At 41.8% G+C, this 1,153,433-nt stretch overlaps 2 protein-coding genes across 11 annotated transcripts; both read left to right on the plus strand.

Annotated features, from left to right (window-relative positions):
• Window positions 1-214: 214 nt before the first annotated feature.
• Window positions 215-23,806, plus strand: FMR1NB (FMR1 neighbor). Its single transcript, XM_064278490.1, has 5 exons — window positions 215-611; window positions 10,029-10,229; window positions 13,535-13,705; window positions 15,034-15,130; window positions 23,145-23,806. Exons 1-5 carry the CDS (start codon window positions 215-217, stop codon window positions 23,302-23,304), a joined length of 1,026 nt encoding a protein of 341 aa, XP_064134560.1. The 3' UTR covers window positions 23,305-23,806.
• A 358,436-nt stretch (window positions 23,807-382,242) lies between these two features.
• AFF2 (ALF transcription elongation factor 2) lies at window positions 382,243-967,034 on the plus strand. Of its 10 annotated transcripts, XM_064277678.1 has the most exons (23): window positions 504,105-504,276; window positions 556,345-556,465; window positions 572,337-573,197; window positions 726,412-726,456; window positions 765,025-765,111; window positions 772,595-772,631; window positions 772,943-772,994; window positions 826,396-826,492; window positions 851,962-851,999; window positions 885,088-885,168; window positions 904,775-904,934; window positions 907,778-908,791; window positions 909,674-909,795; window positions 920,607-920,829; window positions 930,242-930,531; window positions 931,101-931,164; window positions 942,855-942,991; window positions 948,887-948,958; window positions 949,478-949,571; window positions 952,272-952,324; window positions 953,841-953,957; window positions 957,248-957,438; window positions 962,746-967,034. In XM_064277678.1, exons 3-23 carry the CDS (start codon window positions 572,397-572,399, stop codon window positions 962,865-962,867), a joined length of 3,897 nt encoding a protein of 1,298 aa, XP_064133748.1. In that variant the 5' UTR covers window positions 504,105-504,276; window positions 556,345-556,465; window positions 572,337-572,396; the 3' UTR covers window positions 962,868-967,034. The 10 variants fall into 10 exon arrangements, with proteins under 10 accessions (XP_064133742.1, XP_064133743.1, XP_064133746.1 ...); XM_064277672.1 differs by lacking the exons at window positions 504,105-504,276; window positions 765,025-765,111 and adding an exon at window positions 382,243-382,371; XM_064277673.1 differs by lacking the exons at window positions 504,105-504,276; window positions 765,025-765,111 and adding an exon at window positions 382,243-382,371 and having other exon boundaries at window positions 772,943-772,976.
• Window positions 967,035-1,153,433: the final 186,399 nt, after the last annotated feature.

Raw genomic sequence — 1,153,433 nt, forward strand, 5'->3', positions numbered from 1 at the left:
CCTGGTGCGGGCCTGAAGTCCCCCATGACTTACTCGCCAAACATTAAGAAGCACCTCTAAGGGCCAGCTCTGAGTGGGGGTGCACAGTGCACACACCACCATCCGGGTCCCCGCCAAGGGGTGGAGCCTGTGCAGTGAGGCAGAGCCTGCAACTGGGCAGGCGCAGCATCAGGCTTCGCGTGGGCTCACACTGTAGCTGTAAGGGGCAACGCGCATGTCACCGCTGGGAATTCTGGGGCACAGGAGTAGTGCGCAGGCGCAGCGAGGAACGCCACAGTTCGGCGGGAACCACGCCATGCCTTCAGCGAGACCGACGCGCGGGCGGCCTCGCCCTAGGAACGCAGCACTGCGGGGCGCACGCCCCAGGCTGAGAAGTCGCGAGGCGGAGTCCAGCTCGGAGAGCCCAGCGGCCGTGGGGCACCCAGGAGGTGACATTCCTGGGCGAGAGGCCGCGGTGGCGGCTACCCCTCAGCCTGGCTGGCAGGCCTCCTTGCGCGGCCTCCGGACGGAGACGCGCCACCCTCTGGGGAGGATGTGGGCCCAAAAGCGCTTCGGGCTGCTCATGCTCGGCATCTGGGCCCTCCTGCTGCTGTGCTACTGCCTGTGGCCTGGTGAGTCCCGGGGCGCTGGGCTGGGCCGGGCCGGGCCGGGCTGGGTGGGGGACATGGATGGGGTGATGGGGACGGGGTGACAGGCCCCGACGGTGATGCCGCCATTTCAGTCTAGGGGCTAGGGGCCAGGGGCGGCCCCCCTCCCTCCCTCCCTCCCTCAGTCCCAGCTGACCCCTCAGAAGGTCTGTTTTCCCTCACCGCCTCACCCCGTAAGGGCCTTCCCGCCCCGTCAAAAAGCCAGCCTCCCCCCCCATCACCTCACCTCACGAATGCCTTCCAGCCTCAACTCCTTTCATGAATGCCTTCCCCCCACCTCCCCTCTCACCTCCCCTCACAAACGCCTGCCCCCTTCCCCCTCCCCTCAGAAAGGCCTTCCCCTCACCTCCCCCCTCCTTTCCCCTCAGAAAGGCCTTCCCCCCACCTCCCCTCATGAATGCCTTTCCCCTCCCTCCCCTCTCACCTCCCCTCACAAACACCTGCCCCCTCAACACCCCTCAGAAAGGCCTTGCCCCCCTCACCTCTAAGAAAGGGCTTCGCCCCTCACTTCCTTTCACAAAGGCCTTTCCCCCCTCACCTCTCCTCAGAAACATCATCTCTCTCTCATCTCCCCTCACAGAGGCCTTTCCCCTCACCTCCCATTACAAATACCTACCCTCCATCACCTCCCCTCACAAAGGCCGTCCCTCCCTCACCTCCTCTCACACAAGCCTTCCCCCCCATCTCCCCTCACAAACACTTCCTCCCCCTCACCTCCCCTCGTGAAGGCTTTCCACCCCCACCTCGCTCACAAACACCTTTCTCCCCTCACCTCCCCTCAGGAAGGTCTTCCCTCCCTCACCTCCCCACAAGAAGGCTTTCCCTCACTGACTTTGCCTCCCAGAAGCCTTCCTTTCCTCACCTCCCTTCACAAAATGCTAACCTCTCTCACAGCTCCTCTTCCCCCCCCCCTTTTTTAGCATTGTGGTGAAATATAAATATATATATATAAAATGTAAAAAGTGAGGTAACCATTTTATAGTGAACAATTCAGTGGCATTGAGTACCAGGGCTTTGTACTGATTATTCCTGTATCAGTCATGGCTGAGACAGCATCACTGGAACAGACCTGAATTTTTTAAATCTGGGTGAACCGGAACAGGAAGAATTATGGGTCGGAGACCTGCTAGAAACTTAATCTCCCTCTTAGAAAACAAGAGCAGCATACGTGTCGCGTAGCAACCAAGTCTCTTACCCATGGGATTTTGAGCAGTTGGAAACGGCTGTGTCCCGTTCAAAAATGATAGCACCCCACTCAAAGACGGTGGCTGACCACACAGCTTTGAATGTGTGTCGCTCTCTTCAGTCTTGCCAATAATCCAGTCTCACGCATCAGGTTCCTGAAAGGGCTCGCTATGCTTCTTTCGAGTCTCCCATTCTAAGGCTTTGACCTGTAGTTTTTCCCATTCCGGTTACCATGCCGAATCACCCAAATTGTAAAAATTCTGGTCTCTTCTGGTCTTGCTTCATTGACCGTGACTGAACCAGTTTTAACCAGCTCAGAGCCCTGTTGACTACATTAAAAAATTGTCAAACCACCGAAATATTTTCCAAAATATTTTCGTCACCCCAAAATGAAACTCCGTAGCCATGATTCCTGCTCTTTGAAACATTTCGAGATACTCGTTTATGGTCATTTACAAATTATATCACTCTAAATTATTTATTTTTCCTACTATTCATCTAAAACTCCAAGGTATTTCTAAATTACTTTTATTTTATTTGGAAAAGTTAGCACAGCGTTGGGAGCCTTCTCATTCTCTGAAAGAGTAAGTTTAGGGAAAAAAAAACAAACAGTAAATTGTATATTCTTTTTCTTAACCCATGAGTTATTCATTTTCTATTTCTATTGGGAGTAGGATCCTCAAAAAATAAAATAAAATACTGTTTATTCAGTGTGATTTCTTTATTTCCATTAGGACCATTTCCATTACAAGGTTTAACCTGCTTTCTCCTAAAACAACAATTCATGATTCATTCTTTATACTGTCAAATTTTCCATATTCTCAGGAGGTAATATATGACCATGTGGATTAAATATAAGTTTAAACTTGAAGTTGTTTCATTTAATGAATGTAACTGAATGCACCAAGAGGTGAAATAATTTGGCCATGGCCCTAGAGTATTACAGTGAAATCAGAGCATGTAGTCCTAGAAATAATATACTTTCTCATTCTTAGATAGACAGAGCCTTCCTCAGTTCTGTTGTGTTTAGTACCACCAAGAGGAATTGGGGTTGAGGAACCTGAGGTAACACTGGGATACCTCCAGTTTGTAGTGTTATTTGCACTCCTGAGCCATGTTGTTTTTCAGGTTATATTTATACAGACTCTGTAACCCATTGCCGTCAAGTTGATTCCGACTCGTGGCGACCCTATAGGACAGAGTAGAACTGACCCATAGAGTTTCTAAGCAGCACCTGGTGGATTCGAACTGCATACCTTTTGGTTAGCAGCCATAGCACTTAACCACTATGCCACCAGGGTTTCCATATTTATGCAGGGGGCATATAAAATGAGGAGACAAGCTGGTCAGGGTTTGGTAGTTTGATCCCAGCTCCTCCACTGATTCTGTATAACCTATTAGGTCACTCCTTACCTCTCATCCCTTTTGGGGGAGAAGAAAAACAAAATGAGAAATCCAGATTGACTAATAGGTAATATCTGCAAAATGCTTAGCTCCTGGGACAAAACCAAGTAGCTAGTTTCTGTATCATTACATTAAAATACCTCATTTATCTGTTTTCCTTAGGGAGTGAATAAGGCATTGTACATTGATAGGCCTGGCTGGCTGCCATGCCCCTCCTTAAGCACCAAGCTTTCTGTTGTTTTAGCCATGTGTGCATATGGTGGTAGTTGGAGGCAGAGGCCTAACTGGGGGGTGGAGTGGGAGGGGGGTGGGAGGGAAGGCAGATGCCCTGGGCGTTGTGTGCGTGCCCTGGGTACCACTTGAGGCAGAGCGCCAGTTAGTTTCTATTGGCCATCACAGTTTCCATCATCGGATGTAAGAGATCATTCAACAATTTAACACTAATTACTCTAGGCACTACTTTCCGTAGTTAGGGCCCTGGTTGGAGGAGCCCTGAACTGGAAGTTTGGAGACCTGGGTTATTCTGATTCTGCCACTGACTTGCTGTGTGACCTTTGACAAGTCACTTTACCTCTTTACCGAAACTTTAGGTTTCAGTCGCCTTGTTTGCAAGAGATTTTGCTCCAGTCTCATTTATTTGTCTAACACCTTCACGATACTTGATTATCTTATTGCTATTAGTTATTCATATTTTTCTTTAAACGGACTCACTTTTTATATAAATAAGTTTATTTAAAATAAAACTGCAGCATAGCTATAAATGGAAAACTCATTGTATTTGCTTTTAAGATAATTATTTGTAAAAATAAATACCTTGAAAACAAAGTAATATTATTAAGTTAAAAATTTAAACAACAAAAATAAACAGTGAAAGGCATGTAACAAAAATATGTCATCATTTTATGTTGTACTTCATGTGTGACTTTTCATGGAATCTTTGTTGTTATTACTTGCCTCTGAGTTGATTGTGAGTCATGGCGACCCCATTACAGCACTTCAAAATAAATATCCACAGTTTTGAAGATGAATAAACTGAGGCACAGAGATGTTCATTGACTTGCCCAAGTTCACCAACTACAATGTGGCACAGCCGGTATGCACAATCAGGTCTGTTTGATCTTAGAAACACTGCAACATAGGTAGGCCCTTAACAGTACCCCAGTAGAACCCTGCTGTTTTCCCTTTCCACGCTGATAACATTGTCCAAGGCTCTCATTCTCTCCCTTGCGCCAGAGCTGATTACGTAATTTGCAAAATGAAAACATGGGGCCCCTTGTTCAAAATTTATTAGGAATTTCAGGACAGTGACAGCAGAACATTAAACTAAGTGTGGGGCTCTTTTTATCACAGGGCCCTTCAAAGCATGGGGCCCTGTGAGACTGCACATTTCCATGTCCATGAAATCCATACCTGTGAAGCCAGTAGCCCGGCAGTACACCTAACTCTGAGTCTGATTTTATTTGTCTTTGAAATACAGTACAATTTTCAGTCTTTGTTTATGTGACAGGGAAATTACAAAACAAAAACTCTTTGTGACAGGAAACATAATTGGTCCTTTTATCATTTCCCACTGCATATTAAGGAAGCTGATTCCTAATCTTTTGTTTGCTGAGCTGGATAATGAGTGTGTATTAGGTTCCTGTGGCTATAACAAAGTACCACAAAGTGAGTGGCTTAAAAAAAAACTAGCAACAGAAATATATTGTCTTACAATTCTGGAGGCTGTTGTTGTGTGCCATTGAGTCGATTCCAACTCATAGTCACCTTATAGGACAGAGTAGAATTGCCCCATAGAGTTTTCTAGGCTGACATCTTGATGGGAGCAGATTGCCAGGTCTTTCCTCCTATGGACCAGTAGTGGGTTCGTACCGCCAACCTTTCTGTTAGTAGCTGAGCGTGCCATCAGGGCTCCTTCTGGAGGCTAGAAGTCCAGATTCAGGGTTTCAGCAAGGCTGTGCTCTTTCTGAAAGCTCTAGGGGGAATATCCTTTCTTGTTTCTCCCAACTTCCGGTAGCCCCAGGCATTTCTTGGCTTGCAGCTGCAGCATAACTTCAATCTCTGCCTCGGTCTTCGCCTGTCCATCTTCCCTGTGTGTCTATGTCTCTTTTCCTCTTATAAGGACACCAGTCATACTGGATTAGGATCTACACTGCTCCAGTATGACTTCATGTTAATTTGATTGATAATATTTTCAAAGACCCTATTTCCAAATAAGGTCACGTTCACAAACAGTGGGGCTTAGTACTTCAGCATATCATTTTGGAGGACACAATTCAATCCCTAGGAGACTGTAAGGATGCAAATCAGTGGCTGAGAGGATGAGAAGGGGAAGAGGCTGGAGGCCGCTTGGGTGAAGAGGAAGACCTGAGAAGACCTGGGGCTGACTGATGGAAGCTTTTGGAGAGAGGGAGAAGGGAGAGAGGGGACAGCTGCTCCAAGGGAGGGAAGAGCAGGAGTAATAAAGGGGATTTTATAAAGGTTTGCCGTATGGCAAGTGGTGCCAACCATGTTTGGTTTCATGGTGGGTTCAATATGCTAGTCACACAATTTTTTCTGCTGCACATTTAAATAAATACATATCTATGAAATTAAAATGATAAATATATCCATTAACATATTCATCTGTGTTCTACCTAAAATCCTCACGTACCGCTAATGGTACTCACACCACACTTTGGGCAATTCTGTTCAAGTTAGTGTTAAGTAATTGTCTTTCAGGATGGGGAAAGAAACCGGTGATAGAAGGGGAACAGTTAAACATGTGCAGGACTTCTTAGTTCAGGCTGCCACAGACAGTGCGTATCTGAGTAAAAATGTTTAATTGCCTCCCCCATTTGAAATACCCATTGAAATGACCAAAAATGTATAATGGGGAAAAACCTGGAGAGTCAAGAAGGGTACCATCAGTATACCAGAAACTGGGAAGGATTTCTGAAAGATATAACAAAGGCCAGACTGAGAGAAGTTGCAGCAACCTGAGTTTCACCTCAGGCTAAGGATGAGCCTGCCTGGCAGGGACTGGAGGCTAGGTACGTCAAGGAACTCTGAGTTAGGGATGAATCTCTATCCTAGGAGGGACTTCAGGGAGCACACCATTTGCAGCAGAGACCCTGGAGTGGAGAGTCCGGCCACAGTGTGCTATTGCAGCCACCACTTACCTCAGAGGTGTGCTGAGGAAAGTGAGGCACTGCCTCAGCTGGCTTCACTCAAGGGTGGTTGTGCTGTTTCAAGAAAGGGGGGCAGTGAGTGAACAGATGGTGGTGCGGAGCACAGGTTCTGTCCAGGCCATGTCCAGCTCTAGCTCCCTCCCTGCGTCGCTAGGCAGCAGGCCCTCTAATCTGGCAGAGTGTGCCTGGTAATATTCATCTCACTTGTCTCCTGTGTTGGAGGCACTCCTCTAGGTCCTTTTTGTGGCTGGCTTCTAATCCTATTTTTTTTTGAGAGGGGGGAAGGGGGCTTAATTGTCATCCCTTCAGAGAGGCAGCCCTTATTTAAAGTAAGTCCCCTGCTCTATTCTGTAGCAGTATCCAGTTTCTTTTATAGCATTCATTATAACTTGTAATTAAATTTTTTACATATCTTTTTTGTTGTTTGTCTTCTCCGCTAGATTGTAAGCTTCATGAGAGCAGGGATCTTGCCTGCCTGACTTGTTCACTGATGTATCCCCAGCAGCTAGAATATAGATATTCAATAAGTATTTGTTGAATACGTAGGAATTGGGAGAAAAAAGTAAACAGGACACAATGGTTATTCTTACTGTCAAGATACGTAATACTGAATACTGAAGATAAAACTCTCATGAATGAACATTTATGCATAGTACTGAAATATGTAAAACAAGTAGTTTAAGAAATTCAAGTAGAAATAGACAAAACCATTATCATGAAAGATTTTAATATATATCTTGTAGTCCTTGACAGAAAAAATAAAGATACAGAGCATTTGAATAATATACTTTAGTTTAATTTAACGTTTCCAATAGAGTTCATTGTACACTACAGGCTAAGAATATACTTCAGGTGACCATGGAAGATGGGCCCGTTAAAAATGAAAAAAGGGATATAATGACAAATATAAAGGAGATTTAAAAATTATAAGTGAAGAGCTACCCCGCTTCAAGAAATACAGATTCAGACTGTTTCTGGATGAGTTTTTCCTATGCTGTTTAAACTGTTTCAGTATAGGAAAAAAGATGAGAACCTTCACAGTTCATTTTATGAAGCTGGTATAATCCTCACGCCAAAACCTACAGATACAGCACAAAAAAGAAAACTACAGACACACACTTCACTTACGAATGTTGATCCCAAAATCCTACATAAAGCATTTATTTCAGGAATGCAGGAGTATTTTAATATCAGAAAATACGTTAATATTTAGTAATTAATAGGCAGAGAGGAAATATGGCAGTAGATGATAAAAGCATTTGATAAAATCTCATTTCTATTGGATTAAAAACAAAACAGCAACAGAAAACTTGTAGTAACCTAGGACTAGAGGAATATGTCGTTAATTTAATAAAGAACATCTAAAACTAGTAGCCAACATTATATTTCATGAAGAAACACTAGCACATTCCCATTGTAGTCATGATTGACTCAAGAATGCCCATTATCATACCATACCCATTGCTGCCGAGTTGATTCCGACTCATAGTGGCACTGTAGGACAGAGTAGAACTGCCCCATAGAGTTTCCAAGGAGCACTTGGTAGATTCGAACAACCGACCCTTTGGTTAGCAGCTGTAGCTCTTAACCCTTATGCCACCAGGGTTTCCAGCTGTTATCATAGCTATCATTCAACCTACTTTTAGAGGTTCCTAGGCAATGCAACAAGAGAATAAGAAGTGAGGGGCTAGTATTGGAAAGAAAGGAGGCAAAACCATCTACATTTAGTGGTACTATGATTGGCGTGAAACTGAAGAAACAATGAGAACTAATGAGAGTCAACTAAGTAGGTTATAAAATACATGAACACTAATCAATAGCTTTCTTACATACCAGCAGTAATCAGCTAGAAGATACAGTGAAAAAGATCTCATTCACATAACAATAAAATATATATGATATCTGGGAATAAATGCAATAAGTAATATGCAGGACCTGTAATTATGCAGCTAGAAACCTTAGTCATGGACATAAAGAGAGACTTGAATGAATGAAGAAACAAACCACTTCCTGGATAGGAAGATTTTGTGAAGATGTCTGTTCTCTCCAAGTGAGTCTACATTTAGCTAAATACATACCTACTCCATGGGACACACAATAAATGTTTTTTGAATGAATATTAAGTGAACATAATTGCAATAAAAATCTCATTAGATTTTTTGACTTGACAAAATGATTCATCTAGAAAACACTTCAGAATTACAAATAAAATTTTGATAACAAAGACTAATGAAGGATTGTCAGATCAGTTATTAAAACACATTAACAACATAAGATAGATTATAGCAGTGGTATTGGTGCATACTAAACAGATTGGTTAGTGGAACAGAACGTAAAGTCAGGAAACATACCTCTGAGTGTCTGAGAACTTAGAATATGATGATGGCATAAGTAGGAAAAGAGTGATTATTTAATAAATGGTATTGGGATAACTAGAAAAAATATATCCCTACTTGATGACATATTCTGAAATATATTCCAGGTAGATTAAAGATTTCAGTTAAAAAAAAGTGAAACCATAAAAGTGTTAGAAGAAAATATTAGAGTCTGGAATGTCTTTCTAAACATTACCTGCAAGGCAGAGATAATAAAGGAGGAGATTGATAGATTCGATTACCTAGAAATTTTTTTAAACTTCTGAACCTCCCCAAACACCATAAAAAAATGAAAAGGTGCCTGACTCCCTTTAAAAGAATATTCCCAACATATGTGGTAGATTAAGGAGTAATTTCTCTACTATACAACAAATTTATGAAAGATTTAACCTCACTGAATCAAAGGTGAAAATGAAAACCAAAGAGATTATTTTGGCTAGTAAATTAGCAAATGAAAAAAAGGTGAGAGTGCAAGAAAACTGGTGATAGCATGCACTGCTGGTAGGAGTGTACATTGGTGCAGCCTTTCTGGAAGGTAATTTGACTAGTCGAGCCATTCTCTAAGAATTTATCCTAAGGAATTTGTTATGAATATCTGCAAAAATATAGCTCTGATGATAATTATTGCAGTGTTTGTAATACAAAGTGGAAACAACGTAAATGTCTTCCTGTGGGGGAATGGCTGCTTAAGTTATCAAAGAGCCATATGATGGAATACTGTGAAGTTACTAAAGATAAAAAAAAAAAAAGATAGTGTTAGAAAATATGTGGTAATAATAGGAACACATCCATGCTATAGGAAAGAAGAAAGATATCCTTTTATATAGGAGAGATTCATGAAAGTAAGACTAAAAACAGGTCCTTTGAAGTAACAAGGAAGGATAAGGAAGGATTACTGTATGTAAGGCCTTGATTTTGTTAGTAAAAAAGCCAGTATCTTTACCAAGAGTTTCTGTGCTGGGATTGTTGCTAATATCTGATTTAGTTTGAGTACATACTGTTTCCAAGCTGTCAATTGATCAGGCCTCTCAAAGTCCATGCTAGAAAATTCACTATTGTAAATCAGTATACAGCATGACAAGGGGGAGTTTCAGCCTGTAGGTTAAGTACTTGTAAACTTAATACTCGATTTTTCAATTTCATACTAGAATTGTATTCTGATTAATAACAATACCTAAGCTGTTATGAGATGAAGGCACATCATCCGTTAACTATTTGACTTTCCATAACTATTTTAAATCCTTACTAAGCAAAGGGAATTACTATTCAAGGTTTGTCAAAAGTGAGAAATGCTTTATATGTTGGCATTAATAGCTTTACTTCTTCTAAAGGGTTCTCAAACCATAAGTCCCCAAACAAGTACGTTCTGTGGAGTGGTGAGAATGCTGATGGACAATCTCTGGAAAAAGAATCTGCTATGGAAGCTCTGTTAAGCTTTTTTTCTCCAACAAGTAAGTTCTTGTTTGATTTTTTTCCCCCTCCAGTGTCCTTGTTTTGAAAACACTAGTTAAATGTTTAGGAGGTAGTGTGGTGTAGTGGCATTGGAGTCAGACAAACCTGAGTTTGATTTCTGGCTCTGTCCTTTGCCTTAGACAAGATAATCTCTCTGAACCTCACTGCCCTCACCTTTAAAATGAAGATAGCACAAAGAGTTGAGCATGCACTGAGACATTTGTAAGACAGTCAATAGATGTTTGTTCCTCTTTATAAAATAACTTACCTTTCACAAATATTCTAAACCTTTCACAATTTATCTTAATGGTCTTACCTGAAATTTAGTCACTGTCTCCTTTGGCATTAAGCAGGGTACTGTGTGGCTCTGGTGTTATGGGATAGACCAGATGTTTTCCCATCTGGTTTAATGATAAAAATTTCAGGTTTCAAGTTGCATAGTCTTGTTCTGAATCTGTATATAATGTGTTTTTCAAACACGTGATGACCCCTGAGAATTATTGACCACAAATGAACAGGTTTCATTTTGTACAGCATGCGGTACCCTTTCAAGGAGAAGCTTCACATAAATTGACATGTGTGAATTATAAATAAGGCTTTTATTAAAAATCATCGAGAATTTATTTTAACAAAATTAGATGTAGGTATTTTTTTTTATGTAAGCACAAAATTATATCCCTTGTTTATGTAATTTCTATTCCACACTCTGCCATTGAATTATTCTGTGGCCATGCATATATCTCTTCATGTTTCTCTATACTAGTTTCATCAAGTACAACATGGGCATTATAACACTTACTACCACTGAGAAGAGCAAAATAAACAAGCGCCTTATATAAATTCAAAATAATGCTATGATCAGATTGAGTGGAAAAAAGGAAATCCAAGAAGGTGATATGTTGTGTAGGTTAAAAGAGTAGTTTAGTGAATGCTGGAGTTGGTCATAAACAATAACAATTGACAATATAAGATTCAGAGCTTATGAAGGTAGCAGATGTAAACTGTCATATAATAACAGTATATTATATATATTATATAAAACACAATAACCTATAATAATTGTGTTATATGAACACTGAAGCCCCTTTAAATGTAGTCTAAATAAGATACCTGCATTTCTAAAATACTTCTCCAACCTGGAAGAGTAAGTTGCGTCAAATCAATTGTAGATGGTAACATTTTTTCCAAACAAAATCAAACCATTTCCATTTTAAGACAAATATCTGACCTAGGTTGATGGAAATTTTTGGAAAACAATGACTAAATATTTATAAAATGTACATACTGTCTTTGGAAAGGCTCATAAAATGTGAAATACTTTCAACCAATTTATTTCCTCCCCTGTATAATTGCAGATGAATACCCTTTTCACTCAGGTATTTTTTAAAAAGTCTGTTGTTTTGTCATTGGACTGTTGTTTTTTAAAAATTCACTTCTTGCAGATTAAAATGATAACCTTGAGACAGGCTGGCAAGGAAGCTCAAGAGGCCACTTGATCCCTTCTCCCTCTAGATAAAATGATACGTTTAAATATGATAAAATTGGTTTTACCCTTTTTCTTCATCAAAATCACTAGTGTCTCTTAGTAATTTCAGTCAGAAAGTTAATTTTACTATCTAATAGAAAGTCCATCAGATGCAATATAAGTATTTTAAAAAAGCTCAGCATTAGAAGGAATCTTAGTAATCATCAGAGTCCTTGGGTGGTGCTAACAATTAAGTGCTTGGCTCCTAACTGAAAGGTTGCTGGTTTGAACCCACCCAGAGACGCCTGGGAAAAAAGTCCTGACGATCTGCTTCAGAAAGGTCACAGCCATGAAAACCCTGTGGAGCACAGCTCTACTCTTCAACATATGGGGTTGCCATGAGTCGGAGTTGACTCAACAGCAACTGGTAATTGGTTTTTTTTTCAAGATCATCTAGTTCAGTCTCTTGCATGTTTTGAAACCCTCTCTTAAGCCTTCTTGGCCAGTGGTATTGGAACAGTGCCAGGGGGGAGGAACTCAACATGCAGGAAGCCCATTCCATTTCTGAGTAGGCTCTGTTTGTTGTCACCCTTTTCTGTGTGTGTGGTGCCCAGCACTGAACACAGTTTCCCAGATGCAGTCCAACATTTGGGGGACTAGAGTCACCCTAGGCTTGGCAGAATTAAGAACAGATTGCTTAGAGTATATAGCAACAAAGTGGGCTAAACACTCACATGTCTAAAATGTTTGGGGAATGAATATCCTGGCCAACTGGTAATGCGCTGAATTTGTTACTTTCATCCTTTATTTTCTCATCTTTAAAATGGAGATTGTTAGATTTGGGCTGGGAGTTTGTTTCGAAGATGAGTAATAATGTAGGTAAAGCAAGGTGCCTGGCCCAAATAGGTGCTTAGTGAATGGCAGCCCTTACTATTTTTACCTTAGTTTCAGGAATTGCCTATCTTTAAAGAAGAGGAATATAATAAAATATGCTAAGAGGTAAAAAAAAAATGCTTAAAACAATTGTATTGTTCTTTATTGACGTTGAGGTGCTTTAGAGTGATCACGAAACATCAATTATTACTTTTTAGTTATTGGCCTTTTTGGTCATCATTTGTTTCTCTCATACAGGAGGATGTTAAAAAATCAGCTGTTTGACCTTGTAAGTCTTTTAGATTCAGATACATGAGAATTTATTGCAGGTGCATGAATCTTGGTGTTCATGCTATAAATCATTGTCTATCGAAACTATAGAGTTATAACTTAAGGCCAAAAGGAAGAATTTAAAACATACATCGCAGTGCCGATGTAAGTGTTCACATAAAGTAGGTCAATACCAATAGTATCACTTACCTTACTCTCTGTTGGTAAGCTGTGCAAGTTTTACTTACATGAATTCTCATAGATGCATTCGGTGAGTTTCTGTAGCTTAGTAAAATTAAGTGAGAGAGTATCTGTGGCATTATTTTAACAGGGTGTTAGTTTCAAGGGCACTTGGCCTATTCTTGTTATTTAGTTCCTTCTGTGTTATTTTTGAATCACCACCACTCACCTCCCGATTTTATAGTCCTTTGAAAACTACCTTATTAATGGTCTGTTAATAATTTACATTTTTTCTGCAGTTCATCTAGAAATGAAAATGTGATGTTAAATAACTTTGCAGTAATTTTTAGTTTAACTCATTTTTTCAGCATTCATCGCTGTTTGTATATATCATCAGTTTTTTTCCTTAAATGTACTAGCGTAACTGTTTTCTTTGTTGTTGTTGTTTTGCCTTGCAATAATTATTTATTTAGGGGAAATGCTTACTAATCATGTTGAATTCTCTTTTTCTAAAAGCATGCATTCCAAAGGAGAATCAGGTGGTGAAGGCTTGTAATGGACGTAAGGATCTTAACATGAGCGAGTGTTTGAAGTACAAGTGCTGTTATTCCGAGACCGGTGGCCTTGGCTGTTTTGCTCCGTTAAAAGATAGTAAGTTCATCCTCTTAAATTTATTATATTTCCATCTTTATAAATAGAATAAACAGGTCACAGTGGCATCAATTTAAATGTGGAAGTTCCAGCTTAACGCTAAAAGGGGGCTCCCAGCCCTAGGGCAGCACGGTCCTTTGAAGGTCCTGAGGTGGTCAGGACTCTCCTCATGGGCTGTTTCTGCTTAGCTCTTAGATGGTACCTATGGCAGCCCGAAATGACTCTCACCTCTTTAGCTTTAGTTGCTCTTTGTCTAATGTCCCGAAGGTTCCAGGCTCTATAAGGTGAAACCCTCAATGCTTGGGAGAGGATACCAGTTGGGCATACCTCTGCCTTCTTTTCTCTGCCCAGCTTCTCTTTCTGAGTAGGATTTTTCCCATTTAGTGCTCCTTCAACATTTAAGTATGTAACAGTAGACTTAATTGTTTCTCGTTAAAGTTTATTAGTTTGTTTTGTTTTTAAATTAGCTGCTTCTCTTAAGATTGTTTTCTTCTTTACAAAGTTGTGAGAATCAGACAGCCTGTTTTCTGCCTTCATTTGGATGGTGGGGCATATTACCAGTTGGTCCCATGATGAAAGTATTTGATACGTTGGAACACTAATGAATACTACAAAAAGGATGTAGGCTAAACAGTATCTTAGGTTAATATAGTCCCTATTCAATTTACAGTTATTTGTTGAACATCTAGTATTAATAATGGACACTGAAACCTGATCATGAATATAGTATTGCAATTTTAACACTGTCACATCGTGTTTGTAATTTGTTCATCAGTTTGATTTTTATATTCTGTGTGAAGAGACATGTGGTTATTGTAGATGAAGAAAATTGAACCGTGACTTACAATCCCCCAATCATATTAGAATGTATTTCTAAATGAATGTAAGAATAAAATATGTTTATTCGCCTGCAGATTCTTGATTCCTTGTTTAATGTTTTATAATTTGGAAGTAAACATTTAATAAGCCGCTCTTTTACCAAGTTAACTGTTTATGGATTAATTCACTCCTTGAGTGCTCTAGGATGTATAACATACTGCCAAGGAGAAAGCACTTATGGCCACAGGAAGAAATGTATACCGTGCATTGTAGTAATCTGCTAACAAAAACCGTAGGATCGTTTTGTTAAAGCTTCCATTGGGGGGGCACGTATTTAAAATGTAGCCTTTAGTTGTATTCCAAAAACATTTCATAAGCTCCTGCTGCTTATGGAGTACCAAGGATATGTATCTAACTGTCATATAAGAATACCTCCTCATTTTACTTTATTAACTGATAGTTTTCTATAAAAACTTTATGAACGAGCTCAGATTTGCTTCTCTTGCTTAAGTCATAAAAGTAACAGGATATAATTAAACCAACAGCGCCTACACAGATGTTCCGGGTGTTTGTGCTTGGTGTGAGCAGCATGATCATCCTGGGATTTCTGCCCGTTTATTGCTGCTCTTTTTGCCGGAGGAGGTAGGCAAACATAAACTTTTATGGGTTGATTGCTAAGCGTACTTGGGTATTTTTGTGTCGATAAATTTTTTTAGATGCTCCAGAAACACAGGGATTATGTTTGTGTCCCTTTTGTTTAAAACAAGGTAGCTTGGGAAAAACCTAAAAGTAGAGTTACCATAATATTTTTTTAAATGCACGTTAGTTTATTTTTCCATCAGTTCAAGCTATCCTTTTGCATAGTCTATACATTCCATTATCAAACAGGCATGCTGGTTATTAACTGTAAATCAGAAGGATTCCCCATAGTATGTGTTAGTATCCATTGAGTTAGATGGTCTTCTACCATTGGGCCTGAAAGCCTTGGTCAGTCTTCAAGCAAATATGTGCAGGATTCCTTCTTAGCATCTTAAGCAAAATTCCAGTAGACTACTGGCATGATGCTTCTAAGAGATTCTTTTTTTAATAGCTCCCCACCTACTGGGACACAGTGGATATAAAGGTACAGAGCAAGGCCAGGACTAGGGTGCCCTGCAAAATTTAAGGAGACACTAACTCTCAGGTTTGTGCAAGTGCAGGGTCAGCACTTACATGACTCTGAGAACGAGTACTTCCTTAAATTCTCTGGTAAAGAGAAGGTGCCTGGTGAAGGTTAAGCATCTTTGAAGTTTTTATTTGAGTTAATGGGAAAATAGTGTTTGAGTACCAAAAAATGATTTATATTTCACCGAAAGATTTATAGTACATTTGTACCTTACTTTCTATAAGGATCAAGTCTTGCTTTTACCCTTGTGTAGCTTTTCCTCGAGTGCTCAGAATATATCATATTCATCATTGTATTCTCAGTTTCATAGCAGACTGCCTCGCATAGAGTGGATGCTTAATACATTTTTGTTGAATGAATGAGTGAGTGAATGAATGAAAAGATATAGCGGATGGAGTTGGATTAGCTTGGAAGTTAATCCTATGATAATTTATACTTTCAGTGACAAGGATTCGATTATCAGAGGCCTAGAGTTTCTGGAAATTATCAAGTGATTCGGTAATATTGGCACTTTGCCTGGTTGTCTGTTTTATGAAGGGCGTTTAAACCTGATCATGAAGCCCATTTTCTCATTGCTTACATCTCTTTAACAGACCATTTAGAGGCCATTGTTGGGTCACAGCATTTCACCTATTCCAGTTTACATATGATGGTCAATTATTTTCTCAGTTTTCACTTTACTTTCCTATTCTGAGTAGGTAATCTCTTATTCCTGTGCCTTTTGGGTTTTTTTTTTTCTTTTACCACGTGATTGGGGGAGTGTGAATGGAATCTTCAAGCCTCCCTTCTTCCGTTCAAAGCTTAGTTTTATATAAAAAATTACCCATGACTAAAAATGAAATTGTATTTGCTAGAAATTGGTGACTCAGATTAGGGCATGCAATTTAGAGGGAGTCGGGTATAATAAGCCTGCTGTAATTTCATTGTGGCTACTCTGTTGTGCCTTCTGCTAAGGAGTTTTATGAAGCTGTTCAGGTCCGCTGGGTTTTTTTCTAAAATGAAATCCAAAAGATTATCCCTTGATAAGACTGTATTTTCTTCTTTCTACATAATGCAAACTGCTGGAAAGACTTGAATTATGTGAATAAGTATACAGATAGTCCCTGACTTACAGCATGTTTGAGTTATGATGAACTGCACTTACAGCTCCCCCTTTTTTGTGTACCTTTTTGTTAGTGTGTGTATGTATGTATTAAAATATATCTGTAAGTATATGTGTAATGTTTCCAACCCCCAAGGACAAAACAATCAGATTTATAAAGATACTGATAATAAAAGGCAATAATAATGAAAACCAAAAAAAAAGTATTCAACTTCTGTCAGAACAGACTTAAGACTGAGTCATTGGAATGGAGCTGCACTGTAAGTTGGGGACTACCTGTATATGGGAAACCATAAATTTTGGTTTATTAGTTTTTACTTTTATTTTTTTTAATAGACCATTTTTAGAGCAATTTTAGTTCTACAGAAAAATTGTACAGAAAGTACAGAGTTCCCATACACTCCCTTGTCGCCTGCCCACAGTTTCCTCTGTTATTAACATTTTGCATTCCTGTGGTGCATTTGTTACAATTTATGAACCAATATGGATGCATGATTGGTAACTAAAATTCATAGCTTTCCTACGTTAGGGTTCACTCTGTTGTACAGTTCTATGGGTTTTAACAAATTGGTAATGTCATTATCCATCATTAGAGTAACATACAGGTCTTATTGGCCTAAAAATGCCCCATGCTCCACCTGTTCATCCTTTGTGGCTCCCCCCACCTCCAAAATCCAAGCGACCACTGATTTTTTAACTGACTTTATAGTTTTGCCCTTTCCAGAATATCATATAGTTGAGATTACACAGTACAACACAAAGGCTTTTTCAGATTGGCTTCTTTCATTTAACAATATGCATTTAAGGTTCCTCTATGTCTTTTCTGGGCTAGATAGCTCTTTTTTTTTTTTTTTTAAATCACCGAATATGACTCCATTGAATGAATGGACCACAGTTTATTTATCTAGTCCCCTATTGAAGGACGTCTTGGTTACTGTCCGTTTTTTGGCAATTATGAGTAAAGTGGCTATAAACATTCATGTGCAAGTTTCTGTTGTTTGTTCGCTTATTTATTTTACTGTTTTTGTGTAAGAGAGGTATTGTTTCTTCAGTCATCCTGAGCTGCCTGTGGCAACCCCAGAGCAGATGGCAGTTTCAGTCTGCTTTTTAGCCGGAATTGCCAGGAGCATTGGTTGAGGGTGGATGGAACACTATCAGCTTTTCCTGGAAAGCTGACTTTAGAGGCAAGGGTGATAATTGTGTTAGAACCGAGATCCCATCCTTATGCCAAACAAGGGGCTAAGTGGAGGCCAAAGGCTGCTAACTCCTCCCCCTGCCCCTCTTCGGAGGGTAAGGTGTCTCCTTGGAACTATCTCCTTAACTCACTTCTGGTTTTCTATTTCAAAGGATAAAGAAATAGATGAAATACTAGAATAGGTAAAATAAATAATCCCATAAAAGGGAAATAGATGTAGCAGTAAAATCAATATGTAGTTGTTTATTAAAAAAAAAAAATCCCAACAGTTGTCTGTCTGAACCAGAGGGGCAGAAAGCCAAATCCAGAGCTGCAGGAACGTGATCTGAGCTCCTCCCCTGGCTGGATCCTGTCTCATACATTACTAAATAGCTCAGCTTTCCTTCAGGAGAAGGCTGTTGGAGCTCTTCTTTACCAGCCTTCAGTCGCAAGCCAGAACAAGGGGATGTTTCAGCATTGCTCCAGTCCTGCAATTTGGAACAGTGCCTTTTGTTTACAGATCACCTAAGGAGCTCACAACTGGCAAGAGTTACCCATACCATTGCCATCGAGTCGATAGAGTTAGAGGAATGAAAAATGAGAAGTAATCTAAGCAGGTGGGAGACGTGAAAGCCCTTTAGATGAAGACGATAATCACTCTCCAGAGCCAAACGTATTCTTTTGGTGCCTAATTCATGTGTTCCACGGTTGACCATTTTTATCCAGTGTCTGCTTATGCTACGTACCGGGCAGGATACAGAAGTGAGTAAGATTTAGGCCCAACTCTTAAGGAGCTTAAATTTGCCTTATAACAAATCCCAAGGCTGACACACATAAATAGTAATGTAAGATAGAATATAATTAAGGACTAAAATGAGTGGTGACAATAACTTATGAAAGTACTGAGGCAGTGAAGATGAGACTGATAGGGAGGGGACAGAGTAGGCTCCATGGTGGAGGTGACATTTGAACTGAGTTTTGAAGGGAAGACACGATTTGGATAAGAAGGGGGGGGTGTCTCCTCACAGAATTCATTTAATCCAGATGGGGTCTCCTCATTATAAACCCGTTGCGGTTGGGTCAATTCCAACTCATAGCAGCCCTATAGGACAGAGTAGAACTGCCCCATAGAGTTTTCAGGGAGCACTTGGTGGATTTGAACTGCTTACCTTTTGGTTAGCAGGTATAGCCCTTAACCACTATGCCACCAGGGTTTCCACAGAGTAGAACTGCCCCATAGGGTTTCCAAGGAGCAGCTGGTAGATTCAGACTGCCTACTTTTTGATTAGCAGCCAAGCTCTTAACGACTATGCCACCAGGTCTCCTCTCCTCCCTATAAAAAAAAAAAAAATAGACCCCTTAAAACTGCTCGTTATTTCTATGCAGACATAGATGAACTTTGTCCCTGGGATAATCTACAACTGAATTTCTAGTTTACTTCTCCTTGACTTGAGCTCAAGTGTAATATGGACTAGGTACACGGAGAACTCAAGTTGGCTTGAACTGGTTGCACATGTACAAAACGGGGTGTAGAGAACATTAGTAAAAAGCTTTCTAAGAAACTGTTACGAATAGCCTTATTAAGCTAGCATATAAAATGTGGTTTGAAATTCATTGCAGTCCTGTGGATGGAGGACAAAAGGGAACAGGAAGGTAGGGAGCGAGATGGCTGAGTTGTTCCTGTTACAGTTGTAGAGTGCCAACGACAGTAGTCTTGAGTGCCAGATTCAGTTTCTAATTTTTGTCTGCTTTTAGATAAAGTTTAAATCCATATGCATATGCCAATTAAACATCTGTGTGTTATATAGTGATATGATACTTGAGCGTGTACATAGGTAGAAAATTCAAGCGTTATAACGTGCCTATTAAACTGCAGATGATGCACGTTTTTATGTTCTGTTTTGTCCTAGCAGATTGAATTTGTAACTGAATACCAGACGAAAATACAAACCTATCAATTTTCTTTCAACTAATAAAAAAGCTATGATTTTTTAGGATTGTAGATGATCTGATACACAAATGATGTAAAAAGCACATCCCCCCGTACACTTTCAATGTTGCTACTTGCCAGATGGCTGTTACTGAAAATTTCTACATTTAGACAAATCCTGCTGTGTGATTCTCTGTATTGTAATGTGGTTTTCAGTATGCAGATAGTCTTAATGCCACTTATTTTCTTAGAATGAGGTAAAGAATTGGGAATAAATGTGTCAGAAATTGCCTAAAAATCATAACCCATTGAATTTAAAAAATAGGCATTTACATTTTCAAATCCCCATGTTTCTGTGTTTCATTATACTGTACAATATAATTAGTAGTGTTATTTCGCAAAGCTTTATGCAGTAATTAGCCAATTGCTGAAAGGTTTGAAGTTCCTAAGATTATATGCGTATGAATGGAACGAAAGGAAATAAAATCTATAACATTTGAAAGTATGGCTAGGCTCTAAGAACTTCTATAAAATATAATCAGATCAGAATGTGAACAAACTAGAACCTTGCTCTAACATGAGTCACTGTAGATTTGAAATTTGTATAAAGCCAGTTCTTCTTGGATCCCGTTCAAAGTAAGTTAGCTACTGAAATAATAAGAAAACCTCATAATAAGTGGATTACATGTCTGAGGTGTTCCCATAGCAAGGAGCTCCAGGGCCAGCGTTTTAGAGAATTCTGGAATCATAGGTACTATTAAAAAGAATAGTTTGTTGCCAAGTAACTAATAACCTCATTGTAAAATGCAGAGGACTTTTATCAGTTCTCATCCAACTTGACCTTTTTTGTCATGAAATACACTGTCTACTGCCCCCTTCTTGAACTTTCCTCCCTTGGATTTCATTATTTGCCTTACCATTCTGATCCACCTGAGTCTGCTTCTCTTTGTTCTCCCAACTGTGGCTGTTCCTCAGAGCCTTGCTCTCATCTATCAGAGTATGTCAGAGGTAGGTAGTAGAAAGAACATTTAAGAAGATCTGGGTTCTAGTTCTGTGTTTACCACCTATTTTCAAATAAAACCTGTGGATAAAGAGAACAGTAATTTTAGTTATTTAAAGCAGGGCATACTGCCATCACAGCATTAAAGAAAAGTACAAGTCCTCAATTTATCTAACTAAAATTCTAAAATTCGAGAAGTTCTGCAAACCTAAATTTTTTTTTTCCAACTCGCTTGGCCTCAAAACCTCATTTGACCTGGCCTGCAACTCTTTATGGAAATCCTAGTGGTGTAGTAGTTAAGAGCTATGGCCGCTAACCAAAAGGTCAGCAGTTTGAATCTACCAGGCGCTCCTTGGAAACTCTATAAGGCAGTTCTACTCTGTCCTGTAGGGTCGTTACGAGTCAGAACCGACTTGTCTCGATGGCAGTGAGTTTTTTTTTTTTTCCAACTCTTTATGGTCATTATTTATCCCACTGAGCATGAATATTCATGTATTTTGCAGATATATTCCTGTGTTTGATCATGAGCTGCTGCCCCGGACCTCAGGGGAGTGTCACGTAATACCCAGTATATCATCTCATATTACCCTTCTAAAATCCAGATACTGCTGTATTCTGAAGCACATCTGGCCCCAAGAGTTTTAGATAAGGGACTGTGGACAGGGTAGTAGTTTCAGTTATTATTATTTTTTGAGACTGCACTTAACAACACTGCAACATAAAGAGGCCATAGGTAAATCACATAAATATATTTTTAGCCTTCGCTCACTGTTTCATTTATGCCTGCAGCCTTTTTCATGATGAATTGAGTAAAAAGTGTTTCTTTGCTCTACATCCGTCTTACCTAGCAGAGCTCAGTGACTATCCGGTAATGCAGTTTTAGGGGAGAAAAGTGAATATTACCTTCAAAGTCATCATTTCAAAGGCAGACTTATCTATATCTGGGCCCTACATGTTCATAACCTGGTCTGCTGTGTCCCCCTAACTGGCTCTGTCAGGTGTCTCCTTCTGTGTGCTGCCTGCATTGAGCTGAGGACAGGATTAGTCTTGTCGTGCCCTCTTCATAATAAAAAATTTGCATAATACTGTATGCAAATCCTTCTCTCTCTCATGGGTCTCCCTCCTGACTTCTGCCGTCAGCATTTTTGTTTTTTCTCCTTGGCTTTTTGTGTTTAGTTCTTTAGAAAGCGAAAGTTGAAAGTCCTATAAGCAAAAAAGGTCAGCTATATTTCCTGGGTCCCCACTGTGTGCCAGACTCTGTGGGGCATACAAAGATACAAGGTAAGGTTCCGGCTTGAAGGCATTTACAAGCTCAGAGGGGAGAAAGAGGCCGGCTAGCATAGTGGGGAAGAGGTTGTGCTTTAGATTTAGGTAGCTCGGGATTTGAATCCTGCCTCAACTCTTGCGTAGTTCAGTGACCTTGGGCTAATTACTTTCCTTCTTGATACCTCAGTTTCGCCATTTGAAAAATGGAAATCATAAAAATAATACCTGCCTCATCAGGTCATCATGAACATTAATGAGATCATGTCCATACCTGTTGCTCTTAGCCATTATTAGCTAACAGTGCAGTGTGGTCTAATACAAAGGTACTGTTGGGCACACCTAGGCTCAAATCCTAGCATCTGCATTTACTAGCCATGTGTGACTTGGATGAGTTATATTACCTCTCTAATGCCCAGTTAAATTCATAAAATAACAAACATGATATCCACGTTATAGGGTTTTTGTGAAAATTAAATGTGATAAAGCATGTAAAGCACCTAGCCAAATTCTCCGCATATGATTGGCTCTCAACTGCCTCCCCTCACCATCCACACAAACACAAGGAAGCACAGGATTAAATACCAAATCATAGTGATAGTAAGTGAACATGCTTTGAAAATTGTAAATTCTAATGCAGTGTGAACTATTACTATTTAGTTATGAAGTTTATAGGAGGGGGGTAGCCCCTGTAGGCCAGAGAAGGTAACATCTAAGCTGGATCTTGAAGGATGGGTAACATAGGTGTTAGCAAAGGGAAGTAGGGCAGCATCCCTGTTGTGGAGGATCAAGTGATCACAATGACTCTGTATAGAGTAATAATGATGGTTACAATGATAAATATGTGTGAGCCATGTGAAATACTTTCTATCAGGTCTGTGAAATCTGGGGAGTTATAAAAAAATCGGGTGGGAGGCTGGAAAGAGTTATGTGGGCAAATATCCTTTTCTTTATAAACTCTGATTGTTACTGTTCTATCACTGTTGAGAAATAAGGTTTTGCTTGAACTTTTAATATTACAGCAGATGGGCTAGTCCTTTACGAAGGAAGGTCAACAGAATTTTAAAGGGTTTGAAGAAGCCAAGAAACAAACAGAGGAGATACGCTGAAATAATAGAGGTGTTAACGGAAGATGAGGAAGGTGATGAAAGGGAGCAGGAGTCCAGAGGTAATTGGCAATAGGATATAAAATTGAAGTGCATAATATCTGATTCTTGTTGGCTTTATATTTCATCATCTTGATTTGACTGATGCTTATTTTTTACTCCACAAATCCTTGGACCACAGGAGTGTCAGCTTCTGGAATGATACGACTAGGGAAAAGGTGGACAAGAGGTGTCCCAAGGTGTTTTGGTGCCACATTATTTGATACATGTAGTTCAGCCCTTCAGGGGCAGCAAAGAAATGGAATCTGTCTGTTCAGACTCAGAGGCTCAATGGCAGATGCCCTTGGTAGATAATGGCCACAGTCATCCATGTGTGTTGCCCACACCACATCTCCAGAGGAAGAAGTATGGCATTAGGAGTCTGACAGACCTGGAATCAATTCCTGGCTCCTAACTGTAAGTCTCAGATACCTTCCCCACCCCAAAACCCACAGGCACACAATGCAGTGTTAGAAGAGATTGAAAGTGGGGGTCTCAGAGTCACCATGTGGGGCTCCCTGGGCCTCACTGGCACAGATTTGCAGATCCCTTCACCTTGACATGGGGTTCCTCCTCCCAAAATAATTGTGAAGGGCCAAGTAAGAATAAAATGATTAGTGAGAAAAGGGATATACTTCAGTCATGTTTCCAGAGGCAAGTAATGTTTTAACTTTTCAGCTCCTTAATACCACCATCTGAGATTTTTTTTGTGTGGTTTAAACAATATAATGTATGTGAAAATGCTTTGGAAATTGCAACACATCACTCAAATTTAAGGTGTTAATTTCTAGCCTCAGTTACAGAGAAACAGACGGGGTGGAATAAGCACATCGTTGATCTCAGCGTCAGGAGACTCTAGCATCAGTCCCATTTCTGAACTTGGCTAAGTCCCTTAATTTTCCTGAGCTTCAGTTCACCGATCTGCAAAATAAGATGAATAGGAAAAGCGACTTATCTCAGGAGAAACAAAAGGAAATATTTGTACAAGGTGCTATATAGGTATATGTGTGATATGTGTGTGTATACATATAATTTGTACAAGATAATACAGTTGATTCTCATTGTGGTAGTTAATGTTCTACAAAGTAGCCACAAACACTGACTTAGTGAATAGGTGATGATGCAAAAGAATGTGGAAATTATTGAATAATATCATTAATATCACACACAAGTAAAATTTTGCTGAAGATCACTCAAAAATGGTTGCAGCAGTACATTGACAGGGAACGGCCAGAAATTCAGGCCAGATTCAGAAGAGGACGTGGAACCAGGGATATCACTGCTGATGTCAGATGGATCCTGGCTGAAAGCACAGAATACAAGAAGGATGTTTACCTGTGTTTTATTGACTATGCAAAGGCATTTGACTGTGTGGATCACAACAAATTATGGATAACATTGCAAAGAATGAGAATTCAGAACACTTAACTGTGCTCATGAGGAACCTGTACATAGATCAAGAGGCAGTTGTTCGGACAGAACAAGGGGATACCGATTGGTTTAAAGTCAGGAAAGGTGTGTGGCTGGGTTGTATTCTTTCACCATACCTATTCAATCTGTATGCTGATCAAATAATCCGAGAAGCTGGACTGTATGAAGAAGAACGGGGCATCAGGATTGGAGGAAGACTCATTAACAACCTTCATTATGCAGATGACACAACCTTGCTTGCTGAAAGTGAAGAGAACTTGAAGCACTTACTGATGAAGATCGAAGACCATAGCCTTCAGTATGGATTACACCTCAACATAAAGAAAACAAAAATCCTCACAACTGGACCAATAAGCCACGTCATGATAAACAGAGAAGAGATTGAAGTTGTCAAGGATTTCATTTTACTTAGATCCACAATCAACAGCCGTGGAAGCAGCAGTCAAGAAATCAATAGATGCATTGCATTGGGCAAATCTGCTGCAAAAGACCTCTTCAAAGTGTGGAAGAGCAAAGATGTCACCTAGAAGACTAAGGTGCGCCTGACCCAAGCCATGGTATTTTCAATCACATCATGTGCATGTGAAAGCTGGATGAGGAATAAGGAAGACTGAAGCAAAATTCATGTCTTTGAATTACGGCTTTGTTGAAGAATATACCATGGATTAACAGAAGCATGAACAAATCCATCTTGGAAGAAGTACAGCCAGAATGTTCTGTAGAAGGGAGGATGGTGAGACATCATCTCATGTACTTTGGACTTGTTATCAGGAGGGGCCAGTCCCTGGAAAAGGACATCATGCTTGGTAAAGTGGAGTGTCCGCAAAAAAGAAGAAGACCCTCAAGAAGATGGATTGACACAGTAGCTGCAACAATGGGCTCAAGCATAACAACGATTGTGAGGGTGGTGCAGGACTGGGCAGTGTTCCTGTTATACATAGGGTTGCTATGAGTCGGAACCGACTTGACAGCACCTAACAACGATTGTTTAGACATCTTATTTAACATATACTGTTGATTCACTGGAAACCCGGGTGGCGTAGTGGTTAAGTGCTATGGCTGCTAACCAAAGGGCTGGCAGTTCGAGTCTGCCAGGCGCTCCTTGGAAACTCTATGGGGCAGTTCTACCCTGTCCTATAGGGTTGCTATGAGTCGGAATCGACTCGACGGCACCGGGTTTGGTTTGGTTTGATTGATTCACTAATATTGAACTCACGGCCAACAACACTGGTAACTCGTGCCTGCACAAAGCTTATGCAACACATGTACTTTCTCCATAAGGTACATTAGAGCTTTCTTGCACTTAGAAACACTAGACAGCACTTCGGTGCTATGTTTGGGGGCCACTTAGACATCAAAATCACTGACAAAAAGCACAAAAATGCAAAAGATATGGCACTGAATAGACAGTGAAAAGGACGCTTGTTTACAGTATGAGAACTGAAACAAGAAGGCAGAGTGTCACCTTGTTCAACCTCAGTTGGAAATGTATGCAGTGGATGACTCATTTTTTGACACTCTGAGCATGCCCATGAATAATTGTAGAGGTGTCATGAATGTTGATTTTGGGGTTACAAATAAATTTGAGCAAGTAGGCAAAAATTCACAAGTATGGAATCCTCAAATAATGAGGATTGACTGATTATAAGTACATATAACAATTTAACAATAATACATATATATTATTATGCATACTTATATATTACTTTGTATAAGTTTAGTGTAATACACATGTGCATGTGCACCCATACCTCCCCACACACACACTCACTGGAATATGGAAGCTAACTTTATTATTCAGAAATTTTTTTGTAATGGTGTTTGCAATAGTGTATTTTGTCTGTATGTCTCGTAGTAAAATAAGATGGTACAGTGGCAAACTGAAAATACATAAGTTGATCTCAACATTTCATACATAGAGTTTGAGAACTTTGTTCCATTCATTTCTTTTTATAATAAAGTGTAATGTATGCATACTAGTCCTCTTGAGTTGTGTAACCCTACTCTCTTTCTTCCCGTAGCATTATTTCCTCATTAGATGAACGCAGACCATCCAGAGCAGGGGAGACTGTCCAAATCATCTCAGCCTGATGGAGCATTTTGGAGGAACAAAAATTGTTTCTCATTTTTGTCATGTTTAATTCTAAATACGAAATAAAGTTGATAGTTTTATTTTCATGCATCAAACACAAGCCTAAGTTCTTATTATTAAAAATAGTTTCTACAGAATTTTAAAAACCATATGTAAAGCACTCATGGCGTTTCATATCATAGATAATGATGTGATTTGCACAACTTCTTTGGCAACAAGAGTCTCTTTCCATTGTTGGGGTCATTTTCCTCTTTTGGAATATATGGGGCTTGAGGTTAGCTTGGCTTTTTACTCATTTATTCTACAAACATTTATTGAGCCCCAGCTATGTACCAGGCACTTATTAGGTGCTGAGGATACAGCTGTGAGCAAGGAAGATTTGGCCCAGCCTTCATGGAGCTTACGGTATAGTGAGGGACACAGGCAGGTATAGAAGTAATGCCAAGGGCTACAATAGAAGGAGTACCAGTGTAGCAGGGGCACCTAGTGTGGACTTGAGGAAATGACATATAATGGTAGATATGAAGGTGGTGTGGTGGTTAAGCGCTACAGCTGCTAACCAAAAGGTTAACAGTTCAAATCCACCAGGTGCTCCTTGGAAACTCTGTGGGGCAGTTCTACTCTGTCCTATAGGGTTGCTATGAGTCGGAATCGACTCGATGGCAGTGGGTTTTTTGGGTTGGTATGAAGGCTCAACAGGGGTTTGCCTGGTGGTGGGTGGCAGTGTTTCTGGAACAAAGGCCCAAGTGCATGGTGTATTTGGAACATTATAAGTGGTTCAGGATGGCAGCAACTTAGAGGTTAGATCAGAAGAACTTTATAACTCATATTAAGTTGTTTTATCCTGTGTACAGAAGGGAACCATTGAAGAGTTTTAAGCAAAGGAATGATATAATTAGACTTGCATCTTTAGAAATCTCTCTGACTATTATGTGAAGAATTGGAAGTGGGCAACATTGGGGTTAAGGAAGCCAGTAATGAGGCTATTGAATTAATATGGATGAGAAAAGATGGTGGCCTGGTGCGAGGATAGTTATATTGGGAATAAAAGTAGGTTTCAGAGCTGTTTAGCATGTAGCATCAATAGGACTTGGTAATTAATGTGTGTGGGAAGAAATGAGAAATGGAAGAGTATGAATTTCAGGTTTCTAGATGATGGATCAACTGGAAAGATAATGGTGAGATGGGAAATAGGAAGAAGGACAGGTTTGGTTGGAGGTGGGTGGGGCAAGATCGGTCAGTTTTGGGCATGCTGAGTTTCAAGTGCCTATGGGCCATACAGGTGGAGGTGCCTGTTGTTGTTAAGTGCTGTCGGGTCGGTTCCGACTCTTAGTGACCCTGTGTATGACAGAATGATGCACTGTCAGGTCCAGCACCATCCTCACAGTTGTCATTATGCTTGAGCCTGTTGTTGCAACCACTGTGTCAGTCCATCTCGTTGGGGTCTTCCTCTTTTCTGTTGACCCTCTACTTTTCCAAGAATGATGTCCTTCTCCAGGGACTGATTCCTCCTGATAACGTAGCAAAGTATGTGAGACATAGTCTCGCCATCCTTGCTTCGGGGGAGCAATCTGGTTGTACTTCTTTCAAGACAGATTCGTTCGTTCTTCTGGCAGTCCATGGTAAATTCGATATTCTTCGCCAGCAGCATAATTCAAAGGCATCAGTTCTTCTTCAGTCTTGCTTATTCATTGTCCAGCTTTCGCATGCTTATAAGTCGACTGAAAATATTATGGCTTGAGTCAGGCACACCTTAGTCTTCAAGGTGACATCGAGGTGCTTTTCAACACTTTAAAGAGGTGTTTTGCAGCAGATTTGCCCAATGCAATGTGTTCCTTGATTTCCTGGCTGCTGCTTCCATGGCTGTTGATTGTGGATCCAAGTAAAATGAAATCCTTGACAACTTTGTAATTTTTTCCCTGTTTATCATGATGTTGTTTATTGGTCCAGTTGTGAGGATTTTTGTTTTCTTAATGTTGAGGTGTAATCCATACTGAAGGCTGTAGTCTTTGATCTTCATCAGTAAGTGCTTCAAGTCCTTTCTACTTTCAGCAAGCAGGAGATATCTTGTAGGCAGATATATTGATCTGGAGCTCAGGAGTGAGGTCTGGCTCAAAATAAAAGTTTAGGAGTCATCAACATATCCATGGTAATTGAAGTCACAGTGAATGATTGACTTCACCCAGGAAAAATACGAAAAAAGGAAGGGATGAGAATAGAACCCAGAGAAACAGCAGCATTTAAAGGATGGTTAGTAGTGTAACTGTAAGTGGCAGCTAATGAGACCGGAGAAGTAGGAGGATAACCAAGAGAGGGCAGAATGATGCAATCCAAGGGAATGTCATATGTCAAGGAAGGTTAGAAAATGGGCGACAGTGTCAAAATTCTGTAAAGTCAAGTTAGATTTATCTCCATTGGATCTGGTAACATGGAAGTCATTGGTGACTTTGGCAATAGTTTCAATGAAGAGTTAGGAGCAGAAACTGGATTGTCTTGAATAGCAGAGTGACGGGGAGGTGAGAAAGTGAAAGCAGAGAATGTAGATACCTTGTTGAAATAGTTTGGTTGTGAAGGGAAGCAGAGAAATAATGATGCTGTAATTAATTGGCAGTATGGGATTTTTTTTTTTTATGGGATGGGATGGGGGAAGAATTTCAAGATAGAAGAGAAGGAACATTGAATGTAAAAGCTGAGGATGTAGGGGAGTTTCTTATAATAGCAGGAACTTTTAGAGATCACAGAGAAAGGTGGAAGGGAATAGAAACTGGAGGATTGGGGACAGGGGAAAGAAGGCACAGCACATGGTTAAAAAAAAACCCACTGCCATCAAGTCAATTCTGACTGAACAGCACATGCTAGGAATGACAATATATACGATGATAGATGTTCAAAGGGGGAGGCATCTTGGGCAGTGATAAAGAGATATAAGGTACAATGTGTTTAATTGACAGCTAGGTTGCCAAGAGAATTAGTCCAAGTAGTTGCTTGGTGAATGAGAAGAACTGAAGGGGGAAGGGGGAAAGGACACTCATGGTTGGCAGGAATCAGTTATGACTAGAATAATTTGATTTTCTGATGGATGGTGTCTTGGTCTTTGGTGATCAGAAAAAAGAAAGCTCTTGTTATTCCAAAAACTCCAGATCCAGGTAGATCAAGAGCTTGCAGATGTAAGGAATGTAAAGGAGTTAGACGGCGTGCATGGGGAACGTGCACTTACCGGCCATATGCGCCCTGTTGGAGGAAGTGCCATGTGACCCAACAAAGCCCAGAACCCACAGGTGAAAATGCCTGGGGAAGGTCAGACACACGGCATGTGCCCTGCGAGATGGACCAAGGCAGCAGTGTGGTCTAAAGGAGCTGCTGAGGGGTTTGGTAGACACCAGATGGAAGGAGACCTGTTGTGAATACTCTCTTGAATCATAAGTCCAGATTTTCCAGCGGTTTACTCACATGCAAATGGAAATGAGTTAATTTATCCATTCATTCAACAATTTGTACCAGACAATGTGGTGCTGGGGAGATAGAAATGAATAAAACAGACAAAAATCTCTGCTGTTACGAAGTCCACATTCTAGCGAGGGAGACAGAAAACAAACATGATGTTAGTAAAAAAAATATGTTAGATAACATGCTAAGAGAAAAACTAAAGCAGGACAGGGATTAGGGTGTGTGATGGAGGGAAGGCCTGGCTGAGAAGATGATGTTTGAGTAAAGACCTCAGGAAGTAAGGGAACAAGCTGTGCAGATATCTGGGGGGAGAGTGTTCCAGGCAGAAGGAACAAGCACAAAGGCCTTCAGGCAGATCCTGCCTGGCAAGTTCAAGGGGGAACATTGAGGAGGAATGTCAAGGAGGCCAGTATGGCTGAAGCAGAGTGAGCAAGGGGGATAGAAGTGAAAGTAGGGTCAGAGGGCTAATGGAGGGTGGGAGGCAGATGGGCTTTCACAATGAGTGATTTGGAAAGCCATGGATGGATTTTAAGAAAAGGAGTGGGCTGATCTGACTTTGACTTTAACCTGGTCACTCTGGTTGGTGTGTTGAGGAGAGACTTATATGGGGTAAGAGCAGAAGCGGGGAGACCAACTCAGGGAGGGATGGTGGCTCAGACCAGGATAGCAGCAGAGGTAGTGAAGTCATCTGATTCTTGATATATCTTGAAGGAAGAACTGCCAGGATTTGCTGAAGAGTAGTATGTAGAGTATAGGAAAAAGAGGAATCAGGATTTTGGCCTGAACAAGTGTAATATCAATTTTGCTGTGAGGCACAGAACAAATAGGACAAAACCAGAAGGACCATAGACCACATGAAGCCTGTGACATTAATCAGTCACTGATGACTCTCAGAAAATCATGGAAGTTCTACGAGAGGAACAAAAGTTTGAAACAAGCCAAACGGGTCGATATTTTGATTTAAAGTTAACATACCTTTTTTTTTTTTTAATACCTTTTCAAGAAGGTTTTTGCTGGGAAAGGTACACTTGCTATGAGTACGTATGTGTGAATCCATAGGGTGAAAGTAACGAGCAAAGATTGCAATTAATGAAAATCACCCAAATGGTTAAAAAATAAAAGAATCAGACTTCAGTTGTTGAGAGAAGAATTTATGAAAGGTCTCAGCTTTAGTGAAGTCCTGCTGATAAAGTCCTCCTGATCCCTGCCTACCCTGTTCTGGTTTTTCATAGCATCTATCTCCTTTGGACATACAGTATAATTTATTTATTATGCTTATTGTCTATTACATGTCTTCTCCTGATAGCGTAAGCTCTAGCAGAGCAGAGATTTTTATCCGTTTTACTCAATGGTGTACCTCAACTGCCTAGGACAGTGCCTGGCTCAGCAAATAAAATGTCTATTGGATGATTGAATAATTCTACAAAGATGGTTTTGTGAGGTTTTCACTTTTGCTCTGCTAAGGAGACGCTTTCAAGGCAAACTGAAATCTTAGAGAAAAAGCCATCGCGTAATATAGCAGCTGATCACCAGAGTTCAGTATACAAGTGGTTGCTTTTAAGAGCTAGCATCCGGGGAAAAGTAAATGAAAAATGAAAAACTAAGTGAAACAAGAAGTGTTTTCTGGGTAGAAATCACTCATAAAGCAACTACATAAAGAAACAAATGCTTTGAAATATGAGACTAAAATTTTGGCAGAGACAGTTGCAACCTATGATATAGAAAGGCGTAGCCTAAAGCAGGACCTTGAGAGCAATAGAGAGGAACGTCACCAGTTCTCTGACCAACAGAATGGAAGCCGGGCTGCAGGGTATGCTGCCAGAGATCTCTGCTAAGTGAGGCAAGAATGTGAGTGTAGAGTGGCAGGCAAACACCTAGAGATGCAGAGTAAACGCTGGGCCAGGGATGGAAAGGTGAAGCCACCGAAGGTTATTTATTATTAAAGATTAAGAGCCAAAGGGACCTTCACAAGAGTGGGAAGGAAACAAGATTGCTCAGAGAGCCATCTCCAACATGAGGGCCTAATGTGCCACCAGTTCGCATCTGACATGGATGATCACGGCTGGCAAGAGATAGATGGGCAGATCCTAAGCATGCCACTAACATGCACACATTAGCAGTCACAGAGTCATTTCCCATAAGCCATTACCATATCCGTTCCAAATGAAAAGGCACTAGCTAAGCGAGAAGCACCTCTGATGTGGAGGCTGAACTTAAACTGATTTAGGGTGGCTGCTTTAAAACCAGAGGTGATGAGCATTCTCCCCAACTTCATGGACATTGAGATTTTTTTTTTTTTATAATAACTTTTATTAAGCTTCAAGTGAACGTTTACAAATCCAATCAGTCTGTTACATATAAGTTTACATACATCTCACTCCCTACTCCCACTTACTCTCCCTGTCTTGAGTCAGCCCTTTCAGTCTCTCCTTTCTTGACAATTTTGCCGGCTTCCCTCTCTCTCTATCCTCCCATCCCCCCTCCAGACAAGAGTTGCCAACACAATCTCAAGTGTCCATCTGATATAATTAGCTCACTCTTCATCAGCATCTCTCTCCCACCCGCTGACCAGTCCCTTTCATTTCTGATGAGTTGTCTTCGGGGATGGTTCCTGTCCTGTGTCAACTGAAGGTCTGGGGAGCATGGCCGCCGGGATTCCTCCAGTCTCAGTCAGACCATTAAGTTTGGTCGTCTTATGAGAATTTGGGGTCTGCATCCCACTGATCTCCTGCTCCCTCAGGGGTCCTCTGCTGAGCTCCCTGTCAGGGCAGTCATCAATTGTGGCCGGGCACCAACTAGTTCTTCTGGTCTCAGGATGATGTAGGTCTCTGGTTCATGCGGCCCTTTCTGTCTCTTGGGCTCTTAGTTGTCATGTGGGCTTGGTGTTCTTCATTTTTCTTTGCTCCAGGTGGGTTGGGACCAATTGCTGCATCTTAGATGACTGCTTGTTAGCATTTAAGACCCCAGACGCCACATTTCAAAGTGGGATGCAGAATGATTTCATAATAGAATTATTTTGCCAATTGACTTAGAAGTCCCCGCAAACCATGCTCCCCAGACCCCCGCGCTTGCTCCGCTGACCTTTGAAGCATTCATTTTATCCCGGAAACTTCTTTGCTTTTGGTCCAGTCCAATTGAGCTGACCTTCCATGTATTGAGTGTTGTCTTTCCCTTCACCTAAAGCAGTTCTTATCTACTGATTAATCAATAAAAAAACCCTCTCCCACCCTCCCTCCCTCCCCCCCTCGTAACCACAAAAGTATGTGTTCTTCTCAGGTTTACTGTTTCTCAAGATCTTATAATAGTGGTCTTATACAATATTTGTCCTTTTGCCTCTGACTAATTTCGCTCAGCATAATGCCTTCCAGGTTCCTCCATGTTATGAAATGTTTCAGAGATTCGTCACTGTTCTTTATCGATGCGTAGTATTCCATTGTGTGAATATACCACAATTTATTTAACCATTCATCCGTTGATGGACACCTTGGTTGCTTCCAACTTTTTGCTATTGTAAACAGAGCTGCAATAAACATGGGTGTGCATATATCTGTTTGTATGAAGGCTCTTCTATCTCTAGGGTATATTCCTAGGAGTGGGATTTCTGGGTTGTATGGTAGTTCTATTTCTAACTGTTTAAGATAACGCCAGATAGATTTCCAAAGTGGTTGTACCATTTTACATTCCCACCAGCAGTGTATGAGAGTTCCAATCTCTCCGCAGCCTCTCCAACATTTATTATTTTGTGTTTTTTGGATTAATGCCAGCCTTGCTGGTGTGAGATGGAATCTCATCGTAGTTTTAATTTGCATTTCTCTAATGGCTAATGATCGAGAGCATTTTCTCATGTATCTGTTGGCTGCCTGAATATCTTCTTTAGAGAAATGTGTGTTCATATCCTTTGCCCACTTCTTGATTGGGTTGTTTGTCTTTTTGTGGTTGAGTTTTGCCAGAATCATGTAGATTTTAGAGATCAGGCGCTGGTCGGAGATGTCATAGCTGAAAATTCTTTCCCAATCTGTAGGTGGTCTTTTTACTCTTTTGGTGAAGTCTTTAGATGAGCATAGGTGTTTGATTTTTAGGAGCTCCCAGTTATCGGGTTTCTCTTCATCATTTTTGGTAATGTTTTGTATTCTGTTTATACCTTGTATTAGGGCTCCTAGGGTGGACATTGAGATTTTAAGGCAAGAATCACCAGTGGTCAAAACCAAAGATTTTCTGCCTCACCCCCTCACCAGCCAGACATTGGGAGAGAATCTGGATGGATGTAAACTTCATTCGCTAGGAGGACGAGGGCAAGATCTCTCTTGGATATCAGCATCATGGGCAATGGGAGCTTCGTAAAATAAGGGCTTCTCTTCAGCCCAATAAAGGAGCACTTCATTCATTATGGCATTTTGTGACCATTTCTTACCTATCCGTGGCCTAAATGGCGCATAACTTTCCCTTAGGGGGCACCAGGAAAACTGATAATACCTAACACGGGGTTGCCAGGCTGAATTCGGAGCCTCAGTCCAAAGTGTTATATGCAGGGAGGCCAGGCTAGCTGCTGCCTGCCTCAGATCTTGGGGAGAGGACTCGCAAAGAAAATATAGTTGTGTAGATGGGTTATAACTACAGGGTAGAAGACAGCAGAGGGAGGCCAAGCTCAAATGAAAAGGTACTGAGGAATAGCAGGGCCGGCTATGTAATTCGTGGGGTCTGGTGCAAAATAAGAATCTGGAGCCACTGGTTCATAAATTATTAAAAATTTCAAGACACCAAAAGCAGAGCATTAAATCAAGTGCAGGACCCTTTTAAGAGGTGGGTTCCGTGGGACTGCATAGGTAACAGGCCCAGGAAGCCAGCCTTGGGGAGTAAGTTAACCTATAGGACTGATACTACACCTAGCACAATGTATTGTCCATAGGAAGCACTCCTTGAATATTTTTACTTGAATTTTGTAGGACCCCGTATGTAAAGCAAAGTACACTATAGTGTTCTCAGAACTCTATACTCAGCAATTCATTCATTCTGACACTGTTTTAGGCACTGGGGATACAGCAGCAAACAAATCAGAAAAAAATCCTTGGCCTCACAGAGCCTACATTTTGCACACGTGTTGTGTTGCCTAATTGAGGTTCACTATAATCTGTATATAGCGGGAGCTGGCTCTGTGCACCATGGGAACGGAACCACAGAGCCACCACTCGCTGGGAGGAAGCACTAAGTGGGGGCCGAATAACTAGGCAGAAATGATCTTTGCAGTGTGAATTTATAAAACTCAACTTTGAAAGCTCAGAGTGAGACTTGCAAATACACTGAAGCAAAGACTTCATAGTAGGGGGAAGTGTGAGAGGCAGTGTCCTCCTGGTGGGTAGGTCCATTGTTTGGTAGTCAGGGTTCCTACTCATGGCACCACTATTTGTGTGACCTCAGCTCAAATGATCAGTTAAGAAAAACAACCTTGCCTGTCTTCTCCTTCAGTAAGATTCTTTGAAAACACCTGATATAGTACATGTTAGGTATTACAAGGTATTATCAGATAATGAAATTGTAATTTGCTACCTCATTTAACATATTTTAAGAAGCACCTACTGACTATAAGGAAACCCTGGTGGTATAGTTAGGTGCTATGGCTGCTAACCAAAAGGTCAGCAGTTCAAATCCACCAGGTGCTCCTTGAAAACTCTATGGGGCAGTTCCACTCTGTCCTGGAGGGTCCCTATGAGTCAGAATTGATTCGACAGCAATGGTTGTCTTTTTTTTGTTTGTTTTTTACGGACTATGAAAAACAAACCAAACCCATTGCTGTTGAGTTGATTCCGACTCATAGTGACCATATGGGACAGAGTAGAACTGCCCCATGGGATTTCCAGGGAGTGGCTGGTGGATTCGAACTGCCAACCTTTTGGTTAGCAGCCGAGCTCTTAACCACTAGGCCACCAGGGTTCCTCACTGTTGAATTCTTGGGGGCATAGAAATCAACAACCACACTCCTTGCCCTCAAGAAGTTTGTATTCTAATGAGGTGGACATTTGTGAGCAGTGCTTTACACTTGTGAATAGATGGAGCTATCACAGATGGATGGACGAATAGGTTGCTGTGGGAACGCACAGGAGAGGTGCCAAGTTTTCCCTTGTGGTGGGTGGGGCAGGGAAGCAGTTCCTGGAGGAAGTTTCTAAGGAACCTTGAACAAAGAAGGAAGAGAGATGATACTGGAAGACAAAGAGTAAGTCTGAATGTGCCAGAAGAGCAAAGGAAGGCAATAAAAGCTTTTAAAAGGCCTCAGTTTCCTATTCCAAAACTCCTTTCAATCAGCAGACCAAAGTCACATTAAAATGATATTGTCTGGGGCACACCAGCCCAGGGGCAAGAACTAGAAGGCAGAAGGGGACAGGAAAGCTGGTAATAGGGAACCCCAGGTTGAGAAGGGGAGAGTGTTGACATGTCGCGGGGTTGGTAACCAACGTCACAAAACAATATGCGTACTAATTGTTTAATGAGAAACTAATTTGTTCTGCAAACCTTCATCAAAAGTACAATAAAACAAAAAAAAAATCTTAAAAAAAATGTCATATAGGGCAAACCAAGTTACCATATATGGCTTCCTCCCCCATCTCCACCCCTGCCAAAAGAATGAGGGGGAAGTTGATGGGACTTGGCACCGAACTCAACAATGAAAAGTCTGTCAAAGACCTTTGGGCAAAGCCAGTGTGTGGAGCGAAACGTGGGAGATGTTGAGAGAGGCCTAGGGATAGAAGAGTGGTCAGTGTAAGAGCTTCTAGTTGCACTCTTTACATTCTACTCATTGTCTCCAGCATCAGACTCAGATTTTGTTAAAGGAGAATTTTATTGGACTTTCAGGAATAGATAATCCCTGCCTTGTACAAATTGTTCTAGAAAATAGGACAAGAGAGAAAACTACACAATGCTTTTATGAAGCTAGTATGCTCTAGGTACCACAATCACGTAAAGATAGCCAAAGAAAAGACTATTGGAGGCCAATTTAACTTGAAGGCAATTTAACAATCTCACACGTATGTATATTAGGTAATTGACTCCAACAATGTATTAAGTAGGGTTTTTTTCCAGGAGTGCAAATATGTTCCCATGCTGGAATACGTAGCAATATATACATATTATATATTAATAGACTGAAGGAGAAAAATTACAAGATTTTCTGAAAAGATGCAGAAAAAAAGCAATTGATAAAGGTCAACATCCATTTATGACTTAAAAAATCTTGGTAAGATAGAAATAAAAGGAAATTCTTCTAACCTTATAAAAGTAAAGTAAACAGATTTAATGGGAGAACTTTAGAAGCATTCTCTTTAAGATCAGGAACAAGACCAAACCAAAAGAAACCAAACAGAAAACCAAACCGTTTGCCATCTCATCGATTCTGACTCCTAGTGACCCTATGGGAGAGAGTAGAACTACCCCACAGGGTTTCCAAGACTGTAATGTTTATGGAAGCAGACTGCCACATCTCTCTCCTGTGCAGTGGCTGGTAGGTTTGAACTGCTGACCTTTTTGTTAGCAGCTGAGTGCTTAACCACTGCACCACCAGAACTCCTAGAAAAAGGCCAAACCCGAAAACCCATTGCCATCAAGTTGATTCCTACACATAGAGACCCTATGAGTCAGAGTAGAATCCCCCCATCGGATTTCTGAGGAGTGGCTGGTGGATTCAAACTGCTGACCTTTTGGTTAGCAGTCGAGCTGTTATAACCACTATGCAACCAGGGCTCCAAAACAAGACCAGAGTGCCTGAAATCCTAAAAAACTATTTAACATAATACTAGAAGATCTAGCCAAACAATAATGTAAAAGAAATAAACAACTTGTAAAGACTGAGAGAGGCAGACTCTGTCATTTGCAAATACATTATTTACATAGACTGTCCAAGAATCAACAAACTAACAATTGGGACTGATAAGAGAATTAAGAGTGTTATAACCAGCCCCCTAGAGTTCATACTGGCTGGAAACACCTGCAAGTCCACTGTGTGTCGGCTTTCCCTTACCGCCCTGGGAGATCAACCACCCTGGTTTGCCCAGGATTTTCCTGGGATGCAGGAATTTCAATGGGAAAACCAATCACTCGAGCTGTGGCTCTGATTTCTCTTTCCTTATGACCTCTCAAGATTTACCTTTCCTTTCAAGCAAAGCTATGTAGTAAAGTTTGTTTGTTTGGGTATTATATTTTATCCGGCATCCCTAGATGTTTTTAGCATAAGGTACGGATCCACTGGAGCCCTGGTGGCACGATGGTTAAGAGCTATGGCAGCTGCTAACCAAAACATTGGCAGTTCAAATCCACCAGCCGCTCCTTGGAAACCCTATGGGGCAGTTCTACTCTGTCCTGTAGGGGCACTATGAGTCAGAATTGACTCTGTGGCAATGGGCTATGGATTCACTTCAGCTTCATCTGCTATTTTGCCAGAATTCTCCTTATTCCACCTTTAAGAATACTGAAATATTTATTGAAATAGAAAAATGCTCATGTGTACAGTTAACAAAGCATACTACAAAACTCTATGTATAGTTGGGTGCCATTTTTATCGTAAAACTATGTCATGTATTCATATCCTTGGAAATTTTGTGATGGGGCCAAACCAAAAACCATAAAACAACAACAACAAAAACCCAAACTCTTTGCCATCGAGTTGATTCTGACTTATAGCAACCCTATAGGAAATCCCAGAGGATTTCCAAGACTGTAATCTTCATGGAAGCAGACTGCCACATCCCTCTCCTGTGGAGTGGCTGGTAGGTTTGATAGATAGCAGAACTTCTGGACTGAGAACTGGCTAGATATAGTTCAATGTTTTTCAGGGGCATTATTATGGTAGGAACCCTGGTGGCGTAGTGGTTAAGAGCTACGGCTGCTAACCAAAAGGTTGACAGTTCAAATCTACCAGCTGCTCCTTGGAAACCCTATGGGGCAGCTCTACTCTGTCCCACAGGGTCACTATGAATCTGAATTGACTCCACAGCAACAGGTTTGTTTTGTTTTTGTATTATGGTAGGTGGGGAGAAAAATCTTTCTGTAGGAAGGGTAGCTAGAAAAAGGAGAAAGGTAGTAGGATAAGAGAAGAAAAATGGTGAAGATTGGATGAGGTAACACTGAGGCAGTGTTCCCATTAGTGAGAGGGTTTGCATTTTAAACACTTAGGACCTGGAGCTCTTTCTCTTCTGTGTGCATTCCAGAGAGAAAGTGATCAGATGCTACTAAGGTGCTCTCAGGGGATAGTTTTGGTTCAAGGTTTAAATAGCATCTCAGGGCGATAGTCTCTGGGAGTCCTTTGGTCTCAGTGGGCCAGTTAGTCTGGCCATTTTTAAGAATTCGAGTTTTTTTTTTTTCCTGGAATTTATTTCTATTCTATCCAGAATCATCTGTTGACCTACAACTTTTTAAAGAAGAGGACCATACTGGGAACAACAAGCATTAGAAATAATTATCACACTGGAAAACGAGCCTTAACTATTTAGGCTAAGTTGTAATGTCATAAGAAGAACATGTAGAACTAGACAACACCAGATCATCTCATCCAATCACCTCATTTTAAATGGAGAAGACGTTTGTACTTGGAGCCCTGGATTCAGATTGCATTGTGTTATTGAGCATGTAACTGGGTCATTGGAGCAGGCATTTTAAACAATTGCTTATGAAGGGGATTTTTTCTTTAAATCCATGCTTCAACCAGGACAAGAATAGAATAAGTTAACTAAAATATTTTTGAATGTTAAATATTCCTAGGACAGCTCAGATATAGCTCAGATTTTTATGACAGTAAATAAAGTGAACTGATAGCTTGTGAGCACAGGCTCAAAACAGAGCTTTGACAACTTGTGAGGGGTTTCTTGGCTGTGGAAATGATGCCTGCCTGTTCTTAGAGTTGTTAGGTATATGTGCTTTACAGTAATGAAATCCCATCTGAGGCACCATATCCCTTAAATTGTTATGTAGGGAGGAGGGGGTGGATAGAACTATAATGGAGAGCTCTCTGTGGTGATGGACTAGCTCTGTATCTGGATTAGGGCAGTGGTTACAGGAATCTACACATGTGATAAAATGACATAGAACTACACACACACATTGTATCCATCTTAGACATCTAGTGCTGCTGTAACAGAAATACCGCAAGTGGATGGCTTTAACAAAGAGAAATTTATTTCCTCACAGTCTAGTAGGCTACAAGTCCAAATTCAGGGCATCACCTTCAGAGGAAGGTTTTCTCTCTCCGTCAGCTATGGAGCAAGGTCCTTGTCATCAGTCTTCCCCTGGTCGAGTAGCTTCTCAGGCACAGGGACCATGTGTCCAAAGGACATGCTCTGCTTTCTTGGTGGTATGAGGTCTCTCACTCTCTGCTTGCTTCCCTTTCCTTTTATCTCTTGTGAGATAAAAGGTGGTGCAGACCACACCCCGGGGAAACTGCTTTTACATTGGATCAGGAAGGTGACCTGAGTAAGGATGGTGTTACAAGCTCACCCTAATCCTCTTTAACATAAAATTACAGTCATAAAATAGAGGACAACCACACAATACAGGGAATTATGGCCTAGCCAAATTGATACATTTTTGAGGGGACATAATTCAGTCCATGACGGCATCAAAGCCAATTTCCTGGTTTTGATAGTGTACTATAGTCACATAAGATGTAACTGTTGGGGGAAACTGGGCGAAGGGTACATGGGACTTCTCTATCTTTGCAACTACGTGTAAATCCATAATTATTTCAAAATAAAAAGTTTAGAAAAAGAGAAACAGCAACAATAAAAAACTAGGTCACGTAGACTAGCATCTCCCAGGAAAAGCCAACATGACCCCCAAATATTCTGCTGCTTCTGTCTTAGTTGAGCACCAAGGCTGGGAGAAGAGGCTCAGGCTGATTGACGCCTAAATAATGCGTTAGACAACGAAAAGCTAAATACAGCCTTCAGAGCCTTGTTCATTTTCACTTTTATATAGGCCACAGTGTCTTGCTGTAGTTAGAGAAATGGTCTTCCAAAACATTCTCCTACAACTGGTTTATTTAGACAGTTTAGACAGATGACCACTTGATTCCCCAGAGGGAGAAAAAAATCACCTAATGAACATGGGGTAGTGAATGGTTGCTCAATCCGAATGTCAAGTCCTCCACCCGGTGTAGATGGTCGTGGGACGCTCGTTTACTATGAAACAGCTCACAGGACAGCCTGTAGGTCTATTGACTTACAACTTTTTTTTGGGGGGGCGGAAGTTTTTTATTGTTTTTGGTGAAAGTGTACATAGTAAGTTAGGTTCCCCTTTGACAATTTCCACACAAATTGATCAATGACATTAGTTACGTGTTTCGCATTGTGTCAACATTCTCATAAATTGTGTTCTGGTTGTTCCATTTCCAATACTCTAGTTTCCCTGTCCCCTTATCATCTCATCTTCTCATCATACAGCTGGTTGTTTTTAGTAGAGCACCAATCTAATGGGTAATATCCTTTATTTTGTGTGTCACCCTGCTTTTCTGTTAACAGGTGATCTCAGGGGATAGTTTTGGTTCAGGGTTTAAATACCATCTCAGGGCATTAGTCTCAGAGAGCCCTCTGGTCTCAGTGGTCTAGTTAGTCTGGCCATTTTTGAGAATTTGAGTTTTGTTCTGCATTTTTTTCCCATTCTAACCAGGATCATGTATTGACTTAAAACTTCTTTAAGTACAGGATCCTACTGGGAACAATAAGCATTAGAAATAATTATCACACCGGAAAATGGGTCTTAACTATTTAAGCTAAGCTGTTAGGTCATAATAAGAACATTTAGAACTATAAAACACCAGAGATCATCTAATCCAATCACCTCATTTTAAATGTACAAGTTTGTGTTTGAGCAAAAACTAAGATTCAGACATAGCTGAGCATCCGTTTGCATCAGTTGATTACATTGGGCATGGAACTGGGAGGACTTTTGTTGACCGTCTGGCCGCTGGGGGTAGAGCTTGGTGAGGGATGAGTGAGCAGAATGTCTGTTCTTCTTACTGGCCCCAGAGACTAGGCCTCAGTCTTATGGAGGCAAGAACATTCTTTCCATTTCTCCTTGGAGCATAGCATGGGCTGAGGACTGAATGGATGCTGCAGGTTGGGACCAGTGGAAGTGTCTCAAAAAGAGCAGCAGTGGCAATGACTTTTCTGGAAGAACAAGAGCAGATTTGTTCATTCATTAAACAAATATTTATTGAGCACCTACTATATTTCAGGCTAAGGATGCTATATTCTGTGTGCTTAGGATATATTATGGAATAAAATAAAGAGCTCTGCCTTCAAGGAGCTTAGATTCTAGTGAGGGGAGGTAAGACAGAGAAGAACCAATAGACATAATAAGTAAATTATATAGTATATCTGAATGTGCTAAGTATTATGGAAAAAAAGGAAGACTAAAGCAGGGGGAGAGGGGTTCAGACTGGTCTCAATGGGGAGGCACAGGTTACACTAGTGAATAATCAGGATAGACTTAATTAGGCAGGGAAGATTCGGGAAAAATCCAAAGGATGTAACAGAGTTAGCATAGCTGATGTCTAAGGAAAGTCCATTTCAGTGAAGAGGACAGCTAGAGGAAAGAGTCCAAGTTGGGACTGTGCCTGGCATGTTTGCGGAAGAGCCCAGTGGCCTGCGTGGCTGATTCAGAGAGAGCAATGAGGCCAGAGAGGTGATGGGGGGAGGGGAGCAGACGACGCATAGGAACGTGGTCAAGGGGTGGACCTGGGCTTTTACCCTGTGTGAGATGGAAGCCTTTGCAGGGCTTTGAGCAGAGAAAAGATGTGGCCTGGCTTGTATTTTAATAGAATTACTCTGGCTGCTGTGTTGGGAACAGATGAAAAGGCTGCAAAGGTGGAAGCAGGGACACCACCAGTAAAGAGCCCATTGCAGCAATGTAGATGGCTCAAACTAGGGGGGTATTGAGAAGGTCAGATTCTGGGTATATATATATTTTTTTTCTTAAGAATCTTTTTTTTTATTGTTCTTTAGATGAAGATTTACAGAACAAACTGGTTTCTCATTAAACAGTACACTTTTTTTTTGACATCGGTTAACAACCTCACCATATGTCAACACTCTCCCTTCTCGACCTGTTACCAGTTTTCCTGTCCCCTCCTGCTTTCTAGTCCTTGCCCCTGGGCTGGTGTACCCCTTTAGTCTCGTTTTGTTTTATGGGCCTGTCTGGTCTTGAAGGGCAAAGGGTAAACCTCAGGAGTGACTTCATTACTGAGCTGAAAGGGTGTCTGGGAGCCATATTCTCAAGGTTTCTCCAGTCTCTGTTAGGCCGGCAAGTCTGGTATTCTTTTGTGAGTTAGAATTTTGTTCTGTATTTTTCTCCAGCTCTGTCTGGGACCCTGTATTGTGATCCCTGTCAGAACAGTCAGTGCTGGTAGCCGGGCACCGTCTCGTTTTACTGGACTCAGCCTGGTGGAGGTCATGGTAGATGTGGTCTGTTAGTCTTTTGGACTAATCTTTCCCTTGTGTCTTAATTATCTTCATTCTTCATTGCTCCCAAAGAGGTGTGACCAGTGGAGTATCCTAGATGGCTGCTCATAGGCTTTTAGGACCAGATTCTGGGTATATTTTGGAGGAAATGCCAAGAGGATTTCCTGACAGATTGGATGCCAAGTGGAAGAGAAAGAGAGTAATTTGGGAAAAACTGGAAGGATGGAGTTGCTATCAATACTGATAATGGGGAAGGCTGCAGGAGGAATGGGTTTTCAGGGAAGATCAAGAGTTGGCCATGTTGAATTTGAGGTGACTAATAAACCCTATAGGAAACCCTGGTGGCGTAATGGTTAGGTGCTATGGCTGCTAACCAAGGCGTTGGCAGTTCAGATACTCCAGGTGCTCCTTGGAAACTCTATGGGGCAGTTCTACTCTGTCCTATAGGGTCACTATGAGTCACAATTGACTTGACAGCAGTGGGTTTTGTTTGGCTTTGGTTAATAAACCGTATGTGGCAGTTCTACTCTGTCTTGTAGGGTCGCTATGAGTTGGAATCGAGGGCAGTGGGGTTTTTTTTTTTTGATAGACATTCAAATGCTGATGTTAAGGTAGGCAGTTGTTTATATGATTCTGGAGTTCAGGGCTGGAGACGTAAATTTGGGAATATAGATGGTATTCAAAGCGTGGGGTAGGATGAATGAAATAGAGAAGAAGACCAGGAACTAAGCTCTGGGGTATACTGAAATTGATGTAGGGAAAAAGAAGAGAGCCAGCAATGAAGACTGAGAGTGTCAAGGGAGATAGGAGGAAAATCTAAAGTGTGTGGTCTTCTGGAAGTCAAAGGAGGACAGAATGAGGGTGTCATCAATGGTCAAATGCTGCTGGTAGGTCACTAAGATGAAAGCTGAGAACTGAATGTGGCTTTATCAATATGGAGGTTTTTGTAGACCTTGATGGAGTGGTAGGAGTGAAAATCTGATTGGAGTTAGTTGAAGAGAGACTAAATAGAGGAACTGGAGACAGCACACATAGGCCACTTGTTTGAGAAATTTTGCTTCAGGAGAAACAAAGAAGTCCAGCAATAGCTGGTGGGAGAAGTGGGAGCAAAAGTGTTATTTTGTTTTTTAAGGTAATGTATTTTATAATTGAAACAGCAGATCATTTCCACTATTGAAAGCTTATTGGAAATGCATGATTAATGCAGAGGCTGTAGGGCAGTGATTCTCAGAGTGTGGCCCCCAGAGCAAAAAGATCAATATCACCTGGGAACTTGTTAGGAATGAGAATCCTGGGCCCACACCACTACCCCGACCCCCACCTCCACCACCACCACCACCACTCCCATTACCACCATCACCACCACCACTACCATTACCACCATCACCACCACCACACCACCACCAGCAAGAGTTGCCAACAAGTCAGTTCCCATTCATGGCGACCCCACGTGTATCAGAGCAGAACTGTGCTCCATAAGATTTTCAGTGGCCGAGTTTTTAGAAGTATATCACGAGGCCTTTCTTCTGATGCATTTCTGGGTGGACTTGAACTGCCACAACTTTCTTCCACAGAGCAACGGCTGGGTTCAAACCACCCACCTTTCAGTTAGCAGCTGATGGCTTAACCACTGTGCCACCAAGGCTCCTTAGGCTGAATACACACCTCCACAAATGTGAAACAACATATGCCCAAGGTTATTTATTGCAGCATTATTTGTAATACCAAAATATTGGAAATAATTGAAATGACCATTCATAGGGGACTGCTTGATAGAGTACTATGCATCTGTAGAAAGAATGAGGAAGATCTCTATAAGCAAATATGGTGTGATTTCCTGGGTATATTATTAAGTGAGAAAAGCAAGGTACAAGAGAGTTTATATAGTAAGGTACTTTGTGTATAAGAAAGAAGAGGCAATAAAGCTATATACTTATTTTTACAAACTGATAAAAAACCCAGTGCCGACGAGTCGATTCCAACTCATAGCAACCCGATAGGACAGAGAGGAAGGATAAACCAGAAACTAACAAAAATTGTTATCTAGAGGTGGTGGGTGGGAATAGGGTTGAGGGGATAGGGATGGGGGTGACACTTTTCTTAATATCTTTTCGTATAGTTTTTTTTTAAATAACAGCTTTATTGGGACATAATTCACATACCATAAAGTTTACCATTTCAACATGTACAATTCAATGGTTGTGCACTCATCACCACTATCTAGTTCCAGGACATCTTCATCCTCCCTCAAAAAAAAACCTCACACCCATTAAGCAGTCTCTCATCATTCCTCTCTTCCCTCCCCTTGCCTTAAGTCCCTGGCAACTACTACTCTACTTTTTGTCCCAATGTATTTGTTCGTTCTGGCTACTTCATATGAATGGAGTCATATGTAGCCTTCTGTGTATAGCTTCTTTTACTTAGCATAATGTTTGAAAGGCTCATCCATGCTGTAACATGTGTCAGTAATTTATTCCCTTTTATGTCTGAAGAATATTCCATTGTATGGCGATGCCATATTTCGTTCCTCCGTTCATCAGTTGATGAACATTTGGGTTGTTTCCACCTTTTGGCTATTGTGAATAATGGTGCAATGAACGCTGATTGTACAAGCATCTGTTTGAGTCTCTGCTTTCAGTTCTTTGGGATATATACCTTGGAGTGGAATTGCCGAGTCATATGGTAAGACTCTATGTTTAACTTTTTGAGGAACCACCAAATTCTTTTCCACAGAAGTTGTACCATTTTACATTCCCACCAGCAATGTATGAGGATTCCAATTTCTTCATATCCTTAGTTACACTTTTTATTCTCTGTCTTTTTTAAGCATCCTAGTGGTTTTGGTTTGCATTTCCCTAATGACTAATGACATTGAGCATCTTTTCATGTGCTTGTTGGCCATTTGTGTATCTTCTTTGGAGAACTATCTGCTCCAATCCTTTGCCAAGTTAAAAAAATTGTTTATTATTTTATTATTGAATTATAAGAGTTCCTTATGTATTCCTGGTACAAGTCCTTTATCATGTATTTGATTTACAAATATTTCTCCTAATCTGTGGGTTTTCTTTTCACTTTCTTGATGGTGTCCTTTGAAGCACGAAAGTTTTTAGTTTTGATGAGTCCAATTTGTCTGTTTTTCTTTTGTCAGTTTTGCTTTTGGTGTCATATCTAAAACACTACTGTTTAAGTCAAGGTCGTGAAGATTTACTCCTATATTTTCTTTGAAAAGCTTTACACGTTTAGCTCTTACATTTAGATCTGTGATCCATTTTGAGTTAATTATTGTATATGGTATTTAGTAGGGGTCTGTCTAATGTTCCGCTGCTATTCATAGGGTTTTCCCTGGTAATGCTTTTCAGAAGTAGACTGCCGGGTCCTTCTTCCTAGTCTGTCTTAGTCTGGAAGCTCAGCTGAAACCTGTCCTCCACGGGTGACCCTGCTGGTATCTGAATATCGGTAGCATAGCTTCCAGCATCACAGCAACACACAAGCCCCCACAGTAAGACAAACTGACAGACATGTGGGGGCAGTGTTTTGCTCTGTTGTGCATAGGGTCGCTGTGAGTCAGAACCAACTTGACAGCACCTAACAACAAACAACAGGGGTCCACATTCATTCTTTGAATGCGGGTGTACAGTTGTCTCAGCACCATTTCTTGAAAAGATTATTCTTTCCCCATTGAATTGTCTTGGCACTGTTGTCAAAACTCAGTTGACCGTGAATGTAAAACTTATTTCTGGGCTCTTTATTGATCTATATTTCTATCCTTATGCCAGTAACACACTCTCTTGACGACTTTAGCTTTGTAGTAAGTTTCAACTTGGAAAGTGTGAATCCTCCTACTTTGTTCTTCTTTTTCGAGATGACTTTAGCTATTCTAAGTTGTTTACATTTTCATATGAATTTTAGGATCAATCAACTTGTCAATTTCTGCACAAAAAATGCAACTGGTATTTGGGTAGGGATTTCAATGAATCTGTAAATCAATTTGAGGAATATTATCATCTTAAAAATATTGTATTCCAGTACACAAACATGATGTCTTTTCATTAATTTGTGTCTTCTTTAATATCTTCAATTATATTTTCTAGCTTTCAGTGTATGTCTTGCACTTCTTTTGATAGATTCATTCCTAAGTATTTTAATTCTTTAATGCTACTATAAATGAATTGATCTTTTCTCAAGTTTCATTTCAGATTGTTCATTGCTACCGTATAGAAATGTAATTGATTTTTGTGTATTAATCTTATATTCTATAACCTTGCTGAGCTTGTTTATTAATTATGATAGATTTATGGTGGAGTCCTTGGGATTTTATATATAAAATATCTGCAAATAGAACTAGTTTTACTTCTTTCTTTCTAATCTGGATGCCTCTTATTTCTTTTTCTTGCCTAATTTCACTGCCTAGAACCTCCAGTACAGTGTTGAATAGATGTGGTGTAAACAGACATCCTTGCCCTGCTCCTGATCTTTGGCGGAAAGCACCCAGTTCTTCCACCACTGTGTATGACGTTAGCCGTGGGCTTCTTGTGGATAGCTTTTATCAGGTGGAAGAAGATTCTTTCTATTCCTAGTTTGTTGAGTGTTTTAATCATGAACAGGTGTTAGATTTTGTATAAAATTTTTTTTTCTACATCTATTGAGATGATTACGTGGTTTTTGCCCTTTATTCCATTAATACGGTGTATTTCGTTGATTTTCATATGTTGAGATAACCTCGTATTCTTGGGATAAATCCCACTTGGTCATGGTGTATACTTCTTTTTATATGTTGCTGTATTTGGTAGTTTTAGAGGATTTTTGCACCTATAGTTGTAAGGAAAATTGATCTGTAATTTCCTTTTCTTGTAGTGGATTTGATTTTGGTATCAGGGTAATACTGGTCTTGTAGAATGAATTATGACGTGTTCTCTTTTTTTCTATTTTTTTTGGAAAAACTTGTGAAGGATTGGTGTTAGTTCTTCTTCAAACATTTGGTAGAATTCACCAGTGAAGCCATTAAGGCCTGGCTCTCCTTTGTGGAAAGGTTAGAAAGTGATCAGATAATGATGGGACTATGTCAAAAAGATACAAGAGCCAAGCTGAAGGAATATCCACTGGCTAAGTCTGGAATAATTTGAACATCAAAAGGAATAATGATGGTAACAGTTTATAAGTGTTGAGGTAAAAGTCCATGAATCCATGGCGATATTAAAAATAAAAGAAAGCGGGAGGAGAAAAAAGACAAAAGTTAAAAAAATGTATAGAAGAATTCCAGCTAATAAATGTAAAAGGAACTTTCATAATTACACAACTGCTATTTTATAACCCCCAAAGTAACAGTTGTTTCAGATAAAGATCATCAATGGGTACTAACGTGGCAAAATGTTGTTGGAAACAGCTATCAAAGTATCACTCCATGGAGCAATTTTTACAAAAAGAAAAATCTGTTTTTACAATGGAAAACTCCAGTGGTCACCATCCTAACCAAGTGCTCTGTCAGGCCTGGCAATGCCAATAGTGGTTCATCCTGACACTGCAAGCCTCCCATGTGATCCAGTCGGAGGTACACATTGTCATTTATGTGGTGTTCTTGGTGGAAATGTTTGACCTGAGTCTCATCACCAGGAAATAGACACATCTAGAGTGTGGGGTGTGATGCAGGACAACTGGCCTGGACTCTTCCAAGATTTGGTGTCATGAAGAACAGAGGGAGTTAGGGGGATTGTTCTGGATGGTGTGATCAAAGAGGGTCAACAGTCAAATGCTCTGAGTGAATCTTTATGGGATACTGGATTGGAAAAATGAAGCTATAAAGGGCATTTTGGATACAACAGAAAAAATTTTAGTATGGACTGTGCTGGATGATATTGAATTTATGTTATTTTCTTAGGAGCATCTTCTTCTTGGGCGGTGCATGCTAAAATGTTTCATGGTGAAGTGTCATGATGAAAGTAGCCTTCTTTCTTCCAGAGATGGAATGGTGTAAAACCATACCAAACCCATTGGCGTCGAGGTGACTTCAAGTCATAGTGATGCTACAGGAAAGGGTAGAACTGCCCCATGGGGTTTCCAAGGAGTGGCTGGTGAATTCGAACTGCTGACCTTTTGGTTAGCAGCTGTAGCACTTAACTACTGTGCCGCCAGGGTCTCCAGTAATGGGTGTAGCAAGATGTTAATAATTGGTAAATATAGGTGAGAGGTATATGGGTGCTGAAAATTAGAAGGAAAAAAACCTTGTAGTCTTTACTATTTTTCAACAAAATTCCACTAGATGGCAGTAAAGGAACACTCTTCGGATGTGTCTCTTTGGGCTCTTTTGTAAGATGACCTTTTTTTCCGAATTGAGGAGAGGAATATGAGATCTAACAAAGGATTATTAGAGCTTTGTGAATACATTTATAGGAAAAGTTATACAAAGGTGTGAACACAAAAATGCCATTTAGCTGCATCAGCCTACGAATTGCTTTTATTGAAATAAATACCATTTTGTTAAGTTTGGTCCACGAAGCTCCTGAAATGTATGCATAATGTCGTGCATATGAACATTTTTCTGGTAAGAATACCCACAGCTTTCACCATTTCTCAACGGGGTCAGTTATCACTCCCCAAACTGAGAGCCTTTGGAGTGGTTCAAGGAGGTAGAGCTGGTAGTGGTTTAAGCCATTTCCCTTGAATGAGTTCTCTGATGTGGTTGAGTTCAGTGCAGTGCCCTGGCAGTGAACATTTGTTAAATGGACTGATGTGGCTGGATGGGAGGCAGACCTGGGTGTGGATTGTGACACTTATGCCTCTTTTCCACACCCCACACTCTGCATGCAAACGCACACACCAAAATCAACCATATGTAGCAAGATATCTGTGGTCACATAAAGCATTTCTCCAACATAAATCAGCTTATTGTTCAACGAGATGCCTTCATATAAAACTTTCTCCATGAACATTCATCAAAAGAGTTCATTTTTTTGGAGTTACAGAGCCAAGCTCCGTGTGATTACAGGAAGATTCTAGTCTCCTGTGAGTGTCACCTATGCCTCCTGTTTTCCTCTGGAGAGTCCCTGATTTGGTTCAGGACTAGGTGTTCACAGATTGCAGTGAGAACAGCTTGGTGATCACGGTAGAAGACAAAGCCACTTAACGCTCTTCCCCCTTTAGATTCACTAAGGGAAGAGCTGGCTTTTGTTTTCTGTGAAGCTGAAGACAACTCGGCAGATAGCTGCCTTAAAAACTTGGGTATTGACTTGATTGTAATAGAAAATCCCTGCTGAGCACCCTGATCTGGATATCTGGGTTGTGTGGAATTTTTACTTTTATTAGAGTCAACCGAAGGAAACGAAAATGCCCAGTTAAGTGTGTAGCTGGTAACAGGTATCATTCACTGAGTTCTTACTATTTGTGGCTTTCTAAACTTCATTAGTATTAAAAAAAATTCCTTATTGAGGGCCTATGAGTTACGTGTAGTTAACAGTAAGTGCAAGTGAGAGACAAAATAATCAAATGGTCACATCTTTAAAAAACAACTTCTAACTTTGCTCCCCCTGCTTTCCCAATGGGAACACCGTGTTGTGACATGCTGTTGGCTAAGAGTGTAAGTTCAGTAGAGGATCGGGGAATACATTACAACTCATCCGTACTGTGGATTGCATGTCGCTGTTGGAAATAGTCAAAGAGCTTCGTAAATATTGACTTGCAAAGATATCCAAGATGAACTATAAGAGAAAACAGAAACTTGCAGAACAATATATAAAGTAAAATCCGATTTTGACATTAAAATACAAATGTATTTTAATACGTATTTACATGTATTAGATAATATATAGGTTAATGTATATTATCTATATGTAAGTAGACTAAAAAAGAAAAAATGTATAGATATGTAATAATAAATTATCTAATACATAAAAAAAGAAAATACATTACATAATTTATAATAGTATAACATACGATAATATTATATATAATGTTAACAATCTGTATCTAGCACACAATATAAATATATGCTCAGAAAATAACACCTGGGAGGGCACACACTAATTTGTTTAAAGTGGTGTATTTTTGCCGTGGGGGGAGGGAGCCATATTGCAGTACAGATGACTTAGGTTTTCTACTTCATATATTTTTCTATTCTCTCTGTTTCTTTATAATGAGAATGCAGTCTCAAAACAAATAATGACATAAAAAGAGCGTATGTTGACACAACCCTCCGAGACCTTCATATGCTGAATATAATTGTTGCTCACGATAATCAATTGCCTTTCATCTTGAACAGACAAAAGCCAAAGAAAGCCAATTAATTAACTTACGAATTATACCCCTTTCATGTTTGAAGCTGTTTACAATATTTAAAGACCTGAAATAGAACAATAAAAATAAATGTATAAGCTACAAAAGAGAAATTGTTTGGAAGGGATGCGATAAGTGCACCAGAAGTATCGGATGACTTAGCTACGGAACAGAGCACAGAATTCAGTGCTGACCTTTCAGGTACCCAAGAGAAGAAGGGAAGTATGTTGCCTGTTGTTTTGCATTCATGTTTGTATTTATGCTAAAGGAGGAACATGAAGAAATTTATTGTATGGATTCTTATATAAGGGGCATTTAGTGGCATAGTGGGTTTTTTTTTTAGTATAGTTTTGTAAAAGACACAGAAACCTTTGATTGAATATTTTATCTATTTACCCTCTATAATAATGCAGTCTAAAACATCAAGTCGCTGCAAAAACCTCTTTGGGGAACTGAGGGGATATAGTCCATATAGTTATTTTCCTAGGAATTCTGGGGCCACAGTGGTTTAGTGCTCATCTGCTAACCAAAATGTCAGCAGTTAAAAACTCACCAGCCACTCCCAGGGAGAAAGATGTGGCAGTCTGCTTCTGTAAAGATTAAAAAAAAAGAAATTGCCATCAAGTGGACTCTGACTCATAGTGATCCTTTAGGACAGAGTAGAACTGCCCCATAGGGTTTCCAAGGAGTGCCTGGTGGATTTGAACTGCTGACCTTTTGGTCAGCAGCCAAGCTCTTAACCACTGCACCACCAGCCTTAGAAACTCTGTTGAGTAGTTCCACTCTGCCCTATATGGTCACTATGAGTCAGAATTGACTTGATGGCAATGGGTTTTTTTTTTTTTTGGTTATTTTTTATGTATTTTCCTGATGATCCAAACAGATTGTTCTCAAACCTGGCTGTGAATAAAACTCAACTGGGGGGCTTTTCTAAATTCAGATTCCATGGTCCTCCATGTATCTTCAGAGTTCTGATTCTGGAGGCATAGCCTGGGTCTCCAAAACCTGGAGTTGTTGAAGTTCTGTGCATGTTCTGTTGCAAATCCAGCTTTGGGAACCACTGATCTGTGATATACAATAAACATAGCACATCTTCCTCGGGCATATGTTTTATTTGGAGGTAAATAATTTAAGACATTTTATATTAAAACAAACAGATGAATTATGAAGCAGAATGTAAACTGCATGAATTTCTGAGATAAAATATGAGCCTTAGAAATTTCATGCACGCTAGGGCTCATTTGGGGCTATATCCCCAGATTCCGAGGAGGTAGAGTTCATGCCATACCGTTCTTAAAGTACTTTGGTGGAAACATTTGAAAAGCACTAAGGGAATTGTATCAGTCAGTGTTCAGTGCTTATAAAATCCTTGGAAGGGCTAGAGGACTGGGAGTCAGGAGGCACATCACCATTAACTGTGACCCAGAGGCCAGGCAGCTAATACTACAGCCTCTTCCATCACTCTATGCAGCCTTCAGTACCTCACACCGACAAAGCTGAGGGCTGACTAGTCACACTCAACCAGTAGCACCAAGAGCAGCAGGAAATAGCCTTTGCTTCACTCCTGTCTTCCAAATCTTGCCCAAGTGTATCCCTTTGGCCAAATGGAATTTATATCCAGAATCCTAGCTGCAAGAGAGCCTGGAAAATAAAGGTTTTAGTTTTTCTATAGGAGTCCCTGGGTGGTACAAACAGTTAACACATTTGGCCACTAACTCAAAGGTTGACGGTTCAAGCCCACCCAGAGGTGCCTTGGAAAAAAGGCCTGGTGATCTACTTCTGGGAAATCAGCAGTTGAAAACCCTACTATGAAACATGTGGGGTTTCCATGAGTCAGAAACTGGTTATTTTAGGGGCAGGCACATGGAAGAAGGATGGAATGGATAACCCTTTGCTGCTGAGTCACTTCTGACTCATTAAAAAAAGCAACCTTATAGGACAGAGTAGAACTGCCCCCATAGAGTTTCCAAGGCTGTAATTTTTATAGAGCAGACTTGAATATCTTTGTCCTGCAGAGCGGCTAGTGGGTCCAAACACCCAACCTTTTGGTTAGCAACCAAGTGCTTAACTACTGTGCCACCAGAGGAAGGTACATGGAAGAAAGTAGGAATGAGTACTGAGTATCAAATGATGGTATCAAGCTCAATCATGAATCAAAAGCGCTAAACAGTTGGATCCAACTGGCTAGATAGGGCCTCATGATTCACAAAACATGGAGATATTCCGTCCACCTGTAAAGCTGACTGAAATTATATTTCCAGACATAGATAGAAATGGAACTTTATTTTATCCCTTTTGCAGAGATATTGTGTAGATGGCTCTGTCTCCAAAATGTTATTGGCATTGGCAGCTAAACTTTCCACTAAGGTTTTCTGAATCACATTTTTCCCCAAATAATAAGTTGCTTATGAAAAATCTTTTATATAACTATGTATGTGACTGATTCTGAACTATAAGTGAAATGCTATTCCATTTATTTTGTTTGAGACGTGTGTGTGCACACACACATGTGTACATGTGTGCTTCCTGGAGGTCTTTATATTGAGATAAGAGACAGTCTGGCCATTCCCCTATTGCCCAGACACAAGCTATTCAAGGCCAACTTTAACCTGCCTGTGGTGTATTGGCCTGGAGCCAGAGGGGACGCTTCTCTCAGAAGGTTGTAGTAATAATAGTTATCTAAATCACAGGCTCTGGAATCGGTGGGACCTGCTGTGTAGGTTTGTCGGGAGAATTGAGAGGGTCCTTTAAGGGCTCAGCACAGTGCCTGGCATGGAGGCTGTGATGGATATGGCGTTACTTTATATATTGGTAACAATTTTTTTATTGAGTACGAGGAGTCCTGGTGGCACAGTGGTTAAGAGCTATGGCTGCTGACCAAAAGGTTGGCAGTTTGAATCCACCAGCCACTCCTTGGAAACCCTATGAGGCAGTTCTACCCTGACTATAGGGTCATTATGGGTAGGAATCAACTCCGCGGCAATGGGTTTGGTTTGGTTTTTGGTACTGAGTACCCAGTCTCTGCCCAGCATTGTGCTAAGTGCTTTACATATATTATTTATCTAATCCTTATGACTAGCTCTTTGAGGTATATATTACCATTCCCATTTTATAGATGAGGAAGCAGGCAAAAAGAGGTTAAATAAGTTTCTGAGATCACAGAGCTAGTAAGTGATAGAGGCAGAATTAGAACCCAGGTGCCTGATGCCAAAGCTTCTACTACTTTACATAAATGACACTGAGGTGAACCTGATTGTCCATCAGTAGGGGAATGAATAAATAGAACTGCAGATTATTCACACAGAGGAATATTATAAAGCAGTTAAAATAAATGGACTACATCTATATGTATTATCTTAGTTACAGTGCTGCTGTAACAGAAATGCCCCAAGTGGGTGGCTTTAAAGAGCAGAAATTTATTTTCTCACACTTCAGGAGGCTAGAAGTCCACATTCCAAGTGTGGCTCTAGGGGGAGGTCTTTATTTGTCTATTTCAGCTTCCAGCAGTCCTTGCCATTGCAAATAGCACTACAGCGAATAGCACTTAATACATGTCTCCTTGTACATATGTGTGAGTTTCCCTAGGGTAGAAACCTCGAAGTGCTCGGTTTGATGCTAGCTATGCAGATTAACACTCATTCGAAATCAACTCGACGGCAGTGGGTTTTTTTGTTTTTGTTTTTTATGCAGATTAAGAGTCACTCAGGACAATGTTATGTATTGTTTATACATATATACACATAAAGATCAGAGTAAAACACTCATGGGAATGATACACACTGTCAGAGAGTGGTTGCTCCTGCAGCAAAGGCAGAGAAGAGATGGGAGGGGGGTTTGGATTTTGAGTTGTAACATTTTATTTCTTAAAAAAAGACAAAGATCAGAAGAGGCACATATGGCAGCATTTTAACATCTGTTAAATTTTGGTGGTGAGAACATGGATGATATTATTTTCTGCATGATATAAATATTTCATAAAAGTAATGGAAAAATTAAGTTATAAAATTGAAAAGTTGAAGGAATTCAGGGCACCAGCCCTAGTGTCTGACTACTTGTTCACATGCAGGTAAAAGTGAAAGTATAAGCTTCTTCTCATACCATCTCAGAGTCACTTCCTAAAGTGCCATCTCCTTCTGTGGACCCAAAACAGGGAATGAGCTTGTTCAAACCAAAGCAAAATGTACAACAAACAAACAGAACAATGTGCAAAGACTTCCGAAATAAAGCTCTGTTCAAATCCTATTTCAGGCTCTCTGATGGAGATGACGGTCCGGTTGAAAATTGTCTTTGATGAGTGGTTTAAAATAGAGGCATGGTGTTTCTAAAGCTAAAAGAGCCAGAATTTTCCATTGGTGGTGCTGTTTTAGTTTCCTAGGGCTGCCATAACAAAATATCACACAGTGAAGGGGTTTAAAGAGCAGACATTTATTTTCCCACAGCTCTGGAGGCTAGAAGTCCACATTCAGGGCATTAGCAGGGGCATGCTCTCTCTGTTGGCTCTAGGGAAGAGCCTTCCTTGTCTCCTTCAGTTTCTGGTAGCTCTGGGTGTTTCCTGGCATTCTTTCGCTTGTAGATGGATCCTCACATGCTGTTTTCCCTGTGTGTGACTGTCTTTCCATGTCTGTCATTCTTTTATAAGACACCATCTAAAAGGGTTTAGGATTAGGATCCACCCTACTCTGGTATGACTCAACTGATGACATCGAAAAGAAAACCTGCCTCCCCAAACAAGGTCACGTTCACCTGTGCAAGGGTTAGGACATCAGCATATATTTTTTGTGGTTGGTGGGGGGAGGACACTATTCAATCCATAACAGGTGGTATCTTAACAACTGTTGTGACAAATTGCATAAGGGAGCTATGGGCAAAGGGAACTAAAAAAGGTTGTTGGAAAAGGATATTTTGCCAGGACATAAGAACTGGCTGATAGCCCTATCTACCTAGCTTTCTTAGGCCACTTCCTATTCAAACAAGAGTAACATTCTCTTGCAATTACATGTGTGATCTGGAAATGGGAGGGCAATAGGAATTTCCTGCCAACTTCCCAACCCCAACCCCAACCCAAATAAAAACAAAAGCTAACTAGCAGCCCAAATGCTAAATTTTGAAGAAAAGACATTGTCCTCCCTAATCGGATATGCGGCAACTTCACCATTTGATGTTTCCGACAAGGAGTTGTAGCATGAATGACCGAATTCTGAAGCATAGCCACTTGACTGTTGTGTGCCGTCGAGTTGATTGTGACTCATAGCAACCCTAGAGAGCAGCGTAGAACTGCCCCCATAGGGTTTCCAAGGAGCGGCTGGTGGATTTGAACTGCTGACCTTTTGGTTAGTAGCTGTAGCTCTTAACCACTGCACCACCAGGACTCCAGCCACTTGGTTTACAAGCCTAATAACAGTGAAAGTCAAGAAAAGAAACTTGAGGACTCAGTAAGCAGGCAACAAAAACCCCATTTTGTGCCCAATCAGAAGGCTATTTAATATTAATCAGCACTTCATTGTTTCCAAGTATTATCTAATCATTAATGAATTAATAGAATCTGGCTAACGGGCGAGTGGTTTATTGGGGTTTGGCAAACAGAGCCAAATCAATGCAGAAGCCAATCTGCTTTACTGAAAGCCACGCTCCTGGTACAATTTTCTGCTTTCTATTTCCCTGCCACAGAAATTCACCCCCCTCCCCATTGCATTTCAAGGATCAGATTAATCTACAAATATTAGTAACAGAGGTTAAATTAAAAAAGGGATTCCATGCAGTCATCCAAAGTAATTAACCAGCAGAGACTTAACAAGGATCTCTGAAGTTCCTTGTCCCTGGAACCCACATTCTCCAGAGGCCTTGTCCTGGTTGCAAACCTCACCACATAGGAGAAATTTGCTAAAGTGGCTTCTGTGCCTGCAGTGACATCATCAGGTCTGGCCCCTGCTATGCTTCTTTGCCAAGAAATGCTATTGAACATGTGCCACCTTCCCTGCTGCTGCTGAGGCTCAGAATTAGGTGCAGGGAGGCCGGCAGTCTCACTACTTCATCTATTGGCAAGGCAGTCAGGAAGGAGCCAAGTGGCATGGCAGGGGACAAAACCTTTGAAGTCATCAATTGGAAGGCCCTGCCTCAAATTGGCAAGTCTGAAGGGGAGGGGGGTAATCAGGTCTCAAAGTCAAAGGGCCAGTGATGGCTCCTTAGGGAGAGTGCCTTTGGGAGTAGGCTGGGCAGCGAGGGATGTTTTTCTGATGGGGTAGGCATGAGGGCAGTCAAGGTTTTGTTACTGTAGCCCTCAACTTGGACACCATGAGCATTTGGGCCCGCATCATTCTTAGTCATGGGGAGTTCCTGTGCATTGTAGGATGTTTAGCAGCATCCCTGTCCACCCACTAGATGACAGTATCCTCCTCCCATTTGTGACAACCAAAAATGTCTCCAGATATTGCAAAGTGTCCCCTGAGGACAAACCCAAGGCAGGTGGATAAAAAAAGGGACCTGTGGCCAGTGTCAAGCTGCTCTCTTAGATGAACCCTTCGTCTGCCTTGGCAGGGACAGCTGGGCACACTGGACCAAATTTGTTGTTTCATAGTGGAGAAGACATGGTGGTGGTAATAATTATGTGGAACAAAAGCTTTACTGTCTTTCCTCAAAAACTTCAACACAGTGACACATGCTAACAGCTCCCATTTTGGATGTGCCAAGTGCTTCACAGACTTGTCTCATGGAATCTTGACAACTGTTCTTGGGAGGTGAAGCTTTCAGATGATATAACGGAGTCTCAGAGAGGCAAAGGAGTTTGCTTAAAAGTTGCACAACTATAAGGGGCAAAGGCTTCTCCTACAAGGCCTGGAGGTGTCCACGGTGTGGTTGAATGAAGCTGACCTGAGAACTTGGATGTGGTTGGCAGGACAGTGGTCCCCAAAGACGTCCCCGTCTTCATCCCCAGAACCTGTGAATATGTTGCCTTACTTTGGGAAAAGGAACATTGCAGATGTGATTCAGTTAAGGGTCTTGAGATGGGGAGATTATTCTGGACTGTCCAAGTGGGCCCAATGTCATCACTAGGGTCCTTGTAAGTGGGAAGCAAGAGGGTCAGAGTCAAAGAAGGAGATGTGATGAGGGAGGCAGATGGGTCAGAGTTGGGGGGCGGGGAGAGAGAGAGATTTGATGATGGAGGAAGGACCAAGAGCCAAGGAGTGTGGGTAGCCTCTTGAAGCTGGAAAAGGCAAGGAAAAGATTCTCCCCTTAAAGCCTCCAGAAGGGAAACCAGCCCTGCTGGCACCTCAGTTTTAGCTCTATGAGACCTAGTTTGGACTTTTGACCTCCGGAATAGTATGATAATAAATGTGCGTTGCTTTAAGCCACTAAATTTGTGGTCGTTTGTTACGGCAGCCACAGGAAACAGTTACATTGGAAAACCTGGTAGCCTAGTCTGTGGTCAGAACCCAGAATCCAGCTGCAGCCTTGCACACTGGGGCTAGAATGAGGGCCTTCACTATTTCACTGATGTGTCTTTGGGTATAAAAAAAAAATGAAAAAGGATCATACGCGTTTCCAAAGTAGATTTTTTTTAGACACTGGCAAGAATATAAAAAAAAATTAGAAAAGTGAAAAGATAACAAAGGATTATGAAAACAGATGTATGATTCATAGTAACACTTAATATCTGTTGCTCAGCGTTATAGTTTACAAAACACCTTCTCCTGTATAATTTCATTTTCTTAAGGGCAGCAGGAGGAAGACAGGGCAGGGATTATTGTCCCATCTCCTGGATGAAAAAAACTGAGTTTCAGAGAAGTTAAATTACTTGTGCTAGTAAGTGGCAGAACTAGTAAGTGGTGGAGCTGGGACATGAAGACAGATGTTCTGATTTCAAGTAGGAAGTCTCTCCTACTAAATCATGCCTTTTCCTGCCAATGCAGTAATGTTTGCTTTAAGAATAATCATGTAATGGATACAAATTGCACAGACCACAGAACTCAGGTTTGCAAAGCAGACCATTATTTTTATAAGTGAACTTAGCTTCTTTCTTAAATCCCGAATTTGCCAGATGATGCAAAGTGTAATCTTTATCACTTACAGGTCAACTAAGTTATTTCAGGTTTTAGCTTAGTCAAATCAGTCCCTGACTGCTACCTAGGATAAAACCAGTAAAAATCTAACCAGCTGTCATGGAGTTGGCTTAAACTCATGGCAGTCCCATGTGTGTCAGAGTAGAACTGTGCTTCATAGTAGATCACCAGGCCTTTCTTCCAAGGTGCCTGTGGGTGGACTCAAACTTCCAGCCTTTGGGTTGGCAGCTGAATGCATTAACCATTTATACTATCCAGAGCCTCCTCTACCTAGGTGTTATGGATTGAGTTGTGTCCCCCCAAAATGTGTGTGAACTTGGCTAGGCCATGATTCCCAGTATTGTGTGGTTGTCCTCCATTTTGTGATCTGATAGGATTATCCTTTTGTGATATTTCTGTTATAGCAGCACTAGATAACTAAGACAGAATTTTGGTACCAGGAGTGGGGTGCTGCTCTAACAGATACCTACAAAGTGGAAACGGTTTTGGAATTGAGTAATTGGTAGAGGCTGGAAGAGTTCTAAAATGCCTATTAGTAAAAGCCTAGATTGCCTTGAAGAGACTGCTGGTGGAATTATGGACATGGAAGACAATTCTAGTGAGGGATCAGAAGGAAGTGAGGAGAACTATAACACCAGAAACGGCACAGATGGCAAGAAGCAGCATCAGAGGAACAGCAGCAGCAGAACCAGGAGACCAGCATGACATGATGTGGGAGCCAACCCACAGAGCAAAAGAGCTGAATGCTTTCAGGCAGGAGGTTTCCTGGCGGAGTAGGGTGCCTTAGAGCACTTATTGCTGGAGCTAGGCTTGCAGACCCACAGAGCAAGAGAACTGAGTGCCTTCCAGCTGAGGTTTACTGGTGGAGTGGGATGCCCCTAGGCACTCATTGGTAGAGCTAAAGAGCTTTGTAACACTTGCTCAAGCAGGGCAGATGCTGGGCCAGACCAAGAGGCCTGAGGGGCAAGGCCCAAAGGGCCAAGAGGCCAAGGAACCAGGAAGCAGAAGCTGAAGAGACAAGGAGCACAGGAAGCAGTGATGCCTCGGTCTCAAAGGGTAGGGCTGCAACCTCTGGGGTCTCAAAGGGTGGAATCACAGCCTGTTGGATCTCAAAGGGTGGGGCCATGGCTTCCTGGGTTTCAAAGTCAGATCCTTAACAATTCAGTTCCAGTGTGTGGGGCTGCCATTCATGAGTACCAGTGGGATGGGGCTGGATCTGCTGCCCAAAGCTGAGGAGGTGGGACTGCCATCCACAAGGAGCAGAAAAACAGGGCCTGCTGGAGCTGAGGAGGTAAGGTTGCCAGTCAAACAGACTAGGAGAATGTGGCCACCCAAATCTGAGCACAGTTGCTGTCCCAGTGGGCCTGGAAGGTAGAATTGAAGCCCAGGGCCAAGGGGCCATCTCCCAGAATCCAGAGAGTGTGGCCAACACCCAGAGTCTGAGGGCCAGGGTTATTGCCTAGATGATCTCAGAGAACAGAGGATTGTTTTCAAACCTTGAGAGGCAACATAAATTGTTCTGCTGGACTTTTTACTTGCTTAGTGCCTATTATTCTTTTTTTCCCTCCAATTTCTCTCATTTGTAATGGAAATGTCTACCTTGTGCCTGTTCCACCACTGTACTTTGGAAGCAGATAACTTGTATTCTAGATTTCACAAATGAAGAGGAATTTTGCCCCAGGATGGAATTTGGACTTGGAGTTGATTTAAGACTTTTGGGATGATATGATGGGGTGAAAGTGTTTTACATGTGGCAAGGGCATGAATTTTGGGGGGCTAAAGGGTGAAATGTTATGAATTGAATTGTGTTCCCCCTAAAATGTGTGTCAACTTGGCTAGGCCATGATTCCCAGTATTGTGTGGTTGCCCTCCATTTTGTGATCTGATGTAATTTTCCTGTGTTGTAAATTTTAGCCTCTATGATGTAAATAGGCCACTATGAGTCAGAAGTGACTCAATGACCATGGGTTTTATGATGTTAGTGAGGCAGGATTAGAGGCAGCTACGTTAATGAGACAGGACACAATCTACAGAATTAAGTTGTGTCTTGAGTGAATCTCTTTTGAGATATAAAAGAGAGAAGAGAGCAGAGAGGAGAGGGACCTCCTACCACCTAGGAAGAGGAGCCAGGAGCAGAGTGCGTCCTTTGGACCCTGTGTCCGTGCCCTGAGAAGCTCCTAGACCACAGGAAGATTGATGACAAGGACCTTCCCCCAGAGTCGACAGAGAGAAAGGCTTCCCCTGGAGGTGGCACCTTGATTTTGGCCTTCTAGCCTCCTAAATTGTGAGAGAATAAATTTTTCTTTGTTAAAGCCTTCCACTTGAGTATTTCTCTTGTAGCAGCACTAGATAACTAAGACAGAGGCTATCATTTGGAAGATTCTTTCTGTCAAATATCTACCAGCCGATTCCGATTTTTCTTAGCCCCGGTCTGTAACCTGAACTCAGGAACTCTGGTCAGATTAGGCAGTTTGAGATCCCATCTTCATGGCTTTCAGTTCACCCTAAGGGAAGCCTCAAGTAAACTGGGAAGAAGCTTTCTTTTCCCCCGGGGTTCACTTCAAACAATAGCTCCAAGACCTCAGAGGTTTCAGAACCTTGAAGACTGGTCACCGTCTAGCCTTGGAATAACCCAACACTGTAGTTTGCCTAACTGACAGAGGAAATCCTCTTAAGTTTATGGAACTGTGGATGAAGGCTGATAATTTGGTGTAACGTTAGAGTAGGGGTAAATTTCTGTATAGAAAGGGTGATGAGGACCTAGCTGAGTTCTTTGGTGGTCAAAACAACACTGAGAATATGGTGGTTCTAGGAATAGTTTATGCAGATTTAAGGTGGGAAAGCTGGCTATAGAACTTAGAAATAGGCCACATGTCATCTGGGGCCTTAAATGCTGGCAAGTGGCCCTCTAAGATGCATCAATTGGTCTCAACCCACCTGGAGCAAAGGAGAATGAAGAACACCAAAGACATAAAGTAAATATGTTCCCAAGAGACAGAAAGGGCCACATAAACCAGAGACTACATCAGCCTGAGACCAGAAGAACTGGATGGTACCCGGCTACCACCGATGACTACCCTGACAGGGAACACAACAGAGAATCCGTGATGGAGCAGGAGAAAAGTGGGATGCATACCTCAAATTCTCCTAAAAAGACCAGACTTAATGGTCTGACTGAGACTAGAGGGACCCTGGAGGTCATGGTCCCCAGACCCTCTGTTAGCCCAGGACTGGAACCATTCCCGAAGCCAACTCTTCAAACAGGGATTGGACATTGGACTATAAGACGGAAAATGATACTGGTGAGGAGTGAGCTTCTTGGATCAAGTAGACACATGAGACTATGTGGACAGCTCCTGTCTGGAGGTGAGATGAGGAGGCAGAGGGGGACAGGAGCTGATTGAATGGACACGGGGCATACAGGGTGGAAAGGAGAAGTGTGCTGTCTCATTAGGGGGAGAGCAGCTAGGAGTACATAGCAAGGTGTGTATAAGTTTTTGTGTGAGAGACTGACTTGATTTGTAAACTTTCACTTAAAGCACAATAAATAAAAAATAAATTAAAAAAAAAAAAAAGAAATAGGCCACATGTCAGTTTATCTTCAGGGACTTCAGGAAAGGGGTTCTCCAAGATGCCAGGGATATGACAGACACACTTTGGAGATCATTAAATTGGGTAGTATCTTTGTATTAACCATAGTTGTTGGAAGGAAGAAAAGGCTTCTGAGGACACTTTGACATTTTGATAAGAGTATTTGCTTAATGTATAAATTGTTAATGATTACTTGATTAAAAAAAATTGTTAATGATTACTTGATTACATGTTGTTTATTCTTTTTAAAAATTCTCCTTGCTGACTATTTCTTACTCATCTTTCTCATACTCAGCTTAGATGATACTTCTTCTAGGAGGTGTTGTTAAACTCCACGACTGGGACAGATGTCCCTTTTTTTGTGCTCTCACAGTTACCTGCATGGATTACTGTAGTGTAATTTCCTGTTTACTTGTCCATCTACATCCGCAGTGCCTTTGCCCTGTGCCTGGCACATAGCAGACTTCAGCAAATATTAGTTGAATGAAAGAATGAATAAATAAATGAATTGTAAATAAATTTCTGTGAGGATTTGTAGGAGGAAAGAATTGCATCTGATTGAGTGGATTATAGGATACCCCCTAAAGGATATATCATGAGAGATAGTCTTTAAAGAATATGTCAGATTTCATAAGGCAGATAAAGGCAAGGGGAATTGTGTGGTATTCCAGACAAAGGAAACATCATGAACAAACACAGAGTCCAGTGAGGTAAAGTACAGTCGGAAAGTGGCCAGTAGTTCAGATTGGCTAGAGAAGTGGTTCTCAAACTTGTGTGCATGAGGATCACCCAGAGAGCTTAGTAAAACCCAGAGGGCTAGGTCCCACCCCTAGAGTTTCTTATTCAGTAGATCTGGGTGGTGCCTGAAAAATATGCATTTCTAACAAGTTTCCAGGTATTACTGGTGCTGCCAGTCCAGGGATCACGCTTTCAGAACTACTGGCCTGGAAAATAGTGTACATGGAAGGACATGGTGGTAGGTAAAGCTGGAAAGATAAATTGAGGCTGTATTGTGGAAGGTCTTTGTGTGATAAGTTGAGTACTTTTGTTTACTTCATAGGTACAGGGGACCCATTGGAGATTCCCAAATGGAGAAGTAATTTGATCAGATCTGTTGCTTTAGGAAAATTAATCTTGCATTAATTGAAAGATGGCTTGATGGAATTGGGTAGTTGGAGGTTGGGTAAAGAAATTGGAGGTAGGAGACCTTGTTAGGAGGTAACTCCAATAATCCAGGTTTCAATGAATCATTCTATATTGCTGAGACTTACCTTTTAAAATGTTAATCATTTTGGATTAAAACCTTCTTAAAATATATTACACACTCTATGCTTTCCTATAGAGAGAATCCTGAACAGAATGCATCCTCTCGATGACTCCAAGTTATCGACGATTGCACTGGATTGTAACACGGTGTGCTCTCATGGGTGTGAAGGTGTAAAGAGCTTTTGATCCGCTGCTAAGAGCCCTCAAACTGCTGTGAATTTTTTAGTTTGGTGTCTTCTGTTGATAACATTTCTGACTCTCCCTTGGCTCATCTTTCCATTCTAATTGGCTGATTCTAATCTGCAATGGGCTGGAAAACCAGATATAATTGTGTGTAATGTAAGAGTAAATAGAGCCTGGGTGAAGTAGTCTTCTGTGAATAAAGTCTATAAGCTTTGGGGTGTGAACTCTGCAGCCTTTATTTTGGTTGCTCACAAGTCTTTCGATGGCCTTCATATTTTATAACTCCATTCCAGGTAAGTGAGGTTACCAGAAAGACGAGAAGTAATGTGTTGACGGTGGGAGTCTCATGTTTTTTCTTTTCAAATCAGAATTTTTGGAAGACTTTATAAGTCATAATGCTGAGTAAATTTACTCAAGAAAAACGGAAATAGCATTTTGAAAAACCAATTGGCTGTTTTCAGATCACCGTTACCCACAATCCCCACTGCTCTGGTAGTCACTGAAATTTACATTCTGGACCACAAATCATTTGTGATATTCCTTTTGAGAAGCCATGATAAAAGATGCAGAACAGTTTCTAATGTTTGAGGTGATAAAGATCGTTTATTAAAGTGATAAGATAAACCATTTCCGTGGTAGACTGTCAGGAAGTAGGAAGGCAGGGGAGAATCCCATTTGGTAGCATATTGAGTCTCTGAACAGCCTGTCTCTTTTCAAAGGAAGCGGAGTCCCACAAAAAGTCTTCAGGCAACTGCATATGGGCCCTGTGGAGTTTATTAACTTGTTTTTCAACAAAGTGTAAATGTTGCAGATCCAAATAACAGCAGTTGGAGGAGGAGAAGAGAAGAGAGGATGCTAGGCAAAAATATTTATCACCATAGTGGCATTGTAAACCACTTAAGGGAACATCGACTCATAAGTTTGATTATATATATGTATGTATGTATATGTACACACATATATGCACACACACACATAACTATTGACAGAAGAAATTGCTTATGAAATCGTCAAATTTTATCCCTGAAAGAAAAAGCCAGAAAACAAGACCACAAATGACAAAACATCCTAGTTAGAGCCCAGATGGCTGCATAAAATAAATAGCCTTTTCCTTGGTGGAAGCATAGGCAATTTGGCTGTGTGAAGCTGCAATTCCAGCAGAGATCCTTGAAACAGATGTTGATATTGCTTGTGCATCAAAACTTTCTTGAAGAGCAAGATGTTCAGGTAGCATGAGAAACAAATAAATGGTAACTTCAAATCCTTATGCCAGTGTCAAAGGGAGACAGCACTCTCCCAAAGGGAGAGTGCTTCAAGATATCCCACAGTGGCACACATAGGCACAAAAAGTAGAAAAGATAAATTTTTTTCTATAGCTCCGTTACAGACTGAGAACATCTCCCAAATCTCCATGTTACTTGTGTTAATTTTGATTCTCCCGTTCTATTCCCTGTATAGTACTGTTTGAGCTCATGTCAGAGAAAATGCTACATAAGCTATTCCCTTGGGGAGGAGATAGGGTATATATGGAAGAGAATGAAATTCTCTCATCTCAGGAGAATTAGTTTCTTATGTGAGGGTGGCTAGGACTCTGACAGATGAAGACAGGTAAGGAAAATGCTCGTTGGTACAGGGAATGGCAAAAGCAAAGGCCAGAGGTCAAAAAGAGCGTGGGCTGGTGACCAGTGCAGTATAACTAGAATATGGAGTTTGTAGAGGAGAAGTGAAGATTGGAAAAAAGACTTGGAAAAAATTGCATGAAAAATAACGATTGGGAAAATGTGAATTCAGAATTTTTTTTCAAGAAATCTTATGCTAGATACTTTCCTTAGACTCTTTCATCTGATATGTTATTTGAGAAGAATCACTAGATTCCAGTCACTCCAGAAACATTCACCTTTAAGACAGTAACAAATATCAGAATTTTAAAAAGTAAGATATATTTAGAGGAAATTTCAGTTACCAGAATGAAATGTTTTTCAAACAGGTAGAAACATATATTTTTAAATCTGTTATGTAAAATATCCATTATCAGGAATGAAAAGAAGATGCCGCTATGGATGCTTCAGATATTAAAGAGATAAAAAGAAATTATTATAAAAGATTTTATACTGATAAATTTGAAAATTCTGAAAAAATTGACAAATTCCTAGGAAATTTAAAAAGCTAAAACTTATTCAACAATAATTAGAAACTTGAGTAGTTCTATAACAATTAAAGGAATTGAATCACTAATCAGAAGCTTTCCTACAAAGAACTCCAGGCCCAGATGGCTTCATTGGAAAGTTCTATCAAACATTCAAGGAAGAAATAATTCCAGTGTTACACAAACTCTTTCAAGAACAAATAAATGAGCTAACACTGCCCGATTTGTTTTGTGAAGCCAGCATAATCCTGATCATTATGGACAAGAATACTTCAAGAAAGGAAAAATGCACAGAAAACTCATTTATGAGAATAGATGCAAAATTCCTAAACAAATATTAATAACAGAATTCAGTAAGATGTAAGAAGGATAAATAATTATGACAAAGTAGAATTTTATCCCAGGAATACAGGATTATAAAAATTAAGCAATATAATTAACTACATCAATATTTTATAGGAAAAAAATCATATGATCATCTCAATAGATGAAGAAATATCATTTGATAAAATTTGACATTCTTTAATGATAAAAATTCTTAGCAACTTTAATTTGATAAAGGGTATTTATTTGATAAACTTTAATTTGATAAAGGGTATTTATTAAAATCATACAGCAGAAGTGGGGATGTCTGGAATGGCAGAGTAAGGACCTCCACAAATCTGCCTCTCTGTAAAGCAATGAAAATGCTGGCAAAAATGTAAAAATAAACTTTTTCAGAACTCTGGGAATTAACAAAAGCTTTGCAACAATTTGAGGAGTGTTTGTTCAAGAAAAACTGCTGAATCTTGCTAAGAGCAGCAGTGTTTGTGGCTTTTCAACTTTCCTATTCCCATCCCTTTCTTCCTAGTTCTACAGTATTCTTGAAAACCAGTAGCCTCACAACCATTGGAAGCTGTGAAAACCCACAGTCTTGCAACTACTGGATGGGCAGACCAGGTTTGTATCTCCTCAGAAGTCCTGCTCCTAGAGAATTGTCACTGTTTGACCTGTTCAGAATCTCCCTGGAAAAGACCCATTCACAGGGTTGGCCAATCCTTAAACTAACTTGGAGTTCAGTCCTGAGGAAAAGTCCTATCCCCAGGGCATTTCTCAAAAAATAATCAGTGACAATTGTTTAACATAAAATCTATGTGAGTGTATGATACCAGTTGGGCCAAATAAGGACACGGCCAAAAACATAAACAGAAGATCTAGAGAACTACACACCCATAGGGGATCTTGAAAGCTCTGACATATTCTTGGGAATCTGGAAGGCCAGGTGCATGTTCTAGGCTGTGTACATGCCTAGAAAAGACCTGAAATATCCTTAATATCTCACCTTTGTCTGATTTGGAGGGTTTGCACAAACAGGAAATGAAGACTAAGGTAGAGTTGTAAATTGCCTGCTGGAGCATTAAAGATATGTCTCAACACACACACAGAGCCCCTGTGCAAAGGGTGTAACTTATTGATTAAAGGTATTTAAGGAAATCTCTAGCCAATCATTAGCTGACCACTAAGCTAACCAAGCAGAGTTTTTAGTAGCCACACACTGCAGGAAATGCAGACTTTAGATAATTGGTTGATGAAAGTCACTAAACAAACAACAGCAAGAAAAGCAACAACAAACACAGAAACAACAACAAACCCTGAGGAAAGGGAATCTGATATCCAGAGTTTCCATAATTTATTACCTAAAATGTCCAGTTTTCAACACAAAAATTGGGAGACATGCAAAGAAACAAGAAAGCATAGCCCATATATAGGGAAAAAAGCAGTGACTAGAAACCGTCCCTGAGGAAGTCCAGATGATGGACTTAATAGAAAAAGAGTTTAAATCATCTGTTATAAATATGTTCAAATAACTAAAGGAAACCATATAAAAAGAATTAATGTAATCTGTAAGAATGATATCTCACCAAATTGAGAAAAACAACAGACTTAGACATTATTAAAAATAACCAAATAGAAATTCTGGAGTTGAAAGTTATATTAAACGAAATGAAAATCCATAGAAGGGCTCAAAGCAGATTGAGATTGTGCAGAACAAAGAATCAATGAACTTGAAGATAGGTCAATTGAGATTATCTAGCCTGAGGAACAGAAAGAAAAAAGAATGAAGATGAAGAGAGCCTCAGAAATCTGTGGGACATCATTAAGTGTACCAACATACACATAAGAGAAGCCTCAGGAGTAGAGGAGAGAGAGACAAAGGGGCTAAAAGAATATTTGAAGAAATAATGGCTAGAAACTTGCCCACTCTAAATCTCAGCAGCTTTGTGTGTGTATGGGTATGTGTGTATGTTTCAACTCAACAACAAGGCATTTTATAAAGCGATAGTTATCAATACTATACAGTGCTGGAAGTGGTCACTCGTCTATGCCAGTAAATTTGGAAGAGAGATACCTGGCCAACTGTCTGGAAGAGATCAATATTCATGCCCATTCTAAAGAAAGGTGATCCAACAGAATGCATAAATTATCGAACAATATTGTTAATATCACATGCTGGTGAAATTTTGCTGAAGATAATTAAAAAATGGTTGCAGCAGTACATTCACAGGGAACTGCAGCAATTTAAGCTGGATTCAGAAGAGGATGCGGATCGAGGGATATCATTGCTAATGTCAAACAGATCTTGGCCGAAAGCAGAGACTATCAGAAAGATCTGTGTTTTATTGACTATGCAAAAGCATCTGACTGTGTGGATCATAACAAATCATGGATAACATTGGGAAGAATGGGAATTCCAGAACATTTAATTGTGCTCATGAGAAACCTGTACATAGATCAAGAGGCAATCATTTGAACAGAACAAGGGGATACAGTGTGGTTTAAAGTCAGGAAAGTTGTGCATCAGGGTTGTATCCTTTCATCATACTTATTCTATCTGTATGCTGAGCAAATAGTCTAAGAAACTGGACTATATGAAGAAGAACAGGGCATCAGGATTGAAGGAAGATCATTAACAACCTGTGTTATACAGATGACACAACCTTGCTTGCTAAAAGTGAAAAGGACTTGAAGCACTTACTAATGAAGATCAAAGACCATAGCCTTCAGTATGGATTGCACCTCAAAATAAAGAAAACAGAATTCCTCACAACTAGACCAATGAGCAGCATCATGATAAATGGAGAAAAGATTGAAGTTGTCAAGGATTTCATTTTACTTAAAGCCATAATCAATGCCCATGGAAGCAGCAGTCAAGAAATCAAATGAGGTATTGCATTGGGCAAATCTGCTGCAAAAGACCTCTTAAAAGTGTTAAAAAGCAAAGATGTCACTTTGAGGAGTAAGGTGCACCTGACCCTAGCCTCATATGCATGTGAAAGCTAGACAATGAATAAGGAAGACTGAAGAAGACTAAAAATATTGAATATACCATGGACTGCCAAAAGAACAAACAAATCTGTCTCGGAAGAACTACAACCAGAATGCTTCTTAGAAGCAAGGATGGCGAGACTGTGTTATGAGGAGGGACCAGCCCCTGGAGAAGGACATCATGCTTTGTAGAGTAGAGGGTCAGCGAAAAAGAGGAAGATCCTCAAGGAGATTTACACAGTGGCTGGAACAATGAGCTCAAACATAGCAAGGATTGTGAGGATGGCATAGGACTAGGTAGTGTTTCATTCTGTTGTCCATAGGGTTGCTATTAGTTGGAACTGACTTGACGGCACATAACAATGACAACATCAGTACAGCATGTAATTAGCTCATGAATAAAGAGAATAGCACAGAGCACCTAGAGATGGGCTCAACACATACATGGACCTTTGATGATAGAGGTAGCATTTCAGAGCAGTAGGAGAACAATGGACTCTTCAATAAATGATGCTGGCCCAATTGGTATCCACATGGGAAAATATTGACGTTTGAGCCCTGTCTCACACCATACACAAAAATCAGTTCCAGGTAGATTAAAGACATAATGTGACAGGCAAAACAGTAAAGCTTTTAGAAAATAATAACCTAGGATGTCTTCATCATCACGATAGGACAGAATTCTTGACAGAAAAGACATTAACTGTAAATTAGACGATATTAAAATTAAAAGCATTTATTCATCAACACCATAAAAAGTGATAAAGGTAGAGTGGGAAAATAGACTTGAAACACAATACATAATTGACAAAGGACTGGTGTCAAAAATATATGTAGAATTCCTACAAGTTCATACTAAGAAGGATAATAACCCAATTAGGAATAGGTAAAATATTTGAACAAGCACTTCATAAAAGAGGAAGTCTAAATGATGAATAAAAATGTGAAAAGGTGCTCAACTTTATTAGTAATCAGGGAAATTCAAATCAAACAGAATGAGATATCATTTTTAGTGAGAGTAAAAACTGGTATGACTACTTGGCTGAACAATTTGGCAATTTCTAATGAAGTATAAGAAGCCCTGGTGGCACAGTGGTTAAGAGCTTGACTGCTAACCAAAAGGTTGGCAGTTCAAATCCACCAGCTGCTCCTTGGAAATCCTATGGGACAGTTCTACTCTGTCCTGTAGGGTTGCTATGAGTGGGAATTGAGTCAATGGCAATGGGTCTGGTTTTTTGGAATGAAGTATAAAATATGTATAACCAATGATCCAGAAAATTTACTCCTGTATGTTGTTGTTGTTAGTTGCCGTCCCAACTACATATATGCCACATAAACATGCATTTATTTAGGGCATATATATAATATATATATGGCCTTTTCTTACATGGCCTATATACTATATTTCTATATATATTCCATATACATATATATAAAAAAATATACCCTAAATAAGTGCATGCTTATAGTCATAGTATTATTATTCCTAATTGCCAAAAACTGGAAACAAACCAAACCATCAGTAGAATGGAAAAGTAAATCATGGAATATTATAGAACAATAAAAATGAATTAACTGCAGACACACATGACATAGATGAATCTTACAGCTATGAAACTGAGTGAAAATAAACAAGACACAAAATAAACATATAGTGAGTCCTTTTTTTTACATAAAATTCAAAGCCAGGGAAAATTATACTGAGTGCTTTCGGAACACATACATATGTGGTAAAACCATAAAGAAAAGTGAGGGAACTATTACCATAAAATTCAGGATAGTGATGACCTTTAGGGGGTTATGGTGATTGGGAGGAGATATATACAGGGCTTCCACGTACTAGTAATGATATATTTCTTTACTTGGATGGAGGTTACTTATGTGTTTATGTTATTATTTTATTCTCTTTGTGAATGTTATATTTTACAAATATGTATAAAAATGTGTTTTTAAAATTTAGCAAAGAAACAAGAAATTACTGTTTATTGTAATACAACTAGTGAAATTAGTTTGCTTTTTAAACAACATATATAAAGCATTTGTCTCCCTTTCTCTTCTCACATGGCCTGTTGTTGTTAGGTCCCGATGAGTGAGTTCCGACTCATAGCGACCCTATGCACAACAGAACGAAACACTGCCCGGTCCTGTGCCATCCTTACAATCATTGTTATGCTTGAGCTCATTGTTGCAGCCACTGTGTCAATCCACCTCGTTGAGGGTCTTCCTCTTTTCCGCTGATCCTGTACTTTACCAAGCATGATGTCCTTCTCCAGGGACTGATCCCTCCTGACAACACGTCCAAAGTATGTAAGACGCAGTCTCGCCATGCTTGCTTCTAAGGAGCACTCTGGTTGTACTTCTTCCAAGACAAATTTGTTCCTCCTTTTGTCAGTCCATGGTATATTCAATATTCTTTGCCAACACCACAATTCAAAGGTGTCAATTCTTCTTCAGCCTTCCTTATTCATTGTTCAACTTTCACATGCATATGACATGCATATGAGGCAATTGAAAATATCATGGCTTGAGTCAAGTGCACCTTAGTCCTCAAGGTGACATCTTTGCTTTTATCACTTTAAAGAGGTCTTTGGCAGCAGATTTGCCCAACCCAATGTGCCTTTTGATTTGTTGACTGCTGCTTCCATGGGTATTGACTGTGGATCCAAGTAAAATGAAATCCTTGACAACTTCAGTCTTTTCTCCGTTTATCATGATGTTGGTCCAGTTGTGAGGACCAACGTGTCTGTCAGTTTGTTGTACTGTGGGGGCTTGGTGTTGCTGTGATGCTGGAAGCTATGCCACCAGTATTCAGATACCAGCAGGGTCACCCATGGAGGACAGGTTTCAGCTGAGCTTCCAGACTAAGACAGACTAGGAAGAAGGACCTGGCAGTCTATTTCTGAAAAGAATTAGCCAGTGAAAACCTTGTGAATAGCAGTGGAACATTGTATGCTATAGTGCTGGAAGATGAGCCCCCCAGGTTGTAAGACACTCAGGAGGCGACTGGGGAAGAGCTGCCTCCTCAATGTAGAGTCAACCTTAATGACGTGGATGGAGTCAAGCTTTCCGGACCTTCATTTGCTTATGTGGCACGACTCAAAATGAGAAGAAAAGGCTGCAAACATCCATTAATAATCGGAACCTGGAATGTATGAAGTATGAATCTAGGAAAATTGGAAATCATCAAAAATGAAATGGAACGCATAAACGTCAATATCCTAGGCATTAGTGAGCTGAAATGGACTGGTATTAGCCATTTTGAATTGGACAATCATATAGTCTACTATGCTGGGAATGACAACTTGAAGAGGAATGGTGTTGCATTCATCATCAAAAAGAACATTTCAAGATCCATCCTGAAGTACAGCGCTGTCAGTGATAGGATAATATCCATATGCCTACAAGGAAGACCAGTTAATATGATGACTATTATTCAAATATATGCGCCAACCACTAGGGCCAAAGATGAAGAAATAGAAGATTTTTATCAGCTGCTGCAGTCCGAAATTGATCTAACATGTAATAAAGATGCATTGATAATTACTGGTGATTGGAATGCGAAAGTTAGAAACAAAGAAGAAGGATCAGTAGTTGGAAAATATGGCCTTGGTGATAGAAACAATGCTGGAGATCGAATGATAGAATTTTGCAAGACCAACGACTTCTTCATTGCAAATACCTTCTTTCTGCGACATAAACGGTGACTATACACATGGACCTCGCCAGATGGAACACACAGAAATCAAATTGACTACATCTGTGGAAAGAGATGATGGAAAAGCTCACATGGCCTATATACTATATTCCTATTCATTACATAATGTATAGCTATATGTCTATTTATAAACATACGCTATCTATATGTTCCCAGGTATATTATGTAATAACAGAAATAGGAGTCCTGGTGGTACAGTGGTTAAGTGCTCAGATGCTACCTAAAGGTCAGTAGTTCAAACCCACCAGCTGCTCCATGGGAGAAAGATGTGGCAGTCTGCTTCTGTAAAGATTACAGCCTTAGAAACCCCATGGGGCAATTCTACCATGTCCCATTATACACACACACACACACACACACACACACACACACACACACACCGCTTCATTGCATTTCTGGTGGAATATATATCCTATACATAGATATGCTGTATAAGGTCAAACAAGGTTCTCTATTGTTAGTTGTCTTAGTTGAACTTGCACTGGTATATGCAAAAAGGGGAGGTAGCTACTAAGTAAAAAAAAAAGTACCAACAGAAAAATGTAGAAGCTGTAGATGAAAACTCTCGAAGAATTTACAGAGATTTTCTTTGAAAAAAATCTTCATAGCTCTCTAAACAACACTAGAATGTTCCAGTAGTTTTACCCAATTTGAAAATCCGTTCATGTTAACTAGTCATTTACTAAATCAATTCTTCATCTTCTGCTTCTGGTTCAGTGACTTATCTTGTCAGTGGCCTCTAGGACAAGTCATTCAGAATGTCTGCTGGTTGACAGAGATGCTGCTGAGAGCTAAAACCAACCAAACCCACTGCCATAGAGTCGATTCCGACTCATAGTGACCAGAGTAGAACTGCCCCATAGAGTTTCCAAGGAGCATCTGGCAGATTCGAACTGCCGACCTTTTGCTTAGCAGCCGTAGCACTTAACCACTATGCCACCAGGGTTTCCATTGCTGCTGAGAGAGAGAAAGCTTTATTGCAGAACTTTTATACTTAAGAGACACAGGCTGTCCCTGAGTCCTAGATGGCAATGTAGACAGGTCATACTCATGAGTGGGGCCTTTTAATGGAGGACTCATTGCTTTTAATATATCTAACCATTGTGCTCAGAATCCCACAGGTAAATCCTCTGATTTCGAGTAAGTTAAAACAGTTCATTAAATGCTCTTGAGCGCAGCCGGAAAGATTGCAGTAAAAGGCAGAGCATTTTTTGGCATGGGCCCCGAGGGATTCTCACGGGAAAGCTGTCTCCATATGAAGGCATTATCTTTAAAACACTGGCTCCCCCTAACTATCTCATTTGCCCTTTCCAACATTCACAGTTGTAAAAGCATCAGCTGCAGATAAATGCCTGCCTTGTCCACTTTTTCTTTCTCATCTTCAGCTACTAGAATGTTCTGGTAGTTTTACCCAATTTGAAAATTACCGTTGCTTCTTTGTATGTTCTGAGAATTCTCTCTGGGCTAGGGTTAAATTAGTCAGGATCTCAGGCTCTCACATCTGATCCTTGAAAAATAATCTATGAAATCATAGGCCTTTTTCCTTAATCTTCAAATAGGCACCGATTAGATACGTGAAGGCAAGTAATGGGAGTGTACGCATGGCCATGGGCAGACATAAGTCATAGGGGAGTAAGCAAGGGACGTCTCATCAAAATTACCCCTCTCTCCTCACACAATGTGAGTCACTTAATGGAATGCAAATGATCAAGCTGAAAAGAGTGCAGGTCCTGAGGTCAGCATGCAGCCCTTATACCCCTGTCACAGCCAGTCACATACTCTTTCCTCTCCTGGGGAAATGGAAATGGCTCTGAGATGCCTGACAAAATGCACTGATTTCTTTGCTTTCCCCTGCCCTTATCAAAATCTATCATAAGATCACAGACTGATAGATATGAAAGGGTTCCTAGGGATCTTCTAATCAGGTGGTTTCCCAAATGTTTCTTCAAGAAGGCTCCCCAGGAGGGGGAGCCCACCACAGAGGGAACTTTGGGCCATGGTGCAACAGTTAAGTGCTTGGCTGCTAACCGAAAGGTTGGCGGCTCGAACCCACACAAGAGCTCTGAGGGAGGAAAGATCTGGTGATCTGCTCCTGTGAAGATTTCAGCCTAGGAAACCCTATGGGGCAGTTCTACTCTGTCATATAGGGTTGCTATGAGTTTAAATTGACAGCATCCAACAATAACAACAACCCCCAATATAATCAGAACAATTTCACTTTATCTGTTCTTTCATTGAGGAGATATTTTCTTAACACCTATTATATGCTGGGCCTGCGTGTGTGTGTGTGTGCATGTGCGGGTGCATGTGTGTGTGTGTTTGTGTGTGTGAAACCCCAGTGGCAAGAGAGAGCATGGGTCCTTGGAGCATGGGTTTAACTCTCATTTATTTCTGCCCTTCTCAAATTGTGTGGTTCTCGGAACATCTCTTCCCTGTCTGGATCTCAGTGTCCTCATCTATAAAATGGGGTTCATAGTAGTACCTACTTCATATGGTTGTTGTGCGAATTGAATGAGATAGTATGGTATCTTCATCAGCCTAATTACTGGAGGACAGTATCTTGGTGTGTTATCCAGATCTGTATTTTACCCAGATCTGGTAAACCCATGTCTGGGCACTATGCCTACTGAGATGAACTAGGATACCCGGTGGAATCAGTCTATTCACTGAAGTCTTGGCAGCCTGAAGACAGTGATTTCAGACTGGACAACAGAAAATGGAGGAAAGCTACACGGACACTGGCAAAGGATGTGGGATGGGAAAATTACCTGGTAGTAGCCCAGAAGTGAATTGTCTTCAAGACACATAAGGGAAATTTGTAGGAGGGAAGTGGGTTGATTCACATTTCCACTGAGACTTAAATATAGCTATATTAGCTTAGAGGGATTTTAGATAAAGACATCCAAAATACTTGGTTATAGTGAAGGTTGGGAGAGAATAGAATGAACCATAGAATGGGGGTGGCCATTGTGAAAGACTTGGAAGAAACACCCTTTCTCTGCCATGTATACCACCAGAATTGAACATGGGGAGATGATGATGGCTAGATCAGCCTGGAAGGCTCTTTAGGTTGCTAAAGAAATGCCCCCTTTCTCCAACCAGAGTAACTTGGCCTCCCCTGCATCTTTATACCCTCCCCAACAGCAGAAGGAGTGGTGCTTTGTCATGTCTAAGTACCCCTTTAGCTACCATTGGCTATGGGAAGTTCCTTGATGAGCAAACAAAGCTGAAGGGTATGGCTTCTCATTTTCCTTGGTGAGGGCGGGCAGTATATAAAGGGAGGTCAAGGGCTTTGGAGTGGCCACTGGTGACTTCAGCATGACTAAAGTGACCAGAAAACCACAGAAACCTACAACAGTTGTGGAACTGCCAATCCCAACCACCAAAGGGAGGAAGAAGGTGAAGATCCACTCTCAGCCCAGGTCCAGAGGCAATGGCAAGGTAAGATGACTTCAGCCAAGCTTCTTCTCTTCTCCTTCATTGATTCCCTCCTCCCCCGCCTCCACTACTCCTCCTTGTCCTTGGCCAGCACAAATCCCCTTCTAAACCTGCACCTCTTCTCATGAAACCCCCCTTCCCATACAGTCCCCATCCTCTTCTCCCAAACCAATGCCCCTCTGAGCTCATTCTGCTGTCCTTCCAGGTTCAGAAGAGAACCACGTGGGTAAAAAGGCCCCTTCAAAGGAGTCTGAGACACAAATCTTGAAGATCTATAGTCCATTCAAAGAAGCCAAGGAGAACAAAAAGGCCAACAATATCCATATATCACTGTATCCCGAATAAGAAATGGAATAAAAATAAGAGGGGAACTTGAACTAAGAGACGGAATCAAAATAAGACACGAAATCAGAATAAGAGATGGAATCAGTCCATCAACAAGAGACCTTGGAGAACTCCACTACCCTCAAATAATGGGTGACATGTGCAGCTAGTAACTTCGGAGCCAGGCCAGAGACCTCAAAACTGTCTAGTGCTTCTCCACGCGCCTGGCTCCTGAGATAGGGCCAACCAGATAGGGACTGAATCTTATACCAACAGCGTATACACCTGGTGATGATTAAAATAAAACCATTCAGTTGCGAAAAGGAGATGTGTGTGTGTCTTGAGTTCTCTGATGTTGGGAAGGAAGGGAACAGGTCAGTGTGTACGAAGGGAGGGAGATGGGGTCCACAGTGAAGATAAGGACCAAGCACTGAAGACAAATTTCTTCCTCGGCACTTTATCCCATGGGCAAGAAAGAAAAGGGTTGGGTGTTTCTGCATGTGTGGGTGAGGGTGGGGAATGCAGATGGGGGGAGATGTAATGTGTGTGGGGTGACAATGACACTCCACTAAAGAGCAAAGGCACGAAATTTCCTCCAGGCCCTCTTCCTCATGGAGGTGTTTATGGCACCCCACCCTATGTTGTAAGCTCCTGAAGGGCCTCCTAAGGACCAGTAAGCTCACCGTCCTGAAAGTCACCCCCAAGGACTATCCGTCTCTTTTTCCACATGTGCTACCCCATCCTGAGCAAGCGTACCCCAGTCTGATACAGGTTTTTTAGCAACTTGCCTTTCGTCTTCCCTGGAGCACACTGGTTGACATTGGAACACCAGGAACTTTCTGGCAGATTTCTGAGGGAGAAAACCCTCACCTAATAGCTCTATCTTCTCGATCCTACCAATCGCTGTCTAAATGTTTTTAAATTCTGAAGGAGCAAGGCAAGAATATGATACAGTTATCAGTCCAAGTGCTTTCATTGCATTCTTTGCCACCAAAGTGTTTCTATGGTTCTTTTATCACAGTCCAGATTTGATAAAGAGTGTGATATATTAATAATAGACCAGGTTGATGAGTTACCTTGCTATCAATCAATTTACTGAGCAATCATCATTAGAAATCACTTCATCTTCACTATGACAGCTTGTGATAACACCGGAAGAACTTCCATGAATAATTTACAATCAGTTTGCAATCCATTTACATTAAACAGATAGGGCATGTAGTATCACTTGCTACAGTTAATGTAAGAGTTATGGCAGCAACACAACCTCATTATGATGTGGAAATGCACCTTTCAATGGAGAAATAAGGATTTGATGTGCATTCATGTATCTAGTTTGTACGTAATTATTTATAAATATTTTGGGTATAGCACGTGCCATTAAGCCTTGCATATTACCTCAGGAATACTTAGCATCCTAAAAGATGCTGGACCCATTTTACAGGTATAAAAATTAAGGCATAGCAAAAAGTTTGTCAGTATCCTATAAATCAGTAGCATATCATTTTACATTCCTGATTCAAAGCTAGGTGCTCGGTGGTATTGACAATGTGATAGAAAAATCAGCCCAGACAACAATAACGCAGGGTTACATGAGACTCTCTGGGTTGAAATTTTGGCTCCAAAATTTCTTACTTGTATGATATTTGGCAAGTCCCTTAATTTCTCTGTGCCTCACTTTCCTCACCTATATTATTAATAGGAGTGGTGATGATAATGGTAGGACCCGCATCAGTGGGTTGCTGAGAAGATTAAATGGCCAATACATAAGGTGCTTAGAACAGTGTCTGGCACATGGTAAGTGCTGTGTAAGTGTTAGCTTGTCTGTGAAGCTTTTGCAGATCCCCCTAATGAACTCGATGAACGTCTGTTGATTGACTTTGTAGCATATATAAACCACTGTGTTAGTTTATTTGCCTTCTTCCATCCTGAATACACAGGGAGAATAGCCATCCTCATTTCTATGTAGTCTCCCTTCATCTACTTCAAGATTGTTATTAAGTCCCCCCCCCAGGCTTTCTTGCTTCAAGTTAAATAATACCAGATCTTTTCATCTTTCATTGTAACTCATATTTTCCTATCCCTTAATCACCACTTTCCTGTGTCACTAGTTCACACAGAAGTATTTTGTCTATTGAGAAAATATGACTCTGGATGATTTTTATAATGAAATAATGGTCTCATAAGTTCCTGGGTGGTACAAATGGTTAACACACTCAGCTGCCAACCAAAAGGTTGGAGGTTTGAGTTCACCCAGAGGTGCCTCAGAAGAAAGGCCTGGTGATCCACTTCTGAAAAACCAGCCATTGAAAACCCTGTAGAGCACAGTTCTCTTCTGACACACGTGGGGTCACCATGAGTCAGAGTTGACTCCATGGCAACTGGTAGCTGGTAAAGGGTTGGAAAGGCCCATGAGAGATCATCTAGGGCAGTGCTTCTCAAACTGTGGTGTGCCTTGTTACAGAGAAGGATGCTTTGGCCCCACCCCAAAGATTCGGACTCACTAGGACTGTGGAGGGTCCCGATAAGCTATAGTTTTCACAACTTTACAGATGGGTCTGAACTAGCAGGTTTGGGAGCCACTGCACTAGGGTGTATGCTTACCTGTAGACAGAAGAGTTAGCTAGCTCTGCAGGGTTCAAATGCTTCTGAGGCTCCTGCATGGGCAGTTGGAGCTTAATGCAGTGAGGTATTACAGTCCTATGTTCTCGACGGGCTCTGTGATTATTATCATCATTGTTGTTGTTAGGTGCTATCGAGTCCGCTCCGACTCATAGCGACCTCATGTACAATAGAACAAAACACTGCCCAGTCCTGCGCCATCTTAATGATTGTCGTTATGCTGGAGCCCATTGTTGCAGCCAACATTACAGTTCGAATGCATCAATTTTTCTTCGATCTTCCTTATTCATTGTTCAGATTTTGCATGCATATGAGGTGATTGGAAGCACCATGGCTTGAGTCAGGTGCACCTTAGTCCTGAAAATGACATCTTTGCTTTTCAACACGTTAAAAAGGTCTTTTGCAGCAGATTTACCCAATGCAATGAGTCTTTTGCTTTGTTGACTGCTGCTTCCATGGCTGTTGATTGTGGATCCAAGTAAAATGAAATCCTTGACAATTTCAATCTTTTCTCCGTTTATCATGATGTTGCTCATTGGTCCAGTTGTGAGGATTTTTGTTTTCTTTATGTGGAGGTGTAATCCATACTGAAGGCTGTGGTCTTTGATCTTCATCAGTAAGTGCTTCAAGTCCTCTTCACTTTTAGCAAGCAAGGTTGTGTCATCTGCATAACACAGGTTGTTAACGAGTCTTCCTCCAATCCTGATGCCCCATTCTTCTTCATATAGTCCAGCTTCTCAGATTATTTGCTGAGCATACAGATTAAATATGTGTGGTGAAAGATACAATCCTGACGCACACCTTTCCTGACTTTAAACCACACAACATCCCCTTGTTCTGTCCAAACAACTGCCTCTTGATCTATGTACAAGTTCCTCGTTATCATCATTAGCAATAATATTAAGCATTTAACAATAAGTGGTTAGCACTTACATGGCACTTACTACAAGCCAGGCAATGTTCTGAGTACATTACATCAACATACATGAGTCATACCATTTAATCCCCATAACCCTATGAAGTAGGGGCTACCGACCTTATTTTATGTAGCAGAACCACATATCAACCTTGTTTTCAGATACAGAAAGACACAGAAAAAAAATTGCTAACATTGTTTACCACTTACCATGTGCCAGTGATGGGCCTAGCAAGTCTGTCACACACATTCACTCATTTTATCCTCATAACACTTAGTGAGGGCACTAAGGCGTCAGGGAAGCCAGCTCTTCTCCAAGTTCATGTTGCAGGTAGGTGATGGAACCAAGATAAGCACCCAGGTCTTCTCTGATCTTAATGTTATGGTCTCTGGTTTTCAAGAGAGGATATGGGCTTTTTCCTTTAATCATATAGGCATGATATGACCAGCACTGACTTGTAGACACTTTGGGACTCTCATGATGACTTAAAGGAGTTGGGAAAGAGTGCATTCTTTGAAAAGCCTTCAAAGTCCCATCTTGAGGCAAGTGGGAAGAGTTAATTCGGTATATTGTGGAGACAGATCTCCATTAAGTGTGAATGCAATAGCTCAGGGCAGGAGCCTCTGTCATGCCTCCCTTCACGGGGTTTTTACAGACATGTTTTGGAACCCTTGGCTTTTTCAGAGACTGAAGCATTGTAGGAGGGATTAGTTGGAGGGGTTCCCTGGTTAATATTCACTTCCTCCTCAGCCTCAAAAATGTTCTGAAAGAAATCTCAGAGAATATGGGTGCTTGTGATGCTTTTAGGTGGAGAGGCAGTACCTTCGGGTGACAAAATACTGGAATTTAGGAGGCCATTTTGATGGATTAAGGAAACAAAACAATTAGACTTGGAACTGTCTTGTAAAATCTTTGGGTTTGTATGCACTGATTGGGAGACTTATTCAATATGAGGAGGATTTTACCTATCTCATATAGGAATGTATGGTCCTAGCTACAAGATGGGAATCCCTGGATGGAGCAAATGGTTAAGCACTTGGTTGCTAACCGAAATGTTGTAGGTTCCAGTCTACCCAGATGCTCCTAGGAGGAAAGACCTGGAGATCTACTTCTGAAAAATCAGCCACTGAAAACCTTATAGAGCACAGTTCTACTCTGACACACATGGGGTTGGAACCAACTTGACAGCAGCTGGTTGGGCAGCATTTTGGATTGCTCCAGTTCTGTGTGGGCAGTTACATTGGGTGCTAAACAGGGTTGTACAGATTCAAAGGGGAAAAACAACTTGGGGGGTGGTACAGGCATTTCCTGCCCTCTAACTAAAATAATATAAAAGCACAGACACAGCATTAATAGGAAGCAGTAACAGATAAGCAGACGTAGGGAACAGTATACAATGCATAAATAACCTGCCAATAGATAAGAAAAAAGTAAAGAAATGAAACCTAAGGAGAAAAAAGAACAAATCCAGTGGTGGAGGCCCTGTCCATTAGTGGTAATTAAGATGGGCTCCTTTGCAGGAAGGAGTAGGGTATTTTGCTACTCAAAGTGTGGTCTGCAGACCAGGCACATGGACATCACATGGAGCCTGTTAGAAATGCAGAATCGCAGGCTCTGCCGCAGACCTTGTGAGTCCCCATCTGCACTTTTTACAGCTCGAAGATGATTTGTTTGCACATTAAACTTTGAGAGGCATGGGGGCAGAAGGATGATGTAAGGTCTCTCTCATGTTTGCTGCTCCATGTTTGTGTTTTTCTCTAGGAGGAAATTCCTTGCTTTGAGGGAAAAATATCCCTCTCGTGTGGTGAATTTGGAGCCCAACCTTGGGAAAAGCATGGAAACACATTGCTGTCTCCTTCTCTGGTCCTGAAGGTTCCTGGGTGGCACAAATGATTTGCACTTGACTGCTAACCTAAAGGTTGATGGTTCGAACCCACCCAGTGAAACTAAAGAAGAAAGGCCTAACAATCTGTTTCCCCAAAGATCACAGCCAAGCAAACCCTATGGAGCAGTTCTACTCTGTAACACATGGGGTCTCCCTGAGTTGGAATGGACTCAGTGGCAACAGGTTTAGTTTGGTTTTATTTTTTCTCTGGTCCTGAGAGTGAAGAAAACCAAGCAACAGCTTGTTGTTGTTTTTGCTAGGTGCTGTTGAGTCGATTCCAACTCAGGGCGACTCCATGTGACAGAGTAGAACTGCCCCATAGGGTTTCCTAGACTGTTTTAATCTTTACAGGAGCAGATTGTCAGGTCTTTTCTCCCGCACGGTAGCTGAAAGGTTTGAACCCGACCTTTCGGTTAGCGGCCAGGTGCTAAACCATTACTCCACCAGAGCTCTTTTTAAGCAACAGCTAGGCCTATTCTATTTCCAAGACTCTACATGCTACTTGGAATAGGAACGCGAAGATCATCATTACCCTCATTCTCCACGAACATCGATGGGCAGCCTGCTCTGTGGAGGTGACAGTTCCTTGACTGTGACAGTTTTGCTCATTATTGAACAGTACTGAGAAACATCCCTAAATTGGCTTCCAACTTGGGGTAGGTGAGGAACTGCTGGGAGGAGGTAAGTGAAGTTGGTAGAGATTCATTCTGACAGGATAGGTATTAAGACTAAACACTTGTGTGATGGTGTGGGAGCCCAGAGCAATGGCTGTAATTGAAAGCCTGAATCTCCCTTTTGTAATACAAGTTGACAGTGAAGGCCCCATAGTTGACAGTATTTTAAAGTTGTTTTCAGCATATAGCAGGGCTTTCTCTTATGGTAAAGACCCCAATAGGAAGCATTTTGTTTTTATTCAGCACACTATCGACAAGCGGGATATTTCTGGCTTCTTCATCATGGAACTGAATAAAAATGCCAGCTGCATTGTTTGGGTTCTGAGGGTGGTAAGTGGTATATTTCAGCTAAAAAAAAGAAAGAAAGAAAAAAGATGTACTGACAGCAAAAACAAAATTCAAGGAATAGCTACTCCCATGTGGTGAGAACAGAGCTGATTTTGTGTACACAGCCATTGTTACATGGAGAGAGCTCCTAAACAGTGTCTACAAATAACAGCTGAACTTTGAAAACTCAACAAAATAGTAAAGTTCATTGACAGTCTTGCTAAGTCTGTCATCCCCAGCTACTCAGCTGAGGTTGCAGTTACTGAAGAATACCTCATGGGACAAGGGTTTCTATATTGTGAATAGCAGCAATATCATCCAGTGGGATTCCAGAAACACAGGGTGGGTGAAGTGAGTCCATTATTTCACACCTTCTAAAGAGCGGGGGCTTCTTTATAGGCCCACTCACCTTTGCCCATGGGTAGCAGATGGGGAGCAATGAGTCTTTTCTCAGTGCCCCATAAGTGACATTAATAGGAGCTGTAAGCAAGAAATAAGTATGAAAAATTAAAAATATGTAGGTTTTGTTTGCCCTGCACATTATTTGCTGTCTAATATTGTGCCATGACTTTTGTATCAAGCTCCATGTCCTTGTAAAAATGGTATGGGGGAGGCGTCTGATCTCCTCTAACTTCAACAGCCCAAAGCTGATTCCTATGAAGCAGAGGTCAGACATATCTTCTCTCTCCAATCTTTTCACCAATTCCTACACCAGCTGTCCCTCCACGACACTCTCTACTCCTTTGCTGGGTTTGATAATTCTTGCAATAGCCACACAGAACTCAAAGACAATACTCATGATTGTGGGGTTTATTAGGGAAGTACCAGGTTACAATTCAGGATTAGGAACAACTCAGGATACAGATCTTTGGTCCGGACAACTTGGCTGTACCCACAGGCAGGCCTCTCTCCTTGGCCCTTGCCTTCTTGGCCCTTGCTTCCTCAGGTCCCTCGGCCCTCTTAGGCTTCTTGGGCTGACCCAGTCTCTGCCCAGCTCGGGCAAGTATTACAAAGCTCTTTAGCTCCACTAATAAGTGTCCAGAGGAACTCCACTCTGCCAGTAACCGTCAGCCCTAAGGTGCTTAGCTCTCTAGCTCCATAGGTTGCCAAGCCTAGCTCTGCTGACAAGTGCTCAGAGGCACCGCACTCTGCCAGCAAGCCTGCTGCCCAAAGGCACTCAGCTCTCTCGCTCCATGGGCCATAGAGCCCACTGTGCAATCTCCTGCTGGTCTCCTGGTTCTGCTGCTGCCAGTTCTCTGTTGTGCTTGCCGCTGCTTCTTGCTGTTTTGCGCCATCTCTGGTGTTACACCTCTCTCTCATCTCTGTCTCCTGGGTCTAGGAGGTTCTCAGTACAGGGACCCTGAGTTCAAAGTACATGTTCCGCTTCTGGCTCTTCTTTCTTGGTGGTAGTGAGGTCCCCCTTTCTGCCTCTGGGATGGCTCATTTTAAGGCAGCAGGATGGCAAAACTGACCAATCCCCTAGTTAGGGTTCCATATACCTTATTTGGTTCTACCCCCACAAGGGTGGCTTAGTGGTTAAGTGCTATGGCTGCTAACCAAAGGGGTTGGCAGTTTGAATCCACCGGGCGCTCCTTGGAAACTCTATGGGGCAGTTCTACTCTGTCCTATAGGGTCGCTATGAGTCAGAACCGACTCGACGGCATTGGGTTTGGTTTTTGGTTTTACCCCCACAAGGGGGTAGGAAGCATCAAAAGAAGATGGAAGTAATACACAGAGCCATTATACCAAAAAGAATTGGTCAATGTTCAGCCATTTCAAGAGGTAGCATATGATCAGGAACCAATGGCACTGAAGGATCAGGTCCAAGCTGCACTGAAGACATTGGTGAAAAACAAGGCTGCACAAATTGACTGAATACCAATTGAGATGTTTCAACAAATGTATATAGTGCCAGACATTCTCAAATGAAGCATTGCATTGGGCAAATCTGCTGCAAAGGACCTCTTCAAAGTGTTGAAGAGCAAAGATGTCACCTTGAGGACTGAGGTGCTCCTAACCCAAGCCATGGTATTTTCAATCGCATCATACACATGCAAAAGCTGGACAATGAGGAAGGAAGACCAAAGAAGAATCGAAGCCTTTGAATTGTGGTGTTGATGAAGAATATTGAATATACCATGGACTGCCAAAAGGATGAACAAATCTGTCTTGGAAGAAGTACAGCCAGAATGTCCCTTAGAAGCAAGGATGACTAGACTGTGTCTTACACATTTTGGACATGTTGTCAGGAGAAATCAGTCCCTGGAGAAGGACATCATGCTTGGTAAACTACAGGACCAACAAAAAAGAGGAAGAACCTCAAAGAGACAGACTGACACAGTGGCTACAAGAATGGACTCAAGCATAACACCAGTTGTGGGCATGGCGCAGGACCGGGCAGTGTTTCATTCTGTTGTGCATAGGGTCACTATGAATCGGAACCAACTCAACGGCACCTAACAACAACAACAACACCATTCCCACAAGGGTGCCATGTACCTTATTTGCGTTGTTAGCAAGCTGTCCAATCCCCTTGATGAGCCACAAGCACCTTATTTGCATAGTCCCACCCAATCATTTGGTGGGAGTTACAAAAGCATGGTGAGAAAGGCCATATAAAAGCAATCCATCACACCACAGTCCTTGAATGGAAACAGCAAGTTACTTTGGATTTAATTGTTATAATTTATTGCTTTTTCTCCTTTCAGCTGCTGACTGTAAATTTTTGTTGAGAAATACAAAATTGCTTCCTGTTCTTTGACACATACAGGGCTTTTCCCCCTAGTTATGCTCACAATTTTATGTTGAATGACCTTTGCATCTGTAGCTTGGTTTTATGATTTAAAAACTACTTTGCCTGACAGACAATTTTGGAAATGATTTTTTTTAACCTAATGCAAATACCTGTGCCCAAAGCATAATGTTGGTTCCTCTCTTTATATCGTCTGTTAGCCTTACCAGCATCATGCTGCCTACAAATCAATTCATTTTCTCTGGATGAGAAGTGCAAGTCCTGTGGACGCTTCTACTTGAAAACATACCTTTGTCTCTACCAACTTTTATTTCTAACAGGGAATTCATGTAAAATCACAGTTGGAAAAGGAAAGCAGTCAGTTCCTTGTTTAGATAAATGGCTTGGTTCTGATCTATAACAAATTCAGTTTGAGTGGGGGAGAAGAATTTTTGTACTAATTATTGTGTGGTTGTATCTGAAACTTTAACCTTTTTCTCCTTTTCTGTTGTGTGGGAAGAAAAGTAAGAACCATAGGTAAGGACCACCACATTGGTATATGTAGCCCCCACTGGCTTTTGATTGTGGAAACACAGGCCAAGGCCTGAGCATCTTGACTCAGTTGAACGGATGGAAAGCATGAAGACTCACCCTCATCAGCAGGTTAGAATTTGGCAACTTAAGTTTATGAGATTTAATATGCATATGAATAAATAATAAGGAGGAAAAAACTATTTATCTCCATCAAAGTTTAATTTTTTTCCTTTCACGAAAACGCAATAAAAGCAAAATTAAAAGAACGATTTTATTTCCTCATAAGTACTAATGAAGTAGGGCAAAATGGCCCTGGACTTGGAACTGTAGCTGGTAAATCCCATTTAAGGTTGTATCAGCCATAACCCTTCAGCGAGCCAATTTCCTGTTGTAATCCATGGGGGATTCACCCACTTCTGGAGGAGAAGGTCAAGTCCTGGAGAAACTTCTGCTTTAAATTCATTCACTTCTCTCCCCTTTTTTATGGCGCATAGATTACAATGATCAGTTATTTATTACAGCTAGAGCCATTTAAGAGAAAACAGACTGGCAGATGATAAAGAATGACCATTGTCCAACTGTGAAGTTAGCGAGGCTATCGCAAAGCCTGGCAAAAGCACAGTGATAACCTGTGTACAGACTCATGGGAGTTTTGCATTTGTTTCTTTGTATATTATACACCTACATGGGGAGGAAAATATGAAAATAAGGAGACAGAACAGACATTAAGGGGTTGAAAACATTTTCACAGCAGTATCTTGTCAGCTTTCCAGTCTCCCCTGGCCTCTCAAGATCCAAACGCTCACAGCTGGTGCCTATTTTGATGCCAAATGACTGGCATGGCTGAAATTGGAAGTCACTATGTCTCCCTGTATCAATTTAGTCTCCTCATTGCCTCATGTAAGTTTGGGTTTTAAGGAGGATTTTTTTTTTTTGAGGCGTGGCCTTTTTGGGCTTAAGTGTAGGTCAGTGGATGTGTGGGTGAGAAGTAAAGCAAAATGAAAATCCTGCTACATGCCTGCCTTCAATTGTCGACTAGGGATGTGCCAAAGCAATTGGCAGAAGTTCAGCCTCTTCCAAACAAGTGAAGCCTACCAATCCAAGAGCCAAGGACGGCAAAGGAAATCTGCGCTTGCTTTCTCCCCAAATTGGCCCATTGGGTTTGGGTCACCCATCCTTAATAGGAATCATTTGCTGGGTGCTCATGACACCCACTTGAAAAGAGTAGGTCAGAATTAAGGTTCTTGAGAGACACTAGGAGAACAAGAGAGTAACTATGGCAATGTCCACAGAGTGGCTGAGGTATATGGGGACAAGAGTGGAGGTGTATCTGTCTGAGAAAAGATGTTCTGAGTGTCTGTACTTCATAGTTTGGATGGTGTGGATGGAAATGTAAAATGATTTAGAGGATTTCCAAATTGCATGTTCATGCATGTGTGTGTGTGAGTGTGCACACATGTGAAAGACATCAGTGTTTGTGTGTATCTCATCATGTACTTACGTACTTATGACATCACCTTTTGGAGAGAAATGTTTTTTGCAGCTATCTGATGGAGTTTGAAGGTTAAGTCCAGTCCAGTTTCTGAGTCTATCCATCTGAGTAGGGCCAAAAGATCCTTGGGGTTACTGGACTCTGGCATTAGTATCATTTCTGTTGACCTTGTGTCTTAGTCATCTGGTGCTGCCATAACAGAAATACCACAAGTGGATGGCTTCAACAAAGAGAAATTTATTCTTTCACTGTCTAATAGGCTACAAGTCCAAATTCAGGGCGTCAGCTCCAGGTGAACCCTTTCTCTCTCTATTGGCTTTGGAGGAAGGTCCTTGTTATCAGTCTTCCCTTGATCTGGGAGCATCTCAACACAGGAACCTCAGGCCCAAAGGATGTGCTCTGTTCCCAGAGCTGCTTTCTTGGTGGTATGAGGTTCCCACTCTCTGCTAGCTTCCCTTTTCTTTTATCTCTTGAGAGATAAAAGGTGGTGCAGGCCACACCCCAGGGAAACTCCCTTTACATTGGATGAGGGATGTGACCTGGGTAAGGGTGGTGTTACAATCCCACCCTAATCCTCTTAATATAAAACTACAATCACAAAATGGAGGACAACTACATAATACTGGGAATCATGGCCTAACCAAGTTAATACATACATTTTGGGGGGGATGTAATTCCATCCATGACACCTTGAATCCAGTGCGTGTGGTGGTGTTCCATGTTTCTTCATGGGCTCATCAAATCTTAGCCTTCCTTCCCACTTCCATCATATTGGTTTAGTCTGTATGCTTGAGTTCACGTTTTAGCTCTAAGTTCCCTATGGGACTGTGTTTTTAATGAATTCCTGTCCACTTGGCTGGGTTCTTATACCCAGATATTGACTCCTTCTTGCATGAAACCCTGCTTACTGAGCTCCTTTATTAAACATAGAACATTGGACTGCTTGTTGTTCTAACAAATACCCTACAGTTGGATCATTCTCTGTAATCCTGGTTGGACCTAGTGCAGGCTTCTTTCCTCCCCTCACCTGAACATGTTGAAGAAGTCCCAGAGATTTTTTTTGTAATATGATAATTAGCATTCAAGAGTTCATACTTTGCCAAGAAGAGAACATTTTTGGTTTAGAATACTTCGAAATGTCAAGGTAAATGAAAGTATTAAATAACTACTAATCTTAGTGTGTTTTAATAAAGTATAACCTAGTCAGTTGCAGTTACCTCCATGTTTTTAATAATTTATTTTATTGTTGTTGAGAATATACACATCAGAGCATACACCAATTCAACAGCTTCTACATGTACAAATCAGTGACACTGATGACATTCTTCAAGTTGTGTGACCATTCTCACCCTCCTTTTCTGAGTTGTTCCTCCCCCATTAACATAAACTCACTGCCTCCTAAGTTTCCTATCTAGTGTTTCGAGTTGCTGTTGTCAATTTGATCCCATACAGATCTTAAAAGAGCACAGTGCTCAAAGCAGACATTCTTTACTAGTTAAGCTAAACTACTGTTTGATTTTAAGAAGGCTTCAGGGGATATTTTTGGCTTAAGGTTTAAAGATTATCTCATGGCAATTGTTTCAGGAGTTTACCCAGCCTTAATGGCTCCAGAAAATCTGGATTCCATGAGAACTTGAAATTTTGCTCTGCATTTTCCCCCTTTTCATCAGGGATTCTAATCACTAGTCTAATGATTACTATTCCTAGTTCTGAATCTGACTTGTCAATGACAGAAGATAGACCATTTACTAGCCAGTCCTCTTTTTAAATATGTTACATTAACTATTGCAATGTTTACAAGCAATATTTGTCAGAAATATGCAAACGTAAGGTATGCATTTTATTTAAATCTTATAATTAATGGAATAGAACCAGTAGGAAACATTAGTTTTATGTAAACCAAAATATAAGTTTTTAGGGCTATCTAAGATGGTATGCTTCAGAAATATACAGATCAGGGGACAGGATGGATAGGTAAAGGAGGAGTGGCTTAATTAAGATGAATTACTTTATTATAAGTTAGTACATTTCCCCATTATTTCTCTGTTTTTGAGGTCTTCATATTTATCAGTATATGAAACATAGTAATTTTATAAGCAAACCAAATTATACATAATACCTACTACCACATTTACCTACTACCCCTGCTAAACCAAGAAGGTAATTTTCATCTGCACATGGTACTAAACTTTGTATTATGTAATTTCCATTTTCCCCAGATTGTAACTTTTTGCCAATAATTGCCAAAACCTTACAGCAGGACTTAAATAGATTTTCTAAATACCCAGGAGAAGGGAAGAGGAGGGGCCCTACTTTTCAAGGCTGCCAGATTTGATTCCTTGATCTCTCCTTTGGCATAGACGAGAGGCTCAGAGCCCACTAACACATTCGGGCTGTCTGTGGAACATTTTGTATGCAGACCTTGCAATAAAACTCGTGCATTATCTATGCATAGTTTTGAATTTTTAATACATGTTGTTGATTAAGAGAAGCTAAAATTAAGATTAAGGAGCCCTGGTGGCACAACGGTTAAGTGCTTGACTGTTAACTGAAAGATTGGTGGTTCGAACCCACCCAGCTGCTCTGCAGGAGAAAGACCTGGTGACCTGCTTCTGTAAAGATTATAGCCAAGAAAACCCTATGGAACAGAGTTGGAATCGGTTTGACGACACCCAACAGTAACAACAACAAAATTCAGATTCAGAGAGGCTAAAATCACAAGCCAACACATGTCCCTGAGTGTAGAATGATACATGCGAGGTCACTACTCCATGTACTGGGCTGGGCTCAATTAAATGTCAGGCCAGGCTTAGGTATGTTGTACAAGAACAAGGGAATCTGGAGTGCATTCCATTGTGATAAAATCATACTGTGGAAAGTTTCGTGCTGAGGCAAATTTGGGATATTTTTGTTTGCCTTTTACTTAGCAGAAGGAACCTAATCTGGCAATGCATGCTTGTAATGTTATTAGGATTATGGTTGTAGCGTTAGCAAAGAAATTAAAATGTAAAGTTGAAACCCTTATGAAAAAGAAGATATATTTGGCTGTTTTGAAATTTCTAGAGTCCCTGGGTGGTACAGTTGATTAAGCACTGGACTACTAACTGAAAGGTTAGAGGTTTGAGTCCACCCAGAGGCACCTTGGAAGAAAGACTTGTCAAACTGCTTCCAAAAAATCAGCCATTGAAAGCCCTATGGAGCACAGTTCTACTCTGACACACATGGGGTCACCGTGAGTCAGAGTCAACTGGATGGCAACTGGTTTGGTTTGGTTTTGATTTTTGAAATATCTGGGAGCTATCTGACAGGCTTTAAGGTATCTCACATATTTTTAAAAATGATATTGTCAGAACAAGATATTATATATGTATGTGTTTGTGTCCATGTATATATATATATATGTGTGTGTGTGTGTATGTGTTAAATGAATATAATTTTGCCACATGTTGTTGATGTTGTTAGGTGCCATCGAGTCAGTCCCAACTAATAGTAACCCTATGCGCGACAGAACGAAACACTGCCCTGTCCTGCGCCATCCTTACAATTGTTGTTATGCTTGAGCTCATTGTTGCAGCCACTGTGTCAATCCACCTCGTTGAGGGTCTTCCTCTTTTCCGCTGACCCTGTACTCTGCCAAGCATGATGTCCTTCTCCAGGGACTGATCCCTCCTGACAACATGTCCAAAGTATGTAAGACGCAGTCTCACCATCCTTGCTTCTAAGGAGCGTTCTGGTTGTACTTTTTCCAAGACTGATTGTTTGTTCTTTTGGCAGTCCATGGTACATTTGCCAACACCACAATTCAAAGGCATCAATTCTTCTTCCGTCTTCCTTATTCATTGTCCAGCTTTTGCATGCATATCAGGTGACTGAAAATACCATGGCTTGGGCCAGGTGCACCTTAGTCTTCAGGGTGACATCTTTGCTCTACAACACTTTGAAGAGGTCCTTTGCAGCATATTTACCCAATGCAATGCATCTTTTGATTTCTTGACTGCTGCTTCCATGGCTGTTGATTGTGGATCCAAGTAAAATGAAATCCTTCAATCTTTTCTCCGTTTATCATGATGTTGCTCATTGGTCCAGTTGTGAGGATTTTTGTTTTCTTTATGTGGAGGTGCAACCCAAACCGAAGGCTGTGGTCTTTGATCTTCATTAGTAAGTGCTTCAAGTCCTCTTCACTTTCAGCAAGCAAGGTTGTGTCATCTGTATAATGCAGGTTGTTAATGAGTCTTCCTCCAATCCTGATGTGCCATTCTTCATATAGTCAAGCTTCACATATTATATGCTCAGCATACAGATTGAACAGGTATGGTAAAATGAAAGAATCCCAACACACACCTTTCCGGATTTTAAACCATGCACTATCCCCTTGTTCTGTTTGAATGGCTGCCTCTTGATCTATGTACAGGCTCCTCATGAGCATGATTAAGTGTTCTGGAATTCCCATTACCCCCAACTGTCTGTCAGTTCACTGTACTGTTGGGACTTCCGTGTTGCTGTGGTGCTGGAAGCTGTGTCACTGGTATTCAAAATACCAGCAGGGTGACCCATGGCAGACAGGTTTCAGCTGGCCTTCCAGACTAAGACAGACTAGGAAGAAGGACTCAGTGGTCTACTTTTGAAAAGATTTAGCCAGTGAAACCTTATGAATAGCAGTGGAACATTTTGCCACATACTGAAGATTTAAAGTGGTTTAGAACCAATTCGTCGCTTAGCTCCAAATTTAGCATGTTCTGGTTAAGGGTTTCTAGCAGTTGTGAGATGTTGGTGCTTCTAGCCTCAGACTGAGGGTTTGACTCCCAGCTCTGCTCCCTACCAGCTGTATAACCTTTGTTAAGTTTCTTAATCTCTTTTTGCCTCAGTTTCTTATCTGTGAAAAACGGTGCCTTTAGAAACAACTAGCTGCGATTTTTATGAGAATGAAATGAATTAATGTGTATGAAGTCTTTAGAAGAATTCTTGGCACATCGGAAATAGTAATGAGCAGTCAAAACCAGACCAAACTGGTTGCCATTGTGCTCCATAGGGTTCTTGATGACCGAGTTTTTGAAAGTAGATCACCAGGTCTTTCTTCTAGGGTGCCTCTGGGTGCACTCCAACCACCAGCCTTTCAGTTGGTAGCCAAGCGAGGTAAATGTTTGCACCACCCTGGGATTCCTAATGAGTGGTAGCTATTATTATTATTACTACTTCGTGTTTAAGCTTCTGGATTGTTTTAGTTGAAGAATTTTCTGAGATTGTGAGTCAATTGAAAAAAAACCATAATCATTTGCAGATACTTATCTATAAAACCAAAAACCTGTTGCCATCCAGTCAATTCCAACTCACAATGACCCTTTAGGACAGAGCAGAACTGCCCCCATAGAGTTTCCAAGGAGTGCCTGGTGGATTCGAACTGCTGACCTTTGGTTAGCTCTCAACCACTGCGCCACCAGGGCTCCTTACTTACCTAAATGAATCATAATTTTCCTGATCCTAGGTAACCGAAGAAAGCCAAGAAATAAATTACACATTGAAGGAGATAATAGTGCAATTGACAGGCATGACCCCAGATTTCAAAACTTCGTGTTTATCAAGACAGTTTTATTCATCTCACGAATTGATTTGATAGTAAGTAAATGGTCATACATTTGAACTCATAAAAGAAACATGGACTAATGAAACCCTGCTTTCATCTGTTCTATAGGTTAAGATTCTGTGGAAGATTATGTTTGGAAAAACCAAAAAAAAAAAAAAAAAGAACACACTGCTAAGAAAAGGTTTGAAGCTCACTAATCTAGAGAAAATAGTTTCTTTCACAGCAGCAATAACGACTTTGATAACATTATGTTTACAAAGTGCTGTGTTACCTAGGATAGCATCTGTTGTAACAGCCCAGTGAAATAGGTAGGGTGGCAATTATTCCATGAGTTGGAATCGACTCGACGGCAACGTCTTTGGTTTTCTTTGGTACGCTACCAATGAGGAAACAAAAGCTCAAATAGGCAACATGACTTATTCACAGTCACAAGGCTGTTGTGGCCCAAAGCCAGCATTCCAATTCAATTCTTGAGTCTGGGTTCTTTGCTAGACCTGCCTTGTAGCCAACTTGCCTAAATACGCCTGTTCTGAAGCCAGGAACCCTTTGTCCTGGGTGCTCCTGAGGCAGCACCCAGGCCTCCCTACCTTCTGACAGGAGTGAGATTCCTAGTGCACCCTGGGTTCCAGTCGCCCAGCGCAGTGAACTGGGAGGTGCCACACTGGGCTTGAATGGTAGTTGTGAGCCTAAAACACAAAAGTTCAGTAGGCCTTTAGCTGTCTAATGAGGGTTCCTGTCATTTATCACCAGTAGAGAGCACTGTAAGATTAGAATTAATAGCTGTGGGTTTTGCATGAAGGAAGGATTGTTTGTATCATGACTGTCTTACAAAGGCAGAGTTAAAATGACTGATTTTAAGCAAGCATGACCTGCTCTTGTAATAGTGGATCATTTCCATCAGTTGACTCTTTAGAGAGCAGTCATTCAAAACTTGCATTTAAATGTAATAGCAATATTAAAAGAAGGGGACATTGCTTGCTCGCTGAAGTTGAGTTGCAAAAGGTAGAATTGGGAATCAGAACTTCGGCTTGTCTGCTTTCTCCTTGCACACCTTGCTTCTGAATACTGCTGGAGTCTTTGTGACACAGCGCGCCTCTTGCTCCCAGCCCTTGTGTTTCCTGTGGCACCCCATGCATGCCTAATGGGCTCAAGCATCATTTGCTAAGAAATATTATAAGACCTCATTCAGATCTCCTTTGCTTGGGATTTGTGGCTGCTGGGTTTTCTACAAACATTTTTCTGTTTGCAAATGTAAAATCGAGCTTCATTTCATAGGGAGCCTTCAGTGTATTCATATAGTTTAGAGACAGGCAGTAAATACAAATCAGTGCCCACCGTCGATGGGCTGAAGTATCGGCATTAGTCGCAACCTGATTAGAGTATTTTACTCCTCTAAACACTCAGATATATCCCACGAGGACTTTCATGCTGTGGAAAGCTTTGAAATGGATCTGGCTTAAAGGTAGATGTATTTACACTTCATCTGTTTTCTATCATTTTTCTTACCATTTTGCCTGTTCTCCAAACTAGCTGTATTTAAACAAATTCTTCCCCCACAGCCATTTTCTTCTCTGATTCCACCCCACCGTGAAGGCTCAATGCGAAATTGGCGATAGCATGACTGATCATTTAGCTGACAGCATAATCATGAGTGCGGGCTAGAAACTTCGCTTCCCAATCCCGTCCGTCCGAGGAGAAGCTGGAACGTCGAGGTATTCAAATATAAGCATCTCAAACAAAAGCTGAGGTAAACACGAGCGCTATAATGGTTGAATAAGTCTTGTCCCCCCCTGATAAATATGCTTCCGTCTTTAGTTTTATTTCAATATTCCGGTTTTCTTCTAAATAGGATACTTATTGTCAAAAGCCCTGTCCCTTGACCCCCTCCTCTATCACAGCGATAGAAAGAATGCCTCCCTTTTCCCGTTTGCCAAGACAGCCTGGGTGGGCTACTTCCTCTCGTTCCCAGGTTTCTTGCTTTCCTGAATGTGGGAAGGACATGTCTGTAGTCACACTTGCATATTGGATGAGCCCCATTCAGAAAACAATCACAACCAGGTTTCTGTTTATACAGATGCCTTTAGGCTGACTAAGGAGTCCCTGGGTGGCACAAAGGGTTAAGTGATTAACTGATAACGGCGAGGTTGGCGACCGGAGTCTACCCAGAAGCACCTTGGAAAAAAGGCCTGGTGATCTACTCCTGAAAAATCAGCCATTGAAAAGCCTATGAAGTGCAGTTCTACTCTGACACACATGGGGTCACCATGAGTCAGAACTGACGTCACAGCAACTGGTAAGACTGACTTACTGTTACAGTCAGAAGTTAAGTAGCTAACCATGAGGAGCTGAGGATTTCGAATTTTGAAGAGGAAGAGTGTGGAGAAGCTATGAAGATTGGGTCTTGAAGATTGGGTCCCTCCAAATGTAGGTTCTATCATTTTATCTCCCTAAAGTTGCTCTATCTACACTTCCCGCAGTACACTGAGCCACTCTACCCATTGTTGCTATTGAATGTGGATTCCATTTTATATATAACTAAGATTTTCATGGCCTCTTCCCAGAGGGCGTTCAACTTAAGGTGTTTTATTTTTATTTTGCCTTTCAGGTAAGGGTTGGTATTTGAAGGCTACTGCCAAACTTAATATACTGACAGTGACCACGTGCAGAAAATACAGGATACATTTACGTAGGAAATATTACTGTGAACATACCCGTATCAGACCACCACCCATGTGTCAGTTCATTGTACTGTGGCAGCTTGTGTATTGCTAGGATGCTGGAAGCTATGCCACAGGTATTTCAAATACCAGCAGGGTTACCCATGCTGGACAGGTTTCAGCTGAGCTTCCAGACTAAGGCAGACTAGGAAGAAAAGCCTGGATATCTACTTCAGAAAATTAGCCAATGAAAAGCTGACATATCACAACAGGATACTGTCCTATGTAGTGCTGGCAGATGAGTCCCCTAGGTTGGAAGGCACTACACAATAGATGCAACAATGGAGTCAAACACACTAACAATCATGAGGATGGCGCGGGAACGGGCAACGTTCTGTTCTATTACCCCTACGGTTGCCATGAGTCAGAATCGACTCGAAGAGAGCTAACAACGTATACATCAGAAGAATGTCTAATGAAAATGTTTCAAAGCACTTGTGTGAGATATCAAACGAGACAATGGATTTGAGTGCCCGTTTTACAGTCTAGAATGCCAGTGCCGCAAGATAGTGTTTTCATAATTATCTTTTCAATCTCACACATTTTGAATTACTTGTGGCTGACGATGTTATGTATAGGTGAGTGTATCTGAAGTGAGGGTGCGCTGCAGAAGTTAACTGATAAACCGAGATGGAAAATACTAGGCACTCCCATTCGGCTTCGTGAAGAAAGAGGGTAAGGAAGCCCGGCAAGTACCACGATAGGCTGTTAACAGCCCTTTATCATTCACCTTTCCTCTTGTTCAGTCTCTCATCAATTGCTTACCGTTTTTGTTTTACATTTGGCTTATTGTATCATTTTTATAGTTGAGCTTCTAAATAATAGATACCCATGCCAAAAAGCATATGAAGAGAAACTTATCAGAAGCTTCCACCATTGAGCAAAAACTGTCAGATTTGAGGTGTGGCTTGTTTCTTTTATGCAGTTTTGGCTCTCTGCAGCCCAGCCTTGTCCCCCAGGAACTTGTGGTTGCTGTTTTTCTCAGTATTTCCTTATTTCAGGTTCCAGTGATGCACATGTGTGGGGCTTTAAAAAATCCTTCTTTTGCCTTATCTTCTTAACATATGCCTTAAACTCCTAGTCTGCAGGAGCAATAGAGAGGACTTGCATCAACTCAAATTTTCTTTTTTTCCTTTCTTCTCTGGAAGGTCTTGTATTACATGGTAATAGAAAAGTAGAAGGTTTGGAAGCAGAACATGACATATGGGCCTCCAGCCGGCATGAGACCCTCTCTATACAGTACATAGCATGGTATTTGGCATAACACACCTTGGACCAGGCCCAGTGGTATTCAGTTACTGCCAGTGCTAGAAACACTTTGGTGAATCAGAAACTCAGTACCACCAAGCAGTTCCATGGGCCTAACCCCAAGGATGGTGTAACAGTGGGGATTTAATGTATTATATGGAAAGGAAAATAGAGAGAAAAAAATACATATAGGAATGTAGAGAATGATCTTGTCTACCTCTACTCCCACCCAGTGGTGGGAAAGGCATCGTCTAGTCCTTCATATTTGTAGACTACTATTTATATTTGCTTCAATGGCTGGAGTCCCTGGGTGGAGCAAATGGTTAATGCACTCAACAGCTAACCAAAATGTTGGTGGGCTGAGTCCACTCAAAGGTGCCTCAGAAGAAAGGCCTGGCAATCTATTTCTGAAAAATCAGCCATCGAAAACCCTATGGAGCTGTTCTACTCTGACACATATGAGAGTGCCATGAGTGGGAGTCGACTCCAGGGCAACTCTCTTTTTTCAATGACTGTATGATTTTTGGAGCCCTGGTGGCACAGTGGTTAAGCGCTTGACTGCTAACCAAAAGGTCGGCCACTCAAATCCACCAGCTGCTCCCTGGAAACCCTATGGGGGCAGTTCTACTCTGTCCTATAGGGTCGGAATTGACTTTATCAGTCAGAATCGACTCAACGGCAATGGGTTTTTGTTTTTTAATTTTTAATATGATTTTCATTGCCCACTGAAAATTGACTTCAGAAAGACTTTGTTTCATCATTTCACTATCACAAGCAGGAGCCACACAGTTGATATTCAGTAAGTATTCAGGTATCCATGGTAGCAACGAATGAATGCACCTGTCAAGATGAAAACGTGGATTTCCAAATTAGCTTCATTCTGTTGGCCTCTCATTTACCCTTGGTACATATAAAGAACTTCTTGCCTTTGAAAAATCAGTCTTATGCAATATTGTTACTGGTTCTCATTTTAAAATCTTTGATTCCTATATTAAATGAGAAAATGTATACTGAGTGCGTAGCACAGTTCTTAGTACATTGTAGGCAGGCACTGTTAAAATGAAAGCTTGTAAAAATAATACGGCTCATGCTGGTAGGTTAATGCATTAAATAAAATGAGGGGAAAAAAAGGTCCCTGATTATGGCACCTAAAAACTATACTGTAAAAGAGGAATTGTAGGAATACAGATTCCCTTACACGATTGAGACAAATAGGTGAAACAGAAGAAAACCGGAGAAGAACAAGAAAGAAAAGAAGAATTGGTTCAACCTCTTTGCTGTTGTTGTTGTGCTTAGGTGACCAGTTATTAAAATTTCATCTCATTTTGGACAAAAATAAAATCATCCTTCATAATTTTTTTTGACATTTAAAAATTGTGGCAAAATATGCATGTCATTTTAAAGTGAACAATTTAGTGGCATCTAGTACCTTCACCATGTTATGTGCCCATCACTGTTGTCTAGTTCCATATCCGTTAAGCAGTTACTCCTCAGTTCCCCCTCTCCTAGTGCCTGACAACCGCTAACCTCCATTCTGTCTCCATGGATTTGCCTGTTCTAGCCATTTCATATAAACAAATCATTTGTGTCTGGCTTCTTTGTACTATTTTCTCAAGGATCATCCACGTGGTAGCATATATCAGAACTTCGTTTTTTTATGGGTGAATAATATCTCATTGTATGGATATACCATATTTTATTTATCCATTCATCAGTTGGTGGACATTTGGATTCTTCCCACCTTTAGCAGTTGTGAATAATGTTGCTTTGAACATTGCTGTACAAGTTTTTTGTGAAAGTGTGTTTTCATTTCTCTTGGGTTTATACCTAGGAGTGGAATTGCAGGGTCATATGGTGATTTTTTGTTTAGCTGATTGAGAAACCACCAAACTGTTTTCCACAGTGGCTGCACCGTTTTACATTCCCACCAGCAGTATATGAGGGCTCCAATTTCTCTACATCCTCACCAACACTTATTTTCCATTTTTTTATTATAGCCACCCTGTGTGGTATAATTCTTTTTTTTTTTTCTAAATGTTCTCTTGTATACCTGCATCAGAAGTGTTCAGTATTGTACCAGGCACACATGAGTATGAGGCATACCGTTAGTGCCAGCTGAGGGCCAAATAGTGAAGGAACACTGGTTGGCTTTTGTGCTTCTACCCCCCTTTTAACAGGCCAACAAAGCTTCAGAAGTTCCCAGCATTAGCCAATGGGCATGTGTTTAGTTTTATTTATTTTATTTTTGGGGGGGGAGGTGGTAAGACAGAGAGCCGTAGTAGTTCAGCGGTAGAATTCTCACCTTCCATGCAGGAGACCTGGGGTTCAATTACCAGCCAATGTACCTCATAAGCAGCTACCACCGCCTGTCAGTGGAGGCTTGTGTGCTGCTACGACACTGAACAGGTTTCAGAGGAACGTCTAGACTAATATGGACTAGGAAGAAAGGCCTGGCAATCTACTTCTGAAAATCAGCCAGGGGAAATCCTATGGATCACAACAGCCCAATCTCATTGTGCATGGGGTTGCCATGAGTTGGGGCAATTCAATAGCCACTAACAACAGCAGATAGTAGGCTTGTCATGAGTGTCTCTCATAGACAGTGGTCATGACCTCACAGTCTGTCAACTGGTTAAATAAGCAATGCTCAGGATGAACAAGGTTCACGTCATACAGCCTGTGAAAAGGCGGCTATCAGTCAAATGTCAGGAGAGCAGTCAGCTGTTCATTCAATGACAATTGGCCAAGGGCTTGCTTTGCACTGGGCAAGCCACTGCCAGTTGAATGTGTGCTGGATCCTGCCATCGAGGAGCTCATGTTAGAGTTGCTTTGACAGACAGCAGGGCTAGTGTTATGGGAATTCACATTAGCTCCTGATGGGGCAACTTTGTGACTAGTGGAGACTGCGTGCGATGGCTGGCTAGGCATACGGATACAGTCTGTGCTCCTGAGAAAAGCAAAATGAACTGAGCAATTCTTGCTGTAAACCTGTAACTCAGACACAAAGGCTTTGATCCCTCATTTCTCACCCATAGACCTGGCTGCCCAATACAGTTGCCACTAGCTACATGTGGCCTTTGAACACCTGAAATGTGGATGGTGCAACTGAGGAACTGAATTTTTTATTTTAATTAATTTTGACCGATTTACATTTAAAAAATGATAGTTATTCAGGTATTGGAAAATTTGAAGTATTTTTGGAAAAACTTGGGTATGGTATTTACATCGTCAGTGGTAAATGTTGTCAAAATTTAAATCTAGATAAAGTATTTTCGACGAACATTTACTGTCCAAATTGGGGTGTGCTGTACATACCAGGTTTTGGACACTTAGTAGGAAGAAAGAATGTAAATTGTCTCCTTCATAATTTTTTTATATTGATTATATGTTGAAGTGATATTATTTTGGATATATTGTGTTACATAAAATATAATATTAAAATTAATTTCCCATTTCCTTTTGATTCCCTGGTTGGCAAAAATGGTTAACACACTTGACTGCTAACTGAAAGGTTGGTGGTTTGAGTCCATCCAAAGGCACCTTGGAAGAAAGGCCTGGTGATCCACTTTCAAACAATCAGGTATAGAAACCCCTAAGGAGCACAGTTGTACTCTGACCCACAGGGCGTCACCGTGACTTGGCATCAACTATAATGCAACTGGTTGGGTTTTTCGTTAGTTTGTTTTTCTTTTACTTTTTACAAATGTGGCTACGAGAAAATTTAAGATTACCTTTGTGACTTCTATTGTGTTTCTATTAGATGATACTGTTCAATCAGTTGCCTTTGAGTTGATTCTGACTCATGGTGACCCCATGTGTGTCAGAGTAGAACTGCGATTCACAGAGTTTCCAATGGTGATTTTTCAGAAGTAGATCACCAGGCCTATCTTTCAAAGTGCCTGTGGGTGGACTTGACCATCCAACATTTTGGTTAGCAGCTGAGTGTTAACCATTTGTACCACCCATGGTCTTTATTCCAAATCCACTCGTGTTAAATAGGATTAGATAGCCCTTTGGAATCTCATCCTCTTTTGTCATAACTCCCAAGTATCACCTTACCAAGCTTCTCAAGGCTGATTTCAAGCAAAGCTACAAAGAAGTGAAATGACTTCTGAGGCCTTCTCACCACGTTGTTACAAAGTGCAGCATCTCCCTTTCAGCCCTTTTCAGTGCCCAGGCTCACTTATAAGTCCAGTGCACTCAACTCATGCTCCTCAGGCCTTGCTTGAGTGACAAAGCCATCTAGTAGAGCCATTCGCACTAAAATGATCTTCGTTTAGTGTGTTCTTCTTTTCAGGGATATTTTTTGCATTTTAAAATATGTTGTCTAGAGAGAGCAACGGTCAACTCAAAAGGGATGAATTTAGGGTGGGATTGTGTACACTTTTGGAAACCCTGGTGGCATAGTGGTTAAGTGCTATAGCTACTGACCAAAAGGTTGGCAGTTTGAATCCACCAGGCGCTCCTTGGAAACTCTCTGGGGCAGTTCTACTCTGTCCTGTAGGGTCTTTATGAGTCAGAATTGACTCGATGGCAACGGGTTTGATTTTTGGTTTTTTGATTTGTGGACGCTTTGGCCTCTAAACTTGAGAGGCCTACCAGGAGGTCTCTACCAGAAGGACCTTCCTGATCCTGTTTCCCAATTACATACAAAACAAAGAAAAACAAACAAGCCTCCCAGATTGTCTCCCTGTCCCCACCTTCTCCCTGTGGGTAAGTAGCCATTGATAGAAAAATGATCATCTCTTTTAGATGAATTTATCTAAGTATGATATTTATGGCCAATCAGAGGCAAGATTTGAAACGAATGTGCTTTAATGTATTTCTATGTTCTAGAAATGAGAATGACGAGCATTCCCCTTTTGTTAGACTGCCAGCTCTTCAACAAATCTCAGCAAAGCACAACCTGTTAGCATGAGGAATCCCAGGGAAGGTGATGGTGTATTTTGTACTCTTTGCAAGTAGATTTATGGTTGGAAGAACTGGAAGACCATCATAACTAGAGACCTACAGCATGGACCCTGTCTCCGTATTTTATTAGGGAATGCTCAGTGGGTGATTATGTTGTTGTTCTCGGTTGCCGTCAAGTCAACTCTGACTAATAGTGGCCTTACGTATAGCAGAAGGAAACATTTCCTGGTCCTGTACCATCATGCACAAGTGCTGGTATGTTTGAGCCCATTGTTGCAACCACTGTGTCAATCTATCTCATGGAGGGTTTCCCTCATTTTCACTCATCCTCCACTTTACCAAACATGATGGCTTTTTCTAGCAATGTGATCATAGATACAACAACATGGATATCGTTCCTCCCAACGTAAGCATGAAAGAGTAATCTGATTATGTTGGTGAATTTCTCTTAGGGAAAACTCTCTTTGAACAGAAGACCAAGCTTCTGCATTTTCTCTGAGGGTAGACAAAAAACGGAAGAATTTAGCTTTCTCTTCTTTGGGCTGAAATGGAGGGACCCCTTCTAACTGGAAAGAGAGGAAAACAGGCTTGGGACATTGCACCTATCAAGAATGCAAGACTGAGATTTTGGCATCCTCTCCAGAGTGTTTTTCTATCGCCCTGTTGCCAGTGGAGAACTTGAGACAGAATAGGGTTAAGCAGCTTTCCGGTGTTCCATAGTAAATTGGCAGTTGAATTGGGATTAGAATCTAGGTCTCCAAACCTTGGGGATTTCTCCATTAGCTCAGATCATGTACGGCTCAGCAGTTTCTTTCACAAGATCCTCCTGACATGACACATGCCATCAGTCTTATTTTATAACAGATGTTCTGAGGGTGGAGCAGATGGGCTCTCCCTTCACCCTCCCAGCCCTTGACTCCAGAGAGTCAGATCATGTCGGAGATGGCACTCGCAGCCCTCTTTCCCCAGGGGTATACCACCCCTTCTGCTTGTCCCTTCTTGTGTGTTCATCTTTCCATGCTCAATAAAACACTCTTTCTACTGTTTCCTTTTGTTATGAGGCAATATACTTTCCCCTAAAGTCTTTTCTGTCAGTTGTGGTCTTGTTGTCCTTGCCCCTCTTGAATTTTTGTAGAAGACAGCATTGTCTGGTCAGTGGGGAGAACACTGGACTCTGAGATGGGAGGCTGAGTTCCACATTCCATCGTGGCTCTGGATGTAGTGGATGCCCTGTCACAAGTTGCTTTCCACCTTTGTGTCATGTACATTTGGGACTAACTCCGGTTCCCTGCATGACTTGGATGGACACCACTTGATGATCCACTGTCCTAGAGCACTAGGAAATTTAGAGAAAAAAGAACAAGGCTTCACCTACCAGTTCCATATGCTCCAGCGGCTGTTTCCACCATTGCTTACTCTCTGCAGCACCATTTTTGTTCTTGAATGTCAATCTTTCTACATTTTTCTTCTTGAATGTCTTGAAATGGCCTGCTGACTTCCATTTCATTTCTTCCTATCTAACCAGTGAACTTTTGTGTTTGTCTTGAGGCAGCCCATGTGAGGTGTGTATGTGTGTGTTTGCATGTGCACATGTGCACATGTGTGTTTGCATGCACGTGTATTTGTGCCCTTCTACTTTTACCCATTTCAGGAGATTGTGTTTAATGGCAAAACATTGGCTTTATAGTTAGAGATGCTTTTGACTCCCCATTTTGGCATTCATATGCTGTGTGACTCGGGGTAGGTCATTTATCCTCTAGGTCCTGTATAGACACTCAGGATATGGCTGGTATTGGGGAGGCACTGGAAGAACCAAGCTGTGTTGGGGAACCATGAAAGCCAAAGAGAGGAAAGAAGGTTCCTCACTGGTGAATCATTGCCTTCAGGAAGGAATTACTACCCACCCACCCCCACACCTGCCTGAAAGTGGGTACTCCTGAGTGGATTGAGCAGCCAGTTTACATGTGAATTTGTCCCATTCTGGAAAATCTTCTAAGAGAAACTTGTCAGCTTTTCTTTCGATACTGTAGACAAACTACCTCATTTACATTTTAATGCAACATAAATGGAGGGAGATAATGGCCATTTGCTTCTGACCACAGCCAGAGTCATTCACGTTTTTGGAATTTTGCTGTGTTATTACTAACAAAACAACCTGATAATTAATGCGGATGTACATTCCTATGTTGGACTGAGCGGATATAATCCAAATGAGAAAGGAGAATTATAAACGGAAGGATTGTCATTTTCCTGACGAATCTATCCCTAAGCCCTCCTGTGCCCCTTTGTCTCAATATATTGCAACACTTTTACCTGCAGCCAGTAACTGGCCTCATTTCTACCCTCTTCTGTCCTAACTTGGGATCCAGTTGCCTTTCACTCTCTGCTTATCTCTGAGGAAGTACGGAATGGAGGTGAAGAGTGCTGATTCTCCTTGGACATAACCTTGAAGTTGGACCCTAGAGGGTCCTAGGAATTTTCCAATTATTTATTCCAGTGTTAACATGTTTTATGATCTCCCTGGGCTCTTCTCTGATCACACTAACTCTGGTTAGGAGATTGGATTGAGTGACCTCTCATTAAGTGAATACCATTGCCCTTGGTTTCTTAATTTGGCCACTAGCCAGTATCTGTCCCTTTCTACCTTTGGGTCTGAAGTCTGTCACCTTTGGGTCTGAAGCCGATTCTTGGATTATTCCAAGTGAGAAAGCCTCATTTAAAACAATTTGAAGAGATCAATCAATTTTAAAGACTTCATCTTATTTGGTCATTACTTCATCTTATTTGGTCATTGCTTCATCTTCTTTCCAAAGTCTTTTTTTTTTTTAATCCTGGTGTAATGGCAGTGAACCTTTGTTGGAATGTTGTCCCTGCTGAATGTACAACCACCCAGAAATATAGTGATTTTTATATGATCCCAAAACTAGAGGAAATCTCATGAGGTCGTTGAACACAGTCCCTACTTTCAAGAGCTCTCCCTAAATTATCCATGCTAGATGATGCTCACTAGGAGAGGAAGATTCTATAATATCATTTGATAGGCTAATCCAACAATGTCTGGACAGTTGTACAGCAGACTCCCCTAAGACCTTGCTTACGTATCTTTGTTGCATTGGGAATTATGTGCAGTTCTTGCTCTCCAAAGTTGAGATAACAGAACACCAGCCAATATTGTACTCACAGTGCCTCAGATGTGAGGACTGCAACATCTGTCACCAGAGTTGATTCAGTCACTCTGGCTGAGTGGGAGGCTGTCCTTTTCCTCCCTCACTGCGCTGGGCTCAGCTAAAGTGGACAACCTTCCTGGATACTTACAATGTTATGGTAATTGGTTGCAATGCCAAGCATCGGCCCGTGAGCTTGAGTTCACAAGAGCCTTATTATACTGCATTAGACTATGCAAGTAGTTTCAATTCTCATAAGCACCAGAAGGGCTGCGTAATGATGCGGTCCTGCTTCTGTTGCCTCCTGTGGAATGCATCTTATGTACAGTTTTCTAATGATGCTGCAGGGACTTGTTACTCCATTAGGTCCTTTGGCACCTTCTAATATTTTTACTGACTTAGGACATGCCTCAGTGCCCCCACAAAGAAGGGTTAGCATTGGTTTCCATGGGCTAGACTGCTCAATGGGTAAGTTAATACCCAGGTCAATTTCATTCTGGGTCTTTGTTAATTCCCATAACTTTCCAGTTCCTGTGTAAGTGTCACCACAAGGAGAGACTCGGGTAAGTCCTGCACATTACTGGGGGTGTAAAGGAAATAAAGAGGTGGTGATTCCAACCTCGGCCTTGTATCATTGGGTCCGTGCTTACTTCTGAAGCCTCTTGTCTCCTCCCTTTCTGCACTCTGGCCACGTAGGCCCTGTATGCACCAGGGTTCTTCCCATCGCAGGCTTTCCCCCCCTGTTGTTTTCCAGTTGCCCTGTTTTTGAAGCTCTTTCTCCTTATTATTCAGCAACCCCCTCATTGGCCTGGCTCCGCAGTCCCAAGTTAAAAGTCACCTCCTCAGGGGCACGAATGTTATGCTGGTTAAATATGATAAAATGCTGAGGTAAAGAAGTTTAGTGTATCTGCAAAGAGTCCCTCAGTGGCACAATTGGTTAAGTGTTCAACTACTAATCTAAATGTTGGTGGTTTGAATCCACAAAGAGGTGCCTTGGAAAAAAAGCCCTGTGGATCTGCTTCTGAAAGATCACAGCCATTGAAAACACTGTAGAGCACAGTTCTACTCTGCACACAGCTGGATCGCCATGAGTCAGAATAGACTCGATGCAACTGGTTTGGTTTTGGTTTTTCCCCAGCTATCTCTTGTTGAAAATTGTCATAGGCTGCATTCTCAATCCACGCTTACCGAGTCTTTCTGCAGCTGTTTTAGGCCCAGGTGTCTTCTGTCTCTACGCTCAGATATCCCAGCTTCTCTTTGAGTCTGCAAGTGCAGAGACTACCAGAATCTATTGGTAGATAAATGTTTGTTTTCAGTTATGAATGAGGTTATATCAGAGCATTTTAGCTGAAAACATGGAGTCATTAGTCAAGTGCTTTTTCAGCCTCAGCAGTGAATTGATGTGAAATTTGAACACGCTTCTTAGCTTCTTGACTTTTTAATTTCTGCTGCAAAATGATAATGCTTCTTGGTTTCTCACTGAAACCTCAGGGTGCCAAGTATTAACTAAAGAGAAATAGCAATAACTGGCACACTCTCAATTCATACTCTCTAAGTTTACTGTATCACTGAAGATGTTACCAACAAAAATAAACCCCACCCCCTCAGACACCCTTTTAGCTCGCTAATGAAGTCACTCCTGAGGTTCACCTTTCACCCAAAGATTAGACAGGCTCATAAAACAAAATGAGACTAAAGGGGCACACCAGCCCATGGCCAAGGACTAGAAGGCAGGAGGGGACAGGAAAGCTGGTAATAGGGAACCCAAGGTCGAGAAGGGAGAGTATTGACATGTCGTGACGTTGGTAACCAACATCACAAAATAATATGTGTACTAACTGTTTAATGAGAAGCTAGTTTGTTCTGTAAGCCTTCATCTAAAGTACAATAATAATTAAAATAAAATAAAATAAACCCTGGGCCTATGCCATGCTATCCACCATGGTGGATTCTTTGGAGAGCTGGGATGCTAGGGAGGGAACTGATGGAGACTCATGATAAAGTATTGCCTTTTCAGATGGAAAAAAGAGCTCTCTCTACTTCAGAATAACATCTTGCCTTTTAACACTGGGTAAGTTACTGATTTATGGAGTAGCTCTTGACAACATTGAGGCCTAAAATTCTCTTCACATCATGGTTACCAGCAGCCTGAACTTTTTCCCAACCCTAGTCTTAGGAACTTTGACTCCAAAGGACCATCTCATACTTCTCCAAAGAGAAACACATATTTCATGCTGTGCTGCCAGGACATTTTGAAATGAAATAGTATAATTTCCGATCACCTGTCTGGGAAAATATCCACTTGAGTAACAATCAAATCTTTCTAAATATACGGTCTTTCTTACTGAATTGAAATTTAGAACTGTCTTTTTTTTAGGGGGGGTGCTTGTGTCTGGGACCCTAAATGAATGATCTTTGTTCAAAACTGTCTCCATATTATCTTCCTTTGTCTCTCACCCCAAGCTAGTTGACTTCATGATGTAGTTTTCCCTGGTTTTTATATCTCAGTCCCTGAAGCCAAGAAGGTCCCTTGTACTATCTTAGATGTGGTAGATTGCCTTACTGTATCATGGGCTATTTTGCCAAAATAGGCTTCAATCCTATAGGAAGAAAAACAATTACTAATTGAAGGTCAGCATGTAAGCACTAAAGAGGAATGGGGAACTCTACATGACCACTACAAAACATAGAGCTGAGTGTTGGTCCTTCAATAGAAAGAAGGCAAAAGTGTGATCCGTTGTCTGAGTTAAGCTAAGTAAGTTTGATCTGGTAACACTTAGGTTGGCAGATAGATGTCCCCCAACTAGGTGAAGCATGCTTCTCCACTGGAGAAACAACATTCTTTTTTTTTTTTTTTTAGTTCTTATTGTGCTTTAAGTGAAAGTTTACAAATCAAGTCAGTCTCTCATACAAAAATTTATATACACCTTGCTATATGCTCCTAATTGCTCTCCCCCAATGAGACAGCACAGTCCTTCTCTCCACTGTCTATTTTTGTGTCCATTCAGACAGCTTCTGTCCCCCTCTGCCTTCTCATCTCCCCTCTAAATAGGAGCTGCCCACATAGTCTCATGTGTCTACCTGAGCCAAGAAGCTCACTCCCCACCACTATCATTTTCTGTCTTATAGTCCAGTCCAATCCCTGTCTGAAGAGTTGGCTTTGGGAATGGTTCCTGTCTTGGGCTAACAGAAGGTCTGGGGACCATGACCTCTGGGGTCCTTCTAGTCTCAGTCAGACCATTAAGTCTGGTCTTTTTACTAGAATTTGAGGTCTGCATCCCACTGCTCTCCTACTCCCTCAGGGGTTCTCCATTGTGTTCCCTGTCAGGGCAGTCATTGGTTGTAACCAGGCACCATCTAGTTCTTTTGGTCTCAGGCTGATATAGTCTCTGGTTTATGTGGCCTTTTCTGTCTCTTGGGTTCATAATTACCTTGGGTCTTTGCTGTTCTTCATTCTCCTTTGCTCCAGATAGGTTGAGACCAGTTGAAGCATCTTAGATGGCCACTTGCTAGCATTTAAGACCCCAGAAGCTACTCTCCAAAGTGGGATGCAGAAAGTTTTCTTAATAGATTTAATTGTGCCAATTGACCTGGATGTCCCCTAAAACCATGGTCCACAAACCCCCACCCCTGCTACACTGGCCCTTGAAGTGTTTCATTGTATTCAGGAAACCTCTTAGGTTTGGGTTTAGTCCAGTTGTGCTGACCTCTCCTGTATTGTGTGTTGTCTTTCCCTTCACCTAAAATAGTTCTTATCTACTATCTAATTAATGAATGCCCCTCTCCCTCCCTCTCTCCCGCCTCTCGTAACCACAAAAGAATGTTTTCTTCTCAGTTTAAACTATTTCTCCAGTTCTTATAATAGTGGTTGCATACAATATTTGTTCTTTTGCAACTGGCTAATTTCACTCAGCATAATGCTTCCCAGATTCCTCCACGTTTTGAAATGTTTCACGGATTCACCATTGTTCTTTATCGATGTGTAGTATTCCATCATGGGAATATACCATAATTAATTTATGCATTCATCCGTCGATGGGCACCTTGGTTGCTTCCATCTTTTTGCTATTGTAAACAGTGCTGCAATGAACATGGGTGTGCATATATCTGCTTGTGTAAAGGCTATTTCTCTAGGATATATTCCAAGGAGTGGGATTGCTACATCATATGGTAGTTCTATTTCTAGCTTTTGGAAAAAAAAAATTTGGAGGAAGCACCAAATGGATTTCCAAAGTGGTTGTACCATTTGACATTCCCACCAGCAGTGTAGAAGTGTTCCAATCTCTCCACAGCCTCTCCAACATTTATTATTTTGTGTTTTTTGGGTTAATGCTAGTCTTGTTGGGGTGAGATGGAATCTCATTGTAGTTTTGATCTGCATTTCTCTAACAGCTAATGATCATGAGCATTTCCTCATGTATCTGTTAGCTGCCTGAATGTCTTCTTTAGTGAAGTGCCTTTTCATATCCCTTGCCCATTTTTAATGGAGTTATTTGTCTTTTTGTAGCTGAGTTTTTGCAGATTCATGTAGATTTTAGAGATTAGACGTTGATCGGAAATGTCATAGCTAAAAGCTTTTTCCCAATGTGTAGGTAACTTATTACTGTTTTGGTGGTCTGTGGATGAGCATAGGTGTTTGACTTTTAGGAGCTCCCACTTATTTAATTTCTCTTCTGGTGTTTGTGCATTAGAAACAATATTCTTTAGTGTTGAATCACTACTCTAGCTCCAGCATCCAGCACAGTGCCTGAAACATAGTAAACCAAACCAGTTGCCATTGACTCAGCCCGGACTCATGGCAACCCCATGTGTGTCAGAGTAAAACTGTACTCCATAAAGTTTTCAATGGCTGACTTTTTGGAAGTAGATTGCCAGGCCTTTCTTCTGAGGTGCCTCTGGGTAGACCTGAACCTCCAACTTTTTGGTTAGCAGTTGAGTGTGTTAACTGTTTGTACCACCCAGGGACTCCCTGGAACATAGTAAGCGTTCAATAAATACTCAAGGAATTAATGAACAAATCAGTCTTCAAATTTATTTGTAGCTCTGGCTGTGCCTTTAACTTCACTGTTGAAAGTTCTTTAGCACAAAAGAATTCCCTTTGTAGGAAGTTAGTGACTAAAATGTGTTGGTCTTTCAATCAATGATTAAAAGTGATTAGCACATAGTAGGTGTTCAATAAATATTTTTTAATTGCAGCTTTTAATGAAGATTCTTATTGCTGCTCTACAACTTCTAAGGACTCCCCACCACCCCAAGGAAGAATCTAATGATATTACACCCAAAGGAAGAAAGTCTCTGAATGCATTTAGTAAACAGTATATTGTGGATTGGATTGGCACTCCCACGTCAATGATAAAAAAATTGGGGTGCACATGCAAATTATGCAGAATTATATTTGGGTGCAGACCAGGGTATTGAAGAGTTGTGTATGTCTTAAATATTGCACGCTTTTAAAGAACTATCTATGTGCTCAAATTCACAACAGCAACTTGAAAGTTTAGATAGGAAGCTTAGTAGGCAGTGAGTTTATGTTAATGAGGGTTGAACAGTTTGGAAAAGGAGGGTGAGAATGGTCATAGAACTTGAAGAATGTAATCAATGTCACTAAATGGTACATGTAGAAACTGTTGAATTGGTATATGTATTGCTGTGTATATTTTCCCAACAGCAACAACAAAAATAAACTATTAAAAAAAAATAATAATTATGGTGGGCCAAAAGAAAAGAAGTGAATGGAGAAATGTTCTCTTTTGGAAGGAAATATTAATAGTATAAACAGCATTTTCAGCATAAGAGCCACATCCTTCAAGGTGTTCTTTACATACATACCTCCTGGCCTCAACTTTTGTCCCCCACAGTCCACTCACCACACCGGGGCTAAAGTGATACTTTTAAAAATCGCAAGTCAGTCCCTTGCTCAGAACCCTCCACTGATTTCGTATTTCACTCAGAATAAGAGCCTAAGTGCTTACGATGGCCCTCAGAGCCCAGCATGTTCTGGCCCCTGCAACTTTGCTCCCCATGTCTGTATCCTTCTCCCCGTTAATCCCTCTGCTCCAGCCACAGACCTTCTTCCACTTCTCTGGCTACGCTGAGCTCATTCCCACCGGAGGGCCTTTGCACATGCCCACTAGACTGCAATTGCTGCCAGGGCACAGACTGATGTTTTCCTCACTGGGGTGTATGTATCCTCAGGCACAGAGCTCAACAAATATTTGCTGAGCAAATGGGCTCATATTCTAGTATGATCCCTTGGGTTCACCCTTAGAAATGCCACTCAGTACATATCTTTCAGCTTTAACAGAGTGGTCAGCAAATCTAATTTCTCTGATAATTGATTAAATGTTTCCACCAGATCAAAAACTACTAGCCAGCAATGATTTATAACTTCTGAGCTAAAACCAAATGAAAGTGAACGTTCACTTAACTGACCTTGGATAATTTCATCCCTGTTTGTAAACTTGGATGGGACCCAGTAATGCCTTTTCAGTAGTCAATAAACCTGCTGCAGTGAGGTATAAACACATGAATGCAACAGAGTGATTGCTCTTATAAGCCAGTAGATAGCTGTGGATTTGGTGTTGGCTTATTTAGCAGGTTTTTGTTTTATTTTGTAACCTATGATTATGCTCATCTGTAACTATGAGAAAGAATCAATATGACATTGGATTGGTTTTGGATGGGATGAGGGGCGATTGGGGAAATAAGAAAAGGTCATACACAAATGCAGTTACTTCATGGGAAAGAACTACAAACAGGTAAATACAGGCTGACAAAGTGCAATTGAATCACTCCCGCATTCACTTGGTATTCGGTAGTATTTATAGCATAGCTTAACAAAACCCTTCTGAGGCCTAAGAAAATAGTCCCGTTGGACCATACACTAATGAGACAACGTCTGCCAGTTGAGGAGGACCAGTGTATTCTAAGGAATGGCAAGTTTATTGTAAACTAAAAATAACAAGAAGCATGGAGTGTTGGACAGACCTTGTTATCGCAAATGACAGTGGGTACTGTGCTTGGGTGCTTCCCGGCTTTTTCTTTAAAAAGAGTGAGGCTGTCATTGGGGATGTGGTCTTCCGGAGGAGGCAGTGTCTCTATTACTGTACATTTGCCGTCAGAGCCCTTCCTTTGTTCACCTCTGGATATGTCAGGTGTATTACTGCAATGCTTTACATCACAACTCATCGGTTTATTTCAGTTGTTGGCTCTTGATTAGTGTTAAAGGTGGAACTACAAACACTGGTTGGATATAAGATCATGACAATATCTTTAATTAATGGCTCGCCTTGGCAAACAGAAACACTGGACACTAGGAGAACTATATTATATGTTACTCTTCAGCTTACAGGGCTCTGTTAGACATTTTCCCAGAGAAACCAGTTCTATTTTTAGGCTTCATTTCTGTTTATTTGCATTTGGCCCTTAATAATTTCTCTCTCTCTCTCTATATATATGGAACCCTGGTGGTGCAGTGGTTAAGTGATACAGCTGCTAACCAAAAGGTTAGCAGTTCAAATCCAACAGCCACTCCTTGGAAACCCTGTGGGGCAGTTCCACTCGGTTCCATAGGGTACCCATAGTCGGAATCAACTTGACAGCAATGTATCTTTGTATGTATCTTTGAAACTGTAGCATACAGTGGGAAGATAATTCTGGAATCTAAAAGAATTTGAATCTTACTCCTTCACTTTTTAGGTAAGTTATTTAACTTTTTGAGCTTAATTCTATAAATCTTTAAAATGGAGAATGATATTATCTACAAGATAATATAGACAATCATATCCATATGATTGTTGTGAGGATTATATGAAGTGAGAATGAAATATTTCTTTATTATACCAAATGTTTTAAAAATCTGTTGCCATCGAGTTGATTCCGACTCATACCAACCCTATAGGACAGCTATCCTATATAGGCTCTTGATAATTTTTGTTTTAATATATGATGTGCATGATATGGGTGATGTGACTTTTCTTATGTTTTTATACATTCACATAAATACACAGACACACATGCCTCTCCTTTGTTTTCACCCTGCCTCTTCAAACTCAACTAACCCACCTACATGTGCCATCCTAAAACTGTGGAAAAGATTAGAAGAATCTAGAAATTCCAGCCATCATCTAGGTCATCATCATCCTGTTCACTCTCCATTTGATCTGGACCTGCCAGTCTTTGTTTTTCTCTTCTTCATTCCATACCCTGCCTCCAGACCCTTTCCAGGCTACCCTTTTTTGGCCTTGACACTCTTCCTTCTGGATCCTCTTAGACTTCCATGGATCAAGGCTTTCACATAGGTTCTAGGTTCTGTGGGTTCTCTTGGTTTTGGTATATCTGTTGCCTGGTCAAATCAGATACTGGGCATACAAATACACTGAATTCCTGGTATGAAAAAAATAAAAGGAATGGTACCGTACTAGTCTTCTATTGCTGCATAACAAATTACCACAAACTTACTGGCTTAAAGCAACGCTAATCCATCATCTAACAGCTTCTGTAGATCAGAAGTCCTTGCCTGCTTTACCGAGTTGTCTGCTCAGGGTCTCGCCAGGCTTAAGGTGTAAGCCAGGACTGCTTTGTCATCTGGAGGCTTGACTACGGAAGGATCCACTTCCAAGCTACCTCAGGTTGTTGGCACAATTAAGTCCTTGTGATTGTAGAATTCATGGCAACGTGCTTCTTCAATGGAGAGCGAGCGAGAGAGAAAGAGTCTCTGCTGTTCTGAGTCTCTGATGTTTCTGGGGAGACTTACACTTTCTTTTAAAGGGGTCACCTGATTAGGTCAGGCCCACCAGGATACTCTTCCTTTTGATTAATTCAGAATCAACTGATTAGGGGCCTTAATTACATCTGAAAAATCCCTTAACCTTTGTCATCTAAGGTAACAATCACAGAAGTGATATGCCATCACCATTGTCATATTTAGATACAGGCCCTACCCACACTCAGGAAGAGGAGATTATACAGTGGCACAGGTCATTGGGGATTATTTTAGAATTCTACCTACCACAGAGTACCAAATGCTATGTTATTGCTACTTTGTCCTACTTTGGGTAGAAAATTAGGAGCAAGGTTTTTTAGAATTTTAAGACACTATCATTGCATAAGGAGTCCTGATGGCACAATGGTTAAGTGCTCAGCTGCTAACAGAAAGGTCAGCGGTTCAAACCCACCAGTGACTCCGTGGGAGAAAGCTGTAGCAGTCTGCATCTATAAAGATTACAGTCTTGGAAACCCTATGGGGCAGTTCTACTCTGTCCTATAGGGTCGCTATGAATCGGAATCAACTCGATGGCAACAGGTTTCTCATGGCATAAATACAAAGGGGGAGGAAAAACTCTCAAATGAATGAATGTTTTGAGGAGAGATCATCCAAACTGTTGTGCTTGAAAATACAATGCAAGTCATAAGAAATAAATGGAGCAGTGCACATGATCAAATCTAAAAGGTTGGACCTCACATCTTGTTTTGGATCACAGTTTGCTTTGCAGCTCTCTGTTCTTCCTGGTCATCTCATTTTGTCATTTGGAATGGAGACAGTCTGCTTTAAAGGTAAACTCATGTTGTCATAAGTGTGCCTTACTGAAGCAAAAAGATGGACTCCTATGGGAAGTGAACAGATCTAAGCAGGCAGCCACAGTAAAGACATACTTTTGAAATGCCTTTTTGAATTTTCTGCTTTGAAGTCTAGATAAAAGGGACAGACCATATCTAGAGAGTCCACTGAACTTTGGCCGGGCATCTAGCAGGTGCCAAACCCCATGGAGCCTGGGCACGGAAGCCTCAAAGATGCACAAAAGAGACTTCCTATCTTGAGGAGCTCCCAGTATACTGGGACATCTAGATACATGCTTAGGAGTATCAGGGCACGTGGGATCCCAGGCCTAGAAGTGGGTGGAGAGCACCCACTTCCGCTGCAAAGCTGAGCAAAGGTTTCTCAGCAGATGAGCCGGATCATGAAAGAAGCGTAGGTGCTTTCTTTGCACACAAGAAGGCTGGGACAGAAAGGACATTCTAGTAAAAGGGAACAGCATGTGCAAAGGAGTGAAGACCTAAGGGCCTTTGGGGGCAGTGTGAAGAAGTCAGTGGCAGGGGGGCACAGGACGAGCCTGGGGGGGCGGAGAGCTGAGGTGAGAGAGCTCAATGTAGGCCACACATGGGAAGACATGGCCTACCGTGTGAGTGCTACTGGGGTTGAGCAACCTGATCAGACCAGATGATGATCTTACATGGTCGGCCACCAAAGGCTCCTGGAAGCCATATTGGCTCATGTAAATAGCATGGTGCAAGCAGTGCCAAAGAACCCTCTATGGAGAGCATGTGACACCTGGGGCTTTCTTCCCTAAAGCCAATCAGTGCAGACCTGTGAAGCTGCTAATGCTGCTTTTGTTCAGCATCCAGTTTCAATGGAAATCATGCATATCCTTAATCCTGAATAACCAACATTGACACTTTTATAAAATTGGAGTGTATGGGAAATAAAAAAAGCATTTTGTTTTTCTTCATTTCATACCCAATGAAGACCAAAAAAAAACAGTTATCTTTTTGAATTTATAATAGTCTTTCAGCATGAATGTGTCTGCTTTTATATTAATGTGAAATATATGAAATTGACGAACGGGGCTGAAAGAACAAGCAAGTCTTCTAAAAAAAAAAAAGTCTTCTAGGTGCCTCTTAATTCACACAAAGTGGTTTCAGTTACAAAGCCTACCGCAAGGGGCTCTGAGGGCCATGCTCGGAGTGTGTGACGCCTGGCTGGGTGTGTGTGGGTCCGAATGATGCTTACCCCATAACCTGTCATCCCCAGCCATGAGGAGGGGTTTGTACTGATCTGGCCAATTTTCTCTTCCTGTTGTGACCAAGAGCACCATTTGCCATATGGATTGCTGGGGTGAGCGGACAGTGCATGGCTATGACATACAACAGAGTGAAGTTAACTGACCCATGTGGGAATTGAGCTGATAGCATTCATAGAAGGTTTTCAGAATTGCATGTCATATAAACTATACAATTAAGCCAAAGGTTATATAAACAGATCCAGCCCAATTGACTTTGCGGGGAAAAAGCAGTACTCATTCTGATTTCTAATCCTCATCAATTTTTTAGACAGATGCCTGGGGTTAGGGGTTAGTTTGAAAAGCCTTAGTTTGAAAATGACAAGACCCTTCTATGCAGTCCATGAAGGACTTCCGTCCTTATCACTTGCTAGTAAGAATATACTATTGGCCCTGGGCAGGCAGCTTTACATGTCAAGAGGTTGAGAGTAAAGGGCTGAATATCCTCTAAGTCAGAGTCTCCAAATCTCAAGATCCTCAGTGCGATTGACCTTGATCCCCAGCGCCTCTGCTGAAGAAAATACTGGCTTTAAAGAGCTCCTTGAATTTCTTGAAGCACGAAATTCCTCTCCAGGTTGAAAGTTCCTTTCCATTTCTGTGCTTCAAGTCCATGGAAGTATAAGGAGTATAGGAATCAAAGTTAAACATGCTGTCTCACATGAAGTTCAAGTTCCACGTTTTGCTACAAAAAAGAAGTCAAGCACCTACCAATGTGGCCTTGCAGTTACCTCAAGCATTTTCCTAGCCACACTCCTACGATGAGTGCTGATAAAACCGTCAGTACCATTGTGAGGGTCTCTGTGGTGCCAGCCTCTACCCTTCTCCCTCCACCTTTTCCTCCTCCCTTCATCTTCTTCTTCCTCCCTCTTCTCATTCTCCTCCTCTGCCCAGCCCTGACATGCAGGGGTATGGACCGGAGTTGAAATTCACTTATTCTTCCATTTCTACAAAGGTTTTTCCTCCTTTCCTTCTCTCCATTGTCTGAATCTAGCTCCGTTTTTACAGTCGGGCTCCCACCTGCTTTCAGCAGAATGTCCTTGGGATCTTCTGCTGGGGGAGCACGGATCTCTTGCCTTCTAGCTAGTACTTAGAGGCAGATGATGTAAACTGCGTGCGTGATAGATAGAGCTAGGAAAGGTGAGGCATGCCTTTTGGTTGAAAATGTTCATATCATGGAATAATTGGAAAACTTGAGAGGTGAATGCTTGTATCTCCCTCTCTAATATAAATATGCATATGTAATGTCTGGATCTATAATTTTAATAGCAAGTGGATGGGATGCGACTCCCCACTCCCCCAACTCCATACCTCATTTTGGAGCCGAGTCTCTTCACACTGCAGTATTCGTTTTGATAACCATGCGGAGACAGATGGCATTTTGTCCGCCTTCCAGAACAGAGAAATACTTTGCCGAGCTATAGCTGGTATAATGAGAAGCCGTGTAAGTTGAAGATGAGGTAAAACTGGAGCATCTGTCGGTCCTCGTGTGCCAGATTGGAGATGCGGCAGACAAACTAATATTTTCAACAAAAAGTTGAAGCGAGTATGGATTTGTGACCAAAATGATTGCATTTGCTAACAATGCCGTAGCAGATGTCCTAGAGTTCATGCTTGCTTTTTATTACTGCTCTGTGAGTGTTTTTGGAAGCGAGACCTACCGGCACAGCTTGTATGGAGCATGTTTGTTATAAAATTTTATTTTACAGAAAACAATGAGATGGAAAATTTGTAGCTAATCTGGTACTTTCCTACTCTATCATGTTTCTTTACTTATTATTTGGGGAAAGATTCTATTCTTGTTTGATTTATGGTGGAGCTTTCTAGCCTAATGAAAGACCATCATGATAATTGGAAGGAGAAAATGAAAACCTTGAGGTAATGTTCATTATCTAATATTCTGTTTTCAGTGAGGACCATGGGAAGCTGCACCTTAACCTATTCGGTGCCCTCCTTTTCATGCATTGTGTCTTAGGTTTTTTTTTTTTTTGTTGTTACTCGAGGGTCCTTTTTTAAAGCCTTTCATTAGGATTGCTAATTAGAAAAGAAACAGGAGAAACACAGTTTGTCTGCTCGCATGGTTCTTTCATAGTTAGATTTATAGTGGACATTTCCTCAAGAAAACAATTGCATTAGATCTCGATGACTTCAGGCCTTTACATATGGTGATGAATGTGTTTCTAAGTGCACTTGGGCCTTTTTGGCCTCAGTGGTATGTAAGGCAATGCTAACGGGACTCACCCTGAACCAGCTTGCATGACGTGCACAGGAGATGAAGGACAATTACTCTGGGTTTCAGTGGAATGGGAAATAACAGTATAATCTGATTGCCTTATAACAGATTCCTTATTGGGAGAAGGCAATTATTTTCAAAGGTTGATGAATGTTAATAAAAGGTTACACGTGGTAGTCAAAATGTTATAGCATGGAGTTTAGAGATGAGAAGAGAGTCCAATTACATCCGAGACTATTTCCCGTTACAGGGGCTGTTAGGATCATTCCTGTGCCATATCTCGTAAGTGAATTGTCTTCAAGGACAAGTGTTCTTGTCTCCCTCCAACTCAAGGACTCTTGGGCAACATATGGTTTCGTTTCTGGCATTCCTCCTTCTGCTTTCCTTCAAGGTCCTAAATGATAAATGGGATTGTTCTATTTCCTAGCAGTTTGTTGTGTTGGAATCTTTGGGTTAAATGAAAAACAATAGCATAGTTTGGGGTTGGCCTGAATGGTTTGCTCAGCAGTTGTTTTGTTGAGTGCTAAACCACACTACCTGCAGATCTTAGTTTGAATCGAAAATGTTATGATATAGTAACACACAAGTGTGTTAAGATAGATATGCATGTAATTAAATGAACACGTCTATGCTGATAGAAGAAAAATAACCCCTTTCGTTTTTATTCCCATTGACTTAAGGCCAATCTTATCTTCCATCCTTATTTTGCCTGCTTTCTCAGTGCTTTCTTTTAATCTCAAAGAGGACCAACTAATGTTTTTAAAAGCAATGAATCTATTATCAATAATCATCAGATAAATCAAATGTTATGAATGACATATTCAAAATATTAGGTCTCTGGGACTTTTCAACTGTTGTAAACTTTGTTTTTTATTGACAATGCATTGAAGAAAAGTTTGATGTTGTTTTAACTGTCACGGTGCACAGAATTTCCTTTTGCTATCCTGGATCTGATCAGATGTCCTTGCTTACGAACCTTCCAAAGCCCGAGGAGAAATGTCCTTCTGAGCCCACTCTAGCTCCCACTGCTCTTCCGCACCCCCATTCTCTCCCATACACCTGCACACTGAGCTTCCACTCTTGAAACCCAAGTCACACCCAGGTGTCCTCGGGCTTCCACACCTTTGGCACGTGCTACAGTCTCTGAGTCAAATGCCCTTTCTATCCCCTGCCCTCAAATTCCTCCTTTAATTGTCCCTATTAGACATGACACTCATATTCTGGCACTGAAATTCTTGAAATTACCAAATAACTATCCCATAAAAATAACTTGTATAAGCTATTTTACAAGCTCAGGGAGGAAATATGCCTATTTGTTGCCAGTTGTCTTTAAGTCAAATCTGACTTGTGGCGACCTTATAACAGAATGAAACATTGCCCTGTCTTGTGCCATCCTCACAATGATTGCCATGTTTGAGCCCATTGTTGCAGCCACTGTGCCAATCCGTCTTGTTTAGGGTCTTCTTCTTTTTCACTGACCCTCTACTTTACCATGCATGATGTCCTTCTCCAAGGTATGGTCCCTCCTGATAACATGTCCAAAGTACAGGAGGCAAAGTCTTGTCAGCCTCACTTCTAAGGAGCATTCTGGCTGTACTTCTTCCAAGACAGAGTTGTTCATTCTTCTGGCAACCCATGGCATATTCAATATTTTTCACCAACATCACAATTCAAATGTGTCATTTTTTTCTTCTGTCTTCCTTTTTCATTATCCAGCTTTCATATGCATATGTTGCTGTTCTTAGGTGCTGTCGAGTCTGTTCCAACTCATAGAAAACCTATGTACAACAGAACAAAATACTGCCTCATCCTGTGCCATTCTCACAATTGTTGTCATGCTTGAGCCCATCGTTGTGGCCACTGTGTCAATCCATCTCAATGAGGGTCTTCCTTTCTTTCATTTACCCTCTACTTTACTGAGCATGATGTCCTTCTCCAGGGACTAGTCCCTCCTGATGACATGTCCAAAGTATGTGAGATGAAGTCTTGCCATCCTTGCCACTAAAGAGATTCTGGCTGTACTTCTTCCAAAAAGTACATTTTTTTTGGTTGCGGTTGTTCTTTGGGCAGTCCATGGTATATTTAGTTCATGGCATATTCAACATTCTTCGCCAACCCGGCAATTCAAAGGTGTCAATTCTTCTTTAACTTTCCTTATTCATTGTCCAGCTTTCACATGTATATTAGGTGACTGAATACACCATGGCTTGGGTAAGGCGCACCTTAGTCCTTAAGGTACCGTCTTTGTTTTTAACACTCTAAAGAGGTCTTTTGCAGCAGATTTGTCCAGTACAATACATCATTCGATTTCTTGACTGCTGCTTCTGTGGGCGCTGATTGTGGACCCAAGTAAAATGAAATTCTTGACAACTTCAATCTTTTCTCCGTTAATCGTGATGTTGCTCATTGGTCCAGTTGTGAGGATTTTTGTTTTCTTTATGTTGAGGTGTAATCCATACTGAAGGCTGTGGTCTTTGACCTTCATCAGTAAGTGCTTCAAGTCCTCTTCACTTTGAGCAAGCAAGGTTGTGTCATCTGCATAGCGCAGGTTGTTGATGACTCTTCCTCCAATGCTGACGCCCCACTCTTCTTCATAGAGTCCAGCTTCTCGGATTATTTGCTCAGTATATAGATTGAATAGGTATGCTGAAAGGATACAACCATGACACACACCTTTCCTGATTTTAAACCAGGCAATATCCCCTTGTTCTGTCCAAACAACTGCGTCTTGGTCTAAGTACAGGTTCCTCAGGAGCACAATTCAGTGTTCTGGAATTCCCATTCTTTGCAATGCTATCCATAATTTGTTATGATCCACACAGTCGAATGCTTTGCATAGTCAATGAAATACAAAACAAACAAATGAAAGCTCCTTGCCGTCGAATCGAATCCAACTTATGGCAACCCTATGGGACAGAGTAGAACTGCCCCATAGGGTTTCCAAGGAGCAGCTGGTGGAGTCAAACTGCCGATCTTTTTGTTCATAGCTGAACTCTTAACCACTGTGTCACCAGAGCTTCAGTGAAACACAAGTAAACACCTTTCTGGCATTCTCTGCTTTCAGTCAGGATCCATCTGACATCAGCAATGATATCCCTGGTTCCATGTCCTCTTCTTAATTCAGCTTGAATTTCTGAATTGAACAAACCATAAATTATGCAAGTTCAAGTTGAAACTGAAAGAAAATTAGAAGAAGTCCACAAGAGCCGGAGTATGACCTTGAATTTATCCCACCTGAATTTAGAGATCGTCTCAGGAATAGATTTGATACATTGAACACTAATGATTGGAGACCACATGAGTTGTGAAATGATATCAAGGACATCATACATGAAGAAAGCAAGAGGTCATTAAAAAGACAGAAAAGAAAGAAAAGACCAAAATGGATCTCAGAAGAGACTCTGAAACTTGTTCTTGGAAGTCGAGCAGCTAAAGCAAAAGGAAGAAATGAAGTAAAAGAATGGAACAGAAGATTTCAAAGGGTGACTCGAGAAGACAAAGTAAAGTATTATAATGACACGTGCAAAGAGCTGGAGATGGAAAACCAAAAGGGAAGAACACACTCGGCGTTTCTCAAGCTGAAAGAACTGAAGAAAAAATTCAAGCCTCGGGTTGCAATAGTGAAGGATTCCATGGAGAAAATATTAAACGATGCAGGAAGCATCAAAAGAAGGTGGAAGGAATACACAGAGTCACTGTACCAAAAAAGAATTTGTCGATGTTCAATCATTTCAGGAGGTAGCATATGACCAAGAAACAATGGTACTGAAAGAAGAACTCCAAGCTGCAGTGAAGACATTGGCAAAAAACAAAGCTCCAGGAATTGATGGAATATCAATTGAGATGTTTCAACAAATGGATGCAGTGATGAGAGTGCTCACTCACTGATGCCAAAAAAATTGGAAGACAGCTGCCTGAGCAACCAACTGGAAGAGATCCATATTGATGCCTATTCCAAAGAAAAGTGATGCAACAGATTGCGGAAATTATGGAACATGCATGTGAAACAAACAAACAAAAAAAAAACCTATTGCTGTAGAGTCAATTCCGACTTATAGCAACCCTATTTTTTATAGGCAGAGTCAAACTGCCCTATAGGGTTTCCAAGATTTCCTTTTGGTTGGCAGCCAAACTCTTAACCACTGTGCCACCAGGACTCCACATGCATATGAGGTGGTTGAAAATATCATGGCTTGGGTTAGGCACACATGAGTCATCAACTATCCCTCTCATTTTTTCCAGTAATTACTGAAACTCCCAACTGCTCATTAGTGGGAAATCCAGTATCTCCTCTTGACACCGTTTCCCAGAACCCCACCCCATTTGCAGGAACTCTAGGAGTTCCTACTGTTCAGAGAGAATGGGCATCCTGGCTTCTACACCTAATTAGAGGGAAAATTGGAAGCCAAGTTCACTCTTGCTATTGCCACACATGAATGCTTTTGAAAATTGGTAACATTCAATGGTTTCAAGACATTTCTCCTGCACTTCTTACAATGGAGGAAAGAAAAACACATGTTTAATCTCCGTGGGTCATCTCTCTATCCTTCAATTTCAAGAAAAGGAAATTCCTAATTACAAAATATTTGTACCTTTATAAAACCAAGCCAGTACATTTGTATACCAACTGCCATCGAGTCAATTCCGGCTCCTAGTGACCCTATAGGATGGAGTAGAGCTGCCTCATGTGGTTTCTAAGGCTGTAATCTTTACAGAAGCAGACTGCCACATCTTTCTCCCATGGAACAGCTGGTAGGTTCAAACCACCAACCTTTTGGTTAGCAGCTGAGTGCCTAACCACTGCACAACCAGGGATCCTTACATTTGTATAACTCTTTCAAAATATATTCATATGATATTAGCAAAGCAGATGGAGTCATCTCATGTTATAAATGAAAAAATTGAGGCTTAGAGAAGTTAAGCATCATGCTTTAGGTTACAAAGTTATCTTTGACTCCACCTCTCCTCCAGGTTTCTGCTTCTGCATTTTGTGTCTCATTTGTTCTCTCTAGCTTGTGCCTGGCTTCCATCTTCCCAGCGAAGCTTGAGCCTACACTATGTGCTCTCCCTGCTTGGAGCTACCTGAAAGGTGCATCCCATTGGCCAGCCCTGACCACTGGGCCCAGGAAAGAGGCAGAGAGGGAAGAATTTAGACAATTTTTAGACCAATGTCTATGACCGTTCATGCTGTTATCCAATAAGCATCATTTTTCTCTTTTGCCCAGTTTTACTCTAATTGGTTATCTTAGCCCAGGATACAAAAATGATTATAAACTGTTTTCCATTATATGCAAATGGGACTGTGCAACTAGGAGCTGCAGTGACTTTTCTATGTCCCTGTGGACAATTGCTGTGCTCTGGAACTCACCTTTAGAATGACTTTTGCCATCGTGCCACTTATTAAGTAAGTAAAATATGCTAGTTTAAAGTAAGAAATCAGAGGACAATTTGTGGGAGAAGTTGCATTCGAGATGGGAAGAGGGAAGGTTGTACTAAATGTATATTCTATCAGGGTCAACGCGCAGGCACCGTTTCTTATTATATAAACAAGTGACTTAGACACAAAGATGATCAGTGAAAACAAGTGCAGCCTCATTTCATCTTCTGATAATTTAATACTGTGCATAACAGTAAACTCAGATCCTGCAGTATTGCTTGTGCAAGATCAGGGCTGGCTTGGCAAATGGACAAAAGAAGGGTAAATTAAATTCAAGGCTGAAAGGCATTATTTGAATTTTTTTGGTCAAAATGAGTGTATTCACACAAAAAAAGTAACCTGAGGGAGTCAGAAAATTTGCACATCTGTGACTTGGCAAAACCAAATGGCTGTTCCCTCAAAGCAACTTAACTTGGAAAAGGCTCACTTAACAATAAGGCCAGGATGCTCCAAGGACACTGTAAAGGCTGGGGTGTTTCCCATAAAATGGGTAGCAGATCCCAGAGTTATGTACTAAGTTATGGCTGAGTCTTTTTCCTGCTGGAACAGTTGAGGTAACTATGCTAAATCCTATTTTTAATGATATGCTTTGTTAGTTTTCATTGAAACAAATTGGTCTGTTATATTTGAAACAAAGAAGTAAAAGGTGTTTTCAATAATAACAAAATATGTATTACGCAAATCTGTAGATTTGCATTTCAGAATACCAAATCATGTGAATCTAAACAATCTGTGCCAATCAATGGAGAACCATAGAGGGAAAATGGAAAAAAGGGGGAAAAATGATTGCAGACATATTTCCATGTCAAGAAAATGGACATTTTTTTTATGGGTCATATGGTAGTCCAATGTGTGGCTGTGTTCATCTGACCAGTCACCTGTTGCTGTGCATTTGGGTTTCTTCTAGTTTTTCACTATTATAGCGCTACGGTAAACAATCTTATGGCTTCTGTTCTGTGCGTATATTTTGTGATTGTTTCTTTAAGGTTGAACTTGTTCATCTTCGCTAATCTGCTAGGTGAGCAATGATATCTCATTGTGGTTTTCCTTTTTGATGTTTAAATTACTGAGGCTAAATATACTTTCACAAGTGCATTGCCATTTGCTTTGCATTTTTTAGTTTATAAGATGTCCTTTGCCATTTTTTTCTGTCACAGCACTTTTTCTTTTGAACTTTTTGGTTGTAAGAGCTCATTGCATATTGGGAATATGGTCCTTTCTCTTATATATGGTTGAAAAATTTTCCCCCAGTTTGTCATATTTCTTGAAACTTTGAGGTAACATTTTACCATATGCAGACTTTTAACTTTTAGTTTTTGGATTTTTGAATTTTCCAGACTTTTAAATTATGGTTTTTGGTTCTTGTGACATGTTAGGCATTTCTCATCCCAAGGTTTTAAGAAAAGCTCAACCAAATTATCTTCTATAATGCCTATGGTATTGCTTTTTAGTCTTATATATCTTTGATCTATTTGAACTGAATTCTGATATAGAGTCAGATAGAATTTCAACTAGTAATGTAGATTTGGATTTCATCCCCTGTACAAACTTTAGTGTTGATTAGGGTTGATGTTTTTTTTAAATCTTGATTTTTTTTTTACCCAATTGCTATCCAGTTGACCAAATACCATTTATTAAATAAGAATTTATCTATTCCCAAATGATTTTCATCACACACTAAATTTCCACATATATTAGTTTCTATTTCTAAACTCCATTTAATGGAATACTAGGATTTCATTTAAGAGGCTATGTGCTGCCTAGAGGGAAAAGCGTGACTTTGAGACCAGACACACTCGAGCATGCTTAGATCATTTTGAGGAGAATTTACGTATTTTGAGCACCTACTATGTGCCGGTACTTTACATGAAGCTCTATCATCTCCAAGTTGTTTGACCTTTACTGAAGCAATGAACTTCTCTATCTTCACTCTGAAATGTGGACTGTATAAATACACTTTAGGATTTTCATGAGCCTCAAATAAAATATTTTCCTTTGCAGAGTAGTGCAGGATATAAAACCATGCAAAGCGGTCTTAATCAATGGGAAAAATTATGATTGTTCCATGACCTTTAAAACTATTTGTCAAAGCATTATAAACTCCCTTACTGCCAGTTATAAATGTACAAGGAGGTAAAATAAAATTATAAAACTCATATTTATTTAAGTACAGTACAATGTAAAACATTATAGACATTGAGAATTAAGTGTTTTAGTTCTTCACAAATCAAAACATATCAAGAGTAGTTTGAACAGTGCTTGCTGCCACCTTGTTTTCTAACTTACAATATGGAATGAGCATCTTTTCTGTGCCTGAGCACATTGTCATACTCTTCTAAGTTTGGATCTGTTAGTAATATTTTATCCTTTGCATTTTCAGTGTTGTGAAATATATGAGAGAGTCCTTTTAATGTGAAGTTTTTTTTTTGCCAGTGTCGTTTCTTCTGTGCCACCTTCATCCTTTTTGTCATAACAACTGTCTTCATTTACGTTGCTAAATTTGCCTTTGCCAAGTCCCTCTGACTGCGATTTAGAGTCTTTCAGATGGTGAAAGTGTTAACCTTCCCATGGTCAACTATTTCTTCTATAACTCTGTTTATGTTTGATTCAAATTTTACTTCCAGCTTTATCACTTTGTGTTTCTTTGCTTTGCTATCATTTTGGTTGGCCAATTCCCTTTTTTGGTTATCCATTTTTGTAAAATGTTCTGTATATTTATTCCTAGAACATAAGGAGGCAACACACTGTACACTTTGCTGTCTGTGCATGAACTGAAAAACAGGTGCTCAGCGACCAATCACCAGCAGACTTTACAAAAAGCGATGGAATTGGTCACTGACTGTGATCTGCATCGGTTATTTGCATAGTGATCCTGGTCTGAAGAGCTAGCAGTGAACTTTGTTCTTAATGCAATCACTCATAGTTAATATACTGCAATGACTAAAATTTGAACCGTGTTGTTGGGAGACGTGTTGTTTTACTAAACTGTAGTAACTGAAATTTGTGCAGTAATGGAACTGTGCAAAGTGAGGACTGTCTATAAAGTACAAAGTACAGTGCTTGACACATAGTAGGTGCTCATAAAAAGTAAAGCCTCTTATTACTTCTTTTCTCTTCAAATAGATCTAAAGAGGTCTACATAAATGCTAGCATTGACAATTGGGGTTAGTCATTGAGTTCATCCTTAGAGTAAATGACGTGAAGTTGCGTTATTTGAGGCGGTCAACCACTTCCTACAAGATGTTGTGTGATTATACTGCCCACAACATACGTTCCATCTTTCATACTATGAATGATTGCTGCACCCTGGTGGCACAGTGGTTAAGCGCTTGGCTGCTAACCCAAAGGTCAGCAGCTCCACGGGAGAAAGATGTGCCACTCTGCTTCTGTAAAGATTTACAGCCTTGCAAACTCTACAGGGCAGCTCTACTCTCTCCTACGGAGTCGCTATGAGTCGGAATCAACTCAACAGCAATGAGTTTACTGCACCCTGAGTGCAGTTTTTTCCTCCAGCTACTCCTAACCTTCCTACTCCCTGTCTCATAATGTTTTCCCACCCCAGCTTGGGCCATTAGTAATACCTGTAATCTACTTTTCAGGATGATTTCTGTTACCCATCCCGATAGTTTTTGACATGACCCAAACCTTTATTGGGGCCCCTATCTAGCATTTCCAACTGTTATTTATAAATATGTGAGTTTTAAAATTAAATGTTCTCCCTCAAAACATTAAGTGTTCCCAGATCACACGCACATTGTTAATGGAACAGGGGTTTTCTCAATGGGAGCAGGGCCAGGTAGATGACCAAGCAAAAAAGTTCATTACTAGGGAGGATGCTTTGAAATAGTAAAATGATATTAGATTTGAATTATTTATTGGCTCTAGGGGACTAGGAAGTTGAATTTATGTGTGCCGTTCCGTCTTTTTGCTAGCCCCTTAGGACAGACACACCACTGCAGTGCCACTTCTTCCCCCATGGGTCTTCATTTCGTATGTGAAACCACTCAGAAATACCGATTGCAGGCATGTCAGTTCTAGGTCATAGCTTATCTTCCACAGAAAGGTAGTAGAGCACCCTTTTGTCATTATTTAGTGAGATGCCAGTTGCTGTTAAGTTAAACTTGTTAGAAACAATAGTAGTTCTCTGGCATGATGACTCTCATGACCATCTGTTAGGGTGGCACTGTGCCCACCCATAGGATGGTATGCCAGTTTCAACAGGGCACAGGTGCCAGCCAAACATAGGTTTAGAAGGATAGCCTGCAAGAACTCAGCAAGGAGATCCTCCAAGTGGTTAGTGATGCCAAATTAGACCCACATGCTTCATTACAAGGGCTCACATCTGTTGATGCTTGTGGGCATTATATTGTCAATTAAGGCTTTCTTTTTCTGTTTCTTTATTCATTCCGACTCTTGGACTGGAAATACAGAAAATCAGGAGCAAAACTAGTCCTTGGCCAGAAAAACAAGCAAGAGTTCCCATGTTGTCCCCTGATGTCTGTCGTCTGCATCCCCAAACTTTATTATAAATGATGTGGAAACTGCAAGACACCTGACACTAGCCCATGAGGCTCTCTGTTTTTTAAAGATAACATTTCTCAAACAACTAACCAATTCCATCCCTGACTATCAGCAACACTAGGAATTTATCTGCTGGAGCCAGAGGTTGTAATTCTAGGTAAGTGTGTGCCTTATGTATGATCTGTTATTTCTTTATGGAAGGATTATTTTCAACCAAGAATAAGACCACAACGGGTCATTCATTATCCACTGTTCTCTTTCAGGTCTGGGCTGCCATGTATGGCGTGACTCCAAAATAGTCTTATTACACCTTTGTGTGTTTCAAACTACATTACTGTTAGGTACATGAGGCGTGAGGGAAATACAGCTCTCCGTGCCATGTAGAAAGATAGAAAGAGCTTGAAATGTAGATCTTGGTAACTTAGGAGCATGGTCAGGGCTGGAGTGGGAGGGCTTTTCTGGCTGTACGATGGAGACTGTGGCAGTAGGTAAGAATCTGTCCTTTAACAGATGGAAGTTCAAGGTCTCCGTCAACTACTTTTCTCCCCTCCAAATGTTTGTGCAGCCAGATTGCAGATAAATTCATAAAACCAAAACCCAGTGCTGTCAAGTTGATTCCAACTCATAGCGACCCTATAGGACAGAGTAGAACTGCCCCCACAGAGTTTCCAAGGAGCGCCTGGCGGATTCGAACTGCCGACCCTTTGGTTAGCAGCTGTAGCACTTAACCACTATGCCACCAGTGTTTCCAAATTCATAAAAAATTAATGAAAAGAACCTAGAGGATTTTGGAATATAATCCTAACCTTTTGTGCTTGCTAGCTTGAAATGCCGTATTTGTCCTCCCCCACCATGTTGCCTTGCTACCTCTGTCAGAAGTAGAGATCAGGATTCGGCACACTATTTCATCCCAGTGTATTGTTTCCTCATGGCATTGAACCCTCCATCTATTCATCGTAATCATGGGGTAGATTAGAAGTAACCTAAGCAGGATACAGCTCACGGAGGCCCAGAAATTAGAGCATGGAAATAGCATGAAGGGATGTGGGTGGTGGGGGAGGAAGAAGAGACTAGACTGGCAATCACACAGGCTTTGGAGTCACGCAGACCTGGGTTTGAATCCCAGCTCTACAACTAGCTCTTGTAACTACTAAAAAAACAAAAAAAACAACACTGCTATTGAGTTCATTCTGACTCATAGTGACCCTATAGTACAGAGTAGAACTCTCCCATAGGGTTTCCAAGGAGCACCTGGTGGATTTGAACTGCTGACCTTTTGGTTAGCAGCCATAGCATTAACCACTGTTCCACTAGGGCTCCCTATAACTACTACTAGCTCCTATTACCAACTGTGTGACCTTGAGCAAACCATTGAAACTCTCTGGTCCTTAGTTTCCTCATCTGTAAGATAAAGACAATAACCCTTCCATATGTAATGTACCTGGCACATGGTGGCATTCAACATGTGGTAGTTATTATGGCTATTGTTATTATGGTATTCAGCCAAGGAAAGGAAGGGGTGGAGAAGGAGTGATTTTATGTTCTCAGCATAGAGCCTGAGAAAGGCCCACTGGGTGCTTCTTCAGAATGATTTGGGAAATCTGTTGTTGATTTCCTATTGCCTTCTTCAGAGTGTCCATCAGTCTCCCCTGGCCTTGCATCCCACCACAATGCCCCTCAGCATGCATGGCTATCTCCCTTCTCTGCAGAATTACCCTTCCTCTCGTTTGTGTTGTATTTTACACATAGAAATACATATATGTGTGTATGTATGTGTGCATGTGTGTGTATATATACAGTAAAACCTGCAAAAGCTAGAACTTGTGTAAGGTGGAAACCTGTCAGAAAAGGAAAACACAGATATTTTCCATTAACTGAGGGTGATAGAAAAGTGTTCAGACTGCACCCTTTCAAAGGTGGAAAACTTGTGAGACCCAGCAAAACAAGGCAATCTCGTTGAGTTCCGGCTCTCACAGATTTCACTGTATATGCAGGTATGCATACAGATATACAGATACGGATATGTCATCTTTATACTGGATATTAAGGAAACTGGGATGAATACACATGTACCCACCCCATAGCTTCAGAAGTAAAAATTACAAACACACCACTAAAGTCTCCTGTGTACCACCCCCGTTCCTTTTGTGCCCCCTTTCTCCCCACAGGGGTATACAGTGCTCTGGATTTTCTTTTGATCACATCTCTTGCTTTCTGTTAAAATTTTATCACATAGTGTGAATCCTTAAACAATATATTGTTAATGCTGTTGAGCATTATATGAATGGTGTCATACTGCCTGTTTCTTTTTTCTTCTGCAAGTTGTTTTTTTCACTCAGGAGTATGTTTTTGTAATCCGTCCACGTCTATGCATATAGCTGCCATTCATCCACTCTCATTGATGTATAGTATCTCATGGAACGTAACAATTTGTTCATCTATTTTTCTTTTGATGGGTATTTGGATTGTTTCCCACCTTTTTTGCTACTAATGAGCATTCTTCAATGTATCTCTTAATGTACATAGGCAAGAGATTACTTATACAGGCAGCGTCCTGATTATGAGTGCATTCCATTTCTAAGTCGCTTTTTAAAATTTCACATCAACAATCTTTGTCTTTGAACTGGAGCATTAACTTCATTTACATTTAATGTAATTAGTGACATGGTGGGTTCAAACCTACTTTTTTAAATATCTTCAATTAATCTTGAGTGTTTTATTTATTTTTCTTTACATTTATTGCTCGCTTTTGGAGTAATTACATGCATTTTCATTTCACCCCTCCTTCATTATAACATGCGTACTTAATTTCTATTCGTTAAGTTTTAATACATATACTTAAATAATACTAATGAATAACTTTACCCTTCTCCTAGAGGGGACAGGAAACTTAGCACATTTTTACTCCTTCCCCCCCCATTACCTATTAATTAATTAGCACATTTTTATTCCATTTCCCCCTCCCTATTATCATCACATATTTTATTTCTATCTAGTTTTTTAAGGCAACAGTTTTGTACAAACAATGATCATTTACATTTGCCCACACATTTACTAATCCTTTTTTTTTTTAAATCCTACTTGCATCTCAGACCTTTTATCTGCCATCACTTTCCTTCTGTATGAAGTATATCTTTTAGAATTTCGTCTAGCAAGGCTATGTTGGTGGCAAATTCTATTATTTTTATTTTAAAATCTCTTTATTTCCCCTTCATTCTTGAAATAGATTTGTTTTCTATGTATAGCATTTTTTTGTCTTTTTTCACGTTAAAGTTTCCATTCCACTGTTCTCTAGCTTCCCTCGTTGGTGTTGAGAAACCATCTGTTAGTCCGCCATTTCTTTGAAATTCTGTCTTTTTTCTCTAGCGTCTTTAAAGGTTTTCTCTTTTCCTATGATGTGTCTGGATATAGATTTATCTTTGTTTTTCCTACTTAGCAGTCCTTGTGCTTCTGGAAAATGTGGATTAGGTTTTTTAATCAGATTTAGAAAATTCTCAGCCATTATATTTCTTCAAATATTGCTTCTCTTCCATTCTCTCTAGCTTTTCCCTTTGGGACTCTGATTAGTCTTACGTTAAACCTGCTCATACTATACTCCATATCTCTTAGTCTTTCTTTCATATTTGCAGTTCTTCGGTGCTCTATTCTGGATAATTTCTTCAGATTGATATTAGTTCACCAGTTCTGTCTTCAGCTATATTTAATCCATTACTTAAACCATTATCGAGATTTAATTTCAGTGGTTATATTTATTTTTATTTCTGGCTTTATTTTTAATTCTCTAATCTTTGTGTTCATTGTTGATAATCTCTTGTTTTCAGTTCACATTTTGTTTCTCTTATGTCCCTGAAGATCCAGTTTATTCCGCATTCTGTTTCTTATCAATAATACCTAAAATCCTTAAAGGTTTAAATTTGTTGTGTCTTATTTCTCCGAGTCTTGACCATGGTAACTTGTTTCCTTGTGTATTTGGTGATTATTGTTGTGTGCTTCTATTTGGCTAAACTGAATCTGTGAGACTCCTGTAGTCCTGGGTTAAGGATGCTTTATTCATAGATGATTTATTTGCTTTTGCTGGGCAACAGGGGTGCTACCATAATGGAATAACTTCCAGGAGTAACTGTAATTTAACTTCTAGGCTTCGTGTTTCCCAACCGTGCTGGCTGAATAAATTCAATTCCCAGTCCCTTCTAAGACAGATCTCTGGAAACAAATTCTCAGGGTGGGTGTGTGGTGGGGACTCCTACTGCTATTACTGTTATTATTAATTTCTTCCCATCTGGTGCTGTGGTGAAGAAAGGTTTCCTTGTGGGCTTGCTCTGATGGCTGACAGATTTTGTACCTGGCCTATCTTTCACTGATGATGTAGTGCTTTCAGGAGGGCCAGATTTAAGTAGCAGGCCTCAGGTGCAGCTTCCACGTTTGCCTAGGCCCAAGGATTAGGATTTCATTTCCAGTTTCCAAACTCTAGGTTATTGGCATGAATATTTTCACCCTTGGCTGTCTTTGATTTTAAGTTTGCTGATTGCTCTGGTTTCAGCTTGCTCCTCCTCCTTCACCCTCCTTCTCCCCCTTCCCCCACTGTACTCAACTCCTCTACCTTCCACTTCAAATTTACCTTACTTTCTTGTGAGCTCAGCAATGAATTTTGAAGCAGGTTGCTGTAATTTATCCATTTACGTATTTTGAAGTAGGAGGGTTATTTAGAATATGTTGTTTACGATGTTGCTGGAACAAAAATTTTAGAATATTTTGTTCACAATGTTTCTCTTAATTTCTAAGTCACAAACTACAGTGCCTTTTTTCTTGTATGTCAACATCTCTTCTTGATCTTATCTCTGCCTATCAGTAAACCAGTCGCCATGGAGTTAATTCCAACTCATGGTGACCCCATGTATTTCCAGAGTACAACTGCACTCCATAGGGTTTTCATGGCTGTGACCTTTTGGAAGCAGATTGCCAGGTTTTCTTCCAAGGCATCTCTGGGTGGATTCAAATCACCAAACTTCTGGTTAGTATCCGAGTGTTTTACTTTTTCTGCCACCAGGGCTGCCTACCTCCTCTCAAACCTGATCCTATCATCTCTCCCCTAATTCTATTTTTCATCTTCAACCTTTCTTCTTCCCTCTGTATCCAAATACCCTTGGGTCAAGAAAATCTTCCCATAGCCTTAGTGCCTCTCAGCCTGTAGGTTCTATTGCTCTAATTCCTTTACCTAATTAATTAAACAAGTATTATTTTTGGAAATTGTCCCTGGACCAGGAACTATGCTGGGTTTTAGGTGGTGTTGAACAAGACAGTTAAGGTCCCTACCAAAACCGGAACTCAAACCTGACTCCAAAGTCTAGGATCTTTCCACTACAGCACACTTCATGTTTTAAGAATTGTCAAAGCTGTATACTAACTTAAGTAAAAAAAAAAAAAAAAAGCCCTCCAGTTGATTCTGGCTCATAGCAACCCTATAGGACAGAGTAGAACTGCCCCATAGGGTTACCAAGGAGCAGCTGGTGGATTTGAACTGCCAACTTTTTGGTTAGCAGCTGAGCTCTTAACCACTGTTCTACCAGGGCTTCAACTTAAGTAGCAAACATTTAGTCAATAGAAGAAAGGCCGGGTGATCTACTTTGGAAAATCAGCCAATGAAAACCCTGTGGATCACAGTGGCCCAATAATTCACAACCAATCATGGTGATGGCACAGGACCAGGCAACATTTTGTTCCACTGTGCCTGGGATAACCATGAGTTAGGGGCCAACCCCTCATCGGCAGCTAACAACAAACTGTGTGCCAGATAATGTGCTGGGTGCTTTGACACAACCATAAAAAAAAGAAGGTGAAAGAAGATCCTCACAGGGGATTACAGTGAACAATTAAACAAAGGAGATGCCCAGGGTGCTATAATTGTCTGGAATGCGATCTAGTCTAGAGGAAGGGGGATGTCAGAAAAGGCTTCCCCAAGGAAGTAGCAAACCCATTTCAAAAGTGGTCTACCTTCTCTGTTCGCTCTTCCTTCCCACTGGTTCTGCTTCTGTCTTGTTGCTAAAACACTATCTTAAGGATTATTAATGCCCCCAAATGACAAAATCCCATGGCTTTTTTCTACTCATCTTTCTAAACTTCCCTGTAGCAGATACCAACCCTACCCCTCCTTTGAAGCCTTGAAATATTTGGGTTTCTCTCTCACTTGAGATATAGGTAGTTGGCCAGTTCTATAGGATAGGCCTTTCTCTGCAGCATCTTTCGTATCCTCTTTTGTCTGTCGCAGGACACAGCCCTAGTTCAGGACCTCTTAAGCCCTTGACTAAATTATTGCAACACTCTTGGCCCAGGTTTTCCATTAGAATCACCTGAGGTGCTTTTAAAGCTGTTATTGCCCAGGGTTCACCCCAAGGTTTCTGATTCAGTGAGTCTGGTAGGGGGCTTTTGTGCATTAGCTTTTTTTAAAAAAAAAAAAGCTCCCAGGTCGTTTTAATAGGCAGCCAAGGTTGTGATCTATTGCTCTAATCTAGTGGTTCTCACACTTTAGAATGCAGCAGACCCCCCTGGAGGACTTGTTAAAAAAAGAGTGCTGGGCCTCACCTCCAGAGTTTCCAATTCACTAAGTCTGCAGCAGGCCTGAGAATTGGCATTTCTACCATGCTCCCAGGTGATGATGATGTTGCAGGTCCAGGGACCACTGCCCTAATTCTATAGCCACTGCTGAATTTTCCTAAATAGATCTCTTAATATCACTCCTTTGTTATAAAACCTTCAAGAGGTCTCTATTATCTATCAAAATAAGTACAAACCACTCATCACTGCCTTCAAGACTCTTTATAATCTGTTCCTAGATTCCCAATCCATCTCTATTTTCCATTGCTGTCCTTACGTACCAACAAAACGGGACTTCTGGCTCTTCTTTAAACAGACCCAGTACTCTCTTGCCTTCATATATCATATGTTTAGGCAAATAATGTGTGAATTCTATGTTTGTTTGCCAACCACATCCTCCCCCCCGTGAGGTATTTTCATAATTGCTGCTATGCCAGTTTTTTGATATATGTTGCTGTAAAAAATTAGCATAGCATTGCTTATGGAAATACCTTGTGGGGGGAGGGTACATTTGGCAAACAAAGGTAGAAGTCGTGTATTATTTGCATAAAAATATGGTATTTGGTCATATTGTTTTCTAGCTGATACTCTTATTCTCAAGTGTTCACCTGTTGAAATTCCATTCTCCCTTGAAAGTTTATCCCATATACCTCCCTCTATGATATTTCTTTTACCCCTTTCCTCAATTCCCAACAGGGTTCGAACCAGTTCTTCCTGGTTTAGTCATGGCTGACGAAGTGAAACACGAATGGACACAAATTTTGAAAACGTGGGTGAACCAGAATGATACCTAGAATGGGAAAGATTACAGGTTGAAACCCTGCTAAAAACTTAAATATCCCTCTTAGAAAATAAGGGCAATGTGCATGTTGCATAGCAGCCAAACCTCTTGACTGTCAGAGTTGGAAACAGCAGTGCCCTGCTCAAAGATGGCAGCCAACCACACCATTTTGAATGTGTGTCGCTCTCCGCAGTCCTGGCAATAATCCAATCTCCTGAATCAGGCTCCTAAAAGGGCTCACTACGCCTCCTCTGAGTCCCCTATTCCAGGGCTTTGATTGTAATTTTTCCTGTTCTGGTTCACCCAAATTGTAAAAATTAGGGTCTGTTCCAATTTTGGTCCATCAGCCATGACTGAACTGGTCCAAACTGATTTGAAGCCCTGATTCCCAATACTCACTCACTCATTCCCTCAGTATCATGAATTTTCCTGTTCCCCAACTGGATCTCCCAAAGATCTTAGTAGTATGATGGAGTCTTCCCACCATGATTTGCTTCATATGATACTTATATTTCTTCACGTTTAACCCCACTAACCTGTCAAAGTAAAAACTGTAAGTGCTTTGAGGGCAAGGAATGCATTGTATTTATCTTTTAATCCCCTATAGCTTGGCTACTCAAGGTGTGGTCCGTGGCCCAGCGGCACTGACATCACATGGGTGTTCATTTAAAAAACAAACAAAACCAGTTGTCATTGAGTTGACTCTGACTCATGGGAACCCCATATGTTTCAGAGTAGAACTATGCCCCGCCATGTTTTTGATGGGTTATTTTTCAGAAGTAGATCATTGGCTCTTTATTGTGAGGTGCCTCTCAGTGGACATAAACCTACAACCTTTTGGTTAGTACCCCAACATTGAACTTTGCACCCCCCAGGGATACTGGGTGCTCATTAAGCATTGCTGTTGAGTCAATTCCAACTCATAGCAACCCAACAGGACAGGGTAGAACTGCACCATAAAGTTCCCAAGGCTGTTATCTTTATGGAAGCAGACAGCTACATCTTTCTCCCACAGAGCAACTGGTGGGTTTGAACCTCTGACTTTTCAGTTACCAGCCAAGCACTTAACCGCTGTACCACCAGGACTCCTGGATGCTCATTAGGGATATAAAATCTCAGGCCCACCCCAGAACTATTGAATGGGAACCTTCCTTTAAAAGGTCTGCAGGGGATTCATGAGCAACTTCAAGTTCAAAAAGCATGGCTCTGCAGGACCTAGAACAGTGCTTGGTACACAGCGATTTGTTGACTTGATGACCTAGAATAGAAAGCACAGCAGAATAAATCAGTGTTTTCTATCACCTCCCTCAGGGATGCAGCTCATCAAATTGCTTCCTGCATCTCTTTGCAATAAACAACAGGATTCATTGAGTCAAGAGCACAGGATCAGGGGCACTGGGGAGATATCAGAGAAGTAGGAACTATTCTCTGGAGTAATTTGTAGTCTAACTTGGCACACTAGACAGGCTCACTGAGAGGATAATCTCAGTTTGGGGTGACTATAACAGCCTGGTTACAAATCCTTTCTGCGGAAGGGTGCAAAGCGTCCACCATCTGTGGGCCATAGCCCAATGAGGACTGCTCAGTTCCCTGAATGTTCCTGTCTCTCCTTACAGAGTTTTGGGCATCTCTCCTCTTGGAAAGCTTACCTTTTTATTCTGAATACTTAGAGAGAACTATTCATCAGGATGAGCACTGCCTGGTGCTGTTAGACACCCCAGCATAAGGACTGCTCTGAATTTGTACACGTCGACCCAGGGAATCAGGATTATCTGCCAGACATTTTATTGCCCATATTTGATGATACAATGTGTTTGGGTACATGGTCCATTCCTGGCTTTCACTGATAGGAATAAAATGATCACATAATCATTGTTTTTAAACCATTTATTTCAAACTTCATTCTGCAAAGGATTTGAGGGGGCTTACAACATTAACATATACATGGACCAGACTCAGGGAAAATATCAATCAAAATAAAGAAATTTAAAACTGTCCAAAGAATAACACTAATACATAGATTTGAAAAGACTAACAGAATTGATATAGTAGAATTTCAAATTTGGGTCTGAGCTTCCTGACAGCTAAAGTAAAAAGGGAGACATGATCAATTCAACCAGTGTTTTTTTTTTTGTTTGTTTGTTTTGTTTTTCAAACTTAAGTGATGAACAGTCTTTTTAAAGGAAAAGTAAATGACTACCAAACTCCTGTTGGCCTAAATTTTTTTAATTATAATATTACCTGTTTATGCAAAAACAATAAAAGTGAGTACAAACTTCTCACACTTATGTTGATATACAAATATCCGACTAAAAATAAAACAAGATACAAACAAAGCTACAAAATCAACGACATCCAAAACCATTCTATTAGTTTAATGGGCGGATGATAATGTTTTGCTGAAACTAAATCTTGAACCATAGGCCTAATGGAGGAAAGATCTATTTGCTTTATTTTTCACTTGTGATAGGCTTGATTTTTTTTTTTAATTTTGTTTTGCATGATGGACCATCATTTGGGTTGTCACTGTTATCATGGAACTGTGTTCCTCTTCTCCGTAGCTCTTCTCTATTGGTCTTTTCTAAATAGTTGTAAAATAGATGAAGGCAAAATGTGTGTGGAAATCTAAACCAAATATGAGACTTCAATAACAATTTGTGCTTGTTGACAGTATAGTCCTAGGAAAATACAGTCAGACTCTTCTGCAGCCAGGGGCATTTAGGGGAAAACTTAAGACATACTGAAATAATTGTGACTCACCTCAACAAAACAAGCGCTTGGAGGTTAGGCCTGTGGAAATCGTATTCCTTCATTCATTTAGGCATTCCTCTATCTCCTCATCCCTGTTATCGACAAAAAATGCATTAAGTACCCAATTAGTGGGGCTCCAGAGATGAATAAATGAGAACAGATAAGCTTCAAGTATTAGATATGTGGTTTTGTTATCAATATGGCCAGTTGGAATAGTGAAAAAATAAGCTAGGTAGTTTTTTGATGCACAAACAACTACAATTTAATGCATGAATTGATCTTTTTCCCCTGTTGAGATGCTTGGCCTTGTATAGTCACCAAAATAGCATTCATTGGGTTGCTGTTTTCATTTTTCCTTTTTAAGATGTCTCCCATAACTGTTTTCCCAATGTCATGGGTCTTTATCTCAATATTAGCAGAGATATTTCCAGCTTTCATTGCCTGACATCCCCAAGTGTCTTCAATTAACTCACGGAACGTTGTGACGGTTTTTACAATTTTCATGCTATAGAACTAATTTTCAATGGCTGTATTTCTTAAATAACCACACAACATTTTTTTGAGAGAGGAGATAAGTAGGGCATCAAATAAAATAACAAGATAAGGCATTGTACTCCAAAAGGTCTCCAAATAACTCATGTTATCTTTTGAGAGTCAGCTCCCATCTGTGATTTTTCTAGGCACGCACACACACACACACACACACATGCACTTTCTTTCCGGGGTTAAAAAAAAAAAAAAATCACAGCCTGACCCTGTCTGAAAACCATGAACATGTTACTCTAAATTCAATAATATTCCAGCTTTTGAAAAAAATAATAAGAGATCACTTCTTTGTTGTTAATCACTTGCCCTACTTAATTCATTCATTATACTCTGAAGCTCTGAGATTAAGCCCCCAGGCTGGAGAGCTTCATATGAATCCTTTCTTTTTTTATCTATTCCAAGTTAGATTAAGTCTAGGTCCTGTTTAATGAGGTGCCACTTGCTGGGTTTTCATGCAGAAAGAATTCCTCATCCTCAGTGGTATGTATCTACCAAATAAATTATCATTTTTTTTTTTAAATTTCTGACTACTGCTTCCTATAGGAAAGACTGTCATTATGAGCTCCCTGGGATCTGGGCAGCTGGATTGCTCTGATTTGGAATTTTTTTTTTCTTTCTTCAAAGCCTTATCTTGTTTTTCATTATATTTAAGGGGTGTGAGATTATGAAGCGATTTCCCGGCAGTGCTAAGTGCCATGCCATGAGGAACACGGGGAAAGATACTAAGGATGTAAGAGTCAAGTGATGGGGTTAGAGTTCTCCATGCTGCAGGCCATTTGTACCCGCTTTGTGATAATCCGCTTAAAAATGAGCAAGATGACATCATGTTTCTGCCCAGTCTCCAAAATGCATTGTATTGTAGTATGTGTGCATGTGCGTGTGTGTATGTGTGTGTGTGTGTGTGTTGGGGGGAGTTGCTTTTTCTTGTTTTGAATTTTTCATGCATGGTTGGACACACAGAGACAATAATTGGATTTCCCTTTAAGTGCTGCTCTTTCCTGAGCTTCCCAGTTCTGGACTCCAAATGCCGACATGGTAGTGTTCACAATGTGTGGACTACATTCTGTCAAAGACAGTTTTAACAAGGCTTAGCTGGAAGCCCTGGTGGTGCAGTGGTTAAGCACTCGGCTGCAAACTGAAAGGCCTTTGGTTCAAACCCACCAGCTGCTCCATGGCAGAAAGATGTGGTAGTCTGCTTCCATAAAGATTATAGCCCTGAAACCCCCACGGGGCTATTCTTCTCTGTCCTGTATGGTTGCTATGAGTCTGAATCAACTTCACGGCAACAGGTTTTGTTTTATGTGGTCCCATCTGAGAGTTGTCATCCTGGCACTACTGAAGTGCTCACTGCTGCTGCTGAGATAACACCACTGCTTCCTCAGGGCCTGTTTGGCTAGCCTGGGACTCAGCATCCCCATAGTAAGGCTAGGAGATAGGGAGACAGGAAAAAGGATGCAGGAAAACATACAGAGCAAGAGGGTGGGAGGTGGAGGTAGAAGGCAGGAGAGGAGGTTCCTGTGGAAGGTGCTATGATGCCAGTAATGCTCACACTTTGCCCCCAGTGGCATCATTCCTGGGCTGTTCTAGACAATCTGGAGCTTCAAGACTGCTTATGGAGCAAAGTAGTGTGCTTGGTGAGAATCTACTAGTAATGAAGCTAGCATCTTGGGTGACATCATATGGGCCATTTGGCTTTGTATAGATAGAGGAAAGATACTTTCCATACACTCTTACTGCCACTGTTGTTGTTAGCTGTTGGCAAGTCAGCCCCTGCCTCATGGTGGCCGCATGTGTTACCGAGTAAAACTGCTCCATAGGCTTTTCTTGGCTGTAATCTTTATGGACACAGTTTGCCAGGCCTTTCTTCCACAGTGCCGCTAAATGGGTTTGAACCACCAAACTTTGGGTTAGCAACCAAGCACAAATGACTTGCACTAGCAGGCTCCTCCTTAGTGCCACTAGTCACCAATAAAGAAAACCATGACAGTGTAGATGGCAGAGTGCAGCCTACCACCCACCAACTGCAAATCAAATGCAGCAGCATGTTATATATGATTAAAACATTATTCTCACAAAAAAATAAATAAATTGTAAAATAACAGGTAGATTTTACCAGGCTTAATATTCTGCTTCTTTAGAGCTCTGTTCTAGCAGTGGCATTCTAGAACAGTACTTTGCATACTTTTTCATGTCATGGAACAATTAAAATGTGGTAATGTCTCCCCAGCCTCCTTGGGTAGCCTGTGAGGTTGTACGTGAAGAGACAGGCCTAGGGCTCCCATTGTCTAGGTCCCACCCAACTACCATGAGGGCTGAAGGGCTCAATACAAGGGTCCCCTTATAACCCACTAGTTGGGTAGGCTCTGTTCTAGAGCATTTCAACAACACCAGGTTCTACCACTTCATTTTGAAACCTCCTGAAGGAATTACCCTGCCATAAACATTTATCTATTTAACTTCCTGGGTATATATGCATGTGTGTGTGTGTGTGTGTGTGCGTGCGTGTGTGTGTGTCTGTTTTGGTGAATGCATGTTCATTTTTCTTTTAAATAGTTTCTATTTTAACCTTCTACTCCCAAAACCTAGTCATGAGGTTTATTGCTCCTAGGAAAAGGGCAAAACCTTCCCAAAACAAAGAGGTTGTTGATTAGCTTTAAGTCTCAAAATGGACTATTTTGATACCATAGAAATATCACTGTCTTGAAAAGCCCAACTTTGTTGAGAGAGAGGATGATTTCCGAAGTCCTTTTAGCTCTAACTTAACATATCAGAAACTGGGCATAGCTGACTAGATCACGGAGGTTTATGATAGTCATAAAAGAGAAGGAACTGGGGATATGAGAAAGGAAGGAGAAGTCCTGTTCCTTCTGGGCCTGGTGGGTAGGGAAAGCAGAGAGGAGAGGGAAGAACCGAGGTGCCAGGGTCTTTGTTTTCCTTTTCTTTTGGGACTCAGGTTAGAGTAAGGACATTACTTTAGAAGTATCCAGGCTGGTATGAAGGAGCCTGAGAATGCTGGGAGATAAGGGACAAGCTTCCGTCGCCATAGCCTGGGGAGGCTTCAGGCCACATCCAGCATCCTGCAGAACTAATAGCACAGCACTGGCCCAGGAAGGCAGCACTCATGCATCCCCATGGCCTGTATAAGCCAGAAGATTCACATACCTGGGCGAGGGGATGAAGAGATGCTGAGAATGCCTGGAGTTGGAACAAAATTGGCCTTGTGTATGGGGACTTTGGAAACCCTGGTGGCATACTGGTTAAGTGCTACACCTGCTAACCAAAAGGTCAGCAGTTCGAATCCGCCAGGCGCTCCCTGGAAACCCTACGGGGCAGTTCTACTTTGCCTTATAGGGTCGCTATGAGTTGGAATTGATTCAACAGCAGCGGGATTGGTTTTTTTGGTTTTATGGGGACTTCAAGTCTGAAGAAAAATGGTTAAGACAAAGGACTCTAGTATTGGATATCAGCTTGTAACCCTGAAAGGCCATAGGGAATCCATAGTAGCTTAGATGTTACCAGTCCAGGGAGCAAAGTAGAGTACCTGCTCTTCTAGAGACACCAAGGACCCTTGGTTACTGCTACCACAAGCATGGCAGACAGACTTTAAGGTGGTCCCCCATGACCCACAAATCCTGGTGTTCACAACCTTGTGTAATCCCCTCCACTGAGTGTAGGCAGGACCTGTGCCTTGCCTCTAAACAATGGAATATGGCAAAGGTGATGGGTTATCATTTTCATGATTTCATTAGGTTATATGGCAAAAGTGATGGGATGTGACACCCATGATAATGTCGCATTGTATAAGACTCCATCTTTCTAGCAGACTCTCTCTAGAGTCTCCTACTCTCCATTGCTGGCTTGGAAGAAGCAAGCTGTCATGAATCCTACTGCTGCAAAGAAATGAATTCTGCCAATAATCTCAGTGATCTTGGAAGCAGATCCTTCCCCAGTTGAGCCTCCAGATGAGAATACAGTTCTGACCAACACCTTGATTTTGGCCTTGTGAAACCGTGAGCAGAGGACCCAGCTAAGCCATGCCCAGATTTCCTACCCACAAAAACTGTGGGATAGTAAATGTGTGCTGTTTTAAGCCACTAAAGTAGTGGTCATTTGTTACACAACATAGAAAACAAATACACACAAGGTCACATAAGCCTTAGCCTCCTTATACCTGTACACTATCTTGAAGAAGAGGAGAGGAAGAGGAAGTCTGAAAAACCGAGTGTTTACCCAAGAGAGACTGAGTTTAAAAAAAAAAAAAAAAAGACTGTCTAAATCAGAAGGGAGTGGATAGGGCTGAGTTTACGTGACTACAAAAAATATAGTTTTTCCTGATATCTGAGAAGGTGAGGGTGGGCAGTCTCATGAGGAAGTTTGGATAAACTACAGAGAAATAAGTATATCTGAGCCCAGGGGGAGTAAATTATTGACATACACACACATGGACACAAATCCTTCAGCCACAGTATTATGGTTATCTTGGAATTTATGTATGAAGTAATTTGGGCAATTTCAATGCTTCTTGGACCCAGAGTGTTCATGTCTATGATGCTTCCTTACTGTAACCTGATGTTAAATTGAGATCAACTTGTGAACATCAAGGAGGATGAGATAGATTAAAGAACCTTTTAGCATCCAGTTTCTTTGAACACGTTCAATAAAAAGAATAAAGCCCAGTGTCTGTGGCTTTTGTTTGTGGGGTTGGAACTGCTCAGTATAATGATCCCTCATTTGGAAAATGTATCTTCATTTATAAGAAGCCTTAAGATATAGACCCATTGCCGTTGAGTCGATCCTGACGCATAGCGACCCTGTAGGACAGAGTAGAACTTTCCCATAGGGTTTTCAAGGCTGTAATCTTTATGGAAGCAGACTGCCACATCTTTCTCCTACAGAGCAGCTGGTGGGTTTGAACTGCTGTCCTTTCGGTTAGCAGCTGACTGCTTAACCACTGCACCACCAGGGCTCTTTTAAGATACACAGAGGGAGCATTAAAATGGCCTAGTTGATTAATTACACTTGGATGGAGTTCAGACTGGTTCATGGCAATGCGTCTGGGAAGCAGTGCCCAGTGACAGAGTTCAGCTGTCCTTCAGCAGCCATGTGGCTGGTGTTGACAGTGTGAAGAGAAGGCTTTGCCCTATGACAGGAAGCCAGCATAGATCACACACAGAGTCCAAGAGACTATTCACTTGGGGTTCAATGAGTGGACTCGGTTCTCCAAAAAGGGAGGCACTGATGGAATTGTTTCAAGTCTGGCAAGATGGAGGGTGGCACAGTGTCTGTGTTCCAACCAGCTCTACCAGAGCAAACCCTTCTAGAAGTAACACCCCCCATGACTTTTCAGCAGAGTTGGTGCCAGATTCTGTGCTTCTCTGACACCTTGCTCAGTGTGGGCAGGACCCAATGTATTCCCATCATGTGTACCTGAGGACAGATTAGTCTCTAGACTCCAAAAGTGTTGATCCAGGATTCCAGTGAGTTCTGAGCTAAGGAAATGTTGCTGGGCCAGGAGAGGCTAGAAGGAAACAAAAGGCCTTATTGTTGTTTTCCCATGAATAGAGATGAGGATGGGTTGAAGGGATTCCTTCTTAGAGGGTGAAGTCTTGGCAGTGGCTACACAGGCATCTGGCAACTCCATGGGGTTGGCAAACTGTGGGTCCAACCCAGGCCTTTAAGTACTACAACACCTACAGAGCAAGGGTGGAGGGTAAATCAAAGCCACCGGGTAGCATTGTGAGGTTTTTCCTCCTTCCAGTTCATTTTTAGCCAAATTAAATAATCAACCGCAAAGTTGATTATCCTCAGTTATGCACAAATCACTAAGAAAGAAGGTATGAAGCACAATAGACATGGCTTGAGTGATGCCAATGTCCTCTAAAATAGTTCTTTGAAAGAGAAAATGACCACTCTTGAGAGAGTGTGACGATACGGATTCGCTTCCTTTAACAAATGTAAAACTACCATGGATTGATTATATTTTTAAATGAAAAGGTGTAAGTTGGCGGAGGATGGGCATGGAGATAGGAGAAGGTGGAAGAAAGAAGTACTTATGTCCATATGTCTGTGTCCGTGTCTGTGTGTGTGTGAGTGTGTGTTTTCTTGAAACAGATATGGCAGTTTGGCTACCATCCCATCCATATATTATATTTCCGAGAGTTTCAGCAATCTGCTTTTTCAAAGCGAAGAGCAAATGCTTTGCATCGCTCTGTATCTGGTGGCAGTGTGCGGGAGGCCTGCTTCCTACCGGCTACTTGAGAGAAGAGAACAGTAAGATGTCAGTTCCATAGTGGGATGTTATCAAATATTTTGAACTGTAATCTTGTAATTACTATTAATGTTGCATTAAAAGATTATTTAATGAAGGAGATCATGCCGGGAACAAGCATTATAATGGCTCCAAGCAGCCTGCCTCCCACATACCTGGAAAAACTCCCTACTGTTGTGGAAAGTGAAGACGAGCCTGGTGTGCCAGTTCTAAACAATAGGCTTCACATTCGATTTGTTAAGACCTGTTGCTTTTGGCAGACACACTCACGCTCACATATACACACACTCAGACACACACACACACATACGCACCCTCAGAGACATGAATAAAAAATTGATACCAGTAGCTTAAGACAAGTTGGACTGAATTTTCTAGCTTCAATTGCAGTATTTGATCTGAGATGGTGGGAGAAAGACTTCAAGTGGAGCAACTCTGTGGAGTCTATTTTCAAGTGCACTTGATCTAGGAAAAAATTTCCTCTGCCTACTTCCCACTAATTTTTAGGCTTTCTTTTCTTTTAGAGCCAGGATTTCAGAGGTTTGTGCCTAATTCTGGAATGAAAGCTATGTCTGTGCAGGGAAATCGGGTGTCCGAGCTGGGGGATTACCTGATTTGCAAACTGTGTGGAGGTGCACAGAAATTGGTCCCGTTTGGTGCAAAATGACTTTTTAGGAGACATATGTGATTTGTGTGCTTCATAATTCCTGTTTGGGAAACTCACCTGAACATTCATTTCACCTGTGCAGGTTGAGAAACAGAATTCCTACAGAGCAAGCTGGGAGTTTGGTGGCTGTTAAACAAGCCTTCTGTAGCAAGTCAGGGTTCTCCAGATAAATAGAACCAATAGGACGTGTGTGTGTGTGTGTGCGCGTGCGCGCACACGTGTGTATGTAAAGAGACCAGTTTCGAGGAATTGGCTTACGCCATCATGAAGACTGGCAAGTCCAAAATCCATAGGCAGGTGGGCAGGCTGTAAATTCTTCTGTGGGAAACCTCAGTTTTGCATGCAAGGCCTTACAGTTGATTGGCTGAGGCCTACCCACATCATTGAGGGTAATCTCCTCTACTTTACCTAATGTCAATTGATTGTACGTGTTAATAACATCTACAGAATACCTTCATAGCAACACCTACGTTATTATTTGATTAAATATTTGGGTATTATAGCCTAGCTAAGTTGAAACATAATCATTGCACCCTCCAAACACCAAGAACTCACCTGTAGTCACCAAGCACCAAGGAATAGGGACTATCCCTTATTGAATACATAATGTGTTCCAGGCACTATGCTCAATGCTATACACACATCTATCTAGTATAGGGTTTCTCAGCCTTGGTTGTATTGTCATTTGGGCTGGATAACTCTGTGCTGGGGGTTGTCCTGTGCACTGTAGGATGTTTAGCAATATCCTTGGCCTCTACCCACTAGATGCCAGTACCCCCCAAGCTTAGTTGTGGTGACCAAAATGTCCCCAAACATTTCCAAATGCCCTCTGGGGGGCAACATCATCCCTGGTTGAGAACCACTGCTCTAGTGTGATCCTCCAATTCTGTATGGTAGGTACTATTATTATCCCCCATTACACAGATGGGGAAACTGAAGCCGTAAGAGGTACTGACTCACCCAAGGTTGCACAGCCAACGCTCCTTCCCCTCTGCCAATGTCTCCAGTCTGTTGCTGTTAGGTGCCATCAAGTTGGTTCTGACTCATAGTGACCCTACATACAACAGAACAAAACACTGCCCGGTCCTATGCCATCCTTGTAATCATAGTTATGCTTGAACCCATTGTTGCATCCACTGTGTCAATCCAACTTACTGAGACTTTCCTCTTTTTTGCTGACCCTCTGCTTTACCAAGCAAGATGTCCTTCTCGAGAGACTGGTCCCTCCTGATAATACATCCGAAGTATATGACAAGAAGTGTCGCCATCCTTGCTTCCAAGGAGCATTCTGGTTGTACTTCTTCCAAGACAGATTTGTTCGTTGTTTTGGCAGTCCATGGTATACTCAATATTCTTCGCCAACACCATGATTCAAAAGTGTCAGTTCTTCTTCAGTCTTCCTTATTTGTTGTCCAGCTTTCACATGCATATGATGTGATTGAAAATACCATGGCTTGGGTCAGGCGCACCTTAGTCTTCAAGGTGACATCTTTGCTCTTCAACACTTTGAAGAGGTCCTTTGCAGTAGATTTGCCCAATGCAATGTGTCTTTTGATTTCTTGACTGCTGCTTCCATGGCTGTTGATTGTGGATCCAAGTAAAATGAAATCCTTGACAACTTCAATCTTTTCTCCCTTTATCATGATGTTGCTCATTGGCCCAGTTTTGAGGATTTTTGTTTTCTTTATGTTGAGGTGCAGTCCATACTGAAGGCTGTGATCTTTGATCTTCATCAGTAAGTGCTTCAAGTCCTCTTCACTTTCAGCAAGCAAGGTTGTGTCATCTGCATAACACAGGTTGTTAATGTATCTTCCTCCAATCTTGATGTCCCATTCTTCTTCATATAGTCCAGCTTCTCGGATTATTTGCTCAGCATACAGATTGAATAGGTATGGTGAAAGAATACAACACTGACGCACACCTTTCCTGACTTTAAACCACTCAGTATCCCCTGTTAGGTAATGAGAACAGTAGAGTGGGCATGAGCATCAGCTTTGGGCCACCAGGCAAAAGGGTCACGTCACATGTTGAGGCCTGACCCTCTGTCCAATGGAGTGGAACTACCAAGGTAAGGTGACTGTGGCTTTAAAGGGATAGCAGTATATTCATTCCATCCCAGGAATTATGGCTGGAAGCCTGATGACCTTCCCTGGGATCTTTTGCTTCATATTCAGCAGTGGCCATACTCATCATCACAGGAATGGAAGAAAGTTCAGATTTTGAGGATTACTTCCTTTCTAGAGCTAGGCCTCACTAACTTTCTGGATGTCTGTGATTCACCTAGAGCCAAATAGAAAGAAGTAAAATGGTAGGAGAGCTGGGTTCTAATCCTGTGTGACTTTGGGCAAGTCCCTGCCTCCCTCTGAGCCTCAGTTTGTCATGTATACAAGGAGAGGGTTAGACTTGATCGTCTCAAAAGGCCATTTCAGCTCTAAACCTCTTACAAGAGGGTTTAGCCAGTATTAACTGTGGCATGCACTACGTCCCCTTGGGACTCAGTGTTACTGATTTAATAGCTATGAATTGGGTGGATGGCTTGGGAAGGCTATAAACAGCGTTTAAGGAATATCCTCCTTCTGCAGAATTAAGAGGATCAAGGCACAGCAAAGTTCTGAGGGGAAATGCACGTAGAGGAAAATTCCTTGTCATTGCTTGTTTTTCCAGGTTTTAAAAAGAACTACCGTTGACCTGGGGAAATGCCACCAATTTGGCATCATAAAAAGAGTATAAAGACTTTTGTTCACAGTACTATTGCTTTTATTAGGTTGCTGGGGGAGAGAACAGCAGAGCATTCCTTATTATATATCTTCAGGTCAGAATTTTATTGCTTTTGGCCAAAGGCCATTGCAAGACTTACAGAGCAAAGGGTAGATACAATGTGATTTTTAAAAGAAATTATAAACATCAAAACAAGAACAAAGTTACAGCAAGTTTCTGAGTGTAAGAATTGGCAACATTTTAGCATTGTTTTCAGAAAAGAATCATCAACCTCTGATGTTTTAACTAGACTCTACACAAGTTTATGTTTCAGTATTTGAAGAATCCAATGCAAATAGACCCTTGAGTTACATACCTGTAAAACACAATGAGTGGTTAACATAAAATCCCAAACTTTTGGGTTATTTCCAGAAGGAGAAGACTTTTTGCATAACCATGAGCTCCACCCATGTGGACAGGTTTCCCAGGATAGGAGATTCTGGTCCATCCTCCACATTAGCTGCACAGTTGAAACACCTAGGGAGCATTAGACAATACTGATATCTGGGCCTTACTACCTGAGATGGTGATTAAATTGGTCTGGGGTGTGGCCTGGGCATTGCAGTTCTTTTCAATTTCTCCGAGTGATTCTAATGAGCAGCCATCGTAATGAACCACACTATGAAGTCTTGATTCCTTTTCATTATTCCCCAACCACCTCGGAAATTATATGTGAAATCATAACAGTTCCAGCCATATAGTAAAGTACTCAGTCAGTGTGTGTTCAATCTCCACCTATAAGGAATATGCCTCCAGAAGAACCAGCCCATCAAAGGGAACGTTGATCAAAGATCTATTCACACAGAGCCTCTTTTGCCTCACTTCTCACCTCAACATCAGTTCCATATATCCAGTTGCCAATGGACGCCCTCTTGCAGATGTATGGGGACCTCATATTTCATAAGTCTGGGCCTGGACTTGTGCTTTCCCCCCACCAAACCCTATTTGTCTTCCTCAGTTCTCTATCTAGGCAGTGAAAGACACCATCATCCAATCAGACTCATCTTCTGCCTCAAACCCCACATCCATTCAGCCAGAGCCTTTTTAATCCTACATTAGAAATATCTCTTTCATCTTCCTCCTCTCCCATCCTTTCTTCTCCATCATCACCATCACTGCTTTAATATAGACACCTTTCAACTCTTGTTAACAGAGTCCCAGGAAATCTCAACTCGGACTGTACGATAGAATAATATGGAGGAACTCTTTTAAAAAATCCTGATGTCTGAGATCATCTCCACACATTGGCTTCAAATGGACTGGGGTGGGGTTGGTACATACACATTCTTTTTAAAAGCTCACTGATTTCTAATTCTCAGAATTGAGAATTTCTGGATTGTGTGAACTTCTCTTAATAGCCTCACTGCCTCTAAACATGTGCAATATGCTACCTGTTGACATAATGGCTCCCCATCATTTGTAGGATAAAGTCCAACTCCTTTGCAAGGCATTGCTGGTTCTTGAAGATCTGCCCCCAACCAACTCTTCTGCTCTATCCCTCACCATTTCACTTGTGAACTCTACTCCGTGGGCTTGCATGCCACCACTGATCTTGCATTAATGGCTCTGTCTTCTTGGATCCCCAATGCATGTTTCTTAACCTTTGGTCTAGCACTGATTATATTGTAAAAAACAAAAAAAAAAACAAAAAAAACCCAGTGCCGTCGAGTCGATTCCGACTCATAGCGACCCTATAGGACAGAGTAGAACTGCCCCATAGAGTTTCCAAGGAGTGCCTGGCGGATTTGAACTGCCGACCTTTTGGTCAGCAGCCGTAGCACTTAACCACTACGCCACCAGGGTCTCTGATCATATTGTAGAATAATTAAAATTGCTTAAGTGTTTGTTTCTCCACCTCTCCCCACTCCCACTGGATTGTGACCTCTTTAACGACAGCAACCCTGTCATATTCATCTTATATCCCCAGTGCCTGGGTTACTGTTTTGTACATTGTAGAGATTCAACAAATTGGTTAAACTAATAGACCACTGCCTGCTTTTACCCTGTAAATCTAAGAGAATAAAATGAATTGACACAACACACATTTTTTATAAAACTTGTTCTTCCTATTGTGAGGCTACAAGCAACATAAATTTGATACCTAGCTCTCAGGGGAAATGGCACTTTCGTTAGGGATTTCATTATGGTCCCACGAATAAGATTATGATGTGAGTCCAAAGTGGCCCAATTCGTGTTGCCAAGGTGGTGGGGAGGTGGTGGTAAATACAAGAGTGGCTTTAGGACACTAGTTTGTAATGCTTCCAAGTGTGCACTGTTTATTATCTCAGCCTCAGTCCTTTGTTCTGACGGAATTTGGGCCACCGAATTACACTATGGAAGAGTTTTAGAGGAAGATCAATTAAGTGGTCCCCTTTGGTGCAGTACAATTTCGGTCTGGCTCCTATGGCTTTAGTGACTGTGGCCTTTACTGTCTTAGTGTGTCATTTCCAGGAAAGTGCCTTGTCAAAATAAATACCCAGTGGCAATCAATTGACTGATAATATAGAGCCCATTTTCCCCCAAATTGCCAATTTCCCCCTTACCCCAATCATCAATCTTCTTTTTGGATAATTAATGTTGAAAGATGATTTCTTAAGTGAATCATACCATTTGGAGATACACACACACACTCACACACATGCACACACATAGGTAGGTAGATTGGTAGATAGATAGACAGACAGACACAGACAGACAGACAGATAGACGGATCGATGGATCGATGGATCAATGGATGGATAGATAGTTACTTTAAGGTCTAAGGTGTGCCTGACCCAAGCCATGGTCTTTTCAATCACCTCATAAGCATGTGAAAGCTGGACAATGAATAAGGAGAAGAATTGGTACCTTTGAATTATGGTGTTGGTGACAAATATTGAATATACCATGGACTTCCAGAAGAACGAAGAATGAACAAGTCTGTCTTGGAAGGCGTATAGCCAGAATGCTTCTTAGAAGTGAGGATGGTAAGACTTCATCTCATGCACTTCAGACATGTTGTCAGGAGGGACCAGTCCCTGGAGAAGGACATCATGCTTGGTAAAGCAGAGGATCAGTAAAAAAGAGAAAGACTGTCAATGAGACGGATTGACACAGTGACTGCAACAATGGGCTCAAGCATATCAATGATCGTGAGGATGGCGCAGGACCAGGCAATGTTTTGTTCTGTTGCACATAGGGTGGCTATGAGTTGGAACTGACTCGATGGCACCTAACGACAACAATAAGAACAACAACAATACACACACACACATATATAATAGGCTCCTAAGTGGATATGTTTTACATATATTTACACCACGCCTTGTTTCACAAAGGAATTCAGGCAACTTATAAGAGGACAAATTACACACAAATTAAGGAAAAATTCCAGGGTTATAAAAGGTATAAGCTGTTATAAAATACTAGTAAACACAGAGACAGTGGTTTTTGGGGGCAGTTAAGGGAGGGAAAATACTGGTCAAGAAAGCTTTTGGAAATTTGGTGTTAGATTGTTATCCTAGATCTTATGGAATGAAAGTATGCTATACCATTTTAGAAAATACTTACTAACATGGAAAATTATTTGCTACTTTTTATTCCATATTTTATTGGTTTTTGCATTGAGAATGTCAAAAAGGATCATCAGCAGTATCCGTTCAGGGTTTTTCTAGGGCCCTATAGGGTCACTATTTTTTTTTTTATAGGGTCACTATTAGTCGGAATCGACTCGACGGCACTGGGTTTTTCTTTTTATCATCAAGTAACAAGTTGCAATACTACCCACTGCTACTTTGGGAGGACAGACCAGGGCCCAGAGCTACCTCAGTTTTTTAAAAATGATAGAAAATAGAAGGAAAATACATATAACCAAGGAGAAAAGATAAAAGCCACTGGGAATATCCAACGCAGTATATAAACTGAATAACAAAAGCAGGCCGAAGACTTAAAGTTTATTACGTGCACACAACAGCCATTCAGAATTCGTATGGGATAATGAAATACCCTGTAATTTGATTTCAAGATGAAGTATGCCATGAAGGTGAAGGTTGAATAGAAGCAGGGCTGAAATATGCCCTTGCTTCACCCCTTGGTCAAAGAACTGGAAATTCCTACCTTTGCTTCCTCATTGGTGCCACTGCGAACCTGCCGAAGCAGAACTAAGAGATGCCTGTCAGTGACGATGTGAGGCCATTTGGCCAGAGCTGATTTCTCCTGACAGAGCCAAAGGATGCAGTAAAATCCACAAATGCAGCAGAAAAGTCTTTAATAGGCTTTGTATACTTCGTTGTATAAGAAGACAAAGAGTTGTTTTATTGTGTATAAAATTCCATGTGCACTGAGCACAAGTCATGCTAAACTAAATACCTTGAACATCTAGTTAAAAAGAGTTTTAAAAGTCTGTTACCAGACTTTTAGATCAGGGGAATGTTATAGATGTAGTCTATCTGGTCTGCACAGTGTTTGAAATTTATTCATTCTACAAATATTTATTGAATAGCTATTAATTGTTACTCTGTGCCGGGCACTGTTCTAGGCATTGGGGAAACAGCAGTGTACAAAACAGGTAAAAATCTGTGTTCTCTTGGAGTTGACATTCTAGTGGGGAAGTGAGATAGCAACCAAATAAATACCTAATATAGTATGTCTGCTGCTTGGAAACTCTACGGGGCAGTTCTACTCCGTCCTATAGGGTCGCTATGAGTCGGAATCGACTTGAGGGCACTGGGTTTTGGGCTGATGTTAAGTGCTGAGGGCTAGAGAATGTTCTGTGCGGGGGGGCTAGGGTCAGGTGGGGAATATTATTTAATATAGGGTGATCAGGGAAGTCCTCCCTAATAAGTGATAATAACTACTATTGTCATCTGTGAGCAGAACCTGAAGGAAGGGAGGAGGGATCAAGTCGTGTGGCTGTTTGGGGAAAGAGTATCCCAGGTACAGGGAATGGAAATGAGAAGAGCAAAGGTCTTGAAGGGGGAGCAGAGTGGGCCAGGAGGAAAGTTACAGTAGAGGAGGACGGAGTGGTAGCAGGCGATGGGAGTAGGGGGCACATTGTGTGGTTCAGTGTAGTTCATGGTGAGGACTTTGGATTTTACTGTGAGCAGAATGGCATGCCATGGTCTCTTACGGTATCCTTGGACTGAAGATGGAGAAAGAAACACTGGATGAAAGTTCAGTTAAGAGAGTTCCTGACTGGTGGAGCCACTACATCCAAAGCAATGATTAATGGATCAATTCAAATTCGGAAGGGGGTCTCCAAGTAGCATGCCACACAGCTCTGCACTTGACGTACAGTCAGATTCAATGCTTTCCTTTGACTTGGGTGAATAATCGTGATTATATTAGTAATAGCTAGTACTTAAGTGGAAACTCTGGTAGCATAGTGGTTAAGTGCTACGGCTGCTAACCAAAGGGTTGGCAGTTTGAATCCGCCAGGTGCTCCTTGGAAACTCTATGGGGAAGTTCTACGCTGTCCTATAGGGTCGCTATGAGTTGGAATTGACTCGACAGCACTGGGTTTTTTTGGTAGTACTTAAGTAGCACTTGCTATGAGCCAAGCACAGTTCCAATTGCTTTACATATATTCACTCATTCTCACAACAGCTTTATGAGTAAGTATTATTATTATTATCACTTCCCAGATAAGGCAACAGAGGAAGAGAGGTGAAATAAAGTACCTAACGAAAAAAAATTTTTTTTTTTTAAGGTCACAAGGCTAGCAAGATGGTGGGCTGATTCCAGAGACTGTCCTCTTAATCATCAGAAGACATGCTCACCAAATTTTCAGATGAAACAAAACTGGAGTAAGTGACAGTATGTTAGCTGGCAGAATCAAGGTTCCACATTGTTTTTATGAGCAAGGACAATGGCTCCAAACGAACAGAGATGGGTAAATGTGAACTCTGCATTGAGTTCATCAGCTATAGGGATCCAATTGTAAATAATGGGTGATTATCAGCGCTTGATGAAGTGTCTCTCTTAAAATACCTATAAAAATACTTGAGAGAAGAGAACTCACAATACAGAACATTAGGGCTGATGGCAAGCCTATTGCCAATATCATGGGAGAATTTTCACCAACTGCAAAGTCATTGGCACTGGACTCGATAATACATTCTACAGTTCAGTCTGCACCATACAACTGGATAGAGAACTCGCCTTCCTGCTATCTCCTCACTGGTTCAGCAATGCGAGGTTGCCCTAGTGAAGAAACTGGGTCATTGTCCCTCTACCGCATGGCACACCTTTCTAATGTAGCTAAAATACTGTTTTCCCCTGAGCCCTTTTGTATAGCTCCTCTTAGTCCAGTTAACAAAAGGGCTGAGGGGAAAACAGTATGTAACTCCCCATAAATAACCGGACAGGAGGTGTGCATGTGTGTGTTGGTGGGTGGGGTGGTAAGTGCAAGTGGTAATTTGCATCCTGGGAAGAATGTTGTTGTTAGTTGGTATTAAGTCAGCTCCAATTCATGGTGACCTTATGTATAGCAGAACAAAATGTTGCCTGGTCCTGTGCCATCTTCACGATCATTGGTATGTTTGAGTTCATTGTTGTGGCTATTGTGTTGATTCATCTCATGCAGGGTTTCCCTCATTTTCGCTGGCTATCTACTTCACCAAACATGGTGTCCTTTTCTAGCAGCTGACCTTTCCTGATGGAAGTGAATGGAAGAAATGATGAAGTAAAAGAGCTGGGAAGAATAGGCTTCACTAATATACTATTCTAGGCCAGCGTCTTTAAAACTGTGGGCTGGGCTCATTATTGAGATGTGAAATAAATTTGGTTGTCACGTCCAACTTTTTAAAAAATAAAATCAGAAAAGAAGATATTGGAGTGCATCTCACGTAGTAAAGGTAGTATAGTTGTACAAAACTTGTATTCAGTGATGTGTGTGTGTGTCCTAGATCATAATGTAAAATGTCTTTCACATGTGGGGTATGGTCAACAACTTTGAAAGCCACTGCTCTGGTAGTGGTGTGGGAAAAAGATAGGAAGAGGCCAGGTTGAGTAGACACAGGAGCCTGCTGTTGGTCTTGCACTTCATCTGTTCAGAATATCAGAGAGCCAGTCAGGGAAGAAGATCCCATTCAGGCCAGAGGAGTCACACCAGACCAGCATTGCTTAAACTGGAGGATGGTACTAAGACAAAGCCAGGAACAAAGTTCATCTGTTCATAGCTCTCAGACAACTAGAAAATAAAAAAGAATGTATAAATTAAATATAAACAAAATGGCAAAACCAATAAACTCAATAGATAACAGTGATGTGGTAGATGATTTTTGCTAACACTAAATATTTACTGGTGAGTTTAGTAGTTGTTGTTGCTGTGTGCTGTTGAGTCGATTCTGACTCACAGCAACCTTATAGGACAGAGTAGAACTGCCCCATAGGGTTTCCAAGGTGCAGCTGGTGGATTTGAAGTGCCGACCTTTTGGTTAGCAGCCTGAGCTCTTAACCACTTCGCTACCAGGGCTCCAAATACATATTTTGTGTTTTATATTCCAGTTGCAGACTTCCTTCCTTCCTTCCCTCCCTCCCTCCCTCCTTCCTTCCCCCTTCCTTCCCCCCTTCCTTCCCCCCTTCTTTCCCCCCTTCTTTCCACCTCCGTTTTTTGCATAAGGAGCCCTGATGATGCAACAGTTAAGCCCTCAGCTGTTAAACAAAAGATTGGTGGTTTGAAGCTACCCAGCATCTCCTCGGAAGAAAGGCTGCTCCCATAAACAATACAGCTTAGAAAACCCTATGGGAGCAGTTGTACTGTCACATGGGGTCGCTATGAGTCAAAAATTGACTCGACGGCACCTAATGACAACAACAACAACATCATCATCATTGGGTCCTGGTCATTTATTATTGTTACTTTTCCTTTTTAACAGGGAACTAGATTTTAAGTAGTAGTCCCTAGGTGGTTCAAAGGGTTAAGTGCTCAACTACTAGCCGAAAGCGTGGTAGTTCAAACCCACTCAGAGGTGCCTGGGAAGATAGGGCTCATGATCTGCTTCTAAAAGATCATAGCCTTGAAAACCCTATGAAGCAGTTCTACTCTGCACACGTGGGGTTGCCATGAGTTGGAACTGACTCGAGAGCAATTAACAGCAACAGATTTTAGGTAATCATTGATTCATTTGATGAGAAATCAAATACAATATTCTTAAATATAATATTAAAATAATGAAAATAGCATTTAAAGAAAATTCACCTTGACATATTTAAACTACAGCTACTACAAGTTGGTAGTACCTACATTTGCAATGTGAGTTGGTCCCGCCCACTGTGCTGCAGGTTCTTTGGGACTCACTGTGCCCATAGGACCAAAGCCACGTGGAGTCTCTGTCCTCCCACCCCTTTCCTCTCTTTGAATTACTCTGTTCTCTTGGTCCTCCATCACAGTATTTGGCTTTCACTTGGCACCAAAAGTCTTGTACAAAAATGCAGTTGTGAGTTCTGACAATATATACTAGTACTTTGCTATGAGGTGGCTACCCAGATGAAATGGATTCTTTTGGATTATCATTAAAATTAAAATACAAAATTAAATAAGGATTATGAAACTCCAGGACCCCTGAGAATTTGTCCCTTGACTCTAGTTCGAGAAACATTGAGTTATACAGTTCATATGTTTCTAATGAAAAGATGCTATTATTTCCTCAAGGGAAGCAAAGTATTTCATGATGGTGAGGGATTTATTAATTTATTTTTGTATGTGTGTGCATTAGGTGAAAGTTGACAGAGCAAATTAGTTTCCTTTTCACTAGTTTGTACATGAAGTGTTCCAAGCCCTTGGTTTCATTCCCCACAATGTGTCAGCACTCTCCCCATTTCCTCACTGGGTTCCCTGTTGCCTTTTGCCCTGATTTTCTACGACTTCCTGCCTTCCTATCTTTGCTTTTGGGCAGATATTGCCCTTTTGATCTCGTATAATTGATTGTAATAAGGAGTACATTCCTCTCAGGTGTTGTTTTTTTAATCTTATGGGCTTGTCTGTTGTTTGGCTGGGAGGTGGTCTCCAGGAATGGCTTCCGTTCCAGGTCAGAAGGGTGTGTCTTAGGGCCATAGTCTCGGGGGTTCCTCCAGTCTATGTTAGATCATTAAGTCTGGCCTCTTTTGTGAATGTGATTTTTTGTTCTGCATTTTTTCCCGCTCTGTCCAGGACCCTCTGTTGTGATCCCAGTCAGAGCAGTTGGTAGTGATAGCTGGGCACTGTCTAGTTCTTCTGGCCTCGGGGTCGTGTAGGCTGTGGTTCACGTAGTCTATTCGTCCTTTGGGCTAATTGCTCCCTTGAGTCTTTGGTTTTCTTCACTTTCCTTTGCTCCGGACAGGAAGAAACCAAGAGTTGTATCTTAGATGGCTGCTCACAGGCTTTTAAGACCCTAGGTGCTACTCACCAAAGTAGGATGCAGAACACTGTCTTTATGAACTATGTTGTGCCAGTTGACATAGATGTTCCCCAAGTCTATGGTCCTTTGTCTTCTAGCCTAGGAACTTCATCTCACGAGGTGTTTGTTTATGTCTAAGAGGTTTCCCTGACTATAACCCTTGTGTGCTCTATATGAGCTGCACCTAAAGTCATGTATGTAGAAATATCCACCACTAAACCTGTATTTGCTGGTGGATGTGTTCCCTTACACCCTCCCACACCTCTTGGCGTATCTACCTACCTATTTATCGATTTGTAAATTATTGTTTGTTAATACTATAGTTGCAGCATTATATAAGCTATAGTAGTTACTGTAAAAGAATAAGAATAGTTGCCGTTTATTCTTGTGTTCCTCTCAGTGCCCTTTCTTGCCTTGATCATGTCATGCTGACTTCCCCCATATTATGTGTTGCCTTTGCCTTCCACAGTGAAGAATTTTAAAAGAAGTTTCCCCTGTGGTTCTCCTCAGTGTGCATAGCTTTCCCACAGCAAAAACAAGGCTAAATGTCATATAGCACGTTCTCATTGTATTACGAGCTCATCGAGAGTGACTTTGCATGGCGCAAAGGCAACATAGTTCAAGCAGATGCCATTTTGGTGCACTAGGCTTGGTTCCAGTAGAGAATGTGAAGAACCTAGAAAGGGGGCTGCTGAGTACAAGTCTTTCAGGGTGGCATCTGGTGTGACACTGTGTTTAAGAGCACAGGCTAAAAAAAGAAATAAACAAGGAAAGAAAGGGAAAAGGAAAGAAAGAGAAAGATAGATGCAGACTGCAGAGTCAAAAATCTGGATAAATATCCTGGCTCCACATCCTAGGATGGTCTCTGTCATTTTCTCATTAGCCTGAGACACTTAAAATATTTCTAATTGGCACCAGTGTGACTGTAAACACAAAAGCCAGCATGGGCGCTGAAATCACAAGGCAGTGCCCAGTTATAAGGTAGTCATCCAGATGGCTTCTGAAATGCTTACAGCTGATATCAATTTTTTAAACCGCTCGATTGAAATTAAAACCCTGCCTTTCAAGCAATCTAATGGAACACACAGGACCCCGAGAATATGACAGTCGACCTTAGTTTAAGAAACAGTGCCCTAGATTAAGCTTGCAAGACCAAGGAAGTTGAGTGACATGGTCGAGCTGTAGCTGAAAGGGTTTAGCCAACCCCAAAATGAATAAAGAGTGGGCCAGGGGTGGTCCCAACACTTTGTGGAAAACTTGAGTCAGAAGAGATCTTGCTTTGTATGAGGATAAGATAGCTGACCAAAGAAACAATACAGGACCTAAGAAAACAATATATCGAAACAAGCCTGAGACAGAGTATGCATTACAGCCTGGCTTCTCACGCTGTCTTATGCATGCATTGGAATCACCTGGAGAGGCTGAAAACGTCCTGTGGCTGGGCCCCACCTCAGAGATTCTGATCAAATTGGTATGGAGTGTGGAGTCCCAGGGTGATGCAAATGGTTTCAAGTCCATTCAGGGGTGCCTTGGAAGAAAGGCCTAGCAATCTACTTCTGAAAAATCAGCCACTGAAAACCTGTGGAGCACAGTTCTACTCTGACACACGTGGGGTTGCCATGAGCTGGAATTGACTTGATGCCAGCTAGTAACTGGTATCTCAAACTTGGCTATGCATTTGAATCACTTCAAGAGACTTAAAAAGTACTGATGGCTGGGCCCCACCTCCAGAGATACAGATCCAGCTGGTATGGAGTGTGGCCTGGGCATCAGAATTTTTAAAAGCTCTCCAGGTTATTGTTAACGTGCAGCCAAGTTTGAGAAACTCTGCATTAGAAACAGCATCCAGAGGTGGGTGAAAAGAGAAGTGATGAAAGGTCTAGAAAACATGCCTTTTAAGTGGCAGCTGAAAAAAATTCAGGTTATTTAGCCCAGATAAAGAGGGGTGTGTGTGTGTCTGGTCCCTGTGTTCATGAATATTATGGCAGAGAGTAGACTAAGTCTGATTGTTGTAGAAGATAAAGGTAGGGCTGGAAGATGGAAGCTACAGATTAATCTGATTTAAGCTCTTCAGTTTAGCACAAGGAGACGCTCTCTGGCCCACTGGGTGGTTCAATAGAGGAAAGAGCTGCAGGAAGGCGTGGTGAACTCTCCATGATTCCGAGTTTGCACGCCAAGGCAGTGATGCTCTGCTGGCTAGGTTTCAGAGGGTTTTATGCAAAGGACAGGAGGTTGGCTTGGCTGACCTCTGAGGTCCTTTCTGAGGGGCAGGGATCTTGGTATCCCGGATTGAATCCCAGCGTCTTCCCTAACAATGTTGGACTGTGTATCTGGTAGTTTATTCTTCAAAAAAAGCTTTAGCAATGGGAGACTAGAGATAACCAAAAAAGACCTCATTATCTGACTAGGGTTTTAATTATATGATGACTTTCTTTCCTTTTAAATTTGAATAGTACATCATTTTTATGCAGTTGATTAAATAATAAACCTACCTTCTTACCCTTATTTGTGATTGCATTCATAAGCCATGAATAATTAGAAATAATATTTGAAACAAAGGCCTTCTGGGCTTATCTCATGAAAAAAATAATTAAACCGTAATGAAATTTCATAAGAATAATCAGCCCCACACTCCACCCCCAAAGACCACACACACATACATACATACACATGCACAACATTATGTTAAACAAAACTAGGAGGATTGGGGTAGGTGTTTTGTTCTTCCCTGTGAGGCATGTGTCTGAGCACTATGCTGGATTCTCTTTATCCCTGTCAGATTCACCCTCAATTTGTGTTGACCAAGTGGCCACATGTCAGCCCTCTCAACAGAGGCAATGTAGGGAAGAGATAATGGGATGGGGGTCAGAGAGGACTGGGGTTGAGTCCTGGAGCTGCCACTCCTTAGCTGCTATGACCTCAGGTAAATTACTTATCCCCTCTGAATCATAGCAATGATAATACTGACCTCACGGGGCCGTGGCCATGATTATTCACACCTGTCAAGTGCCTAGTGCAGTGCTGGGCACATTTAAGAGCTCAATAACTGTATTGCTATGGGGCCCTGGTGGTGCAGTGGTTAAGAGCTATGGCTGCTAACCAGAAGGATAGCAGTTCAAATCTACCAGCTGCTCCTTGGAAACCGTATGTGGCAGTTTTACCCCGTCTTATGGGGTTGCTATGAGTTGGAATCGACTTGACAGCAATGGGTTTGGTTTGGGTGTTATTGCTATGGAGCCCTGGAGGCACAGTGCTTAAGTGCTACGGCCGGTAACAGAAAGGTCGGCAGTTTGAATCCACCAGGCACTCCTTGGAAACTCTATGGGGCAGTTCTACTCTGTCCTATAGGGTCGCTATGAGTCAGAATCAGCTCTACGGCAACAGGTTTTTGGTTTATTATTGCTGTACTGACAATATGATTTATATAATGGTTAAACACTTGGATACTAATGGAAAGGTTGGAGATTTGAGTCCACCCAAAGGCACCTCAGGAGAAAGGCCTGGCAATTCACTTCTGAAAAATGAGCCATTAAAAATCCTATGGAGTACGGTTCTACTGTGAAGCACATGGGGTCGCCATGAGTCAAAATCAACTCAATGGCAACTGGTTTTAACTCACAGGCAACTCTTAAGTATAAATGGGTAAGTGGGTAATACTGAATAAGCTGCGGCCCCTCCCTAAACAACGTGGGATACGCAGATGACACAACCTTGCTTGCTGAAAGTGAAAAGGACTATACAACTGGTAATCTGTACATGAAGATCCGGGTTCACAGTCCCTTATCTGCAATTCTGAAATCCAATACACACTGAAAACGACATTTTAAAAAAATTTCTTGCAAACTTGTTTGGTAGCAAAACTTGACCTAAACTGACTGTGAGGCTATTACGGTCTTGATTTAACTTACCTCATCTGAGTATTCATCTACTTCACTGCAGAGAAGTTACTGGCTTGATTATGGAGTGCTGCCCCAGACCCCAATGGGTACATTACATCATATACAGTATACACATTGAATTACATTTCTGAGATCCAAACAATTCTGATTTCTGAAAGACACTGGGCTCCAGGAGTTTGGGATGAGGATTCATGGCCCTGTTGTTGGAAACATCCATACTGAAGTTACACGTGGATTAATGTAGCATTTGTGAGCTGGACTAGTAAACTAGTTGATGAGCGGGTCATGGACTCATCAGTGGCTTTTGGAACAGAGCCCTCTGTAAGTTAGCCTCTACCTCTAATACCCTCTGTGATTGCGGGTGTTATTTGAAGAAGCTCCTGCTAGGATACAGGTTAAGGACAAGGAAACCTAACTGGAACAGCTGCAAACGATGCAATCTAATTTCCATAAATAAAGTTAAAATGAGACATTTGGGAAAGTTGGGAGTGTAGGTTTCATTCTCAGCTCCTTGAAGGACTTTTACATTTCCCTTTCTCTACGGCAGCGTGGGTCTCCGAGTAGAAGCAGCTCAGTGGTGTGCAGACAGAAGCAGCCACAAGGCCGTCCTTTAGCCTGGCAGCCACAGGTATCCCTCAACCAATCTACAACCAAGTTTTGGGGCCTCTCAAATCCTTCGCCTTGGACCAGGATAAGTTGCTGTTATAGGTTGCTACAACCCAACAGCTTCTACCTTAGAGGTGCACTTCTGCTTTGCAGCTTTAAGGGTGAGTATTGGGCTGACCCTTAAGGAAGTAGTGGAACTTTGGGTGAGTGCAGGTGGGCAGGGCGTGGAAGGAGAGGCAGTACGAAGGCGAAGACGGGCAGAAGCATCTCCCTGATGAGCCACCAATCCCTGAAAAACAACAGAATGAGGTATTTTCCACCGCAATTGGTCTTTCCACCCAAATATTGGTGTTATTTTGCTTTGGCTTTTCTCTTATTTCTCCCATGAGATTTGGTCCTTCTCACTCTGTGCTTCAGAGGACAGGATGGAGGAGACTTAATGATGTGGAGGAAAACGCAATAGAATCAGAGTGAAAATTGAATATGATTTCTTGTGGTGCCCAAACAAGAACCAATATTACCAAGTTCATTCTGCTACATTCTTTCTAACTTTATAAAGCATAAAAGGAGCTGACTTGTATTCAGTGCTGCCCACATGCCAGGCACACAGTTCTTGGCACTTAATTTATTTACTCCTAACGACAACCTGGAGTGTTGCAGCAGTGTTTTTTTTTTTAACAGCTTTATTGAGATAAAATTTGCATACTATAAAATTCACCCATTTAAAGTGTACAATTCAATGGTTTTTAGCATATTCACACATATGTGCAACAATCACCACAACCAATTTTAGAACAGTTCATCACCCCAAACAGAAACTATGTGCCCAGTAAGCAATAACTTCGCATTCCCTCCAATCCCTCACTAGCCTAGGAAACTCTCGTTATTAGTTGCAGGGTGACCCATGATGGACAAGTTTCAACACAGCTTCCAGACTAAGATACAGACTAGGAAGAAAGGCCTGGAGATCTCCTTCCAAAAGTCAGCCAATGAAATCTTATGGGTCACAACAGAACACTGATACAGTGCAGGAAGATGAGCCCCCTAGGTTGGAAGGCTAACTCATAGCGACCTCACGTACGATAGAACAAAATGTTGCTCATTCCTGTGCCATCTTCCTGATCATTGGTATGCTCAAATCCATTGTTATGGTCATTGTGTAGTGCCTTCCAACCTAGGGGGCTCATCTTCCTGCACTGTATCAGTGTTCTGTTGTGACCCATAAGATTTCATTGGCTGACTTTTGGAAGGAGATCTCCAGGCCTTTCTTCCTAGTCTGTATCTTAGTCTGGAAGCTGTGTTGAAACTTGTCTATCATGAGTCACCCTGCTGGTATTTGAAATATCAGTGGCATAGCTTCCAGCATCATAGCAACATGTAAGCCACCACATTATAGTAAACTGACAAATGGGTGACTGTCTAGGCAACTAGTAATCTGTTTCTATGCATTTGCTTATTCTCGATATCTCACGTAAGTGGAATCATGTATTTTGTGACTGGCTTATTTCACTTAGCGTAATGTTTTCAAGGTTCATCCAGGTTGTAGCATGTATCAGTACTTCAATCCTTTTTATGGTTGAATAATATTCCATTGTATGGATGTTTGGGTTAGTTCCACTTTTTGGCTATTATCCGTAGTGCTGCTATAATTCCTATACAGGTTTTTGTGTTAGCATAGGTTATTTCTTTTGGGTACAGACCTAGGAGTGGAAGATGCAGTATTTTTATTATCCCATTTTATAGGGGAGGGAACTGAAGCACTGAAGGCAGAAGGGGTGGAGCTGGGATTCAACCCAGGAAATATGGTGCTGGAGCCCACACTCCCTTCAAACACGAGGTTACCACAGAGGCAGCGCGTCAAGTGGCTGAGTATACTGGTTTTAGAATCACACTGATGTGTATTCAAATCCTGGATGCCCCCACATAATTGCTGTGTGACCTTGGGCAAGTCATTAATCTCCAGGAGCCTCAGTTTCCTTTTTCTGTAAAATGGCAATGGCTTTACAGCTACATCAATGGGTTACCGTTATCAAAAGGACTAAAGGAAATATTACATGTGAACTGCTGAGCACAAAGTTTGCCTGGATCACAGTGCTCAGTAGGTTTTGGCTATTATCATTATTAGCCTCTCCTGCACTACCTAGGACAGTACTGATAAAGCCTAGCAGGAATTAATGTTAACAGTGACGTCTGTGGTACATGAGTTGTCATCCGGTGAGTGGCAGAGCCAACGGAGAGTAATATAAGTCATTGCGATAATCCCTGAACCTTTTGATGTACAGGGCACTATGCCAAGGACTCCAGAAATCTCCCTGAATCCTCACACTGGGCTGGAGGCTGAAGAGATGAGGAGGTTGGTTCAAGGTCACAGAGCTTGTAGGTGGTAATGCCAAGATTCGAACCCAGATCTGTTTGGGAGCAGAGCTTGTGTTTGTAATGAGCCCCTTTGCTTCCTCTAGGGAAAATGGGGTGTGCAGAAAGATGGCTCATTGGTATGGTATAAAGCTAATGACAAGATAATTTTCACTGCAATTATTCACTTGGTTTCCTCCTCTGGTCACCTTATTACAAAGAAATATGGCTGACACTTCCATTCCATGTACTATGATTTTGAGAGAAGGGGAGGGAAAGAAAAGGAATTCCTTTTTCTCAGACAATCAGGTTTATTCTTGCTCCCATAGAGCTCATAGTTTCACTTAACCAAGGAAAAAAAAAAAAGAAAAATGCTAACCGTGAGCCAACTTAAGGAAGCAGCAACTGGGAGCTGCTAAGATACGTTTCTCTGAATTACCAAGTGTTATGTGTAAGGGGAAAATGGGTTTATTGAAATGCAAAAATATACAGTACATGTTATGCTAAAAAGTGCCTATGGTGTAATTTAAATTTAAGTATGCTACCAAAAAGAAAAAAATCAGAAGTGGGGTAGGCTCACTTTTTCTAACTTACGATTGAGTCTACCCTTAATACTCTAATTACAGTGATTATGCAATCATTGTTTAAAGGGCTCAGGATTTTAATGTGCCTGATGTCATAACGTAGTGCAGACCTTAGAAAACATGCTTGTGAATGAGACAAGGCCAAGAATTGTTGCAATTCAGGTGTGTGCAAGTTTCTTCATTTTATTAAGATGGCCTTGACAGAGACCATGGAAAATGATAATTTGTATCATCTGCTCAGTTGTTTTGGCATGCTCTGTTATGAACGTGAGCTTCACCAAGCCCTCAAGAAGAAGAGGATTTAAGGTTATTGTGTTTTCTTAGATGAGGGTCCAGAGACAGTCTCAGTGGATTCCAAGACTCTCAGAAAATAAAGGTGATGTTTATTTAGTACTTCCCTGTACCAGACACTGCGCTAGGCATTTCCACCTCATGTTAGCTCAATGAATCTTCTGATCAACTGTTTGCAGTCAGTATCATTAACTCTGGCTTTATAGATAAGGAAACGGTGACTCCAAGTACCCTTTGGAGAGACAGATACTGTCCTTTGGAACCCTGGGCAGCCTCCTTCCCACCACCCTCATTCCACGCTTGCTCCCTCCTCAACTGTTCCAGAATTCTCAGGTCTTGAACACACTTAGCTCTTTTTTAATTCCCCGTTTCACACCTGTGGTTTCCTCTGCCTGGAAGACTTTTCCTTTTCTCATCTTGCAGAGATCCTTCCAGTCTCAGTTAAAATGACCCTTTCCAGAGAAATCTTCCCTGATTCCTCAGATGGGGTTAGGCCCATCCTCAATCTGCTTCCAGAAAAGCCCATATTCCATATTCCTTCCCACTCCTTTGAAGACTCATAATTATTCAAGTGTTTGGATGGTTCCTTGGTTAGTGGTTAGTTTCCCACTAGCCTTTAAACTCCAGCTGGGTGGGGGATTTTGTCTGCCTTTACTTCGCTATGTCTTCTGTACCTAGTTCACTGCCTGGCACATAGTAAAACCCAAAAAACCCACTGCTGTCGAGTGGATTCCAACTCATAGTGACCCTGTAGGACAGAGTAGATCTGCCCCATAGGGTTTTCAAAGCTGTAATCTTTATGGAAGCAGGCTGCCACATCTTTCTCCCACAGAGCAGCTGGTGGGTTCAAACCGTCAACCTTTCAGTTAGTAGCCAAGCACTTACCCGCTGCGCTACCAGGGCTTCTTAGACACACAGTCCCGTTGCCGTTGAGTCAATTCCGACTCATAGCAACCCTGTAGGACAGAGTAGAACTGCCCCAAGGGGTTTCCAAGGAGCAGTTGATAGATTCGAACTGCCAATCTCTTGGCTAGCAGCCAAGCTCTTAACCAGTGTGCCACTAGGCATGTAGTAGGTGCTCAATAAACATTAACTGATGAACTGTTTGAGAAGGAATTGCTAACTTGCCCATGACCACACAGCTGGCATCTGCAACCACCAGGAAGAGCAATTAGTGAATTCATGATTCACCCTTCTGTTTATACTCCAGCAAACAAGCTAATAGTTTAAGGATTAGGTTCTGCCTGACCAGAAATGTAAGCGTCAGTATTGGCTGAGTCAGGCTTTCTGCTAAGAGGCGTAAGGCATGAGAAATTGAAATCAAGTTTACTTTTTAAATGGTTACTCAAAGAAGATAGTTATAGTGGTTTAGAGCATGGCCTTTGGAGTCAGACTGTCTGGGTTGAATTGAAACCTGGCATTTACTTGATATCTAACCTTAGGCAAATTACCTCATTGTACCTCAGTTTGCTCATCTGTAAAATGGGGAGAGTAATAATAGTATCTATTCTCACAGGAGAGTTGTGAGAATAAAATGAGTTAATACGAGCAAAATGCCTAGAAACATGCCTGGCACATAGTAAGTGCTATATAAGAGTTTCCTATTATTATTATTGTTGTTTTATTATTATTATGACAAACCATATGATTGAAACAAATAATTAGCTTGGAGAATAAAACAGCTTAAAACTACTGGTGCTAGGCTTTTCTAGGGCTAAAATCAGGAGATGGCTGCTGATCACTCTCATGGTGACCAGCTAACCAGGGGTTGGACCTATTACCTGTTTTTGTATATAAAGTTTTATTGGAACACAGCCATGCTCATCTGTTTATATGTCGTCTACGGCTGCTTCCCACTACAACAGCAGAGTTGAATAGTTGTGACAGAGACTGTATGACCTTCAAAGCCTGAAATATTGTCATCCGGCCCTTTACTGAAGAAGTTTACCAACCCCTGTAGTAGGCCTATCCTCCAGCACTTGAGTCCCAACCTCACAGAAACAACAAAACAACTACCCAGGTTTCTGTTTAGAATCCTGAGAAGGGCGCCAGAGAGCTGAGTCAAGTCCTCAGTCTTCAACTGTCAAAAGGTCCTAATGTCCCTCAGTGCCTTTGCCTGCATCCATTGCTATAACCACATATTCATTTATTTAAAATATATTTTATGGAGCCCTCCTTATGTGCCAGTCACAAGATGGGGGGCAGAAACAAGATGGGAGGCAGAGACAAGATGGGGGCGGAGACAAGATGGAGGACAGAATGTGCAGACAAGATTGACCGTGGAGTTAGATGGAAGACAGAGCCAAGATGGAAGGTGGGTATAAAATGGAGGGCAGAGCCAAGGTGGAAGATAGAGGGTGGATACAAAATGGAAGGTGGACACAAGATGGAAGCTGGGTATATGATGAAGGGTGGATATAAGATGGAGCCCTAATGGCACAGTGGTTGAGTGCTCAGCTGGTAACCAAAAGGTCAGCAGTTTGAATCTACTAGCCACTCCTTGGAAACCCTATGAGGCAGTTCTAATCTGCCATACAGAGTCAGAATGGACTCAACAGCAATGGTTTTTTTTTTTTTCTTTTTTGGGCAGTATAAGATGGAGGGTGGCGAGACGACGACGGAGGGTGGCGACAAGACGAAGGGTGGGTATTAGATGCAGGGTGGAGATACGAGACTGTTAGAAGATGGAGCGTGGAGACAAGAAGGAGGGTGGAGAGAAGGAGAGGATATAATGTGGAGGATGCGTATAAGATAGAGGGTGGAGCCAAGGTGAAGGATAGAAAGTGGAAACAAGATGGACGATGGAGACAAGATGGAGAGTAGAAACAAGATGGAGGATGGAGACAAGATGGGGGTGGAGACAAGATGGGGTGGAGACAAGACGGGGGGTGGAGACAAGACGGAGGGTGGAGACAAGACGGAGGGTGGAGACAAGACGGAGGGTGGAGACAAGACGGAGGGTGGAGACAAGACGGAGGGTGGAGACAAGACGGAGGGTGGAGACAAGACGGAGGGTGGAGACAAGACGGAGGGTTGTAAGAAGATGGAAGGTGGGTATAAAATGGAGGGCAGAGCCAAGGTGGAGTGTGGGCGTTAAACGGAGGGCAGTCACAAGATGGAGGGTAGAGTTGGGGCGGGGGCGGGGGCGGGGGCGGGGGCGGGGGCGGGGGCGGGGGCGGTCGGAGTTCGCTGTTTTGGTACACAGACCAATAGATCATCCAGTGCCACCTTGAGATGCCGTCTTTGGCTACATTATATTCCGCAGAAGTGATATTAAAGACCTCACTGTTTGTGAGACGCAAAACCACAATGTTCTTTGCCTGAGAACCCAGCTATTGTTCAGCCTTCTTTAGGCTGGGAGACCCCAGGTTGCCATGAGTCAGAACTGATTTGACAGCAGTGAATTTGGTTTTTTGGTTTACTCTGTGAGGGAGATTGGAGGGGAGCAATAGTGGGTTTGGGGAGAACAGGGGACTACAGGTGAGAGTCCTGGGGAGAAATGGTGGGGGACCTGGCTAATGTGTTGGTGGGAAAAAAAAATGTGTTGGTGGGGGAGGTGGTGAAACTCAAAGGGGGAAAGCAGCTGTGAAGATGCCATGGGAGAAGGGAAACCTATGAATGAAATTTTAGAAATGGGGCATCTGATACATTTATTTGATGCCAGAAAGGGCTGGCTGCAGACAAAAAGCAGGGAATCACGGTCCCAGAACAGAGGACTTCTGGTAATTACTGTTTCTCACTCGTGGTCTGTGCCTGTCAGAGCTCACAGGCAAGGGGCCGATCTTTGAACCCCACTTTCCCCTGAACTCTCCGGGAGCAGATGTGTTTCCAAATGTCAGTCCCGTCTGTACTGGGTAACAACCTTTTCCTCTTTGTGTTTTGTTTTTTGCAAAGCTGACCCCAGGACCTCGCTCCACGTCGTTTTCTAACCTCCTGCCCTGACCTCCCTGGGGCTGCCCCCTGGAGAGGCCCAGGAAGCCTCAGCTGGGCAGAGAGGCGCGTTTGATTAGAGGAAAGCCCAGCACAAAACACCTTCTCTTCCATCTGCGGCAAGGGGTATCCGCTCACTTGCAAGGAAGGACAATCAAGAAACCTCCCCTTTGTCCTTTGTTTGCAAAGGTAACTCAGTGACAGTGTTCTGTTCCCCTGAAAAGAGACTGCAGCCTGCCATCACTATTTGTAATTCAAAGTGCAGTCTTTACAACCCTAATTCCCATCATAATCAAGTTGGATTTAAAGTGAGTGGACGTAGATGCGGCTTTGAACCCCCACCATAACTGGAGGAATCCCTGGGTGGTACAAATGGTTAAGCTTCTTGGAAGAAAGGCCTGGTGATCTACTTCTGAAAACTCAGCCATTGAAACTCCTGTGGAAGGCAGTTCTACTCCGAAACATATGGGGCCAGCGTGAGTTAGAATTGACTCGATGGCAACTGATGGTAGTCTGTGGGATGCTTTGGCTACGCACGTGCTGCTAATTTGTGTGGTGAGTTTTCAATGGTTGCTTTTTCACTGCCCCACCACATTTAGCATTTCTCTTGGCTTAAAGGCCCATCACCCCATTTTTATATTCCTAAACAGCACAAAGCCTGAATTATTAGGTGGGGGAACCAGAATTTACTTTAGGGAATAGTTTGTTTATCCATTCACAGTCATCCTCCACCCGATTGCTGGAGGGACTGCTTTAGGTATACCCAGGCCAATAAGCCCCAGGTTTTAAGATGAGCTGTGTCAACAAAGACCTTTCTTCTTTCAAGGCAGATAAAGTGAACAGTTGATTCTCTCTGTTTGGGAATGTCTTTGAGAGAGCAGCTAAGAAACAAAATGCTATCATATTTGGATAAACATTAAAAATCCTAGAACACCTCTCCCAAGGGTGTCCCTTACACCTCCTGATTTTGTCTTTCCCCAGAGTGTTGAGCCGGGGACTTGAAATGGGTTGCTGGAGTCAGCTGCAAGCAGCCTCTCCAGGGTAAATCTCGCCTCGGCCTCTTCAGCCAAACCAATTCCCTTATCCCCTACCTGTCTGTGGCAGTTGAGGTGATGAGGGAGGCCGGGCCACCTGGCAGGCTCGATGTCAAAGGGCTGCAACACCAGCACCGGGCAATAGCACCATGGCCATAGTTGCCACCAGCATCATCGAGAGGCTTTTGCACTTTTGGAAAGGCTTTCCCATGAACTGTGGCTTTCTTTCAAGGACCGTTCGAAGATGCTTCCTCCAAAATGGGATATCCAGGCTGCTTCTGCCCGCACCAAACCAAAAACCCAGACCCAGTGCCGTCGAGTCGATTCCAATTCAGCGGCCCTACAGGTCAGAGTAAAACTGCCCATAGAGTTTCCAAGGAGCGCCTGGTGGATTCGAACTGCCGACCCTTTGGTTAGCAGCCGTAGCACTTAACCACTACGCCACCAGGGTTTCCTCTGCCTGCACAGTTTTTTTAATAAATCTAATCTAATTTCATATTTCCTAAACCCACTAACCCCTGACTCTGAGAAAACTCTAGGAGCCCTGATTTCCCGCACTCCGGTGTTTGCTGCTCAGCAAATAAGATTGTTCTTGTGATTAGCCTTGAATTCCATTTAGATTTATCTAAGTATCTGTGTCTCATTTGTTTGAATTTAGATGTGTCTCTCAGGAAGCAGATTTTCTTTTGCTTTATTCCTTTGGTTGTTGTCGTTGTTCCCGCGGTAAGCTTTACAGGAAGACATATCAATTGCAGGGCTATGTTCGTGTTGAATGGAATGAAAGCACAGAATACCATCATGCTCAGGCAGTCCATGATTTGAGCTTACACCTGCAGATTTCTTATAACCTTAATTGCGATCCTTTACGTGTTTCATCTTTTACCACTTTTCAGATGAAGTTGTCAACGCAGTTAAGACTTCCAGGGCCTTGACCATTGGAAAATCCCATTGTCCATCAAGAGACTGACAGATGACATCATTTACTTAAAGAGCAGGATGAGTGTTAGCTTTCCAGTCAATGTACTTACAATCCCCACTTGCCTTTTCACTGTTAATTTTAGGGATTATCTTAGTTAGCATTCTGCCAGTCTTCACTAGAGAAATAAATGTCCTTCATCAAAGAGGAAGCGCGCACTAAAGTAGAAACTGCTGGGGAGCTGTCAGGTTTCTAAGGACCAGGGAAACAAGAATTCAAATCCTTGCTAAAGCAAGGTGTTCTGATCTATTTGCCACAAAATCTCTCCTCACTGTTTCCTCTTAGCCCAATCTTGTTGTATATCCCCGAGCCGAATGCCTCATTGCTATATGTGCGGTTAAGAGTTACTTTACCTCAAGCTGTTTGGCCTTTGTCCCTGGCCTCTGTGAAATAACTCTTACAGGAGCTGGGCTACACTGGCCACACCTGAGGGTTTGTATTAATGAGTAGGAGCTAGTCTGGGAGTTCACTTGGTAACCAATAATGAGTGTGTGGATGGGCTCGATGATGCTTCCCAAGGGAGAGAATCCTGGATGGAGAGCTTCCCGGGGAACAGGGACAGATTAACCAGTAAGCAAGGTATGTGCACAATTCACATGGGTTTCACCATGTCTTTGATTTCACAGGTGAAATTGTGCACTACAGGTTAGTAAGTAAGCGTAAGAAAGCCCGTGCGTACCTTGCTTATTGGGTAATCTGTCCCAGCTGGGGAGGGATGTGCCCTCCACTTTGGGGACCTTTCCAAACCTCCCCTGAGTACCTCTTCATGTTGCTCCTCAATTCCTTCTGAGTTATATCCTGTTATCCCTGTCTGCTCATATCCTGTACTTCTGAGTTGTATCCGTTATCCTACTAAACCACATAACCAAGTATGGTCTGTGAGTTCTGTGTGACATTGCAGCAAATTACTGAAGTTCATAGAGAAATAGAGAAAGTGCCTTGGGGAAGGGAGCAGCTGGTGTCAGAAACAATGGAGAAGTTGGAAAGCAGAGATATACTTGATCTCTGCCTCCTAAGAACCAGCTTACTGATGATTCTTATTCACAAAATTATTCGCTTACTATGAGTAAGAAAAAAAAGTTGCCATTGAGTTGCCCCCGACTCATGGCGACCCCATGTGTGTCAGAGCGGAGCTGTGCTCCATAGGGTTTTCAGTGGCTGATTTTTTGAGAAGCAGATTGCCAGGCCTTTCTGCTGAGGCACCTCTGGGTAGATTCAAATGGCCTATCTTTCGGTAAGTAGGTGAGCACTTAACTGTACACCACCCAAGGACTGCTATAAGAAATCCACTTTTTTAGTGAACATGTGCCCTGGCAGGGACGGAGGACCTGGCCTGACTATAGCTGTGGGGGACTCTGCAGGGCTGAGTTTAGTGGTGGGAGTGTGTCTTGCCCAGAGCATCTGGGACTGGAGAAATCAAGGAAATATGCAGCCTGTTGGAGGTAAGGGTGGCTGAGGTCAGTAACAGCAAAGAAGAGAGGAAACAGGCCATCACAAGAAGAGAGAGGTTTAGGTGTTACTGTGGAGACAGAGAAGAAGGGAGCTGGGGAGAGGAGGGTCAGAGGCCATGGGTTGAGGGCTAAGTGAGTGGGTGGGTGGGCCTGGGAAAATTTACTTGTGGTGGGGGTGGGGACTGTGACTTGCGTCTGGCTTTTTTATTTGCTTTCCTTGTCATGGGCATGGAAGAACCAATCACATTTCCAACCATGATCACTGACCCTGATCAACTGTATCCTAGACCGGGCAAGCACATGCCTTTCTCCAGTGGTGAGCCATCTTTTGTACATAGGGAGTCATTCTGGAAAATAAAAATATTTATGGCCTCATGTTTCTGTGTTTCCCTATTTACAATCAGAAAAGCTGCGTGAAGCCTCAAGGCAAAAATGCAAATGCTTACAATTTAGCTTACCTACTTTATTCTACTTGGATCACAATCAACATCCATGGAAACAGCAGTCAAGAAATCAAACATATCGCATTGGGCAAATCTGCAAAAGGCCTCTTCAAAGAATAAAAACGTGAAGATGTCACTTTGAGGACTAAGGTGCACCTGATGCAAACCATAGTATTTTCAATCCCCTCATATGCGTGGGAAAGCTGGATGACGAATAAGGCAGACCGAAGAAGAATTGATGCATTTGAATTATGGTGTTGGCGAAGAATATAGAATATACCATGGACTGCCAGAAGAACAAACAAATCTGTCTTGGAAGAAGTGCAGTCAGAATGCTCCTTACAAGTGAGAATGGCGAGACTTTGTTTCATGTACTTTGGACATGTTATCAAGAGAGACTAGTGCTTTGAGAAGGACATTGTGCTTGATCAGTGAAAAAGAGGAATACCCTCAACGAGATGGATTGATGCATGTGGCTGCAAGAATGGTCTCAGGCATAACGATTGTGAGGATGGTGCAGGACTGGGCAGTGTTTCGTTCTATCGTACATAGGGTCGCTATGACTCGGAACTGGCTCAATGGCACCTAACCACAACAACAGCATAGTTAGTTCGCTGTTCGCATGCAGGTGGGAAACCGAATTTAATGTGAAATAGTAACAGTAGAGAAAATTGGGTGCAGGTTACACAGGAACTCTCTATACTTTCCTTGCAACTTTTCTGTAAATTTGAAACTGTTCTAAAAGAAAATGTTTATTTCAAAAAAACAAGAAAGGTTCTGGAGTCAGATTGACCTAGGGCTAGATCCTGGCTGTGCCACTTAGTAGCTCTGTGAACTTGGATAAGGCATCAATTCTCACTGGGCCTCCATTTCCTCATTCCTAACATGGAATACAAATAAAATCTACCTGAGAAGATTTTTGTGAGAAACGTCATGACGCAGGTGGGATATCAAATATTAAGTATGTGATTGTGTTAGAAAGCACTCAATGAGTGACAGCCAACCAGCCAACCAACCAGTTTCTGTCCGGTCAATTCCAACTCGTGGCAACCCCATTTGTGTTACAGTAGAACTATGCTCCGTGAGGTTCTTAATGTCTGATTTTTTGGAAGTAGATCACCAGGGCTTGCTTTCAAGGTGCCTATGGGTGGGCTTGAACCTCCAGTTTTTTGGTTAGCAGCCAAACATGTTAACCATTTGCACCATGTGGGGGCTCCAATGTATAGCAATTTTGGTTAACAGTCATGTGGGCTTCCATTCCCCGCCGGGGAGGAAGGCTGGTGGGGTTCCTGGGGCAGGGCAGAAGAGATCAGTAAACCACAGAAAGGAGTCAGAGCTGGAAAAAGGGACAGCCAAGAGCACCTACCAGGAGCCAGAGTATGGAAGTAGGAAATGGAAATGCAATGGAGACCAGAATGGGAAGCACATGTCCAAGGATCCCTCAATCCAGAGGCTGAGCTCTTGTCCAAGTCTCACCTTTAGTTTCTCCCCATGGTACATGACACAGAAAAGCCAGTTGTGTTAGCGGATCACAGGCGGGGTGGGGCGAAGCCTGTGAGACCAGCTCCTTAAAGCAACACTGTCATTGTCTCAATTGGTATTTCCTCACCTGCTCCCTCTTTCATTATTCTTTGATCTTTTCGTCTGATTTAATCTTATGCCAGCCTTTCTAGCAGGATGAAAATAAACTCATGGCTTAAAGATTTGAAGATATGCTGCTTATCAATATTATTTGAAAGGAAGCGTCATTGACAATATATCATCCAGTTCCATCTTGGGCAATAGTAGCCAGGTTCTCAAAGTATATGGAGGCCAGACTCCAAATTTGCATGTACAGAGTTACTCTTGGAAAATGAGCTCTACCAGGCCCTGCTTCATTAATTTTGTGGTGCTTACTTCGTTAAGTAATTTAGTTTTCACTCCATTAGTTTGCCCAGAATCTCTTTAACTTTTTCTATGCCAGGAGCAATTCTTCTTTCACATCTATATGCTGAAAATACATGCTTGTGCGTCCCCTCCCCCTTGGTCTCTTTCTTCTGCAGTCTCATATGTATACCACACTTGATTTTCCAACTTGCTAATTATCCATGGGAAATATTTGATCCCAGTGTTTGTTCTTAGTACTCCCAAGACAGTCTTCTGTCTGCCCCCACCCCAGGCTTTAGTTTTTGTGCTCAGGGGCAGAACCTAAAAGAAAAAAAAGCCCAAATCTGTTGCCCTTGAGTTGACTCTGACTCATAGTGACCCTATAGGACAGAGTGGAACTGCCCCAAAGGGTTTCCAGGGAGCGCCTGGTGGATTCAAACAGCCGACCTTTTGGTTAGCAGCCATAGCCCTTAACTACCGCACCACCAGGGCTCCAACCTAAATTGTTTCAGCTTTGAGATCAAGGTCAATATCCTTCAGTTAGAGGTTTCTGGGACCTTTGAATCTAGATATTGATCTCCTCCAAGAAAGGAATTATATTGCTCTTTTGAATTCATATTGTGCCTGTCCGTAATAATGACCTGTGCACCAGGCACTAAATACTAGCAGGGAAACCCCATCACAAAATTGAAGCTCAGTTTGTCATGGGGAATGGGAATCAGAAGGTGGAACTCCTTGAAGATGACAGTGCAGACTCTGAGCTTTTCTAGAAAATGTATGGTGCTGGATATAGCTAAAAGAAAATCAAAATAAGGCAAAGTTGGTTTTACAAATTTAGCTCTGCATACCTGTATGAACTCACCCTGTGGGACAATATGTAGTCACTCTATGGAAAACATGCTGGCGTTACAGCTCTCAGGGGATTCAAGTTTCCTAGGAGCATTACGGCACAGCAGGTGATGTTCTTTAAGCGCCCAGCAGAGGCATGGGGAAGCTCAAGCCCCTACTTTGGTGGGCCTTCATAATTTCGACTTGATTGTGTATTCTTTGTCAGCTTTTTTGAAAGGATGTTTTCTGGTGTTACCCACAGCTGAAATCAAATGTTCAACTTAGTGCAAGTTTTCCATAAAATACCATGTATTTTTTTTTATTAACTTTTATTGAGCTTCAAGTGAATGTTTACAAATCAAGTCAGACTGTCACATATAAGTTTATATACACCTTACTCCATACTCCCACTTGCTCTCCCCCTAATGAGTCAGCCCTTCCAGTCTCTCCTTTTGTGACAATTTTGCCAGCTTCCAACTCTCTCTATCCTCCCATCCCCCCTCCAGACAGGAGATGCCAACACAGTCTCAAGTGTCCACCTGATATAATTAGCTCACTCTTCATCAGCATCTCTCTCCTACCCACTGTCCAGTCCCTTTCAGGTCTGATAAGTTGTCTTCGGGAATGGTTCCTGTGCTGGGCCAGCAGAAGGTTTGGGGACCATGACCGCCAGGATTCCTCTAGTCTCAGTCAGACCATTAAGTATGGTCTTTTTGTGAGAATTTGGGGTCTGCATCCCACTGATGTCCTGCTCCCTCAGGGGTTCTCTGTTGTGCTCCCTGTCAGGGCAGTCATCGATTGTGGCCGGGCACCAACTAGTTCTTCTGGTCTCAGGATGATGTAGGTCTCTGGTTCATGTGGCCTTTCTATCTCTTGGGCTCATAGTTGTCGTGTGACCTTGGTGTTCTTCATTCTCCTTTGATCCAGGTGGGTTGAGACCAATTGATGCATCTTTTTTTTTTTTTTTGCTTTGCTTTAATTTTTATTTATTTATTATTAACTTTTATTGAGCTTCAAGTGAACGTTTACAAATCAAGTCAGTCTGTCACATATAAGTTTACATACATCTTACTCCGTACTCCCACTTGCTCTCCCCCTAATGAGTCAACCCTTCCAGTCTCTCCTTTCGTGACAATTTTGCCAGCTTCCCACTCTCTCTATCCTCCCATCCCCTCTCCAGACAGGAGATGCCAACACAGTCTCAAGTGTCCACCTGATACAAATAGCTCACTCTTCATCAGCATCTCTCTCCTACCCACTGTCCAGTACCTTCCATGTCTGATGAGTTGTCTTTGAGGATGGTTCCTGTCCTGTGCCAACAGAAGGTTTGGGGACCATGACTACCGGGATTCCTCTAGTCTCAGTCAGACCATTAAGTATGGTCTTTTTATGAGAATTTGGGGTCTGCATCCCACTGATGTCCTGCTCCCTCAGGGGTTCTCTGTTGTGCTCCCTGTCAGGGCAGTCATCGATTGTGGCCGGGCACCAACTAGTTCTTCTGGTCTCAGGATGATGTAGGTCTCTAAAATACCATGTATTTTAAGAGATTGCTACAGGAAGCCTCAAATATCAGACTGGGTGGACGATTCGAATGACCCAGCAGGGTCTTCCCCTTTGTGAAATAGCCCACTGTAATGTGTGTTCCTCAGTAAGGGTAGTGTCTTATTTTTTGAAACTCCCAATATGTAGGGGGTACTCAGTAAAATTTTGTAGACTAAGTGGAGCTATCGTACCATGAAATTTGGTGCACGTTATATCCAAACCCAGACCCAGTGCCGTCGAGTCGGTTCCGACTCATAGTGACCCTATAGGACAGAGTGGAACTGCCCCACAGAGTTTCCAATGAGCGCCTGGAAGATTCGAACTGCCGACCCTTTGGTTCGCAACCGTAGCACTTAACCACTACACCACCAGGGTTTCTGCATGTTGTATAGGTTGTAAAAATGTGGCTATTCAAAGGTTTAGGAGAATTTGAATCCTGGCTAAAGACAGAATAAAGGGAGAATAAGTAGCAACGTGATAAATTTCCTTCCTGGACAAGCGAGCAAGCCTGTGCCGAGGCCAGCCTCTCAGTCAGTGCTGGCCGCCGCATTTCCTAGGTAAGCTGGATAATCACAAGTCAGGCATCCATAAGAAAGTCAGGCTCGTCCCATTTTTCTTTGGTTTAAGACATTTCATAAGGCTGGAGTACCTAATTAAACAATGATTAGCTTTCAGACTAGAAATATATTCAGCAACACAGTGAATTAATTAAACACAACAAATTAATTTGATCCTTTTTTCCCTGCTGTGGCTAATATTTGACATTTGGTGCCTACGTTGTAAAATTATCAACTTCAAGTTGTTACACAAAATGAAAGAGCTGTTTTCCTTCTCTTTTTAACAATGTTTTTTTAAACAAATACACCAGAACTTTTCGCTCTAAATGAGCATTTTCTTTCTAATTGAGCATTATCTTTCAGCCTAGTTGCCTTCATAAAAAACATACTTATTCCAAATATGTCGCAATTGGTCAAACCATTTTTGAAGCTGTTCATTCATTCATTCATTCTTTGTTAAATGCCTGCTTTGTGCCAGCCACTCTGCTAGGTACTGGAGACAGTGGCGAACAAGGTCTGGCCTCTGACTTTGCAGAGCTTTCTATCTCTTCTCGTATAGCTGCTCCCAGAGACAGTTGCAGTCCACATAAGAAAACCAATCCCTTTACTTTGTTTCACATTTTATTTCTCTTGCAAAATACCATCCATTAGTCTGATGCTGACCTGATTCATTCTACATTGACCTTAATTATTTTTAGCAAAATAAGCAAAGACCAAACAAGAGAAACTATCGCCTTAGTATCCTTGCCTCTGGCCACTAGCCTCCCTCCTCTGGATTGCCCTCACTGGTCTCCCTGCCCACACCTTTAACCTCTACCATGCAAAACCTTCAGAGGCTCCCCATTGCCTTAAAGCTAAAAAGCTACCTTTCCGGTCTTATTGCTTGCCCCCACCTTCTTCCTTTCATGCTTAGTGATCTAGACTGCCTCTTTACTGAGCTGATTCATTGTCTGCAGCCTTGCAGATCTGTGTCCTTTACACCTGAAAGACAGCTTGGCTAGGTCTAAATTCTTAGGTCACCAATATGCTCCATCAAAACCCTGATGACATCGCTCCTTTGTCTTTTGACTGTTGTTGGTAGCTGCCATCAAGTTGGCCCCTGATGCATGGTAACCCCATGTACAACAGGATCAGACCTTTGTGATCCATAAGGTTTTTTTCAATGGTTGATTTTCAGAAGTAGATCGCTAGGCCTTTCTTCCTAGTCGATCTTAGTCTGGAAGCTCTAGTGCAACCTGTTCAGCATCATAGCAATACATAAGCCTCCGCTGACAGATGGGTGGGGACTGCGCTGGAAGTGCATTGGCTGGGATCTGATCCCAAGTCTCCTGCATGAAAGGCGAGGCTTTTGATAGTTTAAAAGAACAAAGCATGAATAATTCGATTTGAGTTTTTGTTTGTTTGCTGCTTGGTTGCTAACAAGATTCTTTTTATTAATAATTTACCAGGGTATATCTGAGTATATATTGATCTTTGGTCATTTTGTCTGTAACATGAAACATGGTGAGCTCCCCAATGTCCAATCTCAGAACTTTTTCCCGAACTGGAAACTTTCCTTCTATCATACTTTTGAAGATTGTTCCTAACCTATTTGCTCATTTACTTCTTCAGAAATACCTGGTAACGGTAGGTAGGATATATGACTTACCTTCCTTAATGATTATTTTTTTCCCTAATCTCTACCAAGCATTTTCTAGATGTTTTTCAATTTATTTCTTTGCTTTAAGTTTTTAGCATTTTGTGGTATCAAGACTATTTATTACTTCTGACTCATGTTTTCATCTTAACTCTTGTTTTTTGGTTAGGTTGTACCATGGGAGGCTGACATGGAGAATTGTATAAATTCCTAAATGAATTATGGAAAAAACTTGTTTCTTAATTTTCACTTTGGCTGCAGAAGAGTCTTTTTCTGGCCATTTAGTAGCTGTATTAACAGTGCTTCAGGAGCTGGGTTTTCTGGTGATCTCATTCATCTCTCTTCCTGGAAGACATATATATAAGCATAATAACATATATATATAAACAAAAACAAATGCTGAATTTGGGGATTTTTTTAGCATATTTTAAAACCACCTATAAGTACTTGATGCATTAGTTATAACCTGAATAAAACCGAAGAAACTAAACCCACTGTCATCGAGTAGATTCTAACGCATAGCAGCCTTATAGGACAGAGTAGAACTGCCCCATAGGGATTCCAAGGCTGTAATGTTCACGGAAGCAGGCTGCCATCTGCAGAGCAGGCTGATGAGTTAGACCACTGACCTTTTGGTTAGCAGACGAACACTTAATCACTGCACCACCAACGCTCCTCATAACCTGGATAGGACTCCCATATTCTATAATTATGTTGCTAGTCCTTCTAAATTTTAGCAATTTATGTTGATATTGTCTCTGGATATAAAATACTTAGCTAAAACTCATTTTTTTTTCTTCTCCATGTCCTGGCATTTTCTTCTCTCTGTGAATGATGCTATTTTTACCATGCTTCTTAGCAAATTTCATATCTTAGGCAGTTTTGCTAATAGCCCAATTAAAACACTATGTAAAATGTTGATCATTTAATCTTATTTTTTCTCAAAGTGAAAATAACACTTTTGTTTTTCTTATCACAAAAGTAATGCATATTCATTGTATAAAACCCACTTGTTCTAAAAGAAATTCATAGAAGGGAGAAATGATATAAAATAGATGATGAGGGTTTGATTTGTATGGGGAAATTGATGGAACTAAGTTATATTGCCTGTGAAAGCAGTCGTTAGGCAGGTAGGCACTGTTTTTATTCATCTTACGAAATTGTTAGGATAATGTTCAAGCTCCTAGAATAAGGAGAAAAATCTTTTGCCCAAAAATTCTCAGAAACTGCTAGATACTTAGAAAATACAATTATGTAATGCTCAAGCATTGTCCATTAAAAAAAATCAAATGCTATCCATGTTTCTAACTAACTGGGATGCGTGCATGTTTATGACAGAGGGAGCATCTAATGGGGTTGGACAGACTGGAGTTCCAGACTCCAAAATACAGGTGATGAATTGCAAATTCCTCCGCTTGATCCCTATGGGTTATGGTTTCTTCCTTAAAAGCTATATTCCAATGATATATAGTGGCTGGTAATAGCATCCAGCTCCAACCTTGGAAGTCCTTTTGGGACTTTGTAAAGCTTATGGCTTTTCTTTGTATCCTTTTTTTTTTATTATTTTATTGTGCTTTAAGTGAACATTTACAAATCATGTCAGTCTCTCATACAAAAATTTATATACACCTACTTCTAATTGCTTTCCCCCTAATGAGACAGCACACTAATTCCCTCCACTCTCTCTTTCCGTGTCCATTCCGCCAGATTCTGACCCCCTCTGCCAACTCATCTCCCCTCCAGACAGGAGATGCCAACATACTCTTATGTGTCTAATTCATCCAAGAAGTTCATTCTTCACCAGCATCATTTTATATCGCATTGTCCAGTCCAATCCCTGTCTGAAGAGTAGGGTTTGAGAATGGTTCCTGTCGTGGGCTAACAGAAGGTCTGGGGACCATGACCTCTGGGCTCCTTCTAGTCTCAGTCAGGCCATTAAGCCTGGTCTTTTTACGAGAATTTAAGGTCTGCATCCCACTGCTCTCCTGCTCCCTAAGGGGTTCACTGCTGTGTTCCCTGCCTGTCAGGGCAGTCATCAGTTATAGCTGGGCACCATCTAGTTCTTCTGGTCTCAGGCTGATGTATCTCTGGTTTATGTGGCCCTTTCTGTCTCTTAGGCTCATAATTACCTTGTGTCTTTGGTGTTCTTCATTCACCTTTGCTCCAAATAGGTTGAGACCAACTGATGCATCTTAGATGGCCACTTGCTAACGTTTAAGACCCCAGACACCACTCTCCAAAGTGGGATGCAGAATGTTTTCTTAATAGATTTTATTATGCCAATTGACGTAGACATCCCCTGAGACCATGGTCCCCAAACCCCTGCCCCTGCTACACTGGCCTTCAAAGCATTCAGTTTATTCAGGAAACTTCTTTGCTTTTGGTTTAGTCCAGTTGTGCTGACCTCTCCTGTATCGTGTGTTGTCTTTGCCTTCACCTAAAGTAGTTCTTATCTACTATCTAATTAGTGAAAACCCCTCTCCTTCCCTCCTTCCCTCCCTCCCTCCTCTCCTAACCATCAAAGAATATATTCTTCTCTGTTTAAACTATTTCTCGAGTTCTTATAATACTGGTCTTATACAATATTTGTCTCTTTGCAACTGACTAATTTCACTCAGCATAATGCCTTCCAGATTCCTCCATGTTATGAAATGATTCACGGTTTCATCGTTGTTCTTTATCGATGCATAGTATTCCATTGTGTGAATATACCATAATTTATTTATCCATTCATTCGTTCATGGGCATCTTGGTTTCTTCCATCTTTTTGCTATTGTAAACAGTGCTGCAGTGAACATGGGCGTGCATATATTTGTTCGTGTAAAGGCTCTTATTTCTCTAGGATATATTTCAAGGAGTGGGATTTCTGGGTTGTATGGTAGTTCTATTTCTAGATTTTTAAGGAAGTGCCAAATCAGTTTCCAAAGTGGTTGTACCGTTTTCCATTCCCACCAGCACTGTATAAGTGTTCCAGTCCCTCTACAACCTCTTCAATATTTATTATCTTGTGTTTTTTGGATTAATGGCAGCCTTGTTGGGGTGAGATGAAATCTCATTGTAGTTTTGATCTGCATTTCTCTAATGGCTAATGATCATGAGCATTTCCTCATGTATCTGTTAGCTACCTGAATGTCTTCTTTAGTGAAGTGCCTGTTCATATCCTTTGCCCATTTTTTAATTGGGTTATTTGTCTGTTTGTTTTTGAGTTTTTGCAGTATCATATAGATTTTAGAAATTAGACACTGATAGAAAATGTCATAACTGAAAAACTTTTTCCCAGTCTGTAGGTAATCTTTTCAATCTTTTGGTGAAGTCTTTGGATGAGCATAGGTGTTTGATTTTTAGGAGCTCCCAGTTATCTAGTTTCTTTTCTGGTGTTTTTGCATTGTTAGTAATGATTTGTATACTGTTTATGACATGTGTTAGGGCTCCTAACATTTCTATTTTTTCTTCCACAATTTTTATAGTTTTATACTTTATATTTAGGTCTTTGATCCATTTTGAGTTAGTTTTTGTGCATGGTGTGAGGTATGGGTCTTGAAATTTCATTTTTTTGCAGGTGGATATCCAGTTATGCCAGCACCACTTGTTAAAAAGACTGTCTTTTACCCATTTAACTGATTTTGGGCCTTTGTCAAATATCAACTGCTCATATGTGGATGGATTAATGTCTGGATTCTCAATTCTGTTCCATTGGTCCATGTATCTATTGTTGTATCAGTACCAGGCTGTTTTGACTGCTGTAGTGGTATAATAGGTTCTAAAATCAGGTACAGTGAGGCCTCACACTTTGTTCTTCTTTTTCAGTAATGCTTTACTTATCTGGCACCTCTTTCCCTTCCATATGAAGTTGATGATTTGTTTCTCCATCTCATTAAAAAAATGTCATTGGAATTTGGATCGGAATTGCATTGTATCAATAGATCACTTTTGGTAGAATAGACATTTTTACAATGTTAAGTCTTCCTATCCATGAGCAAGGTATGTTTTTCCACTTATGTAGGTCTCATCTGGTGTGTTGCTGAAGTGTTTTGTAGTTTTCTTTATATAAGTCTTTTACATCTCTGGTAAGATTCATTCCTAAGTATTTTATCTTCTTGGGGGCTACTGTAAATGGTATTGATTTGGTGATTTCCTCTTTGTTGTTCTTTTTGTCGGTGTAGAGGAATCCAACTGATTTTTGTATGTTTATCTTGTATCCTGATACTCTGCTGAACTCTTTTATCAGTTTTCTTGAGAATTCTTTAGGGATTTCCGTGTATAAGATCATGACATCTGCAAATAGAGATACTTTTACTTTTTCCTTGCCAATCTGGATGACCTTTATTTTTTTATCTAGCCTAATTGCTCTGGCTAGGACCTCCAGCACAATGTTGGATAAGAGCAGTGATAAAGAGCATCCTTGTCTTGTTCCCAATCTCAAGGGGAATGCTTTCAGGGTCTCTCCATTTAGGATGATGTTGGCTATTGGTTTGTATAAATGCCCTTTATTATGTTGAGGAATTTTCTTTCTATTCCTATTTTGCTGAGAGTTCTTATCATGAGTGGGTGTTGAACATTGTCAAATGCCTTTTCTGCATCAATTGATAAAATCATGTGATTCTTGTCTTTTATTTATATGATGTATTACATTATTTGTTTTTCTAATATTGAAGCATCCCTGCATACCTGGTATGAATCCCACTTGGTCATGGTGATTTACTTTTTTGATATGTTGTTGAATTCTATTGTGTAGAATTTTGTTGAGGATTTTTGCATCTATGTTCATGAGGGATATAGGTCTGTAATTTTCTTTTTTTGTGGTGTCCGACAGCATTGGGTTTTTACCTGATTTTTATATTGGGTATGCTGGCTTCATAGAATGAGTTTGGGAGTATTCCGTCCTATTCTGTGCTCTGAAATACCTGTAGTAGTAACCGTGTTAACTCTTCTCTGAAAGCTTGGTAGAACTCTGCAGTGACGCCATCTGGGCAAGGGCTTTTTTTTGTTGGGAGTTTTTCGATTACCTTTTCAATCTCTTCTTTTGTTATGGGTCTATTTACCTGTTCTACCTCTGTTTGTGTTAGTTTAGGTAGGTAGTGTGTTTCTAGGAATTCATCCATTTCTTCTAGGTTTTCAAATTTGTTTGAGTACAGTTTTCATAGTAATCTGATATGATTCTTTTAATTTCAGTTGGGTCTGTTGTAATATCGCCCATCTCATTTCTTATTCGGGTTATTTGCTTCCTCTCCTGTTTTTCTTTTGTCAGTTTTGGCCAATGGTTTATCAATTTTGTTAATTTTTTCAAAGAACCAGCTTTTGGTCTTGTCAATTGTTTCAATTGTTTTTCTGTTTTCTGTTTCATTTAATTCTGCTCTAATTTTTGTTATTTGCTTTCTTCTGGTGCCTGACGGTTTCTTTTGTTGCTGTTTTTCTATTTGTTCAATTTGTAGGAATAATTTTTTTATTTTGACCCTTTCTTCTTTTTGTATGTGTGCATTTATTGATATAAATTGACCTCTGAGCACTGCTTTCACTGTGTCCCGAAGGTTCTGATAGGAAGTGTTTTCATTCTCATTGGATTCTATGAATTTCTTTATTCCACCTTTAAGGTCTTCTATAGTCCAGTCTTTTTTTGAGCAGGGTATTGTTCAGTTTCCAAGTGTTTGATTTCTTTTCCCTGCTCTTCCTGTTATTGATTTCCACTTTTATGGCCTTATGGTCAGAGAAGGTGCTTTGTAATATTTCAGTGTTTTGGATTCTGCTAAGGTTTGCTTTATGACCGAATATGTGGTCTATTCTAGAGAATGTTCCAGGTGCACTAGAAAAGAAAGCGTACTTGACTGCTGTTTGGTGGAGTGTTCAGTATATGTCTGTAAGGTCGAGTTGGTTGATTGTGGCATTTAGATCTTCCTTGTCTGTGTTGAGTTTCTTTCTGGATGTCCTGTCCTTCACTGAAAGTGGTGTGTTAAAGTCTCCTATGATAACTGTGGAGCTGTCTATCCCACTTTTCAATGCTGTTAGAGATTTTTTTTTATGTATCTTGCAACCCTGTCATTGGGTGCATAAATATTTAATATCGTTATATCCTCTTGGTATATTGTCCCTTTAGTCATTATATAGTGCCCTTCCTTATCCTTTGTGGTGGATTTAACTTTAAAGCCTATATTGTCCAAAATTAATATTGCCACTCCTGCTCTTTTTTGATTGTTGTTTGCTTGCTATGTTTTTTTCCGTCTTTTGAGTTCGTATCCTTTTCTTTTAAAAGAATAATTCCCATATTCTTCTCTGTTGTTGTTAGGTGCCATTGAGTCAGTTCTGACTCACTGCGACCCTATGTATGACAGAACGAAACACTACCCGGTCTTGTGCCATCTTCACAATCATTGCTATGTTTGAGACCATTGTTGTGGCCACTGTGTTAGTCCCTCTCTTTTTCCCTGACCCTCTACTAAGCATGTCCTTCTCCAGGGACAGGTCCCTCCTGATAACATGTCCAAAGTGAGACTGAGTTTGTCTTACTGTGGAGGCTTGCCTGTTACTGTGGTGCTGGAAGCTATGCTACCAATATTTCAAATACCAGCAGGGTGGCTCATGGTGGACAGGTTTCAGCAGAGCTTCCAGGTTAAGACAGACTAAGAAGGAGACCTGGCGATCTACTTCTAAAAAAGAAAGGCCTGTGAAAACCTCGTTAATATTCTTCTCTAAAGGACTGTTATTTGGAGCAGAAATTTGTTAGATAATTAAGCTCTTTCAGAAATAAATGTGTATGTATGCAGGTATAGATGTGAATGCAATTGTGAATATACATATATATATATAACAAGTATTTTCAAGAAAAATGCAAACTTCCTTTTGCGTAGTTAAATAATATCTTAGCACTAAATATCTTAGTGACTGATGAAACCATTCTGATTTTCATGTATATGGATATCTTAAGTTACCTGTTTATCTTAAGTTACCTGTTTATCCATCATTTTCAGAGAACATGTCATTCACCACGGCAAGATTGTTTCTACATTCCTTCATTCCTTTACTCATCCATTCATTTATTGAGAACATATTATGTTTCAGGCACTGTACTAGCTTCTGGGGAAACAAAGGCAAAAAGGAGGGAAAGGACTGTGCTCCCTGCAAACTAAAAATACTCTAGTGGAGGTCATAGATAATTACAACACAATGTGATAAGTACAAGGACAGAGATGACTCCAGGGTGTCAGTGTAGCACATATTAGGGACAGCTAACTCAGAATGAGAGAGTAGAATGTAAAATGGATTTTTAACAAGAGCAATCATTTGGTGAATTTCTATCATGACAGAGGTTCCATGCTGAGTGCTGAGTATCCAAGGAGAACATGACCTCAAGGAACTCATGATTAAATTGATGAGAAGAGCATTTAGATGTTTAAGGAGTACTGAATAATGAATATAGGGCTGTTACAGGGTAGTAGAGGTCCCTTGGTGTGGAAGTGGTTTGTGCTCATCTACTAACCTAAAGGTTGGTGGTTTAAACCCACCCAGTGGCACCGCAGAAGAAAGGCCTGGTGATTTGATTCCATAAAAACTACAGCCAAGAAAACCCTATGGAGCAGTTCTATTCTGTAACGCATGGGTTGTCATAAGTCAGGATCAACTCGATGGCAAGAGGTTTGGTTTTGGATTTGGCGGGGTAGTAGTAGGAAATAAAGGTGAAGAGTAGTCTAGGGCCACATTGTAGACGGCCTTGAATGCTATGCTAAGAGTTCTTAGACTTTATTCAAAGTGTTGTGTAGTAGGGGCCATTGAAGGTTTTTGAGAAGGGATGAATGTTGATGTATAGCTTCACTGCTATAACATAAACTTGATGAGTCAAAGGACTGTGCCTCTCTGTTATCACCGTTGGCCTAGAGCCTTGCACAGTACTTAGCACATAGTATATGCTCAATAAATATTTGTTGAGTAACTGCCTACATACAAAGCGGTATCTTTGGAAGATGTCTCTGGCTGTTGTTAATAGCATGTATTGGGCAAAAGACTAAAGCCAGGACAACCAGTTTGGCTGCTGTTGAGTGAGGTAATGAAGACCTGGACTATAGTGGGAGCATCGGGAATAGAATGAGGAAATGATTGCAAAGAAGAAATGGATAGTTCCTGATGACTGGATAGATTAATGGCCAAGGGGAATGGAGGAAACAAGGATTATTCTAAGATTTCTAGAGGATAACAGAAAAGTGCCATTGGCAGAAATGGGGAGTGGGGGATCTAGCAGGGAAGCTAATTTTGGGAGAAAGATTATAAGTATGGGCTTTAAATATGTGAAGACATAGTCCAGCGGTTTCCAAGTAATCTCCAGTACACTAGGTATGGAGATTACAGGCAACTTGTTTTGTCTGTTCTCATGCCACACAGTGGCTGTGTCCAAGCCATGAGTGATAGGAGTGGCCCTAATGTCAGGGCCATAGCATTCTCTGGCAGAAAGACCACAGTATCCTTTCAAGATTGAAGCTTTTTGAATCTGGGGCAAACTAATCAATTGAATGAAATAGCAAATGACTCCCACAGCAGCTCTTAAGTTTAACAACAACAACAATAATAAATCATGCAGGATTTTGAAAAATACCTAGCTATTGAAATACTATCTTTTGAAATTCAGTACTGCAATTTCAAGGTCCAGGTCCATCAGCTAGCATAATGAGGAGGAAAAAAGCTAGGTATTTCCTTATTGAGTGCAGGCAGTAGAATGCTGTTTAAAAAACAGATAATAAAATAAAAAGACAATAGCAATTTGCTAAGCCAATATGTCATAACTTTGATGATGCAAAAAGTGAAGTGGAGTGTAGTGAATTTGAGGTCAACTTTTCAAACAAGTCATCAAGGGGAAAATAAGAAAAGTGCCAAAGAGCTAAATATGCATGAAGCTCCTATTGAAGTTTAATGGAAAAATGGGGCTCTTGTCAGCTAGCTGAGTACTTAATAATGTTAACACCACTACAAACAAGTTGTGGTTTATTGCTTCAATTTCCTACGTACCGGCAAGAGAATTAACAAGACTGATGCATTAAGATCTTAGATTTCAGTCAAATTAGGTGACTAAGAGGGTGATGAAAAAACACTTGTTCTCGAAGGGAACACAACTCTATCAGGAACTTGTTACATCCTGCATCAAGGTCATTGGCTGAGCTGCTGATTTAACAGTTACACTGAGAAGGAAACTCCTTAATCAGTCATTTTGGTACAAGAGAGATTATGTGCTGGGTGATTTGAAGTAATCATATGCAGAGGTAGGAAGTACAGGTACATCTCTGCATGTGTGTGTATGCATTCGGAGAGATGAATAAAATACAGTGCCTCTGTGAATAGCCCTGTTTCACTTAGGATGTAAGTTACTATCAAATAAGACTTGTTGAAGGTGAACACACTTTAATTTTCCCTCAGATTTATATCGAGAATCTCCAAGCCATTAAATAACTTATCTGGAATCTCATGGTCAAATAGAAGCCTCCACCTTCAAGCTTTTTCTTGACCCCAGTATAAGTCACATCAGCCAATGACAATTGCCAGTGCTATCTTCAAGCATCTACCTTTTCTGGCTTGTAAACTGGACAGAGACAAGAGATCGGGCATTTACAAAATTGAGCGTACATATACATGGCCACTTTAGAAAAGGGTTGCTAGGGACAAAAAGGTAAAAAGAGTAGGCTGATTGATGAAGGGTTCAAGATGTTGTTGAGGAAGCACAGCAGAAACTTTTGCTTCTTAAGGGAGAAATATTCTTCTTGTCTACTCGAATCCACTGAAATTCACCTAGTAATAGTACATGGAGGCAAAAGACAAACTGACTGTCCCTGTCCAAATATTAAGTTTCTGCTATTAAGAAATGGGAAGGAGCCCTGGTGGCGCAGTAGTTAAGCACTCAGCTGCTAACCAAAAGGTTGACAGTTGGAACCTACCAGCTGCTCCATGGGAGAAAGATATAGCAGTCTCCTTTCATAAAGATGACAGCCTAGGAAATCTTATGGGGCAGTTCTACTATGTCCTAATAGGGTCGCTCTGACTCCAAATGGACTCGATGGCAACGGGTAATGGGTAGAAATGCAAGGCCTTCCTTGCTTTGCAAGTCGATATTTCCCCCCATAAGATTTACCTGGTTTGATTCTTCTGTTCGTGTAGAAGTTATGAATTCATCGGATCATAGATCGTTAAACCTTAAAGGCAAGTGGTTTAAGTATTTTGGCAGCAGAATTCTTTTAAAAACTAAAACTGTGTGAAAGCCCACTGGATCTATGGATGCAGAGGTGCTTTGGTAAAAGTGAGGAAGGAAGCTGGACCCATCACCTGTGTCCCCAACTCTGCAGCAGCCATACCTACATCACCGTAGAGGGGCCCTAGAACAACAAGTGTATTTAGAAAACACACCAATTTCACAGATGATAAAACTAAGGCTCAGAGTAGTGAAATCACTTGGCCAAAGTCACACGACCAACAAGGCAGAGGTAGCATTTAGCACTAGAACCTAGGTCACCTAAGTTGGGCTAGAGTCGAGATGTAAATAGCCACTTGCTGGATGGTGAAAAGGTGGCTTAGCTCTTAGGGCATGGCAAACTATCAGTTTGTGGCAACTTGCAGAAATAATTAACACAAAGGGGAAAGTTGCTTGGATTTCCCTCCTATTAAATAGGGGGTTGAGAAATAAAAGGCAAAACAGCTTTTGTCTCGTGCTTGGTAGCTCTGAATTCTGTGGAGGAAAGGAAAAGTTTAGGCACAGTGGTTAGGAGGGCTTCTTACAGAATCATCGACTAGAATGCATCAAGTACAAAAGGGAGGTGTAATAATAGAAAAGTAGTTATACACCTAAGTCCTGAAATGTAGTATTATATCCATCCTAAGAGGTAATCACTCCTGTCATTACTAAGCTCTGCCATCGCTCATTCTAGCGTGATCAACGGCTGCACACTCAATCCCATCACAGGCGGATCTCGCTTCAGAACCCTGAACTCTTACGGCTCAGCTGGGGTTCAGCTGGAGGAGAGAAATCGCCACCCTGGCAGTTTTTCATTGACCTTTAGGTATTGGTTATGGGCCTCCTTAATTGAAATAAATGATTTTTTTCATTAGTGCTTTATGGAGCCATTTAAAATTATAATCTTTCCTGTCCGAGAATTAGTTTAATATGATCCACTATGATTACCTCTAATTGGATTTAATTTAGATTGAAATGTTTGAGCTCATATGATGGATAGGGCTCTGTTGCATTTTGTGTGTGTGTGTGTGTGTGTGTGTGTGTGTGTGTGTGTATGTGTTCTCTGTCAATTTTCAAGAGATTGATTTTTCTTCCTATTGACTGCTGCAATCGTATGTTACTAAACCCTGGGCTAGCAAAACACCCGGAATGTTATTTTACTCCAAAGATAGTTTGTCCTTGTTGGAAGTTGTAGTTAAAGAACATGCAGTGTTCAAAAATTCTATCTTGTGAAGGAACAAAATAAAGGCCGACTATTTTCTTCTCTCCTGCCCCACACCCTCACCCCTGAGGATACATTACAGTTTTCACAGCAAAGCGTATTTTTGCATCTATACAGCTCTATAATGCTCTTGAGGTGTGGTTTGGCATCCCTAGTGTGCATAGTGAAGAAACCTCTTTTAACAGGCCAAGTGATAAATGGCATAAACATTTAATTGGGGGAATAGTCTTGGAAAACATATTTCAGGGCACTTGACAATGGATTTGAAAGGCCTCCTGGTTGGGAAACAGCAGGGTGTGATGGTTGCCATCATGAGAGCCCACTCCTGGTACCTGGCAGCAGTGTTTGCTTTCTGCTTGCTTATATGTCCTGCTGAGTAGTTTTGGGCCTGTGTCTTGCTGCTTCCTTCCTCTATTAGGGCTATAAAATGACTTAGTTTTGCCATAATAAGGTGACTAAAACATTTTGGTGCTTTTCCAAGCACGTATTTTGAAAGCCGTTTCTGCGGTGACAGTGTGTCTTCAGAGCTCAGTGTCTCACTGGGGGCCTGGCGCATGCAGCTCACTAATGCACTGGCTTGGTTCCGTTTCTAACAGGATGTACCAGTTAAAAGCCTGCTCCCACCTCAGGCTTGTTGGGTCTAAAACCTTACTGGCTCAGAGGAGCCATATTTTAGTGATTAAGACTTCAGCTGGATTACCCCTGACTCGGCTGCTGTGGATGGACTTGGTTATCACAGGGTGCAGATTTTAGGCTTGCTATTGAAAACCACAGAGATGAGTTATCAAAACTGCTCCCTGTAAAAATGGAAGCATTGTGTACCAAGGAAACATATGCATAAAACTCAGGAAGGGAGGGGGGAGCAAATCTGGTTCCAAAACAAATGGGTATAATGCCCCTTGCCTGTGGTTTCTAGCCAATCTTTCCTAGCATTCTGGGAGCTAGAATTCACAGTCCTGGGAATCTATTAAAAGAAATTTCAGAATACTGTAAGATTGAAAAAGTAAGGAATTAGGGAGAAATAGTGCTACCTGTTTGGAACCAGACCATTTACTATTACTTCATTCACTGTGATTTTGCTCCATCTGGAAACATCTGGGAAATCCTGGTGGCATAGTGGTTAAGAGTTCAGCTGCTAACCAAAAGATTGGCAGTTCAAATCCACCAGGCACTCCTTGGAAACCCTATGGGGCAGTTCTACTCTGTCCTCTAGGCTCCCTGTGAGTTGGAATCGACTTGATGGCAATGGGCTTGATTTTCTTCTTTGGAAACATCTGAGCACAGGGGTAATGGAGAACTTGTCTTGACTGGAGAACAAGCAAGATGCTTATAACACAGCTGAGAAGATGGTCTTGAAAACCCAGAAGTGAGAGTTGGAAATTGGTAATTCTTCTTTATCCAACATAAGCTGATCCCCTTGGAAGAACTTAGCCTCAGGATGAGAGCTTGATTGTAACCAAAAACATAGTCAATTCCGACTCATAGCAATCCTATAGGACAGAGTAAAGCTGCCCCATAGTGTTCCCAAGTAGTGGCTGGTGGATTCAAACTGCTGAACTTTTGGTGAGCAGCCGAGCTCTTTCTAATTTATTATGGGATTGTGATCTCCTTGTTTAAGGATATACCAGAAACATCAAGGCAGATACTATTGTTGTCAAGAGGGGTAGGTGATCCCCATCCATTCTCAGGAGAAAGGAGGAAGTCCAATTTTCATTTTCTTCTGTGAGATGAAGTATATATATAAAAAATTCAACATCTATCAAAGAACCTATGGAAGCTTCTGTTTAGTCTACAGCCAAGGGCAGGATTTAATGTAAAAGATAAAGATATATCTTTGGGGACTATATACTTTAGTAAAGCAGCCCCTGATTGGAATAAATGAGGGGGAAGCTGATGAGAATGGTATTTGAATAGTAAAGAGGAACTCATACAACAAATAAACAGTTTCCTGAATGATCAGGACACTTATTTGTTCATATAAATCCAAACCAGGCTGTGAGCCTCGGATTTCCAACTCTTCTGTATGTGAGATGTCCTATCACTTATTTCAGGGATCCCTGGTGGTACAGTGGTTAAGTGCTTTGCTGTTCAAACCCACCAGCCACTCCATGGAGGAAAGATGTGGCAACCTGCTCCTGTAAAGATTTATAGCCTTGGAAACCCTGTGGGACAGTTCTACTCTGCCCTATAGTGTCGCTATGAGTTGGAATCAACTGGATGACAATGGGTTTTTTTTTCTTAGTCATTTATTTCAAGAACTTCCCATCCCAGCTCCATGTCTCTGAAATAAAAGTGGTGAATGACATACATTTGTTGTATTTATGATTAAAGTGAATGCAAATTATTTTCGGGGTGGGGGAATAGAATTTCATAATGCCGCTTAAGATAATTGGAGGCACTCTGAGGTGTCACAAAACCAATATTGGGAAACTGAACTAAATTTAACTTCCGTTAAATTTGGTTTAAAGGGTTGGTAACTTTCAAATTTGTAATAAGTATGTTTAGAAATCATGAGGGCAAACTTCCTTTGGGTTTTACCAATTTCACCTTGTACCACAGCTCTTCCAACACAGTGGCCTTCTGCTTTGGGGTGGGGACTGAGAAATCCCATCAGGAACTTCAGATTCTTATCTATTCTTTTTGATGCAAAAGATGTCTCAGACTCAGAGAAATTTTATGGTCCAGATTTTTAAATACTAGAATCCATTTTAGCACTCACATTTGGAGATTGTGTGCATCTATATGGATGACACAAGAAGCTATCTGGGATTGTGATTGTTAGTACAGCTAGCCAATGATAGCACAGCTGCTAACCCACCGTTTGTTTTTGGAGAGGGTGAAAAGAGGGTGGAAACAGCTAGTGGAGGTTGTTACTGTGTTTTCTTTGTTGTTGTTATTGTAGTTATTGTAAGTACTATAAAAATAATATATATAAGAAAAATTATAATAAAAGATTTAAAATAACAGTCTCCCCTCTTCCACTCTCAGAGAAGTTGCTTTTAACTATTTTTAATGATTCTAGTAGATGGCACCATAATGCTAAATAGTCTAGTGCTCCTTCTTGATTTGTCAATTTTTAGGTGGTGCCTATTGACTGTATTTTCTGTTGCTGATAGATGAGAAATTTAGTAAACTACACTGTCTTGCATATCTCTTCTTCCCTCAACTTTTTGATTTTGTTAGGTATAATATTTTAAAATTCCTTCTGGTTACTTTATTTCCTAACTTTAAACAATATACTTCCAGTTCTATTTCTTGTTTTGCCAAAATTTTATACTATTTTTTACTAGCTACTTGGAAACTCCCCCACATGTCTGTCAGTTTGTTGTACTGTGGGGCTTGTGTGTTGCTGTGATGCTGGAAGCTATGCCACTGGTATTCAAATACCACCAGGGTCACCCATGGTGGACAGCTTTCAGCTGAGCTTCCAGACTAAGACAGACTAGGAAGAGGGACCCGGCAGTCTACTTCTGAAAAGCATTAGCCACTGAAAACCTTATGAATAGCAGCGGAATACTGTCTGATATAGTGCCGGAAGATGAGCTCCCCAGGTTGGAAGGCACTCAAAAGACAACTGGGGAAGAGCTGCCTCTTCAAAGTAGAGTCGACCTTAATGACGTGGATGGAGTAAAGCTTTCGGGACCTTCATTTGCTGATGTGGCATGACTCAAAATGAGAAGAAACAGTTGCAAACATCCATTAATAATCAGAACATGGAATGTACAAAGTGTGAATCTAGGAAAATTGGAAATCATCAAAAATGAAATGGAATGCATAAACATTGATATCCTAGACATTAGTGAACTGAAACTGACTGGTGTTGGTCATTTTGAATCAGACAATTATATGGTCTACTATGCCGGGAATAACAACTTGAAGAGGAACGGTGTTGCATTCATTGACACAAAGAACATTTCAAGATCTATCCTGAAGTACAGTGCTGTCAGTGATAGGATAATATCCATACGCCTACAAGGAAGACCAGTTAGTATGATTACTAGTCAAATTTACCCACCAATCACTAAGACCAAAGATGAAGAAATTGAAGATTTTTACCAACTTCTGCAGTCTGAAATTGATCAAACATGCAACTAGGATGTACTGATAATTACTGGTGATTGGAATGGGAAAGTTGGAAACGAAGAAGGATCGGTAGTTGGAAAATATGGCCTTGGCGATTGAAACGATGCCTGAGATCACATGATAGGATTTTCCAAGACCAACACCTTCTTCATTGCAGATACCTTTTTTCATCAACATAAACAGCCACTATATACATGGACCTCACCGGGTGGAATACAGAGGAATCAAATCAACTACATCTGTGGAAAGACACTATGGAAAAGCTCAATATCATCAGTCAGAACAAGACCAGAGGCCAACTGTGGATCAGGCCATCAGTTACTCATACCCAAGTTCAAGTTGAAACTGAAGAAAATTAGAACAAGTCCACGAGAGTCAAAGTACAACCTTGGGTACATCCCATGTGAATTTAGAGGCCATCTCAAGAATAGATTTGACACGTTGAACACTAATGACCAAAGACCAGACGAGTTGTAGCATGACATCAAGGACATCATACACGAAGAAAGCATGAGGTCATTAAAAAGACAGGAGAGAAAGAAAAGACCAAAATGGATGTCAGAAGAGACTCTGAAGCTTGCCCTTGCATGTCGAGTATCTAAAGCAAAAGGAAAAAAATGAAGAAGTAAAAGAGCTGAACAGAAGATTTCAAAGGGCGGCTTGAAAAGACAAAGTAAAGTATTATGATGATATGTGCAAAGACTTGGACATAGAAAACCAAAAGAGAAGAACGTGCTCAACATTTCTGAAGCTGAAAGAACTGAGGAAAAAATTCAAGCCTCAAGTTTCAATATTGAAGGATTCTACGGGGAAAATATTAAATGACACAGGAAGCGTCAAAGAAAGATGGAAGGAATATACAGAGTTACTATACCAAAAAGAATTGATCGACATTCAACCATTTCAGGAGGTAACATATGATCAGAAACCGATGGTACTGAAGGAAGAAGTACAAGCTGCTCTGAAGGCATTGGCAAAAAACAAGGCTCCGGGAATTGACTGAATACCAATTAAGATGATTCAATAAACAGATGCAGTGCTGGAAGTGCTCACTCATCTATGCCAAGAAGTTTGGAAGACAGCTACCTGGCCAACCTACTGGAAAAGATCCATATTTATGCCTATTCCCAAGAAGGGTAATCAAACCAAATGCAAAAATTATGAAACAATATCATTAATATCACATGCAAGCAAAATTTTGCTGAAGATCATTCAAAAGCAGGTGCAACAGTAAATCGACAGGGAACTGTCAGAAATTCAAGACGGATTTAGAAGAGAGCGTGGAACCAGGGATATCACTGCTGATGTCAGATGGATCCTGATTGAAAGCACAGAATACCAGAAAGGTGTCTACCTGTGTTTTATTGACTATGCAAAAGCATCCGACTGTGTGGATCATAACAAATTATGGATAACATTGTGGAGAATGGGAATTCTAGAACACTTAATCATGCTTAGGAGGAATCTGTACATAGATCAAGAGGCAGTCGTTTGAACAGAACTAGGAGATACTAAAAAAAAAAAAATACTGCGTGGTTTAAAATCAGGAAAGGTGTGTGTCAGGATTGTATCCTTTCTCCATACCTATTCAGTCTGTATGCTGAGCAAATAATCTGGGAAGCTGAACTCTATGAAGAAGAACGGGGCATCAGGATTGGAGGAAGACTCATTAACAACCTGTGTTATGCAGATGACACAACCTTGCTTGCTGAAAGTGAAGAGGACTTGAAGCACTTACTGATGAAGATCAAAGACCACAGCCTTCAGTATGGATTGCACCTCAGCATAAAGAAAACAAAAATCCTCACAACTGGACCAATAAGGAATATCATGATAAACAGAGAGGAGACTGAGGTTGTCAAGGATTTATTTTACTTGGATCCACAAACACCCATGGAAGCTGCAGTCAAGAAATCAAATGACATACTTCATTGGGCAAATCTGCTGCAAAAGACCTCTTTAAAGTGTTAAAAAGCAAAGATGTCACTTTAAGGACTAAGGTGTGCCTGACCCAAGTCATGGTGTTTTCAATCACCTCATGTGCATGGGAAAGCTAGACAATGAATAAAGAAGACCGAAGAATTGAAAGGCTTTGAATTGTGGCGCTGGCGAAAAATTTTGAATATACCATGGCCTGCAAAAGAATGTACAAATCTGTCCTGGAAGAAGTACAACCAGAATGCTTCTTACAAACAGGGATCCAAACCAAACCCAGTGCCATCGAGTCGATTCTGACTCACAGCAACCCTATAGGACAGAGTAGAACTGCCCCGTAGAGTTTGAAACAGGGATGGCGAGGCTATATCTCACATACTTTGGACGTGTTATTAGCAGGGACCAGTCCCTGGAGAAGGACATCATGCTTGGTAAAGTAGAGGGTCAGCAAAAAAGAGGAAGACCCTCAGAGAGATGGATCGACACAGTGGCTGCAACAGTGGGTTCCAGCATAGCAACAATTGTGAGCATGGCACAGTACTGGGCAGTGTTTCATTCTGCTGGACATAGGGTCGCTATGAGTTGGAACCGACTCCACGGCACCTAACAACAACAACACAACAAGTTGTAAACTAAGGAAACTAGCACATCCACACTTACCTTCATTTCTTCTTCTCCCCCTTGGCCTCTGACTGTTGTCTCATATGTTATTACTTTTATGTTGTTATGGTTTATAACATTTACAATTTATTCTGTAAGTACTAAGTTCAACCATATGAAATTACCGTTTTGTAGGTCAAAAGTAGTCAAATATTATGAAATTTTATGTGGTTTGATCTAATTACATTTTCTGTACTTTTTCTTTAGATTGATTCTTAAAATGGGAAACAAAAAACAACCTTTGTAATATTAGATATATATATATATATATATTATTCATGACAGAACAAAGTAGTATCATTGGGTCCATGGTTTTAAATACCATTTAATGACTCCCAAATATAAGTTCCAGCCTCTCCCCGGAAATGCAGACTCATATCTAACTACCTACTTACACACCTGTGTATGTCTAAGTGCCATCTTGAAGTTAACCTGTCCAAAACAGAACTCTTCGTTTCTAGCCTACAAAAACATCGCCCCGTGTCTTTCTGGTAAAGGACACCACTACCAATCAATTGCTCAAGCTCCAAACCTGGGGGTCATCTCAGATTCCTATCTGACTTTCACCCCCACCCACACCCCTACACAGTATGATGTATTGCTTGCTCCTCCAAAATATATCCTGAATTTATCAATTCTAAACACCTTTAATACTCCCACCCTCATCCGAGCCACCATCATCGCTTATACTGTAGCGACAGTCACCTAACTGGTCTCCCTGTTTCTGTTCTTGTTTTCCTACGTGGACTTCGTTCTCCAGAGAGTAGCTGAGTGATCTTAAAGCGTGAATCAAGATTCTTCTGTCCCCTCCTACTCTACCCACTCCCATGCCCAGCTTAAAACCCTCCAGTGATGTCCTGTTGTATTTAGAATAATTTTTTTTCTCATGGCCTGCAAGGCCCTACTTAATATAGCCCCTCACTCCCTCTCTGGCTGGCTCTTTTGTATCATTCAGGTCTCAGCTCAAATATCACCTCCTTGCCTGACCACCCAACCTCAAATAGTACACACAGCCCCGCTGCTAGTCACTTGGCCAGTTTTATTTTCTTCATAACACTTAGAACAAGCTGAAAATTTCTTGTTTACTTATTTGCTTGCTTATCTGCCTTCCACCATTTGAATGATAGCTTCAGAAGGACAGAATATCTTTCTGGTTTTGTTCAGTCCTATCACCTGACCACCTAGAATAGTATCTGCTGCTCAGTAAGTATTTATTAACAAATCTAATTCATAGGAAAGCAAATGTAATCCTAGGTCATTAAGAGGCATCAAGATCCAATGGATTCTTCTTTATTATACTCTGTAAATTTTTCAAAAAATGCCACATTTTAGTTTGGTTCATATTTGAACCATAGTTTTTTTTTGTTTTATGAGGCTTTTTTTTTAAACCAGAGTTCTAATACCCTCCTTCCCTCCCTCCTTTCTTTCCTGTTTTCTTTCTTTCGTCCTTTCTTTCTCACAGAAGAGACATTTGCCTTCTTTTTGTCATAAAAAACCTCAGTTCTTACACATACAGTTGATGTGATATAATTTGTTTTCTTCTTGAATTTTCAAGCATCCTTCTAACTTCCTGTCTGGATTTGGACCAATTGCTTTCTATCATTCTGGGATACTTTTTCATTCTCGCTTTGGTTAGTTCTCCTGTTTCCTGGATCCCATGACTTTCTCTTTCTTGAATTTACCTTCTATTTTTCTAGCATACATTCTTGAATTTTTCTTTACCCTAAAAAATAAATGGAAATTAAAACCTCCGGGTCTTTATATAGGAAGCCTCAGCCTATAGATGGTATTTAAATTTATGATATTGGATTATCCCACCTAGGAAGTAAGTAGAGATAGAAGAGGAAGGACCAAGGACTAAGTCCTGGGTCATTTCAATATTTCGTGTTTGGAGATAAAGAACCAGCAAATGTGGGAAGAAGACTAAGAAGGAATGGCTAGCGATGGAGAAGAGAAACCACCATGAATTGAGGTAGCCTAGATGCCAAGTGATTTTCTCTTTATCCTTTGTGAACTGAAATTTCAACTGAGTCAGTATGGGTTATTTTTTTAAACTCCTGTTTGGCATTCGGGACCTTTTTTTTTTTTTTTAAGTTTTATTGTGGTGAAGTATATATAACAAAACACTTGCCATTTCAACTATTTTTAAGTGCACAATTCAGTGACATTAATTATGTTCACCATGTTGTGCAAACATCACTGCTTCCAAATTTGTTCATCAACCTGAGGGCCCTTTTTATTGAAAGACTTCTGTCTTTCATCATCTACTGAAATTTTTCTACTATTATATCCTCTATTTCTTTCTCTTGGAAGAAGTACAGCCAGAATGCTCCCTAGAATCAAGGATGGTGAGACTTCATCTTACATATTTTGGATGTGTTATCAGGAGGGACCAGGCCCTGGAGAAGGACGTCACCCTTGGTAAAGTAGAGGGTCAGCAAAAAAGAGGAAGACCCTCAATGAGGTGGATTGACACAGTGGCTGCAACAATTGGCTCAAGCATAGCAACAATTGTGAGGGTGGTGCAGGACCAGCAGTGTTTCATTCTGTTGTACATGGGATTGCTATGAGTTGGAACCAACCTGATGGCACTTAACAACAACAATACTATTTCTTTCGTTCTAGAATTCCTATTAGATCAGTGTTGGAACTTCTGGATCTATACTCCATATTTCTTTTCTTTTCTCTCCCTTATATTTTCCATCTGTTTTATTAAGCTGTCAAATTTTTTTTTATTTAGCCATTATATGTTTTTAATTCTGAATTTTTTTTTTAATTTCCAAACTCTTACTCTATAATTGCTTATTTTTCATTGGAGATTGTTCTTGACTTCTAGTCTATTTCCAGCATTATCTGTTTCCTCTGGGGTCAATTGTTTTGTTTATTTCTCTTTCATGCTATTGGTTTGCTCAAACATCTGGTGACCTTTGACCATTTATATTTATGAATGAAAAACTATATTGATTACTACCGTAGCAGACATGTGTTTCCTTTGCAGTTGTATGTATACATTTCTCCAACAGGCTTCTTTCTCTCTGGATTGGGAACATTTACTGTAGTTTCTGTGGAAGTGGATTCGTCCTGTCAATCAGCAGGCTTCTCTGTAGGGTGTCTTAGTGTGAAATACATAGGCTGGCTCAGGACTCTTCAATGTCAGTGCTAAAGTAAGGAGGTCTTTACTTTGGGGATAGAATATTTCAGACTTTATTCTTTGAAGGAGAAGATTTAGCATATTTCATTCCTTGGTGGAGATGTGTTTTCTTTTTTTTCCCCTTGGGATGAGGTCCATCATTACCCTACTGTGTGCCTTGCCTCTTCATCTAGCTGCACCACCCATACTATTGGTCTTCCACAGGCAAATATTCTACTCTATTTAGGAAACAGTTCTTGGAATTCCAGCTAGGAAAAAATATTGTAGCCAGTTACTGTGTATGCATGGGGAAGGTGGAGGGGACAATTGGCCCTGTTACCCACTTACAGATCTCCAATGTGACCATCCTGATTTGTGCCCCACAGCCCATTTTTGCTCTTAGTACCTGCTGACCCTGAGCTTGGAGCCTCTCAGGAGCTCTGCCAAATAAACTATCACCTACCTCCCTTCAGCCTTCTCGCATATATAGTTTGAATGGCACCAGGGTGCTTGGTCCTAACTAATACACTATGCTGCTTCCCAATATATCTTTACTGTGGTTTGAATGGATCTTTGCAGACCAGGGAAGTCAACATGTGTCCTCAATCAGCCATTTGGAACCGGAAATCCTGAGGCTATTTTCCAACTTCAAACTCTAACTACAGTGCTTGCCAGTTTATTTAATTAATCAAATGTTTAGTGAATTAAATAGCTAGAGACCATACACTCTTTTCAACACACTGTCCTTAGCCTCCAGAAATGGATCCTACCACATGCTTTCCTTTGTTTCCTTTAGCTGGTGGATGGACATAGAGGCTAGGGCAGTAATGCTATGTAAAGCATTACTGGTCTGTGCTTTACATAGGGAGGATCCCTGGTGGCGCAGTGCTTAAAACTATCAGACTACTAACTGACCGAAACCACCAGCAGCTCTGTAGGAGAGAGATGTGGCAGTCTCCTTCTGTAAACATTTACAGCCTTGGAAACCCTATGGGGTCACTATGAGTCAGAATTGACTGTATGGCAGTGGGTTGGGTTTTTTAGGGCTTACAGAAAGTATTTCATTTAGTTTTCTTAACAGCCTTGTGAGGTGGATAACATGCACATTTTACAGGTAAGGAAACAGAGGCTGGAAGAATATAGGAACTAGCCCAGGGCCATATGCATTGTTAGTGTCAGATCTGGGGTTGGGTTCTAAGTCTATTTTACTTCAAATCTATACATTTACCATGACCCCAAGCTGCCTCCTGAGTCCTTTGCCATTGCCCTCTGCCATAGGGAAGAATTCTTGACAACTCAAGTGTAATCTTTGTAGGCATTCCAAATTAAAATTTTGATGTGGCATGTCTGAGAAGTGTTGCAGTTAGAGGTTTTAATTGGTGATTTTCTAGGTTTCTAAGTATTTTATGCGGGTCTTTGAACCGGTTCATTCGGGTTTGAACCCCTGCTGAGAATGTGCCTTTCTAACAAGTTCCCTGCTGAGAATTTGCATTTCCACCCCAGATATAAAATGAATCAGAATCTACAGTTTAACAAATCCCTGGGTAATTCTTATGTATAACTTCCTGGGAGCTTGTTAGAAAGGCACATTCTCAGCAGGAAACTTCTTAGAAATGCAAATTCTCAGCAGAGATTCAAATCAGAACAAAGGGGTTTGAAGCTCTGATTTTATGATCTTTTTTCATTGTATGTAAACACATGTTGCTTTTCAGATCTTATGAAAATTTTCTCAGTGGGGAGACGAATATCATGTGACCTATATTTCTATTTTAAGTTTAATTATACCCAGTAAAGATCCTGCTGGAGGCGGGCAGTTGCATTAGTAATTTTTGTTGTACATGGTTTGGGTTTACATCCTAGTCAGTTGCTCATTTTTTCCAATCAGGTAGCTTTGACAGAATAGAAGAACAGCTATCCGCAAGGAGGTTGACCATCTCTGCCCAGCTATAAACAGCTAAACCCTGCAGGCACCAGCTCAGCTGTGGAGCCAGGCCACACCAGGTAAGCAAAGATCTCAACAGATCAGGAGAAGTGTGCTGGAGGCCACCAAAACGCAGGCTGGCTGTAGCAGGATAGGCCCTCAAGCCAGGACCACAGGGGGCAGCTGGTCAGTCTTCCTGTTCATTTTGCAGCCCCATCTCCACTGACTGCTACCACGCCACACTCAGCTCCACATGCTGGGACACATAGAAGACAGGACAGGCATTACAGTCACAACAGGGTCCACTCCTAGCTCCTGGAAAAAATGTGCTTTTGGGTTCTTGGGATGGTGCTTCTGGCTGTTGCATTACTAACGTTCAACCACCGACCTTAAGCTCTGTGCCTCACTTTCCTACCCCACTTTCCCTCTCTGTAGCACATTTGCCCAGGTGGTTGGGGCCTGCAGAGCTTCTGCATGGTGCCCTTGTCTATGTCTGGATCACCTTGTAATGAACACGCTCAACTGCCCACTCCTTGTCGTGGTCTGATACTCTTGTGCCAGAGCACCGCAGGCCTGGTTCTGTTTAAGCCCATTGGACTTTTCCACAACAAATATTTATTCAGTTCATACTTCCTGCCAGGCACTACCCAGAGTCAAAGTCAGATCAGGTCTAGGGTGAGGTGGATGAGATACTCTCCCGGAACACAAAATTGAAGAGGATTTTTATCCCCCCGAAGAAAAACCGTCCATAATCAAGATAAACAGCATTTTAATGCAATATTTTAAAAAATCAAAATTAATGCAAAAAAATCCATAATGAACACTATACCAAAGACAGGATTCAACGGGGCCAGAACTGGGGAGGAAGGAAGGGTCTGATCCTGTCCAAGTGTTTTCTAGGAATTTTAAACAAGGGCAAGAAAAATCCCCAGAGTTTTCTGTTTTGCTTTGTAACACTTCAAATGAGAGAGGAGTCGAAAGGTGCTTTCAAAAGATTTTACATGTGAACCCTGGTGATACAATGGTTAACCGCTTGGCTGCTAACCAAACAGTGGGTGGTTTGAACCCACTAGCACCCTGCAGGAGAAAAGAGCTGGCATTCTGCTCCCATAAAGACACCAGCCTGGGAAATCCCATGGGGCAGTTCTACTCTATCTCATGGGGTCACTATGAGTTGTAATCGACTCGATGGCATACTGCAACAACAACATAAATGCAAACTGTGACTGTGTGACTCTCATCATTCATCCCAGGAATGACTGCCTGGTTGGATTGACATTTGAAACAAGTCTGCTCGCTTCAAATCACAAGGGATTTACTAAAGTGACCGTTTTTCTCAGTAGCCATGCAGAAAACAATGAGATGGCTCACACAGGCCCAAAGTGTTACTTTAAGCAGCAAGAATGCAATCTGCTCTTGGGGAGCATTCGGTTCACCTTTCTGTCCCTTCTTTCTTTTCTTAATTACCATTTACTTGCAACACATACATAGAGGGGAGCACAGTGCCCAGCTCCCAGTTGCAGTCAGGGAGATGCCATTGACCATCCCATACTGAGAGCAGATAAGATGGCAATTGCATTTTACAAGCAATTAGAGAAACTTATAGGTTTCCACATGCTCTTTGACTTGGCATCTTGGTAGAATCGAAAAGATTTTAATGTTAGTGCTGAAAGATGGTAAAAATCATGTCTTGTGATGTAGAAAATGGAAGCTTCTTCCAAAGCTGCATTAATGAACCTATTTCCCTAAACTTCATTAAGCCAACTGTGGATGCTGTTCAGTTGCAGCCTGTCTCACAGTTATTAGAAAATGGTGTCAAAGCAGCAAGGATTTAAAATTTACAAGTTAGGACTTAGTGTTCAACTCAGGCCTTTGAACTACTCTGAAGATATCTTCTAATTTAATTCAAGGCATGTGCAAATTCAACGAGCTCCATGTCTCCTGTCTTGGGGTACATTGCAGGTAGTCTAGGAAGAGAAAAGAGACCTGAAGACATTCCGTTTGTATAAATACAGTGCGGTACAGGTGTCCCTGGCTCCTAGAGACGTTGGATTCCTGTGAATGAACAAACCATGGCAGGAATTTTCGCCAAGCCTAGAAAATGACAGAATAGACAATAAGGAAATAGAAAAAGATCTAAAGTTAATGGAAGGAAATTAAAATCAGCATTACATTGGGGAATGCGTTGCATGGAGTGTGTTTGGCGTAAAAGTACAAATAAAGCTCTTACCCTAAGTGAAGTGAAATCCCTGGATGGTGCAAATCGTTGATGTTCTTGGCTACTCACCGAAAGTTTGGCAACTCAAGTCCACTCAGAGATGCCTCCGAAGAAAAGCCTGTGATCTGCTTCTGAAAAATCAGCCACTGAAAACCCTATGGAGTGCAGTTCTACTCTGACACACATGATGTTGTCATGAGTCAGAATTAACTCGACAGCAATTGGTTGGTGCTTAACTGGGGTAGCTCAAGTCTGCAGAAACATGACATTGCCTAGGAAAGTTAAGAAGATGCGGACAAGAGTCAATCATTTCACTTTACATCGATTCCAGTTTTAAGGAGGCCACTTCCAAAGGTGGTATTTTCTGTGTTTTTCTGCCCAAATATAGGAAAGAAATGAACATGCCAAATAGCCATTCAGACAATTCTATTTTGTACAGTGCTTTACAGTTGACAAAGCTGCTGGCCTCCCGTTGTCTCATGTAATGCTCTGGGACAGAGGCCGAGTGGCAGGAGAGCAGCATGGTGAAGAGCGCACAGGCTCTGGCGTCAGCTAGGCAGGGGTTTGAGTTCCCTCTCTACCTCTTGCTAGCTGTGGGCCCTTGGGAAAAGCACCTGACCTGCCTGAACCTCCATTTCTTCACTTGACCAAAGGGAAACAGAATACCTGCCTTGTAAGGGTGGTTGAGAAGAGTGAAGCAGGGAAGGCGAGCAAGTGCCTGAGGCTGCCCCTGGCTCAGAGTAAGTCCCCAGCAAACATTAGCTGGTGTTGTTGTTAATACTCGAAGGACCCCTGTTACTTAGACATTACTCTTTTGGATGTACAGAGTAAGAAACCAAGACTCATAAAATGAAATGATAAGCCCAGGTAGTAGAGCAAGAGTTTTGAACTATATTCTTCTGACACAAACTCTAGAGCACATACCCCCACCATACCACAGTTGGTATAGTAAGCTGGTGTATTTGTTTTCTATCGCGCTGGAACAAAATACCTTGAGAAGGGTGAGGTAGAAAGAGCGTGGCAGGAAGGAAGCTACACCCCCTCCCCCCCACTTACCAGCAGTGCTGGTCCTCCCATTGATTCTTGTGGATGTTTGGGATGTTGGCAATGGCAGAGCTTTGGGTGAAGGTCTATAGGGTTTTCTGTTCTTTCAAAGTAGACTGGGCACTGATCAAGTCTGGCAGTCAGTCACTGCTCTGGGAAATGAAAGTTGGAGCTTCAATAGAAGCACTTCTCGTTGACTGGGCACTAGCCAAATGCAGCTCCATGGCTGTCTGCAGAGATGACTTAGAGAAGCAGGTTCCACACGTGCTCGGGGAATATTATCTTGGATTGGTCAGGGCAATGACTGCTGTGGTGTCTGTAAAAGGAGCAAGCCTGAAATTCACCAGTATATCAGGGCTGTTGCTTTCAGAATGGCATCCTTGGGACTCAGTCTTTCACCAAGGTACTGAGGACCACAATGGACAAGGGGGTTAGTATGATGCAAATTGTGAGGCAGCTCCCAACAGGCAGCTCAAGTTGAACTCTCCAAGTTTATCTTGCTTACATTGAAGAGGATTTGTCCTAGGCTGCTTCAGTGTCAAGATAAGAGCCACAGTGGTATAAATCTTGATTAAGTTAGAGCAGAAAAAAGGAATAGACGGTTAAAGATCAGAAAGTGCCACTTGCAGAAGGACCAGACTTTTTAGCCCACACTAAACCTCTCCTCGCCTGCCCCCATACTCCACTCTCGTAGCATGGACCTGTTTGAGAGTCCTCCCTGAAGGTACCAGTTTCCGTTCCCAAACAGAAGCAAATTTCATAGTTTTCTAGCAGGCCCTTCATCACACTACATTTATATTCCCAAGTCAGGGGCATCACAAGGCCAGCTAAGAAATCTCTTTTTTTGATGCAGTTTTTCTATTACAAAGGTAATAAATATTCATTATAGAAAACTAGGAAAATATAGAAAAATTGAGGTAATTGGAGAAATCACATAATCTGACCTCTGAAAGTTGATTATTGATAGTTTTAGCATTTTCCTTTCAGTTATTTTTTATGCATAGTGATTTTTCTGTGCATACCTATATATGCATATGAATATATATCTATGTGTGTGTGTTGTGTCTATACACTATAAAAAACACATGCACATATATATATAATTAAGGATGTCTCCAATTTTGTACTCTGAGATTTTTTACTTGAAATTCTTTGTTCTCATCTTTTTTGATCCATCAGCTTCTGTGCCTAGAGCCCTGGTGGTGTAGTGGTTACGAGCTACAGTGCGCTATGGCTGCTTACCAAAATGTCAGCAGTTCGAATCCACCAGGCACTCCTTGGAAACCCTATGGAGCAGTTCTACTCTGTCCTGTAGGGTCGATATGAATTGGAATTGACTCGATGGCAGTGGGTTCGTTTGTTGGTTGGTGGCATCAGCGCACACAGTCAACCACTTCCTCTTTCTTGAAACACTGAATTCCCTTGGATTCTCTGTCATCACTCTCTGAGTTTTCCTGTACTTCATTTCCCATTTGTCAACATAGCCTCCTTTACCTGACCACTAAATGTTGGAATTCCGCAGAACTACGGCCTGGCCCCTTTTCTGACTTTGCATTCGTGCTCTAGATGACTTTTCCATTGCCATGACTTCAAGTACCATTTAGATGCAAAAAGCTCCCAAATTTCTATCTATAGCCCAAGCCTCTTCTTTGGATCTAGGTTCATTAGTCCAGCTGTCTACCTGACATCTCTACTAGAATGTTTCATGAACATCTCAAGCTCAATAGCTCAAGCTCAATACCTGCCTCCTCCAGTCTTGCCCATTTCAGCAAATGGTACTATTCTTCATTCAGCTGCTCAATCCAAAATCTAAGGAGTCACCCTGATACCTTCCTTTCCCTTACCTCTCACATCCAATCTACCAACATGTCCCACCTATCCCACCCCATATCACATCTTGGATTCACCCACTTGTTTATATCTCCATTGCTATTCCATGGGCTTAGCCAGTATACTCTTTTACCTGGATATGACAACAGCCTCCTAATTCTTGCCGCCTTCCAACGCATTCTCTACACAGCATTCATAACCATCTTTTTAAAAGACAAATCATATTACATGATAAAAATTCTTAAATAGTTCCCCATTGACTGATTCAATGAATTACAATGGAATATTTTACACCTATAAAAATAGATGGGGAACGCAGTCATGCAATGAAATGGAAAAATCACCTAGAAAAATTAAGTGAAAAAAAATCAGTGTATAGAGTAATATGTATAGTATGTAACTTTTGGCATAAGAAAAGGAAACAAAAGTAGAATATATATTTACATCTGCATAAATACTCTGAAATGATTCATAAAAAACTAGTTACCCGTGGATGGTAGGGGAAAATATGTGGTGGATAGGTACAAGGTGGGAGCAAGACTTGTCAGAGCAAATATTTTCATTCAGTTAATCAAAAATGCCCTGTATTCTTCTTTCTCAGGAACTTTGCATTTCCTTTCTTCTTGGCCTTGACTGTCATTTCTCCTGGTCTTCACATTGTCAACTCATTTGCATTCTGTATTCATTGCTGTTGAGTCAGTTCCAACGAATAGTGACCCTATAGGACAGAGTAGAAGTTCCCCATAGGGTTTCCAAGGTGCAGCTGGTAGACTTGAACTGCCAAACTTTTGGTTAGCAGCCAAGCTCTTACTCCACTGCACCACCAGGGCTCCAAAGTCTCTGTTAAAATGTCACCTCAGAGTTACCTTTTCTGGCCATTTCATCTTGGTAGGTTCACCCCACCCTGTCTCTTATTCTTAACCATTGCACCTTGGTTCCTTCCATCATAGTACTTCTTACCATTTGTTATTGTTTAGTTTAAATAGATTACTTATTTTGCTGCTTGCCAACTATTTCCTCCATAACAAAGTAAACTTCAGGAGGATAAGAACAATTTATATCTTACCACTGTACAACTAACCTCTACCCAGTGCTTGCTGCATAGTAGGTGCTCGATAAGTGTTTGCTGACAGTGTGTGACTGTGGATGCTTATGTCATAAGCATTTACCCACATAATCACAAACTTTTCATAGTATCTTTGTAATAGTTGCACAATATTCCAACCAGAGGATATATCATGGTTAATGTAACCGTTTTCATATTATTTGATGTTTAAGTTGTCATTAAAATAATGTATAAAAGTGTGTTCAACCTCAACAATGTCAGCATGGCATATTATCATGTTTAAAATTTTTTGTTAATATGACAGGTTGGAAAATGGTTTCTTTGAAAATTTTAGTTTGTATTTCTTTGATTACTGATAAGGTGTTACATTTCCCCCCCCATATTAGTCACTCGGAGTTCTTCTTTTATGGATTGTCCTTAACATCTTTGGAATTGTGCCCTTCTCCTTTACCAAAGCTGTTGTTTTAAATCAGAGTCTTACCATTTCTAGCCTGGATTGCTTCAATAGCCTCCCTATTGACCATGGGTCTCCAGCCTTTCTACTCTCCAACATATCTTTTCTCCTGCAGCCAGAGTGTTTTTTTCTAAAGTGCGTATTTGCTCCCAGTATTGCTGGCTTACAACTCTTGGATCTCCATTGCCTAGAAGATAAAGAGTAAGTTCTGCCATGCTATGGTCCATAGATAAAACTTCAGTGGCTTCAGCTGAAAGTCTCACCCCCATTCAACATGCAAATACACATCATGTCTCTATGTCTGCTTCAGTTGTCTCTCTTTCTGGAATGCCTTTCCATCCCATCTCCTGTCCAGCTGGGGAACATCTACTCATCTTTCAAGACCGAGTCAAGGGTCACTTCTTCCGTGAAACTTGATTCCCCAGTCTTGGTAAAATCAACCACTACCTTCGTTGTATTCTACTTATACCTCGTTCAGACTTCTATCACAGCAACTATAACACTTGGTTGTGCTGTTCTTTCTTGTGTTTGTATCACTATAAATTTCAAGCAGAACTTTCCTTATAAGCTTGATGTTCCCTGGTACCTAACATGTTTCTTGTGAAATATAGTCTGTATCCAGTGAACGTTTTTGGAAAGCATTTTTCCCACTTACTTGTTAGAGTATTAGTATTACACTTATGGATTTGTGTGAATGATTTGTATGTTAAAGATAGTAATCCTTTTTAAAATTTATTATGAATATTTTTATCAGTTTACAAATAGCCATTGAAGTTTGATTATTGGTTGGTTGAATGATTTTTTTAATAGAGTTTTTAATCTGTGTAAAGTCAAATTCACGAATGTTCAAAATGATTTCTTCCATTATTTTAAATTTAGAAATTCTGTTCCCATGAGAAAAAAGAGATCTGATAAATATTTATTTCTGTTTTCTTCTAGTTTTATGGTTTGATTTTTTAAACATTTAACTTAATAATTCATGTAGAATTTACTTCATAGTGTATAATAAGAATTTCATTCATTTTTCCATTAGAGAGTTAACCACTTGTCAATACCATTTATCAATAATTCATTTCTTCCCCTTTGAGATATGTCCTTTATCATATATTAGTTTTATATACATAGTAAGATCAGCATGGGGGATATGCATGATTTCATCAATTTATATGTCTATGTTTGTTCCAGTATCCTAGCAATTAATAGCTGTAGATTTATAACGTGTATTTTGAATGCAGTTGAGTATAAATAAAAATTTTAATATATGATAGAGCTAATTCCCCTTCATTACTCTTGTCTTTCAGAATTGCCTATGCAATTATCTTCCATTTGTTTTTCCAACTGCATCTTAGAATTATTTTGTCAAGTCCCCAAAAGAATCCTGTTAGAATTCAACTAAAATTATAAATTATTTAAGAGAGAACTGATTTCTCTTTACCACAGTCAGCTTTCTAATTCAGACACATGGTATGTCTCCCTACGTATTCAAATCTTTTTTTTTTTTCTCATATCTCTCAGTGAAGTTTTATAGCTCTCTTATTGTCGGTCTCACATGGTTCTAATTAAGGCTACTCCTAGGCATTTTGGATTTCATTCAGAAAATTTCTCTGATGTGACTGAAAATGCCCATGAAGCCCACTGAAAAATCTAAACCAGGATATTGGGGCCCATATTTTCTTGGCCATGTGGTCTAATGGTAATTCAGGCCATATAATGTAGTGGTTAAGTGTGTGAGCTTTGGTGTCTAGACAGATCTGGTTCTGAATCCTGGTTCTGTCACATATTAGTTATGTGACCTTGGGCAGGTATAGTAACTCCCTGTCTCAGTCACCACATCTACAAAACAGAGATGCTAATAGCACCTCCTCTCTAGTGACTTGGTGAGGAATATGCAGGATAATGGGAGTAAAAGCCTAGACTGGTGCTTGGCACGTAATAAGTGCTAAAGAAATGTGAGTGATGTTGATGGTGCTGATGAAAGTGATAGTAATTGGACATAACAGAGAGAAATTGGAAACAGAACTCTCCTGAAAAGCTCAGATTGTCAAAAGCATAGCAAAGTGAACAAGAACAAAAAAAAGAAAGAAAGAAAATATCCAAAGGAGAATGAAAGAGGAAGAGGAAAGCAGACAAAGAAAAGGTGCTTATGGTAGGAGTTCCAAGGCTGGCTCTCCTGGTCTGAGGAGTATGGAGGAAGGCCGCCTTATTGTTGGCACCAGCTACAAGGTGGGGCAACCTTTGGAGACTGAGCAGAGGGGACAGGAAGCCAATGACATGCTGAGTAGAGTCCTTCTTCCCATGGCCACTTCTCTATCTACCTACCTGAGGCCTGGGCCCAGGGCAGGGAGAGAAACTAACCTGGGAACCGCTGTGTTGGAGGGCTCTAGCCCTGGTGCCCCTGGGGGCCCCTGGAACCAAATTTTATACTTGCAGGAGATGCTTGTTCTGGTTGGTGTAGATCAAGAAGTGCAGCTGAATAACTCTTTGAGAGCAGCCATGAAGGGGAGGCCCTTGAAAAGAGATGGAAAGGCATCTAATAACCCAACCCCTTTAGCTAGAGGGGGGTGGGTTTGGCTTATTATTATTAATCATAGCAAGTATTATTTGAGAATGTTGGTGGTATTTAACTGAAAGGCCAGGATCACTTCTTAAATATGGATGTGCATGGAATGGGGCATTAGAGAGGATGGAAGGGAGGGAGAGAGGGAAAGAGAAGAGAGGGATTGGTACCTGTGTGTGAATGTGTACACAAATGTAAGCTCAACTGAGCCACAAGCATGGTTGAGTTTGAGTTTTAATCTGTAGGTGTCTACATGGTCAATTTCAAGGACAAAACCTTCCTTCTTCACTGTGCGTAACATTGTTTTAGGACAAATAGAACTAACACCCTTAATTTAACACAAAGTACACCGAAGAAGCTGAAGGGTGAGGAGCCCTATGAAGAGAATATGAGGAAATTGTCCTATTGCCTAGTGTTTCCTGCTCTAACTCCTTTATATGCCCAAGAATGTCCTCCAGGTGCAATTCAGCTTTTACAGTGGATCTTAGCCGAAAGGCTAAGAAACGATCTTCCATGAAGCTGTTAGATAAAAGGTCCATTATTAGAGAGGAATTCATGGGGATCATGGTATCCTATAACGTTTGTGTTGGAAAAGCCCTTTGGAACCAACTAAATTAAAGGCTTCATTTGTTAGATAGAGCCACTGAGGCCCAGAAGAGGAAAATGACTCACGTACAGTCATGTGGTGAGTTGATTGGTAAAGCCACAACTGAAATTCAGGTCTTCTGACTCACAGTGCCCTTTATTTCCACCATGACATAGGGTCTGCCTATTTGGTCTGCCTATTTTTGGAGTACCCCTTGGACATTGGTCTCTTGGCACTTACTTATCCTTTGCCCTGAGACCTTCCAGTGCGTGTAGGACATGTGTTATAAACCTACCAATTTAATCTTCCTTCTTTGGGGTTAGGGTGATGGGAAGGAAGTACAGCCCACATATGGAGTGGGACGGAATACTTTCCAGAAGCTAAATTGCCTTTAATCTTTTTTTCTTCCCTTTAGTGGTATTTCTGAAAAGGTTTAAAAAAATTTTTTAAAGCATTTTCATATCATAGCATGGCATATCTGAGTGGGGCCTTCTAGATGGTCTATGCCAGCTCCACTCCCTATCTGGGCTTCCCTCGGGATGTTGAGCACATCTCCGATGTTAACTTATCTCACTGTGTGGTAATTAGTTGCATCTACAGCATCTACAGAACTACAGCATTCTCTGTCTCCACTTTAATTGTGATTTCCTCCAGGGTAAGGACTTTAGGACTAAGCCAGAGTCCCTATCCCCAGAACAGAGCAGGGACTCTGGAAATATCTATGGACTGAATGTGAGGAGCGGAGAGAGCATGAAGGGAAAAGCCCAGGTTGTAGTCTCTGGGCTTGTACATTTGCTTTGCTGCCTTGGGCCAGTCAGTGACCCCCTCTCAGCCTCAGTCTCCTCCTTTGGATAAGGTGGTAACATTAGTGCCACCGCCTCCCAGAGGAATGTGAGGATAAATGAGAGCATGATTACCGAAGCTCTTTGTGAACTGAAAAGGGCTATAGAAAAAGCAAGCATACGAGAATCATGGTTAACATTCACTGAATGCTCACTGTGGGCCAGAAGCACATTAAATCCACACAATAGCTCTATGAATAAAGGGTTATGCTACTGAGGTACAGAGGGGTTAGACAATTGGAGCAGGATCACACAGTTAGTAAGTGGTTATGATACTATAAACTAGAGAGAGGACAGAACTTGCTCTAGTGGCAAAGATGGGACTAAGACCTAAGTCCCTTGACTTCTGGTCCAGTGCCCTTTCCACTGAAGCAATCCTGGAGCATGGTTCTGCTGCTCTGAATATGTCCTTTCACCTGTGGGGAGGTACAGAATGTAGAAATGAAAAGTGCTCCTTAAAGCTGGAGGGCTGCAAATGGTGGGTCAGTTTTCAAAATGAGTCACTGAGGGGCCTGTGGGAAGCTCGAGCATTCCAGGTGGGCGGTGAAAGCCGATGAGCACAGACCAACTTGGGTGCAGGAACAAATGACACATTTCAATCTCTTCTTTGTTTCTACCCCTAACAATTGATATCTATATCCTATTTATTTTTAATGCCAACCTGATAAAAAATTGTTTTAAAATGTGATATGATACAAAGGTAGCTTGGCCAGCAGTAAACACCCTTGTAATGCAATCTGACATTACTAATAAACAGCCAGTGGTGTGGAGTGTATTAACTGGCCTTTGTGTATGAAGCTACAACCTTTTTGCTGTTCCTGAAAACAACCTCCAATGCTCAGTGCTAACCCAGAGACCCTTTACACACCAAGTAGTAAGTCCACACTCTGCGTACATTTCTGGGCCAGTTACTGTGTGTGTGTGCATGTGTGTGTGAGTGTGAGTGGTGAGGATAAAAGGAATGAGCCTTCAAATTATGTAATAATAAAATGATATTTATTACAGCACTAATAACGATAATAATGATAATAATAGCACTTACTGAGGCTTTCCAGTTTTCAAAGCCCACACATACTATTTTAAATAGCTATATTATTTTTCTGATCACATACATGGTTGCGCCTTTAATAAATCATCACACCTGTAGAAACATACAATATAGACAGTGGTCATCCTCATAACCCCACACTGCTGGAGGTAGCTGTCTCTGTTAGCTGTTTATTTCCTGCAGACCTTGTTCTCAGCACAGCACATAATATATTGTTGTTAGGTGCCATCCAGTCAGTTCCAACTCATAGCGACCTTATGCACAACAGAATGAAATGCTGCCCGGTCCTGCGCCATCCTTACAATCGTTGTTATGCTTGAGCTCATTGTTGCAGCCACTGTGTCAATCCACCTCATTGAGAGTCTTCCTCTTTTCCGCTGACTCTGTGCTCTGCGAAGCATGATGTCCTTCTCCAGGGACTGATCCCTCCTGACAACATGTCCAAAGTATGTAAGACGCAGTCTCGCCATCCTTGCCTCTAAGGACCATTCTGGCTGCACTTCTTCCAAGACAGATTTGTTTGTTCTTTTGGCAGTCCATGGTATATTCAATATTCTTTGCCAACACCACAATTCAAAGGTGTCAACTCTTCTTCGGTCTTCCATATTCATTGTCCACCTTTCACACGCATAGGATGCGATTGAAAATACCATGGCTTGGGTCAGGCACAGCTTAGCCTTCAAGGTGACATCTTTGCTCTTCAACACTTTAAAGAGGTCCTTTGCAGCAGATTTGCCTAAGGAGCTGGAGATGGAAAACCAAAAGGGAAGAACACGCTTGGCGTTTCTCAAGCTGAAAGAACTGAAGAAAAAAATCAAGCCTCGAGTTGCAATAGTGAAGGATTCTATGGGGAAAATATTAAACAACGCAGGAAGCATCAAAAGAAGATGGAAGGAAAACACAGAGTCATTATACCAAAAAGAATTAGTCAATGTTCAACCATTTCAAGAGGTAGCATATGATCAGGAACTAATGGTACTGAAGGAAAAAGTCCAAGCTGCTCTGAAGGCATTGGTGAAAAACAAGTCTCCAGGAATTGATGGAATTTCAATTGAGATGTTTCAACAAACAGATGCAGCGCTGGAGCTGCTCACTAATCTGTGCCAAGAAATATGGAAGACAGCTTCCTGGCCAACTGACTGGAAGAGATCCGTATTTATGCCTATTCCCAAGAAAGGTGATCCAGCCGAATATGGAAATTATAGAACAATATTGTTAACATCACACACAAGCAAAATTTTGCTGAAGATCATTCAAAAATGGCTACAGCAGTATATTGACAGGGAACTGCCAGAAATTCAGGCTGGTTTCAGAAGAGGATGTGAAACCAGGGATATCGTTGCTGATGTCAGGTGGATCCTGGCTGAAAGCAGAGAATACCAGAAGGATGTTAGAAGGATGTTTACCTGTGTTTTATTGACTATGCAAAGGCATTCAGCTGTGAGGATCAAAACAAATTATGGATAACACTGCAAAGGATGGGAATTCCAGAACACTTAATTGTGCTCACGAGGAACCTGGACGTAGGTAAAGTGCATATATATAGTCCGTTTATTTTCCAAAAAAAAAAAAAGTTTTGCAAGATAAGTTTTACTTATCTTAATAGGTCTTATGGCTTTCCATCCCCATACCCTGAGCTCTATCTCAGTCTTTTTAATGGATACATGGTATTCCATTGAGCATACACTCCTTAATCCTTATAACAGGGGTCAACAAGTTACGGCTTTTCTTAGTCATCTAGTGCTACTCTAACAGAAATACTACAAGTGGATGATTTTAACAAAGAAAAATTTCTTCTCTCACAGTCTAATAGGCTAGAAGTCCAAATTCCAGGGTATCAGTTCCAGGGGAAGGCTTTTTCTCTTTGTTGGCTCTGGAGGAAGGTCCTTGTCATCAGTCTTCCCCTGGTCTAGGAGCTTCTCAGGCATAGGCACCCTGGATCTAAAGGACAGGCTCTGCTCCTGGTGCTGCTTTCTTGGTGATATGAGGTCCCCAACTGTCTGCTTGCTTCCCTTTCTATCTCTTGTAAGATAAAAGGTAGCACAGGCTACACTCCAGGGAAACTCCTTTTATATTGGATCAGGGATGTGACCTGGGTAAGGGTGTTAACAGCGCCACCCTGGTCCTCTTTACCATAAAATTACAATCACAAAATGGAGGACAACCACACAATATTGAGAATCGTGGCCTAACCAAGTTGACACATATTTTTGGGGGACACAATTCTATCCATGACATGGCCCATCAACTAAATGCAGCCCACCACCTATTTTTGGAAATGAAGTTTTATTGGAACACAACCATGCCTATTTACTTCTGTATTGTCTATGGATGCTATTATACCACCAGCACAGAAGTGAGTAGTTGCGATGGAGGCCATGTGACCTGCAAAACTGAAAATACCTACTATCTGGTCCTTTACCGGAGAAGTTTGTTGACCCTGCTGTATAACAGTCACCTGAATTAGACGAGGCAAGTATTGCCTTATTTAGATACGTCTGTGTTTCTGTGTGCTCATGTATGTATGTGTCCCATATATCTCATGCTATATAAAAAAAAAAAATTTTTTTATATGGTATTCTTGTTCCTGAAATATCATGTGTCAATTAAATCATATTTTTTCAATGCCCTCAATTTGCTAATTGAAGAAGTATTATATCAAGTGGTTTGTCCAACTTAAGAGTCCTTCTGTAAAGTGAAAAAAAAATTCAGTTGCTCTTGAGTTGATTCTGATTGATAGTGACCTGATGTGAGTCAGACTAGAACTGTGCTCCATAAGGGTTTCTGTGGCTGATTTTTCGCATGTAGATCACCAAGCCTTTCTTCCAAGATGCCTGTGGGTGGATTCAAACTGCCAACCTTTGATTAGCAGGTGAACACGTTAACCATTTGTACCACCTTGGGATTCTATAAAATGGATGGGCACCACCTAATTTATCTGTTTTGTACAGTATTTTGGCTAAAAGAAGCAGCCCTATTCATCTAAAACACATTTGCACACATCACACACATTCACACACTCACACATGCACTCACATACACAGACACACACTCAGGGTCACATATTCACTCACACACATTCACGCACTCATGCACTCACATACCCTCACACTCACACATGTGACATCATGTCAAGTGATGTAAAGTGACTGTGCCAGCATCGTTGGCTGACTTGCGGTGATGTTGAGTTTCTAGTTCACCTCGTTCCAGGAGGTGTTCCCAGATTTCACTTTGTACTGAAGGAAGGACAGGTTTAAGAAGAGGTTGGGACGTAAGGGGGTTCTGATGGGTCTACGAGCCTGAGGCTAGGGAACACATACAGTGGAGAGTACAGTGGGACAGAAGGCCAAGTTGGAGGTGGAATGCCCAGATACAGCGGGAGCAGGGGAAAAGATCAGCCTGATGGAGAGGCCTGATCCCAGAACCAGTAGCTTGTTCTCTACATACTTCCTGAGCCTCAATTTTCTCATCCCTAGGGAATCTATCTGCACGCAGGAGCAGAATGGAGTGTTTAAGAGACTTCACTTGGGAGCAGAATCCCCCTGGAAATCTTGTAAAAAATGCAGATCTCAAGTCTGAAGGTTTGAAGAGGGGTCTGAGATTCTGCATTTCTAAGGAACTACCCGAGTCCTTGGGTGGTGCAAACTGATTAATGTGCTTGGCTGTTAGCCAAAAGGTCGGTGGTTCTAGTCTGTCCAGAGGTGCCTTGGAAGAAAGAACTGGTGATCAGCTTTTGAAAAATCAGCCATTGGGAACTTTATGGAACACAGTTCTTCTTTGACACACATGGGGTGTCCATGAGTTGCAGTCGACGTGAGGGCAAGTGGTTAAGGAGTTGTCAGGTGATGCCAGAGCTGCTTGTCCTGGGGCCACACTTTAAAGAGCAAAGCCTAGTGCCTCCCTATGGAGATATAGCTCTTCTCACTGTAAACACTTCTCCTTGAGTTTAGAACACTGGCCATCAGGGTGTCTGTGCCTAGCTATGGGTCTCACAGAATTCAATTAAGTTAATCCTGTGCCTTGTCATCATTTTCACACAAGTCGTTTGAATCAGTAATAAGTTGCCCCTGCTTTGCCAATTAATTGCTTTTAGTGCTTATTATATTAATTTCTGTGATGCCAGTTTCATATTGTTAATTGTTACTTTTCTGAAAGATAATGTAGGCAATTTCTTTGGTTCTTTTGCTAACCATTCACTTAACAAACGTGTATTAAATGCCCACTATGGGCCAGGCACTGTCCTGGGCACTCAGGCTAGAACAATTAACAAAACAGACAGAAGTGCCTGTCCTCAGGGCACTTACACTCTGTTGGAGTGACAGGCAAGAAACAAATAAGCAAGAACACCGAATAGTGTGTCAGATGATAAGTTACAATAAAAAAAAAAAAAAGTTACAATGGAGACAAGTAAATCCAGGCAGATAAATTAGGAGAGCTGGGGACGAGGAGGTGCTCTTTTCTGTAGGCTGACCAGGGAAGACCTCACAGATAAGGTGGAATTAGAGCCCCAAGGAAAACAAGAGAGCATGCCAGGTAGCTGTTTTGGGAACGAGCATCCTAGGCAGAGAGAGAAGCAAGTACAAAGGCCCTGGGGCAGGGACCTGCCTAGTCTGTTTGCAGAATAGCCAGGAGGTGAGTGTGAGAGAGAGGAGAGAAGTCATGGGGGGGCCATGCTGAGGAGGGCCTTAGAGAGCTTTGTAAGGACCTTCGGCTTTTACTTTTGTGAGATGGGTGCCATGGCAGGGTTTTAAGCAGGAGACTTTTTACAAGATCACTCTCAATTCTGTATTAAGAATAAAGGCAGGAGGTGGAGGTGGAGGGGATTAGCGATGGAACAAAGACACCAGTCAGGAAGCTGCAAATAGTTGCTTTACAGTATTTTATGACATAAGTAAGGATTTAACCACAGACAGGGTTACTGGGTTGAACTCTGTCCAAAGAATTGCCAATAAGGATATTAATTAAAAACAGCAAGCACTCACTGAGGACGTACTCTCTTCCAGGCACTCTGATGCCTCACATAGTGTGAGTTTGTTAGATCCTCACCGTAACCCTATCTAGGAGGCCAATGCCGTTTTCAGAGAAGGAAACTGAGGCTCAGAGAGGTTAAGCCACTTACTCAAGGTTACACAGCAAATAAAGGGCAGAATCAGGGTTTAAGCCCAGATCTCCAATTCCACAATGCTATCCTTCCTACCATGAACAGAAAAGGGTCACAGGTAAAGAAAAATGAAAACTACTCTCAATTCTGTAACTGAACTTATGTCACTTCTCTTTATTAAAAAATTATGTTATACCATGGCTTTATGACCCACTTTTATGATGCAGGGCTGCAAAATAACATGATGAGTACAACCCAGGCTGGGAAATTGGGTTCAGTTCATCAGATGCCTCCTCCGGCAAAGAAGAAATGGAGTCTGTTCTAAGCTGAGCAATCAGCTTTTCTAGGCTTTTCGAGACAAACTCATTTGTGTGCTTCTGTTTCTCTAGTTCAGGTAATTTCATCCACTTCTTTGTGAAAAGGAAATGGGCCAATCTCCGCCTCTAGACACTGCTGATTAGTGATGCTAGAGGCCATTCCATACGCTTGGCTGTGTCAGGCAACTCACCTCTAAAATGGCATTAAGGAAAAAAGGCAAACCAAGGCTTATGTTGCTGTTCAAGTCTGATATTAGAGTACTTTCACAGTGGCTCCTATGCTCATGGAATTTGCTGCTACTTTTTCAGGACTCTACAGTGTACCTGCTGCATCTTGGGAGTTCAACTTAGTGACCAGAGGAATAGCTGCTGCTGTAATTTTTAAGATCCTACCAAGTTTGAAAGGCTGGGGTAACTTAACCAGGGAAAAGCTCTCTTATTTCTGGGTCCATCCAATCCAACGAGATTACTTTCCACCCCTTCCCTGCTTTCCTGAACATGTGTGCGCGCTTGTGTGTGTGTGTGTGTGTGTGTGCGTGTGTGCGTGTGTGTGCGTGTGCACGTGGGCATGTGTATGTGTGTATGCACAAACACACACACGTGCACACACACACACACACACAGGAAAGGCTGCAAGCTGTCTTTATAGACTTTCTATTGCTTCAGAAGCCACTTCCTGGCCTGCGCTTTCATCTGAAATCTCGGTCTGACATCTCGGCCGTGAAGGCAGTTATTTCTGTTGGTCTCTGGTGAGAGATAGGCAACGTCCTGCCTCTGAAGCTTGGTTCCGTGGGTTGGGTCGCCATGCTGCCCTCCACCCCCACCCCAGTCTGCTCCTCACCCTACATCCAAAAAAGAAGGTGAAACTCTGCAGCACAGACTTAATGGTATCTTTCCGAAGACTGAAAATCCTCTCTATTTATTGCCAATGATTAGGGGTCCCCCAGATGCATGTGTATTTTCCTGCAAATGCTCAGAGGTACATGACTGGGCCTTAACCAAATAAAAGAGCTAAAGGTGTTCCCTCTGGGCCAAACCTGGAAGGCCTTTATCTTTAAGATAGCAAGCAAACCTTAGGGCTTTGCCTCTAACTGCCTTGTGACCACAGGCAAGTCCCTTCAGCTCTTGGAGCCTCGGTGTTCTTGTTTGCAAATGAGGGAAGTGGCACTTCCTTCATTTCCACTTGGTGTTGGCCCTCCTTGGCTCCAGTGTGGGTCCTCTGGTTTAGCGGTGAGTCAGCTTCACACCCTGCCTTAAGCACTGTCTTCAGATAACGGGGAAGGAGGAAGTGGCAGGTGAGAACAGAGGGCTGATGGGCCACATTCTGCCCGCTAACCCCATGGGAATTCTTGGGTGCACCCCAAGTCCTTTGACTATAACACAGGCTCCCCTGAGACCTTCTAGAACCACCGAGGGACCAGTATTTATGGAGAAGCATGCCTCAAGTAGCGTGACGGCAGCACCCCACAGGCAAAGCTGGGTGATCACTCTATAGAATGGGCATCTCAGGTAAAAAGATTCTGTATTGTTACTATGCTCATTTTTACAGATAAAGAAATTGAGACCCAGAAAGTTGAGGGGACTTGCTCACGGACACATAGTAACATTCTATACTGCTGGGCAGTGATTTCTACTTCATAAAAACATTTTACAATTCACAATCTTATCCAAGCCTTCCACCAGTTTGTGAGGTAGGCAGGGGAAATGTTACTATGCCCATTTTACAGATAAAGAAACCAAGACCCAGAGAGTTGAAGGAATTTCCTCTTGGATGCATAGAAACTTAGTCCCTGAGACAGGCTTTCCTCATCATAAACTCAGTGCTTTTATGGCTAGATATGTCTATAGATTTGAAATAGGAAGTGGTTTCTTTCCCTTCATAATGCATGTAGGAGCAATTATCAGAGCTGAAAATCTTCTCTGTCTACATGTGGTCCTTGATGATCTCATGACTTTAAATACCATCTACACACCAATTCCCAAATATATATCTTCATCCTGGTCTCTTGTGAACTCCAGACTCATCTATCCAACTGTCTACTAGCATCTCCACTGAAGCTGCTAGGAGACATTCCAAATTTGGCATGCCCATGACCCAAACTGAAATCCTGATCCCCGACTCCAGTCCTGAACTGGCTCCACTTCCAGTCTTTTCCATCGTAGTTAATGGCAACTCCAGTCTTCCAGGAGTCATCTTTGATACCTCTCCTTCTCTCACACCTACATCCAGCCCATCAGCAAGCCCCGTTGGCTCTACCTTCAAAATATAGTCCACAAGCTGACCATTTCATTACCTCTGTCTATCAGCCTGGTCTGAGCCGCCATCCTCTCTCACTGATATTGCTGCAATAACCTCCTATTAATCCCACTGCTTCCTGCTTCTGTCCTCCCTCCCTCTATACTTCAGAGGAAAAGTCATCACAGTTGCCTCTGAGGCTTTGCATGATCCAGCCACCCTATCACTTCTCAGATCTTCTCTCCTATTTCTCTCCCTTGGCTACACTGCCCACTGATCTGTCCCTGGAACATACCAGGTGTGATGGTTAATTTTTTGTGTCAGTTTGGCTAGGTTATGGCTCCCAGTTGTTTGGCCAAATACTAGTCTAGTTGCTATTATGGAGTAGTTACATGTCATTAAATCATTTGACCTCAAGTAAAGCAGATTACATTCCATAATGTAATAACCATTTTTTTAATGTAATAACCTTACATCTAATATAATCATCTTCCATAATGTGATCTAATGTATTATAACCAATTGGTCAGTTGAAGGCCTTAAGAGCAAAAACGAAGTTTCCCTAGAGTGTGTTCTGCCTTCACGCTAGGAATAGAAACATTGGCAGGACTCTCACCTTACTCTTTACATCACCTGATCTATGGACCTTAGAACACAAGCCAACAGGACTCTAGAGCCTGTTGCATGACCTGCAGATTTTGGATTTGCCAGCCCTCACAACTGTATGAGCCAATTCCTTGAAGTAAATCTCTCTTTCTCCCTCTTTCTCTCTCTCTCTGTGTATATATCTGTATCTGTGTGTGTGTATGTATCACTGGTTCTATTTCCCCAGAGAACCCTGACTAAGACACCAGGTGTGATCCTCCCACAAGACCTTTGTCTTAGCTGGTCTCTCTGCCTGGAACAATTACACTATTCACCCACATGTCTTCATGGCTATCTCCTGCATCTCCTTTAATTCTTTGCTTACATCTTGCCTTCTCAGAGAGGTCCACAGCGATCACCCTATTTATAATGCAACCCATACCTCCCAGGCCCTTACTGTGCCCTATTTTTTCCTTAGTACTTATAACCTTCTAACATACTATAGAATTAACTTATTGTTTAGTTAATGTCTATCTCCGCTACCCCATTAATGAGTAAGATCCATGAGCAGAGATTTACTTAAAACAGTGTCTTCATAAGTGGGTGCTCAAGGCTTTTTGTTGGATGAATATTTGTTAAATGAAGAGAGTTGGACAGAGACAGTGGAAAAAGCCAGTGAATGTCAGGATGAGGAACTAAGGCTGCTAAGTCATGTTATTCATTTTTACACTTGCCCTGTTGCATTGTAATTTATGGGTTTGCACACCTAAGTGAATCAAGGTTAGGGTAATGATTAGGGACAGTGTTAGGGGTTGCCCCTCAAGGGCAGGGACCTTGTATGTTTCCTCTTTGAAACTCTAGCTTCTAGCATAGTTATTACGGCACAGTGAGCACTGGCGAAAACGTTTAGGGAGTACACGAAGGAGTGATGGATGATCCCATGAACACAAAGGGTCATTATTAACTAAATATCGAAATGGTGGTGAGAGAGGGAGTAAATAATCTTAATGAGGACAATAGTAAACTGCATGTCCTAAATATTTTACACGTATTAACTCATTTAATTCTCATGTAGCCCTCTGAGGTATGTATGTATTATTATCCTCATTTCTCCAATGAGGAAACGGGAATGTTGTAAAGTTAAGTAGCTCGACCATGACCACGCAGCTAGTCAAGTTTATGGCTAGGATTTGAACCCAGGAAGTCTGATCCAGAATCTATGCTCTTAAGCCCCACGCTATACCAAATCTAGAACTACAGGTTATTATAGAAAATAATTTAGAGTATTTTCATATGCTGACCCTTGGATAGAAGATTAAAGAGAGGGTAAAACTATTAGAATTCAGTATTTTCTACTGTTTCTGATCCATTTATTGAACCAGACTTTTAGATTACCTTCTTGACTAGTGTTTGACAAGTCATAGTATATTATTCCACTTGCTATTTTTTTAAACTCACTGTAATTTATAGGTTTGTATACCTAAGTGGGAGGCAGTGGTAGTTCAGTGGTAGAATTCTTGCCTTCCATGTGGGAGACAGGTTCGATTCCCAGCCAATGCCTATTATGCGCAGTTCACTGCCCATCTGTCAGTAGGGGTTTGGTGTTGCTGTGACGTTGAACAGGTTTCAGCAGAGCTTCCAAGCTAAGGTGGGACCAGGAAGAAAGGCCTGGCACTCTACTATCAAAAATCAGCCAACGAAAACTCTATGGATCAGAATGGTGTGATTTGAAGTCATTCATGGGTATGGCACAGGACCAGGCAGTGTTTTGTTCTATTGTACATGGGACCTCCATGTGTTGGGGGTTGACTCCATGGCAGCTGACAATATACGTAAGTTAGTCAAGGTTAGGGTCATGATTAGGAATAAAGTTAGGGGTTGTTCTTCAAGTACAGAGACCTCATAGTCTTCATCTTTGAAATGCTAGCTTTTAGCATAGAGGAGGTACTGTTCAACTAGGGATGCAAAAATAAAAGACATTGCTTAATGTGTTCTACTGAAAATATTGTGGTGGGACCATGGATTGGGTTGATTTTGACCTAGGCTAGAAGACCATCTATCAAGGGACAGGAACAGAAAATATACAATCTTGGGAATTGCTTTGACACCCAAAGACTAAAACAGTGTGAAATTGCCCTCTAACAAGATAAGCAAATATTTATGCCAAGCAAGTGGACATTAATGTTGTTTTCATTTTTGTTGTTCTTTGAACATCCTGGGGAGGCAGGCTAAGAAAATTTATATACATCCTTTCAAGGCCTTTTAAAAACACATCACTATAATTAGAATGATGAAGAGACTTAGAACTGTTCGATGTTGTTATATTTAGATTGCATGATTTAATGTATAGGATTTTAAAGCTATGTTCCTATTATAGTGTTCCTTTCAGTTAGTAAGCACATTAAAAGTACAGTGAAAATTGACTCAATAAGATCACATTATACATACTCAGCTGCACATCCCCATTGATAAAAGTACAATGAAGAGGGTTTGTTGTGGCTTTATGGGAATCTGTCTTGGTGGCTCATTTGAATAAGTGTATTCTTAGACAAATTAACACTTTGTTAGATATATAAAGACAACAGTAAACTAAAGGTCCGGTAGGTTGCAACCTAAGTATTCTGTTACAGTCTCTGTCTTTGCACCCATCTTTATTCCAATATAATTAAGTGATTCTGACATGGGGTGTTCTGTGCTTCAAGTTGGCAAATGAACATTATCCTTGGCTAGTAGTTCCCAAAACTTGCTCTCGTTTTGCTCTCCAAGGGAAGGCACTAGACCTATGCTCATATTCTGCTACCTTGGCAAATGTATTTCTGTGATGTATAGTCCCTGAAGAAGAGGTAGTCATCCAGGGGATTTTGGGGAGGGACAGTGGCATCGTTCAGTACCATTCTACAACCATTTACAGAATTCCTGCTCTGTGTCAGGCCCGGTGCTGGGTCCTGGGGACATAGAGATGAGGGAGTCACAGCGGTGGCCCAATTTGCAGCATTCCCTTTGACATTGACATAGTGCTTAATAGCTTTAGCATCCAATGGGAAGCTGATTTGTCACTGTGGAAGGAAAGCTTTTGTTTGCTTTCAGGAGGAAGGCATCATCAAGGTGTGCTGATTCGTTTGCCTGACATTTTCCCTTTTGCATTTTCACTAGGGAACAACGGCTTTCAGTGCACACATCAGACGGGTTGGCAGTTTGTAATGTGGGTGATTACAATTTTTCCGAAGAAATGTGGGGATGGCAACAGCTGTAAATAAAGGCTTAACAATTCATAATTAATTTAGTCATAGTTTATGTATTGCTACAAACGTTAGTAATGTCACTTGTAAATATATCATTGACTTGGAAATGGAAACGACTTATTGAATTTTCTAGTTCATTCTCTATCAATGCAAAATTATCTCCTCCTGTATTTTCTTAATTGTTTAAGCCAATCAGTCATGTTTATTAATGACTTGATACATTACTAAATTAAGATTTGGGGCCCGCAGAGGGAAAATGTATACGTATATTCAAGCGTTAGAGTAGATTACATCCTTTAGAGGGGATTATGTTCCGGCCAATTTAGAAAAAAAGAAAGAAGACTTCAAATTTTAAGAGGTGATGTTGAGCTTAATGCAAATGCTAACAAGCAAATTATAGTTATTAATAGGCTTTACATCTGAGGAAAATGAAAATAATTAATATTTAGCCACACCCCATTGCAATATTTTTGTTCCTTTTAGTATTGTAACCATTTTGGGTACCGTGTACCTTGGGATTTTTCTAAAACATCCTGGAAGAAATGCAAGGATTGACTGTTTTAGCAGAAGATGACTCTTAATCCTAGTACCCCTGCTTTTTTCCAAGACACAGTTAAGTCCAGCTCTTTATCATGTTCTTACTGCTGTGAACCCCAACACCCTACATTATTACCAAGAAACACAATGCTGTAGTGTCCTTGTCACTAATATACTGTGTGTGTGTGTTTCTCTCTCCCATTTGAAGTTCTGTTTTCCTATTTGACTACATTTCCCCCTTCTCAAACTGGTGCTCAAGGTAGAAAAATGACTTGTGAGCAAATTAAGCAACTGTTATTACAAACCTCTGAAGAACTAGGCCAATAACTATAGTCCCATGGGACAACTTAGCCAATTGGCGTAACATAGTTCATAAAGAAAATATTCTACACCCTCAGTTTGGTGAGTAGAGTCCGGGGTCTTAAAAGCTTACCAGTGGCCATCTAAGATACATCTATTGGTCTCTACTCATCTGGAGCAAAACAAAATGAAGGAAACGAAAGACAAGTAAGAAACTAGCCCACAGAACTAATAGCCCACATGAGCCTCTTCTACCTGAGACCAGAAAAACTAGATGGTGCCTGGCTACCACTACCAACCGCTCTGACCAAGGACACAACAGAAGGTCCTGGATAGAATGGGAGAAGAATGTAGAACGAAATTCAAATTCCTAAAAAAAGGCCAGACCTACTGGACTGATAGGGACTAGAGGAACCCCAGAGACTATCACCCTAAAATACCCTTTGAACTTGGAATTGAAACTGTTTGCCCTTTCAGCCAAATAATAGATTGGCTTATAAAATAAACAATATCACCTGTGAATAATGTGCTCCCATAAACAATCAACTATATGAGAACAGTCAACATTTACGTAAAAGCAAAGATGAGAAAGCAAGGAGGGGAAGGGAAGCTAGATCAATGGAAACAGAACAGAACAAACTGGAAATAGTGAGAATACTGACTCATTGTGAAAATTGTAACCAATGTCACGGAACAATTTGTATAAAAATTGTTAAATGGGAAAATAGGAACCCAATTTGCTGTGTAAACTTTCACCTAAAATACAATGAAATATTAAAAAAAAAAGGCTAGACCAACAAAGAAATGAATACAGAAGCAACAACTGAACTTAAGTACAATAGAAAAATAGAAAACAGGAATCGTGGCACATGTAGTTTTAAAACATGGGATATTGTCTAATATCCCAAATCATTTGGCATTTATATATGGCTTTGTTTTCTCGAACTCTTTGAGCACAAAGAGCATTTTGATCATTACTCTGTAATTTGGTTTCAAGTTCTGCGTGAGATTTCAACATTATATCAAGACCTCCTTTACATTGGGGAACTGGACACTTAACGAAGGCTGCGCTTTCAACACCACTGACTCATGAGAAAATATGGAGGAGGCCAAGGACAATGCCAGTCTAACCAGCTGTACCTCCCAACTTTCACTGGGATCAGTAGTTTAAAATCATATCTAGTTATTTATGTTCACTGCTTTGAACTATGACTAAGGAAGACGCAGTTTTTTTTCCTTTCTTGAGTTTGGAGAATAGGAACTTCTTATCCTCGCATTCAGAGTCAGGACTACGAAATTTTTACTTAACTTCATTCATCTGACACCTGTATCTCTTTCCTTTCCTGCTAAAAATTCCAGTGACATGGAAGGGGTGTATGGGGTCCTGGAGGAGTTTATTAGAATGGGAGAGACTGGAGTCCATTTCAATGTTGGTGGAAAAGAACCAGAGGAAATTCAAGACAAAGGAAAGAAAGGGATAATCAATAGTTTAAGATTCGTGATGAAGTGGGAAGAGGGACACTTCATCCGTAGTATCACTAGACGGCAAGTAGGATTCTAGAATACTGTTTCAGGAATCATGTGACATCTTTGTCATTTGGATGTCCCCCTCTTCCCCCCGGATTCTGTGCGAATGTAGCCTTGCCCCTATGTTGCTTTTGTCATGACCATTTAACTCTTTAGTTACTATTGGTTTAAAGGTTTAGCAGCCACTTTTTTTGCCTCTGGACCTCGTAGGTGGTACCCTATTCTGGTTCTAATGCATTTAGCATCAAGGTGGGTCCTTTCTGAAATGCATGAAGTTCAGCAGTCTGGAGTTGGAGCCTCATTGTTGTGTAGGTTGAACATTCTATTAGGTGATGCTTCCTGGATATGTTAGTTTTGTAAACTTTTTCCTTTATTCCCTTTTCTGTAAGTTAAGGCTTGCAAGCATGATTATGGCTTTCCTGGGTGATAGTTAGGGAGCCCTAATGGGTTTGTTTTGGTTTTTCTGTGTCGTATTTGGAAAACTAGAGGTTCCCTGTGTAACCTAATAGAAAAGTGTCTGCAATAAATTATTTAGTTCTTATTGGCATATTGTCATACCACTGATCAGTGGCTCGCCTTATTGGTGGCTTATATTACCAGATCATATATCTCAAAATCCATATTACCAACCAAACATTTAAAAAACACAGTCAGCAAGCGTGCATTCCAATACTGAAAACACATGCCATCAGGAAAATTTTTGGTAACAAAAGGTTTATGGCTTAAGATGGGTGTCATATGTTGGTTTCCTACTGCCCATGGCAGTGGCACACTTAGGGATAAAGCTGCTTGGATTGCTAGACCAATGTTCTTTTCCCACACCATGCTGTTGTTGAACACAGTGTTGTTTTTTTTTTTTTTAATTATCTTCATTATTTTTTAATTGCTGATTACTGATTTTCCCTGCACTCAGTACATGCCGTCTAAAAGCTGGTTCTTGCATATGTAATCAATCTGAGGGACAGAGTCTTCCCTGCCCAGATGTCCAAAGCAGCCCTCTCCTCCCACTCTCCCTGTCCACATCCCTTCCACTACTCAGTTCTACTGTCTTCTAACACTTGTTACCATTTGAAATGATCTTGTTCAGTTGTTTACTTGTTTCGGATCTGATTCCTCCACCAGGCTTGGAGCCCCATAAGGATGTGAAATTTCTGTTCTGGTCACCACAATATCTCAAGGTCCTAGAACAGTGCCTGACACAAAATAGGCTTTGGATAAGGTCATACCAGGAGTCTGTAAGATTTTACTACTTGTCCTTTTTAGAAAGAATAGAATTTTTAATAACACCACTCTTTAAATGGAGTATTTATAATAGAGTGGTACATGTTTACTTATTCATTTTTTAATCAAATATTTACTGAATTACCGCTGTGGGCCAAGCACTGGGCTAGGTGTTTAGAGTACAATAAAAATAAGACAAGGTCACTGCCCTCAAGGAGCTCATAGTCTACTAAGGTAGGAGCTATGTAAACAAATATGGAAACATGGGGCAAAAAATGCTATAATAGAAGTCTATATAAATCAGTGGTTCTCATCCCCAGCTTCACTGGAATCATGCAGGGAACTTTTGAAAATACCTGAAAAATGCCAAACACAAAGTGTCATATATTTTATTATTCTATTTATATGAAATGCCTGTAATAGGGAAATCTGTAGAGACAGAAAGTAGATTAGTGGTTGCCAGGGGCTTAGAGGGCAGAGGAATGGGGAGTGACAGTGCATGTGTGGTTTCTTTTTGAGATGATGAACATGTTCTGGAATTAGACAGTGGTGATGGTTTTATATATCCATGAAAATACTAAACACCATCAAATTGTACACTTTAAATGGGCGAATTGCATAGCATTCGAATTCTATCTCAATAAGGCAGTTACACACACACAAAAAAATGCGGATGCCTGGCTCCCATTCCTAGAGATTCTGGTTTCGTTGGCCTGTGGCGTACCATGGGCATTGGAATTTTAGAAGCTTCTCTGGGGACTCTAACATGCAGCCCAGGGTGAGAATCATTGGCCTACATGCAGTGGTGGATCAGAGGAGGGAATGGTCAACCCTGCCCTGGTGGATGGGAGATGCTGTAGTTAGGGCTTGAATGATAAGCAGGTCACTTGACCTCTCAGAGGTGTTGCTAAGACTTGACTCTAAATACAGGATAGAAAAAAAAAACAACAAATTTCAGCCACCTATCTTATTAAACACTAAGTTGCCTATGATCCCAAGCCATTCAAAATTTGATACATCCACTGCATTTTATCAACCCCCTTGCCAAATTTCAAAATGTTTACTACATCAGGGTCAGAGAACATATTTAATCAGAGTATATATTGACTGCATAATGAGGAAGAATACAATCCCATATTCCATATATGAAGATAAGAAATCTCACCTGCTTGACCACCTAAAAGCCTTTTTGACAATGCTGCTGCTGAAACGGATTAATGCCTAGATATTGGCAAAGTCTTAGTACGTGGTATGACATAGAGGAACCTTGAACACATTATGCTGAGTGAAATAAGTCAGACCCAAAAGGTCAAATATTATATAGTCCTACTTATATGAAGGAGGGATCAGTCCCTGGAGAAGGACATCATGCTTGGCAGAGTACGGGGTCAGTGGAAAAGAGGAAGACCCTCAACAAGGTGGGCTGACACAGTGGCTGCAACAACGAGCTCAAGCATAACAACGATTGTAAGGATGGCGCAGGACCGGGCAGTGTTTTGTTCTGTCGTGCATAGGTCATTATGAGTTGGAACCGACTCGACGGCACCTAACAACAACAACAACTTATATGAAATATCTGGAATAGACAAATGCATAGAGACAGAAATAGCTTAGTGGTTACCAGGGATTGCGAGCTCACAGACTCAACCGGCAGTAGATCAACGCTTCCAAACCTCTGTGCCTATCAGCATGACCTGGATCCTTGTTCAAAACACAGATCCCTGGCCCTACCACTAGAAAATTGAGTTCAGCAGGCCTGTGGTGGGGCCCTGGAATCTGAATTTTTACATGGTCCCCAAACCAAACCTGTTGCCGTCCAGTCGATTCTGACTCACAGTGACCCTATAGGACAGAGTAGAACTGTCCCATAGGGTTTCCAAGGCTGTAATCTTTATGGAAGCAGACTGCCACTCTGTCTCTTGCACAGCAGCTGGTGCCTTCCAACCTTTCGGTTAGCAGCTCAGTGCTTAGCCACTGTACCACCAGGGCTCCTTTACCTGGTCCCACCCAGGTGCAAATGGTCCTCAGCTCACACTCTGAGAAATCCTGTGGTAGAGATGACCATGAGGAAATAATAGTACTAGTGACACAATCTACAAAGTAGTATTTCATAAATATAAAACATTTTCATTACATTTTATTTTCTTTTTATGACCTTATGAGGTAGATTGGGCAGATGTTGTTTTTCCCATCTTACAAATGAGTACACTGAGGTTCTAAGACATTAAACAATTTGCCCAAAGCTGTACTATGGTAGGTAATAGAGTGAGGACTGAAACTCAATCCTTTCTTTTCTTAGATGGCCATTCTTTCTAGTAAACCAAGAAACACACACTGGAATAGTTTGGTAATATGGGGCCATTCAGTGTAAGGGTAAGTGGTCATGCAAACTTTAGTACTCTATGGGCAGTGTACAATAATCGATGCTCAGAAATGACCTAGCCTCATCAAGAAAACGGCCTTCAATGCAGTGTTACTCTATTACAGGATTACACTTTGAGGACAAAGACACGTCTGACCGAAGCCATATACATTTTCAATCACCTCATATGCATGTGAAAGCTGGACAATGAATACGGAAGACATAAGAAGAATTGATGCCTTTGAATTATGGTGTTGGTGAAGAATATTGAATATACCGTGGGCTGTCAGAAGAACGAACAAGTCTGTCTTGGAGGAAATACAGCCAGAGTGTTCCTTGGAAGTGAGGATGGCAAGACTTCACCTCACATAATTTGGACATGTTATCAGGAAGGATCGGTCCCTGGAGAAGGACATCCTGTTTGATAAAGTGGAGGGTCAGCTAAAAAGAGGAAGACCCTCAATGAGATGGATTGACACAGTGGCTGCAACAATGGCCTCAAGCATAACAATGATTGTGAGGATGGTGCAGAACTGGGCAGTGTTTCGTTCTGTTGTCCGTAGGGTTGCTATGAGTCAGAACTGACTCAACGGCACCTAACAACAATAACAGCTGTTACAGTAGAAGACAATAGAATGTATTGTGGAAAGATTTTTTTTTTTTTTTTTAGTTATAACATTTTAAAATTTAAGACACTTCAAGGGCTTACCTTTCTTTGCTTGGAGCTCTCATACAGAGTAAACCAGTGGATCATTTATTCATTTATTCAGTAAATATGTCACATAATTGAGGTATTACTAGTACAATATGACTACAATCTTGAATTTGTAACTCTTTGAAAATGTTTCTCAGTTTTGTACATATTATTTTATCCTCATAAGATTTTGTCATTATTATAAAGTATATCTACATATTATACAGCTTTATATTTTCATCTTTCCACATGCAAACTCAATAACAAGCCTATACCCAGTATTCAACAATTCCTTATTAAATCAGTTCTCTCTAGTACTCACTGTTTTCTTTTGCCTACTTCATTTACCACTATTTTTAGAATGTGAGTCACCCATTCAGATGTTCACCTTCTTTTGATACCCAGTTTTTCATTACTGATCTTCATACCTTCACTCTGTTTGAATGGGATCCCATAAGGTCTCTTTATGGATACTAACTGGCTCCGTAATTTTTCTCACAGAATATGAACTGAAAGGCTTGGTATGGAACATTTTGAGACTGTACCGCCACATGAACTGGTGGGTTGGAGCTAGCCCCAATTACTTTCTTTTGCCTTCTTAAACTTGTAGCACAAAAACATGAACCTATCAAATAATTCTGTATTGACCACGTTCAGCTCTCCCTTCTTTGGTGGCAAGCTACCTCTGACCGTCAATCTCAAGGGTCATGGCAAAGGTCCCCATTGGCAGACCTACACCCTGTAAAGGGAACCATGCAATGAACAGGGAACTGGCTCCGGAACTTTCTAGATCAACCCTATAATTTCGTAAAAACAAACTCCCAAATCCTCCAGATTTTCCCTTCCTTTTCTCTTGCCTTTACTCCTGTGGACTGATTTCTTTTAGCATTGTCTTCCCTTGCAAACAATAGTTAAGAATTGTGACTAGTCCATCTTCCACCTGTGCAACCTGTACAGACACTTCTTCACTTGAGTACCCATGTTTATAGCTTTATGCTCTGTTTCACCAATTTGGGCCCCTGCTTCTTAAGTCTACTCTTTGTATATCTGGAATCCATGCAGCCTTTCTTCTGCTGCTCTTGCCGATGTGATATAATACCTCAGCTGCAACTGGTATGGTTGGCCCTGCCTGGGCTTGACCAAAGGAGCCCTCAACGTGGGCCAAAATGGAAAACTCCTAAGCCCTGTAGTACAGGTTAAAAAAAAAAAAAGGTGAAACTTGCCTCAGTGCTGGGACAGCAAGAATTTCAAAGATCCAGCACAGTCATTGGGCTGGGTGATGAGGCTTTCTGAATAGTGAAATTATTGGTGCTGCAGTGGTTAAGTGATATGGCTGCTAACCAAAAGGTCAGCAGTTCAAATCCACCACCTCTCCTTGGAAACCCTCTGAGGAAGTTCTACTCTCTCCTCTAGGGTTGCTATGAGTCAGAATCGACTGGACAGCAATGGATTTTTTTTTATATGTAGTAAAGGGGCCCTGGTGGCACAGTGGTTAAGAGCTTGGCTGCTAACCAAAAGGTTGGCAGTTTGAATCCACTCAGCCGCTCCTTGGAAACCATATGGGGCTGTTCTACTCTGTCCTATAGGGTTGCTATGAGTCAGAATCGACTCCATGGCAATGGGTTTTCTTTTTTTAGTGTGTAGTAAGAAGGAGCCCTGGTGGTGCAGTGGTTAAGTGCTTGGCTACTAACCAAAAGGTTGGCAGTTTGAACCCACCAGCTGCTCCACAGGAGAAAGATGTGGTAGTCTGCTTCCATAAAGATTACAGCCCCGGAACCTCTACGGGACAGTTCTACACTGTCTTATTGGGTTACTATGAGTTGTAATCCACTTGACAGCACTGGGGTTATGTATAGTAGGAGTTGTCTCTGGGTGCTGAGTGATGGGAATGTAAAAGAAAGCAAGCTCAAAGTTCTCAACTCTTCCAACCTGGTGGACATCTCTTTCTGCATGGAATGCCTATACTCCAGAACTCAGGGCATGCCTCTGAGAGATGCAAGGGAGGCTGGGGCAGCTGAGCCCATCCCTGCATGCTTATCTCATTTGATTCTTTGCACTACTAATTTGAGAATAAATCAAAGTAAAAGTGACCTTAAACCTAGACCAGACTTCATGGCTTGGTCTTGTGTAACTGTAATCAACTGCTCCTTTTCGATCTCCACTGATCTGTAGACCCTATCAGCATGTCTACGGTCCACACAGAGAGGAAGGGGCTCTGAGGGAATCTTTGCCTCCTTGGTTCACATTCATCTCCCGCCCCCCTTCCCCTGCCGTTTCTCTTGCCATGGAATGAAATCATTCATTCTTTCAAGAAACCTTTTTTTCAGCACCCACTATGTGCCAGGTACTGTCCTGGGCCCTGAGGATGAGCAGTAAACAAGGCGAAAAACCTGCCCTCATGAAGCTATGGGAAACCCTGGTGGTGCTGTGGTTAAGAGCTTCAGCTGCTAGCCAAAAGGTTGGCAGTTCAAATCCACCAGGCGCTCCTTGGAAACCCTATGGGGCAGTTCTACTCTGTCCTTTAGGGTCACTGAGCTGGAATCGACTCAACGGCACTGGGTTTGGTGGATTATGAAGCTATGAGTGGAACATGGTCAGAAAAGGCAGGATCTTTCCTTTTTTGATCACATAGCACCTATTTTTAATGATCAGAGACTGAGTTTCCATTAATTAGGAGATCTTAGGAAACCCCTTACCAACAGTACCATCTATGGAAAGAGAGGCTTCAGATAGAGATGAGAACAGTTATCAGGGTTTCTCAACCTCAGCACTATTGCCATTTTGGGCCCAATGGTTCTTTGTTATGGGGGAACTGCCCTGTGCTTTGTAGGATGCCAGTAGCAAAAATCTGTCTTGACAGTCTGTCCTCCGTGATAAACTATCTTAGGTGAGAACTACTGAACTACAGAAATAAAGGATGCCATAGGTTATATACACATCTGAGGATGGAGGGTAAATGTTTCGCCCCTCTCCCTACATACATATCTCAGCTGAGGCCTCCAGTCCTCTGTGTGATGTGAGACAAGCATACCTCCTCTCCTGTGTGCCTTCCTCCCCTTGTTGACCACTGTGAAGAGCCTGAAATCCACGTCCTTTCATGCATAATACATGCCCTTCTTTGTATTCAGCCTTGTTTCTTACACTAAAATTACATCCTGTTTCTTTTCTCTCAGAGCCCCACAGGCTGTGTCTTGAGCTTCCTGTGTTCTTATATTATTTTGTATTACCTGTTCCGAGATGTGCTTTCCCCTGTTGGTGTGATTTTAATTAGTCCTTCCAGGCTTCCTTTAACCTCCCTCATCTTCCTTCCCTCCTGCACTGCTTCCCCTTGGTGAAGACTCTTACTTCTGCCCTTCTCTTTGCCTCTTCTTTCTGGAACTGGGCCCATCTCTACTGGCTTTGCTATGCCCCTTGTCTTTTGCCTTGTTCTCCATTAGCTTCTTGGAGGCCCCCATTCTCTACCTGCTCTACCTCCATCCCACTGTCCCCTTCTACGGAGCCTAACCAACCATCTCTTCTGAAGTAGAAAAGCTTTAGCCCTCCATTCCGGGCCCCATTGCTCTTTTCCTGGCCCTTCTGGTCCCCCCTCCGCCCCCGCCAGCTTCTTTCTTTGTTTCCATTCTGCTAATCTGAGCTTATATCAAACTCCTTTACATTCTGGGATTTTAGTTAACGACAAATATGTCCCTAGGGTTCATGCCAGTTGGATGAGTAATCAGAGTCCCAACACATGATCTCTGTGCAGCTTCTGAAACAGCTCCTCACACCAAATCCTCTCTTAGTGTAGAAGAGGTTTCTTATCTTCTCTCCTTCTCTAGCTTCTTCTCTGCCTGTAGCTCTTGTGGAGGCTAAGGAGAGGCACCATTACCTGCTTTCTTTTTACTTCCTTCTTCCTCTTTTCCATTCTTCTTTTTCTCTTCCCTCTACCCTACTTCCAGTCTTCATATTTTTTGTTCTTTTCTTTCTGATTATCAAAGTCAGTTTAATCCTGTTGGATAAATCAAGCAGGTGGTGTTAGCTCCATTGAACAGATGAACAGATGAGGAACTGAGCCACAAAGAGGTTAAGTGACAATGTTCAGGCACATTACTGCCAGAGCCGAGATTAGAAGTGAAGGCCCCATCTCTTATCCTGTGTCTTTTTCACTGGTCTAAATCATATTAACTTCAAAAGGCACATCAGGAATAGCAATAGTAGACATTACGAATTCTGTGAAATGCTGTGTTTCTATCTTTAGAAGAATTAGGTCCAATAATGGAGGAGGAATTCAGATGTGTTGCCTCTAATGAGCGTGTGGCGTGGTGTTCAACATCATTAGTCCTTTTTCTCCATATTTCTCATTTGTTCTTATGTACTTAAGCAGGGAACAGTAACTACATATGTAGTTATAAGTACTCATATGTACTTAAATAGGAAACAGTAGCTACAAATTTATAGCACTTTAAATTTATAAAGTCCTTGTATAGCCATCATTTCATTTGAATCCTCAAAACCACCTTGCAAGGAGTACATCATTAACCCCATTATACAGATCATGAAACTGAGGCTCAGAAAGCTTTAACAGTTTAAGATACTCAGCTAAGAAATGGTAGAGCTGTGACTTAGAGCCTTTCCTTCCAATTCCAAAACTCATGCTCTTTCAATTTTAGCATTCCGGTTCACACATGAAGGGATTGCATTTCTGAAACCCATCTAACTCAGTTTATGAATGTTTATTAAGAATAGAAATGCATCAAATTTTCAGACAAACAAGGTAAAGGCAAATCAGCAATATTATGTTTAGTCATTGATACGAAGTGAAGCTGCTTGCAAAATTCTAATTAATTACAAGTAATTGATCTTTTTCATAACTGGGCTTTGTGGGATCTTATTATCTTATAAATAGCACCAAAATAGAAGACTTAAGGTTTAGTAGAATAATAGAACAAGTTGATTTAGTCCCCAATTGAGCACAGTGAACCCAGGCCTGCCTCTGGCTGCTCACTCACAGTGCCCTAGACAGGTTCTGGGGGACCAGATGGGGCTCTGGAGAGCTTCGTGTGAGCCTCTGGCATTTTCAGCATTGGGGGTTTGATCAGGATTTCTGTAATGAAGTTAGAAGCCAATCAGATCTGAGAGGAAATTATATAGCTCTTTGAAAACTCAAACCTTATTTCTATTAACCACTGGAATAGATTTCAGTACCAAGTCAAAACGCCAAATTCCTGAATCTGTGTGCGGGGAGATGTGGTTCCCTCTAACCCGGGGTCCCTAATCTTGGGTCCATGGATGGACTGTAGGGGGCATGTGAGTGCCCTGAAGGTCGGATGCCACACTGAGAGGATATGTGCATATGTGCGTGTTTCTGGATAGAGGTTTTCTAACTTTCATGAGTTTCACAAAGGAAGCAGAGCTGCCTAGGAAAGGAGTGAGCCCACCCGGAGAGAATAGGGACAGAGGAAGGTCCCAAGCAAACCTAGGAAATCAACCAACTGGAAGATATCAGACCATGTCATAAAATGGTTTTCAAATCAGTGTCACATGAATCACAGATGATGTGACTGGATTTCATGATGGGGCGGGGGCGATGTGATTATTTGGCATGGGGCCTACGGATGCACCGTATGAGGTTCATGTCGTTCTAAGTTGCCACTGAGTCAGCTCTGACTCATGGCAACCTTGTATGTAATAGAACGAAATGTCGCCCAATTCTGCACTATCCTCAAAATCGTTGGTATACTTGAGCCCTTAGTTGCAGCTACCGTGTCAATCCATCTCATGGAGAGTTTCCCTGGTTTTTGCTGACCATTTACTTTACCAAATAGGATGTTTTTTTTTTTTTCTAGTGATTGATTTTTCTTGATGATGTGTCCAAAGTAAGTGAGCCAAAGTCTCACCATCCTTACTTGTAAGGAGCATTCTGGTTGTATTGCTTTTAAGACTAATTTCTTTGTTTTTCTGGCAGTCCATGGTATATTCGATATTCTTCACCAATACTACGGTTCAAATTCATCAGTTCTTCTTTTTCATTGTCCAGCTTTCATATGCATATGAGGTGATTGAAAATAACATGGCTTGGGTCAGGCTCACCTTAGTCATCAAAGTGACAAAAAAAAAAAAAACCCGCTGCCGTCAAGTCGATTCTGACTCATAGTGACCCTATAGGACAGAGTAGAACTGCCCCATAGGGTTTCCAAGGAGCTGCTGATGGATTCAAACTGCTGACCTTTTGGTTAGCAGCCAAGTTGTTAACTACTGCGCCACCAGGGCTCCATCAAAGTGACATTTTTGCTTTTTAATGAGGTCCATAAACTTCCTGAAATTGGATTTGAAATTTTGAATGAACATATTTCTGGGGAGAGGAGTTGTAGTTGTCAAAAGACTCTTAGAGATGGCCCTTGAAGCCCCCCATGGTTAAGAACCATTCATGAAGCTTTCAACTTCTGGCAATGACAGTGATTCAGATTCCTTCCTATGTCCTAATGTCATCTTTGTATAATCTCTTTTTCCTCTCTGTCTTTTTTTATTTGGCAAAGCAGTGTGCTAAATGCAGAATAATGCAGTCCACTCTGAATATGTGGGAGTTAAAAGGGGTGATTCCTAGGGAATTAATCCAAGAAGACTCCCCAGAAGAGGCCCCTTTTGAAGTGAGGTCTAGTGGGTCTGCCCAGCACTTGAGACCTGAACTGGCTGCCATGCAGGAAGAAGGCTGTTTGGGCAGAGAGGCCATGGACAGGAATGCTGGGGCTGACCACATAACTCAGTATCAAGTTCACATAGAAGACAAGGGATTTCCCCTTTGATTGTGTAAGATACGATAAATAAGGAAGGCCATTGCCAGACGGAACACTTCATGGGCTATTTATCACTATAAAGCAGGCAAGAGGAATTTACTGACCTGGTGGGTTAATCAGAATTCTGAGCAACGGCTTCATTACATAATCCAATGCACAAGATTTATACACCCCTGTCTTCATTAACAATATAAATATGTCTTTAAAACAACATCTTGGAATTGAATACAGAATCATAATAAGTTTCTTCCCTCGCTGAACTGGTAGGAATTAATTCTCACCTAGTTTTGTGGATGGCACTTAGCCTTCTGTGGTCCCCAGTATCAACCATGAGGCATGAGTCACTGGGCTATAGTTCACACCTTGGCAATGGTGGAAAATCTCCAAGAATAGACTGGATCTGTGACAGGACTACCTCAGAATAATCTGGAATTTCAATGGTGCTCTTGAGCGTCCCACTTCATTCCCAAGAAAAGCTGGAGGCTATTGCAGGTGGGCCCATATTTGTGTAACAGCCGTGCTTCTGTAAATCAGTATGTAAAATACACACACATGCACATATAAATGAAGTTTTCAGTTAGTATGATGTGGTCACTGTTGCGCAACAAGTGTCTGTAAAGTGAAACACCTTTTTGTAATGTGAATATCACCACTTATTTTTTAAGCACGGATTTTAGTGTACTGAATTTGCTTAAACTGAAACCTATCGATATGTGAACCCAGGGAAACACTAATTACTGTCTTTATGTGCTCAGGCTGATTGGGTCAATGTTTTTACTGGGTCTGTCTAATTCTTTTTAGTTGGGAGCATATGACCCTGTTATGTGAATAATAAAATTATTATTAAACTAATAAAAAATGAAAATTGAGCATACCAGAAAAGATTAGTATTATAATCAAATAAGACTTGCAACAAAAGTTACTGTGAGACATGTCCAATGATTTGTGTGGTAATTGGGCCAAAAGATTAAGTGGTTTCTGTAAATGGTTGTAATTAGCATGACTCCTGCAGGCCAATCAAACATTTCTAGGGACAATAGTTGTTAAAGAGCAGTGTTAAAGAAGACTGACCTATGGCCTCATCAAGAGCCCCTAGATCCATGACTCATGGAGACTCAAACCTTTCCTTCCTTCAGCTGGTTCATGCCCGTAGCCCAGCTCTCCAGGAGTTCCTGATGGACAGAGATTTATTGTGTCAGACCAAACCAGGTTCGTTGTACTTACCTTGGAGCAGTGGTTCCTCAGCTTGAGCATCAGCAGAATGCCCTGGAAGACTCGTTAAAACAGATTGTTGGGCCCCACTTCCACAGTTTCTGATTCAGTAGGTCTGGGGGAAGGGGAGAGATGGTAAATTTGCATTTTTAACAAGTTCACTGCTGATACTGCTCTTTGAGAACCAGTGGTTTAGAGGAAGGGTACTGCTGCTGGAGCCTCAGGTTACAAATGGCTAATCAAGAGAAGCCCAAGCAGTGGCCGTATTTAACCTCCAGCATGGGGAGAGAATTGCATGTGGTGGTGGGTGATCTGTAGGGTCTGATGAAACCACTCACTGTTTCTCCCTACAGGGCCTTACTTGCATTCATTGAATCCTTTGTTTGTAAAAAAGTATTTACTCAGCCTTTGCTAGGAAAAAGCACCAAACTAGGTATTAGAGATACAAAGCTGAATCAGACATGAGTACTGCAGTTGAGAAGCTTCTAGTCTGTCTAGAGGGTATGATGAGACCTACACAACAAGGATGATCTAGGTGAACAATTCCAGGTACATACAGAGATGTAACTACTCATCCAATTACATTCCCCTGGTTCATCCAGCTCCCACTCTCCCCAGTCACTTAACACCTCTTGTCCCATTTTCAGTCCCAACCTGAAGACCTTCCTTTTTACTTCACTGAGAACACTGAAGCAATCAAAAGAGAACTTCTGCAAGATCTCACGACCACATTTTAACAGCTACCATTTATCTGGCCTTCTCTCCCGTCACACTTAGTGAACTGGCTCTGCTCTTGCCACTTGCCACTCCAATGGTGCCCCAAATCCCATCTCTTGCAGCTCTGGAACTTCTCTCCCGCAAGTCCCCCCTCTCTCACCTTCCTCCTCAGTTTTTCTCACACTACTGGATCTTTCCTATCAGCATAGAAACATGCTATAACATCTCTCATTGTCAGGGGCGGAATACCCAATAAGCAAGGTAAGCAGGGGCTTACTTGTGCTTGCTTACTAACATGTAGTGAGCAATTTCACATGGATTTCACTATCCCACATCAAAGTAAAACCCGTATGAAATTGTTCACTAAATTGTTCACTAAATTGTTCACCACAGATTAATAAATAAGCACAAGTCAGCCCATGCTTACCTTGTTTACTGAGTCATCTGCCCCTGTCAGGGACGGTAAATTTGAAAACAGGCTTCGATTCTGTAGGAAGGTGCTGTGGGATTGGGAAAGAGACAGATCCCAGCCATACTTAGAAGCAGAATCTTTGATGTGTTGAAAAAAATGTGAAATTGTTTGCTACAGATCAGTGAGTAAGCATAAGTAAGCTCATGCTTACCTTACTTACTGGATACTCCTCACCTGCCATCACTAAAAAACCTCCCCTTGACCCTACATCCTTCTTTAGCTACTGCCCATCGCTCTGCTCCCCTTTACTGCAAAAGCGCCCCAGAGAGTTATCTATACTTGTTCTCTCCACTTCTACCCCTCCCATTTGCCATCGAACCCACTGCAGTCAGGTCTTAATGCCCCAAAACTTCTCTTGTCAGGGCCACCGATGACTCCTGTGATGCCAAATCCAGTGGTGGTTGGCAGTCCTCATCGAGCAGCAGCATTTTGCACATTTGATCCCTTCCTCCTTCTTCAAACATGTTCTTCACTTGGCTTTCAGGGCACCACCCTCTTTGAGTTTTACTCTTCTCTTACTGGCCATTAACTTTTCAGTCTTTGTTCCTGATTCATCTTTCTGACCGCTAAACATCAGAGTGCCCCAGAACTTAGTCCTTGGCCATTTCCTCTTTTCTATTTATGTATACTTCCTAGGTGATCTCATCTGGCTCCCATAGCTTTAAGTACTTTGAATATACTGATGACTCCAAAGTTACTCTAATGAATGCGGTACTTCAGACTGTGATCAATGCTCTGAAGGAAAGATACTGTGAGACCACAGAGCAGGGATTCCTGTCCAAATCAAGAACCCAAATCCAAAACCACTGCCTTCGAGTCAGTTCCGACTCATAGCGACCCTATAGGACAGAACAGAACTGTCCCACAGGGTTTCCAAAGAGCGGCTGGTGGATTCGAACTGTCAACCTTTTGGTTAGCATCCATAGCTCTTAACCACTGCCCCACGAGGGCCCAGAATCTAGGAAAATTGGAAGCCGTAAAAATTAAATGGAATGTGTAAGATGAAATGGACTGGTATTGGCCATTTTGAATCAGACGATCATATGGTCTACTATGCCAGGAATGGCAAATTGAAGAAGAATGGCATTGCATTCATTGTCAAAAATAACATTTCAAGATCTATCCTGAAACTTTCACTTAAAGCACAATAAAAAGAAGAAAAAAAAAGCCTAAAAAAAAGATCTGTCTTAAACTAAAACGCTGTCAGTGATAGGATAATATCCATATGCCTACAAGGAAGACTAGTTAATATGACTATTATTCAAATTTACATGCCAATCACTAAAGCCAAAGATGGGGAAATTGAAGATTTTTACCAAGTTCTGCAGTCTGAAATTGATCAAACATGCAATCAAGATGCATTGATAATTATTGGTGATTGGAATTCAAAAGCTGGAAACAAATAAGAAAGATCAGTAGTTGGAAAATATAGCCTTGATGATAGAAACAACATTGGAGATCGCATGGTAGAATTTTGCAAGACTAATAACTTAGTCATTGCAGATACCTTTTTTCGAAAACATGAATGGCAATTATATACATGGATTTCATTGGATGGAAAACTTAGGACTCAAATAGACTACATCTGTGGAAAGAGATAATGGAAAGGCTCAATATCATCTGTCAGAACTAGGCCAGGGTATGACTGTGGAACAGACCATCAATTGCTAATATGCAAGTTCAAACTGAAGCTGAAGAAAATTAAAACAAGTCCACAAAAGACAAAATACTACCTTGAGTATATCCCGCCTGACTTTGGAGACAATCTCAAGGAGATTTGACCCATTGAACACTAATGACCAGAGGCCAGACAAGTTGTGGGATGACATCAAGGACATCATGCATAAAGAAAGCCGAAGATCATTAAAAAGACAGGAAAGAAAGAAAAGACCAAAATGGATGACAGAAGAGACTCTGAAACTTGTTCTTGAAGGTGGAGTAGCTAAAGCTAATGGAAGAAATGATGAAGTACAAGAGCTGAACAAGAGATTTCAACAGGCAACTCGAGAAGACAAAGTATTATAATGAAATATGCAAAGACCTGGAGATAGAAAACCAAAAAGGAAGAACACATCAGCATTTCTCAAGCTGAAAGAACTGAAGAAAAATTTCAAGCCTCGAGTTGCAATATAGAAGGATTCTATGGGCAAAAATACTGAACAATACAGGAAGCACCCAAAGAAGATGGAAGGAATACAGAGAGTCACTGTACCAAAAAGAATTGGTTGACATTCAGCCATTTCAGGAGGTAGGGTATGATCAAGAACCAATGGTACTGAAGGAAGAAGTCCAAGCTGGACTGAAGGCATTGGCAAAAAACAAGGCTGCTGGAATTGACAGAGTATCAATTAAGATGTTTCGAAAAACAGATGCAGTGCTGGAGGTGCTCACTCACCTATGCCAAGAAATTTGAAAGACAGCTACTTGGCCAACAGGCTGGAAGACAGCCATATTTATGCCCATTCCAAAGATAGATGATCCAACAGAATGTGGAAATTATCAAACAATATCATTAATATCACATGTAAGTAAAATTTTGCCAAAGATCATTCAAAAACAGTTGCAGCAGTACTTCGACAGGGAACTGCCAGAAATTCAAGCTGGATTTAGAAGAGGATGTGGAACCAGGGATATCATTGCTGGTGTCAGATGGATCCTGGCTGAAAGCAGATAATACCAGAAGGATGTTTACCTGTGTGTTATTAACTATGAAAAGGTATTCAACTGTGTGGATCATAAGAAATTATGGATAACATTGCAAATAATGGGAATTCCAGAACACTTGATCATGCTCTTGAGGAACCTGTACATAGACCAGGAGGCAGTTGTTCGGACAGAACAAGAGGATACTGATTGGTTTAAAGTCAGGAAAGGTGTGCGTCAGGGTTGTATTCTTTCATCATACCTATTCAGTCCGTGTGCTGAACAAATAATCTGAGAAGCTGGACTATATGAAGAAGAACAGGGCATCAGGATTGGAGGAAGATTCAGTAACAACCTGCATTATGCAGATGACACAACCTTGCTTGCTGAAAGCAAGGAGGACTTGAAGCACTTACTGATGAAGATCAAAGACTATAGCCTTCAGTATGGATTATACCTCAACACAAAGAAAACAAAAATCATCACAAATGGACCACTAAGCAACATCATGATAAATGGAGAAAAGATTGACGTAGTCAAGGATTTCATTTTACTTGGATCCACGATCAACACCCATGGAAGCAGGAGTCAGGAAATCAAATGAGAAATTGCATCGGACAAATCTGCTACAAAAGATCTCTTTAAAAGTGTTGAAAAGCAAAGACTTTAAGGACTAAGGTGTGCCTGACCCAAGCGACAATATTTTCCGTCACCTCATATGTATATGAAAGCTGGACAATGAATAAAGAAGACTGAAGAAGAACTGATGGCTTTGATTTATGGTATTCACAAAAAATATTGAATACACTGTAGACTACCAGAAGAATGAACAAGTCGGTCTTGGAAGAAATAAAGCCAGAATGCTTCTTGAAAGAGAGAATGGCGCGACTTAGTCTCATGTATTTTGGACATGTTATCAGGAGGGACCTAGAGAAGGACATCATGCTTGGTAGAGTAGAGCGCCAACGAAAAAAGAGGAAGACCCTCGACTAGATGGATTCACACAGCAGCTACAACAATGGGCTCAATCATAGCAAGGGTTGTGAGTGTAGCGCAGGACTGGGCAGTGTTTTGTTCTGTTGTATATAGGGTCGTTATGATTCGTAAACTGACTCGATGGCACCTAACAACAACATTGGTCTGTAATTTTCTTCCTTTTTCTTTTTCTATATCAGGTAGTTCCACTGCCTTTTCTTCTACCAGAAGGTGATCTGATTCTTTGTTTTGGTCACTTGCTGAACCATATTGTCCTGCTTTTTTATATGTTTTGATGTTGTCTGCTGTCTCGGAGACCTGAATGTATTATTTTCTTTATTCATTGTATGTTCATTTGTTTTCATCCTCCTCCTTTTGTTATGTCAGGGTAGGTGGGCCAGGCATGTTTTGCTGCTTGCAACTCCATGGGCACAATAGCTCTCATCACCTTGTCTATGTGGGCAGGGTAGCAGCAGGTGGGGCAAGACTACTTCGCTGTACATTGGTTTGGCAAGGTGGCTAAGAGTTGATTGGGCAGGTGCTATCTGCCTCCTGATGTTGATCCAGTGGTATGGGAGTGATTACAGCCCTTCGCCAGATAGGCAGAGGTGTCAGACAGGGAGTGGTATAGGCTCGGTTCCCAGTGTTCAGCAGCTGGTTGAGTGGAAGGAGAGAAGAGGCAGTGCAGACCATTGCAAGATGGCAAGGGCTGGCAGGAAGCGGGGGTGGGGATGGTGTACAGGGCTAGGTGGGGGGAAGAAAGAAAAGAGAGAGGAAAAAAAAAGGTAGCCAATGAGTGGGGATGGGGCAGACCTCGGGGCCAGCTGGAAGGTTGGGGAGGTGGCTTTGGGGTTGGCGGAATGTATAAAGCAGCAGGCCAGTGGCTCTCCAGCTGTGGCAGTGTGGCATGGCCCAGCAGGAATGGGGTGAGGTGGTGTACAGGGCTAGGTGGGAGAAAAAAAGGGAAAAAAAAAAAAGAAAAAATGGTATGGCAGGAGCCAGTGGGTGAGGGCAGGTAGGGGTGGGGGTAGGACCCAGGGCAGTGGCAGGGTGGTATCTCCCTACATGTGGTGGTGCGGCATGGCCCTGTGGGAAGGAGTAGAGGTGGTGCATGGGGCTAGATGGGAAGGAGAAAGAAAAGGAAGAAAGGGAAAAAGCTGCAGCAGGAGCCTGCAAGTGCGGTAGGGCAGACTTAGGCTGGCAGCAGGTCAGTGGCTCTCTAGCCAAGGTGGTACAATGTGGCCCTGAGAGAAGGGGCAGAGGTGGGATATGGGGCTAGGTGGGAGGGAGAAAGAAAAGGAGGAAAAGGGAAAAATGGCATGGTGGGTGGGACTTGGGCTGGCAGCAGGCTGGTGGCTCTCTAGCTAAGGCAATGCAGCATGACCTGGTGGGAAGGAGTAGAGGTGGGGTTTAGGGTTCTGTGGGAGAGAGAAAGAAAAGTAAGAAAGGGAAAAAAAGTGAGGCAGCAGGAACTGGTGGGTGGGGGCGGAGGAGACACGGGATGGCGGTGGAACGGTAGTTCTCTACCTGAGGCAGTATGGCATGGCCCAGTTGGAAGAGGTAGAGGTGACATACGGGGCTAGGTGTGAGGGAGGAAGAAAAGGAAAAAAGGGAAAAGAAAAAAAAATGGCATGGTGGATGCTAGCAGGTGGGAGCGGGGTGGACCTCGGTAACAGTGGGCTGGTAGCTCTCTAGCAGAGTGGCGTGGTGTGTCCTGTGGGGAAGAGGTAAGGGTGGCGTATGGGGCTAGGTGGGACTGGGAACGAAAAAAATAGCACGACAGGAGCCAGTGGGTGGAGGTGGGGTTGACCTTGGGTTACAGCAGGCTGGTAGCTCTCTAGCCGAGTGGCCTGTGGGGAAGGGATGAGGATGACATACAAGGCTAGGTGGGAAGGAGAAAGAAAAGGAATAAAGGAAAAAATGGTACAGCAGGAGCTGGTAGGTAGGCATGGGGCCAATCTGGGGTGATCACAGGCCTGAAGCCCTCTGCTCAGGCAGGCAGTGTGGTGTGGCTTGTCAGGAAGGGGCAGGGGTGGCATACAGGGCAGAAAGGTAAGTGGTGGGAATGTGTGTTTCTCTGGTTACCAGGTGTTCTGTCTCCTATTGGGAGCTCTGTGAAGTTGCCTTCCCATACTCCCTGTCCGGGGTCATTGCTGACTCTGCTCTAAGATGACGATGCTGTGTCATGTTAGTTGGCGGGGGACCTCCACTTCGTATTTCTCCTCATTCTCTGTTTTTTTCTTCAATTTGGTGTTTCTCTAGTTCTTTATCCCTTCATTTGATGCTTAGGGTTCCGGGATTGACGTTTGTATCTGTTTTGCTTAGTTTTTTGGGTCTTTGCTGCAGAGGGACAGCATGATCGCATCTGTATTGGGTGCCGTGTTGGCTTTGCCTCAAAGATTGTCTTCTTTTAGGGGATATTTGAGAAGCTCCTTGGGAGCAAGGACCATGTACAAGTCACCTTGATATTTTCTACAGTTCCTAGAACACATAGTAGAACCACAATAAATAGTAATTGAATAAGAAATCATTTTTACTTATTTTTATTAGCTAAAGTCATTTTTTAAAGTCATAGTTTACATTAGGGTTTACTGTTTGTGTCGTACAGTTGTATGGGTTTTGACAAATGTGAAGTATCATTTATCTACCATTATAGTATCATGCAGAATGGTTTCACTGCCCTAAAAGTTCCCTGGGTTCCACCTGTTCGCCTGGACCCCTGGCAACCACTGATCTTTTTAGTGTCTGTAGTTTAGCCTTTTTCCAGAATGTCATATAGTTGGAGTCATATGGTATATAGCCTTTTCACATTGGCTTCTTTCACTTAGAAGTGTGTATCTGATGTTCCTCCATGTATTCTGTGGCTTGATAGCTCATTTCTTTTTTATCATAGAATAATACTCCATTGTATGGCTGTATCACAGTTTGTTCACCTATCGAAGGACATCTTGGTTGCTTCCAGTTTTTGGCAATTGTGATTAAAGCTTATATGCACATTCACGTGCAGGTTTTGATGTAAACATGTTTGTATACTTTTTTTTTAAAGCACTATTTTTTTAATGCAAAAATTGGGTCTTTCCCAGCTAAATTTTGACCACAGTCAGGAAGGTAATGGCTGATCCTCATCTAGAGGCTCAGAGAATAGTGCCACCTTCTATCTTCCCCAAAGGCTTTTGTGAAGCTAAGTCTTAAGTATGCTGAGTTCTTAGAAGAAAGGTATCCTATATGTGCAAAGTATTATCATATATACACTAGGTACTTTTTTTAGCCAAGATGAATTTTAAGACCAAAATAGAGTTTCTCAAGTACTAGTTAATAAATATAAATGAATATAATAAAACATATCTGCCTCACAGGAGAGTTGAAAGAGGTAATTGATGCTTGTAAAGTTCCTTGAAGTCTTAGAATGAAAGTCTAGAATTTGCAAGGTATGATTACCATCCTTTTTATAAATGTTATAATTAATATGCACAGATATTTTTCAATTGAAATGCTTGGCTGGGACTTGTTTAAAATGAAAAAAAAAAACTTTAAAATGAATATTTTGGGGGTAGCCTCTATTTCCTCTAGAATTCTGACTCAGGTGGGCACCAATTGAAATAGGCACTAGTCTCACCCTGGTACATTCTGCCACCTAAATTTAAAATTTTAGGCATCTGCCTTGCTTTTGTGGAAGGGAAAACTTAAATAACCTTGTGCTACCATCTACTCAGGCTTGAAAGAAATCAGGAGCCAAAGAAAAGGGAGGACAGATTTTCTTCTATGTCCAACTCCGTTACCTCAGATCGCTTGATGTTCTCTGTGACATTTGCTTTAAAAATTTTCTTCCAGCTTCATTAAACTGTCTTTGATAGGTAGCAACTAAAAATTCCCCGTTGTCTAGATTTTCACATTCCCGACTGGTTGGGGTCAGAGCTGGAGGGAGTGGAGGGATAAGTGAGGGAGTGGGCCAGGATGCGAGTGGGCGGTGGGGAGGGGTGAGCGGTGCAGCAAGGCAAGGGAAGTGACCAGTGGTCTGTACACAGCAAAGACTTTTGGGAAACATAATTACATTCATCTGCGGTGAGAGTAGATACAATGAGTTCAGATGAAGAAAGAATGCCCCACTTAGGTACATACTGTTCAGGACGGAGAACAACATGCCTCTGTGCCTCCGCCCAGGCTCTCCTGGTCAGGGTGTACTAGGGAAACAACACTGAAATGGCTGGGGTTTTTTGTAGTTCAAAAACACTTGAATACTGTTCACTCTAAAAACCTTTTAACTTTGTTATCAACTTGAAATTTGTATAATAAAATGTTGGCGGGGTGGGGGGAGAGAAAAAAGAAATACCTCCTTACTCCTATTCTACTATCACCTCTCTTGCCTCAGGCATAAAACACGCAGAATCAGAACTCCCCAGATCTAATCACATTGTAAGTTACATGTTCTAGAATGTTCTCTGCCTTTCCAAAGTGAAATTAGGCATTTCTCCTCCACCACCTAAGGAGGTGACAATAAGGTTACCTGAGCTGAGCTATGGAAATAGGAAAGGTGGTGATGACAAACCCTTACACACAGACGTTAACACTCAAGTAGCCAGAAGTGGAGGTCCTGGGTGACACAAACGGTTTGCCCTCCGCTACTAACCTAAAGGTTGGCAGTTCAGACCCACCCAGTGGGGCCATGGAAGAAAGCCCTGATGATCTGCTTCTGTAAAAGATAACAGCCAAGAAAACCCAATGCAGCAATTCTACTCTGTAACACATGGCGTCGCCATGAGTCAGAATCGCTTCAACAGCAACAGATTTTTTGTTTCTTTTTTTTTTGGCCAGAGGTGACCTGAGGTTTTCTTCTTTGGAGGTGGCTGAAAGGGAGAGGAGACAAGGTGGGGAAGGGAGGGAACAGGTGACAGTAAAAAAAAAAAAGAGGTGGTCTTCAATTATGTCGTGTACCCAGGAGGTTCTTAAAAATGTGGGTTCACTGTTAAACAAGGGAACTAACCGAATCTACGAGGATTGTTGCAACGTTGGGGGTTATGTTTGCTAAACCGCAAACTGGGACACATACTCTGAGACTGCAACTGCCTGGAAAATCCAGGATGTGGGGGAGATCCCGGGCTCCCGTTCACGGCTCCCTCTGAACTCCTTACAGCGGAAGGCAAGCATTCCTGACCAAGTTCTAGGCAGGTTAGCCCTGAATCTCATTTATGTTAAGGGACAATTGGCATTTTGAATTGAAGTCCTGGGGCTGAAAGTACATGTGCATAATGTAAATATCTTAATTATCATTCATTACGCATCTTCGGAGGTACATTATTATACGTAATTATGCCTGTGCCTCTGATGAGGTATGGCTCTACCTACAGCAACCACATTTCCCAAATCCCAAACCGAGAAACATGGTCTGACAAGGAGATTGGATTTTTTTTTTTTAAATTGGGACTGTCCTGGAAGAGCTCAGATGTCCCAGGCTGTATCTGTGCCCAGTGCCCGAGCACTGTTTTAACTAAATAAATACTCAGGGACTTTCAGCTAGGACTGAAGTCTGATGGTCCCTAAAGTGGAGACCGACCAAGTGGGCCTGTTCTTCAGAGGGAAAAGGTCAGAAGGAGGTCATGACTGGGAGCCATTTGGTTGTGTATCTGTTGGAGCTGGAAGGAGGGAGGGAGGCTGGTAGCAGAAGCTTTAGGAACAAGAGAACGGCAAGGGCTCCATTTGGCAGGGGCAGAGGGAGAGGGAGGGAAGGAGAAAGAGAAACCAGCATTAGTCCAGCTTGGGCTGGGGCTCAGGCCGGGGCCCACCGTCTGTAGGCATGCAGGCATAATACTGATGCATCACAGGGTCTGCTGGGAAGGAACAGAACGAGCCCAAAGGAGAAATTTTCTAGACAGTGTGGTATTCCCAGAAGCCTTTCTACCCCTGGCTCCAGGTTCTCCACAGTGATATGAGCATCCATCTTGGGCCCTGAGTGTGAGGCTGTACAAGGAAGTACATGAAACAAGCTTGTGTGGGGATTCCTGATGATGATAGAGCTGATAGGGGTTTCCCTCCAGTACCCCGAAAGAGGGTCCCTGTATCAGGAAACTGCACCATCTTCACCTCCCACCCCCACACGCAAGGGCCGTATTCAGTTGTACTTTGCTAATTTTCATCTGTTCCTAGCAAACCTGCCTTCTCCTAAAATGAAATGGGACTCTTAACTTAACCAAGAGGCCACCGCCTTCGCCTCTTGACTATGCACATTGTAGAGGTCTGGACTTGTTAGCAGAATCCCTGGGTGGTGCAAACAACTAAATACTCAGCTCCTAACCAAAAGGTTGGAGGTTCAAACCCACCCAGAGATGCTTGGAAGAAAGTCCTGGCAATTAACTTCCAGAAGATCACAACCAGTTCTACTCTGCACACAAGTGTTCGCCATAGGTCGAAATCGACTTCACGGCAACTGATTTGATTTGTGCGTCTCAGGCCAGGAAGGCAAAGGCTGAGTGGGGAAATGCCCCTGGGATGTTGATGAGGAGGAAGACAACAGGGATGGCCACTGGTACCCCTCCTTGGCCCACCTGGATGTAGTCTGTGTCCCAGGGCTGCACTAGCTATTGGTCAGGCGCTATCTCGTTTCCTCCTCACATCCAACCTATGAGGTAGCTCCTATCATTACCTCCACTTCATAGACAAGGAAACAGAGTCTCAAAGAGTGGCAGGGCCAGAGGGAGACACCAGTTCTGCATGACTCAAAGCTGGTGCTCCTAATCACCCCCCAACCCCGGCCTCCTGTCTGCTTGCAGGATATAAACAAGTGACCCTGGACTTATTCATTAAATCCCAGGATGCTGAAAGGAAAGGACAGCTCCATCCCAGCACACCTTGTACACATCCTGAGACTGGAAGGAGGCACTTAGAACAAATTAAAGGCAGTGGGACGCCTTGCCACAGGGAACAAACATACTACTTTAAGAAAAAATAGTGTCAAGTTGTAGAGCCTAAAAACTTTTGTTTGAGAAGGTCCCTAGATGCCTGAGCAGCCTGTAGGGTAGAAATGGGGTCCACAAGCCATTCTGAAAGCTAAACAAACGAAAATGCTCCCAACGCAACAGAGAACTTACATCTACTTAAGACTGCGCGAGCAGTCAAAGCCACAGGTACTCTGACTTGGGGCTAGGATTCTGTCAGCTCGGTGCATGTGGTAGCCTTGGTCATTGCACACTGACAAGAAACTGGTTTTGAGTTACTTTACCCTTTGATTAATTAAAAAAGGGGGAAGCATAATTGTTACTTCATAAATGCAGATGGTAACAAAAGTTATTCAAATAAATAAATGCACGTTGATGTGATGAAATACATCCAAATGTGTGGGCCCTGGTGAGGAAAACCTGAAAAAGTGTGCCCTTGGTGGCAGTTATTGGTTTAGATCATGTCATGAATGATGGCAAAGTCTAAGAATTTTTGAGCAAACCCTAACCTTTGCTGGAGGGAACTGCTAGTCTAGCTGTAGAATTCTCACCTCCCATGCAGGAGACTTGGGTTCGATTCCCAGCCAATGCAATTCATGCACAGCAACCACAGTGGTGGCTTGTGTGTTTCTATGATGCTAAACACGTTCCAGCAGAGCTTCCAGACCAAGACAGACTAGGAAGAAAGGCCTGTGATCGACTTCCAAACATCAGCCAATAAAAACCCTGTGGATCACAGTGGTCTAAATATGTAACCAATCATGGGGATGGCGTAGGACAAGGTAGCGTCTTTGTTCCACTGTGTATGGGATTACCATGAGTCAGAGCCAACTTGACGGCAGCTAACAACCACCTTTGGGGGCCTACTTCAAGGAGACCAGTGACCATGCTTATTCATGGTTTATCACTTGGGGCTACTGGGCTGCCTGGGTCACTGGAATGACCTATCTTATGTAAAAGCTCAGAATTAAAGAAATCTGTCATCTCGTACCACCAAGATAACTCCAAAAACCGGTAACATTCATAAATAGGACACACATGCACAATAAATCTATGGCTTGGGCAATATTCCTGCACCAAAATATATCACTCTTGCCTCTGAACCTACTTATTGTCATCTGCTGGATTTTGCTCCAATGCTGAGATCTATTGGGGGTAGAAATCCCAAGCATAGCAACAGTGTCCAAGCAGAAGCAGCAGTCAAATGTCCTTAACTAGCAGAGGAAAGTCCTGAGTGATGCAAATCAAGCTCAGAGCTGAATCAGAAGTGGGTGCAATTGTAGCAGGCAGGACTGGGGGCAGGAGTGGCACAGAGGAGCAGGCAGACTATGTCTTTTGGATTTTCTGTACAAGACCTATGAAAATGAAGTGCTTCCTGGCAGTCCAGTTGCATGCGCCTCAGTTAACTAGGAGAGAACCACTGGCAGAAAGCTTAGTGGCAGAAAATAGGGCCTGATTTTCCTTAGATTGCTTACCATATGCCAGAGAGTATTCTAAGCATACATTATAATCATTAAGTTTTATTAAGAGATAAATTTATGCAAATTTACTTATTCAAATTTATCCACCAACCACTAAGGCCAAAGATGAAGAAATAGAAGACTTTTACCAACTTCTGCAGTCTGAAAATTATCAGATATGTGATTGAGATGCATTGATAATTACTGGTGATTGGAATGTGAAAGTTGAGAACAAAAAGGATCAGTAGTTGGAAAATATGGACTTGATGATAGAAATGATGTCAGAGATCACATGACGGAATTTTGCAAGACTAATGATTTACTCATTGCAAATATCTTTTTTCTACAACATAAATGGAGACTATACACATGGACCTTTCCAGATGGAATACACAGGAATCAAATAAACTACATCTGTGGAAAGAAACAATGGAGAAGCTCAATATCCTCAGTTAGAACAAGGCCAGGGGCCAACTGTTGAAGAGATTATCAATTTCTCATATGCAAGTTTAAGTTGAACCTGAAGAAAATTAAAACAAGTCCACAAGAGCCAAAGTATAACCTTGAGTATATCACATCCTGAATTTAGAGATCATTTGAAGAATAGATTTGGCGCATTGAACACTAATAACTGAAGACCAGAGGAGTTGTGGGATGACATCAAGGACATTATACATGAAGAAAGCAAAAGGCCGTTAAAAAGATAGGAAGAAAAGAACAAAATGGATGTCAAAAGAGACTCTGAAAGTTGTTCTCGAGCATAGAGTAGCTAAAGCAAAAGGAAGAAATGATGAAGTAAAAGAGCTGAACAGAAGATTTCAAAGGGTGACTTAAGAAGACAAAGTAAAATATTAAAACGAAATGTGCAAAGACCTGGAGTGAGAAAGAAAGAAAAGGAAGTACAGCTCAGCATTTCTCAAGCTGAAAGAACTGAAGAAAAAATTCAAGCCTTGAGGTGCAATATTAAAGGACTCTATGGGCAAAATCCCCCACGTGCCTGTCAGTTTGTCATACTGTGGGGGCTTGAGTATTGCTGTGATGCTGGAAGCTATGCCACCTGTATTCAGATTCTAGCAGGGTCACCCATAGACGACACGTTTCAGCTGAGCTTCCAGACTAAGACAGACTAGGAAGGAGGACCCGGCGGTCTACTTCTGAAAAGAGTTAGCCAGCAAAAACCTTATGAATAGCAGTGGAACATTGTCTGACATAGGGCCGGAAGATGAGCCCCCCAGGTTGGAAGGCACTCAAGAGATGACTGGGGAAGAGCTGCCTCCTCAAAATAGAGTCGACCTTAATGACGTGGATGGAGTTGAGCTTTCGAGAACTTCATTTGTTGATGTGGCACGACTCAAAATGAGAAGAAACAGCTGCAAACATCCATTAATAATCAGAACATGGAATGTATGAAGTACAAAAACCTAGTGCGAACCTAGGAAAATTGGAAATCATCAAAAATGAAATGGAATGCATAAACATCGATATCCTAGACATTAGTGAGCCGAAATGGACTGTTATTGGTCATTTTGAATCAGACAATCATATGGTCTACTATGCCGGAAATGACAACTTGAAAAGGAACGGTGTTGCATGCATTGACAAAAAGAACATTTCAAGATCTATCCTGAAGTACAACGCTGTCAGTGATAGGATAATATCTATACGCCTACAAGGAAGATCAGTTAATACAACTATTACTTATATTTACGCACCAACCACTAGGGCCAAAGATGAAGAAATAGATTTTTATTAGCTGCTGTAGTCTGAAATTGATCGAACATGTAATCAGGATGCATTGAGAATTACTGGTGATTGGAATGCGAAAGTTGGAAACAAAGAAGAAGGCTCAGTAGTTGGAAAATATGGCCTTGGTGAAAGAAACAGTGCCGGAGATCGAATGATAGAATTTTGCAAGACCAACAACTTCTTCACTGCAGATACCTTCTTTCACCAACATAAACGGCGACTATACACATGGACCTCGCCAGATGGAACACACTGGAATCAAATTAACTACATCTGTGGAAAGAGATGATGGAAAAGCTCAATATCATCAGTCAGAACCTGCATCCGGTGTCCCAGCAGGTGCAGGTTCCCCCACAGCTTTGCTGCAGCAGCAGCAGGTAAGTCTGTAGCACTCACATAGCCATCTGAAAGTCAATTCCTATGGCAACAAACAGAATCTGAAGCAGCTCCCACGCTGGGCAAAAGAACAATGGGAAGACAGCAACCCAGAAAGTGAAAATCAGACGAGAGGGAATTGCAGCTGTGGAACAGACCATCAATTAGCCATATGCAAGTTCAAGTTGAAAGTGAGGAAAATCAGAGCAAGTCCACAAGAGCCAAAATATGACCTTGAGTATATCCCACCTGAATTTAGAGACCATATGAAGAACAGATTTGACGCACTGAACACTAGTGATGGAAGACCAGACAAGTTGTGGAATGACATCAAGGACATCATCCATGAAGAAAGCAAGAGGTCATTGAAAAGACAGGAAAGAAAGAAAAGACCAAGATGGATGTCAGAGGAGACTCTGAAACTTGCTCAAGACATCAAGCAGCTAAAGGAAAAGGAAGAAATGATGAAGTAAAACAACTGAACAGAAGATTTCAAAGGGTGGCTTGAGAAGACAAAGTAAAGTATTATAATGACATGTGCAAAGAGCTGAAGATGGAAAACCAAAAGGGAAGAACACGCTCGGCATTTCTCAAGCTGAGAGAACTGAAGAAAAAATTCAAGCCTCGTGTTGCCATAGTGAAGGATTCTATGGGTAAGATATTAAACGACGCAGAAAGCATCAAAAGAAGATGGAAGGAGTACACGGAGTCATACCAAAAAGAATTAGTTGATGTTCAAACTGACTTGATGGCACCTAACAACAAGAGATAACTAACAATCCTATGTGACAGGAACTATTATTATTCCTCATTTTACACATGGGGAAACTGAGGCTCAGCAAGATTGAGTAATTTTCTGAAATCACACAACTTCAAAGTAGCAGGTCTTGAATTCTAATCCATGTATGTGTGAATTCTGAGTCCAAGTATTTACCCAAGAGGCCAACAGATGTCTGTTTTGGTAAAGGGCCAGATAGCAAGTATTTTGGGCTTTGTGGGTCAACTGGTCTCTGTTGCAACGATTCAAGTCTTCCACTGTAGTATGAAAGCAACCATAGATGATAAATAAACAAATGTACGTGACAGTGTTCCAATAAAACTTTATTTAGAACGACAGACAAGCAGCCTGGATTTGGCTGTGGCTTGCTGACCCCTGAACTAGGCTATAACATTTCCTCTACTTCTCTGCAGCAGTCGCTCTGGTCTTATAATTACATGTCTGGAGTCTGAGACAGTGGTCTATTGGCAGAGAAGAGGTCTGAGCTAAAGGATTTGGGCTCAAGCCCCAGAAGTGCCACTAACTTCTGTGGGAAGTTGGGAAAGCTATGTAATGCCTTTGAGTCTCAGTTTCCCTATTTTTATGTACAAATAAGAATCACTGTTCTGCATATCTCATTGGAATATATATGTTCAGGAAGATGGGGTAAACAATAGGTGGCCTGCACTTGGAAAAATAGAGATCCCATGCAAACCTTCTGTGCTACTTTTCTGTACGCCGGGGAGAGGCTGTCTGGAGACCTGATTGGTTATTGCCCCCTAGACCACATCTTCAACCTGCGTCCGGTGTCCCAGCAGGTGCAGGTTCCCCCACAGCTTTGCTGCAGCAGCAGCAGGTAAGTCTGTAGCACTCGCATAGCCATCTGAAAGTCGATTCCTATGGCAACAAACAGAATCTGAAGCAGCTCCCACGCTGGGCAAAAGAACAATGGGAAGACAGCAACCCAGAAAGTGAAAATCAGACGAGAGGGAATTGCAAGGCCAGTCAGTTAAGCTCAGCTTGAGTGGCTAATGCTGATACCGGAATAAACTGCTGATGTTGATAATGGACCAGCTCTCTCCGTGATAGGGCTTGTTTACGTCAGCAGAGAGGCAACTCTTGCTTTGTTGAAGCCTGTGTTTGTGACACCATTGAACAGTCAAAGAATCTACTCCTTCTCCACCAGGAGCTCCTCAGTGCCAAGCACCCAAAAAAAGCACTTCCTTTTGCTTTGCTCTTGGTTCTGGGCAAAAGAAAGGGGCTCCAAAAGGGGTCTGGAGGGCCAGAGGCTTGAGGTGGAACGGACGTGGAGGTAATTTCATCCAACACTTCATTTCTCCAGTAGGGAAACTGAGACCTCAGAGGTGGCTGGCTGCAGGGCCCTCAGATGGAAACAGGAAGACCAGGAGTAGAACCTGGGTCTCCTGCCTCTCCTGCCCAAAGAACTGGCTGATATTTGGAATCTGAAATGCAGACGTCAACACATTCCTGTGTATTGCAGCTACATTCATTGAAAGAGCCTTACATTGGCAAGGGAGCTCAGGCAGGAATTTCCTTCCTTACTATTCGTTTTTGCAAATCTTCAGTTTGTAGCCAAATATTTGGCTACCTTCCTTCTTAGGAAATAAAAAAAAAGTCCTCTATACCTCAGTGTTCCCAAGAAATAGTTTAAACAATTAGGTTGTGAGCATTATCTTGTTTTATCTTTGTTCCAGTCATTATAATTTATATTCTCCTTGAAAGTAGTTAAAACTGCTCTTCAATGTGTTTTAAGAGAATGAGGTGTATCTGTTACAACTTTTTTTTATCTCTCCTTTACTAATGAATTGCTAAACCCAACCACTGTGTAGCACGTTTTTAACCTTTTTAACTAACACTGTGTAAATCTGGCCATTGAAGTTACTAAACAACAATGTCATTTCTTCCAGGTTTGCCAGCTGATGAGGCACCCAAACAAAAAAACCTCCTAGAACCTGGATGGGGCAGTGGTGAGAGTGAGCTTTTCCCCTCATTAGCTTCTAGATATCTAAACCTGTTTGCACAGAGCTTGGCACTTTTATAATGTTTCCAGGTATAGTATGGCATCACCATTGCCAAGGGGTACAGTCGTACCCTATGTATTGTACTCTTGAGGAAATGTGGACCAAAAAGAGGTTAAATGTAATGGTTACAAACATGTGATTCGGAATCAGCCCAGAGTTCAAGCCCCAGTTCTACTACTTCCTAGTTTTGTGACCATGACTTCTGAGATTGTGACTTTAGAACAAACTAAAGGCAGTGGTACTCCGACTTATTAGGTGGCAGGGTGGTACAAACAGCTAAGCACTTGACCACTAGCCAGAAGCTTGGAGTTCAAACCCATTCAGATGTAACTCATAAGAAAGGACTGGTGATCTGCTTCTGAAAGATCGTAGCCAAGAAAAACCTGTGGAGCAGCTCTACTCTACACACGTGGGGTCACCATGAGTCATAATCACCTCAGCGGTAACTAACAACAACACTCCCTGTCATAGGGAACAAATGTTCTTTTTTTTTTTTTAACCTCAAAGTGTAGAGCCTGCAAAGATATTGGTTGGAGAAGGGTCTAATCAGCCCCTGGATACCTAAAAGAGAACCACCCAACTTCGCCATCCTCAGCTTTCTCCTTGAGAAAATGGGGAAACGATAGGCCCTGCCTCACAGTTGAAGGGGAAATGAGTGAACGCAGGCAGTGCTCAGCAGAGGTGTGCTCAATAAATGTTAGCAATTATTTCCTTGGGGGAGCCGGGGAAGTTTCTACCACTTATTTTCTATGATACAGGAAGAAACGTGAAATATTTATTTTGAAGCCACGAAGGATGTTAGATAAAAATACAGAAATGCCACTTGTTAGTGCTGACACACGCACTCTCTATGTTAAGCCTACTTAAAGTCAATTTCTCCATCAAAAATTCCGCTGTGAGAGAATTTTTTTCTCAGCCAAATGCCGTCCTGTTTTCAATGTAACTAGTATGTTTTATTATTGCAACATTATTTCCCACTGAAATATTTTTCCTCCCGAGCATGTGATGTCATTTATAGCTACTGGCACAAACATTTTTTCCATATTTTGTCAATTAAGCATGTCATAGAATTGAATATTTACAGTCTCGTATGGTTCACTGAACTACTTGGAGGGAAAAGGGAAATAATGACATGGGGAAGAAAATAAGAGATGCTACTTTCAGCACCAAGGGTAGGTGGATTCCTACCCTGTTGATTGCATTAATGAATATAAAGCATAATTATGAGGCTTGTAATGAACATACCGATAACTTTGGTAAGCATTTCAAAGAACAAATTAATATTTAAATACTTAATATCTGGAACGCACACTTGCACTCATGCTTGCCAACTCTCTCATAGCAGACAAGCGTTGCCTTAGGAAGCAGATGGTACAACATGCTTGTGGAAGGTAAAAGAGCTTACAGCCAAAACCTAGGTGTGATGGTTCATTTTATGTGTCAACATGGTTAGGCCATGGTGCCCAGTTGTTTGTTCAAAAGCTAATCTAGGCATTGCTGTGAAGGTATTTTGCTGTGTGATTAACAATTACCATCAGTTGACCTTAAGCTAAGCAGATTATCCTCCATAATGTGGGTGGGCCTCATTCAATCACTTAAAGGCTTTAAGAGCCAAAAAACAAAACGAACAACAACAAAACCCTGAGGTTTCCCAGAGTTGAAAGATTTCACCTTAAGACTGTAACATAGATCTCCTCCCAGAGTTTCCAGCCTTCCACCTGCCCTATGGATTTTGGACTTGCCAGCTCCCACAATTACAGGAGCCAATTTCTTAAAAGACACTTCTCTCTCTTTCAGTCCCTCTCTCTCTCTATATATACATGTATACACTCACACACACAAACATCGATATCCTAGGCATTAGTGAGCTGAAATGGACCGATATTGGCCATTTTGAATTAGAGAATCATATAGTCTACTAAGCTGGGGATGACAACTTGAAGAGGAATGGTGTTGCATTCATTGTGAAAAAGAACATTCCAAAATCTATCCTGAAATACAACGCTGTCACTGATAGGATAATATCCATACGCCTACAAGGAAGACCAGTTAATACGACTCTCATTCAAATGTATGCACCAGCCACTAGGGCCAAAGATGAAGAAATAGAAGATTTTTATTAGCTGCTGCAGTCTGAAATCGATCGAACATGCAATCAAGATGCATTGATAATTACTGGCGATTGGAATGCGAAAGTTGGAAACAAAGAAGAAGGCTCAGTAGTTGGAAAATATGGCCTTGGTGAAAGAAACAATGCCGGAGATCAAATGATAGAATTTTGCAAGACCAACGACTTCTTCATTGCAAATACCTTCTTTCACCGACATAAATGGCAACTATACACATGGACCTCGCCAGATGGAACACACCGGAATCAAATTAACTACATCTGTGGAAAGAGATGATGGAAAAGCTCAATATCATCAGTCAGAACAAGGCCAGGGGCCGACTGTGGAACAGACCGTCAGTTGCTCATATGCCAGTTCAAGCTGAAACTGATGAAAATCGGAGCAAGTCCACAAGAGCCAAAATATGACCTTGAGTATATCCCGCCTGAATTTAGAGACCATCTCAAGAATAGATTTGACGCATTGAACACTAGTGACCGAAGACCAGACGAGTCGTGGAATGACATCAAGGACATCATCCATGAAGAAAGCAAGAGGTCACTGAAAAGACAGGAAAGAAAGAAAAGACCAAGATGGATGTCAGAGGAGACTCTGAAACTTGCTCTTGAGCGTCGAGCAGCTAAAGCAAAAGGAAGAATTGATGAAGTAAAAGAACTGAACGGAAGATTTCAGAGGGCCTCTCGAGAAGACAAAGTATTATAATGACATGTGCAAAGAGCTGGAGATGGAAAACCAAAAGGGAAGAACACGCTCAGCATTTCTCAAACTGAAACAACTGAAGAAAAAATTCAAGCCTCGAGTTGCAATAGTGAAGGATTCCATGAGGAAAATATTAAATGATGCAGGAAGCATCAAAAGAAGATGGAAGGAATACACAGAGTCATTACACCAAGAAGAATTAGTCGATATTCAACCATTTCAAGAGGTGGCATATGATCAGGAACTGATGGTACTGAAGGAAGAAGTCCAAGCTGCTCTGAAGGCATTGGCGAAAAACAAGGCTCCAGGAATTGATGGACTATCAATTGAGATGTTTCAACAAACAGATGCAGCGCTAGAGGTGCTCACTCCTCTATGCCAAGAAATATGGAAGACAGCTTCCTGGCCAACTGACTGAAAGAGATCCATATTTATGCCTATCCGCAAGAAAGGTGATCCAACCGAATGTGGAAATTATAGAACAATGTCATTAATATCACACACAAGCAAAATTTTGCTAAAGATCATTCAAAAATGGCTACAGCAGTATATTGACAGGGAACTGCCAGAAATTCAGGCTGGTTTCAGAAGAGGACATGGAACCAGGGATATCATTGCTGATGTCAGATGGATCCTGGCTGAAAGCAGATAATACCAGAAGGATGTTTACCTGTGTTTTATTGACTATGCAAAGGCATTCAACTGTGTGGATCATAACAAATTATGGATAACATTGGGAAGAATGGGAATTCAGGAACACTTAATTGTTTTTATTTTATTTTTTTTAATTGTGCTCATGAGGAACCTTACATAGATCAAGAGGCAGTTGTTCAGACAGAACAAGGGGGTACTGATTGTTTTAAAGTCAGGAAAGGTGTGCGTCAGGGTTGTATTCTTTCACCATACCTATTTAATCTGTATGCTGAACAAATAATACAAGAAGCTGGACTATATGAAGAAGAATGGGGCATCAGGATTGGAGGAAGACTCATTAACACCCTGCATTATGCAGATGACACAACCTTGCTTGCTGAAAGTGAAGAGGACTTGAAGCACTTACTGATGAAGATCAAAGACCACAGCCTTCAGTATGGATTACACCTCAACATAAAGAAAACAAAAATCCTCACAACTGGACCAATGAGCAACATCATGATAAACGGAGAAAAGATGGAAGTTGTGAAGGATTTCATTTTACTTGGATCCACAATCAACAGCCATGGAAGCAGCAGTCAAGAAATCAAAAGACGCATTGCATTGGGCAAATCTGCTGCAAAGGACCTCTTCAAAGTGTTGAAGTGCAAAGATGTCACCCTGAGGACTAAGGTGCGCCTGACCCAAGCCATGGTATTTTCAATCACATCATATGCATGTGAAAGCTGGACAATGAATAAGGAAGACTGAAGAAGAATTGACGCCTTTGAATTGTGGCATTGGTGAAGAATATTGAATATACCATGGACCGCCAAAGGAACAAACAAATCTGTCTTAGAAGAAGTACAACCAGAATGCTCCTTAGAAGGAAGGATGGGGGCACTGCGTCTTACATACTTTGGAAATGTTTTCAGGAAGGATCAGTCCCTGTAGAAGGACATCATGCTTGGCAGAGTACAGGGTCAGCGGAAAAGAGGAAGACCCTCGACGAGGTGGATTGACACAGTGGCTGCAACAACGAGCTCAAGCATAACAACGATTGTAAGGATGGCTCAGGACCGGGCGGTGTTTCGTTCTGTTGTACATAGGGTTGCTATGAGTCGGAATTGACTCGACGACACCTAACAACAGCAACAACACACACACACACACACGTGTATCATATATTGAAGCCATGAATAGACGTAGATGTAGATATCTTGTTGGTTCTGTTTCTCTAGAGAATTCTGACTAATACCCTAGGTAATACAGTGGCAAAGTCATTCATGTTGGTCAGATTGGTGTGGTAACATGAGTAAGACAGACATCCTTGTTGGGGTAGAAGCGCCATCACAGATGCTTTGGTCTTTTCAGCTGAGGCAGAGAATTGTAGTACTTTCATATTTGTGTACCCTTCTATCTCTTTGATTCACTGAGTGAGGGGCAGAGCTGCTACACCACCCATCCAGAATGCTTGCCCCTTGGGTGACAGAAAAGCTGGTGTTTTCAAACAGGGATCAGGCATTAGACACCAGAGTACAGTCCGGAGGTCAGGAATCTAAGTGACAAGGCATAAAATAAGGGGAAAGGAAAGTGTCAGGAGCCAGGGCAGGCGTAAGAGCCCGAATCCTAAACTAGGTTAAGCTGAAGGTGTCAGTGGTCAAAGTGGCAAGAAGTGAACTTTAGCCAGAGGTCTCCCAGATTCTCCCTGCAGATTCAGGGACTAGTTCTGGGATGGGCAGTGTGGAGCTGGAAGAAACAGCAGAATATGGGGAAAAGATCACAGAGTCTCCAGTCACGATGCCTGGACTCACAATCCTCTGTTCAAGTTATTCTGGCAATTTATTGTTCTAGAATGTATTGGATATTTATTTACAGTGTGTCAGGTGCTGAACCAGGTGTTAGAGACACAAAGGAACCGTGGTCTAGAGGGAGAGGGAAGACTATAAAGAGAGAAACTACAGGAGAGAGAATTATGTTACAGCTATCAACAGTGTGTTGTAGGGACTTCCATGGAAGATAATGGTGGACTAGGTTATTCAGATAGGAGCAGTGGTGGTACAGTGGTTAAGCACTCAGCTGGTAACCAAAATGTAGGTGGTTTGAACCCACCAGCCGCTCTGCGTGAGAAAGATGTGGCAGTCTGCTTCTGTAAAGATTACAGCCTTGGAAACCCTATGGGGGCAGTTCTACTCTGCCCTATAGGATTGCTATAGTCAGAATTGATTCCATGGCAACGGGTAAGGTTATTCAGAACAGCTCCCCTGATGAAAATGCAGAATGCTGGATGAGAAATATGTTTAAATGCCTCCAAAGCAGGAAAGAAGTAACAGGCTACTAGAGTACCACCAGGTCAAGATCTAAGGAGTCATGGCCTCATCTACCCTGAGACCAGAAGAACTAGATGGTACTTGGCTACCAGTACTGGTTATTCTAATCAGGGCCACAATAGATAGATCCTGATAGAAAAGGAGAAAAATGTGGAGCAGAACCTCAAATTTCTAAAAAAAAAAAACTAACAGTAACAACAACAACAACAAAAACCTACTGGGCTTGTAGAGACTGGAGGACTCCCTGAGACTGTTGCCCTGAGATAGTCTTCAAACTTTGAACCAAAACTAACCCCTGAGGTCACCTTGTAGCTAAATAATGAATTGGGCAAAAAATAATGAATATCACCCATAAGTACTAAAAAAATTGCTCCTCTAAAAAATCACCTATATGAGACCAAGTGGTCAACAATTACTTTAAAACACAGATGAGAATATAAGGGGGCAGGGAAACTAGATTAATAGAAATGGAAGAACCATGACAGAAATAATGAGAATGTTCATGCATTGTGAGGATTGTAAACAAAGTCACTGAACAACTTGTGCAAAAATTGTTGTATGGGAACCTAAATTGCTGTGTAAACCTTCACCAAAAACACAATAAAATATTACTAAATAAACAAATGAATAAAATAAAAATAAAATTAAGGGGAATGAGAACTGAGGTGTTTTGCCAATCTAGGAAAATTTGTCTTTTGGTTGTAACTTCACAGGGTTAGACAGGGCAGAAGTAAAAGCCCAAGGCCTGCCCTAGAAGAGAGACTTAAAAAGACTGTCCTCAAATTAAACTTGAACTCCGAAGGACTGTACTCTCATAGGGAGTAGGCCACAAAAGTTCTTCCCCCCAGGGCTGGACAAGAGCAACCTTGGTAGAAATAAAAGAAAAAAAAAAAAGGAAGGAAGGAAGAAAGAAACCTGTCCCTGAGAATTGTGGCCACGGGCCTGTCAGCACATGGGATTGTAGCCTGAGTTTGCATTGCCCATGGTGTCAAAGACATACCAAGCTATGTACTTAACTAAAGGTGGTCCTGGGCTGGTAATGCCCCCAAGCTCCTGGCAGATGCAAATACAAATCTTTCTGGAAGAAACCACCTTCATCTTCTGCCCAAAAAATGCCCACAAATAATTCTTGCAGGACAATGAGCAGTAGTACAGTGCTATTTCAAATGAAAGAAAAATAGGGAAATATTTAAATGATACAACAAATTTGGCCTAATAAACCAAAAACCAAGCCCAGTGCTGTCGAGTGGATTGCGACCCATAGCAACCCTATAGGACAGAGTAGAACTGCCCCATAGAGTTTCCAAGGAGCGCCTGGCGGATTTGAACAGCCGACCCTTTGGTTAGCAGCCGTAGCACTTAACTGCTATACCACCAGGGTTCCCAATTTGACCTAATAGATACATATAAAACATTAAAATCCACAATTATAGAATATATATTCTTTTCAAGCACATAATGAACATTTTAAAACTTTGACAACACTTAGGACCAAAAGAAAGTCTAAACATATTTCAAAGTATTGTAACCAGCTTACTGACCCCAATGCAATAAGTAGAAATCAATAAGAGAAATAGAACTAAAATAGCCCTATGTGTTTGGCCTTTATATTTTTTCATCACTTAACTTTAATCAAAGAGTGTAAACATTTAAAATCTGGTACAATCTTTACACTCTTTTGGAATTTTTTCATTTGCCCATTTTTTCCTTTGAGTTACAACATAGATACTGTAATGTGTAAAGTATACTAATCTTTGATATTTGGCTTTTGGTTTTTTTTATTTTTTAAAGTAATATATAATAAAATTGACTTTTTTTGGTGTTTAGTTTTATGAATTTGACTCCATGTATGGATTCATGTAACCACCATCCCTTCAAGAAACAGGATTGTTTCAACACCCCATCCCAAAGCCCAGGCAGCCACTGGTTCATTCTCCATCACTATACTTATACTTTTCTCTTTTATGAGAATGTCATAAAAATGGAGTCATATAGTATGCAGCCTTTCGAGATTGGCATTTTTCACTTGGCCTGATTGTCTTGAGATCCATCTAAGTTGTTGTGTGTACCAATTCCTTTTTACTGTTGAGCAGTATTCCATGGTACGCACATACCACAGTTTGTTTAACCACTTACCAGTTGAAAGACATCTTGGATTTACTTTCAGTTCGGGATGTTATGAATGGAGTTGCTATAAGCATTTCATATACAGGTTTTTGTGTGGATATGTTTTCATTTCTCTGGGGTAAATGCCCACAAATGCAATTGTTGGGTTGTTTTTGGTTAGCTGCACAGTCACCATAACAATTAACTCAAACGTATCAGTAATCATGAAGATGATGCAGGACTGGCAACGTTTGGGGCTGTTATACACAGGGCTGCCATGGGGCAGTCAGCTCGGGGGCAAACTAGCAACAACTAGTACCTGTTTTGTGTATGTATGGTTTTGTAAGAAACTGCTACACTGTTTTCCAGAATGGCTGTACCATTTTACATTCCCACCAGCAATGTATAAGTGATCCGGTTGTTCCACATCCTTACCAGCACTTAGTATTTTCAATATTTTTTAAAAAGCATTTTAAAGTAATACAGAAATTATTCTACAGATAGTACAAAAGCTTCCTTATACCCCTCAGCCAGCTCCTGCTAATGTTAACATCTTATATAATTGTGGTACATTTATCGAAAATAAGAAATGAACATCAGTATAACACTCTAAACTACTAACCTCATTTGGATTTCAGCAGTTTTTCTACTAAGGGCCTTTTTCCATCACAGGATCCAATCCAGGGGACCATGTTGCATTTAGTAATCATGTCTTCTTGTTGTTGTTATGTGCCGTCAAGTCAATTCCAACTCACGGCCACCCCATGTGACAGAGTAGAACTGCCTCATAGGGTTTTCTAGACTGTAATCCTTAACGAAATAAAATTGCCAGATCTTTCTCCCTCAGAGTTGATGAGTGACTTTGAACCACCAGCCTCTCAGTTAGCAGCCGAGTGCTTAACCACTGCACCATCAGGGCTCCTTCATGTCTCCTTAAACCAAACCAAACCCATTCCCGTCAAGTGGATTCCAACTCATAGAAACCCTATAGGACAGAGTAGAACTGCCACATAGGGTTCCCAGGGAGTGGCAGATGAGTTCGAACTGCTGACCTTTTGGTTAGCAGACATAGCTCTTAACCACTGCACCACCAGGGCTCCTTAGTCTCCTCCAATCTGTGATAGTTCCCCATTCTTTTCTTGTCCTATGTGACCTTGACAGTATGAAAAGTACTAGTCAGTTATTCTGTAGAATGTCTCTCAATGTGGGTTTCCCTGATGTTTGCTCATGATTAAACTGGGGTTATGGATATTTCATCATATGTGAGGAGGTGCATGATATCAACATGACTTACCACTGGTGATATTGCCTGCCAGGTTTCTCCAGTGTAAAGCTACTATTTTTTCCTTTCCGTATTCTAGTCCTTAGATATCAGTCATTAACATCACAGAGGCAGGATTTACAAGACATAGGAAAATCACATCAGATGACAAAATTGTGGACGATCACACAATACTGGAAACCATGGCCTAGCCAAATTGAGACATATAGTTTTGGGGGGACACAATTCAACCCATGACAGTGACCCTATAGGACAGGGTAGAACTGCTGCGTTGGGCTTCTGAACTGTAATCTTTATGGATGCAGAGTGCCACATCTTTCTCCAGTGCAGCCGCTGGTGGGTTCAAATCACCAACTTTTTGGTTAGCAGCCTAGTACTTAACCACTGCACCACCAGGGCTCCTTGTTCCATCTCTATAGTTTTGCTTTCTTTTTCAAGAATGTCATATAAATAGAATCATACAATATGTAGCCATTCTATCTGGCTTCTTTCACTTAGCAAAATGCATTTAAGATTTATGTATGTTGTTGTGTGAATTAATAGCTCATTATATCATTGTACAGCTGAACCACAGTTCATTCATCCATTCTCCTATTGATGGACATCTTGGTTGCTTCCAGTTTGGGGCAATTATGAATAAATCTGGTATAAGCATCTACATACAGGTTTTTCTGTGAACATGGTATGTCTTTTCATTTATTTACGTCTTTGATTCCTTTCATCAGCATTTTATAGTTTTCAGAATACAGATCCTATGTTTTGTTAAATTCATACCTAAGTATAAAAATGATCAGGGGATGGAGGTGGGGGTTGCAATTTCTAGTAGGGTAGTCAAAGTAAGATCCAGTGATAAGGTCATATTTGAGCAAAGACCTGAATGACAGGAAGGAGTTTGTCATAACGATATCTGAGAGAAGAGCATTCCCGGTAGAGGGAACAGCCAGTGTAAAAGCTCTAAGGCAGGAACATTCTAGGCATAGGAGTAGTCAGGAGGCTAGTTGACCGCGGTAAGGCAGATAAAGTACGAGTTGTAGGAGAGTCAGAGACAGAATGGAAGGGCAAGCCCATAGAAGGCCTTACAGATCTGGCCTTACCAGGACTTTGACTTTTGTCTTGAATGAAATGGGGAAGAACCTGTACAGAGGGGAGCCAAGATCTGACTTTGATTTAAGAGGATCTCTTTGGCCGCTGTGTTGAGAGTAGACTGTAAGGGTGCAAGAACAGAAGAACTGAGACCAGTTTCAGAGGCCATATTGTACTGGCTGGGTTCTGAACAATTGGTCCACTCAATAAGTAAGCATTGAACAATGGTGAAGGCTGTTGTGAAGGTCATCAGTAGATCCCACCTAAATGCAGGCAATGGTCTGAAATGTCCTAACTGTGAAACCAAATTCGGAAAAGAAAAACGCATTGCAAAGGCATGAGTAAACCATCTAATTACAAGTGTTAAAGCCTAGTTTGTATTCAGTTTAAAACACCGAAGGTGCAAACAGCAGTGTGCGGGAAGCCCAGGGTGCAATGGGACTCACCCTCTTTGTTTGGATGAATAGCAGAGTCTCTATTGTCTGCCATGGGACTCCGCAGGAATAGTTACTGGCACATCTACTAGCTTTGCAAAAGTTATCAGGACTCAGTGTTAGAAATTAGGCAGTCTGATTCAGCTGAAATCATACTGCACAGTAGGTGTACTCCTTGAGAAAACCAAAACTTGGATTACATGGAATAGGCCATGTTTGGTGAAGAAAAGCAGAATTCTATTTAGCTTTGTTTCTGCTAGTCAGCTGATGATATGTGATCTCAAATCACATTTGATGTGTGCATTCATAAATGCTTGTCATGGGGCCTGATATAATTAAATGGGTTTTCAAGTGTTTTTCGAGGTACATTTCCCCTCCATCCTCAGAGCACTATGGCTGTTATATCGTAGATCCTCATTAGGCAAAGGCTTACAAATCTTCAGTGACTTCATAAGGATGGATTATAAAATTAAATCAGGGTTTTTAATGTGGAAACTTATGAGCTGTAATTTTATTAGGGCATATTTTTCTTCTTCCTACTGCTCATATCTGCAAATAGCATATATTCTTTATATAATCCCAGTACTAGTTATAGGCTGTTTACTTATTTTAAAAAGTAATTTAGACTGGAATGGATAACTCTGCCTTAATGGATATAAAATGGATTGAAGTTATTCCTTTGATTAGTTAATAATTTGTGTGTGTGTGTGTGTGTTGGAATTACCCATAAGATGACGTGTAACCTAATGGAAGCCTTCTGAAATGATGTATGGATTTTCTAGGTTGTTATAGATTCACTGGGTAACAGCGTCTTAGAGGTAGAAGGATACTTAGCTGTTATCTAGTCCTATATCTTCCAGAAGAGGGAATTCTTTCTGTAGACTCCCTAAGAATTGGCCATCAAGCCTCTGCTTGGATAGCTTCATCAGTGGGGAGTTCACTACATTTTGGAATAACCCACTCTTAACAAATGTGTCTCCTTGGCACTTCGACCTACTGGTCCCACTGTGATAAATCAGAGTTAGTCCATTCCACCTTCCACTTGGAAAAGAACCAAACCAGTTGCCTTTACATTGACTGACTCAAGGAGATCCTGTGTGTTTCAGTATAGAACTGTAATCCACAGGGTTTTCTATGGCTGATATTTTGGAAGTAGAGCACTAAGCCTTTCTTCTGAGGCACCCCTGGGCAGGTTCCAACTGCCAGCCTTTTTTTTTGTTAGTAGATGAGCACTTAACCAGGGTCTCTGTCCTCTTCCACCTGAGAATCCTTCAAATACTTGAGGCCCTCCCCTTCCACTAAACTGGTAGCCTTCCTCTGGATGTGCGTATGTTAAAGTTTCCTCCTCACTATTGACATCCTTGGAGCCCTGGTGGCACAGTGGTTAAGAGCTCAGCTGCTAACCAAAAGGTCACCAGTTTGAATCCACCAGCCGCTCCTTAGAAACCCTATGGGGCAGTTCTACTCTGTCCAATAGGGCTGTTTTGAGATATAATCTACTCGTCGGCAACGGGTTATTGACATCCTTGGCTTTGAATAGCAGACACTTTGGCATCTCGGCTGGACCTTTCCTGGAGGCTCCTTAGGTTTCTGTCTCAGAACTCCATTTGGCTTAATAAGAAAAAAAGTCCATACTGTTTCTGGGTCTGTGAAAGCTAGAAGGCGGGGAGGGAATTCAACAATCTGGAAGCCAGATTGGCTCAGCATCTCACAGGAAGCCAAAGAATGCACACGCAGTCAAACCTTTGAGTCACCCTACAGAGCCCCTCGGCCAAGTATATTTGCTGGAATTTTCTCAAACCTCACCGCCCATTCTGTCTCCCCATACTGGAGCTTACTAATTGCTAGCAGTCATATTTGATAGTAGTTAATTAGACAACTAAATATCTGAGCCCACAAATATTTAGGCCAGGGTTACCTCAGACTTCTCAGGGGCTGAACTGGATCAATTAATCAACTATTTGATCTGCTCTTCAGTGACACACCATCAGGAACAAATGCTAATTTACTTGGATTGGGTTCATTAATAATGTCTAACTTTTATTTATTGTTTATTGTGTGCAAGAGAGTGTGTTTGGTATTAGGACATTTCATCCTCATGAAAACTTTATTAGGGAAGTATTATCATCCACATTTTACAGATGGAAAAAAAGAAGGTTCAGAGAGGTCAAGTGACTTGTCCTGTGTCACACAGTGGAGATGGGATTCAAATCAAATTTTGTCTGACTGCCAAAGCCCAAGCTCTTGATGGTTACATTATTGTGTAATGATCTATGGAATGCAGCCCTAAACTGGCGACAACAGGCTTGGGGCCCATCATGCAAATCTGGAGGCCAAGGGCATGCTACACACAGTGAGGCTGGTGGTGGAGAGTTCTGGTGGGTCAGAGGCCATTCCAACAGAGTTGATGTCAGCTCACCGTGGAATATCTCTATACGTTCACCCTCACTGTCATTATCCAGGATCTGTTGGGGCCTTCTTTTCATTCCTCCTCCACTCTTGAATCTCATCCTACACACACACACACCCTACGCACACACACACACACACACACACACACACACACGCACCCTCTCCAAGGTGTCAAATATCAGATGGTACAAACAAAAAAAAAATTTTTTTTTTTGTCCATCCTAATATGTGACTAAGCAAAGACTAGAGCACACATACACATGCCCTAGAACCTTCTTCTTCACTCTGGTGACAAGTTCTTATGTCATGGGAGACATACAGATGCATGCTTCTGCCTTTGCTATCTAACCTTGCTGAATGACAAAAACAGCAGGGGTTTCAGGTCAAGGAAACTCCAGGGCAAGCAGGTGGGGGAGATATGTTAGATCAGATATGACTTTGGAGACCTTCAGCCAATTGCAGCTCTGTGTTGGGCTAATTCTATAGTTGTGTGATGAAGACCATCAGTTAAGAATTCTAATATTGCACCCACTTTGCATAAGAATGTACCCTTAATATGCAGAGTGGGGGCAATGTTTCCATCTGAAGTAAAGCCACCTAGCAAGCTCCTTAACCAGGTCAATGAGGTTCTTTGGTTTCCTAACACAAAAACGTTACACTGAATAATAATGTTAGCTTCTTGGTAGCAGTAAAAGAGATAAGGGTGTATGTGTATGCACGTATGTGTGTGCATGCTAGTGTTACAGTAAACTTCAGGATAAGAAGATAACCAGATTACTGTGATAAAATTCTAGTCTCTGTTGACTGTGAACTGATATATTAAATAATGCTTTCCAATTTTCAGTTATAATGTCGGAAAGAGATAAACTCATTCTTTTATCAACAGCAGTACAGAACGTAAAACTATTGGAATAGCAATAAAAACTACTTGGCATTAATGAAGAAAGTACTTTTTAAAGGAAATAATAGGTGTTTGGACTCGATCACCAAAGTTCTGTTTCAGAGAGTTAAAGGTTATATTTGCAATTGACCCCCTGTGGAGAAGTGTCTTCAAGGATTTGGTCTCCTGATGTTCAAAGTGGACAGAGGGAGACGTGGAGATACGAGGGATGTAATGAAGCAGGAAAACCAAACACCAAACCCGTTGCCATTGGGCCAATTCAGACTCATAGTGACCCTATAGGACAGAGGAGAACAGCCCCAGAGGGTTTCCAAGGAACACCTGGTAGATTGAAACTGCTGACCTTTTGGTTAGCAGCCATTAACCACTGCGCCACCAGGGCTCCAAAGAAGCAGAGCAATATGGAAATGATAAATCAAGTGGAGCAGTTGTAATTAATTTAGCAAATAGCACATAATTTAGCTTGAATGTCCACTCTGCATAGTGGCTATCTACAGGCAGCTGATTATGAACGTGCAGTGGAAAATAATTAAAACTTTACCCTAGTGTTCTTGAAAAATGGTAAAGTGCTCGTTTGGGGGTATCCATCCAGAATGGATTAGCATTAGTACTCCATTCTTATAACAGGCAGAAGAGGCAAATGTGTTATAAATAATACATGTTGTGCTGATGTGTAGTCAAGTCGATTTTGACTCATAGTGACCTTATAGGACAGAATAGAACTGCCACGTAGGGTTTCTAAGGCTGTAATCTTTACAGAAGCACACTGCCACATCTTTCTCCTGTAGAATGGTTGGTGGGTTTGAACTGCCAACCTTTCAGTTAGCAGCCAAGCACTTAACCACTGTACCACCAGAGCTCCTTAAAAATAATACATACATTCATATATACATACATATATATAGAGAGAGAGAGAGAGAGACATATATACATTTGGGCCCTGGTGGCACAGTGGTTAAGCAGTTGGCTGATAACCAAAAGGTTGGCAGCTCGAATCCACGAAGTGCTCCTTGGAAACCCTATGGGGAAGTTCTACTGTGTCCTATAGGGTGTCTATGAGTTGGAATTGACCCAACAGCGACAAGTTTGTTACGGGTTTTATATATGTTTTTTTTATGTATGTGTGTGTATGTATGTATTTATATCCCCCTGTTCTGTCCGAACAACTGCCTCTTGATCTATGTAAAGGTTCCTCCTGACCACAATTAAGTGTTCTGGAATTCCCATTCTTTGCAATGTTATCCATAACTTGTTATGATCCACACAGTCGAATGCCTTTGTATAGTCAATAAAACACAGGTAAACATCCTTCTGGTATTCTCTGCTTTCAGCCAGGATCCATCTGACATCAGCAATGATATCCCTGGTTCCGTGTCCTCTTCTGAAACTGGCCTGAATTTCTGGCAGTTCCATGTCCATATACTGCTGCAGCTGTTTTTAAATGATCTGCAGCAAAATTTTGCTTGCGTGTGGTATTAATGATATTGTTCTATAATTTCCACATTCAGTTGGATCACCTTTCTTGGGAATAGGCATAAATATGGATCTGTTCCAGTCAGTTGGCCAGGAAGCTGTCTTCCATATTTCTTGGCATAGACAAGTGAGCACCTCCAGCACTGCATCCGTTTGTTCAAACATCTCAATTGATATTCCGTCAATTCCTGGAGCCTTGTTTTTCGCCAATGCCTTCAGAGCAGCTTGGACTTCTTCCTTCAGTACCATTGGTTCCTGATCATATGCCACCTCTTGAAATGGTTGAACATCAACTAATTCTTTTTGGTATAATGACTCTGTGTATTCCTTCCATCTTCTTTTGATGCTTCCTGTGTCGTTTAAGTTTTCCCCATAGAATCCTTCACTATTGCAACTCGAGGCTTGAATTTTTTTCTTCAGTTCTTTCAGCTTGAGAAACACCGAGTGTGTTCTTCCCTTTTGGTTTTCCATCTCCAGCTCTTTGCACATGTCATTATAATACTTTGCTTTGTCTTCTTGAGAGGCCCTTTGAAATCTTCCGTTCAGTTCTTTTACTTCATCAATTCTTCCTTTTGGTTTAGCTGCTTGATGTTCGAGAGCAAGTTTCGGAGTCTCCTCTGACATCCATCTTGGATATATATATATATATGTATACACCCCCCCAAAAAAAACACACAGACAAAATCCGTTGTCGTTGAGTCAATTCCAATTCATACTGACCCTATAGGACAGAGTAGAACTGCCCTATAGGGTTTGCAAAGAGCTCCTAGTGGATTCAAACTGCCAATCTTTGGGTTAGCAGCTGTAGCGCTTAACCACCACACCACCACGGTTTTTGTATATATATGTATATCTGGGTGGTTTATATATGTATACACACACATATACAATACATATAAAAATATATGTACATATATAGAATATATAAAAATATATACATATATGTATATACATTATATATTTATATTGGTATATATATTTAGTGGGGGACTACCTTTGTTCTATAAGGCAAGCAAAAACAATAATGTCCTACAAAAGCACTATATTTTTTGAAAATCTCTTCATTAAAGAAAGATTTCAACCAGCTGCACGTCAAGGGTAGTGTATGTGCAGGACAGACTTCAGAAATTTCAATGCAGAAGAGTCTCTGAGTGGTGCAGTTAAGTGCTAGGCTACTAACCAAAATGTTGGAGGTTCAAGTTCAGCCAGAGGTGCCTCAGAAGAAAGGCTTGGTAATCTGCTTCTGAAAAACAGCCATTGAAAACCCTATGAGGCACGGCACTTCTACTGTGACACACATGGAGTCACCATGAATCAGAATCTATTACGTGGCAACTGGTATAACTCTAAGAAGCCCTGTCTGTACCCACCACATCTGCTGCCCAATATACCCCTCAGGGTTAGGTGGGAAGGGTGGGTGGTATCTTCAGAGTGATCACAGACCCCTTCCCTGAGCTTCATCTGATCCACAGTTCTCATGTCACCATGGGATAAAGACATAGGCTCTAGAGTCAGACAGTCCAGGTTCAAATATCAGCCCCTATACTTGCTAACTGGCTCCACCCCTGAGTACCAATTTAACAGGCAAATTGGAGGGGCTGTTGCATTTTCTTTAGTCACGTTTCTTACAGGGAAGTCACTTGGTGAATTCCATGATTTGATGTCAAACTCACTGCTACTACCCTATTATATTTGGGACTCTTTATTTTTTATGTTTTCATCAAAAGCAAAAGAGACTTCTCGAAGCATGACATTCTTGTATTCACATCCCCCGGATGTCTAGCTCTCCACTGTGAACTGACTGCTCATCGTGAGGTCTGGCCGGTTGACCTTCACAGTCTTGTGGAAACCAGAATAAAAATGTTTTCTGGGAGCTCTTTTTTCTAAATATTATTTTTGACAAGTGCTGGATATTTTAACTGATCTTTGACTTAAACCCAGGCAGCCTTATCTTTTATGTCCTCCTTTGCTCTTGTGGATGGGGTAGGGCAATTATTCTGCAAAGAATGTCAAAACACAGCAAATGGTTTAGAATCACTCTGTTTATATCCCTTAGAGTGAGAGGGGAAAGGTCTTGGGAGAGAATTAATAATGCCCCATAGCTGCTTGCAAGGGACATCAAACAAATTGATAGTAATCTTGTTTTTACTGCAAGATAGACCTGAAATTCATAAAGAGGAACGAAAACCACAGAGAAAGGCTGGGACCAAATGGAGAAGGCATTCTGTATGGGTCTGGGCTGTTCATTAGTGTAGGATGGGAATTCAGAGACAAGATAGGTGGTCAGGGGACTCATTGGAGAAATGTGTGGATGGATGAAATGAAGGTGTGGGAATCCATAGCCAGCAGCAGTAGAGATTTGCTTTTGTTCACACTGAGAAATTACTCCCACCAATTTTGAACCTCACTGGCTTCCATCTGCATCTCAAGGACTTTATCTCTTTCTTATCTCAGGTCACTGGGGTATCAATGGAACACATCGTCACTTCATGGCACCAACATGTGTAGCAGGAAAGAGAAAGTTGCCCTTCAATAAAATTAGAACATGCCAATATTTTCTCAGAATAAAATCCCAATTTTCATTTTTAATGTGTTCAGGTAAAGTTGCAGAAGATGCAGGGTCTGTTTGCTTCTCTTGGATCAGTAGGGGTCCTTGACTATTATTTCCAGGGCTTCATTGGAGCCCTTCTCCACCTCCTGGCCTCCCAAAGAACCCAATCTGTACCCAGGGAGCCATAGTTCACTTATAAAGTACCACATAAAAAGAAGGCTTGGCCTCAAGGGCAGAAAGTGAAGTGAATCTCCCTGCAGTTTGATGCAGAAATTTTAGGTAAGAAAATCGTTCTCATTTCCAACCAAAACTAGCACCTAGAGAGGGGCAGCAATTTCTGGGTAAGGCGTCAGTGTGTTCAGTGATAGAGCTCTCGCTTTCCGTGTAGGAGACCTGCATTCGGTCCCCGGCCAGTGCACCTTATACACAGCCACCACCCGTCTGTCAGTGGAGGCGTGTGTGTTGCTATGATGCTAAACAGGTTTCAGTGGAGCTTCCAGACTGAGATGGACTAGGAAGAAAGGTCTGGCGATTTACTTCCAAAAGTCAGCCAGTGAAAATCCTGTGCATCACAATAGCCTGAGCCTGTTGTGCATGGGGTCACCATGAGTCAGGGGCTGACTTTAGGGCAGCTAACAACAACAACAAGGCAGGGTGCCTGGGTTTCTTGACCTAGCTCCACCACTAACTCATGTGTGACCATGAGCAGGCGGGCCTCAGTTTTTCTATCACTAACACAAACAGGTTGAACCAACTGAAATCGAAGGACCTTTCTTGCTCTAAAGTCATAGTGCTTTCCACACACTATGCAGCTGGTGACCCAGCACAGCTTTGGGATCCATTCTATGCCTGGGCTCTTTCCCTCACTTCTATAGTACAAATTTCCCTTTTCTCCCAGCCTCAGCCCTTGGCCTTTCTCAGCATTTTGCTTTGCCTCTTTGTTTTTTTTCCTGACCCCTCTTCTTCCCTTTCCACTCACCTGTAGGGATGGTAAAGTCCCTATACGGAGGCTTGATGGTACAGTGGTTAAGTGCTCAGCTGCTAACCAAAAGGTTGGTAGTTCGAACCCAATAGCTGCTCCCACAGGAGAAAGATATGGCCATCTGCTTCTGTAAAGATTGCAGTCTTGGGAATCTTATGGGGCAGTTCTACTCCGTCCTATGGGGTTGCTATGAGCCAGAGTTGATTGCAATGGGTAAGGTCCCTATGGGCTGTCTTCAATGTTCAGGTGGCATTTTGCTGTAACAAGGTTACTGATCTCTGTTCTTTAGACAGAGCAGACTTATTTTAAATCAAATTTTAGAAAATTTTCAGGAGGCTCTTAATATCACCCAGGGCCTCAGGGACAATCCCGAAGATCCTACAGTAACCCTGTTTTTAATCTGGTGCTCAGGGACCCATTCCCTGGCCTGCTGGCATCATGTCCACACTCCCCCAATCTCATTGTTCCCCAGCCCAGGAATTTTCCCAGGGCTAGAAATAGGGTCTGCTTGTACAGCACCCTCCTCTGAAAATGAGATGCTCTGACGCCAAGAGGGTAGATGTTTCTTGGCCCAGAAGCGGCCACCTCGGGAGCCACTTGACATAGTCATGGTGGGCGTTTCCACAGCTGGCACTCACAGCCTTTTGGGGGCCACTTACATGAACACCTTGTAATTCTCTCTTTCTCATGGAACAAATGGAACTCTGTCTTAGTTTCCTAGGGCTGCCATAATGAGGTGCCACAAAGTAGGTGACTTTAAAGAATAGGAGCTTATTTTCTCACAGCTCTGGAGGCTGGGAGTCTGAATTCAGGGTGTCAGCGTGAGCATGCTCTCTCTCTGTCAGCTTTAGAGGCAGATTCTTCCTTGTTTCTTTCTGCTACTGTTGGCCTTGGGCATTTCTTGGTGTTCCTTGGCTTGTAGGCAGGTCCTCACGTGCTGTCTTCCTCCTGAGTGCGATTCTGGTTCCACATCTGTCTTTTTGTAAGATGCCACTTGGGAGGGATTAGGATTAGGACCCACCCTACTCTGGAATGACTTCTTTTAAAGGATAACATCTGCAAAGAGAAACTCTATTTCCCCAAACAAGGTCACCTTCACAAGTGCAGGGATTAGGACTTCAACATATCTTTTTGGGAGACACAATTCCATCCATAGCAAATTCTGATTTGTTTTCATAATTTGCATAGCAGACTTTTGTAGCCTTTAATGTATTCAAAAATCACAAAATATCCCCTCCCCTCCAGCCTGGGACAAGGGGAATTTAATAAAAGTTAACTTCTATATGACATCAAGGACATCATACAAGAAGAAAGAGGTCATTAAAAAGAGAGGACAGAAAGAAAAGACCAAAATGGATGTCAGAGGAGACTCTGAAACTGGTTCTTGAACGTTGAGTAGGTAAAGCAAAAGGAAGAAATAATGAAGTAAAAAAGCTGAATAGAAGATTTCAAAGGGTGGCTCGAGAAGACAAAGTAAAGTATTATAATGAAATGTGCAAAGACCTGGAGTTAGAAAACCAAAAGCGAAGAACAAGCTTGGCACTTTTCAAGCTGAAATAACGGAAGAAAAAATTCAGGCCTCAAGTTGTGATAGTGAAGGATTCTATGGGAAAAATATTGAACGACACAGGAGCATCAGAAGAAGATGGAAGGAATACACAGAGTCACTGTGGCAAAAAGAATTGGCTGATGTTCAACCATTTCAGGAGGTAGCATATGATCAAGAACCAGTGGTACTGAAGGAAGAAGTCCAAGCTGCTTTGAAGGCATTGGCGAAAAACAAGGCTCCAGGAATTGATAGAATACCAATCGAGATGTTTCAACAAATGAATGCAGCACTGGAAGTGCTCACTCGTCTATGCCAAGAAATTTGGAAGGCAGCTACTGGCCAACTGACTGGAAGAGATCCATATTGATGCCTATTCCCAAGAAAGGTGATCCAACCAAATGTGGAAATTATCAAACAGTATCATTAATATCACACACAATTAAAATTTTGCTGAAGATCATTCAAAAGCCATTGCAGCAGTACATCAGCAGGGAACTGCCAGAAATTCAAGCCAGATTCAGAAGAGGACAATTTAGAAGAGGATGTGGAACCAGGGATATCATTGCTGATGTCAGATGGACCCTGGTTGAAAGCAGAGAATGCCAGAAAGATGTTTACCTGTGTTTTATTGACTACGCAAAGGCACTCGACTGTGTGGATCATAACAAGTTATGGATAACATTGCAAAGAATGGGAATTCCAGAACACTTAATTGTGATCATGAGGAACCTGTACATAGACGAAGAGGCACTCGTTTAAACAGAAGGGGATACTGCGTGGTTTAAAATCAGGAAAGGTGTGTGTCAGGGTTGTATCTTTTCACCATACTTATTCAGTCTGTATGCTGAGCAAATAATCTGAGAAGCCAGACTATATGAAGAAGAATGGGGCATCGAGATTGGAGGAAGACTCATTAACAACCTGCATTATACAAATGACACACAACCTTGCTTGCTAAAATTGAAGAGGGCTTGAAGCACTTACTGATGAAGATCAAAGACCAAAGCCTTCAGTATGGATTATACCTCAACATAAATCAAAAATCCTCACAGCTGGACCAGTAAGCAACATCATGATCAACAGAGAAAAGATTGAAGTTGTTAAGGATTTCGTTGTACTTGGATCCACAATCAACACCCATGGAAGCAACAGTCAAGAAATCAAAAGACACGTTGCATTGAGCAAATCTGCTGGAAAAGACCTCTTTAAAGTGTCGAAGAGCAAAGATGTCACCTTGAAGACTAAGGTGTGCCTGACCCAATCCATGGTATTTTCAATCCTTCATATGCATATGAAAGCTGGACAATGAATAAGGAAGACCAAGGAGAATTGATGCCTTTGAATTTTGGTGTTGGCAAAGAATGTTGAATATACCATGAACTTTCAAAAGAACATAGAAATCTGTCTTAGAAGGACAGCCAGAATGCTCCTTAGAAGCAAGGATGGCAAAACTACATCTCACGTACTTTAGGCATGTTATTAGGAAGGTCCAGTCCCTGGAGAAGGACATCATGCTTTGTAAAGTGGAAGGTCAGCAAAAAAGAGGAAGATCCTTGATGATATGGATTGACACAGTGGCTGCAACAATGGGCTCAAGCATAACGACAATTGCGAGGATGGCGCAGGACCAGGCAGCATTTAGTTCTGTTGTACATAGGGTCGCTATGAATTGGAACCTAACTCGACAGCACCTAACAACAACAACAACAACCTCTATTTGCCAGCAACTCACTCCCTCCTCAAGGCAACTCCATGGGATAGACACTATTACCGTAACCCCTATTCTGCAGCTGAGGAAATTGATGTTAAAAGGAAGATATTATACAATTTGCCTAAGCATATGCAGCTAAGCAAGTGGTTGAGCTGGTGTCAAACCCACGTATCTGGGCAAAAGCAGGCGTCCTTAACTGGTAGCCATCCTCACATTTGCTTCCCCACAGTTCCACAACTAGTCACTGGTGGGTCTGGACCCAGAACCCTTGTCTGTCAAGGATCAGAGGTATATGTCCAGCCACCACGTCCTGCTGGGGCAATGGTGAGGCTGAGGAGGGCTCATACTGTGCCTTCTCTCTTGTGGTTCTGTTGTTATGATAACTGAAGTGAGGAGGGGGGATTCCCTAAACACAATCAACAGTTGTAGATTGTCAGGCTTTGGGGCATTACTTCATAAAAGAGAAATCCAAAACTAAACACATACCATGAGAATTATACAACTGCCAAGGTAAAATGCCAAGGTAATTGTGATACCTAAAATTTGGACTTGAAGCAGGAACTAATAAGGGGAAAAACCCTCAGAAAAATAGACTTTCAGCATTCATACAATAAACTATCTAATAAACTTGGCAATTGTCATAATATTTGGTTTCATTGAGAACACAGCCTGTTAGCAACAGGGAATAACTTAATCTGTTAATTAAATACAAAATTCCATTCTCATAAAAACATAATAATTAGCCATTTCTTACCTTAGAATATCTGCTTCAGCAAATACTAGAATTTCTCAAGACAGGAAATAAGGGGATTCTTATGTCTATGATGGTTACCATTGCTTTGCCACTGTAGATATGCAAGTTCAACACTCAGAAAACTCTTTTTTTTCCCCCTTCTAGACACTTCTCCTGCAATTAGGGTATACTACTACCTGGCGATGAATAAAGAAGAACTGACACGTTTGAATTGTGGTGTTGGAGAGGAAAATTGAATATACTATGGACTACCAAAAGAACTTGACAGCACTGGGTTTTTGTTTTTACCAAAAGAACAAACAAGTCTGTCTTGGAAGAAGTATAGCCAGAATGCTCCTTAGAAGCAAGGATTGCAAGACTGCATCTCACATACTTTGGACGTGTTGTCAGGAGGGACCAGTCCCTGGAGAAGGACATCGTGCTTGGTAAAGTAGAGGGTCAGTAAAAAAGAGGAAGACCGTCAACGAGATGGATTGACACAGTGGCTACAACAATGGGATCAAGCATAACAATTGTGAGGATGGCGCAGGACCGGGCAGTGTTTCCTTCTGTTGTATATATATAGGGTTGCTATGAGTTTTTTTTTTTTTTTATGAGTAGGAACCGACTTGGCGGCACCTAACAGCAACAACAACAGTACCCAGAGACGATGGATGACTCGGTTAAATTCATGTTGCTTCAAACTACAAAAAATTCATGTGTTGTAAGTGAGGACCCTGCTGTGAATTTCTACTGTTTTAACCCAACAAACTCCTCCCACTCCAAAAAAAAAAAACTAATTTTAACTCTTAAAGGAACAAAACAATTGACCATTAATTGGTAAGGTACATAGTGGGAAGGTAATTGTAGAGAACAAGACCGAAGAGACACACATTCCATGATGCGGACAATTACAAACATCTGTGCAGGTAGGAGAGTACAGTGGTTATGCACCCAAGGACCCAGACAGACCTGGCTCCACAGTTTGCTCTTTTTGTTTGTTGGGCTGAGGAACCATGGGCCAGTTAACGTCTTGAAGTTTCCTTCCCTTGTCTAAAGTTAATTACATGCACATGTCATAGAACCACTGTGAAGATTAAGAGAGATGCTATGAATGAGGGTCTTGGACTGCCCTGCTTCAGTCACTGAGCTACCTAGAGTTTTCCACAAGAGTCTGGCTCCCTCTCAACCCTCTCAGACCTTGTAGTCCCCTTCATTCTGCCAGAAACACACCCTACCATGCCCATCCATTTCTCCTGGCTCACTCCTAAGTGTCTTCTAGGTGTGCATTCAGACATGACCTTCCTTAAGAAGTCTTCCTTATTGTTAATTGTGTTAAGCGTGACAATGGCTTGGTGGTCATACTCAAAAAAATAGGTCCTTGTAGTTACAGTTGCATAGTACAGTATTTATAGGTTAAAATGACATGACATCGGTGATTTGCTTTGAAATAGTTCAGGAAAAAATTAGAGGAAGGGAATAAATGAAACAAGGATGGCAAGATGTTGCTAACTGTTGAAGCTGAGAGATAGGTATCTGTGAAATCTGTTGCCTTCGAGTTGATACGAACTCCTGGCGACCCCATGTGTTATAGGGAACTGCTCCATAGAGTTTTCTTTTTTTTTTTTTTTAATCTTTATGGAAGCAGATGGCCAATCCTTTCTTTCATGGCTTTGCTGGGTGGGTTCAAACCGCCAACCTTTAGGTTAATGATCAGATGCAAACCATTTGAACCTTACTTTTGTGTATATTTGAAATATTCCATAAAAAAATAAACAAATCTTCCCTGACTCCCCACCCCGCAAGATGACTTAGATGCTTCTCCTATATACGTCTCACCATTAACTGCTATGCTAATTATCTGCTTCCTGGACAATCTCCACTGTGAGTCCATGAAGGTGAGGACAGGGACCTGGGTAGTATTTATTTGTGTATCACCATGCCTGGCACAAAATGTACAAATGTAAAAGGATCACTAGGAACAAATGACTTATTGAGCCGAATGTACATAATTGTTGGGAATGCCTCTTTCACATTTTGAAGCCTCTGAGGGGGAGGAGCTTGTCAGAAACTGATCCTTCTCTCCTATTCCAGCCATGGGCTTTTTGGGCTAATTAAAGAGAAAAGCCATTGTAACACATCCCTTGCTAAGAATCTACAACTCTGCATCACTAAAAATTATCACTAGTTGTCTTTAATTAGAAGGAGGTGATTTTCCGCTGGACTCAAAGAATGCAACAGCCACCTTCTCCCAAGAGTTTTTAGCTGCAACCTTGATTGAACAGATGTATACATAACGCTTCCTTAACAGCTTCCCACTATGGCTGGGCTTGTGAAAACATCATTTTCTAAATAAATATAAAGAAGCCTTTGAATATAGATTTAAGGCACGTTTATGACAACATTGGTGGTGCTGCCCCCAAGTCTCCCAAAAGTTCACTTGCCTGGTACTGTTATACTAACATTTGTTTAGAATGTATGGTATTTCTGAAGATCAAAATCCTAAACTGTCAAAACTCCATAGCACTAGTCTGACCATCTTTGAAGCACTGGGGCCTTTCCTCATCAAGCAATTAGAAGTAAGATAGCCATTCATCCGACAAATATTTGTTACAGTCTCACCATGTGCATCAGGCCCTGTTCAGATGTGGGGAATCCAGCAGAGGACAAACCACACAAACATCCCTGCCTTCAGAGTTTGCATTTTAGATAGTCTTACTATTCCCGTTTTAATGACGCAAACAACCAGCATTGGGAGCTATCAGTGAGAGTTATCTGTTGATACACTCTTGTTGTGTTGTTAGGTGCTGTCAAGTCAGTTCTGACTCGTAGCGACCCTGTGCACCACAGAACGAAACACTGCCCGGTCCTGTGCCATACTCATAATCATCATTATGCTCGAACCCAGCGTTGCAGCTACTGTGTCAGTCCATCTGGTTGAGGGTCATCCTCTTTTTCGCTGACCCTCCACTTTATGAAGCATGATGTCCTTCTCCAGGGACTGGTTCTTCCTGATAACATGTCTAAAGTATGTGAGATGTAGTTTCGCCATCCTTGCTCCGATGGAGCATTCTGGCTGTACTTCTTCCGAGACACATTTGTTTTGTTTTTCTGGAAGTCCATGGTATATTCAATATTCTTAGTCAACACCATAATTTGAAGGCGTCAGTTCTTCTTTGGTCTTCCTTATTCATTGTCCAGCTTTCGTATGCATATGAAGCAATTGAAAATACCATGGATTGGGTCAGGCGCACCTTAGTCTTCAAGGTGACATCTTTGCTTTTCAACACTTTAAAGAGGTCTTTTGCAGCAGATTTGCCCAATGCAATGTGTCGTTTGATTTCTTGACTGTTGCTTCCATGGCTGTTGATTGTGGATCCAAGTAAAATTGAAATCCTTCACAACTTCAATCTTTTCTCCATTGATCGTGATGTTGCTTATTGGTCCAGCTGTGAGGATTTCTTTTTTCACTGTGTTGATACACTACACTGCTCCTTTCCCACCTGTTAGTCAAGACCTAGGAGTCCCTGGGTGGTACAAATGGTTAAGTGCTCGGCTACTAACCAAAATTTGACAGTTTGACCCTACCCAGAGGCACCTCAGAAGGAAGGCCTGGTGATCTGCTTCCGAAAGGTCACAGCCTTGAAACCCCTATGGGCTGCAGTTCTACTCTGACATACATGTGGTTGCCGTGAGTCAGAGTAGACTAGTGGTAGCTGGAAAGCCAAGGACCTTGCCTTAACCATCCTCCTCTCTCCCTCCTACATCATCAGTTTCCTCCTCTCTACTAGACCATAATCACCAACATACACACCCTGGTGTCGTAGTGGCTAAGAGCTTGGCTGCTAACCAAAAGTTTGACAGTTCAAATCCACCAGCCACTCCTTGAAAACCCTATGGGGCAGTTCTACTCTGTCCTATACAGTTGCTATGAGTTGGAACTGACTTGAAGGCACCTAACAACAACAACAACACGCATGCATAATTTCTCCCAACTAAAACAGAGATACTCTCAACTCCACATCTCCACATTCCTCTCTAGCTGCCATCCCATTTCTTTGCCCTTCCTGAAAGTTTCCTATACTCACTGTCTCTACCTTTTCTCCTCCTTAGTAGTCACTTTCTCTCCTCTCATTTTCTCTGGAACTTGTTCATATCAGGTATTTTCTTCCATCAGGATGGCGTTTGTCAAGGCCACCTATGACTACCACTGTGTTAAATCCAATGGTCAACTCCAAGTCCTTACCTTGTTTGACCTGTGAGAAGCAGTTGATTGGTAGATCAATTCTTTGTCTCTGAGACACCATACACTTCTGGGCTTCTTCTTCCCTTACTAGCCATTTCTTCTCAGTCTTCTTTGCTGGCTCCCACTCTTTTCCCCCAACCCTTTGTCTCTTCTCCATCTATATTCACCCCATGGTGCTGTCATCAAATCACATGGCTTTAAATACTAACCATATGCCAATGACTCCCAAATGGCTATCTCTGGTCCAGACATCTCTGAACTCTAGACTCATATATCCACGTGTCTACTTCACACCTCTTCTTTGGTGTCTGCTAGGCGTCTCACACTTCATTCACATAAGCCAAAATGACCTCTTGATCCTTCACCCCCCAAATGTGCTCCTTCAGAAGTGGTCTCCATCTCAGTAAATGGCAACTCCATCCTCCCATTTTCCGAGGCCAAAAAACCTTAACTCCGCTCTTTCTCTTACTCCACATCATGTCCTCTAGAAAATCCTGTAAGCTTTACCTTCAAAATATATCCAGAACTTGACCATTTCTCGCAACCTGTACTGCTCTCATCTTGGTCCAAGCCACCATCATCTCTTGCCTGAATTATTATTAATGCAAGAGCCTCTTAAATGGTCTCTCTGCCTCTAGCCTTGTCTTCTACAGTATTTCTCTTCATACCAGCCAGAATGATTCTGTTAAAATATAAGCCAGGTCATTTTGTTCCCTTCCTCAGAGCCCTACAGTGGCTTCCCATCTCCTCAGAGTAAAAGTCAAGTCCCTATAGTCACCTATAAGGCCCCCTATACTGGTTGTTCTTCTGCCTGAAATACTGTTTGAATTCACCCAGAGGTCTCTCAGAACCTGTCAATCTACTTCCGAAAGATCAGAGCTGTAGAAACTCTGTAGAGCACAGTTCTACTGTGACACACATGGGTCATCATGAGCCAGAATCAACTCAACAGCAACTGTTCCTGGTAGATATCTATATGGCTTACTCCTGCCACACCTTATAGTCTTTGCTCAAATGTCATCTTCTCAGTAAGACCTTTAAAATGACAGCCCTCCTGTCCCCCACGCTTCCTAATACCCCATTTCATTTTTATCCATAGTACTTATCATTTAACATATTATATATTTTACTTTCTTATTTGTTGTCCATACCCTTAACACTTAACACACACACACACACACACACACACACACACACGCACATATACTAGGAATGTAACCACCAAGAGAATCAGGAATTTTTGTCTGTTTAATTTATTGCTTAATCCCCTGTACATAGAACAATGCCGGGCACATGATAGGCACTCAGAAACTAGTTATTGATTGCTTGAATGAATGAATGAACACTTATCCTTGGCCAGGCACAGGACATACAACAATCAAGATATAATCCTCGCCCCAAGAAGCTCACAATATAGAGAGGAGAGATAAGATGTTAACAGAATTTGTATTCAGTATGTTAATTGCAATACTCGGAATTTATGCCAAGAGAGCTATGGGAACACATGGTAGATACTCAATAAATGCTTGTTAAATGTCGAATGAATGATTTCCAGTTAGTGCTATTAATAACAGCAGAAATATTTCTCTTGTGTCACCAACACCCTCCTAATGACTCTTGTCCTTTTCAGCTCCCTGGGGAAGGATATGAAGTAAAAGTGGTCCTGTTGATAGAACAGTGTCCAGCTCTACCCTGCAAAACCTAAAGCATTGATCTTCGTGACTTGTTAAAATCACAAAGCAAAAATAGAACTTAATTGAAGTAAAAGGCAAAACAATGCCACGATAAATAGTCCCCAAGAGAATTGCACCAAAACTTATTACTCTGGATTAAGATATTGGCGTAGTGGTTAAGTGCTACGGCTGCTAACCAAAAGGTCGGCAGTTCGAATCTGCCAGGTGCTCCTTGGAAACTCTATGGGGCAGTTCTACTCTGTCCTATAAAGTCACTATGAGTCGGAATCAACTCGACGGCACTGGGGTTTTTTTTATTAAGATTTCAATCACAAAGTCCTTTGAGTCAATATTTGCTGATTGTGTATTTCTTTTAGCCAAAGGTGAGTCTATTTGAGGAGAAAAGGGAAAATAACAAAAACATGAATTGCTGAAATGGAACCTTCCCCTGCTGCTAAAACTTTGCACTGAAGCTGTGTCTGACAACAAAGCAATAGATTGAAAAATGAAAAAAGTGAGTCAACCAATTGTTCTATCCACACGACACATATTCTTTGACTTCTTTCCCCACTGAATTGATATTGTGTACGTGTGGTTTGAAGGGTAGAAAATGGGACAGTGGAGAGTAAGGGTATTACAAGAGGCATTTGGTTTCCGATCCTTCTCTCTTTCCCATATCTTGCTTTTCCTGGGTGGCAGGGGGCTGGGGAGTCAGCATAAATTTTTCTACAGCTATCCCTAACGTGGTTTACATATTGGGGTCCCAAATACCTGTTTTACCTTTTCTCACATCCAGCAAATGGCATACCTTGAATCTGCAATAGAAGCAGAGTCATCACAGGGGCCACTGGTAGTTGGTGTTGTATAATAGGTGGGCTCACTTAAGCAGAGGACAGAGGATGAGAAACGAATAGGGCCATGGCTGGACACTTGGGAACCCCTACATTGAAGGGGCCTGTGAGAGACAATGTTAGGGGAGTAGTCAGAGAATTTGGGAGAGTGGTCCATTACAGGAGTCAAGGGACGAAAGGGTTTACAATGGAGCTCAGCAGTATCATGTGCCTCTGAGAGGACAAATAAGATGAGGTTGGAGGAGTGGCCATTGGATTGAGAAGCCATTCAAGACTTCTGTGAGAGCAGTGTCAGCGGTGTGATGGGAGCAGAACCAGACAACAGTCAGCTGAGGTAAGACTGGGTGTGGAGACAGGGGATACAAGGTGTCTAGGGAAATCTTTCAAGAAGGAGAAAGATAGGGTTAGAGTGAAAAGGTTAAAGGAGAGTGTCGTTTATTCACTAGAAGATGGGGGAGACTTAAGCCTTTTTATATTAACTGAGGGGAAGGAGCCAGTGGAGACAGATGAGTTGAGGATATGGGAGAGAGACTGGCTGCCTGATGGAGCAAGGTCCCTGTGGAGGTGATGGGAGCCAGAGAGAAGGTAAAGGGATACAGCCTAAATAGAAGGTGGGACTATGCCTCCCCTCAAATGGGAGGCAGAAGGAAGGGATGGCCAGGCAGATGGGGGTGTGGAGAGGACATTAAGGATATTTCCATCTATTAGCATTGTCTCTATGAGATTGAAAGCAAAGGCAATTCATAGAAGGATTAAGGCTGGCCACTTGAAAGAGCCCCATGTGGTTACCAGGAGCTGACTGACTTCCTTTCCTATAATACTTAATGAGGGAACAAAGACTGGTCTCAAGAGTCTTTAATTTTTATCTATTTCAATTGACTCCATTGGGCTCATATTTTTTGATCCTGTAACTCTTCACTCCAACCACTCACACTTGAATTTAAACTTTGAATTCCATTTGTGTAATTAATAAATATAATTGTAATGATAAAAATAACAGTAAATCCAGTGAGCACTCCAATTGTAATAATCTTTAAAGTACAGTGTCTGAGGCATCTAAAGTTCAGTACCTTAGAGAGTTAATTAAGTCAAGTTAATTGGAAAAGATCTAGTCTCCAGATAGGAAACATGGTTGATTATCTTGTTTATGCTTAAACAGTAACAGAGATCATTACAAGACATTTTAGAACATTATTGATTGATATGAAATTTCTTAATTAATTTTGATTGACAATATCTCTTGCTGCTTGATTTTTTCCTCCCTTTGGAATCTCAGCGCAATTGATCTATTCAAATTACGGTGATTTAGCAAATGGGTTTATTTGTAATAAATTCAGTTGTAACATACAAAAAACCCTGGCTTTTGGCATTTTATGAATTGCAACTCTGCAAACCAGCACTTTCACACATATGTGTAGCATGTGGCCAAGGGCAGACTAGGAAGATGGAAATTTCTGGGAGCAGTAGAAGTGCCAATCCACAGTTTCGAAAGGACCTTTCATCCCCCATTGATCTCCATCAGCTCCCATCCACTCCCAAGCCACTTCAAGTAAACATACACTCCAGGTAAAAACGATACGCTTGCTTGGCCAATGAAACTTCAAGCAAAACCTTCTAACCCCTTTTTCCAACCACTTTGCAATCTTCAGGCCCCTGCTATGTAGAAATGCTGAAGCCACTGCTGGCAGCTCTGCTTAAGGCAGACATTTCTAACGAGATCTGGGACAGGTTGCCTTGTCACTGGGAGACTAAGCAAGAGAGAGCACCTGCTTGGGAGGCCATAGAGGGAAATTCTATGTTGGATAGGAGTTTAGACTAATATGATCTTCCAGGTATATTTAACTATAACCCGTTAACCCATTGACATCGAGTCAATTCTGACTCATAGCAACCCTATAGGACAGAGTAGAACTGTCCCATAGGGTTTCCAAGGAGCGGCTGGTAGATTTGAACTGCCAACCTTCTGTTTGGCAGCCAAAAGTTTAACCACTGTGTCACCAGGGCTCCATATTTAACTACAGAGTTTTTAATTCCAAGATCTCCAATAAGGTTGAACCCTCAAGAATTACCAAAGTGACCTGGAAATCATCCATGTTTTAATCCACCTACCTACCTACCTACCTACCTACCCACCCACCCTACCTACCCACCCTACATACCTACCTACTTACCATCTATCTATCGATCTCTCTATGTATCTATCTAGGTCCGTAGGTGGCGCAAATGGTTTGCACTCCATTACTAGCTTAAAGATTGACAGTTCGAACCCACCCAGCGGTGCTGTGAAAGAAAGGCTTGGCAATTTGCTTTCATAAAGATTGTTGTTACTGTGTTTGAGCCCACTGTTGCAGCCACTCTGTCAATCCATCTCATTGAGGGCCTTCTTCTTTTTCGCTGACCCTCTACTTTACCAAGCATGATGTCCTTCTTAAGGGACTGAGCCCTCCTGACAACACGTCCAAAGTATGGGAGACATATCTCGCCATCCTTGATTCCACAGAGCATTCTGGTTGTACCTCTTCTAAGACAGGTGTGTTCATTCTTTTGGCAGTCGGTATATTCAATATTCTGTGCCAACACCATAATTCAAAGGCATCAATTCTTATTTGGTTTTGCTTACTCATTGTCCAGCTTTCACATGTATATGAGGCAACTGAAAATACCATGGCTTGGATCAGGTGCACCTTAGTCCTCAAAGTGACGTCTTTGCTTTTTAACACTTCTAAGAGGTCCTTTGCAGCAGATTTGTCCAACACAACACAAAGTTTGATTTCTTCACTGCTACTTCCAATAAGCAACATCATGATAAATGGACAAAATATTGAAGTTGCAAAGAATTTCGTTTTACTTGGATCCACAATCAACACCCAGGGAAGCAGCAGTCATAAACATTACAGCCTTAAAAAAAAACCCTAGGGAGCTGTTCTACTCTGTAACACATAGTGTTCCCATGAGTCGGGATCGAATTGCTGGCAAGAGGTTTGGGTTTTTGTTGTTGTTGGTATATATCTATCTGTCTCTGTATCTATCTGCCTGACAGTCTATCTCTACCTCTGTATCTATTTGTCTACCTATCTGTCCATCTGTCTATGTCTATATATCACTGAGATCTCAGTGGCATATTACAATTAAGATTCCTGGTCATCTAGACCCCTCTTCTTCCTTACTGATGTTGTTCTTGGGTGCCGTCGAGTCGGTTCTGACTCATAGCGACCCTATGCACAACAGAACGAAACGCTGCCTGGTCCTGCGCGATCCTTACAATCATTGTTATGCTTGAGCTCATTGTTGCTGCCACTGTGTCAATCCACTTCGTTGACGGTCTTCCTCTTTTCCGCTGACCCTGTACTCTGCCAAGCATGATGTCCTTCTCCAGGGACTGATCCCTCCTGACAACGTGTCCAAAGTATGTAAGATGTAGTCTCACCATCCTTGCTTCTAAGGAGCTTTCTGGTTGTACTTCTAAGACAGATTTGTTCATTCTTTTGGGAGTCCATGGTATATTCAATATTCTTTGCCAACTCTACAATTCAAAGGCATCGGTTCTTCTTCGGTTTTCCATATTCATTGTCCAGCTTTCACATGCATATAATGCGATTGAAAATACCAAGGCTTGGGTCAGGCGCACATTAGTCTTCAAGGTGACATCTTTGCTCTTCAACACTTTAGAGAGGTCCTTTGCAGCAGATTTCCCCAACGCACTGCTTCCATGGGTGTTGATTGTGGATCCAAGTAAAACAAAATCCTTGACAACTTCAATCTTTTCTCTGTTTATCATGATGTTGCTCATTGATCCAGCTGTGACGGTTTTTGTGTTAATTATGTTGAGATGCAAGCCATACTGAAGGCTGTGGTCTTTCATCTTCATCAGTAAGCACTTCAAGTCCTCTTCACTTTCAGCAAGCAAGGTTCTGTCATCTGCATGTTGCACGTTGTTAATGAGTCTTCCTCCAATCCTGATGCCCTGTTTTTCTTCATATAGTCCAGCTTCTCGGATTACTTGCTCAGCATACAGATTGAATAGGCATGGTGAAAGAATACAACTCTGACGCACCTTTCCTGACTTTAAACCGAACAGTATCCCCTTGTTCTGTCCAAACAACTGCCTCTTGATCTATGTAAAGGTTCCTCATGAGCACAGTTAAGTGTTCCTGAATTCCCATTCTTCCCAATGTTATCCATAGTTTGTTATGATCCACACAGTTGAATGCCTTTGCATAGTCGATAAAACACAGGTAAACATCCTTCTGGTATTATCTGCTTTCAGCCAGGATCCACTTGACATCAGCAATGATATCCCTGGTTCCACGTCCTCTTCTGAAACCGGCCTGAATTTCTGGCAGTTCCCTGTCGCTACACTGACAATAATGCATAAAGCAGCTGTGTTTAAAAGAAACCTTCAAATGTTCCCCACCTCACCACTGGCACAGCTGTACGGGAAACTGCTGTAAGTGTGCATGTTTTACGTTGGGACAGTATAATGAATTTTCCCCTAATACTTAAGCAATTAGCTAAGCGTTAGTTTTTACTTAGATTCTTTTCCTTGTTATAATTCTTTCTTACATGTTTATATCCCTTTAGAGTTTACAACATGCTTTGATGTATATCCTCTCACATTAACAAGTTCCCTGGCAGTTTCTCTGTGCCAGGCACTTTCCACACTCATTTAGCCCTCCCAGTAGCCCTAGGCAGCAGGGCCTGGGAATCTCGGTTTGTGGACCTCTCAGTTTCCGTGGGCTGTTGTAACACAAACACCACAAGTGGGTGGCTTACAAACACCACAAGTGGGTGGCTTTCAAGAACAGAAATCTGTGTTCTCATAGTTCTAGAGGCTAAAAGTCCTAATCAGGGTCTCAGCCATGTTGATTCCTTCTGTGGGTCTCTCTCCTAGTTTCTGGTGGCTGCCATCAATCCTTGGCATTCCTTTGCTGCAGATGAATCTCCCTCTGTTGTCACACGGCATCTGCCTTGTGTGTCTGTCTCTCTGTGTCTGTGCTTCCCTTTATAAGGTGACTACTCAGAAGGGAATAGGTTTAGGACCCACCTACTCTGACCTGACCTCATGTTAACTGATAAGATCTTCAAAGAGGATCTTTCCAAACAAGGGCACATTTACGGGTACAGGGATTAGGACTTCAGCATATTTGGGGGTGGGACACAGTTTAATCTATAATAGTAGACAAGCAAACTGTTGCTCACCTCGGTGCCTCATGTATTCTCATGTAATTAGGAAGTTGAGCTGGGCTTCTAACTCTGGTCTGGCTGACCTGGAGGCCATGCTCTGTGGCATCTGAACCACACCTTCTCTTTCTGCCTGTTTTACCCCCACTTCTTAAAAACCTGTGGTCCCTTTTGGTTCAAAAGTTTTATTGCTAGTCATTATGGGGGGGTAGTCATACCCTACAAGAAAGAAGTGGTAAATAATGACAATGATAATACCAACAACCAAAAACCAAACGAAACCTGTGGCAGTCGAGTCAATTCTGACTCATAGAGACCCTTTGAGTTGGAATACCAACAACAGCCAGATAGTAATTGCTAGTGTTTATTGAGCTAAACTGATTGTATGCTTTAGATTTTAATCTAGGTCCTTTTGATTCCTTATCTCAGTGAATCCCCACATCATACTCATGTTGCACTTGAACCTTACTCAGTCCTGAGAAGTTGGCAGGGCTAATGTCGTTCTTCACTTTACAATAAGTCCACAAAACTCCGCCAGGCCTCCGTGTTAAGGAATTTGTCTCAGGCCACTCTGCTAGTGAGAGATAGGATGGACACTAGAATTTCAGGTCTTCTATCTTCCAGTTGAAAACCCTGGTGGTGTAATGATTAAGAGCTATGGCTGCTAACCAAAAGGTCAGCAGTTCGAATCCACCAGGTGCTCCTTGGAAACTGTATGGGATGGTTCTACTCTCTCTCATAGGGTCACTATGAGTTGGAATCAACTTGATGGCAATGGGTTTTGGTTTTGGTATCCTCCGGTCAGGTACTCTTATTCTCTCTACTACACCTCACAAACACTAGCACTTGGCCACTATGCACCCCAAATGATACTTTCCACATTTCTTTTATCATTTCGCTCCACCTCCTCACAGCAGATTCTCATACTGCAGTAAAATTAATGATTGTGTCCTTCTGTAGTGCTTCTCTATTCAAATTGCTTTATGCCCTGAGGATAGGCAAGTGATGGCCTCTCTGTGCATCTGTGTCTCTTTTTCATTTCATTTTATTCCTGACAACAAATAGAACTTCTAATGGGGATAGATAAGATTCTGACTCATTCAGCTGCAAGGCAAGAGTGACTCAGTGGGATGAATGTGTTCTCAGGGAAGTCTAGAGAAGTGATCTTAGGGAAGAAAAGAGCATGAACTAAGAAAACAATATCTCTCCCCAGAGTGAGTGACAGTGTTAACACCCCAGAGCATATAGTCCATTTCGTCCAAAGTTCTGGAGGGCAGCTGTTTACTGTGATTCCCTTGTCTAAGAGGAAACATAGTCTAATGGCAAAAGCATAGGGAACAGGATAACTGGGTTCTATACCCAGCTCTACCACTTACTAGCTATGTGAACTTGGGCAGGTCACTTCCCTTCCCCTATGCCTAAGTCTCTTCATTTGTAAAAGGAGAATACTTAAATGAATAATTTCTTTTATAAGGATCAGCACAAAGCTGGTTCCTATGAGGCGAAGGTTGAAGATGTCCCAAACATCCACCTTTTCCAAATTGCTGTACCACTCCATCACCTCTAACACGAACTACTCCCTCTCCCCTCATACTCTCCCTCCCATCTTTGGGTTCCGTAATTTGCTGCAACATCTCACAGAACTCACAAACTCTATCAAGGAAATGGCTCACATGGTTGTGGGGGCCGGCAAGTGCCAAATCCGTGAGTCAGGCGTAGGCTTCTCCCGACCCATATGGCTGCAGGGGCTGATGCACCCAAACTGGCAGTTCAGACCACAGGCTGCAGGCTCACGAGGTTGAGGAAGATGGCCAATCAAGTCAGATGATAGGCCACTGGTCCAAGGGACTACAAAGGCTGGCAAATCCCAGAATCAGCAAGTCAGACAGCAGGCCTTTGGCTCAAGTCCCAAGAATTAGAGGTTAGACGATCACAAATCTTTCAGATGCAGAGAGCGAGAGCCTCGCTAGGGCATCCACATATATAGCTTAGATGCAGGCCATACCCTACAGAAGGGCATTACTTTAGTAAGGGTGGAACTTGAGTCACCTCCTCCTGCAAGGCTGTGACCCAAGACACACCCCACACCAATCCTGCCTCATCAACATGTAGAGATAAGGATCCACAACACATAAAATGGAGGACAACCACATAGTACTGGGAATCATGACCTGACCAAGTTGACACATAACCTCAGCCTTCACAGGCTCCATGTACCTTATTTGCATAGCCCCAACCCAATCACTGTGTGAGTCCCAAAGGCCATGGCTAGAAGGGCCACATTAAGTAATTCATTGCACCGCAATGTTGCACTAATCATCTCTAAATGCCTTCCTGCTTCAAAAATAATGATAGCTAAGGTTTGTGGAGGGCCTTGTGAACCGCTTCTATGACCCTCATCTCATTTTGTCATCATTTCATGCTGGTGAGATGGATATGTGTCCTTCCCCATCTTACAGAAGAAGGAGAGTCCAGGGCTCAAGAGATTAGGTGACTAGTCCAAGGTCATACAGCTAAAAATGATGAAGTTAGGAATCAAACTCATCTCGCTTTGATTCTGAACATCTTTTCACTATACCACATCAACATTTGTTTACTCTATATTTGTACAATTGTGCTAAACATTTCTTTGGATCTTATTGATTCATGTCACAATCCTAACAGTAGATTCAGCTGTGTGTCTAGATTTTCTTCTTCTAAATAGCTAATGACTGCCCTAATTTTCTGACTTTAAAGGTAAAGCAGATAATGCTATAATTTTGTAGGAGAATAACTTTTTAGATAGTGCCAATATGTTGTTGTTGTTAGGTGCCGTCGAGTCGGTTCCGACTCATAGCGACCCTATGCACAACAAAACGAAACACTGCCCGGTCCTGAGCCATCCTTACAATCGTTGCTATGCTTGAGCTCATTGTTGCAGCTACTGTGTCAGTCTACCTCGTTGAGGGTCTTCTTCTTTTCCTCTGACCCTGTACTCTGCCAAGCATGATGTCCTTCTCCAGGGACTGATCCCTCCTGACAACATGTCCAAAGTATGTAAGATGCAGTCTCGCCATCCTTGCTTCTAAGGAGCATCCTGGTTGTACTTCTTCTAAGACAGATTCGTTGTTTTTGGCAGTCCATGGTATAGTCAATATTCTTCGCCAACACCGCAATTCAAAGGCATCAATTCTTCTTTGGTCTTCCTTATTCATTGTCCAGCTTTCACATGCATACGATGTGATTGAAAATACCATGGCTTGGGTCAGGCACACCTTAATCTTCAAGGTGACATCTTTACTTTTCAACACGTTAAAGAGATTTTTTGCAGCAGATTTACCCAATGCAATGCGTCTTTTGATTTCTTGACTGCTGCTTCCGTGGCTGTTGATTGTGGATCCAAGTAAAATGAAATCCTTGACAACTTCAATTTTTTCTCCATTTATCATGATGTTACTCATTGGTCCAGTTGTGAGGATTTTTGTTTCCTTTATGTTGAGGTGTAATCCATACTGAAGGCTGCCATCTTTGATCTTCATCAGTAAGTGCTTCAAGTCCTCTTCACTTTCAGCAAGCAAGGTTGTGTCATCTGCATAATGCAGGTTGTTACTGAGTCTTCCTCCAATCCTGATGCCCTGTTCTTCTTCACATAATCCAGCTTCTCAGATTATTTGTTCAGCATACGGACTAAATAAGTATGGTGAAAGAATACAACCCTGACGCACACATTTCCTGACTTTAAACCAATCAGTATCCCCTTGTTCTGTCCGAACAACTGCCTCTTGATCTATGTAAAGTTTCCTCATGAGCACAATGAAGTGTTCTGGAATTCCCATTCTTCACAGTGTTATCCATAGTTTGTTATGATCCACACAGTCGAATGCCTTTGCATAGTCAATAAATCCTTCTGGTATTCTCTGCTTTCAGCCAGGATCCATCTGACATCAACAATGATATCTTTGGTTCCACGTCCTCTTCTGAAACCAGCCTGAGTTTCTGGCAGTTCCCTGTCAATATACTGCTGCAGCCGTTTTTGAATGATCTTCAGCAAATTTTGCTTGTGTGTGATATTAATGATATTGTTTTATAATTTCCACATTCGGTTGGATCACCTTTCTTGGGAATAGGCATAAATATGGATCTCTTCCAGTCAGTTGGCCAGGAAGCTGTCTTCCATATGTCTTGGCACAGATGAGTGAGCAGCTCCAGGACTGCATCTGTTTGTTGAAACATCTCAATAGATAGTCCATAAATTCCTGGAACCTTGTTTTTCGCCAATGCCTTCAGAGCAGCTTGGTCTTCTTCCTTCAGTTCCATTGGTTCCTGATCATATGCCACCTCTTGAAATGGTTGAACATCGACTAATTCTTTTTGGTGGAATGACTTTGTATTCCTTCCATCTTCTTTTGATGCTTTCTGTATTGTTTACTATTTTCCCCATAGAATCCTGCACTATTGCAACTTGAGGCTTGAATTCTTTCTTCAGTTCTTTCAGCTTGAGAAACGCCGAGCGTGTTCTTCCCTTTTGGTTTTCCATCTCCAGCTCTTTGCACATGTCGCTATAATACTTTGTCTTCTCGAGATTCTCTTTGAAATCTTCAGTTCTTTTACTTCGTCAGTTCTTCCTTTTGCCAATATAGAAAGTAAATAATCTCCTGAATAGTTTATATTTACAAACATTTCCCTATATTTAGGGCTTAAGCTTGCTCAGAACCAAAATAAATCCCCAAAAGAATTCTTCCTCCTGCAAGGCCAGCCAAGAACTTATTTCTCACCCTCTTACAACCTCTGCTTTCCACACACAAGTCTGAGCTAGAGACTCTGACTGATCTGTGGTCAGTCAGCCACACCTGTGTCAGGGCCCTGGGGATGCACATCTGGCTAGGAAAACACCCAGATGGATGGCAGTCTGAGTTTCTGAAGGGTACTCCATCTTCTCAAAAGCAGGAAATGGATAAGCCATTCACTTTTGTTATTACTTGGTGGGAACTTTCAGGATCTATGGGTTCCAGTGGTCCTGTTGCATTTAATTTAACAAACATGCACTGATCTAGAAGGCAAGCTCTGTGCTATATGTGGAAAAGAAGAAATATGAATAAAGACAGAGATGATTCTCAGCCGTAAGGAGTTTGGATCCTAGTGGGGAAGACAGGCACATCAGACATCTCCGCACAGGAAGGAGTAAGTAATTCATGAAAATATGAACCATGAATGGGCTAGGGAAGCCCACAGTATAGGATAAAATAAAAATGACTTGCAGGGTGGTAGGGGTGGATTTGATGATTAGGTGATCAAGGAAGGCTTCCTAGAGGAAGTGGCACTTGAGGTGTTACTTGAAGGAAGGGTATGATTGCAACAGATGGAGACTGGAAGAAGCAGTATCCCAGGCTGAAAGAACAGCATACCCAAAAGTCACAGAGGCATGGGTGTGTTTACTGAGATCTAGATTGAATTCCATGCTTTTTTTCTGTAGGCAGTAGGGAGGTGTTACAGGCTTTTGAGCTGGAGATAGATGTGATCTGTCTGGAGTTTAACAAAGAAAACTCATGTAGTGGTATGGATGGATGACTAGGGGAATGTGGGAAATACTATAAAAAGCGAGTGTAATTATGCAGTTATGAGATGAAAGTTAGTGACAATGGAAATGAAGACTTGAACGCACGTTTTGAGTGCCTTTACCCTCAAGAGGGAGAATGAGATCATTTGGATGTGGGGGTGATGGAAAAAGACACATCTAGGATGGCTTTCAGGTTTGGAGTTTTGGGAACTGAATCAGTGGCTCACTCCCGCTAAGAGTAATAATAATCATGATACAAAAACACCTAAATGACACTTGCTATAGGTCAGACCCTGTTCAAAGCGCCCTAGATATTGTTGTTGTTAGGTGCTGTCCAGTCAGTTTCAACTCATAGCGACTCTACATACAAGAGAATGAAATTACCGAGTCCTGCGCCATCCTCACAATGGTTGCCATACTTGAGTTCATTGTTGCAGCTACTGTGTCAGTCCGTCTCATGGAGGGCCTTCCTCTTTTTCACTGACCCTCTACTTTACCAAGTATGATTCCTTCTCCAGGGACTGATCCCTCCTGAAACATGTCCAAAGTATGTGAGACGTAGTCTTCCCATCCTTGCTTCTAAGGAGCATTCTGGTTGTACTTCTTCCAAGACAGATTTGTTTGTTCTTTTGGCAGTCCATGGTATAGTCAATATTCTTCACCAACAGCACAATTCAAAGGCGTCAACTCTTCTTCGGTCTTCCTTATTCATTGTCCAGCTTTCACATGCATATGATGTGATTGAAAATAGCATGGCTTGCGTCAGGCACACCTTAGTCTTCAGGGTGACATCTTTGCTTTTCAACACTTTGAAGAGGTCCTTTGCAGCAGATTTGCCCACTGCAATGCATCTTTTGATTTCTTGACTGCTGCTTCCATGGCTGTTGATTGTGGATCCAAGTAAAATGAAATCCTTGACAACTTCAATCTTTTCTCCGTTTATCATGATGTTGCTCATTGGTCTAGTTGTGAGGATCTTTATTTTCTTTATGTTGAGGTATAATCCATACTGAAAGCTGTGGTCTTTGATCTTCATCAGTAAGTGCTTCAAGTCCTCTTCACTTTTGGCAAGCAAGGTTGTGTCATCTGCATAACACAGGTTGTTAATGAGTCTTCCTCCAATCCTGATGCCTTGTTCTTCATTAGTCCAGCTTCTCAGATTATTTGCTCAGCATACGGACTGAATAAGTATGGTGAAAGGATACAACACTGACATACACCTTTCCTGACTATAAATCACGCAGTATCCCCTTGTTCTGCTTGAACAGGTTTCCTCATGAGCACAATTAAGTGTTCCTGAATTCCCACTCTTTGCAATGTTATCTATAGTCTGTTACGATCCACACAGTCGAATGCCTTTGCATAGTCAATAAAACACAGATAAACATACTTCTGGTATCCTCTGCCTTCAGCCAGAATCCATCTGATATCAGCAGTGATATCCTTGGTTCCGCTCCCTCTTCTGAATCCGACCTGAATTTCTGGCAGTTCCCTGTCAATATACTACCGCAGCCACTTTTGAATGATCTTCAGCAAAATTTTGCTTGCATGTGATATTAATGATATTGTTCAATAATTTCCACATTCAGTTGGATCGCCTTTCTTGGGAATAGGCATCAATATGTATCTCTTCCAGTCGGTTGGCTCTACATAGTGTTCTACGTAGATTAACTCATTTCATCCTTACAACAACCTGTGTGAGGTAAAAAGAAAAGAAAAAAAAAATTTTTTGTGTGAGGTAGAGACTGTTATTATCCCCGCATTACACATGAAAAAACTGAGGTGCCACTAGAATATGAGTGTGCCTGTTACCACACAGCCTATATGCAAACATAATACCTCATAACTATTTTAATGTACATATTTTTATTGTTAGTAAGAAAAAATAGCTTCCCTGTGTTTATCGGCCATTTAAAATGTATACTACCTCTTGTTTGCTCATTTCCTCGTTGGGATTTTTTTTTCAATATTGGAAAACTATTTGCATATGAGAAATACTAGGCATTTATTAAAACCAAAACCAGACCTCTAGCTCGTGGCGACCCCATGTGTTACAGAGCACAACTGCTGAACAGGGTTTTCTTGGCTGTAATCTTTATGGAAGCAGATTGCCAGGCCTTTCTTCCATGGCCCTGTTGGATGGATTCGAACTGCCTATCTTTTGGTTAGTAGTGGAGAGCAAACCATTTGCACTACTGTCTGGTGCTGTGCTGCTTTCTTGGTGGTATGAGGCCCCCAATTCTCTGCTTGCTTCCCTTTCCTTTTTATCTCTTGAGAGATAAAAGGTGGTGCAGCCTACATCCAGGGAAATTCCCTTTGCATTGGATCAGGGATGTGACCTTAGTAAGGGTGTTACAATCCCACCCTAATCCTCTTTAACATAAAATTAGAAGCACAAAATGGAAGACAACCACAGAATACTGGGAATCATGGCCTAACTAAGTTAATACACACATTTTTTGGTGAACATAATCCAATCCATGGCAACCACCCAGGGATCTCTAGGCCTTTATTACATATATTAATTTATATTAGGTTGGATCACATGAAATTGCCAGTAATTAACCATTTTTGACCTGCAAAAATAGTAGTTTCATTTGGCTCAATCTAATGCATTCATTCCATTAGTCATAATAATAACTGATATCTATTTACTATTTAGTATGTGCAAGGCACTCTGTTTTATTTACATATATTATCTCATTTAATTCTTATAACTACTCTAGGAGGTATGTGCTCTAATCTCCATTTTACATATGAGCAATCTGAAGGACAGAGAGATTAGGTAGCTTGCTGAAGTTCACAGAGCTAGTTGGTAGGCAGGACTCAAACCTGGATCCGTTTGATTCAAAATTCTCTGGTCTTAATCTCTGCGCTATGCTGTCTTGCATGCTTATTCTTCTAGATAACTTTTTTTTATTGTACTTCAAATGAAGGTTTACAGAACAAACAACTTTCTCATTAAGCAATTAGTACACGTATTGTTTTATGACATTGGTTAACAACCCCATGACATGTCAGCACTCTCCCTTCTCAACCTTGGGTTCCCTATTACCAGTTTTCCTGTCCCCTCCTGCCTTCTAGTCCTTGCCGCTGGGCTGGTGTGCCCATGTAGTCTCATTTTGTTTTGTACGCCTGTCTAATCTTTGGCTGACAGGAGTGACTTTATTACTGAGCGGAAAGGGTGTCTGGGGGCCATACTCTCAGGGTTTCTTCAGTCTCTGTCAGGCCAGCAAGTCTTTTTTTGTGTGTGTGTGAGTTAGAATTTTGTTCTACATTTTGCTCTAGCTCTGTCTGGGACCCTCTATTGTGATCCCTGAGAGCAGTCAGTAGCGGTAGCCTGGCACCATTTCGTTGTACCGGACTCAATCTGGTGGAGGCCATGGTAGATGTGGTCCATTAGTCCTGTGGATTGATCTTTCCCTTGTATCTTTAGTTTTCTTCATTCTTCCTTGCTCCCGAAGGGGTGAGACCAGTGGAGTATCCTAGATGGCCATTCACAGGCTTTTAAGACCCCAGACGCTACTCACCAAAGTAGAATGTAGAACATACTTTTTATAAACCATGTTATGCCAGTTGAGCTAGATGTTCCCCGAGACCATGGTCCCCACAGCCCTCAGCCCAGCAGTTCCGTCCCTCAGGGAGTTTGGATGTGTCTACAGAGCTTTCACGACCTTGCCATGTACAAGTTGTCTTCTAGATAACTTTTGAGAAACAAGTTCCTCAAAAAAATCCTGGTGGAATTTTAATTGAGATAACATAAAATTTAATATCTTTACACCATGGAGTGTTTCTACTCAAGAGCAAAGTATGCCTCTCCATTGATTCAAGTAGTCTTCACTTTTTTAGCAGATCTTTATAGATTTATTCATAAGGATTACTCAAAATGATAATTCTAAAGCTTCATCACTACGGTTACCCTTTGGATTTTTATCTTTTGTGTTGCTCACATGGTTTTTTTCTTTGTGTACAGAAAAGCTATTGCTTTTGGTACATTAACTTTGTAGTTATCCGGGTTACTGAACTCTAAGTCTCTCTTGAATCTGTTCCCTCCTCTCCATCAGCAGACCTCCATCGTCTCTCATTGGGATGACCACAGCAGCTTTCTACCTGGTCTCCTTGCCCCTGGCTTGCACACTGCCATCATGTGATCTTTCCAAAGTCCGCACCTGCTCATGCTTCTTGCTTTAAACCCTAAGTTGAGCCCCAGTGCCTCAGGACACATTGATACCTCTTTGCAAGACATAGAAGTTTCTTCGTGGCCCACCCTCGTCCGCCTACCTTTGCAACTGTGTCTCTTGCTACTCACCCACCTGGTATTGTAGCCAGATCAACTATTAACATTTCTCCTAATGCAAAGTGAACACTCGTGCCCTTGCTTCCCTTCCTAACTCTACTTCTGCCTGGTGAACTGTCCTTCAGATCTCAGTTCCTCAGCTTTCCTTGGAAGCCTTCCTTAAGTGGCCTGGCAGCTTCAGCATGCCTTTCTCTGTGCTGCCACACTATAACGTTTATACTCTCCCATTGTTGCACTTAACCATGCACGATTGTAATTGTTTCTTGTTCCTCTGCATGGATTAATGGGTAAGGTGAACTTCCAAACCAGACAGACCTGGGTCCATATTCCCATGCACCACCAGCTGTCTGTATGACCTTGTTGTCAGCTGCCTTCAAGTTGGCCCTGATTCATACTGACCCCACGCACAGTGGAACAAAATGCTACCTGGTCTTGCACCATCCCCATAATTGGTTTCAGATAGCACCGTTGTATTCCATAGGGATTTCACTGACTGATTTTTGGAGATAGATTGCCAGGCCTTTCTTCCCACTGTGTTTTAGTCTGGAAGCTCCACTGAAACCAATTCAGCATCATAGCAACATGCAAGCCTCCACTGACAGACGGGTGGTGGCTGTGCATGAGGTGCATCATCTGAGAATCCAACAAGGTCTCCTTGGAAAGGGTGTGCTATCCCTTGAGGATAACAATAAACACTTTACAGGGCAATTATGAGGATTAGTTAGGACGACATGTTCAAAGTTCATAGCCCAGTACCAGGCACACAGTAGATGCTCAGTATTTTTTTTAAGTCGACAGTGCAGAAGATGAGAAGAGGGTAGACTAACCAGATGGCATGGGCTTCAGGGGTAGAGGGGTTGCTAAGAAAGGTGCTGGGAAGTTACACTGGGGAGCTGGGAGGGACCAAACTTACCTTTTGGTCCTGAGGTGTGAGGGCTATGGGAAAGCAAGCAGCCTCCAAGGCAGAGTGTTGGTAGAAGATGACATTCTAAAGTAGAAGCAGGCTTCTGTTAAGGCGAGGGACGCTGCAGATGCATCGTTTAAGGTGTCCACTGGGCCGTGGTGTGAGGTACCTAGGAATCCTCAACCCTCCTCCCACAGAGACAAAGTTGACCCAACAGACGGAGGGCAAAAGTGAAGTCTATGGTAGTGAGTGTTAGCAGGAAGGCCAGGTGTGGAGAAATGCAGAGGCCAGTCAATGTTGGATGTGAAAGAGTTTTATTTCACTAGCTGCTCAGGGTTCTTTGACAGTCCAGGGACCTGAAACTGTCTGAGGATTTCTTCAGCATCTAGTAGAGAAAATGGTTCCCAAAGTCCTTCTTCATGCTGTAACTTTCCCTAGACCCTCTTTCTGATGATGTGTTTCCAACCCCAGTGATTGACACTTCTCTAATCACGTTGGACTGCTTTCTCCTTGGAAAACTCTGTATGGTTTTGGTCATCAGGCAGCTGCTTTGCAGTGAGGCTGGGAAAACAGCTTCACTCTCTTCTGTTATGGTCTAGTGCCTTCATCTATCTTCCTGGGAAGGCCTTTTATGAGGATTTGGCGTGTATCTTAATTCTGGTGTCATAATGTCTGGAGCCAAGGCAGACCTGGATATGGTGGGGTGTTGATAATTTCCTGGCCAATGGTTTTCTTTTTGTTTGTGTAGCTTTACCATCTTGTTCTATGAATCTTTGCTCCATTAAGGGAAGAAATGAAAGAAAGAGAGAGAGAAGAGGAGGAGGACAAAAGGAAGATGAATAAGGAGGGAAGGATGAAGGAAGAGAGGAGGAGAGGATGAACAATTGACTGTGCCATTTTTTAAAAAGAGATCAACCAGTAAAAGTGTAGATGTTGGGGGCAGGTGGATCTGTAGGGCTGGTTATTTGATCTTTCCGAGCTCAGTTTCCTCATCTGTAAAATGAAGATGGTATCATTTCATGAGTATGAACAAACATATAAACAGATGTGGTTTTGTTTTTCTTCTTCATCTTGTTATAAAGAATTTTTTTTTTTGAAAAGCAAAAACTACCCCAGAAGTTGTGTGGTTGGATGTTCAACTGATTCAGGACTCACCCAGACCTCGACTGGAGTCCTGCCTCGTGTGTGGTCAAGGAACTCACTTTGACTTTCTGAGCCTCGGTAGTGCAGGGAGTGCTAAACTTCTTACATTGAATTAAGGTCAATATGACGTGCACATGAAGTGCATCATGCAGTTTCTGCAATATAAGAGGCCCTCAATAATTGTTAGCTATTGTTATCATCATCATTGTTTTATGAAAGCTGACCGAGGTCAGGGTTGTGATTTTTGTAATATGTAGTAGACATGTTTGCTTTTCCAGTCTTGGTGTCAATATCGGAAACAAATATATATTAGATGCTTTTTTCTGTTCAGATGAGCATCTTGTTATTTCAGTTATTAATTAAATGTTGAATAGCCTTGAGTAATGGAAATAAAAGCTATGGAGTGATTTCAATTGTTACATTTAGTCATCATCTGTCAGGACATACAACATACTATATTTAGAAAGTCCCTTGAAGTTCTTTGTCCTCAAAGATATGACTCCTCTGAGCATCACAGGGAACAGGTAGAGTGTGCCACACACGTCATAAAGTGGTTGTTATCTATTTTTAGTCCCTACATTGAAGAGTTTTCTTTCTTCCCTTTTATATGTATATGTGTGATGACTGGGTTGTTGAAAGAAGCGAGCTCGAGGATGGAAATGGGCTAAGTCTCTTCCTCTTTGTTATTTAGAAAATGATTCAACTTTCCATTTTGTAAGTATCTTAGGGTCACCTTTAGTCATTATGACTCATTTTTCTGTTTTTGTATAGACCTGAAAACTGAAACATGTGGGATTTTCAATGTGTGTTTTCTTAATAGTAGAAATGACTAAAACTTAACTAAAAAAAAAAAAATCAAAGGCCTTTGTATCTAAGTATATTGGTTTTTAGGGTGTCACTTAAAAACGGGGGGAAAAAAAAATCTTTCCCTCTTTTATAAAAAAAAGTAGTAGCAATTCGCTCTCCTCTAATAATGCCAAGGGGGTGAAATAATTATTTCAGTTATTTTAAAAGATGGATGGGCTTAATTTTTCACATCCTGAATTGTTAACAAAAGAACAATAACAAGAAATATTTCAGTAGGCAGACATGCACACACACCTGGGACCAATTAAATATTTTTCCTTCTTCTTTATCAGAACACTAGGGCTCCTCTCTTCCATAGTAGACCTACATTCTCCAATTTTGAGTTTTTTTTAAATGCTATTTTAACAAACCAAATTCACTGATAATATTTGGGGATTTATTTAGATAAAAGAAATCACTAGTTCTAATTGTAGTAATAATACCTCATCACATTTCTATTGATTTTACAGATTTCAAATGGCTTGCATACACTGTTTCATTTGATCCTCACACTGAGTAACAGTCTTGTGAGGTAAACTGACCTGGTGGTATTACCAGATCAGGAGTATTTAGGATCATATGCTAGAAACAGAGCCAGGCTTAAGTCCAGGTCACCTGACTGCCTAACTGTTATAGATTGAACTGAGTCCCCCCAAAACATGTATTAAAGTCCTGACCATCTATATCTGTGGATTTGATCCTGTTTGGAAATAGAGTTTTTCTTTTGTTATGTCAATGAGGCCATACCAGTGTATGGTCGGTCCTAAACCTAATCACTTCTGAGTTCTAAAAAGAGTAAAATAGACACAGACATGCACACTGAGGAATCTTTTGTTACAGCAGCATTAGGAAACTAAGACACTAACCCAGTGCTCTCCTAACTGCACTGCTCTACTATTTGGGCACTCTTTGTTTCCTTTCCACTCCTTTAAAATGGTGGGAGGAAACATGATTTTCTTTTTCTGGGGTGTAATTGGATAAATTACACTAAAAACCATGACATGTTACCAACACCAAGAATCAAAGGGCATATGTAGATACTGACAAAAATATCTTTAACAACGGCATGTTGTTTTGTGATTGGAATCTATACCACAAATGGCTGGTGGGTTGGCATCTTACGTGTACTTTCCAGGCATTCTGTTGTGGGCGGGCATATTTTCTCCCATAACTAATCCCTCTTCTGTTGAGGACTACCAACAACTCTTCATTCCTAGGGGGAAGGGAGACTACTAGAAGTTAGACATTTTTGGAAAATGTCTTCAGGTATTTGATTCTTTCGTAATATGGATCTGGATATTACAAGAGCTGGGATTGGATCCATGTTTACATGTGGTTCTTGGGGCTGGTTGATTCTGGAGGGCACTTACAGGGATTTTACAGTTAGAGAGGAACCATCAGAAGGCGTTTCCTTTTAATTAAAGCTGGAGTATAGATTTTTCTTTGGGAGATGGCCTGGATCAGTGCTTCGTAGGTCAAATCCCCATTACATTCATGATCACAGGACTTGCAGAAAGCTCCTGAATAATTAGTGGCATTGAATGTAATGAGCATTTATTGAGCACTTACTCCATGCAAAGCCCTTTACTGGATACTCTGGTGGACACAGAGAGGTGCCAAACATGGTCCTTACCCTCCAGGGGATCTCAGTCTAGTTGTTCAATTAAAATAATATTGATAACCTATGTGCCTGGCATTGTAAAGGCACCAGTGCTGTGAGGGAGGAGAAGGGGATGGAAGGGGAGGAGATGTAGGAGGATGGGGTAGCAGAAGAAGGAGGAGAAAACTTCACAGGAGGTGCTTGAAGTCTACTGGGGGGAGAGGCACCCAGATACTCTGCTTTTTCTCCTGTTACTGTGGAAGAACTGTGCAGTAGGCCCCATCCCCTCTCACTTAACTAAGGACTTGCTCTAAAAGCAGTCCCTGGGTGGTACAAATGGTTAACTGTGCCTGGTTACTAACTGAAAGGTTGGTGGTTTGAGGCCACTCAGAGGTGCTTAAAAGAAAAGCTTGGTGATCTACTTCCAAAAAATTCAGCCATTGAAAACCCTATGTAGCACAATTTTAATCTGACACACATGAAGTCCTCACGAGTCTGAGTCAACTCCACTGAGGTAAAGCTGCCTCCGGAGAGTGGCCCAGGGGAAGAATCTCTCTCTTGCACCTCTGAACATTGTTGTATCTTTAGGTGATACCTAAAATTGCTGCAGCATCTTGTTCCAAGTCTGAGGATGAAGTCATTCCTAAAGATGACAGAGTAGAGATGGAGATTACTTGGATGATATCGTTGAGCCATTGATGACCCAACTCTGGAGCCCACTTTACCTCTGGACTTCCTGTTATATTAAATCATAAATTACCTTATTCTTTAAACCATTTTGAGTTGGAGTTTTTACTACATGTAGCTGAAAGCATCCTGATTCCCTGTTTATTTCAAGAATGTATTATTCTCCCAAATTATTTTTTGAGTTTACTTGCTTTATCTTTATCTATCTTAATGTAAATTCTATAAGACTTTGTCTATCTTGTCCAATGCAGTAACTTTAAAACCAAAAACAGTGTCCAGCTCATAGCAGATACTCAATAAATATTTGTTGAATTGGATGAATGAATGAGTGAATGAATGAAGTGAGGTTGGCAATGAGTCTTAGCTTTAATCACATTTTATACTCCCAGCTATGTGCCCTCACAGGAAGGAGCCAAATGTTCTTCTGGTATTTTTGTGATTGCAATGCTGAGCCACTGCCATCACAGACCTTTCTCTGCTCCACTCAGTGCCAGCGACCCACTGTTTCCATCCTGTCAACAAGGCCAGGATGCTCAGAGGACTACATGTGCAAGCCCAAAGGTTGCACTGTCCTGTCTCCATATGTGGTACTAATTTATGGGCTATCTAACAGTTAAAGAAGGTAGACCTCTTGGTGGGGAAAAGAAAAGAAACATTTTCTTTGGAGAGTAACTTTTTGGCTACTAAGGATGCTTTGTTCCTCACATCCCATCTGTCACCATGTTCTGACATTTCTCCGAACAGAACATCATCTGCGTTTGCCCTCTTCTCTTTATTCCCTGAGTTGGCTCATTTCTGGAGTTATCTAATGTCCTCAGCACTTTCAGAAATGTTCTCCAACAACCTATTCTCCATCTCTGGCCAGTTTCATCCTTAATTTCCCATGTCAATGATTGCTTTCTACCAAAGAGCTTTTAGTGGCTCCCTGGGGTACTGGGGGTTAAGGCTACATTTGTTTCCTCTCAGCTTAAAAAAAAAATGTGACTGGATACCCTGGAGATAATAATTGGGGACTTACAGTATCAGTGCTAGTCCCAAAACAAAACCAAATCCACTGCCGTCGAGTCGATTCTGACTCATAGCGACCCTATAGGACAGAGTAGAACTGCCCGATAGAGTTTCCAAGGAGCATCTGGCGGATTTGAACTGCCGACCGCTTGGTTAGCAGCCGTAGCACTTAACCACTATGCCACCAGGGTTTCCTCAGTGCTAGTACCAGTTTGTTTTTTTTTTTTTTAGTAACAGTAGCCAGTTCCTGCTAGAAGATTAGCAAAGCATAGGGTCACTCTGGAACTGGAGAATATCGCCTAGTTATGGACCCAATTCATTCATTCATCATTATTTATTGAGCTCTTACTATGTGCCAGACACTGTGATCAAGGCTGGGGATAAAGAAAAGAATAAGACACAGTCCTTGCCCTTGAGGGGCTCACTGTCTAGTAGAGGAGACAGACACCTAAACTGATGTTTACAGCACAGTGTGAGGAGGATAAGCATTGGGTATTAAAAGTGCCCTTAGAAGGGCCATCTACCCCACTCATGGAGACTCAAGGAGGTGTACAGAGGAGGTAAATCCTATGGTACGCTCTCAAGGATTAGTGCAAATTTGCCAAGTTTTGGTAGTGTATTGATGGAGGGTGTTCCAGAAAGAGAGAACAGCATTTATAAAAGCCTAAAGGCAAAAAAGTACATGACACATTCAAGGAACTAAGAAAATCAGTGTGGCTGATTAAAGAGCTGTAAGAGTAGGGTTGGCAGAGTGGTATGAGATGAAGCAAGAGAGGTAAGAAGCAACAAAGTTAAATTTTACCTGAGCCCCTTGTTAAAGAAATCCCTAACTTTTTTGTGTATTACAGAGAAGGCTTACTACAGACAACTGACCAAGACTGACTTATCTCCCCAGTCTTTCTCTCTTCAAGTGCCCACCCTTAACTCCGTCTCTGCCTCCACAACTCCATCTCTCAGGATCCTTGTGGACTTATCATCCCAGTAGCCAATTCCCCCTAACTTCCTTTTAAAAGGCTTTCAGTTCTCCACATCAGCAGAGTAGGAGCGGATCTCTCTCACCACAGCCATATTGCAGTACCACTTCCCTTCTTTCGCTTAGTCCTTTCCCCTCCCTTCCTTACAATCCTTTTTGAATAAAACTCAGCTTTGCCTCTTTTAACAGTTTGGTGCAATTTTTTTTCTTTGACAGAAGAAACCAGTGCATGAGGTATGTTTAATATATTAAAGGTATGTTCAAGAATTTAGACTTTGCCTCCAGAGAAGTGGGTAGGCATTGATGAGTTTTCATCAGAGAAATAGCATGGTCAGATTTGCATTTCAGAAATGTCACTATGGCTTCAGTATGGAAAATGGATTGGAGAGGATTCTAGAGTAGAGAACGCAGGTAGGAGGCTGGTGTAGTAGCTTAGATGAGAAATGACAGTGCTTTGGTCTAGGATGTTAATGGAGGACATGGACGACATTGAACATATGTGGAATATATTTTGGAGGCATAGTTTACGGGAATTGGTGACTAGTTATTTGCTGGGGAGCTGAAGGAGAGAAGTCCGCATAAGGATGTGGGTAGGCAGGGATTTCTTAAACAAGAAACCTCATTAGCACCATAAAACAGAAGATTCATAAAGTGGGCTTCATTAAAATTAAGAATTTCTGTTCATAAAAAAGATACCATTCCGAGAGTGAAAAGGCAAGCCACATACTAGAAGATGTTTACTTATACATATTGGACAAAGAAATAATATCTCAAATATATAAAGAAATGATGCACATCAAGAAAAAAAAAAGGCAACCCAATTTAAAATCTGAGTAAAAGATTTGAATAGTCACTTTACGAAAGATTTCCAAATGGCCAATAGGTGTATGAAAAGGTGCTCAACATCATTAGTTATTAAGGAAATTCATATTAAAACCACAATGAGATGCTATTACACACCTACCAAAATGGCTAAAACTGTAAATTGGTACAACCACTTTGGAAAACTGTGGTAACACCTACTAAAGCTAAATATATACGTATCCTGTGACTCAGTGGTTCCACTTCTGGGTAGATACATGAGATAAATGAGTAGTTATGTCTACCAAAAGACATGTATAAAAATGGTAATATCATTGTTATTCATAACAGCCCAAACTGGAAACAACCCAGATGTTCATCAGTGGTAGAATGGGTGAATAAATCCTGGCATATTCATACAATGGAATTCTACAGAGCAATAAAAAAAGAGCAGAGAACAAACTACGGACATAGACAATGACATGGATGAATCTCATAAATATAATGATGGTGAAAGACATAAAAGTACCTACAATATGATTCCATTTATGCAAGTAGGGAAAACTAGTTAATGGTGATAGAAACAGGGCTTTGAACTGGTTTGTTCTGGTTCAAACCATTGCTGAGTATTTGGATTTCTAACAAGTTACCTGCTGAGAATTTGCATTTTAACCCCAGATATACTGAATCATAATCTACATTTTAACAAGATCCCCAGTTGATTATTATGTATAACTTCCTGAAAACAAGTTAGAAATGCAAATTCTCAGCAGGGAACTTGTTAGAAAAGCAAATTCTCAGCTGGGGTTCAAAACAGAATGAACCATTCAAAGCCCTGGATAAAAGTCAGAATAGTGGTTATCTCTGGAAGCAAGTACTGACTGGGGAGGAGAACTAAGGAACCTTTTCGGGGCTAAGAATATTCCATATCTTGACCTGGGTAGGGGTAAGCTAGGGAGATATATATATATATATAAAGAAAAATCCTCACAACTGGACCAAAAAGCAACATCACAATAAATGGAGAAAATATTGAAGCTGTCAAGGATTTCATTTTACTTGGATCCACAATTAACACCTGTGGAATCAAACAAAGTATTGCATTGGGCAAATCTGCTGCCAAAGACCTCTTTAAAATGTTAAAAAGTAAAGATGCCACTTTAAGATGTTTTCAATCACCTCATATGCATGTGAAAGTTGGACAATGAATAAGGAAGACAGAAAAAGAATTGATTCTTTTGAATTATGGTGTTGGCGAAGAATAGTGAATATACCATGGACTGCCAGAAGAACAAACATCTGTCTTGGAATAAGTACAGCCAGAATGCTCCTCAGAAGCAAGAATGGCAAGACTTCATCTCACATACTTTGGACATGTTATCATGTCCCTGAAGAAGGACATCATGCTTGGTAGAGTAGATAGTCAGCAAAAAAGAGGAAAACCCTCAACGAGATGGATTGATACAGTGGCTGCAACAATGAGCTCAAGCATAAAAACGATTGTGAGGATGGCGCAGGACCCAGCATTGTTTCATTCTGTTGTGCATAGGGTTGCTGTGAGTCGGAACTGACTCGACAGCACCTAACCACAAGCACTTTACCAAGCAAGATGTCCTTCTCCAGGGACTGATCCCTCCTGATAACATGGCCAAAGTATGTGAGACCTAATCTTGCCATGCTTGCTTCTAAGGAGCGTTCTGGTTGTACTTCTTCCAAGACAGATTTGTTTGTTCTTTTGGCAGTCCGTGGTATGTGCAGTATCCTTCACCAACAACAGAATTCAAACCTAACAACAAGTGTATATATATATATATATATATATATATATATATATATATATATATATATATATATCTCCACAATAATAACCTGTCAAGTCGATTCCAACTCATAGTGATCCTCTAGGACAGAGTAGAACTGCCCCATAGGGTTTCCAAGGAGTGGCTGGTGAATTGGAACTGCCGACATTTTGGTTAGCAGCCATGGCTCTTAAATACTGCGCCACTAGGGTTTCCACAACATATATGTTGGGGTGGCTGTAAGCGTTGAAGGGAGAGGATGAGATCAAGTTTGGACATACTAAGTGCCTAAAAACACTTAGATATATTGGACTGAAGCTTGGGAGAGGGACCTAGACTGGCTTCTTCCACTAGTGCCTGTTTTCCATGCACAAGTCTATATTGTGGCCATAAAATAAGAGCATGGCGCCCATAAGATTCAGAATCATGAGTAATTAGTAGCCGTAATCTTTGCTTTTAGGAACCCTTTTACAAAAAATAGTGTGGGGTTTTAATGAACAAGATTGGTGAAAATTAGTTGATGAAGGGTTTTAAATGTTAATCTGAAGATTTGGGAATTGATTCAAGATGTAGCGAGAAGCCATTATGGGCTCTGAAGCCTGGGAGGAGTATACTCAAAATGCTGCTTAAAGCAGATTATTCTGGTAGCTGTGTGCAGGATGCCTTGGAGCAGGCCAAGGCTGGGAAAGGACAAACAGGAGGTCAGCTGCAGTCATCAGACTGAAGGTCATGAAGGCCTGGCCAGAGGACTGCCATTGGCAATGAAGTGGAGAAGACACATGGCTGAAAAACTGTAAGGAAAGAATCAACAGGACTTGTAGGCTGATGATGTAGGGATGTGATGGAGAGAGAAAAATAAAAAGTCTATCTCCAGTGGAAATGACACAAATTTGTTGCTGTTGTTAGGTGCCATTGTGTCCATTCTGAATCATAGTGACCCTATGCACAACAGAAGGAACACACTTCCGGGTCCTGCGCCACCCTCACCACCGTTGCTATGCTTGAGCCCATTGTTGCAGCCACTGTGTTAGTCCACCTCGTTGAGGGTCTTCCTCTTTTTCGTTGACCCTGTACTCTGCCAGGGACTGATCGCTCCTGACAACATGCACAAAGTATGTGAGACGCCTGACAACATGTCCAAAATATGTGAGATGCAGTCTCGCCATCCTTGCTTCCAAGGAGCATTCTGGTTGTACTCCTTCCAAGACAGACTTGTTCGTTCTTTTGGCAGTCTGTGGTATGTTCAATATTCTTTGCCAACACCACAATTCAAAGGCGTCAATTCTTCTTCCGTCTTCCTTATTCGCTGTCCAGCTTTCACATGCGTATAAAGCAATTGAAAACACCATGGATTGGGTCAGGCTCACCTTTGTCTTCAAGGCTTTTTAACACTTTAAAGAAGTCTTTTGCAGCAGATTTGCCCAATGTGATGCATCATTTAATTTATCGACTGCTGTTCCCATGGGCATTGATTGTGGATCCAAGCAAAATGAATTCCTTGGCAACCTCAGTCTCCTCTCCATTTGTCATGATGTTGCCTCTTGGTCCAGTTGTGAGGATTTTTGTTTTCTTTATGTTGGGGGGTAATCCATACTGAAGGCTGTGGTCTTTGTTCTTCATCAGTAAGTGCTTCAAACCCTTTTCACTTTCAGCAAGCAAGGTTGTATCACCTGCATAACGCAGGTTGTTAATGAGTCTTCCTCCAATCCTGATGCCTGGGTCTGATTCATATAGTCCATCTTCTCGGATTATTTGCTCATCATACAGATTGAATAGGTATGGTGAAAGGATACAACCCGGATGTACATGTTTCCTGACTTTAAACCAATCAGTATCCCCTTGTTCTGTTTGAACGACTGCCTCTTGATCCATGTACAGAGTCCTCATGAGCACGATTAACTGTTCCAGAATTCCCATTCTCCACAATGTTATCCATAATTTGTTATGATCCACACAGTTGAATGGCTTAGCATAGTCAATAAAACACAGGTAAACATCCTTCTGGCATTCTCTGCTTTCAGCCAGGATTCATCTGACATCAGCAATGGTATCCCTGGTTCCATGTCCTCTTCTAAATCCAGCTTGAATTTCTGACAGTTCCCTGTTGATGTACTGCTGCAGCTACTTTTAAATGATCTTCAGCAAAATTTTGCTTGCATTTGATATTAATGATATTTTTCAATAATTTCCACATTCAGTTGGATCACGTTTCTTGGGAATAGGCATATATATAGATCACTTCCAGTCATTTGGCCAGGTAGCTCTCTTGCAAATTTCTTGGCATAGATGAGTGAGCACTTCCAGTGCCGCATCCATTTGTTAAAACATCTCAGTTGGTATTCCGTCAATTCCCGGAGCCTTGTTTTTCACCGATGCCTTTTTTTTTTTTTTTTCTTCAGTGCAGCCTGGACTTCTTCCTTCAGTACTTTCGGTTCCTAATCATATGTTACCTCCTGAAATGGTTGAACATTGACCAATTCTTTTTGGTATAGTGACTCTGTGTATTCCTTCCATCTTCTTTTGATGCTTCCTGTGTCATATAATATTTTCCCTGTAGAATCCTTCACTATTGCACCTTGAGGCTTGATTTTTTTCTTCAGTTCTTTCAGCTTGAGGAATGCTGAGCGTGTTCTTCCCTTTTTGTTTTCTATCTCCAGTTAATTGCACATGTCATCATAATACTTTACTTTGTCTTCTTGATCCACCTTTTAGCTCTTATACTTCATCATATTTTCCTTTAGGTACTGGATGTTCAAGAGCAAGTTTCAGAATCTCTTGTGACATCCATTTTGGTCTTTTCTTTCTCTCCTGTCTTTTTAACGACCTCTTGCTTTCTTGATGTATGATGTCCTTGATGTCATTCCACAACTCCTCTGATCTTTGGTCATTAGTGTTCAATGTGTGAAATCTATTCTTGAGATGGTCTCTAAATTCAGGTGGGATATACTCAAGGTTGTACTTTGGCTCTCGTGGACTTGTTCTAATTTTCTTCAGTTTCAACTTGAACTTGCATGTGAGTAATTGATGGTTGGATCTGCAGTTGGCCCCTGGCCTTGTTCTGACTGATGATATTGAGTTTTCCATCGTCTCTTTCTACAGATGTAGAATTTGTAGACTTATTCAAACCAGCACTTGAACGTATTTCGTAATTACTGAGCGCATTTAAAGGGATAACGTGTGTAAAGTGGTTAGCACAATGCCTGACACATGCTAAGTATTCAATTAAGTTAGCTGCTATTTTTGTATCCTCAGCTGCTCACTGTTGGAGAAATTCATGCAACCACATGGGTTGGTTCCACTTTAAATTCATGGTTACCAACTTCAGGTGGGTCTTTGACACAGCTTCACTTGCTGTACCCACTGTTTCAAAAGTTTTCCACCCTTCTCCAGCACCTTGCCCCACTTCACTCCTTCACTCCCAGCAGATGACTTACCTTCTCACCTTACAAAGAAAATAGACACCACTAAAAAACAGTCTCCTTCAATAGTTGACCACCCAATCCGTGTGTTTGACTGCTTCCGCCCATCTTTTCCTCCTCACCTGCTGTTACTATGGAGGAATGTGCCATACTGAGGACCAGTACCTTGGAGAAAACCACCTCCTGCCTCCCTAAGAACTTTAGAAGACTTAGAGTCAACACACTTGTCTCTTTAACCTTTTCATCTATAGGGTAGAGGAAGTGAATGCAAGGGCTCTTACTTTCCTGGGTTCATATACTGGCTGTGTTGCTGACCAGCTGTGGGGACCTGGGCAAGCCTCTCTGTCATCATTTCCTCAACTGTGAAATGGGGACAATAAAATACCCAGTTTATAATGTTACTGCAAACATTCAATGAGATCACTCATGAAAAGTACTTAGCCAGTGCCTGTTAGCTGGTGATATTATCTATTATCCCTCAGTTCTTTCCTTTAGCATTTAAGTACTCTGAAGTGTCTTTCCTGTTTAGAGAAATCCCTTGTGGATCTCACATGCTCTTCCAATTTCTGTCACTCAGGTGTTCTTTCAGTTTCCTTGAACACACTGCAAACTCTCTCCTCCAGGTGTTGTTTGTGGCTCCCAGAATACGCTTTCCTCCATCTCTGTGCAAGTTAATTCCAGTAGGCAGTATAGCATAGTGGAGATGAGGTAGCTGCAGCTGCAGCTTGGTGAATTACCGAAATTTTTCATCTGTCTCAGTTTCTCCAAATGTACAATGAAGATAAATGGCTTCTGTGGGGATGAAAGATTGGAGGTTGGAGTCCACCCAGAGGTGCCTTGGAAGAAAGGCCTGGAGATCCATTTCTGAAAAATCAGCCATTGTAAACCCTATAGAGCACAGTTCTACTATGACACACATCGGGTCACCATGAGTCAAGGTCGATTCAATGGAAACTGGTTAAATGAGTGAGATCATGTAAAGCTCTGACACAGAGCAAGTGCCCAGTAAATAGGTGTCCTTATTATTCCTTCTTCTGGATCCAGTGTCGCTGTTCCGTCCTCAGAGAGGCTCTGTCTGAAGCTGGCTGCCCCGACCTGGTTAGGTCTCCCTGGTAGATGTGCCCAAGGCCCCCCCTACATGTCTTCATCTCTGTGATCACAACTGTAATTTTGCCTAACTCTGGAGTTAGTGCTCTGCTCGTCCCAGGGCACAGTTCTCTGGTAGTTAAACACAGTGTTTCAATATTATGTGTCACTAAATGAAGGAGTACATGCCCCACACACTGCTAAGCACAGTGTTTCACCCAGGTATCACTATAGTGAGTCATTCACACGCCTAGCTCTGCCAAACACAGTGTCAACATATGTCACTACAGGAAGTAGGACACACATCACACACTAGTGAACACAGTCTTTCAGTACATATCATTACACTAAGGAGGGTGGGTTTTACTGGGAAGGTGGGCATGCCTTGCACACCACTAAGCCTCGCACGGTGTTTCACACAGATGGCACTAGGGTGAGTTATTCAAGCACCTAGCTCTATTAAACACAGTGCCAACATGTCACTAGAGAGTGTATTACATGCACCGCAGAGCACAAAACATAGTGTTTCACACAGGTATCACTAGCATGCACCTAGCTCTGTTAGGTACAGAGCCTCAACATATATCATTCCACAGAGTAGTATACGAACGATACATTGCTAAGCAGGGTACCGCCCAGATAGTACCACACTTAGGAACAGACACCCCTAGGTCTGTGAAACACAGAATTTCAACACATATAATTAAACAAAAGAGTACATGCGCCGTGCACTGCTGAGCACAGTATTTCACACAGGGTTCAGTCTCCTCAATACTCACTTAGCTCTATTACACAGAGCATCCTTTTCTGGTGTATTTGTGATAGCAGGAGTGGGTCCGAGTCCATTCCTGAGGCAGGCACCTGGGCACTGTTTCTCTCTTGTTCCTTCTCGCGGGTCCCATCTCCACTTCATGTCCAAGCCCGCAATTCCCGTAGGGTCCTTTCCATAATCCAAAGCAGGAACACACACACAAAAGCTTTCACAGGACGCTAGTCTCCTTGTTGGTTCACTCCAGTACTTAGTAATGGTTTACTTGTCCTTGGGCTGGAGGCTGGTGTGCACGCAACCTCCAGAGAGTGCTCCACCACCGGATCTCCTCTGTGGGGGTCTTCACCCAACTATAGGGAGGGTACAGACCTACGCAGAGGGGCTAGATATTCTCTCAGAAGAATCCATCCCTTCCCTCCCCCAGGACCACAATGATTTCCCACAGTCCCTATCCCAAACCCAGGTCTAGTTTAGAATAACTCCTGGGATGGAGGGTGGGGGCTTCAGAAGGACCCCCAGAGTGGGCTTTGGCACTTCAGTTCAGGTCCCCTCTGAGTCTCCTGGCCACCAGAGTGAAGGGCTTGCTTACACGCCTCTTCCTTCCACGTGATCCGATGGATAATTATTGGAAAGAGATATGAACATATAGACAGACAGGGCTGTCTACATCCTGATCAAGGAAGAGAAACATTTCGTGACTCAATGCCATCAGCAAGGCTGACCCAGGATCGCACTGGAAGTGGCATTTTGCTCTATTATGCAGAGCTGCATCGGTTCCCCTTTGTTCATTTCAATGCTTTCAGACTGTGCCCAGGGGCCTGTAGATGCATAAGAAATGGGAGCCATTACAGGGCTGTTTACCTCTTAATGGCCACCACTTAGCTACACAAACACCTGGCAGAAGCTTTGAAATGCATGGATTTCCTTCCTTGTGCCTTATTTGAGCTTGGTCACTTCGCTGCTCAGGGTCCATCTTGAGGATGTAGTATCCTCTTGTCTAACCACCGGGGTAGGAGGTACTTACTGGTGGGACAGCAGGGGCCTACTCTGGAGGTTACCTTTATAAGATTACTTGAATGGTAACATCTTTCCTCGCACCTAGACAGAAGCTCCATGTTTGTCCCCTTAGTCTAGTGCCTGGACTATGTGTAGGTACTCAGTGACTACGTAGTCAATGAATGAATATTCTGGAAGTGTGCCCACATGTTTTTAGAGTTGATGAATGATGAAATAATTCAAAGAGCTGAAGTGGCAGGGCTGGGAGGGGGATGGGGGTGCAACGTGCGCAGACAGAACAGTCAGGGATCTAGGTATTAAGGGATGCTGGTTAGGAGGTGAGTTAGTGTAGCATTACTTTTGCCAGTTACCATTGGTCCAGGTGAGGAGGGCAAGTCTAGAGGCCCAGCACTCTAGACTTGAGCAACAGCACTGAGAAGTGGCAGCTTTCCCAGGGATCAGGCAGATGCCAGGAGAAACAGGTAAGTTCCCCAAGCCTAAGGCAGCACCCTGGTGCGAGAAAAGTCCTGGTGAACATAGAGGCTTGTTTCTGCGTATCAGAACCAAGGCTCAGGGCAGCTGGGTAGCAGAGGTCACCAGTTTACATGTCCAGAATCCGGATCCTAAGCACAAAAGTATGGGGTCTGAGTGGCAGGCCAGGGACTAGCAGCAAAATTTGAGTCAATATCATTTTAAGGTAGAGGGTGTGCATCCTTGCATCCTCGTTTAATCTACAGATTAATTGCCTTCAGAAGGAGAGGCTACTGACCAGCACAGAAAATATAGTTATCACCAGAGAGCTTTAAAAGAGTGAAAAAGGAAATTAGTTAATATTGTGAATGGTGATTAAACAACCAAGGTCAGACAATTTTATTTTAAGACCAATAGTTGGTCTATGTGCAAGAACTGGGCTCCAAGTGTTGGCAGGATGGAACCCCCAAATGGGCCCAGGAAACTCACTTGGCTATGGGAAAGTTTACAAAGGAAGGGCAGTGTGCAAGGCAGCTCCTGACACCACAATCTGATGGGATTCTGACCTCCTGGGCACAGTCCTTCATTCCTATTCATGTCCCTTTGCTTTTGCTCTTCTCTTTCCTTCCTGTTTCCGGTCAATTCCATTTTATTATTATTAAACAGGTAATATATGAGTACATTTTTTTTTTTTTAATGTAGGATTCTGACATTTCCAAGCTCAAGACCGGCATGTTTTCTAAGAAGTCTTTCTGACCCTGACCCCATTCTGTTGTTTTAATCTGTGCCTTCTTGGAACTTCTCATTCTGGTTGTTTTTTTTTTGTGTGTGTGTGTGTCATTACCATGACCTCAATTACTACCACTGTGTAAACTTTGTAGAGTTTCATCTGTGCACATTGCAAGCTTTTCAAGGACAGAGCCTATTGCATTGGTAAATCTCATTGTCATTCATTGAAATCACCTGTTGAGTACTAGTTTGTACTACCTAACCAAACCCATTGCCTTTGAGTCCATTCTGACTCATAGCCACCCTACGGGACAGAGTAGAACTGCCCTATAGGGTTTCCAAGGCTGTAATCTTTATGGAAGCAGATTGCCATTTCTTTCTCCTCCTGAGGGGCTGGTGGGTTCAAACTGCTGACCTTTTGGTTAGCAGCCGAGTGCTTTAACCACTTAACCCTTAACCAGGGCTTCTTTGTCTGTACTGGGTGCTCATCTAATCTACAGATTAATTGCCTTTAGAAGGAGAAGCTACTGACCAGCACAGAAAATATAGTTATTGTAAGAGAGCTTTAAAAGAAAAAAAGAATGAAAGAAGAAAGTAGTTAATATTGTGAATGGTGATCAAGCAACCAAGCTCAGTCCAGTTTTAAGACTAATAGTTGGTCTAGCCAAACTGGTTTGGCCTTTTGCCAAATCTTTTTTGCACAGCCTCAAAATCAGCCTTCTGATACTTCTCCTACTGACAGGGAAGGTAGATGTTCTTGCTAAAGGTCATCAGCTTTGCAGGCTGCTGTGCTTTATTGCTCCTAACCTGGGAGAATTCCCTTTAACAGGTTCAATTTTCATAAAGTCTTTTCTGCTCTTCGGAGCAGCCATAATTTAATGCCCCCAATTAATTGAGGGAGAGAAAATTTCATACATAGTTAACTATGCCTTCAATCAGGATTTGGTGCCCAGAAAATAAGTCCCCAATGGACATTTGCCCCTGCAAGTCACGCTGCACTGAGAAATTGGTGCCTGTGCGGAGATTGTTTCTCCTTCAAATGTTTGAGTTCAGCAACGGTAACAGTTGGCCGAGTGGAGAGTGTTTCCAAGAAAAAGGATGCTCAGTGCTTCTCTAGGGTATCCACCAGAGAAATGGAAGTGACTTAAACTTCCTCCAGGTAGATGAGTCAATGGTTATATTATCTACTCGCCAATCCATGTTAAATGAGTGAGGGTCCCCAAGAAGTTATACATTCTCTTCCAATTGATTGTTACCATGTGGTGGAAGCAGTGACTCAACCCAGTGGCTGACAGGACATCACCAATTATGGATTGTTCAGCTATGGCAGCCCACCTGATATACTCCTCTAAGCCCCTGGAAAGAAATATTTTTAAAAGGTCCTTATAGATTTCTGCCTGGGATGGACACTGTGGAAGACAGAGTCCTGGTTGGGAGTTAGGAGGTCGGAGCTCTGGGCCCAGGCACTGATTCCTGTGTGAACTTGCACATGTCTCAGTCCCCAAATCTCGCCTGTTTCCCCCACTCCTGGACTCTGATCGCTGCCCCCATCACTGTACACTGCAACCGTGGAGCTACTCTGGCACTATTTACCCTCACCCATAGCCCCTAACTGGTCTTCCTTGTAGGCGTATGGGTATTATCCTATCAGTTACAGCGTTGTACTTCAGCATAGATCTTGAAACATTCTTTTTGACAATGAATGCAACACCATTCCTCTTCAAGTTGTCATTCCCAGCCTAGTAGACTATATGATTGTCTGATTCAAAATGGCCAATACCAGTCCATTTCAGCTCACTAATGCCTAGGATATCAAGGTTTATGCGTTCCATTTCATTTTTGATGATTTCCAAGTTTCCTAGATTCATACTCCGTACATTCCAGGTTCCGATTATTAATGGATGTCTGCAGCTGTTTCTTCTCATTTTGAGTCGCGCCACATCAGCAAATGAAGGTCTCGAAAGCTTTATTCCATGCACGTCATTAAGGTCAACTCTACTTTGAGGAGGGAGCTCTTCCCCGGTCATCTTTTGAGTGCCTTCCTACCTGGGGGGCTCATCTTCCAGCACTATATCAGACAGCGTTCCACTGCTATTCGTAAGGTTTTCACTGGCTAATGCTTTTCGCAAGTAGACTGCCGGGTCCTTCCTCCTAGTCTGTCTTAGTCTGGAAGCTCAGCTGAAACCTGTCCTCCATGGGTGACTGGTATCTGAATACCGGTGGTGTAGCTTCTAGCATCACAACAACATGCAAGCCCCCACAGTATGATAAACTGACAGACACTTGGGAAGACCGAAGAAGAATTGACACCTTTGAATTGTGGTATTGGCGAAGAATATTGAATATACCATGGACTGCCAAAAGAACAAACAAATCTGCCTTGGAAGAAGTGCAGCCAGAATGCTCCTTAGAAGCAAGGATGGCGAGACTGCATCTTACATACTTTGAACATGTTGTCAGGAGGGATCATTCCCTGGAGAAGGACATCATGCTTGGCAGAGTACAGAGTCAGTGGAAAAGAGGAAGACCCTCAACGAGGTGGATTGACACAGTGGCTGCAACAACGAGCTCAAGCATAACAACGATTGTAAGGATGGCTCAGAACTGGGCAGTGTTTTGTTCTATTGTGCATTGAGTCGCGATGAGTCAGAACCGACTTGACGGCACCTAACAACAGCAACAACATAGCCCCTAAGGTCAAGCATCTGGGAAAGTTGAGCCTAAAGTGGCTTCAGGTTGATCATGCTTTGTGGCCTATTTCTTCAGTCACCAAGGGGTATAACCCAGGTGGCCCTTGCATGCTCTAGGTGCTCACTACTCAAAGTGTGGTCCTTGGAGGAGCAGCCAGCATCTCCTGGGAGTTTGTCAGAAATGAGGATCTTGAGCTTCAGCCCAGACCTGCTGAGTCAGAATCTGTATTTCAACAAGACCCCAGGTGAGTCACATGCTCATTAAAGCATGAGAAGCTTTGGTCTAGTTTATGCTTACCCTCTGCTCTGTACCTGCCTGGCTCTCTTGTGCTCTTCCTAATCCTTGAACTGTTCAGGCCAGAGAAGAATGTTCCTGCTACTTAAGGGTCTTTGAGAGCTTTGGAAAAAGAAAGCTGCTTTCTTATTTTGTCATGTTTAATGCCAAAACTGCAATAAAAAGATATGATGTTGTTAATAACTCATACAACTCAACGACTAAAAGACGACCCAATTAAAAAATGGAAAAGGATCTCCAAAGAAGGTATACAAATGGCCAACAAACACATGAAAAGATGCTCAACATCAGTAGTCATTAGGGAAATGTGCATCGAAACCACAACGAGATACCACTTTATACCCACTAGGATGGCTGTAATAAAAATAAACGCCTTGTCATTGAGTCGATTCCGACTCATAGCAACCCTATAGGACAGAGTAGAACTGCCTCATAGGGTTTCCAAGGAGTGGCTGGTGGATTCAAACTGTCTACATTTTTTCAGTTAGCAGCTGAGCTCTTACCCACTGCGCCACCAGGGCTTTTAATAAAAATAAGGGGGGAGGGATAAATTTCAGCAAGGAGGTGGAGAAATCGGAACCTTCATCCATTGCTGGTGGGAATGTAAAGTACATCCGCTGTGGAAAACAGTTTGGTGGTTCCTCAAAAAGTTAAACCTAAAAATTACCATATGACCCAGCAATTTCACTCCTAGGTATATACCCAGAAGAAGTGAAGGCAAGAATTCAAAGAGAAACCTGTATACCAATGCTCATTGCAGCACTGTTCACAATAGTCAAAAGGTGGAAACACCCAAATGTCTACCAACTTATGAGTGGATAAATAAAATGTACCGTTGGTGTAGTGGTTAAGTGCTACAGCTGCTAACGAAAAGGTTGGCAGTTAAATACACCAGGCATTCCTTAGGAAACTCTATGGAGCAGTTCTACTCTGTCCTATAGGGTCACTATGAGTTGGAATCAACTCGATGGCAATGACTTTGTGTGTGTGTGTGTTTTTTTTTTCCGTGCAATGGAACATTTTTCAGCAAGAAAAGGGAATAAAGCTCTGATACATGTTACAATATAGATGAACCTTGGGAACATTATGGTGAGTGAAAGAAGCCAGACACAAAAGGCCACATACTGTATGATCCCACTTATATAAAATGGCCAGAACGGCAAATCTATGAAGCCAGGAAGCAGATTAGTGGTTGCTGGTTGCTGGGAGAAGGAAGGAATGGGGTGTGACTGCTTAATGGGTATGGGGTTTCCTTTAGGAGTGATGAAAAACTGGAACTAGAGAATGATGATGGTTCCACAAAGTTGTAAATGTTCTAAATGCCACTGAATTGTACACTTAAAAAACAAACAAACCAAAATCAAGATTCATAGGAATTGTTTGCTAAAAATATGGATTCCAGTTGCCTCTTTTGTAAATCTGGTGAGCACAAGGTCAGGAGTGGAGCCTTTATTTTTAACAAGTGGTCAAGAAAATTTGGTGGTCAGACCAGTTTAGAAAACATTGCTCTAATGGCTTTTGCTAAGGACTCTTCCACATCTCTACTACTTGACTCCTTCGCTGTTCACATTACTCACTTGTGTGTTCATGTGGCAAGCACTATGTACATGAATAAATGTCCCAGACACCCCCCTGGGGAGGCAAAGAGGGCTAGCCTAGACAGCCCTTGCCCTAGTGGAATTTACACCTAGTGCTTTGGGTATGGAGGAGCCTTTGTGGCAGAGTGGGTTAAGTACTTGGCTGCTGAATGAAAAGGTGAGTGGTTCGAACTCACCACCTGCTCCACGGGAGGAAGATGTGGCAGTTTGCTTCTATGAACGTTTACAGCCTTGGAAACCCTATGGGGGCAGTTCTACTCTGTCCTCTAGGTCACTATGAGTTGGAATCGACTCAACAGCAATGCGTTTGTTTGTTTTGCTTTGAGTATAGGTAATGCTTCGGAATGCCTTTTAAATTTTAATCCACATTGTGTCATACAACCAAATAAAATACTCTAAAGAGATGGCCTGGGACTTCTACAAAGTAAAATCTTTTTGAGAAGGAAAAGGGGCATCAGGATATCAAAGTGTGGCTTCTAACCAAATTACCCTCCTTAGGTCTAATCTGGCAGGGCCCACGACCAGCTTCACCACTCCTTTGGGTTAAATTAGTAACCGAGAGACTTGATGGTCTTCGGGAGTGTAATAACATGGAAGACTGTATGCTGAAACCTCACTTATGAGGCAGCTCTAGTCCACGGCAACACAGAAGTTTACATGCATGGCGACTGAGGAGACAGCCTTCCTAACTCAGCAGCAGGAGGGGCCTCACAGCAGATGCCTCTCTTGGCACTCAGATAGTGCTTCTCACACTATCACTCACTGTCACAAAGCCTTGAAATTTCTGAGATTGGCCCTGAAAAAAGAACTGAAACCACTATATAATGGTGCGATTGAAATTTCCAAATTGCCAAGCTAATTAATACTTAAGGTTTGGAGACAAATTGTGTGAAAGGATGCTGATGTTTTGGGATGTAATTTAAAAAAAGAAGAGAGAGGAAAAAAAAGAGAGAATATTCTCAATCAATAGTAAAAACCAGAAAAAAATTTTTTTGCCATCAAGTCAATTCTGAGTCTGAGCGCTACAGAATAGAGCTGTGCTCCTTAAGGTTTGCCATGGCTGTGACCTTTTGGAAGTAGATCATCAGGTCTTGCTTGTGAGGCACCTCCGGGTAAACTTGAACTGCCAACCTTTTAGTTAGTAGCCCTTTGACAGAAGGAACATACTGGTAACTCTGCTAGGTGGGGGCCTGCCAGAGTGCATGGACCAGACGCAGCAGGGCTTCCAGGGGGCGAGGAGAGCCAACGGCCCTGCGCTGTGACTGTGACTGTGTGCAGGAGAGACAGGTACATTTTCAGTGCAAGGGGATTTTGACCAGGCCAAGCATCTGTGGAAAGCTGGAGGCATCCACGTAAGTCTGGACCTGGGTATGTCTCTATTTGCCTTTCCTGGAACATAGTGTGCCAAGGAAGTAGACTTGCTGCTTTCCACTGAGGACTCCTGGCTTCTCTTCATCACTTCTCACCACCCTTTTTGCCATTTAGTTGCTGTAAATATCCTAGGAGGTATTGTTTGTGGGGGATTTAATAAATATTTCAAGCTAAATTTGGTGGGTGGAGGATTGTAACAAGTTGGCCTTGGTTAAGGGGCAGGGAAGCTTCTCTTTTTTTTTTTAAGGTAAAGGCTGCCCTGACTCTTAGAACCCTATGAAGTAAGAGCACCTGTTTTCCTCCTTAGAGGAAATGCTTTTAAAAATCAAAACCTCATCTTGATTCCTAAGAGGTCCCAGTTCTTGGATGGTTGTGAAATAAGCATTGTTTTTAGGACAGAAATGTGCCTGCTAAAAATCACAGAATAAAAAGGCACCTCTCTGACTACTGAATACTTGGGTGTGGGCTGTTATATGTGACAAGCTAGAATCCAAGGACAGGGGTCTCTACTCCCTCTTCCCTTTTGGGCTGTAGGATATAACAGTGTTGGGAAGTTTGCTGGGTGTATTATACCTGCCACCATCAAGGGGACAATGCGTGTCCTGGGTGTAGCCAACACCTGAGAGCTAACCTCAAAGGTGACTTAGAATTTAGATTGATTAATATTAGTTTAGATTTTATGTTATAGAATCCTTGATTTTCTAGAACTGGGAAAATTAAAGATGGACAAACCCCATGATGCTTTATTCCTGGAGTTGAATATGTTATATAGGTCCTTTAAATCTAGTTTAAGTTCATTAAGCACTGCTTGTGTGTACATTATTTTTTCCTCTTTAGAATGTAAAATTGGAAGAACTGGTAATACAGCCATGAGATATTGTAAGTAATCTAGTGATGAGAAAAACAGAGACATATTGCTTATTTCTCACTTTCTTCTCGTGTTACTGAATGCCCTTCCCTCCTCTAGTTGTTTCCTCGTGATTTTGTGCCACAGTTTAACACCACACATGTCCTAATTCCGCGAGATGGTTTGCCGAGTATCTCTAGGCACAGAGAACAGAGCTGAAATGACAGGTATCTTTAGGCGTGGTTAACTCCTGACCAGCCAGGCACAGAGATGTGGCAAAGCGGCAGAGGACACGGGCTTTGGAGGGAGTGGAAGATACCCGCTGAGCACCTGCTCTTTGTCACTTAGGCCCAGTGTGAACTTGGACTCTGGTTTCCTCATCTGTAAAATGAGCTCCCAGGTTCTTAGATGGTTGTGAAATAAATGCTGTTTTTAGGATAGATAGAAATGTGATTGCTAAAAATCGCAATAAAAAGGCACCTCTCTGACTACTGAATACTTGGGCGGTGGGCTGTTATACGTGACAAGCTAGGATTTAAGGACAAGGGGTCTCTCTTCCCTCCTCTCTTTTGGGCTGTAGGATATCCCAGTATAATGGGAACAACAGCTACCACTTCCAATAAGCAAAGGATTGGTCTGAGTCCTCACACACACACACATATACACACACACACATATTTGTGTGTGTGTGTGTATATATATATATATATACACACACACATATATATATGAACTCCTTTAATCATCAAAACAACCCTAGTAACCCATAATTACTGTTCTTATTCCCATTCTATAGGGGGAAGAAACAGAAACACAAAGAAATTAAGTAACTTGCTCAAGTTCACAAGTTATTTAATCTCCCTGAGCCTTAGTTTCCGCATCTGTAAAATGGGAGTAAGAGCTACCAGTTAATACGTGCTCCAAATTATTCTGAGTTTTTTACATACATGAGTTCCTTTAATCATCAAAACAACCCTCTGCCATAGTTGTCGTTATTGTTATTATTTCCATTTTATAGGGGAAGAAACAGAAGCACAAAGAAGTTGAGTAACTTGCCCAAGTTAAATAGTTATTTAATCTCCCCGAGCCTCTGATTCCTTACCTGTAAAATGTGATAATGATAGTACTGGATTTATAAGATCATCATGAAGATAAAATAGGTTAAAGAGGTAAATGCATTTATAACAATTCTTGCAATGGTATAAACTCTCTAGATTTTGGTTTTATTATTTTTAAGGCAATTGTCACTTTCTGAAATCATCTTATGTATGTGTTTACTTGTTTGTTTTTAGTCTCTCTCACTAGGCTATGAGTCCCGTGAGACCAGGGTCTCTGTCTGACTTCTTCCCTGCTATAACAATGGCTGTATATAGAAAGTAGTAAATAATTATTTTATGAATGAATGCATGACTGAGTTAATGACTTCTACAATTATCTGTCAAGGAAAATGAAAAATTTGCCACATTTCCATTTATTTCCTTCAAGATAACTAGTTCCCACAGAGCAGTGACTTAGTTTGCTACAAATTTAATGGCCCTACATTCTCCAAAGGAAACTTCCCTACTTTTTAACAAAACTGAAACAACATGGTCTCCATTTCCGATTGTACTTGACTAAACCACGTATTAATCTAATATATAGACTGGTACAAACGTAAATTTGTAGTTTAATATTATCTGAATCACAGCTGAGACTGCTCTAGATTGGGACCATGAGTCGAGATTACCTTCTTGGGCAGGGGAAGAGGTTAGGAGCATGGAAGAATGGTTAGAGATTGGTTTATATTTGGGACACAGTCATATTGGGTATATGAGTCCAAAAGGGAAAGCAAAATTAGGAGATCAACTCATGACAAGAAAGGCCAGGGAGTTTGGCCCAGGCACCAAGATTTGGGGAATATGTCTGACTAAGGAGGGACTGGGCAGCTGATTGGTGAGGACCAAGCAGTTTACTGGCAATTAGGGGCAGACATGCAGTTGCTGGTATGAACTGGACTACCAACCAGAGGATATGTCACTTCAATACTCAAAACCCTCCAGCTTCTTCCATCGCACTCAGAGTAATATCCAAAATCCTCAACAGGTCTTGGGCAGTGTTTCCCTAACTATCCTGATGATGAGTCACCCAGAGTTTTTGTTAAAAGCTTTCAGTATCAAGCTAGAAGACAACACTTCCCCCTACCCCATATTGTTGTCTTTTCCTACCAATCCTTGGGTCATTTTCCATAGTTTTTTTTTTTCTTCCTCTTCTTTTTGATAATTTTTGCTCCTGGCTCACTGTCAGTTTCTCCAATACTATTCCTAGCTTTAATTATTAATAATTTCATTACCAATGTAGATTATTCTTCTATCTCTTCTCCAGCGACCCTGTTCTCCATCCCATTGGTCTGTCACTCTCATGGCCATACCCTAGCTCTTGTCATTGCAAAGCCTACAACCTCAGTTTCATGCCTCCTATTCTCTCTAAGCACCTCCTATCTTCCCAGCTCACTCGCTCTAGTATCCCATCTCCAACAATCCTTTGACCTTAGTAGACCCTGCTATACATTTATCATACCAACTTTTCACTGTCTCTTGCCATCGGGATATCCTCTTTTCCTCAATTCCATGGCTAAAGATTATAATTGCTTTCTGCTTATGTCCTCAACCCTTTTGTTCTCCTCTCACTTTACTTAGCACAACCACAACCTTAATTAAATCCAACTCTCTACCTACTCTTCACCTGTACCTGTGCAGCCATGCATGACTGGAAAAAACCAAAAACCACACAACTATGCTGGCTGGTCTCATTTACATTTATGACCATGAACCTCAAGTGGACGCTTAATGTTATCAGCAATTATACAACATCTTCTGGATCCAAATACTCACCCCCCACTCTCCCAGATGACTATTTCACACCTTCTCACTTGTCAAGCTTCCAACTTCTCCTCTTCATTTTCATTTTCAGTTGATAAACATGCTTCCGATTCACTGAGAAAATGGAAGCAATCAAAACAGTTTCCTCAGACTCCGCCACCACATCTACCCACAGATCAGCATCTGTACGCATGTACTCTGTCTTCCCTCCTGTTAAATTGATGAACTGTTTGTGCTAACTATAGTGGTCAATTCTTAGTTTTCATCTCACTGGACCTAGCAACAGCTTTTTGACACAGCTGACCATTCCCTCCTTCTAGAGCCACATTCTTCACTTAACAGTCAGGACACTGCAAACTCTTAACTTTCCTTCTACATCACTGGCTGCTCCTCCTCAACTTCCTTTGATGGTTCCTTCTCACTTCACCAATCTCTAAACATTAGAGATGCACAGATTCCATCCTTGGACCTCTGCTCTATCTACACTCATTTCCTTGGTGATCTCATCCAGTCTCATGGCTTTAGATACCATCTACATGCTGACAACTCCCAAGTTTATGTATCCAACTCAGACTTGAATAAACAGTCTAACACTCAACATCACCACTTGAACATCTAAAAGACATCTCAAACTTAGCATATCCAAACATGAAGACCTATTTTTTACCCACTCACCACCTGTTGCCTTCTCCATCTTATCAATGGTTACTCCATCTTTCCAGTTCCCAAAACCCTGGAGTGATCCTTGACTCTTTTCACACTACACACCCAGAATCTGGCCAATTCAACCACCTCCACTGCTACCACTCTAGTTTAACTGCCATTAACTCTCACCTGGATTACTCAAAAGCCTCTTGGATCTGTGGGTTTATATTTTCAATTCAATTTAGAAAATTTTTGGCTATTATTTTTTTTTTCCTGTACTTAACTGCCCCCTCTCCTTTGGAGACTCCAATTAGAATGCAAACCACCCATGTCCTCAGCACTATCAATTCCACTTATGAGGTTTTTTTCCCCCCTTAGCATGTATCAATATCTAATGTACAATATCATTTTTTTAATTTAGGATAGTTATTGTCTGTCTTCCCCTATTAGAATGTAAGCCCCATTGAGACAGAATTTATTGTGTTTTATTTTCATATATGTATCCCTAGTGTCTACAACAGTGCCTTCCATGTAGTAGATATTCAGACTATTGGATCAGAACTTCCAGTGTAAAATCTGGTCATTTGTGTATTTAACATGGGCCCAAGGTGTCACTGCCTTATATCAGGGAAGTTGGAGGAGCTCTGGCCTAATAAAACCATATACTACCTGGCCTATCCTTATCTCCCTGACCTAATGTTCTCTACTCTCTGCACTGCTCATATTGCTCTACCACACTGGTCTTTTTGTGGTTCTTGTAACATGCCAAAAATCTTCCAATCCCAGGACCTTTGCACTCGCTATTCCCCCTGCCTGGAATGCTCTTTGTATGACTTGCTCCCCCAATTTATTCAGGATAATGCTCAGATGTAACCCCCTCTGGAAGGTGTTTCCTTTCCCTCCCCCCTCCTTCATTCTCAATCACCTTACCTTGCTTTATTGTTCTTCATAACATGTGTTACTACCTGGAATTAAGAGATACGTTTATTTCGTCTGTCAAGGCTACAATGTAATGGTAAAATAGCTAATGCTTACTACCTGCCAGCCACTATTATAAGTACTTTGCATGTAATAATTATTTCAGTCTTCTCAACAACCCCAAAATAGGTACTGCCACCATCCTCATTGTATAGATATGGAAAACTGAGAGGTTAAATAGCTAGCTCAAAGTCGCACCACTAGTAAGTAGCAGAGCCTAGGAAACCTGACCCCTGAGTTTGCCTCTTCTTAGGCGCCCTGAAAATAAGGATTTTTGTCTGTTTTCTTTGTCATTGTATCTCCATGGCTTGTAACAGTGCTGGATGCATAGTAGATGCTAAATAAATAATAGTCCTTTCGGCTTAAGCCCAGATTCTAGAGAATTGTCGTTGTTGTTGTTAGGTGCCATCAAGTCAATTCCAACTCATAGCCACCCTATGTACAACAGAACGAAACACTGCCCGGCCCTGAGCCATCCTCACAATTGTTGTTATGTTTGAGCTCATTGTTGCAACCACTGTGTCAGTCCATCTCCTTGAGGGTCTTCCTCTTTTCCGCTGACCCTGTACCTTACCAAGCATACGTCCTTCTCCAGGGACTGATCCCTCCTCACAACATGTCCAAAGTATGTAAGATGCAGTCTCCCCATCCTTGCTTCTAGGAGCATGCTGATTGTACTTCTTCTGAGACAGATCTGTTCGTTCTTTTGTCAGTCCATGGTATATTCAATGTTCTTCGCCAACACCACAATTCAAAGGTGTCAGTTCTTCTTCAGTCTTCTTTATTCATTGTCCAGCTTTCACGTGCATATGATGCGATTGAAAATACCATGGCTTGCTTCAGACGCACCTTAGTCTTCAAGGTGACATCTTTACTTGTCAACACTTTACAGAGGTTTTTTTTGCAGTAGATTTGCCCAACGCGATATGTCATTTGATTTCTTGACTGCTACTTCCATGGGCATTGATTGTGGATACAAATAAGATGAAATCCTTGACAATTTCAATTTTTTAATTTTTTTTTCCGTTTATCATGATGTTTCTTATTGGTCCTATTGGTCCCGTTGTGAGGATTTTTGTTTTCTTTATGTTGGGGTGTAATACATACTGAAGGCTGTGGTCTTTGATCTTCATCAGTAAGTGCTTCAAATCCTCTTCACTTTCAGCAAGCAAGGTTGTATCATCTGAATAACGCAGGTTGTTAATAAGTCTTCCTCCAGTCCTGATGCCGTATTCTTCTTCATATAGTCCAGCTTCTCGGATTATTTGCTCAGCATACAGATTGAATAGGTATGGTGAAAGGATACAACCCTCAAACACAACTTCCCTGACTTTAATCCACTCAGTATCCTCTTGTTCTATTTGTACATTGCCTCTTGGTCCATGTACAGGTTCCTCATGAGCACAGTTAAATGTTCCAGAGTTCCCATTCTTTGCAACGTTATCCATACTTTGTTATGATCCGCACAGTTGAGTGCCTTTCATAGTCAATAGAGAATTAGGATACCAATATTGGAGTCGGTCTCAGGGGCAGGACATGGCAGGATACAGATATAGAGATTAATTTATATACCATGTAGTCCACTGGTTTTCAAACTCTGTTTTTTTTTTTTTTTTAGTGGTTGAATGCCTTTGTCCCAAAAAAAAAAATCTCCTGTGGAAACCTGCTATAGCAAGCATGCCACACGGGGGCTGCTCTGGTGGGAGTGGACTGTGTCAACCCTGAGCACTCACTGCCCTCAGGGGACTTCTGACCAAATTGCAGTGCCTCACTTTGCAGAAGAGACATTTGAGTCTATAAAGCAGCTCAAACACACTCTACATCCTCTGTGCCCAGCAGTGGACTTGGTCTCAGCTCAGAGAAGAGGGCTGAATCTCAGCTCAGAAATCAGGGGCTCCAGCTGGAAGCCTAGAGGCCTCGAGGGCAGGGGACCAGGCTGGGCCTTCAAGCAAGGAAGTTAGAAAGGTGCCCGTCACAACCACACTTAGGTGTGCCTGGGGAGGCTCGACCTCATCGCTATCAGGATGATGACCCAAGCTGCTGCTGCCTTCTCAGTCTTAATAACTCAGCACTTTCAATGAAAAGGTTGAGGCTGAGTTCGAGTGAGACAAAGCCCTGCAGTTAAAGTTCTCTGATTGTATAGATTTCTCTTGCCTTCCTTCTAAAGCACAGAAACTGTTGAAAACACTATAAATCACTCCCAAGTGCCTCCGTTCAAATATTATTTCAGTATGCAAATTATAGTCATAAAGCATAATGAAGAACATTTGAATATCAAGTACAAAAGTCACCAGATAAATATAAAATAGGAGTCAATGAATGTGGTCAATGTTTTATTTTATAAATGCAATTTGCCTCCTAAGCCTATAAAGAGCTTCTGGCCAATATCTGGAGGGGCCATTTGAATTCCATGGCCAGGAATTTCATGGCCGTAATTATGAAAGTGGCAAGAAAATATATATATGTATATTTTATATATCTTCTTGCCACTTATGTATGTATGTATATATATATAGTTTTCTAGATTTCCTCACCCCACCCCAATTTGAAGCAGGTAGTCTGGGGCTCGGTGATTCCTTGCCTCAGGGATGTTTACCGGTTGGAAATCAGAAACCTGACCTGGGATCACCTTGCTGGAAGGACTAAGAAGAACTCAGAAGGGAATAGCTGCAAGAGGCATGCAAGCAAGCTGAATGTTAGGCTGTCTTGGTAGTCATGGAGCCCTGGTGGTGCAGTGGTTAAACACTTGGCTGCTAACCAAGAGGTAGGTGGTTTGAACCCACCAGCTGCTCCATGGGAGAAAGATGTGACAGTCTGCTTCCATAAGGATTTACAGCCTTGGAAACCCTATGGGGCAGTTCTATTCTACCCTAAAGAGTTGCTATGAGTCGGAATAGACTCGAAGGCAGTGGGTTTGGTTTTTGGTTTTGGTTTGGTAAAGTCACAGAGCCATAGTTCTGTAGGGCTCGTGGGGACTGGGCAATATGTGTTCCAGGAAGTACCAGTGTCATGACCTGGAGTTCTCTTCAGTGCTTTGGTGTTACCTAAATCCCCAGGATTTTGGTATAATCTTAGATGTAACATCCCCAAGAATCACTGAGGTTGAATAGCCTACTCTTCCAGGTGGATGGGATCTCAAATGGGGGCAATTGTGGTTCAGTGGTAGAGTTCTTGCCTTCCATGAGGGAGACTCAGGTTCCATTTGCAGCCAATGCACCTTGTGTGCAGTCACCAGCCATCTGTCAGTTGAGACTTGTGTGTTGCTGTCATACTGAACAGATTTCAGCAGAGCGTCCAGACTAAGATGGACTAGGAAAAAAGGCCTGGAGATCTACTTCTAAAAATCAGCCAGTGAAAACCCTGTGGATCACAACGGTCTGATCTGGTGCAAGAACAGGAAGTGTTTTGCTTTGTTGTGCATGAAGTCAGCATGAGTGGGGGGCCAACTTGACGGCAGCTAACATCAACAACAGGATATCACATGTGAAATTCAAATGGTTTAAGAAGTATATAAAAATACCATCTAGGTTTCCAGTGGCAGTATCTGGGGAAGGGGTTACTGGTGCCACGTCCAGCCACGAAGTTGGCAAGAAGAAATGTCTGAAACAGCCCAGGAAGCAGGCCAAGGAAATGATCAAGGAAGATCAGGCTTTCAAGTAGAAACAAAAAGAGGAGCAGAAGAAACTCAAGGAGCTAAAAGCTAAGTAAGGTGTCAAGAAAGGGCTTCCTGGCCACAGGTGAAATGAAGAAATCTGGCAAAAAGTAAGCTATTCTTTGTGACTAAGGTAATAGTGACCCTTGATTCCATGCCTGTTTAAACATCAAGATTCGCTGCTATAACGTCTGTTGCCGCCTAGAGCTAGAATGAAGTGCTGTCTTGAAGTCTGTCATACATTTAAGAATAATCTTCTGTAAAAAGAAGAAACAGCCTTACAATGGTTCATTTTCCCTTGAGTTCTTCTCACTCAGCCATTCCAATATTTGCTGTGAGGTCAGAGTAAACCCCATCTAGAATCCTTCCTGAGTCTGCTCTTCAGTCTTTGTTATACTCCAAATTCTGTACCACCTGGAATTAAACCAACTCATTTGGAGAAAAAAAAATCTTTCTTGTATGCAAACAACCCAAACCAGTATCCAGTCCCAAGCATAATGGAAAAAGTCCTTCTTTCTTAGCTCCATTCTTTGCTTTTCTTCCCTTCTTTCACTTTTTCAGTTACATCATGAGGATTAATAAAGTCCAATGTCTCAGAGTTCTGAATAAAAAGGAGAAAGAAGATGAGAGAAGCAGGTCCCAGACTGAGGAGCACCAGCATTTAAAGGTTGGGTGAGGTAAAGGCATGAGATCACCTGGCGAGTTTCATGTTCACCATGTCCTAAGACTAGATACAAGATATATTGACATATTGGTTCCTTGCTAGAGGTCAGGAGTTTCTCCTGTCATTTTGTAGGGAACTCCAACCCACTCCGACCGCACCAACATTCTTAGAAGCTTTAACTCTGGTGATAGACATACCATGCATTAGTCAGAACGACCACTTCTGATATGTCTCAGGAGATAGTACTCTTCCATGATTTAAGAGTAAAAGGAGCAACAAAAACAAGCTGGGTCTCAGTTTTCTCACCTATGAAATGGAGAGAGTTTGGGCCCTCATTGTCTTTTTTCTCTGATGTATCTAAAATGTATCATAATGAGTATTTTTAGTAAGGATTGCCACTTAAACACATGTCATTTTCAAGTAATGCAGATCATGTTTGTTAGAGGAGGACTGGACAATGCCAAGTGCCTGCACCCTCATTTCCCTGCCTCAGAGTTTTCCTCCAACCCACCCACTATGTCGCCACAACAATATTTCTAAAAATACAAATGTAATCAAGTCATTCCCCTAATTAAAAGTGTTGTGAGTCACCAATGCCTTCAGAAAAAAAAAAGTCCCCTGCCATGATCAAGGCAGCAAGATATCAGAAGAAACCAGGGCCTTTGAGATCAGACAAACATGGCTGTTAACTTGCTTTATGGACTTAGGCAAGTTATTGCACCTTTCTGATCTTTAGTTTGTACATCTATAAAATATGGATAATAGTTCCTAACTTATAGGGCAACAGTTATCACTCTTTAGTGTGCATTAGAATCCCCTGGACAGTTTGTTAAAACAGAGTATTGGGCCCCACCCCCAGAGCTTCTGAGTTAGTAGGTCTGGGGATGGGCTCAAGAATCTGAATTTCTAACATGTTCCCAAACCCACCACCATGGAGTCCTTTCTGACTCACAGAGACCCTGTAAGACAGAGTAGAACTGCCCCATAGGGTTTTCAAGGCTGTAAATCTTTATGGAAGCAGACAACCACACTTGTCTCCTGTGGAGTGCCTGGTGGGTTCAAACCACTGAACTTTTGGTTAGCAGCCGAGCGCTTTAACCACTGCATCACCGGGATTTTATTTTACTTGGATCCACAATCAGTGCCCATAAACACTGTGGATAAGTCAAGAAATCAAAGCGACATATTGCATTGGGCAAATCTGCTGGAAAAGACCTCTTTCAAGTATTAAAAAGCAAAGATATTATCTTAAGGACCGAGATATGCCTGTCCCACCAAAAAAAAAAAAAAAAAAAAAAAACCTGTTGTGGCTGAGTGGATTCTGACTCACAGTGACCCTATAGGGCAAAGTAGAACTGCCCTATAGGGTTTCAAGGAGCAGCTGGTGGATTCAAAATGCTGACCTTTTGGTTAGCAGCTGGACTCCTAAGCACTGTGCCACCAGGGCCCCATGGTATTTTGAATTGCCTCATAGGCATGTGGAGCCCTGGTAGCACAGTGGTTAAGAGCTCAGCTGCTAACCAAAAAGTCAGCAGTTCGAATCCACCAGCTACTCTTTGAAAACCCTATAGGGCAGTTGTACTCTGTCCTATAGGGTCGCTATGAGGCAATGGGATGGGTCATATGCATGTGAAATCTGGACAATGAATAAGGAAGACCAAAGAAGAATTGTGGTGTTGGCAAAGAATATTGAATATACCATGGACTACCAGAAGAACAAACAAATCCATCTTGGAGGAAGTACAACCAGAATGCTCCTTAGAAGCAAGGATGGCAAGACTTTGTCTCACATACTTTGGACATGTTATCAGGAGGGATCAGTCCCTGGAGAAGGACATCATGCTTGGTAAAGTAGAGGGTCAGCGAAAAAGAGGAAGACACTCAATGAGATGGACTGACACAGTGGCTGCAACAATGGGCTCAAACACAGCAATGATTGTGAGGATGGTCCAGAACTGGGAAGTATTTTGTTTCATTGTACATAGAGTCACTACGTGTCAGAACTGACTCAATGACACCTAACAACAAGTTCTCAGAGGATACTGATGCTGCTGGTCCCAGGGCCACACTTGGAGAACCACTGTTATAGGGCATTGTGAGGACTAGAGATGATGCATGTCAACAGCCTCCCTGCTATGCCCCTGAATAAATGGAAGTTGCTGGTCTTGCTTCCATGTCCCTCCACTGCTTGGTCTCTACTTCTCCAGGTTCATTGCCCTCCACCAGGCTGCACACATCCTATGTGTCAACCCCAGCAAACCAATCTCTTTTCCCTGAACCTTCTGTGCAGCTCTTGCCCTGAGGGCCTTTGCCTGTGCTTCTCTTTCTTTCTAGAATGTCCCTGCCCCTCCTGCCACCCACAGCACATCTCAGAGCTGCCTTCTCTTCAAGCCAGCTCAAATGCCCAGGAATTTTCTCATTGGCCAGTGGCAACAGGAATGAGAGGCAGAGTTTCCAGAAACAGAAGTGAGAGAGTTTGGCACATTCAAAGAACTATAACATCACACTCTGGCTGGGCCACATGAGGCGGCGCTGATGTTGAACAGCAGCTAAGGCTGAAGATGTATACTAAAACCAGATCGCAAAGGGCCTTATAGCCCACATTAGAAGTCTGGGCTTTCCCCAAGAGCACAGCAGGAACAACTGAAAGATTTTAAATGGGAGAGTTACATGGATATCTTCTTGTTTTTGGCTATGGTATGGGGATGGAGGAGAGGCGGCATGACTAGAGGCAGGGGGGGCATATTCTAGATGAGCTATGATGGATATACCTGTCAGAGCTCCTTTGTATCCTTTTTTATATCCCAGCTTTTAATCCATGGGTGGAAGGATGGAGTTAATTATTAATGGTGATGTCATTAATAGCTGAAAGAGAATTCCCATGGTTTTACAGAACCCCAGGTACTTGTAGCTCCCAATTTAACAACCCTACTCTCAAATTAATTTCAGACGAATAGTTTGATGAGTGAACACAACTGCCTCTGCAGAAGACAAGTCAAAAGTGACCTGCCCTTGAAAAGACGTTCACCGACTCTTTGAGTTAATGAGTGACCAAGAATGTTGTCACTTGTGGCTTTGATAGGGAAAGAACATAATCTATGTGTTTCAGTTTTCTTAATTAAAAAAATTGAAAACCAAAGCCTCTTTACCTACAGAGTGCTTCAGAATCCCGAACGGGTCTGTCGCATACATTCAAATCACAGTGTGGGAAAAGGCACACACATGAGGGTATGGCCCAGTCATGGGGCTGCTCCTCCCTGAGGGAAGGCTCCGGTCTCTGAAGAATGGCTGCATCCTCTTCCTGCCATGTTGTTGACTGTTAACACCTGGCCTCTCCGTGCCAGAAGAAGAAACTTTATTAAAATATTTTGGCACTTCTGCTTTTAGGAGAACTAGGAAGCCATGAAGCATGAAAACAGGGCACAAAAATGAAACACAGCCTGAGGATGGTTATGAAATTTTTTCAAACCCCCCAAAAGTTTCACTTCAGTTTGCATTTAGGTTTTGGTGGGAGTCTACAGGATTTCCTTCACTTAAACCAGTGGATCCATGTCTGTTTTCTGACTACCTACTTCTTGGTGAAATTGACCTCCCTGTCAGCCTCCTCCAAGAAGACTTAGGCAATTCTGCCAAGATCAGGCAGTGGAAACTTCCAGATGCAGATAGACCTTTCCTACCCACTGTCGCTGTCCTAAAAAGGTGAAATGTGAATGTTGACTCATATACTTCTGAGCAAATGCTCAGTGAGCTGAACCAACACTGGGAGATCACGACTGTATCCTAAAAAGAACCTCAGGCAAAAGTCAGTTTGTCTCATAATATGGTTATTTATTGTGTTGGGTGTTTGTGTTTTCCCCACTAGCACAAAAGCCTCTGTAAGGAAGAATTCTGATTAACCTTTTCTGCTCTTCTCTTCCCACCTCTCTTTGCCCAACAAACACACAGTGCCTCACAGGTCTTCAGAAAATGAATTGAAACAGAAAGTGTCTTATACTCATGTTTGTGAGACTGAACTGTGCTGGCCTTTCACAATGGACCAACCTGCATTTGGTAGCAAGTGGAAGGCAATGCACTAAGGGCTGGTTGGGCAGCTCACCCTTCTGGTGGGCTAACACTGAAGCTCCAGGAAGACTTCCCAAAGCACAGACCTTGAGGCCAGCCCAGTCAGGAGGCTTCCAAAGAGCAAAATCATACCTTTTTCCTCTAAAATTTTCTTTTCATTTAATTGGCAAAAAAAATCCGGAGTTACTATTTTTCTTTCTTCGGACAATGAGAAACACAGCAGTCGTGCTGTCCATTTATAAATGTATTGCCAATGAAATGTCCTGATGCTGAATTGTTGTACCTTTTGTGCATTCCTGAATCCCATTTATGAAGTCGATTCATCTAAAAAACAAGTTGCCCCTGCCACTCCTTCATTCCTGTTGAACTGACAGGTGACACATGAGTTCCTGGACACATCCACGGAAGACCTGGAAACATAGAATGTTCCAGGGTTGTCAATGATGCTGGGAAACCATTCTGCCACAGCCAATGGGGACCAGCAAAAGAAGCCATGGATACTGCCATTCTGGTAAGCTGCTGGCAGCTGAAATGCACACTGCATTCTGTTGTCCTCTCCATTTCTAAGAAAGAAGTTATAATTATGAAAGGGCAAACCACAACAACATTTGGACGCAGAGATAACTGTATCTTTGATGAGAATCCATGCTGTCTGAAAGGGGCTGGGAGCCTGGGTAGATGAAGAGGTCCTAGAGATTTCCATTCAACAACACGTTCAGAAGTTTGAGCTTGACATATCCCTGGAAAGGCAGCATGAGTTATTTTAATCTTCTCCATTTATTTTTGCTCTGGATACCAGAGGCTACTTGTAAAAACTAACACAGCAACAGATATCTGAATCCAAAGGTTGAGAAATTGTCTACCTACCAGTTGCCGTGGAGTCGATTCTGACTCATAGCGACCCTATAGGACAGAGTAGAACTGCCCCATAGAGTTTCCAAGGACCGCCTGGTGGATTCGAACTGCTGACCCTTTGGTTAGCAGCCATAGCACTTAACCACTACGCCACCAGAGTTTCCAATTGCCCACCTAGGTCTGAGCTAATGGTTCCTATTCAGACTGGGTCTCTTTCATATGATCATTTATCCAAGCAGGCTGTCTTCCAGCCTGGCTCTATGACTTGCTGATGGCTTTGTTTCTGAGGCACTTAGTCCTCTGGCAACTGGCAGATGCCCAGTCTTTTGGCTAAATCGGTGGCCTTCTCCATGTGGAGGCATATCTAGGGAAAGTAGCGCCTATGGGAAACACTGAAATTGCACCCCTGCAGAGGCATGATGAGTGCCCAGGGACAATCTCTAAGTTGTTCCCTCCATAATTGCAAGATGAATACTGGTTGATAGCTGCTAAGCATCAACAGAAATTCCTTCCCTCCTCTTGTCTCAGTCAAGTGCCTTCCAGATTTGCGGCGCCTCAGGATATTCCACACCTCATCTGGTGCCCTCTTGGACTTGTACCCAGGGGCAAGTGCCCCCTCCACCCTTCTCGCTACACCTCTGCACCCTTATCCAAATTTCTGACACCCATCTTTTAGATCACTGTACCATAGTATCAGCTCAAAAACACAAGACAAGCTTGTTAATCTTTCACTTAACACATTATGGCACTACATGAAAATTACAACAGCACCTTCCTTGCTTTCACTGATGGAAACTGGTCTATGATGTACTCAAAGTCATTTTTTTTTTAGTTTCTTCTCTTTCTACACTCAGCAGAGCAAGATCACACAGTCTGCCTTGACCCATGGAGGCTCTCAAATACAAAAGTATTGGCTTTAACTCGCTGAATGATCTCTCACAGCTGGCAATGAAACCGTGATGGTTGATAGAAAATGCTTGGTGGAGGCCGCCACCTCCACCCTACCCTTCAAGTGGCACCCAAGCCGTGTGCGGTACCTGCCATGCCTTAGATCCACCTCTGTTTCCATGGTATCCTTGACCTTTTCCATTAGATAACTAGCGTTACTGGAATGTTTGGTGCTTTTACGCAAACAAGTATCTACAAACTACCCCATGGAGTCTCCCTTGAACTCTAATGCTGACTTACTATCTTGCTTCTCTGTCACTTTTCACATTTGCTGGGTGGCCATTATACTACCACTGATGCCATTTTATTCATCTCCTCTCCACCTTTGCTTCTCCACATGTAGTTATCCCCCTTACTGTCCTTGCACTTATTTGGAGTCCTGGCCTATGACAGTTAATGGACATGTAGGGGTTGGATAGCCCCTGAATGGCCCAGAAACATCCAGGCTGTCCTTTACAATTGGAACATTTAAGTTATCATTCAAACAAAACAAAGCAAGCAAACAAAAAAACTAGATATGGTCATGTTAATACAAGAACATAATCATAAGCAGGATTTTCCAAATTTCTAGAGAAAATCGATTCTGCCTGCTTCTGATGCATCTAAAATATTCAAGTAGATGTAGATCATGTTTGTTAGAGGAGAAATGAAGTGGAATTGGACCACAGCATTTCCTGAATCCAGACAACCGAAATCTGCTCAAAAGTGTAAAAAACTAGGTGACACAAATGTATTCCCTCTTGAAAGGCTTTTGCTGTATAATTTCTGTGTGGGAGAAAAAAAAAAAAGGATAGATGACAGTTAATAGGTTTTTTTTTTTTTTTTTTGTAAATGGAAACAGCATTCAGAGTATGCCTGGGGAGAAATTGTCTATGGTGATCATATTTCTGAATAAAAACAGGATTTCCTTTGTGGTTTAATTCAGTGAGCAATAATGGGAAAACATTATGTACTCAGAAACACTCCTTTTTAATATGTGATCCTTTGGACAGAGTGGGCTGAAGTTCACTTTTGTCTAGCAAATTTCTTCATAATTTTTTAGATAATCCTTGTCACTGCCATTCCTTTGACCATTATCCTTAACTTTGTCTTATTAGGCCCCCATTCTTCTTAATCCTGTTCTGCTTGTCATCACCCCAGATAACCCCTCCTTCAAGAAGTTCATTTGTGGTTCATGTCCTGATCTTTATCTCAAAGCAGAAACTCCATAAACTACCTTGGTAATAATCCTTTCCATATGTAGAATGCTTTTCACTTTATAAAGATGTTCATCTTTTTACTGATCTTCACAAGAGGTTATTTTTCTTCCCATTTTACAGATGCAAATATTGAAGTTCAGTGGGGTAGCCATTAATGCTGTTCACCAAATATTTCTGCTTCTGGCCCTTCCCACACTCATGATATGATGTCTTTTCCTGGGCTCTTCATGGGTGGGTGGAGACAGATGACTAGTACCAGTGAGTGGTTAGTAGAAGTGATAAGCATCAATTCGGGGTTAAACATTTGATTTTCAGTGTGATACCCTCCTGAGTTCTCTTTTCCCTCTGCCACAGTAACTGGCAATGCTCATGACAGTGGCTGCTAAGTGACTGCAATGGGCGTGGAGCAAGAGCGATTGAGATTTGGGGGTTGTAAATTAATGTCGTCATCCCAACTGCTACACTCAGTCAGAAATATAACCTGGACTCTACTGAAAGCCTCCTCATCCATCCCATTTTCCACAACACTGGTGTTTCCCAAAATGTCTTCCAGTGAACAGAGTTAAACAGATTTCTGTGCACTGGTTTGCCCAAGCCTCTAAAGGCTAAGGTACACTGTGAATCTCGAGGAGGCAGATGGATTACGCGAGAGTTTCCAAATTTATTTGACCAGAAAAACAATTATTTATTCATTTGCATAAGAACTTGTGGAATTAGCATTCCACAGAACACACTTTGAGAAACGTTGTACTAGACCCCTGGGCTTCTGTTCATGTACATTTCTTCATCTTCCTGGAGTCAAGAGCTTGGGCTACAGATATGGTTGGAGAAGTTAGGTGGAGGTCTAAAAGGAGATCTGGGTTAGATTAAAAATCACTTACCGGCAAGATCAGCCTTGGGGAATATCAAAAAGAGCAAGAACAGGACAAACTGTGAGCACAAGCCCAGTACCTGCAGTGAAAAGGGAGAGAAGGAGAGTAGCTTCAAGAAAGGTACACACAGTGAACAGTCAAAGAGCCTCCAAAGGATGAGTTTGGTGGAAGAACCCATAGGTGAGGCAGAATGCCTATCAGGTGGTGTGTGTGGGAAGGACAAGGCCAGAGACTTAGCCTTAAAACGGCTAACATAACAATTACGGAAGCACACAGTTAGAGAGCTTACTAAGTGCTAGATACTTTGATAAACACTTTACACATTTTGTCACTTAATCCTGTAGGAATTATTAATATCCCCATTTCACAGACAAGGAACTTAACCAGGGTAAGCTACACAAACATTGAGAGAGCAAGTCAGTAGGAGCCTTAAATGCATATTTGTAAGTGAAAAAAACACCTTGGCTTGGGTTAGGCCCACCTTAGTCTTCAATGGTGTTTTCAATTGCTTCATATGCATGCGAAAGCTGGATGATGAATAAGGAAGATTGAAGAAGAATTGATGCCTTTAAATTGTGGTGTTGGTGAAGAATATTGCATATACCATGGGCTGCCAAAAGAACAAACAAATCTGTCTTAGAAGAAGTACAACCATAATGCTCCTTAGCAGCAAGGATGGCAAGATTAGGTCTCACATACTTTGGACATGTCATCAGGAAGGATCAGTTCCTGGAGAAGGACATCATGCTTGGTAAAGAAGTTGTTGTTGTTAGGTGCTGTCGAGTCAGTTCCGACTCATAGCGACCCTATGCACAACAGAACGAAACACTGCCCGGTCCTGCACCATCCTTACAATCGTTGTTATGCTTGAGCTCATTGTTGCAGCCACTGTGTCAATCCACCTTGTTGAGGGTCTTCCTCTTTTCCGCTGACCCTGTACTCTGCCAAGCATGATGTCCTTCTCCAGGGACTGATCCCTCCTGACAACATGTCCAAAGTATGTAAGACACAGTGTCGCCATCCTTGCTTCTAAGGAGCGTTCTGGCCACATTTCCTCCAAGACAGATTTCTTTGTTCTTTTGGCAGTCCATGGTATATTCAATATTCTTCTCCAACACCACAATTCAAAGGCGTCAACTCTTCTTTGGTCTTCCTTATTCATTGTCCAGCTTTCACATGCATATGATGTGATTGAAAATACCATGGCTTGGGTCAGGCGCACCTTAGTCTTCAGGGTGATATCTTTGCTCTTCAACACTTTGAAGAGGTCCTTTGCAGTAGATTTGCCCAATGCAATGTGTCTTTTGATTTCTTGACTGCTGCTTCCATGGCTGTTGATTGTGGATCCAAGTAAAATGAAATCCTTGACGACTTCCATCTTTTCTCCGTTTATCATGATGTTGCTCATTGGTCCAGTTGTGAGGATTTTTGTTTTCTTTATGTTGAGGTGTAACCCATACTGAAGGCTATGGTCTTTGATCTTCATTAGTAAGTGCTTCAAATCCTCTTCACTTTCAGCAAGCAAGGTTGTGTCATCTGCATAACGCAGGTTGTTAATGAGTCTTCCTCCAATCCTGATGCCCCGTCCTTCTTCATATAGTCCAGCTTCTCATATTATTTGCTCAGCGTACAGATTGAATAGGTGTGGTGAAAGAAAACAACCCTGACACACACCTTTCCTGACTTTAAACCAATCACTATCCCCTTGTCCTGTCCGAACAACTGCCTCACAAGCACAGTGAAGTGTCCTGGAATTCCCATTCTTTGCAATGTTATCCATAATTTGTTATGATTCATGCAGTGGAATGCCTTTGCATAGTCAATAAAACACAGGTAAAAATCCTTCTGGTATTCCCTGCTTTCAGCCAGGATCCGTCTGACATCAGCAATGATATCCCTGGTTCCACGTCCTCTTCTGAAACCGGCCTGAATTTCTGGTAGTTCTCTGTCGATATACTGCTGCAGCCGTTTTTGAATGATCTTCAGAAAAATTTTACTTGCGTGTGATATTAACGATATTGTTTGATAATTTCTGCATTCAATTGGATCAGCTTTCTTGGGAACAGGAATAAATATGGATCTCTTCCAGTTGGTTGGCCAGGTAGCTGTCTTCCAAATTTCTTGGCATAGACGAGTGAGTAGTATAGGGTCAGCAAAAAAGAGGAAGAGCCTCAATGGGATGGACTGACACAGTGGTTGCAACAATGGGCTCATACATAACAAGGATTGTGAAGATGGCGCAGGACCAGGCAGTGTTTCATTCTATTGTACATAGGGTCGCTATGAGTTGAAACTGACTCAACAGCACCTAATATAATAACAACGACAGCAAAAAAGAAAAACAGTCTTAAAAAGCTACATACAGTATGAGTCCAGCTATATGACACTCTGGAAAAGGCAAAACTATAAGAGACAGTGAAAAAAATCAGTGGTTGCCAGAGGCTCAGAGGGGAGGAGGGAAGGGCGATAGGTGGTGCACAGGGCATTTTTAGTGCAGTGAAACTCTTCTGTATGATATTGTAATTATAGATACATGACATTATGTATTTGTCAAAACCTACAGGACTGTACAACACAATGAATGAACCCTATTATTAACTATGTGCTTCAGCTAATAATAATGTATCAATATTGGTTTATCAACTGTAACAATGTAACACATGAATACCAGGTGTTCAAATTAGGAGAAGCAGTGTGCAAGGGGGAGAGAGCATATATGGGAACACTCTGTACTTCCTGCACATTCTTTCTGTCAACTTAAAGCTGCTCTAAAAAATAAGGTATGTTTAAAAAATCAAAAAGAGAACAAATCAGTGTTTGCATTCTTATCAGTTTGTTTAAACACCATATTTTTAGCCACTGTGCACTACTGCCTCCCCATAGTGCATGAAGCCCAGTTCTTACTAAAGATACTTGCCGCTACCTTGGCTTTTCTCTTTACTGGCCTAATTAGTGGAATTCAAGTGTATTAGCAAGGGAGAATCTAGAGCAGCAGACCTACAGGCTGTAATACAGGAGATGTTCACGTTTGGGTAACACGTTGTTCTATCTCTTTTCTCAAAAGTCAGTTTTATAGATAAATTGCCTCTCAAAATGGCAACAGGTAGTCAATAAAAATACTTTCAGAACACCTTGATGAATAGATTCACTTTCTAGTTGAGGATGACATTGTTTTGATCTCAAGAGGAAACTCCGCAGTGTGGTTGATGAGAGAAACAGAAACTGGTCGCAGTCTGATCTCTAGTCTACGGATGGTTTTTGGTCATTTGTTGCTGGAACTATCCACTTTAAATTGCTAGGCCTCTAAAAGGAGGTTGTTGTTATTAGTTGCCACTGAGTCAATTCTGACTCATGGTGACCCCACATGGACAGAGTAGAACAGGATTTTCAAGGCTGTGGTCTTTTGAAAACAGATTGCCAGGCCTGTCTTCTGAGGTGCTTCTGGGTGGATCCGAACCACCCAGCAGTCAGTTACTAGTTGAACACTGCTATAAGGTTGGATTTGGATCATTTCCCTTCTCTCCCCTACATTTAGTTTCTGTGATTAGGTCCTTAGAGATGAAGACATGTGTAATAAACTCTAAAACTAAAGGGCCTCTGATTCATCTAGTATCACTAAGTAGAGATGACTCAGTGTATTGATTATCTCGAGTGGCTGCTGACAATTTTCCCTTTCACTAGTAGTCATCCAGATCCAGAGTTAGTGGTGAGAAACCATCTTAGACTTTTTGATGCTCAGACTTTGTTTGCTGTGGTTTGGTAAGCTTTTTTTTTTTTTTTGGTTGTCTATACAGGGCTTAAAACCAAACTATAAACAAAGGCATTGATTGATTCAGTGAGCTGAATCACATGGTGTTTAATTATGAACTACTTGGAGGTGTTAAAAATGCATGCCATTTGGTATTCGTGGTGGTACAGGTTTAGAAGTCATTAAGAAACAGCATGCCTAGCTTAGATAATTAATATTTGGCTTGAAAAATAAAAACATTACAATTATGAACAGCATGACCCATGGTCAGTTATCTACCAAATTCTTCAAGTAAATTCCCCAATCCAAATGGATTTAATATGAAATGAGTCATTCATTCATTCATCCAACACGCCTTTGTTATTATTAACTACTATCGACCTGATGGCAATGGGTTTGGTTCTGGTTTTGGTACTGGGTGCCGGGAATAGTCAATAATATAGAGATGAACAAGTCTTTTCCCTGTCCTCGAAGATCTTATAAGCTAGTAGAGATGTTAGTACCTCTGCACAGAAAACATCCTTGGCTACAAGCCATATTAGAAACTGAGTGGTGCAAATAAAGTATGAAAGTAATTCAAGGAAGAGATAGCTTCCTTTCAGCTAGGGAATGAGGGAAAGCTTCACAGAATATCTAGAATTTTGGGAAACAATAATAGACAGGGAAGGCATGATCAAAATCTAAAAGGCATGAAATATCAGGTACATTCAGCAACTGAGACAAATATATTGTAACAACTACCAATGCATGTTATAAGTGCCTTTCAAACTCTATTCTTCATGTGAATCACCTGAGGATCTTGTTAAAATGCAGATTCTGTTTTGGTAGGTCTAGGGTGGGGTATGAGTTTCTGCATGTCTAACAAGCTCCCAGGTGATGCCCATACCATGGGTCCACAGAACACATTTTGAGTAGCAAGATTGTATGGCACTGGACTAGGAGTCAAAGACCAATGTCAACAATGAAGGCTACAGGATTTTATAAGAAGGTGAGGTCAGTGAGCACTGGGGTGATTGGAGAAAGTTTCTTAGAAGAAGTAAAACTAGAACAAGGTTGTGAAAGAGTAGAGGGCTCAGTCAAACATGTTGCAGGTGGCAGAGATTCTAGGTAGGTAAAATATGGTGAAGAAATAAATGTACAGAGGTAGGAAAGTATATGATACATGTAAGCAACAATGAAACAGACCAGCCTGTCTAGAGTGAAGGCTCTGGGGAAGGGATTAGTGAGCTATGATGCTAAAAGCAAAAGCTTATGGCCAGATCATGAAGGGCCTTGATAGTCAGACTAAGTTGCTTGGGCATCATCTTGCATGCAGGCTTGGCATCATGGGGGTACAAATTGAAAAGTTAGTAAAAAACATGGAAGTATCACCCCCTCCCTAAGCCATGTACCCACAGTGCTAGGCCTGCCTCAAGGGAGCAATTTTCTACTTTGTACAGAGCTGCCATATAGGCGCTTGACAAGGAAGGCTGGGAAAGTGAGTGTCTGGCTTATGTTGGCTTCTACAGAGGATATATTTACTGATGTTTAGATATACTACAAACCAGAAGGAAACATCCAGAGCCAGTTAGACCAAAAGGACTGGAGATTAGGAGAAAGGTCTGGCTGAAGACTGAAGTTTGGAAGGTAATCATCAATGCCTTGGGGGATGATAAAATTGCCCAGGAAGAAGTCTAGAGCAGAGGTTCTTAACATTTTCTGCGGGGTCATGGTCTTTGAAATTCGATGAAAGTAGTAGACCCTTTCACGCAAATGAATGCACTGATGTACATATAAACATAACTTGGCATAAACTTGTAGAGGTTTTCTGGAACTCTCTGAAGCTTGTCCATTTGTCCCTAAGTTTAGAAACACTGATTCTAAAGAAGAAACAAAAAGAAGTAGAAGTACAAAGCCTTGGAAGAGGAAGCGGCAAAGAAAAACAAGGAATCCTCAGTGAGGTAAGAGGAGAACCTAAGTATTTCAGCACAGGATCGCCTGAACCAAGGGAAAAGAGAATTCCTGGAAGGAGAAAGAGTACGTCAGCATTATCAAAGGCTGCACTTAGGTCAAGGGGGGAAGAACACATTGAATCTGGTAATATCAAGATTGATGTGCAAGAGAGAAAATTCTGTGGTGCGTTGGGCATATAAATCCCACTAAGAGAACTAAGGAGTAAGTAGGCAATGAGGAAGCAGAGTTTGGAGAGAAAGAAGAATTGCTGTTGTGAATATAGGGAGTCCATGAGAAATGAAATCAAGATCTACAATTAATAAAAAAAATTGATATAATACTGGTGACAAAATATGTGTGCTTTTGAGGTGATAGTACTTCTCTGTGCCAAGTGTTACCCAAGGATTGACCATCTATACCTGACATGGTCAATCACAGGGCTAAATTTCTGGGACAAATTGCTGTGCACATCTGCTGAAAACTGTCATCTTCTCATTATGTTACTGTAAGCTTGTTTCCTCTAAACAACTTTCCAAGGGTGGTTACTTAGCCCATCAAGCCATATTCTTCCCGTGGAAAGGCAGTGCTATCCATAGAGCCGACCCATTGGAGAGGCAGCCCTTCGACAATGAAATAATTTAAATACTACATCTATTGTACCTAATTTACCTAATTGAAATTACTATACATGCATGCATATGGGGTACAATTTCATATTAAAATTTGAATGCAAATCATAGGTACCAGAGAGCCAGTAAGCAGGAATTTAGAATATGCAATGGCTATTGGCATACTATCCAGTGTAATAAGAGTCCAGATTGGAGCATACTGAATGCAGGCAGACTTCAGTTTCCTTTGCTCCCTGGCTAAAGGTAGAAAGGTTCTGAGGGGGGAGTCACATGGATCAGGAGGGATAGAGACTGATCCAGGGTAACACGATGAGCACCAAATACATTTTGCAGACCAAATATAGGTTGGTTGTACCTGCCAAGATCCTGAATGGGTTTGTAAAGTTTAAAAAAAAAACTGTCTCCAGTGCAGACAGCCCCCAAATCATCCCTTTCACTTCTGTGAGCTCTGCTGTATGGCTCCCAGCAAGATAACATGCATACAGCACCTAGCACAGGGCCGAGTGCACACAGTAGGTGCTCAGGAAGGGCGGGACCCCTTTCTCCTCCATAATTGGTGATTGCAGGGAGGAAGTGCTGCTGTTTTGATAGCAATCTGCTGAATCCAGGCTTAGCAATTAAGGTTTCTAGCCTCAGTAAAACTTAAATTTCATTTTAATTCATAAATAGTGAGATTTTTGAGACTCCGCATGAATTTTCTCGACATTTGTCCACATTACAAAAATGCAACACCAGATGACACATTTTGGCACTGAATTTCATCTCCATTTGAGAGACAGAGAATTGTAATGGGGAGTTGGCAGAGGTGTATATCTGCATTTCTTGCTGGTTGTAGCATTCTCTTCCCCTTTGAAGCTTGAAAAGTCATTGCTTCTCCTAAACTGCAAAAAAATGGCCAGACTCTCCAAGATGCCAATGTTCTACCATCTTCGACTCAGCCAGAACCTAAGACCACACTAATTAGTCATCTATGGCATTCTAACAAAATGACCAAGCTATTAAAAAAAGTTGCTGTCAAGTTGACTCGAACTCATGTGTGTCGGAGAAGAACCATGTTCCATAGGCTTTTCAATGACTGCTTTTTCAGAAGTAGATCACCAGGCCTTCCTTCCCAGGTGCCTCTGGGTGGACTTGAACCACCAATCGTTTGGTTAGCAGCCAAGTGCTTAAGCATTTGCACCACCTGGGGACTCTTAACCCAGCTATGAAAACAAACAAACAAAACAAAACAAAAAACAAACTCATTGCCATTGAGTTGATTCTGGCTCAAAAAGACCCTATAGGACAGAGTAGAACTGCCCCATAGAATTTCCAAGGAGTGGCTGGTGGATTCTAACTGCTGACCTTTTAGTTAGCAGGTGAGATCGTAACCACCATGCCACCAGGGCTCCAACCAAACTATAAAAAAAAAAAAATTTTTTTTTTATACACCTGGAAAAATAGGGTGGCATTCCATCAATCACTCAGCTATTAACAGGCAGGTATGTACAACACTGTATCCATCAAAAATATTTGCTAAATACCTGATTGCCTTTCTAGGGTTATTCTAAGGAGAAGGACATAGAACCGCATCCTTCAAAGAAAAGGTCATGCATGGAACCTTGGAGGTCACAAAATGCCACCCAATTTCAATGGAGCCTACATACAGAAACACACTCAGCAACATGTGGCTGTCCAGTCAAACAGATGATGGGTACAATTTCCTCAGTTCCCATCTTCCCTCTTCTTTGGTGTCTAAAATCAATCAACCACTATGTATTTTTTGTTTGTTTTTTTTTTAATTAACTTTTATAGTGCTTTAAGTGAAAGTTTACAAATCACGTCAGTGTCTCATGCAAAAATTTATATACACCTTGCTGTATACTCCTAGTTGCTCTCCCGCTAATGAGACAGCACACTCCTTCTCTCCGCCCTGTATTCCCGGTGTCCATTCAGCCAGCTCCTGTCTTCCTCTGCCCTCTCATCTCCCCTCCAGACAGGAGATGCCCACATAGTCTCATGTGTCTACTTGATCCAAGAAGCTCACTCCTCACCAGTATCATTTTCTATCCCATAATCCAGTCTAATCCCTGTCTGAAGAGTTGGCTTTGGGAATGGTTCCTGTCTTGGGCTAACAGAAGGTCTGGGGGCCATGACCACCAGAGTCCTTCTAGTGTCAGTCAGACCATTAAGTCTGGGCTTTTTAGGAGAATTTGGGGTCTGCATCCCACTGCTTTCCTGCTCCCTCAGGGGTTCTCTGTTGTGTTCCCTGTCAGGGCAGCCATCTGTTGTGGCTGGTCACCATCTAATCAACCACTATATTTTGAGGGCCTACTATGTGCAGAGCCTCATGCTTATATCTGTGGTCATCTACCCAACTGGCTGGACTCAGGAGGACCACACTATGACCTTTGCTACAATGTACCCCCTTTCAGCAGGATTGCCTCTGTCTCTGATGAAACATCAAGGGGTGGCAGTTGGGACATGTGTTTAGTGTTTTCTTTGATTGAAAGACAAACATATAAGGAAGCGGAATCTTGCCATGAAAAAACCCAATATTCATGTTAAAACATTCCATGTGGAGTTGAGTGAGTTTTTGTGGAGTAAGTTTCTGTTCCGAGGGTAAACTCCATGATAGAGCATTCGAAGACGGGGATGGGAACTAATATTCCAGGAGCTTCTCCTCTACCTCTGCTTTGAATGATGTGGCCGAATGATGATTTTGAGATATTATCTTCTCTCCCCCACCCCAAGGTACACGTAGTTTACTGTACCCCTATCGTTCTCCTTCATTGCCACAGGGAAAGGATGCTGCCATTGAAATGAAACGGAAATGAGAGTCAAATTCTTGGCTTCTGAAGTTCAAGTGCAGAGGTCTAAGAGGTCTAGGCTTAGAACCAGCTGGAATCATGCCCTCGTCACCCACTCACTGGATAAATACTCTCTGAGAGGGAGTGTAGTATTACGATCAGAGTATGACCTTTGGAGGAAGACCATATATGTTCAAATCCTAAATCCATCGTATATCAGCTGTGTGACTTCGGACAAGTCCCTTAACCTCTCTGTGCCTCAGTTGCTCCATATTCAAAATTGTTTTTTTACTTCATTGAGTTATTCTGAGGGTTAAGTTTACAAATTCTTTAGAACAGTGTCTGGCATGAAGTAACAGCGATCGCCATATAAATGTTAGGTGCCCATGGATGGTGCAACCGGTTAACTTGCTTGGCTGTGAATGGAAAGTTTAGAGATTCAAGTCCATCCAGAGTTGCCTCAGAAGAAAAGCCTGGTGATCTTCTTCTGAAAAGCCAGCCCTTAAAACCTCTGTGGAGCACAGTTTTACTTCTGACATACATGGCGTCACCACGAGAGGGAGTCAACTGGACAAAAAAAAAAACTGGACAGCAACTGTTTTTATTTAATTTTTTTAATTAAATATTTGTTGTTGTTGTTAGTGGTAGAGGGGTTAATGGGCAGATTAGAGGGTTAGCAAAAGGGTATGTCCTTGAGAAGCAGCAGACAGCTCCAGCTCTGAGGTGGGGGAGGGTAAGATTATGGGAATCGCAGGAAGGCTCTGGAGTTTCGAGAACACATGTGGTTTGTACAGCACTTTGCAGGCAGCAGACTGGGCAGTAGTGAGCTTCATAGAGGTTCCCCCTGCTCCGAGCCCAGAATGGCTCGGGAGCACTTGACTAGAAATGCAGGGGACGTCCCTCTGCTGAAGGTGCCAAGAGAACCTCCCAGTCTGGCTCACCCCAGAGTGGCAAAGAAGAGCAGTTGGTTGGGTTCCCATGCACCTGAGGTGGGGTTGAGAGAGAGCTAGGGTGAGTGGGAACCCCCAAGCAGGGAGTAGCAACTTGCATGAGTGCCAACATGGGAAGAAGGTGTTATGTCTGCTGATGACCAGATGTACTTCACCCTGGAGCCCCAAGAAGGCAGGGAGGGAGCCCCTGAACTGACTCATAAGAAGTATCTGCCACATAGCAAAACGGGAACCAAAAAAAAAGGAATGAAGTTGAGTTATAGAAAAATCAGTCACACACTTTGCATATCTGTGTTTAAGGCCTGTGATTTACACCTGGTACACATGTTGAGTTCTTTTAATCACGACAAAACTCTGCAGTAGTTATTATCGTCCTCGCTTTATAGATGAGGAATGGGAAGCAGAGGGACGTTAAGTAACTTACCCAAGGTTGCAAGGCTTGGAAGTGGCCAAGCTAGAATTCCAACCAGGTCTCTGGGTCCAAAGACCACACTTGGTCTTCCCATTCTGGCACCCTGCTTTGGGAGAGTTTGGAAGGACTGTGCAGGTCTAGATTCCAATAAATCAGGGCTCAGCTGGTCTTAGGAGTCCCTGGATGGCACAGATGGTTAAGCACTCAGGTGCTAACCAAAAAGTTGACTGCAACCCCCCCAGAGGCAACTCAGAAGAAAGGCCTGGTGATCTTCCAGAAGATCACAGCTGTGAAAACCCTATGGAGCAGTTCTACTCTTCACATGTGGGGTCGCCATGAGTCAGAATCGACGCCATGACAGCTGGGTTTGTTTTGTTTGTAAGTCGGTCTTAGTCAAATGATGTAAAGCATTGTGTGTATCTTCTGCTGCACCTCCTCCTCTGCCCAGACCTTGAACAGCCCCATTCAGTGGGAACCACCCAGCCGGGGCAATCACCTCAGGCCTGCTAGCCGTTCAAAGCTGACCTGGCAGTTTTCCCAGAGCAAAACAAGGCCAGGTCATTTCATTGCCAGGAAAGAAGCTAGATAACACTCATTCTAGCGATTTTCACATGGTGTTATTTCTTTCTGTATGAAATAAATATGTTAGGCATCAGACCATCGGTGACACGAAATCTCCAAGAACATCTTGGATACTGTTTTTGAAAGAAGGCTTAATCCAAAGATTGGTGTGTCATTGGAACAAAGATACCTTAAACCCTTAAGCCTGGAATTGTTTTGGCAGCTAAGCCCTGTGCCTCCATCTGATTCAAACAGACAGTTCCTTTAATTGATTTATATCTTTATAGGCTCTTTGGCCACACCTCTGACTCACCTTTAAGGTTGTGCCTTCTTGGCTATAGGTTTATACTGGCAATCTTATATTTTAAAGCAAATACAAATGATAGCTCAAAATGTGAATTAAAAGAGCTCCCAAATTGGACAGAAAAAGCTTCAAACGAATGCACTGATCTGGAAACAAAGGAAATACCAGTTGCAACATCCAACGTGATAATTAGAGGCTGTGCTAAAATGGCACCCCGGAGTGGCAGGGCAAGCATTGGAAAGCACGGCTGCATTGCTTGGTATTGAAAAGGCCCCTGGTAGAGAGCCATTATCCGAGTCAAGTTTAAGTTTACCTTATTTTCATCAAGCTTTATACAGCTCTCTAAGCCACAGAATTTAAACACTCTGTAGAAGCACACGTCATACAACATGGTGTGCTTTTATTTATAAAAATCTACCCTACTTATCTGAAGAATAATGAATCTTATTTCCTTTCTATGTTTGGAATTCTGGCTGGAGCTTATTTTAATCTTCACTGACTTACCTTTAAACAGTATCTCATTTGAATGCTTTCATTTCCTAATGCTAATATTACAGCTTTCGTTGGCGCTTTAGGTTTCACTTCGCTTCTTAGTAGAGTATGTCATTTTTTAGGTATAAATGACCATAGGTAAAATAATGCAATGGGGTTTGGATTCACAGACCAATGTGTGTGTGTGTTTTCTGTAGATGATAAGCCTGTCCCCGCAGGGATGGCAGCCCACAACCGAGCAGGCCTAGTTCTCTCCTCCTGAGCACAGCATCATAGAGGCAACTTCTGATTATCTACCTATGCATCATCCTCTTTATGAATTGTAAGTTTTCAATGAATTATGAATTGTAACGCCTCTCCCAACCCCATTCAACATTATCCCAGACCGTCTCCCTCCATAGACTGGAATTGTTCACATTCTCATTTGCTGGGAATCCAGACTACTGTCGAAAATGTAAAACACAGGAAAGTAGGCTACATCAGAAGACAAGATGGTCTAAGCTAAGACACAGTACATTGCCAACGCCAGATAGAGATGGCGGTGACTTTGGACTTCTTGGATGTCTTGAGTTATCTGGACTGCAATTCCCTTCCACTGTTATGGGTTATCAAGGGTTGGCTGCAATTTCTATTTGATATTGAATCATGTACGTATGAGCAGACTTAAGCCAACAAGCATGTATATCTGCCATATGGAGCTGTTAAAGAAATTACCCAATGTTGGTGAAAGAGGGAAAATCAGAGGCCTAGCTTGCTGGAGCAGTACAAATAATGTCAAGATGAAAGACCACAGGATAGCAAAGCTGACCTCCATTTTCTTATTTTTCCCATGCTACTCATTGTTCTGACTGTTCTTTGAAATAAAAATGACGGTCAGATATAGAGATTTGGGTGAATGTATTAAAAGTTGCATCCTAGAGGGCAAAGCAAGAGAAAAATCAAATGCATTTTCTCTTTTTTTTAAATAATGAAGTGAACCTGTATATTTCAGAAAAATACGCATACGAAGGTGTTACGTGTTGTCTAACAAATTTTTTAGGTCTTAAAAGGATTTTTTTAGAACTAAAAGTCGTGGTATATAAAGTTATACAGACTTAAAATGCAGCAGGGGCATATGTTCATCCTAGAGAACTTAGAGAAAGTAAGCTAAACTTTGGTTAGATTGATTTTGCTTTTTCACTCAGGGGCTATTTTGACAGTTCATAAAAAAGCATTCTCAGTAAATAATTTTGTATTATTGGAGGAGGATGAAGAAAGAAGTCTAGCAATGGAGTTTGTTTATTCCCATCTAGGTTTCATATGACTTTCGATGACTACATGAGTGAAATAGCAGAAGTTTTCCTATTATCTGTTGATCTTTTCTTTTATAGGTAAATAGCATTGTGATTGTACTGTTGGTCAATCAGCTCTTGCTTTTGATCATGCTCTAGATGAACTGTCCAGTTTATGTCAAACTGGAAAAGAGTAGAAGCCAGCACAGGAATGACAAAATGTCTTCTTTACTGACAGAAACAGTGGGCCAAGACATTTGATGTTGGGTTCATTCCTTTGAAATATTGTTCACAGGTGGGCCCCAGGTTTGAGACATCAGATTTATTTAGTACATCAGGACAAGTAAACCAGTCAGAAGCACATCATTGCAGAAACTTGAACCACAGGTGGTCCAGCAAACAGCCAGAAAAAGTGGAAAGAGAAGTGGATGAAGATTCAGGAAACCTTGAGCCAAGTCCTTCCTCTTTAACTAAAAAGCCAGGGGACTTTGGAAAAGTCACTTCTCTACTCTGAGCCCATGTTTTTAATCTATAAAATAAGAACAATAATGTATCTCCTGTTTTCTGGGAGGATCAAAGGAAAGAAGTTTGCAAACTATAAAATGCCAGAGAATTGTACTGGATTCTTATTATTGAGAAAGGATATTTCTATTCTCCTAAAAGAACAAAGGAACTGTTGGTTGTTCATCTTTATGTCATGTATAATATGTGATTTCTTGTTGTTTAGTAACTATAGAATGTTTACATTCTACTAGGATGCCAGCTGGCAGAGTTTACAGTGAAGTCAAAACAGATAAATAAGAAGATGGATCATATCAGAAGGAATAGTGGGAGGATGCTTAGTGTTATATGTTATATAATATAAATAAATAAATAAATATATGTTATATAATATAAATGGTTATACCTAAATCAATTTCTATACCTATTTTTTTCAGTTAGGAATTTATGAAAAGTGGTTTGGTTTCTCTGAGCTTCTAAATGCTATTTGGATGCACTGTTGCTCCCCAATCCAAATACCCTAGTTTTGAAAGCCTGTAAGCCATTAATAGCCTTCACAATTCAGTGCCGAGAAAGTGCAGAGTGTGCTCTAGGTATTATCAGTTGGTGACACTCAGGAAGGAACCAAGTCATTTTCTGTACTCATTTTTTTCTCGCTGACACAATGTCACAGTGACATTCTCAGTCTCTTAATCACTCAGGTCAGACAATGTCACTGTCTCTAAGCACTGAGCAAGCAGCAGAGCCTTCCAGTTATATAGGCTGTGCTTTTACATGCAAACTCTCCATGTTGCCATTGGACACACCACACTATCTTTCCAACCACCCCCTCACATGGGTATAACTTTGTACCGCCTCCTTAAGTCACATTAGGTATAAGTACAACAGAATGGTCAAAATGAGCAAAACTATGAAACACCGTATCTTGGTTACAGTGAGTAGTCTTAAAGTGTTAGTGACAATTGTTATTTAGGAATCATTTGGTGGCGTAGTGGTTAAGTGCTACAGCTGCTAACCAAAGGGTCGGCAGTTTGAATCTGCCAGGCGTTCCTTGGAAACTCTATGGGGCAGCTCTGCTCTGTCCTATAGGGTTGCTATGAGTTGGAATCCACTTGACGGCACTGGTTTTCCTTTGGGTTTAGGAATCATTTGGACTGGAGGTAGCCTTGGTTGGTATCTTTTCTACAACAGTTAGTGGCAACTATTTTGGAACCTTTAACAAATACTGTTGTTTGGCAAATCCAACAGTCATCTCCAACTCCCTCCTCTGTTAAATCCGTATCCTGCCTGTAATTGCTGGACAGCCAGTTATTTATACCTAGATGTAACTCTGTGACCTAACTCTGGACAATGAGACATAAGGGAAAGTCTACTGGGAGGCTTGGGGGAATCCTTTTGGTTTCTCACTAACAGGGGCACATGTGGCTCCCCCTTTTCTTTCTTGTTGCTAAAATGGAGACATAATGTCATAAGCTAGAGCAACCTTCTTCTGGCCATGAGGTGAAAACACCCTACACCATCCTATGTTGTTGTTAGGTGCCGTCGAGTTGGTTCTCACCCATAGTGACCCTATGCACAACAGAACGAAACACTGCCTGGTCCTGCGCCATCCTTACAATTGTTGTTACGCTTGAGCTCATTGTTGCAGCCACTGTGTCAGTCCATCTCCTTGAGGGTCTTCCTCTTTTCCGCTGACCCTGTACTCTGCCAAGCATGACGTCCTTCTCCAGGGACTGATCCCTCCTGACAACATGTCCAAAGTATGTAAGACACAGTCACCCCATCCTTGCTTCTAAGAAGCATTCTGGTTGTACTTCTTCCAAGACAGATTTGTTCATTCTTTTGATGGTCCATGGTATATTCAATATTCTTCGCCAACACCACAGTTCAAAGGCGTCAAATCTTCTTTGGTCTTCCTTATTCATTGTCCAGCTTTCACATGCATATGATGTGATTGAAAATACCATGGCTTGGGTCAGGCGCACCTTAGTCTTCAAGGTGACATCTTTGCTCTTCAACACTTTGAAGAGGTCCTTTTCAGCAGATTTACCCAGTGCAGTACGTCTTTTGATTTCGTCACTGCTGCTTCCATGGGTGTTGATTGCGGATCCAAGTAAAATGAAATCCTTGACAATTTCAAACTTTTCTCCATTTATCATGATGTTCCTTATTGGTCCAGTTGTGAGGATTTTTGTTTTCTTTATGTTGAGGTACAGTCCATACTGAAGGCATCTCCAGCTCTTTGCACGTCTTTGATCTTCATCAGTAAGTGCTTCAAGTCCTTTTCACTTTCAGCAAGCAAGGTTGTGTCATCTGCATAACGCAGGTTGTTAATGAGTCTTCCTCCAATCCTCATGCCCCGTTCTTCTTCATATAATCCAGCTTCTCGGATTATTTGCTCAGCATGCAGATTGAATAGGTATGGTGAAAGGATTCAACCCTGACTCACACCTTTCCTAACTTTAAACCAATCAGTATCCCCTAGTACTGTCCGAACAACCGCCTCTTGATCTATGGAAAGGTTCCCACGAGCACAATTAAGTGTTCTGGAATTCCCATTCTTCCCAATGTTATCCATAGTTTGTTATGATCCACACAGTTGAATGCCTTTGCATAGTCTATAAAACACAGGTAAACATCCTTCTGGTATTCTCTGCTTTCAGCCAGGATCCATCTGACATCAGCAATGATATCCCTGGTTGCACATCCTCTTCTGAAATCGGCCTGAATTTCTGAGAGTTCCCTGTCAGTATACTGCTGCCACTGTTTTTGAATGATCTTCAGCAAAATTTTGCTTGCGCGTGATGTTAATGATATTGTTCTATAATTTCCACATTCAGTTGGATTACCTTTCTTGGGAATAGGCATCAGTATGGATCTCCTCCAGTCAGTTGGTCAGGAAGCTGTCTTCCATATTTCTTGGCACAGACGAGTGAGCACCTCCTGCGCTGCATCTGTTTTTTGAAACATCTCAATTGATATTCCATCAATTCCTGGAGCCTTGTTTTCTGCCAGTGCCTTCCGAGCAGCTTGGACTTCTTCCTTCAGTACCATCGGTTCCTGATCATATGCTACCTCTTGAAATGGTTGAACATTGACTAATTCTTTTTGGTATAATGACTCTGTGTATTCCTTCTATCTTCTTTTGATGCTTCCTGCATTGTTTAATATTTTCCCCATAGAATTCTTCACTATTGCAACTCAAGGCTTGAATTTTTTCTTCAGTTCTTTCAGCTTGAGAAATGCCGAGCGTGTTCTTCCCTTTTGATTTTCCATCTCCAGCTCTTTGCACATGTCATTATAATAATTTGTCTTCTTGAGCCGCCCTTTGAAATCTTCTGTTCAGTTCTTTTACTTCATCAATTCTTCCTTTTGCTTTAGCTGCTCAACGCTCAAGAGCAAATTTCAGAGTCTCGTCTCACATTCATCTTGGTCTTTTCTTTCTTTCCTGTCTTTTCAGTGACCTCTTGCATTCTTCATGGATGATGTCCTTGATGTCATGCCACAACTCGTCTGATCTTCGGTCACTAGTGTTTAATGCATCAAATCTGTTCTTGAGATGGTGTCTAAATTCAGGTGGGATATACTCAAGGTCATATTTTGGCTCTCGTGGACTTGCTCTGATTTTCTTCAGTTTCAGCTTGGACTTGCATATGAGCAATTGATGGTCCGTTCCACAGCTGGCCCCTGGCCTTGTTCTGATTGATGACATTGAGCTTTTCCATTGTCTCTTTCCACAGATATAGTCAGTTTGATTTCTGTGTGTTCCATCTGGCGAGGTCCATGTGTATAGTCACCATTTATGTTGGTTAAAGAAGGTATTTGCAATGAAGAAGTCGTTGGTCTTGCAAAATTTTATCATTCGATCTCTGGCATTGTTTCTATCACCAAGGCCATATTTTCCAACTACTGCTCCTTCTTCTTTGTTTCCAACTTTCGCATTCCAATTACCAGTAATTATCAATGCATCTTGATTGCGTGTTCGATCAATTTCAGACTGCAGCAGCTGATAAAAATCTTCTATTTTTTCATCTTTGGTCCTAGTGGTTGGTGTGTAAATTTGAATAACAGTTGTATTAACTCTTCTTCTTTGTAGGTGTATGGATATTATCCTGTCACTGACACTGTTGTAATTTAGGATATATCTTGAAATGTTCTTTTTGATGATGAATGCAACACCATTCTTCTTCAAGTTGTCATTCCCAGCATAGTAGACTGTATGATTGTCTGATTCAAAATGGCCAACACCAGTCCATTTCAGCTCAGTAATGCCTAAGATATTGGTCTTTATGTGTTCCATTTCATTTTTGATGGTTTCCAGTTTTCCTAGATTCATACTTCATACATTCCAGGTTCTTATTATTAATGCATGTTTGCAGCTGTTTCTTCTCATTTTTAGTTGGGCTACATCAGCAAAGAAGGTCCCGAAAGCTTTACTCCATCCACGTCACTAAGGTCGACTCTACTTTGAGGAGACAGCTCTTCTCCAGTCATTTTTTGAGTGCCTTCCAACCTGGGGGGCTCATCTTCCAGCACTATATCAGATAATGTTCTGCTGCTATTCATAAGGTTTTCACTGGCTAATGCTTTTCAGAAGTAGACTGCCAGGTCCTCCTTCTTCTTACTCTGTCTTAGTCTGGAAGCTCAGCTGAAACCTGTCCTCCGTGGGTGACTGTGCTGGTACCTGAATACCAGTGGCATAGCTTCCAGCATCACAGCAACATGCAAGCCCCCACAGTATGACAAACTGACAGACATGTGGGGGACCCCATCCTATAACCACCAGAAAAAGAGAGAAAAATAAAGGAAGTTGAAAACTTTGACTGTAGCAGAGTAGAGGGATGGCAAAAGCCTGAATTATTGAGAACATTGTTGAGCTATTGGCCCAGCTATGAGACTGCCTTGCTTCCCACCTTATTTTAAGTTTACAGTAAATATTCTTGTATTTTCAGACAATATTTTTCAGACATTAGTTACTTGCAGTCAAAAGCACTCCCAATGAATATAAAACACAAACCTATGTGACAGTTTCAGGAAGGTAAAGAGCAATTTTCAGCATAAATTTTCATTAATTTTACCCCTTGGATTGCCAAAGAAGCTTCATCAGTGTATTTTGGAAAGGTCTCACAGCAAAATTTTTCCATGAAATCTCAGTTTTTTATCCAAGATTTGAATTGTTCATTGACAAGAGGCAGTTGTCCCCCCCCCAATTCAATTTCTTATATACTTTATTCTCCACTGAATTATGGCAACCTTGCTGTTGTTTATTACTTTCCACAAAAAGTAATAAAGTTATTATTTTCCAAGTTGGAAGGAAAAAAATCCTTAAATTTCTTCTTTAAAAATAAACATAAACAGACAGCAGGTAGCTGATAAATATGGCGGCAGCATAAATACCTGCCTGCCAATATATCCTACCAAAATGATACAAAAAAAATGGGAGGAACAAGTGAATCTACACGAAAACCATATCCTCAAAATAACACCAGTTCCCAGAAGATGATCTCTTACGCTCCTGGCCCATGCCTGCCCTGCTGTAAGCCTCTGTGACAAGCCACAGCAGACAAGGAAAAACTTCAAGGAAGACAGAGCAAGGAAGCTAGCAAAAGGTGTGAGATTTATTTTAAATTTGCTGCCAGAAAGACTAAGTCCACTCTAACTCTGAAAATGCTAGAAAAATGTATCTAGGCAAATCAGAGCATGAACTACAAGGAGGGAACTTCAAATTATGCATGATTTAAAAGGGCAAGCTTCTTTTAAACAGGCAGGCATGATTTAAGAGAAGCAGTCTTCAAAACAGGTAGCTTTTTTTTGGATGGGGGAGATAAAAGACAAGAAGGAAGGGCAAAGTGTCCTTTGGCAATTGGATAGTGAAGAGGAATAGAGGAAAAGGAGGAAGGTTTAGGGTCCTGTAAGACAAAAGAGAATCACAAAATCTAAGAACTTCCAACCCCATCAGCACCAAAGAGAGCTATTAGGCAAAATCAGAAAATAAAATATCATACATACACACTGAGGATAATCCCCTCCTCCCCAAAAAAGAAATAAAACAAAACCTGACGTATAAAAAAAAAAAACAACTGTAAGTCAATACACCAAATAGAATTAGATAAAAGCAAACAAGCTCTTAAAGCTATAAAAACCTACCTTGAATCAGAAAACAAAAGCAAAAATTAGAAATGAACATTATAGGGGGAGAAATAAAAGGAGAGCTGAATGAACTCTGAAGAGGAATTTATCGCATAAAAGAAAAATAAATTACAGGGCCTAAAGGAGGCATGGAAACCCTGGTGTCGTAGTGGTTAAGAGCTATGGCTGCTTACCAAAAGGTCAGCAGTTGGAATCCACCAGGTGTTCCCTGGGAAACCCTATGGGGCAGTTCTACTCTGTCCTATAGGGTTGCTATGAGTCGGAATCAACTCAACAGCGGTGGGGGAAAAAATGGAAAGGAGGCATAATGGTTTGGAATGAAAATTTAATAAGGAGTGTTGAAAGAAGGCAGAAGAAAAAACGAGAATAAAAATGGCATAAAAAAATAAAAGGGTCAGAGAGAAGGTAGTAGAAATGGAAGAGAGGCAAAGAAGCAATAATGTTTGTATTCTTAAAGTCTCTGAGGAAGAAAAACAAAACACTGAATCAGATCTAATATTTAAAACTATACTCCAAGAAAACTTTCAAGAAATAGGAAAAGACCTGAATCTATGAATCCACCCGAGAATACCTAGGAAAATAAGCCCAGAATGATCAACTCCAAGACATGACCTGGTAAAACAACTAGATTACAAAAGTAAAAATAAAATCTTTAAGGCCTCCAGGCAAATGATCAATTGACTTACAAAATAATTAGACTGGCGTAGATTTTTTAAAAAACCAACACACAAAGCAGGGCAACAATGCAGCAGAAAAACAAAACAAAACAAAAAAATTCAATGAAAGAGGACGAACCAAGGATTATTTATCCATTCAAAACTTACAATTTTGTTATGTTCTATTCTTATTTTCATTCAGTTCAAAATAGTTTTAAAATTTTTCCTGAGACTGCCTTTTTTTGACCTATATGTTGTTTAGAAGTGTACTGTTGATATTCCAAATACTTGGGTTTTTTTTTTCAGCTATTATTGATTTCTGTTTTAATACCATTATACACCAAGAACATACTTTTATGATTTATATTCTTTTAAATGTGTTAAGATTTGTGGTCTATCATGGTGAATGATCCATGTATGCTTGAAAAGAATGTACATTCTGCTTTTGCTAAGTGGAGGGTTCCATAAATATCAATTAAGTAAATTTGGTTGATAGCATTGTTCAGATCATCTATATGTTTATTGCTTTTCTGCCTACTTGTATCAATTACTGGGACAGGAGTGTTGCATCTCGCACTATAATTGTGGATTTGTCTATTTTTCCTTTCAAATTGATCAGTATTTTTGCCTCATTTATCTTGAAGCTCTGTTGTTAGGTGCATACATATTTAAGAGTGTTACATCTTTTTGAGAAATTGACCCTTTATCATTTGTAATGCCCTTTTTACCCCTGATGATATCCCTTTTTCTGAAGCCTACTTTGTCTGAAATTAATATAGCTTCCTTTTTGTTAGAATATGCAGGGTTATAGTTCTCCATCTTTTTACTTTTAACCTATCCATTTATTTGTATTTAAAGTGCATTTCCTGTAGACATAAGGATGCATTTTAGTGCTAAAAGCCACAATCCACAATGAAGATCTATCACTTCTGAATATCTATGCACCAAATAAGACAGCAACTATTTTTATGAATCAAAAACTACGGGAGCTGATACAAATAACGAGAGAGATTAATGAACCACTCTCAGTACAAAACAGATCCAAAAAATAAGCAAGGCGATAGGAGATCTAAACAATATAATGAGTAGGATAGATTTCACGGATATATATTGGCCCCCTTATAATAGGAAATAATTCTTCTCGACCAACCATGGCACAGGCATGAAACTGATCCATACTGTTAGAGACAGAAAGGAATGGACTAGAGAATAGAATAAGAGTAGATCTAATTAATAAATCAAAATTAAGTTTTTTCCCTTGAAAATTATCATCATAGTGAAACCACTAAGTAACTTAATAAAGAAAAAAAAAGAAGAAAGTAAAACTACAGAAAACAAGAAATGACAAGAGGGAAGAAATTTAAATAAAACCTAAGAGACTATTTTGCAGACCTCTACGTAAATATATTCAAAAACTTAGATGAAATGGACAATTTCTTATAAAAATCCAGATCACCAAAATTGAGCCCATCTGGTTTAGAAAGCTTAAGCAGACCAATTTCCATAGTAAGACTAGAGAAAGCTTTATAAGCTTTAAGAAGTTACTCCCAAAAAACAAGTAAAAAAATAAATAAATAAAATAAAACACCAGGCCCAGATGGTTTCACAGGGGAATGCTATCAAATCTTCAAATACCAGATTGTCCCAAAGCTCATTAAATTATTCCTGAACATTGAAAAGGAGAGAAAACTTCCTAACTCCTTTTGTGAAGGAAGTATAGCATGGATACTTAAATCAGTTGAAACAATACTAAGAAGTTAAACCACAGAACATATCAATCATGAATATCAATGCAAAAAAAATACTAAATAAAATATTAGAAACAGAACCCAATACCATGTTAAGAAAATAATACACTACGACCATGTGAGATTTATCCCAGGCATATAAGGTTGGTTCGATGATAGGACATCCATTAATATCACACACTATATTAACAGATCTAAGGAAAGAATCATATGGTTTTCTCCACAGGTGCTGATAAAAACCCCTGACAAAATTCAATACCCATTCATGATAAAATTACTGAAGAAAATAGTAACTGAGGGATACTTCGTTAACATGATTATGTACATATGAATGTGTATGGATATATAAATATATATACATTCCTAACCCTGAAGCCAGTTTTTTATTTATGTGGAATCACTAGAGACTTTTCCACTAAGATCAGGAACAATAGAAAGATGCCCACTATTTCCACTATCCGACATTGTATGAGAAGTATTAGTCAAAGCAATTGTTGTTATGCGCTCTCAAGTTGGTTCCAAATCATAGCGACCTTATGCACAGCAGACTGAAACGCTGTCTGGTCCTGTGCCATCCTCACAATCATTGCTATGCAGCCACTGTGTCAATCTATCTCATTGAGGGTCTTCCTTTTTTTTGCTGACCCTCTAATTTACCAAGCATGCCGTCCTTCTCCAGGGACTGGTTTTTCCTGATAACATGCCCAAAATATGTGAGCAGTCTTGCCATCCTTGCTTCTAAGTTGCATTCTGGCTGTACTTCTTCCAAGACAGATCTGTTCATTCTTCTGGCAGTCCATTCAATATTCTTTGCCAACACTGTAATTCAAAGGCGTCAGTTTTTCTTTGGTGTTCCTTATTCATTGTCCAGGTTTTGCATGCATATGAGGCGATTGAAAATACCATGGCTTAGGTCAGGCACCCCTTAATCCTCAAAGTGACATCTTTGCCTTTTAACACTTTAAAGATTTTCCTAATTTGCAGCAGACTTACCCAGTGCAATATGTCATTTGATTTCCTGACTGCTGCTTCCATGGGCGTTGATCGTGGATGAAGGTAAAATGAAATCCTTGACAATGTCACTCTTTTCTCCATTTATCATCATGTTGTTTATTGGTCCAGTTGTGAGGATTTTTGTTTTCTTTCTGTTGAGGTTTAATCCATATGGAAGGCTGTGGTCTTTGATCTTCATCAGGAATTGCTTCAAGTCCTCTTCACTTTCAGCAAGCAAGGTTGTGTCATCTGCATAATGCAGGTTGTTAATGAGTCTTCCTCCAATCCTGATGCCCCGTTCTTCTTCATATAGTCCAGCTTCTCGTATTATTTGTTCAGCATACAGATTAAATAGGTATGGTGAGAGAATACAACCCCGATGCACACCTTTCCTGACTTTAAACCAATCAGTATCCCCTTGTTCTGACCGAACAACTGCCTCTTGATGTATGTAAATATTCGTTATGAGCACAGTTAAGTGTTCTGGAATTCCCATTCGTAGCAATGTTATCCATAATTTCTTATGATCCATGCAGTCAAATGCCTTTGTATAGTCAATAAAACACAGGTAAACATCTTTCTGATATTCTCTGCTTTCAGCCAAGGTGCATCTGACATCAGCAATGATATCCCTGGTTCCAGGTCCTTTTCTGAATTGTCATCTTCTGAATCTGGCTTGAATTTCTGGCAGTTCTCTGTTGATGTACTGCTGCAAATGCTTTTAAATGATCTTCAGCAGATTTTTACTTGCCTGTGATACTAATGTAGTTAGACAAGCAAAATCAAATAGAAGCACTAAAATGGGAAAGAAGTAAAACTATACTTGAAAATGGTAAGACAGTATACCTGACAAACCCCAGATGATCAATAATAAAACTAACTCAAGCAATAAAATAGCTCACTAAAGTATCAGGATTAAATTATACTCAAAATTCAGTAGCTTACATATATGGAAACAATAGACAGAGGACATAGTGGTAAAGAAAATCCAAGTTACAGTAGAAACACAGACAATTTGATTTGATACTTAGGAATACATTTAATAGGAAATATGCAAAACCTCTATGAGGACAATCTTAGAACATTCCTGAAAGACAGGAAAGTAGACTTTAGCAAATGGAAAGCTATCCACTGTCTTAGATATGGTGACTTCACACCTTGAAGATGAAATTCGGAGAATAGAAAGACATAACTAAATGCTATGTGGAATCCTGGAACAGGAAAAGGGCAATAGGAGGAAAGTGGTAAAATTTGATTAATTTCTATGGTTTAGTTACTGGTATTGTATCAATATTTCTTGGTTTGAATCATTTTAGCATGGTTATGTAATATGCTAATATTAGGGGAAGTTTGGTGAAGGGTATATGTCAACTGCCTGTACTATTTTTGCAACTGTTCTGTATGTCTAAAATTATTTTTTAAATAAAAAGTTTTAAAAAAGAAGAAGAAGAAAAAAAGCAAAAAACAGCTGCCCTACTGAAGGTACCACTCTAATGGGAAAAACAGAAAATACAGAATAAACGTTGTCATAAAAAGTAAAAAATAAATAAGTGAGCCTAATGCCCCAGAAAATATAGTGAAAACCTGGGGTAATGCACAGCCTTAAGCCTTCTCTAGGGTAAACTTAAATGTCTTCGCCTTCATAGATTCTGTGTGTGGACCTGAGCTACTGCAGTGGTTCTCCTATGAATCCTTGCTGAGTTTTTAATGTTAATATGAAATATAGAGCCCTAAACAGTTTGAATTGGAGTCCTGGTTATGAGCTCGGCTGCTAACCAAAAGGTCAGCAGTTTAAATCCACCAGCTGCTTCTTTGAAACCCTATGGGGCAGTTCTACTCTGTCCTATAAGGTTGCTATGAGTTGGAATTGACCTGATGGCAACAGGTTAAACAATTTGAATTAGGTGTAACAAGGACATTGTCCTTGGCTTCCCCCACCCCTTAGAATTCCTTTTGATGGAATTGTCTCTGAAACAGGTTGTCCTCTCCATCTCTTCCCAGGAATGTGTCTCACTGAGATTTCTACTCTTTTACATCTCTTAGAGAAGAGAAGGCAGTGGGGATAAGACCTGGCCTTTGCTTCTGAGAAGACCCTAGCCCAATCAGAGCACAGAATTGACCATTTTTAATATTAAATTTTATTTTATTTTTTTTTAATTAAAAAGGTAACACAAGAGCATTATTTTACAAAAATTGGAAAGTGCAACAAAGTGGAGAGGAAAACAAATCACGCCAATCTCACATCCCAGCCCTCCCGCTAGAGACAACTGCTATTAACTTTTTGGTGCATTTGCTTCCAGTCCTCTTCCTGTGCATCTGTTTTATGTAATCCAGGGTCATACTATTTATGTAATTGTGTATCATAGATTTTCCCTTCAAAACAAAGGATTTTTCTTTCAGGTTATCACAAACCTTTTGTGTTATAGATTGAATTGTGTGCCCCAAAAAGATATATTGAAGTTCTAACCCCTGGTAATTGTGAACGTGACTGTGTTTGGCAATAGGATCTTTGTTTGAGAGTATTATTAGTTAACATGAGATCACACCAGAGTAGGGTGGGTCTGAATCCCATCCAAGTAGTGTCTTATAAAAGAGGAGTAGAGACACGGAGAGTTAGACAGAAGAAAGATAGCGATATGACTACACAAGCAAAGGGAAGCCAAGGAACACCAAGGTTTGCCTGAAACTGCTAGAAGCTAGGAGAGAGGCATGGAACTGTTTCTCTCTCAGAGCCCTCAGAAGGAGTCAATATGGCTTACACCCTGATTTGGACTTCTAGCCTCCAGAACTATGAGATAATAAATTTCCATTCTTTAAAGACATCTACTTTGTGGTATTTTTTATGGTGGCCTGAAGAAATGAAAACACTTTCATAAATATAACTATAATGACTGTGTATTTCTCCATGTGCCTATTGGCACAATACCATCGCCACCCCTGTTTTTGGATATTTCAGTTGGAAAACTGGCTCCTTAAGGAGGACGCCAACTATTGGTAAGCTTTATGGAGAGACAGTGTAATGGAGAGGAATGAGCACTGGGCTTGTAGCAGGAGACTTGGGTTCAAATTTTGGCTCTGTTCCTTATAAAGCTTTAAATTTTATTCTACTTTTTTTTCTGAGCATTTTTGTCCTCTGCCAAATGCCATAACTGATCCAGTATCCTCAAGCTTCCTCCCAGTTCTAATATTCTATAAGAATTTGATCTTCTTTTAGGTTTTCAGCAATTTCCAAAATATTGTATGTTGATATATTAATATTAATATATACATGTTGCTGTATTGATGTTCATATAGGTTGTGCTTATATATAGTTCAAAACACAAACAAATGCTACGTACATAGCTTTTGTTTTGCCAGTAGACACACTCACTGGCACCTGGGAACTCTTAAAAAAAAAAAGCAAGGTTCTATAGATTATCACTGTTATTATAGAAAACCCCTGTTTATATATCACAATAACCTGGGTACTCTTAACCTCATTGATTGTTTGCTGGTTGAAGTTCTGCTTATGATCTAAAAGGAATGCTGGGCCCTTTACTGATGAACTTATTGTGAGAAGTTTGTTCCTTATTTTATGGTTTTCCTACAAGTCTCATGAAGATTGTGAACTTCTTGTCCCTATAAACTTCCTTGATGCTTGTCTAGACTTAGAAATTTTTAATCGTAAACAAAATTCTTGCAGAAAGGTTCTATCACCTTTGTTTCTGTGAACTTCTAGAAAGAAGATGGATGGAAATATGCATTTTTCCTCTACAGATAAGATCTGTACACTTTCGTGAGTGCTATGCAGGGGTTCCAAATGGCTACTTGGAGGCCTATTAACAGGAGTGAATGAATCTGAAAAAAACACTCTCTTACAGTAACGTGCTTTTGGTTGAAGGCAAATACTCTAACCAAAATTGTGTCGTGTGAAAATGGAAGGAAAAATACCAGGTAACACATCCGTTCTTCACTAGCTGTTGAATATGAGATCAAAAAATTTTCATCCACACCACATTGCCTCTGATACATTGGAGGGTGGTAAGCAAAAGCTTTGCCTGTCTCAGAGATAGAATATGGTTGACATTTGGCGTAGGCTAAACATTTGCCCAAATACAATCCAGCAAATCAGAATGGGGAGGGAAGAATCTTATCCTAACAGAAACTGGAGGGCTTTGGAGAAACAGAAGGCTACATGTAGGCCCTACACTGGCAGGATTTTCGTAGCCCACATACGCTATGTAAATTACACCATGTTGGAGAAGAAATGCATTATTAATGGGGTTAATGGAAAACAAAAGTACAACCAGAGCGTTCCTCCCCAGAGCCAGTGGTCTTATTTTTGGTTTTATTCTTTTGTTGAGGACTGCTTTGGCACCTTAAACTCAATAGAGCCAGTATCATTCATTTCAGGAAGGCCCACTTTAAATAAGGTGAATTGCATATATTTCCTAAGTTAAGCTTACCATTTTCTTCTTTCAAGCAGTAATGGGAAGAAGCGTCTACATAAGAGTTAGGACCTTTTTCCAGATTAATTAACACTTTTGATGACTATTGATTAGAGATTAATCTTCAAAAGGTATTAACCCCTAACAACACTCTTAGACTCTTAGATGGAAATATGCCTTTTTCTCCTACAGATAAGATTTTCCTGAATTAATAAGTCAAATAACGGGAAGTATTTTATGACATTGCAACTCAAAATGGTGCAAGATGCAATGGCTGAAGATTTAAGGACTGTGTGATTTCAGTATTCAGCTGACATTGGGAAATGATCTGGTTATGGTTCTGACCCTGCTAGAGACAGCCGTATGACCTTGGTGAGCAACTTAGGCCTCTGCTGGACTAGAGATAGCTAGCCCAGGACCAGGAGATGTTTCCTTCTGTAATATATAAGGCTGCTGTGAGTAGGAGCCAACTGAATATCACCTAACAACAACTGGGCTAGAGATGATCTATAAAGTCCCTGAGAATGATCTACCAGGATATATATTGTATTCTATGGTGTATAAAACAAAATGCTAGCAGAAAAAAAAGCCTATCTTGGGTATCATCTGGATAAATTTAAGTAATAAAATGGCATGATCTAATAAGTAGGGTTACAAAATATGGCCAGTTGACATCAGAAAATGTCACTGAGGCTCCAGTGTGACATCTTCAAGTGCAGCTTGGTGAGGGATACAGCCCTCTTACCAGCTGTAGTCTCTTGGAGGACTGCAGAAGAACTTTGGACTGGAGTACACCTTTAAATTGGATCTCTCATAGCAAACTAGACCATTGGATGTAGATGGGCAGGCACATGGTAGGTCATTGGCAGTGGATCCAGAGGCATCTAACTCCTTGAGGCACTTGCAGGGTCAGGGAATAAAGAGCCTAAGTGGGGCCATTGAGTAAGTGTGGGAAGACCTTCCACAGCTGCATAACTGCTACTGTCTAGGCCGACTCCACATCTCTTCGTGGTCATCCTGCCTTGGTTAAATTGCTGTGAAAAGGAGGAAGGAACAACTACCAAGTGGCAGGGCAGCACAGTCTCTTTCAAGCAGGAAGGGGGCAATTCCCAGGTGGTCAGGTCATTGGGCAGAAAGTACGAGATGCAAAAGGCCTCTGTCCTCCCTCCCCACCATGGAACACCACGGTCTAATTGTACCTCTGATGATCATCCTCGAGCTGGAGCTTCAAAGCTTTCTATAATAATTCAGAGCCTGAGGGCCTTAGCAAAACATTCCACTTTCTGAAAATAGAAATAAGAAGCGAAATGTTTACTTTATACAGTTGTTTCATTTCTAATGATATCACTATTAATTTGATTGTTGGCAACGTATTGGAAAAATAAAGGTTTCACATGATGCTAAGAACCAGGAAACTTTAAACAAAGTCAATTTAAAAACCTTTCAATGTTTCGATATGAAAATCAGTGAACTGAACTCCCTCCCCAAAGTGATTGCTAAGTTAAAAAAAAAAAGTTTGTTATTTACCTCCCAGGTACTTAATAAGTGTTATTTAAAAAGCATCAAAACTTGTAACTTATTAACCAGGCATTGGAGCCCATGGCACGTATGCACTTTGGTGGGGGGTGGGGCGCACACAACTAAATAGAGAAAATAATAGCTAAGAAAAACCCTATAAACGTAGCTAGTGCACTTAGCACTGCCGATCTCACCTGATGGAGAAACTTCTAAGACACCAGCTCTAGGGATAATGAGAGCGTGCATTTACACGGGGCCTTTTACCCTTTACAAAGCACTTTCACATACATTAGGTTTCTTCACTGGCCACTGGGAAAATGCTTGCCTTCCCTCTGGAATGCAGCCCTTGAATCCTTTGGCATGGGCTCTGGGAAGACTCTTGGCAGCCACACAGCTGAATGGGTTTCTAAGAGCAGCCCATGGCCGGGGCTCTGAGCTCCAGAAAGTAGCTTTCTCAATCACCGGATCAGAAGTGGAGACAATTGATCTGAACAATGGAGACAGCCATTCACTTTACCTTCTTCATCATTATCAATTACGAATCTGCCTTTGGCCATGGACTGGGGATTGTATAAAGGGGTTTTAAATCAGGGACCCATAGAATGTCAGAGCTGGAGTATTTCCAACCCCAAAGAAAAAAAATTTTTTTTTTTTATTTACAGACAAAGCAATGGAGCCCTCAAGAAGTTAGGACAGAGGGCCATGGATTTGCAGTTCTGTAGCAGCACAGTCTTATTGTACAGATGAGAATTCCCCACCGGTGCCTTACAGTCCACCACCACGAGCTCCCCTATGGTCTGCTAGGGAGGTTTCTTAGCCCTAGATCTCTAATCTCCAGAAAAAGACACATCTGAGTCTCCTTGAATGATGAAGCAAGAATTGCTCCACCATATTCTTGCTTCCTGTTGCCTATCAGACTGACTTTCTTTAATAGAAGGGCATGGCTCTGCCAACTGCCTTCCCCCAATTGAGCTACAGTTGAGATCGGGGAAATTGCACCATGAGAATTTTTTTTAATCCAACAGTTAACTGATGCCACTGCAGCCCCAAACCCCCAGGGTGCTAAAGTGTATGAGGGTGGTCCTGGGACTGTAACTGGTAAGGTGGTAAGTAGAAAGAGCACTGGGCTTGGTGATGATTGTGCCCCAGCCTCAGCTGTCCCACCATGTGACTTGGGCAAAGTCACTCAACCTCGCTTTTCCTCAACTGTCAGGTGGAGATGATGCTCCCAACCTTGTTTACCTCCCAGGGCAACAGTGAGATGAAGCCCTTGGTGAATGCAAGATGGAAGCAGTATTGCAGCATGTATTAGTGCAACAAACAGACTTGGGGACAAAGCCTGGCTGTGGCACTGATGAGCACTGTGACTTGGGGCAAGTACTCAGCCTCTTCTAGCCTTGGTTTCCTTCTGCAAAAAAAGGGATAATAATGGTACGTATCTCAGAGATTCATGGTAAGGAGTAAATGAAATAAGATTTTAAGGCTCTTAGCACACAGTGTGAGATGTAATAAGGGCTCAATCAATGTTATCTGTTTTTATTATTATGCTAAACATGGAGTCACTGGGTGGTACAAACAGGCTGGCTACTAACAGAGATCGTTGGTTCAAATCCACCTAGAGGTGCCTCAAAAGAAAGGCATGGTGATCTGCTTCCGAAAAATCAGCCATTGAAAACCAAATGGAGCCCAGTTCTACTCTGGCACATGCAGGGTCACCAGGAGTCAGAATTAACTGGAGGGCAACTGATTGGTGTTTGAAGTACCATATAAAATAAAAATATCATCACCTTTCAAGTACCATAAACCTAATTAACCAGATGATTGGCATAAGGTTATATGGTGTTTAATATTTAGGACCCAGTTGGAACCCACAGGCAGGTTAAGCACTCAGTTAAAAAAAAACCAAACCAAAACCAAACCCAGTGCCGTTGAGTCGATTCCCACTCATAGCGACCCTATCGGACAGAGTAGAGCTGCCCCCATAGAGTTTCCAAGGAACGCCTGGTGGATTCGAACTGCAGACCCTTTGGCTAGCAGCCGTAGCACTTAGCCACTACTCCACCAGGGCTTCCAAGCACTCAGTTACTAACCAAAATATTGGCAGTTTGAATGCACCGGCCACTCCTTGGGAGAAAGATGTGACAGTCTGCTTCCATAAATCTTATATACAGCCTTGGAAACCCTAGGAAGCCCTAGTGGCCTAGTGGTTAAGTGCTACAGCTGCTAACCAAAGGGTCAGAAGTTCGAATCCGCCAGGCGCTCCTTGGAAACTCTGTGGGCATTTCTACTCTGTCCTATAGGGTCACTATGAGTCGGAATCCACTCAGCACCACTGGGTTTGTTTGGTTTTGTTTTTTTTTTTTTTTTTGGAAACCCTATGGGGTAGTTCTATAGGGTTGCTATGAGTTAGAGTCAACTTGACGGCAATGTTTTTTTTTTTTTAAGTGCCATAAACCTAATCAACTAGTTGATTGACATAAGGTTATATGGTGTTTGATATTTAGGACCCAGTTGGAACCCAGAGACAGCGATTTGGGAAGATCTGTGAAATGGAATCATTTTCTACAATAACCACAAAACCCAAGGATAGGGACTTTCAATCACTGGGGTCCAAAGTACAAAGTGAGAGAGCCAGGAGTTGTGGGAAAAAAAAAATGACACGTGTCTATTCACAAGGCTCATGCTAGGTTCAGATAATTGTCCTAGGCTTCACAAACAGATCCTGACCTGATTTGAAATCAGCTCCTCAGATTCCTAGCTTATGCTGCGAACCTTCGCAGAGGTTGGCTGGAGAGGCTCCAATAGGGACCACTACTTGTCAGACACTGTGTGAAGCTTTGCTGACACAGACCCAGCCTCTGCCCTCAGGAGGCTTACAGTTTCTGGGGCCACCTACCATGATACAAGTAAGTACAGATATTCTGAGATTAGGAAAGATGGAAATGCTCCTTCGATAAGGATTGTTCCATATATGTAGCCCACGTGTGGAGACTGCCCCAAGTTCAGAGAGTCACCTTGGCCCATTCCAAACTCACGGCAGTACCAGGCTGCTCTGCCAGAGGAGGACTCATGTTGATGGAAGTGAGTGTCTTCCAGTGGAGCCCATGGACTTTTCTCCACCAGCAGCTGAGCTGGAACCACTATCACAACTTCCTCCTAGAAAGGAAGTTAGCCTGACTACACGCCAGGTCAGAAACCAATGCTTACTATTTAAAGTGGATATCTGAGGGGTGATACAGGATGACACATGTATCACACGTCATCAGTGTGTCCATTTCCTGGAACCAATGTGCAGAGTGAAACTTATTGAAATTAATCTTACTTTTAGACACTACCAGAACCTTCGTGGCAATACCTTTACAACGACTATAAGAATGGAGGATTTCAAATTCTTCAAAATGAAGATTGGAGACTGCAAATTAAACTCCTTTGAAGTAATTCCTGTCCATGGGTGGCACAAATAGCTAAGCACTCAACTACTAGCTAAACGGTTAGTGGTTCCAACCCACCCAGAGGCACCTCAGAAGACAGGTCTGGTGATCTGCTGCTGAAAATTCACAGCCTTGGAAACCCTGTGGAGCAGTTCAACTCTGCACACAAGGGGTGGCGAAGAGGGGGCAACCAAAAACAATGAAAGTAATTCAAGTCAAAAACCTCACTTTAGAAAATCTGAGAATCAACATTTCTATAAACTCAAGCATATTTAAAAAAAAATGAAAGACTTCTAGTTTCACCTTGATAGATTGAGTCATGAGTCTCAGTTTTGTCTCTGTCTTGTCTGGAAAAGTGGCTTTCCCTTGGAGAAGTGAAAATCCTAGTAGGTCCTTTTGGGTTGGGGTTTTGCGAATGGGGGAGACTGGTGAGGGTCAAAAGAGGGACAGTCAGAAAGAATGGGAGAAGCCAACAGAGAAAGGAAGGTCAAAGGGCAAGAAGACCAAGTTTGCTGTTTCTCAAATATTGGGTGAGGTGGGGGAGGGAGGAGAGCCCTGCCAGGTCAGCCAAAGCCAGGACAACAGGCTGGCCCAGAGGGGCCTTCCACCTTAGCTAAACCACCCAGAGAGTGGGAATAGAGGGAAGCAACCGGACCTCAAGGGGCTAGGTGGCCAAACTGCCAGGATGCCAAGTGCAGTCTGCTCTGTCTCCAGATCGTCTTCCTCCTTCCTCTTCCTACTGCCTTCCCTGCAAACTGCTTTAGTTGCCCCCTGCCAGCTTTGGGAGCAGGACACTTGGCTTGAGCACAGCGTGCCTGCCCACATATCTGAATGTTCACTGAAGAGTGCCCAGGCTCCTGCACCCATCAGAGTTAGGGATGCACTGGAGGACGAGGGAGGAAGGTCACCCGGATCAGAGAAGGCAGAGTTCCTGCCCTGTCCAGTAGCTGATCCTCAGACCAGGAGTGAGTGTGCTAGGCCTGGCCTCTTCCCTGCTGGTTCCCTGCTGGCGGAGGGTGGCCACTGGGAGATGGGTGCCTCCTCCACCCTACCCAGCCTGTCCAGTCGGTTTTGAGCTCCTGAAGAGAAAGCCCCTGCCCCTCTCTGGAAGCAGAAGCCTGCACCACTTGTCTCTTCTCTCCTTCCCGCAGGCACTTCTGTTCTGAGTGCTGCCTCTTGCTGGCTCCTTCTGCTTCTGTTAGGTCCTCCTGCTGACTGGGAAGAAAGTGTACCAGTGGGGCCATGGGGGTCTGCAACTCTTAAAGGAGCAGCATGATTTCTGCTGGAATTTTGTTTACCTAGCATATTATTTTTGTCTTTCCCTGATCAATAGGATCTCCTGAGAAAAGTGAAGCAAGATACAAAGTGACCCTACTCACCGTTTAAATGTTAATTGTTGATGTGCTGATTTGCCTCTAAGGATTTTCAAGCAGACCAAGCGCTAACTAACCCTGGCGACAATCAGTGTTAGCAATCAAATCCAACTCCAGGAACATTTACTGAGGGTGGAAAGGTTGGGGGCATGGATCTGAGTAAGGCAGTTTCTGTCACCTTAAGGGTGTACAGTCTAGCAGTGAAGACTGGGACTCCACCAATAAACAGGGCACAGAGAGCATTTGATATCCTCAGCACCATTTTGCCTTGGTCATCACGTCTCTGACCAGAGGGAGCTAACAAGTAGCCAAATGGACAAGCCAATTGGAAATGGAGCCTTCCCTCAGTTGTCCATTGGTTGATTGTCAGTCAATCAAACCATATTTGTTGAGGACTTGGCCTTATGCAAAATCGATAAAGGGTTGAACAAATCCCAGTGCATGCTGGAGTTCCAGGTCTTAGTACCTTGTTTCTATCTTAGTGATGTGTTTTTTTCCATACAAAGTGAAACAGACTAAATCTTGGGCCCCTTTAAAGCCCACATTCTGAGTCTGGAGTTGCAGCACCTTCTTTGGGGTCCAGCCCTGGATGTGTTTCCTAGGTTCTAGGTTCTAATCTGGGTTCCCCTGTACAGGAATTGTCAGATCTCCAGCAAATTACCCAGTCTCTGTGCCTCGGTTTCTTCGGGGAGGGGAAGGGGGGCATTTAAAGGAAAACTATGTGGGTGAATTTGAGAATATGAACTAAAATTCAAGAAGCATATTCCCATAGAAGGAGAAGGCCAGAGAGACAGGAGCCGGGGGCCTCTGGGTCAAGTCTGTCATTTTACCAACGGGGAAACTGAGGCCCACAAAAGTGAATGGCTCAGAGTCACACAGCCACTGACAGTTATAACTGACCCCCTGCCGTGTCAGTGCTGCCCACTGCTCTAGGATTTCAATAATGCATCCCCATTATTCCGGATGAATCCTGAAATGAAGAAGGCAAACCAGATGTCTGTGACCCCAGCGCACTCTTGCTCCTGAACCGCCCGAAACGGATATCCGGGCCCTTCGGATGCCCCTTTCTGGACCGCAGCGGCAGGGAAGCTTTTCCCTGCAGGGCAGTGGCTAAGGGGACCCACAGCTTCCTGGAGCAGAATCAATGCTGAATTCAGGGAAGGAGGAGCCTCCGTTAAGTTAGGCACCTGGAGAGAGGCAGATTCTCCAGCCAAAAGGGCGACAGGCAGCCTAAGGAGCACACATTGAATGGTCTTCCCATTTCTCAGAGGAGGAAAGTACGGAGGCTGCTGCCTAAGGCACGTTGTGGCTGTGCAAGGAAGGTGACATTGGATCTCAGTTTCCCAGTGTTTTAATCCCGAACCCAAGGAGCTCACACGGGCGGTCTTCGTGCCTGCACTGGCAGCCCGCTGTAGCCAGCGCCGCCAACTTGCGGGCCTACTGAGTGCGGGCGCGCCCGGGGCGGCACTGCGGCAAGCCTGGGCGGCCCGAGGCGGGCACGCGGCGCGCGGGGACGGTGAAGGTGACCGCTGCCTCCTCCCTGGGCCCGCTGGCTCTGCGCTGCGGGCCCAAGGGATGCTCGGGCCGCAAAAGTTTGCTCGGGTGCTTGGGCCCCGAAGAATGTCCCCGGGCGGGGCTTTGCGCCGGGCAGCGGGGGGCTGCCATCCCCGCCCCGTGCACTTTATGTCCTGTCTTCTGGTTCCAAACAATAACTCCCCAGTGGTGGGGTGCAGGGTTCAGAGGGGGGTCCCCTTCCCGCAGCCCGCGTGCCTGCTCCGCAAGCCCCCGCCGGCCTCCCCGCAGCTGCCCCTGGGTCCGGCGCCCGGGCTGGGTGCCCGGCTGGGCGGCCGGTGCCACCAGCTGATTGTGACAGAGGGGGTCCCGGGCTGCGCGGGTGGGCGGGCCGAGCCCCTGCCAGATCCGGGGATGATAACGTGCCAGCTCCATGTCGCGGCTTCGGGCTGCCCAGGCTCCGCCCCCGTGAGTGTGTAAGTGTGTGATGCTGCCGCGGCCGCTGCCGCCTGTGCAGCCGCCGCCGCCGCCGCCGCCGCCGCCGCCGCCGCCGCCGCCCGGGCAGCTGCGCCGCTGCCCCGTTCCCTGCCGCCCGCCGCGCCGAGCCCGAGCCCGCCAGGCGGCCGGCCCGGGCGGCTGAGCCCGCAGTGCGTGTGGCTGCCGCGCCGGGCGCTGGAGCCGCAGAGCGAGCCCCCGCGAAGGTCCAGCACCGTCCGCCCGCCCGCGCCGCCCAGAGCGGAGCAGCCGGCCCGCGGGCGCCCGCCGATGCGGCCCGGGCGCTGGTAGGCGGCAGGAGGGCCGAAGCCGGAGTCGCGCAGCCGCTGCGCCAGGCACGCCGCACCGCCGCGATGGATCTATTCGACTTTTTCCGGGACTGGGACTTGGAGCAGCAGTGGTAGGTGGGATTTGTGCATTCCCGGGCGCCGCGCTCCCCGGCGGGCTCGGGCTGGCCGCCTTTGTTACGCAGAGCCGGGCTGTCGGGGGACGCCTGAACGTCCTCCCGCTCGCTCCCGGCCACCTTGGCTCGGTCACGGAGACCCTCCGTCGGGGCCGGGCGGGGAGGGAGGGCGCGGGTCCCGAGAGCGTCGCTGCCCCTCCGAGTCCGAATAGTTGCGTTTTGCCCAAATGGCATTCCAAACCGCCCGACCGGGCCTGGGGTGCTTCCCGAGCGGCTTGCCGAGGCTGCCCGCCCCAGGGGCCCCAACTTTCCCAGAGCCCAGACAGTGATGACATGCGGGCCCCCCGCTGGCTCTGGTCCGCCCCCCCTCCGCCACCACCTCCATCCCCGCGCCGCGCGTCACGCACCTTCCCTCTACCGGTTCAGCCCAAGTGTCCCCACTCGGGCGCGCGGCGCGGCTCTGGGGCCACCGCGCGGGGACCCGGTTCAGGCCGAGCTCGGCACTCGCCTTGCCAGGCGGAGGGTGTTTGAAGTTGGCCCCCCAAAGTGGGACGTAAAGGCACATTGAATTCTCGGCTGGACCCTTGTCCACTCCCACTGGGAGGCAGCCGTAGGTTTGTGTCAGGACCACGCAGCCCGGATGCAAAGGTTTAGTCAGCTCCTGTAAAAATACCGTGAACTTGTCGCCAAGCGATTTTTGAAAGATGGTGCAGAGGTGACTGGGAAGCTGGGAAGTTGTTACTCTCGGCGTGCTGTATGCGCGCGCGGGCATAAATACTGATATACATGTCTATTAACTTTTTAAAAACTTCACCTTCTACTACAAACGTCGCAATTGTTTATTTGTCATAACCTTTTAAGGTATCAATATTTTCCACCGCCTAAGGAATTAGATGCAGGGATGGCGCGGCGGTGGCGACTTAGAATTGCACTCTTGGTTAGTGCCTTTTTAAATGTAGTTAAGGTAATCTACAGTACTGACCAATAGTGCGAAATCTTTTGCAATGTTAAACTACTAGCGGCCGTTGCCTATGAATGCTGTATATTTTTACAAGGATTTCCTTTGTTTATCTGATATTTTAGGCAAGTTCCTTCTTTTAAAAAAGGGTCATACGCTTAGCCAATAGCTTCATTATGCCAGTCATGACTTCTTTAGCCGCAAATCCAAGATAATGAGAACTTAAATACATTTTATTTTACAGCCATTCCAGGTAAATCCTTTGAAACCACAAATTACTCTGTATCAATATTAATCTGTAAGACAGTTTTGATCCCAGGCAGGGTTTTATCAGCTCTGCCAAAAAACGTCGCGTTTTTTAAAAATAACCAAGATGTTGTTACTTAAAGGTAACAATCACGATGAGATTACTGTTCAGTTAAATATTATGCTTTTGCGCACAGCCTTTGCTTCTCTGTTTTGCCGACAATTGAAAACCACAGCGTTACGATTTGCATACAATTTTCCTAATATATGGTGTGGGTAACATCATTAATTTAACAAACATTGTTATAGCTGATTTCGTGGGTGCAGTTCAAGTGTTAAACATATACCAAGGTATTAGGCTTTAAAAAAAAGCATGTTTATTACATTATTTGAATTTCAGTGTAATCTTAGGCACATGTCGTTGCATATTTAAAGCAGGTGGGCTCTTGTAGGTTTCATTTATTTTTTCACAAAGGTGCACCCCCACCTCCCTTTTAGAGGCAATCTTTTTTTTTTTTTTTTTTTTTAGGGAAAAGGCCAACCTTTTTTTCCCTCCTCCAGATCCCTAGCTATGCCACATCATTTAAGAAGCATGTAGACCTGGATACTCTGTAAATATTACGTGAATAAGGATGAATTAGTATAACACATCTGCATAAAGAAGCTAGCCTTTTCCCTCTGTGCACATGCTCCAGGAAAATTTCTCCTTCTTACCGTGATGGCCGAGCTTCCTTATACATCTGTGTTTATAAACCTTTGCAATGCCGTTGTGCTCCTGTGTTGTGTACACCCCCACAGAGGAAAGGGACAGAAATGTGACATTAGCAGATGAACTAAAAAACTTGACATTGTCTCAAATGGAAATCTGTACCTTTCCAAACTCTCTTTACACATCCAGAGCCTGCCAGTTTCATGTTCATTACGTGTTACTTTCCCCTCCTTGGGAGTAGCTGCTTAGAGTGATGGCACCCTCTCCCTCCCCAGGAGGAAAAGGCACCAGCAAAGTTAAGGATCTCATTTATAGTGGACTATTTTTACCATTCACTTGTGGAGCAGAAAGCTATGAGCTATCGCCACTGCAACCGGAGATGTCTGACAATCAACAGATGAGGGCGACTTAAAAACAAACTCATTTTCCTAGAAAATGATGGATAAAGCCTTTCCCCACACAGGCATATGTGTTATTTGTAAACACTTGACTATAGTAAACAAGAAGTGTGTGCTCATTTATAAACACACACAGATGAACGCACGCAGAGAGTGTGAGGTATACATGACGCTGCAGCGTGCATGTATGTGCGGGGCATGGGGGGGGCTTGCATGCTTAAGAGAACATATCACTGGATTCCACAAACTGCCAGAATATCTTTATGGGTCATGTTCTGGACTCCATTAAAGGGCCAAAGCTCAAGTTCTTTAAGATTCCTGGCTGAATTGAGCAATGCTCACCTGAGTTTGAATTTAATATGAACCATTCTGTGACAGGCAAGGAAGGCACAGATGTCTGTGTGCACCCAAGACACCACTTGCTCTTACAAAAAAGACAGATCATGAAAACGAAATCAGCCTGCATCTCTTAAATCATTCCATAGGCTTGCCCGTGATAACCAAGTAATGAACTCGGGAGGTGTCTGATGATCACGTGGCTAGATTTGGACTTGTTTACCAGCAATGGGGATGCTGGGGGAATACAAACAAATTCCAGGGGCCTCCAAGGTGTGCAGCCGTTCAGTCTAGCAAGCACCCTCTTTCAGTATTGATGAGGAATTGCTTTGTGGCAGGTGTTGTGAGGGGATGTACTCAGCATCTTTTTATTATTAAAAGAACGAAGGACAGAGACAATACAGAAACGGACGTGTTCTTAAACAAATAAAATTAACAGAACACCACCAACGTTAGGCAAATCCAAATGTGAAAAAGCCTGGTGTAAATTGTAGTGACGCGAAGGCCGGCATCCGTGGTTTGTAGTTTTTATGTGCTGTCGCACAAGTAGCCTAATTAGAGGCGAGATTGCAAACGGGCAGTCAGACAGGAAGAGACTTCAACTCGGTAAACCGTTATATAAATAGAAAGTTCAAAGGTCCATGTGGGGCTGTCCAGGCTGAGAGGGGGCCATGTGCCGGCCAGGCTTCTCCCTGTCGGGTGCAGGCAATCCCCGGGGCCTGCCCCAGCGGCCCCCACTTTCCCCAGTTTTCCTCGACCTTGGGGGGCCAGGGAAGGCCTGCTTTCCAGACAAAAGTGAAGTGTTTCCCACGCACTGCAGCAGCCCCGCCGCCCCCTGCTGCCTGCGCGCACAGGTCTGCGGAGACCTTGTTAGCTGCAATCCTCTGGAAGCACAGACCCCACTGTTTATGGATGGGAAGGTGTGGGAGGGAGAGGGAAGGCAAGCTTCGCCACCCTGGGGCTACTAGGACCGAGGGGGAGCCCAAAGGGGAGCACATCCTGTTTTGGCGAGGACCCACAGCTTCCCAAGCTTTCTCCTTCTCTAGCTCTATCCATTAATCTTTTCCCTTCTGCCCCTGTTTGTCATCCTTAGAAGGAGGGCCATCTCTGGTCCGGCTTCTTTGCTAGTACAATGGGCATTCTCCAATGTGCTTGAGCGTTCATTCAGCAAACCATCTTGGGTTGAGTTTCTCAAGGGCATGTACGTAGGACGAGGAGCGATTTAAGATGTTGAAATTGGCTAGTGGTAAGTTCCCCTCTAAACCCCTCTCCAATGCCCCCCAAAGAATGCAGCCTTATCTCAGTCAATCTTAAAAGGCAAGGAAGAAAATGATCTCATGTTAGAAATCAATTTAATGATACATGAATTGTTTTGCTAATGATTCAGTCAAGCATTTAACAACTTTAAAATATACAAATCAAGATTGAAAATGACTGCCTCAAAAATGAATCTGTCATTATAGACGTAAACAAGATTCCAAACATTTAAGCATTTTGTAGATGGATAAAAATTATATTGTATTTAAACATGCTAATTATTGTTGAATAGAAATAGCTTTAACGTGCTGAACCTTTTTTAGCATGCCTATTATTATTTTTACCTGACTATTTCATGCATTGCAGAATTTGCGCATGTTTAGTATTATTTCAAAAACCTAAAAGTTCTATAAAATGGACATCTTTGGAACAATCTAGAAGCTGGAGCCCTATGAGCTTTTAGCTGTAGGTCATACCTCAGAGAGGGAAGCCATCATATACTTGATTAGTCTGCCGTGTAGACAAAACAGTGGCTCCATTTTTTGCTTTTAATTTTGTCTTTCTTTTTGTGATTGTTGTGGGATCAAGAAAAGAGGTTTTAAAAACTTCTGTTTGCTGATACATGGAAAGCAGTGTATGGCTGATTAAAGAACTCAACACTACAATTTAGAGAAACCTTTTCTGTGTGTGTGTGTGTGTGTTTCTCCTATAGGTAGGAATCACCATCATCATTACCACTATTATTTGAGTATTTTACTCTGTGCCCCAAGCTATGGGCTAAATGCTTTAAATACTCAATCTCACTTAATCCTTCAAACGGCTTTATTAGAGAGGAACTGTGACCATCCCTCTTTTACAGAGGAAGTAACAAAACCGCACAACTACTCAGTGAGGCAATCCCGGCTTCAGCCTTGATGGAGCTGACCCCAGAGCCTGCATCATTAACAACTGACATCCCGTCCCAGCCTCTCCAGCACGCAGAAGGTTTTCCCATATGTCCTCTCATCTGATCATTGTCAGTTGGAAAGCGCAGGTGTTATTCCCATTTTAAAGGTGAGGAAACTCAGTCCTAGAGGTTGTGTGACCCACCTAAGTTCACACATCCTGCTCCAAGTGGAACCAGGTAAAAAGGGCACATCTTCCAACCATCAACCATGTGCCTGCCCACAAAACCTCACTGCCTATTACTTATTATTACCGTGAGGGCCCCGGTACTTAGTTCGCACTTGACCAAAGGAATTGGATTGTGTCTATCATACTTTTGTAAAAATTATCTGTGGAATTACCATGTAATTGACCAGCCATGGAACTATTTTTTTTCCTTTTAATTAAAAAAAAAAAAAAAAACATTGTGTGTGCTGATACAATCTCTTAGCCCCTCTTTTGGGGATGCCTCTTTAATGGAAATGCGTGAATGGCAAATTGTATGTACAAAGAGGCAAAACTCAAGTCCTTGAAAACTACCCATTTAAATTAGTTTCCCTTAGTTTTGAAAGTGTGATGCTTGAAAATCCAGGAGACCAGGGTGTATTTGTCTGGTTGATTCAGAGCCTCAGAGCAAGGGGTAGGAGATGGAGGACTTTTCTTTCCAAAGCTTTGTAGTTCACCCTACCTGTTATTTGGTTTGATCCTCCCAACAGGGTGGGGACGGGGTGGGGGCGTGCTGCCAGGACTAGTATTGTTAGATCTGTTTTGTAGATGAGAGAGCTGGGTTCTGAAAGGTTAAGTGACTTGCCTGAGTTAGCACAGTAAGCGGATGGTCCTAGGTTCTGTGTTTGTTGCTCTTTTCGCTGTTTCACCACTGTTGCCTTAAGGTACTTACGTTTAACTATGCGTGCGCGCTAGGTGGTGCGTCACCTTCTCACACCACCTAGCGCCATGCCTTTCCCATGCAGGTGCTCAACAAACATCTGTTGCTTGATGTTCAAGCCACACTCAGTGCAAAGACTGTTCCATACAAATGCATGTACCTTTCCAACAGAGTTGCTTAGTAAATCCTGGTGATAATACTGGCCCTCTGCTTGTCTGATAGCGCTTTAATTCGTTTCAAGTCTCTTAGTCTGATCTCTTTTGCAGAAAATTATGAGAGTTTCTGTGATTTCTAAGATGTGTGCAGAATGGAAAAGGCTAACAGGAAAGAATAACTTTCCAGGCACAGGGGCACAGGAGTTAACGGACTGGGATTGGGTCTCAGTCTGGACGGAGAACATTCAAGAAGAATGTGTGACAAAAATCTGAAGAAGGATTGAGTGGTTGGAGGGTTGGGATTCCTCCAGCTTTCCTTGGGTTTCAGCCTTTACGACTTGTATTTCATCATGAGAAGGCTGTTTTTCTACTTAACTGTAGCAGATCCACACCATAAATTCTCATGACGGTTAAACAAAGGTCCAGCACTGGGTTCCTCTAATGCAAAACTTTTATGTTGCACTTTAATGAAATTTTATATGCATGTTCAAAGCAAGGCACACTTTACACTGTGAAGAGAGTGATGCTCTGAATTGTTGAGTTTATTTTAAAGTAAATCTTTTCGATGACCTTAGCTGCTAACATCTACCTACTTACTGAGCTGAGAAAAATTATCTGAGAGCTTCAAGAAAATGGCATGATTTAAGCAGAGCTGACAATAGCTCTACAGCTAGAATCTGATTTTGATTATGGATTGCTTGGTTTATGGAATGCTATTTTTTTATATACCTGTACATTTCACTTCATTTGAAAAAGAAAATCAGCAAGTCATTTAAAGTAATCTTTGATTTGATTCTTCAATAGACATGTGCTGGTCTGTAAAGGTATAAAAGTCACAAATTGGGAAATAAGCGAGGGAAACAGGCTGTGTTTTCATTACAAACTCAATGTCACTCATCTGATTATTTTTTCAACTGTTCCTTTTGCTGGGAAAAAGAAATAAAAGAAAAAACATATTACTTCCATCCTATGAAGAAGGGTTTGTTTTGTTAGATTTCCTTCCAAGCAACAGTTCTCGGCATTGTCCTACTGTCTTCAGTGAAAAAGAGATCCCAGCAGCAGATACTGGTTCTCTTGGTGACCTTTATTAAAGCACATACCTGGAGTCAGAATTTTGTGTTTTGTAGCCAATGGAAATAACATCGACATGGTTTCTTTCTATATTGATAAAAAAATTAAAAAATACTCTACATACCTTGTAATGGTGCTAAATTACAGTCTCAGGCTTCACACTCATTGGAAGAAGAATTTTCCTAGGAGTCTGATGTCTTCTGGGTACTTTGGGTCTCCAGTAGTGTTCGAAGTATAGTTTGATGTGTCATGAGGTCAGTTTAACTTCCAGTCTGTGGCCATATGTACATGACAACCTCACTACCTGTTGAACAATGAAAAATTCACTCAGACAATAGGCTTTACTTCCCCCTCCAGGATGTCAGTCAACTAATTTGTTGTTTTCTTTTTTTTAAATAAATTAATTTTCTAAAGGGGCTGATTGTTCTCATGCTAGGTCGGCACAGCCACAGTAACTGAATTAAATGCAAGGGTGGTGGATGTTTTGATGTAGTGCCACGGAATCATGGAGAGGGCTCATCAATTAGCCGTTATTTATTTGCTGGCAAAATGTTTGGCTCTGGTGTGTGGACATTAATTAATTCCTAGAGCCTAGTGATTCAAGACGGAGAGCCCTTGAGCATCATCTGGTCCAACCCCCTATTGTACAGATGAGAAAATCAAGGCCCAGGATGGGAAAATGACTCGCCCAGGATATACAGTTAATAATTGACAAAGCTAGATATGGAACCCTTGTGCCCAGATTTCTAGTTCAGTGTTTATTGGTTCTGTCAAGAACTAGTTTTATTGCATTCCTACTCTGTGCCCAAGGTCCCTGCATAGTGCAGTTAAGCGCTCAACTGCTAATCAAAAGGTTGGCGGTTTGAATGTACCCCGAGGCTCCTCAGAAGAAAGGCGTGGTGATCTGCTTCTGTAAAGATTACAGCCAAGAAAACCCTAGGGAGCAGTTCTACTCTGAAACACATGGGGTCACTATGAACGCGATGGGTTTGGTTTTTGGTTCGGTTTACTCTCTGCCCGGTACTTGGCTAGTCTATCACGTTAAAGGGGAGGTGAAAAGAATGTAAAGATCACCTCTGATCTCGAGAACTTGACATTGGAATGTAGAACTAGATTTGGGGAAATAGTGTGACATGGACAGTAAATACAGTAGGAATTCTGGGAGGGAGAAAGAATGGGAGCTAGAGTGGGCAGAGCAATCCTCATCGGTGTCCAGGAAACTCTTTTAGTACCATTAGCATAGTCCAGAGTGAATGGGAAAGCCAGAAACTTGGTTTGTTTAGAAGACCAGGAGCTTCCACCATTCAATACTGAGCAACTGATTTTGGACCCTGAGTTATCTGGTTTGACAGTCGTTCATGATCATGCTACTTGCCAAAGCCATGTTTCGCTCTGTGAATGGAGTATTCTCATTAACACTGACCACCATTTGCTGGGGGACAACTACAGAGCTCTTGGCAAGTATTTTGAGCTACAGAAATATTTATGCAAATGTTCTTCAAAGAAATACCAAATGAAAATTTGTTTTCCTGAAACAAATGTTTGTAAACTGGCGCAATTGCTGGCAAAATAGATATTTTTCAAAAGATGCATATACTCTAGCTCTTGAAATGTACCCAAATATATTGTTCCTTTTGTTCTTTCTCCTCTTAAAAAAAATATATATATATATATATATATATATATATATATATATATATATATATATATAATTAACTCTTTTGTTTGGAAAGTATGTACCGATATTTTACCTGCTATACTTTTTTTCCCCTAAAAATTTAGTGTGGATACTGGTGCCATCTGATTGGTGTTTACATCTGTGTTTATGATTAGTGTGTCTGGTTATCTCATCCTTCAGATCTCAGCTCTACCACAGGGAAGCCTCTAGCTTCAATCCTCCCACTTCCCTTGCTCCCCAAATACATATACCCCTGCCCAGGGGGGTTAGAGGCCCTCCTCTAGGCTCCCACACTGCCCTGAGCATACTTCTACCGGGGCTTGACCATGCTTCTTTGCTTCTCTGTCTCCTCCATGTGCCTGAGTTGTACTGAGGGATGAGAATTTGTTTTTTATTTCTGTATAGTGCCTTGCCGGAATAAGAGCCTTTGTTGGTTTTCAGGGCTGCCGTAACAAAATGCCACAAATTGGGTGGCTTATAAGATGAGAAATTTATTGTTTCACAGTTCTGGAGATTAGGGGTCCAAATTCAGGGTATCAGCAGAGCCAAGCTCTCTCTGAAGGCTCTAGTAAAAAATCATCCTTGTCTCTCCTTCAGTTTGGGGTAGTCCTGAGCATTTATTGACATTCCTTGGCTTGTGGGGGCATCTTCACATGGCCTTCTCCCCTCTGTGTGTCTCTTTTCCTCTTTTATAGGACAGCACTCAGATGGGATTAGGACCCAGCCTACTTCAGTATGACCTCATGTTAACTGATAACATTTTCAAATATCCTCTTTCCAAACAGGAAGCCCTGGTGGTGTAGTGGTTAAGTGCTACAGCTGCTAACCAGAACGTCAGCAGTTCGGATCCACCAGGAGCTCCTTGGAAACTCTATGGGGCAGGTTGCTATGAGTTGGAATCGACTTGGTGGCAGTGGTTTTCTTTTTTTTTTTTTTTCTTTCCAAACAAGGACACATTCACAAGTATGGAGGGTCAGGACCTCACCGTATCTTTTTGGAGGACATTATTGAATTTAAAACAGAACTTAATGCAGCCAGTTCAGAGTACAGCATCATGCATTTGTTCATTCACTCCAGCATTATACTAGGTAAGAAAACATAATAACAATAGTAATGATAATAACAGTAAAAAGAACAATTAAAGCTAACATTTCCTACCTGACTGACTCCTTGTATTTATCTGATTTCCTTATTTTACAGAACAGGACACTGGGGCAGAGGGGTTCAGCAATCATCCAAGGTCACAAGGTAGTACGTTGTAAAGCTGGAGTTGATGCTCAGGCCATGTGAATCTTTAGCTACTCTGCTACTCCATGATGATACCCTGGAGTAGAGATGCCATGACACTGGCCAGCACTGCATGCAATCAGCTGAGGCTTTTGCCACACATCATTCATATTTCTCAACAATCACTGGGTTTAAATTCATAACCAAATATGCTGTCTAACTAAGCAGATATCTATTCCAACAAGATACACACACTTCCTCGTCTCTGCTGGTTTACACACTAGATTCTGTGCTGGGGAGCAAGGCGCATCATCTGTCAACTTGGACTTAATTCAAACTTGACAAGAAAGGGAACTCGTGAGGGTGGAGATTTTTGTTGGGTTTATGCACTGCTGCATCCCCAGTAGTTGGAACAGGTGCCTGACACATAGTAGGTACTCAACAACTTTTTGTTGAATAACCCTTTCAGGACTTGGTTATCTTTGAATTTTTTGTTGATACCATGTGTTTTCTCTAATGGAAGGCATGCTAATTAAAGTACCAATTCAGAATTTTTGTTATGATTTATGGATTTTGCTACACATTGTCTGGGATCCCATGTGTCCCAGCAGACCCTGGATGTCGTAAATCCTGCTGATGTGAGTCAATGATAAAATCATTTATTTTTTTAATAACTTTATTTCTCAAAAATCTGCAAAACATGAGGGCACCTGGAAATGGCTACACATACATTTTATTCTAGTCTCCTTCTTCTTAGCCTTCTTTATTATTTTTCATAAAACTTTTCAAAACATGGTACAGTGCATTCTTCCTTACTGCTAAAGCAGTACTTACAGCTCAAATAAATAAAGTCAAGGGATTTTTTTAATCTCAGGAAAACTACCACCACAATGCATTCTTCATTACTGCAAAAGCAGTATTGAACAGGCAGAATAAATAAAATGAAAGGAATTTGTATCTCAAGAAAATTGCCACTACTATGTATTCTTCATTATAACAAAAGCAGTACTAACAGCTAAAAAGCAGAAACAGCTGCCCTGGAATACTGCAGAGCTGCTGACAGCTGTGCAGTCCACCTGCTACATGTGGAAGCAATGATTGGGCCCTAAGATTGAATGCAGGTTAAGAATAACTTATAGGCATTCCAATCTCTTGAAAAGTACCACTGCAGTGCATTATGCCTTATTGGAAAGGCATTATTTACTGTTTAGAAGCTAGAATAGCAGGGAGCCAGTGACACCTGGAAACAATGAATGGTGGCGGGGAGAAAATGGCAACTATGACTGAATGAAGACTGGGAATAGCTTATTCTTGTGTTAAGTACATTCCCACGGTAACATAGTAACTGGGAAATATAGTGAGGAGGCTTATCTCACAGAAATAAAGGCTAACCTGTCAAAAGTTTAGAAAATTTGACTAATGGACCACATCTACCACAGCCTCCACCAGACAGAGTCCAGTACAACTAGATGGTGCCCAGCTACCACCACTGACTACTCTGACAGGGATCACAATAGGGGGTCCCAGACAGAACTGGAGAAAAATGTAGAACAAAATTCTAACTCACAAAAAAAGACCAGACTTACTGGCCTGACAGAGACTAGAGAAGTCCTGAGAGTATGGACCGCAGACACCCTTTCAGCTCAGTAATGAGGTCACTCCTCAGGTTCACTCTTCAGCCAAAGATTGAACAGACCCAGGGAACAAAACAAGACTAAAAGGGCACACAAGCCCTGGGGCAGGGATTGGAAGGTGGTAGGGAACAGGAAAGCTGGTAATAGGGAACCCAGGGTTGAGAAGGGAGAGTCTTGACATGTTGTGGGGTTGTTAACCAATGTCATTAGAAGAATGTGTGTACTAACTGTTTGATGAGAAACTAGTTTGTTCTGTAAACCTTCATCTAAAGTACAATAAAAAAAAGGAAAAAAAAGTTTAGAAAATTCACACATCCAGGAGGCATCATCTAAGGCAATGCTCAATCTACACAAAAATGAGGCTTTAGCTCAGTGTTCTTGAGTTTCACACATTTCAAAGGGCTCCCACCTTGAGGCTAAATGTGTTAAAACTGAGCTGCCGCCTTCTCGAAGAACTCCAGAGGCATACGAGTTGTTGGGATACCATTTGTCCCACTAATCATGAAAGGGATAAATAGATGAATTAATGTACAATAATCTGCTTAATGCTTTGTATTACCAAATTTGTGATGCGGTAGCTCAAAGGTGCAAGAATGAGGTATTAGAGAAGAACTAAAATCAGAATGGTAGGATAGGTAGGTACAGGTTGGTGTGTCGTCCTGTGGTCCCTAGATGCTTTCCTGAAAAAGCATAGTTATCACAATTTTATAAATTAAATGTTCCATACATGCAACTGACTCGCCAGGAGTACTGTGGTGAATTCTTTGTTGATGTAAGTAATCTCTCCTCAGCAGCCCTTATCTGATTTGTGGTTTTAGATTTTTATACCCAGTATTTTCTTTTTGCAAAATGTATGTACGACAGTGGAGCCCTGGTGGTACAGCGGTTAAGAGCTCAGCTGCTAACCAAAAGGTTGGCAATTCGAATCCGCTAGCCACTCCTTGGCAAACCCTATGGGGCAGTTCTACTCTGTCCTGTAGGGTCACTATGAATTACAATTGACTTGACTGCAAATGAGTTTATCTACAATAATGCAGTAAGGGCAATTCTACAGGCTTAAAAAAATGCTCTTACCTTGTTACCGTCACTAGAGTGTAGATGGGGGGAAAACATGCCTTCCACATTGGCTGAGGATTTTCCTCCTCACTTTTATAGCATTGTCTCCTTGGTTCTTGGAGCCAGATGCTTTTACACTTTTATAGCATTGTCTCCTCAGAGCCAGATGCTTTTTTTTTTTTTTTTTTAATAGTTCCCGCTTTGGAGGCTAACCTAGGATTTGGGTTTTCCTAACATGTATTTTTAGGCTGAACACATTTTCTATTTATGTCTCTGGAGGATTCAGATTACTATTTCATCCCAAAGATGTGCAGAAAAGTTTCCATATGTGTTGATCTTCGAGAACCCTGAAAGATGGTTCATGAGTAGGGGTAGCATAACTGGTGCTTGCTGCGCGTTACGACACATGATTTACACACATCGCTGCATTGAATGACAAGCCTCAAAGACAGGTGGTTGTACTGCCATTTTACAAACAAGAAAGCTGAGTATCAAAGAGCTATCTAGTAGCTTCCCCAAGGTCACACAAATTCATAAACGGTAGGGCCTAGTTCCAGCTCGGGTCTTCTGGTCCCAAAGCCTGCGCTTCTCCCACTGCAAAGTCCTGGGATTCGAAAATCAACTGGTAACTGAGGTTGCTGGGCAACATCGAGGTATTAAAAATCATCTTGAAAAAACAAAACAAAAAACGTAAGCTTCTTTTACTGTTTGGCAGTGCAAAATTAAAGGTGACGTGACGCAGGTCAAGAAGTTAGAAAGAAAAAGTGATAGAGAAATCTAGAACATCCAAGTGGAGACAAAACTCTCAGTTAAATTAGCGAGATATTAACATAATACTATAGAAGAGGGAAGAGCCTTGGTGGTGCAGTGGTTAAGTGCTTGGCTGCTAACAGAAAGGTCACCAGTTCCACAACTCGGGCGCAAGATGTGGCAGTCTGCTTCCTTAAAGATTTACAGCCTTGGAAACCCGATGGGGCAGTTCTATTCTGTCCTATAGTGTCACTATGAGTTGGAATTGACTTATGGCAACAGGTAGGAGAGACAGTAGGTACTTATGAGTCTTTAATAAATTCGGTCTCATAATCAGAAATGAAACATATCTGAGTATTAATTAAAAATCCAGGAGAAGTCCAAGAGCCACAATGGACCTTTTTAAAAAAAATCTATTAAATATTCACCATATTCCATTTCGTACAATTAGACATTTTGATCACTCAGTTTTGGATTCCAAAATAATTTAAACTTCAACAGTGGACGTGTATTCAGACTGCATGTGGTAGAAGTTCCCATCAAGAGTGATGAAGACCATTATCGCTGGATTCTAACGAACACCTTACCCAGAAATTACAATAAAATGCCAGTGCACACTCTAATGCCACTGAAAAATGACACCAATGGCGCACTTCTACTGCACAGGCTTTTGTAAACAATTGCAGTTAGTCATGTATCTTGTGCAAAAAATAGACATTTGGTAAACCTATCCAAAAGGCTTGAAAAGTTAAGGTGAATTCTAAATGTAGATTAGTAGCAAATGATGACAGGCGAGCCGGCATTACCTCAGCTGATTAATTTCTACGGATACTGGTCAATGATTTTAACCAACAGCTATGCATAGTAGAATCCTAATGGGACCTGTCTGTTAAAATTACATAAAGTAGGGCCCTTGATTTATTTCATAGTTTCTCAAAGCTCAATTTTAACTTCATACAAATAATGCATTAGTCACCCGGGATAAATGGCACCTTGAATAAAGTCGTGATTCTTTGGCCTGCTTCTCATAATCTGGTTTAGTAAATGATTACATCTCCCTTTGTGGTTTAGTCTTATCGTAAATGCTTGTGGGTAGAGTGGGGTCTTCACATCTCCTGTTTCGTATCTCAGGAGATGAGACTGGTCCATACAGCCCTTTCCCTGCCTCTGGGTTTCTGGGGTGTGCAACGAAGACTCTCTGGTTCGGGTGTAGTATTGAGAACTTCCACGTCTATAGTGAGGCTGACCGAAGGGTTTAAAAACATTGCTACTCTCAGTATATGATTACCTGAAAGATCTTATTTCTGGGATTGGGTAAGTTTTCAAGTCTTGAATATGTATTACTATAAGATACATTTAGTTGAACAATACTACCATCACCAAAATTCACTAAAACAAGTTAAAATATGGGGGATCACAGAGCTTTGCCTAGGTGCCCACTCTAGCCCACCATCTCTGCTCATGTCCTCACCCTTGACCCTGTCCTCGTGTGTGTGTGTGTGTGTGTGTGTGTGTGTGTGTCTTTTTTATGATAACTTCTGCTGCAGAGGAGTTACATCTCTCTGAAGCTTACAGTGTCACCAAACCAAAGCAGTTGACACAGAGTTGATTTCGACTCCGGGCAGCCTCATGTGTTGCAGGGTAGAACTGCTCTCCACAGGGTTTTCAAGGCTGTGACCTTTTCGAAGCAGATCGTCAGCTCTTTTTTCCCAGGAGCCTCTGGGTGGGTTTGAACTGCCAACCTTTCAGTTAGTAGTGGAGTGCTTAACCATTTGCGTCACCCACTCACACCAAATGCAATTTCAGTGCCAAGGCCTGACTAACCTTACGTTCTGCTCACCGTTATTTTTCTCTTTTGTTAAGTTCATTGCCTTAATGGAGAATGGAAAGGGGTGTTTGCCCAACTGAAAAACTTTGAAATCTGTTAAGCCTACAATTGCATACCAAAATTAGAAGCGGGGGGGGAGGTTTTCAATTCGTGACTGACTGGCAATATGTGGGTTTATATTTTTAAGATGTAAAAAACACGATTAGTAGAAAGTTTACAGAACTTCTTGGACATCAAACAACTCTTTAAAAACTAAGGTAAATGATGAAGTATGGGGTATGTTTCCTTAAACTGAACATAATCATAAAAACCCAAGGAAAAGTAATATATTGGGCAAAATTTATGAGTTTGGGGAAGGAGGAGTTTGCAAAGCTTGACAACCCCCAGTGTATCTGGCGTGGCACATTCCTGTTTGTAATGAGAACCTTATGGGGTGCTGGGCCTCGGTGTTCTTAGGCAGGGCCTCCTCCCCAGGAGTATCATAAATGATATGCAAGTCAGAGACTTCATGGCTCATGGCATTTCTCAGGGATGTTGTACTTAAGCTGCCCCCACCCAGCTTCAGGGGCAGAAGTCGGGAAGAGGGCCTGCTCATAAATCTTCATTGAGTTTTAATTAATTTATTTCTTGTTGCTGGTCGCAGACATTAGAAAGAGGAAGATGTCCTGAATGAACATGCCTATATGACTTCACAGAAATGGTCTAGGTTCTTGAGGTTAATGTGACTTTCATTTTTTCATTTTTATTTTTGGTAGACACACATTCATTAAACAATAGCAAGGAGCACAAAACCACCGAGATGTAAATAGCAGTAATGAAAAGCTGAATAGACAGAGACAAAAAGTAAGAAAAATGTGCAATGTCAAAGTTAGGGCTGTTTCTCCAGGTGTTTCTTATGTCTCATCGTGACTTTCCTTTCCTTTTATTCCTCACAGGCTGTGAAAATGTGGAATTGATCCGCAATCTCCCTTGTGAATTTGGGCCTTACGTTACAGGATGTGCGGGCACCATTTAACTAATTTCTCCTAAAGGCTGTTCGTGCATATTATGAGGGAAATATCTGGAATGCTGTAGTGAATGAGCAGCCTACACTGAATGACTGAGGAGACTGGAGAAAAGGAAACATTTTTTTTAAGGAAAAATAAGCAAATTTTACCTTTCCTAAATTTGTTTGGGAAGGATAGTAGATAAATTGGTCTGTTTTCGTCACTGGGAAAAAAAAAAAAGAAAGAAAGAAAAGGAAATAAGATATTCAGGGGAGAGCGCCTTTAATATCTTGCGAGCTGTTTCAGTGAGCTCCAAATTTCAGGTCTAAAAATGTTGTGGCTAATGTAGATTGATGACCTTTGCATTTAAAAGATTCAAGGAGACATCTAGAATTTAAATTGGGGAATTATTAGACCTTAATTTTCAACTAAATGGAAAGATACTGACAATTCTAGTGGTTGGCAAATTAAACCCCTCTTGTTTATATTTATGGTGTTTGATGGTCAGACTGAATTTTCATAAACAGACAATGGATGATCAAGCCTTCTTAGCTTCACTACTGAGACCTCGTAGCTCTCTGTTATGTATGAAGGGGAGAATTACGGCTCTTCGTGAGCCACATCTTTTTTCAAAATGATAATCTCCTATTTAAAAACTGCAATGTAAAAATCATAAAAGCTGTAAAAATATAAAAAGCGTTATGATCAATTTTCATGAATCCATATTAGCTGATTTTAGTGGTCTGCAGGCAAAATAATAAAGGTAGATATGGCTCAATCCTCGTGAAATGCAAGCTCATAAAGAGGAGAGGAGAAGCTCCGTCTGGTTCTCAGCAACATTTGCTCCTGTCCCAGCAGGTGCACAAAATCTTAGCACCTGAGACCTGGAAAGGCCCTTAAGGAATCAGAACTAGGTCAACCCCTTGTTAAGGCTGAAGCCCCTTCCTCAGTCCTCCCACCAGTGATTACCCCTTAAAACGAGAACAAACTACTTCTCAAAGGCAGCTCATTTCTTCCTATTTGGACAGCTCTGATACGAATTACATGGTATGTGCAGGAAAGAGGCTTTTCTAGAGCTTCCAGCCCTTGTTAGTACTTCTACCCTAGGAGGTCACATAGAATAACTGTGATCCCGCCAGTCTATGACAGCCCTTCTCAAATTAGAGGGCAGCCTTCTTGTGCTCACCATCCTCTCACTTCTCAGGGCAAAGCCTTCCCAGCACGTGGGTAATGGCCTAGGGAGACTCAAGGCTAGCCCTGTCTAGATATGCAGGTGGGAGATGGCTGTGCTGAGAGGGCTCCATCCCCCTTACAAACTTCTTCAGGAGAAGCAAATTCTCAAGAGCCCTTTCCTCAGGGAAAAACCCAGATATCCTCTTCTTGAATTGTCACAATAAGGGAACTCATAAGTGTCAAAAGACTAACAGTAACTTTCCTGAAAGGAATCAAATAATTTAATGTTGAGCCCTGATGCCAACCAGGAAACTGCACATCTCTCTCGCCATTACCATATCAGGTAGCAGACATGTTTATTATTTCTATTATTAAGATAGTGGAAATTGAGGCCCAGAGAGGCTGAGTCACACACTCGAGATCACACTGGTAGGTTGTAGCAGAGCTAGGATTTGAACCCCGGCATTATAATACTACACCGTGATAGTGCTCCTCAGAGACAAGTCTCGAGATGTTGCTTCACACTGACCACCTCTGAGCCAACTACTGCTGTATTTTTATGCAAATGACACATACCTTTGACGTATGTTTGCCAACTGTGCCCCTCCCCATGAGGTATTTTCATGAGTGCACTATGCTAATTTTTTTACAGCAACATGTTAAAAAAATATTGGCATAGCGGGCATTTATGAAAATACCTCACGGGGGGGTGGGCATGGTTGGCAAATAGATGTACAAGGCATATGCTATTTGCGTAAAAATACTGTACTTTGATGTGATGAAAAGTGACTCTTCCTCTAGCTGTGACTAGGGCTTCATCCTGCAAGGTGAAAATTGGGTATGAGTACCATTCTACTCTGACTGTACACCCCGGAGTAGTCACACTCTCCTTGCAGTCTGCATGGGAAATTGGCTTTGTGATGGGTGAAACCCTAAGAGTTGTGTTCCCTGAAGAGGGGAATGGACATCCTCCATTCATTCATTCGTTCATCAAATACATTGTGGGCATCTACCATGGCCCAGACACTGGGGATATCATGGGGAGCATGGCATAGATGGCCCCTGGATTCAGACTATTAAATGCTTAAAGTAGGATGAAAGTTAGGCAAAAGTTCAATGTTTCTCTAAGGCGCCTAAGGGCATATCTTAAGAGCCTTCTGGTTGCAGGGATCACAGCACTCTTTAAGATACCCCTTGCCCGCCCAGTCTTACCGCAGCCCACCCTTCGGTACTGCTGCCCCAATTGATTCATGCTGGAGCTTTATGTGAGGGAGATCAGCCTGAGAAAGAGGATTGATCAGAGCCACAGCAGACCAGTTCCAAAGATGCTTTTCTGAAAGGGCTTGAGTCATCAATCATATCTTGGTACAGGGCACCTGGCTTTTTTTGTGGCTGACCCAATCCTGCCTTGAAAAATTTTTTCCATGTCTATTACTCATTATTTCCACTTGTTGCATAGGGAGGGATTTTAAGTCAAAATCTAGCCCCTGTGACATTGCACTGCACCATCATATTGTTGATTACTAAAAAAAACCTTTCAGTCAGTAGTAAACAAACCATTTCCTATACTACAGTATCAGTGAATCCAACTGCATAGTACAAACTTTTTTTTTTTGCCAAAGGGACAGTAAATTAGAAAAGAATTTGTCACTCATCATTGTCACAGCTATTAATGGAGCATCTTAAGATGAAGAGTTTCTTGCTACCAAATGCTTTTTATAAATATTTAGTATAGAATCAAGACTAGAGACCAGTGTTGACCAGGAGGAACAGTTATGGATATGTGTGCATCCAGGCCATTAAGGAGACTTCAGATGCCATTTTGCTTTGGCCTGGTCTTGGCATTGGAGTATGGATTTTGTTAACAAGACCAAACAGAGCCAGCTGTTTGTTTGTTTGTTTGTTTGTTTGTTTGTTTTTTCCCGGAGAGCCACCTTGACTATTGGTGTGGGTGACAGCTGACAGCCTTTGTGCTGAGAAGCTTAGTGTATTTAATTGGGCAATGATCTGTTACATGTGCAATGCTTCATTGACATGGTCTGTCTCTTCTATAAGAGAAGTTAAACATGACCACGGGTCATTTACTGACTGTCAGGCGAGACCTTTATAAACCAATGTCCTCTATGATCTGCACTGAGCAATGACCACACTTCTGACTGAGCTTTGATAGGGAGAAGAGGGGAGGGCGTGTGGCTGGTCACTTTCCACTTGAGTGGAGGTTGCCTTGTAGGGTTCAAGGTAGAAGAGTGTGTATATCTTGCGCTTAAGCAAAGGCTGGGTGACCCATATCAGGACTGTTGTAGAGGGGATTCTGGCATTAGATAAAACGTGAGCTAGATGACCTTTGAGGTTGTATCAACTAGTTTTTATGAGGCTTTAAAATCTCATAGGAGAAGAACAGCAGTATAGGCCATTGGCTGTGAACCCCAAGACTTGAAGTTGTCCAAAAAGGATGCTCAAATCAGTTCTCGTTAAGTTCACTCTAACTTGTGGAAATACATGGCTTATAATATTTTCCCTGAGTAGTGAGGGAAGAGAATACGAGGAAGATTATTGCAACATAACAGACAACAAACAATGAAAAGGTCAACACAACTCCAAACTCCAAAGATTTTTTTAAAAATTAAAAGGATTGGGCACCACATATATATAGCCTTTTTTCACTTTTTGGCTCATTTGTAAGCTCAACAAATGGAACCTATTAATTACTATGGCCTCCTATTGGCATTTTAATGGCACCTTGTATAAATGGCAGTGAAAACCAGTTGCCTCTCTCCCGAACCTCCCCACTCTTGCATTCCTGAGTGAGTGCAGGGACCTTACTCCATTGGGTTATTGACATGCTTGTTACAGAAGTCAGTTTACTAGTCTCTGGATCAGGAGCGAGATGTTAACATTCTCACAATGGAGAATGTATAGTTATCTCCCTCTTATCTCCTCGCTTTCTTTGTGTTTTCACAATAAAACCTAAGCATCTTATTCTGTGTTCATAACATCATTGAGTACATATTACAGTCTTCAAACATCTTCTTAGTGAAATCACTTGTAGCAATTTCTAGTTCAGTTTGGTTTGTAGTAAATGTCTCCCACCCATGTAGACATGAGAACAATAAAAAGCTGAGGAAAACTACAAATAAATGAATAAAAACAGAAAAAGGAGACCTTAAAAATTCAGAGAAGAATTTTGAACTGTTCCTTGTGCTCACGAATGGGGGGACATATGTATATACATGGTTTTAGTTAATGGCATTAGAACTGGGCCATACTAAGATATATATATATATATATACATACACACACACACACTATAGTATATAAATATGTAAATATATATTGTAAATTTATAAGTATTAAATAGATAGATAAAAAAAAATAAAACACATCACTACGGAGTCGATTCCGACTCACAGTGACCCTATAGGACAGAGTAGAACTGCCCCAGAGGGTCTCTGAGGAGCAGCTGATGAATTTGAAATGCTGGTCTTTTTGTTTAACAGCCCAGCTCTTAACCACTGCGCCACCAGGGCTCCAGATAGATAGACACTGTGAATTCTAGGCATTTGTGCCATATGAACTCTGAAGGTATGTACACCAGGGCCGCCACCACCCCATTTACAAACAACCTTTCTTACTCTCTTAGTCTGGTTGAGGGGTGTTTTGTCTAAACAAATTATGCCACTATTTTTGTTTTCAGCATTCTTTTTCTTTTTTGAATAAAATAATCAATGCCAGCTTCCCTGAACACTTGTGTATTTAGAAGCCAAAAAAAAAAAAAAAATCATATAATACCAGCTTACGTCTGAAATACTTCAAAGAGGGAACTTTAACTATTTGACATTTAAAACACTTATAAAATCCCTTAATGTCCAGGATGGACACACCCCACTGCACTGTGGGTCTGCTGCTTGTCTAGAACTATTTTCAAAGACTTCGGATTCAGCGAAACCCTAAATGCCTATTGCCCTGAGCCCTTTTTCCCTCTTTAATTTTGCGACCCCTGTGTATTTGGAAGGAAATGCAGTCCATATGTTTCCGATTCATTTACACTTAACTCATCAAAATGTTGTTTGGTGAGAGCCATTTGATGTTCCAGAAGCTTTTGTGCATTTTTAAAATAAGGCTTTGAGAACCATCCTCTGTACCCCTACTCCCACGCCCTGTAAGAATATGTCGTATTTTGCCAAGAGTGAACAAATGGAAATGCCCAGCGGTTGAGCTGGGTTCTTAATTCCTTCATCCTTGTGTGCCAGGGAGCTCCAGGTGGCGGCCCGGCCCCCACATTTCTGCACTGGGCTAATGGACTCGGCAGGTCACTCTACTCTTCTGGTTCTTCTTAACGTTGGGTCAACTAGCTTTTGGATGCACAGAATGAATTTTCAAATACATTGGAACTGAACAGAGAATTGACTCCCCATAGCCAGAACTTTCGTTGAACTCCACAGAAGAAAGACATTTGTCCTAATTTGTCATCTGAAATAAAATGTCTTAAGGTGGAAATAACGCCCGTGCCTCAGCTACGGTGCATCTTTTACTTTAGACATTAAAGTTTTTTTTTTTTTAATTTTAAATACTTCACCTACAGTTACTTCTCTCTTTTTTTTCCCCTGTCTAATAAAGAATCTGATACAAAATAATCAGAAACAGTTTCGACCCATCTTTTTGATTGTTGCTGGTGGCTCTGGCCTTTTTCCTAAAGTAATTTGTTTATGGGTCCGATTACAAAGCCCTCTGACATCCTCATTCTATAATGACCCAAACAGTGCCCCTGAGAAGAAGTCTTTGTGCGGAAGTCAAACAGTTTAGTGGAGCGTAAAGACAGCCTGCATGGGTAGGGCCAGTGCAGTCATTTATCAAGTGGGCGACCTCCTATGCGCTTAAGATGAACTTTGAATACAAGCTGCCCTAAATCTGCTTCCTCAGCACAGGATTTTGGCTTGAGAGTGAAGCAAGGCTTCAGGGTCCCAGGTATTTTTATGTGTGAGTACATCACCAGGCAGATCCAAGGGGAGCCTCAGATGATGTCACTGTCACCATTCCTGTACCCTGTGACAATGCAGAGGACAGGCTAGTTGTCACAAACCTAATACAGCCTCTAGTAATTATTCCAACTTAAGGTAAATTCAGGTATAACTCACAATAGTTTGACAGCCTGGGGCGGGGGGAGCATTTTGCCTTGCTCTTGCTAAAAAATTCTCTTAGGAGATCATTTTAGTTATCAAGAATACATTTTTTATGTAGAACAAAATTCTAACTGAAAAAAGAATAAGTAAATAAAATAGATTTACTGGCCTGACAGAGACTGGAGAAACCCTGAGAGTATGGCCCCCGGACACCCTACTATCTCAGCAATGAAGTCACTCCTGAGGTTCACCCTTCATCCAAAGATTAGACAGGCCCATAAAACAAAATGAGACTAAAGAGGCACACCAGCCCAGGGGCAAGGACTAGAAGGCAGGAGGGGAAAGGAAAGCTGGTAATAGGGAACCCGAGGTAGAGAAAGGAGAATGTTGACATGCCATTGTTAAACAATGTCATAAAACAGTACATGTACTAACTGTTTAATAAGAAGTTAGTTTGTTCTGTAAATCATCTAAAGTATGATAATAAAAAAAAAGAATACATTTTTTTCTATCTCAAAATTTAAGAAGACATTAGAACCAAATTATATTTCATAATTGTGGCTTTTTGTATACATCCAGGGATTTCTGTATTTAGAGATAACACCAGTCCTTGGCTTTGTCCTGATGTGATAGCTGAGGGCTAACTCACCACCTCGGGTCTCAGTTGGGGTCACATGGAATTGTACTTGAATATTTCACATCAGATTTGACCTGGTCATAAGCTTTTATTTGTGTAGCATGTGGATTCAGGATAAACAAGGAAAAAGAACAAGAAGTAAACGAGTCGCGCCTGGGACCTGCTTGCACCAAGGCGGGAATGGCATTGCAGCGGTGGAATACTGCTCCGTCCCCCCGCACCCCCCGCCGTTGCCAGTTCAGGGCAAGAAACAGGGGCTGGGGGGACACTTTAAATGAGACCTCAGCTGGACTGTCAGTGTCTGTCCCAGGGTCTCCAGCGAGCCTGGACCTTTCTCACCTATACCGATAGCTGCCCTCACGGGCTCCATGGGCTCCAGCTCGCTTTGGGCTCCTCCAGTCTCTTCCATTTTTGTTTTACTAAGCATGCCCTGAAAAAGCTCTGATGCAAAATAGGCAAACTGTGGCTGTTGGTTGCCGGCCACCTGTCCCGATGACAAGAGGAAACACGGGTTGCCCCTCTTGGACCTAAAGTCTTCACTTCTTCTCCAAGGATTGCAGGTGCGCGGCGCACTATATTTAACTCTGTGGGCTGACACTGAGGCCGTTGAGAGGGCTTGTGACTGCATTCGTGTGGTGTGGGATGATCAGCTGTCATCACCGGTCTGTCTGTTGATGGGGACAATGTCACATTACGTACATTTGAGTATTCATTTTGTATTAAGAAGTGAAATTGGGCTTTTTGGACACGCTCCCTTTTTTTTCTGGAAATAAACATGCATTATGTCTACAAAGTAACAGAAAAATAAAATCTTTGAAGAGAGGCTTCAGTTCCTTCCTGTTTGGGGAACATGCTGCAGGAACCTTTTCAGTTTCAAGTTCACTATTTTACTATTTGTTCTAGGGGTACGTGGAGTGAGAGTTAAACCCGAACTGCACATCCGCTCTTTCAAAAGAAAGCGTATAATTGTTGGTACAGTTGCTTATAAAAAAACGAAAACCCGTTGCCGTCGAGCTGATTCTCACTCATAGTGACCCTTATAGGACAGAGTAGAACTGCCGCATGGGGTTTCCAAGGAGTGCCTGGTGGATTTGAACTGCCGACCCTTTGCTTAGCAGCCTGAGCTCTTAACCACTGTGCCACCAGGACTCATAAAATTGTACAATTGCTTATAATTGTTGTGTGTTCGAACTGGCTTAGGCTGGGCAGGAGTTGTATCACTAGCCCTGTCCCAGTTTTTACAGAAAGCAATGACAACAACAAACCCCCCAAACCTATTTTATTAAGATATTCCTATCTTGTTGATATTGTCGTATTTATATTTCCATTTCTTGCAACAGAAGCTTTCTGGCGCATACTATAAATCATCCCAGTACCCTGGTATAAAGAAGTGTACCATCTGATCACACACACACACAAGCATGCACACACTAATAGAAGGATAAACTGAGGCACAGAGAAATCCTGAGGCTAAATTTTGTGCCAGTGATATCCCAGAAACGGAAATTCACCGGCAGTGACAGAAACACTGGCTCCCGCACAGCTCTGTGGAATGCAGGCTGACGTATACGCACACACATCTTCATTAAGATGCAAGCGAGATAGTATTGTAACTGTTCATGTAAATACCTATCTCTTTTCAACGTTACTAACCAAGGGAGCAAAATGAGGGCAATCGATCTAGGTTCTGTGCGTGATGAAAATTTTTTCTTTTCATTTTGAAGTGAAAACGTTAAGTCAGTTGCCTAGTTTCCTTTGGAGTTGTAGCTGTGAACATTATAAAACATACACATGCACACATACCCCATTCATGTAATTAAACCGATTCATCAAACATATTGTTGCGAAATCTTGGAAACGTGTGGGGCAGAGGATTAATTAACTCAGAAGCACGTCAACTCTAAAAAGTTTGTCAGTCTATTTTCATTATACATATGCTCCTCCGTATATGATTTGTGACAGCTTAGGGACAGATGGCCGAGTGATTTACAACTCTGACTTCAATTACATACCGTGTAGTTCAAGCGAAAATAGCTTTCTTGCAGCACAGATAGAGATGTTAGCAACCATTTATAAGAAGTGTTTTGAAATTAGGATCAAAGTCTAGGCCTACTTGGTTTGATTTCATGCAAAAAAATTTTTTTTGCGATGCCTGTTCATAAAATAATCTCCAAATATTAGTCTGTGTTCCCTGGCACATTTTGAACTGTGAAAGTTTGAAAGTGAATTAAAACTGCTTTTCTTTTCTTTTCGTGTAGTTCATAGTAGATATTTCAGCACTGCCACCACTTCAGAAATCCTTGGTCCTAGTTCCCCCAGATTGAGAAAGAAATGACACACTCTTCAGGGTAATCACTTGGGCAGGGATGAGGAGACTGATAAAGGAGAGAGAATTCTTTTCTGTGTCTTAACTCGTAAAGGCAACCCACCCTTATATTTTCAAAGCGGCTCTTAGCTGTTAGGCTGTGCGAATCAAATTCAGTGCTTGGGACACCACAGGAGATTTTCTGCTTCTTGCCATTTAACCTCATTGCTAGTACTTCAGCGCTGACGGGCAACTTCTGTTGATGTCTATGTGTGTCTATGTGTGTGTTGTGTAAGGTGGTTTGTTAAGAATCAGCTGCGTGCCTCCTGCAGCCTATAACCTAGTCTTTTAATGTGAGGGGGGAGGGTAAAAATACATACATGCCCCTAGAGAGAAGAGGAGGGAGTGGATTTTTTTTTTGCCTTTCCATTTTTTAATTTGCCCATTCTAAATACTGTTCCACAAGGATTTATATGACTTTACACTTTCCAGAAAATATTCTATTTTTGTAGGCTAATGGTTCAGTTTACTTTTCATTTCTTCATTGCCTTTCAGATAAGTACTTCCCCAGGAACTTAGTATTAAAATTTGCCGTTCCAGATGTACCATATGAAATTCCCAAAGGAAATTATTTTTAAAGTGTCAGTCTCACTTAGGAATTTGGCTGCAGAGTTGAGTTCTTTTCCTAGCACAACCCCCTTCCCCAATTTAAAACATTTTCATAAATATATAACGGAGCTAAAAAAGGATCACTGAATACTTGATTTCCATTAATATTTAGTCATGTAGAATTTTCTACATTATACTATCTTACTAGGAGTGTCAAAACAAAGCCCAAATTGACTAATTTATGACAATCTAGGAAGCCAGGTGTAAAGAGCACTTTTCCATTTTCAGGGCTTTTTTCATACATAGACTCAAAGCCATTTTCTGTCTGAGCTGCTGGTGCCTTCCACAGAGCAGGTGGCAGGTAGCATGCATGTCCTGGGACACTAAGCCTGCCTTCCTCTTTATTTAGGGTTGTAACTGCCACACCACCATTTGGAGTTACTACTTACAAATTAGTCTACTTTGCTGACAACTATTGTGGGCGGCTCCCTCTCTTTAGTGTGATTCTATAGGAACGGGATTTCAAAAACTAGGTCAGTTGAATTTTCTAGTATTTTGGGGATGTAAATTAACCATACAAAAAGCTTCGCCTGCAGGTGCAGTTGTTGTTGTCAGGAGCCTTTGAGTCAGTTCCGAAACATATAGTGACCCTATGTACAACAGAACAAAACAGTGCCATCCAGGTCCTGCACCATCCTCACAATCATTGCCGTATTTGAGCCAATTGTTGTAGCCACTGTGTCAGTCCATCTTGTTGAGGGTCGTCTTCTTTTTCGCTGACCCTCTACTTTACCAAGCCCGATGTCCTTCTGCAGGGACTGGTCCCTCCTGATAACATGTCCAAAGTATGAAAGATGCAGTCTCACTAACCTCGCTTCTAGGGAGCATTCTGGCTCTACTTCTTCCAAGACAGATTTGTTCATTCTTCCGGCAGTCCATGGTATATTCAGTATTCTTCACCAACACCGTAAGTCAAAGGCATCAATTCTTCTTTGGTCTTCCTTATTGATTGACCGGCATTCCCATGCATATGAGGCGACTGAAAACGCCATGGCTTTGGTCAGGTGCACCCTAGTCTTCAAGGTGATGGCTTTGCTTTTCAACACTTTAAAGAGGTCCTTTGCAGCACATTTGCCCAATGCAATGCATCCTTTGATTTCTTGACTGCTGCTTCCATGGGGGTTGGTTGTGGATCCAAGTAAAATGGTATCTTGGACAACTTCAATCTTTTCTCTGTGTATCATGATGCTGCTTTTTGGCCCCGTTGTGAAGATTTTGTTTTCTTTACGTTGAGGTGTAATCCATACTGAAGGCTGTGGTCTTTGATCTTCATTAGTAAGTGCTTCAAGACCTCTTCACTTCCAGCAAGCAAGGTTGTGTCATCTGCATATTGCAGGTTGTTAAAGAGTCTTCCTCCAGTCCTGATGCCCCGTTCTTCTTCATATACTCCAGCTTCTCGGATTATTTGTTCAGCATACCGATTAAACAGGTATGGTGAAAGAATACAACCCTGACGCACACCTTTCCTGACTTTAAACCAATCAGTATCCCCTTATTCTGTCTGAACAACTGCCTCTTGATCTATGTAAAGGTTCCTCATGAGCACAATTAAGTGTTCTAGAATTCCCATTCTTCGCAGTGTTATCCATAGTTTGTTCTGATCCACACAGTCGAGTGCCTTTGCATAGTCTATAAAACACAGGTAAACGTCCTTCTGGTATTCTCTGCTTTCAGCCAGGATCCATCTGACATCAGCAATGATATCCCTGGTTCCACGTCCTCTTCTGAAACCGGCCTGAATTTCTGGTATTTCCCTGTCGGCATACTGCTGCAGCCGTTTTTGAATGATCTTCAGCAAAATTTTGCTTGCGTGTGATTTTAACAATATTGTTCTATAATTTCCACATCTGGTTGGATCACCTTTCTTGGGAATAGGGATAATTATGGATCTCTTCCAGTCAGTTGGCCAGGAAGGTGTCTTCCCTATTTCTTGGCATAGATGAGTGAGCACCTCCAGCGCTGCATCTGTTTGTCGAAACATCTCAATTGATATTCCATGAATTCCTGGAGCCTTGTTTTTCACCAATGCCTTCAGAGCAGCTTGGACTTCTTCCTTCAGTACCATCAGTTGTAATTGCAGCTTGTTAAAAATGAGAAACAGAGATGTCAGAATTCTTTTGCCAAAAAATACTTCTGGTAATATTTTTCTGGTATATTGACCCTGCTAACTGTATAAAAAAAACACAGGTAAAAAATTTCATTTGTTTGTGTGCGTGCGTTCTTGTACACAGAGTCACTGTTTTGCTTTCTGTATGATAACTTTCCTTTTTTTTCCTTTCTGTAACCAAGCATAAGACATTAAAAGAGCTTTGACATAACATTTAAAATCCAAACTCCAGCCAATGTCAATATTATATAGCTAATACTGACTTTAATCAAAAAGGTCTGGGTAATGTTAAAGCTTATAAGAACAAACAAAGTTGCAACACTTATCACTGAATTACCACCATACAAGTATGTCTGTGTGTAAATTTGAATTTAAATTTACACACCATCCACTAATGCTAAAAATGAAGACATTGAAGTTTTTACCTACTTCTACAGTCCGAAATTGATCAAACATGGAATCAAGATGCATTGATAATTACTGGTGGTTGGAATGCGAAAGTTGGAAACAAAGAAGAAGGATCGGTAGTTGGAAAATATGGCCTTGATGATAGAAAAGATGCAAGAGATTTTGTAATAGAATTTTGCAAGACGACTCATTCACTGGAGATAGCTTTTTTTTTTTAACAACATAAACAGTGACTATACATGTGGACTTTAATAAGATGGATTGACACAGCAGCTGCAATGATGGGCTCAAGCATAGCAACCATTGTGAGGGTGGTGTAGGACCAGGCAGTATTTTGTCCCCCTACCTGAATTTAGAGACCATCCTAAGAGTAGATTTGGTGCATTGAACACTAATGACTGAAGAACAGGCGAGTTGTGGGATGATATCGAGGAAACAACACAAAGAAAGCAAAAGGTCATTAAAAATATGGAAAAAAGGCCAAAATGGATGTCAGAAAAGACTCTGAAACTTGCTCTTGAACGTAGATTAACTAAAGCGAGAGGAAGAAATGATGAAGTAAAAGAGCTGGATAGAAGATTTCAAATGTGGCTTGAGAAGACAAAGTAACATAATGAAATGTGCAAAGACCTGGAGTTAGAAAACCTAAAGGAAAGAACATGGTAGGCATTTCTCAAGCTGAAAGAACTGAAGAAAAAATTCAGGCCTCGAGTTGCAATACTGAAGAATTCTATGGACAAAAAAATTGAATGACGCAAGGAGCATCAAAAGAAGATGGAAAGAATACAGAGTCACTGTACCAAAAAAGAATTGGTCGATGTCCAGCCATTTCAGGAGGTAGCATATGATCAGGAACTGATGGTACTGAAGGAAAAAGTCCAAGCTGCAGTGAAGTCACTGGCAAAAAACAAGGCCCCAGGATTTGACAGAAAACTAATTGAGATGTTTCAATGAATGAATGCAATGCTGGAAGTGCTCACTTTTCTATGCCAAGAAATTTGGAAGACAGCTACCTGGTCAACCAACTGGAAGAGATCCATATTTGTGCCCATTCTGAAGAAAGGTGATCCAACAGGTTGTGGAGATTATTGAACAATATCATTAATGTCACACACAAGTAAAATTTTGCTGAAGATCATTCCCAAGTGGCTACAGCAGTACATCGACAGGAAACTGCCAGAAATTCAAGCCGGACTCAGAGGAGGACCTGGAACGAGGGATATCATTGTTGATGTCAGATGGATCCTGGCTGAAAGCAAAGAATACCAGAAAGATGTGTACCTGTGTTTTGTTGACTATGCAAAGGCATTCGACTGTGTGGATGGTAACAAATTATGGATAATATTATAAAGAATGGGAATTTCAGAACACTTAATTGTGCTCATGAAGAACATGTACATAGGCCAAGAGGCAGTCGTTGGAACAGAACAAGAGGATGCTGTGTGGTTTCAAGTCAGGAAAGGTGTGCGTCAGGGCTGTATCATTTCACCATAGTTATTCAGTCTGTATGCTGAGCATATAATCTGAGAAGCTGGACTACATGAAGAAGAATGGGGCATCAGGATTGGAGGAAGACTTATTAACAACCTGCGATATGCAGATGACACAACCTTGCCTACTGAAAATGAAGAGGGCTTGAAGCACTTACTGATGAAAATCAAAGACCGCAGCCTTCAGTATGGATTACACCTCCTCAATGTATAGAGAACAAAAATCCTCAGAACTGGACCAATGATGAACATCATGATACACAGAGAAAAGATTGAAGTTGTCAAGGAGTTCACTTTACTTGGATCTACAATCAACACTCATGGAAGCAGCAGTCGAGAAGTCAAATGACGTATTACATTGGGCAAAACTGTGGCAAAAGACCTCTTTAAAGTGTTAAAAAGCATAGATTTCTCTTTGAGTACTAAGGTGCATATTACCCAAGCCATGGTATTTTCAATTGCTCCATATGCATGCAAACAGTGTATAATGAATAAGAAAGACTCAAGAAGAATGATGCCTTTGACTTACGGTGTTGGCGAAGAATACTGAATATACCATGGACTGCCAGAAGAACGAGTAAATCTGTATTGGAAGAAGAGCGGCCAGAATGCTCCTTAGAGGCAAGGATGGCGAGACTGCGTCTTACATGCTTTGGACATGTTATCAGGAGGGACCAGTCCCTGCAGAAGGACATCATGCTTGGTAAAGTAGAGGGTCAGTGGAAAAGAGAAAGACCGTCAACAAGATGGATTGACACAGTGGCTGCAACAATGGGCTCAAACATATCAACGATTGTGAGGATGGTGCATTGCTGGGTAGATTTTTGTTTCGTTGTACATAGGGTTGCTTTAAATTGGAAACCACTCGATGGCATCTAACAACATAACAACAACAACAACAAGAACAGCAAAGTATATGGATGATAATCTCAGCCCAGTGAATGAACTAACTCTCCGTAGATAATGGTGCCATTAGTCCCATTTTGACATCTAGTTTGTTTATGTTTTATATAAATAGTTTATATTAAAATAATCAGACTGAAAGAATCATTAATGTACGTTAGGCTGTAGGCTACAGATTTCAACACTTTCTACTATAGATATAACTATAAAGAGAGGGGTATTAAATGCAGTAAGTTTACACTTAAGTGATTTCATAGTATCATTAAAAGGGAATACATCAGAACCATCATTGTAAAGATTTTAAACATTGAAAAAATCATCAATTGAAATGTAAAATCTACAGAGAAAAAAGCAGGAGGAATATCCTGTATGATTTAACCACTTTGGAGGTGAATTAAGGAAACAATAACACTTCATTTCATATATAATTTATCTCATGATGGGAAGCCAGTGTTATGGGCTAAGATGGCCTACAAGAAGTCTGGAAGGTATGCATGCTGTGAGGGCTCAGAACATCCACAGAGCAGCAGATCTTGATTGCAAAGTCCAGGACTTCCACAACTCTCAAATAGCCACGGTCCACGAGTCACAACTCAGAGATTCACATCCTTAGATCCAATGAAATCTCCAGATGGTTCAAAGAACCATCTCAGTTTTGACTGAATAAAATGATTTTCAGGTCATTTATTTGCAGAAATGGAAGAGAAAATATGGACAAAAAGTTGGTATTCTACTGTAAGAGAGAGCTATTTTCCCCTCCTCCTTTTTGAAAAAGGAATGAATGATTATTAATGTTCAAGGAGTTACAATCTACGACTATCATTTTTTATACTAAATTAAAAAAAATTGTTTTTGAGATAATTGTAGATTCATATGCAGTTGTGAGAAACAGTACAGAGAGCACCTGTGTGCCCTTATCCAGTTTTCCCCAATGGTAATACCTTACTACACTTTGTACGGGAACCCAACCTCATCCTTTATTTTGGTCCTCAGATTGGTCTGGACTTGACCAGTGGGAGCACCGTCAAGCTGGTTGCTGCGTCCTTTTGTTTTTTGAGTACTTTCTTAATTTCTGGTACAACAAGATACTCCAGGCTCGTATTGCACTTTATTTGCCTTAGCCTTGAAGTCAGCCATTTTTCTTAGGACCTTTGGTTCCTTTTATTGGAAAATGGTGTTTAGAAAACAAGATCTGAGGACTAGGTATACTTGTTATTACTGGGGTGCCATTGTTTCTAGGACATCTCAACAGACAGAGCCAGGAAATACACACACACACACACACACACACACACCTGTATCTATATCTACCCATCTGTACATATATTAAGATACTATGAGGTTCTACTGATACCACTAATTCCAATCAAACACCACAGTCCATTCTTCTTTTCTTGCCAGTAATCCCCTTTTCCAAAACTGAGAAACCTGACTCTCATCATCCACAATATACCTACTTATTTGCTCCATCCCAACTTGGTAACCCACACCACTGTGAAAAAAGTGATTTCAGGCAAGCATTATCAATGGATTCTAAAACTAGTGGGGAAAAATTTGAGGAATAGTGAGATATTTATATAATTCCAAAGTAGCTCCACACAAAACATTCATTCATTGCAAAGGGAAAAAAAAGTAATTTTTCAGTGGATGAACTTGGTGGACATGACCTTAACCAAGTGAACAAAGTTAATATCACCAGGATTGGAACAGGTTGACATCATGTGCCTCCTGATAAGAAGTATTGAGAAGGACACACTGTGACTTCTGTGTTATGACTGCCAAAAATGTACATCCTGAATCGAATTCTGAAGAAATATCAGACCATAAACCCAAATAGAGGAAAAAAGCATCTACAAATTGCCTTGTTTGTCTCAAAAATGCCAAGGTCATGAAAAATAGAGAACCGAAGAACTGTTCCAGGTTAAAGGAGACTAAAGTGACATGACAGGAGTCCTAGTGACGCAAAGGTTAAGTGGTCAGCCGCTAACTGAAAGGTCGGTGGTTTGGACCCATCTAGCGCCGCCCCCGGGAGAAGACCTGGTGATCTGCTCCCTTAAAGATTACAGTCTAGAAAGTCCTATGGGGAAGTTCTACTCTGTCACACGGGGTTGCTATGCATCGGAATTGATTCGATGGCACACAACCACAACAAAGAGACATGACGACCAAATGCAACGCATGAACCTAGATTGGATCCTGGATCTTGTTTTTCTTTTCCTTCCTTTGGCTATAAAGGACATTATTGAAATGATTGGCACAATGTAAATAGTGTCGGTGGATTAGATAATAGTACAGTATCAACATGAATTTCCTGATTTTGGTAATTGTGTTGTGGTTATGCAAGAGGATGTTCTTGTTTTTAGGAACTACACACTGAAGTATTTTGAGGTACAGGGGCATCATGTCTGCAGTGTACGATGGGTGAAGGGTACATGGGCTTATGTGTATAATATTCTTGCAGCATTTTTGTAAGTTTGACATTTTTTCAAAAATAAAAATGTTTACAAAAAGAGATGGGAGCATTGTTGTCCCCTCTCTGTTCTGCTCTTTTACCTCTTTCATTTTCTGGAACAGTAATCAGGCCCCTTCGAAGCCACCTGAGCCATCTTGCCTGCTCGCCCTTACTGATGAGCCCGCCCCTAACAGTCCATTTCTCTGGCTGACTTCACCTCCTCCCAGCTGCAAGAAAGGAATTGAGGAACAGTAGGCATTGCCCCTTCCCTTGCCTTTCTTTACCAGCTCTCCAGTGACCATTTGCCTCTAGATGGCCACAGACAGTGATGCTGCTGCTGCAAACCATGGGCGGTGTCCTGTAATTGCAGATTTCAACTTCCTTGATGTACCCAAAGTAGCCTAAGGCAAGTAACAATTTGTGCCAGGAGAAGAGCAAAGATTATTGTTGGAATTCACTTTGCTCCTTCAATTTACCTTCCAGAAAAGGAAGAAGAGTAAGAGGGCCCAATAAAAACTTGAGGGATATACTGGTTTGTTAATTTGGTATTTGCCCTTACAGGTATGTTGTTGTTAGTAGCCATTGAGTCAGCTCCGACTCATGGCGACTGCATGTACAACAGAATGAAACATTGCCTGGTCCTGCGCCATCTTCACTAGTGTTGTGGCCACTGTGTGCCTTCCAACCTAGGAGGCTCATCTTTGCATCACTGGCCCTCTACTTCACCAAACATGATGCCCTCCTCTACTGATTGATCCCTCCTGATGACATGTTCGAAGCAAGTGAGTCAGACAATGTTCTGTTGTGATCCATAGGGTTTTCACTGGCTGATTTTTGGAAGTAGATCGCCAGGCCTTTCTTCCTAGTCTGTCTTAGTCTGGAAGCTTCACTGACACCAGTCCACCAGGGGTGACCCTGCTGGTATTTGAAATACCGGTGGCATAGCTTTCAGCATCATAGCAACACGCAAGCCACCACAGTATGACAAACCAACAGATGTGGGGGAAATATTTCTATGTTCACCTGTCTTTAGGCTTGAGGTGCACAGATCTGTGAGAGAAATCCTCATGATGTTCTCGATATCCAGCCCTAGATCTGAGACAAACTCCTGGCCACATGGTCTTTTGTATAATGGCAAGGGTTATAGGACCATGCATGTCAATTCACCATGCAACCCACCAAAGCCACCCCTGGGCCATGACTGTCTATCCACCACCCCAACCCGCCAAAGCCACACCTGGGATAACAGGAATTTTCTTATCAGTTAAGGAGGCGAACAAAATGTCCTGGACACTACACTGGTGTTCTCCATGAGCATCCTTAAAACTCAAACCAAACTTGTTGCCATCAAGTCGATTCCAACTCATAGAGACCCTACAGAGTAGAGTAGAACTGCCTTGGAGAGTTTCCAAGGAATGTATGGTGGATTCCGACTGCTGGCCTTTTGGTTAGCAGCCGTAGCTCTTAACCACTATGCAACCAGGGTTTCCATGAGCATCCTTATTTAAAATTATATTGATAAAAATAAGATAGAGAAGGCTAAAAAATAGGTCTATGTGTGTAAATTTTGAAGTTTAATGAAATTTGACATGTGGAATCTGGGACAAAATTTTTATCAATATAATTTTCAGTTATGACTTTCAACTTTATGACCACAAACAGAAAACTGAAGAAGATCCTGAAGAAAAATCTTTAAACTAATTTATCAGCATTCTACTCTATTTTTCACATCAATCTTTTGAATGGTATTTATATGGATGTGTTCAAATATCTAAAAAGAATGGTTTTTAACAGACGTCACTTGTATTCAGCATGCTAAAATTGAAGCAAATTTCATACCCAAAAGTGTTATTTTTTGAATGATAATGGCATTCATGTGGATTTTTTAATACACTGGATTAAGTGAGTTAGGGACAGATGATTTCTTTTAGAAGTATTCATTACTTTAAACTGTTATAACTGCTTAGACAAAAATTAATGAAAGGAATCCAAAACATAATTGGAAAGGCACTGCCCTCCCTAGTTACCAAAGCCTTCCTGGTCCAGATGATTCCCATAACATCCTGCCCAGCACCAGTCTGTGGCACCCGCTATTGGACAGAGAGGAAGTTCTCCGCCTTGGCCAATGGGAGAAGGGAGGAGCTGTGGGGAGCCATGGGTGGCGGGGCAGGGTTTGGGGGGGCGGGGCCATGTGTGTTGTGGTGCTGGGCCCTCCTCCAGAGTGCAGCAGGGCTGGGCCATTCTGCCCACCTGGGGGGAGGTTTGCTAGCCAGCCCTGCCCACCCCAGGCCTGAGCAGGGGAGTGACACTATGAGTTACCGCACTGGGTGACACCAACCCTAGTGATGCCGCTCGTTTGTAATGATGACACTCTACTACTTACTGCTCTGGGCCTCAGCTTCTTAAGGAGAACCAGAGGATCTCTCAGGCACCTTTACTATGTCTATGAAATGGGGTTTTTATGCACAAACACAAGATATAAACACAGACACAGCAACCGGCTAATCAGTAAATGAGTAGATGGTGCCTTTGTTGACATGTCTGTTCTCAACCCAATCATTTGTTTGTTTAACTGATGGTTGTTAACATATCAAACCCAAGCTTGAAAAAAATGATAAATTGGGTGTGTGTTTATTCTCTTGTCTCTGATTTGAAACGATTTTTTACCAGCAACCTTTTGACGTGCTTGGATCCTTCGATGAGGTTGGAGTAAATGAGTGATGGGGCGGATAGGGGTGTCAGGACACTGTTCCAAACCAGTGGTCCCATCACATGGCAACTTGCTTTGAAGTTTCTGGCACATCACAATCTTGTTCCCCAACCAAAGAATGCGGCCTTTTTACTGACTATGACCAGGTGGTTGCAACGATGATTAAAACAGAACTGGAACTTTTTCCTTTACCTCTGTTGTTGGAAATGAGGTGACATAAGTGGCTTTCTTGATTTGGCTGAAATGATGAGGAAGCAACAAGGTGGGTGCTGTTATTATAGTTATTCTCAGGTCATCTGCAGTCAGGTTTGCTGCTCTTCTCAGTTGAACCGATGCTAGCTACTATCATCATCATCATGATTCTTAGATAATCATGTGCCTGGCACATAATAGGTGCTCAATAAATATTAGCATTATTATTATTTAAAATTATTAGTACTTCGTTCAGATGCCTGGGAATCTCCCATTAGGTTGAGCTGAAAACATCTTCCAGGGTAGATGTTTTGGCAAATGTTGCTGGGGGTGATTTTGTGGACTATTCATAACTCCAGTATGTTTCTTCCACCCCCATGCTTTCTCTTTCCATATGAATTAACCTTATGTATTGAGATCCTCTTACTCTGATTGCAGTCATTGTAAATGAGCTCTTCTTTTTAGCCTGTTGGGCTGCCTGCAATGGCTATTATAGGTAAGCTGCAATACCCCATGTTACCAGCAGGGGCTGCCGACTAACACATGTTTCAGCATCAAAATTTTTAAGACTGAAAGTTTCAAATTCAGGAAAACAAATCAGTGCCATAGTTATTAAGTGAGTAAATTAGAAACTGTGTAAATAAATTGGCCTACAACGTGTATTGCCTATATGCGTGGTACTCTGACTATTCCTGTGAGAGAATTTTCAAGTAGCCTGGTAGCGTATAGCAGCCTGTTACCGTGACTATTCTTGTGAGAGAATTTTAAAGCTTAAAACCTCCTGTTCTTGTCAGTTCAGTTACTGAGCAAATGCTTGAGTGCCTGCTGTTTACAGGGTATTCATTTGAGAGTGCTGTGGGGACTGATGATAAGGAAAAAGGGAAAACAAACATTAACTTTGCCCTGGTTTTTTTCTTTTTCTGTAGGCACACACACAGAGGAAAACTGGTCAAGGAATTGTTTTAATGACAATTCATTCAGAAAAAATGGAAAGATACTCCAGAAAGGTTAAAACAAATGAACCTTAAAAACTGAGTAAAAATCTGAGCATAACATTCAAATGCACTTTGGGATAAGATGGGGTGAATCCGGCTGCCACAATTACCCCCATCCTGCATCTGAAATAGCCGTTACTAAGCACTGTATTTGCAGGGAAAACTGAGTAGTCATCATCAACCAAGAAGGCAGTTAAACTTAGTACTGATCCAAATAACATGAAATCTCATGTCCCAGAATCCTGGATATCTCCTACTATAACTTCCATGTAACAGTGATACACAAGCCACATTTTTTTCCAGCCTTCTCTTTTCCTTGTACCTTAGATAGAACGTATAATATGTGTTAGCATGGGTAAGCATCTTCAGGAAAGCTATCCTAAGTTCCATTAGCCCAAGGGGAATGTAAATATGTATTCATTTGTGCATGACTATTTGCTGTAAGTAGGGGGAAGAGCATAGAACCTCTCTGAGCCTCAGCCTTCAGGCTTTTTGTCTCTATAATGGGGTTCTTATGAGAGTCCAAGGGTGTAACATAGGTGACAGCACCTAGACACTATTTAAAAAAAAAGCCAGTGCCGTCGAATCGATTCTGACTCATAGTGACCCTATAGAACAGAGTAGAACTGCCCCATAGAGTTTCCAAGGAGCACCTGGCGGATTCGAACTACTGACCCTTTGGTTAGCATCTGTAGCACTGGACAACTATGCCCCCCGGGGTTTCCGGACACTAATTAGCAACATAGAAACGGGGGCGGGGAGTGGGAAGGGTTGGAGCTTTTCCAAATATTGGTAGGTATTATATTTGGAAGTGTTACGGCTGTCATAGCGCATCTGTTCTGCCTATAGAGTAAATTGGAAATATTTGTGATTTTCATTACCAGAGATCAGGTATGCGTTTGCTTTAAAATCTACACAACTCAGCTTGGACTTCCTTGACTTTTTAAAAATTTTTTGTAATGGTCATGTACGCATGTGGGAAGAATAAAAATTTACAAAAGATCAGGCATTGCACTTTTTGAAAACCAAAAATATTGGGCCGGGTGTCCGTCTTTCTTACTTGTTCGAATGTTGTTAACACTCTTTAATGGTGATTTTTCATCCATTCATCGCCATTACCAGAAAGCACATGATGGAAATCTAGATTTAATGGCACAGCAAAGGCAGAACACACAAATTGACATTTGTATGTTTTCTTGATTCCCATTTTGTGCAAAGCTAACTTAAGATGCCAGTGACTCACGAAACATATTGTTTAAACATGTTCAGATTGCTAACAGACCATACTGTTATGCCTTTTAGATTCCAATAAACCATATGAAAATGCTAATTATTGAGTCGACATTAATTTGTATAAATTATGCAAATTGAGTAGCAATTAAGCACTACTGTGGTTGAGGTGGATTCCGTGCTATTTTTTAACTTAATGTTGGACTGACATAGACTGTTCACTAAAATAAATTGTTTTATTGTTGAGTGTTTACAAAGCAATTGCTGATGGTAATTGGTTGTAGATGACACTATAGTGCATATCAATAAGATTTATTTAACCATATGCACTGCAACCAGAACGCACACAGGAACACGGTCAAGGAATGGCAGTTCCTTCCAAAAAAATAGAGCTTCTGTCCATTAAAATAGCCATTCTCTATTAAATATATTTTAGGAAGATAGTAAGAAGCCAATAAGATAAATGGAAAGCACTTGGAGACATGTAAGTAAAGAACATTTGAAGGAAGTAGGTTTTAGCAAGAAGCCAAGGTGTTTTATTCAGTCCTGAGAGCAGAATGCCAGGAAGTAATTGTAATTTTCGTTGCATTCTCGGAAGTGGATGAGAATTCAGCCCTGATTTGGTCAAACCAGTTGTGCGTACCTCTGCTAGGTCACACCATGGTTTTCCCTGAATCACTTCGACTTACGCAGATATCTCAACCAGGTAATAGGTGGATGCATTTGTGTGCACGGGTTTGTGTGTGTGTTTCACATTGGGTGGGAAACCATCTTATCAAACACTGGCTAAACTATTAAGTGGCAGCATCGTAGGGGCAGCTCAGCCAGGTCGCAGTGGGGTTCTGCTCATAGAGGGCTCACTCTGGAGCAGCCCGTCTTCCCTCATCGCTCTGGAAAACAGCATCTGCAATCGTGCTCTTCCGCTGCTGGTCAGAACCCAAGGCCAACTCAAGGTCTGTCTCCGGTTCTGGGTTTTTCAGATGCAAAGGTTAAGAATATTGACACAATAATCACGAAATCTGTCTCTTTCACGGGAAATCCAGCAACAGAGTCAACGCTGAAACACGGCCTTACGGTGACGAGCGGGTGGTGTCAGCCTTTGCTCATCTATTTCACTGAGGTTTCTCTGATTGGCCATGTATATGGGGAACCTAGATTTATATAGCAAGTTGATTTGCCTGAGAGTTCAACCCAAATGAAGAGGATACATTATGGAATTTCCACTGGAGTCATATTTATGCCATTATTCTAATAAGAACTCTAGTAAGACAAATCTAGAAATTGATTAGTTTTACTGGCTTCATAAATGTGTTTGCTGTCATCTCCAAGCTATTTCTCATGTGCCTTGGCTTAAAATATATCAACACGCTGAAAAATTTGAAGAGTAAGTCATTTTCAGTGCTTGTTACTGACTATCTTAGTAATGAATCATAAATTTCCTAAAGGACTTTTTCAGATAACACCTTATGGTTGGAAGCGCTGCTCACTTAGTTGTAACCCCCATTGTTACTTTGGCCGCATTTTCTCTTTTCCTGGCAAATCCATTGGGGAAAATGAGGTTTTAAAGCAAGGTTTGAACTTTGAAACTTGAATTCACACTAACTGACTAAAAGGTCGGTTAAAACCAAAAGGATTCAAATCGATTTCAACATCCAGCCAAAGACGAGAAGCTGGGAACATGAATAAAAAAACGTGTTGGAACGCTCAGCTTGAACCAGGATGGCGGGGTGCAATAGCAGGCCAGCACTGACCCAAGAAACCAGAGACTCTGCTAGAACCAGCTTTATGGCTTTCTTACCTTGGTTATTCAAACTCTTCCTGCCTCGGTGTACTCATCTGTGGCTACTATGTAGATCAATGGATACACTGTTATGGATTGGATTGTGTCCCCCCAAAATACATGCTGAAGTCCAAATTCCTGGTTCCTGTTTAGAAAGAGTCTTTGAAGATGTTATTAGTTAACGTGAGGTCAGATTGGGATGGAATCCCTGGATGGTACAATTGTTTAAGCGCTGGAAGTGTTGACCGTGTGGTCGCCCTGAGTCGGAATTGACTCCATGGCAACTGATTTGGTTCTTTCGGGTAATGTGGTCCACTGCCATTCTTTTCTCTCCTCATGCTTAGGGTTGACAGATAGAATAGAGGACATCTGCTTAAACTTGATTCCCAGTTATTTTCTCAGCAGCTGAGAATTTTGGGAATTGTAGTCTCAGTGTGTGACTCCGAGATAAACGTTACCATATCTGCACTTTTGTTTAAAACAGGTTAATAGAAAAAAAAAAATCTTTACGCATCTCAGTGAGCAGTGAAATCTGAATCTATAGCTTGCAATTGAGACTATTTTTTTTCCCCCAAAGCCTTTGAGTGCTGTTGCTCAGTTTGGTGTAAACAATTTATTGTTAAAGTCCTGGAATATTTGCATTTTAATTAAAGAAAATTTTAATTAAATTTGAAACTTTGCTCAGAAAAGGCAAGTTCGGGCAGTGAGTGCACTTCCATGGGAAGGCACCTATTTGGAGACAACTTATGGTTTGGGAATTCTGTGTTTGGTGCCATTTAAATTGCAAAATGGCATATGCGTCTTTCTTGCAAACTTATTTGTGTCTCCCATCTATGTTTGGAAACTCTGGTGGCATAGTGGTTAAGTACCAAGAGGTCAGCAGTTCAAATCGGCCAGGCGATCCTTGGAAACTCTATGGGGCAGTTCTACTCTGTCCTATACGGTCACCATGAGCCGGAATTTACTTGATGGCACTGCGTTTTTGGTTTGGGTTCCCAGCTATGTTTAGGGACCCTCCTCTGGAACAACAGTGGGTGGCCGCCTCTGGAAGGACTTTAGACTGGGTAGGTGTTGACATGTTTTGGACAGAGATGGAATCCCTGGTGGCACAATCGTTACATGTTTGGCTATTAACCAAAAGGTTGGTGGTTTGAGTCCACCCAGAGGTGCCTTGAAAAAAAGGCCTGGCAATCTGCTTCCAAAAGGTCACAGCCATTAAAACCCTACAGAGCACAGTTCTACTCTGCACACGTGGGGTCACTATGAGTCAGAATCGATTTGATTACAACTGGTTGGGTGGAGATAACAAATCAAATTTTCTTGGGTGGTGGGGGAGAGGTCAGTTAGTCAAAAGGGAAATTATCGTGGTAGAAATATTTTAAGGCATTTATGTCCACCTCAACCGTGAGAAGTAACTTTGACGGCACTGAAACTAAAGGGTTCGCTAAATCACATCTTAGTGTCGCGCTGTTGGTGGTTGATCAGTGCTGACCTTCAGGCGTGCACCCAGCCCCGGCTGTGCAGTGAGCAGGCCACACTGAGGCCTAGGTTCTGCCACGTAAGAGCAAGGCGACCGTGGGCAGGCCATAGAATAAAGAATGTAGGGCTAACATCTCTCTGGATCTCAGTTTCCCCAGCTGTAAAGTGGAAACGATAACCCCTGCCCTTTCAACTCCACAGAGCTTTTGTGATGCTCAAATGATATCCTGTGGCTAGAAATCCTTGCAAACAAAAGCGTCATTAATGTGCCCTATTGTGTTTTAAAAGATTACGGCAAGGTCAATGATCGAATTTCATGTGACGTACAGCAAAACAGTGAATCATGTAAGCGTTAGAGGAAGTTCTTCATATTGTCAAAATACAAAGCAGACTTCTTGATCTGCCGTGGTTCTTAAGGTAACAGTGAGTAAACCCTGTTAGCGTTTGGGACTTATTTCCCCCAATTTGAATGTATGATAGTGATACATTGGCTTTACCTTGTTTTTGTTAGTTGCCGTCGAGTCGATTCTGACTTGTGGCGTCCCCGTGTGTGTCAGGGTAGAACTGTGCTCCACAGGGTTTTCATGGCTGAGTTTTCAAAAGCAGATCACCAGGCTTGGCTTCTGAGGCGCTTCTGGGTGGGTTTGAACTGCCAGCGTTTCAGCTAGTAGGAGAGTGCTTAGCCGTTTGCACTACCCAGGGACTCCTAGAATACAGTGAAAGATGATGTGTATGAGTTAAAAAAAAAAAAAAAAAAAAGATAATCACAGAATTGAAAAGTCTTCTTATTGCTGAAAGCAAGTTCAATTGACATGAGAACAGATGTCAAGGAAGAGGTTTGGTGAACTTGGGATAAATTCCAGCAAAGACATCGCTTAGGTAAGAGGTCCATATCAATAGCCACAAACATTTCCCTGAGCACCTTCTACGTACTGAGAGCTAGGTTACACAGAGATCAAAGATGAGGCTTTTAAAGATTATTTACACGGTCCAGGTTTAAGCTGATGGGAGCCTGGTCTTTGATGGTAGCTGTGGGAATGGAAAGGAAAGGAAAGGAGGAGAAACTTAATTTCTAAATTTCAATTTTTCTGAGGCGTTCTTCTTTTCTAGCTAATGCTTATAATTGGAGCCCCTGGACCCTGTCTCACGCTCTCAGGAAAACACTGCAGAGCTTCGGCTCTTGTTTCTGTCCAGGAGCTTTTATTGAAGTCCATTCGCTGCCCATTCCCTGGTGGCATTTGTTGCTTTTCCTCCTGACTGCGTATCTCGCTGCTTCAGAAAGAGCTCTGCTTCATTTGGGAAGTCAAGATACTGAGGGTGCTCCTTTGTCCCTTCCTCCTGAAAGGAAGAGCTGAGAGAGGGTAAAAAGGCCGTGGCATAGGGTGAATCCGAAATGGCTCCATCGGTAGCATCAAGAGTCAATCCATTCTCTCATTTAATGGTAGGAAATGAGGCATTTTCTGGGAGGCAAGCTCTGATAGCTGCGTCCTTGGGCCCACAAAGGACAGGTGGAAGGATGTGGTTTGTAATGAAGCAAGTTTAGAAAGTGACCAGATGTAGGCCCTTCTTCCCTTCTCCCAAAGGTGGCTTCGGTTGTCATTAGCCCAACCTCCCATCTAGTATCAAAATCTCTTATGCAGAAACACTGATGGATATTTGCCTAGATCCAAGAAAATCTACCATTCTTAATCTGGTAAGTGTGTATCAAGGAATGAAATCATACAGATATGATGGGACAGGTGTTGGGTTCTTGCCATGTGTAAGGCATTACACCTGATATAGGCTGAATGCCGGGCGCCACCTGCAGAGCCTCCCCTTCAGTGAGTTGGGACAGGTCTGATAAGCTGCCTTTCTAACAAGCGTCCAGTTTTTGAATTCTGACTGTGTGAAAGGCCTTGTGGTAAGAGTTTTGCATGCCTTATCTTCTTGAGTCCTGACAATGACCTTATTAAGTGAAGACCATTTCCATTTTATAGATGAGAAAACTGAGGCTCAGGGAGATGACTCAAGTGGCACAACTAAGTGGTCAACTCCAGATCTGAACCTGTGTGTGGCTAAATTTGCAGCCCTGTGACACCTTTTTTTGTGCTATGCCCTGTCCTTTAATAGCTACTCCGATATTACCCTCCTCTGAAGACATTAATTTGCTCTTTAAAGCTGTCAGCCCTGCTGTCAGTCTTGTTCTTTGCTGATCCTTCTCCAAATTGTCTTCGGGTTGGGTAGGCAGAATAGGTATGGCTAGATACAAATAAACAGGCAGGCTCAGCTAACCAGAATTTTTTTTTTCAATCCTCCAATCACCATGTGATGGATTGTAGAGTTGTCATTTTTTTTTTTCTTAAACTGCAGGCCACCTTTAAATTTACCTTGTCTTATTTTTTTTTTTTTTTTGAGAGTTATGCGAAGACAGATAATTTATTAGGCTCTCAGTTTCCTCATCTTTAAACTGGGGAGAATAATACCATTACACAGGCAAATCATAATGCGTGGCATAGGGTACATATTCAATAAACTAACCGCTGATGAGTCGATTTCGACTCATAGCGATCCTATAGGCTAAAGTAGACCTGTCCCATAGGGCTTCTGAGGCTGTAATCTTTACAGAACCCTGGTGGCGCAGTGGTTAAGAGCTATGGCTGCTAACCAAAAGGTGGGTAGTTTGAATCTACCAGGTGCTCCTTGGAAACCCTATGGGGCAGTTCTGCTCTGTCCTGTGGGGTCACTATGAGTTGGAATCGACTTGACAGCAACAGGTTTGGTTTTGGTATTATTTTTATTATGAATTTTATGAAAACCAACACAGTAAAAGAGATCCACAAAAATTCCCTCTCTCCCTCTCGTTCACTCTCCGTCTTGCTTTCTACCCTCTCCCCTGCCACGATTCTCTAAGATTGAAACCCTAGCGAGGTTACAGTTTTGGAGTCCCTGAGTCGTGCAAACAGTTAATGAGCTCAGCTGCTAACAGAACGTTTGACAGTTAGAGTCCGCCCAGAGGCGCCTCGGGAGAAAGGCCTGATGATCTACTTCGGAGAAATCAGCCATTGAAAACCCTGTGGAACACAGTCCCACTCTGACACATACGGGCTTGCCATGAGTCAGAATCAGCCTGATGGCAACGGGATCTTTTAGGTTACAGTTTGTGCACATATACCTTTAGGTTAGTAGCTTCCACACTTGCCCTCACTGTTTCAAAGTGGAGTGCCGTTTGCTTCCCATGAAAGACAAACGGCGCATGTCATTTTGAGAGTTTAGGTGTTAAGAGTATGTCTGTCTTCCTGGCTTAGAAGGACATGATCTAAGTTGCTAGGTATAAAACTTCATTTCTTTCCTCTCAGCTCTAAGCACCAGCTTGTTTTAATTAGAAGTAACTATTTTTTTTGTAAGGCAGCTGCCGAAAGTATATGCGCTTTCATTAATCTGGGGTTACTCAAGAGAATGGCAAAGTACTTTATGTATTCCATTGGCTAATAAAGAGTAATGTTAAATATAAACAGTATTTCAAGAGAAGGACTACAATGAAATACCCAAAGCCTGACCATGTCCAGCTGGTTCATATTTACGATGCCAGAAGGAGGGAGCAAGGAAGCCCTACAAATGCACACCTTCTGCATTCTTAGAATTAAAGGGACAGATCGTTATCTAAAATGAGCCGCTTGCCAGAAGGGGGGAAACATAAGAATACTAGCAGGAATAAAGACTGTCGCTGACCAGCTAAAGATTGACTCCCCCCCCCCATCTTTTCTGTATCTGAAAACAAAATTCCATTAAATTGCATTATAAAATAGGACCAAAATATAGCAAAAAAAAAAAAAAAAAGCTGATATCATCACAGATGCTAAGTTTTCACTCCCCACAACAAAGATTATTCTTTAGTATCACACACATCAACCCAGTTTACCCACCCCTGCCCCCCGGCCCCAAGCAGACACCACTTCCTGGGAGTAAATGAAGCCTTTTTGGTAGCTGCTCTCCCAGTTGGTCTCAGGCCACTAAGGTCCCATTCAGTTAGTGATTGCTTCAACATACTCAGTGGCTCCCTAGTGGCCCCAAATGAATGAATCCAGCTTCTAAAAAAACCCCAAACTTCCGGCAGTACCATGTGCTGGAGGAGAATCTGCTTCATCAAAAGCCATGCAAAATGCGTGGGATGCTTCTGACACTTCCAGAATCTGGCTACCTCCTGTGTAAAGTGGTAAAGCAGCCATACTCGGTGCCTTGGTTAGTGAAAATCATTGACATCCTTGATCAACGCCAAGCTGCCCTCTCACTGCTAGTCTCCTCCTCCATAGCCAAGACGGAACAAACAAACAAACAAACAAACAAAAAAACCTACAAATTTTAAGGCCTTCCAGCTACACCAGATGCTTCACAAAAAGAACTCAGTCATTCGAACAGCCCAATTTTATGAAGTGACATTTTAGATTATGATATGACATTGCTGATTTGACATGATTGTGCTAATTGTGAGAAAATATGCTACTTTGATCAAACTAGAATGAAAGAAATAAAAGACATTGAGGCTCAACTTGTAATAACACAGTGCAGCTCATCCGCCCAGCTCTTTGATTGTTGCTATACTTATCTATTCAGCACGGCATGTACAATACAGTTAACGTGCCATTACAAGTAGCCTGTTGCACGCGTATTGTTAAAAGGAATTTAACATACAAGCTTTCATCGGAATTCTTCACGTAATTCCGATTCCTAGCGCTGACTGGCATGAGACAGGGAGCTGGATTGTATTTAACTGGTTTTATTGTGACGTGACTATGATGGATGTGACAAGGGCCCCTATTATTCGCTGGGGAGTGTGGCCGTTAATGAAGCCATTAGCTGAGCTAAGGCAAGTGAAGAAAATAGGGAAATTACCATTATTCTGAAGCCATTAAGTTGTAATCCGCCACTTTCTCTCCTTACTCAAAAAGGCATCTTCTTTTTAAGGCCTCCCTGACTGTCCTTTAAAGATTCATTAATTCATTAACTTTCCAAGGAGATGGGGGTGGATGGCGTAGTTGAAATTTTAATCAGCACAGCATATCATATTGTTAATATCATGCTGGTGTCTGTGTTCATTGCTGGGCCACATCAGGTTAATTTTAAACAAGCTGCATTGTAGCAAATGTTATTCTGTTTGACGCGAAACAAAAAGAGCTTGCATTTGGAGAGGACTTTAGAGTTCACAAAGCTCTTTTATGTTTAGTAGGTACGCGGGGCAGGGACTGTGTACTCCTGTTTTACAGATGAGTGAACTGAGGCTTAGTGAGACCAAATAACCTGAGGGATGATGGCCCCCCGGCTATTAGATGGGCCAAGGTGGATTTCACGCTTAAATTCTATCAGGCCTTTGTGTTATGAATTGCGCTTCTCCAATTGATGGACAACCTGGTGGTGTAGTGGTTAAGAGCTATGGCTGCTAACCAAAAGGCTGGCAGTTCGAATCCGCCGGCTGCTCCTTGGAGACCCTGTGGGACAGTTCTACTCTGTCCTGTAGGATCGCTGTGAGTTGGAGTCGACCTGATGGCAGAGGGCTTATTTTTCTTTCTTTTTTTTTTTTTCAGATTGACAGTCTTTGCTGGAAAAGTGAAACTAACATCTGTTTAGCACAAACCTTTTGAAAATGAATGAGTTGTGTTGCCTTCTGTACTAAGTATATGCCAACATTTTAAAATATCTGGTTCGTTCTAGCTAACCAGGGCTTTACATACTTTGTTCAGTATTGGCAGGGTGCTAGTGCTGGCTGGGTTGCCTATAGGTGCTACTTCTACACTGATTTGAAGGAAAGCCTCTCTGCATGAGTCATGTATAGCGTCTGCAACACCAGGAAACATGCCCTTTGGTGGTTTCACTAGACTAAAAAACTTGCAGCTCGGTCAAGTTGAGTGAAATCTACTCCCTGGCATGCAAAGCGTTCTTAAAGACACAGGCCTTGGTCCTATTGCCCTTAAGAAGTCAGCATTTCCCAAGCAATGGTTAGGACACTTTCTCCCATATAAGGCGTGTGAGTCCAGTTGCAAGCGTTGTCATACCAGGCTTGATTATACCAAGGAAATTTGCCACTCCAGATGCCCACTCTTTTAGCATCCACTGGTGAACGTTGCTTGCAGAAATTATGACTGTGGTGTTCCGATGGTGATTTTCTACTTCCCTTATTTCTTACACATTTATTAATTGGAATTATCCTGTAAATTCACTGATCATCGTACATCTCTTAATGGATACATCTTCAAACCCATTTGTGTAGGTATGTTGCCTACAGAATTGTTACTACACCTGTCAAGGTCCAAGTGGATAAAGAATACAAGTTCAAATCTCCTAAACCAGGCCACTGTTCCTTAGATCCCCATCAAGACAGCGAGGGGATCCACAGAGCCCCACCAAGTCTTGGCCGGTTGCTGGTAGATCACTCTGCTGGCATCCATCTGTGGGCATGTGAGGGACGGAAACTGAAACCAAGACTATTTCACATCATATTTTCATGAATATCTCTAGGTGGGCTAGAGTCCAGCCCAGAACAGAGACTCAGTATGTATTTGTGAAAGAAATGGGCAGAAAGGAAAGAAACGCTGGCTGAGAGTTCATTCAATAGTCTGTGATCTTTCAGTCTTTTGCCTGGGCCAGCCCTACCTTCTTCACAAGTGAGTCCACTCGTGGAAACAGACATTGTACTCAATTCATGGGATGGATCTCCAGGGAGCTGTAATTAGATCTGTCTCCAGTTTCTCCCGGGGCAGACCAGGCTACCTGGCCTTGGCCGTTTCTGAGTGACCTGGTGAATGGTTTCATGAACCTTTTCCGATAACTTCGTACTGTGCATGATGGCAGAGCTACGACTAGAATCTAACCAAAAAAAACCAAAACAAAAAAACAAACTCATTGCCATCGAGTTGATTTTGACTCATAACGACCCTATAGGACAGAGTACAACTGCCCCGTGAGGTTTTCAAGGTTGTAAACCTTCATGGAAGGAGACTGCCGCATCTCTCTCCTACAGAGTGGCTAGGTGCTTCAAATCACTGATCTTTCAATTAGCAACCTAGTGCTTAGCCACTTCGTCACCAAGGCTCCTTGGACTAGAATCTAGTTCTCCTAAATTCTAGATCCTTGCTGCCCAAAGTGGGGTCCTTGGACCATCAGTATCACTTGGGAACTTGTTAGAAATGCAGGCACTCAAGTCTCAGCCCAGACTTTTCTGAATCAGAATCTGCATTGTAACAAGACACCCAAGTGATTGTTATGTGTATTAAAGCCTGACAAGTATTACTGTAGAGTGCGCATTGCTGATAAAGTTTGACACTTGTTGAAATACGAATATTATATTGAATGCATAAAGATGATGTCTTTTCGCTTTACTTTTTGCAAAAAGAGGAAGGAAACTGATTTCAATGGAGCCCCTACTCCGTGCCAGCAGCTGAACGTGCTTAGCAGGTCATAGGTATGTTTTCTCAGCCTTCGCAACCACCCCATGGGATAAGCATCTATTTCCCCATTTTACAGACAAGGAAACTGAGGCTTAAAATTATACGGTAACTTGTCCAAGGCCAAATGGAAATTATCAAATTCCCAAGCCTTCCCACAACAGCAAACTGTAGGAGGGGGCCGAGAGAGGAGATAATGGTGGATACGGCATTGCCTAGTTCTTCAGGGGACATCGCTAGTGGAAATTTTTCATTACTGTTATTTAGTAGCCCTAGTTATTAGAGTAATAGATGACATGTTATCAGGAGGCACCAGCCACCAGTCCCTCCTGATAACATGTCATTATGCTTGGTAGAGGGTCAGCGAAAAAGAGGAAGACCCTCAACGAGATGGATTGACACAGTGGCTGTAACGGTGGGCTCAAACACACCTACTGTTGTGAAGATGACACAGGACCGAGCAATATTTTGTCAATGTTTTGTCACTACGAGTCCAAGCTGACTTGATGGCAGCTGTTAACGGATTGAATTGTGTCCCCCAAAATATGAGTCAACATGGCTAGGCCATGATGCGAACTATTGTGTGGTTGTCCACCATTCTGTGATCTGATGTGATTACCCTATGTGTTGTAAATCTTAACCTCTATGATGTTAATGAGGCAGGATTCGAGGCAGTTGTTATGTTAATGAGGCAGGACTCAATCTACAGGATTAGGTTGTAACTCTAGTCGATCTCTTTTGAGATGTAAAAGAGTGAAGTGAGCAGAGAAGAGAGGAACAGCAGTATACCACCAAGTAAGAAGAGCCAAAAGCAGAGCTTGTCCTTTGGACCTAGGGTCTCTGTGCTGAGAAGCACTTAGACCAAGGGAAGATTGATGTCAAGGACCTTCCCTTCGAGCTGACAGAGAAAGCTTTCCCCTGGAGCTTACACCCTGAATTTGGGCTTCTAACCTCCTAAACTGTGAGAGAATAAATTTCTGATGTTAAAGCCATCCACTTGTGGGATTTCTGTTATAGCAGCACAAGATGATAACTAAGACAGCACCTGACAACACAACAATTATTAGGGTGATAATGGTTTTTTTGTGGTAAATATTTTTTTTTTTTATATATATAAACAGAATTTGCAAATGCAACCATTTTTACATGTATAATTCAGTGACACAGATTACATTCTTTATGTCGTGCAACCATGAGGGTGAGAGTTTTTATGGTGGCTTTCAGCATCTCCTGCCTGTTAAACATGCACAGATTCCTATCTGGTGAAAAGTACCATTGTGCTGTAAAGGTGTTCGAAGTGTAGCTGCTTTTGTGGAATGCTCAATAGTCTACACATCTTACTCTCCCCGTTTTATGAACAAGGTTAAAGTAGGTGACCAAGTCCTTCACTGCCACCATCCGTACTGCTTATTTATGTTTGTCCCTCCATGCTCCGTGAAAACAGAAGTCACAACATCTAATTACCTCCCCTGGGAGGGAGCTAGACAGATAGACAACATAGGAAAGGTCAGCTTAGTTTAAGCTGGTAATTTGCCACAGTCTGCGATGAGGTGGTCACTTTCTGAAATGGAGTGAGTGCTCATTGAACAAGGAACTGAGCCAGACAGCAGGGGAGGCACCTCCCCCAGCCATCCATTGACATCAAGTGTTGTGTTTTATTTCATGGTCTGCCCAAATTCATTTTTCCTGAACAGAATACTTACCAGGTTAACATATAAACTAACTCTTTCCAAGTTAAAATAATTTTGAGATTTGCTGTTCCGGTTACTCACATGAGTCCTTCCCTCTGTGCTCATGTGTGTTTCCAAAAAGTGTTCCAGCTGGGGAATAATTTGGTGCCCTAAGAAAGCAAGAGTCAGAAAAAAAGAGGAAGACCCTCAACGAGGTGGATTGACACAGTGGCTGCAACAATGGGCTCAAGCATGGCAACGATTGTAAGGATGGCGCAGGACCGGGCAGTGTTTTGTTCTGTTGTGCATAGGGTCGCTATGAGTCGGAACCGACTTGAGGACACCTAACAACAGTGAAGCAAACAGGTTTAGATACTCCCTTTTTTTTTTTTTTTTCATTTTTTGGTTTCTTCCATAAGGACCAACTGAAAACCCTCGTGGTGTGTGTCTGTGTGCACACACACATGCATGAGCCTGCACTTGTGTCTTGGTTTGTCTTTGTTTTAGGGCAAATTTTCCTATGTGTTTATTATTAATGAGCTTAATACCTTCTCCCTCGTTACACAGGGCAATTCTGCACGAACAAGTTCTGGTCTTTTTCTATGTTATTTGGGGTCTTTGTCAACGGCCATACTGTCAGGTGCATGAGTTCGAAAGAAGGCACGCTCTGGAAAAGCTTTTAGTGTGAAAAGGCATGGGCCTCTGAGTGCACTGAGCTCAGTCCACGTGGGTGGCAAGTCCAGCCACTGGCAGACTCTGTGGTCCTGTGTGCAACCGCCACAGTCATTAGTCATTTTCGGAGCGGGGGGGAATACTTCGAGACTATGTAAACATCCTTTTTCTCCTTAAAGTCACACCCACTAATTTTAGCATACACTAGTGAATGTTGCCTGTAGAAATTATGGCTGTGGTGTCCTAATGGTGATTTTCAATTTCCCTTATTCCTTATACATTGATCAACTGGAATTCCTCTATAAAGAAGAGCTATCCCTACTCCCCCCTTTATTTAATCAACCGTTGATTCAGAACTAGAACACACGGATATTTATTTATTGATTTATTTCATCCTATGGATGATACTTCAATGCTATTGTGATTTGTTTTGTTGTCCAAGTTGCTCCAGCCTTGGCCATTCATTTTAGGTCAAGAAACAGGCTAGAGAGGGGAGTGCCCTGCCCAAGATCATGCGGAGACTTGGGGAGCAGAGCCAGGAGTAGAACACAGACCATTTTTAGACAGTGCAGTGCTGTCTCCATTATATTGTGTGACTTCATGAAGTGTTGTGAAAAATGTCTACACAAACCCTCTCACCCTGCTTTGATTTTTCTTGCTCTGTTGATTAAAACACTTTTGATTACATTTAATTATTGGACTCAGGGGGAACTTTGGGACGTTGCCCTGATGTGTTAGTGAGCCTTTGTCAGATACGCAGGACTTCATTGCTATGATGCACTGTAGATTAAGATTTAAAATAAAATGGGTGCATCTTGTATCCCTTTTAAGTGGTTACCCCACAATAAGGCAGCATAGCAGGGTGGACATGTACCCCTATTTGCCTGAGCCAGTCCCAGTTTATACCTGTTTTTCAAGTATAATTGTCTCTAGCACCCTATTTCACCCTCCAAAAATGTGTGAATTTGGATGATCACTGTTATGGTCACCCTAAGACATTGGTTTTCAAACTTTTGCAGTGCATCAGAACCTCCTGTAAAAAACCAAACCCATTGCTGTTGAGTTGATTCTGACTCATAGAGAACCTGTAGAACTGCCTCCTAGGGTTTCCAAGGCTGTAATCGTTACAGAGACAGACTGCCGCATCTTTCTCCCACAGAGCAGCTGGTGGATTTGAATCTCAGACCTTTTGCTTAACAGCCAAGTGCTTAACCACTGGGCAACCAGGGGTCCTTGAATCTCCTGTATGGCTTGTTAAAACCCAAAGTGCTGGGCCCTACCCCCAGAGTTTCTGATTCAGTAGGTCTGGAGTTGGGCCTGAGAATGTACATTTCTAACAAGCTCTAAGGTGATGCTGATGCTGCCTTTGGGGGTTCCACTTTGAGAACCGCTGCCCTAAGCCTAGGACAAACACTGATTGGTGCATGGATGAATAAATGGGTGAGTGAATGATACATGAATGAATTTATTAGGAGCCCGCTATGTGCCATGAGGAAACCCTGGTGGCATAGTGGTTAAAAGCTACAGCTGCTAACCAAAAGGTCGGCAGTTCGAATCTACCAGGTACTGCTTGGAAACCCTATGGGGCAATTCTACTCTGTCCTATAGGGTCACTATGAGTCAGAATTGACTTGGCAGAAATGGGCTTGGTGTTTTGTGTTTATGTGCCATGTACTGTGCTACTTGGTGGGAGTAAGGTTCAGTCTAGTGGGAGGAGCTAGGCAGTTAAGCCGTTAAAAAGTGATGAGGCACTGTAATAAGGGCAGTGTGACAGGGTAAATACAGTGTACTTAGGTAGACGTGGGGGCCTCCCAAGTCTGGGACCCTGGACCCTGAGGACAAAGTTATATTGAGGTTTCAGTGCCTTATTAAATCATTTTCTTCCTAGTTGATCCTACAAGTATAGCAATAATTCAACTAATTGGACACCAATCCACTGAGAATCTAAATTATCTTTTTTTCTAATTTTAACTTTTATTTAAATATAAGGTGTAAGGAAACAATTGCTATTAGCTTCTCCCTAATCCCAGGATGGATACACAGTAGTCGTCTTAATTCTAAATACAACAGGTCCTCAATAAATAGTTGGTAGAATGAAATGAATTGAATGCAGTTATGTCATAGACTTAGGTCAGATTCATTCCATTCTTCGATCCATTTGCATCTGCAGAACTGAGCAGTGTTCAAAATAATAAGCTTGTATCCCTACAAGATCCAGAATGATTAAAGTACTATTACTGCACTTATTAAGGTGGTAAGGTTGGTACACTTTCAAAGGAATTTCAGCAGGAAGAGAGAATAAAAGGTTTTCAGTGAACCCTTTAATTAACCAGAAAGCGTAGCTGAGGGTGTTTGTTGCTTTTATATAGTGATGGAGGTATTCGTTTTATGTATACTTTTTATAACACCATTACAAAAAGTAGTCCATAGGTGCACCACTCCAGCCATGTACCTTTGGCAGTAACAGTTTAATCTTCAAACCCTGTTCTCAGTAGGATTTAAAATTGCATTGGAATCTGCTATTGAACATGGCCCATGCTTATTCTTGTACAACCTGGTTTGTGGACACACCAAGAGGAGTTGAAGCAGATGCTATGGTTGTTGGGTGTGTAGGATCTTGCTTAGGATTAAATATACAGATCTGTTTTCTCTATTTGACTTGACTTCTAACCATGCATGCAATGTTGAACAAGATTTACCAACAGATACTATCTGCAGCATGCTCTATTTTTTTTTTTTTAGTTAAAATGCAAACAAAAATCGTGAGAGTGATCATCTATACCCAGAGACATACTGTGCGATTCGTGTGTTGATTAACATCGAGAAACTTTTCAGGTGTGGGTGTTATCAATGTTTGTTAATAGTGTCTAATCTTTTATACCATGGCATGCTGCCATGGGGTAGATTTATTTTTTAAAAATCTTCGCTTTTCTCATCTAATAAATTATGTTTATAGAGAAGTAGTTAGGGACAGAAAGGCAAGATAGTAGTAATAGCACTGCTAATTATATTGCTGTACATAAAAAGTGACATCAGTATTATCAAGTACCATTAATAGTCCAAAATGGTGTCAGATGCAGCAACCTTTGATTTGAATATAGCTTATAAATCATGCTAAAGCTTTTGCCCTCCTACAGATTTACAATTTTATATAGGCTGTCTACTTTTTGTTTAAGGAGAAACAGAACCTCCAGGGGAGCTAGCAGACCCCCTTTGTAACAGTGGCTTTCGGGATAGACTTGGTATCTGCCCTCCTAGATGGTCTGAGGGGGTGATCTTTTTATCTGATATGCTCAGGGCGTAAACTGACATTGTTCCATGTCCCTTCATATGAAGAAGACACACACACACACACACAAACTCCAAACAACAATGACAATGACAAAAATCTTAGAAACCTTTCCTTTTGCTTTTTCTTGATATAAGCCAATGCCCAATGATGGAATCTCCAACTTCTAGGTGGCTGCCATATGCTTTCCACATTTCTTCCCATCGTAACAGAGGAATGCATGTGAAGAAAATAATGCAAGAACTGAATTGGAGCCTGATTTATACCATTGTATTTTTCATCATGCTGTGTTGCCATGTTGTTGTTTCTCTGTTGTTTCATTACTTTTTTTTTTACTGCTTCCATAGTATACTCTACCACTCGTCTGTCAGTTTGCCGTGCTGTGGGGGCTTCTGTGTTGCTGTGATGCCGGAAGCTATGCCACGGGTACTCAAATACCACCAGGGTCACCCATGGAGGACAGGTTTCAGCTGAGCTTCCAGACTAAGACAGACTAGGAAGAAGGACACAGCAGTCTACTTCTGAAAAGCATTAGCCAGTGAAAACCTTATGAATAGCAGCGGGACATTGTCTGATATAGTGCTGGAAGATGAGCCCCCCACGTTGGAAGGCACTCAGAAGACGACTGGGGAAGAGCTGCCTCCTCAATGATGTCAGGATGTTGCAGGACTGGGTAGGATGTCAAAGGACCTGCGCCATCTTGGCACAGGACCGGGGAGTGTTTCGTTCTGTTGTACATAGGGTCGCCGTGAGTCAGAACTGACTCCATGGCAACCGACAACAACTTAGTATTCTAAATACAAGTTTTTTTCCTCTCTGTCTTGGGTGAGATGATCCCTTGGCTGGGTACCATATAAGTATGCTTCTACTCGTATCATCAATAATATGCCAAGTCCTGAGGACGTGTGCGTAGTTTTCCTTCTCTGCAGACCAGATACGTTTAGAGGCCTGGAGGGAAGAGTGCTTAGATGCCCGACACTGCTTCAAATTTGCTGTGGTCGGGTGCAAAGAGATATTATCACTTTAGCGCAGATTGAGAACCAGTAGTTGTTTGTGTGTTACCAGGCATGTGTTTATTGAGCAGCTACCGAATGCAAGGGGGTGTGGGAGATAAACATGTGATTAAGACATGAACCTAGCTCCCAAGGAGTTTACAGCCTTGTTGGGGAGAGAATATATGTCCACAAATGCCACAAAGAGTAGATGAGTTATAGAGGGGAGTGCAGATGGGAATTTGCAGAAAGGACTGCTCCCTCCTAGTGGTGAGGGGGTCAAGGGTGACCTTGAGATAGGTTTTGTATACAAGAAGATGAGAAAGAACAGTCTGAGAGGAGGATACAGGGGGGAAACAAAGTAGAAGAAATGAAGCATGTCCAGGGAACTGTGTGCAGATTGGTTTGGCTGGTGGCATGGCAGGGAATATAGCAGATAGCCATGAAGTCAGAGGTCTTTGGCTGGCTGCAAGACAGGCAATAGCAGGAATGAAGGGTATGACATTGCATCGTGGCCACACTGTGGGGGACCTTGGCTGTGTGGGCAGTAATGGCGAGTGTGTTCTGCAAACACTGGGGAGCCACTGAAAGTGTTTGAGCAGGGAGTGAGGTTAGTAGAGTTGAGCTCTAGGATGATTAAGCTGGTGTCCTCGATCAGAGGGATTGGGGACCAGAAGTCCAGTTAGAAGATCAGTTAGAAAAAAAGCAATGGTTTTGCAGCCCACCAAACCTATAAACACAGGCCATTGGAATATCTTTGTGTTTTGGGGATGAGCAATCTCCCCTCAATTATACAGATTTAGTGAGGTAAATTATCTAGAATAGGAATCTGTGTGTTTGCTTGGGCTCCATCTCTGGGATTCACCCTAATTGAGTAGCTCTCACACTAAGTGACCACATGCCGAGCAGGGCATTGCAATACAATGTGAGCAGTTTGACTCTGCCATCCCCCCACTGCAGGCCCATCTCACCTCGGCCCTTGTTGGGGTTTCAGATGTGACCTGGGAACCAGCATATATGCTGAGTGTGATTCTGATACAGATGGTCTGGTGGTCACACTTTGAGAGATGCTGTGACTGACCTCTGTGAGGGTGAAGACGTGTGTCTGTCTCTGTCCACAAGTGACCTGCCTACCAGATAGGCAGGAGAAATCTGGAAATGCATGAATGGGCCAGAGCTCCTACTGTGGGCCCCCTACTGTGCTTGGCATTGTATGTACCTTCTCTCATTTCATCCTCACAAAATTTCCATCAGGAAGGGAATGCTTTTACCCTCACCTTACAGTCAGACATAGGAATGTTATCCAGGAGCAGAGCTTCCAGTAAGGATGTGGGCCCACCCTAGTCCAGTAAAACTTCATGTTAACTGATAACATCTACAAAAACCCTATTTCCAGACAAGGTCACATTCACAGGCACCAGGGGTTAGGACTTTAACAGATCTTTTGGGGACATACAACTCAAACTGTCCCAGTGCCCTCTGCCCAGTGGGTTTCATCAATAGACATTCTGTGGTGGGGTTATTGATGAAAATATTTGACCCACCCCAACTACTACTTCCTAGTGTTTTATCATGCACAGGGATGCCATTGTTTGCATTTTGGAACTGTCTGCAACTGAAATGTCCATCCGTGTATAAAAGGATACAGCCAAATAAAGCAGCTGTTTTCCATTTCCTTGAAAACATCTGTTCTAGTCTTCCGGTGTAGACATCCCCACAAGGTGGGAATGCATTTAATGGTTAGAATGGATTCTGACCAATTGGCTGATGGAATTAAGAGAAAGATGGAAATCTAATCTTTCACATATGTGTGTCTTAATATATGCTGGCTGGATAAATCTCATATCATTTTGTAAAGACTCAAAATATGGTCTATCATGCAAATAAGTGTACTAGTATAAGGTGCTTGGTTTTTATGGCTTTTTTTTACTTCTACTTAATTAAAAATTAAGGATCATATAGTGGCTATCTGCTTTGTCCTCACATTATACTGACAAACCATTCTAACTAAGCAAATGGAAGTGCGATTTGCTTCCAAAGATGTCCTGAGAAATCGTTTTTACAAGCTTGAGAGTGGCGGTGTCAATTATTTTGTATCTCCTTACTGGGCAATAGCAGAGGCTCAACAAATACTCATCAAATAAGTGAATGAGCCTTTATTGAAAAACTCATTTAATTGGCTAGCAAGTAAATTCTTAGCACATATTTGTGGACTGGATGCATGGATGGAGGAATGGACAGACAAGCCACTAAGAAATTCTCCAATATAGCTAAGGTGATTTTCTCATGTTACAGATAAAATCAATTTCTTCTTATTCCATTTGCACAGCATACGGGAGTCCCTCAACTAGTCGCTATCCCTCCTATAGTTGAAGAAACTTCCTAATTCTTCCCTTAGTCCACTCTTCCTCTGACCGCATTTACCTTTCCTCGTAGGTTCCTCTTTGCAGGTCTGGAAGAATCTCTCTGGCTCTCTTATCCCTGAGTGCATCATAATCCTCCCTCTGTTGTGGAGCCCAGGCCTCAATATGCCAAAGTGAGATTTACAGAGGGATTAGTGAGCATTTTGTATCTAAACCTGAATGATGACAATCACAGACTTCATTAGCGGATAAAGAAAACTGCAAGATAATAGGGGTTTTGTTGGATTTGTGGTAGTTTTTTGCAAAAGCTTGGCTTTAAAGTCTTGTTTGACCACTCTTTGCTCTTCCTTTCCCCAGTTACTTTTTCTAGAACTCACAGTTGTCATTGCCTCCATTTAATTCTATGGCTTAAAGATGGTCCTTTAGCTAGAAAATATTGATTTGCTATTGTATATCCCCCAATGGATTGCCTCTTAGCTCCAAGACTGGATTTTTATTGAATGAGACGTTGACAGAATTCAGATTTAGTCAGGTGAAGTATGTCAGGGTCAGTAAAATGCTAAAGATTGAAAACAAATGGAATATTAACCCAAGAAATTTTGTAAAAAGAAGTTTTTTTTTTTTTTCAGGAATCGGGACCTTTATGGTGCACCTTCATAGGAGATAATGATTTAAACGCACAAGTCTCCTTGGAGAGGCAGGGCATGGATAGAGTTCCATGGATTTGTTTATACAGGTTAAGTCATAACAGAAAATGAAAATAGTCCCATTTTCAACAGTAGGAGAAGAATTACATCAAGTTTGGTGTATCCATATTCTGCATGATAATTACTTTTTTGAAATTTCCAAGAATTTTTTTTTATAATGACACTGTGTTACTTCTATACATGCTCCCACAATAAGAAAAAACAGGATACAAAACAATATACCCAGTCTGACTCCCATTTTGTCAAGCAAAAAATCATAGATGTGTAAAAAAAAAGTAGAAGGAATACCAAAATGTGTTAATGAAGATTATCAGTTAATGGTGAGATATGGGCCATGTTCATTTTTTCCTTTATTTTCCTCTGTATTTTGTAAGTTTACTCTAAAGACTATGTAGAGGTAAATCAGGGTTTTTCAATCTTGGCACTCTAACATTTGGGATAGGATAAATCTTTGTTGTAGGGGGCTGTTCCACCATCATTGTTACAATCAAAAATGTCTCCAGGCTTTGCCTAATGTCAACTGGCAGGCAAAACTGGCCCCCGCTGAGAACCAGTAACATAAGTTAAGCAGATATTTCTTTAAAAAAGAAATCTTCAGGCCATACAAAACTAGAGCTAAGAGTTAAATAACCAGCAAAGGTAAGCAACGACATGGTTTACTCCACTGCTCTGTTCTTTCCCCAATCCCAGTAGAATGCAAGCTTGAGATAATGGTCTGATGGGAGGTTTCCAGCATTTTCAGGTGACAAATGCTTGCTAAGCCACCAACCCTCTCCTTATTAGAGAAATAGAGGATAGACAGCAACGTGGGCATAGAGAATTTTTATAGATTCAGGCACACAGTTAGCACTTAATGTATGTTAATGAATCAATAAACAACAAGTTTCTCACCAAATTAGGAATGGGTTTACAGTCCTCCTCCTCTTCAAACTCCCAGGTGATCAGAGGTGCAAAAATAAAAGAAAAAAAAAGGGGGCGGGGTGGGGGAGAGGCAAAAATTGTGGTACTCTCTGCCTGTAATCTTTGCAAGTGCAACTTTATATGTTGTTCTGGAGACCCTCTGTATTGCAAAAGTCCCGTTCAAGGAGCAGGCCTTCTCTGTCTTGGAAAATCTCTGTGGAATAAAGGATTAACTTAGTTGACTTGGCATGTTCAAACCCTGCAAATTCTCAAAAAAAAAAAAGACTGATCCTTGATCAGGTCCTGGGAAATCACCTCTAAAATCAAAATGCGTTGCTATCGAGTTGATTCTAACTCATAATGACCCTATAGGATGGAGTAGAATTGCCCCATAGGGTTTCCTAGGCACAGCAGTTAAGAGCTCAGCTGCTAACCAAAAGGTTGGCAGTTCAAATCCACCAGCCGCTCCTTGGAAACCCTATGGGGCAATTCTACTTTGCCCTATAGGGTCACTATGAGTCAGGATCGACTTGATGGCAAAAGGTTTAGTTTGGTTTTAATCTTTATGGGAGCATATCTCCAGGTCTTTCTCCCATGGAGCGGCTGGTGGGTTAGAACTGCTAACCTTTTTGTTAGCAGCCGAGCCTTTAACCACTGTGCTACCAGGACTCCTTAGATCACTCTAACCCTTGGAATGCCCTGCCTAATAAAAGTATCTTTGTATACCTGGGGCCTTGGGCGACTCTGGATAGTTAAATATGCTCAGAATGTGATTTATGGTGGGGCCTGGGGCCAGGTTGTATCAGTTTGATCTCTGGAGAGGCTGGACACTGAGTAGCTAAGGTCAGCCACGTGGGTGTTTGGTGCCTACGTGACTAACCCCAATAAAAGCCTTGGACACCAAGACTTAGATAAGCTCCCTGATTGGCAACACTTTGTACATATTGTCACACATCATTGCTGGCAGAATTGAGCACTGTCTGCATGACTTCACCAGATCTCTCCCGAACTCTTCCCTATGCACCATTTTCCTTTGCTGATTTTAATATGTATGCTTTTGCTGTAATAAACTGTAACTGTGAGTGTAACAGTGTTTGTGAGTTCTATAAGCCATTTTAGCAAATAATAGTACTTGAGAGTGGTCTTGGGGACACCCAACAAAGCTACATATCCTCTAGGGCCCAGAGAGTGAAGGGAACTTTACAGGGTTGAAATTTGGTGTGGAGGCTCAGAATCCATGCATTTCCCAGTGTGCACCAGCTCTGATTTGATGGAGGGCCTGGATTGGCTGTTTGGCCCTCTTGAAGGCAGTGCATTCACAGTCCCCTTGAGAGCAGGAGCCCACGCACCTGACTGTGGCGGGTTACGCTGCAGACCAGGGGCTCTATATGCCCATGGAGGTTCATGGTCAATACCCTGTTGCTTTGAAGTCAGATAGGTGGTATATTTGCCAGCGTTTCCCCTTTGCTAAGTAAGACTGCAAAGGGGCAGACTCTAATTGCCGTTAGTTCTCAATGTGTTCTGAGCAGTGTTCCTGAACGACCTGCTACGCTTGATGGTGTGCTCACTTCGCTGTTTTGTTTTTTGAGTAGAGGGACTGCATTTAATATTACAGTGCGAGTCTTGGCTTCACAGTGCAGATGCCTTTACATGAATGAAAAAGTCAAATCTTGGAGAATAAAAGGCTTTCAATTTTTCTCCAGCATGTTTCGTTCAAAGCCTGTTTGCCTCTAGATATGGAAATTGGGGACATCCTTTACTTACTGCCTCTGTAGTGATAACTGCTCCTAAGTCAGTTAGGGCTCCGGCTCCATTCTGAGTATTTGTCGCGTTGTGGGGGATGAAGCAAAATGATAGGAAATGAGAGTTCTAACCTCCAATAGAAGGAGTCCTTGTGGCTAGTGGTTAAGTGGTTGGCTGTTAACTGAAAGGTTGGTGGTTCAAACCCACCAGCTGCTCCTCAGGAGAAAGATGTGGCAGTCTTCTTCCGTAACGATTGCAGTCTAGGAAACCTTATGGGGCAGTTCTACTCTGTCCTACAGAGTCACTATGAGTAGGAATCAACTCAACTGCAACAGGTTAACCTCCAATGGTTTGGTCCTGGTGGTGAGAAAGGGGATTGCACCTAAGACCTGACATTTAATGGGGATTTTAAAAATGCTGAGGGTGTGTTTCCCCACTATATCAGAATTTGTGATTTGAGGATAAAAGAAGAGGGGACTCTTCTGTGGCCCTCTCTTAAATGGATATCAAAAAGTGCTCAGACTGGGTGATTAGGGGCTCTCCCCAGGCTTCCACTCTCCAGTTACACTGAATTCTGGATGCCTGCAGAGAGGCCAACAAGTTCTCCCGGGACATGGTCTGAAGACCTGAACTTTCCCCTGAGCCTCAGTCTGTGCCCTCAGCCCATTCTTTATTATTTGTTCATTTCCTCCTCACCTCCTGCTCCCTACTTGCTTCCTTCCACAAATCTTATTGAGCACTTGCCAAGTGCAGGGTACTTTACAGAGTACAGGCAAGATCATGACAATGACATTGTCCTGGTCTTGTAACAGCTCACAACCCAGTTGGAGAAGACACTTCCAAACACCATTTCGGTATCATTGGGAAGGACTATGACACAGCCCTATGGTTAGAGGAAGCTTCTGGAAGAAGATGCCTAACTGTTGTACCATGGTTAGGACTTCACCACGCAACGGAGGGACCAGTGGAACAAACGGTGACTAAGAATGTATAGAGCATGGATTTTCAGTCAGACAGATGCCAGCTCTACCATTTACAGGCTGTGTGACTTTGGGGCAATTGCTTAACCTCTCTGAGCCTCTTTTCCATAGTCTGTAAAACAGGGTAATGATGCCTACCTACTACTGCTGTCAAAAAGTGTAAAAAATAAAAAAGCATATTAAAAATATTAAGATTGCGTTGTACTGACTGGGTCATTCATTCATTCATTCAACAAATGAACAAAACACATTGAACAAAACACCACATGCCAAGTGCAAGTTGAAAGTGTAAGTTGAAACTGAAGAAAATTAGAACAAGTCCACGAGAGCCAAAGTATGACCTTGAGTATATTCCCCCTGAATTTAGAAACCATCTCAAGAATAGATTTGACACCTTGAACGCTAATGACCAATGACCAGATGAGTTGTGGAATGACATCAAGGACAACATACATGAAGAAAGCAAGAGGTCATCGAAAAGACAGGAGAGACAGAAAAGACTTAAATGGATGTCAGAAGAGACTCTGAAACTTGCTCTTGAACATCCAGTAGCTAAAGCAAAAGGAAAACATGATGCGGTAAAAGAACTGAACAGAAGATTTCAAAGGGTGGCTCGAGAAGACAAAGTAAAGTATTATGATGACACGTGCAAAAACCTGGAGACAGAAAACAAAAAGGGAGAACACATTCAGCATTTCTCCAGCTGACAGAACTGAAGAAAAAATTCAAACCTCGAATTGCAATAGTGAAGGATTCTATGGGGAAAATATTAAACTACGCAGGAAGCATCAATAGAAGATGGAAGGAATATACAGAGTCACTACACCAAAAAGAATTGGTCAATGTGCAACCGTCTCAAGAGGTAGCATACGATCAGGAACTGATGGTACTGAAGGAAGAAGTCCAAGCTGCACTGAAGGCATTGGCAAAAAACAAGGTTCCAGACATTGACAGAATATCAATTGAGATGTTTCAACAAATGGTTGCAGGCAGCACTGGAAGTTCTCATTCATGTATGTCAAGAAATTTGGAAGAAAGCTATCAGGCCAACTGACTAGAAGAGATTCATATTTATGCCTATTCCCAAGAAAGGTGATCCAACCGAATGTGGAAATTATCAAACAATATAATTAGTATTGCAGGCAGGTAAAATTATGCTGAAGATCATTCAAAATTGGCTGCAGCAGTATGTCGACAGGGAACTGCCAGAAATTCAAGCCACATTCAGAAGAGGACATGGAACCAAGGATATCATTACTAATGTCACATGGGTCTTGGTTGAAAGCAGAGAATACCAGAAGGATGTTACCAGTGCTTTATTGACTATGCAAAGGCATTCGACTGTGTGGATCATAACAAACTATGGATAACACTGCGAAGAATGGGAATTCCCAAACACTTCATTGTGCTCGTGAGGAACCTGTATATGGATCAAGAGGAAGTAGTTTGAACAGAACAAGGGGATACTATGTGGTTTAAAATCAGAAAAGGTGTGCATCAAATTTGTATTCTTTCACTATACTTATTCAAACTGTATGCTGAACAAATAATCTGAGAGGCTGGACTATATGAAGAAGAATGTAGCATCAGGATTGGAGGAAGACTCCTTAACAACCTGCGTTATGCAGATGACACAACCTGGCTTGCTGAAAGTGAAGAGGACTTGAAGCACTTACTGATGAAGATCAAAGCCTACGGTCTTCAGTATGGACTACACCTCAACATAAAGAAAACAAAAATCCTGACAACTGGACCAATAAGCCACATCATGATAAACAGAGAAAAGAGTGAAGTTGCCAAGAATTTCATTTTGTTTGAATCCACAATCAACACCCATGGAAGCAGCAGTCAAGAAATCAGAAGACACATTGCATTGGGCAAATCTGCCCCAAAAGATCTCTTTTAAAGTGTTAGAAAGCAAACATGTCACCTTGAGGACTAAGGTGCACCTGACCCAAGCCATGGTGTTTTCAGTCGCCTCATATGCATGAGAAAGCTGGACAATGAATAAAGAAAACAGAAGAAGAATTGATGCCTTTGAATTGTGGCGTTGGTGAAGAATATTGAATATCCCATGGACTGCCAAAAGAATGAACAAATCTGTCTTGGAAGAAGTACAACCAGAATGCTCCTTAGAAGCAAGGATGGTGAGACTGCGTCTTACATACCTTGGACATGTTGTCAGGAGGGTTCAGTTCCTGGAGAAGGACATCATACCTGGTAAAGTGGAAAGTCATCAAAAAACAGGAAGACCCTAAATGAGATGGATTGACACACTGGCTGCAACGAAGGGCTTCAACATAACAACAATTGTGAGAATGATGCAGGACCAGGCAGTGTCTCATTCTGTTGTACATAGGGTCACTATGAGTCGAAACTGACTTGACAGCACCTAACAACAACAGCCACATGCCAGGCGCTGTGTGAGTTCCTGAGGACACAGAAGCAAATGAGTAGACATGGTCTGTGTCCTCCTAAAGCTTGACATCTGTGTGACGGGTTCAATTAACAGCCATGAGGAGGGACAGAGATGAGAAAGGCCATGGTGTGTTTGGGGAAGAATGAGAAGTTCGTATCATTTAACTGTACCTGGTGGGAGAGGAAATTGGGAGTTAGTAGGGAGAGCTAAGACTGGAGGAGTAGGACTGGGCCCCCTCACAGTGCCATTCATGCTGAAAACATTCTAAAAATCTTAACTATTTGTAGTAATATTTGGAATTACTCCAGTATTGAAATCAAACCACAGTAAACTGTTCTCTTATGGGGATAATGGGACTGTGGCATTATCTGAATCTTCCACCCCTGCTCCTGTCCTAAGTGCTTGTTCAGGGCTGCCCCGATTTAGGTCCTTGTTGACTTACTGAATGCATGGCCCCCGACACCAGGCCTGGCAGAGAATGGATGTCGAAGAGATAGGTAGTGAATGGCTGGATTGACCTCCATGAGCATAAGCATGGCTCTTCCCAGGACTCTTTTCTAAGTCATCCCCTGTAGAGGAGAGGCATCTTTCTGCCCAACAGAAGGAGCCCTGACCTAGAAGTTATGGCATCTCTGCCCTATTTCTGCCATTCATTTGCTTTGGGGGCTTGAGCAATTTCATTGAACTCCTCTTGGCCTGTTGCAAAATAAAATGAGTTTCGATTCTGTACCTCTGGGGTCTCTTCCCTGTTTCCCATTCCATGATCGTCTGGCTCCTAGGGTTCATTTCCTCTGCTTTCCTGGCCCGTGACACCCACAAATTATATGAGCTGTTTACCAGTTTGTAGTTCGTGGAACTGAATTCACACCAATTAAAAAGAGATTACATTGACCAGAGTTTTGGTGGCAATGTGTGATTCTATTGTTGCTAGAAGGGGTAGTGCAGGAGCAGAAAAGATTATGGTCTCTGTTGGAACTTATGTTTGGTTCTTTGTTCCTTTCTCTGTCTTATCATCGTCTATCCATGGACTACTTGATCGTTGTGCATGATAAAGAAGAAGAATTAACCCTCATCTGACCTTTACTTAAAAGGTGAATCTTAGTAAAGTATCTTAGTATTGCAATTAAGTGCAAACGGTTGAAGTCCACCCAGAGGTTCCTTGAAAGAAAGTCCTGCCCACCTACTACCAGAAGATCAGCCACTGAAAACACTGTGGAGCACAATTCTACTCTGACACACATGGGATTGGCATTAGTTGGGGTCAGCTTGATGGCAACTGGTTTTAATATTGTCCTAGAGTAATTCTATGTTGGGACCTGATAAGGTGGTCTATACCTCCTATTTGATCTATAACACATTCTGCTTCATGATTGGATCACCAGGCTTAACGTGGTCAAGGCACGTCCCTCAGCAATACTGGCATTTCTTTCTTTGGACAGTTACTGAAGAAGGCCACAGTGTTGGGGAGAAGGGGGTAAAGAACTCAGGAGCTAGAAAGCTGACAGCGAATAACTGTAGCCCATACAAAACCGAAGTCACCATAAGACATCTTTCTGCACATGCAGGGGTCTGCATTTTCAGCCCCAGAATATTCATTCAGTTTTTATGCATCAAATTATGCACATACCAATAACCCTCGAATTTATGAATGCTTGCTATTAGCTTGTGTTTAAATGAGTTCCTTCCAGAAGAAATCTGCCTTCTGTTCTGGGGAAATGAGTAGACCTCATGAGGTGAATTTCCCTACAACTGATTTCCAACCTGGAGTTTACAGGGTGTAATTTCGATATTGCAGTAGTGGTTTATGACCATGTAAAGTGTAGGTAGGAGTGTAGGTAGGAGGCTACATGGATGTCCTTGTGAATGACTGGAAGCCAGAGGGTGGAGGGGGAGATCCAGCGGTGGGGATTTCAGCTTAGTTTCACATCTCTACCCTAAGGCATTAAAAAAAAAAAGGCATTAGATGCTGCTAATTCTTCAAAAGCCAAAGATTTGTTTTACAGAAGAAATTCTGATTTGATCAAGATATTGCTTCCAGACCTAATGTTCCTTTAGCAAAGCATTCCTACATCCATGATTGGAAAGAAACTGCATGTTATCTAAGCAGAAAAAGCCGCATGATCTGGAACTATTCTACAGAAGTAACATTTAGTGTAATTACAGTACATTTAGATTAATTACAGTGCTGGTTCCGGGCGCCACCATACTTAAGGTCGTATCAGCATTTTTGTTATTAACCCTGTCTGGGACAAGTTTATCCTTTGCATATTTTTCCTCTAGAAAGTATTTGAATTCTGTATAGGGCTGGATCAACACTGAATGGTCTTTCCACTTCTAGGGTAACTTTAAAAAGATATTATTTCAGGGAGAGTTTTTGGGTTTTTTATTCTTTGTAAGATTGCTGTTTCTGTGTAGAATCTCAAAACAAGCAGAGATTAATTTTCATAACCTGGAAATGGTCGTCATGTTGAGTTAGGCAGTCTACTCGGTCCAAATGACCTATGCATTCCTTTCATTGGCTTTCTCATGTTGACCAGAAAGTAAAAAGTGGCTGAATTTTAACTGCTTTCTTCCAATGGTGCTGCCAGACAAAGCTGGTAGTATTTTGTAATTTTGTCTGTGTGCGTGGCCTTTGGAATTTGTGGCTCATTCTTTTTGAATATCATTATATAAAAAAAATCATTATAGGCCTCCAATTTTCATCTTTGAAAGGCAGTGTTGATCCTTTTTTTTTTTTTAAACAACCAAACGTAATATGGAGCCCAATTTGGGTCACACTGGCCTGAGTTCAAGTCCTGACTCAGCCTTTTACTAGCTGTGTGCTTAGTAAACTTGGATGTGGTGAAAAAGAGGCTAAGGGGGTTGGTGAATGCACATTTTACTAAAACGTGAGCTGGGATGCTAAAATACTGAGCTTCATTTTCATGCTCGGTTCGTAACGGTAGCGGAAGGTGATTCTCTCAGAGGAGTTTCAAACTAAGTTGAGCAATGCCTGTCTCCTTGAAAGCTGTGCATACTTCCCTCACAGCTCGCCTTTGAAGGAGCCGGCCTTCATTTGAATGTCAAATGTCTGATAGTTTGTTGTATGAGGAGTCTCATTATTTTATAGTTCTCCTTCTAAGATTTTTTTTATTGTTGTAAAAATATGTATAAGACAACATTTTCCAATTCAAGATTTTTAACGCATACGCTTTAGCGACACTAATTGCATTAATCTGTTGTGCAGCCATCACCAATATCTGTTGTAATTTAAGTTTTTGCTTGACTGTGATGGCACAAGGAATTGGTATGACTTGCCACATGTGTTAAGAACATGTCCTAAAATATATCTTTACACAAATGAGTATCAGCAGTCTGAAAATATAATTTGTTAATTATAATAGCTAGCCTCTCATTGCTTGCTTCCCTTGTCCAGGCTTTAACTCATTTATCCGTGCTTTTTCGAGACCCTTAAACATTTAACCTTCCAAATGGTGTCAATTATGTTCACAAAGAGGTGAAGTGACTTGCCCAAGGCACACAGCTAGGAAACAGGAGAGCTGGGATTTGAACGCAAGCAGTCTGACTCAGTTCATACCAAAAGATGCTTTAGTACAGTTGATAAACACGTGTATCGTGGGTAGAGCCATAACTTTCCCCTAACAGTCTGTACAACTTCTTGGTGGACTGAGACAAAAAGGGGGACTATCCAGCCAATTTTTACAAAGCAAATTATAGTAAATGAACAAAAGAATCCGGGCAAAAGCAGTGAATTTTTCAAACCGTCACTTGGTTTTATTTGTCTTCTTCCTTTCTATTTTGCCCTGCTAGGTTGTATTTTACCTTTTCCTGGTAGAGTTGTGCAGGCGAGTGGCTCTTATCAGGAACAAATGATGCCATAAATCGGAACTAAAATCAATGAGGTTATGAGCTTTAAGAGTGAGGTGCAGCTTTGTGGGCCTAACTGTTTTCCCTGCTTAACGTGCTGCACCTTTGAAGCCAGAAGCCAGAGGCTTGGGTGGTGTTCCACACACAGTTCTCTCCTTTACGGGACTACATATGGCTTCCCCGTCACAGAGCTGGATTCCCAATACCCATCTTCCCCTTTTAAACAAGAGGAATATTTAGAAGAAATCATCGAACGCACATATGCTTGCATGTCTGCCTCCAAACATGTAAGAAAAGAAACGGAAAAGGATGTGCCAAACAAAACCACCTCTCGATAATAACACTGTAATGTAAAAATTATAGCCTGGAATTCTTGGAAAGCTCTATCCCACCCCTCACCCCCCGGAGAGACTGGCACCATCTCTTTATCTTTACTCAGCTAAAGGGAACTTACTTCCCAGTGCCAAATGTATTAATTTAGTAAAAGGGAGAAAAACTAGCAATGACTGCCATTCAGCTTTCTGATGATTGTGTACGGCCATTTTCTGAAGTACTGGCTTCCCTGAGATGAAATCCATTAACAAACACCACGAATCCTCGGCACTGGCTATGGTGCCAGGGAGACGGCTCTCCAATGTTGAGTGCTTCATATTCGATTCTCAGATCCTGGTGCCTCAGTGTACTGAAGAATGGAAGGGAAATAGGGGTAACCACTGAGGTTTCCACTCCAAGGAAACATGTTGAACCCTGTAAGTTTTTTTTTTTTTTGGTGGGTGAAGTTACTTTGGCAGTTTAAGTTGGTCTGTTCTAGTTGACTCGGTGGGAAAATGGACTTACTTTCTAGTCCCTCATCACACAGGCTGCTTGGCTTAGGGAAGGACCTCAACTAGGGTGAGGAGAGTGAGACACGTTCACCTGGGGTGCAAAATTTCAGGCGGTGCCCCCAAATTCAGATAATGAGATAAATAATGTGTTAATGCAATATTTGTAAAAAAAAAAAAAAAACATGAAAATTAATGCAAGAGGTCCATGTTGACAAAAAATCCAAATTTCAGATAAAGACAGAAATCAGTAGCAATGCTGTTCTAAGCCGTATTGGACCCTAAGACAAAAGGGAAAAATTACTGCATTCATTTTGATTTTTTAAAACAGTACATTAAGATATTATTTATTTTGATGACTGAGTTTTTTGGCAACTCCCCCCGCCCTGCTGTCCCTCAAACTCCAACTCTAATGCCATTTCTCTAGAGTTTTCCCTGATTTCCCCCTTACTCCTGCCCCCATCTCTCCACCCCTTTCTCAGTCGGTGTATTTCACCTCTGAGCACCTTTCCCTTCTGCATGGACCTTTGTGGGCATATTTTGGGAGAATAGTCCCTTACAACAATCGTCATGATACACTGTAATGATTTTTTTGAAGTATTTGACTCTTTCAGAAGACTAGGGCTTCCCTGAGGATAAAGACCATGCCTTATGCTCTTCGTATCCACAGTGCCAGCCAGGTACTCAATAAGTATTTGCTGGTTGTAAAAACACATACACACAAAAATTAGTGCATGAATGAGTTAAATGAATAAATGAAAGTAGCTTTTAAGGCTTTTAGTACTTTATTAGTGGGTTGACATTTTCAACAATTATTTCTGAATATAATAACGTGGGTCAATTTTGACCCTTTATGTGGGAAATGGAACTCAGATGGAGAGAACTGGTCTGAGAGAATTATCCATTATGATGATCGAGCAGGGATTCATGTTTGTTTAATAGGTAATAATAGAGTCCACTCCATGAACCTCTCCCAGTACCAATTTCATTTTATTGTGATAAAAAAAAACCATAGGAATGATTCAACCCATGTAGCAAAGCCTGAGAACAGAGAAGGCATTTTGCCAAATGTTAGCTTTTTGGTTGATGCTTCAGTAAGCCCTACATGCTTTCTTCTTAACCAGGGCTCTGCTGGAGAATCAAGGGGTGAATGGGGACTAAAGGGGTAGGGTGGGGGCGAGGATGGCAGTTTTCCAAGATGCCAGTCGATATCTGTCTTCTCCCCCCTCCTCTCCCCTCCAGGAGGAGAGTCTCTAGGGGGTGATTGCACTGGTCCTAGAAGGGACACATGGAATACATCAGAGCCCATAGGAATCTAGCCCAGGGGCTGTGTGTGGTCAAGCTATTTGGGCGACAGCATGACTTTTTTAAAAAAAGCTACATTGTCTTATGTACAGTTTTATGACAATGGCCCAGTGGTGATTTGTCATTAATTGAAATGGTTCATCCTAGGATGAAAACTTTTTTACTAAAACGAAAAAAACAGAGTAAGGCAAGCTGTACAATATTCATGAACACTTTGAATCAGAAATGTAAAAGTCAGTATGGAAAATGGCCCCGTGCATGTGCAGCTCTTACCATTAGGATTCAGGGCCTTTGAGTTCTAATCCTAGCTGTGGGACACTGAGAAATTGTTGAACTTACTTATGGGAAAATAGGTAGGTCCATCCTGATTCATCAGTCACAGGTATTGTAAGGGATACTTCATTCAGAGGACTACCAAGGCCACCCCTCCTTGTAAAAATACTGGAAAAATGCAGAATTATAGCAGTCTCTCTTGGCATTAAGTTAAATATAGAAGTTAACCCCTTAAGATGTTCTTAATACAGGTCTCATCCAAGTAACCATATCACTGTGGCAGTCTTCAAGAAATCAAATAATAAAAGAAAAAATAAGTAGAATATATATTGCTAATTGAAGTGGTGAGTTTTCCCCCCATCATTATGTGTTTTAGTAATTTAAGACAACAGAGTACAGCCAGCAAACGATGGCTTGGCTCCATCTACCTGATGTCAGATGACTGATCTGATGGATTTCTTTTTTTAACCACATTTCATCAATTGACAGGCTGCCTTGGCATTGTGCGGACATAGCCTGTGCTGTCCTGGGAGCTGTGTATTGATTTAGTGTTAAGAAGCCATGACTGAGTAGTGAGCAGAAAGTCATGCACCATTAGAATACAAGCCCAGGGAAAGAATAGAGGCTCATAAGTACAGGCACTGCTGCCCAGAGTCTTGGCAAGTAGCTCAGTAAAGCAGCCCCTTTAGTATCTCCCTTTGGCTGCTTATCTTCTGCAAGCAACTCACGAATAAGACTCCAAACCTCACTCATCGCCACAGGCACAAGCCACCAACGGGCCTTAGTTCTGTCCTTTTCTTAAGGAGTCAAGAAAACAATCTGTCTAACTGCACTTCCTTCCCTGCCCCAAGCTCTATGGCAACCAAGGATACAGAGATGATGGTCAACTCGATAATTCAAAAAAAAAAAAAAAAAAAAGCCTGAAAACAGCTGCATTCAGGCTGAAGGTGACTTTATCCATTATTTCCAAAAATAATAGATAGATTCACCTTTCCTCTTCTTCCTCTTTTCCTTCCTTCCCTTCTTTCCCCTCCCTCCCTTCTTCTCTCCTTTCCCTCCCTTCCTCACCTCCTGCTAGGGACCTGCTGTACTCCAGGCCCTGAGCTAGGTGCTGAGGACCTGATGGGGAACTCGGTGCCTGTTTTCACAGAGCTTACATTCTAGTGGGGTGGACATACATAAAATTGTCGACAAAGTAGAAACAGTCCGATTTCAGATTGCAGTGAGTGCTTTGAAGAAAGTCAAACCGGATGGCATAATGCAGTTACAGAAGGGAGGGGGCTGGCTTTAGCCCTGGTGGTCTGAGAAGGCCTCCCTGAGACAGTCCCGTTTGAGCTGAGACCTGAATGATGAGGAGAAGCAGGTCGAGTGAGGAGCTCAGGGAAGCATTTCAAGGAGACGGAAGCATAATTACAAAAGGCCCTGAGGCAGGGACATGCTGGGCTTGTTCACAGAACAAAACCAGCCTTGTTAAGGAGGGTAGCGTTACAGAGGATGAGGTCAGCAAGGTAGGCAAGGACTGGATCTGTGGGTACCTCAGAGTCCCTGGTAAGCAATTTGAATTTCATTCTACCTGAAATGGGAAGCTATTGGAGGGCTTTAAGCAGGGAAAAAACCTGATCTGATTTGCATTTTAAGAGAGAACATTAGCCGCAGTGTGGAAAACAAACCGTAAGGAGGATGGGAAGAAAGCAGGGAAGGCCAGCTGGGAGGCTGTTGCAGGGGTGCAGGCGACAGAGATGATGGTGGTGTGGACCAGGACAGTGGCAGTAGGATGGAGAAGAGTGAATGGAGGCAGGAGGTGTTTTGGAGGGGGAGTCAACAGGAGTTGCTGGTGGATGTGGGTGTTGGGGGGGAGGGGTGGTGAGGGTGGGTAGTGGTGCCATTTACTATGGTTTATGTTTATGGAGTCCCTAGGTGGAGCAAATGGTTAGAGAATTAGGCTGCTAACAGAAAGGTTGGTGGTTCAAGTCCACCCAGAGGTGCCTTGGAAGAAAGGCCTGGTGATCTACTTCTGAAATATCAGCCATTGAAAATCTTGTGGAACACAGTTCTCCTCTGACACACATGGGGTCACCAGGAGTCAGATCGACTCCACGGCAACTGATGGCCACTGGTTTATGTTTATGTATCTAGAGAGTTTGTTCAGATGGATTTTCTAAAACAAAGGACTCTGCCACGGAATGATGGAAATTTTATCTCCGGTGTTGTTGTTGTTAGGTGCCACTGAGTTGGTTCTGACGCATAGCAACCCTATATACAACAGAAGGAAACACTGCCCGCTCCTTCACCACCCTCACAATCATTGCTATGCTTGAGCCCATATTTCCAGTAACCCAAAAAAACCAAACCCAGTGCCGTCGAGTCGATTCCGACTCATAGCAACCCTAGAGTTTCCAAGGAGTGCCTGGCAGATTCGAACTGCCGACCTTTTGGTTCGCAGCCATAGCACTTAACCACTACGGCACCGGGGTTTCCATTTCCAGTAAGGGGGGGGGGGTGAAAAACGAAAAACACTTTGCAGTTCTCAAATGATGGCTTTTTATTCTTCTTCCCTCACACCCACTTGTATGGTTTCAAAAGTCTTAGAACTGAATTTAGCCTGGGCCGTCTCCCTGAGGAAACTGTGAGCTACTTGAGGGTAGACAGGGCGCTGTATCTTATTGTTCTTGATGTTTCTATTGTCCATGCCAATGTCTGGCCCATGGCAGGTGTTTGGTAAATGCGTGTTGAAAGGAAGGAAGGAAAGAAAAACAACTGACCACCCCGGAACTGGCCTGCCACTTATTTCCAGTGATGATCCTGACAACGCAGGGGTTATGAAAAGGGAAATAAAATAAGGGAATCTCTGAAAAGTGGGAAGAAAGCCTCAATATACCCAGAAGGGAAAAACAGGTCAGAGCAGAACAGACATGCTGTTAAGTCCTTTCTCCCTTACTTTGTAAAGAGTCAATAAATCTGTAGTGGCACTTACCCACCTCTCTGGCGGAACCAGCCTGTGGGGGACTAGATTTCAACTCCAGTTTATAGTTTGAATTCAATCCTAGATACATTTAAAACATATATTTTATTCGTGTTGAAGACACTTCGGATGACAGATATACTATCATTAGGCCAAATTCAGTAACTAATAAAGAAATTATTAAGAAAGGAAAGTCCAAAATGCCGTTGTAATTATAGAGGAGCTGACTCATTCATTTGATGCAAGAGAGGCAATGGACTGTCTGGAAGAAAATCTATTTTCCTCCAAAGCATTTGATGGTTCCTTCTTGATTAGAGCAAAAAGCATCAGTATTTCTCAGCATGCCGTTTGGGAGCCATGTTGACTTAGCCTCACCCGCCCTTTCTCACCCCAAGTTCTGCTCTGCCTTTTTACACCATCTTCCCTTCTCAATTCCTTACTCTTCATCCCTCTGTTCCTCTTCTGTAGCTTTCCTCATTCTCTTCCAGTGGTCAGGAAGGTGTCCTCCTCGCCTTGTCTACCTCCAAATAGCCTAATTACCCTTCAATGCTCAGCTCAAATGCCACCTCCTCCAAGCAACCTTCCTGGATTTCTTCAAATGGAATTTATACTTTCCTCTCTGTTTCCTCTACTTTGTGTTAGGTTCACTTTTTATGGCTGTCTCCCTCAACTACAGTGTATCTTATCTTCCACAGTCCTTAGATAGTCCATTCCCCACAGTAACGCACAATACGGATTTAGCGAATGACTGTGTAATTGTAACTATATCACGATCCTTTTTCTTGCCCCTTTCTCTCTGTGTTAGAAGGTGAATATGTGAAAAAATTGGCAGCTCTCTAACCTGTTCTTTACAGCAGGTCAAAACAAATGAAAGCCCTGATACATTACGTGGCATTGAAATTCAGAGGAAAGAGCAAGACTGCTCCTTGTGGGTGGAATCATGGGCAAGACTGAGGAAAACCATGCTCATGACGGGGCCCTTAGTTTCAACCCAGGAACTGGCAATGCTGGGCTTTGTGACTACAACCTACGATTGCACCGTAGTATATAGTTGGATAGTTGAATATTTCTCTGTGTTTGGGGGAGCATTATGTAATTTATCTCTTATTTCTATATCTATATCCATCTGTCTATATCTAAACAAGTTCTATCTCCCTGTATTTTATTTTCCTGGATTGTAAAAAGCTCATGGATTTCAAGCACTTCACTCAATATTCCCCAAAGGCATCAGCAGCAAAAATTTATGAATATTTTTATTAGAGGCGATTTGGTTTTTGTTCCTAGGAAATAAGAGCTAGAAAAATCATAAGGTCATTAGCCATACTTGTTGTAAATGCATGGTCATTTGAATAGGTTTGTTTTAGCTTTTAGGTTCTCTGCTGTCTTTAGCTCTTCCCATTTCTAAATCAATAATGATAAAAATAAATATCATATTTATTAGCTTTTTTCATCCTAAGGTGTTTAACAGACCTCAGGGGTGCGAGTATAATGTAGTGATCCATATGCTTGCACATAGGTTTATGGCCCTTGGAGCATTACTTGATTACAATTATTTGTATTTCATTGAAATTGCCCACAATAAACAGAGGAATTGGGTTCAAAGTCACTGGAAAAATACAGGTAGAAACCTTTGCCGACCTAGATAACATGTATTTGAAGATGGCATGTTAACACAGAACCTCCATATTTTTAAACTCTTAAATAGGTCTTTATTCCTATTTTCTGTTCCTTCTGAAAAGTATTTATTGCATAACACATATGTGTCGGGTTCAGAGCTCAACACTGGGGATACAAGGATCATCACAGTTGTTAGAGGTGTGTGTGTGTGTGCATCCATCCATCCATTCATTACCGTCGAGTCGAGTCCAACTCATAGCGACCTCAAAGGACAGAGTAGAGCTGCCTCATAGGGTTTCCAAAGAGTGCCTGGTGGATTTGAACTGCCGACCTTTTGGTTAGCAGCCAAGCTCTCAACCACTGTGCCACCAGGGTTTCTATACACACACACACACACGTAAACACATATATATGTGTGTGTGTACTATAGAGAGAAAAATCCCAAAAAACCAGTGCTGTCGAGTTGATTCCAACTCATAGCGACGCTATGGGACAGAGTAGAACTGCCCCATAGAGTTTCCAAGGAGCGCCTAGCAGATTTGAACTGCCGACCCTTTGGTTAGCAGCTAGTGGCATTTAACCACTACGCCACCAGGGTTTCCATAGAGAGAGAGAAGGTTTTTTAGTTTCCTGTGGCAGCTGTAACAAATTACCACGAACAAGGTGGCTTAAAACAGAAATTTATTCACTCACAGCTCTGGAGGCTGGGAGTCCAAAGTCAGGGCATCGACAAGGCCATGCTTCCTCCGAAGTCTCTAAGGGAGGAGCCTTCGTTGTCTCTCCCAGCTTCTGGTAGCCCCAGGCATTCCTTGGCTTGCAGATGTGCCTGTGTCTATGTGTCCCTTCTCATTTATAAGGACACCATTCATATTGGATTAGGACCCACTCTACTCCAGTGTGAGCTCATCTTAACTTGATTACATCTGCAAAGACCTTATTTCCAAGCAAGGTCACGTTCACAGGTACTGGGGGTGAAGATTTCAACAGATCTTTTTGGAGACCACAATTCAACCCATAACAGTTGGTTAGAAGTATATATAGGTTAGAAGTATACTGTCAGATGTGTGTGCTTTACTGGCCTTCACTTACTGAATATTCACTTTTTGCTAAACACAGTGCCAAATACTTTACATGCTTTATCTCATGTAATAATTGCAACAACTCTTTGAGTTATTATTATTCCCATTTTGTAGATAAGAAAACCAAGACTCAGAAATACGTAATTTCCCCAAGTTCAGTCAGGATTCAAATCCCAGTGTGTCTGACTTCAAAGCTCATGCTCTTTACCACTATATGTTTGTAAGTGTCTCTAGTTTAAGCAGATGCCAACTTTTTCCCATAAGCTCAGATTTGGAATGATCAAACTGTATTTGGTTGAAGTAGAAGAAAAAAGTAGGAAAATTCTTGTTTGAATAGCAAAACTGCTTAGTTACGAATGCCAAGGATCTATTTCTTTTATCCTATGCATGCTTTGGTGATCTTAGGTGTCAGTCAGGTTCTAGACTCTGGCTCTAGGTCTATATTTGATTCACAGCAATGAAATATAGCATTCCAATGACTGTAACATCCTCTCACCCCTAACTGAAGATCACCTCATGGGTGAATTACTTTATGGTTTGGTCCTTTAGAACTCTCAGTAACTACGAAAGAATTCCAGGCTTCCGATGTGTTAAAAGGAACAGATGAGCCACCAAGAAAGCCTGTGAGGCCTCATCCTTAAGGAGCTTCGTAGAGAAAGAACTATTTGTCTTGGAGAGCTGAGCCATTCACCTCTCAAGTCCTCTGGCAATTCTGTGATTTTCTAAAACATGCACATGTTTCAAGTTGCTTCCACCTTAAGCTGAACAGTACTTTTCAGCTCGTTATAAGCAAGGTATCAGCAAAACACCAAGGGACTCTCTGACCCCCTTTACTAGATTCGACTTCCTATTAGGCACTGGGTACTCCTACTTCAGAGCATTTCTTACTATTGTAGTTCATTAATTATTTGTGGAATTATTTGTTTAATGCCTGTCTACCGTGCTAGATTATGAACCTTGGGTGGACAAGAACCGTGTCTGTCCTTAGCACAGTACCTGCAGCACGTAACCCAGTGACTGACAGAGAGTAGGCAGTCAATAAATATTTATCAATGGAAGAATGAGTGAATGGAATCTCATAGGCTAGACATATAGCATACTTAGTCTTGATTTATGCTACAGAGATTTTTAAGTCCAGCTCTAGATCAATATATCTTTCATGACCTAACAGCTTTGACGGAGAGCAAGTCTGTTTGCTTGGTAATTACAAGAAGAGAGATACAATATTTACTAGCCTTAGCCACTCCTGAGCAAATGTGGTCCCTGGAGGAGGGCACATGATTATCAAGCAGGGAAACCCAGCCATTATCTCAAAGCAAAGCCACACAGGCATCAAGGCCGTGACTCACGTTCCTGTGGTCAGGAGCTCTGGAGTTTTCAAGGATAATCCACAGTGACACTGATGAGACAGTTCATTTAAATACTGTAACTGCCCAAGTCTTCCAAAGTGGAAATGGTCAGCTCGTAGTTGCGTGCATACCTTGTTGACCCCTTTTAGCAATTCTGATGTGCCATTGTTTCAAGTATTTCCTCTAAAATACTTGAGTCCCAGGAGAGATGAAGGGACCATGGCGGCTGAATGCACAGAAGGTTTGATTTCTGAAAACGAAGCTCACAGTTGCCTTTACTCAGCCCCTTGTGCTTTGATCAGTTAAATGATGCTCTAAATGGAGGACTGTGATGGCAAAAACTCAATGTTTTATACAGTGCAAGGAAAAAGCTTTAGGGGGAAATTTTAGCAAGAGAACAGATCCTTTCTTGTTTCTATAGAAACCAGTAGTGATCAGGAAGAGCGAGGCGTCTTTCAAGTGTACATGTTAGTAAGGCCGGCTCAGCAGTCCCTGCTCACTGGAGGCCTAGTGTGAAAGACTCACGAGCTGGGAGAGTGCCTCCATCCTTGTCCCTTTGATCTCCTTGGGGCTGGGGACATCTGCCTGGCATTCCTGGTTCCTCCTGGACTGAGTAAGGCCACAGTCTGCGGCCACTCAGCATCACAGAGCCAGAAAGGGTCTTAACAAAAACCTCCTGCTGAAAGAGGAAGAAAAAGATAAATGTAAGGAAAGCCCTAATATCAGATGTCAATAGGCCTTTAAATGTGCTCCTTGCCATTGAACAGTAACCCCTGATTGTGCCCTGACCAGATCATGAAACACTGCCCAAAGCAAGCATTTGTGCCATTGGATGGCAGGACAATTGGTTGCCCTTCCGCTTTGCCTACTTCCATAATTTTTTTTTTTAATAATGTCTTCTTTTTAGTTTCATTTCTAGTGCTGTCACATTCCTGACAAGTGACTGTTGGGCAAACCTTGAAATCAAATTCCAAGGCAAATACTTTTCTAAAGCCTAATCAATACTACAGCTTTAAAATGATTTCTCTAGTCTTTACACGGAGCTTAAGCAAAATGTAATGACAGGATGAAGTAGGCACGTTTTGCTTCAACCTGACATGTCCCAGAAGGTAAGAGGAATATCTAGTAACTGACTGAAGAGTTTTCCCTTTGCTTGACATTTACTTCGTATGTAAACAATCTAGTATATTGGCATGTCAATGTATTAGTTGGTGGTGGTCCAAAACATGATGTGAATTTCGATAGTATTTCTTTCTGCTCACAAATGCACACACTTGATCAACAAGGGAACATTTATTGCAGTCTTGCCTCACAGTTGGCAGAGCAGAATGAATCATTTTGAAAAATATACTTCCTCAGATCTAAAATATATCACAAAAAACACAAGATATAAGAGGAGTGGAGTAGGAAATACCAGTAACATATTTAATAGCCTAGAGGTTATAAACATGGGATTGCCACGAGTCAACATTGACTCTATGGCACCTGATAATAACAACAAGCTTATAAACCCTGTAGCTTCTCATTAAGAAAACCCTGGGCCACATGTGCAAGAGTACAGTTGGTGAGCAAGTATTCAAACCTGGCTAATTTCCATGAAGCTCTACTACTTTAGAAGCAGCAGTTGTCATGTGGAAGGGTATGAGGTGGCCTCTTACTAGCTCTGTGCCCTTGAATAAGTCACTTTTCCTGTCTGAACTTCAGCTTCCTCATCTGTAAAATGGTAATGAATAATGATGGTGATGATAATGATGACGCTTCTCTCTCAGGCTGCTGTGATATTTACATAAGAGAATACTAGAAAACTGTACACATGGGGGTGCATACCGTGTGTCATATTCCTTTCCCCTTTCTCTAAAAGTAACCATGCTATTACTAAGCATTTCCTTTTTACCAAGTTTTTGGAAGTCATCTTTCTGGTCGTAAATGAGAACTAAAATTTTGCTAAAATATACTTTGGCAGAAAGGTAAACAGATTTTCCTAAATGAGAAATAACATGGAATGAGAAATACTCCACATTTTCTTGACATATTTTATTTCAGCCTCTTTTCCCCTGGGAGTAAGTTGGAGTGAAGGAACTATCAAGTCCTTCTATTAATTTTTAAGATAAAGAAGCCTTAAGACTTGCTATGACAGACTCAAAGCTTTTCTGGGTCACTGAGGAGAACTGAGTGCGTGTTTGGCCTCTGGGGCTGAAGTCACTGTATCAGCCCTATCTGAGGTTAGTATTTGGAAGCTCTTTCTATTCATGAATGTGTCTTGGTTGCCTAGCACAGGACCTGGCACACAGTAAAGGCTCAATAAACATTTGTTGCATGAATATATAAAAATATTTTGAAAGAAAATTAAAATCGTAATGCCTACAAAATAAATAATTCGCAATATGTTTGTTTTGAGGATTTTTTGTCTCTCAGCCAGCCATGTGTATCACCCATCAACTCACATGAGATGTAAGAAAAGGGAGTAGCTGTAAGGAAAAGGGAAAGAACCATTGTCTCCATTTCACTGGTCTGATAGATTTTCACTGATATCCAATATCTCCTACTGACAGGCTACCTGAATTAATTTTCTTTGTATCTGACTGAATCTTGACTAGATCAGGATACGGACCATTCACAATTTCTACCAACCCTAAGTGTCCAGCAGATGTTTGTGGTAATCTGTAATCTCCAAACGGTCATTGTCATCATCAGCAAACCTGTTTGGAACCCCACCAGCTCCAGAGCATCACACTGTCTATGTAGTTATAGACCTTCAATATGTGACGGATTGAATCTCCTATTATCCCATGAGATAGCCTCATTACTTGCATAGCATGAATTGGAGCGGGGAGGCAGTTGTACTTTCTCCACTGGTTTCCTGGCTTATTTAGCTCACAAACTCATCCATTTGACCCAGATAACCATTACTCTTCCTTTATTACCCACCACACACACAGTCAGACCAAGACTTGAGGCCTCACAGTATTTAGTAAGTAGGAATGCACACATTCAGAAGAGCAATATGGAATGTATACTGTATATCGTTGCTTTTCATTTCTAAGATGGTGCTACTGACAGTGCTGAGTATCTGGGTGTGAAGATGTGACTGGGAGCGTCAATGTAGGACGAGACGCCCGTTCTACCTGAGTCACACAAAGTCCTCCCCTTTGCATATTGCTTGGAGCTGTTATCCCAAAAGTTTGTTATTTGAAGCTCTGCCTCTAAGACTTTTGGTCTAGATGAAGCCTTAGCTCAATCAAACAGCCCCCTTCTTTGGAGTTGTTTGCTGGGAATGTCTGTGGGCTACATAATTGTTGCCCAGGCTGCACTGTTAGGCCACCTGACTTGAGGCCGTGCTACCGTTGATCCTTAAAGACAGCTCTTCTGCCCTCCTGCCTGAGAGTCCCATATCTGATTAGGTACTGCAGCATTGCTTACCAACGATTCTGGAACTTGGATTTGTTGTACACTCAGCCCGACTGCCCTCTACCTTGCCCCCCCACCCCATTGCAGTTAACCTAGGTTGGTAAGTTTAATTGGATCTGATGGATATCAAGAAAATTTAAACTTTTGAGCCAATTTTAAGCGGGAGACCAGATGGCAAAACTGTTTTGGAGTGTAAAGTAAAAGACAGTATTGATTAAAGAGAGGAATTCTACAAGCCTTGCAGCTAAACTGTATCCCTGTGGGAAAAGCTGCTACCCAAATCCTGGTAGCCAAATAATGCCATTAAAAAAAAAAACAAAAACACTGACTTCAGTGGTTCAAAAGCAGGTATTGACAATGCAGCATTATAGTTTTAAAGCCACTAAAAGCTTTTTGGGAAGTTTGAGGAGGCTCATTGTCCTAAGGGCAGATGGATACCTGATAAAGTATTTATGGTTCAATCTAATTAAGAATCAGCACAGGGTCAGAGGGCCAGTGGTAGGAGGACTAATATATCTAGGTTCATCTATGTATAGGAAACACTTTCTAGAAATTCTGAAAAAAATAAATAAGATTGTTCAGCCTGAGGCACTAGCAATTATTTTGATTAAAAATTAATAGGGAACAACAACCCACACACACACAAAAAGAATTCATAAGGGGCTTCAAAGGGCACCATCAAGAAAATGAAAAAACAACCCACAGAATGAGAAAACAGATTTGAAAATCATATATCTGATAAGGGACTTGTATCCAGAGTATATAAAGAATGGTTGTGACTCAATAATAAAAGAGAAATAACTCAATTAAAAAATGGGCAAAGGATTTGAATAGACATTTCTCCAAAGAATATATACACGTGGCCAATTAGCACATGGAAAAATGTTCAACATCATTAGTCATTAGAGAAATCCAAATCAGCCACAATGAGATAATATTTCATACTCCGTAGAATGGCTATTATTTAAATAAAAAAAGAAAAGGAAAATAACAAGTGTTGATGAGGACAAGTGGAAATTGGAGCCGTTGTACACTGCTGGTGGCAATGTAAAATGGTGTGGCTGCTGTGGAAAAAAGCTTGGTTGTTCCTCAAAAAGTTAAACATAGATTTACCCTATGACTCAGCAATTCTGCTCCTAGGTATATATGCAAAATACTTGAAAACAGGGACTCAGACAGATACTTGTACATCCGTGTTCATTGCAGCATTCTTCATAATAGCTAAAAGGTGGAAGCGACCCAAGTGTTCATCCATAGATGAATGGATTAACAATGGGATATAGCCCATACAATGGAATATTACCCAGTGCCCTGCGAGTCGATTCTGACTCGTAGCGACCCTATAGGACACAGTAGAACTGCCCCACAGAGTTTCCAAGGAGCGCCTGGCGTATTCGAACTGCCGACCCTTTCGTTAGCACCCGTAGCACTTAACCACCATGCCACCAGGGTTTCCAATGGAATATCATTCAGTCATTAAAAAAGGGATGGATTTCTGATATATGCTGCAATGTGGCTGAACCTTAAACACATTATGTTCAGTGAAAGAAAGAAAACATTTGACACAGAAGGTCAAAGATTATATAATTATATTTATATGAAATGTCCACAATAGGCAAATCCATAAAGACAGAAAGTAGATAAGTGGTTGCCAGGGGCTGGGAGGAGGGGAGAATAGAGAATGATCACTAATGGGTATGGACTTTCTTTTTGGGACTCTGAAAATGTTCTGGAGTTAAAAAAAAAAAAGGAGTTAGATAGTAGTAATGGTTGCACATCTCTGTGAATATACAAGAAACACTGAATTGCACACTTTGAGTATCCGAATTGTATCTCAATTAAAAACCAAAACAAAATAACCTCAACAGTAACTGGAGCTGTCGTCTACAACTTAGACCACCACCAACAGAAATTCCCAAGAGTGGTATTTTGTCACTGGCTTTATCTAGAGTTACTGCTGCATGGTGATGATAAATAACGGTCAGACTTTAAAAAATGATAGGGAAATTACATGGACACATGTTCATCACCACCCTAGTTTTGTAAGAATTACCTGGCTTACAGGAAGGGCTGCGCAGGGAGTTTCGGCGTTGGCCAGCGAGCAGTGACAGTTGGCACTCAGTAACTGGCTGGCTTTCTAGTTGGAAGAGGAGCCATTCACCTCTCCTTCAGGCCTCTGGGAAACCCTGGTGGCGTCGTGGTTAAAAGCTATGGCTGGTAACCAAAAAGGTCGGCAGTTCGGATCCACCATCTCCTTCTTGGAAATTGTATGGGGCAGTTCTACTCTGTCCTGTAGGGTTCCTGGGAGGCGGAATTGACTCGATGGGAACGGTTTTTTTTTTTGGTTTCAGGGCTCTGGGACCCTGATCCCTAGCACCTCCACTAGAGGGAGAGCAAGGGAGATAGAGAAGACTTGCAGTGAACTTGACCAGTTAACAGCCTGGGGGAAACACTATATGGAATGGGTAGGAAGCTGGAGTTCTAGGCTAACATAGTTGCTTGGTTTTGTGTGTGTATGTGTGTGTGTGTGTGATTTTGTGTGTGTTATTGATACTCACCTTGTGCTCTTTAAAATGGCAATAATGACAAAATTTTTGTGCTCAAGACTAGTGTGGGAAAGACATTAAAATTAGTATCTGTTTTCTTCAAACGGTAGGGTTATTTTGAATTACTTGGTAAAAAAGCATATGGGAGGATTGTTAACTTTGAACTGTAAAAAAAAATTTTTTTTTTTGAGCTGAGCACCTGTTAAAACCCAACAGCAAACACTGAAGGTTACCATTTCTGCAACATGGGCACCTTTAGACTTTCATGCACTCCTGGAAACAATCTTGAGTTAAATAATTTAGAGATTTGCCATTTTTTCCTTTGGAAAGTGAAGTCAAAAAGCTGAATAAAGAAGATATTTTATATATTCGAGAAGAAAGAAAAATCATAATTTAACAATAGGATTAGCATTAGCTGTCATTTTCTGATCTGACATTTAAAACTAAGAAGGTGTGGTAAATTTTCATTTCTAAGACTCGAAACTGAAAAACTTAGAGCTGAGTTTTCCTGCCCTTGACATTGTGTACTCTGTCTTGATAAGGAGGAGACAAAAGATATGGCTACTGTCCTTTAAGAGGATAAATATAGAAGTTATATCAGAGGGATGGAAGAGATTTAACACAATCTACATTTCCCACAGCAACATCAGAGTTTATGATGACCTGAATCATCAAAAGGAAGAATAAATAGCATTTAGTAAAGATTAAGTAACAACTGAGTTTTACTGTTGTCTAAGTCCTGAAAATTGGTAACTCGTGTCTGTGACGTACTGATGGTTCATGAAAATATTCAGTTATCTGCAACACCTCATTCATTCTAAGTAATATACAGTCAGTTCTCACCAATCCATGAGCAGATAATTTGAAAGGTAGATTACTTCCACCCCTCCTCCCTGCCCTGGGGACAAAGGGGAGTGGGCCTTAGTGAAAGGAGCTGACTAAATGGGCCTGTAAGTGTTGGTGCTGACAAAGTGAAAATTAGAGGTTTTTCCATGGCGATTCATGGCCCCTTGTAGACAGTGACACAACAAAGCTCTGGGTCTGGTTGGTTTGATCCCAGTCAGTGACCTGGAGAGCTCTCTCGATAACAGGAGCACACAGATTTTGTTGGGTAGCACAGCAACTGGCTTCTTCTTTGGGTCAGATAGTTCAGGGAAGGGGATGTGACTGTGGATGGTATGTCTTGGGGCAGGGGATGGTGGGCTGAATTTGTGATGCTTGTTCCTTGCCTGTGGGCTTCATGAAGATGGCGGAACAATCTGGTGCAAGGTGACTTTGGCCTTAGCCCTTTATCCGCCTGCTAATGGCTACAAGGAAACCCTGGTGGCGTAGTGGTTAAGTGCTACGGCTGCTAACCAAAGGGTGGGCAGTTCAAATCTGCCAGGCGCTCCTTGGAAACTCTATGGGGCAGTCCTACTCTGTCCTATAGGGTCGCTATGAGTCGGAATTGACTCGACAGCACTGGGTTTTTCTGGGAACAGCCACAAAAAGGGACGTTAACGTGCCAACAATGTTGACGATGGTGCAGAACCTGTTTTGTTCTGTTGTGCATAAGTCTACCATGAGTTGGAGCCAGCTTGATAGTAAGTAACAACAACAACAATATCCAATAATAACAAGTACCATTCACTGGGTATTGGGCCAAGCCTTTTACATACCTTGTCATTTAACCCTCAGGAAAAAGCCAAGAGGTTCAAATTATTATTTCCATTTTAGAGATGAGGAAATTGAGAGTTGAGAAGTTCGTATGAAAGGTATCATTACCTGCCTCTGTTGGGATAGTGTGTGGATTACATGAATATATACCTAATGCTGGTGAAGTGGAGTATGTGTGTGTGTATGCGTGTGCATGTCACTGAGCACCATGCCTAGGAGACGAGACATCTTCAGTAAATGAGACTGTACTTCTTTTGTCCCACACAACACTGAGTGTTTTGCCAGTGCCTAGCAGGTTCAATACATAGTGGCTGAATTAAATTAAAATCTTACTAAATAGATTTTGCAAGTTGGCTTTCCCTCCGTAATTAGCTTTCTGACAATTTGAGTGGTAATTGGTTGATGGAAAGAATAATTAATAATAAAGGTTGTTTATTTGTGGGGTGAGAATTTATCACAGTTTCTACTCCTTTCTGTCAGCATTTAATTCACAAAAAGACTCATATGTTAACGATAGAGAAATTATATTACTAAATATTGAACAGTAATTAGAATACACGATATGTTTCCCCTTTAATTAGCAAATAGACTTCATTATGTTTCAGGTAATTGTTACATATCATTTGATTTTATTTCTTTATCATTTGTGGCAGGTGATTACATTTCCACAGGGTGTAATTTTTTATCACATTATTTTGAAATTTGATTGCAAGATTATGCAGTACAGAATTCAGTGTATTCAAATCACTCTGAATTCTCTCACGGTCTTCGCTTCTGGGAAATTTGCACTTCTTTCTTCCTCCCTGAGTGTATGATAAGTAAGAATTCCATATTAGTGAAGCCCGATGATGGCATAAATCTCCCTAAATGCCAAAAATCAGAGACCTTGTGTCCAGTGACAATAGCCATCTCCTTGAATATCAGTTTTTTACTGATAATATGTTTGCGAGAGCTGTGTGTATGCACTTCTCTGACACCTGACAGAGCTCAGAAGCATGTAGTCATTGCTGCCAGCTTTCCTCACCCCTGTCTTTGAGTAATTGGGCTGATCATGCCCCTCACTGCTGTGTTATAGGATCAACACTGAGAGTTTAGCTATGACAGGAAATCAGTAGCAGTGTCCCTGTTGCCTGAGCACAGACAGACCTCCCTGCCTTGGCTTTGATGATGTTATTTGTGATGAAGGTGAGAACATAGGCTGCACATATTATGGTTACTGCGGCATTCAGGGATCAGCAGATATGGCAACCAGATGCCTGGTCACAATTTACCTTATTAACTTGATTGTCTGATTTACGACAAGTCCTGCAATGCCTACATGGCAGCCTCTGCGGGGAAAAGTATCCCCTGATTAGCCCTAGTCTATGCAAGGCAGCCCACTTAGTTTCACATAAGATCCTATGAGGGGAATGAGAAGAGGCTACAATTACAACCTTACAAAAATGGTTAAGATATTAAACAGGAAGCAGAATTCTTGCATTCCCTCATTTCTTTTTGTGCCGAGGAGTTGAAATAATATTGCTTAATGCTATCAGGACGCTGTCAGTACTTCAAGGGAATAACTTCCCTATTTAGATTTGGTCATGCAGTCTGTTTAACAGCTTTTCCCTTTATAATGGCATGTTGCGTTTCCCAGCATTCCTTAGGGCATGCCGGGAGAATGGCATGGACCTCTTGAATAATTAATATGGTTTTCAGAGCAGTAGTCATGGAAACCCAAGCAGTGTCACATATTTGGATTATAAGAATTAGGCACATTTTGAATATTACATTTAACCAAAAGAGGTGACTATCCCCCAAAGACAAAAGCATTTTTCCCAGCTCCCCCAGCTCAGTGAAATGAATGTGTATGTGTGTGAAACTAACCCATGCTTTATAATAAAAATCTTTGTACATTTTTTGTGTTTGAATTGCTTAGTTGGTTTCTTTTGCTCTATATTTGGATGCTCTGTTTAATTGACATGTTTTTGCATGCAGGCTTCTGGTTTTATACTTTATCTTGTGCTGAGCATGGTCATAGGCTGTTTTTTTTATTAAAGAGAAAGTGTACAACTTAATTAATTTACAATAGAATAACATGCATTACTCACTGTCTTGAGTATCTCTAAGGTATCATAGCCTTTCTGTTGCTGCTCCAAACCTCTGATGATGTCAGGATGTAGGATTTTTAATAGTGTTAGACAACTGCTATGTATGGAGAAGACTAAAGTGTTGCCACGAAGTTTCTAGACCTGCTCTGTTAGACCAGCTGTGTGGCTCTTTTATGTGTCTCAGAAAGAGTCCCTTCAGAATCAATATCGTCATTACCTTGGATGGATATGTGTGTGTGTGTGTGTGTGTGTGTGTGTGTGTGTGTGTTAAGAAGTCAACCAGGCAATAGCGAAAAGCTATCATGCAGTCTTCAGTAATAGTGTACGTGTAAAGAATAAGAATAAATGGAAGTTATTTATAGAGTGTAAACCCTCTGGTTTCATAAACCATGTTATGCTGTTATTTGCTCAGGTTTGTCCCAGCGACAACTGCGGTGTGTGAGACTCCGCAGCCTCTGTTTTTCTAAACTGACAAAGGAAGTGATTAGCAAGGCCCTTAACAAACAGTGGAGGAGGAAAAAGGAGAAAGAAAAGCAGGACCTATTTTTGTCACTTCTTCTCCCTCTCGTTTTCCACCTGCTTTTTAAAATTGACTTTCTCACCAAAAAAAGAAAAAAAAAAAGTGCCACCTTATGGAAGCCCGCACATGTTTTGGCTGTTTTGTCACGCACTCCCCTTTGCCAAGTGCCACTGGGTAGGTAGTGGGGTCCTTGGAGCCTCTTGTCCTCCCTTGGACCTTTCTTTTCAGGGAGTAGGCTCAGCAGGAGCAGCCTGTCTCTGTCTAAACGCCTTGACAGCAACACCACGGTGTCTCACTTGCGTTACGTTCCACCTACTTTTCACCTCTCAAAAGTAGGCACATTCTGAATATTACATTTAACCAAAAGAGGTGGCTATCCCCCAAAGACAAAAGCATTTTTCCCAGCTCCCCCAGCTCAGTGACCTGAATCTCTGCGTGTGTGAAACTAACCCGTGTTTTCTAATAAAATTCTTTTTATATTTTTATGTTGGAATTGGCTTAATCGAGGCTGTGCTTGTGCTGTAATTAGGATTCTGCCTGCATTGCTGGCCCGGCTTCCATCCATCTGTTGATAAGTTGCAGCTTCTTGGCGATTCTTTTTGGAATTACCAGGCAAACGCTGGACCAGTGGTTTCAAAGGATGCTCCAGCAAAAGCACAAAATTATCTCTGCAGCCCCTCAGTTGTCGTACTCATTACCTTACCGTTTTTATTTATTCGGGTGCAACCCTTGCTTAGCTCTTGGCCTTTAATGCTTTATATGGATTGAGCTGGTCAGAAAATTCCAAACACCTGTAATTCGAGGTGCCCTTTCTTATATCCTTTTGCTAGTGGTTTTAGGTTTGGGAAATTTACAGTCTGGTGTGTGGAAGTATGCCTGCTGGTCGGGGCTTGTTGACTTAATCTCATATGTCCTTGCTTTATCCCTAAGGCAGTTTCTTTGACATCCCCCCAGCCTTTTCCTTCCTTGGTTGTTTCTTAAGGACCAAGATGTCATTTTCAGTGGCCTTCTAGTGTCCATACACTGTTCCAGGAGGGTTTGCTGTGTCCAGTGTTTTCTCTGCCAGCTCTCTGCTGCCCCTTCCTCCTGCCCATTTTGCCTAGTTCCCTGTGGCTGGAACCCTGCCTCCATCTCCCTCTTCCCCATCACTTTTCCTAGCTTGTTCCTGCTCATCTTTGAAGACTCCCCTTGAGTGCTGCCGTCTCTTCCCCTTTCATGGTATCCACCCCTCCCAGGCTGAATGAAATGCCCCATGTCTAGACGGTGCCATAGTGCTGAGCAGGTTAGAGTGTCCAAGGGATCTGCTTTCATGTTTGTTCCCGACCTCCTCCCCCCAACCCCGCAGACTGTGAAGTTCTTGCCAGCAAAGACCCTGTCTTATTTCTTTTTCTATTCCAGACCTTTGTACAGTACCCAGCACATAGTAACTGCCCAATAAATGTTCCTGGCTCTTTTGATTCCATTTCGAACTCTTTGTAAAAATTGCCAAGACACTTCTTCTGGTTACCTTGAATTATTTTCACTACCTATAGATGTGATCTATGCGGGGGGGGGGGGGGAGGAATGCCATGTGATGCTCAGAGCCACTCTGTACCTATTACCTAGCTAATGTCCTATGGGACAAAGATATCTGAATACAGCCTGTGAAAAGTATCGATTTAACAAATTTAATTCTTTCAAATATCTTACTTCAGGATGTTCATCCATTCAAGAAAAAAAATTGTGGGTGGCATCCAGTGACATAAATGTTCAACTCTGGCCTCCTAGGCAAATGGTTTTGAAAGGGACCCCTCCCCCGTCACGACTGTCGCTTTAAATTAATGGAATGCAAAAGTATCCCCTGTAGAGGGGCTTCAGGGCTTGCTGGAAAGGGCGCCTTTTCCCAGAGGCTGGGCCAGTGCCTTCGCCTAGTTGCAGCAGTGGTGTCTAGGCTGAGCTGGTGACACTTCCGCCCTGCGAGTTTTTAGCATGCCAGCTGAACCGTTTGGAATCCTCCAAGAGAAGGGCTCTTGTAAACATATAGAAAATGGCGTCTCTGATTAGGAATGGCAAGCACTCTCAGGGTGCTCCAGCAGCAGACAAAATCAACCAGTAATTTGAAATAGAAGTGTTTTTGTTGTGACAATTAAGCACCATTGTTAGTTTCCATATGCTAAACTGAAAACCCAAGTAGGCCTGTAATTGATGGCTGCAGTGGCTGAATATAGCTGTGGTATTTGTTACCAGATTGTCTCCAATATATTTTGTCCGTAAATAACATTGGAGTAGTGCACACATCTATACGGAGCTAAATTTCACCTGAGATGCACATGCACAATTTTCTCTGAGTTCAGTGCTAGGCCAAGCACAATTTAGTTCAGTCAATAACAGGCTTTTATCAGCAGCATGTATATCATGGCTACATGTGTTTTGAAAAAGAAAGTGATCTTTGTCATTTGCCATAGTAAAAAAGAGAGTTGGCTTTAGTAATATATTTAAATGATACTGTTAGTCATTTGGAAACCCTGGTGATGTAGTGGTTAAGCACTACAGCTGCTAACCAAAAGGTTGGCAGTTTGAATCCACCAGGCGCTCCTTGGAAACTCTATGGGGCAGTTCTACTCTGTCCTACAGGGACACTATGAGTCGGAATGGACTCGGTGGAAACAGGTTTTTTTTTTTTTTTAGTCATTTGGTACTCTGGTGGTGCAAGTGGTTAAGAGTTCAGCTGCTCAGCAGTTCGAATCCATAAGTCGGTCCTTGGAAACCCTATGGGGCAATTCTACTTTGTCCGATAGGGTCGATATGACTCTGAACCGACTCGACGGCAACGGGATTGGTTTTTTGTTTTTTAGTCATTTATGCCCCCAATAGAAATGCTCTTTCACGTTTGCTTATTAGATATAATGGTATAGAGTCTTTTGATGCACAAAAATCTAAATGAAAACTGGACTAAATAACATTAAAGCGTAATCACCACATGCAGCACGTGGAAACCAAGTGAAAAGGATTTTCTGTTTTGTGACTGTGCCGGGAGAGCCTTCAGTTTGCAGGTGGCCGAATAAACAGGATAAAATACGGAGATTTCCTCAGGGTCCGAATTGGGCGGTGCTCTCGATGGCGTGGGGAAGTGGCTGAATTCGACCTGGGAGTCTTGGGTGCGCTGGGAGTGAAAGGGGAGGATGGACAGCATTTCTCTTACAGTCATATTAAACTCATTCCCTTTGGGTTCTGCATAGCTATTATCTTCTTTAGGGATAACATGTGGCCTTTTACCTTTTCTAGCACCAGGCTAGATCATAGCTACCTCCTCTGCTGCCAAGTTGGTTTGAGCTCAGAGACTGCAAACTGAGCTGAACAGGCTTTGCTGCTTTTAACCAAGTTGCCTCTATGGAACTAGCACTTCTAGTTTCTTCTACAAGAAGTGCTACGTTTGCCTGGATACACTGGCCCGTTCATATCCAAGGCCTTCTTGCCCAGGGCCTCCTATTGGTCAGATGGCTGTAGCTGCCTATGACTCAGGGAGCCTGGCTTATCAAGTTCAACTCAGCTTCTAGAAGTCTCAGGGGGCTTATCCCTGGAGCCAGCCCACCCGTCTTCTATGAAAGAACTCCGAAATAAAAAATCTCTGGCTCACTTTTTTAAGGTAAAAATAGTTAAAATAACATGAAAACTACTTATCTCCCTATTGTTTAAATGATGGTTTAATTCAAACCGAATTGTAGAAAGGGCAAAAAAAGAAAAAGATTTTTATAAAGGAAGCTATTTGAAGTTAGTCACTTTGTTTACGGAACAAGCTCAGAACTACTATATATATATTTTAAAACTCAAGTCAGTGGTTGCAATTAAACAATGTTACTTCTTAACGTAAACATCAAGAAAGATCAACTTTATATTAATATTAAAACTAAGTTTTTTCCTTTTAGCTCTTTATTTTGATATACTTTCAGACATACAGAAAAGTTGCAAGAATAGTGCAAAGATTTCCCATATACCCCTCACCCAGATTCCCCAAATGTTAACATTTTACCACACTGGCTTTCTCCTCCTCTCTCTCTCCGTTTATATTTGTATATGCTTACATTTTTTATATATAGTTTTTTTTTTCCTGAATCATCTGAGAATAAGTTGGAGATATGATACTACTTTACCCCTAAATACTTAAATGTTTATTTTCAAAAAAAACAAAGGTATTCTGTTGTATAAAAACAGAATGTTAACAAAAACCAGGAAATTGACCTTGGTACAATGGTATTATCTAATCCAGAAGTCTTATGCAGATTTTCCCAAGTGTCCCAATAATATCCTTTATGTTGTTGTTGTTAGGCGCTGTCCAGTTGGTTTTGACTCAGAGCAACCCTATGTACAATGGAACAAAACACTGCCGGGTCCTGCAGTGTCCTTTATAGCAATAGACAATTCAGGATCATGTGGTACATTTGGTCATCAAGTCTCTTTAGTCTCCTTTAATGTGGAACAATTCCTTAGTCTGTCTTTGTGTTTCATGACTTTGGCATATTAAAAACACAAAAGAAATGATTGTGGAAAAATATATGTAGCAAAAAAATTTGCCGTGACCTTGGCATTTTTGAAGAGTCACAGGTCAGTTACTTTGCAGAATGTCCCTTATCATGGATTTGGCTGATGTTTCCTCATGATTAGATGCAGGTGATATACTTGTGGCAGAAACTCCTCAGATCACTTGGTTAAGGGAGTGTCTTCCAAGTTTCTACAACGTAAAGCTACTGTTTTTCGTTTTGTAATTAATAAGTATCTCGTGGGGAAATGCTTTGAGACTATGTAAATTATCCTGCCCCTCATCGAAGTTTCACCCACAACCCAATTAAAGAATGGCCAAAGGATCTGAATCTACATTTCTTCAAAAGATATACAAATGGCCAACAAGCATGTGAAAAGATGCTCAGCGTCACAAGTCATTAGAGAAATGAGAATCAACACCACAACGAACTACCACTTCAAACCCACTAAAAAAAAAAAAAAAACCCAAATTCGCTGCCGTCAAGTCAATTCCGACTCACAGCGACCCTATAAGACAAAGTAGAACTGCCCTATAGAGTTCCCAAGGAGCGCCTGGTGGATTTGAACTGCCCACCTTTTGGCGAGCAGCCGTAGCTCTTAACCACTACACCACCAGGGTTTCCTCACACCCACTAGGATGGCCATAATCAAAAAGATAGATGATGACAACTGTTTCTGAGAAAGTGGAGATTAAGGAATCCTCATACATTGTTGGTTAACCCCTTGCTGTCAAGTCAATTCTGGTGGTAGGAACGTGAAATGGTGCACCTGCTGTGGAGAACAGTTTGGCAGTTCCTCAGTAAGTTAAATATGGAGTTACCATTTGATCTAGCAATTCCACTCCTAGGTATGTACCCAAAAGAAATGAAACATATGTTCACACACAAACTTGTATGTAAATGTGCATTGCAGCATTAATCATAATAGTAAAAAAGTGGAAACAACCCAAATGCCTATTTACTGATTAATGAGTAAATAAAATGTGGTATATGCATAAAATGGAATAGTATTCATCTATGAAAAGGAATGAAGTACGTGCTACAACATGGATGAACCTTGAAAACATTATGCTAAGAGAAAGAAGCCGTTAACAAAGGGCCATATACTGTACAATTCCATTTGTATGAAACATTCAGAATAAGCAAATCCACAGAGACAGAAAGTAGATTAGTGGTTGCCAGGGACTAGGGGGAGGGCAGAATGGAAAGTCACTGCTAATGGATACAGGGTTTCTTTTTAGGGTGATGAAAATGTTCTGGAATTGGACAGCGGCGATGATTGCACAACTTTGTACACCTTAAATGGTGAATTATATGGTATGTGAATTAGATCTCAGTAAATTTGTAACTGAAACAGAAAAAGTTGCGCCCACTAGTTTTAACATCTGTTTATGATTTATTGATGATACCATAGGAGCCCTGGTTGGTGCAGAGGTTAAGTGCTTGACTACTAGCCAAAATGTCAGCCATTCAAACCCACCAGCCACTCCGCGGAAAAAGATGTGGCAGTCTGCTCCCATAAAGATTACAGCCTTGGAAACCCTATGGAGCAGTTCTACTCTGTCCTGTGGGGCCCATGGCCATGGGTTTGGTTTTTTTGGATGATTCCATTGAGTCAATTATTATTATGGTAGTGCCAAATGGTGATTTTTTTAGTTACATCATTTCTTCAACATTTATGCTGATTTTCTTTCTTTAATCAGTGTGGATTTTTACTTTATTCATTAGATTATAACCCTTTTCTATCATTATGTGCAGTAAAACCTTCAAAAGCCAGAACCTGTGTAAGGTGGAAACCTGTCAGAGAAGGAAACCTCAAATATTTTCCACTAACAGAGAGCAAGAGAAAAGTGGTAAGACTGCACCCTGTCAAAGGTGGAAAACTTGAGAGGCCTGGAAAAACAAGACAGTCCTCTCAAGTTCCAGCTCTCACAGGTTTCACTGTATTTTGATGCTAAAATTGCTCCTCGGCTAGTGAGCATCCCATTAAGGCGGTTCCTTTTGGAATGCTCTCATCATTCAAGTCTTTCCTTACTGTATGTATAAAAAATATTACCGTATCATCTTGTGCTTTCCCTCTTCTAGCCTTGGAATCAGCTATTTTCCCAGGAATCCTTTTAAAGGAAAACGGCATTTAAAAACCAAAATCTGGGCACTAAGTGTGCGTATTGCCACTGAGGTGTCATTGGCTCTAAGCCTCCTTAGCAGAAAGATTTGGAAAACAGATTATATACATACATATGTACATACACACACATGTACATGTACCTATTACATTTCTGGAAACCCAGGTGGCGTAGTGCTTAAGAGCTACGACTGCTAACCAAAGGGTCAGCAGTTCGAATCCACCAGGAGCTCCTTGGAAACTCTATGGGGCAGTTCTACCCTGTCCCACAGGGTTGCTATGAGTCAGAATCGACTCAACAGCACTGGGTTTGGTTTTTGGTTTTGGTATTATATTTCTATATCTGTCTGTCATATAGTAGACTTCAATGGTACTGATGTTTATTAAAAACATGAGGTTGCGCCCATACCTCCAATTTCCATCCAACACCACAGAGTTTAGCCTATCCTTTCCCCTTTCCGTAGTTATACCTGGTTTCTGTGACATTGATAAAGCAGACTCCCATTATTCACCGTATATTTACGTATTTGCTCAGGTCTAGAAAACACAGAAAGTAGTTTCAGAATTACTAACCCATGACGCTATGAAAAGAAGACTGCTAACTGGAGTACTTAGTGGTGCAAATGGTTAGACACTTGGCTGCTAACCAAAAGGTTGACTGTTCAAACCCACCCATAGGCTCTGTGGGAGAAAGACCTGGCAATCTGCATCTGTAAAGAATACAGCCAATAAAACGCTATAGGGTAGTTCTCCTCCGTTCCTTACATGGAGTCACTGTGAGTCGAAAATAACTTGACGGCTCTCAAAAACAGCAACACAACTGCAGTACAAAGTTTGCTTGGAGTTCTTTTTGTCTTCAGCCTAAGAGTATATAGTCCAAAGGCTGTTCAGAAATTGCCTGGGTTAGTTCTCTGCTCCTCTGCTGTCAACATAGTTAAGTTACTCATTTGAAATATGGTTCAGTTCATTTGTTTCTGTGTGTATTCTTTTGGGGGGGGTCTTGTTCCCCATCTTTATTTATTTTCTCTTTTGAAATCATCATGAAACATTATTATGGTTGGTGTAGTGGTTAAGTGCTACGGCTGCTAACCAAAAGGTCGGCAGTTTGAATCCACCAGGCGCTCCTTGGAAACTCTATGGGGCAGTTCTACTCTGTCCTACAGGGTTGCTATGAGTTGGAATCGACTCAATGGCAGTGGGCTTGGTTTTGGGTTTGGTAAAAGTCAGAACTTGTTCATTGAACAATATATCCTGGATCTCACTCCACATCAGTTCATAGAGGTTGTCTTAGTCATCTAGTGCTGCTATAACAGAAATACCACAAGTGGATGACTTTAACAAAGGGAAATAGATTCTTTCACAGTCTAGTAGGTTACAAGTCCAAATTCAGGGCATCAGCTCCAGAGAAAGGCTTTCTCCCTCTGTCAGCTCTGGAGGAAGATCCTTGTCCCCAGTCTTCCCATAGTCAAGGAGCTTCTCGGTGAAGGAACCCTGTGTCCAAAGGATTCGCTCTGCTCCTGGTGCTGCTTCCTTGGTGGTATGAGGTCCCCACCTCTCTGCTTGCTTCCCTTTCCTTTTATCTCTTGAGAGATAAAAGGTGGTGCAGGCCACAGCCAGCCTAGGGAAAACTCCCTTTACATTGGATCAGGGAGGTGACCTGACTAAGGGTGGTGTTACAATCCCACCCTAATCCTCCTTAACGTAAAATTACAATCACAAAATGGAGGACAACCATACAATACTGGGAATCATGGCCTAACCAAGTTGATATACACATTTTTGGAGGGACATAATTAAATCCATGACAGAGGTCTTCCCTATTTTAAACCTTCTTTAATTAAATGTCCAGTAAAGGAATCTCAAAGGATTTATTGCTTTTTTATGAGAATAAAGCCACTTTATTTTTTACTTTGTGGCTTATCTTCAAGTGCTGGGATGGGATCGGGGGCATTTTTTTTTTAATGGTGGCAGAAAAAATAAAGGGAATATTAGCATCCAAGAAAGAAAACTATGAAAATGGCTGATGGAATAATTGAATAATCAAGGAAGGGATGTAACAAACAGAATTTTATTATGTCTGCTTACCAGCTGTGAAAGTGAGAAGCCAAGGTCAGCCTGACCTAGTTATTTGTCCCTGAGGTTATATTGAATCATCACTTTTTTACTGAGTACCTGCTTTGTGCCAAGTGCGATTTAGGACATGAAAGAAACGTGAGCCGCAGCCCTTGACCTTAAAAAGCATTAGATCTAATTGGAGAAAGAAGACAAACGTGAACAAAAATAAAACCAAGTCTTTCAGAGCTCAAGAAAATAGAGGAGCAGTTCCAGGATATTAGATAATTTGACAAGTGGAGTGTGCCAACTTCCAAGGAGGTAAGGGCTGCTCGGAGAGTTCGAGAAGAGCTCTGATGACTAGCCTGGTTGGAGGATGTCTTTGGGATGAGTTGGGATTTGCGATGGTTTTGAAGAGCACATGAGTAGGAGAAGGGAAGGGGAAACCATCTCAGGAAGTGGACCAGCTAGTAGGTATGAGTGAGAGACAGTATATCCCAGTGATTTTGAGGCAAGCCCCAGAGCAAGACTGCCTAAATTTCACTACTGGCTCTTCCACTTATTAGCTGTGCAACTGGGGTTGTCATGGATTGAATTGTGTCCCCCCCCCCCCAAAATATCTGTCAACTTGGCTGGGTCATGATTTCTAGTATTGTATGATTGCCTACCATTTTATCATCTGATGTGATTTCCCTGTGTGTTGTAAATCCTATCACTACGATGTAATAAGATGGATTGGCGGCAGTTATATTAATGAGATCTACAAGATTAGATAGTGTCTTAAGCCAATCTCTTTTAAGGTATAAAAAAGCTCCTCCCTTGGACCTGGGGTTCCTGCGCTGAGATGCTCCCAGACCAAGGGAAGATTGAGGACAAGGACTTTCCCCCAGAGCTGACAGAAAGAGAAAGCCTCCCCCTGGAGCTGGCGCCCTGAATTTGGACTTTTAACCTACTAGACTGTGTGAGAATAAACTTCTGTTTGTTGAAGTCATCCACTTGTGGTATTTCTGTTATAGCAGCACTAGATGACTGAGATAGGGATCAAGTTACTTAACCCTCCAGGTGTCAGTTACCTTCATCTATAAAATGGGGTAATGCTGGATAGTATCTGCTGCATTGCAATTTTGTGAAGCTTAACCAAGATAATTCGTGTAATATTTAGCACAGCATCTGCCACATAGTACATCCTGAGTCAATATTAGCTATGTGTTGTGAAAAGCACAAAGGTAGGAAAGCATGGGATATAATTTGAGAAGAGCGCATAAATCAGTCTGATTGGATTGGAATGTTCCAGATGGGCCAAGTAGGGTAAAACCTAAAATATATGCTGAGACTCCATTGGGGAGGGCGCAGTAGCATAACTAACACTTATGTGGGACTTACTGTGTGCTAGGCACTGTTCCAGGTGGTATACATATAAAAAATTAATCCATTAATTCCTCTCACCAACCCTATGAGGTAGGTATTACTGCTATTCCCAATTTATAGATCAGGGAAATTGAGGCACAGAAACAGTAAGTAATTTTCCCAAGGTCACAGAACTTTTAAGTGGAGGGATCCTGGATGCCAGACCAAGGAGTATTAATTTTGTTCTGTAGGTAAGGGGGAGCTATTGGTGATTTTTAACCGTATGTATAGGTGGGAGGGGGGTTATTTATAGGAACTTGCTTGAGGCAAGTAATTGCTCAACCAGCCTGTGCAATCATGTACACAGAGGTGGGGAGCAAAAGTGAAAGTGAGAGCGAGACCGAGAGATAGAGTGAGAGCTACAACACAAGGCCAAGCCAATGAATAATGACTCCCGGACACCTTTTAAGGTACGTAATGGATGTTAATGTGTTGCTGGAACTCAGCACAACTGTGTCTACACCAAGAGCTGAGTGTTGGTAGGCATGCATCAGATGAAGAATATGATTTTAGAATTTCTTTTCCGAGTTGGGGAAATATGATTTTCTTTGAAAAGGATTTCGGAACTTGTTTGCTGGAGATTCGTGAAGACTGAATGTGAAGTGGCATAACAACTCTTTTATGTTTAAAATAAGTACTAGCTCAGCAAACACACGGCTGTTAGTAATTACTTTTGAATGATAAGGTTTTATGGACTCGTGGGAAAAATTCCATTTCTTCATTTCCAGGAGACATTAATGGTGGAAGTGGTGGAAATAGTGGCGGCAGCATTGAAATTAGTTGAAGATAATCTCAGCCATGCCACAATGGACATACTTTTTAGGCTTTTAGTGTTTGAAGAGATTAATATGCTGCATGTGTTCATTTTAGGTGACATTAGCTATTTTCCGCTTTCATAAGTATGCATTATTACAAGAAGATAATACTCAAATTGCTGAACTAGAGTGGTGGTAAGTGTTTTGGTAAATCTATGGAAGCACTTCTGAATCTGAGCTCTGTCAGTCTGCGAAGTAAGCAAATATATGCCCTGTTCATCTTTCCATTGCAGTTTAAATATTTGAAACAAAGTATTCTCCCATGTTTGGAGAATGGGACAGATATTGGACTAATAATGGGAGCTCTTCTGAATACTCGTATGTGTTTTATTGGTGAGCAGAGCACTTTCTTATAATCTATATTATCATAGGCATCAATGGAATATTTACATCATGGAATCACAGACTTTTAGAGCTAGAAGGAATTTTAGAAATGATTTGGCCTGCCTTCTTCATGTGCCACAATAGAGGGTGAGGCTTAGAGAGGGTCAATTACTTGCTCAAGGTCATGGACCTTGTGCAGTCTTCCTACCTTCCTCCCTCTCTTTTTCCTTCCTGCCCTCCCTTCCTCCGTTATTCTCTTCCTCCTTCCCTGTCTTCTTCCTTCCCTCCCTCCATCCAAGGTCCCTGGGTGGTACAAACAGTTTGCTCTGAAATACTAACCTAAGGGTTGACGATTTGAACCCACCAAGCTCTGCTGCAGAAGACCTGGTGATCTGCTACCGTAAAGATTGCAGGCAAAAAACCCCTATGGAACACAGTTCTACTCTGTAACACATGGCGTCACCATAAGTCAGAATGATTCAACAGCAATGGGTTTGAATTTTTTGGTCCCTTCATCCTTATTTCCTTCCTTCCTTCCTTCCTTCCTTCCTTCCTTCCTTCCTTCCTTCCTTCCTTCCTTCCTTCCTTCCTTCCTTCCTTCCTTCCTTCCTTCCTTCCTTCCTCCCTCCCTCCCTCCCTCCCTCCCTCCCTCCCTCCCTCCCTCCCTCCCACCCTCGCAACAAACATTTATATCTTGGGCACCTTCTAGGTGCTGGGCCCCATTCTTAGCACTAGGAAGCCAGCAGCGAACAAAGTAGAAATGCCACCCCTTCCTTCCGCCTTAAAACCCCAGTGCAGTCCTCTTAATGACTATTATGCTACTCCATTACCCTGCTGCGGATTCCCTGGCTAAGACAATCGAGAAGGGGAGATAGCTTCTACCTTCGACAAAAACAGTTGTAACATTATGCAGCCAGCATTTCAGTGTATGAATATTTTCGTGAGCAAAGTGCCTGTGAATAGCTTCAGAATTTTGTAATATGCAGCACGAAATATGTCATAAATTACATAATTGGGAAAAAAGGGGCTAATATGGAGCTCAGAGCCCTGGTGGCCCAGTAGTTAAGAGCTATGGCTGCTAACCAAAAGGTTGGCAGTACGAATCCACCAGCTTCTCTTTGGAAGCTCTATGGGGCAGTTCTGCTCTGTCCTATAGGGTTGCTATGATTTGGAGTGGACTCAACAGCAATGTTTTTTTTTTTAATGTGCTCTGGTGTTAAGTGCTTGGCTGCTAACCGAAAGGTTGGCGGGTTCAAGCCACCTAGTGGCTCCACAGGAGAAAGACCTGACGATCTATTGCCATAAATATGGCAGCCTAGGAAACCCTATGTGGTAGTTCTACTCTGTCATATGGGGTTGCTATGAGGCAAAAATTGACCTAATGGTACCCAACAATAACAACAAGGGGCTAATAACTCATCGAAAGAGTATATCAATGCATAACTGCTTGAGTGTTAATGTTGTGTCTTGAAAAAAGCCTATAGTGAAAGTTTAAGTTGAGCCCTGAAAGGGAGCCATCATACTAAAGTTTCCTTTACTAAAGCCAAGAGACTGTAAAGTGAAAAGTGACTGAACTCAGTTGCGTAGTCTGTCTCTAAAAACCTTTGCAAGTGGCACAGATAGAATTCAGTTATATGCACTCCTATTGAAAAAACTAATTTACTGATTGAGGGAATCAGTCGTGTGCATTTAGAGGTCCTCTCACTCTTTCTCTGGTGTTGGTCCGTTTCTGTGTGTGTTCCTGTCTCGTAATTTCCTGGATACCCTGCATGTACTCTGCACATAGTAGGCATTTAATGCAGGCTTGTTGCATTAGTTGATTTTACATGGTTGCTGCTTCCCCCAAAAGGCAGCTCCCAGAGTCCCTTTTCAGGGAGCAGCAATGTGCTTTCCTAACGGCGAGTTCATGAGTTGGGAGAACGGCTCTTTCGATGCCGTTGATGGGTTTTCAACAGAAGGAAAATGACCTGCTCCATTACTCTCTCCAGCACGAGTTCTTATGCAGCACATGTACTTAGCGTAGCTTTCCGAGCTAATGAAATGTCAGTGTTAATCTAGAATCGGCCATATTTGTTCATGTGCGTTAAATGTAGACATTTCTAATACACTTATGTGAGTCTGCCAGAGTCCCTCTTTGAAATGATGGTGTGTCAATTGGGCTGTTGCTTTAATGGTTTCATTCACAAACCTGGCAGAGCCCAGCGCTGAGCAGCAGGCAGGGCAAACCTCACAGTTGTCACCTTCTCAGGTCACCTCCTTGTTAGCCTTGCCGATCTTTCAAGTTGCCACTTTGCACCAAAAGATCCAACCAGAGGAAAAAATATTTATGCAGGTCAGAGAAAGGATTGACCTAGGAATTCTGGATTCCAGTAAAGATCACGTTGAGCTGGTGGAATTGTTCGGTGATTCAACCTGCAGAAATGATCATGTGAAACTTTTTATCCAGACCAATTATTTCCTGTTCCCATTCTTTACAAAATCAGGATGTAAACAGATTAGCATGCTTTCCTACGCTGTGAAAAGGGTGTTAAGTAAAAAAGCAGAGATATCAAAGCAGCCTGCAATTGATACCAGCTTAACAGAGCAGACTTGTGTTCGTTCGTTTAGTCATCTGCCCTCTTCTTCCTCTTTTCTGTAACCATCTGCCTGGATTGTTGGGGAGAGCTGACACGTGGCAAGATTACAGGGAGTCACAGGAACTCCGGTCTACCTTGCGGTGGCGGTGAGGCAGCATTAGAAGCCGGAGGAGTACGGCACCACTCAGATTGCAGGTCTCCTCGCTTACCCGGAAGATCAGATGAGCCACTGCTTGTCACTGAGTGACAGATACTGAAACCATGACCTCCAGGGCACTTGGCCAGTTTGGCGCTGAATGAGGTTGGCGTGCACGGCAGGGGAGTTGGAATAGTGCCCCAGTCCCACCTAGCGCCGCAGGTCTCTCGGTGCAGTGACAAGACAATCAACTTGACAGACTTTGAGAACTTCCCTCTTGCAACTTAATGGGGGGTGGGGAGCAGGGACACAGAGACAGAGAAGGGCATTTAACTGGGATAATGTGACTTTTTCAATTTGCTGTCACTGATGCCATGGATGTTAATTCTGGCAGGGTTCATTTAAGGAATTAAAGAGCTACTCCGAACAGCCTGTACCTTTCACAGTGTGATAAAGAGTAGGCTTGGGCATGAGAACATTTCTTCATTTATATCCACCCCCCAAAGACTACTGCATGCAGCATTCTGAGCAGGAACCCTCCACTTCCCAGGACACTGCAGGAAGCCAGGGAGGTAGGATTCAGAGTAGAGGAACTGTGCTACGTCTACGATTTCGGGAAAATACTGCAGCGCTGGCCTGGGAATCGCTCGGCTGGTGACATTTGGGAGGAAGAATGTAGTAATTTGAGATCTGGCTTTCCCTGCATCATTCCATGCAGGTCCACTGCATCGGGGTTCTTGGGGCTGCTCTGTAACCCCTGCAGTGGCAAACAGGCAGGTGTGCAGAAGCCCCGTGATTATTTCCCATTTAATATGTCACCCAAGTGGCTCTAGGGTATGCGTTTCTTTCTCAGGGAAATTTCGCCAACTCCTGACAAACTAGGCGCTCTACCACCAGCCTAATCTATTATACTAAATAGCAATCTTGTTACCCCAAATACATTGCAGAAAGTAAACTGCGAAAAAATACCAATAAGAATAGTGCAGCTGTAAGGCAGATGGTGGAGAAAAAATTCAAGTCTTCCCATACAATAGTGCTTCGTTTATATGAGTGTAACCTGGAAGGGCCACATTTGGGAGGAAACCCACTTAGAAATGGAAGTAGGTACAACAGTGAAGTGCCGCAGCAGTATCACCTGTCAGCACAACTAAAGCCATATTGTTCAGTGGGTTAAGCGCTGAGACGGTCACTAGGCAGCTCTCAGTGTTGAGAACTTGTTCCAGAACACGCGTATAGTTTTCCCTTAATAAAGGCATCTGCTAATCATTACCGCAAAACGCCCAGTTGGAAAGACATCAAAATCTACTACCTTCCACAGAGAGCGAGCTGGCAGTGTGAACAGAGAGCTATTGGATTTGCTGGCTGTCTGAGAAGTAATGACAGCCATTGGCTATTAGAAAAAAAAAGTAGGAAGAAAATCCATCAATATGCAGTTAGCCCACCCCTCCTTTCTAAAGATCATCTTGCTCTAGGGGACGTAGAGCAAAAACCCCCTCCAATCTTCTGCCTTGGCATTCTGTTGACCATCTTTCCTTTCCAGTGAAGTGAGCCCTTACCTAGGCTTTGCTTCTAGTGATCCACTAAGCTCTTCGCATATTCATGCCCTCAGCATGCCTTTGAAGTCCCTGGGTGGTGCAAACTGTGAATGCATTCGGTTGCTAACCAAAAGGTTGGAGGTTCGAGTCCACCTGCAGGTGCCTTGGAGGAAAGGCCTGGCAATATACTTCCAAAAAAACACTATGGAGCACAGTTCTACTCTGACACACATGGGATTGCCACAACGCAACAACAACTAATTTGGTGGGTTTTTTTGTTGTTTTTGTTGTTGATTTTCTGTCTTAAAAAATTCTGGAGTCCCCCAGACATCAGTGGTTCTCCATGAAATGTATCCTCTCCTCCTTAGATTCTCTGTTAGAAGTCAGGCTACACCTGGCATTGCCTACTTCTAGGCCCCAGGGTGTCACCAGGTTTGGGAATGCTCTCAGTGGCACCCTATGGCTCTCCGGAAATACCTACATACGCTTCTAGAAGAATCAAAGAGGCATGAGGGCAAGGTACGGTGGAGTCCAGGAGTTGATAAGATCCAAAATAAGGAATTTCCTCTTTATTCATATTTTTGTTTCTTAGGAAATGTTTCCTACCCCAAGATCCAGTGAAATGGGTCCTTTTCATTATGATTTCATAGGGGCATAAGTAGGATGAGGCAATTCTGGTTCAGTAGTAGAATTCTCACCTTCCGTGCTGGAGACCCAGGCTCAACTCTTGCCCAATGCACCTCAAGCATAGCCACTACCCATCTGTCAGTGGAGGCTGGTATGCTGCTACAATGCTGAACAGGCATCAGCAGAACTTTCAGACTAGGAAGAAAGGCCTGGCGATCTACTTTGAAAAGTCACCCAGTGAAAACCCTACGCATCACAATAGTCTGCTCTGCAACTAATCATGGCGATGGTGCAAGACTGGGCAGCACTTCATTCCATTTTGCATGGACTCGCCATGTGTCAGGGACTGACTCAACAGCAGCTAACAACAACAACAACAAAACATAGGCAGGAGGAGAGGTCATATATGCAGCATGACGGAGCACAGCTGCAGAACTTCTGTGTTCACTCCTGTGATTTTGTGATTTTTCCATTCAGAAACTGCTTGTACATGCCAACGCAATGGGTTTGCCGTAGATAACTCCTGTCTCTAATTTCCCTTAGATACCTGAGTTGTTTGTTGTCGTTTCTCTGTGAATTAGTCTTGTTACCCGCTGGGTGTTTACTGGCATATCAACATAAACTATGAACTTTGATGCTTATTGAAACATTAATAATTTGTATCCAAAGTGTTTGGCATGATTTTCACTCCTCTTGGGCTTATTGTTCTTGCTGTGCTGCTGTCGCTGGTAGTGTCATCAAAAGATAATATCGGACCTCGGGTTCATCCACAGACATGAGTCACTGGAGGCAGGGGGGACACAGGCATCCGTAATTAGCTTATGTCCCATTTCTTGGGCAGTGCTTGAACTGACAGAACATGTGACTGTGTATGGCAGGTTGGTGACAAGTCAAGTCCCCTTGCTCAACTCTAGGGCAGAGAGTTCTGGAGCTCTGGAGGCAGAAGACCTGGGTTCCAGGCCCAGCCCTGCTACTGACTAACTCTGGGTCTTTAGCCAAGTCAACTTGCAAGAGCCTCAGTTTCCCACTTCCTCCTTCTGGAATAGAGGTAGCGATCATCTCTGCCCTGCTTCTGGCACCACAGATCAAATGAAACACTGTGCAAGTGCTTTAAACACAAAAACCGGCCACGCACACGCCAGCTATTCTTGTGGTTTATATATTGTATCCATTTGTATCTAATGATGGCTTGCAGCCACGATCGACTCTATCAAGGCGTGGCCTGCATTTATTACATCATTAACAAAGAAATTTTCTTTCCGGAGAGGGCCAAGAGTCCTTTTTTTTTTTTTTTTTACACTCGTTTTATGTGCTCATGAGCATTTGTCAAATGAAGGGGAACACTTTTTTAAAAACCTCTTTCCTCTCTGACACCTGTTTCGAAGCACAGACAGATCATTTCTGATCAGAGCAAGAATCCTCACAGTTTGCAACTGGATTTTTTTTTTTTTTCATCGAAAACGCAGCCCGTTCACCACTTGTTCCTGTCTTGGGCAGATGCGAACACTGCCACATTTCCTCATTAGCCGCACCTAAGACGGACTCCCGTGTCACAGCTGATGGAACCTTTATGAGCCTTTTAGCCAAATGACTGCCGTTTGCCTGGTTATGGCAGATCTGAGGGCTCCCGGCATCTCTCTTTATTCCCTGTCTAACGCCATCAGCCGAGCAGCTGCCACGCACCCATGATCAGGCTGATTATGAAAATGCTCAGGAGCCTGACGAAGCCAATTGTCTTTTATCTGAAGAGGCCAGTAGATACCAGCTTGCAGTTCTGTGAAAGGCAGGTTTCCCGCCGGGCCTGGCAGGCAGGTGAGAATCACCCAAGCTGAGGCCACAAGACCTAAGGGTGAGCTGTGCAAATTCCCGTTGCTTTGATAGTGAAGAAGCTCCACGAAGGCACGATTTGGTCCCTTTTTGCCATTTCCCCCTTTCCCCCTTAGGAGATCCTTTTGGCCCTTTCATTTTGGTTTCGTGTCCTAGACAAGTTCATTATTCTCTAGATCACGGCAAGAAAGCTTGCCAAACCCAAGGTCGGCCAATACAGAATACAGTTTTTTCTAAATGCCCTTTTTCAAATGAAGATGAACAGTTGTTTCTGGAGCACATAAAATTGCAGCTGTACCTTGACGAAGTTCCCCTGAATCTGCGATGATAGCATTCATTCTGTTACCAAAGATAAAAATGGTCTGGACGGGCCCTCTGGACCATGAGGTTCTCTGATTCCATGGTTGCTACTAACCTGCCCGACTATGTAGCAGTCTGAAAGTGAGGACCCGGCCTACTCCTGGGAGTCAGTTGCTTGGGGTTAGGGGCTGTGGCATGTGGCCTCTGAAGAGAGCACAGCTAAGTACCTCGCAGTCAGCTCTGTGACTTTGACCTCAGGAGCTTTCACTTCCAACTGAGCTCTGGCAGGATGACCTGGCCCTCATAGCTCTGTGACTGAGCTCCCTTAGTGCTTCTTCTCCTCTCGTCTTTTCAGTCACCCAAAAGTCTCCACGTGGCCTTTCTCTCTTTGCCCCTTTGCTCAGCCTCCCTTTGTGTCAGTTCTGGCTTGGAAACCCAGAAGCCTGTTTTAAATAATTTAGTGCAGAACCTCAGGTTGCCCAACAGTGTTTGAAAGAGATTACTCTGCAGACTCAGCAGGGAAGCCCAAGCCCACCACCCAGAATGACCTCCCTGTGTATTCAGGAAATCTTGGCGAGACTGTGGCTAGAACTTGACATGCTCTTTTCTAGTCATTTCTGACAAGCTTTTAATTGTTTAAGCCAGCAAGTTCCTGTGGTAGTCAAACAAGTGAGTGGAGTGAGCAATTGTCGATATTTGTTTAACAGTTTTTATAAATACTGGATCAGGATTGCTTTTCTAGTTACAGACAAGCGGGTTCCAGAACACAGGCTGAGTAAAAGCCTGGTGGTAGGAAAAATGGAGTCCCTGGGCGTGCAAACAGTTAAGTACTCAGCTACTCACTGAAAGGTTGGTGCCTTGAGTTCACCCAGAGGAAGCTCAGGGGAAAGGCTTGGCAGTCTGCTTCCGAAAGATCACAGCCATTGAAAGGTCTGTGGACTGCATTTCTACCCTGAAACACATGGAGTCACCGTAAGTCAGAATCAAATCAATGGCAACTGGTTTGGTTGTTATTATTATTATTGGCAGATAAAATACACAGCTCAAGGCCACTTGGGAACTAAAGAGGAAGCTAGGTAAAGAGCATAGGTTGGCAACCCTGGCTTTACATTAGAATCATCTGGGGACCTTTGAAAACATATCTGTACCCAGAATCCACACTTCAGCAGTTAAGTCGGAATCTCTGGGGAAGACCCTGGCATGGGTATATTTCCCAAACTCCTAGATAATTCAAGTGTACAGCCAGGTAGGAGAGCCACTAGTGTGCTGGAAACACATGCAGTTTTTAGTTGAAGAAGAGGTTTGAGCCCTATTTCTGAGACCTTGGACAAGCCATTTAACCTTTGAATCTCAGGATCCTCATCTGCAGAATGGAGCTCGTAGCAATGGCTACTGCTTACCAAGCGCTTCCTGTGCACCAACCACACGGCATGTAGGTGCTTAGGAAGCACTTGATAAATAGTAGCTATTACTGTGAACTAGGGAGTGTAGTTCTACTCTGAAACACACAGGGTCGCCATGAGTCAGAATCGACCTAATGGCAACTGGTTTTGGCCCTAAGTACCAGCCACTGTGCTGAGTGCACGATCTTATTTAGTTTTCACGAAAACCTCAGAAGGTTAGAGGACTTGGTTATAGCCACTTTACAGGTGAGGAAATGGAGGTTCGGAGAGTTTCGGTAGTTTCTCTATTGTCATTGTTAGGTGCCGTCAAGCCTATTTCAACTCATGGTGACCCCATATGAAAGACCAGTACTACCGCATAGGGTTTTCTAGGCTGTGATCTTTGCAGGAGTGGACCTTCAGGTCTTTCTCGTGCAGAGCCACTGGGTGGGTTCAAACCACCAACCTTTCAGTTAGCAGCTGAGCACTTTGCGCCACCAGGGCTTCTTGGATAATTTGTCTTGCTGTTGTTAGGTACCATCAAGTCGGTTCCGACTCATAGCAACCCTATGCACAACAGAACGAAACACTGCCCGGTCCTGCACCATCCTTACAATCATTGTTATGCTTGAGCCCATTGTTGCAGCCACTGTGTCAATCCATCTCATTGAGGGTCTTCCTCTTTTCCGCTAACCCTGTATTTTGCCAAGCATGACGTCCTTCTCCAGGGACTGATTCCTCCTGATAATATGTCCAAAGCATGTAAGACGTAGTCTTGCCATCCTTGCTTCTAAGGAGCATTCTGGCTGTACTTCTTCTAAGACAGATTTGTTTGTTCTTTTGGCAGTCCATTGTATATTCAATATTCTTTGCCAACACTACAATTCAAAGGCGTCAATTCTTCTTCGGTCTTCCTTATTCATTGCCTAGCTTTCACATGCACATGAGGCTATAGAAAATACCATGGCTTGGGTAAGGCACACCTTAGTCCTTAAGGTGCCATCTTTGTCTTTCCACATTTGAAAGAGGTCTTTTGTGGTCCATTTGCCCAATGGAGTGTGTCTAGGGCCATACAAATAATCAGTGTGGAACCAGGGCTATCAGGCAGGTCAGGTTGACTCCAGAGTCCGAGTTCTTAACCATTATCATAGAAAATAAGCCTGATCACCACAACAATAATTTGTTCACAGGGATATGGAATAAATGAATTAATGTGTGTTTAAATGCTTGGTAAGCTATACATGCATATGCCCATGGAAGTTGTTTAGTCATCATCAGAGTAGTGAGAATAGGCTGGGATTTCAGTTGATGAACTGTCAACCTCACTGAGGAGCTGCAGACATGCCGGCAGAAGTGAGTGGGACGTGGCTGAGTGTTCATGGACTCCGTGCCTCGGTTAGAATTACAAGGCAGCACTTTAGAACACTGTGCCTGGGCCAGTCAGGACTTATGCCGATCTGGAATCAATTCAGAAATACATCTGGGACACCCTCCTCAAGACCTCCTTTTACCTTATGTTTATGTCTGCTGAATTTCAGGGTCTTTCTCACTTTACAGAGTTAACTATGTAGTATCAAGCACATAAGTGATGTTCCCTGCCCCCCCCCACAAAAAAAGCGAGCAATGGTTGTCATATATGAATAAGCGACTGTGAGTTTCTTTCAATGGTGGATTCACCACATGCGTCTAATTTTACTCTCTTCCCAAACCATACCGAAACTACAATAAAGCAATTTTTAAAAGGAATAAACCCAAAAGAGCTGGGAGCATGGGAAGGGAAATAATAAAATTTGGGAAACTGGAAAGCAGTGGGACAAATAGTAACTGATGCCACTCCTGAAGTCCACCTTTCAGCCAAAGATTAGACAGGCCTATAAAACAAACAATAACACCTGTGGGGAACATGCGTGGTTCAATCAAGTATACGCAAGACCAGATGGACAACACCTGCCCAAAGCAAAGACAAAAAGGCAAGAAGGGACAGGAAAACTGGATGAATGGACATGGGGAGCTCAGGGTGGAAAGGGAAAGGGAGAGAGTGCTGACACATTGCGGGGATTGTAACCGGTGTCACAAAACAGTCTGCATACATTTCTGAGTGACAAACTAAATTTCTCTGTAAACTTTCACTTAAACCAAAAATCAAACCCATTGCCGTCGAGTCAATTCTGACTCATAGCAACCCTATAGGACAGAGTAGAACTGCCCCATAGAGTTTCTAAAGAGCGGCTGGTAGATTTGAACTGCTGGCCTTTTGGTTAGCAGCTGTAGCTCTTAACCACTGTGCCACCAGGGTTTCCTTCACTTAAAGCACAATTAAAAAAAAAAAAGTAGTAACTGATTTGGTAGATCTAAATATCCAAATCCTAAACCAGTAGCAGGAAAAGCTGAGAATCAATCCAATTCCCACTGCCAAATCCTTGAAAGGCCCAGGGATTAGGGGTACTAGGTATCCCGGGAAGTAGGAGTGAAGAGTCTAAAATAGGGGAGTGGTTGAAAGCTGTATAACAAGAAGCTCCATCCCCAATCCTCTCCTTCACTCTTCCACTCCTCCATCTCCCACCCCCGAAGAAAACAGGTGGTTAAGAGGTAATTCCTAAAGCTGGAAAATCAAGAAATAGCAATACAATTATGTTATTTACAGAAAACCTAAATCCACTGTCCTGCATTTACTCCCATGCACGGTGACCGCAGGTGTTTTTTAGCTGTAATCTTTACAGAAGCAGTTTGTCAGGCCTTTCTTCCACAGCACTGCTAGGTGGGTTTGAACCACCAACCCTACCTTAAGTTAGTAAAAAAAAAAAAAAGTTAGTAGTCGAGTGCAAATCACTTGTACCACTCAGGGGCCCACTGTTTGGAGAAATGGTGGTACATGCCCAATGAATGAACTTAAAAAAAAAAAAAAGCTGCAGGCAGTTGCCTCTTGGGAAGGGAAGAAGAAATAGGGGTGGAGTGCAGAGCTGGGGACAGCTGGTTGTCTCAGCAAACCTCTGAGAACCAGTTGGCTCTTTAATCCATCATGTGCATGCACACATTTGATAAAACTCCAGGATTTTAAAGGTCTGCTCCCTTTTGAAAATATAATGAAAAATGCCCTGAGATAGAAAATGAACATGAATATGAACAAAGTAATAATGGAAATTCCCAGTCAGCAAGTGATGGTTACAAAAAAAAAAAAAGTTTACCACCACAGCAGCAGGGCCTTCATCAACCTTTATTTCTGAAGGGGAAACAACCTAATGACAAGGATACAGACTACAGTGCATCTTGAGGGACAAGAAACCCACCACCACCTCCACAGCTTTCTTGAAAAAACAAAAACCCTTGCCATCAAGTCAATTCCAACTCACAGTGACCCTATAGGACAGAGTAGAACTTCCCCGTAGGGTTTCCAAGGAGCGGCTGGTAGATTCAAACTGGCAGTCTTGGTTAGGAGCCAGGCTCTTAAACCACTGCGCCACCAGGGCTCCACCGCTTCCTTTAATAGGGAACAATGCCTCCTACGTGACCACTTGTACATTGGTGCGGCTGCTTAGCCGAGAGGCCAGACAAGCTGCACAAAGACCCCCTTCATCTAGCCAGGTCCCTCCCCTTAATTGCTTGCAAATCCAAGAAGGCTAACCCAAATACTTGAGATACAGACTGTAAAAAGCATAAAGAGGACTCTGCTTCCTCTAGGAATCAGTTTTTTCCTGGAATTTTGCACTAGCAACACCCTTTAGTATTTCAGATCTCCCAATTAGGCTGAATACCAATATGCCCAACGCTGGGGCAGATCCTTAGCCCGGGTTAGCAAGGTTTAATGAAAGCCTAGGGCTCAGGGCTCAGAGCACAGGAGAATTATATTAGCAGATATTTGTAGCTATTTACACAATTGATGCAACTAAATAGTTTAATGAGGAGAATATTAGAAATATTTGCTAATGCTCTTGTCTCCTTTTGTATTTCTGCCTAATAAAAACTGTGGAGTTGATTGCTATGTGTTGACTAATTCCTCGGGGAATGCCATACACCTTGTAACAATAAAAAGTCCCGGACAAACGCCCAGCACTACTAAGGAAGGGCCAATGGACACTGGTATGTTACCACTTCCTGTCTGTGGGTCATCAGGCAGCAACCATCTGGTTACTGTAGCCATTTTCTGGAGAGAAAGGGTTAGTAATATCCGACGGGGCAGATGAGGGTGACTGAATTAGGCGATTTTCTAGAGGGGAGCTCCAGTTAGTTGATTTAAAATGGTTAGTGCCTCAGTGGAGCTTACCAGGGACCTCTACTTGCCGGGAGTTATAATAAAGAGGAAAGCTTTTAAGCTGAAACATGCTTAATAGTGTTGCAGATCTCAAGTCCTGCTGTTTTGGTGTGTGTTGCCCTAGGAAATGCCCTGGGAGGGGGTGGGGAGGCAGAGGTGGGCCAAGAAGAGAGTGCTGGAATCTCAAAGAGCAGAGTGAGCTGGCCAGGGATTTTCTTTCTCTGCACCAGGTAAAATCGGCCCAGGAGCCCTTCCTCGTGTGTTGTTCTGTGGCATTATTAAGCGAACACATTTTGCATGGGCCACCTGCTAGTGCAACTAATTAACAGCCATTCTCATTAATTACATTGATCAGGATCATAAAATAATTTCAGATTGCTGAACACGATCAGCAGGAGTAAAATGGTTTCCCTTTAATCCCTTAATGATTTTTTCATGATTAATCAAACTAAATATATGCACTTATTTGATCCACTTTTCTCATCTTGGAACTGCAACTCAGGGCAATTATAGTGGACATAAAGTTGATGCAAACAGAACTACATTTCATGCAGTAGCTAATTAAGCAATAAGGCACAATAAGGTGAGGGTATATGATTATCATGAGATAATCACCCCCCTGCAGAGTCACAAAGCGAAAGGTACAGTTGAGTACCTCTGCCCCCACAGGGCTGTGATTACCTTCAGATAACCACACAGCCCGCCGGCACCTTATTACTAATCGGAAACCCTTTCCATTTTTGCCAGAATAAATTCAGGAAAAATGACTTTGATCACAGGAAATGGTCCACTATAGTATGAAGTTTTCATTTATTAATAGTGACAACATTAACGTGTGTTTTAGGAGGTCAACTCATCAGTCATGCTGTTCTCACATCATCTGTGGGTGCTGGGGGTATTTAAAATGTATCATTTACTCTTTGGAGACCTCATACTCATTGGAGAGTGCATACATTTGCTGGTTGGGGTGTGAAATGTAAGGTTGAAATGCTCATTCTGCCAATAATTATTGTTTTGATCTAATAGGAAAGTCATTGCATTTAAGGCACTGGAAATTCTTTGAAAGAAATCATGAAAGCACGGTAGCGTAACTCATTTCCAAAGTCTAAAAATGGAAAACATGACTTGTTCTGGGTTTCAGCCATGATTTGCCTCTCAGATCAATTCCAGCTCAGAAACCTTGACTCCACCCTACAGCTTGGCAATGGGAACCTGAGGCCATTTAGGCAAGAAAGATGGTTCTGGCTCTCTCTAGGACATGGTTCTTCTCCCTTTCTTCAAAAGGGACAAGGAATGAAAAATTAAAAACAAAAGCAAAGCAAAACTACTAATATCCTTCTGGTGCCCAGGCCAGCTGGCAGGGTGTGATGGACCTGCCCCCTAGGGCACCACTGCCCCATGACATTAGTGTTCTGTCCTCACTTGCACACCTTGTTGTATGGGGACTGGAATTCACCCAACCAGCACACCAAGTGGCCTCTACACTTAGGAGCAATGATGGGGTCAGAGAAGGGGTCTCACACACACACACACACACACACACACACACACAAAAGCAAAATAAACAAAGACCCACTAGTACCACCAGCAACTTCTAAACACAAAAGCGTAGACTAATACCTAATGGTTGACAAGCTTATCTTCTCCCAGGGTGCCTGGCGGAGTGGGATTTGCACTCAATGTCCAGAATGATTTCATTCTTATTAACTATAGAGATACCTTGTAAGCTTTAATTGTGTTGATCAATGAAACTTCCTTTTTTATTATTAAACATTGCCATGTTTATCTGAGAATTGTAGTGTTGGTGAACAATATTGGATATACCATGAACTGCCAGAAGAACAAAAGAATCTATCTCAGAAGAAACGCAACCAGAATGCTCCTTAGAATTGAGGATGGCTAGACTTCATCTCACATACGGAGGATCAGCCCTTGGAGAAAGACATCATGCTTGGTAATGTGGAGGGTCAGCAAAAAAGAGGAAGACCGTCAATGAGATGGATTGACAGAGTAGCTGCAACAATGGGTTCAAACATACCAACGATCATGAAGATGGTGCAGGAACAAGCAATATTTCATTCTGTTATACATAAAGTCGCCATGAGTTGGAGCCAACTTGATGGCAACTATCAACAACATACTTAGAATGACCAGATTTATTTTATTTTACGTTTTCCCTTCTTTTGGCTAAAATAATGATGATGGTTTCTGAGATGTTTTTAACATGTTTTTCTAATTTAATAACACAGAACTTCAGTAGTTGCTTTTTTAAGATGTCCATTCAAATTTATCCAGGTTTATTTCAGAAAGAAAGAGGATGCCTGGTTTAACATGTGTGGGCTTCCTGAAGGAAATGAAGCCGTGTACTTACTGTGACCCTGTGAAATGAAGATAAATTGTGTCCTATGCAGGATACATTACTGACTTTATGACATGCATAAATTGACAGTTGAGTGCATCTCTTCCATAAAAGCATCCTTCGATTTCTCGTATTGTGTTTTTAATGTAACTTTGTTAACAGTGTGATGCGTTTAAAATTATGTAGGTAAAACAATTGGACACCAGACATCGGTTTTTTCTGTCAACTATCAGCAAGCGCTGGCTTTGAAAACAATCTCACTTAAATCTTGCTAGATATTCAAGCCCTTGCCATTGCTTGATCAAGTCAAGCCATTTGGCTTGTTGTTACCACGAGTGAATTAACCAGTAAGCAAGGTAGCACAGGCTTGTTTACTTACTAATCTGTAGTGAAAAATTTTACATGGGTCTGATTAAAAAAATAGGTGAATTGTGCGCTATAGATTAGTAGGTAAACTCAAGTAACCCCACGCGTACCTTGCTTATTGGGTAATCTCTCCCTGGATGCCACTCGGCTTGGCATGTGGTTCTCTACCACATCAAAACACTTTTTGGTCAGGGTTAGGAATGAGCAAGGCTATATTGAAAAACAAAATAGGCACAAGAGGTAGGTAATTGGTATGATCTTGAAACATTGGTTTCATACCAAGTGTATTAGTTTCCCCAGCTTATCTCAGGTTCACAGCAGTGTGCAGGCTTACATTATGTATTACCAAGAGGAAATGTCCGTTATTAACTTAAGTAGCATAGGTGGGAATGTAAAAGGGCTTTTAAAGTGCCAAACGCTGAAAAAGGAAATTAAATGTAGTTATTTATGATGGAGCTTTAGAAATGCTCAGATTTGTTCTTGGGAGACCTGGCATTTAGATTTTAAATTGCATTCTCTCTTAAAACTTGCACAATTCATGTAAAAATAATAATAAAGGTGTCTTCCCCTACGGTCATCTAAGTGTGCATCTGTGTATTTGGCTAAGGATTTTTTTTTTCTCTCAGAAGCAATCAACCGTCAAAACTTCAGTCTGCACTGATACATAAAACTTCATTGTGTCTGATGTGTTGAAATAATGACAGGTAAAACTTAATTGACAAATGAAGGTCATTTGAAAAGCTCTATCAGTTGGAAAGGAACTCTTGTGGTGCAGTGATTAAGTGCTCAGCTGCTAAGCGAAAGGCTGCTGTTGGAACCCACCAGCTGCTGTGGGGGAGAAAGGTGTAGCAGTCTGCTCCCGTAAAGATTACGGCCTCGGAAACCCTGTGGGGCAGTTCTGCTCTGTCCTACGGGGCCACTGTAAGCCAGACTCAAGGGCAGTGGGCCTGGCTTTGGTTTACCAGGTGGGATTAACTCCTGGTTTTAATCCCTGGGATTCGTCAACATGTAGTGGAGATTGTATACAAGATTCTTCGCACCTGTAAACACTACAGGTGTTTTGATCCTTCAGGCTAGCAGTCATGATGAATCCTGTATGGAATTTAGCAACACACTAAGAAAGCCCACATGGTATCAACGAAGCTCCATTTACGAATTGCTCATTGGCCCTAACAAGTAGGGGATGGCTTGGCTAGACAGATGGGAAGGGCTGCTTTAAGAAGGGATCAGAAAAGGCATTGCTCCTTGGCGGCCTAAATCCACTAATCTGATGTTATTATTAGCGATAAGGAGCAGTGGCCAGAAGAAAATCTCATCCTCTGCAAATGGCATTTAAATAGGACTCTGATATTTTCCAGGCAAGTCGACAGGCTTTAGTCAAATAGTGAGCACTTTATTTGTAAATGCAGGAGGGAAAGAAAAGCCTCAGTTCAGCAGTTCTTAGGATGTTGGCTTACCAGTATTGATTAATCGTTCAGTAGTGGCAGCCGCCTCTTTATTAAGTGTGCAGCTCGCCACACCAAAGATATCAGGTGTAGGAAATGTTTGTTGACAATTCACCTTTTTTCATGAGGGGCAGAGCTGATTCCTACATGTCCCTGGAAATTCATGTCCTTCCCTCTCCAGATGCCCACCACCCCAGAACTCCTTGCCAACCCCAAAAGAGTTAGTTACTAGGGTGAGTCGCCACCAAACAGATCACGACTGCACAATAAAGAGCAACAGCGACAACAACAACAAAAACTGGACAAATCTTTTTTTTTCGTCATTGTTATGCCCATGGGAAGATCTTGCTACTGAAGTACTAATTGTAATTATAGTTGTAGAACAGATATTGCTAATGAATCATATTCTCAGAATCGTGAAGCTACTCCTTGCTTTGGGAACGAGGCACCTGAAGAAGCTGAATGAACTCTTTGAAACCACTAGGGGTACTATTGAGCAAGTCTTCTACTTCACATTTTCCAATTATACCCCACCGAGGGGAAAGAGTTTCTGAAGTCTTCTAAAATATCTCACAGTCAGAGGGTAGTTTACACTTAAGGAGAGCCTGGCATATATGTAAATCTCCAATGGGTTTATGTCAAATGGACCTTTAAGAAACAAAAATCCAATACAAAGCTTTCTAACCCTTTCCTATCCTTCAAGATCAATTTTAAATTTGTCTTCCTTCAGGATCCCCAGTTCTTTAAACTCCCTTAAGCATTTACTTTCTGGGGCCCTGAATTGGCATTCAGCATAAATTACATGCACATATATTACAGGCATCTTTTTTTTTCTCCCCAACTAGAGAGTAAGAACTTCTTAAGGTAACAACCTCAGTATTTCAAGTCTACATATTCTGAGTTTTTAAGAACAGTTCATTTAAAAAAATTTTATCTAAGTCCCACAAACCATCAAAATGCCCTAAAACTTTCAATATCTCAGTACCTCAATGACAAATTCTAGATGCCTCTTACAGCAAACAGCAATAAAAATGTTTTGTCAAACTGTATTTCCCCAGTATTGGTACAGAAAATATCATCAATACATTGTTCATTCCTCATTCAGTAAATTTCTATTGGGTAACTACTATGTGCTGCTGTATGTTCTAGGTACTTGGGACACAGTGAATAGCAGGAAAGAACAAAAACTGAAAACAGCTATGAATGAAATAGCACTGATTAACATGATAGGGAAAGATAGGGTGAAATTACAAGGTGCTCAGAGAAGGACCTTCAGAGGAGGTAACATTTGAACAGAGACTGAAGGAAGAGCCAGAAGAGAATTCCATGATAAATGTACAGAAAATGGAAAGGCTCTGAGGTGTGAATGAGCTTGGCAAATCTGAAGAAGACGAAGGAGACCAGCAGTCTCAAAACCCCAATGAAGCAGTTCTACTGTGCACACATGGGGTTGCCATGAGTTGGAATCAACTCGATGGCAACCAACAACAACGACACAATTGCAAGAAGAGAGTAATTCAGTTTGAGTGCGGCGTGAAATGGTGTTAGGAAAAAAAGAAGTACAGACAGATATTGTACGGCCTTGCAGGCCACGGTGAGGAGTTAAATTACATTCTGAGTGCAGTGGGAAGCTGTTAGAAAACTTAAGACAGGCAGTGGCAAGATTTGATTTATGTTTTATTAATAAAAATTTGCTCTGGCAACTGTGTAGAGAATGGATTGGAGGAGGTAATAGTGGAAGGGAGGAGACCAGTTGGGAGGTTGTTATGGCAGCTGTCCAGGTAACAGTTGATGCTGGCTTGGACCAGAGTCATGGAAATGAAGACAGAGAGAAAGGGAATACATTTTGGTGGTAGACAGATGAAACTCATGGGATTGAGTGAAAAAGAGGATTCAAGAAGATGACTTGAGTATTCAGAGTTTTTTTTTTAATGGAAACTGTGAGCCCTATAAAATGCCTAGCACAGTGCATCATAAATAGCAAGTGCTCAGTAGATAGTTATAAAGGAGCACTAGGAGACAAACAACTTTGTAGCTTTGCATAAGTTTTTATTAATTAACTGCTGGGACCACCCAAATGTGAAATTTCTGATTAGATATTAAAGGTCAAGTTGGGAATTCCAGTTAGTTGAAGACAATGTCAGCAGCATAGCTGGCTATCTTGAAAGCTCTTCTCCACAAACTAGAAGAAATAGCAATATAGAAAAAAAAATTCTACACAAAACCAAACACCCAACATAATATGAAGATGGAAAATGTCAGAAGTGTGAAATCCCTGTGAGTAAAAAAGGGAAAAATCAGCAAATCTCAGCACATGGTCTCCTGCTTTGGCCTCACCCCTACTGGAATGCAACGTTTTTCAGCGAGCAAAAGCAAATGGACAAAAACTTCAAAAACAGCTGATGAATGCAGAATTCCATATGTTCTTGTATGTTGAAAATTGACTTTTTTCTATAGCTAGATAGTTGAATAACAGACTGCCTAGATATAAAAAAATCCTTGGTTCACACTCTTTCATGAGTTTTTTTTTTTTTAAATGGGATTCCATTGTTGCCTTGCTTTGCATGTTGATTTTGAAAAGTCATATGTCAATCTAATTCTTTTGCCTTTGTAAATTATTTGATTTTTTTTGTTGGAGATCTCGAGGATTTTATCTTTATCTTAGAAATCAAGGTATAAGATATGCCTTGAAGCTGATCATTCTGGGATAATTTCCTCAGATATGTGGTGACCCCCTTCAGTGGGTTGATTTGGGTCTTTTTCTTATTTCTGGAAAGTTTTCTTGTACTATAATTTAAAATATTAGCTCTATTCCAGTGTTTATTTTTTTCATCTCCAGAGATTACTGCAGGGATGAATATTGTTTCTTCTTTGCCTGTCTTCCATTTCCACTACTTTCTCTCTGATCTTTTTTTTTTCTCTGTCATTTTAATTTTCTTGGTTGTTTTTCTACCTTTCATCCATATTGCTTATTAAATTTTCATTTGAATTTATTCTCTCTTGTAATTTATTTTTTAAATAATTTTGTATTTCTCAAATTTCTCATTTCTTTCCTGAGTTTCATCAACTTACTTTTCTTTCTTCTTTTCATTTTTGTATGCATTTCTAATTTTAGTTTTTCTATTTATGATTCAAGATGGTTTTTTATATCTTTACTTTTTCGTCAAATATTTTATTGTGGTTTTGGCAAAAGTTTACACAGCAAATTAGGTTCCAATTTAAAAATTTCTATACATATTGTTCAGTGACACTGGTTACATTTTCCACATTGTGTCAACATTCTCATTTCTGTTTTGGTTGTTATGTTTACATTAATCTAGCTTCCCTGCTCCCCTCCTCCAACCTTCTCATCTTTGCTTTAGGGTAAATGTTGACCATTTGGTCTCATATAGATGATTTTTTTTAAAGGAGCATAATACTCATGAGTGAAGTTTTCATATCTATAAATGTCTTTTTGAGAATATTCTTTTTGAGTATATTTAAATCTGTTTAGAGTATTGGCTTACAGTATTTTTGTGCTTTGTGACTATTTTTCAGGATGGAGGTTATCCTCAATTGATACATGTAAAATTTCATTTCCTGTACAATGGCATATATACAAAAATTGATCATATATTAGGTCACAAAGAGAACATTAATTATTTTCATAAAGTAGAAATACTACAAATAACATTCTCTAATCACAATATGGAAACCCTGGTGGCATAGTAGTTAAGTGCTACGGCTGCTAACCAAAGGGTCGGCAGTTCGAATCCACCAGGCGCTCCTTGGAAACTCTGTGGGGGCAGTTCTACTCTGTCCTATAGGGTCGCTATGAGTCAGAATCAACTCGACGGCACTGGATTTTTTTTTTCTGGGTTTTAATCACAATATAATAAAACAAGAAATTGACACAGTAAAAAATAGAAAGTCATTTTTGTGTGGAAATTTAAAAACTTCTAGGAACCAACTCAATGGCACCTAACAACAACAACAACATCAAACAACTCCTGGGTAAAAGGGGAAATATAAACTGAAATTCAAGATTTAAAAAATAGCAATGAAAACACTATATATAAGAATCTATGGAATGCATTTAAAGCAGTGATTAGAGGAAAAGTCATTGCACTGAACACTTTAATCAGTAGACAATAAAAGAATGAAAGTAAAGGGGAAAAAAACTCCAGATCAAAAGAACTAGAAAAATGACAACGAAGTAAGCCAAAAGAAAGTATAAGGGAGAAAATAATAAAGATAAAAATGGAAAATAATGAGACAAAGAATAGAAAAAGAGTGGATCTAATTAATGAATCAAAGTTTTGTGGTTTTATTTATTTATATTTTCTATTTTGAAAATAGATAAATTAATAAAGAAAAAATAAGGAGAAGGTAAAAGTATAAAAATAAGATATGTCAAGGGGGAAATACTCCTCAGAAAAAATGAAGTAAAACACACACACACACACACACACACACACACACACACAAGACTACTTTTTAGACAGTTTATGCATAAAACTTGAAAACCTAGAAAAAAGTCTGTAACTTCCTAGGAAAATACAGATTACAATTGCATGGCATCGTAGACACCCACAGTGCCAATCAGTGGAGATTGCTTATTAATGGGTTGGTACAATGGCATGTAAACTAGTTTTCCCCAGATTTAGGTCTGAGTTAGTGAGAGGGAAATAAACAACTTGTTCCCTTTTTTAAGCATTAACTCTTTGAGGTCGCTTGGCTTTGTTTCTGGGATTACACAGCTCTAAAGAATTGGCTGCCTGTGCCAAGTGACATGTTTAGGGTCATGGGCATCAGGACATAAGGCACTAGTACTGAGATCCTACTATGTGCTGCAAACCTCAAGATGAGGAAACAGAATCTGAGAGAGGCAAAGTAACTGGCCCCCATGCCACTCAGCTTTTTAAGCAGCTATTTATTAGGTGGACCTTTCATGTACATCTTCTGGATTCCAAAACTCAGGTTCTGTGCCTTTTCCCAAGTGGTCTCTATAACAGAGGTACAAAATCATTTGAAGACTTGGCCTGTCCAGACTAGAGGGCAATGCATAGCATCACACAGCATCACACAGCCAGTGAGATGCAGACTCTGTACAAGTCTTGAAGAAATCCACTGTACATCGTGAATACACGACCTACTGCAAACTGTTTCTTTCATCAACTGAAGATGTGCATCAATTAGTTTATGATATGGGAACTTGATTCTGTATTTAAATGAAATAAAGTTATTTAATAATAAATTAATGTATAAAAATATAAAGAACCAAATGTCTTTTTAAAATGGTTCTAAAAACCTGTCTGGTTTCTTTTCTCTTAGAATGACTACATGTTGTTGTCGTTGTGTGCTGTTGAGTTGATTCCGACTTATAATGAGCCTATATGACAGAGTAGAACTAACTGCCTCATGTGGGTTCTTAGGCTGTCGTCTTCATGGGAGCAGATCATCAGGTCCTTCTCCTGAGGAGCCGCCAGGTAAGTTCAAACCACTGACTTTTTGGTTAAGTGCTCAGCTGCAGTTTGAACCCATCCAGTGGCTCCTTGGACTAACTATATAGATGCTAGTAATGTGCCCTTGGTTAAGTGCTCAGCTGCTAACCAAAAGGTTTGCAGTTCGAACCCACTAGCCACTCCATGGGAGAAAATAACTGGTGACCTGCTCCCATAAAGATTACAGCCTGGGAAACCCTATGGGGCAGTTCTACTCTCTCCTATACAGTCACTATGAGTCAGAATCGACTGGACGGCACCCAACAACAATAATGCACCCTTGCTCTCTCACAAGACCTAGAAGAAGGTTTGGACTGAAAATGTTTCCTATTTTCCACGTGCAGTTTTTCAATAGGAATAATAAAATCAGCCTTGTAAGAAGTTAGTGGTTCCTTACCATTTGCAGAATCCCTGTGAAAGGGAATATTCAATATACTCTGTAAAGAGGAGATTGTATTATGCACACCGAAAGTCAACATACAGCTATAGTCTAGCCTTGTTGTCTTTACTGAGATCAGGGTGCGATATGACCCATGAGAGCAGAGGGCCCTGTCGGCACTGACCTCTCTCTCTGATACTTGATTAGAAAAGTTGACAACAGACCTGTGGCCAGCTATTGGATTATACAGCCCTAGCGAGGCTTATTCCGGGATTCACAGGCCTGGTTTTGACATGCCCAGGGTGTCAATGAATTTTTCCAGATGGTGTTATGAAGGTATCAAAAGGTTCTCAAAGCAAATTAATATTTTAATTGGCTTAAAAAAAAAAAAAGAAATATACACCATGCAGTACCTCTAGGAAAGAATGGGAAGGGTGTTGTGCAAGCCATGATGTTGCGTCTTCAGAAACAGTGAGATATTCTAGCTTCCTGGTGCCTTTTGGGTAGTTGCCTGGCTCTGGATGAGGCACTCTTTTTGGTAGGAGTTTTGGTGAACTATTGTCAGTTGTTCTGCAGACATCTCTGAAATCTGCATCTTATATTCTTGTCCTGAAATTCAATCCTGCACTGTAATAGCATATGTGTCTAAAGGTGCTTTTAACAGCAGGAATGTTCCGTGCCAGCTAGAAAGTCTTTGAGCCAAATCCTGCCTTCAGTGTGCGCTTTTGTTTTCATTAAAGAAGACTGGCAACTGAGCCTGCAGAGCTGAGGGTAAAATTTGAATCCTGTTGTAGGAAATCAGAGCATTAGGAGCTATGATATTGAATTTCACTTTTCCCCATGCTGACATTGGCTTTCCGCTGGAACATCACCAAGTAGTGAGACGGAGTTCGGATGCGTGAATTTTTTTTTCTTTTTCTCCACTAACCAAAATCCAGAGACACAAATCCAGGGCTTAGGGGGCCTCATATAGATTTGTGATATTCCTGAGGGTCTGTGGGCTCTTAATCACTTTCATATTTTATTTATAAAGCAAATGTTCCATAACATTGAAACAGTAAATGGTTTATACTCAGCCAAGTGCACTGTATAATTTTCTAAAATCTCTGATTAATTTAATATGGGTGATTTTCATTCTTTGATATGTGGCCTTGGTGTAATTTATAACAAGCTATAAATATTTGAAATACCGTGGCAATGTGGTTTGGAGGAATAGTATTAACACCTGCCTTATATGCTTTATTTTTTTTTATATGCTAGTTATGTTATAGTAAGCTCTGAATGTACATGGGTGTGCGTCTGGAATATTATTTGATCTGTGTTCCATCTGAATCTGTGTATGCCATGACTGGCTGGATTATAAGGGGTTCTCACTATTTGCTTAGCCTTTGATCCAAAACCAAGTCTACATTTGGGGAGTTTTACAGCAGCATTCTTTCTGTTCTGTGCTTTTTAATTCCTTGTAGAAGCGAAACCACCAAGGTTCTTCCCTTGCTAAATCTTCCTCTTCTTGCCTGCACACCTTTCCCAATCAGGAGAGAAATAACAAGGTTCCTGTCCAAGCTGGCACCCTGAGACACTGTTGTGGATTGAATTGCATTCCCCAAAATATATGTTGTCATCCAAACACCTGTACCTGTAAATATGACCCTGTTTGGAAATAAGGATTTTCTTCTGTTATGTTAACAAGGGCATATTGGAGTAGGGTGGGTCCTAAACCTAATCCCTTCTGAGCAATATCTTATAAAAGGAGAATAGGTGCAGACATGCACACAGAGGAAAGACAGATGCCATATGGAGATACATCTACAAGCAGCTAAGGAATGCCCAGGGCTACTGACAAAGATAGACCCTCCCTTGCTGCTGATGCCCTGATTTGGACTTCTAGCCTCTAGAAATGTGAGGCAATGAATTCCTGTCTTTATAGGCCACTAGCTTATAGACTTTTTGTTACAGCAGCCCTAGCGCACTAAGACAGACTCGGGCACAGGATACAGCCCTGGCTAGGCTATGTACATCCCGTTATGGTGTTGGTCAGCCAGACCACCCTGGGAGCTACAAGATGAGGATTGTCAGTCACTGAATTTGATCCTTCCTTACCGCCACTGCAAGGCAGGTGCAAAGGCAGCCTCTAGCCGAGGAAGTGAGACTTCTCCCTGACACCAGTGTCCTGCCCTTGACCGTTCCCATATCCAGTTTGTCCTAATGAAGGGAATGAACAGGTGAAGATTTTTGCTTTTCTCTCCCAGCCATACAAACACGTGGGTGTAGTGGAATAAATACTGTGTCTTTGGAGTCTGACAGTTCCAGGGGCAGATTAACCAGTAAGTAAGGTACACAGAGGCTTACAGTAACCAAGGTAATTGTGTTTACTTACTAATCTGTAGTGCACAATTTCACGAGTTTCACTGCATCTTTGATGTGGTGAAAAACAGGTGAAATTGTGCACTATAGTAAGTAAGCCCGTGAGTACCTTGCTTGTTCGGTAATCTATCCCTGGCACAGATCTGATACCTTTCCTGGCTTTACTACTTACTAGCTGAGTAATCTGAACCTCACTGAGCATCAATTTCCTTATCTGTAAACTAGGCATGACAACAGTACCTACCTCATAGGATTGTCGTAAGGATTAGAAACTATGCACACATATATAATGGGTCCATTATTATTATTACTGTCATTCTTTTTCCTATTGGTAATAATCCTAGAGTAAATAATTTGTTATTGCCATTTTCGGAAAAGGAAACTGAAGAACAGGTGGTAAAATGGTCTGTTTGTTGATCATTTGGCCACTTAAGTTAGTGGACAATCTAGGATCAGAATCTAGGATCCTGACTTCTGTTGTTGTTGTTGTCGTTAGGTGCCATCAGATCAGTTCCAACTCATAGCAACCCTATGTAAAACAGAACAAAACACTGTTTGGTCCTGTGCGATCCTTACAATTGTTATGTTTGAGCCCAATGTTGCAGCCAATGTGTCAGTCCATCTCGTTGATTCCTCTTTCACTGACAAGCATGACATCCTTCTCCAGGGACTGGTCCCTCCTGATAAGATGTCCAAGGCATGTGAGACAAAGTCATGCCATCCTCACTACTAAGGAGTATTCTGGCTGTACTTCTTCCAAGACAGACTTGTTCGTTCTTGCGGCATATTCAACAGTCTTCACCAACAGCATAATTCGAAGGCGTCAATTTTTATTCAGTCTTCCTTATTCATTGTCCAGCTTTCGCATGCATGTTAGGCAATTGAAAATACTGCGGCTTGGATCAGGTGCACCTTAGTCTTCAAGGTGACATCTTTGCTTTTCAACGCTTTAAAGACATCCTTTGCAGCAGATTTGCCCAATGCAATGCATCTTTTGATTTCTTGACTGCTGCTTCCATGGGTGTTGATTGTGGATCTAAGTAAAATGAAATCCTTGACAACTGCAATCTTTTCTCCGTTTATCATGATGTTACTCATCGGTCTAGTTGTGAGGATTTTTATTTTCTTTATGTTGAGGTGCAATCCATACTGAAAGCTGAGGTATTTGATCTTCATTAGTAAGTGCTTCAAGTCCTCTTCACTTTCAGCAAGCAAGGTTGTGTCCTCTGCATAGCGCAAATTGTTAATGAGCCTTCCTTCAATCCTGATGCCCTGTTCTTCTTCATATAGTCCAGCTTCTCAGATTATTTGCTCACATACAGATTGAATAAGTATCGTGAAAGGATACAATGGCGACCCACACCTTTTCCGACTTTAAACCATGCAGTATCTGCTTGTTTGGTTTGAAGGACTGCCTCTTGATCTACGTACAGGTCCCTCATGAGCACAATTAAGTCTTTTGGAATTTCCATTCTTTGCAATGTTATCCATAATTTGTTATGATCCACACAGTCGAATGCCTTTGTGTAGTCAGTAAAGCACAGGTAAGCATCTTTCTGGTGTTTTCTGCTTTCAGCCAAGATCCATCTGACATCAGCAATGATATCCCTGATTCCACATCTTCTTCTGAGCCCTCTTCTGAATCCGGCTTAAGTTTCTGGCAGTTACCTGTCCGTGTACTGCTGCAACCAGTTTTGAATGATCTTTAGCAAAATTTTACTTGCTTGTGGCCTGACTCATAGTCCAAGGTTTATCCTACCACATCATGATATTCTTGGCCATCTCAGTATCACGTATCAGATTATGTCTAGGTTTTTATGTGTTTTCTCTCAAAACAAAACAGAAAAAAAAGGGCCTTATACATCATCCACATGAGTTTGGGCAGAGCAAATTGTACTGTTTTTTCTTTCCCCTCTCATTTTGAGGTGTGTAACTGTAGGGGACACACAGTGAGCTTCTATCACGGGTGATAAAAACCATTTGAGAACAGTTAATGGTGATGGATGAACAACATAATGAACATATTTAGTGTCACTGAACTACGTGTGAAGGTTATTGAAATGGCAAATAGTCTGTTAGGTATATGTTTACCACACACACACACATACACAAAGGTGGGTAGCCGGTTCGATTTTATTCTACAGGATTAGTGATTTCTGGAGTCAGCAGGAGATCTATTCCCCCAAGTGAACTTCTGCCACTTCAGCTGCTTTCCTAGTGAGTAACTTGTCTGGAAAGGCTTGGAGACTGATGCCGGCCGACATGCCGGGCTGTCGCTACAACCTGGCATCTGGGAAATGGCGTCGGGCAATCTCCACGCAGTGACAGTGGGCTCAACTGGCAGTGTCATCCCTCCCACAGTCTGATGTATTAGTTAAGTATTATAATAAAATATATAATTTTCATATATTTTAGTTTTCCATATGAAGCAATAAGCTCCGCTTAAAAGGCAATTCGGGGAGCTTGTTAAATGGAAAATAAAGCTAAGAAGGAAACAACACTTTGAATGAATTCTATTAGTGAGCATTGAAAGCAGTCACTTATTAAAATAATGTGTAATTCTTGATCCTCAGCCCAGTGTTTTTCAAAGAATTTTCTGTCTTCCTAGCGTCCCCAGTGGGAACAGAGAGAGCAGGCCCGTTTATGATCTATGTAATGTGACTTTGGTCAGGCAGAAAGCTGGATTAGATTCCACTTGGTACTTCTTTTGTGAATGTGTGCCTTTGAGCGTGAACAGTCAGGGCCAAGTGCACTGGGAGGTAGAGGAAGGCCCTGGGTATAATATTTTCCAAGGCTCATTCTTGTGACAGAGTTTTCTAATTTATGAAAATTGACAATAACCGGTGCTCTGAGAGCACCGTGATTTGGAAAATGCCAATCCTAGTCAGTTTTGGAAGGTGCTTTCTTGGGAGAAGCTAGCTTGGTGCCTGCTAATTCTTGATGTTTCTCAGTGTCCCGCTGTCCTGTCTGCCGTCTGTCAAAATTAAACATTAAATTCAGGTAGTAAGGGCTAGTGGTTACAGTAATATATCTGTGAAAATGAGATCCATTTGTATGTCTGTGTATGTGTGTGAGTGAGTGTGTGTGTATAGAGAGAGGGCACAAGTGTGGGTGGGCGCAGTTAAGCGTGTGACTGCTAGTCAGAAAGTTGGTGGTTCGAACCCACCCAAAGGAGCCTCAGAAGAAAGGCCTGGTGATTTGCTTCCAAAAGGTCACCAGCTTGAAAATCCTCTGCAGCAGTTGTACTGGGCACCCTCGGGGTAGCCGTGTGTCAGAATTGACTTGACAGTGACTAACAACAGCTACATACATATATTGTGTTGGTTTCCTGTCGCCGTGGTGACAAATGACTACAAATGCGGTGACTTAACAGAACACATATTTATGACCTTACAACTATGAGCATCGGAAGTCTGACAAGGGGTGTCAGGGCTCTGTTCCTTCTGGAGGCTCTAGGAAAGAATGTTTCCTTTTCTCTTCCAGCTTCTGGAGGCTGCTTTGCTTTCCTTGGCTGTCGATCCTTCCTCCATCTTCATCTCTCTGTCCTTCTGACCCATCCGCCTCCATTATCCATCTCCTTCTCTCTGACTCTGAGCCTCTTGCCTCCCTTGTATAAGGACCCTTGTGATGACATTGGCCCACCTGGGTGACCCAGGTTCATCTCCCCATTTCAATATCTTTAAATTCATCATGTCTATCATTTCTGCTTTGCCACGTAAGGTAACATATTCACAGGCTGCAGGAATTAGGACAGGGCAATTTTTTGGAGTCCATCATTCAGCCTAGCGCACACATGATTAACCCTCTTGTGCCTCAGTTTCTTCATCTATAAAGAATAAGCTATCTTCCCATTCCTGATAATATTTCAAGTCCTTGAGGGTTAGTGAAATAATTTTCCTGAAAGTACTTTAAACACCTTGGGGGGTAGTTCCTGTATGAATACAGAGTGATTAACAACGATAATGCTAGTTAAATCTGAAACATGAAACGCAGAAGTAAAATTTCTTACCTCACCTTATTTTATTGCCCGACCTTTCATTTATTATTTAATACCTCCCACCACTGTCTCCCGCTGCCCAAATGCAATTGTAATTTTTCATTTTTAGTCACCTGCCCTTTAATCCATTCTGTGTGCCATTCCCAGCTTGACTCAAAGCACTCCCTGGCCCGGGTAACTTCTTCCCTCAGCCCTTTGATAAGGTCTAAACTTCTCAGGCTGGACTTCACTGTCCTCCATGACACCCCGCAACCCCAGCACTGCTTTCCCAAACTCATCCTCCTTTTCTTCCCTAAGCTTGCTCTTTCTTCAGAGAGGCTGGAGCACTCACTGTCCCCTGAGTGGGCTTGGCACACTCCTATCCTTGAGCCTTATATGGTCTCCATTCTCAGACCCCTTTCTTAATCCCCCCCCATCTGTCTAGGCTCCAGTTTCAACTCTTCCTCTGTGAGGCCCTCAAGGATTTTCCCTTCTCTGAGCCCGCCAGCAGTTATAATCTGTACCACTCATTTGGCCATTCTGATAGGGTGTCTAATTTGCTCAATTATCTTTCCATGACAATAGGCTTTATTTCTCCAACTAAAATGTAATCTTGGGGATTGGGGGCCATACCTTTCACACTGGCGGGCCCGCTACTCAGCACTTAGCACCCAGTAAGCCTTAAATACGTATTTCTAGATAACAGTGCTTGGGAATAGGGATTAGCTTTGCAGGGCTTTTGTTCTGGGATTTATTTTTCTGTGCCACTAATCAGGCACTTTATGCCATTCAAATATATTGACATTTAATTCCTTGGCTTACACGTGGAAGCACCCTCCCCCCACCACCGAAATTATGTGCTGGGCCATGTGTATGACTGTGAAGCTATATGGAAGTTTATCCACGTAAGGGTACCTTTGAGGGTGCTGACAGTCGGGGCTTTTCCTCAGCTTCAGCCTCTATGTCTGAGCAGGCCCAGTTAGGAAGAGTTCTCATCTATGGATGTTTTCCTGCCTGCTTAACGTGTTTGAACCCTCTGTCAACTAAGCCCTCCCTCCTTGTGTGCTGTATTCGTAAGGCACTGTTTTTGTGACTTCTTCCAAAGAGGCCTCAGATCCAACGGCATAAACTATTGTGCCAAAGCTATTGAATACACACGGCTTTCCCAATAGGATACTTTCCACCTGATGCTGTTGCCAAACTGAGAGCACGTGAGGCCGTATTAGCAAACAAAGGCGCTTTTAAAAACAGACCTTCTGTGTATGGGAAAAACATTTCTAGAGGCTTCCAAAGTAAAAAGGAGACATGAGAGTTGGACCTATCCTAGGTTTGTGACTTGTTTAAGACCCTGGAATTGTGAGTTGGCTGTTCTCCTTGTTAGTCCTTGCTGAGGCTAGCCATTTTGCAGAAGGCAAACGTCTGATTAGTAAGAGAAGATAACCAATGTGCTGCTATGTATGAGCCTATTGGTGGAAATTCCCAAGTGGTTGAGACACTGGAAAATGTGGCCTTCGTGAAGTCACTCTTTGGTGCTTTTTTTCCCTCTTTAATTGGCCCTTGAAAAGGAGGGGAAAGAAAAGGGGAGGTGGTCAGTCTTCCAGAGAAGTTACAAAATAATCACTGTTTTTTTTTTTTTTTTTTTTTTTGGTCCAAGCCGCCTTTTGAGGCTATAATAATGATCACATCTCAGGTTGTAAGATGGTCTTTCACTCCGGTCTCTAAATTGGAGAGGCTGTTTCCAGGAGGCTCAGTGGCAACCATTAGGATCATTTTTTCAGCTTCATTATGGCCTGCCTCCATTTTCCATTTTTTTTTAATATATCAGGCCATAGAAACCAGAAGTGTGAATTTGGCCTTTCATTTATCATTGCAGTTCCCCACTTATCATTGAATCCCGAATATGGAAGGCTCAAGTGGCCTATTGTGCTGGCAATTAGCCAATTGCAGGTGCAAAATCTCGAAGGCATCCCTTGGGAGGCCTTGGTGGGAATGGCTTTAAGAAATGGATCCCTCATTACACACTGTGATGCAGGATTTGTGAGGGGATGGGTGGCAAGAATATAAAATAGAAACAGATGCTGTCCCAGGAAAGAATTGCCCAAGCTAGTGAAAATGAATATGAAATTGCTTTGTCTAAGGGTTGACCTGATTTGACTAGGCAAAGGAGACGCTTCACCTGAAGTCCTTTACAATATAAATACCCAGGGAACAGCGTGGGATGGAGACATTTAGAGGTGGACGGCAGCTTTGCTCTCTGCTTAGGAGAGTTCGGTAGTGGTGTGGCCTTCCACACCTCTCCATCCCATTCAAATCAAGGCCAAATGTTTGGGCTTGCAATTTAAGCCCCAGCACAATTTGGCCCCCAGCTTTGTCACCCAGCACACTCCCTCTTGAACCCTGTGCTCTAGTCTCCTGCTTTTACCCAAGGTGTTCCCTCTCTTTGAATGGCTTTCCCTGCATTATATAACTTATCTGTCAAGATTCATCTCCTCAGATCCTCATCTCTTCTGAGAAATTTTTCCAGATCTTTGTAGGCAGAGGAAAAATCTTTGTCTACCACGTTCCTGCAGCACTTCGTAGTTCTTTTTGTACTTCTGTCAGTTTGTCTTTCTGTAGTGGCTTGCATGTTACTGTGATGCTGGAAGCTATGCCACTGGTATTTCAAATGACAGCAGGGTCACCTATGGTGAACAGATTTCAGCAGAGCTTCCAGATTAAGACAGACTAGGAAGAAAGGCGTGGCAATCTGCTTCTGAAAATTAGCCCATGAAAACCCAATGGATCAAAACAGAGCATTGTCCTATATAGTGCTGGAAGGTGAGCCCCCTAGGTTGGAAGGCACTATGCAATATCTGCAACAATGGACTCAAACACACTAACAATCACGAAGATGGTGCAGGACCGGGCAATGTTTCGTTCTGTCATACGTGGGGCTGCCAGGAGTCAGAGCTGACGCAATAATAACTAACAACAATGTCTTGCTCATTTGTGTATTCCTATAAATCCTAGCCCAGTGCATTGCCACCAATTCATTCAATTAATAACAACCATATATCCATTTCAGGAAAAACTTGGCATGAGAAAAACAGAGCAGCTCATTAATGACTTAATAGAGAGACTAGGGGGCCATCAGAGACAGAGAGCTGAATTGTTGGGATAAACCATCAATTGGCAATAATTGGAAATGAAGACAAACCATTTTTAAAATGATAGTCAATGGGGAAGTGGGAGTTGACTGATGATAGTTTAATTTCTCTGCATCTTTGCAGGAACACAGCGTCCCGCACAGTGGAATGCAAACCTACGAGCTGTATTTTATTTGCCTTTAGACCGCTATCCCTTTCTGAAATTCCTGGCGTTCTTTTAGAATAGATGGAAAACTGAATTTTCCTTTTGAGTGAGAGTAGTGTCTGTTAATACCATCTATGAATCTAATGCTAGGGACCAAGTTAAAGAAATGAGACGCGATACTGGAAAGACCAAACTTCAGAGTCAGCAGGATCAAAAAGGTTGTAGCAGGCCACTTCTCACACATCTTCTGTTTTCATCCAGTTCTTTCATAAGCAAAGAGAAAGGAAAATTATGTTTTCCTGAAAGAATGATCCTATGCAAGAGAGAGGGAAAAACAAGCATTTGTTCCTTTACATGATACCCACTTTCTTTCTTCATTCCCAAAACGAGAGCCCATTTCTATAGGATATTGTACTTTCTGCTCAGCTCTAAAACTGTCAGCAACTTTGAGTATCGGCAGCACGTTTCTATGGCCTCTGCCACCTAGCACAATTCTAGGCTGCCTATGCCTCCTGCCGTTTCCATGTTCAGGGAATTCAAGCCCATTTTGTTGATGTTAGTTGCCCTTGAATTGGCCCCTAACTCATGGCCACCCCATGTACAATGGAAGGAAATGCTGCCCGGTCCTGTACCATCTCCATGATTGCTTATGAGCTGGACTGCTGTGATCCATAAGGTTTTCACTGGCCAACTTTCAGAAGTAGATCGCCAGGCCTTTCTTGCTAGTCCATCTTAGTCTGGGAGCTCCGCTGAAACCTGTTCAGCGTCATAGCAACACGCAAGCTTCCACTAGCAGATGGGTGATGGCTGAGCAGGAGGGGCGTTGGCTGGGAATTAAACCAGGGTCTCCTGCATGGAAGGTGGGAATTCTACCACTGAACGACCACTGCCCCCAGAGCCCATTTTAGCCATAGCCAAGTTAAAACAGTAAGTACTCAGCAAACAGAACACAAAACGCAACAGTGCACTCGGAAGCTCAGGACAAAGTCCCCTTAGCTGGCACACTGCTGTGGAGTCTCTTCCACCCTGGCTGCCTTGAAGGTCCTGCACACAGGAGGTGTGTGAGAAGCTGGGAAGTGGACTTCACCTTGGCAGCGGCATGCGGGTTGCTTTCAAGTTTAGAGATGGAGATATCAAACCGTTCTTGTGGCTCTGCATCATAATCCCTAAAAGAAAACGACTGTATGTGAAATTAAAATGAATCATCACAGATTTTTCCCATCTTTTCTATTTGTGCCTTTAGGGGGCCTTTAAGGACTAGAAGGCAGAATATTATGAAAGGAGATATATTTATTCTACTCATGAGAAAGCGCGATGCTCTTGGCTTCGCCGCCTGTGAATCATCATGTCTTTCCTCCCTTGAAGGATAAATATGGCATTCATTCCAACCCATTTAGCCCATTATTCTTTTGTATATGAAATAGGCCCAATTAAGACATTCTTGTGTTAATTTCTGCATTCTATGTATGGCTAGAAAGAGTTTAAAAATATCCATCGCAGCAAATGTCTCAAAATGCTCTGCGCATACTGAGCATTCCGCCCTTGCCCCCCTCCCCAGCCCCAAGGCAATAATTCACCCAATCATGCAGATTTGCGATTTTGTGTTTTCCACTTACCTACATTAAGGCTCTGTCTATGCACAATCCAATTTTTAGATGAAAACATGTATTTGTAAATATCTGGGGTTTTGACTAAAATTTCCAATGTTCATCCAGATGGCTGGCATTGTAGAGACCCAGACTAAGAGTCTACTTTCTGCCTGTGTTAACTCCTTCCTGGTTACCCAAGTGCACCAATAGAAAGTGACATGCTTCCCGTGTTCCTTCTTTCTCTCACTCTGCCTCTGCCTCCCTGGCCCTCTCCTACCCATGAGGGAGGCTGGATCCTCTCACATTCCCAGGTGTCTAACTGAAATTCCATTCTGCATCTTCCACCAGGCTCATTAATTCACTAGACAAACCACCTTGGGCCAAGTTAGGAGTCCTGGGCTCTAATCCTACTTCCACCACTTACTAGCTGTGTGGTATTGGGAAACTCATTTAACTTCTCTGGGGATCTGGCTTCTTTAACTGTTAGAAACAAATGGAGCCCAGGGAAGAGTTTGGAGACTGTAATCACCGAGACTCCCTTGCAGCTCCAAGTTCTGTGAATTCCCTTAGCCGCACCCTGTATCTCTAAGTTAGTTGTTGGTGAGTGTTACTGTGCTGGTGTGCCTTTTGCTATCAGTTAGCACCCTCTGAGGCTATTTTAGTGTCTTGTGGGTAAATTGGTAGAAGATACAAAAATTTAAAACTTGGTATTTTAAATCTTAAGATAAAATGAGAACCTTTTCAAATTATTTTGCATATTGACATGATTGGCAGTCACCTTTACCTTTACTCCTCGAAAAATCTTCCCTGGGTACACTTTTTCCATAAAATCAGCATGTAGGAACCTCATACGAAATGTCTCTCCCCAAGATGCCATAATACTTGGTGACTAGAAAGATTAGCTGCCGAAGGAGCTACAACAAACTTCCTCTGAATTATGACGTAAAGCCTTGCATTTCAAAATGTTACTTTCCATTGAAAGGTATCTTACAGCAGGAGAGAACATGATAAATCTTTCAACAGAAGTGACATCTCCTGCGACTCTCTCTCTCTCTCTCGATATATATATACAATATATATCGAGAGAGAGAGAGATAGAAACCTTACATTATTAAAAGAAGCTGGAAGTTATTATTTATAGCCGGAATTCTGTTTCTCCTGTAACTAACTCTTATAAAAATTCTAAATGTCTGTTTGGGTCATTAAACAATACTCATTCTCCTATCCAGGGGACAATTGAAGCTTATAGCCTTTGAGATTGAATGAATCTAATTAAAAAATTATGCCATTTACGAATCTTTTCCTGTATGAGGACATCAGCAGAAATTGGTACAAGGTAGATTCTACAAGAAAGCCTCATTGCAGCAGTGTCTCAGTTCTCTAGTGCTGCTATAACAGAAATATCACAAGTGGATGACTTTAACAAACAGAAATTTATTTTCTCAAAGTTTACCCAGAAACCCAGTGCCATCAAGTCGATCCTGACTCATAGCGAGCCTATAGGACGGAGTAGAACTGCCCCATAGAGTTTCCAAGGAACGCCTGGCAGATTCAAACTGCTGACCCTTTGGTTAGCAGCCGTAGCACTTAACCACTACGCCGCTAGGGTTTCCTTCTCAAAGTTTAGGAGGCTAGAAGTCTGAATTCAGGCTCTAGGGGAACACTCTCTGTATTGGCTCTGGAGGAAGGTCCTTGTCTCTTTAGTTTCTGATTCCTGTTTCCTTAGAGAGATCTCCATGTGGCTTGGCATCTCTCTTACCCCATCTCTGCTTCTTCTTCCTTGCTTGTTTAATCTCTTTTATGTCTCAAAAAAGATTGACTCAAGACTCACCCTACGCTGATCCTGTCTCATTAACATAACAAAGACTACCAATTCCCAAATGGGATTATAACCACAGGTATGGAGGTTAGGATTTACAATACGTATTTTGAGGGGACACAATTCAATCCATAACAATAGGTATAAAACCAAAACCAAACTTGTTGCCATTGGGTCTATTCCAACTCATAGCGACCCTGCAGGCAGAGTGGAGCTGCCCCATAGAGTTTCCAAGGACTGCCTAGTGGATTTGAACCACCGACCTTCTGGTTAGCAGCCATAGCTCTTAACCACTACACCATATAGTTTTCTTGATGAAAAAGGCAAATTGATTAAATAAATGGACTCTACTCTTTGAAGAAGTGGGTGAGTTCTAAACAGGGAGAAATTTCTAGCCAAAATGAATTTCCATTGAGCAAGACTTTTAAAATTGAAACTGTTTGTTACTCCTTGTGTCCTGCCTCTGACCCTAGCTAGACCAGCTGTCTGACCATCATCAGAGCAAAAGGAGTATCCATGCCATTGAGTGAGGTTAGGGACCAACCCTAACCTACTTTGTTAGGAGTCCAAACTATGTTTAAATAGAAACGCCCAAGGACTCCTGGGAAATTCAGATGAGCCTTTTTTTTTTTTTCCTGTATCTTCCTCAGCTTCTTATATCCCATTTTCCTTCATCGTAGTCTGTTGTTATTCCTCTTTAAAATTCCTCAAGCTGGGAGTTTTAGAGGATTCCACTAAAAGCCCTGCACACAATCCCTCAAGCTTTGACAAAGACCCCATAATTTGTCCTGTCATGGAGTTTGTGCTGACCTCTTATATCCTGGGGTTGGAACTTTTTTGCAAATAGCTCGGGTACTAATGTCAACAAAGCAGAACTGGGATGGTGGGTGCTGTGTAGGAATGCCATCTTGCTGTTGAAGTAGAACTGGAACTAGGACTTTTGACCAGATACCAATACGGCTGAACCCTGAGGTTGCATTATGTAAGTGAAATCCCCTAACGTCCCCCTTCAACTTGTTGTCCCAGATAGCTCCAGTGTCTTTGATGAACATACTCTTCAGCAGGTCTGTTAACAAATAAATTGAAAGAAAAATGAGTTTTAGCTTTTATTTCTGCTGCTAATCTTCTAAAAGCTGGTAGGATGGCTCGAAGATGGAAGATTGGCAGAAGAGGGAGTGCTGCATTCATCTAAGCCTTCTCTGTCTTGATACAGCAACATATTCTACATGTGGTCTGTAACCGGCCGCATGGGGAAGATGCATCGCATTCTGTGTATGTCAGCTTCCAGTTGCCCAAGCCTCACAGAGAAGACAAGGGGAAGACACATACTTAAATGTATAGCATCTATTTTTTGCCAGCTTGCCTCTGTGGGAGAACTTTCACAGGGGTAATCTTGGTGCCCTCTATTTCACATTTTGGCCTTTCTGAGTTCTGTGTTATCTCCCAGGACATTTTTGTTTCCTCTAGCAATTTTGCCAAGGAGCTCATAATTGGGATTATTGTCTTTACACACCATTTTCCTCGAAGTGATTAGAAGGACATCATTTGGAAGAGTGACAGTAATTACCACGTTGTGCTTAGTTAGGAGGACTAAGTTATGGGCACATCACTAAAGTAAGTGTGTGTGTAGATGTAGGTAACATTTTCAAACCCTGAAATCAATCTGGGCAGAGCTGTCACCAAGAGGGGTGTCAAAGCCATCTGTTTTTCCTGGGGAATAGTGACTTGAGACATTGTTTTGTAAAGTGAGGCTTGTCCCTCATTCCTACTCAGTAGTCTTGCAGGCATTTTTCTTAGAAAATCCATACTTCATGGTTTGTGGCTGAGAAGTGTGGAGAGAATGAGCGAGGTGGCAGGAGAGCTGGGCTTGTAATAAAGATCTTTTCATTTGTCCAAGAACTCTTTTCCTTCGTACTATTCTCTGTTCATGACATAGACCTTAGAACTCCCCAAAGAGATAAGGTCAGATTCTTGAAACAACAGTGTTAATTTATTATAAATAAATAGCTGAATTTTATCTCAGTGGACTCACTTCTGAATCACTCATCATGCCCACGAATCCATATCCTCTTCTTATGGTGATTTTTTGTTGTTGTAACTTTGTGTGGCCTTACTCTGGAAGATACATCTGGATTGGAAGAACTGGCTTCTAGTCTTGCTGAGGCACTGATCATGCTTTGTGATTCTGACCAAGCCAATTTACACATCTCTGCTGATCTGGTTCTAAAAGGACAGCCATGAAAACCCTACGGGGCAGTTCTACTCTGAAACACATGGGGTCACCACGAGTCGGAATCAACTCCACTGCAACTGGGTTAGTTTTTTTGTAGCATCTCTTAGCCACTCCTCCCCTACTGGGGCTTTTTTTTTCCCCCTCTAGGAAGTTCCAGGACTTTCTTGCTCCCATAGGAAATACAGTGCCTGTTTAACGTCCAAACTGTAGCCAACTGTAGTAACCACCCATTTCATGAAAGCTTTTATCTGAGCTGCCAACTTGTACCATAAAAGATGGATTGGCATTTTCCAACTCTTCTCGTTTCTGATCTGCCCTCTGTTGGTGATATCAATGAGTATTGAAATAGAGTGCTTGCACAGCGCACATAATAGCCCTCTCGGAGAGGAAAATAATAATAGAAAGCACTCTCAAGGGAGAGCCGTCCAAGGCAGTAAAAGCTTATGACCGAAGCAAGTGTATGAGTTCAGATGAGGAGATCACAGGGAGCTGTTCAGGTCTGGCTGCTTCAAGACTTTAACATAGATATCCTGTTGGCATTTCCAGCCTGTTGCCTGCCATAGGTTTTTCTGAATAATGGTGCCTGTGATCAGAGCAGAAGCTGTCTTGTTGGGCCAGGGTGGGAACTACTGGCTAATCAGAAGTCAGTTAAAGTAGGAAATTATTTAAAAAAATGATAATATGCGTGACATTTTAACATAAAATGTATAAAATACATATTCATTCACTGATTTACGGTGGTCTTTTTTGGAGTATTGGGTAGCTGATTAGAGTTTCTTGCATAAACCGTAGACTTTCTTGCATAAACCATACCCATAATCCATTTCCAGTTTAGTTTCTTTAAAGTGGAACAAGAGCTTAACATTACTTGGGAAACAATCTCAGTTCCAAGTCTTTTTGACTTTTACAATTTTTTTAAAAGCAATGCTTGACAGTTGTCTACCCGCTCCTAAATTGATAGCAAATTTTTAGTGCTACAGCTTAATCAAGTTCCCCCAAACATTCAGCTCTGTTTTTACAGAAACAGTAGCTCTATTTTCCCACTCGTATTTAATCAGTTTATGTAATATTTGTTGTGATTATGTAATTATAGGAACAACTACAATTGGCATAAACAAGTTTGGGAGCAAGTACAACTTCCTTGTGGTAAACATACAACTCACCTAACGAGAACAAAAGTGTCCAGGCAGTCTATAGAGAGGAGCCTGTTACCTGTGGATGTTTAGCCTTTTTTGAATATCATGCACTAAGGTCATCCATTCATTTGTTCAGTGTATTTATTAACACCTGCTATGTGAGTCAGAATCGACTCGACAGCAGCGGGTTTGGTTTTTGGTTAAGTGCCAGGTACTCTGCTAAGTAGTAGCTGCATCAAGCTAGGACAACACCAGATCCACAGTCCCAGATGTAAACATCTCCTCTTTCAGCTCCTTTGGAAAACCTCTGACTCTTTTAACCTAAGGTGTCATAGTTCAGCCAACACGTATCCCCTTGGAAGCCTACAGGGAGGGGGGAAGGCCTGCAATATGCTGGCAGGTTTATAATCAGATAGTGAATTTAGGAGAGCAATTTGACAAATGCCACACATTTAATTTAATTCCAAGTTGTTTCTAAACCAGTAGCTCTAGATACTGCAAGCTAGTGATAAATAAAGTGGCGCAGGCTTTTTTATTTTTTTAAGGGCCAAGTCGTTAAAATTTCTGATTTAGTGAGCAATTTTGAAGCGTTGAGTAATGCATCTCCTAAAAGTTCAGCTTTTTGGAATCAGCAGAGTTTTTGCAGTCTGCAGCCCCTCCCCCTCACCACCCCTAAACTTGTCACCAGGCACTCTTCATTTTGGAGGTCTCTCCTTTACCACCGAGTTTTTTTCATCTCATACTCACGAAACTCTAACAAGCTAGTTCTAAATGTATTTGGTGCTAACATTACTTTAAAAAAATGACTTTCTCCGAACGTGTCAGTACGGAAGTTGCTGCCCCATTTTAAAGTAATGCGGCCATATTTTCAGCGTTATTTTACCGGTCTGTTCTGTTGCCTGTGCAGATCACATTATATTTGTTTATCAGAAAAAGATGAGTTTCAACTGCTTTTTACATTTCCCCCCTTTACATAGGTGTATTTTTTAGAACGGTAATAACCCAGAAGCAAACTTAAACTCGATTGTTTAAAATAAATATAATTAGTAGTCATTTTGCTTTGCATTTGTTTTTTCCTAGACATCAATAGTGTTTATAATAACAAAGTAATATTCACAGTTACTTTCAGTACAAGAAAATTCGGTACTACCCAAAGACACATTCAGGGGCACCCAAAATCCAGACGGAAACTAAAAATTTCTGTCTGATGTCCAATTTTTCCACATATGACACCAATCCTTTTTATATTTGGGAATATCTGTATCTTAACATTGTATTCAAACACGTTGACGTTGCCTCAGAACAATTACCCAAGGGCATCTTAAATTTATTTTGTACTCAGCCTATACAGCAAAATCCAAGTGAACAGAAGAAAACCACTCCCAACATTTGACTCCGGGATTATGAGCGCCATTTTCTCCATTGTTTTCACCCTTTGCATGCTAATCAGATGACATGCTCCTTGTGCTGTTTCTATCTCTGCAGGCTTCTGTGCAATTACCTGGTGTCTAGGAGGGACCTGTCACTCTTCACTGACTTCATCCTAATAATTCGCTCCCTTTGCATGCTTTGCTTGTCCACAGGGATGGGCTACTCCAAAGGAAAAAAAAAAGGGGGCAGAAACAAAAAACCAGTTGCTACTGAGTCAGTTCCAACTCGTGGTGACTCCATGTGTGTCAGAACAGAACCCTGCTCCGTAGCTGCTCCATAGGGTTTTCAATGACTGATTTGTCAAGCACAGCGCCCGGCTTTTCTTCCACAGCATCTCTGGGTGGACTATGAACCTCCGATGCTTTGGGGAGTAGCCCAGCGCTTAACCATTTATATCACCCAGGGACCTCTACTCCAAAAAAAGGAGACCTAACTTGAGGCTGTAAACCCACAGCTGCATCCTGTTAGCTGGGAACACGGATCTCTGTGCTCGCAGCGGCATGAGCTCTTCCAGAGGGATGAGACTTCCGTGTCTGCTGCAGATTTAGCACGCTGCCTTGTCCTGAGACTGAAGTGACTTGTGGACCTGTTATCTTGTCAGTGACAGATAAGCGCTTACTGGTGGTTGCTTTTGACCCCCTCCCCACAACGAAAAGGTCCACGGAGCACTAGGAAACTTCAAAGAACAGGAGCATGGTCATCCTTTGCAGCCTGAAAGAACCATGTACCTTAATCAACCTCATTATCAGTCACATCTTGCCTTCCGCTAATGGAAGACACTTCATTTAGTGATCTAGCACGGCCTGTTCCTTCCTCCTCTGGTCTGGACATCAAAGACTTTAGATTCAAGTTGCCTTTCTTCCATTTCTCTAGTCTTATTAACGTGTGGTTAAAAAAAAAAAAGAACTTTCTCTCCTCCGCTGGAAAAAATGTCTTTGTTCTGAAAGATAGAGGAACCTTCTGGCTTAGAAGGAGAAGGTAAAATGCATTAGTTCAATTTAAGCACCAAAGACGGTTATCACTGATGACCTGCTTAAGCAGGGCATATCATGGGGATTAATGAAGGACTCAGGGGAGCTGATGACCCACAGCAAAACCAAAGGGCCATTAACCCTCATCAGTCATTTCATTCCCAGGAAAACCCATTCGGAGGTAATTATTGCCATTATAACCTGGAAAAAAACATAGGTGCATGAATTATTGTAATGAGCTCTGATTGTTTTGTTTTATAATGTTAGCCCATGAAAAAAGGAAATGGATTTTCAAAATGTGAGTTTCCCTTTTTAATTTCCAAGGAAATTCCCTTTTGGAAAAATTGGTGGTCCCAAGACAAGCCCGCTGGTTTTGAGGGCTCCCTTCACCATTGTCTATTCAGTTCAGAATCCCAGACATGGTGGATGACATCAAGTTGAATTGTTTCAGCACATTGTTTCTATAGAATTGACACTTTGCAGGTTATTTGTGCTCAGGGGAGGAGTGAGGAATAGTAAGCCAGCCAGTCCTTCTTCTTCATTCCGGCCCACGCCCAAGTCACTGCCCTGCTGTCTAGCTGGCGTAGGCTTAGGTCTCTTCTTCCCTCCCTCCCTCCCCACATCACTCATCAATATTGAGTCAGCATCTACTATGCTTTAGGTGCTGTGGTTCATCGGGGGACATGACATGGGTGCATAACTGATAGAAAGGAGGCTAAAAAACCAGCTGTCATAGAGTCGACCCTGATTCATGGTGACGCTATGTGTGTCAGAGTAGAACTGTGCTCCACAGGGTTTTCGATGGCTAATCTTTTGCAAGTAGATCACCAGGCTTTCTTCCAAGGTGCCTCTGGGTGGGCTCAAACCTCCAGCCTTTTGATTAGCAGCAGAGTTCATTAACCGTTTGCAGCACCCAGAGACTCTTAGGCACTATGATTTCTGAGGTAGGAGAGTGTATGAGTTTCTTGTGGCTGCCATAACAAATTACCATAGACACAGAAATTTATCGTCTTACGGTTTCAGAAGTCCAAAACCAAGGTACCGGCAGGCAGGGTCATGCTCACTCTGAGGGCTCCAGGAGAGGATCGTCTCTTGCCTTTTCCCAGCCTCTGGTGGCCCCAGGCATTCCTTGGCTGTGGCTGCATCACTACAGTCTCTGCATCCTTTTACACAGCACCTTCCCCTCCGGGTGTCTTCTCCCCTTCTCTCCTCTTACAAGTACGCTCATCGTTGGATTTAGAGCCCACCTGAATTCACAATCATCTCATTTTGAGATCCTCAATTTAATTACACCTGCAAAGACCCTTTTTCCAAATAAGGCCACAGTCACAGATTCCAGGTAGACATATCTTGGGGGAGGGGGCACCATCTAACCCACTAAAACCCCTTGCTGTCGAGTCAATTTCAACTCATAGCGATCCTAGAGGAGAGAGTAGAACTAACCGCCCCATAGGGTTTCCAAGGAGCAGCTGGTGGATTCAAACTGCTGACCCTTTTGGTTAGCAGCCGTAGCTCTTAACCATTGCGCCACCAGGGCTCCTCCAACCCACTGCAGGGAGCAAATTCCAGGCGGCAGCATCAGAGAAGGTTTAATGGAGGAGGTAGACTTTCCATTCAGACATGTAGAAGAAGAGGCTTTCCAGCTGGAGAGAAGAGCAAGTGAGTGGAGACAGCACATTGGAGGCCCTGGACGGGGAAGGCTTGGATGAGAACCAGCTTGCCTGGGTGCAGGGTACAGAGAACAAAGAAATGAGAGACAAGTCTAGTAAGACAAACTGGGGCCAGATCATAACAGCATATATGGAAAACATTTTTTAAACTTTAAGTCACTACATAAATGTTGCTATTGTCATGGAGGGTCTCTATTACCACCCAGAGAGCTTGAACTGTATTATTATTACTATTAATAACCTCCATTAATTAAGCACTTAATATGCCATTTTTAAAAGTTGTCATAAAATTTGGTCCTCACAATGATCCTGCAAGTTAAAGAAATTATTATTAATCTGTTTTAAAGATGAGGAAACTGAAGTTCAGAGAAGTTAAATGACTTGCTCAAGGTCCCACAGTGAGACACTCACAGAGCTGAGATTTGAACTCAGGTTGACCTGCCTCTTCATCACTACATCCTACAATACTGCCTTTTTCAGTGAAAGCTTTTGAATAGGAGGCAGAATTCTCAGAACTGTATTTCCTAAAAATTAGTTTGGCTGCATTGTATGCGATGGATGAATTGAAGGGGGTTGGCCTGGGAGAGATTGAGCACCGTGAAATCAGGAAGGGGGCTGTGGGAATACTTACAAGAGAAAGGTTATGAAGACTTGAGTTAGGGCAGTAGCAGTAGGAACTGAGTGGAACGATTGGATTGTGAAGGACAAATGGCCTAGAAGCTTGTATATGTCTTAAATGGAGAGAGTGGGATGGGCAAGAGCAGAAAGAAAGGCAAAGATGAGGCCCAAATGTCAAGCCTGGGTGACTGGGAGTTTGGTGAAATTGACTAAGGAAATGAGCAACACAAGAGGAGGAGCAGTATGGGAGAAAGTCGTTATGACATGAATTTTGAGATACTGGAAGACCAGGTGGAAATGACACTCAAACAGGTGAGATTTCTGGATTTGTGTTCACGGACTGGAGATTTTGGAGTCTTTTACTTAACAGCATTATTATTCAAGGCCCCAAGATTGGCTGAAATGGCCAAGGGAAAATATGTGGTGCTGGAGGGAGAGGAAACACAAATAGAGCCTAGGTGGATACTATGTATTAAATTGTATCCCCCCAAATGGGTGTCGGAATCCTAATTCCTATACCTGTGGATGTAATATTATTTGGAAATAAGGTTTCCTTTCTTATGTTAATGAGTTATACTAGTGTAGGGTAGATACTAAAACTAATCACTTCTGAGTTATAAAAAGAGCAGATCAAACACACACACACACACACACACACATACACACATACACACACAAAGGGATCATCTACATGCCAAGGAATCAAGGAACGCCCAGGATACCAACAAGGAAGGAATCAACACGGCCGAGATCCTGATTTGGACTTCTAGCCTCCTGAACTGTGAGAAAATAAATTTCTGTTCTTTAAAGCCACCTACTTGTGGTATTTGTGTTATAGCAGCACTAGATAACTAAGAAAGGAACTTCCTCATTAGGGGATGGGAGGAGAAAAAGGTGTCAGGAAAATAGACAGGAATGGGGAGGTCAAAGCAGCTGGAGGCAGAGCTGGTCAGCTCTGTGTTCCTGAAGCCAGGTAAGAGCATGCCAGGAAAGCAGGGCTGATCAACAGTGTTCAGTACTGTGGATGAATCTAAGGGGATGAGAACCGAGGAGAGGATGTGAACTACTTTTAAAATCTTTGCTTGAGAGAACCATGATTAGAAAGGTCATTTAGTTGCTCTAAACCATCCTGCTTTTGTTGGCCATTTAGAAAAGATATTTGCATAGTGGCTTACTTCCTGTGGTTCATAACTTTGGGCTTGGCACAATGGAAAGATTCATGGGCTGTGAATGCATGGCCTCTTTAGAGTCGAAGTGCTCACATCCATGTTCAGACACTGGAGCAAGGGAAGGTAGCTATGAGATGTGCCTTTAGGAATATAGTCGCAAAGCTTACAGTAATAAGATGCTAACTGCCGTAAAGGTATAGTGGCAGTTTCTTCAAGATGTCACCATTTTCTCTGGGTTGATATCAGAGCTGCACTGCAGTGGGAAGTGAAATTCTGCCTTGGCAGATGAACCGTGGTGTCTCTAGCAGGCACCTGTTGGTATGCGAAGATAGCAGTTTTACTTGAACTTTTTTGACATGTTGGCTGGTATCGCCCATAAGAATGAGCATTTGCAGTATATGGATTTATAATTTTTTATGACTATTATAGTCCTATCAGATATAGTGAAATAAAATATGCATTTCCAGAATATATCCCATTTTAATAGAAAACTCTTACAGTATTAATTGGCCTCCAGTAAATTACAAGAATGTGACAAGAGTTAGTGGTTGTTGTTGTATGTGTTTGGCGGGGGGTGAGGGGGTTGGAGGAATAGGAAGAAGACACTGATGACTTCTTTGGGCCTTAGTTCCCTCATCTGTAAAATGAGTAGGACTGGGTGACCTCTGACATTATCTTCAACTGTAAATACTATGTGCTTCAAATACTGTGACTAGAACAGTAATAACCAAAACCAAACCCATTGCCACTGAGTCAATTCTGACTCATAGCAACCCTATAGGACAGAGTAGAACTGCCCCATAGAGTTTCCAAGGAATGCCTGGTGGATTTGAACTGCCGACCTTTTGGTAAGCAGCCATAACTCTTAACCACACCACCACCAGGGTTTCCAAGAACAGCGATAGACAGGTCTAAAAGTTTGAGAGAAAGCATTATATGCTTTCAAGTGGCAAATTGTTAGTTTACTTTAATGAATCAAAAATTTAAAAAGTCAAATATTGGATTAATTGCATCATTAATCGGTTCCATTGGCTGGTTGAAACAAATTGTTTATTAAATTAATTTCCAGTTGGTAATATGTAAGTTTGTAATTTAATTAAAATCCCATTGTATATATCTTTTTAAGACAAAAGGCACATTGATGTAAAGTTTGATGACTGAAGCACAGAAAATGGCAAGGGATCAGCTCAGTTGCCAAGAATGATCCCTGACCAGGCTCTTTGCAGAGGGAGAGCGGTGAGAGGGGCCCAGGAGAGGACCCTCCTGAAATTGTGGGAAAGCTTTTTATGGCACGTGAGCTCCGTTACACACTGACACGAGTAAATCTGGCTCACACTGCTCTGTGCGTGATGACACTAAAGCAGAAGAGGCTGATGCCTTCACCTCGAGTTGTGGGACATCCTTGTGCTGGAGGAGCCCTTCCTAGACTGCAACAAAGCAATCTTTTACTCCTCAAGTCCATTCTGAGGGAGCTGGTGCACAGAAAGCCCCATAAGCCCTTAAGTCAGTTCTGACTCTCGGTGACCCCATGTGTTTCAGAGTAGAACCGCTCCACAGGATTTTCAATGGCTCTAATCTAATGGAGGAGCCCTGGTTGCACAGTGGTTAAGAGCTCAGCTGCTAATCAAAAGGTTGGCAGTTCACATCCACCAGCCCCTCCTTGGAAACCCCATGGGGCAATTCTACTCTTTCCTATTGGGTTGTTATTAGTTGGGATCGACTTGACAGCAGCTGGTTTGGTTTTGGTTTAACCTTACAGAAATAGATCACCAGGTCTTTTTTCCAAGATGCCTCTGCTTGGATTCAAACCACCAACCTTTTGGTGAGCAGCCGAGTGTAAACCGTTTCCACCAGCCAGGGACCTAGAAAGCCCCACAGTGCATACAATATTGGAATCGAGAAGCCATCCCAAGGTTACCAGGCTGTGCTCACACTTCCCACAAGAAGCTCCTGAGAACTCTTATTCAGCCCCTCTAGTGACCGGCACTGGGTTGGGTAGTGACCGGGAGCTCACTGTCTTCTGCCTCAGCCTGTGAGTGCCAAGTTTGCTTTCCTTTGGGTGACCAAACTCTCCTCCTCTGTAGCTTTCCCTACAGCAGACTCCCTCTTCCCCCAAACTGCCCTTCAGAGATGGAAAGACAGCCCATATGTGCATATGTGCCTGAGTCTTCTCTTTTTTAAGGGTAGATATGCCCAGCTGTTTCAACCAGTGTCCACAGGCTGGGGTTTGGAGTGGTCTGCCTTCCTTGAAGCTGAACTCATTCCATTTTGCCTACTTCTTCAGAGAGCACAGGACCCCACAGAGAATCCCTCTGGGGGTCGTCTTACGAGGGCCTCCCAGGTCAGGCTCCCCAATTAGACTTACTTTCCTTAAGAGCCCTTGTTTAGGCCTGTGAGGTTCCCTGATGAGAGAGGAGGTTTTCTACTAGAAGACCCACTAGGTAGCCATTTGCCATAGGCATTAAGTCCCTCACTGGGCTTAGAAATACACAGGAGACCACACTAGGGTGATTTGGTTTTGATTTTCTGGGTAAATGAGGGTAGCAGTAGTTGGGCAGATACAACAAATGCATTTGCATTCGCCTTTGTAATGTACTTGTAGGGGCTTTGGGGAAACAATTGTCTTCTTTGTTTTCCTCAAAGCATCCCTCATCTTTGAGAGTTGACTAGCTGCTGGCTCCAACAGTGTTTCCCTGGTGGGGGACAGCTGGTCCTCTCCACCCCCACCAGGTGTAGGCCACAGTGGTGGTGTTGACTGCCATCATCAGCCTGACTCATGATGACCCCTTGTACAACAGAACAAAACGTGGGCTGGTCCTCATGATCGTTTGTGTACTAGAGTCCATTGTTGAAGGCACTGTGTGTGTATTTTTTTAGAATATCATCCTATATCTTTTTCTTTTGTGCTTTATGTGAAGGTTTACAGAGCAAATTAGTTTCCTGTTCAATAGTTTATATGCAAATTGTTCTGTGATGTTGGTTGCAATGCCCGCAATGTGTAAGCACTCTTTTCTTTACCACCCTGAGTTCTCCATTTCCATTCATCCAGTTTTCCTGCCCCTTTCTGCCTTCTCAGCTTTGCTTTGGGGCTTATGTTGGCCCTTTTGGTCTCATACAGATGATTGTTTAAAGAAGCACTTTCCTCATGGGTGTTATTGTTTATTTTAAAAGTCTGTCCATTATTTGGACGCCTTATGGGGCAGTTCTACTCTGTACTATAGGATCGCTATGAGTCAGAATTGACTCAACAGCAATGGGTGGGTCCATTATTTGGCTGAAAGGTGATCTCTGGGAATGGCTTCGGTTCCAAGTTAGAAGGGTGTCTAAGGGCCATAGTCTTGAGGGTTCCTCCAGTCTCTCTTGGACCAGTAAATCTGGTCTTTTTTTATGAATTTGAATTTTGTTCTACTTTTTTTTTTCCACTTTAACCAAGACCTTCTGTTGTGATACTGGTCAAAGCCTTAGGTAGTGGTTGCTGGGTACCATCTAGTTCTTCTGGTCTCATGGTACTGGAGGCTGTAGTTCCTATGATCCATTAGTTCTTTGGACTAATTGTTTCCTTGAGTCTTTGGTTTTCTTCACTCTCTCTTGCCCTGGACAGAAAGAGACCAAGAGTTGTATCTTAGATGGCCGCTCACCAGCTTTTAAGACCCCAGACACTATTCACCAAAGTAGGATGTAGAATGTTGTCTTTATGAATTATGTTATGCCAATTGACCTAGATGTCCCCTGAGACTATGGTCCTTAGCCTTCAGTCCCAGTAACGCAGTCCCTCAAGGTGTCTGGTTATGTCTAGGATGTTTCCATGATTGTGCCCTCTGTGTGCTCTTTTATATATATGAATATGCATGATGCACATCCAAATATGTATGTAAAATATCCACAGCTGGACCTATATATGCACATGGACGTACTCCCATATGCCCTCCCACCCCATTCAGCATCCATATCTACCTATGTATCCACTCATAAATTGTTGTTTGTTATTACTGTTGTTGCAGGATTGTATACGTTATAGTATTTACTGTCATTATCTTTTATTCTTGCCTACCTCTCAGTGTCTTCCCTTGCCTTGGTTGTGTTGTGCTGACTTCTCCCATATTGTGTACTGTGTTTCCCTTCACCAAAGTTAACACATGTCTACTCCCCACTTAGTGATTTTCTCTCCCTTCCCCACCCATCCATGGTAATCATCAAAAAGTGTTTCTTTCTGTGTGTAAACCTTTTCTTGGCTGTTCATAATAGTGGTCTCATACAATATTTGTCCTTTTGTGATTGACTTATTTCACTCAGTATAATGTCCTCCAGATTCATCCATATTGTGAGATGTCTCACGGTTTCATCATTGTTATTTCTTTTTTAATTTTTATTGTGCTTTAAGTGAAAGTTTACAAATCAAGTCAGTCTCTCACACAAAAACTCATATACACCTTGCTACATACTCCCAATTACTCTCCCCTTAATGAGACAGCCCACTCTCTCCCTCCACTCTCTCTTTTTGTGTCCATTTCGTCAGCTTCTAACCCCCTCAACCCTCTCATCTCCCCTCCAGGCAGGAGATGCCAAAATAGTCTCAAGTGTCCACCTAATCCAAGAAGCTCACTCCTCACCAGCATCCCTCTCCAACCCATGGTCCCTGAAGAGTTGGCTTCGGGAATGGTTTCTGTCCTGGGGCAACAGAAGGTCTGGGGGCCATGACCACCGGGGTCCTTCTAGTGTCAGTCAGACCATTAAGTCTGGTCTTTTTATGAGAATTTGGGGTCTGCAACCCACTGCTCTCCTGCTCCTTCAGGGGTTCTCTGTTTTGTTCCCTGCCAGAGCAGTCATCAGTAGTAGCCGGGCACCGTCTCATTCTTCTGGTCTCAGGCTGATGTAGTCTCTGGTTTATGTGTCCCTTTCTGTCTCTTGGGCTCGTAATTACCTTGTGTTCTTCATTCTTCTTTGCTCCAGGTGGGTTGAGACCAATTGATGCATGTTAGATGGCCGCTTGCTAGTGTTTAAGATCCCGGATGCCACTCTCCCAAGTGGGATGCAGAATGTTTTCTTAATAGATTTTATTATGCCAATTGACTTACATGTCCCCTGAAACCATTCATCATTATTCTTTAATGTTGCAGAGTATTCCATTTTGTGTAAGTACCACAGTTTGTTTATACATTCATCCGTCGATGGGCAGCTAGGTTGTTTCCATCTTTTTGCTATTGTGAATAATGCTGAAATGAACATGGGTATCCATATGTCTATTCTTGTCACAGATTTTATTTCCCTAGGATATATACCTGGGACTGGGATTGCTGGATCATATGGTATTTCTATTTCTAGTTTTCAAAGAAGTGCTCTCTTGGTTGTTTAGTGCTGCTATAAGAGAAATACCACAAGTAGATGGCTTGAACAAAGAGAAATTTATTCTATCACAGTCTAGGAGGCTAGACGTTTGAATTCAGTGTGCTCATTCCAGGGCAAGGCTTTCCCTTCTCGTCTCTGGAGGAAGGTCCTTGTCATCAATCTTCCCCTGGACTAGGAGCTTCTCCGTGCAAGAACCCCAGATCCAAAGGATGTGCTCTTCTCCTGGGCATTGCCTTCTTGGTGATATGAGGTCCCCATGTCTCTCTGCTCACTTCTGTCTTTTATATCTCAATAGAGATTGGCTCAAGACACAATCCAATCTTGTAGATTGGGTCCTGCCTCATTAACATAGCTGCCGCCTATTCCACCTCATTAACATCACAGAGATAGGATTTACAACACATAAGAAAATCACATCAGATGAGAAAATAGTGGACAATCACAATGCTGGGAATCATGGCCTAGCCAAGTTGACACACATTGTGTGTGTGGGGGGGGGGACACAACTCAATCCATGATAAGCCCCATATCATTTTCCATAGTGGTTGTACCATTTTACATTTCCATCAGCAGTGTATAAGAGTTCCAATCTCCCCAAAACCATGCCAGTGTTTGTTGTTGCCACTGTGTATTTTGATTGCCTTCCAACCTAGGGTGCTCATCTTCTAGCATGATATTGGACAATACTCTGTTTTGCTCCATAGTGTTTTCATTGGCTGATTTTCATAAGTAGATCACCAGGCCTTTCTTTCCTAGTCTATTTAGTCTATAAGCTGCACTGAAACCTGTTCACCATTATAGCAACATGAAAGCCTCCACTGATGGATGTAGCTACACTTGAGATGCATTGGCTGGAATCAAGCCTCGATCTGCTGCATGGAAGGTGAGAATTCTACCACTGAACCACCCATGTCACTGTAGGTCAAAATGTAGAGGTAGAGAAAAACTCTTTTGGCCACTTCCCTCCACCTCGGACATTCCCACTGGTTCATGGAGCCTGGGAATGGATTTTGCAGACATGTGACCTCTCCTGCCCCTGTTGTGATCATCTCTGTCCTCAGTCAGCCTGCCCTCCCTCAGCCTGCCCTCCCTCAGCCTGCCCTCCTGTCTCTTTTTTCACTCAAGTTTTTGGGCAGAGAGACAAGGATAGATTTGCCCTTGTTCATCTTCACTGGGCTTTTCTCATCACTGCTTAACAACTCACTGGTCCAGCCTTACGTCTTCTTCACATCAGCCATTCCAGAGCTTTCCTCTCTCTGTGATCCCAGCTCTTCCTCTCTTACCTGACCCCGAGCAGATGAACTCATTGTCTATTTCACTAAGGCCATGTGACTGCCTTTCTCTGCACCTGTCCCAGTGCTGACTGCTTCAGGTCTCTCTGGATCTTCAGCTCCTATCTCCTCGCTTTCTAGCCCACGGGAAGAATTATCCTGCTGCCTTCCCAAACTGACCCCTCAATCTGTACTTGACCAGTGTCCTTGGAGCCCCAGAGGTAGTTGTTCTCCACTTTCTGTTAGTGCTCAGGGTTCCAGAGGCTTATGTTTGCCTGAAAACTGACCACCAGAGAAGCTACACCCTAACAACTTTGCTGCCTTGAAGGAAATAAATTCCTTCTCAATCTAAGCGTGTAGTGAGGTTATATTGATAAACTGTTTCTGAATGAACCCATGAAAGAAAGAGATTTGCATGAGATTGCTTTAAGAAAATTCACAGAGGAAAACATATAGATGGCTGTCAAGTTCACACATATAAGACGAGGCAAGGCCAAGGCCAAAACCTGGCTGATTGCACTGGTGAAAATATGGGAGGCACTTTTAGATTTAGATAGTGCCTTAGTTTCCTTGAGCTGCTGTAACAAAATGCCAGAAAGTTAGATAGCTTAAAACAATAGGAATTTATTGTCTCACAATTCTGGAGGCTAGAAGTGCAAAATCAGGGTGTCTGCAGGGCCATGCTTTTTCTGAAGGCTCTAGGGGAGGATCTTTCCTTGTGCCTTCCAGCTTCTGGTAGCCCCAGGCATTCCTTGGCTGATAGACACATCTTCACATGGCTGTCATCCCTCTGTGTCTCTTCTCCCCTTTTATAAGGGCACTGCTTAGATGGGATCAAGACCCACCCTAGTCTGGCATATCCTCGTATTAACTGATTATATTATCAAAACCCTATTTCCAATCAAGGTCACATCACAGGTACCAGGGGTTAGGACTTTAACATATCCTTTTGGGGGACACAATTCAATAGATAGCAGTTTATTGCTATGAGTTGGAATCGACTTGATGGCAACGGGTTTGGTTTTTGGTTTATACATTGGGAAGAATAAGCCCGAGGTGCCAGCTCTCCACAATCCTTGTCCCCTACACCAAGATAGGATGGCAGTGAAACAAAAGGGGCCAGGTGACTGCAGAGTGAGTTGTGGGACATCTGTTGCTGAGGCACTTGTTCTAGACTTCAGCTAAGTGATGTTATAGTCTACAGCTATATTCAGAGGGCAGTGAGACAGAAAGCCCCATACCTCATCAGAACCTATGAAGCAATGAGAACTGTCTTGTGGCTGCCTCCCCGCTCCTCACAGGCCTCCCAGCCTCTCACGTTCCGGAGGATGACAAGGCCTTCCACCAACGCTCAGATTAGTTGCAGGTCAAAGCTTTGTGTACAGGGATACAAGGCAGTCCACCGGGGTGCCGTGGTAGACCTGCACCCTCACATGGTCAGGGACCAGATAAGGCACTGATAAATAATGTTGTCTCTTAGTGGCTGTTTAAAGGCCCTCATCTGTGAGATGAAGGACCCCATTGAAATGCAGCTGTCATTTGTGGTTTCACTGGCCTATGAACCCAGGAGTGAGAGGCCTGAAACGAATTTCTATTTAACTTAAATGCTCACTTAATAATCAAATACATATCTTCATGTTTAATACTTAAGCAGAATTTCATTAAACATTTGTTTGACGTTAAGCCAAATTTCAAAGTGAATTGGAACTGGCTTGCATTTCTTAAATTGGTCTTTCTTTGAAAATAATGAAAAAGTGTTAGAGTCTTGGCCGAATTCCAATGAATGTGACTCAACTTGTTAAAGTTAAATTTTAATATTTACACATTCCATAGTATAATATTTATGCTAGGCGACAGATTGAGAGTGTTGCATTCAAAAGAGGGTACACTTTGACTTGGAAGTACAGTACGGTAGTCATTAAACCTGGCGAATTGGGGTTATCTAATACTGAGGCTGGGGCCACCTCAGCCAAAGATTTTGACATACGAACACTGCTGAGCGTGCCATTCTAACATGTATATGAGTGTTAGATTCCATGGCAGTGTGCCTTGTAAACTGGCTGTGCATTGATTTCACTGTTATTGAGATCCTTAGGAGAAAGCTGGCACATACACAGTGGCCATCTACTAATGTGGATGATAATGAAGTCAGTGAGTTTGTCAGCGACCTGGCCTGAGCGCGCCTGGAGCTGGGCTGTCAGAGGGTGGGATGAAAGGGACAAGCTTACAATTGGGAAAGATAGAGAAAGTGACCAAAAGTGAATGCAGTCATAGAATCCCAGCATGGCAGAACTGGAAAGGACCGTGGACACTATTCAGTACAAACTTCTTTACATGTGAGGAAACTGAGGGCCAATGGGTTCGATGATTAGCTCAAGTTCACTATCACTAGTTGGTGATGGGGCTGAGATGGAAACCCAGGTCTCCAGTCGGCTATCTACCACCCAAAGATGGAAACTCACATGTGCTTACCTGAGGTTTAACAATTCAGAGATATATACATAAATAATAGGGAGACTCCTGGGTCTAACATCCCTCATTTCCTTGGGAATGATGCTGTCCAGGGCATTCAAAAGACAGTTGGATGATAGTTCAGTTCCTTTCAAAATCCTCGTAGTAGGAGCTCCAGGAGTGCTATGAAAAATTAGGTGTGAATACAATCCAGTGTAGTATCTAGTACTCAGGTCTGGGACCTAGAGGGCAAGGGGTTCCACACAACACTCTCTCTCACCCTGTCTCACCCCAAGTACAAATGGGTCAGGCCAACCTGTGAGGTCATGAGTGCCCTGTGGCTGAACTTGCCATTTGTCTGAAACAGCATTTTCCGTATTGAGTAGAGGGCAGTTTAACTAGACCACTCACTTCTGTGGTCTCTTCCACTCTGAGATACTCTAATATAAATTTGTCTCATCATTGTGTTGTAGGTGTATGCACACCCTCCCCAAGCTCCATTAGAATTCTCAGCACCCTAATATTCAGCCATATCATCAGTTTATTTGCCTCAAATTGTGCCTACAAGACAATATTGAGACAACCAGTTAAAAAGTAGAGTGTTCTGTCAATCAATTGGCCATTTAGTCTCCACATCCTTCTTTATTTAATAACTCGCTCTGCCTTGTGCCAAACCATGGGTTTTCCTTGGAGGCCTTCCAAGTTCCTTCTCTCCCAAACTAATCCCACACAGTCTGGAATATGACAGCCTTTCACATCGAGTGGGTTGCTTGCAGACTCTAAGTAGTGTTTAGTGTTTAGTGATTCATGAGCATTTTAAAGGAAACCTCCCAAGCTCATTTTATCTGGGCAACCTCCTGTTTTGAAACCACAGGAGTAGAGGAATGTTCTTTTCACTTCCTCTTTCACCTTCCTTTTCTTTCACAACAAAAAGTGGGCACTGAGTAGGGGTCAGGAAACCCGAAGGGGAGCACAGCGAAAAGTGCACTAAATTAAGAGTCAGGAGACCTGGGCTCCAGTCCAAGTCATGTCACTGAGCAGGTGTATGACATTGGGCCACCCACTTCCTCTCTCAGTACTTGATCTTCCCCATCATGTAGAATGAGGGCTTTGATCTGGATGCCCTCTAGAGACCCTTTGATTGAAGATTCCTTTCATGCTCAATTTTCTCCAGTTTTCATGCTCCTGGTTTGAACTACAATCAAGTGTTTTGCAGGTGTGCCGTGCCTTCCAGGATGATTTTGCTCCTGTGGGAAGATGTATTGTCATCTCTATTGCTGTAATGTCATAGAATCATCTGATTAATCAATACCATTGATGGGTTAATGTGTCAGGTGTTATAAATGAGTAACCACAGATTTTATATTACTGTAATAAGTAAACACAACTAGTCCATCTTTGACTGTTGTGCTGGATGAAAACGAAAGAGGGCAAGCGTGGTCCCACTTACCTTGAGCAATTGAACATCTAGTAATTTGAAGTAATTTAAATGCCTTCTGTCAGTCTCTTAGGCTACTTGCTTATAGATAGAAAATATATTTCCAGGGTCACTTTTGGATAGTTATTTTTGTTTGGTTTTACTGAGTGGTAATATCTTCCATCTCTCTATAAGTGGGACCCTTTCTCTCTTATCTCTCTCTCGAACACCAAGTGTCTCTTCTTTTCTCTTAAGAATAGCAAAGATAGTCATAAATAATACTTCTAAGGCAATTTACCTTTGGCAGAACGTTCTCACATACATTGGCTGATGTGAGTGTCACAGCAATCCCTGGAGATACTTGTAGCCAGGAAAAGGTGAGCCTTGGTGAGCTGAAGTGGCTCTCACCAGCATTCAGTGCCAGAGCAGGTGTGAATGATATAGGCCTTCAGACTTAGCCCTGCCTCACCCACTGGGCTCTCACCCAGTGTGAGATGCTTCTTGGAAGAGGCATTCGGAAGTTTTAAGAATTCATCCCATACATTCATTCATGTCAGCTAGGAATTGTGAAGCTGTATTGTCACTGAACAGTTTTAGGCACTGGGAGGACAAAAGTGAATAAACTGTGATACTGGTGGTAGGCGGAATGACGCGCCCCTCCACAGATGTCCACATTTTAATCCCCAATAGCTGTGATGTGTTACCTTCCAATGCGAAAAGGCTTTGCATATGTGATTCAGTCAAGGATCTTGAGGTTATCCTGGATTATCCAGCGGGCCCAGTGTCATCACAAGGGGCCTTATAAGTAAAAGAGGAGGGCAGGAGAGGCAGAGCCAGAGAAGGAGATGTGAGACAGAAGCAGAGGTCAGAGAGAGAAAGAAAGAAAGAGGGAGAGATTTGAAGAGACTACACAGCTGGCCTTGAAGATGGAGAAAGGGGCAATAAGCCAAGGAATGCAGGCGGCCTCTAGAAGCTGGAAAAGGTCAGGGAAAGGACTCTCCCCTAGAGCCTGTAGAAGCAGTGTAGCCCTGCCGACACCTTGATTTTAGCCCAGTGAGACCCATTTAGGATTGCTGACCTACAGGACTGTAAGAGCATAAGTTTGTGTTGTTTCATTGTTAGTCGCCATTAGGCCCTCTCTGACTCACGGCGACCGTGTATATAACATGAATGAAACGTTGCGAGATCCTGCACTGTCTTCGTCGTTGCTATGTCTGAGTCCATTGTTGTGGCTATTGTGTCAGTCCCTCTCACTGAGGGCTTTGCTGACCCTCTGCTTTACCAGGCATGATGTTTGTGGTAGTGTGTTACAGAAGCAATAGGAAACAAATGCAGTGCCAGTCTCAAGGAGCTCACAGTCTATTTGCAATAAAGGCAAATGAAGCGTCCCATGAGAGTGAGACGAGTGATGGTGAGGAAGACAAAATCCTTGCTGTTGAGAAAAGGTGAGCAGGGTGCTGGAGAGTGTACAAGAGGGCCTCTGAACCCAGCCTGAGTAGAAGGTGGGGGCTCAGGCAAGCTTTCCTCAAAAAGGTAACAAAGAAATCACATCACAAATATTTGGGCACTGCAGATACAACAACTCGGGCATAATTTTTCTATGTGTCACTATGCTCAGGGGTGGGCACTCCAGCAGGAAACAAATAGCCTGAGGACTCCATCCGTTTGGAGGAGTGGGGTACAGAGCAGTAGAGGGCTCACTGTTGTTGAGGAATCTATATCCTGGCCCCGCACCAAGCGGGCAGCTATTCACATCTGTGTGGAGCCTACATACATGCACTGTACGAGTGTGCATATATATATAACTCTCTCAAGATCCATCTACTGAAACACAGCACATGTATCAGCATAATCTTCAACATCCATTAACTTAGGGACACACTGTGGAATTTGAAACAGCTGAAGCTTGAAGTTGATCATCTCCTTTCTTTCCAGTTTGTGTTGGAGCATACATTACGATGAATGGAAGCAATTACAGGCGGCTTCAATGACAGCGCCATCATTTATTGGAGTATAATTCCTCCAGCCAATCAGTGCTCTAAGTAACGATAAACTATATTAGACCCCCAGTATAGCTCGAGTATGTTGGGGGCTATGGATCAATGGGGATCTGATACTTAAAAAGCGTCAGCATTCAGTTCTTGTTGAATCTTTAATTAACAAAGGAAACCAAAGGAATCATAGTAAATTGTTCATGTGACTCCATTCTTGTCGTCAAGCCCACGGCGTGCTGAGGAAGGCGAGTGGAAAGGGTGGCAGAGTGCGGGCCTGTGCTCTCTCACGCTGGGGTGCTCGTCAATGCACGAACGCATCTATCCCAGCCTTCGAGTGGTGTGTTGCTGAGACAAAACGGTTCGTCCTACCAGGCTGCTGATTCATCTGGCTCTACCAGGATGTGTTCATCAAAGAGTGCTTTATATTAAAAGGCACAGTTTCATTTCTGCTACAGATTGGCTGGCAATTTTCCAAGAAAATATCAGTAAACTGAGAAGGAGTTCTAAGAGTACTATGTGAAATGTATGCGAAACAGGTAGGGGAAAAAAATACGGCTGGTGGCTTATACTAATCAAAATTCTCCCCAGCTATTACAAGCACCTTGGAAGGAAAACAGGCATAAAAGGCTGTGAAACTGCAAAGGGTTTAGATTTAAAGACACAGTTATTGGTAGATTAAATGCCACTCTATTATTTATTCTCTTTTGTCCCTGTACCTGAAAAATGCCATCATCTCATAAAATGAAATTTACATTATGCCTGGAATAGTGCCTAGGGTCTCTTACTAGTTCAGAGAAGGGCATGCACAGGCACCCACAAGCCTGAGCAGTGTTTGTAATGCTCATTACAAATATTAGGGACCACGATGTTCAGCAACTACTTAGCATAATTTTGTTTCACTAGTTTACTATGCACCAGTGGTACTCAATTGCGTTTTAGCATTAATGTGCTCATAATATACAGTGCAGTGGCTCCATATGGTGCATTGGGTGGGAGCATATTAAACATATTATACAAACAGAGCTCGACACCTCACACATTATTGATCGACAACGCGCCAATTAGACAATACAGCAGTCGTGAAAACAAACATTGGCATATGTGCCCAGGGTCTGAATGAAAACGGGATTGAGGGGACAAATGAGAATAGAGAAGGGAGATAATAAAACAGGACCACACAGGTCAAAGAACGTTACAGTCATTCCAAAGGTACAATGTCTTTTATTGTCCGATAGTATAGCACTGAATCCGGTATTGTTTCAGCTAAGTAGACCTAGAAAAATCTCTCCTTCTAGACCAGTGCTGCCCAGAAGAAATATAATGTGAGCCGCAAATGCAAGCCACATGTGGTGAGCCCATGCACAGTACAATGTAGCATTGCCTGGTCCTGACCATCCCCGTGATTGGTTGCAGATCAGACCGTTGTGATCCATAGGGCTTTCATTGGCTGATTTGCAAAAAAGTAGATCACCAGGCCTTTTTTCATAGTCTGTCTTAGCCTGGGAGCTGCACTGAAACCTGTTCAGCATCACAGCGACACGCAAGCTTCCACTGCCAGTTGGGTGGCGTCTGTGCTTGAGGTGCATCGACCAGGAATCAAACCTGGGCCTTGTGCGTGGAAGGCGAGAATTCTGCTACTGAACCACCAGTGCCCCCCAAATTTTCTAGTAGCCACATTTAAAAAAATAAATAAATAGGCAGAATTAACTTTAATAATGATTTTTATTTAGCCGAATGTATGCAGAATATATTAACATTCAATATATGTAAAATAAATGAGATATTTAATATTATTTTTCATACTATGTCTTTGAGATCCAGTATGTATTTTACCCTTACAGCACATCTTAACTTGGACTAGCTACTTTTCATGTGCTCAGTTTAGCTGCTGTTGCTGTTGTTGTTAGGTGCCGTCGGGTCAGTTCCGACTCACAGCAACCATGTGCACAACAGAATGAAAAACTGTCCGGTCCTGCGCCATCCTCACAATCGTTGTTATGCTTGAGGCTGCTGTTGCAGCCACTGTGTCAATCCATCTCTTTGAGGGTCTTCCTCTTTTCCGCTGTCCCTGTACTTTACCAAGCATGATGTCCTTCTCCAGGGACTGGTCCCTCCTGATAACATGTCCAAAGTATGTGAGACGTAATCTCGCCATCCTTGCTTCTAAGGAGCGTTCTGGTCGTACTTCTTTCAAAACAGATTTGTTCATTCTTTTGGCAGTTCATGGTAGATTGGACAATTTAGTTAGCTAGTGGCCACCGTATTGGACAGCACAGTTTCAGATAATTACATTACAATTTTATCTTTTTCTCCTCCTTTATTTTGTACTCCTTTGGAAAGGTGATTTTTTTTTTTTTAAGGAGGCAATGTGGGTGAAGTTGAATGTGTTAACTACAGAGACTGAGGCAGAGAGGCCCAGTGACTTGCCCAAGGTCACATATTCGGAATCATTCATTCTCCGAGGTCTTTTCACTAACGGTCTCCTCCTCCCAAAAGTCCTTCTCCTATGTGTTTTCTAAAAATGCACAATCATGGAATATTAGCTAATCCATTTATAAAGATGCGTCCATTAAGGACTATTCTGAAAAAAACCTTAATACCCTTTTGCTCTAGCTCTTAGTAACTCTTCCCATGAACCAGAAGAATAGAATTAGAAGGCATTTTGCAATCAGAACACACTGCATTTGGACTCAGAAAATCTGCATTTGTCTTCTGATTCTGCATCTCATTAGGTGAGCCACAGTGGGCATTAGGCCGTCAGCCCTTCTGGGCCTCGGTGTCCTCATCTGTGAAATGGGAGGCTACAGTGCCTGCCCTGCCTGTTTCTCATGGTTGTTATAAGTCCCCCATAAGCTCATATTTGTGCAAGTGCTTTGTGAAGTGAAAAGTACCACGCAAATGTAAGGGATCTGTTGCTTTTCAAAAAAGTAAGAAATCTTTAAAATCCTGGCATGCACCAGTTTCTTTCATTTCTTTATTTTGTAATGCCACTGATAATGCACTCACCTTCAAAATATGAGACCATTACAGAGAGCCCCTAATTATGCCACCCCCCCCTTAGCCAATGACTGCTAGTTTGCTTTATGCAGATGTTCTCTCAAGGTGAGAACATCTGCCTTAAGGCCTGGTACTAGATATGAATGAGGCGAGCGTTCAGGACAGCTGGTGAGCTCAGGTTAGCAGAGGCCGGTCCCGTCCACAACAGAGCACATTTTATACCAATGCTGGGCCTCCTGTGCTGCCACACGGTAATGTGCTTGTTGTGTGTGTGTGTGTGTGTGTGTGTGTGTGTATGCGCACGTGCGTGCTGTGCTGGAAACCAAGAGTGGATCACGCTCTGGTGGGTAAATCCATTGGTTCCACACTAGATGCAAAGGATAAGCCTGACTCTTCTATTAAGGCAACCATTCTCTTCCCACGATCTGGAAAAACCTAGCCCTTACTTTTTTCTGATTAATTGACAGGAGTGTTGCCTGTTCAGCCTACTGCGGCAATATTTGGTGCAGAGAATTCCCCCTGTATTCAGTGAGGACCACAGAGGGCAAGAAAAATCGGCTACAAAACACCCTTGTTGTTGTTAGGTGCCCTCGAGTCGGTTCTGACTCATAGTGACCCTGTGTACCACAGAAGGAAACGCTGCCCTGTCGTGGCCATCCTCACAATCCTTGCTGTACTTGAGCCCATTGTTGCAGCCACTGTGTCCTAAACACCTTTAGGATGCCTTAAGTAGTAATAATAATAATGATTATGATAATGGTAGAAATAGGAGCTGCCATTTGGTCAGCAATAGTAAGTTACTTTTTCCTTTGAATTATTAAATATTAAAATATCGAATTGCAAGGCATTGTCCTTTTTTATTCACTGCGCTCCAGAAGCAAAGGGAAAGTGACAGCAGGGTTTTGATCACAATAGCAAGCATACCTAGAGTAAGCATTGTTAACCAAATTACAATCACCGATGTCATTTACATGTGTCATGTTTCCAGAGATGAACGTGTTGTTTTAATTCGCTTTTTAAACATCCACCACAGGGTCTCCAAGCATTTAAATAAAACAAACAGTTCAAGAGAACAGAAGGAAACTCTGAATTGTTGGTCACCACTTGCTTGCAAGCCTTGCTGACAGCAGCCCTTTGCTGAAGAGAAAATTGCACAAATTGCCAGTTATTATCATTTTTAATAAATAAGGCTCCTCTCCTCTCCCTCCCTCCCTCTGGCTTCTATGCGATTGTGTTCAACAAGCATATTTTCAGTGGGACCATTTCTATTACAGAGTGATTGAGCCCTGATTTACACATCAATTACCCACCTTCATGGAGATTCTCATGCCCCCCTAGCTGACATCAATGAAGCGTAACAGCGTAAACGCTTTATTTCATACCAGTTTTGGATAACTGAGACTGATAGCTAATCATATGGAAAGACAAGGTGCTAAGACATAGGAAACAATAAATGTGTCCCTTTGAAATCTCATCTATTCTTTATGAGCTCACCGTTCACATGCTTATCTCAGTCATCCATTTCTTTTGGAAGGCTCTTTCTCCCACTTGGTATCACAAGTGAAATTAGGGGTTCACCCTTGAACACAAGCATTTGCAAAGACCAAATTCTCATTTTCTAGCTTCCCCAGAGAGCAGAAGATATGACGGTTTTCCCACCAGCATTGTAGACCCATTTCGCGGAACAGCCCACGGACACTCGGTGGGACTGAGTTTGGCTGCATCTTTCATCTCTTGTTCACTCGTGGGACCATCTTTAGTGTCACTTGGTTAGTGTCTCCTGCGTTATGCTTATCTTTGAATGTCTTTGCCTCTCCTTCTGAGTTGTGAATTTTTTGTAATTGAATTTTAGATGAAAGTTTACAGAACAAACTGGTTTCTCATCAAACAGTTGGTACACACATTGTTGTGTGGCATTGGTTAACAACCCCACGACATGTCAACGCCCTCCCTTCTCGACCCTGGGTTCCCTATTACCAGTTTTCCTGTTCCCTCCTGCCTTCCAGTCCCTGCCCCAGGGCTGGTGTACCCCCTTAGTCTTGTTCCATGAGCCTGTTCAATCTTTGGCTGAAGGGTGAACCTCAGGAGTGGCCTCATTACTGAGCTGAAAGTGTGTCCAGGGGCCATACACTCAGGGTTTCTCCAGTCTCTGTCAGGCCAGCAAGTCTGGTCTTTCTTTTTTGAATTAGAATTTTGTTCTACATTTTTCTCCAGCTGTGTCCAGGATCCTCTATCATGATCCCTGTCAGAGCAGTCAGTGGTGGTATGGGCTGTGAATTTCTTGAAGCTTCGTACTGTGTTTTATTTTATTCCAAGCACCAAAGATGGTGTCTAGCGTGACGTAGGCATCCAGTAGCTGTTTGTTGGTTAACTAGACAAATTAATTAATATATTAATTAAGATATTTGTCATTGAACTTGGGCAGAAAAAATATGTTTGCCTGTCATTTGTTTATTCATTCAGTCAAAAATTATTTATTGAGAGCCGAACAGTGAGCTTGGCACTTTTCCAGAGAAATGGGAAGCAGAAATGCGTTATTCCTCTCCGGTGACAGTTTCATTTAACACCCACCGTTTTCTCAGGCAGAGCAGGCGAAGGGGAGAGAAGGATGAGCAGGAAGCCAAAGGAGAGCTGTGCTGGCATAGAAGAGGTAGGACTGGATGACGTGGAAGGTGAAGTAGAAACAATCATTCCTAAGGTCCAGGCTTTCCTGCACTCGCCATGAAGAGGCCCAGAGTCTCCATTTTGAACTGGCTCAGAAATGCAATCTGGGGGCTTCCCTGGGTCAAGTCAGGCACCTGGTCAGGGCAAGAGGGAGAAGTGTGACCCAGGGCAGAGCCACGATAGGTCCAAGCGAGAAAACAAACCAGGAGCCATGACAACTGGCAGAGGCTGGCAAAGCAGCCCGTACCCAGCTCTGCACTGTGGTCCTGATTTCAGGCTCCCAGCTGTTTGCTCAGGTCAGAGCTCTGTGGGGGTGAGTGGGCCCCCGGAGAGAGGCAGCGGCCAAGACAGGAAGCCTTTAGGGGGTGTAATTTTCCCGGGTAAAAATTAGTAAGTACATGTGGATCAAAGGGTTTCGTGAGACATGAAAATAGTCAGCTGAAAATTGTCCATTATAAGCCTCTTGTGAAGGCCATTAATTTCCTTAGTTTCAAAGTAATTAAGAATACCATTTCTGAGAAAATATTGTTTTAAATTAAGTAGTTATTGCAATTGCCTTGCTTATTGCTAACTGAAAATAAAACACCTTTAAAAAATGCCATTTATGAGAAGCCGGAAGGTTATATTAAAATTTTGACTTGGGAAAGAATTCCTGACATTTAATGGGCATAGAGAGAAAATCCTTCGGGCAGCTTCTTCTCAATTCAAAAGGCAGAGTTGTCCTGTGTAGCTTGGCTATAGAAGCAACAGGTATGGGCTGCAGAAGTGGCTCATGGGGTGGAGTCGGGACACGTTGGGGCTGGGCAAGAAGTCATCAGAAGTGGAGGACTAAGGTAAGCCTTGGGCAGCGGAGCAGGGCCTCATGCCTGCCTCACCAGGGCAGGCTGGCCAGGGAAGGCCATGGGGAAGCAGGCCAAAGCCTGGAGGTGGAGAAGGAGGAGGAGAAAGCTAACTCCTAATTTGCACCATTTGTTGTTGTTGTTAGTCTCTGTGGAGTCGGCTCTGACTCATGGCAACTCCGTATGTAACAGAATAAAACGTTGCCTGGTCCTGCACTATCTTCAGGATTGTTGGCGTGTTTGAGTCCCTTGTTATGGCTATTGTGTCAGTCCATTCCATTGAGGGTTTCCCTCATTTTCATTGGCCCTCTACTTTACCAGACTGAAGATATAAGTGAGCCTAAATCTTGCCATCCTTGCTTCTAAGGACCTGCAGCATAGATTCCACAAACTAGCCCCACCACAAGCCAGAATTCAAACCACAAAGTACTTTTGAGCTATCACAGGCACTCAAAGCTTGTCACCACCTCCTCTCCCATGGACCTATGAAACCATTTATAATCATGGACATCATACTTCTATTTCCTTGAAAGCAGATCAAGATTTAGAACTAGCAGCTCTTTAAAGCTCAGCACGTGTCAACTCTGCTCAATTTAAAGAGAAAATAAAATAAGTTCAAGTTGGCACTAAAGACTACATGAAGAAACACTGGAAGAATAAACAAGAAAGTAATTAAAATTGTTACCTGGAAGTGGCAAAGGCGGACAGGTTGATGCTGACGAGAGTGGGAGTGAGGCGTGTTATATTATTTTGATTTTTATATAGTCTTAATTTGTGAAGCTATTTAAGAGTCATAAATATACAAATAAATACGTGCAGTGTAGTCACTAGCAGATTGCATATTATCTTGGTTTGTGGCATCCATTCAAGGCCCCAACTAGTTTTCCGAAAGCTGCTGAGCCATTCAGTTGTTCACAGTGCTTTTGGCTAGGCCACATTGTGTGCCAGGTGCTTGTCATGCAGCGCTTTGTGTTACCAACGGATTAAGGAGTCGTAAGGAGTGACAGTGAAGGCTCATTTGTCATGACTGGGTCAGAACTAAAGTTATTTTTTAAGATTTTCTATAAAAATGGAAATCAGACATTTAACGTAAGAAAATGTTACAAGAGCTGAAAAGAAACTCAAGGATGCTTAGATACCTATTGTGTAATGGAGTCTTCCTGGCGTGGGGTCTGGAAGGGGAGGGGGAGGAGGCTTGTCATGACGCTGAGGAGGTGAAGGCAGGGTTGCGTAGTTGTAGAAGTATTCCTACCACTTTCGGAGCCTTGAAGAGGAGGGAAGTTATACTTGCTGAGGAAACAGACTCCCTCTCAAGCAGACAGGGACATTGAAGCATGTCTCTTGGCCATCGGTCATATTGTGTGAGGACAAAAGGGTAGCGTTTCACTGGGGAGACTACCTTTAAAGTACAATTTTAACAGGCTTCTGGAAAGGCGTGGTTATGCTGAGTGCTGCTGCAGACAGGAGGAAACCTTTGGGTTGCCAGGGTCATGGTCGTTCTCTCTCTATAAAAGTGGCATTTCCATGAAGGTGAAATCGTCAAAAACAGGGGACTTTAGTGCCTTCTCACAATATTGTTGATAATCAATATCCATTGAGTGTTTACCTGTGCTTGCTTGCTGTTCTGAGAAGAATTCTACACCATGTTCCAAGAGCCTCTTAGAAGCTGAGATATTCTTCAGGAAATTCCTATTTTAGACATATCCTGTGAATCAGTTGGACCATGCCTGTTGTGTGAGTGGAGCTTAAATGTGCAGATATGCCTCTGTGAAAGCCTTTCTCTCTGTGAGGAATCTATACCTACTGTTGTTGTTGTTGTTGTTAGGTGCCGTCGAGTCGGTTCCGACTGATAGCGACCCTATGCACAACAGAATGAAACACTGCCCGGTCCTGCGCCATCCTTACAATCGTTGTTATGCTTGAGCTCATTGTTGCAGCCACTGTGTCAATCCACCTTGTTGAGGGTCTTCCTCTTTTCCGCTGGCCCTGTACTCTGCCAAGCATGATGTCCTTCTCCAGGGGCTGATCCCTCCTGACAACATGTCCAAAGTAAGAGTCATTATACCAAAAAGAATTAGTTGATATTCAGGCATTTCAAGAGGTGGCATATGATCAGGAACTGATGGTACTGAAGGAAGAAGTCCAGCCTGCTCTGAAGGCATTGGAGAAAAACAAGGCTCCAGGAATCGATGGAATATCAATTGAGATGTTTCAACAAACAGATACAACGCTGGAGGTGCTCACTCATCTATGTCAAGAAATATGGAAGACAGCTTCCTGGCCAACTGACTGGAAGAGATCCGTATTGATGCCTATTCCCAAGAAAGGTGATCCAACCGAATGTGGAAATTATAGAACAATATCATTAATATCTATACCTACTAGCATCTTCTTTTTGGCTAAGAGGGCAGCCTCTGGATTCTGGCAGCCTCAGTAGTTGTCCTACTTGCATCACTTACTAGTTGTGTGTTGCCTGGCCAGTTATTCTCCCCGTGTCTCCTGTGTCTCAGTTCCTTCATCTGCAAAATGAGGATGATACTACCTCATCAGAGTTTTTGTGAGGTTTAACACTCATTAGTGCCTAGCAGAGTGTTTGGCATGGAGCAAGTAATCAACAGATAGGAGCTATCATTGTTGTTATTCTGCCTGATAAGTCTATTCTTATAATAGCTGCTTGTCACCTTTGATGCCTTTCTGCTGATGAATAGTAGCAATGTTAATATCCGTATAGTAGAATAAGTCAGTTCCCTAAAGGGTCCTGGTCCTTGATTTACTTTCCTGTAATAAGGAGTTAAATGAAGTGATTGCTAATGGATCTGGTTTTCCTTTTAGGGTGATGAAAACATTCTGGAAGTAGATCGTGGTGATGGTTGCACAACTCTGTGCATATACTAAATACCACGGGTTCACTGGACTAGGAATTGGGAGAGTGGCATCCTAGGTTTAGCTCTCAGGCTGTGAGAGTTGGCACAATATTCTGAGCCTCAGTTTTCTCATCTTTAAAAGGAGATAATAATCCATGTCTTGCAAACCTACTCGGACATTGCTAAGGACCAAAGGAGTTACGGTACAGCAGAGCTTTGTGTGAAGGTAAATCATGATCAAGGTGCCCAGGATCTCACCCATTAAATGTAAGCAGCCATTAGGAGTTTACAAAAGCCTTTCTCATTCACAATCACACCAACCAGGTAGGGGAAGAGGTTATTTTACAAATGAGGAAACTGAGGCTCAGAAAGGTAAAGTGATTTATTAATGATTGAGCAACTGGTTAAGTGAAAGAATTAGAGCCCCATCCCAGGTCATCTGAAACTGGTTCCCATCATTTCTGGCCACATCCTGAAATTCTCTGGAGCTCTGCATCTGGCAACAACAGGACTTGTTTCTTTGACTGGTGTCGGGTTAGGTTTTTGCTTAAGTTTTTTTTTTTTTTAACTATTCCTGGTTGTATTAAATGATCTTTGCAGCTTGAGTATTTGTTACTTTTACAAATATCACAACATCATTTTGGGAGTTTGGTGAGTTAGTCAAAATTCTAAAGGCTAGTCTTTAGAAAAGAACCTACATCTTCCCCACAATATCTGCACTTGACATTGCTTATTTACTTTCAGGTAGGTTCATTGTATAAGTGCCTTAGAAGCCACGGACATTTCTCATAAGGAGTAAAAAGTCCAATGAGATGCATAGAGAACACCAATTAAATCATTATAAACTGACAAGATGAGCCCTACCATTAAGCATGGTATAAAGGGACCATAATATAAATACAATGGAATATTATTCATATATAAAAAGGAATGAAGTTCTGATACATGCTACAACATGGATGAACTTTGAAAACATTATGTTAAGTAAAAAAGCCATCAAGAAAGACCACAAATTGTATGATTTCATTTATGTGAAATGTCTAGACTAGGCAAATCTATAGACACAAAATATACAGTAGTGGTTACCAGAGCCTTGGGGGGAAGAAGGAAAGTGACTGCTTATGGATACAGGGTTTCCTTTTGGGGTGATGAAAATGTCCTGGAATTAGATAATGGTGATGGTTGCACAACTTTGTACACATTAAATGGGTGAATTGTATGGTATGTGAATTAGATCTCAATAAAGTTGTTCAAAAGAGAGAGAGGACCAGAAGAGAAGGGAAGCAGGTGAGACAACCAGGGTGGTGGTGGGGAGGGGGGCGCAGTTCTTGGAGCATCTGCCCGACACCACAGGAGGATGATATGACAAGGTTTCTGGATGCACTGAATCTTTGGTTCCATTTTCGTAAGAGGAGGACATGCAGTATCTACAGCGATGGCAATGGGTACAGTGGAATATTAAGCCTGTTTCCCACCAAAACAAAACAACAACAAAAAAACCAAACACGTTGCCCTCGAATCTATTCCGACTCATACCGACCCTGTAGGGCAGAGTTGAACGGCCCCATAGGGTTTCCAAGGCTGTAATCTTTAATCAAATTTGTGTTGGAAGAAGTACAGCCAAAATGCTCCTTGGGAATGAAGATGGCAAGACTTCATCTCACATGCTTTCGACATGGTATCAGAAGGGATCAGTCCCTGGGGAAGGACATCATGTTTGGTAGAGGGTCAGTGAAAAAGAGGAAGACCCTCAATGAGATGGATTGACACAGTGGCTGCAACAATGGGCTCAAACATAACAACAATTGTGAGGATGGCACAGGACCTGGCAGTGTTCTGCTGTATATAGGGTCGCTATGAGTCAGAACTGACTTGATGGCACCTAACCCAACAACACAACCCTTATGGTAGGAGACTGCTGCATTTTTCTCCCATGGAGCCGCTGATGGGTTTGAACTGCTCACCTTTCAGTTAGCAGCCGAGCACTTAACCACTGTACCACCAGGGCTTCTTCAGGGCTTCTGGAAGTACTGGCATACACATCTTTGTAAAAAGTGCACATTTAATGGAACTATGCGAATAAGCACTTGTCCATTTCCCTAAAACCTAAAAAAATTGGAATGGCCAGATGGGTAGCTGACAGATGTCTAGAGTAAATATCTTGTGTGTTTTCTCTCCTTTTTCATTCCCATCTTGATTGTTTTTCATGAGAGCACGTGTTTGTGGAGAGAGAGTCCATTTGCTGGAGAGAGTGGCTGTATACAGAGTTTTCAGTGAGTCATGGTGGCACCTCCATAAGTAGGACTCCTGTGTTTGGCTCCCTGTATGTGTCAAATAATTATGGCCTGTTTTTAGCTTTTTTTTTTTAGAGCTTTGTGTTTAGCATTTTACATATAGGTGCTCATAGATATTAGAGAAAATAAGTATAGAATCTGCGGATGAGCTTGAAGGTATTGAATAGCAGAGATTTTCTTCTTTAACCGATAGAAGCTCTGTGGAGACGAGAATAAGTGTCAAATTCAAAATTGGACGTGATATTGAAAAAAATGACATTTGGGCCTCTGGAACATGTAATAAGTATAAATATCTACAAATGATATAGAAGGCAGAAATTCATTCCGGAGAACCACAAGGAGTGAGTTATGGCTTATGTTTGTCCCTGGGGTGGCTTAAATATGTATTTTTTATGCTTTTACAAAGATATCGGCCGTAATGGAGGTGTTTTAGTACCAGTTGGACTAGATAACAAGAGCGACTGAATTATTTACTTCCTGTATAGCGTTCATATAGCAAATTTTCTACTGGTTGGCTGTATTTTTAAACAAACTTGTTGTTTTAAAATATCAGGTTTTCTTAATGTTTCCCCAAGTAGCTTTGTAAGATAACCAACGCTAGGTAGAATAAACAATGATTATTAAACGTCATTAAATATATAAACCAAATAGACTTAAACTGGCTTTTCCTCCCTCTCCAGCCTCTTCTCACAGATGCAGTTAGTTTTTACAACCCCTCTAGGTCTGTACATTTTAGTATAAGGGAACTAATGGTTTTTCTATACTTGAGTTCAAATTAAATTCCTAAATTTTTTTCCCTACTGGCGATTGCTAATAAAATACAATCCTAAGGAAAGTTGTCCAGTGGAGTGCAGTGGGGACTAATGTTTTTTCTGGACTGCAATGGAAATATGGGAGGCAGAAAGGGCAAGCCAGGAGTATTGGGCAAACCTACTTTCCGCACCCCAGGCTTGCCACAAACCTACCACGGGGCCCTTACCTTTCTGAGTTCAATTTCCTCATCTGTAACATGAGGGAACGAGAACTAGAGGATTGCTAAAGTGTCTCTGCTCCAAAAGACTACCCTGCCACTCAGCCCTACTGGGAGCTAATGAAGGCCACATAATTGAACTTTCTCCATCTCAGTGAATTTATGTGTGCCCTGGGTTTTCTTGTCCCATGAATGAACCTGTGGCTTCTAATAATGACACTGGGAGTTACCTGTGTACAAGATCAGGTTTAAGGATGAGGATTGGAGCGTGTCTCAAAGAAGAAGATGAGACGAAGAAATTCCTTAAAGAAGGAAGGCTGAATATAATTTATGGAGATACAGGTTCAAGTCTTCCTTTACTACTACCTTGGTGAAGGCTGGGGGTAGCTCCTGTTACCTGTTTGGGCGTGAGCTTTCCCCTCGGTAAAATAGGTCAGTTGCTTTATAATTGCAGTTTCTTTGTTTATGGAGGCTAGGGAAATGCACAGGTGAGCAAAGTCACAGCTAATATGAAGATCTCACGGTAGAACCTTCCCACCACCGCACCTCACATCAGAGGGAGGAACAGAGTAGTTAAATGGGACTTCTTCCTTCTGTCCTTTTCCTGCCAACAAAATAAAATCCCCAAATAAACTTATTGCCATTGAGTTGATTGCGACTCACAGGGACCCTATAGGACAGAGTAATACTGCAGCACAGAGTTTCCTAGGCTATAATCTTTACAGAAGCAGATCGCGACATCTTTCTCATGGAGAGACTGGTGGGTTCGAACCACTGACCTTCGGTTAGCAGCCAGGTGCTTTAACCAGGGATTTTTGTTAGCAAAATAGGAATTAAAAAAAAAAAGTCTGTAGAGAGAAAAACCAAAGGCCTAAGATTAATTAGGAGTAGATTTGGTTTTAAGTGCTCAGTAGTTTTGATATCACCATAATACAACATTTTTGATTTTATCAGCGAGGAAAAAAAAAAAAGCTGTAGAAACATCCTAATTTGCTAAGAGTGGCAAATCCTTGAGTGGAGCTTTCTTGATCAACTTCCCAGGATGCAGGTGGATTTTCATGCCGATAGGACCAATTCATCCTGGCCTCGTCAGCCTGAACACACTTTCATTGTCGCACCCAATAATAGGATGACTAACTCAGATTTCTGGCTTGAACATTTCCCTACGGTTCCCTAGCCCTCTTCCTTTCCCTTTGGAAAACCAGCCTGGGAGTGTAAAGCTACATCAAATCATCAGGGGACAGACATCGGCTTGCCTGTGGCCTCAGCAGGGCTCAGGGGTTCAAACACGACCTGCCTGAATCAGAAGAACTTTAATTGAGTAGATAAAGAGGTCCTCGTAATTATAAACTGCAGTAGGTATAACAAGAGGCTAAATACATAGCTGTGGTTTTAATTAGCTGGTGCTTCAAATTAGTAATTTTGGTTTCAGTCAGAAATCAGTGATGTTCTACACTGTGAAAGCTTCATCACCAAGTAGTTCATTCCTCATTATACCTCGCCGTGTGAAGCTTTCAATACCACACCATGCTGAGCGCAAAGGGAAAAAGTTGGAGGGATTTGGTTGCCTTCCAAGAGCAGTGGCACTCGGTGGAGATTAAATTCGTTCTCGCCGGAGATATGAGAATTAACTGTTCTTTGTTATTTGTGTTAAAAAATATACCAGGCAGCTTTGCTTGCAACAGACAACACCAATGTGCATGCTCAATCTGCTATTCAGATGTTCGCCTGGAATTTAGTAGCTAATGAACTGAAGCATGATCCCCCTAACACATCAACCCAGGGTCGAAAACACCAGAAGAGCCCTTTCCACTGGCCTTTTGAAGGGTTGTCATGCATGTTGAAGCAGGTTTCCTTTTCTTGTCCTGCTCCCTTTTTTTTTTTTTCCCCCTTCAGGGTTTTAATTATATCTTTCCCTCAGAGGAGAAGGCAGGTAGTTTGCAAAGCCAAGAGACCAAAGTCCTTCAGTTCTCTTCATGGGAGAATTAAATGTGATCTATGGGCCTGTCATCTGCGGTTGTCAGGTGCATGGAACGAACAGAGCTGGAAAACTGCCATCTTGCTCCTCACACTACTCAGAAGCCTGAGACTCTGGCTCTTGCTTGCATGAGGCAAAGGAATTAAGCGCCCTTCTTTGCAGCAGACAGACTCTCTTCCCCCAGCTGCAGTGAATACTGCTTTAACTTGTTACCCTGTTCCCACTCCTGATACACTGTCTTAAATGTTGACAAGTTGGTGGTCTTGGATTACACCCGACTTGATGCGGTGTTGAGGTACAAACTCGTGCTCCACACTTTGGGGATGGAAGATGATGTCACTCTGCCTGGTTGATTCCACATCCCCCTCTAGCATATGACGACAACAGTTTGAGGTCTGATTGCAACTGTTTGTGAATGCAAAGGTGAAATGATGCTAAAAAGGTTATACCTAAGTATGGCATCTGAGACTACAAGCGATAGGCTGGCTTCCAGTGCCAGAACTTTGCAGATGGGGGCCCAGATGTGGGGCCTGGGCTTTGGGTAGGCCTCCAGGGTTTTCTTCCCCCCCTTCCCCAGACAGTGATAACATTGGCTGAGCATACTCAAAAGTGGCCCACTGAGCTCCTGTGTGTCTGGCATCAGTCCTACTATGAAAGTGTAACATGTACTTAAACATCTTGTGAATGTTGCCATTATTTTAAAAAGGAGAAATGAAGTGTTGTTTATCTAGAAGATGAGGCTATCAAAGTCACTTTGAATTTGACAGTTCAAGGATTCCTGTGGAGAAAGGTGGATGATTGAGTGTGGCGGCATCTTGCACTCCATGGATATTGATACCTAGTTAAGTGGCATGGATATTTTATGCGTTCAGCTCTTATTTTGTAAATTAAAGTGATGGTGCTCATGAGCACAAACTCGGCTACCAATGATAGGCGTTATGGTTTAGGATGCATTACAAACTCATGACTGTACTTTTATATTGGTGTATCTCTTGTAATTCCTTCAGCTCTTATGTTCATTTGCATGTCAATTATCTAATTAAGTCTTAACAGGGTAGTATTAACATGGGGGAGAAACCAACATTTATACATCACCTGCTAGGTATTTTACATACGTTTATGTCACTTAAATCTGCCCAGTATGTATATACTCAGTTTGGGCAAGATTAAACTTAAAAGCAGGGGGAAAAAAGCAACAAACAAAATAAAACACACTACCCTAAGAATTATAGATGCCGGTTTAATTTGCGCAGCCTTACACAATGACAAAATAATGGTTTTCCTCATAAGGAAGTGTTCAATTCTATAAAATCCAATGGCCCAGAATTTATCGGAAAAACGTTTGGAAGTTTGTCTACCGATCCTCCAATGGGAAAGCCTGAAATGCCAGGAGGGAGGGAGAGTTTTCCTGTCTTTCTGAAATATTTGTGAACTCAGGACATTCAAGGCTTGTCACAACTCTTTTCCTTGTTAATGTTGGTTGTTCAAGCCAGACCCCTTCCTTTGTAAAGAGTTTACCAAAAAAGGCCGGTCAGATTTGACTTAAATCATGGGAAAACCAAAACAACGACAACAAAAAAACAAAAGGAAAGGGGGCGATTAAGGAATTTGTTTGTGTGGAATTTCAAACACCTCCTTCAAGTCTCCTGTGAATTCGGTTAAAGCAGGCAAACCCCGACTGCGCTCAGGACAAAATTCCAGTTTATCTGCAGCTCCACACTTGAATCATTCCCTGTCCTTAGGACTCAGACATCTGCGAATTCTGAGCCCTGAACTAAGGTTACAGGCTTTGCCACTGTCTAGGGTGTGTAATTGGCTGCAGTAACCAAGGAAAGGCAAGGGAAGAGGATCCTGCCTTACTTAAGGGGCACGGGTACAACTGCTGATAAGCAAGTCTCTATTTTCTTCTTTAGTCAGGATGGTAAATCCAGTGAGACTAAAGAAAAGGATTTTTGCTCTCCGTGCAGTATTTATTAACTTGGGTACTGTGGCTTCTTCCATTTTTAATTCGTACTGATAACCAGAACCCAAACCCAACCAGTTGCTGTGGAGCCAGCTCTGACCCCAGGCGAGCCCGTGTGTGTTAGAGTAGAGCTGTGCTGCACAGGGTTTGCAATGAGGACTGATTTGTTGGAAGTAGATCGCCAGACCTTTCTTCCAGGGTGCCTCTGGGTGGGTTTGATCCACCAACTTCTTGGATAGTGGTTGAGTGCTTAATGATTTGCACCACCCAGGGACTCCTTATTGATAACAAGGGAGAGCTAAATGACTTCGACGACTAATTAATCTTTTTCTTCTTTTGTCTTTTTCTTTTCTTGTCAGTCACTATGAACAAGACCGTAGTGCACTTAAAAAAAGGGAATGGGAGCGAAGGAATCAAGAAGTCCAGGAAGAAGAAGATCTCTTTTCTTCAGGCTTTGATCTTTTTGGGGAGCCCTACAAGGTAGCTGAATATGTATGTCATTTACCTTTCCGGAAAATGGTTGCTTGTTACAGTTTTCAACTCTCTAATCAACATTTAATCCATTTTGAAAGCACCCAAATCATTTTGGGGAGAATATATTTCACAAATGAAATAGAAGCGTACACTGAGTTGGGGACAATTGCAAGTTTCTGAGGAAGTCTTCGAGAGCCCATTTCCATCTTCTTTGGGGAGCGCAGTAAGAGAGTTGAAAGTGACTTGTAAGACTTCTGTCTCCAAGGAACTCTTTACTGTCCTACACTTCCTCCAGCCAGGAATGCCCCCTTTGCTCTTGCCACTGCTTTAGCAGCTGGAAGCCTCTGAAGACTTCATCAGAATGTCCGTGGAGATGTCTCTTTCTCCTCCCAATCAGTGTCATCCCTTGGAAAACCACTGCTTTTCTTTCCCGTTTTAGCTTGTTAACAGCTGTTTGTCGGTTTGAGTGCTCTTTGAAAATCACCGTTCTAGGAGCAAGGAAGAAGCCAATCATTTTTCCTGGCAGTTAAGAATCATGGGGTAGGAGATTGCCTCAACCAGAGGGGGTAGCATAGTAGTGAGGTCGATTTTTGAGTGCTTTTCTGGCTAGTGTGCGGCTCCAAGTAGCCCTGGTGACACAGTGGTTAAACGCTTGGCTGCTAACTGAAAGGTCAGCAGTTTGAACCCACCAGCCGCTCCGCAGGAGAAAGATGTGACAGTTTGCTTCCATAAAGAGTACAGTTTTGGAAACCCTATGGGGCAGTTCCACTCTGTCCTTAGGGGTCGTTGGGAGTCAGCATCTACTCCATGGCAATGAGTTTGGTTTTTGTTATGTGCGGCTCCAATAATGATCATACTGATATGTCTGCAAGTATCTATTTTCCGCTCCTGTTGTACAAGGACTGCCTCTGAACTTTTCTATTTGAAGTAGGGGCTAGGGGTGACCAGGGAGAGATTATGAGAGAAGGATCTTATTGAACTGCTGGCAGCTGGTTGGTTTTTATTGAAATGGAATATATAGCATTGTAATTTCCTGTAATGGAACAAAAGCGATTTAAGAAATAAAACAACAATAGAGAAAATTTCTATTCAAGAGTTGTGATTTCAGAATACCTTTTAGGGGATAGTGACTTCTAGGAAAGGAGAGTTCTGAAAGAGAACAGCATAGGCCCCAATACTATTTCACAGTAAAGAGTGAGCTGTTTGAATTGGTGGTTAGTAGGACTGGAATCTTGCTTGCCATGTTCAGAACAAGTAAACAGCTCTTGATTGAGGCACTTGGGTACTTTCCAAGTTTGGTACATCAGACAAAGGTGTTGCACTTAGGTCACCTAACCTGCTAGTTTTCAATCTGTCAGCAATAGTATAATCTTTAAAAAAAATTTTTTTCGTATCTAAACCAATTTGGGAGGAGGCCTGGTGGTAGAGTGTTTAGGTGCTCGGCTGCTAACTGAAAGATCAGCTGTTTGAATACCTGTACCTCAGCAGAAAGATGTGGCAGTATGCGTCCGTAAAGATTCACAGCCATGAAAACCTTATGGAGCGGTTCTACTCTGTCCTACAGGGTCGCTGTGATTTGGAATTGACTCTGCAGCAGTGTGTGTGTGTGTTTAAATCTCAACTGAAGTAATTTATATGCTCCTTTTGAATGTATGTCTTCAGATACCTGATTAGTTGGTCAAGCATACTGAAGGCCCACTATGTGCCAGTCACCGCCTTAGACACTGACTGGGTGCACAAAAGGGAGGAAGTCCTAGTCCCTGCCTTCAAGAAATCTGTGGTCCAGTGGCAGAAATGCCCATGCCTGAGTGAGGGGATGACTCATGGTACTGCTGCAGAGTTAGGCACAGGAAGGATTGGTGAAGGCTTTGTACTTATGGCAAAGTATTTGGATGTGGTCCTGCATAAGAGAAGTCATTGCCGAGTTTTTACATCAGGGCATGGCCAGAACAGATGTACGTTTTAGAAGGATGATGCTGGGCAGTGTGGAGAGTGGGTTGGAAGGAGGGGAAACTAGAGGCAGTTAAAGAAGCTGTTGGTCGCTAAGGGAGTTCATGGCTAAAGGGAGTTCATGGCCGGAAGGATTTAAGGAAGACTAAGAAGAAGGACCCAGGGGATCTACTTCTGAAAAGATTTAGCCAGTGAAAACTTTATGAATAGCAGTGGAACATTGTCTGATATAGTGCCAGAAGACAAGCCCCTCAGGTTGGAAGGCACTCAAAAGATGACTGGGGAAGAGCTGCCTCCTCAAAGTGGAGTCGACCTTTATGACGTGGATGGAGTCAAGCTTCCAGGACCTTCATTTGCTGATGTGGCATGACTCAAAATGAGAAGAAACAGCTGCAAGCATCCATTAATAATCAGAACCTGGAATGTATGAAGTATGAATCTAGAAAAACTGGAAATCATCAGAAATGAAATGGAACTCATAAGGATCGATATCCTAGGTGTTAGTGAGCTAAAATGGACTGGTACAGGTCATTTTGAATCAGACAATCCTATGGTCTACTCTGCCAGGAATGACAACTTGAAGAGGAATGGTGTCAAATCCATTGTCAAAAAGAACATTTCAAGATCTATCCTGAAGTACAACGCTGTCAATGATAGGATACTATCCAGACACCTACAAGGAAGACCATTTAATATGACTATTGTTCGAATTTATGCACCAACCACCAAGGCTACAGATGAAACTGATGGAACTGATTGAACATTCAATCAATATGTTTTGATAATTACTGGTGACTGGAATGCAAAAGCTGGAAACAAAGAAGAATGATCAGTAGTCGGAAAATATGGCCTTGGTGATTGAAACAATGTGGGAGATCACATGATAGAATTTTGGAAGACCAATGACTTCTTCATTGCAAATACCTTTTTTCACCAACATAAACGGTGTCCATACACTGGACCTCACCAGATGGAATACACAGGAATCAAATCGACTACGTCTATAGAAAAAGACGATGGAAAAGCTCAATATCATCAGTCAGAAGAAGGCCAGGGGCTGACTGCGGATCATACCATCAATTGCTTATATGCGAGTTCAAGTTGAAACTGAAGAAAGTTAGAACGAATCCACGGGAGCCAAAGTACGACATTTAGTGTATCCCACCTGAATTTAGAGACCATCTCAAGGATAGGTTTGACATGCTGAACACTAGTGACTGAAGACCAGATGAGTTGTGGAATGACATCAAGGACATTGTACCTGAAGAAAGCAAGAGGTCATTAAAAAGACAGGAGAGAAAGAAAAGACCTAACTGGACATCAGAAGAAACTCTGAAACTTGCTCTTGAATATCGAGTAGCTAAAGCAAAAGGAAAAAATGGAGTAAAAGAGCTGAACAGAAGACTTCAAAGGGTGGCTTGAGAAGACAAAGTAAAGTATTATGATGATATGTGCAAAGACCTGGGGATAGAAAGCAAAGGGGAAGAACATGCTCAGCATTTCTCAAGCTGAAAGAACTGAAAAAAAAATTCAAACCTCGAGTTACAATATTGACGGATTCTAAAGGGAAAATATTAAATGATGCAGGAAGCATCAAAAGAAAATGGTAGGAATACACAGAGTCATTATACAAAAAAGAATTGGTCGACATTCGGCCATTTCAGGAGGTAACATATGATCAGGAACTGACAATGCCAAAGGAGAAGTCCAAGCTGCTCTGAAGACACTGGAGGAAAAGAAAGCTCGAGGAATTGACGGAATACCAATTGGGATGTTTCAACAAATGAATGTAGTGCTGGAAATGCTCACTCGTCTGTGCCAAGACATTTGGAAGACAGCTACCTGGCCAACTGACTGGAAGATACCCATATTTATGCATAGTCCCAAGAAAGGTGATCCAGCAGAATGCAGAAATTATCAAACAATATCATTAATATGAAAAGCAAGCAAAATTTTGCTGAAGATCATTCAAAAGTGGTTGCAGCAGTGTATCAACAGGGAACTTCCAGAAATTCAAGCCGGATTTAGAAGAGGACATAGAACCAAGGATATCATTGCTGATGTCAGATGGATCCTGGTTGAAAGCAGAGAATACCAGAAAGATGTTTGCCTGTATTATACTGAGAATGCTAAAGCATTCGACTGTGTGGATCATAACAAATTATCAATAACATTGAGGAGAACGGGAAGTCCAGAACACTTAATTGTGCTCATTAGAATCTGTACAGGGATCAAGAGGCAGTCTTCCAAACAGAGCAAGGAGATACTATATGGTTTAAAGTCAGGAAAGGTGTGCGTCAAGGTTGTATCCTTTCACCACACATATTCAATCTCTATGCTGAGCAAATAATCTGAGAAGCTGCACTGTATGAAGACGAATGAGGCATCAGAATTGGAGGAAGACTCATTAACAACCTGTGTTATGCAGATGACACAACCTTCCTTGCTGAAAGTGAAGAGGACTTGAAGCAGTTACTGATGAAGATCAAAGACAACAGCCTTCAGTATGGATTACACCTCAACATAAAGACAACAGAAATCCTCACAACTGGACCAATAAGCAACATCATGATAAACGGAGAAAAAATTGAGGCTGTCAAGGATTTCATTTTACTTGCATCCACAACCAACACCCATGGAAGCAGCAGTCAAGAAATCAAAAGACACATTGCATTGGGCAAACTGGCTGTATGGGATGTCTTTGAAATGTTAAAAAGCAAGAAGTCACTTTAAGGATTAAGGTGCACCTGACCCAAGCCATGGTGTTTTCAATCGCATGATATGCAAGTGAAAGCTGGACAATGAATAAGGAAGACCAAAGAATTGATGCCTTTGAACTGTGGCGTTGGCAAGGAATATTGAATATATCATGGACTGCCACAAGAACGAACAAATCTATACTGGAAGAAGTTCAACCAGAATGCTCCTTGGAAGCAAGGATGTCGAGACTGCATCTCACATACATTAGACATGTTGTCAGGAGGGATCAGTCCCTGGAGAAGGACATCATTCTTGGCAAAGTAGAGGGTCAGCAAAAAAGAGGAAGACTCTTGACGAGATGGATTGACACAGTGGCTACAACAATGGGCTCAAGCATAGCAAGAATTGTGAGGATGGCACAGGACAGGGCAGTGTTTCGTTCTGTTGTGCATAGGGCCCTACGGGTTGGAACCAACCCGATGGCACCTAACGACAACAACAACAGGTAAGTTGAGATGATGGGACTGGGTATCTGATTGGATATGGGGAGGGTGGGATAGGAATGCCTCCCAAGTTTTTGTCTTGAGAGGCTGGTGGTATCATTAAAAGGTTTACAGAAGAAGGAGAACAGAGTTGGTGTGTAGTTAAAACAATTTATTCAGTTTTGAGCATGTTGGGTTTGAGATGCCAGTGGGATATCAAGGCACTGATATTTGGATCTGGAGCTCATGAGAGTGATCGAGAGAGAGATCTAGGTGCTATCATTATGTAGGTGGCAGTGGAAGCTGGGAGAGGGAATAAGATTACAGTCAGAGTAAGAAGCGGGACAATGCAAGAATCCTGGGGAGTAGCAATATTTAAGTGGTGAAGGAGGAGATCAGGAAAGGAAACTAAAAAGGAGTGATCAGAGAGGTGGCGTGAGAACTAGGAGAGAATAACTTAACAGAAACCAAGGGAACAAAGAGTTTTATGGAGGAGAAATGTGTTAGTTACATGTGCAAGTGAGGTCAGGAAAGGTAAGTATTGTAGTGTGGCTGTCGGAATTGGCAGGTGACCTTAGAAAGAGCTGTTTTATTTGATGATCACAGTGGTGATTGCGGGGAACCAGGCTGACACAGAGAGTAATTGGAAAGCGGTAAAGTAAGGAAAGAGAGGCAATGAATGTAGACCTAATCTTTCTGGGTGGAAGGAGGAGGGAAAAAAGAAAAGTTAGGAAATAAATGAAGAAAGGTTTTTCTTTTTAGGTAAGAGAAACTTGAACATGTTTGGAGGTTGATGGGAAGGAACCAATGTCAAAAGAGAAGGAAAGGAGAGAAAGAAGAAATAGGAGAGAGAGGTGATAATAAGTAGAAGCCCCAGGAGATGAGAAAATACAAAATCATGTGAAGAGTGATTAGCCATGTGGAGGAAGATGGGAATGGAACGTTAAGATGAGTACAAAGAGGAGAATGGAAGGGAGATTTGAGGGCAGGGTGAGAAGAGTGGACTCCATTTTGTTTTTGTTTTTCAGAAAATAGGAAGAGATGTCCAAGGGTAATAGGATCCTTTTGCCTTTTAGAAGTGAAAGAGGAACAACCAGATTAGTTTTACATTTTACCTTTGGATAGGTTAGAATAATGAGATTTACTCAAAGGGATTGTTCTTAAAATTCAATATCCACTCCTTCCTCAGCAATATTAGTAGGTGCAGCATCTTTACTTTATTCCCCCTTTATAATTTTACGTCATGGTGAATTAATGGTCTTGTGCCTTTAAGGTAAATACCATCTCTTGTTGACAAGACCTGTCATATAGATGCAAATTTATTTTTAAATGTTAGTGTATTTTCAAGTTGGCAGTTGAAAATAAAAACCTATTATCAACACTGTCTGAAGTTTTAAAAAGCCATCTGTCTTGATATTACAAAAGTACATCGAGTAGGGACACAGATGGGAACATTCAGTCCAGTGCAGGGCCAGGTCTGCTGTGTGATTAGTAGCCTAATGTCTTTGTGCTTCCTGGTGGGGAAAGGCCTTTGTTCTTGGGTCAAGACTATGAAGGAAAGGGTACAGTTAGTGACGTAGTAATTATTTTTCTTTTACCCTTGCTTAAATTTTTTTTTTTTTTTGATGGCCAGTTGTCATCTTGTGCTGTGTCTATGTTCGGGATTCCCTGGGAGATCACTGGAGATTATGCCTCCTTCCTCCCCATATTAGGATCCTAGAACTGATGTGTACCTCCAAAGGCTTACCAGACCAGGATTGGTATGGACACCCTTGGAGTATCTGGACATTCCAGTGGCCACGGAAGTTCTAGAGCTGGCTCATGGTCTACTGGTAGAGACTGGGGCACCCCTCAACTCTTCCCTAGGGTTGGACTAAGGATGCTTATCAAATTAAAGATCAAAATTCCTGGTGGTGAATCAGGGTTTGCAGAAAATTTCTTGCTATTCTAAAGCCTAAAACATGACCTGATCATGTGGCCAGTAGTGTCATTGTTTTGTAAATTAGCATGAGCACCAGTCTTTAGGATTCTAATCCCACTGCCCTTTCCTGGCAGAAAGGAGAAATGGCGATCTCTCATGTCCCTGGCTGATTTTCTTTCTTTTCTTGGCATCTCTTCTACCACTCCCGGAGTGGAATGAATGTTGACCACTCTCAGATTCGGTTGTTGGTGGGAAGATTTCTGTGGAACTGCTGTTGTAGCTTATAACTTTCAAATCTGAGTTCGTGCTATGCTACTGAGAAGGATATCTTAGAAAGTGCTTGAAAAATCTGAAATCTTTTGACCTATCTAGAGTCTTGTGGAAAGATTGGGTGGGATGAGGAACGGGCACATACCAAATGCCTACTGTGTGCCAGACACTGTGTGAAGGCTTTTATGCATGTGCTCATTTAGTCCTTCCAACAACTTTATGGAGTATGCATTTTCCTGGTGTTTGCCATGAGTAATTTGAGGCTCAGTGAGGTGAGGTGGCTTGTTTGCAGCTTCACATCCTAGTAAGTGGTGAATGTAGACATTGAACCCAGTTCTGTGTGATTCCCTATCTGTAACAGGAAGCTGTTTATCCTCTAACAGAAAGTTGGAAGACTTGATAAGCTTACCTGGTATGTGACTTTGGGGAAGAAACTTCATTTCTCTGAAGTGAAAAATAAAAAGTAATAATAATCATAATAAACATTTGGTAGCTCTTCGCAGCTCATCAAGAATGAGGAAACTGAGGCACAGAGAGGTTAAGTGGCTTACCCAGGGTCATTAGGGCTGGGGTGGACAGAGGACAGATTGAGGCCAGAGCTGCTCGGCTGACTCACATGGCTGTTGTAAGGAACAAATGAAACAACCAGAGAGACCTTGCTTTGAAATCTGGGAAGTGCTATACAAATTCAAGTTATTATTATAATTAGATTAAAGAAAGAACTGACAATTTCCAGTTGAGGGATTAACTGTAAAAAATATTAGAATTGGGGAAAAAAACAAACAACTAGATCACATATTTTAGCTACAATAAGATAAAAGGAAAAAATGAACCTCAAAACTTAAATTATTTTGCTACTTTTATTAAAAAGATATACTATGGTACCCTAGCCTGCTAGGAAATTAGTCTTGCAATGAAATTACACTACTGATTTGTAGATAGCATTAGAAGAAAACTGAGGGAAGCTCGCATTTCCTGAAGTAATGAGAGGCAAAAAAGCTAAAATGAAGGGGTGCTCTTAGTCATGAGCCACAAACCAGATATGTAATTTATGCCTGAAAATACTGGGAAAATGCATTTCCTTGATGATAGAGAAATTGTGATTACTTAGAAAATAACAGCTACAGAGGTTACATTTAAGGAACCAACCGATTATCTAGAACGGGAAGTAAAGATTCGACCAAATTGAAGAAAGCCTATAATTGATTGAAATGGCTAAATTTCATTTTTGCCATGTTTATAATGTTCAACCAAGATTGCCAAGAATACCTTGCTCCATAATAGGATTACTGAGGCTCTGGAGGATAAAAAAGACCATTTTGTGTCCATCAGAAGTTGCTATGGTGTATAAAGAGAGTACATTGTGTAGGTGTGTGTAAATGTATTTTAGGTCTCATTGGAGTTTCTATCCAGTGTATCTCGTATCTGTTATCTTGAGAAATTTAAAAATTGGTTGATGGTTACCCACCTCCAGTGATGGGAAGGCAGTGATTTACTCTGGCAACCTGGACTGGACTGTTAATTATTTGGGGATTGTTGAATGGTGGACTTTTTGAGGCTGTGTGTCCTCCGTGACTAATCCTGCCTCCTGAGCGTTTTGAATTTGCCGGTATTCATTTTACGAAGGACCATGGTAAGTCCTACTTGTAGCTGCAGCAACCACATCTGTTATGCAAAGCCTATGGATCTTCCTTTAATCAGCAGCAAATAAAGTGTCACCAGTGAACTCAACCTTGAACTGTATGCTATGCAGTTCCTGTCACAAGTCTCTCTGAGACAGTTGTTCTATGAGGAAGTTAGTCTAAGAGAAATGACATCCCTCCACCCTTACAGGTCATCACAGCTCCACCCCTAATGTCACGCACACAAAAGCTACACACCTGGATTTTATTAGCCTAGCCCACTCACTTCACACGCAGGCATGCCTTGACCGAGTTACACTTGCAATGTAATGCTTTAGCTTTTTGGTCATCATAAGGAACAGCCATGGGAAGAACAACTTTGCATCTTCTATAAAATCGGTGCTGAAAAAATTGCTCATTTTTTTTTTTGCACAAAGGTCCTTGTAAATGAACCAATGGGAGGAATTCCTTTTCTAATTGTAGTATCAGGCAACCATTTGTCTCATGTAATGAATTAGGATATGCCTCCTTCCATCAGATAAAGAGAATTCTGCAACTTAAGAGCTTTTCCTTTTTACCTTAGCTACCAGGAAGCTCAAACATCATAGTAACCAAGTTAGCTTAATTTTTACATTTGTACTTTTAACTCTAAGCTATTACAAATCCATATATATATATATATATACACACATACACCCACACATACATATGCATATACATATATATATATATATATATATATATATATACATACACACACACGCAGGATGTGAATTATAATTTGGTTCTGTTCAATTCAGCAACCAATTATTCAGTACTTTTTTTTTTAATATACATTAGACATGGTGCTAAGTTTTGGGGCTATAAAGATGAATAAAAAGGATAGCCAATGCCCTTTAAGAGCTCACAGTCTTATGCAGAGAAAAATAAATCATAACTGTAATATAAACTAAAACACATGTGCCTGTCAGTTTGTCGTACTGTGGGGGCTTGTGTGTTGCTGTGATGCTGGAAGCTGCGCCACCGGTATTCAGAGATCAGCAGGGTCACTCATGGTGGACAGGTTTCGGCTGAGCTTCTAGACTAAGACAGACTAGGAAGAAGGACCCGGCAGTCTACTTCTGAAAAGAATTAGCCAGTGAAAACCTTATGAATAGCAGTGGAACATTGTCTCATATAGTGCTGGAAGATGAGCCCCCCAGGTTGGAAGGCACTCAAAAGACAACTGGGGAAGAGCTGCCTCTTCAAAGTAGAAACCACCGTGATGATGTGGATGGAGTCAAGCCTTCGGGACCTTCGTCTGCTGATTTATCATGACTCAAAATGAGAAGAAACAGCTGCAAACACCCATTAATGACTGGACTGTGAAATGTATGAAGTACGAATCTAGGAAGACTGGAAATAATCAAAAATGAAATGGAACACATGAACATTGATATTTTAGGCATTAATGAGCTGAAATGGACTGGTATTGGCCATTTTGAATCAGACAATTATATGGTTTACTATGCTGGCAGTGACATCATGAAGAGGAATGGCTTTGAATTCATCGTCAAAAAGAATATTTTAAGATCTATCCTGAAGTACAACACTGTCAGTGATGGAATAATATCCATATGCCTACAAGTTAGACCAGTTAATACGACTACTACTCAAATTTACGCACCAACCACTAAGGCCAAAGATGAAGAAATTGAAGATTTCTATCAGCTGCTGAAGTCTGAAATTGATCAAGCATGCAATCAGGATGCATTGATAATTACTGGAGATTGGAATGCAAAAGGTGGAAACAAAGAAGAAGAACTGGTACTTGGAAAATATGGCCTTGGTGATAGAAACAGTGCCGGAGATTGCATGATTGAATTTTGCAAGACGGATGACTTCCTCACTGCAAACACCTTTTTTTAACAACATAAACGGTGACTATACACGCGGAGCTCGCCAGATGGAATACACAGGAATCAAGTCAACTATATCTGTGGAAAGAGACAATGGAAAAGCTCAGCATCATCAGTCAGAACAAGGCCAGGGGCCAACTGGTGATCACACCATCGATTGCTCATATGCAAGTTCAAGCTGAAACTGAAGAAAATTAGAACAAGTCCACGAGAGCCAAAGCACGACCTTGAGTATATCCCACCTGAATTTAGAGACCGTCTCAAGAATAGATTTGGTGCGTTGAACACTTATGACCAAAGGACATCATACATGAAGAAAGCAAGAGGTCATTAAAAAGACGGGAGAGAAAGAAAAGACATAAATGGATGTCAGAAGAATATCTGAACCTTGCTCTTGAGCACTGAGTAGCTAAAGCAAAAGGAAAAAATAATGAGGTAAAAGAGCTGAACAGAAGATTTCAAAGGTCAGCTCGAGAAAACAAAGTATTATAATGATATGTGCAAAGAGCTAGAGATAAAAACCAAAAGGGAAGAACATGCTCAGCATTTCTCAAGCCGAAAGAACTGAAGAAAAAAATTCTAGCTTCAAGTTGCAATAGTGAAGGATTCTATGGGGAAAACGGTAAACAGCTCAGGAAACATCAAAAGAAGACGAAAGGGATACACAGAGTTATTATACCAAAAAGAATTGTGTTGATGTTCAACCCTTTCAAGAGGTAGCATATGATCACGAACCGATGGTACTGAAGGAAGAAGTCCAAGCTGCGCTGAAGGCATTGGTGAAAAACAAGGCTCCAGGAATTGAGATGTTTCAACAAACGGATGCAGTGCTGGAAGCACTCATTCATCTGTGCCAAGAAATTTGGAAGACAGCTTCCTGGCCAACCGACTGAAAGAGATCCATATTTATGCCTATTCCCAAGAAGGGAGATCCAACCGAATGCAGAAATTATTGAACAATATCGTTAATATCACCCGCAAGCAAAGTTTTGCTGAAGATCATTGAAAAGTGGCTGCAGCAGTGTATCGTCAGAGAACTGCCAGAGATTCAAGCCAGATTCAGAAGAGAGTGTGGAACCGGGGATATCACTGCTGATGTCAGATGGATCCTGGCTGAAAGCAGAGAATAGCAGAAGGATGTTTACCTGTGTTTTATTGACTGTGCAAAGGCATTCGACTGTGTGGATCATAACAAATTATGGATAACATTGGGAAGAACGGGAATTCCAGAACACTTAATTGTGCTCATGAGGAACCTGTACATAGATCAAGAGGCAGTTGTTCAGATAGAACAAGGGGTTACTGAGTGGTTTAAAGTCAGCAAAGGTGTGCATCAGGGTCATATCCTTTCACCATACCTATTCAGTCTGTATGCTGAGCAAATAATCTGAGAAGCTGGACTATTTGAAGAAGAACGGGACATCAGGATTAGAGGAAGGCTCATTAACAACTTGTGTTATGCAGATGACACAACCTTGCTTGCTGAAAGTAAAGAGGACTTGAGGCACTTACTGATGAAGATCAAAGACCACAGCCTTCAGTATGGATTGCACCTCGACATAAAGAAAAGAAAAATCCTGGGCCAATAGGCAACATCATGATAAACAGAGAAAAGATTGAAGTTGTCAACGATTTCATTTGACTTGGAACCACAATCAACACCCATGGAAGCAGCAGTCAAGAAATCAAAGGACACATTGCATTGGGCAAATCTGCTGCAAAGGACTTTAAAGTGTTGAAAAGCAAAGATATCACCTTGAAGACTAAGGCGCGCCTGACCCAAGCCATGGTATTTTCAATGGCATCATGTGCATGTGAAAGCTGGACAATGAATAAGGAAGACCAAAGGAGAATTGATGCCTTTGAATTGTGGTGTTGGCAAAGAATATTGAATATACCATGGACTGCAAGAAGAACGAACAAATCTGCCTTGGAAGTACAACCAGAATGCTCCTCGGAAGCAAGGATGTCGAGACTGCATCTCACATACATTGGACGTGTTATCATGAGGGACCAGTCCTTGGAGAAGGAAATCATGCTTGGTAAAGTACAGGGTCAGGGAAAAAGAGGAAGATGCTCAATGAGGTAGATTGACACAGTGGCTGCAACATGGGCTCAAGCGTAACAACCATTGTGACGATCGCACAGGACAGGGCGGTGTTTCGTTCTGTGGTATATAGGGTCACTCTGAGTCAGATCTCAGTTGACAAAACCTAACAGCAACAACAACATAGTAGAAGGTGGATTTTCTAGAATTTTTCAGAAAACTTTCAATTTACCACTTTATTCATGTAGACAGAGTTGTAGACATTGGCCCGTTTATAAATTCTCCTAATTTTAAGCATATTTTAAAGCCTAGAGGTGGAAAAAAAAATCTAAGCATGCGTCAGAAGCTCAGCTCATTATAACGGTAAACATACGTGTAGAACCATTAACACCTAACCCAAGTTCCGTCCAGTGAGGATAACATAAACATGTCCGTTGTGTTTACTTCTGGAACAGGAACAGGACTGTGGCTAGCTTGCTTGTAAGCAAATGGGCCTGGAGGCCTTGAGCTCTGAGGAAGTTGGCTGGAGAGAGCACAAGCTAGATAGCAAGACGATGGTGTTTCAAATGGGACGTGAAATGGTGCTGTTTCCCCCCTTCAAGGCCAGAACCTTGAAGATAGGCAGATATCAGGATTCATGAGGCAGGCATCTGGCCAATGGGGCAAACTGTTTGAGGGGCCAGAACCCCCCTCCCTGCAAGTATATAAAGCTTGCGTCAAGTTCCTGCTGGGCCCTGCCACAATAGACTCTCCTTGTTTTAAATTTAAGGATTGAACAGAGAGACTGGCTTTGGCTGCTACCCAAATGGTTCATTGTGCAACTCAGCTGCAGGCACCTGCTATGTACAATGAGTTTATTCTTGACTTAGCTAAAAAGGTGAATTCTGTCATTAAAAATGACAAACCTAGGGATTTTTCGGGAATACAAGTGATATCTCCCCATCCATATCTGTTTTTTTTTTTGTATATCTGTTACATACGTCTTTCATATGTGCTCCTGAAAACAGAGTGATTATTCAGCTGAGGATTATAAGGGATGTTAATTGTTTAATCATGGTTTCAACACCAGGGTTGCATATGATATATATAAGATATTCTTGCGAATAAGCGAACTAAAACTGACACATATTTATTTGATTTCTAACATCCCCCACCCTCACAAAATCTCTTGAGTGTGTGTTTAGCATACTTTTCCTTACTCTTTGAAACGCGTGTTTCTCTCATAACTGCCTTTATTTCCTTGGAGTCTCTTATATGGTTTAACACAGGGTGTCAGTTGAATACTTTATACAGTATACGGAGATGATGGTAATCATCAGGCCAGGGTTTACAGTTTGATTCCGTCTGATTGTTCCTTCTTAGTACCCTTTTCTGCCTCTTCTTCTCCCAGCCTCTTAAACGTTGGTGTTCCCCCAGGGTTCCTCCCTGAGCCTGATCTTCTCATTCTACGTTTTCTTTCCCTGGGTGATTCCATCCATTTCTAGCACTTCACCCTCCATCCATCTGTACACTGATCACACCTCCATCTTCCTATACAGAGAACAGCACACAGCCACACAACTGAAGCTTAGATACCAGACTGGAACCAATATACTTCCTGTGTACACCAGGAGACTAGGCTGTGTTGACTAGGCTATGAGAAACATTAGCTGTTACACATCTGTCTTCCTTGGAGAATATCCGAGTAGGGAGGTAGTTACCCCCTGCTGTGCACGGGGAGCGTGCCTATGGTTCCTAGACATGAAGACCACTTAGGGCGGGTGTCTTCCCCACCCATTGGCCCTGCCGCCAGGTGGCTCCTTCGGTACCAGTAGCCTCCTTTCATTCCAACATCTTGGGTCAGGATAGTGCAGCCGAGGCACAAAGAAGTCCTTTACCCTTCTGAATTCAGCAACCTGTTTTGGTAACATCTTTGGCATGTAAAGTGAATAATAAAACTCACCGTCAAAGATGAAACACTGAGCTGTCATCAGAGTCATTTCCAAGTATACAGCTACCCACCGTTTTTCTAGTTCTGAAAGCTGTGCTCTGTATATTGTAAAACTCAGGCAGGAGCTCAGTTCTTTTAAAAACACTCACGGCCGTTTTAATAGGATTAGTATATCCTACAGGGACTGGGGAAGCTGTTATGTTCATTGTACACAGAATAATTTTGTTGTCTCTAAATCTACACATTAGGCCAATATCACTTTGAAAATATGACTTCGTCTTTGTTTACTTAAGCAACAGCTTAAATTCTTGAATAAATTTTTCTAAATCACGGCAAAGACACAAGAGAGCTTGAGTCACTGTTGATGAACAGTTGCACCGTTTCAAAGTAAACGAGTATGAATCACCAATATGCAAACGCAATTGCCCCCAGAATATGTAGGCAGACACCAGCAATTTATACGGTTCTTTGATTAAAAGGAATTAGATTCACTTTAGTCGTAAGTTAGCTCAATTAGATGTTGTTTAATTCCATGCCTTTTCTAAACTTAATGTAGCCATGATAGTACAATTTAATTGACTTTCTTATTCGACGGGCTAAGCCTTTTGCATGGTAGAATGTCGTTCCAAGGGCTGATGCGTCAAGAACATATATAAGTTGAACATTTCATTATAATTTAATGATCAGTAAGCAAACATTATTAATCATGGTGTAGAATGTAACAATTCAGCTCACCTGACATCAAATAAGTTATTTCACTAATAAAATTCATAAGCAACATGATTTAAAATGGTCTCCCAATGAACATGTTTAAGGACAGGCCAGGGAGCATGCAAACACTAATCATACCAGCTCATTCCAAAGAGGCTCTTTCAATAGCATTTTTGATATTTTTTTTCCTTACCGAGCACAGAGTATGAAATTCTATGACAGTATGGCAATTTTAAAGAACGCTATATGGTAGTCTACTTAAGGCATCTGTTTGAAACATTAACATTAGGAAACACAAACCTATTCATTGTCTCTCCTCCCACCCCCATCTTTTTTGTTATTTTAGACAAACAAAGGTGATGCACTTGCCAACCGAGTCCAGAACACGCTGGGAAACTATGACGAAATGAAGGATTTGCTAACTAACCATTCTAATCAGAACCATCTAGTGGGAATCCCAAAGAATTCCGTGCCCCAGACTCCCATCAACAAAAACGAACCAAGCTTTTTTCCAGAACAAAAGAACCGAATGATCCCACCTCACCAGGATAATACCCAGCCCTCAGCACCAATGCCCCCACCTTCTGTCGTGATACTGAATTCAACTCTAATACACAGCAACAGAAAATCTAAGCCCGACTGGTCACGAGATAGTCCTAACTCCACCGCTATACCAGCAAGCCAGGCGAGTAACCAGCCAAACAAGATTCAAACTTCTACACAGGACCAGCCCCAAGCCAGACTGGAAGATTTTTTTGTGTACCCAGCTGAACAGCCCCAGATGGCAGCAGTTGAAGAGTCAAACCCATCTGCAAAGGAAGACAGCAACCCCAAATCCAATGGAGAGGAAGCTTTCAAAGAAATCTTTCAATCCAACTCACCAGGAGAATCTGAATTTACAGTGCAAGCGCCTGGGTCTCCCCTAGTTGCCTCATCTTTATTAGCTCCCAGCAGTGGCCTTTCAGTTCAAAACTTCCCACCAGGGCTTTACTGCAAACCAAGCATGGGGCAGCAAAAGCCAACCGCTTATGTAAGACCCATGGATGGCCAGGACCAGGCACCAGACATCTCGCCGACACTGAAGCCTTCAATCGAATTTGAGAACAGCTTTGGAAATCTGTCATTTGGATCGCTCTTGGATGGAAAGCCCAGTTCAGCCAGTACAAAGACTAAACTGCCAAAGTTCACGATTCTTCAAACAAGTGAAGTAAGTACTTTTTAAAGTTTTGTTTTGCTTCTTCTTCTTTTTTTTTTTGTTCATTGTTTTAGCCACTCTAATCAAGTACTCACAAGCAGCTTATTTACCTTATTGAGCCCTATATGAGACTCTTCAAGGTCAGTGTCTGATTCTTGATCCTCCGTCACTATGACATGACTGATTAACACTCAGCAAATACAGTGAAATCTCAATAATGTGGAATGAACACCAGGTCAGTCTGAGTGAATGAAAAATTGGAGTTATAAAAAAAAGTTTCAGAAAATGCATTTTTAGTAATATCCCATACAAATTAATACCATTTTAGATTCTAATCTGTGATAAGTAGTATGAGGTTCATGAAAAGACTGAGTGATCGTTGGCCTTCATTAGCCAATGGCGTACCATACACATACAACACAGAAGTTCCTTAAAGTTCAAGAGTGTACAAGTGTGATTTGCTGGAGCCAGAAGTGGAAGGCATTCTTTACGAATCTTAGTTTCTTGAGTACTTGCAGGGATATCCCTTGGCAAGATCTTACGTTGTCTTCTGTAGTCCTCAGTCTTCCCTTCTGCATCACCTTCTTCCACAGGTACCTACATAGCCCTCTTATAACTTACCCTGACCCCTTCTGTCAAAACAAAAGGCATTTCGATCAACCAAAATCCCACTGGGTTTTGAATGACTAAATGCCCTCCCCATCTCAGGAATCATTGCCTTGTAAAAGAGAAGCCCAGAGGGACCAAAGCTCTCCCAAAGGGATGAATTGCTAATGATTGGATTCTGGGCCTCGTGGCCCCTGGGTAGGGCGCATGTATGGGCCTACCCCTCAGATACCACCATGTAAGCAACTGCCTACTGCACCTCAAGCTCTCGATTGGAAGAAGCCACTGCCTTTAGATTGGATTCCTGTTAATGGTTGACTAAAGGCTTGGAAAGACGCAGAGGAAGAAAGTAGGTTGAAATTCTTGCTCAGTAGGAGCTTGAATTGTTGCAGACTCAAAGTTAGTGGTGTCTGAATTAGAGAAGTCTGACCATGTGTGCCCTCTGGCGCTTCTCCCTTTATTTAAACTCGGCAGATGCGATGGTTTCAGAAGACAGTGGGAACTCAAAGGAAGGGAAGACTGGGGCTGTTGATTGTTTTTTCTGAACATACTTTTTTAAACATCGTTTCATTTTCTGAGGCAATTTTACTTTTTGTATCATTATTCATCAAGTCTTGTCAAGCTTCCTTCCTAAGTATCTCTCAAGTCTGTCACTTCTCCACCTTCACTGCCTTAGAACCGACGGGGAGCCTCTCTCGGATGGACTGCTGTGACAGCCCTTCCTCACTGGTCTCCCTCCCTCTAGTCCACCCCTCTCCCAAATCATCCTCCATACAGGCAGATCTGACCATGTCACTCCCTGCTTTTAAGCCTTCTGTGCCTTTTCACCACTACTAGGGAAAAGTCTAAATATCTCCGTCCAGCATACGAGGCTCTTCCCTCTCTGGTCTCATACTTCCTTTCTGGCTTCGTATGTCACCACTTCTTCATACCCAGATTCAGTCTCAGCCACATGGAACCGCCTGTTGGGTCTCCATCGTGCCATACTTTGTCATGCTTCCTTGCTTTTGTGCCTGCTGTCCCATCAGCCTAGAATGTCTTTCCCTGCCTTCCCTTGTCTTCCTGGTGAAGTCCTGTTTCTCCTTCCAGTCTACTCAGCTGTCACTTTGCGAAGGCTTGCCTGAGTCCACCAGGCTTAATTACCAGCTGCTACCTCTGGGCTCCTCTGGTGCTCTGTAGACGACTTGACTGGCAGCTATTTTGTTGTGTTGTAGGTATTTGTTTACATGTCTGTCTTCTCCACTAGACTGTGCGCTCCTTGAGGGCAAGGACCATACCTTATTCTTTTCTGTATTTCAAGCACCTAGCAAATGTCTGGCACATAGTAGATACTCAATAAATATTTATTGAACAAATGAGTTTCAAAAATGGTTACTTGATTACATTTTCTAACCACGATGTTAACCAAATAACACAAACAGCAGGAAATGATGACGGGTAGAAAATCCATCCTCAATTATCTTTCTTTCCTAGCACTCTGCCTGTATCTTTCCCTGCTCTCCTGCCGCACGGTCATTGAGAAATCCTCCTTTCAACTGGCTGACTTAATGCAGGGGGTTCATACTTAAAAACCAAGACACCTGCAGTGAAAGCAGAGGACTCTTTGTCATGGGAGGCTGGGATGTCATTCTTGTCCCTTCTCTTTCCCTGGGATCAGCTGTCGTTGCCTCTCAGGATTGCTCTGCAAATAGCACTGCCCCACAAAGCCGTCTGCCAGCCTGTTTCCCTACCTTGCTAGTGGAGTGACAGGTCGCAGCCCCAGTGAGATCCACTCCCTTGTAGTCCTCTCTCGTACATTCACAAAATGGCTGACCCAGATGCAGAGATGACTTCATGCTTTGGCTTGGTGCTCCAGCACACCAGCGAGAAGTACATTTTTAGAGGGTCTGAGCTGTCATCAACTCTGGAGGTGATTATCCAAGGAGCAGCTTATGTGAACGCAGCCTTTGGTGACAGTGCAAATAGACATTGATGGAGCCTTGCTTGAAAAATGAAAAATGGGTCAGGTGTAATAAAGTCAGGATAGGAAATCAGTGAAGAAACTATTTCCTTTAAAGTGTAGGTCTCAAGGAAGGATTTGAAAGAGGGGTAGAGGAAGCTTAAGGCCCTCGAGTCAGGGGCATATGCAGGCTTCAAAGGTTGTGCGGAAACCAAAAATAGAAGGAGAGGAAATGAGAGGTTAGACAGCCCAACGGAGAGCTTAGAAGGGTGTCAACAAACATTCGGACATAAATATAGATGGGGTGGAGCATGATGAAGATAACAACCTAATGGAATTTATGTGGCTAAAACTCTGAACAAGTCTGATAATTCACCCTATTAAATCTTGATGCACTTTTCAAAAGCACTTAGCATTAGAATTCAGTACCAGTTCTTGGCGCCAGGAGTTCCAAGCATTGGGTTCTGGGTCCTTAGGCAGTGTGACCATCTTCTATGAGTGGAAGCATTACTTTGAGTTATTATCAAAAAGATTTATCCTAAGAGCAATCACAGTATTTCTGTGAGCATTCCCAGCTCTTTTCCTGGCTCTAGTGACAGAGGCAGACATATGTGTTAGTGAAGTGCATCTCGGAGAGGGGGGGAAGGGCGGCCGAGCAATGGCCAGGAATCAGACAGCATTCTCAGATATACAAATAAGCACGTAAGATTATACTAGTGAATTGCGCTGTCACACAAGCCACTATTGTGGTGTGATGTATATATATGTGCACACACTCATGTCTATATGTGTAAGCGTGTGTGTATAGTGAAAGATTTTACTTATTTCTTGTCCTTGAAACATTTCCTGGAATCTTAGCATTGCCTTATCAATAATAAGGAGACTTCAAGTCTAACCAACTTTATTGCAAGAGGCCAGCTTTACGACTGAGGCTTTTTATTTAAACAAATAATTTGTTTGCTTCAAAACGCAATATTGCAGAATTTATTAACATTCTACACTAATTTAAAAAAAAGGACTAATGGGTTCTACAGTTGAGCTTAGAAGAATTTCTGGGAACTGCATTTATAAACAGTAAAAGACGTATTTATACCAAGTAGAATCAGAAATGAACGTGTTAATAAATGGAGCTTTATACACGATTACATGCACAAAGATAAACAGATGTTTTTGTTTATTCTTACCTTAGGATACAAATCTGCTGGTGTAGATAGCCTCGCATTTTGGTGCAATCTGTTATTAGAATTGTTCGGCAAGTAAATAATCACATGCAAGTGAAAGAATCAATGACTTGTGTTAAGTGTCTCCATGCTAAGTCAATAAGCTTTTAAAAGAACAATACTAATGTGTGGAGTATCGTTGCCTTAAAGGGCCATTTGCTTTAGATGTTGCTCTTGACTGTCATCTAAGGCTATCTGAGGCTCCCATTGACTTGAAACTAGGAGCCCCCTGGAAAAGTTTAATGGAACCCATAGGAATGATGGGATTTGGCTTTAGCTTATTTTAGTCGTTAGCTTTATCAACTAGCTGAAAAATTATTGCTCACATTTGTGACTGTGCCAGTTTTGTTTTATATCCTATGCAGTGAACACTGTGGGTATAATTAGCTTTATTTATTATGGAGTAGATCGTAAGCTCAGGTCTCTTGTGCAAGAACTGCAGAGAATGCTGGGAACTCACTGTTTGTGTTCCGCAGTTGCACAGAAATGACACAGGCAGTTCCTTCAAAAAACAGAGGACCATCCAGCTACTGTGTGCAACCCACGCTGAGCATTTTTCACTTGATGTACATCACAAGTTTATTTATGTATTTTTGTCCATTCTTATAGAAATAAAATAGTATTTAGCCCAAGGCTGTCAGTAGCCTAGTTTCAACACCACCAGGGACGAGCTGAGACACCTCTGGGATTCCTCACCCTTTCAGCAGAGACCTCTTGTTCCATAGATGTGTAGGGTCTAGAAGACTTTGCACCTCTGCCAGTCCAGCACCTGGTGTTAGTATGTTTGCTTTTTAACTAATTCTTCCAACTGCTTGGTCTGTTTGGCATTCTATCCATTTTCTACGCCATACCTCTACATCTTCCCCCTCATCCTAAGCTAAATTAAGCGACCCCAACTGAGCGTCTGAATACAAAGGGAACGGCGAGCAAGACTTGCCTTGTTTTGGTGCAGTGTCAGAGATGCTAGGGGAGGGTTAAGTTTGCCAAAGTTCAAGGATTAGGACAAGTGTTCTGGGGGAGGGGAGACAGGGCATTCCTCGCAATAGCAGAGCTGATTTACTAGCTATTGACACACAGGGAGAATTGAGGAAAGTTTCACAAAGATAGAACTTGAGATAGGTTTTGAATGTGACCTGGAAGATTGCTTGCGGTTACAGTAGGTCCAGAGGGATCTGTACGGCCGTTCGTGTGTGTGCGTATTGGTGAAGAATGGAGAGAATGACATGTACAAAAAAAGGGAGGTGAGGAAGTACAAGGTAGACTCTGAGGACAGGCCAGTTTGTCTGAAGCCGAGGACTCGTAGGGCCAAAGTGAGACAGGGCTTGAGAGCTTTTGGGGGGCCAGATTGTCAAGTGTCTTGAATGCTTTTAGGCAATGTGGCAGCCAGAATGTGATGCTGAACCTGAAACCTCACCTTCCCTATGGCTTCATGGGAAACCTAGGAACGCTCTTGAGCCAGTTGCTGTCACCAATTCAAGCGGTAATTTCTGAGCTCCTGAGTTTGTTCTCTACTTCCTTATAAGAAAGCGTATCTCATTTTTTGCCCAGTAGACATCAGCTCTTCCTCAGCATGCTTTCCCAAGGCTCTTTCTAAAGCAGTGCTGAGCAGTTATTCTAAGCCATGCTCTCCTTCCCTGGGAAGCTCTGGCCTTCATTCCTTTCCCTCTCCATTTTCTCGTTAGCACTAGCCAACATCAGAATAGATCTTAACTTTGGGTTAGTAAAGAAGATAGCAAGTGCCTGGTCTGTGTTGTTTTAATTTTTTTCCCTCATTTCTTCAAGTACTCTATTTTCTCAAATATATATATATTTTTTCTTTTCTAAGGCTGTGTGCAACAATTCTAATCACCAGCATCCTGAAACAATGTGAGAAATTTCAGCATTCCATTTTTAAATGTATCAGAGCATATATATATATATGTTTTTTATGTATATATATATAAACCTGTTGCCATCGAGTCAATCCTGACTCATAGCAACCCCATAGAATGGAGTAGAACTGCCCCATAGGGTTTCCAAGGAGCACCTGGTGGATTTGAACTGCTGACCTTTTGGTTAGCAGCTGTAACTCTTAACCACTGTACCACCAGTATATATAATTCACGTATATAGTCCGTATATATAGTGCATCTGTGTCAGAGTTCTGTGCTCTTAAATTCCTTGTACGTTTTAAAAAATTTGCCTGAAAAGAAGCCAAAATATTGATGCATTCTCATTTTGTAAGGAAAAAAACTTCAATTTTTATATATACATAGAAATTTATCATTTTTAACAATAATACAATTTAAAATATCACTGTTTATTAATAATTTTAGTGATTGGTCACACTACAGCTGAGAGTAAACCTTTACTTAAGGGAACGTATTACATGTTGCAGCCCATAGTCTGGGCACAGAGTACTGAGGTGGGAGTTCTACTTCCGGCCTGGACTTGCTTTGTGATCTTCAGGCAGGGATTTTACCCCTGTAGGCTTCTTCTCGGAGTCCCTGGGTGGTGTACACAGTTAACGTGCTCAGCTGCTAACCTAAAGGTTGGTGGTTCGAGTCCACCCAGAGGCACCTTAGAAGAAAGGCCTGGCGATTGACTTCTGAAAAATCAGCCATCGAAAACCCTATGAAGCGCAGTTGTATTCTGACACAAAAGGGGGCACCATTAGTTGGAGTCCACTCGATGGCAGGTGGTGGTGGGCTTCCCGCCCGAGGAGATTAGACTAGCTCGTTGGCGAGGTTTCCTCCAGGTCTAAATCTCTGAGGGCGTGGTTCACCTTTGTGATTACACCCAAAGCCACCTTGTCTGTAAAGTAACCTCAGTCAGTATCTCCCAGGCCCATACCCCTCCAAGGGCAGCTGCTTTAGAACAGCCTGGAAGACTCCAAAGCCCGCCTACACGCCTTTCACCACCATCCTTCAGGACAGTTCGGGAATTTTTAAGACTAGGTAAATATGCACAAACGAGAATTGGATCTTTCTTAGGGATTGCATTCCAACTCAACCTCGGGTATCACTACATTTAAGCCTCATTTTTTTCAAAATATAACAGCTCTGTGCTGCGTTTCGCCAGAAAGCACCAAGCTGTGGCTTCAGGAAGTGGCCTCCTGATCCTTTTGTCACCACCCACTGAAACAGTGAAAGATGGAGAACTGGTATTTTCACGTTACTTCTAGGAAAATATTTTGACAAATTCAGCCCGCAGTAAAGGGATAAGCTTTTGTTATGTGTGTTCCGAATCATCCTGTTATCACTGGATGTATGGATTAGCTTAGTACTTTCTGAGCCAGTCATAAAAATAAATGAATAAACAAGACTGCTCCCATTCTGCATTAAAAAGAAAGAAAAATTGACAGGTAAATAACCATATTGATTCAACACAAATAGTAAATGCAAAGGGCCTTAGAGATGAGTCATAAAACTCTTTGGGGTGTTGTAAGTCTGTTTAGCATTTTTTAATTTATGTGAAAGCAAACAATCTTTAACTATCTTTTAACAAATGTGCTATGCTATGCTTACCAGGGAGAGTTTAAAGTACAGGCGGTAATAATAAAGCCCTACTGCTTTTGTACTTCACAGTTTACAAAGTGCTTTCACATACTGTATCTTATTTTGACCCTAACAGGGCCTGGGGTTTTCATCATTTCCTTTTTACAGATGCAGGAACTCCGTCTCCCAGCGGCTAGATTCACCTCCCTAACGCCCCACGGCCCGTAAGAGGCTGTGCCAGAACGGGAACTCAGGTGTGCGATGCGCTTTCCGTGACGGCCTGGGCACATGGCCCGCTACTGTATACGTGTGGGTTAATTTTCTAAGTCCCTTCTCTACTGGCACACAAGGGACAAGGGAATAATGAGCTGAATCCAGCTTAAGTTGAAATTCCCTTGCTGGGTTCATATTTCAAAAAGTCCGAGGCCAAACATACCAAAAGCACAGTTTTTCTTGCGGTCTTACAGGTTACAGTCATGTGTTTCTCATTTACAAATATGGTGAGAAGTCGTGTTTTTGCAATATTCCTAAATAAGTAACATATGACACAACTTGTTAGAGGACCTTTTCTTAAAGGTTCATAAAGTTTCTGCATTTTTGTCTGTTTGGTGGGATGACTTTAGCAGAATGCTCAGACGACACAGCTAAAACCTGGATTTCTGCAGCTGAAACACAGCCACCCTCAAGAGAAACCTTAGAGGTGAATTAAAGAGCTCAGTAAAAAAGGTGGGGGCAAATAATTGCTTTAGGAAGAGTACAACTTCTTGCAAGTATCTGAAGCCCCCAAAACAGATTAATTCAACAAACTGTTAAGGGCCATCAAATAGCAAGAACAGTTAGCAAGGAGCAGGCAGGCTCCCTGGCTTTTCATTCATGGTACTAAATGAGGGGACCGTGCTGTTCCTCAGCAAGAGTGCAAATGACCCATAGACTGCCGGCTTCAGAATGGCTGTGAGAATAAGTGAATGAAATTGCTGTAAAACGGTTTGGAAAAGTTTAACAAGACTCTGGAAAGGGAAGGTATATTAGTTTCTTAGGTCTGCCCTAACAAAGTACCACAAACGGGGTGGCTTTAAAACAACAGAAATTTATTCTCTTACAGTTCTAGAGGCTAGGAAACAGAAATCAAGGTGTTGCCAAGACGACGCTTCCTCTGTAGGCTCTAAAAAAAAAAAAAAAAAAAAAAGGCTCTAGGGCAGGATCTTTTCCATTTTATTTTTTTTTTCTCTCCTAGCTTCTTGTAGCTTCTGGAAGTCTTTGGCATTCCTTGGCTTGCAGCTGCATCACTTCAATTTCTACCTTCGTCTTCACATGGCCATCTCCCCTGTGTGTCTCTGTGTCTTCATGTAGGCCACCAGTCGCTGCATTTAGAGCCTACCCTAATCTTGTATGACCTCATCTTAACTCAAGTACACCTGCAAAGCCCTTATTTTCAAATAAGGTCATGATCTGAGGCTTCTGGTGGACATGGATTTGGGGGGACACTGTTCAACCCACGACAGGAGTGATATTTCTTCACACTTTCCAGAGTAGCGTGGAAGGAGGCCAGGCAGCATCCCATTGTGAAAGTCCAAGCCAGTGCCTAGGAGGGAGGTAGACTTCCCCATCTCACCATTGACTTCAGGTTTACTCAGCAATGGTTCTGAGCCAAATTCTCTTTAAGCTTTTCAGCTTGACTGTGCCTATGCCCAAGATAATTGCTGTGGAGAAACTGTTTAAATATAATTGTGGAAAGCTGAGTTTTAAAAATCTTTTAGCACCGTATGTATAAAGTCTCTTTCCAGTTAAATGAAAGAGAAAAGGAACTTGTCAGTGCAGTTAACTTGATTATGGACTAGAGCAGGGATGAGTAAACGTTTTCTGTGAAGTAAATATGTTAATCTTTGTGGGCCATATAGTCTCTGTTGCAAGTACTCAGCTGTGCTGTTGTTGCGTGGAAGCATCCAGAGATAATACGTAAATGAACGGCTGTGGCTGCATGCCAATGAAACTTTATTTGTGGTTATTGAACCTTGAATTTCATGTGTCATGAAATATTATTCCTCTTTTGATTTCTTCTAATGATTTTAAAATGTAAAAAAAAAAAACATTCTTAGCTTGCAAGCTGTACAAAATCAGGCAGTGGGCTGGATTAGGCCAACAAAATCTAGTTTGCTGACCCTTGGGTTAGCTCTAGACAAAACTTCAGACACCAGAAAGCAAGATGGCCTTGAGTAGACAGGGGAAGAAGGTCTGCCTTGCAGCTAGTGGAGAGTAGAATTCTAGAGTCAGGAGAGGTGTCCGTAGTCCAGATGAGCTAGTCAGTGGAATAGAGGCTCCCCCAGGCCTACAGACTAGGTAGATGTGAATGCTTTGTACTCAGGACTGTACATACTTTTCAGCACCACAGCAAATCACACCTCCCATTCAGGGGGATCTTTTTCCTAAGCATCATGGAGTGAAGGTCAGTTTGCCTTCTGCTTTCTTGGAATTGGAGTGGAGGGCAAGGAACCATTGTGTATGCCCAAGTTTGGGTTTAGAATCATAAGATGCAAGGAGGTAATCTTAGAGATAACTCCTAAAATGAAGCCAGCCTGTCATTTTACTCTAGGAAGAAGAGAGGCCTAGGCCAAACCCAATTTGGATACTTGAATCCCTTATAGATCTTAGAGAACTAATGTGTCTTTTTGATTTGAGTATCTCCTTCATGACCATTGGGATGTATGGTTGCCCACCAACATTTTCGTCCTCTCAAGTTTGTTGGGAAATTGTTTTCCCACTGATAGTGCTTGCTGCTGAAAGGTAGGGGCCTTTATGACAGTCTGAACCTGAAAAAAACGGGCGTATGCCGCAAATTACTGTTTTTACAGGGTACCTTTGTAAAAAAAAAAAATTTTTTTTTTGTATGAGGTATGTGCATTGGTAGGAAAAATAGAAATTTTGAAAATTTTATTTTGGGACACATATATCCCAGTGGGCTCTGGGAGTAGTCTGGGGGTAGAATTTAGTAGGAGAATGTTTGTCGCTCTGAACTCTAAGGGTAGTCTTTTGGGAGCAGGGAAGAAAAAAAATCTGTATACCTACCAAAAATTCAGGCACACTGAATGATTCAGCATGCTCCCATTCATGAAAACACATGGTATCAACAAAAAATTCAAAGCAGAAAATAATTGGGTCTTGAAAGGGGTGTAGGGAGGTAGGAATTCCTGAGATTGTAGGAATAACAAGGTCTCTGGCCTAACCTAAGATTTTGGGTTAAATGGAGTGGCAGGGCTGATGGTGTGTGGCATTCACTATAAGATCTTCATACATGGTGTATACGGGTATTTGTTCATGTGTGTGCATGCACACATGGCCCAGGTGTGCATGTGCCTCTTTGGGGGCCCTGAGAAATCCTGTGGACTTCTGGGGAAGAGGGCTAGAGACGGATGGCTTTTTTGGTGCTTTACAAAGCTTTTGCCCAGCTTCCAGGGCAATACTTAAGTTCTGAGGTGACGTAGAATGAAGGATAGGAGAAAGTATTTAGTTAAGACTTTAAAGAGGAGGTGAGTTTGAACTAAGGCATAAAACAGACAAAATACATAGGCCGTTGGCAAAAAGGGGGTTGGGTCTTAGCCAAATGAAGTAGATCACATAAAACTTTGGAAGTTGGTGGGGTTTCAAGAGCCATGCTTCCCATGATATAAAGATATCATGGAAGTTCACTGCTTAAAGTATGTGTCTCAGAAAAATGTTGCAATTTCATTAAATATGTCAGTATTGGGAGAAGTACCTGCCATCTTGTCCAGTTTCAGGGGTTACCATTCACACAGAGTGCAATGTGATTGATGGCTCTTGGAGGTGGTCTTAAAGAGATGGCTCTGGGTGTAGAGCAAACCCATTCTTTGACCTTCCTCTGCCCGTCAGGATCTCCTGTCCATCCAGGTCTTGAAGCAGACTTACTTGGGGGAGAAGTGGCTGGCTTTCTTTGGAACATCCAGAAATACCCTCCCCAGGAACCTGCTGGAGGTATGGACCCTGAGTGGGGTCTCACCAAATGTTCTTTCCCACGTAGTAACCAAACTGTCTTTTTGCAGCTCTGTTTTATTAACTTGAACAAACGTGGCCTTCAGATCCTTGGGAAGATCTAACTTCCCTTCCTAGGCAAGAATGATGGGGTAAAAAGGCCCATGCCGGAGACTTCAGTCTGAATCCACAATCCACCTATAATAAATCTAGAAGTATGTGATCTTGTTGAAAACTAGAGGGCAACATTTGGCCCAAGGACAAATATGAAAAAAAGAAAACTAGTGTAACATTTTGAGTTTTTCACGTGGAGTCTGATATTATGAAATGTGATGCTTTAAATCTGAAAATGTTGTAGCATGCATTATTGGAAACATTTGTTATAAAAGCATACCTACCAAAACCCGTATCTTCTTTTATCCGGTCATTTTACCCACTATGTGCCAGGTACTATGCTAGGAACTAGAAAAATGAGATGATGAAGACATGTTGTCTTGTCTTCAGTAGCTTAAGTCAGAAGACATGGATTTAAAAAAAACCAGAAAATCGCAGTGAAATACAATAGAAAGTTGTTCAGTATTTTGTGGGAGAAGAGAGAGAGAACACCTAAGAATGTCTGAGGAGTTTGGGAAAGTGTCTTCAAGGAGGTAACTTTCGTGTTGGCCCTTGAAGTATAATTGGAAGCGTTCTAGGTGAAGAAGTGGGAGTATGGGCATCTCCAGCAATGGAAACCTACGTTGAGTAGTAAATGGGCCTGATGAGTCCCGGGATTTTCGAGACACCAAAGAATCAGCTGTGTTCGGGCAGTTACAGGAGGAGATTGGTTGGGAAGATGGCAGTCTTAGTGTCAGCCCTAGGTGAGGGGGAGTCTTTTAATGATATACACAGGGGCATGGCAGATGATATTTTAGAAGAGTCATGCTGGAAGAAGGATTGGCAGGGAAATAGGGGGAAAGGAATAGCAGGCATGATAGGGTTGGTGAGATTTAAGGCAGAAAGATCATTGAGCAGGCTGCAGAAATATTTCAGGCCAGAAATGCTAGCAAGTTGAACAAGGGCTGTTTTTAAGATACACTTTTAAGGTTGATTCAATGGGACTCGGTGATTGTTAGATGGGCCATTGACAGGAAGCCAACAGAGAAGAATTTGAAATGACTCAGGTTTCTAGCTTGGGCAAGCAGTGGATGGTGACACCATTACCCAAGATTCCTTTCTGTGACACTCAAATCTTCATAAAGCAGGTAAGTTTCTTCTTTCATCTCTTTTATTGGGATGTTGTCATTATAGGCTTTGAAAGTCATGATATTTGACTAATGTTTTTACCGTGTTTCTTGTGTAAAGCTATGTACAAAAAGTCATAATCATTTTCTTACACATCAATGAAGAATTTATTTCCTATAAATGGCCTTGTAGGTTTAAAAAAGTTTACCACTTAAAAATTAACTTTTACTTCAGGAATATTTTATAGTACTTTAGAGAACATGGAAAAACATGCCAAATATTTTCTTAGAAGTCACAGAAATGGAAATTACAATGTTCTGTAAGTTGTGAAGTGTATAAAATTGTGTTTTGTATTTGGTGATTTTTTGGAGTCAAATGAACACATTTCCAGCTGAATTTCTCTTGACATGATAGCTGTGGACTTTGGTAGGATCTTTTCTGATTTTTTACTCCTTTAGGCTGAAGCAGTCTGCACAGGGGGTATGCTTACAAAGGAGAGTTAGGGCCATATTCCATTCCCTACCACCCTTCATCTACCCCCTGCAATGTAATCTTTAAAAAAAAATTATTGTGGTAAAATATACATTACAAAACATTGCTATTTCAACTATTTTTGTGTGTACAATTCAGTGACATTATTTATGTTCACCATGCTGTGCAGCCATCCTCACTATTTCCAAATGTTTTTCATTACCCTTAGTAGAAACTCAGTAACCCCCTTTAGCAATAGGCCTCAATCCCCGCCTCTTTGTAGCCCCTGGGAACCACTAAAAACTTTTGTCTCTATACATTTGCCTATTATAGATATTTCATATAAGTGGGGTCATACAATGTGTTTTTTTCTTTTTTCAGTGTGTGTGTCTGACTTATTTCACTCAGCGTAATGTTTTCAAGGTTCATGCATGTTGTAGCATATATCAGGACTTCATTTCTCTTTATGGCTGAGTAATATTCGATTATATGGATATACCACATGTTGTTTATCCATCATCTGTTGATGGATACTTGGGTTCTTTTCTATCTTCCGTCTATTGTGAAAAGCACTGCAAAGAACGTTGGTGTACACGTATCTGTTTGAACCCCTGCTTTCAAGTTTTTGGGCTGTATACCTAGGAGTGGAATCGCTGGGTCATATGGTAATTCTATGTTTCACTTTTTGAGGAATCCTCTTCGTCTATTCTGGGCATTTCATATGAATGGAATCACACAATATGTGCTCTTTTGTATTTGACTTATATCACTCAGCATAATGCTTTCAAGGCTCATCCCTGTCACAGCATGTACCAAAACTTCATTTCTCTTCATGACTGAATAACGTTCTGTCGTATGTGTATACCACATTTAGTTTATCCATTCATCTGTTGATGGGCATTTGGATTGTGTCCACCTTTTGGCTCTTGTGAATAATGCTCCTGCAGTGTAATCTTGGAGGAGCCCTGGTAGCACAGTGGTTAACCACTCAGCCGTTAACTGAAAGGTCAGCAGGAGAAAGATGTGGCAATCTGCTTCTGTAAAGATTTACAGCCTAAGAAACTCTATGGGACGGTTCTACTCTGTCCTACAGGGCTGCTATGAGTTAGAATTGACTCAAGGGCAATGGGTTAGTGTAATCTTGAGGGAGAAATTGTGTCCATTTATTTGGGTGGGATTGGTGTATTCTGAATGGCTGTCTATATGAATTGTTAGGTCAAAAATTGTCCAGTTCAGCTCCCTTGCCTTTGTTTGGTGAACCCAGTCATTGCCTTTTAGTTAAGGTCAGCGGATTTCTGGTAATGGAAGCAGCATAGGAGAAAGGAGTGAAATTGAGTTGACTACATTTTTCATACTCCATAGTTCCTAAGATTGCAATGATGTGTTTTTCAAAAAGGAAAATAAGTCATAAGGCATTTACTTGATGCTGTTTATGCACACCTCCTCTGTTCTCACCTCTTTGAAATTCTCTCTGTAGCTCCTCTATATTTGTGCATTTTGAAATGATTGTGAGCACAGAGACTTTGAGAGCTGAGAACCCCACTTGTTCTGCAGTTGAGAACACAGAAGCCCTGGGAGAGGGATCTCACCAAAAGCCCCGCCACAGCCAGTGCCAGAGCTGAGTCTCCAGCTCGCGACTTGTAACCCAGGGCAGTAAGTTAAAAAAAAAAATCATCTTCTATATAAGGAGCCCTGGTGACACAGTGGTTAAGCACTCACTCGGCTGCTAACTGGAAAGTTAAAAGTTTGAACTGACCAGTTGCTCCATGGGAGAAAGATGCGGCAGTCTGCTTTTGTAAAGATTACAGCCTTGGAAACCCTACGGGGCAGTTCTTCTCTGCCCCATAGAGGTGCTATGAGTCTATGAGTCTCTATGAGTGAATCAACTCTACAGCAGTGGCTTTTACCTTGTATATAATGATCAGCTTATATTCCATTAACACACATGATTTGAAAATGCATCGTGCTGCAAAAACAGAGTCATTATTTTCCTTGCAGGAGGGAAGGGTGGCAGTGAGACCATGGCAATGGTAGTGGTACAATTTATAGAGACTCTCAGTGCTGGAAGGGACCTGCAGAGCCATACCAGTCCAGCTGGCATAATAGAAACATATTACCCTGCTATTAGGCCACACATTCCTCACCCAGGAAAGGGACAGTCCTTCAAGGCCACAGGTGAAACCTTCATCGGAGAGCACTTTCATCAAAAATAATAACGTGGAACTTGGCCACTTTCCACGACTCACAGATACAGACCAAAGTTCCTTCGTTGGCACACTCTAGCAAACGTAATAGCCACATGGAGAAATAACATCTAATGTCTATATTTTGACTTATGTAGGAAAGGACATCCCTCCCACGTAAATATGTTCATTTCACCTTTTGCAAGGAAAAGAAAGGAAACTGTAGCTTTAGTCTGTTATCGAATCTTCCTGAAATTAGCATTTACAGTTTGGGAAGATTGAAAGATTTAATGCCAATGCCTTCCTCAAAAAAAAAAAAAAGGGCTATTTGCTTCAGCACTGGTTCAACTCTTAAATAGAATTAGTCAAAATCCATGTAAAAAATTTCCATGTGTTAAACAGCAATGCTTTGGAACATTAAAATACATATTGGGTTGGGAATAACTTACTGAAGAAATATCAAATTTAATTTGTGGGTTTTAATTGCTGCATAATTCATTATGTGATTTGCATAGGTAGGCATAAATATGTTTCTTTCCAAACCATATAATCGTATAATAAAACAACCAAAAACTGTGCTTGATCACTGCTGAATAAAGATCACTGTTAAATTTTTTACACGGCAATCTGATAGTAAAGTCAAAGTGGTGCAGAAAAGAGAAAAGCCTTCACTAATAGCAGTTTAAAAATTACTTCTTCATAAATCAAGACGATATAGTACTTGGAGCTAGAAATAACAGTGCTGTGCTTCCTGTTTTGAATAAACCATTATGCATATTTGTCTTTGCATTCCTATTTAATCTGTATAGCATTATTTATTCCAATAATTAGCGTTAACTTTCTTGGCAGTAGGCGATATAATTACCTTTAAAATTTAAATGGGATAAAAATGTCTGGAGAACATGATTTAGGAAAACTCTTAATATTCATTTTCAATTTCCTCTTTAATTATGCATTTATGTAGTATTTGAACACGGAATTTTGAAGAACTGAAGGCCACTGACAGAATTACTTCCCAGATGAATGGCCTTGGTTTCTCAGTTGGTTGGGTAACATCCTGAATGGCTAAGACATTAAGTGTTGCCAAAGGGAAGTTCCACTACCCACTCGAGTTGCCAGTCTAAATGCATTTTGGTTAGAACAGCCCATGCCACTTTTCTTAATTCTGATTCTCCTTATAAAAAATAACTTTCCATCATTATGCCTGTCCCCCTCCCTTCCTAAGTATGTAAAATCCCAAGGTTATAGGTCACTGACCTTCAAGCTTTGACCGGCCATTCACTAGCCCAAGAAGCAATTACTATTTCTAAATTCTGAGTACCATTTATGTGACTTTTCATTTCAAACAGTTGTGCAGGTGATTATTTTCTTAAATATATAAGTTGATGAGAAACTAGGTTATAAGCTTAATAAAACCTATACTTCTGCATAAGCATCCTCGTCCCGAAGAAAACCAGTATTTCTAAAGATGACAGGAATAAAACTAGCTTGTCCTGAGCCATTATGAAGAATAATAGCAATCTCAAGATAAGGGTGGTACGTATTCGCTCATTTATTATGTATTCAGCACATCTACATGCATAATGTAGTTTTCGTCTTTTGAGGGAATTGGAAAATATTAGAAGAAGAGATGACTGGCACAGAGTAGGTGTTCATGAAATATGTCCTGAACAAATGAATGAACCCTCTGAAGAACTGAAGAGTCCATAGCATAACTGAAGCAATTAGGTGATATCATAGTTACCTGTCGCTGATGCCATCAAGTCGATTACAACTCATGGTGGTCCCGCATGTGCAGAGTAGAACTGATCCATGGTGTTTTCACTATGTTCTGTGACCTTTCAGCAGCAGATCGCTGAGATGCCTCCGGGTGGGTTCAAACCTCCAACCTTTTGGCTAGTAGACGATCACTTAACCATTTTCATCACCCAGGGACTCTTTAGTTACCTAGCGATGCAATAACAAAAAATACCACAAGTGGGTGGATTTAAAGAGTTGAACTTTATTTGCTTGCAGCCCTGGAGGCTAAAAATCCAAATCTAGGTCTCAGCCCTGTCGATTCCTCCTGTTAGCCGCTCTCCTAGGTCTAGTGTCTATTGGCAATCCCTGACATTCCTTTGCCTGTATTTGGGTTCTCACGTGGCATCTGTCTTCCTTCTGTGTGTGTGTCTCTGTGTCTATTCTGCTCTTTTTATGAGACGTCTCTCAACAGTGATTAGGTTTAGAGCCCATTCTACTCTGATATGCCCTCATTAACGTAATGAACCAAACCAAACCCAGTGCCATCGAGTCAATTCTGACTCATAGCGACCCTATAGGACAGGGTAGAACTGCCCCATAGAGTTTCCAAGGAGTGCCTGGCGGATTCGAACTGCCGACCCTTTGGTTAGCGGCTGTAGCACTTAACCACTACGCCACCAGGGTTTCCAATGTAATGAAAGAAAACCCTTATTTCCAAACAGGGTCATATTTACTGGTACAGTGGTTAAGACTTCCGCATTTCATTTTGGGGTACACATTTCAAACTATAACAATGATAGTCACAAGAAAGTGTGTATGAAGTAGTGTGACAACAAGGTATAAGGCTATCGCATGTGCGGGCCTTTCTAGAAAATAAGGGCGCTGAGATTGGACAATGAACAAGTATAGGACATGGGGCGAAGTGAGACTTCTAAGTGAGGGGAAGGAGCTGACCAAAGACCAACAGTGGGAATCATCAAGGTTTTGATTGGTAACAACCAGTCACTAAATCAACCTAGTTTGCCCTTTCTCAAGCATCTATCACATGTGTGCTGTGCTATAGCTTTAAGGGAGACAAAGTTGGATGAGACTGTGCCCTGCCTTCAAGAAGCTTACATCTAATAGGGTAACTAAGATGTGTACACAAAGAACAACAAAGCAAGGGAAAATATCAGAGTTGCAGGAGAGTTGCAGAGTGCTATGTGGAAGCGTGGAGGAGGGAGAGGCGCATGTAGACTGAGTGGGTCTAGGATGGCTCTAGAGAAGTGTTGCCATCTGCCTTAGGCCCTAGGAAGTAATGTGATGAAATCATAGTCGTTCATAATCTTTCGGTCCTTAGAGCTTTTTGAGAAGCTGATGAAATCTCTAGCACCTCTGCACTAGTAAGGAAGGGGAACACTGGGCAAATCCCACCTCTATTGCTAACTGCGTGGTAAGGATCAGCATGAATCCAATTCCCACCTGGAAATGGATCCAGTCCTCACCCTCCCACATCTTTGTCCTCATTGCCAGCTGCCCAAGTGGCATACCCTCCAACCTCCAGCCCCCCAGAGCTGGATTGGAGCTCACTAAGTTAGAAGGGCTCCCTCCGTCCTAATTGGCTGCCCATGCAGCCCTTCTCTGATTCTGACCACCCCGAGCCATGTTGGAACACACAGTTTGGAAGGATTTTGTCCTTCAGGTCAACTGCCCACTCAGCCTTCCTCTGACCTAGCCATCCTGAGCTAAGTCAGAGCACACAAGCTAGAAGGACTTTGCCCTTCAGACTGCCAAATAGGCAGATACCAGCCCCTGCTGGCTCTCACTGGCCCTGTGGATTCCTTAATTGTTTGGAACAAATCATAGAATTCACAGAGAATATCTACACTTACAATTATCCATTTATTATAACCAGAAAGGGTACAAATGAAGAGCTGCACATGGAAAGATTTGGGAGAGGTCCAGGCATGAAGCTTTCATTGTTCCCAGGGCTGTGCCACCCTCCCTAAAGCACATTCTCTTGCCAATTCAGGAAGCCCTGAACTTCCGTGTTCAAAGCCTTTTATTGGCTTCATTACATAGTAATGATTGGGACTTCATTGCGTAGTCACGATCAATGGAATCATTGACTATATATGATTGAATTATGAACCCCTCCCTTCCTGAGGTTAGCTGACCAGGCGGGGTTTGTGTAGCCCCACTCATTTGCACACATTCTCAAGTGTTGTCTGGAGGAAGTTTTACATAATAAATGCACCTCCACTTCTAGGGAATTTCAAGGGCTATTGTTCAGGAGCCAAAGATCAAAGCCAAATTGAATTCTTTGTATCACACACCCTCTCCAGAAAAATAAATAAATGGACATACTCAAACAATTTTGCACACAATTTCTTAGGTTTCCTGAAGATGACCCATGGACCCTCCAGGGAGTCCACACCTAAAGTTGAAACCTTTGAGGTAGTGTGGAACACACCAGCTTTGAAAGGAGCAGAGTCTTATTCAAATTGCAAGCCTGTCACCTCTAACTATGTGACTTGGGCAAGTTTGTTAAACTCTCAGAGTCTCAGTTGCCTCATCTATAAAACAAGTATAACAATTCAGAGGATTTGGGCATAAAATGAGTTAACAGAAAACACACAAACACGTTGCCAGGTGCTAAACATGCTACTTTTCACAAGACCAAGTGGCTGGATATGTTTCATTGAAAACAGGGATATTAGCCACATAGCTAGGTTATTTTATTGGATGCTGTCATTACTCCATTCTGTCTCACCATCCAACAACTTGTTGATGTTTTAAAATAACCCTAAATAATGCAAATCAGAATGAGCATACAGGGTCAAATTAACAGAAATATAATCTCATGCTGGATTTGAGGGTGGAGATTTCCCAGGATAAGCAAATCAGAAAATGAGTCTAAACGTTCCGTTTTGATGTTGTTGGTCATAGTGTGCTAAAAGGTGTGTGTGTGCGCATGCATGTGTGCATGTGTGTGTGAATAATAGAATGTTAAAATGGCACTTTAGTGGTCCCTTTGTTTCACACACCTGCTCATGAGGGCCTTGTGCTTTCACACGCCTCATATAATTGCAACCATCTTTGTGTATTTCCCCGTGGTTTGCTGTGATTTGTTGATGGATGCCTCAAGATATCACAAGGAGCATGCATACTCACACACAGAAGCACATACACACATATACACACGAAAGCATATAGAACAACAGAACAAAAGCAGCATGTGACAAATGCATACAGTAGTTGTACAAACTTACAATGAGGCTTTGCAAACGTGATATTTAGTGAAGAACTAAAAGGAGGGTAGTGATGAGTAGTTAGGTTTAAAATCAAAAGTTACTCAGCTAGTCATTTACAGGTGACTCAAGTTGGCTTTGTATACTGTGAACGTGTTGATTGCAGGGCTTAGAAGTATGTAATCCTAATTTTTTAAAAGCTGGCAGAATAAATACTCATTACACACAAAAGCCCTTCCATTCAGCTTTTCATGGCTTTGCAGTTATTTTCTCCAAGATAAAATGAGTAATTATGTGAAAGTACTTTTAGCACACGCACCATGTGGGCTAAGCTTGTTCCTAACATCTGTAGTCCTCTGAATGAAAGTGCCAAAGGCCCCCTGCCACCATAGGCCACAGAAAAGTGTCATGTGAACCTGAGTCTCACAGGTTACCTGGCAAAGAAAGGACTGCCAGACCGCCTACTCCTGAGAAAGAGGCAAAATGCATGAACTAGAGAACAGCTACTAAGCCTTGTCTGAGACTAGGTATCAAGTAGGTATTTCATACATGTGTGATGGATGGTTGCATGGATGGAGGGATGATGATGGACAAGTGAATGATGAATGGTGGATGGATGTTGTTAGGTGCCATTGAGATGGTTCCGACTCCTAACTACCCTGTGCACAAGAGAATGAAACACTGCCCGGTTCTGCACCATCCTCACAATTGTTGCTATGCTTGAGCCCATTGTCGCAGCCACTGTATCAATCCATCTCCATGAGGGTCTTCCTCTTTTTCGTTGATCCTCTATTTTACCAAGTGTGGTGTCCTTCTCCAGGGACTGATCCCTCCTGATAACATGTCCAGAGTATCTGAGACAGAGACTCTTGCCATCCTCGCTTCTAAGGAGCACTCTGGTTGTACTTCTTCCAGGACAGATTTGTTCATTCTTTTGGCAGCCCATGGTATATGCAAGATCTTTTGCCAACAGCACAATTCAAAGGCATCAGTTCTTCTTTGGTCTTCCTTATTCATTGTCCAGCTTTCATATGCATATGATGTGATTGAAAATAACATGGCTTTGGTTAGGCACACCTTAGTTTTCAAGGTGACATCTTTGCTCTTCAACACTTTAAAGAAGTCCTTTGCAGCAGATTTACCCAATGCAATGCGTCTTTTGATTTCTTGACTGCTGCATCCATGGCTGTTGATCGTGGACCCAAATAAAATGAAATCCTTGACAACTTCAGTCTTCTCCGTTTATCATGATGTTGCTCATTGGTCCAGTTGTGAGGATTTTTGTTTCCTTTATGTTCGGGTGCAATCCATACTGAAGGCTGTGGTCTTTGATCTTCATCAGTAAGTGCTTCAAGTCCCCTTCACTTTCAGCAAGCAAGGTTATGTCATCTGCATAACGCAGGTTGTTAATGAGTCTTCCTCCAATCCTGATGCCCCGTCCTTCTTCATATAGTCCAGCTTCTCAGATTATTTGCTCAGCATACAGATCGAATAGGTATGGTGAAAGAATACAACCCTGATGCACACCTTTCCTCACTTTAAACCAATCAGTATCCCCTTGTTCTGTCCGAACAACTGCCTCTTGATCTATGTAAAGGTTCCTCATGAGCACAATGAAGTGTTCTGGAATTCCCATTCTTCGCAGTGTTATCCATAGTTTGTTATGATCCACACAGTCGAATGCCTTTGCATAGTCAATAAAACACAGGTAAACATCCTTCTGGTATTCTCTGCTTTCAGCCAGGATCCATCTGACATCAGCAATGATATCCCTGGTTCCACGTTCTCTTCTGAAACTGGCCTGAATTTCTGGCAGTTCCCTGTCGATATACTGCTGCAGCCACTTTTGAATGACCTTCAGCAAAATTTTACTTGCATGTGATATTAATGAATATTGTTTGATAATTTCCACATTTGATTGAATCAGCTTTCTTAGGAATAGACATAAAGATGGATCTCTTCCAGTCGGTTCGCCAGGTAGCTGTCTTCCAAATTTCTTGGCATAGATGAGTGAGTGCTTTCAACATTGCATCCATTTGTTGAAACATCTCCATTGGTATTCCATCAATTCCTGGAGCCTTGTTTTTCGCCAATGCCTTCAGTGCAGCTTGGACTTCTTCCTTCAGTACCACCAGTTCCTGATCATATGCTACCTCCTGAGGTAGATGGACGGATAGTGGCATTTCAAGCAAACCAAATAATTTTAGTCTGTAGATCGGAGTCCTGCTGGCGTAGTGGTTAAGAGCTACAGGTTCTAACCAAAAGGTCAGCAGTTTCAATCCGCCAGCCGCTCCTTGGAAACAGCATGGGGCAGTTCTGCTCTGTCCCGTTGGGTAGTTCTGAGTCGAAATTGACTCAATGGCAATGGGTTACATAACCGATCATCAAAGCGTGCTTAATCACTTACATGATTTGTTTAACAAATAGTTCATGCCCTATATTTTAATCACAAACATATAAAATGATCCTAACCTGCATCATTTGGATGTTATTTATTTTTTTGCTGTACTGAGAAATTTCAAAAAGTTGATGATTTGGATTGGTAGTTATTTCTAAGCCTTAGCTCTCTGGTAAAATACATTAGAGGTGCTCAGGGTAGAGTAGACGTTATTATTCTGATTGTTGGTATCATAATTAGAAGGTCAGATAGGCCTGGAGGATCAGGAATGACAGTGGCTATATGTTTTGTCCTACCATACCCTTGCCCGAGGTCAAGAGAGTGGAGAGATCCAAAGAGAAGTTTATCATCCTCCAGCTGAACTAAGTTGTGGTCTTGGGTCTTCTTGTATTGGTCATATGTACATTGAGCAAGTCGCATCTACTGTCTGAGCCAAAGATTTCTCAGCCGTATGAAAGGGAGAGTAATCCCATATTTACCTTCCTTACGAGGCTGTGTGAAAATCTACTGAGGATATGGATGTACAAGTGCTGTGTAAACTCTAAAGTGCTTTGTAGGTGCAAGACAAGGGCTTCCTACATCTTTAATACAGCTTCCCAAATCCTTTTATTTGTCCAATTGGAATTACATATTGTTCTTTTCAATAACTGTGGTTGTGAGCATGAATGTATCAGTTTATCCAGTTCTCAATGATGGAATCAATAGACATTTGAAGTTAAAGTATCCTGTTTTGAGCTCTAGCTTTGGATGTTGATAAACTCCGAGAGTAGCCCGTGCTGAGCTCTTCTGTGCTGCTTTGCTTTCCTGTGGGCCTGCAGTAGTGCTGCGTTATTGCTATGGTAATTTCACTCATGTGCATCCCATATGTGGATTTTAGGTGGGAGATATGTCTTTTTTTAATTAAAAAAATGTAATAAACGCTCTATTTTTTAGAACAGTTTTAAGTTTACACAAAAATTTGCACAGAAAATAGAGTTCTTATATGTCCCCTCTCCTCCTTGCATCAGTGTGACGCATTTGTTACAATTGGTGAACCTATATTGATACAGGGTCACTATGAGTGGGAATTGACTGGACTTGGAATTGATTCGAGGGCAATGGGTTTGGTTTGGGGTTTAAATGGATACATTACTGTTAACTAAAGTCCATAGTTTTACATTGGCATTCACTGTGTTGTACAGTTTTATAAGTTTTGAAAGATATGTCTTTTTTAAGCACAGAGTGTACATTCAAGGCATATGTCTCCCCTCTCTATTAATAAGTCGTAACTGCAGTTTTTATTTGTGAGCTTTCCAAACTTGGTTAGCCATCATTCTACTCAACTTTTCTGTGACAAAACACCAGCCCGGAATTCCTGGTCAGTGTTTAGACAAGCTCTGTATGAGCGGCCAGGGACTTTTAGTTGGCTTGTTGCTGCTCAGAAGACCACGTTTCATGGATCACTGACTTTGGTTGACTTAGGAGACTTGTGGAACTATTTTGAGCATTTCTTTTACTAAGCAACGTTACCCAACAGAAATTTGCTTTCTGTTGATTTTTCCTCATGGAAATAAATTTGTATCTGATATACATTAATTTCACTCATATCTAATTTCCCCGAAGTTCCCCAGTGTTAGAGCCTATGCAAACATTTGGAATGAAGATAAGCTTATGTGCAATCTAGAGCTGAAAGGCATTGCCATGGAAGAGGGAGCTACGGAGCTAGGGCTACTTTTAGTAAGAGTAGGACCACTACTGTTATAAAATAATTAATGGATATAATTGGCCCTTAATAATCGTAAGGCTGTTGAATTAGAGTCAGCTCTTAAAATTCTGACTGCCTTGAATTCAGCAGTGTCCAGCAGATTTAAGTTTAAAGGAAGCTCCTCGTTGGCCTTTGAGTTTATACCTTCAGCTTCAAATTCAGCATATTCATGGAATGTTATGATTGACAAAGGAATCCCCTGTAAATACATCACTAGTGAGACAGAGTTCAATTTCCTATCCTGGGCCCTCTATTCAGAGCACAAATTCCTGTAAGCACTCAAAATAGCACTTAGGCACTTAGAACAAATATATACCTGGCCACCGACACAACGATTTGATTTTCTAAATGCTGGAGCAGCACTCCTAAGTTTGAAAATGAGCCTCAGTAAGCACATATCAATTTACAGAATAAGTGCCCCACTAGCTAAGTTGAGAAATGCAATTGTAATTATTTGGTGCAGCTCATTGCAGCTGCACATTGTTGTACAATAAACTCAAAAGGGAAATGTCTTCATTTTGCCCAACAGTGCCAACTTTTAACCTTGGGTTTGTTATAACCTGCTTTTCCATGGACATTATCTATATTACATGTGTTTAGAAACCAAAGCACTTCTTAGGCTCCAACTGCTAAGTGGAAATAAATGTGTACGTGTTGGAAAGCCTTTCTAGTGTGCAAGGAGAGAGCACTGCGTTTCTGATTGAAGTAGCATAATTTAGAGCAGCATTCCTGGGTAGAAATTTCCTACCAAAGACATTTCTGTAGGTGCTTACGCTCAAATTAAATGTGCTAACAACGATGGGGAAGAGTGAGGGGAGGGGAGATGGAAGGACAGCGACCAGTGGCCAAAAGTCATTCCAGTATTAGCTTTGCCTATTGTCTGGTTCTTGCATTTTTTCAACAAAACCAGGAATATTTTCAACCTAGTGAGTTAGGGCCGTCCCATGGCAGGTATTATTGGAGGGGGCCAAGGGAATATATCGGCTCATCTACTGCATTTGTATGTAGATTTTAAGATTTCATCCACAACTAGCACTATTAGCAAAAACAGTGGCTTCATTTTCCGATGTGTTTGAATTTTATCTTTTTTAATGTAGAATGAGGCATTCAGAAATATGAATACCTAAATGAAAGGCCCAAACTCTAGAATGGGCAAATAAAATGTCATTGGAGAAATAGCTGTTCTTTTATACAATGACTAACCACAATTCTGGCAGGAATACTATCGTAGATACGTGCCGTTTCAGAGCTAATGTCCGTGTATGTGTAAGGGTTCTGGAATCTAGTGCTCAAATTGGCAAATCTTTCCCTTTTTCTGAGTAGCTCCCTTCCCAGTCCTCTACTAAAATATCACTCTATCTTCATTTTTGTATTATAGCTCTGTTCAACCATTTTGTAAACATTCCAAAATTTGATACAAAATATGTCCAGGTGAAAAACTTTAATTCTCTCTCTCTTCTGTCTCTCTCTCTCTCACACACACACACACACACACACATTTCATTTCATTTTCTTTTCAGTTGATTTGAAGCCAAAAGGCCTGTGAATTTTTCAACGTCAGGAATTACCGACATGAAATTCCGTAGTATATTAGCAGTAGAAATTTTCAAGTCTGCGGTTTTTAGCAAAATTTCAGCAAATCAATGATAATGAATAAAAATGATAACAATACACTGGGTTTGCGCAACGGTTTCTATTTTGACAAACTCCTGACAATTTCATGTATATTTGAAGCAGTCCAGAAATTGAGGAATGCAGTGAAGTTATTATCTCATATTCCATGTGATTAACAGAAGTCCCAGGAAGAGCACTTTGCCGCACTTTACACCAACACTGCCTCGGTGACGCTCTGTCTTTGCTCTTCGTTCCTTCAAAGTCGACCAATCGCCACACGTTGACTGAGCACCTACTCTGTGCTAAGTGTTGACAGAGTGACTGGATGAGTTTTTATCCTGAGCAAGGTACTCTTTAAAGCCAGAGGGGTCACAAAATTGGACAACAGGCATGGCGTGGTACTTTCCTGAGTAAAACTGCAACTGTGATTTCTGTGGGTATTGGGGATACAAAGATATCAAAACAAATCCCAGTCTTCAAGGAGCTCACAGAATAAAGGGAGGGACAGACACACAAATAATTACAGAATAGCCTGAGAAATCTGAGAGACAGGTCAGGGCAGGTCACTGACATGCTGGTCAATGTTTAACGACCGTCTCTTAAAAAAAAAAAAAAAAGAGAGAGACAGAGAGATTTACCAATGCCCAGTGTAAATACTTTCACCATGGCCCATTTTAAACTTCTGGCATGCTGTCACTAAAGACAGAACTGGGAAGGAATGTGCACAGTTCTTCTGGCCAGCAGGCACGAGCTGAAGGGAGTCAGTCAGTGCAAGCTTGCTCCAGCGAATCACTGGTATGGGCTGTTACGGGACTGTAAGGCAGAGCCACCTCATGCAGAGTGGGGTGGGGCGGGGCTGCCTAGGCTCCTCAAGTCTCACATGGGTGCAGTGAAAAGACTGTGGCCTTTGGTGTCTAAATGAACTGCCTTCAGATCCCGCCTGACCCACTTACTAGCTGAGAGGCCTTTGGCAAGTGACTTAGCCCCTCTGAGCCTCAGTTTCTTCATCTGGGGATGCTAATAACACACACAGGAAGTGGCACGTGTATAGTGTCTAACAGTGCTTAGGACACAGTTGTTGTTGTTTTTAGTTGAGTTGACTCTGACTTATGGAGACCCTGTGTGCAACAGAATGAAAAGTTGCCAACCCTGCACCATCTTCACCATCATTGGTATGTTTGAGTACATTGTTGTGGCTATTGTGTGGTACCTTCCAACAGAGGGGACTCATCTTCCAGCGCTATATCAGACAATGTTCCTTTATGCTGCATAGGGTTTTCATTGGCTAAGTGTTGGAAATTGCCAGGCCTTTCTCCCTAGCCTGTCTTAGTCTGGAAGCTTAACTGAAATTTGTCCACTATAGGTGGCACTACTGGTATTTGAAATACCGGTGGCATCACTTTGAGCACCATAGTGACCTGCAAGTCACCACACTATGGCAAACTGACAGATAGGAGGTGGTAGGTCACGGTGGGCCCTTTGAAATATGTTCGTTTCTTCCTCTTCCCTGGAAGTGCTCCCACCTCTGGAATCCTGTACTCTTTTGTCCAGTATTAACGTCACTTACCAAGTGCTGCTTTTTATTGCAGTCCTTACTGTGCATGTCCTCTTCTAATGCTGGTTAGACCATAATTTATGGAGGAGGATCTGGGTCTATGCCTTATTTATTTTTGTATGTACTGTGAAGCCACTAAGTAATTAAATAGCTATTGATTGAACACCCTCATTTAGCAAACAAAAGTATTTTTTAACAAGATGAGTATTAGTATATAAAACCAAACCCGTTGCCGTCGATTCTGACACATAGTGACCCTATAAAGCATACCTGCATCAAATGAATAAATAAGAATTTGTGGAGCTTAAAGATTTGATGTGGTTTCTAAAGAATCTCAATGCTTAACCAATAGCTTATGAGCTGGGGAATTTACCTGACTACATTCAGGTGTGAGAATCATCAGTTTTGTTTTTATAGTCATTCATTGACATTTTTGTTGGAACTGGGTGAGAGTAACTACAAGAAATCTTTATATCACAGAGTATCCATTTTTTAAAAACAGAACAAATGATCAGGTTTTAATTTCAACTATTTTTTTTTAAATCCCTGTAAAGAGCCTGTTTTAAGACCTATAATTTTGTCTGTCTTCAATTGTGTTTAAATTTTTTAGATGTTTAAAAAATAACTTACAGAGATTACAAAAATCCAAAGTTTTCTCATAGAGGTAGCCTTGTTTCTTTATTTTTAATTAAAGTCAATTAGGTGCTTATCAATGTGTTGTTTTGGTAGTGGCAGAAAATTTAGTAGTACCTTTTTTTCATGCTAGGAAAAAAATGTTGAAAGGCATATTTTCAAATGTCATTTAGTTGATGAGATTTTGAGTTTTCTACATTTTTAGTTTGCTCATTCGGATGATGTTGGTACTTAGATGAGAGCTCATTATCTTCAGGCTTTGATTTCCCTTCTGCTTGATCCTGCTGTGAAACCAGGAGTGTGTTTCTGTCGCCTCCTGGTGTCTTCCTGTACAATCTTGTTTTCCCTGTGGCGCATCCAAGGGTGTGCAGAAGTATGCCAACTTATTTGATAGACATTGATGTTTAAACACTTCAGGTTGTTCAAGAAAACCAATTGGGTAAAGATTTTGATAGGAAGAAAGGCCTGGCGATCTACTTCCAAAAATCAGGCAATAAAAACCTTATGGATCACAGTGGTCTGATTCCCAATCAGTCACGGAGATGGTGTAGAACCAGTCAGTGTTTCGTTCCATCGTGCATGGGGTAGCCATGAGCCGGGGGCTGACTTGATGGCAGTCAACAACAACAACAAAGAATTTAGTCACGTATGATGAATCTTTCATCCCCTTTCCTCTTTTCTCCTTTCTCCTTCCCTGGCTCTCCCTCCCTTCCTTCTATACTGGATACCTACTATTTGCTAGATATCCAATTTGTAGTATGCAGCTGCCTACTAGGTATCTCTACTCATAGTCACCTGAAACTCAACATAACACTGAACACACCACCACACCTTTTAGATTCATTTAACTTGAGGGCACCACTATTGGTCTCAGAAACCTGGAATCACCTAAGATCTTTTCTGTTCTATAGTCCACCAATCATGTCTGTCTTATTTTTCTCATTTACTTTGAAACCGTTCACTTAGCTCCACCCCTCTGGCCATCATCTTACACCAGGTAAGCATCATGTCTCACCTGATTTCTGCACTTGGTTTCCTGGTCTCTAGTCTTACCCCTCCTGCTCCTATTGTACCTTCTTCACGTGGCAACCCGGCTGATCTTTCGGTGACTCCCGTTGCCTGAGGATAAAGGCCAAACCTTTGGGAAGCCCCATTTTAGCCTTGCCCTTGGGACACGAGCAGCTTCTTTTCTCAGCTTTCCCCCACACACGACCTTCCAGCCATATGAAATGCACCAACATTCTCTCACCTTCAGGTCTCATCTTACTCTTCATATTCTTTGGAAAGCCTTCCCAAGCCATGTGGGGTTCTCACAGCGACCTAGAGGAATGTCATGGGGTCCTCGGGTTTTACATGTGTGCTCACCAAGACCACTGTTGGCAGTGAGTTTTCCTTTTTTGAGTTTGTTGATTCAATTGGCCTGATTATTCTAGCAGTGATGTTGATAGGCTGTTCTGGATGTCCTTTGGGAATTTTGGCTGTACCGTCAGTTTTTGAGGGGTTTTCCTTTTGTCAGTACTCAAAGCTATTTTAAGTATTTAACATGTGTCCATGACTGCCATGGGAGAAAAATGTGGCAGTCTGCTTCTGTAAAGATTTATAGCCTTGGAAGCCCTAGGGAGAAGTTCCACTCTGCCCTAGAGGGTCGCTATGAGTCAGAATCGACTCAACGACAGTGGGTGGATCCATGACCCAAATGACGAAATCTAACCACTTACTTTAAAAATGCAAGCATATTTTAAAAACTTTACCCTAAGTTTCTCTGAGTTGACTTGCTACCGTAAGGAAAATGTGGCTTCTCAGCAAGGATTTAGCTGGCCTTGATACATTTGTCACCTTATAGATGAATGGAGCCCATCAGTTATTTGTTCATCCAGAAGCATATAAATCGTCAATAGCCTGTTCTCTCCCTGGCGAGTTTGATTGACTGGCATTGCTCACAGTCTCAGGTGTGCCTTGGGTACACAAATTCCAGACCCATGTGCAACTGAAACAGGAAATTCAAATGCCACTAAAAGACTTGGGTTTTCTCAGCCAGACCTGCCAGCTCATCTAATGGAAGGCCTGTTTGAAGACATAGGGACCTGATGTCAGCAGACCCCAGACTGCTTGGACCATGGGAGAGGAAGTGTCTAAGGTCCTAGACCTTCCACAGGTAAGGTGCTGCTTGCCTGCCCTTTAGTTGGGTAATGTCCCTAGAAGGCAAAAAAAAAACAACAAAATGCAGACTTGTGATTTTGTTCTTATGGACTGTTATCTAACGAAACCTTCTTTGATTAGTTGACGAGCAGTGGAAATATATTCTAGGCCTAGCACTCTAGATTATGAAATTTATGAAATGTAGACTTTAAAATGTAAATACACATTTCCTACTTTCATTAATTTGTCCAAAAAATGTTTATTTTATGTCTATGTACCTTGTTTCGTGCTAGGTGCTGTCCCTGACGTCAAGAAAATCGTAGTCTAGAGGGGAGACGCGTGATTACAATATAAGTGCAATGAATGAGAAATGAGCAGGGAGGCACTAACTTAGAAGAAGTAATTCCGACTAAGACACCCTGAAAGGCTTCCCAGAGGATGTGTGAGAGGAACTAAATCATGAATGATGACTTGGGATTGGCCAGGGGAAGCCAAATAGGGGGGAAAGAATTTCGACCTAAGGCAAAGTATGCACAAAGGCTAGGAGTCTTTGTTTCCTAGTGCTGCCATAACAAAAATTACTACAAACGGGTGGCTTTAAAAAACAGGAATTTATTGTCTCACACTTCTGGAGGCTAGACTTCCAAATCAGGCCATCATCTCTAGAAACGGTCCTTCCTTGTTGGTAGCCACAGGAGCTCCTTGGCATTCCTTGACGTCTGTCTTTTCCCTATGTGTGTCTCTGTGTCTATTCTGCCCTTTTTATAAAAAGTGATTAGTTTTAGAACCTTTGGAGCCCTGGTGGTGCAGTGGTTAAGAGCCCAGGCTGCTAACCAAAAGGTTGGCAGTACAAATCTACCAGCCGCTCCTTGGAAATCCTATGGGGCGGCTCTACTCTGTCCTATAGGATCGCCGAGTGGGAATCGACTTGACGGCAACGGGTTTGGTTTTTTTGGTTTGCCTACTCTGATATGACTTAATTAACGTAACAAAAGAAAAACCCTATTTCCAAACAGGGCCATATTTACAGGTACAGGAGTTAGGAGTTCAACACTTACTTTTGGGGGTAGGGGGGCACAATTCAGTCCATAACACTCGGGAATATGGAAGACGATGGTGGTGAGTGGATCCTCTGTAGTTTGACATGGCTGTAGCACTGTCTGTGCTGGGGAAAGTGGTAAGCAATGAGATTGAGCATTTTGTGTCATGATTAGTAGATTACACTTTCATTCTCTAAGTCAGAGTTGGCAAACAGTGATGTCAGACATCACTAATTAATTGCAGCACTCATCCCCATTGAGCCTTAACGAGGTCTCAGGATCTATCTCAACACAGTCATTTCAGGCGGCCATTACCAATCAACTGGAGTTGACCTATGTCCCAGCTGTAGGCAATGGCAATTATTAATGAATAAAAGTAAGTCAGAAGCATTTATTTTACCTAAAAACAGTTTATGTTGGGATTAGTAGTCTGAAACTTTCGTTTGCAAAATGTTCTCCCTTGCCTGATTTATAGATGTGATAGAAACATTCTTCGGAAGAACTGGAATTAGATCAGATCCAACAATTTGGGTTTACAAGAGTTTCTTGAAAAAAGGAAAAGATAAAACTGTCTCCACATGTTGGTCTGAATTTATAAGGTTCTTAAAGTTCCAAAAAATGTTCATATAATATCATCATATCATGGCCATTAGAAACTTGACCTAAAATTCAGCATTGGAAATTTCCAGAGAATGATTCATCTTAGTGTTTTAGCTCTTAAATGAAGGGATAAGTGATTTTTCTCTCAAATTCAAACAAACAAAAATCTCTAAGATTACCTTCGCTTTGAATAAGGTAAACGTTTAGAACGTGGAAGGTGCCCTGGTGGCACAGTGGTTAAGTACTGGACTGCTAACCAAAAGGTCAGCATTTCAAACCCGCCAGCCACCCCGAGGGAGAAAGATGTGGAGGTCTGCTTCCGTAAAGATTACAGCCTTAGAAACCGTATAGGGCAGTTCTTCATCCTATAGTGTCTCTAGAGTTGAAATCAGCTGGACGGTTTAGAATATTTAGAACATGGTGTATTGGTCAGCATTATAGAGGGGTATCACAAGGCCCATGGGCTGCACGTGGTATTGTAAAACTTAACCTATGCGCTGTTTTAATACTCTTGGTATTGTTCAGAAAAGAAGAAGTTGCTGTCGAGAAGGGAAATTCAACTTGAATGATCACTCTTGCTTTTTGTGAATTTTGTCCAATTTTTAAGAATTTCATATTATTAATTTCTGACAACATAAAGTTAGACTCTGAGATAGAACATTGTATGTGGGAAGTTTCTTGGGGAATGCTTTTAGGGTCAATACTTGTGAAGTAGTGAAGCTGCTGAAATAACCCTTCAGAGATGTCTTGAATTGAGGCTTTAATTAAATTAAAGCTCCTGCATCAACCAGTTATTGGATGTGGGCTCTCCCCAGGAAGCAGCATGATCTTGGACAAGGGGCTATCTTAGCTGAGGGCAATTCCTGGAAAGGTGATTTAGTTGAGCGCAGTCAGCAGCTGGAGGAATGAGTGCTTTGGTTCTGAAGGGCTGCAGGGATCTAGGGCCCTTGGACACTACACGGACTTGTGCATCTACACAAATATGCATATCCCTTGGTTCTGATAGAAACTAGACAGCTTTCTGCATTCGGATATTGTAACCTTCAATGGAACTCTGCCTTTTACTTTCATTTTGAATGAGTGACAAGGGGAGGGAGAGTTGAATTTGATGTAAATTCATACCAGATTGGGTACGCATATCTCTTGGATCTGATGGAAACTGGCCTTTACATTGATGGTGACTCATTGAAAAATGTTTAGCTTATGACTGTCCATGCATATTTTTAGTTTCTCCACCATTTCTCTCTGCAGTGGCCTGACATATTCGTCTTTTCCTCGTATCTTATTCCGTTGATTCAACCTGATGCTTGTTTCTGGCCTTCTAGACCGAGCTGCTTGGGGAAAGGCCATCATTTCCTGTATATCGATACATTTACCTTGTTTAGTGTATACATCAGAACCAAAGCCCACCCAGTCTTGCCTATGCAAGGGAAAGAGCCTGTTGGATTGATTGTCCAGAAAGAATCCATTGTTTCAACTCAAATGCCAGTCTCTTGCCTCACCTGGCAATAAGTTGTCATTTGGTATACACTTGCATCATATTCAACTCCCCCTTCCATTGCCATGCCTTCAAAATGAAAGTAAAAGTCAGAGTCTCATTTAAGAGGCTAGAAAACCGTGCAGTTGACTAGGAGCAGCGTATTGCCAGGTGGAGGATGGCAGAGGGAAGAGTGGTGTTCATAAAGTTCCAAAGCCACCCTTGAGCAACATTTCTGAGTATTTTCAACCTATAACTTCAAAGAAAACATTGGCTTTGTTGGACCCAATCAACTGGGCTTTGTTTGAATGTTTTGATGCTCTAACTCCAGAGAGATACATGCACAGAAGCATTTTGCATCCATATTGCAATTGTCATGTAATTATCGTGAATGGGTTTAGGAAAATTACTTGATTAACCGTTTGTAGTAAGGGCTTTGTGAATATATGCTTCATTTTTAAAATTGAAAATAGAATATCTGTTTTGAGCTACGAATGGAGGGTCATAAAGCACATAATTAATCACTCTCCAGCCTGTCCACCAGTTACCATTTGTGTGGACTAGGTTTTACTTCTGGCTTCATTTCAGATTCACAAATATTTATTGAGTTCCTAGTAAGTACAAAGCAGTATTTGTATGGTAGGCCCCAGCTGGTGACAGGTAGGGAAGCTGTGTGTTTGGGTGGTGCTGATACCTGGTCATGATTGAATCTGTGCCATTGGAGACAGTGCCCCAACTATGTCTGAGATGATGACACTCTCATGCATGTGTTGTAGAATTTGAAGGCAGGCCTGATGAATAACAATACCATCTGACGGCAAATAATCAACGCAGGAAATTTGGGCCACAGCAGCTTGCTTGCTCTTTACACTGTCATAGTTGATTGGTTATTCTCATCACCCTTTGTTTAAAATCATTTCAGAATTAATTGGCGTTCATTAACACAAGTCTTTGCAGTGGAATTGCAGAAACAGTCATTAATGTAGCTAATAAACATAAAAAAGAAAAAAAGGTCCTATTGCTGGGTCCCTACAGGCTGTTAACTAACATTTTGAATAAGAATACATAAACATAAATTAAACATTTTTCAAACCACTAAGAATGTGGGAATTTCACGTGGTGGTCTGTAACAAGGCTTTGAACTAATTTGTTCGTTTTTACAAAGTGTACGCTGGAGAAAGCAGTTCTGGTTACGCGTCGTCATCTGCAGTGATTTTGGAGAAGGCGTGGCATGGCTGGAGGTGAGCAGAACCACCAGCCAATGCCTCCTACCTAAGAGTGAAGCGCATAAGACAAGGGCCAGGTCAAACTTCAGGGCGTTATGTGATCACTTAGGAGATCCCTAAGGTCAGAACCACAATGAGTTTTAGAAAAAGTGCTGTTACACAAAACAAAGAAAGAAACGAACAAATCTCTTCTTAAGAACTGATGCTATTTTGACCGGACACGTCAGTTTCGGCACGTCAGTTATAATGCTGAACAACCTTCAACTGCATCCCATGAGAACAAACTCCACCAAGCTCTCTACATTATTTTAGAATGTTGGAATGATGCTGACCTCTGATTTAGTCTCAGGGCCAGGACCTGGGGCTTGGGAATATTTTCGACTGAGCTTGGAACCTGAATCTCTGTTTATCTTCATATGCACAGCCCTGATTAACTCCAATAGGTGCACCATTCTAGAAGAATCCATCAATATTCCCCATTTTTCTTCTGTGACATCATCATACATTTTCAGTTATCCAAATGGAAAATTTTAAATAGAGTTTCAAAAATTCACTTTACCTGTAAGATAAGCAATAACATGCGAGAAGAACGTGCTCCTTAGAACAATCAATTATACAAGACCAGAAAGGGAACATTTGCCCAAAAGCTAAGATGAGAAGGCAGGCAGGAAGGGATGAAAAATCAGGATGAAAGGAAACGGGAAACCTAGGACAGAAATGGGGAGAATGCTGACACATTGTGGGGAATGGAACCAATGTTATGGAGCAATTTATATACGAACTATTGAATGGGAAGCTAATTTTCTCTGTAAAGTTTAACCTAATGCACAGTTAAAAATTAAAAAAAAAAATCACTTTACTGTCCCAAGGATATTTGTGACATATGGCAAATGTGTTTTTTTTTTTTTTGAGGACAGGGCAAGGAGTGGGGGTGGGGGAAACTTTTGCTATAACACTGAGAATACTGGAAGCTCCCTTAGCTCCACTCGGTTGAGAATTTGCAAGATTACCCGACACTGTCTAGGACCTGTGGGAAATCTGCTGGCTGTTGCCCCTGACACCGACTGATGATGGTCAGAGGCAGCTCTCAGGTACAGCCACGCTTCTGCTCCCACCAGTTGCATTGTATGAGTACCAGAGGTTAGCTGTGTTTGTTCCCGACCACGTTAATGCAAGTTTTACTTATTGTAATTATGTCAGTTAATTCCATACTGGATAAACCAAGGAAAAATGAGTGCAAAAGAAGGGAAATAGTTTCTCCTATGAAATGAAGTTGAATGCTTTGGAAAAATGCAGTTGTATTGGGTTCCTATTGTGCTGTAACAAATTACCCCAAACTTCGTGGTTTAAAACAAGCCAAATGTATTCTCTTATATTCTGGAGGTCAAAGGTCTAAAATGGATCACGCAGGGATAAAATCAAGGTGTAGGCAGGGCTGCGTTTCTTCTTGAGGCTCTATTGAAGAATTTGTTCCTTGCCTTTTCCAGCTTCTAGAGGCCACCTGCATTCCTTGACTATGGCCCCTTCATCCATCTTCAAAGCCAGCAGTGTAGCGTCTTCAAACCCCTATGGCCTCTGCTTCTGTTGTCACACTGCCTTCTCTGACTCTGACCCTCCTGCCTCCCTCTTAAAAGAACCCTTGTGATGACATTGAACCCACCTGGATAATCCAGGGTAATCCCCCATCTCAAGATCCTTAACTGAGTCACATCTGCCAAGTCCGTTTTGCCATGTAAAGTGACATACTCACAGCTTCCGGGGATTAGGATATGGACATCTTTTGGGGGGCCATTATTCCATCTACCATAGTCCACCCTCTGGCTCTCAAATGTTCATGTCCATTTCCACATGTAAAATACATTCACTCAATCCCAATATCCTCCAGAGTCTCAATTCATTAAATCAGTAAAGTTGAGTTGATTAAAAAATGTTATGCCAATACGTGTTGTTAGACAACTATTAAAGATTGAGGGAAAAAACGTTATAAGAATCTAAAAGATTCTGCCCTCAGATTGCTTCTCAGGTGTCTTTAAGTTCAGGTCCATTTTCAATAATCTCAAATAAGCAGTTCTAGAGGATGTATTGTAGGTGTGGCTTAGGTGCAAACTATGTGATGGAAATCCCGTCAGCTGTCTGTACTCAAAGGCCCTGGCTTTCAGTTAAAAGACTGGTGAATGAATTTACATTTTTATGAGTGAAGTTAGTACTAATTTTTTTCTTTGACTTTTTTTTTTTATCGTGCTCTAAGTGAAAGTTTGGAAACCCTGGTGGCGTAGTGGTTAAGTGCTACAGCTGCTAACCAAAAGGTCGGCAGTTCGAATCTGCCAGGCACTCCTTGGAAACTCTATGGGGCAGTTCTACTCTGTCCTATAGGGTCGCTATGAGTCGGAATCGACTCGGAGGCAGTGGGTTTTTTGGTAAGTGAAAGTTTACAATTCAAGTCGGTTTCTCATACAAAAACTTATACACACATTGTTATGTGACCCTAACTGTTCTCCCTCTAATGAGACAGCACACTCCCTCCCTCCACTCTCTATTTTCGTGTCCATTCTGCTGGCTTCTGATCCCCTCTGCCCTCTCATCTCTCCTCCAGACAAGAGCTGACCACATAGTGGTCATAGGATCAGGTGGACCTCAAGTGTCCACCTGATCCAAGAAGCTCACCCCTCACCAGCATCCCTCTCCAACCCATTGTCCAGTCCAATCCCTGTCTGAAGAGTTGGCTTTGGGAATGGTTCTTGTCCTGGGCCAACAGAAGGTCTGGGGGCCATGACCACCGGGGTCTTTCCAGTCTCAGTCAGACCATTAAGTCTGGTCTTATGAGAATTTGGGGTCTGCATCCCACTGCTCTCCTGCTCCCTCAGGGGTTCTCTGTTGTGTTCCCTGTTAGGGCAGTCATCGGTTGTAACTGGGCACCATCTAGTTCTTCTGGTCTCAGGATGATGTAGTCTCTGGTTCATGTGGCCCCTTGTGTCTCTTGGGCTTGTAATTGCCTTGTGTCCTTCGTGTTCTTCATTCTCCTTTGCTCCAGGTGGGTTGAGACCAATTGATGCATCTTAGATGGCCGCTTGCTAGCATTTAAGACCCCGGATGCCACTCTCCAAAGTGATATGCAGAATGTTTTCTTAATAGATTTTATTATGCCAATTCACCTAGATGTCCCCTGTAACCATGGTCCCCAGGCCCTTGCCCCTGCTACGGTGTCCCTCAAAGTGTTTAGTTGTTGAAGTCAATACAATTTTTAACGTACCAAATGTTGCAATACCCCATTTAAACTAAATCCTTAGATTCAATGACCCACTAAGGGCTGTACTCAAGCCCAGTTGAGAGAAGTCCCCTCTAACTGTGGAGTATCATCATTCTAGGCTGAGGGTTACTATTCCAGGTGAATAATCGAAGTCAGGCGTTATAGGTTTTGTCTTCATGTCCTGCCATTACATAGTCTATAGCAGCCAGATCTGGCTACTCACTGACCCCCAAACTGCTCAGGCACATTTCTTGCTTTATGCCATTGTTCATACCATTTTCCATTGCTTAAAGTGCCCTCTTCTCTCCTCATTTGTTATGTCTCTCTCCTCTCTCTCCAACAGGAGGCATTATCTTTCCTCTAGTTCCCTTTATAAAAAGGACCCAATTCAGGCAAATTTATAAATCTGAACTTTGGCAACTTGATGGCTAGTCTTCATGTCTGGTTCATACCTAAGTGGCTTAAATCATTTGGTCCACAAGGATCTGAAGGGGGTGTTATATATGTAGTGCAACACAGGGCTCCTCAATGATTTCGGTACATCTAGAAGTGACATGACTACAACTGGTGTGTAAGTACATGTTGTAGTTTTAGCCTTGAAAAATGTTTTGTTAACGTATTTGAACATAAAACACCAGGACAGATAATTTATAATGGGATGTTGATACTCTTTTAATAAATGCCAGATCGCCTCGGAAGTTCAAATGCTGACTGTGTTGCAACAGAACATAATTTTATTATGGCAACAATCATACACGTGTGTGTCTAGAGTATACATGTAATTGCAGGCATCCTAGCACAGGGGATTTAATATTTTAACCCTTAACTATTCCTAAAGTCCGTCCTGATGTGATAAAGAAAAACTGTGTTAACCTTTGATAATTAGAATATAAAACCAGGAAGACTAAAAATTGTTCGTCTAACTTTTGTTTATTGACTAGAACATCCAAATAGCTTTAGGCATCACAAAACAATAAAAAAATGTGGCTTCCTATTGGGTCTTTGATCCATTTTAATTTATTTTTGATGCTGTATGCAGTTTCTGAATATCTTTTGTAGCTTGTAATAAAATAGCCGCAGTGCAATTTTGCATGTATGTCAAGCGACGCGTGACCTGCTATGCAAATTTAATACCAAGGTGCCAAAGCTGAATTCATAATGTTTCCCAGCTACAGAGCTGTTTAAGGCAGTTTAGAAATCAATGAATATGTAATATGAAGGTTATAAGACCTAAATAAAAACCCTATTTATCTACTATGAAAAAGTATTTATACACAGAATACTTAGCACAAGCAGAAAACGGACAGAGTTTCCAATTATACGGTTTGCATAAACAAATGTTAAACTGCGTGCTCTGAATAGATAATAATGCAGCCGGTCTCTGAGCATTGTGCTTTCAACTTTGAAAATATTTACAGGTGTGTTCCCTTCTTAGGATATAAATAAAATAAAATGCGCAGTGGAAGCCGACGGACCTCCTCAAATCCGAGAATTTCCTCTACATTTTATGTATGAGCCTAGATTCTATACTTCATGTAAGACTGAAGTTATTGAATAGCAGGGTAAGTAGGTAGGTGTTTTATGAAGTCTTGCACTTTATTTTGCAATAAGAGAGCTCAGAGGACGGCAATCGATGAGAGCGAGGAGATCTTTTCCCCAGGTTAGTTTAGGACGTGTACTATTATATGGGTCTAAACTTTCCATATACTATTATTCGAATATAATGCTACTGTCTCTGTTAGAACATAATTCTAGTAAACATGTCGGGAGTTCGCTGGCTAGTCCTCGTGTAGTGGCTGGCGACACTGTGGGCTGAGAGGGATGGGAGAGAATAGGGCTTGATGGATGGGAATCAATCCTAGCTTTTTATCTGGGGAAAAATATATTTCTACTTCTCCCCAGAGAGGGAAAGTAAATGAGTGTGTTTGTGGATATGCAGTGTGTGAGTGCAAATGCATATGTGGGCATGCGCGCGCGCGCACACACACACACACACACACACGCTCAGTCTACCCTGTTTTATGACACCCCTGCCAGTCAGATTCCAGACACATTTATATCCTTTGGCTTAGAGTAAGCTGCTACAATAATGACTAACAGTGTGTAGAGCAGTCAAGGAAAATGTAGGGGCGGGATTTGACAAAACCCTCTCTAGTGCCATCTGGGTGAGGCTGATACTTGGAAGAGCTTGGGATACACCTATCTTGAGGCCAAGTGCTATCATAGCAAAGTCAGAAGAAGGTCCAGGGGACAGGGAAGGTCACGGCTGTTGGTAGATAATGATGAACTCTCACACACTGGGTCTGTGTTGAAGAAAGGCAGGGAAAGAAAATCAGCTTCTAGAAATTTAGCCCAGTTAAAGCCACGATTTGTCCTTAGCCAAGCTGCCGGAATAGACGCCACAGCTAGCAAATCAGAGGATCCCTGCCTTCGCATTTTCAATTACCATATGCTCCCTTTGGAAAGCAATATCCTCACTAAGAGTACTTAAAAATCAGTCATTATAAGGATGGCAAAATAAAAACCAACTATATCCAATACAATCTCCAGATTCTAATATCAAATTGTATTGATGCAGGTCTTTGTCACTGTATTTTCTGTTCAAGCTTAAGCACACAATAATTTATGCATTTCACCTGAAGGATACATATTGCTTTCTAAATGAGATGTGATGTCAGGCACTGTTCATCTTATTTAACAAATGGGTAAGCTGTCAGGGTAAGTGATGTGATCCTCAAAAGATCGGTGACACATTTGGGTTGCAAAGCCTGGTGAAATGGAGATTTGGTGATTATCTGGGTCATTTCATTGATGAAGACAGCCAAACCAGATCATTCAGACAAAAAAGTAATCTACCTTGGCCACTTGTATCGAACAGAGGAACTGGAAAATTGCCAAATCTCGACTTCCTGGTACACTGTTCAATCCAGCCTTCTCTGCAACAGGGGCAGGCCAAACAGGCTGACTCCCAGGGCAGGCTCGCGTTCTACTTAGCTTAATTAAACGTGCCAGGCACCTGAAGTGAGGGAGTTACCCAAGGGAGCGTTTGAGCCCTATATTGATCCAAAGGAGAGGTAGTGGGGAGGTGCCATTCTCAGTGCTCCCTTTGTCCCTAAACAAGCCTAGGTCTTGCCACTTAGGTCCCCCAGCCTCCTCCACGCCCCACTGTGAAACCTTCCTAATAGTCTATTCTGTCCTTGGCCTTTTTGGCTGATGCTTCTAGGAAGAAGACGCTAATAACGGGTCTTCCGGAGTGTAACTGCAAAAAAAGCATTTAACAATTTTTGTTGTTGGTGTTTAGAAAGAACATCTGTGGACTCAATTATTTTTCCAGATTCTAATTTACTGCTGTGCAAACAACAGGCCAAATTATATTATCTGTATTTAGCCCTACTGTGTTGCTGTACTCCTGAGGATTTAATTGGCAAGCAAATGTCCTGTCAAAATGCTCTCTGTGGCTGGAAATCTTTCTAGCTCTTTGAGATTGCAAGGCTCAAAATTAACTAGAATTCCCCAAATCAAATTTCAGTTTGTCATTTAGGGCCTTTGTCCTTTGTGAGGGCCTTTCTTTGGCAGGTATGATGATGGAGGAGGAGTGTGTGTGTGTGTGTGTGTGTGTGTGTGTGTGTGTTTTGTACCCATGTGCACATGTGCCCGCACCATTATGGTAAATTGCTTTGGTGGATTCCAGTCAGCTGTGCAAAAATCTGTAATGCTGGCAGGAGCAATTATATCATGTCCATAATATGGAGATAGACCTCCTAGGTTTAGAAAAGAGTGGATTTTGAATGGGCAGACAAAATTGTGTTCTAAATGACGTGCCGGCAAACATTTTGATGAGCGTAAGCTTACGTGGAGAAAATGTTTCGACTCGTTTCTCAAATGCCTGGTCCAACGTTCACCAGTTGTGGCATTGAACATATTTTTTTTTTTTTCATGAGCCTTTAAAAATTGTACAGGCTCTCCATCTGTTCTGATAGCCATTCCTTCACAGGTAAGAAAAATGTGTTCATCATTCTATAATTTATTGCCATGAGAAATGACAAAACTTCAAGGGAATTTATATGAAGCCCAAATGATGAAAGCTAATCCGAGGAGGCACTGCATTTAAAGTATAACCCATTGATCATTTGAAACGTTTCCCCCATGACTTTGGATTTTCAAAAATAGCAACAAAGTTTAGGAATTATAATTGCACTCTTTTCCTGGAGGATTTTTCTGGAGTCGCTTTGGGATGTAGTTTTCAGTGCATCTTTTGGAAGCTCCTTGTGATACACTCACATTCTCATTTTTAACTCTGAAGTACAATTTACTTAGCAGTTAAATTGATTTTGTTTGTGGTTATGTGTCTTTACATTAGACTGACTTACTGTGATAATTGCCATCCTTACCATGACCAACCCATGAAATTTATCATCTGTCTTTCTTATTTACGTAAAACTCCATTTATAATCATCAAACCCAATTAGCAAGTAAAAAGTTTTAGAAGAACATCCTCGACCTCTAAGCATTTTGACCCTGTATTTACTGAAAAAGGCAAACTCTGAGCATGAGCCATACAGATATTTTGACATGTATATGTTTAGGTTTACCGTGCCATCATTATGAATTCATTTGCTTTTACTGGAAAAACACTTAGTAGGATGGATTCATTTGGTATCCACGTGGATGTCACATGTTCTTTTATACATGTTCTAGTAGAACTTTATTTCAATTCCACTTTAATTTAAAATTGGTTAATCGACTCTATCATAACTACAGTTCATTTTTTAAAATCCAAACCTCCTAACTAAATTCTTGATGTGGCTTGGAAATAGGAAATTTTCTTTGGTCCCTGTCAGAAATATTGAGTAATGGCAGCTCCATCTGAACCGTCTCCATTGTCGATAGCTGCTCTTGGTGGGATGCAAAGGTAGAAATGGTGTTAAAGTCACATTGGTGAAGAAAATCAAACACGCACCATTTCCAAGCAAGTTTTTCTTCTCTTGATTTTTTTTGTCTGTAAAAATGCCGTCATTGCAATCCCTCATTTGTTCTTTCTTTTTATTTTTTTTTCAAACACTGTATCTCTTCCCTCACTTCTTCAGTGGGGACAGAGGTGGTTCCTTTCACCAGATGAATGAACATTTAGCACTGGCAGGAGAGTCACGTGAAAGGATGCTTTGTCATTCCCTAGTAGGGTGCTCCTGTGACCACACTTAAGCAAAACCTAAACGGCAGAATTCCCTAACATTGCTGGCCAAACCCATATGATGATTGATGAATCTTCATAGGACCTTTTAAACACAAGTGGCTTCATATCAGGTTATAGTGGAAAGGGCAGACAGTTGCATCAAAGCGTTGGAGTGTTGAGAAACAATAACATAAGGTCATAATTTTAGCTTGTTTGTAGAGCTACAGTGAACTGTTTGCCCGAGATTTGATCTCGGGTAAACAAGCCCCTCTAGACTTACTTGGAAAAGCTAGCAAACTCACTGAAGCTCTTGGCCTATTATGTTCAGAATGAAAAGCAAGGCTGAAAGCTGCCAATATTTATATGCAGTATTTGATTCAGTTGTTTTATCTTATAGTAAAACCAGTCGGGGGGAGACAAAGACTTTGAGGGGCCAGGACAGATACAAGCACATAGAAAAGTATTGAAACGCTTAACGTCAAGGCATTTAGACCTCTTTATAAAAGGTTGGCAATTCAAACCCATTCAGTGGCTCCTTGGGGGAAAGACCTGGCAATCACCTTTCATAAAGATCAAAGCCAAGAAAACCCTATAGGGCAGTTCTACTCTGTAACACATGGGGTTGCCATGAGTCTGAATCCACTCAACAGCAAAGGGTTTGATTTTTTTTTTAATCTTACTGTCAGCATTTCCTGTTACCTCTACCAATTCAGTACTTTCCAGTGTCAATGTTTCCCGTACAATTTCCTAGTTCAGGAGTGAGTTATACACAAAAGCTTTTTTTTTTTTTTTCTCATATCACACGACCATGGAAACAAAGTAATGTCAAATCTGGACCAGGATGTCTCAGATTACGTTGGGTCTTTTTCTTGACCATCACCAAACATGAACTGTCCCTCCTATTCATAAACAGAGAACACATTTCATGCCAAATGATTCCTTTAAAATGATTTTGGTTTTCCATATTGTGCCTATTGGCATATCCCCGGGAAAATTATTCTCATGACTTACATGCAGCTTCCAAGGCACATTCAACTTAGACATGAAAAAAAGTGCAAAGACCTGGAGTTAGAAAACCAAAAGGGAAGTACATGCTGGCATTTCTTAAGCTGAAAGAAATGATGAAAAAATTCAAGACTCAAGTTGCAATAGTGAAGAATCCTATGGGGAAAATACCCAACGACTCTGGAAGCACCAAACAATGGCACCTGACAATAACAACAACAAATTCAAGATGGGTCTCAGGTTTCGAAATTTAGTTTTTGTTTAATAGCTAAACAAAAGGTTCGAAGAGCAAAGAATCATTAATTTTGCTAAGGAGCTCTAGGAACACTAAAAACGCCTTCCAGAAGAAGGAGCAGTTGACCTCAAAGGATGAGTAGGATCGTGAAAGGAAAATTATTCCAACCAAAGCAAATCCATGACCAAAGGTATTTGATCCACACAAGGACCCTTAAACTAGGATGGTTTGAGGGTACTTCCCTTGCTTTGTAATCACTAATCCAGTGGGACAGGCAGCATGTCAATGTTGGTTATAAGTAATAGAATTTAAGAGAGTTAACTGTATGGTTTTCAGCCTTCTTCTCTCCTTTCCCTCTGCCATCTACGTTGATGATGCCCAAGTCATATCTTCTCTTGGCACTCAAATTTCCAATTATGTATTGTATTTTTACCTGATACATGAAACATACCTAAAAACCCAGCTATTTTATTCTTAAATTTTTCACTTATGAAATGAGATATAATTATAAATGGACCCTTATAAAAGTCAGAACTCCCATGTGTCTGTAAGTTTGTTGTACTGTGGGGGCTTGTGTGTTACCGTGATGCTGGAAGCTATGCCACTGGTAATCAGATACCACCAGGGTCACCCATGGAGGACAGGTTTCAGCTGAGCTTCCAGACTAAGACAGACTACGAAGAAGGACCTGGCAGTCTACTTCTGAAAAGCACTAGCCAGTGATAACCTTATGAATAGCAGCGGAACATTGTCTGATATAGTGCAGGAAGATGAGCCCCCCAGGTTGGAAGGCACTCAGAAGATGACTAGGGAAGAGCTGCCTCCTCAAAGTAGAGTCCACCTTAAAGACATGGACGGAGTCAAGCTTTCAGGACCTTCATCTGCTGATGTAGCACAACTCAAAATGAGAAGAAACAGCTGCAAACGTCTGTTAATAATCAGGACATGGAATGTACAAAGTATGAATCTAGGAAAATTGGAAATCATGAAAAATTAAAATGGACTGCATAAACATCCTAAGCAGTAGTGTGCTGAAATGGACAGGTATTGGCAATTTTGATTCAGGCAATCATATGGTCTACTATGCTGGGAATGAGAACTTGAAGAGGAATGGGGTCGCATTCACCGTCAAAAAGAATGTTTCAAGATCTATCCTGAAGTGCAACGCTGTCAGTGATAGGATAGTATCTACACGCCTACAAGGAAGAACAGTTAATACGACTATTATTCAAATTTACCCACCAACCACTAAGGCTAAAGGTGAAGAACTTGAAGATTTTTACCAACTTCTGCAGTCTGAGATTAATCAAACATGCAAGCAGGATGCGCTGATAATTACTGGAGATTGGAATGTGAAAGTTGGAAACAAAGAAGAAGGATTGGTAGTTGGAAAATATGGCCTTGATGATACAAATGATGCCAGAGAAGGCATGATAGAATTTTTCAAGACCAATAACTTCTTCATTGAAAATATCTTTTTTCAACAACACAAATGGAGACTATACACATGGATCTGGCCAGATGGAATGCACAGGAACCAAGGTGACTACATCTGGAAAGAGACAATGGAAAAGCTCAATGCCATCAATCAGAACAAGGCCAGGGCTCACTGAGGAACGGACAATCACTTGCTCATATGCAAGTTCAAATTGAAACTAAAGAAAATTAGAACAAGTCCACAAGAGCCAAAGTATGACCTTGAGTATATCCCACCTGAGTTTAGAGACCATCTCAAGAATAGATTTGACACGCTGAGCTCTAATGGCTGAAGATCAGATGAGTTGTGGAATGACATCAAGGAATTGTACATGAAGAAAGCAAGAAGTCATTAAAAAAACAGAAAAGACCAAAATGGATGTCAGAAGAGACTCTGAAAGTTGCTCTTGAGTGCCAGGTAGGTGAAGCGAAAGGAAGAAATGATGAAGTAAAAGAACAGAAGATTTCACAGGGCTGCTCGAGAAGACAAAGTAAAGTATTATAAAAGAGCTGGAGATGGAAAACCAAAAAGGAAGAACGTACTCGGCGCTTCTCAAGCTGAAAGAACTGGAGAGAAAATTCAAGCCTTGAGTTGCAATAGTGAAGGATTCCATGGGGAAAATATTAAATGATGCAGGAAGCATCAAAAGAAGATGGAAGGAATATACAGAGTCACTACACCAAAAAGAATTAGTCGATATTCAGCCATTTCAAGAGGTGGCATATGATCAGGAACCGATGGCACTGAAGGAAGAAGTCCAAGCTGCTCTGAAGGCATTGGCGAAAAACAAGGGTCCAGGAACTGATGGGATATCAATTGAGATGTTTCAACAAACAGATGCAGTGCTGGAAGTGCTCATTCATCTATGCCAAGAAATTTGGAAGACAGCTACCTGGCCAACCGACTGGAAGAGATTTGTGCCTATTCCCAAGAAAGATGATCCAACCAAATGTGGAAATTATTCAACAATATCATTAATATCACATGCAAGCAAAATTTTGCTGAAGATCATTCAAAAGTGGCTGCAGCAGTGAATCAACAGGGAACTGCCAGAAATTCAAGCCAAAATCAGAGGAGAATGTAGAACCAGGGATATCATAGCTGATGTCAGATGGATCCTAGCTGAAAGCAGAGAATACGGAAAAGATGTTTACTTGTGTTTTATTGACTATGCAAAGGCATTTGACTGTGTGGATCATAAAAAATTATGGATGACATTGTGAGGAATGGGAATCCCGGAACACTTAATTGTGCTCATGAGGAACCTTTACATCAGTGAAGAGGCAGTTGTTCGGACAGAACAAGGGGATACTGATTGGTTTAAAATCAGGAAAGGTGTGCGTCAGGGTTATATTCTTTCACCATACCTATTCAATCTGTATGCTGAACAAATAACCCAAGAGGCTGGACTATATGAAGAAGAACAGGGCATCAGGATTGGAGGAAGACTCATTAACAACCTGCATTATGCAGATGACACAACCTTGGTTGCTGAAAGTGAAGAGGACTTGAAGCATTTACTGATGAAGATCAAAGTCCACACAGCCTTCAGTATGGATTACACCTCAACATAAAAAAAAAAAAAATCCTCACAACTGGACCAATAAGCAACATCATGATAAATGGAGAAAAGATCAAAGTTGTCAAGGATTTCGCTTTACTTGGATCCACAATCAACACCCATGAAAGCAGCAGTCCAGAAATCAAAAGACTCATTGCACTGGGCAAATCTACTGTAAAAGACCTCTTTCAAGTGATAAAAAGCAAAGATGTCATCTTGAAGACTAAGGTGCACCCTGGTGTTTTCAGTCACCTCACACACATGGGAAAGCTGGACAATGAGCAAGGAAGACCAAAGAAGAATTGACGCTTTTGAATTGTCTTGCTGAAGAATGTTGAATATACTATGTACTGCCAAAAGAATGAACAAATCTGTCTTTGAATTAGTACAAATAGAATACTCCTTGGAAGCAAGGATACTTTGGACGTGTTATCAGGAGGAATCAGTCCCTGGAGAAGGACATTATGCTTGGTCAAGTAGAGGGTCAGTGAAAAAGAGGAAGACCCTCAGTGAGATGGGTTGACACAGTAGCTGGGAGGATGACGCAGGACCGGGCAGTGTTGCAGGACCGGGCAGTGTTTCAGGACCGGGCAGTGTTTCGTTCTGTTGTGCATAGGGTCCCTATGAGTTGGAATCATCTGGACGGCTCTTAACAACAACAACAAAAGTCAGAAAGACGTAAATCTATCTTCTCTTATAACATCCGTTTTTGCTTCTGTTTTTGTCTGCTGGGAAAATACCATCTGTGTGGGTACCCAGGCTCAAACCCTACGTCTAACATACAATTGTGTATCACCTGTCAATTTACCATGGTGGCTTCTCACACAGCTACCCTCTTGTCCATTCTCCAGCTCGGGCTTTCCTCATCTCTTGCCTGTACTGCTGCAACATCCTGTCTGACTGGTGGTCCTGCTCGCAATCTCTACTTTCTCTTCCATCTGATCGATTTTCCATATTACTTAATTGATTTGGTTTTTCAAAAATGCACTTCTCATCACATATTTCTCTGCTCAAAAACCTGGTTGGCATTGTGTTTCCCAAAGATTGAAGTCCAGAGTCCTCAAAATCCTCAGCCACAGGCCCATCTCCCATGGCTTCTCTGTGGCACCATCCACCACATGAGCTTTGTGCTCCAGCCATCCTACTGTAGGATAGCCAATAGAAAGAAGTAATGATGTTTCTTGAAAGCACCTTAATTCTGGCATGTCGTTGTTGGCAGCTGATGAGTCAGTCCCCAAGTCATGGTGATCCCACGCACAACAGAATGATATGCTCTGTGGTTCTGTGCCATTCCCATGATTGGTTAGAGATCAGATTTTTATGATCCATAGGGTTTTCATTGATTGACCAATTTTTGGAAGATTGCCAGTCTTTTCTTCCTAGTCTGTCTTAGTCTGGAAGCTCCACTGAAACCTGTTCAGCATCATAGCGACACACAAGCCTCCACTGACGGATGGTGCTATCGAATGAGACGCATTGGTCGAGAATCAAACCCCGGGTCTTCCACACGGGAGGCTAGAGCTTTACCACCGAACCACCATTGCTCTGTTTTTTAAGGCTTAGAAAAAACAAAATGGGGGCGCTCATTTAAAAAGAATATGGCTTCCTGTGTTCATGTTTCTGCTTTATAGATCATTCGTAAGGCTTTATTCCATAGTCCATGAATGAAACTCACTTTGGAGTGCAGTGGAGGAAAATCATCAGCCAATTCAAACAGTAACTGTCTACAAACGTGTCCTCCGATCTATGCATAAAACATGAGATTCTTTTTGTAGGATAGATGGCACTCTGTTAGCCTGTCTGGTTTTAGAGCCAAGCTGCTACTTGCAGTAAGTAGTCTGTCATCTCCTTGAAAGCAGGGATTTTTGTCTTGTTGTCCCTTGTGTCCTCCACAGAACCTAAAAGAGCCACTTGCATCCACAGTACCAGCTTTGGAGCCATTTGCTGGCTTGAATTGTTTTAGTTTTATTCAGAAAGTTGTGATCTGTTCTGGCTTTTAATTCCCTTTTAGTTTCCTAATGATAGCTCAGCTTTGCTAATGGAAAAAAAAAAACTTAGAGTGTTAGAAGAATCTCAGGGTGGAATGTGAGTGTACAGAGAGAGAATCTAACATGTCTCTTTGAGGAGTTGAAATGGCTCTGCTTGCTGTATTTGTACAAAAGTATCTTTTATTAAAGTTTTATCTATTCATTGTAGCGACTAGAATCTGTGTATTGGAATCATTAACATATTAATCTGTTCTAGTTCTCCAGAATAGAATCTCTTTGGCACTTTCGTGTTTGGAAATTATATCACATAATTAAGCATATTTAGGGCTTTATAAAGAAAAGAGTATAGCATTACAGAATTCAAAATCATGGATTTTCTTCCTTTTTTGTCGTTTGGAAGAAGGAACGTGATTTATGTTTATTGGGGAACTTTATGTGGCAAAAAGTATGCTAGGTTTTTGGGTATATATCATTTCATTGAAGTTTGGTGATTCATTGCAGCGGATGTAATCATCCCCATTTTAATAATGTCAAAACTGAGGCTGCGAGGGATTAAAATATCTGACCCAAGGTCACAGAATGAAGGATTTAGACCCAAATCTGTCCGGTTTCCAAACTGCTGTTTCTTCATACTACAGTGTATCCATTCAAGTGGACTGTGGTCTGTGGCAGCCCCTACTGCGCATCAGCTGTGCAATAGGTTTTGTGTGAGGGTTTTCGTTTTCATCCAGTGTCGCCGTTAGAACCTTGCGATGGCTGTCATTTATTCTAACAATAGCTGAAACATAAAGAGATGCAGAAAGGATGGTCAATAAAAATTTTAATAACAGTAGTGCCAGGGGGATGGGATTTCAAATGATTGAAAATATAAAATAGACACGTAAAATATAAAAAAAACCATGTTGTCAGAATTACTCTGCAGTCCCCAAATCTTCCAAGCCCTGTTAACTTATAAGTGCCGTTATTGACTTAACCCAAACCATTGTTAAAACCAGAAACCAAACCAGCCGCCCTCCAGTAGGTTCTGACTCATAGTGACCCCTTGTGTTGCAGAGTGGAACTGTGCTTCAGGAGGCTTTCAAGGCTGTAACCATGTGCGCCACCCACGGACTCCTTATCTTCATGTGATGATTAAAGTACGTGGTTCTGGCTCTCGTCCATGCAAATTTACAAACGAGCTCATGTGTAATATTTTAAAATTCTTTTTTTTTCTTCTTAAAGATGTAATTACCAGAATATTCTGGAATAATGAGTGGACTTGCATTAAAAAGAAAAAAGCACCCGACATTTACAATTTCTATATTTCAGGGTTTTTTTTTTTTTTTAAATGCATGTCCACTCATTGTTCCAGAATGTTCCGGTAATTAGATCTTATTTAAAAAATAAAGGACAATGCAAACGTCGAAATATTACAGATGAGCTCGTGAGCTCACTTGTAAATTTGCACAGACTAGAGCCTGAATCCTGTACTTTAACTACCACATAGAGATATTTGTAACATCCTGTAAAGTTATGTCATGGAATAAAAAGGAATCAAATGGAAGATTTCAGCTGCCCCATGTCACCCCATTAGAGACGACGACTCAAATGCACCATTGTAGTCTAAGTGAAAAGTGAGTTTTACAAGCAACAGCTTTCACCTCCTATTCTGTGAGGAGCCGAACTCAGATGGCGCCTCATAAGCAACAAATAAATCTCCAGCGGGTTAACTCTTTGCTTTTCTTCCAGTCAAGTGCAAATATCACAGCTACTTTGGACTGAAAAAGCCTGGCGATGTGGTACTATGATGCAAAATGGACCACTTCAGATCAAGATGTCGGCGGCCAACTGTTTTTTTGGTCTTGGCAAATTTAACTGATTAAAATTTGATTTAAGTCCACTGACTTGGCCAAATGTGGAGGAATCGCTTACCTGTTTCCCTGACCTTTAACTCAAAAGGGAAGAAATAGTATTAGAATGAAAACAAAGACTACTTTCAAAACATATTTTATATGTCCTTGGCACCTAGAACAGTGGCTGACACTGAATGAATAAAAAAAAATTTTTTTTTGAATAGTAGGCACTTAATAAATGTTTACTGAATGTGTGAGTTAATGGCTTTAATATGAGCACCCATCAAGGAGAAAACACAGTATATTCATTACCATCTCTGCAAAATTACAATTATATCTGTCTCTAAGAGTTGGTATACGGATACCAAAAGAAAAAAAAAAAAACAAAACAAACCCAGTGCCGTTGAGTCGATTCCGACTCATAGCAACCCTATAGGACAGAGTAGAACTGCCCCATAGAGTTTCCAAGGAGTGCCTAGCGGATTCGAACTGCTGACCCTTATGGTTAGCAGCCGTAGCACTGAACCACTACACCACCAGGGTTTCCATAGCACATTGTAATTACTGCATAAATATCAGATGGAGTATAGAGTATGTAGTAGGAAGAATGGCTTCTTACAGTGACTTTGCTGTTGAGATACACACACACAGACACACACACACAGAAACAGGCAGTGTGGTATAGTAGAACCGGTAACACACTTGTGGCCAGAACTGGATTCTGATACTTATTCCACAATTTGCATGTTTTCTGACCTCAAGAATGTATCCTTACCTGTCTTGCTTCAGTTATCTTGCCTGTAAAATGGGACTTACAGTACTTGAACAGCTTGCAGGCAAGGTTTTAAGACAAGTGATCACTATAGGGCCCTTCTGAGATACCTAATGGCCATGAGTCAATAATAAGCCTAATATAAATTGACACTACATTTATGATCTATAAATACTGTATCTAAAAATCGTCATATACGGTGATGGTCTGCCATTGTAGAATAGTCGTAGACTATTTGAAGTGGAAGGATCCCTCACTCCATAGATTTGGAAATGAGACCCAGTTAAATTAAGTAAATTGCCCAAGGTCAGCCACGGTTTCCAAGGAAAGATTCCAGATTAGAAATTAGCTGTTTAACTGGTGATGAGCTTGATCAAGTTATTTTCATTGCATCATTGACTTGGATTAAAAAACAGCATAAGAGAACTGATGACAAATAAGGCCCTTAAACATATACAGTGATAAAATGGATCTCTTTCAAAATGGGTAATTCCCTGTACCATTCCTCTCTGCCTTCCTCGATAGCAGTGTCCATCCATCATGTAGGCAATACAGATCTGAGAGCAACATTTATAACTTTCCTATGATTCTGCTCCATCGCTCTGCTTGGACAAATGGAAACATTTAAATTCTTAGGATTTTATAAATAATACAGCATTGTGAAAAATAAAATACCTCTTGATTTTTTTTTGAAAATTGTGCAGGGATAGTGCTTTATTTCCACATAAATAATTTGCATGTAAGTTTTATGTTTTTCAGTTTTTTTCGTTTAAATTCAATGTAAACAATAGTTTTATTTGTTATCAGTATATACTATAGCCCTTGGAGGTAAATGTCACAGTTCTGCATCTGTGAAATCTTACCAGTTCCTCAGGAGGGGATGAGGCAGCAGGTGCAGGTCCGTCATTTGTGTGACCTGTACTTAATCTCTATCTTGAAAATAATCACCGAGTGTGTTCATTTTAGTTCATAATACCCACTGCCATTTTTCTCTGATGTTACATTATTAGTTGTTGTTGTTCGTTAGGAGCTGTCAGGTTGGTTCCGACTCCTAGTGACCCCATGCACAACAGAACGAAACACTTCCCAGGCCTGCACCATGCTTCCAATTATTGTTATGCTCGAGCCCATTATTGCAGCCGCTGTGTCAGTCCATCTCGTTGAGGGTCTTCCTCTTTTTCGCTGACCCTCTACCTTTACCAAGCCTGATGTCCTTCTCCAGGGACTAATCTCTCCTGATAACATGTCCAAAGTATGTGAGACGTAGTCTCACCATCCTTGCCTCCAATTATTTGGAAACTTTTTTCCGTAAGGAATTATACCTGGTCAAATTACTAGCATAAACATGTGTTTAAATATGCCAGCCACGGTTAAATATAATCATTAAGATGCTTCATCTGCCAAGTTTAGAAAGCAAAATAAAAAAACACTGAGTAAACAAGTGATCCATTGCTTGACTAGATCGTAGTTAAACAAAAATGTCTAAGAGATAACATAGTCTTCAATTTGTATCTAGGAAAAAAATCACCTAGTAAAATGGAGAAACTGCCATTTTCCTTACCCAGTGATTCATCATGTATTTCTAAATTCTGATAAGAATTGTTACAAGTCTCTTCTGTAGCATTATTTGAAAATCTACATTATTATATATGACAAACCATGTCAAAATAATTCTGTGAGAGACTAGTCTGGGTTAAGGGGAATCATATTTGATGTTACTAATTTTCACATTATTTCACCCATAAAAATTCTTCTAGCAGCAAAAATTTTATTGCACTGTATTTCAGAGTCTCTAATTTATTCATGGGATAAATGTTTCATATAATGAATTTCCAAGTAAATGTATTCTGAAATTCATGCATAACCATGGTTGCTGTAAAATCATAAAAATTTGGTTAAAATTGAGGCCTCTCTCCATTCCCCTTGGAAAGTTTAGAGGGGAACCTGGAAGATTTTATGCTAATGAAGACAATATTGTTCAGCTTTCCTTTTTATCCAATATATCCCTTTTATTGAGTTCAAGCCATTATCGCAATTAATAACTATAAATGGAAGCACTTCAACAATTGTATTGAGGCGCTACTACTGCGAAAGGGTAGCATATGCTACGCCTATTTGTGTCTCTTAACACAAGCCTCCTGATAAAGGGATGCTTCCTATATTGTCCTCTGAATGTGACATTTAGTCTTTGTGTCTCTCCTACTCACCTCATTCCCTACCCTCCCCCCCCACACACACATCCGCACCCTTGGGTATTTTGTGGTGGTGCTTGTTGTTGCTCAACTCCATGTTGAACTAGAGTCTGTGAGCATTGGTAAGAAGCATCTCCCTACTGCAATCCGGATAAAATAAGCAGACAGGAATCAAACTCCTGGTTCCAAGCATTCAATCACAACTACCTCCCTCCTCACCTAGAAGAATGGGCTCAGGTTGCTTCACCAGGGACTTGACTGTTTGTTCAACTCTCAGATGTAACCATAGGATTTGGAAGTAAAGTATATACATTAAGACCATGAATTCTTGTGACTTGGGAATATTGCTCTATACCAAACCCTTGGGATTATATTTAAGGATTAAATGCATTAAAAAAAAAAAAAAACCAATTTTCAAAGCACAAAACTATATTTGAAAAGTTTTCAGATAGAATTTCATATTTTAAAAAATCTGGAATTCACTCTCTTCAAGACAGTGAAGGAAGCTATTCTTTTGTCTTTTTTATTGTACTTCAGTTGAAGGTTTACAGAACTAATTTCTCATCAAACAGTACACACGTTGTTGTACGACATTGGTTAACAACCCCACGACATCTCAGCACTCTCCCTTCTCAACCCTGGGTTCCCTATTACCAGCTGTCCTGTTCCCTCCTACTTTCCAGTCGCAGCCCCAGGGCTGGTGCGCCCTTTTAGTCTTGTTTTGTTCCGTGGGCCTGTTCAATCTTTCCCTGAAGGATGAACCTCAGGAGTGGCCTCACTACTGAGCTGAAAGGGTGTCCTCTGGACATACTCTCAGGGTTTCTCCAGTCTCTGTCAGGCCAGCAAGTCTGGTCTTTCTTTTTAAGTTGGAATTTTGTTCTACATTTTTCTCCAGCTCTGTCCAGGACCCTCTATTATGATCCCTGTCAGAGCAGTCAGTGGTGGTAGCCAGGCACCATCTCGTTGTACTGGACTCAGTCTGGTGGAGGCCGTGGTAGATGTGGTCCCTTAGTCCTTTGGACTAATCTCTCCCTTTTGTCTTTAGTTTTCTTTATTGTTCCTTGCTCCCGAAGGGGTGAGACTAGTGGAGTATCCTAGATGGCCACTCTCAGGCTTTTAAGACCCGAGATGCTACTCACCAAAGTAGAATGTAGAACATTTTCTTTAGAAACTTTGCTATGCTAATTGAGCTAGATATTCCTTGAGATGACAGTCCCCACAGCCCTCAGCCCAGCAATTCCATCCCTCAGGGAGTTTGGATGTGTTCATGGAGCTACCATGCCCTTGCCTTGTCCAGGTTGTGCTGGCTGCTCTAGTACTGTGTACTGCCTTACCCTTCACCAAAGTTTCCACTTATCTATTGTCTGTTAAGTGTTTTTCCATTCCCACCCCTCCCCTCCTTTGTAACCATCAAAGATTGCTTCTTTTTGTACGTAAACCTTTTCATGAGTATTTACAGCAGTAGCCTTGTACAATATTTGTCCTTTTTTGGTTGACTTATTTCACTCAGCATAATGCCCTCCAGATTCACCTGTGTTATGAGATGCTTCACAGATTCATCGTTGTTCTTCAGTGTTGCGTAATACTCCATTGTGTGTATGTACCACAGTTTGTTTATCCTTTCATCTGTTGTTGGGCATCTAGGTTGTTTCCATCTTTTTGCTATTGTGAACAATGCTGCAATGAATATGCGTGTGCATGTGTCTATCTGTGCGACGATTCTTATTTCTCTAGGATATATTCCTAGGAGTGGGATTGCTGGAGCATATGGTATTTCTATTTCTAGCTTCCTAAGGAAGCGCCATATCATTTTCCAAAATGGTTGTATCATTTTGCATTCCCACCAGCAGTGCATAAGAGTTCCAATCTCCCTGCAGCCTCTCCAACGTTTGTTATTTCCTGTTTTATTGATTCGTACCAGTAATGCTGGAGTGAGATGGTATCTCATTGTGCTTTTGATTTGCATTTCTCTCATGGCTAGAGATCATGAGCATTTCTTCATGTGTCTGTTGGCTGCCTGAGTGTCTTCTTTGGTGGAGTGTCTGTTCATTTCCTTTGCCTATTTTTTAATTGGATTATTTGTCTTTTTGCTGTACAGGTGTTGAATTTTCTTATAGATTTTAGAGATTAGAACTTTGTCTGATTTATAATAGCCAAATATTTTTTCCTGGTCTGTAGAGTCTCTTACTGTTTTGGTAAAGTCTTTTGGTGAGCATAATGTTTAATTTTTAGAAGATCCCAGTTATCTAGCTTATCCTCCAGAGCTTGTGTGCTGTTGGTTGTGGTTTGTATCCTGCTAACGCCATGTATTAGGGCCTCTAGCACTGATCCTATTTTTTCTTCTATGAACTTCATGATTTTTGGCTTTATATTTAGGCCTTTGATCCATTTTGAGTTAGTTTTTGTATATGGTGTGAGGTATGGGTCCTGTTTCATTTTTTTTTAATAGATGGACATTCAGTTTTGCCAGCACCATTTGTTAAAAAGACTGTCTTTTCCCCATTTGATGGACTTTGGGCCCCTGTCGAAGATTCAGGTGACCATAAGTGGATGGATTTACATCTGGGTTCTCAGTTCTGTTCCATTGGTCAATGTATCTGTCATTGTACCAGTACCAAGCTGTTTTGACTACTGTAGCTGTACAGTAGGTGCTGAGATCAGGTAGTACGAGCCCTCCTACTTTATTCTTCTGAAGGAAGCTATTTTTCCTCAGGACAAGGACAGCACAAGCCTTAAAAGATCACAGACTCTTTGGTTCCTTTCCTGAAAGACGAGCAATAGTCAGAATAGAATAGGTAGCCCGCTTCCCTCAATTAAAATAATAGAAAAGAAAAATCAGTTATTGAGGCACAGCATTTGCTGAGTACAATCAGAAATGCCATATCCAATGATACATTGCACTTGAAGAGAGGAGCTGTTATGCATTCACGTTCATTTGTTCAACAATATTTACTGAGTACCTACAATGTGCCCATCACTCTTCTAGGCACTAAAGACACAACAATGAATAAAACAAGCCAAATTTCTGCCCTCGTGAACCTTACATTCCAAGTAGGGGTTGCGTCTTGGGGGAAGGGGGCAGAAAATAAACAAAATGAGTGTATGAAATATAGAATTATTGGGTGATGATAAAGGCTGTGGAAAACACTATGGGATGTGGTTGAGGTGGGCTCAATTAAAAAAAAAATAGTGGTTAGGAAAGGCCCCACTGAGAAGATGCTATTTGAGCAAAGACTTGGAGGATGTGAGGAAGCAAACCATGGGACTATGTGTGGGAAGAATATTCCAGAGGGGGAAAGAGCAGTTGCAAAGGTATGTCTGAGAAACATGAAGCAGGCCAATGAGGCTGGAGCAGGGCAAGCATGGTGGAGGGTGGCAGGAGATGAGGCAGGGAGGTGAGGATTGGCCCTGGAATGGGTAGAGAGTAGGTCACAGAGCATCTTGTAGGCTACTTGTAAAGTCTCTGGATTTTACTCCAAGTAAGATGGAGAGCCACTGGAGGGTTTTGAGCAACGTGAGCTTCTCACTGGTGTGAGGTGTTGGGGAGGATTATTTTTTATTCCTTTCCCTAGAAATTATATCTTAAATTTTGGTAACAGGATTTTATAAAACCCATGTAACCTGGGGCTAGCACCTAGGTGGTGGTGGGGTGGGGGGAGGTTGCTCTTACAGTGAAAAAGGATGTGTGGTTTGCCCTAATCTCAAACAATCAGCAATAGATTTCAAAAGAAATACCTCCAGTATGGAGTTGCCAGTGCACCAGCACACACAGTCTTTTGTCAATAAATTATGTTCTCCAAATGCTAGCGGTCAGCCTAATTATAGTCATCTCAACCATGCCCTGTCTCCACTGGCTCAAATAAACTTGAAAAGCCTGCCCAGTTATTGACTCCAAGTCCAAAAATCAATGTGTGGTGGTCATTTCTCAAGCAGAAGAGGTTGAGAAGAACTCAGGAAGAGGAATGAAAAACTTGCCTCCTCAGAAATGCAGGGAGATGGACACATGCAATCTGAGGGGGGCATATTTCCTAGTAGCATGTCTGTAGGGGCCTTATTTGGGTAAATGAGTTAATCTTAGTCTGTTCAAGAAGTTCTAAGAGCTCTTTTGGAGTGCGAGAATACAAAGAAGTGGATCTTTGGATGATCAGATGCATAGAAGCATGTTTTAAACAACTACAACGTAATTGATATATGCTGCCATCAGTTGTGACCCAGGTAATAGTGCAGCTAAAACAATTTCAAGTGGGTCAAGACATCCCTGGAGTACTTGCTGCAGTGATATAAAAATCTCCCGGCAATGTGTCTTAAGTCCTATAAATCATGTTAGACTTAACGAAACCTTCTGCGAGCGCATTCCATTTCTATGATGCATTTAACTGCAGTTGTTGACATGTATCTGGATTGAAGAAATATGTAAACTTTTGATTAATTGATTTGGTATGAGGAAGATAAAATAGATGGACCCCTCATTTTTTAAAGTAAGATTCAGGATATGTGTCTTTATGTATAATTGGTCCCTGGTTATTTAGAAGATGATCCCTTAGACCTTATTCTCCATGGCAGGCTAATATTTGCATTTCTACTTTGTGGGTTTAGTTTATGATTCTTATACTTAAGAGAGAAAACTGAAAGTGAAGGCTGAACTAGGGTATGGTTATCATGTTTATTTTTGGTGCTTTGCCACAACTGCGTTTGATTTAAAAATAACACTAGTTCAGTTCATTTCTGATTGATTCAGTGCCTTCTCTGTGCAACACTGTGGATATCATGTGGCATCTTCAAAGTGAACTTGTATACACCATGGCTGTAACATATCCAGGTTACTGAGAACTAAATTTCATTTCAGTTGCATGTTTATATTCTCCTTCTCTCCACCAGAATGTCAGCTCCAGGAGAGCCGGATTCTTTTCTGTCTTGTTCACTCCTGTATCCTCAGCATCTAGAAAAGTTCTTGGCACACAGTAGGTGCTTAATAATATTTGCTGAAAGAATGAATGAATGAGTGCAAGAACATACATATACTGAGTACGTACTGTGTACTGGGGTGTGAGACAAGTAAGTCTTCGTTCCTGCCCTCAAGTAGTTCGAAGATTTAATGGGGTGAGGAAGGAGGCAGGAGACAGAGACAGGAATCAGCAACAAAGATAAAGTAAAGAGCAGAGTGAGAGTGCAGACAGTGACAGTGTCCACCAGGGGAAACCTCACTGTGGTGATGGCCATTCCGAGTCATGTAAGGACCTTGAGTGGTGGCGACAGTGGAGAAGGACAGTCTAGGCTGGAAGAATAACAGGGATAGGAGTTCTAAGATGGGAAAGGACATGCTATGTTTGCAGATCAGCAGATGATCTAGGTTACTTATCAAGTGATTTATAAAAATGGATTGCAGTTAGCATGCTCTTCTAGCACCTTCCATGTAGCTGAAATCAGTTTCTGATTATTCACATTAGCAAAGGGGAACAAGTTTAGTAGATAATCCACCAAGAAAGACTAAGATCATTATGTATGCACACACAGATGTGTGCGTGCGTGTGCACACAAATAATGCACTGGCTGCTTCAAAGCATAGCCTTTGTGTGGCGGTGCCAGGCTTGGCCTATTCTAATGGTGAGGAGCCACCATTCATCTGTCAAGTCTGTTAGACCATGGTGGCTTACACGTAGCTACTATGCTGGAAGCTATGCCACTAGTATCTCAAATACCAGCAGAGTCACCCATGGTGGACAGGTTTCAGTGGAGCTTCCAGAGCAAGACAGACTAGGAAGAAAGGCTTGGAGACCTACTTCCAAAAATTAGTCAATGAAAATCCTATTGGTCACAATAGAATATTGTCCAATATGCTACTGGAAGATAAGCCCCCTATGTTGGGAGGCACTACACAATAATCCCAATGATGAAATCAAACATACTAATGGTCATGGAGATGGCACAGGACTGGGCAACATTTTGTTCTGCTTTACATAAGAGCTCCATGAGTCAGAGACAACTTGAAGGTAACTAACAACAACAACAATGGTGGGGAACAGATCATACAGAAGGGTCTTTCACGTATTTCAACAGGGTCTGTAGGTGGCTGAGGATGACAGGGGTCATGTGAGCACTTATTTCCAAAGAGAATCTGTGAGGTTTGAATCATGGTCAGTAGCAGTCCACATATTGACTATGGGATCCCAGTGCATGAGGCCACTGGTTGATAGCCTAGGCATGAAATTGTGTCATCAGCTCTCTAGGGAACGAGATTTAAAATGTGGCCACATCTCTTCTTCAAGGACTCTTCCTCTAGGTAGATACCCTAGTATTGTCTGGGTCTTACCACTGATGTTGTCTGTGGACCACTTTCATCTTAGACATTCCACGTCCATTTTAGAATGTTGCCTGAACTGTGAAAATCTTTTGCAGTGTGCGTCTTTTGATTACAATGCTCTGTTAGCTTTTTTTGGCTTTTGTGGGTTCTTTCCCTTATGGAAGGCAGGATGAGAATGGGAGAGGAGGCACAGGATCCTTCTGCTGTATTTATAGTGTTATCTTTCAAAAAGAAATTGAAGCGAATGTGGCAACATATTAAGAATTGATAAAACTGGTTGGTTGGTACAATGGTGTTCATTACATAATTCCCGATACTTTTTTGAGTATTTTAAAAGTTTCACAGCATTAAAAAGCTAAGGGAAAAAGATTTTTTAAAGAGTTCGTTCTGTATAACAAGAGAAAAACCATGTAAAAGACACCAGAAAAGCGCAGCAAGAGGAAAGCAAGGGCAGTACATAAACCAGACACCACAGCAGACACCTGGCTACAAGCAGCTTGGCCGACAGCGTCATGGTCTCCTAGGCGATGTGGGGACTTAATGCTTTACGTTTTCCCTTCTGTCCCCTCCCTCTAGCGCAGCCCCTGCTAACCACTAACAAACTTCTGTCTCTATGCATTTGCCTAGTCTAGATATTTCACGCAACTAGGGTGTCTGGGAGGGTCAAACCTTTTGTGTCTGACTTATTTCACTCGGCATAATGTTTTCAAGGTTCATCTGTGTAGTGGCATGTATCAGAACTTCATTTCTCTTTATGGCTGGGTGATATTCCATTGTGTGTATACACCGCATTGTGTGTATCCTTCCATCTGTTGAAGGACACAGGTTGTTCCCACCTTTTGTCTGTTGTGAATAGTGCTGCAGTGAACACTGGTGTGCAAGTATCTGTTGGAGTCCTTGCTTTCAATTCTCTTGGGTATATACTGAGGAATGGAATTGTTTTGTTACCTTTTAATACACCCTCGCGTCTCTAAACTAATGTCACTGACAGCAGAGCCTTCGAGGTTGAATCTTACGGTCTCCCTCTTCGCATCTTACAGCTGGGGCAATTGGGGCTCAGGGAGAAGGAAAACAAAAGCGAGATCAGAAAGCAGCGGCCTCGGCCGTGTTGTTCATTGCATCGTTGCTTATTTTTAATGCTGCCGCAATCGTATCTAAGCATGATGTGTCTGTGACGGATACATAGCCTTTCTCAACTCCAAACCCCAAATAGCTGAGGGCAATCGCAGATGCCCGGGATGAGGTGATGGGCAGCCCTGGCAAGCACAAGGTCAGAATTCAGGTGCGACCTCTTGACAGCCTGGTCTTCTTGGGGTCCACAAAGTTCTATGCAGTCTTCTTCTCTGATTTCCCCACAAGCAAAGATGATGCCATACGTTTTAAGATTACGTTTATCACATAGGGAATACGGGAATACGTTATTCTTAAACACACACACTACAGGTAAGCTTTGGGTGCCCTTTTACTTCTACCTGATGTCCAGTCCCTTCTGCTTCCGTAGGTAAAAACTTCTATGTTGTCTTCCAGACCTTTCTGTTTGTGTATGTGTGTGTGTGTTTCCCTAAGCAAAACTCTATGGCATTATTTTGTACAGGTGTGTTTTTACAGAAATGGTCTTACAGGTAAATTTTGTTCTAGCAATTTGTTTTTTTCACTTAACTATATGTTGTGGCGATCTGTCCATGTTAGCTCTAACTCGGTCCTTTGAACAGCTGCACAGAATTTCATGCTATTGTACTACTCTGTGTGTTGGGTCATTCCCGTAGTGATGGACAGTTAAGTTGCTTGCAGCGTTTCGGCTGTTAGAGACAGTGCTTCAATGAACACACTTCTAAACCTCTCCTAGTGCCCCCAGGAAAATGTCTAAAAGGGGGACTTCTGACCCTACAACTTAATTTTAAACAAATTCCTTCCTACTGAAGAGTCCCAGCCAGTCTTAGATTGTTTTTTTTTTTTTTTTTTTGTCTCTAGATTTGCTGCTCCCAACCCTGCATACGTTTTTCCATGGTGTCCAGGGTGGCAGGCCAGTTTCTGAGATTGCTGTGTTAGTGGCTCTGCTACAGTTCTTTCTGGTATTGGGACTGCATGCAAGAGAGGGTTTCTAAATGCAGGCAGCCCCCGCTCTCAAACATTTTGCCTATGGATGCCCTTATATAGAAACAGGCACTTGCTACTGGTCCTCCATTCCCTCACCTGTCAGCATCTCCTGCTTCCTTTGTCCGCTCACAAATATACCTTGATCTTCTCCTGTGTGCCAGGTACTGCTTTAGATTCTTGGATTCATCAAGGAAAAAACTGTGTCCCCCAAAAATGTGTGTCAACTTGGCTAGGCCATAATTCCCAGAATTGTGTGCTTGTTCACCATTTTGGTATCTGACAGGATTTTCCTATGTATTATAAATCCAACCTCTGTGATGTTAATGAGGCAGAATTAGAGGCAGATATGTTAATGAAGCAGGACTCAATCTACAAGATTAGTTTGTATCATGAGTCAATCTCTTTTGAGATATAAAAGAGGGAAGCAAGCAGGTGGCTTGGGATTGGGGGGACCTCCTACCACCAAGAATGAAGCACCAGGAAGGGAGTATGTCCTTTGGGCCCAGGGTCCCTGTGCTGAGAAGCTCCTAGACCAGGGGTAGATTGATGACAAGGACCTTCCACCAGAGCAGACAGAAAGAGAAAGCCTTTCCCTGGAGCTGGCACCCTGAATTTGGACTTCTAGCCTCTTAGACTGTGAGAGAATAAATTTCTCTTCATTAAAGCCATCCAATTTGGGTATTTCTCTGATAGTAGCTCTTGGTAACTGAGATACCCGATGTGCTCAGAGGACATGAAGGAGCCAGTTTGGCTGGAACGGAGTGAAAAAAAGGCTGACTGGAACACAAATACCACAACTGGTTAGCTTTAAAGACAAGTTCTGCAGTTCTCACAGTTCTGGAGGCCAGAAGTCTAAACTGGGGTCTCAGTCATGCTGATTCCTTCCTTATCAGTAGCCCTGGGCGTTCCTTGGTTCCTTGGCTTGTAGACGATCCTAACATGGCATATGCCTAGGTATGTGTGTCTGTGTGTGTGTGTCTGTGTCTCATGTGCTTTTTTTTTTTTGTAACTCAGAAGTGATTAGATTTAGAACCCACCTTACTCAAGTATGATCCAAACAAAACACATGCACAGGTATAGAGGTTAGGATTCCAACACCTAGTTGGGGGGCAGGGCGGGGAACACAATTTAATCCATAATGGGGCCCAATGTCTTTGCCTTCCTCCTCTATCTGCTGCTTTAGAGACTATTGGCCCCAACTTGCTCTTACTTCTTACTTGTTCAAGGCTGGCAGAGGTGTCCTACCAGCAGTGGTGAGCAAAAGCAGAAGGGAGGAGGATTAAAGAAATCTCTCTGGATACCCCCAAGTCCCAGAAATTAACCATATCATATCATTTTTCTTTGGCTATGGGATTCCTTTAAATGATACATCCCCTTAGTTCTTTACACTTACCTTTGTACCATCACAGTAGAAATGTTAATATTTCCCAACTGTTTAAAAGGCATGTAATTTTAGCGCATGCCTGTGTCAGAATAAATTAAATCAGACAGACAGACAAGCAATAGAAAAACGGAATTCATTCTGAGAGAGATCATATCTCTCTGTCCTCTGATGGTTTTAAAGAGAATGCAATCATGGCCAATCATCCACTGTTGTATTCTCAGGTCTCCTCTGAGCCTATAAAATGGATCTAGGGTCATTGTCACCTATACGTAAATACCTACAGAATTAAGTGGAATGATGTTGTGAACTGGGATGAGCAGTGGGCCTAGAAACAGAAAGGTGGGTTTGAGGCCCAGCCCTTGTATTTATCATTGGTGCAACACAGGCAAGGATTTAGCCTCAGAGCTTCAGGTTCTTCATCTTCAAGATAAGGATGAGAATTTTTTTTTTTTTTACCTGTCTCACAGGGTCATGGTGAGGCTTATGTGACTCAATGATGTGAAAATGGTCTGCAAAGTACAGTCTGTTTATATAAGTGGAAGGAGTTATTACCAGTCATCAAATATAAAAACTATCATTCAGAAAACCTAAAAATTTCTATCATTTTCCTATGTATTGTAATAACTATTTGTGTTACATGTTTATTATGTTTTTACAGATGTATGTATTATATGATGGCACATGTGTGGGAACTCAGAGCCCCTTGAGAACAGGCAAATATGTCTTATTCATCTCTATATCTCCAGAATAAGGAGGCCTGGGGTCACGGTGGTTAAGCATTTGGCTACTAAGCAGAAGGCCAGCAATTCAAACCCACTGGCCACTCCATGGGAGAAAAATGTGGCAGTCTGCTTCTCTAAAGATTACAGCCTTAGAAACATTATGGGGCAGTTCTACTCTCTCCTATAGGGTTGCTATGAGTCAGAATTGACTCGACAGCAATGACCTTTTTTAAATACCCTCAGAACCTAGTACAGTGAGTGATATACACACAACAGGACTCAGGCTTAGTTGAGTGACTCAGTGAATGAACCAACTGTAGTTTTGACTCTCATTAAGTAATTGACCACAGGCACTGTGTTACTATACGACTACTATTCAAATTTATACACCAACCACTAATGCCAAAGATGAAGAAACTGAAGATTTTTACCAACTTCTGCAGTCTGAAATTGTTCAAACATGCAATCAAATGCATTGATAATTACTGGTAATTGGAATGTGGAGGTTGGAAACAAAGAAGGATCCCATAAATCCGTTGCTGTCGAGAGGATTCTGTAGTTGGAAAATGTGGCCTTGGTGATAGAAACAACACTGGAGATCTCATGATAGAATTTTGCAAGATCAACAACTTCTTCATTGGAAATACCTTTTTTCAACAACGTGAACCTTGGCTATACATGTGAATCTTGCTGGATGGAATACAAAGGAATCAAATCGACCACATCTCTGGAAAGAGACGATGGAGAAGCTCAGTATCATCGGTCAGAACGGGCCAGGGAGGGGTCACCTGAAGAACAGATTATCAATTGCTCATAGGCAAGTTCAAGTTGAAGCCAAAGAAAATTAATCCACGAGAGCCAAAGTACAACCTTGGGTATATCCCACCTGAATTTGGAGACCGTCTCAGGAATAGATCTGACACACTGAGCACTAATGACTGAAGACCACACGAGGTGTGGGGTGACATCAAGGACATCATACCTGAGGAAAGCAAAAACTGATTAAAAAGACAGGAAAGAAAGAAAAGACCAAAATGGATTTCAGAAGAGACTCTGAAACTTGCTCTTCTATAGCTAAAGCAAACAGAAGAAATGATGAAGTAGGAGACCTAAACAAGAGATTTCAAAGGGCAGCTCAAGAAGACAAAGTAAAGTATTATAATGAAATGTGCAAATACCTGGAGTTAGAAAACCAAAAGGGAAGAATATGCTTGGCATTTCTCAAGTTGAAAGAAGTAAAGAAAAATTTCAAGCCTCAAGTTGCAATACCAAAGGATCCTATGGTTGAAATATTGAATGATCAGGAAGCACCAAAAGAAGGTGGAAGGAAAACACAGAGTCAGTGTGCCAAAAAGAATTGGTCAACATTCAACCATTTCAGGAGGTGGCATATGATCAAGAACCGATGGCACTGAAGGAAGAAGCCCAAGTTGCACTGAAGGCATTGGTGAAAAACAAGGCTTCAAGAATTCCAATTGAGATGTCTCAACAAACAAATATAGCGGTGGATGTGCTCACTGAAATTTGGCAGACAGCTACCTGACCAACCAACTGTAAGAGACTCATATAGGTACCCATTCCAAAGAAAGGTGATCCAACAAAATGTGGAACTTATCAAACAATATCATTAATATCACGTGCAAGTAAAATTTTGCTGAAAATCATTCAAAACCAGTTGCAACAGTACATCAACAGGGAACTGCCAGAAATTCAAGCTGGATTCAGAAGAAGATATGGAACAAGGGATATCATTGCTGATGTCAGATGGATCTTGGCTAAAAGTAGAAAATATCAGAAAGAAGTTTACCTGTGTTTTATTGACTATGCAAAGGCGTTCAACTGTGTGGATCATAAAAAAATTGTGGGTAACATTGCGAAGAATGGGAATTCTGGAACACTTAGTTGTGCTCATGACGAACCTGTACATAGATCAAGAGGCAGTTGTTTGGACAGAACAAGGGGATACTAAGTGGTTTAAAGTCAGGAAAGCTGTGCATCAGGGTTGTATCCTTTCACCATACCAATTTAATCTGTATGCTGAGCAAATAATCCAAGAAGCTGGACTATATGAAGAAGAACGGGGCATCAGGATTGGAGGAAGACTCATTAACAACCTGCGTTATGCAGATGACACAACCTTGTATGCTGAAAGCGAAAAGGACTTGAAGCACTTACTGATGAAGATGAAAGACCACAGCGTTCAGTATGGGTTACACATTAAGATAAAACAAAAATCTTCACAACTGGACCAATGAGCAACATCATGATAAATGGAGAAAAGATTGAAGTTGTCAAGAATTTCATCTTACTTGGAATCACAATCAACAGCCATGGAAGCAGCAGTCAAGAAATCAAAAGACACATTGCATTGGGCAAATCTGCTGCAGAAGACTTCTTTAAAGTATTAAAAAGTAAAGATGTCACTTTGAGGACTAAGGTGTGCCTGACCCAAGCCATGGCATTTCAATCGCCTCATATGCATGTGAAAGCTGAACAATGAACACTCAAGATCGAAAAAAGGTTGATGCCTTTGAATTGTGGTGTTGGTGAAGAATATCGAATGTACCATGGAATGCCAGAAGAACGAACAAATCTGTATTGGAAGAAGCACAGCCAGAATGCTCCTTAGAAGTGAGGATTCTGAGACTGTCTCTCATACATTGGACATGTTATCAAGAGGGACCAGTCCCTGTAGATGGACATCATGCTTGGTAAAGTAGAGGGTCAGCCAAAAAGAGGAAGACCCTCAATGAGATGGACTGACACAGTAGCTGCAACAAGGGCTTAAACAAAGCAATGATTGTGAGGATGGCGAAGGACCAGGCAGTGATCATTCTGTTGTACGTAGGGTCACTATGAGTCGGAACCAACTCGATGGCACCTAACAACACAACAACTATGTTATTTAGAATTCGACTTCTCAGGTGTCCAAGAATGAATGGAGCAAGCTATTCCTGAAGGATTGATGTGATGTCACAACTCGCTTCTTTGTTATTACCTAGAATGAAGAACGTGGTGAGTTCTTCACAGGACCCATGAGGTTAGGCAGCTTGGAGCACAATGTTGAGTTTTAGTTGTGGCGACCCAGAAACAAATCACAGTGACCCATTTGTCTGTCCCATATGGAAGAGTAGCTTCACGCTCTGTTGGTCCAAGCAGTTCTGAAGGCGGCTACAAGCATCCTGATCTTTCTTCATGAGAAGGTAGGCAGTAGGAGTAGGCCGTCAAAGGTTTGTGATTAGCCCATGCCTTGAGAAGTAGTTTTCTCCCTCTTCATGCTTGAAACAATGTCTTTCATCATAGTGGTGTGTTTCTTGTGGCTTAAGGGTACCCAACTCGCTGATTTAAATTCAGTTCCTTGTGAGTAAAAATTTGTGGATTCCATGCTCACTAAGCAAGGAAATCGAGACAAGCACTAGTTAAATGTCTTGAGATGGTAAGAATGCTTCCTCACTGGCCATCCCTTATGGAACTAAGAAACAACAGGACATAATGGATTAAATCTGAGATCCTCAAGTTCTAGCAGTGGATGGAAAGAAATACAATGTAATTCTGAGCCTTCACTGCAGGATCATGTCCCTTTTCTCATCTGTCAAACAAGAGAAATAATCTTTACCTCACCAAGCAGCTGGGATCAAAACAAAAACAAAGTACAAAACCAAAACAAACCATTTATTTGTTATTTAAGTCCTCAGGTGTCCACGAATGGATGGAGCAAGTTATCAACATGGGGTGAGGTTGAAGTGTGGCACAATTAGCATCTTTATTACCACTAAGATTTATTACTGTCTAAGTAGCAGCAGCAGTGCTCCTTGGGTGGTGCAAATGGTTAGCATACTTGGCTGCTAACCAAGAGGTTAGATGTTTGTGTCCACCCAGAGGCACCTCAGAGGAAAGGCTTGGCGATCTATTTCTGAAAAATCAGACATTGAAAACCCTATGGAACACAGTTCTATTCTGATACATATGGGGTTGCCATGAGTCAGAGTCGATTGGACAGCAACTGTGTTTATTTTTTTTTTAATTACAACGACAAAAAATAGCATATGGAGGGGCCTAGCAGAGTGCCTGACACATAGTAGATGTTACTGAATGGTAAGAAATCCAGATGAGTCCGAAGGATGCTTAACACTGGCTATGCTGAGCGCTACAGGTAACATTCATTTTGCAGTTAGATCACTGAGACCCTGGCCTCCATTTGCGCTCCCTTTTCCCTTCGCCCTCCTCCCTCATATTCTTCCAGGGTTCTCTTGAATCTTTTTCTCTAAAGGTTCTCTTCAACTTCCACTTTTCCTCCTCCCGTGCCTGTGCCTTGGCTCCCCAGAGAGATCCCTGTGCACAGTACGCCCCAACCACAGTAATCCTCCAAGCTGAAGCGGCTGAGTTCTGCTTTGAAGGAAATTTACTTTTTTCTTTTTGGTGGAGTTTTTGCTAGACACCTTATGGAAATGTAGCTCTAGTGCCCTGGGAATCTTTAAAGAGACCACACACCCACTGTTCATCATCTCCCTCCCTCCTTCAGTCTTTTCCTACCTCCCTTCTTCCCTTTCTTCCTTCCTTCTACTTTCCTCCCCTCTTCCTCCCTCTCTTAGTTTCTTCCTTTCTTCTTCTTCTCTTCCTCCTCTTCCCCATGTTCCTTTCTTTTATTTCCTTCTTTCATCCTTCCCTCATTCTTTCTTCCTCCCTCCCTCCCTCCCTCCCTTCCTCTCTCTTACTCCTGCTTCTCCCTACCTTTCATCAATCATCTAGCCATATACCTATATATGTGTACATATATTTAATCTTTTCCTATAAATTCATTCAGGCAATTCTTTTTTGATTTTTCCCCTTTGGGCTTTAAGTATCTATGGTAGATGCTCCATAAATGTTTATTATGGGTAACAATGATAACAGTGGTAGAAAGAGCAACACAGGCGCTATTTCTCAGTGCCTTTTATCTCATGTACCAAATTAAATATTAATGTTGCCATCAATTACTCCCCAAAAGATGGTGGGAGCATATTTGTTAGTAATATTTTGATAATAACTATATAAACAGATATTTGTCATGCTATTCTGACTCCTACATCTTCATTCACAGAAGAACATTTTATTTACATTGTCAAGTAAGAGGGTGGCAATTTAAGTGAGACTTGCAATTTATCACTTGCTTCGCTTTCCAAGGCAAGTCCTGGGAGTTGTATTTTTTTTTTTTGTGAAATAAATCTGGGATCATTCCTTTGAAATGCATGGTTTTTAGTATGCTCAGGAGGAAAAAAATATCTATGTCTGTAGCGCCTCCCCTATACTCCAAGATACTTCCTCTGTCTCAGGAAGCTGAGTCGATTCCAGTCTACCAGGGTTTACAGCATGCCTAACTGCCTCCTTACATTATAGGCTTAAAACCTTTGCAGGGAGAATTCATCTCACTTGGTGGAGGGCAACATTCTTCTGAGTGTGTACTTCACAACCAACGGAAAGTGTTCCACAATGTGAGGGAAATTTTACACACAGGAAGTAACATAAAACAGAACAAAATTGGACAAGGTTAAAGCAAATTTGGTGGGAGCAGTTATTATTATTGTCCCATCAGATGGTGTATTAGTTTCGTAGGGCTGCCTTAACAAATTTCACAAACTAGATGGTTTAGAAGAAGAGGAATTTATTGTCTCACAGTTCTGGAGGCTGAGAGGCTGAGATCAAGGTGTCAGCCTTGTTGATTCCTTCTGAGTCTCTGAGAGAGAATCTGTTCCATGCCTTTCTCCTACCTTCTGGTAGCCCCAGGCATTACTTGGCTTGCAGCCACATCTTCACCTGGCCGTCCATCCTCTGTGTGGCTCTGTGCGTCTCTTCTCTTTTATAATATAAGCATACCACTCCGATGGGGTTAGGGATCACCCTACTCCAGTATGACTGCATGTTAACTGATAGCATCTTCAAAGAACCTATTTATAAACAGGGTCACATTCACAGATACAGGGTTTAGGACTTCAATGTAGGTTTTGGGGGGACACAACTCAATTAATAACAGATGTATTGTCTCTGTCAGTCAAGCAAGTGTTAATTGCGGTCCCACTATATGTGAGCAAGACCGAAGCCCGTAAGACCTTCTAGACTTCCTACATCCTCCCATCTTCACGTGCTCCTCTTTGGTCAATCACTATGTCCTGCCAAACTCATCTCTCCTCCACCCTTACTTCCTGGAATATGGCAATGACTTCTTTCTAATTTGTTTCTCTGCCTCCAGTCTCATCTCACTAATCGATCCCCCATACCTCTGCAAATCTGAGCAGGTCAGTCCTCCCTGGAAAACTCCCTCAGTTCTCCAACACCTGTAAGATAAAAATCATATACCTTAGTTTAGCACCAAGACCTAAACTAGTATAGCACCAACTCCTTAGTTTATCACCAACCCCTTCACTACTGGCTGCCAGTTCACCATATGAATCCTTCATTCTTGTCACACTTGTAGCACCTCAACTCCCCATGCCATGTCCTGCCTCCCTGCCCCTCTGAGGAATGCCTTACCACCCTTTCCCCTTTCACTATCTTGCTAACTCTTTCTCAAACTTCAAAACTCAAGTATCACCCTCTCCAGGAAGCCTTCCTTGATGCCTTTTCTGGTCTGAGACAGAGGCTCATTCTCCTCACCCTCTATGAATACAGAGCTATATTCAGTCCTCTACCCTATTATGCACCACAGTGTACTGCAATCCCTGATAAACTTGGTTTCCACTCCACCGTACAGTGAGCTCTTAGACAAAGGCCTGAGTCCTGTGCCTTTCTATAGCCCTGTTATGAATTGAATTGTGTCCCCAAAAGTTAGGTTAACATCCTAACCCCCAGACCTTTAATATGATCCCTTTAGAAATAGGGTTTTCTTTCATTATGTTAATGAGGCCATTCTGGAATAGGGTGGGTCCTAAACCTAATCCCTTCTGAGTGGTGTCTTATAAAGGGGGCACAGACACAGGGACAGACACTTTGGGGGAGATACCATATGACAACAGAGATAGATAATCTATAAATAACAAAGGAATGCCAAGGATTGCCAGCCTAGGAGAAAGGCCTACAGAAGGAATTAACACAGGCGACACCCTTATTCAGACTTCTAGCCTCCAAAACTGTGAGACAATAAATTTCTGTTCTTTAAATTCACTCATTTGTGATATTTTTGTTATGGCAGCCCAAGGAAACTAAGACATGCCCCCATGCCTGGTGCTGGGCCTTGTCCAGGGAAGGAGGCCAGGAATTCATGGGATTGAGCGTGGAAAGGCAGCCAGCAGGCCAACCTAATGACTTGTCAGTTGCGCCTGATATGCCTGAACCCCCTAATGTCTTCTGGCAAAAATGCAGGTAGAAATATCTCCTGACCACCTACAAACACTGTGATGAGGGAGGAATTAAATGAAACTGAGAGATAAGGTGAGAAAGTTTCTAATTATACAGCTCACGGGCCCCTGCATTTGGCAGGGATGATACGCAGTGCTCACTCTTTCTCCATTTTCATTCACCATTTCTTAAATTATGATTATTGAGAACACATTAGGCACAAGATGGAGAGTGGAGAAAAAAAAAAAGAACTTCGGTAGACAATCACCTTGTAAACATATTGTGATGGGGCGGCTATTAAACAGGAACGTTCAGTACCGACTGCAGCTCAGGCGAGTTTAGCCAAGCAAATCAATGCAAGTTAATCTTTCAGTGTCAGCTGGCTGAGTTTGGGCCTAGTGATGAATGCCTTGACTGGAAAGATGAAATGCTGGAATGCCAGCCAGTGCTCTGACAGCTACAGATGGTGCCAATTACTGCCAGTGGAGCCTGTCCTGCTGGGAGCCCAAGATGTCTGATTTGTGGCCACAGGAAAATGAAAAAGAGGCATTCCAGCTGGGTCTGTCACCTGTCCTTTGTTGTTCTGGAACCAAAATTGTATTCAGGTGTGAAAATCTTCTATTTTATTTTTTTGGTGGTGGGAGATGCTGAATGTGAGGAGGGGGCGCTGTGACTTGGGTTCATTATTCAGCCATGCCAATTGCCAAACATTTTTCTGAGACGCAGGGAGTAAGTCACTACCAAGGTTGGCCATTTCTTCCCACCCCATTCCTAGCAAACAAAAGACTAAATCTAAATCATCCTAGAATATGGACAAAGGCCAATTAAACAATCCCAAAGGCTCTGGATTTCCATGGGACTCTGCACACACAAACATCATCTAGTGTATCGTTTGAGGAGGGTGCTCTTGCTAGAAGGATCTCTGTGCTTCTCTCCTGTGGCAGACTACAGAGCCAGACACTTCCCATGTTTAGGGCATGGCAACAAATGAGCCCAGAGTACAGATTGGGGGTCTAAGCTCAAAGACTCACTAGTTTGCTGCTACCCTCAGACTTTGAACACATCCAAGAATGATACCTTGACATAAATTTCATCATCATTATAGGAGTAACAATGAAAATTAAAAAGAAAATAATAATGACAACAATAACGTCTGCAACCATTGTCATTTATTGAGTTTTCTATGGACCAGGTATTAGGCTAGGCATTTTAGCTCTACAATCCTTAATCTTTCCAACAATCTTGCCTGATGGATATTATTACTCCCATATTGCTAATGAAAGGGTTGAGTAACAGAGGGATTGAATGGCTTGCCCAATGCTACAAAGTTACAGAGTAACAGCACCTAGATTTGAACTACTTCTCCAAATCTTAAAAACGGGTGTGGCTAAGAAAAGACTATTAGTTTCTGTACCATGTAGCGCAAGAGTGAGGAGCTCAACAAGTGCCGGTAGGAGTAGTACAGATACGAACACTAGTTAGTCGGAGCGGGATAGCTGTGGGAAGCAGAGAAGCAACAGCAATGGTAGCAGTTAACATAACATTTGTATTGTTAACAAAATTTTATTTCCAATAGGTATCCACTAAATGTCATCATTCTGGCCCTAGATAAATGGTTAGATATTGGTTACCACTGGGGTAGTGGTGATAACAACAGCAGGTGAAGAGAGAATGAGCTAGTACCCAGTAGCTCAAGTTAGGACGAGATGTCAGCCAACTCCAGTTGCTGAGCCTTGAGGTAGCATTGGACTCTCCTAGGATAGTTGAGGAAGCCACTCTAGCCGTGCCTACTGATACTTCCATTAGTCCCTGGAGAACCTCTCAGAGGCAAGTGAGGAGTGGAGAAGCCAGTCCCAAAGCCCCACCCTGGGAAGCCTGCAGCAGTGTCACCCCTGCGTGATGTGGACTGCTCCCCCACACCAGCTCAGCTCTGTCCACCCAGATGTCATTCTTCTTCTATTGTGGTTCTGCAGGAGATAGAGTGGCTGTGGGTGTCTATTTGAGTGCTCTCCTTAAGATCTGGAGGGTACAACCCTGGCTCTGGAAGATTGGATACTCCAGTGGAAGACCACCCACCCTACAATAACACATGGAGCAAAAAACAGACTCCAGTGACTCGTGGGAAGGCTTCAAAGACTTAGCACAGCATCTTGAGAGGATCTGTTCCAACTTCATGAGCAGGCAGAGATGGAGCTCAAGTCCTAAGAAAATGTGGCTCCCTAAGAAATGGCTGGTGTTTTTAGAGCATTTTCACTTTTCTGACATGATGTTTCTCTTTGATAAACTTTTGGCACATTTCTCTCATTTCCTATTGTCTTCTTTCCTACATTTGTTTCTTACTCAACACAAATCATCATTTATTGCACTTCTACATCTCTTTCTGCCTTGGTGATATTTAATGGAATTATTCTAGACATCTGTGATCTCTAATTGATTTTTCCCCCCAAAAGACAATTGTTTATAAGAACTTGAGAGACTCAGAATTATTTTACTTGCAATACTTGAAATTCTTGTAGACAAAATATCTGGGCCACTTTAGTTTGCCTCCCAGCCTTTGCAAGAGGCCAGGTGTCTTCCAGACAATGTTAAAGAATTAGCAGCAAATCAGAAGGATTTTCTACTTTTGGAAGAATTTTATAATACAGTTTCCCACAGAGCTACAGACCCGTTGTCTTCAGTAATGCCCACATGGGAGTTGTTTTGGGGATTCCCATTGCTGAGTGATTTGCTAGAAGAACTCGTAGGACTCAACATACTCATGGCTAAGATTTATTACAGAGAGCCACAGCAAGGATATACAGCTGGATCAGTAAGAGAAAAGATTCATCAGGAGGCGTCTGGAGGAATCCACACGAAGGCTATTTTCTCTTCATCCCATGAGGGGTCACACTAGCAGTCAAAATGCAGCGACAAGCAGGAAGTGTGTCTGCCCAAGGAAGCCCAGTTGAAACTTAGTGCACCAGGTTTTTATTGGGGGCTGGTCATGTAGATACTCTCTGCTTAGCAACTGCCAAAATTCCAGACTTCTAGAAGGAAAGGAGGTGTTTGGTGCCCCAGCCAACAAAACAACCTTATCAATTAGGGAAAGTTTTATTTTAGTGTAGGGAACTGTTTACCAGCCAAGTTTCCAGGCACCAGCCAAGGACCAACATTGCAAGCAGGCCTTTTTAAGAAGTTAACACAGACCTGCTGTGTTAACTCTTTCCTACAGAATATTGGTCTTTGGCCAAGTCACCTTTGTAGCAAAATTCTTACAAGTAGGACTGCACATGACAGGGTGAGACGAACCTGCAGTATTAGCCTCAGTCGTGTGTTTTAGAGGTCCTGGACTTAGCCAGTTAAAACAAACCCTATTAACCACAAAGGTCTGTCTTAGAAAGCCAGGTGACTTTCTCCTTAAGTTTAGGTATTAACCATTTGTTTTAACCTGGTCTGGGATATCAATTCAGGCACAGTGCATCCTTCCTTGCCTGGTAGGTTGGAGTTGACCTGAAAGCCTTCCAGGGCTGAGGCAGTGTCATGAGAGTTGGGGTACACACACAAGAAGTTCAATCTCAGAGGGCACATGTGGTACCCCTAAAAACGAGTTTACAATTATTAGGGCATTCTAGGCAGTACAGGTTAACAGGCTCCTCCCAGTATGGCCTCCTACCGTGAAGACCCCCAGAAGAGGATGTAGCAAAATCAAGTACTAAAGGTAGAAGCAATGCTTTTACAGTAAGATTTAGATGTTTATCTGTTTATAGCAAACGAATAATGCCCTAGTGATTGATCCTATTTCAGCATAATAAAGTGGAGATTTGCTTCTTTCTTTTTGGAATTATCTGGCTGGAGTTACCTAATTGCTAATGACTAGTAAATTGGAATGGAGAAAGAAGCTTTTTTTTTCCCTCATTTGATTAAATCCAACTTATAGGAACTCAAATTCAAACACAAATGCCTATCAGGCTCTGATTATCAAATATTAGGATCCATTCAACAAAAGAAATACAGCAGTAGACAAATGGCCCTGTAAAAATGACCCTCTAACATGTGGGAAGCAAGTCAGAGGTTTCAGACAAGCCTTTGCTTGCCAGTTGTGTACATTATATTTCCACCATATGACTGTGGAGAATTGGCAGTTTCTGCTCCGAATGACTATGAATGCTAAACTGCAGTCTCTTAAATGGGAAATTGGCTTTTACATTACAACATTTGGAAATGAAGATAAATGGAGAGAGCAAAAAAGAGATCAATAATAACCCAGCACTTTACAGTTTACCAAACATTGCGCCATTGATTCTCACAACTGTTCTCTGACGTTGCCGTTTTCATTCCCATTTGACAGGTGAAAAACTGGGTCCCGGGATATGCTTAAAATCACTCAGAGCAAAGAAATAGCAAAGGACGAACGTAAACACAGATATTCCGATTCCCAACTCTATACTTTTTCCACTCTTATCACAGGCTATCTTTGGAACCCTCAGTCTCTCACCTTTCTCCAGGATGGAAATAACTTATGTTAGAGAAAACCGAGCTGGGGGTTTGCGAGCATCCTTGGTGCAAACGGTTTGCAGTCGACCACTAATCGAAAGGTTGATGGTTCAAACCCACCCAGAGGCTCTGCAGAAGAAAATCCTAGCCATCTGCTTCTGTAAAAATTATAGCCAAGAAAACTCTGAAGCAGTGTTACTCAGTCACACATGGGGTTGCCATGAGTCAGAATCAATTCGACAGCAACTGTTTCTTTGGTTGGTTGGTTGGTTGGTTGGTTGGTTGGTTGGTTGGTTGGTTGGTTGGTTGGTTGGGTTGGGTTGGTTGGGTTGGTTGGGTTGGTTGGGTTGGTTGGGTTGGTTGGTTGGTTGGTTGGTTGGTTGGTTGGTTGGTTGGTTGGTTGGTTGGTTGGTTGAAAATGCTTCTCAATTTTTTGATTTAAGGATCAACAGACTTACTATGAAAAGGAGTTTACTTTTTAATATTTTTGATCATTGCTGGTATTGGTATCTCTGTTAGGTGAGGGCTATAGTAGAGCCACTGGAGCAGGGAAAAAGTTGCTGGACACAAACCTGGAATGACTTACCAAACAAAACTCAGAAAGAGTAACCAGCTTTGTTTGAAGACATAACTCTGGATTTCTGATGGGCTGGAGAAGCTTTTGGCTGGTGAGCACTCCTGTCAGAGAGATGCCAGCCTAAAAAGGTTCTTATGTTTGTTTGTCTTACCAGTGAAAACAGTACTGCTAAGGCAGAGAAAGAATACATTAGGGCCCTGCCGGTTGGTGAACACGTTTGCAGTGAAATCTTTAAATTCCCTCTCTGACTCATTTGACTGTGCATAACTAGCTAAGGATGAAAGAGGCATGCAATTCTCGTTCCAAGCAAAGCTGCTCTCACAGCAGCATCAGGTTCACCGTCCATTTCCCTTTGTCTTCAGCTAGTTAACAACAAATATCTAGGCTTTAGCCTTTCCCGGGACTGGCTTCTGGTTGAAGGAACCTCTGCTGTCTCCTGAACCCATTTTCATTTCCTGCCAGCAAGAAGAGAGGGGATAAAACTAGTGGGATCCAGAGGCCATAGGCCCCAAGTGGACAGTTTTCTGTGGAGCTGGAGTGGAGGATAGGCAGATTTATGTAACATTAAACCCAGACGGGTACTTACCCACTTTGCTGTGGAGCGGCATGTCTGGGACTTGGCACAAATTAGTGTGTTTGTGTTTCATTTCACTTGGCCCTTGGCCAGCAGGGATACTCTATTTTCATTTTGAAATTTCACTTGGCAGATCCTTAAAAGTCACTGGAGAACTTTTCCTGAGTAATAAAAAAGCAATTTTTATTGAAAAGTAATTTTTTTTTCAGATGAATATGCCAGCTGTTTGAAAATGCTCTGGTCACGTTCAAGCATATTTTAATAGTGTGCTTTACAAATCCAGCAGATCCAATTGTGAAATACTTTTTGACAGGAACTCATAAGCACCTTATTCCAAAGTTCCTGGAAGCCTAGTTCCATGCAGTTCTAAAAATCTGATAAATGAAAAAAATAGCCACTAGTGGATGAAGTCAGTTATTTAAGGAATGGGCAAATATTGGAGAATTTGCTACACAACTTACAGATTTATTTTTCCCCCTTAGGAGTTAAAGCAGACAAAATTAATGAATATTGTATTCATTGAGCAGTTTTAAGGTTGTAGAAGGAAGTAGAATCCGATGACTTGGGAAGGTTTGGGTCGTTCTGCGTGTACTTGGTTCTGTGTTTCATTACCGGGGACACCTCTGTGCCTCTGGCTGTACCCACGCACGTGGGTGTTGGGTGTTTCCTGTGTTCTAGAGTTTGCACTAGCCACTGGGATGTGTATGAAACACTTAGACGATTTTGACATTGACTTTGTCAGCCAGGATTTTACAGCCTCATAGGGGTGGATCAGAAGAGGGGAGAAAACGGAAATGTAAGAAAAGACAGAATGATGTAAGTGTAAAATAGAGATTGAAGGAGTATCTTGGTGAAGCACAGAGCCTAGTGTATGTTCTAACTCAAGGGATCAAGGAAGAGCATGACGGAAGAGGTTGCGGAGTAGGGTTCACTATTTTTCCCCATCAATGAACTGGTGAGAATAATCAACTATTAGTTTGTCTTGACCACTCATGCAGCTGCCTGCCCATGTGCTGTAGGTTATGTTAAGCACATTCGATTATGGGTGGGTGAAGTGGTCTTTTTTTAATTCATTAAAATATTTGTGGCAACACCTGTGTCTCTAGCATTGTCCCCATAGGTACTAAATACTGTAGGATTTTTCTGCCTTACCGTCTTTAAAGTCCAGTGTACTTTCCTTTCTTTGCTGTACTTAGTCAGGCATCCATCTACTTGCTAAATACAGGCATGGTCCCTTTGTGCTCATGCTCTGAGGTGAGAGAGGCTCAGGAGGCTTGTCCATGATCCCTGATACGAAGGGAACGAGAAAGTGGTTGTTATAAAAAAAAAAAAATTAAAACACTACAGATGAGCAAAACTACATAGTTTATACAAGTGAAAGCCAAACTTGCTAGAACCCCACGGGATTTGTGTTTTTCTGCTTGTAGGTTTTCTTTTTTTCGTTTGGAGTGCTGCCATTGAGTTAACATATCAGTAGATGCACAGGCCACCAGTGGATATAATTAATGCTTGGAAATTGTTGCTTTCAGTCTCACCAAGCACGGAAGAATGTCTCAATTTGACAGTGGGCCTGACCAAATGCTAATTTGTTTTGGGAGACAAAACTAGCCAGTTCTGTAGCTATGTGAGAATGCTCTGTAATCTAACTGAAGGAGACCAAAAGCTACCCAGCTATTTCCTTGTGGTGGCCTCTGTTTGAACAATAGTGCCATTCTCAGCAAGACATTTAAATACCCTTGCTTGGCATCACCTTATGTAAATACAGCGGGTGTGGGACCAAAAGCCTGGGGACTGAACGAGTGTGCCTCAGCGGTCTGTCCACTTTTCAGGCCACATTAGGCTCATAGGTGAGGCCAGTGGAGAAGGGTTTGCTCTGAATTATCTCTGCCTTTTGTTTTCAGTTGTCTGTAGCTTCCTTCCCTGTGATAGGCACTGCTCTGCCTCTCCCCGCCGCCCCCCCACCTTTGTACTGATGCCTGCCTGCATTTTCTTTTCTTTCTTCCTTTTATTGTGGTGCAAATATATACACTAAAACATTCGCTAGCACAACAACGTCCACATTTACAATCCAATGACACTGACTACATTTTTCATGTTGTGCCACCATTATCACTATCCTTTTCTAAAACCTTCCACCACCATTAACATAAACTCAAGGCCTCCCAAACCTAAATTCCCCCTTTCCACTTCCTTTCCACCCCAGGTACCCATTAATAATCTTTTTTTCCTATGTATTTGCTAATTTCATATAAGTGAGATCATACTGTATTTGTCCTTTTGTGATTGACTTATTTCAGTCAGCATAGTGTTTTCTAGGCTTATCATGTTGGGCGTCCATCAAAACTTCATTTCTCTTTACGGCTGTGGAATATCCGTGCTTCGGCCCTTAAACTTTAGCTCTTGTCTGATTCCAGCTCAGGAGTTTGGCCCAAATTAGGGGGAAGTTGGGGAGGTGGGGGCAGAGGAGACTACATAGGAGCTAGTATTGTAGCCCCGCTGAGGTGTAGAATGGTCACTGACCTGCCTAAAACTCTGCAGGAATTCTGAAACCAGAATTCAAGTCCAAGGCCATGTAGATTCCACAACCTTGTGCTCTTTTCACTGCACCACATTGACTCACACTCCGTCTTTCCTTACCCATTCTTTTGGTTGGCTTAGGCTAACCAGTGTCTTAATTTTGAAGATGTTCACTGTAAAAAATCTTAGAAATTAACAAGTTAAAAAAATTTTTGCCTCAATATTTACCAGTAAGAGGCCCCCTTCCCTACTTTGTCCACCAAATAATAAAAAACCCATTGCTTTTGATTTGATTCCAACTCATAGCAACCCTATAGGATAGAGTAGAACTGCCGCCATAGGGTTTCCAAGGCTGTGATCTTTACTGAAGCAGACTGCTACATCTTTCTCCTGAGGAGCTGCTGGTGGATTCAAACTGCTGTCCTTTCAGTTAGCAGCTGAGTGTTTAACCACTGTGCCTGCCACAAGGACTCCTTCCACCAAATAATAAACCCCCCCAAAAAAAATCAAACCCGTTGTTGTCAAGTCAATTAATGAAATCCAACGTCTATTAAAATAGTTCATTGTAAACCTGGTTTTCCATAAGCTTTGTGCATTTGTATTTTGTGTGCCTTCAACCAATTCAAATACATGCACAGAAACGTGTGAGAACCAGAAGAACTCTCAAAGATCTTCTAGCATGTTTGACAGATGAGTAAACTTAGACACAGAGGAGACTCTTTTTTCTTCCAAAGTCACACAGCAAGCAAGTGGCAGCACTAGAACCTGACCCTGAAGCAAATGTCATCATGTAGCTAAAGCTTTAAAGTAGATGACCCAAACTCGTTAGGCAAAGGTTCAGATAAGAACAGAATCCTGGGTTTTACCGTGGTTTGACAGACATGGATGTACATGTGGCTCGCGTGGGAATCACATACATCTTAGGCTTCAGAGCAAGAGACGGCATGTTATCTTTGATGTTAGAAAAACCAAACTAATCAACCAACCACTTGCCATGCAGCCAACTCCAACTCATGGCCACCTCATGTGTATCAGAATAGAAAAACCAAACACCCAGTAAAATAATTACTCATCCAAGAATGAGTTCAAAAGTATTATCTCAGATTTTCCGATGCACGGTTCTGTTTGAGGGTCTGTGTATATTTATACACCTACCCACCCTTTCTTTGATTATTCTCTCTTTCAATCCACTTTTGACTTTTTGGAATTTGAACATAGTCTGTGTTTTTTGTTTTGTTTTGGTTTGCTTTTTTTTTTTTTTTAAAGGCATATTAAGACTCTGTTGGAGGTGGAGCACTATGGCTGAAGATAGTTTTGAATTTTTAGATGGATCAAAGAATTAGTACATATTAGAATATTAAAATTTGTTTTTCCATTATCTCCACTTTATTCCTGTTTATTTAAGAAATGAATGTAATTCCTTTCAGATGTTTTATTGAAAAGTAAGTGACCAGTGCAAATAAATTTCTACCAGTGCACGTTGGTTAAAATCAAGATAATAAATCCATATATTTCAGTCTATTAAATTCAAGCCCTCTGCTATCAAGCTTTTATAGATTGAAATGCAAATTAATATTCAGCAGTATTTACTAGATAGCTTACTGCAACAAATCTGTTACTAGTTTCTAGATGCAAACTCTGCTTGATCTTCCATATGTCCCTGAAACTTGAAATTATTCAAATTTGGTAGAATGGTGAAAGAGAAAGTGGAAATTTTGATGCAGTTGTTCCATTTTCTCTGAGTTTATAGGAGGTGTTATAAATTACCTGTTTACAGTTCAAAGGGTATAATAAAAAGTCTGACATTAATGAAAGTATGTCATTTTCAGCTTGTTGCAGGTGATAGCATGTTATAGTGGAGTAATTACTACATTGGTGTTAGAATCCATTGGGTTTCTGTTTTCCGTCTATAAAATAAAAGAATGGAACTGAATGCTATTGAAGGTCCCTAAAATTCCACCATTATGTGGCTAATGAACTCTCATCTACTTTGCAGGTAGGGAAATTAAGAACTCTATTTTCTGTAAAAAAAACTTTGAGTAGAGTACTATTTTACCACACCAATAGGATGACCAGTTCCTGACTACCAGTGGGCCATGTTCTCTGCTCCTAGATTTCCTGTCCCCTTCATGAACGCATATCACTCCATCTTCCTGCCATCACTCAAGAGGTCTGTATGTGCTCTGTAGATTTCTTTTCTTGACATCAGAAATTTTATTTGGATTCTGTTCTAGCCTGTATTTTCTTTGTTTATCCAAAACTACTTCTAATCTTACTTTTCACTTGTTTTTTGTGATTTGCTATGTTTGTTTTAGTGTGGGTTTTTTTTAGTGTTTCTTGGCAGAGGTAAGTCATATACTGTACATCTGTTTATAGCTCTGTTTCTAGCCACCTCTTCCTGCCAAGCATTCAGATTCACTTTCTCTCTCTGATTCTGACCTTAAAACTTCCATTGTTATTCAGCCTACAGTTGAATTTGCCCTTAAAGATTTTGTGATACTATTAATTTTTTTATTACTTTGTGGGCCTGATATAAAAACAAATGGGCTTATATTGTAATGATCTTACACAATGAACTGTTGCATGAATGAAGTGTTTCAGAGAGTAACAATATTTATCTGGAGGTGTTATTCCGTTTTGAGTAGTGGAAATAGGTTGGTATCCTTAAATAGTGAATATAGATGGAAGTGAATATTATGCAGCTCGAACTTTATATATACATACTTTTCAATGAATACTGTGAAAAGCAGATGCCAAGTGTTTGAATATACCAAAAGAACCCCTCTGGAGAAATGCATCTGAACCACTGGTGGAGATGTTGTTCTTCGTGCCTTGTTAAGCAGTAAAATCTAACATCCAGTAATGAGTGTTTGAACTCTGGCTGAGGGGTAGATGTGTTTGTGCGAGTGCGTGTGTACGTGTATGTATCATGGTGGGGGTGGGTGCACATGATATGTTTCCTCTTTTCTTCCTCTTTCTGCTCTTATCCACATCTACTTACCCAACAACAAAGAACATTGACTTAGAAAGTACACAGGTAGAAAAAAGGTGAGAGCACCAATATGATCTATAATATCTGTAAAAAGGACTCTGTTTCGGGATCATAGTAGGGTATACTAGTTATTCACTGTAAAATAAAGTTCTTATGGGCTTCTATCTCAAGTAGATTTTTAAGTGATTATGGGTTGTGACATATTGGCAAAAACTGGAGAAAACTGCCAATAATAGACTGGATTTCTTTTAAAAGGCTTTTTAAAGAGGGATAAAAGCATAAATAAATGTGTATATATGAGATCTATAGAAAGAGATGTGTGAATGTGTGAATATATATTTTTTCCACTATGCTGTGGTTTCTGTATAGAAACAGCCTGAGGAAACTTATGTTTAATTTTTACATTTTATGTGTCTAAAGAAAGAGATCAAGTAAGGATCAGTAATGGTGATAAGAACCCAAGAAAATTACCTTTACGCTGTTCAAACTGCTGCCATCCACCTCACTGGATTCAATGCTTGCACCAGCCCTGTGAGGGAGGAGCCCTCTTGAGGACGAGGGTCCTTAAGTAGCAGTCAGCCTCGGATTACACAGCCAGTATGTGGTGAGGTGGAGTCCCTGGGTGGTACAGACAATTAATGCCCTCAGCTGCTAAGCGAAAGTTGGAGGTTTGAGTCCACTCAGAGGCACTTCAGAAGAAAGGCCTGACTGAAATGTCAGCTATCAAAAACCCTTTGGAGCACAGTTCTACTTTGTACACATGGGTCGCCATGAGCTGGAATCAAGTTGACAGCAACTTTTTTTTTTTTTTAATTATCAAGGCTGGGCTCAAACGTGACTCATAGCTAAGTATTCTGTCTTCTTTTCTTAATAAAATTGTATTATTCTCTAGCCGTACATCTAGTTAAGAGCCTTGCATATTTTAAAAGTCCATAGAATCAAACAAAGTTAAGTGATAATATCTTCTCCCAGAAATTTTGACTGTTACCATGTTGGCTTATTTCCTTCCAGATTCATGTATGTGGATCTAGAAGACAAGTATTGAGATTATCATTGCAGTCAGAGTTTTGCACTTTGCTTTTTTTTTTTTTCTTAATGTAATATCGTAAGCATTTTCCCAGGACATTGGATAGTCTTCCAAATTACAATTTTAAACTCTCAGTGCTCCTTTGCCTAGCTTCAGCTGCCCCTCTTCAAGGAGTTCATCCATCACTCGAAAGATGGCACGTGTTGATGGTCTAAGAGCACTCTAGTACTCGGCGATGCTATTGCTGTAGGGAGGTGTCACATTAGAGTTTTGTTTTTGTTGTTTTGTTTTCTTTTGGCATCAGGTCCACTGAAAGGAGGCATGGATAGAAAGGCCTCTGTGGCTGTCAGGCTTTCAATATGACCTTGCTTTCATTTTTTTTTTAATTTTTATTGTGCTTTAAGTGAAAGTTTCCAAATCAAGTCAGTCTCTCACACAAAAACCCATATACACCTTGCTACACACTCACAGTTACTCTCCCCCTAATGAGACAGTCTGCTCTCTCCCTCCACTCTCTCTTTTCGTGTCCATTTCACCAGGTTCTAACCCCCTCCACCCTCTCATCTCCCTTCCAGGCAGGAGATGCCAACATAGTCTTGAAACCATGGAGGCAAGAAGGCAAAGGGATGACTTATATAAAAAATTGAACGAAAAAAACTGCCAGCCAAGAATCGTGTATCCTGCAAAACTTTCTCTCAAATATGAAGGTGAAATTAGGACGTTTCCAGATAAACAGAAGTTTAGGGAATTTGTAAAAACCAAACCAAAGCTACAAGAAATACTAAAGGGAGTTCTCTGGTTAGAAAATCGATAATGTCAGGTTATTAACCCAAGACTAGAACACTGGGCGGAGCAATCAGAAGTCAACCCAGACAGGGAAATCAAATAAATAAATCAAGATAAAAAAATGCTTTCATTTTTATCCCTACACTTGGTGTGATTGTCTCTCTAATTTCCTGTCACTGATGAGGGGAGGATTCAATGAAGATTCAGGACCCCTTAATATGTAGGACTTCAGCTGAGGAAACAGAGGATTGGTGAGGGTTTCCCAACTTGTCTCCACACTAGCCCGGTTCACACTTTCCGCAGGTGAACCCGCTGGTGGTGGGTCATCGCTCTCATAGATGCGCCAACTGGCTGCCATCGCTCTGACTCCAGCTCGTGGCAACCCCGCGTGTATCAGAGCAGAACTGTGCCCCGCAGGCTTTTCAATGGCTGAGTTTTTGGAAGTAGATCATCAGGACTTTCTTCCAAGGCACCTCCGGGTGGACTCGAACTCCAGCCTTTCAGTGAGCAGTGAAGTGCATTAGCCGTTTGTAGTGCCCGGGGATTCGGCCCTCGTAAATGTCCTTCTGGAACTGAACTGGCCATCAGCACCCTGAGGCTTAAGCTTTGCTTTGGTTCTAATTGCTGTGTGACAGATGCTGGGTCGGTCACACGGCTGTGGCTTCATCTCTTAAAATGTGCAGGTTGGACTAGCTCATCTCCTAGTTCCTACAAGTTCTCAAATTGTTACCTGTCTATCACATTCTGTTCAATGAAGGAATGACCATACCTGAGTCCTGTAACGACGCCCAACAGGTGGGAATGAGGAAGTGGAAGACATTTTCTAAGGTCCATTAACCACTTCCCCTATACCCTCCGCCTCAGAATTTCTTTTAGAAGCCAAGTGCTTCTTGCAAAACAATATTTTGATGAGTGAATTTAAAGTAGATTAGCAACATATGGACTCTATTTTACTTGAAATGTCCATTGGTTTAAAAACGAAACAAACAGAAAGAGACTCTGGCAAATGTTTAAAAAGATACTTTGGAACATAACCCAGACTTCCTGTACCTGTGTCTTTATATGAATGCAATGATTACTGTTCCCATCTCTTTAGATCCTGAGGCCTGTGGTACCTATCACAAGCATGCATGCGCCAAAGAACCTGCAGGGATAAACCGGCGACCATAATGCATTATTGAGGGAGGGGGGGCGACATGTGCAGGCAAGCACAGTGTAGGTTGTCAATTAAAGAAATAGTAGCCAAAGCTAAAAGAGGAAGTATCAGTAAAAATGGCTATTTTATTAGTAGTTCGTGATGGCAGAGTAGGCAGGCAAGGAGCAATCGTCTTCTATGTACATCTATTTTTAATTAATCTTGAATCCGTGACAGGCTTTTCATTGAAAATTCTGTTTTCCTGCTTTGGGTATTGACCCTTGTTTGAAAGATATTACTTAGTTTTCTCCCAACTACAGCCTAACCTTTTCTCTCTCAAGCCTTTTAAAAATGAATATTTCATAGCATCATTTGCCTGCCTTTATGCCCAGAGTGTTTTGGAAGAGTACGAAAAGGGAAGACAGGCCGAATCCCTCCTCTTAACTTCTATTGCATTAATCAGAATGTTGCTTTTTTCTAAAGGGATCAATGCTGTTTATCTGTTGGATCACGTTAAACCCCTGCCAAAAGGATTTTGGCAGTGTTCTCCCTTTCAGGAAGGAGTTACCACAACCATACCAATAAGCATAGGAAGAGGTTAAAAGCGATTTATTGGTTCACGCATTCGTTCATTCATTCTACATTTCCTGCTGCTTTCTGTCTTGTGGAAGAAAAGGACAAGTAAATGACCAGTGGCAGTGTCATGCTCTGTAACAGAGGGATGACCAGGGTGCTGTGGGAACGATGCAGGGACCCTTAGCCTATACGCAAAAATACAAATTCTTTTCACTTAAAGACTATGTGGAAGTCACACACTTTGAACCTCTACCCCAAGACACGTAACTAGGAAGCACCAAGTTGAAGATTTTTGGATTTCCATTTGCCTTTCAAAGCTAAGGGTCACTTCCCAAATCATTTTGCCTGAACTTACTTTGGTGTTTACAGGTTTCATTTGTTCTTGTCTTTTTTTTTTTCCCTGTTATTCTCATTAACCACAAATACTTTAATATGATGCTAAACTGAGCTATATTAGATCAGCTAGAAATCTTTTCAGGCTTTCAAAGCAGAGGCATTACATATTCAAAACAGGACCTAATGTTTCAGAGCTTCATATTCTACTATAATTATATGGTTCAATGCAAGTGATTATATCTCTTCTTCAGGAACGCGCTGAAAAGTTTTGGTTTGCTGGGTCCCTCATAATTTACTGCCTAGGTATAATAGGCCAGTCTTGTGGAAAAAAAGATGATAAATGATGCTGGCTAGGATTCATAGATTTATTAAATTTCTATCAAACAGTGCAACAAAAAAAAATCTGCTTAAGTTAGAAATGGGCTCAAATTTTTTAATCAAAATTCATGAGTCCTGATGCTTGGTTCAGTAGGTCCAAGGAAGGCTTGAATTGAAGACTGATTAAAGAAAATAAAAGGCTTATTTGAAGTAATTTTTCAATGACGGCTTTTAATTGGATGTTAAATCAAATTCTTATCTGCCTTTCTGCAGATAGCGCATTATATAAAATACAGTGAGCAGCACTACCACTGTAACAGATACACTGAATAACAATTGACTTCTTACTTTACACTGAGAGGGGAGAAGGGCTGCAGTTGTCAGCCTGTCAGAAATTAAGTATGTAAATGAATGCCTAAGTGTATATGAATATGAGTTACAAGAGGCTTGGAGGGCTATGGGGCGGGGGGAGCAGATACTCAGGTTTATCTTTCCCCTTCGAGGTTAACAAGTGCTGTGTGACCTTGACAGATCGTGGGCGGCCATGGGTGCCTGTGTGCCCACGTGTGTGCATTTTGCCACTGAGCTTTGGCTGGGAGCTTAAATACTCCCGAAGAGCAAATACCGGCCGCATTCTCTAATGTCCCTTTCTGCCATCCATGAATGTCAGCCCGGAAAAGCAATTTCATTAGCATTTCCTCATTTTCCAATATAAGCAGTTAGTGCGGTGCTAATAATGGCCCTTATCCATCCTTTGCAGAGGGTTGAAGGTGCACCGTGCGTACAGGGGAGGGGATGCCCTCAGCCAGGCCTCCGTGGTGGCTGCCTTAACTGGGGGGGTTGGTGAGCACCCTGCTTAGCAAGTGGGAGCGCTCACGGCCCTGTCTGGGAACAAGGCAGGGCATTCTGTGAAAAGCGCTTATGGAACAAACGCCCCTTTCACAGCTGACCGAGATGACAGTGGTTTGCAAGAGTTAATGGAACTTTCAGAAGTGCTGAGTTAACTCCCAGGATGGAGCTTACGGCTTGAGGGAATGGAGCTTGCATAGACGGGTTTCTCATATACGTTTTTAATGGTAGATCTTTAGCAGACAGCTCATTAATTTCACTATTCTTTATTGCCAAGAATAATATCCTTTAGGCTTGGGAAAAGTTTCTTCCATTTTTGTTCTTATTTTCGGAGGAACTGTAAAAGCAGTGCTTTGTAGAATTTTAAAAGGGGAAGCCTTAGTACATAGCTCAGATACAAATACCTCTCCATTTCTCTGCTACCCTGTATAGAATTGCATCTGTATTGTTTTCTGTGTTTGAAATTGCATGCAATGTGATCATTTTGCTGATTGAAAATTACCCACCCTAGTGAAATTTATGTTGCTTTACAAGATAGTATGTTTTCATTGCATATTTTCTTGACCCTTTTTAGAGTAGACTTCAGTTGAATTGCCAAATTCTAAATTTCATTCATAATAATACCTGCAAGTGCTATCTACTGAGGGCCTACTTTGGGCCAGCTTGTCAGCTGCTATCGAGTTGGTGGCCGACATGTGATGCGTGCCCCATGCAGAACAGAATGAAACGCTGCTGGTCTCTGGGATTAGTAGGGAATCGAACCTGTGCATGAAGTGCATAGGCCGGGAAGCGAACCCGGGTCTCCCCCATGCAAGTGGAGAATTCTACCGCTGAGCCACCACTGCCCTTGAGCCAGGGAGGCACTTTATACAGGTGAGTGCTAGAGGGCCTGAAGCTAGAAGTGGCCAAGCTGGCAGCAGCATCCCAGTTGGATTGCCCCCAGACCCCAAGTGCTATACCACAATGCAGCATGCTTTTCTCCCTCTAATCCTGTGACAGGAAGCTGACATGGAACCCATTTTACAGACAAGCAAACTGAGGTTCAGGAAGGTTAAACAATGAAGAACATGGCGATTTAGAGGCTGATGTGGAGTTTGAGTCAAGGCCATTCCGTCACCTCCCATCACCCACCACCTCCTTCCCTCTTTGCACTGCAGGCTCTCTCCACCAAGGTGCTGAATGTGTGCACCTTTCCCATTCGTGCAGAGCCTCCTACGCGATGATTCTTTCTCCACCCTTCCTTCTTTTAAAAACTCTTTCCAGCCATTGTATTCTGTTAGTTTTCATCCACCTCCCTGACTCTCATGTGCTGTCTCTTCCTTCCCATCCTCTATCTCAGGGCTTTGACCTTGTCACCTCTCAGCCATCTGCGGGATCCCTTCCCACAGCTTCTGTTCTCTAAGCCAGGCATTTCTACCTGTGCCATCTCTCCCAGACTCCCCTCTTACATTTCTAGCTTTCTGCTACTTGTGCCAGATTTGGAATTAAATCCCGATTCTGCAAATTACTTGCTGTGAAGCCTTGGGAAAGCCAATGAACCTTCCGAAACCTCCATTTTTCTCGTTTGTAGACTGGGAATAATACTAACACTAATATTAACACTAACAATAATACTAGTACCAATAATAGTGCCTCGCAGGGCTGTCGCAAGGATTAACCATGAGATTGAGGTAAAGGACTGAGCACAGCGCTAGGCACATAATAAGTGGTCAGCAAATAGCTGCTGCTGTTATTACTAAGAGCACTCACTGTCGGGTTACGTATCACAAACTTGCCTTGCACTGCCATTCTTAATGACGCTATTTTGTCTTCCCAAGAGACCAGGGACTCCTTGAAGCTCCAGATAGCTGTGTATCCGTCCCACCTCCATAAATAAGCCTACCCCTGACTCCTCTATTGGTGGAAAGCTTTTATAGTCATTTCTTTTCATTCTATGGAGAATGACAATTTATGCAGCTTTCCAAATTCTCCAGCATTTACAGACTATAATAGAAACCACCACCTAAAGGTACCATGTTTACAACAGAGAGCTAATAATTCTGTGCTAAAAACGTTGCCTAATTTTTAAGGAAAGATCCAGTTTCTGTAGAGAATTACTAGTCTCACCAACATTTGAGGCGAGGTTACTGGCTTGGTCTGTCCACATTTGTAACCAGTTCATGACGCTGGATGTGGACAGGGGAAAAGAAAAGAAAAAAGATCTAGCTAGTTTATTAGCTTCACTCCGGTGTAGGTGAGAGCTAGATCATTCCCGCTATGCCATGGTGGTAGTTTCCAAATAAGGGAGTTGCCTTAGGAATGAGGGAGATGTGCTATTTCCAGAGCCTTCTGGGATTCCCAGATTTGTACAGCAGTTCTGCACAAATCAAAGATGACCTACTGATTGTGGCCAAGAGCACATGGCCAGACAGCCTTTCCCACCCGAGAGAGCACATGTGACGTGCAGGCTCTGGTATGCAGGGCTGGTGCTCTGTGTCATCGTGTGTGTGCACCAGTGGATTCAGGGAGGGTAGTTTCTCAGGACAGGACCCACCTTGTCTTAGGAGGGTCAAAGGCAGGTACTTAAAAATTCGTGGTGTGTACACCCCTCACCATTTCTTAACTAGGCCTCTTGGATTCTGCCTAATCTGCCTGCTTTCCCTAACATGGTAGGTTTGTGGGTAGTGCACATGGTTTGTGTTCCTCTACTAGCCTAAAGGTTAGCAGTTTGAATCCACCCAGAAGCACCACAGAAAAATGACCTAGCAATCTGCTGCTGTAAAAATTACAGCCGTGAAAGCGCCATGGAGCAGTTCTACTGTGTAACACATGGGGTTGCCCTGAGTCAGAACCAACACAATGGCAACAGGTTTTTAACAGGTTTACCTGGCATCACTTGTTTGTTCATTCTTCCTGCCTTTGCGTGTGCTATTCCCTCTGCTGGGAGTGCCCCCCCGACTCATAGCGTCTTCACCTTCCAAAGGCAATAAAGCAAGCAAGTTACTGTATGAACCTTGTTTTACGTGCTGTCAAGTCAAATCCAACTCACAGCGACCCCATGTGACAGAGTAGAACTGCCCCGTAGGGTTTTCTAGACTGTAATCTTTATGGCAGCAGACCACTAGGCCTTTCTCCCACAGAGCCACAGAGTGGATTGGAACTGCCAACCTTTTGGTTAGCAGCCTAGAGCTTAGCCGTTTCCGCCAAAAGGGCTCTGGTTCTTTAATGCACTGCTAGGCTGTTCACCTGCCTCTCCCTGTATGGCAGCCCCTCAGAATCGTGTCTTCAGTGGAGGATGATCTCTATTAATGTTGGAGGAAGGAAAGAAGGCAGGGAGGGAGTGGGGGGGGAGGAGGAGGAGGAGGAGGAGGGAGGGAGGGAGAGAGGGAGGGAGGGAGGGAGGGAGGGAGGGAGGGAGGGAGGGAGGGAGGAAGGAAGGAAGGAAGGAAGGAAGGAAGGAAGGAAGGAAGGAAGGAAGGAAGGAAGGAAGGAAGGAAGGAAGGAAGGAAGGAAGGAAGGAAGGAAGGAAGGAAAAGCGGGAGAAAGGGAGAGGAAAAGGGTGGGCAATTTAGTCAAACCACTGGGGAAATCAAACAACTCATTAATAACCCAACTATGGAGTTTGCACATCTAGTTTTATTCCTGAAAAGCATCCCAATTAAAAAAAATTGGATTTCGAGTGAGAGAATGTCATGGTCACATTAGTATTGAACGAGCCACAGCACATCCCTGATTTAATTATGTTATGTGAAAATCTAAGTAGTGATGTAAGAACATATCCCTTTTGGGGCATTTGCTGTTTTTTAATTTAACCTTTGTGGCAGCTGAAACCATCTCCTCAATAAAGCCGTATTATCTGCTGAAGACCCTAATGAACGTTGGCAGCAATTCATGCTTTTCTTTTAACTGCATGGAAGAAAAATAGTATATTACTTGCAGAGATATGTTTCTAATTATAGCTTTTGCATTATACTGTTTTAATTGTCTTCTTAAATGCAGTATTTGGCATTCTGCCAAGAACTTCTCAATGCTTTCTTCATTGAGCAGAGGATTTTTAGACATCGGCTACGTTTCTTAAAAGTGTACTTTTTATCCATGTTAAAAGGCACTCTTTGCTACTAGAGTCCTGGAACAGCTTGTACTTCTCCTTTCCCGGACACGTTCCCCCCGCCCCCCCATGAATGTGGAGGCCAAGGTAGGGAGAGCTTAAGCAGCCATTTATAAAGCTCACTTCTCCCTTTTAAGCTCCAAGACCTTGGGGGATGTTGTGATGATATAGCTGTTTGTTTGTTGGGGTGGAAATAGGATTAAATGAAATGAAACCATACCGGAATCACTCAACTCCACATTTTTATAGTATGCATAATCTGCTTTTTTTTTTTTTCCTGGAAGTCATGAAAGATGTTCTTTATTTCTTGTTTTACCAAAATAGCTGCCCTTGGGTGTTGATAATGCTAGTTTAAATTCTTCAGAAGAATCTGTGAATTGTAACTGCTCTGATAGTTTTGCGGCTATTTTTAAGTTTGTGTTTTTGCTCTGAAAATTACACACCACAGGGTAAACATTAAGTGCAATTGTATATCACTGGAGGAAACTTTTGAGGCCATAACATAAATGGACTACTTAGGGAGCCTCCTGACAATATGGCCCCACTGATTTTGTAACATATACGTCTGGCCTTACGTGCTTCGGTCCATCTTCATTTATCTCGTTAAACTTAATTCTGACACGTTTTTCACATAGTCACGTTTCTGATTTCTTCGGCTGGCCGAAAAGAAAACAAACCAAATCCGACTGACAACGTGACCCTATAAGACAGAGTAGAACTGCCACACAGGGTTTCCAACATTGAAATCTTTACATAAAGCAGACTGCCACATCTTTCTCCCTAGCAATCAGCTGGTGGGTTCAAATCGCCAACCTTTCCGTTAACAGCTGAGTGCTTAACTAACCAATGCGCCACCAGGGCTCCTTCTTTGGTTAGCAAGACATCAATATTGGACCCTTTCAAGGACAGTAATGTTGTCTCTGTTTGAGTCTCCTGACATGTACCCTGCATTTTACCGAGTGGCAGATAAGGGCAGCTTGTCATTGTTGATTGTGATGAGGACAAGGTGTTGACACTGAGATCCTATCCAGTATACTGAACTGAAAACCGGAATCTTCATTTCCCATAGGTCACTGACAGAAGGTAGAACCTGTTCTTTCAGCCCTTGTCCTTTCAGCTGAGCTCTAAACTCCATGGAAGCCACTGCTCCCTTGCCTGCCACATAGCCTTCCAAATGTCTCTCCTACCCTTCCTGAACAAACCATCATCTCCCAATCTTAGGACGTGTGTCTAGCTAACATGTACATGCTACGTACCCCAGAAACACCCCACATTTAAACAAACTGTGTTTTTGAAAATGAATATCATAAGTGGGCGGCTTTGTTTCTGATCAAGGTCTCCGCCTCCAGTAAATCACAGCTATGACCAAGAGTTGAGCGAGAAAGCTGAAAGCACAACTCTAAGCCTCCAAAATCACTAAACGTAGTCAAACTATGTTCTGCACCCCATAAAAGGGCACTGAAATACAATACCCAGCCAAAAAAAAAATACAATACACAGTGATTATACAAGAGACCGAAATTATGCTACATATGATAAGTAACACACACAACAAAGCAACCCTACTCTATAACTTAATTAATACTCATAAGGAAATCCTGGGGGCATACTGGTTAAGAGCTACAGCTGCTAACTAAAGGGTCAGCAGTTTGAATCACCAGGCCTCCTTGGAAACCCTGTGGGGCAGTTCTACTCTGTCATTTAGGGTCACTATGAGTCCCAATCGACTCGACAGCAAAGGATTTGGTTTTTGGTTTTCACTCTAATAAACATTAATTCCACATTTAATTACCAATCATGTTGTCTTGGCTTCTTAGAATGCTAAAGAACTTTGGGGGATTGATTTGGATTTCTACATTGCTTGAAAGTCTTTTTCTAGTGGGAAACATGAGCTGGTATCTGTTTTTCCCTCTCAATACATTTCACTGTAACAAGGATAAGCAGGACCATGCCCTTGACCTTAGAACTACACTCATGTGTTTGTCCATTCTTCAGAAACAGCCATTGCAGTGGCTAAACACCTGGAGGCCTGACAAGGAATTTCATTATAAAAGTCTGGTAATTGGAAACATCTTGATCCTCTTACTTTCTCAGGTTTGTACCACTCCCTTAACCTCCCTCCCCCCCCCCTCCATCCCATCAGGTATCTCTGAAGAGGACAAGAAATCACAGAATGTCAAATGATTGTGGTGGTGGAAGGAAGTATGAAAAGGGGGATGAAGATTTCCTATTTCTTTGCCTTGAGGATCCAAGGGCTATTTATGGGCTGCTTTCTATGGATCTTTTTTCTATGGATCTAAACATCTGACCTTTCTTAATCCCAGCTAATGGAATGAGTCCCTTTCACCTCTTGCTCCTGCTTTGCTCCTCCCTCACTGCCCCTCCCAGCACCAGCAGGATGGAATCCTGTTACACAATCCATTCAGTCTTTAGCTATTGTAATTAGACATTGTGGAAGGAACAATGAGACATTGTTAAAGTGTGGTGTGTAAGGTGCTGAAAAGTGGTAACTTTTGGTGATTAGCTGCAATTCCCTCCTTTCCTTTAAGGAATGTAAGAGGAAGAAGATGTAACCCCTACGCCAGAAGCTCAAAATCTACTAGAAGGGCTTGAGGGAAATGTACAAACAGTTAAAATGAAATAAGCAAATAACAAGGCTCTCCGCGATGCTGTAGCATCGCTATGGGTTGTGGCTACTTCGGTGAAGGCGTGAACATGCAGATTGCGCTCCCTTTCTCAGAGCTGGGGTTTGTTGTGTTGGTTTTAGTGGTGATTACGTTTTTTGTAATTATCATGCAGATTTTAGTTCAGGGGATAGATTAATATTTGAAACTTCCTGATTGCTTCCGAGCGCTGCATCAAGTTATCATCTTACACGTGCTCACACCAGAAGCTCACATAGTCAGTCAATTCTTTCCATATTATATATAGTCCTATATAGATCATGACTGAAACTGCTTTTGTCACTCTTGTCTTCCAAATCATTGTGACTCAGGCTGTTCAGTGCTTTGTCTGTGCTTAATTATGATATTCCGTTACAGAAAAATGTTTCCGTTTTTCCAATCTCCCTTAATCAGAGCCTTTGCTCTGACCTCCTACCTCTGGATCATGTTGTATTTGCTCCTCCACAAAACAGCAGAGTTGTCCCTGTTCAGGTTACACTAAATCACAAACTGATGAGTGGCGGCAGGTTCTGCAGCAAGTTGGAATGGCATGTTGTTTGAGTTTTGCCTCTATGGGCCAAATTCCAACAGGAGAAAAAAAAAGATAGGCAAGGTCACTACATATGTCCAGAGAGTCTGCAGTGACAATATCCTATGCAGGCAAGGGAAATATATAGAATTTTCTAACAAAACCCAAAATACTCAAACATCATTCAAACTGTCATACAGCAAAATATCCAGCGATATATCTCCACCAGTCTGTCTGCAAGCCTGTCTACCAAGCCATCTTATGGGATGCTACCTAAATTTTGCTTGGAACACACAGAAAGAACTTCCCTGAGGCATGCTGTTGGTCACCTCAGCCCTTTGCTCCTTCAAGGATACCAGTGAAGCTTAACACCTGAAGTTGAAACATTGTCTAGTTTTAATGTTTACTGTTAATGATGGTTATTTATAAGCTTCATGGGCTGGGCTTGAGCCTGCAAACTATTAAAAGAGAGCAGGCGTGTACCGGTGATGAGCAGCATAAGATAGGGGGTTACAATATAATAGGCTTTAGAATACAGCAGCCTGCATTTACATCTGGGTCCTGTCTCATACTAGTTGAGGGCAAGATATTTAAGCTCCCTGAGTCTCATTTTCATTATCTGTAAAATGGGGATACTAAGAGCACCTACGAGACAAAGAAAACGGAAGATCGAAGAATTGATGGATTTGAATAGTGGTGTTGCCAAAGAATATTGAATATACCACAGACTGCCAAAAACAAACAAATCAGTTTTAGAAGAAACACAACCAGAATGTTGCTTAGAAGCAAGTATGGCGAGACTCTGGTTTGCTTATTTTGGACACATCAACAGAGAAGACCAAATGCTGGAAAAGGACATTATGGTTGGTAAAGTAGAGAGTCAGTGAAGACGAGGGAGACCTTCAACAAGATGGATTGACACAGTGGCTGCAACAACGATTGTGAGGATGGCGAAGGACCAGGCAGTGTTTTGTTCTGTTGTGCATAGGGTCGCTATGAGTCACAACTGACTCAACGGCACCTAGCAACAACAACAAAGTTTCCTAATCTTTTCAGTGCCCATGGAAGCAGCATTGGGAAAATCTGCTGCAAAAGACCTCTTTAATGTGTTGAAAAGCAAAGATGTCACCTTGAGGACTAAGGTGGGCCTGACCCAAGCCATGGTGTTTTCAACTGACTCATATGCATGTGAAAGGTGGACAATGAATAAAGAAGACCAAAGAAGAAACAAAACCAGAATGCTCCTTAGAAGCAAGGATGGCAAGACTTTGGTTCGCTTATTTTGGACACATCATCGGAAAAGACCAATTGCTAGAAAAGGACGTTATGGTTGGTAAAGTAGAGGGTCAGTGAAAACAAGGGAAACTCTCAAGGAGATGGGTTGACACAATAACAGAAACAATGGACTCAAACATACCAACAATCATGAAGGTGCGGGACCAGGCAACGTTTCATTGTGTTATACAGAAGGTCACCAGGAGTTGGAGCCAACTCAGTAGCACCTAACAACAATAACAGACCCTCTTTACTGGTGAAGTATGAGAATTCTGAGTGTTATACTTTTGAGATGCAAACATTTCACTGCATAGTGGTTATTCGTGTTCTTTATAATCCGTAAATAATCAACTTATGTATTTGAAGTATCAAAAGAACAGTTCAAGAATTGACTTATTTCCCTCTGTTATCTTGATATTGGTAAATTTGCATCTTAATTTACCATGTCCGAACAGTATAGAAATCTGTCCAGGCATGATGACCAAAAATATAGTATTAATTTTTACAAATAAAATCAACGAGACAGATGTCGTACAGTGAAAAGCTCCTCACTCTCTGGACGATCAGATTTAGATGGTGCAGACGGAATAGCGTGAGGACTCATGTGGAAGCTTAGCCCAGTGTGTGCTTGGAAGTTATGTTGTCGGCAACCAGCACATATTAAGCTGAGACACATAAATGGAATGAGTGCATGATAAGCAGCTGAATCTTGATTTCTCAAGCCGTTACATTTGGCCTTTTGACTGCTGATCAGGGTAAAAAAAAAAAAATCAGGGTAGGACTTCAGAAATATCAGGGAACAATTACACGAACCAGCACGCAAGCATATGGACTCCAACAAAGGGGTCAGAAGGCCTGGATTCTTGTCCTCCAAAGTATAAGGAGGTCAAATTTTAAAAGCATATCCAATTTAATTTGATTCTGATAATTTTCAGAAATTTTCAGTTCTATAATGACCCTGCAACAGAGTATAACTTTCTGGCTGTGGCCATTAGTACAGCAATGTTCCTTTCGGTGTAGCGCAGCAGTCTGCAAACTACGGCCTTGAGCCAAATCCAGCCCACCACTGCCTGCTTTTGTAAATAAAGTTTTATTGGAACACAATCATGTCCATTCATGCACATGTTATACAGGACTGCTTTTGTGATAAAAGGGCAGAGCTGAGTAGTTGCAACAGAGATTGTATGGCCCACAAAGCTGAAAATATATACTATCTAGCCCTTTATCAGAAAAATGTGCTGACCGTTGTTCTACAGGAACAAGAAAAAAAGTTTTTTCTCGTATATGTGTGTGTATGTGTATAAATTTTAGAGCATTTTACATACGTATTAGTTAGAAAATATTAGTGATTACTATGCCATGCTTTGAGCATAGTAATTGGTTCCCAGTAGGTGCCCAAAAAATGATTTATTAACATTAAAAATAGGCTGCATCAAAAAAACCTAAATAAGATTTTTTCAAAGTGTCATTGGCCAGCAAGAATTATTATACTGCAACTGAGGAGGGTCAGGCTTGTTCATTTTTGGTAAAATGAGAACTGACCCTGATCTTTACCCTATATTCAAATTGAACACAATCGTTCATAAGACTCAAAAATCCTCGAAAATCATTTTTTTCTTTCTCGCTCTTGTTTTTGTTCTTATTCTTTACAAATCATTTTAAAATTTAAACCCTCATGCATCTCTGTACTTTATAAGCTAGGAAGGAAACCAATAATATCAAGAAAACCAGTGTCTATTATCACAATAACTATGGCGTTGTCAAAACATGTAGTGTCCTGAATGTTACCCAGAGCTCATCTGACTAGATGTATACATTTAGATGAGATCAGGGGACATTGGTAACTATCGAAGTAATCCCTTTTAGGTTTGGCCAATTACTATTGAAAAGTGTATATTTGCATTATTTAAGATGAATTATGTAGGGCAAAAAAGGAGCCCTGGTGGCATAATAGTTAAGTGCTCAGCTGCTAACCGGAAGGTCGAAGGTTCAAACCCACCAGCTGCTCCGTGGGAGAAAGATGTGGCAATCTGCTTCCATAAAGATGTATAGCCTTGGAAACCCTATGGGACAGTTCTACTCTGTCCTATGAGGTCACTGTGAGGGCGCACACACAGACACACGCACACACACACACAACACGGGGCAAAGCCTCATGCAGAGCCTTCTGGTTGACCCCAGTGTATTTGAGCAAAGGGCCACATGGATAGGGGCAGAATGCCAGAAGCAGAGCAAGGGGATCTTGAAAATAATGTATAGAACAAGACTTTCCCAGGCCAAATGTAAACCCAGGTACTTTCAGGGAATGATTTCACTGTCAACTTAAATGGCAAGTTCTATAAAACAGCATGATTCTTACAACATAGGGAAGACACCCCTTAAATATTTAATGGCTCTTTCTGTGCTTTTGCTTTTTTGTTTTTGGGGGCAATTCCTTGGCAGACATTTCCAATAGCGTGTTTTAATAAAAGTAATAGAAATTGGTTGCGGAAAATTGGGAAACTACAGAAATGTGTTAAGAACAGAATGAAAATTGCCCCTAATCTCACCCATCAGCAGTCACTGCTTTTGACATCTCAGTGACACCTACTGATCTCTCCGTGTGGCTCTCTCTCTCCCAGAACAGATTTCTACTTTGTATCTAGTTCTACGTTCTGCTTTTCTAGTTTAACATGATTTTATGAGCATCCTCCCTTATCATTAATTCTTAAAACTTGCTTTTAAGGCCTCATACTGTAATATCCTGGAACATGAATACACCTTGTTTGATTTAACCATTCCTCCTTTGTTGACCATTTAGACTGTTGCCAGTCTTTTGCTCCTGTAAATAGAACTGCAATGAACAGCACTGTGCATGAATCATTTCATAGATGTTTGGCTTTTTACCCTTAGGGAAAAAAAAAATCCCGGAAGTAGGATTATTGGATCAGAGAGTTTGAACATTTTTAAGGTGATCGATGCGTGTTGCCGGAACTTTCTTCCAGAAAGGCAGCGCCAAACGCCAGCAGGGTGAGAGAGTGCTGCATCTCCTTTTGACAGCACTAAGTAGCACTGCTTTTAAAGTTGTGCCATTTTGAAAGTTCAAATGTGTCATTTTGAAATGTTTGTTATAAAATGTTTCCCTTACCTCTCTGTTGACTATCACGGAGGCTTCTGGAGATGGCATCAAACGTAAGGTTAATTCTTTGCCAGTTAGGAGGCTTTTGTAAGGAAGATGTCTCAAAAGCAAGTTCATCATTTTATTCTTTCTGCCAGGAGCTGGTGCCCAGACCACGTTTCAGCCCCTGGTGCCAGAGGAAGAGATTATGTCCTAGGTAGAAAGACTAACCGCCCTGTTTTGCCCGGGTCTGATGGGCTTCCCAGGATGTGAGAATGTCGATGTTAAAACTCGGCAGTCCCGGGCACACCAGGGGAGTTAGTCAGTCTATTTTCCTAGGTATCACCTGGGCATAGGACTTGAATACTGGAACAGTCAGACAATGGATCTGGAATCTGAGGGAGTCATTACAAAAAGTGATGTTTCTGTGAAAAATGCATTCCTTTGGTTCACATGATCCTGGAAGATATTTATAAAATTCTAAACTCTTCCACTGTTGGAGCCCCAAGCAAGTTTTGGTACTGCACTTAATTATTTGCATGACTTTATGCGTTCTGGAGAAGATTTTATTTCATTTGAACTATGGGGCAACCACATTTAAACCCAAACCAGACAAAATGAAGGGTTTTGTTCTCTAAGAAATTTTGTGAAATGAGCGCAGGGATTGTTACTGAGATAAGAAGGTATGAATGCAGCGTGACAATGAGGACACAACGTATTCAGAGAAGCAAAGTGGTTCTGAAAGTGACATTTTCTGACATAGTTCTCAAGTGACATCATTGGAACCACAGAATGCACTGTGCGCTCAAGCAGTGTTGATTCCAAATCACAGTAGGGGAAACAGGGGGTGGAGAAATTTTTCATTATGTTTTCAGCGTGGAAGGATCATTATGTTCTCCTAGGCATAGTGTTGTTAATGGAAGTGTGTCTGATCCTCCCTCTATCCATCAGAAATAGATTCAAATAGCTTCAGGACATGGATCCCATGTCTCACTTCACTTCCCCTATGTACAATGATTATGAGAATGCCTGAATTGTGTCTGAGAAAATCCCACGCCAAGTCAGCTTGGGATGAGGAATCAGTGTCCCACTAAGTGAATCCAGTAATTTCATCAAATGCTGAGGCACATTGTGAAAGAAACTGGGAAGTAACTGACTAACGGCAGTTGGAAGTGCCCGGTATTTATTAAAGAGGTTCTTGTACCTCTTTTGCTCTGAGCACAGGTAGACAGGTAAAAAAAGATTCACCTGAAAGAGCTTATTCACTTTTCTAGAAAAAAAACATATCTGCCCAAAGGACATTTTAACCCTTTTCTTACTAATAAGTAATGTTTTAAAGTGGAAGACAAAACATTGAAACCAAGTCATTTGTTGTTTGCTTGGACATCATGCTTGGCAAAGTATAGGGACAGCGAAAAAGAAGAAGACCCTCAATGAGATGAATTGACACCGTGGCTGCAACAATGGGCTCAAACACAGCAAGGATTGTGAAGAGGACGCAGGACTGGGCAGTGTTTCGGTCTGTTGTGCATAGGGTCGCTATGAGTCGGAACTGACTCAATGGCACCTAACAACAACGACAATGTACCATAGTTGGAATTTTCGTCAGGTTAGGAAAGTCATTCACTCCCAAGCTAAGATCTACTCTGCCAGGTTGGATAACCCAGCTGTAAACCCACACCAGGATTTGGAATGGAAACACCGACACACCCCTTCAAGTCCGTGAAAGAGCATGGACAGGAGCTGCATGAAAAGCCTGAGTGGAATTTTCTGTGGCCCCTTTCAAAGGACTGTCATCCCTGCCTCTACTACCTGATTACAGAAAGCAGGGGAAAGGACGAGTAAGAGATGGGACCTTTCTTCCTTCTTATCTGACAGAATTCACAGAAATTGTCTCGGCTTTTCAACAGTATCTCTCTCAGGGCCTCTCAGGAAGAAAGCTGGCCTTCAGGCAATAGCACAAGTTTAGAGGGAAAGTAGGGTGCTTTTAAGAAATGTGATGCTAACAGCGTGCTCACAACTGGACCAACTCAATGAATGACAAGAGAATGAACGGGCAAGCTGTTAGTGTCATTGAGAAGAAAGGAATCACTGAAAATAGATTGAAAATTTTCCATGTGTAAAGAAGAAAAAATACTGTGAAATGTAGATGTGCATGCCTAGAGTTATATCCTTCATCTTCGTGAACACTTAAACCATTTTCAAAGACTGCACTGTGGAAGTTGTTAGGTGCCATCAAGTCAGTTCCGACTTACAGTGACCCTGTGTACAACAGAACGAATCACCGCCTGGTCCTGGGCCGTACCCACAATAGTTGATATGCTTAAGTTTTTTTTTTTTTTTATTGTTACAGCCACTGTGTCAATCCATCTTGTTGAGGGTCTTCCTCTTTCACTGACCCTCTCCTTTACCAAGCATAATGTCCTTCTCCAGGGACTGGTCCCTCCTGACAACACATCCAAAGTATGTGAGATGCAGTCTTGCCATCCTCTCTTCTGAAGTGTTCTGGCTGTACTTCTTCAAATACAGAATTGTTTGTTCTTCTGACAATCCATGGTACATTCAATATTCTTCAACAACACTGTAACTCAAAGGTGTCAATTCTTCTTCAGTCTTCCTTATTCATTATCCAGCCTTCCCATGCATATGAGGCGACTGAAAACACCATGGTTTGGGTCAGGTGCACCTTAGTCCTTAAAGTGACATCTTTGCTTTTCGACACTTTAAAGAGGTCTTTTGCAGCAGATTTGTCCAATGAAATACATCCTTTGATTTCTTGACTTCTGCTTCCATGAGCATTGATTATCGATCCAAGTAAAATGAAATCCTTGGCAACTTCAATCTTCTCTCCATTATTCATGATGTCACTTACTGGCCCAGTTGTGAGGATTTTCATTTTCTTTCTGTTGAGGTGTAATCCATACTGAAGGCTGTGGAGCTTCAACATCTTTCGATTTCAGCAAGCAGGGTTGTGTCATGTGCATATTGAAGGTTGTTCATGAGTCCTCCACCAATCCGGATGCCACGTTCTTCTTCATATAGTCTAGCTTCTCCGATTATTTGCTCAGCATGGTGTTGTTGTTGTTAGGTGCTATCGAGTTGGCTCTGACTCTTAGTGACCCTATGTACAACAGAACAAAACACTGCCCGGTCCTGCACCATCCTCATAATCGTTGTTGTGCTTGAGCCCATCGTTGCAGCCGCTGTGTCAGTCCATCTCGTTGAGGGTCTTCCTCTCTTTTGCGGACCCTCTGCTTTACCAAGTATGATGTTCTTCTCCAGGGACTGGTCCCTCCTAATAACATGTCCAAAATACATGAGATGGAGTCTCGCCATCCTTGCTTCTAAGGAGTATTCTGGCTGTACTTCTTCCAAGACAGATTTGTTCATTCTTCTGGAAGTCCAGGGTACATTCACTATTCTTTGCCAGCACCATAATTCGAATGCATCAGCTCTTCTACAGTCTTCCTTATTAATTATCCAGCTTTCACAAGCATATGAGGCTATTCAAAACTATTCAGTATACAGATCAAATAAGTATGGTGAAAGGATACAATCCTTTCCTGATTTTAAACAACAGAGTATCCCCTTGTTCTGTCCGAACAACTGCCTCTTGATCTATGTACAGATTCCTCATGAGCACAATTAAATGTTCTGGAATTCCCATTCTCAGCAATGTCACCCATAATTTGTTATGATCCGCACAGTTGAATGCCTTTGCTTAGTCAGTAAACACAGGTAAACATCTTTCTGGCATTCTCTTCTTTCAGCCAAGATCCATCTGACATCAGCGATCATATCCCTGGTTCCATGTTCTCTTCTGAATTTGGCCTGCATTTCTGGTAGTTCTTTGTCGATGTACTGCTGCAACTGTTTTTGAATGATGTTCAGAAAAATTTTACTTGTGTGTGATATTAATGATATTGTTTGATAGTTTCTACATTCTGTTGGATCACCTTTCTTTGGAATGGGCACAAATATGGATCTCTTCTTGATGGTTGGCGAGGTCTCCAAATTTCTTGTTATAGACAAGTGAGCACTTCCAGCGTTGCATCAGTTTGTTGAAATATCTCAATTCCTGGAGCTTTGTCTTTCATCAATGCCTTCAGTGCAGCTTGGACTTCTTCTTTCAATACCATCAGCTCTTGATCATATGCTACCTCCTGAAATGGTTGAATGTTGACCAATTTTTTTTTTTGGTACAGTTACTCTGTGCATGCCTTCCACCTTCTTTTGATGCTTCCTGCATCATTCAGTGTTTCTCCTGTAGAATCCTTCAATATTGCAACTTGAGGCTTGAATTTTTTCCTTGGTTTTTTCAACCTGAGAAATGTTGAGCATGTTCTTCCCTTTTGATTTTCTAGCTCCAGGTCTTTGCACATTTCATTATAATCCTTTACTTTGTCTTCTGAAGTTGCCCTTTGAAATCTTCCGTCCAACTCTTTAAGTGATCATTTCTTCCTTTCACGTTAGCTACTCAGTGTTCAAGAGCAAGCTTCAGAGTCTCTTCTGACATCCATTTTGGTCTTTCTTTCCTGTCTTGTTGATGACCTTTTTCTTTCATGTGTGATGTCCTTGATAGCATCCCGCAACTCGTCTGGTCTTCTTATTGAAGAGTTTGTCAGTATAGCAAATAGTGTATGTAGCTATTATTAAAATATGAAGTCATTTCTTCAGAATATAAATACATGGAACTTTAAAAAGTTTCTATATCAGCCTGACATTCAAGCCTACAATTATAGAACATAAACACCTCTTTTTGTCAATAGAAGATATGAATGCAACTCTTTTGCTTTGAACTGTTTTCTCGCCACCTCACTTGCCTGTGTGACCTTAGAAGCAAAATGTGAAGCCTAGTCTTCCATTTAAGAAGATTGTGTGCGTTCTGGCTTCAGTCTGCTTATATGTAAAATGAGATTTATATCACCCTGTTACTGCGTGGATTTGTTGTGACAGTTAAGGGTGACATTGTGTTGGTTGGACAAGTGTACAACACAAGTGTATGTAGTCGTACTTCTGACCACAGTTGAAATGTTTGGATATTTAGAATCTTTTAGAGTTATTACTACATATTAAAAATTATTTTGAAGTGTTATTTGATATTTAACAGAGCAGATTGAGGAAAAATTTATTATAGTTATGGGTTAGCCCTGTGTGTATATATGTGTTGCAGAGTAGAACTGTGCTCCATAGGGTTTTCATGGCGATGACTTTTTGAAAGCAAATCACCAGGCCTTTCTTCCAAGGTGCCTCTGGGTGAGTTCTTACTGCCAACCTTTCAATTAGTAGTTGAGCTTGTTAAGTGCGCCACCCAGGGACTCTAACTGTATACATCAGGGGACATATAAAAACACAAAATTATAAAGATTCCTTGAAGGTGGATGATTGGGATGGGATACCAGTCAACCATCCTTCAAAATCAAGGCCCAAAGCTGTCCATTATTTTACTGATTGATGGCAGCATTCACAATCCAGTCTGCCACTATTTTCTATTCATTTCAAGCCCTGATTTTAGATCAACTCTCCATGACTAACTAGCCCTTTAAACTGCAGATTCATTCATTGATTTATTCAACAAATGTTTACGGGGCCTCAACTGTATGCCAGGCACTGTGCCAGGTACTGGGAATATAGCAGTGAACACAGCAGATACAGTTCCTATCTTCATGGAGTGTCAGCAAAGGCTGTGTCTCTTTAGTTGTGGTTGCCCTGATGCCTAGCATAGCACCTATTGCATAATAAACCCTCAGTGGTGTTTGTTGAGTGGGTGACAAATGATTTAATGAATCAGTACACGACTGAGAAAGTGAGAGATACAGTTCTCTGAAAGTTTAGAATTGGTTAGCTCCAAGCACTGTCCTCTGCCAATAATGCCTTATGAACCTCACTGCACTTGTTACAATATCAGGGTGCTGCTTAGGCTTGATCCATTGCATCATCGAGTGTCCCATCATGAAGACCCAGAGGAGCAAGTTTCCTCAGATCTCCATAGGAGGAAAAGGGCTCTTCCTTAGCTTCTAGTTGGCTCGTTCTCATTTTGTGTACACTCTGCATCTCATGAGAAATCCAGGAGCCCCTCTTAGCTCTGGCTGCTAGGAAGCTCAGCACCTCCTTTGTGATCCCAGATTTTTTGTAGAATATCTGCATTTTTGTCGAAAGCATATGTGCTTACCTAATCTTGGCCTTATCCCATCATCCTTATTTTGTTCATTTCTTATGTCGTAGTATTTTGTTTATCTCCACAACTGCCTCACATGTACTTTGTGATGGAATGACATTAAACTTGTAAAATATAAAAGTACACATGCCATGAGGTCATTGACGTTCATGGCCCAGGCTGAAGAGGCTTTTTCTGGATAACTTACTTCTTGAACTCCGTGTGTGCTTTACTGAATCACTTTGTATTTATTTTCAAATAAATGTAGCGTGGCCCTTATTGAAACAGCAAATACTGATTTAAAATATTTTTTATTATTGAGCATCTCAAAGCATTTTATAGACTAAAGCCATGTTGACTTGACCATACTCTTCTGGCCAAATCTTTTTCCAGTACTTGGCATTATGATGGGCACTCAAAACAATACTTGCTGAATTGAATTTTACTGCACATTTTACCTCCTGGACTTTTCCAGGGGCGTCAAAATCAAAACACAAAATCTTGACCTTTGAGATGTGTATCGAGCATGTTTATTGAGTATCATACCACAGATTGGCTTTCAACAATGGGCCCTGGGACCAGTATTTATTTTATGATGCCACATTCCTAACACTGTCTACTTCGAATGAACAAGAAGAGATTACTACAAGGTTGATTTGTTAATTTCTACTTCTTTTTCAGTTGATTCTTCTTATGATCTGGCAGGGTAGGAAATTAGTAAGAGGAACTGAGGATGAATGCAGGAATGCTCAAGTTCTGAGCCTCCGGAAAGACAGCTTTGATTCCCAACTGATTCATTTTTATTTTTTCCCATTGCCTTTATAGTGGTGCCAGTTGGAAGCACAGCTTGCAAGGTGTCACCCAATAAAGGAATTTGCTCAGGGAAAAAAACTAGCAAGGCTAATGTTTTCCTGGGAGCAGAGGGAGTAATTAGAGCAATAACTTTCAGAGACTTCATTTCAGAAAAGTTCATGCTTTAATATTCAAATAATAATTACATTAATTTGTAGATTAGTCAGCTGAAATATTAAATCCTTTGGCACAGGCTTAATGAAAATTGTCATAATTGTGCCAAAAAGAAATCTTATGGTTGCCTTTTAAATACTAAAGACATTCCCCATTGTTGTGATAAAATACAGATGTGGCTTAGAAAGAAACTTGCATAGTGAGCAGAAATAGAATATATAATTAGAACAAAGAGGGCTTAAATCAAATTAATCTTCATCTGACAGGAACAGTTACATTTATATCATTGAGTGCAAAGTCATAGCCAAAATTGAAATTAGAAACAGATAATTATGATAAGAGAGGACACTTACGCTGACTTTTCTCATGCATAATTGGAAAGCATACAAAATGCGATGCTTATTCTAATTAGAGTTAGCATTAAAAGATGCCAGTTTTGATGAATTCTGGGTTTTGCCATAAAATAAGTTGCTTAAACAATTAACTATGGACGTGCAAATTTGCTTGCCTGTTTGTTCAAGATCAGAGACAGGAAGTGAGTTTAGAAATACAACTTAAATCGTACCAATGATATGAATGATGTTCGTTTCTTTTGTCAATGTCATATTGTAATCATGTTGGCTTTTGTATTGTTTGTTTCTGTTCCTGGGTTTTCTTGTTGTTGTTGTTGTTTTACTGAGAATGTGATTTTGCTCTTAAACTCTGCCATTTGTTTCCTTCTGAAAAATGCCTCTCTTTTTGCACGTGGACCTACACATACACACGTGCCTTATAAAAACGCAGGATCCAGTTGTGCACTTGCAGGCACAAAAGGAGTGTAGCAGCTTCCCAATATGCGGATGTCAAAAGACCTTCTGGTACAGCCTGTCATTTCACCTGAGAGTTCACATTTGCTATTTCTGAATAGTGATACTCAAAGGGAAGATTGGCTTCCCATTGACAGATCTTTTTGAAATATTTGCTCCTGAATTCCTTACTAGAAACTATCTCTTTCACTGGGTGATATTACTAGCGATCCTGGCTGTTGATAGAGGCAGGGTAAGATGTTGCCCAGCATTCTGGGGATTCTAATGGGCCCCCAGAATCTCTGTGTGGTGCAAACGGTTAATACAGTTGGTTGCTAACCAAAGGCTTAGAGGTTCAAGTCCAACCAGAGGCACCTCAGAAGAAAGGCTTGGTGATCTACTTCCCAAAGATCACAACCATTGAACACTCTATGGAGCACAGTTCTGCTCTGACACACATGGGGTCACCGTGAGATGGAAGCCACTTGACAGCAACCGGGTCTGGGAATGGGGCCTCAGAAGCCATTGTCGTATGGTACACCCTTCCCCATTCTGTCTTCGCTTTTCTTGGTCTCTTCTCTCGTTTGTCTTCTCTTATTCTCCCTTTTTCTTTCTTCCAAAGGGAAGCTTTCAATCTTTTCCACAGCAGCAGTGGGTCTAGCTGCTTAAATCTCCAGGAACCCTTGAGGGTAATTTCATTCTTATCCATTAAATTCATGCTACCGTATCATGATGCACAAAAGAGATGGACTCAGACCCGCCAGTGGAAACTCAATTCAAAGTTCTTTACTTTTTGATGACTCGGAAAGTGTTGTATCTCTGCATAAACAAAGTGTACCTTGTTGCTTTCTGAAAAGAGATGAGTTGGGGTGTATACAACCCCTTTTTGTAGAGTACACAATTTCTGTTTAGGGTAACATTGAATGCCTAACCATCCAGGGCCCTTTAAAACCTCGTAGAGGATTACTGAGTGAGGTCATAGACTTCCTTCCTAAGCAGGTTTTTATAAGCAGGGAGGATTCTGATCTGTCAAGGATTATTTAGGGCAACGCTGACTGAGGTTTCTCTAATTCTATGATCCTGATCATTGTCAGCCTTATTCTTGGCTTAGTGTTCTCTCAGAATTCCCCAGTGGTCAGAAATGCCAAAAGAAGTACTCAAGCGTGGATTCTCACTTGAATCTGGGTAGCAGTTATCTTTCTTTGGTCTTTTTATTTTATTTTATTTTGGTTTCGGGTTGTGTTTTTGCTCGCTTTGGTTTTGGTCCAAGGGCAAAGGAGAAAGTGACTAGTTTCTGACTCTAAGGGACACAGTAATATGATATTTGAAAATGCTACCTGAATATGGAGCCCTGATGGCACAATGGTTAAGAGCTTGGCTGCTAACCAAAAGGTTGGCAGTTTGAATCTACCAACTGCTCCTTGGAAACCCTATGGGGGCAGTTCTGCTCTGTCCTACAGGGTCACTAAGAGTTGGAATGGACTCTACAGCAATGGTTTATCTGAATATACCTTCTCAGATGGCTGTGTTGTACAGGAGGTATGATTGTTGCCAACATGGATTTTAGAAAGGATTCATTTATTGTACATTGTAGTTGTTGTTGTTAGGTGCCGTCAAGTCGATTCCAACTCATAGCGACTCTATGCACAACAGAACGAAACACTGCCCGGTCCTGCACCATCCTTACAATCGTTGTTATGCCTGAGCCCATTGTTGCAGCCACTGTGTCAGTCCACCTCGTTGAGGGTCTTCCTCTTTTCCGCTGACCCTGTACTTTGCCAAGGATGATGTCCTTCTCCAGAGACTGATCCCTCCTGACAACATGTCCAAAGTATGTAAGACACAGTCTCACCATCCTTGCTTCTAAGGAGCATTCTGGTTGTATTCTTGTTGTCTTCTTCCAAGACAGATTTATTCGTTCTTCTGGCACTCCATGGTATATTCAATATTCTTTGCCAACACCAGAATTCAAAGGCGTCAATTCTTTGGTCTTCCTTATTCATTGTCCAGCTTTCACATACATATGATGCGATTGAAAATACTATGGCTTGGGGCAGGCGCACCTTAGGTTTCAAGGTGATATCTTTGCTCTTCAACACTTTAAAGAGGTCCTTTGCAGCAGATTTGCCCAATGCAATGCGTCTTTTGATTTCTTGACTGCTGCTTCCATGGCTGTTGATTGTGGATCCAAGTAAAATGAAATCCTTGACAACTTCAATCTTTTCTCCATTTATACATTGTAGTAAAGGAGGGCAATTTGAAGGGAAAGAGGATTTTCAATGGCAAAACAATGACGATAATTTATATAAGATCTAATAAACCAAAATCAAACCCATTGCCGTCGAGTTGATTCCAACTCATAGCGACCCTATAGGACAGAGTGGAACTGCCCCATAGAGTTTCCAAGGAGCGCCTGGTGGATTTGAACTGCTGACCCTTTGGTTAGCAGCTGTAGCGCTTAACCACTATGCCACCAGGGTTTCCATAAGATCCAATAGGTATTATTAATATGGTTAGACGATATAGGTGAAATGATTGCAGTCAATCAAAAGATATATACTCTTCATTCGTGAATTCCATATCTATAAATTTACCTACTTGCTATAATTTGTTTGTAACCCCAAAATTAATACTCACAGAACTTCTGTAGTCATTCACAGACATGCTCAGAGTGGCAAAAAACTGAAGTCATCCAACACGCACATTCCCAGCTGAGGCTGAACAAGCCAACACTCTGCCTTCTTCTTTCAGCTCTCATACTGTAAATAAGTATCCTTTTCACAGTCTATTTAGTGCCAGGTTTTTTGCATTTTTGTGTTTTTTGTTGGTGATTTTATTGTGTAAAATAGCCCCCAAGCATAGTGCCGAAGTGCAAGAAGGCTGTGATGTACCTTACGGAGAAAATATGTGTGTTGGCTAAGCTTCGTTCAGGCATGAGTTATAGTGCTGTTGGCCTTGAGTTCAGTGTCAATGAATCAACAGTATACATTAAATAAGATGTCTTTAAACAGAAGCACACATAGAACAAGATTCTGTATTGATCGGTTGAGGAAAATGTTGTGACCAGAGGCTTGCGGGAACATAACCCAGTATTTCTCCTAGGAACAATGGTTCAGTATTTGCTAAATCCATGTTTGTGGTGACTGTATAGAACATAACTACAACAAATAATGTGAATCGATTGTAGTGGTGAACACTATACATTAATAACTTCTTAAATAATAAGACTTTATGTGAGAAAATGACATCATGGAAGAGGGCATGATTGTGATGGAACAAGTGTCATCAAAGTCACCATCCCAGGAAGATTGTTGTTTTTAAGAAGCAAGCAAAACACCTCCAGATCAACTCAGAAGAGAGTGATCAGTTCAGAGGTTTAGACAGATAGGCTGACTCACCTCTACCTGATGGCAGAACTTCTCGAGGAGTTTGCCCTGAAGGCCTCCAGCAACCTCAAGTTCAGTCCTAGGAGAGAAGAGAATTCCGGAGCCTGTGATTTTGTAATATCCTTGTAACCGCATGCTGAACAAACTAATTTGCTAAGAACTTAAAAGGGCTGACAAACAAATTACAGCCATCTTGATAAAAAAAAATAGAGGGTGATTATTGGCATTACCAACGCAGTTGGTTATTCTTAATGAAACAAGACAGCTTTGTTTTCACAACTTGGCTTGTAATGTAGGTGAAGGATATTTAATGCCTTTTTAATGAGCAATATTATGCAGTTGTATAGCATTTTACATTTGCAGATATCATGGAAGTCAATTTTATTTCTTTTTCCTTCAAATACTTATAGGAAGTGGGTCAGGATAATGATGCCCATTGTATAGAGAGAAGAATTTGTAAAGTGTGACTCCAATGTGATGCAATTTGACAATGTAATCGAAACTTCTTCATCCCAATGAGCAGGGTCCCTGGAAGGCTAGGTATAAACGCCGCTGACTGTTGCCTCTTCCTAATCCATACACCTCCTCTGGGATGTGCCTTCTGCTTGGAATATGTGACAGTTCCCACTTTCTCTGCCTGGTGAACTCTTATTCATCCCACTAGAGCCTACTCGAACTCTGGTCTCTCCTCTGAAGTTTGCTCAGGCCTTTCCCCACCCAGCCCCGGCAGTTAGTTCCCATCTTCCCTGATGCTGATCCCTCTGGCCTACAGCTGGTAAAGTTTCCATCACTCTGACAAGAGCAATCACATCACACATGCATCTGGACTAGACTGATGTCTCTGCATCTGGGATGTGCATTCCTGTTACCTGAAACTGTCCTTTCTTTTGGAGAACCGGGAGCCGAGATTCAGAGGCCTTCATTAAATGCAGTTCACACTTCCTCAAGTGCACTTTCAGGCTCTCAGAGGTGAAAGCCTGCTGTTACCATCCCTGCTGCTCTTGCTGGATCTTTGGGGGCTTTCTTTCAAACTGGACCAAAAATGTGTGCATGTGCATGTGTGTGCCCGTCACGCACATGTGCAAGTCAATGTGGTTTATAGGACCTTTCCATTTGAGAAGACTAATGGCTTACGCTAGATTTTCCATAGACCTCCCATCAAGAAGAAATTCAAAAGCAAAATTGTGTTCTAGGTCAGAGTCTAGGACTCCCTGACCAAAATGCCATTGCTGTGGCAGAAAGTTACAGGGATAGGTTTGTGTTCATTGTTTTTGTTGTTTATTGTACAACTAACTGGCCTTTAAGTGGCATATGGTTCCTCCTGGCCAGCAGTGTTTTCTGTGCCTTAAATGATAGCACAGTCATGGACTTAGGAATTGGATCTTGTCATCATCCCACTTCTTTTTTATCCCAACCTTTCTCACATAAGCCCTATATCCAGCCCTTTGAAGTAGGTGTGAATCTGTCCTGTTTACAGATGAGAAAGTTGAGGTTGAGAGAGGCCAAGGAGCTTGGCACGTGGCCAGCTGGAACATGTCCACCTGTTGCACTGAGTCTTTTCAGCACTTCCAACATAATGGAGCGGTGACCCTGCTGGAAGGAAACTTGGTAGATGAGAAACCATATTACAAAATAGATAAATGAGGACTTTTTATTATAAAAATGCTTACTTTAAAATGGTGCAGCTGTTGTAGAGAACAGTCTGGCGTTCCTCAAAAAGTTAAACATAGAGTTAACATATGACTCAGCAATTCCAGTTCTAGGTATACACCCAAAAGAAATGAAAGCAAGGACTCCAACAGATACTTGCACACCAGTGTTCACTGCAGCACTATTCACAACAGACAAAAGGTGGGAACAACCTGTGTCCTTCAACAGATGGAAGGATACACACAATGCGGTGTATACACACAATGGAATATCACCCAGCCATAAAGAGAAATGAAGTTCTGATACATGCCACTACACAGATGAACCTTGAAAACATTATGCCGAGTGAAATAAGTCAGACACAAAAGGTTTGACCCTCCCAGACACCCTAGTTGCGTGAAATATCTAGACTAGGCAAATGCATAGAGACAGAAGTTTGTTAGTGGTTAGCAGGGGCTGCGCTAGAGGGAGGGGACAGAAGGGAAAACGTAAAGCATTAAGTCCCCACATCGCCTAGGAGACCATGACGCTGTCGGCCAAGCTGCTTGTAGCCAGGTGTCTGCTGTGGTGTCTGGTTTATGTACTGCCCTTGCTTTCCTCTTGCTGCGCTTTTCTGGTGTCTTTACATTGCTTTTCTCTTGTTATATAGAACGAACCCTTTAAAAATCAGCAACCTGGATCCCAATAAATGATGAACAGAGAGATACCCAGCGATCCCATTCCTAGGTATATACCCAAAAGAACCGAAAGCAGGTGTGTAAACAAAACTCGTGCACCGATGTTCATAGCAGCACTATTCACAATAGCCAAAAGGTGGAAACAACGCAAGTGTCCACCAACACATCAATGGATTAACAAAATGTGGTACATACCTACAGTGGAACATTACTCAGTCATAAAGAGAAACGAAGTCCTGATACATGCTACAACATCAAAGAACCTGGAAAACATTATGCTGAGTGAAATTTTGGATACAAAAGGACAAATCCTATACAATGCCACTTATATGAAATATGTAGAAGAGGCAAATGCATAGAGACAAAAGTTTATTAGTGGTTTCAGGGGCTGGGGGAGTGGGGAGTTAGTGCTTAGGTGGCACTAAGTTTCCGCTAAGGGTGACTGAAAAATTTGGAAACAAATGTAGAGCCATTTCTTAGTGCACAGGGGACTACAACATTGGTCCTGCCCCTTCTTCCTGAACTTGGCTCCTGTTTTCCTCTGGGGGCTTTAGTCTCAGTGGGAATCCAGAACAGACCTACAGCACGTTTTGGTAGCAAGCCAGAATTCTTGAAGGAATGTGGAAAATGCTCCTCAGACTTAGTATTCTAATTGAACAGATCCCAAATCCAGACGCCCTCTCATTGCCCTGATAATAAACTTTGGGCTGGGTCCCAGGAAAGTTCTCCAGCAATCTAGCTGTCCAAATGGGAGGTGACATACAAAGGAGTGTTGTTGTTGTTAAGTGCCGTCGAGTCAGTTCCGACTCATAGTGACCCTGTGCACAACAGAATGAAACCCTGACCTGTCCTGAACCAACCTCACAATCATTGTTATGCTTGACCTCGTTGTTGCAGCCACTGTGTCAATCCACCTCATTGAGGTCTTCCTCTTTTCCGCTGACCCTGTACTCTGCCAAACATAATGTCCTTCTCCAGGGACTGATCCATCCTGACAACATGTCCAAAGTATGTAAGACCCAGTCTCGCCATCCTTGCCTCTAAGGAGCATTCTGGCCGCACTTCTTCCAGGAGAGATTTGTTGGTTCTTTTGGCAGTCCATGGTATATTCAATGTTCTTTGCCAACACCACAATTCAAAGGCGTTGACTCTTCTTTGGTCTTCCTTATTCATGGTCCAGCTTTCACATGCATTTGATGTGATTGAAAATACCATGGCTTGGGTCAGGTGCACGTTAGTCTTCAGGGTGACATCTTTGCTCTTCAACACTTTGAAGAGGTCCTTTGCAGCAGATTTGCCCAATGCAATGTGTCTTTTGATTTCTTGACTGCTGCTTCCTTGGCTGTTGATTGTGGATCCAAGTAAAATGAAATCCTTGACAACTTCAATCTTTTCTCCGTTTATCATGATGTTGCTCATTGGTCCAGTTGTGAAGATTTTTGTTTTCCTTATGTTGAGGTGCAATCCATACTGAAGGCTGTGGTCTTTGGTCTTCATTAGTAAGTGCTTCAAATCCTCTTCACTTTCAGCCAGCAAGGTTGTGCATCTGCATAACGCAGGTTGTTAAAGAGTCTTCCCCCAATCCCGATGCCCCGTTATTCTTCATATAGTCCAGCTTCTCGGATTATTTGCTCAGCATACAGATTAAATAGGTATGGTGGAAAAATACAACCCTGATGCATACCTTTCCTGACTTTAAACCAATCACCATCCCCTTGTTCTGTCTGAACAACTGCCTCTTGATCTATGTAAAGGTTCCTCATGAGCACAGTTAAGTGTTCTGGAATTCCCATTCTTCGCGATGTTCTCCATAGTTTGTTGTGATCCACACAGTCGAATGCCTTTGCATAGTCAATAAAACACTGGTAAACATCCTTCTGGTATTCTCTGCTTTCAGCCAGGATCCACCTGACATCAGCAATGATATCCCTGGTTCCACGTCCTCTTCTGAAAGCGGCCTGAATTTCTGGCAGTTCCCTGTTGATATACTGCTGCAGCTGTTTTTGAATGATCTTCAGCAAAATTTTGCTTGTACGTGATATTAATGATAAAAAAAAAAAAATTAATGATACTGTTCTATAATTTCCACATTTGGTTGGATCATCTTTCTTGGGAATAGGCATAAATATGGATCTCTTCAAGTCAGTTGGCCAGGAAGCTGTCTTCCATATTTCCTGGCATAGACGAGTGAGCACGTCCAGCGCTGCATCTGTTTGTTGAAACATCTCAGTTGATATTCCATCAATTCCTGGAGCCTTGTTTTGTGCCAATGCCTTCAGTGCAGCTTGGACTTCTTCCTTCACTACCATTGGTTCCTGATCACATGCCACCTCTTGAAATGGTTGAATATCAACTAACTCTTTTTGGTGTAATAACTCTGTGTATTCCTTCCATCTTTTTTTGATACTTCCTGCGTCATTTAATATTTTCCCCATGGAATCCTTCACTATTGCAACTCGAGGCTTGAATTTTTTCTTCAGTTCTTTCAGCTTGAGAAACGCCGAGCGTGTTCTTCCCTTTTGGTTTTCCATCTCCAGCTCTTTGCACATGTCATTATAATACTTTGTCTTCTCGAGAGGCCCTTTGAAATCTTCTGTTCAGTTCTTTTACTTCATCAGTTCTTCCTTTTGCTTTAGCTGTTCGACTCTCAAGAGCAAGTTTCAGAGTCTCCTCTGACATCCACCTTTTTTTTTCTTTCCTGTCTTTTCAGTGACCTCTTGCTTTCTTCATGGATGATGTCCTTGATGTCATTCCACAACTTGTCTGGTCTTTGGTCACTAGTGTTCAATGCGTCAAATCTATTCTTGAGATGGTGTCTAAATTCAGGTGGGATATGCTCAAGGTCATATTTTGGCTCTCGTGGACTTGCTCTGATTTTCATCAGTTTCAGCTTGAACTTGCATATGAGCAATTGATGGTCTGTTCCACAGTCGGCCCCTGGCCTTGTTCTGACTGATGATATTGAGCTTTTCCATCATCTCTTTCCACAGATGTAGTCTATTTGATTTCTGTGTGTTCCATCTGGCAAGGTCCATGTGTATAGTCGCCATTTATGTTGGTGAAAGAAGGTATTTGCAATGAAGAAGTCGTTGGTCTTGCAAAATTCTATCATTTGATCTCTGGCATTGTTTCTATCACCAAGGCCATATTTTCCAACTACTGATCCTTCTTCTTTGTTTCCAATTTTCGCATTCCAATCGCCAGTAATCATCAATGCATCTTGATTGTGTGTTCGATCAATTTCAGACTGCAGCAGCTGATAAAAATATTCTGTTTCTTCATCTTTGGCCCTAGTGGTTGGTGCGTACATTTGAATAATAGTCATATTAACTGGTCTTCCTTGTAGGCATATGGATATTGTCCTATCACTGACAGTGTTGTACTTCAGGAGAGATCTTGAAATGTTCTTTTTGACAATGAATGCAACACCGTTCCTCTTGGAGTTGTCATCCCCAGCACAGTGGACTATATGATCGTCTGATTCAAAATGGCCAATACCAGTCCATTTCAGCTCACTAATGCCTAGGATATGGATATTTATGCGTTCCTTTTCATTTCTGATGATTTCCAATTTTCCTAGATTCATACTTCATACATTCCAGGTTCCAATTATTAATGGATGTTTGTAGCTGTTTCTTCTCATTTTGAGCCGTGCCACATCAGCGAACGAAGGTCCCGAGAGCCTTACTCCATCTGCGTCATTAAGGCCGACTCTACTTTGAGGAGGCAGCTCTTCCCCAGTCATCTTTTGAGTGCCTTCCAACGTGGGGGGGGCTCATCTTCCAGCACTATATCAGACAATGTTCCACTGCTATTCATAAGGTTTTGTCTGGCTAATGCTTTTCAGAAGTAGACTGCTGGGTCCTTCTTCCTAGTATGTCTTAGTCTGGAAGTTCAGCTGAAACCTGTCGTCCATGGGTGACCCTGCTGGTATCTGAATACCAGTGGCATAGGTTGCAGCATCACAGCAACACACAAGCCCCCACAGTACGACAAACTGGCAGACGTGGGGGTACAAAGGAGTATATTTCCCAAACAAGTAAAAATGGCTCTGGTGCTTTGTTTTGCTTTGTTGTCCTGTACTTTCATGGGGAACGCGTGCCTTCTTCACAAATCCAGCTACCAGCAAAATCGTATGGGCCAATTCAAAGCCTTTCCAGATTATTCTGTCATCTTACGCACCTTTGTGTACTGTGCTAGACTGCAGTCATGAGTGATTGCGGGGGGGATTGGAGAGTGCAGGAATTACTCATGATTGCACTGGGCCCTGTCTGTATGCCGTGTGCAGATTAGGAGGGAAAAATCATGCTGGTGGCACGATAGGCTCAACAATAACCGTGGTTCAAGGTAGAAACTTATAACAGATTAACTGTAGCCAGGTTATTAGAAAAGGCTTCAGGAGCATGAGATAATGTCTGAGCTGAACTCAGAAATACCAGTGGGATTTGTAACGGTGGAGTTAGAGGGTAATATGGTTTCAGGGTGGGGGCAAATATAATAAAGATGTGGAGGAATGGGGTGGAAATTCATGCAGATTTAAAGCACATAATCAGCGATATTGCAAGGTTGTTCATGATCCATAGAGAAATGGAAGGGGTTTGGCATGGCTCCTATAGTCTGAAAAGGCCTCATAAAAGTCTTGGATAGAACACTGAAGAGCCTCAATGGAGAAAGCCTCTCACTCCTCCATGAAAATCATAAAACACATTTTGTATGTAGATATTTTCTTGACCTGCTTATAATGACTTTTCGGTTGCACATCTAAATTATTTGCAGTTTATTACAGTATAAATGAATTTCACTGCAAGTGTATTTGTACAGAAAAAACATAACATTGCAGGCCTGAAACTGTAATCTTTACAAGGGTCTGCTTACAAGGTTGGCCCTTAGCTGGCCTCTGGGAACTTGGCTTTGAACAGATTCTCCAAGTGATAAAGGTGGCTCACTGTGGCTAGGCTGTTGGCACTTGGTAGGTGCCAGACAGCAGGTGCCTATGTGACCAGCACCAATGAAGACCCTTGGTGCTAATCTCTAATGGGCAGAAACATCACACATATGACTGTATTTTCTCTACTGGAGAAGAGTGTGCTCTGTGTGGCCCCTCACAGAATGAGGAGAACATAAGGAGTCCTGCACTTGGATCCTCCAGACTCTGCCTGTGCCCTTTCCCTTATGATCCTCTCACGGTACTAAACCTTAGCCATGAGTCTAACAGTATGTCGATTTCCATGAGTCCTTCTAGCAAATCTGTGAATGTGTGGATGGCTTTATGGACTTCCCCAGACAGTACTAAAGTGTAAAGAGGACTAATAAGTTTCTTTGCATCATCTAAGAGAAAAAGGTACCAGTTTTCAAAGGCAGGATGTCCAATTACAGAAGGGTCTGATGCATTTTCTCCTTCTAACCGCTTTCTCCTTCTCTTTTCCATCTGTAATTGCAAGAAGATGGCCCCTGATTTCCTTATTGTACTTCCTGGTAATGAACATCGCTCCAATCCATTGAATTCCCAGAATAGAAACCACCTTTTAGCCTTGCCACCATCTTGTCTGTGTTTTGATTGGCAATAATCCAACTAAAGATAGTAGTAAATATTTTTTTCCTTCTCTCACACCAGGTGGATCCTCAGTCAATCTGATTGCTAACTCATTTACTCTCTCCCTGTAACAGGTGTTGCATTTGGAGATGGAAATCAATGTTACAAAGTATTAATAGGAGGAGAACTTACAGGAAAATGAACACACATGATGCCCTACTTTAATATGAGGAGACCTGGTGGTGCAATGGTTAAGGGCTCAGCTGCTAACTGAAAGGTCAGATGTTCGAACCCACCAGCCACTCCATGGGAGCAAGATCGGCAGTCTGCTTCCATAAAGATTACAGCCTTGGAAACCCTATAGGGCAGTTCTACTCTGTTCTATAGGGTCCTTATGAATCGAAATTGACTTGGGTCAATAGGGTCACTGTGAGTCGGAATCAACTCCATGGCTGCGGGTTATTTTTTTAATTTAATGCAGCATGCTTCTGGTCTGTTGTTATGTGGAGTTTTGTCAGTAGATTTTGAAGAACATGCTTTTAAGGAGGAAATGCATCGTGTGCAGTGCAGACATGCATTCCAGGTAGCTAGGAGTAGTGAAGGTAGGAAGACAGGACCCCAATCTGGAATGAAAGGACAGATCCAAAGTTTACTTACAAAAGACACCTGCAGAATTCATGGAAAACTGGATGTAGGCAGGAGACTGCTGGCCCTACAAATGTGTTTTTTGACCCATAATAGGTTACAGCCTGGGTTAATAGGTCACATTTCACTGCCTTTATGGGTATCCTTACATCTTCTTTTCAGGGTAATTATCTCTACACACATCTGATGTGGCAATGTAATTGACTCTTGCTTTTGTACAGTTATAAGTTAATGAACCAGACTGGTTTTTTTTTTAGACTAAATCACTCCTGTTTTGTTTTTGAAATGAAATAGAAATGTATTAGAAGGCGATGTTGGATACATTAGAAATTCTCAGATGGCTGACAACTTTGATTTCTCAGACTTTATGCGTCACAGTGGTTAGCCATGAAGAAAGGATTATAGAAGCCTCTGAAAGCAGCCTGGATGTTTGAAATTCAGAGTCCAAGAGAAGAGAATTGCAAAATGATGTTTTTGATGAGTTTAACGTAGGCTGTATAAAGCACTGTGTGATTATTTTAAAAGGGTAGTTTACATTTTCAAGGGTTTTCACCCAAGCCCCCTATGAATTTCAGGTATAATATTTGGTTACTTTAGATTTTCAGTTAAAAATCTTCCCAAAAGTCTGTCTGAGATGTAATCCTTTTGCCCTCTGATTAAAGCCATGTTTTCTTTATAAGAATGATTTCTTTATAAGAATTTCCAAATAATTGGAAGTAGTGAGGAAAGCAATTGTAATTGAGAAGCCTTCCTTGTGTATTCATTTTATATTGTCACAGAATCACAGTCTTTTGGAATCAAAGCTAACAAAAGATTAAAAAAAAAAAACAACCCTTGCCATCGAGTCCATTCTGACTCATAGCAACCCTATAGGACAGAGTAGAACTACCCCATATAGTTTCCAAGGAGTACCTAGTGGATTCAAACTGCTGACCTTTTGGTTAGTAGCCATAGCTCTTAACCACTATGCCACCAGGGTTTCCTAACAAAAGACAGGAAGTTAAAATATAATAATAATCATTTATCCATTGGTCAAAAAGCTATGGACTATATGGTACAATCTCTTTTCTGTTACAAACAAAATGCATGCATTAGGTTAAAAACATATATAATAGAAGACCATACATGAACCATTAACATTAGTAATTTCTGGGTATAGGTGCCATAGATTTTTATTTCTGGTTCCCTGTGTTTTGTAAATTTTATATAAATGCCATGCATTTCTTTTGCTATAAAAGAAAAGAAAACTATGTGTATCTTTAAAAAGAAGTAATTAGTGTGAGGAGCTGTGAAAGTAATAGTGGACTCTACATGTGAGTGTGCTTACTTTTGTCTTTCAAATCTTCATGAGGAGAAAGTAACCCTCTGAGGACGGATGTTTTCAGCGCTTATTAACTAGCCCCTCAGAACCCAGTTGAGGGTCAGGGCAATTTCACAAGCCCTTGTGAAGAGGTTAGCCTCCTGAGTAGTAAATGAGATTCATCCTGGAAATATGCAAAATTGGGAAGAGAATTAATCAGAATGACAAATTCAAATGATGAGTATGGTATAGAAATGTAAAGCTGCTATGTGCCGGGGGTGGGGGCGAACATTGTTTAAAAAAAATTGTCAAAGGCTTGGTAAAATGGGCTTTCATTTCAGGAGCTCTTAAAGCAGGGAGATTGGGTGGTGGAAAACAGGACAGAAGGTAGTTCCCCTCTTTGTGTCAGTTGGAAACCATCTAGGGAAGTATGTTTGCTCTGCAGGGCCCCTCAATATTAGAAAACAGAGAAGGGGAGGCCCTGGATACACAGGAAACTGGGCCTCTCACAGAAAATCGAAGTTGTTAGAAGTTGTTCATTTACCAAGGTCCAGGATATGAGAGCTGTGTGACTACCATGCTTCAATAAGTTATTTCACATGGACAGTCCTGGGCTTTTGGGAGAAAGCCTCCATTTCAGAGTTTCTGCTCTAAATGACGATTTGGGGGGGTCCATCTTGAGTTACTGAAAATCCAGCTAACACCACTTACTGGTCAAAAATGGTGAGTCAAGGTGACTGCCTATATCCTATCATCTTTTTTAACTCGCTTAACTTTATTGGTTTATGTCCCAACTTTTCCCCAAAATTTATGAAGTCAGCCAAATTGTTAAAGTGAATATTAGCTAAGACAATTCAAATGATGGTTAAAATTATAAAAAAATATTTAGAGGTAGAAGGAAGAGACATACCAGGAACCTTACATACAATCACTATCCACAACTGAGCACTTAATGTAGCTCTGATAATTACCTTTTTAGCATGAGATAGATATCAGACCCTCCTTGTAGGAACACAGGTTGACATGGAAGAAAACAAGCATCTGGGAAGATTTTTGTCTACCACCCCATTGACCCATACCATTTTCCAGTGCTTAAGTACAAGCACTTTAACAATCTTATCTCTTCCTCCACGGTTCCCTCTTCCTTCACACTTTGGTAACTTCACATCCTACATTCCTCCCTTATCCATCAGCTTTTCTTGAATTTCTCCCCAGATATAAATAACTTGGCTAACAGTGCTATTGCAATGCAGTTGTCCACTTCTTCAAAAAAAAAAAAAAAAGGAAAAAAACCTAAGATCAATGAGTACAGTTCTTCCAATATCTTTGCGCCTTCTCCCTCGTATTTATGGGAACATGTTGGCTTTGCTTGGGGGGAATGTTTGTTCGGGCTTGGACTAGTAGGTTGGGATTACAGTTCATAACTAAGTGGACAGGCTGCTCTCCACAGAGCAATTGCCCAGTGCTGTTTTCTGTTCTTAGGCCAAATGGCAGAAAAAAAATAATGATCAGAGAGAGTTTCATCGTATAATGAAATTTTGTGGCCTTTTGAGTGATCAGAAAGAATGAGGTGGACTTTATCGGACTGCAACCTACAGAATAATTTTTATGGACTGTAGTTCAGCTCTTTTGCTTGATTCATTGTACTTATGCACAATCAACACATCCTTATTTTGAGATTATTCATGCAAATAGATATGCCATTAGTGAAAAGCTCTACAGCATAGTGTATCCCTCTTTGTTCAGTTAGACATGGTTGATATCAGGGGATGCATTTGTTAAAAAAAATTGATTAGGTAGCCAGGAAAATATCCAATTCTTTTGCTTCACAAATTCTTGCAAAGTGTACCTGTACTATACGTTCTGTGTAATATGCATGTCATATTCTGGTATCTGAAAATAGCTTATAAAATTAAAACTATTGAAACTGACAAGCTGTGCTAGCATGGCACGTTGCCTTCCTCAGTAGTACATGTTTAAAAATGCTGTATAAATGCCAGCCTTTATTACTATCACTTATTCAGGAGCCTTATCACATTGGCTCTATGAGGTACATATTGGTAGCCCCATTTTCCAGCCGAGCAAAGTGAGGGCCAAGGTTGGATTCATTTCCTGTGGCTGCCCTAGTAAATTATGACCAACTGGGTGGCTTAAGGAGCCCTGATTGTGCCGTGGTTAAGGCACTTGACTGCTAACCGAAAGTTCTGCAGTTTGAAACCACCAGTGGTTCCAGGGGAGAAAGATGGGGCAGCCTGCTTCCATAGAGATTTACAGCCTTGGAAACCCCATGGGGTCTCTATGGGTTGGAATTGACTAGATGGCAGTGGGTTTGGTTTTAGTTTTGAGTACCTTAAAACAACAGAAATTTATTCTCTCACAGTTCTGGAGGCTAGAAGTTTGAAATCAAGGTGACAGCAGGGCCATCCCCCACCCCTACCCCTGGAAGCTCTAGGGAAGGAGACTTCCTTGCCAATCCCAGCCCCCGGTAGCTCCCAGCATTCCCTGGCTGTGGCTGCGTCACTCCAATCTCTGCCTCTGTGTTCACATGGCCTTGTCTTCCGTGTATCTGTGTGTCTTTTCCTCTCTGTGTCTGTCCCAGAACTCCGTCTGACTCTCTTATAAGGATACATGTGATGGCATTGAGGGCGCACATGGATAATCCAGGATAATCTCCCCATCTTGAGATCCTTAATTTAATCATATCTGCCAAGTCTCTTTTGCCATGTCAGGTAACACATTCACAGATTCTGGGGATTTGGACATGGACACCTTTTGGGGAGCTGCAAAGGCAGAATAGAGACCAACTAGAATCTAGTGTCTTCGTACCAAAGCCTATGTTCTTTCTCTTATTTCTGCTCTAGAATAAATGTAGAGATCACCCATTGTTACCCCTACCTTTTACAGATTAAGAAACAGAGTCCCTGAGAGGAGAAGTGTTTTGGCAGTATTGTTAAGAAATCATAACACGTAGAAAAACAAAACAGATCCACAATTAGCAGGCTGTTGTTGTTGTTAGGTGCTATGGAGTTCATTCTAACTCATAGCCACCCTGTGTACAACAGAATGAAACCCTGCCTGGTCCTGCACCATCCTCACAATTGTCGTTATGCTTGAGCCCATTGTTGCAGCCACTGTGTCATTCCACCTTGTTGAGGGTCTTCATCTTTTCCGATGACCCCCTACTTTACCAAGCAAGATGTCCTTCTCCAGGGACTGATCCCTCCTGATAACATGTTTGAAGTATGTGAGACATAGTCTTGCCATCCTTGCTTCTAAGGAGCATTCTGGTTGTACTTCTTCCAAGACAGATCTGTTCCTTCTTTTGGCAGTCCATGGGATATTCGATATTCTTTACCAACACTATAACTCAATGACATCGATTCTTCTCTGGTCTTCCTTATTCATTCTCCAGCTTTCACATGCATATATGATGTGATTGAAAATACCATGGCTTGGGTCAGGCTTACCTTTAGTCTTCAAGATGACATCTTTGTTTTTAATGCTTTAAAGACGTCCTTTGCAGCAGACTTGCCCACTGCAATGCATCTTTTGATTTCTTGACTACTGCTTCCATCGCTGTTGATTGTGGATCCAAGTAAAATGAAATCCTTGACAATTTCAATTATTTCCCCATTTATCATGATATTACTTATTGGTCCAGTTGTGAGGATTTTTTTTCTTTATGCTGTGATTAGTAGACTAGGATGTTATTTTATGACTTCTCTATCAGGAAATAAGGATTTTGCTTGGAAAATTGCATTTTAAAGACTTAAAGATTATTTAGACTAATCTAGGCTAAAAAGAATATTTCATTATGCATTTAGTGAGCTTATTATCCATAATATGTTTAGCATAAAATTTATTAGTGACATGCCCTTTAATTTAGCCTGTCTAATTGGTGCTAATTTAGTTACATTACATTAAATTACCCCATTTAATGTAGATATACGTGGGTCAAGAAATATATTCCGACAAGTTAGGTAATTTTTCATGGGGCTGAACAGTAGAAACTGGCGTTGAGGTGGCTGAAAAATGAACTCTAAAATGATAGTTTTCCTGAGTTCTTATTATAAAGGCAGGCAAAGCTTCTCTTCCCTTTATTTTCCCAGTCTGTAAAAATGAGCCAACGTACAAATTAGGAAAAGAGAATTGACGTTTGTAAGTGTACCACAGCCTTTACAGATAATCCGTGTTCCAGCATTCAGTTCTTATTTCTTATGAAGTAAGTGCTTCATTTCTTATGAAGTAAGTAAGGAGTAGGTAACATTAGAAAAAAAATCATTTTCCATCTTTGTTCTTTATGTCTCCCTTTTTGAATTTTATTGGTTAGAGGACAGAAGTATGAAGTTATTGACATTTTTCATTTTCCCCCTCAGTGGTATGAAGAAAAACCAAGTGACTTAAGAAAACACGTACACACAAACACAAAACTAAGAAAACTTCACTCAAACCCTCCCGGTAGTGCATGGCAGTTAAAACAAAGGATGAAGAAGAGCCGGCTCAGGCCGCAGGTTGCGTCACCCCGCCCCATGCTTTGCCTGGCCATTTTCTCTGGTCTCTATTGTTATGGTATAGTAGACATCACCCATAGATGACTGAACAGATGCCGCAACATGACCAGGGCTTGTCCCAAGCCCTAATAACCATCCCAAGATGTGACTTTCTTAGCTTGTCTCTCAGAAGGAAGGATTGTCTCGGTCTTTGGGAGATCCCCGTGAATTCTAACTAGTGAATTCTACCCATCGGTGGCTTTTTCTTCTGTTTTCTTTCAGAGAGCTAAAAAACTGGGGCAGAGTTGCTGAAATATAGACATAGTTGACAAAGACTTCTCGAAGCTCCTCTTAAAAGGGGCTGAGAGATCATAGGTAAACCCAATGCTAGATGCTGCAGGCCTTTATGAATTGAGTCGTGACCACACAGTGGTGGCAGCAGCGGCTCTGGGTCTCTCCACATATTTCTGGAATAGTCTAGGCTCCTCAACTTTCTTGAGTAATGGGAGCAAATGAACCAGAGCCCAATTGGTTTTGCTGTCATGCATGTCAGAAGCACAGGCCTTGAGCAAATGTCCTTTTCAGTGGCTGAAGAGACACTTAATTAGCCCTGGGGGTGATAGGTATGCAGAGTGCACAGAGGAGAACTTCCCAGAGAACTAGGAAGGCGTACAGCTATTGGTGTCAACATTTCATAGTGCTGGCACTCCTGGGTTTGCCCCACACACTGAGGTAAGTTGTAGGTAGCACCTGGTCACCGCCACTGCCTTTCTGTGTCTCTTCCTTGCAAGAGACAGTTGAGGTGATATCTTTGTTCAGTCACTCTTGCTGAGCTCTTGGATTGCTGGACACAAGAATCCAGAGAGAGGGGCTTAGTGAGGAAAAGCTGAGAGAGGGAGCAACTCTTCAGCAGCATTTTGAAGGAGAGGCAAGAGCAGGTTGGGAAGGACACTCCAGACTCAGAAGGCCCAGGGAGAGCGTACAGGCCAGCAGCACTCTGACTACCTCCATGAGATGAAGTGCTCCCCATACCTAATGCTAGAGTGCTTACGGATAGATAGTGCTCGCTGACTACCGTGCCTTCTAATAATAAAATTAATTTGACCATTTGGAACAAAATTTCATAATGGGCCTCATCCAAGCCTCTAAATATGCATATTCCACTTTGGAACTGTACATAATTGCTCAATTGCACCTGCAAATCATGTTGTTAGCTCACTAATTATTCAAATAGTGGGGGCAATTCCACCATTGTGTGTGTAATTGTGTTAATTGTTAACGCAGTTAGGTACAGGTGCACCGTGACTAATTACACATGCAGAAGCTGCTCCCGCACAGCCCACTGCCTCCACGCACAGACCGCCCCTCTCCGAGACAGACATAAGTGGGTGACACACACAAAGCCACAGGCCATCAGTGGGGGGCCATCTGGCGTGCCTTTCACTTGGGAGCCGCCTAAGCATTTGGGAAACAATCACGTCTTTGACTGAATTCAGCTGTTTTTGCTTTTGCTTCTCTCCTGAAGCCTGCGTCCTCCTCAACTCCCTCCCCCCTTCAAACCCGCAGAGAGTCATGGGATATGCACATGTGCGTGCACAGACTAGTTTGGGGGCCTGGTCTCTCCCCATCTTTTCCCTGATGAGCCCCTTACCTGGTAAGATTAGCTTTTAGTCAGGGATATTACTCTCTTTTCCTGTCACCCATATGGTTTCAGGAATCTCATTTATCTGAACCCAATATCAGGATATTTATGCCACTTCCAGGGTAAGATGCAGCCTGGGAGGTGAAATTTAGGTGATCGCTGGAACATTCCGATGGTTTATGTCGATGAGACCAAAATAGGGACTGCCAGCACATTCGCACTTCACCTTCTCTCTCCTTGCTTCCTCCAGATCAGCCAGGTCTCACCTGAGGGCCTGGTGCGAGGTGCTGGTAACAGCTCTCCTGGCTCCAATACAAATCTGATAGATGCTGAAGTCTGGTGTGTCTGTGGGTCAGGGGCCGGCAGCATAGCACATGCAGTGGAAGATGTATTGTAGCTATGCCCTTCATTTTTCAAGATAGACCTAATTTCAAATATCCTCCCCAGTCATCCCCATAAACCAGCAGTTCTTATAACCTTTGATGGATCACAGGGTATTTTGAAATGTTGCTCAAAATGATGGAACTGTTTACCAGAAAATGCACATCGGCATGTGCATGCATGGGCGTGCCAAGTGCGCGTGCACACACACACACAAACACAATTTTGCATACGGTTTCAGACCTCCTGAAGCTGATTCGCGGATCCCAGGTTATGAACCCTTCCATAAATGCTCAATGTTTTAGCATATAGCTCCCCTGGTGACATGACGGTTAAGAGCTAGCTTGGCTGCTAACCGAAAGATTGTCAGTTCGAATCCACCAGCTGCTCCTTGGAAACCCTATGGGGCAGTTCTACCCTGTCCTATAGGGTTGCTATGAATGAGAATCAACTCTATGGCAACGGGTTTGGTCAGATTTTTGGTACATAGAAGAGGTTTAATTGAGTAAAAAACATTATATGAAGGAAGTCCAATTTTAGGTATATAGGTAAGAATGGAAAAAAAAAGTTGGTAAGAATTACAAGGCAAATATATTTAAGTCACACACAAAAAACTCTAAGATGATAAATTCTACTTTTTTGTTTGGAAAGATATGGTCAACCTAGCTATAGGTTTTTGGTATTGTCATGACCATCTCTTGGTTTCGTAACACAGTTGGTAAATTTAAAAATGAGTATTTACAGCCAAGTACACATTTAATGACCTGGAGTGTGTGTGCTCGGGAAAGGAGGGGAGAGGGGAAGAGTTAGAGGGTGGCTCAGTGTAGACATTTATGGACTTGGGTAGCCATACACTCTCCTGGGCACAGGATGTAGGACTTCCACATTGCACCTCAGGCCCTTTGAGCAATCAACATGTATTTATAGTTTTGACTTTGTACTCACCAGCCTAGCTCTAAGGATCAGGCTCTCTCAGAAGAATCTAGAAAGAAGGCAGGTCAGCTGTAAAAAATGAGTTACCACTGGCTTGTAAGCCCATGCCAAAAGAAAACCAGGCCACGCTTCAGAGAAATCAGACTGTGAGTAATATGAGGGAAACATTTTAGGGAGCGCTGAGGTGAGGGGCAAGGAAACCCACCCTGGCCTGGAGTTGGTCTAGGAGAGGAGATACATTCTACCTAGCGCTGGGGGGACAGAATCGATTTGCTTCGTACTCAAGCCTGGGGCTCTGCAAGGTGCCCATTGGAACATGGGGATAATGCTAGAACTCACGGCACAGGATTATTGAGGATTACCGTATTTTTATACAAATAACACGTCTTCTACGTGCCCTTCCTCCATTTTCGTGAGCATGCTATGCTGATTTTTTTTAACAGCAACATGTAAAATAAATTGCCTTATAAAAATACCTCACAGGGGGAGGCGGCAGTTGGCAAACGTAGAAAGCACGCATTATTTGTGTAAAAATACAGTAAATGAGATAATCTTCGTGGGCATTTAGCGTAGTGCCCAACATGTATTAAACACTTAGTAAATGTGGCCATAATTTGTATCATTATTGTTATAGCTGTTGTTGTTTCTATTGTTATGATTTTACTCCATGACTATGGGAAATTAACCCCACAGTGCTGTTGCCTCCTTCCTCCCCTGGCTATTAACTCTGCCCCTTTTGCCATTGAACGTCATTTGCACCTTCCTTTTGCCATTTTCTATAGTCAGCCTCATAGCACAGGCATTCATGGGCTTGTCATACCCCACCAGCTAGGCTGTGTGGCCCTTAACAATGTGTCTTTGAAGCCCCTCCAGCATCTTCAAGAGCACTGCACCAACTACCGTAGAAGAGGCAATGGGCTGGATATAGTGGAGGCCAGCAGGCCTGAGTTCCGATCTTCTCTTTGCCTGTGGGCCACTTATCCAGTCAGTCTGATTCCTACTTTGATGGGAATTGGGAGCATTAGAGTTCATATATATGCAAAGTCCCTGCACATATTAGGTGCTGAATAAAGCCATGAGTTGGAATCAGCTTTATGGCAACTGGTCTATTATTCAAAAGGTTTACAGAGTGAATGATTGGAAATGTGTGGAGAGATTATTGAAACCTGGTCACCTGGTCACAACAGTTGGTCAGTATTAGATTTTTAACTTCTTTGTCAGTTGGTCTCTTTGTCACTTTGTTCCATGGTTTTATACCCAGTCCATGTGTATTGAAAAGGAATTCAGGCAATGGTTTAGAACAGTGTGAAAAGTTAGTCAGCTTCCTGAGCTATTTTTGAACAATGATCGACAATGTGGCTGTGTGTGCGTGTGTGTGTTTGTGTTGTGCAGTCCAAGTTGCAAGTTGCTTCCTTGAGGTTTGATATTTCATTTGTGGATAGGCAAAGTCAGTTTGATTAACACTTCTAACTGAAGCATGTCTATTAAATTTCAGAAATGTGTGTCATTGTGTAAGAAAAACAACGCTCAATAACAACGACGTATCACCCAATAACAACAATGCATGGAAGATCCACCCCACAACTTTCAGTAGTTAGGAAGCAGAAAACAGCCACTTGTCCAGAGAGGAAGAAAATGGAAGTTCCCATTGACATTGCTCCTTCCCAGCGTCTCTCTTCGTTAGTACAGGGCCGTCAGAATCAAACCCCAATTTCTCTTGCCTGCTTGTCTCAAGATCGCAACAATGGCTTAATGTGCATTATTTGCTATTTGGCTGAAATAGATTGGAAAATCAGTAACACCAAAAAGCCAACCTCATAATCACCGAGTTTTAACACTGTGTCAATCGCTATGAATCCCAGAGATACAGATGCGTGTAGTTGTCATGCTGAAGGTGATTAAAAGATGTTGAATCTCTAATCGCTACAATGAAAGAGATTGTCATCGATAAAGAGACTCTGGAGCTGGGGAGTTGTATTGATCAGATCAGAGGAATTTGCAAACTCTCTTTTTCAGTTATCTCGTGCTTCTAGAACTATAGTAGACACATTGAAAGATATAGTAGCACTTTTTTTTTTTTGGAAGAGGGTCCATATTTTAGTTAAGAGTACTTTATTCATTTGCAGCTTCCAGGTTCTAATATGAGCCTTTTTAGTGGATGGCTAAATTGTCATTGGGGTTATCTAAACTTTGAAGTCCAGCTCCCTACTAAGCACAGCTTTGGTGAGTTTGGTAGCACATCGTAAACGGGTTGGATATCAGGGAAAAATCATTTGGGGGAGGTCGGGGGAGTTAGAGACTGTTTCTCTTTCTTCAGAATTCTCCCCAGGCTGCAATCACATTCATAGTCACTCTAAAGCAGTTCAAAATTGTGAGTAAAAATGCATACGAAAAAGCCTAATGCAATCAAAACGACGCATGTACGGCTGCCCCTCCATTAAGTGTTCAGTTCACAGCAGCTTTATAGAGCTGCGTATTGAGAACTGTGACTGTGTGAATCCTCATTCACATCCAGCTTGGGTGACCGTAGGTCAAAGGGGCCATTGCTATTTATCTTGGGGGCCTAAAACAACATTCTCCAGTCAGACTCGACCCACCTTCCCACTGCCCGGGCCCTGTTCTCACCACCCTCTTCTTTATGCTTGGGTGGTCATATTTGGAAATTTCTCCAGGACCAGCCTGTCATGCAGTCACGTTTCTCATCACATCTGAAGGATGCTGTGCTTTGCATGGTAATGAGGCCCTCTTTGTTTCAGCTGCTGCATTGCTCTCAGTAACTCCCATCCGCCCTGCAGTCTGCGGGCTAGTGCTGGGTGGTAGCACTGTGGAGGCCTCTCAGAGTAAACAACTCGCTCTTGCTTGGTTGGGTTTTTAAAAAGTGATTTAAATCTGTTTCAGGTTTTAAGTTGTTATGTTGACTTTTTTTTTTTTTAACACACTGAAACAATTTATGAGCGTTGTTTGTGAGCCTTGCTTGTGTGGCAGGTGTACATTTGCCCTGATTATTGTGCCCGTGTATACAACTTCCCGTATATTTACCAAAGAGGCTGAACTAAGTTAGTGACGCCCACCTGAGTATGTTCTAGAGAGAGAAATTACACTCCTGGAAGACATTCATTTCTTTATGAATTTTAGCAGCCACGATAGTGTTTTTCCCAGCAGAACTGCTGAAGAACATTATTTCTGTCTTCTTGTGAAATGGCAGTGATTTGGTTTTAAATTGCTTTAAAGTGTATTCTAAGAACATGTTGCCTCTACAGAGTGCAGGCTGTCAATTGTATAAAACTTGTGCCCATGCCTTGTCTCTGGCAATTAGGAATCTAGTCCTGTCATCCTTGTCTGTTGTTAATTGCCGTAGAGTCAATTCTGACTCATGGCCTGGATGGTGCAAATGGTTAGTCACTGGACTACAGCCTGAAAGGTTGGTGGTTCGAACCCACCCAGAGGTGCCTTGGAAGACAGGCCTGGCATTCTACATCCTTGGAAACCCTATGGAGCTGTTCTACTCTGCACACATGAGACCACCAAGATCCTTATCTAGACCCTAGAAGATCAAGGGGGACTGGATGCAGTAAAAGGGTGGTGGCATTGAGATTTCTATGGTCCCGTTTGTTTTCCCACTCAATGATCATACTACCATTCCAGCAGAATCTGTGCCCCCTCCCACCCCTCATGTGTGGAAAGATACTGGCTATGGCTAAAAATAATGATTTCACCATAAAACTTCACGACGTCTAAGAATTGTACTTAAACAACCCCCCCAAAAAAACTTATAGTCTCATATTATATGAGGTAAGAATGAACTACAGAGAGAACCTACCCCAGACCTCAGAGAGCAGAGGTGACTAGCCTAAGACACACATGAAGCTTAATGAACAATGGAGTCCAGCTACCAAAACAAATACGGAGAGATGGTTAAATGTTGTGTTTTAAGGCTACCAAAAGTTGCCTTAACAAAATGAAGAACATCTGCCAGCCAGCCCTTACCAAATATTCAGAATGAAATTGCAACATGCCCTCCTTAAAGGAATCATCACTTCTGGATGAGTATAAAATTGCTTACCATCAGTCTTGATTGATTATTGCTCAAATCAATTCATTTGATCATCAGGCACGGTCTTATATTTTTGGCAGCTCTTCAAAATCTGGGGTACCTGCTCTCAAAACCTCTACATTTCACTGGTGAAGAAACTCAGAGAGATCTGGAGAGAGGACTAGAACCAGGGTCTTGTGACCTTGGCTGCAGGGTTCTTTCCTGTGGGCTACTCCTCTTGTATGAAACCATACGTTTTTAAAATGCCTGCCCTAGAGGTGGTAGAATTGGACAGGTCCATTATAACATGTATTCATTGTTCAACCTAGACCTCTGAAAAAAAAGAGCTGGAAATACAAGTCTATTGCTTTGTTGAATTGCCCAGACAATCAAACTGGTTGTCAAAATGTCAGCTTGGCTATGCTCAAGGTTGAAGGAGCCTCCTAAATGGACCACAAGGTCTATGTACTTTGAAGGCTCTGGGAGATAATAATATTGGGAAAAGCAGGTTGCCTCTGATGAGAGCCAAACAGAACAAACCAACCACTAGTGACTCCATTAGAGGGAACTCATGAGAAATACAGCCTTTGGAAAATTAATCAAACCAGCAACCAAACTGTTGCCATGGAGTTGATTCCAACTTACAGCAACCCTATAAGACAGAGTAGAACTGCCCCATAAGGTTTCCAAGGAACAGATGGTGGATTCGAACTGCCAACCTTTTGGTTAGCAGCTGAGCTTTTAACCACTGTGCCACCAGGAAAATTAGGCTTTGAAATTCCATAAAGGGGAGCCATTTTGCCATTAGATTACCAATTGTGGGCCAATATATATTTATTCCCTACACACTCTCACGTATACATTTCATATTTGCAGGGAGAAACAATAAACTTCCCAATACAGAAATCCACAGTGGGTCCATGAAATCTTTTAAAACTTTCACTCCTGAATTGTCTTTATTCAACAGCCTCAACATAATCTTGCCTTCTGCTTTAATTTGCTACACGCAAAGAAAAATGGCACCAAATCGTCTCATGGCCATTTCATCAGTTTCTCTTTCAGATCTTACAAAAACGCCCACTGAGCTCCACATTATACTTTGTATAGATTAATTTGAAGTGATCATATTGGTCATAGTGATTGCGAATGCAAATAAATAGTCAAGATATCATGTTTATCCTACACAGTCTGGTATATATAACCCAATACTCATTTAGAACAACGGGAAAGTTGGGCTCACTGAATTGCAACTTGTGTTTTCATATTGCTACGATTATGTTATATTGGTATAACAAAGGAGTTTTGCAAAGTGAAAGTAATAATATAACACAAGTCATATTTCTAATAGTGGCTTACCACCACGCATCTGTCAGTTTGTCGTACTGTGGGTGGCTTGTGCGTTGCTGTGATACTGGAAGCTATGCCCTGGTATTTCTAATACCAGCAGGGTCACCCCTGGTGGACAGGTTTCAGCAGAGCTTCCAAACTAATACAGACTAGGAAGAAAGGCCTGGTGATCTACTTCTGAGAATTAGCCAGTGAAAACCCTATGGATCACAACAAAATTTGTCTGATATAACTCTGGAAGATGAGCCCCCTAGGTTGGAAGGCACTCCAAATACACAGTGACCACAACAATGAATTCGTGTGTGTATGTGTGTGTGTGTGTGTGTGTGTGTGTGTGAGATGTATTTCTATTTGTACTACTTTTTGATAACAATATAATTGGGAGGTAGTCTTCTTATACAAGGGTTAAGAACATGGTATGAAGTCCTATAGATAGGGTTTTGTGCTTTGACTTCATCACATATTAACTGTGTGACCTTGGGCAAGTTACTTACCTTCTCTGAGCTGCCTTTCCTCATCTTGAAGATTAAGAGAAAGCATTTGCCTGGCACAATGTAAGTACTCAACAAGCATTCCCATGAATAATAGCTATTTTAATTATCATTTTCACACTAAAACCAGAGCAACACAAAGAGCTTCCATTGTTTTTCACTTTACCTTTCACCAAAATCAATGTCCTGTGAAGCAATAATTATGTACAGCACTCTGCGTGCCTTGGGGGCAGCTGCCACCAAGTGCTCAGTCTGGAATCTAAAGCATAGAGGGTTGGAGGTCAGTATTCGGCCGTGGTTTGGGTGATGGAATAAACTAGGATACCTAGTTAGGGAGCCCCACTGAAACAGCATTTGCTCTTTGGTGTGGCCCTTTCACTTAAGGGTTAGATGTTAAGGTTGCGTTTTCACTGTTGAGTAGACCTGGAAAAGAAGAGGAGGAGGCAGGCAGTTTGCTTTTAGAAAGACAACTCAGAGTAGCCAACTTCCCTGTTGAAATGAACGCCATTGGAAAGGCGGCATGGGGGGATTATTTACAGGAGTGGAGCATTTGCAGTTGCTCAAATGGACCTCTCTCCAAAAATTAACAAGTACTATTATTCTGTGCACTTAAAGCGTAATGTACAAAACGGCCTCATTCATCTAACCTTCTCTTCTCAATACTTCCAATTTGCAATGATTATATTACCTAGTCTCCTTGCTTTGATTGACTCAGTTTAGACCGAACACGATGCCGTGAAAGCCAAGGCAATGACGGTGACCCCTTCTGCACCAGCTAATCTCACTGTGCTCTATGGGCAAAGGCTCTAAGGTATAGCTCTAGGCATTTGCCTGATTACATCTGGCTGGAGGCAAAGCTTGGTTGTGACTTCCTGGTGATCCAGCCTTGGGTGGGGAGAGGTGGAGTGAAGTGAGAAAGGGCACAGTCTACACTGCTGGGTGACTGGCGAGTGAGCACATCAAAAAGATGCCAGACTTTGCCTCCTTTTTCTGTCTTCTGTTCTTGCTTCACACAGATTTCTCTAACTTCTTTTCGTCACAGTCTTAGCCATCACCATGTCATCATACTACCTCAAACATTTTGCAAAGATGCTTTATTTGGATAGTGTTTTCAGGAGTAAGGTGGAGCACAGCTCCCCCACCTGCTCCTTCTCAACAGAACACAGAGGAGACTGTGTAGATGGATCTGTTAGATCATATGTTAACTTTTTGTATCACTCCTATCACTTAGTAAGGAACCAGTGGAAGAAGCTCAATTACAGCTTCTTGAATTGCTTAATTGAACTGAAGCAAATGGAATTGTGAAGTACTGAGTCCCCTGTCACATAAGTCATGGAAGCAGTGGTTGCATAACATGATGAGAAGAACCTGCCTTTTTCACTCAGATGGACTTCAGTTTAGTCTCAGATCTTCCATTCACATGGATGTGTGACCTTGGGAAAATCATTTCACCTCTTTGGACTGCACTCCCCTCATCTTTAAGATGACTTGGAAGTTGAAAAGTTAGTTTGTAGTAAAATCATACTTGACCTTTCTCTGTCAAGAGCTATCCATGATCCATGAGAGTTATTTCACTTATTGCCTGGTCCTTCTCCATGTCCTCCAGCAGAGTTGGCAGATCTCATTCAGAGCTTTGATGCTTTGATTCAAAGGCCTCCACCATATCTGGAATGGCTGGCTTCCAGGAGCAGTCCTTTTTCAAAGTACCCATCTAACTGTAAGTAACCAGAGGTTATAAAGATGGAAGGGTTGTCCCAGACAGCTGCATTTGGCTGTTGCCCCATTCCTTGAATAGATCAAGAAAAAAGGAAGGATAGGTCGTATTAAATGAGCAAATGTCTTCCTTCGTTCTAACCTTGTCATGACACCAGTAAGCTCATTTCACCACCAATTCATGACTCAAAATCAGATTGGCTGTGGATGTCAGTGGGAGGACAGTTTGCAGGGCATATTTGGACTACAGATGAGCCCATAGGAATTTCCTTCGATGAGATGTAAAATGGCCAAGAAACAAGAGATAAAGGCAGACTCAGGACTGGAGTGTTGCAGCGCTGACCTTCAATGCTTACCCTGAGTCCTCAATGCTTGGCAACCTTGGAGGCCTGGCTAGAGGAAAGGGTTGGTCTACTAGTGACAATATAAAGTCCTCTTCTAGGTACAGACCGAGTCGTAATTGTATAGGTGACGGTCCTACAAGATGCTTTCCTTCCTCTCTCAAGTTTTCAGCATGCAGTTTGGTAGGTCACTTTAAGATCATCAGTGTTTTGCCTTTTATGTTGATAGTCAGTTTGGAATTTGTGATAACGTTATTAGCTCTAAAGCAGAGATAAGTAGCTACTCATATTAGGGAGAAGCCTTCATTACAGTTCAAGTTCTAGGCTCCTGAATTGGTATGGCTTTGGTGGGAATTCTGTAGGTAAATCTACATTTACAGACCAGCAGCAGGAAATAGTGAAAAAAAAAAAAAAACACTGGATTTGGGGGGCCAAAAATCCAGAGTCTAGTCTTCACCACTAAACCATAAAAAGAAAAAAAACATTGCAATCAAGTCAATTCTTACTCACGGCAATCCCCTGTGTTACAGAGTGGAACTGCTCCGCAGGGTTGTTGTTGTTGTCGTTGGCTGTAATCTTTATAGAAGCAGATCACTAGGACTTTCTTCCATGGAGCTGCTGGGTGGGTTCAAACCACCAATCTTTAGGTTAGTAGCTGAGAGCAGAACATTTGCGCCACCCTGGGACCATCTTCACCACTAACTAACCCTAAAACCTCAAACAAAACATGGAACCATGTGAGGCCTCAGTATTTTGGCTCTAAAATGATACTCGTTCTATCTCCGTTGCCTTTATCACAGAGGTGTTCAGAGGAAGAAATGATACTAGGGAAAGAGGTGGAGAGGATGTGAAACCCCTTGGTAACCCATCAAAGACTCTAAATTTCCAAGGCATTATTTATATTAGCTGTGGTCTTTGTAGCTGTCACGGTAGGAGATATTCTTAATATCACCTTCATAGGAATGCTCTCAGTCTCTTGTTTTCATGTGCTACTACGGTGCTGTTCTTAGAGTTTTGAGTTAAGGGGCTAATACATTCACATTAAGAATTTAGGAGACCTCACATGGGATTACATTATCATTCACAGAGCTGAGAAAGTGAGAATCTTGAAAATGCTAATTGAAAAGCTTATCATTACATAATAGATGTTAGATGCTGCTTAAAAACTTTCCAATATCCTGATAAGGTGGCATGCTTTCCTTTTGAGCATGGATGGTAAAACAAAGGCAAGGCATTTAGAAATTAATGAAACATGTTTGTTGTAAGTACACCTAAGTGCCAGGTGAGGTCATTTCAATGATGAGTGTGATCATAAGGAATTTTTACTTACAGTATGTCCTCTGCCCAAAGCCTACTGAGTACCCAACTAAATGCCCACTAAGTATTACCAATTGCCTCATTTAAATTACTGTATTATTTAATACATAAAAAGTTCCTTTTCTTTATGATAGTCCATTTGAATGAAGACCCTAAAACTATTTCTAAGGCTCTTCAAATAACACTTTACAGTATAATATATATTTATCTTGTGTTGGGAGCATTTATAGATTCCAGCTATATGTCTTTGCCACAAAACTTGTTTTTCGTGCTCATGGCATCAGTGAGGATAAATAGAAGCTGTGGTGTCTGTGAAGACTAGTAGAGGGAAGTTCCCAATATCCTAATATATCAGTGTTTCTTCATGTCTGTTTCTGATGGGGTCCAGCAGCAGGTCAACATCCTTAGGTAAAGATCGGCTTCCTAAGAGTGAGCAGCAGTCATTGAAAGTAAATTAATGAAAGCTAGGGTCTGCTGATCTCTTTCACAAGAAGCAATTCTTGCTGCCAACATTTAGAAACCAGTAGAAGTGGTCTCCGTTGGAAACCAGGTTTTGACTTACTGCCCTGGGCTGCCAAAAGTATTGCGGTAGAAAATGTGAAAGTAAGTTGAACTTTGAATTATAATTTCAATGACTGTCTAGTGAAATGGATTCATGTTCTGGCACTGCACCTTTGAGGCTTTGGGTTGATTCGCGTAAGATAAAAATCTGTCTGGTCTGACAGTTGAAAAGGTCGCAAGCACACTTGATGTCTGGTGGTCTCAGTACAATCCCAAATCTTGATTAAAAAGGAAGATTTAGGAACTATTACAGGTTTTTTCAAAATAATCTTTTCAAACAGTCATTTCAACATGTTTCAGCTTCAAGTTTATTAACTTAGCCAAGTAGAGATTATATTTTCCCTGCCATTTTGCAGTGACCTCTAACTCAACCAGAAGCTCTCACATGACTGAGGCCCTTTGGCTTTTGGACTGCTTATCTTTGAAAATGACGTCTAATTGTGATTGGGGTCTCCCTGGTATTAAAAATTGCACTGCCCACATTTTAATGCTGCCACTGTAATTCTAAAGCATGTTTCCTGTTTCCATTATGGGAATACTTGTTGGAATGTCTTGACATTTTTACTTCTGTAGATCGTGCGGTCTCTGTACCTATGAAATATGTCACTTTGAATTTTAAATTGGAGACTCATCTATTAATTAGAGATCAGCTGGGCGAACACAAGTTGAAGCTTTGAGATTAATTTGCTTCGGACCACAGATTGATAGATTTGTTTTAATGAACAGAGACCAGATTCTAGGTCAAACACCTTCATTTTGCATTTGGAGAAACTGTGACTTGCCCAAGGTCATACAGTTTGTCAGTGAACCAACAGAGTTTCAAAATGGTTCAAGAACGTTAATTAAGACAGATCTCATGAAACCCTAAAGGCATCCTGTCGGCGGGGCAGAGTGCTGTCTGCTGGTGTCCAGCGTGCTCAGAGAGCCTGTAGTTCCATATCAGATTAGTCCACCACATTTTCTATTCCTATCAGTTACATTTGACTATGCCAAAATTAAAATGCTCTCAGGAAACATCATGCCTTCTTTCCAAAATGCTGTAGTCACTGCCCATCTTGTCTTCTTCGAAGCCAGGATCAAATCTCGCTTCCTTGCTTGACCACCCAAAACCATGAGCAGTTTTCTCTGATTTCCTATTACATTTATTGGCAGAGCCATTCATCTGGCTCTTAAAGTACAGTCAGCACCCTGTCTGGATTTTTCTAGGCTAGCCCTGATTTAAAATAAAAATTTCATTCTCCCCATAACTAGATATTCTGGAAGTTCCCATGGTGAGCCAACTAAATCATGTCACCCAAACTGCTTCGAAGACCCACTCAAAGAAAAATCCTTTGCTGTGTGCCTGATTCAGGGTTCAGAAGTTACATGCTAATTTACACTGTCATTACTCATTTGTCTACCCATCTAGAGTATAGCCACACTGTGGACGCATTGTTTAGCAGCTAATGAATTTCCCATAATGCTTACTTAGTTCAGTGTTTCCTGCTTAGTGGGGATGCAAAGTATATTTTATTTTGGGGATTATTTCCTTAACATACAGAGATTTTCCAAATGCCAACTTTGGGGGTACCTCGACACGTTGATTCTGGTCAGGAGTAGAGTATGGTGCTTTAACTAGGGGTTTAATGCATTTGTCTTGGTAATGTGTTGTGCTTATACCCCTGTCGCGTGTCTGTCTATCCTGCATACTTCTACAACTAAGAAATGATCAGTCTCTGATCTTCATATGAATGTGAGGCAATCTCAGACCATTGGTGCCATGCATATGGTGTCCACATTAATTGACGCTCAGTCAGGCACCATAAACTGTGGGACACCACGCATCACTCCCTTTTTGGTCTTCAGTGTATAATGCAATGGGCTCGAGATGCTCCATAGAGCAGGCGCACACTTCATGCCACTGACCTTTTGTTTATGACATGCACTGTGTCAAGGGTCTGTGCTTTGCAGAGTGATTTTCTGGGAAAGTGCCATGCCCTCCCATGAGCCAAGAGTTTCAGAGTGTCCCATAAACACTGGGCAAATGGTGCCTTGGGGCCATCTCTCAAACTAACTGGAGGTACTAAGTAAGGCCCAGGGGAAGTTTAAAAAAACAGGAACTTCTTGAATTTGTTCTATTGATTTTTCTGCCAAAAAAAAAAAAAGTGTAACAAATAAGCATTTTCAAATGAAGGCATCAGAATAAACTCCAATTCTACAGAGTGATTTCCCGGACACATATGCAGGTATATTTTGGGGAAGGCTGGAGGTAGCAGGGAAACCCTGGTGGCGTAGTGGCTAAGTGCTACAGCCGCTAACCAAGAGGTCGGCAGTTCAAATCCGCCAGGCACTCCTTGGAAACTCTATGGGGCAGTTCTACTCTGTCCTATAGGGTCGCTATGAGTCGGAATCCACAGCAGTGGGTTTGGTTTTTTGTTTTTTTTTTTTGGTTTGGAGGTAGCAGGAGACCGGTAACAAAGCCAGGTCACTAACAAAGCCAGTAAGGAAAGGGCCGGGTTGTGAATCATTATTTATAACTGAACAGAATGGTAATTTCACAACTCTCACTTTTCAAATATGATACCATATTCATGGTAATCAAACTATTACTCAGTGTTTATGTATCAGGAGACCAATCTAGAGATTGATGACCTCAAAATGGAGGTTGTCTTTCAATTCATTTGAAATGCAAACTGAGTGGAAAATCTATAGCTACTGTGGCATTTTTTTTTTAAAGCAAAATCAGGCACCTACATTGACCTCCTATTTACATTTCTTTGAGAAGGAAAAAAAAATCACATAAAAGCTATCAAGAAACACATTTCACAGCAGGCAAATTAATTGGTTTTACAGTATTTGAATGGAGGGTTTGTCAAATAAAACATGCCGTGACAGTTAATAGTGTCATTTAGAGCCAGAAAATTATTGGCTTATTTGTTATTGGATAAAAGGAAGGCAAACATTTTGTATTAGGAAGTTTTAATGTGTTTAAAATCCTCATTAGGGATTAATGGACATGCTTGCTTAGCATAGCGCCTCATTAATTTGAGGCTAAACAGTTACTTCTGTGTTTCCATCTCAGTGTTGTTTCTTAACATTTTTCCCCTTCTCTTTAATTAGATCTTGCATTTGAGTTTGGGCTCTACACCATTGGAGACGTAGAATTAATTAATGAGATTTATAAATCTAATGGAAGGGAGTTATTCTTAGCTATGGTTTCATTTTCGTGAGCAGTTAAATCACGTGCAAGCGGGCTCAGATCTAAGAGATTTCAGAAGTAGAGGGAAAAAAAGTGAACTTCTCTAAATATATTTAGCAGTGTCACTTGGCATTAATAGATAAAAGTGTTTTAATTAGAGTGATAAATAACAGGGGCGCTGGCGAGGATTCGGTTCCCGTGCGCATGGCTGGTTCTTCGGGATCACAACTGTCAGTGGTAACTCTCCGCAGAACCGCAGTGTCTTCCACTGGCAATTAAGACAACCCCAGGTGCCGGGTTTAGAGAGTCAATACGGCGCCAAGGTCCTTAGAGGTTAGTCTCCAAGTGGAGCCACTTTCTATCCAATGTGTTCTGTTGTCACGTTTTTACTGAGGGCATGTGTGGATCCAATTTATAAAGTCTCTTCCACTTACATTGCGTTAAGGAATATAGCTAGGAAAAAAAAAGTCAAACCGAAATCTGGATTTTTCGTTTGAACACAGACATTTAAATCATTAGCTATATATTTAGAAGAAGAATGTAGTCGTTTCTTTAGGGTGAGGGATGATGAATGTCAAGGAACTACCTTTCTTTTCTAAAAGACGGTCAAAACAAGAGCCAAAGATACATATTGAAAAGGTTCTTTTGTAAATGGGGTTACACTGCTTAATTTAAGACCCTATATAATGTGCCTGTGGAAACGTCTTCAGAAGCTACCAGAAAAACTTGAACGCCGACTTTGGTTTTTTCAATGAGGAAGCTCCTTGTTTCTTGAGAGAAACCATAAGTGCTTTGAAGAACTTGTCAATCTCTAATGTATTTTAATAGATGATCGTATCTTAAAATGTTTCATGCTGACAATCACATCATAAATTTATAAAATGCTTGCTTAAATACAAAATATTTAAAATATTAAAAACTAGCTCTTCTTTAAACAAGTTGAAGATGTCTTCCAATGCTATATAGGAATTATCTTTCTCTGGAGGTGATAGGTTAGTCGAGTTCTCCGTGCTCCCCCACAAAGTTGAGTTCATTTCGCCCCAGAGAGGAGATCATCGAGCCTTAGGGGCATATTTGGCCCTGGGCTTCATTTCTTCTGGCCTTCTGGGTAATATTACAGGAGTCACCACTGTAGGATCCCAGAAAATCATTGCTCCTACTGCTGGGCTCTCTGCTTTTTCCATTCAGAATGAAGACCCTTATAGATTAGAGTAGTTGAAGAACTGTGAACTGTGGTTAATTAGCTAATCAGTTTGAAAGTGCGGAAGGAAAGAGTGAAGAACAAAGTGTGACCACCATCTAAATCATCAGAGCTACTTGGCCCCAACTCTCCTCTTTCCCCCTGCCTTCTTTTTTCTTTATCTCCCCCTTGCCCTGTGTATATGTCTCCTTCTGTGTTTCATGCTGTAGCTCTTTCTCCCTCTTCCTTCAACATTGGCAGCTAGTTCCATTGTACTTCGCTAGCAAACCCATGCTCCTGTTCTCCAAGACAACTCTTTCGCACCTTACCTTTCTGCTCAAATTTCCAATACCTGCCTCCCATTCTCGGCTAATCACTTTGCCGCATACTTCATAGAGAAAAATAGACACAATCAGACAAGACTACCTCATCTTTTCATCTTTAATTGCTCCAGCCCCACTGCTTAGGTACCCAAGCACTCCTCCTTCCCTCCTGTTACAACGGAAGAAGTATCCAGAAGTGTCCCGGCTCTGATTTCAGGCCAACCTCTCCAATTGTGTCCTGATCTGCTCTCTTCCTCTCGAGGACTTTGCTTTTACAATTATCTACTTTCTCTTCTGCTTTTTGCTACATTTCTCCCCCCTCTACTGAGTTATTCCCATTGGTGTATAAGTATGGCTTAGCATCATCCCTCTTCAAAAAAAAAAAGAAAAAACCTTGGCCCCACGTTGCCGCAACCTGTCACCCCATTTCTCTGCTTCCTTTCACAGTAAAATCCCTCAAAAGAATTGCTGCTATTACTCTATCCATTTCAGCCCCTCCAACTGTCTCTTCAACAGGTTCCAATCAGGTTTGTATCCCCACCATGTCACTGAAACAGCTCTGACCGACGTTGTCAATGACCGAGACCTTGCCAAAGCCAATGGCCCATCCTGCCTCCTTGTCTTGTGCAATGGCCACTTTCTCCTTGAAGCTGCTGTAGGCTTCCCGAACGCCGTGCACACCAGATTTTCCTCCTCTCCGTCCACGTCCCCAGCTACACCGAAAAGCTTTGGTTTGCCTTCAGAATAGGTGGCATGTGATAGACAGTATGCTGCATTATGCGGGATGCAGATTCCTGGGACACGCCTTCTCTCTTGAGTAGACGGCCTTTTGGTTCAGTGTCATTTTAGCATTACTATTTATAGATGAGGCCTAAAGTACATGTATGCTACATATGGTATACTCTTCCTTATTATGTTTCTATCGGTGAGTACAAAAATTGGTTTGTATTTTGCATGCGTTAAAAAAAAAAAAAAATTAGCCGGGGAAGAGATAATGTACCTGGAATTTGCACTGAGCATCAGTAATCCATGCAGAAAATAAATCATATGTAGGAGATAGAGGGAGCCCCGGTGATACAGTGGTTAAGCACTGTAGCTGCTAACCAAAAGGTCAGCAGTTTGAACCTACCAGCTGTTCCTTAGAAACCCTGTGGGGCAGTTCTACTCTGTCCTGTAGGGTCACTATGAGTCAGAATAGTCTCGACAGCAGTGGGTTTGGTTTTTGGTTGGTTTTAGGAGATAGATAACTGAACTTAAAAGTGGACTACTATGGAGAATGAACTATGTAAAATAGAAGTGAATAAAAATACAAAATGAGTAAAACCATAGAATTCAAGATACTTGAGACATCATGTCTCCTGGTGACCAGTCCAAGGTGGAAGTGATGTTGTTATTTTTTTTTTAATAACTTTTATTAAGCTTCAAGTGAACGTTTACAAATCCAATCGGTCTGTCACATATAAGTTTACATACATCTCACTCCCTACTCCCACTTGCTCTCCCCCTCTTGAGTCAGCCCTTTCAGTCTCTCCTTTCGTGACAATTTTGCCGGCTTCCCTCTCTCTCTATCCTCCCATCCCCCCTCCAGACAAGAGTTGCCAACACAATCTCAAGTGTCCACCTGATATAATTAGCTCACTCTTCATCAGCGTCTCTCTCCCACCCGCTGACCAGTCCCTTTCATTTCTGATGAGTTGTCTTCGGGGATGGTTCCTGTCCTGTGTCAACTGAAGGTCTGGGGAGCATGGCTGCCGGGATTCCTCCAGTCTCAGTCAGACCATTAAGTTTGGTCTTTTTATGAGAATTTGGGGTCTGTATCCCACTGATCTCCTGCTCCCTCAGGGGTCCTCTGCTGTGCTCCCTGTCAGGGCAGTCATCGATTGTGGCCAGGCACCAACTAGTTCTTCTGGTCTCAGGATGATGTAGGTCTCTGGTTCATGTGGCCCTTTCTGTCTCTTGGGCTCTTAGTTGTCGTGTGATGTTGTTATTTTGTTGCAAAATGGGAACTATAAGGACAATTGTGTGTACGTGCATGAGTGTGTTTGAATGTGTGCATGGAGTTAGCATATGTATGTGTCTGTGTGAGTGTGCGTTTGTATGTGTGAGTGTGTGTGTGTGATTGTGCATGTTTGAGGTTGGCATAATTTGCTAATTGTCCTATATCCTTTATTCAAAGATTATGCCCTTTCTACCTTTTGGGTGTTATACTGTTCTTTCTTTTATGAAATAATAGTGAGAGTGGCTGTTTTCCTAATGTCCCTTCTTGACAAAATAAAAAGGTGGCAATTTTATATGCATCCCCTATTATTATTATTATTTTCCTGTTATGTGAAATACAAAACACTGAGAGCTTGCAATATATCCCCATGCCCTTGGTGTATTAAGTTGCAGCGTGAGGAAGTGACTTGTCCCAAGTCACACAGCTAGTTAGTGGTAGAGCTTGGACCTGGAACTTCTCTTTCCTATCTCCCAATATGTGTTTCTTTGCACTACTTTACAAAGTCATAGTTACCTGAAAATGAGATCGCTGCTTTGCAATTGTATAGTTGCTCTATGTTACAAGAGTTTGCTATGATGATAGAGTGCTCATGAGCACACGACAATTCTAACATTTACTCTAACTGACGGAAGTCAAAAATGAACTTCACTTCTTGATATGTCTTTTCTATATGCTTCCATCATGCGGGCTAGCCTTGTAACTTAGATCATGCACGGTGGCGTGGCCATGGATAGAGTTCGTAAACGGCCTTCCTTTACTCCAGTGTGTACATCTGTATTTTTACAGTCTCTTTTAAAAGAAGAGACTACGGGCCTGCACACAAGACAGCCATTAGGATTAATGGAAGTGCAGGAAGTAGGAATTTTGTGGCATCAAGACTTTGATCCTAAATGGTCCTTGGTTGCAGTGCTAGGACTTAGACAGGACAGACATGGGTATCCCCCGGCCCTGAGGAATTTGACGCATACCTAGGAATTTCAAATGGAAGGTCCCATGGCCAGCAGACACGTGAAGGAGAGCACAGGCAGGAAAGGGCAAGCAAGTATTGGGACAGAGTTGGTGAGACCGGCTTGGGGAGGTGGGAAAACAGCTTGAGCCTGAGATGCCAAGACAGGAATCTAGGCGAGAAGCCTTGAGAAGGTATGAGTAGGGTGTCTGGCCTTGGAGGCCTGTCCTGCAGAGACCGCATGGCCCAGGCATGAGTTTGGGCACTGGCAGCAGCAGCCACGGCAGCAGTAGCCACAGTGACCTCACTGTCTGGCCCAGGTGACTGACCAGAGGCAGGACCTCCTTGGGGGAATGCTGGTCAGGCAGCCAGGCCCTTCCAGACAGTTCTTGGTTTCTTATAGTAATATCTCCAGATGTGTATCTTGGTTTCCTTTAAGACTCCTAACCCCCCTGTTTATGGCTCACTCTTCTATAAAAAAAAAAAAATAGAAACTAGTTATTAGACCAAATAAATGAACAGTGAGCTAATGGCTATTCAGAGCCTGCTGAATGAAGTGCTCTTCACTGGAAATTCCATCTGCCGTTAGGTACTCTCCGCTGACTATGGGCCTTTCCGCATCTGCATTCTGCCATCGCCATACCCAATGTAATCAGTGAAGAGATGTCCTCCTAATGAAGCACTGTGCCTCCCCCTCCCCTCCCCTCCCCTCCCCTCCCCTCCCCTCCCCTCCCCTCCCCTCCCCTCCCCTCCCCTCCCCTCCCCTCCCCTCCCCTCCCCTCCCCTCCCCCAGCCCCTTCTCTCTGCCTGTTGTATTACCCCTCATGTCCCATTTCCAGCCTCCTTTGTCACCTTCAGTGAGAGCCAGCAGATGGAGCAGCAGCCTGAGACTCCTGACACACTGGGCCCCTGAATAGGATTTAATAATTGGTGGTATTCACAAGAAGTCACGGGGGCCAGTTTACGAGGCAGTGCGACTATCACAGCAGTGGTCCCCAGGCCTTAGAGGAAACTTCAACTAAAAGGTGCTAATGGAGAATGACCTTCTACTAGCCTTTAAGACTTAACATGCACCCACTACTGGGCTAGGGAACCTTATGTACCTCACTCCATTTCAACCTCCCAGCAGTCCTGCAAGTGACTATTTTTATTCCCCTTATATGAAAAACAGAGGCTCAGAGAAATTCAAGTTACTTGCCCAAGATCACAAAGCAAATTATCAGAGCTGGGATTTAAATCCAAGTCTGTCAAGCTTCAAAGGCCATGCTTTTTTCACTACCCGTCAGTGCCCCCAGAAAATAAATTATCCCATTTATTTGCTCAAAGAAGTAATAGTTGATTGCTACCTCTTTCCTTTTCAATTTTCTTTCCATGTAAGATTCTTTACAAAGGATCTTTTTCTGTACTTATAAAATGGCATGTGTTGCATTCCTTTGATGGCAATGTTCTACTTTTTGTTCGTCCTTTCTTAGAGAGAATAGTGAATATTAGCTTGTTTTACGTGGGGTATTTTGACCATGTAACTTCCTTAAAAATTGGCCAGAAGCAGTTATTTGAAAGTAAACAACTCTGTGAACACCAAGGACTTTGGCTACATTAAAATGAAATTGGAAGATGAGTTGGCAGTACCATGTAACTGTTGTGAAATCTTTTTTTTTTGTGATTGTTGTTGTTTTGATTAAAGTTATATTACCTGAGGACTTCTGTCTGCAGCTTATGTAATATTAACTGCTCCCATTTAATCATAGACTCATGAATACAAACTAGACTAGGGACAGGTTAAGGTGAGGCAGTGAGGCGGGAAGCAAGGGACAGAAGAATCCTAATGTGAACTGGGTTTGTAGTTTTCCAAATTCAGTTTTGAAAACTGGGACTCCCTGGACGGGGAGGTATGGGGATCCCAAAACACATGCCAATCGGAACTGCAGAGGCTGCTGTCCCCTGATTTTACAAGTGACTAATGGTGGAGATTAAAACATTTAAAAAGATTGAAAGCTCACCTGGTAGTCCGACAGCATAACCTGACTTTTCATTTGATTAGTAATGCTTTGTCAGGGAGCTGTGGCCCATAAATCAGTCATTTGGTAAACGCGGCAATTTGTTCATGAAAGTGCAAACGGAGTCCGTTTGGAAGCTGCCGTCACTGTTAGTTATGGATAGTGTTTAGAAGGGTGTTTGATCTTGGTGGTGTATGTGACTCAGTGTGCACTCGTTAGAGGAATCCACGCTTTCACTGGCAATTAAACTTGTATTTTGAAGTTTTGCTTTGAAAGATCTTTGTCACAATAGAACATCTAGAATAGTGGGTTTTGATCACCAGGTATTGTGGGGCAACTTCGAGATGATTTTAGGGGGAAAAAAAAATGACCTCTTTCCCTTCGAAACCCCTTAAATAATAATGTACTCAGAGGCATGCTTTGAGCTCCTCTGGGTTAACCATGTGATGATGACTATTCTTTTAATGTTTTACATTAATCTTCATGTTTTCTATTAGTGCTAGCTGCTGTTTATGTTTCCCAATGCCACAATCAGGGTATTTTTGATATCTTGCATTACCCTAATCGCCAAGAAGTATGCTCCAAACTGATTAATTTCAGGATGATTAAAACATCCTATGCAATTCGTTTATTGTTGCTGCAGTTAATTGAATATTTGATGCTTTAGAGGTACCCCGAGTCTTTCCTAAGATATGGATTTGTCACCAGGCAGATGATCTGTGCGTGGTCTCTCAGTGGCTACATGGGGTGGCAGCCCTGCACTTTCACATGCAGAGGGGGTAGGCACTTGGGAGGGCTTGCCGTCCACTCACCACCTGCCCGAAGTGCACCTCCTCCCTCCCTGGCCTGCGGAGAGGACCACATCCGTGCCCGGCACAAGAGGGTCCTGGGGGCCAGGAGTGAGAGTCCGGGCTCCCGGGGCGGCATGCAGCCTGCTCTCTGCTCCAGGAGGAGGGGGCGGCGAGGGGGAATGCAAAAGGACTCTGCTGCTCTGAGTGGCTAACTTGTGCTTTGTGGACTATCTGAATACTCAACAGTGGATTTAAAGGGAGGAGAAGGTGGCTTAGGCAGTAAGCAGCGGCTTGGCAACTCCACGGGTAGCAGTTCTAATCCTGGTGTCACCACTAGTTCTCTTCAGTGGCACACCTGTCTGAGTGACTGCTCCAGAATTCCTGCGATAGTTGTGTGGGGGAGAGAGAAAACGAGAGAGCCAGAGAGAGAGAGAGCAACTGGACCAGATTGGGGGCTGAGCCCCAGGCACAGATCAGCTTTCTTCTAGTGTGCACACAGCACAGTGACCCCCTGCGCACTCTGCAGGGGGCTCAGGGACCAAAGTGGCTGCTGGCAGCCCCGCCACTACGCGGCCATGTCAAACCTGTGGCCTCTCACTCCCATATGGGGTGAGGAATATGGTGGAGAACTCGGCGGCTGGGAGCTACTGTCTGACTTGGCTCTGTCCGGGAACCCGGTAGGTACCTTTGCTTGGCCGCTCCAGCAGCCCCCTGCTTGGCATTGCCGTGTGTCTCCTGTGTAAGTGTTGTGTGTCCACTTTGCAGAGAGCCTTGAAGGCAGAGACTATGCTGTCTTCAGTGTCTTTCAGCCTTCCCCCTTGGCACCATCCCGAGCACAGTGTGAGCTCAGTCAGGATTTGTTGTCTAAAGAAGTAAATGGAGACCTGCTGAATAGGCGGGCAGATGAATGAGGGCGATCCTGTTACCCTTGTCATGACTACCTCACAGTGTGGGTCCCAGTGGGCCTCTTATTGTTTGGTGTCTCGTCCCCTCCAGACAGTTCACCCTGAGAAGAGGCCAAGTCTCATAGTAATTTGTCTCACCAGCCCCCTCCGCCTGCCCAGCACTGTCCTAGGCACTTAGGAAATGCTTGCTGGCTAAGTAAAAAGCACTTGCATTTGCGGCTCAAGTGTAGTTGTCTTGAGATGGAAACAGCCGTAGGGCAAGGCTAGATGAATTCAAGGGGCTAGTGACTGTACGATAATATTGGATTCCAGTATTGTCTTTAAGAAAAAAAAATCTGAAGGCTGGGTGTGGATAGATATTTATTTGACTGCCCTTGTCTGTACAGTCTGTCCCACTCTGGAATGTTTCCAACTTCAGATTTGCCGCGAAGCCCCAGAGTCCACGACTTTTCCTGTTTTGACAGCATTCCCCCCCCCCATAAGGAAATGGATGTTTATAATTCCAGGTGTGGAGATGATATTTGCAGTTGACAAGAGTGAGTCAGATTTTGCCTTGAAAAGATGAGAAGTCTGAACTTAATAATAATAGCAGTGAGGAGAACAACCAGCGAGAGGTAATAACCTGACTCATTGTTTGGGGCTTTGCAGGTTACAAAGCACGCTCACACCACTTCTCTCGTTTAATGCGCTCAGAAACCCTGTGAGACTGGAAAGGGACAGACATTATTATTATGATGATTGCTTATTCTACAGTTGGGAAAACCGGAGCTCAGAGGGGTACAAGGGTCTGTCGCCAAGTGATAGGGCCAGGACTCACACCCAGCTCCTTTGGTTCATAGGCTGTGTCTACTTACTGCTGACACGTCGTCCTGTTTCATTTCAAACTCACAAAACTCACATTGATGCCTTTGTGTGGGAAAAAGGGAACAAAGACCTTTTCTTGAGACTGGGCCATAGGCAGCCCCCACAATATAATGCAATAATGATGTTGAAAATTCACGCCTTTCTTACCACCATTTTAATCTTTGTTTGGGGGAAGGAGTTTGTTACAAATTCAGGAACTGTCTTGTAAAAATCAGTTGCTAGAGTACTGAGCAATGGAATGAGATTTTGCTTGCAGTTAAGAATAATCAGTTGAGGTCTATAATCCCGGAATATGTTAGACCAGCATCTCTCGGTGTATGTTCTACAAACACTCATTCCATAAAGTAGCAATAGTCGTCAACTAACCCAGCCCAGTGCCGTCGAGTCGATTCCGACTCATAGTTGTCAATTAGAGGGGAAAAAAACCAAAACAGTAAAACCCAGGAATTCAATGGTCAAGAAAGTTTCCCAAGTGCTACATTGAACTCATTAGACAGGCATCTCCAAGCCTTTCATTTACATTGTGGATCCTTAAGACTGGGATGTGGAGTGCATAATTTCCCAAACTTATCTGGGCACAGAACCTTTTCTTTTCTCCTGGCAAACCTGTTAGCATGTTGCAGAACTAGGGGGCAGTCTCCTTTGTAGCCCTTACCACAACTGTGGTTGTGTATTATGTGATTCTTCATATTCACCTTCCCTTCATGCCTGCAAACTGCACAAGGCAGGAGGCTCTCTCTTCTTTTTGTATCTCTGCCTAGCACAATGCCTGGTGGCCCAGTCCCTGGCCCTCAAAAAATATTCGTGAATGCATAAATGAACTGTAATAGGCCAAACCACCTGTAGTTCCCTGTCTAAAATCTGTATTTAAGGTCCTTTACAATGAAAAAAAATTATTTTTTTTTATGATGTGTACCGGAAACTCTAGTGGCGTAGTAGCTAAGAGCTACAGCTGCTCACCAAAAGGTCAGCAGTTCAAATCCACCAGGCGCTCCTTGAAAACTGTATGGAGCAGTTCTACTCTGTCCTATAGGGTCGCTGTGAGTCGAAATTGACTCAATGGCATTGGGTTTGGTTTTGGTTTTTTATAATGTGTACCCAGATGACTTTTTCATACTTCAACTGTTTCTTCTACCCAGTATTAGAGTATTATAGATATTGAAAGGGTGACTGTATCATTTATCGTCCAAACTGGGACATCGTTGAGGGTGGAAGGAGACACCTCAGGATAACAAGTGTAAACTGGGACTGACCTGGTTAGCCCAGGATGGATGACACCCTCAATATTCGTGACCTGGTCTCAGCCCAACTCCCCCACTTGGGATTCGATGCTCCTTGGAGCAGTAACTTCCCTTACATATAGAAGGTATTCAATAAATGTTGGTTGGAATGAGTGTTTGTACAATGGTGACTTTAATGCTGATTTAGGGTATGCTGGTGATTCTAGTCTGTGTTTTTTGAAATTGAGGAAAATTGGAGCCATAGTCTGTTCTCCATTTCCTCAAATGTGGTTGAGCTCATACTGCACTTGCAGAACAACTAGGGGACATGACTTAATTGTCCTTGCAAGAGGTGTGGGATATAGAGAGCCTGTGACAGTGCTCCCTTCCAGGGCTGACCTTTCACCTCCCAAGGCAGTTAATTAAAGAGACCAACTGTTCTACTTATCAGACCTGAAAGGACATGAAATGATCAGATTGCAATCCTGGGGAGGTGAAGTTGTGATGGGGAGAGTTAAGAATGCTTGAGAGAATGCCTATAACCTACACAGGTGACATGGTGGCTGGCAGACCTTTCTCCAGTTGGTTGTCCCACTTCCAAGTCCCTCACCATGCATTGCCTTGTAGCTAGGTTTCTTATTTTGGTATTTGGCTTCTTCCTACCACTGACTATGGAGGAAAAGGACCATGTGCCTGACACGGAGTAAGTCCTCAGCACATTTCTACTAGTTGATTGATTGGGACGGTGTCACACTGGGAGAGACGGCTTATGGGAATTACTTGTGTATGTCCGAGATTCTAAGTGTCATGGCAAGAATGCACTTTGCACGGGAGTTTAGCTTTAGTGTTTTGGATAAGAATTGTAGGCATTTGGTTGGACACCCAAGCTAAAACTCAATTTAATCATAGGAATATTTTGTGTAGGGCTCGTCATTTTTTTTTTTAGAATTTTATTGTGCTAAAATATGTATAACAAAAATTTGCCAGTTTGACCACTTTTAAGTGTACAGTTCAGTGACATTAATTACATTTACCATGTTGTGCTGCCATCGCCACTGTTTCTAAAAGTTTTTCATCACCCCAAACAGCAACTCAGTACCCCTTAAGCAATACCTCCCCACTCCCTCAGGCCCTGGTAATAAGCATTTGTCTCTCTGCCTTTGCCTATTCTGAATATTTCATATAAGTGGGATCATACAATATTTGTCCTTTCATGACTGACTTATTTCTTAGCATAATGTTTTCAAGGTTCATCCGTGTCATAACACGTATCAGAACTCCGTTTGTCTTTATGGCTGAATACGACTCTGCCGCATGTATATAGCACATTTTGTTTATCCATTCATGGACACTTGGATTGTTTTCACCTTTTGGTTGTTGTGAATAATGCTGTACTGAATACTGGTGGGTAGACATCTGTTTGTGTTCCTGCTTTCAAGTCTTTTGGGTATATACATATAGGCCTCATTTTATAAAACTCTAAGTTTATGAATAATATACTAAAATATTCCAGAAGGTCAAAAGGGCCTTAGCAATCACAAAATCAAACTCCCTCTTTGGATAGATGAGCAAAGAAAGCCAGGTGCGGGGAGGGGGTGGGCAGGGAGGGCTCAGGTCTCACGGCAAATCAGTGACAGGCAAGTCCCTTTCTTTCTTCACCTTGCACTATGGTCCTACTGCTTCATTCACGTGAAACAAAATTGACTGTTTGCTTCTAATTATTGCTTTGCATTTAACAGGAAAAAAAATTGATAGCTAGATTGTCTTTATTTGCAATTTTTTTTCCTGTACAGTAAACAATTATACAGTCAACTTCTCTGAGAATAACTAGGAGATTGTGTTTAATTGGTTTTGTTTTGTTTTGTTTTTAGGTAAGCCTTCCCAGTGATCCGAGCTGTGTTGAGGAAATCTTGCGGGTGAGCTTAAACCTTTATTTCTGTGCCTTTTAATAATGAAGCGATGTACCTGCTTAAGCTGTTCCAAGTAATTACTGTTCTGTTTCCAAGAGGCTCGTGATGGGGAATCCTAGCATCCCACTTCAAGACCCTTCTGCTTCTATCACCTGTGTCATTTCTCACCTGTGCTTTCCCCAACCTCTACCCAAGCTGGTCTTCTGCTGATCTTACTAAGCTTTTCTCCCATTCCTTCAGGTCTTACTTTTGAGTCTTGGACAGAGAACTCACCACTTCCTTTAGGAAACTGATTCCTTACTCAAGCCTTGTGAGTTACCTTAAATCTTGGCCTCCCTGTTTTCTGGGATCTCAAGTCAAGCTCACGGCTGAGTCCTTCTGCATTGTTGATGGAACATAGCTATGGAGACTGTGGCCTACAATGAGGGGATGTTGTGGGAAATGTTACTAATGGGAATGAATTTATGCATGGGAATGGAGTGGCATGGAGGCCAAAACAAAGTCGAAAAAGACTGCTAGAACATATCCCAAAGTAAACAATTAAACCACAATGAAAAACCAAAGCAAAGCCCTCTCCCCTCTGCCCCACTCAAAAATAAGAGTATCCATTCTATCTGGCTATTGACATCATAAGGCAATATGAGTTACCAAGAATAGGAGTCAAGAGATGTGAGTTCCAGTCATGGCTCTACCATTTGTCACCTCTGTGACTTCGGGCAGGTGACTCCATCTTTCTGAATCTCCCTTTCTCGTCTCTAATAGAGGACAACAATACCAGCCCTAATTCGCTTATAAGCTGCCAGGCTGTGCATAAATGCTCATTATTAGAATAAAGATCATCAGTGTAGCCCTGAGAAAACCATGCAGACTTTCAGTGTGGACAAGAAACTATCCATGTATCAAGAAAAATCCTGTTGACACCTCCCACCGCCACCCCTACTCCCTCTTGGGCCTGCCCTGGCTAACTGCCTTCTTAAACCTGTCGCCAACAAGCTGATGACAACTCATGGTGACCCCATGTGTGTCAGTGTAGAACCACAGGGTTTTCAACGGCTCTGACCTTCCGGAAGTAGATCACCAGGTCTTTCTTCCAAGACGCCTCTCTGGGGATTCCAACAGCCAACCTTTTGGTTTGTAGCCAAGTGCTTAACCATTTGCACAACCCGGGGACTCCTAAGTGCCTTCTTAAAAAGAAAGAAAAAATTGCCATCAAGTCAATTCTGACTCATAGTAACTATATAGGACAGAGTAGAACTACCCCCATAGGGTTTCCAAGGCTGTAAATCTTTACGGAAGCGGACTGCCATATCTTTCTTACACATGGCTGGTGGGTTCGAATTGCCAACCTTTTCAGTTAGCAGCCCAGCACATAACCACCACATCACCAGGCTCCTTAAGTGCCTTCTTAGCAGCCCAATATTCAGAAGCAAGCCCTGTGAAAATGCAGCCCAAGGAATAAGAACAGAAAGCTTTTTCACATCTAGTTGTCTCCTCACCTGATTTCCCCTGCTGTGTATATTCATGTCCCTGTTTCAGCCCCAAAACCGTTCTGTCGGCTATTGACCAGATGAGTCATATCATGGTGATCAGAGGTGAGACTCTATGGCTATTTGTATAAGAGCCCACCAGCCCCTCGGTTGTCTCTCCCCAGGGCCCAAGGGCAGGGATGGAGGAGGGGTTGCTGTGGTGAAATCCACAAGTGTGATGCACCCTGGGGACCCAGCCACCTGCTCCTTCCCACTGGGAGGGAATAGGTAATACGCACCAAATCTTCGTTAGTCAACTACCTTCCTTAATGATAGGCAACGTTGAAAAAGATGTCTTACTCTGGTCTAGACCGTACCCTTATTTTCCTCTATTCTTCCCTGAGCCACAAGCATAAATGGCTTCAGTGGTCTTTTCTGAAATTCCAAAGGAATGCTGGAATCATCCGAAAAACCACCACCTAATTTGTCGCAATTGGAATTCTTTCCTTCAGAGCAGCCCAGCCCCGTGCCTAGGTGGCTCGCAAGGTGACTAAGCGAGGGAAACAGGGCAAACACCTGTTGGAGGCCAGCAACTCCAGTCTGCCTGAGGAGCCACTAGAGAGACAACAGAATGTCACTTCAACAGCGAAAGAAAAGGAACCATTTGCCTTAATAAGCTTGTAAAAGATGGCACCCTTTTGAGAAAGTCACAAAAGTCCTTCTGTTGCTCTTGAAAGAGAAATCTAGTGGAACATATTTTTTTTTCTCTTTCTTTTCTTCTGAAGGACTATGGATTGTATAGAATTCTTTTTGCGACCACACCATTAAGGAGTGGGCTTTCCTTTACTGAAGAATTAAATGTTTCATTCCCCATGCTTAGAACAGAAATAAGCCTTCTGAGGTTGGTGTCCAAGATTTTATGGCTAATGCTTACATTTTAATAGTCCACATTACATGTCACAACAGAGGGCCCCTTCCGGGACTTTTTTGGTACCACACGCTCCTGTTCGTCTTTGTCCTGGGACCTTGGAGCCCACCGTAAACTGCTTTGGGGCTTCGCTCCCCATCTGCCTCCTTCTTGGGGTGCAAGTCCCTTTTCTCTGCATCTCCACTTTTCTCTGACCCACTCAGTGCTTTTCGAACTAAGCAAAGTCAAATCAAGATCCTTTGCGCACCCCACCCAGCTCGGAGCAGAGATGTGCAGAAGCGGGGGGGTAGGAAGAGCAGGCTTCTGGCTTCTTGTGTGATTCCATCACTTCCCACTCGCGTGGCTTTACAGCCTCTTCGTCTGGAAAAACAAACAAAGAAACTACAACAAGCCAACAAAGATCAACAGTTGCTGTGAGTTCGATTGTGATTCCTGGAGACCCCACGTGTGCCATCGTAGAACTGGGAAGGCAGGGGCTGATTATTCACCCACCCCCACCACCACCCACCACCTCCGGTGCAGGAAGCTGGACACTGGACACATTGTTTGCATATGTAACATGGCAATTTCAGTCTGCTTGCTCCCCAACTTTCCCACCACACCGGCCCCCCTCTTTTTCCCTCTACTGCAGCAGCCAAATGCATACAAACCCACTTCATCTCACACTGGGACAGCCTTGGCTACCCAAGTACAACACAGCACAGCCAACCTCTCCCCACTAGCAGCCCCCCAGTCTCCCAGGCACTGGAAATGCTTTTGCCTAATGCATTTTTTAATGCATTTTATGTTGACCCCTCTTCTCAAAACGGTGTTCAAATTCACACCAGTTGACTTTCTTTTAAAGAGCCTCTCACCGTTTCTCCGCCAACTTCTACTTCTCTTTCTTTGTTCTCCTGTTCTCACAGTAGATTGTAACCTACCTTGCCTGGACTTCCAGCATTTTCTTCTTGCCTGCATGCCCTTGCAGGTGCAGTCACATGACAAGTGGATTAGACCTGGTACGGCAACCTTATTTTGCTATAGCAAATAACTGCTTCTCAAAGTGTTTGAGCCTCGTCATCTTATTTTGACCATAGGAATTAGGTCAGAATTTTGAGTCCCACTTCACAGATCAGGAAATCGAGGCCCAGAGAGGTAAAATGGCATGCAAGTAGGGGTGGGGCCAGTCTCTAGCAGAATTAGAAGCCGGTCTTGTTTCTAAACCCAGTGATCTTTGCACTGCACCCAGCTGTCTATCACCTATCACAAACCTACAGTGAGAATCCCTGGATTAAAATAAAATTCTTGCCCTAGGCAGAAGCTGACTTATTTCTATCAACTTTAGCTAAGAATACCAACACACCAACATAATTTGAGATCTTGAGATTTAATTCTTTTCTCCTGCCATTCTTTAATATGTGCAAATCTCATTTCAAAAGGTACTTTTGACTGACAGCAATGACAAAAAATAATGACTACTAATAAAGGAAATGATAATGATAACGTGCCACTTAATGTATGCCAGGCACAGTATGTTACCATGTTATGGCATGTAATCTTCACAATAACCATAAAGGATTATACCAGTGGCTGCATATCAGAGGCGGGGAACATGTGAAAGCCAGGGAGGTTAAGTGACTTGCCCCAGAGTCCCATGGGTCCCACAGATCTGTGTCTAGAAAGCCAAGGATCTTAACCATCATGCCGTCCGCTCCTCCTGTTCCTGTTGGTTAATCTGGATCCAACCTTACTTAACAGGCTCCAGGCCAAGCTATGATTCACATTATAACAGCATTAACCAATAAGTTATTTCAGCTTCTGTCGTTTCCTTAATGTTTACGGATTCAATTATGTCAAAATAATTCCAAGTTGTTTTTCAAACAAACCAGAATTCACCAGCCTACAACACCTTGCCACCAAACTGCCCTCCCCCCACTGAACAGGCTGCATCAGCTCAAATGTCTTTGTTACTTGTCAAGTATATTATCGTTTAATATACATTTTACAAATTCGAAATGTGAAGGCAACAGGCTTCACAGTGCCTCCGCCAGCAGGCCGTTTACTCTTTAGAGTCTAGCTACCCTCGAGTGCAAACAGAAATGAAAAGTAATAACAACGCGGGCCCCAGTGATGGCATTTTGCAGTTACAATTCATCTATCATATGAGGGATTCCTAGGCTGCTCATATGTAATAATATGGGCACCAGCAGCCGCTTCTTGTCTGAGCTCCATGGGGTTTTATGGGTCCTAGAGTAATCATTTCTGGAAGAGTTAAGCCAAGGAAAGCAGCATGCACGAAATGCTACTAGCTAAGAATGGATGTTCAATGATTATTTGCTCTCTACTGGTATGATTGATTTGTTCCTACTAAGAATTTACTTTAAAATATCAACAAACTATCAATTAAATCCTTTCTAAAGTCGAAAATGCAGATACAGCATTTCTCGTAGAGTTGATGCTGAACAGATTGTGTTTCCTAGCAAACTACCTTCGGTGGTTGATAATTTCATAGTCAAACATCTGTAAGTGTAATTCACTGTTTATGAGGGATGGTGAATGTGCTAGCTAAGATTTAGAGAACTTGATTTGATAAACGGTACCTTTTTACACATTTCGCCCTGCCATATGGATCAGGCTGGTAAACACCTACGTGGGTACCTCTCTTTGATTACAGCATGGTCTGTGTTTACAGCATTCTAAATTATGGCAATTCTACTTATTAGGTTTGTGTTGTAGTTTACAATTTTAACGTGGAAAGAACTTACCAAATAATTACAGGACTGCCAGGTACTGTGCTTGCTATTTTTTACTTCTAAAGGGGAAACAATGAAAAAGCTCATTTTATGAGATGAGGAAAAAAAAAAAAGATCAGGAAACACAATTGGTCAGACAATTATCTTTGAAAGTAAATTTGATTATATTATCATAGCTATTCAGCATAATCAAGCACCTTTCAGTAGAATTTCTCTTATAAATTTAACCAATAATTAGGCAACCGATTTTATATCCTGTCAAATTAATGTATAAATAATGCTCAAATTGGAATCATGCAAACGAATTTCTATACAGCTCTCTTAAATACTACCCCTTTCTGGAATGTTTCAAAAAGCATCTCCCCTATTTTAGGTTGGACTTTTAAAATGACAGTGTCTTGAAATAGAAATATAGTGCTCCATCTAAGAAAGACAACAACTGCTAAATATAATTTACACTATAATTAATGTTAACACTGATGAAGTCAAATAAATGAACTGACTAATGACCATACCCTCTGCTATTCTGATGACTAGCTTTTACCTGACGACTTTGGGAAATATGCAAATTTGTCAGCAGGTGAAAGTGCCCTTGACTCGGTAAATTACGTGGAGTATTACCTTTTCTCAAGCTAATTCGAAGCACTAATGGACTTAATATGTAGCATGCATATGTGGGGTGAACTATTCATGGAACCAAATTAGCCCATAAGCGATATTACCCATTATTTGCCTCCCAGTAATCATTTCCTCTTTTCTGAAACACAAACCAACCCAGAAGAAAGATGCTAAATATAATTATAACAACTATTACGTGAACAATGTAGGTAAGCCATCCAGTGTATTTTCAAATGCACTTAGAGCCTGTCAAGCAGTTTAAATATTTTCATGTGGAATCTGAGGGTTTGCAGCTAGTGTATGATGTGAATTTTAAGTGATTATACAGATGTCATTGGGAAAGTGAGTAGCGTGAGTAATGAGGTGACTGGCCCAGTGAATCATGGGAACCTGTCAAACCTGGGGACATGTCAGGGAAGAGATGATGTCAAATACCAGTAACTTAGCAACCCAACACTTAGCTGTCCAGGGACTGAGCAAGAGTAAAAAAAAGTAGCCCCTTTAAAATAGCCAAGTAAATATATGACTCCCTATATATCTTAGGTGTGCTATAAAAATAACTCTGTTTTCTGTCAACCTGTTTCTTTTTGTGAATATGGTGATTTATTATTTTCTATTGAATTGAATGAAAGCAGGTGAGAATTTAAGCCACGTGTAGAATTTATACCCGCTTTCTGTATCTTGGGCGTACAGAGAAGGTAATGAAACAATGTATTGGTTTGCCAAAAAGCATTCTAGGCTTATCTGAAAGAAGTGATCGCTTCCAACTGATTTGTTGTTTGAGGACCAGCCTTTTTGTCCTGGCTGCGCTAGTGGGATTGCGTTGGGGAAAAAAGAGGTGAGGCAGGGAGGTTAACCATTCCACTTGCTTCTATGTAAAGGCAAAGCTGGTGTCTCTGGAAAATTCATCCAGAAAGTGCCCTCTTAAGAATCAATTTGGTAGGCATCTTCTAGTATTAAAATGAAAGAATAAAGCAAGGCTCGCCTCTTTTCTTAGATTTCACCAAAAAGCATTAAGGAGAATGAGGTAAAGAGATATAAATTTCAGGCACAATCTAACAAGACGTTCATAAGCCTGAATCACAATCTATCCTGTTAAGGTCGAACAGTGAAGAAGCAGAGAAATGATTCCCATGGTCATGGATCTTGGGCACAGCTGACAAAGCACTGACACTCAGAATATGTGGCACACCTTGAAAAGTAAAAACATTATTGGGATAACGGGAATGGGTGGGCAGGTTGGTGATGGGAGCTTCCAAGGACCAAGTTTGGAACGTACCTTGAGGAGCAGAATTTAATGCGAAATTGCATAAACAGCCCATATTTGTGGAAAGCACTTTGTTGGTGGGAAAGGGTGAAGGAGTGAGGTGCTGCGTTGTGAGTAGTCTGCAGGGCTAATCTGTTACTAAGAAAGAAGGCCAAAAGAACTCACTCAGTGACATACTCCATATTGTGAAGAGAACTTCTTCTAGTCTGGAATTCAGCCACAGGCCCCACTGCTCCAAAATCATCCTGCTAATAATCAAGGAAGAACTCTCGTCACTAAATATTAGTAATAATAATAAAAAAGGAATCACCACAAGATCCATGCTAAAAGACTTAAAAAAGGCATATAAAGAAAATCTAGCAGAAAACATTGTTGCTGTGGACAAATTAAAAGTATGATCCACAGGGTGGCATGAGTTAAAAAAAGAATGAAGCAACTGCACTTAACAAAACAAGGGCAAAAGCAGTGATACAAGAGCTTAAGAATGCTATAGGAAAAAAAATTAAAAAGTCGATACATCAAGAGCTGCAAATAAATGAAGTAGTGAATCCATTAACAACAATAAAATAGATAATTTGTTAGCTAACCTCACCAAGGAAAAAGTACGGATACACACAAGAAATAATAAAGAGAAAATAACCTAAGATACATGGAAAAGTAAAAGAATCATGAGTGACGATTTGCTCAACTCTGTACAAGTAAAGGTAAGAATCTAGACGAGATAGATGATTTGTCTATTGAAATATAATTTACTGAAACTGACTCCAGAAGAGACAGAAAGTATAAACCTACCTTTCACCATTGAAGAAACGGACTTGCATGCTCTCTACCCTTTCCAAAAGCATCAGTCCTGGGTGGTTTCACAGGGGAACTCAACCAAACCATTGAGAAATAATGCAGCTTAACTATTAGAACACAGAGCAAGAAGATGAATTTGCAAAATATTTTCTACAAGAGCAAAATTAGGATATAATATTGATACCGAAATCTCAACAAAAATAGCACACGTAAAAGAAAATTATGGAATAATATCACTTATGAATATTGATGCAAAGTTCCTAAATGAAATACTAACAGAGAGAATTGAGCAGCACATTAAAGGAGGTGCACATGACCAAGTGGATTTTATGTCAGACAGGTAAAGCTGGTTCAGTATTAAGAAGTCCATTATTATGACGTCTTTAATGAATAGAATAAAAAAGAAAAACTACATGATCATCTTTATTGATGCTGAAGGACACTTGACAAAACTTGGCAAAATTCCACACCCATTCTTGCTAAAATAGAAATAGATGGAAATATCCTTAAAGTGTTAAAATATATCTATCTCAACCCAAAAGCTAGTATAACATTCCATGGATAGACTCTAGAAGCATTCTTATTACAATCAAGAAAAAGACTAGGTGTTCTTTATCACCACTATTAACATTGTGCTGGGGGTTAAAAAAACTTTTTTTGGTGGGGGAGGTTAGGCAAGGCAGTTAGACAAAGTAAAGACATAAGAGACGTTAAAATGGGAAAGAATGTGTAAAATGATCATTATTTGTAGAGTTTTTTTTTCTTAGAAACTTCAAGAGAATTAGCCAAAAAACATGATTACAAACAATAAAGCAGTTCAGCAAAGTTGCAGTGTACAAAGTAAATATATAGAAATAAATAGCCTTTATATGTAAAAAGAAACAACTAGAAGATATAATGGACAAAAGGACTCCATTTATACCTAATGGATTAATTTAACAAGAAATTTGCCAGAGCTGTATGAACAAACTATAAGTCACTATGAAAGACACCAAAAAAATTTAAAACAAATGGAAAGACATACCATTCTTGGACAGGAAGACAACATCACAAGCGTTTCTATTCTCCCTAAATTAATCTTGGATCCTTACCTCACACTATACAACAAATTATTTCCAGGTGTATCAAAGATTTAAAAAAAAAATACTTAAAGTAAATATGAAAAAAATGTATAAATTGTTCATTTTCAGGCCAAGTCACCTGATAAGCTGGCAGGTGCGGGAGACAGTCAGGGAGAAGTTCAAAGGTCTGAGAAGATTGAGGGTTTTGAAGTAGTCATTGAAAGGGGGAGAGAGTGCTGACTAAAGAAATATAGTAGGATTATGGGTCAATGGAAACCCTGGTGGCGTAGTGGTTAAGTGCTGTAGCTGCTAACCAAAGGGATGGCAGTTTGAACCCACCAGGCACTCCTTGGAAACTCTATGGGGCGGTTCTACTCTGTCCTATAGGGTCGCTATGAGTCGGAATCGACTCAATGGCACTGGGTTTGGTTTTTGTTTTTTTTTTTTTTTATGGGTCATTGTCAAGGGTCCAGGTGATAGTGGACACAACATTTATAGAGGTCCGAACTATAGATTGGAGTCCCTGGGTGGCTCAAACGGTTAAGTGGTTGACTACTAACCAAAAGGTTGGCAGTTCAAACTCACCTAGAGGCACTTCAGAAGAAAGGCCTGGTGATCTGCTTCCAAAAGGTCACAGCTTTGAAAACCCTGTGGAGTACAGTTCTATTCTGCACACATGAGATCGCTGTGCGTTGGAATTAACCTGATGGCAACTGGTTTTCTTTTGTTTTTTAAGCCGTAGATTGTGGAATTTTCTCCAGTAGTGCTTAGCTCATTGCCCAGAAGCCACTGATATGTCAAGGGCAGCCTGGAGGGAAGGAAGCCTCAAAGAAGTCAAATAAATTGCTCCAAATCACATAATCATGCAGCTACTAAGTAGTCGAAACAAGATTTGAACTCAGGTTGGATTGAATCCAAAGTATGTGCTACTTATTCATACCAGTTATGTACCACTTTTTATGTGCCTGGCACTGTCCTAAGCACTTCATATTTAGTATCTTATATAATCATCAAATCAAAACCAGGGAGCAGGTACTATTATCATCCCCATGTTAAACAGGTGATGAAACCGAAACACTTTGAGGTTAAGTGACTTTCCGAGTTCAACAGCTAACCAATGCCAGAGCCAGTATCTAAACCCAAGCAGTTTGGCTCCAGAGTTCAAGTTTTTAGCCATTATGCACTCTGTGTTTCACTATGAGGGTATGGGTTTGAAGGAGTCAGTTTTAAGTGATTTCTACAGCGCTCAATCTCTGACCCAGAGGATGATATCATTGAAGCTGGGAGAGTTTGCTAATAATACCACATGTAAGAATCAGGAAAAGAGCTTACCTAAGGGGCCAACTCTAATCAAATTAAGTTTCCTTGGAGTATAACTATATGGTCATACACTTGAGTTCAGCAATGTTTAGAAACTAGACAAGAAAAAGTTTATCAGAACCATATATTGCTGCAAAAAATTGTAATAATAGAAGACAAGCATCTAGAGCAGGAGTCAGCAGCCATTTGCTGTAAAGGGACAGACAATAAATACATTTCGCTTTGCAGGCCTTGTGGTCTCTGTTGCAGCTCTGCTGTTGTTGTATGACAGCAGCCATAGACAATATGTAAACGAATGGTTGTGACTGTTTCAATAAAACTTTATTTACTAAAAAGGCAGTGGGCCGCGTTAGGCCTGTGGGTTGTAGTTTGCTGTCCCCTGATCTAGGAACATCTAGAACTAAGAAGGAGATAGGACTCCTCTACTCTGTGCTGCTAGGACCACACTTGGCATACGGTGTTTATTTCTGGCCAATGCACTTTTTTTTTAATAATTTTTATTGTGCTTTAAGTGAAAGGTTACAAATCAACTCAGTCTCTCACACAAAAACCCATATACACCTTGCTGTACACTCCCAATTACTCTCCCCCTAATGAGACTAGTTTTTTTTTTTTTTTTAATGAGACAGCCTACTCTCTCCCTCCACTCTCTCTTTTCGTGTCCATTTTGCCAGCTTCTAACCCCCTCCACCCTCTCATCTCCCCTCCAGGCAGGAGATGCCAACATAATCTCAAGTGTCCACCTGATCCAAGAAGCTCACTCCTCACCAGCATCCCTCTCCAACCCATTGTCCAGTCTAATCCATGTCTGAAGAGTTGGCTTCGGGAATGGTTCCTGTCCTGGGCCAACAGAAGGTCTGGGGGCCATGACCACCGGGGTCCTTCTAGTCTCAGTCAGACCATTAAGTCTGGTCTTATGAAATTTCGGGTCTGCATCCCACTGCTCTCCTGCTCCCTCAGGGGTTCTCTGTTGTGTTCCCTGTCAGGGCAGCCATCGGTTGTAGCCAGGCACCATCTAGTTCTTCTGGTCTCAGGATGATGTAGTCTCTGGTTCATGTGGCCCTTTCTGTCTCTTGGGCTTATAATTACCTTGTGTCCTTGGTGTTCTTCATTCTCCTTTGCTCCAGGTGGGTTGAGACCAATTGATGCATCTTAGATGGCTGCTTGCTAGTGTTTAAGACCCCAGACGGCAAATGCACTTTTTTATTACATTCAGTAAAATTTATTTTTTTTAGTTGTACAGTCCTATGAGTTTTAACTGAGACAGATTCCTGTAATTACCACCTGTAAGAGGATATCATGCTTGGTAAAATACAGAGTCAGCAAAGGAGAGGAAGACCCTTGAGGAGATGGATTGACACAGTGGCTGCAACAGTGGGCTCAAGCATAACAATGGTCGTGAGGATGACACAGGGCTGGGCAGTGTTTCATTCTGTTGTACATACAGTCGCGATGAGTCGGAACTGGCTAGATGGCACCTAACAATAACAACAACATATACCTAGGAATAGGATTGCTAAGTCGTGTGGTTAGTGTATGTCTAACCTTATAAGAAAGTGCTAAACCGTTCTCCAGAGTGGCTTTCACACCAGCAATGTATGAAAAACCCAGTTGCTCAGCATCCTCATTAGCACTTGGTCTCGTTGCTCTTTTTTGTCTTAGCCATTCTAATAGGTGTGTAGTGGTATCTCAATTTGCTTTTAAGTTGCATTTCCCAAGTGACCAATGGTATTAAACATCTTTTCTTGTGCTTAATTCTCATCCATAGATCTTCTTTGGTGAAGTGTCTCTTCAAATGTTTTGCCCATTTTTAAAATTGGGCTGTTACCTTTTGCTGATTTTTGAGAGTTCTTTATATATTCTGGATACAAGTTCTTTATCGGATATGTAATTTGAAAATATTTTCTTCCAAGCTTTGGCTTGTCTTTTTATTCTCTTGATAGTTTTGTTCTCAGAGAAAAAGTTCTTAATTTTTGTGAAGTCCAATTGATTTTTTTTTTTATATTAAGATTATGATTTAGATGTCAATTCTAAAAACTTGTTGCCTAACGCAAGGTCATGAAAAATTTCTTCCATGTTTCCTAGGAGTTTTAAATTTTGCATTGAGGTCTTTGATCCATTTTGAACTGACTTTCGTACAAAACGTGAGTATAGGTTGAGGTTCACTTTGCTTATTATGTTCCAGCACTATTTGTTGAAAAGACTATGCTTTCTTTATTGAATTGCTTTTGAATCTTTGTCAGAAATCACTTGACCACATTTATTTAGGTTGCCCACCACATGTTGAGAGAGACATTGACAGCCTGTAAACCTGCTTTGGAGAAATCCATGCTATGGGAAAAAGCCAAACTACTAGAAGAACTATATGAACCAAGTTATTCATTACAGCATTATTTATAATAGTAAAAAAGGCTACTAAATATCAAACTATAATTCAACCCTGCTTTATAAACTCAGACTAATAATCAGCCGATAAAAGATGACTCTCAGAGTGATATACCAACATGGAAAACAATGTTAGGTGAAATATCCAAAATATAAGATTTTATGTACTTAATTATTATAACTATATATAAATATGAATAAAAATAGACTAAAGGAAAATACTCTTAAGCCACAGTTTTTGTTTCGTTAGGGTGATAGGACTATGGTTGAGTCTTTTTTAAATTTCTAAAATTTTATAATTTACATTACATTTTTACTGTACTTTAGATGGAGGTTTATAGAACAAACTAGTTTCTCATTAAACAGCTAGTACATATATTGTTTTATGACATTGGTTAAAAGCCCCACAACATGTCAACACTCTCCTTGACCTCGGGTTCCCTTTTACCAGCTTTCCTGTCCCCTCCTGCCTTCTAGTCCTTGCCCCAGGGCTGGTGTGCCTCTTTAGTCTCGTTTTGTTTTATGGGCCTGTCTAATCTTTGGCTGAAGGGTAAACTTCAGGAGTGACTTCATTACTGAGCTAAAAGGGTGTCCAGGGGCCATACTCTCGGGGTTTCTCCAGTCTCTGTCAGGCCAGTAAGTCTAGTCTTTTTTGTGTGTTAGAATTTTGTTCTACATTTTTCTCCAGCTCTGTCCAGGACCCTCTATTGTGATCCCTGTCAGAGCAGTCACTGCTGGTAGCTGTGCACCATCTAGTTGTACTGGACTCAGTCTGGTCAGGCCGTGGTATATGTGGTCCATTAGTCCTTTGGACTAATTTTTTGCTTGTATCTTTAGTCTTCTTCATTCTCCCTTGCTCCAGAAGGGGTGAGACCAGGGGTGTATCTTAGATGGCTCCTCACAGGCTTTAAAGACCCCAGACACTACTCACCACAGTAGAATGTAGGACATTTTCCTTATAAACTATGTTATGCCAATTGAGCTAGATGTTCCCTGAGACCATGGTCCCCACAGCCCTCAGCCCAGCAATTCGGTCCCTCAAGGAGTTTGGATGTGTCTGCGGAGCTACAATGGCCTTGCCTTGTACAAGTTATGCTGGCTTCCCCAGCATTGTGTACTGTCTTACCACTCATCAAAGCTACCACTTATCTATTGTCTATTTAGTGTTTTTCCATCCCCACCCCTCCCCTCCCTCGTAACCATCAAAGATCGTTTCTTTTTCTGCGTAAATCTTTTCATGAGCTTTTACAGCAGTGGTCTCATACAATATTTGTCCTTTTGTGATTGACTTATTTCACTCAGCATAATGTCCTCCAGATTCATCCATGTTAGGAGATGCTTCACAGATTCATCATTGTTCTTTATCTTTGCATGTGTATGTACCATAGTTTGTTTATCCTTTCATCTGTTAATGGACATCTAGGTTGTTTCCATCTTTTTGCTTTTGTGAACAGTGCTGCAATGAACATGGGTGTACATATGTCTATTCTTGTGACAACTTTTATTTTTCTAGGATATATTCCTAGGAGTGGGATTGCTGGATCATATGATATTTCTGGCTTTCTAAGGGAAAGCCATATCGTTTTCCAAAATGGTAGTGTCATTTTGCATTCCCACCAGCAGTGCGTGAGAGTTCTGTTCTCCCTGCAGCCTCTCCAACTTTTGTTATTGCTAGTATTTTTTTTTTTTATTCCTGCCAGTAATGCCGGGATGAGATGGTATCTCATTGTGGTTTTGATTTGCATTTCTTTTTTTTTTTAATGGCTGTGATTGCGAGCATTTCCTCACGTATCTGTTGGCAGCTTTAATGTCTTCTTTGGTGAAGTGTCTGTTCATTTCCTTTGCCCATTTTTTAATTGGATTATTTGTCTTTTTGTTGTAGAGGTGTTGGATTTTCCTGTAGATTTTAGAGATTAGACTTTTGTCAGATTTGTAATAGCCAAAAGTTTTTTCCCAGTCTGTAGGTTCTCTTTTTACTCTTTGGATGAAATCTTTTGATGAACGTAAGTGTTTAATTTTTAGAAGATTCCAGTTATTTAGCTCATCTTCTGGAGTTTGTGTGTTGCTGGTTATGGTTTGTAACCTGTTAATGCCGTGTTTTAGGACCTCTAGTATTGATCCTATTTTTTCTTCTATGAATTTTAATGGGTTTTGGCTTTATATTTAGGTCTTTGATCCATTTTGAATTAGATTTTGTGTATAATGTGAGGTATGCATCCTGTTTTATTACTTTGTAGATGGACATCCAGTTTTCCCAGCAGCATTTGTTAAAAAGACTGTCTTTTTTCCCATTTGATGGGCTTTGGGCCCTTTTCAAAGATCAGATGCCCATAGGTGGATGGATTTACATCTGGGCCCTCAATTCTGTTCCATTGGTCAATGTGTCTGTCGTTGTACCAGTATCTGGCTGTTTTGACTACCAAAGCTGTATAGTAGATTCTGAGGTTAGGTAGTGTGAGTCCTCCTACTTTATTCTTCTTCTTCAACAGTGCTTTACTTATCCAGGGCTTCTTCCCTTTCCATATAAAGTTAAGGATTAGTTTTTCCATGTTTTTAAAGAATGTTGTTGATATTTGAATCAGGATTGCATTGTATTCGTAAATTGCTTCAGGTAGAATTGTCATTTTCACAATGTTGAGTCTACCTGTCCATGAGCATGGCATGTTTTTCCATTTATGTAGATCTCTTTTGGTTTCTTGATGTAGTGTTTTGTAGTTTTCTTTCTATAATAGGTCTTTTATATCCCTGGTTAGATTTATTCCCCAGTATTTTTATTTTATTTATTTTTTTAGGGGCTGTTATAAATGGTACTGTTCTCCTGATTTCCTTCCTTTTCACCATTCTCTTTATTGGTGTATAGGAATCCAACTGATTTTTGTATGTTTATCTTGTTTCCTGCCACTCTGCTGACTCTTTCTTTTAGTTCCAGTAGTTTTCTCGTGTAGTCTTTTGAGTTTTTTTTTATGTGTACTATCATGTCATCTTCACACAGGACAGTTTTAATTCTTCATTACCAATTTGGATGCCCTTTATTTCTTTTTCTTGCCTTATTGCCCTAGTGGGACTTCCAGCACAGTGTTAAATAGGAGTGGTGATAAAGGGCATCCTTGTCTTGTTCCTGTTTTCAAGGGGAATGTTTTCAGCCTCTCTCCATTAAGAATGATATTGGCTGTTGGTTTTGCAAGACCCACAACTTAATCCATTGCTGCCAAGTCGATTCCGACTCATAGTGACCCTATAGGACAAAGTAGAACTGCCCCACATGGTTTCCAAGGAGCACCTAGTGGATTCGAAAGGCTGACATTTTGGTTAGCAGTCATAGCTCTTAACCATATGCCATCAGGATTTTGGTTTTGTGTAGATGCCCTTTATTATGTTGAGAAATTTCCCTTCTATACCTGTTTTACTGAAAGTTTTTTTTATGAGGAATATGTGTCGGACTTTGTTGAATGCCTTTTCTGCATCAATTGAGATGATTGTGTGATTCTTTTATTTATGTGGTGGATTACATTGATTGATTTTCTAATGTTGAACCATCCTTGCATACCTGGTATGAATTCTACTTGGTCGTGGTGTGTTATTTTTTTGATATGATGCAGAGTTCTTTTGGCTAGAATTTTGTTGAGAATTTTTGCATCTATATTCATGAAAGATATTGGTCTGTAATTTCCTTTTCTTATGGTGTCTTTGGCTGGTTTTGGTATCAGGGTTATGCTGGCTTCATAGAATGAATTTGGAAGTATTGCTTCCTTTTCTGTGTTCTGAAATAGTTTGAGTACTACTGGTGTAAGCTCTTCTCTGAATGTTTGGTAGAATTCTCGAGTGAAGCCATCTGGGCCAGTGCTCCTTTTTTTTGGGGGGGGAGTTTTTTTTTTTTTTTAATTGCCTTTCCAATCTCTTGGTATGGGTCTGTTCAGAATTTCAGCATAATTTTGTGTTAGTTTGGATAGGTAGTGTGTTTCTAGAAATTTGTCCATTTCTTCTAGGTTTTCCAATTTGTTGGAGTATAGTTTTTCATAGTACTCTGTTAGGACCTTTTTATTTCAGTTGGGTCTGTTGTAATGTCCCCCATTTCATTTCTTACTTAGGTTATTTACGTCCTCTCCTGTTTTTCTTTTGTCAGTTTGGCCAGGGGTTTGTCAATTTTGTTGATCCTTTCAAAGAACCAACTTTTGGTTTTGTCGAATCTATTGTTTTTCTCTTCTCTGTTTCATTTATTTCTGCTCTGATCTTTATTATTTCCTTTCTTCTGGTGTCTGTGGGCTTCTTTTGCTCTTCTCTTTCTATTTGTTTGAGTTGTGTACCTAATGTTTTGACTTTGTCCCTTTCTTCTTTTTTGATGAGAGCATCTATTGCTATAAATCGACCTCTAAGCGCTGCCTTTGCTGTGTCCCAAAGGTTTTCGTATAATGTGTTTTCATTCTTTTTTGATTCTGGGAATTTTTTGATTCCATCTCTGATTTCTTCTATTAACCAACCAGTGGTTTTTAAGCAGGGCATTATTGAGTTTCCATATAACTGATTTTTTTTTTCCTTTCTCTTCCTGTCGTTAATTTTTACCTTGATGGAGTTGTGGTTAGAGAAGTTACTTTGTATTATCTTAATGTTTTGGTTTTTTTTTGAAGGTTGCTCTGTTGCCTAAGATGTGGTCTATTCTGAAGAACATTTCATGTGCATTGGAAGAGTAAGTGTACTTTGCTGCTGTCAGGTGGAGTGTTCTATATATGTCTATGAGGTTGAGTTGACTGATTGTGGCCTTTAGCTTTTTTGTATCTTTGTTGAGTTTCTTTCCAGGTGTTCTGTCCTTTACTGAGAGTGTATTGAAGTTCCCTTCTATTATTGTGGAGCTGTCTATCTCACTTTTCAATGGTGTTAATTGTTTTATGTATTTTGGAGCCCTGTCATTGGGTGCGTAGATATTTGTTATGGTTTTGTCTTCATGATGGATCATCCCTTTAATCATTATGTAATGCCCTTCTTTGTCTTTTATGGTGGTTTTATTTTAAAGTCTATTTTATCTGAGATTAGTATTGCTACTCCTGCTCTTTTTTGGTAGCTGTTTGCTTGCCATTTTTTTTCATCCTTTGATTTTTAATAAATTTATATCTTTGTTTCTAAGGTGTGTCTCTTATAGACAGCATATTGATGAATCCTGTTTTTTTTTTTTAATCCATTCTGTCACTCTCTGCCTCTTTATGGGTGCATTTAGGCCGTTTAGATTCAGTGTAATTATTGGTAGGTGTGAGTTTATTGCTGTCATTTTGTAGTGCTTTTTTTTTGTGGTGCTGACATTTTCTTTCTTCCTTTTGTCAATTTTTTTCATTTGTTTTCATAGATTTGGTGTTTACTGAGAGTTTATGCTTTTCTTCTTTATTTTGATGAGTAGGTTTGTTAATTTTCTTTGTGGTTACATTGAAATTAACCCTTATCTATCTTTCTAGGTTTGAACCAGTCTATTATTACTTGGTATTGCCTTGCCTTTCTCTCCATTAGAAAGTTATATACCTACACTGTTTATTCCATCTTTTATTGTTTTGAAATTATTGTCATTTACAGATTTACCTCTCTGGTTCCCTGTTGTAATTCTTTTGGTTTTGCATAGTCCTTGAAAGTTCATTTCCTAAGTTGGTACCTGGGCTGGGACTATCTTGCATCCTAGATTCAGGCTGTGGTCTGATGTTGTTTGTTCTCAGACTGAAGGACTCCCTTTAATAATTCTTGTAAGTTTGGTTTGGTTTTTACATATTCCTTAATTTCTATTTATTTGGAAATGTCCTAATTTCAGTGTCATGTTTGAAAAGAGCTTTGCAGGGTATATTATTCTTGGTTGGCAATTTTTTCTTTCAAGGTTTTATACATGTCATCCCATTGCCTTCTTGCCTGCATGGTTTCTGCCAAATAATCAGAGCTTAGTCTTATTGTTTCCCCTCTGTAGTGACTTTTCATTTTTCTTGAGCTGCTCTCAAGATTCTTTCTTTGTCTTTGGTTTTAGCAAATATGATCATGGTATGTCTTGGTGTTATTCATTTGGGGTTTGTCCTATATGGGGTTCACTGAGCTTCTTGGATGGTCAGCTTTTCATCTTTCATGATATTAGGGGAGTTTTCTGCCAGCAATTCTTCAGTGATCCTCTCTGTGTTTTCCATTTTCTTCCCCTTTTCTGGAACTCTGATCACTCACAAATCTTTGCTTTTGATTGTATCCCACATCATTCTCAGGGTTTCTGCATTTTTCTTCATTCCTTTTTCTGATTTTTCCTCAGAGTTGTAGCCAAGTGTATGTCTTCAGTTTCATTGATCCTGTCTTCCATTGTTTCAAACCTCCTCCTCAGCCCTCCTATGACACTGTCCATTTCTGAAATCTTGCTGTTTATCTTTTGGATTTCTAATTGGTTTTGTATGATTTCCAGTTGTGAATTTATTTTGGCATTTTGTTTCTGTATTATTTTCCTGAATTCTTCCATTTTTTTGTCTGTTTTCCATGAATTTGTCTGCCTTTTCCATGAATTTATCCATTTTTTCCTCATTTTTGAGTGCTTTTTGCTTCAACTCTTGGATAGCTCTGAATATTAGAGATTTGAATTCTATCAGGTAGTTCTAGTGACTTTCCGTGTACTGGAAAGTCATCTGGTGTTTTATTTTGAATGCCTACTGGAACCATTGTTTCCCTTTTCTTTCCCACATGTTTTGATATTGTCTGCTGTCTTTGGGACATTAGGTAGTTATTTTCTTCGTTTATTAATTGTAGATTTGTTTGTTTCATCCTGCTTTTTTGTTTTATTTGGTTATGTCTGAGCAAGCAGGCTGTGCGTTCTTTGTCTGCTCATCTGTGGGCATTATACTTTTCACCTCCTTGTCCAATGGGCAGGGCCAGTTGCTCAGCTATGGTGCAGCAATGCAGATTTAGTTGAAGGGGAGGGCCTGGGCTGGATTGTTTGTGGCACATGCTAGTGCCAACAGGGCGGGCTGGGAATCAGTGCAGGGTAGTTTCTGGTAGGCTGTGCCTGTGCTTTTCAGGAGTGTGATGTTCAGTGCCAACAGGGCAGGCTGGGAATCAGTGCAGGGTAGTTTCTGGTAGGCCGTGCCTGTGCTGCTCAGGAGTGTGATGTTCAGTGCATGGTGCAGGTAGGTAGGAAAGAGGGAGAGGTTGTGATGTGTGGAGCTAAGATGGGTATGGGAAAGAAGAGAGAGAGGAGAGAAAACAGGGGCCAAAAAAAAGAGTGCTAAGGGAGGCTTCCATTGAATTGGAGAGACGAGAAGCCAAGGAATGGAGAAAAACAAAAAGGGAAAAGAAAATAAATAAAAAGAAAAAAAAGCCCCCAGTAATCCCACCAGTGTGTCTTTGAAGACCAGAGAAGTGGCTCCTAGGCCACACAGTACAGCCTGGCTAGAAGGGGTAGAAATGTCACACAGCACCAGGTATTCAGGAAATAGGAAAAGAAAGTAAGTATAAAGAAACAAGAAAGTGAGAAATGAAGAAAGACAAAAGGAAAAAAATAAAGAAATGCCCCTAGTTATCCCACCGGCATGGCTGTGAGACCAGGGAAATGGCTCCCAAGCTGTGCAGTATGGCCTGGCTAGAAGAGACTCCCAAGCCGTGAAAAGAACACAAACAAACACAACAAAACAAAGCAGAACAGAACAAAACAAAACACACACAAAATAAGGCCCCTGGGATCCTACCAGTGTGGCAGTGCAGACTGGGGAGGCAGTTCCCCAGCTGAGCCACTCTTCACAGCCCTTCAAGAAGAAGCAAAGATGACACATGGAGCCAGGCATTCGAGAGAAAGGAGGGGGAGGTGTTGAAAGGCAGGGAAGAAACCAAAAGAAGCAGAAAAAATTAACATCAGCAACAAACAAATGGCACTGATGGAGCTGGCCAGTGTGGGTGGTGCCTCCCAGCCAAGAGACTGTGGCTGGTAGGAAGTGAGGGAGGCTGGGCAGGGGGAAGAAATGTGGGGGGTGGGAAAGTGTATATCTCTGGTTAGAGCTCTATCTCTTGCTGGGAGCTCCGTGAAGCTGCTTTCCTGTACTCCCTGTCCTCCGATCTCCGAGGTGGGTGGGGCAAATCCAAGCAGCATGGACTCTGTACTTCCCAGCCAGGCAAGCGACCCGCAGCCACCTAGGAAGTGACAGAGGTGAAGCAGGGGGGAGCAGGATGTGGCTGGGAAAGCGTATATTGCTGGTTACCAGGTACTTTGTCTCCTGCTGGGAGGTCCGTGAAGCTGTTTTCCTGCACTCCCTGTCCTCTGATGTCCTACAGGAATCCAAAATGGCAGATCCCTGCTGTGTTACCTGATAGGGGACCTCCACACCTATCTGTCCTCGCTCTCTGTTCTCTGTTTCTTATTCCATTTGATGCTTGGCTGAGTTCTTTATGTCTTCATTTGACTCTTAGGATTTCATGATTGACTTCTGTCTCTGTTTTACTTAGTTTTTCATATCTTTGCTGTGGAGGGACGGCATGGTGCTTCTGTCTATAGTGTGTGTTGGCTCCTCTCCTCAATTTACATTACTTTTATTAAAAAATTGAAAAGGGATATTTCTGAACTGAAGGGCATTTAACAAAGAGTAACAGGATAAGTGAGTGGCTTCAAAATCAGAATGGCTGAAGGGTAGGCCACGCTTAACAGAAGAAAATCTGACTAGAAGAGGGAACAAACTGGCTGGCTGAGGGACTACTGTATGGAAGCAAGGCTCAAGGCTGGATTTAGGCTAAGCCTATTACAACCCCACTGCTGCCTAGTAGATTCTGACTCATAGTGACTTCATAGAGTTTCCAAGGCTGTAAATTTCTACAGAAACCGATTGCCGCATCTTTCTCCCACGGAGCCACTGGTGGTTTCGAACCACCAACCTTTCTGTTAGCAGTTGATCACTTTAACCACTATGCCACCAGGGCTTCCTAGGAGGCTTCAAATGGTAGGCCCTCACCTTTGAAGGGAAGTTGCATGGGGATAGTTATTAGAGCAATAAAAGGAAGGATGTTCTAGGGAGGCAGCATGGTTAAGAAAGGAGAGCCTGGCTCTTGTCACTTGCTGAATGCTCTTGGGTAACTTACTCTTTCTGGATCTCATATATAAAATTGGGATAATACAGCCTAATTTTCACGTTTATTGGGAATATTAAATGAAACGATGCATGTGAAGCCCCTATAATAGCACCTGGAGCTATTACAAATATTACATCCTTCCTCTCTCCCCTTTTCTAACTGATGGAACTGTCCCAGGATAAAAAGGAGGTGAGATTTCTGTCACTGAAGGTATTCAAGCAGAGATACTGTGTTTGGCCAGTGCCTGGAGAAGAAAGTCCTAAATTCTTATAGTCAAAGCCCCTTCCTTTATGCCATCGCTTGTGCCTGCCTCATCTCTTGCCACTTCTCCAACCCATGTGCCCTTTTCCCAGCCTCAACAGACTTCTCTCCCTACCCAGACATGCCATCTCTTTCTCTGCCTCTCTGTGTTGTCTCTTCCTTCTGTCTGGGACACCATCCACTCCTATCTTTGCTTGGTAACCTCCTCTTCAGACCATATAAGAGCCAACAGAGAAGTTACTTTTTCTTTGAATCCCTAAGGCCTTCCAAACTAGACTAATCTCTCCTTCCTCTGCATCCCCTTATCACTTTGCATATAGGTGTCATGTGTGTATGTGTGTTTGTGTGTGTGTGTGTGTGTGTGTTGGGGGTGAGGGGTTGCCTCTCATGGCAAATTGTGAGGTCCAGTAGGGCAGGATCTCTGTTGAATTCATCTCTCTGTCCCTTTGGCCTAGCCCAGAAGCTGGCATTGACTGGGTGCACCATGTTTGTTGAATGAATTAAATTTGTAGAAATAATTGAGGCAGCAGAGGAATAGTGAGAAAAAATGACCTCGTAGTGTTATTTCCACCCCAAGGGACTGTAATAATTTGATTTTCCAAGAAGATATTGTAAGGTATTAAGCAGATAACAGTGTTTAGTGAGTAGAATAGTTATACAAATATTAGACATTATAATGACTCAATTTCTTAGTTCTCCAAATGGTATATTTAGCACCACTTTTTGTGCTAAACTTTTCCATTGCCAATTATTATTTAATACCATTTCTCTAGCCCATTTTTAATATTGCTTCTCAAAGTACAATAATGTTGGCATTATTGCTTTAAACAAGGCAATGACTAAAGGGGGGGCATATGCTACTAGAACTGGAGGGGAGATTTGAATCACGAAAGAGATTAAAGAGGCTGCTTTGGTCCCATTCAGTGTGCTTATTATCATTGCAGCCACAAGAAAGGAGCTTCTGTGAGATGTATTCTTTCCTCCAGAGTGAGTTTTCCAGACCTTTTTGTGGCTGAGAACCTATATATTTTTCCTGTGAAACACTTTCAGCCTTGCAGCAAAAGTTGTGTCAAACCAGAACATTCCACAAGTCCTCCATTCATGGGATGAGGACACTAACACAGACTCACCCCGCTCTCCCCTGGCAACATTTTAAATAGAAATTACAGAATCATAAAAAAGACAGGAGAGAAATTTAAGGCATAAACCAGGCTTGGTAAATAGATTCAAGATGTCCATATGGCTTCACACAAGTTCCTTTCCCTCTGTTCAGTAGGAGTGGCAATATCTTCATCCCCAGGCTCTGGGGATGAGAGGGTACATGAGACCCTCAAAGGGCCCTTTCCCGAGATACGGTGCCATAGAAAACCAGGACTTAATTCATATACACGTCCTCCCTCCCTTTCCTACTGTGCTCCAACTTTCCCATCTCTTGAGACATCCACCTAAGGTGCACCATTAAAGGAAGGACTACAAGTATCACTTGGACAACTCCAGTGACTTTAGGTGACCTGTTCCTTCACAGGGGAAGTTGATCACATACACTTTGATGCAGTACAATTTCAGGGCCCTAGAGTTGGATTATTAACCTTAAAATGAACTGAGTCCTGTGAAAAAACATTCACTGGGATGTGTTCTGTTGACGAGACATGTTCGACACAGCTAGGCCTCTCCTTAGAGGCGAACTTATTTTCTTTGAGCTGCCATTAGGTTGTGTGACACACACACACACACACACACACCACACACCCATTGCAATGACTTGAGAACGTGGCATGACTAAGGGCAGTGGTATCAAACCATTTATAAAGTACCTCCATACCCACCCACATATGATCCGTATTCAGAAGGATAAGGAAGCCTGGGTTGCTGCTGCCTGTTCTGCATTTCTCCCTTTTCAAGAACCCATCCTTATGGAGCATGCTGGAAGGAGCACTGAGTGGACACCTGGGTGGAGGTCTTTGATCTGCCACATACTAGTTGTATGCCTTCATGCCAGGGGTTGCTCTTCTCTGAGACTCAGAAGTGAGAACAAGAAAAAACACTTCACTGGGTTCTTGGGTAAATTAACTGTGATAACACAGATGAACCATTCAGTTCATCTGAATCCCCAGATACGTGGGAAGCTCCTATTGGATTGTTACTGTGGCTTTTATTATTGTCGTTCAGCAATTTCAAATATTTTCAACATGTGACTTTGAATTCCATGTGTCAAAACTTCATGGACTCCCAATCTGGTTTAGCCGAAGAGTTTAAACTGCCTCCACAATTTTTTTTAATTTAAATATGTAAACACTTTTCATGCCTTTAATACAGCAGTCCCTGGGTGGTGTATAATGCTTAAGCGCTCAACTACTAGATGAAAGGTTGGTGGTTCAAACCCACCCAGAGGAGCCTCGAGAGACAGGCCTGCCAATCTCTTTCTGAAAGATCACTGCCTAGAAAAGCTCTATAGAGCAATTCTATGGTGTACACATGGGGTCACCATGAGTTCGAAACTGGCTCAACAACAAAAGCCCTTTGCATGTCTTTAACACAGTGCTTTTTTCTTTTTGACCACTCCACGGTTCCTAAGGCACTTTGCAGCTTTTAAAATTGTCCCGTTTGCTTAATTAGCCCAGAGACCCTGCCATGTTGATTCTTGTCAGCTGTGTAGCAGCCTCTGTGGGTAGCTTGCAAATTCCTGGTCAGGACTTTTTTTTTTTTCTTAAATAATTTTCCACATTGCTTTCCTTCTTGAAAGCAAATGAAGGAGAGACTAGACGAGCAGGAGCCAGTGGAGGGGGGAACACCACACTGTTGCGTGAAGAAGAAAGATGTGGCTAGAGCCCAGTATTAAACCACTGCTTGACAACTGGCTCTCCAACAAGAGATACAAATTGATTACAAACAACAGTCTGAATCCCAGTCACAAGAAAGACAGGTTTCCATGTGGGGAGCCAGCAGTTTCCACGTGCCATTTATTTACCTGCATCCTCGTGTTCCATTTGCCCACGAGCGCCTCTCCAGAAAAGGTTCGACATTGTTGCCTTGGAATCTTCTCTTTGGTGCTTTACTAAATTTATATTCGGGAATAAAAGTATTGATCTGGTTAACCCAAGAGATGGTACAGGCTGGAAACAGGTCAGGTTTAAAGAGGATTTAGATACATCATGGGTAATGGATTCCCAAAGGGTTATCAGGGAAGCTTTGGGGGGAGTTAGAATGTACCCCTTTCTCATGCAGAGCAAACGCCTTGGAGTACGGGTCCTCAAAGATGCCAGTGGGAAATGATTAAAGAAATTCTTTTTGATAATAGGCCTCAAGAGGGGTTGTTCCCTTTTTATTAAATGACTGGGTGCTGAAATGAAAGAATCAAGAATCAGAGTAAATCTCCATTCCACAAATACTTGGTATTTAGTATCTTGTCTTCAAAATAACGGTTCCAAAGACATAATTGTATCTGCAGCGACTCTGGGCTGCTCTTTGGCAAGTGGCTGCTTTCACCCAGGCTGAAAGGGACCTGCTTTCCTGATTTTTAACACAGGATTGAAGCTTTGTTGCATGCCAACATGGCACACCACCTGGCCCCTAGAGTGTCCCTATTGAGTGTAGAACGTTCTCTTTCTCCAACAGTCAGACATTTCTTTTAGAAAAAGATAGGGCTCTCGCTTGTGCTTCTTCACTACTCGTAACACGGAATACAAGAAGCGATTTGTTTCCCATTATCTGGAGTAATTGCAGAGAAAAGCGAAAGTGGGGAGAGGAGTGACTGGCCAGCCACTCAGGAATACTCAGCCTACTAGGGACCTGGAATATCTGGAGGGGAGCTTTCTGAAGCAGTTTCGCTGGGGCTTGGTAGTGATTTTGATGTTAAATTTATGCTACTGCAAAGAGTTTGGCACTTTTGTAGGTTTATTTTTTCTTTTATTTGGGAGAGGGGTGCTTGAAGGACCTGTTGTTCACTAGTTAGACTGACATCTCATGATAGATGTCTTAGATAATTTCATGTGAATGGGACAGACCCGTTCTCTTTCATCCCTCTGGCACTGGGATTCCAAGATTGAAATAGCTGTTTGCAGAGGAAAGACAATTCTATGCAAATCATATTGAATGGAGTCTCTGCTGTATTAGTGGCCTGATGCCTTATTTCTACTGAGCTCAGAAATAATGAGAGCGCAAACCTACAGCCACGTTGTTCACTGGAGGCCTGTTTCCGTGAAAATAGATATTACTTCTTTTTTTTTCCCCAGCAATTGAGTCTTTGTTCCTTCTATCAGCAGTTGTCATGAACTCCTCGTTACCATTTTTCTTAATGTGATAAGTGTAAACTACAAGAAAGCTATCACGTCTGAAAAGCTACAGCAGCTCTGAGAAACGGGATACAAACGCCTTGTGCAGTTCTTTGAAAAGGCTCAGACTAGGGACTATGAGAAATGTATCCTTCTACCTCCCTTTGCCTAGAGTTGTCATTCTTCAGTGCCTTTCCCTGGTAACGTAAGCTGGCTTTCAAAGGACTACTATGGTACTGCTTCGACACTGTGTGTCTCTCCAGCAAAGTCAGGTCAACCAATCCCTTTGGCAATATCTGGAACATGATAACAAATTCCATGTTGCGCTTTAAAAACAAACAAACAAACAAAAACTAACTCGGACAGGTTTATTTTAGGTCTACTTCGATGACAACTAATAATTGTCATTATTCCACACTCATTCCAATATGAATATTCTGGCTACCTAGAGGGTCCCTGGTGGTACAAATGGCTGTGTTCAACTGCTAGCCAAAAGGTTGGTGGTTTGAACCCACCCAGAGGCACGTTGGAAGACAGACCTGGCGATCTGCTTCCAAAAGGTCACAGCCTTGAAAACCCTGTGGAGCAGTTCTACTCTGCACACATGGGGTTGCCATGAGTGGGAATTGACTCCATGGCAACTGGCTTGGTTTCATTTAGCTACCTAGAGGGTGGGTGGGGGAACCTTGTGCCTGGCCCTGGCCCTGGGCCAGTCTTCTGGCTCCTAGATGCCTTGCATAGGGCTGTTGTTGTTGTGTGCCATCGAGTTGATTCTGACTCATAGTGACCCTACAGGACAGAGTAGAACTGCCCCATAGGGTTTCCTAGGCTATAATCTTTATGGGAGCAGATCTCCAGGTTTTTTCTCCTACTGAGATGCTGGTGGATTTGAACCACCAACTTTTTGGTTAGCAGCCAAATACTTAACCATTGTGCCCCCAGGGCTCCTTTTGCAGAGGGTGAACACTAAATGCTTTTTGAATGAATAAAATTGAATGTAGATCATTAAACATGGTGCTGGGGGAGAGACCAGTGAAGGTATGTGAGTTTTATCAAATTGGCTTGGCTGAGCTGGAGCTAAATGAGCAAACTGGAGGGTAACCATAGAGAAGTATCTCATGCTATGAGGATATAGGATAGTATTGCGTCCTGTAAAGTGATTCTGGGGGAAAAAAAACATGGTTGTACTATTATGAAAGCCTGGGGAATTGTTTCAAGCCAGTATATTTTAACTGCTGGTCATTTGGATGTAGTTGATGGCAAAATAATTTGAAGCAGAAGAGCTAGAAACTCATCAGTAAAGCTGAAAATCACTTTTGAAAAGAGCAACAGTGCTCTAGGGTCAGCATTAGCTTACAGATGGAGGAAACAGCAAGTTCACGAACTAGAAAGGTAAGAAGTGGCCATGGAGAAAACTCAGGATTCTCAGATGCCTGGCTTGGACCATGGACCAGGCCCTCTACGCAGCTTTCCTTTTTACTTCTGATCTTTGCAAAATTGGTAGCGTGACCATAACCAAAGAAGGCAATTCAGTCTAACATTTCCTAGCAGGGCAGCTGGTCCTCTGTTCTGTTTGACTCAACCTAATTCTATCAAAGGTCTTGATAAGGACTAAAATTTACAAGGCAATCATCTGTTGGAAGAATCAACACCCAGTTAGAAGAGCTGTGGCCTCAAGTTGCTGTTGAGGAGAAGTTGGGTAGAACTCAATAGTCTGGTTCAATTTGGCCCAGTATATTGAATGTTTATGGTGTTCTGCCCCCACTGTTGCCTTCAGAGGTGTTTCTTTGTGGTATCTGAGTGTAGAGTACCCGAGAAGTAACTGGTCCAAAAGAAGTTGCATGGATAGGCCCTGCACATGACCATACCAATCACCATTATATTCAGTAGGTGAAATGGAATTGATTGTATCTGGCAATGGCAAGAAGATGGCTTGATTAAGTATCTGAATGAATGAGCACACGGTAAAGCTGCGGAGTATTGATCATCCCGCTTCACATTCCTAAATTTGAATCAGGCTCTTTTTCAGTGGAACTCTGGTTTGGGGGCTGCCAGGGTGAAGCCAGCAAATATGAGCTGGACTTTTTGTACATACAGTCCTTCGACCAATGGAGAAAATTTCCAGACTCCCATAAACAACCGCCAGCACTAAATAGTTTGAATAAAGCAGTCAATCACTTATTTGAAGAAATATTGCCAGGGTTTTTATACCATGTCAATGAAATTAGAACTTAGTGTTAGAAGCTTTTAAAAGATTGTCTTTTTTTTTTTTTCTGGTGGATTGCATTTTGTGTTGGCCCATTGTTATGCCATGGTTGGGAAGTTATGTTTAATGTGACTGTAATAGTACAACCACGTTTTTTTTTCCCCCACCCCAGGATCACATTACAGGACGCAATACTATCCTATATCCTCATAGCGTGAGATATTTCTCTATGGTTACCCTCCAATTTGCTCATTTAGCTTCAGCTCAGCCAAGCCAATTTGATAAAACTCACATACCTTCACTGGTTTCTCCCCCAGCACCATGCTTAATGATCTACATTCAATTTCGTTCATTCAAAAAGCATTTATTTAGTGTTCACCCTCTGCAAAAGGAGCCCTGGGGGCACAATGGTTAAGTATTTGGCTGCTAACTGAAAAGTCAGTGGTTCAAGCCTACCAGCAGCTCAGTAGGAGAGAAAACCTGGAGATCTGCTCCCATTTTATACTCCTTCCCTACCAGCACTTGCATGGAAACTAGCGAGGCAATCTCAGAGGACTGTCTTAAGAGCATTCCAAAGAGAAGACTCTTCATTCGATTACATGGAACAGGGATTGGACCACTGGAGAAGCTTGGCAGGAGTGGTTAGTGATAAAGCCCAGGAAATCCAATGGTTCCACTCTTGGTGGGCCTTCCAAAAGCTGAGTGAACAATCAGACAAATCAGACTCTCACTGTGAGACTGCAGTCTGCCCCCTCCACACCAACCCTTGAGCGAATGATGAATTTCATGAGCCAATTTGGTCAGCCATGTTTATATGCCATGCCAGAATAAAACGTTCAGGATTCAGTTTTGCATCTTCTCATATATATTATTGACTTTGCGGAGATTAAAAATATGATCGTATTAGTACAGTTGGTCCGTGTCATCCTCACCCTTATAGAAATCCCTTTTATGGTATCCTAGATGGCCGCTAGTTGGCTGGTTGGTTGGTTGATAGATGGGGGTCATCCTGCCTTCAAATATGGGGCTCTCACTGCCTTCTAAGGCAATAGGCTTCACGGTTGGATAACTCACATGATTGGAAAGTCTTTCTTAGTTTGAGTTAAAATTGGTCCCCTGGTAAATTCTAGTCATAGCGTTACTCCTAAACATTTGGCCCACAGAGCAGGTTCCTTCAGGTACTTGAAGATGCCCCTCACACCTCCCCTTTGTCTCCCTTTTCTGTGGATGAAACTTTGCCTGGTCCTTTATGTGACAAGCTTTCAAAGCTCTTACCATTCTCGTAGCCATCCCTCAGAGAGATTGCAGCCTTCCAACGCCCCGACTGAAGCAGGGCATCCCAGATGGCTCACTTTGTTTCAGACGTGGTCTGTCCCATACGGTGCCAGCAGCACTATCAGCTTCCACATCTGGGCATCATATACTGTCACCTAAATTGGCATTGGTTCTTTTGGCTGCCACACCCCCTCTAACTTAATTGGGAGTCAACTAAACTCCTTGGGTTTTTACCCAATGAATTATAGTTAGCCAGATGGGCTTTCCAATTCTGCAATTGTAAAGTTGGTTTGTGGAACATAATCTCAGTTTTCATTTATTCCTGCTAAAATTCTTCTTATTGGCTTCCAGCCCATGTTGCAAGATCTTTTTGAATTTTGATTAATCACAGCTTAGCAACACCTGTAATTCTGATAAGCAGACATTCTATGTGTTCCTTTAAGTTATTGGTTGAATGAGATAGTCTTTTTTTAAACGAAGTTTTTCTTTTTCAACAGAAGAGTCCTATACAAAATATTATTATTATTATTATTATTATTATTATTATTATTATTGGAGTCCCTGAGTAGTATAAACGGTTAACACAGTAGACTGATAACCAGAAGGTTGGTGCTTTGAGTCTACCCAGAGCTGTCCTGGAAGAAAGGCCTGGCGATCTGCTACTGAAAAATCAGCCGCTGCCAACCTTGCAGAGTACAGCTCTGCATTAACACACACGGGGTCACCGTGAGTTGGAGTTGACTTGGGAGCAACTGGCTACCGTTACTATTTACTTATTTATTTTTATTATTGTTAAACTGGTAAACAGGAAAGGACTAATGACAGGGCCCTATGGCGTGCTTCTGGAGACTGCTTTCTAAGTGAGCCTCATTCACACGGCAATTTGGGTAAGCCTATTCACCTGGCTGTACATCCACTGCGTGCTTTCGCTGTTGTGTGCTGTCGAGTTGACTCTGACTCACAGCAGCCCCAGGTGACAGAGCAGAACTGCCCCATGGGATTTCCTGTCTGTAATCTTTATGGGAGCAGATCACCAGGTCTTTCTTCCACAGAGCCTTTGGGTGGGTTTGAACCGGCAACCTTTCGGTTAGCAGTGAGCACCTAATCATTCCGCCACCACTACATCTCCATCCTTAGCTGCCAGAGTTTATATGTGAGGTTTGGCAGACGTCCTGCAGAAACCAAGATGCCCTGTGTCCACAGCACTTTCCCAGTCTACCAACTAGGATCTCATTTCTCAAATGGAATCCGTGTTCTAAACTGCGTAGACTGCCCTCCGTGGACAGCACACTCTGCGTGGACATTTTCAGGGTAGGACTTCCTTTCCCTGGGAGACACTGAAGAGGTCTGTCCTGAGCGGGTCCAAGGTGAGGGGCAGGGAGAGACTAGCAGCTGTTTGCAGCACACAGAGTCCTTCCATAAGGCACTTCACATGGAACAGCCAAGCCCTCTGACACGGGCTGAACGGTTAGCTCCTGTACTCCTGTCCTCCAGGGTCAGCCTAAGGAAGACCTGCTTCGAGAAACAGCAGGCCTGAGGGCTGCACAGCAGTGGCTGTGTCCAGAACTTGAGGCCGCTCACAAATGCCTGCTTAGCTCCCTCCTAGGCCGTCCCAGAGCCCACCCCAGTGCCTGGTGCTCCTGTCCTATTTAATAGCCCCTGATGTAGCAAGTAACAGCTGAGAACTGGCCTGCCTGCCTCTCCTAACAGTGGGGCCAGAGCTTTCCGCAGGACAGCAAGCAGTTGAGAAGAAGTGCAGCCTGGGGGTGATTAGGCGGCTGCTGTTCTGAGCCCCCAAAGCCCTTGTCCCTTATTCCCAGGCAGCCTGATGCCCATCTCCACCCCTGGCCCCTCAGAGCACTGTTGGGGCCCATACATACGGAGGCTCTAAATCGTTTACTCGAACAAATTAGGCTCTCAGGTGATTAGGCCCCTCCTGTACAGGCGTTTTTCCTCTGGAGGAGGTAGGAAGGCTCTTTAGCTAAAGCAGCAGACTCACATTGGCGGGATGCGTGGCTTCAATGTTTTCAGGTTTCAATCCGTTTGGGGGAAAGGAGTATACTGGGGTTCCTGCATTCATAAGCCGTGGAGGCTTAGAAGGCCGCCCAGTGCATAGATTTGCATTCCCATTCGGGAAGACATTCCCTGGAAGAAAGAGAAAAGGTAAGAGCACCCTTCCCGCCCAAGGAAGTCAGAAACCAGGGTCAATTATGACGATGACTTGGGAGTCTTTTAAGTCTCAGGAAGATAAGCTTCATCCAGATTTTGTGGATTTATTCTCCTTCTATTCAAGCACATTTTTATTTAGAGACCTCTCAGATGTTCCCATTTATTATTCTTCCTCCTAGGAATTTGTAAATACTTCCCAAATGGCATCTATTATGTTCTCGAAGGGGAAAGGTGCACAGAACCTCTATCAAGTCATCCTGAGCCCCCGGCAGAGCCTAAGTGGCCTGTTGGCTCAGCAGGCTGCACAGGCTGATAAGGGCAATGCTGTGACTGGCTGTGCAGCTAGTGGCAATGAGCTTTGTACACACACAGCCCTCTACCGTTTCCAAAGCCCTTGTACACTCATTAGCTTGTTTCTCCCTGTGGCAGGCCTGTGAGGTAAGCAGAACAGGTAGAATCAAAGATTAACAGCATTGACGGCTGGAAGAACTCCTAGTAGCCATCCAAGCCAAAGGCCATGTATTACAGATGGAAAATTGAGGCTCAGAGAGGGCAAGCAATTTGGCCAGGACCACACAGGTAGCTTTTGGCAGAGTTCTAGGGATCTTTTGGAGATCCCTCTGACTATAACAATAACAACAACAATAATAAACAGGTGAAATACCACCAACATTGTCATGCATTAAGATGGTCATTTGTGAAAAAATCGCTATAATCATCTTCTGAGATTGAAATTCTTGAGGCAAAGGAACCAAATATTATCTTTAACCTAAACATGTATTGTTTTAACATCTACTATGTACTCGGTGGAAACCCTGGTGGCATAGTGGTTAAAAGCTATGGGTGCTAACCAAAAGGTCAGCAGTTTGAATCCACCAGCTGCTCCTTGGAAACCCTATGGGGCAGTTCTACCCTGTCCTATAGGGTCGTTATGAGTCAGAATCAACTTGGCAGCAATGGGTTTGTTTTTGTTTTGTTTTGTTTTTTGGTGCTAAGTATAGTAGCCCTAGTGATGCAATGGTTAAGCACTCAGCTACTAACCAAAAGGTCAATGGTTTAAACTCACCAACCATTCTGAGGGAGAAAGATGTGGGAATCTGCTTCCATAAAGATTTATAGCCTTGGTACCACCAATGACAGGGAACACAACAGAGAGTCCTGGACAGGGCAGGAGAAAAATGTAGAACAGAATTCAAATTCACGTAAAAAGACCAGACTTAATGGTCTGACAGAGACTGGAGGAATTCCCAGAACTATGGACCCTGGACGCTCTGTTAACCCAGAACTGAAACCATTCCCAAAGCCCATTCTTGAGACAAAGGTTAGACAGGCCTATAAAACAAAAACATTATACACGTGAGAAACGTGCTTCTTAGTTCAATCAGATATACAAGACCAATGGGTAGCTCCTGTCCAAAAGCAGGATGAGAAGGCAGGAAGGGACAGGAACTGGTCAAACGGACACAAGGAACCTGGGGTGGAAAGGGGAAGCGTTCTGTCACATTGTGAGGATTGCAACCAATGTCACAAAACAGTATGTGTATAAATTTTTGTATGAGAAATTAACTTGAGCTATAAATTTTCACCTAAAGCACACACACAAAAGATTTACAGCCTTAAAAACCCTACAGGGCAGTTCTACTCTGTCCTATAGGGTCACTACAAGTCGGAATCAACTCGATGGCAATGGATTTGGTTTGGTCTTGGCATGCACTACGTATAGTGTTAGCCTCTAAAAGGAATACATGCGCACACACACACACAGTTTCATTTTTTTGTTAGCTGAGAAGCGATGCTTGGTATTGAGTACAGGTACTTAGCACTGGAGCCCGTTGGAAAAGTCTTGCTACGTTTAGAGCAGGTGCTCATTCCTGCCTGACAACCTGGAGAAGGACTAGTGCATTTGGGTAAGGGCACTCGGGCGTTCTTCTCTTGGGGATAGCAAGAACATAAAAATGGATGAATTTACTCTTGATATGAATGAACAGTATAAGAATGGGGAATCTACTGTGAGATTTCCACACTTTCTAATGCATTTGGAGAAGTGGAATCGCTTGCCCCAGAGTTCCTTGCTAAGATATCCTGTCAGAAAATGATATTCCTTTCAACTGCATCTTCCCTGCCTTAATCCAAAGCATCAGTGGTATCATGGAGTCAGTTTGCTGTTTTATGAAATCTCACATTGCCAAATACAGAGAATCAGATGTAATTGAAAATGCAGAAGTATCTACAAGCCCATGTGGATTGGCCCGCAGAGTGGTACATGATGGTGGTAATTTAACATAACCATGTTTGGCCACAGAGTAAATACAGAAGATACGGAGTTGAAGGTATGCCTTTAAGATGTTATTTCATTTTCCCAGGTGTCTGAACCACTTTTTCATAAACTGAGGCACACCTCTAAAACCGGTGGTGAAAGGGGATATAACTACACCTGCTATAGGAAACCCTGGTGGCGTGGTGGTTAAGGGCTACGGCTGCTAACCAAAGGGTTGGCAGTTTGAATCTGCCAGGCGCTCCTTGGAAACTCTATGGGACAGTTCTACTCTGCCTTATAGGGTTGCTATGAGTCGGAATTGACTCAACGGCACTGGGTTTGGTTTGGTTTTCTACCTAATCAAGGCATATCTCCTAGTTGCTGAAAAGTGACAATGCTCCTTTCCCAGTATCTTACTCAAGGTTCTGTAGAGAAGAAGAACCAGTGAGATCAGCTGCAAAAGACCTTTTTAAAAATGTCACTTTGATGACTAAGTTGTACCTGACTCTGGCCATGGTCTTTTCAATTGTCTCATATGCATGTGAAAGCTGGGCATTGAATAAGGAAGACCAAAGAAGAATTGACGTCTTTGAATTGTGGTGTTGGTGAAGAATATTGAATATACCATGGACTGCCAGAAGAATAAACAAATGTGTCTTGGAAGAAGTACAGCCAGAATGCTCCTTAGAAGCGAGGTTGGCAAGACTTCCTCTCACATACTTTGGACATGTTATTGGGAGGGACCAGTCCCTGGAGAAGGGCATTATGCTCGGTACAGTAGAAGGTCAGCGAAAAAGAGGAAAACCTTTAAGGAGATGGATTGACACAGTGGCTGTAACAATGGGCTCAAGCAAAACAACAATCATGATGATGGTATAGGACAGGCGATGTTTCATTCTGTCATACAGAAGGTCGCCATGAGTCAGAGCCAACTGGATGGCAATTAACAACAAAAATTTCTCTCTCTGAGAGAAAGAGAGAGGGAGATTTACTTTAAGGAATTGACTCACACGATTGTAGGGGGGCTGGCAAATCTATAATCTGTAGGTCAGGCAACAGGCTGTAGACTCCTACAGACTTGTGTCCCAAAATCCATAGGTCAGGTGATGAAAGGAGTGAAGAGTAAGAGTGGTCTAGAAAAAAAGCCTATTTATAATCTGGAGGCAGAAGACTCCCTAGGAAACCTTCCTTTTTGCTTTTGAGGCCTTCGACTGATTGATTGAGGCCCGCCGACATTATGGAAGGTAACCTGTCTTACTTAAGGCCAACTGATTTAATCACATGTAACTACTTCATAACAGCAAGTAGACTAGTGATTGATCAAACAACTGGATACCAGAGCCAAGCCAAATTGACACATAAAATTGACCATCACACTCAGGCTGGGGCTTACTGGCCCTTGGTTCACTCCGGCTACATATGAGCTGAATCTTTTACATTGACGGGGAGCACTAAATTTTAGAGGCCCTTGACTGAAAATAAAATGGCTCATTTAAAGTCAGGACCCAAACCCCACCCTAGACTCTAGCTGTCACTACTGAAGCAGTTGACCTTTGTAGCAGAAGCTAGACCTGCTTACTAAGTTGTTTTTCTCTGTGGTCAGCCCAGGGCTGGCACAGATTGTCCCTGGGGATATTAATGCAAATGGTTATCAAACCCTTAGTAGAAGACGTCCTCAGGAAATGTTCTGCCTTAAGTGAGTTATTTTACTCTAACGATCGGTTCCCAGGATACCTGCCTTGTAGGCATCCTGTGACTACAGAGACCGCCCCCAGGAAGATATGTTCGTACATGGAATGTATTCCTCTGAGTAATCACATGTGAAAGTCTTATGATCAGGCCTGGTCATCATTACAACATCAATCGTATCCTTCAATGTTTTGTTTTTGTCAACCAATCCCATCTTGCCAAGTGTGACTTGGTAACCAGTGGTATTCAAAGTGCTGCTTTTCAATGTTCTGTTACCTCATTGTCCACCAGTAAGATTATTGTGGGTTGTACCTCCTGATTTCGCCTTATAACTGGAGCTCTGTCACGGCCCCACCTTGGATTCGTTGGTTTCACTTCGGCGGAGCCCAGGTTTCCCCGTTCGAATGATTTCTATACTTCCAATAAACGTCTTTATTTTACTTTAAGCAAACTTGCGGTTTTTCCTCTGTGACAAAATGATCTAATTTTGGAGAAGACCAGCCTTAATCAGGAACTTCCGTCCAAATCATTAAGTATTTTAATAAAGAGATCCCTGAGTATTTTTAAGACATGAGCAATTGAAATGCAGCTTTAAACTGTTGTCACTTTGTTACTTTAAACTGTTGTCACTTTGGAGCCGGTTGTGATGAATACCTCAGTAGCATTTGTCATGAACGCCATCAACTGGCTACAAATGCACAACCCAAAACACTTGGAAATAGTGTCTTCAGTAAGTCAAGCATCCCTTCTAAATCTCGTACGCATTTTTAATGTACTTACCGACTCCTTTTCAAATAGCGCAATGGGAAATCCAACCTATGTCAGTGCTTGTCTGAATCAGACTTACAAATTCTGCACCGGCGCTGCTGCCGCTGTGAATATGGACCTGTGAAGTGTCTCCGTGTGTTATAGCTCCTCATACATCAAAGGCTCTTTTTGAACTGGGCACTTATACAAGGACAAAAAAAAAAACAAAACAAACAAAAACAAAAACCCACGTTTTAGTGCTACCTGAGAGTTCTTATTAATATTACCTTTGAAATGACTAATTACATTGCCCATAAAGATTGAAAAAAAGTATTGTGTAACTTCCTCATTAAAAAGGACTTTCATAAACTTTGACCCCCTGCCCCCTCCCCAAAAGAAAAAAAAATTTTTTTGCAAAGCCCCCCTTTATTTCCATCATTACATCAATCGGGATGTTCAATGCATATCTACCGATGCGTTTGATGAGTCCAACCCATGCTGGCACCCTTCTGCTTCACAAAACTTGTCATCTCTTTGTTGCTGGGATTTTGAGCATGTGACGTAATTATTCTTGCCCTTAGGGTAAAGCATGTTGGTCCTGTGCCCTGAGACTCCAGCAAGATTTGAACAGCACCTCTTTGCAAACTGGGTCTTTGAAAGAGCGGGGAAGGTGCCCTGCTGATAACAGGAGAGTTGGGAGTCTGAGGGGCTTTTCCTACTCTGAGACTTGAGCTTGCAAATCCCTGCGTGTCTAGCTGGGCAGGACAGAGCTACCCACCACATAGGAACCTTCTGTGTAAGTGAGAAAGAATAGCCTCAGCTGCCTCCTCTTTGCATGGAAAACACCACTGCATGTGCCTGATCAGGTCACTAACTATCAGGCGACATTAAGAGAAGAGGCGTATCAGAGTATCCAGAACAAAGGCGGTGACGGTGCTCCCTCCGCCTCAGCGGGCAGATCATAGCTGGAACAGGACAGTATGAGTGAGAAGAGCTCCAGGCAATCAGGAGCCCCTTCAGGAACATCGGGGCCAGTGACAGAATGCAGAGCTCCAGCATTCGAAGAAAAGGTGAAGGTTCCCCATTAATGAATGAACAAGCTGAGAATGCCACAGCCTGGAAAAGAGATGATACCTGGGACAAGCATTCTCTCTTCCAACTGCTGAAGGCTCGTCATATGGGAGAAGGAGGAAATGTGTTCTGTGCAGGGAGAATAGCCTGAGGAAGCTGCCTCAGGATGACGCAGGCTACTTCAAGCAGTAGTGAGCTCCCTGTCACTGACATTGTGCAAGCAGATGCTGGAGGGGCCTTTGTAGTTAGGCTTCAAGTATGTATGTGAGGGAGGAAATAGACTAAGTTACTTTTAGTTCCCTTAAAAAGAGTAAGCCAATTAAGTCAATAAGTATTTTTAAAGGGACATACTATGGATGATGCACTGAGGAGCCCTGGTAGCACGGTGGTTAAAGCACTCAGCTGGGAACTGAAAGGTTGGCAATTTGAACCCACCAGCCACTCCACAGGAGAAAGATGTGGCAGTCCGCTTCCGTAAAAATTACGGCCTTGGAAACCCTATGGGGCCGTTCCACTCTGTCCTACAGGGCTGCTATGTGTTGGAGTCAGCTTCACGGCAATGGGTTTGTTTGTTTTTGGATATGGAGGCAGTAAAGGACTCCCTGGGTGGAGCAAATGATTAAGTGGTAGAAGTCTCACCTTACGTGCGGGAGACCTGAGTTCAATTTCCAACCAGTGCACGTCGTGCACAGCCATCACCCATATGTCAGTGGCGGCTTGTATGCTGGCTATGATGTTCAGCAGGTTTCAGTGGGGCTTCCAGACTAAGACAAACTACTTCCTAAAACCAGCCCATGAAAACCCTACGGATCACAACAGTCTGATCCACAACCGATGGTGGGGACGGCCCAGGGCTGGGCGGCATTTCACTCCCATTGTGCATGAGGTCTCCAGGAGTTGGGGCCCCAACTCTACAGAAGCTAACAACAGATGTTTAGTGGCAACAAACAGTTTGACTTTCTAAATGTCCCAAAATTAAGTTGCTTTGTTTTTCCTCACCAGGAGATGACCCATTCCTGGCCTCCTCCTCTCACTGCCATGCATACTCCTGGAAACTCTGAGCAGAACACCTTTTCCATCCCAGGACAGGTCAGTTACCTTGCTTCCTCCACTTTCCCTTATCTTAATGATATGAATTTTCCAATTGGATTCTTCAAAATAAAAATGGCCCTATAGGACAGAGCAGAACTGCCCTATAGGGTTTACAAGGAGAACCTGGTGGATTCAAACTGCTGACCTTTTGTTTAGCAGCCTTAGCACTTAACCACTGTACCACCTGGGCTCACAGTACCCTAAAATCTAGACTCTCCCTTGCCCCCAGGATGGTAATAGAAATATGATTTTTTTTATTGAAAGAGAGTATTTAAGAGAATATGCACATAGATTCTGGCATGTGTATCTTACTACCTGGAGCTCCTCCCACTGTCCACGTCACTGTGCCCAGAGTGGCCGAATCAAAGAGAGGAGTGAACACGGCCGTGGGGAAATACCAAGCAGATGATGCGACAACAACATCCAGGATGTTTTTAATTTAAAAACAAAATAGTCTTTTCACTCTGATGTATCTGGTTTCATTTCGTGTTATCACTTTCCAGTAATATATAAGCACACAGGTCTTAACACACCAATTCATCACATTAGCAGAACTTTTTCTTCTGTCAAATGTTTAACGTAAGTTTTCCTTACCTGTTCCCAGTAGGAATTTTTCTCATTATCATTTAAAAAAATGTCTAAATAGATATAGCTATTCTAATAACACACTTTAAAAGAAAAAAAAGTCTTCCTTTTTCCATCCATCCATCAGTCCATCCATCCATCCTTACATCCATCCATTTGTTCAGAAACTCTTTACTAAGGACACAAACCCAGCTGCCATGAGATCAATCCCGAATCACGGTAACCCCACATGTGTCAGAGTAGAACTCTGCGCTATAGGGTTTCCAATGGTTGATTTTTAAGAAGTAGATCTCCAGGCCTCTCTTCTCACCTCTGGGTGGGCTTGAACCTCCAACTTTTCAGTCAGCAGCCAAGTTCGTTAACATTTTGTACCACCCAGGAACTCCTACCGAGGACATAATCCAATCCAAACCGCACTCATTACTGCCAAGTTATTTATGGTGACCCCATGTGTTAAAGAGTAGAACTGCTCCCTAGGGTTTTCTTGGCTGTAATCTTTACAGAAGCAGATCACCAGGCCTTTCTTCCACAGTGCTGCTGGGTGGGTTTGAGCTGTCAACCTTTAGGTTAGGAGTTGAGTGCAAACCATTTGCACCACTCAGGGACCGAGGACATGCAATGGGTTTAAAGTTAGAGGTAAAGAAAAGCCCTCTGTGTTATGAGACAAACCACAAAGCAATGTAGTAGGTGTCTGCACAGGGAATAAACAGGCTCAGAAAAGTAGCCAGCACTGCTATGAGAAGTTGAGGAAAGTGCTCCTGGAGGTGGCAACATTTGGAGGATGGTGAGGGCTCCAGCCAGTTTAAAAGGGCCCAAAGGAAGAGCACCCAGGCAGAAGAACAGCACCGAGAGGTGAGGGGTCTGGTGTGATGCAGCCTGGTATGAAGTCCTGAGTAGCTGGATCAGAGTTCATATGACGGGGAGTGGAGAGAGATGAACCCCCAGGAGTTAGGCCAACTCTGCGAAAGGCCTTAAATGTAGCCCAAGAAGTTTGGACTTTATTTGTAGAAGGAGAGACCCAATCGGTCTTTGTTATTGTTGTTAGCTGCTGTCCTGTCAGCTCTGACTCATGGTAAGACCATGCACAATACAACAAAATGTTGCCCAGTCCTGCACCATTTTCACAATCATTGATATGCTTGAGTTCACTGTTGTGGTCACTGTGTATTTTGAGTGCCTTTCGACTTTGGGGGCTAATCTTCCAGCATGACATCAAACAACATGGTGCTGTGATCCAAAGGATTTTGACCGACTAATTATCAAAACTAGATCACCAGGCCTTTCTTCCTAGCCTGTCCTAGTCTGGAAGCTCTGCTGAAACCTGTCCACCAGGAGTGACCCTGCTGGTATTGGAAATACCGGTGGCATGGCTTCCAGCATCACAGCAACATGCAAGCCCCCGCAGTACGACAGACTGACACACAGGTGGTGGCTTTAGTTTTTAGGATCATGATTTTGACAATCACATTGGCCTAAACTGTGTTTAATTTTCCCCTCTCACCTTTGAAAGGGGCTGGAACTAAGTGAGCAATGACTCTCCCTAGCCCCGTATGTTCACTGTCCCCTCCCTGGGCTGCCCTGGGCAGGGTATCTTCTCCCTAGCTCCACCAAAAACAATGATCCTTCCATTTAAGACATTATACATTGATCGCAGTGTTTTCAGCTACGTTAAACAATTTGGAGATAATTTGTGCAAGTCGCAATTTTGACATTTGCAAGTATATACAATAGAACTGGTTGTTAAATGGGCTTTTGTAGTAAGTGCACAATTTAGAATCAGGCATAATTTTCATTTTCTGCCAATTATCTATGCTACCAACAACCCCATGATAAAGGTAGAAGCAAATGGAAGAAAATGGTGAAACCAGGATGGCTCTATGCCCACTCTTTTGTTTCATTTGATTCCTGCCAAAATGTTGGTTTGGAAAAATAAGGGAATATTTGAAATAACAATAATAATATCAGGAACACTTAATATACCAAACCAAACAAAACCCATTGCCTTTGAGTCAATTTTTGACTCATAATGACCCTATCAGACACAGTAGAACTACCTCATAGGGTTTCCAAGGCTGTAAATCTTTACAGAAGCAGACTGCCACATCTTTCTCCCGTGAAGCCACTGGTGGGTTTGAACCACCGACTTTTTGGTTAGCAGCCAGACATGTAATCACTGTGCCACCAAGCCTCTTAAACCCTTAATACATTGTAAATAATTCAGATAATCCAAGAAACCGTACTATAGTGTCATCCTAACAATTATCCTAACATCATAACACATTATAGGTAACATTGCAAATAATGGGAATTCCAGAACACTTAATTATGGTCATGAGGAACCTGTACATAGATCAAGAGGCAGTTGTTCGAACAGAACAAGGGGATACTGCATGATTTAAAGTCAGGAAAGGTGTGCATCAGGGTCGTATCCTTTCACCATACTTATTCAATCTGTATGCTGAGCAAATAATCCGAGAAGCTGAACTATATGAAGACGAATGAGGCACCAGGATTGGAGGAAGACTCATTAACAGCCTGCGTTATGCAGATGATGACACAACCTTGCTTGCTGAAAGTTAAGAGGACTTGAAGCACTTCCTGACGAAGATCAAAGACTACAGCCTTCAGTATGGATTACACCTCAACATAAAGGAAACCCAAATCCTCACAGCTGGACCATTAAGACACAGCATGATCAACGAGAAAAGATTGAAGTTGTCAAGGATTTCATTTTTCTTGGATCCTCAATCAACGCCCATGGAAGCAACAGCCAGGAAATCAAACAACGTATTTTGCATTGAGTACATCTGCTGCAAAAGACCTCTTTCAAGAGTTAAAAATCAAAGATGTGACTTTGAGGACTAAAGTGCGCCTGACCCAAGCCATGGTATTTTCAATTGCCTCATACACATGGGAAAACTGGACAATGAATAAGGAGGACTGAAGAAGAATTGATGCCTTTGACTTATGGTGTTGGCAAAGGATATTGAATATACCACGGACTGCCAGAAGAACGAACAAATCTGTTCTGGAAGAAGTACAGCCAGAATGCTCCTTAGAAGCACGGATGGTGAGACTACATCTCATGTACTTTGGACATGTTATTAGGAGAGACCAGTCCTTGGAAAAGGACATCATGCTTCATAAGGTAAAGTGTCATCGCAGAAGAGGAAGACCCTCAGTGAGATGGATTGACACAGTGACTGCAACCACAGGCTCAAACATAGCAACAATTTGTGAGGATGGTGCACGACCAGGCGGTGTTGCATTCTGTTGTACATAAAGCCGCTAAGAGTCAGAACCGGCTTGATGGCACCTAACAACAACACGGCAATTCAATCCTTAGTACGACCTGATGAGACTGGTAATTTTATTACCCCTGATTTACAGAGGAGAAAAGTGAGCACAGAGTAGTTAAGTATCGTGGTCAGGATCACCCAGCTAACAAATCAGGGAACCAGCATTCGGATCCAGGCATTCTGATGCCAGGGGTCATACTCTCCTTTAGTGTGTTTTTTGATTACACAGATTTGTATATATCTGAGTTCAAATTGTACCTTCCAAAATATGACTCTATCCAGTAAATATGTGTAACCAAAGTGATTGCCCTAGCCTCGGTGGTGGCACCAGAACTGGGTGACATCACGCTCTCAGAAAATGTCGGCCTCTTATCTCCAGCACAGCACTTGCAGGATGGAAAGAGTGCTGTCTTAGGAGCTGGGAACCTGGCTGCTTTTCGTCCTGGTTTGCCATTTGCTGGCTGTGTGTTCCCGTTCAAGCTCCCCTGAGCCTCAGTTTCCCCATAAGGGACAGGGGATGGTGTGGACTCTATGATTCCAATGGATTTTTCAGTTCGGACACTGTGATTCTGTAATCTTATAAAAATAAATACAGTTGAATGTTCTCCACTCACTGAAGTTTGTTTACGCACCCCAAGTTGAAAATGCCTTGTTTTCTCGTAGAAAATTGGAAAGCCTCACAAGGAAGGTAGTCCCTACCAAGCAGAATCCAGGTTGCTAATAATGCCCTCAGGGCAAGTCCAGTAAAGCTTCCATGGAGGTAGCCATTCTCTAAAAGAGAGGGTGGCAAATGAGCTGGAGGGTTTTTGCATTTTTTAAATGATTAAAAAACTCAGAAGAAAAATAAATTTTCATGACATTTCATACTTCCTGAAATTTATATGAAATTCAAATCTCAGTGTCTATGAATAAAGCTTTATGGGCACACTGTCAGTCCCATTTGTTAACTTATTATAGGATATAAAATTGCATGTACGGCACATCTGTGAAAGAAATGCGCAGATCAAAGGCAGGTAGTTTTTAAAAATCTGTATGCGCATTGACAATTATTGCATGAAGGATTTTTTTTTTAACACAGATTTATAGATTTATGACTAAATCATTTCCAGTCAGGGTTTGGTATATATGTAAAGTAGTTTTGGTGATAATCAAATGTACTTCATTTGTTTGAACTTCAGGTTTTTCGTTTTGTTTTATTTTTAAGTCTTATCCAGCTTAACGCTAAAAACTGCACCAAGGATACACAACACCAATTACTGGACTTCATTAACTAACATCACCTTCCAATTTGTACCATGCATTGCCACCCTGCTGCCCAGCTGCCCTGAAACAAGGGATCTGTTGGCTCCAAAGTCCAGAATACTTGGATGAAGGTTATAAAACCAGTCCAGGTTTTGGGAACAGTACATAACTTACTGCTTTTTTTTCATTCTCCAATCAGATACTTGGTTAGATTGACTTTGGAACTTGTCATTTAATTTCTTAAGAGTATACTTGCCCAAACATGAACTACACATTTGTAATGAAATTCCACTAAAAAAATAAGTAGAAATACTTTTATATAAAAACCCACTAAAAAAAAAAAAATAGATATACCAAAAACCAAACCCAGTGCCGTTGATTCCAACTCATAGCGACCCTATAGGACTGGGTAGAACTGCCCCATAGAGTTTCCAAGGAGCACTTGGCAGATTTGAACTGCTCACCCTTTGATGAGCAGCCGTAGCACTTAACCACTACGCCACCAGGGTTTCCAGTTAAGTAGATAGCAATGATTGATGCCTCATTTATTGGGAAATGAAGTGTTCTGGATTACTGAAATTTTTGGATAACCGACGGTTAGCCTTCCATGGGAACCACGTCATAGAAAGCATTTTGACATGAAATTAATATTTTCCAGACTTGTTGTGAAGATCATACTGAACATACTTTAGTCTTTCTTGATAACTTCGACGTTAATTTGAGCATCAGTTATTGTATGAGGCTGTAATATTATACTATGCAGTAGTTGTGCCCTTGGGGCTCTCAGGATGGGTAGGAATGCTTCCTTCTGTAATAAATGACCACAGGCTCTTGTGCTTTTCAAGTTCTGAATTTGCTGTGTAATTTTCTGTCGAGTCCTGTGCTGTTGGTTTCCACGTCTCAATGTTCCTAGTGGCTGGCCCCCTAGGAGTGCTTCCCATTTCCTGCCATTTGTGATTTGCTCAGGGGTGGAAGTCCAATGGCCAAGACTGTGGGAAGCTTTTATCAAAAGTCAATTCTGAATGTGAATGGGGAAGCCTTTGAGCTGCAAACTGCATGGGCTTTGTGACAGCTCTTTAGCTGAGAGGCTTAGCCCCCTGCTGAGTTTATGGTGGTTTTTCTGGAGAGCTGAGCTTGCCAGAAGACAAATCTCTTGGATCACAGAATCATGCTAAATAGATCGAAAAGTTCATTTTTGATTAAAGCACACTGTTAGCATGCTTGCTGAGTACTTTTAAAGATAAATTATGTTGTGAGCCCATTTTTACTCAATAGGGTGGTAAGATTAGGTTTAATGAGTAGATCCCTTGCAGCAGTGATTGATGTAACCACTTCTTGTATTTACTTGAATTAATTGTCCCCAGTTTGGGAACGCATGCTTTGCAGTCGATACTAACTGGTTCTTCCAGGCACACTGTGCTTTGTGTGTAGCGTAGGTCGCTGTAGTGCTTCCGCCTGCAAGTTGGGTCACTCCCAGCAAAACTGCTCTGTGCAAATCCAGATTAATCCAAAGAGTGAATGATTTCTGTGTGGGGTGATTTTCAAGTCAAATTAAAAAAGAAAAAAATCCTTTGCTGTGGAGTTGATTCCGACTCATGGCAACCCTGAGTGTTTGAGTAGAACTGCATTCCCCAGGGTTTTCGATGGCTGTGATCTTATGGAAGTAGATCACCAGGCCTTTCTTCTGTGGTGCCTCTGGGTAGATTCAAACCTCCAACCTTTCAGTTAGTAGTTGAGCTCAAACTATTTGTTCCATCCAGGGACCTAAATCCCTTTAAATAATGCACTCCACTAGTATGTTTCAAATTACGTCCCATACCTCCAAAACCTGTAACGAAGTTTTAAGAACACTTCTCTTGGGCAAAATGAGGTACATCTATTTTCATATGTGTCCTAGTTATAAGGTAGAAATTCAGAGTTATTTCATTTAAAGAGAACAAATGAGCAACTCTATTAATTATGGTCTTGTTTACACTACTTACAAAAACTACAATCACTTGTTTGTTTGAACCAAGGCCCTTAGAGGCACCATTGCCTAGCTAAGTGAGAAATTATACACTCGGATTTCACACATGCAGGTCATTTGTTCCCAGGTTGCACACATTTCCAAATAGACGCCAGTCTTACTTATATTCTGATAAAATGGCAGTTATGATCATGTTGCAGCAGGTTTGAAGAGCAAATGTTTACCCATCAAGTAGAGCTACAGACAGGAGTTTAATTAATGGGTTTGCTGACAGTGGTGTCCTGTTGGCACCATTAATCAAGTTAGATCTTCAGCAATAACAGATAGACCTTTTGTTCCCCTTTGTATCACATAACTAATTTTATATTATATGTGTTCTTTCTTATAGGAATCCCAGCATCTGACCCCAGGATTCACCTTACAAAGTAGGTGTTTTTTTAATCCTTCTTAGTCCAAATAACCATGTCTTCTCCTCCCTCACTTTTTCCTCTTTCCTACCAAATAGCATTAAAACATGAAATAGCAACTACAACCACAAAATCAAGTTGTGATACACCTAATTAGTTCCTTCTTCTTCTTTTTTTTTTTTGGAGGGGGGTGGTCATCTGTTATCCATGGCAGGATGCTATGAAGCAGTATAGTTGGAAGAGCCACTTGTGGGGATACCAATTAATTCAGAAACATCTTTTGATATTTGAAAACATGTATAGTAAGTGTTTGTGTCTTGCCTTTTCAGAGTGGAGTGACCCAACCAGCAAAGCTTCTACGAAGTCAGTATCATTCAAGTCGTGAGTACTTGGAGCTTTCAATCAGGGCTCTGGGGTGGGGGGGGGGGGTTATTTGGCAAGGAAACAGAGTTTCAGTGCTGACCAAATCTTATTCTTCTCACTCGTGCTTCTTGAAAATATCAGCCTTCACTCATAGTAATATGGAGCTCGGTTAGGGGGGAGAATGATTTCCCACAATAGACAGGTAATAGTAAAAATGAATAAGAACACCTTGTGGCCTCTAAGGGTGTAGACACAGGCTGAGTCACTACCAGCGATACGAAAACAACTGCTGAAGCAGCAATTTCAATGAGAAAAATCTCAACTGGGTTGTTGCTTCAGCCACCACTGACAGGGACATGTCTAAGCAGCCATGATTGGACATGAAATGTTGAGTGAGTTGTTATGCGCAGTCAGCCCAAGACCTGGATATTTGCAGGTCATTCAGCAACTGTACATTAAAGACAAACAAGGGCATCCGGGAAGAGATGGAATAAGAGATTACATGGCGCAAGGTTGGAGTTCAGGAACCAGGGCCCTGCAATCCACTCAGCACTGTCTTCATTTTTTTTATTAATGTTAACTGAAGGTGGGGTGTAGAGAAACCAATTTCCTCAGATTAGCTATTGTGGATTTTGTAATTTCCATTTGTTCAAGAGTGTATCAAGGGAGTCTTTCTCTCAGAACTTCTTTCCTTCCTGATAATAGAAAATGGAAGTCGACTTTGCTGTGTGAGTAATAGGCACACACTTCAAAATTTTCAAAATGAAATAATTTATGACATTCAAGTGGCCTAATGGCACACTTGAAGTGAATTGCTCACCTTTTGGAAGATCATGAATAATTGCATAAAACAACTGGGAATGATTCCCAAATAGAGGCTCTGAGAAAGTCAGTGGCATTTCTATGTTCTTGGTTCATTGCAGTAGTAAAGCACCAAAGCCCTGACCCCATCACTACATCTCTTATTTGGTTGTCTGGACTGATCTGTGCCTTCTAATTCAAAGTTCAATTTCAATAACCAAGAATCCTCAATTTAAAGAAATGAGAAAAAAATAAGGGGAATAAAAAAAACATAACTCTGATTTAAGGACCAAATTATATGGAAACACAGAAATCAAAATCATTTCTGGTGTTTTCCATCTCAGCTGTTCCATTAATCACAGTTCAAATTGCACTTCCCCTTGCCATCCTAGTAAACAATAGATCTTACCCTCCCTACCTCCACTCCTACCCTGCCACCCCCATGAAAAAGTCAATAAAATTCACACACACACACACACACACACACACACACACACGAGCCTTTAGGAAATCAACACGTCTTTCCAAACATGACAAAATGTGCAAATGTTATTTTTCCATTGTAAAATGGTCTTACTCCTAAAGCAAGAGTATTAGGCTCCCACTGTGAAATATGCTGATTTCCATAGTTACCATAAAATGCAATAACTCAATAGTTTGCAACTAACAGAAATAAGGTTGTCAATCAAGGTTTATAGTTAGAGGCAGCATTTGCAGAGAGCAGCACTGGGTAGCATGTGGTATCAAGTGAATTCAACAGGACTAAAGTTCTCTAAAGGGAGCTTGTGTAAAACGAGAGAACACTGAGCTCAAATTTATGAATGAGCTGCTCTCTCTTTGGCTGTTTGATGTAAAGTTCAAGCTCTGTCCATCAGACTTCAGATGGAATAAGTACCCTTCTTAGGACAGGAGATGGATTTTACACAGAACTGATCAGAGTTGTAATGGTTATTTTTATTTTGAGCTTCCAAATTTTTATCAGCTCAGCCATTACTATCAGCCTCCCATATTTCACTAGAGTGTGTTGGTTAAGCAGATTTTAGAATTTTCCATTTGGCAAGGTAATCCTCCAGGTGACTGAGAACATTTGGAGTGTACAGACTGACGGTGCCTGGAACCTGGAGGGAAAGAGCCCCTGAGTCAGCCCTGCGCCAGGAGGGACGCCCACCCAAGGCCAGCTAATGTCCTAGGCCTGCTCCCACCACTCATTGCAGGAGAAAGAGATTAGAGTCTTGTAAAACAGAATCCCGTAATTACTGGGATACTTTATAGGTTTCCTCAACTTGGCCCATTTTCCCTGGTTGATGAAACACAGATCTTCTATTTGAGTCTGGATTGTTTATAAGAACTCACACATGGGTACCAGGTCTGAAAACACTGGTCAGACATGTGCCTGAGTGCAGACTTGGAATGAGCCAGGCCCCCTCTTTGTTCTTGACAGTTTGTTGTTCTCTCTAGGCCTGGCCCCAGCAATACGATTGGCCTTTTCGAGAACTGGGTCTTTCCTCACCCAGTATACTCCATTGACATAGAGTGCTTTTTAAGAGGTGTTTATCCACGGGGTGACACTCTGTCCCCTCCAGCTGAAACCCTGACTGCCCAAGAGGCAAGAGCACTGAACTTGGGGAGTTTGGGGCCTGAATTTGAGTCTCTGCTCCAGGGCAGCTGTGGGGAAAGCCTTGACCTTGGATTCCAAAGATGAGAGTTTAAATCATGAGAGGGTGTGGTTATTTTAAAATATACAGACAGAGCCCCTTAGGGCTTGTCAGAATTCAAATGCAAACAGTTGTACTCTTTAGCAATTAAAACCAACAACATAAAAGTATGTTTGACTTTAAAGCTTAATAACTTCTAGAAGAAAGAAAACCCAGAGGTTTTTGTTTCCCTCAGCCTCTATAGGTCTGAGTTTTGTTATAGTCTTGGAACAGTACTCACCCTGGTCTTCTAAATCCCAAGCAGAGAGCAGGGTATGGGCTTGAGAAGATCAAATTGTATTTCACAGGGCTGTAGGGTTGTACTGTTGTACATATGCCTGTCCTGTCTCTAAAAGGCCCATTTATTTCAATGACAAGAGTCAGGGATTGGGACATACCATACACTGTTACACTCTAGATTTTTTTTTTTTTAAGAGAGAACAAAGTTTGTTAGTGGTTACTAGGGGTAGGAGGGAGGGGAAAGATGGAAAGGCGGAATTTGATGGAAATATCAAATTGATTAAGGGTAGGTTTGCACAGCTGATTATTGTAATTACTGTCAATAAGTTGTATGCCTATAAAAAGTTGAATTGACAAAAGTTGTGTGCTAGGTATATTTAAAAGAATAAAAAAAAAGAGTCACTGCTGAGGCTTCTTAAATATCATGGGATTTGGTTTCTTGGTTTGGAGGTTTAGGATCATGGTTTCATGGGACATCCCGGTTAATTGGCCTAATAACATGTTTAGTGCTCCTGTTCTGCCTCCTACTTCGTTGCATAGTGCCTGGGGTCTTAAAAGTTTATGAGGGGCCATCCAAGGCACAGCAGTTGATCTCTATTTGCCTGAAGGAACAGAGGAAGGAGGAGAATCAGGCATAGAAGGAGGACATGGAAAGTGTTGGTAATTGCCTCCATGAACAACTGCCTCCTTTGCCTTGAGACCAGAAGAACTGGATGGTGCCCAGCTACTTTAGTGAACATTTTGATCAAAGACTCTGTAGAAGAATTCTGATCAAAAGGGGGAAATTCAGAACAGAATTTCAAATTCTTATGGACTCCAGACTTCCTGGAGCCATGAAGGTTGGATGAACCCCTGAAACTATTGCCCTGAGATAATCTTTAAACCTTTGTCAAAGAGTAAAACCTCTGAGTCTGTCAAAGTGAAAGCAAAGAGTTTTATTGAGGGAGAAACAGTTCGTGAACTGGCAACATTGAGTCTGAGAACCCAGTGTTCCAATGGGCAAGTGGGCAGGGAGGATTTTATAGCAAAAAACCAGAGAAGGGTATGTAGTGCAGGGTAAAAGCTGATCTTTGTAACATAAAAACATTTCCTGAGAACATCTTGAACAAACAAGTTTCAGCAGGGGCTTCACAATCTTGAGCAAGCATAACCGCATTCACACCTGGAAGATTTACACAGTACTATGGAAAGTTACAGAGGTAAAAGTCTACTTTCTTAAAGCAGAAGCAAAACTTATAATCAACATGGAGTTTGACTCAGACCTAAGCATAGCCATCTTTTCATGTCAAGCACTTCGAAATTTAGATCACTTTCACATATCCCCCTCTTTGATCATGAATCTCTATGTAAAAGATTCCTTGATCACTATTAAATATCTTCACCTTGCTATTCTAGGAAATTTATCTTCAGGGTGAGTAGATATTTAGGGCTGTATTAGAGATTTTGACCACTCGCAAAGGAGTAACTCTTCTTCTGCAAGGGCTTCAGTTGATCTGAGTTTTTTTTTTTTTTTTTTTTTGGTCATAGCAAACCTTTAAGACCCTAGATACTACCTTAAAAAGGATGGCTGGGCACCATTTTAAGATTTTTGTGCTCTTATTTTTTGTGATAAGTGGAGAGCAGGGCCACATTAGGAGGGAGAACTTGACATTCAAAGAGGACTGGGACTAAGGAGAGAAGTCAAACTTATCTGAGAAATTAGTTTCTTCTAAATACATAATTCTTTGCATAGCTGTGTGGAACTTTGAGCGAATGTTAGACAAACATTTCACAAAGCATTTAATTAATCTAATAATGACTATAACAAGTATTAAAAACATCAACCTTGTTTATAGTATTGAGCGAAACCAAGAACCTATGCTGTTTGGAAGCCAACTAAAGATGTCTAGACAAAATTACTAAGAAATAAGACCACAATAGTGGAATATTGCCAATAACATAAGAATAGCTACAATTATAAAATAAAGTTTAAAAAGTTCAGCAGCTTTGTTTCATGATCTTGGAATCAGTCGTCTACTTCTGATGTCATCTATTTCTGGCCACAAGGGCTTTTTTTTTTTTAATGTTACTTTTAAGGCTTTAGAGGGTTGACACGTCTAGAATTGATGGTTGCTCTGAGTCCAAATAGACTTGACCAACAACAGGTTTGGTTTTTTGGTTTTCTAAATATACATATTCTTTTGGGGCAATGTTAGGAAGACTTTGGCATTTCAGTTTTCGGTCATCAAAGGGAGCCCTGGTGATGCAGTGGTTAAGAACTGGGGCTGCTAATCCACCAGCCACTCCTTGGAAACCCTGGGGGGGGCATTCTACTCTGTCCTATAGACTCGCTATGAGTGAGAATGGACTCTACGGCAATGGGTTTGGTTTTTTGGTCATCAAAGGCTTCTTTACCCACGGCCCAGAAGAAACTGGAGAGAAGCAGAAAGCACAAAGAATGCTCTATGGTATGGGCTGACTTCCCGTAAAGACTCGGGGATGTGGGAACATATCTTCTAGGTCCTGTTTCTGACACCATTTTAGCAGGATGAGAAAGGGGTGGCTGACTTCCTCCAGGACCGACTTTATGTTGTATACGTGCTGCTCCTGCTTCAGGAGGATGACATCAAGGATGCTCATCACCTTGAGCGTGAAGAAGCACTTGGCAGTCTTTTCCTGGACCAGGTGCACCTGCCCGAACATTCCTGTGCCTGTGGTGGAAAACATGTTGAAGTCCTGCAGCCAGTAGACAGGCACCTCAGGGTGTGGCGTCCCATCGGGGGTCCCCCCAGCCCTCTTGTCATCACGGCCCCTGGGGCTGGTGCCTGCCGCAGCTACTTTGGCCAGCCGGGTGCCTCCATGGGGTCCAGGCTTCCTGGGGACACAGCCTCGGGGGGCGGTGTAGTTGTGGCAGCCCCTAGATTCTTAATGACGCCATTTTGAAAGGAGCAATGGAAGAGAAAACTGAAACCAAAGCCAAAGAACTTACATTTTCTCTGTTGAGTCAGATTACTTCATTTAGCATAGCAACGATTGTAAGGATGGCACAGGACCAGGCAGTGTTTCATTCTGTTCTACATAGGGTCACTATGAGTCTGAACTGATTGGATAGCACCTAACAACAACAACAACAAAAATTGATTATAATGTCTTATCGATTAAGGAGAGTACAGTGGCTTTACGAAAATGCATGACTTTGGTGGTCTGTTGTGAGCCATCCTAAGTGAGAACAGATAAGGCATATTCAGTTTGCCCTGAGAAGGATTTGTGTACAAGATCCATGAACGCAGAGGTACGCATTCATTCAGCCCTTGACTTCAGTTAATTCTGTGAGTACCTTTGAGAAGATGGCAGCTCCAAATATCCAGTTCCTTTGTTACCATTGGTTGTTAGCAGTTGGACTCTGCCCAGTTGGAAACCATTCAGACTTCCTTTTATTCAAGCAGCTCCTGTATCTTAAGCCATGTTATCAAGAATACCTGGATTGTTTCCATAAAAGCCAAATATAAAGGTTGATGTAGCCATAATGCTCTTATTTCTTTGCCGTAAAACTAGTTCCTCCACTTATAGTATTGGTTACAGGTTTGAAAAGATCCCGCCACAGACCCAAGGAGGTGATGAAAGGTGTGAAGGAAACAGATTAGTGGTGACCAGCCTCAGTGTATCTGTGGATGGTGGGTATCCCTACAATACGAACAAGTCCTTAAGCGTAGTACTAGTTAGGAGGAAAGGACGTTATACACGCAACAGGAGTGGAGAAGCCTCACATAATACTCACTGTGCTACTGAGCACGTATCCCAGGCAAGGTGCCAGGCCCCGTGCCAGGTGCTTTTGCATACATTACCCTATTAAGCTCACCAGCCAACCTGGAATAGTTTCAAATTATCCCCACTTTACAGGTGAGAAAATTGAGGTTAGTGTAACAAAGGCTATAATACATTTCCTCCCCATGAAGTGTCCACAGTCCAATGGAAGGTAAACCTACTGAGCACCCTTATCTTGAATGAACATTTTGGCTACAGGCACACAGAAAGGCCTCTAAGTCACACTGTTCCTTGGTGGGAAAGCTTGGATGCAGCCTAGGTCTGCGTGGTTCCAAAGCTGCCTCTCTGCCACCACGGGATCTGATGGATCCAGGGATACGGTACACCAAATTCAGCCTTTTGTCTCTGGACACAACCTTCAAGTGGTTTTGTAGAGCTGCGGTTAGTGGAAAGGAGTCCCAGTGCAAAGCTGGGCAAAAATGGCCTTATCTAACTAACATAACACATTTCTAAACTTTAAGTGGTATGAAGATTTCATTATCATAGGAAATAGAAAGATTATTAGAATGTTTCCAGATTGCTGCAACTGATACAAACATTACGTTGTTTCTGAGAAGAATTTAGAAATGCTTGTTTTGAAAAAACAAAACATAAATAAAAGCTTTCACATTTTGCATTCATTACAGCCCTGAGCACCCATCTACCAAAACGTTTCTTTTCAGAATTTCATTTGCAAACTGTTATGCCTTATTGCAGAGAAATAACCTCAGATAGGCTTTTGCCTAAAATCATCTGTAGCAAATCAAGTGCATAGAGTCTCCCCTTAAGTAGGTGTTTGGTCTGCTACTTAGATGTAATTTCCGTAGAAAAATGACTGTGTAACGTGACCAAAAAAAAAAAAAAAGACTTATTCTCTTAATCAGATTAATTCTTAATCAGGATACACAATTTGGTACTTGGAGTTTGGAAATACTGCTAATCAGTTTAAGGCTTCCAAAAGGCCAAACTGAACTCTCTCCATAAACTGGTAATCTCGGGGACTTCCACTAGTTACGGCCATTCCGGTTTTTAAACTGAGAAGTAGCCAACTCTTGGTCTGAACCTGTCTTGTACACCTTGCATTTCAAGGCTCGCCAACCTTTCCGCAGGACTTAATGTATTTTTGGAAGTTCTCCACTGCATCAGGGACAGCCACCTGGGAGTAGAGAAAACAAAATTTGGCAGCCTGTTCAAGCTGTGAATTAAAGGTAATTCACAGTTTGAAATGAATCAGCATGAAGTCCTTAAGAAGAGTAATCAGACATCAAGAGGATGTTACGGTGAGGATCGTATATTGGCTCGTGTGACAACAAGCAATATTGGTGTGTGGGATGTTCACATCCAAGAGCTTTGATGCTGCTGGTGCTTGACAGGTGCCATGACTGAAAACTGGGCTCCTTCAGTGTAGCAGTGCATTTCCACTCGAAACACTCTAGCTGAAAACATAAATGTTTTTGCTCAGCCAGCATAACAAAGATCTGATCTGATCTTTGTGCTGTTGTTCATGGCCTAATCTATGGTAAGATTTATATGTTCCAGGTGGATTTTGAGGCACCTCTGTTATTGGAGTCCCTGGGTGGTGGTGCAAACAACTAAGTGCTGGGCTACTAACTGAAAAATTAGAGGTTCGAGTTTACCCAGAGGCACCTCAGAAGAAAGGCCTGGCAACCTACTTCCTAAAATACAGCCCTATGAAGTGCAGTTCTTCTCTGACACATGTGGGACCACCATGTGTTGGAATCAACTCAAAGGCAACAGGTTTGGTTTTGGTTGGTCTGTAGTTGTAACAAAATGTTTTTCTCTCTCTGTCTCTCTCAAGGGAAATGTGGGTATCTCTTCTTTTCTACCTGATTTGCATCCATATCTAGAGTCATTCAATCATTCATTCATTCAGGCTTTCATGCCTTTCAACGTATATGGATCAAGCACCTATTACGCCAGATGCCGGGGAAACTCTGGACGAAACATCACACATCCCTCCCACAGGGAGCTCACAGTCCAGTGAAGGTTAGACCTGCGCTGACAACAGCACTAGCACGACTAACTCCGATTTCTGGCCTGCTTGCTATGTGCCAGGCACTTCCCACGCACTTGTTCTCTTTGCAACAAGCCGGTGGGGGTCACCATCACTGACTTTTACAGAGGCAGAAACCAAAGCTGAGAGACATTGAGCAAGCTGCCCACAGTGCCACTGCAGCAAGTGGCGGAGCCAGAACAGAATGGATCCCAGAGCACGTGCTCTTAACCTTCGCTAAAGCCATGCCCTGGGTACTTTGTGGAGGGCCCAACTGATCTGAATTCAGGTATGACCTTGCCCAGGCATTAAGCCAAAGTGGACCGTCTTAGTTTCCTAGGGCTGCTGTAACAAAGGACCACAGATGGGATGGATTATGAGAACAGAAATTTATCATCTCACAGTTCTGGAGACTGGGAGTCTGAGCTCAGGGTGTCGGCCATGTTGATTCCTTCTGAGACTCCAAGGGAGAACCTGCTCCATGCCTCTCTCCTAGCTTCTGGAGTCTCCAAGCGGTCATTGGCTTGTAGCTGCAGCGTCACATGACCATCTTCTCCTTGTCTGTGTGTATCTTCTCTTTTGTAGGACACCACTCAGAAGGGATTAGGACCCAACCTACTCTGGTATAACCTCGTTTAATTTGATCGATATCTTCAAAGACCCTATTTCCAAACAAGGTCACCTTCACAGGGACAGAGGTTAGAACTCCATCAAATCTTTTGGGGGGATACGATTCAATCCATAAATGGATTAACCCCAATACAGGACAAAATGGTACCTTTTTTTTTTTTTTTTTACCATTTAGGTTTAGATCAGATGTGATTTTGTATATGAATACGATCATTGGGTTGTCTTTGATAGACTGCATCTGCTGACGTGGCCACTATGTACACAAGTGTAGGCCCATCCTTGGCCTTAGTCTTGCAGCCAGATTGCCTCACCAGGCCTGGTAGAGGGTCCATTCAGTGAGGCTGACAGATCTGTGCCTGTAAAGACTTACATCCCCTTGCAAAAATCCATATAAGGTTCATTGCCGTGACCCATGGTGGGAACAACATCCCTCTCCAGAAAGCTCCATTTTGCCATGTTAAAGTGAAAAGGAGAGAACTGATATTTGGGTCTGTTTGGTTGAGAGGTTCGTCCATCATCTTTCGTGTTTACTGACTTGTTTGATAATTGGAAAGTCACTTTATATCCTGATGGTGGAATAATTTTTTAAAATATTCCCATCTGCTATCAAACAGTGGCACATTTCCAGGTTCTTCTCGGTGCTTTGAACAGTAACTGGGAGTGAGGCAAAGAATGCTGGTGGAAGGCACCGAAGATGATAGGCAGGGGAGCTGAGTTAAAAGTCACTTCAGTTCTATAATTGAATGTAATGTTGTAATCACACACCCCCACACCCACACACACACACACACACCCATGCATACTGTATCCTGGAATGTCAGGCCCCTCTCGTGGTGTCTGATCTAATGAGATGTGCTTGTGTATGTGTGCATGCACACGTGTGCACATGCATACACATACACTTTTTCACTTACTATATTGCAAAATGCTGAAACCTGGGATACTTTTCACGTGCATAGTCATTTATTGTTTTACAGCACTTTCATACAATGAGTGAGTCTCCTTTGAGTGCCCCAGCAGTCCTGTTAGCTAGCCAGATGAAAAGAAAAAAGGCATAGGGAGGGCAAGACATTTGCCCAACATCACCCAGCTAGGGCGTGGTGGAACTGGGTCTAGAAGTCAGGACTCCATTGCCATTCGAGCATACTATCTTGTCCCCAGATTCCCCAGATGGCTGCAGGGCTAGAACTTATCAATCAGAGCCCTGCCAAGCCTTCCAGGCCCGGGTGAAGAAAATGTAGCAGCAGTGTAGATAAGGCCCATGGATTGTTCTAGAAATTAAAAAGCAACAAAAAACAACTGAGACTGGAGTAGACGAGAAGTAATATCCAGCCTGCTTCTAAACTATTCATTTTGTTTTTGCATCCAATCGAGAGTCTCACAAAGAGCCGGATCCGTTGCCACAATTACGTTATCAGGAGCGTTATGTTTAAATGGTCTGCTCTTGACACCTCAGAGCTGCTAAAAGCCCTTTCATTTTATCGAGAATGGGAAGCAATGTTGGTAGAATACCAAAGATGTGTGCACAATTACAGCTGTAAAAGCAGTTCAAAAATCTGACATATGCTTTTCTTTGTGGTTCATCCATCCACTTAAACAATGAGGACAAAAAATGGAGAAGGTCTTAAAGTTATGATTGACATTTCCAAATATGCTGCCGAGATTGGGACAGAGAGGGTGGAGCAGGGCGAGATGGGGTGAGGGTAGGCCCTCTAAAAACCACATGAACACAATTTATTTTCTTTACTGCCCAAGATCTACAAATACAGCCCTTTAGTACACTGTCTTGTCATTGATGAAGGTCCTAGGACACCTGGGACTGTGCAAGGGAGAGAAAGGGTTCCAGAGAGGGATGGAGGGTAATTATATACAGTGGAGCCAACCTACAACCCTACCAGCTCCATTGCCTAATTTCAGAAGTTTTCTCATTTCTGGAGCCCTAGTGGCATGGCTGCTAACCAAAAGGTTGGCAGTTTGAATCCACCAGCCATTCCTTGGGGAAATTCTAGTCTGTCCTTATAGGGTCACTGTGAGTCGGAATCGATTCAACGGCAATGGGTTTCGTGTTTTTTTGTTTTCCTCATTTCTGCATTAGATGCCCTACTTTTTTTTTAAATCCAAGGTAGATACCTCAATATTGTAACTACGTATTTCCAAAAGAGAATCTAAAAAAAATAAATAAATAAGCTTCTAATTCTCATAATATCTAGAAATTGTACAAACGGTCATTCCAAGTTTTTTCAAAATCATTTTCGTGTATCATACAATACAGAAAGGAAGCAAATTAACTGTATGCCAGCAATGTGCTGGAGTAATTAAGCCACCACTTCTAGGCACCTACTATATGCCAAGCTCTGGGGCAAACACTTCACAAACATCTGCCCATTTCATCCTCACAGCAACCCTATGAGATGGATATCATCATCATCATCATCATCTCCAGGGTTGTCCTTTCCAGGGCTCAGGGAGGGTCCCTATATCTGTATCAGTATCAGTCAGCATTCTCCAGAGAAACAGAACCCAATAGTGTGTGTGTGGAGAGAGAGAGAGAGATTTTGAGGAATTGGCTCACATAATTATGGGGGCTGACAAGTCCAAAATTCATGAAGTAGGCAGGCTGGAAATTCCAGCAGGATATCTGTGTTACAACTTTGAGACAAAATTTCTTCTTCTTCTGGAACGTCAGCGTCTGCTCTTAAGGCCTTCAACTGACTGGATGAGGCCCATCCACATTATCAAGGGTCATCTACTTCAAGTCAACTGATTGTAGATGTCAAGCACATCTATGAAATACCACAGTAATACCTAGACTAGTGTTCGACCAGACAGCTGGACATCAGAGCTTCGCCAAGTTGACACATAAGACTAACCATCATAGTGCCTAACAAACACCCATGGCCACAGAGTCAGTGGTCAAGCTATTTTATGGTGAAGGAAATTTCATCTCAGAGCAGTTAAATGTCTTGCTCAAAGGAGCCGGAATTTGACTTAAGGATGCTTTTTTTTTTTAATTTTTATTGTGCTTTAAGAGAAAGTTTAAAAATAAAGTTAGTCTCTCATACAAAAATTTATATACATCTTGCAGTATACTCCTAGTTGTTCTCACCCTAATGAGGCAGCACACTACTTCCCTCCACTCTCTTTTCGTGTCCACTCAACCAGCTTCTGACCCCCTCTGCCCTCTCATCTCCCCTCCAGACAGGAGATGCCCACATAGTCTCATGTGTCTACTTGATCCAAGAAGCTCATTCTTGACCAGTATCATTTTCTATCCCATTGTCCAGTCCAATCCCTGTCTGGAGAGTTGGCTTTGGGAATGGTTCCTATCTTGGGCTAGCAGAAGGTCTGGGGACCATGACCTCTGGGTTCCTTCCAGTCTCAGTCGGACCATTAAGTCTGGTCTTTTTACAAGAATTTGGTGTCTGCATCCCACTGCTCTCCTGCTCCCTCAGGGGTTCTCTGTTGTGTTCCCTGTCAGGGCAGTCATCTGTTGTAGCTGGGCACCATCTAGTTCTTCTGGTCTCAGGCTGATGGAGTCTCTGGTTTATGTGGCCCTTTCTATCTCTTGGGCTCATAATTACCTTGTGTCTTTGGTGTTCTTCATTCTTCTTTGCTCCAGGGGGGTTGAGACCTATTGATGCATCTTAGATGGCCACTTGCTAGCATTTAAGACCCTAGACTCCACTCTCCAAAGTGGGATGCAGAATGATTTCTTAATAGATTTTATTATGCCAATTGACTTAGATGCCCCCTGAAACCATGGTCCCCAGACCCCCGCCCCTGCTACTCTGGCCTTCGAAGCATTCAGTTTATTCAGGAAACTTCTTTGCTTTGAGTTTAGTCCAATTATGCTGACCTCTCCTTCATTATGTGTTGTCTTTCCCTTCACCTAAAATAGTTCTTGTCTACTGTCTGATTAGTGAGAACCTCTCTCCCTCCTCCCCACTTAACCATCAAAGAATATTTTCTTCTCTGTTTAAACTATTTCTCAAGTTCTTATAACAGTGGTCTTATATGATATTTGTCCTTTTGCAACTGACTAACTTCACTCAGCATAATGCCTTCCATATTCCTGCATATTATGAAATGATTCACAGTTTCATCATTGTTCTTTATCGATGCGTAGTATTCCATTGTGTGAATATACCATAATTTATTTATCCATTCATCTGTTGATGGGCACCTTGGTTACTTCCATCTTTTTGCTATTGTAAACAGTGCTGCAGTGAACATGGGGTGTGCATGTATCTGTTCCTGTAAAGGCTCTCGTTTCTCTAGGATATATTCAAAGGAATGGGATTGCTGGATGGCATGGTAGTTCTATTTCCAGCTTTTTAAGGAAGCACCAAATTGATTTCCAAAGTGGCTGTACGATTTTACATTCCTACCAGCAATGTATAAGTGTTCCAGACTCTCCAAATCCTCTCCAACATTTATTATTTTGCATTTTTTGGATTAATGCCAGCCTTGTTGGATTGATATGGAGTCTCATTGTAGTTTTGATTTGCATTTCTCTAATGGCTAATGATCCTGAGCATTTCCTCATGTATCTGGAAGCCACCTGAATGTCTTCTTTAGTGAAATGCCTGTTTGTATCTTTTGCCCATTTTTTTAATTGGGTTATTTGTCTTTTTGTAACTGAGGTTTTGCAGTATCATGTAGATGTTAGATATCAGACACTGATCTGAACTGTCATAGCTAAAAAAATTTTCCTGGTCTGTAGGTAATCATTTTACTCTTTTGGTGAAGTTTTTGGATGAGCACAAGTGTTTGATTTTTAGGAGCTCCCAGTCATCTAGTTTGTCTTCTGCATTGTTGGTAATGTTTTGTATACTGTTATGCCATGTATTAGGGCTCCTAACCTTGTCACTATTTTTTCTTCCATGATCTTTATCATTTTAGATTTTATATTTAGGTCTTTGATCCGTTTTGAGTGAATTTTTGTGCACGGTTTGAGGTATGGGTCTTGTTTCATTTTTTTGCAGATGGATATCCAGTTATGCCAGCACCATTTGTTAAAAAGACTGTTTTTTCCCCCATTTAACTGACTTTGGGCCTTTGTCAAATATCAGCTGCTCATATGTGGATGGATTTATGTCTGGGTTCTCAATTCTGCTCCATTGGTCTATGTGCCTGTTGTTGTACCACTACAGGCTGTTTTGACTACTGTGGCAGTATTGTAGGTTCTAAAATCAGATAGAGTGAGGTCCCCCACTTCGTTCTTCTTTTTTGGTAATACTTTACTTATCCGGGGCCTCTTTCCCTCCCGTATGAAGTTGGTGATTTATTTCTTCATCTCATTAAAAAATGTCCCTAGAATTTGGATCGGAATTGTATCTATAGATTGCTTTTGGTAGAATAGACATTTTTATAATGTTAAGTCTTCCTATCCATGAGCAAGGTATGTTTTTCCACTTATGAGTCGGAACTGACTCGACGGCACCGGGTTTGGTTATTTCGGTTCAGGTCTCTTTTGGTTTCTTGCAGTTTTCTTTGTATAGGTCTTTTACATCTCTTGTAAGGTTTATTCCTAAGTATTTTATATTCTTGGGGGCTACTGTAATGATATTGATTTGGTAATTTCCTTTTCAATGTTCTTTTTGTTGATGTAGAGAAATCCAACTGATTTTTGTATGTTTATCTTGTATCCTGATACTCTGCTGAACTCTTCTGTTAGTTTCAGTAGTTTTCTTGAGGATTCTTTAGGGTTTTCTGTGTATAAGATCATGTCATCTGCAAATAGAGATACTTTTACTTCTTCCTTACCAATCTGGATGCCCTTTATTTCTTTATCTAGCCTAATTGCTCTGGCTAGGACCTCCAGCACAATGTTAAATAAGAGTGGTGATAAATGGCATCCTTGTCAGTTTCCTGATCTCAAGGGGAATGCTTTCAGGCTCTCTCCATTTAGGATGATGTTGGCTGTTGGCTTTGTAGAAATGCCCTTTATCATGTTGAGGATTTTTCCTTCTATTCCTATTTTGCTGAGAGTTTTTATCATGAATGGGTGTTGAACTTTGACAAATACCTTTTCTGCATCAATTGATAGAGTCATGTGATTCTTGTCTTTTGTTTTATTTATGTGATGGATTACATTAATTGTTTTTCTAATGTTGAACCATCCCTGCATACCTGGTATGAATCCCACTTGGTCATGGTGAACTATTTTTTTGATATGTTGTTGAATCCTATTTTTTGTTGAGGATTTTTGCATCTAAGTTCATGAGGGATATAGGTCTGTAATTTTCTTTTTTAGTGGTGTCTTTACCTGGTGTTGGTATCAAGGATATGCTGGCTTCATAAAATGAGTTTGGAAGTATTCTGTCATTTTCTATGCTCTGAAATACCTTTAGTAGTAGTGGTGTTAACTCTTCTCCGAAAGTTTGGTAGAACTCTGCAGTGAAGCCCTCCAGGCCAGGGCTTTTTTTTGTTGGGAATTTTTTGATTACCTTTTCAATCTCTTCTTTTTTTATGGGTCTATTTAGTTGTTCCACCTCTGTTTGTGTTAGTTTAGGTAGGTAGTGTGTTTCTAGGAATTGATCCATTTCTTCTAGGTTTTCAAATTTGTTAGAGTACAATTTTTTGTAGTAATCTGATATGATCTTTTAATTTCAGCTGGGTCTGTTGTAGTATAGCCCATCTCATTTCTTATTCAGGTTATTTGCTCCCTCTCCTGTTTTTCTTTTGTCAGTTTGGCCAATAGTTTATCAATTTTGTTAAACTTTTCGAAGAACCAGGTTTTGGTCTTGTTGTTTCAATTGTTTTTCTGTTTTCTATTTCATTTAGTTCTTTGCTTTCTTCTGGTGCCTGAGGGTTTGATTTGTTGCTCTCTTTCTATTTGTTCAAGTTGTAGGGATAATTCTTTGATTTTGGCCCTTTCTTCTTTTTGGACGTGTGCATTTATTGATATAAATTCACCTCTGAGCAGTGCTTTCGCTACGTCCCAAAGGTTCTGATAGGAAGTGTTTTCATTCTCACTGGATTCTATGAATTTCTTTATTTCATCCTTAATGCCTTCTATAATCCAGTTGTTTTAGAGCAAAGTGTTGTTCAGTTTTCGTATGTCTGATTTCTTTTCCCTGCTTTTTCTGTTATTGATTTCTACTTTTATGGCCTTATGGTCAGAGAAGACGCTTTGTAATATTTCGATGTTTTGAATTCTGCTAAGGCTTGCTTTATGACCTAATATGTGGTCTATTCTAGAGAATGTTCCATGTGTACTGGAAAAGAAAGTATGCTAGTCTGCTGTTGGGTGCAGTGTTCTATATATGTCTATGAGGTCAAATTGGTTGATTGTGGCATTTAGATCTTCCGTGTTTTTACTGAGGTTCTTTCTGGATGTCCTGTCTGTCCTTCACCGAAAGTGGTGTGTAGACGTCTCCTACTGTAATTGTGGTGCCATCTATCTCACTTTTCAATGCTGTTAGATTTTGTTTTATGTATCTTGCAGCCCTGTCATTGGGTGCATAAATATTTAATATGGTTATATCTTCCTGGTCAATTGTCCCTTTAATCATTATGTAGCGTCCTTCTTTATCCTTTGTGGTGGATTTAACTTTAAAGTCTATTTTGTCAGAAATTAATATTGCCACTCCTGCTCTTTTTTGATTGTTGTTTGCTTGATATATCTTTTTCCATCCTTTGAGTTTTAGTTTGTTTGTGTCTCTAAGTCTAAGGTGTGTCTCTTGTAGGCAGCAAATAGATGGATTGTGTTTTTTTTTTTATCCATTCTGCCGCTCTCTGTCTCTTTATTGGTGCATTTAGTCCATTTACATTCAGTGTAATTATAGATAGGTATGAGTTTAGTGCTGTCATTTTGATGTCTTTTTTTGTGCATGTTGTTGGCAGTTTCTTTTTCCCACTTAATTTTTTGTGCCAAGTAGTTTATCTTTATATATTGTCTTTTCCTCTTATTTGTTGTTGATTTTGTTTCTGCTGAGTCTCTATTTTTTTCTTGTATTCTATTTTGATGAGTAGGGTTGTTAGTCTGCTTTGTGGTCTCCTTAATTTTTACCCCTATTTTTCTATGTATAAATGTATCTTTTATTTCTTTGTGTTGCCTTGTCTTCCTCTCCGTATGAAAGATCTATGACTACATTTCTTGGTCCCTCTTCATTGTTTTAATGTTGTCTTCTTTTACATAATGACATCGCTGTTTACATGTTTCAAGCATTTTTTAATCTTGATTTATTTTTGTGATTTGCCAGTCTGAGTTGACATCTGATTGCTCAGTCCAGTGTTCTAGTCTTGGGTTGATATGTGGTATTATTGATTTTCTAACCAAAGAACTCCCTTTAGTATTTCTTGTAGTTTTGGCTTGGTTTTGACAAATTCCCTAAACTTTTGTTTATCTGGAAATGTCCTAATTTCACCTTCATATTTGAGAGGCAGTTTTGCTGCATATGTGATTCTTGGCTGGCAATTTTTTTTTCGTTCAATGCTTTATATAAGTCATCCCTTTGCCTTCTTGCCTACATGGTTTCTGCTGAGTAGACTGAGCTTACTCTTATTGGCTCTCCTTTGTAGGGGACTTTTTGTTTAACCCTAGCTGCTCTTAAAATTCTCTTTATCTTTGGTTTTGTCAAGTTTGATTGTAATATGTCTTGGTAACTTTCTTTTAAGATCTACCTTATGTGGAGTTTGATGAGCATCTTGGATAGATATCTTCTCTCTTTCTCTATATCAGGGAAGTTTTCTGCCAACAAATTGTCAACAATTCTCTCCGCATTTCCTGTTGTCCCTCCCTGTTCTGGTACTCCAATCACTTATTTCCCTTGATAGCATCCCACATGATTTTTAAGGTTTCTTCATTTTTTTGAATTCTCCTATTTGATTTTTCTTCCAATATATTGGTGCCAAGTACTTTATCTTCAGTCTCACCAATTCTGCCTTCCACTTGCTCAACTCTGCTCCTCTGACTTTCTACTGAGTTATCTAATTCTGTAATTTTATTGTTAATCTTCTGAATTTCTGATTGCTATCTGTCTATGGATTTTTCCAGCTTATTAAACTTTTCATTATGTTTCTGAATAATCTTTCCAATTTCTTCAATTGCTTTATCTGTGTGTTCTTTGGCTTGTTCTGTGTATTGCCTCTTTTCCTTCCTGAGGTATTGAAGGGTTCTGTATATTAATCTTTTGTATTCTGCATCTGGTAATTCCAGGAAGGCACTTTCATCTAGAAGATCCCTGGATTCTTTGTTTTGAGAGCCTGTTGAGGTGATCATAGTCTGTTTCTTTATGTGACTTGATATTGACTGTTGTCTCTGTGCCATCTATAAGTTATTGTATTAGCTTCTTTTATGTTTGCTTACCGTATCCTAGTTTATTGCTTTGCTTTTTTTTGTTTCTATATGCCCAAATGGGTTGCTTGAGTGAGCTAGCTTGATTATTTTTGCATTTGAAGCTGTAATATCCTGTCACCAGATGGCTAGAGCTGTTACCAAGTATATGAGCCTAGGAGTCATTTCAGCTTTCTTGTACGAATTCAGCTCAGGTGTCCAGGTAGCTGATCATCAAGTGTGTGGTACAGGCTCTGCCCTACAGTCTTAGGGGGCAGGGGTGATTGGTGTAGTTACCGGTGTCTGGTTGTAGCAGGGGGTCACACTCTGAACAAGGCAGGGGGCTGACAACCATCCCCCAAGTGTCTGTGAGGAAAGTGCAACCCAGTTCCCTAAAGTGTGCAGTTGGGTGGGTTCTACAGACGGACCATGGGCACCCAACGCTTTTGGTTGTAAGGACTGCAAGGTACCCCTTATCCTTAAACCCCTGTTGCAGGTGGCTGGGTGAGCTGAGTGGAGACATCAATCTTTAGGCCCCTGATGTGGGTAGGTGAGGACCCTATTTAACAGGCAAAGGTGTGTCAAATATCAGACACCCACCTTTTCACCATACAGCTAAAACAGTTGCAGTCTGCCAACAAGGGCCTATTCTCCTGAAATAGGCCCACACAGGTCCATGCAGGCAGGAAGGTATTCAAAGTCCACAGACCATTTATGCCCAGATAGGAACCGCTTCTTTTCTGACCTCCCCCACTTAGTGGAGCTGGCAAATTTTCTTCTCCCCCAATTGTGAATTTATTCCTACTCCAAGGTTGGGAGCTTGGCTCCGGGTGCTCAGCACGGCCTATCTCAGGCCTAAGGAAATCAACAGCCACCAAAGCCAGCTTGGGGGGCTGGGGGCACATTAAAATATCCACAAGTACTTAGCTTTTGTCGAGAGCGCCGTTCTTCTCTGGTTCCAGAGGTGTGAGCAGGCATGCAGCTGGCTTCTTCTCCCTGAGGCAACTGTGGCCGAATGCTACCACCAGCCTGCCGCAGCCACTCCTGGGAATGGTGCCTGAGGGATCCTGGGAGTTCAGGTCTGGTAACTCCTCTCCACTTTTGAACTGTCTCTCCCTCCTCTTGCTGCTCAGTCTGTTTTCTAACTTTTCCTTTGATGTTCAGGGCTCCTAGCTTGTCATAAATATAATTGTTTCACTTATTTTTTCGGGTCTTTGTTGTAAGAAGGATCACAGGAAGTGTCTGGCTTTTCTGCCATCTTGGCCCCACACCTGACTTAAGGATTCTTGCATTGCAAATCTCAAGCTTTTTCTTAAATGTTCCCAACTTGTATAAGGTTTCAGCTGAACCATTATTAACTTAGACATAGAGGCAAATGACACTGATAGCAATCATACTTTCCAGTTTTATACCTTTTCCATTTTCACATGTATTATTATATTTGTTACCTCTGCACTTTACTCAATCTTGGGAGCCAGGAGGGAGGGGAAAGAGCCATCATTAGCCTAGAAAGATCACAGCTGTGTGGCCACCATATCTGGGTGGCTCAAATCCCAGCTCTCTCACTTTCTGTCATGTGACTCAATGAAATCACTTGGTACTTTTCTAGGCCTTTGTTCCCTCACATACAAAATGGAGATGATGTTACTTGGGCTTCTCACTCAATTGTGTTGGTATCAGATGAGGTCAGGAATGTGCATCGCAGGGAGCTATTTGCATTAAATCTCATCCCGTGTCAGAAGTGAGGAAACTCAAGCTCAGATGGCTTACATGAGTTGCCCAGGATCACATAGCTGGTAGGATTGCCAAGGCTCAGTCTGAAGCTCCTTGACTCCTAGTTGTGTACTTTTTTCACTACCATCGTCATTACTTCTCAAAAGTGTTGTGTCACTGTAGCTTGAATCAAAGGATCAACTTCCAAAACCATCAGAGAGCAATACACCTAAAATCAATAGTTCTGTGGGCCACCTCTCTGCTAGTTAGCAATCCCCAGCATGTTTCCGGGTGTTTTACCATGTGGAAAAGAGTGAGTAGATGTTCCCTCACGTACTCACTCATGAACTCAGACTCAAGGAATCATTCTTGCATTTAGTGAGTGTTTGAGCACTTGAGTATTTTTTTAATGTACCATGGACTGCTAGAAGAACGAACAAATCTGTCTTGGAAGAAGTACAGCCAGAATGCTCCTTAGAAGCAAGGATGGCGAGACTGCGTCTTGCATACTTTGCACATGTTGTCAGGAGGGATCAGTCTCTGGAGAAGGACATCATGCTTGGCAAAGTAGAGGGTCAGCAGAAAAGAGGAAGACCCTCAATGAGATGGATTGACACAGTGGTGCAACAATGGGCTAAAGCATGGCAACAATTTTGAGGATGGCACAGGACCGGGCAGTGTTTCTTTCAGTTGTACATAGGAATGGTATGAATTGGAACTGGCTCGACAGCACCTAACAACAACAGGAATATTTAAGGACTTTAAAAAATCTCAACTGTTTTTATTGGTATGTTCACTGAGTGATGGTGAGCCATTGTCTTTATCCATTGTCTCTCAGTGACAAACTTTGCCTTATGTAAAAGGTATAACAAATATAACTATGAGTGGATCAAATCCTAAAATAGGTGTTGTTGTTATTATCGTTGTCTTGCGCCGTCAAGTCTTTGGACCCATGGAAACCCCATGTGTTGCAGCACATGATCTTTACAGAAGCGGATCACCAGGCCTTTCTTCCACAGTGCTGCTGGATGGGCTCCAATTGCCAAACTTTTGGTTACCAGCTGAGTGCAAACTGTGCCTAAAATTGCTGATGGGGGTTATAGTAAAGGAAATACAGCTTATATAATTGTCTGTCCTTCGAAATATAAAATCTATTTAGAGCTGAAAAAAATCACATACTTATTCCCAACTCACTGTATTAGAGACTAGAAGTGGAAGTTAGGTCCACCCTTTATCTTCGTGGTTTTTGGGGGTGATTTTTATTCTGAGATTGACAAGGAACTGAAAACAGTGACCTGCCTTGACCTTTACTACTGGCTTAAAATTCCGAGTTGCTGCCATAGTAACCATACCTTGAAAGTTAGATCCTGACAGAGTCACTAAGAAATTTAAAAGTGCACTGCTGCCATGAACTTTGAAGAAAGATTTCTTACAATTGTCAGCGACAGCTTCTTAATTGAAATAATCTGCCTCTCCAGCTGCTAGAAAGAGCATGTATGTGAGGGGCAGGTGGGGGAGGGGAGGCAAGAAGATGAGCTCTTGATGGATTTTTTTTAACTTAAGAAAATTGCTGTGGTTCAAAAGAAGGCTGTTTTCTGTATAAAATTTAATTCAACTTCAGCTCAATTTATACTATTAAAAACAAAAACTGTGATAATCAGGGTGGCAGGAAGTCAAGATGACCCATAAAACCGTGAAGACACTCAGAAAAGATACTGTTGGAGGTTGATCCCAGAGAAACCTCAGTGGCCCTGGGGTCCAAATGACAGCCACTTTCAAGCCACATAAGAGACTTTCCGATCAAGATGGCAAGCAGTCGCTGAAATCATGTGATGCCCCCACAGCTGGGGAAATGACACAAGCCATATAGGGGATCTTTTTTTCTGGAAGATGGGGGATTAAGACGTTTGCGATTTCAGGGGTTCTCCTGTGTTTCTCTGTCAAGACAAGCACATTAGGGTGTGTCTGTGATTCCGTAACAGGATTTTGTTGATATGCTCATGTTCTTGTTGTTGTTAGGTGCTCCTAACAGGGTTTTAATGTGTGTTTCACATGCCATTTCAATGTAACACACTGACAATATTTTTTCTGAACTCTCTGAAAGGAGCAGTTTTACATCGGAAGTGGTGGTCTATCTCTGAGAAAGTTGGCACACTCTTTCACGCATAAGAGATTTCAAAGAGTAAAGATAGTAAAGGTAGTTGGTGGGGAGGGATGTTGAGCAACAGGAACTCTCATCCCCCAGTGATGCGAGAGCATATAGAGGGATACAAAAACCAGGAACAGTTACCATTGAGTCTAACTCTTGGCAACCTCATGTGTGTGTCAGACTAGAACTGTGTTCTATAGGGTTGTCTATGGCTGATTTTTCAGACATAGATTGCCAGGCCTTTCTTCTGAGGCACCACTGGATGGACTCAAACTGTCAACCTTTTGGTTAGCAGCAAAACACTTAACCACTTATGCCACCCAGGAACTCCATTGAGGGACAGCTCGGTCGAAAGACTTGAAGTGGGATTGCCTTTCACCTCACTTGAGGGCGTCGTTGGTCAGTCCATGGTGGAGGAGACTGGGATAGTGATGACTGAATTGTGATGTTCCCCTAAATACGAGGAATGCCCATGAAAGACAAACAAACACCCCTAGTCTTCCAGCTGCGAGGACTATAGAACCACTGGTTGCAGTCCCTTTGGCTGTAAAGGTTTACGAGTCTGTGAGCTCCGTGGGCAACTGGGACAGGACATGGTACACTGTAAATAAGCAGGAAATTTTATTGAGTGAACAATGGGTAATGAAAGAAAGATCTAGAAGGTGTGAATTATTCTGAATTAATATTAATATTTTGACATACTTTTTTCCTTTATATTCCTCAGTCCATATTTAAAAAAGTAGTATCATAAGAAGAAATATAAAGGGGTGCGTGTGTGTGTGTGTGTGTGTGTGTGTGTGTGTGTCTGAGTACAGTTTAACTATGTAAAGCAATATCGTGTAAAGATTGAAGTGGAAGGTTCTGGAGCCAGATTTCCAGGGGTCAAATCTCAGTTCCGCCATTTTTTTAGGCATGTGGTCTTGGGCAACGTACATGACTCTCTATTACTCAGTTTTCTCATCTATAAATTGGGGACTGGAATAGCAATTACTAACAACTGAAGTACTTATCACAGTGTATGGTACATAGGAAATTCTCAAAAGACTTAACTTGTTACTATTTATGCTTATAATTAGTACCATCATTATTACTGGGTGCTTTGTGCTACACCCCAGTCCTCAGCAACTTGAGAAACTGCCTTCCACTGCAGTCCCTGACTTGTCCCAGAGGCCCCCCCATTACACCAAGGCCTTTCCAGAGTTAGCAAATCTGGTCTACACTGAATATTTCCTCTGCTGACCCACCTTCACCAGCCCCTAAGGACAAAAGTGAAGAACAGCTAAAATGTTTGAAGTGCATCCACTTCTGGTGCTAGGCCCATTCTCTTTATTTTTGGAGCTTATTATGGGATCTCATCACAGCCACAATTGTACTTTTATTTGTCTGATTATTTTAAAACAAGAGATGCTAGGACTTATTAAGTGCCAGGCACTGTACTGAGGGTTTTACATGTATTGTTGTTACTGCTGTTGTTTGGTGCCATCTAGTAAGTTCCAGCTCATAGCGACCCTATGTACAACAGAACAGAACACTGCCCAGTCCTGCACCGTCCTCACAGTTGTTGCCATGCTTGAGCCCATTGTGGCAGCCACTGTGTAATCCACCTCATTGAGGGTCTTCCTCTTTTCTGCTGGCCCTGTACTCTGCCAAGCATGATGTCCTTCTCCAGGGACTGATCCCTCCTCACAACATGTCCAAAGTATGTAAGATGCAGTCTCGCCATCCTGGCCTCTAAGGAGCATTCTGGCCGCACTTCCTCCAAGACAGATTTGTTTGTTCTTTTGGCAGTCCATGGTATATCCAATATTCTTCGCCAACACCACAATTCAAAGGCGTCAATTCTTCTCCGGTCTTCCTTATTCATTGCCCAGCTTTCACATGCATATGATGCGATTGAAAACACCATGGCTTGGGTCAGGTGCACCCTAGTCTTCAAGGTGACATCTTTGCTCTTCAACAGTTTAAAGAGGTCCTTTGCAGAAGATTTACCCAAGGCAATGTGCCTTTTGATTTCTTGACTGTTGCTTCCTTGGGTGTTGATTGTGAATCCAGGTAAAAGGAAATCCTTGACAACTTCAATCTTTTCCCCATTTATCATGATGTTGCTCATCAGTCCAGTTGTGAGAATTTTTGCTTTCCTTCTTCGTAGTCTGTCTTAGTCTGGAAGCTCAGGGGAAACCTGTCCACCATAGGTGACCTGCTGCTATCTGAATACTAGTGGCATAGCCCCCAGCATCACAGCAACACGTAAGCCCCCACGGTATGACAAACTGACAGACACGTGGGGTTACGTGTATTAGCAAATTTAATATTTACAATCCAGTGAGATGTAGGCACTACTATTACATGCATTTTACATATGAGGAAACTGAGTCTCATGAATTGAAGCTAAGTTCTCACAGCAAGAACAGTAGATTCATAACTTGAACCTATGTCTGGTTGACTCTAGCAAGAGATCCTTAACTTTGGGCTTCCTGCCTGCCCATGAAACCTTCAATCCAGGAATCCACCTGGAATCTGCCTGGATTAGGAGTCCATCCTTCGTTGTCTTCTATTACCTATGACATTTCCTCATAGGTAATAGAAGGAGCACATGAACTTGACCAAAGATGTTCTTTTATAAAATCATACGGGAACGATTTTCTGGGTCATACTTGTTGAATATTTGGTTCATATATATGTGAATAACTACCTTTGAAATATTACAACAAGTGTGTTGGCCATTTTCTAAACAAGCCAAACAGTGTCCTTTTCTGCATTCCCATTTGTTTGCACACGTAAGGGAAGTCATCTGAATGAGAGAATATATGACTCGGATTTCATGGACTCACGCCTGCCGTTCCGTGAAATAAACACTCTATTCCCTTGCCTGGGTAACCACTCCTGATGCTGCAGATTCGCTCTTGTTTTCCTGGGTCTGAAAAGACACTTCAGACTCTGCCTTTAATTATGATCAGGCTCAACTGTGAATCCCCAGAGAAATAAGCTTGTTTTGGCTGGGAGGGAAGGTAAAATCACATTTAAAGGGTTTCAAAAATAAGAATGAACTCTCAGAAGACACACTATTGTAGAACACGCTATGTATCAAAATATATAAGCATGTAGTTTTAACAGTGACTTAGTAAACACATTGCTGAGTGAACTATGCAAAATAATCCACTGAGGTACTATTTCCCCTACTCCTTAAAAAAAAAAAATAGCACTCGGTTAAAAGAGTATTGTCATAAAGTAGATATGTACCGTTTAAAAATATTTGTGTGGGTTTTTTTTTAGAGAATATTTCTTTAAGCCCCTGTAGACTGTTCTTTTTGCCTTCCTTTGCTAGAAAAAAAAGTATGTTGTAAGTACAAGTTAAATAGTAGATTGAGGGTCTAAAATAGTGTTAGAAAATAAAATATCAGGCAAAGAAATGTCTGAAGCCATTTGATTCTGAACAGGCCATACATTAATTTTATTAAGTGGAGTCAAATTAGATCCAATGAAATCTTTCCGATATCTTACATGATTTAACATTTGACCTCCATTGTATTTACTATAAACCATAGGCCCCTCAGTTATAAGGGCCTGAAACTATAGGTGAAATAAGCATGTTAGTGTAAGTAAAGGACTCCCCATGCCCTGGAAAGTTCTCTTTCTCTGCACAATATGAATTATCCTGTTTAAGAGCCCACCTCTGTGAGAGAGCAACTGTCTCAGAGACCATTATTCACATAAAGTTTTCTGCTAAATGTCTAGAAGCCCCGTTCAAAAATTATAGAATAATAGTAAGTATTACTATGCATACCTCCCTTTTTTTGCTTTTCTAAAACTTGTAGATCTAAACTAAAATAACTTGATTTTTTAGATCAAGTTTTACTGCAAGTTTGCTATCTTTCAATTCCAGGTAAAGCACTTTGATGTGATATGAATGAGGAGAGGAGAGATAGGATGAAATAGTTTATCATGCACATTAGAGCATTTCAAAATGTTTCCAATTTAAAACCATTAAATATTTCCCCCAATTTGAACCAGTCATGTAGAACTCTTATCTTGGTTTAATTCCAATAGTGTCAATGGTGCGTATATGGAAAGGTGTCCAAGCAACGTTTCTCATAAATAGAATTTCAGTAGCCCCTCCTTTTAAAAAGAAGGCAAGGGATATAGCAGGTGAATTATAACATCCTCTCAGAAAAAAAAAAGTTGAAAATACACATCCCACATGCCCACTCGATTACAGTCTAGTTTGGCTGTAGTTCTAAGCATTCTCTAGTCTAGTTATGACCATTATCATGGAATAGTATAACTCACAGTTGACCCTGGGAGAGAAAAAGAAAAGCCATATATAGGTGTTTTCCCACTTGAAGAAAATCTATCACAAAAATTCTAGCATATATTTCCAAACAGATAAAAAGGTAATTTTTCATCCTTAAAAAGAATCCTTCACTCTGAAAATGATTCACGGCAGGTTTCCTTTAAATAGTAAGCTCATCTCACGCATTTACAATATGATTTGATTTTTAAAACATCAAATTTACATGTGCTTTCCAGAACAAATCTGTTGTGCAAAGTGATGGTTACTTGTATAGCATAAAAAGGCAAAAAAAAAAATTTTTTTTTAATTGGAGTTCATGGTTTATGGAGTTACTTCATCATTAATATTAATTATTAATAGGCCAGCAGCTTTTGCTAACACAAGTAGCAATGGAGATGCCACTGGCTGCCTCAGAGGTAGTTCCATAATGCTCATTCATAACTAGCGAAATGCAGGATTTCAGCAGCAGCCAACCAAAAGCAGCCTTGTTCTTTCCTCAACGGAACTTAATCCTTCAGTCCCTTCTTTCCCCTTAAGTTTGTCTGGTTCATGGACACATTCCATGAGCTGAAGCTCTAACAATACATTAGTCGGAAAATTAGAGAATTTTCATGACCAACACTGGCAACAGAATGCAGCCCCTGGTGTGCAGAGCAGGCACCACCGCAGGAAATGGACAGACCAGTAACTGGCTGCGGGGCAGAGTACCTCTTGGACCACAAATCTAGAAGGAGCCCTGGCAGCCCGAGTGCAGTGGCTACTTGGAATCATCATTTAGAATAGAGCCAAATGGCACTGAGAAGGGAGCCAGGACCCAGCTTTGTGCCCGCATTCAAGATCTGTGCCCCCAGGAACTATAAGCACATCTTAAATGCAGGACACACGTGGCTCCACTTTTACTGTAATGTTTGAAATAAGGTGCTGGTTGGTTTTGCTTTTTAAAACAAAACCCATAAAAACCAAACCCACTGCCGTCGAGTGGATTCTGACTCATAGCGACCCTATAGGACAGAGTAGAACTGCCCCCATAGAGTTTCCAAGGAGTGCCTGGTGGATTCGAACTGCCGACCTCTTGGTTAGCAGCCATAGGTAGCACTTAGCCACTACGCCACCACGGTTTCCTTTTAAAACAAACGTGTTTAATTTTTGTTAGGAAGAGGATCAAACCTCCCACAGACATTTGCAACAACACAGAGATTGGTGTTATATGGAGTCTCTATTCTTCTAAGAAGCCTTCTTTAGGAAACTTGTCTTTCTGCATGAAAATAAACAGCACCTTGGAATAAAGGGAAGCATTTAAAGCCCTCACCCCAGTAACTAATGGCTGCAACAATGGGCTCAAACATACCAAGGATTGTGAGGATGACACAGGACTGGGCAACATTTTCTTCTATTACACGTAAGGTCACTGTGAGTCTGAGCCAACTCGACAGCAACTAACGATAACAACACCCCAATAGCTTGATTAAACACATTTTTGAACTTCCATATCAAATTTCAGCTCAAATAGTTGTAAAGCAAATGTCTTTCTGAGCTGATTATACAGGGTTAACCCTGGGTCCTTTATTTATAGAACACTCATTTAGACTTTTTCTTAATGCAGTTGCCTCAGATAATTTCCAAGAACAAATTGATTTTCTTAACTTTACAAAGAAAAGATCCATCTCTATGTTCATCTGTGGCCACTAGGCAGGTCGGCAGGAAAGTCACGTAATTGTCATTGGGAGATAATTTCCAGGATTTGAGTATATTGACTCTCATCTCCTAATTGGAAATCATGTCTGCATTGTTCCCTTTCAAAACTTCCTTATTATCATCAAACAACTTTCCTTAGAAGCTTTTGCCCAAGTGGTCTTATTTATGCCGTGCAAATGATGGGGAGATTTGAAGCAAATAAAATCGGGGGGAAAGAAGTAACTTCGTTTTTGCATCAATTATGTGAACAAGTAAGGCAGAGTTATCTGAGACAAGAAGTATCTAGTTCTCCATTTCCTAAGTGCCTTATCATAAAACATCACTATGAAATCCAAACCAAAACCAAACCCACTGACATCGAGTCGATTCCGACTCATAGCGACCCTATAGGGCAGAGTAGAACTGCCCCATAGAGTTTCCAAGGAGTGCCTGGTGGATAGTTACCATGAAACATTAATTAGTATTCAGTAAAAAAACAAAAACAAAACTAAAGTCTTTTCACTGTAGGAATTCTTTGAGCCTTTAATATGCTAATGTTCACTGTGTGTCTACAAGAAAAAAAGGGGTGTAGAATATGAACTGTTTGCCAAACTGATCTGACCATAGGTTTTTTTCCCACCAGAATACCTACCAACATTGTGTGGAAAAATTGGGGCCATTCCGATCTAGAGCGCTGCATCATTATAGTGTTCTCTGTGCAGATGCAGACTCGGCTTCAATACCTCCCCGGAGTCTAGATAAAAAAGACGCCACTCTCATTCCACCTTCCCTCCAGCTACCTCACCAGATGAGAAAGTACATTTTCAATCAAACGTCCCTCCTAGGGAGCTTAGTGAAATTACAATTTGTGTTCAAAAAATCATGGTGGCTCTATTTTTGTAATCCTAATATGGAGGGTGTTCTGAAATCCCCACAACTTTCACTCCTAATATGGAGGGTGTTCTGAAATCCCCACAACTTTCACCTGGAACATTTCTTTTGCAAGTAGCCTTTTGTCTGTTTTTCTCAGACAACCTACAACTGTAAGTGGTCCCCTGGGTGGTTGACTCACAGCCTCTCCCCTCACTGTGAGGAGAAAAGCTGGCAAATGGAGAAAGAAACACTGCAGACTCACTGAACATTCTTGGAAGATAATTTGCTGCCATATTTTATAAAACCAGGGACTGGATGTGCTTAAGAGCTTTTTATTAGATAGTGCCGAGAGAGATAATAGTCCTATTATCCTAGTGACTTTTGAGACCATTCTGAATGCTGGTATTATTGAAAATGCAGTCATGAAGTCAACTCTCAAATCTAAGCATGTGGTTTGTTCACTTCAAACTATGTCTTCCCCAGCTGGCTTGCTGCTGCCATTCAGCCCAGCTCTAGGTGTCATGCTGTGCCCTCTAGGAATGAGAATGTGTTTATGGAATGGAAACTAGAGCAATGTTCAACTTAGAAGTAATAAGATAGGTGGTTTTTAATTGCGGAGAGGGAGTGCATCACAAACAATCCAGAGCCCAGAGACTGTCCCATTTCCCTTTGGCTTTCTGTGTGCTGCCCAGCTCTGTCAGCCCCGGTAACGCCGAGCTGTTGTATTCCCTCCTAAACAGCCCCATCACACTTCCAAGGAGGCTGAGAATGTGTCCTTTAGTGAAGCACTTTCTGGATAAGGGATCTGTGATAAGAGGAGCGCTTACTATGTAGCTACACTGGCAGGAACCGAGATGTCTATTCTTGTGATCGACACACTTAAAACAAAGATGTTTCCCTGTACACAGTTCTCCATTTAATTATCATTTTAATGACTTTATTTACCTAACCATGAGTTTTGCACACGTTTTACAATAATGAATATAGTATACAAGCAATTTATAATTGCGTCTTATCTCATTCACATCTGAGGCTTGATAGTCGTTAATTAGTTGTTTGCATATAAAAGGACCCCAAATATTGCTGGGAAGGAGAGACCAGTTCTGGTTAGTTAGTTGGCTCTTTCTTCGTTCACCAGTTACTTATTGTTCTTTGTGTTTATTCCGGTTGTATACTTAATATTATTAATATGCATCTTACTAATACTTTTAGAGAGAGAGATGGCTCAGTGATTGCCCTTGAAAAATATTCTAACAGTTAGTCACCTTATAATATAATAATATATGTAATATGGAGAAGCGTAAGTATTGACGTTTTTATTTCTGAGATAAACTTTTTATCTTCTCATTAATCATTATCACTACTTATTTTATGCACACATGTCAGGGACACATTTTTGTAAATACATATTTCTCAGCAAACTGGGAGGGTTAAATTAAGAAACTCGGCAATAGAAAAATGATCCACACACAAAAAAGATATAAATGTAAAATATTGAGAGACTGCTAAGAAAGTACAGTTGGTAAGATCGTACCCTCCTCATGGTTGAAAGTTGCTGAAGAAAGGCGACCGACAGTAGTACACCCGATCTGATAAAACTCACTGACCATAAGGCAAGCCCTACTTTGTGTCATCTTGATTACATAGACTAGGAAGTAGCTCTATAACTGCATTTAGTGTTCACAAAAGAAGCCCTGGTAGTGCAGTGTTTAAGCGCTCAGCTGCTAACCAAAAGGTCAGCGGTTCAATCCCACCAGCTGCTCCTCAGGAGAAAGATGTGGCAGTCAGCTTCCGCAAATATTGCAGCTTTGGAAACCCTACGAGGCCGTTCTACCCTGCCCTATAGGGTCTCTGTGAGTTGGAATTGACTCCATGGCAATGGGTTTGGTTTTTTTTTTGTTTTTGTTTTTGTTTCAGTGTTCACAAATTCTGGCTGACTAACTATTCACTGAGGCTTGGGATCTCAGATAGAAATATTGTCCAGACAATAGAGACAGTTACTTTTTTAAGGACAATAAAAAGGACAAAAGTAAACTGCCAGGGGGTGTTTCAAGTCTAACCAAGTTACTATAGGATCAGCTCCGACTCCTGGCAATTCCATGTGTGTCAGAGTAGAACTGTGTTCTTTAGGGTTTTCAATGGCTGAGTTTTTGGAAGTAGATCACCAGGCCTTTCTTCCAAGGAACCGCTGGGTGGAGTTGAACTTCCAACTTTTTGGTTAGCAGCTAAGTGTGTTAACCATTTGCACCACCCAGGGACTCCATTCCAAGTCTAAACCCATGGTTATTCTTTGAGGAAACACCAAGAAGAAATACAGATGCCCAGCTTCTCTTGTAATGTTTGAGTCATCATATTGTAGGGATGCTGCTCACTGTGCATGGAACATTTCCTTGCTGCCCTTCTATTTTTCTGTGTCCACAGGAGAAAGGAGGTAGGGTGGGAATGATGCTGGAAATCCATGTGGCAATGTGAGAAGGAATATGTTTTTTCATCCACAAGGAAGTAGAAATTAGATTCTTGGAAGTCAGAAGATTCTTGTTTGCCATAAAGTTCTGCCAGCAAATCAATCCCAGATAGACCTGATCTTGGGTTGAAAGTCCTAAATTTTCTTTCTTTTCACTGAAACTGCGTTCCGCTGGAAACCAAGAGAAAAATACATTGACCAGTATCATGCAAGGGCTCAAAGATGCACCAGTGCCACACCACCTGTCCTTTGTTGAGGTCCAGTGCGCTCAGAGCAAGTCTTCATCATTTGGTTGCATGGCTGATGAGGGATACTTAACTCAAACAGCAGCTGGCAGAACACTGATTGAATTTGACCTTGCCTGTTTGCCTACCTTGAAAGCCCAGAGTAGCTGCTAAACGGGTAACTGCTGCAGTTTTTCAAAAGAATGTCCAACTTCAACTGGTTGGAGATCCAATTCAATGACTTCAGATCAGCCGAAAGGAGAGAAAGGCTTCCCTGCATTTGAGAATCAGGAGGCCATGGCCAATATAGACAAGTGAGTTTCCTCTGGGGATGTGAACAGTGCTACTTGAGATGAAGCCCAGTATCAGCTTTCTCCAAAATTTCACAGACGCAATGGTGTAAAAGTACTTTTCGTGAACAGACAGTTCTGATATTTCTATCTCAACGTCCTAGACACAAGTATAGATTTATGCAAATTAATTTGGCACGGTACAGTAAATTGCTGCTGTGTGATGTATTTTAAAATTACTTCCTAGCTCCAGCTAATAAAAAAAAAATGGCTAGACTCAAATAAAACAGAAAAATGGGTTTATATAGATTGTTTTATAAATCAGATAAAGCTTTATGTTACCTGCCATTGGAAGTGGATGCGTTTTTGCAAGCAACGTTTAAGGGTTGTTCATTAATAGGTTCATTTCCAGCAAGAGTAAAACAAAATAGAAACAAGTCCATTGAATTTAGCCACCATTAACTACCATTAACTGTAATTTTTCCTGACAAGCCCTCTCTCATCTGATGATGGGTGAAACACTGGGAAAAGTCGACTGAAAAATTGCATAAAAAGCTAATGAAATATGCCCTTTTATTTTAAGTATGCCCAGTTCAGACATTTAAAATAGACCAATTTATAATGTGTTAGTAGCCAGAACTTCATCTTGATTTAAATACATTTTTCTACTTCTGGTGAGGCTCTAACACACCCTGAGAAGACTCATGACATTTCACTGGGCGAGGCTAGTCACAAATTGAATAACGTGAAATAACTTTATTAGAGAGCTGAAGAAAATGATATGGCAGTAATGCATTTAACAATAAATTGGATAGTCCGCTAAAGATCAATGGGTGTGTTTGTTTACTTTGAAAGGGAAAGGACAAAGTCTTCCTAATGAAGTCCAGGGAAACACTCGAATTGAAGGAATCAGCCCAATAAAACGAACAGCATTCCTAGGCTGCAGTGAATTCTGGAAATAGCCCACGTACTTTTCAGAAGGAAGAAATAGACTAGGTACTGTCTGATAACATGCCATTTTAAAGCTGCCCTGCAATGAATGGAAGTCCTCTCGTGGCCACACAGAATAAAACAAGCTGCTGATCGCCAGGGTCTTGTCCTGTCCCAAACATTGATTGAAAGGGCACTTTATAAAGGGAGAAAGAAACAGCCGGGGGCACCCTCATTTGCATCACCAAGGGCTAATGATGGAGGTGCTTTTATGGACCCACTGTGTACACAGAATAGGTTCAATTAGAAAGGAGCCATTTTATACTTTTTTTTTACCTCACAAGGATTAAAAAAAAAAAAAGACAATACCAATGCGATTTATCTGGGTAGCAATACATTACTTTAAAAAATAAAGCAGGGTGCAGAATCTAGGGTAAGCAAGAATTGTGGGACTCCCGCGGTTTTGTCTTTGCTGAGTTTAGACTCTTTTTAAAGCCGCTTCTCTCAGCCGGGACTCCAGCGCACTAGCCTTAGACCTCACACAGGCTTATCTTTGTCACAATAAGGTAAATATGAATCATTACTAGAGCGGGCAAGAATGTTGTAGCTGAGCCTGCTTAGGGAGAGCAGGATTCAGAACTTCTGCTAAGTTCAAAATCAAGCCCGGTTAGCAGAGACCAAAATGAATCGCTGTCTGATATTTTTGGCCTTGATAAAATGAGTGGAGGTTTGAGTTCAATGCCTATGGACAGATGTTCTGCAGACAAAAAATGCGGCTCTTAATTGGCACTAATTAGCACCCTCGTTGGCAGGGAGGGATTGACAAGGTTATTTCTTTGGCGCTCCCCCTGCCAACTCCCAGAGCTGTCCTGCCAGGACAAGGCGAGGGCAATGTAGGTAAACTTGTGCTCTTAGCCTTCAAGGAGTCTTTGTGCCCCCAAACAAAGAAAGGCTTCACATTTCTAAGCTGTCAACTCAGTGAGATGCTTTGCGTAGAATATACGTTGCCTTTTATTTTTAATTAAATAAAGTGTGATTAGTAGGAAATAATCAATACAGTAGAGTGATTTTACAGGCGGTTGTTTTTTGTTGATGTGTTTGTCCCTGCTTAAAGAGGCAGGAGCGAAAAAAAAAAAAAAAGGAGAAGAAGTTGTATTAAGGATGAGAAAAAACAATCTCAGCACATTCTAGTTGTTAACACCGGGACAGGACATAGAGGATCTTTTGTACTGGCGCTCGTCCCTGCAACCCTGCAAACTGCGCAGTACATCATTTCAATGCTCTGCTTATAATCACTTCCATTTGTGAAATAGGAAAATACCACCAGCCCCACAAGAGAGCTAATGTCTGCAAAGAACCTGAATGCCGGAGTGGGGGGGAGGTAAGATACCAAATCCAAAGCAAGCCAGATGCCATGGAGTCAGTTCAACTCATGGGGACCCTCTGTGTGTCACAATAGAACTGTGCTCCACAGAGTTTTCAGTGGCTGAATTTTTAGAAGTAGATCTGCAGGCCTTTCTTCTGAGGCACCTCGGCATGGGCTTGAACCTCTAACCTTTCAGTTAGCAGCCCTGCACGTTAACTATTTGCACCACCCAGGGTATCGCTGAAATGAGTGGTGGTGGGGAGTTACTATGTGATAAAGAAGGAGCCTGTGGCTGCATTCTAATAAATATTAAGCCAAACTATGCGGAAATGTGTTTAAAGTTTCTGCAAATGTCCCTCACTCTATAATTGCAAGCTTGGGAATTATGCAAAAGTAGTTATTTTTGCATTTATTCAATTTAGTGCTAATAAGGGACTCAAAGAATGGATTAAAGTTGTTTTTAGTAACAGGACAGATTTTCACATGCTGAAGCATGATGGCGTCAATTTCGGAAGAGCTACAGAGGGTCTTAAATCTATCTAGATGAGACCCATATTTTCTCCCAGACGGACCAAAGGATCCCCCAAAATAAATAGACCCAAAGAATTCCCATCAACAAGGCCCACTGGTGTGAGAAATCACACGTGGAGTTGGGGCAGTCCTAGGTCAGTTCCCTAAGAGCAGATGCTGATATAAACATTTCTTGGGAAAGTGCTTTAAAGAAGGAGAACCCCTTAAAGAAGTGAGGAGAGCAGTGTAGGGAGAAAGAAGAGACCCCAGCAAGGTGGTGGTCTTACCTGGAACCTGGCTTCAGGCTGAGCCCACGGGGAGCCCCGCACCACAGTGTTGGCCCACCTTGAGGTAGGGGGACCAGCGTTTTGTACCCTTGTTAGCCAGTCATCAGAGAGGGGCTTCCAGGTGGAGTGGGGGGTCCCAAGCAAAGTGGTTCTTTTTCTACCAAGGGCAACTCCTTGGAGAAGGACCCACAGCAGCTGGGGCAGGTGCACCATCCTGGTGAAAGGGTTCTGAGAAGGGCACCTATAGCCTCCTCTCTAGGGAAAAGGTGCCCTGAGGTTCCTGAACAACTTTCAGAAGACCAAGATGTTTATTGAGCAGAATGAAATCCATCTTTCAATAACAAAATGAAAATATATTTTAATGATTAGTGACAGTAGGCACATATATGAGCTCAACACTATGTTTTTTAAGGTGAGCAATCCTATTTTAAGTACAACAAGACAACCGGATGTTAAATTTGGCTTCTTGTGTGTTCATAAAACCAAAAAAACCAAACCTGTTACCGTCGTGTCAATACCAACTCCTGGCTACCCCATGTATGTCAGTGTAGAACTGTGCTCCATAGGTCTTTCTTCCAAGGCATCTCTGGGTGGATTTGAATCACCAACCTTTCTATCAGCAGGCAAACGCTTAGCCGTTTGCACCACCCAAGGACTCCAAACATGCTACTGACATACCCCCAGGTGTTTTTTTTCTTTTCCCCAAGTAATTAGATGGTGAGGCAAGTGTATGAAAGTATAGCTATTAGGGATATGAACGCAAGCCTCCTGAAACCCCATGTCTGGGTGAACTGGAGGCTGAAATAAAGCCCATTTCCCCACCCGGCCTTTTGTGAATGGTTTTAGTGACACTAACAGCCTTTGTTGTTTGTGCTCCCTCACCTGCAGTGGTGATCAATTGCTCCTTCCTGCCCCAACCCAGACAGGCGGTGTTCAGGGGCCTGAATCGTGCCCTGGGAAGGCCACCCTTTTTCCTCACCTTCTCAGAACAGCCTGGATTTAGAAAGCAGATTCAGTGGGCATCTGCAAGCATTCGTTTCCAGCTAGCATTGTTACTGCAAACACCAAGTGAAGAAAAGCCTGCACAATCACTACTTGGGAAATTGATAAAGTAATGCGAAGCACCAACAGATTTACTTTTTTCTGTGGAGACAAAATGTTTGGAGGAGGCAGCCTCTGCATTCTTGGTGAGTGTCTGTGCTCTGTCGATTTTCCCAGCGTCCTTAACCAAGCCGGACTTCCGACCGGCTGGTTTGCCTGCTAGTTCGTTCTCTGGCTGTGTGGTGGGACTTGATGCCAAGAGAGCCCGCTGGAGACCAAGAGACGGATCAGGCTGTTGTCCCACATTCTCTCTCCACTAAATCACAGTTTTCTTTCGAGGGAAGGTGGCTATTGTGAAGCTGTCAAACTGAGGCAAGTTAAATGGGCTGAAGTGAAGGCTCCTATTAACAATAGCAGCTATCTCTGTCAGATGCAAGCTCTGCAGACAGTGACAAGGCAATTTGGCCCTGATAGGTGGGCGATTAAAAATAACAAAAGGCAAGAAGAATGAGAGGGGAAAAAACCCTATGACTCCCTGGTCTGAAAATTAAGGGGGCAACCAGATATGCCACGTTGGGAAATTGCCAGCAGTTCAGGTGGCCTTCATAATCTCCAGGAGAGCCACCCCAGGGACAAGAAGTACCCCTGGCTATTTCTTGGCCGAGTCAAGGAACGGACGGTGAGCAGTGGGGGACATGGCAGCCAGGTCTGTGTCAAGTTCAAGGCAGCTAGAAGAGCTCTTAGCGCTGTTAATAATTGGAAACAGAGGGATACTGGCGGTGGCAGTGAGGAGGATGCTCCTTGCTCGACAAGGAGCAGCATGGACATTTTTACAGTGTCATAGCTAAGATTGTGAAGGTTAGATGATAGGCAACCAGAAAAGGATTAGAGGGAAATTATCTCTCAGCTCAAGGGAACCCCAATTTAAATTGGATCTGTGATCTAATATTTACATTACCTTAGGAGCTGCACGCCAGTGCTGCGCCTTGATAGGAGCCAGACTCCCTAATCTCATGTGTCAGGGGCTGGAAATCGATCGCCATGTCCCCATGTCCCAGGCCCAGTGAACCCTCTGCAGTCCAGGGCAGCCTGCACACCAGACCAGTGAGAACACACACCTTTTCCCTACCCTGAAATCCTCCTCCCTGAAGAGATTCTGAGTCCCATTTTATCTGTGCTTAAATGCATTGCCATAGAAAGCCATCAGTCTGGTACCAAAGCCGCATCCTCACCCTAGCATTTCCTTTAACAGCTAATGTGAACCTCCTTCCATTAGCCTGACGTCCAATTAGAGCAACTCATCTAAATTGTCAGCCACAGTAACCCCGTGCCTGCCTGTGGGTTCTATCGGGTGGGTGGGCAGGAACAGGTGATGTGTACTGGGGAGAGGCTGCCTCTGTCTGGACAGATGCTGCTCTTAAGAGCCTCTGGTTTGGAGATGATGGAGTCAGGGAGGGGCGGAGCAGGCTTTGCTGGCAGGTTCTCGGCTTGGTCCTCTCCCCATCCAGACAGCTGTCTCTTTATGGGCTGCTTTGTCTCTCCTGGAAAAGACAAAGCCCTTTTCCCTGGGCGAGGCTTCTGCTGGCTGTATCAATTGCAGTTGTAAAGTAGAAAAAAAGGGAGGGAGAAGGGGATTATGTGGAAGAAAGAGCTCATTTTCTTGCAGTGTTTTTCTCCTTAGATGTGAGCAGGAATGCATCTGGGACTTTCTGGCAACGCTTGTCAGGCAGGGCAGTCAGCGCAGTGGATAGGGGCACAGGCTTTGGCATCAGGCAGGCTGGTTGTCAGCGCAGCTTCCTCCCACCCCTGAAAAAAAAAGTAACAGCTTTATTGAGATATAATTCACATACCATAAAATTCACCTTTGGAAGGGTACGTTGCAATGGTTTTAGTACATTCATAGAATTGTGCCACCGTCCCCACAGTCAGTTTTGAAACATTTTCATCACCCCTGCAAGAAAGCCCGTGCCCATTATCAGTCGCTCCTCATCTCCCCTCCCACAGCCCCGAGCCACCACCAATCTGTTTTCTGTCTCTACAGATTTGCCTTTTCTCGATATTTAACACGAATGGAATCATACAATATGTGTCCTTTTGTGTCTGACTTATTAGACCCAGCATCAGGCTTTTAAGGTTCATCCATGTCATAGTATGTATCAGCACTTCATTCCTTTTCATGGCTGAGTAGTATTCCATTGTATGGGTGGACCACCTTGTGTTTATCCGTTCATCTGTTGATGGACAATTGAGTTGCTTCCACCTTTTGTCTATTGTGAATAATGCTGCTGTGAACATTGCTGTGCAAGTATTTGTTTGAGTCCCTGCTTTCAAGTCTTCTCGTTATATAGCTAGGATTGGAATTGCTGGGTCATGTGGTAGTTCTGTGTTTAACATTTTGAGGAACTACCAAACTGTTTCCATAGTGGCTGTACTGTTTTACATTCCCACCAGCAATGCGCAAGTGTTCCAATTTCTCTGTATCCTCACCGACACATGTTATTGTCTATCGTTTTGATAATGACCATCCTAGTGGTAGCGACGTGGTATCACATTGTGGTATTGATTTGCATTTTCCTAATGACTAATAGGAGCCCTGATGGTGCAGTGGTTAAGAGCTATGGCTGCTAACCAAAACATCGGCAGTTCAAATCCACCAGCTGCTCCTTGGAAATTTTATGCGGAAGTTCTACTCTGTCCAATAGGATTGCTAGGAGTCAGAATCGACTCGGCGGCAATGAGTTTGGGGTTTTTTTTTTTTTTGGTTGATGACTAATGGGGTTGAGCATCTTTTCATGTGGTTATTGACCATTTATATATCTTCACTGGAGAAATGTCTAATCAAGTCCTTTGCCCATTCTTTATGTGGGTTACCTGTCCTTTTATTGTTGAGTTTCCAGGGGTCTTTATATATTCTGAACATTAGACCCTTATCGATATATGAACTGCAAATATTTTCTCCCATTTTGTGAATTTTCTTCTTGGCTTTTCTAAGCCTTTCTGTTTTCTTCACCTGAAAACAGAAAAAATAAAAGTACAGCCTCCCAGATTAACTTGGGAAGGTCCATGAAGTGATCTATTAGAGCACTTACATAAGTAATGGGACCACAGTAAGCTGACCTCACTAAGGACTGGTTGTTATTATTATCAGGAGTCCTTGGGCGGTGCAAACAGTTAAGTGCTCAACTATTAGCCAAAAGGTTGGCAGTTCAAACACACCCAGAGGCACCTTGGAAAGCAGGCCTATCAATCTACTTCCAAAAGGTCGTAGCCTTGAAAACACCATAGAGCAGTTCTACTCTGCACTCACGGGGTTGCCATGAGTCAGGATCGACTCGACAGCAATCAACAAAACAACTAACTCAGATTCATTAAGGTGTAAACCCGCATGTCCTAGCTACACAACTGGCAGATGGGACGTGAAAGGTTGAAACCAAGCCCAAACCAAACTCCTTGCCATCGAGTTGATTCCAACTCATAAAGACCCTATAGGACAGAGTAGAACTGCCCCGTAGGGTTTCCACGGCTATAAATCTTTACGGAAGCCGACTGCCACATCCTTCTCCCATGGAGCGGCTGGTGGGTTCAAACCGCTGACCTTTCAGTTAGCAGCTGAGTGCTTAACCACTGCACCACCAGGGTTCCTTGAAAGGTTGAAAGTGCTTTGATTTTACTAATGTCTTATTCCCAGATGACTGAAGCTATTTTATTTGTGGTGATTACATTTTTATTCTGAATAGATGGTATAGTTCTAGATATTAGCTGATGACTATTGGCCAGTCTTGCAATCTGCCACTCTCCATATATCTGTATTTTTTCACTTTCTATGTTTCTCTTTCTATCTAGACAGCTAGTTACCCATCTATCGAGAACGTGAGTCTATGAATAACAGAATAGAAATAGCCTAGTTCTGGGATGAGTATTCGGAATTGGCACCTTCTTACCTGAAGCCAAATCTTTAAAGAATAGATTTCCAATTTCATAGGATTTTCACCTACAATATGTAAAACCTGCTCTGATGGTTCTCTCTTGTCACTTAATCTGTTGTTTGACACCAGAGACCTGGTGAGTTCCTCTGAGGTGATTCTTTTAAGGCTGCTCCTGAAAGCATTGATATAAGAACCTGGCTAAAGTGGTTTCTAATATTAGTCATAGTAAAAGTAGTAGCATTTATGAAGCACTCAGCAGCAGACCCTATTCAGGTATAATTTCAGTCACTCTTCACAACAACCCTGCAAAGTGGATACCAGCATCCTCATTTTAGAGGCGAAAAACTGAGGCTCTGAGAAGTCAACGTTTGCCTGGATTTGCACAGCTAGTAAATGCCAGACCCCGGACTGGAACCCCAGTTCATCCAACTCCTAAGTCTTTGATCTTCCCTTTACATCGTGTCACCTCTTATGAGAGTGGATGTAAATGAGCCCTTGATCGTTAGGCAGGTGATTTCAGTGTTTCAGAATTAGAAAGCGAGTCCCTTCTAATCCACTGATAAAGGTTATTAAAATAGCAATTTAGATCCGTATGTCACTTATCGACAGTAGGCCCTCCCCTGTCTGGAGAATCCCTCTCTCAGAAGTCACCTGGTCCCAGCCTTTTTTAGGACTCAAGAGCCGTGCTAAGATGATGCTCTTACATGTGCTCAGCAGGGTCACAGGGCATAAGAAACACCCAAGGTGTGTGTTGTGAGCCGTGGGGAATTGACTTGCACTAAGCTGAAGTTTGAAGAGAGATGGCCAAAATGAGTCAACATGGCTGGCTTTCCACATCGGTGTGATTGTGCCATGTGCTATAATATATAGTGTAAACAAGTTTTCTGCAGAAGCTAAATATATCATGCAACTCATTTAGCATGCACAGAAGGAGCCGTTAAATTATTTCAGTCCCATTACTCAAAATGCTCAGAAAATTCCTCTGTGTTAGAGCCAGTGTAGAATTGGCTCGGCAGCCAAGTGCATCAGCATCAGTGTTGAATTCTCGGGGGAAATGTATGCCTCATACTGTTGCTTAGGGAAGATATATGCCCAGACATCGTGGAGCCCCTTCGAAAACAATTCTCATTTTGTTAAAACAATAGAATCACATTTTCAATCAGACTACCCAGCATCTCTGCCTTTCTAAAGCTTGCCGACAGACATGGATGTTGATAAAATGCTGTGTATTTTTAAAGGAGTCGTAATTTATGAAATGTGGAGGTGGAAACTGAGGCTTTTCGTGTCACATTCTCAGTGCGTCTTTACCTACACGGGAAGAATTGCTTGCGGAAACCATATGTGATGCCTCACGGCTGTTTAAGTTGGACTCATTATTGCAACAAATGGTGTTATTGGATGATACTAGTCTGTTTGTATTCCCTCTAGCCAACGAATCAACATTAATACCGATTTTTAAAAACACTTGAAGCACAGTCCTGTATGGTTCCATTTTCATTTCAAAGTATATGCTTAAAAATTGATCTAACCTTCCTATCTATTAAAGCATACCCTTAGTTAAATTTTTTTTTTTTTTTTTAGTTTGGCAGTTGTGCCTCCCATATCCTTCTTTACCTAGTCTTCGAAGAGTTGTGATCAGAAGCACGGATGAAATTTGATCGAGTGTATTTTTGGCATCTATTGAGATAATCATATGGTTTTTAACGTTTTTACTTGATGATTATACCGATGATTACACTAATAGATTTCTCAGTATTAAACTGCCTTTGCACTCCTGGAATCCGGTAGATTAATATTTTATGATATATAGATCAGTTTAATTTTATGCAAATTTGAATTTTCAAGATTTGAAAAAGTCAATATAATAATATTGTATCGACTCTCTTTGTACTAAAAAAATTGATCTACCTCTGTTTCTGGCATGCAAAGCTATTTGTGGCAAAAGTACCGTTCTTGCCTTCCCTCAATTTCTGCTTTAACAGGAGAACACGTATCTCTAGTTTTCCTCGTTTCAATAAAACACCGCTGGATGTTATCATGGATTGAATTGTGTCCCCCAAAAATATCTGTCAACTTGGCTAGGTCATGATTCCCAGTATTGTATGATTGTATACCATTTTGTCATCTGATGGGATTTCCCTGTGTGTTGTAAATCCTATCGCTATGATGTAATGAGATGGATTAGCGGCAGTTATGCTGATGGAATCTACAAGATTAGATAGTGTTTTAAGCCAATCTCTTTTGAGATATAAAAGTGAGAAGCCAGCAGGGAGACAGGGGGACCTCATACCACCAAGAAAGCAGTGCCAGGAGCAGAGGACGTCCTTTGGACCTAAGGTTCCTGCACGGAGATGCTCCCAGACCAAGGGAAGACTGATGACAAGGACCTTTCTCCAGAGCCGACAGAGAGAGAAAGCCTTCCCCTGGAGCCAGTGCCCTGAATTTGGACTTGTAGCTTACTGGACTGTGAGAGAATAAACTTTTCTCTGTTAAAGCCATCTACTTGTAGTATTTCCATTATAGCAGCACCAGATGACTAAGAAAGATGTGTTCTGGATAATCTAGACTTAACTATCTTGAGCCAATAAATCATAAGAGATGATAAAGATTGGGAACTTCTTATGTGGTAGGAACTTGAAGTTGGCTATCTCATTTAACAATCAGCAATCTTGTAAGGGGGTGCTATTATGATCCCCATTTCACAGATGAGAATGCTGAGGCACACAGAAATTGAAGGAATTTGGTCTAAGGTGACACAGCAAGTGAGGATTTAGATCTGGGCCCATCTGATTACACAGAAGTTTCCATCCCTCAACTGAGCCCTTCTCTGTGCTCAGTAGCCACAGGCAGCTCCGTTGGCGTTGGAGAGGAAAGCCACTGGTCTCTGAGGACTCCGAATGTTGACTCGAAGGGGTGGTGCCTGATGAACTATAGCTAGTGTAGCTCACATGCGTCTCTCCTACCAGAGAAACAGGTCTACTGGCTCTTGTTCAGCTTGTGGTAATGACACTTCTCCCACCTTTGCTTGAGGTGAAATGCGGTCAGCATGTTTTACCTGAGACATTAGTAAATGAACCTGTTCAGTATGGGACCGGGATCTGAAAGCAGGCCGCGTGAGGAGCAGTTATAAACTGACTGGGATGTCATGGTGGTGTAGGGGGTCAGCTCTGCCATGGCACCATGGAGACTCTGCAGATAGCCAAATGGGTCAAAGCTTGGACCACATATCTGAGTCTTGGTGGAACACCTTGTGATTCGCTCAGAACACAAGAGGATTGGAGGATGGCGAGGTGTCTTTCAAGACCATCTCCCACCCACCTCTCTATCTCCTCTAGCAGGCTATCACAAGACAGTTTCCCATTGCTTCAGGGGTTCTGATAAGGTGTGGGGCTCTCTGTCCCACCCCCCTCAGCATAGAGCTGCAGACTATAAAACCACCTTGCTGAAGTCTAGAATGAGCTCCTCGGCAACAGGTGTCCCACAACTCACTCTACACTCACTCGGCCCCCTTTTTTTCAGGTTTTTTTTTTTTTTAAATGTGTGGGACAGCTGGCCCCTCTGGCTATTCCCTCTTTCTTTCTGAATCTAAAAGTAGATTCCTGTGTATTTTGCTAGTTGAATCAATCAGGCCTGGGGCTTGGCCTTGCCCTTCACCTTGCCCTTGTATGGGCATGCTTGATAGGTGGTATTCATGCTCACCTGCTGGAAATGCTTCCAGGGGTCCTGGGCTGCATGTGCCCCAGAAGGTCTTCTCAGCTCTAGGATTCTATAGGGTTGAAATACTGTCAATATGGGTTATAAGACAATCTATCTCCTTCTACCCTAAAGGAGAGTGTGCGGAATCATTTTGATGCAGCAGAAAGAGCTGAGCATATAAATCAGGTGGAATTTTCATATAAACAACTGAGCAACATTGCCGTCAACATTTTAGTTGGACCTAAATTGTCAGGTTTGAATATTTTGCTTAAACAATCTGAAATAAAATGTGAATTCTTTATGTATGAGCATAAAGGAAACCCTATCTGCTGTGTCAATTCAGGTGAACAGCATTTCTTGACAACCTTTCTCTCGAAATGGGTTTGAGAAACAGTTTAAAGCACTCCAAGCTAAAGAGTTCTGTTATCGGCAGCTGGGAATTTGCAATGCCTCCTCAGGTATAACTAAGAGCTGGTGCCTGCCCCCATTGAGTTTAGTGCCAGGCACAATGGCCATCAGCAGGCGTGAGTTGCAGTGCACTTAGCAGCAACTTAATTTTTCAGTTGTTTTGAAGAGTTTCCTTAGATGGAGATTAATGGACCAGTTTGATAAAGGAATTCTTTACCTAATCCTTTCACAATTAGGGACTGATGTGGAGAGATGAGTAATGAAGTACCCTCTGTGATTGGGAGGTATCTTCTCTCGAATCAGCTGTGCTTGCTCTAAGAAGCTGAGGGAAGGCTGAGAAGGACAACCCCAAAATGAAGGCTTCTTGGCAGGAAACGTGTCTTTCCTTAACAATCAGGAATGAAGCTAACCAAGTCTGTCTCCAAAGAGAAAGGTTGAGTGCTAGAGAAACTCCTTCTTCCTGGTAGCAAATGTCCTAGTGTACGTATCTGCGCCTGGGGAGAGTGAACGAAGAGACATTCATCAATCTAGAGAGGCAGCCCAGTTGGTGGGGGGTGGGAGGGTGGTGGTGGTGCGTGTGCACATTTTGGAGTTAAGCAGGATTGGTGATATAAATGCCGTGCCGTCAGAGTGACAAAAGAAGACCTTGGATGTCAACATCATCAGTGTCCAAATGCAGTGTGTTCTAATTCTGAAATGGCTCCAGAATCTGCTCCCTTCTCTTTCCCATCCTCACAGTCCGTGTCCTAGCCCAAGTCACCACCCTCTGTTACCTGGACTACTATGGCAATGATGGCGTGACTAGTCTCCTTGCTGTCTCCTACTTCCAATAAATCTATATTCCAATAAATCTCTGTTGCTGCCAGAGAACTCTACTGCTGACTCTCCATGCCCCACCCACCTCTGCTTCAAAACAGTGGTTTCCCATTGCACTTTAGAAAAAGATGTGGTCCAATCTCGTCCCAAACTACCTCTAGGCTCATCTTTTTTCACTTGCACCTACACATAGTATACTCCAGCCACACCAAGCATCCCATTCTGCCCTCAAAGATTCCAGTCTTTTACTACCTCTGTTCTGCCTTGGCTGCTTGTTCCCTTCTTTCTCCTCGAGACCCTGCTTGAATGTCACTGCATCCATGTAGCCTTCCTCAGACTCTCCAAGTGGACATAGATGTTCCTTCTTTTTGCCCTCTGTGCATGCCTCCACCATTGAACCTACCACATGGCATTGCCATGATTTACGAATGCAGCCATTGCCCTTGCTAAACTGCAAGTTTGTTAGGGGAAGGGACCGTGACTCACTCATATTTTTTCCCCAGGGCCAAGCACAGTCACAGTCCTGGCAAATAATAATGATAGTAATAGTAATTGTCAAGTGCTTGCCAACCATTATACACACATAATCTCATTTAATTCTCACACTAACCCTCTGAAATAGGTACTCTTATTACCCCCATTTTGCAGATGAGAAGACTAAAGCTATGATAAGTTGAGGAGTTTGTCAAAGTCCACATCCAGTAAGTCGTAGAACTGAGATTCAAAGTCAGCCTAGCCCAACTCCAAAGACTATGCTCTTAACTGCTGCAGTATTTTCTAACCTACAAATACCAGGCCCAGTAAATGGTTTTCAGTGAACCGCTATTACTCTACTTGGATGACTTCCCATATCGTCTGGTATGCCTCAAAGGGAATTCTTTCAAGATGCCTTGTATGGCCCTACTGGATAGAGGAACATCAACTATCAAGATGCATGCTTGGGATTGTTTTTAAGACAAGAGATTCTCTTTTCCCCTTTGGGGACCAGGTTGCTCTACTGGGTCTTCTCTGGGGAAATCCACTCTTAGATGCTTCCACACACACAACCCCTAAAAAATGATACCATAGTGTTTTGGGTTGTGTAACATATTCTTGAAAACCATCTGAATTCTATTAGGCAGTTTGTCATTTGCATGATAACTTGAGTTCCGACGTTGAGAGAAAATTGCGTCAACCAAAGAAATGAACCAAGAAAATGCAAAACAAATGCAAAATAATGACCATAGAGCAGAAAATAGGTATTGTGCTGAATTTATGTGATCAATTCCAAGGCAGGCCAAGCTTGAAGAGCTGGCAGTTTGATACAAGTCAATAGTCGTATACATCAAGGCTCACACTATTAACTTTGGCTTGTACATGCAATATAGATATAAATCCATATGTACCACATATACACCTAGCAAAGGTATAGTTTCTTTTTTCTGATACTGCTTTCTATGTACTCAGCACTCTGGCCAAGCAGACATTCAGGATTTCTTGAATCTCTGAGGTAAATATTATTTTTATTCCCATTGCATGGAGAAGTAAACTGAGGTTCAAAGAAATTAAATATGCAATTGCAATATCCATGATGCCACAGTTACCTACATAGGTAGCATGAGGACACTTGACTAGATACATTGTTTTCAAAATATATTCCTCCAATCCCTGGGGCTCTCCAGAGCTCCCCCCCCCCCCACCCTCTGCAAACTGGCTGTGACCAAAGAAGCTCTGCCTTATTTTGTTTTATATTTGGGGTACTTTGTAAGATTTCATTTAACATGGGAAAGGATTCTTGAGCTAAAAGATTCTTGAAAAACATTGACCTAGAGGAATGGTTGGCAGATTTTTTTCTGTAAAACACCAGATAGTAAATATTTTAGGCTTTTTAGCCCTACAGTCTCTGTTGCAACTACTCAATTCAGCCATTGTAGCATGAAAACAGCCACAGGCAATTCTGTAAACAAATAGGAATGGCTATGTTCCAACAAAACTTTATTTCTAGACGATGAAATTTAAATTTCACATAATTTTCACGTGTCACAAAATATTATTCTTCCTCTAGTTTTTTTCTTTTAGCCATTTAAAAATGTAAAAACCATTCTCAACTCAAGCAGAAGGAGGGCTGGATTTGGACTGAGGGCCTCAGTTTGCCAACCTGTAGATTAAGATGATTCCGAAGAGAACTCTCAGTTCTCAAGCTAGGGAACTGAAATAACCTTGCTATTCTTTCTAGCTGCTGTCCAGTTGCCCCCTGACTCGTGATGACCCCATGTACAACAGGATTGGACTATTGTACTCCATAGCGTTTCCATTGGCTAATTTTCAGAAGAAGATTGCAAGGCTTTCGTCCCAGTCCATCTTAGTTTGGAAGCTCCATTGAAACCTACTGAGCATCCTGGCAACACCCAAGCCTCCACTAATAGACGGGTGGTGGCTGCACATGAGGTGCATTGGCTGGGAATCAAACCCAGGCCTCCCACATGGAAGGCGAGAATTTTACCACTGAACCACCACTGCCCTCTAAAGTAGCCTTATGAGGTGCCTATTTTCTGAAAGCCCTAGAAGCCCACCAGCTAGAGTAGACACTCCTTTCCGTGGTCTGCATGCCTATGGCAGGAAGCACAAAGGAGTTTAAGCCCAGGCTGCGGGCTCAGTGTATGGCATGAGCCAGAGGGCTCCACCAGATAGATCTTGGAGATGTATCCCTGGTGGCGTAGTGGTTAAGTGCTACGGTTGCTAACCAATGGGTCAGCAGTTCAAATCCACCGGGCACTCCTTGGAAACTCTATGGGGCAGTTCTACTCTGTCCTATAGGGTCGCTATGAGTCGGAATCGACTCGACAGCACTGGTTTTTTTTTTTTATGTATATAGATCTTCCAAGTGGTTTCATGACCACAGCCCTCATACCAGGTCTTTCCAGCATCCCCAGTGGGCTGGTCACTGAATCCAAACGAAACTCTTAACTGAAAACCTTGTGAAAATTCAGTAGAGCTCCTCCTGACAAAAAGCCCGAGCACCTTTGCCTCTGGGAAACCAAATGACTGCTCTGAAAATATCACCGCCTTGTCCTTATTGTCTGCCTTCCTACCACCAAATGAGTCAATGCTGCACAGACTACAAAACCGCAGATAGGAAAATACATAATTCCCTGAGTAGTTCTAAACCAGTCATGCTTCTCTCCTCCCAGCTTACTTTTTGAAAAGGAAGTGCCAAGTGAGAGGTCAATAGGGCTAAGTTAGGATTAGAGAAGAGGGACCACAGTATGACTACCTCATGAGAAAGTCTCATGCATCCCCTGGACTCTCATGGGCTGCCCAGCCCAGCTGTGCAATTCATTTGGAGCCATCAGAAACTTACTCTGATTGCGATCAGCTCTGGGTGCAGAGGAATACAATGATAACTAAAGCTAAAAAAAAAAAAAAAAAAGCTAGTGCCCAGAAAATGCCTACACAGTTGGGTCAGAGGATATCGCTGCTCATTTTTGTCGAGAGTCTACAATCTGAATGAAGCAGCTTCCTCCTCCTCTGCACGATGGAGGTTGGAAGCACTGGCTCTATCTCCAACACCATTCTAAGTCCAGTCTCCCCAGCGTGCACTGTAGAGAACGAGGCTCAGGCCAACAGGTAGAATCTACAGGAAAGCACACAACAGCTCCTAGCTGTTCAAGCTTCCTAACAATTAACGTTATCAAACGATAGAAGGATGTTCCCTGCTACCCATCACACGAAGGTGAAGGTGCTATGGCCATATGTTGGGAATTGCTGCAGATAGCTCTACTGGGTGACACGTTGAGATAGATGTTACTTACAGTTTTTATAGCTGGACTAAGGAGCAAAGCCCTTTAGAAAATCCTGTGCTTGGACTCAGGTCTGTCTGGCCTTCAAGCCCTTGCTCTTAGCCCATGCTGCCTCTACTAAAGGGTTCTTTCCTATAGAAACTCCTTTAATAATGTGTCAAGCCCTCACGGTTTTGGTTTATTCAAAATCACCTAAGCATTCCACTATGTCAAACGGCAAGACTGATGGAGAGTGTTGTTAGTTGCTGTTGAGTCCTCTCTGACTCCTAGGTGACCCCATGTACAACGGAACAAAACATTGCCCAGTCTTGTACCGTCTTCACGATTGTTGGTATGCTCCAGTCCATTGGCCACTATGCATTTTCAGTGCCTTCCAACCTAGGGGCCTCATCTCCCAGCACTATAACAGATGAGCTCTGCTGTAACCTGTCCACGCTGCAGGTATTTGAAATACTGTGGCGGCGTAGGTTCCAGCATCATAGCAACACGCAAGCCCCTATAGTATGACAAACTGACAGACGGGTGGTGGTTTATGGAGAGTAGTCTTATGACTCCATACTGTCCTAGAATGTCCCAATGAGAAGGGCTCTCTGAAGCTACGAGGTTCAGTTTGAGGCCCAGGGGGTTAGGGAAGGAGAAGATCCTGCGTACAGCTCTCCCTCCTTTCCACAATGCCTCCTCAGTCCTCTTTTTGTTCATTCCATCTCATCTCTCTAATTTCCTCATTTGACCTTTTATAGATCGTCTCCTCAGGGCAAGGGCTTTGTGTTTTGATGCAGTTTTGTGGACTCTTCTTCTTAAGACTGTAGACATTATAAGTCACAAACATCAAAATGGAGTTTTTGCACAGACACTGTGAACTATTAGACCCTGAACAAACAGCTGAAACACTAAGCAGGTTTACATCTTTGTTCTTTTCCATTTAAGTGAAAAGTTGAAGAGCGATAGTTTGCTGATTTTTATTTATTTATTTTAAGATAACACACATAGTCATACATTTCCATGAGCACGGTTTTTCCATGCTTTGGGATATCCAGTGCACGATGAATTGGTCTATGGAATTATAACCTCATGAAAGGAGATTGGCATTTTTCTGCTGAGACAACCTTAACTGCAAGAGGTGTGAATGGGGCTGCTATAATAATTAAATCTAAAATCTTTCATAATCCTATGCCTTCCCTAGAGTAGTGTTCAGCATTAACTATGGATGAAAACGCAAGCAAGTACATGTATATTCAATAATAAAGCTTAATAGGTCAGGGAAGGAGTGGAATGAAATGAATGCCTAACACCTCCAGAGGTAACTAATGGTAGTTTGCTTTCCTAGTTACTTCCTTGACTTGTGTTTACCAAGACTTGAACATGTGCCTCAAACTGTCCTTTATTAGCAAGCAAATCCATCCCAAGCTTGTTGCCTGGGGGGATGTTGAATGTCAGTTGCTATGTAGATTGACGGCACGTTTCTAGAATTGATCATTGAAGGGCATTTTACTTCCATGTTGAAATCATATAGAATTGACTGCAGAGCAGAATGACCGCTGGGTGCTGAACTCCACACTCTGACTCTGGATAAGCTAGTTCTACCACTTCCAGATCCAGCTCGTGGCCCTTTGCCTTAAGATGTAGCAAGAGGCTTCTTGAGCAATCCTGGCTTACCTCTAGAGGGCTCAGCAAATGCAAATGAGAGCAGCAGGGGGCTTGCCAAGACTTCTGCTTGTGATTTATTTGTTAATAATATTAATGGCCTGCATTATTTCTAACTGAGATGATACACTTCTGATACTAATAATGCTGCCTTGCATGAAGGCAGGGCTTTCATAAAGCACGTTCATATCCATCAGTTCATGTTAACCTCACTACCACCACCACCCTGTTTAAAAAAAAAAAAGTTGCTGCTATTGTCACCTCTGACTCATGGCTACCCCATGTGTGTCAGAGCAGAACTGTGCTCCATAGGGTTTTCATCGACTGATTTTTCAGCAGTAGATCGCCACGCCTATCTGCCTAGGTGCCTCTGGGTGAACTTGAACCTCCAACCTTTAGGTTAGCAGGGGAGCACTTAACCATTTGCACCACCCAGGGACTCCACTACTCTGAGAGGGACCTTAATTATTATCCCATTTAACAGATGAAGGACACAAATGAGGCTTAAAGAGGACCACTGACTTACTTGAGATAGCAGAGTTTATGAATAGGTGAATCCAATTCTTTTGACTCCATTTTAATGTTTTGTGGTTTTTATCATTGTTGCTGTTGGTTTTATTATACTATCTTTTATAAGTTATACCTTCCAGAAAAATGTTATATACTCTCAAGTTCTAGCTGGAGCTAGTGATCTGGGTTCCAAGTTTGCCTCCATGTTTTCCTAGCTATGTGATTGTGAATAAGTTCCTTAACCTCTCTAAGCCTCAGAGGTCCCATCTGCAAAACAGGGTTGATAACCACACCTCCTTCATAGGCTCATTGTGAAGACCAGATTGCATGCTACTGGTCAAATATCTAGCACCTTCCTTGACACAGAGAACGGGCCCTCTAAGTGTTAGGAAATGATATATCATTTATTTTGCTGAACACTTCAATGTGAATTAACAGACAGACATTTCCTACATAGAAATATGCATATGCATATGGAAAAGGAAGCTGTTTCATAACAAACATAGGTAGTTTTTAAACCTGTGAGTTCTATTGAGCTTACAAGAATGACACAGTCTTCACTGACCATGATGTGTTATAAAGAATTATGTGTTCAGAGTCATGAGCCTGCAACTGCAAAAGAAATGCCAAGATGCATTTTTCTCTCCTTCTCGAAGATTTTCTGAACATCCATTCATCTCTTGAAGGGGAGTCATAAATCCTACAAATTTAGTTTCTCTAAAACCAGCTCCAACAGCTGTCCTTCCCACCAGTCATGCTTCAAGTCAGGCTCTGGTTTTCAGACCACAGCGAACAAATCTGGCTTTCTGTGGCTGAGCATCAAAGTGGGGAGCTATGTTTTCTTTGGAGCCCTGGTGGCACAGTGGTTAAGAGCTAGGCTGCTAACAAAAAGGTTGGCAGTTTGAATCGTATTGGACAACCACACTGACTCTCTTCCTAACGTTGAATACGACCTTTAAAATAACATTGCCCCCTGTTTATCAAATCCGCTGCCTTTCCCCTCCTGGCTTCCTTTCATGGGGGAGAGGCATGGTACAGTGACAGTTTGAAGACTGGCTGTGGCTAACTAGCTGTGCGGTCTCAAGCAAAGCATTTCACCTCTCTGAACCTTTCCATGTCTGCAAAATGAGGGTGGTAGAGTGTATCACCTCTGGGAGGCTGCTGTGAAAAACACAGAGAGGTGAATAAGTTGCGGCCCCCCTGCCCACATAGATCTTAGGGACTGGTGGCTGAGAGAGACTCATACAAAAGCCACCTCTGTGGGAAGCAGCCATAAACAAGGATCTGGGGGAGGGGGTGAGGGATAGAGGTAAGGGTTCTAGAAAGCTTTTGTGGAGGAGGCGGCATCTGACTGAGCTGTGGAAGAAAAGTGGTGGTGATGAGGAAGAGAATTCCAGCCTGGGACTGAAGTCTGAGACTGACCCTAGAAGCAGGGGAAAGCAGATCATTCTGAGGAATGGCAATTGACCCAGAGAGGATGGGCACACCCCTACTTGGAGCCAGGGGAAAAGGTCTCCAGTTGTACTTGATTCATAAAAATAGAAACGCCAATTGGTCTTTAAAGGCTTTGCAACTGGAATTTTAAGCTACTAAGTCACTCTTCCTGCCGTAGCTCTAACTTGGAGAGAGGGGGTGGCACTGGAATTAATATTCTTAGAGAAACAAAAGGCTCTGTCTGCTTGATAAACAATTTTGAAAGTGCCAGTTCATCACCAAGATTCAGACCACTCGTATTTCTCAGTTACCTTGGCTTAGGAGACAAAGACTTCTTATCCGTATCACGGGCTTACATCTCTTGGATCAAATTTTACGTGAAGAGATAGGTCATATATCAAAGGTTAATGACTGTCCATTTCTCACCCAGATATTTTGTGGCCACTGAGCTGCAGCAGAGGGCACTGAAAGGCAGTGGCCATTCACTGAGCCTGTTGCCTGTCACCCAGAGAGCCCCAGCAGACTCTGACAACAGCCTCTAGAGCTAGGGGTGGACTCATGCCCTTGTTCTTTCATGGGAGGCTCAGAGCATTTTGTCCTGGAGAGATCCAATGCCACATCGCACCTACGTGGTGATTGATCAGTACATTTACTGCACTTTCAGTAGTAAAAATATATAGACTCCAGGTATCTCTCGAGACACTGAAATAGTCCTTTTTTCCCCCCCTTGATTTAAGGGAAAGTGGAGGAGAAAGATGTGTGTGGAGCACGACATAAATACAAGAGCTCAAATATCTAATTAGCTGAAAGAATCTTGGTTCCCTCTGCAGCTTTGACAGAATTGTAGCTGTCAGATTGTAGCTCCAATATTTTATCCTCGTTCCAAGATGGATCTGAGGAGGATTTAGAAAAGACACTTTCTAACTCAAATGGCACTCTGATTCTTTTGTAGGATGCTCGAGGACGACCTGAAGCTGAGCAGTGATGAAGATGACCTTGAACCTGTGAAGACCTTGACCACTCAGTGCACTGCCACTGAGCTCTACCAGGTGGGAAGGGCTTAGGGTCTGGTTTGGGGCCTAATGGGAGGGAGTGAGAGGAGCTGGAATGGTTTTGACATCTACGAGCCTGCCCCACTGCTTCATCTCCAGGCTTCAGAAAGGGGGAAAAGCAGCAAGGATAGGCATAGTGTTCTGGAACAGGTTGAATCCGCTCACATTTTCTTTAAAGCTACAGTAGAGAGATTCTGAGCTATTTAAAACTGCTTTCACCTCTCCCTCCCCTCCCTACTTCCCACACACAAATATTAGTGGCCAATAAACAAGAGAAATTGGCTTTCCTTCTCATGAACTAAGTATCATCTTGAGTGAGGCGTAAACTTCCTTTCATGACTCAAATGTGAGGCTTAGAGCCCCAAATCATGGATTCAGGTGTAAATGTACCTGCTGCATTCACCTTTCCCAGATGCACCCCTTTAGGACCCAGCTGGGAACCAATAACCCAGCATCTTCCAGCTTACAAGAGCATTCAGGCAAAAGGCATTTGGCAAAAACTTGTTGCTGCCTCCCCCTTCTTTCCATTCTGCGTTACAAACATTTACAGTCCTTAGCACCAAAGAAAATGACAGGAACGTGTGTTTTCAGCATTTCTGATGAGACTGGAGTTCTCGATTTGAAAAGGCCAAGTAGCATTTACTAACCGTGAGGATAGCCGTGGAGTGTAGTGATGTCAATGACACGTGTGCATTTTCTTCGGGAGAGAGACCTGGCTCATATGGTGAGCTCGCAACTTCCAAACAAAGAGAAGGGATTGTTATGGATAGAATCATTATGGATTGAATTGTGTCCCCCCAAATGAATATTGAAGTCCTGGCCTCTGTACTTTTGGATGTGATTCTACTTGGAAATAAGGGTTTTCTTTTGTTCTGTTGATGAGGTCATACTAGTGTAGGGTGGGTCCTAAACCTAATCACCTCTGAGTTATAAAAAGACCTGAATAGACACAGACACACACAGAGGAATACAGATACCATGTGAAGACAGACATACACGGATGGCAGATGTATCTAAAAGCCCAGGAATGCCAAGGATTGCTGGCAGCTAGTAGAAGGTGAAATAGACAAGGAAAGACCTCCCCCCTACAGCCACACCCTGATTTCGACTTCTAGGAAGGACCTCCCCCTACAGCCAGCTCCTGAACTGTGATAAAATAAAGGCCTGTTCTTTAAAGCCACCCCCTCGTGGTATTTGTGTTACAGCAGCACTAAGAAACTAAGACAACGGTTACCCCTCTTTTTTAAGCCAATACCTGATCAAGTTCTTCCTCCAGTGAAATCTGCAAAGTCCCCAAACTGAAAAGAGGCTGCTTTCAGGGACATTCCTATACTGGTATTTCAAGAAAGACTGCAAATAACAGGATTCCACACTCACTCAATATTTTGTGAGATGCCTGCAAAGAAAAGCTTAAGAAAAACACTCAAGGCGCACCTCCTCCATTCTCATCTACAACTGTTTACCACACTACAATTCCTACCACTTGGTGTGGTTTTAAAATCCATTCCACCTCCAATTTTGTGGCCAAAACTTTCCTCTCCTTTATGTACCCTGATTTTTTTTACTTGCGTGTTTAATGTTATGTAAATATTGCACCTCTGCAACTTTGACGCTTTATCAAGAACAAGCACAGGGTGCCTGTGGAGTATGGTATGCTGGCCTAAGCCAATTCACAACTGCTTCACAGGGGCTTGCTGAATTTACTGAATGCAAGCAGCCCCCCTCTTACTTGAGTCATAGGCTTTATATCAAATGTAAAATGCACACTTAATTTCCAAGGGCTCTAACATTCCTGCTATCTGCATTTAGTACACCAATGACAAGACCATCTTATTTGTAAAAAAAAAAAAAAAGAAAGAAAGAAAATCCTAGATCATTATTTGACAGATGCAGCATTGCTTTTTAATGGAAATGTTTAAAGCAGTGATCAACAATAAGTAAAACCATGGATTTCCTCTCAATTGATTCCAATGAGTACAATCTGTTTGTTAGCTTATGCACTTGTCATTTTCTCTGTTTACCTTAAAAAGTGGCACTGAGTCTGCCGGGCCCAATCACCTGGATTTTAGGATGTATATGATGACTGTATGTAAGTGCTGAGGCTCTCGGAGAATCAGGGTTGGTGAGTTGGCACCTATCTACTGGCCTTAGACCAGTCATGACTTTCTCAACAGGGCTTAAGTTCTCACACTTTGAAGAAAAGGTTGGGGTAGGGGGTAAGATAAGGCAAGCAAAGCCCCTGGGTGGTGCAAAATTTAACATGCTCAGCTGCTAACCAAAAGGTTGGCAGTTCAGTCCATCCAGAGGCACCCGGAGGGAATGACCAGGCAATCTATTTCTGAAAGGTCAGCCATTGAAAACCCTGTGGAGCATAGTTCTACCCTGACACACATGGGGTCACCATGAGTCAGAATCGACTCGACGGCTACTGGTATAAGGTAAGGCAAACTGGCTCCAAATATAATATGGTTCTATTCCCTCAGCTTCTAACTGGGACTGTTATTGTTGTTGTAGTGTGCCATCGAATCAATTCTGACTCATGGCGACCCTATAGGACAAATTAGAACTGCCCCATAAGGTTTCCTAGGCTGTAATCTTTACGGAAGGACCCTTGGTGGTGCAGTGGTTAAGAGCTTGGCTGCTAACCTAAAGGTCAGCAGTTTGAACCCACCAGCTGCACCGTGGGAAAAAGATGTGGCAGTCTGCTTCCGTAAAGATTACAGGCTTGGAAACTCTATGGGGCAGTTCTACTCTGGCCCATAGGATCTCTATGAGTCAGAATCAACTCAGCTGCAATGGGTTTGGTTTTGGATTTTTACTCTTTATGAACAGATTACCAGGTCTTTTCTCCTGTGGAGCCGCTGGTGGGTTTGAACTACCGACCTTTCTGTTAGCAGCTGAGCACTTAACCATTGTGCCACAAGGGCTCCTTGGAACAGTCATACCTCCAGCTTATTCCCCTTAGCTGGGCCTGGGAATTGGGAAGTTGGCACAAGGTTATAAACATCTGCAGATGCACCCTCCTTATAGAGTTTGAGTACTAGTTCAAAGCCTGGAAAGCTAAAGACCAGAAGAGAGTGCTTTCGCATATAGGAAGCAGCAGTAGCAGCAATGTTTAGTAAGCTCTGGCTTTATGAGGCCTAACATTCTTTTTCAAAGATGTCTGGTTAGAATCATTTTCTTTTATCTCTAAGACCAAAAACCTACTGTCGTTGGGTCGATTCCCACTTACAGTGACCCTATAGGACAGAGTGGAACTGCCCCATAGGGTTTCCAAGGCTGCAATCTTTATGGAAGCAGGCTGCCACATCATTTTCCCATGGAGCGGCTGGTGGGTTTAAACCACCAACCTTTGTGTTAGCAGCTGAGCGCTTAACCACTGTACCACTACGGCTCTTTTTATTTATCTCCAGTTGTGGTGAAATTCATATAATATAAAATTCTCCCTTTCAACCGTTTTAAAGTGAACAATTCAGTGGCATTTAGCACCTTCACAAAGATGTACAACGATCACCTCTGTCTAGTTCCGGAACTTCTCATCACCTCAAAAGGTAGCTACAGACCCATTTAAGCAGTCACTTCCTAGACCTTGACAACTACTAATCTGCTTCTGTCTCTATGAATTTTCCCATTCTGGGTATTTCAAAAATATGGAATCAGAGAATATATGTGGTCTTCTACAACTGGCGTCTTACACTCAGCATCATGTTTTCAAGGTTCATCCATGTTGTAGCAAGTATCAGGACTTCATTTCTCTTTATTACCGAGTACCATTCCACTATGGATGTACCACATTGTAATAACTGCTTGGGGCCAGTGTCTGACCTCCTTCAACCCCACAAGGGGGAAGGAGATCCAAGATCAACAGGGCAAGGCTGATTCCCATGAGGTGGAGGCCACACAAGCCTCCTCTCTCCGCCATCTTTACTAATTCTGACACCAACCGTCCCTCCCGCAGCAATCTCTACTTCTCTGTTAGGTTTAGTACTTCACTGCAGTAAACCTAGTGGCCACACAGAATTCACAGACCATACTCACAATTAAGGGGTTTATTAGGGAAGTAACAGTTACAATTCAGGCTCAGAAACAGTCAGAATACAGCTCTTCCATCAGGACAGCCTCTTCCCAACCATGCTTGCAGGCATACCTCTCCCTGGCCCTAGGCCTCTCCCCAAAGGCATTCAGCTTTCTCCGTCTGTTGTCCAGGAAGCCCACTGCGCCGTCTCCTGCTGCCAGGTCTCTGCTGCCGGATCGCTCATGCAACCGCTTCTCACTGTCTTCAGGATTACAGCTTTCTCTCTCTCTCTCTCTCTCTCTCCCCTATTCTCTCTGTCAGTCCCTCCTGCTTCCAGGAGCTTCTCAGCACAGGGATCCTGGGTCCAAAGGACACGCTGTCCTCTCCTGGCTCTTCTTCCTTGGTGGCTGTAGGATCCTCCTCTCTGCTCTGGAATTGGCTCTCTTTTAAGGCAAAATTGACCAATACCCTTGATGGGCCACAATTACCCTATCACACAGTCCCACCCAGTCACCTGGGTGGGAGCTACAAGACCATGGCTAAAAAGGCCACACAAAAGTAATTAATTGCACCGCATACATGTTGTCTATCCATTCATCCATTGATGGACACTTGCGTTGTTTCCGTCTTTTGGCTATTACGAGTAATGTTGCAATGAACATTGGCGTACAAGGATTTGCTGGAGTCCCTGCTTTCAGCTCTTTCGGGTATGTACCTAGAAGCGGAACTGCTGGGTCATATGATAGTTCTATGTTTAGCCTATTAAAGAACTTCCAAAATCATTTTTTTAAGGTGAGATGACATAGTGCTGTGTAGATAATATGGTTCTATTCTCTCAGCTTCTACCTGAGCCAGCCGTTCCTCCAGCAACATCAGGAGGAGAATTACTGAGAGCTCCCATTTGTGGAGCCACTCTTGCTCTGTGTCAGGCTCTGTGTTATGCATTCTGTCTCATTTGAACCTCTCAGCAAACCTGTGAGGTAGGTTTAGGCCTCCCATGCCAGCAACAGAATTGTAGAATCTTTCTATTCGTGGCAGGGCAATTTGGGGAAAAACATACAAACAAATATATTGATCCCTTAAATGATGTGCCCAGGGAGCCAAACCACACTGTTGGTTTGAGCAAATGTTATGGTTAAAAACTTTCTTAGAACCCACCAGCTGCATTCATTCAGACATAACCTTGTTGCTGTTGTTCGGCCATCGAGTCAGTTCCAACTCAAAGAGACCCTGTGTACAACAGAACGAAATACTGCCCGGTTCTTGAGCCATCCTTACAATCATTGCTATGCTCGAGGGCATTGTTGCAGCCACCATATAAATCCATCTCCTTGAGGATTTTCCTCTTTCCCACTGACCCTCTACTTTACCAAGCATGATGGCCTTCTCCAGGGACTTGTCCCGCCTGATAACATGTCCAAAGTATGTCGTTCTGGTTGTATTTCTTCCAAGACAGATTTGTCCGTTCTTTTGGAGGTCCATAATATATTCAATATTCTTCACCAACACCACAATTCAAAGGCATCAGTTCTTCTTCAGTCTTCCTTATTCATTGTCCAGCTTTCACATGCCTATGATGCGATTGAAAATACCATGGCTTAGGTCAGGCACACCTTAGCCTTCAAGGTGACATCTTTGCTTTTCAGCACATTAAAGAGGTCTTTTGCAGCAGGTTTACCCAATGCAACACGTCTTTTGATTGCTTGACTGCTGCTTCCATGGGTGTTGATTGTGGATCCAAGTAGAATGAAATCCTTGACAACTTCAATCTTTTCTCCGTTTGTCATGATGTTGCTTATTGGTCCAGTTGTGAGGATTTTTGGTTTTTTTTTTTATGTTGAGGTATAATCCATACTGAAGGCTGTGGTCTTTGATCTTCATCAGTAAGTCCTTCAAGTCCTCTTCACTTTCAGCAAGCAAAGTTGTGTCATCTGCATAATACAGGTTGTTAATGAGTCTTCCTCCAATTCTGATGCCCTGTTCTTCTTCGTAGAGTCCAGCTTCTCGGATTATTTGCTCTGCATACAGATTGAATAGGTATGGTGAAAGGATACAACCCTGATGCACACCTTTCCTGACTTTAAACCAATCAGTATCCCCTTGTTCTGTCTGAACAACTGCCTCTTGATCCATGTACAGGTTCCTCATGAGCACAAGTAAGTGTTCTGGAATTCCCATTCTTCGCAGTGTTATCCATAATTTGCTATGATCCACACAGTCAAATGCCTTTGCATAGTCAATAAAACACAGGCAAACATCTTTCTTGTATTCTCTACTTTCAACCAGGATCCATGTGACATCAGCAATGATATCCCTGGTTCCATGTCATCTTCTGAATCCTGCCTGAATTTCTGGCAGTTCCCTGTCGGTATACTGCTGCAGCCAATTTTGAATGATCTTCAGCAAAATTTTGCTTGCACATGATATTAATGATATTGTTTGATAATTTCCACATTCTGCTGGATCAGCACTCTTGGGAATAGGCGGTAAATACGGATCTCTTCCAGTCAGTTGGCCAGGAAGCTGTCTTCCATATTTCTTAGCATAGATGAGTGAGCACCTCCAGCGCTGCATCTGTTTGTTGAAACATCCCAATTGATAGTCCATCAATTCCTGGAGCTTTGTTTTTCGCCAATGCCTTCAGGGAAGCTTGGACTACTTCCTTCAGTACCATCGGTTCCTGCTCACATGCTACCTCCTGAAAAGGTTGAACATCGACTAATTCTTTTTGGTATAATGACTCTGCGTATTCCTTCCATCTTCTTTTGATGCTTCCTGTGTCGTTTAATATTTTCCCCATGGAATCTTTTACTATTGCAACTGGACGCTTGAATTTTTTCTTCAGTTCTTTCAGCTTGAGAAACGCCAAGTGTGTTCTTCCCTTTTGGTTTTCCGTCTCCAGCTCTTTGCACATGTCATTATAATACTTTACTTTGTCTTCTCGAGTCACCCTTTGAAATCTTCTGTTCAGTTCTTTTACTTCATTTCTTCCTTTTGCTTTAGCTGCTTGACGCTCAAGAGCAAGTTTCAGAGTCTCCTCTGACATAAATCTTGGTCTTTTCTTTCTTTCCTGTCTTTTCAATGACCTCTTGCTTTCTTCATGTATGTTGTCCTTGATGTCATTCCACAACTAGCCTGGTCTTCGGTCATTAGGGTTCAATGCGTCATAAACCTTAGTCCACTAAAAAAAGCCATCCACTTTCTAGAGACTTCCCCAAATCATCTCATCTATAATCATTGCACCCAGACTCACCAGAGGAAACGCAAATTGTCCAGGTTTAGTGAGTGTGCACAGAATCTTTTCGAAAAAGCTCCTAAGACCTTGTGCCCTGGTTTGGAACATCAAAAATCTCAAGAGGATACATTTCAAATGCATGTATGGAAATGAAATGCGGGATCAGGGTGTTGTTTGTATTCTAATTTGACATTTCAGCCTCAAGTCTCTTATAAATCAGAACAGCCTTGCCTTTCCCCAGCCCACCACCACCACCTTCCACGGAAGAATTAGCCATGCTGACCAGGCCTGTAGATTAGGAGCACAAACATCAGCAGAGCAATTAGGATAGGATGTGTTGAAATGCTAAGCATTATTCCTTCAGATGGGGAAATGCAGCGTGAGGCCGGAAGGGGAGAATTATAACGTACAAACTAGAGACACCAAATGGTCAACCATGGGGGCTCAGTGTTATAAGAAAACATTTTTATCAAAAGATTTTACCTTCTAATCACTCTTGAAATCAGAGCTACACAATCACATATGCACACTGTTTCAATGAAGACAGGGTACTAATTGGACCCTGGACATGTTTGTTCAAAGTCTGTGGATTCTCTCTCTATCCCCCACTGCATTTTGCTTTCTCGGTTGGAACTGTTGAGGGAGCAGGCAGATCTAAATTGGATTCTGAGATGGAACAGCAGGTGAGAGCACAGGTGTGTAGTTGGACAGGCATGGGTTTGAACTTGAGCTCTGCCACTTGCAAGCTGGATGACCTTGGGCAAAAGACTAAAGTGGCAACACTAGCACCAACCTCATTGGGTTGCACTGAGGATTCAATGATTAAGTGAATGATTACAGGAAAAAGCACTTGAGACTATGCTTAGCATATACTAACTGCTCATCACTTTGAGAGATCATTATCATCTTGTCATTAGCTGCCAACACATGGCAACCCCTTGCACAAGAAAACAAAATTCTGTTTGGTCCTGTGCCATCCTCATGATTGGTTGTAGGTCGGACCATTGTGATCCACATGGTTTTCATAAGGTGGTACTTAATTTTTTGTGCAATCTGTACTTTCTTCCACAGTGCCACAGGGTGGGTTTGAACCACTAAACTTTAGGTTAGTAGCTGATTGCAAAACACTTGTACTGCCCACGAACCATAGGATTTTCAAAGGTTGATTTTCAGAAGTAGATCACCAGGCCTTTCTTTCTTGTCTGTCTTAGTCTGGAAGGTCTACTAAAACCTGTCCACCATGGGTGACTCTATTGGTATTTGAAATACCAGTGGCATAGCTTCCGGCATCATAGCAACATGCAACTGACAGACAGGTTGTGGGTTGCACATGAGATGCATTGGCAGAAAATCAAACCCGGGTCTACCACTGAGTCAGCATTGCCCAATACTAATAATAGTAGTGCTCACTCATCTAATAGAAGTGCTCACACATCTATGCAAAGAAACTTGGCAGACAGCTACCTGGCCAACCGACTGGAAGAGATCCGTATTTATGCCTACTCCCAAGAAAGGTGATCCAACTGAATGTGGAAATTGTCAAACAATATCATTAATATCACATGCAAGCAAAATTTTGCTGAAGATCATTCAAAAGCGGCTGCAGCAGTGAATCAACAGGGAACTGCAAGAAATGCAAGTCAGATTCAGAAGAGAATGTGGAACCAGAAGTATGATTGGTGATGTCAGGTGGATCCTGGCTGAAGGTAGAGAATACCAGAAAGATGTTTACCTGTGTTTTATTGACTATGCAACGGCATTCGACTATGTGGATCACAACAAATTATGAAAAACATTGCCAAGAACGGGACTTGCAAAACACTTAACTGTGCTCATGAGGAACATGTACATAGATCAAGAGGCAGTTGTTCGGACAGAACAAGGGGATACTGATTGTTTTAAAGCCAGGAAAGGTGTGCATCAGGGTTGTATCCTTTCACCATACCTATTCAACCTGTATGCTGAGCAAATAATACAAGAAGCTGGACTATATGAAGAAGAACGGGGCATCAGGATTAGAGGAAGACTCATTAACAGCCTGTATTATGCAGATGACACAACCTTGCTTGCTGAAAGTGAAGAGGACTTGAAGCACTTACTGATGAAGATCAAAGACCACAGCCTTCGGTATGGATTACACCTCAACATAAAGAAAACAAAAATCCTCACAACTGGACCAATAGGCCACATCACTGTAAACAGAGAAAAGATTGAAGTTGTTAAGGATTCCATTTTCCTTGGATCCACAATCAATGCCCATGGAAATAGCAGTCAAGAAATCAAAAGACGCATTGCATTGGGCAAACCTGCTGCAAAAGACCTCATTAAGGTATTGAAAAGCAAAGATGTCACCTTGAAGACTAAGGTGCGCTTGACCCAAGCCTTGGTATATTTAGTCTCCTTACATGCATACAAAGCGTGGACAATGAATAAGAAAGAGTGAACAAGAATTGACACCTTTGAATTGTGGTGTTGGTGAAGAATATTGGATATACCATAGACTGCCGAAAGAACAAAAAAATCTGTCTTGGAAGAAGTATAGCCAGAATACACCTTAGAAGCAAGGATGATGAGACTATGTCTCACATGCTTTGGACATGTTACCTGGAGAGCTCAGTCCCTGGAGAAGGACATCATGCTTGCTAAAGTAGAGGGTCAGCAGAAAGGAGTAAGACCCTCAACGAGATGGATTGACACAATGGCTGCAACAAGGGGCTCAAGCATAACGGCCATTGTAAGGATGGCGCAGGACCGGGTAGTGTTTAGTTCTGTTGTGTGTAGGGTCGCTATGAGTTGGAACTGACTCGACAGCACCTAACAACATCAACAATAATAATTTAAAAAGCCTCATGTTCTTTGAGATACTAGATGCTGGATGGTTTCCCTTTTCTTGTAAGGAATGAGATGCTAAGGAGAGCTGAGAAAAATAGCCAGTTTGTGGCAAACCTAACGCAGAGGTCTGCCTTCTGGTCCTCACGTTGATTAGCTGTGTGTGCCTGGCCATCAGGAAGTGTCAATGTAGTCATTAAAAGCATGACTTTTGAAACCAAAGAGCCTGCCTGGGCTTGAATCCCACCTCTGTCACACACTAGCTATGCAACATTGGGCCAGTCACTCAACATCTCTAAGTTTCAAGTCTAGTCTCTCACCAATGAACTAGGATAAACCAGTTTTCCCTAACTTGTAGCAGTGTTGTGAGGATCAAATAGTGTACAAGAAAATGCTTTGAAAACTATAAGCACCACAAAAATAGATGGTTGTTCTTCCTTGTGGCACTTTTACATATTAGCTGGAGGCCTCCTCTTTTGGGCACGTAGGTAAATAGGTGACATTTGGCCTTGGCATCTATTAGACATCTGCTAGGAACTAGAATCAGTATCCTAACTGGCCCCTCAAGGCATCCATTGGATATGAACAAGCTTTCCTCCCTTCAGAACCCTGGCAACTTTTAAACCAGGGGTCCCAGGAAGAAACTCTGTATTGCCAACGGCTCTGCACCAAGTCCTCCAGGAAAATGTCATCAATTGCATGTCTGTCAGAGTCTTTCTTTAAAGGATGGATATAGGTGGAGAATTGGGCCATGTCTTTTGATTGCAGTTCTTACCTTTTCTGATCTCTCCCCCTGCCCTGTAGTGCCCTGTGGAAAGGTGTAAACGATCTGCTGGGGCTCTGCCTTCACCTTGGTTCTCTCTCAGGAGCTCCCACTGAGTGGGGCAGAAATAACCATCGTCGCTGACGTTGGACGCTGTAATGCTCCGTAACGGTGTTTGCATTGGGTGCGGCGCTTGTGCTTACCCCTCTGCCGTGCCACCAGTTGCTGTGGAGTCCGTTCTGACTCATGGTGGTCTCCTGTGTGTCAGAATAAAACTGGGCTCCATGGTGTTCTCAATGGCTAGGATTTTTTGGAAGTAGATCACCAGGCCTTTCTTCCAAGGTGCCTCTGTGTGGGCTTGAACCTCCATCGTTTCCATTAGCAGCCCAATGCATTGACCTTTTGCACCACCCAGGGACTCCTACATTCTCCAATAAAACCAGTTAGTGTCGATTCTGACTCATGGCAGCCCCCTGTGTATCGGAGTAGAACTGTGTGCCACCGGATTTCCAATGGCCATGTTCTTTTGGAAGTACATCACCAGGCCTTTCTTCTACGTGCACGTCTGGATGGGCTCAAACCTCAAACCTTTCTGTTAACAGCCTAGCCCTTTAACTACTTGCTGCGCCCAGGGGCTCCATTTTGTACTGAGCATGTGCCTAAACACATGTGTTCTGATATGTTCCTCTTTTTTTAAGTTGGATGTCACCAACATGGTTGGGATTTGGGGGCTACATGATGTTAGTTACCCAGTTGACTGCATTTGTACTTTTCAGCTGCCACGTTTGGTGTAGAGCCCAACCCTGGCCTTCCACACTCATCACTTATTGAATTGCCATTTTTAAGCCAGTCGCCTGGCAGGCGGTGGTGCTGTAATGGGTTCGCTGGGGTTTGGTAGGAAGCAGCGTGGTCCACTTGGACAGGCATCTCGACAGTGAGTATGGGTTGTGTTCTCTGCATGCCCCACCTCATAGCATGAAGCGCTTTGGTTTTCCTCTCGGTCAAATTTTTCTTCTTAATGTTTCTCAGGATTAACGGCACCCCTGAAAATGAGGGGTTAAACCTGGAATCAATTTTCATTTACAGCTGAGAAGCAGTTATTGATGCTGTGCTTACAGTTCAATAAAAGATCTAAAGATATAGACCTTGTGCCTCTCTTTCAATATAAGCAGCCTAATCAGTCTCAAATGTTTTTTTAACAAAGAAATTGTATTGACAGGTTTATTAAAATCGCCGTCTTTAAAGTTTTAAGTTATCCACCATTTGACCTATTCCAAAGGCTTCTAGAATGTGTAGTGGCCAAACTCCAGGGTTCCCTCCCACACAGATTCATAGAGCCAGGTAAACATCAGCTTCATGTTTCATCGAATGATACCATGGTGTTTGATTTACAGAGAACAGAGCGTGCTGGCTGTTAGCCTCCTGTGGTAGGGTGGCCTGCAATGCCAGGGTGAGGAATCAGGATTTGATTCTGATCTGACCGTGGCGCTCTCATGCCTCAGTAATCTCAGATTGGCATTAGAAGCAGTAGGCTTTAGAAGCGGAAAGGCCATCAAAGCAATAGATTTTGTTCCAAATTGCCTTGAGGGTCTTTTAATATTAATACCATCTTGTTATTAATGTGACTTAGACTGAAACCTTAGACCACTTAATTCCGCCTAGTGAGAAGTTCGGAAATGGGCAATATGACTGGCAGTGTTTAATTGGTAACCAGGTGCAGCTAAAGAAGTCTAGATAAAGCGTGCAATGGTTTGTTGGTGCTTTAAAGGCAGCACAGAACAATTCAAATTGCTTTGAGCACAAAGGCATGGTAATAAGTCGTGGCTTGGTCCGTGATTGTAAGTAGCTCCAGCGTACCCAAATTTTATTCAACCCGATCTTCTTCCTTTTTCTGCCTAAGAAATGCTTTGGTACCCTTTGAAAGGTGTACTTAATCCAAAGCACATTACCGGAGATGTGTGGATGTTTTCAACCAGAGGCGTGTCGGTGCTAGTAGCAGAGCTACACCTTGAGCATACAAACATTTTCAGGAAAAAAACCATCTTCTTTGCTCTTCCCCAGCACTTCAGAATTTTGTTATGGTCAGCAGATCTCTAATTCCCTCTCACACAAAGCAGCTTGCATTTAAACCCGGGTCTGGATTTGGATTTTTTTACTTGATCCAATTTGGGGGGTTTGGTTTTGGCTTTTGTGTTTTGTTCTTGTTGGGCAGACAGGCTGGCTAGCCTGTGATCTGATAACTGCACGTGAAATGAATTCCTTGGTAGCAGTAAATCGGAACATTCTGGCAGCTTTGGGATGGGCTCCTTCCACCTGTGATACACGTTGAACTTTCACGAAAGCGTAGTAGCCCAGTGAAATTAAAGCCTGCTCTTCTGTTGAAAGTTTGTTAATGAAAAAGATGCAAGAAATGTTACTCCCGCTACCAGCTGGCTCTTTTGAAGTTGTTCTACTATAGTGAATGCATGAGTTGTGACAACAGATACTCTTCCCTGCTGTAATCATGCCTATTTTGTAGCCGCAGTCCTCCCTCATCATGCTGAACAAGTTGTTACCTCCCCAAGGTTTCTCGACGTTTCCATTTACTTTGTTATCAGCAGCGAGGCTGGGGAAGGCCTCTTTGGTTATGACATCAACAGGGCACACACAGCACGAGAGGTCAGCCTGTCAGAGCTATAGAAACGGCAGATGGATTAGGATGAAACCAGGTGCAAAATAACTTTGATAGAGTCTTTTAACGTAAACAGTTTATCTGTGACTGCCTCTCATTGAAATCTCCGGCAAAATGCTAAGAGTTTGGGCCATGAAAGCTGCAGAACATAGCTGAATAAAATCTGGGCATTGTCATACTCAAACTATTGAGCAATTAGGGAATGAGAGGCTATTTTAATTTATTCATTAAAGACAGGAAAGTAAATAGGATAACATACAAGGTTAATGGAATAACATTGGCCTTCATATTCCCAAGATTGTGTTTCCCATTTGGCTGTATTAGCATAGAGACTAGATTAATAAGAAACTGCTTAGGGCTTGTATGACGGGATTTTTAATATGCTTGAGGCGAGCCTGTGACTGTTTAGAAACCTGCGTGAGGAATTTCTCCATTGTAATTAGGTCTCCTACTTTTAGTGCCAAATATTTTGACTTGTAATATCCGTATAATAGAATGCCTTGAGCACACCGAGATGCACAGCAGCGCAGTGCTCTCACATGCTGTGCTTGCCACAGCTAATTACCAAATACTGGAATGTCCACTCCATTGTATGAATGATCTATCCATGGGCACTTCAAGTGCAAAGCCAATGACCGTTTTGCTACGTTAGCATGTTGCTCACAATGACCTTAAGTTAGACCCCTGCTAGGGTGTGCTGCTCGCTCCCAGACCCAGATGGAAACAAAAATGAGTAAGCTCTGTTATTTCAGACTAGATGGTGCTCCTGGGTTATGGGGTGACCACGCCCTTTCAGTCTGCGTGGAGCATGCAGCAGGTACGTGGCTGCAAAGCGGGCGGTGGTGGGGGTAGAGCAGCCGCCCCTGGGAAGCTGGAATCATGAAGTACAGATTCGAAAGGAAGTACCAGAAAGAAGAGGTATCACCATGCTGCCCTTGTCACTGTCCCTGCACTGGAAGAAGTGTCTAGACAGTGTTGGTCCTCTCTTCACTCTCACTCCACTCCCTGTTTAGTCGAAACCAAACCCATTCCTGTTGAGTCGATTCTGACTCATGGTGACTCATGTCCTTCATGATAGAACTGTGCTTTATAGGGTTTTCAGTGGCTATAATCTAACAGAAGCAGATTGCCAGGCCTTTCTTCTGTGGGACTGTTGGGTGGATTTGAATCACCAACCTTTCAGTTAGTAGCTGAGTGCAAACCACTTGTGCCACCCAGAGACCTCGGTTTAGTCCAGGCAGGTTCTTTCTCTCAGGCCCCTTCATTACCCCATTTTGAGTCCTAATCCATGGTTGGAGCCTGGAGGTCCTGTCTTGGTGTCATTAATAACTCGTTATTGTTAGCTGCCATGAAGTCAACTCCGCCTCATGGTGACCTTATGTACAATAGAATGAAATGTTGCCCAGTCCTGCATCATCCTCATGATCACCAGCATGTTCGAGTCCATCATTTAGGCTATTGTGACAGTCCATCTCGCTGAGGGTATCTCTCACACTGGCTGACACTCTACTTCACCAAACACGATGCCCTCGTCTAGTGATAGAGCCCTTCTGATGACATGTCCAAAGCAAGGGAATCAGACAATGTTCTGTTGCTTTCATTGGCTGTTTTTCCAAATAGATTACCAGGCCTTTCTTCCTAGTCTCTTTTAGTCTAGAAACTTTGCTGAAACCTCTCCCAGTGGCATAGCTTCCAGCATCACAGGAACACACAAACCATCACAGTATGACAAACTGACAGATGGGTTGTGGCATTAATAAGTAAGCCCTGGGAAATGTACCATGTGTGTGTCTGAGTTTACTGCAAGTTTCCAAGTCTCGAGTTTAATCAGAGTTCTAGAATATACTTAGAGTGATATGAACATCTCCAGTAAAAAGCTGTGTAATAAAACCCTTTGCCAAAATGAAAATGCAAGATTTTGAAATTTATATGCTGGCTTTGAAAATTTTACTGGGGCTTTGGTGTGAGGCCCAAGCAAACTTTACTCTGCCCTCCAAATGTCCACCATCTGCAGGCTGCAAACCCCAAGGACATTGTCTGAGGTCCTGAATGGAAGGCAGATTCTGTCTTACTATTAAGCAACTGTATTTATCTTTTCTATTTACTGAGAGCAAAGAGCATAAGCATAGTTAAGTCTACAAGACAACTGTCCAAATTCGAGAGTGGTTACCAATCCAAGATGAACCGTTCAAAATACCAGTGGATAGGCAGATAAAAAAGCAGACCTTTTCAAAGTGTGTGTTGTTGTTTTTGACTCATAGTGACCCCATGTACAACAGAACAAAACACTGCCCTGTCCTGCGCCATCCTTACAATCATTGCTATGCTTGAGCTCATTGTTGCAGCCACTGTGTCAATCCACCTCGTTGAGGGTCTTCCTCTTTTCCGCTGACCCTGTACTTTACCAAGCATGATGTCCTTCTCCAGGGACTGATCCTTCTAACAACACATCCAAAGTATGTAAGACACAGTCTCGCCATCCTTGCTTCTAAGGAGCATCCCGGTCGTACGTACTTCTTCTAAGACAGATTTGTTCGTTGTTTCGGCAGTCCGTGGTATATTCAATATTCTTCGCCAACACCATAATTCGAAGGGGCCAATTCTTCTTTGGTCTTCTTCATTCATTGCCCAGTGTGTAAGGGCACATAATCCATTTTTCACAGAGTATCTCAGAGGAAAATTTGGAACATTAGACTAAAAAATTTATGTAGTTGTTCAAATTTGTTCCTTGCTAATGAAGATGGACTCAGGTTCCATATTTAGCCCTGAAACAAATATATCTTGTGTGTACTGTGTGTGTATATGAAATTAAATACCCGTACAGTATGTGTGTGTATTACACAAAGACATTAAAATATGGAACACTGGTGCTTAAAATGACCATGGAGGATCTTTCCTCCAGCTGCTGAATTTGCCAGTAGGAACACTGAGGTACTGAGAAGTCCGTTGTACGTGGATAAAGGCGGGTATAGCCCCCTGAACCAGAAGATAAACCAAAAAACAAACCAAACCCACTGCCATCTGGTCTATTTCGACTCATAGCAACCCCATAGGGTTTTTGAGGCTGTAAATCTCTACGGAAGCAGACTGCCACATCTGTCTCCCATGGAGCTGCTGTTGGTTTCGAACCACTGACCTTTCAGTTAGCAGTTGATCACTTTAACCACTGTACCACCAGGACCCAGAAGATAACATGTTCTAAAAGGACAAAGAAGTCCCTGGGTGGTGCGAATGGTTACACCCTTGGCTGCTAACCGGAAGTTTGGAGGTTCAAGTCTATCCAGAGGCACCTTGGAAGCAAGTCCCGGCAATCTACTTCTGAAAACCCAGCTATTGAAAACCCTGTGGAGTATAGTTCTACTCTGACACACATGGGGTTGCCATGAGTTGGAATCAACTCCATGACAACTGGTAAGGAGACCTAAAGCGTTGGACCCATTTAGATGCTAACGATAAAGATGTATCAGCGGAATTTGCTCCTGATTAAGTTTGGGAATCCCTACATCACTGAGTGCCTACTATGTGCTAAGAAGACTCTTCCCAATTTTCTGGTTATACATGGTAGGGAGAGAGCCCCTATTAGCTATTGACTGTCTCCCACCACAGGACACTTGTCACTCCGTGAGGTTCCCCCCGCCTTCCCCTAGCATCAGGAGCAAGAGGGCTCACATAGGCTGCGGAAAAGAAAATTGAGTTTTCGAATCCCCAAACCTGGAAGAACAAAGTGACCAAGTGCCACTTACATTGACCCTTCTAGTGGGAAGTCAATACTGCGATGCTCTGCCTGGTACCTCCATATTCCCTTCACTTTGAGAGAGAGTGGTTGTTGCTGACAAATGATCCTTGTGGGTGAAACATGCTTCCTCACCAAAGCCTGTACATTTGTCATTAAGTTACAATAAACCAAAACTAGTTATTGAGGAAATTGTCAGTTGACAAATGGTTCTTCCTAAAAGGTTTTCTATCCAGCAAAATAGCCATCCTGAAGGGAGCAAGCCTAAATGTGATGCATGTACTTCCAGATCCTGTTATCATGTCATCTTTGGGCCAGACACTTGAAAATCCCCTACTGTTGCCATGTTAGTGAAACACACATGCAGAGACAAGTAGAACCTGCTATGAGATGGCTGTTCAACTGGCAGGGTCTTCCGCGGCAGAGTGAGTGAAGTTGTGATGTAATTCAGTGGGCAGTGAGGAGCCATGAAGGAGTCTGAGAAAGAGAGTGGCGTGATCAGAGTGAAGCCTTATGAAGATTTATCTTGCAACAGAGCATCAAAGGGGAAAGACTAGGGAGACTAGTGGACCAGTGAGAAGGCGGTGGCAATAATCTACAGGAGAGGCAGTAGTTACAGGGGGAGTGAGGAAGGTACAGGTAGCTACAAGCCTTGTGGCAGAGAGCAGGATGGGCAATTCACCTTGTTAATGCCACTTCGACTCCTCTTCGGGACGTGAGACAAACAACCTCATGTTCAATTGCAGAGTGGATCTAGATGTACATGGGCCTGGAACTCCACTCTTCCTCCAGAGATCCTTCAGTACTCTTTCATACCCAGGGCACAGTCCTCAGGCATCTTGGACTCTGCAATTGTCCCTGAGTCATTTAGCTAGTCAATATTTATTGAGTGACTATTAGGTGCAAGATGAAACACCTTCCACCTGGAACACTTTTCCCTCAGTCTCTACCTGTTAAAATTCTATTCTCGCCCCCAGTATATCTAAACCAATAACCAGTTCTCGTGGAGCCAATTCTAACTCATGGTGATCCCACGTGAGTCAAAGTAGAACTGCACTCCACAGGATTCTCGATGGCTGATTTTTTGGAAGTAGATCATCAGGCCTTTCTTTCGAGGTGCCACTAGATGTATTAGAACCACCAACCTTTCAGTCAGGAGCCAAATGAGTTAGCTGTGTGCACCACCCAGGGACCCATTATGTCTGGCATAGGCCTATTGCGTATCAATCCATAGGAAAAAAAGAATTAAATTAAAATGTGGGAAACCCAGTGCTCTAAGGGTAGGGAACATGTTTTGCTTCCTACAGGTTCGAGGTTCGAATACAAGATGTTTCCACATCACCTTAGAGGCACCTATCCAGAAGGTTAAAAATAATGAGTGGTGTTTTCCTAAAGGTTGCAGCACCTTGATGTGAAGTCAGGAATTCAGGCAGGCAGCCAGGTGGTGTGAAATGTCGAGTGACGTGTTCTCCTCTTAATCTGCCGTCCTGGCTGTGTGTGCATGCTGCCGGCTGAAACCCCAGCCTGTAAGGATACAGGGCCTCTTGCTGTTTTAGTCGCCCCTGTGAAATCTATTTAAATGCTGTAATTAAGCAATTCATTTTTATATTTCGGCAAGCGCTCTCAGTATATGTCTCTTTAATTGATTTAACCAACTCTGTAGCTATTGATTTTAGACCATCTGAATACCCTAATGATGAGTTCCTTGTTTAATAGAGGAGATTCTCTTTGAACTTAGGCAATCGATGCAATCTAGCAATATACACCACTAGGTTAGGGCATAGCTGGGTCTCAAAGAACAGCACAAAAAGGCAAAACCAAATAAACAGACCAAAAAGCCCAATGCCATCAATTATTCTTCTGTCTTGCTTCCATAATGCCTACCATTCAGTTATTTGAAATTATCTGGATGATTGACTTTTCACTTTTGATCAAGAAATGTATTACATAGACCCAGCTTGAGTGTATCGGCTAGTAGAAATCCAGGGGAAGGTATATACGCAGGCAGTGTAAAGGCCATGCTAATAGAATCACATGCTATGCTTGACTGGCAGCATTATTATTGATTAAAGACAAAAGCAGTACCTGCATATGTAGCCTTGTGAAATGAGTCCAGCGCCTACAATATCCCCAGGCCATCTGAGTGCTCACTGTAAGCACTTCAACACACAGGAAGGTATTACATTGACTTTGGTTTCTGTGAACTCGGTGGGGAGGGGAGTGGCAGCAGTGTTGGTGGTGATAATGTTTGAAGTCTGGGTATAACAGAGGATGTGCTTCTTAAAACCCCAAACAGATTCTCTAAATTTTCTATATAGTTAGCGCACATGTCAACTGGACTAGAATAGAAGTTAATGACATATAGTCACCAGGACAGAAATATCTTACCAAAGAATTTTGCACAGGTTTTATTATTATGCAGAAGATGGCTAGCAAGTTTCTGGAGTGCCTCACAGGGAACATTTTCTCCCTACAGGAATTATGTATTAGGTATGTTGTGGAGGATAGGACTCACTAACAGAGCCTTCCTTTCTCTTGCTCTTTCCCTTCTCTTTCCCTCCTTCCTTCCTTCCTTCCTTCCTTTTCTTTTCCCCTCCCCTTTCTCCATCCCTCCTCTTTCCTTTCCTTCTCTCCTCCCTTTCTTTACTGTTTGTTCCTTTTCCTTTCTCTCATTTTTTAGGTGATAGCTCTACATGCTTAAGCTTCATGTAATTAAGTATGGTCCCCAAGTCACTTCAGCTTCGGTGCAGCACAAGAATTCTGTATGTGCCAGAAAGACAAGGTTGTTCTTATGTTTAGGAAGACAGACTTAATGAGTGAGCAACTATGAGCATGTCCTTAGCCACATCATCCCTCCTGAGGAAACAAATTCTCTGCTTAGCAGGATACCACAAACAGTACGATACTGGTAATGAGAGAGGAATCAGCTCATGCACACCCCTTGGAATGAGAGAAGTGCCTTTTCCCTGGGCATATAATTTCTCAAGATGCCCCATCATGGAGGAGGCTCACCTAGAATAAGACCCCCAGGGCCTCGCCAACCTCAGGGTCAAATGTTAGTGACAAAGGGAGGAGGCTTCCCTGTGGAGTGAGGCATGGAGCAGCGACTGCTAAGAGGGGAGTAACCTGGGAGATAGGGATGAGTCCTAGGTGTTTTTGGAGTGTGTGTGTGTGTGTGTGTGTGTGTTATGAGTGTACACACGTGCATTTGTGTCCCCCCACCGCTACCTCGGTGTCCCACCCTCTCTACCACCAACCCCAGGAGGATTCGGGGAAGAGGCCCTATGTGAACGTTGAGGAGCCTCTCTCCTGCTGGGTTAGGCCTGTGGGCAGAATCTAAATACACCAAAACCAAACCCACTGCTGTCAAGTTGATTCTGACTCATAGCAACCCTATCAGACAGTGTAGAACTACCCCATAGGGTTTCCAAGGAGCGCATGGTGGATTCCAACTGCCAAGCTTTTGGTTAGCAGCCATAGCTCTTAACCACTACACCACCTAGAATTTTCCAGACAGCAGCCTCCCCTGGCCACAGAACTACTTACTCCTGACTTGGAGAGAGGAACAGAGTGACTGCTACTTCTACCACCCTCATAAAATGACTGTAACCTGCTCATTGCTCAGTAAGCCCATAAACAAAGAATGCAGCAACACCTGTGTGGACAGAAGTCACACTCAAGATGCACTGTGTTCACCCTGCGGTTTCCAGGGCCCTGTCTTGGATATTGGCTACTCACAGCTGCACTGGAGGTAGACAGGGCACAGTGATCATCTTCGTTTTTTAAGTGGAGAGCTGAGGCACTGAGGATTTAGCCACCTTGCCAGTGTAGTAAGGATAGAAAGTGGTAAAGCTGTGATGGAAACCCTGGTGGTGTCGCGGTTAAGAGCTATGGCTCCTAACCAAAAGGTCAGCAGTTCAAATCCGCCAGGTGCTCCTTGGAAACCCTGTGGGGCAGTTCTACTCTGTCCTATAGGGTCGCTATGAGTCGGAATCGACTCGATGGCAATGGGTTTGTAAAGCTGGGATGAAACCAGTTGCCCTGGAGTTGGTTCCAACTCATGGCGACCCTGTGTGTGTCAGAGTAGAACTATGCTCCATAGGGTTTTCATGGCTGATTTTTTAGAAGAAGATCTGCAGGCCTTTCTCCCAGGGAGCCTCTGGGTGGACTTGAACCTCTAACCTTTCAATTAGCAGCCAAGTGCATTAACTGTTTGTGCCACCCAGGGATGCCTAAGCTGGGACTAGAACCCAGGTTTTCAGATTTCTAGCACAACACTCTCTGCTGTAGCCCACTGCCTCTTCTTACACCATAAAAGCTATTGAAGTATATCCTTTAACATTTCAGTTTCTCTTGCCATCCTTCCTTATTCTAAAGCTTCCTCAATGGCAAGATAAGTAGCATGTTAGGGAAATGTGGCACAAAATAAGGAGGATATAGGTTTTCAAAAAACACAGAGAAATTAGAAAATAAAGCAGCATAACCGTTAACTAACTAGCCTCCATTTCCCAGTTAGTTTCAATTACTTTCACATATGTTCTTAAACTCAAAATTAGCTAGATCATGATATGTAACCCTCTTATATTGCTTGCCGCATTGCACCATGTCATTTCAATTTCCCTCCTTTCCCAGCATGCCTCACATGCTGGCACATGTACCCAGCACTTGGGATTGTCTCAACTTCCATCATGTCAAAAGATGAATTTCCTCTTTGTATGTTTTGTAGAATCATTCTCATACCTTACAGGCATATGTAATTTGCACCCAAAAATAATTCACTGAAAAACATTTCTTCCAAATCCAGTAATGTAATCATTCCTCATAGCATGCCTAAAACAGAGTCTAACTACAGCGAAAGCGACACACCCAAATGGTGACCTGTGTCTCCCATCTGGCGGAGACTCCCTGTGACCATTTAGTTCAGAAATCACAGGTGACGCACACACAGGAGGATAGCATGAACACATGTGACTAGACCTCTTGGGACACCATGATGCTCCCCAGTTAATTTCCAAAGAGAAGGGAACTGCTCTATGGAGACATTTCCAGTCAATAGCAAGCAACGCAGAAAAAAAAAAATTACTGTGAATAGATTTATTTTCCTGTTATGGTCTAAAAAGACATACATTTCAAAGAAACTGGCTTCAGAGTGATTCTGGTCCTTCTGATCAGAGAAGAATGACTAGGTCTAATTGACAGTCCTGAAGCACCGAAAAGCGAAGATATTTTCAAATCCATGTCTCTGAAGCAAAGCTAGGCTAAACAGTGTCACTTTAATGTCTCCCCCCCTGTGTCTTCTGCCAATGGCCTACTCATATAGCCCATCCAGCGGGCTTTGGAAGGGACTGGAAACCACTTGGACACAGTGTCCATTACTTTATGATAACCCAAGTCTTCTAGAACAGACTCGTTGGGATTCTAAGAGATTGAAAAAGGTCAATTCATGTCATCTGCACAGTAACATGTCTCCATCCATGTCGTAGTCATCTAGTGCTGCCATAATACAGATACCACAAGTGGATGCCTTTAACAAAGAAAAGTTTATTCTCTCACAGTCTAGCAGGTTAAAAGTCCAAATTCAGGGCGTCTGCTCCAGGGGAAGTCTTTCTCTCTCTGCCGGCTCTGGAAGAAGGTCCTTGTCATCAGTCTTCCCTTGGTCTGGGAGCATCTCAGTGCAGGAACCTCGGGTCTAAAGGACGTGCTCTGCTCCTGGCACTGCTTTCTTGGTGGTATGAGGTCCCTTGTCTCTCTGCTCACTTCTTTCTTCTATACCTCAAAGAGATTGGCTTAAGACACTATCTAATCTTATAGACCTCATCAGTATAACTGCTGCTAATCCACCTCATTTCATCATAGTGATAGGATTTACAGCACACAGGGAAAGCCCATCAGAAGGTAAAATGGTAGACAATCATGCAAGGGAATCACGATCTAGCCAAGCTGACAGATATTTTTGGAGGACGCAATTCAACCCATGGCAATCCACTACCTATCTGTTCTAAAGCAGCCAGAGTTGGGGGAGCAAAGGTAGTTACAAGGGCTGCCTGAGTTTCCTGTGGCTACCGTAACAAAGTACTGTACCACAAAGTGGGTGGCAGAAAATGCCAGAAATTTATCATCTCACAGTTCTGGAGGCTAGAAGTCCAGAACTTGTAGTATGTCAGCAGGGCCATTATCTCTCCAAAGGTCCTGGGGGAAGATCCTGTTTTGTCTCTCTTGGCTTTTGGTGGACCCAGGCATTTCCTTGGCTTGTGGCAGTGGTTGCATGGCCATCTTCCCTCTGTGCCTCTTCTCTTTTATATAAGGACACCACTGAGATGGTCTTGGGACACACCCTACTCCATCATGACATCATGTTAACCTAACTGATAACATCCTCAATATCCCTATTTCCAAACAAAGTCACATTCTCAGAACGTCGACATTTTGCGGGGGGTGGGGGGGGGGAGGACACGGTTCAATCCGTAACAAGGGCAGGTGTGTGTATATGTGTGTGCAGACTGGGTACCACCACTATAGTAAAGGTTGAAGTCTAGCCTCCCCTCCTTGTATCTGCCGCTTCCTTTGTTCATTAACTTGGCAGAATCCACACTGTGATCAGTGCCAGCACCTCCTACATGGCCCGTACTGGGACAGGCTTCCACCTCCTTGATACATGTGAGAGATAATTGGGCAAGCAAGACACTTATTTCTTGCTTTATCATTTTAGCCTGTTACCTCATTCCCGAGCTTTCTTACCATCCTAGCACTTGCCAAAATTCAACCTCAAGCACAGATGGTAAGAAAATGATTTTTGCCTACAGAGCCAAAGAAAGCACCCAAATATTAATGGGTATTTATCTAACAACAGAACCTGAGACTTCATAAACCAGAAGGACTTGGATTTCCAACTCTAACGTCTAAACTTGGGAAGCAATTCATTTATTTTAAAAAAGGAAAAGTTTGTTTGGAAGTACACTGAGTTGTCGTTAGGCGTCAAAGGGTTCAGTGTGTTTATTCATTGGTCACCTGCAATGTCAAGTCCAATGTTAGATTATATGTTGTCCCTGTTACAAGCTGTTGCTTCTGCATTCTAATTGACAGCAGTATTCTGTGCTTCTCCTTAGCCTTCCCCCACCTCCAGGATTCACGAATATAAAGGTGCCCAAATAGATACTTTTCAAAGGCTCTGAACAACCCTGAGGTTGTCAGACTGGTGCTTCAACACTCTCTGTATTAAATGTGATTTCTAGAGCCTGAAAAAGTCTAGGAAATACAAGTTTGGTTCTGATTACATAATTATGCTACAGAAGTATGAAAAAAAAATCATCACTAAAACCCTCCAGGTGCTTAAACAGTTTGATAGACTGTAGCCATTCTGCCATCAGCGCCCCCAGCTGTGTTGCTTAGCAACATTTTAATTCCAGAAGAATCGAAGGAGATGAAATCCCTGTGGAGAGGGAAACAGAAATAAGAGGGCTGTTGACAGATGATCTGCGTTGTTTCTTCTAATATACTGTGAAGATCACGAGCTCTTTTCATGAATGATAAATGGACTGAACACAGATCAATGGGTTCAGCAATAAACTGGAACCAGGCTCCCTGGCTAAGGCAATGCACAGGCTGAGAGGCCCAGAGAGTTCCTCATTTCAATGATTTGGTGTGTTTTCTTAAAGGCTTCACAGGAGGAAATTGATCTGAGCATTTGGTCAGCCCTTGCCCTTTTGTGGTGTGGGCTAAAAACAATGATTTTGGAAATGGACACTTTGGCCTTTCTATCCCTGTGCAGGACCGGCCAGGTGTCAATAGTGATGTTAGGAGGAGTGGTGCCCTACCACCAAACTAGAAGTCCAGGATATGCCTGTGGCTGCTCCTTCCACAGCTGCCTGCCCACTCTGCCATTACAACCCTATCAGGCCCACACACGGGTAAGATAAGGCCAGGGGAGGAGGCCCAAGCTGCATTACTAAGAGCTGGGCTCCTGCTGAACTTCCCAAGCAGCCCTGATGAAGCCTGCTGGCTGTGAAGGCTGCACGTGGACAGGTAACCACATTCCCTGGGAGAGGAAAATTGCTTTCTGAGCCTCCGCTCTGCTTATCTCCAGCAGCCTGCTTTGCTTAGCTCCTCGTGTTTCTGAAGAACATTTTACATGGCTTATTGTTCTCGTAACTAGTAGCCAAGATTATGCCTGCTAATGTTGTCTAATTGCATTTTTTCTTCTTCTTCTTCTTCTGTTTACAGGCTGTTGAAAAGGCAAAGCCTAAGAATAATCCTATAAAGTAAGTTTATTTTTTTTATTAGTTGGAAATTTTAATTTTAATTGACTCCATGCATGCATGCAAAATAAAAAGATCATAATAATAAGGTCATAAAAGAGACCTTGGGTTTTGAGTTCATCTCTGTTCATGGTTAAAAGAGAAATAAAACAAAAACAAGCCAAAAAGCCCCTCCAATGAACAGGGACCAGCTTTGATTTGTCCCTGTGTCCCTGGTGAGGAAGTGCCCCAAGTTGTGCCCAGTTTACATAAATTAATATGCACCACCCATGAATAGCTGCCAAATACTATTATAATCATATTCAATGCATAGTACTTCAAGCCTTTGGATTTTGCACATGCTGAAAAGATTACATTTTAATTGCAAACCTTGGGCCTATGACAGAGACGTAAATGGCTAAAAGTGTGCCAAGTGATTTCTAGCCACGTGGGAGGTTTGGCACCTCAGCATCAAGGCCTTGCGACTCTGTTAATGAAGAGCAAAATATATTTTACTAAAAGTTTTTCTAGCTAACAGAGAGCTATTTCCAAGGCATTTTATGGAACACCATTAAATTATAAACAAGCTGCACACCACTCTTTTAAATATAGACATCTTGTCTCTTCCAGACGGGAGGCTTTCAAATTAAGAAGGATGTCTGTCTTGTCATTTGAGTTGGTGGCATCTGATTGTAGCATTATCATGCATACGAGTCCCGCCAGCCCTGTGGCAAGGGAGGAACTGCTCCAGTTGCCAGGTTTTTACAGGTCTAACCGAAAAGTCGGCAGTTCGAACTCACCAGCCGCCCTACGGGAGAAGGATGTGGTGGTCTACTTCCGTAAAGATTACAGCCATGGAAACTCTGTGGAGCAGTTCTACTCTGTCCTGTAGAGTCGCTATGAGTTGGAATCCACTAAACGGTGATGGGAGGAACTATGTTAGTTCATGGCAACCGACTTCCATTTGAGTTGGTACCAAATACAGACATGGGGGAACGCGTTGATTTTTAATAGTTTCTGAGAGAACGTGTCAGCTAATGCCAATGGCAAGACGGTTGTTTGTGCTTTGTAAAAGAATTAACTTTGCCAGAACACCAGGGTAGTGTTCAACATGGCATTAAATCCAAGCCCTAGTTCCCTTTTCAAAAAGTTTTGGGGTGTTTTCTTTTGAAAATTTAATTTTTCTTAGGCCACAGAATATTCCTATCAGGCTTCTGTGGGCCTCTGGGGATGTAGGTACTGTAGTAGACCTATGGAAGTGTTAACTAGCTGATTTTTTTGTGCTATGGTTCGGTTGGCGTTGAAATCTTCTCTGTAGCCTGATTAATTTTACGTCTGCCCTGAAGGCTTCTCTCTTGTGAGCCTATGGCCGGCAGCTCTGTGGATTAGAGGATGGTGTTAATGAGGCCAAGGCCTGGCTTCAGTCCCTGGGTGGGCCATTAGTGACCTTTCACACAGTCCGAGGTCACCGCTCCCTCCAGTCAGCCTGTGTGCAGATGTGTGTCCCAGGTCACAGTGGGTGGGACAAGGGCCCTCAGCAGTGCAGACATCTCCACATTTAAGCCCTCTGATAGGAAGTGAGCCCCCAGCGCCACCTTTGTGTGCATAGGACAGCTCACTGCCCTAAATTGTACTGTAATGGCCTGGAAGCTAGACGAGTTTTCTCTTTGCTCCTTGTGACAATTCAACCCTGCAAATAATTATATTTTTTATGAGCTCTTGTTATTTTCCAGTACCGACTCTAATGCCTAGAAATTGAAGGAATAATATAAAGACAAATCAGGAAAACCAGAAGGTCCAAAGACTTAGAAATAGAATATGGAGCTTTTTATTTTCAAATGTATTTGGAAATCTGCTTGGTAATAAACCTAAGTCACGTCCAACTGGTCGGTGCTTGGGATTGTCTTCTAATGAAATAAGATATTATGCTCCACATGGGTTTGGATGTCCTGATGCCTTTGGGCTCATGTGTAAAACTTGTTTGCCCAGCCACAGCCATACAGACACTTTAAGGAACAGACACTCCAGAGCTTGGCTCAATTACAGTGACTGACAGCGGAACAAAATCGGATTTTTTTGAAGTTGGATATATAATGGTCCTTTTGCGCTTTCTGATGTTTGCTGGAGAATTTCAGTTACGCAGAGTGCATAGAGTAAGGGTTCAATACGTGTTTTCCGAATGAATGAACAAGTAAACAAATTGGACACATCCCAGGAAACAATCCTTCCAGAACCTGGCCTGGAGGCTTTAATAAGGCTGGTGACTGCGCCAGAGCCAGGGGGACACTCTAGTGAGGGTCACCATCAGCTCAAAAGGATGAGTGTGTTACATAACTGACCCAGACACCCAGTTTCTCTTATCCTTGACTCACGCCACATTTAAAATGTTGCCCCATTTCTCTGGTCTGTTCTGTTCGCTTTGCTTGTGACCGGTTACTGGTTCGATCTTCTGGGCAAGAGTTAACATGGGATTGGCTTTTTGAGCAAACAATGAAAATGTGTACAGCCTCGCTAGAAAAAGAGAGGTTGGGTGGCATCATTTATAACTGAAGTTTGAACACAGATTGGTGAAGATGAGCATCCATGTGATTTGATGCAATGGCTGGTGCAGAGGTTGGGAAAGTCCAACTCACAGGCCAAATCCAACCATTTTTAAATAGTTGAAAAAAATCAAAAGAAGAATAATATTCTGTGACATGTGAAAATTGTATGACATTCAAATTTCAGTGTCCATAAATAAAGTTTTATTGGAACACAGTCATGCTCATTCATTTACATATTGTCTGGGGTTGCTTTTGTGCTATAATGGCAGTGCTGAGCTGTTAAACCAGAGGTCCGGTGGACTGCAAAGCCGGAAATATTCACTACCTGGCCTCTTAGAGAAAAAGTTTGCTGACCTCTGCTATAGTTGTGTTCAGGCCCTTCTGGGTTGCTGTGCTCTCTGAGTCTCACTCAGCACAAAGAGGCTCACTCTTAATTCACTCCTTTTGAGACTCATTATGGATATAAAATCCATTGATAGGAAAGTGGCCCTTCAGAAACCTCTTGACCCCTGCTCTGTAGTTGTAGCAGCAACAGCAAACACATATCTAAAACCTTGTGCTGGTCTTCCAAGTTGTGTGTAGCAAAGGGTATATGTATTTGCTAAAATTCTGTTCCTTTGCAAGATCTAAGGCTGAGTCACCTTTCATTTGGGGTGACGGTAAATGAGTCACAATGCCCGTTCAGTTTGTCTGTTTTCCTCTCTAAAGTTTCGCCTGCCTCTCCCCTTTTCTCAACCACTTGTTCAATTTACTTTTAATACCTTCATGGTTGTAAGCTTCTTTCATCACCGTAGGGAGACTGTGGCCCATGTTACTTACACTCCATATAAAGAAGAAATTACATCTATGCTTAGTGGATATAAGGACATAATGTACCTGGATACACTAGTGATTTCACCCTGAAACATTAAATATTATAGCTGAGGGTAAGAATCAAAATGGAAAGGTCTTAAGGTCAGTGGTCAGGACAAGAGATGCCTGCTGTAGTCCTCAGTATAGAGGAACCATGTTGGTATCAAAGCTTGATCGGGATATTAAGACTCTGGCTCGTTAACCCATCAAAGAGACTTCCCCTTGTATGTTAATGGGCCACAGCCACCATCTCCAAGCTCTCCTTATGACAACAAGGCCCTAGAGAGGTACAGATTTCTCCTACCATATGTGACTTATCACATACATTTTTAAAAAAACACATTTCTGTTATTAAGACATATGTGATAGTACACTTCCGCAAATGTGAATTGCTTTTGGCTAAAAGCCATGCACTAATAAGTTGACTTGAATCTAACTGAGGTTGACATCTGTTACCAAAAGAGAGAGAGGGGGGGAAAAAGAGAGACAGCCAGTACAATTGCCAAGCGTAAAATTCTTCCTTGCTTTTTCACTTTGACAAGGCGATTGTTGTCTTTCACAGACTAGGATCAGGATCCACTCTGCTTCGGAAATTACAGCTTTATTTAGGAACTGATCCATCTCATAGATACCGTAGTTTCATTATTGAAAAATAACAAATAGCCCCAAAGATTGCCCTGACCGCGATGTTGGTACATTATTCAGTTAGTCATCTGATGAATATTTATGGAAGATCTACAGCATTCCGGGAACTGTGATAGATGCTGAGGGAATTAAAAATAAACCTGACATAGGTCTTACCCTCGAGGAGTTTAGAGTCCACTAGGAGAGATAGAATCAGTTTGTAAATAACTGTATATAAGATAGAGAGAGAGATGTTTGTTAAGTGGGAGCAGATGAAGTCTGAGGGAAGCTCAAAGGAGAGAAAGTGCTTTAGCCAGGACTATCAGGGAAGGTGGGGGCGGAGGAGGCATTTGCGCCTCGACTTTCAGGACTGTTGATTTGAAGCACCGGTGCCAAGGTGGCAGGGGGAGTCAAGGAGCCCAGGCTGCCTGGCCTTGTGCAGGCAGCGAAAGATCACATTGGAAACCAGGGCAGAGAATCCAAGGTGATTTAGGGCCCTCAGGGTTAAACCAGAGGAAGGAGATTGCCTTGGTAGAATCAAACAGCATTGAGTTAGTTGTTGTTGTTGTTAGGTGCCTTCAAGTCAGTTCTGACTCACAGCGACCCTATGTACAACAGAATGAAACACTGCCTGGTTCTGCACCATCCTTACAATCGTTCTTATGCTGGAGCCCATTGTTGCAGCCACTGTGTCAGTCCACCTCGTTGAGAGTCTTCCTCTCTTCCACTGACCATGTACTTTGCAAAGCATGAAGTTCTTCTCCAGGGACTGATCCCTCCTGACAACATGTCCAAAGTATGTAAGCCACAGTCTCGCCATCCTTGCTTCTGAGCATTCTGGTTGTACTTCTTCCAAGACAGATTTATTCGTTCTTCTGGCCGTCCATGGTATATTCAATATTCTTCTCCAACACCACAATTCAAAGGCATCAATTCTCCTTCGGTCTTCCTTACTCATTGTCCAGCGTTCACATGCATATGATACAATTGAAAATACCATGGCTTGGGTCAGGTGCACCTTAGTCTTTAGGGTGACATCTTTGCTCTTCAACACTTTGAAGAGGTCCTTTGCAGCAGATTTGCCCAATGCAATGCATCTTTTGATTACTTGACTGCTGCTTCTATGGGTATTGATAGTGGATCCATGTAAAATGAAATCCTTGACAACTTCACTCTTTTCTCCATTTATCATGATGTTGCTTATTAGTCCAGTTGTGAGGATTTTTGTTTTCTTTATGTTGAGGTGCAATCCATACTGAGAGGTGTGGTCTTTGATCTTCATTAGTAAGTGCTTCAAGTCCTCTTCACTTTCAGCAAGCAAGATTGTGTCATCTGCATAACGCAGATTGTTGATGATCAAAGACCAGACGAGTTGTGGAATGACCTCAAGGACATCATCCATGAAGAAAGAAAGAAGTACTGAAAAGACAGAAAAGAAGGAAAAGACCAAGGTGGATGTCAGAGGAGACTCTGAAACTTGCTCTTGAGCGTCGAGCAGCTAAAGCAAAAGGAAGAATTGATGCAGTAAAAGAACTGAACAGAAGATTTCAAAGGGTGGCTCGAGAAGATATAGCAAAGTATTATAATGACATGTGCAAAGAGCTGGAGATGGAAACCCAAAAGGGAAGAACACACTCGGCGTTTCTCAAGCCAAAAGAAATGAAGAAAAAATTCAAGCCTTGAGTTGCAATAGTGAAGGATTCCATGGGGAAAATATTAAACAACACAGGAAGCATCAAAAGAAGATGGAAGGAATACACAGAGTCATTATACAAAAAAGAATTAGTCAATATTCAACCATTTCAAAAGGTGGCATATGATCAGGAACCGATGGTACTGAGGTCCGAGCCGCACTGAAGGCATTGGCGAAAAACAAGGCTCCAACTTGGTACTGAATGTAAATCACCAATCAATCCCCTCATTATTAAGCATAAACCAAGAGTCAGTAGACCTGGGTTTTAATCCTGTGTCTGCCACTAGCTTGTGATATGGAATTGGACACACCCCTAGCTTGCTACAAGCCTCAGTGACATGGTTTATCTGCTTCTTCTACCTCTTCAAGAAAGCCAGAGCTTGCAGGCCTGTTTTATACTTAGGCTTATTTTAGGAAAACAATTGATTGGTGAAGGTTTGATATAGATGCATCCATGTACATGCATTATAAACAGTGCATACATTATACATATATGCTTCTCTACACACACGCATGCACACACAAAGCCTTTCCCCATCATTTCTGCCCTGCATATAGTGCCAAGAAGCCACATCATTAGAGTGTTAAAGACAGCTGTTAGATAGAACATATATATGGCTCCAGGGACGTTGGATAGAGTTTAAATGGCCCCTCATGACCAAAGATAATTGTATAGTTTGAGTCTGTATCTCTTGTGATCCTCTTGGATGCATGCACCTCCCGGCCATATGGAAAGTCAGTGGAGACATCAGCATTCATGCCAAAGGAGAAGTCAGTAGATCACCAGCCTTTCTTCTGAGGCACCTCTGGGTAGGCACGAACTGCCACCCTTTCAATTAGCAGCCAAGCATCTTAACCATTGGCACCACCCAGGGACTCCACTTTGAGGAATCAATGCCTATTTAATAACATGCCCAGTCACTAACAAGAGTATTCAATGTAAGCACATTATTTTAAAAGTCAACTGGAAATCCCCCACATCTGAAATGATAAAATGGCTCATGTGTCTCTTTTACGTTGTCATTACTAAATTATTGTTATGAATTGCGAATGTCCTGAGGCACAGTGACCAAGGAGGGTAAGAGACATGTAGGAGTAGATCCCTTGGAATGAGATACGTGGAGCCCAGATGTGCCCAGTAACCCTCACAAGGCAGGGGGCAAGATGCCTGGCCCACTCCCTTTGTGAGGCATCCAGACCCGTGAGCTCCATTCACAGCCTTCTCTCTCTACCCTGATCTGGCCATTTTAAGAGCAGCTTATGGACAACATAAAGAGTACATAATAAACTGTACTCTTTATGTTGTCCAGATAACTACAACTGGATGCAGAAGGTTCCTCACAACTAATGAAACTTCCACAAGTTTCTGGACATTCTCCTTTTCATCTGGAGTTGGAGCTGCATACTGTAGGCAGTCTTAGATGAGACAGCTGAGACCCAGAGAACACGACTGCCCAGAACCCCAAGCTTCCAGAAGGCCTTTGCACTTTGCACCACTGCCTCAGCTCCGTCCCCTCTCAGCACACACGTGTCCACTCTCAGTACCTCTTAGTATGTTGCTGGAGGTTTTTTAAGTCTTAACTTTATGTAGCAGTTTATTTGCTTAGAATGTAGACTCAAATGTGTAAAAATTTAATGAATCAGCAAGTATGCAGGCACTTTAACAATTATGCCAACATCAATTATATTAACTTTATACCCATAAGAATTTCTTCAAAACTTCAAAGTGGTGCAAACAGTTAAGCACTCAGTTGCTAACTGAAAGGTTGGTGGCTCCAGTCCACCCAGAAGCACCTTGAAACAAAAGTCGACAATTAAGGTGCTCAGCTGCTAACCTAAAGGTTGGTAGTTCAAGTCCACCCAGAGGTGCCTCAGAAGAAAGGCCTAGCGATTTGCCTGTGAAAACTCTGTGGAACACAGCTCCGCTCGGACCCACGTGGAGTCACCTCTCCGTGAGTGGGACTCAACTCCATGACAACTGTTTTTTTGTTTGTTTGTTTTGTTTTTATCTTTCCAAAAGCTTTATGGGAACCTTTTCTCTTTGGCTCTCAAATTAACACAACCATGCAGATGAAATGGAAAGCACCTATTTCCTGCTAATGCTGAGGGAAACAGAAGGCATCTATTGGTGATGCTGAGGGACCCCAAGCAAGTCAGCAAGTGTCAAATCAAATCATTTTAAAGGAAATTGTTTTTTAAACCACATGCATAAAACTACCTCTTTATCCATATTGTTACTTGCTTACTCTGTGCTTATTGGCACAAGCTGCTTACACAAGAACAGACAATTGTTTGACTTCTTTACACGAGGCAGCTCAATTTTTGATACACAAAAATTATACTTAAAATTTTATTTTAATATTTCCATTTGGTGATCTTTCCAAAAACTGTTGACAACTCAGAATCACATAGCTGGCATTCAAGAAATTCAAGCCAACCATGAACATTTGTTCTTTTAACAAACATAGATTGTGCACCTACTGTGTGCCAGGCTGGGTGAGTCTAGTAGGGAAACAGACACATCATTACACTGCAGAATAGATGGGTTCTAATCCTCACCTACCATGCAGGAGACCCAGGTTCAATCCCCGGCCAATGCACCTCGTGCACAGCCACCACCCGCCTGTCAGTGGAGGCTTGCATGTCGTTATGATGCCAAACAGGTTTCAGTGGAGCTCCCAGACTAAGACAGACTAGAAAGAAAGGCCTGGTGATTTACTTCTAACAATCAGCCAGTGGAAACCCTATTGATCACAATGGTCCATCCCTGTTGGGCATGGGGTTGCCGTGAGTCAGGGGCCAGCTAGGTAGCAGCTAACCTCACCTCCACCAAGAGCAACGTGATCGAAGTATGGGCAGCATCCGGTGTGGCACAGATGAGGGAGCAAAGGACTTCTCGAAGCGGGCTCCCTCTGTCTCAGCAGGAGGCCCTGGTGAACATGCGGAGTAAGATCATTCCAGAGAGCAGAAGAGCACTGGCAAAAGGCACTGGGAGAGGAAAGCAGATGCTGGGCTGTGACCAATGTCTGGTAGTTAGAGGCAGTAACAGGAAATCCTCCAGGTGTTCATTGCAGGAGAGAAACGACAGGAAGGAGTAGTTGTGCGTGACATGGACAAAGGTAGGAAAATACTGAAAAGGCTTCTTTTCTAGAAGGTTAAATTGGGGTGTCATAAAGTACCCAGCTTTAAACTGTTTGCAAAGAAATGTTGTTGGGTGCTGTCGAGTGGATTCTGACTCACAGTGACCCCATGTGACAGAGTAGAGCTGCCCCATAGGGTTTCCTGGGCTGTCATCTTTACGGGAGCAGGTCACCAGGACTTTCTCTCATGGAGCCGCTAAGCGGGTTCGAACTGCCGACCTTTCGGTTAGCACTCAAGCGCTTAACCGTTGCGCCACCAGGGCTCCTTTGCGAAGAAATAGACATACCCAATCCTCTCTCATTATATCTGGTTGATCCTCCTCAGCGAACTTTTATGTAAATTTCAGCTCCCGTAGCACTCCTCTAAGCAGCCCTGTGCCTTCATCGACTGGGATTGTTTCTTACATATTTTTTCTAAATTTTCCTTTCCTACAGTTCCTTTCACATTACTCATACATCTCAGCTACACCAAGATATAGTACTTTAGACATGACACATAACACTATTATTCTAGCTTCATTTTCTGAATTCATTCCACTGACATAAAAATTCTTTCTGAATGTATTTTTATCAACCCAAAACATAAGCACAGTAGGGCTATTTTTATTTCTAGGGAAGTGATACATGGTAACGACATGCAGGTCCAAGCAGTAAATCATTGCTCCATCGACCGCAGAGTGTGTTCCAAGTCGGGAACTGGGGTAATAAGTTATTATTTAGCTGACTACTAGTTGCAGGGGGCACAGGAGGGAGGGAACGGAAAACTATAGAAATAACTCACTTTGGCCAGGGTATAAAATGGGAAACAAATAGTTTCTGCTTTATTATATAAGCTTTTGCCTAAACCAACAGTAGTTATCTAGAAAGCCAACATTAAAAAAAAAAAAAAAGGTAAGTCAATCTTCCGCAGGAAAACGTTTCCATTTGTAGAATTTACAGCATGGAGGTAGATGACATGTCATTATAATCCAGTTTTTATATGCATGTATCTTTATATACCCTATACATCAATATATCCCGTTGCCTCATGGTAATTTAACTGTAAGAATTGTTGCCGGTGACAGGGCAGGCAGAGGCAACCATAACTAGAGACGTTCTCAAGTCTGCTCAATGGCCATTTCTCTGCTCCCACCCAGCCCTTATGACGTTTACTGTCTTCCACCTCCCTCCAGCACCGTATGCTCACAAGTGGATTCCTGGTAGTTGGGGAAAACATTTCTGAAAACCATTTTGGTTTTTCGATGATTTGTTGAGCAGTTTCAGGGAGTGTCTGTGACTATATACCTTCATGGAAGCCTGATGGGGGAAGCCCAGGGCAGCCAAAGGGCTCATTCATACTCACCGCCTCTGCATTATCAAGCACTGAAATGTGGGTCGCCAGGAATCTGCTAATAATGGCATCTACACATAGAAACACACCTTAGCCATCTTTCTCCCGCTAACTGGAGTTGTATGTTACTTCCAATGCTGGCTAGGTTAAAGTTTAACCTGACTCAAACCATGATGAAAGGGTTTGATAAGCAAATTAGATATGTTAGCAAGCTATCTTTCAAGATATGTGTATATGTTTATATACACTCTCTACACGTATATATGTGTACTCATGTGTAATTCGAACCCCACCTGTGTCCAAAAAGATTTGACATGATTGAAGCAATATGGTAGAGGAGGGTGTTTAAAGAACACAGGAGAACCTGCAGTTTCTCAACACTGCAGAAATGTCTGTTTACATATGTGATATTACAAGAAAATGCTGCATGTATTTTCAAATCAACACCCAAATGAGGGCTGCCCCCAAATGACAGAGCAGGGCACAGCTGGGCCCTTCCTGCAGTGATGATGTTATGGTGCAAAGCTTGTTGGGAGCTCCTCTCGGAGAGTACCACCAAACTGTGTATGAGGTTCTTCTGCTGGTCTATAGTGATAGGTGGCGAACCCTTGACTGTGGGTTTAAATTTTGAAAAATAGTCCAAGACAGTGGCTCAGAGTGATGGCTGTTGAAAAAGTGGCCAATCGAGGCAAGTGGTGGGGTCTTGTTTTAAAACAACAGTGATTTTCTTATGTGGATGTTGACTGCCCTGAAGGAGAATTTTCCAAATGCACTGAGCAAGAACAACAGCGTTGGACCACCACTCTGCACAAAACAGCAACCTCTCCAATATGCACACTCCCAATCTCCTCTACCTTCCTTTATTTTTCCCTTAAGGAATTATTATCATACCGGATCTATCTATGTCTATTTATCTGTGCGTCTAGTTTTGGAGTGTCACTGCCCACAGGAATGTAACGTCCATGCAAGTGAGAAATTTGTTTTATTCACGCTGTAACCTTAACATCTCAAACCCAGCATACAGTAGGTACTCAATAATACTTGTTAAATGAGTGAATGGATGAGTGCGGTCATCTAAGGATACAACTGTTAAGTTCCACCATCATCAAAGGTGTGAATTTAGTCTTAGAGTACATCTGATCTTGCACTGCCCTTGGACAATTAATTGCTGAACTCATTCTTAGCCCTCGTGTGTGTTACTGACTTTTCCTGGAAAAGAACCAAGCTTTCTTTTAAAATAGTCTCCATTCCTGATTGGTTTTACTCTGAGGCATTATAAACAATTAGGTTTACGGTCTTTACAGAGCTAGAATTTTACCCAACAGATGATTCTTCTGGTCTATACCCACCTTCCTACTCAGGATATGTTCCCACTATTGATTTTGAATGGATGGCACAGCAGTAAAAACGTCAGCCTTTCTCTGGGCGGGGGGTATGCACAAACGGTTGCACTTGACGTTATTAGGCATTTTTCAAAAATGACAGAAGGCAAATTTTGTCACTAGGCAAGGAAACAAAAAGGTCATTAAGTTAATAGGTAACAACACATGCTATATTTCCTACTTTTGAAAGGCCGTCTTGATGCTCAGAATTTAGCAGACTGAGACCCACGGCAGCCAATGCTGAAACACGCACACCTGCTCTCTACTTCAGGGTCGGGGAGTCTGAGGTGCGTTGGTGTCCCTGTTCTCCTCCCTACCACAGGTGCTTAGGAGAGCATGAAGAAGCCTCCAGTGGTTTTCCCCATTGGCCAATAGTCCCAGAAGCTGGATGGTTCCAAAGTGGATGGTTCTAAGGGAGATGACCTTTAAGAAAGGCTTTACACACAGTCACAGAAATTTCTAGCCAGAAGGGTCCAGGCAATAACTCTACAGAGCAATAAAGCCAAACTGGTGATTTTGCTCGTTTCTTTTGTTTTTGTTTTCATGTTCTTCCCATGAATATGTGTGTAATTAAATCCTTTGGTCACATTTCAGTGATAGTGATTTAAAAAAAAAAAACCCTCAATATTGATGTGTACCAAGGAAACTAAAATACAGGACCATGGTTCAGGAAATAATACTGCTACAAGGTTAATTTTACCTCACACAGCATTTCCTAGAATTGAATTGCCTGGTGTCCTCCCTCGGGGATTGCTACTATGCTAGCGATAATCGAGACTGATTTTATTGGAAAATCACCTCTGGATGGGGAACATTCTCCAGGGGGAGCTTTGTGTGGGGCCAGACTGGTTTCCGCAGCCAGTGGCACACTGTCCAGGCCAGCCCTGTTGGAGTTCCCAATCTTCCTGTTCACTCAGGCAGCACAGTCATTAGCAACCCTTCGGGCAAGATAGACACACTAGACATATTAGGGAAATTTACTTGGAATTGTTCGGGGGACTTGTTGGCTAGCAGGTCAGTAATCAAGTTGTAGCGTCTAACATGTACATTTAATATTTGACTTGTAGTGGCAGGACTCACTGTAGTTTTTACTTCAAGTGCTTACCATAAAACTCTTTTGCATAATGATCTGGGACTCTGGAAGATGCAGAATGGAAGACAGGGCAGAGGGGAGAGGATGGTGATGCTGAGTAGCACCACTTTCATACTACCCTTGGAGGCTTGCCTCATCCATCAATTATTTCCTGCTTGTTGGCCTTTTAATTATTAAAAAGAATCTAGAGTTATCTTGACAGCACAGTGCAGCAGAACTAACTAGAAGACCCAAATTCAGAAATGTACCCTAGCTCCCAAACTCTACCAAGCAGAAACTAAGAATATTATAAACAGAATACATTGAAACTCTAGAAGGGAGAAAAGAGGAGAGGAAACTGAGAAGCCACCCATCAGGAGGCTCTGGTGACCTTGGAATGACATTGACTCTGGAGGCTAGAGGAAAGGTACTCAAAAGCTGATTCGATTCGTGAAGTTGGAACAGTTGGGGAGAAAAACCAGGAGGCGAGTTTTATGAACAAGAGAAGGAAACTAGAGCAGAGCAAACGCTCATCAAATTCCATACTACAGCTAGCCCTTGAGCTTCTCAGGCCAAACCTATGATAGGAAGCAGGGAGAAGATGTCCCTGTCGGGTTCTTGTTAAAGGTCTCTGCACTTAGGCCACCCCTCAGAGCACAAGAAAACTTGATCAGAGATGTTACGCCAGTGCCTACTTCCGGGTTTATAATTATTCCCACAGCAAGTATAAAAGCCAAAATGCCTACCTATACTGACTAGTGGGTACTGTTCCTTTATGAATTCTGTGCCCAGATAATTACTGTTATTTACTTGAACCAAGAGAAGGAAAGAAAAATAATTCCCAGGTTACAGTAGTCACACAAAGCTTTTTAACGACACATAAAAGTGGCATATGGCTTAATCCCTGGGTTTCCAGCAATCAAGAAGCAACCTTCTGCAATATCACTGGAGTCTGTTCCCAGTGGGCATAACGGAGATGATTAGATATATTGAGTTCTTTGTGTGAAATAAAGCAGAATCTCATAGACATTGGTGTGAGCGTCCTCTCACTTCATTTCAATTTTCAATAACCAATGTCATCACATGTAACAGTTTCTTCATAATGAAACTTCACGTTGAATTGGATTTGTCCTTCAAGTGAAAGCATATTGTGAAGCCTTCTGACATATGATCCTTGAAATAATTTTTATGGATGCAAAAATCATATATATATATGTGTGTGTGTGTATACATACACACATATATGCACACAAATATACAAACATATATATTAACTATATTACATAAATATATATACAAACATATATACGCACACAAATAAAAGTCCCAGATTCCCCAAAACAAGAGTAATACACAGCAAATGAATAATAAAAATAAAATTGCTGTATTGGAAAAACAAAGCTATAATTCTGCCTTTGTTATTTGACAGGCCTGGGGAAAGAGTGCTCTGGTTAATCAAAATAATTTGGTTAAAGGAGCAATATAGAGAGCAGCTATTGTATGTAAACAGTGTAGAAAGCAATGTAAAAAAAAAAAAGAAAGAAAACAGTTGCCATCCAATGAACTCTGACACGTGGAGACAGAACAATTTTCAAGGAATTAAAGTACAATGAATAACCTTAAAGAAAGAGGCCATGCATAATTTAATCCTTCTTTGATGATTCTAGAAAACCACAGAAGGCTATCACTGTGACCATTCTCTTCATGCCGTTTGCACAGAAATCCTGATTGCTCAAAAGTTGTAGGTGCTTGGATAAAATCATGCTCAGTTTCATAGGCACCCGACATGCCGTTCCAACCCTTTCCTACATGGGAAAGTTTAGGAAACACTGGTCTAGGGACTTGGGTGTTGCACATTCGTAGTCAATTTTTTTTTTAAGATTAAAATTCTTCAAAGCAAGGTAAGGTACTGAGATAGCAGGAGTGTGAAGATTATGATTCTCTCTTCCTTCAGCCAGCCTGTCTGGTAAGCTAGGTCAACATTCCCCAAAGTGTGGTCCATGGATAGTGTTTTGAAGGATATTATTAGGTGTCTTGCAGGAGACAAAACTAACGTGTGTGTGTGTGTGTGTGTGTGTGTGTGTGTGTGTGTGTGTTTGGTGGAGAGTAGTCAAATAAGTATGGCAAATGCTAAAGGTTAATGAAGTTTTCCTTTAAGCTGAATTTTGAGCCCTTGATGTCCTAATGTACATTGTGCAACCCTGAGAGGCAGTATGTAGTACATAGCAGTACTTCCCAAACTTATTTGACTCCAGAAGTCTTTTGTCCGTGGAATATCAGAATTTACTTTGAGACATGTTGGGATAAGTACAACTGGGTTGCAATAGTCACGTCAATACATCAGTGGGTTAAGCAAAGTAATTCTCACGTGAGACTACCCACTGAGCCCAGAAAGCAAAAGTTGCTTTAGCCAGCATGCTGTTGGTATATGGAGCCACTAGGGCACAACCTGGAAGGTTCACCAGCCCATCATAGGGATAGTGATAGGGAGCCGTTAAAGAAACAGTCTGAATCAGCTGGACGGTGGTCCTGGGCAGTTAGTGTACAAGCCACAGCCTCACTGTAAGCAGGTAAAGTGAACTAGAAAATTGGAAGGTTATGATCCAATGAATTAGATGAATATGGATACCCACATTGGCTAGGTCAGGATCCTCTGTAATGCCCATCCCACTGTTAAAACTATCTCCATTATAGGAATATAAAGGGGAGTTTTTCAGGTGATTACACATTTTTAAAATAGCTTTTTTGAAATATTGGAAACCCTGGTGGCATAGTGGTTAAGTGCTACAGCTGCTAACCAAAGGGTTGGCTGTTCGAATCCGCCAGGCGCTCCTTGGAAACCCTGTGGGGCAGTTCTACTCTGTCCTATAGGGTCGCTATGAGTCGGAATCAACTCAACGGCACTGGGTTTGGTTTGGTTTGGTTTCTATTGAAATATCATTCACATACTATACAATTTACTCATTTAAAATGAACAATTCATTGGTATTTATAGAATTCACAAAGTTGTGCAACGATCACCACTGTCTAATTCCAGAACATTTTGATCATCCTCAGAGGAGACCATTAGCAGTCACTCCCCATTCCTTCCTTCTCTCATTCCTAGGAAATCTTTAACCTACTTTCTGTCTCTATGAATTTACCTCTTTTGGACATTTCATACGAATGGAATCACAATATGGAGTCTTTTGTGTCTGGCTCATTTCCCTTAGCATAATATTTTCAACATCCATCTGTAGATTAGCATGAATCAATACTTCCTTCTTTTTCATGACTGAATAATATTCCATTTTATGGAGAGACCACATTTTGTTTATTTATCATCTGTTGATGGGCACTTGGGTTGTTTCTGTGAAAAGACTATCAATCACTTCCTCCATTCAATGGTCTGAGAACATTTGTCGCAAATCAGTTGGCCATAAATATGAGGATTTATTTCTGAACTCCCAATTCTATTTCCTTGATCTATATGTCTATCCTTATGCCACTACCACACTGTCTTGATTAGTGTAGTTTTGTTGTAGGTTTTAAAATCTGAAGTGTGTATCCTCCATCTTTGTTCTTTCTATCAAGATAGTTTTGCCTATTCTGGGTCCCAATACACAGTTGTTGTTGTTGTTTTTTTTTTTTTTTGTCACTTTGTGTAGACAATGGCTTTTGGTTTAAAAGGTAACCATTGACTAGGTATTTTGTAATTGTATATTGACACAAAGATGAAAGAATCAGTCCAATACAGAAGTGGATATTTTCTAATTCTGAATCCAAGAGCCCTGAGAGAGTGGGATTGGGCATCAGGCCTCAAATCTGTTCAATAGTATATGAAATAGGATACAATCAAGGACCTCTGCAAACCTGTGTGTTCACACTCATGAGTCACCACGATGTGGATTTCTCTTATGACCTTTCTAGAAGCTGCAGTTCCCCATAGCTTCCATTCTGGTTAGGAACCACTAACTGACTGTAACCATGGAATGTCACCAGGAAAAAAAAAAAAAAAGGCTTCCCTTTTCTGTATTCCAAAATGTATAGTCAGGAAGAATTTGATAACATTTTATTTATATTGGGAGACACTTGAAACAAAAGTAAATTATAACTTGATATGTTCTGATGCTTAAAATAAAGAATTACTACATGGATCCTCTTCAAATGCGTGCAACATCTTGTGTGTTGGTTTTTAGTAAGCTGATACTAAGTATGCATGGCATTCTTCAATTCTTTAAACTATTCATACTTCTTGTACAACGGGGGTGGTGTGGCTATCAGATCACCTAGCTGAGGCTTTCCAAACCATGTTTTACCTCTTGGCAGTTTCCTGTAATTTTGTGAAATATTTTAATATGACAAAGTCACTTCAATTACACAGTCATTATAAGTTTTGCCAAGGTTGAGTATGGATCGTTTTGTGTTCATTAGAGCACAAAATTAGAATTTTCATTGCTGCAACTGTAAACACTGTTGGCTCAAATGAGTCAAGCAGTTTCTCATAAAATCTTGGATAACCTATAATTGGTATTTCCCCTGTTCTCCAGCGTATTTTAATTTTTTGAAACTACTTTCTGTTTTCCCCTCCCTTGGTACGTTTCTGTTGGTCTGGAAGTTGAATAAGCGATTTTCTTCCAAATGAATGGCATTGCACACAGGGCATGAACTAGTGGGCAGAGAGAGCACCATCCACAGAGTCAGGAGAACAAGAATAAATTATTTCTTTCATTTTCTCAGCTTTAGTTGGCCCAAAGTCTAGCAATTAGACCTGAGTAAGTCTGGGAAAGCCATCTGGCACACCTACATCTGTTCTCACGTTTGCCAGTCAGGATTTATCAAAAATCAGTGGCTCAAAACCATGAAGCTCTTAGGAGGTGCTAATTTGTGGCTAAAGAATAATTCAAATGCCGCACCATTCGGTCCTCATGGAGTATGGTTTTGAGAATTCAGTGAATCTATTTCATCTTGCTCTCTGCCTCTTGCTTTCTTAAATTCTCAAGAAAAAAACGGAAAGCAGTTCATTTCTAAGGACCTTCTTTTGTTCTTAGAGATACTGGAATGGCTTTGCCAAGGGGTTTTAGATACCTCTATGCTACTTAATAATGGACACTCATACATCCCAGCTCTCCTCCCACTTGTTAGGACATTCTCAGCAAAACGCCAACACTTAATTCTATTTCCCAATATATAGTCCCTTTTCTTCAATCCTTTGCCCATTGCTCGAAGTCAGTCACTGAGAAAGAACCCCTCCCATCCCTCTCCTTCTTCGCCAGCAATGGGGAGATGGCATTCATTATTCATCACAGTGCTTCCTCTTTGGCAAAGTACATGCTGTTGCTTCAAACTCAGAACAGCCCATTGGCTTGTAGGGGCCTAACAGCCACGGCGTGAGGAACAAGTTTATTATGGGAAGCACATGACTCTGCCAGACTTCAAACCTGAAGTGAGCAACTGGCTGGTCCTCTACTGGCATAAATGTACTCTGGCCAGTTCCATGCTCATTTTTACACAGGTACCCCTATAAATTACCTAGGCATTTCTACGATAATACAACAAAGGATGCCATTTCCATACCAACACCTATGGAGAGCTTAGGCCGCCAAACCAAATTTGCAATAGGTGGAATCTATACCCCGATGGCCCATATGCAGTAGGCTAGTTATAGTTTGATACAGTTAAATTGCTTTTATCAGACTTTGTAGGTTTCGGGATAAAGCTGGCTTACTTTTGAACCTCATACGTTTGACATAAGGGCTTTTCCCCTGAAATGCCAAAAGCACCTTGTTAAAAGGTGGTTTCTTTAATCAAGTCATCCTTTAATATTGCCTCTAAGATCAGCTTTGTGATGTGAGGTCCAAGTGTATGAATATTAAACCCTACTACCATTTGCTGGAATTCGGTAACAGAAACATATGAAGCTACATCTAGCTCAGTAGTAAGTAAAAGGAAAGCATGTCTGATAGATAAAATATGGGCAAGTGTTAAAATTGTAATGTGTGTTATCAGAATTGAACAAGGTTCCACAGACACAGCACAGGGAATTGAAAAATACTTCAACTCCTAAGAAAACACACGACTGTTTGCTTTGTAGGATGTAGAATCTTTGCCTGGAAGGTTTTATTCTCTGTGAGGGAATCCACAGCGTACCAAATACTCCCTCCCACAGGATCCCAAATCGCTTTCTAAATCCAACCAAAGGCTTATCTGATTGCACGTATTTATCAGGCTGTGGACTATCTAAACCCTAGAAGGAAAGGGACTGTTTGTGTGCATTCGTTGTAGAAAAAGGAAGTTACTGGTATTTCGTTGGGGCTGTTTATCTTTTGTGAAGAAGTAGAACATGTCAAAATAGAACCCCAGCTTAGATTTGGGCAGTGGCCAGCAGATGAACAGAGCCTCATCATGTTCGGATGAGGGCAGTGGTGGTTCAGTGGTAGGATTCTCACCTTCCGTGCGGGAGACTCAGGTTTCCTTCCCAGCCGATGCACCTCACGCAGAGCCACCACTCGTCCGTCAGTGGAAGCACACATGTTGCTGTGATGTTAAACAGGTTTCAGTGGAGCTTCCAGATTAATACAGGCTCGGAAGAAAGGCCTGGCAATCTGCTTATGAAACTCAGCCAACGAAAATCCTATGGGTCACAACGGTCCAATCAGTAACCGATCACGAGGATGGTACAGGACTGGGTGGTGTTTCATGGCAGCTAACAACAACAACCATTATGTTTAAGACTTCAGCTCTATTGACAGAAATAACGACATTAGAAATGACCACCTGATTTTATATTTTTCTATAAAAAGTGGATTAAATCTCAGCTAGCTTTATGTAGTTTGAATGAGCCTCAACGCCTCTTACAATGGAAAGACAACTATGGGAACTCAAAAATATGAAACTCTTTTACTGTATGCACTTTAATTTGTCTCAAGGACGTAATTAATGACCAAAGATAGTGATTAAACTTAGCAGCTAACGAAAAGAGCATAGTGAGGCTCGTAGAAATTCCATGACTTCATATATGCTTTTTAGCAAATATCAGTTTTCTGTCACTGAAATCAAATCTGTTTAGCTTGAGGATTGTTCCCTGCCTCCCATGCCTTCCATCTAGAAGAACAATGCGTGATTTTATGGGATTATGAAACTGAAGATAACTGAAAAGCTAGTACCTCTCCCAAGGAAAGCATTCTGCATGGTTGGATGCACTTCTACGGAAATGTGTTAAGGCTTTCTCTTCTCTCTCTACGTTGTAAGGGGTGCCAAGACAAGGAAGCCAAGACCCGCCCACAGGGGGATTAAAGTTTAGTTGTGGAGAGAAGGTTCAGATACACAGATGCTTCCAGTTCCAGATAAATGCCAACCCAAGTGTGATACAGAATAATTAACAAATGTTAGAATCAGGCCCTAAATCCCCACAAATCCTGCTGGTTCCAACAAGCTTTGGGTAATGTGGCTTTACACTGCTACTGTTGAGCTCTGATATCTGTGCTTTTCATCTATCCCAGATTTTGCCAGAAAGTTCTTCGTAGGCTGAATATCAGCAAACAACCTAGCCAAGATCTACCCAATAAGTAAATGCATATAACAAGACACTTGCACACACATCAAAATCTAACCATTTCGTAAATAAGAGTGATTAAAAAGTAGATCCACATATTAGATCAAATTATTTTAATGATTTGCTTTGAAGAACAGCTGTCTATTTGCATCCATCCCCTCCTGAATTAAATGAAGGGAGGAATTGCATCATCTCTAAGGCCCCACACAGCTCTAACCCTGTCTAATCTATGACTCCTTATCTGCTAACCTGTAGCTTCCTGTCAGTGAACAGCCATAGGAACAAATTTGAGAATATCCAGTTGTTTCATCCCAAATTTTAAAGAAACTATTTTTTTTCATAATGTTACAATGTTATCTTCTCCATGTTTAGACAAAACTGAAAAAATAATTTGAACTTTTTCATGAACTTATCAAGAGTCAGTGCCTAGCACACAGTAGCCATTAATTTTTTTAAATGAATGAATTCAAGAAAAATTGAAGGTAACTTCAGCTTTTAGGATAGCATTTCCATAGTGTGTTGCATGCGCATTTGTCCATAGAATTGTTAATAAGTTAGCAGTTGGGGTGTTCGTAATGGGTACTCCATAGCAGAATTCTGGCTGCTGGCTTGAGCCTGGGTGAGCCCCAGGCCCCTCTCCGTTGCTTTCCAAGAATGCAGATTACAAGAAGCATAGTCTGCAGTAGTGAGGAGCACAGGCGCTATTATCTGGGTTCAAATCCCAGCTCTGCCACTTCCCCACTGGGTAGCCTTGGGCACACTACTTCATCTCTGTCTGCCTCCCTTGCCTCATCTGTAAAATGGGGATAATGATAGAAATTAAATGGATTAATATATGTAAGCACTTGGAATAGTTAGCCAAATAAAAGTTTGCTGTCATGTTCGACCCTGTAATGGAAAACCTGTTAGCTTGGATTCACTGGCAAGAGCTGCGGACCTGGGGTCAGAAGACCTAGATTTGAAATCTGGCCAGCTTTGTGGCCTTGGGAAATTCTCTTAAATTTTCCCAGCCTTGGGTTCCTTATTTCTAAAATGGAACAATACCTCCCCTGACCGCTGCGAGGATTAAAAGAAAATTAAATGAGATTCTATATGCTTGAAAATGCCTGCCATATGGTAAGTGCTGGGTCAACATCTGCCGAGTCTGCTGCATCCAGGTCCTTAGAGCAATTGCCACAAAATTGAGCCACATTCACCTGGCCTGGTAATTTTGGTATTTTCCTAGCCTTGGCTTGAAGCTGTACTCTTTCTACATATATTATACATTAGGTATCGGGTAGGTCCAGAGGAGGGGAAGCATCGAGGCTGTTCTGAAGTTCCATTTTAGTTTTAAGCTTGCTAAGTCATAAAGGCCAGCGCCAGTTCTCCTTACCAAAAGGGGCCCACTAGGCACTGCATCCCACGCCTGGCTCCATGCCAGCGAGCCGGGCTTTTTACCCATTTAAAGTTTGACAGGTTGGGACCGTTTAGGCCACAAGACCTCTAATTATTTGCTTTACTGGATAAAACTGCGTCGCATGGGGGTTCTGCGAGAGCGCCAGCTATCCTGAGAGAAACTTTGGAGGGAACTAGCTTGTAGTTTGATTAGTCTTTCGCCCCTATACCCAGGACGGACAACTGATTTGCACGTCAGGACCGCTATGGACCTCCACCAGAGTTTCCTCTGGCTTCGCCCTGCTCAGGCGTAGTTCACCATCTTTTGGGTCCTAAGTGAAGAAATTCAATAAAGTGCGGGTAAACGGCGGGAGTAACTATGACTCTCTTAAGGTAGTCAAATGCCTTGTCATCTAATTAGTGACGCGTATGAATGGATGAAGGAGATTCCCACTGTTACTACCTACTATCCAGCAAAACCACAGCCAAGGGAACAGGCTTGACGGAATCAGTGGGGAAAGAACACCCTGTTGAGCTTGACGCTAGTCTGGCACAGTGAAGAGACATGAGGGGTGTAGAATAAGTGGGAGGACCCCGGCACCCCTTCGTCCCCGCAAGGGGGCGGGGCGGGGTCCGCAGGCCTTGTGGGGCACCGGTGAAATACCATTTTTTGGAAACCCTGGTGGCCTAGTGGTTAAGTGCGAATCCACCAGGCGCTCCTTGGAAACTCTGTGGGGCAGTTCTACTCTGTCCTACAGGATCACTATGAGTCGGAATCGACTGGACGGCAACAGGTTAACAGGTATGTCATAAAAGAAAACAACAAGGTATGTGTTGGTGTCTTTTTTCAAAAAGCAGCCTAGCCACATCAAAGCCTGGCAATTCTATTTTCTCAATCTCTCCTGAGATGAGTAGGGTGCATGAGTGGGAACATTCTTCCACTCTGCATCACACTGGTTGCATGAGCTCCCTCCTACAAATGTTGGCAGACTGATGGTTTAATTCAGGAGGGAGACCCACAAGTCATATCATCTTTCCTATGGAAGGCAGAGTGAGAAGTCATTAAAGTTCAGACAAGCCGCTCTTGTTGAGAATCTGTGGAGAATCAGTCTCCTTGCAGAGCTGAGATGGAAGTAGCCATGAGTGCCATGGTTTCTACATGAAGACATAGTGTATGGAGAACACAGAATGGAATTTATAGCTCATAATTATGGAGAATATGCAGTAGAGTCAGTTTTCCTGTCCACAGTAACCTGTTCCCTCCCACATCAGAGCCTTGCCAAATTGTGATGATCTCCTTGCCATTTTCCCAGTGATTGAACCTTGTGCACCACTTCAATCCATATTCGCTGATTTTTGTTGGTCAAATGGAAGTTTATTGGTGGGTCTCTTTGGGTGGTCTCTTCGAACAAATGCCTCAGTGTCACATGGCAGCCTAGTTCACGCATTCTTCCTCGATGCCCTGCTTCCCAGAGATTTTAAGATCCTCCAACCCTGAGACCTAAGGCCTCACTTTCTCTAGTGATTGCGTTTGAGTTTCTTTATGAATTCTACTCATCAGTTTACCTTTCAGTCCTCCTTGAATAATGTTAGGATTTTTGTAATGGTATGCCTGGGACTTCCACTTTTCAATTTATCCAGAGAACTAATAGATTCTGGAAGGAAGAAAAATTGGGACCTTGAGCATGGACATTTATTAATAACTACTAATGCTTTGGCTAGAGAATTCTTTAGAGGGAGGGAGTGTGACAGAGGCAGGAAATATATCTTGGCAGAAACCAGACCAATAAGTTTCACAATTTTCCTATTTAAACAAATAACACAGTTACCACAAATCATTGTACCCTTTCTAATTTCTTCTCTCCCCTTTTATCTTGTTTTCTCTTTCCTTTGTTCTCTATGCCTGCCTCCCTCTCTTTTTCCTGGTTCCTCACAGTCTCTCTTCTCCTTTCTCTGTGCTTACATTCTCATGCCCATCTCATCAGGGCTGAAACACAGCCTCCTTCTCATTAGACTGTTGTCTGTAGAATGAAAACAAAGACAACAGGAGGCTGGACTGGAAGTAAAGGGTCTCCAACAAGTCTATTCCTGTAGGTTATTCTTTTGAGCACTAAATAACAATTTCATTGCAGTCAAAGAGATACTTTACATTCCAGTAGCAGCCAAATGTCAACTTCTCTCATGGAAGGCCATGAAAAAACCTGATAATTAAAGCACTGCCAAACTCCCAACTTTAATAGCCTCAACAATTGATGTCATACTGTTATACCTATTCGCTATTGAATTATACTTCATTCGAACTGAACAATATTGGGGAAGGAATTACTAAGTTGACCAAACTGTCATTTTTCAGATAGTATTTCCATGTGCTGAGTTTATGAAATGAATGCAAAGATGATTAGGGATTTTCCTTGTATTCCTGAACATACAAATGCTATCCAACATTTCCTCAATGAAAGCTGTGGCTCTGTTTTTCATAAGTTTCCCATTCTGTTCATATATGACACAGTATCTTAAATATAAACCTATCATCAGGTTTAGCAAATCAATACCGTAAGAGTGTGAAATGGTCCCCAGAACTCTCCACAAGGGCATTTCACAGTAAAAAGCAATTGAAAAAGAAGCTGCAATGGAATATCTTATGAGATAGCCATTTAGATCACAAAGGGGCCATAAAAGTCACAAGCAGTTTGTGTGAAGCAAGGTTCATAATATAACCATACAGGACTTGCAGGGAAGAAAGAGGAAAATTGCAAACCAATTTGTGGTTATAGCTTTTTCTGTCACTTCTATTGGGATTTAAAACTTGTAAAAAGTAGAAACTTATGCCAGCTTACATTATTTAGAGAGGCTGTGATAACTATAATCATGCCAACCAAACAAACACCAATTATTTGAAGTCAATAAAGTTTTTATTAACTTCAAAGCAATTAGTGCTTTCTGGGTTCATCCAGCCACAGACCAGGAAGGTGTCACCCAACACTATTTGTCAGCAACAAATTTGGGAGTCATCCCAAGATCTTTCATTTACACCTTTCAAAATATTCTTGCAAATGAAAGATGAGTAGTTTTCAAATAGAGTAGATGAATGCCAGAGTAGATGACCTGCTTCAGAGTGCCCACAAAGCCTCCAAGATGGCACCAGGAGCCATGCCTTCCTTGGTATTTCATGCAATCAGACAACCTGCCCCATTCATCGTTTCAGGCTCTGAAGACCCAGCAGTAATAAGTGGTGCCTATTTTTTTTTTTATACTGAGGGCCAGAAACCCTGGTGGCCTAGTGGTTAAGTGCTACAGCTGCTAACCAAAGGGTCGGCAATTCGAATCCACCAGGTGCTCCTTGAAAACTCTATAGGGCAGTTCTACCCTGTCCTATAGGGTCGCTATGAATCGGAATCAACTCGACGGCACTGGGTTTGGTATACTGAGGGCCACCACCTGTCTGTCAGTTTGTCATACTATGGTAGCTTCTGTATTGCTGTGATGTGGAAGCTATGCCAACGTTATTTCAAAAACCAGGAGGATCACCCATGATGGACAGGTTTAAGTGGAGCTTCGACACCAAGACAGACTAAGAAGAAAGGCCTAGTTATCTTAAAAAAAAAAAAATTTTTTTTTTCTAGTTCCTAAAATTAGTCAGTGAAAACCCTGTGAATCACAACAGAACATTGACTCACTTCCTTTGGACAAATCATAAGGCGGGATCACTTGCTGGAGAAGAACATCATGTTTTATGAAATAGAGGGCCAGCAAGCATGAGAAAGACCCTTGGTGAGATGGATTGGCACAGTGGCCAAAACAATAGACTCGAACATGCCAGTGATATGAGGCAGGACAGGACGATGTTTTGTTACGTTGTACATAAAGTCACCATGAGTTGGAGTCAACTCAAAGGAAGCTATCTATCATCTATCTATCTATCCATCCATCCTGAGGGCCTGCTGGGCACCACACATTCTATATGCATCATCTCTAATCAGTTCAACAAGTCTGCCAGGCCTGATTCCCTCTTTTCACAGATAAGGAAACTGAGGCTCAGAAAGGTTCATTAGCAGTAGTTGAGATTGGAAACTAGGGTTGTTTGGTTCCTCCATTTCGGCTCTTGCCATGACACCAGGGTCCTCCTCCACTTGATGAGTCAGTTGATGGCCAGAAACACATACCACATTCATTTTTCTACTTGGGTCAACCTTGACATTACCAAATTGAGATTTAATCTTTATGTTCTCCCAGACTGGAGACAGGATCTGACAGATCTCCTGGCTATGTGCAATTCTTCATTTCTTGTACTAGCTGTAAATTAATCTCTCCAAACAGTCAGAAAACTAATTAAGTTACAATTGCAAGTCTTTTAGCATGAATCTTTATGATTCACTGTTGATTACAAGCTAATGCACAGCCAGTCTACCCAGGTCTTTTATTCCATTGCAGCAATAAAAGCAGTTTCTGGTTTCCCTTCAGTTAACATTTCTCTTTAAAGAGCAGCACCCCATTAATGAAGATATATGAAATGAAATTCCATCTCTGCTGTACTCAATCTAACTTCTTCAAACAAATGAAAAGTAATACTGCCTCTTTTAATATCATTAGAAAACCTGACATCTCATAATTATCTTTAGGTTGTAGCATAGCTGAGGCAAGAGTCCTAGTATTTTCACACCACTGGTGAGTCCCTGAAGTACTTTCTTCAAACGGCAAAACAGATTCCCTTGGGTGCCCTTGTCATCCGTGGTGGTTGGCCACCAAGGGCCTTCGCCTGAAGTAGCTTTCCTGAGACCACAGACAAAAAGTTCTGTTTCTGTGTTTTACAAAAATCCTGCCTGAAGGGTGCTCTCTGCAGATGGTTCACTAGCCTTAGCTGAGCTGGAGACCAGCCCAGAACCTGGGACCCAAGGTGTGTTGAGCCCCATCTCTCATTTACAAAACTAAAGATGAAACCCAGATTTTTAGACAGTCCAAAAGAGTTCAGGAAGTCCCCAGGGCTCACAGCCAACTTCTGTTAGACCCTACAAAATGTGCCATGCCCAAGTGCATGGAAGTTGGTGGACATCTACCTGGAACACTCAAGTTGTGTCCTTGAATTACCTAGTTTCCTCCATGGATAAAGTTTTTTCATTGGTAAAATTGATATCCTTTCACCATACTCATTCAATCTGTACGTGGAGCAAATAATCTGAGAAGCTGGACTATATGAAGAAGAATGTGGCATCAGGAGTAGAGGAAGAGTCATTGACAACCTTCCATATATAGATGATACAACCTTGCTTGCTGAAAGCAAAGAGGGCCCGAAGCACTTACTGATGAAGATCAAAGACTACAGCCTTCAGAATGGATTACACCTCATCATAAAAACAACAAAATTCCTCACAACTGGACCAATAAGCAACATCATGATAAACAGAGAAAAGATTGAGGTTGTAAAGAATTTCATTTTACTTGGATCCATAATCAACACCCATGGAAACAGCAGTCAAGAAATCAAAAGATGCGTTCCATTGGGCAAATCTATTGCTGAAAACCTCTTTAAAGTTTTAAAAAGCAAAGATGTCACTTTGAGGACCAAAGTGTCCCTAACCCAAGCCGTGGTATTTTCAGTCACCTCATATGCGTGCAAAACCTGGACACTGAATAAAACCGAAAAAGAATTGATGCCTTTGAATTATGGTGTTGAGGAAGACTATTGAACATTCCATGGACTGCCAAAAAAAGGAGTAACTCTGTCTTGGAAGAAGTACAGCCAGGGTGCTCCTTGGAATCAAGGATGGCCAGAGTATGCCTCACATACTTTGGACACGTTATCAGGAGGGACTAGTCCCTAGGAGAAGGATATCATGCTTGGTAAGTAGAGGCTCAGCAGTAAAGAGGAAGGTCTTCATTGAGATGGGTTGACACGGTGGCTGTGACAGTGGGCTCAAACATAGCAATGATCATGAGGATGGCGAAGGACTGGGCACTGTTTCATTGTGTTGTACATGGGGTTCCCATGCGTTGGAACTGACTTGACAGCACCTAACAACAACAACAAGGATAATAATTTTGCAGTAGTTCCCCCGCAGGGTTGCCTGAAGGAACAAAAGAGATAATGCTCTTCATCAAAATTATGTGTAAATTATAAGAAGCTCTAAACAAATATGAAATTATTTTCACCATCCATTGGCCAAAGGGGGGACTCACACATCAAGCCCCAATACGCCCTGGTCTGCAGTAGACATTAGAGAGCATCCTACGAATCTGGAAACCTTCCACCCTGAACCTCATCAGCTTCCCTCAGCGAAGGAGTTGCTGTTGTTCTTAGCTGCCGTGGAGTCAGCCCCCCAACTTATGGACATCCCATGTACAGTAGACCAAAACGCTGCCCAGCCCTGTGCCATCCCCGTGATCAGTTGTGGACGGGGTCATTGTGATCCACAGGCTTTCACTGGCTGATTTTAAGAGGTAGATTTCCAGGCCTTTCTTTCTAACCCATCTTAGTCTGGAAGCTCCAAAGAAACCCGTTCAGCATCATAGCAACACACAAGACTCCAGTGACAGACAGGCGGTTGTTGTGCAAGAGGCGCATTGGCTGGGAACGCAAGAATTCTACCATTGAACTGCCAACGCCCACTCGGCAAAGGAATGACAAAAGCAAAAGTGGAAGCCCTGTTGGGGGCTGGAGTTGTGTGGGGCATGTGCCATTTCTATGCCAGATTGGAACTACTCGGCAGCTAGCAAGAGTGTTCTGTGCCCCCAAGCCAGCCTGGGCTGTTGTGACCTATATGGGGTCCAGTGTCCTGGCTTTCCCTCCCCAGCCTGGAAACCAGTGCTTGCTTCAAATAGCCAGGGCCAGTTAGTAGCGGTGCCTTGCTCGCAAGTCACCACGTCTCCAAGTGCTCTGTCCTACACCTCCATTTACCACTGGCATTTGAACCTTCCAATTGAACTGGTCCCAAGTCAAGTACATATGCCACAAAGAAAGCAAGGGCTCCTTTGTGGAACTGAAAAAACGCCCATCATCTCGCTAATCAGTTACCTGCAGCTGATGGGAGTTTAAATGACACAGGGCTCCCGGTCCCATGGCCGTGAAGGCAGGGCTATTTCAGCAGCCTGCTGCTGGCCGACTTCAGATAGGGAGTCTTGGGATGAGTGATATTTTTGCAAGCTGCAGATGCCTCTGAATAATGGCAATTCATTTCATCAGACTGCATCCATTTTACAAGTGGTTGTGCTAAGATGGGCATTTAAGAATTTGCATGCAAGCCATGTTTGTGATTTGCATTCTCAACACTGAGCGATTTCACAATATCTGCCTATTGCCTCGCATTGATATTTGAAATAATATCCCTGCTTCTTAGAGTAAAAAAAAAAAAAAAGTGAAGGTTATAATAGCCATTACACCCCATTTATCAGAGTAGGGCAGTTATAAGTAGTATTTCTCCAATTAATGGGTAACCTTGGTCATTATATAAACACAAATCACACCAAGCCAGCGTCTCCCAATTTGCACGTCTTGTGCCATTTTTATCATCTATAATGACTGATGTTGTTAAAAATAAATTTACTTGTCAGAAAGACAAAGGCAAATTATCTTTTTTTTTCCTCCCTTGCAAGTGTTAATAAGGTAAAAGCTGCAGTGCCCATTTTTTTCCTGCTCCAAGGACTGTATCACACTTGGAGTAGAGATGGGGTTCTCTTTCTGAAAATGTACTCCGAAGTCCTGTCAAATGTCCGCTAGGTGCTAGTGCTACAACAGGCAACAAAAAAGATCAAAAGCCGTGCCCCAGTGGAGTTGATATTCTATTTGGTGGAGACAGAAAATAGACAACACAAATACATACATGATGAAATGTATTGGAAGGTGATTAGTGTTACAGGGAGAATAAAGCAGGGCAGAGTGCTAGAGAGGGGTAGGGGCGTCGATGCAGTTTTAAATAGGGTAGGCAGCAAAGGCCTCACTGAGAGCTGGCATTTGGACAAAGACCTAAAGGAAGTGAGCCATGTAGAGATCTAGGGGAAGGCATTCCAACAAGCCAAACAGCATGTGCAAAGGCCCTGAGAAAGGAGTGTATCTGGTGTGCCCTAGAAACAATAAAGAACGTAGCCTATCTGCAGCAGAGGTGAGAGTGTTGGGAGAGGAGGACAGCACTTTCCCTGGGAATCAGATTGTACAAGAACTGGTAGACCATTGTAAGGACTTTGGCTTTTACTCAGAGTGAGTCAGGAGCCACTGGAGGGTTGCGAGCAGAGAAGGGATACAATCTGACTTATGTCATGAAAGGATGACACTATGACTCTGCTATACATAAGGTCACCATGAGTCAGAGCTGACTTGATGGCAACCAACAACAATAAATGGCTATTGAGAAAAGACTATGAGGAGGCAAGGGTAGAAGCAGGGAGAACAGGAAGGAGGCTATTGCCATAACCCAGGTGAGAAGGAGGGTGGTGAGGAGTGGTTGGTTTTAGGATATATTTTGAAGGGAGAGCAGATAAGATTTGCCAGTGAGTTGACTTAATGGGGGTATGAAAGAAATAGAGAAGTAAGAACGAGTCCAAGATTTTCAGCCTGAGCACTTGGAAAGATGCTATTAATTGCATGATTTGTTATAATTAGTTTTAACAAGTAGTGTGATAACAATGAGTCTGTATGGAATTATTTGAATAATTTTTTTTTCTAATACATGGACTGGGAGAGTGTTAGCTGCTTGTTGTCTTCCTTACACCAGCGTTGAAAGGAAGATGTCCAAAATACCTAGGGTCACTTCTCCCCACACTGACCGAAGCTCCCCCTCCCCACCCTGCCCTTCCCTCCTGGCCGTTCCTTTGATGTGCCTCCATAAATCCAGGCTGCATTTACATGCCTCAAACCAGTGGCTCTCAAACTCAGACATACACCAGAATCACCTATGGAGCTGCTAAAAATATAGATGTCAGGTCATTGTCCCAGATCTCTGGAATCAGACTCTCGGCTTTAAGCATAGACACACATACACACCCATGCACACCAAGTCCTTAGTGTGATATTTTTAGATCATTGGATCAGTCAAATATTTAGTTCGTGGCTGATCACTAGCCAGCTTTCAAAATAAAATAGCTGGTTGTTTTTATGGAAAAAGATCTTCTGTACTCATCAGCTCTGGTCCACCACCAATGCAAAATGGCCACAGCCAACTTACCAAGATGAGGGTTTAGGAGATTGATTGACTCACTTGTGTAACCCTGAGTTCACTGAGCATATTGCTGATTTACCTCAGTTTCCTAATCTGACAATTTAGTAAATCCCCAAGGCCCTCTACTGCCATATGATTCCATGGGTATTTATGAAGCCATAAACCTAAAACAATGGTGATGGATATTTTATTTAAATTATGTCTCGAAATTAATTAATCCCAAGCCAATTCGAGGAGCTCTGGTGGTGCAGTGATTAAGAGCTTGGCTGCTAACCAAGAGGTCGGCAGTTCGAATCCACCAGATGTCCCTTGGAAACTCTATGGGGCAGTTCTACGCTGTCCTATAGGGTCACTATGAGTCGGAATGGACTCAACAGCGACGGGTTACAGTTTGGTAAGTCAATTCAACATAGCATAGGAGTAAAAGATCACAGCCTTTTAGGGAAGTTGCTTAATCCATTTAAACCTCAGTTTCCTCTCCTATAAAATGAAGATAATAACATTATGTGTACCATAGGGCTGTTGTGTGGATTAAGTGATATTTCATCAAAAGTTGTTAGCACGAAATAATAATAATAATTTTTAAAAGTGGTTAGCATAATATCTGACGTACAACATGAACCTAATAAACAGTAGCTGTCATCATCACCGTCATTATCGCTGTTAGCTGAAGAATAATTAGTAAATGTACATTTCCAATCGTCATTGTGGAAGGTTGCAAATAATTTTATGAAGACATATTTATAAAGATTTTAGGACTTGTTCTCCAATGCATCAGCCTGAAAATAAACATATGGATGAATGTCATGGATTGAATTGTGTCCCCCCAAAATGTGTGTCAACTTGGTTAGGCCATGATTCCCAGTATTGTGTGGTTATCCTCCATTTTGTGATTGTAATTTTATGTTGAAGAGGATTAGGGTAGAATTGTAACACCCTTGCTCAGGTCACATCCTTGATCCAATGTAAGGGGGTTTCCCTGGGGCATGGCCTGCACCACCTTTTATCTTCTCAAACAGGAGATAAAAGGAAAAGGAAGCAAGCAGAGAGTTGGGAACCTCATATTACCAAGAAAGAAGCACCAGGAGCAGGGCGAATCCTTTGGACCCAGGGTTACTGCACGGACAAGCTCCTAGTCCAGGGGAAGATTGATGACAAGGGCCTTCCCCCAGAGCCGACAGAGAGAGAAAGGCTTCCCCTGGAGCTGACACCCTGAATTTGGACTTGTAGCCTACTAGATTGTGAGAGAATAAATTTCTGTTTGTTAAAGCCATCCTCTTGTGGTATTTCTGTTATAGCAGCACTAGATGACTGAGACAATGGGCTATTGTTGGGGCTGGAAGAGATAAGAACTTTTCCAAGCAGGTTTAGGCAAAACTAATACACAGACAAACGAAACATAATTGGATGATTTCTTCCTAGCTGTGTACTGACTGTGAGACCTTGGGCAAGTCACAGCCCACATTAAAACAAAAAAAAGAACTTGATAAATGAAATACTAATAGTAGTGCCATTAGTACTTATAATGCGGATGCTAATGGTGGTAAGAGAATCATGTTGGATAAAAGAAGATTTATATCCATTATATCCTGATAACTTGCTTAGGTCTTACATTTAGGCACCAAACTCAGAAAACGGAAACAGGGCCTATCTTGAAATTAAATTTATATCAAACTTTATAAGCTGCAGGTTCCTGAGAAGTGTCTTAGTTACCCAGTGCTGCTGTAACAAGAATACCACAAGTGGATGGCTTTAACAAACAAAAATTTTATTCTCTCACAGTCTAGGAGGCTAGAAGTCTGGATTCAGGGTACCAGCTCCAGGGGAAAGCTCTCTCTCTCTGTCGGTTCTGGAAGAAAGTCCTTGTCTGTTTTCAGCTTCTGTTCCTCGGTTCCTTGGCAATCGTGTGGCATGGATCTTCCCCTCTGTGCTTGCTTGTTTAACCTGATTTTCTACACCTTGAAAGAGATTGACTACCAAAAGGTCAACAATTACTTAAAAATAAAGATGAGAATATAAGGGGACAGGGAAACTAGATTAATGGGAACGGAACAACCAGAATGGAAATAATGAGAATGTTCACACATTGTGAAGAATGTAGCCAATATCACTGAACAACTTGTGTAGAAATTGTTGAATGGGAACCTAAACTGCTGTGTCATCTTTCACCGAAAACACAATAAAATATTATTTTTAGAAAAGAGAGAGAGAGAGAAAGAGTTTGACTTAAGACACACCTTGCACTAATACGGCGTCATTAACAAAGAAAACCCATTTCCCAATGGGATTGTAACTGCAGGTATAGGGGTTAGGATTTACAGCACATATTTTCAGGGAACACGATTCAATCTATAACAAGAGGTTAACAAAAACTTAGATCTTTTGTCATTTGCAACCAAATGTATTTTTTTTTTTTTTTTAGGAATCAGTCTCAGTCTTGTACAACTTCAAGGTATTTTATCTTCCTACTGTCCTCCGCTATCTTGGTAGCTCATTTTCAGAGGTAATGCTGTTGGTGCTCTTGACTCTGGTAGGCACGTTAAGTCTATGTTACGGTACCCCGGACCTTCCCAAAGTTCTCAGCAACATCCTACCCCCTCCCCCAACCTCTGTGATCTCAGGTTTCATGTGAAATTGCCTCTTTCCAGAGACTGGAAGGAAGATGAGGACTTTGACTAAGCCCAGATGCCTGACTCTGCCCTGCCGTGTAATCAGAAGGTTGCCTGCATTTTGAGTATTTCACAGTAATTGCCACGTTTTCAATAAAAATGATAAAAAAGCAGATATAAAGGCAAATATCAAGACTCCTGGCTGACAAAAACAAAATTCAGAGAGAAATATGAACACAGCAACTTACTTCAGCAATAGAGTATTTTTTTATACTACAGCTTTTTTTTTCATTTTGTAAAATCATGACTTTCTAGTAAATGACATCCCAGAAGATATTTATCAAAGCAAGAAAGCACCTCGCATGCACTTTAATATTTTGCCTTTTCTTCTGACATTTTTTTTTTTTTTGCCTACAGATCTAATTCCATTAAATATGTACTTTTTTTTTTTTTTTTGGCTGGAAGTCTTCTTCATGTATCTTTCAGATAAATCTTAAAAGTACATAAGGTCTGTAGGGCAGCTTTTTTAAAGTGCAAATGAGAAACACAGTAGAATATTGTCTATGAGAGTTTCCAAATTATGTATATTCCTGCAGAGCTTTACCTTGCACTTTCAGTGATAAGGGAAAAGGTAAGATTCCAATCTGCCTTTTGTGGAGCGCTGTCAAGCCATGTCAATCATATTTTGGCTTTTATTGACTTCGTGAGGCATTGTCATGATTGTAACTTTGCCTGATGGACAAGGTGAGTAGAAATGTAACAAAGTGTCACGTTAGCACTGCAGCGGGTAGTATTTCATTGAGCCTTTGCAAACGGACATGGGTTGACTACTCGTCATCACCGTTAGACTTCTCTTGGGCTACAAAAAAAAGGGTTTGCTAAATTGGAAGAATTACATTCCAGGTTATATAAGCACTGTGGGCGAATTGGGATGTTTCCTAGTAGACCTTTCAAGCCTACAACCTTGCATCCGTAATTTCTCTGGTTGATTTTATCAGTCTGTACATCTTCAGCTTTTTCCCCTGCATAACTATGAAAGCAAACTTCTACCATGAAGATTCACAAAGAAACAATTTTGGAATATCACCTTTTGTGGTTAGTCCCTGTGCTTGGGGGGAGCTGCAGCTGAGGGGACCCAGAGCTTAAGGTGAGGGGTAGGGGTAATCAAGATTTGTTGCCTGTTATGCAATGAAACTACTGCTTCATTACGATATATTTTCTAGGTGTTATCTTTATAACAGGTAAGACTTTCCAGTAAAACAAAAGAAAGTGCAAAGTCATTGAATAATTAAAGCTAGTCAGAGCACTGAGAAGCTATTGCCTGGCTAGAAGCTTCACGTTAATGTGTGACATTCTTCAAAAGCTCCCACCACCGCAGTGCGGGGCAACTCAGGTGATGGCTGCTGGCTAGGCCTGTAGCACCGTGGGGTAGCGGAGGAGGCGGCAGTTAAAAGTAGTTTTTCCTTTGTATTCTGAAAACCAGAAACAAGTACCTGTGATTGTAAGGTTCTTTGCTTCCAGATGACCCGTCTAAAGGCAATGGGACTAGACATTAGAAAGACACATGTGAGAACCCAGAGGAAAGGGTGAATGGAAGAAAAAAGAAAAACTCCTCATCCTAAACGCAAATAAACCCTATTCCCTGTCCCCCTTTGACAAACGGCCTGTCAAAGAAATCTTTCCATGGGCAGAGTGTCAAAGCTCTGTGTTTTCCCTGCCTGAGCCTTTAGGCTTTATGCCTTCTCGTGCCATTGGCTAACCACAGTAGCTTTCCAGAACACCTTTCCCTGTACTCAAAGGCAGGGATGTGGTGGAGTTACTTACTGCATGGTGGACGAGATGGTGAAGATGAAGGGAGAGTGCAAAATATGTTGCTTTTGCAAAATTGTCATTGAAAGGATAGCCAGAACCTAAACGATACTGTTTTGGCTTCAAAAGGGTAAGCAGGTGTCTTCAAAGTCCCAAATGAGCTGTGTACAAGCTTGTACAAACAAGCGCAGAATCAGGCCTGTTTGTTATTCACACAAACAGAGTCTAAGCCATCTGAATTCCACAGTTCCCAGAATTCAGATGGCGCACAATGGTCCATAATGAGCAGCACCTGTGCTTACCTCAATTACCAGACAGTTCTGAACAACGGCAGAAAGGCCTTACTAGAGTTTTTTTTTCAATAATAGATTTAGTTATGTCTTTCATAATTGGATTCAAAAGCTCAAAATTTCATTTTGCAACTTGTTCATAAAATTTGTATGAAAAAGTCTGGCATTTACTCAAAAGAAATAGTCTATGAAGAAAAAATTGCAAAACAGCCAACCGCTGGTAACTGAGCAGCCAAATTATAGTCCAAGCACTTGGCAAATACACCATCTTTTTATTATTTCAGTAATTGAATTTCTGTTAAAGCATGGAGTATAATTTAACATGAGGAATTTATTTATAATACAATAGTGTTTCAGTAATAAATGCATTATTATTGTCACTTTTAATGGAGTCTTCTGTACTCCCTCTGAGACTGTGTGGCAGACTTTGAGACAGCCACTGCACCAGTGTTGTTTGTAGACAATTGAATTAATTGGAGACAGGGTCATTAACTCGACCTGAATACCTCTGATTGCTTCTGTAAATAAGGTTAGAGAGCAAATGGCTAATCTTCATTGTCATTATAGATTCCTCTTCCATTTTCACACTGCCTTGTATATTAAGATCATTTTGCTAAACAGCTTTTCAGACTCTCCTCATATTTACAGTATTGTCTTGCGTGGCACATAACCATAATTGTATTAGACTTATATTACATTCCCCATATCTTTATAAAACACGATACTAGAAGAGAACCTATGTTGAATCACAACTCATAAAAACCATCAGACCAATAAATGAATAAACCACAGTGTATAAACTATCGTATTAAAGGGAAGTAAAACCACAGAGCAAAAGTTGCTTGGGTCTCCTCCTGCAGATCCGTGTACGACTGAGCAGCACGGTTAACACAGGACAGGCTCCCAAAGATGTACTCTCTAAAGAAAGAGCACAGCAAGGGAGGCACGGATTGCAGTCTCTCTCTGTTTTAGTTGATGCCATGTGCCCTTTCTTGCCCGTCTATACCAACGTTAATAACATGCACATTACAGAAGCTTGGGTTCTTTCTCCCTGTTCATTTTCGAATGGAAATAACTAAGAACTATTTGAAATATACATATTTAGAACTTTTAAATATTTGGCTTGTATTGTTATTTTTCATAGCGTTACCCTGTTATCGGCATGCAGGATGGTTAGAAGGTGTTTGAGACAACAAAACAAACCAAAACAAACTGCTCTCTTTATAATGACTTAAATAATTCAAAAAGAATATATACTGGAAACATCAAAACTAAAGAGCCATGTTGAATAATGAAACTTTTACAAGATCCCAGTAAGAGAGAAAGGAGGAGAGGAAGGGAGAAGAAGAGGAAGATGACCAAGAAGGAGGAGAAAAAGAGGAAAGGAAAGAATAATTCTGTGATTTGTTTTTTGTTTTGACAAGATAGAAAAATGACAGAAAATATCAGAGGCCGCATATATTAGAAGAATAGTTCAATTCTACATAAACCGTAAGTCCTACACCAGGAATGTATCGCTGTCCTGCCACCAACTGTAAGCCTGTCAGTTTTCACAAGTTCTATGGATGACTGAAAGGAAAGAGGTGACATTTCCCTTGAATATTTAATGAGTCATGTCCAACAGATGGAAAAATAACCACCTTTGTAATTCTTTCAGACAGTACTCATAACACTAATCTTTGAATACAGGATGAGAAGTTGAGTAACATTCGAGTCTCATACACGTGAATGTACATGTGTGCATGGTACTAAAACATGGTTAGAACCCAAATGGGGGTTAACATAAACACTGACCAGCAAAAATATCATCTTTATTAAATGAGTAGTGCCCAGCATATGCTACAGGATCACCATCTCTAGCCTTAGCCAGCTAATAGCAACATTATTTTTAAATGAATACTCTGCACCTCACTTGAAGGATGGCACTCCTCCCCATATTGCTTTACATCTTAGCCAACCATCTTAATCGATGCTGAAATTATCTTACTTCTCTTGGTATTAGCCATGTTGAATGTTAACACATATATGTACACACACGTATACACTCACATGCACACATTCACACACACACACGCACGCACGCACATCCTCTCTCATTCGAACACCTTGACTTTAGGCATATAGGTGTCTGAAATATAATTATAGCCAAAGGGAGCATTTTGACATATGAACCTTCTGGAAAACATTTCTCCACCACCAAGTTTCCAGCTGGCAGGGTAACGGTACCTGGGTCTTGTCATTATTGAAGTTGTAGCAGTGTGGGACTCATGTAGCAGGCAATGTACTACCACCAAACAGCGCTGGAGTTTGAGCTATTGACACCATCAGGCTAGAAACATAGTCACATCTCACTAAAAGTGCTCCTAAAAGTGTACACCTCACATGGTTTGCCGAGCGAGCATATTTTTGTTGTTGTTGTTTTGGACATTTAAAGCCCCCATCACCACCACCAAGTCGTGAAAGCTTTGTCTGCACTATAATCCCTCAACATGCATTTGTTTGGGTTTAGCCGGTGGGGGCCCTGTGTAACTGTAATTTGCTATTAGTGTACTAAAAGGGCATAGGAGATAACCCACAGGACGTACATTACCATGTATCTGATGAAGGAATTGACCACAAATGTAACTTGCTTAACCCTAGAAGGTATTTGAACTGCCTGACTTCTTATTTTTTTTTCTTTTTATTCTCAATTCTGCCTTCTTTGGAATTGCAAAATTTCCCATATTCCTCTGCAGCTTAATGACAAAACGAAACACCCTGGTTTTATTTCCACTAGCCCATTAGTCAGTATTACAGGTTGTGCTATTTCTTGGATAAATACCTAAGTTTCTTTCCAATTTTTCTAGGTCAGCTTTTAAGTGACTCTGTGTTCAGTGTTCATATGTAACACAAGAATTGCCACTCCTGTTGCTATTGATCTAGATTTCAAGTCTAAGCCCTGGCATTCCACATGCAAGATAGGCTGCCTCTGCTTAGCTGCCTCATTACAGTGGCCATGATCACACTTTTCCTCTTGATGTCAAAGGCGAGTTGGATGCATGATCAAACAAGCTCTTCAAGTATGTGGAAAGAGTGTGGTCCCCTCTTCTTCTCTCATTTGCACTTGACCTCCTTTAATTTAGCATTGATGAGAGGGGAAGCTATTAGCCGGAAGGCAAGATTTAAAGTCAGATACTGTTACCAGATTAAGGAGCCAGTATTTATTTTTTTTTTTATTTTTATTTTTACTATCATTCAAAATAACAGACGTAGGAAATTCTGTTTGAAATAGCTGGGCTTTTTGACTTAGAGGGCTTCTGTATAGAAGATTTAAGGTGTTAGCTTTAAATATGACACTGATAGTCTAAGGCAAAGAATGGGAGTGAATTCTTGTAGAAACTGTCGGTTTTTTCTGGCTGTTTATTAATGGTCGTTGTGATTTATAGTAAATGCTGGGGAGGATTTTCAGGCCCATTTATCATAGGAAGGGAACACCTTCTTGTTCTTAATGTATGTCATAATTAGCAATGCATGTGGGCTAGGAGATTTATTTCTGTCTTTTGTGAAAGCCCTTCAACCTCATATTTAATTCCGAATTTATTGAATATTTTTTCTTCCATGAGGAAATTAATTATGCCACGGGAAAAAAAATCATCAACTAGAAAGGGAGTTAATATCAGGCACACTGTAGGCTGAGCTGGTTAATGGATCAAAATGATGTGACGCGAGCAGCTCACGTCGCGCGCAAATCAGAATTGTTGAATCGTTATTTTAATTTAAAAAGGAAGGTCTGTTTGTATGTAGTACTCATTTTCAGTAAGAGCCATGCCATTTATTTCTCATGTTTATGCATGTATGCACACTTTGGGACTCATAGATGGCTGTTGCTGTAAATACCAATCACATTAAAAATATCCATCCAAGTGAGTTGCGTCTTGTCAGTGGAACTGAAGCTGAAGAGTCTGGCTGGTGATGGGCCAGCATCCACAGAATCGGTTGAAAGGGTACAAATCCATCACCAGGCAGCCTGTTGGCCTAATTATTTTCACTAACTTAACTTCTGCTTCAGGATGCTTTGGTATTGAGTAGTAGCCTGTCCTACGTGTTGACTTCTGTTGAGAGTCAGCAATACATAAACGTTTCATAGTTAAATATTGTTCTTTACCAGTTGGCTTTGTTTGCACTGCCTGTCTATTCATAACAAGGCCGTTGGGAGTTTTTCTTTTCTTTTTTTTTTTCATAACAAGACAATTAAATACCAGTTATCATTCTAATCGCTGTGTAATACATAAAATGACTGTACAATCTGTCTCCTTCCCTCAAGGAGCATACAATTTAGCTGTACAAGTGAAGAGCACAATGAAATAATTCAAAAGTAATTAAGTGATTAATGGTGATCTCATTGGTGAAAAGAAATCAGAACAGGTGTCTGAGAATTAAAGTCATTAGAAAAGACCTCAGGTTGTTTAAGTTTGAGCTTAAAAGATAAAGAGTTAACCAAGAAATTTGTTATTGTCGTTGGGTGCCGTAAAGTCAGTCCTGACTCACAGTGACCGTGTGTACAACAGAACAAAACACTGCCCGGTCCTGCGCCGTCCTCACAATCACTGTTATGCCTGAGCCCACTGTTGCAGCCACTGTGTCAATCCATCTCCTTGAGGGTCTTCCTCTTTTCTGCTGACCTTCTACTTTACCAAGCGTGATGTCCTTCTCCAGGGACTGGTCCCTCTGATAACATGTTCGAAGTATATGAGATGAAGTTTTCACGGGCTAATTTTTTCAGAAACAGATCGCCAATTCCTTCTTCCTAGTCTGTCTTAGTCCGGAGGCTCAGCTGAAACTGTCCGCTGTGGAGGACCCTGCTGCTATTTGAAATACCAGTGGCATCCCTTCCAGCTGCACAGCAACACGCAAGCCACCACAGTGTGACCAACTGACAGACATGTGGGGAACCAAGCAGAAGACATGTGAAAAGTGTCGCTCTGGACAGGGCAAAAGGTCCCTGGGTGGTGCAAACAGTTTGCACTCAGCTATTAACCTAAAGGTTGGTAGTTTGAACCCACTCGCCTGTGCCTTGGAAGAAGGCCCTGGCAATCTACTTCCCTAAGATTACAGCCACCGAAAACTCTGGGGAGCTCAGTTCTACTCTGCAGCGTGTGGGGCTGCCACGAGTCCGAATCAACTCAATGGCAGCTGGTTAGACAGGACAAACAGGATCGGCAAAAGCATGGAGGCAGTGTGGGAGCAGGGAGGGGACAAAAATGAGAGGCATGTTGGGAATAGTGAGGCATAAAACCGATACTGGGTAGGGTGGTGACGGATATAGCTCTTTGAAAATCTTATAGAGAGGAGTGCATCTAACTGGTGGAAAGTCATGGTGAATTCTGAAACCAAGACATCACCTGATATAGCATATTGTCACAGGGACCAAGTAAGTACAAAAGAAGTGAAAGCTTTTAGTTCAACAGGGAAAGAGTTCAAGAAGAGTTAGGAAAGAACATCCACTTTTGCAATGGGGAGTGGGCAGGACAGGGAGTGGTGGTGGCAATTGAGAAAGCAGTTTCCTTTATACTCAAGAGTCCCAAATCTGAGCCTGAAGACGTTTCTGTTGGTGAGGAGTTGGGACAGCAAGTGTTGATCACACATTTAGGAAGTTTTATGATGGAGGACAGTCTGCAACTTGTTCCTGATTAGGAACCTGAGGCCCGATCCCACCCAAATGGGCTGTCTGGGCAGCATCTACTCCTCATGGCAGTGTCCTGTGTTACTGCCCCTCTCTTGTGTTAGGGTTGTCGTTGTTAACTGCCTTTGGGTCAGCCTCCAACCCATGGCCATCCCATGCACAACGGAATGAAACACTGCCCAGTCCTGCAGCATTCCCATGATCAGCTAGGGATTGGATCATTGTTATCACAGGATTTTCATTGGCTCATTTTTGGAAGTAGATCACCAGGCTTTCTCCCTAGTCCCTCTTAGTCCGGAAGTTCTACTGAAACCTGTTCAGCATCATAGCAGCATAGAAGCCTCCACTGGCCAACCGGCGGTGGCTGTGCATGAGGTGCCTGGGTCTCCCACATGGGAGGCATGCTGGGTTTAGACACAGCAATTTTGCAAGTTGCCATTTTTACCATTCACTTAGGGTTTGAATGCTCATGTTTACAATATAACCCAGACATGATTATGAAGTAAGACACATTCGGTGAGGACACAGCATGGGCTTGATTTTAGAAATGGTTCATGTGACCTTGAATGAGCCAAATGCAACAAACTTTTCCTTGCAGAAGGGGTTGAGGACCTTGCATGTTTCCAACACCAAATTCTTGCAGCCTGTCTCATTAGGTCACTTGAATAAAATGCTTGAGATTAATTCTTGGTTCGTGTTGCCTTTTGATATGATTAAAAGGGTGGATTTGTGGTTGATCCCTTTTCATTTCCTCCAACTAGACTTGGTATTTGGGAAATGGTCACGAGAGCGTAGTGAAACTCCCCCGCAGATCCAGCCACGTGACCTCGGCTAAGAGGTCCTGGAGCCTTCTCAGTAAAATGGGAAGGACGCACTTACAATTGCTTTTGGACTTGTTGATCGACAGTGATGACATCCTTTTGAGACCACAGGGTCATAGGGCAGTGGGAAGGTTAAGTACCTCCCTGCAGGCATAGGAGGCATCTGGGGACAGTTCTCCCTGAGATCGATAGAGCAGACTTCTTTATGGCTTTACTCGAGGGTGTCTTAAGCGCACCAAGCTTTTCATGGAGTGTGTGGTTGATAAAGCCTCTGGCCTTTGAAGCTTACTGTCTAAATCAAGTGTGTGTGTGATACACCAGGTAACAGATCAGACATTAAGGGGACCAGACGATAGTGATAAGGAGATTGGCGTGGAAAGCATCACAGAAGAAATGTAGGCAAAGGAGGCTAGAAAAGGGATGGGCACTTCCCTCAGTCAAGAGACAGGCCTAACTTTTAAGCATTGTGCTCTTTTAAGAAGTATCTCTATGGGATCAAACTGAAAATAGCAACTTGAAAGGTTAGATAGGAAGCTTGGAGGAACAATTTGGAAAAGAAGGGTAAAAATAGTTGCATAACTCAAAGAATATAATCAGTGGCACTGAATTGTACACATAGAAATTGTTGAATCGGTGTATGTTATGCTGCATGTATTTGCAATAATAATAAAATAAACTATTTTAAAAAAAAGGCAGGCCTAAGCATGATGGACAAAGGGGAAGAAGATGTCAGGCAGGGAGGAGGCAGAGGCTCCTGCTGAGCATCTCGGCACCCATCTCCAGGACCCACTAGCCAAATGGCCTGCCAAGGCCTAATTTGTCCCCCCCAGGAAATTCAGCCTATGGCTGCCTTGCCTCCCCTAATGGGCAACTGGGCCCTATCTCCAGACTAGCTCTAGAAACGCAGCAGGGAGATTCCTGAATGGAAGCAGCTTCTGGGTACAAGTCACCCAGTCAAAGTCCATGCCCTACTCTACTGAGGATTTGGAACTGATGTAATTCTTTATTGGAAGACTTTGACCTTGTTATAGACTCCTGGCAGCCGGCACTCTCTGGGTTCATTAAAAATGTGAGCTGCCAATCATTCATGCCCCATGTTGGTGTCATTCTGGCCCCTGAGAGTCAGTGCTCACACACTTGCTTGCCCTCCTTCTCTCCCTTGCTCCCCCCGCCTTTTTTTAAATGGACTTTAAAGGGAAAAGGTAGGAAAATATTTGGATGAGTATGATTTTTTCCCACCTGTTCAGCTGTTTGGTTGAAACAGCTCCATCTGATGGCAGAAAAGTCAGCATGGCTTTTAATTATTTCCAGAAAAAATCTTGCTTTATCCTCCCATATGCAAATTGTGATGTTCTCAAGACACGATGGCCTGTTAGACAGTACTGATGAGCCTTGGAAACCCTAGTGGCTAAGAGCCATAGCTGCTAACCAAAAGGTTGGCAGTTCAAATCCACCAGGCACCCCTGTAGGGTTGCTATGAGTCAGAATCGACTCGACAGCAGTGGGTTTGGTTTTTTTTGTTGTTGTTTTTTTTTTTTTTTTTTTGATGAGCCTTACTGGGGACATGCCTGCCTCCCTCCATAGTGCCACCTTACTGTGTATTGGTATGCAGCTGACTCCAGATGCCCCCCATTTTTCTTTCTTTGAAACTTGTTGAGGTTTGTACCGTAATATCCTTTTCAACTTGATATTGTTTGGTACTACATCTCCAGATTCTGAACTATAAAATGGAGGTAATTATCATTTCTAATTCCCAGAGTGATTGTGAGGATACAGCGAAAAAACTGCAGGTAAGTGCTTAGCCCAGTTATTGGCACACTGTGAACACTCAATAAATGGCAGCTAAGACTGTCATTCCACCAGCAGTCTGTTAGTCCGTCATGCTGTGGTGGCTTGTGTGTTGCTATGATGCTGGAGGCTATGCCACTGGAATTTCAAATACCAGCAAGGCCATCCATGGTGGACAAGTTTCAGTGGAAGTTTCAGACTAAGACAGACTAGGAAGAAAGGCTTGGCAATCTACTTCCAAAAGTTGGCCAGTGTAAACCCCATGGATCACAACAAAACACTGTCCAATATAGTGCTAGAAGATGAGCCCCCTTGGTTGGAAGGCTCTCAACAATGGACTCAAGCATACCAATGATTGTGAAGATGGCACAAGAATGGGAGAAATTTCCTTCTGTTGTACATGGGGTCACCGTGAGCTGTGGATGACTGCATGGCAACTAACAACGACAAAGACCATCACTACCATTATGAATTATGCTCTGGGCCCAAGTTGTAGCCATTTATGCAGTCTGTTTCCACCCTGACCCTTGGCTAGGACAGTGGCAAGCCACCATTGACCCTTGCTAATGACCCGTAGCACACATTCGGAGGAAAGAAATATGCGTTTGGTCAACCACTGGTGCAGGCAGGTGGCCTCCTGAAAGTTGTAAGTGGAAGCCCATGCTTAGCCTGAGGAAACTGATAAAAACTCTTGAGGAATGGTTTAACTTGACTGTATCAGACCAAAAAGACAAGTCTCTGGAGAAGGACATCATGCTCGGTAGAGTGGAGGGTCATCGAAAGAGAGGAAGACCCTCAACGAGATGATTTGACACAGTGGCTACAAGATGGGCTCAAGCATAACAACGATTGTGAGGATGGTACAGGACCAAGCAGTGTTTCTTTCTGTTGTACATATGGTCTCTATGAGTTGGAACCAACTCGAAGGCCCCTAACAACAACAGACCAAAAATGACCTAAGGCACTTCACTTACTGTTGCCAAAGGAGGACAGGATAATTATGTAAAAATACTATCCACAATTAATCTCAAAACTGTGTGTTAGCCTTTAGTTTCAAATCCGTAGCTCACCAATTCTTTTTGTCCTAACAGCTTACATCTGAATGGCCCATGTAGGTTTTAGCCTTGCTACTCTCAGTGTGTTCCAAGCAGGGCTTCAGGCCAGTTCCACTCCAGATATACTGAATCAGAATCTACATTTTAACAGGATCTTATGTATGACTTCCTGAAAACTTGTTAGAAATGCAAATTCTCCTCAGGGAACTTGTTGGAAGTGCAAATTCTCAGCAAGGGTTCCAACCCAAACAAACCAGTTGGAAGCCCCGGTTCCAGGGACTAGGACCAGGAGGATCTGCATCACTTGGGATCTCGTTAGAAATGCAGAATTTGGGTCCCACCCCAGTTGTTGCCATCGAGTCAGTCCTAACTCATGATGACTCCACGTGTGTCAGGGTAAAACTTTGCTCTATAGGATTTCCAGTGGCTGATTTTTCAGAAGTAGATTGCTAGGTCTTTGTTCTGAGACACCTCTAGGTGGACTGGACCCTCCAACCTTTCAATTAGCACCCTAACATGGTTACTTTTGCACCACCCGTGGACTCCAGGCCTCATTCCAGACCTACCTAATTAGAATCTGCATTTTATCAAGGTCCCCCAAAAAGTGATTCAAATGCTCATTCGAGTTTGAGAAGCCCTGGCTAATGGAATTCTCTCACTTAAATTACCCCATTTAATCCTCTTAAAAATCCACGAGATGTGTAATCATCCCCATTTTTCAGATGAGGAAACTGAGACCCTTATGTTAGGAGCCCAGGGTAAGGTCACACAATTATTAAGTATCCAAACTGACTCAAAAGCAGGTCAGCTGACTTCCAATCTCATGCTCTTTCCACTGTCCTAAAACTGTCTCTTTAAAACCAGTAGGGGAAAAAAAATGTCGCTATTTAGATATGTGAAATAGTCTAAAAAAGGGAGGCAGGGCCCAGGCAGGAAGAGAAGGAACCAAGGGCCTCTGTCCGGTCCACCCACAAAAAAGGGCCTAACAAGCCCTGAATGATGGTGAGTCAAATGGAATTAGGAGACGCCATCGCCAAATCATTCGGCACCATTGCCTCAGAAAGAAAGGAGGTGTCGGGAAAGTTAGGAGAAAGAGGCACTAACATCTGGTAATAAAAAACAAACAAAAAAATGCAAGAACTTAGTCATTTCCAGCTTCTCTTCCCGAGTGGGCTTACATTTTTGGACTTCTCTGAAGGGAAACTGAATTTTACAAACAAAAGAAAACGTGTTCAGGTATAAGCAGCTATACCCAGAATTTTAATTATTTGGGTCTTGTATTAGATTTCTCTTGCTGCCGCAACAAATTACTACAAATTTAGTGGCTTAAATACAAATTTAAACAACACAAATTTATTATCTTATAGTTGACAGAGATCAGAAGTTTGACATGGCTCTCACTGGACTAAAACTAAGGGGTCGGCAGAGCTGTGTTCCTTTCTGGAGGCTCTAGGGGAGAATCTGTCTTCTGGCCATGTGCGTGTTGGCAGAATTCAATTCCTTGTGGTTGTAGGACCAGTGAGCTCCCATTTTCTTGCTGGCTGTAAACTGAGGGCCATTCCCACTTTCAGAGGCTGCCACGCTCCTTGGTTCATGACCCCCTTCCTCCATCCTCCAAGTCAACCACAGTGGATCTAGTCCTTCTCACAGTGCATCACTGACTTCTCCCTCCCTCTGGCACTGTTAAGGACCCCTGTGATGACATCGGGCAAACCAGATAATCAAGGATAATCTCCCCATCTCAAGACCCTAAACTTGGTCACATGTGCAAAGCTCCTTTTGCCATGTAAAAGGACATGTTCACAGGTTCCAGGAATTAGAATGTGGTAGTCTTTGGTGTGTGTGGGGAGGAGTCATTATTCTGCCAACCACAGACCGCTTCATTCAGTCGGGGCTCTAGACAATGTCATATGTGGTAGATAAATAGTCCATGAACGTGTTGATAGGTGTAGTTCTCCATATAACTCTTTGCAAGTAAATCGAGCCGACGCCATTTTAAACCCCAGGATCAGACAGCAGGACAAATACCCAGTGTATACATGTTGGACAAAGATTACCTCCTCAACGCTATCCTGACTATGCTTCAGGTCACATCTGGACAGTGACTGTCCACTTGTCAATAGTATCAGAGCATTAGCACAGAATGTACTTGTTTCTGAGCTACTTGTAATCATATGGGGATAGGAAGTATTTTACTTTCAAACTGTGGCCAGGGGCCATCCCAGGGAAGAGGGCGAGCTGCTGGGGATGCTAGCCTCCTGCCCTCTACCCCACCCCTTGTTTCTACCAGAGCAACTCTGCTTGTATCTTTTCTATATCATGCTTATGCATACACTTTCTGTTGGACGAGTGGGCTAAATGGTTTTTTTATGGGAGGAAAGAAAAGATTTCAAAAAAGCCAACTCGCACAAAAATGCATTTTTCCCACCCCTTGGCTGGGATAGGTTCAGGTTCAGAGTGTCTGCCTCTAGTGGCCTAGTGTGGTGAGGCAGATGTGTTGTTCCACTTCTGTAATCCAGAGTTGACTGAAGAAAACCAAGGGAGGAAGAGAGGTAAGTTCACCTGTGGTTGTTGATACCTTTGCCCTTGGGCCATCACTTTACGGCTTAATGATGAAATCAAATAGGAAACCATTTCAAATTATCTGGTAGACAAACATTTGATCCCTATAAAACTCGAAAAAGGTCACGTGGATGAAATTCATCCAAGTCTAAATTAAAGGGGAGGATTTAATACAGAACTCTTCCGTCAAACACGCCATGTGTGCCACATGTCTTTGGCAAGTTCTAGGCCAATGTCAATATCATGTGTACTTGTCAAAGCCTCTCCTTGTACGGTTCCCACTAGAAAGCTCTTACCCATTGTGGAACCTTTGCTTTTTGATACCCACACAGCTTGATTGAGCAGAATGGCCAATTCATCATCCCTAGGTATCTCCTGAGGAAGGACTTACAGTTAAATGAGGTTTATAGTCAGACCACGCTGATGCAGACGTTTTGCTTGCTGGAGACTGTTAATCTGAATGAGTGAAAAGTCTGGTTTTTAAAATAATCCAAGAGCAATGTCATTTTAATCCTCCAAGGTTCATATAATAGCTCTAACTGTGACTCACATACTGTCGTCAAGAGCAAATCATATCAAACCTATCCTCAGGGACATACTGGATAGTGCGAATGACTCCTTACATATTTTCTCTAAGGTTGATCAACAGTCTCCATTAAAATTTACTTCATAAGAATTATAATCTTTGAGTTGCAAGATCGTCCTACCTCATTTCAGACCCACAATAGGAATCCCTCTACCACGGTCTATATAGCTGGCTATCTGGTCACCTAAGATTGGGGCGCTCACTGTCCTACAACATAAAACCAAAAAAAAAAAACCAAACCCGTCGCCGTCGAGTCAATTCCGACTCTTAGCGACCGTATAGGATGGAGTAGAACTGCTCCATAGGGGTTCCAGGGAGTGGCTGGTGGGTTCGAACTGCTGAACTTTTGGTAAGCAGCCCGATGCTTAACCGCTGCACCACCAGCCCTTCAACATAGTGCATTCTTTCCGTGGCCAGCTCTAGGTTTTTCAAAGTTCTTCCTGATGTTAAGTTGAAATCTTCCTGTCTGTATCTCCAACTCTTTGGTCCTAGTTTTACGTTTGAAGCTGCTCAGAGGAAGCTCACTCTCTCTTCCACAGGAGAGACCTTCAGATTTTTTGGAAAGTTATCATCATGTGAGTCACCCACCCGCCTTAAGTCTTCTCCAGACAAAGTAGTTACAGTTCCTTCAATATGGCTCCCAGATTTTTCATCTTATTTGCAACCACCAATTAACTATGGAATCACAGATTGATCCCTCTATTTCGGAAGAGGCCTAACCAATATACATATCAAGAGATTCTCATTTCTAGGGACTAGGATACCTGGGCTACCTCTTAAAACCCACCCTTTCCCCCTGGTACTGTCAAGTCTTCCACACCAGGGCCATCCTTGTCTCCCAAGCTTCTCTCCAACTGGTCTGTGCTTTGATCCCCTTCCCCAGCCTTGGATCCCTCTGCTAGGATTATTGACTTGCTAAGCCAAGTTCTTTGCTCTCAGTCCAGCTTGTATCCATGAACACCTAATGAATGGGGTTAGAATTAAAATGAGGCCTCGCTCCATTCAGTAAAGGCAGCTCACCCTGGTATGAGTGCACTAGCAAGATCTGATCTTTGAAAAAGGCGAGCAGCTGACTTTGAACTTACTATAAACCTGTTTTTTATAAACCTGGGTCCTTTGAAAAGTTAGGGATGAAGTCATAGAGTACATTCTTAATATTTACAAATTATAGAGTGGATGGTTTGATATATTAAGTGTAGGTGATTTTTAGTATCACAGATTATCTTTGTTATAACCACTAACATTCTTTTTAAAAGCAACTTTTTAAAATATGAGAGTAAATGATGTGGGAAATAATTTTAATACAGTCTTGGTGAATGAATAATGTGCAAATTGCACGTTAGTCCTTCATCTCCTAGGCAAAATCAAGTGTTGCATGAGCTAGCTTCACTCATAGCCGCTTTAGTGTACATTTTGGAAATAAATTAGTGATGTATGAAAATAAATGTAGCAGAAGTGAGAATTTAACTACATGGGCAGCAAACATTTCAATGAAGAACTGAAGGTAAAATATTGTAAAGACTTGCTAACTTGAAAGTTCCACAGTGCAACCTAATGTGTCCATCAACAGATGAATGGAAAACAAAATATGGTACAAACATCCAAGGGAGTATTACTTCGCCATAAAGAGAAATGAATTTCTAATACCTGCTTTGACATGCATGGACCTTGAAAACGTTATGCTGATGAAATAGGTCAGTCACGAAAGGAAAAATATTGTATGATCCCACTTACATGAAATATCTCAAATAGGCAAATGCCTAGAGACAAAAGTTTATTAGTGCTTACCAGGGACTAAGGGAAGGGGAAAATAGGGATATATTGCTTAAGGCGTACTGAGTTTCTGTTTGTTGTTGTTATGTTAGGCGCTGTCGAGTGCTTTCCAACTCAGCAGCCCTATGTACAACAGAACAAAACACTGCCTGATCCTGTGCCATCCTTACAATCCTTGTTATGCTTGAGCCCATCCTTGCAGCCACTGTATCAGTCTATCTCGTTGAGGGTCTCCCTCTTTTTTGCTGTCCCTCTGCTTTACCAAGCATGATGTCCTTCTCCAGGGACTGATCCCTCCTGACAACATGCCCAAAATAGGTGAGACAAAGTCTCACCATCCTTGCTTCTAATGAGCATTCTGGCTGTACTTCTTCCAAGACGGACCTGTTCGTTCTTCTGGCAGTACATGTATATTCAATATTTGTCACCAGCACCACAACTCAAAGGCATCAATTCTTCGGTCTTCCTTATTCATTGCCCAGCTTTCGCATGCATATCAACCGATTGAAAACACCGTGGCTTGCTTCAGGCACACCTCAGTCTTCAAGGTGACATCTTTGCTTTTTAACACTTTAAAGATTTGCCCAATTTGCAGCAGACTTACCCAATGCAATGAGTCATTTGATTTCTTGACTGCTGCTTCCGTGGCTGTTGATTGTGGATCCAAGTAAAATGAAATCCTTGACAACTTCAATTTTTTCTCCATTTATCATGATGTTGCTCATTGGTCTAGTTGTGAGGATTTTTGTTTTCTTTATGTTGAAGTGCAATCCGTACTGAAGGCTGTGGTCTTTGATCTTCATTAGTAAGTGCTTCAAGTCCTCTTCACTTTCAGCAAGCCAGGTTGTGTCATCTGCATAGCGCAGGTTGTTAATGAGTCTTCCTCCAATCCTGATGCGCCATTCTTCCTCATACACTCCAGCTTCTCGGATTATTTGCTCAGATCGAATAGGTATGGTGAAAGGATACAACCCTGATGCACACTTTTGCTGACTTTAAACCATTCAATATCCCCTTGTTCTGACCGAACAACTGCCTCTTGATCTATGTACAAGTTCGTCATGAACACAATGAAGTGTTCTGGAACTCCCATTCTTCACAATGTCTTTCATAATTTGTTATGATGTTAAGATAATTGTTAGGATGACATTATGAGCCAGTAATTAATGCACAGATGTGAAGGAAAACTAGGACATGGCCTGTTCACTTGAAGATCATAAACACGGGTACAAAAATCACTCTTATCCCTCAATCCAACACCTTCTTCTCAGTATTGCAGATGCTCTGTGTTGTATTTGAAACTTTACTGGGGGTAATTGAACCCAAATTAGCACAGGCTCTGGATTAGTCCCATGTTGATATATTCCCTCAATCTTTACTTAATTACTAACTTTAAAAGCAATTGTTTAGATTTAGAGGATGCTTTGCATAAATATGGAGCCATTAGTGAAGTTGAAAAGAGATTTGCAAAAGAATGCAGGGAAATAAGAACACTGAGTTGCAGATCACCTCCCCTCTAGCATTGCTCTCTCTCTCTCTGTCACCTGTGCACGCGCGCGCACGAGTTCCCAAGGGATGCCACCCCCTATTACTTCTCCTGTGCTTCCCCTAATGCCTTGGTGTATTTGGCAAAGGGGTGTACCTGCAGATAGCATTTACTTGGCAGATAGCATTGTAGAATGTGCTTCCACTATAAGAAAGAAAATGTCTACCTGGAAGGCTAAAGGGAAAGTCAAGGAATGGAAAGAGTCTCTGCCCTGGGTAGTGGCTAACATGGGGCCCAGGCTGCCTTTAAAGCAATCCCTTTCCTGAGCATGGCCCCATCTCCATGGCCAGGAACCGTAATGTTGGAGAAGAGGCTTGGGTGACGGCATGGGTTGGAGAGGTGGAGTCTCTGGGGTGCAGGCAAGGAGCAAAGGTCTGTGCTTCCAGAACCTTTGGCGGGGGGGATTCCTTGGGGTCCCTCTTTCTCATGTTTAGAGGTGGGAATATAGAACTAGGTGGCTTACAGAGTCAGGCGTGGGACTGTGAGGGGGAGAGTAAAGCATGGAGCTGGAGGTCTGGGAGGCAGCAAGGCTCAGTGCAGTCAGGCTGTGAGGTGTGCCCCTAGCCCACCCCTCACCCCAAGCCAAGCTTGTCTCCCAAATGGGAAATAGGCTGAAGAGACAAAGGGAAATAAGACACCCCCCAAAAGTTTAGAGCCCTATTTCTGAGAAACCGAAGCAAACAGTCCAAAGGATAGAAAGGAGACGGCATACCCCAGCATGGCAAGAGTGGCTGAGGGCGATTTTTATGGGACACAAGGAGCAATGGTAAGGAGACGTGTTGATTATCAATGAAGGCAAATTAGCAAATGGTGTCCACTTTCAAATGTCTTGCCTGCTCAGGTCTACAAATTTAAAACCAAACATTACAGATGGCCAGTCCCTTATGATTTTACCTCCTGATAAGAGTTTTTAAAAGAGCTTACAAAAATTACGACAGAGAGGGGCATCTTCTCATTCCCTCATTCATACCCCCAACAAACAGCAAGCGAGACCCAACCTTAGTCATGTCGGGGCTGGGCCCTGGGCATGCGGCAGTGCTTGTGCTCTGCACAGCAGCCACCCTTTGGGGGAGCTGGGAGACCATGGTTCTAATTAGCTCTCTGACTATCTGGGAGACAGAGGCAAGCCCCACCTGCTCACTGGGCCTCAGTTTCCTCTGATCAAATGAGGGCTTGACCTCACCCTTTCTTAGTGATAGATGGTGACAGAAAACAAAAGTTCATCTTAATAAAACCGGAAAAACAAAATGGGAGTGTTGTGAATCAAAAGCTCTGCTTCCGTGTGTGCATTTTGAAGACAAGCAACCTTGGCTGAAAGTTTCCGCATGGAGTGAGGGAGGCCAGGCTTTCCTGAGAAGATAGGCAGCGTGATGGAACCCAGGGAACACTGACTTGGCCACACTCAGACCTGGCTCTGATCTAACCTTTGATATTGGGCAGGTCACGGGGGCTCCTGAGCCTCACGTTCCCCATTTGTTCCATGGGGACAGTGCTGCCCCCCTGCCTGGCTCGCGGATCACAGGTCCTTGGTGAGCATGTACTGACTGGGCTGTTCTCCATCTGGTTTGAGACCGAACGAGGCACTGAATGATGTGGTTTTTCTTTCAGCCTACTGGTGGCCGCATCCCAGCCCCCACCCACAGTGCAAACCAATGGAGGATCTGGAAGTTCCAGTGACTCAGAGAGCAGCTCCGAGTCGGACTCAGACACTGAAAGCAGCACCACTGACAGCGAATCGAATGAGGCCCCTCGCGTGGCCACTCCAGAGGTGGGTGGAGCCCCAGTCATGATTTGTGTGTCCCTGAGTCAGCAGCTCTCGCTTAGTCATCTCGTGCTGCTGTACCAGACGTGCAAGTGGGTGGCTTTAAAACACGGACATTTAGTTCGTTTCTGTTTCCCAGTTCAGAAGGCTTGAGGTCAAAATTCAGGGTGCTGGCTCTACGGGAAGCCTCTCTCTCTCTCAGTGGGCTCTAGGGAAAGGCCTTGTCTCCTTCAGATTCTGTAGCTCCAGCATTCCTTGGCTCCTCGGCAACCTCCGTGTGGCATCTGTCTGCCCTCACTTATGCTTGCTTGTCTCTGCGTCTAGCTGCTTTTTTTATAACTCAGAAGTGATTAGGTTTAGGACACAGCCTACACTGGTATGGCATCATTAAAAAAATTTAACATAACATGAAATTGCATTATGGAAGGGCATTACATTATATTACATTACGTTACATCTACAGGTATAGGGGTTAAGATTCCCGCACATATTTTGGGAGGACACAATTCAACCCATAACAACCCCCAACACACAACACACATACAAGTACACTTTCAGCACAATATTTAGTTCTTTAGATTCAGAAAAGTCTTCAGGTATTCGATAGCTTTTTTTTTTTCTTTCTCCTAACGTACATACATTTCTTGTTATTTGACTTTGGCCAATTCGCTTAGCTACTCTGAACCACAAGCTTCCTTACGTGTAAAACTGGAATAATCATAACTGTGCTAGCAACGTCTGTTTTGAAAGAACCAGTGGAGCCAGCCCAAACCCACTTCTGGCCCTGGAGCAGCCACTCATTACTCTAAGTTGAAGCATTGAATTGCCACTTGGCACATAAGACTCAAGAGGTGTGGCTTTCCTTAAAGGTAAAATGTGATGATTGAGAGGTCACGTGTTTTTATTTTCCATTTGCGTCCTTCAAATGTGTTTCGTGATACTTCATGAAGACATTTAATTCAGCCCTTATAAAATACCAGTATCGTAATTGTGAAGGTAAGAATTTGCTTTTCCCCTCCCATCCTCTTTGAGCCTGTACCTGCTACAGCAAGCAATCCTCCATGGCTCTTCACATGCTGATTTTTCAATAATCAGGAAAAAAAAAATAGAAGGTGTAGTAGTAATATTACTACTATTACTAATAACCAAACTAGTTTTCCCCTACTGATGATGACCCCATGTGTGGCGGAGTAGAACTGAGCTACATTGGGTTTTCAGTGGCTGATTTTTCAGAAGTAGATTGCTAGGCTTTTCTTTTGTGGTACCTCTGGATGGACTCAAACTGCTAACCTTTTGGTTAGCAGCCAAGTACACTCTTCATTTATACCAGCCAGAGACTCACTATTAATAATAACTAACACTTACCGAACAGAAGCCATGAGCCGGGCACGGTGTGAAGCTCTTTACTTGCAATTTCTCAACCCTGGTCATTCTGGGGCCCTCCTCCATTTCAAGGAGGAGGGACTCAAATGGCACAGCACTGGTGGCAATGTCTACCCAGTTCTGAGGCTTTGACCAGCTCAGGGCACCTGAAGGCAAAAGGAAAAGGCAGGGGACAACAGCACATTGCCACAACCATCAGCCCCCACCGCCAGTGTCTCTAAGACACCCACTGACCTGTCGTTTGCCCCATCGCACAGGAGATGACCAGGCATTAAGTAAATGCCTAGTAATTTGAGTTTGTTTTCATCACGTGGTGTTTTTATCCATGGTCTTTACAGTCTTTCTGCTTTTCTAGTAGTTAGGAAAACAGTGTCTGCCTAGTAGAATTTCTCATTTGAGAAGGGCCTGAGTTAGGCCCTTCTTGACCTGACTTGTCCTCATAACAACCCTATGAGGTACTTGCTATTATCATTCCATTTTACAGATGAGAGAATAAGGCTCGGAGAGGTTAAAAAAAGAACTTCTTGCATGATCTCACAAGTAGACAGTGGTAGAGCCAGGACTGAAACCCAGGTCAGTGCATTACCAGAGCTGACATTCTGAATCCCGGGGCTATACTGCCCACAGTGGCAGCTGGTACAATTTCCTTGCCTCTTACCTGCCATTGTCCCGTGCAACTTGGAATCACAGCTGCTCGAGTGTTTTTAATTCTGTCACCCTCTATGGGCTGGTGCCATAAGCCTCAGCTGATGGCTTTCAAAAGATCAGTTCTAATAAAAATGGTGATTCTTTTAGTTCAACTGGCAAAATTTTGAGTTGGAAACCAAGGACCTGAATCGTACGTGACATTCCCATGGTTAACAGCAGACACTAGTGTCTGTATGCATGTCCCCATAAATTGGTTATTGCCCAGACACCAAGGGAAGTGCAAGATTTTTTTTTCCCCCTGGAAGTCAAATCTTTTCATCCTTCAGTAAAAATACAAAGGGCCTGCTCTGTTTGCAGTGAATTACAGTGTCATACAAGAGGCCCTGGCACTTTGGCAGATGGAAAGCCTTTCCTTTTGAGTTACATTTGAGGCACACTTCCATTTCCTTTCAGTATTAGAGATCATTACTTCTGCCTCCTGGTGAGAGGTTGAGTAATGAGTCCCCACAAAGGATTTTGGGAACAGGTTTCCTTGCCAGGTCCCCTTGCCCACCCTCTAGAATAATTCTCTCCTTCCAGGCCAGAGCAGAGAATATTTTCAGAGGAGGAGTGGAAATTAGTTTGAATAAGTAGGCTGGGTTTGGTTTATGGAGTTTCTGGCAATCTAGGTAATTTGATTGATGTGGTGTGTATGTGTATGTGTGTGTGAATGATCACTTAACACCCAAAGCTTTTATTAGCAAACAGTCGGGGTCCTGAGAATTTTATATTCTTCCCAAATGTAAAATTAATTTTTGCTGCTGTTTCTCAATCTGCAGCCTGAGCCACCCTCCACCAACAAGTGGCAGCTGGATAAATGGCTTAACAAAGTGACTTCCCAGAACAAGTCATTTATTTGTGGCCAAAATGAAACACCCATGGAGACCATTTCTCTGCCTCCTCCAATCATCCAGCCAGTGGAAGTCCAGATCAAGGTGAAGACAAACCCCAGCCAGATCCTGGCTGAACCCAAAGAAAGGCCTCTCCTCAGTCTCTTTCGGGACAAAGCCCGTCCACGGCCCACCCAGAAAACTCCAGAAACAAAGGCCTTGAAGCATAAATTGTCAACAACTGTTGAGACAGCCTCTCAAAGGACAATTGGGAAAAAGCAGCCCAAAAAGGTAGAGAAGAACACCAGTGTTGACGACTTTACCTGGTCCAAACCAAATATTACCAGCAGCACTCCCAAAGAAAAAGAAAGTGTGGAAATTCCTGACCCACCCAGAGGCCGCAACAAAACCACTGCCCACAAACCAGTCCCAAGGAAAGAACCCAGGCCTAACATGCCCTTGGCTGCCGAGAAGAAGAAGTACAGAGGGCCTGGCAAGATGGTGCCCAAGTCCCGGGAATTCATTGAAACAGATTCGTCTACATCTGATTCCAACACAGATCAGGAAGAGACCTTGCAGATCAAAGTCCTGCCTCCTTGCATTGTCCCTGGGGGAAACATTGCCAAATCCAAGGAGGCCTGTGGTGCCAGCCTGACCCTCAGCACCTTGATCAACAGCAGCATCAACAACAACAACAACTTAACCGTCACTAACGAGGATCCAACTTTTTCACCCCTGCCTGCCCTGCATACTGAGCTGCTGTCCCCTCTACGAGATCATGAGACTCTGAAAAATCTCTGGGTGAAGATTGACCTTGACTTACTCTCTAGAGTACCTGGCCACAATTCATTCCAAGCTGTGCCCGCCAAGCCGGACCACAAGGAGACTGCCTCAAAACCGAAGCGTCAGACTGCTGCCCCAGCCGTGGAAAAACCTGCCCCTAAGGGCAAACGTAAGCACAAGGTAAGCTGTCCCAAGAGGCCTGCCAAGTGATCCTGAGCAGTGGCTGTCTGTTGGCTTGCTTGGTCTTGAGTCTCATTTTCAAGGAGGCCAATGGCAGTGGATTGCAGGCTTTGGTGAAAGCAACAATGCCTTCCGTGGAAAATGCACGCTTTCACATGACCAGGGAGGAACTGCTAGGACTGCTCACGGTTTGGCAACCAATGGCGTGAGCCTCCAGTAAGGCCCGTAAGGGATTATGACGTGTAGGAAAGAAGATTACGAGGAAAGACCACTTCCCCAGTGTCTTAGTTACCTGGTGCTGCTGTATCAGAAAAACTGCTTTAAAGGATAGAAATCTAGTTCGGGTCATTCTTTGTGATGACAAAGTTTCAACTAATGGTAGAAGCATACCTTCAGAACCAGCCCATGAAAAGGTCCCAAGGCGTGCCTTGCACGTGTTAATTTCCTTGCATGTCGTTGATTGTGTAAGTAACTTTTAGTCACCCACAGTCCCCATGCTGCTTTGACAGGATGTATGCCAAGAGTTGCAATGTTAGTTCCAAACTACTAATTTGTGGTGCTATTGTTGATGGGGAGAAGTGTCTGCCAATTATAGATTCTTGTTACTATTGTTATGAGATTCCTGTGCCACTGAATCTTTAATCAGAGGTTTACATGGCAGCTCAGCTCTCTCAAATGCCGACTTCTCAGTAGGACGAGGCAAGGTGAGGCTGATTGTTTCTCTATCCAATCAAACGTGTTTGTTTTACTTCCCCACCCAATCTAGAAATTAAATTAGGAGCAAACTATCTACCGTGATGATATTTTTTAAATGTATGAAACATGGTTATCTGAATGTACTAAGTATTTCAGGCTCTGTGTATCTTTTTGTTCCTGTTAAAGCCAACAGAAGTTGCAGAGAAAATTCCTGAGAAGAAGCAACGCCTGGAGGAGGTTACGACCATCTGCCTGCTCCCACCTTGCATCTCACCAGCCCCACCCCACAAGCCTCCGAACACTAGAGAGTGAGTTTGCCCTATCTGCATATGATGGCTTGGTTGTTCAGACTCATAAGAGATCCTAATCGAAACCACCAGGGGAATCCTGGCCCAGAGGAATGTTAGGTAAAAACAGGAGTTTCTCAGTCCAGGCTGGACAGCTGTACCCAGCCACTAGTCTAACAAGGTGGAATAAGTGTGCAATACAGGCCACCAGATTGGGATGGCAACATGAACTTTTTAGCAACATTTCTCTACTCCAACTCAGACTGATCACAGAAATCAGTCCAAACAAATTTTTAGCACTAAGGGAAGCGAGGAAGTAAATGAATTAAAAAAGGGAAGCATCAAGAGGCACCTCTCACTTTACCAGATCACCTGCTTCTGGAGAACTTTCAGTTCCAATGGTGATTAAACACTTGCCCTGGAAAAAGCAACTCCTGGGTCTTAACAGGATGACCAGCTGCTTCCTCTCTGGTGTCCTTACTTAACGTTAATATGAACCTTGAGGGCCGTGAGCTATCTCTTGAACTCTGTGGAGGTCAGGAAGACATGTTTGGTGAGGTCAGAGAGATGAGGGTCTGGGAGTGGCCCTCTGCTTGGGATAGTTCTGTGTTTGGGAAAGCAGCTGGGATGGACATGTTAATTCTAGCCAGCTGGTACCTCTTCTCCCTGCTCCCTCTCAGTGGAAGGTGCCAGAGTCAGACAGCAGGCTGCCTTGTCTCCCCCTCATTCAGACTGTACCAGGCTTCCCCTGAGAAGTCCTACCCTCTGTTTATACCAAGCATTTTGACCACATTCTTCTGTCTTATAAACATAATGTAACTAACAATCATGTCAGCTGCTTTAACCATTCCATCTGGGTAATTATTGCCATAAATTCATGTAAAATTAGAGATTACTTCCATCAAAGACCAGTTTTGGAGCCTATTAACAGCCCAGAGCAGAGAGGCAATCTGGCTAACTGCTGCTAACAATTGATTTCACAGATTACTGTTTAACGTCAGTGATACGGCATCAATCTGCCACAGATAAAATGTCGGAAATAAGTTATCAGCTTATATTTGCCTGAATCCTTGCTGTTTTGAGATAAAAGGTAGGAAGAGGCCAATTACCACTGGCCTTGCTCTCTATACTCAGGAGACTTGGGCCTGGGCTGCCCCCTCCCTGATGATCCATAGCTATTTGTGAGGTACACTTGTATCACCTGGTAGAACTTGGCTCTGAAACATCCAATCACATGGTTGGAATTCTCAGAACTAGAAACCCTTCCAGTGGAGCAAGCCAATGCCCTTCACCTCAGGGTGATTCCGGCATACGGGTAAACATGCTTCTACCCATGGGCAAACATGGTCATTCTGGGACTGTCCTTCATTCCAAGGAGGAAAGACTCAAATGGCAGAGCCATGATAGCAATAGCTGTCTGGTTACCAGGCTTTGACTGGTTCAGGGCACCTGAAGGCATAAAGAAAAGGCAGGGAACCAGCAATTCCACTCCTAGGTATATACCCCAAAGACTTGAAAGCAGCAACACAAACACACACACACATATACCAATATTCATTGCAGTACTGTTCACAATAGCCAGAAAGTGGAAACAACTCAAGTTCCATCAACTGATGAGTGGAGAAGCAAAATGTCATCTATACATACAATGGAATATTATTCAGCCATAAAGAAAATGGAATTCTGATACATACTACAACATAGGTGAACCTTGAAAACATGCTGAGTGAAATAAGTCAGTCACAAAAGGGACAAATATTGTGTAATTCCACTTATAGGACATATCTAGACAAGCAAACGTATAGAGACCAAACTTTATTAATGGGTACCAGGAGTTGAGGGAGGAGAACTGCTTAACTGGCACTGAGTTTCTGTTTTGGGGGATGGAAAACTTTGGCAGTAGATCATGGTGATGGTTGTACAACATAGGGAATATAATTACAGCCACTGAATTGTACTTAAAAAAAGCTAAAATGGCAAATTTTTTGTATATATTTTACCACAATTTTTTTTTAATTTTCATTGTGCTTTAAGTTAAAGTTTAAAAATAAAGTCAGTCTCTCATACAAAAATTTATATACTCCTAATGGCTCTCCCCCTAATGAGACAGCACACTCCTCTCCACCCTCTATTTTTGCGTCCATTCGGCCAGCTTCTGAACCCCTCTGCCCTCTCATCTCCCATTCAGACAGGAGATGCCAACATAGTCTCATCTGTCTACTTGATCCAAGACGCTCACTCCTTACCAGTGTCATTTTCTATCCCATCATCCAGTCCAATCCCTGTCTGGAGAGTTGGCTTTGGGAATGGTTCCCGTCCTGAGCTAACAGAAGGTCTGGGAACCATGACCACTGGGGTCCTTCTAGTTTAAGTCAGACCATTAAGTCTGGTCTTTTTATGAGAATTTGGGGTCTGCATCCCACTGCTCTCCTGCTCCCTTAGGGGTTCTCTGTTGCGGTCAGGGCAGTCAACGGTTGTAGCCAGGCACCATCTAGTTCTTCTGGTCTCAAGCTGATGTAGTCTCTGATTTATGTGGCCCTTTCTGTCTCTTGGGCTCACAGTTACATTGTGTCTTTGGTGTTCTTCATTCTCCTTTCCTCCAGGTGGGTTGAGACCAACTGATGCATCTTAGATGGCCACTTGCTAGCTTCGAAGACCGCAGATTGCCACTCTCCAAAGTGGGATGCAGAATGATTTCTTAAAAAAAAAAAAAAAACAACTTTTTTTTTTTTTATTGACTTAGATGTCCCCTGAAACCGTGGTCCCCAAACCCCTGCCCCTGCTACGCTGGCCTTTGAAGTGTTCAATTTATTCAGGAAACTTCTTTGCTTTTGGTTTAGTCCAGTTGTGCTGACCTCTCCTGTATTGTGTGTTGTCTTTCCCTTCACCTAAAATAGTGGAAACCCCTCTCCCTCACTCCCTCCCTCCCACCTCTCATAACCATCAAAGAATATTTTCTTCTTTGTTTAAACTATTTCTTGAGTTCTTATAATTGTGGTCTCATGCAATATTTGTCCTTTTGCCACTGACTAATTTCACTGAGCATAATGCCTTCCAGATTCCTCCATGTTATCAAATGGTTCACAGTTTCATCGTTCTTTATAGATGCGTAGTATTCCATTGTGTGAATATACCATAATTTATTTTTCGGTTCATCCCATGATGGGCACCTTGGTTGCTTCCGTCTTTTTGCTATTGTAAACAGTGCTTCAGTGGACATGGGTGTGCATATATCTGTTCGTGTAAAGGCTCTTATTTCTCTAGGATATATTCCAAGGAGTGGGATAGCTGGATCGTATGGTAGTTCTATTTCTAGCTTTTTAAGGAAGCGCCAAATCGATTTCCAAAGAGGTTGTACCATTTTACATTCCCACCAGCAGTGTGTAAGTGTTCCAATCTCTCCACAGCCTCTCCAACATTTATTATTTTGTATTTTTAGGATTAATGCCAGCCTTGTTGGAGTGAGATGGAATCTCACTGTAGTTTTGATTTGCATTTCTCTAATGGCTGATGATCATGAGGATTTCCTCGTGTATCTGCTAGCTACCTGAATGTCTTCTTTAGTGAAGTGCCTGTTCATCTCTTTTGCCCATTTTTTCATTGGGTTATTTGTCTGTTTGTTGTTGAGTTTTTGCAGTATCATGTAGATTTTAGAGATCAGGTGCTGATCGGAAATGTCATAGCTAAAAACTTTTTCCCAGTCTGTAGGTAATGTTTTTACTCTTTTGGTGAAGTTTTTGGATGAGCATAGGTGTTTGATTTTTAGGAGCTTCCTTCCAGTTACCTAGTTTCTCTTCTGCATTGTTGGTAATGTTTTCCATACTGTTTATGACATGTATTAGGGCTCCTAGCATTTTCCCTATTTTTCCTTACATGATCTTTTTCGTTTTAGATTTTATATTTAAGTCTTTAATCCATCCTGAGTTCGTTTTTGTGCATGGTGTGAGGTATGTGTCTTCTTTCATTTTTTTGCAGATGGATATCTAGTTATGCCAGCACCATTTGTTAAAGAGACTGTCTTTACCCCGTTTAACTGACTTTGGGCCTTTGTCAAATATCAGCTGCTCATATGTGGATGGATTTATTTCTGGATTCTCAATTCTGTTCCATTGGTCCATGTATCTGTTGTTGTACTGGTACCAGGCTGTTTTGACTACTGTGACAGTATAATAGGTTCTAAAATCAGATAGAGTGAGGCCTCCCACTTTATTCTTCTTTTTTGGTAATGCTTTACTTAACCGAGGCCTCTTTCCCTTCCATATGAAGTTGGCGATTTGTTTCTCCATCTCATTAAAGAATGTCGTTGGGATTTGGATCGGAATTGCATTGTATCCATAGATCGATTTTGGTAGAATAAACATTTTTACAATGTTAACTCTTCCTATCCATGAGCAAGGTATGTTTTTCCACTTATGTAGGTCTCTTTTGGTTCCTTGCAGTAGTGTCAAGGAGTTTTCTTTGTATAAGTCTTTTACAACTCTGGTAAGATTTATTCCTAAGTATTTTATATTCTTGGGGGCTAGTGTAAATGATATTGATTTGGTGATTTCCTCTTTGAAGTTATCTTTGTTAGTGTAGAGGAATCCAACCGATTTTTGTATGTTTATATTTTATCCTGATACTCTGCTGAACTCTTCTACTACTTTCAGTAGTTTTCTTGAGGCTTCTTTAGGTTTTCTGTGTATAAGATCATGTCATCTGCAAATGGAGATACTTTTACTTCTTCCTTGCCAATCTGAATGCCCTTTATTTCTTTGTCTAGCCTAATTGCTCTGGCTAGGACCTCCAGCACAATGTTGAATAAGAGCGGTGATAAAGGGCATCCTTGTCTGGTTCCCGATTTCAATGGGAATGTTTTCAGGCTCTCTCCATTTAGGTTGATGTTGGCTGTTGGCTTTGTAGAAATGCCCTTTATTATGTTGAGGAATTTTCCTTCTATTCCTATTTTGCTGAGAGTTTTTATCATGAATGGGTTTTGAATTTTGTCAAATGCCTTTCTGCATTAATTGATAAAATCATGTGATTCTTGTCTTTTGTTTTATTTATATGATGGATTACACTAATTGTTTTTCTAATGTTGACTCATCCATTCATACCTGGTATGAAACCCACTTTGTCATGGTGAATTATTTTTTTGATATGTTGTTGAATTCTATTGGCTAGAATTTTGTTGAGGATTTTTGCATCTAAGTTCATAAGGGATAAAAAAAAATGTATCTTTCAGCCCTGTCATTGGGTTCATAAATATTTAATATGGTTATATCCTCCTGGTATATTACCCCTTTAATCATTATATAGTGTCCTTCCTTATCCTTTGTGGTGAATTTAACTTTAAAGTCTATTTTGTCAGAAATTAATATTACCACTCCAGCTCTTTTTTTTGATTATTGTTTGCTTGATATATTTTTTTCCATCCTTTGAGTTTTAGTTTATTTGTGTCCCTAAGTCTAAGGTATGGCTCTTGTAGGCAACATATAGACGGATCATGTTTTTTTTTATCCATTCTGCCACTCTCTGTCTCTTTTTTGGTGCATTTAGTCTATTTACATTCAGCGTAATTATGGATGGGTATGAATTTAGTGCTGTCATTTTGATGTTTTTTTTCCTGTGTTTTTGACAGTTTCTTTTTCCCACTCAATTTTTTTTGTGCTGAGTAGTTTATATATTGTCTTTTCCTCTTATTTGTTGTTGTTGATTGTTTTTCTGCTGAGTCTCTATTTTTTTCTTGCATTTTTTTTTATGTGTAGGATGTTTAGTTTCCTTTGTGGTTACCTTAATATCTAGCCCTATTTTTCTATGTTTAAACTTAACTTTTGTTTCTTTATATCGCCTTGCCTTCCTCTCCATATGAAAGATCTATGACTACATTTCTTAGTTCCTGTTTATTGTTTTAATGTTGTCTTCTTTTACATGATAACATCGCTGTTTCCCTGTTTTGAATTTTTTTTATCTTGATTTATTTTTGTGATTTCCCTACCTGGGTTGACATCTGATTGTTCTGTCCAGTTGTCTAGTCTTGGGTTGATACCTGATATTATTGATTTTCTAACCAAAGAAATCCCTTTAGTATTTCTTGTAGTTTTGGTTTGGTTTTTACAAATTCCCTAAACTTCTGTTTATCAGGAAAAGTCCTAATTTCACCTTCATATTGGAGAGACAATTTTGCTGTATTTATGATTCTTGGCTGGCAATTTTCTTTTCCTTCAATGCCTTATATAAGGTATCCCTTTTCCTTCTTGCCTGCATGGTTTTTGCTGAGCAGTCCGAGCTTATTCTTAGTGACTCTCCTTTGTAGGTGACTTTTCGTTTATCCCTAGCTGTTTTTAAAAGTCTCTCTTTATCTCTGGTTTTGGCAACTTTGATTATAATATGTCTTGGTGACTCACTTTTAACATCTACCTTATGTGGAGTTCGATAAGCATCTTGGATAGATATCTTCTCATCTTTCATGATATCAGGGAAGTTTTCTGCCAACAAATCTTCAACAATTCTCTCTGTATTTTCTGTTATCCCTCCGTGTTCTGGTACTCCAATCAATCATTCATAGGTTATTTCTCTTGGTATAGTCTCACATGATTCTAAAGGTTTCCTGATTTTTTTTAATTCTTTTATCTGATTTTTCTTCAAATATATTGGTGCCAAGTGGTTTATATTCAAGCTAACCAATTCTGCCTTCCACTTGTTCATTTCTGCTCCTCTGACTTTCTATTGAGTTGTCTAATTCTGTGATTTTATTGTTAGTCTTCTGAATTTCTGATTGCTGTCTCTCTATGGTTTCTTGCAGCTTATCAAATTTTTCATTATGTTCTTGAAGAACCTTGTTCATTTCTTCAAGTGCGTTATCTGTGTGTTCCTTGGCTTGTGCTATGTATTGCCTGATATCCTTCCTGATGTCTTGAGGGGTTCTGTATATTATTCTTTTTTATTCTGTATCCAGTAATTCCAGGAAGGCACTTTCATCTAGAAGATCCCTCGATTCTTTGTTTTGAGAGATTGTTGGAGTGATCCTGGTCTGTTTCTTTATGTGACTTGATATTGACTGTTGTCTCTGAGCCATCTATGTTATTATATCAGTTTATTTTATGTTTGCTTACTGTATCCTAGCTTCTTGCTTTGTTTTGTTTTGGTATGCCCCAATAGGCTGCTTGAGTGAGCTAGCTAGATTATTTTCACCTTGCAAGCTCTGACATCCTGTCACCAGATGGCTAGAGATGTTATCAGGTATATCAGTCTAGGAGTCCATTTGCTTTTCTTGTATGGCTTCCTCTCAGGTGTCCAGGTCATCAGGTGTGTGGTACAGGCTCTTTCCTACAGTCTTAGAAGGGCAGGAGTGATTGGTGTAGGTACGAGTATCTGGTTGCAGCAGGGGTCACACTCTGAACAAGGCAGGGGACTGAGAATCATCCCCCAAGTTTCTCTGAGGAAAGCACATCCCTCTTCCCTAAAGCCTACAGGTAGGTGTGTTCTGCAGACAGACCATGGGCACCCAATGCTTTTGGTTGCAAGGAGTGGGAGGTACCAGTTATCCTTGAACCTTTGTCGTGGGAGGCTGGGTGACCTGAGTGGAGCCACCAGTCCTTAGGCCCCTGATATGGGTAGGTGAGGACCCTGTTTAATAGGCAAAGTGGTGTCAAACATCAAACACCCACCTCTCCACCGCACAGCTGAAACAGTTGCAGTCTGCCAACAAGGGCCTATTCTCCCGAAATGTGTTCAAAGTCTACAGACCGTTTATGCCTGGACAGGAGCCGCTTCTGTCTGGAGCTCCCCAGGTTAGCAGAGCTGGCAAATTATCTTTTCCAGTTGCAAATTTATTTCTTCTCCAAGGCCAGGAGAATGGCTCCCAGTGCTCAAACAGGGCCTATCACAGGCCCAGGGAAATCAACAGCCTCTGAAGCTGGATTGGGGGTGGGGGGATATGGTAAAATATACGCAAGTACTGAGCTTTTGCCAAGAGCACTGTTCCTTCTGTGGTTCTGGAGGTGTGAGTTGGTTGTGTAGCTGGCTTCCTCTCCTTGAGGAAAGCGCAACTGAATGCTACTACCAGCCTGCCACAGCCGCTCCCAGGAATGGTTCCTGAGGGATCCCAGCGATTCAGGTCCGGCAACTCCTCTCCACTTCTAAACCATCTCTCCCTCCCCCTGGCACTCAGTCCATTTTCTAACTTTGCCTTTGACTTTCAGGGCTCCTTGCTTGTCATAAATATAATCATTTTACTTGTTTTTTCAGGTCTTTGTTGTAAGAGGGATTGCCGGAAGCATCTGGCTATTCTGCCATCTTGGCCCCGCCTCTCGAATTTTTTTTAAATTAAAAGAATCATCAAACTGAAAAAATAAAAGGAAAAGTTAGGGATAGCAGGGCATTAGCCCCCACGACCATTAGCCCCCACTGCCAGTGTCCCTAAGATACCCATTGACCTGCCACTTGCCCCATCCCATGGAAGACAGATGACCAGGCATTAAGTAAATGTCTAGTAATATGAGTTTGTTTTCATAAAATGGTGTTTCTATCCATGGTCTTTAGTCTTTCTTTTTCTAGTAGGAAACCAATGTCTACCTAGTAGCATTTCTCATTTGAGAAGGGCCTGAATCAGATTCTTACTCTCATCAAACAAATCCAAGTCTGTGGAAAATACCTGGAATTGAGGGAGAACAAAGAAAGGACTGGCCTCTCAAGAGTCTTCTCCTGGGAACCCTCTTCTCAAGCTTTGCCTGTCCCTTTGTCCCTCATTGACCCTTCAAACCAAACCCTTGGAATTTTCTAGAAGACAGCATTCACTTTTCTAAATGAATATTCTAAATCCAGCAAAGAATGACTCATGAAAGTATAACAGCAGAGTTCTCCATCATCCAACAGAAGGATCCTGCTGAGTCCCTCCCTGTCCTTCTCTGGAGCTTGAACCATCAGCAGGGCCTCTTAAGGATTGCGGAGATAGTGATCCCTCCCCTTTTCTTGTTTCCTGGCCTCCTCTGGCCTGTCATGTGAGGTAAACAAAGAAGCAAAACTCTTCTTATATTGGGAAGCCATAACAGAGATAGAGGAATCTCTAGAAAATGCTTCCTGGGTGTCTTTCCCCAAGTAAGTCATCGAAAGCCACCAAAAAAGTCATCAAAAGTTCCAGGTTACATCCAGGCAGATGGATAGGTGCCAGGTCACTGGCTCCCACTGCACAGAATGTACTGACTCCCCACTGGTCAGTTTGGTGGCCTTGCATTATGGTAGTAGCCAACGGCAAATCAAGTGCCTCTTAGAAGCAGCTCTTCCCCTGGCAGCCACTACTACCTTCTCAGGTAGCTCAATTGTAGGTGAGTGGCCACAACTAAGGAACAATTTGCTTTTTATAGATGCCCAGCAATGCTTGTCTTCTCTTTATATAAATCCCCAAAGATCTGATGACTCTGTAATGATAATAGGTAATGTGATCTGATGTTTGTGGAGCTGCCTTATGGACAAGAATCTTAATCGTTCTGTTCACTATCATTTTAATTAGGCCTCATGACTCTCTTAAAATGGTTCTGTGTGTCAAAGCAATTTTAAAAATCCATTGACAAGTATTTTAAGATTAATTCTAACCAATTAAGGTAATAGCAGAAACAGTTAAGGTTTCTTTCTTTAAATTTTGCTGCATGACAACAATTGACATAGGGCCACATTTATGAAATAAAAGGTGGCGAAGATGACAAATATTATTACAATTGGCAAATTTGTGCAACACAGGGGAAGTGGAACAAGGAGACAGTATTGACTTCTACCAGTTGAGGAAATCAGACCACTTGAATGCTTGTTCATCTTTGATTTGTTGCTTTGAGATATTGTAAATCTATATTTCTAGACACTGACTGAAATTGACCAAGAGGAAAACATAAATTCTCGTTGACTTAATTTACTATTGAAAATCGTAGTCAATAATCGTGAAAAGTAAATGGCTGCATAGTGCAATATTAGTTGTCCCAGAAAAGATTAAAATTCAAGTAATCTTCATTGATTAGACTAAGACAGTAACTAAAATGAAAATCCATGACCCAATTACCATGTTAAGCAGCTAGCGTTAAGGTTTTAGTTGTTCTTTTTTCTGTTTTATTTCCAGTCTCAGTGTATTTGATGGTGCCCATTTAAAGGGCAGATAAATCAGTTCAAAAGCACAGGAGTACTTTCAGGATTGCAGCTGTTTAGTGTCAATATGACAAAAGAATATTTTTTTAATGGAGTTTTATAAAGTGGAGTACATCAGTACTTCAATAAAGGTCAGTGGCTTATTATGCCTTGGCATTGGGGTAGAACAATTTGTGCACACAATTTGCAGTGTGTTACAGGAGTATTTAGTGTGCTACGCATTTCTAAATAATTTATAAGCATAGTATATCTTAAGAGAATATCCTTCCTCTAATTGTTTATTGTAGCATTTATGGAGTGATTGAGCAGTTAAATTCTAGGACAAAATAAGTAGGAACCATCCTGGAAAATGATGGGATTAAAGTCTGCATTTTATTTTCCATAAAAATCTAATTAGCAGTATTCTTGAAAGGTTGCAAATATCAGTGTACTGTACTCCATTAGACATTCGCATTTATCATGGAGTTCTGCTTCAAAGACGTGTTCATTTTTGGTTACATGCATGCATATCTATAATCTCTATGGGTCTATATCTATATAAAAAAAATAGCCATGCCTATATCTATATATCTATATGCATTTTTATATATACCCTTTATCATAGGTAAAGGATCACCAACTGAAATGTTACTTTAGCTGAAAATACCAACATCATGGGGGAAAAATCAGAATAACTAGAGGCAAGGCTTTATGACACCCTACGCTTTCTGTTTCCTCAGAAATAATTCATCCAGGAGAGCAAACAGAAAGAAAGAAGAAAAGCTGTTCCCTCCTCCACTTTCCCCACTGCCAGAGGATCCCCCACGCCGCAGAAATGTCAGTGGCAATAATGGTCTCTTCAGCCACGAAAAAATCATGCCTGTGACTGGACAGGTCACCTCAACCAAACCTAAGAGAAGCGAAGGCAAATTCTGTGCGACTTTCAAAGGGATATCTGTGAATGTAAGTGTCTGAGGAGAAATAGCATAAGTGTCCAAGGAGAAACAAGTTAAGTCTGCTCATCTTGACCAGACGGAGATGTTGCAGGGGGAAGGAAGGGAGAGGGAGAGAGAAAATACAGGTGTGTGCGTATGCAAATACACAAACTCTCCATTATTTCAAATCTCGATTATCCCAACTGAGGATGAACTTTTCATTGCAGGTTAATTCCCCACCCCATCTTGCTTCCCCAGTCAGACTGCAGGGGCAGAGACCCAAGGCTTTAGAGAGCCTTCAGTCCAATCCCTTCCTGTCTTGGGGCTAGAGGGGAGACATTTCCGTAATACTGACCAGCTGGCACTGGTTCCCTATGACAGGACTGAGAAACCAGTGTCTGTTCTTTGGCCATTCCTTATTTCTACTGATCCTTTGAAATCTGGAAGATTCTGTGATATAATGTTTGACCTAACCTGGAAGTTAGGAGACTTGTGGTATAGTTCCAGCACCACAACAGATTACCTCTAAAACATCCCTGAGTCTATAAAATGAGTGGATTTGACTAGATGATCTTGTAGATTCTAGATGGCTTCTTCCAGCTCCAAAAGAGTTTTCAATTTGGTGCTCTCAGAGTCATCTCTGGTCCGTTTAGGCAGAAGTCCTGTTTGTTCGCTCAGTGGATGGGTGAGTGTGAACAGAGGACATGTTTATGTAACTTATATAATCATGGCGGAATCAAGCTATTCAGTCAGATGTGCCAGGAATAACATCAGCACTATGTGCATGGTAGACATGGTGTGTCAAGGTTCTTGCCACAGATTTGGGCCATAGAGACAAGTGGAACTGATTTGGCCTTGACCCAACGTTTGGCCTGGGACAGTCTGGCTCTGGCCTTCAAAACACGGAACTAGCTTAGCAGTTTCAGATGGCTTTGATTATTTTATGTGTTAATAAAATGGTTGAATAAAATCTATGATGATCTTTAAAATATTTCCTCCATATCCATCATAACAATTTTCAGATGTGCAGCCTCTCCACACGTTTATCTAAGTGAGCTCTTGGTGGTCAGAATTGTTTGATAATCAGAAGGTCCAGGATCAAACGGAAAAGATTGATGTTCATGGATTCAAGAAATATTCACATTTGGCTTTTATTTTTTAAAGTGACCCTTCTGACAAGGGCAGGCCTGCATGTACACGTGCACACATGCAGCCAACACTGAAAGCACTGGACTAGGGGGCAGGGTGAGTGGTAGAGTGGTATCATAAATCAGAGATGGCTCTGGTGCTCAGAGAGCTCTCAGTCTAAGGGGGGATTGAGACACGTGCCCAAAGAACTAGAATTTAAAATATTTGGTGATCAGTGTTGTAGGGAAGGCACAGAGATAAGCCTCTGAATGGCCCACAGGCGTTGACAAAACACAGATTTCCTTGGAGATGAGGCTGGGCCTTAGTGGATGAATAAGGTTTAGAAACGAAACCAGTAAACCGGTTGCTATGGAGTTAACTCCGACTCATGGTGACCCCATGTGTGTCAGAGTAGAACTCTGCTCCACAGAGTTTTCAATGACCAATCTTTTGGAAGTAGATCACCAGGCCTTTCTTCTGAGGTGCCTCTGAATGGACTTGGACCACCAACCTTTCGGTTAGTAGTGAAGTGTTTAACTGTTTGTGCCACCCAGGAACTCCTTTAGAAATGAAGGGAAGGCTTTTTCAAACATAAGATTATGAAAGTAAAGCAGAGGGCATGTTTAGTTTGGTTGAAGGAGAGGCCCCTTGAAGGGAGCACTGGAAGATGAGGCCAAAAGGTGAAGTGAGGTCAGGGAGGGCCTTGAATGCCAGAAATAGTTCAGACTTTATTTTGCATTAGGGTGCAGAGCAGTAAACATGCTTGGAGCTTTGTTTAGGAAGCTCGTGCTGGCAAGCAGCAGATCGAGGGGGGATTGGAGAAGTTATCCTCAAGGTTGGGAGACCAGGAGCTGGGAGCAGGCCAGAAGGCTATTTGATAGTCTCAGAAGTCATGCAAATGCATAGAGACCAAAGTTTATTCGGGGATATCAGGGGTGGGTGGGTGGGGACAGTCATTGCTTAAGGGGACGTAGTTTATGTTAAAGATGAAAGAAAATTTGGAAATGGATAGTGGTGATGGTTGCACAACATACTGAACTTAATCAATGTCACTGCACGAAAGGTTTGGGCAAATGTTTTGTTATGTATATTTTTTACCACAATAAAAAAAGCCATGAGGACCTGAACTTTGAGGCTGAGGAGGAAGAGAGGGTAGGTTTGAGAGATCTAGGGGAGGTAAAATCAACAGAACTTGGTAAGTAGTTGGATAAAGGTAGTGGAGTGGAAGAAAATAAATGGAATAGAGCAGTGGTTTTCAGAAAAAAAAAAACACTTTAGGTCACAAAGCAAGTCTTGATAAATTTAAAAAGATTGAAATCATACAAAGTATTTTCTCTGACCACAACGGAACTCCTTTAGAAATGAAGGGAAGGCTTCATTTCTAAATGAAATCAATAACTGGAAAAAACATGGAAATTAAACAAGACACTATTAAACAACCAATGGGTCAAGGAAGAAATAAAAAAAGAAATCACAAATTTCTTAGAGTCAAATGAAAATGAAAGCACAACATACCAAAACTTGTGGGATGCAGCAAAGGCAGTACTCAGAGGGAAGCTTACAGCAATAAACGCCTACATAAAAAAAAGAAGATTTTGAATTAACAGCCTAACTCAACAACTCCAGGAACTAGAAAGAGAAGAGCAAACTAAGCTTAAACCTAACAGAAGAAAGGAAATAACAAAGATCAGAGCAGAAAGAAATAAAATTGGAAACAGAAAAATGGCAGAGAGAGTCAATAAAACCAGAAGTTGGTTTTTTGAGGAACAGATCAATAAAATTGATAAACCTTTGGCTAGACTGACAAAGAAAAGATGTGAATAACCAAAATAAAAAGTGAAAGAGGGAATATGACAACCGACCTGATAGAAATAAAGAGAAATTATGACAGAATATTATAAACAGCTCGATGGCAACAAACTGGGTAACCTAGATGAAATGGACAAATTCTTAGATGCACACAACCTACTCAAACTGACTCAAAAGGAAATAGAAAATCTCAACAGACCCATAACAAATGAAGAGATTGAATCAGTGATCAAAAACCTCCCAACAAAAAAAGAGTCCTGGACCAGATGACTTCACTGGGGAATTCTGCCAAACATTTAGAGAAGAATTGACACCAATACTGTTTAAACTCTTCCAAAAGATAGAGAAGGAAGGAATACCTCCTAATTTATTCTATGAAGCGAACATAACCCTGATAAAGACACCACGAGAAAAAGAAAACTACAGGCCAATATCTCTTAAGATTTAAAAAAAAAAACACATTGCTATTGAGTCGATTCTGACTCATAGTGACCCTATAGGCAAAAATCCTCATCAAAATGCTAGCGAAAAGAATCCAACGGTATATTGGAAGAGTCCTACACCATGACAAAGTGGGATTTATTCCAGGAATGCAGGGATGGTTCAACATTAGAAAATCAATCAATGTAGTACACCACATCAGTAGAACAAAGGAAAAGAACCACATGATCATCTCTATGTGTAAAAATGGCATGGTGGCAGTGTCAGACCTGCTCTTCTAACTTCACAAGGGGAAGGAGAGACAATCATTATCAGCACCAGCAGCCCAAAACAGATCGTTATGAAGTGGAAGCTAAACATATCTTCTCTCTCCAACCTTTTTACTAATTCTGACACCAGCTGCCTCTCCCAGAGCACTCTCTACTTCTTTGTGGGGTTCGATAACTCGTTGCAACGGCCATACAGAACTCCCAGACAATACTCAAGATTATAGGGTTTATTAAGGAAGTAACAAGTTGCAACTCAGGATACAGTTCTTTGATCAGGACAGCCTCTTCTCAGCCATGCCCACAGGCAGGCCTCTCTCTGGTCCTCAGTCCCTCAGCCTCTTGGTCCCTCAGCCCCTTGGCCTGGCTTCTTCCCTGCTCAAGAAAGTGTTTCAAAGCTCTTTAGATCCACTGATAAGTGCCCAGTGGCACTCCATTCCACCAGCAAGCCTCCTGCCCGAATTTGCTCAACTCTTTCTCTCTGTGGGCCAGGAAGCCTACTCCACTGTCTCCTGACTCTGGTGCCACCGTTTCTCTGCCACTGCTTCTCACTATCTCTCACCATCTCTGGTTTTAAAGCTTGCTCGCTCTCTATCTTTCTGTCTTCTGGGACTAGGAGGTTCTCAGTGCGGGAACCCTGGGTCCAAAGAACATGCTCCACTCCTAGCTCTTCTTTCTTGGTGGTAATGAAGTTCCCTCTTTCCACCTCTGGGATGGCTTAGTTTAAGCCCAGTGGGACAGCAAAATTAACCAATCCCCTTGTTAGGGTTCCATACATTTTATTTGCACGGTCCCAAGCTGTCCAATCCCCTTGGTGGACCATAAGCATCTTATTTGCACACTCCATTCCAATCTCTTAGTGACAGTTACAAGACCGTGGCGAGAAAGGCCATATAAAACCAATCCATCGCACCACACTAAAGATGCAGAAAAAGCGTTTGATAAAATCCAATACCCTTTCTTTATGAAAACCCTAAAGAATATTGGAATAGAAGGGGAATTCCTCAACATCATTCAGGGCATATATGAAAAGCCTACAGCCAACATTACACTTAATGGAGAAAGACTGAGAGGTCTTCCTTTGAAATCAGGAACAAGACAAGGGTGCCCGCTCTTACCACTTCTGTTCAATATTGTATTAGAAGTCTTAGCCAGAGCAATTAAACAAAAGAAAGAAATAAAAGATACCCAGATTGGAAAGCAAGAAGTAAAATTATCTCTATTTATGGATAATATGATCCTATATATAGAAAACCATGAAGAGCCCACAAGAAAACTTCTAGAGCTAATAGAGGAATTTAGCAAAGTTCCGGGGTACTAGGTCAACAAACAAAAATCGGTTGGGTTTCTATACACCAGCAATGAGAAATCTGAAGTGGAAATTAGAGAAACAACTCCATTTACAAAAGTATCTAAAACAATAAAATACCTAGGAATAAATCTAGCTGGGATGTGAAGGACTTACATGATGAAAGCTGTAAAACACTGCTGAAAGAGATTAAAGAAGACTTAAATAAATGGAAAGATGTCCCATGTTCTTGGATTGAAAGACTTAATATTGTTAAGATGTCTATATTACCCAAAGCGATCTATAGATTCAATGCTAACCCCGATCAAAATTCCAACAGCCATCTTTACAGAGATAGAAAAAACAGCCCTCAACTTTTTATGGAATGGCAAGAGGCCCGGAATAGCTAAAACAATGTTGAAAGAGAATAACAAAATAGGAGGACTCACACTTCCTGATTTTAAAACATACGATACAGCTATTGCTGAACCTCTACTTTACCAAGAAAATGACGTTCTCGTCCAGGGACTGGTCCCTCTTGATAACATGTTCGAAGTACCCGAGACGCAATCTCTCCCTCCATCCTTGCTTCTAAGGAACATTCTGGCTGCACTTCCGAGACAGATTTGTTTTTTCTTCTGGCAGTCCATTGTATATTTGATATTCTTCACCAACACCGTAATTCAAAGGCATCAGTCCTTCTTTGGTCTTCCTTATTCATTGGCCAGATTTCACATGCATATGAGGCAATTGAAAATACCATGGCTTGGATCAGGTGCACCTTAGTCCTCAAAGTGACATCTTTGTTTTTTAACACTTTAAAGAGGTCTTTTGGAGAAGATTTGCCCAATGCACTATGTCATTTGACTTCTTGACTGTTGCTTCCATGGGTGTTGATTTTGGATCCAAGTAAAATGAAACACTTGATGACTTCAATCTTTTCTCCTTTTGTCATGATGTTTATTGATTCAGTTGTGGGGATTTTTGTATGTTGAGCTGCTATTCATAAGGTTTTCATTGGCCAATTTTCAAAGAAGGAGATCGTCAGGTCCTTCTTCCTAGTCTGTCTTAGTCTGGAAGCTCCACTGAAACTTGTCTACCATGGGTGACCCTGCTGGCATTTGAAATACCAGTGGCATAACTGCCAACATCACAGCAGCACACAAGCCGCCGCAGTGCGACAAACTACCATATGACCCAGCAATTCCAATCCTAGGTATGTACCCCAAAGACTTGAAAACAGAGACTCAAAAAGAGACTTGCACACCAATGTTCATGGCAGTACTATTTACAATAGCCAAAAGGTGGAAACAACCTAAATGCCCATCAACAGGTGAATGGATAAACAAAATGTGGTACATACATACAATGGAATACTACTCAGCCAGTAGGAGAAATGAAGTTTTGATACATGCTACAGTATGGATGGATCTTGAAGACATAACGCTGAGTGAAATAAGCCAATCACAAAAGGACAAATATTGTATGACCGCACTTATATAAAAAGATAAGAAAAGACAAATGTATAGAGACCAAAGTTTATTAGTGGTTACCGAGGCGGAAGGGAAGGGGAAAGAGGGGTGGTTAACGGTGTTGGAAAAATTGCATTGATTCAGGATAGGGTTGCACAGGCAATTATTGTAATTGCAGTAAATAAATTGTACACCTATAAAAAGTTGAGTTAGCAAAAGTTGTGCAATAGATATATTTACAACAGTGACAAAAACAGAGTAGCTGCTGAGGCTGCTCATGTACAACTGAACACCTCACGGGATTTGGTTCCTTGATTTGGAGGTTTAGGGTCATGGTTTCATGGGACATCCCAGTTAATTGGCCTAATAACGTGTTTAGTGCTTCTGTTCTACCTCCTGGTTCATTGTATAGTGCCTGGGATCGTAAAAGCATGCAAGTGGCCATCCAAGGCAAAACAATTGGTCCCTATTCACCTGGAGCAACAGAGGAAGGAGAGTCGGAAATAGGAGTATATGGACTGCATCACGTTTGTCAGTTTGTTGACCTGCGGTGGCTTGGGTATTGCTATGATACTGGAAGCTTTGCCACTGGTAAAGGACTTAAGTGTGCTTGACCCAAGCCGTGATATTTTCATTTGCCTCATATGCATGTGAAAGCTGGACAGCAAAAATATTGAATATACCATGGACTGCCAGAAGAACGAACAAGTCTGTCTTGGAAGAAATACATTCAGAGTGCCCCTTGGAAGCAAGAATGGCGAGACTTCCTCTCACGTACTTTGGACATGTTATCAGGAGAGACCAGTCCCTGGAGAAGGACATCATGCTTGGTGAAATAGAGGGTTATCGAAAAAGAGGAAGACCCTCAGTGAGATGAGTTGACACAGTGGCTGCAACAATGGGCTCGAACTTAACAATTGTGAGGATGGCGCAGGACCAGCAGTGTTTTGTTCTGTTGTATATAGGGTCACTATGAGTCAGAACCAACTCAATGGTACCTAACAACAACAACATGGAATCTGTGGCTAATTGCCTCCATGAACAACCGCCTCCTTTGCCATGAGACCAGAAATGAATGGTGCCCAGCTATCAATACTGAACATTTTAATCAAAGATTCCACAGAATAATCTTGATCAAAAGAGGGAAAATAACAGAACAGAATTTCAAATTCTCATGGACTCTAGACTTTGTGGAGCCAGGGAGAGTGGCTCAACTCCTGAAACTATTGTCCTAAGATAATCTTTAATCCTTAAACCAAAAATGTCCCCTGAAATCATCTTAAAACCGAGCAATGATTTAGCTTTAACTAATAAAAAATATTTGCCTCGAGCATTGTGCTCTTTTAAGAACTATCTATTTGGGATCAAATTGACAACAGCAACTGGAAAGATTAGATAGGAACCTTAGGGGGCAGTGAGTTTTTGTTAATGAGGGAGGAACAGCTGAGAAAAGGAGGGTGAGAATGATTGCACAACTTGAAGGATGTAACCAATGTCACTAAACTGTACTTGTAGAAAATGTTGAATTAGTGTATGTTTTGCTGTGTATATTCTCAAAAACAACAACAACAAAATAAATAAAATTTAGAAGGAAAAAAACACTTTGGGAGCATCACCATTTTTTGAAATGCAATAATTTACAGAACTTTAATGTATAAAGGAGATTAAATCAGAACAGCTCAGATGTAAGCCAAGGATAGGGGGCTCCCATGCCCCTGGCCCCAGGGACTACCACAGTACACTGGAGCCCTGCAAAACCAACTTGAAAGCTACTCACTGGTGTGGAGAAATTCAGCCTGGTGACAGAAGACCATTGTCTTGCCATTAACAGATATAGAGGACGGTCTGGGTCCAGTTAGCTATTTGGTTTTAGAGACATTTGAGGTGCTAATTAATGGATCATCTAGGCAGAACTTTCTAGAGGTTGTCACTGCAGGTGTGGAGCTTAGGAGAGAGGGTAAGTCTGAGGTTTCCATTTGTGAGTTATCTTCATTTGGCTAAAGATGTGCCAACACATACAGGATTGGTAAATCTTGTCAAGAACTAAGAATGTTGAAGAAAGAACCTTGAGGGATGCCAGCCTTAGAGAGATACCAACTTATGAGAGCAGAGTGAGGAAAGGCACCATGGAAAGCGTAGTTGGAGATAGAGCAGCCAGGAGAGTCCCACAGATACCAAGGGCAGGGGGGGTTGCCAGGTGGGGAGGGCAGGGCCTGCCGTGGGAACATGGCAGGTGGTCCTGTGACACAACACTATCACAGGAACAGAATTACGCATCTTACCTCCTGTTTTCTCCACTGGGTCCCAGCCTCTCTATGACAATGACAGTGCAAAGGGAGACCCTTTTGATTTTTGACCTGGTTGAGATGAGGCTTCACTGTCGCAAGATTTTAAAATGAGGAGGCACACTTATACGGTATTCATTTTGCCAGAAATTGGTCAAGTATCTCATATGAACAAAAGGGCTTCTTCAGCCTCCAGCCCAGGGTGCTGACTATTGCAGGACAATGCTTGGTTTGCTGGTATTTTACTGGACTGAATCTGATATTTTGCAGAGCGACCAGTGGATTCTATTTACCCTAGAGATAGTTTGGGGGCTGGTTTCCCTATCAAAAATGTTCACATCCGGGTCAGACTCTATTCAATCTATCTCTATTTCTCTCTCTCTCTCTGTCTTGTCTCTCCCTGTCTCCATCCTCCTCTTTCTTCCTCTCTCTGTCCTCCCCTCCCTTTCCCTCCTCTCCCCCGTCACTTTTCCTACTGTATTTGGACCTTTGCAGATAGCTTTCCTAATGGCATGATGGGGCCATGTAATCACAGCGTCTGATTAGCTCAGTTTTTGGTGTCATCCTAAAACAAAAGCTGGTGATTCACAGAGCCCCCACAATATGTCAGGGCCACCTCTTTCTCCTCAAGCCGTGTGCATTGTTTTCTTTCCTCCTGCCTTGTTTCCAGTGTGCTTGACATTCAGAGAATTTATGAAAAGATATTCTATAGAGCTGGACCTAATGGAAGCTATTTGTCCCTTTTTCCCAGGAGGGAGACACTCCAAAAAAGGCAGCCTCTGCCACCATCACTGTCACCAACGCTGCTATTGCCACTGCCACTGTAACTGCTACTGCCATTGTCACTGCCACTGTTACGGCCACCACCACAGCCACGGCCACCACCACAACCACTACCACCACCATTTCTACCATCACCTCTACCATCACTACTGGCCTCATGGATAGCAGTCACCTGGAGATGACGTCCTGGGCAGCCCTGCCCCTTCTGTCCAGCAGCAGCACCAATGTTCGGAGACCCAAGCTCACTTTTGATGACTCGTATGTTGTCCCCAGATTCTCATGGACACAAATTGGGACAGTGAATGAGGGGTGGAGGCTGTATGGCATTTCTAGTTCCATGTGCGTGTCACCTAGAATAAGACTTGAGCACCAGCTCCTATAACATTAAATATATACCCTACCTACCCCACCCCACCCCCATACACGTATCTCTGTCCCCACCAAGACATGGCTTCAGCCCACGTTTAGTTGTGGAGCTTTGTTGCTGTTTCCAAAGGCAGGTGCTTAATTCCAGGTAACTTTGTCCTCCTTTCTTATTTGTGTTCTCAGATACAAACGTGTGCCAACTAATAGTTGGACAACTGTAATGGTGGGGGGTGGAAGATGGGGTTATTTATCCTAAAAAGCCATTATGCACTTCAGATTGCATTTACTGGATTATTTCAAGGTTGGTTATAAAATGAATGACAGCATTCACTGCCTTTTTCAAGGCATTGTATAGGAATAGATTTGTAGCAAAAAAATTTTGTTTTGACTCTTCAGTCTTTTAATCAAAAGATGAAAAGCATCAATGCTGGTTTCTGAAAGAGTGTGTTTTGTTTGTTTAGGGTCCACAATGCTGATTATTACATGCAGGAAGCTAAGAAGCTGAAGCACAAAGCTGATGCCTTGGTAGGTTCCCTTCCTCTTATGGCTTTGCTCCCATTAAGGTATTGTGCTTTGAAAGAAAACAAAGAAGGCACTTTACAAACCAGTCCAACATTCAGAACCACAGCCCCAGCCTGCTCTGCAGCCTATTGCTGCTCCTGAAAAAGGGAGATTGGCGCTAATTAGGTCCAAAGTTACTTATTTTCCCACTGTTCCTCCCCTTGCCCCAACTTCAGAATCAAAATGGCATATACCATTATCTTTAAAGTGGATTGAAAGTGACTTCTGACACTTCTCCTGGAGTGAGGGAGCTCTAATTGGGTTCTGCAAACCAGCACTGGTTCAGAGAAGAAGGTTGTTGAGAGCTGGTTAACTGGCCTCAAAAATTGGCTTTAGGAAACTCAGACCTGTACCAAGACCTCAGCTCCTTGTATTGATTGCATGTTTCCAGAGCGAGGCCCACAGTCAGGCTGGGACCCCGAGCAGAAAAAAGAAGTGCTGCCATGCAGGTTTCCCAAGACACTTTGCCCAGCTGCCTCCAAGTGTTTTAACCACCTAGGCCAGCGCATCGGGTGTTTGACTTGACTGATCCTCCTAACAGTGGGCCTCAACCCTGACCACACATTACAATTACTTGGGGACCATTAGAAAGACCCCGATGCCCAGGTCATGCCCCTAGCAAGTGAAATCAGAATTTATGGGATTGGGACCCAGGCATGGGTGTTAAAGCTCCCCAGGTGATTCCAATGTGCAGCCAAGATTGAGAACGACTAGCAGAAAGAATGTTCTGAATTCAGGCTCCTCACCTTTGACTAAACCCCAACACAATTAGAGGTGTCAGTTTAAGTCATTGTGTTAAAAAAAAAAAACTTGGAAAAAGCATCCCCCATCAAGCATTGCCACCAGGACATAGCTGCCTTGTGGCATTTGATGCAACAGTCTTTGCACTTGGACTAGTGTGAGACCAACAGCAGCTGCCCACGGCCCTTGCCTCTGCTGCTTCCCTACTGTCTGTCATCCCCCCTGTGATCCCAACTGCCCTGCTATTGTCAGCACCCAACCCTTCTATGGTGTGAATTTTCCCGTGGAAACAATCATCTCCTGCTCCTGCACACAAAAATGGCAAGGCAGACTAGGAGCCAGCTCCCAGAGGTGCTGGGAAGACTGTGCCTGTGACTGTTGTATGAGTGGTGAGACATTTGAAAGGCACTGGGTGGGAGTACTGCTGACTGAAAGACCAAAGCTTTTCTCTAAAAGTCCTCCACTTCACAGCCCTTCAGAAGGGCTCTGGAGTTTGCCCAGTGTCAAAATCAGAGCAAGGGAGCACATAGATGTTCCTTTGGCCAGCTGTTCCATGAGCTGATGGAGATTGGGATGTCCATCTGAGGCTATGTAGGTGAAATGTTTGAGGAAGTGAGAAAATCACAGATACATACATGGGATCAAGAATCAGCATCACTGTCTACTTTCCAGGGTTGTGTTTATGTGTCCCGCAAAATCACTCTTGGTATAATCCATTTAGAACATGCATGCTCAGTGGGGGAGATACCACCCTCATGGGGGCAAAACTTGGTTCTTGGGAGGAGGCCGAAAAAAATCTCAGACATTAAAACGGCTTATGACACTCCAATGGGCCAGAGTGCATAAAGAGATATTTAATGTGTGTTTGGTATTAAAATGTCATGGGTTTAGGTGGAAAAAAAATGTCTAAAAATGTTCCAGGGGGGTGATTAGGAATGAAAAGTTGAAAAACACTCATTTAGAGGAATGACTTTTTTGCTTGGCCTGTCTACACCAGAGCTGGACACATCCTTGTATGGTGGTAGTTCAACCACCTCTTTTTATGGGTATTGTTAAAAACAATCAAAACAGGGGAGGTGGAGACAAGATGGCGGAACAGACAGATGCTTCCGGAGAGCCCTCTCACAACAAAGACCTGAAAAAAACAAGTGAAATGAGTATATTTATGACAAGATAGGAGCCCTGAACGTCAAAGGAAAGCTTAGAAAACTAACTGAGGGGCAAGGGGAGGAAGAGATGGTTCAGAAGCAGAGAGGCGTTACCAGACCTGAATCACAGGGGAGCCCTCAGGTGCCACTCCCAGGAGCGGAAGCAGTGGGCTGGTACTAGCATTCGACCACAGTTTCCTCAGGTAGAAGCGGCCAGCCACACAGCCTACTCACACCTCTGGAACCAGAGAAGAATGGCGCTCTCGGCAAAAGCTAAGCACTTGCTTATATTTTACTGCACCTCCCCCAAGCCGACTTCAGCAGCTGATTTCCCTGGGACTGAAATAGGCCCTGCTGAATGCCTAGAGCCATCCTCCCAGCCTTGGAGAAGGAATAAATTTGCAACTGGGGGAAAAGATAATTGGCCAGCTCCACTAACCGGGGGAGCACAGGACAGAGGCGGCTGCTGTCCAGGCGTAAATGATCCATGGACTTTGAGTACCTTTGCCCTCTACAAGGAACTGTGTAGGCCTCTTGCAGGAGTATAGGCCCTTGGTGGCAGACTCCTGTGTGGTGGAGAGGTGGGTGTTTGGTGTTTGACATTGATTTGCCTATTAAACAGGGTCCTCATCTACCCATATCAGGGGCCTAAGGACAGGTGACTCCACTCAGGTCACCCAGCCACCCGCGACAGGAGTCTAAGGATAACTGGTACTTCCCAGTCCTTACAACCAAAAACATTGGATGCCCATGGTCCACCTGCAGAGCCCACCAACCTGTATACTCTAGGGAACAGGGACATGCTTTCCTCAGAGAAACTTGGGGGATGATTCTCAGCCCCCTGCCTTGTTCAGAGCGTGACCCCCTGCTGCAACCAGATACCGGTACCTACACCAATCACTCCTGCCCCTCTAAGACTGTAGGACAGAGCCTGTACCACACAATTGATGATGAACTACCTAGACACCTGAGCTGAATTCATACAAGAAAAGTGAATGGACTCCTAGACTGATATACCTGATAACAGCTCTAGCCATCTGGTGACAGGACGTCAGAGCTCCAAAGGCAAAAACAATCAAGCTAGCTCACTCAAGCTACCCCTTTGGGTGTATCAAAACAAAACAAAACAAACCAAGAAGCTACGACACAGTAAGCAAACATAAAAGAAATTAATACAGTAACTAATAGATGGCTGGGAGACAACAGTCAATATCAAGTCACATAAGGAAACAGACCATGATTGTCTCCACAAGCTCTCAAAACAAAGAATCAAGGGATCTTCTAGATGAAAGTGCCTTCCTGGAATTACCAGAGGAAGAATACAAAAGATTAATATACAGAACCCTTCAAGGCATCAGGAAGGAGATCAGGCAATACACAGAACAAGCCAAGAAGCACACAGATAAAATAGTTGAAGAAATTAAAAAGGTTATTCAAGAACATAATGAACAATTTAATAAGCTGCAAGAATCCATAGAGAGAAATTAGAAACTCAGAAGATTAACAATAAAAATACAGAATTAGACAACTCAATAGAAAGTCAGAGGAGCAGAATGGAACAAATGGAAGGCAGAATTGGTAAGCCTCAATATAAAGCACTTGGCACCAATATATTTGAAGAAAAATCAGATAAAAGAATTTTAAAAAATGAAGAAAACTTAAGAATCATGTGGGACTCTATCAAGAGAAATAACCTATGAGTGACTGGAGTAACAGAACACGGAGGGATAACAGAAATTACAGAGAGAATTGTTGAAGATTTGTTGGCAGAAAACTTCCCTGATATCGTGAAAGATGAGAAGATATCTATCCAAGATGCTTATTGAACTCCACATAAGGTAGATTTTAAAAGAAAGTCACCAAGACATATTATAACCAAACTTGCCAAAACCAAAGATAAAGAGAGAATTTTAAGAGAAGCTAGGGATAAACGAAAAGTCACCTACAAAACAGAGTCACTAAGAATAAGGTCGGACTACTCGGCAGAAACCATGCAGGCAAGAAGGCAATGGGATGACTTAATTTAAAAAAATGGAAGGAAAAAAAATTGCCATCCAGGAATCTTATATACAGCAAAACTGTCTCTTAAATATGAAAGTGAAATTAGGACATTTCCAGATAAACAGAAGTTTAGGGAATTCGTAAAAACCTGAACAAAACTATAAGAAATACTAAAGGTAGTTCTTTGGTTAGAAAATCAATACTATCAGGTTATCAACCCAAGACTAGAACACTGGACAGAGCAATCAGAAGTCAACCCAGACAGGGAAATCACAAAAATAAATCAACACAAAAAACACTCAAAACAGGGAAACAGCAATGTTATTACGTAAGAGAAGACAACAATAAAACAATAAACAGGGACTAAGAAATGTGGGCATAGAACTTCCATATGGAGAGGAAGACAAGATGACACGAAGAAATAAAAGTTAGGTTTAAATTTAGAAAAACAGGAGAAAATAATAAGGTAACCACAAAGGAGACCAATTATCCTACATATCAAAATAAAATACAAGAAAAAATAGAGACTCAGCAGAAACAAAATCAACAACAATGAATATGAGGAAAGGATAATATATAAAGATAATCTACACAGCACATAAAATTAAGTGGGAAAAAAAAACTGTCAACAACACCCAAAAAAAGACATCAAAATAATAGCACTAAATTCATACCTATCCATAACTACACTGAATGTAAATGGACTAAATGCACCTATAAAGAGACGGAGAGTGGCAGAATGGATTAAAAACCATGATCTGGCTATATGCTGCCGACAAGAGACACACCTTAGACTTAGAGACACAAACAAACTAAAACTCAAAGGATGGAAAAATATATATCAAGCAAACAACAATAAAAAAAAAAGCAGGAGTGGCAATATTAAGTTCTGACAAAATAGACTTTCAAGTTAAATCCATCATAAAGGATAAGGAAGGACACTATATAATGATTAAGGGGACAATATACCAAGAAGATATAACCATATTAAATATTTCTGTACCCAATGACAGGGCTGCAAGATACATAAAACAAACTCTATCAGCATTGAAAGGTGAGATAGACAGCTCCACAGCAATAGTACGAGACTTCAACACACCACTTTTGGAGTAGGACAGGACATCCAGAAAGACACTCAATAAAGGCACGGATGATCTAAATGCCACAGTCAACCAACGTGACCTCATAGACATATACAGAACACTCCACCCAACAGCAACCAAGTAAGTATCCTTTCTTTTCTAGTGCACATGGAACATTCTCTAGAATAGACCTACATATTAGGTCATAAAGCAAGCCTTCGCAGAATCCAAAACATTGAAATATTACAAAGCATCTTCTCTGACCATAAGACCATAAAAGTGGAAACCAAAAACAGAAAAAGCAGGGAAAAGAAATCAAACACTTGGAAACTGAACAATATCCTGCTCAAAAAAAGACTGGATTATAGAAGACATTAAGGATGCAATAAAGAGCTTCATAGAATCCAATGAGAATGAAAACACTTCCTATCAGAACTTTTGGGACACAGTGAAAGCAGTGCTCAGAGATTAATTTATATCAATAAATGCACACATACAAAAAGAAGAAAGGGCCAAAATCAAGGAATTATTCCTACAACTTGAACAAATAGAAAGAGAACAACGAAAGAAACCCTCAGGCACCAGAAGAAAACAAATAATAAAAATTAGAGCAGAACTAAATGAAATAGAAAACAGAAAAACAATTGAAAGAGTTAACAAGACCAAAAGCTGGCTCTTTGAAAAAATCAACAAAAATTGATAAACCATTGGCCGAACTGACAAAAGAAAAACAGGAGAGGAAGCAAATAACCTGAATAAGAAATGAGATGGGCGATATCACAACAGACCCAACTGAAATTAAAAGAATCATATCAGATTACTATGAAAAATTGTACTTCAACAAATTCGAAAACCTAGAAGAAATGGATGAATTCCTAGAAACACACTACCTACCTAAACTAACACAAACAGAGGTAGAACAACTAAATAGACCCATAACAAAAGAAGAGATTGAAAAGGTAATCAAAAAACTCCCAACAAAAATAAGCCCTGGCCCAGACGGCTTTACTGCAGAGTTCTACCAAACTTTCAGAGAAGAGTTAACACCACTACTACTAAAGGTATTTCAGGGCATAGAAAAGGACAGAATACTCCCAAACTCATTCTATGAAGTCAGCATATCCCTGATACCAAAACCAGGTAAAACCCAAAACCCACTGCCACAAAAAAAGAAAATTACAGACTTATATCCCTCATGAACTTAGATACAAAAATCCTCAACAAACTTCTAGCCAATAGAATTCAACAACATATCAAAAAAAATAAATAATTCATCATGACCAAGTGGGATTCATACGAGGTATGCAGGGATCGTTCAACATTAGAAAAACAATCAATGTAATTCATCCCATAAATAAAACAAAACACCAGAACCACATGATTTTATCAATTGATGCAGAAAGGCATTTGACAAAGTTCAACACACACTCATGATAAAAACTCTCAGCAAAATAAGAATAGAAGGAAAATTCCTCAACATAATAAAGGACATATATACAAAGCCAATAGCCAATATCATCTTAAATGAAGAGAGACTGAAAGCATTCCCCTTGAGATCCAGAACCAGCCAAGGATGCCCTTTATCACCACTCTTATTCAACATTGTGCTGGAGGTCCTAGCCAGAGAAATTAGGCTAGATGGAGAATAAAAGAGATCCAGATTGGCAAGGAAGAAGTAAACGCTTCTCTATTTGCAGATGACATGATCTTATACACAGAAAACCCTAAGGAACCCTCAAGAAAACTACTGAAACTAATAGAAGAGTTCAGCAGAGTATCAGGATACCAGATAAACATACAAAAATCAGTTGGATTCCTCTACACCAGGAAAAAAGAACATCGAGGAGGAAATCACCAAATCAATACCATTTACGGTAGCCCCCAAGAAGATAAAATACTTAGGAGAAAATCTAACCAGAGATGTAAAAGACTTATACAAAGAACCTACAAAACACTTTTGCAAGGAACCAAAAGAGACGTACATAAGTGGAAAACATACCTTGCTCATGGATAGGAAGAGTTACCATTATAAAAATGTCTATTCTACCAAAAGTGATCTATAGATTTAATGCAATTCCGATCCAAATTCCAATGACATTTTTTAATGAGATGGAGAAACAAATCACCAACTCTATATGGAAGGGCAAGAGGCTCTGGATAAGTAAAGCATTACTGAAAAAGAGGAACAAAGTGGGAGGCCTCAGTTTACCTGATTTTAGAACCTATTATACTGCCACAGTAGTCAAAACAGCCTGGTACTGGTACAACAGCAGATACATAGACCAATGGAACAGAATTGAGAATCCAGACATAAATCCATCCACATATGAGCACTTGATATTTGACAAAGGCCCCAAATCAGTTAAATGGGGGAAAAGACAGTCTTTTTAACAAATGGTGCTGGCATAACTGGATATCCATCTGCAAAAAAATGAAACAAGACCCATCCCTCACACCATGCACAAAAACGAGCCCAAAATGGATCAAAGACCTAAATATAAAATCTAATACGATAAAGATCATGGAAGAAAAAATAGGGACAACATTAGGATCCCTAATACATGGCATTAACAGTATACAAAAGATTACTAACAATGCAGATAGAAAAACTGAATTACTGGGAGCTCCTCAAAATCAAACACCTATGCTCGTTCAAGGACTTCACCAAAAGAATAAACAGATTACCTATAGTATAGCAAAGAGTTTTTAGCTATGAACTTACGATCAGCATCTGATCTCTAAAATCTACATGATACTGCAAAAACTCAACTACAAAAAGACAATAAACCCAATGAAAACATGGGCAAAAAAGATGAACAGACACTTCACTAAAGAAGACATTCAGGTAGCTAACAGATACATGAGGAAATGTTCACAATCATTAGCCATTAGAGAAATGGAAATCAAGACTGCAATGAGATTCCATCTCACTCCAACAAGGCTGGCATTAATCCAAAAAACACAAAACAATAAACGTTGGAGAGGCTGTGGAGAGATTGGAACACTTATACACTGCTGGTAGGAGTGTAAAATGGTACAACCACGTTGGAAATCAATTTGGCGCTTCCTTAAAAAGCTAGAAATAGAACTACCATATGATCCAGCAATCCCACTCCTTGGAATATATCCTAGAGAAATAAGAGCCTTTACATGAACACCCATGCACACCCATGTTCACTGAAGCACTGTTTACAATAGCAACAAGATGGAAGCAACCAAGGTGCCCATCAATGGATGAATGGATAAATAAATTGTGGTATATTCACACAATGGAGTATTACTCATTGATAAAGACTAGTGATGAATCCGTGAAACATCTCATAACATGGAGGAATCTGGAAGCCATTACGCTCAGTGAAATTAGTCAGTTGCAAAAGGACAAATATTGCATGAGACCACTATTATAAGAACTCAAGAAATAGTTTAAACAGAGAAGAAAATATTCATTGATGGTTATGAGAGGTGGGAGGGAGGGAGGGTGGGAGAGGGGTGTTCACTAATTAGATAGTAGATAAGAACTTCTTTAGGTGAAGGGAAAGACAACACACGATACAGGTGAGGTCAGCACAACTGGACTAAACCAAAAGCAAAAATATTTCCTGAAAAAACTGAATGCTTCAAAGGCCAGCGTAGCAGGTGTGGGGGTTTGGGGGGCATGGTTTCAGGGGCTATCTAAGTCAATTGGCATAATAGAATCTATTAAGAAAACATTCTGCATCCCACTTTGGAGAGTGGCATCTGGGGTCTTCAGTGCTAGCAAGGGGGCATCTAAGATGCATCAATTGGTCTCAACCCACCTGGAGCAAAGGAGAATGAAGAACACCAAGGACACAAGGTAATTATGAGCCCAGGAGACAGAAAGGGCCCCATAAACCAGAGGCTACATCTGTCTGCGACCAGAAGAACTAGATGGTGCCCGGCTACAACCAATGGCTGCCCTGACAGGGAACACAGCTGAGAGCCCCTGAGGGAGCAGGAGAGCAGTGGGATGCAGACCCCAAATTCTCATAAAAAGAACAGACTTAATGGTCTGTTTGAGACAAGAAGGACCCTGGTTGTCTATGGCCCCCAGACCTTCTGGTAGCCCAGGACAGGAACCATTCCCAAAGCCAACTCTTCAGACACGGATTGGAGTGGTCAATGGGATGGAGAGGGCTGCTGGTGAGTAGTGAGCTTTTTGGAACAGGTCGACACTGGAGACTATGTTGGCATCTCCTGCCTGGAGGGGAGATGAGAGGGTACGGGGGGTTAGAAGCTGGTGAAATGGACGTGAAAAGAGAGTGAAGGGAGGGAGTGGACTGTCTCAATGGGGGAGAGCAACTGGGAGTATGTAGCAAGGTGTATATAAGTTTTTGTGTGAGAGACTGACTTAATTTTTAAACTTTCACTTAAAGCACAGTAAAAATGTTTAATAAAAATCAAAAGACAAATAATTAAAGCATATAGGGTTTATTCAAGCAGTTATTCTGTATGCATACAGGTAGGCCATTTTGTTAAAAAAAAAAAAAGGTTCAAAGGGGGTGAGTTACAATAAGGCTTGTAAGGAGAAGAAGAGGAAACCGAGTAAAAATTAACCATTGGTAAGAGTCCGGCTGCTAACAAAAGGTTGATAATTCACATCCACCAGCTGCTCTTTGAAAACCCTGTGGGGCAGCTCTACCCTGTGCTATGGAGTCATTATGAGTCAGAATCGACTCGACAGCAATGGGTTTGGTTTTTTCAGTCTCGACATGCTTGATTGAATCATGGCCCACTTTCTGAGATCAGCTGACATCAGGTTACTAGGTGGTTTCTGTGGTTCCCATTCATTTGCACAACTCCTCAGGTGTAGTCTAGAGGTTTTAAAATAATAAAGGTGGGGAATTCCAAGGGTTATCTCTCAGGAATCAAGGGAAATGACCTCAAGTTAGATTCTTTGCACAAGATAAACTTTAAATGGATTTATGGTTATCACAGTTGTCTTAGAGGGGGTTTTCGATTTTGTGATTACCACCTCTCCACAATATATCTTTTTATCTGTTCTTGGGTGCATTTCACATTGTTCAGGGACTTCTGTGAATGTCCCTATACACGCAGGAATCTGTCAACTCCTATTCCTCAGTTTCTCTCTTTTAACAGTGAAAAAATTGAGACTCAGAGAGGAGGAGTGACTTGGCATTAACTGGCAACATGGCCCTGTCAATTTCTCTCTTCAGAGTTCAGTTTCCCTTTTTAGAAAAGGAGGGGTTTAGGTTAGATGATCTTTAAAGATCCTTCCAGCTATGGGGTAATGAACGAAAAATCTCCTCCAAAAATCAGGATGTAAAGATTAGTTTCCGAATGGGAGAACCAGTCAAAGCATGATGGGCCTAAGAAAATGATCGTAGGAGGCAAGAGAGAAAGGAGATCATTTCATTTGCATGCACACAGAGGTTTTCAGGAAATCACTTTGAACTGAGCAGACAGCGGTATTTTCCCACAGCAGCTTACAGAAGGGAAATCACAGATTTCCTGCAGTACATAAAAGCTGAAGAACATTTATTGTAAAGAGAGTCATTACAACAAAAGATTGTGCAAGACCCGTAAGTCATCATTTTATAGTTGCACTTAATCCTTTGCTAGAGACAACTACTCTGCCATTTTCAGAATTGAAGCCTTCACAGTTGCATAAAAAATATTTTGATAAAAGGTATACAAGAAAATTAAAATAGCTAAATCTGCATTATATTGGCTCTTTTGCATAAAACGCCGTATTAGTGGAGTTCTTACATCCAGCTATCAAAAATTGAAAATGTTAAATACTGTTATAAAATACTCCCTATAAAAGTGTCATATATAATATTCATTACACATAAAAAAGAAATCAGTATGTCTAAGTCAGTTCAATCATGACCATTATCAGGGCTAAAACGTTTTGCAATAAAATTTTACTAAACTAAAATATTTAGTGGTGCTATATTTTTTGGCTTTTCGACATACTATCTCAGACCATCGTTTACAGTGAAAGTGATGTGATCATTGTCAACAGTCATGGGACAGCTTCACATTTTTCATGACAATAGCATCAATTTGTTACTCTTCTCCTGGAGGCAGGGCTGATGTGCTCACAGAGTTCGGAAGCCAGGACTGTATGTGTTCATTGTCTATGAGGCTTATAAAAATCAGAGCTTAATTGCAAGCTCTGTCTGTAGGCAACCACAGCGACTACTCAGGTTAGTAAACTTAATGGATAGAAACTTGTCAAGGCAGTGATTTGGATTCTAGTCCACCAAAATGGTACTGATAACAACAGCAACAGTAATACCACAAAGCATTCCCGATACCTTGACTGTGTTTTTCTCTTCTCAGCCAGTCTCCCTGTCAGAACCAAAGAACCTTAAATCAGTTACTTCATTGTTACTACAAATTCATCCATTGTCATCCCCCTATATTAGAGTTTCTCAACCTTGGCACTACTGACATTTGGGCCAGATCATTCTTTCTTGTGGGGCTGTCCTGTCTGTGCATTGTAGGATGGTTAGTATCATCTTTGGCCTCCACTCACTAGATGCCGGTAGCCCCTCCCCTCCAGCGGTGGCGACCAGAATATCTCCAGACATTGCCAAATGTTCCTGGGGAGCAAACCATCTCTCTGTTGAGAACCACTCCTCTATAAGGAGGAGAAGAGGTAGTATGATGCTGACAAGTCATCTTCCTCTTTCAGTTTGAGAAATTCGGCAAGGCCGTCAATTACGCTGATGCAGCCCTCTCCTTCACCGAATGTGGCAACGCGATGGAGCGCGATCCCCTGGAAGCGAAGTCTCCGTACACCATGTACTCCGAGACTGTGGAACTGCTCAGGTTACTGGCCTTTCTGCAGTCATCTTCCTAAGCTCATTGCAGTCATAATTAGAACCTGCTATGTTTTAAAAAATATCATTTCAACATATTAATGATTTGTCCAAGGCATCTTTTTCTTAGGAGTCATCGTAATTAGTTCTTGCCATTTTATTAATGTCCTGGAAAATTTATAATTGACGGACACTGCTTTTATAAATTATCCCCTTCAGAGGTTATAATGTGAGTGTTATAATTTGCAATATTCATAAAATTAAAATTGAAAACCGAGTGGGTGGAAGCGAAGTGTAGTGATTTCACCGTTTGGCACTGACACTTGTCTTTTCAAAGGTGCAGTTTTATAATTCAAAAAAAAAAGTGGTGCTTTCAGGATTTCTATTATAAGCCATGTTTTCTAAGAATTTCTTTCTCAGTTATTAAAAAAGGAGGGGGCACTGTTCCAACTCGAAGGCGGCGTTTAAGGCCACAGGTGGGGAGTTGACTTTCCATGTATCTGGAATTTGAGGGAACAGGCCAGGGGAGGGGTGCAGGGATAGAGATGAGAGGATGAGAATAGGAGAGGGTATATTAGCTGTGCAGCTTAGTGATTTCATTTACATTTTAAATGACGTTTTCTGGACTGTTGGTCTTGGTGGAGAATTTGTAGGTAATCAAAAATTCCTAGAAGAGGAAGAAGGGGAAGGAGAAGAAGAGATAATATCCATTCTTGTGTTTCCCAGTAATCTGCAGAGATTTGTAAAATCATTTAATCCACCTCTAAATAGTTGCTAAGTGCCATCTTTCGCTGGGTGGACAAAATCACTGCTTTTGATTGAGTGAGCAGTTCTTTACGTAAAAGCCCCTTATGGCCTCCTCACCTTCTGGCTCTCTCAATCAATAATGCCAGGTCTGCTTTATACTCTATTGCTTGTACCCGCGTAAACTGTTATGAATCTGGACCTACTAATACTGAAACCTTCAGACAGACATTGGGCAAATTTAGCATACTGTTAGTTTTAGGAAAAAAATGCGAGACCTCCACGCTCATTTGCCAACCATGCCCTCCCCCCTTGAGGTATTTTCACAAGCGCTGCTATGGCATAGTAGTGCTTACGAGAAAATATCTCCGGGGGGGAGGGTGCAATTGGCAAGCAAAGGCACACGTTATTTGCATAAAAATATGGTATGTATTTTCCAAAAAAATCAAAAGAACAGGAATTACTAAATAAATGAATAAATATTTTCACATAGGATCAGAAGATTCAGTTAAATCCACAAAAGGAGGGAAGTGACAAGGGAAACCCCAGCTTGGCTTCCAGGCCGGTCACCTATCTTTCACTTAGCACTGCTCTGAGAAGTGGGCCCCAGAGAAGAGTGCACAGCCTTTCTCCCCAACTTCCATCATTTGCTGTGGAAGCTACCACCACCATTCTGTATCTCCTAAGGCAAGATTGATTGTTCGGTGTCTATTCAAACTGACCTGCAATTTTCAAAGGTGAAAATGAAAGATAAAATTCTGGCAAAAATTTTAAGCGTTCAAAACTGAGGGGAGACATAAGTGAAGAAGCATGGAGAAAATTCATCCTCTCTAATCATCCAAAAAATGCAAAGTTAAGGAAAGCATTTCTAAATTAAGAAGAAAATTTTAAAATGTGACTGCCCAGTGTGAGCAAAAAAAAAAAAAAAAAGCATGGTGTGAACTAGGGCTCTCCTAAGCTGCTGATAGGGGTATAAACTGATCATTGTAATATGAGGGCAGTTTGGCATTGTGTAGGAAAAGTATATCTTTTGATCTGTTAATTCAGCTTCTAGAAATGTGAATTTCCTCTACTGGAGGAAATAATTGAAAATGTAGAACAAGCTATCTGTTCGGTATCCACTTTGGCATTATATATAATAGAAAATAATTAAAAGTGAATCAATAATAGAAGAGTAATTCATTATATCATAGTACATTCAACAGAATCCTTTGCAGCCATTGAAAAGTGACAGTTATGAAGACTATGCAAGCCCAAGGAGATGGAAGGAATACACAGAGTCATTATACCAAAAAGAATTAGTTGATGTTCAACCATTTCAAGAGGTAGCATGTGATCAGGAACCGATAGTACTGAAGGAAGAAGTCCAAGCTGCTCTGAAGGCATTGGCAAAAAACAAGGCTCCAGGAATTGATGGAATATCAATTGAGATGTTTCAACAAACAGATGCAGCGCTGGAGGCGCTCACTCGTCTATGCCAAGAAATATGGAAGACAGCTTCCTGGCCAACTGACTGGAAGACATCTATATTTATGCCTATTCCCAAGAAAGGTGATCCAAGCAAATGCAGAAATTATAGAACAATATCATTAATATCACACACGAGCAAAATTTTGCTGAAGATCATTCAAAAACAGCTGCAGCAGTATATCGAGAAGGAACTGCCAGAAATTCAGGCCGGTTTCAGAAGAGGACGTGGAACCAGGGATATCATTGCTGATGTCAGATGGATCCTGGCTGAAAGCAGAGAATACCAGAAGGATGTTTACCTGTGTTTTATTGACTATGCCAAGGCATTCGACTGTGTGGATCAGAACAAACTATGGATAACACTGCGAAGAATGGGAATTCCAGAACACTTAATTGTGCTCATGAGGAACCTTTACATAGATCAAGGGGCAGTTGTTCGGACAGAACAAGGGGATACTGACTGGTTTAAAGCCAGGAAAGGTGTGCATCAGGGTTGTATTCTTTCACCATACCTATTTAATCTGTATGCTGAGCAAATAATCCGAGAAGCTGGAGTACATGAAGAAGAACGGGGCATCAGGATTGGAGGGAGACTCGTTAACAACCTGCGTTATGCAGATGACACAACCTTGCTTGCTGAAAGTGAAGAGGACTTGAAGCACTTACTAATGAAGATCAAAGACCACAGCCTTCAGTATGGATTGTACCTCAAAATAAAGAAAACAAAAATCCTCACAACTAGACCAATGAGCAACATCATGATAAACAGAGAAAAGATTGAAGTCGTCAAGGGTTTCATTTTACTTGGATCCACAATCAACAGCCATGGAAACAACAGTCAAGAAATCAAAAGACGCATTGCATTGGGCAAATCTGCTGCAAAGGACCTCTTTAAAGTGTTGAAGAGCAAAGATGTGACCTTGAAGACTAAGGTGCGCCTGACCCCCCCAAAAAAGCCATGGTATTTTCAGTCATGTCATATGCATGTGAAAGCTGGATGATGAATAAGGAAGACCGAAGAAGAATTGATGCCTTTGAGTCGTGGTGTTGGCGAAGAATATCGAATATACCATGGACTGCCAAAAGAACGAACAAATCTGTCTTGGAAGAAGTCTGGCCAGAATGCTCCTTAGAGGCAAGGATGGTGAGACTGCGTCTTATATACTTTGGACATGTTGTCAGGAGGGATCAGTCCCCGGAGAAGGACATCATGCTTGGGAGAGTACAGGGTCAGCGGAAAAGAGGAAGACCCTCAACAAGGAGGATTGACACAGTGGCTGCAACAATGAGCTCAAGCATAACAACGATTGTGAGGATGGCTCAGGACCGGGCAGTGTTTCGTTCTGTTGTGCACATGCTTGCTATGAGTCGGAACCGACTTGACAACACCTAACGACAACAACGACATGCAACCCCATGGCAATGTTTATGATATAATGTTAAAGTAAAAGAGAGCTGCAGAGTTATATGCAATTATGGCCTTGAGAAACCTGTGTGTACATCTGAACCAAACTGGAGGGCAAATGAGATCCTAGGTGTCATAACCAAAAAGCCAAATCCATTGCTGATGAGTCAGTTCTGACTCATGGTGACCCAATGTGTTACAGAGTAGAACTGCTCCATCAGGTTTTCTTGGCTGTAATCTTTATGAAATTCTTGGCTGAAATCTTTATTGCCAGGCCTTTCTTTCGTGGAGCCATTGCAAGTTTATGGATGTTTTCCCTCTCCCTATTTTTTTCTATCTCATTAATTTTATTTAATGAAAATATATACTCTTAAGAATATAAAAGCAAGAAACCAAATTTCATTTTATAAGAAAAATGCAATTAGGAAATCATTTATTTCTATTAGAAAACTTGTTTTCCCTTAATTGTCTACAGAAAAACTTCTTTTTTTTCTAAGCATGATTTTCTTTTCATTATATGACATTTTCCTCCCCACATGCGGGTACATCAATGAAATTTGGTAGAGGTCAAAAGACAATTTATGGACACTCACATTAAAGTCAGTATTTTTGAACTTTTAGTTTTGAGGTAATGGTGGATTCGCACGCAGTTGTAGGGGATAATCCAGAGGGATCCCCGTATACCCTTCACCCAGTCTCCCGCAATGGTACCACCTTACTTAACTCTAGTACATCATAACCAGGATACTGACATGGAGACAATCCACCGACACATTTAGATTGCCACAGCTTCACATGCACTATGTGTGTGTCCTCTCTCTCTAATTTTTATTTTATTTTTTGCTTTAAATTTTCTGTAAAGTGTGTATAATTCTTTTTAACGAGAGAAATTTCAGTTGGGAATAAAATGAGTGAAAGCCACTAGGTCTTCTGGTCCGTTTAAGCAATGGAAGCTGTACTATCAAGTCCCTGTGAATGTGGCTGCAATTAGAGGATGACTATAATAGGGGCATAGTTTTTAGTAGTGCAATATCATATTGAAGAGTTTTATTGCTCTCTGCCAGACAGAGTGCTGGCAACAGAGAGTGCCCCGTTTTCTTCGTTCAAGTAATTGTAGTTCCTTAGAGCCTTGGGAATACGCAATAGAAATGTATTTGTGAAAACAAGTGGGCCATCACAATGACTTGACATTTTAGCGATCCAGCTGTCAAAGAAAGTTAGATTTATTACATAATAAAAATCCCTTTGCTTAGTATTGCAACAACAGAAGGGACTCACATTAAGGACACAGGTCCTTTTGTTTGAAAATGGTCATGCAATAGTGCCGGAGCCCTACGGAGGAGAGCAGAGCTGAGGGAAGCTGAGGAGACCCAGTCTTGGGTGGAGAGCCCTGGGGACTTCTGGGGGAGGTGCCACTGAAAGTGAAGAGGCCGCAGTGCCAGCCCAACGTCCTCGTGGCTCTCCATCGCCTTCTGTAAATGAGAGGGAGCCTAGGCTGCCAGCACGGTTTCAACTTCCTTATGCAACACTGAACCCCATTACTTATTCTACCGCAAGTACCTGTGAAATTGCATTAAAGCTCAGACAATGATTTTATGCAATGAATTGATTTTAAAGAGCCTAAACGCCCAGAATGGAATGTGCTCGGTTAGAAGGAAAAAAATGGAAAATACTCAACCTTTTATCACCCCAGTGTGGCACAGTAACAATTAAAGATAATGGAAAGACAAAATATACAAGCACATAAATTAAGGGTGCATAAACCTTAAAGGGCTGTGAAATCGACCTTTCTTTTAAGAAAACAAAACTGCTTTCTATAGGAATATACTCAAAGCCTGAGCCATTAGAACAGACCTTTTAACTGGGTAATTGAGGTCCCCCATGCTCATGTCAGGCATAGTTGTATATTATTTACCTCATCTGTCATAAACTGAACTGAAACTGACATTTTTGTCCACCTCTCACTGAAAACCAATAATGCTGTTTAGCTAGAGTATTCTAGAAACAGTATTTTGCAAGCATTTATATACACTCACAAAATAATAATCCCACAGCATTGTCCCGGGACTGAATTCCTCATGTCACCTAAATCTTATTGCAGCACAGTCTTGATCATTATTTTGTATGTTTTCATGAAAGCATATTTTTGTCCACATGCTGTTAGTCAATCTTCCCACTCATAGCAAATTTGGGGCTGACTCACTCAGGTGATCAGAATGCAGATGACTTTGGGAATTTCCGAAGGATAATACAAATTCCCACTTAGCTTTTGCTTTCTCTTCAAAGGTACGCAATGAGGCTGAAGAACTTTGCCAGCCCCTTGGCTTCAGATGGGGACAAAAAGCTAGCAGTATTATGGTGAGTCCCATGGAGGCCTTGAGGAAATAGCTGAAATGTGGCAGAAGGATTTGAAAATTCCAACTCAATTTAAGCTGCTTACTGCAGATCAGTATTTGTGTCTTCCGTTAAACCAGTAAAGCATAACTAATTTGGAAACCCTGGTGGCGTAGTGATTAAGTGCTACGTCTGCTGACCAAAGGGTTGGCATTTTGAATCCACCAGGCACTCCTTGGATACCCTATGGGGCAGTTCTGCTCTGTCCTATAGGGTCACTATGAATCAGAAGCCACTCAATGGCAACGAGTTTAGTGGGTTTCTTCAGTCTTCAACTAAATATGTAACCCTTCTAATTTAGACCCTTCTCAAGATGGGATTGTAATGTTTCCCCTTCCCTGTTCAGATTTTTTTAGATATGTATGTTCCTCAAAGTATCTCATCTTAGGAGAGTCACTGCAAAATATGTATCAGCATTTTTTGGGTACAGTTTATGTTTCATTAAGCGCTGGCATTAACATAATCCCTTCCTCATCACCGCAGCTACCGCTGTTTATCACTGCTCTACTTGAGAATGTTCAAACTGAAGAAGGACCATGCTATGAAGTACTCCAGATCACTGATGGAGTATTTTAAGGTAATCCTTATTTTGTGGAATTGAGAGGTAGAGGGTGAATAAAGTCACTAATGAGAAGTGGTAGACATGTTACAAAACGTTAATTGACCAAGTGCATAGAGACCGACGCTTATCAGTGGTGCCCACGGGCAAGTGGGAGGGGAAATGAGTTAGTACTTAAGAGGCACTGAGTTTCTGTTAAGAGTGATGGGAAAATTTGGAAATGGATAATGGTGATGGTTGCATAACATGGTGAATGAAATTAATGTCTCTGAATTGTACACATAAAAATGGTTGAAATGGCAAAGGCATTTTACCAAAATTAAAAAAAAAAAGCCAATTGACAAAGGTAACGTTGTTGCTGTCAAATGCTTAACCTGCCTCATCGTGGCAAGCCATGGCTTTCCCACCTCTCCTTCAGGACTCAGCAGAGAGCTTACTTGTTCAATTTGGTTTCCTGGGAGAGGTGGTGCAATAGCGAGATCCCCTGATTATTTTTCAAACTGACCAATCAGCCCAAGGCAGCTTCCCGGCTGTAGTCAGGGGACTCTGCCTTTTGTCCCACCCTGCTGGTGGACCCCACAGGGGTTTTGTGGCTGTGGGTGTTTAATAAGAGGCCACCCCAGGACTCTCTCAGCAGCAAGAGAGGTCACTGCGGCCACCATGGATCTCTGGGAGAATATCTACACCCCCGGAAGCCCTTTGGCCATGGGGATTCTTGGGGTGCAGTGATTGTACTTTATGACAACTGATTGCCTTGGTCACCAAAATCAATCTGTCAATCAGTGAATCAATCAATCCATCATCTATCAACTGGAGTTTTTTTTTTTATGCCAAAAAAGATAGTTCAACCACAAAATGCAACGCCAAAATGTGGGGACGAGCCCGGATAAAAATTGCAAGCCACAGCCTGGTGCTAGGCCTGGTGGCTTGAGGGTTCATGGGAATTCTGCTGCTTTTGCCCCCTAACACTGGCTGTGACTCAGACCCGGGGAGGCTCGATGCTGTTTCTCTTGGGCAGGTCTCAAAAGAAAGGACTTTTTTTCCCAAAATGCGTGAGACCTTTTGGCTAAATTGCACCAAAGCAGTTGTTTGAAATGGATTAAATCATGACTTTCCATCAAACATCTGCACCCAGGAGTGGTGGTGGCAAACAGCTGTATGAGGACACTGTGACTAGGTCTGGCAAAAATCGCAAGCTCCCCAGCTATTATGTAAAAAAAAAAAAAAAAGAAGGTGGCCATAAAGTCATAAAGCAATGCTTCTGTGGGCCAGGGGAGGTCAAATACAACAGCTGCCCCTCTCTTCACATGTTCGCGCCCCGCTTCCGCTCTAGCAAGGTGGTTCTCAAACTCGAGGGTGCATCAGAATCCCCTGGAGGGCTCATGAAAACACAGAAGACTGGGCCCCACCCCAGAGTGTCTGAGTCTGTAAGTCTGGGCTGGGGCCTGAGAATTTGCATTTCTAACAAGTCCTCAGGTGCCACTGAGGCTGCCGGTCTTGTGAGCACACTGGAGAGCCACTGCTGCAGCCTCTGTCCTCCTCAGCCTGTCCTGCATAGCTTTCAGAGCATTGCAAAATGCCATACAAGTGTTACGTCACTCACTCATCCGGTAGCACTTGGAGCTGCTTGCAGGTTCCATCCCGGGGTCTGCACAACACAGCTCTGTTCCCCCAGAGAAGTGTAACATTCTCACTTGACTCCCCCTGAACACCAGGGCTTGCAAAGTGGGCTGAGCTGGAACACAAGAAGCAGGGGAAGAGGCATAAACTGGGCCATGACTGCCAAGAGACGGGCCCGAGTCAGGCTCGGTGGCACAGGTGTGGCGACCCAGCCTGGTGAGGCCGTTATAACTAGCCGATCACTGTCCTGTTATAGCGGTGCTGAGAGTCAGGTTGCCTTCTGCTCCGAAAGTGTGACCACAGAGATGCAAGAGGCCCAAGTCCATCAGAGGAAAGAAGAGTTAGAATTCCGTTGCTGCATCGCTACAACAGGACAGTAACCAGCCGTAATCAGTGAGGATTCACCCATACAAACGAACAAAAGCTGCTCCTGGGTCCTGGCACATCCCTGAGATATAGAAATTTCAGTCCCCGTCCCCCCATTCCAGGAACGAAAAACCCATCGCCATTGAGTCAATTCCAGCTCACAGCAACCCTACAAGACAGAGTAGGACTGCCCCGAGGGTTTCTAAGGCTGTAAATCTTTATGGAAGCAGACTGCCACATCTTTCTCCCACAGAGAAACTGGTGGGTTTGAACCACCAATATTTATAATTAGCAGCTGAGTGCTTTGATCACTGTGCCACTAGGGCTCCTTCCATCCCAAGGAAAAAGTTTGCAACTAGAACTAAAGGTGAAAAGCTTTCCTGTGCTCTGAAGAGCTTGTTTTGCAGAATAAATTTCAGATGAGGATAATTAAACCACTTCTTGGAGAACCGAGTCTGATTTCACTGGGCCTTTTCCTAGATAAGATCTTTCATCAAGTGACTTTCATGGTCCTGATTGGAGCCCACTCATTATCCTAACCAGCTATTTTCCTCAAGTGTGCGTCGGGGCGTGCTGACGCACACATCAATCCCAGCGCTGCGGACGGAACAGGAGGCCTCCCGAAATGCTGCAATCAATATTAATGTGCTCGAAATCACACTTCCATCTGTTTCTGAATTAATAAAACGCAAAATAGATGTCCTTATTTCCCTCTCTCTCTCTCTCTTTTAGCAAAATGCTTCAAAAGTCGCTCAGATACCATCTCCATGGGTAGGCAATGGAAAGTAAGTATCTTATGAAAATTGCTTTTTCATGAAAATGAGTAACTGAATGAACCACAAATATTTGCATTGATAACTCAGGAGTGAAGGTCATCTTTTGTGCATGCAAAATTCCAGGCAGGTTTCAGCTCATGGCCAGACAGAAAAGTTAAAAAATGATGTGATAACAAATTCTTCAACTATTTGATCTTTAAGCCAAATTATGGCCATGAAAAGATCTGTTAATGAGATGGCAAGCACCATGCCATTTGAGGGAGGCCGAGTCAAGTTAACCTCCACTGCACTGAGTTTTCAATGATTCACTCGGTATAATGAAAGACCAATGAAATATTCATTGATATATGGTAAGTGCTGTTTAATAAAACCTAAGGCATAATAGTTCTGAAGATGTGAAAGCACTTAGTCAGCCAATTATCTGAGCCTTCACCATGATTTTTTATATTAATACTAAAATAGCCTGACCTAAAATATAAAAGCATCTACTCTGATGTGGCTCTGTGCTTGGGGAGCTAGGAAGGGCCTAGCAGTCATAGTGTGGGAGTCAGGAAGCCCGGTGACCTAGTCCTGAGGCCGCCCTCAGCACACAGGGGCAGCGAAGAGGGCCCCTTCCTCTCTGTGGGTTGGTTTCCCTGGCTTTTTTTTTTTTTTTTTAGTGGGAAAAAGCTGGATCCAATGTGCTCTGAGGCCCATCTGAATAGATGGCTCTCTTGCAAGGAGGATTTGAACCCCAGTTCTGTCTCCGCCAAAAGCTGCCTATGTGCCTTTGCTCACCTTGTTGAGTATCCGTCCCCCTCCCCACCCCAATGACTCCAATACAGCCCTGCCAACCCAGGCCCACTCCCCACAGGAAGAGGGAAGGGAAGCAGGATGACGGTGGAAATAGCCTTTCAAAAAGAGCCTGTTTTCTAACTCTGAGCTGCTTTTTCAATGTGTCATCATTTCAAAATCCTTGCATCGCTGATCCAAACACTTTCTTCAAGAGTGAAACAGTCGCCATTGCCACTTTATAAACTTCTACAAATAACACTCCAGAAGCGGTGGGACAACGGACCCTGCTTTGGGATCATAAAAACATTCAGAGTGCGGGAACAGGGCCGTTAAAAACTGGCGTATTAACTCAACTCTTGTATTGAAAGGAAGCACCGCTTAAATTGTTGAACTGGGTCTTACTCTTATATTGATGAACAAAAGGGAAAGAGTGATTCTCTTGGAAAGTTCAGAAAATAAAAATAACCATTGAAAGGCCCCGAGAAAGCTATTTTCTCTGAGCACAGTGTAAAGGAAAGCCAAGGCCAGGTAAGCACCCATTAAAGGCTTGAGGGAAGTTTGTGTCTTTTTTAACTCTGAAACAAAAGAACTCAAACACGTCTGAAAGCTTGTGAAGTCACATTAAAAACCTCCGTACTGATTTTTAAAGCAGCTTCTGTGTGAAGAAAGCCTACTCCCTTTGGTAGGTCATAGAGCTTTTGAATGAGGCAACTCAAAACAGTCTCCTCGGGGTTACATCCCGTTCATTCAGGAAACACTTCTGGCGCCTCTCCTCCGCGCCAGGCCCCCGACGAGGTGCTGGGGACTCCGAGCTGAATAAGACGCAGTCCCTGAACGCCAGAAGCACGCAGCCCAGTGGAGGAGACAGGTAGGAACTCAGTGCCCTGGCAGCCCCAGAGAAAGAGGACTCCATCTCCCAGGGTGGTCAGGGAAGTCTTCTGGCTCAGTGCCCCCAGGGATGAGGGTGGCTGGCCCCACACAGGGCCTCTCACGGTGCCTCCCAGGAGCTGCATCCCCTCCTCAGCTGGCTGGCCATTGGAAGTCAGTGGCACAGAGGCAGCCGTGGTGGCCCTCACCATGGCTGAGGGCTCTGCAGGAGAGTGTACTGAAAGAGCAGCAGAGAGCTGGGGCAGAGCTTCAGGAACCAGCATCAGCGGGGGTGGGGTGAAGAAGCGGGCCTGGCTAAGAAGCAGTTGGAAGAAGAAGTCAGCTCGCTTTAGAGTAGAAATCAGCAAACTGTAAGGGGCTATGTAGTAAGTATTTTGGGCTTTCTGAACCAAGAGGCAAGAGCGAGGCATTATGTAGGTACTTAGATGTATTAGAAGGAGCCCTGGTGGAGCAGTGATTAAGTGTTCAGCTGCTAACTAAAAGGTCTGCGTTTTGAACCCACCAGCCACTCCTCAGGAGAAAGATATGGCAGTTGGCTTCCATAAAGATTACAGCCTTGGAAACCCTTTGGCGCAGTTCTACTCCATCCTAAAGGGTCGCTATGAGTTAGAAATCAGAAATGACTCGACAGCAATGGGTTTGGTTTGAGTTTAGACGTATTAGGTTTTCCAGAGAAACAAAACCAATAGGATGGAGATAGATAACCAAAACCAAACCTGTTGTCGTGGAGTCGATTCTGACTTACGGCAACCCCACGTGTTACAGAATAGAACAGCTCCATAGGGTTCTGTTGGCTGTAATCTTTATGGAAGCAGACTGCCAGGCCTTTGTTCTGTGGCACCACTGGGTAGGTTCAAACCACCAACCTTTATGTTAGTAGTCATGCACAAGCCATTTGCACTACATACACTGCTTATAGTGAGAAAGGTAGTGACCCAAGCAAACCCATGCCCAAGCTCTCCCAAAGTCTGGCCTCCACTACTGATTGTAGAAAAGAAAGAGAGAGGGGAGGAAAGATGGCAGGGAGGAAAGAGATGGGATAGGATGGGGAAGGTTAGAGAAGGGAAGGGAAGAAGAAAGAAGGGAATAGCAGGAGTGAGGCTGGAAGCAAAGGAAAATGGATTTCACTATAGCCCCTCAATAGAGATTTTCAAGATATAAAAGGTAAATAGAGGTAATTCGTTTTCCCTTGTGACTTCTGGACATGATCGGAAATCATTGAATCCAACCTTTTCTTTTAGTAGAGGAAAGTCAGGCCCAGTGAGGGGAAGGGATGGAACCAGGGCTTCTAGAATCCCAGTACTTCTTTCACAGCACCCCACAGTCCTGCTTTCAACACGAGTGGCACTTGACTTCTTGGTAGTTCTCTCTAGAGATTACAAAGGAGAACGTATTCCTTTCTTGCCATTGACATTTAAGAGCCCATGACCACCACTAGGGGAAAAGACTAGAAAATAGCATTTGTCACAGGCCACAACAACAACAAAAAATCCAGCATTCACTGCTGTTTTGTCATTAACTAACCCTTCTGTGCCTGGGCTCCTTAGCTTGGACATCTCCCCACCCCACCACTGCCTTGAGAAGAAATCATTCCAGCAATAAATAATGCAATATCTCAGGCTACAGGAGGCACACCTTCACACCCTCACGCACCAGACAAGTGCAGAGCAGGAGTGAGGGGCATGCAGCCGAGTCTGAGCACAGATCTAATTTCCCCCTCAGACCAGAAGATAGTAGAAGATTTCAGAAGATTGACTCTGTTTGCAGAAATGGGCCAAATCTCTCCTGTGAATGTAGGTCTACCGTGTGACTTGTAGGGAGAGCATATCATTTGTAATTGTACCCAGATCTAGGCAGCATCATTCGGCGTTCCAGTACGTTGTGATTGCAGCTCCCCGGAATCATATGTGCACTGCCTACGGTGAGCAGGGTCTGAGGAACACAGCCACACCTGAACCCTAGAGTTGCCGACAACAGCAACTGGGAGAGCGGGCAGTGAGCCAGGTCCCATGGTAATGTTCTGCAGTATGTTTGGAGGAGTGAGGAGAAGGTTCCTTCAAACGTGCAGGCTCACAGAGTCTCAAACGTAGCTTTCCCCCATCTCTTTTACTCCCTCATCATAAAGTGGTGTGTTTCCCTGGGCAGTCATTCAGAGTGTGACTGAAGAAAGACAGTGAGGCCAAGGGACACAAAGACCTTGCCCACATGCACAGGAAGCCACCCGTGCTTTCAAGACTGTCCCTGGGCCAGTCTGCAGCAGGCTGACCTAAGCCCAGGCTCTGGAGGAAAGATGACCTCCATGCTATGTGCAGCCAGCAGGTGACTCCTTGTTGCTGAGGCTAAAGGAGGAAACGGAAATCTATGTCCAAACATTAGTACTGCCTGAAGCCGGAAGTCTGAAGGCTTCTCTTGATAAACCAGAGTACAGTTAACCATCCATCTCTGCAGCGTGTCTGACAGAATCCTAAAGAGAGATTCTGAATCCTACTTGTTCCAGCTTCCCTAATACTGCTCCTTGGGGACTTTGCTGATTGTAGTGACTGCATTTGGAGCACACTGTCATTGTGGTTTCCACAAAATACATTGATAATAGACCAAGATTGCACATCTAGTGTTTTCTAACTTCCAGTTGCCACTCTGGTAGCAGGTAGAGCTAGTTCTGAGCTGTTTCTTTCTCTGAAACACTGCAACATTTGTTCTAGATATTTAAAGTAAGAGCTGCATTTTGGGGCAGAATTCATACCAGAGAAAGAGTCACCAAAGTCGTGCTGGTATTTCCAACAAAAGCATCAGTGTGCTTGGATCCGTTGATGGTTGTCGCTGGCGAGTCAACTCCGACTCATGGTGACCCCATGTGTGTCAGAGTAGAACTGTGCTCCATAGGGTTTTCAATTGCTGGTTATTTGAAAGTAGATCACCAGGCCTTTCTTCCAAGGAGAAGAGAAGGGGGTCTCACTTCACAGCTCGGCACTAGAGCTCTGTGTAGTTGGTCAGATGAGGCAGGTATGGGGTGGTAATCAGCTCTCTCTGGGGCCTCTGGAGAAAGCTGTTGTGTTGACAGAAGCTCTAGGATGTCCCCCTTCAAGAAGAGTTGGTGGAATATGGGAACAAGCCTCACTCCACTAGGGCTTCATGTATGTGCACCATGCTAACCCTTATTCTGGCAAATGTATTCTACTGAGATCCCAGCAGTATGACGAGGGAGGCCTAGAGCCCAGCCGTCACTCTTCCCTGCCAGTCTAACAAGGCCCATCTCTTTCCATTCCCCAGGAACACTCCTTCCCCGGTGTCTCTCAACAATGTCTCTCCCATCAACACAATGGGAAACTGTAACAACGGCCCAGTCACCATTCCCCAGCGTATTCACCACATGGCTGCCAGCCACGTCAACATCACTAGCAACGTGTTAAGAGGCTATGAACACTGGGACATGGCCGACAAACTGACAAGAGAAAACAAAGGTATGCTCACCCACTCTACCCATCGCTCTCAGACCACGATGGAGTCAGTTGTGTTTTGAGGAACTTGACTTTTGATGGTGGCCTTGTCTTTCTGTCTCTCTGATTGCCAGGCTTAGATGAGAGAAGAGGGGGTTAGTTCTGGGCTGACACAGTGACCCATTTTTGCTGAGAGAGTGAAAGAGCTGGGATTTTGTTCTCCTGTAGAGCTCAAGCTAATCTGACTGGTGATGTATTGGTAGACAACTATTTCAGAATTCCACTCAAAGATGAAGATCAACACTGAGAAACAGAGGCAAAGGAACGAAGAAGGATTTGTAAATTAATTAAGATCTTGTTAGCTTTTGTTACCAACTTTATTTATTTTGAGAACTGAGGTTGAACCAGGCCTCTATCTTCACTATAATAATCAGCTCCAGTGAGTACATGATGGTGTGGCTTGCATCAGGAAGCAAGGGCCAAAGCTCAGCTAGTATTTCTCACTCTGACAGCTGGGATAAAGGATTAGGGCCCTGTTCATGGCAGCATGCGAAGTTTACTACAGAAGAAACGCAGAGAGGGCCCTGCTTCCCCAGACAGTGAGTCTGGGGTCTTGAGTGACTCATGTCACCATCTGTGGCCCTAGCTGCCACTTAGGCTCACAAGGAAGCCTCACTGTCCCAAGGAAGGTGGGCAGAGAGATAAACCGTACTTTTGCCCTGGCCATTCATTTGGCATGGCTAATCCTGGCTCACAGGTCACAGGCTACCCCACTTCATTCAAGGCTGGGGCAAATGTAGGCCTTTCAGCATCAAACTACAAAGAGGTGACCCCAGCAGTTAAGAGCAGTGGAAATGCCTGGCCAGGGACAGGGAAGCATTAGCATCCTTTACAGTCCAGGGACTATAGGGCAGGTGTCAGATCCTAAGAAGTCATAGGCTTTCCAGGAATCAGGTTGGGGCTGCAGGCCCTGTAGATGAAGGTGGACATTCCCATGAGTTTGTTCAAGGGGGCCTTCCAGAGCCTCCTGGCCCAGTTCATCTCCAAGCTCTGGAGTCCTCGAAGCCCAGGCAGCTCTCCTGTCCTTCCCACTCAGGCCCCAGGGCCTCAGCCTCTTTCCCTTCTCTCCTCAAAGCTGCCACTTTGTGATCCAGGGGTTCTCTCCCAGGCCTGATTATGGAATGGGGCACAGTCTTACCAGCCCTCCTCCTTGCTACCCAGCACAGGCCTTTCACACATGAAAAATTTTACTGCTGACCATGCGGGGGAACAGTCCAAATGGGGAAGGAAGAGCACAGATTTTGAAGCCTGATCATTTAAGTTCAAACCCTTCCTGGGTCATGCACTAGCAGGGCGATCTTAAGCAAGTTACTTAAACTCTCTGAGCCACCTCCTAGCTCCCTCCGATCTGTATAGTGGATGTAATGATGATATGAAACCTACCCAGAAAAATTATAGAGATGGGTTGAATGAAATAATACACGGAAAGCACCTAGCATAAAATATTGGGTGCAAGGTAGAAACCCTACAAATGTTTGTTCTCTGTCCTCACCCCCATATTATTATATATCTTTATATAACTCAGGAGTTCCTGGGTGGTATAAATGATTAAGGCACTCGGCTGCTAACTGAAAGGTTGGAGGTTCGAGTCCACCCAGAGGTACATCAGAGGAAAGACCTGGCAATCTACTTCCAAAAACTCAGCCATTGAAAACCCTGTGGAGCACAGTTCTACTCTGACACACGTGGGGTCACCAGGAGTCCAGGGTGGCTCGACAACAAATGGTTAACTGGTTATATAACTCAAGGATTCGGTGCTATCAAAGCACTTTCCATACTTTGAGACTTTGACTCTCAATCCAGCTATAAAGTTACCTGACTTCTGAGGTTATTTGTGTGTATTGGTTACATCTGTTTGTGCGGCAATTTCAGTAATCGTAGACAGCGCTTTGAAACACCAGCCATACGCCAGGCACTGCACTGTTTCCTTTATCGTTTATTGTCTCATTTATCCCTATTTTATAGATGAGGAAACAAGAGGCTCAGTGAAGGTTAGGAAACTCACCTACAATATCATAGCTCTTGATGTTGGAAACAGGAATTGAATCTAGATCTGATTCCAGAATCTGAACTCTTAACCATTAGGCTACATTTCCCATCTGGAGAGTAAGGTTGATAATGGGTCCTCAGGAACATTCAGTGAGATTATGCCGTTGGTTACCTGAGTAATGGGCAAGTCTTAACTTGTCTACTTTTCTAGGTTTCTGGAAATCCAGAGAAAATAGGCGCAGAGAACCAGGCCCATCCAAGGGTTCTGGAATTTCAAGTGAAGACACAAAGAAAGCATCTTAAGACTTGCCAAGCTTGTCTGCCTCTACCCTTTGCTACTTTATATTTTGTTGGTAACTGGAGGGCAGTTCAATATTTGTGGATTTCTTTCATAATTGCATCCATTTTCAAAATCTGTTCAAGTCATTCTTTCTAAATTAGCTGCAGAATTTTCAAGAGCAATGTGGTGGCTGTGCCGATGTTAGGATGAGATGGCGCTAATCTTGTCATTAGCACAGTGTGTCAATATTGAATATTGAATCAAAACAACTCTGGCATTCCACCAGAGGGGAGAAAATATGTCCTGCTAATGCTGTCATTGGGCTTTTCTCTGCACTGGGGAGAGGACCTAGCTTGGAATCTTCTGGGTGCAGCCTTGAGTTTCACATGCCTGTCCTTTCTGATCTGCTTAGATTTGGGGATTTTCTCCACATCTGTCTTGTCCATATAGAAATGGACAACTAGAAGCTTCCTTTCTGATTGGCACTCTGCCTTCTACTGGAGACAACCTTGTACCTGAACCTTTCCCACTCCATTATGCCTTGAAGATGGGTGAGGTTAGCCCCCGCAGTGGTAGCCCCTGCACCGCCCCCCCATGCCTGCCCACCTACAGAGCCGCAGATGGCATATTGCAGAAGGTTCTGGTGCTCGAAATGGGCCAGTCAGGCTGATGATGCCCTCTGGTCTTTGATGTAGAAGCCCCATACTCTACCTCCCCAGCTGCTTACACTGCTCACTTGAAACTATTATTAAGATGGTGACCTGGGTATCTAGTTGAGAATGCTGCAGAGAGCTTTGTACAGAATACTCAGGGGACATCCTGGCTCAAGTAAGGCTTCCATTCATTCAAGAATGACTAGGCCCTTTAACATTTTCCCTCATATTGTATTGCATAAGAAAATATATTAGATGCCAAAAACAGTTTACTCCTTTATCAGCAGAAATTATTTTTATTGCATAGTACGGATTAAAAAGTATCCCATAATCAAATGAAGTTGATACCTAGAGAACAGACCCATATTTTATACATAACATGAGAATAAATGCAGTGTTTAATGAAATACTATCTACTGAGCAATCAAGCACATGTAACCCGGGCGTGGAAATTGCTTTCCAAGGCAGAAGAGCATCCTCACCACTGCAGGACAGCCTCCAGTTTCCCCCACCCGGCTTCTTCACCCCCAGCCAGCACAGGCGTGATTTCCTCATGGCTGAGGTGGCCTCCTCCATCGGAAGCAAATAAAGAGGATGCCAGAGAGCCCTTGACTGGAGTCAAGTTGAATCCAAGGTCAACATGATGCCAAACAAATCCATTCAAGTGTGAAAATGGGGCACCCAGCTAGTTTTTAGATGTCCCTTAGTTTTTCCCACATATTCACACGCCCTCCCCCAGAAAGCGGACACTTTAAAAATCCAAGCACATTGGTTAGTAGGGTAGCCTGAGCACTGCCCCTTCCCCATCCGGACATTCTTACCATCCGTGTCGTGGGGAGCAGGGGAAGTGGTTATGGGGCAGGTACTTACAGGTCATCCTCTGTCCCTAATGTAATTGGTAATAAAAGCTTACCAAATCAAATTTCTCCTAGATGTTTATTTGAACCAGGATGCTGCTGTCCAGGTTCACTGGCTTTGTCTACATCATACCAAGAAAAATAGATAAACTCAGTTCATTACTCAAAAGGAAAAGAGAATATTTTCAATCCAGTAACACATAGAATGACAAACAGCTTTATATATACACATATATATTTATTTATACATACTTATCTATTTATACTGAACAAGAAGAGGACTTGAAGCACTTACTAATGAAGATCAAAGACTACAACCTTCAGTATGGATTACACCTTAACATAAAGAAACCAAAAATCCTCCCAAGTGGACCACTAAGCAGCATCATGATAAATGGAGAAAATATCGAAGTTGTCAAGGATTTCGTTTTACTTGGATCCACAATCAACACCTATGGAAGCAGCAGTCAAGAAATCAAACGACGATATTGCATTGGGCAAGTCTGCTACAAAAGACCTCTTTAAGGTGTTAAAAAGCCAAGATGTCACTTTGAGGACTAAGGTGCGCCTGACCCAAGCCATGATGTTTTCAATCACCTGATATGCATGAGAAACCAGGACAACTAATAAGGAAGACTGAAGAAGAATTGATGCCTTTGAATTATGGTGTTGATGAAGAATACTGAATATACATGGACTGTCAGAAGAATGAACAAATCTGTCTTGGAAGAAGTATGGCCGGAACGCTCCGTAGAAGGGAGGATGGCATGGCAAGACTTCATCTCAAGTACTTTGGACATAGTATTAGGGGAGACCGGTCCCTGGAGAAGGATATCATGCTTAGTAAAGTAGAGGGGTCAGCGAAAAAGAAGACCCTCAACGAAATAGATTGACACAGTGGCTGCAACAGTGGGCTCAAACAAAGCAGCGATTGTAAGGTTGACACAGGACCAGACAGTGTTCTGTTCCGTTGTGCACAGGGTCATTCTGAGTTGGAACTGACCTGATGGCACCTAACAACAACAACAACAACACCCATTTATACACACATAAATATTTATTTATACACACATATCATAAACCTCCACAGGATTATAATGTACTTTTGGAGTCTGCTGAGAAAATATACACTGATAAAAGAATTTAAAAAAAACAAAAACCCACTATGATTTAAGTAACAGATTTAAATGAATTTGTGTTTTATTAATCACAATAATACCTACGAGTATTTTTCATGCTGTTGAGTTTTGGCAGCTAAACGTAGATTAAAATAACAGTACTTGATATGCATACGGAATTTTGGTCCCCTAGTAGGCAACTCTACAAATGTTTGTTGAATGAGTGAATGAATGAATGAATGAACGAATGAGCAAATGAATAATTTTCCCAGTGCCCACGTGGTTGTGGGGTTTCCCGAAGGCCACTTGGCAATCTGGAGCATATTTCTGTGATCTCATTCAAAGGCCTGACCGAGGTCTGCTCTGATTTTCAGAATTCTTTGGCGACCTGGACACGTTGATGGGGCCTCTGACCCAGCACAGCAGCATGACCAATCTTGTTCGCTACGTTCGCCAGGGACTGTGTTGGCTGCGCATCGATGCCCACTTGTTGTAGTGGGTACTCCCCATCTCTCGCATCACCACCCATCACTCTACCTCTACCAGTGCCCCGACGGTTGCTGGTGGAACTCCACTCATTTGGGAAAGTTCTCTTTAATTATGTTTATTTTTATGCTTCTTTTGATATCTGTGAAAAACAGAAGTCATTGTATGTGGACACTACAACTTGAGAGCAGTGTATGTTTTATAACCTAGTCATTTTTCAGTATTTTATATGCATTCTTCAGATCCCACCATCTTTTTGTGCTTTATGGAATGACACAGTCCCTACGGTATAGTTTGAAGTCCACACTACCCAAAACAAAGAATGGAAAACACTTATGATGATAACAAATTCCTGAGAAATGAAATAAGATGTCTTACACATCTGTGAGATCTTAGACACAAAGGACCTGCAAAGATTCAAATTTTAGCCAAAGCTTGTCCCCAAACTATACCTTTATGTCCAGAGAAGAACGTATTTCAGAATTCGTTGTTAAACTTTTGCACTTCCCACAGACTCAATCTTCAGGTGAGAATTTCCATTGTCAAAACCCAGTGGCTAGATGTTGTAGCAACATCATAAAATCAAGGGTGTTAAGAAAGTAAATGAGCATAGCAATGCCACTCTTAAAAAGATGCTATGCCATGCAACCAAGGCCTCCTTTGTTACCATTCCTTCCTGACTGCCCGTTTTTTAAATTTTAATGATGAGAAAGACTGACACCATTGATTTTGACAACTCTAAGGCAACAGCTGGCATATACAGTTTTGAATTCCATGATTTGAAGCGTAAATCCTCACCTGGGATTCTCTTTGTGCAAAGCTCTCCTTTTGAGGAGCATTTGGGTGGATGCTCACCCTAGTAGCCAAAATGCTACACTCTAGTCTTAGAGATGGAAGAGAGGAGAGGTCTGGAAAATGCCCAATAAGGAATTCACACCTCTGCCTTCTTTGTAGTCAGTGGGTGGGTCCACAATGAATAGGATTTATTCATTTTATTTTGCTCAAATCTATGGAAACAAAAGTCAGGTTATCACTACCTAGAAATAATAGTATACAATTTGTTTCTTAGTAGCTTTAAAATCTAGACTTCCCCAATTTTTGTTCAGATTTCCTATTTTTTACAAGGGTTTCTTTTTTCTTTCCTTTACCTTTTCTTTTTTTTTTTTTTGGATCATTAGTTTTTGACTGAAATACAATCACTGATTCTATTAAAGTCTCTATTAGCATGAAACGATTCCATGAAAATTCCAAAGAAAACTCTAAACTCTTTAAGTAGTAGCTAGCCTTTTTTAAAAAAATGAATCTTGGGGTTGTGCTTCGCCCTGGGGTGCTTTCAGAAAGCCCTGAAGATTGTGAACAGTTCACCTAATTTGGAGACATTTCCCCATCAGTTGTGACTATTTCCACCCCTTATGACCCTCTACCTTCATTCGATGTCCCTAAACATCACAATGTAAATACCATCTTTGGTGTTCCAGCTCACCAGAAGAATCCCCCACGTGCAGTAAACACTATCCTGATGTCAGTTAATTGTAATTACCTGCTAGTGTATAATTCCACATAGCCCTTAATCTGCTGAGTTCTTGAATTCTGTTCACTGAGTTATGACCAGATAAATAATAGATACATGCACATGAAAGATGCAAACTTGTATGATTTTTAAAGCAAGTCATGCAGGTCTGCGATAGGAACAGCAAGTGGTCACCTTGCACTCTCGTTGTCAAGGTTAGATAGTGCCCCAACTGCAAAAGAGCCAGACTTGAGCTCTACTCTTGCCGTCTTTGAGCTTAAGACCCTTTGTTGTAGAAGTCATATTCCAATGGCCGAAGCCATGTTGTTGGGATGGCTGATGGGACCATCCCAGCAGCTGAACCCAGCACTTTTTAGGCTCCCACTGTGGTTGAGCTTTACTTTTGCAACCTCGACAACAACACTCACATGCACACACATGCAAACACAGAACTTAAATCCAAGAGAATCCTGTCTGAGCCTCTTAAGTGAGGAAAACAATAATATGAAAGACTATTAACACCCAAGTCGTTTATTCCACATCGGTGGGTGTCACATATCAAAATTAAGCTGATCGCTTTGCAGTGACTCAAATTCTCTGTTTTCCACGGCTTTTCAGGTCGAGTCCCTGGCTTCTGTATATTGAAGCCCACTGGCCTAACTTGTAAGTCCAACCTAGACCAGGATCCTAGACTATCATGGATTTAGGAGTAGAATCTTCTTGAAATTCAATCTCCAGAAACTAGACATTAGAGTGCTAAGAGCAGTTTCCCTGGGAAACAAGCGTATTACCTTGTGGATAAAAGACTTGTAGCTCTAGTTTAGTTTCAGCGAGTTGTTACACCTACTTTACATACAACAGGGAGGCAGCAAGTCACACTGCTGCCCAATGTCACCCCTGGTGGCTGAGTGTAAGGTGTGTGCCCAGTCAGCAGGAGGATAATCAAATCTGACAGTTGAGCTCAGGATCACCAGCTGATTATTTGGTAGACCCACTTTAAAAGCAGCTTAGAAACCAATTAAATATGGAGGATGAATTAGCGTCCTCTCCCTGAGGTGGAGATGTCTTTCGGGTTCGTGATGAAGGATTGTTGCTGCTTTCCAGGCACTCTATTCGTCACATTGTAAATGGTGATGCATGTCATAGATATGCAGCTCTTCGAGGGATGGAGGTATTTTGTCAAGTAAATCTCGTCAGTGTACCAGTTTGTGGGAGGGATATGACACATGTGGAGGGCAGGGCCAGATCCTGCCTCTGGAGTAAGTCCCTTCGCCCCTCCCCAGACCTTGATGGAGGCTTGGTGAGACACGTGGAAATAAGCATAGGCAGTTTTTTTTTTTAGTAGGGTAAGGGGCAGAGTAATGGGCAGCATCACCGAAGCAAGAACACGGAAAGATGTCAGCCCTGCAGCGTGGCCCAGGGAGGGCCACCACTATGCCTTCATTTATCACCCAAGCTCCAACCGCAGAGAGTTTGACAAGTTTGTGTTATGATGTTGGCTTGGCTTTGTATTTTTAATTCCCTTTGGGTTTTTTAGTGGTTTTGTCATTTTACTGTCTGAGTTTGGTAGGTAGAATTAATTTGAAAAGAGTTTACTAGTGTGGTCCTCAGGGTAGAATTTAGCCGTAAGCATGTTGTTAGCCAGCCTGTAGACTGTTAATTACTTAATAATCTCATTGGGAAAATACTAGTAGCTTTATATTTGGATAACATAATTGGAAAGGCAGATTAGCTGCTGCTACTTTTGAAAGACTTGAGGTTGGGATGCCTTTTCTCCATGTAATGAAATAAAAAGATCCAAATCTTCATAAGCAAGTTGCTGAATTAGAAACCATTGGCTAAAGTGTGTTTTGTTGAGTTTGCAAATGGATGGATTGTTATTTGGATATGATATCACTAAGCGCCTTGGATTCAGTCTGCGTTGGAAAGATACTTATTCCATAGTTCTTTCCAGAAGCTTTCTAATTCTGGTTTTGTTTTACCAAATTTGCATCCCAGAGTTTGAAGTTGGAGTTTGAAGTTGGAAAGCATTTTTGAAGGCAGGATTGATTTAGCTTTGAGGGTGAAACCCCACGTACTTCTCAACAGACATGATCAAGTTCATCTGCCTGAGTTGGCAGGTGGGAGAACCAAACTGGATCACTGGGTAGGACTACTCAGTAAGGCAGTGACCTGCTTGCTTAGAGAAGCATCGTTATCCCCATTGAGAAAACGTGTAGCAAGAGGACACAGCTACACAATAACAAATGAATGGGTCGATTCAGTGCCCCCAAATTCAATTCTGGGGGGGAAGATGTTGGGCCAGTTGTCAGTGCTCTGTCACTCGGCTGGCAGACTAAATTCGTTGTCGTCGTTGTTGTTATTGTTGTTTCTCATTTCCACTTGCACAGCCTTATTCTCATAATTAAACTCTGATTCATTTTCACTTTGGTGTTAGCAAACTCCAGCAACGGAAATGGCATCTGTGTATTGATAATCAGCATTCACCCTGGCAGGAGGCTAATCAGAGGCTGATCTCAGACATTCATCCTCTCATCGGATATTTTCCGGAAAAGAAAAAGCATTAATTCCCTTTCCATTCTTCTCCTCACAAATCTGGAAGCCCTCTTTACCAAGAGCATCACATTGTTCTCTGTAATCTATCAACTAAAAGAAAATTGCATTGTGGGGAGGGCCGTGGGTGGGGTGAGGGTGGGGGGGGTGGAGGGTGGGGAAGGCCCTCCAGGCCAGACTGCAGTTCTTGCCTCTTTCTACTTCCGATGTGAGATGGTACAAGAATCATTTAGAGGGCTCACGTTGGGTTAGGGGACACGGAACTGCTTTTCAGATCCATGATCAATCTTCATTCTTCTACCAGATTGGAGCTTTGCTGTTTCATTAACTGTGCAGTGTAGACTAATGGTGTTTAATAAAAGTCATTCAAAATTTCAAACTCTTTTGCCAGTGACCTCAATTTTGTTGGCTCTTTGATTTCTACCAGACTTTAGTAGGGAAGAGGGAAACAAAGGAAGCCTGCTACTAGGCTCCTGGCAGGACACACAGTGCAAACCCAGGCTCACCTGCCTACCAGCCTGAGCTGGTGAGCAGCAGCCTGCAGACCAGCTGCGAGACGCCTGAAGAATGCCCCAGTGGATGGTTTCAACTGGGGAAAGCTTGCTTCTCCTGGGGAACTCACTTTTCTCCAACCTCTGCGGTGAAAAGCCAGCTGCCATATCCAGAGCTTAAAGAATTTCAGGTGCTTTACCTATTTGCTTTTGACCTGCATCATTCATGAGGCTGCCAAGTCTCTAAGAATAGAGCCCAGTGGGGTGGCATTGGGTAGCCCGATGCTTCCCAGAAGTTCATGCCCTTCTGTGGCTCTGCAGTTCTTATGAAGCCGGAAAGAGGTGTCCCTGGGCAGGAAGTAAACCCCCAAAGAGGCTGACTTGGTGCCGTATTGCCCCTTCTCACCCAGGCTGGAGCTAGTTTCTTTGACTCTGTTCAGAGCTCAGCCTGGGATGCAACCAGTGGTGTGCTGGTAAATGTTTAGCAACCAGCTCTCTGAAAACAAAAGCGCCTGATTTGTAGCATTTGCCAGTTTCGGGTTTGGGCCAGTTTCCATGGTGTAAATACTCCCCACCATGGCTGATTTCAAGCTACCATCTGTGATAGCACTGAACTAGGAATTAGGAAGAGATCTGCTCTTGTGAGCCCGGGCAAGCTAGCTCCGACACGCTACTGGCTGCGGCCAGTCAGAGAGGGTTCAGGTTTAACATACACTTTCACGTTGACACACACACAGTCAATTACTAAAACTATTCATCAATTTTCTATATGAATCTTCTATGTGTATAGATAGTTTATGAGGCCCTCAAGGCATGCGCTGCCCTGGAGGCCTGGGTTTTAAGAAGGAGATGGTTAAAGCGTGGGAAGCCCTCTTGAGCTGAAAGGACAGATGGATCAGTGGCCGTGGTGTGGCCATCTGCACATCTCCCAGGTAAAATAGAAATGATAAGTGCTTAGAAAACCCTGATGATTGGTTTAAAATAAGCGGATGTGAGTGTTGTTTCTTTTTATTATTTCCAAGTGGTATTTCTAATTTTTAAGTGGAACCTGGATAAATTATTTACTATTGTTTCCTCTAATGGTAGGCTTTTTGTAGTTGGGAAACATTAGGGCCTCTATAGGGGACAGCACAATCTGAAATTTAGCAAGTGTTGTTTTCTCAAAATATGGAAACTCCGTAATTCTTCCATTTCCCCATTGTTGTTCATAAGATTTTTACTTTAGCGATTAGGGGTCCAAGTTAATCATTAACATGGGTTTTTAGTTAAAAGTATCTACTTACTGTCCTAGCTCTGAATTTAAACCAGAATCTCTCCTATATGGATTATGTGATTAATATTCAGAACTGATCATCCAAACCAAAATAATTCCCTCTTCCACCCAATAGGAAGAAAACTAAGGTCACTAACAACAAAGCTTAAGCTGCAGTTTATTTTTCTGTGAGAATGAGGTTTTCACTAAATACACACACACACACACACACCCCATTTTTAATTAAACCTCCTCATCATAAACCATTCTGGTTGTAGAATAGAAAGTCTCAGAGGACTCCTGGTCCTGTGCCTCTTCTGTGGTTAATAACAGGTTTGTATCTGGAAGGGCTGAAGAACTTGCCCTACAATCCTAGCTTTCTTGCATGGCCAAGCCTGTGTCCATGGTTTAATGCTAGCCCTGGAGGAGATTCATGTCCTGCTCTTTCTTCCTGGACTTTCTCTCTTTAGCCTATGTGATTCATTCTGGAGCTAGCACAATATCAGGGTTTAGGGGGTGTCTTCTCTCCACTTGTGGTATTCTTGCAACTTTTGTTCTTCCTGGAAAACACCCACTTCTGAATCTGGTTTCCTTGACACTCACATAGGGACCCTGAGTTCCCCTGGCAATAGACTGGTTTATTTGGATAGTTGTCGTTGTTGTTAGGTGCCATCAAGCCGGTTCCAACTCATAGCGACCCTACATACAACAGATGAAACACTACCCAGTCCTGCGCCACCCTCACAAATGTTGCTATGTTTGAGCCCATTGTTGCAGCCACTGTGTCAGTCCATCTCTTTGAGGGTCTTCCTCTCTTTTGTAGACCCTCTACCTTAGCAAGCATGATGTCCTTCTCCAGGGACTGGCCCCTCCTGGTAAAATGTGGATATAGAGAGCTAAAGAAGGTGCTTAACATCATCCTGTGCATTCTCGATTTCAAGACCGTCTTCCCTAATCAACCATATTCACCCACAGATACTGCAAATGAGATTGATTCTGTCTCAAGACAACTTTTCAAATAATTTTCTTCCTGGATGATTCTACTCTCTGGGTATTTTCAGAAGAGAAATATCTGAGATGAAATTCCAGATGTGTAGAATTCACATTTATTGAATTCTACAAATTGTTGTTTTGATTCTTATTTTCATCAGGGTAGCGCTTCTGAAGATTGTTTGATGTAGTGTTATCTTCAGATAAAATGAATATGTCAAAAGGGAGCCCAGTAGACACTCCGTGCTCAGAAACAGTCTGGGGATCAGAAGATACTGAAACTTCTCCCCTTTGTGCATTGGGTTTGTTGAGTGACATATCCTTAGGGTCCTCCAAAGAAGAAATTGGCTTCTTTTCTGTTCTAGTGGTGGCGGTGGCTGTGGTGGTTGTCGTTAGTGGTTTCTCTCTCTCTATTCCCTGCTTGTGTTCTTTCTCTGGCTCTGGCTTTTGCTTCCCTGCTTGTGTTCTTTTTCTCTCTAAACAAATGAATAGCTGAATTAATTGTGAGCTTCTGAATTGTACTTGTTCATGCTTTTAAAACATAACAGATTAATAAAAAATATATGTGTCCTCATTTAAAACATGCCACCTGGAAAAGCATGTGGTATTACGAAACCATGCCGTTACACTAACTGCATTGTTACATGGCAGTATAAATATGAGTCTGTAGAATCCATTTGTCCCATTGTATAACTTTGTGGAACAGTGTTTTGACCTTTTGAACCAAATTTCAGAGCAAGTGGAGTGATTGCAGGCAGTGTTGATATCAGAATTTATCAATGAACTTTAGTCGGAGGCCTAGCAGTGGCAGACATCTTCAGACGTTGCTGCAACCATTAGAAATATGAACAACAGATCTCTGTTCAAGAAATCTCCCAGAATGCTTCAGTCAAGATTCTCTTTAAGTTCATCCTTTCCCTCCCCACCCCCCTTCTCTTTTTCCTTTTTTATTCTCCTGGGGAGGGGGAGGGATGCTGCTGTTGACAGAAGAAATATTTTGATTGCAATGGTGTGTTTTTCTCTCCTCTCTCTCTTCCTCTCTCTCTCTTTCTCTCATTAAAATATTGAACTCTGGAGTCTTTGGTAAATCTGCATTAGACTAGGCTGTAGACCAAAAATAAAACCTAAGCAAACACTGGTGGGTTTCCAAAGAGAAACACCCCAGTTTCATTGGGCTCTTCCATACCCATGCTAACAAACGGCAGGAAAGGCAGGTAGTTTTTGCAGAGGGGCACTTTTAAAATGTCCTCTGAGACCTAATGCAGTTTAGCAAATGACTCCACCTGTTGGTCTAGTTAAAACCTTGACTGAGATTTGCAAAATACCCTTGGGAGTTGCCAGGGGTGTCTGCTGCCTGGCTACAGTGTGTGTGTGTGTGTGTGTTTGCTTTGTATCTAAAAGGCACATTCACAAGAGTCTTGTGTGCTCATTTGAAGTATTTCCTAACATTCCCATTAGCCTGTACATAAGAACCAGAAAGATAATTCCACCATGTTGTAAATGAGGATGTGACTCTATAACCTGTCTTCTGTTCTTGAAAAGAAGACGACATTTTCATGCGTATTTTAACCAGAAACTGTATATTTAAGTGTCATGGAAAATATTTATTGAATAACTGGGATACAAATGGGAATTTAATTGTCATCATCTGCTTTGTGTGGGGGGTGCTCGCCAACACCATGTCGCTGGATCATTGTGGTAAGCCATAACTGAGCAAATAGAACACGTTGTGCGTGGCGTTGTGTGTGTGTGTGTGTGTATGTGCACACACGCACACACTTGTGCACACGTTTGCATGTGTGACATCTTTGGCTTGCTGTCCCTCATGGGATTTTAGCTTTCCCTTCTAGAAAAAACATTTTTTTTATAGTTCAGGAGGCCATGGCTACATTATTACATGAAGGCAGTGATTTAAAATGGGAACTCCTTTCCTCTTGGAAGGTTTTGTCGTAATATTACGGCTCAACCACATGGTTTCCACTGCCCTGCGTGAAGGAAGAGGCTCTGCTCAAATCCAACTGAGTTGCCAAGCGAAAGCTGTAGGTCAAGATGCATGGGAGGGCAGATGGAGTACTACAGTAATGTCTGAGCTGAGTTGAGCTCTTTGGGTTGGAGTGAGCTGGCCCCAGGCTACAGAGGCAGCTCAGCTCCCTGGGCCAATGTCCGACCTGGGCTCCCTCCAAGGAAGAAAGGAGCAGAACCATCAGAAAAAGCCTGGCCTGGCTCCTTCCTGAGGTCCTTCCCCCAGTGACACCACACTGATGGCATCCCAGGGGGCCATCACAATGAGTTGATAGTTCCTCAAGTCCCCCCTCTGTTTTAACAGAATCCAGTTCGTCTTTTTCCTTGGGTGCACATTTCCAATTTTCATTCTCATTGCAGATTCACCAATCATTGTTCTCAACACGCATGCTAGTCTCATCAGATTTTTAGTAAGTTCAGATGTTCTGTATAGACCAGAGTAACTGTTCTAATATCAAGCAATTGATGAAATGTTATCTAGTTTTAAAAAAAAAAAGTGATTTCATGCGCTTTCTATGTATAAATCGGTATCAGCCTGTGTTGCTTTGCATTTCAAATGTGTGGCGCACAAGCGTTTTGTTGGTGCTTTGTTCTCAGTACAGTAACTCTATGTACAAACATTTAAATGTAGTTTTGTTGTTTTCCAACACGATGTCTCTGTAAAAACGATATTGGCTGAGCTGGTGCATTGGTTTCTCTCATAGAGGCATTAACTATACTGCCAATTCATTGAATTATTTAAAACCGCAAAATAAAATTTTTATGAAAATCTTGTTGTAGACATGGAGATTATTCTGCTTACAGACTTTCCCAGCCATAAGTACCTTCTTACCACCTCTTTTGCATTATAATACATAGTCAGCACTCCCACTGACTTCTACAGCTTTAAAACTGAGGACCACACAGAAAATAACTCTCACAAAGCCAATTCATTTTGGAAGAGAGACCCTTTGACCATCATTCAAAGCCCATTCAAAAGGAAATTATAAAATGTTTAGTTATCTGGACTCCAAGTACACAGCACAAGAAAAGCTTGCAAAGTGTAAGGCTGTGACTGTAGCAGTTACTGAGAGAAGAGTCAGAAGAAGTTACAAAACTACACTGAAACAGTAAAAGCACAGCTGACTGTGGCCTTTTACCCCAGGAGCAGGTAGCCACTAGCCTGGAAGGACAACATAAGCAATAATTGTAAGTCACAATAATGATTTAAAGTCATCAGGAAAAGGTTAAATTACCTTAAATAAATAAATAAATAAATAAATTACCTTAGGTACACTTTTTTAAGGCACCCTGGAAGTGCAATGGTTAAGGTCTTGGCTGCTAACCCAAAGATCTGTGCTTTGAACCTACCAGCAGCTCCGAGGGAGAAAAGACATGGCAATCTGCTTTTGAAAAAATTACACCTGGGAAATCCTAGGGGGCAGTTCTACCCTGTCATGTGGTGCCCACTGTGAGCCAGAATTGACTGGACAGCAAACACCACCACTGCCGCATTCTTTGTACTAAGGCAGAAAAGCCTGAATATTTTAGAAATACTTCCTTGAAAATATGTTCCAGACAGTAACAGAGCAAGTGTCAGATATTTAGAAAATTCGCTTGTATGCAGCGTCATCTTTGGCCATGAGAAGTGAGCGAGAAATTGCAATGTGAAGGCTCTGCACAACACAAAGCTCCTGTCAGTGAGCCCAACGTTAACAAGCAGCGTGGTGGAATTTCCCATGAACAAATGAACTACACTTGGGTTGGCCAGATATTGTGACACTCCATAATCATAGTCCAAGTCTGAGCACTAACGCGGCTAAGATGGATGGTTGTAATACCATCACTAAAAATTCCAAATCCTTTCCAAAATTTGAAGCCCACAACATCCATAAATACGAACATTTTTCTTAAGGGGTAATGAAGAAATATTTGATCTGAGCAAATAGTTTAGATGGGTCGTATTTTTTTTTTCTCAAGTGACCATGTTGTTTTCTATTTCTCTTAAAAAACAGATTTCAGAAATTATGATCATGCCTAGGTAAAATACACATGCATGCAAATCAGGCCTGGGAAGAAATAAGCAGAATGGTGTTTTTAAAAATTAGAGTGCTGGTATGATGCTGATTGATCAGTTCATGGAGCACTTACACTGTGCCAAGCACTGTGCTAGCACTTTCTAACACGTTATGAGTTAATTGTCATAACGGGGGCAGTGGCGGTCCACCGATAGAATTCTCACGTTCCACGCAGAAGACCCAGCTTCCGTTTCTGGCCGACACACCTCATGGGCAGCCTCCACCCCCCATCTCTCAGGGAAGGCTTGTGTGTTGCTGTGATAACGAACAGATTTCAGTGGGGCATCCAGACTAAGACAGACTAGGAAGAAAGGCCTGGTGATCTACTTCCAAAAAAGCAGCCAGAGAAAACCCTACGGGTCACAACGGCCTAATCTACAACCACTCACTGGAGTGATGCAGGAGCAGGCAGTGCTTTGTTCCACTGTGTGTGGGGTCACCATGAGAGGGAAGCCAATTCGATGGCAGCTACCAACAAAAACGATCCTCGTAATAGCCCTATAAGGTAAGTACCATTACGTTCCTGTTGTAGATATGAGGAAAATAAGGCACAAAGAGGTTAACAGCTTCCCTAAGGTCACACAGCTTCTCACTGCTTATGAATAATGCCACTGGTGCTGTAGCATCATTTCATTTTAAAAACAAAAGTAAAGAAGGGTCTTAAGCCCTTCTCAGTCCTTCCAGGGGTCTATAAAGACCAGCCTTCCAGAAAACGTCTCTTTCCAGGAAGACTGAGATCAGGCCACAGAAGGAGTCAGCAACTCAGGAAAGGTTTGGTAAAACGGGCCCCTTATGCTTGGAAGTAACAAATAGAAGAAGACATTGTGCTACATTCATGGCTGGTCCCTTGGGCTGGGGTGATGGTCAGGCCTTGGATCGGTAAAGCTGTAACATCAGCTCACTTTGAAGATGGCCCCAGCCTTGAGCTTGACTCCTGCTCCTTGTCTCTGAGATGCAGAACATTTCAGGGAAGTGAGTGCCCTGGGCTTTCGGGCAAGATTTGAGAGTAAGCTCTGGCTGCCTGACTTAATCAGGGAGCTTAACCTTTCTGTGTCCCACACAGTGGCGTCACTAGGGGGTTGCGGAGGGAGGATGCAGACCACACCCGCTGACACAGTCAGAGGTGTGACATCAAAATGACTGTCTATAAAATTTTTGTACAGTACGGCAGCAGAAATCTATTATTTTTAATAAAAATACCCCTGTAGTTAGTTATAACAACAAAAACATTTTTCATAAGACCACCTTACATATATAGATATGCCTACAAGGCTAAAACTCTCTGCTAATTTACTTTTTGAATCTTCTAATGCCCTCTGGTCAGAGCTGCCGTTATTATTACCCGATTACAATGACACTTCAAATCATGTGGTTTCACCCGCATGTACTACAAGCATGCGCTGTCGTTTTCGTTGCTTCTGGTGTTTTTATAGTCCATGATTTTGTCAAATTTTCTGGTGTTTTAGCTACCATATTGTAGTAATTAGCATGGGGGGATGACACCATGAGTTACCGAACTGGGTGACAACAACCTCAGTGATGCCACTGGCCCCACGTTTTTCCTCTATAAAATGGAGTTGATACTATCCACTTTTCCCCCTGCCTGCTATGCAGAGATGAGCGTAGTGGCATATGGACTTCCGTTTCTTACCCTACATTCCCTCTTGGCCACTCTGATGATTTTGTTTCCCCAAACATTTTCCCCTGACACTCCGTCATGATCAAGGCTGACAGTCTTAATCCTCTGAGAGTATAAGAGTAGTAAGGGCAACTTTAAGACTGTATTCCTCACAGGGGACATGCCACAAGTGGGTAGACAGTGGCAGTGTGGATCATACAAAAGGCTCAGAGGACACTGAGCTTCATGCTCTGGGGGGAGAAAATGTTTTCCTTTGTGAGTTTCTCCAGGAAACACATTTTGGGCTTGGGGGCATATTTTGTCATCCCCCCCCCCCCATTTTTAGAAATGGAAATAAAAACTTAAAATTTTTAGCTGTGATATAACAGTTACTTGCTGGAAGTCCCTGGCTGGTGCAAATGGTTAATAGTGTCAGCTGCTAACCAAAGGTTGGAAGTTTGAGTCCATCCAGATGTGTCTCGGAAGAAAGACCTCAGAAATCAGCCATTGAAAACCCAATGGAGCACAGTTCTACTTTGACACACATGGAGTCGCCATGAGTGGGAATTGGCTCAATGGCAACTGGTGGATTGGTATATAATTTGCAAAGGGGGATTTTGCCCATCAGTTTCAGGTATAACATTTGAAGTTGACACACGTTCTTAGGGCCTTTCGCAATTGAGATTAGCCATGCGCAGGCTATGAGCTGGCTGCCTATTAGAACTGACAGCCACACAAACTAGTGTGTGAGTTCAGGAGGGAAATGGGAGGGGAGCAGGAAATGACCTTCTAGCCCTGTCTTTTTAGCCCTGTGACTCTCAACCCTGGGGAAATACTATGGGACCCTTTAAAAATGCAAATGCCCAGGCCTCACTCGATAGATCTGTATCGGGGCCTCTGACATCAGTATCTTCTAGAGCCCCTTGTTGATCCAATGTGAAGCTAGACAGAAGAACCAGTAGTCTAGGCTGTAGCTGCGAGGACTCACCTTGTCAAAGAAAGAACTCCCAGGCACTCGTTCATCCTACCCACCTGCCTGGGGCTTGAGGGGAGGGATTTTGAGAGTAAAGAGGGGAAAAGAGAGAATGGTGCTAGGCTCTGGGTGGCACAAACGCTAGGCTACTAACCAAAAGGTTGCAAGTTCAAACCCACCCAGAAGTGCCTTGGAAGAAAGGCCTGGCAATCTGCTTCTGAAAGGTCACAGCCTTGAAAACCCCTTGGAGCACAGTTCTATTCTGATACACATGAGGTCGTCATGAGGATTCAACTAGACGCAACTCATTAAGCATTCTAGAGAAAACGTCTGTCCCACAGGAATCCAAACTCAGAGCATTCTTCTCCCAGGAAGGGATTTCCTGTCAGGTGTTTGTAACTCCCCAGGAGTCCAAAACACGATTCACTTGAACATATTCTCATTTCCCAAATACAACAGGCCCTCCAGCAGGCCGGAAAAGTGAGGGAAAGCCCAAGAGGAGACACACATACCTCAGTCAGCACTCTCTTGGGCATGGCTGGACCTCAGTGGAGACTAATGGCAGCCATCTGCGATTCTCCCAGTATCCCTGACTCTGAGGGCACGGCAATCTGGAGATGATCCAGGGATAGGAAGGAAGTTTTGTTCACAGAGTTTCATTTAGATAAGCCCCTCCCCAAGCCTTTGTTGGGCCCGAGCATTTGCAGGACAGAAAACTGCAGACTAAGCAGAGGGGAGTAAAGATTCCTGAGGGTCTTCTGGGCACCAAAAAGGGCTCTAAAGGGTTGCTGACAAGGGGCAGGGGCAGGGGCAGGGGCAGGCTCCATTTGAGGTCCCCTGCTGGCTGCCCCCAAGCATCCTGAACACCCCCTAAGCTGACAAAGTCTTGGCCCATACTCACAAGCAAGGCCCGTGGTAGCCAGCAAGCACACCCTAAAGCAAAGCCCTCATGGGCAGGGGGCCTATTGGCTGTATCCCCAGCCCACTCACTCCAGCCAGCTGAGTACTTGGTGGCCTCTACCTTGGCTCTGGCTTAGGGTGCAGCTCATTTCCCACACTCCTGCACAGATCACCTCAACCTCGACTGCACACCTGGATCACCTGGTGAGCTCTAAAATTTACTAGGTCCTAGGGCCTGCAAATGCCAGAGATCGCATGATACAATTTAGCAAGATTAATAATTTCTTCATTGCAAATACCTTTTTTTTTTTTTACCAGCATAAACAGCAACTATACACATGGACCTCGCCAGGTAGAATACATGGGAATCAAATGGACTACATCTGTGTGTGCAAAGAGACAATGAAAAAGCTCAATATCATCAGTCAGAACAAGGCCAGGGGCCGACTGTGGAACAAACCATCAACTGCTCATATGCAAGTTCGAGTTGAAACTGAAGAAAATCAGAGCAAGTCCACAAGAGCCAAAGTATGACCTTGAATATATCCCACCTGAATTTAGAGATCATCTCAAGAATAGATTTGACATGTTGAACACTAATGACCAAAGACCAGATGAGTCGTGGAATGACATCAAGGAGATCATCCATGAAGAAAGCAAGAGGTCACTGAAAAGACAGGAAAGAAAAAAAAGACCAAGGTGGATGTCAAAGGAGACTCTGAAACTTGCTCTCGAACGTTGAGCAGGTAAAGCAAAAGGAAGAAATGATGAAGTAAAAGAGCTGAACGGAAGATTTCAAAGGGCCTCTCGAGAAGACAAAGTAAAGTATTATAATGACATGTGCAAAGAGCTGGAGATAGAAAACCAAAAGGGAAGAACACACTCAGCATTTCTCAAACTGAAAGAACTAAAAAAATTCAAGCCTCTAGTTGCAACATGTTGTCAGAAGGGATCAGTCCCTGGAGAAGGACATCATGCTTGGCAGAGTACAGGGTCAGCGGAAAAGAGGAAGACCCTCAAGGAGGTGGATTGACACAGTGGCTGCAACAATGAGCTCAAGCATAACAACGATTGTAAGGATGGCGCAGGACAGGGCAGTGTTTCGTTCTGTTGTGCATAGGATCGCTATGAGTCGGAACCGACTCGATGGCACCTTACAACAACAACAACAGTTGCAATAGTGAAGGATTCTATGGGCAAAATCCTATATAACGCAGGAAGCATCAAAAGAAGGTGGAAGGAATACGCAGAGTCACTGGACAAAAAAAAAAACTGGTTAACGTTAAATCGTTTCAGGAGGGAGCATATGATCAGGAACCAATGGTACTGAAGGAAGAAGTCCAAGCTGCACTGAAGACATTGGCTAAAAACAAGGCTCCAGGAACTGACAGAATACCAATTGAGAGGTTTCAACAAACGGATCCAGGTCTTCGCACGTGTTATTAAAATACTTTGCCTTCTCAAGCCGCCCTTTGAAATCTGTCCACCTCTTTTACTTCATCACTTCTTCTGTTCGCTTTAGCTACTCACTGCTCTAAAGTAAGTTTCAGAGTCTCTTCTGACATCATTCTTGGTCTTTTCTTTCTTTCCTGTCTTTTTAATGTACTTCTTTAAGTATGATGTCCTTGATGTCATTCCGCAACTCATTTGGTCTTTGCTCATTAGTTTCAAAGTGTAAAATACATTCTTGAGATGGTCTCTAAATTCAGGTGGATTATACTCAGGTCGTACTTTGGCTCTCGTAGACTTGTTCTAATTTTCTTCAGCTTCAACTTGAACCTGCATGTGAGCAATTGATGGTCTGTTCCGCAGCTGGCCCCTGGCCTTGTTTTGACTGATGCTATTTAACTTTTCCACAGATGTAGTCAATTTTATTCTTGTATATTCCATCTGGCTAGGTCCATGTGTATCCAAATGCAAAAAAAAAAAAAAAAAAACCCTTGTTGTCGATTCGATTCCGACTCATAGTGATTCTATAAGACAGAGTAGAACTCCCCATAGAGTTTCCAAGGAACACCTGGTGGATTCGAACTGCCAACCTTTTGGTTAGCAGCCATAGCACTTAACCACTATGCCACCAGGGTTTCCATGGGTATAGTCGCCATTTATGTTGGTGAAAAAGGTATTTGCAATGAAGAAGTCGTTGGTCTTGCAAAATTCAATCATGTGATCTCCAGCATCGTTTCTATCGCCAAAGCCATATTTTCCAACTACCGATCCTTCTTTGTTTCCAACTTTCACATTCCAATCTCCAGTAATTATCAATGCATCTTGATTGCGTGTTTGATCAATTTCAGACTGCAGAAGTTGGTAAAAATCTTGAGTTTCTTCATCTTTGGCCTTCAGAGGTTGGTGTATAAATTTGAATAATAGCTGTATTAACTGGTCTTCCTTGTAGGTGTATGGATATTATCCTATCACTGACAGCATTTTACTTCATGATAGATCTTGAAATGTTCTTTCTGAGGATGAATGCAACACCATTTCTCTTCAAGTTGTCATTCCCGGCATAGTACACCATATGATTGTCTGATTCAAAATGGCCAATACCAGTGCATTTCAGCCTACTAATGCCTAGGATATCGATGTTTATAAGTTCCATTTCATTTTTGATCATTTCCAATTTTCCTAGATTCATACTTTGTACATTCTAGGTTCTGATTATTAATGGATGTTTGCAGCTGTTTCTTCTCATTTTGAGTCATGCCACATCAGCAAATGAAGGTTGTAAAAGCTTTACTCCATCCATGTCATTAAAGTCGACTCTACTTTGAGGACACAGCTCCTCCCCAGTAGTCCTTTGAGTGCCTCCCAACCTAAAGGGTTCATCTTCTGGCAATATATCAAACAACCTTCTGCTGCAATTCATAAGGTTTTCTTTTATTGGCTAATTTTTTTTCAGAAGTAGACTGCCAGGCTCTTCTTCCTAGTCTGTCTTCATCTGGACGCTCAGCTGAAAACTGTCCACCATGGGCAACCCTGCTGGTATTTGAATACCAGTGCCATAGCTTCCAGCATCACAGCAACAGGCAAGCCCTCACAGTATGACAAACTGACAGACACATGAGGATCAACAAAAATACTCACCCACAAAATAGTTATAATCTTTACTAACCCAACTGTACAGTGCAAATTGTACCACCACCCATTTGTCAGTTTGTCGTACTGTGGTGGCTTGTGTGTCACTGTGATGCTGGAAGCTATGCCACTGGTATTTCAAGTACCAGAAGGATCACCAGTGGTGGACAGGCTTTAGCAAAGATACCAGGCTAAGACAGACTAGGAAGAAAGGCCTAGCCATCTATTTTCAAAAATAAAAATCTTATGGATCACAGGATAATTCACTTGCTTTGGACATGTCATCGGGGGGGATCAATCTCTGGAGTAGGATATCACGTTTGGTAAAGTAGAGAGACAGAGAAGATGAGGGAGACCCTCAGTGAGAGGGTTTGGGATAATGACTGTAAAGATGGACTCAATTATGTGTATGATGCAGGACCAGGCAACATCTCATTCTGTTTGTACATAAGGTCGCCAGTTGTCAGAGTCAACTAGATTGCAGCTGTCTATCTTTATGCATTAAGACACATTTTGTTTTCCCCTTAAAGCAAAAACTTTTACTGGGGCAAAGAGGAGGCTTAGGCTTGCATCTGAGCTCTGCATTGACTTCCTGGTGATTGTCCCTTTTCTGGACTTCAGTGTCCCATTGGTACAATAAGAGTGGGAACGGATTTGCTTGATGGCCATTGGGAACAAGGATCGGCCATCCCTGACAGAGGGACTAATATGAGGCCTAGGCAGGTTCTTTATGACGTTAGTGATAGAAATGATGTGGGAGATCAAGTGACAGCATTTTGCAAGACCAACGACTTCTTCGTTGCACACACCTTTTCTCAACAACATAAACAGTAACTATACACTTAAACCTCACTAGATGGAATACTCAGGAACCAAATTAACTACATCTGTGGAAAGGGTTGATAGATAAACTCAATATCATCAGTCAGAACAAGGCCAGGAACTGACTGCAGAACAGACCATAAATTGCTCATATGCAAGCTCAAGTTGAAGCTGAAGAAAGTTAAAACAAGTCCGTGAAAGCCAAAATATGACCTTGGTCTATCTCACCTGAATTTGGAGACCATTTAAAGAATAGATTTAACATGCTGAACACTAATGACCGAAGATCAGATCAGTCGAGGATGCTATTGAGGACATCATACATGAAGAAACCAAGAGGTCATTAAAAAGAGGGAAGAAAGAAAAGACCAAAATGGATGTCAGAAGAGACTCTGGAAAGAACTATTTTAGGCAAAGGGAAAGACAACACTCAATACAGGAGAGGTCAGCACAACTGGGGTAAACCAAAAGCAAAGAAGTTTCCTGAATAAACTGAATGCTTCAAAGGCCAGAGTAGCACGGGCGGGGGTCTGGGGACCACGGTTTCAGGGAACATCTAAGTCAATTGGCATAATAAAATCTATTAAGAAAACATTCTGCAACCCACTTTGGTGAGTGGCGTCTGGGGTCTTAAACGCTAGCAAGCGGCCATCTAAGATGCATCAATTGGTCTCAACCCACCTGGAGCAAAGGAGAATGAAGAACACCAAGGATACAAGGTAATTATCAGCCTAAGAGACAGAAAGGGCCACATAAATCAGAGGCTACAACAGCCTGAAACCAGAAGAACTAGATGGTGCTCGGCTACAACCAATGGCTGCCCTGACAGGGAACACAACAGAGAATCCCTGATGGAGCAGGAAAGCAGTGAGATGCAGACCTCAAATTCTTGTAAAAAGACCAGACTTAATGGTCTGACTGAGTCTAGAATGACCCCAGAGGTCGTGGCCCTCAAGACAGGAACCATTCCCAAAGCCAACTCTTCAGACAGGGATTGGACTGGACTATAAGATAGAAAATGATACGAGTGAGGAGTGAGCTTCTTGGCTCAAGTAGACGCATGAGACTACGTGGGCAGCTCATGTCTAGAGGGGAGATGAGAAGACAGAGGGGGACGAAACCTGGCTGAAAAGACACGGGGGATACAGGGTGGAGAGGAGGAGTGTGCTGTCTCATTAGGGAGAGAGAAACTAGGAGTACATAGCAAGGTGTATGTAAATATTTGTATGAGAGACTGACTTGATTTGTAAACCTTCACTTAAAGAGCAATTAAAAAAAAAGATTTTTTTAAAGAAAAAAATGATCATTTTAATGCCGAAAATCCATCTGATAACTTTTAACATCCATTCTTAATATTAAAAACATAACAATAAACTTAAAATAGAAAGCTTTTTCTTAACAAGTTAAGTAAGATCTGCATTGGAAGAATTCTGATTAAAAGGCGGAAAATGTGAAACAGAATTTCATATTCTCCTGGAATTCAGACTAGATTCTGGCACCATGCAAGCTGGACGGACCCCCGAAACTATTGCCCTGAGATAATCTTTGAATCTTAAACCATAATCCAAAAATATTCCCTTAGGTCTTCTTTAAACCAAACAAGAGTTTAGCTTAATTAGTAAATAATGTCTGCCTTGAACACTTTTAAAAAGCTATCTATATGGGGTCAAATTGACAACAACAACTAGAAAAGTAGATAGGAAGTTTAGGCGGTAGTGAGTTTGTTAATGGAGGAGCGAAAACTCAGAAAAGGAGAGTGAGAATGGTTGCACAACTTGAATAACATAATCAATGTCACCGAATCATGCATGTAGAACTTGTTGAATTGGTGTATGTTCTGGTGTGTATGTTTTCAACAACTACAAAATAATAAAATAAATTATTTTTTAAAGAAAAAGAAAAGAGGAGACTCTGAAACTTCCCCTTAAACATAGAGCAGCTAAAGTGAATGGAAGAAATGAGGAAGTAAAAGAGCTGAACAGGAGATTTCAAAGCGTAGCTAGAGAAGACAAAGTAAAATATTATAATGAAACGTGCAAAGACCTGGAGTTAGAAAACCAAACTGTACCAAAAAGAATTGGTCAACCCTCAATCATTTCAGGAGATAGGATGTGATCAAGTAGTGATGGTACTGAAGGAAGAAGCCCAAACTGCACTGAAGGCATTGGCGAAAAACAAGGCTCCAAGAATTGAGGGAATACCAATTGAGATGTTTCAATAAATGGATGCAGCACTGGAAGAGTTCACTTGTCTATGCCGACAAATTTGGAAGACAGCTACCTGACCAACTGACAGGAAGGGATCCATATTTGTGCCCATTCTAAAGAAAGGTGATCCAACAGAATGCAGAAATTATCAAACAATATCACAGGCAAGTAAAATTTTGCTGAAGATCATTCAAAAATGGTTGCAGCAGTGCTCGACAGGAAACTGCCAGAAAGTCAAGCCAGATTCAGAAGAGGATATGGAAAGAGGGATATCATTGCAGATGTCAGATGGATCTTGGCTGAAAGCAGAGAATACCAGAAAGATGATTGATTACCTGTGTTTCATTGACTATGCAAAGGCATTTGACTGTGTGGATCATAACAAATTTTGGACAACATCGTGAAGAAGGGGGATTCCAGAACACTTAATTGTGCTCATGAGGAACCTGTACATAGACCAAGAGACAGTCATTCAAACAGAACAAGGGGATACTCTGTGGTTTAAAATCAGGAAAGCTGTGTTTCAGGGTCATGTTCTTTCACCATTCTTATTCAGTCTATATGCTGAACAAATAATTCGAGAGGCTGAACTACATGAAGAAGAATGCAGCATCAGGAATGGAGGAAGACTCATGAACAACCTGCAATATGCAGATGACACAACCTTGCTTGCTGGAAGTGAAAAGGGCTTGAAGCACTTGCTGATGAAATCAAAGACCACAGCCTTCAATATGGATTAGCCCCCAACATAAAATAAAAATCCCTTCACCTTTGCCATGCTGTTGTTGTTATTATTAGGTGTCATAGAATTGGTCCTGAGTCATAACGACCCTGTGTACAACAGAAGGAAACACTGCCCAGTCCTGAGTCATTCTCACAATCAATGCTATGCTTAAGCCCACTGTCACAGCCACTGTGTCAATCCATCTCATTGAGGATCTTCCTTTGCCATAATGCAGCTTAATCATGAAATTGACATCCATCCCATTTACTAGGGTGTCCACACTTAAGGGTGTATAGGGCTAGTACACCAGAGACTGGGAATCTTGCAGGCTGTCTTAGAATTCTGCCTACCATATGCCTCTTGGACACGAGAAGACTTCACCTCCTGTGGCATGTGCTTTTCTCACTCCCCTGTGTTTGCCTAGCCGACTCTTACCCCTCCATGGTTCCTGGAACAGTGGGTCTAGAGTTTCTTGAGCTATGACTCTGCCCCCAACATAGTTCTCTGCTTCCTGCCTCAGTTTCTTTTACCAGGAAATTACCAAAGCAACCCTTATTCCTGTGCTGCTTAGGGAAACATAACAAATTAATGAATTAATTGTGTTAAACAGATTAGTCAAATGAAAGGTGCTATAGAAATGCAAATTATTATTATTTTGGAATCTTGTGGTTGTCATTGCAAAGTTTGCACTTAGTTATTAGACACTTTGCCTTCGCCATCTATCAGCCTCCAGTTCAATAATCAAATCCACTGCCATCAAGTTGATTCCAACTCATAGCAAGCCTGTAGGACTGAGTAGAACTACCGCATAGGGTTTCCAAGGCTTTAATCTTTATGGAAGCAGACTGCCACACCTTTCTCCTCTGGAGCAGCTGGTGGGTTCAAACCGCCAAACTTTAGGTTAGCAGACAAGTGCTTTAACCATTGTGCCACCAGGGCTCATTAGTTCAATAACGATGCTTGTATTTTGCTTCAAACCATTAATTTGAAAATAACCACCTTGGTGTTGCTGATGTGCTGACGGGGAATTATCTGCCCTGGGAACTTGCCAGCAAGAATTATAAAAAGGGATTTGCATTAGCTGAAGCTCAAAGAGGAAAACCAATCGGAAAGCAAGAGGAGCATATTCCCACTGTTCGTCTCTCTTACCCGGCAGGGATGGCAGAAGGGCTGTGGTGCTGTCTCCCAGCATCTTCCACATCGCCAAGGGGGCCCCAGTGTCATGAGGGGCAAGGTGCTGGCCAAAGATTCTCTCCTTTTGACTACAGCGAACGCTGGTGGTGGCACAGTGGTGAAGAGCTCGGCTGCTAACCAAAAGGTCAGCAGTTTGAATCTACCAGCCGCTCTTCAGAAACTCTATAGGGGCAGTTCTACTCTGTCCTACAGGGTCGCTATGAGTCAGAATTGTCTTAACAGCAACAGGTTTAGTGTTTGGTTTTTTGGAAGCTGCCCTAAGATGACCCAGGAGTCTGCCAAGGCAACCAGGACTTAGAACTGGTTCTGCCTACTTCAGTCATGGCTGAAGAGGCAAAACCGGAACAGGTCCAATTTTCCAAAATTCAAGTGAACCAGAATGATAACTGGAATGGGAAAAATTGCTGGTCAAAACCCTGCTAGAAACCTGATCTCCCTCTTAGAAAACTATGGCTGCGTATGAGTTGCATAGCAACCAAATCTCTTGCCCATCAGATTTTGAGTAGTCAGAAACTGTGTTGCCCCGCTCAAAGATGGCAGCCTACCGCACCTCTCTGTGTGTCACTTTTCACAGTCCTCCCAATAATCCAATCTCACACATCAAGCTCCTGAAAAGGCTCACTATGCCTCTTCCAAGTCTTCCATTCCAGGGCTTCAAATCATGATTTTTCATGTTCTGGTTATCATTGTAGATCACCCAAATTAAAAAAATTCGAGTCTCTTCTGGTTTCACTTCATTGGCCATTAATGAACTAGTTAGAACCAGTTTGAAGCCTTGGGGGCAAATTCCCTCCCTGGTCCCTCCTTCTCAGGCTCTTCTGAAAGACCTGAGCACTGATCCCCAGGCAGCATAGGCTCTCCAAGGAGCCAAGCCTTGACCCCCAAACCACACTCTCCTGTCTCTGCCCACTTCCACCCTGTCCCCTGGAACTGTGCAGACCTTCTCTGTTGTCCCTTCTGGAAGCCCCACCCATCACCAGTCCCAGATAGTTAGTCTTCCTGAGTCATTCCAGGAAGCATTCCCCAAGGTCCTTGCAGCCTCTGCCTCAGGGCCACTGAGAGATCCAACTGGCTGAGAAGAGGCCCCACAGCAAGAGAGTGGCTGAGTGGGTGGGAGGGAAAAGGAAAGTAGGGCTTGGCCTAGAGAGACCCAATCCTGAGCCCTCACATCTGGCTAGGGCCATGCCTCTCGCATGCCACTCACTCTGTTGACAAAGAGCTGGCTCCCAGTTGGTCCAAACTTTTGGGGTAGTCCAGCCCTCCACCAGCTGCAACACATCCCCATGCAGCCATTGGCCACAGGGTTGTGCAGCTCGGCAGCAGTCCTCCCAGGGACAGAGTGACTGGGGCAAGCCAAGGCTGGACATGTCCTCCTCAGTCCTGAGCTGGCAAACGATTCTCAGTGCTTTCCCTTGAGGGGTCTGAAGGGATTTCTGCCCTGGGTCAGTCACCTCGCCTCATTCCTTCATTCAGTAAATACTCATCATGTGCACAGGATGAGGTCCTGGGATCCAACGGGAGTGAAACACAAAACCAGACGCTCGCCTGCCCTCATGGAGCATATGGTCCAGCAGGAGAGAGAGCTCGTCAGTAGACCGTCACATAAATACGTATGAAACCGTAACTGAGGTGAAGGCTGAGAAGAAAAATCACCTGGTGCTGTAAGAGAACGTATGGAGGGGTGAGGCAAGTCAAGGAAGGCTTCACTGGGGATGTGCCCACTGAGCGGAAATCTGAAGGCTCAGTGAGTCTCAAGCAGGGCATCAAACTGATTATTTTTAGCTCGACCCCCTGTTGAGAATTTGCACTGTGACCCTAGATATACTGAATCAGAATCTACATTTTAACAAGATCCTAGGTGATTCATATATATAGAGAGAGAGAGAGAAAGAGGTATAAAAGCGTATAGCACTGAAGAACTTCTCAATAATAAGTACTACTATTACTAACTGAGGATCTTACCCTCTACCCCACCCCCAGATACTCACATGGGGAATAGTTTCTGGAAATAGAGAATGGCAGGCAGACCATAACCCTAAGAGGAATCTTCCTTAGCCTAGTAAGCAGACTACAGGTGGTGTAGCATGACCAGGCAGGTCAGGCAAGCTGCCCCCAGAGGAGAGAGCACCTCCTGCAGGGCAAAGGTCAGTGTGATGAGGCCTGAGTGGTCAAGGGGCGGAGGCAGGGCTGGGTTCCAGGGAGCTAGATGGCCTCCCTGCTTTTCCCAGGGACAGTAATTTATGACCTGGCAAACCCTGATTTCGTTGTAGTGGCAACATAGTGTTTGTTAGCATAATCATTTCTCAGAAAGAATGTCAATAAAGGCTAGGGAGTGAAATACAAAACCTCCCACCACCCCAACTGCTAAATAATTTCTGGAATGAGTTGTCAGGAACCTTTTATTTACTGATTTCGTGCATTTCATTTGTTTCTGGCACGGGGCCAACCTTCCTGACAGGGAAGATTTATTGATTTCATTGCCCAGGGTAACCATGCAATAAAATCATCGCAAAGATAAATTGTCATGGCACTGTGCAGCATTGAGGTAATTTTTCAAATGCTACGGCTATATTTCTGCAGGTTACAGGTGCGAAATTTGCTTAAAGCAGGGATGTCTCATTATTGCAGCTCAAGAATATCGGGGGCCAGCTCTTTGGTGGAAAGTCTGGAGAGAGAGCGAGAAAGAGAATGAAAGAGAAGAAGAGAGAGAGGGAGACAGAGAGAACACAACCCTTCTTTCCGGAAAGAAATGATAGTTCCTTAATTGGTTCATATATTCAATGCCCAGGAGAAAGTGGGGCTTCACTTTAATTAGGAGTGGGCTTGGAGGTTATTTACAGTGTTGCGAGGAATCATTTGTTTCCAGCTGTGAGACGCTTTGTACCACAGGAGCCACACGCGGTAGATGATTGCCATTTGTGACATTCGAGGTTATTGCTTCTTTAGATCTTTTTATTTACCCTGTTAAAGTGCTCATTATGGTTTGAACACTGGGTAAATGAAAAACTCTGATTAACTCCCAGGTTCATGGTAACATTTCAGGAAGTCAGAAATAGCATAAACTTTTAACAATGTGAAATCTTTTCTTGTCTCTCTTGATTTATTTTACAGTGTTTTTGCTTTGAGTGCAGGTTTCAGATGGTGCTGTTTAATAGCTTATTAAACTTGCAGCCGAGCAGGTTTGCTGTTTGGATAAAATTTTATTTTTGCTCAGGTGTAAACTTTTGGACCAGGTCAAAATTTTTTTCCACACTCATTGAATTCCAGCGGCCAGGAGGCGGCTAATTTGCTCAGACGGCTCTGTGAGATGCAGGGCCGAGCAGGAGCTGAACCAGTTGCCCTGGGAACCTTATCCCTGTCCATTGCTGGAAGGAGAGACAGATGAAACTGGATGAGGACCCAAGAACCATGTGCTGTATTTGAAGCCCAGCTCCAGCCCCCTCATTCCTCAGATTGGGAAGCTGAGTCTCAGGGAGTTCAGAGCTGAGCCAGGTCTAGAAGCAGGTCTCCTGACGCCCAGTTTTGATCTTCCCATTTTTCTACTATCTCTGCTGCTCCTTCACATTGCTCACTGACCTACAGGCCGACTGGGCATCGCCCTGGGCAACTAAGCACCTCTCTCTGCACTGCAGTTTTTCTGTTTACAAATGAAGGAGGTTGGAGTAGATTCTCAGCCAGCTCTGATGGGCTGCGACTCCGGGCATGTGCAGTCTCACCACACGGCCAGCACCAATACACCTGGGCCATCCTCCGCCTGAGCTGTTGCCATTGTTAGCTGCTGTGGGATTGACCCCCAACTCATGGCAACCCCGGAAAGAGATGCTGCCCAGTTCTGTGCCATCCCCCATGATCAGCTGTGGACCAGACCATTGTGATTCATAGGATTTTTGCTGGCCGATTTTTGGAAGTGATCACTAGGCCTTTCTTCCTAGTCTTTCTTAGTCTGGAAGCTCCACGGAAACCTATTGAACGTCATAGCAACAGACAAGCCTCCAATGACACACAGGTGGTAGCTGTGCATGAGGTACATTGGTTAGACATCATGAATCCAACATCCAAGGGAACAGATTTCTTCATCCACTCTTTTACGGCTACGTGTCCTCTTCCAATGGAGTGGGCTTTGGATAGTTCATAGGCTGTGCTTTGCAGAGGGACGGCAAAGTGAAATAGGATTGTGATTGAAGAGGCAGCAATGGAAATTTGCATGAAGATGAAGCGGAGAGCCCAGCTGACCGTGCACAGTGGTTGCCCTGCTGTGGCCAATGGCCGATTGGAAACTGATCCAGGGAAGGGGTATCCCCGTCAATGTTTCTGGGGTTCAGAGCCAGGGCAGGTTTCTAGGCCTGGAGTCTGTGCATGTGTGCACATTCATTCATCCCTCACGTATTTATGAAGAGTCTATTATATCTGGGTCTTATGCAGGAGGACCACTACCTACCTGTCAGTTTGTCATACTGTGGTGGCTTGTGTGTTGCTGTGACGCTGGCAGCTACGCCATTGGTATTTCAAATACCAGCAGGGTCACCAATGGTGGACGGGTTTCAGCTGAGCTTCCAGACTAAGACAGAGTAGGAAGAAAAGCCAGGCAATCTACTTCTGAAAATTAGCCAATGAAAACCCTATAAATCACAATAGAACATTGTCTGACTGACTTGCACATCATTCGGAGGGATTGATCACTGGAGGAGGGCATCAAGTGGGTGAAGGTGAGAGCCAGCAAGGGTCAGGGAGACCATCGGTGGAATGGATTAGCACAATAGCCACAACAATGGACACAAATATGCTGGTGATCATGAGGATGACTGAGGACTGGGTAACGTTTTATCCTATTGTACATCAAGTCCCCCTGAGTTGGAGTCGACTCAATGGTCGCTAACAACAATGACGACATGCAGGAGGAGAGAGTGTGAAGAATGAGGGCCTCCATCAGCATTGAGGAGGCCAGATCCATACCTGGCTCAGGTGGCCTGACTGGCACATGCTTAGCAAATGCTAAGGTTCAGAGATCTCCATCATTGCGCGATAGCAACAGCCTCCTCTCTCTTCTCTCTGCCTCCTTTCTCACCACCTGAAATATACTCTGTCCACACAGCAGCCAGAGAAATCTGTCTAGCATGCAAATCTGATCATGCCATTTCCCCCACTGAAAATCCTTACAAGACTCCCCACCACCCCAGGAAAAAGCCCAGAAGCCTTAACACAACTTAACAAGGTCTGGATAACCTAGTCCCTGTCTAACTCTCTAGCTGTTCTCTCCTTTCTCATCCAACCAATTACCAACTCCTCTAGAGCTTCAGGGAATGGTTCAGCAATCATCCCAAGTGCTCAAATTAAATACACACATACATACACGTGCAAAAGCCCGTTGCCATCGCGTCCATTCTGACTCATAGCGACCCTATAGGACAGAGTAGAACTGCCCCATAGAGTTTCCAAGAAGTGCCTGGTGGATTCCAACTGCCGACCTTTTGGTTAGAAGTTGTAGCACTTAACCACTGCGCCACCAGGGCAAGGTATCCTTAATTTTTGCCTTTCCGTACTCATTCACATCCAATCTATCAAGAAGTCTTGTCAAGTCTACGGAGCCTCCATCATCTCTCACCTGCGCATAGAGACGGTGGAGGTGGAAGAGAAGTCTCACTGAAAAGGAAAGCTGTTTGACTATGGCTAACCCTCAGGTTCCCAAATACATATGACAATGGCTTTTGTTTAAACAACTACTAACACATTATTTTAGTAACTATTTATCGTGTGTCTTCTTTGTACCAACAATTGTTTTAGGTGTTGAGACTACATCAGTGAGAACAGACTGGTCTAGCAGATGAGGGCAGAGGGCTGACCATTGGATTTGTTAACATGGTGGTCATTCAGTCACTTTTTTTGCAGGGACAAAAGCCTGATTTGAGTAGGTTCAAGAGAGCATGGGGGGGGGGGAAGAAAGGAGAGAGAGTGCATTCAGACAACTCTTCTGAGGCACTGTTCTATAAAGAGGAGCACAGAAGTTGAGTTGTTGCTGAAGGAAGTCTGGAAATAAGGGAGGATTGCTGAATGGGAGATAGAAGTGACCCAGTAAAGAGGGAAAACTGATGTGAGAGAGAGGAGAGAGTTGTTGGGCGATGTCCCTGAGTAGGCAGGAGAGGTGAGAATTTGGTGAAAAAGTGGAGTGTTGGCCCCAGAGAGGAGCACAGCCAGTTCATCCGTTCTGACAGAAGGTAAGACAACACATAAGTCAGAGAAAGAAATTTCCCAGTGTTCCAAAAACATTGTCCAGAAAGTGCTACCCAGAAAATAAATGGCCACTTCAGGAAACGCCTTGTTCCAGCTCAGTCTCTCACTATATCTGTCTGTCCCTCCTCCACACACTCATAGACCCTCCTCTTCAGCCATACCCAACTACTGTCCATTAGCCCCAAAATGCCTTGTGTCTTTCTTTGCCCACACTGTTCTCTTTACCTGAAACGCTTATCTCCCCATGTTTACCTGGCAAAATCAGATTCTTTTTGTGTCTTTTATCACCTTCTTCTGGCAATTAGCACAAGGCCTTTTGTAGGATCGGTGCTCTGAATGTGGCTGTTAACTTGCCTTGGTCTACCTTTTCCTGTTCCTGGTTAATGCTTCACTTCCCAGAACTGAATCATTGCCCCTATCTTTCAAAGGAGAAAACTAAGCCTCCCCAGGAGGTTACCCAGGTCCACAGACTGCATTGTCCCAGTTGAATACAACATGATATCTTAAGGTCTTCGGCCATGTGAAGCCCCAAATCTTCCTCGGACAAAGCCCTGTATGAGGCATGGGAAGCTCGAAGTTGCTCTGCTCCCTCCCCTCCATAAATCCTGGGAGTGAGGGCCCAGCCAAGGCCAGTACATCTGAATCTCTTGTCCTTTCCACTCATTCCTGGGCTACTACAAAGGGGCACATGGAAGTAATCAAGGTCCTTCCCAAACAAATAAGACAATGGCCAATAAAGGCTAGTTCATGCCGGTAGAAGGGCTTAGGGAGTGCTGAAGGGCAAAGTAGAAAGTTGCTCCTCAGTGAGGATTTCTGGAAGAGCTTGTTAGGACCCAGTTAGCCCAGGATGAGGGGTGGAACAGTGAAGGTCTCCCTCATATGGAAGACGTTAAGATTATGAAGCAGGAAGTTCGCGGTGGGGAGGATATTAAAAGCACACGCTTGTGCTAATTTGGAAACAGTCTATTTGAAGAATGTGCAGGAATGGGGTGGGTCTGGCCATGCTGTCTGGTGTAGAAAGCTGGGGGCATCTTGCTGAATAGATCAAATTCCTATGGGTGTCAGGTAGACTTCTGCTATGGCTTCATCAAACAGTGCCCCCAATTTCAAATCACCAAAATATTTATGGTTTCTCATTAGCATTTTAAAGCCTACTGGGACGTTCATGTCTCTCTAATGGGAAAATTCCCATTGTCTGGGGTGCCAGGCTTCCAGCCTGGCAGAACTGCTAAGGACTCTTTCATTGTCTTGACCTGTGAGCACCTGGGTGGAAGGAATGATACAGTTCCTCAGCTTGCCTGTGTAGGAGGTTTACCAACATAGTTGGACTGGTGCACACTACAACGGCCATTCCAGAGTAACATGGTGCCTGCAAATGCAGGCCAGAGAGGATCAAAAAAAAAAAAACAAAAAAAAAAAACCATGCTGGGTGCAGTGGAAAGCCCTTTATGTTGCTGAGTTGGCCCTGCACATAGGCATGGGTCCATGCAGAGTGCTAGTTTGCTGTCACCTTTGGGAGGCTGGTTGGTTTGATGGTAGCAGTCAGAACAATGCACATTTCCCATGGAATCAGATCTTAGTTATGGAGCCAAGCAAAACCCACCGTTCCAGGTTTCTTCTTTCTGTAGCCATCCTTCCAGCTTATCCATGTCTCAGCCTGACTAACAGGATTAGCCTGAGTGAAGTCAAGGGCATATGCATGACAGCTAAGCCCACAGAACAAGGAAACCCTTTTGAAGGAACTGCCCGGTGTCTTCAGAAACGAGTCCATAGTTCATTTCCATGCAGGCCTGGCTTCATGTTGAATTGGACTGTTCTGCCTGACTTCTCAGCCCCCATCTTCCCAGAAGCTACCCAGTGCCTCATCTATTCATGCCTTCATGAGCTAAACAGTCACTGGACACTTACTATATGCCAGGCCCATGCTAGACGTGGAGGATAAGAAAGCAAATGCAAAAGGTTCTCCTCCTCAAGGGGAGACAGACGAGAGGCCCCACACAAAGCCTGTGCTAAGACACGTGTAGTGTGAATGCGGACATAGACACATGGCCTAATCCTTCCTCTACATCAGTAGACTGAAGATTTTTAGTCTTGGGATCCTTCAAAACTCTTAAATATTATTGAGGACCCAAATAGCATGTGTTTATCTGGGTTATGTCTATTGCTATTTATCGGTTTACCATATGTATTAGTCAGGGGTCTACAGAGAAACAGAACCAATTAGTTAGATAGATAGAAGATATATAGATAGAAAAAAGAAAGAAAGATGACAGATAGGTAGATAGACAGATGATAGATACATAGATGATAGATAGATAGATAGATAGATGATAGATAGATGATAGATAGATAGATGATAGATAGATGATAGATAGATAGATGATAGATAGATGATAGATGATAGATAGATAGATAGATAGATAGATAGATAGATGATAGATAGATGATAGATAGATAGATAGATAGATAGATAGATAGATAGATAGATAGATAGATGATAGATAGATAGATAGATAGATAGATAGATAGATAGATAGATAGATAGATAGATGATAGGTAGGTAGGTAGATAGATTAGATAGATAGATAGACAGACAGACAGATAGATAATAAATAGGTAGGTATGTACGTCTATATATATATCTCTATTCATCGATCGATTGATAGACAGATAGACAGATTTAGAGAGATAAATCAATTTTAAGGAATTGGCTCATGTGATTGATGGGACTGGCAAGTACAAAATCTGTAGGCCAGGTAGGCTGGAAACTCAGGCAGGATGCCTATGTTACAGTCTTTAGGCAGAATCCTTCTCCATCGAGTAACCTCAGTTTTTGCTCTTAAGGCCTTCAGCTGATTAGAGCAGGCCCACCCACATAGTAGAGAGTAATCTGCATTACTTAAAGTCAACTGAATTAAATGTTGTGCACTTGTAAATACCTTTAGAGCAACATCTAGATTAGTTTTTTTTTTTTTGTACTTTAGATGAAGGTTTACAGAACAAACTAGTGTCTCATTAAATAGTATACTTATGACATTGGTTATCAACTCCACGACTAGTCAACACTCTCCCTTCTTGACCTTGGGTTCCCTATTACCAGCTTTCCTGTCCCTTCCTACCTTCTAGTCTTTGACCCTGGGCTGGTGTGCCCCCTTAGTCTCGTTTTGTTTTATGGGCCTGTCTAATCTTTGCCTGAAGGGTGAACCTCAGGAGTGACTTCATTACTGAGTTAAAAGGGTGTCTGGGGGCCATATTATCAAGCTTTCTCTAGTCTGTCAGGCCACTAAGTCTGGTATTTTGTGTGTGTGTGTGTGCATTAGAATTTTGTTCTACATTTTTCTCCAGCTCTGTCAGGGACCCTCTACTGTGATCCCTATCAGAGCAGTCAGTGGTGGTAGCTGGGCACCATCTAGTTGTGCTGGGCTCAGTCTGGTGGAGGCCGTAGTAGATGTAGTCCATTAATCTTTCCCTTGTATCTTTAGTTTCCTTCATTCTCCCTTGCTCTCAATGGGGTGACACCACTAGAGTATCTTAAATGGCCGCTCACAAGCTTTTTAAGACCCCAGATGCTACTCACCAAAGTAGAATGCAGAACATTTTCTTTATAAATTGTGTTATGCCAATTGAGCTAGATGTTCCCCAAGACCATGGTCCCCACAGACCTCAGCGCAGTAATTTGGTTTTTTTTGGGGGGGGTTAGGGAGTTTGGATGTGTCTGTGGAACTTCCATGACCTTGCCTTGTACAAGTTGTGCTGGCTTCTCCAGTACTGTCTTAGTCTTCACCAAAGTTACCACGTATCTGTTGTCTATTTAGTGTTTTTCCATCACCACCTCTCCCCTCCCTTGTAACCATCAGAGATTGTTTCTTTTTGTGTGTAAACCTTTTCACGAGTTTTTATAGTAGAAGTCTCGTACAATGTCTGTCCTGTTGGGACTGACTTATTTCACTCAGCATAATGCCTTCCAGATTCATCCATGTTGTGAGATGCTTCACAGATTTATCACTGTAGATTAGTTTTTGACCAAACTGAGCACCATAGCCTAGCCAAGTGGGCACATAAAATCAACCACCACATCATATTAGAAATTAAAACTGGGAATGTTAAAAAAAATAATGTATTAATTTGTTTTAAAATTAAAATAATAAACCTAGTACATGTTAACATAAGTAACATTTTTTATTAAAAATAATTACATTTTCCGAAACAAAAACAATTTAGTGAGAAGAGTCTCATTGTTTTACATTTTTGAAAATTTTTAATATCTGGCTTAATGAAAGATAGCTGGATACTCATTTCGTTCCACATTAAATCTTTTTCGATATATTCTTTAAGTTGGAGTATATGAAGAAAATTCAGTCTCATATAGACATATAGTTGGAAAAAAGGAGAATTTCAATAGTCTTTTCAGATAATCATTGTCCTAGTCTGGGTTCTCCAGAGAAACAAAACCAGTAAAGTGAGTAAATATATAGAGAGATTTATATCAAAGAAATGGCTCACGTGATTGTACAGAATGGAACGTTCCAAGTCTGTGGGTCAGGATAGAGGACTCTCCTGATTCATGTTGCCTCAGGGACTGGCAAATCCAACGTCAGCAGGTCAGGCAGAAGGGTTCTTGCTCACAGGCTACTAAGATCTATGAATCCCAAGACTGGCAGGCAAGACAGCACGTAAGCTGCTAGCGCAAGTCCCAAGGACCAGAGGTCAGATGAACAGGAGCCAGCTGCAGGATCCAGAGCAAGCAAAAGCCCAAGAGCCTTGCCAGAGAGTCCACTTATATTTGATGTAGTCCACATTCCCAAGGAAACTCCCTTTCAACAAATTGGCTACTCATAGAAGATTCCATCATGGAGGTGATCACATTACATCAAATCTCATCATGGAAATTGTCTTAGTTATCTAGTGCTGCTATAACAGAAATACCACAAGTAGATGACTTTAACAAACAGAAGTTTATTCTACCACAGTCTAGTAAGCAAGAAGTCCAAATTCAGGGCACCAGCTCCAGGGGAAGGCTTTCTCTCTCTGTCAGCTCTGGAAGAAGGTCCTTGTCACCTATCTTCCCCCAGTCTTGGAGCTTCTCTGTGCAGGGATCCCAAGTTCGAAGGATGCGCTCTGCTCCTGACACTACTTTCTTGGTGGTATGAGGTCACCACATTTCTCTGCTCACTTCTCTCTTTTATATCTCGGAAGAGATTGGCCCAAGACACAATCTAATCTTGTAGATTGCGTCCTGCCTCATTAACATAACTGCCTCTAATCCCACCTCATAACATCACAGAGGTCAGATTTACAACACATAGGAAAATCACATCAGATGACAAAATGGTGGACAATCACACAATACTGGGAATCATGGCCTAGCCAAGTTGACACGTATTTTGGGGGGACACAATTCAGTCCTTGATAGAAGTGATTACATCATTATACAGCTGCCGAACTACATCATAACTGCCAAACCACTGAAAATCATGGCCCAGCCAAGTTGACACACACACCTTAAAGATCACAATTGTGAACATTTTTCTTTGATACTATACCAAAAACTCAATGAGAAGTATTTTTAAAGATTAGTTACAGTGTGGATCTAAAACTCTGTCAGTGAAGTTTTATACTCTGTAATATTAAAATCGATTGGTCTCTCTTGCACTTTGAGTGGATCTCTTACCCATCCATGGCTTCATAGCACTGTGCATTGGCCATTTGGAAAATAGTGGTGTCTTGAATTATGTCAATCTTCCAAATGATGTCACATTTCATTATACAGTACCCAAAAGTCACATTTCTTAATATCATCACCTATCTAATGGGAAAAGTCTTTACACATTTGGAAGTTGTCAAGCTCACAGTGGCAGATCTAAGTTTTCCAAAATCCTGTTTTTCTTGAAAGCTCAAATTTTATCATTGGTGCTATGGATTGAATTGTGTCTCCCCAAAATGTGTGTCAAATTGGCTAGGCCACGATTCCCTGTATTGTGTGATTGTCCACAATTTTGTCATCTGATGTGATTATCCTATGTGTTGTAAATCCTAACCTCTATGATGTCAATGAGGCAGGATTAGAGTCAATTATGTTAATGAGGCAGGACTCAATCTACAAGATCAGGTTGTGCCTTGGGTCAATCTCTTTTAAGATATAAAAGAAAGAAACAAGCAGAGAGACAGGGCAGAACTCATACCACCAAGAAAGTAGTGCCAGGAGTGGAGCACATCCTTTGAACCCGGGGTCCTTGCTGGAAGAAGCTCCTAGACGAAGGGAAGATTGATGACAAGGACCTTCCTCCAGAGCAGACAGAGAAAGCCTTCCCCAGGACCTGGTGTCCTGAATTTGGACTTCTGGCTTCCTAGACTGTGAGAGAATAAACTTCTGTCTTTTAAAGCTATTCACTTGTGGTATTTCTGTTACAGCAGCACCAGACAACTAAGACAATTGGAAACAAATTACTGTCAGTTGTTTTCCTTGATGTGACAAACTTATTTTGTTCATTTTTTTTTTCAGAATAACCAGTTTTTCCATCCCTCATTCTTTCAAGTCAAAATGGATGGAGTTAGACGAAAAAATTCAGCCAGTTCAGTCTACAGCTCAGTCACGCACGCACTTTTCTTTGAGTCAACCATTGTACTATGTATGGTGTGTAAGAGAAATCCTCTAAACATATTTTCCATTTTGTCACACAGGTGATTAAAATAATGTGTACTCAAGGGTTGAGGTTTAATAAAATTAATAAGTTTTCTACTTTGTCAAGGGAATTCTTTCATGAAACCGACATTTTTTTTCTTTTTAACAGCAAGTGGGTGGCAGTGACGAGTGCAAAGATGACTGGTGTAGTTTGGTGGCACAACCCTCCTTCGTGCTCAGGTGCCAGCGGTGGTACTCAGCATTGCTTTATACCAGCAGTGCAAATGTGAACATCGTGGAAAAAAGTACATAATGAAAATAGTTTTGACCTCGCAGACTCCCCAAAAACATCTCAGGACCTCTAGAGGTCTATGAACCACACTTTTAGAATTGCTGTTCTGTCTTATTTTTCATGCTGTCTCTCTGCTCAAAACTCATTATCCTCAGGATAGAGTCTAAGCCCCTTAAATGGGCTTACTAGGCCCTCCAGGGTCTGGGACCTGTGTCATTGTGCCTGCCTCCACACATAGAAGGCCTCAGGCCTGCAGACTTCGTGAGGACGGGAAAGTGTTCATTGCTGTATCTCTGTCACCTGGTACACCTAGGCCCTCATTTAGAATTTGCTGGATGGATGGATGGATGGATGGATGGATGGATGGATGGATGGATGAACTGGCTTCAGAGCAGAGGTGAATCAAGGGTGCTGTGAAAGGTTCACCAAGAGGTGGGTCACTCAGATCCCTGTCTCCTTTTCCCAGCTTTCTGGTTTATGGAAGAGTGATGCTTCCAACAGGAGCCAAGGCTATATTTGCGGAGCGCCCTCTGCAGGCATGTTCGAAGAGGTCCTAAAAGCTCTCACTAAATGGGTCTTGGTGGGAAAAATGAAAAGTACTCTTCTTTGGAAGGCTATGTCATTGCTCATTGTAAGCTCTCGATGCCGCCGGCCTAATGAGGTCTGATCCTCAGAGGGGAAGGTGTCAGGACGCCCTTCAGGGAGAGAACGCCATGCTTAGAGGCAGGCTGGAGTAAGTTACAATGGCTCACAGCAGCAGTGGCCTTTCTAAGCTAGGTGACAGAGAGCGTTAGACATGAGAGCCATATTTGAAAACAAATCCCGCATTTGAAAGGTAGCTAAGGGAGATCACAGAAGAAGTAGAGAGACAGCAAACCACAGGGGTATTTTCTCCTGTCCGGAACTGCATGTGAACATGTTCTGCAATGGCAACCATTGGGGAGCGCACAGCATCACCTCGGCTCTGGTCTAAGACCTTTCTATCTGGTCACTGGCCTAGTCTGGCCAGTAGTAGGAGCTACATTGAATGAATGAGTGAATAAATGAATGAATACTGAGACTTGTATAACCCAAAGAGCACATCTTGCAGCCTCGGCACCTAACACCATGCTGGCCACATGGTAGGGACGTAAGAAATGCTCATGAAAGGAGAGAAGAGAGGGGAAAATGGAGAGAAGGAGTTGGGGGGAAGCACAACTCAGACTTCGGAGTTATTCAACTGGTAATTCTATTTAAACCGCATGACCCGCACACTTCCCAGTCTGATGCTATCATTATACTCTTTATACTGTCTACCTCCTGTGTGTCAAGGTCACAGGGATTGGGGCAATTACAGTGGGCCTTTTTTGAAGTAGAGTTGTTTGATTACTAAATACGGCCAAATTTCGTGTACTTCTGGCACATAGTAAAAAAAAAACAAAACAAACCCTGTGCCATCGAGTCAATTCCGACTCACAGCAACCCTATAGGACAGAGTAGAACTGTAATGGCACATAGTAAGTCCTCAATAAATACTAGCTGTTGTTGTTTTATTATTTTTACTATTGTTATCCCCAAAGCAGGAAAAGATCTGGCCAAGGTCCTGCAGGGATTGGAGAATCACAGATGAAACTTTCATTCCTGATCCTTTCTCCGCCCAGATTCTTCTTACCAAGCACATACTGAGCTCCCGCTATGGGGCAGGATGAAGACCAGCCGTCCTTGCCCTGAGTATTCACAATGTTATGACTTTTGGGTCAGGACTCCCATTGCAAGGAAAGGAGTCCCTGGTTGGTGCAAAGAGTTAACATGCTCAGCTGCTAACTGAAAGGTTGGAGTTTCGAGTCCACCCAGAAGAACCTCAGAAGAAAGGCCCGGCAATCTACTTCTGCAATATCAGCCATTGAAAACCCTGTGGAGCACAGTTCTACTCTGACACACACGAACTTGAAACGAATCAGAATCGACTCGACGGCAACTGATATTTGTTACAGAACCAAGTGTTATCCAAAAAATACAGCCCAAGCTGGCATGAGGCTTACATTCAAGATGGGCATGATACAGTGCTAAAGCTCTCCAAATGTGTCTTCCAGCTTTCTGATTACTGACAATCTTGTCAAGGTCGACATAGCTTGTGAATCAATGGGACTTCAGCAGGTGAAGATACCAAATGCCTGGAAGTCTCAGCTCAGGAAAGAAGAATTATCAAGAGGAATGGGTCTGTGTTTTTAGCATTTTGCATTTCTAGCTGCACTCCACAAAACTGACTCTTTCCTTCTAGCTTCTAACAACTGAGTCTGAGCGCTTCGTAAAAATCTGTCAAAGTCATGGAGCCATTGTAGAAATAAGGATCTAGAGCAATGGTGGTTACCTCCAGGGCCAAAGAAATATATAGGGATATGTGTTGTGGCTGATTTTTGCTCCCTAAATTTATTAATGGATATTATCCTATCACTGACATCGTTGTACCTCAGGATAGATCTTGAAACATTCTTTTTGACGATGAATGCAACACCATTCCTCTTCAAGTTGTCATTCCCAGCATAGTAGACTACATGATTGTCTGATTCAAAATGGCCAATACCAGTCCATTTCAGCTCACTAATGCCTAGGATATTGATGTTTATGCGTTCCATTTCATTTCTGAAGATTTCCAGTTTTCCTAGATTCATACGTCATACATTTCAGGTTCTGATTATTAGTGGATGTTTGCAGCTGTTTCTTCTCATTTTGAGTCTTGCCACATCAGCAAATGAAGGTCCTGAAAGCTTGACTCCATCCACGTCATTATGACAGACTCTACTTTGAGGAGGCAGCTCTTCCCCAGTTGTCTTTTGAGTGCCTTCCAACCTAGAGGGCTCATCTTCCAGCACTGTATCAGACAATGTTCCACTGCTGTTTGTAAGGTTTTCACTGGCTAATGCTTTTCAGAAGTAGACTGCCAGGTCCTTCTTCCTAGTCTGTCTTAGTCTGGGAGATCAGCTGAAACCTGTCCTCCATGGGTGACGCTGCTGGTATCTGAATACCGGTGGCATAGCTTCCAGCATCACAGCAACACACAAGCCCCCACAGTACGGCAAACTGAAAGAAAGTTTCAAGATCTATCCTGAAGTACAATGCTGTCAGTGATAGGATAATACCCATACGCCTACAAGGAAGACCAGTTAATATGACAATTATTCAAATTTGCGCACCAACCACTAGGGCCAAAGATAAAGAAATAGAAGATTTTTATCAGCTGCTACAGTCTGAAATTGATTGAACATGCAATCAAGATTCATTGATAATTACTGGCGATTGGAATGCAAAAGTTGGAAACAAAGAAGAGGGATCGGTAGTTGGAAAATCTGGCCTTGGTGATAGAAACAATGCCAGAGACAGAATTTTGCAAGACCAACGACTTCTTCATTGCAAATACCTTCTCTCACCAACATAAACGGCAACAATACACATGGACCTCGCCAGATGGAACACACAGAAATCAAATTGACTACATCTGTGGAAAGAGACGATGGAAAAGCTCAATATCATCAGTCAGAACAAGGCCAGGGGCCGACAGTGGAACAGACCATCAATTGCTCATATGCAAGTTCAAGCTGAAACTGAAGAAAATCAGAGCAAGTCCATGAGAGCGAAAATATGACCTTGAGTATATCCCACCTGAATTTAGAGACCATCTCAAGAATAGATTTGACACATTGAACACTAGTGACCACAGACCAGACGAGTTGTGGAATGACATCAAGGACATCATCCATGAAGAAAGCAAGAGGTCACTGAAAAGACAGGAAAGAAAGAAAAGACCAAGATGGATTCAGAGGAGACTCTGAAACTTGCTCTTGAGCGTTGAGCAGCTAAAGCAAAAGGAAGAAATGATGAAGTAAAAGAACTGAACAGAAGATTTCAAAGGGCCTCTTGAGAAGACAAAGTATTATAATGACATGTGCAAAGAGCTGGAGATGGAAAACCAAAAGGGAACACGTTCAGCGTTTCAAAAGCTGAAATAACTGAAGAAAAAATTCAAGGCACAAGTTGCAATAGTGAAGGATTCCATGGGGAAAATATTAAACGACGCAGGAAGCATCAAAAGAAGATGGAAGGAATACACAGAATCATTATACCAAAAAGAATTAGTCGATATCCAACCATTTCGAGAGGTGGCATGTGATCAGGAACCGATGGTACTGAAGGAAGAAGTCCAAGCTGCTCTGAAGGCATTGGCAAAAAACAAGGCTCCAGGAATTGATGGAATATCAATTGAGATGTTTCAACAAACAGATGCAGCGCTGGAAGTGCTCACTTGTCTATGCCAAGAAATTTGGAAGACAGCTTCCTGGCCAACTGGCTGGAAGAGATCCATATTTATGCCTATTCCCAAGAAAGGTGATCCAACCGAATGTGGAAATTTTAGAACAATATCAGTAATATCACAAGCAAGCAAAATTTTGCAGAAGATCATTTAAAAACAACTGCAGCAGTATGTAGACAGGGAACTGCCAGAAATTCAGGCCGGTTTCAGAAGAGGACGTGGAACCAGGGGTGTCATTGCTGATGTCAGATGGATCCTGGCTGAAAGCAGAGAATACTAGAAGGATGTTTACCTGTGTTTTATTGACTATGCAAAGGCATTCGACTGTGTGGATCAGAACAAACTATGGATAACACTGCAAAGAATGGGAATTCCAGAACACTTAATTGTGCTCATGAGGAACCTTTACATAGATCAAGAGGCAGTTGTTCGGACAGAACAAGGGGATACTGATTGGTTTAAAGTCAGGAAAGGTGTGCGTCAGGGTTGTATTCTTTCACCATACCTGTTTAATCTGTATACTGAGCAAATAATCTGAGAAGCTGAACTATATGAAGAAGAACGGGGCATCAGGATTGGAGGAAGACTCATTAACAACCTGTGTTATGCAGATGACACAACCTTGCTTGCTGAAAGTGAAAAGGACTTGAAGCACTTACTAATGAAGATCAAAGACCACAGCCTTCAGTATGGATTGCACCTCAGCATAAAGAAAACAAAAATCCTCACAACTGGACCAATGAGCAACATCATGATAGACGGAGAAAAGACGGAAGTTGTCAAGGATTTCATTTTACTTGGATCCACAATCAAGAGCCATGGAAGCAGCAGTCAAGAAATCAAAAGATGCATTGCACTGGGTAAATCTGCTGCAAAGGACCTCTTCAAAGTGTTGAAGAGCAAAGATGTCACCCTGAGGACTAACGTACGCCTGACCCAAGCCATGGTATTTTCAATCACATCATATGCATGTGAAAGCTGGACAATGAATAAGGAAGACCAAAGAAGAGTTGACGTCTTTGAATTGTGGCATTGGCGAAGAATATGGAATATACCACGGACTGCCAAAAGAGTGAACAAACCTGTCTTGGAAGAAGTGTGGCCAGAATGCTCCTTAGAGGCAAGGATGGCGATTCTGCATCTTACATACTTCGGACATGTTGTCAGGAGGGATGAGTCCCTGGAGAAGGACATCATGCTTGGCAGAGTACAGGGTCAGTGGAAAAGAGGAAGACCCTCAAAGAGGTGGATTGACACAGTGGCTGCAACAATGAGCTCAAGCATAACAACGATTGTAAGGATGGCACAGGACTGGGCAGTGTTTCGTTCCGTTGTGTATAGGGTCGCTATGAGTCGGAGACGACTCGACGGCACCTAACAACAACAACAAATTTATTAACAAAGCTTTGATTGACTGCATGATTTTCTGGTCCTTCCAACTCTCCGTTTTTCTGTGAAATACAGCATCTAGAATACTAATAATGGATGATATTGATTTAATGGGGGATTGTCATGAGGGACAGATTTTTATGAGATGTAACAGTACTTATTTGAAACATATTGACATTTTTAGTGGTCGACAGCATACATACTGAGCAGCTTCCAGATTTACAGGCTTGTAATAGAAAGAAAGAAGGCAATGAAGATCATTAAGAATCCTAAGTTAAATGGAGAATTTTTAAAAACTGTAAAGATTTAGTCAGAAAGTAGCTATCAAGAAGGCCCCAGATATTAACTCTGGGGTTTCCAGCCATAGGAATCATGCTTTAGAAACAATGAAAAAGACAGTTCATTTTTTTTAGTACAGGAACTCATCCCAGTAGGAAATTTCCTGGATTTACTCCAACCCTGAGAGTTTTCACCAAGTGTGATCTCTTCTTTTGTGGTTATCCAGCTATCAGAGCATAAGCCTGGCTAAGCGATGGAGTTATATGAGCAAGACACAGAGAGAGAGATGGCGCAAAAAAGCAACACCTTTATCATCAACTGGGCTGTCCGCTCGCAAATATATCACTAGTCCCTTAAGGACTAGAACATTGTCAGCTACTGATCTTTGTACATCCCTCCAAGCAATCACACAGTAAGTCTAACACAATGATGGACACATAGTAGGAATCAAAGGTCACTCATTCATTGCTTCATTCATTCATTCAACTCCGTTCTGGTTCCCTGGGTGGCACAAACACTATCTCACCGCTCCAGGCTCACAAAGCCACTCAGACTCTTCCTTTCAGCCACACACCAAAAAGTCATCTGGGAATTCTGGCTTCATGTAAACTCTTAATTCTTATATCATTTTATGTCACATAAGATAATTCTGTACCCTGGATTTCCAAACCACAGAAAACAGTGCCAAGTCCTCTCAGGGAATGGCTCCAGGGCCCCTTGGCAGGCCTTAATCTTGGTTCCCTCCCAAAGATAGGCACTCACCTACTTTCTGAAAGGTTGGCAGTTCGAATCTACCCACAGGCACCTTGGAAGACAGGCCTAGAGATCTGCTTCTGAAAGGTCACTGCCTTGAAAACCCTGTGGAGCAGTTCTACTCTGCACAGGTGGGGTCACCACAAGTCAGAATTGACTTATCGGCAACTAACAACAACAATTCTGTGCAGGGCCCCAGGGATGCAGAGAGAGATGAACAAGGAGTGAACCTAAGCTTCCAATCCTCAGGAAAGCAGGGGAGACATCCATATAGATGACCACAATCTACCGTAGCTCGATCAGGGCCTAGCACAGAATTGTTGTTAGTTGCTACCCCATGTGTGCAGAGTAGAATTGCACTCCCTAAAAGTTTCAGTGCCTGATTTTTTGGAAGTAGATCACCAGGCCTTTCTTTGGAAGCAAGCCTAGGTGAACTCAAACCTTTTGGTTAGCAGCCGAGCACATTAACCGTTTGTACCACCTGGGACTCTGGGGCCCAGACTAGGCCGCCCCTAACATCTTTCAAATGACAGGCTCAAAATCTCCTGAAGACTTGACCTTAAACTTTTAACACTTCATGCTTAGAAGATTTGCTCCTGCAGCCAGGGCTTCAGAAGGATCTGTTCCTATTATTTACCCCTGACGTGTCTCCAGTACCCATAGAGGAAAATAGTCTCAGCATTGCTGCACATTCAGGCCTCCCTTTCCTTCACGCAAATGGCTAATTGCCTTGGAATCCCAGAGGCAGCACAAGGCAGAGGGAGAGGGAGAGTAAAAGCAAATTGCTTTAAATGGGCTAAATATACCTATGAAGGAAAAAAAGAAAAGAAAAGCAGTTTTTTTCTACAAGGCAAATGTATCAATTAAACCTTTCGGTTGGGGAGATCTTACTTATGCTCTCGGCATTAGTCTGGGATATATATTATGGAACTCTATTTACTCCTCTAATTAATATAAATGAGTGGTTACCACAGCAATTATTGCACTATATGATGCACCTAAAATTCTGGCTGTGCTTAGAGCTAGGGTCAACATTTTCAATCACTCTTGACTCATCATGAATCAAATGTCCCTTTCTTGACAGTCCAGTGCAAGAAGGTTGAGCCTTTATTAGTAATGATGAAATGTAGAATTAATGTAGCACATTTTATCTTCAGAGGGCTTTAACTATATAACTAGCTAAACTCTATAGTCTCCTTTCTTGAGCATCTCTTTCCCATATTTGCGAGGGAACCCAGATTAAGGCCTGCTAAGGGGCTCTGGAGCCGTTCCCTGAGAGGGCTTGGCACTGTTTTCTGTGGTTTGGAAATCCAAGGTACAGAATTACCTTATTTGTCATAAAATGATGTAAGAATGAAGAGTTTACACCAAACTAGAACTCCCAGGTGTCTTTTTGGTTTGTGCCTGAGAGGAAGAGTATGAATGCCTCTGAGAGGAAGAGTTTGAGTGCCTCTGAGAGCCTGGAGTGGTAAGGTGGAGTGATGGGTAGGGTGGAGGCTGGGGGAGGGGGCAAGAATGGCCTGGAAGACAGCTGGGGGCTTGGGGGTGAGGGAGGTGGATACCCAGCTCGCCTCCCTGCTATGCCCACCTCTCAGCACCTTTTCTGTGGCAGATCCATCCTGGGGCCCCTGTAGTCCATACAGTGTTGACCACAGCACGAAGGCTGGCACGTCCCCTTATGAGGTAGGTCACATACCAGTTATATGTCCTTATGCAAATTACTTACCTTCTATGTGCCTCTGGTGGCACAGCGGTTATAAGCCGTAGCTGCAAACCAAAAGGTTGGCAGTTTGAATTCACCAGCTGCTCCTTGGAAACCCTGTGGAGCAGTTCTACCCTGTCCTATCGAGTCACTATATGCCAAACTCGACTCGACAGCAACAGATTTTCTATGTGCCTCAGTTTTCTCATCTATAAAATGGGGCAATATTAGATTGAGCTACATGAAATTGCCATTCTGTAGGTCAAAAATGGTCCAATATTGGCAATTTCATATGATTCAACTTAATATTATCTTTTTCATAGGAGTTCTGGGAAGCGTCAATGATATAACACAGGAAAAGTATTGAGCAAAGTGCTTAGCTAAATAATAAGCACTTAAGGAATGTTGTTATATAAAAAAAACCAAACCTGCTGTCATCAAGTTGATTCCAACTCATAGCGACCCTATAGGACAGAGTAGAACTGCCCCATGGAGTTTCCAAGGAGCGCCTGGTGGATTAGAACTGCCAACCTTTTGGTTAGCAGCTGTAGCTCTTAGCCACTACGGCACCAGGGCTTCTTTCCAATGTTGCTAGAGCCAACTTTTGTTAGTAGTAACGATCTTGTTATTATTACACTAAGTGGCTTCTTTTTAAGGAGCCTAGTGGCATATTTGGTTAAGCACTTGGCAGCTAACCAAAAGGTTAGTGGTTTGAACCTACCCAGCAACTCCCCAGAAGTAAGATGTGGCGATCAGCTTCCATAAAGATTATAGACTAGAAAACCCTATGGGGCAGTTCTACTCTGTCACGTGGGGTCACTATCGGACAAGAATATCTTTAAGGAAACTGGGGTTCCTAGAAGTTTGTGATACAGCCCAGACGAGACAGATCTGAGATGGGAACCCAGGCTTTCACTACGGAAGTTGAATTGCTTTTCTTCCACGGACAGTTCAGAGAAAGCACTGGGCTCTTCCCAGCCTGGTCTGGCCTTGACCTAGCAAGGGTGTCCTTACCTGCATCCCTGACAGTTCTCTGTGGCTAACTCAGAGCTTGCAATCCACCCGCCTTTACTACTGAACCTCCAGGCGCCTGCTAGCATTGTTGTTTCCTCGCCTCTAAAAAATGAGAGAAATTTCCCCCGTCTGAAAATGGAGTGCACTTGCATGCATTGAGGGTGGGAAGGCAGCTCTCCAGAAAGGTATTGTCTAAAAAGTATGACTATTTTCCTGTATTTAGAGCCAGTTTTCCCAGGACAGACACATATCAAGATTTGTCCTCTCTGACGGCTTCCTTCTTGGAGGACTCATCAGGATTATAACTGCAATTGATTTCTTTTTATTAGCTGAGGATGAACTGAAAAAGGGTAAAGGTTCATTCTGGATAAATCTTCAGAAGTTCGGAAAGCTCCCAAGACTCCCGCTGAACTTTCTTAATCTCTCTGCAGCTTTGCACTCTGTGTAATTATCCGTATTTGTGAAGGGTAAACTGCTCTTGCCTTCTTCATCTCTGTCACTTCAGATTGCCTGCTGCTCCCAGAAGCACTACAGCATTGCTGCTCTTTCTCCCAAGCCCATTCAAGGTCAGCTCTTCCCGGGGGGTCCCGGGCCTCACAAGTGGATTTCCTTCAAATCAGAGAGCCACGGGTCAGAGCCAGTGGGAAGAAAGCCTAGAAATTAGGAATGTTTAAGAAATAAAAGGCCCTTTGAAAATGAATGTGTTATTAAATCTCCCTGGTAAGATCTTAGGAGTGGTCACCATTTATTTATTTCTCTTACTCACAGAAGAGCGAACAACATCTTTGCCACTTTCATGTCCAAGAATTTCCTCACAAACTCGTCCTGGCTGTCTTGCTGAAGAATTGTAAGAAGTGTTTTGTAACCCTGGCTCAGTTCTAAAGACAATGCCTTCTCACCCAACAAGCAAGAGAAGGTAAAATGACTGAAATATTTCATGTCAAATTCTATCCTTGCACACGAGGCAGTCACCAGGAGTCGGGGAGCTCACTGCACCATTTGGGAGTCAGGAGCCTGGGTCTCTGCTCTGGCTCTGCACATACGCCCAGGGACACCTGGCACCAGCTATTCCCCTTTCAGGCTCTCAATTTCCCATCTGGAAAAAGAGGGTTTGGATGAGGTCTCTAAGGAGCCCTTCAGTTTCAACATCCTACTTAAATAATTTTAATGACAACAATAGTTTCAATAACTTAATCCTGATACCACCCATTATTAAGAATCTATTATGTGAAATGACACGAAACTGCCAGAAGTTCAAGCCAGATTCAGAAGAGGACATGGAATGAAGGATATCACTGCTGATGTCAGATGGAATTTGGCCAAAAGCACAGAATACCAGAAAGATGTTTATCTATATACTATCAACTATGCAAAGACATCTGACTGTGTGGATCATAACAAATTGTAGATGTATATGAGAACAATGATAAAGGAAGAGAGAAGAAGAATTGATACATTCAAACTGTGGTGCTGGCAAAGAATATTGGATATACTGTGGACTGCCAGAAGAATGAACAAATCAGGCTTGGGGAAGGTACAGCCAGAATGCTCCTTAGAAGCAAGGATGGCAAGACTTCGGCTCACTTACCTTGGACATGTCATCAGGAAAGGTCAGTCACTAGAAGAGAACATCACGTTTTGTAAAGTAGATGGTCATCAAAAATGAGGGAAGCCCTCAACGTGTGGATACCCAACAGCTGCAACAATGGACTCAAATATTCCAACAATCATGAAAATGGCACAGGGGCAGGCAATGCTTCCTTCCATTATACATAAAGTTGCTGTGATTACAACTAACTACAACACGTGAAGTGCCACTTAGTAACTGTGCGAATTTCGGGCAAGTTTCTTAAGCTCTTTGCAAAAAATGGGGATAAGAATAGAACTCACCTACTTATTTTTACCCCTAGGGTTGCTGTGAGAATTAAATGTTAATCCATATATAACCCTATGTACCTTGCATGTAGCAAGACCTCAAGAAATATTACCTGTGATTATTATTACATGCCGGATATTAGGCTAGGTATTTTATGTAAATTCTAACAGTCTAGGCCCTTGTCCTAATGCCAAAATCACTGATTGAATTAGCTAAACTGATGGTGGGAATAGGGCAGTTCTACTTTGTCCTATAGGGTGGCTACAAGTCAGAACTGACTCAACATCAATGGGTTTGGTTTCCGGTTTGGATTTGGTGGAGGATACAGGCTGCATGGTGACAGAGGGGTTACAGAATCAGTGGAAAAGGAGGTACTTCAATTACATGTAAAAAACCACTTAAGAAAAACAGAATTTTTTTTAGCAAAGTGTCTTTAACATCTTTATTATTTAGTCTATGCTCAAAGATAAATATCCATGTGGCCTTAGGGAGTTCTCACAATAATTCTGCAAGCCCAAACCACCAAGGTCCATGTGTCCCAGCTGGGAACAACTGACCAAGATAATGTCAACTGACCTTCCCTCTCTAGTCTTTTGGAAGGCCTGGGACAGGCATGGTCGAAAAGAAAGCATATGCGAGTGAGTCCTAGGCCTCATCCCAGCTCTGCTAGTCTCAAGCCATGCACCGGGGAGCAAATTGTCTCCTCTCTCTGAATCTTGGTTTTTCCCTGGCTAGAAAATGAAGAGGATAGCCAGATGGTTTTACAGGCCAGTCCTACTACCAAAAGGTCAAATAGCTCCAAATGAAATTCTCTCCACAAACTTGTATTGATGGCTCTGACTAAAAAAAGTACCACCTACCTTCCTTGCCAAAATAAAGCTCATATCTTTTAAGGATGACAATTCAGACTCTTCAAGTGTCAAGTTTGACTCTCCAAGCTGTATCTTATACTCTGACCTGAAACCAAAAAGCCCCCTTGATCATATGATCTGCTCACTGATTCCTGATGTGGCCCACACACTGGCCTCATTGAGCATGGAGAGAGGGCATAGCGAGGGGATAGGAGAGGAGTCCCACCCTGTTATCCATCATTATGGCCAGAGTGTGGACATAAGATCCTTCCCTTTACTGTTGTTGTTAGGTGCCATCAAGTTGGTTCCGACTCATAAGAACCCTATGTACCACAGAAGGAACACTTCCCAGTTCTGTGCCACGCTCACAACTGATGTTATCCTTGAGCCCATTGTTGCAGCCTCTGTGTCAATCCATCACTTTGAGGGTCTTCCTCTTTTCCACTGACCCTGTACTCTGCCAAGCATGATGTCCTTCTCCAGAGACTGATCCCTCCTGACAACATGTCCAAAGTATGTAAGACACAGTCTCACCATCCTTGCTTCTAAGGAGCATTCTGGTTGTTCTTCCAAGACAGATTTGTTCGTTCTTTTGGCAGACCATGGTATATTCGATATTCTTCACCAACACCACAATTCAAAGGTGTCAATTCTTCTTCAGTCTTCTTATTCGTTGTCCAGCTTTCACATGCATAGGATGCGACTGAAAATACCATGGCTTGGGTCAGGTGCACCTTAGTCGTCAAGGTGACATCTTTGCTCTTCAACACTTTAAAGAGGCCTTTTGTAGCAGATTTGCCCAAAGCAATGCATCTTCTGATTTCTTGACTGCTGCTTCCATGGCTCTTGATTGTGGATCCAAGTAAAATGAAATTCTTGACACCTTCAACCTTTTCTCTGTTTATCATGATGTTGCTTATTGGTCCAGTTGTGAAGGTTTATGTGTTGTTTATGTTGAGGTGTAATCCATACTGAAGGCTCTGTGGCCTTTGATCTTCATTAGTAAGTGCTTCAAGTCCTCTTCACTTTCAGCAAGGAAGGTAGTGTCATCTGCGTAACGCAGGTCGTTAATGAGTTTTCCCCTCCTCTAATCCTGATGCCCTGTTCTTCTTCATACAGTCCAGCTTCTTGGCTTATTTGCTCAGCATACAGATTGAATAGGTGTGGTGAAAGGATACAACCCTGACACACTCCTTTCCTGACTTTAAACCAATCAGTATCCCCTTGTTCTGTACAAACAGCTGCCTCTTGATCCATGTACAGGTTCCTCATGAGCACAACTAAGTGTTCTGAAATTTCCATTCTTTGCGATGTTATCCATAATTTGTTATGATCCACACAGTCAAATGCCTTTGCATAGTCAATCAAACACACGTAAACATCCTTATGGTATTCTTGCTTTCAGCCAGGATCCATCTGACATCAGTCATGATATCCCTGGTTCCACATCCTCTTCTGAATCTGGCCTGAATGTCTGGTAGTTCCCTGTAGATATACTGCTGCAAATGCTTTTGAATGATCTTCAGCAAAATTTTGCTTGCATATATTATTAATGATGTTGTTTGATAATTTCCACATTCTGCTGGATCACCTTTCTTGGGAATAGGCATAAATATGGGTCTCTTCCAGTCGGTTGGCCCAGAAGCTGTTTTCCAAATTTCTTGGCATAGATGAATGAGTACTTCCAGCACTGCATCCATTTGTTGAAACATCTCAACGGTATTTCGTCAGTTCCTGGAGCCTTGTTTTTCACCGATGCCTTCAGTGCAGCTTGGACTTCCTCCTTCCGTACCATCAGTTCCTGATCATATTCTACCTCTTGAAATGGTTGAACATCGACCAATTCTTTTTGGTATAATGACTCTGTGTATTCCTTCCATATTCTTTTGATGCTTCCTGCGTCATTTATTATTTGCCCCCATGGAATCCTTCACTATTGCAACTCGAGGCTTGAATTTTTTCCCCCATGTATTGTAAATCCTACCTCTATGATATTAATGAGGCAGAATTAGGGACAGTTATGTTAATAAGGTAGGACTCAATCTACAGGATTAGATTCTGTCTTAAGTCAATCTCTTTTGAAATATAAAAGAGAAATGAGCATAGAGATGGGGTCGGGGAAGGTTGGGAGGGGGAACCTCATACCACCAAGAAACAAGAGCCAGGAGAATAGCACATCCTTTTGATCTGGTGTCCCTGATCTGCAAAGCTCCTTGACTAGAAAGATTGATGACAAAGACCTTCACCCAGAGCTGACAGAAAGAGAAAGCTGTCCCCTGGAGTTGGCTCCCTGAATTCAGACATCTAGCCTCCTAGACTGTGAGAGAGTAAACTTCTGTTTGTTAAAGCAATTCACTTGTGGTATTTCTGTTATAACAGCATTAGACGACTAAGACAATATGTAAAATGCATGATGGCTCAGCTGCTAACCAAAGGTTGGCAATTTGAATCCACCAGCCGTTCCTTGGAAACCCTATGGGGCAGTTCTTCTCTGTCCTATAGGGTCACTATGAGTCAGAATTAACTCGATGGCAATGGGTTTGGTTTTTTTTTTTTTTTTAAGTGCTTAGAACAGTGTCTGGGACATAGAAGGAAAGGAGAGAAGTTTCACCCAAGTTTGGTGAACAAGCATTTTGTGCCATTGATCAGCGGGGACAAGCAGTTCTCTTAACCATTTATGAGGCAAGGAATAGGGATGTGAAGTGTCTATGTTTGGCCTTGTCATAGGTCAACCTGGGGGCATCTGTGAGTCTTATCTAAGACATATGGGAAGGGTTGTTCTTTGCAGTAAGTCATTTTCCAGAGCAGAGAGGGTTGGGGGATTTCTTAACCTTCGCTGTTTTCCAAGATCACAAGGCTCAGTTAAAATTCAACATTGTCAGTGTAAAGACTCAAACAAGCAACTACAAAGTCCTTGTTCTAAGGCAAGCACGCCAAGGTTCTCAGAATGCAGTATTCCTGTGTGTACAGAATGTATATTGTTCCTCCTTGCTTTGGTGAAATTGTATAAGGTAGGGCACATTTGCTATGTAAAGTACATATGAGCTTATGTCAGAGTAAAGACAGAATTTTAAATTACATAAATGTAAACCACAGTATTTGGGCTGTAATCCTGACCAAATACAAAGCTATAATTTTGAAGTGATGCCCACAGTCTTGCTGACTCCTGACAGGTCTTCATTGACAGTGATGCTACCTCAATTCCTAAGCATGACATAAAATGGCATCCAGATGCACCTGGAATCCACAAATGAATCCCACTCTGCCCGTTTTTCTGTTTCTAAAAGCCTTTTCCTCTATTAGTGCGTTATTAGCAACAGAACCCACCAACTGCTTCATTGGGAAGAGAGAGCCACAGCATAATGATCGATGTGTTCAATCACCATAACACTATTTATTCTGCGAGGGATAAAGATCATCAGAGTCTGGTAACAAGCCCCAAGCATGGAAGCTATTGTATTCTCATGTAAATGGAAAAGACAAATCTAAACCTGTGCAACAAAAGCCTGTGAAAGGCAAAGAAAGGCCCCATGGAGTGAAGACAGGGATCCCCAGCGCTTGACTACAACAAGCCTTGTTCCCCACCAGGGCCTGGTCAATGGTTTTTGGGATGAATGGGCCCCCAGTGAGGTTTTAGCAGCACCCAGGAGAGGCAGGCTCCAACCCTGCCCATAGACCAGTCTATGAGTCTCACTGGGGTGGGGTCCTGAGAGAACTTCTGACTAAGCTACTATTCTGAGGAAGTGCTTAGTTGCATCGGGGAGGACAGCAATGTGCAGTTTTTGAGAGCACACTTCTGGAGTCTGATAGCCCTGGATTTGAATGCCAGTTCTTCCACTTACTAGGAGTATGATATTGGAAAATTCATTTTCCTATTTGAACTTCAACTTCCTCATCTATAAAATGGGAAGGATAAGAGTACTGAGCTCAGGAACAGAATTTCTGGAGCCATAGAGTTTGGATGAACTTCTGAAACTATTGCTCTGAGATAATCTTTAAACCTTAAATGAAAAATATGCTCTTAAATCTTCTTAAAACCAAGTAATAGTTTAGCTTAACTAGTAGAGAATGTCTGCCTTGAGCACTGTGCTCTTTTAAGATCTATCTATATGGGATCAAACCTCAACAGAGCAACTAGAAAGATTAGATAGGAAACTTACGGGGCAGGGAGTTTATATTAATGGGGGAGGAACAACTTGGGAAAGGAGGGTGAGAATGGTTGCACAACGTGAAGAATATAACCAATGTCGCTGAACTGTACACGTAGAAATTGTTGAATTGGTGTATGTTCTGCTGTGTGTATTCTGAACTACAGCAACAAAAATAACAAATTATTTTTTAAAATAGTATTAAGCTCATAGAGATGTTGCAAGGATTGAGAGAATGCATGTAAAACACTTAGCATACATAGTACCTGGAATTCAGTAAGTCCTTAATACATTACGGAGACCTGGTGGTACAGAGGTTAAGAGCTCGGCTGCTAACCAAAAGGTCAGCAGCTCAAATCCACGAGCTGCTCCTAGGAAACTCTATGGGACAATTCTACTCTGTCCTATAGGGTCACTATGAGTCAGAATTGACTTGATAGCTCTGTTTTTTTAAATACATTATTGATATTGCTATTATAATTTTAATACGGTACTCAAAAAGAGGAGTGTTCAGCTACCTTCCAGAAGTATTTCTGTAGCTTAGATTTCCTGGGCCAGAGAAAAATAAGCTTCTTCAGTAGTTGTTACCACTGGTAATGGGTCAGTCAGTCAACAAGTAGCTCCTGAGGACTCAAGCGGAGGTAGCCCAGTATTACTCAGGAACCCTGCTGATCTGCCCTTTCATCTTCCTGTTAGCCATACTGCTCTTCACATAGTAAAAAAAAAAAAAAAAAAAAAGTAGACCTCAATAAATGTGGCTGAAAGGAGATGTCAGAGCAAACACTGTCATGACCCAGTCTGGTAATTTCTACTGTATCACTGAACCCTCAAACATCACATGTCCCCACCCCGCCACAGCATTTGCCAATAGTAGAAAGGCTTGAAAGCCAAGGTCTTCTTCCTCAAGTAAGAGCAGGTGTTTATCAGCCTTGAATGGCCTGACCACCAAAAAGGGAACCTGCTAGGGCCTAGTCCCTCCTCAGGAATTACCCAGTTTCCTCATAACAGTCGACAGTTGTTTGAGAGCTCATGAAGTTAGGAATTTGGCAACCAGCACATCTGCGGGCTAACACAGGCTCCCAGCTGCGCCTGAAATCAACCAGGTCTTAATTATTCCTAATAATCTTCAGTAGCATCTGTCATTCCTAGAACATTTGCCATGTGCCAGGCAATATTACATGTATTGACTTATTTAATACTTGCAATAACCCTAGGAAGTAGACGTTTAAAGAGGTCAAGCCTTCCAGCTACTCCTCTAGGCCTCAACTGAAATGAGCCCCTGTAACTGCCTAGTCCCTGTCTTAGTCATCTAGTGCTGCTGTAACAGAAGTACCACAAGTGGATGGCTTTAACAAAGAGGCATTTATTTTCTCACAGTCTAGTAAGCTACGGGTCCAAATTCTGGACTTCAGCTCCAGGGGAAGGCTTTCTCTCTCTGTCGGCTCTAGAGGAAGTTCCTTGTCATCAATCTCCCCCTGGTTGAGAGACTTCTCAGGCGCAGGGATCCCAGGTCCAAAGGACGCGCTCTGCTCCTAGTGCTGCTTTCTTGATGGTATGAGGTCATCAACTCTCTGCTGGCTTCCCTTTCATCTGTTGTAAGATAAAAGGTGGTGCAGACCACGCCCCAGGGAAACTCATTTTACAATGGACCAGGGATGTGACCCGACCAAGGGTGTTACATTCCACCCTAACCCTCTTCAACATAATCCAATCTTGCCTCATTAACCGTAGGCAAAGATTAGGATTTACAATATATACGAAAATTATATCAATCGCAAAATGGAGGACAATCACACAATACTGGGAATTATAGCCTAACCAAGTTGACATATATTTTGGAGGGACACAGTTCAATCCATGACAGTCCTCCAAAGGGCCAAATAACCCAGATAGAGGTGATGCTGATGGGGAGCCATCTTCCCTATGCAAACTAGCTACTCTCTGCCTGTGAACTCAGGGCAGTCAAGGTTATGAAAATGACCTGAAGCCCCAGCACCTGGCACACTTCCCAGCATATAATACTCAGTATGTATGGGGTAGGTGAATGAATGAATGAACTAATGAAGCATATGAATTCCTTTTTTAAGCAAACACTTATGCTAAATGAACCAACAGCTAAATGAACAAATAAGACCAAGTAGGTAAGAGGAGACTTTTCACATCTACTTTGCAAGGCCCAGAACCCAAGACCCAGGGAAATCATTCTATGGCTTCCTAACCCTCCATTGTGGCCCAGAAATGGCCCAGTAATGAATGCTGGGGACTCAGGGTCAGAGGTGGGCAACGCTTAGGGCAGTGGGTATTTTATATACGGAACAGGACAGGTGGAAGTTCCCTCTGGCCCCTGAAGCCAGAAGAGGCCCCTGTCCGCTCTTGTCTACCCCTGAGCTATCGAACACAAAGTTTGGAGATGCCTGCTGGCCTCCAGGGCCTTGCATCTGTCCAGAAACCTCGTGAGCGCCTGACTTAGTGCTCTTTCCCAGGAAAGCGCCTTCCCGGGAAGCCGGGGCCAGCCCTGAGTGATTTGCTTCAGAGGATCTGGGCCACGCAGATTTGTCATCCTTAATCCAGCACTTTAGTCGGATCCCTGGGAAAAGAGCTTTGAGTCCTGGTTTCAGTAAACATCTTCTCTCTAATCTGTAGCTATTTATCAAATATGAATGCTATTTTTGAAATGAGTAACTCATTTCCCTGGAGTTTTTGTTCCAAAAATAATTGGAAGTGACAATACAAAGACTTACACGTGGAGTTGAATCACCATAAAATAAATATAAAGTTGGAACTGCCCTTGGAGGCATGCTGTCTTGTGCAGCCTCCTCTCGGGAAGGCTCGGCACTTCCACAGGCAGCTCCGAGTTCCAGTATTGATTAGCGTTTGGATTCTTGTTACATATTAGATTAGGATGGCTCTGCGAATAGAGAATGAATAGTCCAATCACATGCACAAACATCGTAGGAAAGCGCTTCTAACATGCAATTTTCTTAAAGGAAGTCTAATTTGAGCAAAATTTGAGAAAATGACAGAGTCTGTTAAACCCACGTTCCAGGTGACTCCTTGTATTTGTACTCTGTCCTTTTCAGAATAGAAGCCCTGGTGGTGCAGTGGTAAAGTGTTTGGCTGCTAACTGAAAGGTTAGTGGTTTGAACCCACCAGCCGCTCCTGGGAGAAAGATAACAGCAGTCTGCTTCCATTAAGTATTACAGCCTTGCGAGCTCTATGGGGCGGTTCTACTCTGTCCTTTAGGGTCGCTGTGAGTTGGTTTTGGTTTTCTTTTTGGAATGAGGCCAAAGATCACATTAGCCAACTTGGTGTGTAATCAAGGAGCCCTGGTGGTACAGTGGTTAAGCGCTCAGCTGCTAACCTTAAGGTCTGAGGTTGGAACCCACCAGCCACACCCTGGGAGAAAGATGTGGCAGTCTGCTTCCATAAAGATTACAGCCTTGGAAATCCTATGGGGCAGTTCTACTTTGTCCTATAGGGTCACTATGAGTCACAGTCCACTCGACAGCAATAACTTTTTAGGTTTGGCATGTAAGAATTTAAGTGTGTGTGTGCACACGTGTGTGTCTGAGTGTGTATGTATACATCAACCACTTTGAGCAGCAATTTGAAACTAAGGCATTAGAAGACATTCTAAAGAAGGATAAACAATGGATGTTATGAGACCATTCTTTAAGCCATTCAAACTCTAAAATTGGTGTTTAAAAGGGGTTTCAAGCTCAAATATTCTGAGTCTAGCCAAAAACATCTGGCATCACACTCTTACTCCCACTTCCTCTTCCTCTCCAGATCTCTCTGAATTTTCCTTTCTTGTTCATGTAAGTGTACCTGCCTAAGAAGCTGCATGGGCCAGTGCACCTTGGAAAGCCACAGTGGTTCAGATGCTCCAGTGCCAAACAACCAACTGGATGTGGCCAGTTTATTCAGACCACTTCTTTGGCCTTGCCCCAATCACAAAATCCTGGTTGCTACTGAGCTCCACTTTACTCATCCTAGATTTTATTTCTACTAGTTAGAGAGGCACAGACCACATCCCTCTCTATCACCATTTTTGTCCTCTAGCAGAGAAAAGAAACTTTCCAACCAGGTACTTACTAATCAATAGCTGAGCTTTTATTGCTTTTCTATTGCTGCTGAAACAAATGACCACAAACTTAGCAGCTTAAACAACATAAATTTATTCTCTTACAGTTCTGTAGGTCAGAAGTCTGACATTGTCTCACTTGGCTAAAATCGAGGTGTCGGCTGAAGAAAAGTCATTTCCTTGCACTTTTCAGCTTCTGGAAGCCACCTACATACCCTGGCTTGTGGTCCCTTCTTCCATCTTCAAAGCTAGCAAACTTGCATTTCTCTGGCCCTGCTTCCATCATCACATCTCTTTCTGACAACAGCCAAGAAAGGTTCCTGACTTTTAAAGACTCGTTTTTATTAGAGTGCAGCCACCCAGATAGTCCAGGTTAATTTCCTTATCTCAGGGTGCTTAACCTTAATCATATCTGCAAAGTCCCTTTATACATGTAAGGTACAAAATTTAGAGGTTCCCAGATTTAGGACATAGATATCTTGTGGGGGAGGGCATAATTCTACCTGCCACAGAGCTCCACCATTTTGTTGTTGTTGTTGTTCTTGGAGATAGTAGTGATGCTAGGAGAACCTCCCTACTCCGATTACATCTGAAAAGAACAATAGGGTGAACTCAATCCAAGAAATGTGATGATGGGCCTCTACTGTTTTGACCATACTTGTTGTTACTGAGATGCTCAGTGTCCAAGGCTGCATGGTCTACCAGCAAGGCAAGACGCTCATGCAGTCAGTCTTGATGGTCTAGTGCACTCTGGTCTTTTGGCGTTTGGGATCCAGGACACAACCTGGCTATTTAACAGTGCTCCCTTCCTGATAGAAAGCTTGGTGGCATATTGGTTAAGTGCTACAGCTACTAACCAAAAGGTCAGCAGTTCAAATCCACCAGGTGCTCCTTGGAAGCTCTATGGGACAGTTCTACCCTCTCCTTTAGGGTTGCTATGAGTGGAATCGACTCGACAGCAACGGGCTGGGATCTTCCTGACATGAAAAATTATTTCTGCCCATATGGACATTTTCAACTTGGGTAAAATTATATTTTTAAAGTTGCCTGCTGTTCACAGAGATAGAAAAAGTGTGTATATTTAACATAAAAACCACATTTTCTCCTGCCAAATTAGCATATAACATCCTTTTGCCTTTACTTCATAAACGTTCTTTCCATTTAAATGCCTGCTAAATAGCAATGTAATTGTACAGAGTGAAGGGAACACAAAATTCAGCTGAGATGTCATGATCACCTTTTAAGTCAAATTACTTGGCTTTCATTGAATCATGATTCCAAGGCAGTTAAAACAAATGTAGGTGGCTTATGTTGAGCAGAAGAGCGGCTGCATTTTCAGCACAGGGAAGTAATGTATTTGCACCCCACAAAAGTTGTTGAAGTAAGGAAATATTCCTTAATACAAATTGGCAGGGGCAGAAAGGCAGTAATTCCCAGTTAGATTCAGTGTGGGAGTTGATAGAGGCAGTGCAAGTCACATAGACAAATCCAGGCTGCCAAGTCCAGAGGATTGCTGATGTCGTCTACATTTGGTCAGTTCAGAATGCAAAGTAAGCCTAAAAAAAATAACCAACGGTCATTGATTCTGACTCCTGGCAACCTATGTGTCAGAGTAGAACTGTGCTCCATAGGGTTTTCAATGGCTGATTTTCAGTAGCAGATCTCTAGACCTTTCTTCTGAGGTGCCTCTGGATGAGCTCAAACTGTCAACCTTTTGGCTACAGACAAGCGTGTTAACCATTTGCATCACCCAGGGATGCAAAATAAAAAATTTAAACCCCTTTTCCCCTTCATTTTCTGGGTAATTCAGGAAAACACTGACTCATTTGCCTGGATAATTACAGGCCTGTAGGCCTGGCTGCAGGCTGTCTACAAAAATGCCAAGAAAATCATCTGAAAAGTGAAAAATATCAGACAATCAACTGGTAGCTTTGTCTAACAACTGGTTTAACTGCTTTCCTTCCTTCTCTTTTGAACTGAGGAGGAAAAGTTAATGGGCTTGAAGCCTCTGCTATTTTACACAGCTCACTCTCCCATTCCCCCAGTGACTCCACAGCGTTCAGCTCAGACACAACACCTGTTCCTGCCTGCATTCCTATTTCACTGAGAAAATGGAGTCTAAGAGGTATAAATTCCCCTCATCTTTCTGTCCTCTGCCTATAATGCTAGAGTATCTTCCTCTGAGCCCACTCTTCATTCTTCCCTTCTGTTAGTTGTGTGAACTTGTGCAAGCCACTCTCAAGCCTCTGTTTGCTCATCTGTCAAATAGGCAGATTTTGAAGGTGCAAAAAAAATTTTTTTTTCTTTTATAGGAAGTGAGACTCTCTCTGAGTCAGAATTGACTCAAAGGCAACAGGTTTGGTTTTTTTTTAATAGGAAGTGTGAGCAAGGGTGATGATGATGAAAATGTGATACTTATGACTCTGCTGAGTCTCCTGAGGAAAGGAGGAAGAAGATAATGCTGACATTGGGGAGTCACCTGCCTTGGAAAATCTCTGCTTGCATCTTTCTCCATGCCTTCTCCTCCCATCTCATCTCAACTCCTCGGATGGATAGATAGACTAATTGATTGATTTAGGAAATAATATTGGAGTCATTATTCCCTGTCCTTGAGCGTAAAGAATGTGACCCAGCTGGAGCTGGGCTTACAAAGACACATCAACTGGGCCCTGAGATACAAAGACAACAGCTAGGACAATCTTGGAAAATATCTTTTAGGGAACATTTCACATAAACCATTCAAACAGAACACAAAAGAGTTTTGACTCTTATATTTTCCTATTAGCATTTAGTGAATGGAAAATTTGTTGGACCAATGAAGACCCTCCTGAGTGTCGTTACCAAAACCTGTACCAATGATTGTAAGAAAGACAATTCAAAATTTAGGATCAGTGTTTCTAGCCAGTCTGTGAAAAGGTGAAGATTTCAATGCTTTTGCCCATTTGGAATGTTAATATATACTCATGGCTCTGTAATGTTCCTCAGACTCCAGCAGACATGGTTCTTGAAGCATGCTTGTCCATTTTCCCACTTTTGTTTACTCTGTAATATTTCCTTGGGCTCAGGTAAACATGGCTGTGGCAGCATGCTTGTCCATTTTCCCATTATTGCCTATCCTGTAATATTTCCTTGGACTTGGGCAGACATGGCTGTAACAGCATGCTTGTTCATTTTCCTACCTTTGCCTCTTTGAACAGATGCTGAATAAAACTTTCTTTTTGCTTTACTAAATTTTTGATGTTTTCACCTTACAACAATACATATATATAACTTCATACATATATATATATATATATATATATATATATATATATATATATAATTTTTTTTTTACCTGACTACCCGGTCAACCACTGGAAGAGATCCATATTTATGCCTATTCCAAAGAAAGGTTATCCAACTGAATGCAGAAATTATTGAGCAACATCATTAATGTCACATGCAAGTAAAATTTTGCTGAAGATCATTCAAAGGCAGCTGCAGCAGTACATTGACAAGGAACTGCCAGAAATTCAAGCCAGATTCAGAAGAGGATGTGGAATCAGGGTTATCATTGCTGAAGTCAGATAGATCCTGGCTGAAAGCTGAGAATACCAGAAAGATGTTTACCTGTGTTTTACTGATAATGCTAAGGCATTTGACTGTGTGAATCATACCAAATTATGGAAAACATATGAAGAATGAGAATTCCAGAAAACTTAATTGTGCTTATAGGAACCTGTACATAGATCAAGAGGCAGTAGTTAGAACAGAACAAGGGAATACTGTGTGGTTTAAAGTCAGGAAAAGTGTGTGTCAGGGCTGTATCCTTTCACCATACCTATTCAATCTGTATGTTGAGCAAATAATCCGAGAAGCTGGACTATATGAAGATGAATGGGACATGAGGATTGGAGGAAGGCTCATTAACAACCTGAGTTATGCAGATGATACAACCTTCCTTGCTGAAAGTGAAGATGAATTCAAGCACTTACTGATGAAAATAGAAGACCACAGCCTCCAGTATGGATTACACCTCAACATAAAGAAAACAAGAGGCAGGGCCAAGATGGCAGAGTAGTCAGACACTTCTGGTGAACACTCTTACAAAAAAAAAAAAAGACAAGTGAAACAATTATACGTATAACAAGCTAGGAGCCCTGAACATCAAAGGAAAACAGACCGAGTGGCAGGGGGAGGGAGAGACGGTTCAGAAGCAGAGAGGAACCGCTGGACCTGAATTGCCAGGAACCCTCAGTACCATTCCCGGGAACAACTACTGTGGGCTGGTGGTAGCCTTGGCAGTAGTTTCCTCAGGGAGAAACAGCCAGCCGCACGGCCTACTCACATCTTCAGAACCAGAGAAGAACAGAGCTCTTGGCAAAAGCTAAGTACTTGCGTATATTCTACCATGTCCCCAGCCCCTAAGCTGGCTTCAGTGGCTGTCAATTTCCCTGGATCTGACAAAGGTCCTGCTGCACACCCCGAAACATTCTCTCGGCGTTGGAGAAGAAATAAATTCACAACTGGGAAACAATAATCTGCCAGCTCCACTAAACTGGGGAGCTCAGGACAGAAACGGCTCCTGTCCAGGCATAAACAGTCTGTGGACTTTGAATACCTCCCCAGCCTGCATGGACCTGTGTGGGCCTATTTCAGGAGAATAGACCCTTGTTGGCAGACTGCAATTGTTTCAGTTGTGCAGTGAAGAGGTGGGTGTTTGATGTTTGACACCACTTTGCCTATTAAATAGGGTCCTCACCTATCCACATCAGGGGCCTAAGGACTGGTGGCTCCACTCAGGTCACTCAGCCACCCATGACAGGGGTCCAAGGATGACTGGTACCTCCCAGTCCTCACAACCAAAAGCATTGCGTGTCCATGGTCCATTTGCAGAACCCACCGACCCGTGCACTCTAGGGAATAAGGACACACGTTCCTCAGACACTCGGGAGATTGTTGTCAACCCCTGCCTTGTTCAGAGCATGACCCCCTGCTGCAACCAGATAGTGGTACCTACACCAATCACCCCTGCCCCTCCAAGACTGTAGGACAGAGCCTGTACCACACACTCGATGCCCAAATGCCTCGACACATCAGCTGAATGCATACAAGAAAGGTGAATGGACACCTAGGCTCATATACCTGATCACAGCTTTAGCCAACTGGAGACAGGAAGTTACAGCCTCCAAGGTGAAAATAATCAAGCTAGCTCACTCAAGCAACCTATCTGGGCATATCAAAAAAAAAAAAAAAAACAAAGCAAGAAGCTAGGATACAGTAAGCAAACATAAAATAAACTAATACAATAACTTATAGATAGCTCAGAGACAATAGTCAATATCAAATCACATAAAAAAGCAGACCATAATCACTTCAACAACCTCTCAAAACAAAGAATCAATGGATCTTCTGGATGAAGGTGTATTCCCGGAATTACCACATACAGAAAACAAAAGATTAATATACATAACTCTTCAAGACATCAGGAAGGAGATCAGGCAATACACAGAACAAGCCAAGGAACACACAGATAAAGCAGTTGAAGAAATTAAAAAGGTTATTCAAGAACATAATGAAAAATTTAATAAGAAGCAAAAATCCATAGAGAGACAGCAATCAGAAATTCAGAAGATCAACAATAAAATTACAGAATTAGACAACTCGATAGAAAGTCAGGGGAGCAGAACTGAGCAAGTGGAAGGCAGAATTGGTGAGATTGAAGATAAAGCACTTGGAACCAATATATTTGAAGAAAAATCAGAAAAAAGAATTTTAAAAAATGAAGACACCATAAGAATCATGTGGGACTTTATCGAGAGAAATAACCTATGAGTAATTGGAGTAGCAGAACAGGAAGAGATAACAGAAAATACAGAGAGAATTGTTGAAGATTTGTTGGCAGAAAACTTCCCTGATATGTGAAAGATGAGAAGATATCTATCCAAGATGCTCATCAAACTGCGCATAAGGTAGATCTTAAAAGAAAGTCATCAAGGTATATTATAATAAAACTTGCCAAAACCAAAGATAAAGAGAGAATTTTAAGAGCAGCTAGGGATAAATGAAAAGTCACCTACAAAGGAGAGTCAATAAGAACAAGCTCTGACTACTCAACAGAAACCATGCAAGCAAGAAGGCAGCGGGAAGAACTATATAATGCATTGAAGAAAAAAAATTGCCAGCCAAGAATCATAAATCCAGCAAAACTGTTTCCCAAATATGAAGGAGAAACTAGGACATTTCTAGATAAACAGAAGTTTAGGGAATTCTTAAAAACCAAACCAAAACTATAAAAAATACTAAATAGAGCTCTCTCATTAGAAAAAAATAATATCAGATATCAACCCAAGACTAGAACACAGGACAGAACAATCAGATGTTAACCCAGACAGGGAATTCAAAAAAATAAGTCAATATAAAAAAAAAACACTCAAAACAGGGAAACAGCAATGTCATTATGTAAAGGAAGACAACATTAAAACAATAAAAAGGGACTAAAAATTTTTTTTTTTTTTTAAGAAATGTAGTCATAGATCTTTGATATGGAGAGGAAGACAAGGCAATACAAAAAAATAAATATTAGGTTTAAACATAGAAAAATAGGGGTAAATATTAAGATAACCACAAAGGAGACTAACAATCCTGCTTATCAAAATAAAATACAAGAAAAAAATAGAGACTCAGCAGAAAAAAAATCAACAACAATGAATAAGAGGAAAAGACAACATATAAACATAAACTACTCAGCACAAAAAATTAAGTGGGGAAAAGACACTCTCAATAACATACAAAAAAAGACATCAAAATGACAGCACTAAACTCGTATCGAATCATAATTACACTGAATGTAAATGGCCTAAATGCACCAATAAAGAGAAGGAGAGTGGCAGAAAGGATAAAAAAAAAAAAGATCCGTCTATACGCTGCCTACAAGAGACACACTTCAGACTTAGAGACACAAACAAACTAAAACTCAAAGGATGGAAAAAATATATCAAGGAAACAACAATTAAAAAAGAGCAAGAGTGGCAATATTAATTTCCAACAAAATAGGCTTTAAAGTTAAATCCACCACAAAAAATAAGGAAGGACACTATATAATGATTAAAGGGACAATATACCAGGAGGATATAACCTTATTAAATACTTATGAACCCAGTGACACAGCTGCAAGATACAGAAAACAAACTCTAACAGCATTAAAAAGTGAGATAGACAGCTCCACAATTAAAGTAGACTTCGACACATCACTTTCAGTGAGGGACAGAACATCCAGAAAGAAGCTCAATAAAGACATGGAAGATCTAAATGCCGCAATTAACCAACTTGACCTCACAGACATATACAGAACACTCCACCCAAAAGCAGCCAAGTATACTATCTTTTCAAGTGCACATGGAACATTCTCAAGAATAGGCCACATATTAGGTCATAAAGCAAGCCTTCACAGAATCCAAAACATTGAAATATTACAAAGCATCTTCTCTGACCATAAGGCCAAAAAACTGGAAATCAATAACAGAAAAAGCAGGGAAGAGAAGTCAAACACTTTGAAACTGAACAATACTCTGATCAAAAAAGACTGGGTTATAGAAGACATTAAGAATGGAATAAAGAGCTTCATAGAATCCAATGAGAATGAAAACACTTCCTAACAGAACCTTTGGGACACTGCAAAAACAGTGCTCAGAGGTCAATTTACATCAATAAATGCACACATCCAAAAAGAAGAAAGGGCCAAAATCAAGGAATTATCCCTACAACTTGAACAAATAGAAATAGAGCAACAAAAGAAACCATCAGGCACCAGAAAAAAGCAAATAATAGAAATTAGGGCAGAATTAAATGAAATAGAGAACAGAAAAACAATTGAAAGAGTTAACAAGACCAAAACCTGATTCTTTGAAACTATTTAGAAAATTGATAAACCATTGCCCAAACTGAAAACAGAACAGGAGAGGAAGGAAATAACCCAAATAAGAAATGAGGTGGGCGATATTACAACAGACCCAACTGAAATTAAAAGAATCATATCATATTACTATGAAAAATTGTACTCTAGCAAATTTGAAAACCTAGAAGAAATGCGTGAAGTCCTAGAAACACACTACCTACCTAAACTAACACAAACAGAGATAGAACTAATACACCCATAACAAAAGAAGAGATTGAAAAGGTAATCAAAAAATTCCCAACAAGAAAAAAAATCCCTGGCCCAGATGACTTCACTGCAGAGTTCTAACAAACTTTCAGAGAAGAGTTAACACCAATACTAAAGGTATTTCAGAGCATAGAAAAGGATGGAACGCTCCCAAACTCATTCTATGAAGCCACCATATCCCTGATACCAAAACCAGGTAAAGACACCACAAAAAAAGAAAATTACAGACCTATATCCCTCATGAACTTAGGAGCAAAAATCCTCAACAAAATTCTAGCCAATAGAATTCAAAAACATTTCAAAAAAAAAATTCACCATGACCAAGTGGGATTCATACCAGGTATGCAGGGAGGGTTCAACATTAGAAAAACAATTAATGTAATCCATCACATAAATAAAACAAAAGACAAGAAAGATATGATCTTATCAATTGATGCAGAAAGTTTAACACACATTCATGATAAAAACTCTCAACAGAATAGGAAAAGAGGAAAAATTCCTCAACATAATAAAGGACATTTATACAAAGCCAAGAGCCAACATCATCCTAAATGGAGACAATCTGAAAGCATTCCCCCTGAGATCGGGAACCAAAAATGCCCCATATCACCACTCTTATTCAGCATTGTGCTGGTGGTCCTAGCCAGAGCAATTAGGCTAGGTAAAGAAATAAAGGGCATCCAGATTGGTAAGGAAGAAGTAAAATATCTCTATTTGCAGATGAGATGATCTTATACACAGAAAACCCTAAAAAATCCTCAAGAAACCTACTGAAACTAATAGAAGAGTTCAGCAGAGTATCAGGATACAAGATAAACATACAAATATCAGTTGGATTCCTCAACACCAACAAAAAGCACATTGAAGAGGAAATCACCAAATCAATACCATTTACAGTAGCCCCCAAGAAGATAAAATACTTAGGAAAAAATCTTACCAGAGATGTAAAAGATGAAAAGAAACTACAAGACACTACTGCAAGAAACCAAGAGAGACCTACATGAGTGGAAAACCATACCTTGCTCATGGATAGGAAGACTTAACATTGTAAAAATGTCTGTTCTACCAAAAGCTATCTATAGATACAATGCAAATCTGATCCAATGACATTTTTTAATGAGATGGAGAAACAAATCACCAACTTCATATGGAAGAGAAAGAGGCCCCAGAGAAGTAAAGCACTACTGAAAAAGAAGAACAAATTGGGAGGCCTCACTCTACCTGATTTTAGAACCTATTATACTGCCACAGTAGTCAAAACAGGCTGGTACTGGTACAACAACGGGTACATAGACCAATAGAACAGAATTGAAAATCCAGACTTGAATCCATCAGCAGTTAATATTTGACAAAAGCCCCAAAACAGTTAAATGGGGAAAAGGCAGTCTTTTTAACAAATGTTGCTGGCATAACTGGATGTCCACCAGCAAAAAAAAAACAAGACCCATACCTCATTCCATGCACAAAAATGAGCTCAGGATGGATCAAAGACCTAAATATAAAATCTAAAACGTTGAAGATCATGGAAGAAAAAATAGGGACAATGTTAGAAGCCCTAATACATGGCATAAACAGTATACAAAACATTGCTAACAATGCAGAAGAAAAGGTAGATAACAGGGAGCGCCTAAAAATCAAAAACCTATGCTCGTCTAAAGACTTCACCAAAAGAGTAAAAAGATTACCTACTGACTGGGAAAAAGTTTTTAGCTATGACATTTCTGATCAGCGCCTGATCTCTAAAATCTACATGATACTGCAAAAACTCAACTACAGAAAGACAAATAATCCGGTTAAAAAATGGGCAAAAGATATGAACGGGCACTTCATTAAAGAAGATATTCAGGCAGCTAACAGATACATGAGGAAATGCTCACGATCATTAGCCATTAGAGAAATGCAAATCAAAACTACAATGAGATTCCATCTCACTCCAACAATGCTGGCATTAATCCAAAAAACAGAAAATAATAAATGTTGGAGAGGCTGTAGAGAGACTGGAACACATATACACTGCTGGTGGGAATGTAAAATGGTACAACTACTTTGGAAATCGATTTGGTGATTCCTTAAAAAAAAATTTTTGTGTGTGTGTTTCCTTAAAAAGCTAGAACTAGAACTACCTTATGATCCAGCAATCCCACTCCTCAGAATATATCCTAGAGAAATAAGAGCCTTTACACGAACAGATATATGCACACCCATGTTCACTGCAGCACTGTTTACAATAGCAAAAAGAGGGAAGCAACCAAGGTGCCCATCAATGACGAATGGATAAATAAATTATGGTATATTCACACAATGGAATACTATGCATCGATAAAGAACAGTGAGGAATCTGTGGAACATTTCATAACATGGAGGAACCTGGAAGGCATTATGCTGAGCGAAATTAGTCAGTTGCAAAAGGACAAATACTGTATAAGACCACTATTATAAAACCTGGAGAAATAGTTTAAACAGAGGAGAAAATATTCCTTGATGGTTACGAGTCAGGGGGAGGGAGGGTGGGAGAGGGGTATTCAGTAATTAGATAGTAGATAAGAACTAATTTAGGTGATGGGAAAGACAAGACACAATACAGGGGAGGGCAGCACAACTGGAATAAACCAGAAGCAAAGAAGTTTCCTGAATAAACCGAATGCTTTGAAGGCCAGTGTAGCAGGGGTGGGGGTCTGGGGACCATGGTTTCAGGGGACATCTAAGTCAATTGGCATAATAAAATCTATTAAGAAAACATTGTGCATCCCACTTTGGAGAGTGGCATCTGGAGTCTTTAACACTAGGAAGGGGCCATCTAAGATGCATCATTTGGTCTCAACCCACCTGGATCAAAGGAGAATGAAGAACACCAAGGACACAAGGTAATTATGAGCCCAAAGGACAGAAAGGGCCACATAAACCAGAGACTACATCAGGCTGAGACCAGAAGAACTAGCTGGTTCCCGGCTACAACCGATGACTGCCCTGACAGGGAACACAACGGAGAACCCCTGAGGGAGCAGGAGAGCAGTGGGATGCAGACCTCAAATTCTGGTAAAATGACCAGACTTAATGGTCTGATTGAGACTCGAAGGACCCCAGAGGTCATGGTCCATAGACCTTCTCTTGGCCCAAGACAGGAACCATTCCCAAAGCCAACTCTTCAGACAGGGATTGGACTGGGCTATGGGATAGAAAATGATACTGGTGAGGAGTGATCCTCTTGGATCAAGTAGACACGTGAGACTATGTGGGCAGCTCCTGTCTGGAGAAGAGATGAGGAGGTAGAGGGGGGTCAGAAGCTGGTCAAATGGACTCAAAAATAGACAGTGGCGGGAAGGAGTGTGCTGTCTCATTAGAGGGAGAGCAACTAGGAGTATATAACCCAAACCAAAACCACTGCTGAGTATATAGCAAGGTGTATATAAATTTTTGTATGAGAGACTGACTTGATTTGTAAACTTTCACTTAAAGCGCAATAAAAATTTTAAAAAAAGAAAACAAAAATCCTCACAACTTGACCAATAATCAACATCATGATAAACAGAGAAAAGATTGAAGGTTACTTGGATCCACAATCAAAGCCCATGGAAGCGGCAGTCAAGAAATGAAACACTATAGCTTGGGTCAGGGGCACCTTAGTCTTCAAGGTGACATCTTTGCTTTTTAACACTTTAAAGAGGTCTTTTGCAGCAGATTTGCCCAATGTGCCTGACCCAAGCCATGATGTTTTCAAAGGCGTCATATGCACGTGAAAGCTAGGCAATGAATAAGGAAGACTGGAGAAAAATTGATTTCTTTGAAATGTGATGTTGGCGAATAATATTGAATATACCACAGACTGCCAAAAGAATGAACAAATCTGCCTTGGAAGAAGTACAAGCAGAATGCTCCTTAGAAGTGAGGATGGCGAGACTTCATCTCATGTACTTTGGACATGCTATCAGGAGGGACCAGCCCCTGAAGAAGCACATCATGCCAGGTAAAGTAGAGGGTTAGTGAAAAAGTGGAAGACCCTTAAGGAGATGGATTGACACAGTGGCTGCAACAATGGGCTCAAGTATAACAATGATTGTGAGGAGAGCGCAGGATTGGGCAGTGTTTCGTCCTGTTGTACACAGTGTTGCTATGAGTCAGAACCTACTCGAGGGCACCTAATAAGAACAACAACAATTTGCCGTTTATCCCGTTAAGTGTATTTGTCATCACAAACGCTGCAGTTTTCAACTGTATAAATATGGCTTGCATCTTTTTGTCTCTATATAACTGTACATATAAAATACATTTATAATAATTATTTCAATGTCCTTGTCTGTTAATTCTAAAACCTGTGTCAGTTCAGGGTTGGTTTCTATTTCTCAAGGTAGTTTTAATTTGCTTTTTCCTTACCTGAGTGAGGCTAAACATTTTTTATATGGTTAAAGGTTAGTTTTAGTGAAAGGTTGTGAATTGTCTGTTGATGTCTTTTTTGCAGTTTTCTATCAGGTTTGAGCTCTTTGTCTCAAAAAAATTTTTAAATAATTTTTATTGTGGTAAATTTATATGTAACAAAACATTTGTTATTTCAACAATCCTCACATGTACAGTTCAGTGACATTAATTACATTCATTATGTTGTGCAGCCATCACCACTATCTGTTTCCAAATGTTTCCACCACCCTTAACAGAAGCTCAGTGCCCCTAAAGCAATGACTCCCTTTTTTCTCCTCCCTCCCGCTTCACCTCTGGTAACCACTAGACTCTTTTTGTCTCTATGCATTTGTCTATTCTAGATATTTCATGTAAGTGGGATCAAACAATATTTGTACTTCTGTGACTGACCTATTTCAGTCAGCATAATGTTTTTTAAGGTTCCTTCATGTTGTAGCATGTACCAGGACTTTATTTCTCTTCATTGTTGTATAATATTCCATTCTATGTACCATGCCCTACAATTTTTATGAGTCTTTACATATTGGAGACATTGGCTCTCTACCAGATATCTAAGTTACAGATCTTTACCCCAGTTTGTCAGTTGTCTTTTGATTTTCTACGGGTGTTTTGCTCTGCCTTTTGGATTTTAAGCAGTATAATGCATCCTGGGTGAATGCCAGAAAGCAAGGGCTCCGTAGGAAAAGCTGGGAAGAGGCAGGTGTGTGAGAAAGGATGGAGGTGGGGCCTGCAGGGTTGGGAGCCAGACTGGCAGGTCCACAAAAGACCATGTGCCCAGGTGAGGGCCTCAGGCTGCCTGAATCCATTAGGAACATAGAGCCTGTGGCTAAGTCCATCACCCTTTCCTTCCGGAGTCATAAAGCAGAATGAGAGACCCTCTACCTAGGGACCAATGTGGACAGGATTTGGCCACCCAGTGTCTCATCCATGAAGCTGGAATCTTGTTATAGCCAGAGCCAACTTCATGGCAGGTGACCTGTCCAGTTGCACAGGGCCCCGCACCTCAAAGAGGTTTCACATGCCTGGTTTCGCACTCTGCTGTCACAGGCTTGAAATCTGTAACAATTTCTGAACGAGGGGCCCCATATTTTCATTTTACACTTGGTCCCACATATTGTCATTGGTTTTAGCCCACCCTCCAGTCTCTGGAATCAGGATTTCTTCGGTGAGCCCTAGGCCTCTCAGTAGGAAGTTCCACTGCTGTCCTGCTTTCCAGCTGCAACCAATTCTGTGACCCTCTCATTCTGTCTCACATGGGAAAGACAAGAAGGCATAGAGCACTCAATGAAGACAGCAGGCCCAACCCAGCAGGTCCCAGATACAGCATGCATGCACAACCAGGACACCAGCTGCTGGGCCTCATGTCTGCATCTGGAAAACTCATATGGAACGCGTTCTTTCACTGGCCAATTGAACGCATACCTTGAAACCCAGGGTAGGCCTGCAAGTGGGCCACAGAGGCTGCCAGTTGGAATGGAATCCTTAAATCCTCTTGACTTCTAAGTTATGAGACGAGACCACGACATGCTGGAGCCTTGTGGTGCCCTCTGCTTCTGAAGCAGAAGAAAGGGGCTGACAAAGCCTTGGTTGGCTGTCAGGACATCAAAAGGCCCTCATGACCTTTTATAACTGAAAAGGATTTAGCCACATCTGGATGAGATTTTACTTCAAGCACTCACAGACTCTAACAGGAGAAAAGAGGATGGGCAAAATAGGCGGGTATGATTCCAAAAGCAGCAGAGGGCATGGGAGATGCCAGATGAAACCTCACTGCCCTTGCCCATGCAGCATTCTCTTCACACTAAATGTAAGTACACACTAAAGAGACTTTGTCCTGTGGAAACCCTGTTTCTCGCCATCTATTCCAACAGCCATGGAGATTGCAAATGCTGCTGGTTCACGTGGACCAGAGGAGGGCACATTCAGGACACCAACAGCAGCTCATTTCAATCCCACCTTTTCTAACTTGTCAGCTGAACAAAAGAGCTCTTGCCTGCCAGGTAGAGCTCAAGACACATCATTTACTTCTTCCATCCTCACTCCGAGTTGAAAATGACCCAACTACAGACAAGAGCATTTCATACTTGTCAGGAATTGAACCTGGAGGAGCTCCTTTCTGTACACCTTCTTCCAACAGTGAGGGTAAGTGTGATGGTTCAATGTCCTAAGTGGCTTGTGGCACCACAGCTCCAAATCATTTCAGTATTTTCCTGTCCACTTACACTTTGGTGGTTTTTTAAATGGGTTGAGCAAGAGCTGCAATTTGGAGGGGGATGGATTTTATCCCCTGTGAGTACTTAGAGTTGAAGCATGATCACAACTGGGTCTGGCAGTGGTGGGCTAGGTGCTGTGGCAAGCATGTCATTCTGCCCTGTGAGAGTTCTCTTTCACCTATGACATATAGTCAGAGAGACTCACTCACAGGGAACAAAGAACTAAGCGTACTTTGTTAAAGGAGTACCAGCTGACTCATCATGCAAAGAGACGGAAGAGCTCACTTTGGGGGTGCTTTAACCCTTTAGGCTTGTAGGTTACCAAGTTTGTGAGCCACTAATATTTCCATTTCTCAGGAACAGGAGCAAACTCAGTACATTGAAAAAACAGCGATCATTGAGATAGGCTCACGCCACCCTTCTCTGATTGGTGAGGCCAGTCCCCATAAGTGCAGGACTCTCTGGAGTGCAACAGATTCTAATCAGGAGTTAAGTGAACATATTTCCTCTTAACAAACAAATCTGCTTCAAAAGAAGAAATCAGAAAATTCCCTTCCACAGACAAAGCCTCCAAATCACGTGGTACGTTCTCACTGGTGCTTCGCCTCCCTTGCCTCTAAGGCTCCTGCTCCGCTCCAGCGATGTACAAAACATGGATCGACCCTTCATTTGCAGAGTCATCAACAGTAGCTGTGAGTGGCTAGCTGGGGGGGGGGCAGGGGGCAGCTTATGTTGGGCCCGAATGATGCTCCCAACCCAGAATAGTTGGAAAGTCTAGGGGACCCAGAGCCAGACTGGGCGCAGATCCTGCTACCCTGCCACCTTCACCCCTTTTTCATCATTTGTTGGAATATACAGCTCCTCCTTTCAGGTGAAACAGACAAGATCACATGTCTAGCAGCACCTTGAAAGGCCACTTGAATTACCCATGACTTTTCAAACACAGCTCAAGCACAACATGGGCTCTGATGGACCATGATGAGAGGTGCTAACCAGAGAGAAGACTGGGAACGAAGTGCTGAGACAGGGCCTTGGGCCTCCCAGGTCATCTATTCTGCCCAAGCTCTGGGGCCAGCAGCTCTCGGGACACCTAATTCCATTAGCTGGAATTGCCAATGGTTGCTGAGGTGGGGCCCAGCCTTTCAGAGCCAGAACAGCACACTTGACTGAGCTCCTTCATCTGCCATTCATGACCATGTCCCCTGGTGCACGTACTCAGCCACTCACCCAGCACATTTGCACACCTTCTATGTGCCAGATACTGTGCTGGGCCCAGAGAGAGTGGCAGAGAAGGGTGGCCAGAGAGGCACAAGAAAAGCTCAGTTAGCCAGGGCTCTAAACTGGTGGTTCACAAACTGTAAAACCATGGATATTTGAGAGGCTTTGGAGTTAAAGTAGAGGGTTCAACATGCAAAGCAGACATCAACCCTAGACTGCATAAATAGTACAGGGGCTCTATAGAGGTAATGTGGCATCATGGGCAAGAACAAGGGCCCTGGAGCTAGACTTCCTGGGTTCAAATCCCATTTCTGACACTTGGGAAGGTTCCTTCACTTTGCCATGCCTCTGTTTCATCTATATCATGGGATAAATAATAGTATGAACCTAAGAGTTAGTGTATGTGAAGGATATAAGTCTTTGATCATTATTACATTCATGCCACAATATTTCAAATGTTTGTAAGTGCTGTTATAATAATTGAAATATGAATTTATTTTAAAATGTAACTGAACCTAAAGTAGCTGGTTGTCATGCTGCATTTTCTGAACCTACTGATGCCCAAAAGTACAACCCCTGTCATGTGAGGCATTATGATTTATTTGGATGTCCAAAATGAAGACTGCCAGGCCTCCTGATGCCAGTGCCCGATGACACTGGTACTTCTCCAGCCATTTCTCCAGATGGACAGAGCCTGAGATTGGGGACTGGGTGGGACCAGGTTCTTGTCCCAGCTCCATTCCTGTTATTCAAGAAACGTTTATTTAGAACCTAATTATACTCAGCTCAAAGTGAGACACCACCTCTTAGCTGTGAAACCTACAAAAAACCACTTTTCCTGCCTAAATCTTATTTTCTTCATCTGTAAAATGGACATCTAACTCCCATGCTGTTTTGGAATTAGATGAGTGACATATAGAACCATCTAGCACACTGCTTGGCACAGAGAACATGCTCAATACATGTCCATTTTCTTTCAAAGCCTTAAATGGCAAAAGAGAAATGGCTGTACAACCTTCCTGGTCCCCTACATTATGAGAAATTACATATGGTTCCGTGGTGGTCACAAGAGGTGAAATGTCTTCTGCCCTCTTCAAACAGAGAATGGGGATGGGATAAAAATGAGATCCCATAAAGCAGATTGTAGCCAGGAGCTGCTGCTTCCCTTGGTGGGAAAGATTCCAGCACACAGGCACCGGTAGAAAGTGAGACTTTAGACTGGAAATGCTCAGTGGCTCAGAGTTTAATCAGACTGAGTGTCAACATTTAGTTATGGATATGGCTCCTAAAAGGGCTCTAATCTATAGCAATATCCTTTAGATACACATGCGGGCTCCCAAGGCCAAAGGGAGGAAGAACAGGGCTCTAAGTGCTAGAATGAAGTATGAGGGCCGAATGGAGGCCGACCAGGAACATCAACTAACCTCAGACACAGAACCCATTTGTAACCTTATCCCTATGTTACCCATGGCATTCCAGTGTATGCATAAAGAACGCTGCGGTAGTGATGACAAATCTCTACCACATCAGGAATCAGGGTGACACGTGCTTTGAGCTTCCCAGAAGATGGTCACTTATTCCCCAAACTGGCACTGGGGATACAAGAGTAAGCCAAGTGGACAAAGACTCTGTCTTCATAGAACTTAACATCTAGTAGAGGAAACAGATAACAAACACATAAACATGTAATAAGATATTGGGGTGATAAACACTATGAAGCAAAACAAATCAGAGGGAGGGGTCTGTGAGTGACACGGCAAGTGAGACTGGGGGTTGAGGTGCTATTTTAAGATAGACTGGTGAAGGAAAGTGCCTCTGAGGAGGCGACTTTTGAGCACAGGGGTAAAGGTAGTCGGGGAGAAAGCCTGCAAAGAGCTGGGGAAAGTGTTCCAGTCAAATGCCAAAACAAGTGCAAAGACCTGGAGGCATAAATGAGCCTGGTGAGTTCAGAAAGAGCAAGAAGAACAGCATCGAGGTTATAAGAAAAAAGATAGGAGAAGTCAGAAAAGTAGCCAAGATAGGACCACTCTTCACCACTTCCATTGCTACCATCTTAGTCTAAGCCACCATCACCTATTGCCTGGATTCCTGTCATTGTCTCTTAACTCGTATCCCAGCTTCTGCCCTTGATCTCCTTCAGGCTATTCTAGTGGTTCCCAAAGTTTGTTGCACATTAGAATCACCTGGGAAACTTTTAACATGCCCCGTGCCTACGTTGCACTCCATGCTAATTAAATCAGAATATAGGGGTTGGGAGCCAGGCATCAGTATTGTTTAAATATCTCCAAGTGATTCCAATGTGCAGCAAAGTTTGGGAATCACTGGTCTAGTGGCAATACTGCAGCCAGAGTTATCCTGATAAAACAAGTCTGACCATGCATCACTCCTGTGTTTGCAACCCTCCAATGGCTACCCATTGCACTTAGAATGAAATACAACTCTTTCCTATGACCTGCAAGACCCTGCATGACTTGGATCCTGTTCATCTCCTCATTGTTACCCGGGTGTGTTCCTCCCCTAGCTCACTATGCTTCAACAACTAGTCTTTCTAGTCCTCAAACATGCTGAACTTTTCCCTGTCTGGGAGCTCTGGTCCCTCTAATTGGAACATTCTTCCTATAGACATGTTGAAGTGCTAGCTCCTTCTTGCTATTCAGGCATCAGCCCTATTCATCTCCCAGAGAGGTCTTCCCTGACTCTTATAACTAACTTTATAGACACACACACACACACACACTGATGGTTGCTGTGATGCCATTCAAATTCCCCTTCAGGACTGAAGAACTTATTTCCCAGCTGCTGGGAATGCTGTCACCATTTGACTTGCCTGGAAAGACCATACCTCCCCAGGTGTAGCCTGAATCAAATGACTGGTCATTGGTGAAGCTTAAAAACAAAGCCACCGGAGGTGGGGCCAAGATGGCTGACTAGGTAGAAGCTACCTCGGATCCCTCTTGCAACAAAGACTCAGAAAAACAAGTGAATCAATCATATACATGACAATCTACGAACCCTGACCATCAAACACAGGTCTAAAGAGTTGACCTGAGTGACAGAGACTCAGCCAGCACAAGCAGGCAGGACACTGACGCAGCTAAAAAGAGAACGAGCAACCACGGGGAAGCAGCAATCGTTTTCGGAGCCTGGAGCCAGCGTCCCAGTCAGAAAACCTTGGCACCGGGCTTTGGACTGGGCGCAGGAGAGCTGAGCACAGCTTCCTGAGACAGCGCAAACACAGGAGGCAGCCCTAGCCCCAGAAGTGAGCTCGGGGGAAGCCCAGCCAGTGCACAGAGGCAGCGCAGTGACACGGCTGACAGGAGGAGAAGTCACCGGGAGGCAGCAACTGGTTTTAGAGCCCGGAGTGTGGAGTCCCAGCTGGGGAACCTTGGCACTGGGCTTTGGACTAGGAACGGAGAAACTGACCACGGCTTCTGAGACAGCACAAGCACAGGACGTGGGCCTGAACCTTGGGGGGCAATCTCGACCCAGCCAACTCACACAGGCTACGTGCCCCTCGGGAATCTCAGATAAAACAGTCATAACCAAGCAAGATAAGTAACTTTGTCTATATTCCTGGGTGCTACTCTCTCCCATTTATCTGATCCCTTCTCTCCACTTCCCAGGAGGCTTCATTAACATTGGAATTTCCTGGGCGAGAGAGTGAAGTGCTCTGCGGTTTTTTTGTTTGTTTTGTTTTTGTCTTTTCCTAATCCATTCTCCTGGCCTGAGAGAAGCAGCTACAAAAAACCCAGGGACCAAAAATCCTTCCCTGACTTCCCAAAATTGGACTAAAAATACAGAACCAGCTCCAGCCAAGCATATGAGAGCCACAGTCTTGAGCTTTCATCCCTACAGGGAACAAGGTGGCTATTATAATGCAAAGGCAATCTGATAGTGATCTGACTGTAATTGTTTTAGCTGATTACTGGAAAGACAAGTTTCCCAGGTCTGATATCTCTACCTATTAAACAGAGCCCTCACTGACCCACAACAGGGAAAGGAGGGCTGAAGCTCCACCCAAACGACCTAGCCTCCCGCCATAGGGATCTGAGGATAGAGACATCTACCAATCTTTAAAGGTACATGCATTGGGTGCCTAAGGTACAGCTGCAGAGCCCACCCACCAAAGTGCTTTAGGAATAGAGACACACCTACCTCACTGGCACTGGGGGGAAGGCTGTCAGCATCCTGCCCCCCCTGGAGTGTGAAACCCTGCTGCTACTAGAATCTGGTGCACACAACTATCACCACTACTCCTCTAAGTGAATAGGTGACAGTCTACACCACACACTTGGAAACCACAAATCAGATTCCACTCAAGAATAGTGAATAGGCCCTTAGGCTTATATATCTGGTAACAACCCAAACCAGCTGGTAATAGGACATAAGTGATTCAAAGGCTACAAAAATTGAGACAGCACAATCTAGTAGCCCATCTACGTATATTGAAAGAAAACAAAACAAGATAAGACTCAGTGAGCAAATATAAAATAAACCATTATAATATCTTATAGATGGCTAGGAGACAGCAGTCGATATCAAACCACATAAAGAAGCAGACCATGATTGCTTCTACAACTCCCCAAATTAAAGAATCAAAATATTTCCCAAATGAAGATACAATCCTAGAATTGCCAGATGCAGAATATAAAAAACTAATTTTCAGAATGCTTCAAGACATCAGGGATGACCTCAAAAATGAAATAAGGCAATCTACACAAAAAGCCAAGGAACACACTGATAAAGCAGTTGAAGAAATCAAAAAGATTATTCAAGAACATAGTGGAAAAATTAATAAGCTGCAAGAATCCATAGAGAGACAGCATTCAGAAATCCAAAAGATTAACAGTAAAATTACAGAATTAGACAACTCAATAGGAAGTCAGAGGAGCAGAATCAAGGAATTGGAATGTGGGGGCGGGGGGGAGATGGAGGATAAAGCAATTGACACCAATATAGTTCAAGAAAAATCAGATAAAAGAATTAAAAAAAAATGAAGAAACTCTAAGAATCATGTGGGACTCTATCAAGAAGAATAACTTGTGTGTGATTGGAGTCCCAGAACAGGGAGTGATAACAGAAAATACAGAGACAATAGTTGAAGATCTATTGGCAGAAAACTTCCCTGACATCATGAAAGACGAAAGGATATCTACCTAAGACGCTCATCAAACCCCATATAAGATTGATCCAAAAAGAAAATCACCAAGACATATTATCATCAAACTTGCCAAAACCAAAGATAAAGAGAACATTTTAAAAGCAGCCAGGGATAAAAGAAAGGTCTCCTACAAAGGAGAATCAATAAGAATAAGTTCAGACTACTCTTTTTTTTTTTTTACTCAGCAGAAACCATGCAGTCAAGAAGGCAATGGGATGACATATACAGAGCACTGAAGGAGAAAAACTGCCAGCCAAGGATCATTTATCCAGCAAAACTCTCTCTCAAATATGAAGGCGAAATTAAAACATTGACAGATAAACACAAGCTTAGAGAATTTGCAAAAACCAAAACAAAGCTACAAGAAATACTAAAGGAAATTGTTTGGTCAGAAAATCAATAATATCAGATACCAGCACAAGGTCACAGAACAGAACATCCTGATATCAGCTCAAATAGGGAAATCACAAAAACAAATTAAGATTAATTTTAAAAAGAAAAAAATGCTCAAAACAGGGAATCATTGAAGTCATTATGTAAGAGAGCACAATAATCAAAAAGAGGGACTAAATACAGGAGGTATAGAACTGCCATATGGAGAGGAAAAAAAGGGGATATAGGACGATACAAGTTAGGTTTTTACTTAGAAAAATAGGTGTAAATATTAAGGTAACCACAAAGAGGTCTAACAATTCCATAACTCAAAATAAAAACCAAGAAAACCATAACAACTCAGTAAACGTTAATTCAACTACTATGAAAATGAGGAACACAAAATTTACAAAGAAAAACGTCTCAGCACAAAAAAGTAAGTGGAAAAATGAAATTGTCAACAACACACACAAAAAGGCATCAAAACAACAGCACTAAATACATAAAAAAAACATACTTATCTATAACTATGCTGAATGTAAATGGACTAAATGCTCCAATAAAGAGACAGAGAGTCTCAGACTGGATAAAGAAACACAATCCGTCCATATGCTGCCTACAAGAGACACACCTTAGACTTAGAGACACAAACAAAATAAAACTCAAAGGATGGAAAAAATATATCGAGCAGACAACAAGCAAAAAAGAGCAGGAGTAGCAATATTACTTTCTGACAAAATAGACTTTAAAGTTAAATCCACCACAAAGGATAAAGAAGGACACTACATAATGATTAAAGGGACAATTGACCAGGAAGATATAACCATATTAAATACTTATGCACCCAATGACAGGGCTGCAAAATACATAAAAGAAACTCTATCAGCATTGAAAAGTGAGATAAACACCTCCACAATTATAGTAGGAGACTTCAACACACCACTTTCGGAGGACAGGACATCCAGTAAGAAGCTCAAGAGAGACACAGAAGACCTAATTGCTACAATCAACCAACTTGACCTCATAGACTTATACAGAACACTCCACCCAACAGCTGCAAAGTACACTTTTTTTTCTAGTGCACATGGGACATTCTCTAGAATAGATCACATATTAGGTCATAAAACAAATCTTTGCAGAATCCAAAACATCGAAATATTAGAAAGCATCTTCTCAGATCACAAGGCCATAAAAGTGGAAATCAATAACAGAAAAACCAGGAAAAGAAATCAAATACTTGGAAAATGAACAATACCCTGCTCAAAAAAGACTGGGTTATAGAAGACATTAAGGAGGGAATAAAGAAATTCATAGAATGCAACGAGAATGAAAACACTTCCTATCAAAACCTCTGGGACACAGCAAAAGCAGTGCTCAGAGGTCAATTCATATCGATAAATGCACACATACATAAAGAAGAAAGAGCCAAAATCAGAGAACTGTCCCTACAACTTGAACAAATAGAAAGTGAGCAACAAAAGAATCCATCAGGCATCAGAAGAAAACAAATAATAAAAATTAGAGCTGAACTAAATGAATTAGAGAACTGAAAAACAATTGAAAGAATTAACAAAGCCAAAAGCTGGTTCTTTGAAAAAATTTAAAAACTTGATAAACCATTGGCCAGACTGACTAAAGAAATACAGGAAAGGAAACAAATAACCCGAATAAGAAACGAGATGGGCCATATCACAACAGACCCAATTGAAATTAAAAGAATCATATCAGATTATCACGAAAAATTGTACTCTAACAAATTTGCAAACCTAGAAGAAATGGATAAATTCCTAGAAAAACAATTCCTACCTAAACTAGCACAATCAGAAGTAGAACAACTAAATAGACCCATAAAAAAAAAAAGAGATTGAAACCGTAATCAAAAAACTCTCAACAAAAAAAAAAAGCCCTGGCCCAGACGGCTTCACTGCAGAGTTCTACCAAACTTTCAGAGAAGAGTTAACACCACTACTACTAAAGGTATTTCAAAGCTTAGAAAATGATGGAATACTACCTAACTCATTCTCTGAAGCCACCATCTCCCTGATACCAAAAGCAGGCAAAGACACCACAAAAAAGAAAATTACATACCTATATCCCTCATGAACATAGATGCAAAACTCCTCAACCAAATTCTAGCCAATAGAATTCAACAACATATCAAAAAAATAATCCACCACGACCAAGTGGGATTTATACCAGGTATGCAAGGTTGGTTTAATATTAGAAAAACCATTAATGTAATCCACCATATAAATAAAACAAAAGACAAAAACCACATGATCTTACCAATTGATGCCGAAAAGGCATTTGACAAAGTCCAACACCCATTCATGATAAAAACTCTCAGCAAAATAGGAATTGAAGGAAAATTCCTCAACATAATAAAGGGCATCTTTTTTATACAAAGCCAACAGGCAACATGATTCTAAATGGAGAGAGCCTGAAAGCGTTTCCCTTGAGAACGGGAACCAGACAAGGATGCCCTTAATCACTACTCTTATTGAACATTGTGCTAAAGGTCCTAGCCAGAGCAATTAGGCTAGACAAAGAAATAATGGGCATCCGGATTGGCAAGGAAGAAGTAAAATTATCTCTATTTGCAGATGACATGATCTTATACACTGAAAACCCTAAGGAATCCTCCAGAAAACTACTGAAACTAATAGAAGAGTTCGGCAGAGTCTCAGGTTACAAGATAAACATACAAAAATCACTTGGATTCCTCTACATCAACAAAAAGAACATCGAAGAGGAAATCACCAAATCAATACCATTCACAGTAGCCCCCAAGAAGATAAAATACTTAGGAATAAACCTTACCAAAGATGTAAAAGACCTATACAAAGAAAACTACGAAGTACTAGTGCAAGAAACTAAAAGGGACCTACATAAATGGAAAAACATACCTTGCTCATGGATAGGAAGAATTAACATAGTGAAAATGTCTATTCTACCAAAAGCCATCTATACATACAATGAACTTCTGATCCAAATTCCAATGACATTTTTAATGTGATGGAGAAGCAAATCACCAACTTCATATGGAAGGGAAAGAAGCCCCAGATAAGTAAAGCATTACTGAAAAAGAAGAAGAAAGTGGGAGGCCTTGCTCTACCTGATTTCAGAACCTATTATACAGCCACAGTAGTCAAAACAGCCTGGTACTGGTACAACAACAGGCACATAGACCAATGGAACAGAATTGAGAACTCAGATATAAATCCAACCACATATGAGCAGCTAATATTTGACAAAGGCCCAGTGTCAGTTAATTGGGGAAAAGATAGTCTTTTTAACAAATGGTGCTGGCATTACTGGATATCCAACTGCAAAAAAATGAAACGACCTATACCTCACACCATGCACAAAAACTAACTCCAAGTGGATCAAAGACCTAAACATAAAGACTAAAACAATAAAGATCATGGAAGAAAAAATAGGGACAATGTTAGGAGCCCTAATACAAGGCATAAACAGAATACAAAACATTACTAAAAATGACAAAGAGAAACCAGATAACTGGGAGCTCCTAAAAATCAAACACCTATGCTCATCTAAAGACTTCACCAAAAGAGTAAAAAGACCACCTACAGACTGGGAAAGAATTTTCAGCTATGACATGTCCGACCAGCGCCTGATCTCTAAAATCTATATGATTCTGTTAAAACTCAACCACAAAAAGACAAACAACCCAATCAAAAAGTGGGCAAAGGAGATGAACACACACTTCACTGAAGAAGATATTCAGGCAGCTAACAGATACATGAGAAAATGCTCTCAATCATTAGCCATTAGAGAAATGCAAATTAAAACTATGATGAGATTCCATCTCACTCCAACAAGGGTGGCATTAATCCAAAAAACAAAATAATAAATGTTGGAGAAGCTGTGGAGAGATTGGAACTCTTATACACTGCTGGTGGGAATGTAAAATGGTTCAACCACTTTGGAAATCTATCTGGCATTTTCTTAAAAAGTTAGAACTACCATACAACCCAGAAATCCCACTCCTCGGAATATACCCTAGAGAAATAAGAGCCTTTACACGAATATGCACACCCATGTTTATTGCAGCTCTGTTTATAATAGCAAAAAGCTGGAAGCAACCAAGGTGTCCATCAACAGATGAATGGTTAAATAAATTATGGAACATTCACACAGTGGAATACCACGCATCGATAAAGAACAGTGACGAATCTGTGAAACACTTCATAACATGGAGGAACCTGAAAGGCATTATGATGAGTGAAATTAGTCAGATGCAAAAGGGCAAATATTGTATAAGACCACTATTATAAGATCTTGAGAAATAGTATAAACTGAGAAGAACACACACTTTTGTGGTTTCTAGACGGGGGGAGGGAAGGAGGGTGGGAGAGGGTTATTTACTGATTAGCTAGTAGATAAGAACTACTTTAGGTGAAGGGAAGGACAATACTCAATACAGGGAAGGTCAGCTCAACTGGAGTGGACCAAAAGCAAAGAAGTTTCCAGGATAAACTGAATGCTTTGAAGGTCAGCGGAGCAAGGGCGGGGTTTTGGGGACTATGGCTTAAGGGGACTTCTAAGTCAATTGGCAAAATAAATTCTATTATAAAAACATTCTGCATCCCACTTTGAAATGTGGAGTCTGGGGTCTTAAATGGTAACAAGCGGCCATCTAAGAGGCATCAATTGGTCTCAACCCACCTGGATCAAAGGAGACTGAAGAACACCAAGGTCACATGATAACTATGAGCCCAAGAGACAGAAAGGGCCACATGAACCAGAGACAGCATCCTGAGACCAGAAGAACTAGATGGTGCCCGGCCACAACCCATGACTGCCCTGACAGGGAGCACAACAGAGAACCCCTGAGGGAGCAGGAGAACAGTGCGATACAGACCCCAAATTCTCATAAAAAGACCAGACTTAATGGTCTGACTGAGACTAGGAGAATCCCGGCAGTCATGGTCCCCAAACCTTCTGTTGGCCCAGGACAGGAACCATTCCCGAAGACAGCTCATCAGACATGGAAGGGTCTGGACAATGGGTTGGAGAGAGATCCTGATGAAGAGTGAGCTACTTGTATCAGGTGGACACTTGAGCCTGTGTTGCTATCTCCTGTCTGGAGGGGAGATGGGAGGGTAGAGAGGGTTAGAAACTGGCAAAATGGTCAAGAAAGGAGAGACTGGAAGGAGGGAGCGGGCTGACTCATTAGGGGGAGAGTAAATGGGAATATGTAGTAAGGTGTATATAAGCTTATATGTGACAGACTGATTTGATTTGTAAACTTTCACTTAAAGCACAATAAAAATTATTAAAAAAAAAAACAGCCATCTCATTGCAATACGGGACAATTTTGAAAGTCCTTTCCAGCCTCAACACTCTGCCAAGGTTTGCCTGAAGCCTTCCTTTGCTGAGAATACATCACAGCTCAACTTCTCCCTCTCTCCAATCCTGCTTCCTGCCCTTCCACAGTTGTTGATCCCAAGAGCATTCTCTAACAATAGTCTGCATAGTAACCTCCATCTCAGAATCTGCTTCCAGGATAAGTCAAGCTGTATAGGCCAATGACAGAAGTAGCGTGAGAAAGCAAACTCTAAGATGGCATTCTGGAGCTGATCACCTGCCAGACAGCTGGCCCCAAGGACCCTGTCACTGGAGATAGGTGGAGCATGAATAGCCCCTGGCAAAAGGTAACAATTCAATGGTTAAAACTTTTACCTGTGGGGAACTGGACTGAACTGGGATCATATACTTGTGGAAGGAAATTCACTAGCAAGAGTGGATTTGGGTGGCCTTTGCTATGCATGATTGATGCTTTGGAAAAAAATAACAAAAAACAATAATGATTTTTACAGATTAAATTGTGTCCCTCCAAAATATGTGTTGTAAATTCTAATTCCTATACTTTGGATGTAATCCCATTTGTTATGTTAATGAGGCCATGTCTGTGTAGGGTGAGTTTCAAAGCAATCACTTTTGAGATATAAAAAAGAGCAGATTAGGCACTAAAACAAGGAAGCACAGATGGGGGAAGGTAGATGCCAGGCACATGAAGATCATCAAGGAACTGAGGAACAGAAGCTGAAAAGAAAAAGAACTTCCTCCAGAGCCAATAGAGAGAAAGCATTCTCCTAGAGCTGGTGCCCTGAATTCAGATTTCTAGCCTCCTAACTGTGAGAAAATTAATTTGTTTGTTAAAGCCACACATTTGTGGTATTTCTGTTATAGCAGCACTAGTGATGAATCAGCAATTAAATACTAAGTGTGAAAACCAGAGGGCTTCCTTGGTAGAATGTAAAAAGGTTCTAATCTCTTATATCCTGATTGCAGAGAAAGCTGATTCCCAGGCTGAGGAATTAATCATAAGAGTAGCAGAGCTCTAAAGAAGCTTAAACTCTTAACTACAGGTCTGTTACCCCAAGGTAAGAGTCAAGATTGGGAAAGAATCATGGCATGGGGACACCTGGATTGACGTACCTCAAAATTTCGAGATCTTAGATATGCCAAGGAAACCCTGGAGGCTTGATGGTTAAGAGTTCAGTTGCTAACCAAAAGGTCAGCAGTTCAAATCCACCAGGCACTCCTTGGAAACCCTATGGGGCAGTTCTACTCTGTCCTATAGGGTCGCTGTGAGTCAGAATCGACTTGATGGCAACAGGTTTGGATTTTTTTGGTTTAGATTCCCCCTGAATCTTCCTGTCTTAGGCTGGGTTCTCTAAAGAAGCAAAACCAATGAAGATTTTATATATATATATATATATATATATATATATATATATATATATATATATATATATATACCCAGCACCCAGTGCCGTCGAGTCGATTCCATATATATATATATATATATATACACACCAAAACAAACAAACAAACCTGTGGCTGTTGAGTCGATTTTGACTCATAGCAACCCTATAGGACAGAGTAAAACTGCCTTATAGAGTTTCCAAGGAGCAGCTGGTGGATTTGAACTGCCAAACTTTTGGTTAGCAGTTGAACTCTTAACCACAGTGCCGCCAGGGTATATATACACATAGAGAGAGAGAGTTATCTCAAGGAAATGGTTCATGCAGTTGTAGAGGCTGGCAAGCCCCCAAGTCCTTGTCAGGTGTCAGACTGGAGGCTTCTCCTGACTCATGCAGCTGCAGGGGCTAACGAACTCAAGAGCTCAGATGGCAGGCCACTGACTCACAGGCTGCAGAGGCTGATGAATCCTGAGATTGGCAGGCAATATGGCAGACCTCTGAATCAAGTCCCAAGAACTGAAGGTCAATGATGATGGGCCAGATGCAGGATCCAGAGCAAGCAAGAGAACTTTGCCTGAATGCCCATATGTATATTCAACGCAGGCCACATGCCCAAGGAAACTCCCCTTACAACTGATTGGCTGGTCACAACAGATTACATCATGAAGGATGATTACATCATTATACAACTACTAAATTACATTATTACATAACTTCCAAGGTTCATCATTACATAACTGCCAAACTACACCGTTACATAACTTTCAAACCACTGAGAATCATGGCTCAGCCAAGTTGACACACAACCTTAACCATCATACTTCTACATCAGCAGAAGTGGCCCACCCTTTCTATGAAGTGTTCTCTCCTTTCCTGAGGGTAATGCAGAGGCCACTTCCCTGAAAGCAACATGTTTAGAGACCAATAGCTAGGGTTAAGTCACAATAGAATGTGGTTGTGGGGGTGGATTCTGGGCCTGTGTGATGGTTAAGATTGTGTGTCAACTTGGCTGGGCTATGATTCTCAGTGTTTATATGTGATCACCTCCATGATGGGATCTGCTGTGAGTAGCCAAACAGTTGAAAGGGAGTTTCCTTGGGTGTGTAGTCTGCATCTGAATATAAGTGGACATTCTGGCTTTTGTCTGCTCTGGATCCTGCAGCTGCCTCCTTTTCATCTGACCTCCGGTTCTTGGGACTTGAGCTAGCAGCTTATCTGCAGATTTTGGGATTTGTCAATGTTCACAGCCTGTGAGCAAGAGCCCTGATCTCCGACCTGCTGATCTTGGATACACCAGCCCCTGCAGCTATGAGAATCAGGAGAAGCTTCTATCTTGATCCATGGGCTTTGGACATACCCACCTCTACAATCGCGTGAGCTGTTGCCTTGATATAAATCTCTCTGTACATATATGTATACCCTTTACTGGTTTTGCTTCTCTAAAGAGCCCAGCCTAAGACAGCCTACTAAGGGAGGAAAGGGACGTGAACTCAAAGGAACATCAGAACTTAGCAAGAACCAGCAGGAGCCAGGGGAGTATGTGTGGGACTGAATTCTGAGGGTGCTGGAGCAAGCTGGATTCAGAACATAAAACTGGATAAAAGATATTAATGATATGGGAGGGCTCACTAGAGATATTGAATTTAACACCCTGACAAGGACCCTGAAAGACTATACAAAAATGCCACTTAGAAGTACAGAAAAAGCAATGGCCCACACTGTGCAAGGTAGAAATGCCAGAATTGAGTCAGACAGTAGAAAATGGGATTAAAAAATTCCCAGAAGTGAACATGCTAGAGTAACTATGCTATGTAAGTCTGGAATCCCTATCAGATGTTCTACAGGGGGGCCATCCTCCAAGGCCACCAGGAATGCAGTAGTGAGAAAGGCACCAGCATCACTAAGGTCAGTGGTGATCGCCATGTAAGACAGAGTGGATGGTAGGATAGGTGGTCGTTGAGTTGGGTTTACTGAGAGCAATGGGCATAATAACAATACAGGCCATTTGGTAATATTTGCCAGAAGCTGTTGTTGTTAGATGCCTTCAAGTCAGTTCCAACTCATAGCAACCTTATGTACAAAGAACAAAACACTGCCTGGTCCTGTGCCATCCTTACAATTGTTGCTATGCTTGAGCACTTCATTGCAGGCACTGTATCAATCCACCTCATTGAGGGTCTCCCTCTCTTTCACCCTCTCTCCACTTTACCGAGCATGATGTCCTTCTCCAGGGACTGGTCCCTCCTGATAACATGTCCAAAGTACATGAGACAAAGTCTTGCCATCCTTGCTTGTAAGCAGAATTCTGGCTATGCTTATTCCAAGACAGACTTGTTTGTTCTTCTGGCAGTCCATCATATATTCAATATTCTTCACCAGCATCGTAATTAAAAGGCATCAATTCTCCTTCGGTCTTCCTTATTCATTGCCCAGCTTTCACATTCACGTGAGGCAATTGGAAATACCATGGCTGGGGTCAGGTGTACCTTAGTCCTCAAGGTGACATCTTTGTTTTTTAACACTTGAAAGAGGTCTTTTGCAGTAGATTTGCCAATGCAATGCCTCATTTAATTTCTTGACTGCTACTTTCACGGGTGTTGATTGTGGATCCAAGTAAAATGAAATCCTTGACAACTTCAATCTTTTCTCTGTTTATCATGGTGTGACTTATTGGTCCAGTTGTGAGGATTTTTGTTTTCTTTATGTTCAGGTGTAATCTATAGCAAAGGCTGTACTCTTTGATCTTCATCAGTAAGTGCTGCAAGTCCTCTTCACTTTCAGCAGGCAAGGTTGTGTCATCTTCATATCACAGGTTGTTAATGAGTCTTCCTCCAATTCTGATGCTGTGATTCACTTCATATAGTCCAGGTTCTCGGATTATTTGCTCAGCATACAGATTGAATAAGTATGATGAAAGGATACAACCCTGACGCACACCTTTCCTGATTTTGAACCACACAGTATTCCCTTGTTCTGTTTGAACAACTGCCTCTTGGTCTATGTACAGGCTGCACATGAGCACAATTAAGCATTCTGGAATTCCCATTCTTCGAAATGTTACCTGTAATTTGTTATGACCAACACAGTCGAATACCTTTGCATAGTCAATAAAACACAGGTAAATATCTTTCTGGTATTCTCTGCTTTCAGCCAAGATCCATCTGACATCAGAAATGATATCCCTGGTTCAATATTCTCTTCTGAATTCGCATTACTTTCCGGCATTTCCTCGTCAATGTACTGCTGCAATCACTTTTGAATAACCTTCAATAAAATTTTACTTGCTTATGACATTAAGGATATTGTTCAATAATTTCCACATTCTGTTGGATCACCTTTCTTGAAAATGGGCACAAACATGGATCTCTTCAAGTCGGTTGGCCAGGTAGCTGTGTTCCAAATTTCTTGGCATAGAGAAACGAATGCTTCCAGCACTGCATCCATTTGTTGAAACATCTCAGTTGGTATTCGGTTAATTCCTGGAGTCTTATTTTTCGAAAATGCCACCTGTTCAGCTTGGGCTCCTTCTTTCATTGCCATTGGTTATTGATCATATGCTACCTCCTGAAATGTTTGAATGTTGACCAGTTCTTTTTGGTACAGTGACTCTGTCTACTCCTTCCATTTTCTTTTGATGCTTCTTTTGTTGTTCAATATTTTGCCCAAAGAATCCTTCAATACTGCAACTTGAGGCTTGATTTTTTTTCTTCACTTCTCTTAGCTTGAGAAATGTCAAGTGAGTTCTTCCCTTTTGGCTTTCTAACTCCAGGTCTTTGCACATTTCATTATAATATTTTATTTTGTCTTCTCAAGCTGCCCTTTGAGATCTTCAGTTCAGCTCTTTTACTTTATCATTTCTTCCATTCACTTCAGCTGCTCTATGTTCAAGAGCAAGTTTCAGAGTCTCTTCTGGCATCCATTTTGGCCTTTTCTTTCCTGTTTTTTTTTTTAATGACTTTTGTTTTCTTCTTGTGTGATGTCCTTGATGTCATCTCACAACCCATCTGGTCTTCAGGCATTATTGTTCAACATGTCAAATCTATCCTTGAAATGGTTTCCAAATTCAGGTGGGATATAATCAAGGTCGTATTTTGGCTCTTGAAGCTAGATGGGTGCAATTACTGTAATGAGTGACAATGTCAGAGTCACAGCCAGGAGGGCCTGACCCGTAAAGAGTTATTGAGATGGTTCACAGAACACAGCATGCCTAGGGACAAGATAGATGGGTGGCTAACAAAGGTAGTACTCAACCTATACAATCAGAAGAAATCAGAGGTGGGCAAGCAAGAGGTTGTGGGCAGTCACATCAACAAATGCTCACAATCTCTTGCCCAATTGACAGACCTGGAACTCACTGAATGAAGGAGAGGCCAGGTCCCTAGGAGGAAGGCCCGTGCAGCACTATGGCAAGTATATATGGTAATGATTTCTCTGGGCTTTCTCCAAAAGGACAAACCACCATTTACTTGGGGAAAAGTATACATGCAAATGGGAAATATTCAAACATTTCACAGAATCTAAGTTTCTATTGATAGTTGCCTTGAAACATCGTTGTGACTGCCTGTTAGAGTAGGGGCATGTGGAGACAAGGTAACAAATGCACTCCTGGCCCAAGTCTGGCTTATAACAAGTCCACTGGATCCAAAGACTCACCCAGTGGTTGTTTCCTCAGTCTCCAAGTACGTAGTTGAAAAAGATTTACTTGCTAATTGGCACAAGTCCTATATTAGCTACTTGGCCTGTGGTGTACTATGTATCATAGTAGAGAAGGCCATATGGAAGCCTCTTGTACCAGTTGCACTATGACAAACTCAAGTAGGAGACTCATAACAAAGGCTTCTAGGGTTCTAGGATAAGGCCATGCCATACACTTTTTGTAAAACAGCTCCTGGCATGCTACTGGGCTCTGGCCCTGACAGTGAGTCAGCAAGTGATCATGCAGCCAGATCTTTGCCTAAATTGGGTTCTTTCACACCCACCAAGTAATAAGGTAAGGTGGGCTCAGCAGCAATCCATTCTAAGACTCCCTACATAAGAGCACTGAGGGAAAAAGCCAAACTATTCACAGATAGGCTGGCTCAATATGTGGGTATAAGCTGAAAATAGACCACTCAAGGGTGACCTTGAAAGACAATAGTGAGAGTAAATTCTGTCAATGGGCAGAGCTTTGGGTGGTGCACTTACTCATTCCACTTTATGTGGGGAAAAAATAGGCAAAGATAGGATATATAAGGACTTATGGGAGTTGCAAATGGCTTGAATTGTTGGTCAGAGGCCTATAAGGAAAAAGGTGTTAAGACAAGGGACAATGATGTCCGGATTATGGGTGAACTCATAAGAATGGGCATGATGGTGAAATCTTGGTATATTGCATGTAAAAGCCCACAAGAGAACATCTGCTATGGAAGAGGCATGAAACCACAAGGTACACAAAATGATCGGGCCAAATGATGGCAGTGCCACCCCAGTGCTGGCACAATGCTGTTGTTGTTGTTGTTAGGTGCTGTTGAGTTGGTTCTGACTTATAGCTACCCCATGCACCACATAACGAAACACTGCCGGGTCCTTGCCATGCTCACAATCATTGTTATGCTTGAACCCATTGTTGCAGCCACTGTGTCAATCCATCTCATTGAGGGTCTCCCTCTTTTCTGCTGACCCTGTACCTTACCAAGCATGATGTCCTTCTCCAGGGACTGATCCCTCCTGATAACATACCCAAAGTTTGTAAGATGAAATCTCACCATCCTTGTTTCTAAGGAGCATTCTGGCTGTACTTCTTCCAAGACGGATTTGTTCACTCTTTTGGCAGTCCATGGTATATTCAATATTCTTCACCAACACCACAATTCAAAGGGGTCAATTCTTCTTCGGTCTCCCTTATTCATTGTCCAGCTTTCACATGCATAAGATGCGATTGAAAATGCCATGGCTTGGGTCAGGCGCACCTTAGTCTTCAAGGTGACATCTTTGTTTTTCAACACTTGAAAGAGGTCTTTTGCAGCAGATTTGCCTAATGCAATGCATCTTTTGATTTCTTGACTGCTGCTTCCATGGCTGTTGATTGTGGATCCAAGTAAAATGAAATCTTTGACAACTTCAATTTTTTCTCAGTTTATCATGATGTTGCTTATTGTTCCAGTTGTGAGGATTTTTGTTTTCTTTATGTTGAGATGTTATCCATACTGAAGGCTGTGGTCTTTGATCTTCATTCGTAAGTGCTTCAAGTCCTCTTCACTTTCAGCAAGCAAGGTTGTCTCATCTGCATAGCACAGATTGTTCCTGGGTCTTCCTCCAATCCTGATGCCCTGTTCTTCTTCATATAGTCCAGCTTCTTGGACTATTTGCTCAGTATACAGATTGAATAGGTACGGTGAAAGGATACAACACTGACACACAACTTTCCTGACAATAGAATGTGAAAATAGCAGCCAAATGGCAGAGATGGCAGCTATGCATGGTCACACTGGCATGGGCTCCCTCTCACCAAGACTCATCTACTTATTGCCACAGCAGAATACTCAACCAGACAGCAACAGAGACCAAAGCTGAGTCCTTGATATGGCATCATTCCTCAAGTATACCCAACAACGATGTTGGAAATGGTGGAGCTAGGATTTAAACTGAGTTCTCTGAGTCCAAAAGGTGTCCCTAAACACCTCTTTGTACTTCATTTAGCAGATGTGGCCATATTCCATACTACATGACCCTCATCCCCCACTGCTAATTGGAGTGGCGGGCACATGTTCCAAGGGCAGAGAATCTGTAGGCTAGCCAGTGTCCAACACAATTCCTCATGCCTGAAACATCAAATATTTGTTAAATAGACAAATGAATGGCCAGTTGACTATTAGTTGACCTTGCATCAAATTTCTGCCCGGTGGGATGGTGGTAATTAGCCTAACTAACATAATGATCCCCCACGTGTCTGTCAGTTTGTTGTACTGTGGGGACTTATGCTTTTGTTGCTATGATGCTGGAAGCTATGCCACCAGTATTCAGATAACAGCAGTTTCACACATGGAGGGCAGGTTTCAGCTGAGCTTCCAGACTAAGACAGACTAGGAAGAAGGACCCGGCAGTCTATTTCTGAAAAGAATTAGCCAGTGAAAACCTCATGAATAGCAGCAGAACATTGTCTGATATAGATCCAGAAGATGAGCTCCCCCAGGTTGGAAGGCACTCAAAAGACAACTAAGGAAGAGCTGCCTCCTCAAAGCAGAGTTGACCTTATTGAAGTCGATGGAGTAAACCTTTCGGAACGTTCATTTGCTGATGTGGCATGACTCAAAATGAGAAGAAACAGCTGCAAACATCCACTAATAATCAGAACACAAAATGTACTAAGTATGAACCTCGGAAAATTGGAAATCATCAAAAATGAAATGGAACGCATAAACATCGATATCCTAGGCATTAGTGAGCTGAAATGGACTGGCACTGGCCATTTTGAATCGGTCAATAGTATAGCCTACTATGCCGGGAATTACAACTTGAAGAGGAATGGTGTTGCATTCACCTTCAAAAAGAACATTTCAAGAATCTATCCTGAAGTATAACACTGTCAGTAATAGAATAATATCCATATGTCTACAAGGAAGAACAGTTAATACGACTCTTGTTCAAATTTACTCACTAACAACTAATGCCAAAGATGAAGAAATTGAAGATTTTTACCAACTTCTGCAGTCTGAAATGACCAAACATGCAATCAAGATGCATTGAAAATTGCTGGTGGTTGGAATTTGAAAGTTGGTAACAAAGAAGAAGGATCGGTAGTTGGAAAATATGGCCTTGGTGATAGAAACAATGCCGAAGACCAAACGATAGAATTTTGCAAGACCAATGACTTCTTCCTTGCAAATACATTTTTTTTCACCAACATAAACAGTGACTATACATGTGGACCTCGCCAGATGAAACACTCAGGAATGAAATCGACTATATCTGTGGACAGAGACCATGGAAAAGCTCAATATCATCAGTCAGAACAAGGCCAGGGGCCGACTGTGGAACAGACCATCAATTGCTCATACGCAAGTTCAGGCTGAACCTGAGGAAAATTAGAGCAAGTCCACGAAAGCCAAAATACAACCCTGAGTATATCCCACCTGAATTTAGAGACCATCTCAAGAATAGACTTGATGTGTTGAACACTAATAACCGAAGACCAGACAAGTTGCGGAATGACATCAAGGACATCATCCATGAAGAAAGCAAGAGGTCATTGAAAAGACAGGAAAGAAAGAAAACACCAAGATGGATGTCAGATGGACCAAGATGGATGTCAGATGAGACTCTGAAACTTCCTCTTGAACGTCGAGCAGTTAAAGCAAAACGAAGAAATGATGAAGTAAAGGAACTGAACAGAAGATTTCAAAGGGACCTTCGAGAAGACAAAGTATTATAATGGCATGTGCGAAGAGCTGGAGACAGAAAACTGAAAGGGAAGAACACGCCTGGCATTTCTCAAGCCAAAAGAACTGAAGAAAAATTTCAAGACTGGAGTTGCAATAGTGAAGGATTCTATGGGGAAAATATTAAACAACGCCAGAAGCATCAAAAGAAGACAGAAGGGATACACAGAGTCATTATACCAAAAACAATTAGTCAACATTCACCCATTTGAAGAGGTAACATATGATCAGGAACCGATGGCACTGAAGTCCAAGCTGCACTGAAGGTACTGGTGAAAAACAAGCCTCCAGGAATTGACAGAACACCAAGTGAGATGTTTCAGCAAACAGATGCAGCTCTGGAAGTGCTCACTCGTCTATGCCAAGAAATATGGCAAACGGCTTCTTGGCCAGCCGACTGGAAGAGATCCATATTTATGCCTATTTCCAAGAAAGGTGATCTAACCCAATGTGGAAATTATCAAACAATATCATTAATATCACACACAAGCAGAAGTTTGCTGAAGGTCATTCAAAAGTGGCTACAGCAGTGTATCAACAGGGAACTGCCAGAAATTCAGGCCAGTTTCAGAAGAGGAAGTGGAACCAGGGATATCATTGCTGATATCAGATGGATCCTGGCTGAAAGCAGAGAATACCATAAGGATGTTTACCTGTGTTTTATTGATTATGCAAAGACATTCAACTGTGTGGATCATAACAAGTTATGGATAACATTTCGAAGAATGGGAATTCCAGAACACTTACTTGTGCTCAAGTGGAACCTGTACATAGATCAAGAAGCAGTTGTTCAGACAGAACAAGGGGATACTGAGTGTTTTAAAGTCAGGAAAGGTGTGCATCAGGGTTGTATCCTTTCACCAGACCTATTCAATCTGTATGCTGAGCAAATAATCTGAGAAGCTGGACTATATGAAGAAGAACAGGGCATCAGGATTGGAGGAAGACTCATTAACAACCTGGGTTATGCAGAGAACACAACCTTGCTTGCCGAAAGTGAAGAGGACTTGAAGCACTTACGAATGAAGATCAAAGACCACAGCCTTCAATATGGGTTACGCCTGAACATAAAGAAACCAAAAATTCCTCACAGCTGGACCGATAAGCAACACCATGATAAACGGAGAAAAGACTGAAGTTGTCAAGGATGTCATTTTACTTGGACCCACAATCAACAGCCGTGGAAACAGCAGTCAAGAAATCAAAGGATGCATTGTATTGGGCAAATCTGCTGCAAAAGACCTCTTTAAAGTGTTGAAAAGCAAAGATGTCACCTTGACGACTAAGGTGCGCCTGACCCAAGCCATGGTATATGCATGCCAAAGCTGGAGAATGAATAAGGAAGACCAAAGAAGAATTGACGCCTTTGAATTTTGGTGTTGGCAAAGAATATTGAATATACCGCGGACTGCCCAAAAAACAAACAAATCTGTCTTGGAAGAAGTACAACCAGAACGCTCCTTAGAAGCAAGGATGGTGAGACTGCATCTTACATACTTTGGACATATTGTCAGTAGGGGTCAGTCCCTGGAGAAGGACATCACGCTTGGTAAAGTATAGGGTCAGGAGAAAAGAGGAAGACCCTCAACAAGGTAGATTGACACAGTGGCTGCCAACAACGGGCTCAAGCATAACAACGATTGTAAGGATGATGCAGGACCGGGCAGCGTTTTGTTCTGTTGTGCATGGGTCACTATGATTCAGAACAGACTCAACGGCAGCTAACAAGAACAACATAATGATCTGTCTTATGAGTTTTTTAATTTGGGGGAAAAAAAGAATTGAATTAGTTGTTAGTGGGAAAAGAAAAGAAAGACATAAAAAAAAAAAACCTGTCTGAGAGAATGAGGTCTTTCTGATGGGCTCCACTTGCTTTGCCAGGCAGCTCTCCTAGACAGGTTCTAGGATGATTCCATGCTAGCTCTCTCACACTTAACCACGAGAAATACTCACAATCCTTTGCCTTAATTAAGAATAGAACTATTGACATCCAATAAAGCCGTCTCTCCTTGGTTCCACCATCAAAAGAGTTAGCTAACTTAACTCTCACCCTTTAGAATTTTCAGATAGCAGAAAGCTGCGAAGCTATTTTGCTCCCTAAACCTTCAGAGGGCAAATTATTAGGCTCTTCAAGTGCCTGCATTGAAGCCTCATATCTCATAACATCTGCGCTTTGGAAGAGAGGATGGTACTGAAAGCAGAGCTCTCTGCAAAGAAACTCTCCTTCATGATCACTATCTCCCTAACTTGTTATCTCTTTCATGTGTATGAGAGGTTTAAGTGTCCTACAACTGGTTTCATGCCCCCTGTCATAAATCGTGCATATAGTCTCACACATTCTTTGCAATGTAATTCGAATTTTCTCAATTCTTTAAGCAAAATTTATATTTTAACATCTTATTACAGTGTGGTCATCCTTAACTGTTGACTGTACCAACTACAAAGGTAGAATTACTTAGCAGATGCTATCAACAGTTTTCTCAAGCCACTTTCAGACCCTCAAAGAAAACAAGAGTTGACTCAGTAAACAATACAATTTCCAAATTATGATCTGGGCATGAGTCTTGAAAAAAATGATAAAAGCAACTGATAACACATTTTGAAAATTCAGAGCAAAACTTTACTGACTCTAGAAAACATGCTTGCATATTATTAGAACATAAAAAAAAAACACAAACCCAGTGCTGTCGAGTCGATTCCAGCTCATAGCAACCCTATAGGACAGGGTAGAACTGCCCCATAGAGTTTCCAAGGATCGACTGGCGGATTTAAACTGCTGACCCTTTGGTTAGCAGCTGTAGCATAGGAAGCCTAAATTTGTGGGAAATAAGGATGAATGAGTTCAGGGTACAAGGTGGATTCTGAACACATTGGTGATGAAGATCTGTTATTGAACGCAGGAAGGTGGGCCCTTGTCTGGCACGCTCAGACCTGCCAATAATGCAGACACTGGCCTTTCGAGAAAAAGAAAGTAACTTTATTTGCAATGCGCAGAGCAAGGAGCCAGTAGGAAGTTCCCCAAATCAGACTCCCTGAATGGTGGGGAAGCAGGGCTTTTGGGGTAGCAAGATGGTGGCTGCATATGCTCACAGCAGGGGTGGGGGTTCTCCATGCAGGTGCAGCAGGAGGGGAAAGTCCTAGAAAGAATATGTAGGGAGGATGTTGTTGGCAAGTAATTTACAACCCCCCCCTTGAGTTATAGCAATTCCTTAATCTTAAGGGATGAAGGTTGATGACTCATGTGGCTACTTCCTGCTGACATGGGAAAAAGTTAGAGACTGAGTATGCAGAATTCTCTAGCATCTTTTGTTTTTGTTGTTTAAGATCTGGTGGGGGCAGGAGGAAAGAGATCCCCGCACCTTGGAGCCTTTTTGAAACAAATTGGATTAAACACTTTAACAGGCAAGGTAGGATTAGACATAGCAGGAAGATAAAAACCAGTGGCATCACCAGGGGCCAAAGTCAGCTGAAACAGGGGAAGAAGGACATAATCCAATCTCACCAATAGGTTGTTCCTCTGAATTCTGTTACAGGCCTTGGTCTGGTCCAGTTGGCCCCTTGGTCAAATACCTGTAAATTTAGCTAAATCTCATGAGAGCTATTGACCCATACACAGCAGGAGATGCCAGCTATTGCACAGACTCCTCCCTCCTTAGCTAAAGTATAGTCTAGAACCAAGCAGTGGTCTAGTACTACAACAACCAGAGAGTTTAATTACTGTTGTTGAGCTTCTATGGCTCTCCTAGTAGCTCATGATAGAAGGTGGATGGTGTCAGAGAGTTTAAGCACAGCTAATAGTGGGGAAAAGGTTAGGGTTCTTAAAACAAACCATCCTGTCCCAGTTTCTGTGATGGGGTTATATCTTGTTCCCTTAAATCCCAGGTTTTCATCAGTATCATCTGCAGCTCTTCTTCACTGACTGTGTGTCTTGAGAGGTGGAGGTTTTATAAGTGCAGAGAGGTTATCAGAGGTCACAGGGGTCATGAGGTAAGCAACAACTCCTATCATACAAGTGCCTATTGATTCTTTTGGGTTTAGGTGTAGATAAGTTAGGTTCCTGTGATACCAGGTGCTAGGGGAGGTAATTTTTTTTTTATAAGTTAGGTTCCTGTGATACCAGGTGCTAGGGGAGGTAAAATTACCACATAGAAAATAGATTCCCTGGGGGGCACAAACAGAACCACCCCCTGCAGAGCAGTTAGGGAGGTGGGCAGTATTGAACCACATTGAGAATTTGGTTGGCCCAAAGGTGGAAACTTGGTGGCCTCTATTGCAACCTGGATAGACACCAAGTTCAGCCATTGAGGAAAAGTGTCTCCAAGTACTGAGGTAATATCCAAAATCTACAAACTTGGTCCTGTTAAAAGAGGCAGTTTCAGGGATGACTGTAGTCCACCATGCCAAGTCAAGTACTTTGAAACATGGCACGGTTCCTCACAAGTCTTTTTTAATGGAAAGTACTCTTACTTCTAAGGGGTCAAAGGTACTGCTCCTTTTTGGCTCCAGCATTAGAGAGACCTAGGAAGAGTTGGGGATAGGGTTTCCCCAGGGAACTTTCAAATTGGCAGAGTGGGTGGGGAATGGATGGCTGATCCAACAATTATTCAGATTACCTCCCTGGGAAACTGAACTGGAAAGCTTGATGAATCAGTTTTCTTCCCACTTAGCTTGGGTATAAGTGAAATGTTGAAGTAGCTCAAGTGACAACAATAGCACCCCAACAAAGTTCATATTGTTTAATTTTAGCACATTGGCAAATAGGTGGTGACCTCAGCAGGGACAATACAAGAGAAGATACAGATAAAGAGAATCAACAGGGCACATGCGACAAGGACACCTAGGACTTCTACAGTCTGCAAAGGTGGAAACATGGAATAAAAGAATGTTACTTATCTACCTTTTTGAAGAGTAGTTTCAAGTCCTCTAGTGGCTGGCACTAGTGGCTGGCACTCCCTCTCTGGCTCAGGAGATTGGTTATCTTTGTAGTCCCACGAATGGACCACACTCTGGTGACCAGTGTCAGTAGGTAAGGCCTTCAAAGGCTCATCTGGATCTTGGTGTGCTCGCTTCACTCTGGTATGGTGAATCCAAGGCTTTATTCCAGCTATCTGCACCAAGGAATGGGTGCCTCATAGTGGCTGGTTCACTTGGGCTGGAGCTGGCTGGTGGGGTGGTGGATGTCCCACGTTTTTACAAGAATCTGGTCCCCCAGTGCAAAAGGATGAAGAGGAATATCTGTGGGAAAGAACAGATGACTAGAAGCACACTATATGAGGTATCATATAGTGACCTAAGATACCTGGAAACACTAAGTTCTTGGATTACCTTAGGATCATCTGAAGCACTGAGCCCCCATGCCACCTTAAGGAAAGGTCTCCCATTTAACATTTCAAAAGGGCTTAATTGGAACCTGCTTCTAGGGGCCACCTGGACTCTCAACAGGGTGATCAGCAATAGTTTGATCTAGGGCAAGTTGGTTTCTTGGCAGAGCTTGGCCAATGTCTTTTTCAAAGCGTGGTTCAATCTTTTCTGTCTTTCCAGTTGACTGAGGTCTCCAGGAGGCATGTAGCCTCCACCTAATTCCTAAATGTCCCCAAACCTTTTGGGTAACTTTGAATATAAATGCTCCTCCATTATCACTCTGAATTGAATAAGGTAAACCAAATCCAGGAATAAGTTCATCAAGAAGAGCTTTGCTTACCTCTGATGCCTTTTCCATCCAGCAAGAGAAAGCTCCTACACATCTGGTAAAAGTGTCTACAAATACAAAGAGATATTTAAAAACCCCTGTAGCTATTAGCATAACAGTGAAGTCTACTTACCAGTTTTCTCCGGGTCCAGTTCCACAGGCTTGTACCCAGGCATAGGAAGTGGTGGACCTGTTTTCAGATTGTTTTTCACACAGGTGGCACGTTGTTGCACTACTTTCTGAATAGTTCTTTGCATATTAGGCCCTTTAATCATTTTGGTCAGCCATTGGAATATAGCATCTCAGCCAAAGTGTGTACTTATGAGCTGCCTTTATCATGGATGCATCAGGTGTCCCGGCACTAGCACCTGCCCCTAAGAATTATAAAGCCATCCATCTTTCAAGAACCACGGGTCATTTACCAAGAAACCCCATTCATCAGCCCTGTTTGTATCACATTCAGTGTTATGGGTTTGTTGGCAGATGGAGTTCAGGAATCTTTGCCTCAGTTGCTTGTTTGGCCACCTGATCCACAAGCTGATTTCCTTTAATTATGTGAGACTCTCCCTTCTCGTGCCTGGGGCAATGCATGACTGCCACTTCAGTTGGTAGGATGACGGCTTCTAGGAGGGCTAAGATTTCCTCCACATGTTTTATTTCCTTTTTACCTGAAGTTAGAAGTCCGGTTTCTTTTCAAATGGCTCCGTGGGCATGAAGTACTGAAAAGGATAACCTGGAATCTGTATATATACTGACTTGTTGGTTGGAGCTCAGTTGGAAGGCCTGTATCAAAGCAATGAGTGGTACCTTTTGAACAGAGGTTCCAGGGAGCAGTGCCTCACCTTCTTTGGTCTCATGAAGGGTGACTACAACATAGCCAGCTTTTCGGACTCCATGTCCCACAAAGCTGCTTTCAGCTGTGAACATCTCTAAATCAGGGTTAACGAGAAGCTGGTCAGACAAGTCAGATCTGCTGGAATACGCCTCTTCAATTACCAGGACACAGTCATGTTCAAGGTTCTCATCCTCTGATTAGGGTAGCAGGGTTGTGGGATTCAGGGTGGAGACAGCCTTCAGTATCACAGCAGGATTGTTGAGTAGGATAGCTTGGTACTTGCTGAGTTGCCCCGCCGTTAACCACAGACCACCTCTCTGTTCAAACAAGGGAATCACATAGTCAGAGGTTAGGACCATGGTAGGTTGGCCAAGAATGAACTTCTTGGCTTCTGTCAGGAGTTCACAAGTAGCTGCAACTGCCTGAAGGCAGGTGGGCCAGCCCTGGGCCTTAGGCTCTGGTTGTTTGGAGAAGTATGCAACCAGTTGTTTCCATGGCTCTAGAGTCTGAGTAAGTACCCCAAGGGCAACTCCTTGTCTCTTGTGAGTGTAGAGCTCAAAAGGTTTCTTGAGGTCTGGCAACCCTAGGGCGGGGGCAGACATCAACTTGTCTTTGATTTGTTGAAAAGCTGTCTGACATTTTGGTGTCCATACCAAGGGTTCTGAATCGCTCCCTTGGACAGCGTGGTATAAGGGTTTGGCAATGAGTCCAAAATTAGGGATCCGGATTCTACAAAACCTTGCCATTGCTAAGGACCCTTTGCAACTGTCTCTTAGTGGTTGGGGAAACCACCCAGACAATTCCTTCTTTTCTGCCAGGTAACAGCTCTCTTTTTCCTTGTGATATTTTGAACCCTAGGTATTTTACTTTAGGGGTGGAGATTCAGGCCTTTTTCTGTGAGATCTCGTACCCCTGGTCTCCCAGAAAGTTCAGTATCGTAACTGTACTTTTGTCAGGGAGTTCCTTGGTGGGACTGGCAATCAGAATGTCATCTACATGCTGCAGTACTGTGCTCTTTTAGAGGTGCAAGTCCTGGAGGTCTCTGGCTAGTACCTCCCCAAAGAGAGTGGAGCTATTTTTGAGCCCCTGAGGTAAAACTCCAGCAGTATTGAGTCTTAGTTCCTGAGGTGGGATCCTCCCACTCAAAGGCAAATGTCTCTTGGGACTTTTCCTCCAGAGGGACACAATAAAAGGCATTCTTTAAGTCTAAAACTGTAACCCCCCTGGAAGGACTGTCAGTAAAGGCTATAGATTGGGTACCACTTTTAAGTGAAGGACCTCTGTTATCTGATTCACTGCCTGTAGGTCCTGCACAAATCTATACTCCTTAGTGCCTGGCTTTACTATGGGCAGAATAAGGGTGTTGTAAGCGGATTTGCAGGGATAAATAAGCTCATATGCCAAGGTTTTGATTAGAGGCTACAAGCCCAGTTTAGCCTCTTGCTTCAAAAGGTACTGCTTGAGGTGTGGGACTGAGTGGTTTGGTTTAAGCCTTACCTGGACGGAGGTCACAGTCTTTGCTTTACCAGGAATTCCACTGGCCCAAACCTGGGGATTAACTTGGTCCTGGAGGTGCTGGGGTAGGAGTAGAGACTCTCTAGGGACAGCCAGCTGCAAAACGGCCAACTGTAGAGTACAGGCCTTATCCAGTTCCACTCCTACCTGGAGATGTTGTGCTAAAAAGGTAATGAGCATTTAGCTTGGTTAATACATCTCTCCCCAAAAGGGTAACGGGACATTCAGGCACATACAAGAAGTTGTGAGTCAATTCTGTACCTCTGACTTGACAGTCCATACGTTGAAGGAGTGGTTTACTGGCAGGTTTTCCAGACACCCCAGTAACAGTCGTTTCTTTTAGAAAGGGAGTCTTTTTAAGGTGTTTAAAACTGAGTAGGTCATGCCCATGTCCACCAAAAATTCAGTAAGTTGTCTGCCCACAGCTATTGTAACCTGGGGCTCCTTGTGGGAGATGAGGATTGGTCGAGCATGCTGTTGGGAAGCCTCTGGGTCCCGTCAGCCTGAGTCTTTGGCTGACAGTGGGAGCTGTGTTATAGGTTTTTTCTTAGGTTCTTGCTCAGGTTGGGCCGGCGGTGAGGGGCACTCCCATTTCCAGTGGCCTTCTTGTTTGTAGTAGGTGCAGTGTCAGGGGCCTAGCTTTTGGGGGGCTTGGTTTGGCCACCCACTCTTCTGGGGCCCATGGGGACTTACCTCACTGATTATTCTAGGCAAGGCTTGTCTGGGTTAGTGAGTTACCTTTGAGAGCCATTGCCAGGAATGCAGCTTGTTGTTTCATCTTCTGATTTCCTTCTCCTGCTGTACCTGGTCTAGACTATTGAAGACCTTGAAGGCAATCTCAACAGATTATGAAGTACTCATTCCCAAACTTCCTTCTAACTTTTGAGGTTTTTGTCTGATGTCAGGGGCACTGCAGCTGATGAAAGTCGTATTTATTAACCTAGTGTTCTCTGGGTCCTCAGGGTTTATATAAGAAAACTGTTGGTAGGCCTTTTACACCCATTCTAGGAAACTGGAGGGATTTTGGGGGGGCCTTGCTGCACACCCCGAACTTTTCTAAGGCTCTTTTGTTTTGGGGCCTGTCATGGATTGAATTTTGTCCCCCCCAAAAATGTGTGTATCAACTTGGTTAGGCCATGATTCCCAGTATTGTGTGGTTGTCCTCCATTATGTGATTGTAATTTTGTGTTAAGAGGATTAGGGTGGGATTATAACACCCTTACCAGGTCACATCCCTGATCCAATGTAAAGGGAGTTTGCCTGCACCACCTTTTATCTCTTAAGAGATAAAAGGAAAGGGAAGCAAGCAGAGAGTTGGGGACCTCATGTCACCAAGAAAGCAGTGCTGGGACCAGAGCTCGTCCTTTGGACCTGAGATTCCTGCACTGAGATGCTCCCACCAAGGGAAGATGGATGACAAGGACCTTCCTCCAGAGCCGACAGAGAGAGAAAGCCTTCCTCTTGAGGTGACGCCCAGAATTTGGACTTCTAGCCTACTAGACTGTAAGAAAACAAATTTCTCTTTGTTAAAGCCACCCACTTGTGGTATCTCTGTTATAGCAGCACTAGATGACTAAGACAGGGCCCCTTGTTGCAAACCTACTATTAGACAGTTTTGGTAATTTTCTAGCTGCCCCGCACTTAGCTAGTCATTCGGGTACCAGTTTGGATCAATGGCAGATACAGCTTGGGCAGCTGGGAGCCTAATATTGTTCTGAGGGTTGAGATTGTTTAGCCTGTCAGCCTCGTGGTGTGCTTTTTCTAAGACCATCATCCGTTTTTCTGGAGTTAAAAGACTATTTAGGAGTGACTGACAATCAGCCCAATTAGGACGATATGTACAAAAATGGACACAAATAGCTTCAGTGTATTTTGGGTCATCTCTACATACTGGGAGATTGTTCTTCCAATTGTATAGGTCAGAGGTGCAGAACATTATGTGGACCCAGACAAAATATCTGGGCTGGTCATTGTGATCCAGCCCAGCAGGCATGTTGCTTATTGATCCAGTTGTGAGAATTTTTGTTTTCTTTATGTTGAGGTATAATCCATACCTAAGGCTGTGGTCTTTGATCTTCATCAGTAAGTGCTTCAAATCCTCTTCACTTACAGAAAGCACAGGTTGTTAATGAGTCTTTCTCCAATCCTGATGCCCCGTTCTTCTTCATATAGTCCAGCTTCTCAGATTGTTTGCTCAGCATACAGATTGAATAAGTATTGTGAAAGAATACAACTCTGACTCACACCTTTCCTGACTTTAAACCAATCAGTATCCTCTTGTTCTGTCCAAACAACTGTCTCTTGATCTATGTACAGGTTCCTCATGAGTACAATTAAGTGTTCTGGAATTCCCATTCTTCTCAATGTTATCCATAATTTGTTATGATCCACACAGTCGAATGCCTTTGCATAATCAACAAAACACAGGCAAACATCTTTCGGGGGTTCTCTGCTATCAGCCAGGATCCATCTGACATTGGCAATGATATCTCTGGTTCCATGTCCTCTTCTAAATCTGTTCTGAATTTCTGGCAGTTCCCTGTCGATATACTGCTGCAGCTGCTTTTGAATGATCTTCAGCAAAAATTTGCTTGCATATAATATTAATGATATTGTTTGATAGTTTCCACATTCTGCTGGATCACCTTTCTTGGGAATAGGCATAAATATGGATCTCTTCCACTTGGTTGGCCAGGTAGCTGTCTTCCAAATTTCTTGGCATAGGTGAGTGAGCACTTCCAGGGCTGTATCCATTTGTTGAAACATCCCAAAGATACTCCGTCAATTCCTGGACCCTTGTTTTCACCAATGCCTTCAGTGCAACTTGGACTACTTCCTTCAGTACCATCGATTCCTGATCATATGCTACCTTTTGATATGATTGAACATTGACAAATTCTTTTTGGTATAATTATTCTGTGTATTCCTTCCATCTTCTTTTGATGCTTCCTGAGTCGTGTAACATTTTCCCCATAGAATCCTTCACCATTGAAACTCGAGGCTTGAATTTTTTCTTCAGTTCTTTCAGCTTGAGAAATGCCGAGCGTGTTCTTCCTTTTTGGTTTTCTGTCTCGAGCTCTTTGCACGTGTCATTATAATACTTTACTTTGTCTTCTCGAGCCACCCTTTCTTTTACTTCATCATTTCTTCCTTTTGCTTTAGCTGCTCAGTGTGCAAGAGCATGTTTCAGAGTCTCTCCTGACATCCATATTGGTCTTTTCTTTTTTTCCTGTCTTTTTAATGACCTCTTGCTTTCTTCATGTATGATGCCCTTGATATCATTCCGTAACTCGTCTGATCTACTGTCATCAGTGTTCAATGCATCAAATCTATTCTTGAGAAGTTCTCTAAATTCAGGTGGGATATACTCAAGGTCGTATTTTGGCTCTTGTGGATTTGTTTTAATTTTCTTCAGCTTCAACTTGAACTTGCATATGAGCAATTGATGGTCTGTTCCACAGTCAGCCCCGGCCTTGTTCTGACGGATGATATTGAGCTCTTCTATCGTCTCTGTCCACAGATGTAGTTGATTTGATTCTTGTGTATTCCGTCTGGCGAGGTCCACATTTATAGTCACTGTTTATGTTGGTGAAAAAAGGTATTTGCAGTGAAGAAGTTGTTGGTCTTGCAAAATTCAATCATTTGACCTCTGGAATTATTGCTATCACCAAGGCCATATTTTCCTTCTTTGTTTCCAACTTTCACATCCCAATCACCGGTAATTACCAATGAATCCTGATTTCATGTTTGATCAATTTCAGACTGCAGAAGCTGGTAAAAATCTTCAGTTTCTTCATCTTTGGCCTTAGTAGTTGGTACATAAATTTGAATAATAGTCGTATTAACTGGTCTTCCTTGTAGGCGTATGGATATTATCCAATCACTGACAACATTGTACTTCAGGATAGATCTTGAAATGTTCTTTTTGACAATGAATGCAACACCATTCCTCTTCAAGTTGTTATTCCCGGCACAGTAGCCCATATGATTGTCTGATTCAAAATGGCCAATACCAATCCATTTCAGTTCACTAATGCCTAGGATATCAATGTTTATGCATTCCATTTCATTTTTGATGATTTCTGTTTTTCCTAGATTCATATTTTGTACAATCCACGTTCTGATTATTAATGGATGTTTGCAGCTGTTTCTTCTTATTTTGAGTCATGCCACATCAGCAAATGAAGGTCCCAAAAGCTTGACTCCACCCACATCATTAAGGTTGACTCTACTTTGAGGAGGCAGCTCTTCCCCAGTTGTCTTTTGAGTGCCTTCCAACCTGGGGAGCTCATCTTCCCACACTATATCAGACAATGTTCTGTTGCTTTTCACAAGGTTTTCACTGGCTAATTCTTTTTAGAAGTAGACTGACAGGTCCTTCTTCCTAGTCTGTCTTAGTCTGGAAGCTCATCTGAAACCTGTCCACCATGGGTGACTCTGCTGGTATCTGAATACTGGTGGCATAGCTTCCAGCATCACAGCAACACACAAGCCCCCATAGTACAACAAACTGACAGACACGTGGGGAAGAATACATTAGAGATTTTTAAAAATAAACATTGGGTAGGGAACTATATTCTAAGCAAGATACTAAAGCATAAACCATAAAGGTGATGATTAATAAATATGACTATGTTAGAACCAAGAAGCCTTTCCCATCAAAGTAATCTATGGCGAGAATATATGCATATTTATTGGAATGTTATTCTTTATGCCTTCGATGTCTTTGACATATTTCACAAATATCATTTTGTATTTACTCATATTTAATTTAAAATTTAAATAAATAAGCAGATTCCAAAACCACAATGAGTTGTGATTTTTCATACATCAGGTTGATAAACATTAAAAGAGTAATGATAGAGTATACTTGAGAAATATGACAAGGATGAAGAGGTGTCAACTGGTAAAACCTGTGTGTAAGGCATCTTGGCAGTATCTATCAAAATTCAAAATTCGCATATAATTTGATCTAGTTTTTCTATTTCAAGGAATTATCCCTACAGGTATATACTCACACATGTGAGAAAAAACATATGTACATGGATGTTGTATCACTGTAATAGCAAGAAACTGGTCACAACTTAAATACCAATCAGTAGGGGCATACAATGAAATCATACGAAACTCTTACAAAAAATTGTGTGTAGTGATATGGAAAGATCTCAAAGATACATTGTTAACTAAAATAAAGCAAAAACGTAAAACCGTATGTTTGTTATGTTCCTATTCGTGTATGTTAAAATATCATATGCACTGTACATTTATATGTTTATATATGCATTGAAGATTACTGGAATAATACACAAAAAGGTGATAGAAATGTTTGGCTCTGAGGAGGCCAGCCAAGAAACTGGGAAACTACAGTGGGAGATTTACTTTTAATTGCATAATTTATTTTACTGCTTTAATTTTTTAATATATAAATGTATACCATTTATAATAAAAATTATTTGAGCTATGAAGAAAAATTATCTTGCATGCATAACCCAGGTTTTTTTTAATAATATTTTATTGTGTTTTTGGTGAAAGTTTACACAGAATATTAGGTTTCCCTTTAACAATTTCTATACATATTGTTCAGTGGCATTGGTTACATTTTTCACATTGTGTCAACATTCTCATTATTTCTGTTCTGGTATGACCCAGTTTCTAGATTAAACTGACTAGCATATACTAAGCGCTCAAGAGATATTTTGAGAAGAGAGGAAAAGGTCCACAATAACTATCAAGTCATCCTCAGTTGGAGTGTTGTTCTGTATAATGCTATGTGTAAAATAAGATCTGTGGGCACACTGTGGTCCCAGGTCAATTTCAAATTTCTAACAGATGCATGTAGAAAATGTTCAGTCTTTGGGTGCATTATTTCTTTCCGTTTTTGAATTAGCAGTTTCCATATATATCCTTGATTTTCTTATTATATATATTAAAAAAAAGTTTCCTTTCAACATTTGGGAAACATTTGATATCTTGCTATAACATTTACTAAAAGGCAAGGAGCTTATTTTTCTCCCTATTCATCTCATAATTTCTTCCATTTATTTTATTTCATTGTTTTTATATGAAAGTATTTAATTTACCATAGAAAAGTTAGAATCTCTACTAGAATCTTTTTCATGAAGCTTTCTGATTTTGTGTTTTGAAATATTTTATTTTATTCATTTTATTTTAACCATGAAATCAATTTTGAGATGTTTAATAGAAACTAAATGACTAAAACAGATACATATTCAACATTTCAACATTTTTTTCTCAAAAAGTTAAATTTGGTTTCCCATACCCTGTGACTGGGAATTGCTGTAAAAATTGAATGAATTGGCTCCAGCATTTTCACAGTTCTCACCAGGAAGTATGAATAAGAAAGCATAGTTGCTTCATGCATTGCTAAAATGAAGCATGTAAACACAGACAGACTAAGAGAACTGCTTAAGGATCCCTTTGAGCAAGATGACATAAATTAGAAGAAAAAAAAAAAAACAGACAGACCCAAGTGGGAAACTCCACTCTTAAGAACAAGGTGAGATAGCTGCTTCCCAAACAGAGACCTCAGATGGACCCAGAGCAGAGATGCTGATAGCTTTAGGCCCCTCCAAAAGCAGCAATTGCAGAAAATTGGAAAAGGATATTCAATCTGCATGGGAGTATAAAAACTACAGTGGCCTCACAATGAAACTGTCATACACACACACACACACACACACACACACACACTCACACACATCTAAACATATCTTTGTCAGTAAAGTCAACCCTAAAAAATATGAAGGAAAGTTCCGTGGAAAATGAATGACACCTCAGAGAATTTGATTTTTCTGGATGACGGACTAAGTTATTCATACCAACCCTCCCACAGAAAACAACTAAAATTATGGATAACAAATATTTTTATCTCTTCACAAGATTTTTGAAGATATAACAGAGTAAGGAATTACAAGGTCAAAATCTAAGGGGAAAATAGAGATATACAGAAACAACTTCTGCTAAAGGCATTTGGCAATCTTGTCTAACTTTGGTTTAGGTTTTGTGAGGATGCCATATAACAGAAAAATCTTTTCAGTTTAAGCTGGGGCTTGAAAAGGCTGCATCCCCAGTGTAAAGATGAACCAAGTGTAAACCCACCCCTCCATCTCCAGATGGCTGCAAGAAAGTTGCCTTAGTACTGAGGGTGGGAGACCACCTCTGAGAAATTGTAGTCACAAACTAATATTCAAAAAGATTTGAGGCCTCAATTTCCAAGATCTGTCTCATTCAAAACACTACAAGTGGTGAATTTCAATTAAAATTGTTCCAGACTGATGATGCTCCAAGTGCTTGGCAGAAGCAAATGCAACTCCTCTCTTGAAAAAAGCATGACCATCACAGACTTTGAAAAATCTCTATAAGTAAACATCTAAAGAATAAGGACCAGGACACAACTAAAAAACACATTAATTAACTAAATGCATAAAGAAACAAGGCATAATGAGAAAGAAACAATGGTAAAAATAGACAATAGGTATAGACCTGCAAAGACTTCAGACACTGGGATTAGGTAACAAGATTATGAAGCAATGATGCTTTCTATGTTTAAAGAAAGAAGATACAAGTTTGAAAATACCTTCAGAGAATAGAAAACTATTTTAAAAAAGACATACCAAACATGAAAAAAGACCAAATAGAACTAAAAATGAAGTGAAATGACCAATTTAAAACCAAAACCTCATTGGACAGACCTAATAAATCAAAGGACATCAAACATGAAGAAAGCAAGAGGTGGTTAAACAGACAGGAAAGAAATAAAAGACTAAAACGGATGTCAGAAGGGACTCTGAAACTTGCTCTTGAACATAAACTAGCTAAAACAAACAGAAGAAATGATGAAGTAAAAGAGCTGAACAGAAGATTTCAAAGGAAAGCTCGAGAAAACTAAAGTATTAGAATGAAATGTGTAAAGACCTGGAGTTAGAAAACCAAAAGGAAAGAACATGCCCGGTAGTTCTCAAGCTGAAAGAAGTGAAGAAAAAATTCAAGCCTTGCATGCAATACTGAAGGATTCCATGGGCAAAATACTGAATGACGCAGGAAGCATCAAAAAAAGATGGAAGGAACCCACAGAATCATTATATGAAAAAGAATTGGTTGATGTTCAGTGATTTCAGGAGGTAGCATATGATCAAGAACCGATGGCACTGAAGGAAGAAGTCCAAGCTGCACTGAAGACATTGGCAAAAAACAAGGCTCCAGGAACTGACAGAATACCAACTGAGATGTTTCAATAAACGGATGCAGCACTGGAAATACTGACTTGTCTATACCAAGAGATTTGGAAGACAGCTACCTGGCCAATAGACTGAAAGAGATCCATATTTAAGCCTATTCCACAGAAAAGTGATCCAACAGAATGCAGAAATTATTGAACAAGATCAATATCACAGAAAAGTAAAATTTTGCTGAGGATCATTCAAAAGAAATTTGCAGCAGTGCATCAACAGGGAACTGCCAGAAAATCAAGTTGGAGTCAAAAGAGGATGTGAAACGAGGGATATCATTGCAGATGTCAGATGGGTCTTGGCTGAAAGTAGAGAATGCCAGAAAGATGGCTACCTGTATTTTATTGACTATGCAAAGGCATTCGATTGTGTGGGTCATAACAAATTATGGATAACATTGCAAAGAATGGGAATTCAGAACACTTAATTGTGCTCATGAGGAACCTGTACTTAGATAAAGAGGCAGTCTTTCCAAAAGAACAAAGGGATACTGTGTGGTTTAAAGTCTGGAAAGGTGTGTGTCAGGGTTGTATCCTTTCACCATACTTGTTCAATCTGTATGCTGAGCAAATAATCTGAGAAGCTGGACTATATTAAGAAGAACGGGGCATCAGGATTTGAGAAAGACTCCTTAACAACCTATGTTATGTAGACGATGCAACCTTGCTTGCTGAAAGTGAAGAGGATTTGAAGCACTTACTGATGAAGATCAAAGACTACAGCCTTCATTATGGATTATACCTGAATATAAAGAAAACAAATACCCTCACAACTGGACCAACAACCAAAATCATGATAAACAGAGAAAATATTGAAGTTGTCAATGATTTCATTTTACTTGGATCCACAATCAGCACCCAAGGAAGCAGTGGTCAAGAAATCAAACAACGTATTTCATTGGGCAAATGTGCTGCAAGAGACCTCTTTAAAGTGTTAAAAAGTAAAGATGTCACCTTGAAGACTAAGATGCACCTGACCCAAGCCATGGTGTTTTCAATTGCCCCGTATGCATGCCAAAGTTGGACAATGAATAAGGAAGACTGAAGAATTGATGTCTTTGAATTATGGTGTTAGTGAAGAATATTGAATAGACCGTGGACTGCCAGAAGAAGGAACAAACCTGTACTGGAAGAAGTACAGCCAGAATGTTCCTTAGGAACAAGGGTGGGGAGACTTCATCTCACATATTTTGGATATGTTATCAGGAGGAATCAGTCCCTGGAGAAGGACTTCATGCTTGGTAAAGCAGAGGGTCAGTAAAGAAGAGGAAGACCCTCAACAAGATGGATTGACACAGTGGCTACAACAATGGGCTCAAACATAACGATTGTGAGGATGGTGCAGGACCAGGCAGTGTTTAGTTCTACTGTGCATAGGGTCACTATGAGTCGGAACCAACCGGATGGTACCTAACAACAACAACAATAATTAAACACACCTGCATAAATAATTAGTAAATGGAAAGATAGGTCAGTAAATAGTATCTAGAAACAACACTGAGAGAATATGGAAAATACAGAAGAGTCGGTAAAAGACATGGAGGCTAGCATATTGATATTAGCATATAAAACCCAGGGAAATATACAAAAAGTGCATTGTGATCAAGTTGGGTTTATAACAGCTCAAAATTGGTTTAACAATAGAAAATTAATTTATGTAAGTCATTATTAACAGATTACAGAGGAGAAACATTGCATGATTTTATCAATAGATGAAGAAAAAGTGTTTGATGAAATTTGACATATATTTATGATGAAACAAAAAAAAATCTCTAAAACTCCCTTTGAACTGATAGGCTACTCACAGCAGATCCCATCATGGAGATGATCACATCACATAAAATCTCATCGAGGAAGTAATCACATCATCTCACGTCTGCCAAACTACACCATAACTGCCAAACCACTGAGAATCATGGCTCGGCCAAGTAGACGCACAACCTTAACAATCACAGTAGCCAACTAAAGATATTAAAAAGGAATTAAAAAGTCATAGGGTGTATAGAATGTACCTAAACAGCCTTTGATGATACTTAAGATAAGGTTTCTAATATAGAAACGCTCTCTACAGACAATATACAAAAGCAATAAGGCAGCAAGTTGTAGCTAATATAAAATAAAACTATCATGGGGTTAATGGAACACAATTATTAACAGAAAAATAACTCATATACTCAGAATGAATAAGCATAAAAGTGACTCAAGCTCTAATCAAGTTATGTAAATTCACACGATACTGTTAACAACAATTAAGGAATTTTTCTGATAAGGGAATAATGCAACCTAAATGTAATTCTACAATCATAATACAGGTCAACATAAGTGAAGGTAGTAATTAATCTAAAATCACCATTCTATAAATCCTAGTTGATAAAATAAGGCAACCTTAAAAGTTAGATGTATTAGACAAAGAGCAACTACTTTAAAGGTTACCATATAAAATGTTCTATCATGGGAGTAGGTCTACCTGGTGAATAACAAATAAAATAAACAAAAAAAAGCAAAGATTATAAAGTGCTGTCTTAGGCTGGGTTCTCTAGAGAAGCAAAACCAGTAAAGTGTATAAATATATAGAGAGATTTATATCAAGGAAACAGCTCACGCGATTGTAGAAGTTGAAACGTCCCAAGTCCGTGGATCAGAATAGAGGCCTCTCCCAATTCACGCAGCTGCAGAAGCTGGCGAACCCAAGATCAGCAGGTCAGAGAGCAGGGATCCCACTCACAGGCTGTGAATGTTGAGGAATTCCACGATCACAGGCAAGACCACAAGGTTTCTCCTGATTCACGTAGCTGCAGGGGCTGATGGACCCAAGATTGGCACGTAAACTGCTAGCTCAAGTCCCAAGAACCGGAGGTCAGACAAGAGGCAGCTGCTGGATCCAGAACAAGCAAAAAAACCTTGCCAAAGCGATCAGGAAGGAAGTAGGCGGAGGAGGGGTGAAAGATGGAGGCTGAGGGGACTGTGAGCCGTGACAGAACCTGCTCCCGCTGGTACCACACAACAGATTCCATCATGTGGGTGATCACATATCAAATTTCAACAGGGAACTGATCACAACATTATGCAACTGCCAAAACACTGAGAATCATGGCCCAGCCAAGGTGACACACAATCTTAACCATCACAAGCAGAGTCCAAAAATCTTAGCAGCCTACATGGAATCTTGTTCTGTGGTCTCTGGCAGAGCTGTCTGCTTCTATCACTGTCATCTGCTTCTGACCACCAGGGCAGGTAAATTTAAATTTGAGTCCCTTATTTGACTGGACAGTCTAAATGGGAGCCATAGTCTTCTTTAACTGGAAAAGATGTATCCAGGTCTGAGCTTCCTATAATTTAGCAGCACAAAGATTAGCAAGGAGAACTACATATGGTCTTTTCTAATGAGGCTCAAGGGAGTCTTTTAGCTGATGTTTTCTCTAATATACATGGTCCTCTGGAACAATATTTGGCAAATTTTGAGATTTTGGTTTCCAGTTGTCAAAGGCATGTTTAACCTGTGAAAACATTCCTTAGGATATTGGATTAAGGATTGACAATATTTAATAATATTAGAATCAGTATAAGCAACATAAGGGAGGCCCATTTGGTTATGAAGAAATACTTCTCTCATCATAGTTATTTCAGTATTCATTTCTTGGAATCTGTGCCATTTTCTGAATATATTACAGTCAGAATTTTGACATGAGGCATAACATCTTTTAATTTATAGGATATTATGTAACCAACATAAAGTTATTTGTTACTGAAAAAGCAGATTCTTACATTACAAAAGGAAAGAGGGAAAAGAAAAATGGTTTCTTATATACAGAATTAGAACACTGAACATCAGCAATATTTTCATCAAAACCTTATGGTAATTTTGTTAGTTTACTTGGTCCCATGTAGCTAATCTTGGTTCCATGCTATTCTGGATCAGTAGCGACTTGAAAAACAATTGTCAGCTTGTACACAAGAGTTTTAAAAATCTTCATTTAGTCCAATTGTATCCATGTTTGAAATATTATAGTCCTTTTTACACTATGAGTTGTAATCGACTCAACAGCAACAAGTTATGGGTTTTAGTTTTATTAGTTTGATACAGTCTATTTTTGTTGTGTTTTCAATGAATTAGCAAGGTGAAATTTATCTGTGAATGACAGTCTTAAAAATGGCTGTGGTTAACTTATAATAATAATAATTGAAAAATATGAAAAGACCTGATAGCAATTAACTACAAAAGTAATGCAAAGTCAAATAAAAACTTTAGATGAAAATATCTCCAAACATAATAATCAACTTCATTTCTGAAAAGCTTCAGATATAATATATAATAATCTTGAAACATAGTACTATATGGTGGTGTTGTTAGGTGCCGTCAAGTTGGTTCTGACTCATAATGACCCTATGTACAACAGAATGGAACACTGCCCAGTCCTGCACCATACTTGCAATCGTTGCTATGTTTGAGGCCATTGTTGCAGCCACTGTGTCAATCCATCTCATCAAAGATCTTCCTCTTTTTTGCTAATCCTCTACCTTAATAAGCATGATGTCCTTCTCCAGGGACTGGTCCCTCCTGATCACATGTCAAAGTAGGTGAGATGAAGTCTCACCATCTGGCTTCCAAGCAGCACTCTGGCTGTACTTCCAAGACAGACTTGTTCATTCTTCTGGGCAGTCCATAGTATATTCAATATTCTTTGTCAACACCATAGTTATAAGGTGTCAATTCTTCTTCAGTCTTCCTTATTCATTGTTCACCTTTGCCATGCATATGAGGGAATTGAAAATATCATAGCTTGGGTTAGGCGCACTTTAGTCCTCAAAGTGTCATCTATGCTCTTCAACACTTTAAAGAGGTCTTTTGCAGCAGATTTGTCCAATGCAATATGTCATTTGATTTCTTGACTGCTGTTTCCATAGGTGTTGATTGTGAATCCAAGTAAAATGAAATCCTTGACAACTTCAATATTTTCTCCATTTATCATGATGTTGTTTATTGGTCCAGTTGTGAAGACTTTTGTTTTCTTTATGTTGAGGTATAATCCACAATGAAGGCTTAGTCTTTGATCTTCATCAGTAAGAGGTTCAAGTCCTCTCTGCTTTCAGCAAACAAGGCTGTGTCACCTGCATATCACAGGTTGTTAATGAGTCTTCGTCCAATGCTGATGCCACATTCTTCTTCAAGTAGTCCAGCTTCTCTGGTTATTTGTTCAACATACACTGTATAGTCAGGATATATTAAGCTAAACATTTGAATGGTAATGTCTTAGGCTGGGTTCTCTAGAGAAGCAAAATCAGTAAAGAGTATAAATATGTATATAGTTTCTTAGTCATCTAGTGCTGCTATAACAGAAATACCACAAGTGGATTGCTTTAACAAAGAAAAGTTTACTATCGCACAATCCAGTAGACTAGAAGTCCAAATTCAGGGTACCAGCTCCAGGGAAAGGCTTTCTCTGTCTATCAGCTCTGGAGTAAGGCCTTTGTCATCAGTCTTCCCTTGGTCTGGGAGCATCTCAGTGCAGGAACCTCAGGTTCAACAGACATTCTCTGCTCCCAGCACTGCTTTCATGGTGGTATGAGGTTCCCCTGTCTCTCTGCTGGCTTCTCTCTTTTATATTTTAAGAGAGATTGGCTTAAGACACAATCAAAGCTTGTAGATCTCATCAATATAACTGCCACTAATCCATCTCCCTACATCATAGCGATAGGATTTACAACATATAGGGAAATCACATCAGATGACAAAATGGTAGACAATCATATGAAACTGGGAATCATGACCTAGCCAAGTTGACAGATATTTTGGGGGGACACAATTCAATCCATGACATATAGAGAGAGAGGTTTATATCAAAGAAACAGCTCATGGGATTGTAGAACCTGGAACATCCCAAGTCCATGTATCAGGATAGAAGCTTCTCCTGATTCATGTAGCTGCAGGGGCTGGCAAATTCAAGATCAGCAGGTCAGAGAGCAGGGCTCTTGATCACAGGCTGTGAAGATCGAAGAATTCCAAAATCAGCAGGTAAGCTGCCAGCTCAAGTCCCAAGAACCAGAGGTCAGACGAACAGCAGGCAGCTTCAGGATCCAGAGGGGGCAAAAGCCAGAACGTCCACTTATATTCGGATGCAGGCTACATGCCCAAGGAAACTTGCTTTCAATTGATTGGCTACTCGCGACAGATCCCATCATGGAGGTGATCACATATAAACACTGAGAATCATGGCCCAGCCAAGCTGATGCACAATCTTAACCCTCACAGTCCACCTTTTGTCAACTTGGCACCTGTACACATCTCCCCAAACGATATGTAATCTCTGAATAAACACAATTACAAAGTCATACTTGAGTCTAACGTGATACAACTAACACGCATACAATTGAAAATGAACTAGCCCCATTTACAACTTATATTTCATAAGTGAAGAAAACAAAAATATTGATGCACACATACAAAGCAGAAATAGTCATAACAATTACAGTCCTCTTTTCTGCAACTGGTCATGTGGTCATAACTGGTATTTAGGACTACCTTCTTCCACCACCCATTCCGTATTCCCTTTGCCCTCAACAAGCACCTCAGCTGGTCGTGGTTCTTTGCCCTGTGGAGTGACCCAAACCTTCATTCCTGAAGGGTCTGGGCCATTAACAGTCATGTCGGAATTGGGTTGCTGTAAGTTTCCACTGACTTTAATCACAGGGCATGGTAGTACTAAGAGACGCCCTAAGGGAACTCCTGCATTCCGGACATACTCTTTACCTCCATTATGTAATATCAATCCAATTTCCTCTTGGTAATCACGATCAGTCACACCAGCCAGTATGGTAACTCCTTTCTTTGCCTGTTGGTCCAGAGGCATAAGGAGCCAAAATGGCCATGTGGTAATCTTAGCTTCCAGTTCAATGGAATCAGTGTTGTGTTGAAACCAAGACCTCTAGACCTGCAGAGCATGACATCACAGGGACAGGAAGAAAAAATCTTGTGAGTGGGTCACTAGGGGTAATAGCGAGTGGTGCCACTCCCATTTCCACCTCTTGATCCCTGGATCCGTGAATCCTGGCTATGAGAGAAACGGTACTATATACTGAATGCTGGTTTAGAGCATATACAGCCTCCTGGAGAACATTTTCCCAACCCTGCAAAGTATTGCCACCTAGCTGGCACCATAATGGAGTCTTTAGGAAGCCATTCCATTGTTCTATAAAGCCAGCTGCTTCACGATGATGGGAACATGGTAAGACCAGTGAATTCCATTAGCATGGACCTACTGCCACACTTCATTTGCCATGAATTGAGTCCCTTGATCAGAGGCAATGCTGTACGGGATACCATTATAGTGGATAAGGCATCCTGTAAGTCCATGGATGGTGATTTTAGCAGAAGCATGGCGTGCAGGGAAGGCAAATCCATATCCAGAGTGTCTATTCCAGTAAGGAAAAAATGCTGCCCTTTCCATGATGGAAATGGTTCATTGTAATCAGCTTGCCACCAGGTAGCTGGCCGATCACCTTGAAGGATGGTGCTATATCAGGGATTCAGTGTTGGTCTCTTCTGCTGGCAGATTAGTCACTCAGCAGTGGCCATAGCCAAGTCAGCCTTGGTGAGTGGAAGTCAATGTTGCTGGGCCCATGCATAACCTCCATCCCTGCCACCATGGCCACTTCTTTCATGAGCCATTGAGCATGACAAGAGTGCTGGGGAAAGAGGACGACTGATTTCCACAGAATGTATCATCCTATTCACGTGATTGTTAAAATCCTCCTCTGCTGAGGTCACGCTTTGGTAAGCATTCACATGAGACACAAGTATCTTTACTTCTTTGGACCATTCAGAGAGGCCTATCTACATACCACCTCCCCATAATTCCTTATCTCTGATTTTCCAGTAATGTTCTTTCCAAGTCCCTGACCATCCAGTCAAACCATTGGCCACAGCCCATGAATCAGTATACAATTCTACATCTGGCCATTTCTCCCAAGCAAAGTGAACAACCAGGTGTACTGTTGGAAGTTCTGCCAATTGGGAGGATTTCCCTTCACCACTGTGGTTCAGGGATGTTCCAGAAAGGGGCTGTAGTGCTGCTGCTGTCCATTTTTGAGTGGTGCCTGCATTATCACACAGAACTGTCTGTAAACCAGGCACAAGTTTTTTCTTCCTCAGTCAGCTGATCATAAGGAACTCCCCATGAGACCATAGGTGCAGACTGGGATATGGTAGGTAATGTGACCGGAATAGAGACCATGGAATTTGGGCCGCTTCCTCATGCAACTTACTTGTGACTTCAGGTCCTGCTCAGGCCCAATCTTGTATATACCTCTTCCATTTAATGACGGAGTACTGCTGTGCACGTCCAACTTTATGGCTCTGTGGGTCAGACAACACCCAGTTCATGATGGGCAGCTTAGGCTGCATAGTGACTTGGTGTCCCATGGTTAAGCATTCAGTCTCTACTAAGGCCCAGTAACAAGCCAAAAGCTGTTTCTCAAAAGGAGAGTAGTTATCTGCAGAGAATGGCAGGGCTTTGCTCCAAAATCCTAAGGGCCTGCACTGTGGTTCACCAATAGCAGCCTGCCAAAGACTCCAAACAGCATCCCTATCTGCAACTGCCACTTCAAGGACTATTGGATCAGCTGGATCATATGGCCTGAGTGGCAGAGCAGCTTGCACGGCAGCCAGAACCTGTTGCAGAGCCTTCTCTTGTTCTGGGCCCCACTCAAAACTAGTAGCTTTTTGAGTCACTAGATAAACAGGCCAGAGAGAAGCACAACCAAAATGAGGAATATGTTGCCTCCAAAATCGAAAGAGGCCTACTAGGGATTGTGCCTCCGTTTTAGTTGTGGGAGGAACCAGATGCAATAACTTTTCCCTCACTGTAGATGGAATATCCCAGCGTGCCCCACGCCACTGAACCCCATTAAATTTCACTGAGGTGGAAGGTGCCTGAATTTTTGTGGGATTAATTTCCCACCTTCTAGCACGCAAATGTTTTAACAATAAATCCAGAAGCACTGACACTTCTTCCTTACAAGGTCCAATCAGCATAATGGCATCAATGTAATGGACCAGTGTGATGTCTTGTGAAAGGAAAAAGTGATCAAGGTCCCTGTGGACTAAATTATGACATATGGCTGGAGAGTTGATGTAGCTTTGAGGTAGGCAACTGAATGTGTATTGTTGGCCTTGCTAGCTGAAGGCAATCTGATTCTGATGGTCCTTCAAAACAGGTATGGAGAAAAAGGGCATTAGTCATATCAGTAGCTGCATACCAGGTACCACGAGACGTATTAATTTGCTCAAGCAATGAAACTACATCTGGAACAGCAGCCTGCAATTGGAGTCACCACCTGGTTAAGTTTTTGATAATCTACTGTCATTCTCCAAGATCCATCTGTTTTTTTTGCACAGGGCAAATAGGTGAGTTGAATGGGGATGTGGTAGAAATCACTACTTCTGCATTCTTCAGGTCCTTGATGGTGGCAGTAATCTCTGCAATCCCTCCAGGAATGCAGTATTGCTTTTGGTTTACTATTTTCCTAGGTACGGGCAGTTCTAATGGCTTTCCCTTGGCTTTTCCTACCATAATAGCCCTTACTCCATTTGTTAGGGATCCGTTGTGGAGGTTCTGACAGTTGCTGAGCGTATCTATTCCACTTATGCATTCTGGAACTGGGAAATCACTACAGGATGGGTTTGGGGACACACTGAAGCTACTGTGAGATGGACATGAGGCAAGACTCCATTAATAACCTGACCTCCATATGCCCCTACTCTGGCTTGTGGGCCACAGTGATGTTTTGGGTTTTCTGGAATTAGTGTCATTTCAGAGCCAGTAACCAGTAATCCCCAAAATGTCTGATTATTTCCTTTTCCCCAATGAACAGTCACTCTTGAAAAAGGCCATAGATCCCTTTGGCGAAGGCTGGGAGAAAGATTAACAGTATAAATTTTTGGCAGTGTATTGAAGTCCTTCCTCAAGGGGACTCAGTCTCCCCTTCGTTCAAGGGGTTGTGGGTCTTTAAACTCACTCAAGTCTGGGAATTGATTGAAGGACTGTAACTCTCTGTTCTGGTGATTTGAGTTTTACTGCTGTTCACCTGACCTAGAATTTATCAGTTTGTACAGATCAAGTAAATATTTAATAGATTGCCTATCTGTTTCACTCCTAAGGACACCATGACTAAGTAGCCAATACCATAAGTCCATACAAGTCAGACTATTCGGATTACTGGTTTGAATCCATTGTCCATTACTGTAACCATGCCCACCTTGTCTTTGTCAATTGAGGGCCACCACTTGGCCCCTACCACCAAGGGGCCCAATCAGCACCATTGTAATTAGGTGTCTTAATTCAGTTAGGACAGTTCCCATTGTCAAATCTGATTTACATAAGAAAGCAATCACAGCAGCCTTCAAGGATGCTGGAGCTCCCTTCACAAATTCGTTCCTTACTGTTGTGGTAAAAGATGTGTCCTCTGAGCATTCCACGTGTGTGTCTGTGGGTCTAACCTGGTAAATCCACTCTAGCATGTCAATTTCCCTAACGTTTCAGATTCCTTCTCCTACAGTATACCAAAGCAGGTCTGGTAATTTAACTCGATTTAGTGTAGGCTGCCTGTAATCCATGCTTCAGTAACCCAACCAAATAAACTATAAGATCCTTTCCTGACTTCTCAAGCTGAAACATTGAATGAAGAATCTGTGCTCAGTGATCCCATATCAATAAACTCAGACCGATCCATCTTTATGTTCCTTGCACTATTATCTCACATCTTAATAGCTATTACCACACATATTCCCCCAGGTTTCTGTTTGTACGTATTGGAATAGTCAAGCAGTTCTTTTGGAGACTAGCGTACTTCCTCCTGGGTCACACTTGTACTTCACCTTTTGGGGCTCGCTGGGATTTAAGTCTAGTTATAGGTCTTTTTTTTTTTTTTATAGGTCTAGAAGCCAGAATTGGTAGTGTGGAATGGTTTTGAGAACATTCAGCATTGTCTTCTAAAGCATCTGCCTCAGGTGATGCCCCAGGCAATGACTCAGACAAGGGCTCTTTAGAGGCAGCTGGGCTAGGGCTAATCTCATTAGATGGGAGTGGAGGGGCTATTGGTTTTTCTGTGCAGGGTGGTGTAGCAGACAAACATGAAGTAATTTCTTCAGGTGTGAGTGGTTCTTTTGGCAGGAGTGATTCAATGGAATTTAGGGGCTCAGTGTCTCCAGCTTCCTGATTATCAACCCATATGTCCCCATCTCAAGTTTCAGTATCCCATTTCTTCCCAGTTAATATCCTCACTTTAACTTTGGACACCTCTTGAGGTTGGCAATTGAGCTGGAGTTGTAATTCAGCTGCTCTTACGATAAGACTCTGGGTTTGGTTTTTGGCAATATAAGCTCTGTTATTACAAGAAATAAGGCTTTCTTTCAAAGTTTGAGGTCATTTATGTGGCACTTGAGTTTTGACTCTGTAGCCCTTAGCACATATCTTTCTTTTACCAGTTTGTCTAGTGAAAGAAGGACTGATCCATCATCTTCCTTATACTTCTTATTATGACAGAATTGTAGAAAGGTGTTAGAAACCCTGGTGGCGTAGTGGTTAAGTGTTACAGCTGTTAACCAAGCGGTTGGCAGTTTAAATCCTCCAGGTGCTCCTTGGAAATTCTATGGGGCAGTTCTACTCTGTCTTATAGGGTCACTATGAGTAAGGATAGACTCGACGGCAGTGGGTTGGTTTTGGTTTTATCATATATGCAATCACCCAGAGCCTCACCTTTCATCGATACATGATCTTTTGGTAGTGATATTTTACGTATTTGAATTGCCATCTCACGCCATGGATTAGCAGTGCCCTCTTTACTACTGGGAGCAGAGTCATCAACATCTTTAAGACTAACCAGATTTGAGAACCAATTTAGAAAACTCATTCTTACAATTTTGTTTCTCTAGAAAAACTCTCAAGACCAAATGTCTTAGGTTGGGTTCTCTAGAGAAGGAAAACCAGTAAAGTGTATAAATATATGCATATACATAGAGAGACAGAGAGAGAGAGTCATATTAAGGAAACAGCTAAGGCAATTGTAGAGCCTGGAATGTCCTAAGTCTGTGGATCACTATAGAGGCTTCTCCTGATTCACATAGCCACGGGGCTGGTAAACTCAAAACTGGCAGGTCAGAGAGTAGGGCTCTTGCTCACAGGCTCTGAAGATTGACAAATCTCAAGATCGGCTGGTAAGCTGCTATCTGAAGTCCCAAGAACCAGAGGTCAGATGAACAGGAAGTAGCTGCAGGATCCAGAGAGGGCAAAAGCCAGAATTTCTACTTATATTCAGATGCAGGCTACATGCCCAAGGAAACTGCCTTTCAACTGATTGATTGGCTACCCACAGCAGATTCCGTCATGGGGGTGATCACATAGAAATACTGGGAATCATGGCCCAGCCAAGTTGACACACAATCTTAACCATCACAGGTAAAAAATAAACTTTATGGATAAATGCTATAAATTTTCTAATTAAAATCGCTGGCTTTGATTGTGCTAGATTTAAAAGAAACAAAGTTGTGACCAAGTTAGCAATTGAAGCAATAAAATTATTACTTGATATCATGCTCTTGTTTAATATTAGGGCAAATATTAATGACATATACACTTTAACTCAAAGAAGACTTGGTACTTTTCGTGATTCAGCTACATGTTTTATCTAATTAATTTATAACACATTAAATAAAACTTTTCAGCATCTTTCTCTTTATGAAACAAAAACAAATTTTTTCTGGATCTCCATGAAGTTTCAGTGTTGCCAGGAGTTTATTATAGATCACTGAGAAATAATATTTAAATTACTTAATCAAATCAAAACCAAAGATTTTAAAGGTAAAAACCTTAGTTTTTGCAAAATCATGCAGTTATGTTTTAACTTAGGAATCTTATTCTAATGAGAGACCAAACCCTTGTCTTTAAGGCAGATTACAGAAAAAATGAGTTAAGTCTTCAACCTTGTAAGCAAATAAAATTTTGCTATTTTAACAATGAGAAACCCAATTCATTGCTTTATATGTTACTTAATATTAAAATTTCATAAATTAATCTATTAAATTTTAGCCAGACAAATAAGAACTTTGATTACATAGAATAAATCTGCCCTTTTAATAAACTGTTTAAACTTTGTCTTTTGTTCAACCTTTTAAGTGGCAATAATGAATATTGTTATATATATCTTTTCTCTGCGGCATAAAAAGAGTACAAAATTGTATATTAACACAACTTAACATTTTTAACATAAGTTATTTAAAGGTCTTGGAAATTACCCCTTTTTTATAAAACATTTTATATAATACCTAGCTTAAGTTACTTAAAAAGGTTTTGTTTGTCATTCTGCATCCCACTTTGAAGTGTGGAGTCTGGCGTCTTAAATGCTAACAAGCGGCCATCTAAGATGCATCAATTGGTCTCAACCCACCTGGATCAAAGGAGAATGAAGAACACCAAGGTCACATGATAACTATGAGCCCAAGAGACAGAAAGGGCCACGTGAACTAGAGACTTACATCATCCTGAGACCAGAAGAACTAGATGGTGCCCGGCCACAACCGATGACTGCCCTGACAGGGAACACAACAGAGAGCCCCTGAGGGAGCAGGAGAACAGTGGGATGCAGACCCCAAATTCTCATAAAAAGACCAGACTTAATGGTCTGACTGAGACTAGGAGAATCCTGGCGATCATGGTCCCCAAACCTTCTGTTGGCCCAGGACAGGAACCATTCCTGAAGATAACTCATCAAACATGGATTGGACTGGACAATGGGTTGGAGAGAGATGCTGATGAGGGGTGAGCTACTTGTATCAGGTGGACACTTGAGACTATGTTGGCATCTCCTGTCTGGAGGGGAGATGGGAGGGAAGAGGGGGTTAGAAACTGGCAAAATGGTCATGAAAGGAGAGACTGGAAGGAGGGAGCGGGCTGACTCATTAGGGGGAGAGTAAGTGGGAGTATGTAGTAAGGTGTCTATAAGTTTATATGTGAGAGACTGACTTGATTTGTAAACTTTCACTTAAAGCACAATAAAAATTATTTTTAAAAAAAAGTTTTGTTTTTAAGACTGACATATTAGAGAACCTAAAAAATCTTTGTGAGAACAAATTCACCTTTATTAATTTTTGGAAATATTTAGACTATTAAATTTATATAGATGCTTATTTATTATTAAACCAATTATATTACATTCTTTGAAGAAACATTGAAATCTACTTTAACAATACCACCTGCAGGTAGAATATTATCACATTTTTATAACCTTATCTTCTACTTTATAGGATCCTTTAAAGAAGCCTTTTAGAATAATTTGTCTCTTTTTAAATTATTGTTATACCCATTAAAATAAACAATATATACTTTTTGGTGCACTTTTCAGATATATCAAATTATATTACAGTTTCTTGAGTAATTACCAAAAAGCCCAGGCACCAAAAACAATTTCTCTTGGAAGAGAAAAGATAGTCTTATGAAAAAGAGAAACTACCAGCCATGTCCTTTAATTTGATAAAAGATAAAAACTCAAACATTAGGGGCAAGTTCTTAAAAAACATGAAACAGGAAAATGATATAAATTTACTGTTCTGTATACATACCATACAACATGAGCAACTTAGTTTTTTAGCATACTGATTTCTGTTTAATTCAGAAGCCCAGGATTCTAACTTAACCATGACATTGGTGATAGAAATAACATCAAAGATCACATGATAGAATTTTGCAAGGTCAACAACTTAAACAACATAAACGGCGACTACACACGTGGACGTCACCAAATGGAATACACAAGAATCAAATCGACTACATCTGTGGAAATAGACAATACAAAAGCTCAATATAATCAGTCAGAACAAGATCAGGGGCAAACTGCAGAACAGACCATCAATTTCTCACGTGCAAGTTCAAGCTGAAGCTGAAGAAAACTAGAACAAGTCCACAAGACCCAAAATACGACCTTCAGTATATCCAGCCAGAATTTGGAGACCATCTCAAGAATAGATTTGATGCATTAAACACTAATGAACAAAGACCAGGCTTGTGGAATGACATCAAGGACATCATACATGAAGAAAGCAAAAGGTCACTAAGAAGAGAGAAAAAGAAAAATAGACCAAAATGGATGTCATAAGAGACTCTGAAACTTGCCCTTGAATGTAGAGTGCCTAAAGTGAAAGGAAGAAATGAGGAAAAAGAGCTAACAGAAGATTTCAAAGCGTGACTCAAGAAGACAAAGTAAAGTATTATAATGACATGTGCAAAGACATGGAGTTAGAAAACCAAAAGGGAAGGACATGGTCAGCATTTGTCAAGCTGAAAGGACTGAAGAAAAAATTCAAGCCTCAAGTTGCAATTTTGAATGTTTTTATGGGCAAAATATGGAATATCTCAGGTAGCATCAAAATAAGATGGGAGGAATACACAGAGTCACTGTATCAAAAATGATTGGCTGACATTCAACCATTTAAGAAGGTAGCATATGATCAAGAACTGATGGTGTGAAGGGAGAAGTCCAAGCTGCACTGAGAGCATTGGGGAAAAATACAGTCAAAGAATTGATAGAATGCCAACTGAGATGTTTCTACAAACAGATGCAGCACTGGAGGTTCTCACTAGTCTATGCCAAGAAATTTGGAAGACAGCTACCTGGCCAACCAACTGGAAGAGATTTATATTTGTGCCCATTCCAAAGAAAGGTGATCCATCAGAATGCAGAAATTATAGATTAATATCACACACAAGTAAAATTTTGCTGAAGAAAATTCAAAAACATTTTCAAGTAGTATATCAACAGGGAACTGCCAGAAAGTCAAGCTGGATTCAGAATAGGATGTGGAATGAGGGATATTATTGTTATTGTCAGAAGGATCCTGGCTGAAAGCAGAGAATACCAGAAGGATGTTTGCCTGTGTTTTATTGACTATGCAAAGGCATTCAACTGTGTGGATCATAACAAATTATAGATAACATTGCAAAGAATAGGAACCCCAGAACACTTAATTGTGCTCGTGAGGAATCTGTACATAGATCAAGAGGCAGTCATTCAAACAGAACAAGGGGATACTGATTGGTTTAAAGTCAGGAAAGGTGTGTGTCAGGGTCATATCCTTTCACCATACTTATTCAATCTGTATGCTGAGCAAATAATCCGAGAAGCTGGACTATATTAAGAAGAACGGGGCATCAGGATTGGAGGAAGACTCCTTAACAACCTATGTTATGTAGATGACGCAATCTTACTTGCTGAAAGTGAAGAGGATTTGAAGCACTTACTGATGAAGATCAGAGACCACAGACTTCAGTATGGATTATACCTCAACATAAAGAAAACAAAAATCCTCACAACTGGACCAATAAGCAACATCACAATAAACGGAGAAAATACTGAAGTTGTCAAAGATTTCATGTTGCTTGAATCTGCAATCAACTCCTATGGAAGCAGCAGTCAAGAAATCAAATGATGTATTACATTGTGCAAATCTGCTGCAAAAAAAAAAAAAAAAACCAAACTCACTGCTGTCGAGCCGATTCGGACACATAGCAACCCTATAGGACAGAGTAGAACTGCCCCATAGAGTTTCCAAGGAGCGCCTGGCAGATTTGAACTGCTGACCTCTTGGTTAGCAGCCGTAGCATGTAACCACTATGCCACGAGCATTTCCTCTGCTGCGGAAGACCTCTTTAAAGTGTTAAAAATCAAAGATGTCACTTTGAGGACTAAGGTGTCCCTGACCTAGGCTGTGGTATTCTAAATTGCCTCATATGCATGCAAAAGCTGGACAATGAATAAGGACAGTCAAAGTAGAATTGAAGCATTTGAGTTTGAATTATGGTGTTGGCGAAGAATAGTGAATACAACTAGATTGCCAGAAGAATAAACACGTGTGTCTTGGAAGATACACAACCAGTGTTCCTTTGAAGCAAGGATGGCCAGACTTCATTTCAAGTGCTTTGGACATGTTACCAGTGGGGACCAATCCCTGGAGAAGGATATCTTGCTTGGGAAGTTAGAGGGTCAATGAAAAAGAGGAAGACCCTCAATGAGACGTATGGACACTGTGGCTGCAACAAGGGACTCAAACATAGTAATGATTGTGAGGATCATGCAGGACCAGGCAATGTTTCGTTCTGTTATTTATAGGTTCACTATGAGTTGGAACCAGCTCGCCGGCACCTAACAAGAACAAGATTCTAATTTACTGCATTGAAGGAAATTTGTTTAAGCCAAATTTCTCTTAGGAAGCTCATGCCACCATTCAAATTGGCACTCCCCATCTTACTAAGTAACATGTACATACAGAAAATCAGGATGTGCACTATGTCAACAGACACAATTCTTCCCATGTGTACCGAACCTGAAAGTGGGCTGATTAAGTAACCTTGTCACATTTAAAACAACAGTAGAGGCTCAAATCTTGGTTAAGGAGGAGCTCTCAAAACATCCAGACCGTAAACAAAGATGAAAGACCAAAAGCTCAAACAGCGAGTTAGAAATAAGCAAACAGAAAAAAGAAAAATGAGCATGAACACACTTAACAAGAACACTCAAACTGAAGTTAAAACCACAAAACTCTAACAAACTCGTCCAGCCACGAATGGGAAAGTGAAAGTGGAGAGCGGCTTCAATAAATCCCAAAGAATGACGTTGAAATGTTCTGGGTTCAATTTTGGGAGCACTCACCCCTGGACAGGTCCCAAGGGTTCTGAGAAAGTGAGTGAGGGCACAAGGGGCCCCCTTGTCAGCACCTGACTCCAACTTCTCAGCTTCTCAGGTCCTCCAGGGAGAGAGGTCTCCAAATCCTGCCGACTACGACAAATGTTGTAGTGAAAAGACTCTCCTACTATTAAAGTAAAATCAAAGAGATTTATTGAAGCCAATATATATATATATATATATAAATATCACTCAAATGAGGGAACCATGAAAAGTTCAGGGTCTGAAGCTCTTGGATTCCAAAGGGAAGGGTACAAATTAGTTATAGTTATACTGCCATATGAGGAACTACAAACGTAATATTCTGATTGATTCACAGTGATTGAGGTCAGTCAAGGCAGGCCAAGGCAAAGTGTGACCTTTAGCATTATTAGCTATGTTAATACAACTAACATGCATTGATTGGCTAAAACACATAATTACCAGATGTGTGTTTGTGGAAGAGGTCTCATGACCAGTCACAAAAAATGGCAAGACACTACTGTTGGGAACAGGTTGTTAAACATTACATCACCCAGAGCATAATATTTCTTGGAAAAATCTAACACAGAGAGTTTTCTATAAGGTTTGGTTACTGATTCACAGTCTTAGCTTAACCACAAAGCCTTAATAATAGGGTTGGTTCCTAAGCAACAGGATTTGAATCTGTGTGAAAAGTTAAACACTGAGCTTTTAGCGTTAGTTCAGCCATTTTATTTTAGGTCAGAAGCCTCTTTTGATTTTATATCCCTTTATCACAGGCTAGTTACAATGAGATTTTAGGGAAAGGAGGAAATAGAGTGGAAAATTAACTGTTGGATGATATTTTTGTTGTTGTTGTTAGTTGCAATTGAGTTGATTCCAACTCATGATGACCTCATGTGTGCACAATAGAACTGCTCAAAGTGTTTTCGAGGCTGCACCATTTTAAGACAGGGAGCAAAGGTCCTGAGATCGGAGGGTGCCCATTTGAGAAATAGCAAAGAGACTGGTGTGGTTAGAGGAGAAGCAAGTAAAGGAGAAATAGACTATACTATCAGGGAGGTAATACGAGGTTGAGTGTGGAACCTAGAGACTTAGTAAACAGAGAACAGAGGGGCACCCAAATCTGCAAAGTAACAGAAATGGGCCAGGGTGCAGAAACAAAGCCATTCGCTAGAACAATGGGACAGGGTATCTAAAAAATAGCCCACAAAATTCTTTAAAGTTGCCTTTCAGAAACAGCTGGAGAAAACCAGGCCCAGGGACATGCACAGAACATCCACCTGTGACCGCTGTGTGACCTTCCACCAGGTGCAGTGAGGCGCTAGAGCCCCAGCTGGGGAATCGAACCCAGGGAGTGGGAGACTGCGTAGGTGCAACACCCCATAATAAGTCCTGCTACGAATCCCAGAGGTCTCCAGGACAGGAGCCATCTTGGGAAGCTGCTGCGTGCGCACCTTAGTTAACACATCCCCGACTGTGTCTATGAATAAACATGAATTTTTTCCCTCCCAAGAACTTTTAAAAATTCAGGCCTGTCTTTTGTTCTGTGAGATGAGGGTATGCGTTGCTCTAGGCCCTCCTCGTCTCCGCTTGCAAGCCTCTTCAATAAAGCTTTGCTCGTGTAGAAAACCACGTGCCTTACCTGCTCATTCTTGCCCAGTGAGAGACAAGAACCTTATTCCGGTAACAATTTCAGAAGCAAATCTCCATGCCTGTCTTCCAAGGCACCTGTGGGTAGGTTTGAACCATCAGCCTTTTGGCTAGTAGTCCAGCACTTAACAGTTTGCACAACTCAGGGACTCCTGGCTAGTCTTCACATGATGAATTAAATCATGCCCCCCTTTTCTGAGATCAGTTTGATCAGGTAACTAGGTGGCCTCTGGCCTGGCCAGGCCCCCAGTCATTTGCACAAATCCTCGGGTGTAGTCAGGCAGTTTTAAAATAATAAAGGCACCTGAACTGCTCAGGAAATTCTAAAGTTTTGAAATTCTCTCTCAGGAAACAAAGGGAATCACCGAAAGTTACATTTTTTGCAAAGATAAACTTTAAACAAATTCATGGTTACCAGATGTCGTGTCCAAAAAGAAGATTGCTCAATTTAAAAATGACTGGGTCTCCACCATGTCTCCTTTGTTTCTACTCATCTATTTCAAGTGCACTCCACACTGGTCAGTGAAATTTCCTATGCATTCAGAGGCATCTGACAATCTGGGCCTAAGTTTCTTTATTATTAACAACATGTATTAAAAAACTTCATCCACACAACAAAGCAATAAGAAACTAATATTATACCCATTTACAGATGAGGAAATTGAGGCACAGAGGCTTAAACAATCTGATCAAAGTCAGAATGTCACTCTTAAGTCATCAAGATTAAATGAACTTATATTCACTCTTTTAAGAAGGCAGGAAAACATGTAACATAGAAAGATTTCCATCGAAAAGAGTTAAAATCAAAAGCATTCTTGACCTGAAGTCTGTCAACTTCAGTTCTCTGAAAATCTCCCCGAGATGGTACAGCAGCGCTCTGCAGCTTCCCTCAAGAGGCATTCCCTGGCCTATGAAGACTCCATCCTTCCTCCTTCAACCCCTGCCTTCCAGGAAACCCTGGTGGTGTAGTGCTTAAGTGCTAAGGCTCCTAACGAAAAGCTAGGCACAGGCCAAACCCACCAGGCGCTCCTTGGAAACCCTACGGTGTAATTCTACTCTGTCCTATAGGGTTGCTATGAGTCACACTTGACTTGACCGCAACTGGCTTAGTTTTCTGGTTTTCTGCTCCAGAAGCCTTGCGGACATGGCAGCCCACCCAGCCTGTGATCTCTTCCTAGGGTGGCAAGATAAAATACAGGACTCCAGGTAAATTTGAATTTCAGATAAACAACAGGTATTTTGTAGTATAGTTCTGTCCCAAATATAGCATGGGGCTTTCTTATATAAACAAGTATTTGTTGTTTATCTGAAAGCCAACTATAACTGGGCACCCAGTATTTTTATTTTTTAAATCTGGTCACCCTTTTCCTTCCAGCCCTCTTCTGCAGAAGCCCCTGGACCTCCCACAGCCCCTCTCTTTGATTCCCCCAGGACGTTCCACTCTTATACCCCACAAGTAGGAAGGAAGGAGTGGACCGGGGAGTCCAGCCTCCAGCTGCCAGAGGCTAGAAAGGGCTGGGGAATTGCTCCAGGCATCCACAATTAGCAAGGGAGCATATTTTCCCAGAGAAACAAGGATCTTAATGGTCGCTGGCTCTCCGGTGCTATGGGCCCTATAGCCCAGCTATATTCTGAGTTAAATAGGCTTTTGTGGACCGGCCTGGGAACCTTCTCACCATTTGTAACATTGTTTCAATGGGAAAAATGCTTCTCAAGTTCCAAACAACTGACTTACAAACCAACTTTTGGAACAAAACCCACTGGTAAGTTGGGGAAGGCCTGCAGGCTCTCCCTTAGTCATTCAAAGGCCCGTGACTTCACTCGGAGATGTTAGCAACATTTGGGCCTGCTTAGCATACCAAAGGGAGGCCACTGGGCTTGCCAAGGGAAACTTTAATAAGCAAACAGAGCAGATGGACAGATCCATAATAGACACACTGACTTTGCCTTTGATTGGCTACAGCGGCCAGCATTTACATTGAACGATTTCCCTTCATCAAACACATGCCTTATCTGGACAGGCAGGACACTCATCCAGCTAAGCAGGTGGCTATTAAGGAGATGGCAGGGACTCAGCATCTAACTGTACAGTTACTCGCACCCTCGCACAGACGCCTGCACGCTAGAGGAAAGGCAAGCGAAGTTTTTGCCTGCGTCGTCTACTGCCTTCAATGTTTTATTGGTTTGTTCACCTTGATGAACACAGAGCAATTACGCAGCTTTCATCTGCCACTTTGAAAGGCATATGGAAAAATCTGCTTTCAAGAATAAAATGTTAATTCCAAAAAAATACTTCAAGGCTTTCTGAGAGGCAGTCTCCCAGATTGCTAAAATTCCTTGCAGCGTTGCAGCATTTGCATAACAAAGGTAAAAGGATGGTTACTTCAGAGACTAAAGCAGGAGGAAGAAAATGCGTAGCAATACCTCAGTTCTCATTAATTATTTTTGGAAATGAAATGTAACACCAGGAGCTATAGGATGCCAAAGCAGAAGAAGTACATGTATCATGATATATTTTAAACCCCTTGCAGAATACAATAATAAGAAATTATTACACTACTGATCTTTTAGGAGCAGTGTAGCCACCTGTTCAATTCTTTATTAATCACCAATTTTCTTCTGCCTTAACACTGCACAGCAAAGATTATTAAAGGGAAGAAGACAAAACTCGAAGTACTGTGAAATAATTTATGTCATGTAGCAAAACTATATTAAAATACATCACTTTAATTAAGACTTTCACTAGTAGAGAAAGTCATATTTTTAGGTCTGGTTTATAGCAACATATAATTTGACTTAAAAGAATAGCAATGCATATTAGTAATTATTAATGTTGATATTATTAATTTGCTCTAAAATTAGCCGTAAGCGATTCTTTTTTCTGCTCTGAGCAGCAATCACTCTCATAAAAGCTTGTTTACCAGGGAGCTTGGAGGGAGGCATTCTGCCAGGGCTGTAAGCACCACAGGGAAGGTCCCAAATTTCTCACATGGGAGGGTGGAGCAGTGCGCTGCCAGTGTGGGAAAGCTTTGTTAAAGTACAGAAATTGAGGCCTAAATTGACAGATTCCTCTGAGTGCATAGAAAATTCACAGAGGTCACCGACTGACCGTTGTGGAATGTACCCCAAAACAGATAAAAAGGACTAATGAGGAGACACATTGACCACGAGGTGTCACAGATTACCCTTTGTGACAAAGATACTTGTTACCCATAAATTAGCTCAGAGTTTATCTAATGCAAAGAATTTAACTTTAGGTAAGTCCCCTTGCTTTCCAAGAGATAATCCTTACAATTCCCAGAATCCGTGACTTAACTTTATTATTTTAAAACCTCTGGAATACACTTGAAGGTTTGTGCAAATTATTGGGGGCTGCCAAACCGCAGAGACCACCAAGTAACCTGATCTCAGAAAGGGGGGCATGAGTCCATCAATGGTGTTAAGACTAGCCAATGGTTCATTTTTTTTCTCTATTTCCTCCTTTCTCCCTTAAAAACCTCATTGTGCTAACTGCCCCGCATTGAGCATTCCTGATTTTCTGAAACAGAGAGGTCTCCCTCTGTGAATACAGATTAACTGCTAGGATAAATCCTATATACTTTAATTTATGTTTTGATTAATTTTTAACAGCTTGATCCCCATGTCCTAATCAGCTGAGGGCTGGAGCCTGCCCGTGACAGATAGGAGGAGAAGCCTTTGGAAAGACTGCATAGGGATAGCAACAAATGCCAGTTTAAGGACACTGAGAGTCAGACAGACCTCTGTTCAGGTTCCGAGAGTGGCATTTTCTTAATCATGTGACCATGGGAAAGACACTTAATCTCCCTCAGCCTCAAGTACATTGTGGAAAAGTTATTAAAAACAAAATCTGCTTCCAACCCAGAAACCCTATCCACAAAAATAAAAGAGAAAGAAAAGTTTTATTCTGGAATAAACTCTAAACCAGAACGTGATGCCTCATAAGAGATCCACTAAAGGAGATTGCAGACAGAAAGGAATCTGACCCTACTGGATACAGTCCATTAGATTCATGTTTTCAAGACAAAATTGCTAATTTTCTTACATTTCTATGACAGGACACCTGAAGTTATGCTAATCTCCCTCCAGGAAATTAGAAGGTAGGGGTATGATCTTCCTTGATGGTTACATTTCAAATGAGATGGCTCCCAGTCCTTGAGGAAACATCCTTTTTACAAGCTTTTCAAAGAAACAGAGAAAGAATTTACACTACCAAGTTATCCAAAGTGATTGTGAAAGAGCAGGGAGGAGGGGTGACTCTTATTTTCAACAGAGAGAATTGAAACGTCTTATTTTCTATTTGTACTTGTCCTTTAAATAATTTTTTTGAGGGGCAGAATCTTTCCAAACCTTATTAAAAATTTCCCAATGGTCCTGGTTATTGTTATAAAAAATTTTGAATTTCGAAACTGTTTACTAACAAACAAAAGCAATTAACAAGATCATTTATGCTGGCAATAATTATCACATATGCACTAAATTGTTTAGTAGGTTGAATTGTGACAACTCTAGCTGTCATTGCTTATTCACAAACTTGATCTCTATTTCATTATTAAAATTAATATACAGCAAAATGGACTTTTTGGGGGCATATATGTGCTAGCAAACCTCTAAAACTGAGGCATTTGGCATAATAAAATGGCTGACATGAAGTCTGAATCAAAACTCAATTTTGTTACAAACTCCTGCCTTTGCATTCCTGAGAATGCAACCTTGGCCTCTTTCCATTCATATGCATTTGGGCTTGGGCCTCTGGGTGTGTGGGACCAGAAGACCCTAGCCCCCTATGAAGCATCTCGTTTTACTGGCCTGGCTCTTGCCCCACACCACTCTTAAGTAAATAAGGGTAGGGGTCAGGAATGCAGTTTAGCAGCTCTTAGTAAGAAAGGGTGGAGGTCAGGAATGTGATTGTAGGAGAAAAATTTACCCAAGACGTTCCAGGAAGAAGGTGGTTGAGAGTAGAGTTGCTGATGACAAAGTACCTACCTTGTGACCGTGTGACCATAAGGCACTCCCCTTCCGCATCTTTACTGTAAAAGCACACCTCTCCCTCCATGCTTCAGAGCACTTGGTAGATTCCTCTCTGCCCTGTGTTTCCCCAATTTGTGAATTGTATTACCCTCAATAAATCTCTTTGCTTTTACTTTAACAGTGTGCATTCTTACACTTTGACATTTCTTTAACCAGTCTGGCCAATAGTTTATCAATTTTGTTAATTTTTTCAAAGAACCAGCTTTTGGCTTTGTTACTTCTTTCAATTGTTTTTTCTGTTCTCTAATTCATTTAATTCTGCTCTAATTTTTATTATTTGTTTTCTTCTGGTGCCTGATGGATTCTTTTGTTACTCGCTTTCTATTTGTTCAAGTTGTAGGGACAGTTCTCTGATTTTGGCTCTTTCTTCTTTATGTATGTGTGCATTTATCAATATAAATTGACCTCTGAGCACTGCTTTTGCTGTGTCCTAGAGGTTTTGATAGGAAGTGTTTTCAGTCTCGTTGCATTCTATGAATTTCTTTACTCTTTGACATTTCTTGGTGTCAGAAGTGGGATTTCAATGATGCATTGCCTTCAGCAGCCCCAAGTACATCAAGGACTTTGACTTCTGGAGCCAGTGGAGCCACTTGGGCTTGCCACCTTCTCAGAATCTTGGGAGTTGTCCCAGGTAAATAGCCTCTCAAATCCAAGTTCTGCTCCAGGCATTGATACTCTTTGAGATTCCTTGTTGGACTCTTTTATTTTCAGTGTACATTCTAAATTTTTTGAAGAGTTCATTGCCAGACTAAGTCTGGTAGGGCTGTTACTGCAGTACTCCCAGGATTGTTAACACTCTAGTTTGACTTTGGGAGGACCAAAGATTTCAGCCCATTAAAATTGAACTCACTCTTTGCTTTCTTTTGAGAACTCATTTCAGGTCTAAGTGCACCATTAGGTTTCGGTGTGCATTCAGGTTTCAGTAGCAAGTGTGAATTCACTGTTTTGGTAGAATGGAGAATGCTAGTACTAAGGATTCAGCAGGGCTTATATGAACAGACACTTCAGTCCTCTTACCTGCCTGTTTTTAGAACACTGGCATGCTTTTACTAAAGACAGTTTAAAAAATGAGTGGTCACTATGGGGCTCTTTGGAGCTGGATAAATTAGTTTTTCCACACAGTAAATTGGAAAAGCAAGGGTCCTGAATTCAGCAACCATTTTGGAACCCCTATTTTGAGTTGTATTTGGAAGCCTCCAAAGGTCATCAAGAAAGTAAAACTGCCTGTATGTAGGATAGCATTTCTAAGATGACCAAAAAAACTAAAGGAATTCCAATGTTAGGTGCCATCCCCTATTTCTCCTACCCCCATTCCTTCTGCCCCTTCACAAGCTGACTCTATATCCTTCTCTACCTTCTTACTCCTCTACTAAAATACCCTTTCTGAACTCTCTTTCTACCCCAAGGAACCTGCTTAAAAAACAGCTAGAGAAATTAGTTACTGACGTGGTCTCAGAAATTACTTTTAAAATAAGATACCCGGAGGAAACTAACAAACCTCCACAGGTTTCCTTTACTCTTTGGTCTAAAGCAAAATGCCATGTAATTATAAAAGAATTTCCTAACCCTCATTAAGAACCTCAAAAGTTCACCCAGGAATTTAGAATTCCGATGGAAACATAAAAACCTGGTTCACCAGACCTCTATCAATTAATAAACATGCTAATAGGACCAGAAGAGGTTTTGAGATGGATGGAAAAGACTATCTGGAAATATTCAGAAAGGACATTATCTGTAAAAAGTCAATGCCTTCAGCACAGAACTAACTCATAGATTCTATCCCCAAAGTTTTTATCCCCCCCATCAGGAAAATAGATTGGGCCAAAGTCCAAGGTTGTAAACAAGAAAAGGATGATAATGTTCATAATTATAAGAGCCACTTGAGCAAACTTTTTGCTGAACATCCAAGTTTAAATCTAACAGAGCTTGGAGCTGAAACAGTTTTCAACTCCATATTCCTAAATGGATTTCACCCTGAGTTATCTGAGCTAACCAAATGCCACAGACTGTACTGGGAAGCTATTCCCAACCCTGCTAGGAATTTTATTTGACTCTGGGAGGACAAAGTTTCATCCTATTCTTAACATCCTTGATAAATGAGCCTGGGTTTTGCCTACCTGGATACTAATTTGGGGCTCATGTTCAGAAACACTATAAGCTGAATATACTAGAAGTAATTTGGAATTTCACTGATCACTTTGGGAAAATGAACTCCCATTGATTCTATCTCCCCACCCCCTTTCCACTTTGGGAAAATGAGCTCCCATTTGTGTTGTCTTTTCTTTCCCCTTTGGAGAACTTTTGTTTGATGCTCAGGATTGCTGGAGGGTCTGAGACCCCTTCATCAGAGGCTCTGAGAAGTTAATAGGTTTTATCTAGCACTGTTTTTCTTTTGAACTGAGTTGATCTTACCAAAGAATTGCTGTATAATTTTAAGAAACTAGGTTATTTATGTTATGTAGTATTGTATAAGGCTGGTCTTTGAGCTGGCCTCACAGACTGATGAGTTTATGTGGCTTTCTGTCTCATTTTGCTCTGAGAGTTTGCCTCTGGTCTAGAGAATAATGTCTGAGTTTCTGTCCTGTGTAAAGTTGAAGGCCATGACTGGTGTTTCTCATAAGACTGTCTAAAATATCAGTTCTTTTCCCCTCCAAGAAAAAATTGCATCTTGTGCCTGTCTTATGATCTGGGTTTTTTGTAGTTACTCTTAAAAAATTTGATATAAATTGGTCTATTTGAAAAGTGCACTAAAAAAAGAGGATGGATTGTTTATTTTTGATATAACAAGGCCTTAAAAAGATAAAAATTATTCTAAATTGCTTCTCTAAAGGGTTCTATAAAGCATGCAAGAGATAGGGTTATGAAAATGTAATAATTTACGACGGCACTGGGTTGGGTAGATGGTATTATTAAATTAGAATTGGCTTAATGATAAATAAACACTTATACAATTTAATAGTCCAAATATTTACAGGATTGTTATGTTTTGTAGAATGTCAATCTTAAAAGCAAAACCTTTCTAAGTAACTTAAGGTAGATATTATGTGAAATATATTTTATTTAAGGAAAAGGGGTAATTTTGTCTTAATGGGAAAAAGGAAGCATAAGACAAGCCTAGAGGGGAAAAATGACTAGCCAAGAGTTGATGGATTCATTTATAAAATTGCTAAAGAGTTTTGGTATTTACTGGGTAAATAAAGGGTTGTGATAAAGAGAAGGCAAAACTGCATACCAAGAAAATAGTAAAAGGAAAAGAATTTGGATGCCTTTTGTCTTTTGAAATACCTAGACCAATGTAAACTAATTCTTGTCTTTGACCATCAGCCGCAAGATAGGGAGGGCAGGGCAGGATCAAGCCCAGCTTTTGATGCTACGCCACTCCGGGGAAGTATTTTAGGGAACCGCTCCAAATAGATAAGGACCTTTTAAGATAAAAGAAAATGAGAAAAATTATGTTTCATTATTAATCAGAAATTGGGTGGATCCCCATCATAAGAGAACTGTAAAGAAGTTTTCGCTATTGTAGAGGAATCCTAAGAAGCCAAAAGATAGAAATCACAATGAGATACAACTGAAATGGCCTGGGGAAATGTTTCCACACCTAGCCAGAGAATTAGCATTTGTGCAGACTAAAAGCTACTAAAACATTTCTGACCCTTACCCTTATTTACTTAAGAGTGGCTTGTTAACTGGCCACTAGATGACTAAGACACCCACCCCTACTAAAAGCTACTAAAACATTTCTGACCCTTACCCTTATTTACTTAAGAGTGCTTTATTAACTGGCCAGGCCAGTTAAACAAGATGATTGATAGGGAGCTAGGGTCTTCTGGTCCCACCCAGCCAGAGGCCCAAGGCCATATGCATATGAATGGAAAGAAGCCAAGGTTACATTCTCAAGAATGCAGAAACAGGAGCTTGTAACAAAATGTAGTTTTGATTCAGACCTTATGTCAGCCATCCTATTATGCCAAGTGCCTCGGTTTTAGAAGTTCTCTAGTATATTCCCCCTTTTTGTTCAAGCCTCCACTAGGGAATGCTGAACACCCACGATGGAGTTACCTTTCATCTACAAGAACTTCTTGGGTACATCGCAAGTCCAAGTATTGAGAATACCAGACCTTAAGGTCATTGAGCTAATTTTCTTTTTCACCTTGCCATACTGATATGCCTCCTCTTCAGGGCGAGTCGAGTTTTGTCAGAGTCAGTGCTGCAAAGAGGGCTGAATTTGGAGGAACAACTTGGCAATCAAAAATGCTAACTCAAGGTGTTACTTCAGTTACTCAGATTCTCCTACGAATTTGGTTTCTTCTAAATACATGGTTCTTTGCGTAGTGAGGGGAGTTGTAGTGGAGTTACATGTATTAGATGAACATTTTATAATACTTTTGATAAGATCTATAATGATTACAAAACCAAAAAACCCAAACCCATTGTTGTCAAGTCAATTCTGGCTCATAGCGACCCTATAGGACAGAGTAGAAATCCCCCATAAAGTTTCCAAGGAGCAGCTGGTGAATTCAAACCACTGACCATTTTGTTAGCAGCCAAGTTCTTAACCACTGTGCCATCAGGGCTCTATAATGATTAACAATGATTAAAATAATCGGTCTAGTTTTTAATGTAGAACACACCTAAGAACCAATGCCATTAGGTAACCAGCAAAAAGGAAGGTTACTTCCCCAGATGTATTAATCCATCAGCACCAAGAGGTATTGGCAATAGCATAAACCTTTCCTTGTTGGGCTAATAAAAAGTCCAGAGCTATTATTTTATCAAGGACTATGTTAATGAGGGACTCTAAAGATTTTTGTTGAGCTGCCATACTATCAGCTTCCGAATATACTCTAGTAATTAGTTATCTTGGCTTAAGAAATATTTGTCCAAAACCTAGGGGGTTTCAAGTAAGAGATTAGGAAATCATTTTGGTAATTGGGATCAGAAGAGTCCCAAGCAGCTTCAGAGCATTTCTCTATTCTTCTGATTAGGGTTAAATTAAACCATGTCTTTTTTTTTTTTTTTTCACTTGATCCTGGGCCAATAATCCAGGGAGATGCCATAGTCTAATTTGTATGCTATTAAAAGTACTAGAAAAATATTTTATACCACATAAGCACAATTAATAACATAACAATAGCAACAATTACAAAGCAAAGTTCACAAAATTCAGCAAGATTCATGGAGCCTTGTTCTTTGATCTTGGGATCAGCTGTCTACCTCAGATGTCATCTGCTTCTGGCTGCTTGGGTGTTTTAAAGTGAATTTTTGTTCTCTAGAGGATTGACTAGTCCATAGAGTTGTCTTAGCCCCTTTTAGCTGTGATGAATGAATCCAAGGTTTGAATCTTTTTAATCTGGATCTGGAGATTCCAACTTTTTGTCATTAAAGGATTCTTTAATATGTGAAAAACACTCATGGGATATTTTGTAGTCAGTAGTGTTATTTAGTTACTGCAATAGCTGATTCTTACATTAAAAAGGGAAAGAAAAATAAAACATTGAACATCAGCAATATTCCCATAAAAACTTTATACTAATTCTATTAGTTTACTCAGTCCTATGTAGTTAATTTTGGTTCTGTGCAGTTCTGGATCAGGAGCAGTCTGAAAACCCTGTCTACATAAGAGTTCTAGAAACCTTGATTTAGTCCAATAATATCCATGTTTGAAATGTTACTGTCATGGATTGAATTATGTCACCCCAAAATGTGTGTATCAGTTTGGCTGGGCCATGATTTCCAGTACTGTGTGATTTTCCTATATATTGTAAATCCTGCCTCTATGATGTTAATGAGGGAGGATAGGCGGCAGTTGTGTTAGTGAGGCAGGACTCAATCTACAAGATTGCATTGTGTCTTGAGGCAATCTCTTTTGAAATATAAAAGAGAGAAGTGAGCAGACAGACAGGGGGACCTCATCCACCATGAAAGCAGTGCCGGGAGCAGAGCGTGTCCTTTGAAACCGGGGTCCTTGTGCGGAGAAGCTCCTAGTCCAGGGAACATTAATGAGAAGGCTGACAAAGAGAGAAAGCCTTCCCCTGGAGCTGACACCCTGAATTTGGGCTTTTAGGGCTACTTTAATGTGAAGCTATAAACGTCTCTGTTAAAGCCTTCCGCTTGTGGTATTTCTGTTATAGCAGCACTAGATGATTAAGACAGTTAGAGTCCTCTTCATAAATTTGATATAGTCCATTTTTGTTGAAATATTTTGGCCAAGTGTTTTCAGTGAATCAGTAAAGAACTTACCTGCAGATGACAAAACTTCACATGACTAATTTATAGTAGTACTAATACTTCTTAAAAGTGAAAGACTTGATGGGAATTAACTACATGAGTGGTGCAAAGCCAAATAAAGTCAATAGAAAAAGAAAATTTAGACAAAAATATTTCTAAACATAATGGTTAACCTTATTTTCAAAGAGCTTCAGATATAATGTAATAATCTTGGGACATAATACCATATAGTCAGGATATATCAAGAATATACCAAGATTATTAAGTCTCTAAACATCTGAATAGTAATAGAAAACTCCATGGGTAAACGATGTGAAATTCCTGGTTAGAACTATTGACTTTGATGATGTTAGATTCAAATAAATAACATTGCATCCAAGTTAGCAATTAAAAAATAATAAAATTATGACATAATAGTGTACTTTTGCTGGCTAATACCAGGCAAAAACCCAAGAGGAAACACTAACACAAATTTTTAACCCAAAGAAAATTTGGCATTTCTCTTGATTTGACGATGCGTTTCATGTAACTCATAACACATCCAATAAATCTTTTTCTTTTAGCAGTTTTTCCTTTATATAGTGGTACAAATCTTTTATGGAGTTTCCACAAAGTTTCACAGTTGTCAGGAGCTTATCGCAGTTTACTGAGAAACAATGCTTAAGTTATTCAACCAAACTTCTTAAAGGTAAAAACCTTAGCTTTTTTTAACAATGAGGTTTGATTTTCTACTCAGAAATTTATTCTAAGGAGACGTTGAACTCTTGCCTTCAAGGTAGATTGTGCAAAGAACAAATTAACTTTCCAACCCATAAATCAAAGAAATTTTTGTTATTTTAACAGCGAGAAACCCAATTATTTGTTTTATACACAACCCAATTATTTGTTTTATACACTAGGTAAATATTAGAGCTCCTAAAAATCTCATAAATTAACCCTTCAAACTTTAGCCAGACAGATAAAAATTTGACTATATCAAGTAAATTCCTTTCTAAACATTGTCTTTGTTGAATATCTCTTATAGTGGAAAAAAAATGGCAGGAAATGGTTTAAGCCAGGAAAGATGAGTGTTGGGGTTGTATCATTTCACCATACTTATTCAATCTGTTTGCTGAGCAAATACTCTGAGAAGCTCTAATATATGAAGTAGGAGGCAGCATCAGGATTGGAGAAAGACTCATTAACAACCTGTGCTATGCAGATGACACAACCTTGCTTGCTGGAAGCAAAGAGGACTCAAAGCACTTGCTGCTGAAGATCAAAGACTATAGCCTTCAGTATGGATTGCACCTCAACATAAAGAAAACAAAACAAAAATCCTCGCAACTGGACCAATGAGCAACATCATGATAAATAGAGAAAATACTGAAGTTGTCAAGGATTTCATTTTACTTGGATCCACAATCAATGACCACGGAATTTGCAGTCAAGAAATTAAACGACATATTGCATTGGGCAAATCTGCTGCAAAAGACTTCTTTAAAGTGTTAAAAAGCAAAAATGCCAATTTGTGGACTAAGATGGGCCTGACCCAAGCCATGGTATTTTAAATCACATCATATGCATGCGAAAGTTGGACAATGAATAAGGAAGACCAAAGAAGAACTGATGCCTTTGAGTTATGATGTTGTCGAAGAATATTGAATATATCTTGGACTGCCTAAGAACAAACAAATCTGTCTTGGAAGAAATATAACTAGAATGATCCTTAGAAGCAAGGATGGCAAGACTTCATCTCACATACTTTGGACATGTTATCAGGAGGCATCAGTCTCTAGAGAAGGACACCATGCTTGGCAAAGTAGAGGATCAATGAAAAAAAAGGAAGACCCTCAATGAGATGGATTGACACAGTGGCTGCAACAATGGGCTTAAGAACAACAATGATCGTGAGGATGGCACAGGACTGGGCAGTGTTTCATTTTGTTGTACATAAGGTCACTATGAATAGGAAACGGCTCTACGGCACCTAACAACAACAATAATATCCTTTCTCTGTGGCATAAAAAAGCAAAAGTATATAAACTTTAAATTATAATGAATATCTATTAATTTAATATCCTAAAGATATTGGAAATTATTTTAAGGCTATGTACCATAAAACATAATTACTATTGAAATAAAGTTTGTTTTCAACCAAACTTTTATTATTTCCCATATTCTCCCCCATCTAACTGTAGCCCTTTAAGATCTCATCAACTGGTTTTGGAAATCACAACGTCTCTGCTTAGCTTTTACTAGCTCTTTTTTTTTTTTTATCTTGAGAGATAAAAGGTGGTGCAGGCCACACCCCAGGGAAACTCCCTTTATATTGGATCAGGGAGGTGGCTTGAGTAAGGGAAGTGTTACAACCACACCCTAATCCTCTTAACATAAAATTACAATCACAAATTGGAGGACAACTACACAATCCTGGGAATCATGGCCTAAGCAAGTTGACCCATATTTTTGGGGGGACACAATTCAATCCATGACACTTACTATGTCCCAGCTTCTTTTGTTTCATTTTGATATGCCCAAATAGGCTGCTTGTGTGAGCTAGTTTGATTATTGGCACCTTTGAAGCCCTAACGCCCTGTTACCAGGTGGTTAGAGCTGTTACTATGTATGTGAGCCCAGGAGTCTGTTTACATTTCTTGTATGGATTCAGCTTAGGTGTCCAGATAGTCAGTCACCAAGTGTGTGGGGCAGGCTCTTACCTACAGTCCTAGATGGGCAGGGTTGTTTGGTGTAGGCACAGGTATCTGGCTGCAGTAGGGGGTCATGTGCTGAACAAGACAGGGGGCTGACGGCTGCCCCTGAGTGTCTGGGAGGAAAACATGTCCCTGTACCCTATAGTGTGTAGGTGGGTGGGTTTTGTAGCTGGACTATGGGCAGCCAGTGCTGTTGGCTTAAAGACTGGGAGGCATCAATTATTCTTGGACCCCTGTTGCAGGTGGCATGGTGGCATGGGTGGAGCCACCAGTCTTCAGGCCCCTGATGTGGGTAGGTAAGGACCCTGCTTAATGGGCAGAGCAGTGTCAAATGTCACAGACCTGCCACTCCATCATATAGCTGATACAGTGAAGTTAGACTTCAGGTATATACCCTATTCTACTGTGCTGAGGGCCTATGTTGTTGAAATGGGCCCACACAGATCTATGAAAAGGTGAAAGGCATTTAAAGTCTGAGGAGCTATGCCTGCCCTGAGTTCCCGGCTTAGGGGAGCTGGCAGATTATTTTTCCCACTGTTTCTTAATTTGTTCCCTCTCCCAGGCCAGGAGAATGTCTCAGAGTGCATGACAGGTCCTACTTCCGGCCCAGGGGAAGCAGCAATTGGTAATTGCTGAAGCCAGCCAGGGACCCGGTACAGAGCGGGGAGAGAGAAGGGAGAGAAGTTCTTCCCAAATGGGGTGTTTTTTGATCCGAATGGTAGGTTAGATGTGTGTACTTATTTTTTGCCAATTGACAGCCGCTTCTCACTGGTTTTGGAGGGTTGAGCAGACTCTTTGCCGCTCAGTCTCTCCCGATGTGGAAAACGCTTCCTGAACTCCACTGCTTGGCTCACTGCACTTGTCAGTTGACCTGGCCTGCAGGTTCCCGGTTCCTGCTGGGTCTGGTCTGGCAACGCCTCACTGCTTCTAAACCGTCTCTCCCTCCCCCACCACTCAGTCTGATTCCTCAACTTTGCCTTTGATGCTCAAGGCTCCTGGATTGTCATATGTAATTTATTCACTTGTTTTTTCGGGTCTTTCTTGTAAGAGGGACCCACTGGAAGTGTCTGACTACTCTGCCGTCTTGGCCCCGTCCCTCACTGGTCTTGTGTTCATTTGCCATCTGCATATACTCACTGGTGATATGTCTGTTCAAGTATTTTGCCCAGTTTTTAAAAAATTGAGTTGTTTGTTTCCTTAATGTTGAATCTGGAGAGTTCCCATACATTTTGTGAATACAAGTCCTTTGTTGGATGTGTGGTTTGCAAATATTTTCTCCCAGTCTGTAGCTTCCTTTTCATTTTCTTGACAGCTTGACAGTGTCTTTGGCAAAGCAAAAATGTTTAATTTTGATGATCTGATTTATCAGTTTTTTCTTTTATGGATCATGTTTTTGGCGCCACGTCTAACTCCTTGATTAACTCCAGGTCACAAAGAAATCCTTCTACATACATTTTTTTCTCAAAGTTTTGTTCTTTGAAATTTTACATTTAGATCTATGACACATTTGCAGTTAATTTCTGTATAAAGTATGAAGTTCATGTCAAAGCTTATTGTCTTGTCTGATAAAAATAATCAAAGCACGAAGAAATTAAATTATATATGGTTTAGTCATACGGTTAATCAGTATGCATACAGGAAGACCATTTTATTTCTAAAATAACTCAGATGGTTCAATGCAGACTAGTTACAATGAGGCTTTTAAGGAGAAGAGGAGGAAATAAAACAGAAAATTAACAATTGCCTAATCTTAATGTGATTGATTGAACCATGTCCCCCCCTTACCGAGATGAGCTGGCATCAGGTTACTAGGTGGTTAGTCTCTCGCCTGGGTGAGCGGGAGGTGCAGCATTCATTCGCACAAATCTTTAGGCGTAGCCCAGATGTTAAAAAAACAAAACAAAACAAAACACTGTAACCAAGTCGATCCTGACTCATAACGACCCTATAGGACAGAGTAGAAGTGACTCTGTAAATCTTTATGGAAGCAGATTGCCACATCTTTTTCCCATGGATCATCTGGTGGGTTTGAACTATTATTACTCTTTCAGTTAGCAGCTAAGCACTTTAACCACTTCACCACCAGAGCTCCTAAAGGAGTCGCTATGAGTCGGAATTGACTCAACAACAATGAGTTTGGTGTTTTGGCTTTACTCTGTTCCATTGATCTATGGGTCTATCCCTTGGCCAATACCACACTGTCTTGATGACTGCATCTTTATAGTAAGTTAAAAAAATTAGGTAGTATGAGTCTTCTAAACCTATTATTCCTTTTCAAAATTGTTTTGACTATTCTAGTTTCTTTGCTTTTCCATATAAACTTTTTAATCAGTGTGTCTAAATCTATTTTAAAAATCCTTCTGGTATTTTGACTGGAATTGCCATGAAGTCTGTAGATCAATCTGGGGATAATTAATATCTTTACTACGCCGAGTCTTCCAATCCATGAACACAGCATACCTCTCTATTTGATTAAGTCGTCTTTAATTTTATTTTAGTCATATTTTTGTAATTTCAGTGTACAGGTTTTGTACATGCTTTGTTAGATTATACCAAAGTATTTAATTTCTTAAGGTAACATAAGTGGTGTATATATGTGTGCATGTGGATGTATTTCCACAATGTGTGTGTCACTTTGTTCAGTTGTGGTGGATCACGTGTTGCTGTAACACTGGAAGCTTTGCCACCAGTTTTTCAAATAACAGCAGGATCACCCATGGTGGATAGGTTTCAGCTGAGCTTCTAGACTAAGACAAACTATGAAGAAGGGCCTGGCAGTCTACTTCTGAAAAAATTGGCCAGTGAACCTTATGAATAACAGTGGAACATTGTCTGATATAGTGCCAGAAGATGAGCCCCTCATAGGAAGGCACTGAAAATATGAGTGAGGAAGAGCTGCCTCCTCAAAGTGGAGTCAAACTTAAAGACGTGGATGAAGACAAGCTTTCAGGACCTAGATTTGCTGATGTGGCATGACTCAAATGAGAAGTAACAGCTACAAACATCTATTAATAATCAAAACCTGGAATGTATGAAGTATGAATCTAGGAAATTTAGAAGTCATCAAAAATAAAACGTAAAACATAAACTTGGATATCCTGAGCATTAGTGAGCTGAAATGGACTGGTACTGGCCATTTTGAATCAGAAAATCACATGGTCTAATATGCTGGGCCTTACAAAGTGAAGAGGAATAAAGCTGTATTCATCATCAAAAAGAACATTTCAAGGCAGAGCCAAGATGGTGGAATAGACAGACGCTTCCGGAGAGCCCTCTTTACAACAAAGACCCGAAAAAACAAGTGAAACGAGTATATTTTTGACAAGCTGGGAGCCCTGAGCATCAAAGGCAAGCTTAGACAACAAACTGAGGGGCAGGAGGAGGAAAAGACCATTCAGAAGCAGAGAGGAGTTATCGGACCTCAATCACGGGGAGCCCTCAGGCACCATTCCTGGAGCAGCGGCAGCGGGCTGGTACCAGCGTTTGGCCACAGTTTTCTCAGAGAGAAGCAGCCAGCCACACAGCCCATTCATGCCTCTGGAACCTGAGGAGAAAGGCACTCTCGGCAAAAGCTAAGTACTTGCATATATTTCACAGCGCCCCCGCCCCCGCAAGTCGGCTTCAGCGGTTGAATCCCCAGTCCTGAGATAGACCCTGGTGAGCCCCTAGAGCCATCCCCCTGGCCTTGGGGAAGGAAAAAAATTTGCAATTGGGGGGAAAAGATAATTTTCTAGCTCCATTAACCAGGGGAGCTCAGGACAGAAGCGGCTCCTATCCAGGCATAAACCATCCGTGGACTTGAGCACCTTTCCCTTCTGCATGGACCTGTGTGGGCCTATTTCGGGAGAATAGTCCCTTGTTAACAAACTCCAACCATTTCAGCTGTGCAGTGAAGAGGTGGGTATTTGATGTTTGACGTTGCTTTGTCTATTGAACAAGGTCCTCACCTACCTAAATCAGGGACCTAAGGACTGGTAGCTCCACTCAGGTCACCCAGACACCTATGACAAGGGTCCAAAGATAACTGATACCTCCCAGTCCATACAACCAAAAACTTTGGGTGCCCATGGTCCCTCTGCAGAACCCACCCACCTGCACTATCAAGGGAACAGGGACACGCTTTCCTCAGAGACATGTGGGGGATGATTCTCAGCCCCCTGCCTTGTTCAGAGTGTGACCCCTTGTTGCAGTCAGATACCAGTATATACGCCAGTCACCCCTGCCCCTCTAAGACTGTAGAACAGAGCCTGTACCACACACTTGATGATCAGCCACCTGGAAACTTGAGCTGAATTCATACAAGAAAACTGAATGGACTCCTACACTGATATACTTGATAACACCTCTAGCCAGCTGGGGACAGGACACAGAGCTCCAAAGGTGAAAATAATCAAGCTAGCTCACTCAAGCAACCCATAGGAGTATACCAAAACAAAACAAAGCACGCAGCTACAACACAGTAAGCAAGCATAAACTAATACAATAACTTACAGATGGCTCGGAGACAACAGTCAATCTCAATTCACACAAAGAAACAGACCAGGATCATCTCAAAAGGCTCTCAAAACAAAGAATCCAGGGATCTTCTAGATGAAAGTGCATTCCTGGAATTACTAGATGCAGAATTCAAAAGTTTAATATACAGAACCCTTCAAGACATCAGGAAGGAAATGAAGCAATACGCAGAATAAGCCAAGGCACACACAGATAAAGCAACTGAAGAAATTAGAAAGATTATTCAGGAATATAATGAAAAGTTTAATAAGCTGGAAAAATCCATAGACAGACAAATTCCATAGACAGACATCAATCAGAAATTCAGAAGATTAACAATAAAGTTACAGAATTAGACAAATCAATAGAAAGTCAGAGGAGCAGAATTGAGCAAGTACAAGCTAGAATTTCTGAACTGGAACATAAATCACTTGGCACCAATACATTTGAAGAAAAATCAGAAAAAAGAATTAAAAAAAATGAAGAAACCTTAAGAATCATGTGGGACTCTATCAAGAGAAATAACCTATGAGTGGTTGAAGTACCAGAACAGGGAGGGATAACAGAAAATACAGAGAGAATTGTTGAAGATTTGTCGGCAGAAAACTTCCCTGATATTGTGAAAGATGAGAAGATATCCATCCAAGATGCTCATCAAACTCCACATAAGGTGGATGTTAAAAGAAAGTCACCAAGACATATTGTAATCAAACTTGCCAAAACCAAAGATAAAGAGAGAATTTTAAGAGCAGCTAGGGATCAATGAAATGTCACCTACAAAGGAGAGCCAATAAGAATAAGCTCAGACTACTTGGCAGAAACCATGCAGGCAAGAAGGCAATGGGATGACTTATTTAAAAAATTGAATGAAAAAAATTGCCTGCCAAAAATCCTATATCCATCAAAACTGTCTCTTAAATATGAAGGTGAAATTAAGATATTTCCAGGTAAACACAAGTTGAGGGAATTTGTAAAAACCAAACTAAAACTACAAGAAATACTAAAGGGAGTTCTTTGGTTAGAAAATCAATAATATCAGGTATCAACCCAAGACTAGAACACTGGGCAGAGAAACCAGAAGTCAACCCAGACAGGGAAATGCAAAAAAACAAAGCAAAATTAAAAAAAAAAAAGCCCAAAACAGGGTAACAGCAAAGTTATTATATAAAAGAAGACAACATTAAAATAATAAAGAGTGACTAAGAAACGTAATCATACACCTTCCATATACAGAGGAAAATACGGTGATACAAAGAAATAAGTTAGTTTTAAATTTAGAAAAATAGGGGTAAATAATAAGGTAACCACAAAGGAGACAAACTATCCTACTCATCAAAATAAAATATGACAGAAAAATACAGACTCAGCAGACAGAAACAAAATCAACAACAACAAATATGAGGAAAGGACAATATATAAAGAAAATCTACTCAGCACATAAAATCAAGTGGGAAAAAGAAACGGTCAAAAACACACGAAGAAGACATCAAAATGATTGCACTAAATTCATACCTATCCGTAATTACCCTGAAAGTAAATGGATTAACGCACCAATAAAGAGACAGAGAGTGGCAGAATGGATTAAATAAGATCCATCTATATGCTGCCTACAAGAGACACACCTTAGACTTAGAGACACAAACAAACTAAAACTCAAAGGATGGAAAAAAATATATCAAGCAAACAACAATCAAAAAAGAGCAGGAGTGACAATATCAATTTCTGACAAAATAGACATTAAAGTTAAATCCATCATAAAGGATAAGGAAGGACACTATGTAATGATTAAAGGGACAATATACCAAGAAGATATAACCGTATTAAATACTTATGCACCCAATGACAGGGCTGCAAGATACATAAAACAAACTCTATCAGCATTGAAAAGTGAGATAGACAGCTCCACAGCAATAGTACAAGACTTCAACACACCACTTTCGGAGTAGGACAGGACATCCAGAAAGACACTCAATAAAGGCACGGATGATCTAAATGCCAGTAAACCAATGTGACCTCATAGACATATACAGAACACTCCACCCAACAGCAGCCAAGTAAGTATCCTTTCTTTTCTAGTGCACATGGAACATTCTCTAGAATAGACCACATATTAGGTCATAAAGCAAGCCTTCACAGAATCCAAAACATTGAAATATTACAAAGCATCTTCTCTGACCATAAGACCATAAAAGTGGAAACCAAAAACAGAAAAAGCAGGGAAAAGAAATCAAACACTTGGAAACTGAACAATACCCTGCTCAAAAAAGACTGGATTATAGGAGACATTAAAATGGAAAAAAGGAATTCAGAGAATCCAATGAGAATGAAAACACTTCCTATCAGATTCTTTGGGACACAGCAAAAGCGGTGCTCAGAGGTCAATTTAGATCAATAAATGCACACATCCAAAAAGAAGACAGGGCCAAAATCAAAGAATTATCCCTATAACTTGAATAGAAAGAGAGCAACAAAAGAAACCCTCAGGCACTAGAAGAAAACAAATAATAAAAATTAGAGCTGAACTAAATGAAATAGAAAACAGAAAAATAATTGAAAGAATTAACAAGACCAAAAGCTGTTTTTTTGAAAAAATCAACAAAATTGATAAACCACTGGCCAAACTGACAACAGAAAAACAGGAGAGGAAGCAAATAACCCGAATAAGAAATGAGATGGGTGATATTATAACAGACCCAACTGAAATAAAAAGAATCATATCAGATTACTATGAAAAACTACTCAAACAAATTTGAAAACCGAGAAGAAATGGATGAATTCCTAGAAACACACTACATACCTAAACTAACACAAATAGAGGTAGAACAACTAAATAGACCCATAAGAAGAGATTGAAAAGGTAATCAAAAAACACTGAAAATGGTACAATCGATTTGGAAATCGATTTGGCACTTCCTTAAAAAGCTAGAAATAGAACTACCATATGATCCAGCAATCCCACTCCTTGGAATATATCCTAGAGAAATAAGAGCCTTTACACGAACAGATATATGCACAACCATGTTTATTGCAGCACTGTTTACAATAGCAAAAAGATGGAAGCAACCAAGCGCCCATCAATGATGAATGGATAGATAAATTATAGTATATTCACACAATGGAATACTATGCATTGATGAAGAATAGTGAGGAATCTGGGAAACATTTCATAACATGGAGGAACCTGGAAGGCATTATGCTGAGTGAAATTAGTCAGTGGTGAAAGGACAAATATTTTATTAGACCACAATTATAAGAACTTGAGAAATAGTTTAAACTGAGAAGAAAACATTCTTTTGTGGTTACGAGAGGGGGGAGGGAGGGAGGGCGGGAGAAGGGTATTCACTAATTAGATAAAGTAGATAAGAACTACTTTAGGTGAAGCGAAAGACAGCACACAGTGTAGGGGTGGTCAACACAATTGGACTAAACCAAAAGCAAAGAATTTTCCTGAATAAACTGAATGCTTCGAAGGCCAGCGTAGCAGGGGAAGGTGTCTAGGGACCATGGTTTCAGGGGACATCTAAGTCAGTTGGCGTAATGAAATCTATTAAGAAAATATTCTGCATCCAACTTTGAAGAGTGGCGTCTGGGGTCTTAAACGCTAGCAAGCGGCCATCTAAGATGCATCAATTGGTCTCAACGCACCTGGATCAAAGGATGATGAAGAACACCAAGGACACAAGGTAATTACGAACCCAAGAGACAGAAAGGGCCACATGAACCAGCGACTACATCATCCTGAGACCAGAAGAACTAGATGGTTCCCGGCTACAACCAATGACTGCCCTGACAGGGAACACAACAGAGAATCCCTGAGGGAGCAGAAGAGCAGTGCGATGCAGACCACAAATTCTCATAAGACCAGACTTAATGGTCTGACTGAGACTAGAAGGACCCCTGTGGTCATGGCCTCCAGACCTTCTGTTGGCCCAGGACAGGAACCATTCCCGAAGCCAACTCTTCAGACATGGATTGGAGTGGACAATGGGTTGGAGAGGGATGCTGGTGAGGAGTGAGCTTCTTGGATCAGGTGGACACTTGAGACTATGCTGGCATCTCCTGCCTGAAGGGGAGATGAGAGGGTGGAGGGGGTTAGAAGCTGGCGAAAAGGACAAGAAAAGAGAGAGTGGAGGGAGAGAGCGGGCTGTCTCATCAGGGGGAGGTAATTGGGACTGTGTAGCAAGGTGTATATGGGTTTTTGTGTGAGAGACTTACTTGATGTGTAAACTTTCACTTAAAGCACAATAAAAATTATTTAAAAAAAAGAAAAAAACCTCTGGGACACAGCAAAAGCAGTGCTCAGAGGTCAATTTATATCGATAAATGCACACATACATAAAGAAGAAAGAGCCAAAGTCAATGAAGTGTCCCTGTAACTTGAACAAAAAGAAAATGAGCAACAAAAGAATCCATCAGGCACCAGAAGAAAACAAATAATAAAAATTAGAGCTGAATTAAATAAATTAGAGAAAAGAACAACAATTGAAAGAATTAACAAAGCCAAAAGCTGGTTCTTTGAAAAAATTAACAAAATTTATAAACCATTGGCCAGACTGACTAAAGAAATGCAGGGGAAAAAAAAAATACAGGAAAGGAAACAAATAACCCAAATAAGAAATGAGACGGGCCATGTCACAACAGACCCAACTGAAATTAAAAGAATCATATCAGATTACTATGAAAAATTGTACTCTAACAATTATGAAAATCTAGAAGAAATGGATGAATTCCTAGAAACATACTACCTACCTAAACTAACAGAAACAGGTAGAACAACTAAATAGACCCATAACAAAAAAAGAGATTGAAAAGGTAATCAAAAAACTCCCAAAAAAGAAGCCCTGGCCTGAATGGCTTCACTGCAGAATTCTACAAAAATTTCCTAGAAGAGTTAACACCACCATTACTAAACGTGTTTCAGAGCATAGAAAAGGACGAATACTCCCAAACTCATTCTATGAAGCCACCATCTCCCTGATACCAAAACCAGGTAAAGCCACCACAAAAAAAGAAAATTACAGACCTATATCCCTCATGAACTTAGATACAAAAATCCTCAATATAATTCTACCCAATAGAATTCAACAACATATCAAAAAAAATGATTCACCATGACCACGTGGGATTCATACCAGGTATGCAGGGATGGTACAACATTAGAAAAACAATTAATGTAATCCATCACATAAATAAAACCAAAGACAAGAATCGCATGATTTTATCAATTGATGCAGAAAAGGCATTTGACAAAGTTCAACACTCATTCATGATAAAAACTCTCAGCAAAATAGGAATAGAAGGAAAATTCCTCAATGTAATAAATGGCATTTATACAAGGCAAACAACCAACATCACCCTAAATGGAGAGAGCCTGAAAGCACTTCCCTTGAGAATGGGAACCAGACAAGGATGCCCTTAATCACCGCTCTTATTCAATATTGTGCTGGAGGTCCTAGCCAGATCATTTAGGCTAGACAAAGAAATAAAGGGCATCCGGATTGGCAAGGAGGAAGTAAAATTATCTCTATTTGCAGATGACATGATCTTATACACAGAAAACCCTAAGGAATCCTCCAGAAAACTACTGAAACTAATAGAGTTTGGCAGAGTCTCAGGTTATAAGATAAACATACAAAAATCAGTTGGATTCCTCTACCTCAACAAAAAGAACATCGAAGAGGAAATCACCAAATCAATACCATTCACAGTAGACCCCAAGAAGATAAAATACTTAGGAATAAATCTTACCAAAGATGTAAAAGACCTATACAAAGAAAACCACAAGGTACTACTGCAAGAAACTAAAAGGGACCTACGTAAGTGGAAAAACATACCTTGCTCCTGGATAAGAAGACTTAACATTGTAAAAAAGTCTATTCTACCAAAAGCCATCTATACATACAATGCACTTCTGATCCAAATTCCAATGACATTTTTTAATATGGTAGAGAAAAAAATCACCAACTTCATTTGGAAGGGAAAGAAGCCCCAGATAAGTGAAGTATTACTGAAAAAGAAGAACGAAGTGGGAGGCGTCGCTCTACCTAATTTTAGAATATATTATACAGCCACAGTAGTCAAAACAGCCTGGTACTGGTACAACAACAGACACATAGACCAATGGAACAGAATTGAGAACCCAGGTATAAATCCATCCACATACGAGCAGCTGATATTTGACAAAGGCCCAGTGTCAGTTAATTGGGGAAAAGATAGTCTTTTTAACAAATGGTGCTGGCATTACTGGATATCCATCTGCAAAAAAATGAAACGACCTATACCTCACACCATGCACAAAAACTAACTCCAAGTGGATCAAAGACTTAAACATAAAGACTAAATCGACAAAGATTATGGAAGAAAAAATAGGGACAAAGTTAGGAGCCCTAATACAAGGCATAAACAGAATACAAAACATTACCAAAAATGACGAAGAGAAACCAGATAACTGGGAGCTCCTAAAAATCAAACACCTATGCTCATCTAAAGACTTCACCAAAAGATTAAACAGACCACCTACAGGCTGGGAAAAAATTTCCAGCTACGACATCTCTGATCAGTGCCTGATCTCTAAAATCTACATGATTCTGCTAAAACAACACAAAAAGACAAACAACCAAATTAAAAACTGGGCAAAGGATATGAACGCCCACTTCAGTAAAGAAGACATTCAGGTGGCTAACAGATACATGAGGACATGCTCTTGATCATTAGCCATTAGAGAAATGCAAGTTAAAACTACAATGAGGTTCCATCCCACTCCAACGAGGCTGGCATTAATCCAAAAAAACACAAAATAATAAATGTTGGAGAGGCTGCGGAGAGATTGGAACACTTATACACTGCTGGTGGGAATGTAAAATCATACAACCACTTTGGAAATCGATTTGGCATTTCCTTAAAAAGCTAGAAATAGAACTACCATACGACTCAGCAACCCCACTCCTCGGAATATATCCTAGAGAAATAAGAGCCTTTACATGAACAGATATATGCACACTCATGTTTATTGCAACACTGTTTACAATAGCAAAAAGATGGAAGCAACTAAGGTGTCCATTGACGGGTGAATGGATAGATAAATTATGGTATATTCACACAGTAGAATACTACACATTGATAAAGAACAGTGACGAATCTGTGAAACATTTCATAACATGGAGGAACCTGGAAGGCATTAGCTGAGTGAAATTAGTCAGTGGTGAAAGGACAAATATTGTATTAGACCACTATTATAAGAACTTGAGAAATAGTTTAAACTGAGAAGAACACATTCTTTTGTGGTTATGAGAGGGGGGAGGGAGGAAGGATGGGAGAGAGTTTTTTACTGATTAGATAGTAGATAAGAACTACTTTAGGTGAAGGGAAGGACAACACTCAATACAGGGGAGGTCAGCACAACTGGAATAAACCAAAAGCAAGGATGTTTCCTGAATAAACTGAGTGTTTCGCAGGTCAGCAAAGCAGGGGCAGGGGTTTGGGGACTATGGCTTCAGGGGACATCAAAGTCAATTGGAGAAATAAAATCTATTAAGAAAACATTCGGCATCTCACTTTGAAGTGTGGCATCTGGGGTCTTAAACGCTAGCAAGCGGCCATCTAAGATGCATCAATTGGTCTCAACGCACCTGGATCAAAGGAGAATGAAGAACACCAAGGACATAGGCGATTACAAGCCCAAGAGACAGAAAGGGCCACATGAACCAGAGACTACATCATCCTGAGACCAGAAGAACTAGATGGTGCCTGGCTACAACCAATGAGCACAACAGAGAACCCCTGAGGGAGCAGGAGAACAGTGGGTTGCAGGCCCCAAATTCTCATGAAAAGACCAGACTTAACAGTCTGACTGAAACTAGAAGGACCCCAGCAGTCATGGTCCCCAAACCTTCTGTTGCCCCAGGACAGGAACCATTCCCGAAGCCATCTTGTCAGACATGGATTGGACTGGACAATGGGTTAGAGAGAGATGCTGATGAGGAGTGAGCTACTTGCATCAGGTGGACACTTGAGACTATGTTGGCATCTCCTGTCTGGAGGGGAGATGGGAGGGTAGAGAGTGTTAGAAACTGGCAAAAGGGTCACGAAGTGGGGAGCAGGCTGACTCGTTAGGGGGAGGGTAAATGGGAGTATGTAGTAAGGTGTATATAAGTATATATGTGAGAGACTGACTTGATTTGTAAACTTTCACTTAAAGCACAATAAAAATTATTTAAAAAAAAATGTCATCCCATTGCCTTCTTGCCTGCATGGTTTCTGCCCAGTAGTCCCAGTTTATTCTTATTGGCTCTCCTTTGTAGGTAACTTTTCGTTTATCCCTAAAAACCTAGCTGCTCTTCAAATTCTCTCTTTATCTTTGGTTTCGGCAAGTTTGATTTTAATGTGTCTTGGTGCCTTTTTTTTAACATCTACCTTATGTGGAGTTTGATGAGCACCTTGGATAGATATCTTCTCATCTTTCATGATATCGGGGAAGTTTTCCGCCAACAAATCTTCGATAATTCTCTCTGTATTTTCTGTTATCCCTCTCTGTTCTGGTACTCCAATCACTCATGGGTTATGTCTCTTGATAGAGTCCCACATGATTCTTAAGGTCTCTTCATTTTTTTTAATTTTTTTATATTATTTTTCTTCAAATATGTTAATGCCAAGTGATTTGTCTTCAAGTTCAGAAATTCTGGCTTCTACTTGCTCAATTCTGCTCCTCTGACTTTCTATTGAGCTGTCTACTTCTGTAATTTTATTGTTAATCTTCTGAATTTCTGATTGATGTCTGTCTATGGATTTTTCCAGCTTATTAAAGTTTTCATTATGTTCCTGAATAATCTTTCTAATTTCTTCAATTGATTTATTTGTGTGTTCCTTGGCTTGTTCTGCATATTGCCTCATTTACTTCCTGGTGTCTTAAAAGGGTTCTGTGCATTAATTTTTTCTATTCTGCCTCTGGTAATTCCAGGAATGCACTTTCATCTAGAAGATACCTGGATTCTTTGTTTTGAGAGCTTGTTGAGGTGATCATGGTCTGTTTCTTTATATGACTTGATATTGGCTGTTGTCTCTGAGCCATCTATCAGTTATTCTGTTAGTTTATGCTTGCTTACTGTGTCATAGATTCTTGCTTTGTTTTGATATGCCCAAACGGGTTGCTTGAGTGAGCTAGTTTGATTTTTTTCACCTTTGGAGCTCTGACGTCCTGTCCCCAGATGGCTAGAGCTATTATTAGGCATATCAGTCTAGGAGTCCATTCACTTTTCTTGTACGAATTCAGCTCAGGTCTCCACGTAGCTGATCATCAAGTGTGTGGTACAGGCTCTGTCCTACAGTCTTAGAGGGGCAGGGGCAATTGGTGTATGTACCGGTATTTGATTGCAGGAGGGGGTCACGCTCTGAACAAGGCAGTGGGCTGAGAACCGACCCCCAAGTGTCTCTGAGGAAAGTGCTTCCCTGTTCCCTGGAGTGTGCTGGTGGTTGGGTTGTGCAGATGGACCACCGGCACACAAAGCTTTTAGTTGTTAGGACTGGGAGGTACCAGTTATGCTTGGACCCCTGTCGTGGGTGGATGGGTAACCTGAGTGGAGCTCCCAGTCCTTAGGTCCCTAATGCGGGTAGGTGAGGACCTTTTTTAATAGGCAAAGCAATGTCAAACATCAAACACCCACCTCTCCATCGCACAGCTGAAATTGCTGGAGTCTGCCATCAAGGGCCTATTCTCCCAAAACAGGCCCACACAGGTCCATGCAGAAGGGAAAGTTGCTCAAACTCCACTGACTGTTTTTGTCTGGACAGGAGCCGCTTCTGTCCTGAGCTCCCCCGGTTAGTGGAGCTGGAAAATTATCTTTTCCCCCAAATGCAAATTTTTTTCCCTCTCCAAGGCCGGGAGAATGGCTCTAGGTGCTCAACAGGGCCTTTCTCAGGTCCAGGGAACTCAGCCGCTGAAGCTGGCTTGAGGGTGGGGGGCACAGTAAAATACACCCAAGTACTTAGCTTTTCCCCCACGTGTCTGACAGTTTGTTGTAATGTGGGGGCTTGTGTGTTGCTGTGATGCTGGAAGCTATGCCACCGGTATTCAGATACCAGCAGGGTCACCCATGGAGGACAGGTTTCAGCTGAGCGTCCAGACTAAGACAGACTAGGAAGAAGGACCCGGCAGTCTACTTCTGAAAAGCATTAGCCAGTGAAAACCTTATGAATAGTAGCAGAACATTATCTGATATAGTGCTGGAAGATGAGTCACCCAGGTTGGAAGGCACTCAAAAGACGACTGGGGAAGAGCTGCCTCCTCAAAGTAGAGTCCAGCTTAATGACGTGGATGGAGTAAAGCTTCCAGGACCTTCATTTGCTGATGTGGCATGACTCAAAATGAGAAGAAACAGCTGCAAACATCCATTAATAATCGGAATGTACGAATTATGAATCTAGGAAAATTGGAAATCGTCAAAAATGAAATGGAATGCAAAAACATCAATATCCTAGGCATTAGTGAGCTGAAATGGGCTAGCATTGGCCATTTAGAATTGGACAATCATATAGTATACTATGCTGGGAATGATAACTTGAAGAGGAATGGTGTTGCATTCATCGTCAAAAAGAACATTTTAAGATCTATCCTGAAGTACAACGTTGTCAATGATAGGATAATATAGATATGTCTACAAGGAAGACCAGTTAATAAAAAAACAGTTAATACGACTATTATTCAAATATATGCACCAATCACTAGGGCCAAAGATGAAGAAATAGAAGATTTCTATCAGCTGCTACAGTCTGAAATTGATTGAACATGCAATCAAGATACATTGATAATTACTGGTGATTGGAATGCAAAAGTTGGAAACAGAGAAGAAGGATTAGTAGTTGGAAAATATGGCCTTGGTGATAGAAACAATGCTAGAGATCGAATGATATAATTTTGCAAGACCAACGACTTCTTCATTGCAAATACCTTCTCTCACCAACATAAACGGTGACTATACACATGGACCTTGCTAGATGGAACACACAGAAATCAAATAGACTACATCTGTGGAAAGAGACGATGGAAAAGCTCAATATCATCAGTCAGAACAAGGCCCGGGGCCAACTGTGGAACAGACCATCAATTGCTCATATGCAAGTTCAAGCTGAAACTGAAGAAAATCAGAGCAAGTCCACAAGAGCCAAAATATGACCTTGAGTATATCCCACCTGAATTTAGAGACCATCTCAAGAATACATATGACACATTGAACCCTAGTGACTGCAGACCAGACGAGTTGTGGAATGACATCAAGGACATCATCCATGAAGAAAGCAAGAGGTCACTGAAAAGATAGGAAAGAAAGAAAAGACCAAGATGGATGTCAGAGGAGACTCTGAAACTTGCTCTTGAGCATCGAGCAGCTAAAGCAAAAGGAAGAATTGATGAATTTAAAGAACTAAACAGAAGATTTCAAAGGGCGTCTCGAGAAGACAAAGCAAACTATTATAACGACATGTGCAAAGACCTGGAGATGGAAAACCAAAAGGGAAGAACACTCTCTGCGTTTCTCAAGCTGAAAGAACTGAAGAAAAAATTCAAGCCTCGAGTTGCAATAGTGAAGGTTTCCATGGGGAAAATATTAAATGACGCAGGAAGCATCAAAAGAAGATGGAAGGAATACACAGAGTCATTACACCAAAAAGAATTAGTCGATATTCAACCATTTCAAGAGGTGGCATATGATCAGGAACCGATGGTACTGAAGGAAGAAGTCCAAGCTGCTCTGAAGGCATTGGCAAAAAAACAAGGCTCCAGGAATTGATGGAGTATTAATTAAGATGTTTCAACAAACAGAAGCAGCGCTGGAGGTGCTCACTTGTCTATGCCAAGAAATATGGAAGACAGCTTCCTGGCCAACTGACTGGAAGAGATCCATATTTATGCCTATTCCCAAGAAAGGTGATCCAACCGAATGTGGAAATTATAGAACAATATCATTAATATCACACGGAAGCAAAATTTTGCTGAAGATCACTCAAAAAAGGCTGCAGCAGTACATCGACAAGGAACTGCCAGAAATTCAGGCTGGTTTCAGAAGAGGATGTGCAACCAGGGATATCATTGCTGATGTCAGATGGATCCTGGCTGAAAGCAGGGACTACCAGAAGGATGTTTACCTGTGTTTTATTGACTATGCAAAGGCATTCGACTGTGTGGATCACAACAAACTATGGATAACACTGCGAAGAATGGGAATTCCAGAACACTTAATTGTGCTCATGAGGAACCTTTACATGGATCAAGGGGCAGTTGTTCGGACAGAACAAGGGGGTACTGATTGGTTTAATGTCAGGAAAGATGTGCATCAGGGTTGCATTCTTTCACCATACCTATTTAATCTGTATGCTGAACAAATAATACGAGAAGCTGGACTATATGAAGAAGAACGGGGCATCAGGATTGGAGGAAGACTCATTAATAACCTGCGTTATGCAGATGACACAACCTTGCTTGCTGAAAGTGAAGAGGACTTGAAGCACTTACTTATGAATATCAAAGACCACAGCCTTCAGTATGGATTACACCTCAACATAAAGAAAACAAAAGTCCTCACAACTGGACCAATGAGCAGCATCATGATAAACGGAGAAAAGATGGAAGTTGTCAAGGATTTCATTTTACTTGGATCCACAATCAAGAGCCATGGAAGCAGCAGTCAAGAAATCAAAAGACACATTGTATTGGGCAAATCTGCTGCAAAGGACCTCTTCAAAGTGTTGAAGAACAAAGATGTCACCCTGAAGACTAAGGTGCACCTGACCCAAGCCATGGTATTTTCAATCATGTCATATGCATGTGAAAGCTGGACAATGAATAAGGAAGACTGAAGAGTTGTCGCCTTTGAATTGTGGTGTTGGCGAAGAATATTGAATATACCATGGACTGCCAAAAGAACGAACAAATCTGTCTTAGGAGAAGTCTGGCCAGAATGCTCCTCAGAGGCAAGGATGGCGAGACTGCGTCTTACATACTTTGGACATGTTGTCAGGAGGGATCAGTCCCTGGAGAAGGACATCATGCTTGGGAGAGTACAGGGTCATTGGAAAAGAGGAAGACCCTCAACAAGGTGGATTGACACAGTGGCTGCAACAATGAGCTCAAGCATAACAACGATTGTAAGGATGACGCAGGACTGGGCAGTGTTTCTTTCTGTTGTGCACAGGGTCATTATGAGTCGGAATCCACTCGAGGGCACCTAACAAGAACAACACTTAGCTTTTACCGAGAGCGCTGTTCTTCTCAGGTTCCGGAGGTGTGAGTAGGCCTTGTGGCAGGGTGCTTCTCCCTGAGGAAACTGCTGCTGAATGCTAGTACCAGCTCACCGCTACTGCTCTGGGAATGCTTCCTGAGGGCTCCCCACGATTCAGGTCTGGTAACTCCTCTTCGCTTCTGAACGGCCTCTCCCTCCCGCTGCCCCTCAATTCGTTTTCTAAGCTTGCATTTGAAGCTCAGGGCTCCCAGCTTGTCACAAATATACTCGTTTCACTTGTTTTTTTTTTTTTGGTCTTTGTTGTAAAGAGGGCTAGCCGGAAGCGTCTGTCTATTCCGCCATCTTGGCTTCTCCTCCCCTACTGTGTTTTTTTTTTTTAATAATTTTTATTGAGCTTTAAGTGAAAGTTTACAAATCAAGTCAGTCAGTCACATATAAGCTTATATACACCTTACTACACACTCCCATTCACTCTCTGCCTAATGAGTAACCCCGCTCCCTTCCTCCAGTCTCTCCTTTCGTGACCGTTTTGTCAGTTTCTAACCCTCTCTACCCTCCCATCTCCCCTCCATACAGGGGATGCCAACACAGTCTCAAGTGTCCACCTGATACTAGTAGCTCACTCTTCATCAGCATCTCTCTCCAGCCCATTGTCCAGTCCCTTCCATGTCTGATTAGTAGTCTTTGGGAATAGTTCCTGTCCTGGGCCAACAGAAGGTTTGGGGACCATGACCGCCGGGATTCTTCTAGTCTCAGTGAGACCATTAACTCTGGTCTTTTTATGAGAATTTGGGGTCTGCATCCCACTGTTCTCCTGCTCCCTCAGGAGTTCTCTGTTGTGGTCCCTGTCAGGGCAGTCATCGGTTGTGGCCTGGCACCATCTAGTTCTTCTGGTCTCAGGATGATGTAAGTCTCTAGTTCATGTGGCCCTTTCTGTATCTTGGGCTCATAATTACCTTATGACCTTGGTGTTCTTCATTTTCCTTTGATCCAGATGGGTTGAGACCAATTGATGCATCTTAGATGGCCACTTTTTAGCATTTAAGACCCCAGACGCCACACTTCAAAGTGGCATGCAGAATGTTTTCATAATAGAGTTTATTATGCCAATTGACTTAGAAGTCCCCTTAAGCCATAGTCCCCAAAACCCCGCCCTTGGTCCGCTGACCTTCGAAGCAGTCAGTTTATCCTGGAAACTTCTCTGCTTTTGGTCCAGTCCAATTGCGCTGACCTTCCCTGTATTGAATATTGTCCTTCGCTTCTCCTAAAGTAGTTCTCATCTACTAACTAATCATTAAATAACCCTCTCCCACCCTCCTTCCCTCCCCCCTCTCTTAACCACAAAAGAATGTGTTCTCAGTTTATGCTATTTCTCAAGATCTTATAATAGTGGTCTTATAAAGTATTTGTCCTTTTGCATCTGATTAATTTCACTCAGCATAAAGCCTTCCAGGTTCCTCCATGTTATGAAATGTTTCACAGATTCGTCACTGTTCTTTATCGATGCATAGTATTCCATCGTGTGAATGTACCATAATTTATTTAACCATTCATCTGTTGATGGACACCTTGGTTGCTTCCACCTTTTTGCTATTGTAAACAGTGCTGCAATAAACATGGGTGTGCATATATCTGTTCTTGTAAAGGCTCTTATTAATCCAGGGTATATTCCGAGGAGTGGGATTTCTGGGTTGTATGGTAGTCCTATTTCTAACTTTTTAAGAAAATGCAAGATAGATTTCCAAAGTGGTTGTACCATTTTACATTCCCACCAGCAGTGTATAGAGTTCCAATATCTCCGCATCCCCTCCAACATTTATTATTTTGTGTTTTTTGAATTAATGCCAGCCTTGTTGGAGTGAGATGGAATCTCATCGTGGTTTCAATTTGCATTTCTCTAATGGCTAATGATCGAGAGCATTTTCTCATATGTCTGTTAGCTGCCTGAATATCTTCTTTAGTGAAGTGCGTGTTCATCTCCTTTGCCCACTTTTTGATTGGGTTGTTTGTCTTTTTGTGGTTGAGTTTTAACAGATTCATATAGATTTTAGAGATCAGGCACTGGTCCGAGATGTCATAGCTGAAAATTTTTTCCCGATCTGTAGGTGGTCTGTTTAATCTTTTGGTGAAGTCTTTAGATGAGCATAGGTGTTTGATTTTTAGGAGCTCCCAGTTATCTGGTTTCTCTTCGTCATTTTTGGTAATGTTTTGTATTCTTTTTATGCCTTGTATTAGGGCTCCCAATGTTGTCCCTATTTTTTTCTTCCATGATCTTTATAATTTTAGTCTTTATGTTTAAGTCTTTGATCCACTTGGAGTTAGTTTTTGTGCATGGTGTGAGGTATGGGTCGTTTCATTTTTTTTGCAAATGGATATCCAATAATGCCAGCACCATTTGTTAAAAAGACTATCTTTTCCCCAATTAACTGACACTGGGCCTTTGTCAAATATCAGCTGCTCGTATGTGGATGGATTTATACCTGGGTTCTCAATTCTGTTCCATTGGTCTATGTGCCTGTTGTTGTACCAGTACCAGGCTGTTTTGACTACTGTGGCTGTATAATATGTTCTAAAATCAGGTAGAGTGAGGCCTCCCACTTTCTTCTTCTTTTTCAGTAATGCTTTACATATCTGGGGCTTCTTTCCCTTCCATATGAAGTTGGTGATTTGTTTCTCCATCACATTAAAAAATGTCATTGGAATTTGGATCGGAAGTGCATTGTATGTATAGATGGCTTTTGGCAGAATAGACATTTTTACAATGTTAAGTCTTCCTACCCATGAGCAAAGTATATTTTTCCACTTATGTAGGTCCCTTTTAGTTTCTTGCACTAGTACTTCGTAGTTTTCTTTGTATAGGTCTTTTACATCTCTGGGAAGATTTATTCCTAAGTATTTTATCTTCTTGGGGTCTACTGTGAATGGTATTTATTTGGTGATTTCCTCTTCGATGTTCTTTTTGTTGAGGTAGAGGAATCCAACTGATTTTTGTATTTTCGTCTTGTAACCTGAGACTTTGCCGAACTCTTCTATTAGTTTCAGTAGTTTTCTGGAGGATTCCTTAGGGTTTTCAGTGTATAAGATCATCTCATCTGCAAATAGAGATAATTTTACTTCTTCCTTGCCAATCCGGATGCCCTTTATTTCTTTGTCTAGCCTAATTGGTCTGGCTAGGACCTCTAGCACAATGTTGAATAAGAGCAGTGATAAAGGGCATCCTTGTCTGGTTCCTGTTCTCAAGGGAAATGTTTTCAGGCTCTGTCCATTTAGAATGATGTTGGCTGTTGGCTTTGTATAAAAAAGATGCCCTTTATTATGTTGAGGAATTTTCCTTCAATTCCTATTTTGGTGAGAGTTTTTATCATGAATGGGTGTTGGACTTTGTCAAATGCCTTTTCGGCATCAATTGGTAAGATCATGTGGTTTTTGTCTTTTGTTTTATTTATATGGTGGATTACATTAATGGTTTTTCTAATATTAAACCAACCTTGCATACCTGGTATAAATCCCACTTGGTCGTGGTGGATTTTTTTTTTTTGATGTGTTGTTGAATTCTATTGGCTAGAATTTTGTTGAGGATTTTTGCATCTATGTTCATGAGGGATACAGGTCTGTAATTTTCCTTTTTGAGCTGTCTTTGCCTGCTTTTGGTATCAGGGATATGGTGGCTTCATAGAATGAGTTAGGCAGTATTCCATCATTTTCTATGCTTTGAAATACCTTTAGTAGTAGTGGTGTTAACTCTTCTCTGAAAGTTTGGTAGAATTCTGCAGGGAAGCTGTCTGGGCCAGGGGTTTTTTTTTGTTGGGAGTTTTCTGATTACCTTTTCAATCTCTTTTTTTTTTTTTTTTTTATGGGTCTATTTAGTTGTTTTACTTCTGATTGTGTTAGTTTAGGTAGGAATTGTTTTTCTAGGAATTCATCCATTTCTTCTAGGTTTGCAAATTTGTTAGAGTACAATTTTTTGTAATAATCTGATATGATTCTTTTAATTTCAGTTTGGTCTGTTGTGATATGGCCCATCTCATCTCTTATTCAGGTTATTTGTTTCTTTTCCTGTAGTTCTTTTCTCAGTCTGGCCAATGGTTTATCAATTTTGCTAATTTTTTCAAAGAACCAGCTTTTGGCTTTGTTAACTCTTTCAATTGTTTTTCAGTTCTCTAATTCATTTAGTTCAGCTCTAATTTTTATTATTTGTTTTCTTCTGATGCCTGATGGATTCTTTTGCTGCTCACTTTCTATTTGTTCAAGTTGTAGGGACAGTTCTCTGATTTTGGCTCTTTCTTCTTTATGTATGTGTGCATTTATCGATATAAATTGACCTCTGAGCGCTGCTTTTGCTGTGTCCCAGAGGTTTTGACAGGAAGTGTTTTCATTCTCGTTGCATTCTATGAATTTCTTTATTGCCTCCTTAATGTCTTCTATAACCCAGTCTTTTTTGAGCAGGGTATTGTTCAGTTTCCAAGTATTTGATTTCTTTTCCCTGATTTTTCTGTTATTGATTTCCACTTTTATGGCCTTGTGGTCTGAGAAGATGCTTTCTAATATTTCGATGTTTTGGATTCTGCAAAGGTTTGTTTTATGACCTAATATGCGATCTATTCTAGAGAATGTTCCATGTGCACTAGAAAAAAAAGTGTACTTTGCAGCTGTTGGGTGGAGTGTTCTGTATAAGTCTATGAGGTCAAGTTGGTTGATTGTAGCAATTAGGTCTTCCGTGTCTCTATTGAGCTTCTTACTGGAAGTCCTATCCTTCTCCGAAAGTGGTGTGTTGAAGTCTTCTACTACAATTGTGGAGGCGTCTATCTCACTTTTCAGTTCTGTTGAAGTTTGCTTTATGTATCTTGCAGCCCTGTTATTGGGTGCATAAATATTTAACATGGTTATATCTTCCTGGTCAATTGTCCCTTTAATCATTATGTAGTGTCCTTCTTTATCCTTTGTGGTGAATTTAACTTTGAAGTCTATTTTGTCAGAAAGTAATATTGCTACTCCTGCTCTTTTTTGCTTGTTGTCTGCTCGATATATTTTTTCCATCCTTTGAGTTTTATTTTGTTTGTGTCTCTAAGTCTAAGGTGTGTCTCTTGTAGGCAGCATATAGATGGATTGTTTTTCTTTATCCAGTCTGAGACTCTCTGTCTCTTTCTTGGTGCATTTAGTCCATTTACGTTTAGTGTAATTATAGATAAGAATGTGATTAGTGCTGTCATTTTGATGCCTTTTTGTGTGGGTTGTTGACAATTTCATTTTTCCACTTACTTTTTTGTGCTGAGAGGTTTTTCTTTGTAAATTGTGTGTTCCTCATTTTCATAGTAGTCGAATTTATGTTTGCTGAGTCGTTATGTTTTTCTTGGTTTTTATTTTGAGTTATGGAATTGTTAGACCTCTTTGTGGTTATCTTAATATTTGCCCCTATTTTTCTAAGTAAAAACCTAACTTGTATCGTCCTATATCGCCTTGTTTTCCTCTGCATATGGCAGTTCTATGCCTCCTGTATTTAGTCCCTCTTTTTGATTATTGTGCTCTTTTACATAATGACTTCAATGATTCCCTGTTTTGAGCATTTTTTTCTTTTTAAAATTAATCTTAATTTGTTTCTGTTATTTCCTTATTTGAGTTGATATAAGGATGTTCTGCTCCATGACCTTGTGTTGTGTTGTTATCTGATGTTATTGATTTTCTGACCAAACAATTTCCTTTAGTATTTCTTGTAGCTTTGTTTTGGTTTTTGCAAATTCTCTAAGCTTGTGTTTATCTGTCAGTGTTTTAATTTCGCCTTCTTATTTGAGAGAGAGTTTTGCTGGATAAATGATCCTTGGCTGGCAGTTTTTCTCCTTCAGTGCTCTATATATGTCATCCCATTGCCTTCTTGACTGCATGGTTTCTGCTGAGTAGTCTGAACTTATTCTTATTGATTCTCCTTTGTAGGAGACCTTTCTTTTATCCCTGGCTGCTTTTAAAATGTTCTCTTTATCTTTGGTTTTGGCAAGTTTGATGATAATGTGTCTTGGTGATTTTCTTTTTGGATCAATCTTATATGGGGTTCAATCAGCATCTTGGATAGATATCCTTTTGTCTTTCATGATGTCAGGGAAGTTTTCTGCCAATAGATCTTCACCTATTCTCTCTGTATTTTCTGTTATCCCTCCTTGTTCTGGAACTCCAATCACATGCAAGTTATTCTTCTTGATAGAGTCCCACATGATTCTTAGGGTTTCTTCATATTTTTTTTTAATTCTTTTATCTGATTTTTCTTTAGCTATTTATATTGGTGTCAATTGCTTTATCCTCCATCTCCCCCCCCGCCCCCACATTCCAATTCCTTGATTCTGCTCCTCTGACTTCATATTGAGTTGTCTAATTCTGTAATTTTACTGTTAATCTTTTGGATTTCTGAATGCTGTCTCTCTATGGATTCTTGTAGCTTATTAATTTTTCCACTATGTTCTTGAATAATCTTTTTGATTTCTTCAACTGCTTTATCAGTGTGTTCCTTGGCTTTTTGTGTAGATTGCCTTATTTCATTTTTGAGGTCATCCCTGATGTCTTGAAGCATTCTGAAAATTAGTTTTTTATATTCTGCATCTGGCAATTCCAGGATTGTATCTTCATTTGGGAAAGATTTTGATTCATTAATTTCGGGAGTTGTAGCAATCATGGTCTGCTTCTTTATGTGGTTTGATATCGACTGTTGTCTCCGAGCCATCTGTAAGATATTGTAATGATTTATTTTATATTTTCTCACCGAGTCTTATCTTGTTTTGTTTTGTTTCAATATATGTAGATGGGCTACTAGATTGCGCTGTCTTGATTGTTGTAGGCTTTGAATCACTTATGACCTCTTACGAGCTGGTTTGTGCCGTTACCAGAAATATAAGCCTAAGAGTCCATTCACTATTCTTGAGTAGAATCTGATTTTGGGTCACCAAGTGTGTGGGATAGACTGTCACCTATTCACTTAGAGGAGCAGTGGTGATAGTTGTGTGCACCAGATTCTAGTAGCAGCAGGGGGTCACATTCCGGGGGGGGGCAGGATGTTGACAGGCTTCCCCCCAGTGCCAGTGAGGTAGGTGTGTCTCTATTCCTAAAGCACTTTGGTGGATGGGCTCTGCAGCTGTACCTTAGGCACTCAATGCATGTACCTTTAAAGACTGGTAGATGTCACTATCCTCAGACACCTATGGCAGGAGGTTAGGTGGTTTGGGTGGAGCTTCAGCCCTCAGTTCCCCATTGTGGGTCAGTGAGGGCTCTGTTTAATAGGTAGAGATATAAGACCTGGGAAACTAGTCTTTCTAGTAATCCGCTAAAACAATTACAGTCAGATCACTATCAGAATTGCCTTTGCATTATAATAGCCACCTTGTTCCCTGTAGGGATGAAAGCCCAAGACTGTGGATCACAAATGCTTGGCTGGAGCTGGTTCTGTATTTTAGTCCAATTTCGGGAAGTCAGGGAAGGATTCTTGGTCCCTGGGTTTTTTGTAGCTGCTTCTCTCAGAGCAGGAGAATGGATTAGGAAAAGACAAAACCAACAAACAACCAAAAAAAAAAAACCACAGAGCACTTCACTCTCTGGCCCAGGAAATTCCAAAGTTAATGAAGCTGCCTGGGAAGGGGAGGGGAGGGATCAGATAAATGGGAGAGAGTAGCACCCAGGAATATAGACAAAGTTACTTATCTTGCTTAGGATGACTGTTTTATCTGAGATTCCCGAGGGGCGTGTCGACTGTGTGCGCTGGCTGGGTAGAGATTGCCCCCGAGGGTCAGGCCCACGTCCTGTGCTTGTGCTGTCTCAGAAGCTGCAGTTAGTTCCTCCGCTCCCAGTCCAAAGCCCAGCATCAAGGTTCCCCGGCTGGGACGCTGCACTCCTGTGTCCAAAACCAGTCGCTGCCTCCCGGTGACTTCTCCTCCTGTCAGCCGCGTCTCTGCGCTGCCTGCGTGCACTGGCTGAGCTTCCCCCGGGTCACTTCAGGGGGCTAGGGCTGCACTCCATGTTTGCACCGTCTCAGGATGCCATGCTCAGCTCTCCTGCGTCCAGTCCAAAGCCAGGCGCCAAGGTTTTCTGACTGGAACGCTGGCTCCAGGCTCCGAAAACAGTCTGTTTCCCCTTGGTTGTTCATTCTCTCGTTAGCCCCGTCAGTGTGCAGCCTGCTTTCGCTGGCTGAGTCTCTATGGAGGGTACCACAGGGCGCTAGGGGTTAGGGCTGTGTCCCGTGCCTGCCCCACCTCAGCAAGCCGCAATCAGCCCCGCCACTTGGCACCAGGGAACTGCGGGGGCTCAAGGTTGTGGGGTGGGTCGCGGGTTCCAGAAGCAGTCACTGGTTCAGGGCGCGGCTTTTCGCTCACCTGTCACTCAGGTCAACTCTTTAGATCTGTGTTTTATGGTCAGGGTTCGTAGATTGTCATGTATGTGATCGATTCACTTGTTTTTCTGAGTCTTTGTTGCAAGAGGGATCCAAGGTAGCGTCTGCCTAGTCAGCCATCTTGGCCCCCTCCTCCCCCTACTGTGTTTTTGATCATATATATTTGACTGCCTTTTTTAATTTGTTGCTCTAGGAATTAGAAGATATGTATTTAACTTTCTACCACCTTCTTAGGATTGATATATTACTACTTGAAAGGAGTATAGACATCTTACCACTATATTGGTACCTTTACCCTCCCTCACTTTTTTGATGCAGCCATGTTGTGTATTACTTCTTCAAACATTAAAACCCAATAAGACAATGGTATAACTTTTGCTTTCAACTCTCAAACACATATTGAGAACTTAAGCTGAGAAGAATTAATTACCCAGATATTTACCATTTCTGTTTTTATTCTTTCATTCTTACTGTTCCAAATTTCCTTCTGGTATCATATTCTCCCGGGTGAAGAACTTCCTTTAGAAAACCCTTTAGAGCTATTATATTGTCAATAGATTCCCTTAGTTTTCCTTCATCTGAGAATATCTTGTTTTGCATTCTTTCCTGAAGGCTATTTCCAGTGGATATAGATTTTAGGACTGATCTCTCTTTTCCTTTAGCACTTTAAAAATCCTCTGCACCTTCCTTCTGGCCTAGATGGTTTTGATGAATGTCAAGCATTCCCTCAGCACAGCATGGTGGCAGCTGGTAGGTTGGTTTGTCACACTTCTGTAGATCCACTGATAAGGATACAAGAAACCCAAATGGAGTTGACCAGTTTATTGCTTACGCAGATAGCATAAACAAGATCAGCATGGTTTCAACTCTCTGAATCCCTAGTCCTGCAGGATAATGTCAGACAGGAGAGGCCAGATGATTGATGACATGAGCAATGGGCCATGCTGTCACAGAAGGGCCAATTCTAGACTGCAGCTAAGCAGTTTTAGAGCTTGCATCTCTACCCCAAGTGGAGGTGGCAAGGTAGAGTGTCTTATGCTTCATCAGAAAGAGGGAGGTGGATGAGAAACTGGCTCATAGTGGCCTCCTGCAAGATAGAGAGGCAAGTGAGAAACAGCTTTGTCGTGGCTCCTGACAAAATTGCCTATCTTGTCAGTTTTTGAGAGAGTCACAAGGTATTCCATTGAACTTAGGTGAGACTGTGGTTTAGCATTGCATATGTGGCCTATGTGGATATGTGCAAGATGGCCAGGAGGCCATGGTGGAGCTGTTCCACTACAATGAAAAATCCACAGTCATTCACATAAATTTACCATATTAGTAATATGTTGTGGTTTTCTGGCTGTGTTTATGATTTTTTTTTTTAATCTTTAGTTTTCAGCAGCTTGATTATGATGTATCTCGGCATGGATTTCTTTGGGTTTAACCTGTTTGAGTTTTGCTGAACTTCTTGGATTCTTAGTTTACGTATTTTGCTAAATATGGGAATTTTCACTCATTATTTCTTCACAAATTTTCCGAATTACACTCTTTCTCCTTCCTCTCTGGGACTCCAGACAGGGGAGAAAGTGTTCCCTTTCTAGAGTTTTAGGTATCCGGGGGCCTGTTGCCATCACTGTTGTAGCCACTGTGGTGGGTTGCCTGAGAGCTGGGGTGAAAGAGAATAGGGAAAAGAAAAAAAGTAAAATGAGGAATTTCCCCTACTCTCCCTGGATGTTAGAAGTCAGCTGGCCTGCTTCTAGAGCCAGAACTAGAAGGTTTCTCCTGGAAGCCTCTCTGCGCATACTCTGGGTTTCGCATGCCTTGGGTCGAGGACTGGGAATACCGAGAGAATAAATGAGAAACTTACCACCAATTTGGTGGTTCTTCAAATTTTGGTCTTCGTCTTCAATCTGTGTGCCACTGTTTACTTTTCCAAGTCTTCAAACAGCTGCCTCATGAATTCTGTCTACATTGTATAGCTGCAATTAGTAGAAGAGACAGCATAGAGTGTGGTTACTGTATCTTACCCAAAACTGGAACTCCCTCAGCCTCAATTTTGCCACCTGAGGACACAATTTTACTATTCCAGGGAGATTAAATTGTATACATATAAATTTATTGTTTGTCTCAGGAACTTCCTGAAAGTTTGTTTATTTGAACAAAAGACAACTCAACTAACCCTCAGCATGGTAATGGCCTGCTTCTCAAAACCCTCACCTCCCTGTGTTCACTAATTCCAAATTATTAAAATATCACAAACTGTATCCAGTCTTAATCATGTTCCAGCATTGAATGATTCACCTTAAATAAGAGCCCCAAAACCTTATAAAGAGCTCACTCTTGACCTCCCCTTTCCTAGACATTACCAAAGCTCTGCCAGAGTATTTGTGTCCCTTACAGCATTAAGAAATAAATTTGACTTTGTGTGATCAACATATTGTTGTTGTTGTTAGGTGCTGTTGAGTCATAGTGACCCCATGCAAAACAAAACAAAACACTTCCCAGTCCTGTGCCATCATCACAATTGTTGCTATGCTTGAGCCCATTGTTGCAGCCACTGTGTCAATCCATCTCGTTGAGGGTCTTCTTCGTTTGCGCTGACCCTCTACCTTACCAAGCATGATGTCATTCTCTGGGGCCTAATCCCTCCTGATAACATGTCCAAAGTATGTGAGATTCAGTCTTGCCATCTTTGCTTCTAAGTAGCATTCTGGTTGTACTTCTTTGAAGACAGATTTGTTTGTTCTTTTGGCAGTCCGTGGTATATTCAATACTCTTCTCCAACACCTCAACTCAAAGGAACCAATTCTTCTTCAGTCTTCCTTATTCATTGTCCAACTTTCCCATGTATATGAGGTGATTGAAAACACCATGGCTTGGGTCAGGCGCACCTTAGTCTTCAGGGTGACATCTTTGCTCTTCAACACTTTTGAAGAGGTCCTTTGCAGCAGATTTACCCAATGCAATGTGTCTTTTGATTTCTTGACTGCTGCTTCCATGGCTGTTGATTGTGGATCCAAGTAAAATGAAATCCTTCACAACTTCAATCTTTTCTCCGTTTATCATGATGTTGTTCATGGGTCCAGTTGTGAGGATTTTTGTTTTCTTTATGTTGAGGTACAATCCATACTGAAGGCTGTGGTCTTTGATCTTCATTAATAAGTGCTTCAGGTCCTCTTCACTTTCAGCAAGCAAGGTTGTGTCATCTGCATAATGCAGGTTGTTAGTGAGTCTCCCTCCAATCTTGATGTCCTGTCCTTCTTCATATAGTCCAGCTTCTCATATTATTTGCTCAGCATACAGATTGAATTAAAAAAAAAAAGGTATGGTGAAAGAATACAGCCCTAATGCACATCTTTCCTGACTTTAAACCACACAGTATCCCCTTGTTCTGTAGAAACAACTGCTTCTTGATCTATGTACAAGTTCCTCTTGGGCACAATTAAGTGTTCTGGAATTCCCATTCTTCGTAATGTTATCCATAATTTGTTATGATCCACACAGTCAAATGCCTTTGCATAGTCAATAAAACACAGGTAAGCATCTTTCTGGTATTGTCTTCTTTCAGCCAGGATTCATATTACATCAGCAATGATATCCCTAGTTCCACGTCCTCTTCTAAATCCGGCTTGAATTTGTGGCAGTTCCCTGTTGATATACAGCTGCAGTCTCTTTTGAATGATATTCAGCAAAATTTTGCTTGTGTGTGATAATAATGATTTTATTCTATAATTTCTGCATTCAGTTGGATCACTTTTCTTGGGAATAGGCATAAATATGGATCTCTTCCAGTCAGTTGGCCAGTTAGCTGTCTTCCAAATTTCTTGGCATAGATGAGCAAGCACTTCCAGTGCTGCATCTGTTTGTTGAAACATCTCAATTGGTATTCTGTCAATTCCTAGAGCCTTGTTTTACGCCAATGCCTTCAGTGCAGCTTGGACCTCTTCCTTCAGTACCATCAGCTTCTGATCATATGTTACCTCCCGAAATGTTCGAATGTCGACCAATTCTTTTTGGTATAGTGACTGTGTATTCTTTCCATCTTCTTTTGATGCTTCCTGTGTTGTTTAATATTTTCCCTGTACAGTACTTCAGTATTGCAACTGGAGGCTTCAATATTTTCTTCAGTTCTTGCAGCTTGATAAATGCTGAGCGTGTTCTTCCCTTTTGGTTTTCCATCTTCAGGTCTTTGCACATGTCATCATAATACTTTACTTTGTCTTCTCGAGCCACCCTTTGAATTCTGTTCAGCTCTTTTACTTCCTCGTTTTTTCCTTACTCATGGTAACTCCATGTGTGTCAAAGTAGAATTATGGTTTGTTAAAAATAAAATTTTCACAATACAGGCAGTCCCAGGCTTCTGAATGAGATCCATTCCTACCTGTGCCTTTCAGTCAAAGTTGTAAGTTGGTAACAGGTGCAGCAAAGCGGTTAAGCGTTACAGCTGTTCGAATCCACCAGGGGCTCCTTGGAAACTCTATGGGGCATTTCTACTCTGTCCTATAGGGTCGATAGGAGTCTGAATTGACTTGATGGCAATGGGCTTGTTTTTTTTGTTGTTTGTTTGTTTGTTTCATTTTTTTGTTTTAGTGCAAGAAAAGGCTCAAAAGCTTTTCAGTGATTTAAAAGCTGTGTGTGCAGCAAGTCAAGGTGACTGTAATGAAGAATTTGTTTAGAGTAGGGGTTGGTTCAATCATTCAGTATGGGGGCAAATTTACATAACATTAAAGGGCAAGTATGAGTTGTCCTGAAGTCGGAAGTTTGTCACGTAGGTACCGCCTGTATTAAATTTGTGTATGAACTCATAAGCTGTATTTTACAGCTCACGAACCAGTTTTACAGTTCATGGTCTGAAAGGAAGACAAGAGTTCCTAAGCACAGTGTTGGTGGAAAAGCTTTTGTAACAGCAGACGGTCCTGAATGGCTAGCTTAGGTTTCCTTTTCCGGGAAAATCAATTGATCGACTTGGATTTTGGCTCCTGGGAAAGCTAGGCATTTATGTGAAATGGCAACTTGGTTCCAGGTTGCTGACACGGGATTCAGCAAGGAAACAACCCCATTTTGGGCCTAGCTGAGTCGGGCTGTCGGCTCCGTAGTTTTCCACAGCTGATTTTTAGAAAGTACACAGCCAGAACTTTCTTCTGAGGCACCTCTGCTTGGACTCAAACTGCTCATCTTTTAGTTAGTAGACAAATGGATTCACCGTTTCTACCGCTTAGAGACAAGCTCTCAGATACCCACCTGTTCCCTTTTTCCTGAAACCAATGTTCCCTGTTTTTATGTCTGTAAATCCATTCCCCGTTTTGGAGAGTCCAAAAAAAATCCAAACTCAGTGCAGTCGAGTCGATTCCGACTCCTAGCGACCCTACAGGACAGAGTAGAACTGCCCCATAGAGTTTCCAAGGAGCGCCTGGTGGATTCGAACCGCCAACCCTTTGGTTAGCAGCCGTAGCTCTTAACCACTACGCCACCAGGGTTCCCGTTTCGTAGAGTAGGGAACCATAATTATTGGAAGCTTGGATTGTAAATGTCACACACCAGCATGTTAAGGTAGGTATGTGTGTAATTAAATAAATGTGTCTGAGCTAAAAAAAAGACAACCAATTCAACCTTATTTCTTTTTATTCATAGGCAATCTTGCTTGTCTGTTTTCCTTAATTTTGCCTAATTTCTTAGAGGCTCTTTCTTCCCCCTTTTTGTTTTTTAAGGAGGACTGATGTTGGTGGTTTTTAATTATCATGTAAATATCATGTTATGCATGTGTGATCAAGATGTGAGACATTGTGATTTTTAAATCTGTGTCTAAAACTTTGCGCTGCATTTTAGAAATATTTGGTGGTATTTTAACTGCCATGTTGCAGAGTTCCTTCTCACAGGCTTCTTTTCACTCTGTCCACATCTCCATCCCTGCTCCACCATCCACTCAACTCCCCTTTCTATTTCCCACCTTATGTCTCTCCCTCTCTAATTACCCCTATCAGAAGGGACTCACACATACTCACCCTGAGATTTGATTCTGGTAAAATATACAGGACGAACAAATCTGCCTTGGAAGAAGTATAGCCAGAACGCTCCTTAGAAGCAAGGATGGTGAGACTATGTCTCATATACCTTGGACATGTTATCAGGAGGGACCAGTCCCTGGAGAAGAACATCATGCATGGTAAAGTAGAAGGTGAGTGAAGAATAGGAAGACCCTCAACGAGATGGATTGACACAGTGGCTGCAACAATGGGCTCAAGCACAGCAATAATTGTGAGGATGATGCAGGACGGGGCAATGTTTTGTTCTGTTGTACACAGGGTCACTATGTGTCAGAATTGACTTGACAGGACCTAATAACGATAACAACAACAGTGTTCAGAGATAAAGCTATGTATACTAGAATTTTGCTTGAGGGAAACTCATAGTGAGGAAAGGATTTGTGTAATTCTCTATTTTTCTTTGGGGACTCTATTTATCTCTGTTCTCTGAGCTTCTTATCAAACAAACTCAAGGGGACCTCCTGTATGATATTTGCATTTCCTGTTTGCAAATCACTTTGATATTATTTGATGCTCACAAGGACCCCTTGAGACAGGGAGTATCATCACCCTTCTTGAACAGATTGAGACACCGAGGCTCACCTAGAAAGGGTGCCTACTGCACTATGTGCAAAGCTGGGCAGCTTGCCCATAATTATTTTTTTTATTTACCCATTCATTGATTCATTCAACAAATACACACCTTCTGCACTCTTACGATGTTCCAGGTTCTGTGCTAGGTGATGAGCCCTGCTGCTGGGTTGCTCCCAGACTCTTGAAGCAGACAGGTGAGATACTGTTCTTTAGAATTTGGATAACAAATTGTTTTGTATAATCAATCCTTTTTTTTTTTTTTTGAAGATCAAGCCTAGGCATATTTTGGCCCAGCTCAAGCTGAATTATAAATTAATGAAAGGAGGTAGAAACAGCACTGAATTGGGACTTAGGAGGTATTATACCACACCTGACTCAGCCTTCAACTCCAAATTTGACCTTAGACAACTCCTCTCTGGGCCTGTTTCTCCACCTGTAAAGAGAGGTGTTAGACTAGGGGTACTGGTAGCTCTAAGAATCTGCCTGTAAGGATTCATATTAATTGGCTCTTAATATCCCTTCATGACACAAGTGGTTTGTGCTCATCTACTAACCTAAAGGTTGGCAGTTGCAAACCCACCCAGAAGGGCTGCAGAAGAAAGACCTGGCAATCTGTGTCCTTAAAGATTCCAAACAAAACCCATTCCTTTTAAGTCAAGGCAACCCCATGTGTTACAACCAAGAAAACCCTGTGGAGTAGTTCTCCTCTGTAACATATAGGGTTGTCATGAGCTGGAATCGACTCAGTGGCAATGGATTTGTTTTTGGTTTGTTTGTTTACTGTCTATTCAAAAATATACTAGATTATGACTGTCAGTGGGGCCACATTCCCTAACACAGGGGTGTGTGAGAATCTCAGAGTGCGGGGGATTTGAAAAAGCACTTTTAATATCGTGTTGTTGTTGTTGGCTGCCATCGAGTTGATTCTGACTCATAGAGAGCTTATGTGTTACAGAGTAGAACTGCCCCTATAGAATTTTCTTGGCTGTAATCGTTCTGGGAGCAGATTGCCAGGTATTTCTTCCATAGCAACACTGAGTGGGTTTAAACTCCCAACCTTTCTTTCAGCAGCCGAGTACTTAACTGTTGCCCACGAGGGCTCCTTTTAATATTATAATTGTATATTCTAAAAGGCAAAAAAAAAATCTATTGTCTTGGTATTGCAAACTTCAGAATGCAAACTTGATGTAGTCTTCTGGACTGGTAAGGACAGAGACAATAAACACGATTTCATAATTGATATTTTTGTGGGGGTAGGCAGATGGGAGGAGCAGCAGAAGGTCTGCTTTGCACTAGGAAATCCCTGGTGAGTTGTGTGCTGGGTGTCACTACCCTGCTCTCTCCTTCAGGTACCTGCCTGTTGCAAGGGCGCAGTCGGGGCAGCCCCTCTGCCACAGTGCTGCAACAGCACCTCTCCCTGATTGAATTACAGATTGATGACTGCCTGCTCCATGCCAAGTGGCTGATGACTTACCAACCATTCACCTTGTTTCACTGCCTTCCTTTCTAGACAATTTCACTGGGGGTTTGATCTCCATGTTGGGCTTTTCCTTTTTGGGTCCCCCACCTTGTTGCTGGCAGCCCCTGTGCCCTTGTTGCCCAACCTGCTCTCTAGTTCATTGATCATTTCATTTCCCTGTCTCTTTACATCACCACTCACTCTCAATGCCTTTTGGCTTTGCTTCAGCTATTATCACTTCAGTGGACACTCTCGCTCCCCAGCCTTACCCACAGCTTTTGTCTCTCTGCCATTTATGCATCCATGTCTTTCTGTCATACTCTTGCAGCTTGCTAGACCTGAAGCATCGATTTTCCCCCTTTTTGCCTGAGAAAACAGTCACTAGCTCAATGATGGTGCTTTTCAAGCCTCCCCTACTGGAAACCCACAAATGATCATTGATCAAGGACTTTCATTAAGTGCATCATTAGGCAAACACTATCTTTTAACACACCCGAAATTCGTCTTTCCCAGAAGAAGGGAGCAGGAGAGAAGACCCGAGAGAGCCTGTTGTGAAGTTCTTCTGGTGAATGCTGATGAAGAACCGCCTTCATCTCAGTGGGGCTTGCTCTCTTTGTGAAGCTAGCACGTCACTGCCAGTGACACCAATCCCTTTCTTAGGGATTAACACCAGCCATGCAGGAGACAGCCAGGGCTCCCAGGGTGTTGAATCTGAAGAATACCCCCCATGGCTTTCCTTGCCCCCTTCAACATAAAATACAGACACTTGGAGTTGAAAGTCTCCTGAACGCTAGCAAAGCTCTGTTGGACAAAGCCACTCGCCATGCCCTGCTGAACTCTGAACGCTTCCAGAAATGCTACTCGAGCCACCTTCCAAACCTCCGTCTCGGTGGCACCCCTTTGAAAAGCCATTGTTTTTATTTCAACTGCTAGATGTGGGCACTGACTACTCATTTACCCCCTTTGAAGCCCAGCAAAAGGGGAAACTGGAGGGAGGGAAAAAGCACCTGAGAAAAGCCGCCCAAGAGCAAGCATTCAAACACCTACAGCCTGCATGCGTTAAAAAAAAAAAAGCAAATCAGGGAACCCAGTGGGAGTCACTGGCGTGCGTTCCTTCTTCCTACAATCCCAGCAGGAGTTGCTCTGCTCAGACCAACTTTTGAAATGGAAAGGAGAAAAAAGAAAGGGGAACGATGAACAGAGAAAAAAAGCCATGGCCTGATGAGGACTTTACTTCCAAGCTAAGCCTTTCCTGCCTCATTAATACACTTCGGGAGTGGATGAAAGTACTTGGCATCCAAAGCAGGTAGTAACGGCTCATCAAGAGATACCATGTCAGCTTCCTAATGTCTTATCAAAGGTTTATTGAAGAATACAGGCATCTTGCTCCTCTCACCAGTTTTAAAGAGTTACATGAAGATAAATGAAATGTCCCTTTCCTTCATATGTTCTTTTCCCCAACCATTTCTGACAATATCTTTCATGTATAAATCAGACTTCTCTGAGAGCATTTGTCTGGGTCTATCCTATTAAAAATGGGACCAAGACAAGGCCAGAGGTCTGCACCAGTGCGTTATGGCCATTTAAAGATGCAGAAACATGTTCTCAGCATATTAAACCCCAGAGAGTGGTGGACTGTGGCGCATGCTATAACATTATTAGTGGTGTTGGAGCTTAGGGTTTGTAGAGTGGAAATATGTTATTGGAACTCCATGTACATGGGGAGAAAAGACCTGGCAATCTGCTCCTGTGAAGATTACAGCCTAGAAAAGCCTATGGAGCAAGTTCTACTCTCACACAGTGTTGTCAAGAGTCAAAAATCAACTTGATGGTACCGAACAACAACATCCCCACTAGGAAGTCGCTGGGTTAATATGCTCACCTGCTAATTCAAAGTTTGGAGGTTCATGTCCACCCAGAGGTGCCTCAAAAGAAAGCCTGATGATCTACTTTGGAAAAATCAGCCGCTGAGAACTCTACGGTGCACCCTTCCAGTCTGGCACACATGGGGTTGTCATGAGTCGGAATCGAGTCTACAGCAACTGGCTTGGTTAGATGGTGCAGCATAAATCCGAACTGAAGCCACACGGACTGCTGAAGGCGGCCTCCGGGATGACCCTCATCGGCTACAGAGAGCCTGCTATCGGGGCTACCTGTCTCTTTACTGTTTATTGAAACCATCTAAGATGTTTGATTGAGTAGTGAATGCCGAGTTCAATTTGGAAGTTGATGCTGCACTAGAACAACTAGTTTGTGTATTTTATTTAGCAAGCAATTATCCTGATTAATCGGCAAGGAAAAAAGTTTTCGTTCTGCTTCACAGACAAACATTGTTATTTGAGGACTGGATTTTCAGGGGACACCTGCAAAAACAACATAGTGACCCTACACACGTGGACTTGTTTGACATCTTGAGATTACCTCCCTTTGTATTAACAGGCCTCTCCCCGACCCTAGAAAGTCCTCCTTACTACACCTGTAACCAAAAAAAAAAAAAAAAAAACCCACTGCCGCTGAGTTGATCCCAACTCATAGCGACCCTATAGGACAGAGTACAACTGCCCCCTAGAGTTTCCAAGGAGCACCTGGTGAATTCAAACTGCCAACCTTTTAGTTAGCAGCCTGTAAGTGACCGTTATTGCTACTTGGGTTTTAACCTTCATCAATAGCAGCTGCTGCAAGAGGCCAAGTTTTGTGGCAGCACTCACCAACAGAGACAAGACCTGTTCTACAAACATCCCTGAAGATCAGACTGCAGATGCCCGAGTTCATTCTACCTGCTTCATCAAATAACTGACATGTTCCTGGGCAAGCAGGCCCAGTCTTGGCTCTGCCACTTACAATTAGTTAGGACTGCAGGCAGACACTGAACAGAGACCCACAGCAGTTTCCATGGGGAAGGCTATGGGACAAAGAACACAGAGGGCCCAGGGCTATGATGGGTAAACTGAAAACAAGTAGGGTGTTGTGTTCAGAATGTCCCTCTCAAACCACTCCTGTGAGTTGCTCAGATCTTGTTCTGGCCATCCTTCTTTTGTTGTATTGTTTATGATGATTTGAGAAACAGGTTGCTACTTCTGTTCTTCTGAAGAACACTTAGAAGCAGGTGGAAATTGATTCAAACCCATTTTGAAAATTGATGCCCAATAATAGTGGTTTTCATGATCCTCTGCTGCTGTTGTTGTTAGTTGCTGTCAAGTTAACTCCAACTCATGGAGATCTTATGTTCAACAGAACAAAACATTGCCCAGTCTTGTGCTACCTTCATGATCATTGGTATACTCAAATCCATTGCTGTGGGCACTGTGTATTTTAGTGTCTCCCGACCCAGGGGGCTCGTCTTCCAGCACTATATCAGACAATGTTCTGTTGTGATCCATAAAGTTTCATTGACTAATTTTCAAAAGTAGATCACCAGGCCCTTCTTCCTAGTCCATCTTTGCCTGGAAGCTCCACTGAAACCTGTCCACCATAAATGGCCCCAGTGGTACTTGAAATACTGGTGGCATAGCTACCAGCATCACAGCAACACAGAAGCCACCACAGTGCCACCAACTGACAGATGAGTGGTGAGATCCTCTGCTCGAACCCTACAAAAAAAAAAAAAAAGCCCAGGTAACTCCTTGCCCTCGGAAGAAAGGAAAGATGTGTCCTTTGCTTTCTGCACTTCCTTGTTGAGATGTCTGACTGTTTACCCATCCAATCCCATCTTATCTTTGGGCTCATCCAACTCGGATACTCCTGCAGGAACCAAATCCTATCTTGCCATACTACTTACAGTCCTTACTCCACTGGGCTGGACACTCTGCTTGGACTTCCCAGCCAGGGCAGCTCAGAGGCTTCTCTTCACAAAACTCTATATTCCTACCAAACCACTGCTCTTCACAGAGACAAGATACAGCCTATGCTTCTCCCCTACCACAAGCTTTCCCAGACTCACCAATGTAGCCTTGATCCCTCGTAGGGCTGCGATAAGAAAATAGCACAAGTGGGTGGTTTTAGAGAACAGAAATTCATTGTCTCACAGTTCAGAGGGCTAGAAGTCCAAATTCAGGGTGTGGCTGTAGGGTGAGGTCCTTCCTTGTTCCTTTCAGCTCCTAGAACTCCAGCGATCCTTGGAGTTCCTGGGATTATATATGCATCTGTCTCCATCGTCTGTCTTCCACTTCTCCCTGTGTGTGTCTCTGTGTCCACATGCTCTCTAAAACTCAGAAGGGATTAGGTTTAGGACAAACCCTACACCAGTATGCTTGCTTCCCTTTCCTTTCATCTCTTGTAAGATAAAAGGTGATGCAGGCCACATCCCAGGGAAACTCCCTTTACATTGGATCAGGGATGTGACCTTAGTAAAATTGTTACAATCCCACCCTAATCCTCTTTAACATAAAATTACAATCACAAAATGTAGGATAACCACACAATACTGAGAACCCTGGCCCAGCCAAACTAATACACACACTTTGGGGCAGGTATAATTCAATCCATGACAAGGTGCTTCCTCTTTTTCGCTGACACTCTACTTTACAAAGCATGATGTCCTTCTCCGGGGACAGGTCCCTCCTGATAACATGTCCATAGCAAATGAGATGAAGCCTCACCATCCTTGCTTCCAAGCATTCTGACTGTACTTCTTCCAAGACAGATTTGTTTGTTCTTTTGGCAGGACATGGTATATTCAATATTCCTCACCAACACCATAATTAAAAGGCATCAACTCTTCTTCAATCTTCCTAATTCATTATCCAGGTTTCATATGCATATGATGCAATTGAAAATACTATGGCTTGGGTCAGGCGCACCTTATCCTTCAAGGTGACATCTTTACTTTTCAACACTTTAAAGAGGTCCTTTGCAGCAGGTTTGCCCAATGCAATGTGTTGTTTGATTTCTTGACTGCTGCTTCCATGGGTGCTGATTGTGAACCCAAGTAAAATGAAATCCTTGACAACTTCAATCTTTTCTCTGTTTATCATGGTATTGCTTACTGGTATAACTGAGAGAATTTTTGTTTTCTTTGTTGTGAAGGCTGTAGTCTTGGATCTTCATCAGTAAGCACTTCAAGTACTCTTCACTTTTAGCAGGCAAGGTTGTGTTATGTGCATATCCCAGGTTGTTAATGAGTCTTCTTCCAATCCTGATGCCCTGTTCTTCTCCATATAGTCAAGCTTCTACGATTATTTGCTTAACATACAGTTTGAATAAATATGGTGAAAGGATACAGCCCTGACACACACCTTTCCTGATTTTAAACCACACAGTATCCCCTTGTTTTGTTGGAATAACTGCCTTTTTGTCTGTGAACAGGTTGTGCTTGAGCACAATTAAATGTTCTGGAATTCTCAGTCTTTGCAAAATTATCCATGATTTGTTATGATCCACACAGTCGAATGCTTTGCATAGTCAATAAAACACAGGTAAATATCTTTCTGGTATTCTCTGCTTTCAGCCAAGATCCATCTGACATCAGCAATGATATCCCTCATTCCAAATCCTCTTCTGAATCCAGCTTCACTTTCTGGCAGTTCCCTGTCAATGTACTGCTGCAACCATTTTTCAATTATCTTCAGCAAAACTTTACTTGGGTATGATTGTAATGATATTGTTCGATAATTTCCACACTCTGTTGGATCACCTTTCTTTGCAATAGGTGCAAATATGAATCTCTTCCAGTCAATTGGCCAGCTAGCCGTCTTCCAAATTTCTTGCCATAGACAAGTAAGCACCTACAGTGCTGAGTCCGTTTGTTGAAACATCTCAATTGGTATTCCATCAATTTCTGGAGTCTTTTTTTTTAATTTTTATTGTGCTAAGTGAAAGTTTACAAATCAAGTCGGTCTCTCACACAAAAACTTATATACACCTTGCTACATATTCCCAATTTCTCCCCCACCCACCGCAATGAGACAGCACACTCCTTCCCTCCACTCTCTCTTTTCGTGTAAATTTCACCACCTTCTAATCCCTTCTACCCTCTTATCTCCCCTCCAGGAAGGAGGTGCCAACATAGTCTCAAGTGTCCACCTGATCCAAGAAGCTTACTCCTCACCAGCATTCCTCTCCATCCCTTTGTCCAGTCCAATCCATGTCTGAAGAGTTGGCTTTGGGAATGGTTCCTGTCCTGGGCCAACAGAAGGTCTGGGGCCATAACCACTGGGGTTCTTCTAGTCTCAGTCAGACCATTAAGTCTCGTCTTTTTATGAGAATTTGGGATTTGCATCCCATTGCTCTCCTGCTCCCTCAGGGGTTCACTGTTGTGTTCCCTGTCAGGACAGTCATCAGTTGTGGCTGGGCACCATCTAGTTCTTCTAGTATCAGGCTGATATAGTCTCTGGTTTATGTGACCCTTTCTGTCACCTGGGCTCGTAACTACCTTGTGTCCTTGGTGTTCTTCATTCTCCTTAGATCCAGGTGGGTTGAGACCAAATGATGCATCTTAGATGGCCGCTTGCTAGCATTGAAGACCCAGAAGCCACTCTCCAAAGTGGGATGCAGAATGTTTTCTGAATAGATTTTACTATGCCAATTCACTTAGATGTCTCCTGAAACCATGGTCCCCAAAACCCCCGCCCCTGCAATGCTGGCCTCCAAAGCATTCAGTTGGTTCAGGAAACTTCTTTGCTTTTGGTTTAGTCCAGTTGTGCTGACCTCCCCTGTACTGAGTGTTGTCCTTCCCTTCACCTAAAGTAGCTCTTATCTACTATCTAATTAGTGAATGCCCCCCTCCCACTCTCCCTCCCTCCCCCCTCTCGCAACCATAAAAGAATATTTTCTTCTCTGTTTAAACTATTTCTCGAGTTCTTACAATAGTGGTCTTATACAATATTTGTCCTTTGGCAACTGACTAATTTCACTCAGCACAATGCCTTCCAGATTCCTCCATGTTATGAAATCTTTCACAGATTCATCACTGTTCTTTATCGATGTGTAGTATTCCATTGTGTGAATATAACGTAATTTATTTACCCATTCATCCGTTGGTGGGTACCTTGGTTGCTTCCACCTTTTTGCTATTGTAAACAGTGCTTCAATAAACATGGGTGTGCATATATCTGTTCGTGTAAAGGCTCTTATTTCTCTAGGATATATTCCAAGGAGTGAGATTTCTGAGTTGTATGGTAGTTCTATCTCTAACTTTTTAAGAAAACTCCAGATAGATTTCCAAAGTGGTTGTACCACTTTACATTCCCACCAGCAGTGTATAAGAGTCCCAGTCTCTCTGCAGCCTCCTCAAGATTTATTATTTTGTGTTTTTTGGATTGATGCCAGCCTTGCTGGAGTGAGATGAAATCTCATGGTAGTTTTGATTTCCATTTCTCTAATGGCTAATGATCATGAGCATTTCTTCATGTATCTGTTAGCTACCTGAATGTCTTTAGTAAAGTGTCTGTTCATATCTTTGGCCCATTTTTTAATTGGGCTATTTGTCTTTTTGTAGTTGAGTTTTTGCAGTGTCATGTAGATTTTAGAGATCAGGTGCTGACTGGAAATGTCATAGCTAAAAACTTTTTCCCAGTCTATAGGTAATCTTTTCACTCTTTTGGTGAAGTCTTTGGATGAGCATAGGTGTTTAATTTTTAGGAGCTCCCAGTTATCTACTTTTTCTTCTGCATTGTTAGTAATGTTTTGTATACTGTTTATGCCATGTATTAGGGTCCCGAGTGTCATCCCTATTTTTTCTTCCATGATATTTATCGTTTTAGATTTTATATTTAGGGCTTTGATCCATTTTGAGCTCATTTTTGTGCATGGTGTGAGTTATGGGTCTTGTTTCATTTTTTTGCAGATGGATATCCAGTTGTGCCAGCACCACTCATTAAAAAGACTGTCCTTTCCCCATTTAACTGCTTTGGGGCCTTTGTCAAATATCATCTACTCGTATGTGGATGGATTTATGTCTGGATTCTCAATTCTGTTCCATTGGTCTATGTATCTGTTGTTGTACCAGTACCAGCCTGTTTTGACTACTGTGGTGGTATAATAGGTTCTAAAATCAGGTAGAGTGAGGCCTCCTAATTTGTTCTTTTTTAGTAATGCGTTACTTGTCCAGGGACTCTTTCCCTACCATATGAAGTTGGTGATTTGTTTCTCCATCTCATTAAAGAATGTCGGTGGAATTAGGATCAGAATTGCATTGTATCTATAGATCCTTTTTGGTAGAACAGACATTTTATAATATTAAGCCTTCCTATCCGTGAGCAAGGTATGTTTTTCCACTTATTTAGGTCTCTTTTGGTTTCTTGCAGAAGTGTTTTGTAGTTTTCTTTGTATAAGTTTCTTACATCTCTGGTAAGATTTATTCTTAAGTATTTCATTTTCTTGGGGGCTACTGTAAACGGTATTGATTTGATGGTTTCCACTTTGATGTTCTTTTTGTTGGTTTAGAGGAATCCAACTGATTTTTGTATGTTTGTCTTGTATCCTGATACTCTGCTGAACTCTTCTATTAGTTTCAGTAGTTTCCTTGAGGATTCCTCAGGGTTTTCTGTGTATAAGATTATGTCATCTGCAAAAAAAGATACTTTGACTTCTTCCTTGCCAATCTGGATGCCCTTTATTTCTTTATCTAGCCTGATTGCTCTGGCTAGGACTTCCAGCACAGTGTTGAATAAGAGTGAAAATAAAGGGCATCCTTGTCTGATTCCCATTCTTAAGGGGAATGCTTTCAGGCTCTCTCTATTTAAGATGATGTTGGCTGTTGGCCCTGTATAAATGTCTTTTATTATGTTGAGGAATTTTCCTTCTATGCCTATTTTGCTGAGAGTTTTTATCATGAGTGGGTGTTGAACTTTGTCAAATGCCTTTTCTGTATCAATTGATAAAATCTTGTGATTCTTGTCTTTTGTTTTATTTATATGATGGATTACATTAATTGTTTTTCTAATGTTGAACCATCCCTGCATATCTGGTATGAATCCCACTTGGTCATGGTGAATTATATTTTGGTATATTTTTTAATCCTATTGGCTAGAATTTTGTTGAGGATTTTTGCATCTAAATTCATGAGGGATATAGGTCTGTAATTTTCTTTTTGTGTGGTGTCTTTACCTGGTTTTGGTATCAGGGATATAGTGGCTTCATAGAATGAGTTTGGTCTGTAATTTTCTTTTTGTGTGGTGTCTTTACCTGATTTTGGTATCAGGGATATGGTGGCTTCATAGAATGACTTTGGTAGTATTCTTCCCTTTTCTATGCTCTGAAATACCTTTAGTAGTAGCGGTGTTAACTCTTCTCTGAAAGTTTGGTAGAACTCTGCAGTAAAGCCGTCCGGGTCAGGGCTTTTTTTGTTGGGAGTTTTTTTAATTACCTTTTCAATCTCTTCTTTTGTTATGGGTCTGTTTAGTTGTTCTACCTCTGTTTGTGTTAGTTTAGGTAGGTAGTGTGTTTCTAGGAATTCATCCATTTCTTCCAGGTTTTCAAATTCGTTAGACCACAATTTTCATAGTAATCTGATATGATTCTTTTAATTTCAGTTGGGTCTATTGTAATATTGCCCATCTCATTTCTTATTCAGGTTATTTGCTTCCTCTTCTGTTTTTTCTTTTGTCAGTTTGGCCAATGGTTTATCAATTTTGTTGATTTTTTCAAAGAACCAGCTTTTGGTCTTTTTAATTCTTTCAATTGTTTTTCTGTTTTCTATTTCATTTAATTCTGCTCTAATTTTTATTATGTGTTTTCTTCCTGTGCCTGAGGGTTTCTTTTGTTGCTCTCTTTCTATTTGTTCCAGTTATAGGGATAATTCTTTGATTTTGGCCCTTTCTTCTTTTTGGATGTGTGCATTTGTTGATATAAACTGACCTCTGAGCACTGCTTTTACTGTGTCCCAAAGGTTTTCATTCTCATTGGATTCTATGAATTTCTTTATTCCATCCTTAATGTCTTCTATAATCCAGTCTTTTTTGAGCAGGGTATTGTTCAGTTTCCAAGTTTGATTTCTTTTCCCTGCTTTTTCTGTTATTGATTTCCACTTTTATGGCCTTATGGTCAGAGAAGATGCTTTATAATATTTCAATGTTTTGGATTCTGCTAAGGCTTGCTTTATGACCTAATCTGTGCTCTATTCTGGAGAATGCTCCTTGTGCAGTAGAGAAGAAAGTCTACTTGCTTGCTGTTTGGTGGAGTGTTTTGTATATGTCTATGAGGTCAAGTTGGTTGATTGTGGCACTTAGATCTTCCGTGTCTTTATTGATCTTCTTTCTGGATGTCCTGTCCTTCACCGAAAGTGGTGTGTTGAAGTCTCCTACTATTATTGTGGAGCTGCCTATCTCACTTTCCAATGCTGATGGAGTTTGTTTTATGTATCTTGCACCCCTGTCATTAGGTGCATAAATATTTAATATGGTTATATTTTCTTGGTAAATTTTTTTCATTTTTTATTTTCTTGGTATATTGTCCCTTTAATCATTATATAGTGTCCTTCCTCATACTTTATTATTGATATAAATTTAAAGTCTGTTTTGTCAGAAATTTATATTGCCACTCCTGCCCTTTTTTGATTGTTGTTTGGTTGATATATTTTTTCCATCCTTTGAGTTTTTAGTTGTTAGTCTAAGGTGTGTCTCTTGTAGGCGGCATATAGACAGATCGTGTTTTTTAATCCATTCTGCCACTCTCTGTCTCTTTATTGGTGCAGTTAGTCTATTTACATTCAGCGTAATTACAGGTAGGTATGAATTTAGTGTTATCATTTTGATGTCTTTTTTTATGTTGTTGACAGTTTCTTTTTCCCACATAATTCTATGTGCTGAATAGATTATCTTTACATATTGTCCTTTCCTCATATTCGTTGTTGTTGATTTTATTTCTGCTGAGCCTTTTTTTTTTCTTGTATTTTATTTTGATGCGTAGGATAGTTTGTCTCCTTTGTGGTTAATTTATCATTTACCCCTATTTTTCTAAATTTAAACCTAACTTTTATTCTTTGTATTGCCTTGTTTTCCTCTTCATATGGAAGATCTATGACTACATTTCTTAGTCCCTCTTTATTGTCTTAATGTTGTCTTCTTTTTTATAATAACATCGCTGTTTCCCTGTTTTGGGGGGTTTTTAATCTTGATTTATTTTTGTAATTTCCCTGTCTGGGTTGACTTCTGATTGCTCTGCCCAGTGTTCCAGTCTTGGGTTGATACCTGATATTATTCATTTTCTAACCAAAGAACTCCCTTTAGTATTTCTTGTAGTTTTGGTTTGTTTTTTATGAATTCCCTAAACTTCTGTTTATCCGTAAATGCCCTAATTCTACCTTCGTAATTGAGAGACAGCTTTGCTGGATATATGATTCTTGGCTGCCAATTTTTTTCCTTCAATTTTTTATATAAGTCATCCCATTGCCTTCTTGCCTGCATGGTTTCTGATGAGTAGTCCGAGCTTATTCTTATTGACTCTTCTTTGTAGGTGACTTTTCGTTTATTCCTAGCTGCTCTTAAAATTCTTTATCTTTGGTTTTGGCAAGTTTGATTATAATATGTCTTGGTGACTTTCTTTTAAAATCTACCTTATGTGGAGTTCGATGAGCATCTTGGATAGATATCTTCTCATATTTCACGATATCAGGGAAGTTTTCTGCCAGCAAATCTTCAACAATTCTCTCTGTATTTTCTGTTATCCCTCCCTGTCCTGGTACTCCAATCACTCATAGGTTATTTCTCTTGATAGAATCCACATGATTCTTAAGGTTTCTTCATTTTTTTTAATTCTTTTATCTGATTTTTCTTCAAATATATTAGTGCCAAGTGATTTATCTTTGGGTTCCGAAATTCTAGCTTCTACTTGCTCAATTCTGCTCCTCTGACTTTCTACTGAGTTGTCTATTTCTGTAATTTTATTGTTAATCTTCTGAATTTCTGATTGCTGCCTGTCTATGGATTTTTCCAGCTTATTAAAGTTTTCATTATGTTCCTGAATAATCTTTCCAATTTCTTCAATTGCTTTATCTGTGTGTTCCTTGGCTTGTTCTGCATATTGTCTCATTTCCCTCCTGACGTCTTGAAGGGTTCTGTATATTAAACTTTTGTATTGTACATCTGGTAATTCCAGGAATGCACTTTCATCTAGAAGATCCCTGGATTCTTTGTTCTGAGAGCCTGTTGAGGTGATCATGGTCTATTTCTGTATGTGACCTGATATTGACTGTTGTCTCTGAGCCATCTATAAGTTATTGTATTAGTTTATGCTTGCTTACTGTGTCATAGCTTCTAGCTTTGTTTTGTTTTGATATGCCCAAATGGGTTGCTTGAGTGAGCTAGCTTGATTATTTTCACCTCAGGAACTCTGACGTTCTGTCTCCAGATGGCTAGATCTGTTATCAGGTATATCAGTGAAGGAGTCCATTCATTTTTCTTGTATGTATTCAGCTCAGGAGTCCAGGCAGCTGATCATCAAGTGTGTGGTACAGGCCCTGTCCTACAATCTTTGAGGGGCAGGGGTGATTGGTGTAGGTACCAGTATCTTGTTGCAGCAATGGGTCACACTCTGAACAAGACAGGAGGCTGAGAATCACCCCCCACATGTCTCTGAGGAAAGTGTGTCCCTGTTCCCTAGAGTGTACAGGTGGGTGGGTTCTGCAGACGGAACATGGGCACTCAATGTTTTTGGTTGTAAGGACTTGGAGGTACCAATTATCCTTGGACCCTTTTCGCAGGTGGCTGGGTGACCTGAGTGGAGCCACCAGTCCTTAGGCCCCTGATGTGGGTAAGTGAGAACCATGTTTAATAGGCAAAGCGATGTTAACATCAAACACCCACCTCTCCACCGCACAGCTGAAACAGTTGGAGTCTGACAGCAAGGGCCTATTGTCCTGAAATAGGCTCACACAGGTCCATGCAGAGGGGAGAGGTACTCAAAGTCCATGGACCGTTTATGCCTGGACAGGAGCCGTTTCTGTCCTGAGCTCCCCTGGTTAGTGGAGCTGGCAAATTTTCTTTTCCCCCAATTGCAAATTTATTCCTCCTCCAAGGCCATGAGGATGGCTCTAGGCACTCAACAGGGCCTATCTCAGGCCCAGGGAAATCAGCCAATGAATCCTGCACGTGGGGAGGGGCAGGCGGTTAAATATACCCAAGTACTTAGCTTTTGCCAAAAGTGCTGTTCTTCTCTGGTTCCAGAGTAGGCTGAGTGGCTGGCTTCTTCTCCCTGAGGAAATTGCAGCCGAACACTAGTATCAACGGGCCACCGCCACTCCCGGGAATGGTGCCTTAGGGCTCCCCGCTATTTAGTTCCGGTAACTCCTCTCGTCTTCTTTACCGTCTCTTCCTCTCCCTGACAGTCAGTTCATTTTCCAAGCTTGCCTTTGATGTTCAGGGCTCCTAGCTTGTCTGAAATACATTTGTTTCACTTGTTTTTTCAGTTCTTTGTTGTAAGAGGGCTCGTCAGAAGCGTCTGTCTATTCTGCCATCTTGGCTCCGCCTCCCCTGGAGCAGGGCTTTTTGCCAATGCCTTTTTTCTTCAGTGCAGCTTGGAACTCTTCCTTCAGTACCGTGGGTTCTTGATTATATGCTACTTCCTAAAACGGATGAACATAGACAAATTATTTTTGGTCCAGTGATTGTGTACTCCTTCCATCTTCTTTTGATGTTTCCTGTGATGTTGAATATTTTTCCCATAAAATCCTGTTGCAACTCGAGGCTTGAATTTTTTTGTTCAAGAACTTCTTTCAGCTTGAGAAATGCTGAACATGTTCTTCCCTTTTGTTTTTCTAACTGCAGGCCTTTTTGTACTTCACTATGTGTATAACACTTTATCTTCTTGAGGAGCCCTTTGAAATCTTCTGTTCAGCTCTTTTACTTCATCATTTTTTCCACTCGCTGTAGCTGTTCTACGTTCAAGAGCAAATTTCAGAGTCTCTTCTGACATCCATTTTGGTTTTTCTTTCTTTCCTGTCTTTTCAACCTCTTGCTTTCTTCACGAATGATGTCCTGGATGTCATCCCACAGCTTGTCTGGTCTTCTGTCATTAGTGTTCAATGCATCAAATCTATTCTTGAGATGGTCTCTAAATTCAGGTGAGATATACTCAAGGTCATACTCTGACTCTCATGGACTTGTTTTAATTTACTTCAGCTTCAACTTGAACTTGCATATGAGCAATTGATGGTCTATCCCATGGTCAGCCCCTGTCCTTGTTCTGACTGATGATATTCAGCTTTTCCATTGTCTCTTTCCACAGGTGTAGTCAATTTGATCCCTGTGTATTCCATCTGGTGAAGTCCATGTATATAGTTGCCGTTTATGTCGGTGAAAAAAAAGGTAT

The sequence above is a fragment of the Loxodonta africana genome, chromosome X (genome assembly GCF_030014295.1).
Source record: "Loxodonta africana isolate mLoxAfr1 chromosome X, mLoxAfr1.hap2, whole genome shotgun sequence".
Taxonomy (NCBI): domain Eukaryota; kingdom Metazoa; phylum Chordata; class Mammalia; order Proboscidea; family Elephantidae; genus Loxodonta; species Loxodonta africana.

Excerpts from the sequence above, each read along its gene's own strand:
- FMR1NB (XM_064278490.1), top strand. The coding sequence starts at position 215 with ATGTCACCGCTGGGAATTCTGGGGCACAGGAGTAGTGCGCAGGCGCAG. Across the intron at positions 10,230-13,534 it reads AAGCTTTTTTTCTCCAACAA|CATGCATTCCAAAGGAGAAT; the intron begins GTAAGTTCTTGT and ends TTTTTCTAAAAG. Across the intron at positions 15,131-23,144 it reads TGCTCTTTTTGCCGGAGGAG|CAGATGGGCTAGTCCTTTAC; the intron begins GTAGGCAAACAT and ends TTAATATTACAG.
- AFF2 (XM_064277672.1), top strand. The coding sequence starts at position 382,325 with ATGGATCTATTCGACTTTTTCCGGGACTGGGACTTGGAGCAGCAGTG. Across the intron at positions 930,532-931,100 it reads AAGCTCACTTTTGATGACTC|GGTCCACAATGCTGATTATT; the intron begins GTATGTTGTCCC and ends TTGTTTGTTTAG. Across the intron at positions 952,325-953,840 it reads CCATGGGTAGGCAATGGAAA|GAAACACTTCTGGCGCCTCT; the intron begins GTAAGTATCTTA and ends CCGTTCATTCAG.